General features: G+C 46.9%; 2 protein-coding genes across 14 annotated transcripts; one reads left to right on the top strand and one right to left on the bottom strand.

The window, feature by feature from the left end:
• Positions 1-131,690: 131,690 nt before the first annotated feature.
• On the bottom strand, positions 131,691-135,575 carry LOC138528042 (uncharacterized). The gene has a single exon (XM_069639475.1). The coding sequence runs from the start codon at positions 135,573-135,575 to the stop codon at positions 131,691-131,693; it is 3,885 nt and encodes a 1,294-aa protein (XP_069495576.1).
• Positions 135,576-212,294: 76,719 nt separating this feature from the next.
• LMO7 (LIM domain 7) lies at positions 212,295-1,036,899 on the top strand. Of its 13 annotated transcripts, none has more exons than XM_069639149.1 (33): positions 212,348-212,554; positions 484,388-484,458; positions 528,348-528,417; positions 661,787-661,893; positions 798,699-798,729; positions 799,516-799,629; positions 799,767-799,965; positions 813,469-813,721; positions 814,818-815,108; positions 815,434-815,727; positions 818,067-818,243; positions 818,593-819,282; positions 820,274-820,303; positions 846,600-846,717; positions 872,450-872,592; positions 883,553-884,459; positions 884,918-885,220; positions 907,868-907,982; positions 922,405-922,566; positions 926,726-926,889; positions 936,757-936,814; positions 940,957-941,013; positions 944,627-944,652; positions 946,403-946,507; positions 950,314-950,394; positions 950,621-951,267; positions 965,483-965,539; positions 966,149-966,201; positions 976,128-976,341; positions 994,120-994,416; positions 1,020,719-1,020,827; positions 1,025,947-1,026,049; positions 1,036,068-1,036,675. In XM_069639149.1, the coding sequence occupies exons 1-33, from the start codon at positions 212,486-212,488 to the stop codon at positions 1,036,091-1,036,093; spliced, it is 6,141 nt and encodes a 2,046-aa protein (XP_069495250.1). In that variant the 5' UTR covers positions 212,348-212,485; the 3' UTR covers positions 1,036,094-1,036,675. The 13 variants fall into 13 exon arrangements, with proteins under 13 accessions (XP_069495262.1, XP_069495256.1, XP_069495252.1 ...); XM_069639154.1 differs by having other exon boundaries at positions 818,064-818,243; positions 926,807-926,889; XM_069639150.1 differs by lacking the exon at positions 940,957-941,013 and adding an exon at positions 941,154-941,195 and having other exon boundaries at positions 818,064-818,243.
• Positions 1,036,900-1,153,433: the final 116,534 nt, after the last annotated feature.

The raw sequence follows: 1,153,433 nt of genomic DNA, 5'->3' as shown, positions 1-1,153,433 counted from the left end.
AATCTGGCTTCCTTCCCAGCCACGGTACAGAGACTGCCCTATTGGACCTTAAGAACGAACTACTCATAGCCATGGACAAAGGCAAGTCCTCACTCCTCTTACTCCTTGATCTCTCAGCGGCCTTTGACTCGGTTGACCACAAGGCACTGTGCAAACACCTTACAGACACCGCCCACTTCTCCCAAGAAGCCACCACTTGGATCACCTACTTTCTAGAAGGCCGAGCAATTAGGGCCTTCTCAGACCAGGCCGCAGCCTCCCCCGCCCCCATTGACTGTGGTGTCCCACACGGGTCCTGGACCAACCCCACTCTGTACAATCTATTTACTTTCCCCCTCTTCAGTGACCTAGAAGACCTCAACATAGCCTTAACAAACTATGCTGATGACACACAAGTTCTCCTCCCCCAACAGGTGACTATGAGCAAGACCTCAGCAATCTCTTTTTTTTTAAAAACGTTTTTTATTTTATTTCAACCAACAAAACAGTACAGACCAAATATACAGTGCAGGATGCCACATTGCACTTTCAAGTTTGTACATTATACAATTTGATCCCTGTTCCCCGAAACCCACCCCCCTTACGAGCCCATCAAGTCTGCTTACTCTGGATTCACGCTGCGCGGTGAGGTCCGTTCTCCATTGGAATCCGCCAAATCTGGCATCGTTCCAAATAGTTCCGCTATCAGTGATTTCCAAGCCAACAGGGTTCCTATCTCTTCTCCCCCTCCCATCACACTGGACTCCTGCCATGCCATGGTCTCTGCTTCCGCCCACTTTTGCAATTCCTTCCACCATGTCTCCACCTGCGGTTTATGACAAGCCTTCCACCCCACGGCGATCCTCCTCTTAGCCAACACATATGCCAAGTCCTTCAATTTGTTAACATGCTTCAGCTTCTGCGATCTAGGGAACCCCCCCAATAGGCAGGCCCACGCTGACTCCACAACCAGTGTGACTCCTTTATCCGCCAGTTTCGCCGCTATCTCGCTCCAGAAGTGCCCAACCACAAGCAAGACCAAAACATATGTACCATGTCCGCCTGCTCTTCATCACACTTGGGACATGCTTGTCTACCTGCATTTTTAAACCTTGATATCCTCAGGGGTGTCATGTACACCCTATGCGTAATATGTAATTGTATTTGTTTCAACCTTGCGTTTCTCGACACCTTCTGATGATACCACAGAGCTCGCTCCCACATCCCATCTTTCATCGGGACCCCCACCTCATTTTCCCAATCTAGTCTAAGTTGTGTTGGTTCCTTACCAATCCTAAGCATCAGCATATCATACAATCTTGAAATCTCGTGCCCTCCCTCTGTTATGTCATATATAGCTTCTGCACTACCATCCGGCTCTGCTTCAAGAATAGTTTCGGGCCAAGTCTTCTTAATTTCCCGCGCCAGTCTATGATATGTAATATATTGACCTACGTGCAGACCTGTTACCTCACCCAACTCCTCAAAATTTAAGATGGCTCCCTCCCGCCAAACATCTCCCTCCGTTGCCAATCCCACTGATTCCCCAGTGGTTTCTAATCATCCTACGCAGTTGCACGTCTCCCTTAGCCAGTGCCACTAGCGGTATGTGCGGGGAGCACGGAGCCGGAATTTCCATCATCTTGCACGCGCGGCGCCAAATCCTCCACCCAAGCATCATCATCCTGGGGCGCCCCTGCATTTCTGTTTGGGATAACCAGGTCACTTCTTTTAAGTAGAACGGGGCACAGTCCGCACTAAACAATCTGGATTCAGGGGTACATTCATCCGAGAGCCACTTGGCAACGTACTGCAGCTGGCCCGCTACATAGTAGGCCTCATAGTTGGGGAGCCGTATCCCTCCTTTTTCGTAGAAATTTTGCAGTTTCCACAATGCCACCCTGCATCTAGTTCCCTGCCACAAAAAGTCCCTACATATACTATTGAGCTTGGCAAAGAACTTCGCAGGTATGAGGTATGGAATGTTTCCGAAATAATGCAGGAGTCTGGGCAAGACCACCATCTTAAGCATTGCACTACGCCCCATCATAGCTAGCTGCAGCTTCCCCCAAAATTGCATACTTTTCTCAATTCTTCTCACGGCCACCTCCGTGTTGTGCGTATGTTCTTGTTCAACCGTATGATACACATCTACCCCAAGGTACTGAAAGGTATCAGCGGCCCAAGGAGCTTGCAGTACCGGCAGCTGTTCTACGGGGAGTCCCTGATAGTTACCCAACGGGAAAATTACAGACTTCTGAGGATTCACAGTTATTCCAGACAGCCCCGCATACCGATCCATAACCTCCAAAATATACTGGAGATTCTCCTCCGGGTGCTTCAGATACAATAGCATATCATCTGCATATAAGGAGATCAAATGTTGCTCTCCACCCACTTCGATGCCCATGGTGTCATATTGCTGTCTTAGGTATATGGCCAAAAGCTCCAATGCCAATATATATAACATAGGGGACCATGGGCATCCCTGTCTAGTACCTCTGCCTAACCGCCATCTCTCTGAAATAACAGCTCCCGTCTTAACTCTAGCGAGCGGCGCACTGTATAACATCTGTGCCCATCTTATGTATCCGGGCCCCATCCCATATTCCGCCAGAGTCGACAGCAGCCATGGCCACTTGACAGAATCAAAAGCCTTTACCGCATCCAGGGACACTACTGCCATGTCACCCTCATTCTCCCCCACCCATTCAATGACTCGGTGGAGTCGCCTGTGATTATGAGTTATGTTCCTGTTTGGAACATACCCCGTCTGATCCGGGTGTATGAGTTTGTCTATGACTCTTCGCAGTCTGCCAGCCAAGACAGCTGTTAGTATCTTGCTGTCTTGGTTCAGCATTGATAGTGGTCTGTAGGAGCCACAACTGTGCCCAGGCTTATTTGGTTTAGGAAGTGGGATTATAATTGCTTCCCTGAGCGACTCTGGCAGCTGTCCCGTCTCAAATGCTTCATTTAGCATATTCAGCAACGGAGGTAGCACTTCTGCCATGTATGCTTTATAGAACTCACTCGGAAACCCGTCCGCCCCTGGGGTCTTACTAGTGGGCAATTGTCTCACCACCGCTTCTAGATCCTCTAAGGTAATTGGTGTGTCCAACTCTTCCCTCTCTTCAGCACTTATCTTAGGCAGTCCTATATCTTCGTGCGTGCCTTTTATCCTCTCTTGATTATCCTCCCCAACATCCTCATACAGTTTCCTGTAGTACGTGGCAAATTGCTGATTAACTCCCTCCTGGGTGTCAGCTACACTTCCATCATCTCCCGTTATTGCCCTGATGGTGAGTCTGGGGGTTTCGCTCTTATATAACCACGCCAGAAGCCGTCCTGTCTTGTCACCACCCGCATGCTGCCTCTCTATGTATTCCTTATAATTCAGTTTACACAACCTATCCCAATGCTCCCCACACGACTGTTGTAGTCGAAGGATCAGCTCCGCATTCAAACCAGTATCGCCATCCTCCCTTTGCGCTTTTTCCAACTCCCTCTCAGCCGCTTGTAAATCAGCCAGGACACCGCCCTGCAGACTTCGGGACTTTGCTATGGCTACGCCTCTCAGCACTACTTTAAAAGCCTCCCATAACGTGCACGCTGAATCCACACTACCCGTGTTCTCCTCAAAGTAATTTATGATCTCCTCCCTTACCTTTTCTTTGAACACAGGGTCTTTAAGCGCTTCCGCTCGGAGCCGCCATGTCGGGATCCTTGCTCTTGGAGGGCAGTATTGCCAGCTGACAAACAAGGGCGAGTGGTCCGACAGGACTCTCGCTTTATATTCCGCCCGCACCATTTCCATTATTAGATTATTAGCAAAGACATAGTCTAGTCTAGTGGACAGCTGTTGTGGGGCCGAGTAGTGAGAGTACTGTCTTTCTAGAGGGTGCTTCATTCTCCATACATCTGCGAGGTCAAAGTCATTGAGCAGCTTTTGTAACACACGTGCCGCCGGGACAGGTTTTTCCAATTTCTGATCTGATCTATCCACCCTTGGATCTAGTACACAGTTAAAATCCCCACCCCAGATTACCGCACTTCCCATGCACACACCGAGGTTAGCACTCAGGGCTCTGAAATACGTCGCTGTATTCTGATTGGGTGCGTATGTGTTGATTATACTTATCTCTCTGTTCTCTACCAATCCCCTGAGTATGACCATTCTCCCATCCGCTTCAGCAGTTTCCTGCAACACATGGAAGGGGACATGCGGGGCCACCCAGATTAGGACCCCTCTAGCATAGGCGGAGTATGTTGAGCCCATCACCACTACTTTCCATTTCCTCTTAATCATACCCAGTCTCTCTTCTGTCAAATGAGTCTCCTGTGATAGCGCAATGTCTATCTTTTGTCTGCGCAGGTAGAGCATAACCTTATTTCTCTTCAAATAACTGTTTAGACCCCTAACATTCCACGTGATCATTTTAAGGTCCCCCATGGCCTGATATTATACCCATCCCCACCCCGGCCGCGCAATCCCCCACTCTGACTCGTTCTCTGCTATTTAGGCTCATATCCCAGTTCAAACTTCCCCTAACTACACACACCCCAAACACCCCTCCCTCCCCCTTATCCCGCTCAACCACACCCAACTCCCCACACCTCCCGCCCCCCAATCTATCTCCCAACCCCCCCAACCCCTTCCCCAACTGTTGCCCAGCTCCACCCCTGGATCTCAGGCTCCCCCGCATCTAGCACTTTCTGGCTTCTGCCTGTACTCGATGCTGCGCAGGGTAAGGCCGCCCTAATGGCTAGCCTACTAGGACCAGTATGGGGGGATAGGGTGCTCGCGTCCTGCCACTCCTATTCGCTATAAACTCAACACACTTAACTATACAATTAACACATATATACACTGTGCTATATTCAAGTCTTTATGTTTGCCCAAGTCCGTGGGATCTGCTTCAGGTGCCACCTGTACCCAGTGATACCCCTCAGCCAGAGCCATCACCCGCCATACTAATGGATACCCCCTGCACATCATATCCCGCCACATGTAATGTCCCGAACACTTATCGTATTACTCTCGAGCTTGATCCGCCTCCTGTTCCTGACAACCCTGAAGGGCTATCCAGGCCGTCGCTTCTTCGGGAGTGTGGAAAAAAAACATCTTGCTCTTGTGGATCACTTTTAATTTCGCAGGGTACAGCAGCATATATTTGATCCCCGCCGCACGTAGCCTTCTTTTGATCGCCACATAGCTGTACCGCTGCCTTTGGACCAGCATTGTGTAATCTGGATACGCCGTGACGGTGCACAAAGCCCTTTCGATGGTTCCTCCTTTGTGGAAGTATTCCAAAATCTTCTTGCGATCCTTATAGTTCAGTATTTTTGCTATAATCGGCCGGGGGGTGTCCCCGGTTGTGGCCTCCTCATGAGGGCTCTATGCGCCCGCTCAAATGTGAAAACTTGCGATAGTTTTTTGGCCCCTATTTCTTGCAGAAGTAAGTTCTCGATGTAGTCTGTGGGATCACTGCCTTCTTCCCCCTCTGGAAGGCCGACCACGCGAATGTTGTTCCTCCTTGCTCTCCCTTCTGCCTCCTCCGCACGATTCTCCAAATTAACAACCTGCTGTTTCAATATGTGAACCTCCTTTGCGTTGTCTGCGCCGGAGTCTGAGTTAATTTTCACTGTACTTTCCAAACTGCTCGTTCTCTCCGACAATGTCCTCACATCTTGTCATAGTAAGGCAACGTCAATGCCTACGGCATCTATTTTGGCCTCCAATGCAGTGCGTAGGTCCGCCATTGCTGCCCCCCATGAGTCCCTCAGCTCAGTGATAGCTGCTAGAATCTGATGGTTTTCCGTAGCTACAGTGCTCTCTGCTGCTGTCGTTGGCATTCCTTTAGGGACGGTGGTCGCCGGGGAGAGCTGTGCCTTAGCAAACGTTTCTAAAGTGGGTTGTTTATTTCTGGTCTTGCCCACCACCCCCCGCCCGTCCATCCCGCTGGTTCAGATGCTTTTCCGGGTCGCTCGGCCTCCGCTGCAGCAGTTTCGTTACACCGCCGTGGTGCAACTTCAGAGTGCCCTCACCAGTCAGGTCAGATGGCCACAAGGGCACTACGTGAGGTCATGCCCACTAGGCTCGTACCCAAAGACACCATGTCCTTGCACAACAGAGTTTATGCCAATGCGTGTTAGGGCGCACCCTATCCTGCTCATCCGACTCCCGGGGCCCTTTCACGACTACGCGCTTATTGTGCTCAGTCTCCCATGGCCTGCGCAGTCTTGCAGTACCGATTCACTCCTTATGGCTCACGCGGTATCACGTGCCAGTGTCTTAGCCTCTGCACGTGCCTTCGTTGCATCTGCATTCATTTAGTTGGATAAAGGCACAATAGCCACCGTTGGCGCCCACACAGCAGCCCCCAAGCCCCACTTGAGGGCCGCCACCAGCAGTCTCTCACAATGTTCTCCGTTCCCCGTGGCACAACCACTTGTCCAGCTCTGCACTCCGGACTGCACTGTCTGTCCTGTGCACACACGATGCCTCCACCCTCCACTTCTAGGGCCGTGGCGTTAAATGCTCGGCGCGCAGCGACCACCATTCCCTTTCCAAGGCCCCACGTAGCCTTCGCAGCTTATCTCCTCCACGACAGGGGGCCTCCGCCACACTTCAGTGCCTTTTCGTTCACTGCAGCAGGCCCACCTCAGCGCGATCCGACGTCTCCGCGCACGGCCTCCCCTCGCGAAATGGAACAGCACGCGAGGTGGATGGCCTTCCTGGGTGCCAGTATACAAAGTAACCAGCTCCCACTGTCACTCTTGGAGTTGTTGCAGCGTTCCGCTGGGCGTCCCAATTCGCATCAGCTTCGGCAGTCACCGGCCACAATGTATCAAAGGCTCCTCGCACACCGCAGCCCGTCTCTTGTAGCATTACACATTAGCCGAGCGCGCGTTGCCAACTTTTCTTTAAAGGGAGCCCCCTCCGGTACAGTGAATTTGCTGTATGCAGTCGTGCCGGCGATCAGACTGCTCTCAGAATTCAACGCCTTTGTCTGCCGCCATTTTGCTTGACTCCGCGTTTCACCAGGCGATTCTCAGAATGCTCACATCTCGGTCATCTCCACTCCACGCGAGCCCTGCTTCGCTCTGTTGGTGGAGGGCAGTTTCCCACGCCGTCTCATATGTTTACAGTAATATTCGGATCGCAAGTGCGCTAATAACAGGATCGATGTCGGATCTATCGGAGCAGCCGCATCGGAGCACGTCCTACTCCATGGCTGGCTGGCCACGCCCCCGACCTCAGCAATCTCCAAAAGATATATGCACGCATCCAGGCCTGGATGGCAGCCAATGGCCTATGTCTAAACGGGGAAAAAAAAGAAATCCTACTTGTAGGCCCCAAGGAATCGTTACAAAAACTGGACAACAAATATAACTCATTCATCATTGAGAACACCGTTGTCACAGCCTCTTCGGCAGTGAAAACCCTTGGTGTATACCTTGACGCCACCCTATCAATGGACAGATAAGTCAGCGCCATATCATCCTCGGCTGCATTCACCACAAAAATCATAAATGCCGTGAAACCTCACTTGTCACCAAGTAACTGCCTTAATATCGCCAGAGCCACCATCGGCGCTAAGCTCGAGTATTGCAACATCCTACTCCTAGGCACCTCAACATCAACAGATTGCAAACGGTGCAAAACAATGCCCTTAGAGCTGCCCACCCTAAGAGAGAGCACATATCCCAGGCACGTAAAGACGCCCCCTGGTTCCCCATCAGAGAACGTATAATATTCAAAGCGCTCGCCATCAATCATAAATGTCTTGAACAGTCTGCACCAGCATACCTCTTGGAAAGAATACACCAAGTCCCGGCCCACAGAACAAAATGCGTCCAAAACACCCACCTTCTCGCAGTCCCAGCTTTCAACAGAGCTAAAGCAGGTGGCACTAGCTTTGAAGTACCAGCCCCAAAGGCTTGGAATGAGCTCCATCTGAGTGTAAGAAACAAAGAATCCTTTACTGTATCCAGAAAAGCACTAAAAACTAAACTATTCAATTAGACTCTCACCACATATTTACTGCTTTGTCTCCAACACTGTTCCTCTGTAACCTCGGAACACCCTTTATTGTTGTTACTGCTGTCAATCGCTGTCAATGACTATCCTCTAACATGCCATAACCTGTTTGTAAGTAAATATTCTATAAGTAAATATTCTGTAACAGTGCCACGATGCCTTTGGGCCGCTGAGCGCTTTATAATTCCAAATAAATAAATAAATCTGTCTCACTGCTACTCTTCAGCATTTACATGACCCCACTCATAAAACTCATCAAGGGACATGGACTCACAGATGATACTCAGATCATCTACAAATTCGATAAGTGAGGACATGGACCAAACCTTTCTCAACTACCTTTCACAAATCAACGCCAGGATGTGCAACAGCAGCCTTAAACTCAACTTGGATAAAACGGAATCATGATCACACTCAGCAACCTCTCTATACAAACGCATATACCAGGGGCTACTGAAATATAAACCAGACCTGAAGCACCCAAAATTAAAAACCTTTACATTTTGGTAACAATGGCCCAGAGCATGAACCTCAAGTCAATGCAGTAGCTTCGTCCACCTATGTACTATTAAGGGAGTATAACTGTAAAGGAGCGGCAGGAGCACTCTTAGCACAATGATCAGCAAGAGGGTATTTGGGCCCCATCAAAATCCCCACTGCAAGAACGGAAGACTCAAGGTTTACTGTCTTTAATATCAATCAAAATGGACAGGGATCACACTAGAACAGCATATCGTTGCACGAGTTCTCATCCTCCAAACGTGTGTCACACCATTTTAACTGCTAGTGACTACACAAAAACAAGTTGCATCCCAAAAAACCTATCGGGGAAGGGAATTGATTAGTCGAGGAAAACTATAAATATAATCTATTGGGGTTAGTCTGGTTATTGGATCGCCATATCTGGTGGCTCCTCCTAGGACCACTTCTAAGTGTCAGTAATACAAAGTTGCAGGTTACCCTAAAGGTAATTGGCTCACGCAACATAGTGCGCTTAACGTGAAAGGCAGTCAGGGATTGGGCAGAACAGATCTTTTCAGCCTTGGGACCTTGAACAACTACCAGGCCAAGGTTGGGAATGATCCCGAAGGTGCTGCGTGTTCCCAGCAAGTTGCCATCTCTGATCGCCTAAGCCCTGAGACAGAACATTCAGCTTTGAACTTGTATAATAGCTGTATCATGTCCACCTCTGGTTTGATGGGAAGAGCGTTCCCCATCCACCTCAAATGAATAGGCTCTGTCTCGTGCTTTCAGGTCACGTGTGTAGGGACCACGAAATGAAGCTCTCCTGCTCGTAATTATGAGGATTTTAGGCTATATTACTTGCAGGTGTCTTAGCGCCTTGGTGAACTGGAAACGTTCTGTTGCTGCTCGTCCTTGGCGAGGATGTGCACAGTGTCTGCACTGGAAGCTCTGTCTGTCTGCCTTCAGCTGAATCAGCCTGTCCCTGTATTCTAAAGTTTGTCGTTTGCCTTGCCTTCCCCATTCATTTCAGTGCACCTATGGCTCCCATCTTTGGTTTATGTCCATCCATATTAGTCAAAAGTAAGCACGAGCAAGCTTGGCGTCTTGCTGGTTCCGCTTAGCAGAGGATATACTTGTGTATGTATCAGTCCTCTTTCTATGGGAGTCATAAGCGTTTGCTTTGTGTCTATCTGCAATAAACTAAAATGTCTTGTAGCTTCATGCGTGGATGCCTATATGCTTCATGTCTAATGCATCTATGTCTTAATGTCAATGGTGAAGTCATCAGCTTCTTTGAGGTTATAGTCAATCAACCTGTTCGATCAAAGACAACTATATCTTCTCCATATTGTCAGTCAGGTACGGTTTGAATGGCTGTCTGAGCGAATAGCGTTTCTCACATCTGCGATACATCAACAAGGGCGAGGAAGGGCCTAGGAGTGATGTGCATCTTTTATTTCTCTGTCTTCGAGCTGCGATTTGGGTGGGGGTCACAATGGCCACACTTGGGCTCCCTCTTCAATCCCCCCTCTGGTTGACAAGTCGACCACACTCCCCAAACAACCCTCCCTCTTCACGTACAGTTTTGGGACCCAGACCTTTGTTATTCCTCCTAGATGTACATGATCCTTTGCATGGTCGTCCAAACTGCAGGTCATATAACTGCAATCTCCATCAGGGACGCACCATGACCATTTTCCTCAATAGCCACATGATTTTGAAGGAAACGCAAACACTGTGCCTGGCGGGAACAGAGGACACTGCGTCAGCTGTGGCTTCAGGGCATTACATGTCTTTTTGTCTTTGTCCTCTTCTGTCTCTATGTCTAGGAATACCTTCATCCCAAAGTTTTTCAGTAGTCTTCCTGCATTGTGATATTGCTACTCTGATGACACAAAAGGAAAATAACACTAGCATCAATGCTGCTATCAGAACTTTCAGTCAGTTGGCCATCCATGATGGTATCCAGGAAAGATGTAGGACAACCAGTTGTAGTCCTGTCCTATAGCATTTGTCACTGCTTTCATTTTAGCATGTAGGTCTGATAGTTGAGTGATAGCTTCTGTTAGCGTCCCATTTTCTTCATCATGGGTGGGATGTATGTACAGCAGGAAGGCCTGATCTTGGCGCAAACGCCTCCTTCCATAGCCGCGAGAAGGTCTAGAACATATCGGTTCTGTAGGGTCATTAATCTGACAGTTCTCTGTCCTTCTTTGATGGTGTTGAACCCCTTAATGGTTGAGTTTATCATCTGCATCAGCTCCCATCGCGTGATCTGGAGCCACTTGGCATTCACATTAGCTTGAATCGCTAAAACGATGGACGCAAAGAATATCTCGGTTCTGCTGAACAGGTATCTTTGATATTCGCTTGCATCCTTTATTCTCGCCAACCTTCACTGGACCATCATTCTGGAAAAATAATGAAGCACTCTCGAATGGTGGAATGGGCATATTACCTGCTCCATTCTCTACCCAAGTGGGCAGCTTTGCACTTGCTTCCCATTCCTTGTGGTAATTGTCATTTTCCTTTTGTACCACTTCTACTGGAACTGTTAGGAGCGCATGCGCTTTACTCCCAACCATTCCCTCTTTCCATCCCTCAGCTGTGTATATTTGTCCATATACTAGTAGTTGTGGTCTCTCTCAGCATCTCTCCAAACTCATATCTCCTTGTGTCCTGTCTTGGGGCATAATAATTCCTTTAGTGTCACTATTGTGGCTTCCCCTTTGTGTGGACCCTCAGGGATATACTCTATTGTCTTGCCAGTGCTCCAGTAGTCATTTATCATCTCTTGAGTCTTGATATAACTGTCTTCATACGGGAACGTCTTCCATGATATCCATCTTAATGTAGCTCGTCTCCCCTGAAATCGGTCTCTGGTTGTGCAGAGCGACAAGTGCATGAGGCATTGTGCTCTGGCGGTTGGAATTTCAGTCGCTACGAATGTTCTGGAGGTACTCATGGCATAGGGAATGAGAGACCACACATAGCAGCTCTCCTTTGTAGTTTCTTTCCCCAACTTGGCCATGTGCTTATACCACGTGTAATTGGATATATGGGCGGAATCTGTTGTATATGAATGTACCTGTTCAAAGTCTACATCAGTATTACGCCTGAATCTTTTCACCTCTCTGGTAGCATTAGTCATCTGCCCAGATATGGCTTCCGTGAGAGTATGGATAGGGCTTGTGTTAGAAGGAATCAAAGCATGTGCATGCAAAAAACGGAATCCTGCATAGTGCAAAGAGGGTAAAGTGGTAGAGACAGCAGAAGGCACAAAACATCAACACATCAGTTCGAATTACAGTTCACATTTTTTGTAGTACCGAATGTCCTCTCTATTGCTCAGAAAGTCTTTAAAGTCACCTGAAAAGCCTCAGAAATGTATTATTATTGTTTGAGTGTGTTAGTTAAGCTCTCCTTCTGTAATACTGGGCAAGAGCAGTAAAAACAATTGTTCCCACACTAAACCAACGCTTGCACTGTTTACTAACGTGATAATGGATGGATCTCCTTTGGTTAGAAGTGGATATATTTGTGCCACATGAAGAATAAAGGCATAAAATAACAATTTAGGTGGTATCATCCATTCAGTCTTAATTTCAAATCTAAGAAAGTGCTTCTCAAAGGGTGTGTGCAGGTAAGAAACCATGTATTTTAAGGCAGTCCTTTCACTTTCATGATGAATACCTAGTGTGAGGAAAGGATAGTGTGCCTAATCTAGCTCTGCATTTTGTTCTTCCCTTATTCTGGTCATAGATATAGTCAATCTTCGTTGTGGTGCTCCTCCTTCTCCTTGTCTTCTTCTGGCATCAACTCGTCTTCGTACTGGCAGGACAAGGTCTCACCTCAGCAGGGCTTGACGTCTCCAATGTAGTTCCAGGCCTTCTTGCCACTTAGTTTTTCTGTGCAATCAGGGCCTGCTCTAAAGTAAAATGTCCCTCAAACCTTATTTGAACCATGGCCTAACAAATGTTTGCAAACACATTGAGTCCCCTGGATAAAGCAGTGGCTGCTTGAGTCTCTCAGTGTTCGTTTCTTGTGTGTTGTCCTCCTCAACCTTCTTCGACCTATCCCGCCGGGACTGCAGCTGTCGAGAGATAAAAGAGGCACTAGCCATCTTCGAAGCAAGGTAATCATGCATTTCATCACCTAAGACAATTGCAGAACTATGGGGGTCTATCCGTGCTCAAGTGGGAGGAGCAAGTGGGAGTCACATGCGTCGCCCTGTCACCACTTCATGGGGTGTTAAATGGTGGTCAGATCCAGGTCGATTGCGCATTGCAAACAAGTCTAGGGGCAGGTAATGGAGCCATCCCTTTTTCAATGTGGCTTTAATTTGAGCTATTTTCTCCTTTAGCAGACCATTGAGGTGCTTGCATCTTCCATTTGCTTGCCAGTGATAAGCACAGGAAAACGTATTCTTAATTCCCAGTAGGGATGTTATGTTTTCAAAAGTTTCGTTTACATAATGAGGCCCATTGTCTGACCACAGGACCTCACCCCCCCTACACCTCCCCATCAGGGAATACCTCTCTAACAAGGATTTTGGCTGCCCTGAGGGCATCAGGTTGTGAACAGGGACCAGCTTTGATCCACCAGGAAAACGGGCATACCACTGCTATCATATAGCGGTAACCTTGGCAGACCTGGACCATGTCTACGTAATCTACATGAAGGTGTTGGAAAGGCCCAATTGGGCGGGGTATTGCTCAGGGCAACAACTCGCAGCATATGGCCCGCACTGTATTTTTTTTCCAATAAATCTTTATTAACAATTTTTCAGTGAAACCAGTACAACAACTACTCCCCCCCCACCCTCCCCTCAGATCCAAGAGGTCTGTTGCTAGCATAACAATGACTTAAGAACTGTACAAATACTGCATATTATTTCATATTATTTCAGCCAGGGTGCCCGGGTGAGTCATTAAACAGATGCTAAGACCGGCCTCCCCATAGGATAACTGCGATTAACTGTCTCCAGATCGCATAGGTCTGCTTTGTCCTGAGGGCTAATGATGCCCATTAGTTCCATAGCTTTGGGGCACCAGGCCCGTCGGGCTCCCGCTTTTAAGTATGTTAGCAAATTGGACCAGTCTGATGTGAAACGCATGTGTTGGCCTTGGATAGAATAGGTGAGCCATTCCATGGACACCAGAGACCACAGCTTGGCGACCCACTTGTGTTCCTGTGGGGGGACCGGCGACTTCCACCTCCGAGCTAGTACTAGTGCCGCTGCCATCATCATTATTACATACAATTTGCGGTCCGCTTTAGTGGCAAGGGTTGTCAGCAATCCGTTAAGGCCTATTAAGCGCATTCCTCTGTTTTGGCCCAGGTGAACTCCCAGCACCTGCGAGACGGCATCTTGGACCTGTGACCATAATGGGTCAATTTTGGGACCCTCCCACCAGACATGAGCCCAGGAGCCCACTTCGCCACATTCCCTCCAACACAGCCCTGACAAATTGGGGTACATTTTATTTAACCTGGATGGTGTTAGATGCCACCTCAGCATCAGTTTCAACCACATCTCCCGAATTTGAATGGATCTGGCAAGTTTCGGGATCTGAGCCCACAGCTTTTCCCATTCTGGCTGCTCTATGGCCATCACTAGATCCTGCTCCCATTTGACCATATACAACCTCGATTGCAAATTTTCCTGCCTTTTAATGAGTTTATATATGGACGACACCACCCCCTTATCTCCCGTGTCGGTATCTAGGTACCTTTCGAATTGGGTGTGGGATCGCCACCCACCCGCTTCAGCGTGTGCTGAGAGACCCAGTGCCTTATCTGGAGATAAGAAAATCTCTGATTTTCCCCTAAGTCGAAGTCCTTCTTACACTGCTCAAATTGTTTCACCTCGCCACCTCCAACATATCCCTCACCATCCTGCAGCCACCCTGAAACCAAGGAGCAAAGGTCAGCGGGTTGGTTACTGCTAGAGTAAATTGTGGGTTCCCATGCAAGGGTATATACGGGGATGGGAAACTGGTAATCTGTGCTCTGCTAATGGCTTGATCCCATGCCTCGCCAGTAGATGATGTTATCTCACTCCAATACATTCGTGAAGGCCTATCCTGCTTCGGCACTCACAGAACTCCCTCCAAGTCTTTTCCCACCACCGCTCTATCCATCTGCCTCCACACTTTCCCTCTGTCATCCCTTTGCCAATCTCTAATGACTCTAATCTGAGCTGCCAGATAGTACACCCTAAAATCTGGCTCCCCCACCCCTGTCAGACAAAGCTTTCATGAGAGAAACTGCCAGTCTCGGGCGCTTTCGTTTCCAGACAAAGCAACTGGTTATTCTTTGTAGGGTCCTAAAGAAAGTCGCCGGAATTCGCACAGGGAGAGCCGAGAAATGATAGAAGAGCAGAGGCAAGATCGTCATTTTCAGGGCGTTGATTCTACCCAGCCATGAGATTTCGAGGGGTCCCTAATCCACCAGTTTCGATTTCACCTTCTGCAGGAGTGGAGGAAAGTTTGCCTTGTATAAATCACCCATGGTCTTGGTCAGTCGAATTCCCAAATACTTCAGTGAGGAGTCGACCCACCTGTAGTTGTAAGCCTTCCTGAGGTCCTGGACCTCGCTAGGTGATAAGGTAAGGGGGAGCGCCTCAGATTTGTGAGCATTGATTTTTAGGCCTGCGACTTGGCCGAACCTGTTCAACTCCCTCGCCACTGCTAGCAGGTAGGTGATCGGCTTGGTCATTGACAATATCATGTCGTCAGCGAAGGCTGCAATCTTGTGACCCTCTCCTCCAAACGGGACCCCCTCTATATCCTCGGCCGCTCTTACCATCTCCAAAAACGGTTCCAGGTGCAGGGCATAGAGGAGTGGTGACATCGGGCATCCTTGCTTGGTGCCCCTTCCCACCTGAACCGGGGCTGATATTTGGCCATTTATTGCTAGCCTGGTTACTGGGTTGCAGTAGTTTGCTCTTACTCACGAGAGGAAGCCCGGCCCAAACCCCATCTTGCCCATAGCCGCACACAGGAATCCCCATTCAACCCGGTCAAATGCCTTCTCGACGTCAATCGGCAAGAGAAGGGCCGGGATTTTCTTTTTCTGCGTCTTTTCGATCAGGTGGGCCAATCTTCTAACGTTATCGGATGTTTGCCTGCCTTTAATAAACCCTGACTGGTCTGAGTGCATTAGCTTGGGGAGGATAGTTTCAAGACGGTTGGCCAGGAACTTAGTATGAATTTTGGCATCTACATTTATTAATGCTATTGGGCGGTAGGAAGCACAGTCGGTCGGGTCTTTGCCCTTCTTGTGTATTAAAATGACTTTGGCTTAATTCATCGAGTTGAGGAGAGACCCTGTCGACCCTATGCAATTGAACAATTTGGTGAGTATAGGAATTAAGACTTCTTTGTGTGCTTATAAAATTCGGTTACGAACCCATCTGGGCCTGGGGCTTTGTTGGGCGGTAGGTTATTAATCACCCTCCAAACCTCATCAGTTATGATCTCCAGAGATTCCCTTTCCTCCTGAGAGATCTGTTTACACCCCGCCTGACTTAGATAGGCCTCATGATCTACACTTGTAGGTTCTCCTGATCTATATAGGTCAGAATAAAATTTGCAAAATACCCCCCAATGTCTGAATTCTTGGTAAGGAGGACCCCTGTCTGCCCCTTTATTTTCAGGATTGTTTTGTCGCCTGCCTCCTTCCTTAGCTTTCTGGCCAGCAAGCGGTCCGCCTTATTGCCTCTGATATGAAACCTTTGGCGCATCGCAAGGAGAGATCGCTGGGCCGCCCTTGTCTGTATAAGGTTCAACTGACCTCTCACTGCCCTATATTCCCTTTTAGTGGCTGCTGACATCCTACCACCCATGCGAGTCATTACCTCCTTGAGTTTAAGTTCTAGGTGTTGCTCCTCCAATCGCAGCTCCCGTTCCCTTCTGGCATTGATTGCTATAATCCTACCCCTAATAGTGGCTTCGAGGGTGTCCCACCAATTTTGGAGGGGTTGTGTCCTCCCAGTTATTGTGGTTGGAGAACTCCCATATTCCATCTTCTATTTCCTTGACCAGGACTGGGTCCCTAAACAGCAGAACTGGGTATCCCCACCTCCAAATCCCTGGGGGCCCCTTTGGTCTTGCTATTGATAGGGTAAGTGGGGCGTGATCTCCAAGGGTAATTGTCCCCACTTCCAAAGCTATGGCTCTTCCCAACAAAGGTTTTGAAATCCAAGCATAGTCTATCCGTGAGTGTGACCTATGCGCATGTGAATAGAAGGTGTAGCCCACAGCATCACCGTAAAGTTCTTGCCAAGCATCTACCAGAGCCAGGTCTTTCATTTTCTTCACCAAGTCCCCTGACGGTCCCCCCTGTGAGCCCCATGAGGAAGAACTCCTGTGTTTGGCAGGGTCCCAGCCCAGATTGAAGTCACCTAGTAGGAGGATATTCGCCTTTGCCAACCTCCCCAGACGAGTGACTGCGTTCTGTATATAGGAATCTTGGGCCTGATTTGGTGCGTACAAAGTAGCTACAGTAAAGGACTCCCCCTCTCACTGGAGAATCACCACTAAGTATCTGCCTTGGTTATCCTCTGTATGTCTCGAATGGTCATATCCAACCCATCTCTCAAGGCTATTAGGACTCCCCCCTTTTTGCTGGCTTGTGTGGCCTGTACCAATCGTGTGCATCCCCGAAATGTTATCCTGTGGGTGTCCCTAGTATGCACATGCGTCTCCTGCATAGCCACTACGTGGGGCTGTTCGAGCCAGAGAAACCTCTCCACTTTCTTCCTCTTAACCTGGGAGTTGAGGCCATTCACATTTAGTGAGAGCACTTTCAGTACCTCCGCGTTAGCCATATGAACATTTTTGAGAGACCTTGTTAGCCCAATTGTACCCACTGAGCCCCTCGTTGTATGATCCTCGACGTGGACATTCCATTTGCGGGCCGCTGGGCGACCCCCCAGACCTTAACCTTGGATCTCCCCCCCCTCCCTGTCTAGGCAAATCCGGCTGGCAGCAGGCCCCCCTCGTGTCAACCCTACGAGAGCCGGAATTAATAACAAACCTAGAAACTCCCGACCCGGGATTTGCAGGAACTCCCCTTCCCATTCCAAGATGTCAGGTCCCTCCCTCCTACCCATTGCATCCCGCTCTTGTATAGGCGAACGCCTCTGATACTTTTATACGCACGATAGTTTCCACCTTTGTGTGCCCTCCCCAGGGTTGATACAGAAATATGGATTGTGCACCTTAATTTCCTTGTAGGCCCCTCTTGTCTGGTTGGTCCCTCTGTTCAGGGTCTTGGACCTGGGTGAGAGATCTGCGCTGGGGTTGCGTACTCTCCTTCCTTGATTTCTTTGGGACCACTTCTGACCATTCCCATTGTTTCTGAGGTACTGCAGAGGTACCGTTGGGGACGGTCTAGGGGAAGGAGTGTTGTCCTTGAGGCCTAATAATGCTATTCCTTGGTCACAGGTCGTAATTTTATGGTTCTTCCCCTGCCAGAGAAAGCTGAGGGCAAATGGATGGCGCCACCTGTAACACACTTGGTTTTCTCTGAGATGCACTAGGATCGGGCCATGCGCCGCCTCCTATTCAGGGTTGCTTGAGAGAGATCTTGATAGAACTGAATTTCAGTACCATTGTGGTTTATCTGGCACACCTTCCTGGCTGCTTGCAAGATCCTCTCCTTGTGGGTGTAACTATGGAACACGACCAGTATGTCCTGTGGTCTCGCTCCCGGTTCCTGACGCTTCGGCCCCACCCTGTGGATCCTGTCGAACTTGATGTCCTCAATCTGATCGGCTTCCATAAGATCACTGAGTATTGATTTCATTGTTTCGGCCAGATCGTGATCTTGGACTGCTTCTGGCAGGGATTTAACCCGTATATTGGACCTTCTGGACCTCTTCTGCAAGTCCTCCGCCCGCAATTCAAGGTTGTGTGTTGCCGTGGCTAGGGTTTCTAAGAGGGAGTCCGCTCTCTGTGCGTCTTCTGTCAAATCCTGTATGGCCCTCTCGTTAAGGTCCACTCGCTCCTCCATTTTGTAAAGATCTCTTTTTATGTCTTGTAGGCCCTCGGCCAGGTCTTCCCTTAGCGTGTCCATCTGTTTTTGCCCTGCTTCTGTAATTTTTTCTACGATTTCCCCGAGAAGGGTCCTGAGTAGAGACTGGGTTACAGGCCGATCTTGCAGATCTTGAGTGGCTTCTAAGGCGGGCGGCGTGGACCCACCTTTGGGCTCCTGAAGACTCTGCTCTCCAAGTTCCTTGGCCCAGATCTGGACGAGTGACCCCTCCTGGAGCTTTTTCGCCATCCTGGAGGAGGCTGGGGTATCCTTAGAGTTATTTCTGGACATCCTGCCTGGATGTGTGGGACCTCCGGCGAATCCGGCTGGCCGCAGGCCCCCCCTCGTGTCAACCCTACGAGAGCCGGAATTAATAACAAACCTAGAAACTCCCCACCCGGCATTTGCGGGAACTCCCCTTCCCATTCCAAGATGTCGGGTCCCTTCCTCCTACCCATTGCATCCCGCTCTTGTATAGGCGAACGCCTCTGATACTTTTATACGCACAATAGTTTCCACCTTTGTGTGCCCTCCCCAGGGTTGATACAGAAATATGGATCGTGCGCCTTAATTTCCTTGTAGGCCCCTCTTGTCTGACAGGTGGGTGGGATGATGCAGTTGCGTGAGTGCAACTTGCAGCACTTCTACTGGAATCACTAGCTTGCCTGTGCTCTCCTGTCGCCATAGTGCGTCTGTAGCGTTTATCGAACATCTTCTTCTTACCCATAGCACCTTTTCCCCTAATGGTGCCCTCCAATGAAATTCCCATGCCCACCCACAGTCATCAAAGACTGTGCACTCCAACTCGCTCCATTGATCACCAATCTCATCAATGCCTCTTTCAAAAGCAACTGCGTCCCATTTGACCTAAAAAAAAGCTTGGGTAAAGCTTGGGTAAAATCCTTACTAAAAAAAACTCCCTAGACTCCAACTCTCCCACTAACTACCGGCCTATAACGATGGTACTGTTTCTTTTGAAAATTCTGGATCTGGTAGCTTATTTGCAAATTCAGAATTACCTAGAAACGAATAACATCCTGGGGTATCATCAGTCTGGTTTCCGTCCTAGACACTGCATTTGATCAGGTGGACCGCAACATTCTATGTGAACACCTAACTTTAGCAGTAAACGTCTCCCCTAACACCAGAACTCTGAAAGTCTTCTCCCCCAAAGACGAAGCTCCCACCACCCCAGTCACCTGTGGAGTGCCACAAGGATCATGTGTGGCCCCCACCTTGTATAATATATTCACAAAGCCACTTTTTGACCGTCTGAATGGCTTGGGTGTCATCTACACCAACTATGCAGATGACACCCAGGTCCTCATACCCATCTCAGGAGACCACGACAGCCACCCTCAATTGCCATATACCGATCTATCCAAGGCTGGATGGTGCAACACAGGCTATTTTTAAATGACGATAAGACTGAGCTGCTTATCATCGACTCTCAACACAAAATCGCCAAACTTAATTACCTCTTAAAGTCTTTCATCATAGATAAAGTCACCAATGAGGTAAAAACGCTTGGCTTCCACCTAGACTCCTCACTCAATCTCAACAAACAAGTAAATGCCACCACCTTAGCCACTGCATACACATGCAGACTCATTAGCGCTTGCAGAAAATTCCTTTCACCAGACAGCTGTCTTACTCTAGCCAGAGCCTTAGTCCTTACGCGCCTAGAATATTGCAACATACTCTACGCTGGGACAAAGATACAGAATATCAAGAAGTTACAGGCCCTCCAAAATAATGTCCTCAGGGCTGCGCTCAACATTCCCAGATCTACACATATTGCAAACACTAGACACCAACATCACTGGCTCCCAGTACAGGAACGCATAATGTTCAAATCACTCACCCTCACACATATGTCTCCACCAGGTTGCCCCAGCCTACCCGTCCAACAGCATCACGCTGACACAATGCTCTAGACCTACCCGAGCAACCTATTAGCACCGCATAGCCACTCCCAGATTCAAGCTGCAAAAGGCAGGTGGCAGCAGCTTCCCCACGTTCGCCAGCAAATTCTGGAACTCACTGCCTCTCCCACTCAGAGCTCAAGACTCTTCCTGCATCTTCAGGAAACAACTCAAAATGCACCTCTTCACCCAAAGCTTAAGCAACCAAGCACTGCCTCTCATCTAGCTCGTCACACCCTCCTGTCCAACTGTACTCAAAAACTGTGTATGTTATTATGCTCACTCCATTTTTTTTGTAAATGCCATTATCTTAACTGTGTCCGTCCTGTATTTGCTTTGTAACAACTGTAACCTCTTCACTCTGTAAGAAAGGCCCAGATGCCTTTGAGCTTGGCGTGCTATATAAGCTTCAAAATAAAATAAAATAACTAAATATGTGTGGTGACCCGTACCCGTCTTTCAATATCTTATTGCGCATGCGTACGTGGGTGATAGATGGGGTGTCAAACTCATTTATTTATGTAACATATGCTGCATGCTTTGCATCCGCGTCTGCTGCTTCATCGCCATGGGAAACCAAGTCCTCCCCCTTTGTGTGTGCTTGGCACTTCACGACTGCTATGGCCGATGGGAGTTGTAGCGCATCTAAGCGCATCTATGAGTCTGCCCAATAGGGGTGCGTGCTGCACTGGTGTGCCATCAGCAATTTGAAAGCCCCTCCTCTGCCATCGTGGCAGTCCAGCATGTACTGAGATGTCACATAGGCTGAATCAGGATACAATGTAACCTCCTTGTATTTGCACAATTCTAATGCCATTATATGAGCCAGTAACTGCTAGCCTGTGCTGAAAAATGGAAAGACAATCTTGTGCTTGCTACTACTTTGTCCCATCTAATTTCATTTTCATTACTGCTGTCCCAGTATGCCTTTCTCCTGTTGCCTGGTCTATAGTTGATGACACGTCAGTTGAAAGTGTTTCCCCTCCTTCAAGGGCATTCTCCCCCACTTTAGGAATATCGTCATAGTGTTCCATGTATTTAGTACAGTCGTGCACATAGTCTCCTTTCTCCACTGGTTCAACTATGAATGTCGTTGGATTTGCAATTCTGCATCTCACTACCTTTATCGCTGGATTCGAGATTCCCTTGTATCCGGATGCTCTCTGGTGGTCAATGTGCTTTTGGGCTTTTCAAAGATCGCAATGAGGGCATGCTCCACGTAAAGTGTGGTGCTGCACCCCATGGTGATACTCGCCGACATTTTTACTGCAAATGCAGGAGCAGCCACTGCTTGTTCGCAAGGATAGTGTCCTTTCATCACTGGGTCTAAACGCATGCTTTAGTAGGTCATTGGTTTGTGTCCTAAGGTTGTCCTCTGTGTGAGTACCGCAGTCATCACTACTCCGTTGGAGTGTGAGAACAAATGGAACTTGTTACGATAATTTGGAATCCCTAGCACTGGAGCTGTTCATATTACCTTCTTCAGCTCCTCAAATGCTTTAGTCATTTTGTGTGTCCATGACAGGTTACCTTGCCCCTGCTGTGGCTCACAAAGCCTGCTTAATAGGGGTGTTGTGTATGTGCTGTAGTCGAATACCCAGGCCCTGCAATAATTACAGAGGCCCAAGAATTGCTGCATCTCTCTCACTGTATGTGTCAGCAGCATTCCAAAGATCGCCTCTGCTTGTTCTGGAGTTACTTTTTCGACCCTCCTGTGATATCAAATGTCCAATGTACAACACTTACTTATGGTAATACTGTAGTTTTGCCTTGTCTACCATGTAACCCTTCTCTGCTCGTACTGTCATCAAGCGCACTGAGTCATTTCGGCACTGCTCTTCGGACATGCTGCAGATCAAAATGTCGTCTTCATACTGAATGATGATACTTTCCAACTGTTTGTTACCTTGGTCCATTTGGAGGACCCTACTGAAGATAGAAGGTAATTCACAGTACCCCTATGGTAATCTCGTGTGTTTTCACTTCCAGTTTCTGTATAGATATGAGGTCAAGTCCTGTGACTTCTCGTGGAGTGGTATAGAGAAGAAAGAGTTCTACAAATCTATTTAGTTGAAATGGGTAGCTTCTGGCGGAACTCTACATAGAATTGTTGCTTGATTGGAAACTAACGGGAATTCTGCCTCAACAATTTAGTTCAAAGGACTTAAATCTTGACTAAAAGGCCACAATCCCCCCGTCAGCTTCTTCACTGGGTACACAGCTGTATTACACTGTGATTCCAAAGGGACTAAAATGCCTTGCTTCACTAACGCAGTGATTGTCTCATAAATGCCGTTGTCTTCCTCCCTAGATAGGGGATATTGTCTTGCCTTCGGTAAAATAGTCCCCTGCTTGAGCTTAATTTTGACATTTCCTACTCGCTTTAACAGGCAAATGTTGTATGGACTGCGAGTCCCAAGAACACTGGGTACTCACGCCAGGTCTTCCTCGAGAAATGGTGGTGGTGCCTTTTTCAGCAAAACTATTCTCTGTGGCACCTCTTTGTAGAGTATCCTCACCCAATAAGTAATGCTCATGGAAAACAATGTCTTGAGATCTGAACGATCATCTTGAAACAGTTCCTCATCTGTCAAGTCAGTCAGCTGGTGCCCTTTGCCTGCCAAGATTACCGTCCTTCATGCACGTCCTGTGTCGTCTGTCCCATGTAATATTTTTCTTTCGTCCCTTACTATGACTGTCTCCAGTTCTATTGGAAACACCAGTCCTTCCTTTTCTTCTAAGGGAACCTCTGGCCTGAACAAGAACTAATTGGGTATATATAGCAGCTCGCCTTGTATCCGTGGAAGCCATGCTATCAGTACTTCCAATCCATGCTGGAAAAGGTTGGGGTTCACTTGCACCACCCTCTATACAGTCTGTAGGCAATATGCCTGAATAAATTCTCTCACATTCATGTAGTGAATCCCTGGAGTTGAACATACTATCCCCTGATCAGTGAATGAGATGGTCACATTGAGTCGGCTCATCATGACCCTACCCATTATGTTTACTGGTGTCTGTCAGGAATATAACAATGGCATAGTGAGGTCATGTTCTCCTATGGAAATTGGAAGTTCATCAGTGAAAGGAACCAAATCTGTAGCCACAGAGAATCCCTGCGCATTCATGGCAAATGCCTGACATCGGGTATCTTCCCTCTCTAATACAGGATCGAGTCACCCACGTATCCATGAGAAAGAAAAAGTCTTGTCACCTATTGTCACCCGTATACGTGGTTCCTCGTTCGGGTGTAACGGATAAGATTGAACAGATCTCGTTTGTCTGTGGGCTGTCCTATTGTGGGTATAATGTAATTCCTGTCCTGGTAAAAGGGTTGCCCCCCACTATAATCACTTCCTCCAGCTTCCATATTGGAATCAACATTGTGGAGTCTGTGTGTTGTGGCTACAATGTTCTGCTGCACTTGTGCTTGCTGTGCTAGTTGAGGTGGCTGCGCATATTCCTGTGATTGTGATGCATAAGTCATGGGTTGGTATGGCTGCATTGGCATGCTCTGTGCTTGCGCAGGTTGTGGCGTGTATGTGTGATCTTGGGTATAACAGTCAGCTTGTTCTGTCTGGTATGTTGGCTGATGTGCCATTCCCCCTTTCTGTTATAATCCGCCCCTGCTCCTGCACATTCGTGATATATGACCTATCCTCCCTCATAGCCAGCATTGTATTGGATGCCCTACTGGTCTCGGATGTCCCCCAGTAAATCCATCTCCACCCTGTTGCATCCGGTAACCAAACCCTCTTCCATTGGGCACTCCTCCCCATCCCCTTGGCCAGTGGTTTGCCTTGCCCCTTTCTACGAAGCCTCCTACTAGTGTCTGCGGTTGACTTTGCACATTCTGGGCAATTACTCCTTCTCCACACGTCAACATCGCCCCTTCCATTGTCTACTTTGATAGCTTCTTCTGCACTAACTTCGTCTCCTCCTGCTTTCTCTCATGGCGCTTCTTTCTCGCATTCTCCTGCATTAATCGACAATCATGCACTATAGTTAGCTGGATCTTTGACCGTGGTTTAGCCTCATCTCCACTCATTTCTTCTGCTGCTTCTGTACCTGTTCTGGCAACCCTTGACATAATATGTGATAAAATAACCCCACTGTTTTGTCCCACAGTGTTCTTGTCTCAAGACGCCAGTGCTCTTGTATCTCCTGAATGTATTGAAGTGGGTCTTCGTCCTCACACATTTTGCATGCCATAATCGCGCTAACGTCAGATGTGTCTGGGTACTGTACTCTTAGATCTTGAAATACGGCAGCTCTGCAGTTATTGAACAGTGTGCTATCATGTGCCGTGTCCTGTGCTGTCACTCTGGGGTACCCAGCTATTTTCCAAACATCTCCCGCTACCTCCCCAAGAATGGCGCAGAGTAGACTATTCATGTTGCCAACTGCCAGTGTCCTCCCTGCCTTCAATATTTCTATGTCATCAATCCATTTGCCTACACTGCCTACCAGACAAGAAAAGGATCTATTTCATAACACGTTCCATTGTTCAAAGTGTAATTCAGGGCTAAGGAGCAGAATTCCTGCAAGGAACATTCTCCATCTATAGACCAAAATGAACACTGATTTGTAGCAATGACATACATATTCAAAAATGAAATATGAAGGATCAGCCTTTTGTGACGAATCTAGCAACATCATCACTGATATTAAGCAGGGAAGCTTCTCTTTCGTGGCCAGGGAAAGGGGAGCTACTCAACTCTGACCCTGGGGGTGGCTATCTGTGGGAGGACCACTTAGGGGAGGTGAAACTCCAGAGAGGCAGGAAAATATTGAGTCAAAATAATTATTTGGATGCAGTTCCTAATGACACCCATGAGCCTTTACAAGATCCCTGTTTGCCTTACTGTGATATAGATAAAGAATTACCAAGTGTTCTTGGCCAAAAGCCTTATTTACCTTTACCCCTTTTTTGGTACTGATGAGAGAAAGAGGAATGGAACAATGAGGATGACTCGAAGTGGTAAGCAAACACTGCATTCTAGTCTTTGGAAAGTGTTAACTCATGCCGGGAAGTTTAAAACACACACAGCTGACCAGAATACGAGGGAGAGGCAAAGAATGAAGCTGGTTGCACCTTGTTCAGATGCCGGTCAGAACGGTGGAGGCAAGCAGACTGTGAGAAGCAGCACGCAGGCTGGCACGAAGGGCGTGCAGGGAGCCAGAGCCTAAAGAGGTTTGTTGCTTTATGGCTGGAGCACCTGGAGCAAAGGAAGACAAAGCGAGAGCTAACCGGGCGCACTCCCAGTCAGCAGACCGAAAGGGAAGAAGAAGGCAGTATGCGAGGGACGACAAACCCGCCCCGTAAGCCCAGGGAGAACAAACGTATTACCGGGCGGTCGAGGGTGAATACCGAGTTGCAGTAACAGTGTGAGAGTACCCAATTAAAACCATTGAAGAGACTGAATGAAACACGAAATTTGTTAAGGAAAGGGTCAGTGACCCAATACTTGGAAAGAGAGATTGATACAAATACGAACAGTGTTAAGAAAGTGTTGGTGACCTAATATTCAGAAACAGAGATTGATACAAATATGAACAATGCTCAGAAAGTGTCAGTGACCCAATACTTGGAAAGAGAGATTGATACAAATACGAACAGTGTTAAGAAAGGGTCTGTGACCCAATACTTGGAAAGAGGTTAATACCAATACAAACAGTGTTAAGAAATTAATGGTGACCCAATATTTGACAAGAGGAGTTGATACAAATAAGAACTTTGCTAAGAAAAGGTTGGTGAACCAATACTGTAAAAGCATTACTCCTTGAATGAAAGAAAGAGTGAGTGGAGAATGGAAAAGCCCTGGCAGGATAGGGAGCCAAACATGCAGTGAGTCAGGGACTCACAACACCCATGAAAGAATATTAAAAGCCCTGAGATGACAGAAACCAGGCACTATGTGAGTCTACGACCCATACCCACGAAACAGAGTGATGATATCCTGGAAGGAGAGTAAACCAGAAATGGGAAAAAGTGAGAATTAATACAAAAGGGAAGCCCCATATCCCTTTTCAGGATCAATAAGAAAGTTGCAAATACCCTGGAAGGAGAGTATACATGGGGTAGAAAGAGGAACAGTGAATGGAAATGGGAAGTACCGCACCCCTTGTTAAGCTAATAGAGATACAAAGTGTGAGAAACATTCAAACAAACTGTGTATTTAAAGGAAACTACAGGGAAGGTTCATACCCCCTGGAGTAAACTTGAACTGTGGTTAAGTGACATTAAGACTACCAGAGGAAATCTAGGGGAAGGGAGGATCCCTTTTTCTGGCGGAACATTTATTCATTTTCTGTATGGCACAAACAGTAAGACTTTATGTTCAGAACTTTGAAAGAAAGCTAGAAGTGTATAGCTTACATAAATCCCCTTGTGCACTTCATACTGATTTTAGAGTGTAAGAGTCAGTTTAGAGTTTTTTGGACACAGGACTGAGGATGCTCTTTTGTTTAACGTCCTGACAAAGACATTCCTTAGTTTTGTTGAGGCAAGGAAACCCCTTTTAGGATTAGGCACAGATAGGAGTCCTCTCAACCTGTTTCTTGAAAATAAAAGTCTATAACCAACACTTAACATGCCATTGTGTCCGAGTCTTACTCTTGCTCCCTTACACTTTTCAAACTTCTCAACGAAATCTGGAACTCCCTTCCAAAATAAAAAACACTCACAATAAAGGTACACCTGACCTTCTGGAAAGCACTAAAAGCATGGCTCTTTGATTTGCCGACCTAACTCACCAAACCACGGCCCATTGTCCAAGAGGAGAGCATGAAGTACTGGGTCTTGACTGTGAATTCCTGGGTCACGGATTGACATAGAGACTCAACATCCTTAGCCTCAGCACAAAGGGTTTGAGTTTACTCAGGAAGAGGCTGACACAGGATTTAACCCTAAGGTCTGGTACGTGGACCACCCCATTCTGACCCACTAACCATACAAAAACTCTCCATACTCCTGCAAACAGACCATACACCAACTATGCCACCCTCACATGGCAGTCACAATAAACCACACCCACACTGACACTACACACCAACATTCCACACCTTCTCAAATAACTCACACAATCGCAACATAGTCAATGCACCCTGCTCCATGGGCACACATAGCTTCCCATATGGGCTAGAGCACCTGCACACCCACAGGCCCATAACACCTAGAAGCAAACCAACACACAGGGACTGTTTTTTCTGAACTAAACCTACCAACATACCAGAGAAAATACTTGTGCACTCTCACTCTCCTCCCACTAACAAACCCATCCGTTCCTCCTTTTTTTTCAGATCCGCCTGAGCACATGGAGAACAAGCAAATGGCATTGGTACACTGTATAACCCTCATTAATATAACCTAACATAACAGGGTGTGTTGAGTTCACATGCAGAATTAGGAGGTCCTGAGAAGGTGCTTTGAGTAGCCAATCAACCAAGTAAGGGAACACTTGGATTCCCTGCAAATGCAGTACCACCACAATGGGCACATGACCTTGGTGAATATTAGCAGAGCAGAATTCAGGGAGAGCCCTGAATTGGAAGTGCTCTCTGCAAATGGCAAAACCTCAGTACTTAATGATATGGTTTGCAGATAGGAACATGGAAATACGCGTCCCGTATGTGCAGCGAAATTAGGAAGTCCTTGTTTTGTACTAAGGGGACGATCCTCTGCAGACATTCCATCTTGAAATGTTGTTTTGTTATATGGGAGTTGAGGCGTTTCAGGTCTATTATGAGTGTGTACTTGCCTGATGGTTTGTGTGCCCAGAACATGATGGCATATACTCCCCTACTTCTCTCTTTCATGGGGACTTTCTTGACAGCTTTCCTTCCCTGTAACTCCCTGATTGCCTGTCTCATTGCCTCCCTCTAGACACTGCCTCTGTGGAGCAGTGTTCTGACAGGCTCCAAGGGAATAGAAAGTCTATCTTGTAACCCCAGCGGACAAGCCTGTTGGCCTATGCGTCGCTAGAAAGCTGGTTCCAGTGGGTCCAGAAGTTAAGTAGGTGGCTTCTGACTGGCCTAGCATATCTGCTGTTTCGAAGGGGTGGGGCGTTGGGACTACCACTTCTGCCCCATACTGGAATGCCTCCGAGCACAAGGTCTTGCTACCTGGACCCTTGGTGTTAAGGGAAGATCTGGGTCTGGGCTTTGACTTCCTCCTCAGCTTTCCTGCATGCTTATGAGCTTTGAAGGCAGGGTGGACTTTGCTGTACCCGTGTACTCAACACAAGGCCCTTTAAGACGAGGTAGCAGTACTTTGAGATAGATGGGGGTGCAGAATATACTCAAACATCAATAATCAGACTGACTCAGGAAGTTGGCAAAGTAAGTCTGATTTAATTTGCAATTGTCTAAAACAGGGAATACAACGAACATCCAACGAACATACGCTTGATCTTCTTACTCTGCGAGTTTCATAAAAAACACAGCTTATATAGCAAAAACTAATCATCATTGACGTCAATCTACGTGGCAAACTACAAAAAACCTACTTGGGAAAGTGATAGGCTTAGAGGGAACATCTAGGTATACGTTCCATACTTGTCAGGGAAAGTGATTGGGTCTCACACATCATGTGGGCAACTAAGCCCTTTTCTAGTGCAAGTCACTATGAACGTCATCAAATACACAAGGTCCTATTGGTTACACAAACTGTATGGCTCTCTATTACGTGGCCCTCTATAATCGGTTGGCACTCTCGTACCCCACTGTAAAATTCCACACACGCTAGCAGCACACAGGCTGGCACCCAGGTGCTGGTGGGCTGGTTGTCCATAGCTTCCCACCTGATTAGCCTGCCATCTATCATCACTCTTGCCGTCTGCCAGTCAATTAGCCTTTGAACATGGCCTCGCAAATGTTCTTCTTGCCTGAGAATAAAAGGCAGTATAGGCATACTTTGTCTCTTGGTTTCGATGCAGCTCAATCCAGTATCTATTTTCATCCGACCATGTGACTGGAGACCATGGGCCTCATTACGAGTCTGGCGGTAACCGAGCCGAAAATTCCGGCAGGTTACCGCTGGACTCGTATTACCATTCCGCCTCTGTGATTGCCGGAATCACTGGGGCATTACAATCCCGGTGACCCGGTAATTCCGGAGGCAGAATTCTGTTAATCCCCATTCCCATGGAGTCCAATTGGACTCCATGGGAATGGGGAAGTGGAAACACCGGCACCATGCTGTAATGGTGCTGGTGTTTCCATGTCCGCCTGCAGGCGGGTGGTGTTAAACCCTCCAGGTCAGACCTGGCGGGAGACACACCTGCCGCCTGCAGGACTCTTAATCAGCCGGTCCGGAAAGAACAGTAGTGGCGGATTTACCACCACCGTTCTTTCCGGACCGGCAGGGTCATAATGAGTCACCATGTTTCAGAGCTTTTGCTGTATTTAAAATACTATTAAACGATGAACCTCTGATGTCTTCAATGTTCTTGTAATTCACCTCAGACAGGGTTTGTTTTTTCACCGGTTGTGTAGCTACTGCTTGAACACCCAGGCTCAGGGGTCGGCCTTGACTGCTTGGTGCTGGGCCAGCCAAGACTTTCTTGAATTCACCTCCGCCATTAAGTTGTTTTCCAACTGCACCACACTGGAAAAACCTTTCTGTTCATGGGGTCCAGACTGTGCTAAAGTGCGTTGTGGAACATCCATATTCCATACATTCCTATGCATATATATTGGTGCATCGTCACAATCTATTTACTACATAGCTAGCCTTAAGAATACTTTGGCTGCTTGCGTTACTGCATCTGTACAATTGTAAAATGACTTGGTATTTTCTTCATTATTTCTGTAGCATGAGCATCTTCATCTCGAGCCCGAAATGTTGCTCATCTTTAACACTTCCTCCTTAGATCCTATAGAATGTCTATAGTCTTCAGCCTCTTCATCTTTTCTGGGTGCGTCAGTCCTGCTTCGCATGACGTCACCAATCTTCTTTCTGGCTCATTTTCACACTTCCTCTGGGATTTCATTCAAATGGCCATCATATTTTCGTGTGTGCATATAAGGTTTCCTCAATGGGTACCTTACTTCCATGATTCTTTGCGGTATAGGCATTTTCACTGGCACTGCACGTGTCTCACAATCTGGCTCCCAACATATAGGCAAAAAAGGAGCAGTGCTTTGGGTGGGGGTACTTGGCTCCTTCTCTACACTCCCCCCTCTGAGCGATTCACCCACTCTCTCATTAATCTTCACATATAGACATCCTCGCCTGAAGAAATGCTTCTTTGGGACCCATATCTTTATGACTCCTTTCAGGCATCCTGCTGATTTCACATGCTCATCCTTGTTCCAGGACATAAGCATGCATTGTCCATTGGGACTGCAGTAAATCCACTTCCCCACATACTTCTTGTGGTTCTTTGGGTACAGAAACTTTGTTCCCTCAGGTACATGGATGCTGGCCTTCACGTAGTCTCTAATTTCATCATCTGTCAGCTCTTTAGGTTTGAATCCTGATTCAACCTCAATCACAATCTTCATTCAACTGCCTTCTTTGCAGTCTTCATGCATTGTGTGATTACTATTCTGATCACACAAACTCCAAACATGAACATCACCAACAGGGCTCCTAGGAACTTGAAAATGTTTGCCATCCACTGTGGAACCCACGAAAAGATTGATCCAAATCAACTGTCACCGGCAATGTCTTCCACTTCATCTCCCATCTTGGCATGCAAGTTTGTCAGCCACGTTACAGCCTCTGTCAAGGTTCCATTCTCGTCATCATGAAAAGGTATGAATATGCAACATGATTCCTCGATTTTGGCACAGAGACCTCCATCCACAGCTCTGATCATGTCCAGGACATATGTGTTCTGAAGATTCATCAGTCGTATGGCTCTCATCTCCTCATTGATAGCATTGAATCCCTTCATGGTAGTGTTAATCGTCTGCAAAAATGTCCACCTGGTTATCTGTAACCGTTTGGTATTTGCTGCCGTCTGGATCCTGGGCATGAAGATTATCGTGAATATTGATGAAGTCTGACTGAACAGTCTGTGTTCATATGGAATGGAATCAAAAGCTTCTATTGACTTGGCTGAGAAATAGTTCTCCCTCTTCATTCGTTTCAGCAGCTCAGCAGATCTCTTCTTCCTCGGGTGAGCATCTGCTTTTGGAAATTTGCCAATGTTCAAATCACTTTTAGGAATCACCAATGCTGGAACATGGACAGTCACTATAGAACACCGTCCTCCCCAATCTCTGGGCAGCTTCATATAAGCTCCAAATCCACAGGCCCAGTAGTGATCCATTATCACTGCTGTCCCAATGTTAATTCCTGGCACATCATACCATTGTTTCTGAAACATAGCTTTGTATTGTCGTCCAGAGGCACTATCTGTAAAGGCCCTCCTTTGTCTTCGACCCATGTCAGTAGTTTTGAAAGTTTTCACCATAAAGGTTTGCATTGTTTTTCCACAATGTCAATGGTTGGTTTGTGGTAACCAATCACTACCCACACTCTGCAGATAACCACGCCTTCCTTTCAGCTGTCTGGAGAAAGTACTGATTCCCAGATCTGCATCTGGCCTCTTTCCTTCCATTTTCAAATTTCAATTGCAGTTTTTCCTGGGCTTTCAAGTCTTCTGTTTACTTGCCATTTGATTCCAGCTCCTTTCATTCCAGGCTGGTCATAGTCATATCTTGTCACATGATTTCTTGTGAATGTCCTTGCCCTTGTCTTTGAGTCAGTTATAAGTGAAAGGGTTGAATCGAAAGGGCGGAAATACAATTGGTTCGAGTCCAAAGGACCTCCCCCCCAAACCCCTGTTTATTGGCCAAAAACAACAAATGTTATCTATACCAAGCAAAAAAAAAATACATTTAAAAAAAAGCATTCGATTTTTTTGTTTTAGGTCCTTTTGACTCGAACCAATTGTATTTCGTTCCTTTTCATTCGACCCTTTGACTGGACACCCTTTTAGTCTTGAACATAATCATCCTCGTCTGGAGCTGTCCATTCTGTTGCCCATACTAAAGATGCTGTTCGGCCCATGAGCTGACCTCTTGCCCGGCAGAGTGCTATGTAGGATAGGCAATGTGCTGTCCGAACATCTATTTCAATGGCTATGATTATCTTAAACTTTCCCATAGTGTAGGGCAGGAGTGCACATAAATAGCATTCCTCCTCTGAGGTTCTCCTTCCCACCTCTTTCATGTGCTGATACCACATGTTGTTCCCCAAATGTGCTGTGCTATCTAGATAATCATTCAATTCATGATCATCCTCTCTTGTACTTCTCTTAGGTCTCTTTCTTGCCTCATGAGCTTTTATGATCATCTCATGAAGTATATCAGCATAGTTCCTTCTTATAGGAGGAATCATAGGGACACTTGTCAATGAACTCAGCACTTCCACATGAACTTCTGGTGTAGGAACAATCACATATGGCCTTGGCTTTCGAAGGATTGCTATATTTGTGCCTTCCTTCTGCATAGGAAGATACACGGGAACCACTGCTCTCTTTGGTCCAACATAATAAACAATGTGTACCGTGAGAAACAGAAGAATAATGATAAATATGATACATGTATATATTATGTACCAGTACATCCAGCTCCAGCAACAATGGCTTCTTGTGTGTCACTGTGATCTCTCGTTGATTGCTACATTATTATTATTGCTATCAATATTCCCCACCTTGCCTATAATTACCTTTAAGGAAGGAAAAAATAACGTTTTAAAAAATAAAACGTTATTTTTGGTTTGCATATCACACCACATTCGCTTCAACTTCCCTCCAACATTAAGGTACATATACTTTTGACAGTGATTCTCCCGCTCCCTCTCCCAGTCCATACGATGATCATACATGTTCTCACATTTACGTTGTTTTAGTTACATTAGGGTTTCGGGTTGATAGACTTCGTGGTGGGTTCAGTCACTATCTGAGTTCCCCGTGTCCGGCGGGGTGGCACCCAGGTATGCTCTGAACAGAGTCCATATGTTTTTTGGTCTGCATGGTGGGGGCACCATTCCTATATAGGTTTCCTCGCATTCATTAACATATGTTAAGGCTGTAAGGAATTGTTCTGGCGTGGGGCACGGCTACTCTTCCAATTTTGCAGAATACATTTCTTAGCTACTGCGCAGGCGACATTAAACAGTCTCCTAGTTTTTTCTGGGATTTTTCCTATGTCCACACGAGGGCTGTTGCATTTCAGGCAATTTCGAGATAGGGAATTATGAAATTTTGCCATTTTGACTGGAGTATAATGGAGCTTGTTCAGTATTCTGAACTGTATAAGTCTTAGACCTGCATTCAGCAAGACTTTATTAGTAAGGAGAACGTCTGGACCATTTCCCTTCTTCTATTGTTGTGCCCATGTCCTTTTCCCATAAAGCCTTAATGTTGTTAAACAATTTCATGTGTGTTTGGACTATGTTGAATACAGTGATTGATAACATGCATGTTCAGGCGGTTCTACTGGGTATGTTGCCCATCGTTTCTTGAATGCCGCTTTCATACAGTGATATTGCAAAGTGACAAGTTGGTTTCTCCCCACTGTATCCGCAAAATCCTCTGGGGTTACAAATCTACCGTTTGGAAATATGGCTTTCATTTTAAATTCATATTCCGGGATCCAAGCCTTCTGTATGCTGATGTCGTATGTTGGCTTAATGCCTGGGAAGTTCCATAGCGGAGCCTGTGAGTCATAGGGTGTGTCTATGTGGAGCTGTTTACTGATTGCAGCCCATGTTGCGATTGTACAGGATGCTGGGTCAAATTTACAATCATCTTTGTAATATTTCGCGAATATTATGGATCTCAGGTCTGTTGGGCGGACCGAGTGTCGCTCGATGGGGTCCTGCCAGTATTTAGCGTATTGTGCCTGAACCACTTCATAGTACAGCTCGAAGTCGGGTGAGGCAAAGCCCCCCATTTCATAGGTTTACACTAGTTTGTCCCATTTCAGCGTATTGGCTCCACCATTCCATATGAAAGTGGTCGCCATGGAACGTACATTTTCAAAGAAAGGTTTGCTTGGCCATATTGGAACATTGCTGAAAATATACAGGAGCGTGGGGAGCACTACCATTTTGAGTACCGCGACTCGGCCAGCGAGTGATATGGGAAGTCTAGCCCAAATTTGAAGATTGGTATGGATTGTCTGTAATAGGGATTCATAGTTATCTACCTATAGGGACGTTTTGTCTGTAGAGACCAGGATTCCCAAGTATCTGATATGGTTAGGGGCTCAGCTCAGGCCTTGTGTGTGTGTAGGCCAGATAGTGGCCTTTGTCAGCGGAAACATTTCAGACTTAGCTTTGTTAATTTTGTAGCCTGAGTGTGCAGTGAAGTCTCCTATCGCTGTCAGTGTGGGGACTAGATTCTTTCTGGCTCCCGTATATACAATAGTGCATCATCTGCATATAATGAAATGGATTGGTAAACACCAGCCATCCTTATGCCCCTCAGTTCTTGCTCCAATCTGATTGCAGCCACCACTGGTTAGATCGTGAGGGCAAAAAGGATGGGAGAGAAGGGACATCCCTGTTTGGTGCCTCTGTGTAAAGTGAGATGGCTGAATAGAGTATGATTTGTTAGGACTCTAGCTTTGGGTGAGGTATAGAACAATCTGACAAATTGTGTGAAGTATGGGCCGAAGCCGAATTTGTTAAGAACTTCAAACATGTATATCCATGAAACCGAACCAAATGCTTTCTCAGCGTCCAGTGATACAGCCACCGCCTGTACTTCCGGGTTAATCTGTGCCATAATACTGAATAGTGTATGCAAATTTAAGGCCGTGGACGTCGTTGGAATAAAGCTGCACTGGTCGGGGTTTATAAGGGTGGTCATTTTTGGCAGCAATCTGGTGGCGAGTACTTTTGCATAGATCTTGGCGTCTGTGTTGATCAGGGAGAGTGGGCGATAGGAGGAGCGCTCATGGGCAGGGCGTCTAGGCTTCAACAAAACCGTTATGACTGCATCTGTCATTGGGCCTCATTATGCGCTAGGTGGTAAGGGATTACCGGCACCAGTAAAGTTACCGGTGCCGGTAATTCCTTACCAACCTATTCCGAGGTCCCTTAGCGGGTCCCTTCCTCAACGCCTGGTTTTACCAGGCGTTATGGATGGGACATGTTAAGGGACTTCATAGCTAATAATGGTACCGCAAATTGTGGTACCGTTATTAGCTCCATCCCCATTCCCATTGAGCCCTATGGGGGCTCGAATGGGAATGGGGAATGGTTCCCGGAATGGGGACTTACCGGGTCCTCCAAGGTTGGAAGGACCCGGTAAGTCCCTATTTCGGGAACCCAGACCCGGAATGCGGAAAAGGGGTAGCCATGGTGCTAATAGCACCATGGCTACCTCCTACCGCGTAATGAGGCCCATTGTGTCTGGGAGTGAGCCGGAGCTCATGGCTTCCTCCCATACTAGGGTTCGTGTCGGGGTAAGTATTGTGGAATATCTTTTATAAAGTTCAGAGCTCAGGCCGTCTGGGTCCGGAGTTTTGCCTGCTGCCAGTGATTTGATTGCTTCAGCGATCTCTTCGCTAGTTATTTGCTGCTCGAGGGCCCAGTTATCCTCTAGCGAAAGCCTAGGGAGATCAATCTCACTCAGGTATGTCTTTATGTCTTCCTGCGTACGTGTGTCATGATTTGCGTACAGGTTTTTGTAGTATTCGGTAAACTCAGCATTAATTTCTTCTTCCCCATGTACGGCTATTTCCTCGCCTGTAAAAATGCTAGTGATTGGGGTATGGTTGTGTTCATTCCCTAATAAGTGTGCCAAATGGTTTCCCGCTCTATTGCCCTCCCCGTATCTACGCGCCCTGATTGGAGTGGCCATATATTGTAGCTCTTTGGTTGCTAAGTCGTTGAATTTTTGAAGGTGTGCGTTGATATCGGTCAGCGTGTGCTTGTTATGTGTTGCACTGTAGTCGCTTTCGAGTGTTTTCAGGTATGTTTCAGTTCTGTCTAATTCAGTTCTGACGGTCTTAAGGAGTCCGTTTTTTTGGGACATTAAATTGCCCCTCACCCAGACCTTAAATGTTTTCCATATGATGGACCATTTGTCTACTGATCCTTTATTCAATTGGAAGAATTCCTCCATTTCAATATGTGGTGATTCTACAACATTCAGGTCCTTTAAGATATTTGGGGGCATTCTCCACCGCTGGGTTGGTCGTTTTATACTATATAGTGATACCTCGAGTGTGATCAGAGAGTGGTCCGAGAGCGTGCGGGGAAGTATTTTGCAGCGCTCTACTGAGTTAATCAGGGGAGAGGAAATGAACCAGTAGTCTATTCTGGATTCTGTGTCATGCACTGATGAGTAAAACGAGTATTGTCTGTCATTTGGGTGTATTTCTCTCCAGGCATCAGTCAGGGCCAGTTCCTCTAGGGCTTGGTGTTGATGGTGGCCGATCTAGTGAGGTTCCTTTGTTTACTCGAAGACCTGTCTAATGAGACATCGAGGATAGTGTTGAAGTACCCCCCCCCCACAACACCCATGTGTCCACTGTCGGACCAATTTCATCGAAGAGATGGACATAAAACTCGGGATCATCTAAGTTCGGGCCAATACGTGTTGACCAGTACCAATTTCTCGCCTGCCACGGTGCCCCACACCACGACATATCTACCCAGTGGGTCAGTTTTGCTTTTTTCAGTGGCAAATCCCAACGAGGGGTGTATTAGCGTGAGGACACCTCTGTTCTGGGATGAGTATTCGGTATAGTGTCTGTTGTTGCCCCATTGTCTCAAAACACTTTCATTGGTTCCCCGCAATGCATGGGTTTCTTGGAGCATGGCAATGTGTGAGCGGTGTCTATTAATATATGCCCCTACTCTGCTGGCTTTCGCCCTGTTGTTCAGTCCACGGATATTCCAGGTAAGCATTTTAAGTGTTAACCGGTAGGTGACTATGTTTTCTGCACCATTTCGATGGATTTCAATCAAGCTTAGGGGGGGTTGTCTCATTGAGGGTATCAGCGCGTGATACAGTGATTGCATTTTGTACACCAAACAAACCAATTAACCTCTTCTCCTGGTGCCCAACTGGGGCTTTTGAAGGGAGTAACAGTGTTTTTAAACAACAAAACATTCCCATGTTACCTATACCCACCCCCACCCACACCATCGAACCCAACTTGATGATGATCCCTTGTTGCAAACTTGTGGTTTCACCCGAGGGGGAACGAGTGCTGCAACGCTGCTTCCCTAGTCGAGCACGTCTCATCCGGCTCTGTTTAACATTCCACGTAGGCCAGTGCCGCTGTAAGAGATTCGAAGTGCGCCCGCCATGTTGTATGCACAGGCTTGCGGGGAACAGAAGAGCGTACGGCACCTGTCTCAATCGCAGCTGACGCTTGATGGACTCATAGGATCGTCTTTGGGTTTGGACTCCCGCTGAGAAATTCGTGTATATATGTATGTTGTTGTTACTGTATTTCAGGGGCCCCTTTTCCCTTGCCAGCTTCAGAGCAGTGTCTCTGTCCCTATAGTTCAGTAGTTTGACGATGATCGTGCGGGGGGGGCCCAGCTTGGGTGGTGGAGCAAGGGTGCGATGAGCCCGTTCGACTAAAAATTGTGGGGAGAATTGTCAGTCTAGAAAAATGGATACCTCTACTTTGTGACCGCAAACGTATTTTGGTGGCCGTGGGCCAACCGTCTCATGCACGATATGACAGAATATAGGTTTTCGAGTTTGCCAATGAACGGCCATTTTGATGTAACAAGAATCGCCATTTTGTTTTCTAACCATTGCTCATTGCTTTCTGTTCCTATTGCTTCGCAGTATATTTTCCGCTTACACTGCTCGACTGTAAAACATTGTTGTCTGTATGTGAAAAGGACAAGGCCGCAGGGCCGAGAGGATAACAAGAGTTCGTTGAAACACAAACGTAGGCAGTGCCAGGAAGAATGCCCGGCTCCCTCCCGAATGTAGCCTTGAAGCAGAGCTGCAGGTCATTTAATCATTTCGCAGCTGCCAGCCAGTCTTGTTATATGGTAGAATATGTTAGAATAATACCGCTAAAGGCTTGAATTATGCTTTTCTTACGGTCCCCCTTTGCTGAGCCCGCTAGAGCGTGTCGGCTCCCAGGACACAAATAGCACCTAATAGATAGTAAGGTCTGGAATGCAACTCTTCCCCCCCCGTATGTAGCTCGCTTCCAAGAACAGAAGCGCTGTGTTCTATTCAACAACTGAAAGATGCCTTCGCACTCACAAATTGCAAATTGTTACTAGAATAGATGTTTGAAGGTGTCATAGTTGTCGGAGATGTCCATCATCACACCAAGTTCAAAGAAACCCAATAAAAGGGGGGTGTTAAACATGTCATAGCTGATTGTTTGATATGCATTTTGTATATATGTAACTGATGTACGTAATTCACTCTCTTGCGTCCCTCAAGGTCTAGAGATACACGTCGTGGGGCGTGAGACCGAGTTGGCCAACTGAGACCTTTGCTTTGCAATAAACCCTAGCTTTGGGAATACAACCTCATGTCTGGCGTATCTATCGTGTGTGGTGACTCGCCTTGTTTCCATAGACGTCAGGGTCCCCTAGGGGCCCCTTTCAGAATGAGTCTTCACCCAGGAGGGACTTCAAAAGCGTTTCAATTCGAGATTCCATTGGGCCTTTGCAGAAGGATTCTGAGAGACCAACTATATGTATGTTGTTCCGTCTCGATGTCGACTCCAAGTCATCACACTTGTCCCGGAGTTTCTTCATTTCCCCTTTCAGGAGTGCGATGTCGTGGGTGTTTTGGTGAGTTGAATCTTCATTCGCACTGATTCTATTTTCGGTATCTGTGATTCTGGCACTTTCTTTGTCTACTCGGGCTTTGAGGGAACCTATTGTTCAGACAATGTCATCTAACTTAACATTTATTGCCAGGAACCTGTTTTGCACCGTGGTTAGGAGATGATCAAATTTCGAGTCGTCTGTAGCCGAGGATGTGGCGGCTGTCAATGGGTCTGTGCTTTCGGAGGATGTTTGTGAATTTGTGTAGGAATCCATCGGTCCGGTCTTCCTGCTTTTGACTACGTTTTTCCCAGGAATCATAGGGGTGTTTGTTTTGGTTGTTCTGGTTGAAATGATGTGCGTGGATGTCCGATTGGATTCGGATCTGTTTATGCCAAGATGCAGGGCTATGCGGGTGCCAATTAACCAGTGGTGTGGTCTCGAGGCCGACTATGCCACAATTCTGGTTCCCGTCTCCTTCTCGTCCCTTTACTCTTCAGTAGTTGGTTGACTGATCCCCTGCAGTCACGACCACAGAATGAGGTGTCCAGAGTAGTCTGGGCTGCAGGATCGGGTGTTCCGGGGAGTGCTGACTCTTTTTGTGCTGGCCAGAGTTGGGGGTTCGTTTAGCTGGTCCCACGAGCGCTCTCCGGAGTGGACTGTGTCCTCCTACGTATCTACACGTTGTTAGGATTATGTTGGTATGAGGAAAGGCAGTGATCCCTTCGTGTACTGTTCTGTGGCTTGTTTTTCTGGGTTTGGGGGACAAGCCGATTCTCAATTATGAAGTCTGCAGGGACAGAATGCTCCAGAGATGCTATTAGATGACAGATGCCGGTGGGCCCTGTGGGCAAGAGTCTTTCCCGCCCTTTCACGGATATTGGCCGGGGGGATGTTGTGGCCTTATCCTAATTCACTGGGTTCCTGCCGTGTGTTATCGTGCCGGGGCCTGTTGGCCTTGACTTAAACAAGGGTCAGGCTGGATGGTTTCCTCTCCACCTCTCCTCATCTGAAATGATGGAGCGTCTTGTACTTGAGCAGTTTCGTCCTCCACAGGCGCCGGCTCCTATGGGTGACGGGTGCCTGCCGTTCGCGTGGTGCTTGCCTGTCTTGCGCGTTGCGCAGGTGTCCTCCGCAGCATAGGGGGTCTTCTCCCGTGTCCTTTCGCCCTCCAACCTGCGTTTGCTGCCAGATATGCCCATTCAGGGGTCTGATTTGGTTATTTTAATTATTCACCCCGGGGCGCTGTTGAGCGCTGGACCACGTGTGTGGCGCGTATGGATGGTATCCCTCTGCGCTTGTCCCTACGTGCGGGCCGGCCCGGAGGGGTGGGAGTGGGCCAGCCGTGTTCTGGCCTCTGCGGCCGATTGCTGCACAGTGGGCCGTCCCTCTCTGTGTGTTGTGGGCTGGTTTAGCTGCTGCAGCTGCGGAAAGCACAGGGGACGTGGGAGACGCTCTCCGCTGGAAGGCAGGCCAAGGTGCAGCGCTTTTGACTCACTGGGGACTGCGAGGGAGAGCAGGGGGAGGCAGCGCTGATCCTACCAGTTGGGCTTCTGTTTTCGTCACGCCGCCAAGGTCTGCTGTCCACCGGCGTCCGGGACAGCCTGGGCTGTTGGTGCTGCCGCCCTCAGCGCATGCTGCCTGCAAGGCCAGCTCCGCCCACGGAGAGGCCCGCACGCGATCAGGAGCCGCGACTCTCATGTTGGTTCTTCTTGAGCCTTGGAGCGGCCCTGAACTTCTCTTCTGCAACCTCCCCTGTGTTTGGGCATACAGGGTCTGTTTTCTCCCACCCTTTCAGCTGGTAGTTTCAGGATGTTTGCTACGTTCAGCTCAGCTGTTTTTGTGGTTCGGGGGGGATCCAGTTATAGGGTATATTTGTAAAGGATTTTTTGCTGGAGAGGAGCTCCACTCTTAGGCGGCCATCTTGTTGCGCAACAGCGCCCCCTCGGAAAAAATAACTTTTAATCAGGCAAGTATTTTAGGTGCTCGGGTAGTAGACGAATCTGCTTGATGATCTTGTGTAGCAGCCGATTTATTGCCGGTCGATTCGTCGGATATCTCAGAAATACTTAAGTATTGGTCCGTCATCCAACAAGATAAAGATGTTTGTGGAGCAGAAAATAAAAGATCATGCCAAGCAATTTTTTTCATCAGATAGGACCATCTGTACTTCCTGTACAATACTCAGGCAGTAGGAGGATTTGTTCAATGATAGCTGAGAGCAAGCTCCTCACAATGGGACAATTTTTAGGATCTTGCCAGAACAAATGAATGTCACAAGTTATCCCAACCAGGGCAGGATATGCACGTAGAATAAAGAGACAAACAGCAAGAACAAGCCGGTGCGTGTTGCCATCAGACACGGTAAGAAAGGAGTCGGGAAACTGCTTCCTCTTCCATTCGTCGAAAAGGAATTCAAGATCTGCCATTTTTCTCCTTCAAGACTTTAATGCTCCACAGTCCAATGTTTAGCAAACTCCTGTGGCTCAAGAACAATAGCTTTTTCACTCCTTGCTTAGCAGCTACAAAGTGTGTATCGGATGAACCACAGTCCATGTGCACACTTTCCGCTCTGTCCACTGGACAGTCTCTGCGTCCTTCTTTCTGGTCATCAATCTAATCTGCACGTGCTGAACTTCTTCTCTGTGGCATGCTTCCAAATGGGGTGGGGTGCAGTCGCCTCTCCAGCGTAGACTTTTACATCTCCCAGGTGTATTCAAGCGCGTCTCCCTAGGACCTTTACTGCTGATGGAGTAACGTCCTCAACTACGAAAGGGCCGTTATATCTGGGCTTGAGCCACTTTCGCGTCAAGTTCCTTATTAAGATTTCATCACCCGGGAAAAGTCTTGGAAGATGTAATTCTTCAGGTCCGGTTGCTGTATGGTCTTCATATGTGTTCTGAGACCGACACTCCGTCCGGTGGATTTGATCTGAAATGACAGAGAAACTTGTAGTCATACATGTTAAGTAAACACATAGCTCATTTCCTAACAATTCTGCAGTTGTCTGGGCATCACTCCTAGTCCTAGATGGAGGATTTAGAGGCATTTTCATTTGTCTCCCAGTGACTAGTTCGTGGGGTGTGAGGTGGTGGTCAGTGCCTGGTTGATTCCTCGATGCATATAATGCAAGAGGCAGGTAATGTAGCCATCCCTTTTTCAGCGTTAGCTTTAATTTAGCTATCCTCTCTTTGAGCAGACCGTTGAGTCTCTCACATATTCCGTTCGTTTGTGGGTGATAAGCAGATAACTTGTGTTTTATGGTGAGTAATAAGCTAATTTGCTCAAACACCTTGTTCAAAAAATGTGGCCCGTTGTCTGATCTCAACACCTCACATACTCCCCATCTAGGAAATACTTCTCAGACTAAAAACTTTGCAGTGCAAGTGGTGTCTGGGTATGTGCATGGGCCTGCCTCGACCCACCTAGAGAAGGGGCACACCCCCACTATCATATACCTATATCCATTACAGACCTGCAGCATCTCAACATAGTCAGTTTGTAAATGCTGAAAAGGACAAAAGGACCATTTGGTCGAGGAATAACTTCTCTAACTGTTCGCAGCATGTGCCCAGAAGTAAACCTTTGACATACGATGCGATTTACTACATAAAAAGCAACATGTTCTAACAGGTTCGGTACGAACCAGTACTCCGCAATAGTTGCTGCGAGACTCTCCCTAGTGACATGCACAGATAATGTGTAACTGTTCCAACGCCACCCTTAATAAGGCTACAGGAATCACCACAGCGCCTCGGAAAGGGATAAAGAACACCCCCTCCATGTCCACAGGTCTTTCTCATCCTGTGGAGCTCCACCTTGAACTTCCATCAGTTTTGTTTTCGATAAATGGTTAAAGCTTTCATTCACAATCATCATCACCACCATTCTCTCTTTCACATCAGGCGTATCAAAGCTCATTATATCAGGTGAATATGCTACTCTTTTTGTCTCTTCATCTGTGGCTTGTTTCTGCATGAAATAAAGTCTGCTCTTTTAGTGTGCGCTGCACACTTAACTATTGTGACGGCTACTGGGAGTTGCAGTGCTTTAATAAGTATGTCCAAAAAGGTGGCATGTTGCACCGGAGTGCCGTCCGCTCGGAGGTAACCCCTCCTTTTCCAATGTGCTAGCACTGTATGTACTGTTGACGTCACATAGGCGGAGTCACTGTACACCGTTACTTCCTGCTCTGTGTGTTTCTCGAGTGTGACAATCAGCGCCACTAATTCTTCACCCTTTGCTGAGAAGTGAGACGATAGTCGTACACTTGTCAATACTTCAAATTTTCTGTTAGCCCTGTGTTTTACCACAGCGGAACCAGAATATCTTTGTCCATCAGTTTGATCGATATTTGAAGAACCGTCAATAAAAAGAATCTCCCCAGTTGCTATAGCATTCTCCTTCATCCTTCGGATCTCATCATAGAATTCCTCAGAATTCGAGCAATCATGTACCTGCTCGTCCTCTGCCAGTGGTTTAGCTACAAATGAGGCAGGGTTCACCATTTTACATCTGACTATTTTAATCGCTGGATTCGATATAACCACCTCATAAGCATAAGCTCTTTGAGGTGTCAGAGTACCTTTAGGTTTCTCCAAAACAGCAAATAAAGCATGTTGAACAAATAACGTCATGGAACACTCCATTACTATGCTGGCAGACTTCTCAATAGTGAACATGACAGCTGCCAATGATTGTTCGCAGGGGAAGTGACCCCTCATTGCTGGTTCCAGAATCCCACTGTAATATGCTAGAGGCTTGTACCCCAATGTATTTCTCTGCTTGCGTACTGCTGTCATGACTGTTCCATTTGTGTGCGAGAATATAAATAACTCCTCAGAATAATTGTGAATCCCTAAAACTAGAGCTGTGAAAATTGCCTTTTTTAACTCATCAAACCCCTCCTCCATTCCTCAGTCCATACAATCTTTTCCTGATTCACCTGTGCCTTTTTCAGGGCCTTCAGCAAGGTTCTTGTGTATGAACTATAATCAAATACCCATGCACTGGCATAATTGCATAATCCCAAAAATTGTTGCATTTGCTTTATCGTGTTTGGTTTTAAGGTTTTCAAAGTTGCCTCGCCCTTTCAGGTGTAACCTCTTGCCTTCATGCAAGATTAACTGACCTATATGCAACACCTCTTCTTGGCAATACTGCAATTTCTCTTTGTCCTCCTTACATCCCTTCTCTGCTAAAATAATCAGCTTAACTGAATCACGTCTGCACTCTTCTTCTGATGTGCTGCAGACCAAAATATCATCCACGTATTGGAGTATGATGCTTGGGAAATCAATATTGCTTAAGTCCATCTGCATGACTCTATTGAATATTGATGGTGACTCACAATACCCTTGAGGTACTATTGTGCTTTTCAGCTTAGTCTTTCGGAATGTAAATGATGTCAGATCTTGAGAATCTTTATGCAATGTGATTGAGAAATGCATTTTTCAAGTCAATCCCAGTGAAATATCGTGCCTCAACAGGGATACTACATAGTATCGTCGCCGGATTAAGAACTAGAGGAAACTCGGCCTCTACAATCTGATTAATTGGCCTCATATCTTGAATTAAACGCCACAACCCCCCCTTAGATTGTTTTCTATGGTACACTGCGGTATTGCATGGTGACTCTGACGTCACTAAAATGCCTTGATCCATCATGGCGGATATTGTATTAAAAATACCCTTGTCTGCCTCTCGAGACATAGGATACTGCCTTGCTCACGGTAAAATTGCTCCTGGCTTCAATTTAATCTTGACTTCTCCAACCCCCTTTAATAGGGCTATGTCATAGGGGCCCATAGTCCATAGAGAAACTGCCACTTTTGCCATATCTTCATCAAAAAATGTGGGACGCTTTCGCACTATCATCATTTTCTGTGGAACCTCACGTCTTTCTGCCCTAATCCAATATGTAATGCTCATCTCGAATACTGCTTTATCATCAGATGGGTCATCTCTAAATATGTCCTCACCAGTGACATCAGTAAATCTGTAACCCTCTCCAATAACAATCATGGTACTCCATGATCTGCCTTCATAGTCAAATCCTACAAGCATGGCTAATTTCCCTCGCACTACAGCTGCTTGTAATTCTAAGGGTAAAACCTGTCCCCTCTCTTCGTCCATGGGAATCTCTGGCCTAAAGAGAAATTAATCAGGTATATCTAGTCTTACCCACTAAACAAGGCAGCCATGTTAACAAAATGCGTACCCCATAGTGAAACACTTCTGGTTCTAATGGCATCCCTCATATGGCTATTTGCCCTGTAAAGACCATGATAAATTTGCCCACGTTTAAATAATGTATTCCTGGAGTTGAACACACTATGCCTTCACCAGTGAAAGAAATAGTCATGTTTCGTTTCGTCATTAAATCTCGGCCCAGTATATTAACTGGTGTCTGACTTGAATACAACAATGGGACAGACATATCACATTCTCCTATAGAGACTGGCAATTTTTCAGCAAAAGGAACTCTACTCGTAGCTCCTGAGAACCCTTGACCATTCATGGCATTTCCAGATAACAAAATGTTTCCTCTCTTATACATGAGCGAGTTGCACCTGTGTCTACTAAAAAAGAAAAGGATTTGCCTTCTATAGTGATGTCAACCCTTGGTTCCTCTTGAGGATTGGGAGTCACAGATAGTACTGAACACTTCAAGTCACCCAGTGAGCTGTCATATTGGGGGTACATACTTATTCCTGTGCCTGTGAAAGGATTCCCACCCTCGACAATGACACCCATATTCTAGGAGTCAATAACTGTCCTGTGTTTGTGCTCTGTTGTATCTGCATGGGTGCATGCTGTGACTGCCCTTGTGGCGGATTCAATGGTGCTTGCTGTGGTTGCAAAGCCTTTTGCATTCTCAGCGCTTGTGCTTGATACACTGTCGGATCTTGGGCAAACCCATCCCTACTGTATGCTGGCGAATACGCTGTCCTCCCTCTTGAGAACTGGCCATTCTGCACATACCCTTGGCTCCCAATGTTTGCGCTATGTGCCCTGTCATTCCACATGTCCAACATACAGGAGGGAGTCTTCTGATTTGTCGTCCCTGTATGCCTTGATTATCATTCTACATACTCTTAAACCTACCCTGGTTTTTTTTTGTTTTTTTGTTTTTTTTACCACAGGAAGAAACTACTTTTATTACTGACTGATCAGAACAAGTAAACGTGAATGTTTTTTTAATGTACATGAATAACTAGGAGCAAAGAAATAATGTTTACAACATTTCAGTTTTCCAGTTCAAAACATATTTTACCTACTTATAAAATACTCGAATTGGAAAATAAACGTACATTTTTAATTCCTCAAAAATCATTTGGCTCCCAACTTAAAAAAAAAAATGAGGAGTAAAATACTCCCACCTCCAAATCGTATGTGGAGCACTGAGTAGCAGCAATGTGAGGGAAGAGGCCGTCACTAAATCCATTAACCTGGAAACCAGAATAGATCTGGCCAGTACGTTTCCCTCAAAATCAGGTGGAACAGTGGGCTAGCTTGGGTAAGGATGGAAGTGGTGCAAGCCGCCGCAAGAGTGTGCCAACGCTACATAACATTCAATATAGGTGAAGGGTAAACCCAAATAGAAGCATCACACATTCTCTACTGTTGCAGGAATACTGTGCAACAAAGATACAACCGATAGTTGGAATGCTGCTGAGACCGTTTACCAATACAGTTGAAATGTGAAATAAGCGAAGGGACAACCTAAACAGGAGCACTAATAGAAGAAATGGGAACCATAGCATATTTCCAGCAGCAAAGAGCCTGTCACAAGGCACAAATCAGCTGGGGAACAATCCTGTGCACCTCAACGGGTAAAATATATATATATATATTTTTTAAACGTGTTTATTGGTTTTCAAAACATACAAAACATAACCAACACACCCAACTGTTGCGTTCCTTCCAGCATGATGTTCGTTTCATATTACATATTACAGTTATCCTCCCTCCCACTCCTTTAACTCAAGCTTACCCTCATCGCCTCAAATTTCTATCATCCGGGGGGGGGCATGCTCCTCGTCATGTCCACTAGTATCACTTTCGTTGGAGTCAACGATGGAAGATTCTGCCAGTGTGGCAACCATTTGCCTCCAAGCAATAAGTGGGCCCACTTCCGCCTCCCCCCCTACTGACTGCCTCATACCACGCCGTGGTCTCAGCGTCAGCCCATTTCAGGAGGTCGTTCCACCATACTTCCACTCTGGGCCTGTGAGCTGCTTTCCACCCCGTGGCTATTCTCCGTTTGGCCAGGATGTTTGCCAGGTCCTTGAGTTTACGAACGTGTCTTAAATTCGGTGGTCTGGCAAATCCCCCCCAACATGCATGCCCACACAGATTCCACATCTAACTTAATCCCTTTCTCAGATAATCGTAGCTTGACTTCACCCCAAAAACTCCCCACCTGCGGGCAGGCCCAGAACATATGGATCATCCCAGCATCCACCTCCCCGCATCTGGGGCATTTTTGTACGTCAGGGCCCCCAAATCTGGCAATCCTTAGGGGGGTCATGTATGCCCTGTGGGTGACATATAACGGCATCTGCTGCAGCCTTGCATTTCTAGACACCTTTTTGTGGTATCTCTGGGCTCTTTCCCACTGTCTGTCTAGCATGAGTTCTCGCGCATCCTCCTCCCACTCTTTTCTCAATTGGGGCAGCTCCTTCCTCACTCTGGACATCAGTACTTCGTATATCCGAGATATTTCATGCCCTCCCTCCGAGATATCGTACATTGTCTCAATGGCTGCATCCGGCTGCTCCGCCAGTGCTGCCTGAGGCCAAGTCTCCTTTACCCGTTTAATTATTCTAGTGTACGTAATGTACTGCCCTCTGTGTACCCTCGTATCCTCCACCATCGCATGAAAATCCAGCACCCTTCCGTCTTGCTATATATCACCCAGGGTTGCTAAACCCACCGGCTCCCAGTATTTGCGGATGCCTCTCTTTAGTTGCTCATCCGCCACGAGTGGCACCTGCGGGGAGCAAGGGCTTGGGTTCCCCACCACCCGTCACGCCTTCCACCACATTTCCCAGCCCAATACCAGTAATCCAGGGCACCCCCGCAGCTCTGATTTAGGTAACCATATTAGTTCTTTTAGGAAGTAGGCTTCGCATTCGCCCCTAAGTAGCCTGGATTCCACCGTCTCGTCTTCCGACAGCCATCTGGCTACGTATTGTAGCAGCCCTGCCAGGTGGTACATCTCGAAGTTCTGCAGCTTAATGCCTGCTCTATCGTACGTATTCTGCAGTTTCCATAAGGATATTCTGTTCCTAGAGTTATGCCATAGGAACACTCGGCATAGGCTCTGGAGTTTGGTGAACAAACGTTTGGGCAACATGCACGGATGTTTACAAAGTAATGTAACAGCCTGGGTAGGACCACCATCTTGAGCAGGGCCGCCCTCCCAACCATGGCTAGGGGAAGTTTTGCCCAGAACTGCATGCTGTTCTTAATACCTTCTACCACCCTATCTGTGTTATACTTGTGCTCATCTGCGGTTGTGTGATATATATTAATTCCCAAGTAACGGAATGTTCTGGTCTGCCATGGTATCCGCAAAGTGGGCAAACTATCTTGTGGGGCTCCCACATACCTGCCCAGGGGGAACATGCTTGACTTTTCTGGGTTAATTGCTCTGCCCGAGAGGATGGCATAGTTCTCCATCACCTCTAGGACATATTTCAGGTTCTCCTCAGGGAAACACAGGTACAACCACATATCATCCGCGTACAACAATATCAAGTGTGGTCCCCCTTTAGTTTGTACCCCTATTTCCTTGTATTGTTGTCTTAGAGGCAGATTGCTAACGGTTCCAGGGCCAGGATATACAGCATCAGGGACCATGGGCATCCCTGCCTCGTCCCTCTGCTGAGCTGCCATTTGTCTGATATTATCGACCCTGTTTTAACCCAGCTAAACATGTTTGCCCATCGCAGGTACCCTTGTCCCATCCCGTGCTCTTTCAGGGCTGGCAGCATCCATGGCCACCTCACTGAGTCGAAGGCCTTTACTGCATCAAGTGAGACTATTGCTATCTCGCCCGGGTCCTTTTTTGCCTGTTCTATGACATGGTGCAGCCTTCTGTGATTATCCATTATGCTCCTGCCTGGGACGTAACCCGTTTGGTCAGGGTGTATGAGTTTGGTGATCACCTTTTTCAGTCGATTACCCAGCACTGTCGTTAGGATTTTGCTATCCTGATTTAACATGGACAGGGGTCTGTACGACCCACAATCCGTGCTTGGCCTGCCAGGTTTAATAAGCAGGATGATCATCGCCTCCCTTAGGGACTCCGGCAGAGTCCCCCTCTCAAAGGCTTTGTTGAACATTGCCATCAGTGGGGGGAGCACTTCCTGCCTATATGTTTTGTAGAATTTGCTGGGGAGGCCATCCGGCCCCGGGGCCTTGCCCGTGGGCAGGTGTAACACCACTGTCTACAACTCCTCTAGAGTTATGGGGGCATCCAGGTTCTCCCTTTCTTCCTCGCTCAATTTTGGTAAACCTATGTCTTCCAGCGTTTCCTGCATCTCCTGCGCAGCGGGCTCTCTCGCGTCCTCGTACAGGCGTTTATAAAATCTACAGAATCCCTCATTCACTCCCTCCTGGGTGTTCCAGACCTGGCCCTCTTCCCCCAGTATCTCTTGATTGCTGGACTCGGTGTCTCGTTCTTACATAGCCATGCGAGCAGCCTCCCTGGTTTGTCCCCCAACGTTTGTCTCTCAACGTATTTTTTTAGTTCAGATCACAGAGCCTCTCCCAGAGTCCCACGCACGCCTGTTTTAATTGGCCCACCCGTTCAGTGTCCTCCTATGAGGTGCTCCCTTTCCGCATAATTCCTTCAAGTTTCCTCTCAGTCTCGTGCAACTCTCGCTCTATACCCCCTTGGAGCCCTCTGGATTTAGACATAGCTGCCCACCTGACCACCACCTTGAAGGCCTCTCATAGGGTGCCCCCTGCCTTTGCACTCCCTGTGTTGTTGTCGAAATACCCGGTTATTTCCTCCCTGAGGTCCTCTCGGAAAGCAGTATCCTTCAGTGCCTCGGCCCTAAGCCTCCACGTGGGGATTCTGGCTCTGGGAGGTTAATGTCGCCAGGCCAGAACCAGAGGGGAATGGTCCGATAATATGCATGCCTTATATTCTGAGTAAGTCATTTCCCCGGCAAGTTCCTGGGTAGCGAACATATAGTCCAGTCTCGTGTGCAGGTTGTGTGGGGTAGCATAGTGCGAGTAGTGCCTATCATTTGGGGGTGTGCTGCCTCCATATATCTACTAATCCAAAGTCTCTCAGCAAGGCCCGCAATGTCCTTGCCGCGGGGGTGGGTTTGTCTAGCTTAGTGTCCGACCTGTCCATTCTGGGGTGCAATGTGCAGTTAAAGTCCCCTCCCCATATGACCGCGCCTCTTAAGTGGGGGCTAATTTTGTGGAATAGTGTTTTGAAATAGGCCACTGTGTCTTGGTTGGGGGCATATGTGTTTATGATGCACAGTTCTCTATTCTCTAGCATCCCCTGTATCGCTACCATCCTCCCATCTGGATCTACCGTGGTTTGAAGAAATTGGAAGGGCACATGTGGTGCCACCCAGGTGATCATCCCCCTAGCGTAAGCTGTCTCTTGTCTCTCTCTAGTGAGATGGGTTTCTTGCAGCAGGGCTATGTCTATTTTTTACCTTCTCAGGTACATCATAACCTTGTTCCTCTTCAGGTAGCTGTTGAGGCCTCTAACGTTCCAGGTCACTATTCTAAGTTCTCCCATCGTCCTCCATATTCATCCCTTTCCCTCCCCCCCTCTCGTCCCCTCCTCCAGTTGGCTTGGCCTGAGTATTAGCTCGTTCCCCGTGCTTTTTCAACATAAACTTCCCAACTCCCCCCCTGTCCCTGGTCTTCCCATCTAAACCCCTCCAAATCCCTCCCCGACCCCCAGACTCCCCTGTTGGCCCGTTATGCGGGGTTGCACTGGCTTGTTTGCCCTCCTTCTTGTTATGGGGGCTTCCGGTGGTCCTGGCCAGGGCCCGATGTGCATGCAGTTAATGAAACCCCTGTAGTGTTTAGTGGTCACGTTCTCCTCCCCAGCACCACAGCGCTCCTTCTTAGGTCATCATGTCCAGGTTTCTGTGTCAGAGCTAGTTTACCGGGTCCGGGTTTCTTTTGTGTGCTGCCCCGCTTCCTCTGGGCCCCTCTCCCCGCCAGCCCGTACTATTGTCTCCTTCTCTTTTCTAGGAGTGGGTTCCTGCCTCTCCCCCTGAGTCTCCAGATCTCTGGCCTCTCAAATGGTGGTCTGTGGTGCTGTTGTCTTCTCTGTGTGAGGCACTGTTCATGCGTTTGCAGGGGGTCCTTAGCTGGTATCTTGAGTACTGACCCCTCTGTGCAGCACTGATCCCCGTGTGCCTCCGTAGCCTGGGCTCCTTGCTGGCTTAGGCTTGCCTCCTCTGATGTGCTGCTGCCCCTTTGAGTTTTGTGCTGTGTTGGGGAGGGGGTGCTGATGTGCACTGCCCCGCCCATAGAAGGCGTGGGGTGCCGTGGGGCCCCCTGTTGTTATCTCCCTCCTTTCCGTTTTCTTTGTTCTCCCATGGTGGCCATTTGGCTGGGCGTCTTTGTTAGCTCAGCATTTTTCCGACGCCTCTCATTCCACTCTCCCAGCTCAGTTAAAGCTCCAGCACGGCGCGCCGCCCACCGCTCTTCTTCCCACAACATTAAATGAGTTTGGTGATTTTTTTTGTTGTCTTTGTCAATCAGGCATCGCAGGATTCCTTCCGGATTGGCAGGAGCACTGGATCCACACGACTTCTTACATGGCCTTCTGGCCACCCCCCTTAAACCTACCCTGGTTGTTCTGAATATGTCCCTGATTATTCTGAAAGCCTCCTCTTCCGTGGAAGCTTCCCCTACCTATTGGTATGAATCCGTTCCCTCTTTGATCGAACTGCCGTTGGTTATTTACCTGCGGCATGCCTGCTGCTTGCTGTAATCCTGGCCCTTCTCCACTAGTTAACATGTCCCCTTCTATAACATATTTGATAGCTTCTTCTGTACTAGCTTAGCCTCCTCAATCTTCCTAGCATCGTCTCTCTTTTGATTTTTCTCCTGCAACAGTCGGTAATGATGCGCAATGGTCAGCTGTATTTCTGGCCATGGTTTTGTCTCCATACCCACAAGTTTCTTCAGCTGTCTCTGCACCTTGTCTGGTACCCCCCGACATAATATATGATAGACTACAGGTATAGATTTCCCCCAAGGCTCCCGTGTTTCCAAAGACCACTGCTCTTGAAATGTTTGAATGTAAATAAGAGGATGCTCCCCTTCCTGGATCTTGCGTGCCATTGCAACGCCCATATTTGACGTATCAGGATATTGTACTCGAAGCGCTTTCCAGACTGCCGCTCTACAATTATTAAAAGGCGCTCCATCATGCGCTGTGTTCTGTGCATTGACACTTGCATATCCTGCTCTTGACCAAATGTCATCAGTCCTCTCCATAAGGATAGCAGCTAGAAGACCCTCAATGTTTACACCTTAAATTATCCTTATCCATCTGGGCCCACAGTATATACTGTGGTCTGGCCCCTCCTTTTTCTAACAAGGGGAACTGTGAAATCCCAAAATCGCACTTGTCTCCCATCGTCTACCTGTCCATAGCAGTGACAATGGTTCCACACCGTCTTCTTCCTGGTAATGACGTTAGCCTGCTCACATAGGATGGCGATTCCCCCCTCTCACTAAGCGGTCGCCTTTTGGGTTGAACTGGCTGCGCCAGGGGCTATGGCGTCCTCGAGTTAGGTAGGTCCAGATCCGACCATCTTACTTCCTTATCTGTCAGAGAACACCCCTCGGGGCCACATGCACTATCGCCCTCCTCCCCTCGGAAGATTTCTCTGTCTTCGTCTGCCATATCTTGTCCCCAACTAGTGTGACTTCCCTCTTTCTCGTCTCTGTTTAAGGTTAGCTTGTCCAAAGACAAGGCTCTATGCTAGAAGCTGAACATTCCCCCCTCTTTGCCTTGTGACTGAGTACCTTCAAATTGATCGTCTTTCCCTTTATTTCTTGATTCACTTTTTGTCCTCATCTCCTGATAAGCCTTCTCAATCCTGTCTCCAATAGCTCCTATGTCAAAATTATTTTCTAATTTTACTCTAGAGGGACGTGGCATTGGTTCTTGTGTCGGGAAGAACTCCTCTATGCCGCTACTGGATTAGGTTCCATCAACTCTTTCTCCATGCGATCAATGTCGCGTGTCCTTTGCCTTCTCTTTTGTTCCATTTCCTCATCAATCTCTCTTTGTTTCTTTGTTTCCTCCCTAACCCTTTCCTCTTCATGTCTTTTTACCTCTCTTCTCTTGTTGCTCTATGCACTTCTTCATCGCTGCGTCTTTGCATTTGTTTATCTCTTAATTTCTGTTCTTCCTCTTCTCTTTTCTAGCTTGTCTCATTCCTCGATTGTTCTTTGTCTGTTGTCATACTTTCTCTGCTCCTCTGCTCTCTTCTGCTTTCTCAACTGTTCATCTTGATACAGTTGTTCCCGCCTTTGTCTATTCTTTCTTTCCGCCTCGTCTTCTTTCAATCGTTCCTCTCGCTCTCTGTCTTTTTATCTTCTTTGTCCTGCTCATCCCTTTGCCTTACTTCCTCAATGCTCTTTCCATCAAGTCTGAGCAATATATGACCGCCCATCCATTTGTTCCATATGAGCGCTACCTCGTCAGCTTTGTCTTTCTCTCCTTTCCATCCTTTTATTTCTCTTTCTATATCTAGAGACATACCTGGTCGTTCACTTCTCTCTTTGTCCCATGGGACTTTAGAGATCACATCCCTTTCTGGGGTCTTTTCTGGACTCTCGTTGCTGCTGCATACAGGCGGCTCATATGTCGGATTACTGTACCCTGTCGCTGCCTTAAGTTCTATTAAAGCATATAATCCTTCATCTTTCCTATCACCATTTACTTCAGGCGCGGTAGGGTACATCTTCCAAAGCTGCAAGCTACCTAATCTCTTTTCTAGCTTTTTTCCCGTGTACGCTGCATGCAAGTATGTCATCATGTGTTGCAAAACTGCTTTGGACAGTGATCCCCATTGTGGCCATGGCATGAACATTTTATCTACCATGCCCTTAACCCATTCTGCACTGTACTGCTTAAGATTGGGTGCATGTTTTGGCAGCTGTTTGCACAAGTGTATAGGTGGAGTAACATCCTCCTTCATGACTAGTCACAATCAACTGTCAATACTTACCGTTATTTTACACATATAAATACTTTTCAGAAAAATAACACAATATGAGCGAGCACCACTCGTCACAGCTCCAAGCCTCTATGTCACGTTTTACTTCAATCTACCTATTCAATGAACATCACCTGTCAACTAAATAAATAAATAATCAGATTTCAGTCTTTTACCACAATCTTATTACTTTTCGTTCTTCAATGTTTCGTAATTTCTTTACCACATACAACACATACAATATACAGACAGGCAGATAGATAGACAGACGGGCTGGCCCCAACATAAATCTCCCACCAACGCTCCTCGTGGCTACTCTCGCCCCTAATAATGACTCCGATCTGAGTTTGAGTTGTTCTCTTTTTTTTTATTTGTTACACACAGGAGCATATACATTCACAGTACTTATAGCTTCTCAAAACATATAAGGCACAAAAAAAAACCCTCCCCCCCACCCTCAAGTCCCTCGGTGGGCACTGTTCCAGGGCCTAATCGGCCTGGTCCAGCTGCGGCGGCGACGGATCGTCCATAGAATGAAGGGCTCTCGCAATCAGGCGCAGCTTATATGTCAGGACCGGGAAGTTCTGATCATAGCCCAGCACCGGTGTCCAAATGTCCATAAATAGGTGGAGCAGTCCTGCTTTAGCTGCCGTGACCTTCTCGGCGATCAGAATGTCCCAGAGTTTGACCCAGCAGAGGGTCATCAAGGGTCCATCCGCGGATTTACCAGTGCGGGCCACCGTGATTTTGGCTGCCAGCAAGAACTGGGATACTAGGGCCGTTCTCCTCCCTGATCTCAGGTATACGTCTGGTAGCGGGATCTCCAGGAGGACTTGCTCAGGCGTGAGCAGAATGGCCACCTGGGTGGCCACCTCCTGTACTGTGGGGCAAGTCCACCACATATGAAAGTATGATCCTGGAAGGCCGCAGAGACGCCAGCAGTGAGGGTCCAGGGCCCGTTGGAAGTGATGGAGGCGGAGGGGGGGGGAGTAAAACCACCGCAGGAGCAGTTTATGGGCGCACTCCCGGTTGGTAATGCAGCTGGATGCTGTGCGCGTTCTGGACCAGATGTCCACCCACGTGTGGTCTTCTATGGCATGCCCGAGGTCCGTATCCCATTGAGACATATGGGAGGGCCTATAACGAAAGGGGTCATCTTGTAGCAGCTTATAGAGGGTAGAGATCTTTCCCCGGGCCGGCAGGTCGCTCACTGTTAACTCTAGTGGAGTAAGGGGTCTTGTGGCCGCAGCCCGGGTCTGGGGGTGGGAGCACAAGTGCCTGAGTTGGGCGTAGGAGTATCTATCCGTCTCTGCCAGCTGGAATGCCGATTTACAGCACTCAAAGGTTAGGGGGGAGTCCCCATCGAAGAGTTGCCCCAGGGTTTCAAGGCCTCCCGCGACCCAGTTCTTAAAGTTCCTTGGATGGGCTGTGGGGGAGAACGCTGGATTGAGGAAGATTGGAGAGAGTGCACTCAGGTCTCTAGGGACGCCACAATGTCTGCGTCCCCACTCCCAAGCCTTTATTGATTGTTTCGTGGCTGTCAGTACTCCCGGCCAGCTCCGGTGTAAGGCGGTGGGAAGAAACGGGAGGAAGCGGAGGGGGAGAGGGAGGTGAGTTGTTCTCTTTAACGCTCCTTGATCGTTTGTAGCCTAGGTATGTCAACTTGGACTTTAAAAAAACTCCTTGACCTAGAATACTGGGCTTATCATATGGGTCGCTTCTTGTCCGTATACCTTAAACTATGACGCTCTTTGTCGTTAAACCAAAATACCCCAACCAACACTCTGTTACTCTTTCCCGTTATCCCGTTATCACTTTCCCCACTCAATGCTCATTAATTGTTTGCCCCCTCCTTAGTCTACTCACCATTCATGTTTTTGAATTCTGACCCTCGGGATCGCCTCCTCCTCAACCAGCCGCTTTAGCCTTCGGTGCACTCAGCTGCCTGTAGAAACCGGGAGGGGAATTCTGTGAAAGAGTGACCCATCCCACCTATCTCTTTAGTGACTTGCAAGTTTTTACTACTGGCCGCTATCTACAGGGAGCTTCTGTTCCTCCAGCTAAATGGCAGAGGACATTCCATATTCCGAGACCCTTAAAAGCCAACTTGGTCGATGGGTCATGAACCATCATCTCTCTGCTACCACGTGAACCAGTGTACCCAACACAAGGCCCTTTAAGACGAGGTGGCAATACTTTGAGATAGATGGGGATGCAGAATATACTCAAGCATCAGTAATCAGACCTACTCAGGAAGTTGGAAAAGTAAGTCTGTTTTATTTGCAGTTGTCTAAAACAGGGAGTAAAACGAACATCAACAAACATACGCTCGATCTTCTCACTCTGCGAGTTTCATAAAAAACACAGCTTATATAGTAAAAACTTGTCATCATTGATGTCAATCTATGTGGCAAACTACAAAAACCTACCTGGGAAAGTGATAGGCTTAGAGCGAATACCTAGGTATACGTTCCATACTTGTCAGCGAAAGTGACTGGGTCTCTTACATCAGGTGGGCAACTAAGCCCTTCACTGGAACTCTCTCTGTATCTGCTCTATCACCTCATACTTTTCACGGCTTCAGCTTCCAGGCTCAGGAGTGGCACAAACCAACCAACCCCTCCAAGGTCTGGGCGCCTGCAAGTTAAAACTTACACAAGCCTCCGAGACCCTGGCGGGGAAAGAGGGTTAGTTAGGATCACGATGGTTGGATGGGTTCAAGTAGCAAGGATAACCGGTAAGAGTATTAGGAGAGGGGAGGTGGATGGGGAAGGGAATATAGGATAACACAACAAGTATACATTAATTCTTAGCATGCACAATTCCCCCCCACACCACACAACCACACAATAAGGCTTAAAAGCCAGAAAGAGGCTTATCTCTGGGGTGAGCACGGGAAAGCACGGAATTCATAATGGATGGTGTAGATTTCCTTTGTATTAAAACCAGCCTGAACGCTGAAAGCACTCTAAGTATTCTCTTGATATATAAACCTCCCCATATTACGAGCGATTTTGTAAAAAACCTATCATCTTTTTTACTCGCCTCTGTTAAAGAAAATACAAAATATTTGCTTTTGGGGGACTTCAATCTATGGTTTAACCACAAGGACGATAAAGTTGCCTCTGAAATGCAAAAATCCTTGCAGGAACTAGGCTTTACACAATGGATTCAAGAGCCCACACATAGTTTGGGCCATACTCTCGACTGGGTAACGAGTCATGAAACTAATGTCAATAACATTATACTCTCACCATGTCCCTGGTCGGATCACTACTTTGTGAATTTTGACATTCTGATAGACTTTCCTATCAAATTCAAATGTCAGAATCACTCTAAAGCTCCGTATCGAAATCTAAAGAACATTACGATGAGTAAGGTTGAATCAATTCTTAACACCATAACTGATCCTACATCTGACACTCCAGAAAATTTAGAAAAAAGGATCTCTTCCAATCTAGAAAATGTTGCTAATATTCTAGCACCTCTAAAGATGAAAACGGCTAAAACTGAAACCAAACATAATGCATGGTTCACTTCAGAGCTTCAGTCGTTGAAATCACTCACCACTAAATCATATTATATGTGGAAGAAGCATAGTATCCTACCACTTCTTAACAAATATAAAGCTTCTGTTTCCATTTACATAAAGGCTATCCTTAAAGCTAAATCTTGCTTCTTTAACGATAGAATACAAAATGCCCAGCACAATACGACAGAGCTTTTTTGTATCTTAAAAGAACAGGAAAGAACTAACCATACCATTCCAGATAGATCTATCTCGGATGATGCCACTTGGTGCAACGTTATGCAACAAGCTATGCATAAAAAACTCGACATTATTAAGGAAAATATGCTAGAGAAAAGTATTAACCTAATAGGCACTAAGGCGTCTTCAACGGAATGGTCCTTTCATAGAGCATCAACAATTCCAACTTTTAATCTATCTCCCATAACAGACAAGGATTCAGAAACTATTATCACCCAACTAAAGCCAACAAGATGTAAAAATGATATACATACCACTATGATAATTAAGACTTGTGCCCCCTCACTAATTACCTCCATACGCCAATTTGTTAATACTACCATATCCACCGGCACGATTCCGCAGGAACTTACGAAATCCTGGGTTATGCCAATTCTGAAAAAACCTGGGCTATCTGTTGATATGCCAAATAATTATCGCCCCATTACCAACACTGCCTTTCTACTAAAGATCTTGGACCGTGTGGCGTACACTCAAATTGCAGATCACTTAAAGTCATATCCTATCCTTAACAACCATCAGTCTGGTTTTTGAGTTGGATACGGTACTGAAACGGCGCTTCTCGAACTTAAGTCTACATTGATGGCTCGTATGGATAAGAAGGAGGCATCTCTACTCATGTTGCTCGATCTTTCTGCGGCCTTCGACCTGGTGGACCATGATATTATGGCCACGAGGTTGTCTGAAGTGGCCAACTTCTCCCCCCTAGCTTGCAAATGGGTTTTGTCCTTTCTTAGTAATCGAGACAGTAGAGTCTTTCACAGTAATGCTGAATCGGAGTCTATTATCACACCTTGTGGTGACCCTCAGGGTGCTTGTACTTCTCCCTGCTTCTACAATATTTTTACAGCCCCTCTGTTTGCAATGCTCGATCACGAGAATATTATATTTACCAACTACGCGGATGACACTCAATGTGTCATCCCGCTTTCTGGCTCTCACTCTCAGGACGAATTGGCCATCTATAGAGTCATTTCTCTAATTGAGACCTGGATGGTTCATAATAAGTTAGCCTTGAATAAATCAAAAACCAAACTGCTGGTAATTGTATCCCCACATACTATCACTAAACTTGGCCCACTGTATGATAATTTCCAATTGGGAGAAGAATCCATCAAACCACTAAAAAAAGTGAAAACCCTGGGAGTGACCTTCGATCAACACATGACCATGAAACAACATGTTAGTAGTCTTGTTTCGTCGTGTGCATACTACATTAAACTTTTAGCACACCTAAGGCCTCTTATTTCCCAGGACAACGCAGAGACTATTGCAAGAGCTATTATAGGCTCAAAAATAGACTATTGCTCTAGCCTTCTTATGGGTATTAATAAGGCTGATTGAAGTAGGCTTCAAGTTTGTCAAAATGGGGCTATTAGAGCCGTTATGAAACTTAAATATAGAGACCATGTCACACCAGCGAGACGTGAGCTCCATTGGCTACCTGAGGCCACTAGATTTTTATTCCGCACTCTGACCATTGTATATAAGTGCAGAGCTGGGAATATGCTGGGATATTTACAGCAGCTACTATCCACAAGAACTAATTCAAGATCATTGAGGTCAAATAATCTACACCTCCTGTCTGAACCAAAGTGCCACACTGTTAGAGTAGCCAACTCAGCTTTCTTTGCCAATTGTCCCAGAGCTTGGAATGCTCTTCCGCTGGAGTTGAGATCCATGGACTTGTAAGAATTGTTTAAGAAACGATTAAAGACCTACTTGTTCCATTAGTCAACCCAGATGCCCCTGACATACTATCCGATTGCCTTGCTCTATGAATAGGCTGTGTGTTTTTTGTTTGTTATGTCTTGTAGTGCCCTCACGCCCTCTGGTTCATGGATGCGCTATACAAATGTACTAAAGTAAAGTAAAGTAAAGTGAGTGCTGGCCTCCTGTCTGCGCACTCTCAGGTCCGGGGTCTGGTGCAGTATTAGTGTTGCAAAGAGAGTAGGAGTCACTATCTGTGTGTTTCTTCACACACATACATGTACAGGTTCATGCAAATGGTTAGTTACACTCTTTTGAGTGCTCTTATAGGCCCGCCATCTGTCTTTGTGTTAAAGCGCATGCAACTGTACTGCGCTGGACCAAACACATGCGGATCTATGGCCGCGCGTGGCTCCGCAAATAATTGCTTGCTGGTGGTGGAGGTTGCAGAATACCAGGCCTAAACATGTCAATAAGCCGTGCTGTCAGTCGCACGTGACGGGTTGCGATTACTCTGGGAATCACTTGAAATTAGGTGTGATCACTTCCTGAATCGTAGCACATGGCTAATTAGTATGTAGCACAATAGACTTATCTTTTCTGGAGCAGGGGGACGTGAGAACCAAGGGCTTTGTCCCCTGCGTATGCCCCTCACTGCTTCCTGAGGATTCGTGGGGTTCCTTTTGCCACCTTACAGCATTGCGTGCTTTCCCCCGTGCTGCTTAAGCTCCCTACAGCAAGCGTTACTTATCTTTAGCAGGCGAGGGGATTGGGTGAAGGATCTCTGGGGTGTGGCCCCCCGTGTGCTTCCCCTTGCTCGGAGCTCCGGTGGACATGTCTTCCCTGGTCGAGCGTCTGAGCACAAGCCCCGTGCCTTGGGTGTTCTTGCGCATGCGCACACATGCCATGCCCGACGTGGGCTGGATTAAGTAGTCCTTCGCCCGGGTATACCTGGGAAATGTAGTTTGCAGGCCATTTCTTCTGCATAAAGGATACAGAAGCCTTTTATAAGGCTGGATTCTTTTTCTGCCTGCATGTTTCTTTGTTTTACTGGCTGCCATTAGTCTATGGCCCCCAATAGGACTGGGGTCACAGTGTTTCCAGTTCTGTCCCATGACAGTACTCCCCCTGCACAGAAGGACCTGGGTTTGGGTTTGTTCGGATGATAATGATGGAATGCCTTAACTAGCCTTGGTGCATGGACATTTCGTGCAGGCTGCCAAGAACGATCACCTGGACCATATCCCACCCAGTCTATGAGATAGTAAAGCCCATCCTTTCGCCGTTGGGAGTTCAAAATTGCTTGTACCTCAAACTCGGGGTGACCTTGTACTAGAATAGGTGGTGGTTTTTGAGTATGAATAGAGGGTTGGGCTGGTTTAAGTAGGGAGACATGGAAGGTGGGGTGCATTTTCATCTGACTGGGCAGACTAAGCCTCACTGCCACAGGATTGACCACAGCGGATATGGTGAATGGGCCAAGGAATCGAGGTTGCAATTTACGGGGACCAGACATTTTAATATTACGTGTGGAGAGCCAGACCTGATCTCCTTGTTCGTACTGAGGGCTTTCACAGCGTTTTTTATCGGCGTACGTTTTATAGGTCTGTTTAGCAACCTTTAGGTTTTGTTGTATACAAGACCAGACTTGTCGCGCATTGGAATGTAGCCCTACTAAAGTGGGCAGATCTACCTGGGGAGAGCTAGCGGCTGTGGGCAGAACCCTTGGATGGTAACTGTATACACCAAAAAACGCGGCATACTTTGTGGAGCTATGCACATTGTTGTTATAGGCAATCTCAGCTAGCCAGGCATATTCTACCCAGGACACCTCGGCATTAGTAATATAGCAATGCAGATATTGTTCTAATCCTTGGTTTACCTTCTCAGTTTGTCCGTCAGTTTCTGGGTGGTATCCGGAGGATAAACTCACCTCCATGCCAATCAATTGACAGAAAGCCTGCCAAAAAATTGGGAGGTAAATTGTGGCCTGCGGTCGGTGATGACTCGCGTGGGTAACCCATGTAAATGTACAATATTTTGTAACAATAGAACTGCCAATTCCCCCGCGGTGGGAACTCCCTTACAAGGGATGAAGTAACCTATTTTGGTTAATGAATCAACTACCACCAGAATTGAAGTATAGTTCTGGATGGGTGGTAGATCCACTATTAAATCCATAGTAACAGTATGCCAAGGGGTTGGCGGAGTGGGCAGAGGTTGTAGCAACCCTGCTGGTTTTTGGTGACTGGCCTTTTGTCTTCTACACGTACCACACTCTGTTACATAGATCCGTACATCACCATGTAAAGTAGGCCACCAATAGTGGCGCGCCACATTTGTTGGGTGTTAGCTACTCCTGGGTGACCGGCCGTGGGGGCATCATGGCACCATTGCATCACTTCCCTTCTGAGTGCCATAGTGGGCAAGTATAAGGTCTTAGCATAATACGGAAGGCCATCTATCAAGGTGTGTTGTGAGCCCCTGGATCACCAGTTTTGTAATTCAGGCGCTGACATAGCTTGAAGTACATCCTCAAAGATATTGGGTCGGCCCACTATCCCGATAATACGAGTAGGGGGTACTATTGGATGAGGCTCCATTGTCTCTTTGGTCTCCGTTTCTGGATACCTTGATAAGATATCAGTTTTCTTATTGTCTGAACCGGGGCGGTAAGTTATAAGGAAATCAAAGTCGGCAAAGAAGAGTACCCACCGTAATTGTCGAGGACTGAGGGTCTATGCAGTTTTAATAAACTGTAAATTCCGATGTTCAGTCATCACAGTTATAGTGTGGTGAGCTCCCAAGAGGTACTGTTGCCCCTCATCGAACGCGGCTTTCACAGCCAACAGTTCCCAATCAGTGATGGTATAGTTGGCTTCGGCTGGAAATAGTTTCCGGGAATAGTAAGCCACAGGATGTAACAATCCAGTCTGTGAATCTTTCTGAGAAAGAACTGCCCCAAGAGCATAACTGGAGGCATACTACTACTACTACAAACGGCAAAGCTAAATCTGGATGCTTCAAAATCGGTGCCAAAGTAAAGGCTTGTTTCAATTGTTGAAACCTGGGTTCTGCAGCTGCATCCCAATGGTATGGCTTTCCTTTCCTAAGTAGCATTGTAATAGGTGTCACCAATTCTGAGAAGTTTTTAATAAAGCGCCGATAGAAGTTCGCAAACCCCAAGAAGGCTTGCACCTCCTTAACATTTGTGGGAGCGGCCAATCTAGAACCACCTGTACTTTACGCTTGTCCATTTGTACTCGGAAGGAGTCAAAAAGTAACCTAGAAATTCCACCGTAGTACGATGAAATTCGTATTTTTCAATTTTGGCGAATAAACGGTGTTCTCTCAGTCGCTGGAGCACAGCCTTAATGTGCTTTTCATGTTCTGGCATGCTTGGAGAATAGATCAGTATGTCATCTATATAAACTATTGTGAATACATCCAAATACCCGCGCAACACTTCATCAAGGAAGTGCTGGAAGGCAGCCGTAGCATTGCACAGGCCAAATGGCATAACCTAGTACTCATACAGGGCATATTTGGTTCTGAATGCTGTTTTCCATTCATCACCGGCCCATACTCGTACTAGGTGATGTGCTCCTCACAGATCTAGCTTAGTATAGACTGTGGCAGTGCGCACTTGATCTAATAATACTGGGATTAGAGGCAAGGGGTACCGATTTTTTTATGGTAAAACAGTTTATGCTGCGATAATCGATACATGTTCTCAAATCCCTGGTCTTCTTGGGTATAAAAAAGAGTGGGGACGAAACTGGTGAATTGGAGGGTCTAATAAACCCACTTTGAAGATTAGTATCAATATAATTCTTCAAATGAATGGTTTCAGCCTCACTTAAGGCGTAGACTCGACTGCCCGGTAATACTGCACCAGATTCTAAATCGATCCACAGTCGAACGGTCTATGAGTGGCAGGGTACCTGCAGCTTTTTGCTAAACACGTCTTTAAATTCTTGGTACTCTGAGGGTAAGGTACTTAAGTCCGTCTCCTCAACTGTTGCAGCACACAGACTGAACGCTGGGTCTGGATTTGACAACTGACCCTGCGTTGAAGCTATACAATATGCTAGGCAATCTGGAGAAGTCAAGGACACCAGCCCCTTCGACCAGACCACCTGTGGGTTGTGTTTGTAAAACCATGGTAAACCCAGAATGATTCTAAACTGGGGTGCTGCAATTAAATCGAATTGAATGTTCTCCAAATGGTTTTGTTGACATCGCAATGACAATACCTGTGTACATTGCGTGATAAGTCCTGAACACAACGCTGTGCCATCAACCGCCTTTACTGATTCTGGGGTGGTTTTTTGACATAAGGGTACTCCTAACTTATGAGCATAAGTAATATCGATAAAGTTGCCTGTAGCCCCAGAAACTAAAAGGAGGGTAACATTAACCTCTTGGCCATGGAAACTTAGAGTACGTGATAAAGTAATATGTGGAGGGTAATTTTCAAACCTTACTGCTGGGGTAACTGCCACCACCTGGCTCGGCTGCACTACCCCCACTACTGCCGAGCCGAGGCGTTTCCCTGTGACTTGGGTTTGGTAGGGCATTCCTTAACAAAGTGACCTGTGGTGCCACAATACAGAAAAAGCCCCTCCTTACGCCGGCGCTCCTTTTTGTCCTTAGTGAGCGGACCTCTGGTAGACTTAATCTGCATGGGCTCATCCCCGGGCGCCCTATCAATAGAGCTGGTAGGGCGTGAGATACGAGATTGAAAGAGTCGAGCTATGGGCCGTGAATCCCTGCGTTTTTTGTCTCTGCGGCGTTCAGCTTGCCTGTGATCTAGACATAGGGCCAGATCAATCATTGCCGGGCAATAACGTGGCCGAGGGTCAACTTGAGCAATAAGATCTTTAATCTCATCTCGAAGACCTTGATAAAAGAGAGACATTTGTTTTTCACTAGGCCATTCTGTCTCTGCCTCTAGTCTATTGAACTGTGTGATGTAAGTCATCGGTTCTCTGTTTCCCTGGCATAGACCTAGCAATTCCCGGTCCTTGCACATAGCTGCCACCCTGCAATTGAAAATCTTTTCAAACTCAGCTTGGAATTCTTCCCAATTATACAACACTCCATCGTCTCTCTGTACCAAAAAGTTCACCCAAGCTGCCGCATCCCCTGTCAATTATGATATAACGAAGGCCGTTCTAGCCTGAGTTGCTCTAAATGCTGTTGGTTTGGTTAGAAAGTGGAGTTTACATTGTGTTAAAAAGGTTTGATATTTTTGAGGATCTCCACCATATCTTTCAGGCGGGACCAGGGGGACCACAGGTTCTGGAGTGACATGCACTTGAACTGGAGTGGGTGCTGAAACCCCATTGGGGAGAGGGGACATTTCCACAGATAGGCTGCGCTCTTGGGTGGCCAATACTGTGTACTCCTACCTGGTGGCAGCGAGCTCAGCCTGCAGGTCCTGTAGGACCTTCGTGAGCTCCTCCATGGTCTAGCCGGCTCGTACCACTCGGGGGCCTGTGACACTTGGGCTTGTGCTTCTGTCACGGCTTCAGCTTCCAAGCTCAGGAGTGGCACAAACCAACAAAACCCTCCACGGTCTGGGGGCCTGCAAGTTAAAACTTACACAAGCCTCCAAGACCCTGGCGGGGAAAGAGGGTTAGGATCACGATGGTTGGATGGGTTCAAGTAGCAAGGATAACCGGTAAGAGTATTAGGAGAGGGGAGGTGGACGGGGAAGGGAACATAGGATAACCCAACAAGTATACATTAATTCTTAGCATGCACAATTCCCCCCCACACCACACAACCACATAATAAGGCTTAAAAGCCAGACTTATCTCTGGGGTGAGTGCTGGCCTCCTGCCTGCACACTCTCAGGTTCGGGGTCTGGAGCAGTATTAGTGCTACAATAGAGTAGGAGTCACTATCTGTGTGTTTCTTCACACACATACATGTACAGGTTCATGCAAATGGTTAGTTAAACTCTTTTGAGTGCTCTTATAGGCCCGCCATCCGTCTTTGTGTTAAAGCTCATGCAACTGTACTGCGTTGGACCCAACACATGCGGATCTATGGCTGCGCAAATAATTGCTTGCTGGTGGTGGAGGTCGCAGAATACCAGGCCTAAACGTGGCAATAAGCCGTGCTGTCAATCGCACGTGACGGGTTGCGATTACTCTGGGAATCGCATGAAATTCGGTGCGATCACTTCCTGAATCGTAGCACATGGCTAATTAGTATGTTAAAGACATGCACTGCACTCGCGCTGCTGCCCAACTAATTCTGCGCGTGGTTCAAGGATTCCTTCCAATAACACTATGACGCTATTGCTGCGGCCACAATGGACTTATCTTTTCTGGAGCAGGGGGATGTGAGAACCATGGGCTGTGCCCCCTGCGTATGCCCCTCACTGTTTCCTGAGGATTCGTGGGGTTCCTTTCGCCGCCTTACACTGTTGCGCGCCTTCCCCCCGTGCTGCTTAAGCTCCCTACAGCAAGCGTTACTTATCTTTAGCAGGCAAGGGGCCTGGGTGAAGGATCTCTGGGGCATGGCCCCTCGTGTGCTTCCCCTTGCTCAGAGCTCCGGTGGACACGTCTTCCCTGGTCGAGCGTCTGAGCACAAGCCCCGTGCCTTGGATGTTCTTGCATGCACGCGCGCACGTGCCCCCACACCCCCGACGTGGGCTGGATTAAGTAGTCCTTCGCCCGGGTATACCTGGGAAATGTAGTTTGCAGGCCATTTCTTCTGCAGAAAGGATACAGAAGCCTTTTATAAGGCTGGATTCTTTTTCTGCCCGCATGTTTCTTTGTTTTACTGGCTGACATTAGTCTATGGCCCCCAATAATACTGGAGACTCAGTGTTTCCAGTCCTGTCCCATGATAATACTCATCTTTCCGCCCTTCTTTGAAATCCCACCTACTCCAATCTCCAACCTGATAGTTCCCTACTATTTTCTGACAACTGTACTGTCCTTCACATGTTTTTTGTTATGGTCTCACGGTAAATTGTTCTGTGTATTGTTCTCAGTTACTTGATTCATGATTTGTATTAACTTGCCTGTAATGTAAATACATGACGTCCTATTGGTTACACAAACTATAGGGCTCTCTGTTATGTGGCGCTCTATAATTGGTTGTCACCCTTGTACCCCTCTGTAATATTCCACACACGCTAGCAGCACGCAGGCTGGCACCCAGGTGCTGGTGGGCTGGTCTTTGCCATAGCTTCCCACCTCATTAGCCAGCCATATATCATCACTCTTGCCGTCTCCCAGTGAATTAGCCTTTGAGCATGGCCTTGCAAATGTTCTTCGTGCCTGAGAATAAAAGGGAGCATAGGCATACTTTGTCGCTTGGTTTCGATGCAGCTCAATCCGGTATCTATTTTCACCATGTTTCAGAACTTTTGCTGTATTTAAAATACTATTAAATGATGAACCTCTGACGTCTTCAGTGTTCTTGTACCTCTCCTCAGACAGGGTTTGTTCTTTTCACATGTTTTGTGGCTACCGCATGATCACCCAGGCTCACAGCGGCTTTGACTTCTTGGTTCTGGGCCAGCCAATCCTTTCTTGAATTCACCTCCGCCATTAAGTTTTCCAACTGCGCCACTGTCACGCCTCCGTTGGTTTCCCCGTTAGCACAGCACATGTCAGCTGCCAAACTATCCCCGTCTCACTTACCTGTTTTCCTCCCGACGGTGGCGAGTGGGCGACACCTCATGGCACTCCTTTGGTATCCTGCGCCCAGTGCGGTCTCCCTTCCTATCTTGGCGAATGCCGTGGCGCCTTTCCACACTGTGCCCGCGGCACCAGAGCAGCTTGGGGGCTCGTCACGCAAATCATCACGTGACCAGGAATAGGCCTCACTGGAGCTGGAGGACGCGGAACACGCGTCACGTGTCCAGGAAGTGTTCCGAAACCAGGTAGTGTTACCCATAGCGATAACACGGAACGCTGTCACGTGGCCACATCATGTGATCGCATTGGCGCATACACTAGGAGTGAACGGACATTCAACCAGCGCTTCACAGCTGCTTTCATTAGTACTGTTTGGCGTTTCTCGGTTATTGCTCTCAGGATTACTTCGACCACGGATTGCTTCACGGACTGCTCCACGTTCTTCCCTTGGTACTCTGCAATCTCGGATTACTCAGAACTTTGACCTCGGCTTTCCCTTGGATACGTGTTTGGATCATCCCTTGCAATTGACTTTGTCTTCTTGGTTTTTGACCCCGGATTGTTTTGCTGGACTGGTTTAAGGCTTTCCTGTCCTTGTATCTGGCTCATGTTACTAGCTAGTCAGGTGCCACCACCATTCAACTAGAGTGCCATCCTGTGTCACAACTGTCGCCTACTGCCATCGATCATTCAGACCCCTGCCTACTCACCACACCCTGGGCAGCCTGCCATCTGTATTTGGGTAAGCTTCCTGCTGTTCCTTTGTATTGCTTGTATTGGAATTGGGTTCCTTGTCTAACCTCTTTGCTTGCCTTGAAGTGGTCAGGGGCGTCCTTCCGGCGTTCCTGGTTCCAGGCTGACGGTACTCTACACCTGTGGCCTCAAAGATTGCTCGGGCAGTAATAATACTATTTTGCCCATGCGGTACTTGGGGACGGAGGTTTCATCATCTACACGACCAGCAAGTCCTAACAGCCACACTGAAAAAACCTTTCTGTTCCCAGGGCCCGACTTTGCTAAAGTGCGTTGTGGAACATACATATTCCATACATTCCTGTGCATATACATTGGCGTATCACCGCAATCTATTTACTACGTAGCCAGCCTTAAGAATACTTTGTCTGTTTGTGTTTACTGCATCTGTGCAATTGTAAAATGACTTTGTATTTTCTTCATTATTTCTGTAGCATGAGCATCTTCATCTCGAGCCCGAAATGTTGCTCATCTTTAACACCTCCTCCTTAGATCCTATAGAATGTCTATAGTCTTCAGCCTCTTCACCTTTTTTGGGTCCGTCAGTCCTAATTCACATTACGTCACCAATCTTCTTTCTTGCTCATTTTCACACTTCCTCCGGGATTTCAAATGGCCATCATATTTTCATGAGTGCATATATGGTTTACTCAATGGGTAACTTACTTCCATGATTCTTTGCGGTATAGGCATTTTCAATGGCACTGCATGTGTCTCACACGCTGATTCCCAACATATAGGCAAAAGGGGAGCAGTGCTTTGGGTGGGGGCACTTGGTTCCTTCTCTACATTGTCTTCAAGCGTGTCCGCAAAAAGCATCTGCTCTGCAAAAGGATTTAGCATCACTTGGTTCTTTTAATTGGGAATCTCTCCTCCAATCCTTGATATGCAGGTGCCGTCTTCCAGCAATGATGGAGCCCATGGACACTGTTGCAGCCTTCACCCGATCATAGGCACGGTCCAATAAAACTTGGCCTGGGTCTTCACTGCTTACAAAATAGGAAGGGAATCCGTTCCATCCTCAACCATCTTTAGCCTCCCAGGTCTGTGTATGAACTGAGAACTAGATGAGTTCCCCCATATGCTTTCCTTAGTGCTCCATCCACCTTCCTATCTGTGGAGTCCTTGATGGCTTCCTCTGGTGCCATTGAATTCCTCCCCACCAGGCTAGGCAGGATCTTGTCCACCTGGATCGCCTAGGGCATTGTTTTCTCCTCCCCCCTTTAGTGGGTAAACCATGGCCAGAAATCTGGGGTCTGCCATCTTGTCTGGTTGTTTCCACTCCCTGAGGATTTCTCCCTTCATCTCTGTAAGGGAAGCCCAGGTCACAAGGTGCATTTAAACTGTGTTGGGGCAGAGGAGCTCATGGTTTTGGATGCAGATACTTGTCGTGTAGTGACCAAATGGTGCATAGGCACGCAACCTGCTGAATTATGATAGGGTCAATGGCTTTTCATAGCGCATGTTGAATGCTTATCGCTTTTAGTAGGTTTTGCTTTCAGATAGCACATTCAGCAGGCCTGAAAAGCTTGCTTGTTAAGGGTTTATCTGTTGTTCAGAGCCCGCACTGAAGGCCTACAGATTTTGGCTTTAGCTTTTCCCTGCATTGCGGTGTGTAAACAGGTACGAGGTTGCGCTGACATGGCAGCTTTGACCTCGACTACTGATACTCTCGATATTCTTGCCCCTGTCATGAGGATCCATCTGAAACATGCCACTAAGCGTAACACTTGGTACGACTCGGATCAGGCAGCCCTGAAACGCAAATGCAGAGCTTCTGAAAGGAAGTGGCCGAACTCAAGATCATCCCCTGATAATCTGGCCTGTTGCCTTCTCCAAAGGCAATATAGTCTCTCCATTTCCTCCAAGAAGAGGGCTCACATCCAGGCCCACGTCGCTGGAGCTTCTAACAACACTGCTCAACTCTTCAAAATCTGCATGGAACTAGCCAATCCATCCCCAATCTCTACCCCACCTCTTTCTTCCCAGGCCCTCTGCACTGCACTGGCCACCCACTTCACTGCTAAAACTCAGGACATCCTGAGTTCCCTCTCTCCCTCCCCCCATCCCTCTCTCCTATCACATCGGACAAAGTCACTAGTACTGTCCGCTCTATGAAGGTCTCTTCCAAACAGGTCTCCACCTGTTATTTCAAAACTATTAAGAAGAATATCGGCTTCTTTGCCGCTGCACTCGCTGATTTCTCCACCCACTCTCTTGCCACTGGGTCTTTCCCCTCTTCCCTCAAGCACTCCCTTCTGCGCCCCCTCCTGAAAAAGCCTTCTGCCGACCCCTCGCGTCCGGCTAACTACTGCCCCATCTCTATCACTCCTTTCCTTGGGAAACATCTGGAGAAGTTGGTCTTCCCCCAACTGACCCAGCACACTGAGCTTGTTGGTTGCCTATACACGACCATCAATCCGAGAATCCAGAGGCACAGAAACTGCTCTCCTGAACACATGTGAAGAATTACTCACATCTCTTGACTCCAACTCACGCACTGTTCTCATTCACCCGATTTCTTCTCTGCTTTTGATACGGTTAAACACTCCACCTTCATAAACCAGCTCCATAATACCCTTAGTATCTCAGAGTGGGCACTGGACTGAGCTCCTTTCTCACTGACCATCCCTCCCAGGTTAACCTGGGTTCTTTCTCTTCACCCACCTCTATCTCCACTTTTTTCATTCCCCAGGGCTCTATTCTTTCGCTGTGGCTTTTTAAAATCTATCTCGCCCCTCTTGCTCACCTTATCTCCACTTTCTCCATGCACTTCCAGTTTTATGCAGATGAGATCCAGCTCTTCTTCAGACTACCCTCTGCATCTCTTCTAACTTCCTCTGTCATTCCTGACTGCCTGTCTGCCATCCAGTCTTGGTGTACCTCCAATGATCTCTGTATCAATGCTAGCAAGACTGAGATTCTTCCTATCGGGACTCCTGCTCCCTTTGTTCACCCTTCACTCTGGCCTCCCTCTTTGGGCTCTCTCCCCTCTCCTTCCTCAGAGAGCAGAAACCTGGGAGTTATCTTCAATTCCTCTCTCTCTCTCTCTCTCTCTCTCTCTCTTTCATCCCTCACATTTTAGACCTTGCCAAGAAGGCCCATTTCCAACTCTACCTGCTCAGGGGCATACTCCCTTTCCTTACTTTACCCCAGAAGCTTAATGTCTCCAGAGCTCTGGTACTCTCCAGGCTGGACTACAGTAACAGCCTCTTCCTTAATCTACCTTCCTCTTCTCTCCGCCCCCCTCAAGCAAATCCAGTCTAGGGACCATAACTCTCAAGCCCTAAAATGTGTCCACTGGCTCCCTGTTGCTGCAAGGAGCAAAATGAAATCCCTCTGCGTCATCCATAAGGCTGTCTGGGGCCGGGGACCACGCTATCTGCAACTTGCTCTCACCAAATACTCTCCTTATAGATCCCTCCGATCCTCCAGCTCCAACGCTCTGCTTGTCAAGCACTTCTCAGAGAGAGCAGAGAGCGGGTGGCCGATCACTTTCTTCGGCTGGTTCCCTCCTCTGGAACAGCCTCCCCCTTTCTCTCTGTCTTGAGTTGTATCTCCTGAAGTTTATGCAAGCAGCTGAAGACTTTCCTTTTCTCTTCCTCCCTCCCTCTCTCCCTCGAATGCTAAACCCCACAGTCGCTGTGATTGGTGGCCTGGGTCCTTATGTGTCCTTCTGGATCCTGGCCTTCTATCCAATCGCCCGCAGCATCTGCCCTCCCCCTGCACTTACCTCCAGGCACCACTGGTCTGTGATGTCTCACAGGCCTGCACTTATTGTTTTGGCTGGTGAACCCTCTTCCACCAAGTGGTCACTGACTGGCACTTACCTGTTGCCTTGCAACTGTCTCTCTGGCACTTACCTGTTGCCTTTGCAACTGGCTAGCTTGCACTTCCCCCTTCTGCAGTGATCGAAGTGTACGAAAAGAAGCAGTGGAACTATGTTTCCTGCTGGCCTGCCCCCGCACCCTACAAACCCCATCACTACGCCCCCTCCCATGCACCATACAAACCCCTAAACAAATGTTCCTGCTATTTAAGGGTACGTTCAGTGCAGTGCACTGAAATGCAAATTTGAACTTCTTCCTACACTTTTATTATAAAATGAAACCATTCTGCAACGATTTCTTTTTCAAATAAAAGTATGGGAACAGTAAAACTTAATTTTAAAAAGTAGAGGTGCACCGCTTCCGCCCACTTCGACTATTGCCCCTCTGTGGAACCTCTAGCACTTACCCCCTGGCCCTGTCCCTTCTCTCTTTCTGCACTTGCACGCTCCGGATGTTCACAAGGCTTAGTAGGTCCGCTTCTGTACTTGGCTCATCACTGTTATCATATTCCATTGTCTTGCTGTTTCCCTTATCCCCTTCCCTTTGCCCTGTGGGCACTTTGAAACACAATTTCTTGATGTATAAGCGCCATACAAATGCCCAATAAAATAAAATAAATAAAATGCCAGATGTGCTTCCCAGCGGATAGCTCGGCCACTCTCTGAGGAGTGAAGAGTAGGAGCAAGTCCACATCAGGAAGCAAGACACCACTTTTCCAGCGCAAACAAATTGCTCATGTTTCTAGAAGGGTTCCGCGTGGTGTACATGCAAAGTGTCCTGGGATCGTGGCCTCTTGCGGCTGTTCCTAATTGCTGCATCTCCTTGTGTGCTGACTAGAGTGGTTGGCAGTCCAGAGAGTCCAATCCAGAGAGTCCAGTCCAGTCAGGGTTGGTGCCTAGTCGAGGAGATCGCTGGCATAGTTCAAACACCTAAGGGACGTAAGATTGTGCTCCTTGTAACTTGTAGTTTGTAGCTTGCATTTCCCCCCATTTTGCTAACACAAAGTCCTGTGCAGTTTGCAGTGCTTAGTGGATATGTTATCCACTTATTGCTAAAATAAATGCAAAACATATAGGCCCTCATTACGACCCTGGCGGAAATCGAAAAACGATGGCGGAAATGTAATACCGCCATCGAATACCGCTCGGTGCGATTATGACCCGTCACCGTAAAGTACGATGCCATTAGCGACACCGTAGTGAACGCCAACGCTAACTGCACCAAGTACGCGCACGCGCGCCATGCAAAACCGTAATTACCACCATGGCGCAACGGTACGCGAATGCTGACCCTAGCGGACATTTACTTAACGCCATCAAGCATGGCGGAAAGTACCATTCCGCCATGGTGAGAATTACGGCATCGTGAACCAACCGTAAATGGCCCTACTGAGTGCCTGTACACCACTCCCTGCCCACATTGCACAACTCCTCGTAGGTGCAATGAAGTTACACAATGCAACCAGTGAAATGTACAAGTCACCCATGCATGCCAACGAACAAATGAATGTAGGGGCTCCAAGTGCCTTGTGAGTGGCCATCCATATTTGGCATGTCACCATTGCCGTACTGATGCAGCACAGGCACGTGAAGGTTCAAGTACAGCAATATGAACTGAAATATGAGACAAAACAACAACAGGCCCCCATCGCTTGACACCAGTGTAAGGCAACATTCAAAGCAGTATCCTGAGGGAGACTGCACCAGCCCTGTACTCTTGCCAGTAAACAAACCAACCATCAGCATAAGCATGTACCACACAAGTTGGCAGAGTGACTGAGCAGCCAGGCTCATCTCAAGAGGGGCCAATGGGAGCTGCAGGGCACAGATGGCACGAATACAGAAGCTATTCCAATGGACATGACCTCAGTCTCCCTCCAAGAAACGCACGCAAACACAGGCACCTGTGACCAGCCATTTTCTGATAATCACATCATTCCACCAATCCACCTGGCTGACCGGCATCTGTTACACAAAAGCTAATCCCCCGCCCCTGAGCATGACATCATTAAAACAGTCATAATGGCAGCCCCTATCCCTGACCTTACTGGGCTTCGTAGGCAAACGCGGCCAGTACAGTACCACGCAACTATACTCAGAAGCCGGAACCCAATGCAGATCTTCTCACAATACATCGCTCCACAAATAGGAATATGCTACATTACTTGCAAAGAATAACGCTACACGGTTAATATCAGAATAAAATTTTAATGCACATCAAATTCACCAAGCCCATACAGCTATTAGGTCATAAACTCCAAAATATTTTTCATTACTGTGGGCTGCATCCGCAATAAATGACCAGCTTCTTCTTGTGTGACGCCCTGTTCCTTCATGGTACACAGGGGCTACATTCACGTTCAAAAAGGCAACATGGAAGCGCCTAGAACCGCAGGGCCGTCCCATTAGGTAGGCACTAGTCCAGCTGAAAGGTTGATATGTTGCTCCTAGCCACTAGTACTGCGTGAGGGCATGTGGCCCATTGGCGATCGTCCCATAAGATCGTAATGGTGCTCCACTGATTAACTCGAAGCAGCAGGTGTCGGGAGTAAAAGCCATCTGCAGGAGTGGCATACAGATGGCAGCGGCAAAAGGGGAGGAGATACCTGTCACCCAAATGAAATGAAAAAGAATAGTATGGGCATCAGAACTTCATTTGTATTACTCACTTCAATGATCACACTAAATCTACAGCCATATGCATGCTAGCCGACTCAAAAGGATTATTTCCACCCAAAAATCACTTGCGAATCATAACTATATACATCGAGGTGAAAACACTATTACAAACGAGTGTTTGTGTGCATGCGTCTGTTAAAACAGAATCCATTAGATGGGATTAGTAACGTGCATAGACACAAGTGTTTGAAGGCGCGTCGAGACAGGGAGGGTTCAACAAGGGCAGATAGACGATGGTCGCACTATGGCAGCTCTGCATCACATAGCGCAGGGGAAGGGGATAGATTCCAAAAAGCCATGTACATGGCAAACTCTCAATTAAATCATCTGTCCATGCATCCATACATCATTCCCTCATCCCGGTATAAAAACGCCTGATTATTTACTCACATAACATTTGAAATTTCCATTGAGTCTGTGCGTAATGCAGTCTGCAAAATCCACTGTGCTCCAGCCCGGAATTCTAGTGTTGTGAAGTAACATGTATTTGGGAACGTCCTGCCTTATCGTCCACTACGCTATTGCGCATCCCATACTATTCATATCAATCATTGCATTCTCGCCATGGCCCCTGTCCCAAGGACATTAAACAATAGAACGTTATATTTGCAGTCAGACCTGTGGGCGTCTCCTCGCCGCTAGCTGAAAACCGAAAGCGCTGTCCTTCGAATTCCTCATTTGCAACATCACGTCGAAAAGGCATCTGTGACCGCTTGAAATCACAAATTCATCCATGTAGTGCGGCAGTGTGTGAAAATGGCAACTGGCTTCACTCACAAATGGGACGCCCCGCCCGTCGGTGAACCTCGGTACAGTGCTGCATGAGGGTCCACCGTTAATCGAGTACTACATTCCACTGACCCTTCACAAGTTTGTTCGCGACTGCAAAGATAGTATGTGAAACAATGGGACCATAGCAGAATGAACATATAAACCAATATTTCACTGCCATCGGGATTAAATACATGATTGTAATAGCAAGATGCCATGCGTCACATTGCAGCGTTGTGTGCGGGACGTGCTCGCCCAAAGGGGATTGCAGCTGGCACAGGTGGAATGAATCACCACAGGTGGAGGCTATACAGCCTGAAAACACATAAATTGCACACCCAACCCCCTCCCACAACCACACCCACTCCAAAATGCTACCGGCAGGACTAGCGATGTTGGCCCTGGGGGACCTGATAGCACTGCAAGTACTCCAACTTCAAGAAGAAGACGAACACCAACTACTACAACAACCGGCCGCACAGAGGAGACGCAGGAGGAGGAGGAGGGCAAGGCAGGGCCAGCAAGGCCCACCAGCACAGCCACTACCACCACGCAGGCAGCCCGCAATCCCACGCCTCCGAGCTCATCCGTTCAACCTCACTGCTGAGCAGATCCACACCCTCTACCGTTTGGACCGGGACACCATAACCGCCATTGTGAACATGACACACGCTGACCTTGTCAGCATGATAGATAGCCCAACCGCCATCCCACCCCTACTGAAGGTGGTGTCTGTACTCCACTTCCTGGCCACAGGCACCTACCAGCACACAGTCGGACAGTTGCATGGCATTTCACAGCCACTGTTGTCACGGACACTATTGCAAGTGCTCGATGCCCTCCTGAAGCACGCAGACGACTACATCTCTTTACCACGCTCGGAGCAGGAGATTACAAACACAAAAGTGGGATTCCATGCACTTGCCGGCATACCGGGTTGCATTGGTGCCATCGACTGCACCCATGTGGAATTGGTTGTCCCACATGCCATGGAGGTCCAGTACCGCAACCGGAAACAATATCATTCTCTTAATGTACAAATGGTGTGTGACTCCAACAGGATCTTTACACATTGTTGTGCCCGATTTCCTGGATCAACCCATGATTCTATGGTCTTGAGGAACTCTACAATACCACGCTACATGGAGCGACACGCAGGGAACAGATCCTGGCTACTCGGTGAGTCTCATTTCATGCGTGATAATGTGGGGTATGTGATGCGGCAATGACCTGGCAGGAAGGGGGGGGGATGCGTACGTAGCAATGTCATTCCACAAACATCCTTTATTGTCCACATACAGGTGATGCCGGGTATCCACTGAAGAGATGGCTCCTTACACCACTCCGGAACCCACAGAACCAGCATGAGGAGGACTACAACCATGCCCACTCACGTACCCGTGTAGTCATAGAACAGGCATTCGGCCTACTGAAGGCTCGTTTCCGCTGCCTCAGCAGGTCTGGCGGGGCACTCCTGTACCGGCATGAGAAGGTTGCAAAGATGGTCATGGCATGTGTCATGCTACACAACATGTGCGTACGTAGAAATGTGCCCATGCCCCCTGACGCAGAACTGCAAGCACCTGAAGATGGTCATGATGAGGGTGGGGATGTGGCAGCACCTCAAGGAGTCCGCGAGGCACAGGAGGCCCGTGAAATTCGTCAGAATATCATAGATTCATGCTTCTAGCACTCACGCCTGGTGGCTGATACATGGACACGGGACTTGTGGCACTGTGTGTGTCTGGAACATGCACAATGTGGACTGTACGCCTATAAAGGCCTCGTACACAAAGATCAATGTCCACACATCTCATTGGATGATTATGAAATGTTTATAGCATATGTGAAATTATATTACACACCCCATCGACCCGCCACCCAAGAAAGCCCAACACCCCCCCTCCACCCTCCTACCTCCCCCCCGAACACCAGTGTCCAAAGATGCTCATTGTCAGTGGGCAGACGCTATTGCAAGCCCCCTCTCCGGGTATCAGGGGCACCCCTGCCTGTGGAGCGCAGGTTCCTCCCAGATCTACGTTGGGGGCTGCCCTGGACGGAACTTGCAACGGATGATGTCTCTGCCTGCTCACGTCCATGCATGTCCCTAAGGGTTTGTGAGAGCTCAGTGAGCACACGGCGCACAGCGGCATGTTCACCACATACGTCTTTGGACGTCGCATGCAGTTCCCCCCTCAGGCTCTCGGTGCTTCTCTCCATTTGTACCCTTAGTGTCTCTGTACTTCTCTCCATTTGTACCCTTAGTGTCTCTGTACTTCTCTCCATTTGTGCCCTAAGTGTCTCAGTAGATGTTTCTATGGCTGCCTTAGTACCCCCACATTCATCAGCATGCTCCTTGAGGAGCGTGGCCAGTTGCTGCTGTTGCACGATCACCTGGTCGAGGGACTGTTGCCTCTGCTGGGCCATGCCCATTTGCGGTGGTGTCACAGAGGGGCTGATCACCTCATGTTGCCTTGCCACAGGGCTTGTGGGGGATGGCCAGTCGTCGTCTTGTGGGTGCCCCTGCGTGGTATCCTCATGGTGTACGGGATGAAACAAACAGGGGGATTGAGACAGGTCATGGATGGGTCCTACATCGACAGCACCGTTTTCTGTGTCGGAGCATGCTGGCATTAATGCAGTGTCACCTATGGTGCTGCTGCCACCAGAAGCAGTGCCTTCTGTGGCATCCATTGGGGGGACCTGTGGTGCTGCTGTTGTGGGCATGCTGGCTGCTGGGGTGCCTGTTGAAGTCCCCTCCTGTGTGCTGCCACTTGATTTGTGCTGCTGCCGTGTCTTGATCCGTGCAGCTGAGGTGGAGGGTCTTTGGCCGTTGGTCTTGGCCCTCTTTGCAGGTGTGCTGGTAGGGGTGTCCTGAAGCTCGTCGTTTGAATCGGACCCTGTGGTGGAGTAAAGGAGGGCGAGCGTTATTTACGGGTCTGTGGAAATTGGAATGGCAATGTATCACATGCATTGGGGTGGTACCTGAGGGTGATTTGGGTCAGGGCCTTGGAGGTGGTTTCATTTTTGTGTGGATTGAGGATGCAGTTGTTTTGCAGCCTGCAGTTAGGGTGTGCATGCTGCACGTGTAGAGGGTGTTTTTAGGATTTTTAATTGTTTATGTATTTAATGTGACTTTTAAAGTGCGCTATCAGGCCAATGTATGTTGACGTACTCCTGGACATGTGTTTCTGTTGCACTATGTGGACACATGGTACTTCACATGATTGGACATTGTGGATTTAGCATTGTTTTATTTGGCCCACCTACCTGATTCTTCGGATGTCTGCACTCCTTTCTCCATCCCTCCGACTCCCTCTATACTCTCCATTCCAATGGTGGAGGCACAGACTTCTTCCCAGGGGGTCAACTTGATGGGTGATTCCGATCCTCCCCCGGTAGCTGTGGCAATGTTACGGTTGGCTGATAGTATGCTCCGTACGCGTATCCGCAAGTCGTCCCATCGCTTTCTGCATTGCTGTGGGTTGCGGGGTGCGGTCCCCACCGCACTTACCCGCTGTGCCACCAGGGCCCATGTGGCCTTCTTGTTTGCAAGTGCCGTCCTGGTCATTTGCGTCGAGAAGACGACGGCAGCATTCTCCTGGAGGGTCTCTGTGAGCACGGTGAGTTCCTCATGGGAGAAGTGGACCTGCCGCTTGCGGTCGCACGCTTTTTTAGCAACTTTTCCCATTTTGATTGTTTTGACTAGGGTGGCTAACGGGTTGGGATGTGTCTCAGGGTCGGATTTTTGAAGGTTGTGTTGGGATTCTGATTTTATAGGTGTACGGCGTGCTGTTTCCCGTTCCGGCCCCATGTTTTTACTTCCGTTTCCGTATATTTACGGTCACCGTATTTTGCGATTACCGCTCATTACGGTGACCGCTATGATGGGTGGCGGAATTGCACCTAGGGCGCCGTACGACGGCGGTGAGGGGCGTTTTGGGGACATTTCCGCCATCGCGGACTTTGCACTTCCGCCATGGCGTAATGCTCGTGCCCGATGGGTCAGAATTAGCCGCACTTTACTCCATCGTGCAATGGCGGAAACGCTATTTACGCTATGGCGGTCAGGTCAGTTACTTTCCGCCAGGGTCGTAATGAGGGCCATAGTGTTTCCTTTCTTCCTGAGTGAGTTGATTGTTTCAGCAAAGTCGAACCTGTTAAAGAGATGTGTTTGATTTGGGCTGGTTCCCAGTGCCACACACACACAGACATAGAACAGTATTGAAACCTCTGAATTTGGAAACCCCATCTAATGGACCAGCTGAATCAGACATTACCCACCGATTCCTTGTCCAGGTATTTGCCCTTTAAGTCCTCACTATGTCAGGAAAGGGAACCATTTGTAAAGCTGGAGGAGGATAATTCTGATGGTACAGACAAGGAAGGGGAGGTATGGCTGCTCTTGCTTATGCTCCCAATACCTTCCTCCTTTAGGGCTTGGCATTCTTGAATATTTCCAGCATTATCTCTTCATAAACCCTCTCCTGTCTTCTCTTTTTGTGGGATCTTGGGGGACGGAGACCTATGCGCCACACTGTGCCTTTTTGTGGTATGTTTTATGGTCATCAGCATACAGTGTAGTCTGAAGCGGCCTCTCAAACTCCAAGGGGGAGAACCTGTGCCATTTTAGTTCTCCCCGTGTTAAAATAGAGGCAGACTGCCCTGGGGCCTAGTCTGAAGGGCGCGGGTTGCTTAGCAACCAGGTCCCACGCTGACCCAGCATACTCCATGGGTTGCTCAGAAACTGGCAAAGGTTCCGCCTCCAACACTCCCGACCAGGGCATCTGCTGCTCCACCGAAGCTCTGCTCTGCAGTCAAGTGTCACAGCGATCTCAGAGGCGTAGCCAGGATTCATTTGCATGTTTATTCTGATTGATTATCTGTAAACTCAAGTCCACTGTTTTGAATTTGATGTTGTAATTTACTATTTGAGGAGCTTCTTGTGACTTGAGTCTGATGTACAAAATAATAAAAAAATGTAAATCATAATAAGTGGGGCCTGAAGGTAATGTAGTTGGTCCCACCGCTGTGACAGTAACATCTGTAAATGCCCACAAACCGCTGCTGAGTGTGCAGTCACAGATTTTGGGTGGGCTTGTCCCGCTCAAGCTCTACCCTGTCTCACCACCGGGGAGGACCAGCTTAACCTGCCCCCCATATGTACGGCATGGGTGCTGCGGGTATCATGGTTGGCTGGTGGTTAAACCAGAGAGCTGTCAGAAGGTCCACCGTGGGCAATGACTGCGGGCAAGGGACTTCAGGCCCTGTGGAAGATGCCTGGTTTGTGGCCACGAAAAACGTGGCCCCCTGGCTGTGCCAGGTAGGAAGGAAGGGGTGGGGGAATTGCCTTAGGGTTCCTGCAAGTGGCAGGAAGATTTTTATAACTGTTGCTAGTCTGAGGAGGGTTATTGTGCCCTGGAGGCAAGATGTAGGCCGGGTCACAAGAAGAATGAAAAGGGAAAAGGGGTCCCCGAGAAGAGGCAGGTACCTCACAGGTAAATACTGAGACAAGGGGCCTGGGGCTAATGCTCTTCACAGTGGGAGCCTAGTCAGAGACCACTCTGCTTTGCTGCACAAAGTATGCATTCATCTACGTTTCCTAGTGTCTTGGTTACCATCCATGTACCTGTTATGTTACGTCTCAAAATGTTTTTTTTTTTTAATTTCTTTTATTGATTTTATACAAACAAAACAATGAAAACCAAACAAGCAGCATAATCATAATGGTTCAATTACACATCAAGTTATCGTAGTCACTGCTCCCATTATCATTCCCTTCCCCCGTGAGCCTATTTGTCCATCTCTTTCAGTGTTTGGCACATGCGGCCGAGTTTCGTCCTCTTCGGAGTCTTTTGGGTTTGATATTACTCCAAACAATTCTGTTATTAGCGTTTTCCAGGCCAATAGGGTGCCCACCTCCCCCTCATCAGCCCGGCTACTCGCATCTTGCCATGCCACCGTTTCAGCCTCCGCCCATTTCTGTAAGTCCTTCCACCATACATCCACCTTAGGTTTGTGGCATTTCTTCCACCCCATGGCGATCCTACGTTTCGCAAGCACATACGCCAGATTTCTTAGTTTCTCAATATGTTTGCGTTTCCGTGGCCTAGGGAACCCACCCAGTAAGCAGGCTCAAGCTGTGTCTATGACAAGAGTAACCCCTTTATCGGCCAGTTTCTGCGCCAAATCACTCCAGTAGCATCTAATAATCGGGCACGACCAAAACATATGTGTCATGTCAGCGTTTTCCAGGTTACATTTAGGACACACTTGTATGCCAGCTTTTCGGAACTTAAGATATCCTCAAGGGGGTCATGTATGCCCTATGCGTTACATACAGCTGAATTTGTTTTAATCTGGCATTTCTAGATACTTTTTTGTGGTAACCCAGGGCACGCTCCCACATCCCGTCCTCCATTGGGGCCCCCACTTCCATCTCCCAGTCCAGTCTTAGATGCGTCAAATCTTTACCCACCTTAGCCATCACCATCTCGTACAGTCTCGAGATCTCATGACCCCCTTCAGACATATCATACATTGCTTCCAAAACTGCATCTGGTTCTTCTATCAAAACTGCTTCTGGCCAGGTGCTCTTAATCATTCGCACCAATCTAATGTATGTGACATATTGCCCCGTGTGTAGCCCCGCCTCTTCGTTGAGTTCTGTAAACTCCTTAATGGATCCCTCCTGCCAGACATCGCCTAGCGTTGCCAGCCCCACCGATTCCCAGTAGGTCCTAACAATCGCCCTTAGCTGATCATCCCCTCCTGTCAAAGCACCCAACGGTACCTGCGGGAGGCACGGGTATGGGACCTCCATTAGGCGACAAGCCCTACGCCAAATTTTCCACCCAAGCTTCAACATCGCAGGGCGCCCTCTCATTTCAGTTTCGGACAGCCAGATCATTTCTTTCAAATAAAACGGGGCACAGTCCTGCCCAAGCACCCTGTGCTCAGGGGTCACTTCATCGGAAAGCCACTTAGCCACATATTGCAACTGTCCCGCCAAATAATAAACCTCAAAATGGGGCAGTCTAATACCTCCTTTTCCATAAAAGTTCTGCAGTTTCCAGAATGCCACCCTATTTCGGGTACCGTGCCACAAGAAATTCCTACACATGCTGTTCAATTTACTAAAAAACTTCTTGGGTATTATGTATGGGATATTACTAAAGTAATGCAAAAGCCTGGGCAGAACTACCATCCTGAGCATAGCCCCCCACCCCATCATCGCCAAGGGCAATCTTGCCCAGAACTGCATGCTGTTTCTGATTTTCTCGACGGCTACTTCTGTATTGTGTCTGTGTTCATCTTACGCCGTGTGATATATATCTATGCCCAAATAGCGAAAAGAGCTCGTTGCCCACGGTACCTGTAGCACCGGTAGTCCTTCTGCAGGGATCCCCTTATAGCTACCTAATGGGAATATGACAGACTTTTGGGGGTTCACCGAGATGCCCGACAACTCTGCATACCTTTCCATCACTTCAAGTATGTATAAGAGATTTTCTTCTGGGTATTGCAAGTACAGCAACAGATCATCCGCGTACAAGGATATCAAGTGTCGTTCCCCTCCCACCTCAATGCCAATCGTCTCATACTGTGCCCTAAGGCATATTGCCAAAGGCTCCAGGGCCAAGATGTAAAGCATCGGGGACCAGGGGCACCCTTGTCTGGTGCCTCTGCCAAGTTGCCATCTTTCGGATATCACTGCTCCAGTTCGGACCCTGGCAAGCGGCTCACTATACAACATCTTGGCCCACCTGATATAGCACGGCCCCATTCCATACCCTTCCAAAGCAGCCAATAGCCATGACCACTTGACCGAGTCAAAAGCCTTGACTGCATCTAGAGACACTATTGCCATCTCACCCTCGTTCTTAACACCCCATTCGACCACCCGATGAAGTCGCCTATGGTTGTGTGTAATGTTCCTGCTCGGGACATAACCCATCTGATCAGGATGTATGAGTCTGCCAATCACTTTCCGCAATCGATTTGCAAGAACAGCTGTGAGAATCTTGCTGTCTTGATTGAGCATCGACAGGGGCCTGTAGGAACCACATCTGTGCTCCGGTTTATTGGGCTTGGACAGCGGTATTATAATCGCCTCTCTAAGTGACTCAGGCAACCGTCCTATCTCAAACGCTTCATTCAGCATGTCCAGCATTGGGGGGAGGATTTCCTCCTTGTATACTTTATAAAATTTGCTGGGGAACCCATCTGCCCCTGGGGCCTTACAAGTGGGCAGCTGCTTTACTACCTCTTCTAATTACTCCAACGTGATTGGCTCATCTAACTACTCCGTCTCTTCGTCGCTTATCTTGGGCAGCCCTATGTCTTCTAACGTTTCGGTTATTGTGCGCTGGTCGCCTATCTCATCATCTCCATACAGCACTCTGTAATATTCCACAAATTCTTTGTTAACCCCCTCTTCTCCGTCCTCCCTAATAATAGTCCTAATCGGAGGCTTAGGGGTCTCGCTTTTGTATAGCCAGGCCAAAAGACGGCCTGTCTTGTCTCCCCCCGCGTGCTGCCTCTCAACATATTTCTTATAATTAAGATTGCAGAGTCTTTCCCAGTGCCCTGCACATTGTTGCTGTAGTTGGAGTACCAGCTCCGTGTCTACATCTTCGCTCTTTAACGTTGTTTCTAGCTCAGTTTCCGCCCTCTGTAGGTCAGCCAAGACCCCACCCTGTAACCCTCTTGACTTAGCAATGGCCGCCCCCCGCATCACCACCTTAAAAGCTTCCCATAGTGTGCCCACAGAGTCAACACTTCCAGTATTTTCCACCAAAAAGTTAGTAATCTCCTCTCTTATATCTGTCTCAAAATGTTCTTGCTCAAAGCAGCCATACAATCTATAGCTAAGCGGGTGACCACACAAGTGAATGAAAGCATCATTTTCCGTTTGGTCCTTGAAACAACAAGCACTGGCTGTAGAATGCACCATGCGAGCCAACATAAAAGAATGTACGACGCAGCAATAAAAAATCCAGTTTGGCAAGAGTGGACACAAGGAACAACATTTAAACAATGAACATGGGAAACAGCTGTAAACAAATATGAGCGCAATGGTCAGCATTTAAAGGCAGTTTGATCTAAAGGCAGGGTTGGAGTTTAATTCCAAACACAGTGTCCCGGGGCACGCATTCTTTCACGTTAAAAATAGGATGTCTGCACGTGCCAGGCAGGCCTCGACAGATGGAAATCGTTTCTTTTGAATGTGCACAGCAAAAAAAGACCTTAAGTGAGGTATCTGGGAGCCAGCTCAGCAGTGAGGTTTACTCTTCTCGAAACTGGATTCTCTTCAAATGAAACATATTCAGAACATGTGTACTCTTACTCTTTAGTTGTTCATTATATAGCTACAGCACACAGCTATGACGCACACGCCAGTGCTATCATCCAATATAACAAGGCATTCATTTTATCCACATAAAACGCAGAGTTTTCTGGTCTCTAACCTGGAATAACCCTGAGCGCTGGCACACCCCAGTGTCTGTTACAACAGATCTAACCCACCATCCGCCTCCGTAAATGTAATCATTTATGAGTACATTTCGTTTCCGCAGTAAACAGGTGGGGCTGCTTCAATGGTATCAGGTGTGAGTGATTGTTATAAAGCGTTTCCACACTGCAGGGAAGGCATAGTCTAGTAATCTGGACAGTGCTCCACCAAGCACGATTTAGGCCGAGTAAACATGCACTGACGTTGCGATTTCAGCAGAAAAAGAGACTGACACAATGTCGCATATTATATATATTCTGAACTAAATTAACCAACCATGGAGTCAGCTTTCCGTTTGACATAGGGACATGTGTGTGTGCACATGAGAGAGATGTTACCGTGGGTCTTAAATCTTAGAACTGCCCCATCACCACTCCCCATCTCACACAATACAGACTTGAGCTGAGCAAAATAAGTGTATTCCATGGGAAAAGACTGACGAGCCAAGAAAACACAAATGGCCAGTTTGAGGGAAAAAAAGAAATATGGAGAAGGTTAATCAAGGAAATGGTCTCCCAAAGAGGTACAGAGACCAACAGCGAGTGCTTACACTAGACAAGCAGAAGATCATCTATCAAGATTGGGGGTTCTAGGCCCACCTGCTACACTACAATAGTTCTGCTATGCTGTACTACGACTCAAAAACCCGTAATGATCCAAATGATCACATCAAGTTCTACAAACACTGTAACAGAAGTTTTTTTTAAAGGGTGCAGATTACACGAAGAACATGAAGAGCCTCATTGGGTGAGGGCCTAGATCAGTGATGCACAAAATGTGGTCCGTGTGCCAACTGTGGCCCTTTAGGACATTATTTATGGCCCTCCAAGTCACATGAATTTAATGAAGTGCTGTCAGGCCTAAAGTCAGTCAGTCACTAAGGGCCCGATTCATGGAATTATCTGCGCAGAAAATAGGTTACTTGCACGTGCAACTGCGCGCAAATCCGCCTTTGCCGATTCATGGAATAGAATGTGCAGTACTTTTCCTGGACTTGCGTGGAGTTTGCGCTGGCTCAGCATGTCTGTGCGAGTTGTCGAGGCAAGGGTCTTGCACGAGACGCCAAGCAGAATGTAGGCATGGCTTGCGCAAAAGGGTGGGAAGGGGGGCGGAACACCAAAAATGGGGAAGAACTTGCAAAAAAAGTGGGCGTTCCGATGGGCTGCCTGCAGGCAGTCCCTCGCATCTCTACAATTGCGCAGCACAAAACTTATTCATGAATTAGATCGCGCAACGTCTCAGCTGGGAAATGGCCATGCAAATCCTTCATACGATCTGCCACCTGAAGGCACGCATAAGTACACTTGCGCGTAGGGTTTGTAGTGGGCAGGTGGGGTTGCATATCGGATTTCGGGGTGCGTGTACTCAATCGGGGTTCCGATGTAACTTTGGGATGCGCGTAAGCAGTGTAGCAGGGTGCAGGAACGTTTTACTGTGGTTCGCACTCAGATTTCCAGAGTTATTGCTGAGTTATGATTTTTTATACACATGTTGTCGGGGTGCCGGATACAGTTACAGGGGAGCCCAGGGGGGACCCCATACACAGTTTGAAGGGTGTATGTATTCACGCTCAGAGGAGCGCACAAAGGTAGCTGTTCTTGCTGTTTTTGCTTTGCGTGGGGGCGTGTCTGGGGCGCTCTGGGTGTGACTTGCGAATACGGTTATTTTGCGCTGTAAATTCCATGAATATGCGGGGCGCACATTTTTCTTTCTGCACGCAAGCTTGCGCAGTGTCCTTCTTGGCGCGTGGTCCTTGCGGGATTTCTGGGCTTAATTCCATGAATCGGGACCTAAGTCTGTAATATCAGGTTTGTCAAGCCTCTGTGGAACAATTTTTGTTTTTGCATCATGATATGTGCAATTTTAAAAGGGCTAGGTATAATGTCTAATAGTAAAAAAGTAATAAATAAAAAGAACACCTTCAAAACACGTTTTTAACTCAAATTTGTGAACCGAGGTCCAGCCACACGCACATTCACAGTACAGCCCACTGTATGGAACTTGTGGGGTACATTCGGCCCTCGAATGAAACAAGTTGTGAAGCCTGGCCTAGATCAATCAGGGTTCTTACTAGTGAGTTTATCTTTGAAATTGGCACTGAATAAAAAGGGGTAACTGCTACAAATCTCACCAATGGTGATACCTGGACGAGGGGGAACAATGGACCGGGTAGTGGGGACCTTGGTTCACAAACTTAATACAATCCTTAATGAAGAACCACTGCGCAATAACTGTAGCAAATGAAGCGCATTCACAATGAAGTGAGTGCATACCCAAGGCAATGATTGGAGACACGAGGGATGCCAGTCTGAAATGAGTTTTAGTATAAAATGACTCGACAGAGTAAAATGCAAGGTAAATGTCAATAATATACAGCAGGGCAGAATAAAATGCAAGGTAAATGCAAATGATACACAACAAGGCAGAGCAATATGCAAAGTGATTGTTAATGATATACAGCGAGGCAGAATAATAGCGGTTTACTGTGACATGGGCAAGATTATATGAAACTAGTATTTACACAGTTCAATTCGGAAAGCATTAAATCAGGTTGAATATTACAGTGAAATAGTATACACTTTAACTTCAATTATTTACACTTTCTTTTAGAGACCTATGGGGTTTATCTGAACAGTACTTAAGAGGTGGGGGTACTGTCCAGGCCAACGGCTAAGGTACACAGGACGAGATTGGCCAACTGTTAATTCAGGGGGTGTAGAAAAGGCGGAAGTGAGGCACTGCCGCGGGCCTTCCCTCAGACGGGGAAGGAACTTACTGACTCAGCTATCCGGAGGACCTATCTTTCTCCTCTAGTCTTGGGACACTGCAGCAGGCAAGGTGCGATCTAGGGCAGCAGTTGCAGCAGAGTTGTGGATTCTCGCCCTTGCTCCTCATTTGTTCACAGACTTTGGAACTGGAGCAGCTAACTTATAGTCTGAGGTGAACTGGGGCACAGCAGGAGACACAGCTACCTCAGCTCTGTGCCCACAATAGCAATCATGTTTGTGTGTAGGATATGAAAAACACAGAGCAAAACACCCAGGAGTAAGGCCTCAGGGCACAACTGGTTGCAGGAATAGGAAGCCTAGGAGAGGGTTTGAAAATCACAGGGTGACTCAGCAACAGGCTCCTATGAAAGAGGCAAGATAGACGTGCCAAACCAGGACATGTCTCAGCGTTTCAAGGTTTGGGAACATACTAAGAACAGGTGCAGGGGGGTTCAGGGAGGATTTCCCAAGCAGCAAACCCAGGGTAAGAGTGGCTTAACTATACATTTTGGACACAAAAGGCTGCATTACGAGTTGTCCTGTGCAGAATTAACATGCCGGTATTACTGTTTACGGCACATACCAAACGAATATATGATACTGGATCCCATTCTCAAATCTCGACAACATCAAAGTTAGCCATCTTTAAACCTCAACAATTGAGACAGAAATCAGGTGGTGGTAGAAATATAACATCACAGAGTTTAAAGAATGACAAAAACAGACAGCCAAGGGCTGCAGATAAGGAAAAAGAAACAAACAGAACAAAATAAGGAAGCATGCGTCAATAACAACTACAATCCTCGAAAAGTCTGACCCTCACAATGTGTTCATGGGACACGAGGGGTTCAACACACCTCTTCGGTATCAGAATGCAGATCTACTCAATTTTGACATTGTATGTCTACAGGAGACGTGGGTATGGTGGCATCCAACTTGCGATGGATATGAAACGCTTATGAATGCAGCAATCACAAGAAAAGCTGCCCATCTGCAGGCTTGTTAACAATGATAAAGGCAGAGGCTAATCTAATGATTGTGGAATCATACAACCCTTACTCATTTATTCAAATCACCATCCTGGAAACTAAATTGACAACAAGAGTACAGGAAACATATGATACCCCAAAAAAGAGAGTGGAAAGATTTGCTTTGATCAATCTATATTGGAGCACAGCCGCCATACACCAGACAACATTTATCGACACAGTGCTATCCAATATCGATGTGATACAGCTGAAATACAAGTTGATAGAAGTGATAATATGTGGTGACCTAAACATACATCTATTTAATAAACATGGAATGAAAACTCCTTTTGGAAAACTTGAAACCAAAGCACAAAGATGGATGAAGGAAATGTATAAAAGAGATATGATTCTAATCAATGGTTCAGTGCAGGATGACGTACCGGCCAGAGCAACATGGGAAAGAGGCAGTTCAACGGCATATTTAGATTACATCTATACCTCAGACACAATGAGACCAAAAATGAAGAAGGTAAAATTGATTCCTTCATCAATGAGTGACCACCAAAAAGTAATTATGACATGGGAAACTACATGCGAACGAACCTTAAGACAACCTATTCCACGACTTGAATTAAACAACGGCCTATATAGATTACGTATTACTGATGCCCAAGTTGAAGGCCTAAAAGAAACATTCTGTAATACAGGAATGGCAGATACAGAGAAATTGGAATACGAATGGTTACTAATACCGTTTAGATCTAAGAAAGGTGGCACAAGTAAAGAGACAACAAAAGATGCCCATACCTTTAATAAAGAGATCGTGATGAAGAAAAGTGAGTTGAGAAGGAACATTAAATCAACAAAGGAAATGGTCACAGAAAAGTGTATAAAATACAGAAAAACTTTCAAACAACAATATAGGAATTGGCTTAAAAATGGCCAAGCATAGATAGCGAAAAATGATGCTGAAAAGATGAGATGCTCAATGCATTGTCAAAAAAAATACCAGAGACCTATGGAACTAAATGTCACAGGATGACACCCTGTAAAGAGAGGCACAGGACACCCAGGAAGGGTTTTGGGTGGTTGTGCCGAAGTAAGGTGGACAGATAAGTACACACACAGCTGAAAGTAATAAGAACGAACAGTAGGCAAGTGTAGCAAGGAATAAGGTACAACAGAATGGATTCCCTCTAGGGGTGTATGCAGATATAGGAAAAGAGTATTCCACGGACCTAAGGAAAAACTCTAGCCTGCAACTGTGATATTTGCTAGCCAACTGAAATTGAATGCAACTGAAATTCCATATGTTATGTATGCGGATGACATTGTGATCCTTGCTAGGACTCATGTAGGGCTACAAACTAGATTAGATAGTTTACAAAAATACTTTGATGAGATCGATCTAAATATCAACATAAAAAAACATTTTCTACATCTATATGGGAAAAAAACAATACAAAAGTCAAAGAAATATCGGAATCTGTGAGAAGATGGGATATAGAAAGGGACCATGAGGAAATATTCACCCATATTAAACATCTAAATAGATCACGAGCGCCAGGCCCAGACGGCCTTAGTAACGCAATCCTTAAACGGAATCCGGAGTTATGGGCGGATTTATGCCTCCAGATATTCAACATCATTAAAGATTTATCACAACTGCCAATGACTTGGAAAATAGCTACATTGATTCCTATATACAAACAAGCAAACAGGATTTCTCCATGCAATTACAGCCTAATAGCCCTCTTAGACCGCTTGGGAAAAGTCTTTGCAGCAATGCTACAGAGAAGATTAACTGAATGGGCTATAAAGAATTGGAGACGTGACCCAAGGCAAACAGGTTTTTATAAATAATGCAGGTACGAACCTTAATTTAATTCTACTAAACCTGTTAAAACAAGCAGCTATTAGGAAAAAACAGCCAATTTATGTGATTTTTGTAGATCTGCAATTAGCGTTCGATAGTGTCAATCGGCAAAAGCTATGGGAAAAATGTACACGTTGGAAATGTCCAACACAAATATTGGAGCCAATAAAAGCACTCTATTCAGAGACATCGATCAGCGTCAGATTATCACAAGAGGGTGCTATGTCAGCTGCAATTCCAACATGAAACAGTCTAAAGCAAGGCTGCCCCTTAGCAGCGACATTATTCAATTTATACACATCATATTTAAGAGAGAACCAAACTGTGATATTTGCTAGCCAACTGAAATTGAATGCAACTGAAATTCCATCTGTTATGTATGCGGATGACATTGTGATCCTTGCTAGGACTCATGGAGGGCAACAAACTAGATTAGATAGTTTACAAAAATACTTTGATGAGATCGATCTAAATATCAACATAAAAAAACACAAGATATGTCACTGACACCACGCACAAGCTTTAGAAACAAACCCTTAGCAGTGCACATCAAAGGAAAGAAAATTGAACAAGTAAAAACAGCCAAATACTTAGGAGTGTGGTTGAATCAATCCAAAAGTGAAAAAGCATGGACTAAGCACTTAAAAAATAAATCCCTTTCTTTAGCTCGACAAGGTCTTTCGATACACAAGAAATATGGGAGATACTCCCTGAAACCTATAATTGCATTCTACCAACAGAAGGTGGTAGCCATACTGACATACGGGAGTGAAAGTATGCTTAACCTCCCGTGACAAACATGGACCTTAATAGAGTGCATTTTTTGGCAAAATATATTGTCATTACCACCATTTTATCCGATGCCATGGATTAGATTTTAATTAGCAATCCAATCGTTAGAATCCATGGTTAACTGGAAATATCTTGACCTATACAGTAAAACACTTTCAGATGATGACGTTCCTCCAATTGACATTTTACGTGATAAATCCATCTGATCAAACAATGCTGCGATACATATATGGAAAGAAGCATGCACACGACTATTGCATAATGCTTATGCGAACCAGGAAATCCTAGTCAAATGCCAATTGGAGGTGTAAAAGAAGCTCCAACGTAAGGACTGGAGCAACACTATAAAAAAGCACGATATCAGCTGTCTATAAACTCAAATGTGGAAGTGAGAGCACTGAACCAACTTTGCGCTTCCCAGACCGCCACATGAGAGATACTTTTTTACGAATGCGCTTGATTGTGCTTCCAACACGCAAAGTTTTGATGAAATCGAAATAATTGACAAGTCAAGAAGCCTATTGTAGATTTTGTGAACAGCCGGAACGGAGAGAATCATTATTCCATATCATTATGGAATGTCCAGCCGTAAGCGATAAAAGGAATCTATTTGCAAACATGCTCCCTCAAGAAGCCTCACGAATGGACAGAGACGAACGTTGGGCTCAGATTATACTAGGTAATAACAAAGCCCTGATCTACAGGGTGATCCAATTCTGGTTCAATATATAAATGAGACAGAGCTACAGAACACAAAGGAGCACAACGCAATAAGGTCAGATAAAATTCAGAACCTTATAAAGTCAAAAAAATCACAAATTTAATCAACATGTGTACTGATTAAAATAAGCATTAAATTACTAAGTCAACAATATTCATCACAAAAAGATACATATAAGTTAAACAGATAAAACATAGGAAAATGTGAATTTACAATGAATGATGAGTTTACAAAAAAATGTGGGTACAGTTAACAAAAGTCAGACACTGTAACAGTTTCTTCTTATTGTCAGATAACACTGATCAAATTTGCTCCCTGTACATATCCAGGGAGATGTCTCGACATGTTTCTGTTCTTATGGAATCAATCAGAGAACATTCATCAGGAGATTTGCTAGAGTAAACGATAATCCCAGTCGTATTCAATGTGAAGAGACTGAATACATGCAACCTATGGATTAAAAAGGAGGGACAAATGATCAGCTCTAAAAGAAGCTATTTAATTTGTCATATTCACTACTATGTGAACAAGAGGGCCAAGAAAATAGTAGAATTACCTTTAATGGCACTTGTAGGGGGCTCACAACCTTAAAAATTGAGGTTTTAGTTGGCTGCTAAGTAGCTCGTAACCTGTAGTTAATACAAGAAAAGCTCTGCTTAATGCTTTTCAGAGAGCAAACAAACCACAGGAATCTTTCTTTTGGGGAAAAACAGCGCTCAACTCAATATAATTCCAATAGACATTTACAATAATGGCAGAAGACAGAACGCTCGCGTACAGCGATGACTATGCGGCAGCATTGATGACTGCAATCTCAATCTTGAATAAAGATGATTTAATAGACTCCACTCCCAATACAGATGAATGGAACGAGTTGGTGCAACTCAAAAAATGACTCACACGCACCGAATTGCATGGAGCAATTATGTTGGAGTATCTGAAGAACAAGGCACTCCCACAGGGACTAATAGTAATGAATGAACCCAGACTATTTCTCGATAATGAGAAGTTCCGAGTCCAGTGGAGCTACATAGCAAACCGCTGCGGCCGCGACTGGCTGATACTGATTATCGATACAGCCAAAGAAACAGCAACAAAAATCGAGATTGATCTACTGAAAATTGAAGAAAACATAAAAAAAGCTTTACAATTGGATACTTACAAGAAAAGGCTTGAAGAGATTGAAAAAGATATGAAAGTATTCAAAGCTAATAACACTAACGAACGGATACAACGGTTGAAGAAAGATCTGTCTCGGTTCACGCATGAAAAAGCCTTCCCTTATGTAAGAGACGATTATGTTAATAAAACCTTACAACACAATGGAGCAATGAGAAACAATAGACGAGTGAGATTTAGAAATACATTTTACAGCACGAGCAACAATAGCAGCGATCCAGACGACAGTGGTGAAGGGACCTCTAGTGGTGATAAACAATCTTCAAAAAGAGGACGAGGACAACCAATGAGACGATCAGGAAATGGAGGGAGAAGAGGAAATCAGGGTCGTTTTTTGTACCAGGCCCAGAACCGCAACAACTGGGACGAAGGAGCCAAACATACCCGGAGCGGGAGTCCCTTTTGATTAATCTCTCAGATTATGAACCTACAGAGGCAGAACAAAAAGTCCTTAATAAAGGACTAGGTTATGTGATCACAAAGGAACATGACCCCTTTGAGTTTTGCGTCGAATTTAACAATCTAATGAGAAAGATCCATCTAAGGGAATTTTTTGCATCAGAATCGGAAAGAACTAGCGATGGAATGGTGAACCACACAGGGCTTCATAATCCGTCATCTTTCTGCCCCCCTGCTTCTAGTTTCTCCCCTGAGTCGCTCATTTTTGAAAAAAGAGTCAATATGAATATAGCAGCCATTGAAGCAAACCTCCAGAGACCTTTTCAGAATTTGACCAAAGCTGAACAAGGAGCGCTTAAGTCCCTGGCCACTAATAATGCTATCATCATTAAAAAGGCAGATAAAGGGGGAGGCATTGTTATTCTAAATCGGACGGACTATATTACAGAATGTGAAAATCAACTTGGGAATGACAAGTTCTACAGACGGCTCAGAGAAGATCCCACTAAAGAACTCCAACTACTGATCACTGAGAAAGTCACAAAAGCCAAAGATCGCGAGTGGATATCCAAACAAGAGGCGGAGTTCCTTATGAATAAGAAGCCAACCACGCCAACTTTTTACACTTTACCAAAGGTGCATAAGACACTCACCAAACCACCTGGTAGACCTATCGTGACTGGTATCAATTCAGTTTTGAACCCCTCTCTCCTTTTGCTGACCATTATCTTAAGGGCTATGTCCAGAGAATCACTCCATACCTTAAAGACTCTAGAGACGTGATCAATATTTACGAAAACCTCAATTTCAATCCTGAGACCTCCTTGCTGTTGGGTCTTGACATAGTGTCCCTATCTACCAACATACCACAACAGGCCACTTTAGAGACCGTGGAGGAGATCCTACTTACAAGACTTGATCATGACCCTGTCCCTACATCTTTTCTCGTGTGGTGTGTCGACCTAGCCCTGAAGCGAAACTTCTTTGAGTTTAATGGTAATTACTACCAGCAAGTTGAGGGTACTGCGGTGGGTGCCACTATGGCACCAAGTGTGGCTAATTTATATGTAGAAACCTTTGAAAAGGCCCATATATATAGCGTCCATAACCCTTTTCAACACAACATCAAGAAATGGAATCGCTATATTGATGACATTCTGGTGATATGGGAAGGTTCGACTGAAAGTGCAAATGACTTTTTTAAGTGGCTTAACAATCAAAACCCGCACTTACAATTCACTATGACCATCAATAATGAAACTATTAACTTCCTTGACCTCACTATTTTCCATACTAATGGGCTCTTAAAATTGAGACCGTATCATAAACCCACAGAGAAGAATTCCCTGCTTGAATACACCAGCCATCACGTGAAACATCTGCGGGACAATTTACCCTTTGGGCAATTTCTGCACCTAAAAAGGAATAGTTCTGATAAAAACATCTATGAAACCGAAGCAGCTATTCTCAGTAAAAAGCTTAGACAAAGAGGCTACCCGAAAAAATTGGTTGAACAAGCTACCAGGCGTGCATTTAATAATAACAGAGAGGCATTGCTGGAAGAGAAACCTAAGAAACCAAAGGACAAGAGAATAATGTGTGTTAACACCTTTACAGACCAGAGTCTTAAAATCAAAAAAATAATTAAGAAACATTGGAAAGTTTTTGCAACGTCTACTATTCCACTGCCTCTTCCTATGTTTGCCTATAAAAGAAGTACAACAATAGGCAACAGAATAAGCAGTAGTAAACTAAAATCTACAGCAACTGGGACAACAAATTTAACCACGCTATGGGGCATCCCTCCAGCAAGTGGCCACTATCCCTGTGGCGCTTGCGGGGTTTGAAAATCAACTACAAAAAGCAAAGAGGTTGATGTAGGGCTGGCCAAACCATGGACACAAAGAAACCTCACAAACTGTAATACTGACCATGTAGTCTACTTAATAAGATGCAAATGCGGACTCCTGTATGTTGGAAAAACTATTTGTAAAGTGAAAACACGGATTATGGAGCACGGTAGCTGTTTGAAGAATAAAACTGAAAATGCTCCTTTGGTCCGACATTTTACTCAGGCTAATCATGGATACGAGGACTTTACCTGGACTGTACTCCTGACACTTAAGGAAGGGAACTCACAGATATTAGAAAGCAGACTATTAAGGAAAGAGCAAGAAATGATCTACAGACTGCATAGTGACACAAGAGGTCTGAATGAGTCTGTGGAATGGCATAAAATCAGAAATTGAAGTAGATTCACAAACTGCTATTCTAAAATGCACTAGGTTTCTACCTTTCTTTCTTTCTGCCTGAATCTATGAGTGTAATAGATTACTTAATACACTACTATCTCCCCTCTCTTTTACAGTTTTTTCCACTGTGTTCCCTGTTGCATTTTCCATCTCTCTTGCTGTGTCATTGATTGAATCAATGCTCCGATATAATGTGAAAATGCTAGTTGTGCATGGATGTTATAGATGTACAGTCTGACACAGATGAAGTACCTTGTTCGAGATCAAATATTGACACTTTGGGTCACGAGGGTGACCACCGTTTACAAGATATGTGTTCTGATACTGTACACCATTTTGCTGTTTTCTTGTAATAATGTGAATTCCTGATGTACATTGTACTCTGTTAGGCACTAGTGCTACACGGATAAAGTCTCTTGATTAATAGTACTAATTGCCAGGTGAAATTAAGACTGCTGCTATTTCTTAAACCTGTACCGTCGGATACTAAATATCGAATACTGTGTTTTGAAGTCTAAAAAAGAACACTTCTGAGATAAGTGAAGTGATTTGGGGTTAGTACTGATCTCTGTCCTCCCCCGTGTAGGATGAGTTAGACATTCCTTTTTTTATGTTTTGACTAGATTTATGGTCTCTCCTCCACACGTCCATTAACTAACCTGGAGATCTAGTTATGATTTTCTGAAGCATTAAGGCACTGGAATTAGCATTTCGCTTGTGCGGGAGCCCTTGCCATTGAGCATCGGGCGTTTCATGTTAAATAAGTTGTGCTTGATCGTTCCCCCAAATCTGTTGATATCGGACAAGTTTTCCGATTAAGCACTTATTTACCGAATACTAATCTCGTGCCGTTATTATGATGCTTTTTCCGTTCCGTGGACTGATCCACAGTGCTTTAATGTACTTTATCCTGGTTACATTTTTGATTCCAGGACAAGTCTATTTAGTTTTGGAGCGGTCTCTCTATTCTAAAATGGCCGACACGCTTGACGTGTGTTGTGGCAGCCTTTTCTCTCTCTCACCGGGCATGCGTGCCGGGTTTCCTTGACTACGAATATACACTAAGCTACACGGCTTGTTCTAGCTAGACACGAAATGTAACATTCCCGCACTCGTTCGGTTTCTGCCACACTTCGTTTACATTAGCAGACATACTCATAGGTAAGTCCTCTTCCTAATGGTTTTGAGGTGCCTTTGATGTCCCGCTTTTTCGTAACGAACCGTTATGCTAATGCTCGTGTTCCCTTCAGTCTAGAAGCCCGACAGGGACGCCTCTTGCCGCAACGAGACTATCGCCTCTTTGAAATATTCCCGACACGCAGTCTCTATACCTGTTTGAGAGACGTGAGTTCTTTATTGTTTTTCCAGAATTGGCATTTTGTACATGCAGAACTCTTGGGTACGATTAAGCTGGTGTTAAGGTGTCGCTATTGCTTCTCCCATTTTCATCCTATGGCTGAGGAGCCTGGGATCTGCACACTTGTCTCATCTTCACCCTTAAATTTACACTGTTATCTGTACATTTGTAGCCTTCCATACTAAGTGAATATGGACTAATATGTGCTTGTGTTTGCTCTTTTTGTGTTCTTGGTGAGGCACTAGCTCTTTGATCTACATCGCTCTGTTGAGGACATCTTATCTTACAGTCCTGAGATTCTCTCCTCCACTCTCTGCCTCTCTCTACCCCTTGATATTTGTATTTGGACTGCTATTTGTATTTGGAGTCTTACTACTGGTTCTCAGCAAGAGCCCTGAACATTACTCTCTGTATCTTTGCAGGGTTGGGAGTTTATTTATTTCCTACATACACCCCACCAGCCTTGAGGCCGCCAAGTCATTTTTTGGCATAACTTTCGCCAACTAAAGACGTGATCCTGGGATGTCTTCTTTACTCCCGCTTCGAGCTAATATGTTTGACATGAAGGTGAGCCTGTTGCCTTTTCTCGTCACACTCCTGTCTCTCTGATAAATACTGGTTTATTGAGATTTTAACGTTGTTGAGTGCTAGGTGTTTTTGCTCTCTGAAAAGCATTAAGCAGAGCATTTCTTGTATTAGCTACAGGTTACGAGCTACTTAGCAGCCAACTACAACCTCAATTTTTAAAGTTGTGAGCCCCCTACGAGCGCCATTAAAGGTAATTCTACTCTTTTCTTGGACCTCTTGTTCACATAGTAGTGAATATGACAAATTAAATAGCTACTTTTAGAGCTGATCATTTGTCCCTCCTTTTTTAATCCATAGGTTGCACGTATCAGTCTCTTTTTGTCTTCACATTGAATACGATTGTTTGGGATTATCTTTGACTCTAGCAAATCTCCTGATGAATGTTCTCTGATTGATTCCATAAGAACAGAAACATGTCGAGACATCTCCCTGGATATGTACAGGGAGCAAATTTGATCAGTGTTATCTGAAAATAAGAAGAAACTGTTACAGTGTCTTACCTTTGTTAACTGTACCCGCATTTTTTTGTAAACTCATAATTTATTGTAAATTCAAGTTTTCCTATGTTTTATGTGTTTAACTTAAATGTATCTTTTTGTGATGAATATTGTTGACTTAGTAATTTAATGCTTATTTTAATCAGTACACATGTTGATTAAATTTGTGATTTTTTGGACTTTATAAGGTTCTGAATTTTATCTGACCTTATTGCGTTGTGCTCCTTTGTGTTCTGTAGCTCTGTCTCATTTATATATTGAATCTTACTCCCCCCGGGTATAGACAGAGTAGAGGCCACTTCCACTTAATAGTGGGAGGGCTCCTACCGTGATTCCTCTTGAATATTGATCCAATTCTGGGACAAAATTATGAATTTAAATAACACTGAGCTAAGAAAAGAAGAGGATTGTATATAAACCGGACAGCAGATTGGAGAATCTTTTATGCCAGTTGAGGTCTTCCCATTGTTTTCATGTATTCTCTTTTTCCCTTTTTTAATTTTTTTACTAGTATATTTTATTTCTTGAAGACAATAATAGATGATCAGGATTTGAGTAACATATGACTGTGGACATGGCTATAAAGATTAGAATGTTTTTTAAATGACGTATAATGACATTTAATGAAAGGTTTGTAATCAAACTATACCATTTTTTAATTAAAAATAAATAAATAGTATATAGCAAGGTTCCGCAGTAACCAACTACAAGTTTGCTGGTGAGGTGCCAGAATTACCTCCAGCTAATAGCTGGAGGTAATTCTGGTACCTTACCAGCACAAATTAATGTTATTACCGGCACCAGTATTACTTGTGTCAGCAATACCAGCAAATCCCCATTCCATGGAGTCCTAGAGGACTTCATGGAATGGGGATTTACCACTGACACCATCACTGATAATCCAGCGGTAATACCATCGGCCTGAGTGCTGGTATCAGTATTTCTGTTTGCCAGTATTCTGGTGGATTTACCGTCAGGATATCGGCAAACTTGTAATGAGGCCCAAAGTATATGATTGGAAATCTGGTGAAACTAGAATTAAAATTATGTAAATCCAATCATGGATGAAAGGGTCAAACAATGTTTTGTGATCAAATAAATCCATCTAAACTGACAAACAAGCAAACACAAGGCAGTGTCAGGTTGGAGGAGGGGCATCCTCATATAAGTTATTTCCCCTTGCATATATGTCCTAATTGACCTTCTAAATTAGGTCGATTCTCCCAAGGTCAATTCTCCCGAGGTCAATTTTGAAAAGTTCAATTAGTATACAACCAAAAAAAAGACTACAACACAACCCCGCAAAGTGGAATAAGATATGGTACAAAGTGTGCCCGCGACAATGACGTTTTCATGCAGTCATCATTACAGAGCCGTAAAAGATAGGGACGGTACAAGGATTTTTGCCATCCCAAGAGAACTGCCATTGGCACCCCTCCCATACAGTGTGGCAGATTTGATATCTTTAGTACCAAAATGGTGCCCCCTGGTGCCTTTCTGCTGCCGATGCTGGTAGGCAGCTGTCTAGATTGCCCCCACTGTAGCACTAGCCTTGCAACAAAGCCACTAGTGTTGGCTGATGCACAACCATCAAAAAGACCCTTGTCAGGCCATGACTTAATTTTCCCAGGTATTCACGCGATTTGCCAGCAGGAGCAGAGTGGGATAGCTTTATTATCAATGCACAGGAATCTTAGGAGAATTAGGAAAGAAACAATGTCAATGGAAATGAGGAGGGAGGTGGTACTCAAGATTAAATGGGAGTACCGTAATTAGGCAAAATACCATGAATGAAAACTTGTCCAACGTGATAATGAGGCAATGTTGGAAGTTCTGATAAGAAAGGCATAGGGGCTTCTGGGCCTTAGTAAATAATCATTGAGGGTCCCAAGCCTTGGTTCATCAAATAGTATTCAAGAACAAGAATGGACAGATTTTTTCCAGGGGAAATTTAGTGAAACTATGAATTGTAAAATTGGGGTTAAGCGTCATGAGATAGGACCTTGTTCAAATTTGACGACGATGAGGTCCTATTAAAAATTCGGAAGGCGAGCACATCATGTGCCATGGGACCCAATATACTCACAAATATTTTATTCAAATCTGACCCTGTTCTTTGGGCGCTAATCTTGGGACGTTATTTTAGACAGATTCTAATAACAGATGAGTTCCCTGTGTCATGGCAGACTTCATACCTGTGTATAAAAAGAGTGCACACTCTGACCGCAGTAACCTTCGCCCCAGCATGATCATGGATGCGGGTAGCAAGATGTTCGCATCCATGATCCTTTCTCAAATGAAAAGATGGGCGGAGGAGAAATGCATCATTCAGACGGGCTTTAGACGAGGCCATTGGGACAGCTTTAAACGGCTTTATACTGCATTGTTTCCAGGACCTAGCATGGAGCCAGAAATATGAGTCTATTTATGTGGCATCTATTGACCTCATGTCAGCCTTTGACCGCGTGGATAGGGGGAGCCTTTGGACCAAGTTGGCAGCGTGGGGTCTGGTGGATGGACTGCTGAATGTTCTCATTAAGCTGCACGACTCATTAAACATTCAAGTCAGACTAAATATGAATGGGTCCCTAAGCAGAAAAATGAAAATAAAATTGGGCCTGAGGCAGGGTTGTGTATTGGTACCCTGCCTCTTTCATTTGTTTATGGCAGATATTGATGATTTCATGAAACCGGTGGCCTTTGTCACCACTAAACTGGGCATGCTGCGATATACTTGGTTGTCCTACGCAGAGGATTACTTATTGTTTGATTGCACAAGGTTGGGACTCCAGAGAGTGTTAAAGGACTTCGCAAAATATGCAATCAAAAACGGTCTTGAGATAAATCCAAGGAAAACAAAAAACTTGGACTTGCCCGCTAGATGCAAAGTAACTTAAAGTAAATGGTCCATCAACGAAGAACAAATAGAACAAGTGGATGCTCTGATTTACTAGGGTCTTCCGGTGCTCAGTAGGCATGTGGGCACAATCTGATAATCCTTAACAGGTGTTTAACATGGGTTAAGAATTAGTGATAAGGTGCGCACACTGTTGCCAGTAAAGTTTTCCTTCATTGACTTCTCCTCCAAACGAACGTTGTCATGACTCCATCAATCTTCAGGGAGGCTGTATTTCTTTACCTTTTCAGGCGTGTCTTCATTTCCTTTTCAGGTGTTGCAGGTTAATTGACAAAATGTCTCTAAGGATTCTGGTACTTGTATTTTTCGCACTTTGTTTCTCTTGCAGGTGACTGGAAACAACTCCCTCCATTGTACAAATCTTACCCTGGATAGGGAGAAGGGAAAAGCCATGTTCATGGCTCTCCATTGTAAGGCATGATGGCCCTGGTGCTGTGGCCTTTTGAGCCCGCGACTCCTGGAACATTGGTTAAGAATTAGTGACTAGGTGCGCACTCTGTTGCCAGTCAAGTTTTCCTGCATTGACTTCTCCTCCAAACAAACATTTTCATGACTCCATCAATCTTCAGGTAGGTTATATTTCTTTACCTTTTCAGGTGTGTCTTCATTTCCTTTTCAGGTGTTGCAGGTTAATTGACAAAATGTCTCTAAGCATTCTGGTACTTGTATTTTTCACACTTTGTTTCTCTTGCAGGTGCCTGGAAACAACTCCCTCCATAGTACACATCATACCCTGGATAGGGGTAGGGAGAAAGCTATGTTTATGGCTCTCCATTGTAAGGCATGATGGCCCTGATGCTGCAGCCTTTTGAGCCTGGGACTCCTGGAACATTGGTTAAGAATTAGTGACAAGGTGCACACTCAGTTGCCAGTCAAGTTTTCCTTCATTGACTCCTCCTCCAAACGAAAGTTTTCATGACTCCATCAATCTTCAGGGAGGCTATATTTCTTTACCTTTTCAGGCGTGTCTTCATTTCCTTTTCAGGTGTTGCAGGTTAATTGACAAAATGTCTCTAAGGATTCTGGTACTTGTATTTTTCGCACTTTGTTTCTCTTGCAGGTGACTGGAAACAACTCCCTCCATAGTACAAATCTTACCCTGAATAGGGGGAGGGGGAAAGCCATGTTTATGGCTCACCATTGTAAGGCATGATGGCCCTGGTGCTGCAGCCTTTTGAGCCTGGGACTCCTGGAACAGTGGTTAAGAATTAGTGACAAGGTGCGCACTCTGTTGCCAGTCAAGTTTTCCTGCATTGACTTCTCGTCCAAACGAACATTGTCATGACTCCATCAATCTTCAGGGAGGCTATATTTCTTTACCTTTTCAGGTGTGTTTTCATTTCCTTTTCAGGTGTTGCAGGTTAATTGACAAAATGTCTCTAAGGATTCTGCCCCTGTTTAAAGGTGCAGAAGGAGGAGACTGGCATGGTTGTTGGAATAGACCGTTATTATACCAGATAATAAAGAGAAAACCTACCTCTCCCTAACTCTAAAGGTGCGGGTGGGGCGTGTACCTACCTCAACCTCAACTAAAATACTAAGGATCTGGTCAGGATGTTAGTACAAATCAAAATGTCCACTGCCCTGTGCCCAAAAAGCCTACTTCTGTCCCTTACACTTATAACTAAACTAAAAAGGTAGTGGTACTTCTTGGTCCAGAAGAAAGACTCCATTCTTCTGGACAACGAATCACAGTTCGAACTGTAGGGGGGACCTTTACCTTAGGGAATTACTCCCTTCCCCAGGTCTCTGTCCCTTTCCAATGTACAAAGCAAAGCTCGAAGTTAACATGTGAACATACTGTACATTTCTCAGTTCAATTTAAAGGGGTAAAGTTCCAGTTCAAACATGAACATCCCTTATTGACTATAGTTCCTTTTTCACTATTGGGTTCCTGGAGAATGCCTTGCTTCTCCAGGTATCTTGTAGGCTCAATTACCAAGAGAATGACTCCCTTCTCCAGGTGGCTGACCCTCCGTATCTATTATCCATGCAGAGCCAGGGGGAAATACTCCCTTCCCCTGCACTCTCTCTTTAGTTGTTGGCCCATGCATCAGGAGAATGACTCCCATCTCCTGGTCATCTTTGGCTATGTTCCCACATGCTCTTGGCTTTCACCTTCACAGTTCATAATAACAGGTTGAATGACTCCCTTCCCCATGTCCTTCTCAGGCTTCTTGTTACAGCTCACATCAGTAGGGGGAATGTCTCCCTTCCCCTGGCATTTCTCAGGCTTCTTATTGCACTTCATAGCCGTAGGGGGAATGTCTCCTTTCCCTTAGCCTTTCCCAGTCATGCTCTGTCATGAAGGAGATAGTTTATAAAAGTCCCTCTTGGCTTTGTCATATTTGGTTCGCTCTCCTGCCATGTACTTCCACGAAGAAGATGACTGGCAAAAGGTCCTCTAGATTTTGGCAGACCTGGTTCACTCTCCTGCCTGGTACTGCCATGAAGAAGATGGCTATGATGACTCTTCTCGCTTCTTGGGTGCGGGTCCCAGACCCTTATATGTCTTTTTCCCAGGGTTCCCTCCTCACCTCTGCATGGTCTTATTGGAGTTTTCCACAACTCTGTTACACCCACACCAACCTTCCCAGCAACCCAGATACCTCTTGGGTTCCTGCTGGCTTCCTCCGGTTGGTCTGGGGCTCTCTGGGCTTCAGTGTCGGTCTTACCCTGGGTTCTCTGCTCTTCTGGCTTGCTGCAGTGACTCCACAGCATAATTTTGCACTCTGCATGCACATCGGCTCTGTGGTGCACTGTCCAGGCTTCTCGCACACCTAGACGTTCTGCCTGCTGGGTATCTGTTCCGTTCTGACTTGGTGAACTGAACAGGGGCTTCCCGGCTCTCTCTCTCTTCCTTTAATCACCAGCTTCCTCTCCATACTCCATCAAACCACTTCCTGCTCTGTGATTCCTCCGGGGAGCGCTTCTCTATTTTTATCTTCCAACTAGCAAAAGAACTAGAACGCATATGTACGTAAACTTGAGGAGTCTTCATTGCTCTGCATGTTCTCCTCATCCCAGTGCCTTCCAGGGAGAACTTTCTAAGGTCATCCCTACTCTTTCCTGTCCCAGTTAATCCTGGGTTTCCAATGTTACAGAAGTAAATGGAAGTGTGGGCTACAGAGGGTTGTTTGAAGGGATGATAGCATGTGGGGCAGGTGAGTGGAGCTGATGAAGGGTTGGCATACTGTGTTTCCCTTGGATGGTTGTCTCTGTCCCCATGAGATCCTCCTGCAGAGTACCACCCTGAGGGGGACTATCAGGTGGCAGACTCACCTCCCTGGTCTCATGAGAAGAGGCTCCCCCTTGTGGAGAAGTGACACCATCCAAGCATTCATCACATACTCTTCCCCTAATACCGCTGGCTTCCACATCTCCTACAGGAAAACGGGACAGGATATCCACGTTTCCTTTTTCCTTTCCTCTTCTGTGTTTAACACTAAAATAGATGGGTTGAAGATCAAGGAAACAGCATATTACCCTTCGGTCTGTGTCTTTCCTAAGACTGGGCAAGGTAAGGGGTGAGTAGCCTGTAATTAAAGTTCATTTTATATCTTTGAGGCAATACCTGAAGTAGTTTATGGCCCATTTTATCGTTAGAGCCTCCAGCTAAATGGTAGCATAATTTATCTCTCTCTGAAACTGTTTTCAGCTGATGTAAAGTACCGGATGTTCTACCCCATCATATTCTTGTGATGAAACTGCTCCTGTCCCCACTTTGGAGGCATTGGTTTGAAGGATAAACTCCTTATTAAAGTTAGGGACGTTTTGGGATGGTTTGACTACAGAGAATGGATTTTAGAGTATGAAAACAGGAATGAGCTTCTTTTGTCCATTTTAATTTCTGAGGTTCAGCATTCTTTATCAGTTAAACAGGAGGTGATGCCGCAGTATTTTGGTATAAACCTCCTGTAATAACCAGTAAGACCTAAGAAGGCCCTCAGGTAACTTTTAGTGTTAAGAATTGGTGTTTCTTGAACGGCCAGACTTTTTCAAGTTGTGGCTGAACCAGTCCATTTCCCACAAAGAAGCCCAAGCAATTAACTGCTGATTCGGCCAAGTGGCACTTCTTGGAGTTCGCTGTTAGGCCAGCTCATCTTAGGGCTGTGAGAAACCTGAAGGTGTCTCTCTAGCTAGTCCCCAGGGATATGTCATCCAGGTGGCCAGGACATGGCCATCGCTACTGGATCCAGTTCCTGGGGTGGGCCAGTGAGGGAGGATCATCTGGATGGGGGTGTCCTCGGGAGTGGGAGTGGGACACCGACGGGTGAGACGTGATATCGCCTTCTTTCAACACTTGTTCCCTATAATACCATGTAGGACATTAAAAGAAATGCCTGCCCTTTTCCGGCACGAACACTTTCGTACAACACACACGAGAATGGACTAACACCAGAGCCGTTTACCTGACATGTCCCAATGTAAGGGTCAGGCAAAGTCAGGCAATTACACACACCTGAGGGCCCTTTCCCCTTCCCCACAGGGATAAAACGTGGAGCAAGAGAGCACAGTACGAGCAAGGCAGACTGCACAACGAGATAGCTAATCTATCATGGCAGTTCAAGAGAAGGAGAAAGGCTGCGAGAGTCGTGGGGGTGCCAAGGAGAGGGGCGACCTTTCCCTTTCCGACCCAAACCCGCGAAACCTTCAAGGAAGAAAACATAAGTCGAAGGACAATAGCTTTACTGTGCTCCAAGATCCCGCCTGACCCCATGCTCAAAATGTGGGAAAGGGAGACCCAGGCTACAGCATACTGACATATTATTTGTGAACAGGTCTTTCTTTTCTTGAAAACTGTCCCACACCCTTTTTGTATTAGTTGTAAGGATTTTATTTGACAGGACATCACTAGGACTGCCTTATTTTTCTTTTGATGGTCTTCTCTTGCTCCCATCTTAGATTTAATAAACACCCTTGAACAGGGATAACTTGTGTCTCTCTTTACTGTTGCTATCAGTTCCCTACATATGGTGTCAGGGTGGGATGTGACTCAATTGAAATTAATTAGGGGGCCCTGCAATTTCAAAAACGTAGTCAACCCTTCTATCACCACCAAGGAATCAATATGGTTTGATATCTGTTACAGTAGGGAAGCTATTATTCCCCTTGTGAAAAGAGGAATGATTCCTACGGACTTGGTTTTGATACCCCCTCTGGGTCGCTACATACGAATAGCCCCAAAATCTGGCTTAGCATGGAAGTTTGGATTGATGTCTTAGCAAGCGATATTGATCCCCACTTCCGGGGTGATGTGAAGGGTCTTTTACAGAATCATGGTGAAGTCCCTTTAGAGGGAAGTGGGGGAAATCAGATTGGCCAGGGCATTTTGGAAAGAGCTCTATTTCCTCAGTTTAAAGAAAGAGGTGACTTAGGCTTTGAGGAAGCAGCTAAATCTCTTAACATTGAAGAAAGGAAAGGAGAAGAACCCACCATCTATCCCGACGCAGCCTTTGCCCAGCGAAATGATCCAGCTCTCACTGAAGCTTTTTTACAACCAATTCCAGAAGAAGAAGGCATAGAGAAGGGAGGTCCCTTTTTCTTCCTAAAGCAAGGGTTACTTTACAGAAGAGAAACCTCTACAGAAGGTTTAGTAAAAACATAGTTGGTGATACCCAAGAGCCACCGAAAGGTTGTGCTAGAGATCGTGCATTCCCACCTTACCGGGGGACATTTAGGGCATGTTAATACCCAGGCCCACATTAGTGGGAAGTTTTACTGAATAGGTATCCACGCCAATATAAAAACGTTCATCCAGACGTACAAAATCTGTCAAAAAGCCAGCACGCACATTACATTGTCTGCTCCTTTGAACCTGTTGCTGATCATAGAAATCCCCTTTTCAAGAATTGGTATGGATATAATAGTACCACTAGAAGGATTTAAACTGGGCAATAAATATGTCCTGGTGATTGTAGACTATGTGACCTGATACCCCGAGGCATTTCCAATGTGAAACAACACCACTCAGAAGATCCTTAAACATCTTCTACTGTATTTCTCTAGGGTTGGCTTTCCCAAGGAAATACTAACCGACCAGGGTTCGAATTGAATGAGTAAGCTTATGGCCAAAGTCAAGGAGCTACTCCACATTACCACTGGGGGTGTACCATCCCCAGACTAATGGTTGGGTAGAAAGGTTCAATCAGACCCTGAAACAAATTTTACGGAAATTGGTAGCCAAGGATAGGAAAGACTGGGACCGAATGATCCCATGGATACTATTTGCAGTGAGGAAAAGCCACCCAGGCTTCCACAGGTTTTTCTCCCTTTGAGTTACTCTATGGAAGAGAACCCAAAGATGTCCAGGACATGCTCTGGGAAACCTGGAAAGAACGAGAGGAGGCCTGCATTCCAATCTCACAAACCACCACTAGAATGCGAGAACATATGAAGTTGGTTCAGGACTTAGTTTGCACTCATATGGGAAGGGCCCAGGCCCAGCAAAAGGACAATTATGATAAAAAGTAGAGTTAAGATAATTCTCTATAGGACTGAAAGTACTGGTCCTCCTACCCACCTCAGAAAACAAACTTGTCTCCAAGTGGCATGGACCTTATGAGATAATAGAATGGACGGGAACCTGCACATATAAAATATCCCAACCAGACAGAAAACAGAAAGTCCACTTATATCACATAAACCTCCTAAAGGAGTGGAAAGAGATCCCATCAGCCACCCATGCCACAGTACTAGCCTGCCTGGTTCCCGAAGACATAGATAAGTTAGACTTAATTTCCTTCCAAGTTATCTACCCAACAAAGAGAGGATTTAAAAGATGTAGTGGTCTCATTCCCAGATATATTCTCAGAAAACCCAGGAAGAGTGAAAGGTACATACAATGGTAATATAATGATATTCGAATACCGAAAGGCAAAGTGGTTCACTTAAAACCATATGATCTACCAGAAGCCCGTAAACAGATAGTGATCGAGGAAGTCAATACAATGTTAAAAGCTAATATTATTGAACCCTCCTCAAGTACATTGTCCTCTCCTATTGTGTTGGTCACTAATCCTGACCGTTCCTGGAGATTCTGTATAGACTTCCATCAAGTGAATGCCATATCAGACTTCGATGCCTATCCCATGCCGTGCATCAATGATCTAATTGATAATCTCGGGACAGCCACCTTTCTATCGACCCTAGACTTGACAAAAGGATACTGGCAAGTGCCCGTATATTGACCAGACAAGGTAAAAACTGTGTTCTCAATGCTTTCCTTTCAGTCTATACATGGCACCAGCTATGTTCCAACGCCTTATGGATAACCTTCTAAAACCCTACTTTGATTTCTGTGGAGCTTATATTGACGATATTGTCATTTATAGTAAGACCTGAGAAGACCATCTTTTCCATCTTTGTACTATCATGAAAGTCCTCAGAAATGCTGGCCTAACTGCTAATCCAGCTAAATGCAAATTGGCCCAGTGAGCCGTAAAATCTCTTGGCTTCTTCGTAGGGAATGGGACCATAAAACCTCAACATGAAAAAGTAAAATCCATCTTAGATACAACTACTCGTAAGACCACGAGAGATCTGAGAGCTTTCCTCGGGTTGATAGGATACTACCGCAGGTTTATCCCTAACTTTCGGACAAAACGTCCCAGCTGACAGATAAACTTCAAACGACGAACCCCAGAAACTTAATTGGAACGATGACGACGAGGTGTGCTATTACATCCTAAAGCAGACGCTATGCCAGAACCCAGTCCTGAAAGTAGTTGATTTCTCGAAGGAATTTTTGTTATAGATAGATGCCTCCCTTGCAGTGTTAGGAGCCGTCCTGTCCCAAATTTGCGACGGACTAGAACATCCCAAACTATACACCAGCCGCAAGTTGTTCTCAACTGAACACACTTAGTGGTAGAACTAGAGGCCATAGCCATCAAATGGGGCATCATCCATCTTAGGTATTACCTGTTGAGACAAAAGTTCACACTTGTTACAGACCACTCACTCCTAGTTTGGATTAGCCAACGCAAATAGTCCAGCCCTCGAGTAATGCAATGGTTTCTAGACCTACAACCCTATAATTTCATAGTGGAACACTGGAAGGGAAAAGGCCAGGGATACGTGGATTTTCTGTCCTGGTTCCCCTGCAAAACAAATGTGGCTATGTGAGAAATGTGAAGGTGTCTCCCTAACTAGTCCCTGGGGATCTGTCATCTAGGTGGCCAGGACAAGCCCATCGCTATTGGATCCAGTTCCTGGGGGTGGATCAGCGTGGGAGGATTACCTGGATGGGGGTCCTCAGGAGTGCTAGTGGGACACCGATGGGTGAGACGCGGTATCCCCCTTCTTTCAACACCTTTTCCCCATCCTACCACGTAGGACATTCAGAAGCAATGCCTCCGCCCCTTTTCTGACACAAACACTTTCGTTCAAAACACAAGAGAACGGGCTAACACCAGAGCTGTTTACCTGACATGTCCCAATACAAGGGTCAGGCAAAGTCGGGCAGTTGATCAGAATTACACACACCTGACGGCCCTTTCTCTTCCCCACAGGGATAAAAGGTGGAGCAAGAGAGCACAGTACGAGCAAGGCAGACTGCATGACAAGATAACTAATCTACCATGGCAGTTCAAGAGAAGGAGAAAGGCAGCAAGATTAAGGGGTGCCAAGGAGTGTAGCAAGCTGGCCCTTTTTGACCCAAACCCACAAAACCTTCAAGGACGAAAACATAAGCCAGAGGACAATAGCTTTACAGTCTTGCAGCAGATGTCAACGGTACATGGAGCACACCTACGCTGAGCGAGGGAAACGCCTGCTACCGTGCTACCGGCCTTGCCTTCAGATACAAGGAAAGCCAAGAGGTTCATCACAGCTGGTGACTCGAGGGGAGAACCAATAAGAACCAGGCTGTGTTGAATGAAATTCGCAAAGTGGGTACTGAGAGAAACTCAAAGAATGTAAAATTGTTAAAGGGAAGACCAGCTGCAGAGGGGACCGGCATCACGTGGGTGCTGTCTTCGAGAAACCCTGATTTATCCTATATTGATAAAACTACGGATACCAGAAGGCTGTAGGAGAGCCACCAAAACAGGTCAAATTGGTCCTACAGGAGGTCTAGCAAAATCCCCGTACAATCAAAAACCATTGATCTAAGATCTGTAGAGAACGCAATGGAAGTGAATCCTGCAGAAAAGCAAGGAAAGTGAATCCTGCATCGTGAGAAACAAGGGAAGTGAATCCTGCAGACATTGAAAGCAAATGTGAATGTGAAGTTGGCCAGAGTGAGCCCGGCAGAGGGAGGCTGAAGAAAAGGGGGCAAAGTCTAAAGTCCTAAGAAACAGTGTGTTGACAAAGGTGACCCCGGCAGAGGGATGTCCACTGGAACTGTTTATAAAGACATTGAGAATCGTGAATGAGAAAAGCCATAGTGAACCCGGTGGAGGGAGGCTGAGAATTGAGAGTGGGATGCGCCCAGAAGATGGGAAACCAGGGGTGAGGAATCCTCATCCTTATTGTCACAAGAATAGGAACTATCATTTGGTAAAGGAACTTTATTTTGTTATCGTGAGTACATGAGGTTCTCGAAGGCAGGAGACTTTCAGAGGAAACAAGACTTGGCCATCGACAGCCCTGATAGCTGAAAGAGGAACTGTCATCTCATGCTGGGGAAGCTCCAGAGTGTACTGTGCTCCAAGATCCTGCCTTACCCCGTGCTTAAAACGCGGGGAAGGGAGACCCAGGCTATTGCATCCTGACATATTATTTGTAAACACTTCTTTCTTTTCTTGCAAACAATCCCACACCCTTTTTGTATTCGTTGTAAGAATTGGCAATAGGTCCTTTTATTTGACACACCACTAGGACTGCCTTATTTTTCATTTGATGGTCGACGCTTGCTCCCATCTTAGATATAGGTTTAGATTAGGCATTTTTCTAACCTGCATAAAGTTTAAAGGATAGTTCCGGGACTTTTTATTTATTGTCCCTACGGTTCGGCCATGTGTTTTTAAGCATAAATCGGTAGATCATAGAAAACTTTCCTATGGACCTTACCCGACTTTTCGTCCATTAACGCACTCGAAATCAGCCGCCATTTTCTGATAATCCTATCATTTCCCCCCATCGACCTGGCTCACCTGCGTTTGCGGCACTAAATCATATCCCCCGCCCCTGAAACAGACTTTATCAAAACATTCATATTCCCCGCCTCTATCCGTGACGTGACTGTGCTGCGTAGGCAAACGCGCCAGGGCGTCTTCTACGCGACTCCACACAGAACCCGGAAACCAACACAGATCAGCTCACAACACAGCGCGCCACAATTCGGAATATGAAACTGTACTTTTAAATCAAACCGCAAGATTGTAAATTTGGTAAAGTACATTTATTTGACATCAAATGTTTAGAGAATATTCAGCGATTTGCATTTTTCTTTGCTCTCGATCCAAAATAGTTTGTCTTGAGGCAAGCGATGTTCGTGTGCAGTACACAGGGTGTTGGTTTACGATAAAATAAGCTCTTCGGTCGCACTGATAATCGCATGGCTGTTCCAACAACGAGGCACTAGGCCACCACAACGGTCTGTATGTTGCATCTAGCCGTTAGTACCGTGTAAGGGCATACTTGTACTTGGCGATCGTCCCATAAAATGGTCAGGGTGGTAACGTTGTTCACGCGGAGAAGCAACTGGCGGTTGTAAAAGCCATCCGCCGGTGTCTGGTACTCGTGACACATACAATAATGAAGGATGTACCTGTTTTAAAAACATAAAAAATGAAATTAGTCTCACCATCAGATCTTTATTAAAATTATTCATTTTATATATTAGGTCGGGAAATTATTTCATAGCTAGGACAGTGCAACTGGGTATTATACGTCAAGGGGGGGCTGTAGGATACTGAGACAGTCCCCCAGTGCAGGGGTTGACAGGGAGGCAGTGCAGGTGGAGAGTGGAAGGGCCCAGGACCGAGGTCGCAGACAGTGGACCAGTTGTAGCAGGGGAGAGGGAGAGAGAAAGCAGAAGCAAAGAGGAAGGTTTTGAGGTGCTTCCGTAAAAGGAGATGGTTCTCCTCAAGATAGTGCGCGGTACAAAACAATATGCCACATAGAACGAACAAGTACAACTTAACCGGTCTTTAAAGCTACTGTATAGTAATTCAATTGCGGTATAAACTCATCTAAAGAGTTACTTACATTATATTTGCATTTTCCATTGTGTCTGTGCGTAGGGCAGCCCCGAAATACCACTCCTTCTATGCCGACGTTATTTCTTCTAATGAACGAACATTAAATGGCTTTCGTTTCTGAAATTATATTCATTATCGTTTCTTACGTTATTGCACCACACCCCCAAAAATAAGTCTTTCGGGATGGTCCCGGCCTGTCAAGGTCAAATAACAATAGAACCTTATACTGAGTCGTGGGCCATTCCGGCACCCGAGCAAAAAATCAAAGCAGCTGACCTTCACTTTGAACGAGCACACATTCCTAGTTGGCTACATTCAGTGTAAGGCCATCTCACAGGACTTGAAATTTACACTCCATCTTTGCATTTTGTCTGCGTGCATTTGCAGCCCCAGCGAACCATAAATACGGAGACATTCTATATTTTTTGAAAAATGATTTATATTACTGTTTGGTTTAATTTAATGTGCAAATGAACAAGGGTGGAGAGACACATTGCATGTACACTGAGCAATCACTTTTATTTACACAATACATAGCTACACATATTCAATGGGCCTGCGACATGAGGAGACTTGAGAGAACAGACAATCAAATTACAATCATTTAAACCGTGATGTGTATTTTTCAATGAGCTCTGCTTTAGGTGGACATGGAACAGAGGCAATGTTGGGTGGCAATGCAGTTGTCCCCTGCACAGGTTCGTTCACAACTCCATGTATGTGCCTATCTAGGACATCAACAATAAGTCTCTCAATAAACTCATATTGCATATCCTCAAACACTGGTTTGATCACCCATTGTTTACTTCTTTTAGTGAAGGCCTTATTGTAGCGAAGCGTCCCTAAAGTTCCGGTCGTCCTACTTTGTTGACGGCCAACATTATGGTTATGTGCCAAGACCGCTAGAAGAGTCCGATTTATCATGCCCTCCATGCCAAAATGCAATCGTTTTGGCCTGTACTTTAGGCACATATTGTGGAACACCTCCAAATCTCCTGTGTGGCAGAATTCCGTGAGTCCCCTCAAATCTCTTGTTATAGTTTTATCAAATACAATCTTTTCAATGGCTTTGTGAGTGGGTGATGAAGGAATCAACCACTTCTTCTTCCGTGCCTCCTCTGTGGACAAATGGCCATGTTCACAATTGTGGAAATGTTGGTTTGTGGTCCAGCGGTGAACGTTGCTACAGTGTAGCATTACTGACCGCCATTTTTCCAGTAGAATTTCCAACGACCCTCCACATGTTTTTGAGCTCCACCAAAGATGGTTGCTGATTGACTTGGACCACTGTGAAATACCTTGCATATCTTTTTTTTTACCTGCAGCCGACATTTTTTTATTGATTGTTTTTGCAAGATGCCAAACGTCAAATTGGTGATTTATATTTTTGTACTCTTCTCTCATTGTCTTGGCAATTGAAACGTGTCTGTCCGTGGCTATCAGGTCGATCACCATTCCCCGCGATTGTAGTTCTTGCAATGATGCTACAAAGCCAACTTTCTCCATGGCCACTGAGGATGTACTTTGTGACACCTGCACGACCACCGAACTCACAATTTTCTTACTTTCCATGTCCTTAAAGTGGTAGGTGCAGTACTTGGCTGAAAATCCTGGGCTGTCGCACTGTCCATCACCGGCTAGCCTGAACCGTTTGCCCGCGAATGTACTATCAATAGACATTTTTTCCATTCTCCAAGCTTCGTTAATGGCTGGAAATAGATAATCGGTTTGGTATTTGTAGAACTGAGTTTTCGCAATGAAATGGATTCCCACAAACTGAAAGAAAGACTCTAACTTTTTAAAACTTGAACCACTAAAAAGTGCGGCCGCTGCACAAAGTAGATTGCCTGCTGGCAGTTGCCCCAGCATGGGTTGTGCAGACCATGAGAAAGGATGATATTTTGTACAGGTGGCATGTATTTTAAGGTTAGTGCCTCGAATTGCATGAGTCACATTAATCAATGGCTCCCCACATACTTCCCCACCAACCGAATGCCCACATTTCATCCTAATAATAATATCAATCAAACAACTATCGAATACAATGAATTTGGCCTCTTTCCTTATACTGTCACTCTGCATCCCAGCTGGTTCGGCCTGTAACGTTGAGGACATGTCACTCACATGAAAGGTAGAATCTCTGATATCGTCTTCCGCTATGTTCAGTGATATTGATGGTGTTTCATTGTCGTCCACTTCATTCTCTTCCATTGCAACATCTGTTCCTTCTCCGGCGATGGGTGAATAAAACAATTTCTTCAACTTTCTCGCGGTCTTAGTTTTTGCGGGTGTGGATTCTGTGAATTGATCTCCGACTGCATACGAACTACCAGGAGGACATTCACTATCAATGGCTGGTGGTGGTATAGCTCCGTTGTCAATCACTTCATATTCTTCCCATTGGCACGATGCATCTCCAGTCTCAAGTCCCTGCCAAAAGGTTTGACAAGCAACATCTCTCGTTCGCTTCACTGTCTGTGTAGATCTAGTTCGTACACCCACTCGCAACTAGAGGACAGATTGGAAAAGGGATGTTCAGTTTAAACACAAATTACAGTATTGAACTATTAACAGTGAAAAACAACATAATATAGTGACCAGGACACTAACCTTCTTTTGCTTTCTTTTCTTTGAAACTTTCTTGCCTCGAACTTCAACATCAGGACGCTGTTGCTCCGACTCGTGTGTGCATGTCTCCACTTCCTCTTGCGCTGCAACGACTATATTTTCATGATAAGCACATCCATCACGCACTGACGCTCCATCGACTCCCTGAAACATAGAACTTTCATTAGTATGTATAATAATATTGAAAACACAAAATGTACTTGGGGACCAATACCCACGTACATCTCAATAGCAAAACACGAATGAACGCTTTGTGTAGAACATTCAAACGACAATTATTCACGCATTGTTGATCTAGTTAGATGGAACTGTCAAGATCCATACCTCGGGCTCCTCATAGACTTCCATTGATGATATTATTGAAGATGACGCTTCAGCAACTCCCTGAAACACAGTAATTGCATTAGTATGGTTTTCTATTTTGTTAAAAAGAACATAAAATTTGTGCAGGCGTCAACGGCTCATCTAAATAGACCTGCACAAATGATCAGTTGTCTAAAATAAATAATGGATATCTAAATATGATTCGATTTGCTCGATCGTTGGAAGTGTCACCACCCAGAGATCTGCATCAACTACTAGGGGTGATGTTCTTGTAGAAGAAGCTCCGTCATCTCCCTGAAACATAGTACTTGCGTTAATAAAGAAGGAAGTATAGCGGATGTAATCACGTCATATGATTTCGCTTGATCGAACTGTCAGTATCCATACCTCGAAATGCATAAGAACATCAAGGGACGCTGTAACTGCGGTGCACACTTCTGCAAGCTGTTGCGCCGACCGGTAACTGCATGCTCCCCCTTCTTCTTGGACTAATGCTCCATCAACTCCCTGAAACATAGGACTTTCATTAGTAATGAACACAATATTGAAAAAAGAAGACACATAGGAGGGCGACGACAGAAGGACATATCAATGGCTAAAAACGAAAGAAACATTGTGTGTAACAATCACGCTACAAGAATGCAAGATCTGATGATCTCCATCGATGGAACTGTCCGGAAACGTACCTCGAGCATCTGAGTGACATCAACGGTTGTCGTCAATGCGTTGGACTCCTCAGCATCTCCCTGAAAGACAGTACTTGCATTATTTTGGATAACAATAATTATAACTGAAAACAAAGACTAGAGGACGAGTACAAGGGTGTACCATTAGGTAAAATAATTACACGATAAATTAAAACTATTGATTTACATGCCTAAAACAAGTCAGTGGCAGAATAGCTAAGTAAGATTACCCGATAGGCGCTTGAAGTGGCTGATGACTGCAATAACGACACGGATGGAGAATCTTCCGCCTTCATATTGAGTGGATACATAAATGGGGAAATTATTGTTAGCTAATGCTACACACTACCGCAAGGCCGAGAGCTAAATACGTAAACTTGACTCACCAGTGGAGGGATGTGGACGAATAGAGTGGGAATAGCGGTTGAGAGCAATTTTCGCTTCGCTCGCGGTGTGTTCTTCTTTATTAGCAATGATGTGGAGTACATGTCTGAGCTAAAGTGCCTGCTGCAGATGCGGTATCGATCACCCCTCTTGTCCGCAAAGACTTCTAGGACTCTACTTTCAAGCTCAGACGGTGGATATCCGCAATATCGGACCCATTCTCTTATCTGATCTATTGTCTTAGGGAAAACATGCGTTATAGTACCTTCAGATTTTTTATGGGTCTTCGAAGGGCAACCGCCAATGGAACAGGCAGGCATTGTGGAAAGTTCTGAAAAGTAAAGATCAACAATTCTATATGAATACCAATGTGTTAAAAAATTAAATGACACATAAAAGGTTCAATGCAAGGTTCGTTTTGGTTCTTGGAACTATACACGTTATTCACATGCGGATAAGTATTTGAATAACTTTAAAAAAATAGAAAAATAATTTGACTAAACTCAGAACATGTGACTAGTTCCTTGCATGTACTGTCTTGAACGAAAAGAAATTGGACGCAAAATGATTATGGTACATGGCCTTACCTTGACGAACAAACAGTTAGATGCAGGGATCAGAGTAGTTTCTTGTCGTAGAACAGGGAGCAGTTCACAGGTTGCAAACTGACGAGTTTGCTCGAAGTGGTCACGGAAGTTCACGGAGACGAAGAGCAGATAACCAGCACCTTCACGGGATGACTAGCAAAGCGCAAAGAAGTTCTCATTAGAAATATGAAGTGGGTTATAAAGAATTCGAAACAGGGGTGTGTTTGTGAATGAATGACGTGTATATGTCGTGGCATTATGCGGTTTGCAGGGGGGCGTCCAGCGTGAGGGGGGATGCTTGGCAGGAGACACGGGGTCTGGAGGTAGACATGGGAACAACAACCCATGCTCTATAGACCACTTTGAAGGGTACATGGTCTTTGGCACCTCTTGGCCTTTATCGCTCCCTGACAGCTCCACTTGCCAGCGCAAGTACCCCGGTGCGAACTGCCTTTGATAGGGCGGGGGGTGGATTGGGGCGGTGGTCGTGCAGACAAGACTCGTTTGCCGCAGGGCCTCACCAAGGAATGGCCATCTAACTGCATGTAAGAGGCAGGCTGCAGGATCTAGTACATGGAAGGCAGGGGGGTGAGTTTATAAATACCTCACCCTCCCAGGAGAATATATGGGTGCAGTTCACCCTGGAGACCCTGGATGCCTAGGCAGTTAGTCAGCAGCAGGCTGGCCTGTGGTGGCAAGGCGGCACGGGCCAGAGGGGGTCATCTCTGTACTCGGTGCCCAAAAGGATGATTTATTATGATCAACCATATTGATTATTTACCTATAACCATGTTTTGTATCAATAAAATCCAACGGCCTTTTATTGCCAACGCTTGAACAAAGTGGTGTGGTAAGTATTTTTGGGGGAGGAGGCAAGGCCGGGAGGCTTGATGCCAACCCGCAAAATAACATATGTATGTCTGCTGCATATGGGTTCAACGGTTATGTGGATTGAAGGTGGGCGGCCAGCGTGAGGGAGGATGCTGGCCGGAGACATGTGGTGTGACAAGACAAGGCACAGGAAGACTATTCAATGGAGACACACTAGATTCATTTAAAAAATCAAAACAACCATTGTTAAAATATATGTTGGGTTTTATTTTAGATCTTAATTTCAATTGAACATAAATAATAAACATTACACATTGTAAAGTTCCGGTTGCAGCATATCCAGGGAAAATCCGCGGTATTGTCCACTGTCGCTGGGGAAATGTTGTCTAATGGCAAATACCGCACAGGCAGGTATTACTCTCCGAACGCGGTGTCCGAGCCTCCCGTGAAGCCACCAAGTGAAGCAACGATAGGCCACCAGCCTGTACCACCTGTGAAAATGAAAGATGCAAACTGTATTAAAATGACAAAACTTTCTTATCACTGTCGATTCAGGTAAAAAATGTCATTCTGCTTTGAAAAAAATTCTATCTAGAAAATGCACAATATGGAACCAATTTACATGCATTCGAATGATATGTAGATGTAATTTTATATGTGGGAGACGACCATGAAATAGTAGTGGCATCACTGACATCACAACCAGAATATACTTACTCGTTACTCGGATTACGCGGACGAACAGTGCCGCGAAGTTCGTGCATAAGCACCATCATCATCCTCAACACGGTCCGTGAGAGGCAGGCTTCCCTGAACTCTGGCAGCTCGGTGATGCATTGCGGACTTGGCTCGCCTTCCGAAATGTAGGCCAAGCACCCGGAATTTTCACGGCAGCAGCAGTTCTCCTCCTCAGTTGGCATTAGCTCGCACCGATTGCACGTGCACCAGGTGGAGACGCCGTCCATGCGACATGGTCCAGGCTCTTCATCCGTTGACTGGTCCTCCCAACTGCCGTCCGAATCCCCATCGTTTTTGCGTGCTTGCCTTTCCAGTAGTTCCTCCTCGGTGTACTCGGGCTCGTACATATACGGCATTATTGTAGCCATTGTGTGGTAAAGAAAGTAAAATAATTTACAGAGATGGTACAGGTGTTCACAAGGCCTAGAAGCGGCGAAGGTAGCTGACCAGAGCACAGAAACGAGTCACAGAATACTCAAAGTAACACAGAGAGAGTAATGGAATCGAAAATCTGCTGCTGTGTGTTGTGAAACTGTGTGTTTATACTTATTGAGGAAAGAGGCGTCCTGCCTTTTCCATGGCGACACTTCATTAGCTGAGGCGCAGCGATTGTTGACACGAAACTTGCTTTGGTGGTACGCGTCTGCTGATGTCAGGCTCAGGGGCGGGGGATTTGATTTAGTGCCGCAAACGCAGGTGAGCCAGGTCGATGGGGGGAAATGATAGGATTATCAGAAAATGGCGGCTGATTTCGAGTGCGTTAATGGACGAAAAGTCGGGTAAGGTCCATAGGAAAGTTTTCTACGATCTACCGATTTATGCTTAAAAACACATGGCCGAACCGTAGGGACAATAAAAAAAAAAGTCCCAGAACTATCCTTTAATGAACACCCTTGAACTGTGATCACTTGTGTTTGTCTTTACTGTTGCCACCATGAGTTCCTTACAGGGCTCTGGTAACTTTGTATAGATTATACGCATGTTCTTCCCAGGTTTTGCTATGAATGACAATATCATCCAGATATGCTACACAAAAATTTGATAGGGCTGCAAGATCTGGTTAATTAACCTCTGGAAAGGGGTGGGAGCACCATGGAGTCAAATGGACTGACCCTAAACTGAAAGAGTCCCCTAAGGGTGGAAAATGCAGTTTTTTCTTTCTCCTCTGGATTTAATGGTACATGCCAATAGCTCTCGGTAAGAGCAGTCGTGGTGAGGTAGACGCCCGTGCCCAGTCGATCAATGAGGTTGTCAATCTGAGGCAATGGGTAATTGTCGAACTCAGACACGGCATTGAGTTTTATAAAGTATATACAAAACCTCCCCTATTGATCGGGTTTGGCTACTAGGACTATTGCGGAGGACCACAGACTCTGTGATGGTTCTATGATATATGTGTCCAGCATTTTCTCTACCTGCTGGGGGACTATTTCTTTTTGGACTTCAGGCATCCGGTGTTAAGATGAATAACTTTCCCAGGAAGAGTGCGTATCTGATGAAAAATCCCCTCCACTCTCCCAGGTTCACAGCTAAAGACATCAGGGAATTGATCTGAAAGATCTTGGATATCTTGTTGTAGGGATAGTGGGAGGTCTACAGGCACTACATTGAACCCATTTATCTCTTCTGACAAGAGACTGGCCATTACCATGGAGGAAGATTCCACTGGTGAAAGAGGATTCCACTAGGTCCTCTTTTCACTCTTTTAAGAGATTAATGTAGTATATCTGAGTCTTAAGAGATTAATATAGTATATCTGAGTTTTAAGCCTTCTATCAAGTTGGGAGAAGCGATAGTTACAATGGCCAGTCTGTTCCAATATTTCATAAGGCCTGTGCCAGCAGGACAGCATTTTCTGTTTGGAGGTGGGTAGCAGCACTAGGACCATCTGTCCAACAGAGGAAGATCGGGTGATGGTTCTTTTGTGATATTGGGCCTTCTGGTGTTGTTGGGCCTTAGCTTGGTGAGCGTGGACTAGAGAGCAACATGGGGTCATTGCATTGTGCAAACACTATATATGGGATTATTTCAGGGTCTCCCTCTTCAAAACTCTGTTTACAAAACTCTGGGTTTGGGTCTTGGTAAATTTCCCCAAAGCCTTTAGTCCCTCCCTTCGTGGAATTTAACTCTTGTACTTCTAGGGGTATGGGAAATAGCGCCCTCTCTAGAATTTCCTGAGCAATCTTCTCCTTGGTTTTGCTATGAAAAGCCTGTTTAACATTGTTCTGGAGGAAGATTATAATATCTCCTCCATAGTCTGGGCCCACTACCTGACCATTGCATCTAGCTCATGCTTCCAAGTGAGTCCTGATTTGGAAACTAGTTAGATATATGTGCTCTTGGGTGCTGCCAAGACTAGATCAGTGTGTTTGTATTGTCTCTCCCCAGGGTCTATGCTTATGTCATTCCTACTGGAGAGATCAAACCTAATGGACTCTGTAGTGGCCATAGATGGTTCAGCGGCTCAGTCACTGAATTTGGTGAATCTTAGGGTGCTCCAGTTTGTATCAACTAGGTCAGAGCCTACTCCCTACACCATATGTAAGCGTGCAGGAGGATAAAACTGACACACAGGTGGCATGGTTGTTGGCATAAACTTGTATTATACCAGAAAATTAATAGAAAACCTCCCTCACTCAAACTGTAAAAAGGGGGAGTTAAGGGGAGGGGTCCCTACCTGAACTAAAATACTAAAGATTCGGTGAGGATCTTAGTATAAATCAAAATGTCCACTGTCCTGTGTCCAAAAAGCCTACTTCTGTCCCTTACACTTATAACTAAACTAAAAAGGTAGTGGTGCTTCTTGGTCCATAAGAATGACTCCCTTCATCTGGACTAAAAATCACAGTTCCAGCTGTAGGTGGGACCTTTACCTGAGGACATTACTCCAAGGTACAAAGCACAGTTCCAAGTTGAAATGTCAACAAACAACAATGTTCTCAGTTCAATTCAAAGGGGTAAAGTTCCAGTTCAAACAGAGACATCCCTTATTGCCCATAGTTGCTTTTTTACTATTGGGTTCCAGCTATCTTATAGCCTCAATTACCTGGAGAATGGCCACTTCTCCAGGTGTCTGGCCCTCAGTATTTCTTCACCATACACAGCCAGTGGGAACAAATCCCTTCCCTTGGATTCCCTCTTTAGTTGTTGGCCCAAGACCCACGAAAATTACTCCCTTCTCCTGGACTTCTTTGGCTATGTTCTCACACATTCTTGGCTTTCACCTTCACAGTTCATAATACCAGGGGGAATGACTCCCTTCCCCTGGACTTTCTCAGGCTTCCTGTTACAGTTCACATCACTAGGGTGAATGTCTCCCTTCCCTTGACCTTTCTCAGGCTTCTTATTACACTTCACTGCAGTAGGGGGAATGTCTCCCTTCCCTTGGCCTTTCTCAAGCATGCACTGCCATGAAGAAAATAGTTTACAAAGGTTCTTCTTGGCTTTGGCAGACCTGATCCGCTCTCCTGCCAGGTACTGCCACGAAGAAGATGACTAGGATGACTCTTCTCGCTTCTTGGGTATGCGGGTCTCAGACCCTTATATGTGTCTCTTTCCCAGGGTTTCCCTCCTCATCCCTGCTCGGTATTCTTGGAATTTCCCACAACTCCATTACACACTCACCAACCTTCCCAGCAACCCAGATACTTTTTGGGCTCCTGATGGCTTCCTGTGGTCGGGTATGCAGCTCTGCGGGCTTCAGCATCGGTCTTCCCCTGGGTTCTCTGTTTTTCTGGCCGCTGCAGTGACTCCACTGCGTGGTTCTTCACTCCGCGTATGCGTCGACTCCAAAGTGCACTGTCCAGACTTCTCGCACGCCGAGAAGTTCTGCTTGCCAGGTTTCCATTCGGGTCTGTCTTGGTGGACTCGACAGGGATTTCCCGGCTCTCTCTCTTTTGCTCCAGTCACTGGCTTCTTCTCTGTAGTCCACCGAACCGCTTCCTTCCCAGCGGTTCCTCCTGGGGGGCTTCTCTCTTTGGTAAGTCCTTTGTCTGTTTTTATCTTCCAACTAGTAAAACAACTAGAACGCATATGTACATTCTCTTGAGGAGTCTTCATTGCTCTGAATGTTCTCCTCATCCCAGTATCTCCCAGGGAGTTCTTTCTAAGGTCATCCCTACTCTTCCTCATCACAGTTAATCTTGGGTTTACAATGTTACAGAAGTAAATGGAAGTGTGGGCTACAGAGGGTTGAGTGAAGGAATGGGAGGATGTGTGGGAGGTGAGTAGAGGTGATGAATGTTTGGCATACCGCAATTCACTTGGATGGTTGTTCCTGTCTCTAGAGGGGGAGTCTCTCCCCATACGATCCTCCCACAGAGTGACACCCCCAGGAGGATTATCAGGTAGCGGCCTCACCTCCCTCGTCTCATGGAAAAGTGCTCCCCCTACGGGAGAATGACGACATCCAAGGATTCACCACATCCCGGTACAGAACGGTGTTACAAATGAACATGTTGCTGAAGTAGGGGCAAGTTCTAAAGGGACCCGCTTGAGCCGCAAAAGAAGAAAATATGCGCCTAGCACTGGGACAAGTAGGGTGTTACACTGCCAAATGACATTGCTATTGACTGTGCTGATGCACCTGGTCTTTAGGCTATTGCAACAACAGACAACTGTTATAGCAGGGTGGTCCACATGCGTGTTTAACAGAGTGATGACACAGCCCGACCTGTGGTAATCATCGACGATGATGACGCTGTGATAGCATGTTACACCTTGATTGATAAAACACAGTTTACACTGTTAGCTAATGGGAAAAGTCTAATAGGTATTAGTTATGAATTAGAAAGTAATACAGGTAACTGTAAAGATCCCATTATTGCAAATACTGTTGTCAGTGCACCAATGAACCCATCCAATAACACCACCAGCTCCCAGGGTGATCATTCGCCAGCACATATAAGATCTATTTACCAGTATGAGCCTGATCTCCCTCCATATGAAACTATCAGTACGTGGGAGGATGAGGATATATTTGTGGGGGCTTGTGATAGGCATGTTAATTATAGTGTGCAGCTTCTCTGTATAGCTGCAATGCTGGATGCTCTGTGGGGTGATGAGTTACAACCCTGTATAAATATGTCCACTCAGGAGGTTTGTGAAATGGCTTACAATCTCTTACAAATGACCCTTGAAACATTTGTGGATGACCAAATTAAAAGCACTAAACGCACTAGCATGCATAATGATCATGATGTTGAAACTCAATAGAACTGTGTCAATGATTCAGATTATGTGTGTGATAGCACCCATGCTGTCCCCACTGACATTTAAGATGGTGGTACCGTCAGTATCACCATTATAAATGACACAAACGCATACATTGACCATGATGCTGAAACTTAGAAGAGCAGTGTTAATGTCTCTGAGGGGGGTGTCATAATTGCCAGGTGGGCCCCACTAACATTCAAAATGGCATCAACGCAATCACTATAGATGACATAACTGATATATGCATGTATACAACTGTCATATATGCGGGCCCCAGTTTGGTGCAAAACCTCCCAACTCCAGCAAAAAAGAACAACAAAAAAAAAACGTACACACCCCCACCTTAAAACAGAGCTATAAAAAAATGTTGGCTGTCATGAAAAATTTGAAGCCCCATTGGAATAGTAAATTGGGGTAACCGAATATCGTTTTTTTCAATGTGGGGAGTAGGTTGTTTCTACATTAATACAACAGCTGGATGATAGCACTACAGACTTAATGGCGGGTCACTGTGGCACATCCCTGATAAGCCAGCTCGACTATTCTAATAGCGCAACATGTAATGCTCAAAATGTGCAAAATAGCATAACAAGGTTCGTGGGGTCCGGTTGATATGAAAAACATAACATAAAACATCTTCTACGCCACTGATACCCACTGATACCCACTGAAAATTATGATATAGTGATACCTATCCATAGTACAGTTGCTACTCCATGAATACCCGCTCACAATCATCAGATGTAACAGGGTCTAACCTAACAACAGCAAATGATTGTGACTAGTAAATAGCTCATACTTGAAAATGAAATAGCCCATTACAAAACAGACGCATCTTTTAAACAGCCAGTGAATCACTAGAGCATGCTGGCATTTATCCAGTTCCTGATGTGACAGGAGTGATTCAACGTGTGAAGTTGAGAACACAAGCAGTGTCACAGCCAGTACACCCCTGCAGAGTGGGGCTGCATACCGAGTTCAGAGACCCCTTAAAGACACTGACTGATCCTTAAAAAGGTCCAGATCCAGAGCCCAGGGACGCCGGTTTTTTTAACATCTTCAAAAGGCCAAGTTGGTTATATCCAGACGTGATCGTCCTAAAATGCCACAACCGCAAACACCACAGCCTGATGCACCTGTGTACTTAGAAAGGATGCAGACATATCAACAGAAGTATAAAACATTCCAAGCTGTCAGGTATTACAAGGAATTCCGATTTGTAAACTTGGATCAGTTATGGTCCTTGGCACACAGGCTAGCTGTCGACAGAAGCTGAAGAAACACTGGTCAGGAGTATATTAGAAGCTGTTGGACCCAGTAATTTTATATAGATACTGTAAGGAACTCATGGTGGCAACAAGTAAAACAGACACAAGTGATCAAAGTTCAAGGGTGTTTATTGAACAATGAATGTTGTATGCAGGTTGGAAAAATGCCTATTCTAAACCTAAATCTAAGATGGGAACAAGCGTCGACCATCAAATGAAAAATAAGGCAGTCCTAGTGGCGTCCTGTCAAAACAGAAAGGGCCTATACTAAGAAACATATTGCAAAACCTTACAACTAATACAAAAGAGGGTGTGGGATAGTTTTCAAGAAAAGAAAAAAGTGTTCTCAAATAATATGTCAGGATGCAGTGGCCTGGGTCTCCCTTCTCCACGTTTTGATCATGGAGTAAGGTGGGATCGTGGGGCACAGCACACTCTCGTGCTTTCCCAGCATGAGATGATAGTTCAGCTTTCAGCTATCAGGGCCGTCGATGGCCAAGTCTCATTTCACTTGAAAGTCTCCTGTCTTCGAGGGCCTGACATGCTCAGCTAACAATAATATAATTTATTGGTACGGATGCAAATATAGTGCACCTAACATGGGGAACACGTTTCACGCTTGGACAGGAAAAAAGTTAGCCTTTACATAGCTGTCACTGGTTGTCAGGGTGCCGTTTTCACACCGTCACAATACTACTGCATGGTAATATGCTACTATGTCATACTAACCACAATGGTTTTCCATCAGTAACTCGAATGGGATACCTGTACATTAGTTTTGGAACTGTAACATTTGTGATGGGACAGAATTTAAGATGTATTTCTCTTGTGTATTTCTCCCTATGCCCTTCTGAATGGCGCATTCCTGTTATGTGACAAACTTATTATTCTCTACATAATGTTACATTATTGTTTGGAATATTGATACCAATTTTGTAATTATGAGGCCGATTCATGGAATTAATGTGCACCGCACAAGCGTGCGAAAGCCACGCACATTGATTCATGGAAGTCCGTGTGCGTGTAAATCCTGGGATGTGCGCTAAAATCCTGAGTGGCGCACGCGGCGCACACGTCATCAAACGGCGTGCGCTACGCGCACAGCGAAAGCGCACATAGCACGGCGCACACAACAAAAGTAGGCGGAACACAGGGCGTAACATGCGGAATGGGGAACAACGCGTGAAAATGTGGGCGTTACGGGGCAAGTACAGGAGGCAAATGCGCAGACGCCCACATGCGTGCCTCCAACACGTATTCATGGAATCGGACAGGGGAAACACGTGCGCCAAAAAAGACGCGCTAATCCGGAAACACGTACGCCAGCAGGAAGCAGGCGTACGCGGCCCCGCGCAGCATAAAAGTGCACGCAAACAACAAACAAGCTCAGATGCTACGATGAATATACCATTCCTCGCAGCAGTGGTCGTGGGACATCCCAGGAGGAGGAGGATAGCCAGGCCCAGAATGTTTACACCCAGGACCAGCCTTTTTGGGATGCCTGATGGCCAGGTGTATGGAAGGTATAGGTTCCCACCACACATAATACTCGACCTGGTGAGTGAGTGGGAGGATGACCTCACATCACCCACCCTGTGCTCCTAAGCACTGAGCCCCTTGGAAAAGGTGCTCAATGTACTGCACTTCTTGGCCACTGGTTCATTTCAGCGGACAAGTGCCATAGTGGGGTGGGGTGTCGAGGCCACGCAGTCACGCTGCCTACACCAGGTGTTGCCCATCATGACTGCACGCTCTTCAGTCCGCAGGCACATATACATACCCAGAACACCTGCAGAAAGGCAGGCTGCCGTCCAGGACTTTTACGGGGTGGCACACTTCCCCAAAGTGCTAGGTGCCATTGATTGCACCCATGTGGCTGTACGTCCTCCCAGGGCGACTGAGCATATCTATAGAAACCGCAAGCACTGGTATTCCATCAACGTGCAAGTAGTATGTGATGCCAAGGGAATCATCACTTCAGTATATGCCAACTATCCAGGGTCCACCCATGACAGTTTCATTTTCAGAATGTCACCCTTAAACCGGGACCTAGAAGCTGGGCGGCATGGCGATACATGGCTTCTTGGTGAGTATAAATGCCTCTGCACATGCATGCATGTCAGATACTGAGTAATGTCACAACCCCACTAATTATACCCATCATCACCTCCCCAGGGGACAGTGCCTACCCTCTGAGCACCCACATGATGACACCAATTCGGAACCCCTCCACACCACCCGAGGTAAGATACAACACATCCCATATTTTCAACCCGGGGCATAGTGGCACGCACATTCGGAGTGCTCAAGTCACGCTTTCGCTCCCTTGACCGCTCTGGTAGCAAGCTGCTATATGCGCCCCCAGTAGTGTGCAGGATCATAGTGGCAGCATGTGTCCTGCTCAACGTTGCAACACGCCGGGGCCTACGGGTGGACATGGTGGTGCCCCCACATCCCCAACTACATGTACGGCCGCTGTGCATGGGAGGGGAAAGGGCACGTGGTGAGGCAGCCTGTACGCAGATGGTGGCTAATTACTTCACCTAAAATCACACCACTGTGGAGTGCACACAGCCCTGACACATACCAGCTGACAATCAATGATGATGACATAAGGGACAGTCAACTGTCACAACCATACCAGCCTGAGATTGGTCACCTGGAAGTGTTACATTGTGTGCATCCCTACCTACTGAAAGACAACCAATTCTGTGTCACAAAAAGGCACACATTTATGCTGCATGAATGACTACCCCCTTGCAAAATACAACATGGAAATAGTGCCATGTCACCCAACCCCTGCCCATCTCAGCTACCCAACACACCATGGCATGTCATGCAATGTGAAACCAAACAAATGAATGCACAACACATGACACAAGTGTCACAAAGTGCACTGTCCCAAATGGAAACAGGCCACAGACAATATACTCCCAGTAATCAATAACAAACAGCACACATGAACAAATACTTTTTTTTATTTTTTTTATTTGCGTTTAATTGTTTTACAATTTTTGCAAAAACTTTCTGTTGGCTGTTGTTTTTCCGACATTTCTATTGCGAATCCTTGGTTGGTGAAATTGAAGTTCTCCCTGTTTCTATATTTCTTTCTTTAAAGTCCATGTTTTTTTTTGTTTTTCTTTGTTTACTCTCGACTTAGTTTTTCTTCCAGTTTTAGACCTTCGAAAAATTTAGCTGTTGCTACTGTCAATGTTGTGGATTCTCCACTCATTAGCATGTTCCACCAATCTTCGTCACTGGTGGTGAGATGTTTCATTTTGTGTGGTCGTAGGTAGGTCGTTCTGAGACTATTTGTACCTGAGCAGTAAAGAAGTAGGTGTTGCACTGTTTCGATTTCTAGGGTGTCACAGTACCGACAGTTTTTGTCTCGAACCTGTTTTCTGAGGTATAAGATTTCTTTCGTCTTTAGAATATTCAGACGTGCTCTCAGAAAGATTATACGCAGAGGTTTGTCTGGAAATTGTTTTAGATAATTCCTTGTCTCGTCTATCCTTTGTATGTTAATTGTGCGGTGACTCTGTGATGTGTGCTTCTCTGCTTTTTCCAAGGTCTCGATCCAATCATAGATTTTTAATTTTTTCTTGATTTTTTCTGGGGTGCGTTCTATCTCCCATTCCGAACATCCGATTTTCTCTGAGTGCTGTAATAAGTTTTTGTACCATTTAGTCAGCATGTTGTTTTTTTGGTTCGTCATTTCTTGGTAGATGATATCCAGAATAATAGGTCGTGGAGTTCGTAAAATTTTTCCCAGGAACAGGAGTCCGTTTCTGATTACTACTGATTCCAGTGATTGAAGACATAGTTCTCTTCGGATTACTGCTGTTGGGGTTGAATTGGGTAGTCGCAAGACTTTGCGCCAAAACGCGCCTTCCAATTTTTTCCACAGTGTAGGAGGAAGATGAGGCATTGCTTCAGCCCCATAAGTTAGTGCTGGAGTGACTTTTGCTTTGAAAAATTTTAGTACTGGGAGGATGGTGAATTTTCCAAATTTCCTTTCCAGGAGTGTTGCTTGTGCAGCCAATGTTTTCATCTTTAAGATAAGGTGTTCTTGCATCGATAGTTCTATTTGGCTGCGAGATATTTTCACTCCTAAGTATGTGAAGGTTTTCACTGTCTCCAGCTTCTCCGAGTTGGCAAACCATTGTGGTCTTTTAGTTGGCCTGGATGATTTTTCTAAGATCATGATTTTAGTTTTGGCAGTATTCAGATCCAAGTCGTTCTTCTTTAGATAGCTTACAAGACTGTCTAGTTGGCGCTGCAGTCCGATCGGTGTTTGATCCAGCAGAAGGATATCGTCCGCATAGAGCAGTCTTGTCACTTTCGACTCTCCTATTTTTGGAGGGAAGGAGCGTTTGTCGATTTCTGCATCCATTATGTCAGCCATGTACGCCTTATAGAGGGCCGGAGCTAGAGGGCATCCTTGTTTGACTCCTCTTGCTGTTGGTATACTTTCTGATAGTAGGCCAGCTTCGTTCAGGCGAACTCTGATTGAGGTGTTACTGTACAGTGCTTTGATAGGGTTGAGGAGTGAAGTAGGGCACCTTTGTTTTTCCAGTTTGCACCATAGTTTTCTCCTGTTTACACGGTCGAAGGCTTGTACCAGGTCGATCGATGCTATGAAGATTGTTGGATAGCCCTCGGAGACTCTGGCCTTCAAAATACTAATCATCATAATGTTGACCGCGGTACCTAGATTTTTTTCAAAGCCTGTTTGTAGGGGATCTGCTGTGTGTGCCTTTTTCTGCCAGTCTTGGAGTTTCTCTAGCATCAGGGATCCGAAGAGTTTGCCCAGCACGTCCAATAGTGCGATAGGTCTGTAATTTCCTGGATCATCCTTCAGCCCCTTTTTGTAAATTGGAAGAATATTAGCTGTTCGCCATGTAGCCGGAATAGATTGTGTTGTCCTACATCTTCTAAAGATTTCTGTAATTAACGGGGCCCAAGTTTCCATCTCTTGTTTGAGATGTAAGTTTGTAATTCCGTCCGGACCTGGTGCACGGGAGTTATTTAATTTAGTGATTTTCTTTCGAATCTCTTCCTCCGTACATGCCACCCATTTAGTTTTTGCAGGTTTTGGTGGTCTTTTTTCCGATGGCTCAGTTTCTGCAAATAGTTTTGTGAAGTGTTTTAGCCATCTGTCTTCTGGGACGTTGTTAGTGCTTGTTTTTGTTGGACCTGATAGTAGAGTCCAGAAGTCGTTCGAATTTCTTTTGCAGACTGCTCTAAGCATAGTCTCTGCGTCTTCTTGGTACAAGTTTCTTCTGAATGTTTGAAGCCACCGTTTATACTTTCTTTTTTGTTTATTTGCAAGATCTAAGTTTAACTGTGTGGGGTATTTTTTGGCTTTCCTTAATGATTTACGTAGCTCAGATTTCTTTGAGCGGATTTCGTCATTGTATTTATGCAGATGGTTTTTTTCTATTTTCCTTGCGTACCTAGTTTGAAGGTAAGGTATGAGCAACGGGCAATAGTCCAGATTTTTCAATGTGTTATTGTTTTCTCCTAGCTCTTTTTGTTTGTAGGACTCTGTAATTGAGGCTATTCCCTCTTTTGTGATTCGTAGTCGGTTTCCTTGGGTATTTATGGCCATCTTGGTTGACATGCTAAGTTGCGGGGGTTTGTTGGCATACCATGTCGCTTTGAGTAAGTTATGGTCACTCCGGGTGGATTCTACTATCTCAAAGCTTTTGATTTGTTGGTATAGATCCCTGGATACAAATATGTAGTCGATGGTACTTGCGTTTCCTTCTCCCTTCCAGGTTGGAGTTCTCGGTCTAGTTATCTCCAGGGAATTTAGATTGTACAGATCTCTGGATTCCATCAGCTCCGCCCATGCAAGGCCTCTTGCTGTTGATTTTGAGCAGGTGTTTATTTTATTTCCTAAAGTTTTCACATCTTCTACCATTGGGCAAGTCGAGTTTAGGTCTCCACATATTAAAATGTGGTCCACATTGAATGTTGTTGTAGCCAAGGTTAATATTTTTTCTATCTCTTTTAAAAAAGTGATTATATTAGTTTTGGCCGGGTTCCAATAGATGTTCAGCAGCAGGATAAGATCTTTGTTCTTTTTTCTCGTTGCGGTTTCTTCTTTTGCCCATTCTAGGACAATCGCTTGGATTAGTGTATCTGATACCAGGTTATGGACTATTCGAAGTGATCCGCCCGTACGGACGGCTATTAAAAGGCCCGAAGTTGGGCGACCTTTTTCACCTTTCTGGGCAGGAGACAGTTGGATCTCGTAACCATCCATGCTGGGTGGCAACTGCAGCCAGGTTTCTTGTAGGCTTAGTAGGTCGAATCCGCCTAAGTTTATCTCACCGGGTTCTGTCAGATGGATGTGGCCTCTAGTGTTCCATGATCCGATAGTGATTGTTTGCTCTTTGTTGTACAGAGCATTTGCCATCTTTGTTTGATCCCTTTCTTTACCCGAAGGGAAGCTCTTTGACTGCTATTTTCCAGTATAGCGTGTTAATGCCTGAGGGAGCCATGTCCATATTTTTGAACTTTTTTTCGCTAGATCTAGTCGGTTCTGGGTTGAGGTTGTTTCTCTCATAGCGGTTTTTTCTGTTCCTGTACCCTCCTGCGGCCTGATTGGGCCATATATTTTTCTGGATTTGGTTTTTTCTGTATCCTCGTCATCGTCTTTGCGGTATCTTTTAATATGATGATCTTCTCTTGAGATTTCTTTTCTTGTTTCTTTTGTAATTTCTGCCGAACTTGAACCCTTAAGTTTGCTAGTTGTTTCTCTCTCTACTTTTTTCGTATGTTCATAATTCCTCGGGCTTGCGGGATATTTTCTTTTTTCTTTCAGATTATCTTTTCTGTTCAAAGTATTCTTTATCCAGTCATTGGTTTTGCTTGTTTTATCTTCATAGCTGTCCTTTTGTTTTCTTTCGTTCGTTTTTTGGATCTTTTGTCCTCTCTCTTCTGGTGTCGTTTCTCGCAAGAGGTAACCCCGATTCAAAAATTCTTTTGTCATCTGAAGCAAGAGTTTTTTTACAGTTTGGGACGTGATGTGTAGAAAAATGCTGTCTGTCCGTCCCTTATGCGCAAATTCTACTATGTTTATGTCTATGCTTTTGATTTGATCTCCATTTGTGAATTTGTCCAGGAGCTTCAGCATGGTTCTTCTATTCAGGATGGTTTTCTCTTCTGAGGTGGATCTTTTTTCAAGTTTTAATGTTCGGGTCAAGTTACTTTTGCGAGTAAATATCGCCGAATTTCTAGTTCGGTTTTGCTGAAAAGACTGATCTAAGGGTCTTTGATTAGACCTGTTTCTCTTATCTGAAGATTTATCTCTTCTTCTATTGTCGAACGTCTCGGTAGCTTGGCTTCTTCGTGTTCTTATCTCGCTTACCTTGTCCTTCTGTCCTATGGGGGTCAAGTAAGTTTGTTGATATCGTCTATCACCTCTCTTTTCTTTTTCTTCTTGTCTCTCATTTTCGAACAATCTTTTGCTGGACTTTGGGTAAGCTTCCTCGTTAGATCTTTGTCTGTACTCATGTTTGTTGAGCTTTCTTTTTGATAGACGGAACAGCGTTTTTCTTTCTGGGGAGATCCGATCTTTTTTATGTTCTGAATCCTCTAGCTTTTCTCTTTTTTGTTCAGCATTTCTCTTTTGTTTTTTATATTGGTTTTCCCTTCGGTTTTCTGCTGGTATTTCATTTTCCGCAAATGATACCTTCCTTTTTTTTGTCATGGAGGGAGGTATTTCAGACTCAGAAGTTTCGATTGAGTAAGTGCTGATGTTAGATATGTCGATCGTGCTCTCATCTGGCTCCTGATTAAGATCTCCTTTTTGATTTATCTGAGTGTTGCTGTTTTCTTTCATGGATAATTTTTTGTCTGTGACTGTTATCCATTTTGTCATTAGTTCGTTTGTTTTAGTTGTTTTTTCCACTTTCCTCTGGGCCTGTTGTATGTTGGCGTTTTCCAGTTCTTGTGGAGTTTTTGAATGATCGGCTTTCCTTTCACTTTTTGTTAGTTGCTCGGTTACATTCAGCTGATCTCTCGGGTTCGTATGTTTTTTAATACTAGTTTGTTCTCGTGTGTCTCTCTTGGGTTTATCTTTGTTGCACTTTTGTGCTGATCTCTCAGCATGCTTTTCTAGTGCTTCTGGTAGCTCTTTTCCGTTAGGGATCTCACTTGTTTTCATCAGTATAGTTTGAGTGCTGTTATTCACTGATTTTTTCTTGAATTGAAACACGTCGTTCTTTCCTTGATCTGTTTTATCCGTTTGTGTTCCTTGGTTTCTTGTGCTAGCCTTCCACGCTTCGAGAGCCAGAATGTATCCTTCTAAGTGGGTCAGCTTTGAGTTTACAGATGCTAATATAGAGGTGTGGTCCTTTAACGTATCGTTGATGGTCTCATATAATTTACCGAATGGTGTTAGACCAACTGTTACTGCAGACATCACTAGTTGTAGGTCCGGCTTTTTTCCAGGTGAGTTTTTTTCTTTTATTTTTGTGGTTTCTTGTCCCGGTTTAGTTTTGTTTGGGGTCGAATAGAGTGGGCGCAGAGCCTCCACCAAGGAATCTTCTTTTCTTTGCTGGCAAGTAGGTTTCAAATCTGGATTCGATTCTCTGCGCCTAACCATGTTTTTATAGTTTAGTATGGCCTCTGTCAGCTGTATTTCTTCTTGACTTCTTTCACGAATGGTGTTTGGTTTCTGTATATTCTCATGGTTTTTTTTTGCCTCCGTTGTTGTCGTTTCTTGATTAGGTTTTCTAATTTCTTCAGTTGCAGGTTTTTCGCTTAGCGTAGTTTTTTCCTTTGAAAATTCTTCTGTCAATGTGACTATTTTTTTGTTATTCATACTTTGATTGTTTAGGTTATATCTCGTTTTCTGATTGTTCTCATTTTCGTTAGATGACACTTTGGGTTCCAAAATACTTTCTTGTTCCTTATTTTGAGTCATTTTCTTTGCACATGTCCAAGTTTCAGTGTCTAATTTTGATTTTTCTGGTTTATCTTGAGGGGTCTCAATTTGGCCGAAGTGCCATCGTAATTGAGGTGTCGGGGTTCCTATTGCCAGGGAATGCGTTGCTGGTATTTGTTTGAGTGGAATTCTTTGAGGGGATGGAGGGATTCCCTCTAGTATTTCCATATCAGAAAGTTCAAACCGATTCGTAGTTTTCCCTAACTTCTCAAAGAATCTTCCGATCGGGTTGTTTGTCTGGGGCGTCATTTTACCTTGTTTTTTTTTATGTGGTTTCAGCACGGATTTGGAAATTGGAGTTGATGAAAAAGTAGCGTCAGAGATACTGACTTCTGTTTTTTTTGAATTTCTATTATTTTCAAGATCTTTGGTTTTTAGTTCCTGAGTATTTTCTTTGCCCGTGTTGTCGTTCTGGTCGACACGTGAGAGGTTCAAATCCTTTTGGGACGGGATTTTATTACTTGGGTCTATGGCTGGGTATGTTTGAAGTTTGACCCAGTTGTGTTCTCTCAAGATGTTGGTGTCGTCAGTTTCTTGACCATCTTGATCTGTCAAGTAGGATATAGTTCCGTTCATTGAACAGTTTTCTCTCCAGTTGGTTATATTCAGTTCAGGGCTTGATAGATCTGCCCTGGCTGTTACTGGATGTGTCTCTGTTTGAGTCAACATTTCAAGAATAGGGGGATACGTATTGCTCTCTTTTTGATTCTTGAAAGAGGTATGGTCTGGTAAGTTTTTTAGACTTTTTTCTGTGAGGAAAGTCTGTTGTAGTGGTTTAGCTGTATTGAAAATATTAAGTTTCGGGTCGACCGAGGTCCGGCTGTATTTTTCGCCAGTCTCTGTCTTATGGATCTTTACAGTGGTGGATACAGAGTTCGTTGTCTGTGGAACTCTGACGGGCCCGACCGATGTTTCCTCTTTTTCCTCCTCCGTCTTGCCTCGTCGTGCCTCTTCTTGGTTCACAGATGGTCGCGAGCCCGGGAACTGTGCGGGTTTTTTATTTTGTGTAGGACTTCTTTCACTACCCGACGTCTCCCCTGAGTTTGGATTTGAGCAACCTTTTCCTTCCCCTCCACCGGCTACCGCCCGCAAGGCGGTGCTGCAACCAGATGTGCTCCCTTCTCGGACCCCAGAGGGATCGTCAGCACCCGGCGTGTCCGATGAGCATGCGTCGTCACAAATAGGTAGGTTGTATCTGTGTGGGGATCGAAGAGGGGGTATTGGGGGTGACAGTATTGCTATGGGGTGTGTGATGGTCATTTCAGGCAGGTTTTTTATTGTTAAGAGGCCACTTCGTAGTATACGACCTGGTTCGTCGATGATGTTAAATAGGGGTTCTCCTGGGAGCGGGCAGCTGTCTTTGACACTCTGGGTAGCCGTCACTACCTTCTTCATGTTAGTTTGTGGTGTTTTGGGTTTTTCTTTTATTTGGTTGTGCTGATTTTAATTTATGGGTGGATGAGTACAGGGTCGATTTGCCAGACCACACTCCTTGTATGATTTTATACAGCTGAAACACTGGAAGATATTTGAGTCATAATTTCTCAGCGCTTACCCACGAACCGCCGGGACCAGCCGGAAACAGCAGAAACAGTCGCGCCCTTTACTCCTGAGCGGGCTTCACGCCGCAAGGGTCGCGCTGTTCTGCTTTTATGCAGGAGGACTTCCTGGAGGTGTGGCCCAAGTAGTCACGTGACCGATGTCACGTGGGGATTCACAACGATGAGCCGCTCGCTTCAACTGCTGCCAGCCCCTGCTGACAGACTCACGCGAGTCGGAGCGGCTTCCTCCTGATGAGATAGTAAGTTCAGGGTATCAAAATGCGGCAATGAGTGAGTGACAGGGTCCCAGCCGAACAGCAGAAACAGTCGCGCCCTTTACTCCTGAGCGGGCTTCACGCCGCAAGGGTCGCGCTGTTCTGCTTTTATGCAGGAGGACTTCCTGGAGGTGTGGCCCAAGTAGTCACGTGACCGATGTCACGTGGGGATTCACAACGATGAGCCGCTCGCTTCAACTGCTGCCAGCCCCTGCTGACAGACTCACGCGAGTCGGAGCGGCTTCCTCCTGATGAGATAGTAAGTTCAGGGTATCAAAATGCGGCAATGAGTGAGTGACAGGGTCCCAGCCGAACAGCAGAAACAGTCGCGCCCTTTACTCCTGAGCGGGCTTCACGCCGCAAGGGTCGCGCTGTTCTGCTTTTATGCAGGAGGACTTCCTGGAGGTGTGGCCCAAGTAGTCACGTGACCGATGTCACGTGGGGATTCACAACGATGAGCCGCTCGCTTCAACTGCTGCCAGCCCCTGCTGACAGACTCACGCGAGTCGGAGCGGCTTCCTCCTGATGAGATAGTAAGTTCAGGGTATCAAAATGCGGCAATGAGTGAGTGACAGGGTCCCAGCCGAACAGCAGAAACAGTCGCGCCCTTTACTCCTGAGCGGGCTTCAAATGTAAGCATTTGCACGTACCTTGGCTAGCCTGTAGTTATGGTCATCTTGAGCTTCCGGACAAGGCAATACAAGCTGCTCCTGCTTGGTGTTGCTGTGCTCTGGTCAGAATGGCCATCCGGCTCCCAGTCCTGTGCCACAGGATGTGGAAACCTCTCTCACGTCACTACGAGGTCCAAAGGCGGGAAAAACTCCAGAGACAAAGAAGAGGTCTCGAGGCAAACAAGATGGCCCTGGGTCTTCAATCTGATGGCCCGCAAATACAGCGCGGGTAAGAGTTCATACTGCGCATGTGCAAATACTTACCAGCAACACAATACAGCAACACAGGATGAAACAGGGCCAGAATATGACAGTACAAAATCAAAGTAGTGCAAGTCTTACAACCTGAATAAGCCAGCACATCGACCCCTTCCAACTGCAGAGGGTTACTGTCAGGCAAATGTGTCAGCGTACTGCATACAACATGAACTGCATCTGCACAGGAGACGGCCTTGTGAAGACATGAAGAAGGTACCTGTGAATGAGGAAGACATGGATGCACAAGCACATATCAATACACCATGCATTGTTCAATACAACAACAATCCCCACTAGGGATGTCCACACAGTTTTGACCACAGACTGCCCACACAGCTCATGGGAGCCCAATGTCACTGTGTAAGTCACTGTCACTTGGTCACACCCTTTGCAAGCCCTTGGAAAGGGGGAGCAGGAGGGGTGTGTGTGTCAGGAACCCAAGCATCTAACCCAAACACAGGACAAGCCTGCATGTGCCCAGCTGGAATACACGGTGGATGCCCACGGGAGCCACACAAAGCAACACACTGTAAAAAAAAATGATAATCATAAAAATCAAAAATGGCCATGTGTGGGCCAGGGAGGGGGAGGCCACCCATGAGGTTCGAGGACAGGGTGCACACCAACAGCCACCTGCGTGGATGTTGTGGAAAAAAAAATACCTCCATGGGCTCATGGCCTGCATGGCTACGCCAATGTGGGAGAACTGCTGTCGCTCTCTTCACCCTCTGCTGCTACATCAGGAGGTGGCGGTGCTATGGGAGGCAGCCCACGCAAAGCCCTGGTATGGTCCTCCATGGCAGCAAGCATGCGGGTGTGGAAGGTCTCGTTCTGGAGGATGATACCACGGAGATCCCCATGCAGCACCTCACGGGTTGCCTGCATTTCTGCACGCATGGCCTTGCGTGATGCCCGGATCTCCTCACAAGTTACCTGCAGCTCAGCTGAGAGCGAACGTGTGAGCTGCTCCAGCTGCTGTTCTGCCCTAAAATTTTGGGAAGCCTCAAGTTCAACCAGATTCTCCATGAGGAAATTGAGTTCTAACCTCAGGGCTTCCCTGTGGCCCTGGGACTCTACAGATATGGCTTCGCGCAGAGTCTCCAGTGCCGCCCGTCGGTCCCTGTTGGACGCCAACATGTCCTCCCTGTGTGATTGACAAATGAACTCTGTCGCCTGCTGTTGGAACTCCATCTGCCTTTCAGGGGGGAGAATGGAAGTGGCCACTCTCTCCATTGCCTGAGCCATCATTTCAACCGATGCTCCCTGTTGTGCTGCTATACCGTACATGGAGTTTTCCCATACAGTATTGCCTGGTGGCGCATGGCCACCGCGTCGGCGGGCACCACACCTGTTTGGGGCAAGGCGATCTGCACCTTGCTGTGCTGGCACTGCCTGAGGCTGCAGGACTGCATTCCCCCTCTGATCTGCTGGCCCAGGAACAGGATCAGATGTTGTGGAGTCTGACCCTGCATCCGTAACCGCCAAAGGCGGAGTTACCAACACTGACATCCCCATAGAGGGGTCTACCCCTGGTGCAGGTGGGCTGGACAGAACAGCATCCCTGCCAGAAACACTCACCTGCGACAGCACATAAGTCTCATCATCCGATTCAGCACCTGAATCATAGAGGTCTGGGAGGTGCACCCAGAGACACCCCTGGACAGTATGGTCTGCCGGAGGATTGGGTTTTCACCCACCACCACACCACGTCCTCCACTGGTGCCCGGTCGTGCCTGAGATTCCTCCTGGGTCTGCACCATCTCCTCCACCTCTACAGCATCAAGTGCGTCATCACCTGCAAAAACATGAAAGACAACAAATGGAAACAGGCATGAGCACCATAGCACACACATAGGCCTGACAAGCCAGAGATCCAGTACATGAACAATACATGTCCCACATGACCATAACCTTGGCATGCATGCACTGTCAATGATTTGGAAGGGGAGGCAAAAAGCAGACACTGAGGACTCCAAGATGGAAAATGAACACATATGCTGCATGCTGGATAGCACTGTCATCACATATTAGCCTGTGTGTGGCATGGTCAATCCACATACATGGCACATGCCAGCACACAGATGGCACGTAGCATAGCCATGGTACATTTGACAATTACAGCCATATGTCAGTGAATGAGTACTGTCACCCATCCATGTGAGATGGACATGATGAGATGAAAAATGCAAAATAGTGTGACAAAATATGCATGTGCCACACACTGCAATACATCCAGTGTGCAATAATACATTGATGGCAGACAGATGGATATATCAATGGTTGGTCACTTCAACATGACAGAACACAACAGTCATGTTCAACATTCAAACAGGGCCCAAAAATTAATGTGAGCAGGCCCTTACTCAATCAGCCTGAATGGTCAAATCATTCTCATAACAAGGTAATAAATGTGGGCCAATGTGGGTTGTAATCTATGACAGAAGCATGTCACATATGTGGCATTAGGGCAGAAAAATGTGTTGCAAAAATGGGAGGATTGAAACAATCAGGCTGAATGACACTGAAAAATCAGAACAATGTTGTTGCAAGATGACAGTTCAAGGGCAACTGCAGTAATGTGGCGCTAATTGGCTACTGTGATCAGAAGGGATACTGTCATACCCAAACCCAAGGCTGGTGAATGGTTTGGAGGAAGCACATGGGTGACCCATACCACTCAGGAGTACACACCCTCACCTGGCACTCAATCATTACACATCACCCAAGAAACATACACATGGATTACACACACTTGCATGGGCACTCACCGGACATTGCCTCATAATCTGGTAGGTCTCCCATGCCTTGGATCTGTTCCTCTGTGACGAAGGTTCCAGAAACAGACTCATGTTCAGTGAGTTGGTCTTCCTCTGGTGGAGACCCACCGCCAGTCACCAGAGTAGAGGCATGATTGGAAGCCAGCTTGTTCTTTGCTGTGCGTTTCAGGTCATTCCACCGCTTGTAGCAATCATCAGCTGTGCGCCTCACAAATCCAAGGGCACTAATGTGGTCCGTGATGGTCTGCCAGTGGGCCCTACGTTGAGCAGGCGTAGTCTTACAGCCTGCAGTCACCAACATTTCGCGGCTATGTGCCGACACATAGGCCATAAGTGCATCAAGTTTGGTGTCATTGAAGCTAGGCTTCCTTGACGTGCCGGAGTGTGTAGCCATGTCTGGGGTCTCAGCCTGTAGTGCAAGAGCACCCTTCTTCTTCTTCTTGTAAGGTGGTGCGAATCATGAGTGGCTTACACCGCTCTGGTCAGTAGGGGCAGAAGCACAGGTGGACTGGGTACTAGAAGCCTGTAAAGGCACAATGACCATAGGTCTTGGTGCAGGCATAGGCTGCAGGGTAATGTCAGCAGGGCCAACGTCAGTGGGATGGACCTGGACCGACACTGTCCTGGCTGGGAGACTCAGAGCTGGGGTGGATTGAGCTGCAGCTGCCCCTGCAGCCTCTCCACCCTGGCTACTTGGTGCAGCAGATGACATTGCTGCCCCAGATCCACGTGGCCTGGTGACAGCAACTTTCACCGGCACACGTGGATTAGACTTGCTGACCTGGAAGTCAGCCTGGGAGTCATCCTGTGCCGGTTCAGGTGACAAAATGGGCCGGTCCAACAAGGGCTGAGCTGGGATGTTGTCAGCTACGTTTCCCACAACCATTGGGGGGGGGCATAGGTGTCCCCGATTGGTCCTCCACACACGGGGCTCTAGGGGCACCCTGCAAATCCTAGCCACGTCCCCTACCGCGCCCACCACGCCCACCTTTTGGAGGTCGGCCACCTTTGCCTCACTTACTGCTTGTTCGCCTCCCAATCATGGCACTGATGTTGTTGTGCGTATGGGAGTTGCAGTAAACAATTGTCCTGGGCAATTGGGGTGAAAGGGGTAGGGTACTAGATGGAATTCGTACCCTAGTGCTCTAGCAAGGCTGGATGTGACCCCTGGGGGAAGATGACGGGTCACACAACGCACAGGCACCCCAAAAACAAAAGTACACGTGCACGCAACCCCTGGTAGACCACATGCGTGGAAAAATGAACCAGCACTACGCTGTGGCACCCAGAAACACAGAAATAAGCATACGTGTGTTACATGCAGCCTGGGGTACGCGACACACGGGGGCAACCACAGTTGGAAAATACATGCGCGACTCACCGTCTGCCTTGAAAAAGAACGTGAAAAAGACGCGCGTGTGCGCGTTGGCAACACCCCCGCCAAAAGAAGAAAAGAACGCAGTCTGAGGAAACAGGGAGTATGTTGAACTGGAAACGTTGTGAAGTCATTGCGTGTGAACCGACAAGAAGTACAAGAAACACCTGCTCGCTCTCCACAAAAAGCACGTACAAGAAAATAGCGTGATACTCGTATCTTTTAAGCCAGCCCGTACGTGCAACGTCACTTACGCGCTTACGTGCTAAGGCCCTTTCCTCCAATAGCACGGGTGACGTGCAGTTTTCTTACGTGCTGAATCACAATGCACCCATGTTGTGGGGAACGCCCGCGCGCGTAACGTCACTTACGCGCTTACGCGCTAAGGGCCTTTCCTCGGATTTCATGCTGATGTGCTCTTTTTTCACGTGCCAAATCACTCCGTATCAAGCTGGCCACGCGAAAACACACGGAAGACCACGCTCCTGCCCAAAAGGCCATTTTCCTGCCCCCAAGAGCCCCGAGCACGCTCCCACCAGCCATCTGCTGCTGCCTGCATGCTGCCCACGTGCCCTGCTATTTGGTGCCTGCACGTCAGCCATCTGCAGGGGTCCAGTTGCTGTGTCCACCCCTGCTGGAACAGAAGACTCCCGACTAGGATACCATCGCTCCACAGCCCAGCCCCAGGACCCAGTTGCCCGCCCACGCCTGCCTCGGGGGTCGCCATGTCGGGGCAAACACCATCTGAGACCACTGGCGAACCCCAGCCAGAGAGGCAGAGGGCCACCAGCTTCAGTGAGAAGGAAGTTGGTGTCCTGGTGGAGCATGTCCTGGGGCATTATGATGCCCTCTTCGGAACATCACGCGCCAACAAGGAAGGATGGGAGAGGATCTGGGAGGATGCAGTGGTTGCAATCAACGCGGAGGGGGTGGCAACCCGCGACATCAAGCACGTCCGGAAGCGCTGAGAGGACTTCAGGTCCAGGACCCTCTACAAGGCCCGGCTTCTCCCGGAGGGGGGCCGGGTCAGCATGAGCAACATCCAGATGAGGGTCCTGGAACGCAAAGGCCCAGCGCTCCACGCCCAGATCCTTCAGAGGCAGACCCATCTGGAGTTGAGCGGTAAGTGGCCAAGCATTGCTGTGTGAGACAGGGCATGTTGCAGTGTGCTGGTAGTCTGATACTTGCCTGTATGTGTGACATAGGCCATGTATGGATGTGTGTGTGCAGGGACATCATGGTCATGCATGTGAGACCAGTAATGTGTGAACCATATGGATGGTGCATGTGTTCCAATGCAACATGGGGAGCTGTATGCGGAATGCACACATGAATGCATGCCTGTCTCTGTTCTTGGACGTGGAGGGGGGTTTGGGATGGGTGCTGCTCTCATGTACATGTATGGTGCACATGTGTGTGTGTCTGAGAAGTGTGTGTGTGACTTTGAAACGCCATGGATGCATGACACATGTCCGTGATGATGTGTAGATTCAGTCATGCAGTGCCGTCACCGTTGTATCCACTGTGTCTATCCACTGTGTCTGTGGTGTACAAGCCATGATGCATGACCCTCCGGTGATGTGTGTGCATGGGATCAGTGTGAGCCATGATGCATGTGAGTTTGAAGGCAACTTTTTGGTTAAAAGAGGCCCTTGTACATGGATGCTGATGTTGATTGCAGGCGCCGTGCCTGTTTCTGCATGTGTGTTGCATGCATTCACCCATGTATTGTGGAGGGACAGGATGGAAGTGACATTTGACAGTGCCACTCATGTCTTATTGCTTCCTGTCTAGGGGAATATTGCACTGTACCCTGATGCTTGTGTTCTATGTCACCCTCTACGCAGCGTCAAGTGAAGAAGAGGGCGGAGACGGTGCTGTGGAGCCAAGCGGCGGGGATGCCTCCACCGGACGGCGACGCAAGGCCCAGCCACCCTCCCAGGAATTGCCATCATCCGGGAGCGAGGTGACTGGTGCCGCGTCTGCCACTACGGCACAGGGGCTTGCAATGGCCGAAGATGGTGCGGAGACATCCAGGTTGGTGGTCTCCACAGAGGAGGAGGAGCCTGCTACTGAGCCGCACATGTGGCCTGGTGGGGGTAGTACCACTGGTGCAAGTGGTGCAGTCCAGGGCCAGGGTCAGGAGGCAGCACAGGTCACCGCGGAGGGGCCTGTGCATGTCGCTGTCCTTGACCCTGTGACTGCACCACCATGCACCAGCAGGGATGCCCCGTCCCAGGCCCGTCCGCAGGTAGGGGGGAGTGCCACATCATCTGCCTCTCCACTACCTGCGGACGAGGGGTCCCACGACCATATGGGCTCCGTCCTGGTTGGTGTCGCGTTGCGCACGTGTGACATTTGTGATGATGTGCGTGCTTCCTGGGCAGAGCACGCACGCAATCCCGAAGAGCAGCGTTGCGACGTGGCACTGTTGGGAGGGGCCCTGGTCAGTGGGTTCCTACATGTGTCGCGCACTCTGGCGGACCTCTCCTCCTCTGTGGAGACTATGCGCCAGTCGTTCTCCATGCCGTCTTCCGGCCCAGATTCCACCAGGGCCCCCTATGGACCTGGCCCGACCAACACAGCCAGCTTGGTGGACATCCCATCCCTGCCACAGTCGGGAGTCGGCGGTCCAGCAGGGGTGGACACCCCAACAACTGGAGACCAGCAGATGGAGGATGTGCAGGCATCATCGGACAGGGCACATGGACAGCAGCAACAGCAGCAGGCTCTAGGTGGGAGCAATGATGGCTCGGGGCCATCGACATCAGAGGGGCAGGCCTCGGCCAGAGGGTAGGAGGACCCTGGAATGGGTGTGTCTTGCATGTGGCTGCGATTGTGCCAGCGTATAGATGCAGAGCGGCGGCGGGTGGAAGAGGCGCGGCTCACCATGGTCAGGGCGGAGTTCTCCATGCGTCGGGCATTGAGGCGGGCAGAGTGCCTCGAGGCAATTCGCAGGGAGTTGGAACAGGCTATGAGTGCATCCCTGCGAGGCCTCGGGACCAGGGCAGAGTCCTGCCTCTGGGACATCGACATGGAGTTCGATGATGCCCTGGCCCGGGACATCACAGAGTGAGCCGCAGGACTTGCCCGCCGCCATTGTATATAGTTAGTGTTAGGTTTCCTTTCTGTTATTATTTATTTTGGGGCGCTTGGACAATGCCCCACGTTTTTGTATATAGTTCTTCATTAGGTAGGGTTTTTTCTAGTTTTCAGCTGAAAGGTTGGGCTCATGGACCCTGGATTTGTACTTTGTAAATTGTTCAACACTGGATTTCACTTATTTTTTTTTTTTTTTTTTTCCATGGATCAATGGTTTTGTCTTGGTTTATCACTTTGGATTTGTTTTGTCGGACAGTCACTTTGGGCCCATGTGCATTTGAATTGATTTTGATTCTGCGTTCACTCATTTTCTTTTTATATTTTGGACATGCAGCTTTTTCTTCATCATTTCCATTCTTGTGTGTTTCATTTCATTCCCTTGCTTTTGTTTTTAATACATTTTCATTTCCTACTTCAATGTGTGGTATTTTCTCTTTGGTTACATGCATGTCAGGATGTGTGTTTTCTCAATCTCATGCACGCATTGTATGGGTGTAACAGAACTGTGTTGATGTGCATACTTACCATTTGTGATGTGTCATGTGATAGGGATTACATTGTGGGGTGGATGTGATACCTGGTTGTGTGTTTGGACTGGGGTGGCGTGGGGTGTGATGTGGGTGGCCATAAGGCCCATGATTGAGGATCGTCATGACGTGGGGGTGGGGGGACATGAGTCAGGGCCTGCTGGCAGGTGCCCGTCAATGCTGGAGGGGTGGGGGTACTGGGGGACATGAGTCGGGGCCTGCTGGCAGGTGCCCGTCAATGCTGGGGGGGTGGGGGTGCTGGGGGACATGAGTCGGGGCCTGCTGGCAGGTGCCCGTCAATGCTGGGTGGGTGGGGGTGCTGGGGGACATGAGTCGGGGCCTGCTGGCAGGTGCCCCTCACTGCTGGGGGGTGGGGGTGCTGGGGGACATGAGTCGGGGCATGTTGGCAGGAGCCTGTCAATGCTGGGTGGGTGGGGGTGCTGGGGACATGAGTCGGGGCCTGCTGGCAGGTGCCCGTCAATGCTGGGTGGGTGGGGGTGCTGGGGGAGATGAGTCGGTGCATGCTGGCAGGTGCCCCTCACTGCTGGGGGGTGGGGGTGCTGGGGGACATGAGTCGGGCCCTGCTGGCAGGTGCCCGTCAATGCTGGGTGGGTGGGGGTGCTGGGGGACATGAGTTGGTGATCACTAGTGCAAGGTGACATGTGGGCTGGCTGGGGGGCATGCCCATGGTGGATGGGCTGCCTGCGGGACATGACCAGGGGTGCAGGGTAGTCCCCTGTGGTGTGGGTTGCCTGCAGGGGCCGCGGAGGGGTTAGAGGGCACACCTGGGAGGACCCACACTGGCAATTCACGTGTGGGACTCCCCGCGCACCCCAATGGATACACTTACCCCCCTCGCACAGGGCAAATCGCGTGTGAAACTTCCCACGCACCCCAGTAATACACGTACCCCGCTCGCACAGGGCCAATCGTGTGTGAAACTTCCCGCGCACCCCCAAAATACACGTACCCCGCTCACACAGGGCCAATTGTGTGTGAAACTTCCCGCACACCCCCGAAATACATGTACCCCGCTCGCACAGGGCCAATCGTGTGTGAAACTTCCCGCGCACCCCCAAAATACACCTACCTCGCTCGCACAGGGCCAATCACGTGTGAAACTCACCGCGCATCCCCGAAATATACGTACCCCACTCGCAACAGGGCCAATCGCGTGTGAAACTTCCCGTGCTCCCCCAAAATACACGTACCCCACTCGCACAGGGCCAATCGCGTGTGAAACTTCCCGCGCACTCCCGAAATACACGTACCCCGCTCGCACAGGGCCAATCGCGTGTGAAACTCCACGTGCACTGCAGTAATACATGTACCCCGGGCGCACAGGGCCAATCACGTGTGAAACTTCCCGCACACTCCCGAAATACACGTACCCCGCTCGCACAGGGGCAACCGCGTGTGAAACTTCCCGCGCACCCCCGAAATACACGTACCCCACTCGCACAGGGCCAATTGCGTGTGAAACTTCCCGCGCACCCCCGAAATACATGTATCCCGCTCGCACAGGGCCAATCGCGTGTGAAACTTCCCACGCACCCCCGAAATACACGTACCCCGCTCGCACAGGGACAATCGCGTGTGAAACTTCCTGCGCACCCCCGAAATACACATACCCCGCTCGCACAGGGCCAATCGCGTGTGAAACTTCCCATGTACACCAGTAATACACGTAACCCACGCGCACAGGGCCAATTGCGTGGGAAACTTCCCGCGCACCCCCGAAATACACATACCCTCGCTCGCACAGGGCCAATCGCGTATGAAACTTCCTGCGCACCCCCGAAATACACGTACCCCGCTCGCACAAGCCCAATCACGTGTGAATCTTCCCGCGTACCCCTGAAATACACGTACCCCGCTCGCACAGGGCCAATCATGTGTGAAACTCCCTGCGCACCCCAGTAATACACGTACCACGCTCGAACAGGGCTATTCGCGTGTGGATCTCCCCGCGCACCCCAGTAATGCACGTACCCCGCTCACACAGGCCCAATCGCGTGTGATTCTCCTTGCGCAGGGGTGTACGTGTATTCGGAGGGGTGCGCAGGGAGTTTTACAGGCGTTTTCGTGGTTGGGGGCCTGGATGCTGGTCCACTGGCCTGTGCGCCATGTACGGGATTTGTGCGCTGTGCATGGCACATGGGGAGGGATTGGGGGCGTAACTGGCGCTGCTGCAGGGTCGCTGCGCCACTCTGCACCACGGCTGGTAATGGATGTTAAAATCCATGAATACGCTGTGCGCTGAAAAGGATTTTGGCGCACGCGGCTGGCGCAGACTGTCGCACGCGCACACTGTGCGCCAGCCGCGTTTGCCATTTGTGCGCTGAATTCTATGAATTACCCCCTATATTGGAGATGCAATGTACACAAACATTTTTTTTTTCATATTTTGTGAATTTTAATATGTGTGTTATTTATTGTTACATTTATTCAGCCATGAGAACGACCTGAGGGTCGAAACACGTGTCAGCTGATCATATGAATAAATCACCATATTAACTATCTGATGTCTCAACTATATTGGATTCTATTGGGCAGTGTGCAGACTTACAGTACTACCCATTTTTACTGAACACAAATTGGTTTACTTGATGATGACTTTATGAGAATGAGATTATTGACTAAGAATGTATATGGAATATAAATTAGAGTTTTATTGGTTACTAACATATTTTGTTTTTTATTTTCCATTTTTATATATTTTCTTTTTTTTCTCACTTATTTTCCTTTTATATCCTTGGTTGGCTATTCAATTTTGGGGTACATTAATTTTGGCTTTGATTTTGGCATGACTACCGTGGATATCCCCTTTTGTTGTAAATAAACATCTTATGCACTGTAAATTTATATTCTGAACAATGGGAATAATGATATCCTAATCATGCATATGTTCAGTCACCAATGGATATGATGATAATACAATTATACAAATGTTTTTTCAAAAATTAATGTGATGTAACATTTATTCTGGATAGCAATAATAAGGGCAATTGTAGCCTTGAGAACGACCAGAGGTCGAAACACATGTCGGCTGGTCAAGCGCAACTAATACATACTTTATACAAGTTAAACAAGTGACCATTTTGTTCATAATTACATTATATGACTAGCACATTAGACCAGGGAGCAATCAGTTCATATTTCCATTCATTAAGCTCCAGACAGATAGAAACCTGCCTTGACTCCCCATAGATTCCCACACGAGAGGTATTTAGTTGGAAGACGCAGTTCCTTGATGTCGCTCCCCCTACAACTATTTTTGCTCATGTGCTGATGACCTGCCAAGTGATGAAAGTTGGTAAAACCAATGCAAGCCAATCACAACTCTCAATGTGATGCCGCCTTGTAACTGTTGCATTAACCAATTACCGGTTGCTAAGATGATGCCTTTTTTACCTTTATCAATTTAGGGGTGGTCCAAGGTGGGGCCATCAGATAGTCATGTCCAGTGAAAAGACTAACCCATATATAATACACATGTAGACCATTCCCCTAACCAATCCCTCAACCCTGTACGTTTTTGTAACCAAGATTGCAGTATGACATCAAACATGACATATTTTGGCTTTATAGTCTATTTTCTTGTATTGGATCAAGAGAGATATCTGGAGACTTGTGTGCTTATTGCGGTCCTTGTTTTATATGGATTGTTAATAACACGGGTCATTGTGTGCAGGATTTCCCGGCCTGTCTGTTCCGCTGGCATTGGGACTTTTCAGTTCTCTTTTGCACATTAACGCGACCCATCTTGAATGCTGACTTGATCCAATGGGAGTCCTTTGCCTTGAACCGCTCGACGCTGGCTCGCCATTTAGAAACCACGGCTCAACTATTAGCACGACGTATTGGAAGTGGCCCTGACCCCTTGATCTGCCTTAGAGGACCCTAGTGACCTTTAAGGGCCCCTTTCCTACCTTTTGCAAAACATATTCATAAACTTTGACATTTTGCTACTGACATTTTTTCCTGAGCACCCCTGTCTACAAATTCAAAGTTTATTTTTACAGTCTGCTTTTTCTGGGGGGTTTCCCAACTGGGGTGGGCCAGGAGTGTTTTAATTAGTTGTGTGCATTTTTGTTAATTTAATTACAGATACTATGTTTGCTGAACCGTGGTTTGAGATTATTTTATTTTTAAACCCCCTACTATTGTTCTCTGTGTTGCTTCTGTACCAGCTCACAGCCCCCCTGAAGAGTACAAAGTGCCCTTGGCCTTTGCTACCCCAAACGGCAAAGTAGGTATATCTGTCAGGCTATGTCTGTTTTAACTTTATGATTTGGGTCACTGCTGGTTTACTAGTAGTGTGGAGCTGAGTAGGCGCTTTAGCTACTAGTCATCTCTGTACTCCTGCAGAGCAGTAGTCATTTTTTCACAGTGGCATGTTGCTTTGTTTCAGCAGACTCAACGCGTTGGCATTGGCGCTGTTAATTTAGGCATTTGGGTACCTGTAAGCTTTAAGAGAATGAGATGCATTTAAGCCAGAGAGAACCGTTTAGATAGTCTGGGTTGATAGTTGTATATCTGTTTTTTTAGTTGAAGATCCATGTTTTTAGTTGTTTCCTGGATGGAAGACCTGTGCTTGATACAATGTTGCAAATTCGTGATGGTTTGCTTCCAGGCAGATATGGTGAGGAATTCCATAGTTTGGTGGCTATCAATGAGAAAGACAATCCTCCTGGTCTTTTCCTATTGAATTCAAGGGCTAGAGTGGTGTTACTTGAGGTGAGAGTCCTGATGGATGTGTAGTGCTTGAACATTCTTGTGAAGCAGGCTGCGCCTTTTCCATGGTAAGTGCAGTGGGCAATGCAGTGGGTTTTGAATTGAATACTTGTTTTGACGGGGAGCCAGTGCAGAATGCAAACTGCAGGGGTGATGTGTTTAATCCTTATGATGAAAAGTTTCAATCTCGTAGCCCTGTTGTGTGGCCTTTGTAACTCATCAAGAGGTTATTTGGAAGACGGTATAATCCAGACTTGATAGGACACGCAATATAATGGTCACCACACTGTGGTTGACGAAAGTTATTATAGTATACATCAGAGCATTCAAAGTTGGAAGAAACAGCTTGTAACAGTAGCTCTCACTTGTGATTCTGGCATGTAGCTACCATCATTGTTGTTTTGATTGTCTTTATTGTTGGTAGGGTGCTGGCATAGTCCCAACTCCACAGGCCATAGGACTATGGGCCTCATTACGAGTTTGGAGGCAGCCATGGAGCTTTTAACGCCATGGCTGCCTCCAAACCGAGCTCCTTTTCCCGGTTCCTGCAATGGGGATTTACCGGGTCATTCCGACATAGGAGGACCTGGTAAGTCCTCCTTGCAGGAACCATTCCCCTTTCCCATTTGAGCCCCGATAGCGCTCAATGGGAATGGGGATGGAGGTAACAACGGGCACATTATAAGTGTCCCATTGTTACCTCCCTCTTCCCCTCGCGGGACCCGGAAAGGACGCCTGGTTTTACCAAGCGTCTGATCCAGGACCCGCGATGGGAAGCTCGTAATCAGCCCTGACGGAATGAAGGGGGCTGGTCCCGTACCGGCCCCCTTCATTCTGTCAGCGCCTGCCTCGTAATGAGGCCCCATGAAAGTGTTTGACAGGGTTGCACTGAAACGCATGAGTTAGGTTTTGGAGGGGTTGAGCTTAAGTCTGTTTGTTGTCATCTGTGCATCCAAGCATGCAAGGCATCGGTTTAGGTTTGGCCTGGTAGGTGAGGAGTCATTAGCCAGTTTGTATAAAAGATGGGGTAATAGTGTGGAACCTTGGGGTACTCCAAAATCCAATCAACGTAGATCATATCTTTAAGGGGTCATAATAGTGGCTTTCGTTCTGTTGGGAGGAAATAGATTATCCAGAGTAAAGCCGTTTCTGTTATTCCTATGCCTCTGAGTCTTTTAGGAGTAGCTTGTGTCCAATAGTGTTGACGGCAGTTGAGATGTCCAGCAGGATAGGAGCCCTTTCAGAGTTTTTTTCTGGGTTGTTCTTTAGGGTTTGCCATATTGAGCAACATTTTGATCTTTCACCTTCATGACAAATTAACAAAAGTATTTGTTCCTGTCCTGTGTTGTAATAGTCTTTATCTTGGCCTACCCAAGTCCCCGCTTCAACATCTACAGGTGATCGAATATCAGGTAACCATTTGACCACCTCAACCCAGCCATAAAATTTCACTCTCGTTTGAAGGATGGATCTCCTTAAATACTATAAGGAAGACATGCGGCCTCATTACACGGTAGGCGGTAAGGGTTTACCGGTACCGATATTTTACCGGTACCGGTAAACCCTTACCGCCTTACCAAGAGGTCCCTTTGCGGGTTGGGGAATTTAACGCCTGCTTTTTGCAGGCGGTAAAAACCAACCCGCAAAGGGACCAGGGAGCTAATTATGGTACCGCAATTTGCGGTACCGTAATTAGCGCCTTCCCCATTCCCATTATGCCCTATGGGGCAAAAATGGGAATGGGGAAGGGCAATGGGGGAAGGGCGAATTACCGCCCCACCAACCTTGGAATAGGGCGGTAATTCCCCTTTCCACCAAGGCGGTGCCGGTATTTTACCGGCATGGACCAAGGTGCTAGTAGCACCTTGGTCCACCGCCATCCGTGTAATGAGGCCCATGGTATTAAAGTAAGACAGACACAAGTGACCATAGTTCAAGGGTGTTTATTGAACTTCAAAAAGGGTTTGATAAACGCCTATCTAATCCTAAATCTACAGATGGGAGCAAGCTACGACCATCAAATAATAATAACACAGTCCTAGTTGTGTCTTGTCAAACTAAAAGGGCCTATACTAAAAGAAACTATTGCCAATCCCTACCTCTAAATACAAATAGTGTGGGAATAATGTTATGAAAAAGAAATAAGTGTTCAAAACGATATGTCAGGATGTTCAGGTCATTGGCCTCCCTTCCCCATGTTTTCAGCACGGGACAAGGCAATTCACTCGAGCGTAGCACAGTCTCTGGCTTCTTTAGCATGAGGATACAGTTCAATTATTAGCATCAGGGCCTTCGGTGCGCAAGTCTCCTTGTTTCTCAAAGTCTCTTCACTCAGAGGGCCGGATGCAACCAAATAAACAACAAGTTCTTTTCCTCTTTAGATTTTCACAAGTATTCACTTCGGGTGGTTCACTATTCACCCCGGATCCCCCTCAGCCAGGCTCAGATCCCTTTAGCAGAATGTGCGTTCCCTTTGGATCCCCCTCATCTAGGCTCAGATCCCTTTCTTTCACAATGTTCGTAGGATATTCTTATTGGGTGACTCAAGGTCCACCCCGTATGCCCGTTAGCCGGGCTCAGACCCCAGGATAACACAATTAGTCTCCCTTAGCCGTGCCTAGACCAATTTCAATCAAATATCGAAAAGTTCCTCACTTAGTTCCTGTCTTAGCCTGTCTGTGTCTGCCTTGTCCCTTGCCAGGGACCCTGCACGCCGCAACCTTTGCCTGTATCCGGACTATCACTAACTAAGGTACTATTGCCCAATATTGTGTCGTGCCTCTTTCACGCACCAGCATATAACAACTTTGCATAGCCAAGTCCTAGCTACCGTCTAGGCTACTTCGAGTTCATTGTAACCATCCACTAGGTAGCATTCTCCCCATCACTGGGTGCATATCACTGCTGCATATGTCTACCATTGCCTCCCCACTCTAGATAGCGAAGTGCCTCATGTCTTCAACTTTGGCTTGTGTGCCCATTGCCATTTTTGAAAGCACATCCTGCCTGTTTACACCTGTCATATGAAACTCGCTTTCTGCCTGTGTGCCCATTGCCACTTTCGAAAGTATACCCTGCCGGCTGCTAACTTGCATTTAGGATGCCTGCACATGCAAAACAGTTGACTACAAATGACCACTAGCAACCAGCCAATGCTCAGCCATTCTTACCTGTTCTGAGAATCAGTATTCAGGTCGCCTGTCACTCATCCACTAGCCACTAGCCTACCCATTCCTGCCTGTTCTAGTAAATTTGCATTTAGGTTGCCTGTTCTAGCAAATTCATATTTAGATTGCCTGTACACGCCCACCAGTTACCAGCTAATGTTTACCTATTCTTGCCTTACCTATTCTAGCAAACCTGCATTTAGGTTGCCTGTACATGCCCAATAGCTAACAGACAGTGCCCACCTATCCTCACCCGCACTCTCAAAGCTGCACTCAGGTGGCCAGCACTCCAAGCCACCTGCACTAGCTTACTATGTATCTACCACTATTTTACACTATCTTACTCAGAACCATCCTCTATTTGACCACCCTTCATAGCATGAACTTATCCCAGCCACAGAACCAGCTACATCACGGAAATGTACCCCTGGAGCAAGCTAACATGACCTCTAGACCTTGCAGCTACCAACTGCGAAATGTAAGACTCCGCGCCAGACTCCCAAGAATTTATGACCCTCTATCGAATGCCCAACCCGCTTCTAATCACAATAGGCACACCTTGCATACCACCAACACTCCACCACACATAGTCGACACTGGCCAACATCGACTACAACTCAACAGTCGAATCTTTAGAGAATCCACCTCCCACCCAAAATGTCAACACAAAGTCCAGCCGCCCTATACCACAACTACCCTACCTGGAATTAAAGGCGCCTTACTAAACGCCCGCTCTATGGTAGCCCATGCCACTGAAATAGCGGACATAATCCAAAATGAGAACTTAGATCTCCTGGCCATCACGGAATCTTGGCTTCATCCCGCAGCAGGACCAGCCATCATGCTAGCCATCCCAGATAATTACACTCTTATACGTATGGATCGCACCACGTCTAAAGGTGGCGGCCTTGCTATAATTGTCAAAAATCACTTAGCCCTAAGACCCTCCTCACCCCATAATACTCACTCCTGTGAATCCCTCACAGCTAAACTTACCATTGCCAACAACCAAACTATCACCATCCACCTGATATACCGACCACCCCCCTAGGAACCCCTAGGTTCCTTTGAGGAAGACCTCATGAACCTATTATATGACAATCTAAAAAATTCTACTCAATGTCTCATCCTAGGCGACTTCAACCTTGGATTCAAGGACTCACGCAACCCCAATGCCTTACAAATTAACAGCACCCTTGAGGAACTAGGATTTACCCAAAATATTACAGATCCTACACATATCAAAGGAAGGACCCTCGATTGGATTGCCGAACATAACTGCCCAACCACCATCACTTCTATAATGCCACAGCTATGGTCCGACCACCACATGGTATCCTTCACCCTAGAAGCCACCACACCCGTAAACAACAGCATCCTAGCTCCCACTGCACCTACCAGAAATAAAAAAAACATTACCCCTAAAAATCTCATCCCCCTCATTCTCCCCACCTTAAACTCCATCTCAGATCAGTCTGACCCTGCCTCCATGGTAGAAAAATACAATGAAGTGATGCTTGCCTCTCTGGACGCTATTGCACCACTGAAAATTAGGAAGAGCACACCCCGCCAACACCTAAATACCTGGTTCACACCCCTACTGAAAGACATCAGACAAAAGAAACGCCTAAGTGAAAAAACTTGGAGATCAGACCCCTCAGACATTAATAAAAATAACCTAAAGAAATTAGCTACCCTTTCTTTAAAAAAAAGAAATCATCCTTGCGAAACAAACATCATACAACACCCGTATCACTCAAGCCAAATCCAACACCAAAGAATTGTTCGCCATCCTAAAGGAAGTAGAATCCCCTATCCAAGCTCCCGACTCTTGCCTTAAGGATAAGGACTGGTGCACAGGCATACAAAATGCCCTTGCCAATAAGATAACAATGCTTAAATCGAAAATCCACAACAAAAAAGCTTCCATAACTGTCCCAAACACTGTCAACACAGGCACCCCCTCCGAGGCTACCATGAATCCTTCACCAACTCTGAAATCCACCTCTTCTACACCCACTCTGGACACTCCTCCCTTCTACTTTTGCAAAGTCTCCACTAAAGAAGTTGAGAAAGTCATCCTCACTCTCAAACCCTCCAATTGCCAAGGTGACCCATGTCCAGCCCAAATCATAAATGACGCTGCTCGTGAACTGTCACCCTTCATTACTAAACTCATAAATGCCTCTTTCACATCAGGTATCAAACCTAGCAACCTGAAACACTCCTGGGTCCTCCCCCTCCTCAAAAAGCAAACTTTGGACCCCGCCATCCCAACCAATTACCGCCCCATAACCACTGTGCCGTTCCTACTGAAAATCCTCGACAAAGTAGCTTACCTACAAATTCAGCACCACCCGGAACTTAACCATCTCCTAGGAGTCTGACAGTCCGGCTTCAGACCACAGCATGGTACTGAGACTGCACTCCTAGACCTTAAGGTACAAATAGACACACTAAGAGATAAATGCACGACTTCACTCCTACTACTCCTCGACCTCTCTGTCGCATTCGATCTGGTAGACCATGCAATACTATGCAATCATCTGGTCACGGCAGCCTGCTTTTCCCATGAAGCAGTCGCATGGATCCAGTCCTTCTTAGATAACAGAACAATGCGAGTTTTCTCTCCTCTAGCAGCTGCAGACCCTGCACCTATTTCATGCGGCGTATCCCAAGGATCATGTGTATCTCCCACCCTCTACAATATCTTCACAAAGCCTCTTTTCGATGATCTAGACGGTCTCGGTATCACCTACACTAACTATGCAGATGATACACAGATCCTCATCCCGTTGACGGGAGATTATGACAAGGATGTGGCCTTTGTGAATAGAGTCTATCTCATCATCCAGGCATGGATGGCCTCCCACAGTCTATGCCTGAATGATGACAAAACTGAACTCCTCATTCTAGGCACTTCCTCCAACATAAAAAAACTAGGTCCCAACTATGACTCCTTCATAATTGACAATAACATCATTACTGTGGCCAAAGTAGTTAAAACCCTCAGCTTCTACTTAGACTCCAAGCTTACCTTTGGTAAACAAGTGAATGCCATGGCTTCAGCCACCACCTACTGTCAAGCAGAGAAGTGCGTGAGAACTGAGTACCTGTTTTCTTGACTGTGGTTCTAGTTGGGACCGCCAGGCTGCATCCAGTGAATTGACGAGCATGTGACTCGGGGAACCAGCCTCTCCACCACCCTAATGACACAAGGTGGTGAATGGACCAACTCCCAGCGTCACGGAAGACACTCTCCTGATTAACGTGACGAAGGGACTGTGCAAGCACAGGCAGGAGAGGCCACAGTCCGATGGAAGGTTACTGGATACTGGTGAAGTCCAAAAGAGTCTTTTCCAGAGGTACGTGATCCAGTGAAGAAGCGAGATAGTCCGGGATACTTCTCAGATGAATACTAGGAAAGGCCCCCAGTCCACGGGAAGACAAGTTCCAGCAGATTCACGTAGCTGGTCAGGGATGACGGATCTGCTCGAGGTACAGTAGGTCCAAAGGATGAGGCACCAGGCAGGACCAAACAGGAAGAGGGAACCAGATCGGGAGGGGAGACCACGAAGAGTAGGGATCCCTAAGGTATGTCCCAAAACAGTGAAGGAGGGCCCCCAGGAAGCACGAGGAGAAGCTGGCCCAGAAAGACCCAGGGAGAAGCCCAAGAAAGAAAGCGGGAGTCCCCAGGGAAAAGCAGGGAAAACTGGAAACCGGACCCAGGGAGGCTCAAAAACAGACAGGAGCAAGGAGGGCCCAGGCAGGTAGTAGGAGACTGGGACCAGGCAGGCAGGGAACCCACAAGGCAGGGAGAACAAAGAGCAGGTTGGTGCAAGGCAAGGCCAGGCACAGGGAAGCAGGAACCACAAGTGGCTGGAGCGAGCAACACGACCGAAGCAACCGCGTTGAGACGCGAATTGCAACTGCTCGCGGCTCCTCTTATGGGCCGCCGGCACTCGTGAGGCCTGAAACGCAAGCTGTTTCGTTTCCGAGCGCCAGCGGACCCGGAATGAGGCTTGGAAGGCAAGCCCTTCCCAGAGCGGAGGCCCAATCTACGGCGCATGCGCGGAACCGAGACAGTGGTTTCCCGCGCATGCGCCGCAGCCCTCTAGCACCGGCCCCAGCACCTCTCCCCCCGGCGAACGCCCAAGCGCGAAAGCGCGGGTAGATCCGCCAGGAGATGGGAGAGGGAGCGGGTGCAACGGACCCCGGTCTCCCAAAAAGTGGCGTGACACTATGCCCCCTCCCAGAAAGACCCGGAGCCCCAGGCTTCCAGGGAAGACGATCATAGAACTCGCGAACCAAACGGGGAGCATGCACATGCCGACGTGGTTCCCAAGTACGATCACAAGCCGGGTACCCCTTCCAATCAACCAAAAAATTAAGCACCCCCCTGCGGTAGCGGGCATCGCAAATCTCCTGAACCTCAAATTCAGGGACCCCTTGCACAAGGACAGAGGCTGGGCGAGGGCAGGATCGGCCATAGGGATCGGCCACATAGGGTTTTAATAGGGAGACATGGAAAACAGGGTGTACGTGCCAAGAGGGAGGTAGCTGAAGACGAAAGGCCACAGAAGACAACCGTTTGGTGATTTTGAACGGACCAAAATACCGAGGAGCTAATTTGACCGGTAAATTGCGAAGTGGCAGGTTCTTGGACGACAACCAAACCCTATCCCCAACCCGAAAGTCTGGTTCCACACTCCTCTTCCTGTCAGCCTGGACCTTCATCCGCTCCTTGGCTTCCTTCAGGATCCTGCAAGCCAATTCCTGTTGTCGTTGAATGGTTGAGACCAGGACATCAGCAGATGGAACTGTACTAGTGGGCACAGGATGAAATGGCACCAACTTGGGATGTTGACCCTCTGAGCAGAAGAACGGACTAACTCCAATAGAAGCGTGGACAGTATTGTTGTAGGATACTTCTGCAAGATCCAAGTACGACTTCCAGTTGGACTGAGTTGCGGTAGCAAAACGACGGAGATACTCCTCCAGGGTCTGATTTGCCCTTTCGGTGAGCCCGTTGGTCTGCGGGTGATAGCCAGAGCTTAAAGCTTTACGAATTCCCAGATGACCACACACCTTGTTCCAGAAAGCAGAGAGAAATTGAGAACCACGATCCGAGATAATCTTTTCAGGAAGACCATGTAGGCGATAGATCTCATGGAAAAAAGCTGAAGCCATCTGCGTAGCTGTAGGGATCCTGTGAAACGGGATGAAATGAGCATATTTAGTGAAGCTATCCACCACGACCATTATACACGTAAACCCATTAGAAGGAGGTAGATCAACCACAAAATCCATAGCTATGGTATGCCAAGGGTATGGTGCTAATTCTGTGGGTACTAGCAGTCCCAAAGGTCGTCTTCTAGAAACCTTACATTGGGCACAGACGGGACAACTCTCGATGTATTTCTGGACGTCGGTAGCCCAACCAGGCCACCAAAACTGTCGGGATATCAGCTCTCGTGTGGCTTTCACCCCTCGATGATCTCCAAGTGGTGAATCATGAAACCCATGCAAAATGCCGTCTCGAATCGTACCCTGGGGGATGTAAAGCCTCTTCTGGCAAAACAGGAGCCCGTCATGCTCAGATACCGACATTTGCCGAAGAAGGGTCGGTCTTTCAGGATCCATCCGGGTGGCATCAGCAATTGACTGTAGATGAGGTGACAACGTCAACAGGAAATGGTGAGGGGAAATCAGCGGCTTATCCGAACTGGACGTTTCTTCCGCTCTTTCCAATGATCGGGAGAGGGCATCCGCCTTCAAGTTGGAGGCTCCAGGAACATAGGTGACATGAAACACGAATGGTGAGAAAAAGAAGGCCCACCTAGCCTGACGGGGCGTTCGACATTGCAGGGAGCGCAGGTACTGCAGGTTACGATGATCGGTACGAACCTCTACCGAAAAACGGGCTCCAAGTAGGTGATGCCTCCATTCCTCAAATGCGGTTTTGATGGCCAACAGCTCCTTTTCGATGACCGCATAATTTCTTTCGCTGGGGTTCACCTTGCGTGAGAAGTAGGCCACTGGATGTTCAACAGATGTAACCGGATCACTTTGCAGGAGAACCGCCCCAACTGCAAAATTCGAAGCGTCTGCTTCCACGATATAAGGTAAGTCATCCTGTGGGTGACGCAGAATCGGGGCGGCCATGAAGGCCGACTTCAAGGTGTCGAATGCCTGAGACGCAAGGGAATCCCACTTGAAAATGATCTTACTGCTGGTCAGCCTGGTAAGGGGTGCTGAGATTTGAGAAAACCGTGGAATAAAGCGCCTATAGAAATTAGCGAATCCCAAGAAGCGTTGTAAAGATTTTATGTCATGGGGTTGTTTCCACTCCTGTATTGCTCGAACCTTCTTGGGATCCATCTCAACCCCATCCTGATTGATCACAAACCCCAGGAATTCAATACTGGACTGGTGAAAACAGCATTTCTCCTCCTTAGCGAATAAATGATTGAGAGACAGACGCGAAGGACCTCGCGTACATGTCCTACATGTTCTTCGATGGTACTGGAAAAAATCAGGATATCGTCCAGATACACCCAAACTGATAAGCCAATAAGATCACCAAAGATGTTGTCCATGAACCGTTGAAAGATAGCTGGGGCGTTACATAAACCGAATGGCATGACTCTATACTCGAAATGCCCAAAAGGTGTCTTAAACGCCGTTTTCCATTCGTCTCCACTTTTGATGCGCACAAGATGATAGGCTCCACGTAAGTCCAGTTTGGTAAAGATCCGGGCGGTGTGTAGAGTTTCCAGGATACTGCGAATCAATGGAAGTGGGTACCGGTCTTTGATAGTTATGTCGTTTAGTTGTCGATAGTCCACACAAGGTCTCAAAGTGCCCTCTTTCTTCTTCACAAAAAACAGGGGAAACCCTGCGGGCGACTTGGGCGGGACTATGTATCCTTTCTGTAGGCAATCCGACAAGTAGTCTTGAAGCACTTGTCTCTCGTCCCGTGTCAAGGCGTACAGTTTCCCATGGGGAATCACGCTGTCCGGTAACAACTCGATTGAACAATCAAACGAGCGATGTGGTGGTAGAGGTATATCGCCTGGTTCAGAAAACACTTGTCCAAAATCAACATATTGCAGTGGAACTTGAGAGGTAGAACACACACTGAGCCCTTTGCCAATTGATTCCAAAGGGGTCGAAGAAGCTCGGATCGGAGCGGACAAACCGCACTTCTGGGCACAGACTGCGGAGGAGAAGGTCAAAGTGTGAGTCCTCCAGTCAATTGCCGGATTATGATGCTGCAGCCAGGGTAACCCCAAAACCACCTTGTAGGTAGGAGACTTGATGACATCTAAAGCGAGGTCTTCAAAATGGTCGGCAATCTGAAGATGTAGACCCACTGTACATTGGTGGACGGGTCCAGAAGACAAAGGAGTTCCGTCAATGACTTCCACGGGCAGAGCAGTGGGTCTGGGCAAGAGTGGAATCCGGTTTACAAAAGCAAAAGTCTCATCAATGTAATTGCCGGAAGCCCCGCTATCCAACAGACCAGACACTTCCAGGGTTCTGTCTGGCAACTTGATCTGAATCTTCAAAGTCTGTAACACTGCAGGTTTCATGGGATAAAGTTCTGTGCAAAACAGGGAAAGGTCTGAGGAGGAAATGGGACCTGTCACTGCCTTCCCAATAAGTGACAGGTCCTCTAGTTTCCCGCTTTCTTCTTCTAGGGTCGTAAGGGGCACGTACCCAGATAATGCCCGGCAGCTCCACAATAAAGACATAACCGAAGTGTTCTTCTCCGTCTCCTCTCTTCCTCAGATAACGGACCCCTCATGGCACCCAATTGCATTGGCTCTGGCCCAGACTCGGTAGAACCAAACGATCCGGCTGGTAAACTGGTCGTTCTGGGAGAGCTTCTCTCGAGCCTACGTCTCTCGGCCTTTCGTTCTGCCAGTCTCTGATCAATTCGGAGCACCTGATCAATTAGATGTTGTAGAGACTCTGGTTCAGGAATGTGGAGTAGCTCATCCTTGTACTCCTCTCTAAGCCCACGGCGGAACAGAGTCTTTTGTGTGATTTCAGGCCATTGGGAATCAGTCGCCAATAGGCGGAAGCGACTGATGTATGTTATTATGTCGACACTCCCCTGTTTTAAATCCATCAGTTGATTCTGCGCAGCGGAGGCCAGGTTTGGCGTCTGAAAAACCTCAAGGAATGCTTTTTCAAAGGCTGCAAAGTCATTCAGAATCGGACTGTTTGTTACTACAAACGGGGTCGCCCAGGCCAGAGCATTCCCGGATAGATTCCCCAGGATGTAGCCAATCTTGGCTTTATCGTTGTTGAAGTGTGTCGACCTGAAAAGAAAATGGATTCTACAGTGGTTACAAAATTCAGTCACTCGACGTGGATCTCCATCGAACTTGATTGGTGTTGTATGTGCCAAGGATCCTTCAACCTGCGAGGTACTCATCGCCCCTTGGGTTATCATTTGGCGTAGAGTCTGATTTTCCTGGCGTAAGGCGGTCATCTCCGCCCTGAGTGCTTGTAATTCGTTCCGCATCTCTTGCGAATCCTCCATCTCTGGGTCTGAAGACAGGTGTCTCAATCTGTCAAGCAGAGAAGTGCGTGAGAACTGAGTACCTGTTTTCTTGACTGTGGTTCTAGTTGGGACCGCCAGGCTGCATCCAGTGAATTGACGAGCATGTGACTCGGGGAACCAGCCTCTCCACCACCCTAATGACACAAGGTGGTGAATGGACCAACTCCCAGCGTCACGGAAGACACTCTCCTGATTAACGTGACGAAGGGACTGTGCAAGCACAGGCAGGAGAGGCCACAGTCCGATGGAAGGTTACTGGATACTGGTGAAGTGTCATGCCGCCGTCTTTTGGTGGTCGCTGGCGGTTATGGAAGGCTTGGCGTTGACGGCGCCATTAGATTGTTCCGTGTTTTTTCCTTTCACTTCCTGGTTTGACGGTCTAGTCTTTTTCTCTTGTTTCTGTATTTAACCACGCCCTCCCCTGGGCTCTGTGCATTGCAACTTTGTTTCCTTTTCCTGGTTGCCGTGCTACGTAGTTTTCCGTGCCTTTTCCTGTTGCCATTTTCCGCGGACTCTATCGCGGTATCCTTTCACTCAGCTTCTCCCCCTTCCTTCCCTTTTTCTGCCTTTCCGTCCTCTCGGTCCTCTTACCTTTCGGGGTTTCTCCTCTCCTTCCTTTCTCCCGGATCTCGTTCCTGGTTCCTGGCGGTACTTCCATTCCAGTCCCTCGCACTGCTCCTAGTTTCAGTATCAGCATCTCCGGACTATCCAGCTTCCTGCCGCACCGAGAGACTTACCTTGATTCTCCTGCTCCGGTTTTTTCCTGCATTCCCGGGCTCGCCAGTCATCTCTTCCTGCACAGCATCCGTACCAACTACATCGTAGAGAGGTTTTTTTTAGCGGCTGCTTTTTTCCTCTCGTCTTGGTTTCTGCGGGACGGGGGCCGGTTGCTTCCCTGTTTATCAGGGGATCAGGGTGGCTTCTTCCCGCGGACGGCCGTACCTCTTCACAAAGAAGAAGAAGCCCAAGAACAAGGCCTCCAGACGAGAAACCGTTTCGAAAGAGACAGGTGAGGAGAAAGGGGAGGTGGATGTTGATTTATCAGATTTGGAGGATAATCCGCTGGTTCCCATCATCCGTGACAGTTTTGCAACGCCCGAAAGAGATTACAATGTCTATTCCGGAACAGGTCCAAGAGCTGCTCACCGCAATGCAGAATGTAACATTAGAATTACAGGCTGTGAAGGCCGAAAACGCTGCTTTGAGACAGCGAGTCGACCACTTCGAACAGTCCCGGAGTGATCTGCCTCCCATGCCCTTAGCCTGCGGTAAATATGATGGTTCACCTACTGGATTTAAGGAATTCATGGAGGCTTGCATAATCTATTTCACCTTCAGACCTCAGACATATGCCTCAGATGCAGCCCGCATAGGTTTTCTGATTTCCAACCTTACGGGTAACGCTCTTTCCTGGGCTACTCCGCTAGTGACCGGTGCCAGCCCGTTGCTACACGATTACGCCGGTTTCACCGCCCAGTTCAAATTGGCCTTCGAGAGGCAAGAGACAGCGGTAGTCGCCAGCGAACAGTTACTGGACATTCGACAGGGAAGCTCAGATCTTCTGTCCTACATCTCCCGCTTTAAACGGGTGGCTGCAGACGCAGGCTGGCAAGAGAACGCTCAGTACACCATTTTTCGCCGAGGATTAAGGGAAGACCTTAAAGATGAATTAGCAAGGGTAACCAGACCAGCCACTTTAACCGACTTGTGGTCTACAGTGGTTCAGCTGGATTTCCGTCTCTCAGAACGGCGGTCTGAACGTCGAAGACAGCGTGGATTTCCTGCTACGCCTGATCCTGGGATTACCTCTCCTTCTCCTACCTGTATGTCGAAGGAAGAGCCAATGCAAATTGGAACTACTCGAGGGCCACTCACCTCGGAAGAAAGAAGAAGACGCAGGGAGAACAACCTGTGTATGTATTGTGGATCTAACCAGCATATTCTTAGAGACTGCCCTAATGTACCACCAAGATGTTCGGGAAACGCCAGTCCTCGGAGCTAGTAGGGACAAGTTACCGAGGGGGATTTCCTGGTCCCTTCGTTTCTTTATCAGTCACACCCATGCTTACTAGAGAAGACGACAACCGTCTTATGGTAGTCGGAGTAGAGTTATACATCTCTCAACAGTCCTATGAGGTTCTGGCTCTACTGGATTGCGGCGCTGCTGGCTGCTTTATGGACTTGGTTTGGGCGGAAAAGGTCGGTATTCGCCGTTTGCAGAAAGATGAGGACCAAAAGGTGGAAGGCGTGGATGGTAGACCACTCAGCTCGGGTCTTATCACCCATACCACATCTCCTATGCAGATGAAAATCCTACATCACAACGAAACCATTCAATTCGACCTTATCCGAGCAGCACATTTTCCAGTAATCCTGGGAATCTCTTGGCTTCGGAAGCATAACCCGACCATAGATTGGACAAAGAATCAACTGTCATTTACTTCAACATTTTGTCATCGGTCATGTTCTTCGCAGACCATGCATACCTCTGTCCACATTTTGCCAGATATAACCTCCAGTTCAGATATATTGAAGGTAAACAGCATCCCTAAAGATTATCTCCGCTATCAGGAGGTGTTTACGGACGATGGTCCGCAGGAGTTACCTCCCCATAGACCAGAGGATTGTCAGATCATTCTCCAGCCCAATGCTTTTGTCCCTTTTGGACGAATGTTTTCTCTTTCTCTCAAGGAAAAGAAGGCTCTCAAGGAATATCTGGATTCTAATTCACATCATGGCCTGATCCGACCTTCATTCTCTCCCGCTGGGGCTTCACTTTTTTTTGTTCCAAAGAAAGGTTCCAATGAACTTCGTCCTTGCATTGATTATAGGGGCCTAAACCAAGTCACGCTTAGGGATAGGTATCCCATGCCACTTATCGGAGACATTCTGGAAGCAGTTCAAGGGGCGTAAGTCTTTTCCAAAATCGATTTAAGAAGAGCCTACCACCTTTTGCGGATACGAGCAGGTGATGAATGGAAGACGGCCTTTCGCACTCCCTTCGGACACTACGAATATTGTGTCATGCCCTTTGGCCTAGTCAACGCTCCATCGATATTCCAAAGATTCATGGATCGCATCTTTTCTGATCTACTTTTCCATTGTGCCGTCGTTTATCTTGACGACATTCTGGTTTATTCTGAAAACGCCCAACTCCATTCTGATCACCTCCACCAAGTCCTTCAAAGACTGCGAGACAATCTACTTAAGGCCAATGCTGATAAATGCATTTTTCAAGCCTCCGAGGTCAACTACCTTGGCTTTATCCTGTCTTCGGAAGGAATCCGCATGGATCCCACTAAGATCGACGCCATATTGCAATGGCCTACACCCCATTCCATCAAAGACGTCCAAAGGTTTCTAGGGCTAGCCAATTTTTATCGCAAATTCATCCAAGGTTTCTCGGATCGAGTTCTTCCCATTACGAGGCTGTTAAAAAAGTCTTCAATGCCCTTTATCTGGTCTTCTGAGGCAAACCGAGCTTTCCGACTACTTAAGGAGGAATTCTGTTCTGCCCCGGTACTTCGTCAACCAGATCAGAATCTAAGATTCGTTGTGGAGACTGACGCCTCCTCTGCGGCGATTGGTGCAGCTCTTCTACAGGAACATGAAGGTTTGGAGTATCCTGTTGCCTACATGTCCAAGACACTGAATGACAGCCAGACACACTATTCGGTGATAGAAAAAGAACTCCTGGCCATGAAATCCGCATGCGAAGAATGGAGACATCTCCTACAAGGAGCAAACCATCCTTTTGAGATCAGAACTGACCACAAGAATCTTAAAATTCTACAAAAGATGGAATGCGTCAACTCCCGTCAGGCTCGCTGGGCGCATTTTTTCTCTCAATATGATTTCACATTGACTTACTTACCAGGTTCCAAGAACATACTAGCCGATGCCTTTTCTAGAAAGCCATATCCAGATGTGTCTCAGAAGGAGTTTCCCAGTCTCATGCTTCCTGAGGTCAAGGTAATCTGTTCGGTGGAGTCTTTCTTAGAAAGGGTTCGCAAGGCCACGCGGTCCACCTCTCCTCTCTCAAAGGACCTTTCCATTCATGATGGTTTATGTTTCAAGCAACAGAGATTGTGTATGCCAGACAGATTCAACCGTCAGTCGGTTTTAAAGTGGTGCCACGACGATCCAACGGCAGGACACAGAGGTGTTAAGAACACTTTGGAATTGCTTCATCGCAGGTTCTGGTGGCCCGGTATGGCCAAAGATGTTTCAACCTACGTCAAGTCATGTCCGGTATGCTGTCGATCCAAACATTGCACTCAAAAGTCGATTGGATTTCTCCAACAACAGGACCTTCCCAAGAGACCCTGGAGCCTTATTTCCACAGATTTTATTGTGGATTTGCCACCCTCGGAAGGTTGTTCATGCATTATGGTAACAGTCGACTGCTTCACTAAGATGGCACATTTCACTCCCTTGGCTGGTCTTCCCACTGCCGCTGAGATGGCGGCTGTATTTGCCAGAGAAATATTTCGCCTACATGGTACTCCAGACAAGATTATTTCTGACAGAGGTTCTCAGTATACTTCAAAGTTCTGGAAGGAGCTTTGTGAGAGACTGGGAATGGAACGAGCATTGTCATCTGGCTTCCACCCACAGACCAACGGGCAGACTGAAAGAACCAATGCCACGCTGGAGCAGTATCTTCGATGCTTCACAAATGCCCAACAGGATAATTGGGTTAGTCTGTTGGTCACTGCGGAATTCGCCTATAACAATGCCAAACACAGTGCCACTGGTCTCAGTCCTTTCTTTTGTTCCTATGGTTTCCATCCCAGCTTTATTCCTTCTCTCTCCTTTCCTCCTTCTACCACTCCATCTGTGGATGCCCTACTTACCAGTATCACGGAGGCTCACAAGTCTGCTACAGGATGTTTGCGGGCAAGTAGTCTTCGGTATCGATCATACTGCAATCTTAAGCGCCAGCCTGTTCCGGCATGGCGGAGGGGCACCAAGGTCTGGTTATCTACTAGGTTTCTGCCTCGCTGGCTTCACCCCTCTAAACTGTTTCCCCGGTACCTGGGTCCTTTCCCTATACTTCGCCAGATCAACTCCGTGGCTTTCCGCCTCCGGTTGCCCAAACACATGCACCGTCTCCATCCTGTGTTTCATTCCTCTCTCCTGAGGGAATGTAGGGGTGATCCCTACCATCGTCCTTTGCCACGGGACCCGGTCCCCAAGGTGGTTCCTTCCGATGAGTATGAGGTGGCCTCCGTTCGTGACTCCCGCTATCGGCGGGGTCGCTTGGAGTATCTCATCCACTGGAAAGGGTACCCCCACTCAGAGGACTCCTGGGAACCGGTGTCTAATGTGCACGCTCCGGCGTTGGTTCAGCGGTTTCACCGTCTGTTTCCGGGTAAGCCGGGGGGGGTGTCCCTTGGGGGGGCATACTGTCATGCCGCCGTCTTTTGGTGGTCGCTGGCGGTTATGGAAGGCTTGGCGTTGGCGGCGCCATTAGATTGTTCCGTGTTTTTTCCTTTCACTTCCTGGTTTGACGGTCTAGTCTTTTTCTCTTGTTTCTGTATTTAACCACGCCCTCCCCTGGGCTCTGTGCGTTGCAACTTTGTTTCCTTTTCCTGGTTGCCGTGCTACGTAGTTTTCCGTGCCTTTTCCTGTTGCCATTTTCCGCGGACTCTATCGCAGTATTCTTTCACTCAGCTTCTCCCCCTTCCTTCCCTTTTTCTGCCTTTCCGTCCTCTCAGTCCTCTTACCTTTCGGGGTTTCTCCTCTCCTTCCTTTCTCCCGGATCTCGTTCCTGGTTCCTGGCGGTACTTCCATTCCAGTCCCTTGCACTGCTCCTAGTTTCAGTATCAGCATCTCCGGACTATCCAGCTTCCTGCCGCACCGAGAGACTTACCTTGATTCTCCTGCTCCGGTTTTTTCCTGCATTCCCGGGCTCGCCAGTCATCTCTTCCTGCACAGCATCCGTACCAACTACATCGTAGAGAGGTTTTTTTTAGCGGCTGCTTTTTTCCTCTCGTCTTGGTTTCTGCGGGACGGGGGCCGGTTGCTTCCCTGTTTATCAGGGGATCAGGGTGGCTTCTTCCCACGGACGGCCGTACCTCTTCACAAAGAAGAAGAAGCCCAAGAACAAGGCCTCCAGACGAGAAACCGTTTCGAAAGAGACAGGTGAGGAGAAAGGGGAGGTGGACGTTGATTTATCAGATTTGGAGGATAATCCGCTGGTTCCCATCATCCGTGACATGAAGTCCAAAAGAGTCTTTTCCAGAGGTACGTGATCCAGTGAAGAAGCGAGATAGTCCGGGATACTTCTCAGATGAATACTAGGAAAGGCCCCCAGTCCACGGGAAGACAAGTTCCAGCAGGTTCACGTAGCTGGTCAGGGATGACAGATCTGCTCGAGGTACAGTAGGTCCAAAGGATGAGGCACCAGGCAGGACCAAACAGGAAGAGGGAACCAGATCGGGAGGGGAGACCACCAAGAGTAGGGATCCCTAAGGTATGTCCCAAAACAGTGAACGAGGGCCCCCAGGAAGCACGAGGAGAAGCTGGCCCAGAAAGACCCAGGGAGAAGCCCAAGAAAGAAAGCGGGAGTCCCCAGGGAAAAGCAGGGAAAACTGGAAACCGGACCCAGGGAGGCTCAAAAACAGACAGGAGCAAGGAGAGCCCAGGCGGGTAGTAGGAGACTGGGACCAGGCAGGCAGGGAACGCACAAGGCAGGGAGAACAAAGAGCAGGTTGGTGCAAGGCAAGGCCAGGCACAGGGAAGCAGGAACCACAAGTGGCTGGAGCGAGCAACACGACCGAAGCAACCGCGTTGAGACGCGAATTGCAACTGCTCGCGGCTCCTCTTATGGGCCGCCGGCACTCGCTAGGCCTGAAACGCAAGCCATTTCGTTTCCGAGCGCCGGCGGACCCGGAATGAGGCTTGGAAGGCAAGCCCTTCCCAGAGCGGAGGCCCAATCTACGGCGCATGCGCGGAACCGAGACAGTGGTTTCCCGCGCATGCGCCGCAGCCCTCTAACACCGGCCCCAGCACCTCTCCCCCCCGGCGAACGCCCAAGCGCGAAAGCGCGGGTAGATCTGCCAGGAGATGGGAGAGGGAGCGGGTGCAACGGACCCCGGTCTCCCAAAAAGTGCCGTGACACCTACACCTGCAAGTTAATTAGAGCAGCCAAGCCCTTCCTCTCACCTAATAATTACGTCATTCTAACAAGGGCACTAATCCTGTCGAAACTAGATTACTGCAACGCCCTCTATATAGGCAGTAACAAACATATCACTGCCAAAATACAGACAGTCCAAAATAATGCCCTGAGAGCCACCCAAAACTTCCCTAAAAACGCCCATATATCAGACCTTAGGAAATCCACTAACTGTCTCTCCACAAAAGACAGAATCCTCCTCAAAACAGCATCCCTTACACACAAATGTCTTAACCACGAAGCCCTGCAATACCTTATAGACAGATTCACCAGACAAACAGCCTCTCGCCCCCTAAGAAAAGCTAATTCCAACCTTTTGTTAGTACCTAGATTCAAACTCACTAAATCTGGTGGGAGAAGCTTCGCTGTTAAAGCAGCACAATACTGGAACTCCCTTCCCCCCACTTTCAGCAATTCAGATCCAATCTGATTCAATGGCTAAAAGAACATGATGCCTAACCTCACCCTTCTGACATACGGGATCTCATGTATATTTTGTATATTTGCTCTGCCTTATTTATATGTCACACCTTCATTCCTGTAAACATACTGTATATACGTTTGTGATTCTCTGACAATACATACCTACAGCATTGTAACCGTAGCTGTACCCCCATGTTTAATCTGTAACCTGTAATGTAAGCTGAACAACCCTCTTTATGCCTCCGTGCCCGAATACCCCTGGGTCTGGTGCGCAATATAAATAATAAAAACAAACAAACAAATTTATTGGTCTCCTTTCCAATAGGATTAGGCTTAGCAGCTCGATCCTGCTGGCTGCTGAGGCGCTCTTATGGAACTCCCCCACTTCCCTTCTCAGGAATGTCAAGAGCCATTGGTGCTTCAGGAAATAATTTAAGACTCTTCAGGGAGCGCGTTGCCTCTTAGAAAACTCCCTTCTTCTACTGGCCCTTGGAATGCATACTCAGTCTTGTCCCTGTGTGGGTGCATCCATGCTGTATTCTGTTCATTCTGTATTTCCTGTCTTTCTTCTGTGCCATACTCTGCATTCTGAGTCCATGGTGATAGCACTAGTGGTGCTCTGCCTGTTGCAGCAGCGCCTGGTAGTATTCGAGTTCTGACCATGGGCCCACGTCTGGTGGCTGCCCTCCATATACAGACTTGCTCTTTGTACTCTACTGCGGTAATCTGCTGCACAGGGGTTCATGCATATGCATTTGTCATCTATGTGACTGTGCTGCCCTGCCACTTATTCAGCTCTGTCTTTGTTTAGCAGTGCCTGGTTGTATTCAGGTTCCTGCATACACCCTCCTGCACTTCCTCCTTCCCTACTTACCTGACCTGAATGTGCCAAGGTTCTGAGAGCCTGTTGGTTTCCCTCCCCTCCCCGAACCCCACCCTACTTGCACCCTCCACGGAGTGACTGCATTTCACTTCTAGTGCCTTATAAATAATTTACAAATAAATACCTATACCTTTGCCTCCTTCCTTCTGTTCCTCTTTCCGGGTCTTCTAGTTTCTTCCACCCACCTTTACTGTGGTGTTCTTCTAGTTTCTTCCACCCAACTTTACTGTGGTGTTCTTTCTTCCTATAGTGTTTTCTTCCCTCTGCCTTCTTGTCCCGCCCTCTTTTCCCCACTAGGTCTGACTCTCATCTATCATTTTAGTGTCCCTTCGTTCTCTCCTCCTAATCCTCTGTGCCCCAGCCTCTTCTTTCCTTCTTCTTTGTATCTCCATCTCAGCCTCTTCTTTGCTTCTGTTCCTTGTCTTCACTTCAGCCTCCTCTTTGCCCTCTTCTCTATGTCTCCACCTATTTTCCTCTATGTCTCTACTTCAGCTTCAGCCCCCCTCTTTAATTATCCTCCGTGCCACCACTTCTCTTCTACTCCAATCTCCGGCTTCATTCAGTTTCTAATTCCTCTCAAACCCACTACTTCCCAAACTCCTGTGGCTTTTATCAAGCTCTAGCTCCTCCCTCGGGTCTCTTCTCAATCAACGTCCTTGGACCTGTGTTTGATGATTGGTGTATTATGTGGATTGCTGCTGCTGGAATCTGAGTTTCAATTCCCCTGTTTGTAACTGGTAGGCTCTGTGCTGCATAGCTTTGCAGTCCATGCCTTATTTAGCATTGTCCACCATCTTGGTATTCATGACTGTGCCTCTGCCACTGTTGTCAGAATCTTCCTCACGTAACCTTCCATGCTGATCTAGTGCAGCAATCTTGCTACGTGAAACACTTTCGGCCTAACTTTGCTCACTTTTGCAGGTGTAGTAAGACTGGCTCCGGCTGCCTTGTTCTACTGGGATATATTGACCAGCAAGAGGACCCTGATTCACTACATAGGCATGGGTGCTTCTTAAACAGTTAGGCAGTTCATGTGCAAATCTTTTTGGACAGTTCGCTGCCATGGCCGTGGGGAGAGATAGGATGGTTCGGGGAATCCTCCATTTCCATCTTCTGTTGCTAACTATCCTGCATGGATGGTGGCACCCAGCTCATGCCTACCTGATCCACCACCCCAGGCACAGACATGTGACATTGTTGCAACACCTAGTAATAGTTCTATGATCCAAAGCCACCTTTTGTCCAAAGTAGGTGGTAATGCTTACCCAGTCTTCAAAATAATGTTCAAGATTTCACAGGCTGGCCTAGGTGGTCTCACTTTTACTTTTCCTCAAAAAAACAAAAGGGTTAAGCAATCGATCAAACAGATCTCAAAGAAGTTATATAACAACTCTGAAGATCATGATTTTCATATAGTGAAATATCAGACTTCCTGAACTCTCTTCCAGAAGTGCACATAGTACACAAGTAGAAGGCGTGTTCAATGACACAGTTATTCTTATATGCGCCTACATTGACCGTTGAAGGAGCTATATACCATTGCTTACTGTGATATTGCAGAAAGCAGGAATGTCCATATGAGGCAGTCCAGAGGCCTACTCGCTTCATTTACCATGGAGAAATGCATGATGTTGACCAGTATTGAGGCTTTATTTCACCAGGAGAAGTTAGTAGACATACATTTCTGCAGTGTGACTTTCTGGATAATGGTGAACATGTATGCACAGTTCACATATCTGTCAGCCTTCAACCCACTTTGAGATAGCCTCTGTAAAACCGGTATTATGACCCCAAAGTCACAGAGTCCCCTGCATGGCTTGGGGAGAGGGCCATGCACCTAACTTCATCAAATATAGTATGTTCCATTTGCTAACTAGAAACCTCCAAAGGTGTGTTACATCAATGACCTTCAAAGAGGGCAAAGTCTTGTGGTAGTTGGATAGTGGTGCCCCAAACCTATGATCTGAAGCCCGGGTCTGTGTGTAGAACAATGCAGATTGTGTTGTATCCCTAAAGGGTATGTCACCAGAGTTCCTCAAATAATAAAGATGACAATGTGCCACCACCCAACCTTTGGAGTAGGCAATAATTGAAAAACTCTAAAAAATAATAAATGTAAAGAATTACTGGACCCTGCATTTGGCATTTGCATTACATTTACCAAAACCAGGATTGAATGACCATTCCTGTCTTGGATCCGGCCATCTCTAGGTCACCAGACCGGGACTCTTTCCACTGGCCAGAGATGTGGCGCACAATAAATACACTTTTAATGTTATCGATTTAAGATTCAGCTTTGAGAAGGCACCCAACCCGCCTCACATCCCCCTTGGCAAACACCCTGTGTCGCAATGGTGTATAATAATGAAATATTTATTTATTTTTAAATTCAAAGGCAAAATCAAACAAATCAAATTTAGGGCAGCGATCACCAGTGTGGTGATAATATATACAGCAGAAATAATAGGATACACTTAATATAACTTTCTAACATCAGACACATCAATGCAAAAATGAATGAAAGCAGGATTACTTTTTGGTACTACTTTTAAATGGCACAACTGTTATGTATTCCCCCTGTAACACTCCCCCAATTCCCTGTTAATCAGGTTTTGTATGGGTGGAGAGAAGTAGCAAGGAGTCAGATGTAAGAGGCAAAAATCAGATTAGAAATCCGACCTACCACCCCTAAATGGGAGGCCAAAATCGGATGGAAAACCCTTGAAATTGAGCAAAATGGCACTCGGAATTCACTGAATAGTTATTTTACATGTGCGGTCGAATGAATGAGACAGGAATTTGTGTGGCTGTACTAAAGAAGCAAGAAAACTTACAAGCTACAAGGCAAGGTACTAAACAACATGCATACAGGCGAGAAAATCGCCTTTGGGAAGGAAAAACAGTGCAGTAAGAATCACACGTGGCAAAATTGCAGTTTCTTAGTTTTCTCGGATTTAAAACAGGCAAACAGCTTAAGAAATGAGCTCACCAGACAGAATCAGAAATCGGTTTTACTGAGGAGGTACAAAGGCACATAGCAGGTATGATACTAAAGTAAAAGGGTGACTCTTGGTGGGTGACAGTATGGGATTCTTTATAGGGAAGGAAAATCGGATTTTAAAAGGGAAACACTTTCACAGGCAAACTCGGTTTTGTTAGCAAAATTATTGGTTCTACTGCAACTATATTTTAGTGGCTAGATATTTAAAGAAAGACACGGTATGCAAGGAGGTTAATTTGCAAGGTTAATTTATTCACGCCACGTTCATCTCTATGGGAAATTAATTTATTTATTTAAAATAGTACTAAAGACTTATACAACGGACTGAAAAGATTTAGAAAGTATTACGCTAACACATGGAGACTAACACAGATTCTTCTAAGGTCAGGATACACAGAGGATTCTGACAATTTAAGAATTTACTAGGGTATTTATAGGATTTGTATAGAGTTGGACAGAGTGCAAGGTAACAGAGTGGTATATGCAGCTTTTTGGTTACTGGGGAGGGTACTACTTGCAGATTGCACTTGAATTGGGTAGCTTGGACAGCTAACCGGGTCTCTGGATAGCGGGACAAGGACCTGGTCACTGCACAGTGGCTGTGCTCTCCTTTAAGGGAACAGCAGGGCAACCGGGGTCTGTTCACAGTGGACAGCGGGGTGCATTATCAGGGCAAGGACATGTCTGGTCACTGGAGTCTCCCAAAGGGGTCTACAGCCTTTCCTCCTTTCTCCCTGAATTATTGGGATTTTTGTACGGTTTAGTTCTGAACAGTGGTTCTGCCTGAATAGGAGGTTCTGCCTGGATATGGATCAGCTACTTCTGGCCTGGCTCGGGAGTCTGGAGTCTTGCTGGATGAATGTGGAATGTTGAATGTCTGGATCTATGGATTTTGGATGTGCTGAATTTTGAATGTACTGACTCTCTCTGAGCTTCCTCCTTTTATAAGCAGGAGGACATCAGAGGATTTTTACTATGTGGGTGGAAATAACCTGGACATACCTCTAAGAGGGGATAGGTCAGGCTGTGGATGTCGCCGCCTCCCTGTAAGCAGATTGGACCCAGGGAAGTGACATCAGTTTTAGGGTAAGTGTTTTATGATATGCTTTGTTATACCACAGTTAGTTTTGCCAAAATCATTAATGAAACAAACCCCTTATATTTACAATTGTTATCCTCCTGAAAATCAGATGGGCAGACTCCATATTCTACAAGGAATATGCTGTTCCAAATCCCAAGTTTGTGCAATGCTGTTTTGTCCTTCTGGCACTCTTTTGCAATTTCTATGGAAAATATGTCACCTAAAATTCTACAAATGGCTACATATCAGCCTATCAATGTCGGGCATATTTCCATTAATTTTTACATCTGTGTCATGTACGCTTTCCTCAGAAATGCCTCTTTAATGCCATTCACGTCCCCCACATACTAGGAAGACGAAATAGTCTCACCTTGCTGATACAAAAATTGCATTAAAAACCATCATAATTTCACATTACTGCTTATTCAGATCACTCAAATAAATGTCTTAATGTAAAAGGTCTTTTAAATCAAATGGGCTGGCTTTGTTCCCATAGGTGGGCAGCCTTTCCAACACCCCAGCCAAATGTCTTTCCCCTTGGCCAGCTTGCCCAGAGGTTGCAATGGCTTCTCCTTGGAAGTACTTCAGTTTGAATGCACACTTCTGTGGCAAACACATGTGTTGGAATCCCCCTTTGTTCTTGGAAGCATCTCTGCCATGCAGTCGGAGGCACCCCATAATTATGTCAGCCCAAAGAACAGGGTCCCTGCCCTGGCAGCATCAAATCACGGGCAAGTGCAACATTTGGCCTTTGAGCCAAACTGGTCTAATAGGAATGCCTGCCTCAGTTAGGGTGTTGTTCTTTTTGTGAAGAATAATAAAATAGACAGAGTTAAAAAGACCTATATTTTGCAGCTTTTCTTTCCCAAATGTACAGTTGTGTTTCTGGGCATTTTACAGTATAATTTCCCATTTAGCTTTCATAATGTCATTTCATTTCTCTGCAAGGCAAAGTAACACGGGATCATTTTATTTTTATGTTCATTTAACAAAATGCTGTTTTCGTCACATTTTGCTTTCTGAAAGCCTTCATAGCTCTGGTCAATTTCTACACACAGGGATATGCTCAAGAAATGGGTTCTTTGAAACTGACACCAAGCAAAGGGAAGAAAGAGCTTCTTTTGAAGAGCTATGTGTGTGTTAATTTGTTGCAAACGTGAACGCTGGCCATGCGGACTGAAATTAATTTCTCTGCTCTTCACAGATTTTACTTGACACAACAATGCCGTTCATGGAGGAAGGGCTCTCATTTGATGATGTTCAGCCTGATGGTCATGGCTGTGTTTTACTGGAACCAAACTGTGTAATGTTTAAAGATGGAAATAGCACCAGTGCAAGGCCATTTTAAATGCAGGTCCTTTCTGGGTGCAGCCTTGAGTTTTCAAGATGACAGCACAGCAGTGCAGAGCCATTCTGCATTTAATTTATTTTCTTTGGATTGACATGAAGAAACAAAATGCAGCCATTCTTGGGGTGTCTATGCTCCATCTCGCCCCATATGTGCTCTGCAGAGACAGTGCAGCCATTACTTCTGTAACTGCTAAAAACGCAGTTTTGGTGATGCAGGGGAATATGTGCTCAGCAGACACAGCACATCCATTATTTTTGTAACTGCTAACATGCAGTTTTGTGATGCAGGGATTTCTGTTGGGCTGGTAAATGTACCCCACAGCCAGCAAGTGGGTTTTCAGGGCCCCCGGCCTCCCAGAGCCTATGGATGATGGGCCTGGGTGTGTTATATGGAGGTGCCCCTGATCACACTCTCTTCTCCATGTTTTATGGTAGGGGCCGGTCACAGGACTGCCAGATATGGAACTCCTTTCCATTTGAGAAAGCCTAAAGTTATATCTAAGCACACCCAAAGCTCCATCAAAGGAAAACAAACACATTGCTTCAGTTCTAGTCTATTTCCTTCATTCAACATCAGTAACATTTGTCCTGCTACTGTTACAACACCACCAGAAGTATCAAGGAAGTCATTTCAGAGCCCTGAGGATAGGCTTCATGAGGTCCGGAGTCCTGCTTTATATCCAGTAATGCATATTCACAGATTTCCAACCATGCATTTTACCACAAATGATACGAATTTAAAAATCCATGCCTCCTGGCAGAGCGTTCCCTCACAGGAGGTAAAATGTTGCAACTCCACCATAAACAGTTTTACAGCTCATCATTCGTACATTGGAGAAATAGAAGAACTAGATCCTGCACAGACAGCCCCAGAGAATAGCAGTAAGGGCCGAGCGGAATCCAAGATGGTGGTGAGGCCAAATACAGTCTTCGTACAGCCTCAAAGGCCCAAGGTAAGGCCAGGTTCACTCAGCACTAGCCAATTCTAATCCTGCCCCAATTATCAAAAGCAGGTGTAGCCTCTGACTAGGAGCCCAACCCAGGATGAGAACTATAAAGCCTGATGAGCCCAGTCAGCCAGACTGAGTTGTTGGAATAGGATGATTGAATTTGGTTGTGGCTGGAGAAGAGTGAAGATTGGAAGGGGTCTGCACTGGCAAAATCAGGGCTTTTGGAGGTAGATAGAGAGATGGGCAGAGGGGAGGGGAAGCTTGAAAGAAGGAAGGAAGCAGGAGAGGTGTTAACACCAGGAAGGGAAGGTGGTAAAGAGTAGGAGGTAGCAGTGGTAACCACAGGGGGAAGGTGGATGGGAGGTGGGGTAACATGAGGAGAGGAAGATAGTACAGAGACGGTGGCAGGGATAGTACTGAAGTAGAGGAGGTGCTGTCACAAGTCTGGGCGGAGAGCACAGGGTAGAGGCTATCTCTCACGGTATGCACGTAGATTAGGGGTGATTCTGGAGGCAATGCTACCATATAACAGAAAAAGGGTACCTATCAAGCTGTTAGTTGAAACAGGTATTCACAGGAACTGCAGGAGCAGAAGCAGGCTGTAAACAAACAGACAGACAAAAAGCAAAGACAAGCAAGTACACTGGGCAACACGGATTGATCAGAAATAAGGGTGTACTGAAATATGATAAGGGGTCTTCAGGGATTAAGGAAAGCCCTTGGGATAGTACCAGCAAATTGTTTTTAACAACAGTCATACAGCAGCATCATGACTTAGGCGTGCCAAGGAAACTGTTGTACTCAGTGCAAGGGTAAAACTGAAGACAATATACTGAGGCAGGTACGACTTCAACAGACTAGGCGAAGGCAACAGAAGTCTTTCCCTTATCTGATCTGAACGGAGACCAACCCAGGGTCACACAGTAAAACGGATTCAAGTGGAGGCACCACAGTGGACCAAAATGTAATACAAGTAGAAAGCAGCGTTGAAAGAAATAACCAGGTACAGGACAGGATAGGATACAAACACTAGAACTAAGGACTGAAGTTGGGAAATATCGTAGGTGAGGAACAAACAGGAAAACTTCAACAGACCGAGTTTGAACAACAAAGAAAGAAAAGCAAGACAGAAAGATATCAGAAGCTAGAACAGGCAGGTTGCAAGGCAAGGAGCCCAGAGGAACAGGGCAGAAGGCAGAGGAGTGTGGCAGGACAGCCAGGCAGGGAAGCACAGAGGAGCAGGGCAGAAGGCAGCAGAGTGCGGCGGGACTGCCAGGCGGGAAGCCTAGAGGACCAGGGCGGAAGGCTACGGAGTGCGGTAGGGTCACCAGGCGGGAAGCCCAGAGGAGCAGGACGGAAGGCAACGGAGTGAGGTAGTGCCGCCAGGTGGGGAGTCCAGAGGAGCAGGGTGGGAGGCTGCGGAGTGCAGCAGGACTGCCAATGCAGGAAGCCCAGAGGAGCAGGCTGGAAGGCAATAGAGTCCGGCAGAGCCATCAGGTGGGAGGCCAGAGGAGCAGGGAAAAAGGCAGAGGAGTGTGGCAGAGCCGTCAGGCGGGAGCCCAGATGAGCAGGGCGGAAGGCAGCGAAAGTGCAGCAGAGCCGTCAGGCGGGAGCCCAGAGGAGCAGGGTAGAAGGCAGCAGCAGACTGGAGAGGGAGCTGCAAGCATCAGCAGCAATAGGATCCAAAGGCCAAAAGAGGATTTCCAGGAAAGGTCAAAAACTGGTAACAGGAGCACAGGAACAACCTCCCAGTGGAAGCAATTGACTGACAACTGCTTCTGTTCAAAGTGAGCTAATAAAGACCCTCCCAGCCAGCAGGCCAGCAGGGTGGAGCTGATTGCAGACTCTGGCAGCTGTATTCAATTAAGCCCAGCCCTGGCTTCAGTAGCCTGCAGCAGTGGTTTCTAATTAAGGGCTCTCCAGCTCTCTGCAGCCTAGCCTGCAGTAGCTTGGAACATGTGAATGCAATCAGATCCTCTACAGCTCTTAGTAGATTGCTGCAAACAAATGTATTTAGTATGCCTCCCCCAGCCCTCTGCCTTTTGGACAGGATACATGTCCCAGAATGCATCTGCTGGTTTAACCCAAAAGCCGGAATGGAACATGCAATTAGATTGGTCCAAAACTGCAGCAGTAAAACAAGTAAATAAATGCAGAGGCAGTTTGCAGGTTTTAACTTTGCAAGTGAGTCTCTGAATGTGTGCATGTAGCGGTGCTGGGTGGCAGATGAGTAGGATCGTGACAGGTGGCCCCAACAGGCAGGAGCGAGACAGAGGAGGAGGTGGTTACATCAGGTGATGGAGAAAGCAGTGAGGTGGAGGTGTTGACACCCATAAGTGGGTGTGTGAACAAAGACAAGGTGGTTACATTAGGCGACAGAGACAGTATTGAGGTGGAGTAGGTGACCGCAAGAGGCAGGAGCAAGACAGAAGTGGAGGTGGTAATATCAGGTGGTGGAGACAGTACTGAGGTGCAGGTGGTGTCCCCAAGACAGAGGTGGAGGGGGAAACATCAGGTGGCAGAGACCGTACTGAGGTGGAGGAGATATTATCAAAAGGGAAGGTTGAGATTGTAATGAAAGGAGATGGTAGAAAGGATGTGCTGAGGAAGAAAAGGTTGGAGAGACATGAGAAGAGAAAGAGGAACATTAAATAGAAGATGTTAGAAGTGGTTATAAGAAAAGTAAAGAGGGACAGAGACAGATATAACTAATAACAATGTGTGCGAAAAATGTGAAAAATACGGATAAGCAAAGGAAAAAAGACAGAGAGAGACAGAGAAGAGCAAGGCAAGAAGGAAGAGGTAACGAAACAAATTGAAGACAATTAAAAAGAATGAACAAATAACTTACTTTCTTTATATTGGCATCACAGTTTGGTTGCACTGTAGACAGCATGTGTTTCTGCTCTCTGCAGGGTGAACATAGTTCTCATCAGCAAGTGCACAAATCTGTAAGCCGCCTAATCGGCTCAAGATGGGGCATTGCAAAGGTGGCAGAGGAAGAAACCGAAAGAGAAAGAAAGAGAAAAAGAAGGTAGAGGGACAGACAACCCAGAAGAAAGAAAAACAGCAGAAGAGATGGAAAAAAGAAAAAACTAAAAAACAGGAAGCAGGTACAAACTTAGGAACCTAAAAAGAAAGTGAAATGAATACAGATTACAATAAGAAATAAAAATAGGTAGATGAAAGAAAGAGGGAAGCAGAAAAGAAGGCGGAACCATATGTAGGAGAAATAGGAGTTTCTCCAACCCCAGCAATTTCAATAAAGGTTTTACAATGTGTACCCATTGTGTCAGTGTCATACTTTTGATACCATGCCTTCCCTACATATGGTGTCAGAGTGGGATCTGACTCAATTGATAAAGGTTGAGAACCCATGCTAGTGATTGTCATCCCACCGGAAGGAGAGAATAGAATTATTGACGTCCTTGATTCTGATCAGATATCCACCATTAAGAAGACTTTATTCTCTCAACTTCAAATCCCAGTTAGCCAACAGGATTTGTTTTTCAAAACGCAGGTGCTATTAGATACCCTACCGATAGCCCATTATCCAATACAACAGTGGTACTGAATAGTCTTAAAAATAAGACCCTCCCATATATTCTTTAGACCTAGCGCCTTTAACCCACCTTTTCTCAAACCTTTTTTTGGGGACCAAAACCCCTTCTTCACCATCAGGCTCAGAAGGGTCAGATGACTTTGAAACCCTCTCTGAAGAGGTTGAGATGCTTTTCTTCTCCGAGTCCGAAGACCCAACAGAGGGAACCCTTACCCCTCCTGGAAATATGGCTGATATTGAACCAGTCATGGCTCAACTGGCCGCCCATCATATTCAGGCCGAAGCCTGCTTTCAAGAAAACTTAACGAAGTTGGTTGAATTACAAGCCAGACCCCTATGACCTCAGGGGATATTACAACCCTGCCAGGAAGGAGAAGACCTAGGGAATTTCTTTCTAAATTTTGAGAGATTAGCTGAACAGCTGGGATGGAGAGAAAACTTAAAGAAATGCTACTTGGGACCTTTATTAAAAGGCAAGCTACAGACCACTTATCAGTTACTTAATCTAGCCTTGGAGCTACCTTTCTAGGCCAGACCAATAATTGTTATCGACAAAAACTAAGGTCCATCAGATTAAACCACTGGGAGACCCCCCTGGAAGTACGGGAACAAATTAAAACCACTGTTTCCCTGTGGGTCGGCAATACAACTCTGGAGGAGTTGGTAGAAATGATTATCTTGGAACAATTTACCAACTCATTACCTCCTTTTCTACAGAAAGCCGTGTTGCAATTAAATCGCCCCACCGTTAGCATGGCTATTGATACTGCCCAATTTCATTCAGATGCCGTAAAACATTTCCATTCCTTACATAAAAATGAAGATAGAAAAGATCCAAAACCAACCTACTGCTCTCAAAATCTGACATTAGAACGAGGAGGGCTCTCTAAAACCAGAGAGTGGATCCTAGAAGAGAGGGTAGAAATGAGAAAACCCAATGTTAAAGGTAAGGGAGAGCTAAGGAGAGAAGAACCCAGAGGGATTAAACCATCACCACCCATCTGCTTCTCATGTAGGGAGACAGGTCCTTGGGCTCAGCGTTGTCCCACAAATCAAAAGGAGGAGCCTATGGAAATAGGATGCCTAAGAGGAGAGGAAAGGGAAGAACAAGAGGAAGATATAGAAACCTTTAGCAAATCTTTATGCCAATCCTCAGTTGAGTTTACATTTGAGAGAGCTCTGGTAAATGGTAAAGCAGTGAAAGCATTAATTAATTCTGCCAGAAAGCAAACAGCCATAAGAGCCGATGTGGTCATTCCAGCAGATCTAGGACATGCTACCATGGTTAGAGTCACCTGTGTACACAGAGATAACGAGGTCTACTCCCGAGTACCGGTGTACATTAATATCAGAGGGGAAACCCGGCTTGTTTCATCAGTCATTATCTTTGGACTTCCGGAAGAAGTTATTATAGGGAGAGACTTTCCGGAATTCTCCACCCTTCTCCAAGTATCTCCTTTTCCATCCAGAGAATTTACACCACAAGATTGGTGGCAATCTGATTTCTATTCCCAAACCTCCCCTGTATGGGAATGGACAAAAACAATCCCTCATAGAGTCATTATGGGTGTCAAAACCCCTTGATCTCAATTCATAGGCTACTCAAAGGGAACTAAGGTTAACGTACAGCCCCTACCAGCAAAGCCGAAAAGAAACTCTGTAGAATAGCGAGAGCCCCTGGATAGAATTTCCACTTGTCCCCTTTAGAGCCCTAAAACTAGAGGACCTATTCATCTCGCATAGGGGAGGGGTATGTGAGAAACCAAAGGGTGCCTCACCCGCTGGTCCTTGGGGACTCGTCATGCAGGTGGCCAGGACACAGACATCACTTTTGGATCCAGTTCCTGGGGGTGGACCAGCATGGGGGATCACCTGGGTGAGGGGTCTTCGGGGAGTGGGGATAAGGCAGACGATGGTGAGACGTGGTATTCCCCCTATTTTGTTTATCCACCCAATCCTATTTTTTAGGATTCACTGAGGTCCCAATACCCCCCCCCCCACTTTTTACACAAACACTGGGACAAGGAAGAGGGTGACTGAGAGTAACAACATTAACGTTCACTCATTGTACTGGACATGTCCCACTAATCGGGTCAGGCAAAGTCAGACACTTGACTCTAAGTGCATACACCTGGTACCAATTAGCTCCCTCCTCATGAATAAAAGGCATAACCCAAAGACACACTCTGAGCGAGGTGGAACACGAGTATGAGCAGAACTTCTGGGACGAAGGCAAACATACTGGAGCAGAGCCACAGTCTTAGGGGCGAGAGCAACGGGTCAAAAACTCCCTACTGGAGATCGTTGCCTCCGACAGACTGCGGAAAACACGTGGAGAGGGCCAGATCCCACAAGTAAAGACAGCATTGTGTTTCAAGGACGCCAGCGACCCTCCCGGGTAAACGGCAGAGTTGGGGAGGCGAGGCCAAGCCTGTGGTACTAACCTTGACTCGTGTATTGGATATTGTAAAACCAAGAAACAGATGCACGCAGCCGGTGAGTTGGCAAGCATATCTGAGAGACTGGTGTGTGTTCAAGTTTGAAGTAGAAACATTATCTCGCAAGGGAAGGCTGCACGCGTGTGGATGAGATCCGAGGAAAGGCAGACCTGTGAATGAACTTTGAAGTAAAAGACAGCTGCAAAATCAGCGATACTAAGTAACGTAGTGGTCCGGCCAAAGGAAGTAGACCACTCGAAAGCCTCTGTGGAAGGTATATTGTTAGTGTATGAACAGCAAAAGTGAACTAAAGAAGTTTAACTGCTCGAGAAGGGAAAAGTGAAAGTTGAACTGTAAACTTTGAGTTGAAGTAGTCCTGCAGTGGTCTGTGAAGAAAGCCATGCCCATTTGAAAGTCTTTGACATCCGAAAGGGGTCTCAGCCCGACAGATGGGGACCGAAAGTGAAATAGGCTTGGGGAAGAGAGCCCCTTTGCAAGTTTGTGTTGAACTTTGTCGGCAGAGGTCTGAGCCCTACAGAGGGGGGGGCCTATGAGAACTGTGTAGTGAGAGGTCTGTGCCCGATGGAGGGGGACCTTTGTGAACTTTTTGGTTGAAAAATTATTTTGGAAATAGAAAAAAGAGACATAAACGTGGAAGGCCAGAGGGGCCCAGATCCACGTTCTGGAACTGTTTATTGTATTGGAAGCCGAACCAGAGTGTATCATCCTGCCTACAGCGACAGCCTTACTCTGTGAGATCTAACGTGGAGAAGAGAGCTGGTTCAACCACACTTATTCATTTGAACACTGATTTTTCCTTTTGCATACATTTTCTCATTTTTACACTTTTTTGTACAAGACATGTGCTGTACTGGTGTACCGTTAGCACATCGAAAGCCCTGCCTTTTCCAATGTGACAGTCCTGCACGTACTGATGATGTCACGTTAGCAGAGTCGGAGTACACTGTGATTTCCTCATCCTCATGTGTTTCCAGTGCTATTATGAGCGCCACTTATTCGGCTGCTCGCCCTGCAGAATTAGAGGGCAATCTTGCGCTCGCTGCTACTTCAAATGTCCTGCTCTGTTTTAGCTTTACGGCTGCCGTCCCGTATGTCGTTCTCCTGTCATCTGGTCAAGTGTTGAGGGCCTGTCAATAAAGAGTACCTCCCCTCCCCGAGGGCATTCTCCCGTGCTCTAGGGATGTTGTCATAATATTCTGTGTACGTGGTACAGTCATGTATATAGTCTCCCTCCTCTTTTGGCTCTGCTATGAATGTGGATGGATTTTCAAATCTACACCTCACTACTTTTTTTGCCAGATTCGAGATAATCACCTCATATCCAGATGCTCTCTGCATGGTCAACATACTTTGGGGTTTTTAAAGAATGGCAAAAAGGGCATGCTCCACATACAGAGTGGTACTGCAGCTCTGGGTTTATCCCCTCGGAGGGGCGTAGCAGCCTCCCCCCTTCTTTGTCATCACTCACTCCTAGTTCTTCATCTGACCCCATAGTCCCTAAACTGTCATCACTCCCTTCATCCCCCTTGTCCTCAAAGTTAAGTCGCCTCAAGATATTTTTCCCCTGTCTCCCCAATGCTCTGTCCAGTGAGTCACCTTCCCTTCTCAGTGGGGACCCTGTTATGCTCTTGCTTGTCTTAGGGCCAGAAGCGCTGTCCGTCCTGCTCTTATAGAGTATGCCTATCCTCCTCTGTATTCCCGCTTCTTTGTCATTATCTAAAAGTCTGGGTCCCATATTATATCCTCTAACTCCTTAAGGCATCTCTCTCTGCTTCTCTCTCTACCCCGCTCCTGTCTTTTGTCTCTCTCTTCTTCTGTTCTACTTTCTCTGCCTCCTTTCTCAACTGTTCCAGTTCCTTCCTTTGTCTTCTGTTCACTTCCTTCATTATCTCTGCTTTTTCTATGTCCTCTGCCTCCTTCTCTTTTTCTCTTTGTTTTTTAGCCTACTCCAGGTCTCTGGGCTCTGTTACGCCTATTCCATCTAATTTGAGCAGCATCTGTCCTCCTGCCCACTCATTCGATGGCACTGCCGCCTCATCGTCCCCTTTACGGCCCTGAGTCACTTTGTCGCCCCTGTCAACTTCGCTTGCACCTGGCTGTGCTCTTGGCATTCATCACTTATAGTTCCTGTGTTCTTATTCACCATTTTAGCACCACTAAGTGCGTCTTAGCTACTATACGCAGGAGGTGCATACACAGGGTTAGTGTACCTTACCGCTGCTTTCAACTCCTTCAAGGGGTAAAATCCCAGGCCCCTTGTTGAAGGGTCTGTGGTTTGAGGAGGAGGAGGAGCTCTGGGCACTTTGCCTCCCACATCATGCCGGTTGAGCATCCAACCCCTTTTGCGTGGGACCTCTTCCTTGTCCTCAAACATCTCCCATAACTCCAGTATTTCTAATCTGCTGTTTAGTTTGTTTCCCTTATACGCAGCATGTAAATATGTGGTCATGTGTTGCCGCGCAGATTTTGAAAGAGAGTCTTCTCGGGGCCATAGCTTCACCATTTTGCCCTCAGTATCGTGAGTGCATTCTGCGCTATACTTGCAAATTTTGTCCTGATATCGCAGAAGGGACTTGCACGAGGGTAATCTGTCTCTTAAGCCCACTCAAGGGCATATGGTCCTTCTTCTACACCGCAATAGTATAACCTTAAAAAGATGTTTTTCTTTTTTCTTATTTCTATAAAATTCAATAAGGTCCCACCTTCCTGCAACCTAAGCTAACGCCTAGCCACAGGGAATCATCCTGGCATCCGTAATACTTACACTCAGTGGATCCGCTAAAGCCCTCGGACACCGTCACTCTCACAATCTGCCACTCTGCCTCTCAGTCTGCTCAGCGTCCCACGGGGAGCGGGCAAGGATTTCACCAAGTGGGCTCCCGACGACTGTCTCAGTTTCTATGCATGGTCAATGGTCTGTTCCTTGCGGGTTGCGACGCATCCCTTCGGGCATTATGCGGGGAAAAACAGTATTTGACGGGGGTTTTAGAGACTGTCCTCTGCTACCACCTGAAGTAAGGTGAGGGATTGTTAATCACCCTAATTATAAGTAAGAGGAACTGGTCCTGAGGAAATCCCCCGCACTCAAAAACGGAAGAGTCCAAAAATGTGACAAATTTTACTGGGTATCGAAAGCTTTTAATACGGGGATCAAGTTATGGACAACGCAGCATTCTCCAAAATGTTCTCGTCAGTTACAGGCATGTCATGGAGTTTTAAGGCGTGTGATGTCACAGAAAAAACCTAAGGTGGAATGGGATTGGTTAGCGAGGTAGGCTACGTGTAGAACATATATGGGGTTAGTACCCTTGTTGGTTAAACCATATCTGGTGGCTCCTCCTGTGACCACTTCCTACATGTTGCAACTACAGGTATTTCAGGTTAGTGTGCTGCCATTGGGCCATGCAACAAAGTGTGACCTAGCATGGAAGGTGAGTGGGGATTGGTCAGAGAGAGTCTTCTCAGTCTTGGGTCTTTGGAAAGTTACCAGCCCTAGTGCAACTATTCATGGTGGTGAAACGGCCCCAAAGGTGCTGCTTGTACCCAACAAGTTACCATCTATGATCCTCTAGGCCTTGAGACAGAACATTATGCTTTGAACGTGGTATTACTTTTGTATCATCCTGCCCTCAATTGGACGGAAACAACTGTCTCCGTCTGGCTCAAATGAATAGGCTTTATCTTCCAGGTTCAGATCACGGGTGTAGTGACCACAAACTTGATTTTCCCTGTCTGCATTTATGAGGATTTTCAGCTTTTACACACGCAGGTGTCCTATCTTGTCTGCTAATATGAAAGGTTCTCTCCCTCAGTGTCCTTGGCAAGAATATGCACAGTGGCTGCACTGACAGCCTGGTCTGTGCGTCTCTGCGAAATCAGCATGCCAGGCCTCTCTCTGTATTCTCAAGTCCTTTCAGTGCCTTCCATTTATTTCAATGCGGCTGTGGCTTCCATCTTGAGTTACATGGCCGCTCATGTTATTTGCATTTAGCGTCAGCAAGCAGTTTATATGTATTGTTGTGCCACTTGCGGTTACTGCATAGCAAAGGTGTGTCTATCCTCTAAGTGGTTTGTTTTTCAACAGTTAGACCAAAAGATTCAATTAGTCTAATAAAGTTCAAAGTAGAAAAATATTCATTTATTTAAGATAGAGTTCAGGTATATAAAAGACAATTCAATTTGTCAGCATAATAGTGAAAACATACTAAAACACAAACCTAATCGTGACAATGTGGCACCTTGAATGAAGACAGGTGTTAAATTAATATACACAATGATTTCATACACAACATTCAGCACATCAGCTAGTTTCCTTTGATGGACTCAAAAAAGGAGTCTATAGGCCTCATCACGACTTGGGCGTTAACGGTAACGCTATTAGCGCGGGCGGTATTAGCCCTACCGCCGAACTCCCCGGCGCTAATAGCGCCGGATCACGAGTTTGTCGGTAATGTAAGTCCCCATTCCCCACTGAGCCCATTCGGGAATGCCCCATTCCCCATTGGGCTCAATGGGGAATCTTCGCGCTAATACCGCTGACGGATTTCCCGCCGGCGGTAATAGCGCAAATTTTCAGCAGATTTCCCCCCAGCTCAGAGCTGGGGCGAAATCCACCGAAGCCCTGATTCGGCAGACCCTTAAATCCGGCGGGAATAGCGCTACCGCCGGATTTAAGAGTTACCGCCGAAGTCGTGATTAGGCCCTATGTGTTTTATCTAGTAAGTCAATATTCTAGAACTTTGGACTCAACATGTTTCTGTTCTCGTAGGCTGGTATTGGAACATTTGTCAGGAGAATGGTCACATTGGTTGTGAAAAAGTTAAAGCACATATAGTGCCAGGTTTACACACTTGCCACCTGGCGAAAGATAGCTGAATATCTTTATATGGTGTAACTGTTGAAAAACAGACAAGAAAGAAACTTTAGTTGCTAGATTGTTTTCTTGATAATAATTACTATAATTTTGCTCAATTGGGTAGATAAATTACCTTTCTGAGCGTAAGGTACGTCTCTGGTAGATGATGTCCGTTTATTAATAAGAACTATTCATCAGCGGTCGATTGGGGCCTGTGTGCAGGAATATCGACCTGGGGAGGAGTAACAAAAAGACATGTCTTTACTTTGCTCGATCTCCCTTGTTCCTACTCTTGTGCATCCCTAAATATTATTCGTGAATAATTTGTTATTGGTGGTATCTAGAAGGAGTTCACATACCTTATGATCCAGTACGTTTGTACAGTCCCTTGGGTATGTTTTGATAGAGATGGTGATTCTTATTCTTACCTTCTATGTAACTCTAATAGGTTTCTTGTTCGAATCAATTAGATACAGTAGGTCTGTACTTAGATGTCTGCGCTGTTCGTTAGTGCGCGGAATCTATGGAGGTCCCTTAGTTGCGCTGTAAAAATGTAAAGAGAACGCTCGCGTTAGGGCTCTAATTACATATTGATCGAAGTGACGAAGAGTGAGCGTGTCGCGAGGTCGAATACCTTTGCGTGTCATTTCGGGGGGGTGCAGGACTTACCTGTAGATGATTATTTGCTAGTGTATAGCAGGAAATATCTTCTGTCTTCTAGTTAGACGGCATCCATAGCGTCTGTCTGGTACTCACAATGGATCACAACAGAGGGCGCCATATTGGGAGTTCTTTTATAGGGCCAGTCCTTTCTTTATTTTTAGTATGTCCAGCTCAATGTTTAAGCATCCAGATAGGAAAATAGTCAAACTTTGACTGTCTCTGGGGTGTTCAAATGGTTATGTCTTGTTATTTAGTTGCCAACAGAGCTACGGTATGTAGATGTATAAGTATACTAGAAGCGCTAGGACTGCATGCATGTCTATCCGTATGGAAGTCTACGTTTAAGAAGCATGATGCCTTCTGGTAATTATTATTATTATAAGATTTTATCTTAGGTTCCATTCATATGAATCTTCTTAAATCGATTATTACTATTACCCTTTGGAGGGTATTCTGCATTATCAGAATACACGTAGCCTCTTCAGTACTGGATCGATTATCTATTGCCTTCAATTACCAGAAGGCATTATGCTTCTTAAACGTAGACTTCCACACGGATAGACATGCATGTAGTCCTAGAGCTTCTAGTATACTTATACAGCTACATACCTTAGCTCTGTTGGCAACTAAATAAAAAGACATAACCATTTGAACACCCCGAAGGCAGTCAAAGTTTGACTATTTTCCTATCTGGATGCTTAAACATCGAGCTGGACAGAATCAAAATAAAGAAAGGACTGGCCCTATAAAAGAACTCCCAATATGGCGCCCTCTGTTGTGATCTATCGTGAGTACCAGACAGACCCTATGGATGCTGTCTAACTAGAAGACAGAGGATATTTCCTGCTATACACTAGCAAATATATCAACTACAGGTACGTCCTGCACCCCCCCTGAAATGACACGCAAAGGTATTCAACCTTGCGACACATTTCGCTCAATCTTCATCACTTCGATATATGTAATTAGAGCCCTAACGCAAACGTTCTCTTTACATTATTACAGCACAAATAAGGGACCTCCATAGATTCCGCGCACTAACGAACAGCGCAGACATCCAAGTACAGACCTACTGTATCTAATTGATTCGAACAAGAAACCTATTAGATTTACATAGAAGGTAAGAATGGCTATTTATTACACTCCAGATATATCTATACCTTAATGGGTAATAAGACCAAAAATAAAACGTGGGGATTTATAAAATTCACCTTCTCCCACATATAGGTCACAGCAAACTTCTACCACTGAAGAGTTTGAACCTAGACATCTTCAAAACCAATCTGAATAACAGAGTCAAGCAATGGAGGTAAATTTGCTATAACTATACTATACTTACAATTATAATAAATCTTGCCAGAAAGCCTACTCCTGTCGAAATATTTACAAGAGGTGCCCCTTTTGACACTTCTAGAAACCGCTAAATACATAGACGCTTATCCGAACCATCTAAGAATCACCATCTCTATCAAAACATACCCAAGGGACTGTACAAGAATACAGGATCATAAGGTATGTGAATTCCTTCTAGCTACCACCAATAACAAATTATTCACAAATAATATTTAGGGATGCACAAGAGTAGGAACAAGGGAGATCGAGCAAAGTAAAGACACGTCTTTTTATTACTCCTCCCCAGGTCGACATTCCGGCACACCGGCCCCAATCGACCGCTGATGAATAGTTCTTATTAATAAACGGACATCATCTACCAGAGACGTACCTTACGCTCAGAAAGGTAATTTATCTACCCAATTGAGCAAAATTATAGTAATTATAATCAAGAAAATAATCCAGCAACTACAGTTTCTTTCTTGTCTGTTTTTCAACAGTTACACCATATAACGATATTCAGCTATCTTTTGCCAGGTGACAAGTGTGTAAACCTGGCACTATATGTGTTTTAAATTTTTCACGACCATTGTGACCATTCTTCTGACGAATGTTCCAATACCAGCCTATGAGAACAGAAACATGTTGAGTCCAAAGTTCTAGAATATTGACTTACTAGATAAAACATCTAGACTCCTTTTTTGAGTCCATCAACAGGAAACTAGCAGATGTACTGAATGCTGTGTATCAAATCATTGTGTATATTAATTTAACACCTGTCTTCATTCAAGATGCCACATTGTCACGATTAGGTTTGTGTTTTAGTATGTTTTTAGTATTATGCTGAGGAATTGAATTGTCTTTTATATACCTGAACTGAATCTTAAATAAATTAACATTTTTCTACTTTGAACTTTATTAAACTAATTGAATCTTTTGGTCTAACTGTTGCAAAACAAGCTAACTACCTACAGTTATATTAATGGTTTCCCCTTCCCCAGAATAAGGTAGAGCACTCACTAAATGTGAGTCAATTTGGGGTTCCCCCTATATTTACAAAGCATCCTCTAAGTGGGTCATAAGCATGTTCTTCATCATGCAGGAGTGTATATGTGCTTCATGTCTAACGCATCTGTCATAGTCTCAGTCGTGATGTCATCGGCTTTTGCATGGACACAGTCAGTCTATATGCTCCATTGACTGCAAACTTATTGGAAGTGATTTCAATCTGGTACACACCCAAGTCATGCCCAGCATGTAGTGCGCAAGTGAAACCCTTATTTATTTGTATCTATAAGTTCAATATTCTGAACGATATACCACTCATATCACACCCTTCTCCTGAGACCCCCTGGTCACACTGAACCCGGAATCAGGCTAGTTTGCAAAGGTAAATATTTATTTATGTTCATAGAATGTAATCACAATATATTTTAATAGGTAACCACAATCACCAATGGGGCGACAGAGCACTGAATAATATCTTTAATGCACTAGGAATCAAGTCATGAGCACAAAAACAAATACATTATATAAGGGAATCCTTTTGGGTTGGTTTGGAACAGACAGCACTATGGTTAGGGGTTCCCCCTGCAACACCCCTCAACCCACCAATAGGCAATTTAAATAAAGGTGAGGAAAGAGCAGGTATTCAGGAATAACACAAATCAAACAGAATGTCACTCCCACCTTCCCCCTTCAACGCACAAGAGAAAAACAGAATTGACTTTTCAACTGTCAGGATGGCTTTGAAATTGTCTTTGGAATTGGCTGAGCAAAAAACCCAAATGTGGTCAGAAATACTTAAATTATTATAAATTTCTATGGGAGCCGCTTTGAACAGATGCAAACAATCACCAGCAATGATTTAGTCAGAAGAAAACGTTTGAAATCTCAAAGTCCAAGTGGGGAATAATTTAAAGCTACTTCACACGTGTAAAATTTCACAGAATGTCAAATTGCGGCAAACTTTTCCTTATGCCATTTTCTCTATAACGGGCCAATCGCACTGTTTGCAGTTTAGGGTTCTCTGGATAGCTAAGGATGTTAGGTACAAGTAGGAGTTGAAATTTCACTTCTATCATAGCAACTGAGGTAGTTATAGAGGTTTTTGTAAGAGTCGTTTTTGCAAAATACACTCGAGAATGAAAACAGCAATGCGCTTTTGAAAATGACAGATGGGTTTGATTACACTATATTATGACTACGAAAAAGAGAATGCCACATATGGATCTTACAGTCATGTGATCAGCGTAACCCGCCTGTTGTGCATACTCTGCTTCTTCCTGGGATTTACTTTAGTTATTCAAAAACACTAGGGAGTTAACACAGTGTTTTAACAATCAGCGCAAGAAAGATTCTAACAATACTATGGTTCTGAATTAAAGATGGGATGGGTTGGAGAGTGGGATCATACAAAGCAGATATGTTATGGGTCACAGTTCCTCCTATCAATACTTACAGAATAAGTTATTAAATTGGACCGTCAGTTCTGGTCATGGATTGGGTCTGTCAAGGAAGGACAGCACATCAGGCACGGGACTGGATCAGCTAGGCCGGTCACCGGATTTGCACAGGATCTGTCCTTCTTGTTTGTGGTTATTTCAAATCAGCTGGATAGCGAGTTCCTCAGGCAAGCCTTGTGGTGGCAAGCCAGAGATTTCAGGATACTAGTTCAGAAGGCCTTCCCACACCACAGCGCTACACTGGGTTGTGAGAATAAGTTTGAGGATTTGGGCCCTGATGAAAGTCAATACTTCTCTACTGCTTGGCACGAGTCTTGGTATCTGGATCTGGAAGTATGTTAAAGGCTGGATGTAGAATGCTGGATCTGAGCGCTTCGCCAGAATCAGGAAAGTGAGTGAATCAGTGAGTCCCTATGTGTTGTCAGCTGTCTCTATTTATCATTTCAAATGACATCACAAAATGGGTGTATGGGCCGGCTTAACTAAGCTTGCTCCTTTGGGCTGGGATTGGATCAAGACCTCATCTTCGTCCTGCATTTGAGTGATTGGATCAAGGCTGGATGATGTCACATTCATGGTTTAGCTTTACAGTCCTTAGAAACCTCCCCTTAGCCACTAGTACCAAAATCAGATTTTATCCCAAATGCATATTTCTACATTGGTCACCTCTACACAAATCACACACAAAGATTCCATATTTTATGTAGCATCTGCACATCAAAATCCCGCAACTGTGGGATCTTGTTTCACCTTTTTACAGAATTTCGTTCTTTTGGCCATGAACACATTTTCCAAATGTTCTGCAAATGACCACAAATATGTGCGTTTAACATAGGGATGTGTGTGTACATTTTCACGATTCTAGCATTAACACAGTTCACATAAAGCCACATATATTGCCATTCCTGTCCAGAATATGTTACACAGTTCTACCACCTCTTAAAATGTGCAGCCAAAAATTAAACGAACAGATCTGTTCTTTGTATATTTTTCACCACTTTGAATCACAAGTTATGAGTCTCTAAAAATTGTTCATTGTTCATTCTTAACAGCAAATGGTCAGCCTTTTGCCTGTCTCTGGAGTCCGGGAACAGCCCCCTCCTTTGGGATTTCCTTCTGCAAGCCTAGTTTATGACCCTTTCCCACCTCTGATTCCTGGGCTGAAGGATCTGCCATTGTTCATTCTCTTTCTGTAGACAAGAGTCTGGCCTAACCCACAATTATCATCTACCAGTGAGTTTCTGCTGAGAGGATTCCCCCCCCCCCCCTTGGGAGAAACCTGTCTTGGGAGAAACCTGTTTTTCCACTCTTGCAGTTCAGCCAGGCTAATTTATTCTTAATTGCTTAAAGTCCAGCTGAAACCAAACTTGTTGCATCAAACATAAATACATTACTTTCATAGCCTTAAATCTGTGGTATCAAAAACACAACTGAGATCTGTATTCCTTTTGGCAACAATCCTTTTATGTTTGCTAACCCGGCAGACTTTTAGTTTAGATACTTTGAAGTTTCATCAGGAGCTCATCTGACAGCTGTCATCCACAGGTAGCCCAGTGTACTGCACACAGATTTTGACAGGAGCTGTCAGTTTACAGACTGTCCAGTTTGTCTGAAGAAATGTTTTGCTCTTTACACTGTATTACTTTGTATATTCACCATGCTTCATTAGATTACATGAATTTTAGTGCCAAGCAAGGTTTTGAATGTTGAGAAGTGTTGTGTATAGGCATTTTGGAGTTTTTAGCAACAAAGCAAATGTCATTTATAGGCACATTTTGGATTTTCACTTGCAAGTGCTGCTTCTCCTTCTGCACTCTGTTTGCTGGTCATGGATACTGGCACGTTTTCTGCAGTGTGTGCTCTATCCCACCACGCATGCACCATGGGTGGCAGGTTGTGCATCCATCTTTTTGTGCGTTTAAACACGCGGTTTTGGAGGTTTTTGGAGCATACAAGAGTTTTGCCTCCATTGTTGCTGTTTCTTGCACAATACTATCAGAGTGATGCCGCATAAGATAGTGGAGTGGGTCAATACATCCCACAGATCCCCCCTCCTGACTTGGTTTTGACCTCCCGTCAAGGGGAAGTCGGGAGATTGGGATGTTCTTTTCTGTCTATATGGGGAAATTCAGCTGCTTCTCCCGTCAGTGATTGAGGCGACCCGCTCTCCTTGTTGGTTCTGGTTGGGGATATGGAGCGACAGTCTGAGCTCTTTGGGTTTTTCCTACCGGTCCCCAAGTGGTCCTGCTTTGTGATTCTTGGGATGATTCTTAGTTCAACTGAGTCCTTATGCTAGAAAATAGAACAAAGCATGGTTATGGACATTTTCCCACTACTGTGTCCACACATCTTCGGGGGATGTCAGCAGTGGGAAAGACACTTGCATTGGTTAACAATTGGCAATATTCCCCATCTATGTTCACTAATGGTCTTAACACTCTTCTCGCACATACACAGTGAACATTTAGTAATTCTTTTATGTCTTTGGATTTTCCCCCTCTGGGTTTCCGGTTGGCTCCTCTATTTGCCGCAAAGTATGCCTGGGATGGCAACTCTTCAGCTGGTTTATGTGGACCCACTTGTCTTCCCCTTCTGTCAAACTGTTCTTGGGGATCCAGATTCTGTAGGTGAGGCCTGGGATGGTCACCTCTCCTCCATTTCTGAAATTCGATGTCCTACCGTAGCACTAGTGCTGACCGGAAGGCTTCTTTTAGGTTTGCCAGGACCCTGGGATTTACTCTCCAGTTTGTACCAGGCTTGGCAATAACTAGGATCCAAATTAATCTCAAATTGGTTGAGGAGGTCACGGCTCATATAAAAGGCGGAAGGAACACCTCGCACAACCCAACAAATATGTATTATGCTTTTGTCATCCCTAGAAATTTTGATCATACAACTGCTAAGCAGAGGATGTTTGGAGCGGGGCGTTTCCAGGTCCCGTACTCATTGCTGCACTGACTCTACGGCGGGTAGGGTCTGGTCTTTTGGGAGTTTTTTTAATAATGCTTCGCTGATGAAGCTTTCTTTACTATTCAAGTCAACTTGGGCGAGGACAGACTCCTTCACGTCATTTAACTGAATCAGAAGGGGGGGCACGGCCTGGTGCTCATGGCGTAAGGAGGCAGAGATGCCGAGCTCCAGCCGAGGCACCAAAGCCAGATCCTAATACAGCGTTTTAAAAAGCACAATCAAACTACTAAAATAGCCGTGGGGGCAGAGGAAACGGCGCCCAACATCACACAAGCAACCTGCAATAAAACCGGACCCAGGGAAGGCAAGTAATCTCGCCCGAGCCGAACCCCCCTTCTCCGGAGACTCACACGAGATGGCGGTCGAGACCGGGAGCCCGCACTGCTGAGAGAGGAGCTGACTGCCGCCAACACACCAAGCAGCGGACAACGGATCCGGGATTAGCTCCACACCCCACCGCGGGTGGAAAGAAGCTGCACAGGAGGACAGCAGCAGCCGCCTGAACCCCGTCTCGCCGCGGAGAGAAGCGAGAGCTGCTCCAGACACCCAAGCCCAGGACGCCCAGCAGCAGGAAGATGAGACGGAGAGGGCCTACATCACAGAGGACGCGATCGACCCCAGCAGCAGCCACCCGTACCCAAGGAGAGTCGGAACCCCTGCAGCAAGGCGAGAGAGGAGGACCTCGCGGCATGGCAGCGGGATTAGTGAGAAACGCTACAAGGGGGCCACGTTGAAACCCAGCAAGACCAAGGTGAGCCACAGCACCAGGGCGCCACGGGGGGCACCCAGGAAACTAACAAGTCGGGGCAATTGGGCCCACACCACACGGCCATTAGACCTGAAAGCCGGCACACCAAAAGGGGAGCCAGAACACTCCAGGAAAAGACCCTGAAATGCTACCAGCAATGGCCAGGCACCAACACGACCAGATATCCACACTGAACACCAAGAACAAAAAACGGCCATACGTTGATCCCACCAAGTACCAGGCCCACACAATAAAAGGGGCCAATACAGGGCAAAACGGCATCGGCGGGCACCAACCATAAACCCTGCAATGCATGACGCTGGTCCGGGCAGCAGAGCTTAAAAGGTGCAAGGCCAAGTAGCCCCATCACGCATGAACCGCCACCACAGCGGACAAAAGGACATCAAGGAGAATATGGGATCAAGTCAAACTAAGAAACAAATAAACTGCGGAAACAACTCAGCACCATCATGTCCTCCTCCAGAAACAAGGGGAAGAGAGCCACAATGGACACTTTCGTCACAACCAAATCCCACGCCCCAACACAAGCACCAACATCCGAAGCAGAACATCCAAAAACAACGGATGGGGAAGGCAGAGATAGCCAGGTATTAGAAGCCATTGCCGCACTACGAACATTCATAGACATCAAAATTGACGAAGTGAAGTCTGACATGCAGCTTATTCGCCAAGATGCCTGTAATATCGCTGAAAGTGTCACTAATGCAGAAACAGCCCTCCAAGAGACAACAGAAGACACCGCAGACCTAAAAGCTCGAATGGCTGAACTAGAAACGAATGTGGTCACGCTGGAAGCAAGATCAGAAGAGGCAGAAGGGCGCGCCAGGTGCAGCAACATAAGGATACTCAGAGTACCCGAAGGAACGGAAGGTTTGAACCCAACGGCCTACGTAGAAACCTTGATACGGCAAAACTGACACAAGGTTTTGCTGTGGAAAGGGCATATAGATCCCTCCAAAAGAAACCACCACCGGGCTCATACCCCCACCCAATAATCGCAAAGATCCTCAACTTTCAAGACATGGAAACCATACTAATATATTCCAGAGAGGGAGGAACCATAGAATGCGATAACTCCAAGATCACCATCTACCCTGTCTACACACCCACGGTACAAAGGGCGAAAAACTCATTTGTTCCAATCAAGGCCAGGCTCAGACAACTGAACCTAAAATACATGTTACTGTACCCATCCAGAATGAAAGTGATCCATAAAGGCCGTGCAATATTCCTGGAAACACCAGCAGCTGCCACCATGTGGATGGAGCACAATAACCTGGCAGAAGGGAAAGAGGCAACCTCCCAAGAAACCCGAGGCTGACACCACGAAACACAGAAGGCATACGACCATTCCTCCCCCCACAACCCTGAAGAAAAAGAATCACACTGAAAAGCCAAGAACACAATGAAGACACGAGACAGCAAGATGGTTATGGCCCTCGCTCGGCCTCCTAACTGAGCACACAGCACTAACCCACAAACAGATAAGTGAAGGCCCTTGCCAGCACGACCCCAATAGTGCCTGAAACCCAGGATGGGATTAGACAGCGCGAGAGCGCCTGAGCACTGCAAAGGAAACGCAGTCGCTGGGTGCAACAATTCCAGTTATGTTCTTAGTTCCATTAGTTACACTGTCTTCGGACTACAGATAACCGGAGGGATAGATGGTACGAAAACCACAAGATCCAAAACCAAAAATGAGGGAGGACCAGAGGAAGGAGCCGCACACTGGAAGCAGCAGCCACCCTGAGGCTCCAGCTGGGGCCCAAACAGAAAAACAACTAAAAATCGACAATGGCAACACAACTCAAGGTAATGACATGGAACGTGAGGGGCATGGCCTCTTACCTATGGAGAAACCAAATCCACTCCTTCCTACGAAGAAAGAAAGTCTCGATTGCAATGCTCCAGGAGACCCACCTCACGGAAGACGCCACGGCCAAACTGGCAGAATGCTGGGGGGGCCAAGGAAGAGGCGCGTCCTACTCCAAATACGCACAAGGAGTATTCACATGGGTGAACCCAAATGTTCCATTCCAATTGATGGGAACGGAAGTAGACAAAGAGGGCAGGTACCTAATATGTTGGGCACGATCGAACACATCAAAATATGTTTAGTGAACTCCTATTTCCCCGACCATGGTATACCCATGCACCTTAAGCAATTATGTGCCAAAATACCCACACAGAGAGAACCTTCATATGGGGGGGGACTTCAATTGCGTCAAAGACAGAGCCATCGAAACCAACACTAGTAACACCATAGAGGATGAGACAAAACTGAAGGAGATCAGAAACAGCTGCCAGCCTGCCAGCCTGGGAAAGACTATCCAAATTCGACTTCACTGCACGTACCGCCAGAGCACACAAAGAAGCTGACAAACCAAGCAAATTATTGGCCTGGCTCTGCAAACGAGAACACCCGAGACATCTACCGACCGAGATCAAAGATGAAAACGAAGTAACACATAAGACGCAATTGGAGATCAATGACACTTTCGCAGAGTTCTACTCTAAACTATACGCCCATGGCACGCAAGTACCAAGGGAGGGCATTAAGACCACCCTAGAAGAAATAGGACTCCCGAAATTAACTACCGAGCAGAGAGAGGCGCTTGAACAGGAGGTCACCGCAGAAGACGTGACAGAAGCAATCAGATCACTCGCCACGTGCAAGTCCCCGGGAGCGATGGCCTCCCGCCGGAGTGCTACAAGGCCTACGAAATAACCTTGACCCCGATATTGCACAAAGTATTCCTAGAAGCATATGAAACAGGAACCCTACCAGGAAGCATGAAAGAAACGCTCATAATCCCCACGCTCAAACCAAACAAACCAGCAAATGACTGCGACTCCTAATGCCCACTGGCGATGCTAAATTACGATAGCAAGATCTTAACCACCATACTAGTCAAAAGACTAGCAAGGGTGGTGAACCCCTCAGCTAATCTACAGAGGCTTCAACACGTCATGGCACAAACCCTAGAGAGGGACGAAGATATGGCAGTATAATCACTAGACGCCATCAAGGCGTTTGACTCTATATTCTGGGAATGGCTAATCGGAGTCCTGAGGGAATTCGGGTTTGGTGAAAGCTTCATGAGGTGGGTCAAGGTAATATACAATGCCCCCATGGCAAGGGTGAAGACTGGGAGCACAGTGTCAAAGCCCTGGGCGATACAGAGAGGCACCAGGCAAGGACGCCCACTTTAACCAATGTTATACATCCTGGGGCTGGAGCCGATAGCCATTTAATTCAGGAAGCAGTTCTTCGATGCAGGTATAAAGGTGGGCAGGGAATACAACATAATCTCACTGTATGCCGACAACGTACTTCTGTACCTAAGAGACCCACAAACAAATGCCCGGATCGCACTGGACATATTAGACAACTACGCACGCTACTCAGGGATACAATTCAGCAAACGGAAATCCTGTGTATTTCCACTGGCCGGACTCAGAGGGGCAAGCGAGACAGACCTACCCGATGTGGGAATCAAGTGGCAGCCGGAAATGTTTCGATACTCGGGGGTCAACATAAAACACACACCAGAGCTTACCCATGAATGCAACACGGAAGCCGTAATGAGAGGACAACGCAACTCCATAAAATTCTGGTCCAAGCTACCACTCTCGATGATGGGAAGAGCAGCCATCACCAAAATGATAATCCTCCCGAGATTCTTGTAATACTTTATAAACGTATGCTACTACATACGACCACCCTTCATCAGGAGGCTAGAAGCACTCCTCAAAGAATTCTTATGGGGACCGACCAGGCACAAACTACCCCTACACATTCTTACACTGCCGTACAAAGAAGGAGGGATACAACTTCCCGACCTCCAGAAGTACTATTTAGCGGCACAGCTCAGCCATGTGACGAGGTGGCTGCCAGACGAACCAACAGCCGAAACAGAACTATTACGACAATTAACAGCTCCACTATTTCCTAAAGAAATACTATGGAACCCATGAATTGAACACCCAGGCATCCCTATGATAGTAAAGCTAGGCAGACAAATATGGACCAAAACCAGCTCGATGCTTCAGCTACACCACCCATATTCACCCGAAATGCCTATACTAGCAGATGCGTGCAAAACCCTCTCCGACCTACCTGTGATGAGGAGCTGGGAAATGGCTGGACTGTACACCTGGGGGGACATGTTTAATGATGGAACCTTCAGAGACTTCGAATCACTACACGCACTGGAGGGACTGGCGAAAGGTCAGTTCTTGTGGTACCAACGAATCAAACACACTGCAAAAAAGAAATGGAGCATATGGCCTGAGGAACCAACACCAAACCCCTTGCTACAAGAAATCTACAACCTCAGCGATGGCTGGAAACCTGTAGCCAGATTACACAGCCAAATGATAGACAGACCTAACCCACGCAGCACATCACTGAAGCAGAAGTGGGAGAAAGACCTTGGAGCCATTGTGAATGAGAACGAATGGGAAAGGGCATTACTTTACCCCAAAGAGGTGTCCAGAAACACCAGGTTCAGGCAAATACAGCTGAATGTCCTATACAGAACTTACATGAACCCGCAAAGAGTAGCCACCTTCAACAAACACGCCAGTTCACAATGCCCCTGGTATGGAAACGACAATGCTAACATGATCCACATGTTCTGGACCTGCTGCAAGACGCTGGGCTTCTGGTCCAAAATTGAACAAACCTGCAGGAAAACAGGTGTTAACAGATACGAATGGACCCCGAAAGAGTGCCTACTAGGCACACACCCCAGAGTGAGCAAGCATAAGCACATTGTAAAACTAATGGCTATGTTGTGCATCCTTGCAAAGAGAACGATTGCGATGGTGTGGAAATCACCTGGGGGCCCGAGATACGAAATCTGGATCAAGGAGATGGAGAGATGGACAGAAGCGGAAACCAGAGCCTGGAACGCAGGAACCACTGGAGAAGAGGGGGACACAAATGCCACCTTTGAATCAATGAAAGCACTAATAAGAGACATGCACTTCTCGGCAGACCACAAACCCCCCTGACTCCACATACACCACCTATCACAAGCACAAAGCGACGCAGACAAGACACCGAACACACCTCCTAAATGGACCCCTTCAGATCAATATCCACAAACTTAATAACATCCCACCGCTCATGAAGAAAAAGAGACACAACCATAAGACAGCCCGAAGACAGACTCTGTTAATCGTTGTTTTTTGTTGGTTTGTTTGTTTGTTACCAGTTACAAAACAAAAGACATTATTCTACAAATAAGACCACAAAATTGTGCACTCAATACTGCATGCTTGTATATAAATGCCAATAAAATACTTTACAAAATAAATTAACCTAATCGGGAGGAAGAGCTGTTCACCTTTTTTCAGAATGCCAGCTAAGTTTTGTGCTGGTTTGATATCAATTTTCTCTATGGACTTGGGATTTTCGGATTGTACATTAGTATAAAATTTCAATGTATCTCCCTCCAGGGTGGAATGCCACTTGAGACTGGAAGGGAGGCTGATTTGCAGAAATGGAGAGGAGTTCTCATCACCGTTTGGTGGTCCCACAGCTATGACGGTTACGTTGGGTGTGTCATTGTTTTGAAAGTAGAACCTAATTTGGTCTGGTTTTTGTTCAACCATGTGGCATGTACCATTTAGACTAACATGGTTGACGCTTTGTTTTAATTTAATTGGCCTGTGAGTCTGTGTCCAGAGGACCTTGTTTACACAATCTATTAGGGGAGACAGCCTGCGGAGGATGTCATTCCCTAATAGACAGGGGGTTCCCTCTGGCACCACAACTAGGACCGGGTGCTTCATTTTGTGTCGTCCAATTTTTATTTCCAGCTCTGCAGACCCTTCAACAGGAATTTCCTTCCTGTCAAAGTTCTGGAGCTGTCCAGGGAGAGGGGTGAGAGGGATTTGGTATCTCTCCCCCCTTCCTGAATGTAGTTGCTCAAAGATCCTCTTTGACAGCAAAGTTGCTTGGGATCCAGTGTCCACCAGTGCTGGAATTGCACATTGCCCTTGCACTTGGATGGAGGCATAGAATCTACCTCCCTTCTCCTCCAAGGGGCAAAGGTAATGAGTGCTGTTGGTGAGCTTGATGGTCAATTTGCTCATTTCTGACTCTAACACCGGAATAGTTGGGTCAAGAGACGGCGTTGAGGTTGGAGAATCTAGCACAGAATTTTGACACACCGCTATTTGGGGAGTCTTGGGCTCCCCTTGTTCTGTTTCTGGGCTGTCCCCCCTTTCTGGAGGTAGTCAACAGAAGTGGTTGGTGAGGTTTGAGATTCCTCTTGTACTGGTTCTGGGTTGTTCCCCCCTTCTAGGAGGCGGTCCTCAGAATGGAGTTGGATGGTTTGGGAATCTGAGCACACAGTTTCATACTCAGTGATTTGAGGAGTCTCGGGTTCCTCCTTTTCTGATGCGGGGCTGTCCACCCCTTTTTGGAGACAGCCCTCAGAAGGGCTTTGGGGAGCTAGGGACTCTTCTTTCTCTGGTTCTGGGCCGCCCCCCCTTTTTGGAGGCAGTCACCAGAATGGGTTTGGGCGTGATCCTGTGTGGGAGCTTGGGGATCTGCAAAAAAAAACAGGACAGTTGGATATGGGGGGAGTTTTGGGCTCCCCTGGTTCTGATTCTGGCCTGGGCTCCCCTGGTTCTGATTCTGGCCTGCCCCCCACCCCTTTCTGGAGGCAGTCACCAGAATTGGTTTGAACAATGTGATTTTCTTGCTGGTCATTTTGGGGCTCAATGATGGGTGGTTTTAACTCAGTCCCCACATCTACCCAGTCTTGACCAGAATCTCTTGGGACCCATTTTTGTTTGGTAGGAGTTCCCCCATCTCTGAAGGAGAAGATCCTTTTCCCAGAATCCTCTGAGGACCCCTCTCCTTCAAATGGGAAGATTCGAACCTCCTCCAAAAATGGGACTTTTTAGGCTCTTTATTTCTCCTACCCGCCCTCTGTTCCTTAGGTTGCAGACTTTCGGGGGCAGGAGATTCTGGTTCCAGTTCCTGGGTTTCCAGGGGCTTTTCACCAGAGGAGAAGGAAGCTTCCTCTAAGGCTTTACACCCGCCTTCCCTCTGTGCCTCCTCCCTGGGAACCGGTGGGTTGTCGGGGTTCTCTCCCAGTCATTGCTCTGGAGTACCAGACCCTTGATTTGAGGGGTTCTGAGTCGAAATGTTCATCTGAGGGTTCTGCTAAGCCCTCAACATGCGACCCAGATCCTGTGCCAAGTTCTGGACCTGGCGCTCCAGTTGGGACACACGCTCTGGCTGGTACGGGGTCCTCTGGACTACCCTGGGTTGATCACGGGAAGGGTAACTGTCCCTTCTCCCACAATACCCTTGGTTGGGATAGTTTTGGTACCCCTCCACCCTTGGCCTCCCCTCTCCAGGATTGGGCTGTCTGAGCTCAGGAAAGTGGGGAAAGAAAGAAGGGTTGTTTTGGGGGTTGATGTTTGGTGGGACCGTGGAAAGAAACTCAACCCGGCATTTGGGGGATTACTGCCCTCCTGGGGAAAGTTAGGAGGGAGGTTTCCTGGGTTGGCTGCTGCCTGGTTGGATCCGCCCCCCCCTTGGGCTGGGAGAGTCCACACATAGCCCAGGATGGGTCTACTGCCCTTGTAACAGGGGCTGATGTAGTCAGGGGAGTTATGGGTCCCATTTGTGGGGTTACCTCCCTGACTCCCTGTTTGGGATTGGCCTGAGAGCCTTCTGGGTCTTTGATTGGTAGGATTTTGCGCAGGAATGTTTTTAGGCCCCCCCATCTCCAGATCTAAAATGGGGGCAACCTTCACTTCCACCACCTTAGCAGCAGCAGGAGTGTTGGTTGGTTTTGGGCTTTTATTGGCACTTTTATTTTCTACTGGTTTCTGCACTTCGTAAATGTGGGTTGCTTGTTCAATGAACCAGTCTAGTGATCTTTTCTCATGAAAGTTCCCTCACCAGCTGGGTCATAATGTATTTAGGGAGTGCATGAAAGAAAGTATTGATGAACTCCCCACTGTCTGTGCACACCTTCCTGGTGGTCTGCGCAAAGGCACGTTTCAGCTCTTGGACAAATTCTTGTGGGGCCTGGTCTTCCCCACATTGCAAATTGTAGGCCGCCTTGCGGGCCGCTTGAGGGTTTCTGTGTATTGAGAAATGCTTTAGGATGGCTGCCCTATAGGTGGACCATCTTGAGTGGTTCTGATCCTCCAACCCTGCAAAGAAGCTGGAATATTCAGGGGAAAATGTCCACTTGACATACTGAATACAACTTTGGCTGGCCTTCAGGTGGAAAGTCTCCATCATTTGCTCATACTATTCGAGGTGCTCCCAAACTGAATATTTGGCATTTTTATGGTAGGGCGTTATGACGCTCCCAATAGCCTTGATTTGCTTCAGGGGATCTTTCAGTAGGGTCCTTTTAATTTTGTTGGCTTTTTTAGTTTTGGTTACCCTTGTCCACTCATCCTCTGACTCAGAGGCACTGCTACATGAGGTGGCTTTCTGATCCTCTATGCTCTCCCTGATTCTGCAGGCTTGGGAATGTCGGGCAGAATGTGGGGGCCTATTCTCTTGAGACATGTGGCGCCCAGACTCTCCCTTGCTCCCCGGATTGGCTGAGTACCCTCCTCCCCCCCACTGTCCTAGCTGGGAAGAGGTTTTTAAGATGCTCTTTGTGGGCCTAGTTTCATGGAATTCCCCACCAAATTTGACTGACTGATCCCTTGGTATGTGATATTTCTGAGGATCCAGTTCTCTGATTCTCCCCTCTCTGGAGTCTCCCTGATCAGAGAGGCTGGCCCTAATATTTGGGAACCTGTACATAGATGCCCGCTCATCCATTTCGGGGAGGCGCTGATCTATCAGTCCCATATCTCCCATTGTGTTGAAGTCTACCATCCCTGTGGCCCTTGGCTCATATGAGCCAGTGGACATGAGGGTGGCAGAGTCCATGGAACTGAAGGGATTAAAGTCCCTGATGCCAGGGGTCCTGAGTTTATGCTCAGGAGTTTCTCTTTCCCATCTTACATCATCTCTTTCAGCCCCTATTCCCTGATGACATGCCAAAATCTGACCCTTTTGCTCCTCTATTAAGGCCTTACTGGTCTCTATGATTTTTTTCTTACATGGCTATCTGTTTGTGGAGCCTGTCATTCTTTTCACAGAGAGCCTCATTGTCTCTCTGTGCTTCCTGCCTGAATTGGGAATATTGGGCCAATTTTTGCTGCAGGAGACTCACCTCCTGAGTTTGGTCCTTATTGGTCTGATTGTTCTTTGCCAAAGCATCCTCCACCCGCCTGGTGTGCTCTAACAGCTTTTCATAATCAGTTTAGTTTTGAATTCACCAAATTCCTGAAGGGCCAGCATTCTTTCCTCTAACTTTGTTTTTAAATGGCTGACTTCCGGGCCTAAGGCATCCCTCTCCTGACTTAGAGTGCCCCTCTGCAAAGCCAGGTCGTCCCTCTGTTTTTTAAATGCACCAGCTTTCTGGCGTACCTCATCAAACTCTGCTTGGGATTCTAGGTCTTCAGTAATTAATGTATTATTTTCCTCTTTTAATTGGTCTAACTGGTCTTGTAAGATGACCATCTGTTCTGCACAGACTATTAAAAGTTAATTGTTGCGCCAGCTTTTGTTGACTCTGTTTTAAAGAGTCAAACCTTTCCTGACACTCTTTTTGCAGTGTCTGTACCTGGGTATCTTGTTCTGCATTCTTTTGCAGTAAGAGAGCCAGATCTTCTTGGAGTTTGGTGACATACTGCCTAGCCTCTGTTTCAGATTCTTTGCTATCCTGGAGCCTTTGCTTTGCAGAGTCCAGATTGCTCTGGATTTTCTGCAGTGCTTCCCCTTGCCTCTTGGTCAAATCTATATTGTCTGCGTACTTTTCCTGTAGGATTACAATGTGGAGGTACAGATAGGCCGCTATTTTGGCAATTTTACACTGCTCCTCTTTTATTTTAGGGGCCATATACCATTCGCTAAGTGCTTGATGTAATGGACCCTTGTCCTACCAGGTATCAAGGTTGATTTCAGTGATTTGCTGTTTTATTTACTGCAGCCATACCTGCTCGTCCTGTTCTGGCCATTCATCCCTGACAAACAATTTGTGCAGGAGTGTTCCCTATCAATATTAATTTCCACTGGGATCCCCATTACGGAAATATTAATTTCCTTCTGACTTATCTCAGGCCCAATTCCTTTGAGTATTTCTTTTGAGGGGTGCTTGTACAGTGTAACACAGTATGGTAACCCAACAAGGTGTATGTACCCCATCGGCTAGCATGCTGTGTTAGACTGTCACGAGTGGTATGTCAAATTCAGGATCCCGGCACAGAGCCCCCAAGCTGTAAGTGATTTCAATCTGGCACACACCCAAGTCACGCCCAGCATGTAGTGCGCAAGTGAAACCCTTATTTATTTTTATCTATAAGTTCAATATTCTGAACGATATACCACGCATATCACACCCTTCTCTGAGACCCCCCCCCCCGGTCACACTGAACCAGGAATCAGGCTAGTTTGCAAAGGTAAATATTTATTTATGTATATAGAATGTAATCACAATATATTTTAATAGGTAACCACAATCACCAATGGGGTGACAGAACACTGAATAATATCTTTAATACACTAGGAATCAAGTAATGAGCACAAAAACAAATGCAGCACAGAAGGGAATCCTTTGGGGTTTGGAACAGATAGCATTATGGTTAGGGATTCCCCCTGCAACACCCCTCAACCCACCAATAGGCAATTTAAATAGAGGTGAGGAAAGAGCAGGTATTCAGGAATAACACAAATCAAACAGAATGTCACTCCCACCTTCCCCCTTCAAACACAAGAGAAAAAAACGGAATTGACTTTTCAACTGTCAGGATGGCTTTGAAATTGTCTTTGGAATTGGCTGAGTAAAAACACCAAATGTAGTCAAAAATACTTAAATTATTATCAATTCCTTTGGGAGCCGCTTTGAACAGATGCAAACAATCACCAGCAATGATTTAGTCAGAAGAAAACTTTTGAAATCTCACAGTCCAAGTGGGGAATAATTTAAAGCTACTTCACACGTGCAAAATTTCTCAGAATGTCCAATCGCGGCAAACTTTTCCTTATGCGATTTTCGCTGTAACGGGCCAATCGCACTGTTTTGCTTCTATCATAAAAACTGAGGGAGTTATAGAGGTTTTAGTAAGAGTTGTTTTTGCAAAATATGCGCGAGAATGAAAACAGCAATGCGTTTTTGAAAATGACAGATGGGTTTGATTACACTGTATTATGACTACGAAAAAGAGAATGCCACATATGGATCTTACAGTCACGTGATCAGCGTAACCCACCTGTTGTGGATACTCTACTTCTTCCTGGGATTTACTTTAGTTATTCAAAAACACTAGGGAGTTAACACAGGGGAGACAATCCGCGCAAGAAAGATTCTAACAATACTATGGTTTTGAATTAAAGATGGGATGGATTGGAGAGTGGGGTCATACAAAACCCATAACATATCTATGGGTCACAGTTCTTCCTATTAATACTTAAAGAATAAGTTATTAAATTGGACCATCAGTTCTGGTCATGGATTGGGTCTCTCAAGGAAGGACAGCACATTAGGCGTGGGACTGGATCAGCTAGGCCGGTCACCGGATTTGCACAGGATCTGCCCTTCTTGTTTGTGGGTATTTCAAATCAGCTGGATAGCGAGTTCCTCAGGCAAGCCTTGTGGTAGCAGACCAGAGATTTCAGGATACTAGTTCAGAAGGCCTTCCCATACCTTAGCGCTACACTGGGTTGTGAGAATAAGTTTGAGGAGTTAGGCCCTGATGAAAGTCAATAGTTCTCTCCTGCTTGGCAAGAGTCTTGGCATCTGGATCTGGAAGGATGTTAAAGGCTGGATGTAGAATGCTGGATCAGAGTGCTTCGCCGGAATCAGGAAAGTGAGTGAATCAGTGAGTCCCTATGTGTTGTCAGCTGTCTCTATTTATCCTTTCAAATGACATCACAAAATGGGTGTATGGGCCGGCTTAACTAAGCTTGCCCCTTTGAGCTGGGATTGGATGAAGACCTCATCCCCACCTTGAATTTGAGTGATTGGATCAAGGCCGGATGACGTCACATTTATGGTTTAGCTTTACAGTCCTTAGAAACCCCCCTTTAGCCACTAGTACCAAAATCAGATTTTTATCCTAAATACATATTTCTACATTGGTCACCTCTACACAAATCACACACAAAGATTCCATATTTTATGTAGCATCTGCTCATCAAAATCCCGCAACTGTGGGATCTTGTTTCACCTTTCTACAGAATTATGTCCTTTTTGCCATGAACACATTTTCCAAATTTTCTGCAAATTACCACAAATGTGTGCATTTAACATAGGGATGTGTGTGTACATTTTCACGATTCTAGCATTAACACAGTTCACATAAAACCACATATATTGCTATTCCTGCCCAGAATATGTTACACAGGTCTCCCGCCTCTTAAAAAGTGCAGCCAAAAATTAAACTAACAGATCTGTTCTTTGGATATTTTTCACCACTTTGAATCACAAGTTTTGAGTCACTAAAAATTGTTCATTGTTCATTCTTAACAGCAAATGGTCAGCCTTTTGTCTGCCTCTGGAGTCCAGGAACAGCCCCCTCATTTAGGATTTCCTTCTGCAAGCCTAGTTTATGACCCTTGCACACCTCTGTTTCCTGGGCTGAAGGATCTGCCATTGTTCATTCTCTTTCTGTAGACAAGAGTCTGGCCTAACCCACAATTATCATCTACCAGTTAGTTTCTGCTTAGAGGATTTCCCTCCCCTTGGGAGAAACCTTTCTTGGGAGAAACCTGCTTTTCCACTCTTGCAGCTCAGCCAGGCTAATTTATTCTTAATTCCTTAAAGTCCAGCTGAAACCAAACTTGTTGCATCGAACATAAATACATTACTTTCTTAGCCTTAAATCTGTGGGATCAAAAACACAACTGAGATCTATATTCCTTTTGGCAACAATCCTTTTATGTTTGTTAACCCGGCAGACTTTTAGTTTAGATACTTTGAAGTTTCATCAGGAGCTCATCTGACAGCTGTCATCCACAGGTAGCCCAGTGTACTGCACACAGATTTTGACAGGAGCTGTCAGTTTACAGACAGTCCAGTTTGTTTGAAGAAATGTTTTGCTCTTTACACTTTATGACTTTGTATATTCGCCATGCTTCATTAGATTACATGAGTTTTAGCGGCAAGCAAGATATTGAATGTTGAGAAGTGTTGTGTATATGCATTTTGGAGTTTTTAGCAACAAAGCAAATGTCATTTATAGGTACATTTTGGATTTTCACTTGCAAAGTGCTGCTTCTCCCTCTGCACTCTGCTGGTCATGGAGCCCACTGGCACATTTTCTGCAGTGTGTGCTCTATCTGACCACGCATGCACCATGGGTGGCAGGTTGTGCATCTATCTTTTTGTGTGTTTAAACACACAGTTTTGGAGGTTTTTGGTGCCCACAAGAGTTTTGCCGCCATTGTTGCTGTTTCTTGCACCATACTATCAGAGTGATGCCGCATAAGATAGCGGAGTGGGTCAATACATCCCACATTATCTCTTCAGTGACATCAACAGGATAGGGTCTAAATGGCTGAGTGAATAGCATTTCTCACATCTGCGGTACATCGATGATGGGGAGGAGGGGGCCAGGAACGATGTACACCTTTCATTTCTCTGGCGTCAAGACAGGGGTGGGATAGGTTCAACAGGGGCCACATTCATGTGTCCCTCTTCACCTGCATTGTTCCCTGAGGTACAAAATTCTAATATCCCCGAGACCCTTGTAATTACGCGGAACATTGGATGTTCTGCAAACCAGATGGAGAGTGCTGCTATACGACCTGGAGCGTGGATGAGCATATAAAGAATTCAGGTGACCTGATGCAGTGACAAAGATATGGATCCCCAAGATACCCAACACTGGGGAGGGTCGTCCAAGAAACATGGTCGAGGACTCGACCAGAGTGGGAATGAAGACAGGCACATGAATGTGTCATTCATTCCATCGGCCTTCCCCCACCTCGATGCTACAGAAACGGGGGGTGCTCATCACTTATGGCATTTTACTCCTCCCCACCACCATACCACAGGTGTGAGAGACAGTACTCACTGAGGCAACCCTACCAACCCTATCCCGGAGGAGTCGAAGAGTTGAATATGCAAGCTATGGAGGATGGTGCATGCTATAATCAAAAGGGCGTAAGCAAATGACATCACTGCTGAACCCTGACACGCGCAGGTGCATTAGACACAAAGCACATACACATACACTATGAAGTTACACGAAGAATGGGTCAAATTGCACATAGACATGAAGAATATGCTTGCATCTAATAGGCTAGAAGACACATGCTTTATTTACGCTGAAACGCAAGACACACAAGAACACACATAAAGCCTGCTTAAGGCAGAACGCACTAAAATGAGTGGCTGTGTAAAACAAGATAGACGGTGTAGCCACATGTGGGTGAACGGGAGACAGTAAAGCTGTGGGGGCAACTGGTTCGCTGAGTTAGCAGAAAAGCGAAATCTGAGCATCCCAGACAAAAGGTGCACATGGCTCAACAAGGTTGATGTGGAAAGAAAGTTTTGAATCGACAACCAAGAGAACAGACAATAACAGTTCCATATTACCATTAACCAAGGCTCAATATTAGGGGGAAATTATCTCGAACAAGTGCCTAGAGGCCAAAGCAGGTAAAGACATCCGTACTAAAATCCTCATAAATGCTGAGCAGAATAATCCAAAATGTCGTCCCCACACATGTGACCTGCAGTTGGAGAAGAATGCCTATTCATTAGATTAAGAGACAGACAGACGAAGACCTTCGATCCCATCCAGCTCTCAAGACAAAAGATACAAGATAGTGCACCATTGAAAGCTAAACGTCCTGGCTCGTGGCCTAGAGAGTCAGAAATGGTAACTTTATTAGGAAAAGTAGTACCTTGGTGCCCTTCTCACCAACTCGTGTTGTTGCTCATGTGCTGATAAGTCCATGGTGCCAAGGCTGAGAAAGACACCACTGACCAATCTCTACCCACTTTTAATGCCGTCCAACATTGTTGCAACGGCCAATTATATTGCATTTTGATTACATGTTTTCACTAGTATTTTTTTAGTAGGTGGCCTCATGCTGAGCCACCTGACAGAGTGTAGCCAATGAATGCACTAACCCCTATGTAATATATATCTAGTTGCTTCCCTTAACCAATCCCTTCCCACCTTATGTTTTCTAAGATGAATCGTCAGTTGTGATGTCATGCCCATGTGTAACAGTCAAGCTTGAAGTTACTTGAGAGTTGGGATTTGCCTTGATGTCCATAGCTGTCCCTGTTGCATATGAGTTTTGTTAAATAAAACAGTTCTTTGACACATTTTCGGACTCATCCGTTTTTGGCCGTGGGATTTCCCCTGGCCTGTCCTCTTGCATATCCACAGTGGGCTTCAGCCCGTTTTTACATGTTCATGCACATGAATGAACGCAGTGTGAATAGTGTACATGGGTGTGACCGTGCGTGTGAATGCAGTGTGAATGTTCTGGGTACTCGTGTGAATGACAGTGTGTGTGTGTGTCACACGCAATGAAGCATGAACATTTTTAACACAGAGCATGGCATGTTTTACTGCCATTTTTGGGCACAGCAAAGCCAACTTGAGTGGGATTATGTGAATTTTGTACTCTCATTAAGGATAAAGCCAGCTTGGTGAGTGTTCTTACATGGGGGAAGGCATGTTTCTGTATTGTGGAATGGCATTGTTTTACAGGTTTTGAGGTCAAAGTCAACATGATAAGTGTTCTTACATAGGTGGAGGAGGGGGCATTTGTGCATCCGGCAAGGCACTGTTTTCTTACGGTTGCATGACATTGCTGTGCATTGTTGATGACTTGGCATCTAATGGACATTTTCATGTCTTACCCTAAAAAAGTGTGTGACTTCTACCTAATGCATCACAGAAAGTGTACTGTAAAATTCACCATTTTAACCACTTATTTAAACATTTCTCTCAGCGAGAACCCCTCCGAAACCACTGATTATATTGGGGGCAGAACAAGCCCAGTTCCCTCTTTGGGCTCCTCTTAGAGTGAGTCCTACTACATTAGCTCCAGGCCTCGCTTGCTACACAATCCTGGCTACGCCGCTGGTGAGTTGGGGTGAAAGATGCATCTAGTGGGCCAAAGGAAGGTGTAATATCTATTCAGCCTTCTGGGTCCCAGGTGGGGATCCGATCAACAGCGCAATTTGTTGCCGCACCTTACGCCCCCTCTGTCTCCCATTTCCCCAGCTCACCCCCTCTTTCCAACTTCACTGGTCCAGCCCCCCCCCCCCAAAAGCAGATGCATTGCGAAAAGGTATTTTTGTACTGGATTACATGCACAACGTTCTGTCAGCAATGCGCAGCTGGGCAGTTCTGAACGGAACCCTAAGCATCGTACTGCAGACTCCAACGAGACACCCCTAACATGAACGTCCATAACTGATAATCTTGGAAAGACTTCACATTCCAAATGTAGGGTTCTAGAACGAGCGGGAGTGGAGAAATGCGGAGGGGTACGAGGTGCAGAAACATTGCTTGCAAGATATCGCAGGGGTGCTCGCTTTCAAACAAAGAAACCGTGATTACACGCTCCGGGATGTCTGTCGGTGTTAGGGAAATGTAAAAGTTACTTTTGTGTGCACTTTTGACCGATGCAAGAATTGTTATATTATCATTCAAAAGACAAGGAGCTGCGAGTCGACAAGTCAGACACCCGGCAACAGATAAGGCGCCACGCAGTTCTAAAGCATTTGCGGTTTTTGTGTTATTGAATGGAAACGTCAGAGGGGTTGTTCTCGTGCATTCCCAGGCAGAATACCTGCGGCGTCTGGCTGGCCCCCCGCCTGCGCTGCCACGCCCTCGTTGTAAGGCAACAGACCCACCCCTGGCCTGCTCCTCCCCCGGCCGGGCCCCACTCCCGCAGGAACAGGACAGGAGCTGCTTTTCTTACAGGCAACACACCACTGCTGGTCTCTTTCGAGTTTTTAGTCGCAGGCAGACGGTTGTTTTCCGCTTGCAAGTTGGGGACGCGGGAGGCCAGGCAACACAGTGGGCGGAAGTTTGACCTCAGTCTCCTCCCTGGTGCGAGTGGCGAGCTTTTGGTTTGTGTGGTGTGCCAGACAGCAGCAGCAGCAGCGCGGGGAGGGGGCGTGTAAGCAGAGGCTTCCTCTTGTGCGTTAGGCAGCAGGGGCTGGGGAAACAGAGCCACAGCACGACGTCGAGCCCTGCCGCGCACAAGCCTTTACTGTGTAGACTCTCGGCGCATCCGCTGACCACCCGTGTCCGCGTCGCACCGCTCGCCACCGGCCATGGAGTGGAGAGACAGCCCCAGCGAGAACTGCGAGCCGGCCTTCACCGAAGCTCAGAGGTGGCTGGAGGTGAGACCGCACGTTCCTATTACTTCTTGTTAATATGTCATTTCGACTAACCATAACCCGGCTCGCAATGGTTGGTGACTTGTTCCAATGTGCAGGCCGACGCCAAGACAGGGGGAACCAACTCGGCTGCACTCCGGGACCCCACGGGTGACCGTTCCCAGGGCATCACCTGCGTGTTCGATATATTTATAAAACATGGGACGAGAACGCACCATTTAAGATAACTGTCAAAACACCCCAGTCACATTTAAGGCACTTTAATGCATTCACTAGTATAACTTGCTAAACCTAGATGTTTAACCGTGATTTAAGTGTTGAGGGACTTGCCTCTCTTCGCTGTCTAGCGCTCCACCTTGCTGGGGACACCCCCTGTTCCAAATAAAAAAACTTTTTGCATTAAACAAGCGCATCGTTCTTTTAGTGACAGTAATTTGACATGAATGTATACTGTTGGTTTCTCTCCTTTTGAGGGCCTTGCTGTCAAACGGCCACCTACCGAGTACTCAATTTTCACCTTTTGCATTTTGTTAATTGTAGTTTTGTTTTTCCTTAAACTGTGGCCTGCGCGTGCGGGAAATGGAAAAACGTGGACTGGATAGCGCGTTCCAGGCATGGACGCGCGCAGGTGTCGGGAGAGCGTGGAACCCCCTTTTAGTCTAGGTTGTCCTGTCCCCAGACCGGCAGGCGCGTGGTGCAAATGATGGGTGAACTCACCCAGGGCATCCTTACTGCGACTTTGCACTTTTGCAGGGTATTAGCAACAGGGTAAACAATCGATTTTTTGCACCGCGCAAAGTTTCTCCTCATTGCTAATGCCGTTTCTTATTAGCATTTTGGAAAACGCTGGTCTGGTGCAAAAATTAATATCTATTTGCACTAGGGCATTTTTGACTCGTGGTGATACTGTGCAAAATGCACTTGCCCCAGTGCAGTTTCTGCACTGAGGCACTGGGTGTTGGAGACCTGTTGTCATATAGCACATTTTGTGACTTTTCACAGTGAAGCCTACATGCAAGGCATCGCTAGTGCATTTAAACCCCGCGCTTGGTTATTCTCCTATGGCACGTGTGCGAACGCATGAGTTGTCCATATGCAATGATTATGAGGAACACGTTTGGGTAGTTGGGCAGTTCCATTATATCGCACAAAGAGAGCCCCTCTAAATCACGCCGCGGCGCATCCCTTGACAGGTGGATTAGCCTGTTGGTGCACTCATGCTAATGTGTCGGTGGGGGAATCTTCGGGGAAACCCTAGCTGCCTATTAGCACCCCATCATTGGGCGATCAGCGATCCGAGTGCCCCGGGGGCGCCGTGGAATGCATGTTTGTCACGCCCCGGCACCAGGAGCAGCCGCTTCAAAGGGCCCAGAGCCAGGGCGCCGCAGGCCTTTCTTTCCTCTTTGAAGCACGTGAAATGGCTGCGCAAGTCGAAGCCAGTTCCATACCGGTCAAGGGACCCCGTGCATTTATCGAGGAGGGATCCTCATAGTGACCGCAGGAAAACATGAAGGGGCAGACGTGGCCTTTCAGAGGCACTTTGTCTTTAACCTTCGAAATTGCACGTTTTTGGACATATGGGGGAGTGAGACCTACCCACGCTATATTTCTTTTCCCAGGATGTTAATGTTTTGTACCGCGCACAGGTGCCACTTGCGTGCGCTCTCGGCGCTCTAGCGGTTCTGTGAAGGGGCAGGTTAGTGGGAGGAGCGGGAGAAAGAGCAAGGGAGCTGTGATGTGCTGCTGGCAGCTTCACTTCGGACATACCCTTCACTGAGCGTGGCTCTGAGGTTCGGGAGGCGGACATCATGTGGTGTTGTGCAAGGTTGTGTGTGCTATGTTGTTGCAGTGTTGTGTAGTGTGCGGTTCGCTGTGCGCAGGAGTTCTGATTGTTTTAGTGCAGCATGTGAGAGATGTATGCGGAGGGTTCATTGTTAGTAACAGTTTGGGTTGATAGTGGCTGTGTGTGACGAATCAACTTCAGAGGCACTATTGATCCTGGGATGAATATCAGTTTCTAAACCATCAATCGGCCCCCACCTCCCACCAGAAGGGATCTGAACAGATTGGAAACGCAAGTAAATTATAAACCCCCTTGTCCAGTTTTGGTAACGTGGATGGAGCGGCAGACTTATCTCTGCAAGGTCGTGGATCGTTGGTTAGTTGCAACACAGCTAAAATACAATATTACCCAATGATAAAAGGGACTGTCCAGTCAAGGTTGTATAAAATGATCTACTTTTTTATTACAACATACAGCTCTAGCACACTACAAAATAGAACACAGAGGACCCACAGTTTTACGAAGGAAAGGGATGCACTCTGGATACTGACAGGAGGGTTGTCAAAGCAATCAGTCTTAACTATTCAAGGTTATTTGGCTTCAGCACCAAGGAGCCAGGGGTCGTAAATGTCACTAGGGGCCTTCGAAGAAGGACCAGGGGGACAGAGCCACAATGTGCCTGGACGCTTTACAGCTTCTGCAACAGAGTTCAAGAAGGGAGACAGCTGTTGGTATCACACAGCAGGCAGCTGGTAAGCAAGGCTGGACGGACGGCTGCAGCCTGGCCTACACAGCGGTGCAGGGTCAAGAATCTTTCTTTCTGTGCTGGTTGGCGGATCTGAAACGCTGGTCTGTGTCTCGGACGGCTTTAGTGACTGCAGTGTGACAAGTCAGTGGTGCAGCCAGTCGCAGTTCGAGGGCTCGACCTGTCCCAAAAATGTTCTTAAAAGATGGACTCGGGTTGATGCTTGTTGTGGCACTCCTCCTAGCTTCTTCACAGGGCTTGTGTCGTCGTTTAAGGCGGACAGCCCGAAGCTGAGGAGTGTTTCCAGGCAGCAACCTTGTCCTTTGTTCAAACACTCTCTGGCACTGCCCACCTACGAAGCTTGCCGACAGAACATAGCAGGGCATGCTCTGTGCTGGCTGGGTACTGGTTCTGGAGCGGCTGGACGGGTACTCTGAGTCCGGTATCTCCCTCCGTTCCTTGGGAGATGTTTAGGGGAGAAATCTTTGTTTAGGGGAGGGATCTTCCTTCCCTCCTGGAAATCCTGGCCTCCCTTCACTGGCGGAAGCTGTAAGGTCCTTCTTGCTCCTTTTTAAATTTATCGGATGATCTGATCTGCCCAAAGACGGGCTCACCCCTCTTTTAAAGCAAAATGGGTCCCAGTGATTGGTGAAGGCTAAGCCTACCTTAATGACCAAATTCTGTGTCCAGTGCTCTAGATAGGATTTTGGAGTGAGAGCATTTTACTCCCAATTTTTAGAATTGGAGAGTAAACCAGATTTTCCTCCTTCGCAAAAGAGTAAAAAGTGTGACAACTATCCAATTTGTGCGTGAAATTAAAACTTTGTTCAACAACAAGTGACAAAACAGCTGTATTTCAAAGTGGTTCTAAATAATATATTGCACCCATGGAAAACATTTTCCCCACACCAGAACCGTGTAGATGCATACTACCCAGCTTCAACTTCATGCTACTTGGGCACAAACTCTGTTTAGAGTTACTACAGATGCCAGCTAGTTACATTGGGTGATTCATAAATCAAGTCCCTCCCTCTACCAGCATCACTTCTCTGCATCTCAGACCTACTGTTGCTGCCTGGCACTACCTGTTTGACAGCCACTCCATGTTTTTGCTCCATCTCTCCTTCCCTTTGCTACTTTGTTCCCCTCTCTCACTTTCTGATGCTCTGCCTCTCACCCTTGAGTGTTGCAATGCCACATTTTGCGGACTGTTCTCTGTCACTCTGGATCTCCCATCTCTGCTTTCTATTGTTGCATTTCCGCTCCTATATCTTTCTGTATCGGTTGATAACTCCTCTTACTCTCATGTCATTACTCTGGCTATTTCGTTTTTTCATTTTCTCGGTTGTGGTTTCTACTCCTTTTGATTATCTTTCTTGCACTGTCTCTTATGTTATTCACCTGCCCTTCTCTAGTCTTGCTTTTCTATTTCCATCTCGCCCCACCTGCTGTTGATCTTTGTTTTATTATACTGTTTCCAAATGTCTCTTTTGCTCTGCTTCTGTCCCTCAATCCTATTGTGTGTTTATCCTATTATTAGCTCTGTTTCCCTTCCCACTTTCTTTGTTGCCCTATCATTTAGCTCATTGCTCTCTTCCTGTTTTGGATTGTCTAGTGTTCTGTCCCTTTGCGCCCCCCCAACACCTTTTTGTTCTTCTGTATTGGTAAGGTTCAGATTTGCTCTTCCTCTCCTGTTTTTCTGTTTGTCTTTTAACATAACACCAATAAATATCCAAAACGCTGAAAATGCCTTTTCTATTTAAAAATCTAGTGCAGCGTTAAGATTGGGGGCTCCTTTTTAGATGTATGCAAACCTTCTTTTAGCTATTAGGCTGGGAATTATAGAGTTGGCGGTTTGTCTGACCAAATGCAGCACTTGTTTGAATGCAGATTATTTACCAACACTGTATGCCAACACAAGTACAAGAGCCGATATGAGATGTGTGTTCTGAGCCATTACAGGTATAGCAGACTCAACGAGGTGTGTTTTCAGAGCCATTACAATTATAGCAGCCCTGATGAGGTGTGTGTGTGTGTTCTGAGCCATTACACATATAGCAGTCCTCATGGGATGTGCTTCTTCTGAGCCATTACAAGTATAGCAGCCCAAATGAGATGTCTGTTCTGAGTCATCACCGGTATAGCAGCCCGTTAGGTTTTTGTTCTGAGCCATTACCAGTACAGCGGCCCGGATGAGTTGTGTTATGAGCCATTAGAAGTAGAGCATCCTGGATGAAGTGTGTGTGTGTGTTCTGAATCACTGAACATTTAATAGTCCTTTTGTTAAGTCGATAGTTAAGTCAACTTTATTACAATTGAATTTTACCTGCATCTTAAATGCATATCTCTGATGCACACTCATTAACTCGCCTATTAACAGGATCTGAACTAACAGGTTACACAATAATCTCCGCAGCAGGGATCTTGACCCACTGAGCTACCTTTCCCAAAAGGCTGTTGATGCTTAAAGGCACATAGGGTTAGGGCACTGGCAGTTAATGTGAGGCTTGCCTGACATAAATGGCTTGTCAAAAGCACTAAGCCTGTTTGGACTATCCTACGTTAGTCAGGCGATTCATAATGAGGCTTTGAAATGTGCTAGAATTATGGCAGTGTGACTCAGTAATAGGACATGGGAGAAGCAAAAGTTTTGAAAAGCGCACAACAGAGTAGAAGGGATTGAAGTATGAAAGCAATGCCATTTTCTCACACTGTCGGAGGTTGGTGGGAAGAGCTCAGACACTGTTCTTGCTCTGTACTTCAGCTCCCTGCAGAAAATGCCAAAACATTTCGTGCTTTCTTAACAGCAGCTCTGTTAAGAAATTCGGGTACTGTCCCAAAACATAGCAGTCCTGCTAAGAAATTTGGGCATGATGCAATCAGCCCTGCAGTGAATATTTGGCATTGTGTAATGACATGAGAATGGTATAGCAGCTCCGTTGATGCATTAGGCTACTTTGCCCGAATATATAGCATTCCTATAGAGCGGTACAGGTACAAACTGTGCCACTGAAAATATATACAGCACTGCTTCTACCAGTATCCATTATACCTGCTTGCGGTGGGTGGTCAGAAAGGGAGTTCAGACCACATGCCTAGCTATTTGTTGCTCTATAAGAAAACAAACTATGTATAGTGCCCTTTCTTTTTTGAAAATCATATTTTATTAGGTTTCATATTTGTTACAACAAAACAGTGCTTATTTAAACGTGAATAAACAAGAAACCAAATATAACGGGCCCCCCACCCTGTTCCTCCCCCCACCAGTTCAGTTTCTTATTAGTTGCAGTTTTGGCAGGCTCCGAGGAAGCGGAGCAATGTCTTCGCAATGTGCACGTAGCACGTCGGAGTCAAAAGCTGAGCTTCGGGAAGTTCGTAGTCGGGTAAGTGTGCACCGGCCTAGCGCTCCGAGGGGGGAATGCCCCGGCTCTGGTGTATAGCTTCATGCTGGGCGGCCATATTTCTGGAAAAAGGGGAGCCATATTTCTTCGATATTGGATTTAGATTCATCAAGTAGATGTGTGAGAAATTCCATATCGTAAATGGCCCGCACTTTGGTGACCCATGATTTTCCCCCCGGCATTCCGGGGTTTTTCCATTTTTGCGCTAGACAGCACCTGGCCGCCACCAACATAACCTGTAGCATGTGGTCCTGGATGTTTTCCTGGTCCTCTCCCGTAACGATTCCAAAAAGTAGAAACCAGGGGCAGGAAGACCGCTCCACCCCGTCCACCCCTTGATCCAGGCTAATACCCTTTCCCAGTATTTTTGAACCACCGGGCACCCCCACCACATGTGGATGTAATCCCCCCTCTCAGTCTTGCACTTCCAGCAATGTGGGTCGTAACCTGGCCTCATTCTAGCAATCCCCTGTGGGGTAGTGCCATTGATGTAGTACTTTGAGGGCTTGGTGGCGATACTGGAGTGAGGCCATGGAGCGATTAGCCCGCCTGCACATTTCAGCCCACCTTTAGTCGTCAATTTCCTCTCCCAGGTCCCTTCCCCACTGTGTACGTGCAGGCGGAGGGTCCCTCGGGACAGAGAACAGAAAGAGCCTATAAAGACGAGATATTATCCCCTTGGAGCCCCTCGCGGAGAGGAGGAGTTTTTCGAAATCTGTGAGGTCTCTACTGAGGGTGCCCCCCCAGGATAGTTCAGTGAGGACTCCCTTAAGCTGGAGATAGCGGAAGGGGGACAGAGTGCCTATTCCCAGGGCTTCCTCCAAGTCTTTCAAGGGTAAGAACGAACCCCCCACCCAGAGGTGGCCAGTCCTGCTGAGGCCCGCTTCGAACCATTTCTGGTGTGCTGCTGGTTCTGCTATCTTGGCCAGGAAAGGGGGAGCCCATATACAGCTTAGCGGAGAGGGCCAGGTTGTGAGCCAGCGATAATAACCCCCTCCATCCTTCCATAGAGACCACAACACCTTTAGGATTGGGTGATTCAGGACACTTCTAGGGATCTTCTTCCTTGGAACCCAGAGCCATTCCTCTATTGTGACGGGCGCAAGGGGCCCGTTGTCCATGGCTACTCATTGCTTTTTTTGTGCCCGGGGTAAAGTGATCGATCAAAACCCTCAGTTGGGATGCCCTGTAGTATGTTTCCAAATCGGGGTATCCCACCCCGCCGTCATCTTTAACCCTGGTTAGCACCTCATAAGAGATTCTATGTTTTTTACCCGACCCAAAGGAAGTTGAGAAGGACTCTCTTCGTTTCCGTGAAAAATGTTTTGGGGATCAGCACCGGAAGCATTTGAAAGAGGAATAAAAATTTGGGGAGGATGACCATTTTTATGAGGTTAAGGCGAGCCATCCAGGAGAGACCCAACCTCTCCCATCTCTGTCTCTTCTAATTGCTGACCAAAGGGGGGGGAAGTTGGCCGAGTATAGGTCCTCGGGATCACGGGTGACCTGAACCCCCAAATACCGGAACCCCTCCTCCCCCAGCTGAAAGGGGAGCCCATTCACAAAGGCTGTTTCTGGGTCCGACAAGTTTCCCCCCCTATAAACGCCACCGATTTCTCAAGATTAACTTTATACCCGGATAGTTCCCCATAAGGCGAGAGACCCTGCAACATTCGGGGGACTGTTTGGGACGGTCTTGTGATGTAGAGTAGCGCATCATCTGCGAAGAGGCAGATTTTGCATTGTCACCCACCTGCACTCCCTTGATGTCCCCATCGTTGCGGACGGAGATTGCCCATGGTTCCATTACAAGTGCATAAATTAGCGGGGACAGTGGGCATCCCTGCCACGTTCGAGGGGAAACCCCCTCGACTCTGTCCCATTGGCCACCACTCTGGCGGAGGGAGTGGAATACAGCGCGGACATCCAACCAAGCCATCTCGGGCCCATCCCCAGAGTCGTGAAGACCTCCCCCATGAAGACCCAACTGACCCTATCGAAAGCCTTCTCCGCGTCAAGGGCCAATAGGAGTGCGCCCTCGTCTCGGACCCCTCTCGAGGTAAGTACATGAAGTGTTTTTCACATGTTGTCGGAGCACTGCCTGTTTAAGACAAATCCCGCCTGGTCGGGGTGTATCAGGCGAGGAAGGCAGCCCTCCAGTCTGGAAGCCAGAATTCTAGCAAAAATCTTAGCATCTAGGTTTAAGAGTGAGATGGGTCTATAAGACCCACACTCTGTCTGGTCTTTGCCGGGTTTGGGTATGACAGTAATGATGGCCTGCAGGAACGTCGGTGGGATGGAATCACGGTTCCTAATTTGGTTAAATAGTTTGGCCGGAGGCTTCAGCCGGACAGATTCGGTCTGCTTGTAAAAGTCTGCCGTGTAACCGTCGCCTCCTGGTGCCTTTCCCGCCTTCAGTCTCTTGATGGCGCCCTCCACCTCCTCCTCAGATATCTCTCCTTCCAGGGCCCCTAGTTCCGTGTCAGACAGCTTGGGGAGAGGGTGCTCCGCCAGGTAGGCACGGATATCCTCCAATGATTCGCCTGCCTGTCTGGAATAGAGTTTACTGTAGTAGTCAGCAAAGCACTCCGCTATTTCCTCCCGACCCCCGTGGATCTCGCCCTCCCCATCCTTAAAATGAGCAACTCCCCTCTCAACCCTGCAGCCCCGAGCGCTCTGCGCCAGGAGGGTCCCCACCCTATCCCCTCGCTCATAATACCTCTGCTTAGTGTATCGCATTTTCTTGATAACTTCCCCTATGAGGACCGTGTGGAGTTCTTGTCTTTTGCCCTGCATCTCCTCTAGGAGAGCCCCCCGATCCGTCCCTCGGAGGCCCAGTCTGGCTCGCAGATTGCCTAGCTCTGTACGGAGTTTACCCTCAATTAGGCCTCTTTCTCGTTTACGTCTCGAGCCTTCCGCTATAAGGAGGCCCCTGAAGGTGGCTTTTGTGGCCTCCCATACTGTAGATATGTCGGTCTCACCATTATCGTTTGTCTCAAAATAGGCCAACATTTCCTGCTTCATGAAATCTCGAAAGACCGGATCCCTGAGTAGCGTATCATTACACCCCCACCGGGAAGATCTCAGGGAGATGGGCAGAGACCAGTTAGCTATGAGTAGTTCGTGGTCTAACCATGTTATGGCTTCCACCTTTGGTTGTTGAACCACCCCATTCCCCTCTTTTGAAATTAGCAAGAGGTCGATTCTAGTATAGGTGCAGTGCGGGGGCGAGAAGGTGTATCCGCCCTGGCCTGGATGTGCTTTGCGCCAGATGTCTTCCCAGTAATGCTCTTTCAGGAGGGTCTGCAGGACCAGGTTGTCCTTGGAAGTACCCTTGGGTGCACCTCCCTTCGCGGACCACCAGTCTAGCCGAGGGTCCATTATTAGGTTGAAGTCCCCTCCCAGTATCATGGCGCCCTCTGCCCATTCGTCCATGACGTTGAAGATCTGGGTAAGGAAATGTATTTGTCCTGAGTTGGGCGCATATAAAGTGGCCAGGGTGATGCGCTCTCCCTCACAGGTTCCCTTGATGCCCAGGAATCGGCCCCCAAAGCCCCTTTTGGTTTCTACTCCGGTGAGATGGAATGCTCTGCCCAGAAGAATACTCACCCCTTCCTTTTTGGAGCTCCTATGCGAGGCCCAGTAGTTACACCCGATCTCCTTCCCCTTAATTTTGGACTCCCTCTCCTGTCTGTAGTGTTTCCTGTAGGACGAGGACCGTTAAGTGTTGCTTGCAGAACATGTTGCTCGTTAGAGACCTCTTATTCTGGGAGTTAAGGCCTTCGACATTCAGCGTGCCTATCCTCCCTTCAATCATTGTCGTCTTTCAGTTTGTGCACTTTAAACACCTCTAGGTATCTGGTACTCGGAGCCCGCTGTAAAACTAGTGTCTGCAATATGAACTGGTTATCCCCCTCCACCTGAACCCCATAAAGAACCCTCCCCCTCCCTTAGCCATTCTGTGGGGCGTTTGCCGCCGGGTCCCCAGGTGGGGATGTAACTGGCAACGAACCGCCAGGGTCGCTACCCCGGCCCCGGGAAAAAGATTTCCTTTGTGTGACGCTTTCCGTTATGTCATCTTCTATGGAACCTCAGCCCTATCTAGTCAGCAACAGGGAACTGGCTGCAGTGCCGCCGAGCCACTATGCCCCCGAACTGTAACCCCTCCATCATCCCCCCCCCCCCACTCTCCCAAGGCGTGCCTCATCGTGACGCCAGAGGGACCTCCCGCCTATCCCAGTAGAGAGTCGCCAAGTGACACTCTATGAAACCAATAAACAGCCTCTAAATGGGCAACTTATCGACTTACAACCAAAGTCATCCGAACAAATAACTCCCCACTGGTTGTGGGAAAAACAGTGTCCAGCCGGATCCACAGGTCGCTGCGGGCTTCAGGGGGATGTGAATTGAGCCTCCAGCATAGAGATTAAACCTTGATGACCGTTTGTATGATCACGTGGGGTTCCCCCGATCTGTGGGGGCGGGGGGTGTCTGGTTTTCTGAAATTTGCATTAACCTTTGACCTTTAGCTTCCCCTGGGGGAGTTCTGGGCCCCGCGGGGCACGGTCACGATCCCTGTCAGTCTCGTTCTGGTTCTCCGGTGCCCCCCCCCCGCCAGCCCGATGGACCCTGTCAAGCAGGAGGGTTTTGCCGGAGTCTGACCCCAGGACTATTCTAATGATGTCTTGGATTTTGTTTTCCAGTCCCACCGGGGTCTCCTTCCGTCTCCTCAAGGCCGAAAATCCACAAGTTGTTCCTCCTTTTCTGATTTTCCAAGTCATCGACCTTGAGCCGGAGATCGTCTTCGTGGCGCTGCATTTCCTGGAATCCAGTTTCCATCTGTGCCTCAAGGAGGTCCGTTGACACCTGATTACACTCAACCCCTTCCACACGGTCCTCTAGCGTGGAAACCTTGGCAGTGAGGTCGGCTAATCTAGCACCCATGTCTGTCCTCATGCCCCTAATCTCCTCAAGGATCGTCTGGATATTGCACTGCATGGCGTTCATATCAGGGGGCTGTGATGTGGTGGGGCCGGTCTCCATTTTGCAGTGTCCTGGGGTAAACTGGTATTTCGCGAGAGTTTCTCTCCAGTTCATGGGGTATCGATCACCCCAGGCCACAGGGGGCCCCCCAGGGTGTCGCCCAGGGGGGTCCCAAGCGCCTAGGTCGCTGGCCCCACTGCATGTACCGAGTCCCTGGGGGTGTTTTCAGGTGGCGGGGCTGAGTGTCGGCGCCAGGGCTCCGGCGTGCGGGGCACCCCTATTAGATTAGCCAGGAGTGCAATCCCCTTCTGCGTGGTCCTGGGTCGATGGGGTTCCCTGGTCCCCACTGGTGGCCCTCCTTCCGTCGGTGGCCTCACCTCCTGGGGCAAGTATGGCCTGATGTGGCACCCCACTTCCCCTCGATGTAGCGAGCCCCCAGTGTCGATGTATTGGTTGCGGGGAGATATTGCGAGCCTCAAGGGAGCCCCCGAGGGGGTGGCACTGTTTCTCACCTGTTTTGCACCTGCAGTGGCTGCTGCGTATCGGTGGGTTGGGGGTGCGCCCCCAGCTTGGGCAGGGTGCAGTTGGCGGGTGGGAGTCCCGATGTGCCCTCTCCGTGCTGTACGAAATTGAGTTTGGAAAGTTCAGCAGGGAAGTACTTCCCCAAGGGACCCACAGCGGCAGGCAGGGGGGCTGGGGAATGGGGGGGGGCCCAGGCGCGCTCCAGTGACGGCCCGACCCTGCCCCTGTGATCTCGTGGGCTCCTCTGTTGCTTGTTGGCCCCCCAGGGGGGTCGTCGCAGTGGTGATCAAAAGTAAGGGTACAGGACACCGAGGTTATACCCAGGCATGCTCCCGCGTCGGCCCGGGCTGGGTCGTGGCGGTGTAACCAGCGGGGGAGAGCAATTGGTTCCCGCGTGATGATGGGTGCACCGTGTTTCTTGTTGTGGAGGCCGTGCACCTCCTATCCCGTGTAGCAGTGGGGTGCCTCGCCGGTAGCTGTTCCCTGGGCCCGGCTCCTCCCTCCTCAGCGGGGACGGGCGACGCTCTGCCCTCGGCAGGACCCGAGGGAGGTGGAAGGCCCAGGCCCCACTCCGGTGGAGAGAGAGCGGGGGGACGCCAAGCACACTGGGGCGAGCCCCTCGCGGCGCTTCTCACATTGGCGGCCGTGCGCCGACCACCTCCTATGGCAGGGGAGCGTGTCGCCGGCAGCCGATGGGGGGGTCTTCGCGGGGCCTGCCCGGCTCCGCGATGTTGTGGCAGGCGCTGTTGTGCCGGCTCCTCCCTCCGCCTCGTGGCCGGAAAGTACGCTGCTCCTGGCTCGGAGCTGGCACGTGGATGCCTGGGGGAGGGCCGCAGATCACGAGCCGCTGGCGGGAGAACGGAGGCACCTCCAGTGGTTGGAGAAACTGCAGGATGGTCCTTGACGGTTCCCCTCGATGATTATTGCTGGCAAACGGGGCTTCCGGAGATTCAAGGCATGAATCTTAGTTCGTTTCCCGGGGCCATACGGGGAGCTTCAGGATCAGGCAGCCATCTTGCCTGCGCCCCCTGGTGGCCTCATAGTGCCCTTTCTTGCACACAAACGCATGCTATCTTAAAACTAGAAACACTCTTCATACAGAAAACCAAAAATGTTTTTCCTTCTCGCAAAAGCCAAACAACTTCTTGCTGGGAGGCTCTCCTTAAAACTTCAAGAGATCAAGCGCACAGATGCCCCAGGTTCGGTGTGCGCTTTATAAATATCAAAATTAATACATAAATAAAGAACCCCAAGCCATTGAATGCAATTGATGTGCTTCTGTGATGAAAAGAAAACTAAGTATGAAATGCCCATGCTGCTGCAACTGTGCTGCCTCTATTAAAGCCAATTAAGCAGAAATGCAGCTCTTGTTTAAGACCATTTTCATTTTACACCATACTACCCTTGTCCTAAAGCAAAGTTAAAGGCATGTCATGATGCTTTAATAACACTAACCTACAAAATGCAGGCAGGTGAACAAACACAAGTTCCCTTTTACATTACTTAAAGTATTATCTTGATCGAATCATTAACAGAGGAGAGTGTTCAAAAAAAATAAACAGACCAGGACTCATCCCAGTTGCTTCTTTCAAGGAACTGTTACTTACTAAAGTAAAGATTGGATTTGCAAGCTGCTGCTAGCCAGGCTGTCGCCAGTGAGCACCATAATTTATGGGGGTGCTGCCATAAATGGCCTGTGTAAGTGGTACACAATGAGGAATTAAAAGGGCCATATTGATAAGATTTCTGTGCGTTAAAAAAAAAAAAGGCCTAATGTGCACCTTATCTGGCGGGCTGCCTGGGTCCCCACCAATAATCGTCTTGTTATGCGTGAGGTCATAACCAGAGTGCTTTGCAACAGGAAAGGTAAAGGTGACAACATGTAAAGTCCCACCCATCAAAGCGCAGGTCTCCCTTCAAGTTGGTGGCGAGCACAGACTGTCTCCATCAATTCCCATATTTGTTCCCTAAACTGTTGTCCCAGCCATGCCATTCACCGCCCATCATACTGAGGGGTGGGCGCTAGCTTCAAGTTGACAATTGCATATGAAAGAGGTTTTTGGGTTTCCTGTCCACTTTTGTCCATTCTGTGATCAGGACTATCGCAGGCCTGTTTGAATTGACACTCGCTATGCGCTGCCACCAGCAGAACTTGGACGATAGAGAGGGAAGTTCCATGAGGCCTTTGATATTGTAATTGGGCTGGCCATGGCCCGGAGGAAGGTGTTACCTTCCCCTTTCCTGAAATGCTTTGATGTACCTGTGGCTGTCCCATTCCAGCTAAATGTGACAGGGAGGATTGTGCCTGTAGGATGTTCCCCCCCCCCCCCCCCACAGTCTCCAAGAGTACACATGACTGTGTGTGTGTTGTGTGGTGAGCAGATGAAAATGTGTGCGAGTTAGCCCCATACATTTTCTGAGGTTGATCTTCCATCATTCATTTTCATTACAAACCTTTTTTTTTTTTTTTTTAAAGGCCAGGCGAGCACATGCACCCTGTGTGGATGGTCAAATTCCTCACACCATGGTTGTTCTTCAGCTTTTCCAGTTCATTAGTTGTATCTTCCCTTCTTCCGTGCCCCCTTTCTAGTTGTATCAGTAAAGTCGCCTCTAGGTGAAGGGTTCTTGTGCTACTTTGCTTCTCTGTTGCCCGAATTGTGAGTGCAGTCCTATTTCTGATTTGATGCCCGTTTCTAGCCCTGAGGGATGGGCAGGGAGTTCTTAACAGGATTCCCTTGCGGGTTGGTTTGGGGGGGTGTTAAGTTCTAGTAGTTGTAGGTGTTTGGTCCAGTTCCCTCTTTGTTGCCCTTACTCGCGGCATGCCTAGGGGTGACTTTCCCATAGCGTTTCTGCCTTAACACCCTCTTTTCTGGGGCTCTATGTTGGCCGTGGAGGTGGGTGGAGGGGTGGGGTGCTTCTTTCCAGTCATATCCCTCAATCTTGTTTTTCCTGCTTAGTTCTTTTTTTCGTGTGCTTATTTGATCGGGAGGTGTGCGGATGTCGTTCAGTCTACTTCATTGTGTTCGCAGTTGAAGAGCCTGGTTTTTAGCAGTTTACAGAATTTTGTAGGGCCTTCCATGGTTCGAATTTGCCTCGCAATGGAGTTCCACAGATTTGCGGCTGAGCGGGAGCATGCTGAGCTGCACCGTTTTTTCTTCCTTTACTTTTTGGGTTCAAGACGATATTGTTGCAGGATCTTGGGGCGTTTGGGGGAGTTCTAGCTGGTTTGTAGATGGAGAATTTCTTTTGGATATGTCTGCTCCCTGAATGTAGCACCCCAAGTGCTGGTGTGATGTCATCTTTTCTGCTGAGTTTGAGGAGGGGTCTGGATGCCAGTCTTGTACATAATGAGGGATATGATGACCAGTGTTTTGTGCGTGAAGGAGAGGAATTGTAGGATCTTTAACATTTGTAGGTGGCAGAAGCATTTCCGGATGATAGCATAACTCGTTGTCCGTGTGGATTCAAGATTTTTGAATTTTTTTACAACATTGGTTGGTTTCCCAGCTCTAATGTCCATGGTATGTGCTGGTCGTTCTTTCAGTCTTCCGGTAATCATTAATTCGATTTTGTCAGGATTGATTTTGATTTTTGTTCGTCCATTTCTAGAGCTCCTTGAGTCACTCTCGTAGGGGTGCATTCTCTTGTATGTCCCTGGATTTGAAGATGATTTGTGTATCGTCTGCGTAGTTGTAGCATGTTAGTCTGTACCTTTTTGATGAGGTTGATAAGCGGTGTCATGTAGAGGTTCAAAAGAAGCTTGATAGTGAGGAGCCGTGTGGTACTGCACACAAGGAATCCTGTGGAGTGGATTTGAAAGGCTTTAACCAGATAGTTTCTGCCCTTTCCGTGAGAAATGATTTGGTCCAAAGCAGTGCTGTGGCGTGAGTTTTTTTTGTTTTTTTTCTTGAATTCTTTTTATTAGGATGTTGTGGTTGACTGTGTCGAAGGCAGCTGAGGGAGAGAGGGAGAGAATATCAGTGCTGATTTGGTGTTGGAATCTCCTTTCATCTTTAGGTCATCCCATATTGAGACTCATGTCGTTTCAGTTCCTCTGAGGGTCTGAATCCTACTTGTGCCTGATCCAGTAGTTTTTTTTCAACATGCTCCAATATTTGTTCGTAGCCATAGGTCTCTAGTATTTTTGCTGGGTTAGGGATAATAGAGATTCGTCTGTAGTTTAGAGGTCTTCCACACTGCATGTGTGTCCTTGAGTAGATGTTGGGTGCAGGCAGTTTTGAAAGCTCTTGGTACTTTCCTTGTTGAAACGGATTGATTGAAGAGCTTTAGGTAGTATTCCCGTCGTGCCCTGTGCGAGGATAGATTTATAGATGTCTGGAGGGTAGGGGTCCATAGGAGAACCTGCCTTGTTGCTAGTTTTCCTTTCGACATCTGTTGGAAGCAGTACATTTTGTTAGCTGGTCCCGGGGTTGGTGGTAGTTGGTGGGTTGTCTTGTCGATTTTGGTCTGCTTTGTATGATTCGGTGTATGCTGGGGATTTTGTTCTTAAAATGGTCTGCAAGATCGTGTAGTTTTTGTGAGGGTGTTGGTGCTTTGTTGCATCCCATTGGGTTTCTCATCTCTTTTGAGGTTTAATAGTTTGAGTGTTGGTGGTTTTTTTGATCCGCTCATTTATAGTTCTTTTTTGCTTTTAGAATTTCGGATTTGTAGTAGGCACTTTTTTTTCGTCACATTTGTTCCTCCATTTATTGTTCTAGTTTTCAGTTAATTTATTCATTTTTAGGTGGGCTGTGTATCATTTTGCCACCACTTTCTTTCTTGATGGGACAACGTGTTTTTCCGGGCAGATACATTTATTGTTTCTGCCATCCACTTCTGGATTCGGTTTGCTTTTTCGTCTGTCTTTTGCATCCAATGATGTGGTCGCTGGCTTCGAGATTTCTAGTTGCTGTTCTTGATGGTTCTTCAGTTTGTTTTTCAAATGGGGTATTTCTATTTTTTAGTAAATTTTTATGTATTTTTCTAGTTTTTCTTATTTTTTTTTTGGTGGTTTTTGGATCACAAAAGGGATAAGGAGGTGGTCGCTCCATAGTATTTGGATGGATGGTGACGTGACCAGGTTTTTATTGGCAAAGATTGTGTCCAGGGTGTGCAATGCTATGTGTGTCGCTTCTTTCAACATCTGTCAGAGGTTCATGATCTCGAGTTGCTTGATTAACATTTTCTGCGAGTTGCGGTTCTCATCTTCAAACCATATGTTGAAGTCCCAGAGATTGATCAGATGTTCATGCTGTATGGCTAGATTTGTGACTGCTGCTGCGAAGGCCGCGTCATAGGTGTGTGGCCTATAGATTAAAATTAATGTGAGGTTTGATTGTGGGTCCGTGGTAAGTTTGAAGGACGAGACACTCGCAGTTGGGGATTTTTAAGGGGTTGGCTTTTTTTCATGTTCTTTGTAGGCTACTGCAAGTCCTCCTCCTTTAAAACTTATCAGCCCCTTTTTTAAAAAAATTAGAGTATTGGCTGACCGCAAGATAGCACCTTGAGTCGGTGCCTCAACAATTTATGTTTCTTTGCTGCATCTTGGTTTCTGTGCGTGTGTTCTTTTAGTAGTCGGGTTGTGGGGTATCGGGTGCGTCTTAGTCTGGACATTAGTTGGCAGTAGTCTCAGTGTTTGTTGGGGTCTAGGTGAGCTTGGCCAGATGGTTCGCTGGGGCGGGGTGAGGGTGATGGATGGGGAGGGCAGGCCGAATAGTTGTCAGCTAGACTATATGTGGGTTCTCTTTTTGGGTGGATTGGGAGTGGCGGGGGGTGTGAAACGGCAGAGCAAACAGTATGCATAGCTGCGAGTGTAGGTTGAGGGGGACAGTTTGCCTAGATGTGGGGAATTGCTGAGCAACACAGTTCACGTAGATGCGAGAGCAGTTCAAGCAACACCGTTCACCTAGATGTGAGAAGTGGATAAGCAATACAGTTCGCTAGGTGTCACACAGTTTACGTCGATGTGTGAATAGTCAAAGCAAGGCCGTTCCCCTAGATGTGGGAAGTATGAGAGGTGTGGTTGTCATAGGTTTGTGGGTGCATGCTTTCGATCGTAGGCTCATAGTGGTGAGGTAAGAAGGATAAGAGTACTAAGAGGGGGGTCAGTTTGGTGGGGTACAGTGATCACTGCCCCCCTCCCCACCCAACACTTACTTTGTCAGTCAGACGGCTGCAGGCTTCCTGCTTCCACGGCTGCGCGGGCAGAAACAATCTGGAGCTGCTTCTGTAGGAGCAGACCTTTGCCTCTGGGCCCTTCGCCGAGGGCTGCCTGGGCAAGGCTGCCCTGGAAGGGCCTTTGAAATACCGCTGTTGCAGTCACACCTCACATTATGGATGAATCGGCTAAAAATGAAGAGGTTGGAAAAGAAACAAGGTGTCTCGGGCAAGAATTAAGACATATTAAAGACTGTAATTACCCCCTACTCCCTGCCCCATGGCGATACATGGAAACTTATGAGAGCTTGTAAAAATAGATATCACAATTGAGTGAAGAGCTGGTCTCTACAGAATGTTAAATGGCAAAGGTTTATTTCAGCATTATGCAGGGGTTGTCATAAGACTATCTGGAAAATACTGCAACAAGTTAAAGGCAGTAAAGGCGACTATAAGACGATTCCCATATGTAAAGTTGAATGAGGAGTTCTTATATAGTAAATACTGGGGCAAGGACGTAGAAGGGGGTTGCCCTGCGACCACATCTTATAAAGGGCCATGTGGAAATTTAATTAGCGACATCGGAACGGTGTTGCGGCAGTTAAGATAACTTAAAAAGGAGGGCCCCTGGACCTCAAGTCTTGGCGAATTTGGTCCTTGCACATGACCCTGAAATATGGGAAGATCTTCTTGCCACTCTGTATAATAGAGTTGTAATAGAAGGCAAGATTCCAGACACATGGCGTAAGGCCGTTATAATACTGGTTCTCAAAAAACAAAGCCGAGACCACCCTAAGAATTAGTCTCTGAACAGTAATGTCCAACATAAACAGGAAAGATTTCCATTTCATGTGTAATTTTCCTTCCAATTGTGTACCCCCCAACTTTTTGCTGATGTTAAACACCATAGTCTGACTTTACCAGAAGAGCCCAGCCTTCTGCTGCACTCCTCTGGGCTTTTTGTTCACTTTTTGTGGGGAAACTGACATGCCCTAAAGACAGTCAGTATTGGGAGTCTTTGTTTCCCTTAGTTCTTTCCAATTTTGCAGCTTTTCTGCAACATGTAACAAGTGTACAGCGCACTTCGGTCTATTAGTCATTTCCAAAGGCCCTAGATACACTCAAAGGATTTTTAGGAGAAGTGAAGATGTGCCTTGGACAGGGCTGCTGGCAGCTTATCATTTCGTATATTTTTTAGCCCTTTCCTGCCAGGTAAACTGCGATTACCGCGTTTGGCACGAATAGGTGGCCTGGCTCCAAAATGGCCATGCCACGAGGTCAGTCCTTATTTGGGCTTGCATTTTCCTGCGAAGTGCCAAGCTTTCGCAGGCTGCTCCATGCCTTCTGTGTGTGCTTCCAAGATGTGAGCTGGAACGTCTAGTTCCAATCCACATCCTGGGTGCCAAAGAGTCTGGAGTGCTGTGAATGCCTGGGACCACCGTGGTCTGTGATTGGTCCACCTATAGTATGTATGTATGTGAGCAGATCTCCCATTGGGTCCTCTTCATTTTGGCGCGAAGAGGATTCTGGATAAGCGAAGGCACTAAACACCCATACCGCGTTGATCGCTGGAGTTCTCACTGAACAAAGGATAGGATTCAAGTATCCTGAAACTAAGAAGGCGAGTCGAGGAACTGCTGGTGACCCGCTGGAAGGTTTGGCACCCTGAGCCCACTGTCTTCCTGTGGGACCCCTCTGCATCTGGTCGCCCTAGAAGGTCTGCGAAGACGCTTCGACCCATTGAAAACTATTCTCGGCCCCTTCATCAAACTCTGCAAGTAAGCTCTCTCGGAAGTGTCCCTGGGCCAACTAGTGGGCTGACCAGCTTACGCAGACTCTTTGCCCCGATACCACCACTGTTTCGAGGAGGCCCTTGAAACTTGGTAGGTCGCTAGCTCTGTGTTCATGGCACTCACACCAATATTTCGTACACTTGGCGTTCCAGGTCTGGAGTAAACTGAGTGCGCCAGAACCGGAGTATATGTGGTTACTGTGTCGCCCAGCCATGGTCACGAACTCGGTGCGCTGCATTTGTGCCCCTCTTGCCCCTGAAGCCTGCTGCAGTGAAACTAGCCTGATCCATCTACCAGGAGCGGAGAAATCGCCACTGTCCCATTTGGGAATCATCGCTGTATCTTCGTCGCTGAAAGCCGCAGAACCGCCAAACTGCCGCACTTGACCCTGCAACCGAAGTGGACTCGACTGCCGAAGTTTGGTCCGGAGTGCGCCGGGGGTAGGTGAGTAATCGCAACCCTAACCGGTGGCCCCTAGCACCCCCATCCATTTTTACGCATGAGTGGCCCCTGAGTGCCCTTCTCCTCTCGTTTCCACTGCTAGTGCGAACTAACAAACTATTCCCAACTCTTGGAATTGACTCTGCCCTCAAGTGGAGGCCCTCCTCGAATAGTGGGAACCTATTCATCATTGCCTCACCCACATTCCTAAGCTGCTACAGACCCCTGAAGAGACCCTGTTTTGCCCATTTGAACTACTGCGTGCGCTAGCATTGCATGTACATTTGAGCAATAGGATCCACTCTTCTTGGGGATTGGACGGTCTCTTAGGAGTGTGTTGGATGCAGAAGGGACTAAAGACTACTTGCACTGCCTGTTTCCTTCCCCTTTTAGGTTGTGGACCCATTTGGAGCATTAACCCTGTAGACCCCTTTGGTCTTGTATACATGTATTTAGATAGGATTGTGTTGGCTTAATCTTATTACTGTGATTTGATTTGTGTGTTGAAACGCAAAGAAATGTATATGTATTTTTAATTTATCTACACCAGACTGGCAGTGATTTGTAAGTTTCCTTAACTCTGTGTGCTGATTGAGGTCTTTCCGTCACCCTCACCCCTCGTGAGACCTAGTCTTGACCGCCGCCAAGCTACCTTGATTGGTCTGGCTTGTCCAGAAGGTTACCCTGTTCCAAGAAACAAGGCTGGCCTCCTGAACCTTTTCCCACCAGGTCAGAGTTCAGAAATCCATCTTAACAGTTACCATTAAGGTTTTCGGGAGTCTATTGCTGGTTAGATTGCAGTGGTGGGTGGATAACAGTATCTTAAGTGATTTCCATATAGGATTTCGTAAGGACTCTGCCAATACACACAAACTTGCTCAAACTGAGCGCCCTTATTTGGTTGCACTGGTACTCCAGGTAACCCCCGTTATGCCTTTTATTTGTAAACTTTCAGTCGCCATTCGATACAATCAAGTGTTTCGATATTTTCACATGGATCCCATTTTATTAAGATGTTGCATCCAGACACCAGTCTTGTGTACATTTGAGCAGCATGGGGTCCTGTACTGATGTCTACACCCCTGAGGGTTTGAAGCAGGGATGTGTACTGGCCCCCATGCTTTTCAACCTATACATGACAGATCTGCCTCAGAGACTTGAGTCCGTCAATTGTACTACTCCAAAATCGGCTGCCAATACGCGAAATGGTTGTCCTACGCTGACGATGCTGTGTTTGATTGTTCACCGGTAGGTCTTTGGAGGGCGGCTAAGGAACTGATGACGTATGCAGCGGAAAATGGGCTGGAGATAAACTTGGAGAAAGACCAAATATGATTGTTGGCAAATCTAGAGATAAAAGAAGGAAGATAATTGAGGCACTGGTCTGGTTGAGAGGTTGAACCTGTATTTTGGCTACGTTATTGAGGAATCGGGTGCTTGGAGTGATTTATTAGTGGCTGGTAAGAAATTCTGTGCCCTTTCTCAGTTGAAAATGACAACGTTATTCAGAGCACTTTGCTGGGTGCACGTGTAAAGACGTGATTATGTATATAAACAAGTGGTGGTACCAGCATTGCTCTCTGGGATGGTTGCCAGTTATCTAAAAGACTTAAAAATGGCTGAGTGTTCTAGAGGTGAAAATATGGCAGAGAATACTGGGTATGGTACAATGTATCCTGATAGAGGCACTTGGATTCAAATTGTGCCCGATGTTTCTGGCGGGGACGCTTAAGCTAAGGAGAGGTTTTACGTATATTTAAGGCTGTCAAAATCCCTTTTGATCTTACTGCACAAAAACCCAGACTCGCTTAAAAGTGGAAAAGGTTGCTTTAATGTGACAGGCCAAAGCTCACAAATAAACGCTAACCTGGCCCCTGGCCTTACAGACTAAATTAACTCTTTAACATTTCACCAAACATTAAATAAATAATTAACTCTTAAAGCTCCCAACAATTGAATGAATAACCCCAATTTCCTCCCTACCTATCTCCAGGTCCTTACCATCCCCTAACCATCTTCTCCAGCCTTCGTCCCCGCTTTCTGCCACCCTCTCCCCGGGGCCATGCCCCTCCATCTTCCAGACCTGCTCCCCTCTCTGCACCCCTGGGGTAGCCCGTTCGTGCAAACAGCACCACCCCCATCCTTCCCAGTGCTATCCCCCCCCATTGCTTGCCTCCTCCCTCATCCAAAGGCTACGCCCCTCGCCACCAGGAAAAACCCTCCCCTGAGGTGTTCTTTTCTGCCCCACCACTGAGCTGCTCAACACTTCCAACTCTTCACCATATCCTCCACCAACAACCTTAAGTCGAGCAGATAGTAGCTATTACCGTAAAGCGACAAATCAACTCCGTCTTCCCTAAAAACCTCAAAGTTCTCATATATAATCTCCTTGTGCTCAAGAACTCACACCGTTGCCCTGCCACAAAACTTTATCATCTCCCTGTTTATCTTCTTCCTTGTACGTTCTACCGCCCCTTCACTCACTGCACCCCTCCACACTCTCCTCTGTAATAACTTAGTCCATGCCAAACTTACCTTAGGCCAAATTTCCTTAAGCCATGCCAAGTCCCTCTTCATTTTCTTCAACAAAGCCACTCCTGTATCCCGCACCAGGTCATTTTCCCCAGCATGTATTAACCTGTCCGGGGCCCCAAAACGCTCCTTCATCCCCGCTAGCATAGGTAGCAGTTGATCCCAGGGCAACCCCCCCCCCCCCAAGCCCCGACCACCTCACCATCCCTATCTCAAAGCTGCAGCCCAATTGCATGCCAAAAACCATCTTTTCTGCCTCTTTGCCCGCCCACTTCACAATCGAGTGCCCGACAATCCAAATCTGCCGAGTCTGTCCCAGCCTACTCGCCGTCTCTGCAAAAGAAATCCGTGTCACTTACGTACCTCCACCCCCCGCAAAGAGCGCCCCCACACCCCGACCCCACTGCCCCTTCTCAACCAGACCCTTTTCCCAGCTCCCTGATATAACCCTTATACTTCTTAGACCTCCACCTACCCAAACTCTTGACCTTCTCCTCCGACAGCCCCAAACAGTCACCCTCAGATGCCGCACCCATCTTAAATGAATGCGTACCAAAATCCTCTGGCTTTTCCCCCACCACCCCTAATGCTTTCCTCAGAACCCCCAGCACCTGCACTGCCGACACCCCTGACCCCTCAGCATGTCTAAAAACCAACCCCGACCTTCCCTTGATAACTCCTTCCATGCCAAACCCGCCCTCACCGGGCACAGCTCATTACTTCCCCACCCTAGCGACACCCAGCAGCCCTTCCCCTTCTGGTCAGTTTTTGACCTCCAATCCAAATATCCACTCCCAAATCCGAAAAATGGACATTCTCCCACTGTAACCCACCCACACCCCCTTTTGCTCCCACAAGCTCTGACCCTGAATGCCCCAAAAACAACCATGTAAAGCAAGCCTGAAACATAACCCCTTTTCAACTCGACCAGCAAGCTACCTCCAAGGCCCGGCATAATCTGACCAACAGGGTTGCTGATATTGGTCTTCTGCCATCCTTCACCCCACCTTTTTCCCTCGCCCAGCCCTTTAACATCCTGCTTGCCAACTCCCCACCATTAGGTGAAAACCCCCAAAATCATTTGCCACAGAAGGCTATTCCCACCAATTTCCCCGCTATGGTGGCCCTCGACCAACCGTTATCCATACACCACAAAAGAAAATTAACCACATCATCCCTTCTGCGCTCCTCAGCATCTTCCCAGCCCTTCCAGCTATGAGCCCCCTTCCTTTAGAAATTCTCCCCACGCCCTTCTCTACGCTGCCCTAGACGACGGTGCCAGAGAGCCCTCCACTAGCGACGGAGCTCTCAGTTTCCTAGCTTCCACAGCTCCTCCTTGATCCGCTGCCCGATCTGGTCTGCTCCAGGTGCCAATCCACGGAATCTCTGCCACTGAAAACGAGATAATGCATCAGCGATGCCATTATCTTTACCCGGTACGTGCGTAGCCCTGAACAGCACATTCCATTCAAGGCATCGCAACACAAACTCCCTCAATAACCTCACCACCCTCTGGTCCCTTGTAGACTGCCTGTTGACGACATTGACCACGCTCTCATTGACCACATTGAAATTCACCTTCTTATTTGACAACTCCCTGCCCCACAGATCCAATGCCACCAACAATGGAAAGAACTCAAGGAATGCAATACTCCTACCCTCCTCCAGCCACCTCGACGCCCACCTCTCTGCACACCATCTACCTTGCCAGAAGACTCCGAAACCCCCCTGCACCTGCTGCATCCGAAAATATCTGCACCTCCCAAACTACTGGATCCGCTTGTAGCCACATGGACACCCCATTAAACCCTTCCAAGAAACGTAACCAGATCCTGCAATCCTCCCGCACTGCCCCTGAAACCCTACCCGATGATGTGGGCATTTAGCTCCTGCCATGGCCCTCGACATGTTCCGGCAAAAGGTACACCCCGGGGCCACCACCTTACATGCGAAATTCAAATGACCTACCAGCTGCTGCATCTCAAGCAAAGTCACCTCCCGCGCCCCCACCACCTTCTCCAGCAAACCCACCAAACAACTCACCTTGTCGTGCGGCAAGCGTGATGTCATTGTCCTGGAATCCAGCTCAATCCCCAAAAATGTCAAAACCACTGCCGGCCCTTCCGTTTTATCCTCGGCCAAGGGCACCCCCAGCTCCTGCATCAATGCCTGAAACGTCTGAAGCAAGTTCCTGCAATCAGATTCATCATCCGCCCCACCGCTAAACAAAATGTAAAACCCCCTCCGCACCTGAACTATAAGTAAAAACCCACTGCAGGAATGAACTAAAACGTTCAAACAAAGCGCAAGAAATAGCGCATCCCATCGGTAGAGCCTTGTCCACATAGATCCAATCCTCAAATTGCATTCCAAACAACCAAAAATCTTCCGGGTGCACCGGTAGCAACCTGAACGCTGCCTTGATATCACACTTGGCCAAAAATGCTCCGTGCCCCACCTTCCTTATCAGTTCCACTGCCTGGTCCACGCTCGCATAGAACACCCCACAATCTTCCGGGACAATGAAATCATTGACTGACAAACCCTCCGGCCATGATAAATGATGTATCAGTCTGAATTCTCCCGGCACCTTCTTGGGCACCACTCCCAATGGGGAGATCACCAAATCGCCCGGTAAATCCACAAATGGACCAACCACCCGCCCAGCAGCCACTTCCTTGCACAACTTCTCCCTAACCACATCCCCCTTTTCCTTGGCCTATTTCAGATTTTCCGCCCATCTGCGCACCCTCGGACCTTGGTACCCCAACCTGAAACCATCCCCCAGGATCTTCGTCCCTTCCCTATCCGGATAAAAACTGAGCCACCTCTCCAAAACCTCTACCTTAACTGGAGTAGAAGCCTTTCCCCACAATCCCTCGACCCGCTCCCCTCCCCCGCCCACGGTCTCCTTGCTGGAAGCACTGTGTAACCGGGTGCCGCCCTGCACATCTGGTGCACTCATGCCTGAACCTGCACGCCGTCCGCGTGCATCCATCCCTGTTGAAACCCCAACACACTGCTGATGGCTGACCCCTGCCTCCTCCCCCCACCCCTCGGGAGCGGGGCGACCAAGAAAGGGCTGGTAAGGCACAGGTAACCCACTTGCAGTGTGCACCGTCGGCGCAGGCCTTGTCGGCGCCATCCATTGCAGTCAAAGGTCCATATCTATCTTCCCCCCCCCCAAACCGCCTGGCTATCCTCAGCCAATCTCGCCCTAAATTCCTCGTCCTATCTTGCCCAAGCAAAACCACCAAAGTTCGTGAAAGCCTTCCTAATGACATCCATATACTTCCACAGTGCTACACACCTCTCTGGGAATGTCTCACAGTAAACACTAGCGTATATGATAAACGCTGATGTCCAATTCTCTATTGTCACCGGAACTTTTGGACGCAAAGCTAACTCCCTCTCCTCTTCCTTCGAACCCTCTTTTGCCCTGACCTCCCTGTGTAACAGCTTGAAAACATCCACAAATTCGCCGGCCCAGATCTTATCCTTTGTCGAAGCCATCAAATGCGCTCCCAATGGTTTGGTGATGCCCATATAAGGCAGCTTCTTGTCTTTCACTTTACCCTCCGTCACCTTATATTTCGCTGCCTGTACCTCCGTTGCCCCGGGCTCCATCGCCCCATCAGTCTGGACCTCCACTGATTACACCTTTCCCTCCCAGCAAGAAGCCCCTGCAGCCTGTGGGCCCACATCTCTCCCCACCCCTTGTCCCCTTACCCCCCCCACTTAACCCCGACCTTAATGTCAACCCTTTGCCATCTAGCTGACCACTCCCTACCCTGCTCACCTTACTCTGCCCTGCCGCTGCCAGGCTGTAGCCTTGCCTCAACTCCAACGCTCCTCATCTCCCTCCTCAATGGGCTCCTGCTGCGGGAAGAAAACATGTCAGCAGCCTCGCCTAACCAAATGTTCCCCTGGCCGTTCAGCTGTTGCCCTCCAAACCTTCCCCTCTCCCCCTCACTTCTTAACCCTTCACTCCCTCTCCCCCTCCTGGCCACCCTGTAACTCATCACCCCATTGCCCTGCATAATCTTCCACTCCATCATCATCCCCAATCCCATACCAGGGCAGTTGCGAGCACATGCTCGTTCCGGGTAGCTCCTCCTCTGGTGAACTCAGGGCGTCCGCCCCACCGCTCCTTCTCCTTCTAGGCGGGGCTGTAGAAACCCCTGCCTGTTCTCCTCTCCGCCCTCTAGGCTGCCCACTGACATCCTGTAGGGGGGCCGCCCCAAACCCTCCACCCGAAGCCCTCCTCCGTGGGGAGGCCATTCCGCACCTCTCCCTCTCCCTCTCCCTCTCCTCACTACTGTCCGGTGACCTCTCCCTCCTTCTCCCCCTCGCGCTCTTCTCTAAATACTTACCACCTCTACCTCTCTAAGCCACCAACCCCTTCTGCTCCATCTTTTCCCCCCCCCTCCTCCCCAGCCTGTCCCGCCCCCCAAGATCAAACCCATCCTCTCCATCTCTGCCTGCATCCCCCTCCACAATCCTATATCCTCGCCCGCCCCTCCCCACCCTTCCTGCCGCTCTCCTGGGGTTCTCCCTCCTGGACCTTCTGCACCCCCCTCCCAGGCTCCCCCCCCCCCCTTCCCGGCCGCAGGGCTGCGACTACCGCTGCATGCGCTCCATCTGCCGCAGCTCGCCTCTGCGGTCTACCCACCTCCCCTTCCTTAACCCCTGTAACCTCTGACACTGCCCCTTCCAGCTGTGCTTTGGAAGCCCTGCTGATAATTGCCAGGGCCTCCCTCAGAGCCTTGGCATCAATTAGCCCGTCCTTGTTCACCTTTTGGCCCACCATCTTCCTCCTACCACCGCCCGCCAACGGACCGCCCAATGACACACTGCATGCTGGCCCACCCAACCCCTGGCACACCAAAGCACTCCCCGACCCCCAAGAAGACAAGAGGGACTGAAACCTGCACAACTTTCTCAGCCCCAGAGAAAACACCAGACGCCGCAGGCTGACCCCGGCGCCAGTTACTCACCAGCTCTGCTAGGCACCTGCACAGCCACCCCAATGCCTGGCACCAACCACACGTGCTGTACTGCCCAGCCACCCCAATGCCTGGCACCAACCACACGTGCTGTACTGCCCACCAAGCACCCCAGGAGCCCCCCAAACACCAGTCAGTGCCCCACAATAAACTAAGACAATGGGGCCCCCATTATTGGGTGCAACGGGCCCGCAGAATAAAAAGGAGGAAAAAATGGCAGGTATCCCTGCCAATCCGTTATCAAAGAACTGGCTGACCTACCTAAATTGCCACTACTTCTTTAGTTATTTCTATATATATTCCTTTATTATAATTTTTTTAATTTATATCCCCCCCACCTTCCCAACTCCCCCAACGCAACCGTCCCACTCAAACCCCACCGGCACCGCGGAGGTGCCAGGCCAGCAGCAGCTGCCGCCTAGAGGCTCTGCCTCCACCCACGGCCCCTCCCGCTCAGCGGTGATCCACCCACAACACGCGGTGTGAGCAGCTGTACACGCCGCACAGCCGACAACGTGGGGGCCACCCAGGGGCGCAGGCCCGCCCCCGGCAACCAGCTGGCGAGGCCGCAGCTCTCGGCCAAACACACCCCCCCGCCTCCGGCGCTTCCCAGCTGAGCCGCCACGGAGCCCTCAAGGTCCGCTCCAGCCACCGTGCACCACGCGCAGCCAGCGGGACAGACAACACCACTGAGCCTCGCGCCACGGGCCCCCCCCCCCCAACTAAGAAGCCGCCCCCAGCTGCCCGGCTCCAGAAAAAGAACCCGCCGGCAAAAGTCCCTACCTACCCCCACAGGTACGTCACTGGGACCTCTTTATTTACAGCAGGTCCCCTATCCTGTCAATTATACCAACTTTTTTTTGTTTTTTAAAACAAACTCCCGCCCGCAATACTGCCTACGCTATACCCGCCTGCTTACCTTGCTACCCCAAACACTCAGGCCTCACGTAGGGAAGGATCGAAGCAGGCGACCAGGACAAAGACTCGCCCTCAACGGTCGCCTGCTCTCAAACCTTCCTTCCCCCTTAAATACCCCTCCCCCCCCAGCGGCGCGCTATGTGCAGGCCAGCTTGCTGGCCTGTGCAGCGCCCAAGACCACCCTGGGGGGAAACGCTGCGCGTTCCCCCCAGGGCTCAGCGGCTGCGGCTGCTTGGTGTCCATATGAAGCAATCTAGCATGTACGCCCTAGACCAGTTTAAATTCTTAAATATGTCCCTCTGTATTAGCGCCCATTGAGTGGAGCCCTGATTGGACACTAGAATAGCATGAACAATGTGCACAATTTAGGTACAAATTGGGGCGTTATGACTGGTCTCTGAATTACATTCACTCAGTGGTCGAAGTGTACGAAAAGTAGTAGTGGAACTATGTTCCCTGCTGGCCTGGCCCTGCTCCCCACAAAACCCATTGCCACAACCCCTCCCACACACAATTCACCCCTCCCCTCCCCAACACTTGCACCTGCTGTTTAAGGGAATGTTCAGTGCAGTGCACTGAAAGGTTTCAACTTCTTCCTACACATTTATTTTAAAACAAAACCATTCTGGAACGGTTTCTTTTTTAAAATAAAGTATCGGAGCTGTACAAGGTAATTTTAAAAAGTATAGGAGCACCGCTCCCGACCGCTCCTGCTCACTTCGACCACTGCATTCACCTAGATGAATCCAACCTTGGATACACCAGACATACTTGCAGGTGCCCGATTCCCCAACATGATTTGATAGTCGATGCATCGCCCAGTCTGCGAAGACTTATTCTGCAACTTGCACTACATATTCTACCTACACTATCATTTATTGGTTTTAGTACAGGGATTGCCAGGGACAACCGGATAAGTCGTTTGGGCAAATTGATGAATTATGCTATGGAGACTAATGGTGACGCATTAACTGATTGCCTAGTTGTGAGGGACGTTTACGAAAGCCATTTCAAAAAGTGTGCTCAATCTTAAAGGATAGTTCCGGGACTTTTTTTTTATTGTCCCTACGGGTCGGCCATGTGTTTGTAAGCATAAATCGGTAGATCGTAGGAAACTTTCCTATGGACCTTACCCGACTTTTCGCCCATTATCGCACTCGAAATCAGCCTCCATTTTGTGATAATCCTATCATTTCGCCCCATCGACCTGGCTCACCTGCCTTTGCGGCACTAAATCAAATCCCCCGCCCCTGAAACAGACTTTATCAAAACATTCATATTCCCCGCCTCTATCCGTGACGTGACTGTGCTGCGTAGGCAAACGCGCCCAGGCGTCCTCTACGCGACTCCACACAGACCCCGGAAATCAACACAGATCAGCTCACAATACAGCGCACCACAATTCGGAATATGAAACTGTACTTTGAAATCAAACCGCAAGATTGTAAATGTGGTAAAGTACATTTATTTGACATCAAATGTTTAGAGAATATTCAGCGATTTGCATTTTTATTTGCTCATGTTCCAAAAAGTTCGTATTGAGGAACGCGATGGTCCTTTGCTGTACACAGGGTCTTAGAGCATCTCACAATACAGCGCCACAATTCGGAATGTGAAACCGTGGTTTAAAAGCAAACGGCAAGATTGTACATTTGGCAAAGTACATTTATTGGACATCAAATGTTTAGAGAATATTCAGCGATTTGCATTTTTCTTTGCTCTCGATCCAAATTAGTTCGTCTTGAGGGAAGCGATGTTCGTGTGCAGTACACAGGGTGTTGGTTTACGATAAAAATAAGCTCTTCGGTCGCACTGATAATCGCATGGCTGTTCCAACAACGAGGCACTAGGCCACCACAACGGTAGGTATGTTGCATCTAACCGTTAGTACCGCGTAAGGGCATACTTGTACTTGGCGATCGTCCCATAAAATGGTCAGGGTGGTAACGTTGTTCACGCGGAGAAGCAACTGGCGGCTGTAGAAGCCGTCCGCCGGTGTCTGGTACTCGTGACACAGACAGTAGTGAATGATGTACCTAAAAACATAAAAAATGAAATTAGTCTCACCATCAGATCCTTATTAAAATTATTCATTTCATAGCGAGGACAGCGCTACTGGGTGTACACAAGTGTTTAAAGGCGTGGCGAGGCATGGAGGGGGGGGGAGTGGAGTACAAGGTAAGTAGCATAAAATAATAAATAAATAGGGCCAGCTGGTGGCAAGTGCAAGGTAAGTGCAGAACAAGTGCTGGGAAGGGGGGGCTGTAGGATACTGAGACAGTCCCCCAGTGCAGGGGTTGACAGGGAGGCAGTGCAGGTGGAGAGTGGAAGGGCCCAGGACCGAGGTCGCAGACAGTGGACCAGTTGTAGCAGGGGAGAGGGAGAGAGAAAGCAGAAGCAAAGAGGAAGGTTTTGAGGTACTTCAGTAAAAGCAGATGTTTCTCCTCAAGATAGTGCGCGGTAGAAAACAATATGCCACATAGAACGAACAAGTACAACTGAACCCGTCTTTAAAGCCACTGTATAGTAATGAAATTGCGGTATAAACTCATCAAAAGTTACTTACATTATATTTGCATTTTCCATTGTGTCTCTGTGTAGGGCAGACCCGAAACACCACTCCTTCTTTGCCGACGTTACTTCTTCTAATGAACGTGGCTCATCGTTTCGTTTCTGAAATTTTATTCATTATCTTTTCTTAGTCTTTCGGGATGGTCCCGGCCTGTCAAGGTCAAATCACAATAGAACCTTATACTGGGTCGTGGGCCGTTCCGCCACCCGAGCAAAACATCAAAGCAGCTGACCTTCACTTTGAGCGAGCACACATTTCTAGTTTGGGCCTGCAACATGAGGAGACTCGAGAGAACAGACAATCAAATTACAATCATTTAAACCGTGATGTGTATTTCTCAATGAGCTCTGCTTTAGGTGGACATGGAACAGAGGCAATGTTGGGTGGCAATGCAGTTGTCCCCTGCATAGGTTCGTTCACCACTCCATGTATGTGCCTATCGAGGACATCTACGATAAGTCTCTCAATAAACTCATATTGCATATCCTCAAACACTGGTTTGATCACCCATTGTTTACTTCTTTTAGTGAAGGCCTTATTGTAGCGAAGCGTCCCTAAAGTTCCGGTCGTCCTACTTTGTTGACGGCCAACATTATGGTTATGTGCCAAGACCGCTAGAAGAGTCCGATTTATCATGCCTTCCATGCCAAAATGCAATCTTTTGGGCCTGTACTTTAGGCACATATTGTGGAACACCTCCAAATCTCCTGTGTGGCAGAATTCCGTGAGTCCCCTCAAATCTCTTGTTATAGTTTTATCAAATACAATCTTTTCAATGGCCTTGTGAGTGGGTGATGAAGGAATCAACCACTTCTTCTTCCGTGCCTCCTCTGTGGACAAATGGCCATGTTCACATTTGTGGAAATGTTCATTTGTCGACCATCGATGTACGTTGCTACAGTGCAACATTACTGACCGCCATTTTTCCAGTAGAATTTCCAACGACCCTTCACATGTTTTTGAGCTCCACCAAAGATGGTTGCTGATTGACTTGGACCACTGTGAAATACCTTGCATATCTTTTTTTTTTCCTGCAGCCGACAATTTTTTATTGATTGTTTTTGCAAGATGCCATACGTCAAATTGGTGATTTATATTTTTGTACTCTTCTCTCATTGTCTTGGCAATTGAAACGTGTCTGTCCGTGGCTATCAGGTCGATCACCATTCCCCGCGATTGTAGTTCTTGCAATGATGCTACAAAGCCAACTTTCTCCATGGCCACTGAGGATGTACTTTGTGACACCTGCACGACCACCGAACTCACAATTTTCTTACTTTCCATGTCCTGAAAGTGGTAGGTGCAGTACTTGGCTGAAAATCCTGGGCTGTCGCACTGTCCATCACCGGCTAGCCTGAAGCGTTTGCCCGCGAATGTACTTTCCATTGACATTTTTTCCATTCTCCAAGCTTCGCTGATGGCTGGAAATAGATAATCGGTTTGGTATTTGTAGAACTGAGTTTTCGCAATGAAATGGATTCCCACAAACTGAAAGAAATACTGTAACTTTTTAAAACTTGAACCACTAAAAAGTGCGGCCGCTGCACAAAGTAGATTGCCTGCTGGCAGTTGCCCCAGCATGGGTTGTGCAGACCATGCGAACGGATGATATTGTGTACAGGTGGCATGTATTTTAAGGTTAGTGCCTCGAATTGCACGAGTCACATTAATCAATGGCTCCCCACATACTTCCCCACCAACCCAATGCCCACATTTCATCATCATAATAATATCCATCAAACAGCTATCGAATACAATGAATTTGGCCTCTTTCCTTATACTGTCACTCTGCATCCCAGCTGGTTCGGCCTGTAACGTTGAGGACATGTCACTCGCATGAAAGGTACAATCTCTGATATCGTCTTCCGCTATGCTGAGTGATATTGATGGTGTTTCATTGTCGTCCATGTCATTCTCTTCCACTGCAACAACTGTTCCTTGTCCGGAGATGGGAGAAAAAAACAATGTCTTCAACTTTCGCGCGCTCTTATTTTTTGCGGGTGTGGATTCTGTGAATTGATCTCCGACTGCATCCAAACTACCAGGAGGACATTCACTATCAATGGCTGGTGGTGGTATAGCTCCGTTGTCAATCACTTCATATTCTTCCCATTGGCACGATGCATCTCCAGTCTCAAGTCCCTGCCAAAAGGTTTGACAAGCAACATCTCTCGTTCGCTTCACTGTCTGTGTAGATCTAGTTCTTACACCCACTCGCAACTAGAGGACAGATTAGAAAAGGGATGTTCAGTTTAAACACAACTTACAGTATTGAACTATTGACAGTGAAAGACAACATAATATAGTGAACAGGACACTAACCTTCTTTTGCTTTCTTTTCTTTGAAACTTTCTTGCCTCGAACTTCAACATCTGGACGCTGTTGCTCCGACTCGTGTGTGCATGTCTCCACTTCCTCTCGCGCTGCAACGACTATATTTTCATGATAAGCACATCCATCACTCACTGAGGCTCCATCGACTCCCTGAAACATAGAACTTTCATTAGTATGTATAATAATATTGAAAACACAAAATGTACTTGGGGACCAATACCCATACGTACATCTCAATAGCAAAACACGAATGAACGCATTGTGTAGAACATTCAAACGACAATAGTTCACGCATTGTTGATCTAGTTAGATTGAACTGTCAAGATCCATACCTCGGGCTCCGCATAGACTTCCATTGATGATATTATTGAAGATGACGCTTCAGCAACTCCCTGAAACACAGTAATTGCATTAGTATGGTTTTCTATTTTGTTTAAAAGAACATAAACTTTCTGCAGGCGTCAACGGCTCATCTAAATAGACCTGCACAAATGATCAGTTGTCTAAAATAAATAATGGATATCTAAATATTATTCGATTTGCTCCATCGTTGGAAGTGTCACCACCCAGAGATCTGCATCAACTACTAGGGGTGATGTTCTTGTTGAAGAAGCTCCGTCAGCTCCCTGAAACATAGTACTTGCGTTAATAAAGAAGCAAGTATAGCGGATGTAATCACGTCATTTGATCTCGCATGATTGATCTGTCAGTATCCATACCTCGAAATGCATAAGAACATCAAGGGACGCTGTAACTGCGGTGCACACTTCTGCAAGCTGTTGCGCCGACCCGTAACTGCATGCTCCCCCTTCTTCTTGGACTAATGCTCCATCGACTCCCTGAAACATAGGACTTTCATTAGTAATGAACACAATATTGAAAAAAGAAGACACATAGGAGGGCGACGACAGAAGGACATACCAATGGCTAAAAACGAAAGAAACATTGTGTGTAACAATCACGCTACAAGAATGCAAGATCTGATGATCTCCATCGATGGAACTGTCCGGAAACGTACCTCGAGCATCTGAGTGACATCTACGGTTGTCGTCAATGCGTTGGACTCCTCAGCATCTCCCTGAAAGACAGTACTTGCATTATTTTGGATAACAATAATTATAACTGAAAACAAAGACTAGAGGACGAGTACTGTGGTGTACCATTAGGTAAAATAATTACACGATCAATTAAAACTATTGATTTACATGCCTAAAACAAGTCAGTGTCAGAATAGCTAAGTAAGATTACCCGATAGGCGCTTGAAGTGGCTGATGACTGCAATAACGACACCGATGGAGAATCTTCCGCCTTCATATTGAGTGGATACATAAATGGGGAAATTATTGTTAGCTAATGCTACACACTACCGCAAGGCCGAGAGATAAATACGTAAACTTGACTCACCAGTGGAGGGATGTGGACGAATAGAGTGGGAATAGCGGTTGAGAGCAATTTTCGCCTCGCTCGCGGTGTTTTCTTCTTTATTAGCAATGATGTGGAGTACATGTCTGGGCTAAAGTGCCTGCTGCAGATGCGGTATCGATCACCCCTCTTGTCCGCAAAGACTTCTAGGACTCTACTTTCTAGCTCAGAGGCTGGATATCCGCAATATCGGACCCATTCTCTTATCTGATCTATTGTCTTAGGGAAAACATGCATTATAGTACCTTCAGATTTGTTATGGGTCTTCGAAGGGCAACCGCCAATGGAACAGGCAGGCATTATGGAAAGTTCTGAAAAGTAAAGATCAACAATTCTCTATGAATACCAATGTGTTAAAACATTAAATGACACATAAAAGGTTCAATGCAAGGTCCGTTTTGGTTCTTGGAACTATACACGTTATTCACATGCGGATAAGTATTTCAATAACTTTCAAAAAATAGAAAAAGTAATTTGACTAAACTCAGAACATGTGACTAGTTCCTTGCATGTACTGTCGTGAACGAAAAGAAAACATGGATGAAATTTGATGACTACTAGCAAATAGATATAAATTAAAAAATTGGACGCAAAATGATTATGGTACATGGACTTACCTTGACGAACAAACAGTTAGATGCAGGGATCAGAGTAGTTTCTTGTCGTAGAACAGGGAGCAGTTCACAGGTTGCAAACTGACGAGTTTGCTCAAAGTGGTCACGGAAGTTCACAGAGACGAAGAGCAGATAACCAGCACCTTCACGGGTTGACTAGCAAAGCGCAAAGAAGTTCTCATTAGAAATATGAAGTGGGTTATAAAGAATTCGAAACAGGGGTGTGTTTGTGAATGAATGACGTGTATATGTCGTGGCATTATGCGGATTGCAGGGGGGCGTCCAGCGTGAGGGGGGATGCTTGGCAGGAGACACGGGGTCTGGAGGTAGACATGGGAACAACAACCCATGCTCTATAGACCACTTTGAAGTGTACATGGTCTTTGGCACCTCTTGGCCTTTATCGCTCCCTGACAGCTCCACTTGCCAGCAGCGCAAGTACCCTGGTGCGAACTGCCTTTGATAGGGCGGGGGGTGGATCGGGGCGGTGGTCGTGCAGACAAGACACAGGAAGACTCGTGAATGGAGACACACTTATGTGGATTGCAGGGGGGCGTCCAGCGTGAGGGGGGATGCTTGGCAGGAGACACGGGGTCTGGAGGTAGACATGGGAACAACAACCCATGCTCTATAGACCACTTTGAAGTGTACATGGTCTTTGGCACCTCTTGGCCTTTATCGCTCCCTGACAGCTCCACTTGCCAGCAGCGCAAGTACCCTGGTGCGAACTGCCTTTGATAGGGCGGGGGGTGGATCGGGGCGGTGGTCGTGCAGACAAGACACAGGAAGACTCGTGAATGGAGACACACTTATGTGGATTGCAGGGGGGCGTCCAGCGTGAGGGGGGATGCTTGGCAGGAGACACGGGGTCTGGAGGTAGACATGGGAACAACAACCCATGCTCTATAGACCACTTTGAAGTGTACATGGTCTTTGGCACCTCTTGGCCTTTATCGCTCCCTGACAGCTCCACTTGCCAGCAGCGCAAGTACCCTGGTGCGAACTGCCTTTGATAGGGCGGGGGGTGGATTGGGGCGGTGGTCGTGCAGACAAGACCCGTTTGCCGCAGGGCCTCACCAAGGAGAGGCCATCTAACTGAATGTAAGAGGATGGCTGCAGGATCTACTACATGGAAGGCAGGGGGGTGAGTTTATAAATACCTCACCCTCCCAGGAGAATATATGGGGGTCATCTCTGTACCCGGTGCCCAAAAAGAGGATTTATTATGATCAACCATATTTATTATTTACCTATAACCATGTTTTGTATCAATAAAATCCAACAGCTTTTTATTGCCAACGCTTGATGCCAACCCACAAAATAATATATGTATGACTGCTGCATATATGGGTTCAACGGTTATGTGGATTGAAGGTGTGCGGCCAGCGTGAGGGAGGATGCTGGCCGGAGACATGTGGTGTGACAAGACAAGGCACTGGAAGGCTATTCAACGGAGACACACTAGATTCATTTAAAAAATCAAAACAACCATTGTTAAAATATATGTTGGGCTTTATTTTAGATTTTAATTAAACATAAATAATAAACATTACACATTGTAAAGTTGAGGTTGCAGCACATCGAGGGAAAATCCGCGGTATTGTCCACTGTCACTGGGGAAATGTTGTCTAATGGCAAGTACCGCACAGGCAGGTATTACTCTCCGAACGCGGTGTCCGAGCCTCCCGTGAAGCCACCAAGTGAAGCAACGATAGGCCACCAGCCTGTACCACCTGTGAAAAAAAAAGATGCAAACTGTATTAAACTGACAAAACTTTCTTATCAATGTCGATTCAGGTAACACATGTCATTTTTCTTAGAAAAAAATTATATCTAGAAAATGCACTATATGGAACCAATTTACATGCGTTCGAATGATATGTAAATGTAATTTTATATGTGGGAGACGACCATGAAATAGTAGTGGCATCACTGACATCACAAACAGAGTATACTTACTCGTTACTCGGATTACGCGGACGAACAGTGCCACGAAGTTCGTGCATAAGCACCATCATCATCCTCAACACGGTCCGTGAGAGGCAGGCTTCCCTGAACTCTGGCAGCTCGGTGATGCATTGCGGACTTTGCTCGCCTTCCTGCAGACTTTGCTCGCTTTCCGAAATGTAGGCCAAGCACCCGGAATTTTCACGGCAGCAGCAGTTCTCCTCCTCAGTTGGCATTAGCTCGCACCGATTGCACGTGCACCAGGTGGAGACGCCGTCCATGCGACATGGTCCAGGCTCTTCATCCGTTGACTGGTCCTCCCAACTGCCGTCCGAATCCCCATCGTTTTCGCGTGCTTGCCTTTCCAGTAGTTCCTCCTCGGTGTACTCGGGCTCGTACATATACGGCATTATTGTGGCCATTGTGCGGTAAAGATAGTAAAATAATTTACAGAGATGGTACAGGTGTTCACACGGGCTACAAGCGGCGAAGGTAGCTGACCAGAGCACTGAAACGAGTCACAGAATACTCAAAGTAACACAGAGAGAGGAATGGAATCGAAAATCTGCTGCTGTGTGTTGTGAAACGGTCTGTTTATACTTATTGGGGAAAGAGGCGTCCTGCCATTTCCATGGCAACACGTCAATAGCTGAGGCGCAGCGATTGTTGACACGAGACGTGCTTGAAATGGGCAGTACGCGTCTGCTGATGTCAGGCTCAGGGGCGGGGGATTTGATTTAGTGCCGCAAAGGCAGGTGAGCCAGGTCGATGGGGCGAAATGATAGGATTATCACAAAATGGAGGCTGATTTCGAGTGCGATAATGGGCGAAAAGTCGGGTAAGGTCCATAGGAAAGTTTCCTACGATCTACCGATTTATGCTTACAAACACATGGCCGACCCGTAGGGACAATAAAAAAAAAGTCCCGGAACTATCCTTTAATTGTTTCTGGTCGGTGGGCACTCGATCACTCTTCATATCGCTGGCAGAGAGAGTAGAGGAAAGGAGAACGGGGGAAGGCGGCCTGCCTGCCTGTGCCTTTTGAGTAAGACGTATTGATTATCTGTTTGTTGGATTGTTTGTATTATTAACAATGCTCGGCTTGTATACAAGTACTGTCTGCGCTTGTGCTGCTTGGATAGCATTTTGACAACATCATGTATAATAATAGAATTAATATAATTTAATGGATGATTTTATTAGCATTGATTTAATGTGAAATTGTATACGTTTTTTGTAATGGCTGGTTAAATTGTGGTTGTGTACTGGTATTTTAAACGAGTTTGTGGATTGATGTAATTAAAGTATATGTGAAAACTTCAATTTGAACGAAAACGCATTAAAATGAAATTATGAATGAATGTGGAATTCCTTCAGTTTTCGGGGTATATCCCAACGCAACTGAGACGAAAATGGAGCCAAGCAGAAACGGAAGTGGACTCAAATTGGGACTTTCTTGGTTTTATTCCACAAATTGCTGGAGTAATAGGCAGGTTTTTTTGTGAGCTTTGGGGCAATTGGTGCATTCAAATGAAAATGTACACATTACCATTGGTCAAAAGGATGTACACCTCAGAAACCCATCAAACTGACCCTCATTGAGTCGTCGCCCCCCAAAACTGACCCACACTGTGCAGATGTGCTGGCCCTGCCTTATTGGCCTGCCCAAGCATAGGTCACAGACTGCAGTGCCTTTAGCGTCCTATGCTTGAGGCCCAGATTAGACCTGCTTGAGAAATGAGAACCCAACTGATGGAACCATTGAAACCAGACTATTTAGGAAGTGATAGGAAAAATAATTTTACGCCAGGACGGCAGTAGAATCCTGACACTGTGACGTCCTTCATGGAGCAGCTGTAATGCTTGCCTAATAAAGCATGTGCAAGCATTTTCCTCCCTGCACATCACTCGTCAGTTTCTGTTGTCTGGTTGGTTGAGGTGTGGAATTTAGAGGATTAGGGCGCAGGACGGAGTTAGGGAGGGGGTTGGGTGTGGATAACTAGCAACAATGGTGGGAGGAGTTATGCATGCTCAATCTGTTATTGTGGAGTCAGTGTGGGTTGGCGCTGGTAAGTTTTGTTTGTGCTATACACTTTGTGAAGTCTGCATATGGAGAAAGTGTTGTAAAAAAGGCTAATCTGGTGTTGGTTTGCAGCCAAGTCCTGATTTCAGTTCACAACCTGTGATATTGAAACCCTTTCTCGCGCCCCCTCACCCGCCTCCTCTAAACCACAAGCAGCCAGAATAGTGCACTGCCCAGGTATGTCTGAATAAAGCATGTTGACATCCTTCTCGATCCTGTGAGATGCAGTACAACCTTTCAAGGTTAATTGAAGCACACCAGTTATTCTCCAAGTGGCAGGCATTGCCACCCCGTGCAGCTGAAACGTCCCACTGATTGCACACCCGCCCATGCTCAGACTGGCCTATAGGGCAGTAGGCCCCTGGCCAAACCAAAACCACAAAATGTGGGCCAGTTTTGTTTGGGGTCAAAGTGGGCCAATTTCTGGGCAATTTGGGCCAGTTTGAGTTAATTAACTCCCTGGCTAATAGTTTTGACCAGTGTTGCTGAATAAATATTATTTAAAATGCACAATATGCTATACACTTTATCAAAAGAAACTCCCCTTTGGTTACAATTCCATGTCACAAACGGAACGACTAGCCATTTGCAACTGTGGGCCACTTTTTCATTGGTGCTCCGTGATAATTTTATGGCCCAGTCCGATCCTGCACCCGTCGCACGTCCATGCGCACTGCTCGCCTTGCTTCCAAGCATGTGCAGCAAAGCTAGCTTCCGTGGTGATTCCTGGCCTATGCGTCTCATGCACACGATTTGACGTCTGGCTTCCGTGTAACAAACGCTCGGCTTGTTCAGTGCTGTGCCATTCAGGGATGGGAAGTACATGCTTTCATTCTTCAACAGACAATCGTCCCTTTTAAAAGCCGGGCCCTTCACTCCGGAGCTTGTGCTTCCGATCCACCTGTAACATTTGAGCTGCTCCGAGGTTCTCCGATTCCGCTCTCGGCCTTGTCAAGAGTGGGAGGCAATGGCATTACACTGCCATCCGCTGAAATTTGCACTGCTTCGTGAAATTAGCATTGAAGTCTTGTGTGGCCCATGGTAACTTGATTTACCAGTATAACGCGCTCCCAGGGCAAAACCAAACGGACTGGAGTTGTCGTTTGGTAGCACAGATATGATCTCTGCTATTGTTGCTTAACTTACACTGGCAAGCTGCTTAACACAGCGCTTTCCAAGAATTACGTTATTAGTTTACTGTGTTTTGTTTGATCACTTAAGATGGTCTTATGGGCTGACTGCACAAAATACCCAGACTCGCCATTTGTGGAAAAGGTTGCTTTAATGTGACACGCCGTGGATTACAAAAACACGCTAACCTGGCTCCCTGGCCTTACAGACTAACAGATCAATTAACAATCGTCAAAAACAAATAATTAAAAATCCTCACTTCCCGTTCCTTGCTCCCTTCAGTCCCTCTTCAATCTTCTCCCCGAGGCCACACCCATCCTTCAATACCCCTTCTCACTCTTTGTACCCCCAGGGTAGCCTGTTCATACAAACGGCACTACCCACCCTCATTACCGCGATAATCCTTCGACTTCAACCAACCACCATTTAATCAACAGTGCTCCTGGCTACCGCTCCACTATCCACAATGTCTGAAGAACCCCAAACTTACCACCAAACTCTTCCATGAAAGCTAGGCTGACCTGCCACATCAGCAGAAAAGAACATCACAGTACACCTATTCCTTTCTCTCTACCGCCCCGACCCATCACCAGAAGAAACCACTTGCTGTCCAATATCACTCCCCTCTCCATAACCTGTACACCCCTAAACCAACGTTAACTGGGTGGGCAGGCAACACGGAGCAGTGTTAATGGCAAAAAGTTCCAAGACCTTTACCGGCACCTGCATACATAAATGCAGGGAGGCAATCTATCCCTGCTCGATTCGCTGGCTGGGTGCAGTGCCCAAAACCTCCCTGAGGAGCGGGGGCCCTCCTTTGGGCTGACTGCACAAAATACCCAGACTCCATGTTAGTGGTAAAGGTCGCTTTAATGTGACAGGCCTTGGCCTAGAAATGCATGCTAACCTGGCTCACTGGCTTTGCAGACTAACGGATCAATGAACAATCGCCAAAAATAAATGAACAATTCAAAGTGCAATAGGGGAAAATAGCCTAGAAGGTCCTTCTCGCGTGGGACTCAGTTCTCTTTGCAGGCTCGTTTGACATTATTTGCATTGTTATTAGATGTGCACATTTTAAGTGAATTGTTTTAATGCTGGTGTATTGATGTTATATAGATTATGCTCTCTGTAGGATGTTTTTTTTCTTGTTATATCGTACTTTTTCATATTTTCTGTTTATTCTGTCGGTATGTTTTAACTGTAAATGATTGATTTTGCCTGAAAGTTTTAAAGGTTTGAACAAACCAAATACAGTTAAAACAATTAAAAATGAACAATTCAAATTCATCACTTCCTGTCCCTTGCTCTCTCCCCTCCCACTCAATTCCTCTCAAACTTCATTCCGGCTTTTACCCATCTTCTCCCCAAGGCAAGGCCCCTCCTTCTTCAATACTATTCCCCCCTCTTTGTACCCCCGGGATAGCCTGTTTGTGCAAACCGTACTACCCACCGTCCTTACCACGATGATAATCCTTCGGCTTACACCAACCATCATTTAACCAACCGTGTCCGGGCACCAGAAAAACCCTCCCCAGAGTTGTTCTTTCTGCCCCCCAATAATCATCCTATTTAACTTTTGTTTAATTGTTCCTTCACCTTCCTTCCGTTTCTCTTTACAAAAAAAAACATTCCCCACCAACAACGCTGCTCAAAATCCCAAACTGAGAGAACCATTCTTTATTTCCTCCTGTTTCATATTTTATCCTACTTCCTTTCCTCCAACACTACCCCTTCAAATTGCTCGCCATGCAAACATCGCTTTTCTCTACTCTTTCTTATACCAATAGCAACTCTTCATAAACCTGTCATAGCCCTGCTAACCCCTTCCGTAACTTTCATAACTAACTTCCTCCAACTGCCATGGCCACCTACCTTCTCTATATACTGTTAATAGCCTTCTTGCCTTTTAACTCCCACCATCAAAACATTCACTTGGGGTGGGGGGAAACACCATTCCCACCTGCACTAAAACGTCTATACCCCTACATTAACAGACACCCTATATACATTGACTGGTCCCTTTTTATAATTTAGAACACCCGCATCTGTGAAAGAAAAGATAAATTGCGCACCATATGTAATTGAGCTCAAGCCACCTTACTGCACTCTGTTACTCCTCCTCTTCCCATACCTAACGCTCGTCACAATAATCCTTTCGCTTTTGCTCCCAATATTTCCTTGCACTTCAAAAACCCCTCTCCTCATCCTTGCCCACTAACTCCCCCTTCTATAGCCGGGGGGGTGGGGTGCAACGGCTCAGTGGCAATGCATTTTCCTTGGAAGCAAGACCACGTGGAGCACCACAGGCTCGATCTTCCGGTCCACGCATAGAAACCTCTGGGCATTAAGCGCATTATAAACCAATTATAATTATGGCAAATCACCCCCACGGTAACGTTTTCCATGCTGCTCATGCTCTCACGACCCCTTACCACTGTTTTCTGGCGCCCTTTTCTCCCACCTGACTTGATAACCAACACCTATTCTTATTCTTTACGTGTCTGCCCAGTGTTTCATTACTGGGCGCAACACTGTCCCTTCCTTCCCCATTGCAGCCAAAAAAACTTCTTTTCCCCCTTTTATTTATTGAGTTTATTTAGTTATTTCTTTTTTTATACCAACGTCCCTGTCCCAAACCTTGTAACTCTGCACCAGCACCCTTATGATACACCACCTCCATGGACCCTATGCTCAAACCTTGTTAGTCCAACCTCTTCGCCTCTAACCTGCTAAACACCCCATTTTCACTGAGACCTCTTCCTCCACTTTCCATCTATCCAAGCCATTCGCTCCCTCTCAAACACTTCCTCCTAGTCCTGGTCCTTGCCAGCACATTAGAACCTTTTACCTAATATTTCTTAAAAAAAGAAAATAATTATATTAGCTTTTTAGAGCCATACCCTCTTGCCCTTAATCCACATGCTCATTTACTCTCTACTCTCCAATACCAGCTGCCCACCAACCCTCTGCTGCCACCAGCACATTTGTTCCACAAACCCGAGCCCCCACCGATTCCTTCCTACCCTAGACCAATCCCAACCTCAAATCCTCATGGGCCATCATATTGAACAGCATCTCATGGCCATCTACCAACCAATGTAATCTAGCATGGGTACTCCCCTGTACTCTGCCGGGCCATAACAATTTCTCCCCGCTCCTTACCCAGCACCTCTCCTTATTGCTGCACTGGGGGCTGTACCTGCACTCTCCGTCCATGCAGTTTAATTCCTCCTCCCCCCCCCCCATCCCCCACGCACCACCCTCCTCATTTGTCAATGTACCCCGTATTCACACCTGTGAATACTTGCTCCTCAGCTCTTTGCTACGTACCTCACCTGCTGTCTCCCCCATTGCTCCAGGTGCCATACCCGCTTTCCCCCATTGCACCAGTTGCCATACCTGCGTCCTCTGTCTTTGCAGTTTAATTTCCTCTGCACACTGCACACACTGACACTGCATTCCTCCTACTATGCCAATGCGCCGCAAATGCTCACCCTTCCATATCATCACTGTTACCCCCCCGCCCACTGCACCAGGGGCCATCCGTGAATCCACAGACCCTGCTACTTCATGTAGTATCATTGCCCAATGTATCCCCCGGTGTGCCGCTCTGCTTCCGCCCCTTCACCCGAGTGCGCATTCTCTGATATAGTCCCTTTTTGCGGCTGCACAATAATTTTGTTTTTTAGAAATCCTTGAAACATTTTCCTTCCTTTTTATTTTACCTTAGCCATCCCCTCCATCCCTGTGCTGAGAATATGTAACTCCACACCGCTATAATGTTCGTCCCCCTCCCATTCAACTCTCCTTCTCCCTATCCAAACTTTCCCAGTTAAAATGACATTCTCTCCAACCTAGATCATCCGCGTTCCTCCATTAGCATTAACCTCTTTGTTGACCTGTATTCACCCATATTAACTGTCACCAAACCAAACTTTCACTTAACAAAACAGAGGCACGACAAATTATTACTGTGCCATTCACGCAAACCCAACAACTTCTTGACCCAAGATGTTCCCATCCCCCCTATTCCTTCTTGTAGAACCCCCTTCCATCCGGTCACCGCTACCCATCCTGCTACATCCCCTCACCTGAAGATTGCTGGCTGCCTTCTGCCTCTCTTCTCTCCCCCTACCCCCCCCTGCCTTTCCTCTGTGGGGCAACCAACAACTGGGCAGTAAAAAGGCACGGGCTGGGCCAGCACTATGAACAAGATCCTAAACCACAAGGCCCAGAGGGGCCATACTTCTACAACACTCCGCACCTCGCTCGGTGCCGGGTCTGATCCCTCATGCCCCCAACCCTAGAGTAGGCCACCCCTATTTCACCTTAACTACTGCACTCTTCTCTCACTTAACCAATCACACCTTACTTACCATCAAAACCCTATACTCACTTTTAAAATGGAACCCAAATTTATCTTCATTCCCTCCTTCTCTCAGCCACCACCAAATCTCTGATGGTCAGACTCTTCGCCAGGCAGAGAGCGGGGGTAGATCTCTCTGCTCTGCAGGTGCCTCCCTCTGGGATGATCTCCCTGCCCCTCTCAAACTTGCCGGGCCACCTGAAGTTTCCAGAAGCCGCTAAAGACCATGGCTACCCTCAGTCTCATGGGTATTAGCCCCCTCCCTTGGACTGAATCCCCTGCACTACCTCCAGTGTTGTTGCACACTAGGGGCTGTATCTGGAATCCTACAGTCCCCTTCCTCCTTGCACGTAGCCAGACTGCATTGCCTTAGCTGCACTGACTCAAAGCATTGCTTCCCCCAATTGCACCCCCCTGCACTTTGCGTCTTGCATGATCTGACTGATACAAGGCAAAGGATGATCGTTGTTTTGTCCTCCTTTTTGTGTTCTCTCCCTCCCTTGTCTTGTCCCTCTTAGAAACACTTGTGTACAGGCGCTATATGAATGACTTATCATATCCTCCTCCCCGGCTCATACCAACTTTTACACTTCATCCTCATTACGCATGCTCCCCAGGGCCCACCCTATCATAGCAAATACTCGTTGCTGTGGTGTGGCCCCTTTAACTGGGGTGTGTTGTCAATTTAAGAGGAACGAGTCATGACTCGAGTTAATAAAAAGGGGCCTCTGTGCTGCAAGTGCAGGCACTGCAGCAGTAGACCCAGAGAGTGACAATCCTGTGTCGGTGTCTAATTGTATGGTGTCAGCTGTGTACTCATGGCCTGTGTGGGATCCTTGGCCTGTGTGATCAGGGCCGAGGAGCCAGGACACTGGGTGATTCCATTGTCTGTCAGGTCGTGTGATCCTGACCCCAGCAGGATGCCCCCTTCTGTGTTCCTGGCAGCATGGTCGCAGCACTCCTGATCCTGCGGGGTGCTCGCCAGCAGGACACGACTGGCCTTATTTGCAAACCCGTTTTTCAATGGAGAAAATCCCATAAGAAAAATGTTCAAACACTATGAATGGTAGACTAGAGGCAGGGGTTGTGCTTGTTTGGAACGTTCTAGTGAATACTTGTGGTAGCTTTGTTGGGATTCCCCTCCTTGCGACATTCTTATTTTACTCTGGTAACTCACTGACCCATGAATGGTAACAATTGGTAGCACACCTGTTGCAAGTGTGGCATGTGTCTGGTGATGAGAGGTTGTGTGCTTATTGTGTCCAGTAAAGTGACCCTAGTTTCATGTAGCTAGTTGCTAATCACTTCCACTCTAAAGTGTTTGGCCAGGGATAATACAACCTGAAGAATGGAAGATGGTAATCTTTCTTTGACACAGCTCTGTCAAGAGGGGCAGATGACCACTATATCACATCTGGGATGGGGAAACTGTGTCCCAGGCCTTCCCCAATCAGTGTTGAGGTGGGGGGGGGGGGTGGAAGGGAGGGGTGTTATGTTCAGTTTATGTTCTGGTTCCAAGGATTCTCCAAAATTTGGTAGATAAGGGGACTGAGCTATTGACAGAGAACGTTTGTATCCTGATATTTGGTCAAGTGGACAAGGCAGGAATCACTGATTTGCTAGAGAACACACAATTTAGGATGATTGTTCAAGTCAGCCATGGTGAGTTATTGTCCTGTGATCTGTAGGTTACATCAAGGTCCCTCTGGCAGGCATACTAAGCTGTCTTCCGGTATTGAAACTTGTGACCTGCAGTTCCTTGGAGGTCTGCAGCAGGGACCTTGAATGACTGCTGTGTATGTTGAGGCCTGTGGTAATGTACACCAAAATGTGACTGATGGAAAGCTTTACATTAATCCTAATGATTGTGAATGCCACGGAGTGCTTTAACATTCCACTGAATGTTGTGCCATTAAAGAAGGGGACCACTTGACCATGTCCCCAAAGGAAGCATGGTGGGTCATGCCACCTCTCTAGAGGACAAGCAACCTTTGTTCAGGTTCAGCGACCAAGCAATCCCAGACATGTTTTGATACGGGTGTTGACAGATGTGGATCTGTTGCTCTCTGTGTAAAGGCAATCCAGCAGCAATTCCTTGGTTGTGGTCCCCAAGATGGCACATACATGTCTGATGTGTATCAAAGTGCGATCTTGACATTCTGTTTTTAACAGTGTGTGTTTGAAGAGAACGTATTGTATCTTAATCGGAGGATTCTAAAACACAGTTCCCATAAACCTTGGTAGTTCTCGCACCGTTTATATTTGCAAACCAGGCACAAGAGCGCTGGTGCGAGAACTCTGTGGTTTGTGACAGTCTGTGAAGGAGGTACGTTATTTTACTCCCTGGATATCTACATTAAAAATATGGGTATCTTGGAGGTCCTGGAAGCTATTAACGCCGCCAGAGACAGGCTGGACACCTATAGGTACCCACTTGCTTTGCAAGGTGGTTTACCACATTGTTCCCGCAAACAGCTGACCTACTCGCAACTACGGCTTGTGTTGTTAATAACATTGCTAGCACCCTGGTACCACTTATGCTGCCTATCTCCCATCCACTGTATGAGGTTGCTTCTAAGGCCCATAGTAAGTGTGAGTTGCGAGTTGGGGAAAGCGAGTGATGGTGCCACAAGCAGTGTGCTAGGGGAGGCGTTTAGCCCAGACACCCCTGGAAACACCGGTGGGAAAGCCATTCATTCTACCTGCACACTAAAAATTATGCTGCTAAAAACTCGGTTGCTTACTCGAAAATGCAATATAGACATATGTGCACTCGCGGAAACGTGGAGTCATAAGGAAGCTGGCCATTTATGAAGGTTATAGCATTTTGTGGCAGGATAGACTGGAAGGTATAGGGTGTGGGGGGGAGTAGCACTGATTCTTTTTTAAAAATCAGACCTAAAGATCTGGGAGGTCAAGGTCACAGACGTCCCAGGCTCTGAATTGATACTGGTTAAAATTGGTATTAGTGCTGAAATGACCCTCAACCTACTATTGATATACAGAGCACCTGCAGCAGGCCTCGATTTTCCCTTATCAGTTGTCCAATCGTTTATATATGTTGCTTAAACCCAACACAAAATTGTTAATATTGGGTGATTTTAACCTCTGGCTCGGATGCCACGGCAGGGACCTTGGAAGTTGCATTGGGCCCTCTAGGGTTTCGACAATGGGTTAGAGCCCCCACTTATGTAAAGGGACATACTTGGGATTGGGTGGCCTCCCCCAATGTTAACACCTCGAAATCCTGCCATGTCCTTGGTCAGACCATTCATGTATTTACTTGCAGACTAGTAATGAATGATTTGCAAGAAAAATAGGCTATGGCCAGTTCCTGATGGTAGTAAGAAATTGTAAGAAACTAACATCAGAAGACCTAAAACCATTGGCTACCACCCTGACCTCAGAGATCTGAGACATTGCAAGAGATGACCAGTTCTTTTCTTGAGTTCTTTAAGGAAATCTCCGTAGCACTAGCGCCTTTTTTAAAGAAAAAATCACTTCTGATGGACAAAAGTGGAATAATTGGTTCAATGCAGACCTTCTAGAGCTTAAAGCAAAAAAACAAAGTATTTTTATGTTTGGAGAAAGTCTGGATATCGCAAGCCTGGAAACCTATTAAAAAGCAGTTAGGATTTATAAAACCGCAATCTTGTTGGTCAAAGAAGAATCATTTAATGACGGAATTGTAAATTCCAGCTCTGATGGCAAGGAACAATTTAAAATCCTAAGAGAACAAGAATCTTGTAACGGACCAAATAAGGAACCACTGTTGAAAGATGAGGTGTGGTGTGCCTCTATCCAGGCTGCCATGATGGGCAAGTTAGAGAAAATTAAAAAGGTATTGAGGAAAAAAAACTTCATAAACAAGCAACCCGAGCTAGAGTACATCTAGACACGAGTTAAATCTGGCGCTCAGGTTTTATTTCACCTATGTCCGAAGCAGAGCTGTCTAGGGACATCGTGCATCTAAAAACCACTAGATGCAAGGAGAATCCCTGCTCCTCTGATTATCAAAGTGTTCATCTTTGTTAACCCTGGCCCTCACCAAATTTGTAAACACTTTGTTTGCAGAAAGTGATTCCCTGAAGGATTAAAGGTGGCGTGTATCACCCCCTTCTAAAGAAGCCAGATGTTTTCCCCCTGACATCGACAAATTATAGGCCGACCATGAATACACCTTTTCTTTTAAAGATCCTGGATGGAGTGGCTTATAATCACATCTCAACAGCTCTCAGATTTTGCACAAGTTTCAATCGGGTTTCAGACAAAACCACGGGACAGAGACTGCTCTCCTTGATCAGAAATCCAAGCTGTTGGAATCTATGGATAGCGGCCAAGTCTCTCTTCTCATGGCCCTGGATCTCTGTGGCCTTTGACCGGTGTATCATTCCATCTTGCTCATTAGGTTAAAGGACATCGCCTCATTTTCAGATCACGCCGCACAATGAATCGCGTCATTCCCGAGTGAAAGACAGTGTAGAGTTTCCAGTGGGGAGGCTGAGGCCAAACCTGTTTCTTTAGCTTATGGGGTGCCTCGGGTTGCTTGCATCTCCCAGTATCTTTATAATATCTTTATGGTGCCTTTTTTTTTTTTTTAACATACTAGAACCATAATGGCATTTTATTTGCTAACTACACGGACGACACACAATGTGTTATACCAATAACAGGGGCACATATGATATCATCCAAACCTGCATGGTACAGAGTGGCCTAGCTCTTAATAATGAAAAAACTGAACTTGTGGTGGTGGGAACAGACAATAAGCTGGCCAAGTTAGGTCTGCTGTTTAATTGTTTTACCATAGCAAATTGCAAGATTGAGGTAAAGAAGAAGTTTAAAATCTTAGGTATAATTTTGGATCAGAACTGGAATATGAAATCTCAGGTGAGCAATCTGGTAGCAACATCAACCTATTACATTAAGCTGCTTGCTTGCCTCCGGCCGCTCATATCAGAAAGTAATGCTGAGACGATAGCTGGGGTCATAGTTGGTTCAAAGATTGACTATTGCTGTAGTCTTCTCATCGGCATCTCACAATCTGAACAACCGTTTGCAGGTCGTTCAGAATGGTGCAGTCAGGGTGGTAAAGGGCCTCAAGTGGAGCGTCCATGTGTCTGAGGCCAGGCAGAGTTTGCATTGGCTCCCAGTGAAAGCAAGAGTTCAATTTAGAGGGCTATTGATCACCCACAAATGTCGTATGGGTTGCATGCCAGCCTACTTGTTGTGTGCTGGAGAAATGGAGTCTGAGGTCTCTTGGATCCAATAACACCATCCAATTGAAAACACTCTGATGTAAAACCAGCAAAGCTCAAAAGGAGCATTCAGTATAGTTGCTCCCATAGCGTGGAATGCCTTCCCGCCGGACCTAAGAGAGGCCAAGTCTACTGACATCTTTAAAAGAAATTTAAAACTCTTCTATTGCTAGTTCCTCTGCCAGCTGCTTGTTAATCTCTTGTTATACTTCATGAGTGTGAATACAATCATCCATTCTTGTCCATGTTTGTGCTGCTTTTATGTGCAGGCCCTTAAGCTTTTGGGTACATGGTGCGCGGTATAAATGTAAGGTATGATCTACCTTGTGCTCCAACGCAGACTCCGAAGCCTGGTAGAGCATGCAATTTGGGTTTCGGGGTTGGAGACTGGGGAGTCTTTCTCTGAGGTACCTGTAGCTTTGGCCGCCTCTCCAGGCACCACCATTCTTCCTTGGTCCACCAATGACCATGTCTCAAACCTGGAATATATAACTAATTTTCTGGTTCTGCCCTTGGTCTCTTACTGGTTGCATCCAATCTGCTTGAGGATGTGCACACAGTTTGATATCACTTGAATAACAACCACGTAGAGAAACAGTAAACCGATCAGACCGACCTTGTGCTTTTGTAAAGGTATGTGCAATGTTAAAAATTAATGGTTTGACTCATGCTGGGTCGGTATGCCGGATGAACCAATGAGGACAGCCCAACATTGTCAGTTTGGGGTAATGGGATTGGGAGCAAAAAGCTACTGAGGAGGAGAATGGGCCTCTCAAATGCAGTTACACGGGTGGCATGCGCAGCAGCGCTGCATACATGTTTACAACCTCCTTTTTCTAACAATGCATTGAGTGTTGCAATCCACAGCAGGATCCTTCAGAAGTGTGAACAATGTCAAGGTCCAAGCTGGTAGCCAAAGGCATGCTAGTGGCTAGTGCACATTTTATGGCCGCCCTCTGCATCTACTTTCATGCAATATAGTCCCCTCATCTTGGTCTAAGATAGCTACCTAGAATCAGTGAGCAACTCTAATCTGTGGCTTGCCAGCGTGCAATTCATAATTGATCTCTCGCCTCTAGGCCAAGCAAAAGATGTATCCCAGTTTCGATTTAACTTTACTCCTGAATGAGTTCCAGACAAAAATGGCTTTGTTGTTTATTCCTCTGGTATCCCACAATGTGGCTTATCAAATTGTCCCAATACGACCGTTTTAGGCTGGTTGGATCTCAGTTGAAAAGGACACAACCTGCCCTATTGTTATACAAAGGGGATCAGTTTTGATGTCTACAACGCAATGTGGTAGCATCGGCTTCACTGAAGGCACCCCAGGAAACCAGAGGTTTTACTTGAATGGCTCTCAAGGACCAATCACTCCTCCTGGATTTAACCCTATGCCCAAGCCTACAAATTGGAATGCTGATGATGGGAGTACATTTATCCCCCTTTTGAAAAGTAGTGTGGTGGGGTTTTCAACCAATTAAAACCGCAGTGATGTGGTTGCAGCATAGCTCTTCTGGGTTGTTGTTTTTTTTATATATGGTTTTGTAGCTATGCAGCACTAACACAGCAGAGGCATCAGAAGGGAAGCTAGCACCGCAGATGTTTGCGGTGTACTTTCCTGAGTCTAGGAAGTAAACTGGACCAGTACTACTTAGTTCTAAAATACTGACTACCAAAAAAAAATCTCATTTAACTATAGTTCAAACTTCATAAAGGGCCTGCAAAAATAGGCTGGATACATTGTGTAATGACATCTATGGAATATATTTACTTTTTTGTAGTTATTCGTTTTACCAAGCAATATCCCAGTTCTAATGCCCCTTACCATGACCAAACACCCCAAAATCTGTGACCAGTAACGGGCTCTGCATATTTAAAATAAATGAGAAATAAAGGTGGTTCCTTTTATGTTTTCGATAATGGGGAAGTCGCCCGACATCTTGAATGAAGTACTGGCTACTTCTCTACAGAAAATTGTCTGCCTACTATTGTCTTGCTTAGGTTTTTATTCAAATGCACACAAATATCCATGCATCGAAAAACAAATCTAAATGACTATTCTAGGCAATAGAATAAAATAGTCCACAAGATGGTGTCTTAGCCACACTGCCCTACAGTGCAGGTATTCACTGCAACCCCTTTGCATTGTATGACTTTACCACAATGCTAAGTTGGTGCAGGTAAGCTGAAGCATCATGTTCCACGTCGGGCGTAAGTGGCTTGTGCGCCTGCCGATGAACTGCCCTCAAGGGAGTAGGTGGGGAAGGAAGTGGTGGCATGCCAGAAGACGCTGCTATGTGTGCGGTGATGGTTGGGATGGGGGTGAAGCAACAGCAGTGTATGTGGGAGAACCCCCATTCTTGGGAGTAGTGTGTGGGGAAATGGGTTAAAAAAGATACGATTTTTTTTAATACCAGTTGAAACAAATTAGTTTTCTGTCAACCAGTGTTTTGAATCGGAGTAAAATATTGACTTGCCATATGATTCTTTTGTTCTAGGGCTGATTCAGATATGAACTGTTGGCCTCAGTCTGTGACATGCCACTGACTACTAATTTGGGTGTACATACACTTGGGTGTCTCTGGTGTTGAATTGGTTACAACATTTTGGTTACATAATTTCCTCAGTTAGTGCCTGGTTTCAGAAATTCGTTTTTTTTTTATTGTAATGAGAGGACAGCCACGCTTAACTCACTTTTCTCAATGCTCATCCTAGGTGTTCCAATAAGTGTTCACGGGCTGGATTGGCATCTAACCACTAGTGGTGGGCTGCTTTGCCTCCAATACGGAGGACCCTGTAGAGATGTTAGACACCCAAGATTCGTGGGGGTTTCTTTACAGAACCCCACAAAGCAGCCTGCCATCCATCGCAGGGCAGGACACCCTGGAACGATGACCGCTGAAGAATCAAGGGCCTGTTGACCCGCAGGCCACGTGCATTGATGAAGAGGGTGTCCTGGAGCTCTGCGAGGCTGGGGAAAACAAATATCATACAATTCTATGAAGAAATCAGATCTGGGTGGGAGGGATCTGAAGCTCTCCTGTCGGTAATTGACAGTGGAGACCTTTTGAAAATGTTGGACAATGGGAGCTGGACCCCTGAGGGATTGTAATATCCTCCAGGGCTGCATCCTAGAATCTACATGGGTTGATAATTTCTGACTGACTATGCATTCATCATACATACCACTGTGTCCTTGGAGATGAGCTTAAAAATGGGAATATAAAATCCTCAGTTTGGAATTCATTTTGGCTTGATTTTTATATTTTGAATGCAGGCCTTTGCCTTGGTCACCACAGATGTGTTCCTTACATTCTTAAAAGGCTATCAGAGTGAATGATAATCCTGGATTTTGAAAGACACTTGCACAAGCATACAGTTTAGGTGAACCAGTGTCCACAGTATGGAAAAACTACATGATGTATTTTATTCCAGGTAGCAGATATAGTTACTGTATATCAATAAAACGTAAAGAATAGTTCTGTTTTTAAATTTACTAAACCTCTCGTGATGTAATTTATCCGTTTTAGACTTGTACAGCAAAACACATCACAAGAGAATTCATCAATACACTGCGTGCAACCAACTTAAAACAATACAATTCCTAAAACACCTGCTATGTTTCGTACGGCTATCAACTTCCCTACTTCCTAGTCCCTGCTCTACAACGCTGACCCCTCCAAGCGTGTTACTGAAACAAAACAAAAAAAACTTTACTGCACCCACACTCCATCAATGCTAAGGAGCTTACCTCTAGCTTGTTGTCTTGATTATCTCTGGACACCAAATAGTTCTTAAACGGTATCCATATATCCTCTGGCCTGCACAAATCTGGTGCCAATTTCCTGTAGAGGTCTTCAGTGTTGTACGCAAACGTGATATTTGATCCAGTCTTCTACTGTAGGAGTTGGCTCCCTGCCCCATCTCTTGGCTAGGAGTTGTTTTGTCAAGAGCAACAGCCAAGCCAATCGGCGCCCATATGCCAGCAGGCACTTGATAAGATGTTATGATAATTTATTTATATTGCACCCATACACAAGTGTTTAGGGCGCGACGAAGCAAGGGAGGAAAAAACAACGGTCTTAATAGGCCCAGTGACATTGAGAACGTACAACTGCAGGGAGATGGAAGGGGCGAAAGTGCAAGAGATAGGGGAGGTTTGGAAAGTGCTGAAAATGTGATAAAACAAAACCTGGAAGTGCGGCCAGCAGGTGACAAGTGCAAGAATGAGGCGCAGACAAATGTCTAGTAAGTGAAAGGATGGGTTGCTGGTACAGACCCAAATTGCAAGGGCTGCCAGGAGGCAGTGTGGGTATACGGCTGGGTGGGCAGGGATCTGCGCCTGAAATCCGAGGGTAGCCAGGTGCCCGGTTCCCGAAACGGAACAGAAATCAGCAGGGAGAGGGAGAGAGAAGGCAGAAGCAAAGCGGAAGGTCTTGAGGTGCTTCGAGAAACAAAGGTGGTTCTCCTCAGTTTCAGAGAGACAGGCTATTCCAGAGGGAAGCCCCAGCCGAAGAAAGAGATCTACCACCAACTTGTTGCTTGGAGAAGTGACGGACCCTGAGGGAGTTTGTGGTGGAGGAGCAAAGAGCTAGAGTAGGAAGGTATTTCCGAAGGGAGAATTGAAGGTATTGCAGACCCAGGCCCTAGAAGGCCTTGTGGACAATGCAAAGGGTCTTGAACATCGTCCTTGCAGCCACTGTGAGCCAATGAAGAGATTTCAGGTCTGGAGAGATACAATCCCTGGGTTTGAGGCTGAGGCCAAGGACAAGTCTTGCAGTCCTGTTTAGGATGAGTTGCATAGGGCGGAGTGTAGTAGCAGGTAAATTTAAAAAGAGCTCGTGGTCGAAGTGAGTGGGAACGGTTGGGAGCGGTGTTCCACTACTTTTATTTTTGTTACTGTTAACAGCTCCACTACTTTTTGCAACCCTTTTCACCATTCCAGAACTGTTTTGTGTAGTTAAAGCACACTTCTCCACTTAATCAACAGATTTCAGTTACAGCTAAACTGAAACCCATTTCAGCTCAATTGGCTGTGAACCAACCCTTGAAAAATGTGTTGCACATTGCTCCTTTCTTTCCTACTCTGTGCACCCCCCCTCCTCTCCCCTCTTTGACCCCTCCCCCCGTCTGAGTCACAGTTACACTACCTTTTTGGTACACTTCTATCGCTGGAAAGAGGCTGTTGTAATAGTCTAGCCTGGAGAGAACCAGAGCTCTGGCTGGAGATAGTAAGCTTCTGGGGGAAGGAGAGGAAAGGAAGAATACCTCTGAGGAGTTGCAATTGGTTTGACGTCGTGGAGAAAAGGAAAGTGTGGAATCGAAGATTACCCCGAGGTTCTTAGCCTCAAAGGTGGGAGTAGGGAGAGGGCCAAGGGATGCCGGCCAGAGAGACAGGAAAGGAAGGAGCAGGAGTGCGGATGAGGAGGAGCTCTCTCTTACTGGCATTAAGACAGGCTGTTGGCGGCACATCACTCCTGGATTAGATAGTCAGATGAGAGGGAGAAGAGGAGGCAGAGGGAGCTATCTAACTTCCAAATGAGATGTAAATAGAACTTTGTGTACAGAGCATGTTCCCATTCATGTATACGTGTCTTTTAGAAGTTTACTAAGGCGCCTTTATGCAAATTCCCAGATACGAAGTTGAAAACAAAAGAAAACAGTAATATCTAAATGGGATTTCTGTGCATTGTTTGGTTCGTGAAAACCTGGACTTGCAGAACCTTCGTTTTCAGTCCACCAACATTAACCGGAGTGTGGCGAACCCCTCGCGGAAGTGACCCTTTTTCACAAGCTGACAGGCGTTGCAGTAAGGGTGGCGGTGCCCATACCATCGCTGTCTGCCCAATCGCGTTTTCTCTGCCTGACCCACGGAGCGTGGCATGCCGCACAGCGGCTGCTTTCGCTGCAAGCGCCTTTCTGCGGCTTTTCTTCCTAGAACCTTGGCATCCGGTGCTGGGAATCGGTGGCACCCAGCTCACAAAGGACGATTAATGTCCTCTTTCTTTTTTATAAGTGTACATGTTTGGGGCAATAAAGCTCTTACGTTATCTATCGCCCAGCCACCTAGAGATTCTGAAAAGATCCAGAGTGCCTTTGCAGTTGAATTACTGCGTCACTTTATGAGGGTAAAAGGCATGGCTCTTGCCAAGGCCAGATCTTTCCCGATTTAGTGGCCGGGAGGAATTTGAACTATTTTAACAAGCCGGGGTTCACGGTGCGCCGTGGTCTTTTTCTAAATGTAAATTAAACCAAAACGGTTAATAGCATGAAGCTGTGTGGGAGTTCGTGAGGGAGTACTCGAGATTCGATTCTTGGTGATTATGCTGGTATTTTAATATGCCTGCTTTGATACTCCTCTTCCTCTCAAGACCGATATGTCAAAATAGAGGGCTAAAAAGGACTTTATAAAAAAAAAAAAGCACTAGTCCTGAAAGAAGCCGGGTGTCGTTTTCGTGAGTTGAGACGTAGTTTTATTACCAAGAAAATAACTTGGTTCTGATGGGGGCCCAGACGATCTCAACTTGGTACAGATAGGTTGAGGTTCTGCTGTATAGAATGTCCTATTGATGACGTGGCAGCCCTCTAGCAGTGCGCCTAGCAGCAATACAGGGGCGGTGGTGGACCCTTCTAAACGGAACCTGCATCTGAAGTAGTTGCGCGCAGTAGCGGATTGTCATGTAGTGTTCAGGGATCGAAGTGAGGACTGATGCGCAGAAAGAATGGCTCCGGGGTGTCGGCCTCACCCTAGAACATAGCATAACTAAAATCGAACTTCCTCCGTGTCCAGATACGAGCCATTGTGCTTGAAGTAGATCCCAATGCTCCCTCCTTTGCACTCCCACCGCGTCGAGTTAATGACGCGTAGGTATGTTTGTAAAGCACCAGTTGGCCTGGAAGTCAAAAGTGGCACATGGTAGATGTGGAGTCGCGCGCTAACTAGTCCCTTCTAGGCTACTACAGGCTGGGGCAAAACAGCTTGCAGCAATTTTGTGTGTATATAGGGCGGCAGTCGCTGCACTATAGAGAGGCGAGTTGCACTCCCATGGGGAAACCCGAAAACATGAATTGCTAACAACTTTTGGCTTGTGCAACGGATTTGGTAGAAATTGTGAAGACCAGTAGGCACACCTGGGTCTCGCCCGGACTGCAAATGTTGGGAAAGATTTGTTAAAAAAATGTTAACACAAAAAAAAGTTGCCCCCTACTCCCCATTCATTTTCCCCTAGACAAAAAAGGTCCATTTTTGGCCTCACTGCCCAGCCCATAGCGCTGGACGGTTTTGGGCCAGGTCTGAAACAACTTGGGCACGAAGCATTGACCCTGGGTTTGGGGTTGTTCTGGCCAGTCGTTTTTTTAAAAATATTTGAGGGAGAAGGGGATGCACCCTGCTTCAAAATAGATGGCTATATATGGGGTAAATTGCCTAGAAACCAGGTATTTATAAATTAAATGGCCACCATCTTTTATTTTTTTTGTTTTTGTTTTATTTCCCTCCCCCCCTCTCATCTCCCACCACTTCAATGGGAGATATGGCTGCTATTAGTTGGGGGTATCAGGAAAATGAAACGCAGAAGAAGGGGTTGCAGGTAAGAAAAACATGCAAATGCCATCAACCTAGAGGGGGGTGGCGAGAGGGCACCAAGTGAAAGTTGGCAGTTGGAGGGGGTCTGGGCACGGAGTTTGTAAAACAATGCTTTTCTGTAACCTCAGCTATAGCTGCAAATAGCCAACATCTCAAAGCAAACTGTGTCACAGAAACACTGTTATGGGGGGAATGGCAGAGCGTGAGGTCAGGAGGCCATCGGGGGAGTGGGCGACTGAGGGGGCAAAGAAACTTTTTTTTTTTCTTTTCTGTGGCCGTTTTTCTCATATTCTCAGCTATAAACTGCACATAGCCGCAGCTATCTGTAGTCCATACTGAAATAGGCATCCAGGTCTCCCTTCCATGCAGTAACTGGACCCACCCTACTTAGCTTCAAAGCGAGGAATGGGCAGAACCCTCTGGCCATGTTGCCTAATAAATAGCATACTTTACAAGACCACCTGGAGCAACATGACCTGAGGGGGCTGGCCCCTTCTTCACTATGAAGCTAAGCAGGGTCTGTTCCGGTTACTGCGCAGATGGAAGACCGTCCACAGTCCTGGACACCATGTGTTTTCTTAGTTTTAAATATCTCACAACACACTAAGAAAACACACAGCATCTGCATTATTATTTTTTAAACTGTGCTACTCTGTCTTTGAAAGTATTGCATGCTAAATGTCAAGCTGCCATGAGGCCCACAAAGCTGCCATGAGGTCCACACGATAAGAGTAGCTCTCTGGGTAAAGAGCTGCTAATATTTGGAGAATTGCAAATCCAATTTGCAAGTGCAAGGCATACTAGAATAACCTTTTGACGTATATTACACGGCCTGCGGTAGCAGGCGTGTAGTTATGGTTAAGTTGCTCAACCCATAGGAAGAACACTTTTTGGGCAGACATAAACCCCCCACTCTCCCATGAACGAATCCTCACCAAACGTCGCAAAAAAAAATATATGGCCCCCTCATATTGGTTCTGCGAAGTTGAGGATTCGTCAAGGGTGGGGGTGAGCGGGGGAGTTATAAGGGATTCCCAAAATGTGTGATTTCTCTCAGACACAATGGGAAACGGTTTTGTTTTGCGCCTGCAGTCCAAAACCACTGGATGGATTTTCACAAAATTTGCGCCAGTGGTGGCGGCTTGGTCCCGAAAGCATGCTTTAGTAAATTTGGTGTAAACCTGTCCAGTTTAAAAAATAAATAAATTTAAAAAAAACACAAAAAAAGGCCAAAAAGTTGGTAAAAACAATTGGTGATATCTGAATCCGGTCCACAGACTCGCTTCCCTGTTTGGTCCGCGGCCACACCTCTGGAGCAATTTGGGCCCGGATTGATGTCCGCAAACATCGTAAGCACCTGCAGATTGGATGGTTAAAAACATGAGCTGCGTCAGATATTTTGAAATGGTCGCTATGTTGGATTAGTGGACAGCGGCCGTTGTCCACGGACATCGCGATAAAAACCAATTAAAATACTCAACATTGCACTTAAAGTAATGAAACAATCTCTAGGGAGATGAGGGTGATGAGGATGGGATGGGATGGGATATGGCCATAAAAAGCCAAAAATCAGAGGTGTTCTTTTATGAAGACCACGAACAGTCTGGATGTTCGGGCTAGCCCTGTGATGTTCGCAAACATCTCGGATGTTCAGGAACTTCATACATATTTCTGCAATACAGGGTTGCTGAAAAGTAGTTTTTGGATGGCTTATAAATTTGGTGCCACTCAATGAAATTGCATGAAATTTTGCAATATCATGTTGAAGCTGACACTGAATGGTGCAGCAGTTTAGTGCTGTTTCGCCAAAAGGGAGCGAAATTGGAGGAGGGTCACACAAAATATTCAAAATGCTTATACATTTTGTGCCGTTTGACGAATCTGCACAAGTTTGAAAAAAGATTTTAGACCCAGATTTGAATGTTTTTGCAAAGTTTGGTGGGATTTTGTCAAGAGGGGGCAAAATTAGAGGGATTGTATTAACATTTGTATATGGCTCATAACTTTGTCGTTTGACGAATGTGCACAGAAGATTTCAGAAGGATTGTAGACCAACATTGAATGTTTGTCAAGTGGGGGCTAAGTTATATGGCTATTTTATATACGTATGTTTTGACACTTAAAAAAAAACATGGACAGATTTGCAGCAAATTTGCGCAAGCAGCATTTGCAAGGACCTGAAAGCATGGTTTTGCAAATGTCTGTTTTATTTTTGAAAAGTGTCGTAATGTAGGTTAAAAAAATAGTGATATACATTTGGTAACTGAGGTATAGCCTGTAGCCATGGGCAGTGGCTACTGGCCATGACCACGAGGGACCGGCAATGGGGTTGAAGTAGGCATGGCACCATGGACCGTTTATGTGTTAATGTTTTTCGAGATGGGTTTGAATGGTAAAAAGAATTCTCCCTGTTCGCGCTGGGCAGGATTGCATCAACAGATTGCCGTGGCTACCGCTGCATAAACTGCAAGCCCCAACGGGCTCCGAAACGATGCTAAGAAGCAGATAATTACCGAGCATGCCCAACCAGGCACCCATGTGGCCACCCCTCCAAATCCTCAACCACCCTTATTTGCGACCATACCGGGACAAGATATTAGGATTGCATCCCAGACTCCTTTCAACAACCTGGCAGCAACGACTGGCCCACAATCCACACGCCTTGAGAAAGACGCCAGAGGGTCAAAATAAATGTCGGCTGACTTCTAACAATAAGTATAGCACCAACAATGGTTTTCAAGACTGCTTTATTACGACTGAATAACCCAGCACTCTGGTGAACAGGGCTCACTCTCCTATTGAAACGAACACTTGAAGAAGCAAGGGCACCTTCACAAAAGAACCCCATTACCAGCAGCAGGGTAATCTGATTAAAGTACTAGATCAAGCGCAGTGATCTACCCATCCTACCGCCCTGCAATGACTTCCTAATCGTGTAATGAGTTGCTTATTGGGGCATGCAGCATCCCTGAAGCCCTAGGTTTGATTGGGGAAAAATATTCTGCTTGCGGCTACCACCTGAAGTGCTGGACTGGATTACAACAAACCTGCACAGCATTAGCAAGGACCTGAAGGCATGCTTTTGCAAATCTGTCCTGTGTTTTTACTTTATTGACCGTGTCAAAAAGTAAGTACAAAAAAAATGATATAACTTTGCTACCTGGGCAGTGGGCCTAGCCCTCAGCAAGGACCAAATGTCTACGGTTTATAGTCATAATGTCGGAAAAAAAATGTAGAAAACAATAATGTCGACATCGTATTAATATAATGTAAAAAGTCATTTTTTAGAAAGAAAAAAAATGTCGACAAAAAATGTCAATTAGAACTATCAACACCTCACCCAACACCCCCCTGCCACCCCCCACACCCCCCCACCACCCTCTCACCCCTCATACTCAACACATTCTAATTATATATTTATTTATTTTTTCAATAAATAAATAAACAGAGTATCATTTACTATGGGGGGGGACCCTCAACCCCCCTCACCCAACACCTCCCTGCCACCCCCCCCAAACTCCCCACCACCCTCTCACCCCTCATACTCCACACATTCTAATTATATATTTATTTATTAAATAAATAAACAAAGAGTATCATTTACTATGGGGGGGTCCCCCAACCCCCCTCACCCAACACCCCCCTGCAACCCCCTACCACCCTCTCACCACCCTCTCACCACCCTCACCCCTCATTCTCAACACATAGTAATTATATATTTATTTATTCAATAAATAAATAAATAAATAGAGTATCATTTACTATGGGGGTGTCCCCCTACCCCCCCGCACCCCCTGCCACCCCCCACCACCCTCTCACCCCTCATACTCAACACATTTATATATTTATACAATAAATAGAAAATGTCGAAAAAATATTGAAAAAATGTCGACATTATTGTTTGTCGACATTATTTTTTTCAACATTTATTTTTCGAAATTTTGACTGTCGACATTTTTACTGTCGAAATTATGACTGACCACCAATGTCTACCATGATTTGCCTATTGGGGAAAGCCGCATGGCGAAGCCCATGCCCCATGTATTGTGGAGACTGGCCATGGCTGCAAGCCATGAGCAGTTGCCATTGGTCACATTATGAGTGTATAGTGAACACTGAACTAGGATGCAGGGTATGTGCAGTGGATAACTGGGGTGGTTTGGTGAGGCTGGGTTCATGGTCGAGCCTCGTGACCTAGGCAATCTAACCATGTCTTGCATGCGCTGTTGATAACGACACACCTCAGTATGCAGTGCAAAAAATGCTAGTTAAAGGAGGTTTACAGTTCTTTCATTTATGAAAAGAGGAATTATTAATAACATATACATTGATGTAACATGAAACATTTTCACTCATAAAAACTTTGAAATTCACAGAAATAACCGCAAAACCCAGAAATTCGCCAGTTATGGTAAGCTAAGCAACCGTAACTCGCGCCACCACCGTGCATTGCGTCAGTTATTCGAGATTGTTTGAAAGGGGCACACAGGAAAACACTGAAACACAGATTCTGAAAAGATTCGTAAAGACTGGAAAAACACCCCCAGAAGTAACAAAATATATATTTTTAAAACCACCGAAAACGGGAAACCCTAATTATAATTGTGGCTATGGCAAAAAAGTCATTGATACAAAGTTTTTAGTAATTTTAAAAGGACACGGGGTAAGGTGTGAAAAATCGCTGGACATGGCTGCCCTGGATAGCAGTCTGGTCATGATTTAAAAAAATACAGTGGCCTCTGCTGAAGACCTGGACATGGCTGAAGGCCATGGCTAATGGCCTGGTAGTGTTCTAAAATATAGAGTGGGCACACAGACCATGGCCAGTGGCGTGGACAAAATCTATGGAATAACCAAACCTTTGAAATTCAGTGAAAAAAATGTTAGTTGTAAGTTCATTAAGGTGGGCAATATATTGTCAAAAAACCCTTGAAAATCAAAGAAAAAACTTAATGCAAAAAAACCTGCTGAAATTCAGCTAAAGCCACCTTAACTTTGCGCCCCCGTTTGTGCAGCCTTTGACCACAATGATGACCTCTCTGATGACATCACTAATTACATCATATGACACCACTGATTACATCTGTGATGGCATCAGACATAACATTTATGACTGGTCTAATAAAAGCTTTGATTAACTAAATACTTTAGGTCGTGGCCTTTTCCTTGGCTATGGCTAGTTAGTGTTGTACAATATACAGTGGCCATGGCTAAAGGCCATAGATGGTGGCACTTTAATGTGTTAAAATATACATTGGGCACTGCTGAGGGGTCCTTTAGTGTTGGAAAATATACACTAAGCATGGCCATAGGCTGTGGCCACTGGCCATGGCCGAAGGAAATGACTACTGCCCCTTAATGTGTTCAAATATACAGTGGGCATGGCTACTATCCAGTTAGCGTTGTGAAATATATAGTGAGCACGGCTGGCAGCTTTAGCCACTGGCCATACCAAAACTCCATGGCTAAAACATTGTTTTTTAATATACTATATATTTTTTAATATACATTGATACATTGTTTTATAATATACTGTGGCTATGGCCTTAGCCTTTGACCACTGGCCATGGCCAAATGCCATTGCTAGTGTCCCCTTAATGTGCTAAAATAAACAGGAGTTGTGGCTACTGGCCAAAGGCCATGGCTAATTGCTCCATAATGTGTTTAAAATATACAGTGGGAACAGCTAAAGGCGGATTGTTATGATTTGACCGTGGCAGAATAGTTTGTGGAATGGACCAGTCAATTTTGCCACAAACCCAATTTTGCCGTGACCAAAATCAACTAATCCATGCCCCACTGAAACCCCCCCACCCCCCAATACATCCCCACCCTTTCCCCACTGCGTCTGCCTTCATTCAGACCCTACAGCGTCCGTTCCGTCCCTGCAACGCGGGTCAGAACTGATGGTGCAGGGTCCCTTTTCTCTTTTTCTTTTCTTTTTCTTTCAATGTCCCAGAAGCAGGGGACACCCCCAACCCCTGTTCCCCTTGTTCGCTAAAATGTAACCGTATGGCCTAGTTGACTGAATTTTTGGCCGGACAATCATTTGTATAGCCCAAATTCGGTCAACTAGGCCATATGGTTAAATATTTTCAGTCAATTTGCCCAATTCCCTAAAGGAGCGGCCACTGGTCACCGATTAGTGTTGTAATGTAATTTGTGATGTCCTAGATAGTGTAGTTAGTGATGACATCGATGTGGTCAAAGGCTGCCTAACGGGGGCACAAAGTTTAGGAGGCTTTAGCTGAATTTTGTTTTTGTTTGTTGCATTTAGTTGCAGGGACATTAAAGTGAAACCTTAAGAGGGTTTTATTCACTGAAAAAACTTTAAAGTGCAGTTAAATTGCAGAGATTTAATGCAAGATTACACTCTGCGTGCTCCCGTTGATGTACCCCATAATGTCATGTCCACTATAATGCAATTTTGTATGCCATTGTGAATCCCTTCTCTTATGTGTGCGCGTGCTCATGGGCTTTGTAAAGGGAATGCGCTGAGTTAAGTTGGTCATGATTTCCCACATCCATTGAATTTCAAGGATTTGGTTGCATTAAATCTGGTCAACTTTTAACGTTTTATGGGTTTTGTCATACCATCGTTTATTTTTTATTTTTTTACGGGCCACTTGCCATGGCCTTCAGACATGGCCAGTGACCACAGCCTTCAGCCATGTCCACTGTATTTGTACCCCAATGTTTTTATTTTTTTACACCCAGTGGGCATGGCCAAAGGCCCTGGCTAGTGGGCCCAATGGCCGTGCCCACTGTATATTTTAAAACTACCGGGTCCACTAGCCCAATGTGTTTTTGTTTTTACCCACTATGTGGCACATGCCATGGCCACTATACACATCATTTTTAACTTTCATTTTTTGATGCATTGTTCCAACAATTTGCAGTTTGGGGCGTGGGGAGGCCCTTGACAATGCCTTGGCTCAGAAAATGTCATCAGAACCCATCCAGTAGGCCAAACGTTATTAGCCTCTCTGCTGCAAAGCACCAATGCCGAAGGTTTTAAGGCACAGGGGGCAGGCACCCTGTTCTGTCAAATATTATAAACTGCTGGATGGATTTACCCCCAACTAGTCAAGGAAATTAAGTCAACACTTGTGCCCAAATGGTTTCTCATTTGGCCCAAATCTACCAAGCTGTTTTCGTACTACGGCTGTTAAAAAACTGCACTTTTTTTCCATGGGAAAATGAATGGGCTGAAAACTGTGCTGTTGTGTTTTTGTTTTCTTAACTTTCATTTTAGAACATATTGTTCTCAGAATTTGCAGATTGGGGCAGTCTTGAGAAACTTTGCTTTGAAAATGCAATCCAAACCCCTCCAGCGTGTCAAGTTATTGGCAATAACATTTTGGGAAAATATTTTCATTTCTGAAAATCCTCTCCGCTGCTATGCACTATGGAAGATGAAGCTATAATTTGGGGTTAAGGGAGTTGCCCCATCTCCTTTAAATATTTTAAAAACTACTGTTCCAATTCAGTCCAGCGGTTTTGGCTGTGCGCTTGAGCAAAAATCTGGGGCAAATTAACGGGCACTAGGCTGAAACGGTGTATTTTCTTTTGCTTTCTTTATCAATTTTTTTTTTAAAGATTTTTTAACAGAGCTTTCCCTAAATGTCCAGTTTGGGGGTTGCGGGGGAGGGGGTCTTGAGTACAAATATTTTGTTAGCAAAATTTCAACCAAATAGTTATTGGCAATTAATTTTTCAGGTTTTCTATGGAATTCAACGTAACTATAGTGCAGTGAATCCAGCACTGGCATTTGAAGCAAGTCCACCTAACTTTGTGCCCCCTATTGCGCAGCATATGACAAAAATGATGACCTCACGGGTGACATCAATAATTACATCATACACAACCTCACGATCACTGGTTTAATTCATTACATTTTGAAATCTTGACAACTCTGCATTACCATATAAGTACATATTTCATAATTGCATAGTACATTGCGCTTTACCCTTGTTTTCTTTTAAATGTAACTTGCGGCATACAATGGAAAGTACATGCAGACATTTTAATAAAGAATAGTATATATGCTTTTATGTACTTTGGCAGGAAATCTGTTATAGTGGATGTAGCCACTGTACTTGAGGCACCAATATGTTTCTTTGGACCCCACTAGCTATGACACAAAGACCCATTACCCCTAACTGGTAGATGTGAACACTGTAGGTGTAAAATGTCCCACCCGCCCCTCCACTACTTTCCGATTCCCACTCGAATATTAATAACGTTTCCTAGTCCATACAAGCACTCAAGTGCCCACTGTCCTCTTTCAGTGCCCCGCCCCACTTCCGATAGTTTTTCCCCCTCCCTGGCCCGCTCCCACCCTTGCACACTCTGCTTCGCGTGACGCGTTTTATTCCCCGAGCGCGTCTAGTGTTATTGCCGCAGGAATCTCGGGAAAATTCCCCAATTAGCTGAAAACGTTTTAACTGTAACTGGCTCCCCAGACCACCCCAACTCTCCGATTTCCCATGGTATCCTCTTTCCCCATACCCACTTCTAGCCTGATGCATTTGCATCCTTTTTCCTCCTCTAAATATCTTTAAGCACTTTTTGTGTTCACATTCACCTGGTATTACCCCAGTAATCGCTTGCATCGGCATAAAACGTGGTGACTTCTTTTCTGAAAAGCCTGTCTGATGCAAAGCACCATAGGTGATACTGCAATTTTTTTGGGAGCAGGGGGCATCCCCTTCCAGGTGAAATATTTTAAAAGTTCTGGATGGATTTCTATGTCCCAGAAATCGCTTTGTGCCCAATTTTATTATTGGGTCCAAATCCGCTCAGCAGCTTTTGTTCTTGGGCTTTACGAAATGTGGGCTTTTCCTTTATGCTGAAAGTGAATGGGAGTAGGTTGAAAATGTTTTTCTTTGTTTGTGTATTTCCTTCTTAATAACTTTTTTTTCAATTATTAATGGCTCTTTCGCAAAATGTTCAGTCTGGTGGGGCCTGTGACAAACCCTTTGTGTTTGGAAAATATCAGCCAAATCCATCCTGCGAGTCAAAGGGTATCGGCAATAGATTTTTGACATTTCCTATGGCTCGTAGGTATCAACTCAAGTATGGGGGGGGAGAGAGAGAGAGAGAGAGAGAGAGAGAGAGAGAGATATTTCTGTACTAGAAAGAGCAATGCAATGTTCTTTAGAACACTACATTGCGTAATGAAGCATTTAGTTTATTACACCTCTCCTGATAATCCCTGATACTTTTTTGCCAACATTACATTCACAACCCCTTGTATGAAAAGTAAATGCACATGTGATGTCATCTTTGTCCTGGATGTTAGTCTTACCAGTGCATGGTGGTGGCGCGAGTTATGGTTGCTTAGCTTACAGGCGATTTTTCAGGGGTTTTTCGATTTTGCTTGTAACCATAACTTCCTTTTTAACAACATTTTTTCAGTGAATTTCATGGGTTTTTACCAGTGTATGCTATTTTCCTACAACTTACTGATGTCATACTTACCAAATATAACAATATTTGGGTTCAATTTACAAAGTGTCACCTTAAAACTCTGCCATTTCCCACCTTCTAGAATCATTTTTAACACTTCTGTACACTTTTTGCAACTATTTCAACTAGTTTTGCATCCGTAGACATCTACGAACATCTTTTTATTTATTTTATTTTCAATTTTAACAATACAACACATTAAAAACATCAAGGTAATACAAAAAAACTATATACAAGATTACAAATCACTGAACACAAATTCCACCCCCCATTCGTAGAATTCACATCCGAACATATACAATTGTCATTTTCAGTATATTGAAAGAAATCTCCCCCATATCTTTATTAAATAGCATTTTGTCTTTTTGTATAAAAACTTTTCCACATCAGCCAGACTATGCATTTCATGAAACCAAACATCCATGTGTAAGGTAGTAGCAGTTTTCCAATTCCATAAGTTTTTTTTTTTTTTCCAATCATGGCACCTCTATATAACCATTTCTTCTGGCATTGTGTTAGAGCTAACAAGTTATCATCACAACCCAAGACCAGTGTTTGAAAATCAAGCTCAATCCTCTCATTCAAAACCTTCTCAAAGATCTCCCCTAATTCCATCCAAAATTCTCGCACCTTCCTGCAGTGCCACAACATATGTTCCAATGTACCACTCTCATGAACACAATTCCAACAACCTGGATCGTCTTTCAGCGCTCTCTTCCATAACCTTTCGGGGGTCCAATAAACCCGATTAAGGATCTTAATTTGTCTCGTCCTCTCAGTCAATCCCAAGGAACATAGTTTAACATTATCACACATTCTCGTCCAAGATTTCGCAGTAATTTCAGATCCAATTCTGCAACTCCATTCATCTCTCAACAAGTCATTTCCCTTCTACTCGTTCACAATTAGTTTGTACGCTCGGCTTGCTAGACCACCTTTCATCATCTATGAACATCTGACTTCATTGCAGACCTTCCGGACAGTGCCACGTGACCATACGCTGGCGCGCGGCATGATGTGTCCGACAACCCATCCGCACTTCACAATACAATCCGTCCTTCGCTGACAGTTCAGAACTGCATTTTCTACTCATCTTGAAACTTCTTCAAAATTTCCCTTGCACACCTCCTACACCTTTTCATACTCCTTATCCATTACCAATCTAGTACACAGTACATACTTGGAAGAATGTTATCAAAACTGCTTTTTATCTTAAAAATGGCATCAGTTATTGCCATCCCTCCTCCCCAAGAGCCACCACCACCAGCTGGAGGACCTTCACAACAAAAAAAGCGCAATACTTTCAAAGACCATGAAGAGGACCAAGAAGATGAGTTGGAGGAAATGCCTACTTCTAGCACCAAGAACGAATCCTGGGTGTGCCAGTTCTTTGCTACTGTTGGGAGTGTACCAAAGGCTAAAGCTACCAAAGTGAAATGCACCGAGTACACAGTCGCAGACTACCTGGACAGTACTCCTATGGGACCACCTCCATGCGCCGCCGCACCAAATCCAATGACTGCAGTGCTCTCAGAAAGGTTGTTCCTTTCTCAGCAAGTAGTAAGCAGTCTTCCTCCACCTCATCTTCTTTAACAAATACTGTAACCACGCAGCCTGATGTCTGTGGGCCTTGGTGTGTTCTAAATAAATAAAGGCGGGCTACAGACCATTATAGTCCATTGCAGCACCTGAAATGGGGGGGATAAAGGCCATTAGTACCCCTGGTTCCCAAAGCAGGAACCCAGGGTGCTAAAACGTAAATTTTTCTTCCTATAGCGTGCGGCGTCCCGCTGTAGGAAGGAAAATCCTTTTACAAGATCGCCAACATGGAAAGAGAAGGCGGGGTTCCTACACAGCCCCTCTTCCCTTGCCATGGCAGCCTGCAAAACCCTATGAACATATTACCACAAGCACTTTTTTCCCTTTCAAACCTATCCTACTTTCGAATAACTTTACCACATAGCCGGTCCCAGTTAGACATAGCCCCTTTAACACTTTAACACCATTTTTACGTCCCTAGTGGTCATGGCCAGTAGCCAGATTGTCCGCGTCATGACCTTATGCCATGACCCAGACAATCTGGCTACTGCCCATGGCCACAGGCTATACCTCAGTCACAAAAGGTATATGACCATTTATTTTTGTACCTACATTATTACACTCGTCAAAAAATAAACATTTGCAAAACCATGCTTTAATGTCCTTTCCAATGCTCCTCACTAGTTTGCTCATAATCCGCCCATGTTTTATTTTTTAAAAATTGTAAAAATGTAAGTACATACAATAGTTATATAACTTAGCCCCCACTTGACAAAATCCATTCAGTCTTTACACAAACATTGAAGGTTGGGCCTATAATCTTTCTCAAAACTTTTGTCCACATTCGTCAAATAGCAACAAAGTTATAGGCCATCTAAAAATGTTGAGACCCCCCCCTCTAATTTCACCTCCTTGAGAAAATCCCATCAAACTTTAGAAAACCATTTATATCTAGATCCAAAATCATTTTGCCAAATGTTGTGCAGATTCGTCAAATGACACCACATTTATATGCCTTTACATTATTTTGGGACCCCCCCTCTTGACAGAATCCCACAAAATTTAGCTAAACCATTCAGGATTAGTCCTAGAATAAAATTGCAAAATTGCATGCAGTTTCACTGAGTGGCGCAAGAGTTATAAGCCATCCAAAAACTGCTCCCCGAACACCACAGGACTGCCCCAGGACATGTGGAGTGTTTGCGGACTTCCGGGGGTTGAAACAACCCATTTGTTGGCTTCTTATGGCCATATCCAATCCAATCCAATCCTCATACCGCCCACAACCCTAGAGATTGTTTGTTGAGTTTGACAAGTGAAATGCTGTTTTTTAAAATGTTTTCACTGCGTTGTCCGCGAATCAAAGATGGCGGGCGTTTCAGGAAAACCGACGCATTTACGTTTTCTCACCAGCCAATCAGCGGCTGCGTCCTGATGTCCGCGGACCATGCAAAAGTCTGCACATTTTCAGGCCAATATGTGGGCAGCACAGCCAATCGGAGGCTGGTCCGCGGACCAAACGGGCAAGTGAGTCCTCGGAGCCAACAGATATCACTAATTTTTTTGCCTTATGTTTTGTTTGTTTAAAAAAAAAAGCTACTTGACGAATTTACACCAAATTAACAAAAGCACACTTTCCATACCAAGCCGTTGCTCCTACCGCAAACTTGGTGGCAATCCGTCCAGCCGTTTGGGCTGTAGGCAGGAGGAAATAGTTTTTATTTTTTTCCCCAACGGGGGGAAAAAAATTGTGGGGTTCCCCCCCCTTGACCCCCTTGCCCAAACCTCACCTAACTGATTCAGAGTGGGCCATATACTTTTTTGCAAAGTTTGCTGAGGATTCGTCCAGGGGGAGCCACCCAAAAAGTGCTCTTCCTAAAAAGTCTCGAGCAAAATCGTATTTCGTGCAGAGACATGTTTTTTTGTTGGAATGTTGTTGAGGTTTGACTATGTGCATATATAACTACAGCAAATGCTAAAAATATATATAATCTCACTGTTGGAAGAAGCAGCTGTAATGAGCGTTGTGAAGCCGGCTTTCTAAACATGGGCGTTGCTAGGAGTGCTTCAGAAGGCTGGGCTCGCCGCTGTACGTTGGCTTGTTTTATGAAGGTTGCTTGGGTCTGGCACCTTCTGCAGAAAGCCCTTTTTCACTGGGGTTGTGTTGCTGTTTTAAATTCATTTTTCTGGCCGTTTCACGCTTGAGGGTGCACAAAAGATAACTTGCTTCTCAACTTCCTATAATTGTGAGATAGTCAATACCCCATAAAATTGGCACATAAGCCAAAGAACGAGTTTAAGTGACTTTGGTGGGACGTAGCGTTCTATATGAGTTACATATCCTCTCCCCTGTATGTATGGTCCAGTATAGTCCTTTATTTTTAGAAAACTAACAAAACTGTTATCCTGAAATTCTTATCCGGAAAGTCTGTTTATGTACTTTAATAGCCCACCCCTCCCAGACTGTACATGGATGTTGGTCGGGGTGCAAGGTAAAAGCATAGGGTGAAGGAGGGGGATTAAGGCCAAGAGTCGAAACCCCCACTCCGTCTTGAAGGTAAACAGTGGTAGGGAGTAGAAAAAAGTGAAGCAACATTTGGAAAAACAGTGGCGCAAATAAAATCAGTTGTATGAACTGTTCTATGAGAAACTATCAAAGTATATATAGTGCAGTGTTTGAAATTGCTGGGGGCTTGAAGAGCCTGGTTAGCTTGACGCAAACTACTACCAGGGTCTCGCTAAGTCAAATGAGATCCTGGTAGATATTCTAGAATACATGTAAACGATAAGTTCTCATTTTTTTTTGTGCTCGGTTTACAAAACCGTACAAATGTTTATGTGAATAGAAACTATGGGAGCTGCCTCTAATTACGCTCCTTTTATGGTCAGACAAGAGCCTACAGCTGCCGGTTCATGGTGTGCTAATGGACGAAGACCTTCATCCTCAAACTCACTTTGACTTGTGTGCTGCAAAACCACATCATACACAGAAAATGCATTTCGTTTTTTTGTATTTGACGTGCAGGGGTACGAAGGCAGTGCATCTGCCACACCCCTGCGAGGCCTGGATCCCCTGCGAGGCCTGGGGCAGTTTGCCCCTCTGCACCCACCTTGTGACGGGCCTGAGCAGGCCACCCAATAACTGCCAACCTTTCTTTTCCAAATCGTTCTTTGGCCAGCCTCTGTGCGTTGCTCCGTTAGGTTGTGAGGTTAAGATAAGCAACGTCATGTCCGGTTATGCCATTTTTAGGGCTCAAATTCAGGTCCTCCAATGTGTAGCAATTTGCATAGGCCTTCATTTTGATTGCCCACTGACTCCTTACAGACATTCCAAGAGTAGCGCCACTCATTTTTGCATGGGAGTATGGTGCAATGGGGCTAGACAAGCTCCAAGAACTAGCAACTGAGAGCCGCCGCACAGCCCAACAGCATTAGCATGCTGGCAGGTACCAATAAGAAAGGTCTCTTCTTTTAAATGCGACCATGTTTTGTGTAACGTCACTGGCCTAGTGTGCTTTAAAATACATCATTTGATATCAATTGACACTACTTTCCGCAAACCTTCAATGAGGGAGAGCTGGAAGAGGGCCCATGCAAGTAAGTTTGCGCGGGGGCGCCACAAAGTCTCTGAAGATGTCCTCTACCCCACTGTTTGAAGCGCAACACCCCCTTCCCACACTCCCTAAAAAATATGGTTCTAGTTGCACCTTTAGGCATTTCCCTGCCTGGCTGCCTCGCCCTTCACACGTCTACGTTGGCTGGCGAGGGGGAAAGGAGGTCTTAATCACCATTTAAGAGACATTGGAACTAACGTTGTCCTTTCCCATCAATCTATTTAAGACTGAGGTTAGTGCTCAAGTCGAGGGACCACGCGGGTGGATGAAGCCGCCCCCCACTAAATTCCCCCCCCCCCTCCCGTATTTTCAAGAAATAAAATAAAGAATGGAGATTAGCCCTGCATACTGTGCCGGGGGTCTTGATTCTGTTAAAAACACGGAGGCGAGCACTATGCTTTTTAAAAACAAAAAGAGAAAATGAGTTAACTGAAGTCGTGTTCAGTTATTTGTTGAAACTGCTGAAGAGTAGAATTAAAAAGTTGAACCATAATGCTGGCCTCCGGTCTTGACACAGGTCTGCAGTGCTGCGGCCATGTTTCGAACCCTAGCATAACCGCAAGACCACTCCAATTGTTGGAAGTAAAGCTGCAAAATGTCTCATTGACATATTTTTATATGGAAATGTTTTGTCACAGGGTCTTAGATTTAAAAGCTTTTTGAAGGATTTGAGCCCTGGCTGAGATCATTTACTTTTACTAGGCTGTTCTGAGCATGATTAAGGTGTAGAGCAGCAATGAGACCTGCCTAGCAGCCAGGAAAATGCCAGTGTTCCCGCATGCATCCCTGGCCAGCATGCCACCTCTAGCGCAGACCGCCATGGTTGAACCAGAGGAGCCCATCATCAGCCCAGCTTATAGCACAGGCAGGCCCCACCAATGTCGCCTGCCCCTTTCGAACACAGCTATGTTAAACAAATGTGTATACACTATTATGTTATGGGGTTGATGAGTACTGGCAGGTCTACCTGCATTTTTATTCTGAAGCCCACATAATGTATCCAAATCGTGAACGCTCAGGTCAGGCTGTCCACTGCGGAGCTGCCTGATCCCGCTTGCTTCCCCGGTTTGAAAAAATAAATAAATAAATAAACTGCCACCTTACTCTGCAAACTAGTTGGAGCCTGGGGCGTTGCCACTAGGTTGGGCATCAATGTGTTTATTACATATAGATCAAACATTCCTATGCAGGAATCAAACATTTAAAGGCAGTGATTGTAATTTAGTATCGCCAAACTTAATTTATTTCCCAGTGGTTAAACCAATATTTCTGATCTTTTTAATAATTAAAAACCACTCCGCACATTCGTTCTGGTTAATTATTAGATTGTCTTTTTAGTGCAATAACATGACTTGAGTAGTTTGTATTGTAATACCCAGGAGTAAGGCCCTTTGAGATAAAAGGATTTGCCCGGGATCAAGTGGTAAGGATGGGATTCGAGACCATTGTGCAACTTAAGCGCTTGTCCAAGTATTTTATGCGTAGTTAGTATAAATGCTCGTTTGTTTGGCTTTCAAGATCACCTTTTTAAAGCATTGACTCGCAGCACACATGTAATAAAGCGTAACAAATAAATATGGATATAGCAGAGCAATGTTAATCAAGGGGGGTATCTTGAATGGAAGCTCGCAGTTGCCAGAATGCAAATGATCGTGAGCATAACACGTACTCTTTTGGTTTCCCCAAATGTACGCTGAAGACTGGACACAACACAAGAGAAGGTGTGATGAGATCACGTGTGGGTAGTTCCTGTCTGACATACTCATGCAGCTTGTTATTATATAAGGAGTTGGCGTGACCAGACTTCCCGGTTTAGCCGGGACCTTCCTGGAATTAGGCCCCCAACACCCCCATCCTCCAAGGTGTCTGTGTTTTTTGTTTTTAAAACATTTTAAAAACCTGTCCTGGTTTTAGTAAAGGGTTGGTGACTATGGCAGAGATGCAATAAATCAATGTGGCATTCATTGTAAACCGTTTTCTTGCTTTCAATTATCACAATTGTCACGTACGTCTCTTCCACCCCAGGGTAGGCTCGAACCCCCAACACTGCGGCCTGCATTTACTGATTGCACTGCGGGAGTGGATAAGAAGAAGCACTCACTGCAACGCCTGTAAATAACCAGCAAAGCAAAAGCACTTTTTGTTTTTAAACATGCTTGGAGTCACAGCCGGATCTGCAGTTTATATGGAAGTAGAGAAGTAATGTGCTATCCTACCAAGTGGGGCGTGGGAGGCAGGGCGACTGGTGCAGTGGGCGGTCGAATGGGAGGGCTCCGCTAGTGCTACTTTTATGTGTGTGGCCTGTCCTGGTTTTTCAAAATCTGGACACCCTATAATGCGAAGACCATTTGAACGTCAGCAGAAAGTATCCCATTTTCCTTTGTCAAATAAGCACACATCAAAAATAGAAGACCGTTAAAGGCAAAGGCACCCTTCACTTGACTAGCATTAACTTTCAGGCACGTTATAAGAGCTTCCTCGGTCGCATTCCCGTCTCGAGCCCTGCCCCCAAATGACAGCAGGCCTCGCGACTCCCACTCCACGGCCTATTCTCGGTGTTTGTACGTGTTCAAAGTGTGAAACGGGATTTCCCTGCTGTGCTCGATCGAACTGTTCACCTTGTTCAATAAAATTACAATAGAATACATGCGAGTGCGCGCATGTAGGCGAATGTGAGTGCACGAATTCTCATGATCTCAGAAAAAAAAACTCTTTAGATTTGCTATTATGTTGACATGAACCCCGAACACCCCAATTGGGCGAACGACAAACACGTTTACTGTAGTCGCCAGACTGTGTAGTCTTGTGATCTTTTATTTTGTTTACTTTTTATTTTTTTTATCGCTCTGCATGCATTGCCTTTTCGGGTTGCCTGTGGCCCTCTAACCAACGCAAGATCTGTTCTGTTTCCCTGCTACTGGGTTACGCTGTCTTGTGTCTGTGGCACTGTGCCCTGCTCTGCACAGGCAGAAGTGTAGGAGCTCCTCTGCAGCCCCAGGCCACGCTTTTTAAAAAACATCTAACCGCTGGCATTTCCATTTGGTTTTTTGGAGCAGACAGCCCTCTTTCAGGGTTGTTTTTCCATGATCTCACGTTTTGGGTAGCACTGAGAGCTTTTCCACCCGTCTAGCTTGGCTTCAAGACACCCAGCAATGAATAGGGTTGTGTTCTCAGGTGGAGACAGACGTCTGTAAATCTTCCTGCATTGGGCTTACAATGTTCTCTTTACAAGAGGTGGTCGGGAGGTGAGGGTGTTTTTCTTCAGGAAAACTCTGAACTGATCTTACCCATTTAAATCGACCTTCACGTATACGTCGTCTTGTTTTTCCACCGAACACGTGGAAAGGCAGGCGTAGGAAACGGAAAATGTACGTGACCATCGCCCATAATGAGTAAAGCTGTGTGCAGTGGGTAACCGGCACAGTGGTGGGTGGGGGGGGGGGGGGTGGGAGCTAATGGCGGTAGGGTGTACGAACACATCGTGGTTCTTGATTTGTAAACATTTGAAAATGTAATACTTCCACAACCACCTACTGGAATATTTGGAGATACAAATGTGGGCACAACTCCAGGGCCTTGCGTTCGGGGGGCTTAAAGTTCGATGATGCTATATCTAGCTCACTGGCTACATAATGGGCTCAGAACATGAAATGCATGCATAGTTAAAGGGATGGTCTAGTAAAATTTTTTATTTAAAAAATAGATAGGCAACATAAAAAAAAAATACTAGCATTCTCCGTTTTAAAACTTCCTATGTAAAATTTTGAGCTATTGAAGCTCAAAATTCGCAAAAGCAAGCACATGGGCGCATCCATTTTGTGAAATGGAGGCCCTCCTGTGCTGGCTTTTGCTTTTGCGGCACTAATGAAGGAAAAGCCAGCCAGCTGTAGTAAACAAAGGCTACCGCTGGGTGGCTTTCCCTTCATTAGTGCTGTACGCGGAGGACGGGGACCGGAGACCAGAGCAGGAAAGCTGCAGCTGAATCTCGGTAAGTGCCATTTTATTTTTTTTTTAAAAATAAGCACTAGCTGCGTTTTTTTTTCTAAGTTTTCCGGGCTGGAGGAGCCCGGAAAACTTAGAAATAAAACCGCAGCTTTAAAAACGTTGTATTTATGTTTGCGGTCGCTTTTGAAGCGACCGCAAACAAAAATACAACGTTATTGTGTTGGAGGAGCCTGAGAAACTTGGAAAGAAAAACCGCAGCGTTTTCCAACACAACCGCGTTGTTTCTGCTTGAATCTGCTTTACCATTTGGGGCTCTCGGGCTCCCTGTGGGGAGCCCGAGAGCCCCAAATGGTAAAGCAGATTCAGGCAGAAACAACGCAGCATTGCGGAAAACAACCGTGTTGTTTCTGCCTGAATCTGTTTTCCCATTTGGGGCTCTCGGGCTCCCCAAGGGGAGCCCGAGAGCCCCAAATGGGAAATCAGCTGCAGGTAGAAACACTACGCGGCATGTAAACATAACCGCGTGTGTTTCTGCCTGCTGTGGCTTTCACTTTGGGTCTCCGGTGCTCTAGCACCGGAGACCCAAAGTGATAGCCACAGCAGGCAGAAACACACGCGGTTGTGTTGGAAAACGCTGCGGTTTTTCTTTCCATGTTTCTCAGGCTCCTCCAACACAATAACGTTGTATTTATGTTTACGGTCGCTTCAAAAGCGACCGCAAACATAAATACGTTTTTAAAGCTGCGGTTTTATTTCTAAGTTTTCCGGGCTCCTCCAGCCCGGAAAACTTAGAAAAAAAACGCAGCTAGTGCTTATTAAAAAAAAAAAAAATAGCACTTACCGAGATTCAGCTGCAGCTTTCCTGCTCTGGTCTCCGGTCCCCGTCCTCCGCCTACAGCACTAATGAAGGGAAAGCCACCCAGCAGTAGCCTTTGTTTACTACAGCTGGATGGCTTTTCCTTCATTAGTGCCGCAAAAGCCAGCACAGGAGGGCCCCCATTTCACAAAATGGATGCGCCCATGTGCTTGCTTTTGCAAATTTTGAGCTTGAATAGCTCAAAATTTTACATGGGAAGTTTTAAAATGGAGAATGCTAGTATTTTTTTTTATGTTGCCTATCTATTTTTTAAATAAACATTTTTACTAGACCATCCCTTTAATGAATACCACAGGTCTCACGGCACATGGCCCCCGCTTCTTTTTCTCTGTATTCGGTCAGAAAGGGTCTCTGGGTAGTAGGCAATGAGAGAAGTCTTCTCTTCCTCCCCCTGCTACAGGTACATCCACCCCCTGCCCTCCCCAGGTGACTCCATCCCAGGTTTTTTGTAAACCTTTGATGGTTTTAAATGTTACTGCATTTACTGTTGTGACCCCATTTTATTCCATTCTCCCTCTATTCAGGTATCCCAAATCTGGGTGTTACTACATTTAGGTGAATTATGCTAATTAGCCATATCTCACACTTGGGCGAATTGTGTTCTAGCCCTATTATAACTTGGATTAACTGTGTTACTTAACCATAGCTCACATGTCGGCAAATTGTCATTTAGCCATGTCTCACACTTGAGCGGATTGTGAGTTGTGCATATTTCACACTTGGGGGAGTTGTGTTAGTCCTACTTGAATTTAGACCAACTGCGTTAGCCATATTTCACGCTCAGCGAAAGGTCAGGAAACCAACTTCTATTTATAGAAAGGTAGGCAATCCCGCCAGGAACCTCAACAACTGGAAGTAAGACGGAGCCCAGAATCAGTCTCATTGGTAAAACTACTCCAAGAGGAGGCACTCGGATGCCTACCAGGTCCTGCCCATCTACCACCCTCCACACAACCAGCAGAATATAATCCTCAATGCTGCACACAGCATGAGACCACCACCCACCATGGGACCCGACTCAGCCACTCTCCGCACCGCCTACTTTACCCACAGAAAGAATACTTATTAGGAAAACACCACTTAACTCAACCCAAAATCAACCAGGCGAACAACTACAAGACAGACAAACTGAATAATTCCCAGGAGGGTGTACGCCCCTGTAATACGAAATAACCCCAAATCACTGGAAGCTAAACTTTTTTTTTTTTTTTAAATATATTTTTATTTTATTTTTTCAGGTCAAACAAACACACTACAACTGTTTCAAAACATAGAAAGCATCACATTCCAACACATTTTCAAACTCCCCAACTCCCCCCCCCCCCTCCCCCTTTAAACTAGAGCCAGTTCTCACATATTGTTTACGGGAACATCATTGGTTGGCACACTACCTAGACAGCCATCAATCGGGTCCTCTGTTTCGTTGTCACCCTGTTGAGGGTTTACTAACGAGGCCACCAATTGCCGCCAGGCCAGCACGGGCCCTACTTCTTCTTCGCCCCCCCCTGGTGACCGCTTCAAACCAGACTACGGATTCAGCTTCCGCCCACCTCAAGAGGTCTGTCCACCATAACTCCACCCTAGGTCTGTGGGCCGCCTTCCAGCCCATGGCGATCCTACGTTTGGCCAAGACATAGGCCAGGTCCTTCATCTTGCTTATGTGTTTCAAAAGCCGGGGTCTAGGGAATAGTCCAAGCATGCATGACCAAGCCGATTCCACATCCAGCACCACCCCCCCGCCAGCCAGTCTCGTCTTGACCTCGTTCCAAAATCTATGCACCTCAGAGCAAGCCCAAAACGTGTAGCAGTCCCGCGTTCACCTCCCCACACCTGGGGCATTGCTGCATAGCTGATTCCCCCAAACTTTGCAATCTTCCCGGGGGTTAAATAAGCCCTGTGGGTAACATACAATTGAAGCTGTTGGAATCTCGCGTTACGGGACACCTTTTTATGGTACCTCTGGGCCCGTTCCCACTGCCCATCCGTCATGGGTCCCCCACCTCCTCCTCCCAATCTTGTCTCAATTGGAGCAACTCCTTCCCTGCCCTTGCTCGCAGGAGCTCATATATCCTCGATATTTCGTGCCCGCCATCCGATACATCATACATGGTTTCCAGGGAGGCATCTGGATCCCCCACGAGCACTGTCTCCGGCCATCTTTCTCTAGTCTTTTTCACCAGCCTAGTGTAGGTTATATATTGGCCACCATGTACTCCCGTCTCTTCCTGCAGCCGCTGAAAGTCCACCGCCTCCCCTTCCTGCCATATGTCCCTGAGGGTGGCTAGGCCTACCTGTTCCCAGTATCAGCGGACCGATTCAAGTAGTTGAGAGTCGCTCCCACACAGAGCCGCCAAAGGGGCCTGCTGGGAGTATGGTTCCGAGTCCCCCCCCAATCTTCCATGTCCTGTGCCAGAGCTCCCAGCCCAACCTCAGTAGCCGCCCCTTGCCCACCAGTTTATCTCTGCCCAACCACACCACTTCCATCAGAAAGTATGGGGCTGTATCTTCGCGCAGGAGCCTGGCTTCTGCCGAATCTTCAGTCGAGAGCCACCTGGCCACGTACTGCAGCTGCTCCGCCAGGTAATAGAGTTCGAAGTTAGGCAGGCCTATCCGCCCCCCCCACCCCCCGTCACATGGGTTCAGGAGCTTCCTCAGAGCCACCCTATTCCTAGAGCTGCCCCACACAAAACCCCTACACACGCTGTGAAGTTTCGCGAATAGGCTCCTGGGTATCAGAAACGGGACGTTTATAAAGAAGTGCAAGAGTCTAGGCAGGACCACCATCTTGAGCAAGGCCGCCCTCCCCATCATGGTCCGGGGCAATCTGGACCAGAATACCATACTGTTCTTAATCCCCTCTATTGCCTTTTCCCTGTTGTGCTTGTGTTCTGTCTCGATCTTGTAATAAATGTTTATTCCCAAATACCTAAATGTTACGGGCTGCCATGGTATTGGCAGAACAGGCAGCCTCTGCACCGGGACATTCCTATATCTACCCAAAGGGAACAGGCTGGACTTCCTAGGGTTCACCGATATACCGGAGAGGACGGCGTACCGTTCTATCACCTCTAGGACGTACTGTAGGTTTTCTTCTGGGTAGCGCAAATAAAGGAGCATATAATGATATCAGATGCTCTCCACTGGCCGTGTTTATGCCCACCTCCCCATATTGTTGACGCAGGCATATTGCCAGCGGCTCCAATGCCAGTATATATAGCATAGGTGACCAGGGACATCCCTGTCTGGTCCCCCTGCCCAGTTGCCAAGAATCTGAGACCGTGGACCCTGCCCTGACCCTCGCCATCGGGGTGCTGTAAAACAACTGTACCCATCTGAGGTATCCAGGTCCCACACCGTACCCCTTCAGGACTGCTTTCAGCCAGGGCCATTGTACCGAGTCGAAGGTTTTGACCGCGTCTAACGACACTATAGCCAGCTCGCCCGTGTCCTCCTCAGTTTGGTCTATGACATGGTGTAGCCTCCGGTGGTTATCGGTGATGTTCCTACCCGGAACATATCCCGTCTGATCTGGGTGTATCAGTTTCTTAATCACCCTCGTCAGTCTATTAGCCAGCACCGCTGTGAGTATTTTGCTGTCCTGGTTGAGCATGGACAATGGTCTGTAAGACCTGCGCTCCACGGCCGTCTTGCCTGGTTTCAGGAGTGGGATGATTACAGCCTCGCGGAGGGACAATGGGAGTTCTCCCTTCTCATAGGCCTCGTTGAAAGTGGCAAGCGGTGGCTGGAGCAACTCTTGCTGGTATGTTTTGTAGAACTTGCTGGGCAGCCCATCCGAACCCGGCGCCTTACAAGTGGGCAAGTTCCGAATCACTACCTTCAGCTCTTCCGAGGTGACGGGTGCGTCCAACTCAGAACGTTCTAGATCATCTAAGGTGGGCAGCTCAATGTCCCCCAATGTGTCTAGTATGTCTTGGCCCATGTCCTCCCCCGTGTCCTCATAAAAGTGTCTGTAAAACTTAAGGAATTCCTCATTTACCTCTTACTGGGTGTTGCATATGCTACCTCCTTCGCCCTGAATCTCTCTAATCACCGAGTGGGGGGGTCTCACTCTTGTACAGCCAAGCCAGCAATCTGCCCGGCTTGTCGCCCCCTGCGTGTATCCTCTCCGTATATTTCCTGTAGCTGAGTCTGCACAGTCTATCCCAGAGTGCACTGCAGGACAACTGTAGCTCCTCTACTTTGGTTCTGTTATCATGGGCGGTGCTCCCGCAACGCGTGAGCTCCTCTAGCTCCCTTTCCGCCTCTCAGAGCTCCCTTTCGACCCCCCCCCATTGCCCCTTAACTTGGGAGATAGCTACCCCACGCACCACCACCTTAAACGCTTCCCGCAATGTGCCCCCAGAGCTTACGCTTCCTGTGTTTGTATCAAAATATTCTTCAATGGCGTCCCTCAGGCCCTCCCGAAACCCCTCATCCTGCAGAGCCTCGGTCCTAAGTCTCCATGTAGGGATCTGCGGTCGTGGGGGCTGGTGTCTCCAGTCTACCACCAAGGGCGAGTGGTCCGACAGCACTCGGGCTTTGTATTCTGCTCCTTCTATTTCTCTCACTATCCTGGCTGTTACAAACATGTAGTCTAACCTTGTGTACAAATCATGTGGCGCTGTGTAGTGTGAGTACTGTCTATCCATGGGATGCAGCCTTCTCCACGCATGCTCTAGGCCTAGGTCTTTCAGTAGGGTACTCAGTGCTTAAGCCGCCGGTGCCGTTTTTCCTGCCCTGTCCTTGGACCTATCCATACTGGGGTCTACGGTACAGTTAAAATCCCCCCCCCCCCACACTACCGTACCCCCCGCCAGGGGGCCCAGTTTACCATAGAGGGTCCTAAAGTAAGCCGCTGTATCATTATTTGGGGCGTACAAATATATGATGTGTACTTCTCTGTTTTCCAAGAGACCTGTAACCACCACCATTCTACCCTCCGGGTCCACCGTAGAATCAAACACTCGAAACGGCACGTGGGGCCCTTCTGTTAACAAACCGTGCCCCCCTCCCCCAACCTCACACCACTGCACACAACTTCCCCCCCCCCCCCCCCACACCCCACCAACCCCCAACAATAGCCCAGCTCCATCCCTGGATCTCAGGCCTACCCACGTCTGGACCCGTCGCGTGACCAAGAACAAGGACCCCGCGGGGTGTCACCAATCTAACAGTGACCTAACTAAGTGTACTACTATCGGGTGCAGAGGTTGCGCCCCAGGAGCTCCCAGTCATCTATTTAGGAGAAGTGAATTCAACGGGACCCGCCGGCAGATGCCGTGACTTCCCCCACACAAGCACAATATCAAACTATATTCTAGTCCCAATGTCATAGCTATGGCCTCACGGGTGCCTCTGCAGCGTGCTACTTATCTCCATCCGCTTCTGTCTGGGCATCCGATTCCTGTGGTCGACCTTGCATATCCAACCATTCCATCGCGTCGCTCGGCGTCTCAAAGAAGAGGGATCTGTTCTTATGAATCACCTTTAACCTAGCGGGGTAAAGCAACATGTAGCGGTGGCCTGCCTCTCTGAGCCTCCTCTTCACCGTTCCAAAGTTCATTCCACTCTGTTGTACAAGCAGCGTGTAATCCGGATACGCTGTTATATTTGCTGACCCCCTTTCTATCGTGCCCCCTTTCCGGAAAAATTCGAGAATCTTCTCGCGGTCACAAAAGATTTTTGCAATCAACGGCCGCGGGGGGCTCCTGGGGCCGGTCTCCTGATCAGGGCCCTGTGCGCCCTTTCAACCGCGATCCCCTGAGTCAGATCTCTGCCTGTAATCTCCTGCAAAAGCATGGTTTCAACGAAATCCGTGGGGTTCGATCCTTCCATTCCCTCCGGTACCCCCACTATGCGAATGTTATTGCGCCTGGCGCGCCCCTCCGTCTGCTCTGCTCTGTCCTCCAAATTGCACACTCGTTGCACGAGGGCATGAAGTTCCTTGGCGTGTGTATTGCACGCCTCCACGGTCGGAGCCAACTCCTTCTCCAGTTCCCCAGTGCGCTCCGCGATCGTTCGCACATCCTGGCGCAACAGGTTCACTTCTTCTCGGACCGCTCCTATCTTGAGGTTTAGGCCTTCTTGCAACTCTTTCATGGCCAGGCCCAGCTTAGTCTCCCAGGCCACCTTCAAGTCGGCAATTGCTGCCAGCACTCCTGGATAGTACCCAGTGGGGTCCGTCGCTGCCGCAGGGGTTTCTTTGCTCTTGCCACCTTCCGCGCCCGAGGGCGACCTAGCATAGGTCTCCATCGTAGGCTGTTTGATCTGGGGCCGCACCACCTTGGGAGACATCCTGTTGCGTCGATTGGGTCCACGCGCCCAGCTGTATCCTCGCGGGGTTCGCTCGTCGGCCCCTAAACAGTGAGGTTTCGCTGAACCTGGATTCACTCTGCTGGCTCGCCACGACCCATGGCCTCTGCAGTGGGGGCTTGCCTTTATGTTCTTGCCTTCAACCCGTGGCGCGACCCGTCTATCCGGTTGGGCTCGCCCACGTTCCGACCAACCTTCTTCCTCAGTTCGTTGGACCTTTTATGGCCCTTTGTCCACAGGCGGCCATCTTGGGTGCTCCCCTTCTTTTGCACAACCGCCACCTTCTTCGGGGTCTGGTTCCGTGAATATGCAGTCTCGCCGTTGGGGAGGGCACGCACCGTGTGCCCCCCACTTTCATACGCCTTTAGATGCATCGTGGGCTCGAAAGTCCGCCAAAAACCATCACTTTTTTCCAGGATCGGGATCGGATCATCGGGAGCTCCTCCAAGGAACGTCCTCTCACGTAGCCATCAAGCCACGCCCCCCACGGGAAGCTACTCTTATCCGTGAGGCAACCTGAAATGGCAAATAAATCGACGAACACCGAACCATGCAACGTCACAGAATCAGCCGGTGTAGAAGAGGGCGATTAACCCCTGATTGGCCCATGGAATCGGAGCTCGCTCTCGAATACTTTAAGACGAGATAGCTGCACCTTGAGGAGAATGGGGGTGCAGGCTTCTTAATCCAACACCAATCAATAAGGACAACTCAATGGTTTGGCAAAGGGGAGTCCGTTTAATGACAAGTACAAAAAACGGGGAAACATAGAAATCGACAATGATGCGATGGTCCGTCTCGCTTCAACTCCCAACTCTCTTCATTCAAACAACACTAGTTAGAGTAAAAACTTATCATTGACGTGTAACACTCATAAGTTTGTCATGCAATTCTGTTGGTTGGAAAAGGTAACTTAAGTATGGGTACTATATCCGTATATGGTAACGGAGTGTTAGGATTGGATAACTCTTATCGGGTGGGCGTCTACGCCCTTCTTTCTAACATTACTCATGCAAACGTCACTAATAGTATGACGTCTCATTGGTTCTACTATCTATAGGACCTCAGATTAATTGGCCCACTGTGATTGGGCTGGCTACAACTGTAAGCATAAATCTCCACTTTAATTAGCAGCATGCAGAATGGTCACCCGGATACATGATGCCCCAGGATTCACACTGCCTCCCTTCCATCAATCAGTACTTTAGGGCTATGTGGCAATTAGTTGGCTGAGGTTTGGCCTCGCAACTGTAGCTTCTTATCAGGAAAAGTTATGGCATCTCCCGTGTTGGGTGACATCAGACGTTGGTACCTCTTCGCGCTTGGCAGGTCACGTGTTGGCACACCGTGAATCGGCCTCGTTTTCCTTCTATTTGTGCATTTGATTCTCCTTTTCAGTCACCACCTGCCTGGGCCCCCTTATCTTGAACTTCACGGGGCAGGCTGCTCTGCTCTTGAGTTTCGATTCTCCGACGTTGCTGTTCTCCTCCCTCTCTTGGTCTGACCTTGAGTTCCCAGGCACGGTCTGCTCCTTGCTGAGTTTCGATTCCGCCGTCTCTCTTCTCGTTTTGGCAGGAAATGGGAATCCTGGCCTGTTTGACTCTCAGTATCCTGGGTTACTTCTGCTTTGGTATAAAGTGGACCGCACTTATATAATGTGCTTCGTTGAGGTAGATATATGGTTGGCGCTTGCCGCTTTATCCTTCTACTAAGCATATAGCAAGCCACACTGTTTTCTTAGCTTCTTGGATTACAAGCCTATGTACAGGCGTTTAGCTGGTTGAATACCTTCATCCTGCTTTACAGTTACGTTTTCTTTGTATTTCGACATTGTCTCTTCTTCCATGTCAGTGTTACTCTTATCCATGGTGTTTTCGTCTGTGTGACATCCTTTGGTTGTCCATCTGTATGTCTTGTCTGGGCCATTGTGACGTCATCATTCATCTTCCATTAAGGCCTTTTTAGTTTCTGCTGGGACAGCGTCTAAACACTCTTTATTTTGTGTCATTTGCTGATATGGTTGTCTCAAAGGATATCTTACTGCCCATGGTTGTCTGGTTATTGGCCATTCAATAGGTATTGCTCTTTTGACTGGCACTAGGCAGAGCCCTATTGTGGCTCTCTGCTGGTTCATTTGCTCATCGTACTTCATTTATCTCGGTGTGAATGTTCCTGGTACTTCAAAATGGGCGACTGGAGTGCAGGCCATGTCTGGGACCTCCTCTACACCGGCACGAGAGAAAGCAACAAGAAAGGATATCCAAAAGGGAACCACAACAGGGCCCCTAACATGACAAACTCCACAACATCAGCAGAACGCACAGCTATGACACACTTAGTGTGGCTCTTAATCTAAAAGATTAAGAGCCACACTAAAAACAAGACTAAATCACTCCACCATGACTCACGACAACCGGATCAACAGAACAGATGCCCATACACGACGGCAGGATACCAGGACCCCATAGGGAAAAGGCAGAAATAACTGGGAATGAGAAGCTGCAGCCTCAATCCATATATCACCAAATCCCAAGAGAACCGCTAACACCATCCTGAATTGGAAGAGGAGCCTGAAATGGCCATGAACCCAATTGGAAACCTCATCGACTTATTCAGCGATGAAACAAGAATAACTGAACACCCTCAACAAGCCATAGATGATTAGGAGAACCACCAACAAAACCACCCAAAGATGCAAACCCGAACAAATCAATTAACTACAAAGAGAAAACGACACTGCAACCTAATCCACAGCAGATCTATGTCCAAACACGCAACTGAGATCTTTGACCTACTCTGTGACGGGGGTATTGACCCACCCCACCCCCTAAAGAGGGACTACTAGGAAACAGGAGAAGCTGGTAGGCCTGATACAATTAGGCCAGGGAAGGAGCCTCAAGGGAAACCGGGAAGGGAGTTCCTTAGGCTAGGCATACCCCAACTGAGGACCAACAAGTAAACTGGAGTAATGCACCAGACCCTCCCAAATAGATAATGGACAAAGCCCTTAGGGTACCAGGGATGATTAACCTCCCCTGCGTATTCCCCTTAGGCCAGTGAACACATCACCTAGCTTGAGATAGGGCTTGTGCTAAGAAATCAGACAGCGTAAGGAACTCTGGAGAAGCTTAGGAATCATGACTGCTGAGGTGACAATTGAGGTAAAGCCGAGGAAGGGCAACTAGGGAGGAGACACAAATCACGACTGCTACTGGTGACGCAGTTGGATGAATTTCGTGGGTAGGAAATGTCACGCTCTTAGATAGATTTCAGGGTTGAATATTGTGATGCACTTGGATGGATGTTTTGGGTTAAGTAATCTGACTCACTGGGTGGATTTCAAGGGTAGGAAATGTGATGCATTTAGACATTTGGATTGATTCCTGGGGTGGGAGGCGTCATGCACTTGGATGGATTTCGAGGGTGGAAGATGTGACGCACTGCATTTACGGGGGCAGAGGGGTGACGCACTTGGATTGATTCCTGAGGTGAGGGATGGTGCACTTGGATGGACTTCCAGGAATTTCACCAACAATCTGTACTAATACCAGACCTCTAAGCACCATGTTCACAATACCACCACCACCACCACAACAACAAAACAAACCACACATCTCATACAACAGCACATGGTGGCCAACTTTCGAGAATCCCTTTTATGCTCCGTGAATGGTGTTTCCGAACTGAAGCGGTCAACAGCACATCACCACTCTTCGGCTCTCTAACGCTCAACCCTACTAACCAACCACCCTCTCTCCTTGCATTACAGATACGCCTGAGCGCCCGGAGACGACACAAATGGCATGAGTGCGCAGTATAAAAACCTTTAACACTAACATATATTTTTAGTTTTTCTCATAGCGGGTGCCAACGTGCCACCTCTAAGCTGAAACTATTGTATTTGATTACAGCAAGAGAGAAATAACCTTTGAGAGACAGAGGGCCAGCGGTTGCCATCTCTGGGGTGCAGTGTTGTGATTTGCAGCCTGCCGGTTCAATGTTGACAGTGCATGGTCCCCATATACAATGCCTGGTTAGGTAGTTTGGTGGAGCACTGGGGGACGATGAGGCGCCTGGGCTATGGCCAGCAGCATGTGGCTCTGTTTTTGGAGTGGCTGATTTTCTGATAGCTATAGCCGGTAAGTTATCTCAGTGGGTTCAGCGCAAGCTGCTGCAATGTGTGTGATATGCAGGTTCGACTCCTGGCAAGGTCAACTCTGCCTTTCATTCTGCTGAGGTTGATAAATGGTACCAACACAGGCTGGGGTGATATTGTATGTATATTTTTTCTATATGAAGCGCTTAAGCGGAAGTGCTGAATAACACATCATTATCGTTTGGGCTTGGACGTCTGCTTGCATTGACAGTAATTTGGTAATATGGGCCTATACGCACTGATATTAATGATACATATGGTGATCCATTCTTGTATGAAATCTATACCACTTTACCGTGATATTGTAACCATACTTTTTGTATAGTACTTGGGAACAATCCTATGTGATCCCACTTCCTGTTTTGTCGAGTGGTGAAATGTTGTGTTCCAATCGCTTCCTGTGTTGTCACTTTGGGGTAGGGTCAAATGACATCACTTCCTGTGATGTCATCAGAGGTCAAGGGTCGCATGATGTCATCTCGCTACCCCTGGCATTTTGGTGAAATGACGTCTCTGGCGGAGTAGAGGGTGCAGATTTTTGTAGATGCAGCAGGTGCCTTACGTTTTCGTCTGTATTGGCAGCAGAGTTGGTGCATAGGGCAGTGGTTGAAGAGTCGAAAGATCAAGGGTTTGAGCATCCCCTTTCTGGAGTTTTTGGTGTTTTCAGGGGAAGCAATTGGAAAACAAGACGGTAAATTTCAACTTTTAAGTGTTCTTGCCATTGGTGAATAAGCATCCCACACCCCCTTAAGGGCGAATCCATATTACATTTTCTCAAAGTATTTATTCTAGGTTGCCTGGAAGATTGTGTTGAGAGTGACTCGCATTCCTGGTAGCGACTAGGGGACATCTGATGCATGCCGTGTGTCGTTTGAAGTGGCAGAGGTTCCGGTAGCTGGTGCGCAAGACTGACGAAGAGGATGTCAGAGTATTTCTAAGATCTAGGAGACTGAGGCCATTACATCTGATCGCTGGGGTCCCTGTCCCTATCCCTGGACAGCTACAGAAAGGCCTGCTATTTTTTTTTTTTTTTTTGTACCCTCTCTCAGTTTTGGAGTGGTTATACAAATTCGAACGTCATGGGAGGGAAAATGTGGCAAAACCTTCCTGGATTTGATGGTGAACTGTCGGCCCACAACGGAAACCATGTCGAGGATATTTCTTTGTTTGGAAACTGGTTCTGAGCATTTAAGGTGTTGGTAGGTGAAATGGGGCAGAGAATGTTCGAGGTTTCAGATGGGGAGAGGGCCCAAGTGAAGTGGCAGACGGTGCATAGATCGCGGTGGGATTGCTCCCTGGGGTAGTGGGAATGTTGGGATTGGTATGCACCTGAGTGGGAATGCGGATTCTAGAAAGTTTGTTACATAAGGCTGTTTTGGTGGAGTTGGTATAGAGGAAAGGGTCGGGGCACTGCAATGGTGTTATGGCAGAGTGGCAAGTAAAGGGGTGGGCATAGAGAGGGGGAGCAGAGTGATAAGGAAGTGGTTGTGCCCTATGCTGGGTTACTCGGAGGATCAGTTATTGTGCCTGATTAGGCTTTTCATTGAGTGGGCCACAGTGATGTCATCTGTAGATGGAGCTGTCCTATAGCACAAGGATGGGTCCAGCCTACAGTGGGACACAAGTGTTAAGCCTGCTAACGAAAATTTTGTACAAAGTCCTCCTCGCAGAGAAGGAGTTAAGGGGGTGCTTTTGTTCCAAATATGGGCCGTATCAGAGGGGAACAGGTTGGGTTTGTCTGTATAGAAGAGTATGTTGCGGCGGTCTGGGCCTTGAATAGGCTGGGTTGAGTGTAGTGGGGGAATGCTGTCAACTGTTGGCCCACGTCAGGGTCCTGGCACAAACACTGTTACAAATGAGACGGAGCTGCTCTGTGTCAACCTCCTTTATTCTCCAGCATACATGAATGAATCTCGCTTCCCTTGCCCCTCCGCTTCCTCCCTCCTCCCACTCCCGCACTGGCGGGCCCTCCTTCTCTTAAAGGGCCTGCTCCCTATTCACTCACAACACCTCCCCCATACTTAACGAGGAAGTCTGTGGCCTACATCTGCTTGATGAGTCTCGGGTTTCCGCAGGGCTCTCTGCGGTCTGCCTGAGGATTCCCTGATTTCCCCGGCTGACTCGACCGGCGGGCTCTCTCCTTCCCCTTGCTCCGGTTCTTCTGCCGGTGCGTCCTCTGCCGGTGCGTCCTGTGGTTCCGAGTCCTCTAGGTAAATTCTTCGGAAGGACGCATTCCATATTATGTCACCCAGCTCTCTGGCCGCGGTCACCATTGGTCCTTTGATGGCGGTGACCATGCGTGGTTCTGGGCTATAGCGGGTGTTGGTCTTCCTGAGCGGTCTCTGTCGTATGAGGCCAGTTTGTCCTATTTCGAGCTGTTCCTTTGCTTTCCTCTTCTCGGTCCACTCTTTTGCCTGTCTTTTCTTCTTTGCGTCCCGTTCCCGGATTTGCTGCGTCTTGCTCAGGCGTGTAGTCCTCCCATTGGGGTAGATGGGTCCGGGGTTTGTATTTCATCATGAGTTCTGCTGGCGCTCGACCTGTCGCTTCATGGGGGGTGTTCTGTAGCTCCTGAGCATGTGGTGTATCGCTTGTGGGTGCAGCATTTGGTCCAGAAGGGCTTTTTGCCTTGTCAGTTTGATGGTCGCCATGAATCTTTCCACCGTTCCATTGGCTTGGGGCCATAGTGGTGTGATTTTCTGGTGGTGGAAGCCTAGGTGGTCCGCTAACCTTTTTAAACTCGCATGGGTCCATTGTCTGTCTTTACTGTAGCGGGTATGCCCCACTCGTTGAATAGTTAGTATATTATTGGTAGCATACGTAATTTCCACCCCAGGCTGGACATGTCTCAACCAGCAACTCCGGCCCTTACCAGCCGGTCCATGCCCATAAGTCAAGGTTACACTGCGAGCAGGATTAATTTAAGGTGGAACCCTAGTTGACGATGGTGATAAATTCAGACTAAATAACCAAAACTGAAGGCAAACAAAACCTCAATCTAAACCATTGCAACCGAAAAAAAACTGTTAAGAAAACCAGTAAGGAACAGAGGTCACTGAGAACCTGACACAGGAGGGCAAGGCCCAGAGGGAGGATAAGCCTGAGTGCGAGTACTCTCCCGGATGCTCAGAACTGAGAGCAAGCTCTCTTTGCGGGTGTCTTTACAGGCCCTCAGTTGCATCCTACCTGGGAGAGACACCACAAGATTGTGGAAATGTCTGGTGGGGTGGGTTTCTGCCCGAGTACAGGATCTGAGACTATGGAAGGCGAGCCGGAAATTGGGGCTTGCACCCCAGCACTGGAGTGCCTAATTGTATAACCGCGTACCCCACCCCAGTGGGACCTGCTGCCATTCTTCTTTGGGGTGAACTTCATTTAACGTTCTAGATCACCTTTATCCAATGTACAGCTGTTACCCAATGACTAACTCCCCACACTAGCGTGAGAAAGGGGTTTAGATTCTATTCAAGACAAGGAGGTGAGTATTATGCAAAACAATCTTTACTCCTGAACCACAGCATCAAAGAAAAACATTTATAACAAAAAGTTGCAAATATATAACGCGGTTCCAAACAGTGTAAGGGAATCCCCCCAGTCAAACATGGAGGGCAGGTCATGCCCTGGAGGTAACCAATGGGCTTGGAGCCAACCCCATAAAGGTCCATTACTCTAGCACCAACTCCTTTCTGCAGCTGTTCTTCCTCAAACGCCCACTGCACAATCCAACTGCGAAGCCCGAAGAGCACGGGTCCTACGAAAAACAGGCAGAATCTGAACCTCTCCGCCACGTGAAACTGCAACAAAGCTCCTCTGACCAGGACATCTCACCTGAAAGCTGAAAGAATAACAAAAGCAGATATGGGTTGGGTGGGAGGGATAATACTTGCCTCCTTGTCTTTAATAGAATCTAAACCCCTTCTTACGCTAGTGTGGGGGATTAGCCATTCCATGGCAAGACAGGAGGCTCATATTATGCAAGCTCAAAGCCCTTGCATTGCATCAATTGTAACATGACCAATACGGTTATGATAAAACGTTTTGAAAGTTGACTCTCTTGACCAATCGGCTGCTTCAGTATTTGTTCTAAACTACCCCCAAGGAAAGCGGTTTTAGAGGCCATAGCGCTGCAAACTGAATGGGGACCAAAGGAGGATGTACCCACGCCTGCCTCCCGCATAACCCACCTAATCCATCTGGCCAAAGTGGAAGGGGATACCAGTTTATGGGGCTTTCTGTAGGAAATCCGCAGCTGAGAGGTGTTCGGAGGCCTAAGACCTTTCGTCTTCAACTTAAAACATTTCAATAATTTGATAACACATAGTTTACAATCTTCTGGAAAGGCTGGATAAGATATTGAGGCAATCAAGCATTTAGTTATCCATGAAATAAAGAAGGTAACCCCTTGAGGGGTAAACATCTTATTGTCCACATCCAACGCTCCGATATCAGCCACTCTCTTAATGGACACCACACATAACAACGTTGCCAGTTTAAAAAATAACTGCCACAAGGAGAAGTTTTCATTAGGAGGCCAGGCTCTGAAGAAATCCAACACCAAATTAATATCCCAAAGAACCGAATACCTCAGCGTCGGTGGGACCTTAATATGAATGGATTTTAGGGCCCTACGCACCAAAAAGTGTCTACCCCCGGGCTACCCCTTAACCAAAAGGTGTATCGCTGAAATAGCAGATCTGAACCCATTTATGGTCTTGTAAGCTTGCCCTTCCTTAAAGAGCAGAAAATTAACCACCTCTACTGGAGGAGGGGCAGAAACTGGATCGAGGTGTCTAGCTACACACCAGCTAACCCAGCGGTTCCATGCTGAAGAGTATCCTGCCCATGAGTCCCTGAGGACCGACAGACTCCTGTGAAAGTCCTTGGAAGCACCAGGAAGAGCTGAAATCTTCCAAGCCATAAGGGAGAGGTGCCCCTGACGGACCAGCTTGTGAGGGAGATTCCCCCCCCCCCCCCCGGATCTACCAGCAACTGGGGATAGAGAGGAAGAAGACGAGGAATGTCCACTGCCAACTCCAGAAGGGCAGGGAACCACACCTGACAAGGCCAAAAGGGGGTAATCCGCTCCAGAGTTGCCGTCTGCCTGCATACTTGAACCAGCACCCAGGCTATCATGGCAAAGGGAAGGAAGGCATACGCCAGAGGACCCGACCAATCCTGGAGGAACGCGTTGGTAGCTAGAGCATAGGGATCCGGTCTCCAGCTGTAAAACCTGGGAACCTAACAGTTTAGCCTCGCGGCAAACGGATCCACGGAAAACGGACCTCTGAGAGACACTATCCTGGCAAAGAGTGCCCTGTCTAACATCCAGTCACTTCTTTCCTGCAGATGCCTGGAGTTTCAGTCCGCAACCTCGTTGCTGACCCCTGGAAGATACTATGCCTTCAACACAATATCCCGGTCTAGGCAAAAATGCCAAAACTCCCTCGCTAGATCCGCTAGGGCCTTGGACCCGGTGCCCCCCAAGTGATTGATGTATCGCACCGTTGAAACATTGTCTATGCGGAGGAGGGCACAACAGTTCCCCTGATCCTTGAGGGCTTCTGACTGCAAAAGATCCCGCCAGCAACGCCAGACAGTTGATATGCAGTTCTTTCTCTGAATTGGACGCCAGAATGACATCCGGAGAGGGACTAAAAATTGCTCTGCCATTCCAGGCATTCATGTGCCGGAGCCACCAAAGGAGCTCCAACCTGGCCTTTGGGGACAACACCACTAACTGCGAGTAAGACCGACTCCTGCGCAGATGCTTGGCCTTCAGATGCTGCAACGTTCTGTAATGTAGGGGGGGGCTGGAAAGATAGCCTGGATGGACGCTGACAACATCCCCACAACCCTGGCCAACTTCCTGAGGGAGACTCTACCCTTCTTGAGGAGCAGGCAAATTACCTTCCTTATCTTGGAGAGCCTGTTGTCTGGCAGAAGGAGGATGCAGACCTTTGAATCTATATTGAAGCCAAGAAACTGGATTCATTGCGTAGGCTTCAATATAGACTTCTTGACATTTATGAAAAAACCTATACCCTGTAGAAGGGATACTGTAAACTAGCGCAAAGAGTATGAGAGTTCTGGGCTAAAAGGAGATCCGAATCCCCTTGGACCTGAGGAGAGCCATCACTGGTTTAATTAACTTGGTGAAACACCACGGCGCTAATGACAGGCCAAACGGAAGAGAGGCAAACTTCCAAACATGATTCCCCCCCCCCCCTTCACCCCCCACTGGAACTGAAGAAACTCTTGGTGAGGAGGGAACACAGGAACCACTATGTACGCGTCCTTGAGGTCCAGTTTGACCATCCAGTTCGTTGGAAGAGGGGTGTCCCTGAGTAGATGGATCCCCTCCATCTTGAAGTGGTGGTATACTACAAAAGAGTTGAGGGCCCTCAGGTTTATGATTGGACGAAACCCCTCTTCTGGCTTCGGAGCCAGAAAAATGGTTCTCAGAAATGTAGAGGCTGTGTAGGAGGTTGGGACTACCGCCCCTATGAAAATTAGGTCCCTGACCTCCACATCTATCGGAGCCTGTTTGACCTTGTCGAACACCAAGGAAGGGGATAGGAGAACTGGCAAGGGAGGGGAGTGAAACTCTGTGAAAGCCCTGAACTGTCTTCAATACCAAAGGGTCCGAGGTGAGGACCTCCCACTGTGGAAGAAACCTGGCCAGTCTACCCCCTAAACTTCTGTGGGAAGAAACTTATTTTTTTTAAGTGTTTATTTTTGAACAAGGCAGGATAATAACAGTACCGACATTTATCAATAATTAAAATGCATTATTGTAAAAGCCCATCTTTTCACTTTACCCACCCTCCTCAAGTTTATCAAGCCTTTCAAGGGTCCCCCTCCTTCATTCTTGCTCCTGTGGGGCATTTCCACTTTCCAGGACTTTCCTGGCCAGTTGGGGTTTGTAAGTCAGGGCCGGAAAGTCTCAGTCAAGAACAAGGTTCCAAATGTTCAGAAAGCGGTGGAGGAGGCCCGCTCTAGCTGCCGTCACTTTTTCTGCTATCAGCACATCCCATAACTTCAACCACCAGAGGAGTAGGAGGGGGCCCTCTGTGGATTTCCATGTGCGGGCCACCACTATTCTACCCGCCAGCAAACATTGGGACAGGAGCTTGGCCTTGGGGCCTGTTCTTGGGTAGGTCCCGGGGATCGGGAGGCCCAGGAGGATGGGTTCAGGGTCTAAGGGAAGTATAGTTTGTGTGATGTCGGGGATGGCCCCTAAGCATTGTCTCCAGAAGCTTTCAACTTTGGGGCAGGTCCACCACATGTGAAAGAAGGATCCTATCTGGCCGCATTGCCTCCAGCAGGCCGGTTCCAGAGTATGGTTCATCTGGTGGAGACGAAGAGGGGGATAGTACCATCGCAGTAGGATCTTGTAGGCACATTCTCTGTTTGTAACGCATGCAGACGACAAATGGGCGCGGGTCCAGATGTCCACCCAAGCCTGGTCTTCCACGGGGTGGCCCAGGTCTGCTTCCCATTGTGCCATAGATCGAGTCCTGAAGACAAGAAATTCTCTCTGGAGGCGTTTGTCTAGCATGGAAATTCTGCCCCGGGTTGGTAGGTCTTTGAGAGTTAGTTCTATAGCTGTGGGTGCGAGTCACTGCCTGGTGTGTTCGCGGGTGGGAGCACCAGTGGCGAAGTTGGAGGTATGTGAACCTGTCTTGTTCTGCAGTTTGAAAGAGTTCCTTGCATTGTTCGAAGGTATGTGGTTGTCCTCCCTCGAAGAGTTGCCCCAAGGTCTCCAGCCCCCCCCGCAATCCAGTTTTGGAAATTCTGGGGAGCTGTTCCGGGTGAAAAGTTGGGGTTTAGGAACACCGGAGATGAGGGGTTAAGTCCTCTTGGAATCTTTTTTTGCCTCAGAGTTCTGTCCCAGATGGCAATGGTTTGTCTAGTAGCCAACAGTAATCCTCGCCATTGCTGCCTTGTCGCTGGGGGAATATGAGGGAGAAAGCGTAGGGGGAGAGCCAAGCGTGATTGTTCCAGATCTACCCACCTGGGGCGGTTGGTGATTGTTTGCCACGCTTGAATCTAGGACAGTTGAGCTGCCATCTGGTAGTTCTGCAGGTCCGGGACCCCCAAGCCTCCAAGTTTTGCGTTTCCCAACATTGTGGTTTTGGGGATTCTAGCCTTCTTCCCCTTCCAAATGAATTGGAACATTTTCCTCTGCAGTTTTTGGAGCGCCGGAGTCAGAATCGTGACTGGGAGGGCGGAGCATGCGTACAGGAATCTCGGGAGCAGGTTCGTTTTACATGCTGTGATCCGGCCCATTAGAGAGATTTCCTGTGTTGCCCAGCGTTTCAGGTCCGTTTCGAGCTCTTTAAAGTGCGGGGGGAAGTTTGTGATAAGTGTCTGTTGGGTTGGCTGGGAGCCGGACCCCCAGGTAAGTGATTGCCTTCGGTTTCCATTGGATTGGGCACATAGGAATCAAGTCCTCTTGCTCACTCTGGGAAATCCCTATCCCCAGTGCTATTGACTTGTTGAAGTTAATAGTAAATCCTGTGACCCTGCCATAACTATGTATTTCTGCTAGAGCCTGTGTCAGGGAGCTGCGGGGGTCCGTGATGGTTAAGAGGACATCGTCCGCGTAGAGCGCTAGTTTATGGTGCGAGGACCCAGCTCGGAAGCCCTTGATCAGGTTGTTCCGTCTAATCCGTTGGGCAAATGGTTCCATGATCGGGGCAAATGGGAGCGGCGACAGCGGGCATCCCTGTCTGGTTCCGCAGGTCAGCGTAACGGGGGCGGAGAGGTTGCTGTTAATTCTAAGCAGGGCTTTGGGTGATTTATAGTTAGCCAAGACCATAGTGCTGAATTCCGGCCCAAATCCAAACGCCTCCAGGGTGAGTTCCATGAAGGTCCAATCCACCTTGTCAAACGCTTTGGTCGCGTCTAGAGCCATGAGCACCATTCCCTGTGAGTCTCGGGAGGCCAGGTCCACCAGGTTCAGGGCTCTGCAGATGTTGTCAGCTGTAGATCGATTCTTAAAGCCGCTCTGGTCAGGTTGGATTATGCCTGGTAGGATATGAGATAGGCGTGTTGCTAGGATTTTGGAGTAGATATTAGCGTCAATATTGAGTAGGGCGATAGGCCTGTATGAGGCTGGTTTTCTTGGGTCTCCTCCTGGTTTAGGTAGAAAGACTATGATTGACTCCTGCATGGAGGGGTTTATGACACCCGTGTCTCTGAAGAAGTTGAATAATTGCACCAGTGGGGTGAGCAGTTGGGGCCTGAAGACCTTATAGAACCTGGTTGAGTAACCATCAGGGCCTGGGGCGCGGGATTTGAGGGATTTGATAGCCTCGTCTACCTCTTCACTGGAAATTGGGGCATCCAAAATGTCTCGGGTGGAGCTTGGTAGTTGGGGAAGTGCCGCTGATTTTAGGTATTCTTTTGTTCTTCGGGGTCCCCTGGCGGGGCGGGGCGGTCATTACTTGTGTTAGGTGATCTGCTGCTAGGCGTTTTGTCCTGCTTGGCATACTGTGTTCTGCCTTGTGGATCCCACAGTCCAATGATCGTGTTGATCTGTTTTGCTTTAGCAAGCTTGGCAACCAGGAGCTTGTTTGCTTTGTTTTGGCATAATAGAATTGTTTGGCTTTTGCCAGTTGATGTGCCGTGTGTTCGGCGTAATGGACTTCGATCTTCTGCGCCATGCGAATGGCACGTTGTGTTCTTGGGGACCATCCTTTTTCTTTATGGATCTTCTCCACTTCCCGGAGGTCTTCTTCGAAGGCCAAACGGGGTTGTTGCCTAATCTTGTGAAAGGCTGTGCCTTGAGCTATCCATTCTCCGCGTACGACCGCCTTCATGGCATCCCAGGTGTTAGCGGGGGAGGTGTCCGCTATAGGGTTTTCTTTGAAGAAATTCCTAACTGTAGTTGCAATTGAGTCCCTGAGCGGCATCTCGTTAAGCATTGGATCATAGTGTCCATCTGCGTTGCGCTGAATGAGGTGCCTCATGTACTCGGAACTCGAAGGTCACTGGGCCATGGTCAGATAGGATTATTGGGCCTATAGTTACGTCATTGGTAAATGAGAGAATTTGGGGAGAGACCAGGAGAAGGTCTATTCTGGAATGGGTTCTATGGACGTGCGAGTAGAAGAAGTCTTTTTCCGAGGGGTGGAGTACCCTCCATGAATCAACCACCTCCAGGGTTCTGAACAACTGCAAAAGAGCTAATGCTGTGGTGAAGACCCTGGCCGAGGGCGGATGGGATTTGTTTTTCGTGGGGTCAGGGACTCCGTTGAAGTCACCGCCAATGATAATTTGGCCCTCCATAAAGGGGGAAAGGGATGCACTCAGAGCTTCGGAGAAAGCTGCTTGACCTGTGTTCGGGCCGTATACTGATACAAAGGTATGTAGTTGACCCAGCAGCAGACACTTCACCGCCGCAAATCGGCCATCCGGGCAGAGTTTAATATCTAATATCTGGGGATCCAGTCCCTTCTTGAAAAGAATTGCTGTGCCTCCTTTTTTCGTGTTCCCCGATGCACAGAACTGCTTCGGAAAGAGCCGAGAGCAAATGCGCCCAAAATCAGCTGGCAATAGGTGTTAACTGTATCGTGGCCACCGCAGCGTTTTCGTTTTGAAGCTTTTGTAAGATTGATTTGCGTTTGGCCGGAGATTTTAAACCGTTAACATTCAGAGAGATGAACCTCAGAGTGGGGTGATTGGGAACATGAGGTGGGGGTGTCGCCATGTTTAGAGGGGGGGTGTGAGGAGAAGATGAATCAGCCGGCATCTCATTGATTTTGCAACTGCACCTTTACCTGCCATTGAAATTTTTGCTCTGGCCTCCAAAGGGAGGACAGAGGTTTAACTAAGAGGAGGGCCAGTTTTGTTAGGCTGGCACCTCCTCCGGCCAACGTGGCCAAGTAACTAAGACTAGCCAACATGGCTGAAATTGTGGGTTGAGTATTCCAAGGACGTAGGTGGATAGTACATCGGAATTGGGTATAGGCCATGGGGTAGGGCCCACTGCTCCAGTTAGCGTTCCGTTTTTAAGGTCGTGGGCGGCGAGTTCGCCTTCAGGTGGGCCGCTGGCAGGTCTGGAAGCGTTAAGGGGGAGGAAGTTCGATTGAGCCAGGTAGGAGATAGGCCCATGGTTACCGGGGCCAGGGCACAGCCGTATGTTGCATGGGGTTTCAATTTTCCAAGAAGACGGCCGCGTTCCCGCCTTCAGCGATCTTTCTTCTGAACCTCGGGACTTTTGACCAAGAGTTCTGTTGAGTTTTGGGAGGCGTTGGGAGGTCCGTGTCGGTGTTGTGTTCGGGAACCAGGGGGGACTGGGACTCGGGCGAGGTTGAATTCCTGGTTTTCTCGGCATTCTCCAGGTAGCTGATTCTCCTCTAGGTGCCCTTGTACGCGAACTGTGGGGCTGTTGGGAAGAGCCATCTATAGCGGATTTGCTGGTCCTGTAGGAAGACCGCTAAGGGGCGGAGAGCTCGTCTTTTCTGGAGGGGGAGGGCCGATAGATCTTGATACATTTGGAGAGGTGAGCCCTGAAAGGTTAATTCGTCCCGGGTGCGACTGATTAGAGAGTTGGCTTCTTTCGTGATGACGTCCGGCGGGGCGTCTGACTCCACTCCGCGTCGAGGGCGCATTCTGTGTGTGCGGTCCAGGAGGAGCTGTGACTTTTCTAAGTCTGGAAGGAGAGTTTGAAAGAAGTCGCCCACATATTCCGCCCAATTTCTTATCTGGGACCGACGCCGGAACCCCTCGAATGCGTAGGTTATTGCATCGGGCCCTATTCTCCAAGTCTTCTTGCTTAAATTAAAAAATTTCAGCTTTATCGTGGAGAAGTCTGATTGCGCGCTGGACCTCCAACAGAGGGGACGCCTGATCTTGGGTCCGGTCCTCGATCTCCCCCAATCTCTGTTCGGCATCCGCTACTCTTCGGTCAGTGTTTTCCAATTTAGTAGAGAGTTCTGTCATACATTACCTCAATTCGGACTTGATGTCCAACCTTAAATGCCCAAATGTCATTCTTGGTTGCCAGGGCTCCCTTGTCCTTTGGGGGCTCCTGAGGGGGGGGGAAGCTTGAGTGTTTTGTTTCTTGGATCTTTCAGGGGACATCAGCATTGTAGCTATATCGGGGGATCTTGCCGGATTTCTGTTGCTTGGCCATCATGTTCTCCTGTATCGGGAGAGGGTCGTATGCCCCTAAAAGGCTAGAGCAGCAGTATTGCAGTCTCACGGGTCTTTCAGGCGGAGTGGAGGGCCAGGCATAGCTGTAAAGGCTGGAGTCCCTTATTAAAGGAGTTCACCGTGTTCTCGGGCCGTAGGTTAGGGTAAATGGCACTCAAGGTGTGGGCCGGGGCGCCCCAGGAAGAAATTCAGGGAAATCGGGGAGGAGAAATATCTTTGGTCCAGACCAGCCGTGGTGAAGAGGAGTAGCCAGAGGCCCAGGCGCTCTGCCAGCGCCAAGGAGGACACAGGATGACAGCCTGCGAGATCCACGTCTCCCTCAGAGCCTCAATGGCTGCCAGCCCCAGCAGCCGGGGGGTGGGGGAGGGATCACTGGGTTCGGGCAGCCTGGTGGGGTTTTTCCGGCTACTTGTGGGGGGGAGAAGGAGGGGGCCCACCAGGGAGTCCGGTGTAGATGGCAGATTCTCCCTCCCCGCCCCCCCCGCTCACCTCCAGCCGCTCTCAGGGCTCAAGGTGCTCCCGCGGCTACTCCACTCTCCCGGCGCCGATCCAGGTTAATCCGTCGGGGCGCTTCCTCCCCGTGCGAGTCCAGGACAGCGCTGGCCCACTGCCCGCGCGGCGAGTGGTCTCAGCAAGAGGAAGCACGGGCTCCCAGGCCGCACCCGGGTGGCTCAGATGGTGCCGGCTGCTGTCGGTGATGGAGGTCAGTGGGTGGCGGGGGTCGGCTGGACTCAGACAGCAGACAGAATGCAGCCCGGAGCAGGCAAGCGGGGGGGGGGGGGGGGAGCAGATAGTCCATGCTTGCCACGAAGATGCAGGTGTGCAGGGCTGGGAATATCCATAGGCCCGATAGTGGCTCCGGAGCAGGGATCAGCCGCCAGAAACCAGGGGCGGGCGGTGGGAATCTGGTGTGCCCCTCAGAGGTTTTTCAACACAAATGTGACGGAAGGCTATTTCATTTACAAAGTTATTCCTAACACTAGGTCCCTAGTAAAAAAGCTTTTTCGCCCTATGTGTAAACAGTCTAGTGCCCATGGGTGCTTAGCCCTAGTGGGTGCTGATGTGCCGACTGCAAGGGGATGTTGCGAACCTGTCCCTATCCTCTCTAAACCACTTTCCTATTAGCTAAAAAAGAGTGCACACATTTGGGGGTCGATATCCATATTTTAATATTTTCGCTTCCCAGCCGTGTGGCTTATCAAAAACACAAGATTTTATAAGAAGAGATTTCTATGTCATTCTTGTCACATAGAACTCTATTAAAAAGCTCTTTTTGCTCTATACAGTAGTATGACTGTGGAAAGCAAATGCAGTTATGATAACATTAGATTTCTTTTTGCAAGCCCTTTACTTAATATGTTGGGGTATTGGGGTCTGGGTTATCCACCAGATCCTGCTATAACAGTCAACCGGTTTCAGCGGGATTCGCAAGTGGCCGCTTTCTTCAGGACGAATATTAGTGAATTAAATATTCTCTTTGAAATTCTTCAATGCTAGGAAGAATGTTGAGGATGTCTTCAGGTCTCGGACCAGCTTAGTTGGGTCAATCCCTGAGTCCTACAGGACAAACCACAAAAAGAGACAGGTGGACTATCAGTCTCCGAGTACTTCTAAAACCTATTGGACATATATTTAAGTCATCATTCAAGAGTGAGGCACGTCTTACCTCTTGTTCTAGCACTTGTAGTTATACCTGTTCTCTGTTAGAACACAGCTACAGGTGTCTTGATTCTTCCTGTCAGGTAGCCTGGGTCTCTCAGCAATAATGTCTAAAAAGTAGACAGACTGGGAGTTACAGGGCTTTATGTTTCCAAAAGTCTACTGTGCATTGTATCTCACAGTCCATCTGGACTCATCTCCATTCTGTACAGGTTGATTTTCAACGTGTCTCTGTGTAACCATATCCAATCCACTGTGCGGATTCCGATCATTACTACGTATGTAATCTCATAAACTAGGGAATTAGACCCAAGTTCCTTTCTAGGCAGTTCTTTAGTGTAGCTTAAATCTAGCTTTCCTTTCCCTTTTTGAGCCTTACTCATACGGTGGACCCACTCGAATGGATAACAAGGTTTTTGGGGGCTATTAATTGCTGCCGCTTACCTTAGCGGCGCGTGTTTGTATTGCGCGCCGTTTTGTGTTTCTATTTATCTGATTGTAGTCGCGGGTTGATCACATGATCAAGCGCGAACTACAAAACCAGCTCAAAGTGACTAGGGAGATGTAGTCTCTCGTCCGTGCTTAGGTACCGCTCCGTCATTTTGAAAGCGGCATTGCAGTCACGTGAGTGCAAACACCAATCGCTCGCAAGTTACAACGCAGCAGGCTCCGGGGCAGTCGGGAACCATAGTTCTCTTGGCCGCATCTAAATTTCATAATATTAGATGTTTGGAAAGCCAACTTTGTTGATTGGTGGCGGCATTGCGGTCATGTGAGCGCAAACACCAATCGCTTGCAAGCTGAATACAGAAAACTCGGGGGCAATCGGGAACCGTAGTTCTCTTCCCCTTGGCCGCGTCTAATTTTCATAATGTTAATTGTTTGGAGAGCCAACTTTGTTAAGTGGTGGCGTGCATTCCGGTCACCGTGGTGAAATCGAGAATTGCGTTAATGTGTGATCTGAGTTAACAGGGCTATTATCCTAGATCGTATAGCGGGATGTTGTTATGACGGGAGAAACTATGCAGTCACGTGAATGCGTGCCGTCCGGTCCCTGAAGGATCTGGGAATTGTAATGTACCCATTTTGTTTGCATTTTAATTAACAGGGCCATTGACATAGATCATATGTCGTTGTCTGTACGACTAAATCAAGGAACACATAAAATGTTAGAGGGCCTGCTGGCAGCAGCCTCCACTCCAGCGCCGCTGGCAAGGCTGGGTCGCCAGGGTCCGCCCGCCCGCAGGGAACGGCTGCATACACCGTGTCCCCCAGGCACCCCACGGATCGATACAGCAGGTGCTCCTCCTGCTTCAACCGAGCGGCCGGGCAGCAGCTGTGGTGCACTCCTCAGCAACTCCGACGGGCTGCAGGGCGGGTCAGGGCTCCCTGATTCTGATGCTCGTAGTTGAGGCTCTCCGCCACACTGCCTCATCCAACGTTGTGGCAGCGTTTCACGGGTCCGTCCGCCATCTTATTTCCATTCCGACGGTGGCCTTGCACCCTTCCTCGGTCCTGCTCAGCGTTTTAAGCGGGAGTTGGTGGTTAATTTTTCATTCGTCTGGAGCCGGAGTACTCCGAAAGCTGTGGCAGGCATTTTCGTTTTACGAAACTTGCTGGAACATCGCCTTTATTAGGTGAAGCAGCGGGCTTCGGAGATCTCGGTGCACCTCGGTTCTAGTGAATCCTCTTCTTTCGGTTCTTCGAACCTGTTCGTTTGTGTATACAATGATGTCTTCGGCTTCTTCCACCCCGTGATCGGGTTTTAAGAAGTGTCGGGTTTGCGGGTCCAAGATGTCGTTGACAGACACGCACAACGCTTGCCTCTGGTGCATTGGAGAGGGCCACAATACGCATGACTGTCTCCAGTCGCTTACATCGAAGGCCTTGCGGGAGCGAAGGAAAAAGCTGTCGGCGGGTTAGGTGGCCAAGCCCCGGAAGTCACGATCCACTGGACTTTCACCAGACGATTCGAGGGGCGACTCTGCATTGCCGTCGTGAGTCCGGGGGGGGTCTCGGTCCGGGAGTCTCTCGCCATTCCTCTGCCTCTTAGAGGCACTCACGGAAGCGCCGATACAGGTCGCCTTCCCCATCCTCATCCGAGGATTCTGCCCGTCGGCGGGTTGATTGTCCCAACAAGCATTCCACTCCTGTGGAATGGGATTCGTTCCGGCAGGAGATGGTGATTTTTCAGTCGCAGGGCTCCGTTCCGTCTGCGCCATCGAAAGCACTGGCCATGAGCGTGCTAGGGACGCCACTCGTACGCCTCCAGGCTTGAGCGTCGCTGGGACCACCGGGCGCCTTCGAGGTCCCGGTCGGGCAAGGCTGGTCACTCTAGGCATGCCCGTTCCAGGCCTTGGTCCTCGGCGCTCCCGTGACCGTCGGAGCCTGTGAAGTCTTTGAGGAAGACAGCGACGCTGAGGTCGTCGAGGGACTCTCTCGAGGCTCCGCCTCCAAGGAAGCCACCAACGCCATCGGCGCCCAGGCTGTCGAAGGACACGCTCGCGGCTCTGCCCTCGAGGACTGTGTCGATGCCGTTGAAGTTGTCGGCGCCGTGCTAGACGTCTACGCCGATTCCGTCAACGCTTTTCGAGGCTGCTTTGTCAGAGGTACCCTGTGGCACGGTGGAACCCCCCAGAAAGGCTCTGGCCAAGGCAAAAAAATGTCTTTGTCCCTTTTTTCTGTGCCCTCCTTCCAACCTCTGGATTATATTTCTGAGGGGGATGAGGGGTCTGAGGAAGGTATGATGCCTGAGGAGGTGCCTGATGAGATTTTGCCTGGTCATAGCCAGATTGAAGACCTGCGTCAGTCGCTGCACGACGCCAGTGGTCTGGACACCTCTCCGGAGGTGGAGTTCTGTAGACCTAGGCTTGGCACCCATGCAGAGTCCTCTTACCGGCACCTTATGTTGAGGGTCACGGAATACTTGGGGTGGTCTGCGCCACCTGTGGATTTTCTGCAGGATGACCTGACTTGACATCCTCGACCAAGGTCCTCCAACTGACCCGGTACTGCCTTTCAACATGGCTTTGCAAAGAAGGGTGGCGGCGGCTTGGACTGCCCCAGAGAGTCTCCCGGCAGTGAGTTTATCTTTAGCTTTTATCTTTTAAAATACCGCCTAGCCACTAGCTACCCCTGTTACTTGACCACGCACCCCACTCCGGAGAGTTTGATGGTACAGGTGGCTACGGCCCCAGCTAAACAGGCGTCGTACCCTACCATCCCTCCTGATAGGGACGACAAGCGTTTTGATGGATGGGCGAAGAAAGTGTTTTCTTCAGGGGGGTATGGCTGTACCGTCAGCCAACTCTGTGTGTGCCTTGTCACATTTCACGCACACTCTGTGGAACTGTATTTCATTGGCGGCTGAACATATTCCTGAAGGGGAGGAACGGGATGGTTTTCTTGCTATTGTACAGGATGGCAAGGATGCTATGTGTGAGTCCGTTCAGTCGGGTCTGGACATGGCGGATTGTGTCAGCCGGTCCATGGCGGCGAGCACCGTAATATGCAGGTTTGCGTGGTTGCGGAAGTCGGGGTTTGCTCCTGATGTGCAAGCCCTGCTCCTCAACATGCCCTTTGATGGGCACATCTTTTTGGCAGAAAGGCTGACGAGAGCTTTGAGAGGTTGCAGACCTCAAAAGCTGCAGCAAAGTCTTGCCCTATCGTGACGCAGTTGCTAAAAAGATACGGCAGGTTCAGCGGCCTTCGTGTCAACTGGTCTAAATCCATACTGTTCCCAGTGAAGCAGATGGACAACGCAGTACCAGACGAATGCCCATACCGCATTGAAAGGGAGCAATTTAGATACCTAGGCATACAAATAACACATAAATTGACAGACTGTGCCCAAGAACTTACTCCCTATAACGTTAAGGTTCAAAGATGACGTCCAACATTGGATGTCTTTACCACTTACACTATTAGGACGCGCTGCACTTTTCAAAATGATGGCCCTCCCCTGCTTTCTTTATATATTGCAAAATGCTCCACTGCCTGTTGCGCCCAGTGAGTTTCATAGAATAGATCAAATACTCAGGAAATTGCTATGGAAAGGGGGATGCCCACGTCTGGCACTCACGACCCTACAAAGATCCATATGGGAAGGCGGATTCAGACTCCCCCGGCTGCAAACATATTCCTGGGCCAGTCAAATGGCAATAATAAATGATAAACTACACGGGTACACCACACTATCGCACAATAGAATGCCGGATTCCAACCCACAAGAAAGACCCATCATGAAATACCTCTATTGCCAAAAAGACCGAGCTGCAGCCCCATCCATGCAGACACATATAACTCTAATATGGTCAGATGCTCATAAATACTTAGGCTGGGATGGGAAGCTAACCCCAGCACAACCACTGTGGAATAATAAACACCTCCCGGAAGTGAACAAACTCCCTAAATGGCGCTCCTGGTCCCAACTAGGCATTACGAAAATTGGGGACGTAGTGCGAGAAAACGAAATACCATTCGAAGTTTTAGCCACCACTTTTACCCTCCCTCCCTCCCCAATGAACAGTACCTCTATGTGCAACTTAAACATGCGCTACAGGTCCATCTCCCCGATATGATAGACATGCCAGACTACTCCCCGCTGGAATGCAACCTGTTCCCAGAAATGATTAGACACAAAGTCATGTCTACCTTATATAGTGCCATAACTTCCTTCGCCACGAAAGAACTATCGGGTTTGAAGGCCAAATGGGAGAGGGATGTGGGCGCCATACTTCCTGAGGACTGGGTGGCTGCATTAATGTTCCCCAGAGAGGTGGCCATCTCCTCCAGGTTCAGGTTAATACAACTGAAGGTACTGCACAGAATTTATTACCCAAGGGTAGCACTATTCAACTGGGGGAAAACCACCGTTCTCCAGCATGGGGTCTGGCATGGATTCACATGCTCATGAATATTCCCCGTCGTCAGGCTGGGAATCCTCGGTAAAGAAAAAACCAGTATCAGTTTCGTTTCTGATCTGTCTTTCATAGTAGTAACCAATCACTGGTCTCTGCGTCATACTGACCACAGCCAATGACTGCCCTCTACCTAAGCACCGCCTCTGGCAGCCATCTTCAGATTTTTACCGCACGTTCATGTGTTGGGATCCCCGTGCTATTGCTCTCGAGCTTTAGTGCTATTTTTTTCACGTTTTTTCTCAAAAACTTCGTTTTTTCGGTCAAAAGAGCCTCAAGCTCCACCGACTCTCCATCCGATCAACGGGGACCCGTGTCGGATTCGTCTGCGCCCCTCAAGGGTGAAGATTTCGTCGAGCTACGCTTTTGGAGGACTCAAGAAGTTTCTCAGGCCCGGACATGGCCCAGGAGAAGGGAAGCTCGACGCCCGGAAAGCTGTTCAGGATCTGCCCTGGATGCCAGCTGCAGAACGTCTTTAAGGAGGACGAACACTCCTTTTGTCTCTACTGCTTACATGAAGACAAGACGCACGTGGAGAAGGACTGTGCGTTTTGCGGCAATATGTCGGAGCGGACCATGAAGGACCGCCATCAACGTCTCGCCAACTGGCTGGAAGGGAAGAGCCCGTCAGGCGAGAAGAAGAGGAAGAAATCCGAGCGGTCTTCTAAGACCTTTGAGGACGCCCCGGCGACGGGGGTCCAACACAAGGCCAAGCACCGCGAGTCCGCTGGCACCGGGAGCGCCGAACGGTCGGGCTCTACGGGTGCCAGGCAGGGCGCACCCTCCCCGGCACCTTCAGCCACGAGCCAACGCTCTGGGTCGGGTAAGAGGAAGGGCGAGCACCCGGCGAAGCTCCTGGAGAGGCCCCGGTTGAGCTCGAAGGCCCCATCGGAGGGGGAGCGAGGCAGTGTCCCCCCCCCCCCTCTCAAGGATAAGGCGGTGAGCGCACCTAAGGTGGTGAAGGCCTTAATCCATCCGGCCAAGCCCTCTATCAATACTGTCGCGGCGGCCCTGGCTCAGCCTGTAGAGGCTACACCAGTGGTGGCGACCTCGGGGCTCAGTCTCCCTGCCACCTCGGAGGGAGTCCTCTTTTGTGCCCATCGATAGGACCCCCGTGAAATCCCCGGCGGGGAAGAAAAAGGGGGGGCAGGGCGTCGTCGTAGATTCGGCCTCAACCTCGGAGGAGGAGCTGATTGAGGTCTTAAGCCACGGCCTTGGCGTGGAAGAAGACCGGCCCCTGATCGCCCGTCGGATTCCCCTCTGCCAGCGCCGCACGACAACTCGGCGGCCATTTTGTTGGCTATACAGTCCTTATGTTCAGAGATAAGGACGAGACTACCGTTGCCGACGGAGGAACCTCTCCCGTCGGGGGATCCGGGACCTTCTGGTGCTCCCCCGCCCAAGAAAAGAAGGATTCACCCTCCACCTCCTTTTCAGCCGTCGCGCCCCGTCCAGCCCTCCTCCCCGTCCACCCGAGGGGATGATACGGGGACTGACACGGCAGCGACGGGTACGGACGACGAGGTATACGACGAGGTATAAGACGAGGATCTACCGTCGTCACCTCCCACCAGGGCTTCTCCGCCCGACGAGATTGGATCGTTCCACTCCATGATCGCCAGGGCATCTGAGCTTTTCCAACTCTGCCCTGAGGAGAAGAAAAAGGAAGGATTCCTTTATCAACGGCGCGAGGCCAAGAGGAAGACGGTCCTTCCACGACGCCAGCTAGAAGAGACCGGTACGAGAAGAAGTACCGGGTCCCGGACGCGGCCCCCCTGTGCCTCCGGGCGCAGCCTACCCCGGACTCCGTCGTCTCCGCGGCGGCCAGGAAGAAAGCGGGGGGGGGGTGCGGCCTCCACATCGACTTCCCCACCGGACGGCGAGGGAAAGAAATTGGACGCTATGGGACGCAGGGTCATCTCGTCTGCAGCGACGACGATTAAAGCGGCCAACGCCTTGGCTATCGTGGCCCGCTACGACAGGGAGCTATGGTACAAACTGGCTCCCCTGCTGGACTTCCTACCGGACGACAAGAGGGCGGATGCCCTGGAGATCCTACAGGAAGGTGAGGTGGCGTCGGACCACGCCATCACTATTGCGACGGACATCGCCGACACTGGGTTTCGCCAGTTGGGCAACGACGTGTGCCTGAGGCGGCGTGGATGGCTCAAGGCTACGGACTTCTGTCAAGACGTACAGACCAGAGTCCTGGACATGCCGTTCGATGGGAACAACCTGTTTGGGAAAACAGTGGACGATTCCCTTCAGGCCATTAAAGCGGACACTGAGACGGCCCGGGCCCTTGGGGTTCTGCAGCAACGACGGACGCCCTTTCGGAGCAGCGGAGGCAAGGGCGCCTCCAAAGGTTCCGGCGGCGGTTTCTCCAGTGGGAGTCCATCTCCACCGACCGTTGGGTGCTGGACGCCTTAGCCCGGGGCCACGCGCTCGAGTTTCAAAGAAGGTGCCCGCGCGTCCCCCCCGTGGCCCGGAAAGAGCTTCACGTCCCTCAGCTTCTCCTGGAGGTAAAGGCGATGCTCAGGAAGGGCGCCATCGAACTCGTCCCAAAGAGGCTTCGGGGCTCCGGAGTTTACTCGGGATACTTCCTCGTGAAGAAGAAGACGGGAGGATGGCGCCCCATCCTAGACCTGCAACGTCTGAACAAGTTCATCAAGGCGCAGAAGTTCCGGATGGTCACCCTCCAGCACGTCCTGGGGCAGCTGGAGGAAGGAGACTTCCTGTCGTCGTTGGATTTGGAGGATGCCTACTTCCATATTCCCATCCTAAAGGGGCACCGAAAATTCCTCAGGTTTGTGGTCCAAGGGCGTCTCTACCAGTTCAAAGCCCTCCCCTTCGGACTACGGTCGGCACCCAGGGTATTCACCAAGTGCCTTGCACCGGTGGCGGCGCAGCTGCGCCGCGAGGGGATCCACGTCTACCCCTACCTGGACGACTGGCTCATTCGGGCCAAGACGAGGGAGCTCGCCGTGGAGCACACGGCAAGGACCGTCCAACTTCTCACGGACCTGGGATTCTCCGTGAACTACGCCAAGTCCCACCTGGTACCCGCGCAAAACGCACTGTTTCTGGGAGCGAAGCTCGACAGTGTCCCTTCTGGCCTCCCCGTCGGAGGAAAGGACCAGGTCCATCCTGGGCAAGGTACAGCGGATGTTGGTTTCCGACGCGGCCAAGGTGAGGTCCATCAAGTCCCTCCTCGGAATGATGTCTTCTTGCATCTACCTCATTCCCATGTGCAGGCTCCGGATGCGCCCGTTGCAGGAGTTCCTGGACGCGCGCTGGATCCAAACGACGGGCGGCTTCGAGGAGAGGATCACACTCGACGAGAGTTTCCGCCGAGCGGTCCGGTGGTGGGGCAACCGCGCGCATCTGACGGCGGGCATGGACTTCCAGACCCCAGACCACCAAGAGACAGTGACCACGGATGCCTCCCTGGAAGGGTGGGGAGCGCATACCGAAAATCTGCACGCGAGAGGCCTGTGGCTCCCGACGGAGAAGTCCCTCCATATCAACGTCCTGGAGCTCCGTGCAGTGTTCTGGGCCCTCAGGTCCTTCCTTCCGTCCCTCAAGGGCAAGGTGGTGAGGATCTTCACCGACAACACCACCACCATGTTTTACATCAGGAAACGGGGCGGAACCAGGTCCCCAGCGCTGTCCAAGGAGGCGCAGGACCTGTGGCATTGGGCCGTCGCCCAAAGGATGTTTCTGGTGCCGTTTCATCTGGCAGGGATAAAAAACACCATCGCCGACTCACTCAGCAGGGAGCTGCGCTCGTGCCACGAGTGGGAACTACGGCAGGATCTAGTGGATCGCCTCTTCCGACGGTGGGGCACACCCCAGATCGACCTGTTCGCGACGGCGACGAACTCCAAGTGCCGGAGGTTCGCCAGCAGGTTTCCCCAGGCGAGGAGCATGGGCGATGCTTTCTCGTTCCCCTGGGAGGGCCTGTTCCTCTACGCGTTCCCTCCTTTGCCACTGCTAATCCGGCTCGTCAACCAGCTCAAGAGGTCACGGTGCAGGATGATCCTCGTCGCACCTGCGTGGCCGAGGCAGATATGGTTCTACTGCGTCGATCGGGATTCCAGGGAGGAGTCCAGGGTCGGCCAAGCAGTGCTGCGCAACCTGTTAGCTTAAGGTGAGCCTGGTGAGGAGGTAAGAGATGCTTAATGTTGAGTTTTTTGTATTGCTTAATGTTGAGCCTTTTGCCACCTCCCGTGGTTGTGCATGTGGGTACTGCTATTTATTCTTATATTCATGAGCATGTGAATCCATGCCAGACCCCGTGCTGGAGAAGGAACAAGTTACTTACCTGTAACTGTTGTTCTCCAGCATGGGTCTGGCATGGATTCACATGCGAACCCTCCCGCCTACCCCTCTGCGGCTCTTCACTTGGTCATACTGCCACTTCACGGGCTACCAAATCTGAAGATGGCTGCCAGAGGCGGGGCTTAGGTAGAGGGCAGTCATTGGCTGTGGTCAGTAATGCGCAGAGATCAGTGATTGGTTACTACTACGAAAGACAGATCAGAAACTGATACTGATTTTTTTCTTTACCGAGGATTCCCAGCCTGACGGGGAATATTCATGAGCATGTGAATCCATGCCAGACCCGTGCTGGAGAACAGGTACAGGTAAGTAACTTGTTCCTTATAAGAATTGGGACCTCCCTGAAGACGTGATGGAGGTGTTGCTTTTGGCCAGACGGCCGGCAACGAAGTCCCTGTACCGTTGTCGTTGGAGAAAGTTCTACAACTGGTGCAGGGTTAAGAATGTGGATCCTTTTTCATGTGACAATCCTGTGGTTCTGTCTTTTTTGCTTTCGTTGGCCCACAGGGGCCTGCAAGTGGGTACCGTTAAAGGTTACCTGGCAGCGATGTCTATTTAAGCGCTCGTCTGAGAAGTGTTCCTATTTCAAAATTCCTTTAATTTCTCAGTTTCTCAAAGGACTCACTAATGTGTTTCCACTGTCACCTTTCCAGGTCCCTGCTTGGGATTTGAACCTTGTTCTGAAATTCCTTATGGGTGCTCTGTTTGAGCCTTTACATTCTTGTCCTTTGAGGCTGTTAACTCTTAAAACTGTGTTTTTAGTTGCGGTCACTTCCGCTCGCAGAGTGAGTGAGTTGCAGGCACTTTCAGTTAAGCCACCCTTCACTGTGTTTCGTAAGGACAGGGTTGTCCTTGGAGTTTGTCCTTCCTTTCTTCCGAAGGTGGTGTCGGATTTTCATTTAAGCCAGAAGGTTATTCTTCCGGCATTTTATACTCCTCCACATCCTGGTAAGGAAGAGGAGAGGGTCCATAGGTTGGATCCTAGGAGAGCTTTAAGTTTCTACATTTCACGCATGTCCCGGGTCAGAGTGGACGATCGGCTCTTTATTGGTTATGCTGGAAGGTGTTTGGGACAAGCTGTTACTAAGCAGACTTTGTCTAGATGGATTATCTTGTCAATTTCTGAATGTTAACGCCTGGCGGGTAAGGACCCTCCGGTAGGCTTACTGGCCCATTCTACTAGGGGTATGGCTACCTCTACTGCCCTGCAGAGGGGTGTTCCTGTTCGTAACATCTGTGAAGCAGCCACATGGGCTTCAGTCCATACTTTTGTATGACCCTATTCCCTAGATTCTATCCATGGGCAGGATCTGGCCTTTGGCAAGGCGGTCCTTTACTCTGCAATGTGATTGGGCATTATAAATTTCTAAATTCTTTTTCCCTCCTCCATACGTTGGTACTGCTTTGGGAGTCTGTCATAGATATGGAATACGTCGGAGGACCCGATCCCCCTCGAAGAACAAGTTACTCTTACCTGGTAATGTTCTTTCGATGGGATGGTCCGACGATGTATTCCATATCGCTCCCTCCCTACCTGCCCCGCTACAGAATTTCTTATGCGATTGTAGCTCATGTTTCCGCAAGGCTTTCTGTGGTCATACTGGTAGGGGTTTGGTGCCACACGTTCTGGGGGAAAAAACAACTGAGGTTACGGGCGTCGTGCGTCCTACTTATAACATCCGGTGACGTCGGCTCGACGGAGGCCCTCAAGGACAGCATATCGACGCAGGACGCAGAAACTTTTCCGAAGCAGCACAGCTGTGGTGATTACTGTCATAGATATGGAATACGTCGTCGGACCATCCCATCGAAAGAACATTACCAGGTAAGAGAGTAACTTGTTCTTTTGTTACAAAAGTTTCTTTGCTGCTGTGGTTCAGGAGTAAAGATTGTTTTGCATAATATGAGCCTCCTGTCTTGCCATAGAATGGGAGTTGACACTGCTTTCTATTAAGCTCGGAAAGGTGATGTGAATTGGGATTCCAATCGGGTGACCAAGACATCCCGGAATTGGCCTCCCCACGCCCTCCCCCCTCAGACCCTACCGTCCCGAGGATGTTTTTTAAATTTAAAAACCCTGTCCCCGTTTTGGGGAAAGGGAGTTGTTAACAGTTTCAACACAAAATTATTGAATATTGATAGTGGGCAATGTAAAGCAAGCAAACATCAGAATACTTACAGTATTTTACGTTTTGTTTCTGACATCCCAGGGTGGGCTTGAACACCCAAACTTGCAGATACCCACCACAGGAATGACCTGATTGGGCCACAAAGACTGGTTATAAAACCGCATTCGTAGGAAAGCTTTTAATATTAAAAGGAGCAAACAAAAGCTCCTTTGTTAATGAAACATTAAAAATCAAAATGCACAGTTTATATGCTGCGTAGCAGTTCAGTTATGGAAATATTGCTCGCGTACAGGGAACTGAGGGTCTGCTGTGTTGGTCTTTCTTTTAGGTTTGTGGCGGTCACTTTTTTTGTTTTGAAGATCTGGTCGCCCTAGAGTCAAACCTTGTGATAGCAGCTAATGCGCAACTCCCAGGTTATCCCGTGTGCCCATTGCAGTCTCGGCCTTGGCCTGCCAGCAGCTGGTCTCCACATTCACCCGGTTTTAGTGTAGTGGACATATGTCCTGGCTGAAGGAGCTCATGCACACGGGCTAATTGCGAAGCCGCTGCTGCTCATCCAATTCCCAATAACGAAGCACAGATTTTTAGTATCTGGGCCTAGTGTGGATGCCATGCCATGGGTGTTCACGCCAGTATGCCCAATTCAGATAAAGTGCTGTTCGCAAAATTAAGTTATTGGGACTTGATTTACATTTTGTTTGGATCATTTCCACTGGCTTAGCTCATAAGAGGCAATGGCACGTTGGCACCTGAATCGGTCATTTGGCACAAACTAGTGATGCGGCTCACAACCTGGTTGCGCGAAAGAATACAGTGTTACATGGACACCTGCATGGCTGCAACAGGGGTGTCCGTTTTAGCTAGATCATGTTAATACAATTAGTGCGTGGGTGTGTTTTTGTTTGTGTTTTTTTAAAAAAATGTATTTCTTTTTTGTGTAGGATGTCTCCTTCCACTGGAAAGGCTCGTCTGTACCAGGGAGTTCTGGTACTATCTTTGCTAAGCATTTATTGTTTTAACATTTTTATTTTACCACAGTGAGGGTCCTACCAATTTGTGTTTTTGTTGGTAAACTATATACATATAGTATATCTATATACTATATGTACTATACCTTTACCCTGGACTGACCACTCACTGGTGTCCTTTAATTTATCACCAGACCCACTCCTACGGCCCCTCTACTAGCGCCACCATGCTTAACCAGAAAGAAAAAGAGCATTACAGTAGACAAAGTTATCCCCGCTATCCTACCCACTTTAAATGCACCGCCAGAAAATCTAGACCCTAGTAACCTAGTCCATGAATTCAACAACATCATGCTCACATCTATGGACAAAATCGCCCCTCTTAAACTCAGATCAGGTAAACCCAAAGCCCATTTAAACAAATGGTTCACTCCACAACTTGGAGACCTAAAAAATGACAAAATCAATGCAGTAAGTCTTGTGGTTGAGGGAAGAAGGTCTAAGTTATAATAGTAATTTTAAATTAATAGTACATCTTTGTTAATGCAAATAGGAGCTCTGCTCCTTCCATGGCATTTGGTCTCTCGGCCAGATTGTTACCAGAGTTTGTATTAGTCTCTTTGTAGTTTGAAGTTAGTGAGGCAGATCGCAAATGGGGGATGCTTTTGCTACACAGCGATCTCCCATTGCAGATGAGCTGGGCCAGACCTGCAATGTCATGAGGCCTGATCTGAAGGGGACAATAATTCTGATCTGCCTCCTTGTGACTGTCTTTTTTTAATATAATGATTTTGTAGCTGGAGGGAGCAGAGCTCCTATTTGCATTAACATAAAGATGTACTATTAATTTAAAATTACTATTATAACTTAGACCTTCTTCCCTCAACCACAAGACTTACTGCATTGATTTTGTCATTTTTTACCCCTCCTGAAAAGAAAAAGTGAAACCTATTGGAGATTATGCCCCTCCAAAGACGACAAAGCCAAATTAACCTCCCTCTCCTCACATTATAAGAATGAAGTCTGCTTGGCAAAACGTAATTCTTATGACAAACGCATTGCCAAATCTTCTTTTCCATATTAAAAGAACTAGAGTCACCAATAGCCACACCTGATATTTGCACCAAGGATAAGTCTTGGTGTGCAGACTTCCAACAGGCATTATCAAATAAAATTAACATGCTCCAAAATAAAATACAGCACAAAAAAAGAAACGCTGAATCTACAGCACCTGCCCAATATCCTGCTGCCCAGTGACCCACCCACAACATAAAACAATAGATTTCACTTTACTAAAATGTCTACCTTGGAAAAAAATTATCCTTTCGTTCAAATCCCCCAATTGCAAAGGGGATATCTGCCCAGCACAACTAATAAAAGACGCTGCCAGAGACTTATCTCCTTTTATCTCCAAATTGATTGCCTCCTTTGCCTCTGGTACCATCCCTGCTATCCTAAAATATTCTTCTGTGCTCCCACGCCTTAAGAAACAGACATTAGATGCTCTCATCCCCACCAACTACCATACCATTATCGCAGTACCACTCCTACTTAAAATACTGGACAAAGCTGCTTATATCCAGATTCCAAAACACCTAGAACTGCATAAACTCTTAGGAACGAGACAATCTGGCTTCCGCCCACTACACGGGACAGAAACTGCTTTAATTGATCTAAAAACTCAAATTGACAAGCTGAGCTACAAAGGGAAGACAACACTTGTGCTCCTACTTGATCTCTCAGCTGCATTCGATCTAGTGAACCACAAGGTCTTCTGTAGACACCTGGACTCTGCCACACACTTCTCCTCTGAGGCTATCGGATGGATGGAGTCCTTCTTGAGCGAGAGAACCATGAGAGGCTCCTCACGCTGGCTGATGGCTATTTACTCGGAAACAAAAGGAGAGCCGGGCTGTCCAGCCCTCCTCCTGTTTCAGAGTAGCGCCATCAGCAGCAGGCAGCACTTTCATTCAAGGAGACTGTGGTAAAGCATTGCACCACATGCCTCCTTGAATTAAAAAGGCTGCCTCCTGGGTGTGAGCTTGGGCACGCTGGTGTCACACCTTTGATGCGCCCAGACCCTTCTTTTGTTTAAAAGGAGGGGCTGGGCGCATCAAAGGTAATAATTCCTCTGTGCCCCAGCTCTGCTTCTTTTAGCGGCCTCCACCCCTTAGGCGAGGGGGTGGGGAGGCTATCGATGGGGTGCGTGGCCTAAACACACCTGTACTTAGGCCACCCCCCCCTAACGAGAGTCCCTCCCACCCCCGAATTTCTAATCCCACTTAAAGCACTGGGGATGGCTAAACCTGCGAGTACTCATGGAGCCTGACAAAAATGCTGGTGTGCTTGCACTCTTTGGGGTTGTCTATTAGGTTTGGTTGATATACCAATATGGGGGCATCCCTTTACTATGATTATAAGTACAGTCATGGGCAAGTGCCACTAGCTCCACTCCAGCCGTTCAGGCAAGCAGGGCCTTTTCGCAAAGGCAGGCACCTAGTTCAACTATTTGGTGACATAGTTGGTGTTCAGCAGCAGTAGAGCATCACAGTTCTGTTAGCTGCACATGCCTTTCTGTACTGGTTCTCTTGTCACAATCTGCCTGCAAGGTTTCTGCAGGGCACGAGGGGATGACCGGGGAGGGAATTGCATCTAATGGCAAAGCTGGCCTGCCAGCCAAGGCATGGAAACACTATTACGGTCTCACCGTGGTAACTGGGCTTTCGGGTTCCACAGGTCTTGGGCAAAGAGCTCTGTAGTCGGGAGGATGTTGGAAGGCTTATCCAATCTCTAGGTCTGTCATCTTTGCATCCCAGGTCTTATAACTAGCGCAGACTTTTAGGTTTAATTGGGGGGGAAGGAATGGGCCACAATCAGATTGGCATTCATTCACATTGAATTTCAACATCTCTTCACAAACTGGTCTTCTTGGTCCTAAGGGCTGTAGCCTTCAATCTCTTAGAGCCTGGAAGATCCATGACGGAGTACGACCACATCTGGATGACATTTGCTTTCACACATTAACTATGTTTGGAGGTAGGAGTTGGCAATGGATTGAACCTGCGGATTGCCGGTAGACTCCTCCCCAGAGTGCAACAGAACACCACTGAACCTGAAATAAAAAGGCTCTCAGTTATGTGCTGTTACTTCCATTGGGTCAGCAGTGTACATACAGGGAGTACCCTGACCCTTAAATACAAGCAGGGCTGGGGGGGTATTTAGGGAACATGTCCACTCCCAGGATTAGTGTTTAGTTGGGTGGGTGCGGGGGCAGCACTGGGACACCATTCCAGAGGGAGCGTGCAGGACGTTCAGTCTTCACCTATAATCGAAGGGCCCACTGGGAAACTGACCTACCAGTATTCAGAAACCTGCACGCTGAAAAATTGGGTCCGTTTAGGCAGACTATGCAATTGTTTTTCTGCAGGAGAAATCCCGAGAAGGCTGAAGAAAAATGTAATCTGAGTGCAGACTGCAAAAGCACATCACATTGCGCGCTGTGAAATAACCACAGCAATTTATTTCATTGAAACTGTCACCCATCAAAAGGGGATGCACTGTGACCAGTCTGACCCACTTTCCAGCAGAAAAACGAACAGCAAGTATCAAGTGCATTTTGTTAATGACTGTAACAGCCTGCACTTTCAGTGCAAAAGCAAAGTGAACTCTGATCAGTAAAACAGCGTGTCAAAGAATAAAGGCTGTTAGAAAATGCAGTATGCAAGTTCATTTCAGCCTAGGAAAATGGGCAAAATTCACAAGTAGCTTCCCCCACTGCCAGCCTTGTTTGTGCATCCCATCTGTTTACAACTGCAATAAAATGTGTCCTGCTAGAAGGATGTTGGAAAACAACCTTCTTCTAGACTCTGTCTCTGCAGGAGGATTGCCCTGGGTGGTGCATGACCAGAATGTAGGGGGGTGGTGTGAAAACTGCGGCTGCAATCAAGGGAAGCTGAAACTTTGAAAGAATACAAGAAATTGAACCGTTTCAGATCAGAATTATTGTCCCCTTCAGATCAGGCCTCATGACATTGCAGGGCTGGCCCAGCTCATCTGCAATGGGAGATCGCTGTGTAGCAAAAGCATCCCCCATTTGCGATCTGCCTCACTAGCTTCAAACTACAAAGAGACTAATACAAACTCTGGTAACAATCTGGCCGAGAGACGCAAATGCCATGGAGGGAGCAGAGCTCCTATTTGCATTAACATAAAGATGTACTATTAATTTAAAATTACTATTATAACTTAGACCTTCTTCCCTCAACCACAAGACTTACTGCATTGATTTTGTCATTTTTAAAAAATATTTCCAGGTGACTTTGTGGAAATATAATTCAGCTGAGACTGAGTATCTGAGACAGTTTCAAAATTGCATGGTAAGATTTATTTTGCGCATATCGCACTCGAGCGGACTTCAGGTTCAACCACGACCAGTATTTCATGGAGAGTTGAGAAGTGAAGTGCCTGAAGCCGTTTACTATTCTCCTTTTATACAAACAATGAAGCCTGCATCAACATAGGTCATTTGTTATTAATTTGCAAGAGGAGATAACACAAATATGTTCAGACTACATACATAATACCCTAATCCTCAGAAGGCAGAACAAATTGTATATTCAACAGATGTCGTCTTCACTTCGCTTATGGCTTTAATTACAAGCTCTTTCTGCCATTTCACTGACTGTGACTTATGTTTGAGGCCTTTAACACTGAATCCACTTGCCCTGTTACAACAATGGTCACCCTTTTTTGCACAACCTTTAAAAGATAACTTTTGTGCGTTGGAAGGGCTGAACACTATGACTCATTGCAGAACTAACCTCTGCTTAGTGCGGCCAGTCTTAACATAACATTTAGTGAAGGAAATTGAACCATATTGGAACAGCCTTACTTACTTCTAGGACTAGGAGGACCTGTCCTTAATGTTAATTAACTTGGGTTTATAAGTAAAAGCCAGGCAACTGATACATGACCTAGCAGTTCGGGCTGGACTTCCCCTTTTGGGGTGGGGCCAAGCCTGATTTGCATATGGTCTTTCCCCTTCTGTAATGGCTTGGCAGGCGAAGAATGATGGTCTGGAGGGTTGCCCCGAGCAATGCCAGTGGTTAAGATTCAGTCTAAACCTTCCAGCCATCACCTCTTTGTTTTTGCTTTGTCACCCCGAGTGGGACGGGTATGCCCAGACGTGGGTCCCGTGCCTGCTGGGCCTAGAGACCCAAGCTACTCCTCACTGATGATCCCCAACAAGGGTGAAACATGTTTGGGGATGCTTGTGGTCTCGTGCAGAAGGGATGTGACCTAGCAGTTCGGGCTGGACTTCCCCTTTTGGGGTGGGGCCAAGCCTGATTTGCATATGGTCTTTCCCCTTCTGTAATGGCTTGGCAGGCGAAGAATGATGGTCTGGAGGGTTGCCCCGAGCAATGCCAGTGGTTAAGATTCAGTCTAAACCTTCCAGCCATCACCTCTTTGTTTTTGCTTTGTCACCCCGAGTGGGACGGGTATGCCCAGACGTGGGTCCCGTGCCTGCTGGGCCTAGAGACCCAAGCTACTCCTCACTGATGATCCCCAACAAGGGTGAAACATGTTTGGGGATGCTTGTGGTCTCGTGCAGAAGGGATGTGACCTAGCAGTTCGGGCTGGACTTCCCCTTTTGGGGTGGGGCCAAGCCTGATTTGCATATGGTCTTTCCCCTTCTGTAATGGCTTGGCAGGCGAAGAATGATGGTCTGGAGGGTTGCCCCGAGCAATGCCAGTGGTTAAGATTCAGTCTAAACCTTCCAGCCATCACCTCTTTGTTTTTGCTTTGTCACCCCGAGTGGGACGGGTATGCCCAGACGTGGGTCCCGTGCCTGCTGGGCCTAGAGACCCAAGCTACTCCTCACTGATGATCCCCAACAAGGGTGAAACATGTTTGGGGATGCTTGTGGTCTCGTGCAGAAGGGATGTGACCTAGCAGTTCGGGCTGGACTTCCCCTTTTGGGGTGGGGCCAAGCCTGATTTGCATATGGTCTTTCCCCTTCTGTAATGGCTTGGCAGGCGAAGAATGATGGTCTGGAGGGTTGCCCCGAGCAATGCCAGTGGTTAAGATTCAGTCTAAACCTTCCAGCCATCACCTCTTTGTTTTTGCTTTGTCACCCCGAGTGGGACGGGTATGCCCAGACGTGGGTCCCGTGCCTGCTGGGCCTAGAGACCCAAGCTACTCCTCACTGATGATCCCCAACAAGGGTGAAACATGTTTGGGGATGCTTGTGGTCTCGTGCAGAAGGGATGTGACCTAGCAGTTCGGGCTGGACTTCCCCTTTTGGGGTGGGGCCAAGCCTGATTTGCATATGGTCTTTCCCCTTCTGTAATGGCTTGGCAGGCGAAGAATGATGGTCTGGAGGGTTGCCCCGAGCAATGCCAGTGGTTAAGATTCAGTCTAAACCTTCCAGCCATCACCTCTTTGTTTTTGCTCTGCACGGAACTAGGCTTTTCTTGTAATGACTGACGCGATGAACACTTATATTTTGTTTCTACTCGATGACTGACAAAATGCGACCCCATTTTGACCATTACTAAAAAAACAGGATTTTGATCGCGAAAAAGGGCTCAGTTTAGGGCGAAGAAAGATGCATATTATAGTCTAACACCTCCACTCGTGACTTGGGGAACTGAAATGGCCATCTAACATGGGTTTCTGACTGATCTGAAAATGTCCTGAATTTGAGTTGGCCAACTCGTGGAGGGTAAAATTATGAATGTGGGGAGTAAATTGCGTGTTCATAATTGTTATGCTTTTTGTGTAAACGGTGGAAAATTGCCACACGGCCGTGCAACATGATGCAGAAATGGTTCTTATTAAATTCCCCATAAGTAGCTGATGCGGAATAAATGTTTATTATAGCAGTTACTGGTAAAATTATGAAGTTATGCTACAAAATTAAGTTTGCCTTAAAGCAGAAATAGGAACTCAAGGGGATTTCAAAGGGAAGTTGCCATGTCTGTTGCAGACTCTTCAACCAATCCTTGGAGACGGGATGGATTTGGGAGGAGAGAGAAGGGTAACGGTCCAATCCTGGGTGCGAGAACTCTTGTAGGAAGCTGCCCAAGATTGTAAACTTGATGGTGTCATCACTGCTATATAAAGTGGATGTACTATGAGGAGGCGGGGGGGAAAGGAGCTCCTAAAATTGCTATTGTGAAAGGAACTGCTAAAACTTGCCATCTGACGGCCACAAGAAAACCCCAAAAGGAGATATTGCATCTGGGTGGAGCGGTCTATGGCTAGGAAGGCCTAAAAGCTGACTGGGCCCAATGGTGGAGAGCTATGGGCCATAGTGAGCAGACCCCTGCCCTATCTTTCCAGAGCGTCTTGAAATGCAGCTAGCTTTCCTGAACTTTATACAGAGGTTTTCAATGTTATTAGACGTGAGCCCTTTGTAACCAAAAGGTATGGGAATCTGCTGGCCTTTAATACTTTTCCCTTTATAGTGGGTGGGGGGGCAACATTGTGTAGATACTTGGCCTATTTAACAAATATTAACTTCATTCCCCAGGGTGATTTTCTTAACATTTAAAATTACCAAAGCTCATTCCTGATGTGCGCTGAAAACTATAGACTGTAATGTAATTGGGTAATACTTTTTGCCTGTTAACCCTGACTTCTTGTAGGAAGACTGGTTCCTAAACCAAAATTCTTCAATCATCCCGATTTTTGCTGTCCAGCTTCCCCAACACAGACCAAAGAAGGCGGGGGGCGCTGTCTGAAAAAAACACTGCTAAAAGACTGTTTATTTTGAGCATGTGTGAGTGAAATAGTAATTGCCATATGCCCTTGTCCAAATCTTTAAGCCAAACTGCTAGCCTTTTAAGATGGCAGGAAAACCGAAATTGCACAGCACTAAATCTGTAAATTAATTGTGTTCACTGACTAGTGCTAATTATTTCTTGAAGTGAAATCTGTCAAAAGAAAATATTATAATTTGTGTTTTTATCAACCCATTGGTGTGATTTATTTGTGTAACAAAGTTGATTGTGAGCCACAAAGAAGGTGGTGTGTTCAGTTTAGTATGCTTTATATGACCTATAATTCAAATAAATACAAATCTAGGAAACCGTATGTGTGACGCATGCTTTGGGGAGGGAGGGAACTGTGTTGAGGGTGGCCTCTCAATAAGCCGTTACAAATTTCATTTACAGTATCAAGCAAGTGCAACATTTCCCAATATAACGTTTTTTGTTGGTAGAATTGCAACCACAATTTGTGAGTGGTCATTTTTGCTGTCTGAAATTCTGTCGGTACTGGAACTAGCTTCCAACTTGAACTAAGGCACCCTGCAGTAGCACATGAGACCAGTTTTTAATACTAATGACAATTTGTTGAGCTGACAATGAATTACATTTTTTTCGAGATGCTCGAATAATAAAAGTATTTTGTTACTATGCAGGTGGTACTCCTATCCCCCACACGATGAAAGGTTGACTTGTTCCATTGGAATCCTGTAACTTTGGCTCTACGTTTGGGAGTCCTTCCACTAAGCTTGGATGATGAGTAATTATTTTTATTAAAGGAAATGCAAGGCAATTAATTCTAGTGACACATTATCTTTACTCGCAGGTGCTCTCAATGTTGCCTTCCTAATGAGACCATCCTCGAGTGTTTTTGTTTTTTTGTGCTCGGTACATGCACCCTTTTTCTTGTATGCTAGAAGGTGTTGTATGTGATCAGCATATTTTTATTCCTTGACTAATTTCCTTCTTTTTACACAACAAACGTAATTGTTTGGCTGATTGAGCAAGGATATTTGCAAACCTGCATTTCAAGCAATATCTTCATCCACTTCAAATAAAGATCTTAAAATCTTACGAATTCACTGATCCAGAATGAACCTTTGAGTTACCCGTAACCATCTTGTACCACTCTTGAAAAGGGGTTCCAGGTGTAACTTTTGTGTGACGTGCTGTAGGGATGCCGAAGTTGACACTGCAATCTCTTCTGTTAAGTAGTTAAAGGGGAGGAAGGATAGCTTGGGGGCAACGCATTTGCAACACAGGTTCGTATCCCAATCCCGTGCTTTGAAACTACTCGCTATTAAGCGGGTACAAGAGTGTTCCTCTCCTTTGGAGCCTTCTCTCATTGCCTGTATGGCAGAGGACTTTGAAGTAGACTGTATCCCCGTAATGTTCAGATGAATCCTTCTCTTCTTGAAGTGGAAAGATGTCTCCCCTAAGGGCAGGAGGTTCTCTTATTTTTATGTAGGATAAATGCTCTTGTGGCTTGATCCAGAGCAAGCCTGTTGTCAAGGGCTCAGACTTGGCTGACGCGTGCCTTTGCTTGCTGATGACATACCCAAAGTGCCATCTCTGCAGGAAGTGGGGTGGGGACAGGCAGTTTGGGGAGCTCTTTCAAAATCTAAGATTGTAACTCCTCTCAGGGCTAATGCTCTCCTATTAGGTACTGTAATTCCACCCCTTCATCAATATACCTCCTTCAAAAGTACTCCAGTAATCGCACTTTGGTGGGAAAGGTTTAATTGTCCTTTCACAACTGTCTTTGAAACACTAGTTTGAAGAGCACCTCCTGTGGAGAGTTATTGTGCCCTGTGGGAAGGAGCGCGCCCTCCTCACGAGGATCCAAAGAGAAGCTTACTGGCCCAGATTCCACATCTGGTTTTTTGTTTAAACATGGACCAGACCGCTAATACGCACACTGCCCTGTCATGAAGGAGTCCCCTTATCAAGCTGACTATGACTTCCACATGTTGGTGGCTCTGTAATCTCAGTAGCCACAATGTCATAAAGAGGCAATGGTTTGAATTCAGATATTAACATGCCACCAGGCTTCTTTGATTCACAGAAAATCCAAAAGAGCGGGGGGGGCTAGCGATCATCCACAAGGAACAACTGGCCATCAAAATGGAAGATCCAATAAACATCGATAAATGCGAATCCTTAATACTACGACTTTCAGTAAACCCCAAAACCAACCTGAAATTCGTACTGATATACAGACCGCCAACCTACGATGCGACTTTCGTAGACGATTTTACAGAAGCAATCAATACCCTAGCCATCAACTACAATCACCTGATCATCCTCGGAGATTTCAACATCTGGTTCGACGAAGAAACCACAACCACACAAAAATCCTTAACCGCCCAACTAGCAGCCATGAACCTACAACAACTAGTCAAGGGAGCAACCCACTCAGCAGGGCACACACTTGACGCAATCTTCGCCAACAAGGATCTCATCACCACGGCACCCCCGATTCAAATACTTTGGAGCGATCACCTCATTATTCCGTTCATAATCACAACGGCCGCTCTGACAAAAAAGCAACAAGAAAAGCAACCCATCATGATGAAAAGAAATTGGAGAACCATAAACTCCAATCTAACCGAGCTCCTAGAACTCAGCAAACCACAAGCATTAACCATGGAAGAAGCAGACCTAGACAAAAAAGTTGTCCTACTTCATACCTGGATCGCAACAACCCTTAAGAAAAGCCCTTCACCCCATCACACAAGAAAAGTACAGCAAAATGGTTCACCCCGCTACTCGACGCCATGAAAAGGAAAAACCGAAAACTAGAATCTGAATGGAGGAACAACAACACTGCAAATAAATTGAAATACCTACAACAGATCCACGCATATAAAAAAAATACAAAAAGCAAAGAGGAAATACTACGACAACCGAATCTTCAGAGCACCAAACGCTCAAAAAGAACTATTCAAAATCATAAACAAAATTAAAAACCCACCGGCCTACAGCAACATGCCAATTCCATCGACGAAACTTTGCGAGGACCTCGGAGACCACTTCAAAAACAAAATAACCTCCATCCAACACACATACAAAACAGACCAAGCGTTCACAGCTCAAACCCCACCAACGCAGACGAGGAACACGCAAACAAGCTACGAAACTTCCCAGAAATATCAGTTGAGGCTTTCGTCAAACTGGTAAACCAAAGCAACAAATCGGGCTCTCCAGAAGAGATTTGTCCCCCGGACATATACAAAACAATTCTCAAACAAGAAACACCCATGGAATACCACAGGAACCTCCTCAACCTCTCAATCTCAACAGGTAAAGTACCGCAGGCCTTCAAATCGGCTTACATCAAACCACTACTCAAAGACACAACAGGAAACGTAGAAGACTTATCTAACTACAGACCCATCTCCAACATACCCAACCTACTAGAAACGTACGTCTACCAAATAACCCAAGAATTCATAGAAGAGCACTGCCTACTAGACCAGGCACAAGTTGGCTTCAGACCTATGAGAGGAACAGAATCGGCTCTCCTCTCAATATGGGACGACCTAAAAACAAACGCAGACTCAGACAACAGCACCGCCTTGATTCTCCTTGATCTGTCTGCAGCCTTCGACACTGTCAACCACGCCATCCTCATAAAGAGATTAGAAGGACTAGGGATAACAGATACTGCCCTACTATGGATCAAATCCTTCCTAACAGAACAAACAATATGGATGAAACCTTGTAAATCCAAACCCAGAGTCTCCACGTGCGGAGTAACACAAGGATCATCCTTCTCCCCGCTTCTATTCAACATCTACATGTACCTATTAATCAGACTCATCAAAAAACACGGCCTCGCATGCTACAACTACGCCGACGTTACTCAAATAATCTTCAACATACAAGACACCGAGAAGAAAACACCACACTAGAGAACTGCCTTTGTGACCTATTCAACTGGATGAACCTCAGCCATCTCAAAATCAACCCAGGCAAAACAGAGATAATGATTGTTTCAAAAAAGGTAGGAGACATCAACTACATCCCCTGGCCAAGAGAGCTCGACAGCACACCAGAACCATCATCAACTGTAAAAAACCTAGGGGTCCTCATGGATAACAACCTCATTCTGGAGCCACAAGTAAACTCGGTAATCAAGGTTTCTTCCTCCTGCGAGCAGCAAAAAGGATCCTACCGCTCCTGTCATTCGCCAACAAAACACTTTCCATCAACGCTCTGATCATGTCCAGAGTGGACTATGCCAATAGCCTATACCTGGGCATACCCGAACGACTTCTAAAAAAACTGCAACGCATACAAAATACAGCAGCCAGACTCCTCCTCAAGCTACCCAGAAGAGAGCACATCACACCCGCGCTAAAAATACTACACTGGCTACCACTGAAACAGCGAATAAAGTTCAAGGCCATGTGCATTACGCACAGAGCAATACACAAACAAGGCGCAGAATTCCTAAGCGACAAACTACGCTTACACCGACCGACAAGAACACTAAGATCAAGCAGCGACATATGCCTGGAACCAAAACCCTACAACAACCAAAAGGCTCGGAGGATCGTCTTTCTCTCACCAAGCACCCAAAACCTGGAATGACCTACCTAAGACTATACGGAATACAACAAACCACCTAGCATTCAGGAAACTCCTCAAATCATGGCTCTTCAAGGCATAACCACAACGGAGACGCACTAGAATGCCCAGACATCAAACGATGATGGAAATAACTCCAACCTCGACCACCCTCAAATTGGACAAACACCCAAACCAGAGAACCAACCACTCGACCGAGCATAAGACATCATGGAAAATAGCCACAAAGGAAGGCTGCAGAGACTGACAACATACCTAGACCCACACGAAAGCCCAATTGACTCCCCCACTGGTACGTACCGGACGAACATACCCAGACCGAGAGACACATCTAGATAGACGTTGGCCTGCGTCGCATCTGGATAGGATCGATTGCAGGATAACATGCCCACACTTAGAAGAAACATGAATGCTAACATTTGCCACACCTAGAGTTGTGAATGGCGGCCTGTGTGGTGCTCGGATGGAGTTGTGAATGTTAGCGTGCCCACAACTGGACGGGTCTCTGGACACTGGCCTGCACCGCGTCTGGGTGGGAGCGTGAGTGCTGGCACGACCACGCCTGGATGGAGCCCTGGGCGTTGGCCTGCGCCGCGTCTGGAGGGGAATGTGGAGGCCGACAGGTGCCGCACTCGGACAGAGCTGTGAATGTTAGCATGGTAAAGGTCAGGTAACCCACGAACCAATATAAGCTCAAACTCTGCATACTTATCTCACTCAAAAAACTCACACAACCATCTCTCGCACAACAAGCCGCACGCACTTCACAACACTGCAACAACACACAAGCCGGAACAAGAGCACACGCGGACCTACTCCGATCCGATACCCGCACCAAAGCTCAGCACCCAGTGTATACCAAGTTGATGCTGCCAACAGAACACCACTCCTCTCACTATCCTACTCCCTTCTTCTCCTTACTAACCCATCCCACCTTTATCGTTTACAGATCCGCCTGAGCGCCTGGGGACCAATTCCGTTGGTGATGGTGTGCGGTACAAATACCTTTAACATTTAACACAATTGTAAGAATTTGAACCAGAGGTGCAGACTTGGAAAGTCCCCTCTGCCTGTTGGAACTTTGTGGTCCAGCAGCTGTTCAATAATGCACATGTGAACTTGCTCAGCTTCTGCTGCAGGACACCTGCTAGGGTATGTCAGTAGACCGCCTTAGCCAGGTACTTGACACACTTTTCTGTTATGGAACATTTTTGACAGCAAGTCTGATTTAGTAGAGCTTGCTTTAGGAATCCCATTGCCCGCATTTTATTAAGAGTGAAGAAGGTTAAGGGTTTTACACCCTAGCAGATGGCATCCCCACAGTAATGAATACTGTTTGGGTAAGAGTAGAAATGTATTTCCGAACTGATCAACAATAGTGACCCCTGGGCATGATTGGACTCTTCCAGGGCTCAAGTGTTGCATTGTCCACTAGTCATTGGCAAGTGATAAGAGCAGCAGGAAATGGTGTGCTGTGTGTATATGCCTAATGGAGGTGAGGAGTGATATGGCTGGCAAGTAGCTTGCAACTTGAAATGTTTACGTCTGAATGACCTCAGTCTGGCCTTGCACCGTATTGTGGCGGTGTCTCCAGATTGACTCGCACTGCAGCTTAAGGTGAGCAATGTTGGTTTTAATCGTATAGGATTGTATCATAGACTCTCACTACGGCACACCAATGCCTTTATGAGACCTGTTTTTCAACGAGCCATTTCATTTCAAATTGCTGTAATCTGTCTCGTTACTAATTGGAAGACACCAGGCTAGCATTTTGGAAGTATCCAAATATGTTTTTGCTTTTACTTTTATAAAAATATTTGGCGCAGTAGTTTACTTAATAGGCGTGCTTCAAAAGCCTTTTGAGTTATAAAAAGATTATAATAGCAAGTCTTATTGTGGGCAGTTTTGGGTCTAAAAAGGAATGCATTTCTTGGACTTTTTTCTTTCCACGCTGGAGTCTGCGGTGCCTCCTTTGCCAAGCACCCCTGGACTGTTGGGTGCAGTCTACTTTTAGCAGACCGCACCCGGATACAGCACACACTTCAGTTGACCATGCTGCCCCATGCGGGCATTGGCAGGCAGGCCGTTAGACGCTAGGAAGACCCGGTGCTACAACCTGCACGTGGCATTCATCAAACGGGGTGAAGCTTTAAGCGCTGCCTGGCTTAACCCCTTTTATATCGCAGCTAGAAGGAAGCACCACGGGGTAGGTAATGAAGTACTAGGCGAGCGCGCCTGTGGCAATAGGTAAGTCATTACTGTGACGTTCTTGTTTTGTGCTCGTCAGATGCCGTAACCTTTGGTCACGGAGACCTGTCTTTCAAGCTCGTGATGAGTGTCGTTTTTTTTGTTTTTTTTATTTTCAGGTAAGTTGATTTAAAAAAAAAAGAGGAAGAGATCTGTCAGGGGAGAAACAGTGTGTGTGTATATTATACATATTCCAATACAAGAACAATTAAAGGGCGTAATAATTAACAGCGCGGGATCAACTGCCCGCTGTCCATAGGAATTCCACACAGGGACCTGCCAATGGCTGGAATACATCGCTGGAGGTTACCAGGCAAATCCTCGGCGTTGCGTTCGTTTGCTGTGCTCGCTGTGTACCTTTTTAAATGGTGAACACGATTTCCATTGAGTAATCGGAGGGCTGTAATCATCCCAAGTGACCAAAGTAATGACGGGGTCCTATATACGCCTATATTTGGTCAGAGTATCGCCGAAGGCAGCAGTGCTTATTGTCCATGTTTACATTTTTTTTGTCTTAATTGTGAATTGATTTACCAAAAAAACATTACACTTCACAAGGAAGCACGACTATTACGATATTAAATGTGAAAAAAAAAAAAATTACAACCAGAATATATTCGTCAATCATGAAGTAGATAACTATAAACATGGAGTTCAAGCCTAAAATCCTCTAAATATAGTTGACTGCAGCTATACAGGGCGCTGTGGAATTACCAGATAACACTAGAAGTTGGTAAGGTTTCGTCATGAGCAAACCGTTCAAAATAATGCACTCATGAAACATGAAAATCAATGTACTGAAACGGGTGTTCTAATGTAGCCAGATTTTCTACTAAACTACAGAATCCACAAAGTCCAAGACCTTTCTATCTCGTTTCTCGCTCCAACATTTCTAGATTTGGAAATGCATTTAGTTTTAATGAAAGCTAACGTACACTTCTTATTTGGCAATTTAAGTATTTTGGGAGGAAATTGTAAAGTTTGCATACATCTGGTTTAAGACGACCAATTCCAAATATAGTTTATTTTTTTAAAATCTTCTGCTTTAAAAATAATTTCTTTAAAAATAATTTAATTTCATGCTATGAATTTTTGTCAATCTTTTGGGTTGCTTAGATGGATGCAGATTCTAGGGCAAGATTCTAAGCAAGTATTTTGCTCTGCCTTATGCGCTGCTGATCTTTAGCAATGCATTCAAAAACCTTTTATCCGCAAACTATATTTCCCATAAAACCTGACAAAAATGGTGGTGTCAGTCAGTCCATGATCCCACAAGTTACATTTCCTCTCTTGTCCCACTAACCTTGGGGAGGAAGGATAACTCGGGGGCAGTGTGTTTGTCTTGAAAGCAAGACAACACAGCGTAACAGGTTTGAATCCCGATCCCGTGCTTGGAAACCCCTCACTGGTATCGAGCGCTTTATAAATGAACAAAAAAATTAAACCTTAAACAGCCCCCTTCTTTCAGATCTGCTGGGCTGCCTAGAGACGGTGCCGATGGCAGCAGTGCATGGTATAAATCCCAGTAACAAAATATCCTTCCACCATACTCCTTTTTCTTGAGCTAGATAGATGACACTTACTGTTTCCTATATATGTATTTAATTGATGAGGGAAAACAGTGCTTCGACCGGTAGCTCAACAGAATCCAGGGCTATCCTGCAACACGTGCCTTAAATTGGAGGTAAGGTAGCAACTGACAAATTAAAGTTTGGTAATGCATGTTACGCAGACATGACAGTAGCCAAGGGGATTAAATATGGCCCTGGTGCTTCAGTGCTGATTTGAACCAGTGGATGGTAGTGGTGTTATTGATGTGGTATGATTTTTCCAATTGTGAGGGACAAGGAGGGAGGTAAACCGGGTGTGTAGTGTGGCTGGAGAAAGTGAGTTTAGAGAGTGTTAGAGTGGAGGTTGTGAGAATGAGGGTAGCGCTAGGTAGTTTCAGCCAGATCGAGGTGGGTGCAGGGGTCCGGGGAAGAAAATATTGTGGGAGTAAGCACATGAACGTATTTGAAGATAAGCTGTACAATTTTTCAAATGGGGTGATTTTTACTTTTTTCTTTCAGTGGCCCAACTAGCCTGGGTAGTGTTGGGAAGTAGTAGATTATAGAGGGTGCATGTATAACGTCTTTTGTTTAGCAGGAAGGTGTAGAGTAGGATGTCAAGGAGGTTAAAACGAGTGGGGTCGACCGAGTACCAAAGTTAAACATTTTTGGTGGAATGATCTGTTAAAATGGTGCATTTTTCAAAGGATGAGCACAGCAGGTTTATCTTTGCAGCATTTGACGCAGTGATAAATGGTGGAGATTGCGATTGCTGTGAAAAAGTATCTAAAAGTTGCATGACTTTGGAAGGTGGTTCACGGGTTGGGGGAAATGGGAAAGTGGGGCGCATTGAAGTTGGAGAACTTCCCTGTGTTATGCTTAACTGCCCCAAGACAGAAGTGCCATCCAGTGGCAGATTGCTGATGCAAAACTAGATGCATGCAGAGACTAGGAGTGAGGGAAGGTGAATGTGAAAGTGTTCATGAGGTGATGGGAGAACCCAAAAGAGGAGCGAGTTGTCCTGTGAAGAAGCGTAACATTTAAACGGAGCACAAAGATGGAGTCTTGGGCACGCCCACAGGGAAGGACATCAGAATATGCTGTTTTATGAAGTGGAGAGTGCACCCTTGTACACGTCTGAGGCAATGCAGGCAATATCTGTACACTTGATACCAAGGGACGCTAAGCCAGCGTGCAGAGAAAATCAGTTTACAGGAGTTTCCGATTGTGAGAAGAGTAGGAAGTCGAAAAATGGGTGAAGGCAGTTTCTGGAGCTTTGTGCCTGCTGTGCCTTGACTGGAGATGGTCAGGGGGTGGAGACACTGTTGAAAACTAGCCGCTCCATGATTTAAGAAGAGGTAGGGAGGAGGGATCCAATTAGCTAGTAAGCGGAGTTGTTGTTGTTGGAGGGCTTTTTGAGGATCAGCAGGACAGTTACTGTTTTGAAGCAAGCGGGATGGATCCTGGGAGAAAAGGGTCTTAAAAAGGGATGCACGAGGAGCAGGCGATTGGTGCAAGTTCCTCAATTGTCTTGAGGGCAAACTGGTCAACGGAAGCACAGGTGTGACTGTGTGACAAAATGACTACTGCTCTGCAACAGTACAGGGATTAGTGGTGAATAGAACTCCTACTTGGCTGCAGACTGCTGGTAAACCAGCAGCGATCCCAATCGTAAAGGTGAAATGGGTACAGCTTGACTGGTATACCACCTTTGTCTCTCTAAGGTAGCATGGGAAGAGGGCAAGCTATACTTTCAGAGATGTCAGCTAGCATAGAAACTGGCTACACCACAATAGTTCTGTGGTACCAAATTTAAAAATGTCCACGGTCCTATAAAATAGGATAATTTTAAACTAAAGCTATACACAATAACACAAATGACCCACCAATGTAAGTGAAAACACAGGAAATGCATATTTTGGAATAAAAGGGCATTCTGGCTTTGAAGTAGGGTAGCCAGACAGTTTCTGCAGCAAATGTTCCAGTTCAACGTACTGTCTCTTAAGGTTACTCGTGGGGCCATAAATGTCATTTTGGCCCTTTTAAAATGAATCCGAGTGATCCGACCGTAGCCAAATCGGTTGCGGTCGGAACGTTAGCATGAGAAAGGTGCGAACTACCAAAGGTTTGCACATTTCTCATGCGAACACACGTACTACGGGGGCTGCAGGGGGTGTCCCCGCCAACCCCCGCTCACTATACTTTAAAGTATAGTGAGTGTGGTGTTGAGGGGGACACCCCCGCAGTCTTTATTTTTTTTATACCTACCTGCAATGCTACCACCAAAGCTACAAACTTTTGGTGTTCGAACCTTTGGTGGTAGCATTTTTAGAACTTTTGGTCATTACGACCATTTGTTCGCGGTAAAATCGACCTAAACCTTTAAAATGGGCCACAGACGGAAGCATTATCAGTAACTTTTTTTTTTATTCTTGCTTCTCAGGCTTTCTAGTGTCTAACTTGGAGTCTTGGCACTTAAAGCATTGCACCAGTGTCTCAATGTCGACTGGATGAAATTATTCAAATCCATTCATTAGCGGCAATGGCTTGTAGGTTGAAGATGCTGGGAATCGGCAGTAGAGGAGCAGCTGCATGCCCCCCTCCCTCCGGCCTCCTATATCTTGGAAGTCTGAGACTGTGCCATGTTTGACCCCAGCAGTTGTGCCAATTCCGTAGCAAGTGTTTGAGAAAAGGTATCCTCTGAGAAAACCCTATCGAATGTATCCCCGAAGAGACGACAATCTGAGGGAGGAACTCTCTGAAGGAATATGAAAAAGTGAGAGAAGCCAGTGATGTCACAAGAGACGAGTGTGACGCACTGAGAATACTGGCTGAAGAGAATGTATGGATCTTGTGGAAACTGATGACGAAGTTAAGAATCGAGTAAAGTTTAATATGCAGAAAAGATTGCACGCATGCGAAGTGCTATAGAAATGCAGACGTTCAATGATTGTACAGATGCTGAAACGCACGTAGACTAAGTGATCATAGAAGCTGGCTATACGTAGTGAATAGACTGCAGGCGAAGCCGCCATTGTATAGAAGCTGGACATCAGTGTCATTAATTTTAGTAAGCTGAAACCCATGAAGAAAGGCCGAGAACTGTTGCAGCAAGAATAAGCTGATATAGTGGAAACAAATGGCGAGCCTGTCTGGCCTACTATCAAAGCTGAAGCAGCCAAGGTCGGTTATTTATTCTTGAAGGCAGTGAACGTGCAAAGCTGAATTATCCCTTGTTAAGGTGCAAAGAAAGAACACCAAGTGTGCCAAGTTTGATTCATTTAAGAAATTTTAAATGCGGCAACATGGACCAAATCGTGGTCTCCTGTCATGTGAGCCAAGGATGGAAATGGGGTTGAGCGTGGAGCCTAGAACAATGATGGTGAGTGCTCACACTCCCATGTATTCCCAGAGTCAAGAATACTTTGCAAGGCCAAGTTCAAAGACCATCTTCATGTCAGCAGGTATGGGTGATTAGAGATGTTGGGCTAATTGGGTGGGGAGGGAAAGTCAAGTCCGCCTCCTGGCATCTGGGTCTGAGCTTACGTGTGGCTAAGTGAACCGAATGTTCCAGACATGGCACAAGCGTGCCAACCAATTATAGAGATTCGTGCAACGAAGGGGGGCCTTATAGTTTGAAGACCAATGATAAACTGTGTACTTAATAGTGTTGAGATTGCATGTTTTTTAGAGATAGGCAGAAGTAGTCCACCTGACAGTAGACGGCCAATCCCAAATCCCAGCCCTTATAGAAAGTATACTTAGATGTTCCCCTTGAAAGTATCGTAATCCCTCATAGGTTTTTATTTGCCACATACTATGACGTCACGTTTGTATTTTTTGCATAAATTGTGTTTTTATGCGAAATGCACTGAGCTCGAGCAAACATCCGTTGATGCTCCCTGTTTTAGATACTTGTTAATAAAACGGCACCTTTGGCGTCTTCCTGAGTTGGTTCAATTATAGTTATTCTGCATCCCCATCCTTTGCATGCACGTTACTAAAAGGGCCATATGTTTATACTAGTTTGTCCGGTCTGCTTTACTAGAAGACCTGGAGGCCTTTGATGTGGAGAAGTGTAGCCTTGCCATTTGTGGTGAGCGGGCTCAGCTTGCTCAACAGAGCATTGTGGTACTGCAGTAGTGATGGCTTGCAGCCCGAAATAAGCCAGTCACTGTGTAGGTGGTGTAGAGTTTGAGTACTAGAAGACTCAACCTGCATCAGTTGTGGGTGACATCTGAGCTTCAGTGTCGATAATTGCAGTGGTTATCTTTTTAAAGCAGCTTGGATGGCGAAGGTGCCCAAGCAGACATGGAAGTATTTTGGAGATGCAGGGAGAGCCACTGGCAGAGGGGTGGTTGTGAGGGGGCAGAGGGTTAACATTCTCAGTTGTTTGGTTTCTGGGGACTTTCTCCAATGGCAAAGTAAGCACTTACATTTGCGTTTCTTATCCAGGAAGGTCTTGGAGCATTTAGCAGGGTTTGGTCGACTCCATTGAGCAGGTTCCTAGTACCAGTAGTCTTGGCTGCGTTATGCCCTGTCCAGTCAGCAGATCACCCCATATGTTCTTCAAGGATGGTTGGGGCAAATGCCTGCCCTTTAACTCAAGGTATTGGTCTTCACTTCTATAGCAGAAGGCTTTGGCGCAGATGTTAGGGAGCCGTGGGAAAATCCAAGACCATGTTTCCTTTCTGCCTCTGAATTTCACCATGCTTCATGTTATTTGATTAGAATTGTTGGCAGGCTTGTTAACTCTGAAATCTCTGGTGTGGGGCAAGGTGAATTGTACGCTCTTCAAGATGCACAACATTTCGGCACTAAGGTATACAAATCACATGGTGGGAGGTAGTTGATCCAAGTTCATGTTGAAGCTGTCCAAGACTTCTGGCAGTACTCCCTGGACAGGGAGACTGTGACCACAGCAGCATATCGTCCAGGTATGCCTAATGTAGTGGCAATTGGAATTGGAGATCCCTATGGGATTTGGGACCAAAATGTGTTTCAGCCATTGATAGTTTTGGAGGCTGTTGAACTGACCTTTTCACATCTTTTATTGAATGTGTCTTCTGAGCTGGAGGCCAGCTCTGTGTGCATTGCATGATGATTTTCTCACGCACTAGAATCTGGAGGGAAAATATGAAGTCCATTCTTTTGCAGTGTTCATCAGAACTTTAGAACTATCTCGAACGAATGCAAGATTTTTTTTAGAGCTGAGCCCACCCCCACCCTTACTTTAAAACCTGGTGGTGGGAGGAGGGGAGACTTCCAATTGATGGAGGAAGGATTTCTTGCACTGGCGTCATGGAGGGGTTCTTCGGCATGTTGGCGAGTGCACAGTCTTTCAGCCACAGCTGAAGGGATTATTTAAGACTCTTGCAGTCCTGCAAAGCAGAAAGGGAGCTTGTACAGTCTTGTTGGTGTATGAAACTCTCTTCACCCAGTTTTTTGCTTGATAACCATTTTTTACTTTTTGTATTCTATTTGTTAGCGCCAAAAAAAGGCCTGTAGGGATAGGGGCGCAGACGCAAGATACAGGTCAAGAAGAAGCAAAAAGAAGTTAGCATCTTGCGCGAAGACGTGAGTTTTCAGAGACTGTTTAAAGAGATTGGGCGAAGAGATATCTCTTCATTCGGGACCCTGTGCATTCCAATGCATGGGAGCAGCAGCAAAAAATTCACTTTTAGCAACCGATGTCCGCTTGTTTCTGGGAATCGCCAAAAGGTTGTTGTTAGAATGCAGCGTTCTACGGTTCGGGTGCCAATTCAGGCAATCTGATAAATATGCTGGGCTAATGCCAAATAAGCACATAAGTATTATTGTCAGGAGCGAAAAGAGATTCTCTTTGCTACCGGTAGCCAATGTAAGTCTCTTCTGGCCTGCGAGACATGATCTCGCCCCCTTAGCCCAGCTACCACCTGAACCGCACTCTTCTGATATACCTGGAGCCTATTCATATTGCTCTTGCAAACGAGAGATTCTTCTATGGGGAGATGGCTGAACTACACTGGCAATTGGGGTTTTCATTTGAGAAATATTGGATGCACTGCTACAAAAATATAGGGCTTGTGCAATTTAGGGTTAGGGTTACTGCTACTTGCATAGCAAGACTTTTTTAATATTCAGGAAGGCCAGCTGCACCTCAGGACACTGTGGAAAGATAGGGCAGGAGGGGGTCTAGTCACTCCACTCTAAAAGATGGTAAGATTAAGCAGCCTTCTCCCAGTCCTCCTTTTCCTTAGTGTCGCTCTAGAGTCCTAGTACAATCCCCCTTATGTAGCAGAAATGACATCACTAATTTTACAATCTCGAGGAAGTACTCTGCAATAATCCCTGCCGCTAGGATTGGGCAGTTACCCTCTCTACCACCAGTTGGGATTGGTTTAGGGGTTGGGAGCACCATTTGTCCTCATACTTTGTTCTCGTTGCAACGTTTTGGCAAAAACTAGTTATGTATCACAGCTTTATAATTGTGCTAGTAACTGCCATACGAAATATATGTTCTGTTATAGCTGATTATGGGGAATTAGATAAGCTGACCGCCTAATCCATACGATGTAGCATGGCCATGTGTCACATTTTTGTTTTCATAAAATGTACAACAGTTATGAATATGTAAATTATCAAGCATATTCCTAATCTAACTTTCCACCATTTCACCCATTCTCACATTTGTAACATGTTCAGATCAGCCAGAAACCTAGTCTAACTGGCCATTACAGTTCCCAGAGTCACAGGTAGATGCATTTTATACCCCCCAAAACCGCCTGGAACTTGCATGAAAAATGGCATAAAAACAAAATCAATCCGGAGTCTGATTGCTGTGCTAAATGCCTACAAATTAGTCTTTTATATTAATGCTGAGTGTTTGTTAGCAAATGGCATAGCTACTCCATCCCCCTTAGCCATCTGTTCCCTTGTGTCAGCCTGTGACCAGAGATTTTTGTCTCTTTGAAGTTAGTGTGGGCTCTTGGAAGTGGGTGCAACACGGACTCGCACCTTTTAGTCATGCTTCATCCCAGGATAGCGTTCTCTTGAAGCCGCTACTTTCCTGCCAGCAAGTCTGCAGATTAGGGAATTTTAACACCTTCAGCAGCATCACATTTTATTGCAGGGTTATTGGATGGGAGCTGTGACATCCAGCTGGAGTGAGGCTTTTCATTGTGAAGTTTTTGCACCCAGCCAGAACAGGTTTTTCCTGAAGTGTCTTCAACTGTCACTGGAGTTGTGTGGGTGAAACATATATACATTGCTTTGGTCATCCCAAACCCTGTTCTGCTTTCCTGACATTTTTCTGTGAGCAGTGATATTTTTTTCCATTGCAGCTTTTTAAAGCCGTTTTTTATTTACAAAAGCATGTGCAGGATGTTTTTGCTTACAATGGTTAAAAATCCTGCTTTCCATGTCACAGCATTCTTTGATTCCTCCTTTTGTGAATTAAACTGCTGCTTGTCCATTCATGATAGGTGGGCCCCTTTCCCCATGGTTCTTGAACTTTACCTGAATAACAAAAGAAAAAGCCAGGCTGTTTTTGTTGCAGTGTTTAAATGGTTGCTATTCATGTTAAAGGGACTTCTGTTTGGAGCCTTTAAATGCACCCCACAAGTCTTTCTCCAATGTTGTGGTGGGAGACCTTATTTTAAAGGCAAAAGCTGGCAGGTGACTGGACTATGATCAGACATGCAGGGGCGACGGAGGGGTTAGGGGGTTTGTCTTCCAGCCAACGAGCGGTGAGCCCTCTCCACCATGAACATCGATGCGAGTGGGGGATTGCCCAGGACCTCCACCACCAGCTTCTCTATGAACTTCTCCATGTTGTCGATTGCGGTTGACTCAGGAACACCAAGGATCCGTATGTTCTGTTTGGATCTACCCTCCAAGTCTTCATTTCTGGCCATTACTTTCCTAACCGCTTGCTGCAGGTCTGCCACTTCCCATTATAGGGATACCACTTTATCCTCGCTCTCCCCAATCCGGTGTTCGGCTTTAGAAATGCATCCACATAATGTATCTATCTGTATAGCTGATATATCTACTTAGCATGTCAAGGCATCTATCTTTGCACCCAGATTGTCCATGCTGTTCTATAGGGCTTGTAATGTCTGGTTCAGGGCAGCAATATCTATCTGAGACAAGGGTTGGCTTGGCGAGGATGGAGGCGGTGGTTGAGGCTGGTCAGAACAGGTGAATTGGTCCATCTTGGTCTCTTTCTTGGAGTTTACCATGATGGAACAGGCCACGCAAAGGTACACTTAAGTGGTGTCGCGGCCTAGGACTGGGAGAGGCCCTGCAGTGGTTATGTGAAGCAATGTGGTGTGTTGCGCAGGGAGGTGTTCCTGAGAGTTTCCCACAGGATATGTGATCCGGATGAGCTGCCTGTGTGGCACTATGTGTTTGTCAATATCCCGTTTTATCAGGGACTTGAGGCTGGGTCAGGTTAACGCTGGTTGAAGGCTACCTGGTGTATCAGGATTGTGCTATTATTGATGATATCCGGGGTAAAGTGGGTCAATTCTTTGTATACTGCAAAGGACTACACCACTACAGTGCTTGTCTCCTCTTAAATTATTGTTCAGTTATTGAACTTGGAGAGTCTGTGCTAGACGAGGTGCCCTTAACAGGAGTGTGGCAGGGTGACCAGGGTGCGAATGTTGCCAAACGCTCACTGAGTGTTACTAAACTCTTATGTCTGCTAGTACAGCAGAGTGACTGGGCGATCTCTGGGGCGGATCAGGGCGATCAGTGGCGGCCCAGGCCTGCTGGAGGAGGTGTTGCTCCACGCTGTCACGGTCTCCAGGGGTTACGAGTTACGAGTAAGGCCCCAGCCAGGTCGGCCCCCCCCCCAGTCTCCAGGCTGTAGCGAGGTTGGTCTGGGCTGCCAGTTGAAACCAAGGTTAGGTGGTCGGGTTGTAGGCATAGTGTGGTACGGGAAGATCCTGAGGGCATAGCTTCCCCCGAGTTCTGCCCTTTCTGCTCAAGGATAATCAGCAGGGCATGTAAGGTGGGCCACGACAAGTGGGCCACACTGATCCGTCTTGCCCTGAACCGGCAGTTTTATCATGTTCAGGTAGGGGAAGTAGAGCTGGTGTTGTCCACTTGTTGTTTTGAAGGGGACCTCCACAACAGAGGCGCGATCGTAGCAGCGTGTGGCTAGTTTCAGGCACTCACCAGTTAGTCCCTCTGCTCCGGTTGGCTTTCGCGGGTCCAAGATCATGGTTGCAGCCTGATGACGTGAGGAACCGCTCATATGCGGCTCGTGCTGCGGGAGGCGGGCATCCCCAGACCTGGCTGCGCATCCACTGTGGGGAGCCCCACAGGTATTGTAAGTGAAGGCTGATATCTAGGTCTGCGGGGGGGGGGTGGCAGGAGGTGACTGTGGATTTTTGCTTACCACGGATCATTGCTGTGGGCTGTGCCCAGTTGGATCGTCGTTGGCTCTGTCCTCGCCTGCTCCAGCGGCAGGCGCCAGGCACCCCGCAGTCAAGGAGGAGCGTGTATCAGGGTCTCTCAGGATCAAGGGTTCAGGAGGGGAACGATGTTCTTCTCAAGGTGTGTCTTGGACCGCTGGGGTAGCTCCCCATGGTTGGGGGTGGGGGGGGTGTAACCTATACGGGAGCAGTTGGTGCCGGGTGGGCATCCCCGCCCCTGCCCCAGCTCCAGTGTTGTGATGAACTGATTCAGGGAGAGCCAGGGGCCCAGTATCAGGTTTCCACAGGAGGGTTAACCCGCATCACTGCAGCCACGGGGTAAATGTTCAGGAGTACACCCCCAGCTGGGTCTTCGCTTGATGAGTGGGGCGGCCCACGTGGGCCCGTCTGATTCAGCCCCGGGCGTGGTGAGCCTCAGGCCAAACGTCGGATCTTCGGTGCCGACGTCTGGTAATTGTGTAGCAGCTGTGCTACAGAACCGCGACCATTAGTCTGTCCCGTCGCACACTCCTTCTGGAGGGCCAGCCTAGGCATCTGCGGATGTCCCCGGTTGTGGAGTGAAGCTGCTGGGTGCTGCTCTTTCAAGCGTGGTAGGACCGCCCCTCCCCCCTGCAGCTTCGCCTGAGGAAATGACGAGGCCGCAACAAGACAGCGTCCCGATCCACTCCTCCAGAGCACGGCTGAGGGTGGTTTTCGGCTCAAACTATGCCTCTGAACTACTTGTTCATGTATGTGAGCTCTGGAGGGTGAGTGGGTCCGTAGAGCGGAGGATTATTGGAAGGATTTCGGTGCCTTAGCCGGAGCCTCTCAGGCAGCGGCCATATTGTATGCTGCGCAACAGCTCCCCATCCCAGCCCCCCGCAGGTGACTGGACTAAAGCTAGCCTGCTTTAGTGGTGCAATCCCTGTTCTTGGGAGAAGTGAACGTTTCCCCTCTGACAGCGCACCCAAAGTGCTTTGCTCCAGAGGAAGTGGCGGGGACAAGGAGAGAACGAGGCAGAGGGAAACAAAATGGAAGTTTTCTTCTAGTGAACAGATCCCGCCGGACTACTCTAACCCCTCCCCCACCTGTTCCCACTAGCATGAAAGGTCTTTAGAAATGCAGCACTCTAGTGTAAGGCTACTCCCTTTGAAAGTGCATGCTTTCAGGTTCACGTCATGCCATTTGGCAGGTTCAACCTGCCTGGCCCAAATGCACATTACTTTCCGCAGCTGAGCTTGGCTCACAATTGACTCATGTGTGTCATGACCGTGGATGTGGCTGCAATGATCGGAAGTAGTGCTATGCACTATTCCTTAACTCGAGCATAGCTTTATTACTGGAGTTTAGCCTGCCACCATCATGGGGTACTTGTGATTATCATAGGTTTGGTACAGAGGGGCATATCTTGAATACAGCCCCTCTGCTGCAGAGACTTGATTGTCACTGCAGCGGTCAAATGGGCAACTGGCACCTCTGAAACTGGTCTGTGACACTGGCAGAGCAGTTGCAGCAAATCAGGATACTGATGCAGCAGGGCACAAGTATACACTATGCTTTTGGCATGGAATTTATGAAGGGGGACTCTGATCAGCAGATTACCCGCATCATTTTATTAAATAAAAAAAGGGGCCGTCACACTGTTTCCAGATGGAAATTCCTTAGTGTTGCATCCTTGAAAGATGCCTTTCTTGAGTTAGTAAATGTGTGCAAATTATTACTGCCCTATAAAACACTGACCGTTTCTGCATGCAGAAAAAAGCAAGTCTTTCAGCTAGTTTTCATACCCATGATGCAATGCTCTGTGGTTGTGATCTGGAGGTGAACTTCCACTGATGGCTACAAAGTGGCACTGTCGTGTGCCTTATTAGTTTCCTGAAAAGGCCTACTCCACCCTCCCATTACAGTATATTTTTTTTTCTTGCATTTTTAAAACCCACCCAATGCTGTTCGTGAATTTTGCCTTCTGAAATTCCAATGTAGAACTACATATTCATCAAGTGGATAAAAAAAACAGTGTGTGACTGCCACAAGAAGCCGTTGGCAATTGATGTTTCCAACTGCTGTGCTTTGCTTACTGTGAGGGCTATGCAGCAGAGAAACGAAAAAGTTCTAGTGCGGTGGCATCACGGAAGAATACACCATTTCTCTGCTTCTCCAGGTCCCCTCTGACCCTAGCTAAGTGGAGGACATTGAGGACACTCCTTTAAAAAATAAAAATAAAAAACACTGCCCGTGCTCATTCATTTATTTTGCGTCATTTGTTATTATGGTCTCTGAGCTTTTGGTTGAACGCCCTTGGAGGGACTGGGGCCCAGAAATGTGTGAAACGTTTGGGAGATACTATTGTGCATTTCAGCCATTATAGTTATGTGGGGGTGGCCAAGATCCTGGTAGTCACCCATGTCTAAATGGAATGTGTATGTGCACAGCGGAGGAATACTAAGGGGGAGAGGGGGCTGTGTCTAAGGTCGGTTATATGGGAGAGGGGGCTGTGTCTAAGGTCGGTTATGTGGGAAGCTACAGTTCAAATTTTTGTCGTTCAAGATAGCTTCATTCCTTTGGCAGAGGTGATGGCAAGATGTTTGCGTTAGATGTGTGTGCATGGTATATGGAGTGAAGTCATGCCTTCCACTAAGCTGCCGAAGGTCTGTGACTGCTCCTGTGGAGGACGGGGGTGCTCTCCTGAATGTACTAGAGCTGCAGGCCTGACCAGGAAATAGATTGGCTTCTAGCCAGCACTGCTGAGGGGGCACCCCACAGCTCCCAAGTGAGGGCAATTAACCTGGGGAGCAAGGAGCGCACAGGGGGGGGGGGGAAGAGCACATGCTGCAGGGCACATGGCCTTCCCCTCGCCATTCAGCTGCAAAGAAACAAAGGACAGGATGGGGCTCCCAGTAAGGTGTGCAAGCACATTTACATGTCCTGCACCAACAAGAAAGGGCAGGAAACAGCTAGCCTGGACCTGCTAGGGTCCCCAGGAGGTGTGAACTGCTGCTGGCTGGGGGGGGGGGGGGACTGGGAAGGAACCCACCCCACCACACAAGCAGTGCCTTGGGGCATTCAGGTCAGGATATAAGGGGCTGCTGCTTGGGCAGTAACCAACACAAAACCTGGGTGCTCTCTACGGAGCACCACAAGTTATCTGCATACGCGGATAACTTATTTTCCCAAGAACCCACCCGCCCTTGAAAAGAAAAGGGGAAGAGAGCAAAGAAATCGTGCCTCGAACAGGGCCTGCGACACAGGACCATGAACGGGGCCACGTCGTCGTGGGAAGAGGAAGGTGTCAAAGGCCAGGGGGCACAACCCTGGAGCTCGTGCCCAAAAGTGTACATTTTGTAATGATATGGTGGTTATGACCAATTATTGTGTGTGATATTACGTAATGTACAATAAAAACCCACAGACTTTTTATTGCCAACACTTACCCAATGGGTCAGTAAGCATTGGGGAACCATCTCTTACGCAATGGGTCAGTAAGCATTGGGGAAACATAATAGGGGTAACTGTCGCCAACTTCTTGGCCCCACTGGTTACACGCTGGTAGAAAGCTGCACGTTCTGCTACAGTTTGACCCTGTCTGAGCCAGCTGCTGGGTGTTCGTCCTGGCTGACCGTGGAGGCGCACTGCCTTCAGCCGAGGCAGTGAATGGGAAAGGGCAAAGGTTGCAAAAGCTGCTGCAATGCCATTTTTTTGGACTGCTAAGCAGCGATGTGGCAGCATGCAACCGTTTTTTTAAAATTTCTTTTTGAGGCGCTGAGGGAACTAAACGATGGTGGCTTGGGGCCACGTTTTTGCATGTATCCCTCATGACTAGATGGGGATGCTGGGGTGGCCATACACTAGTTTGAATTCCATATGGCTCCCTCAATAAAGGACATTGCATGCACTGCAGAGTCCCAAGCAACATAAATGGACCAAAGCTTAGAGTTGCCTAGAATGCCCCTCCCAACTCTTGGGCAGAATGTATGCCAGTTGTAGAGCTCCCCTAAAATTCTCGAGTCAAGTGACACAACCTGCCTGGGTAGCTCGCTGGGTTACAGAACATCCAAGTAGCCGCTCTTGCAGTATGTGGCAGTTCTAATAAGTGCAAGTCTATGTAGAACCGTGACCTGTGCCTTCTCTGTTTGAGAGGATAGTTACTCTTTGATTATTTAAGGTGCATTGTGAAGCTTTTCTGTGCACATAAAAATGATGCAAAACAAATATTTTAGATGTTTGGGAGCGCAGTCATGGCCTGCGTATTTGCTGGAGCCTGTTCAGTGCCAGAATGTTCATATATAATCTAAGTAACTCCGATTTGCTGTGGAGTTACTCCTGACCTCATTTGAGCAGGTTGAAGTTGCACAGAGTAAATTTTGCCAGTCAAGTAGCTCTGGCCACATGCAAGCCAGTCCTGCTCCTGGTAACTTGTTTGTAAACCTGGCCCTGTTCTGGGGTAAGAAAGGAACCCAAATGAGCAGTCAATCTCCGACCACCCCTTCATGTGGTGGTCGCTGCTTTTCGAAGGTCACCGCTTCCAAGGTGGCTGCGCACGAGCCTCGTTATTTGAGTGGCACTGAAGCTCTGTCTAAGTGGTGCCCCACCTTTTTCTAATTGTGTACGTGGGGAGCCCACGGAGCAAACATTGCAGTCCTCATGTTCACTTTCGTGCCCCAACCTTACTATCTGGTTAAAATGACCTGCACCCCCACAGCCAGCCTCTCGTTTGCTTGTAATGGTGCACAACATACCTTTAAAATGGAAGTGCGCTCTAGACTACATCATAACACGTTTCAGGGTACGTTAGAGAATGGATATTGTGTTTTTTTTTTTTTTTTTTTTTTTGGAAGGACATTTCACCATGTATGTGATAGAAGTGATTTTCATAGTGCGCGCTGCCATTAGTGACGCGCACAGGAACTTCACGTGCCGTTCCAGGCTTCTTTTGCAAGGATCTGCTACTTTGCCCTTTGCAAGCGCCCGGATGTGTGAATGAGGTCTTCACCTGGAAGCCTGGGTTACTAAGCACCTTCTGTTCCGAGTTTTGGCTTCTCCATTCTAATGGCACATTGTGAGGAGAAACAATCGGTCCCTTTCAGGAGCTACAGGTTTCCTTGGCCTTCCAGTTTATTTCAGCGCCTGAGGCGTTCTCCGGCCCTACACAGGTCTGTGTACAGCAAAAACGAAGGTATCACGCGCACCATTTCATTTGTTTGATCTCTGTAAATATGGCATGTGTTTGATACCAACTTCTAGCTCAATGACGCCTCTTTAGCTGCTTATCCCCTGAAAATGTTGTCCCTTTATTGTTGGGGTTTAGGTCCTGCTGACTTTTATGCATCCCCCCACGCCCTCTCAAGTTCCTTTGCCCCCGACATCGCAGGGCGGGTATCTGCAATGTACAGCTTTGTATAGTTTTGAAACGAAAGTCCCTCCGTAATCCCTTACTGCTGGCTAGGTCTGATGGGAGTTGTAGTCAAATACATCTGGAGAGCCAAAGGTTGCAGACCCTAGTAGGGTGTGAACATTGTAGTAGTTGCTCGTGCTTCCGCGAGCTCTTGTCTAAGGTTCTACAAATAGAATGTTGATGTGAATGTTCGGGGGGTGACGGTTGGTTGTAGAGAGAGAAAGGAGCAGGGAAGAGATGATGTACGGAGTTCGGGTTTGAGAAATAAATACTTAATAACTTACCTGTGGAGGTCTCGTTATTACACTGGCGACGAGGATCTTCAAACCCGACCCACGCGCCTTGCCAGCCGTACACATCCTCTGGTACCTCAGCTGATTTCTGGGCTGCGCTCCCGGACGTGGTCGAGCGCGGTCCCCGGCGTGAAAAGTGTCAGCTGGGCCAGCGCTACCTTGCCTTCAGCGGCCGGCCGAGCCGCGCTCCCGGAGGAGGTCGAGCGCGGCACACGGCAAGGAGTGCAGCCGTGTTACGGCTGAGCGGCCGCTGCCACAAGCAGAAGATCCTGCCGAGCCGCGCTCCCGGAGGAGGTCGAGCGCGGCACACGGCAAGGAGTGCAGCCGTGTTTACGGCTGAGCGGCCGCTGCCACAAGCAGAAGATCCTGCCGAGCCGCGCTCCCGGAAGAGGTCGAGTGCGGCTTGCGGCAGGGTGCGACTGTGCCGTGCGGTGCACAAATATACTGGAGAGCGGCACAGGTGGAGGTCTCGTTATTACAAACATGTCCCTGTAACTTGCCTTCTTTCGGCCTCTGCCATAGTCACTTGGATTGTCTGCCGGTGCACTCTCATTAAGACCCGCACTCACTCGAGGGCTTGTGAAAGGAGAACATGTGCCCGAGGCCAACTTGGAAATCACAATCCTATGCTGGCATGAGACTCGCGGCATCCCTGTTGTGATTAGGCGTTTTGGTTGCATGGTCACTTTGCTTGTTAGGCTTTTTTCAGTTTACTGTCAAACAGTATGGTAGTATTCGCTTCTGCATGTTAAGCGGGATTTTAGAGCAACAATTGCCGTTTCAACAAAAAGTTGAGTAAAATTGGAGAAACAAAGTAATTGCCAAAATGTAATGTCTAGTTACCTCCATTTTCCAAAGCTATATCCGAGACCAAGATATGTGTGGTGCACGCGCATGCACGCTGACCCTTTGTGCGTCTATGTCCTAGGTGAATTAAAAATAAAAAGCCAATATGTTGGAGGGGAGGATGGAATTGTGCATTGATCTTTTTTTGTGAGCACTCTGTGCTTGTGAGTCTAACCTTACATTCAGGGCCAGCCATAGCGGCGGCAGCGCCCCAGGCTTGAAAAAAAAAAAAATTGCCCCCCCTCTCGCGCGTGCCCCCTGGTCAATGGGCATGGGCAGGGGGGGGGGAGAGGAACGCAACATTTCTCCCCCTCCCCAACTCCCCGCTCCGGCGCCTGGCAGAGAGTTAATCACTGGAATAGGACGCTCTTGCTAATGCATGAGTGCCCTATTCCAATGAAAACCGCCTCGCTCCCGCGTCTGAGCAGGGGAGGTAATCCACTAAATGGGGGGGTTTTGATGCGAAGCATCAGCACCCTATTGTTAAATGCACAGCGCTGCTGGCGCATTTTATAACAAAAGGGCGCCTGCTGCGCCTTCTCCCACTACGCCAGCTCGGGGAACCCTTGAAAGACTCCCACAAGCTGGCATGGCGCTAATGGCATGCTGAGTGACATGGTGCACTGGGCAGTCGCACGGCCGGCCCTGCTGTCATTCTTTGTTGGGCAGTTCTCAAGGCACCGGCACCTTAACTGTGTGCTATTGCAGGGACGGGGGTCGGTTGTCCTGCCCGAGCCTTCATGTGTACCGCCCGCTCTACATCATTACTCTAAACTAAATCGCTACTTGCTCAGATTTAGTTTGTTAAAAACCGGATGTGGTGCTGTAGGAACATTTCAACTTTAACTGCAAATGAGTTGGGGGCTGGGGGGGGCTGTTTTGGGGTGTTTGTGCGCGGTACAAATATCCTTCAACATTATCACCACCGGAGTGGTTCCCTGGCGGTTCTGAAAGAAAGGGGGGGGGGATTAGTGGGAATGAGCTGGAGAAGTGCAAGAGAGCAGTGATGTGCTGTTGGGGGGGAATTCCGTTGGCTGTGCTTGGGGTGTTATACTGTCGGAAGACGACGTGTGCTGTTGTGCGGGGTCTGTGTGCTTTGTTTGTTGCAGTGTGGTGAAGTTTGTGCGGATTGCTGCGTTGCGAGTTTGTGGTTGTTTGGTTAGAGTTTGAGAGGTGTATGGAGATGGTGAAGTTGTTAGTGGGTTGGTTAGTTGGCATTCCTGTCTTGAAGTGAGGCACTAAATTTCCGTATTCTAATCAGGTGGGGTGTGTGCGCAAAGTATGCACTGACATCTGGATTAAACATAAACTACCATGCTCCAGACTTCATTGACATTGAGTGAGAATCCATTTAGGACGGGAGTCTGCAACCTTCGGCTCTCCTGAGGTTTTGGACTACAGCTCGCATGATTCCTCACTATGGAGGATGCTGGCTAGGGTGGCAGAACCTTTGAGTGGGCGTCGTTGGGTCCGATTGGCCACTGTGTTCATTCTATGATGGTTTCCGCTAGTTGGCCTTCTGTTGTACAGTATGGCTGCCGTAGCTGGCATAGGCCTGGGGTGATGCTCGAACACAGGTTCACAACTGGTTTGGCTCGAGGGCAGAATGCACCACACAAGCCCCATCCAGTGGGCCAAAGTATCCACGTGAGTGAGCAGGTGATGAAGACATTGGTGCATACATTTGAGCTAAAAAAGAAAACGTTGTTTAAGCTGTACTTTTAACGCCTTACTTTTTTACTGTAACAGGTGATAGCCTCGTAATGGCACTACCACTTGATTTTATTGGTTATCGAGCTGAAATCCTTTTTTTGTTTTTAAATCCACCTTTAACCGCACCTATCACGGTGCAGAGACATCCCACCTGGCACGACCGACTTAGTGACCGACTTTAGGCCAGGCAACACTTGATCGTTAAACTCGTGTGACTTGGCGGCCACAGATGCCCTGCAGGGCTGCATGTGGCCCACCGGCCACCCCTGCTAAACACGCAGGCTTCATAATGGACCTAAAATGTTCATGTCATATAGGTTACCAGTCACATCAATGCAAGTGGTCTTGAAATGTGTTCCATTTTCTGGTTACTCTGACTTTGCTGTGTATGCACCCCTAGGTTTAGTTAAATCCAGGTTCACCTCCTTTCTTCAGACATTTGCTTGCTCCTTCGATCTGATTAGTTCTGTGCCCGATGTCATTCAGGTGTTCTCCTTGGGGCCATTCCTCTGCTGCACACCAACTTCCCCATTTCTTGATGGTCCTTGAGGGCTTCCCCAGAGCCCTTCGAGGAATATGCACGAGAGCCTTGGTGGCAATCTGCTGCTCTGTGGTGCAAGAAGCAGCTGTGGTTGGTGACGTTTCTGTTGCGTTCCTTTGTCTTCTACATAAGACTACATTCCTTTTTTCTGTGGCTTGTGCACACAATGCTTTCAATGTGTGTTCCCAACCGCAAAGACTTTCAATTTGATTTTGAAAGAAGTAACCATCGTTTGTTGAAATGTTGCCTGCAATATACAAAGACAAAACGCTTTATTGTGGGTGTTCCTCAAAAGATTGGAGATTTTTTTTTAAATTATGCCTTTCTGGCTCCCGGTACAAATGATTTTTTTAGTTTTGGCTACCACCTATAAGCCGGAACTATTGCAGTACAGAGAGGGGTAAATGGCATATGGGGGAGGGTGGGCTAAGATGTTTATAGGTGGTGTTGGGCTCTTTACCCACGCAGTGACTGCTCATGGCTATGCCAGACCCCTGTCCTACTCACTTTCTGCCCCTCCCTGCCCAAAACGCATCCTCATGTGATCTCTCTGAGCTTGCTTGATCAAGCCTTCCCATCAAACTTTGTGCTGGACGAGCCTGCCAGTGTTATTCAAAGCAGTCTTCTCAGAGTGAATAACTTAATTGGAGCTGTAAGGGCTCTACTGGTGTAATAAACATGTTTTGGCCACTCCGTTTATAAGCACCATGCAGGTCCTTCACTGAAGTCCTGTTAAAAACAAGCAATGGCAAAGTCAATCGTTTTGGGTTGTGAAGAAGTATTACGTAGGCGTCGGGCACTGCTATTAGATGCCCAGTTATTCGCTCCATTGGCGCCTGCTACCATCCATGGCCAATTAATATCACTACGGCAGTGCCTGGCAAATGCCTTTCTCACGCCTACTGGTAGCATTGCCAATGCTTAGTTTTCTATTTTTAAGAACGACTGAGCAACTGTTTAAAAGACGTCAAAAGTTCCGTTGACAATTGCTCTTTGTCGCAGCACCATTAACATCATCTGTAAAATATTGCATTTATAAAAATTAACCCAAACTCGGTGCTCAGTTAATTCTTAAAACTCAACACAGGCACTGGATATTTTGTTTTCCCCTTTTGTTGTGCCACTCTGCTCTGCTGCTGGCATGAGAAAGGGGCAGCACCAAATCCCGTAGTTCACCGGGGAAGCCTACGAAGGTCCTGAATTATCCAGTCGTTTTCGGCATATTCGAACTCCCTGAAATTTCTTAAGTGAACGATTCTCGAAACGGCCAGCAGGTTTCCTTGGTAGTGACTCACTTCCCGCTTGCGCAGTGTTTGAAGTTTTATATTTAGAAGAGGGCAGACTTGAGACTGTTTCTTTTTGCTATGTGGAGGCCTTTCAGTACGCATTTGCGAGGCACACTGTGCTGCATTGTGGAGTCGAATGGTTGGGGCCGTTGGAAGGATTTTCCTTAGCCTGTGACTCGTGGGAAACCTCGGCAAGACCTGTAGAAGGATAAGCTGTCGCGAGGAAGTGCTGTGAGCAGAACTGGAGCTCTTGCTACCTCCTGGATCCCGTTTTTGTGAGTCTTTTGATTATTTATTTATTTATTGGGTGTTTATAATGCGCCTGTACAGCAAATGGTGTTTCAAAGCAAAACACAAGATCGACAAGGGGGGAGGGAACGGGAATGAAGAGTAACAAAAAACGATCCTACTAGGCCTCGTCATTCGGATCATGCAAGTGCAGTAACAAAAGTGCAGGGGAGTGGGAGTGGGGGGGGATGCGGGGGGAGAAGTGCCGGTCAGAGCTGAATGCCTTAATGCTAAGATGCGGAGGGAAAAGTGGAGAGCATGCAAGTGCTGTGGGAGAGTAGGGCGGGGGAGGGCATCTGGGCTAGCAGAGTGCTAAGGGGATGCCAGGTGAACCAGTAAGCAGGGAGTGCAGGGAATGAGGGTCCACATGCGAAGTGCGAGGACAGGGCTGGATCGGGCTCAGTAGGGGGTGAAGGGCCCACCAGACTAGAACAGGGGGGGTGGGAGCCCAGAAGGGCAAATGCAGATTTGGGGTGTGGTCAGGGGAGAACGAAGTGCTTGAGTAGACTGGGCGAGGAGGGCCTGGTGCCCTGTATGACTCAGAAGGAACCAGGTAGCCGGTCAAAGTGTGGCAGAGGGGGACATCAGCAGTGGAGTAGGAGAGGGAAGGAAGAAGAGAAAAGGAGGACATTGAGAAGCTTTCAGCTCAAGTCTGAGAGGGCAGGGAGGCCATTGAAGGCAAGTCCCTGAACGCTCAGACTAAAGAGAACACAACCCGCAAGGGAAGAAAGGCCCAAGTCGATCTTTTAAGGACAACAAGTTTTAATCTTGCACACAGAGGAGAGCAACCGCAAATAACTATGCTGCTAAGAACATTCTGCCAAAAAAGGGTACAAGCAGAGGCTTAAGAGCAGACACATGGTCCTAGTGACGCAATACATACAGTAAAAACCCTTGCGGCTGATTGGTGTGCGCCTATACAGGATCTGCCTGCCCCGTAAGTGATGCTAGGTCATTGCTCCCAGTCCGTCAGTCTTCCATCACGTGGGTTCCTGCAGAGATCTTCTACTCGTGGACAAAAGTGAAAGAATAACTTAACTACACTCCTAACACAATGCAACTTTATCATTATACTGTGCACCTGGCAAGCTTTAAGACTGGCACAAAGGAGGTTCTGGGGCACTCTAACCTCTACACACACTTGACTCACTCCCTTCTGCGCCATACGCCTCCAAGGTCTCCAACCTAGTTTTGAACTATAATGTATTCCTCCGAGCACCTTGCAATACAAATACTATTGTCAATCAAAGACAGACACTGTCCGTACTCTGTGAACATTTCAGGACTTGTTACTTTATGGTTTCTGGTCAAAGGGCACCTGGTGCCTTGAAATTCTGGGATCTTGAGGTTTAGTCCATTATATGGGCTTGAACTCGTGGTCGCCTGGGGATGGGCCGGGGTCATGCTTTGGCCAGTGTGAGAACATTCCCACCAGGCAGCGGTCTATGATCGCGTCCTTGTAGGGCACATTACTTGCAGATAGAGAAACATATTTGCATCACTGTTGGAACAATGAAGGAGCTTTATGGCAGTTGGGGGTGTGGGTTGTCCTCACATGAGCTCTGGCATGGCTGGAGATTTCCCTCGTCGCACAATTGGGGTCTAGTGCATGAAATACTGCATTTGTCGCGCAGACCTGGTCTCCAAACTATAGTTACTAACCTCTACACAGAATGCATTAACAAAATGGCAGTCTTGCTCGCGCCTTGGGCTATACTATGTGGGTTGATTATATTGGGGTGGGGTCCTACCACTGTGACCCCTTGCCGATCATAGTGCTTTGAATGCCTCTCGCCTTACTCTAAAGCGCTGGTGGTGGTCGCCCTCCCCGACCACCACCATCCCAGAGGGGGGCTCCTGCGGAAGAGCGAGATCTACCCCCTCCACTCCTCTGATTGGAAAAGCGTCTGATCTGCAGTTATTGGTCATTGCTGGAGTGCTTTTACTGCAACTCCAAATACCATGGAATGGAGTTGATCGCGGCAGAGGAATCCATTTTGTTAACTAAGACTGGTTTGGTGGAATTCTTTTAGTCCACATGTGTGCACTCCTGTCACCACAAATCTCCATGTTCAAACTAGTACTTGCCATATGCGAAAATGCACATGAAAAGAATTAGTTGAAGCCACCTTATTGATTTCCACATTTATGACGGGTATTGTACCATTTTTACTGCGTTGAGATTTGTGTTTTTGGTCATTTGGCCAGTTCAACTTTACACAGGTGTGGTGTCTGTTGTAGCTTAGGGTAATTTGTTGGATTGATGATCTCTCCATGCACTGGTGCAGTGATCTGGCCACGATTTTAAGAGGGCAATTTCCTCCACTTGGGAGGGCAAGGCGGGAGGGCAAATACAATCAATTTAACCAAACTGATCTTATTGGAGTAGGGCTTTGTGCAAGTTTAGTCCCCAGTAACACGCTGGCTTCATTTCTTTAGATGAAAGGCTGCTTTTATTCAAGGCCGACCTGCTTACAATAATTAACATATTAACTTGTTTTACAACAAATTCCCCTTCATTGTCATCTTTCTCTTCCCTGATCTTTATTTTAGATATCGCCTTGCCCCTTTTGTTTCTTTCCTTCTATTCCTTATTATTCCTCCTTTTAACTCTCCTTAGTGTTTCTACTTTTTGTTTCCTCTTGTTTATACATACCCGCTCTAGGACCAAGTATATTTGTACTTTTTCCCCTTTATTTTCATCGCCTCTGTTCTCTTATTGTAACTTTTAAGCAACTCCCGTTATTGCTAACCTTTGCCTATTGTTTTTTCAGTTCTAATATTCTGTTCTCTGCACTCAGTGTGACCCTCCCCAGATGGCGTCATGCTGTTCTTCCGGTCCCTCATACTAAATGCATTTTGTTATAGAAACCCATCAAATATATTTCAGCCCCTAAAGATAAGTTCACCCTGCCCTGTCTAAAGTATACTGCCTCCCTAAACTTGATATCATGTCGCAGCACTCCTGTTCCTGTCGCTCTGCAAAAATCGGACACTTCCGTTAATTGCTTTTCTTGATTTATCAATGGGTGTGGGTTTCCGAGCACCCCTCCAGATTCTCTGTGGCAGCAATTGTCCACACCAATTCTGTGCCAAACCATAATCTCTTAATGAGGCAGTTTTTTCATTTTTATTCTAATCCGGTGCATTGCATTTTCGTCCCCCAAATGTATGATCAAATCTGCCTTCCATCTTTTGTCCCCCAAGTCAGACAACACTGGCATCAACTGGCCCCACATCACTCACCCCTCCTCCCCACCCGGGCCATACCAATTCCACCTCGCTGTAAACTTTTCTCAGCTATTTCTCATAGGTCCTTGTCTCTGCTTGCTTTCCGGCCCATTTGACAACGGAGTGTCCACAAATCCACACTTACTTTTTCATTACATGAACCACAAAATGTTGGGAGGGGGGGGGGCACTGTCACGAACCATATGCAGGAATGCGCAAACCAGACGAATATGCAGAACGGATGAGCGCAAACTGGATGAGTGTAGAACCAATGAATATGTGGAGCGGAGGAGTATGTAGAGCCCACAAGTGTGGATAGTGAATGAATGCGGAAGTGCGGAGAGTGTGTAGATCGCCGGAGCAGATGAATGTACAGAGCACATGAGCGTATGGAGTGGATGAGCGTATGGAGTGGATGAGTGGATGGGTATGCACAAGAGGGCATGCGTGGGGCGGACAAGAGGGCATGTGCGGGACAGACAGGAGTATTGGACGGACTGCAGCGCATAGAATTGCATGACGTATATAGTATGGCTTAGAATGCAGAGAGCGTTTAAAGAGCAAATATCCCATCATATCACACCAGCACGCTTACTCTCCTCTTTACATCTCCACTCAACTAGAACACAGAGATACTATGACACCATTCGGTATAACTGTTCTCATACCAACATCCGTCGCTCACTGCACATCATTCTAAGTAAACACTGCTGGTTTCACCCCCCCGCCCCCCAGCCAGGCGTTCTCCTCAGGCCTAACGCAGCCACAGCCGTTCTGGATAAAACCTGCCAGAACAAACACATTCTCCTGATCTCTCAACCACCACACCTACCGCTAAGAAGCAGCTATTACACGAATACCGCACGAGCTGCACACATACCCGGTGCTCACATGCACCTTTGACTCTCTCTACTGATCTGAACTTCGGTTGCCAAGGGCGTTCAACCTACCAGCGCCTTGAGACATACCAATGGAATATAAGGCGCTATATAAGTGCAAAATAACATATACACTACATATTCTTCACATCCCTTATATACAATCTCTAAACCTGCGTGACTTTCACCTACCCAACAATTTTACTTCTTTTTCTCCCAAGCCTTGACCTTTTCCTTCTGATGCAGCTCCACTACGGAAGGTGTGTACCAAATTCCTCTGGGTCTGCTACCACCCGTTGTAAACCTTTTCTCATCACTGCTAAAACCTTTTCTCCTTTAACTTCCTCTCTGTTGTCATGTACAAAAAACAAACTGCTCTGACGTGTTCCTTTTTTTTCTTTAAACATCTTCAGAGCATATCTCCCTATTTTCAGACCTCCCTAGTACTTCCAAAGCCACCCCCCCTTTTTTTTCCTTCTGAACAGTCTTCCTCGGTTTTACCTAATTGCACTAATTTCCCGGCCCATGCCCCTTTGTCCACCGTCGCACCCTCCCATCCTATTCCCTCCCACTAACTGTTAAACTCTGAACTCTCCAAAAAAACATTGCTGTAAACATGACTTTGAACAAAACTTCCCAAGCAGAACGCACCACCTCCAATGCTGCCAACAAACTCCTGAGCAATCTCACTGAAATAGGCCTGCATTTATCTCTCAGCACTACCTTCCTCCTGGCCCACCCTTCTAAAATATTCTTTCCAATTCACCTGCAGATGGTTCCTAGCCCCCAAAACACTTCCCATGAAACGCTGCCCCTTCTAACTTAGCGGCAATAGTCACTGATGACCGCCCTTTCTTAATGAGCATCATTTTTAAATCCACATCCCTTTGTTCTATGTCCACTTTACGCCACATTGCTCATCTGTCCTTGGCACCACTTGCCTCAAAATCTTCCCAAGCCAGCCTGTATGATGCTCTTGTTGATGCTGCTAAAGACCCTTCCTCCAGTTCCATCACTTCTTGATCCCTAAACTCCAGTTTGGGGCATTTCTGTTGGCCACTCGTCTGCCACTGGTGCTAACCCATGGAATGTCAACCACTGTTAACGAGAGTCCATCAGCAATGGCATTAGCTGCCCCTACAGTATGCTTTGCCCTGAAAATCACATTTTCAAACTAAATCAGCGCCAACCTTTGCAGTAACTTCAGTACCCACATGTCTTTGCTAGACTGCCTTTTTATCACTGCCACAATACTCTTGTTGTCCACCCTGAACACTATTTTATTCCTCCCAAAACTCCCCCACAGTTCCAAAGCCACCATCACTGGGAAAACATTAAAAAAAAGTCAAGCTTCACCACCCATTCCGCTGGCCACACCACCGCGCACCACGTTCCAGTAAACATTAACACTATTTGCCCGGCGGCATCAGAAAATATCTCCACATCCCAATGTCTTACCCAGTCATCTAGCCACTTGATAAAACGCCTCCAGTTGTCTGATTTCAAGCTGCCACCCGAATCCTGTGATTCTGTCTCTTTGCACCAGCAATAGCAAATGCATTTGCCTACAAAATGCCCTTCCTGCTGTGTGGGGTCTTCAGGTAGGGGGACACCAGATGCCGAGATGCGGCATTCCCCCACCCCCTTAACACCTTTACCCCATCCTACAGGTAGGATACATGGAAACCTTCCCCCCCCCCCCCCTCTCTCCCTACACAAACACTTTCACACGGACAGCCCGCTCTGGGAGAAAACACTTGCACCCGAGCAGTGTACCTGAACTTTCCCAATACTATGGTCCGGCAGTTACTGACTATCACTCACACCTGACTTCCATTAGGCTTCCCCACACTGATAAAAGGCGGAACACGAGAGCACACTCTTGAGTGGCAAAGTACATGAAGGAACAGCAGTTTCGAGTTGGCATCTGAACGAGGGGATAAAGACTGCAAACCAAGAAGGGCTCATAAGGAGAAAATACCTTTGACCTTTTTGGCAAGAAACCGTTACTTTCAAGAAACCTTACAGTCAGAAAGCATAAGGTCGGGAAACCAGACTCAAAATCATGCAGTGTGTGTCTGATATACCGGAGGCCCTCCAGCGTAACTGACCAAGGTGGGGAGGATCAGCTGCCGCTGTGGTATTGCTCTTGGCTGCAAGAAAAAGGTAGCACCAAAGAGATCAACACAGCTGGTGAGACCGATGCACGAACGGTCTGTTTTAAAGTCAAGGTTGCAAGCGGCAACATTGTATAACGAGCGCAGGAACAAACCTTGTTAAACACTTATGATGAAAGATGCAAGTAAAACTAAACTGCTGATGAATGTTTGAACTTGAGAAGGAAAGTTAAGATACCGTTGACAGTGGTCCGGCACTGCGAATGTGCTCACTCGAAGGTCTCGGTAAGATATTCCGCCATGAAGTGGCAGAAATGAAAATAGAAGATTGATAAACTATTATGTGAAGTGAATCGAAGTGGTCCTGCTATGGGTTAAGCAAAGCCTGTTGCACATTGGAAAGTCTTTGATTTTGATATCAAGAGGAAAATGTAGAAAGTCAAATTGCATGGTCCGAGCCCGAACAAGGGAGACCAAATGTGAATATTGTGCTAAAAGGATCTGAGTCTGATCGAGGGAGACCAGTTGTGAACTTTGTGGTAAAAAGGTGTCCAAGCCTGAAGGTGAGGGACCCATGATGAATACTGGAAGCGAGAACTTGTACATGTGAAAATCCTGATAAGAAAGGAACTTTGGTGCTTATTTGTTACGAAAAGCTTTCTGCAGTAAGCGAGTGTAATTGGAATGGAGGCTTTGGCAGGAGGCCCTGATATCAATGCTTTGAACTGTATCCTCGTGGCAGAGGAGCCAGAGTGTGCGAAGATTGAACGTGCCGTCTTGCCCCGTGCTGAAAACGTGGGGGAGGGAAGCAAACTGCTCAACTATCCTGACATATTATATCTTGGAACACTTTTTTTTTCTTTTTGCATACAAAATTGTCCCACGCCCTTTTGTATTTAGAAGTAAGGATTGGTAATAGGTTTATTAGTATAGACGCTTTTTATTTTGACTCTGCTAGGACTGCGTTATTAGATGGTCGTAGCTTGCTCCCATCCTTCGATTTAGGTTTTAGATAGGCATTTAACCAACTCATTGAAGTTCAATAAATACCCTTGAACTGTGATCACTTGTCTGTCTTCACTGTTTGATCCCATGCCTTCATTAAATGGTGCACATTTTCCATTCCTCATGGATTTCTTGTACATAAATCAAAAAACCCACTTCCTCAGTCAAGGTGTTGGGTTTGCTAAAGTCCTATGACCCTCATACAGGTTACTTTATTTTACCCCAAGTAATTTAAGAAAAGGCAGTTGTTCACTGTGTTCTGTCAGTTGTGTGCCTTTTGGTGCGGTCTCGACCTTAATTCTAAGTATTCATATCCCTCTCTCAATCCCAGTTTCCTAGAGTATTTGCGCACACTGGTTTCTTAGGCTCCCTTAACCTTGATGGCTTCCTCATCTGCTACTCTCAATAGTTCTACCTTGTAACAGTACTTTGTATGGTTTCTCAGGCTCCCGTAGCCTCGTCTGCATTCCCCACCGCTTCTGGTCTCTGTAGCTATGCTACGATGTGCGCAGAGCTGGGGGACCCAGGCTCCCTCGCTTGTTCTGGTCTTGGCATCCTTACTGGTCTACCACTGCCTTTTTGTGGTTGCATCCCCAAATGAGATGCAGGAATTCCTGTTTCTGCTCCCTCTGATTTCAATTCCTTGGTCGGGTAGAACACCAACTCTCGGGTGTTCTACTCGCCGCCTGCTCGCCCTCTTTCCTGACACTGGCTGAGCGGCCCAGTGTGGCTCAACCCGTGCAGGATGTCTGTGATGAGGCTCGCCTCAGCGTAGTGGTTTCCTTTCTTCCTTAGGAATTTCCTTTTTATACATGTCAGAGGCATAACCAGAACAATGTCCTCCTTCGCTGATCATGGTTTTCAGTCTATCTTCAGCATTTACTGTAGCCAAGAAATGAAAAGCATCTTTGTGGAATATAAGTCCATATATGCAGACAGCGTGGTTTGGACTGGGAGTTCTGCTATAGAATGGGAGTCCTTGTCCCAAGAGTGGAGTCCTTCCCAGTGAGGTCCCACTTGCCCATACCCCTAGGGAGGGTCTTGCGTAGCAGGCCCACCTCCCAAACCTCAAAGGGGAGGGCTCCCCTCTTGGGAGAAGGGATGAGTCGTCCAGATTCATCACACAGGATTCAAACTTGCAAATCATGGGCTTGCCCAGTGTCCGATGCAACCCTGAGCTACCTACCAGGCTCCAAGTAATAGTACACATTAACACCCTACGTAGATGGCAGAACACCAACAATCGGCTATTAAACCACATCTAATGATGTCAGTAGGACTTGAATAAAAATAAGTCTGTGGTTCAGCAGACTGCAAACCAAAGCTCAACTAAATCTCATAGCAGGCCAGTCATGAGACCACGTACCAGCTAACTCCCTTTTTTTAAAGGGAAGATTCGATATGGGCCCTTAAAAGGACCACTCAACTCTGCAAATGCCCAAAACGTGCAGTCTGAGGCAGTTGAGTTTTTATTTTCGTCCTGCAGAATTGGACTTCTACCGGTTTCACAGTGACTATCCAGCGTCACATGTTTGCCCCGTTACTGCGTCGTTCCTTCCTGCTGTCAACATCTCTGCCATGTGTGCCAGAAAACTGAGGTAGACTAGTAAATGTTATCCCCTCTTTATCTATGGCCCAAATCCGCTTCACAACTTTTTGGCTCTGGATGAATGCAGTGTTACGCTGCACTCCGTCACAGTACAATTTCACTTCCTCTGATGAATTTCAAGTAACATTTTTGTACAAAGTGCAACACCTCATGTCCACTATCAGGGATGGCATTTAAGGGTCGCCAGGAGTCTCCCTTGCTACCATTAAAAAAAATAAAACACTAAAAAATAAAAATGGTTACCATTGAGGCTCCTGGGCTGTGGCCAGCAGCATGTGGCTCTTTGTTTCTAGAGTGGCTGGTTTGCTGCTAGCTATAGCCGGTAAGATAGCTCAGTGGGTTGAGCGCTAGCTGCTGCAATGTGTGATCTCAGGTTGCAGGTTAGACTCCCGGCAAGTTGAACTCAGCCTTTCATCCCTCTGTGGTTGATAAATGAGTACCAACACAGGTTGGGTGATGTATGTATATTTTTTTTATATAAAGCACTTAAGCGAAAGTGCTATATAATAACACATGATTATCGTTTGGCCTGGGACGTCTGCTTGCAGTGACAGTAATTTGGTAATATGGGCCTATTCGCGCTGGTATTAATGGTACACATGGTGATCCATTCTTGTATGAAATGTTTATCACTTTACTGTAATATTCGAACCATATGTTTCGCACAGTACTTGGAAACAATGCTATGTGATGCCATTTCCTGTTTTGTCAAGGGGTGAAAGGTTTTGTTCCATCGCTTTCCGCGTGATGTCATTTCCGCTACCCCTGGCATTTTGGTGCAATGATGTCCCTGTACACTAGCATGATGTCACTCTGTCAGTACCTCCTGTCGCAGGTGTAACAACCTTTAAATGGATACAAAAGTCAGACCATATATCTTTAGGACAACAACCAGTTGGTAACAGGTTAACATATTACTACTTCCAGTTGGTAACAGGTTAACATATTACTACTTCGTTTAATTCGCCCATATAATCTAATTTAACCACATTTCCATCGTGGGTGAACCCGTTTCCAACACATCATCAAAATACGCCTCTTTGCCAGGAGTAGACCCACATTATAAAATCTGCTCTTAACGCCCTCCATTCTACCCACCTGACCTATCCTAATCTACATTCTTGTTTCAGTATGGTAGATATCCCCTGGCATACATCCACCCAGTAAGGAAGCAGCACAGGACAAGACCTTAACATATGAAGAGAAGTGGCATTTTCAGAATGACGTCTGGGGCAGGTGCCCTCACAATCTGTGTTAAATAGGATTCTCGCTAGGGGAGAACGTAATCTATTCAGGACTTTAAAATGTACGAGTCGGAATTTAGAGTTCTATGAAACCCCATCAGTTAATGTACATGTTACTCCCCATTGTGTATCCGTGAAGTCTACCTGTAGGTCTGTGCGCCATTTAGTTCTAATCATTGATTCTACATGCCCGCAAGTGCTTTGTGCAAATGTATACAATGAGAAATTTGTGTTGTGCTTTCGGGATTATGCACTATATACGTCGAGCACAAATTAGATGGTGGTTCTACATGAAAGGATGGCCATCGAGCCTTAAAAGCCGCTCTCATAAGATGATCTAGCAATTGTAATGAAGTTTCCCCTCTTCCCATTCTATAAAAGCGACCTGCAAGCTACCTGTCCCCCAACACCAATACTTGGGAAGCTCAGCAAACCCGCTCTATAGTGCCATCCATAGTGGGGGACCGCCCCGCCACCGTCCACAGGGGGGCATGTCTATCATACGCAGCATGATTTCCCTGATGAGTCTCTTCCATGCATGCACCGTTGCGTTCACTGGGTCAAGCGAGTACTCCCCCCCCCCCCCCCCCCCCGCCCCTCACCGCCCCTCCCCCAACCAACGTTTGCAGAGGCGCAGCACCGGATGCCAATCGTTCAATTTCAGTGTATGGTTGACGCAGAATACCGGGCCAATTTAAATGGCGTTTCTCTTGTAAATTATTTTATTATTTTTTGTATCCAGTTATTATTTTTGTTTTTATAAGTACTGCTGGACCTAATCCGGCCGGGGTGGGGGGGACTTGGGGAGAGGGGAGGCATCAGGGGAGTGTTTTGGGGAGGGTGGTGTATGCGAAATTCTTGGTTTAATGAACATAACTGTTAGAGAAGGAGGGGGACAGTTGGTTCAAAAGAAACCTGTTTGAACCTTTAGTTTTAATGGAGCTTCATCTGAATATAGATTCAAGTTTGAAATAATGGTTGTATGAACTTTTATGCAGGAATTAGCAGTTCAAACCCAGAAGTGTTTCTTGTAGCCTTACCACATAATTTATTTATTCATTAGCATTTTTAAAGCGTGCAGCAGCCCTTAGGCATTGTTGCGAAGAAACTTGGTGGTTACATAGCAGTCAGTGGTTGCATTACAAACATGGCCATGACGTTTCAAGAATTGCGTCAGCGCCCCTCTCTTGATTTGATTGCCCAGGCCGTTCATGTTCCAAGACAATCCTCTTATTACTGCTTCATTCATCTTCCCTATTTTGCCTATTTACGGCTTGACCCTCAGCCCATGACACTTGACCAATGATCGAAACAGAATCCTTTCATAAGCAATTGCAACTCTGGTGCTAACCCTCCCATGTGCCACCCCGATTCCACACCCACCACCAACCAGTGGAACCTGCTCTTCTCCCTGGGCCCCGCCCCACTGCCATTCTCAAGCTTGCTGTAGAGATCACAACACCCATCAACTCAATGCCTGCCACTCTTCCAGGGTTTTTCAAATACTTTCTGAACTGAAATACTGATAGCACTGACCAACCCTGGTGCATCAAGAGCAAAGCACCCTGGCCTCACGACCTCACTGCCGGAAACTCCAATATCACCAACATTGGGCATGTGGCCTGTGCCAACACTATCCTCACTCCCTTCTCTTCCTGATCCGTCTTGGATTTCTGTAGCCATATGTTCCATGCCCCTTCTGCCACTCTCGCTTCCTCCATCAACAGCCCTGTTTTGTGTTGGGGTAAGTGGAGGCAGGGCGCAGGTATGGATTGTGGTGCGCTGGGTGGAGAGGCGGGACACAAGCTAGGAGTTTTGTGAGGGTAGGACAGGATGCAAGGCATTGTTGGGGGTGGCGCTGCAGGCCGCCAGATTTGCTTGCTGTCGGGGTGAATCGATAATTGTTAGGGAGGCAGGATATTCAGAGCAATCTTACATTGGCCACTGATTCATTAGCGCTTCTCTCGCTTAACGCTTGTTTGCTTATTTCACAGATCACCAAACGAATGTTCTTCATTCGAGAAACCAAGGCAAGGTTTCTTCGCTTTTATTTTGACTTTAATCTGACAGTCAATTTTACTCCATCCTTTGCTGAGAATGATTTTTTTCTAATTGTTTGAAAACAGTTACAGAAAAACGTGCAACCAATTTGTCATGTTTTTTAGGCTCTATGATTAACTTGAGCACAGTACATACTATCCTAAGATTGGGTAGCGTTCTTTATTTCTTTTTATTTTTTTTGTCTTGCTCGTGCCTTTTGTTTGTAGCTTGTGTGGAATGCAGTCCAGCGTTTTATTTGTTTCCTCCTGCAGGCCACTCAGTGTGAGGTCCCTGATGCCAGGAGCAAGTTATGTGGGCACCACTGCCTGAGGCGTAGGTACCCATTGCGCAGCAGATGTCGTCTACTACGCGGTAGACCAGCATAGTACTTGCAGAAGGGAGGAGGGGCAAGGGCGTATTGGTAATAAAGCGATGGTAGTAATCCCTGGGTGATGCAGTAGGTATGTGGCTAGCCCTTTGTTGTGGTTGTGACTGACAGAACGCGTTTGTTGTAGCCAGGGGGGGATATTTGAGCTAAACTGCCGTTTTAAAACTTTGAGCATTTTTGTAGCGTGGCGGATAAGAACATTCCAGCAATCCAAATCCATAACATTCAGTGGAGTGAATCTGCCAGCAACTAAGTTCTAACCCTCTGTTAGAGCGATTTCGTATGGTGATCAAATTCTGTTAACAAATAGCCATTGATGCCCCACGGCTATAATTGATTTGATTCGTTGTGAATGTTTACTTTAATAGCTGTAATTTTTGTTGTATTTCGTTATTCCTTGAATTTGTGAAGCATGCCGCGCCTTTGGGCAAGGATTGCAATGCATTATTCATCCCCTTACTAGAAGAAATGCACACTATATGTATGGGAATTGGCCAATGTATATTGGTGTGCCGCTAAACCAGCACCTAGGGTGCTTTGCAGTAAATATCAAAAGCATCTCTGCTCAGTTATCCTTTTTCTTTAGGCGTCCTTGTCAGTCTACTGAACACGTGATAGTCTGGAGTTTGTGGGCAGAAAGATCTCTGATCTGAACTTCACGTCTAAAAATGAAGTGGTTTTGATAATGTTACTGGTTGGGTGAAGTGTTTGGGTGATGGAGACAGATTGGCTCTTTCCAGTAACAGCATTTAGTTTTACAGTCCATGATCTGCAATAGTCTAATGATGTGAACTTTGCTGTAGTAGAGGATCCACTTGCATTGGAAACATTGGAGCCAGAGGGCAGGTGCCATCTGTTAGGTTATATAAAGTTATAATCCACAGCCTTCCTTTCGGATATTGGTTTTGGGGCCGATGAAGGGGATCTACACTGACGCTTCCAAGAGTCATTCCTGGTTCTTGGAAGCACTTTAAGCCTAAAGTGTAATGTACCTCGTGTCATGAAGTTTTCAGATAAATGGTGGTCGACCATGAAGTTAGAAAAAATTGAAAGCTTTGGTTTCATGTCCTGGGCATTTATGCTAAGACTATTACCACAAATGTGGTCTTTTGGCAACGATTAAACTGTTTTCACTCCACCTTGTTCATTATGATTTGTCAAGATTAGTCTGTTTAGTGCTGGCCTCCTTCCATTATGTGGGACAACCCATTAAGTGCTAAGGGAGTCTATGCTTGGCCTGAATTCCCATAAGGAATCATTGTAGGATCTACCCGCCCCAGCACTGCTTAATGGTTCTTTGTGCTTTAATCCAACTATAACTGATTTACATTTTTTTTCTACAATATTTTGTTTTTTTACCAAAGAATGCAGGGGTGGGGGAAACTCACAACCTGCACACACCACATCGACCGGTCACCGTTTACCTTTTAATGGTAAAATAAATTGGATTGGTTGGGTGGAACAAAACACATGTTTTTCTTTGAATTGGTGCTGCACTCATACTCTTTGTGCAGGTTGTCTTGGCTTTCCGGGGCGCTATGGTCTCCGTTAGTTGGTGTGCCAAGACTTCAACTCTTAAGCACTGCTCTGCTTCCACTGTGCACACCTTTCATCTGTGCTCCTGCACCAAACTGGGAAAGGTCTAACCTTGCAACCAAAAGTCCTCAGTGTTCCTTCATGTGTCTCCATGCCACGTTGCTGGGCTGCTACAGTGTCTGTACTGCCATGTGAACAATGCATTTTTCTTCAACTCTGTTTGACTTTGTGGTTCTGACTCATGTTTGTCAGACTTTGTCACCTTTTCTGTAGCTTGCTGCTTGGCCGCATGGCCTGGTTTAGGCCTTTCACGGTTGCTTCACTCAGGTGTCATTGTTCTGTGGGTTTGTCCAGTGAAAATCTGCCTAGGGAGCAATGGATCGCTGTAAAATTAATTTTTGGTTGAGTTCTGTGCAAGGGAAGGCTATGGATTGTATAGTAGCTTGGACATGCCATGATACAGGGGTGGTATACTTCTACGTGTAGCAGGCCCTGAACTACATACAGGAACAGTGTGGAGTGGGGTTATGTAGAAGGTCTGTTCTCCAGCATGGGGTCTGGCATGGATTCACATGCTCATGAATATTCCCCGTCGTCAGGCTGGGAATCCTCGGTAAAGAAAAAATCAGTATCAGTTTCGTTTCTGATCTGTCTTTCTTAGTAGTAACCAATCACTGATCTCGGTCATACTGCCCCCAGCCAATGACTGCCCTCTCCCTAAGCCCCGCTTCTGTCAGCCATCCTCAGATTTTTACCGCACGTTCAAGTGTTGGGAGACCTTGTGCTTGGCTCTTGAATTTTTTGCTGCGTTTTCGTGCTTTTTCAGGAGATTTTCTCATTTTTCGGTTTAATCGATCCTCCAGCTCCACCGTTTGTACTTCCGATAACGGGGGCCCGTTTTGGAATTCTTCTACGCCCCTCAAGGGTGAAGTTTTTGTCGAGTTTACGCTTCTTGGAGGATTCCGGAAGATCTGCGGCCTACCTCAACGGACATGGCCCAGGACAAGGGAAGCTCGACGCCCGGATCCAAGCTGTTCAGGTGCTGCCCTGGATGCGGATTACAAAATGTTTTCAAGGAGGACGACCATTTGCGATGTCTCTACTGCCTTCATGAGGACAAGACGCATGTGGAGAAGGACTGTGCGTTCTGCAAGAACCTTTCAGAACGGACCAAACAAGATCGTCGTTCCCGCCTCGCCGCCTGGCTGGAGAAGGCCACAGCCGGTAAGAAGGCGAAGAAAAAGTCTGAGTGGGCTTCTACGTCCTGTGAGGGCGCCCCGGCGACGGGGGCCCAACAGAAGGCCAAGCACTGCGAGTCCGCAGGCACCGGGAGCGCCGAAAGGTCGGGCTCTTCGGCTGCCAGGCAGGGCGCGACTTCCCCAGCACGTTCAACCATGAGCCAGCGCTCGGGTTCGGGAAGAGGAAGTCCGAGAACCCGGGTAAGCTGCTGGAGCGGCCCCGGTCGATCTCGAAGGGACCTGAGGGGGAGCAAGGCGCTGACCCTCCCCCCAAGGCGAAGGCCCAGGACGCACCTAAGGTGGTGAGGGCTTTGATCCAGCCGTCAAAGGCCTCTATCGAAGTGGTCGCTGCGACTCTGGCGAAGCCGGCTGAGACTACGCCAGTGGAAACGGCCTCTGGGCCCAGAATATCCCTGCCACCGCGGAGGGAATCCTCTTTCCAGCCCATTGTTAAGACCCCCGTGAAGACCCCGGCGGAAAAAGAGGGGGCGGTGGGCTGGTGGCCAATACAGACTCAGAATCCGCCTCTGAGGAGGATCTGATGGAAACCGGGAAGGGCCTCAACGAGAGGTTCATAGGCCTCAACGAGAAGTTCGAGAAAGTTCGAGCCCAGGGGACGGTTCCCGCTGATGTGATCGAAGATAGCGACGAAGAGGGCCCAGTGGGGCAGCCGTCCCCTCCGTCACAGCCATTACCCGAGCCCGGGATAGCTCGGCGGCCATTTTGTTGGCGAGCCAATCCTTATGTACTGAGATAAGGACGAGGTTACCACGGACCCCGACGGAGGATCCAGAACCAGGCCTGTCGGGAAGCCCTCCTAACAAGCAGAGGAGAGTCCACCCCGCTCCTCCCTTCGTGCCCGCGAGGCCTGTGGACCCCTCGCCGGACCCTAGAGAGGATATGGCGACGGATACAGCGACGGGGACGGACGACGACAGCGGCGATGACACAATGGACATCCCGTCTTCACCCCCCCTCCCTCGGGCTTCTCCACGCGACAAAATTGGCTCCTTTCACGCCATGATAGCCAGGGCATCCGAGCTCTTCGAGCTCTGCCCGGAGGAACAGTCGAGAGGCCAAGTGGAAGTCGATCCTCGCGGTGCCATTGCTCGACGACATCTGGGACGAAGGGCTGGCTATTAAGAATCCTTCCACGACACCCGCCAAGAGGGACAGGTCCGAGAAGTAGTACCGGGTCCCCGATGCCGCCCCCTTGTGCCTCAGGGCCCAGCCCACGCCAGACTGTCATCTCGGCAGTGGCCAAGAAGAAAGCAGCGGGAGCGGCGGCTTCAACTTCCACTTCCCCGCCGGACAGCGAGGGCAAGAAGTTGGACTCCATGGGACGACGAGTCATCTCGGCGGCGGCGACTATTTAAGGCGGCCAATGTCTTGGCGATCGTGGCCCGCTACGACAGGGAGCTTTGATTCAAGATGGCTCCCCTGCTAGACTTCCTACTGGACGACAAGAGGGCGGAGACCCTACAAATTCTGCAGGAAGGAGAGGTGGCGTCGGATCACGCCATAACGGTGGCAACGGACATTGCCGATACCGGATTTCACCAACGGGGCAACAGGGTTTGCCTCTGACGACGAGGATGGCTCAAGGCGACTGACTTTCGCCAGGATGTCCAGACCAGAGTGTTGGATATGCCGTTCGACGGCAACAACCTTTTTGGGAAGACGGTAGACGAGTCGCTCCAGGCCATCAAGACTGACTTGGAGACAGCCCGGTCCCTAGGGGTACCTCAACGACGGCCCTTTCGGAGCTCCGGAGGCAGACAGGATGCCTCCAAGGGATCCAGCGGTGGCTCTTCTACATACCGCCAGGCGATCTGCTCCTCATCCCAGGAGGCCTACAGAGGTCGCGGCAGGCAAGGGGATCCCGTCGTCCTCAAGGAGGCCAAGGCGGCAAGGCCTCCAAGCAAGACTGAACCAGCCGTGGCATCGGGCCCCCACCGAAGCACCCCGCTGGGAGGCCGGCTGACGAAGTTAGTCAGCGTGTGGGAGTCCATCTCCACTGACCGTTGGGTGCTGGACACCCTGGCCAACGGGCACTCGCTGGAATTCCAAGCGAAGTGTCTCGCATTCCTCCCATGGCCAGGAAGGAGTATCCAGTCCCTCAACTGCTGTTGGAGGTAAGGGCGATGCTCAAGAAAGGTGCCACCAAGCTCGTCCCCAGGAGGCTCTGGGGCTCTGGAGTGTACTCCAGGTACTTCCTCGTCAGAACGAAGACAGGCGGCTGGCGCCCCATCCTGGACTTGCGTCGGTTAAAAAAGTACATCGAGGCGCAGAAATTCAGGATGGTCACCCTCCAGCACGTGTTGGGACAGCTGGAGGAGGGCGACTTCCTATCGTCGTTGGACCGGGAGGATGCTTACTTCCACATCCCCTTTCTAAAAGGACACAAAGTTTCTCAGGTTCGTGGTTCAGGGACGCCACTACCAATTCAGAGCCCTGCCGTTTGGATTAAAGTCGGCACCCAGGGTATTCACCAAATGCCTGGCACCAGTGGCGGCGCAGCTGCACCTGCAGGGGATCCACGTCTACCCCTACCTGGACGACTGGCTAATCATGGCAAGGACAAGAGAATTTGCCGTCGAGCACACAGCGAGGACTGTCCGGCTGCTCACGGAACTGGGATTTGCCATAAACTACCCCAAATCCCATCTGGTTCCCTCACAAGTAGCACTGTTTCTGGGAGCAAAGGTCGATACAGTGGGGCAATTGGCCTGCCCGTCGGAGGAGAGGACGAAGGCCATTCTGGGCAAGGTGCGGCGCCTGCTAGCCACGGACGTGGCCAGGGTGAGGTCCATCAAGTCCCTCCTCGGGATGATGTCCTCATGCATCTACCCTCTACCCCTTTGCAGACTTCGTATGCGTCCGCTACAGGAGTTGCTCGACGCCCGCTGGTTTCAGGCGACGGGCTGCTTCGAAGACAGGATCCCTCTCGATGAGGAGTTCCGTCGGGCGATCCTATGGTGGGGTACCCGTGCGCACCTCACTACAGGCACGGACTTTCAGACCCCGGTGTTTCAGGAGACGGTGACGACGGACGCCTCCCTGGAGGGCTGGGGGGGCCCACACCGGAGATCTCCACACAAGAGGCCTTTGGCTCCCTGAGGAGAGGTCTCTCCACATCAACATTCTGGAGCTTCGAGCAGTGTTCTGGGTGCTCAAGTCGTTCCTTCCGTCCCTCAAGGACAAGGTGGTGAGGATCTTCACCGACAACACTACCACGATGTTCTACATGCGGAAGCAGGGAGGCACCAGATCCCCAGCCCTATCCAAGGAGGCCCAGGATCTGTGGCACTGGGCCGTCGCCCAGGGGATATTTCTGGTTCCCTTCCACTTGGCAGGAATAAAAAACACAATCGCCGACTCACTCAGCAGGGAGCTGCGCTCGTGCCACGAGTGGGAACTACGTCAGGACCAGGTGGATCAGCTCTTTCGACGATGGGGCAAACCCCGCATCAACCTTTTCGCGACGAACTCCAAGTCCCAGAGGTTCGCCAGCAGGTTCCCGCAGCCGAGGAGCATGGGCGATGCTTTCTCGTTCCCTTGGGACGGCCTGTTTCTATATGCGTTCCCTCCGTTGCCGTTTGCTGCTCCGTCTCATCAACCAGCTCAAGAAGTCCAGGTGCAGAATGATCCTCGTCGCAACGGCGTGGCCGAGGCAGATCTGCTTCCCGGACCTTCTGAACTTGTCAACGTCCCCACCAGTCAAGCTGCCCGCGGACGTGGATCTTCTCTCCAGAGAAGGAGGCGCCATTCTTCATCACGACCCGGAGTCGCTGAACTTGCAGGCACTAGAGTTTGGAGGGTACGATATCCCGGCTGACTGCAGAGAGGTTCTTGCGAAAGCCAGGGCATCCTCAACTCTCAAGTGTTACGGTCATAAATGGAAGAGGTTCTCTGTCTGGTGCCGTGCACAGAAGATTAACCCTCTGCGGATTACGGCCCCTCAAGTACTGCCGTACCTACTGTCTCTGGCCAAAGCTGGACTGGCTCACGCCTCCATCAAAATACATCTGGCTGCCATCTCCCAATATACCAGGACTACGGGATGGGCGTCCTTGTGGTCTCATTGCCTGGTGAAGGAATTTATGAAGGGACTATTCCGATCGTTCCCGCTGGTGAAGGCTCCTGCCCCGGCATGGGAGCTTAATGTGGTGCTGACCAGGCTCATGGGGGCCCCATTCGAGCCTATGCATTCAGCGCTTTTGAAGTTCCTGTCATGGAAGACAGCGTTCCTCGTGGCCATCACCTCCGCACGACGAGTGGGCGAGATCCAGGCCCTATCTTGCAAGCCTCCATACTTGACTTTCCATGACACAAGGAGGACGCACCCCTCCTTCATGCCCAAGGTGCCGTCGGACTTCCACCTCAACGAGCCCTTGGTGTTACCAGTTTTCTTCCTGTTGCCTTCGACGCCGGCCGAGAGGACTTTGCACTCGCTGGATGTAGCTAGAGCGCTGAAGTTCTACGTGGACCGCACGAAGAGTTTTCGGAAGACGTCACAGCTGTTTGTGAACTTTGGGTCTGTGAATCAAGGGAAGGCTCTCTCGAAGACTTCCATTTCCAGATGGCTCTCCGACTGCATCATACACTGTCACCGGTTGGCAAACCGACTGCTGCCCGGCCGTCCGAGAGCCCATTCGACCAGAGCGATCGCTGCTACCACAGCGTTCCTGTCTGGTGTGCCCCTGCTGGACATCTGCAGGGCTGCTACGTGGAGGTCGATGCACGCCTTCGACGCAGTAGAATTTCGTGATCGGGACTCCAGGGTCGGACAAGCAATGCTGCGCAACCTGTTCCCCTAAGGTGAGCCTGGTGAGGAGGTAAGAATTGCTTAATGTTGAGTTTTGGATGTAATGCTTAATATTGAGCCTTGCCACCTCCCGTGGTTGTGCATGTGTGTACTGCTATGTATTCTTATATTCATGAGCATGTGAATCCATGCCAGACCCCATGCTGGAGAAGGAACAAGTTACTTACCTGTAACTTTTGTTCTCCAGCATGGGTCTGGCATGGATTCACATGCGAGCCCTCCCACCTACCCCGGTGCGGCTCTTCACTTGGCCATACTGCCACTTTGCGTGCTACCAAATCTGAGGATCGCTGCCAAAGGCGGGGCTTAGGGAGAGGGCGGTCATTGGCTGGGGGCAGTATGACCCAGAGATCCGTGATTGGTTACTACTAAGAAAGACCGATCCGAAACGAAACTGATACTGATTTTTTCTTTACTGAGGATTCCCAGCCTGACGACGGGGAATATTCATGAGCATGTGAATCCATGCCAGACCCATGCTGGAGAACAACAGTTACAGGTAAGTAACTTGTTCCTTACTATTGCAGTGGCCTGGGTCCTAGAGGAGCATGTTCCACCCGAGCCTGCACACTTAGTGGCTAGGTAAGCTTGTGGTAGGGCTGTACTCGGCTTTCTGTTTGGTGCAGGCAGTTTTGAAGAGTTTCCGAACTGTGATGGGTAGCTTGTGCAATTCTCTTTATAGGCCGATGTGGTAAAATATCTTAGTTCCCATTATGTACAGTAGTGTGGACGACCTTGGGGAGGAGGGTTAGATGTGTGGCTGAGGTTTTTTCCTCCATTAAGGCGAGATTAGCAGGGCCTGGACTGTAATGCTGAAGCCCTTCAGTGAGACAAAGGATTGCTAGTTGATGCCATGTCGTTTGAGCTTTTTTGATATGTTGCAGGAAGAAGAGTTCTGTCTATAATTAACTTCGGTAATTTGGCACATTGGGACGAATGAGGGGTGAATTCATGAAGGTGTACGCCATTCAGCCACCCTTCAATGGCCTCTTGTTTAGATAGATGGCTTAGTGGGATGGATTCAGTTTTTCTAGTATTGAGCATAATTTGTTTTGAGGTGTGACGGGAGTTTCTTCGGCATATTCATTAAGTTAAATGTTAGTGTAAAGTGGCTCCATATAGACAATGAAGGAGAGTCCTAATCCTTGTGTGAATCCACAGATGACGAGGTGAGTCTGATCTGGAGTTACCTACCTGGACTGCTTGGTATTTGTCCGAGCAAGAAGAGTGCCTAAGAACCCCATTGAAACTGGCATTAGGTTTGTAATAGTGAAGCAGTCGACTGTGTCGACAGAAGCCGTGGTCGAGGAGGACCAAATGGCCGGAGTCATCTTTTTCCACGATTTGGAGAGCATCTACGAACTGGATAGTGGCAGTTCATTCTGCATTTGAGTCCAAATAAAGATTAGTAATCCCAGAGGTGGCCACATTGGGTAAACCCATTTGTGGAGTTAGTTCACCACTGCCTTCTGCATGCTTTTCCCAATGCACTGAAGGCTATTATTGGCCGGTAGTTGGCAGGATCATTTTTGTCTACAGTGGGGTTTTTGAGGAGTGGGAGGATTAATCCTCTTGGTACGGGAGGATAGCTCAGGGGTAATACTGAGCATCATGTGTTTGACACCCAGCCCCAGGAAAGATGCCCTGCTTAAGTGAGGCACTCAGTATTTTGAAAGGGGTGGGGGAGGGGAGGTTGGAGCCTGCAAACTTTCATAATGGCAAAGGAAATGTCGTTCTTGTACAGGATATCACACTTGCCATTTTTAATGCTTGTACTTTTGAAATACTTGGCTCAGGATGCACTTATCAGACTTGCTTCACTTGGCTTTTTTTAGAGCTTCGACACTTGCTACTGTTCTACTTCTGTCAATTCCTCCTTGGTTTCTTTGGCTGGTCAGCACCTCCTCACTCAATTGAGTGCTGGACCCACATCTCTTATGAAACTTGTCTTCATATTTTGGGGGGGGGTCTCCCTCAATGGATTTCACTTTCTTCACCTTGGGGCCCTCAACCCTTACAGATCGAAGCTCAACTCCTCAAACGCTTTGCCCCTATGCCTACATGCCATCTGACCAGTCTGTTTCAAGCCATCTCTACCACTAGGTTCTTCTGATTGAGCTGTTCGGGGATCGGCTTGGCTCAGCCTCCCAACTCCCAACTCTCTGCTCTTGTTTCCATACCATGCTCCCAGGCTTCTCTGGATGGCTAGGCAGACGTGGGGTCTCGCAAGGATCGTGCCCCGCTCTCAACCATCTCTGATCCTTTGCACCACTAATTGCTTTACTTTAAAACATTTATTGAGCGCAGACCTTGGCCCCCTAGGTATTGGGGCGCTGACAAACGAATAAGCGGGGCACTGAAAAGTAGTTCAAAGCCGGGGGAAAGCCGGAGAAGAAGGTTAAGCAAACAGCCATGTTTTCAACTTTCTCTTAAAAGATTGTTTGGCTGGCATCTAAGATCTAGTGGCAGATTAATCCAAGCTTTGGGAGCTGTGATGTAGAGAGCTCCCCTTTCTGCCTATCTAGTTCTACATCTGGGGAAGCATTGGGAGTTTCTGGTTACTTGATCTAAGAGATCTGCCTTGGACTTTCCACTATGAGATCTTACAAGTAACCTGGCATAATACCCAGTGTACACGTATTGTCTATATTGGTGGTCAATCTTGTGGCTGAACATGTCCGCAACTCGTGCCCTGGAACTGGTTGCCTCCTCATAAGCTCCCTTTCTGGCCCTGGTTATGTTACCTTCTGCCACCTCGCTCTCCAACATCCATTCACAACATCCTTCTATTTGTGACCCATGGCTTTGCTCGTTGAAACAGGTGTTCACCACCATGAAAGACTCCACTGCTCTTGTTCTCAACTAACAAACTGGAAAACTTCACCGCAACATGTTCTGTTTAGGTTAACACAAATCTGTCAGGGGAAGTAAGCAAGGAATGGAATTTTTATCTCCCGGTTATATGGTTGACTGTTTAACCACCCAGAAGGCTTCTGCTCTGCTGGACCACATCTCTTAAAAAATTTTGCAGCACCAATCTTTTTTTCATTGCTTATTTTTGGGAAGGAGACTAAAGTTGGTGCACTTATCATTGTTGTCCTGGATGAACTCCTCCCAATAACAGAAATGAAAAGAAAGCCTAATTTCTTTGAAGTCGTTCGTGTTGATCACCTTCAGGCATCTTTTTTGGTTGCAATAAACACAACACATACACTCCTGGGGAAAAACATCAAATTTTGCTGCTTGTAGTATTGCAAAGAATCCAAATAGGATCTGCTTTCCATTGTTTTAGTACTTTTCATTGTATTTATAATCGGACAATGGCAAACTGTTTTGGTGCTCTTACTGAAGATGGAGAATTGGAACCACAAACTGTGGTCGGACCCAACAATATATGCACCATAATAAAAGAAAATACTTAATCCTGCAGTATATTAGTATTTGAATTTTAAGCCTTGAAAACTTTTCATAGAAATCTGAGATTGTAATGACCCCCTATTTCAGTAACCCAATATTGATTGGCAAAGGCTGTCTGGACCCCTTGAGTCCATGATGGAAACTCTTGGCAGACAAAGTTGAGGATTTTACCTGCTGATCTGCACCTCAAAGGTTGTCATGACGAGAATTTGTCCCGAGGATCACTGAGGGCTGACAGTGATGCTGTATCAAATATCTTTTTCGTAAGTCATCTTTTTCGGCTGGCTTAGTGGGGGGCAGGATTCAATTTCTCCCATACAGTTCCAGTGTTGAAGTAAAAATTAACTTCGAGAATGGTTTGACATGCAGATCATAAGCAAACAAGTACAAAATCCCATCTTTATAAAACAATAACCCGTCCACTGCTGACTAGGGTACTGTGTACCGATGCTTCACTCTGTAAACCAATCTGCTGCTGTGTGTCGAAGTGTGGACCCTGTTAGATTGGCAGCTGAATCAAAAGGTGTTCCCAATGGCTCCCTGTAAAACCAATGGATCACTTGTAGGCAGTGAATCTGATGGACATTTGGGTTGTGCAGAAGACAGAATCCCATCTCCCCTTCATCGCAATTCCTAACCATCATCCCAACTAAACTGCTCACCTGGTGCTCCCTCTTGCAAACCTTCCTCTTTGCAGGTAACGAACACTGGAGTATATATCTTTTGAATCACTGGAACTTGCTGGCTCTATTTGGAAATGGAGGAGATCAAGAAAGCGTTCTGCTGCAGTTCTGGTGAACTCCTTGGAATCTCTTTGGAGTAGCTGTTGGTGCTCTAGTAGGAATTAGAGGGCACAAGGTTTGTTCTGAGGCTGTTTCAGCATGGGTAGAGTGTGCAACTGCTACGGCTGCAACAAAGTCTGCCACAAATGTTCCCGCCACCCTTAAAGTCCCCCAAACTGCGAAAAATGAGAGCATTCGAAATTTGTCATAACTTTGAAGCCTGATTCCGCACCTTTGGTGCTTGTTTCCAACAGGCTCTATTGATTTCTTATAATGTGCAAATTGACTGGTCTTTAGATTTGAGTGTCCAGCGTGTCACTGAAGATCAACAATTTTTTAAAGTAAAGCCTAAACGGGGATTCATATTTTTAGAGGGCCTGGAGGAGTAACAGTGCTTTGCTGTTTAGAGAAAACTTTACTCCGTGTAATTATAAATAAAAATGAATCGGATAGCCCAAATCTCAAAAATGAAACTGCCCCATCTCAACTGGAGGTTGCCTTTCTAGCCTCCGCTTAACTGCTATCTTGACATCCACAGCATGTCATTTGTAGGTGAAGGAATACCTAAAAACTGACCCTCCTTTGAGCACTGACCTGAGGTTGCCCTTCACACTAGCTTGCATCAGGGGGCTGTGGGAGCAGTGGCATAACACAAAATGTGGGGGCCCCTTGTGAGCCATGCAGAGCCCCCCCCCCAACTCGGCAACAAATCACGGGTTGCACCACACTGGGTTGGCCTAGATCACCATGCTTGCGCAATGCGCACAAACATGCTGCTGCAGGGCTATGCCGCACACTGTACTAGGAGAAAGATAGGAATGTGTTTTAATGCATTATACAGCACACTTTCTGAAAAAAGAATTGGCTATAAGACCAGAGCGTTTACAATTGTTTTGTAGGGTAACGCCAATCCAAAAATCCAATACATGCGAGTCCCCCAACAGTGCCCAGGAACATTAATGCTTTAATATAATGCTTTGCTATTAAAAATGCCATGCCACAATGAAAACATGTCCAACTGACCAGTCTAGGCACGTAACACACTACAGTAAAGCTTGCCAGGCCATATTTAGACAGACCTAGAATGGTTTCACCAAAATGCAATGTCGACGCAATAACACTTATCATGGTTATTTTATTACAGATGCCCAGAAAAATATACAATGCTGCAGTAAGAAATGGCTAGACTGGCTGCACCAAAATGTCTCTCTAGTCACTAATACCCCATATCATGCCTGCTTAGCCTGGACATGGATGACCATTTTCGATTTATCGCACAATCCCCGTCCCACCCCACCACTCAACACATCCCCTCTCCCTCCCATCCACAACCTCCAAAATCAGCTTCTTGGCCCAGAATTACCTCCATGTCCCTTTTCTTTGTCCCAGTGCTTATGTATGAGGCTCCTTGCCTCGTAAGTACTGGGATGAGGAAGAGTTGGACTAGGAGTAACGAAGATTACAGCCACCTAAGCCAGCCATTACCTCAATTTCCCTCTACCTCATCCCAGTACTTGTGGAAGATTCAGTGTGCCTCATACACAAGTACTAGGAGGAGTAAACATAGGGCTATGAGTAACAGATTACCAAGGGGTAGCCAAGGGATTAAACCCAAGTAGTGTCGCATCACCATTGAGCTTGCTGAGCTTCAGCCAATCCCCACCCCCAAATTGACTCGACCTGGCTGACTGACCTACAGAGCGAGAACAGGACAAAGATGTTAAACAGCACCTGGGTTTTGCTGTTAACAAAGGCCAGCAATTACTAACATAAAGAATTTCACTGTTAGTACCTGCATTCAAATGCATAATTCTTTAGGCAATCCAAATCTTGATTTGGGTTTAGTATTTGCATGCCAGGGAAGTGATTGAAAGGGTAGAGTGGGGGGGGGGGGGGTGCAGGAGACCTCTTATTCTCACAGCAGTCCATAAGTGGGTGCTTTCCGATTTAACAGAGTTAACTGCTTGTAATATTAAAGCAGCACTAGAATAGTCTCATTAGAATGCATAAAGAAGTTGGATGCCCCACACAAATAAGTTTGCCCCTCCTTCACTGCCTGTGAAGTTAGCACCCCTCCAACATTTGAAGGGTTAGCTCCCCCTCCGAAATGTAGTTTTCGTTGCGCCCCTAACAAACGCACACGCCATTCACCATACACACATGGAAAAGCCCATCCATTTAAGTGTGTACCCTTTTACTAGACAGGCACACCCATGCAGCCACCTATACATTTAAGTGTGCACCCTTTCACAATACACTCACACACGTCATGGGGTTGAGGGGAGCTCTATTACTTCAAAAAGAAACCATTTCTTTTTGAAGTCACTCTTACTTAATAAAGAAATGATTTCTGTTAAGGACTGAACCATAATGGAAATAATTTCTTTAGGAAGGCAGAGTGACTTCAAAAAAACTATTTCTAAAGTCAGAGCTCCCCCACCCCCATGACCTGGAGGCCTCCAGCCTAGAGGCTTCCATGTCATGGGGTAGGTGGGGAGCCCACAGGCTTCAAAACGAAATAGTTTAATTTTGTAGTCGCTGTGCCTTCATAAAGAGAGTATTTCTGTAATGTCTATATGAAGGCAGAGTGGCTAAAAAGAATTATATTATTTTTAGTCCGAGGCGCCCCCCCTACTAGGACATGCAGTGGCGGGCTCCCCTCCTTTCCCCCTCATTGCGGGGTCCCCTGTTACGCCAGTGTGTGGAAGAGGGTACATCTGGGTAGGATCCACCATCAGTCAAAAGAAGTGGAACAGGTTTTTGCTTTGCTGTTCAAAATGCGAGTCTTCAACTTTGACATTCTAAAGGGCAATGTTGGTGTCACCTCATGTGCAAAATGGGTTATTAGACACTGAGCTGTAACTGAAGTGTTTTGCCACTGGCTCAGCATTGGGTCATCAACCGGGCAGTGTTTCTCAGAGTCTCCAAAGGTAAAGCAGGGTGACTGCTTAGACATGTGTTTTGGTTCTCTGTTGAAGTTGTAGGGTCTATGCTGAATGATTGTGCAGCATGTGCACAGCTTTTTTTATTTACTTGCTTTGAGCCTAGGTTCCAGCACAGGCATTATGAGTGAGTGGTATGTGAGCCTTAACTTGTGAGCTCGCAAAAGCAATAGACCCGAGCCGCTTTATTTACATACTGCACTTGGCTACTGAGGCATCAAGAGTAAGACTCGGATGCAGTGGCATTTTCTATGGTTACCAAAGACTTTTATTATCAAAAGAAAAAGGCAGGGTTGGGGAAATCCTACCGATCTCCATCTCGGAGGAGTTTCCTTGCCTAAACAAAACTAATGAACGTCTGTGTCAGGAGAGTTCTCGGACCTGTGTCCAAATCTTAAGCTGACCCTTGCACACTAAACGCAATATAACTTGCAGTACACCAACAGCTTCCTCCCAAAGCCCCAAACCTAGTCTTGAAAGGGAAGCAAATAAAAGTAAAAGTTCCAGCAGAGAAGGGTCTTTCCGGTCCCCTAGAGTCATTCGGGTTATTCCCAATGGTACTTGTATATATTTCACAATCCCCAGGGAGAATGGTTCTTCCCTTGGGTCTCCGCCATTCACATAAATATTTCAGTTCTTTCTTTGGACCTCTGATATCTTTGTATAGAAAAAAGGTATGACTCTTTCCTTATGTTCCACAAAAAGTGTGGGGATCTCTTCCCCTGTTCTCGGCTTTCCCCAATTTCTGGGGTGTTGGGTGGGTTCTGCCCCGGTTCTCCAATCCCTGGTTTACTCTCCTGCCAGGTCTTTTTAAGTCCTCTTAATATTTGCATGATGCATGCAAGTACTAGTTTTATTTTCTTCATTGGCAGTTGCTTGTTTTTGTATGCAGGCAATTTATATTTTATATTTCAGGCCACTGACCCTTCCCCAGTTAAGCTTGATGTCCTAATTCCCTTATAAATACTCCTGTTGGCTGTCAATTCTACACGGCACTCAGCCTGAAGCGCCCCAGTGTCCCATTGGCCTTCCCCTGGGCTTACCAGTTTATTTTCGCAGTTTATTTGGCCAAGCATTCACATTCCATAACCATTTAATTTGGGGTGGTACCTGTAATTTGTGCCCGTCTTTTGTACAGGGTGCTGGATGGCTTTTAGACTGTAAAGGTGATGCTTTGCTGCTAGTTGGCATCCATTATGCAAACAGTTGTCTGCTTATATTTTGTTAGACTATTGTTTTATGGTTGGGTCTGCGGGACACCTCAGCCATTCTTAAAGTATGCAAAAAAGTGCAATTTTCTTATCCGCGATTACTTACCCTAATTTGTTTGGCATAGATTTTTTTTTTGTATTGATCCATCTTCTGCCAGCTCACTAGTTCTTTTAGCAGAGCTACCATTCATTCCAAGGCCTGACCTCTTTCCAGTGGATGCTGTACATGTCTTGACGGTGATGATCTGCACACCAGGAGGAATGGCAGCTAAATTGTAATTTATGGGCCATCAAGGTTAGCATGAAGTTAGTCCAGTTCGTTAGCTTTCGAACCCACAAGTGCTCTTTGAGGTTTTTGACCGGGGGAGTCCAGTTAAGATGCACCATTGTTGGGGTGCAAAATGTGCCCTCGTTACTAGCCAATGTAAGAGTGTCTTGTGGATGTATTGAATTTAGTTGGCGAGTGCATTTTTATGGCCAATAGCTTGCAGCTTTAATTTTCGCCACTGAAATTATTTTTCTTTGCAATTCACAGTGTTAACTTCAAAAGGGATATTCATACTCTAGAAAGTTAACTTCTTGCAACATCTGTGTGGTGTTACGCTGAATGCACAGTTGCATCTGCCATTTTCTCAACCTCCTGGGGATTACAGCAATTTCTAGTCCTATGGCAGTCCACTCTGCATACTGTGTGGCTCGGCAGGTTCCAATACAAGTTTTCGTAAGAGAATTTGCACAAAAAAAAAACGGAGGGCTTGGTTGGTGGAGTAAATCTCTGGGTACGTCCTTGTTTTCTGTATGTACTCTTTGCCGTTTAAGATCTGTTTACATTTGGTGTCGAGTATTTGAATCCAGACAGCCAATCCTGATCCCAGGCTTCTGGGCAATAAGCACACGTATTGTTCGATGGGACAAGGTTCCCGACAGCTGCCCTAGGTCCATTTGACTACTTCCAAAAGCTGCTCATCTTCTGCCGCACTCCAGCAGTCCCTCCTTCTCTGTGAGCCCCAGTTACCCAACTGTGTGGCCGGTCTGTTGCCCGATTATGCTGAAGTCTTTGTTCCCCCACTTTGGAGTGCTCGCTGCATGTTGCCGACAAGCTTAATTTTATCTTCAGCCATCTTGGAATGCGTATTTCATCTCCTTCGCATATACATGGCTTTACTTTCAGTGGTCCATGAGCGACAATGGGGAAGGACACTAACCGTGCTGAGGCCTGCGCCCATGGGCAACACTAGGAGTTATCCGCCACACAATGTTGGGTGTGTGCGGCAGTGGAATGCTTGTCTACGCTCTGATTGATGGGGTGATTAAGTGGGACTACCATGCACTTACCAGGCGAGAGTAGCGCAGGCACCGTCTTGGAGGCTTCAGGTCTCCTCTGCAAACCTACTTAAAACAAATGGAAAATTGTGGTTTTGAAACCTGAAAATGCTGGGAAGATAACTTTAGTTAGGTGTGTTACCAGAATGCATTTGGTGATGGTGAGTAGATGGCTCATTTATGATCATAAGGACAGGGTGCTTCTCGAATTCGGTCCCACAAATGCATATCCATTTCGCCCTCTTTAGTAAGTGTAATAGTAAGGAAATGTCCATGGGTCCATGAGGCAAGTAATACATGTCTATTGAGGAAATGAAGAGGACATCTGGTTATTGTGTTTTATCATGTAATGTAGCATTAGATTGTTCCTGCTGGGAAGTCACACCAACAACCACAGAAAATGTAAAGAACTGTTTGATAAATGCACTTAATAGCAGTATAAATTCGGCTTTGATCTTGTCACGCCCTCACCCCCCCCCAACCCCACGTTGGTGGCAAACCAAATCCAAAGTGCTGTAGTCGATCAGTCTGCCCTTTGGAAAGCATCCTCCCAAGTGTCTCCTCCAAACCTATAGAATCCGAATGGCACTTGTGTCGTCGCTAGTCACGCCCGGTTTTTGCATGGCTTCTCCTACTAACAAACTCACTCGCCATTTTATCTCAAAGCCATTTGCAGCATGGCACACAGAAGGGTGCCAAATAAGACACCTTTTGATTATAGGGGTTCAGCGAGAAGCAAAGGTTTTAGTATTTAACGGTTTATTGAGAAGCCACCCCCAACACGGGGAGTTCCTTCCCTCCCCACTCATGTGGTTATGCAACAAACAAATAACAGACTATTTCTTTAGCCCGATCTCAGACACTCATCATGCCCCTTGGATCCCTTTCCCCATAGCTAACAATGAGCCAAGAACCAGGCCGGTGTACAGGAACTATATTGGGATTTATTTAAATGAAAAATAATAGAAATTAGCACGAAAATGTCAAAACACCACTGTGGCACAACACAATCAACTTCTCTCTGTATAAATAAATCACAAAAGTGAGTTAAGAAGAACACAATACCAATTCTTACTTTCTTCAAATGTCACTTCACAAAATAATTACACTGATTACTAACAAAGGCACTTGTGTAATGTGCGAGATTTTCCTGCAGGCTTGAAAGGGTAGCAGTAGGATTTCAAAATTGGTACTTATGATTTCGCCCACACTTTTGGTTTAAAATAAACACTGGGTGATTTCTCGGTTTGGTTTTCAGACACCTCTAACCCCCCCACACCCTCTCGCTTTGGTCCATGTTGGGAAGTGGACAGAAAAATTGGAATGCTTTGGGGAATATTGGATTTCAGACCCCCCATAACTGAAAGGATTACCCAATTAATGTATAGGCTATAGTTTTCAGCACCCGCTGGGAAGGGTACCTGGACTTTCCATCGAAAATGAATTAATCAAATTCATTTCCATCGAATTTTATTTATTGAAAATACTTTCCATTGAAATGCATTTTCATTGAATAAAATTAGATGGATTTCAATGGAAGGTTGGGCAAAGGTTAGAAATAGGATTAAGGTTAGGGCAAGGTTTAGAATTGGGGTTTGGGTTGGGGGGTGCCCTTGGGGGTTGGAGCGGGAACCCCCCATTAAATAATAATCACTAAAACGTTACATGAAGCTGGCCAGTGCCGAAATACTTTGATTTTTTTTTCAGCACTGGACATCTCCATGTAACGTTTTCATATAAATGCATGGATGGACAAGTTTAGATGGATATGTACATTTAAATGTAAAATGTAGCATTTCAATGCATTTATTTTAGATGGAAATTTTTTGATATACATTTTTTCGATGGAATTTTTTTTGTTGGAAAGACCATAAACCGCTGGGAAGTGAGGTTTGTAAATTTCGAATTTTAACAAAATTCACCCATAGTATTCTACCAAATGGGGAATTCATTAAATGCCTATTTTTGGTTAAATAGGCTAAGGATCTACACTATTTTGCCCCCCTGACCAGTATAAAGGGAAGGTATTCAAGGCAAGCCGACTCCCTCAACATTTTCATTTCCCAGTGCTCAATTATACTTGCATAGCAAGCCTCTGTTTAAGGTTCAGGAAAGCCAGATACATCTCAGGACCCTCTGGAAATATGGGGCAGGGGTTTGGTCACTCCACTCTCAAAGATGGCCTCCCGCTCTCCACCATAGGACAGAGCCAGCTTTGAGGCCTTCATAGAAATAGACCGCTCCGCCCAGATGCACTCTCGGCAATCTCCTCTGGTGTCTCCTTACAGCTGTCAGACCATCAGGAAAGCTACTGAAACATATTATCTGTCTCTTCTCTCTGTCCTCCTGTTTTTCTCCTTTTTTCTGTCTCTCCTGTCCAAGTGCAGTCCCCCTTGTATAGCAGCGATGACCTCACCAATTTTACAATCTTGTGGAGGTACCCTACAATAATTCTTGCCACTATGATTGATTGGGCAGTTGCCCTTCTCTATCCTCCCAAACCCAGCCTCCAAGTCAGGATTGGGTTAGGCGTCTGGAGCAACATATGGCAATTCCCATTTGTCGTCATCATTGGTTCTCCCTTCAACTTTTTGGCAAAAAACAAGTCCTGTATCACAACTTCATAATTGTACTAGCAACTGCCGTTCTAAACATATTTCCGTTTCTGCTATTCATGGGGAATTAGATAAGCCGACCACCAAATCTGTATCGTGTAGCACGGCCATGTGAAACCTTTCTGCTGTCTCCATAAAAAGTTATGAATATGTAAGTTATCAAGCATATCCCTAATGTAATTTTCCACTCGCTCACAAACTCATTTGGAACATGTTGAGATCAGCCAGAAACGCATCTTAATTAGCCATTACAGTTCTATGAGTCGCACGTGGATGAATTATATATCCCCAAAATCGCCTGGAAATTACATTAAAAAAATGGTACATAGATGAAATCCATCCGCCTCATGATGGCTGAGAAAAAGGCCTACATGATGATAGTCCTTTAAAATGTGGGACAAATGGCCTTGACGCCTGCCTTCCGCCATTTGTTTTCATTGGGTCAGCCTGTGCCCAGTTTTGTTTATCATGTCTCCTTTGTGCTGGAAGCTTCCTCTTGGAAGTGGGTGCTCCCATTTTCACACATTAGTCATGCTCCAGCCAAGCAGTAAACTTTCTTGAAGTCGATGCTTTCAGAGCCAGCAGGTCTGGAGAACACTGAATTTGGACACCTTTAGCAGGAGATTTTTATTGCAGTTGGTCATTATATGGGAGATGTGACCTCTAGGCTGAGAGTGGGAGTTTTCCTTGTGAAGTTTTGCCCTCAGCCAGCCAATGGGTCTGCCTTGGGCTGACCTTTTCCATGAAGAAAAAGTGGCTCTTCAAATGTCACTTTAGTTTTGTAGGTGAAACATAATATACATTGCGTTTGGTCAACCCGCACATCCTGTTTTGTTTTCCTGACATTTTTCTGTGAGCAGTGATCTATTTTGTTCACTTACTTTTTAAAGCAGTTTTTTTTTTTTGCACACACATGTGCAGCCCGTTTTTGTTTTCAATACTTAAAAAGCCTGTATTCCATGGGCCAGGGATCTTTGATTCCTCCTTTTGTGAATTAAAATGCTGCACATGGCTCTTTAATTTTAATTACAAAAACCGGGCCGTTTTTGTTTGTTTAAAATCCTTCCATTCATGTGAAGGGGATTTCTTTTTGGGGCCTTTTAAATGCACCCCACAAGCATTCATGTCCTATCCAATAGGACACCAAAACATAAATACAACTATTTTTGTATTCAATAACCATATTCATTATCGTGCACAAAAACCAGAGCACCACCAATTATGTACAGTAAACAGCCATACAAATCGGCAGAGATTCATTTAAATTAAGGGTTGCAAAGGCAGATGTCACAGGGACATCACCGGCCTTTGATAATGAAGGTATCAGAGATTGGTTTACATTACAACATGTTGCCTATTGGTGAATAAGGTGCACTGGGTAGTTCTTCTCTACAGGATCATATTCAACTGCGTGGTTCCGAGTGGCATCTGAAGGACAATGAGAGCGAAGCTCATGTTGGATATGGTGTTGCTCTTAACCCCAAGCTGAAAGGCACCCCTTAGTTGGAGGCTAGCAGTCTTTAATTTTATGTTGTGTGGCGCCCACCCACGCCTTTAATCCAATACCTGCGCTGGCCCCTATGGGCTAGTATTGCAGGGGGTGTAGAGTAAAAGCATGCAGGACAATACACAAGATTAAAATAAAATAGGAGTGCTTCCTTAACATTGTGGTGGTACAGGAAATAATTTGGGTAAAGTGACAGTCATTCCAGTACTGCCACTGCAGTAATTCCATTACTGCCACTTCACCACTAATTTCCCACACTGCCAAATTCCAAATTGGGTGGTACATTGAAGGAACTACCACCAGTAGTTTCTTGAGATTTTCTTCATTTTACCCTCAAAATTGGAGAAGAATTTACCACCAGTGACCCCCCCCGGAATGGGGATTTACTCCAGGAATGGGGGTCAACGCTGCAATTCTGCCCATCCTAATAGGGTGGATTCACCGTGATTGCGAGCGGTTGAAACTGTAAACCAGTTTGGCAATATTGCCACAGGAAATACAGTAACTTATGAGCCACCAAGTGCCGTCTGCCGCCAGCACCCTCGCCCCAAGGCAGCCCAAAAAGGAAAAGAAATGGCAGAGAAAATGCTGCAACTCCCTGCTGTGGCGTCATGGCAGTTGACTGTCGCGGGTTTTCTTAACTCTCTGCTATGACATCACATCAGGTGAATTCAGCCTTTGGGAATGGACCTATTTGCCAAGCCATAAACTACCCTCCATTAAATCATGACTGAGGGTTTTTTTGATAACCCAAGGTGAATTGACTCCCTTCCATGATGGCATTTTTTCTTTCTATTCCTCTCCTGCTACTTAAGATTTCCCCTTTCACTTGGGCTTATGCAATATCCCAAAAAAGGACCCGATCATCATCATTCACCGGTATAGCCGGGATAAGATGGCTCAGCAGACTGAGTGCTCGCTGCTGTGCTCTGCAGGTCAAAGATTTGACTACCGGCAAGGCCAGCTCAGCCTTTTATCCTTCCGTGGTCGATAAATGAGCACCAACTTGGGTTGGGATGGTTAATGTATTTAATATGTACAGCGCTTGGGCGAAAGCGCTATATAAATCATTACTCACAAATGTTTTTTCACACATTTTGGGGCTACATGAAGACATTTGCCTCGCTTCTCTGGAACTAGGCATTTGAAAATACCGAAGGCGGGTTCAAAAACCGCATTGGGGGGAAATACAACAATATGATGTAAACGTGCACAATCAATTGCCTGTGGGGTCGGGGGGGGGGCTGCATTGTCTTCACAAATGAGCAGGTATCCACCAACTTCACTGCACACACTAAAGCTGAAAAATCCCCCTCCTTACATGATCATGAGGTTGCATAAAGTAGACAAAAAGGGCACATTTGTGAACGGAGGATAGCACAGGGGCAACAGGCTGGTCTTGGAAGCGAGACCACGCAGAGCAACAGAGGTTCGAATCCTGGATCCACGCTTAGAGACCATATTCGGGTATCGTATAACAAGCACTTTGATTCTTGCGCTCCAATGATGAAATTATTCTTGTACGCGCTCTTTTTTAAAAAAAAAAATCGATTTGACCCCAACACGTGTTTCCCCATTGGTCACAATGGTCCTGACAAAATCAAATGCATTTCAAAAGTGTGATATTATTTTTAGCACCCTTTTGAAATGCTTTTGTCCTTGGGAGTGGAATATAGGTGTACTGCTAAAACCAATTTGTTTCTTGTTCCATTATATTTCAGAACAAACATTTATTATTCTCCAGCATGGGGTCTGGCATGGATTCGCATGCTCATGAATATTCCCCGTCGTCAGACTGGGAATCCTCGGTAAAGAAAAAATCAGTATCAGTTTAGTTTCTGATCTGTCTTTCTTAGTAGTAACCATTCATTGACATCTGGGTCATACTGCCCCCAGCCAATGACTGCCCTCTCCCTAAGCCCCTCCCCTGGCAGCCATCCTCAGATTTTTGCCACACGTTCAAGTGTTGGGAGTCCTCGTGCTATAGCTCTCGAGCTTTTACTGCGTTTTGCGTTTTTTCAAAGAGATTTCTCATTTTTTCGGTCAATCGCGCCTCAAGCTCCACCTTTTCTACTTCCAATCAACGGGGACCCGTTTCGGAATTTTCTACGCCCCTCAAGGGCGAAGTTTTCGTCGAGTTAAGCTTCTTGGAGGATTCCAGAGGTTTCTGAGGCCTACCTCGTAGACATGGCCCAGGAAAAGGGAAGCTCGACACCGGTATCCAAGCTGTTTAGGAACTGCCCTGGATGCGGATTACAGAATGTGTTCGAGGACGAGCATTTGAGATGCCTCTACTGCCTTCACGAAGACAAAACGCACGTGGAGAAGGACTGTGCGTTTTGCATGAACATGACGGATCGGACTATGAGGGATCGTCGCGCCAACTGGCTGGAAGGAAAGAGCCCAGCAGGTGAGAAGAAGTCTGAGCGGTCTTCTAAGTCCTGTGTGGGTGCTTCGGTCGACGGGGGCCCAACAAAAGGCAAAGCACCACGAGTCCATGGGCACCGGGAGCGCCGAACGGTCGGGCTCTGCGGCTGCCAGGCAGGGCGCACCTTCACCGGCGCCATCAACCACGAGCCAACGCTATGGCTCAGGGAAGAGAAAATCTGAGAACCCGGGTAAGCTTCTGGAGAGGCCCCAGTCGATCTAGAAGGAACCAGCCGAGGTGGAGCGAGGCAGTGACCCTCCCCCCAAGGTGAAGGCCTCAAGCGCGCGCAAGGTGGTGAAGGCCTTGATTCACCCGGCTAAGGCCTCTATCGAGGTAGTTGGAGCGGCCCTGGCGAAGCCTGTGGAGGCGACCTCGGAGCCCAGAGTTTCCCTGCCACCGCGGAGGGAATCCTCTTTTCAGCCCATCGAGAAGACCCGCCCCCCGTGAAGACCCCGGTGGAAAAAGAGGGGGGGGGGGGGGCGGTGGCCATTACGGACATGGATACAGCCTCCGAGGAGGAGCTGGTTGAAGTCGTGAAGGGCCTAAACAAGAAGTTTGAGGCTGTCCGGTCCCACTGGGAGGAATCCCGACTAGGAGGACGAAGAGAGCGACGGTGGTGCCGACGAGGTTCCCGTGGAGGAGGAGCAACCATTGCACCCGTCGCAACCCGAGCCACAGGAAATCTCAGTGGCCATTTTGATGGCAATCCAAACCTTATGCACGGAGATAAGGATGAGATTGCCTCTACCCCCAACGGACGACCCAGCAGAACTGGTCCCGTCGGGAAGCCCTCCAAACAAGAGGAGGAGAGGTCATCCACCCCCGCCCTTCCAGCCCTCACGGCCTTCTCAGCCTTTATCTCCTTCCCCTGTTCCTGGGGATGACACGGGAACAGATACGGCCATGACGGGGACAGATGACGACGGTGGTGACAACGGGATGGGCCTTCCATCACCCCCCCTGCCCGACGAAATTGGCTCCTTCCACGCCATGATTGCCAGGGCATCTGAGCTTTTCCAGCTCTGCCCCGAAGAACAGAAGGAAGGCTTCCTCTACCAACGGCGCAAGGCCAAGAGGAAGACAGTCCTCGTGGTGCCATTGCTGGATGACATCTGGGACGAGGGACTTGCTCTTCTGAAGAACCCGTCCATGATGCCTGCCAAGAGGGACCAGTACGAGAAGAAGTACCGGGTCCCCGATGCCGCCCCTTTGTGCCTTTAGGGCACAGCCGATCCCGGATTCGGTCGTCTCAGCGGCGGCCAAGAAGAAATCAGCGGGGGCATCGGCTTCAACTTCCCCACCGGACAGCGAGGGAAAGGAACTGGACGTCCAAGGGACGACGAGTCATCTCGTCTGCGGCGACGACGATTAAGGCGGCCAACGCCCTAGCGATTGTGGGCCGCTACGACAGGGAGTTGTGGTACAAGATCGCCCCCTTGTTGGACTTCCTACCGGACAAGAGGGCAGAGGCCATGGAGATCCTACAGGAAGGTGAGGTGGCGTCGGACCACGCCATAACAGTAGCCATGGACATTGCCAACACCGGGTTCCGCCAGTTGGGCAACGGCGTTTGCCTTCGGCGGCGGGGGTGGCTCAAGGCGACGGAATTCTGCCAAGACGTGCAAGCCAAAGTTTTGGACATGCCCTTCGACTGGAACAATCTGTTTGGAAAGACAGTGGATGAGTCACTTCAGGCCATCAAGACCGACACGGAAACGGCTCGGGCCTTGAGAGTTCTGCAGCAATGACGGCCACCCTTTCGGAACTCCGGAGGCAAGCAAGGTGCTTCCAAAGGATTCGGCGGCGGCTCCTCACCGTACCGTCAGGCGGCTCGCTCCTCGTCGCAAGAGGCCTACAGAGGACGAGGCAAGTCAGGTGGATCTTGCCGTCATCGCCAGGGAGGCCAAAGTGGCAAGGCCGCTGCCAAGCAAGACTGAACCGGCCGTTGCGTCGGGCCCCCACCTAAGCACCCCAGTGGGAGGCTGGCGAAGTTCATCAGTGTGTGGGAGTCCATCTCCACCGACCTTTGGGTGCTGGATGCCCTGGCCCACGGGCACACTCTTGAATTTCTAAAAAAGTGCCCCTGCATTCCTCCCGTGGCCAGGAAGGAAAACCACGTCCCTCAACTGCTGTTAGAAGTAAGGGCGATGCTCAAGAAAGGAGCCATCAAGCTCGTCCCAAAGAGGCTCCGGGGCTCCGGAGTGTACTCGAGATACTTTGTCAGAAAGAAGACGGGAGGATGGCATCCCATCCTGGACCTGCGTCGCTAAACAAATGCATCAAGGCGCTGAAGTTCCGAATGGTTACCATCCAGCACGTGCTGGGCCAGCGGGAGGAAGGCAACTTCCTATCGTCTTCAGATTTGGAGGATGTGTACTTTCACATCCCCATTCTAAAAGGACACCGAAAGTTTTTCAGGTTTGTAGTCCAAGGACGGCACTACCAGTTCAAGGCCCTCCCATTCGGATTGAAGTCGGCGCCCAGGGTATTCACCAGGTGCCTGGCACCAGTGGCGGCGCGGCTGCACCTGCAGGGGATCCACGTCTACCCCTACCTGGACGATTGGCTTATCCGAGCAAGAACAAGGGAACTCGCCGTCGAGCACACAGCGAAGACCGTCCGGCTGCTCACGGACCTGTTATTCTCCAACTTCCCCAAATCCCACCTGGTTCCATCGCAGGTCACACTGTTTCTAGGAGCCAAGGTCGATACAGTAGTGCTATTGGCCTCACTGTCTTAGGAAAGGACGAAGGCCATCCTGGGCAAGGTGCAGCGTTTGCTGGCCACGGACGTGGCCAGGGTGAGGTCCATCAAGTCCCTTCTCAGGTGATGTCCTCATGCATCTGCCTGGTGTGCCTATGCAGGCTTCGGATGCGGCCTCTACAGGAGTTCCTCAACCCCTGTTGGATGCAAGCGGCGGGCAGTTTTGAGGACAAGATCCCACCCAACAAGGTTTTCCGCCAAGCAATTCGGTGGTGGGGCACCCGTGCGCATCTCGCAGCTGGCAGACTTTCAGTCCCCAGCACACCAGGTGACGGTGACGACGGATGCCTCCCTGGAGGGGTGGGGAACGCACACCGGAGATCTTCACGCAAGAGGCCTTTGGCTCCCAGAGGAGAGGCCACTCCACCAACATCCTGGAGCTCCGAGCAGTGTTCTGGGCCCTCGGGTCATTTCTCCCGTCCCTCAAGGGCAAGGTGGTGAGGATCTAACACCACCACGATGTTCTACATCCGGAAGCAGGGAGGAACCAGATCCCCAGCCCTATCCAAGGAAGCCCAGGATCTGTGGCATTGGTCCGTTGCCCAGGGGATGTTTCTGGAACCCTTTCTTCTAGCAGGGATAAAGAACACCATTGCCGACTCACTCAGCAGGGAGCTGCGCGTGTGCCACGAGTGGGAACTACATCAGGATCAAGTGGATCGACTCTTCCAATGATGGGCCAAACCCCAGATCAACCTGTTCTCGATGGCGACGAACTCCAGTGCCAGAGGTTCGCCAGCAGGTTTCCCCAGCCGAGGAGCATGGGCGATGCTTTCTCGTTCCCCTGGGAGGGCCTGTTCCTATATGCGTTCCCTCCGTTGCCGTTGCTGCTCCGACTCATCAACCAACTCCAGAGGTCCCGGTGCAGGATGATCCTCGTCGCACCGGCGTGGCCGAGACAGATCTGGTTCCCGGACCTTCTGGACTTGTCAGCGTCTCCACCAGTCAAACTGTCGACGGACGGAGATCTTCTCTACAGAGAAGGAGGTGCCATCCATCACGACCCGGAGTCGCTGAACTTGCAGGCCTGGTTCCTGCAGCACTAGAGTTTGGAGGGTATGATATCCCGGCGGACTGCAAAGAGGTTCTTGCAAAGGCCAGGGCGTCCTCAACTCTCAAGTGCTACGGACACAAGTGGAAGAGGTTCTCTGTCTGGTGCCGTGCACAGAAGATTAACCCTCTACGGATTACGGTCCCTCAAGTGCTACCATACCTACTGTTGCTGGCAAAGGCTGGACTGGCTCACGTTTCCATCAAGATACATCTGGCAGCGATTTCCCGATACACCAGAACTACAGGACGGTCATCCCTGTGGTCTCATCGCCTGGTGAAGGAATTTTTGAAAGGACTGCTCCGATCGTTCCTGCCGGTAAAGGCTCCAGCCCCGGCGTGGGAGCTGAATGTGGTGCTGACCAGGCTCATGGGGCCACCATTCGAGCCTCTGCATTCGGCACCGTTTAAGTTCCTGTCGTGGAAAACCACGTTCCTTGTGGCCATCTCCGGATGGGCGAGATCCACGCCCTATTCTGCAAGCCTCCATACTTGACTTTCCACGAGACGAGGGTGGTGCTGAGGACGCACCCCTCCTTCATGCCTAAGGTGCCGTCGGACTTTCACCTCAACGAGCCCTTGGTGTTGCCAGTTTTCTTCCCGTCGCCTTCGTCGCCGGCCGAGTGGACTTTGCACTTGCTGGATGTAGCTAGAGCGCTGAAGTTCTACGTGGACCACACAAAGAGTTTTCGGAAGACGTCACAGCTTTTTGTGAACTTTGGACCTATGAACCAAGGGAAGGCCCTCTCGAAGGCTTCCATTTCCAGATGGCTCTCCGGCTGCATCATGCACTGTCACCGGTTGGCAAACCGACCATTGCCTGGCTGTCCGAGAGCCCATTCGACCACGGCGTTCTTGTCTGGTGTGCCCCTGCTGGATATCTGCAGGGCTGTTACGTGGCGGTCGACGCACACCTTCACGATATTCTACTGCATCGACCGGGATTCCAGGGAGGAGACCAGGGTCGGCCAAGCAGTACTGTTCTCCAGCATGGGTCTGGCATGGATTCACATGCGAACCCTCCCTCCTTCCCCTCTGCGGCTCTTCCCTTAGTCATACTGCCACTTTACGTGCTACCAAATCTCAGGATGGCTGCCAGGGGCGGGGTTTAGGGAGAGGGCAGTCATTGGCTGAGGGCACTATGACCCAGAGACCAGTGATTGGTTACTACTAAGAGACAGATCAGAAACGAAACTGATACTGATTTTTTTTTTTCTTTTCTTTACCGAGGATTCCCAGCCTGACGACGGGGAATATTCATGAGCATGTGAATCCATGCCAGACCCATGCTGGAGAACAGTTATAGGTAAGTAACTTGTTCCGTACCCTCCTGAAGAACTATTGTGACCAATGGGGAAACACGTGGCATTAATCCTCCCACTGCTTGAAGTTGGGACTGCATTGGTGGTAGCTGTTAAATGCATTGCCTCGCTTTAAATACACTGAAAAGCTGTGTGCGCGATAGAAATGCAGGGGGCGTTTCACTGGTGCCACACCTTTTGCAATCCGGGAACATTGCAAACTCAAGCCATTTTTTCTGTACAAATACAATTAACAGTGTTGTCTCCCCGCGCTGAATGGCGATCCTAGAAGGACTAAGGAATGGGACATATTCGGGAAGTTATAGTAATCAGCGACCCCACTCCAGGCCAGCTAGGGCCTGTGGCTGTAAAGAGTGAAAGTAACTGTCCATTAGCACTTGTTACTCATTAAAAGTAACTATTGTGAATGGAGTCGTCTTGACGGTTCATGTGGATTTCTGCCTTGGATAGCAGTTTATTATAGTGAAAAGACCTACCCATACACACACAACCCCAGTCCTCTGGTCCACCTTGGGACCAGTTGAATAGTGTCATTTTTCGTGAATGTGAACACGAAGTGCAGGGCCCCCTCCAAATCATGTGTACTGTCTGATGGCTCTGGAAACTGGGCCCCAAAACACCAGCCTCCTCTCCCCCTTGCCCCCTCCCCTGCCCCAGAGCCCACCACAACAGAATACTCCTACATTCTGGTTTTCTAGCAGAGAACAGGCCTGTTTTGTGCGATTGCCTCGATAAAAATTAGCTTCAACAAATCTTGTTCCTCTAATGCGACCTCTGATGGCCTGCCCATACCCTACCTTGCAGCACCAGTGCGTTGGACCTGATGTGCTAAGCGGCCGGCAGGCCTACCGCACCCCTTTTCATTGGCTGGAGCAATGCAGGGCATAAATCGCGCACTGGTACAACCTATCATTTTAACAGTGGTGTGCCCAGTCCCTGATTGGTTTGTGGATACCAACCTGAGGAATGGGGGCACTCATGCTGTGCGTGGAAAGAGTTCATGCCCGGCCTAACTAACAAATGTTCGCGGGTGCACGCCACACACTTTACACAGGGAACATTGTCGTTAGCCGGGTATCTGTCCAAGGTGAAGGCAGATGGCCTGCCTCACGCTTATACCTCCCATTAATGGCTGTGGGCATAGTTGGCTATTTGTTTTGTTCAACTGACTTTGCCAGTGCTTTAAGTGGGGTGGTAAATTGAGGGGGGGGCTCTAGTTAGGGTGTGTGGCTCAAATATGAGTGCTTAGGGCACCACCCCCCCCCACAACAACCCCCTCCCCCAAGCCTTTACATTCAAGGAGCCCTGGTTAAAGAATTGCCTGTGGGCTTCGCTGACCCTCTTACGCAACCCTTTGACCACACGGCTCCTTGAATGCAATGGGCTGCCTGCTGCGTGATGTCTCTTTATTCAGAAACGGGAGGAGGACTGGGTTGGCCAACCTCTTTTGTTTCCGAGTAAAGAGCTAGCAAGCAGTGGAATCCCTTTAACCAATCACAGTTAATGGGCTTCCTGCTGCTTGTTGGCTCTTTACTCAGAAACAAAAGAGGTTGGCCAACCCAGCCCTCCTCCTGTTTCTGAATAAAGACATCACGCAGCAAGTTTAGCAGAAGCGCTGCTTGGTTACACAACTTACTTCAGGTGTCTGCATTTCGGATTGCAGGTGATTCCTTTCTTGTGGTTTATAACACGGCACATGCCAGCTAGGGAACTCCTTCCCCTACAATGGATGTGGCGCACTATAAAACGCTGTTTATTTTTAATATACTACAGATTATTTTGAGTAGGCCTCCAACCCGCCTCGCACCCAACCTCCCCAAACACCCGGTGTCACACTGGACTAGGAACCAGGCCGGTGTGTCACAATTGGATATTTAAAGGAAAATAATAAATATACAGCCACCACCATTATTGTGGCAACACAAATGCAATGATCCGTACAGAACAATTAGGTTAAGATATTCTATTACAATACGCAGAGTTCTTTAATGGCAAAACTGAAGAAAAAAAATTATTTTACAGTGATGGCACCAATGGTTTAGCACTCCCCCTGCAACACTCACCCGAGCATCAGCTAAACTTGATTCCTTTGAATAGAAGGCAGTGGCAAGGAGTAGGAACAGATAGGAAATCGGATTTGGGGTAAAGCCCACCACCACAAGATGGGAAGCTAGCAAATAAAGTGAAAACCTGTTTTTGGAGCAAAATGGCAGAATTGGATTTTGATTACTCAACTGCTAGAGGACAGAATGAAAGATTTGAATTGCTTACATTTTAGGAGATGGGGAACCTTTAGAGAATACTAATTAGCACACCACGGCAGCAATAGAAACGAAGTTTGAAAATCGGTTTTGGGAGAAAGCTGATGCAAAAGGGAAAAATACAGTGGCAAATGGAAATTAATTTACAATGACATGCCGCTCAGGGAAGTGCTTTAGCTTACAATGGGGAAAATCGTTTTTCAAGGACAGAGGCACATAACAGGTTCACTTCTAGGAAAAAGGGATTGCTCACAATGAAACAACGGTTTGGGTTTTAAGAAGACAGATGCAAATAGGAATCCGTTTATCCGTGTATTGTGTGCATTACCAAAGTCGGTTTTCAGTTACAAGGAGACAAATTCTTTTGAGGCAATACTTTAATGACTATAACAATTAAATACAACACCAGGGACAAGATGGTTGATTTCGAATGTTAACAATCTCGAACCGTGAATTTCAATGGGGAAATTAATCGATTTTCTTAAGAAAAATGCTAAGGATTTAAACGGACGGCTGAGAGGTTCTTTTAAATGAGATCTGCTAACATACACAGGCTAATAGATTTTTCTATGGGAAGAATACTGGATTACACTGGCAATTTGGGCTTTTCAATGGGGAAATATTGGATGCAATGCTACCATAAGGAAGGGCTTATGCAATATAGGACTGGGGTATATGCTACTTATAAAAGCAATCCTTGGTTTAGGATTCAGGAAAGCAAGCTGGAACTCGGGACACTCTGGACAGTTAGGACAAGGTGTCTGGTCACTGCACTCTCAAAGGTGGTAAGGTACAGCAGCCTTCTGTCCTCCTTCTCCTGTCTCCTGGTTTTTCTGTCCTAGTACAGTCCCCCTTATATAGCAAAAATTACATCCCTAACTTTACAATCTGGGGGGGGATTACCCTGTAATTATCCCTGCTGCTCGGATAGAACAGTTTACCATTCCTCTTTCCGCCCCCCTGGCATAATTGGGACAAGAAGAGAGCACCATCTGTCTGTTTGCATTTATCACAATTCTTTCTCATTTCCACTTTTTGGCAAAAACTAGTTATGTCTCAACTTCATAATTATACTAGCCCCTGCCATATGAACTAGATATGTGGTTTTAGTTGGTCGTAGGGAATTGGGTAAGCCGACCGCAAACTCGTACGATGTAACATGGTCTGGTGGCACATTTTTGTCCTTTTCATAAAATGTACAATAGTTATGACTCCGCAAATGATAAAGCATGTTCCTAATTTAATTTTCCATCTTTTCACCAACTGTCCCATTCATCACAGGTTCAGATCAGCCAGACACTAGTCTTAGCTGGCCATTTCAATCCCCAAAGTCCTGGACAAATACAATTAATGTCTTTAAAACTACCTGGAAATTACATGAAAAAATAGCTTCAAATGAAATTCTCATTCTGATTGCTGAGAAAAATGTCTAAAATGAAATCTGTCTTTTAATGTCAATTGGGAGCGTCGGTCCCCTCCTGTGGGAGGGCCGCTTCATCCACCACAGCCATTTGTCTTCCTCTGGGCTCAGTCAGTGACCAGCGATTTTTATTAGTCCCTTTGAACTTTGCAGTTTGCTCTTTGAGGTGGGTGCAGGAAGGTCTCCAACCTCGTGGTCAAGCTTTAGCCACACTTCGCCTTCTTTGAAATCTCTGGGCTCCTGCCTTCATGTCTGCCAGAGCAGGGAATTATGACGCCCTTAGCAGCATCACATTTTATTGTGAGATGGTTCACTGGTAGGTGCGACTTCCAACTGGAAGCGGGGCTTTTAATTGTGAAGTTTGCTGCATCAGCCTGAACTGGTTTTTCCTGCACAAAGTGTCTCTTCAAAGGTGACTGGAGTTTTGTGAGCTGAAACCTAATATCCATTCACTTTGGTCAACCTCCCCCCGTCCCCCATCTTATTTCCCTGACATTTTCTGCGTGAGCAGTGCTATCTTTCCACTGTGGCTTTTTAAAGCAGTTTTCCTTTCACACATGTGCATGCTTTTTCCTTCTAATGTGTAAAATCCTGTCTTGCAGGTCACAGGATTCTTTGATTTCTCCTTTTTGAGTAAGTTTGCATTTGCTGTTGGTCCTTTTGATAATGAGGGGTAGGTCCCCTTGCACATGTTTCTTTAATTTGACATGAACAAACGAAAGCCAAGCCGTTCTTCGTTTGCAGTGTTTAAAGTGCTGCTGTTCAAGTGAAAGAAAACGTTTCTGTTTGTAGTGTTGAAATTCTTGCCCCTCATGTGAATTAGAAGTAAATCAATGCCGTTTTTGGATGTAGTGTATACCTTCTTGCCATTCAGGTGAAATAAAAGCAAAGCCGTGTCGTTTTTGCTAATGGTGTCCCAATGCTTGCCACTCATGTGACAGGGAAAGCAAAGCAGGGTTGTTTTTGCTTGCAGTGTTCAAATGCTTGCCACTCATGTGAAATCAAAGCAACACAGCCTGTTTTGGTGGCAGTGTTTAAATGCGGATTTTCAGGTGAAAGGGATATCTGTTTGGGGCCCATAAATGCACCCCACACCTTCTTTTAGCTATTTTCTTTTAAAATCCGAAATACTGACGACATGCAGGCAGCTGTGTGACCATGCAGCGTTGTCACGGTGGCTGGGGCTAGTCTGGGTGAGCCCCGGCCGGGCCCCGGCTCGGGTGCCCATCTCAGACTGTCGCAATGTGGCGCCAGCTAGCAATGGGTCAATTAAAGAACTGGACTCTGCTATAAGCCTCTTTGCTTTTCCATTTTGAAAAGGAAAGCCATTGTCTTCATTGATGTGCTCTGAGAAGACGCGGGAGATGCTACACGTGCATGTATTGGCAACACATTTTGGTAGAATGCAACAAAAGCTGAGTCAAGTCATGTTTTTAAAGTCAAAATCTGCATCTTTATTGAAAAGATAAAGATGAAAGACTTATTGTTAATTACGTGAGTGGCAGATAAACACGTTTACTTCTGCCACTTAAAGTCCACAATCAAGTTTTCCAGTGGACTACACAACGAGTGTAGTGTATGTCCCCAGAGGAACAAAGCCATTGTTGTCGCAGTTCACATGTTTAGATTGTCCTAATCTAATGCATACCATTTAGATTCTATGCTCCCTATGTTTCCTGGTGTATCTACAGTAGACCTATAAGAAGTAAAACTATATTTCTCGTTTCTGCGTTTACGTTCATTGCCCACGAACAAGCTGTACTTATCTGTGCTAGTGAAGATGGCTTTGGTGTCTGAAGGGTGTTTTGTTTGTTCCTGTTAACGGAAGCCATTGTGCTCGATTCCTCCCGAGCCCCCTCTGTTTAGTTACTGCGTTTGGCATGTTATTGTGGTTCTCCACAGGGATCCGTTGTTTCCTTTTTGGCCGTAGGTGATAAACTTTTTTTTTTTTTTTTTTTTTTTTGAATTGTGAGAGGGGTTTAGAACTAAGGAATAATGCTTCATTTTGCAGGGTGTTATTGGGTGCTAACAGCCCTTGGCCCAAGATAATGGGCACAAGGAACCGAGGGCATTTGAGGGCACGGGTGTTGGCTCACAGTAATGTTCAGAGGAGGATGGTATTGTTTTTAGCACACTCGGCAAACTGATGTTCTAAGGGCATGCAACATTGGAAAAAAACATGGCAGTGCCAGGTGTGCGACCTGTGGAGTCAGTGATGAGACAAAATGGCTGCCATAAAGATGGCCCAGTTAAATCGAAGTCTGCATGCCAGAAGACAATGGGGGGGGGCTAGAGCAGCTTTGAGAGAGAATCGAGGGTATGTGGATGGGTAGGGTTGGGATGGATGGGAAGTGGGATGGAGGCGGTGTGTCTGGGGCAACGCCCAAACAATGAACTTTGGGGGGGACATAGCAGCCAGCTTTATTGAGGGCTTTGATCAGTGATATAGTGGGGCAGCCCTGCCTCGGCCCTCGCTATGACTAGGGCTAGCGTTGGGCAGGACCTTAGCAGCGGCTGGCTGGTGGCGTGGGGTGGTCCCGCGTCTGGCTCCCCAGTGCATGCCAGACAGGAACCAGTAAGCAGTCCCTGCTTCGTGTCTGCTTGGAGAGTGTAGGAGCTGGGGCCTGGAGCACAGACTGTTCTGGAGCTAGGTGAAACACTGGTAAGAGCCTCTATTTGTATATAGCTTCTGCGTGTGGGCCATATGTGTGTATGTAATGAATGTATATATGGGTGCATGCATGTGAATGATGTGTGTTTATGTAGTGTGTATGGGTACCGGTGCATGTCATGGGCATTGTGTGTCTGAATATTCTGGATGCACGTATGGAGAATGCAGTATGAATGTTCAGGGTGAGTGAATGCGAGAGAAGGGGTGTGTGTGTGTGTCCGTCACGGGAGCATTGATTGCTCTTAGGGAGATGGCGTGTTTTACTGGCATTTTTTGGGCAAAGTCCACTTGAGTGTTATTACGTGGAGGAGGGGTGGAAGTTTCAATGGAGCAGACCACTTTGGCATTTTTATCACCGTGATATGGTGGCATTTTACTTGCATGAAGGTCAAGGTTTGGCATACGCATGTTCTTACATTGGGGGTGTGGCATTTGTGGAGCCAGCCAGCAAACGTTTAATTACTGTGGCATTTCCAGTTTTACTGGCATAAAGGGCAAAGACAACACGAGGTGTGTTTTTACATGGCAGGTGGGAAGCAATTGTGTAGCCGGCAAAAAACGGGTTTCTTCGTGTGGCATGAGATTTTGCTCCTGGCAGTAAAAGAAAAGCCAACATGAGTCTGTTCTAAGATGAGGGTACTATAGGGTGCCCATATTTTCAAGAAGGAAAAAAATAAGACGGCCAACAACATAAAAGGACTGCCACCCTTCTCCATTTGACCCCTCAATCACTCTGCCTGCCCCCTCCCAGCCCATAGTATTTTCAGCACAGATCCTGCCTTTAAAAAATTGTGGTTTGGGATGAGGATGTATGCATGTTAATAAAAAGAGATATTGCTTGGGTTGATATGGCAGGCTTTTCTGTTCACCCATTTCTTGATGGGTCTCTGTGGCACAACCAGTTAATGCATGGGGACTGTACCTGAAAGGTTGGGAGTTTGAACCCACCCTGCACAGCACAATTCTGTTTGTTATGATGTGCATTTACTTTATCATTTTTGAAGATTGGGATTTAGTTGTCAGCCTAACCTTTCCACAAAAACGGTACAGGGTTATTGCAATTAACTCTTTGGACAGGGGCACAAAAGGCCCAATCGCGGGACAGTCCCGGTAAAACAGGGACGTCTGGTCACCCTAGCGCACTAGCTTAATTTGGCAGAACCAGCATGTATTCATATGGTATCATTACTGCGCTATTTCGAGCCACGCAATGGCGGCAGAGGGTACATTTGAGGACCAGGCACAGCCCCTTGTTTCTACGCAAAGTAAAAGATTTAAGCCTTGATTAAAAAACATACTTGTATCTTTCATGTAGTGCAGTGCGCAGAGTGCCCCTCCGGCAGCATGGCACTGCACACGCATGATAGTTTAGGCCGGCCTGCAGTGTGTGTTAAGGATTCCAATCGGGTGTCACACACTGGACCAGGACACTTGGTCTTAGCGTGGGATGTGGTGCTCAATAGGAATGCTTTTTCTTTAATTTCAACGAATTGAAATTGAGCCGGTACCCGACCCGTCTCGCCACCCCCTTTAACAAATACCCCGGGTCACCATGGACCATGAACCAGGCCAGTTGGTGAAAATACAATATTTATTTTTAAAACTCACAAAAAACACACACATTTTTAATATGGGGCAGCAATCACCAATGGTACGTGCAAAGATTGATTTGCTACGTCAACCTTTTCCTGCCGTGTTCTGATCTATGTAGGAATTAATTTAAATTACTCCAAATATCACTAATGAGTTAAAAGGTGAGGTGAATAAAAGAGTTGCGCTAACACTAGGAAACAAGAAAAAGGTGCACAGAGAATAAAACAGTCTAGACAAGTCATCAGGGTATAGATAGGGTTGCTTAGAGTGGCCCAATGACAAAATTCAAGATGGGGTAGACTGTGTTATGGGATGGGGGATACTCTGTCTGCTCTTAAATTTGGGACTAGGAACAGTCAACCGGGTTCTGGACTCCAGGGCTCGGGTCACCAGGTAGCGGCGGACTTTCCTAGCAGAACAGCTGGGCCTGTCTGGTCACCGGATAATCGGGGCAGCTGGATGGCAGGGTTGCAGCGGGCATGCAGTTAGTGGACAAAAAGCCAGTTTGGTTTCAGGATGCTTCCCAAAAGAACACCACAGCTTTTTGGTTATTGTTTTTTTTAGTGCGATCTCTGATTTGAGGCCTTGCTGGTATGGTCAGCAATGCTTTGGCGTTGCAGTGGAGTTTGGAATCTGGCAAGATGAATGTAGAAGATAAGGAACGCAGGTGCAGGAAATTCAGGGAAGAGTGAGTTTTGTCAACCACCCTTTTTATAGAGCATGGTGACATCATAGAATTATACGGCAGGGAAGGCTTAGCTAAGCATGCCTCTAAACAACTGGATTGGTCAGGGGAGATAGTTACCGCCTTCCTCCCAGCTGGTTGAGTTTCAAGGGCATGATGTCAGATTTATGATGGAAGTTTTACAATGTCCAGAACCTCCCACAGTTACTTTAGCTACAATTCAGTTTTGCCATAAATGGCACATTTGCATAGTTGGGGCATCTTGACAAATTACATAAACAGGTTACATCTTTTCTGCAGAGCATGCCAGTCCAATTCTACAATTTGTAAGATATTGTTTTGCCCTTCTAAATTTTTTTTGTCCCTTTCTAGTGTGAAATAGTCGCCCTAAAATTCTATAACTTTACACGTGTGTATGGATTATCAGGCATGTCGGTATTGAATTTTACATTGGCATCATGTACACTTTCCTTGGAATACCCCGTTCTCTGCCATTTTGTTCCCTATATGGCAGTGAAGGCTACCTCTTAAATTAGAGCCCACAAAATTACATTAAAACAGTGAAATTTTAACATTCCTGCAAATTCCTGTTGCAAAAATAAGTCATCAAAGTTTCTTAATTGTCACGACCTGGGGGAGATGGCGTGTGTGGAACCAATGGAAACGGGGTCCGCCATTGAAGGTTCCATCACGTACATCACAGCATTGTGTGCAGGTCTAGTTTAGATTTTGCTTCGCGTCCGACGCCGGTTGTTATCAACCATCACTTCCGGCCCTCGGACGCATTACATCGTCCTAGGTTTTCTGCCGCGTGCTGTTGCCTTCGCTCCCTCGTTCTACATCCAGTGTTTTTCTGCCTGTCTACCTTCCCTTGCTTTTGCCATTTCTTGGTCCTCCCTTCCACCTGCTTTATCCTGCTCTCATTCGTTCCCAGTCCTCCCGTCTCCTTCCCGTTCTGTCTTAGGATCTCTGCCGGATCCTTTTCTCTATTTTTTTTTCCCTTTTCCCGCTTTTGCTGTCCTGCTCTCCAGTGTACCGAATTTGGCCTGCCCTTGGACTGCCTCTGCTTGATCCATTTGTGCTGTTCACTTGTCAGGGTACCAGACTCCGTACCTGTCCTCGGATTTCTGCTGATTTCTCACATTGTGCCACTGCTCATCAGATTCATCGTACCCTTGTCTGTCCTCGACCTCCTGACTCCTCACGTGAGTTGTGCTCCAGGGTGAATCCGGAACCTAGTACTACCTTTGGCATTCCTTGGAGACTTTGCTGGGGTTTTTTGTGCCTCTGGCTTCTTCCCCACATCTGGCTACCACGGAGGATTGCCCACAGCCCACCTACAAGGTGACACTGTGGCGTCCCTTCCGTGGGCGCCCATATCTACATTAAAAAAAAGGAGACCCGGGCCCAAAGGGAGCAAGAAGCCGGAACTCCAGTGGAAAAGTAGAGGTGAGGAGGAAGGGGAGGTGGGAGAGACAGAGTTCTCTTTTGAAGAAGAGGATGTAACTGATCAGTGTAACATTAATAAAATAGTCTTTTGAAACCAATGGGCATCCTTTGTCCTTCACTGGGACAATTTTTTTTTTCTCTTCAGCTACCTCCAACTGTCACTTCAGCCGAGTGTGGGGAGGGGTTTTCCCAGTTTGATTGAAGGTTTATTGCCACTTCCACTTCACAGGCTGGTGTCCTGGAACTTCCATTGTAATAGGCCTCAGCCCAGACGAAAGTCTGCCATGGTAGCAATTATCACTTGCGTGTTCTTGCGTCTACTGTGAGGGGCCTCCTGTTGCTGGCAACCCCCAAACAGAAACCTGTTTGGGCTGATTTCCCCCACTGCAACCAATGCAATTTAATTCCTTATTTTGTTTATTTTTGTTATAAATCAGAATAAAGCCTGTTGAATAAAATCTCCCATGTATGTTTCACAGCACAAAACCCCTTCACATTGCCAGATAAGGGCAGGGCCTTATCCAACAAACACATTTACACAAGTATTTTTCTTAGTTTGCAAAAGTACTTTTTTTTTTTTAAACTTCTTTTTATCATTCAGCGTGGCAGCAAAACACAGGCGAACAGCGTCAGGCAGTTACAGTATGAAAACAGTGTACATAAAGTAGGTGCGCAGAGGTTACTACACATGATGGCACAATCAATGAACACAGTCACAGCATGGAGAGGGCAACAGAAAACTGTGATAGGGGTGAGGACCCAAGCTGGTGGGGGGAAGCGGGTGGGGGGGAGGCATCCGGTGTCTCGACAAGATCGGACATGTAAGATCGGAACCTGAGCCAAATATTTCTAGGCCTGGAGTGGGTGGGTTGCATATGGGACCAGGCTTCCTCAGAGTCCGAGGCCCACGTGACCGCTCTCAGCCACTAGGCGTGTGTGGGAGGTGAGGGGCGAAGCCAGCAGAGCAGGATGGAGCACACCGCGAGAAGCAGGCAGAGGCCAGCTAGTTTCTTGGAATCACGGGAGAGGCCTGGGAGGTCGTGAAAGAGGCATACCACCGGGGAGGGGGCAATGGGATGGTCGATCACAGCGGATACTGTCGAGCAAACAGCCTCCCAAAACTGTGAGAGGCGGGGGCAGGACCAAATCATGTGGATATAGTCGGCATCGTCCTGGCCGCATCTGGGGCAGCTGGCAGGGTGATCACCGGACATGCGATGTAGTCTGATCGGGGTGTAGTGAAACCTATGTAGTACTTTGAACTGAATGAGTTTAAACCGGGAGTTGAAGGACACTCGATGTGTGCGCTCGCATAGGTGTGTCCAGCGCTCAACCGACATCTCAACACCAAGGTCTGCCTCCCAAGCACGCTTCAGTTTGGCAAAGTCTGGGACAGATCTGGATTGTAACATAGTATATAACCTAGAGATTTTACCCCTCGTGGGCCCGGGGGAGGAGAGCTCCTCGATGGCAGGGTCGTCCGGTGGCAATGCAGGGAACGCTTGGTAATTACGCTTCAGGGTCCTGCGGAGGGATGTATATTGGAGCCATACACTCTGGCCGCTTCTCAAGGGCAAGGGGAGATCGGGCCATTCAACAAATATACCCTGGTCAAACACATCTCGTAGCAGCTCGTAGCCCGCGTCCGCCCAGCGGCGAACCGTGCCTGGTGGAACCCGCGGGACCCCCGGGAGAAAATTCCAAAGAGGGAGGTTACCGTGGAAGGCGTAGGCAGTTCCGGTCAGCTTCCACATTTTCGCTAATGCGATGGCTGGGCAGGCGACCGGGCTCTGTGAGTCCTGTACCAAGGGAGCAGGTTGTAACACCAAGGAGCGGATGTCCCGGTCACAAACCGCAAGCTTCTCGAGTCGGACATGCGGGGGGGGGATCCGTAGTATTAAACCAATAAGAAGTATATTGGATTTGGGACACCAGCCAGTATTTAAGAAAGTCAGGGGCGCCGAAGCCCCCGTTAGACATGGGAGTGGAAATGGTATCGATTTTTAGGCGAACCGCACCCGAGTGCCAAAGAAAGGAATTCACAGTGCGGGTCAAATCCCGAAAGAAGCCCACCCCTGGCCACAAGGGTACGTTAGTGAACCTGTAAAGCAACTGGAGCAACACCACCATCTTCAACAGTCCTATCCTGCCTGCCAGAGAAATCGGGAGTTTATCCCAGACCTGGATTTTAGCCGTCAAGTGTGTGAGATACTTCTGATAGTTTTCCTGGAAGGTCAGCACCCGCTGGCGCGTTACCACTATCCCCAAGTAGGTAAATGTGGATTGAGCCCATATGAAACCAAGGGTGTCGGGGGGGGGGGGGGGGGGGGGGAGGGAGAGTGCATTCCGTGAGTGGGAAAAGAGTGGATTTCGAGCAATTCACTTTAAGGCCCGAAATTCGACCGAACTGAATGATGTCCTCCAGTATTGGGGGTAAGTTGGTGGAGGGAGAGCGCACAAACAACAACGCGTCATCCGCATATAAGGACACTATGTCCGTCTGTCCCGCAGAGCGGTGGCCTCTATGAACGTGGAATTGGCGGAGCATGTCGGCAAAAGGCTCAATTGCTATAGCGAAAATCAAGGGAGAGAAGGGGCAAAAGTACATTTTAAACATGTGGTGGCTGCTGACATTTTTCTTCTGAATTCCCACATTGTTTTGTAGCCAGAGTTAGCTTCTGGTATGCAGCAATGGGTTAAAACACAGATGCACTGAAATTGACATAGGCACAGAAAGCCAGGGCCTTTTTCACCATGGGTCCTTGACATTTTGTAGCCAAAAAGTAAAGTGTTTCCTGTGTAGCTGAAGTACAGCTTCCTTTGATTTCTTCACATCTGAACAGCCTGTCATTCAGGAATACTGCTCTTGCCTGCTGGAGCACAATGTGAAGGTGGATCAGCATGGCAGCGTGTCATGAATAAAAGTGTTGTGATGAGGGACAGAGGAAAAAGAGAATCCAAGAGGCATCACTTTTAAATGTAAATATTTCCCTTTTTCAATGGTAACTTTGGGCTTGCAACAAAGCAGCGCTGCTTTTTCACTCCCCTTCCTTTCTACATGTGAGAACATCCTGGCAGGCTTTCTCAGTGTGCCCCCTTCCATCCTGCCCACTATGTGCTTGGCAAGATAGTGCATCCATCTTTTTGTAGCTGAAAGTGCAGTTTTGGTGTGAGGCAGTGGTGCTCACAGGAGCCAGCGCAGCCATTTTGCTGCTTCTGCTGAAGTGCAGCTTGTTTATGGAAGGGAGTATATCTGAGTGGGTGAATATATCCAACATGTGGCGCAGCCATGCGTTGCTAAGGAGGTTGGGTGGGGCCCTTAGCATGGCTCGCAAAGGGGGCGATGGAGGCTCAAATGTTGTGCTATGCCACTGGCTTTGATTTGTAGACAAAAGCTGGTGTTCCTAGGCACTGAGTAGCTGTGCAGTGACACCAATCATTTAAATCGATCCATTATATGTCCATTCCCTCTCCCTAGCACTTCCCCCTTCCCTTCCACTTTGCATTGTATCGCACTTGCACGATCTGAATGACACACGGCCTAGTAAGATCCTTGTTTTGTCCGCCCTCTGTCCCCCCCCCGTCTTGTCGTGCCTAGAAACAGTTGTGAACAGGCGTGTTATAAATGACATATCATATATCATTTTAATAGTATCCGTGTCCTGGCATCTCAGGCAAACTGATGGGGAAAATGATTTTGCTGGAAATGCTAAAACGGGCAATAGTCCTTTTGCAACCCAGTAACAGTGTAAGCATTACTACATTAGTTTGAGCTTCGTTCTCTCCTCTGTCAGGGCTGCATATATTCGGAGCGGACCTCTTCTGGTTTTGATGCGAGTTTATCCTTCGCCGCCGGCGCCTGCCAGTGAAGGTAAATGTTGATTCCTCTCTGCAAGGGGTTGGCCTTTTGGCTTGAGGTTTGTGGTTGGTGCCTAGTTTCAGCTGCTGTGGTGTTGCCTTGGAGTCAAGTCTGCAGCTTGTGGGCTAGAGCAGTGTGCTCGCACAGGCTCTGCATTGTTGCACTGCTGCCAGGCCCATCCGTTCCCAAACTGGCGCTTTGGGCCACTGGCTGACGGCATTTCAACACTTCACACCGATCGCTTTGGAAACAAAAACTGTGTAAAGGGGGGTGCTATATAAGCACACTTTGTTTTTTTTTCATTTCAATACTTGATTATGCAGCCAAGAGAATCTATTTTACTTTCGTGTAATGTCAATGCTGCTCATACGTGGTGTGCACAGCTTGTATGGAGTGGGCTGCGTTTGTAGTGCAATACTGCCCGTAGAATAGACCATGCAGGACATCTGATTGTATTTAGATTATTTCAATCCATGTCACAGGATAAGAAATGGGGCTGGAACAAGACAGAGCTCCAGCAAAGTCTGTCTTGCCGAAGCGCTGCTCCAGGGTTAGCCCAGGAAACTCCTGGGTACATCCTCAAGCCTCGGAAACAGTCAGAGCTGCACATACTGTCGACGACATCGAAGAATTGTTTAGCAGCTGCCCTGTGCTACCTAGTTATCTTGCGGATAGTGTTGATCGGTCAGTGGGGTTGTTGCATACCAAGGCTTAGCATCATTACTCCAATTTCTCTAGTTGAAATTGTAGTCACGGTTTGGATTGCTTCTTGATCTGTTCTCTCGCCAGGGTAGAGCTGGTTTCATTGGGTCGGTGCCGTGTCCCAATTGTTACATACGTTTTAACGTGTGCGCACTTTTTTTTTAGTATTTGCTTTTTTTTGTACGGTTGAGTATTGACTGCAGAGTTTAGCTTCCCTTACTTGCTCAAAAACGTTTGTTGCTGAATCCCTATCAGTCAGGTTTCAAATTAGAAATTGTGTGATTCTTATGTTCCCGTCATGCTGTTTGCTTTTATGCAAACTTACCTGGCTTGGGTTCTCCGAAGAGTGTTGCAAGACCCCCAAGTAGATGGATCGCCAGTAAATTTGTTCATTTCGCGCACTGCTGTGCTTGTTTTTGAAAATCTGCCAAGGCCTCGAATCTTCTAGAAGGCACAAGTACTACTGTCCCCTATAGCGGTAGTGCGCTGTACTGTCTGTGAGGGATGGACTCTTGCCTTGAGCACTAACCAAAAAAACCTGTGAATTGTTTTTGTATGGAGCATGTTGCAAGTCTAATTTACTTCCTTTGTGTGGAGACTTCAGCATTGGAAGCTGTACCACACTGCCCATCAGTGTGCCTCAGACCTGCTCAGGCAGCTGGGGAATTTGTGACGAACTTGTACAAAAGAAAGACATGGAGAAAAAGTCGGTCGGTAGGTGTTAAATGTTTGTCCGTGATTGAAGTGAGCGGGAATGGTCGGGAGCGGTGTTACACTACTTTTATTTTGTTCTGTTAACCATTCCTCTACTTAGTACGACCATATTCACAATTCTCGATAGCAGATTTGTCCATCCATGGCCCTGTGCAAGTGTAAAGTTGTAATAGGTGCCTTAGTTACTAGTCACTTAGACGATTGCAATTCCCCGGCCGCAACACCTTGCTACAATTTGCACTATGCTTCCACCTACCCTCTCCCCTGCTGAGACCACAGTGCCACTACCTGTTCTGTACACTTCTACCACTGGTGTTAGTAATCTCAGTGAGGGCAGGTTCATGTAGCGGATAACTACGTACACATGATCACCTATTTCAGGCCTCGAAATTCAGATTAGATCAGCAGGAGCTAAAAGCAGCTCATTGGTATCCAGCATTACTCAACGAGCAGGAGCGACCACTGGCGAACGAGGAGCCAGAACATGGCCTTCTGCAAATCTAATTTCCACATAAGATGGAAATCTAGAATTGTATCCATCATGTATGACCTCTTATGCTTTAAATCTCAAATAGATGTCTCCAAAGGTTGCTTTTATAGATTGTCCCATACAGAGTTGTTTGTTTGGCATCAGTTGGCCGGGGGAGTCAAAAGTAGCTCCTGGCTGCTCTTGGTGTCAAGCTAACCAGGCTCTTCTGGGCTACAACCCAGCTCGTCTCCATTTCGAACCCTGTATTTTATGTAACTATTTTAGTCATGCAGCGTACCGTGCCGAAGGGGTAGGGCAGGATGGTGCTGGGCTGTTGAGTCAGCTAGTTGCGCTTGCCCGCGCTTCAGGTAAGGCTGGGTGTGGAAAGGCAAAGGCTGCAGGCAAAACTGCACACAAGGCAGGACACGACACTGAAGCATCTTGCAGCAATTCCCAGACGCTGACTCCTCCATGGTGTTCTACTGAACAGTCCATTTCGCTTTCTCTGACTCTGTTCAGGCCTCCTGCATCTTGTCCCCTTGCCAGTCTGCCTCTGTCCTCGTATCCACCTGTCTGCCTACCTCTGTGCCAATCAGTTCATCCTTCTCTTAACTCCCTCCTCACCCTTCCACTCTGCGTGCCCACCTTCTTCCTCTACCGCCACTTGTAGCTTATATTCTCCACTGCAGCCAGGCCGACTTCCAGAAATATTGGCACTTCATGGAGTATCTCGTATCCTTTAGGACAGGCCGCCGGCCCTGGGTGCAAGTACCCCAAACTCTGTTCAGGTGGTAATGTTATACTTTTGGGGTGGGACCAAGCCTGATTTGCATATTGACTTTCCCCTTCAGTAATGGCTTGGCAGGGTGAAAAGCAATGGTCTGGAGGGTTGCCCAGAGCTGTGCCTGTGGTTCTGATTAATTCAAAACCTTCCAGCCATCTTTTTGTTTTGCTTATTTTCCAGCTTGGCCAATATTTTTTCTAGATTGTTCTGAGTTGTAACAGCCACAAAGTGTATTAAATGCTGTAAATGCCATACCTACACTTGATTTATTTCAACCGTGCAAACCTGCTTATGCTGGACACCTCACCTACATTTTGTTATTTTTGAAATGCTTAATGACTAGATTGTTATTATCGGGAATTGACTTTATTTATCAGTTTTTTTTTTTTTAAAAGTACATTTTGAAAAAACGTGTTTCATGGAATTGGAGGGGCAGGTCCCCGTGTCCGAGCATATCAACATATGGATAGTCTGTTCTCCTTTCTACGATCAAAACCGTGCCATTATTCACCCCTTTAATCAGGAAACACTTATTTTTGTTGCCTTGCTCTGGCACACGTTCGTATGTATACTTCCATTCAGTATACAGCTGCACACCGAATTGTGACTTTCTTTGGCTATGAAACTCATACAAACCGCAACCAAATGGGATTACTTTTGTTTGAAGCCACAGCTAGGGGGCGCGCTAACATCAGTTTTCTTCTATCTAGTCTACAGAAATCGCAGCTCTCCATTGATGCTAAGGAGGGAAGAGCAGCGGCTTGTTTTGAGTGCAGTTTGACGGCGGCCCGGCCTTCTATCCACTCATCTGTTGAGGCAGATGATGAGGCGGCCCGTTTCAAAATGTCCCTATGCTTGAAAACCTGCTTCCGGTTTGAGTCCATGAAGTGCATTGTTTTGTTGGTCATTTTAGGGTTTTTGAAAGCCGAAGGTCCGAGTACAAATGGGGGCTGGGCTATACGTTGTCGGGGACAGCACACCGTTTGTTGGTGCAAATGTTCTCTACAATGCACTTATATACCCAGAAAATCAACATATGAAAAGGAATGGGAAGAATGTTTGGAAAATGAATGGGTTTTCCTTTCATACTTCACAACTATGTATACAGGAGCCTTATAATCCATTAAGGAATAGGATTTTGCTCAGAATATGCTTGCTTGGTGAATGAGCATGCTGGCAGCCCCAGCTTGTGTTTTTGATTCTGGAGAGACCTTCTACATCAATCTATACAGGGGGCTTGAGGTATGCAGCAGATCAGGGGGACATGCTTCGTGCCCCCTCAGCCCCCCATCACTTCAGAACAAGGAAAGGCAGCCACCAGAGGACCTGAAACCCCTAACCCAGTGGTCTTCAAACGTTTTTGGCCGTGGCCCCACTGAGCAAAATTTGGGCAGGCTGGGCCCCCCAAAAAATGTCTAATGGACAGTATGTACAAATGGCTATGAACTATTGCGCGCCGTCTCTGCACCCTACTCCCACTATAGTCCCTGGGCTCCCCCACCTGCTCCCATCAGTCGCTGGCCTCCCTCATCCCACTTCTACCCAGTCCCTGGGCTCTTCCCACCCCATCAGACCCTGGGCTCTCCCCACCCTGCTCCCACCACTATCCCAGTGCTCTCGCCCATCCTGCTCCCACCAGTCTCTGGGCTCCCCCGATCCCAACACAGTCCGAGGGCCAGTGGGAGCTGGTGAATTTTTTAAAGTGGAGGGGCATTAATATTTCCCACAAAAATGCCTTAGCGACCGAGCGCAGTGAGGGAGCCAGAACAATCAAAGGGGGTTAATGGGTGGAGGGGGGTTGCGGGGGAGGGGCGCCCATTATTATTTTTTAAATAGTGGGTTAAACTGTTACATTTTAGAGCATACTTAAAAAAAAGCCAAACAGTTTGCAGTTGGCTCTGCGGGTCCCAAAGGGGGAAAGCATGATATTTTTGACTGGACATGTATGATGGATATCCAGTAAAAAAAATACCATCCCTGTCCCCTGGGCTCCACAGCACCTCAGGAGAGCTGATTTTGGCAGGTGGGTAGGGGGATTTTGTTGTATAACCCTCTTTTCCCCACCTCTTCTCCTCACTCTCCAAAATCATCTCAAATGACCAAAACATACACACACACATTCACACAGCAATCACTCTATCATTCATACGAGCACCTATCACTATACACTCACTCATTAAACAAGCATACACATATCCATACACATATTTAAATACAAAATAAATGAACCTAAATGTACCTTCTGCAGGGGTTTGCGCGTGGGTGCTGAAATGCCCCGCTCCAGGTTGATTTGTCCGTATGTGGGAGGAGGCGCAGGAGCTCCCCCTCGCACATAGATATGCAGTGCCCCAGCCAGGATTTCCAATGAGCTATGCAAGGCTGACAAAGCAAAACGCCCCTGCGTTGCATGGCTCAGTGAGCATGTGCGGCTGAGGAATTGAACTGCCAAAGGAAAACACTGCAGTTCAGCTAGCCCAGGAGCACTTCCTCACCTGGAGAAAGCAGCTGAGGGAGTGCTCAGTGTTTCACTGGTCTGGCTCCTCGGCTCCTCCATAACGAGTGAGGGGGCCACTGGGTGGATGCCCCCTCCCCCATTATGGATGAGCCACCAGGCTCGGCCTGGCCTATAGGGCAATAGGGTGATGCCCGTACCAAAAATGCTAGTGTAGGCCGGTCAAAATGGGCCACATTTTGGGCCAATGTGGCCCATTGTGTGTTAATTCACTATGCAGCTAGTAGTTTTGACCATTGTTGCTGAATATTTTTTAAATATCACTATTTGCTTACATTTTAACAAAAAACACCCCCTTGGGTACTATTCAAACAGTCTGTGACTTAAGGAATGAATATCCATTTGCAACTGCGGGCCACTTTTTCATTGGTGCCTGAAACAGTTTTATGGTCCAGTCCAACCATGTGAGCCGCTCCTGCCCATTTCCTCCAAAAATAAATAAAAAATGTGTTTAAATTTTACATTTCATGCTCTCGCGCACCCCACAGTTTGAAGACCTCTGCCCTAACCACCCTCGTAAGGAGAAATCGAGCTTTCTTTGTCTGAGGGGCGCGGCCGCTAGGTGTGGGGTCCTATTTCAGTTGCAAGTTTAAAAGGCCCCCTAGCTGGCCGTGCACGTAGGTTTGCTTGCACAGCTCGATAATGCTAAAGTAAAATCAGACCACTGCAGTGCTTTCTTGAGCAGATCCTGCTGGCAAGACCGATCAATTGCATCTTGGTTTTAGAAAGTGCTGCTCCATTTTCTTTAGTGCTGGTTATGCTTAAAGGGTGATTTTGTCCGCCCCCTCGTGTGCATTTGGTTAAAAAAACATCCTTGCTTGAGCTCTGGCATAAGATCACACTTAAATGTGAGGAAATTCATTAATTGATGTACCCTGCGGAGCAGAATTGCACCTGCCATGTTCTTCCCTTGAACGTGTGAGCAACCATCCCTACAAGCCCCCTCGCCTTAAAGTTGTAGGTGTGTATATAGAGCACACTTGCACCCTGGGGCGTGTGGAGGCCCATGCCGCTGAACCATAGTAGTCATTGTATCGCCCTCTGAAGGATTAAGGGGTGAATGGACCTTGCCAGGATTCGAGCCTGACACCATGAGGTCAAGCACGGATTATTGCAGCAGGCACATTAATGTAATAAGCAACAGACCTGGCTGTGGTAGAATGTCCTATGTGGGGGCGGCAGAGCCGGTTTTTATTTTTAGTGATCAAATGGTGCAGGTAATTCTACCGATGAGTGAGTTTTGCTAATTTTAAGTTAATTTCCTAATGATCCATGCCAAAAAGTGTATAGCACACATGTGACTATGACAATCCCCAGAAGCTACCTTTTAGTGGCAACATGGCCGGTTTAAAGGACGCATGTGCATTCTTGGAACAGCCTGCTTGAACCCAAAGTTCCTACAGACAAGGGCTGTCTCTTATCTTAAAGTAGGCCGGAGTACATTTACATAATTGTGGGATCCCAGAGCCCGGTGGCAGTTTGACTTATAACTACAAATAAACCATGTCTGTTTTTGACATGGTGGTTACTCTGATTTATGCAGCCACAATCAATCGATGTCATCTTGTTTTCAGGTTAGTGGGAAGTGACTTGTTGATTACAGGACCTGGTGTGTATTCATTTTTCTGGGCTGGCTTCACCCAAAGCAACCAGTTGGGTCCAACCAGGAAACCCTTTTTGTTTCCCGCTATTGTCCCCTCTCCCCCCGAAGACTTTTCCCCTTTTTCAGGGCACAGGAACTCTCCATGTGGAGTTGGCTGGAACCAGGGAATCGAGGGCAGCTCTGTCAGTACACTGGATGACTTGCACCATTGCTGATTACTAGAGACCCTTTCATGTTGGCTGACTCGGAAAGGGGTGGTGGGATGGAGGCAGAATAGTTCAAGCGAAGAGTCCCAGAGTAAGAAGGGTTCCACCATCTTGGGGTTTCATATGGCTCCCAAACCGCCTGCCCACTTCCTGCAGACGGACCACTCTGGGTATGAAATTGGAAGGTAAGTGACCCTTGTTACAGCAGCACAGGTTGGACCCCTTAGGAGGCTCTAGAAGGGAACCAATCCAGTGTGGCCTTTGCCTATACAACAGGGGATCCGTCTCCCCCTTTCCTTGGTTTATTCATCTTTGGACTACGGAAGGGTGATGTTCCCAGAACTCTGTTGGCAGTACAATCTGGTCCAAAGTCCTCTTCCGTATAGGTGAAGACTGAGTGCCAAGAAAGGGGCAAGGAAGACGAACCCACTCCAAACTGACACAAGAATTCTTGGGGTGACCTGCTGGCTCAACAAGAACTATTGCAGCTGAAACCATTGTTACCCAGGGCCCCCCCCCCTTACTGGAGGCAACTGAATGCTGCAAGTGCTCTCCAAGTCGCCCTTCACTGTGAAGTGCAGAAGCAAAGGACGTACCTTGTGGATACCCTTGACTGGGCATCCCAGGATCCAGAGGCCAAGATCTATCCGTCATATTTTTCCAGTTTCAAGCTGTTTTCTAGTCCTATCGACCGCTTGGAGCTGCTTTTGGAGTTACTGCAAGCACCCGCCTTTCACAATCAGCATTTTTCGATCTGCTGTCAAACTGCTGACTGGACCAATCGGTGTTTATTGCCGTTTAAGACCGGATCGCCTCATGGGACACTTTTGAGCTGACTCGACCCAGTGCCACCTGAGATCTTCACTCTAATAAGACTATAAGACTCCACTCTCCACCTTTTTAAAGACCTCTTCAATAATTTTGACAATTATTGCTAAAATCATTGCCTGCACACTAAACCCAAAGTGCCCCCTTCTATTCCTATGTCTGCTTTCTGTGTATAGTGTTTTTGTTTAGGTTTTTATTGTTTAATCGAATTACCCCATTTTGTGCCCGCTTCACCTTTGTGATTGGGATCACTGCTGATTTAGTATATGGTTTTTCACTACTCATGTCTTTATTATTGCAGAGGTCACACCGGCTTAAGTGCCCTGCTCTAGGGTTACCAATATTACAATGTCACCCATTCTCAAATGTGAATGGAGTCCAGGGGAAGCCAACCTCTTCTGAACTGCGGGAGTGGACGGAGCCTACAATGATTCCTTATGGGAACTCAGTAGGAACATACACACCCTTGGCTCTTAAGGGGCACTTAAGGGGTAATTAGCTACACCAGCTGAAATGGCCCCTTTGCCTACGGTGCAACAACTCTGCTCTTTGTAAGAGCAAGAAATATTCAGTTTTGATAGTTACGTAATTTGTTCTGGGTTATTAATGTTGGATATGAACCTTTTGGTTAACAACTTGGGGCGCTTTATGTTAATGTTAATGTTAAAGGACATTTGTACCGCGCACTATCACCACCGAAGTGGTCCCCTGGCGCTCTGGCGGCTCTGAAAAAGGGGAGGAGAGGGGGTGGGTTAGTGGGAGTAAGCTGGGAAAGTGCAAGAGAGCAGTGATGTGCTGTTGGCAGCCTCAGCCCGGTGGGTCCGTCAGCTGGGCTTGGGGTGTTTTATGGTCCGTAGTCGTCGTGTGCTGTTGTGCAAGTCTATGTGTGGTTTGTTTTGTTGTTGCGTTGTTGTGAAGTTTGTGCGGAATGCTGCGTTTAAGGCTTGTGGTTGTGTTTGGTTATAGTTTGAGAGGTGTATGCAGAGGGATGGAATTGTTAGTTGGTTGGTTAGTTGGCATTGCTGACCTTGCAATTGTGGGATTCCATCTAGGTCTGGTACATGCTAACAGTCACATTTCTATCTGGATTCCGCGCAAGCTAGGTTCACAGTTCTAAGTGTGGTGCATGCTAAGTGTTACAAATGCTAACAATCACATTTGTGAAATTCCATCTAAGTGTGATATATGCTAACCTTCACATTTCTGTCTAGATTTGGCACAGGCTAAACTTGGGAATTCCATCTAAGTGTGGCATATGCTAACAAACACATTTCTGAAGTTCCATCTGAGTATGGCATATGCTAAGAATCACATTTCTGAAATTCCATCTAAGTGTGATACATGCTAATAATCACATCTCCGTCTAGATTTGGCGCAGGCCGAACTTGCGAACTCCATTTAGGTGTGGCATATGCTAACAATCATATTTCTGTCTAGATTTGGCGCAGGCCAGATTTGAGAATTCCATCTAGGTGTGGCACATGCTAAGAATCACACTTCTGTCTAGATTTGGCGCTTCTATCTAAGAGTGGACATGCTAATATTCACAGTTCCGTCTAAGAGTGGACATGCTAACATTCACTGTTCCGTCTAAGAGTGGACATGCTAACATTCACTGTTCCGTCTAAGAGTGGACATGCTAACAATCACAGTTCCGTCTAAGAGTGGACATGCTACCATTCACAGTTCCTTCTAAGAGTGGACATGCTACCATTCACAGTTCCGTCTAAGAGTGGACATGCTACCATTCACAGTTCCGTCTAAGAGTGGACATGCTACCATTCACAGTTCCTTCTAAGAGTGGACATGCTACCATTCACAGTTCCGTCTAAGAGTGGACATGCTACCATTCACAGTTCCGTCTAAGAGTGGACATGCTACCATTCACAGTTCCGTCTAAGAGTGGACATGCTAAAAATCACAGTTCTGTCTAAGAGTGGACCTGCTAACAATCACAGTTCCGTCTAAGAGTGGACATGCTAACAATCACAGTTCCGTCTAAGATTGGACATGCTAGTATTATGGCACTCTATGTTATTGGTAGGTAAAATAGAGTGGCAGGGTTTTCTGGAGTAGAGTGATTGCTCTACTCCCCACCCATGCCACACTCACGGTTTTTTGTTGGTGTCTGTTGGCTGCAGGCCTCCTTGGCGTCCCCTGCGGACACCTGCAGACACATGTTGGAGCCGCCATTGTTGGAGCCGCCCTTTGCCTTGGGGCCCTTAGCCACAAGGGCTGCTGGGCAGAGGGCTGCCCGTGTCGTGTCCAGGTTGAGGAGGGGTAGGCCAATCAGGGCCTGGGGGTGGGTGCCGGAGGCGGGACTGAAGAGGAAGCTGGACTGGGGAATCGAGGACGGCAGGGATGGCTCTGTGTGGAATTGGAGCGCCATGCTGCTTCAGATGGAGTTGGGCAGCAGAAAAAAAAAAACGAAACGCTTACCTGTAGAACCACGATCTAAGTGGCTCAGACAGCATGACTGCAACGGGTTAGGCCCTGCAGCACAACACGATCTGGGTAGCCAATCAGGGCATGGGGGAGGGAGCCGGAGGCGGGACTGAGGGGAAGCTGGAACGGGGAATCGAGGACGGCAGGGATGGCTCTGTGTGGAATTGGAGCGCCATGCTGCTTCAGATGGAGTTGGGCAGCAGAAAAAAACGAAACGCTTACCTGTAGAACCACGATCTAAGTGGCTCAGGCAGCATGAGTGCAACGGGTTAGGCCCTGCAGCACAACACGGTCGGGGTAGCCAATCAGGGCATGGGGGAGGGTGCCGGAGGCGGGACTGAAGGGGAAGCTGGAACGGGGAATCGAGGACGGCATGGATGGCTCTGTGTGGAATTGGAGCGCCATGCTGCTTCAGATGGAGTTGGGCAGCAGAAAAAAACGAAACGCTTACCTGTAGAACCACGATCTAAGTCTATCAGGACTCTAAGCGGGTGCGTCATTCAGCCAGGTTGCTCCAAACCCAGGCTGAATCTCATGATCGAAGCCTGGGTTTGGAGCAAGCCTTGAACTGAACGAATCCACCCTCATCTTCTCTTCCTCTCTACGTCGCTGCTCTTGTTGGCTACACCCCCCCCCCCCTCCGGGCCCACAATTAACTCTCCTTGTTGCGGGCTGCCTCTCCTAATCTCCTGCTCTGGCTGCCATAAAATATAAGGGGGGGGAACCACACAGGGCCCCACATGCCATTTCAATGGCGGACATGTTAGATGGGGATTTCTTTGTCTGGAAAAAATGCATTGCTCGCTTGCCATGTTCCATGATTTCTGAGAATACATTGTTCGCAGCACACTGTGGGTTTGCCACAAGGTGCTTATAGCGATACAAACCTGTTCAATGGCCTTCACTGGCCAGTAACTGTGTGCTGGGGCTCTGAGTAAGACTCTCCCGGTCAGTGGAGCAGGTTATTACTGCTGTATTGGAACATTGGAATGTTGGTGAGCCTTTGTAAGTAGTGTGTCAGCAAAGGGCCTTCACCAGCTGTTATAAAGGTTGAGGTTTCCCCTCCCAACATTGCACCCGAGTTGGTGGTGTCGCCCACATAGCCAGCATTCCACCAGGGCAATGCTCACTACAAGGTTCCAAGCACCTTCTCCAAGTGCTTCCTTTGGTTTCTAATCGAATGCTGCCATATTATAATGGCATTATGCTCCTGGGGACGAGGGCTGTAACAGATGTGATGGTACCTTACCCTTATGGGCCACTTGCTTTGCCTCTGGCATTACTAGCCCACAGCAGAGTTATGGGCCCTTTTCACCCCTCTCCCACTAGGCGCTATTGAACCAAAAAATGAACACGACTAACGTTTTTGAAAGAAGCCCTAAATGGTATAAATTTCAATTCCTTTTTTTTAATGCAGTTTGACCCCGATATTTGGTTCCTTCCACTTTAAACTAAATGAGTAATACAGCTTGAGGTTCATCCTTTTTTATTTATTAATTTTTTTGTATTAATAATTTTTTAAACCTCACAAATGGTTCAATTTATGAGCAAAGTCACGAATAGGACCAGGAATCCAAAAATATACATGCAATACCTTTTTATTTTAAATAGTGCTCGTTTTCTTAGCCTTGTGCTTTGGAAGCACTGGGTAATCTTTTCTCACCCCTGTCTAAGGTGGTCCTTTTTCGGACTCTCCCGTGCATTTCTGCACTGTCTTGGCGGACGCAGTGCAGTCGTGCCACTGCTGCTTGCACCCGCCTGCTTTCCCTCGTACTCCAGTTCTCCCTTTCCTGCCAGTGCCTCATGTGTTCATTACCTATATGCCCCTTGCTCCACTGTTTGGACTGGAGTGCTGCTGGGTATCCTTGGAATGCACGATTGGTGGGTAAACAACCGTGGTTTGGCCAGACTTGAATTTCGAGGGGATTGGGTCCTCCGACGTATTCCATATCTATGACATGTAATCACCACAGCTGTGCTGCTTCGGAAACTTTTTTCGGCGTCTGCGTCCTGCGTCGATGACGTCGATGCGCCGTCGTCGAGGACCTCGTCCGACGTCATCCGATGTGATAAGTAGGACGCACGACGCCCGTAGCCTCAGTTCCGTTTTTTCCGCGAACGTGTTGCTTCGTGAATCTCGGTTAACGCCTCGACTCTTTGGAGTTCTGTTCTTCGAACCTGTTCGTTTTGTGCAAATCCTTCGTGTGAAGATGTCTTCTACTTCGTCTTTGACCCCGCGTCCGGGTTTCAAGAAGTGCGGGGAGTGTGGGTCCAAGATGTCGGTGACGGACTCGCACGACGCCTGCCTCTGGTGCCTCGGGGAGGCCTACGACACGGATGACTGTATCGACTGCCAGTCGCTCACGTCCAAAGCCTTACGCGAACGTAAGAAGTTGTTGTCGGTAGGTCGGGTGTCCAAGCCCCGGAAGTCGAAGTCTGCGGGGCTTTCGACGGATGATTCGAGGGGTGACTCTCCGCGTCATCGTCGGAAGTCTCGTGGTCTCCTTCTAGGAGTCGGTCTCGCCACTCCTCAGCCTCTTCGAGGCATTCTCGGAAGCGCCGACACCGGTCGTCTTCCAGGTCCTCTTCGGAGGACTCTGCCCGGCACGTCGCTTACCCCACCAGCCGTGCGACGCCGGAGGAATGGGCTTCCTTCGGGAAGAAAATGCTGGTGATTCTTGAGTCGCAGGGTACTAAGCCGTCCGCGCCCCCGAGTGGGGTCGGTCGTGAGAGGTCGAGAGACACTGCTCGCAAGAGTGGTCGGCACGAGTCACGGGAGAGGTCCCGTTCGGACAAGGAGACTCCTTCTCGACATACCCGTTCCAGGTCCCGGTCCTCGACGCGTTCGAGACCGTGTGCACCTGTGAGGTCTTCGAGGAAGACATTGACGCCTGAGGCGTCGACAGGCTTTCTTGAGGCTCCGGCTCAGAGGAAGTCGTCAAAGCCGTCGACGCTCAGGTCGTCGAGGGACACGCTCGGGGCTCTGGCTTCGAGGGCTGTGTTGACGCCGCCGATGCTGGCGGCGCTGCATCTGACGTCGACGCCGATCCTCTCGGCGCCAATGCCTGTTCTCTCGACGTCGGCGCCGATTCGCTCGCCGCCATCGACGCCTTTCGTGTCGGAGGTACCCCGTGGCACGGGGGAACCCCCTAGGAAGGCTCTGGTTAAGAGCAAGCAGTCTCGGGTGCCTTCTTTTCGCCACCTGGAATATATTTCAGAGGCGGATGAGGATTCTGATGGCCTGGTTCCTAGTCAGGTTCCAGATGAAATTGTCTCGGGCCATAGTCAGTTTGACGATTTGAGACAGTCACTGCATGATGCCAGTGGACTGGACACCTCTCCGGAGGTGGAGTTTTGTAGGCCTGAGCCTGGCTCTCATGCCGATTCCTCGTACCGGCGCCTTATGGCTAGGGTTTCTGAGTACTTGGGATGGTCTGCTCCCCCAGGGGAGTTTGTGCAGGATGATCTGACGGACATCCTTGATGTTGGTCCCCCAACTGACCCGGTACTGCCGTTCCATATGGCTTTACAGAGAAGGGTGGCGGCGGCTTGGATTGCTCCGGAGAGTCTCCCGGCGGTGGGCAGATCCGTGTCGCGAAAATACTGTCCAGCCAGTAGCGACCCCTGCTACTTGACCAGGCACCCCACTCCGGAAAGTTTGGTGGTGCAGGCGGCCATGGCCCCGGCAAAGCAGGCGTCGTACCCTACCATCCCTCCTGATAGGGACGACAAACGTTTTGATGGCTGGGCGAAGAAAGTGTTTTCTTCTGGTGGTATGGCGCTTCAGGCGGCCAACTCCATTTGTGCCTTGTCTCGTTTCACGCACACTCTGTGGAACTGTGTTGCGTTAGCGGCTGAACATATTCCCGAAGGGGACGAACAGGATGGTTTCCTTGCTATGGTCCAGGATGGTAAGGATGCCATGTGAGTCCGTTCAGTTGGGTTTGGACTTAGCTGAATGCGTCAGTAGGTCCATGGCGGCGAGCACCGTGATACGCAGGTTTGCGTGGTTGCGGAAGTCGGGGTTTGCTCCTGATGTGCAGTCCCGGCTCCTCAACATGCCCTTTGACGGTGAACACCTTTTTGGCAGCAAGGCTGACGAGAGCCTTGAGAGGTTGCAGACCTCAAAAGCTGCAGCGAAGTCGTTGGGCGCTGCAGTTCGCCAACCTCCGCCTTTTCGTCCTAGGGGACAGCAGTGGAGGGGTGGTTCCTTTCGCTATTACTCGTCCTTCAGTAAAGCGAGAGGAGCTGGCAGTCAGAGGCCGACGCAGGGGTACCAGAGGTGGACGACAGGGTACCCGTGGTGCCAAGGCCGCTCGGGCAGTTGCCTCTTTGCCCTCAGGTAACGCCGCAGCCGCTCCCACTCAGTCATGAGACCATGTCCCATGGTTCGCCGGTTGGGGGAAGGCTGGCGCAGCATCTTGTAGAGTGGCAAGCCATTACTTCAGATGTGTGGGTTCTGGAGATCGTAACCCACGGCTACTGTCTTCCCTTTCGGCACAGGCCTCGCGACAATCCACCGGGGAACCTCTCTTTGCAGAGTCCAGATCCGCTCCTTGCGCAGGAAATTCAAGCCCTGCTGGAGAAAGGCGCCATAGAACTGGTGCCTGTAGCGGAGAGGTACAAGGGATGGTATTCCCCTTATTTTTTGATTTCGAAGAAAGACGGGGGATTGAGACCCATCATGGACTTGCGCGGTTTGAACAAACACCTCAGGAAGGACAAGTTCAAGATGGTTACTCTCTCTCAAGTCCTCCAGGCCCTTCAGCTTCAGGACTGGTTGGTGTCACTCGACCTCAAGGATGCTTACTTCCATGTGCCGATCCATCCCAAGCACAAGAAGTACCTGAGGTTCGCGGTTGGCGACTCGCACTTTCAGTTTCGGGTCCTGCCGTTCGGATTGACCTCCGCCCGAGGGTTTTCACCAAGCTCATGGTGGTGGTGGCAGCTCATCTCAGGCAAGGGGGAATTCACGTCTACCCCTACCTGGACGATTGGTTGATCAGGGGGAGCTCTCCCGAGCAAGTCCTGGATCATCTGTCCGTCACCTGCCACTCCCTTCACAGGCTGGGCTTCTCCCTCAATTTAAAGAAGTCCCATTTGACGCCAACACAGCGGCTCCAGTACATCGGAGCAGTGCTTGACACTTCCCTGGGGCAGTGTTTTCCTCCCCAGGTGAGGGCTCTTCACATTCAGCAGATGGTGCACAAGTTTCAGCATGCCCAAACGCTCCCAGCGTTCGAGTTCTTGAGGTTGCTCGGCCTCATGGCATCCTGCATTCTTCTGGTGCCAGAGGCTCGCCTGCGGATGAGATCTTTGCAGTGGGCACTCAAGACGCAATGGTCGCAGTCCTCCGGCAGGATGTCGGACCCGGTTCAGGTGCGGCCCTCGGTCGCCCGGGACCTTCTGTGGTGGGCCGTCGAAGGCAACTTGATGAAGGGGGCTCCATTTTGGCTTCCCTGGCCGGAGGTGACGATCGTGACGGATGCATCCCTCACGGGATGGGGAGCTCATGCCAACGGGCTGACAGTCAGCGGTCTTTGGTCTCCGTTGGAGTCCAGACTCCATATCAATCTGTTGGAGCTGAGGGCCGTCAGGCCCTGAAAAATAGGAAGTGCCTGCTGCACTTTCGTACCTTCTGAAGACGCAGAGAACGGCTCCCTGTCCCATGTGATCGAAGCAGTCCATAACCTAGGAGAAAAAATGAAGATGGAAGGCGGAGCAGTAGATAGTACATGGTTCGATAACCTCTTCTCCTGGGTCCCCTCATGGCTTGGAACAACTGTGAAATTTTTGATGCCAGCTGTGGTGTTCCTCCTTTTGATTTTCTGCCTATGCCAGGTGGGTCTTCGAGTCTGTGCTAACGCAGTACCAAATGGTGCAATGATGATGGTGACAATGGGCAACTCACACGGTACAATAAAAACGGTGCAAGAAGCACAAGTACAAACAGGGGTAGACAACACACCAAGGTACCAACTGGTGCCCATGTACCATGACAAGGATATTGTAGATAAGCTTTGGCACACCACCATCAAAGAGCCCCGCATACTAGAATGGTACGAGGAAGTGTGGGTAGATTTGGAAGGAGATGGTGGGTGCATATATCTTACGTGTACTCCAGATGAATACGCCAGGAGGGGTGAGAGTTTAAGGGGGGTGTGCAGAGCATGGATGCCTATCAAAGGAACTCCTGCATGGGATGAGGCGGTGATGGACGAAGCAGAGTGTAGGAGAATAGAGGAGTTAAAGAATTCGTTACTTTAGTAACGAAAGGGGGAAATGTAGGGGAGGACTGGTCCCAGAGACCCCTCTCGCCTGCGTTTCTGCCCCAGGTGAGGGCTATGGCCCATTGGGCGTTCCCTCATGCCACCCGGGCCCAGGTGGTGGAGGGCTCACCCACTGGAGACATCGCCCACATGTATCGAATGCCCACATGTATTGATCACAACACAAATTTAGTTAGGCCCAAAAACCATTCTCTGCCCGGTAAAGATGGTGTGAGCTCAGCGCACTGTAGCGCGGCCCCCACCCCTGGAGAACATCCTTGTTGCCGCAGCACCCTGGCAGATCCGCTGCGAGCACGTTCCCACGAACAAGACGGACATGAGCTAGCGCAATACGCTAACATTGTAACAGTTCACCTCCCGCAGTGTACCATCACTATCAGCATGACCCGGCCAGCAGGCCTGAACAATGAGAAGAACAGTAAAATGGTCCTCTGATGGCAGACAGTCTTTATATATATGTATATATTAATGTCAAGACCTCTTGCATTATTTCTTTCTTCAACAAAATACAAACGCCTGTAGAATGTATTAAAATGAGAAGAGTATGCTCCCGTGATATAAGCTATGGTGAGCTCGCACCATTGCAGGAGGATGCTAATGATAAAGGGACGCTCCAGGGATCTGTTCGTTGCGTGTATCACTGGGCAGCCTACCTCACATGGTTTCACGCCATAACTAAAGCTAATGCTGCTAGAGTACACGAGAAAGCGGATGCAACTATACTATGAACTCATGTAAAGAATGCGCGAGAGTGCACTTATCATGTGTGAATGTCTGAGCCCCTCATATGCCACCACCGTCACGTACAGTGGCGGGTCGTTTTCTATGTACTCCACTGATCTAACCACTACCTAATTTACTGCGAACGTATATGTATGTAAATAAAACACTGTAGCTGCTAGAATATAATGTACAAATATGGTGCTCGGACTGGGTATAATCGAAACGCACCCAGCAAAGGTTAAATGCATGTTTTGAAGTGATTTTAAATAAGTATTATAGAAAGTATTCAAATGTTTGCGATGTCTTTACCTATATTTGGCAACACACGAGGGAGATACCTTTTGTGAAAGCGTACAAGGTCTCGATGTATCCCCCTCCCTCCCTCAGAAGGCTGCCCAGACATGAGAACAGAGCCCCGCTCTGCGCTATCACGCCTCCCCCGACCCGACTGGAGCCGCTTCAAAGACTTGTAGCCCCACTGCAGCACCCAAGGCCGCGGCCAGCCACCTGCATTATTTACAGCACAGCAGTAAACCTCAGTTTAAACTCAAGCGCCCCCTCGTAAACCCCACAACCCACCGGACTGTCTCAGACTTATGGCCTTGTGCAATCAGGACACCCAACACTTTGACAACACACAGCGAAACATCCATAATCACTTCTAACAAGACAGACAGACCTGTACCACCGCCCCAGTCCCCGAAGCTTAGCCCCTCGACCTACGGTCCCGGTCAACAGATCACGAGTAACCAGGCCTCGATATATTATCCCCAGACCCCTCACAAGGTGCATTCCTCCTGTGTTGCATTAACCTATTGAAAGATTTACTAAAGAGAATAAAACTGTAAATGACTGAATGACTGCGGGGTGCATGGCAGAGGGCAAGTAAGTCAGGAAAGGCATTCATCTCCGCCACAGGCCGCCTCAGCACACCAACACCGCCCGGATGAACTCAAGCCGACCTGCCAGGCCCAGCCCAACCCACGAGGGTGACCAGTGACGTCCTCCAGCCAAGACCAACCACACCGCAGCAGCACCTATAGTTAGTCGTCGCCACCCAATCCCAATGAACTTGTGCCCCCTATAGTATGTAGGTTTTGATGACGTTTTTTGTAAATATATACGCCTGTCTTTGCTATTGTCAGACAGAGCGCTCTCGGAGTTTGCAGAGTTCTTTGCATGCCCAATTCTGATTGATAAACTCCCATTTACGCTCACCCGCACTCTGTCTTGGCCTTATTCCCATTTTGGGAGAGTCCTTCATTGTCTCTCATTGCGGGGAGGATCGTGCTGTTTGGGGACGCATGCTTTCACCCTGAAGGCTTTTCTGCCGACTGTGCGGGGAAAGAGTGTCCTGATCCTGACGGACAACACAGTGGCCATGCACTACCTCAACAAAAAGGGGGAGGCCAGGGTCACTTCCTCTGTGCAGGGAGGCGATGCAGCTCGAGTTCTGGGCCATCCAGCAGGAAGTTTCGATCTCGGCTGTTCATCTGGCCGGAGACGAAAACGTGACGGCGGACGCTCTGAGCAGGCAGAGCGCGATCTCTCACGAGTGGGAGTTGGCTCAGGAGATTCTCCTGGAGATCTTCGCCCTTTGGGGGACCCCTCAAGTGGATCTCTTCGCCTCCAGTGTCAACCGGAAGTGCGAAAGGTTGTGCTCGCGGGAATTTCCCCCAAAAGGAGCCTTAGGAGACGCGTTTGTGGTGGAGTGGTCATTCCCGCTGCTGTACGCGTTTCCTCCAGTCCCCGTCATCTTCCTCCAGTCCCCGTCATCCCGCAAGTGCTGCGGAGGTTACGGAAGTTCGGTTCCCGGATGATCCTCATTGCTCCGGCGTGGGCTCGGAGGACGTGGTACCCGGACCTTCTCGACTTGTCCATCTGCCCTCCACGTCGTCTTCCCTACCGAGACGATCTGCTCTCACGGGAGGGGGGTCAGGTTCTCCATCCATAGGTCAGATCCCTCAACCTTCACGCTTGGCTTCTGAAAGGTTGAGGTATAAGGATTGGGACCTCCCTGAAGACGTGATGGAGGTGTTGCTTTCGGCCCGAAGGCCAGCAACAAAGTCTCTGTGCCGTTGGCGTAAGTTCTGCGACTGGTGCAGCGTTCAGAATGTGGATCCTTTTGCATGTGACATCCCCATGGTTCTGTCCTTTTTACTTTCTTTGGCCCACAGGGGCTTGCAAGTGGGTACCATTAAAGGTTACCTGGCGGCGCTGTCCATCTTTAAGCGCTCGTCTGAAGAGTGTTCTTACTTTAAAATCCCTTTAATTTCAGTTTCTGAAAGGGCTCACTAATGTGTTCCCTCCGTCACCTTTCCTGGTGCCCGGTTGGGATTTAAACCTTGTTCTCAAGTTTCTTATGGGTGCTCCGTTTGAGCCTTTACATTCTTGCCCTTTGAGGCTGTTATCTCTGAAAACTGTGTTTTTAGTTGCAGTTACTTCCGCTCGCAGAGTGAGTGAGTTACAGGCACTTTCAGTTAAGCCACCCTTCACTGTATTTCACAAGGACAGGGTTGTCCTTAGAGTTCGTCCTTCTTTTCTTCCGAAGGTAGTGTCGGAATTTCATTTGGCCCAGAAGGTTGTTCTTCCGGCATTCTATCCTCCTCCGCATCCTGGTAAGGAAGAGGAGAGGCTCCATAGGCTTGATCCTAGGAGAGCTTTAAGCTTTTATGTTTCACGCATGTCCCGGGTCAGAGTGGACGATCAACTCTTTATTGGTTACGCTGGAAAGCGTTTGGGGCAAGCTGTGTCTCGCTGGATTATTTTAGCCATCTCGGAATGTTACCGCTTGGCGGGTAAGGACCCACCGGCTGGCTTGCGGGCCCATTCTACCAGGGGTGTGGCTGCATCTACTGCCCTGCAGAGGGGTGTTCCTATTCGCAACATCTGTGATCCAGCCACCTGGGCTTCAGTACATACATTTGTACGTCACTATTCCCTCGATTCCATCCGAGCACAGGATCTGGCCTTTGGCAAGGCGGTCCTTTGCTCTGCTATTTGATTGGCTATTCTAAATTTTGATTCTAAATTCTTTCCCTCCTCCTTGCTCTGGTACTGCTTTGGGAGTCTGTCATAGATATGGAATACGTCGGAGGACCCAATCCCCTCGAAGAACAAGTTACTTTCTTACCTGGTAACGTTCTTTCGATGGGATGGTCCGACGACGTATTCCATATCGCTCCCGCCCTGCCTTCCCCGCTGCAGAATTTCTTTTGCGATTGCAGCTTACGTTCAGCAAGTCTTTGTGTCTGACTGGCAGTTGACTAATGTGTCACGTTCTGGGGGAAAAAACTACAACTGAGGCTACGGCCGTCGTGCGTCCTACTTATCACATCGGATGACGTCGGAGGAGGTCCTCGACGACGGTGCATCGACGTCATCGACGCAGGACGCAGACGCCTAAAAAAGTTTCCGAAGCAGCACAGCTGTGGTGATTACATGTCATAGATATGGAATACGTCGTCGGACCATCCCATCGAAAAAAGGTTACCAGGTAAGAAAGTAACTTGTTCATTGTAGGTCCTGGATCAAAATAAAGGTTTTGCGGAGTAGGTGCTAAAAGCAGCTCTTGGTTATCGGTCTTGCCCAGTAAGCGGCACCCTATCTGTATGGAACGAGGAGCTGGTACCCAGCGAGTTGCAGATGGAACGTCCACTTGAGAGATGATTTGTAGAGGCGTTTCCCCATTGTAGAGATCGCCCATTACTTTCTGAATGCCTTCTAGTTGGTTCTATGTGAAAATATCCACAGGGAAATGTAGTCATTCAATACAAGCAATGCAAAGGGTGAACGTTTTGCCAAAAAGCTATTTTTAAATGCACAAAAGTAAAAGGATGTAGCCCAAACCTCTTCTAAAACCTCCACTATCGCCCTAACCCCATTCCTAAACCTCACCCTAACTCTTATTCCCAACCCTATTCTACTCTGCACCCTTGCCCAACAGCACGCTAGAGCATTTTATTTGCATGCGACTCCACAAAACACAAAATGGATGCAAAATAAACAGAGCCTAACTCGAACCGATCACCAGCTCTCGGCAAATTCCCATAGTCTTGCCCCAGCCCAAACATTTGCTCCAATTCTAGCCTTGCTGAACTATTTATTGTTAATGTAAAGAAGCTGTCACACAACCTGGACTACAAGTGGAAAGAGGAAAGCTTTGTTAAATTGTGAACCATCATTAGAAACCAAGTTGGAACTTTGTGTTGTCAAATTGGGGTAGAAAGAGAACTGAATTGGAACTTTTGTTATGACACACGATTTCCTTCTCCCTTTTGAATTTTTTTAAAGAAAAACCTGCTTGAACCTGGGGTTAGCATGCACATATATTCCAACGTTCCCAGGACAGTCATTGGCTGAGTAATGTCATATCCTTAGCGCTGTGCGTACGTTAGTGAAACGTGATAGGATCAAAGAGGTCAAGAATATTCTAACACATCCCTACCGTGTGGTGACACGATTCTCATCCCACCCAGGAACAGTTTGTAATTAGTAATATAACTTTTGTGTGTACAGTGGGGAATGGGAAGGAGCGGACGTGTGCGGACAATGTATGTGAAGTCATCACGTCAAACTGACGCAACCCAGAACCGCAGCATCTCGCGTTTCGAGATTATAAAGCAAAACGCTGCCCGGGATCGGTGGTCATGAACTGCTTCATAGCATTGAATAGCTTCCTGGTTTTTCTGTGGATACTTTGTTGCTGACCTTTTGCCACACTTCTTGGATTGCTCAAATGAACTTGCCCTGCCTGCCTTGTTTGCTGATTCCGGACTAACCTTGTTATCTGACTTCTGCCTGCTTTTTTTTGGATCTTCTCTGGGTTTTTTTACTTTTTTTGGACACACTGCTTTGGAACAGTACATCTTCAACGCCCTTGTATCAATGGAACTCTGAGCCTTTAGATCTTCTCCTTACTTCCTGTAGCTGTGCCCTTGCGGTTTGGCTCCTTGGACATTTTTCCTGTAGCTGCACACTCGGGCCATTCAGGGTTAGGTACCTGAACATCCTGGGCATGCGTACCAGCTGACTACAGACGGTATTTTCTGGCCTATGGACTTTTTCACGTTTGGTAGGAGTACATTTCCTATGTAGTTTCTAATTATTGTGAGCACGTTATACATGTAGGATACAATACACTTGAGAGGTGGATCGGAGGCAGGTCTTAGCCTGTTTTCTTTGCTTCTTGTCCTTGTGTCTTCCTGCCTGTTCGCCTGAGCCCCTAGCTCCCATGCCAACTCGTCGGATGTGCTATCAGTAGGTACAGCTCCTTCACTTAGGAGACCTGTTACTCCTGCAAATTAGGAATGAGTGGTGGGTTCCCAACAGAAAGACACACGTGTTAGTGGTAGTGTTAAGCTCTCAATGAGCTTCACATTACCTTGGATTTTAGTGCCTACTCAGGAATCTCATAAACTGTGACTCATGTAGAAGTCTATTACACAAAAGTGTACAGTTGATTTGATGAGCAGCTGTCCACTTAGTGGTTTGAGTCCTTGGGTAAGAGTTAATAATGTCAAATATATAATTTCCAGCCACAGTCCCTACCCAACCATCACTGAAGCCACAGGAAGTAGTTTGGGCCCGACAGATTGCGAAGTCTTGAATGCGGCGATATCTGTGGGCCTAGCTCGTTCTGCCCATAGCTCCCTCTGTGTGTTTGTGTTGAGTGAAGCGGGACTTGTTCCATACTGCAAGTTCCCATCGTGTGTGGGTACTTTTTCTCCCTCCTCTAAATGAGGGTCATGTTTTATCACGCGATCCTGTATTTGGGGATTTTTTTTTTACAGGGCTTAATTACTTCAGAGCCTCATTAATGGCAATCTAGTCATACAGGGCTGTTAACGATGGTGCTGGGTCATTAAGCCTCATGCCCGTCCTGAAAGTGCCATCATTGCAGGATCTGCTCTCGTCTTTCTGGTATCTTCTACGTACATTGGTTGGCCGATACTAAATTGTCGCACCCGTACTGTAAAATGGTCTTTGGTCACCCAATTTCCCTTTTAATTCCAACTCTGGTCACACATTTTTTTGCTACCTCGCCTGCTTTGCTATTTCCTTAATCTCTGCCTCTCAACCACCCTGTCTAGCTGTCCTACCCATTACCCCCGCCCACCCCTAAAGCCCCCTCCTCCCACTCCCTGTGCAGGCCACTCCCGTAGTTGAGAACAAGGTGCAGCGCCATACCAAGCCCCTCCTTGGGCCAGGCTGAGGTTCTAGCTGTCACTCCGCTAATTGGCGCTCCCGGTCCCCGTCAGTGTCTGAATGTGGAATGACCTCACTTTCGAGTTATTCAAACTTCGCCTGTTGACAGAGAACACTGTCTGACTCTGCCTTGAATACGTATCGAGATTATTCCAAGTAACCTGTTTCAGTATCTTTATTTTTGGGTGAGTGGCTGACTATTTTGGTTATGTTTCTAGGCAGTGTGATGGTTGCTAGGCAGCTGTCTTGTCAATGATGTTGATGTAGTCCACATTCCAAAATGAAATCGTCATGGAATCCCTGTAGGTGCATTTCGAATAATTCAGGCATCCACAGAAATGTGAGCTTTTTAATTTTTTTTTATAAAGAACATTCATATTTTGGAGGGATGGGGCAAGAGTGTCTCGCTTTTTTTTTGTAATGCTAGATGGAATGTAATTTGTGTTGGCCCCACCAGCCCGTGCCCCCCCCCCTCCCACGCTATGCACCAGAAGTGACTGCCAGTAATCTGCCCTTTGGCTTTTAGAATGGCCAGGGACTATGCAGTGCGTGTGTTTTTGAAAATCAACATTTTACAAATGTATAAAAACTCCGAACCGAGCTAGAAAAGGCTGCAGATATTTTTGATTATGAAATTTGTCAAAGAATTTTTAGGGAGTACATTGGAAGTCCCCATTCTCGAGTACTTTTAAGCAAAAGAAAAAGCCATATAATTTGAAAACCTAGCATTTTAGTTAGAATCCGTATTTTTATTTCCATCTGCTGATTCCCGGAAACAGAAACGGGGATTTGCAGTCTTAAAGCCTTCTTTGGTTCTGGCAACATAGTTTCTCCTAGTGGCACACAGTGTTGATGTTGGCGGTCTGAAAACATCAATACAGCAGTGCACATGGCATCCAGGGGCAGAGTAGGGTTGGTCTTATTTTTGTCTGGCAGTGTAGGGCTGGTTTTAAGCTTCAAAGACTCCAAAGACGAATACTTGCCTAAGTCAGCCTCCCAAAGCATGATGGGCCACTCAGCAGCGCGAATACAGACGTGTTGGTGGTAGTTGCCTTCATTAGCAACAGGCCTCCCTGTGAAACTTTCCAGTCCTCTAGGACCTATCCAGATAAAGGTCGGGAGGTAGGTAAAGCCACTGCTATGTTATCTCTTTCCTAGCTTCCAATCCAAGCACCGGACCACACACCCTCCTCTACTCCCAGGGACTTGCGCAACATGAAGCATGATGGCATGTGCCACATAACATCCTCAACTGATACAAATAGATTTCACGAATTTGTCCATTAGCCGCTGGTGAAAGTTTCTAGTTGCCCTGTGGGGATTATGTATAACCATGATCAGATGTGGGGTTTGGAGCCATAATTAAAAGCAGATCTGTATAGCTCAGGGACCTTTTGTTCAGTGTTCATGACTTTCTACCTCTGATACGAGTTGAGATCCTAGAGCTCCGGTTTGCTAGCTTGCAGAACCTGCCCTTGTCCATGGTAGTAGGTTAGTTATTTTACCTTAAATTGTTCTGACCATCAAAGATTGATGCGTTGTTTCATGGAATGGAGTACAATGAAACTGTAGTCCTAAAATGTGTTTTGTCACAGTCTGTGTTTTGTGGGATTTTATCTTAGAAGCTCACTGTGCAGCACAAACTTGCCCAGACAGGACACTGTATTCCTAAATAAAAAAGGGTTTATTTCTTAACTTTATTCTTTGAAATAGATGCGCCTTCCCCTCAAAACTGACTAGTGTGTTTGTAGCATCAGAATTGATTGCTCTCCGGGGACGAGATGGTCTGTCTTGTAAGTAAATCCCCAAATGGCTAAGGTTCCCTCTAACCATTGCGTAAGATGTCTAAATGGTCTCCATCTTTTGGTGAATCCTGCTAGATACTTCCGGCAAGGGTGGATTCCTAACGGATGAAGCCGAGTCCTAATACATGGGCAAAAGAAGTTGGTTGACTTACAGGAGCGCTTGGCTTAATTTAGCATTGCTTCAAGTGATTAAGTGTGTATTTTAGTTGGGTAAAATACATCCACGTTGGGAACCTGCAAATTGGGAACTGTTTGCGCATTAAGAAATGCACTTGGAGGTCTTCTTGAATAACTGGTATGCAGGTTGCATCTCCAGGACAGATTGCGCACCCCGCCTTACAATGCATGATGCAAAAACGGAAGGTTTAAAACACACACACAGGCACACGCGCTAGATTGTCGAACCCTGGCCTTCATAGCATAGACGAGTTCTGTTTTGCCCTTTATTGCTGCTTTGTGGGTTTCAGGGCGGTGATGGATAGTGGCAGTATCTGGCAAAAGTTAAAATCGATATGGCTGAAGACTATAGCCAGGCAGGTACTTAATGGTAGTACAGTATATTGGCTATATAGCAGGAGTGGGCTAGTTTAGGGCTGTCTGTTGGCTCCTCTGCTTTTCAAAGTTTATATTTTGGATTGGCACAGTATTTGCGCCATCCTTCTCCTAGAAGAGGTAATATTATCAAAAATATGAAGCTTCTGTAGTCCAATAAGAGCTTGCTAAGGGTTAATTCCTCCCTGCTCCCCCAGTGCAGGGATATCGTGCACATCATCTGCTGGATTGCCCCGTAGAGTTGCCAATTAGCCCCATGTCCTAGGACTGTTTTGAATGCTGAAGTTTGTGGAATGTTTTTTTACCGATTGAAGTGTGGGCCCTAGAAACATTGACCTGCAAAGCGCCATTGGCTACTGAGTCGTGCCTGGAATTATGCACTCCCGGTGACAATGGGACAGCTGACGGCTCTAGTCGGTTCCATGTCATTTCATCGCGGGATGTTTTTTCGCAGGGTTTTTTACTGCAGATTTTTTTATGGGAAAAACTCCTAATTTTTTATTTTGGGGGGTTATCCCCCAAACCACCCATCCCCTTTAATTGTTTTTTATATTCCCGTACACCCACACCCAATTTATATATTTTTCTAACCCCCCTAAAAAAATTCCCTGCGATGAAAGGACGTTGTACCCTCTAGTCATGGCTGTTTTTAAATGATTGCTTATGGAATCCAGTGATCAGACTGAATGCATTGGCGCCGGCCTTCCTAATGCCGCTTGGTGCAAAAATGTGTATATGTTGGTTGGTGCTGTGAGGTAATTTTGTTTGGTGAACTAGGTTTTTGCCTAAATTTGCTCAGGAGGACTAGAACCAAATGATTTCTTTAGAATGAATGGCGCTCCCTCACATGGAGTTGGTGCCCATGTGCATATTATTACAGTGCAGTTTGCAATGCAGAGTTTGGATGTTCTGTATAGGGCTCCCCTTGTATCGATCACTGGGCGACAAGGAGTGAGATGCACCAGCACAGATATTCTGCTCCTGGAATAAAATCTCAGCCCTGTAAACTGGGAAGGGTGACGCTTAACTGGCTCTGACAGAAGAAAGAGGACACTCTCAAAAGTTTTCCGAAAGGCAGCTTTTTGTGGGATCTGCAAGCACAGTAATCTATCTGGCGTAAGCCCACCAACTCTTTAAAAACGCTCTGGGATCAACGTGCAGCTACTAGCTTGTGAAGATTGCAATTTGTCTGTAACCACAGAATACCAGTTTCTGGGGATGTGTCGTTATGAATGATATGAGTAATTTTGCTCCTCATCAGGGCAGTTTGGCTGATTAGCTAGAAGTCCTTGCACTAAAGGCACCAACCTTCTTTGTTGCTTGGAGAAGCTGTGGTGAATTCCAACATTCTTAAAACTGCTAATTGTGCTAATGAGTAGATTTGTGCACCCTTAAACGCAAGTGCAGGGTGGTTGAGAGGAAATGGCCTGCTTCATGTACATCCTCTGACAAACTGGCCTGCCGCCTGCTGCAAAGGCAATACCAGCTCTGTCCGCACTGAGAAAAGAACTCGCATCCAAGGCCATGTCTCTGCGGCATCCAACATCTCGGCGGAACTCTCTTGCGCTCTTTTCCCCCCCACCTGCTCTTTCTCTGTCCCTTCTTTGGCCTCCTCTCCTCCCTCCTTCTCTGCCTTTGCCCTGCTCTCCCCCAGACGAGGTTTCTAGACCCGTCCGATCTATGAAAGTCTCGTCAAACAGGTTGTTCCGTGTTCCTCCAAAATCAAGGACCACATTGACTCCCTGGCTCCTGCCTTGGCCGACTTCTGCAACCACTCTTTCGCCACTGGAGTCTTCCCTTCCCCCCTGAAGCACTCCCTTGTGCACCCTCTTCTTAAGAAACCCTCTGCCGACCCATCCTGCACGGCTAACTATCGCCCAATCTCCATCACTCCTTTCCTGGGCAAACCCTTGGAAAAGCTGGCCATCTCCCAGCTCAATATTCCCACTTAATCTGTTGGTTGTCTCCATGATCATCAGTCTGCCTTCAGAGCTGCCAGAAGCACGGAAACTGCTCTCGTGAACATCCATGAAGACCTGCTTTCAAACCTTGATTCCAACACCCTGTGTCCTCATCTTACTTGATCTCTCTTCTGCCTTCGACACTGTCAACCGCGCCATCCTGCTCAACCATCTCCGTGATAACCTGGGGACCACCGTCAGGCCCTGGCGTGGCTGACTTCTTTTCTCTCTGATTGACCCATGTTCAACGTGGGTCCTTAGTCTCCTCTATCTCTACCTGTGGTGTTCCCAGGGCTCTAACCACACTCCCTGGCTGTTCAACCAACACCGGATGCTTCTTGCCCACCATATTGCCGCGCTCTGACCCAACTTTCAGTGCTGTACGGATGACACTTGGCTCCTTTTCAGGCTACCCTCAGCTACCTCTTCTCCCTCTCATATCTCTCTGTCCGCCGTCCAGGAATGGTGTGCCACCAAAGATCTCTGCCTTAATGCCAGTAAGACCAAGATTCCCCTCATTGGCACACCCACACCCTCCTTTCCTGTCACTCTGGCCGGCCTCTCTTGGCCCTCTTCCTGCTCCCACCTGTGAAGCTAAAAACCTCGGGGTCATCTTAGACTCCACACTCTGCTTCTCTCCTCACATCTCCGATGTCTCTAAGAAGTCACACTACCAGCTGCACCTCCTCAGAGGTATTCTTCTTATCCTCCCTTTCCCCCAGAAGCTCACTGTCTCCAGAGCTCTGGTTCTCTCTAGGCTGGACAATTGCAACAGCCTCTTTCTAAATATGCCTGCTTCTACTCTCTGCCCTCTGCAACTCATCCAGAATAGGACTGCAAGACTTGTCCTTGGCCTCAAGGCCAGGGATCATATCGCTCCAGGACTGAAATCTCTGCACTGGCTCCCAGTGGCTGCGAGGATTAGGGTCAAAACCCTCTGCATTGTCCACAAGGCCTTCTGGGGCCTCAATACATACAACTCTCTTCCTAAATATCTTCCTTCTCGAGCTCTTCACTCATCCTCCTCCAACTCCCTCGGGGTCAGTCGCTTCTCCAAGCAATGAGTTGGTGGTAGATCTTTCTTCGCCTTGGGCCTCCCTCTGGAACAGCCTCCCTGCCACCCTGAAACGTGGAGATTGTTTTCTGTATCCCTACAGCCCCACTACCAGCACTTGACACCTGATGCCTGCACATACCCTACCCTTGCACTTGCCACCTGCTGGCCATACTTTAATTGTTATTTATTCAATTAGCCCATGTACTGCACTGTCCCATCCCCCCTTCCCCTGCACTTTCCCCCTTCCCTTGAGCGATCTGAATGACACCTGGCCTAGTAGGATCATTGTCGGTCTTCCATCTGTTCCCCTCCCTTGCCTCGTCGCGCCTTGAAACGCTTGTGTATAGGCGTGTTATAAATACCTTATATGTAAACAAATTGCATCTAAATCATCCAAAACTGCGGTAGGTTCCTCTTGTACTCATTGAGTTCTTTGTGACAAAGCCAGGAAATATCTTCGTGTTTCTTTTACAACTCCTCGTTTGTAAAATCAGACGCAGGGGGAGGCATTTCTGTTAAAATATATCCTGATATTGAGCTGTCGGCATGCAATTGTTTGTTTTTCCTGTCAGGTTAAAGTTAGAGTGTGGCGGGTGTGTGGATGCTGGAGAGAGCAATGTACAACTAGTTTCCCAGGCCTAGGCATCTAGACCTGACCGATCTGAGAGAAATGACGGTTCCAAAAAGTAACAAAATACCCACAGACTCCTGGACAGGGGCCGGCTTTGGAACCTGGCCACCAGTATTTTTTTGTTTAATTTATTTTGCTGCCAGGGCGCTGCAGTTACGAAGGCTGGACCTGCTCTTAGGTTCACACACTACCCGATATGTACCAGTTTCAGCTTTTTTTGCTAAACCTTTCACTGCTAGTTTTAATGGTGGGTATTCAGGAATAGCTCTGTGAAAGATGGTGAGCTAAAGACTCTGGATAAGGCTCTTGTAACCAGGACTCATGTCTGGCAGAGTCTCCCAGGATCCCCTTTGTTATTTGGGTATTCAGGAAATACTTCCAACCCTCCCATATCCACCCATCCACCATTCCTCACGTCCCCCTCACCAAGTGCTCCAGATAAGATCTGGAAGTGGGAGTATTTTACTTCCTATTTTTTGAAGTTGAGAGTAAAATTATTTTTTAGGGAGTACAAAATTCCCAATGAGTGTATTTTAAAAAGCGAGTAAAAATGTTTTAACTGAAATGTTTTTGTACTTTCTTTTTTGCTCCTAGTTATTCATGCACACTAAAAGATACGCATTTACTTCTTTCAATCATGCAGTTAAAATAATAGTTTCTTCCTGTGTTACTATGTACACTACTGGTCCAAACATATCCATGGAGCTGTGAGGGGGAAAGCAGGGGCGCAGGATTCTACCTGTCGTTTTCCAATTTTTTTAATACATATTTTTTTTGTTGGAAGAATTTGCTAATTTCTGGTGAGTAAAAGTGCTGATACACGCCTTATCTTTAGGGCTTTAACACCTCACCAACTCTTTATTATTCTGTCCTTGCCCTTCACTGCCCTGACAGCACATCAAAAGAGCAATGTTGATATCCACAGAAGTACAAGGTAAAATAGTGTTTTTGGAAACTACTTATAATGTATTATAAGGGGACAAGTCCTAAATTATAGGGTACAGAATTACTTAAGAGCAGTAGCTGATGGAATCTAATGTTGTAATGGCCAAAACACTGGCAAGAGGTCTTGGTTAGGAAGGATGGTGATATCAAGGTGGGTAAACTGCTTGACACCATCTATGGGTAGAGCAAATGCACTGCTAGCATGAATCTGCATCAGTAGAACCAAGGTGTAAACTCTGGGCACCTGACGGATGATTTTGCATAGCCTGGATTTTGAGTATGTTTCTGAAGTCCGGACATTCTGCCCTATTCGAGAATTCAGTCAGACTGACCAAATGGTTCATAGTGTTAAACTAGGAGTCCTATGGGTGGGGTATAAAATTAGGACAGCTTAGTACTGCAGGAGCGTGTTGGAGATTCCAGTTCCTACAAGTCGGCACAGGACAATATACACACTTTAAAAAGTGGAAGAATTAGGAATTTTGGGAGGTTCCGAAGAAATATAATGGGTTAGTTTCTTCAGGTAGGGTATGGCCCATCCTATCCTGAATGGTGAAACATTTTACACATTCGGGAAGGTCTTCAGAAGGGAGGGAGCCGAGGGGTACATAGTACTGAAACCGCGAGGGCATATTCAGCTTGTGAAAATAGGCTGGATCAATTGGGAGGAGGTGGGACTGATGTTCCCCCCTGGCTCAAAGGGAAACTTGTTCAGTCTGTACCACTCGGATTGGTGCATGATTTGAACAGAGGTCATTCCCCAGGGAGCTTTACACCAACGTAACCAAAACCATATTATTTTGAGCAATACTGTAATTGGAGGAAAGATCCAGAACATTGTACATATACTTTGGCTTCTTAACAGTTATGTTATCAACTTTTATAAAGCACACGGTCGCCAAAAGGCATCATGGCGCTGGGAGAGAAGAGAGCAGAGAGGGAGGGATCAGAACAGATACATTTTTACCTTCTTTCGAAACTCCAAATAATTGGAGTATTTTTTTGATAGCCAGCGGAAGGCCATTCCACAGAACGGCAGCAGCAATAGAAAATACCCGATTTCCCCCCCCCCCCCCACCCGATCGCGGGAGTATTTATGCATGATGAGTTGCTCCAACGAGGCCGAGCGAAGGCTTCAGGCGGGAAGATAGCGGGAGAATTTGGCTTGAAGATATTCCGCTCTCAGAAAATGAAGGGCCCGGTGAACAATATACACAGGGCCTTAAAGTCCACCCGCTGGGCCACTGGGAGCCAATGGAGCGATCGCAGGACAGGAGAGAGATGTGAGCCATACAGTGTATCATTGGCCACACGAGCAGCCAGATTCTGGAGCCGTTGCAGACGTTTAATCAGGTTCTTAGGTTGGGCAAGATATAAAGATTTGCAATAGTCTATGCGAGAAAGAACTAAAGCTGCGACCACTGGAGGACGTAGAGGAGCCGGAATCAAGGGCAAGACCTTCTGTCAGGAACTTGGATTGGAGGGTCTGGAAACGCTGGAGGCATTGATTGTCGCACGCGCGTTTCAGTCCTCACCCAAGATGGCGGACGAGTTGGAGGGTCTGGAAACGCTGGAGGCATTGATCGTCGCACGCGCGTTTCAGTCCTCACCCAAGATGGCGGACGAGTCCTTATATGCTGACTCCTCCCACCGACCGATGCGTTGTATCTGTTTACCAACGCTACGGTTCGTGAGGAAGTTTTGTCCGTGAAATTCTCATTGCCTCTTCCCGTCTTTTCCTTTTCAGCCTTCCTGGTCCGTCTCGTCGGATCGTCTACTTCCTTTCTACCTTTCGTATCCTCCCGTTGCCTGCTCCTTATCCGTTGCAATTCTTGCCACCTCCAGTCTTTCCTGTATAGATTTTTGGTTTCCTGTGTCCTAATAATTTACTTCCTCCTGTTTATCTCTAGTTCCTTTCTAAGGTTGTTTGCACACTCTACCTGGTTTTCTGTCTTCCCGTTTTGTACATTGCTAGACTACCTTTATTACGCCCTTTTCGGCAGCCGGTCCCGGCACCTCTATTTCGTTTATTGAGCGGTTCCCGCTCCGTAAGCACCTTACTGCTCCTTGTTCGGTACTTACTTACTGGCTCTGACTGTTTCTCTCTATTCCCTGGTCCCTGTCACTATCAGGTTTTTCTTCTACTCCTTTCCATTTTCGTTAACCCTCCTTTTCCAGCTATTCATCAAACTCCTGCCACCATCAAACCTTCCCTTGAATTCTACCAACACCGGCTGCCTTCAGGTCATCAAGGAAGTTATCACAGCCAACTGAACCCATCTGAAATTACAGGGTTTTTTCCGCCTTTGTGCTTTTTCCCTGTTTAGGGCTGGCCCCCTGGGGGTCCCCGCGGTTAGGGTTTCTTCTCTGCCAAAGTGGCCTCCGGAGGGGCCAGACCCTACTTGCACGAAAAGAAGATCAGGACACCCAAGAGGGACACCCCTACGTCACGGAAGGAAGGAAAGAAGACCGAGACCATCCCAATAGAGTATGCCTCTGAGGAGCCAGGTGAGGAGGAGGGGGAGGAAGTTCTTAAGCTTGACACCTTCCTAAGCATTTTCAACTGGAAATGCCCAGCCTGGCAGACAGCCGAGACTTGATGGTCCATGGACAGGGTGGCCGACAGCACAATGCCCAGATTTTTCACCTTTTTTACCGGGAGCGGCAGAGGACCCGGAGAGGAAGGCCAAAAGGAGGACACCCAGAGAGTGGGATCGAGAGGGTAACCCACCACCATCACCTTAGTCTTGTCGCTGTTCAGCTTGAGCCAATTGTGGTTCATCCAATCACCAATTGCAGCCAGGCACCCCCGCAGGCACGACGACGCTTTAGACCGATCCAGGTCTAAACGCATCAGTATCTGAGAATCGTCGGCGTAAGAGTAGCACCTGACGCCGAACGAGTGGATGAGACACACAAGGGCCATAGATATTAAACAATCTGCGACCAGGAAGAACCCCGGGGAACACCACAGCTGAGGTTACAAGGTGGGGACAGAAATGGGGGGCATAGAGAGGGTCTGCGTCCGATCAGCCAGGAACAACTGAAACCAGGCTAGCACCTGACCAGAGATGCCAAATTGGGCCAGGCGGGACAACTGGATGGCGTGGTCGACCATATCAAAAGCTGCTGAAAGATCCAGCAGAATCAGGGCTCCGACTCCCCAGAGTCCAACAGCCTGGTCATGTCATCCTGAACGGCGACCAGAATGCTCTGTGCCACGACCAGGACGAAATCCAGATTGGACAGGATCAAGAAGATTAGTAGATTCAAGGAAGGTAGAAAGCAGAGGAGACACTAGTGATTCTAAAAGTTTAGCCAAGAAGGGAAGAAGAGAAATAGGGCGGAAATTAGATGGGACAGCAGGGTCCAACATAGGGCGATCACCCTGGCTGCCTTCAATTCACCCGGCATAGAGCCTGTCTGAAGGGAGACATTAATGGCTCTCGTAAACTCCGAAGAGAGAGTAGGGGCAATCTCCTTCATGATCCGCAGATGAATGACATCTGAGGGGGAGCAGGATTTGATTTTCTCAATAGCTGACAGAACCTCTATTTCTTTTTTTTTCCAAATATATTTTTATTGATTTTATACACACATCATATAACTTGTGGCATATGAGTTGAGAGCGCTGCGAGCAGCATTACAGCGCTTATAAATGCGTGTAATAAACAGAAAACATCAACAGGTCAGCAAAATGTTCGTGGGGAAGGCTGTGGGGGGGAGGTGCGAAGATGGTAGCTCTCAGTTGGGTGAAGGTGAGCAGGGGGATTGTTCATGCTTCGGGCTCGTGGAGGGGGCGGAAGAAGAGTTCCACAGAGGCCTGGACTTTCATTGTTTTGTCTCTGGGCTCGAGCAGGGGAGAAACTCCCCCTGGTCAACACCTCAGTTGTGCCCCTCCACCCTTCTTTTTCAGTCGGCTTTATCCATCAATCGTAGAGCAGGTGGTTGTCGGGCCAGGCCTGGGAATTTCGGAGTATAGTCTAAGAATGGGGCCCACGTCTGGAAGAATTTGTCTCTATTCCCAAACCGGAGGGCAGTTATTTTTTCTGCTGCAATTATGTCCCAGCATTTCATCCACCACATTTGTACTACCGGGCCCTCTGGGATTTTCCAAAGCATAGCCACAGAAATCTTTGCAGCTGTCAGCAGGTAGGTGCATAGTTCAGCTCTGTGCCCTGATAGCGGGAATTGGCCCTCGCCGCTTGATCCTAGTAGGACAATACCCGGGTCACATGGGATTGTCAGGCCTGTGATCCTGTTGATTTGATCTAACACGGATTTCCAAAATTGGGTGACCTTGGGGCATGTTCCGAACAGATGGTATAGTGTGCCTTTGTCTGGGCATCCTCTCCAGCACGTCGATGGGATTGACGGATTGCATTTATTGAGCGTTTCTGGGGTCCGGTACCACCTGTAACATACCTTGAATGCCCCCTCCTTGTTGGATACACATTTCGAGCTTCAATGTGCTCTCGTCCAGATGTGGTCCCACTCCTCCGGTTCAATGCGCCTCCAATGTCTTTCTCCCATTTGAGCATGTACAGAACCTCTATTTCTGAAAAGGCTGGCAAACCTGCCCAGGTAGTGGCCATACTGGGTTCAGCCTTAGCCAGAGAGGAAGCGAGGCAGTCAGATGGCGAAATGCCAATAGTAGTAGCCGAGATATTTTGCCTAATAGTGTCAATCTTGGTGATAACAAAGTGGGACAAGGTATTACAGAGGTCTTGTTGCTTATGGAACAACCCAAACATCAATTGTGGCATTAAACATTGAGATTTCTTTGCTGGTAGAACACCATCCTCATAGCCTTGCTATTACAAGGGTCCTGCATAAACAATGGGTACCCTATAATATTGTACTTAAACTTAAGCTCTGCACTTGAAACCGTTTTTGGACCCATACCGGTCAGACCCAGAGCTGCAGTAACAGCGCTCTCTGACTGGGTTGTCAAATTCCAGGGGTCGAGGGCCGGAAACCTGACGGTGTTTTCAGGATATCCATCATTAATATGCATGAACAAAAATGTGCGTGCTTTTAAAATCATTGTATGCAAATTTATCTCATGAATTGTAATGAGGGCTATCCTGAAAATCCGACATGGATCCGACCCTCGAGGCCTGGAGTTAGACAGCGCTGCTCTAGAACCACTCTGCCACACCCACCTATCCTGAAGCACAGTTACTCTGCATGCCATCACTCACTTGACAGGCACTTATTGCGTAACCATTCTATGCACGCCACTCAGCTGTTCAGTCATGTCCTCTGCAGACACACTCTCTCACGGAAAGGAGCTCGGATTTCTTAGCAGAGGAAGTGAAAATGTAGGCACCACAAATGCTTTTCGAATTGATGGGTTACGGGGAGTATGAAGTGTTTACAAAAAGTGAACGACAAAGCGCAAAACCTCAGTGATTACAAAATGGAATTCCGAAATCCAATTTCAGAAGTGCCTGAAAACCTGCATGTGGCTTGAGGGGGAAAAGGTGTTATCGATGGTGGCGGGAGACTGGTTGAATGGAAGGTTCAGGCAACCTATAGTGTGTTAAAACCCACTCTTCCCCCCCCCCGTAAAGAGAAACTTTTCTGAAATGCAAATTCGAAAGACCAATTCGAAAAACAGATCCAGCTTTTGACAAACAGCGGGAGGAAACCAATCCTGATTAACGTGATTTGTACAACAGTTGTTTGGCAGGGAAAAAAGTAACTTACCACTTTCTGCTCTAGGTGGGTGGTAAATGTCAGCGTCTACCTCTGCATCTCAATGAGACACGAGACTTGTGATGGGTGTTGCATACACTTTTTTTTTCACTAACTTGATCCCCCAACGCCCTTTAACCCCTCCATAACCCCACATCACTTTACCATGGTCAGGCCCTTGGCCCAAACGACGTACTGCCATGATGTTACCCCATCTCTTCGATTAGTCTGCAGGGCTTTATGCAAAACCTCATGAGGTGCCTCTCCTGCCTTTGCACCACAACCTCTGGAACATTATTCAGTGGGAAGGACTTGTCTTCCGCAGACGCATCCCAGTCTCCTAATACGAGTCATCAGTCTCTGGGTCAACCCACTTGGCACGTGTGGCATACCACTAGTTGTGTGCCTTCACTTGAGAGTGATGGATTGCGTGTGATCGTCTGGTGAGAGCCTCCTTCTGCAGTCAGCATTATTCCTCTCTTGTCTGTTAGCAGCTCAGGCGCAAGCGTGGGCACTTCCTTTTTGACATCGGGGTTGGCCAACTATCACCTGGTCTCCTACCTCAATGGCGGCTTCTTTAGCTCCCTGAAGAATTGACCCCCATATCCTTGGTCTTCTGTTTCTTCTCCTGGTCACAGGCCCTGGCCTGCTGTTACAGCGAGCTGCTAGGATGCATGATCGGCCCCTCCAGCAGTCTGGTTTATACAAATCTCCCAAACATAAGGTCAGTGGGACACACTCTTGTGGTACTATGTGGCGAGTGGCTGTACTGTCTCAGCAGTTGATACAGTGCTTGTTCAAACGGACTGTTGGTAACATTTGCCACTTGTAGGGACTGCTTGATATTTGCCATGAAACGTTTTACAATTCCGTTGGCCTGCGACCACAAAGGCGTCATCCTTTTGTGCTGAAAACCCATATATTTTGTAAAGGTTGCAAAGTCCTGGCTTGTGAATGGGGGCCCATTATCAGACTTGATGACTCTGGGATTGATGGCATAAGTCCAGCATGGGTATGACGCAGGTGGCAGATGTAGACTTGATTACCTGGGCGTCAAGGTACCAAGAGTGTTCGTTTATCAGTACCAGCACATGTGTCCCATTTCGGAGCGGTCCAAAGAAGTGCACAGCTAGTGCCTCCCACATTCCTTCCAGTAGCGGGGACATGTGTAGCAGGTTAGGGTGAGGTGGCTGGGCTATGACACGGCATGTGTCGCAGTTCTGCACTGTGTTTTCTACGATGACTTCCAATTTGGGGAACCAGACCTTTTGTCTGAACAATCTTTTTGTGGCCACAACTCCACTGCATCCTACATGAGTGAGATTGATGACTCACTGCTGTAGCATGCTGAGCAAAATTACTCTACAACCCGTCATGATGATGTGATCCTCTACTATGTTGAGCTCATCATACACCAGTTCCAGGCTCTTCATGTCATCCTGCACTGCCATATCCTGATTCTTTGCCTGCGACTTGACATGTCTCATCTTCCCTTTCTTCAGACGACTAGCAACAATGCGTAAAGCAGGATTCCTGTCTGACTCACTCTTATGGTTGCATGTTGTGTAGCCAATAGGTAAGGTCTGCGATAGACTGTCGTGCCCTCCCTGGCCCTGCCTGGTGTCTGGACGGATAGTCAGCCAGATTTGCCTCTTTTCCGGGGCGGTGGACAATGTTAAACTTATAGTCCTGCAGGTGTAGGCCCCACCTCGCAATCCTCAGGGCCATCGTCGCCTTTGAATTTCCAAAGATAGTTAGGGGCCTGATGGTTTGTGACAACTGTGAATGCCTTCCTATATAAGAATAGGTGGAAGTACTCAACAGCCCATACAACGGCCAGCCTCTCCTTCTCTGCCTGTGAATATGCTTGTTCCGTCTGTGTCAGAGATTTAGACTGGTGCATGCCACTATGAATAGATTGGGTGGGGTTGTCTGGACAAGTTGCATCAATATGGCACCCAGGCCTACGGGACTAGTGTCTATGACTACTTCTGTGCTTCCAACTGTGTGAAAGTATGCCATGATCTTTGCCTTCGAAATGTTGTTGTGGATGATCTCAAAAGCTGTCATCCATTGAAATGCCTGGTCGTTTTTCGTGAGCTTTGAGGGGCGAGCTGACGGTGGCATAATCTTACAGGTATCTCGAGCAATAGCTGGACGGTCCCAGAAAAAGTGCAGTTCTGACACGTTTTGTGGTCTCGTGGAGTATTTTAATGCTGCCACCTTGTCCAATTCCGGTCTCTTGCCCGTTACGAGTAAAAGTGTCCAAAGAATCTCAATGAGCTCTTGCGAAATTCGCACTTGGTTTTATTTAACATCCGGCCTCCTGCTTAGAGCGCAGCGCATACTCTGTGGCATCGTGTTCCCATGTGGATTTTCCAAAGACCAAGACATCGTCCGAGTATTTCAAACTGTTCGGCATGTGCCTTATGACTTTGTGAATTTCATCTTGAAAAATCTCGGCTGCCGAAGTTATTCCGAAACGAAGCCGCTTATAACGGAAGAGGCTGAGATGTGTCATCAATGTGGTAATGTATCGTGATTCTGGGGCAGTTTCAGGTTCATGGTATCCTTCCATGAGATCAGGTTTTGAGAAGACCTTTGCCCCATGACCAAGGTGGGTCTTGTCCACGATTCTGGGAGCCTGGTGCCTTTCCCTTTGAATTGCTTCATTTGGTTTCCTCATGTCCACATATATCCATATGGGCCCTTCCGCTGTCTTCTTGGGGACTGGCACTATGGGTAAAACCCAGGGCGTGGGCCCTACGGCTGTGTCGATGACTTGCTTGTCCAGCAGTTTGGTGATTTCCTCCTCTACCTGCTTCTGTATATTGATGGGGATGCCCCAGTAGTGTTGGGCTATCTGCTTGATGTCAGGGTCTATATGAAGTTGGATTTTACAGTTCCTTAGCTTGCACAGTCCTTTAAATAGTCAGGGAAGGACTTTTCGATGTCTTCAACCTTTGCCAGGTATTTGTGCCATCTGCTGCTAGAGGACGTGTACCAGCACCATGTCTACTGCGGTCTTGAAACTGAGACTGCCGCTGCTGTTGGTCTTTCTTTAGAACATGGAACTGGAGATCGGCTGTGTGCGCGTTTTGTGCGAGCAGAGCACTGAGATTATTCCTATGCATGGTAGGGGTGTGGTAGACCATACCATAATAGTCTATGGTAGACTGCTTCAGTTTTGGAGGATGTGAGACTGTTGTATGCCTCCTCACTTAAAAATATTTACTGTTGCCCCTGTGTCGATGAGGAATTCTGGTCAGGTGTCATTAACATGCATTATTAGTGTTGGGCTATGCTCTTTGGCCACGTTGTGGAGTGCCCACACTTATTCCTTTTTCCTGTGATCTGTTGACGATGCAGAGTTACTGCTTGATGACGAGCGTACATCAATATAACGAACATGTCTCCTGTAACGCCGATGCCCGTGTCCTTCAGTCGATCGCCTTTCACTGCGGGGGTAAAACCTGGTGCTCTCCCTGTCATCCAACCTGTATTTTCTTGGTTCATTGCCAGAGCCAGCATCATGTGGGCTGGGTCTCGGTGGTTCTCCATCAGCTATCTTTTTCCTGGTCTTGGCAGGGGTGTGTTCTTACAGACGGCCCTGAAATGGTAGCCTCCGCCACATGTTGCGCATTTTTGTCCAAACGCAGGGCACGCACCTTCGTAAAGGTATTCATAACCAAAATTGAAGCACCTGCAGTCGCCATGCCTAGTGGTGTTATTGGATAGGGTGAGCTTGTTCACACTCTTCACCTCAGTCTGCTGTGGTTGTATAGAGTCATGAGAAGGCATATCTAACCTAAATCTAAGAATGGGAGCAAGCTACGACCATCAAATCAGAACGCAATCCTAGTCTAGTCTGTCAAAATAAAAGGGCCTATACTAATCAACCTATTGCAAATCTTTGTTTCTAAATACAAAAGGGTGTGGGACAATAATGCATGCAACAAATAAGTGTGCAAGAAATATGTCGGGACGGCTGAGCAGTTGGCTACCCTTCACTGCATTTTCAGCAGGGCTGCACGTTTGAGCTTCACACACGCTGTGGATTCTCTGCCATGAGGATACAGTTCAAAGCACAGACATCATGGCCTTCTGCCAAAGCTTCTTTAGTGAGGAGTCTCTTACTGCATAGGGTCTGTCGTAACAAACAAATCTCAAGTTCTAGTTCTATCAGGATTTTCACATGCTCAATTTCTCGCTTCTAGTATTTATCATGGGTCGCCCTCCTTCACAATGTTTACTCTTGATCTCCCTCGTTCGGACTTGGATCTTCTTGATATCAAAATTTAATACTTTTGATTGTGCGATGGGTCTTACTTAAACTGTCGCAGAACCACTTCGATTCACTTCATACAAAATTCTCATCAATCTTTCGGCTTTTGTTTCTCTGGGCGGGATACCTTACAGAGACCTTCGATTGAGCACACTCATGATGCTTGACCACTCCGATAACAGTATTGTATCATTCCTTATCAAGTTCAAACATTCATTAGCAATTTGGGTTTACTCTCCTCTCGGCACACGCGTTCATTCTAGCGTTCGTTATACAATGTTGCTGTTTGCAACCTTCACTTCAACACAGACCAGTCTTGCATCAATCTCACCAGCTGTGTTGATCTCTCTAATGCTCTTTGTTCTTGGAGCCAAGGACGATACCCCGGTGGCTGCAGCTCCTCCCCACCTTGGTTGGTTACACAGGAGGGCCTTCGGTATCTCCAACACATAATGCAGTAGTCTTCAGTCTGGTTTCCAGGCCTTATGCTTCCTGCTTCAAAGTTTTCTGGAAAGTAACAGTTTCTTGCCGAAAAGGTCAATGTTATGCCCTCCTTGCAAACCCTTCTTGGTTTCCTGTCTTTCTCCCCTCGTTCAGCTGCTGACTCAAAACTGCTGTTCTTTCATGTTCTTTGCCTCGCTCAGTGTGCTCCACCTTTTATCCGTGTGGGGAAGTTTAATGGAAGTCAGGTGTGAGTGATTATCATTAATTGCCTGACTTCGTCCGACAATAGCAGCAGGACGTGTCTGGGTACACTGCTTGGGTGTGAGTGTTTTCTCCCGGAGCAGGATGTCCATGTGGAAGTCTTTGTGAAGGGAAAGGGGTTAGGTGGGTCAAGTTCCCACAGATCCTACCTGGTAGAATGGGGGTAAAGGTGTTATGGGGGGGGGGAGAGTACTGTGTCTCGCCATCCAGTCTCCCACTCCCTCTCAGGTGAATCCTCCCACACTGGTCCACCCCCAGGAATTGGATCCAAAAGCGATGTCTGTGTCCTGGCCACCTGGATGACCGATCGCCAGGGACTAGCGGGTGAGACGCCTTCTGGTTTCTCACAATAGACATTTTGTTCATGTTGTCGGTCAATAGCGGATTCCATACGGTCCAATGCATGCATTTCCTTGGGTGACCTCTGTTTTTGCAGTAGGTTCTTGTGGAATTCCTGAGATTCACACCCTGCTATGACCTGTGAGCTTAGGGCTTCATTGTTGGAGTACCTGTGAAACTCGCAATGTTTGTTCTTGATGCATAGTCTCATGATGAAGTCGTGGAGGTTCTCACCTTTTCTTGGCATGTCATATGGAATGTGTTTTTCGTAATCCACATTGGTGTGGGGAATTAAATAATTTGATACCACCTCTTGTAGATCACAAAGATTCTGGATCCGTATCAAGTAGTGTGCCGGCAATCTCTCTCGCTGCTAGTCCCCCACGAGTAAGAGCATATTATTTATTCTGCCCTCATCAATGATGCCCATGGCTCCAACGTGGAAATTCGCCCACCTGGGCCCTAGGCTACTGGTGTCACGAAGGTCAAAGTCAGGAGGTAAATGTATTGTTTGGGACTGACTTGGGGATGGCTGGAATGAGCCAGAAGGTCTCATGGGCACAGTTGCCAGTATTTCTCCTTCTGACAAGATGAGGTGATCTTGAGTGGCCACTGGGCTGGCTGAGGCGTTTTCTCAGTTCTTTCTAATGAACATTTGTTTGAGGGGCTTGCTGGGGTTTCTCTACAATACTTTCTTTTAGGTGCTTTTGCTTGCTTATTATCACTGCTGTGTAGTTTTCTCCACGTATCTTCTACAAAGCACGTTTGCCTTTTGGTGATCTTTCTTTTGCTGTCAGATTTCCACTGCCACTGGGGGCACATAGCATGAAACGCGCTGGCTCCAACTGCCACGTGTGGCTCCTTATCTGCTTACACTACGTGAGCAGACAACTCTTACTTCGAGCCAGTGGTGACACCACACAAAGGGGGAGGAGAGCGCTGACATGCTAGCTCATGTGCCCATCAGCACCCCTCTCCTTCCAGCACTACCAGTCCTTCCCTCTGCACGAGTGGAACATTCCAACCATCTGGATGCCAGCCTCACCAGCGGCAGTGGAAATGAGCTGTTTTGCGACACGTAGGCAGCTCCCTGAATCTCCTGAATCTGCTGTGATAACTGCTCCAGGCACAGGACGACCGCAGGGGTCTTTACCCGTTGCCACCAATGTCCGAGTCTACCTCGGCGTCTCACCAGAGGACTGCTGTTATTTCAATGAGACAAAGGGCTCGTGAAGCATGGTGCATACACTTTTTTTATTTTCACAAACTAACTTGATCCCCGAATGCCTCGGAACAGCTCCCTAAACCCACGTCACTTTGTGGACTTGCTGCGTCCTTGACCCAAACAGTGAGGGGCTACAGTACTGCCACAACATGATGGTAAACTATCCAGAATTGACAGGCTTCCTGATAATTGGATAATTATTAGGTGCCAAAAGATACTTCAATCCCGTGGGAGGCGCATGTACCGCAAATGCTGGAGTTTGACCCACCATGCCTTCCTCGTTTGTCAGCCCTAACAATTGGCAAGAGCAAGGTGCCTTCTGGGTGGCCTGCAGACACACAGCTAGAGTGCCCCCTAAACCCTCTTCCGCCCTTTCCCAGCCTGCCTTCTAACGATCATGGTGCTCCAGAACTCCAAAGTTTGCAATGTCCACTTGGGTTATATTGGTGGAACTGTCCAGAGTTTGAGCTGCAGTTCTCTACCCCATAACTGGTCTTGAATAAATGTATGGGCTTGCGTCCAATGTTGTTAGTACTGCTTTCTGTTGAGTGTTTTTTTTGGTTTTGTAGTAGTTTGCTTCTAAATATGCTGCATTAATCGCAGAAGCGATGAACGGAATTGTCAAAGCTGGATGGCCTTATGCTGGCCAACCATTGGAAATTCACTTGCCTAGATAAGTTCTGGTGGTGCCTATCCTTGCACCAATAGAGCTGCAATCTTATTTGAGAGAGTCTTCCTTGCTAGGAGGGTTATTGCATTTTGCATTCCTCCTATAAGGCTCAGGTTTTAATGGGATCTAAGTCAGCCTTTGACACCCCTTACCCACACATTGCATGCCTGCACCACTGTAAGAGCCAGCCTGAACTTGATCTAGAAGTTTCTCTCTTCTAGACTTAGGCCTAGGGTTTGTTGGCTTGACGGCGCGCAAGAGGACTCAATGCGGAACCAGGCTTCAAAAAAGTACTGAAGTCATGTTTTTAGCAAATGATCGATCGATTTAGGTGAAGTTGGCAAAGCCACACTCGATCACTGTTCACCCCACATTTTAAAAAGTGTAAATGTGTAAACTGAAGTAATTGGTTAAGTTTTAAAACCAGTATTTTGGATAAGGCGATGTCTGGATGCTGTAAGAGTCAAACATGCCTGCCCCTGCAGCAGCTAGCTGTTTACCAAGACCGTGCGCCAACACCAGAATGCCTTTCTTTATTTTGCGGGGAATTCTTCACATACTTTTTAAAGTACATTTATGCTTCAAGTTTCTTGTGGTTATTGAAGTTTGAAGAGGTTACACATTTCTAAATGGTGGGATTGTTAGATGCAGCATATTAATTATGGGTTTGTGAAATGCAAGTTTGCAAACTTGCCAAGGCCTTTATTTATTTGGGCTGCTCATTTTTCTTAAGTGGTGCTTATGTCAGAGAGGGTCCATGGGACTTCCTGGAGAAGTTCGACTCCTGTGCCAACATTTGGTGTGCAGCTAAACATTGTGTGTAATGGCAAGCTACACGATAACGCATGACTCCGCTTCGTAACATCACACTGCTGCGGGGGAACTATAGCGCATACTGCTGGTATTGACACCAGGGGCGGTGGTAGACCTGCCCCTGGGGCCAGTTTTACTTGTTTTGCCCTCCTATTGCCAGTGCTGCAGTAGCTGTTGGTGCTCCTTCCCATGCAGCAGAAAAAAACGTGGACCAACTCTTGAGGGACGAGGGTGCCTGCAAGGTGCCAACCTTCTGTTCTCGGTCCTCACCATAGACCCTGCAACTCAAAATAATCCAATGGATGGCTTTACTTTGGCTGGTCTGTGCCGCAAGATCAGGCAGCCTGGTTGGACCAGGGGAGCAGATCATTTGTGAGGAGAGGCTAATTGAAGCCGTATTCTATCTTTCTGCAGTGCTCAACACTGTCGACTATGACCTTCTAATGAATTGGCTTTGAAAGATTGTCAGTGGAACTGCCCTGGCTTGGATCGTTTTATTCCTTACATGTTGAGCATCCTGCCATCTATGCCACCTTGTGTAAGTCCAGTGTGCCGCTCTCCAGGCCTCTGCCCTGTTGACCTTGCTTTTTAATATATGTACAGGATTTATAGAGCACTGACCTAGATAGGAAGCATTGGAGCACGCTATATAGGGTTTATCAAAAAAGACTCCCGGGGACACAACACTATAAAGTATAGTGTTGAAGATTCAGTCTCACCCCGGACTCGCAAAACAAACGCAAATAAAGCCTGTATCAAAGTTGTAGTGTGCAGGAATTGGAATCCCCAAACGAAAGGTCCAAATATGAACCAATTTGTATTCTTTGTCAATATATAAAAACACATATAAACAATAAGAAAGGAACAATATTTTAAATTAATGGTTCACCATCAACAACAAATAAACCTTTTGCTACATCCAACTCATTCACTACCATTTGTGACTACCAATATAAACCCAACACCAAATCATTCACTCTTCACACCCATATAAAAAAATAAACAAAACAACTATTCCTTGAGGATTCAAAAAATGAACAACCAAGTCTATATAATAAGCTTAATTCCCTTCTGCATGCCCTGTTGTATGCATGCACCCCCAATGTAACATGTTGCGTTTTCTGTTCTTGATGTCTGCAATACTGAACATTCATTGGGATTGTAAATAAAGCGATGGGGTCGGACAACACAAACCAACGAACACATAATTAATATGAACCCAACTAAAGTGACGTAATTATCTCCATGCCCAGAATTGGTTATTACCTTGTTATAGTGGGTGTGGCTTCATATCCCAATAAATGGACCAACAATGCAATTACGGCACCTGAAAAAGCAAACAAAAATGTTTGAGTCTGATATCGCACAGCCGTGCAGACTACACAGCCTTATAATGAGAAACATAGGTGTTTTTTCTTTTTTTTTTTTTTTTTTTTTTTTATGAACTGGAAAAGCAAAAACTGAACTCAATCAGGCCCAATCCACTGACCATCTGGGTGGAAATGTCTTAACTTCACAACCTGATCCCTGTGGGCGACTACTCGGGTGACCTCTTTGGCTAATTGGGCTTATGGTTTGTATACATGAATGTGGTTAGTTTCACATCTGAAGATAAAGCCATTACAATTCGTGTGGTCCCTCCGATCTTCAAAAGTGTATTTCAGTCAGAGAAATACCCTGTCTGGAAAAATCCTCCCCCATAAGGATGAAGTATAATGTATTTGTAACCAAACACAAGAAGGAAACCACTTGGATAAACTGAATTCTGATCCGCATCAAACAAATCATGTTACCAGTGCAAAAGTGATGTTACCAACAAACGCGTGTGAACTGACCTCCCAAACAGGACTGAGGGGCGTAAGTAGATGTTCTGAAGTGCCCAGTTCAGAAAGAGGTCTTCAGTGACTTCCCGTAAAAAGAATAACTTATTGGTCTGCAAAGTTTATTCTTAAAATGCTTAGAATTGCAGAGGGGTAAAATAATTTTCGTTGACCAAAGTACGCAGTCTCTGAAAGGGATATCTGCTAATCATATTCCCTTTTCATAAGCTCCATGCCAACAGTGTACTGTCATCCGTACCCTGATTTGCAGGACCTGTCTTACCAGTAGCACAGAGCAGGTTCAGAGGTCACACGTGCCCATTGGACAGCTGAAGTGACAGCCAAGTCTCTGCAGCACAGGGACTGTATTTAAGATATGCACCACACTCCAAAACCCTATAATTATGAGTCTACCTCCTGGTGGTACAATCTTTAAATGAAAGCCATACCCAAGTTGGGGTATGGTGGATGGTGTTCTCATAATTGCATCCAATTACATATTGCAAATGTGTCGGCTCCTGTGAGCCAAACTCTGTGCTGTGGACGGGAAGGTGTATTTGGGCCAGACTGGTTGAGCCCGACAATATAGGATCCTGAATGGCCATGCCTTTTTCCTGTGATCTTTGTGAGGGTAGGCGGCCCCTGCGTCAGGGACAGCTGCACTGGGCCCAGGCCTCAAAGGAGCACACCCATTCATAGGGGGTAGCCTCACAACAGGGTGCTGCATTTCTAAAAGCCTTTGTTCCTATTCATAAACGTAGATAGAGCGGGATCTGCACTGTTTTTTGTAGGGACCTGCGATTTTCATTATTTATTTTTATTTATTTATTTTTCTTCAATCATACGGTTTAAGTCCACACATTTCAAGAGCAGAGATTGTACCACTAAAGCAGGCTAGTTTAGTCCAATCGCCTGGTGGAATTTTGCCTATAAAAGGTCTCCCACCACTATGCATCACCTGGGCTCGTCTCAAACCATTCTGAAGATTTCAGTGGACCCTGTTGAGAGAGCAGCCCTGAAGTCGTCAAATTGTGCAGTGGAGGCAGGTGTTCTAAGGCAGAGACCAGCGCTGGCCCTTAACTATCCCCAGGGACCATTTGGAGGGGTGAACTGCTGGAACAGGACCTGCCTCTCCTCCACCAAAAGTGGTACCCAGGACCTCACTTGTTTAAGGACCTTTGCAGAGAGCTGTGTGCCATCCTCCTCAGTGTTTGAGAGCACGAGAAAAGGACAAGTGCATATTTTTTTCCAAGAACATTGTTTTTTGCTTGTCTTGCAGCCATGATGCGTTACCCAGAGTGCTGCATCTATCCTCTTTGCTTATTGTTTCCTTTCCTCAGAAGTGGGTTGTGTGTGGTGTTTTTCTAGTTGATTATAGTCGTACCTGGTGTTTAATTAGTGTATATATTTTTTATAGAACCGTGATTGGACAGTTGGTTGCCACTGACCCACATTCACATCCCTCTTCGGGGTATAGCCGTCCATCGGCCCACTTGCCACATTTGCAAAGGAGGGCTATCCCTTGACACTGCCTGTTTTACCTTTATCATTGTGTTGGCTCTTGGTTTGTAGAAGTGTGAGGGCTGAGTGGGCGTTTTAGCCTCTACTCGTCCTTGCACTCCTGCAGAGCAGAAGTCAATTTGCCACAGCATCTAATATACATCTAGTTCTCAACCAACGGATTTACTGGGCACAATCTCTTTATTTTATCAGATTGGGCTTAGAAACCCATGTACAAATCTAGAGTCGCATCAGTGCAGCTGAAATGTATTTTTAATTTGGTCCAGAATCGCTCCTTCAAACCAATGTCTAATTTTGTTGTAAAGTACAATCTCTAATGGTGTCTTGCGTGTACTAGTTTGACCTATCCTGTGTAGTTACTATCTCGGATATCAATGTGCCATTACCTTTTTTATTTTTGAGAAAGCAGGGTTGCTTGTGTTTATTCTTCCCTCTGCCTCACCCATACTGTGGTATGTGTTGGCACAGGTTTCAGATACAAAGGCATAATACAGCTGGAGGAGGAACCCAGTGTATGCCTTGGTTGGCATTTTGAATAGTCGAAAGAAAAGGTATGCTCACTGTACCTTAGGTTCTTTGTTTCGTCTGTAGAGGATCAGGCATGGAGTAAAGAATGCTGCTCGGCCAGGTATTGCAGTATTTCAGAGCTAAGCCGCCTTCCCCGGGTCTCAACATAGAAGAATGTACGGTATTTGGACGACCGCTAATTAACGTCATGTTATCAAATGGACTGTAAGGGTTTACTCGCCTGTGTGCGGCAAGAACCAGAGCGTGTTTCGAGTGACTGCTTTCATGTTGTCATAGCGTCATTCATAGTACTTTTTTTTTTTTTCTTTTCCAAAAGTCTTTTCCTTCATGATGTAACGTCTCAACTTAGTTGAGTATATATCAAAATTTTAATTTGCCTGTATTCGTTGATGAATATTTGATCGGATACACATTACAAAAGTTTGAACAGTGGCTAGAACAGTTGTTACTTCATGCTTTGCAAACGTGGAGCAATGTGGGGTGAGAGGACAGCTCAGGGGCAACATGTTTGTCTTGGAAGAAAGGCTACACAGAGCAACACAGGTTTGAATCCAGGTTCCGCGCTTAGACTGGTTAAGCGTGTTATTGATTAATGTGGTAGCCTGCAATGCAGAAAAGAGGTGGTTTAGTAGGTTGATGGCAACCTAAAATGGGGACACCACCCACGGTCTTAAGTTGCATACATCTAGGGGGAAGGAAACCACCTGCAGCATATATAGGAAATGGTAGTGGGGGTTTATTTAGAAATCATTGTTGCAGAACAAAGATTCGGTGAATGGACAATTGCCTTCTAAGTGACCTAGTGAGGATGTCTACTTGTAAGGGTGGTAAAAGGGAAGTCCAGAGACACGGTTTTACCCCATCTGAAAAAGGAGTCCTTCCTGAGTGTGGAGTTGCAGTTTACAAAATCGGGCTGTTGTCTGCGCTGGTCTCCTGGCAGTATGGTACAGTCCTTCTGAGCTATAGATTGGATTTAAAGTGATTGAATTACTTGAGGAGAAAACTCTCTATTTTTTTTTCCCCTTGACTTTCCAAATGTTTGTACAAATGTCCATTCATTCCCAAACACCAAAATATGTCACCATAGGTATAGTAACTATGGCACCCGTTGGCAGGAGATACTTTTGACTCCAAAGGCTAAGTGTTGATGTCAAGCAAACCAGGCTCTTCTAGGCTACAAGCAGTAGTTCAGGTGGGCCCTCTGTTCAGCGTCTGGATACTGGCTGGTGTCTCTTCTCCAGGCCGAGAGACTCCGTTATTGCATTGGTGAAGAAGCATGCTGGAGCAAAGGGACTTCAAAAGTCCTGAACACAGAACCAAAAAAAAGCAAGTCTTAGCCGCTGGAACACTGCTTCTTTCTCACAATGCAAGCTCTTAGTTCATTCTACCATTGACGGTAGTCTGGTCTATGAAGTCGTCCTGAAATTCAATTTGCCAAATGACATCCCTCCAAATAGTTTTACCTTTTTTGGTTTAATGTGAAAACTAAGCTAAGGAATCCAGACGTCCCTAGCTGGTTTACGCCACTACATCTTCACATAGGATTTCTTTGTGGAAGCCAATGTCTAAGTAAATGGTGTTTTATAAAATCCTTTTGGTGTAAAGCATCTTTCATTCTTGGAATTTGCTTCTGGAGTGTTTTACTTGCATTGATTTTGTAAAGGTGGGCAAATGAGCTTTCCCCTGTGTTGCAGATGAAAGCTCTCCACAAGCAGGACAAGGTTTCGGGGGATAAAGGGCTCCCTGTTCTGTGTAACCGTGTGGTTCAGATAGCCGAAGCCAACGGTCTAGAGCAGTCTTGAAAGGGGTTAATCCAGGGTCTTTGCCTTTGAAGCTCTGCCACTGGGATGAATAGAAGCAGGACATGTAGACCTGGTTTAAGGATTGCTGTTTTCCCAGGTAATCGGCATTGCCCTCCAAGTACAGTAAAAGCCTCTGCAACCCGCCTTTTCAGTCTTTCAAGAGCTGCCTCCCCACCTTACTTTTCTATGCAATGGACCCATGGCCAGTCTGAATAGTGTAGAGAAGCAGAGTACTCGCAGAAAGCCTGCCTTTCCAGTCAAGACGCTAGCTGTGTTTTGGTTTTTACCTCCTAGCTTTTGGTTGATGATAGTCATTTTATCTGAACCTCAAAGGTATTGCTCACCACGCCTGTCTGCATAAAGGTGCACTAAAACATGCGAGAAGCTCAAAACCTGCTCCCCTTTGGGGTGATGCACCCAAAACTCCTAAGGTTTACTGGAAATGGTGCCCTTCCAGGGACCGTTTTTTGTATGATGTGAATTAATTTTTATCGTTGTGTGGCTAGAAGCAGGAGAGCATCTGCAGAGTGGTGTTGGGATATGTGATTTGAGTGCCTGTGTGAGGAAGCTGCATTAAGAGTTTGTTATAGCAGTGTGAATGCATTGTTGTGTACATCTACTGACAAGACAGCCCCTGTGAGTAGAAAGTTTTTTCAAGCAGTATTGGTGAACGACCCACAAGGTTTGAACATGCTCCGGAGCGGCGCCCGCTAACGACCCTGTACATGGTGTGATTTACTAAGGATACTCGTCCACTTCTAGAATCAATATATAACCTATTAGAAATCGGAAATCATTAGAACAAGCTCGACGAGCACAGTATTTAGACTTAACTAATGTCAACATGGAGCCTTGACAACGACCGGAAGGTCGAAACACGTGTTGACTGATCATCTGAATAAACTCATCGCACAAACTATTGGATGTTTTAACTGTATTAACTTAAATTGGGAAGTGCACAGACTTGCAGTACTAACCACTCTTATGGAACATGAAATATCTATGCGTTAATGTCTATGGTACGCAGTCCATGCTGCAGTTTATCATCATAAAATCAAAACATATGTTGTGTCAGATGAAGGCTCTCCACAATAGTTTTGGTAGATTTTCTCTTAAGTCAGTAATGAAGTTTTATGAATCTGAAGTGATTCAGATTGTACTCCATGGACTTGAAGCGCTTCCCCTGTTAAATGATTTTAATTTTGAGGGCCTGTTATGGAAAAGCACTTTATGCTCATCGAAAGCAGTGCCTATTACAGCACTACAGTTACGAACTGGGCCGCCTTTTCCTCCTGTGGAGGAAAATCCAGCTCTGCTGGAAGTTTTACCTACTACCACCTTTTTCCATGTACGAGTTAATGGAAATTGATAAAATCGGTGTTAAGAGTGCTTTTTCTAACCCTGCAAGACCATGCTGAATAATATATATTGTGCAGTATGGTAGAGGCAATTAGTAGTCCTTCATTAGTGAAAAAAGATTGTGGCACCACAATTGGATACAAATGTGAAAAATTAATCTCTATGGAAGATACAGAGATGTATGCATGAGTTGTCTTAAAGTAGACAGACGGCTGTGTACCGTATTTCTTATTGTACCCGATCCATCGTGGAAATTTGATAGAACTGTCCTTCGTGTTCATTTTATCTCCTCCTGACGATGGAGAATAGGGGTCTTAAGAAAATAGAAAGATTTAAGTGGGTCTATGTGTCGTTATTGTCATAAATCCCTGTAATCCGTAAAACATTAGCTGCAGGAGTGTACAGATTTAGTTAACATAATTATTTTCGAGCATTTTATTCAAGGAATTGGACTGAGCCCATGGGAATTACTTTGGGAGCGTTTTTACTTGGATCATTGTCCTCGACCTCTATTGATGGCTTTACATCGCTTACTGTTAAATTAAAACTAATTTGAAACCTTATTATGTTTGGAATATATATGGTTTTGTTATGCTATGATCTGATCAGCCCTACAGGTAAGGGGTGTATCGTCCACTTTTACTCCCTAAAAATAGGCAAATACTCCCTAAAAAAAAATTAAAATCATGGGAAACGTATGTAGAGCATTTGTGTCCCCCCCCTGCTTTCACTGCTCCATGGAATGTTTGGACTAGTAATGTACATAGTACCACAGGAGGAAACTATTATTACTGCCTGAATTAAACATGCGTCTAGCTAGGTGCAAAGAAATAATACAGAAATATTTTTACCTGCCTATAAATACTCCTACTAGAAATTGACTTGCATGTTTACTCCCTAAAAATCATTTGACTCACAACTTGAAAAATGAGGGTTTAAAATACTCCCACACCTTATCTGGAGCAATGGATCTGATACTTTTTAAAAAAAATATTATATAAATATTTTGTGTTAAGGGGTATTGTATAGGCCACGTTACACAAATATTTTGTTTTTCCCTAATACTCCAGTTTTTGTAGCGTTGCGTTACATTCTAGGGAAGTAACCACCTATACTGGATTGTGCTGGATGAGAATAATGGACCGGTATGAGTGGTCTGCTGACGTGGCATACTTTGATTTGCTTAGAGGCATGTCATAAAAGGTATTTCCGAGTTTCAGACTTGAGTCTGAACCATTGATCCTGGCTGAAACCAACCAAGTGATTTCTACTGTCAACAGGAGTTGCTCATAACAAGTGTGTGTATTCGAGCATCTGGAGAAATGCAGATCTAAAATGCATCTGGGTCCCCCAGCTAGGCAGGATAGTGCAAAAGGTGTTCTGGCACATGCTCTATGTATCAGAATGATCAGCAGGAGTTTGGAGTGAAATGGGTTGAGGGTTGCCTTGTCATGAGTTATGGAAGGCTTCCTTCTGTTGACAGGTAGACTCTCATAGCATATAGGAGCTCTGATTACTTTGGGAGGCATTTAATACCTCCCATGCCAATTGTGCAGCTACAGAAAGGACAGAAAACATCCCATGCCAAGGAAGTATGGGTTTCATTGATGGGCCGCATGTGTGACACGTTACTAGATGTGGTATGTGCTAGGCATGGCCAATATGTTGCCAGCCGGCAGAATACAACTAGTCTCTGGGCTTCAATGGAAGAGGCTATGGTAAAGCGAGTTTGGCTTAAGAAATAGCCTAAAATTAAAGTTTTGTTTAAAGAATCAAAATGAACACGGCTTAGCGTGTATTTATGGAAGTGGTGTACAGTGCTGTGCAGATCCCCTTACTCCTTCAGTAGCAGTATAGTGTCTACCACTGTATAATGGGAAAGGAGCTACATTGCTCATGATTAATTTGCTTGTTCAGGGTTCAAGATTGCTGGGAGCATTTAGCTCCTGCACTAGAAAGCCTACCAGGAGCTACTTTTGGCTCCCCAGGCAACTGGTTGGTTCCTCACAAACATGCACATGTGATACTGTGAGATTGTAAATACAGAAGAATTAGGAAGCATTTAAACATAATGGGTAATATATGATGTGCAAAATGTCTGTGTGCATCTCGTGCACAAGTTGGAATTGCAGTGTGCTTTTTCGCTGCTGGTTCCCCAGCGGTAGCTCCTGCCTACTCGGTGATGCTACTCTGATAAGGAACAGTCGAAATTGGAGACCCTGCAAATAAAAACGTACCTAACCTCCAGTGAAGCATAGTCTGTGTGCCCGCATGATCCTCACTCACTTGCTGCGTGCTGAAACGAACTGTGCCCGACCAACCACTGCGCATGACTATTAGTCAGGAGCAAAGTAATGTGGGATGGTCTATGATCTGTTCTGAAAGCATTGCAAGAATTTGGTGACTGTTGTGCGTGAAATTCAAGTGCCCACAAATGCATTAACAAGGTGTGGCAACAAATGACGGCTAAGAAAGGCACTTAACAAGAACAGGCCATGTAGCAGGTGTGTGGGAATTTTCGCAACGGTGTGAAATGGGCGTTCTAGAGTCTTCTGTCCACTAAAGGGAGGATTTTGGAGTTCCAGGGCAAACTATTTTTCCCCAGTATTTACAGATAAGAAGTTAATTATGGGGGAAACTGGACCGTGGAAGCAGGGACGTCATTTCACCAAAATGCCAGGGGTAGCGGAAGTGACATCACAGTGCCACGCCCCCAAGAGAGATCACAGAAAGTGATGTCATTTGGCCACACCCCCACAGGAAGTGGTCATTTGACCACGCCCCCACTATGAGATCACAGAAGTGGCCTCCTAAAGCATTATCCCTCAGTGCACTAAGAAAAAAATGTTTACGATATCAGTGTATTGTGACATTTCATAAAAGAATGGATCATCATATGTAGAAGTGTCAAGGTCCGTGTTGCCACGTGAAGTGTATGAACCCCAATCCCCTCTTTATGTGGATCTGTGTCAATGTAAAATCCTAGTTAAATGCATTGCAAAATGTATAGGCTGCAGGCCACAAATGACTTGGCTTTCATCTGCCTGTGGTTCATTTAAGCAGTTTAATTTACATAAAGTGTTGCTGCAAGCTGGGTTCAGGGGGGCACTTGGACACACTGGCGAGGGGCAAGGGGCACATGGGCACATTAGCGGGGGGAAGGAGGGCACATGGATACAGTGGTGAGGGGCAGGAGGGCACATGACCCGGTGATGACTTATTTTACAGCGGGAAGTAAAAATGCCTTCAATCCCTCCCCAACATGGTCTATCAAAGACAGGGTAGTGTTGGTCGTTTCCTATTGAAATATAGCAGCCTTATTGAGAAGTGTCATTAAAAGTGAAGCTGTCCAGTAGGCTGGATCAGTGCTGCCCCATAAAAGGTGTAGCAGCCTCCGTATAACCACAACAGTGTTGAGTTATTCTGATGATGATGTTAGACTTCTCAATAGTTCTGGTTCTGTATCATTAAATGTACTTCAGATCTTCAAAGTCTCGGGAGGAGAGCTCAGGGGCAACATGGCCTTGGAAGCAAGACGAGATAGAGCAACACAGTTTCGATCTCTCGGTCTGCGCTTAGAAACCTCTGGGTATTAAGCTTGTTATAAATAACCTATCATATCATATCAAACAGTCTCATTTGCCCTCTCCCTGCCACCTCATTTCGCAGATGCAATGCAAGAGGGGCGCCAAAAAGATTTTTAGAAATTGAGGGACAGACTTGCTTTGCATCTGTGCCTCCATTTCTAAAGATCGTTAGATCCCAACCATCGGCAGTACCCGTCTCACCTGATCCCGTCCCTCGCCCGCATCCCTCTCACCTCACCGGACCCACATCCTCGCCGGCCCCCTCTCACCTGATCCCCACCCTCGCCGGCCCTATGAGATAATAGTAAAGCTACACAACTTTAAGAATAAAGAAACTATGCTTAATGAAGCTACAAAGAAAGGTAAAATAGAATTCATGGTCAGCAGTGTACACGTCTATCAAGTTTCGGTCCAGGCTGCCCTAGTTGGGCCCCAGGCATTGAAGCCATTAATGGAGAAATTACAGAAGCAGGCCATTCACTATGAATGTACATACCCATTCGCCTCCTATTCAAATTAAATGGTAGGTTCCATGCGCCTGCTATTCAAATTAAATGGAAGGTTCCATGCGCCTGCTATTCAAATTAAATGGAAGGTTCCATGCCATCTTTTCTCTTGAGAGTGGCTCGGAACCTCTTAATGTTGATGTGGCATCAAGCACAGGCTCATCTTAACTTTTTGCAAGAATGATAAAAGTCAGATAAACTCCCGTCTTTATGGTCACTTTGAAGTTTCATAGAGAGGGTGTTATCCACAGTCACCTGCATTCATTTGCCAAACGCACAACTGGATACACAGATATACAAGGATGACAATAGTGATCTTATAAGAGTACATTTCCCCTCCCTCCCAGTAATCAGAATTACTGCAGAACTTGATGGGCCCAACCTGTAAACAAGGTCTCGACAGTGCACTCCCTTCAAGCCACCAAAAACACTTTTTACCTATATCAATGGGCATGCTAACCAGAAAAGCTACTGCAAGTCACTTCCCCCCAAGTAAATATGAGCCCTCCGGCCCTAAAGTACCCTGTGATGTCTAATGGAGCACATAATTCCTTCCACGGGCCTTCTACACTGGCTAAGGTCCCTTAAACCTGCCCTCCCACCAAAATGCCCAGCGACCTGCTCTCTGCAGCCACCCAGTTTCCCCATCAGAGCTCCAAAGTACCAAGCTTGGCAAACTCCCCAGCCAAGGTGTCAGCTCATTTATATACCAAATGACCATAATTTCGTACCATTTGGGGTTCATAGCTTCTACTAGTTCCAGAGCTGAATCAAACAGACTTGTACAGATTATTTTTATAACTAGGTCTCAGTGTTCTGCTTACTGCAGGTTTGTCAAAGCCTTTTTTACATTTTTTAAATATTTAGCTGCATGGGATTTTCTTAGGTAACTAATGAATTAATTTAAAATGAACACTGACAAGACATGCTTAATTACCGTGTACTACTTGAAATAGGCACTATCTCACTCCATCTGCAGTGAGAGAGATTGTTGTTGTGTGCAACCAATGGTGAACCAAGGAATCAATGAAACCAGTTTTGCCTCTAAAACGTTAGAAGCCGGATTACTTGCTTGTGAAGGGGACCATGTTATGTTTCACTGTTGTTGCTACTTAGCTGTAAAAATAAGCGATGGCCTGACAAACCTGTCCTTTCTCTCAAAGTGCCCTGCATTTGCCTTCTGGTCACCAATTGTCCTGCCCTGATACCGTCCTGCCATCTATCCCCTCTCTTAGAGAGAACAAGTGTCCCAGACACAAAGTACTTATTTTGTTTCATAGGTCTTGTGCACCTACCATTTCTTGAAACCATACATGGACTGGTTTGGAAATCATTTCCCTGGATGCCGGATCTGCCTGAACTAGGGTTCACACCCGAGTATCATGGATGCTTGTCTTAATTCTGCATGAGTACTTTGGATAACCAGGTTTCAGAAGAGGTTTTCAGCCGTTCTAAGCATACATCTCAAAGATGTGAAATGCCTGACAGGCCATGAGAAGCAACATAAAGAGTTGCAGCGCCCTGAAGCAGGACTTTCCGGGCGCACGAAATTGTAAACAACTTCGACAAATCTCGTTGTGCCTGTGCTATTTATTTATTGCGATTTATAAGGGTGCTAATCGCAAATAATATATTGGCTGCGCTATGTTGAAGGGAACTGCTGTGTGGAACCACTGGATCATATTTTCAGAGGAACTGAAGAACACATGACACTACCACAAAACGAAAGGGTTCTCCCACCACCCAGATTACTAGCTGGTATCATGTACACACGTTTATATTACAAAACGTAAATGCAGCCTTCTTCTGTGTTCTGCTCCGTCATATAACAGCAGAATCAATGTAAACTAGTGGCGTTAGATGTTTTTGCACGAGCACAGTAAAACGTTAAAGCTGGTAGTTTCAGGAAAGGTTTCCCTCAGCTCCCTGTCTAACAAAAATCAAATGCACACATCAGCGCCCTCCCATGGATGCAAGCCAACATATAACAACGTTATGTGTTCTTTCACACCCAAGGGGAGAGGGGTGATGTGCACACTTGCTTTTTGTTAAGCAGAAAGGTCATGGAAGTTTGTTCATTATGTATGTTTGCGGGCAAGGTAGAGGGTAGGAGTTGGAAGGAGGCATGTGGAGGAGATGGAAAGGGGTGGCACACTGCACTACCGCCTGGTCCCCTGGTGTTTGCATTTTCTTAAAGGGCTAAGCCTTATCGGCAGGGCCGGCCTTAGGGCCGGGTGCAGTCTCACTCAGGGGCACGGAGTATGAGAGTGCTCTGGGGCCCGCCCCCCACCTTGCATGAATGGCCAATTACGTGAAAATCCCCATATGTTGCAATGGGACTTTTTTTTCCACCCCCACCCACAAAACCAAAAGTCTACACCCCTTGTCTCACTGGCATATTGTGCTTTGCTTAGGCCCCACACCAGACAACACTCAACACCAGTTAGCCCCCCACGAAATGTAGGTTTAGTTGCAACCCTGCCATTCATCAAACCCACTACAGCCCCTTTTGAGCCTTCAGCCACTTCCCTCATACACCAAGCCATCAGCTACCACCTCTCTCGTTGTAAACTGAATGCTTTCCCCTTCAACGACCTCCAGTTCCCCATATCTCACTTGCTGCCCAGTACTTTCAATTGTCACTGCCTCCCCACGTCCTTTTCACCATCACTAAGCACCCAAACCTTATGCCCCTATTCAAAACCCTAATATGCCAGTACTCCACCATCCCTGCATTATTGACCTCCAGAACCCACTTGATGGAATTTTAATGGCTTCAGTCCATTGTTGCAGGCTCTCAGAACCCGCCCTTCTCCAACCTTCAAATCCCACTTCACCACTCAGGCCCCTTTTTCTGATCATCACCGGCCGCTTTCACAGCCCTAAAACCAAAAGTGAAAATCATACTTGACTGACCTCAAAATTCCTCAGCCTTGGCCTCCTCCTACTAACTACAGATCGCATATGGTACTCTCGGGTGACGGGGGTCACACTTACAACCAACACTAGTGCCAAGTGACAAAGCATCTGTACAGGCCAGGTCATACCTACGGCCCGGGATCAGCATGTCTCTGCGACTCTGCCGTGCTGGTGGTCGGAAATGTGCCACTGCCCTCGCCTGCGGTGTTGCCGCCGGGTCCTCGCGGCAGGGACGCTTTAAAAACGAAACCACCCAGGCAGCCAGCAGCACGCACCGCAAGCCGTTGCCGGCAGTGCTGCACGGCAGAGGGGACGGGGGCACACACACACACACACACACACACACACACACACTCACACTCACACTCACACTCACACTCTCTCTCTATAGCTGGTCTTCAGGGCACGGGTCACTGAAGACAGTTGGCTTTTTGTTTTTGCACATATATTTAATATTGCATGGTAATAAAAGCTCCTCAGATGATAAAGGTATAGAACTGATGTTTGTTTTTGTGGTGTCCATATGCTAGCCGTCTGATAAAGTTCACTGGTCTGTATTCGATTAAATTTGGTGCGAAAGACTACACTGTGCACATTTTCACCAGTTAAAATAAAAAAAATGGATAAAACAAGTTACCTGTTAACCACATTTTACGTGAGGAAAATGAAATGCAATCGCTATTTGGAAAGACGATAAAATTGACATTTTTAGGCCAGATTTTCCTTTTGGCAAAACCTGAGCCAGTCTTCTTTTTATGTTTATGACCTCCTTTAAGTTGAGCAGGATCTGTTTTTGTATTTTTTTAAATTTTTATAGCAACTGACTGTAGGTCTGAGGGACAGCACTGGGATGGGAGCGCGGATTGTGAGTGTTTAATCTACACCCTTTATGATGCCGATTCCGCGACCGTTCAGTTGCTCATTAACCAGTCGGCTGTCATTTAGGCGCCATCTGGTGTGTGGGCTGCGCTCCTTCCCAAAAGTGCTAAAGCCAGAACAAAACAAACTGTGTTGGGCACTGAACGCTGAATAACCAGCCACTTCCAGGAGTGAACAGGATGGGAAGCTGGAGGCTTTGTGAGGATGCGGTGGCAGGAGCGCAGAAATAATAGTGCGTATCAATGGCTTCAGCAACCCATTGCCAGTCTTCATTCGAGTAGCTCCTCCTGAGGGACTCCTCCCATGTTTTGAGCGCTAGATCGGAGCATTGTGGTTGATTCATAGGGGTCTCTCCAGTTTGTGGTCTTTCTGGGATTAATCCAGTAGGATTTTGGGATGTTGGAGAATCGCATGAACTCAAAAAACGGTGACTTTAGTGTTCGTGGAAATGCGCAATTATCTTTACTGGGTTTTGTAGTGTTAAAAACCTATCTGGCTTTTGGTGTAGTAAGAGCGGTAATGTTACTGTTGAACTAGTGTAACCTTTTTGAGTAGTTTGTCAGAATTTAACACCCCTCCCCCCCTATAAAGTTGTTTAAAGTAGCGTATTCAACGAACTTCTTTTTTTCTTTCTGCTGCTTGTTTATCGGGGTGCTGTGCAGGTCACTCATTGGGCCTCCCCAGTGCCTTTTTGTGCAGTCGGCTATGCTCCGGTCCCACACACATTATGCCCATTCTGCAGTGCCTTCAAGATGGGACATGTGTTTACAATTACCATCACCAATTGGCCCCAAGCCTTTGTTTTGGTTGTCTTGTGATGCATGTTGTAGGGCAACCCTGGTTTGCTGGTCCTGAACGTGTGATTGGATGCTTGGCTATCTGAAGTGTTATCCCCTGTGGGGTTACTGGACTATTCACTCGCACCAACCATTGTATGATCTGAAACATGGGGCCCAATTCCCTGCATGGAGCAGAACTTTCCCTGTGACTAATCATTCTAATGTTGTTACTTTGCATTTATATAGCGCCTTATGTACCATTGGTATGGTCTCCATGTTAATAGTCCAGTATTTTTCAGAGTGATGCCAATTGTACTGTTTGCCTCCAGGCCAATTTATAAACACAGGAATATACTTTTCCCATGTCATGGTTGCGAAGTACAATGTTTTAGTTATTTATATAACTCAACAAAGCGCTGTACATGGAACATATTTAAATACAATTATCACCTAACTGAAGTTTGTACTCGATTCAATCTCAGAAGGATGAAAGGCTGAGTTGGTTTGCTGGCATTCAGACCTGAAGGTTACATATGCAGATTGCAACAGCAAGCACTAAACCCGCTGAGCTATTTTACCGGTGTCTGTACGTATGTGTATATAAACTGGTTTACTGAAAGTAATGATCATTCACTCTAATCTCACTCTTTGGCCATTCAGTTACATGTTTCTTGTGTATTGCTCTCAAAGGAACCATTTTCTTTTCTGGATACTGTATCTTCTTACTGTGACGTCGTCGAGGCATACATTACATTTCAAAAATTGACAGTTTGCTCATTAAAATGTTCTTGATTAGCGATCAAATGTATTTCTTTAGCAATTTTGTACACATTTTTGTAATATCACCAGAATGTATTTGTACACAAGATATAAAATGAACAACAATATTGCACTTTTGTATCGCTGAAGTAAGATGAGTGTCTGTAAAATAAGGTTAGCTGCATGAATGGGCACAAATAATTGGCTATGATGTAAAGACTTGGATAACGGTTTTCAGTGCATGGCACTTTTTTAGCTTGGTGCAGTCGGCGTTCCACAGAAAAGTGTCCTATATATGGTATGCTTGACCCATTTACTGCTTAAGGAGAATTTCAGAAGTTTCATAAATCGACACAATTTTAAAGGAAAGTCGTAGCCTGAGGCGAAGTATTATGGTGTTTCTGCTGCAGGCATGGTAATTGTCAACTTCAGGTGGCCAAGATGCGCCTTGCCTGCCATCCAGATCAACTGTCAATAAAGCATTGAATACCACTTTCGGGGAGTGCAGGCTTAACTGCCCTCTAGCCCGAGCCAGGTAGGCCCAAGCACAGTATTCCAGCTCTGTGTGCCCATCAAAGTGGCATTTATCACTATCTCTGCACCAGAGCCATCCTCTGAGGTGTGGATACTTTGTTTTCAAGGGAACCAGACTTTGTGCAATTCATGCTTCTCCTATATAGATATGATACATGTCCGCAATTGGGCATGGCTATTTCAAGGACCGGTAGGTGGGCCAGGAGGTGTGCAGGTGAGTGGGTGGGTGGGGGGGGCCAAAGGGGTCTAGGTGTCACTCCAGTGCAGCATTTGGCTTGGGGCAACCACCTCCAAGGACAGGAGAGCTGGCAGAGGCACAGCGGGTTGACATGAAATGCGGACAGTTACCTGCAGATTGCGCTCGTCTTCCCGAAAATAAATAAATATATATATATATATATATATTTTTTTTTTTGCCGAAATGCAATTGCAGGACTGTTTGAAAAGAATAAAGTTAACACGTACTTGTTTGCAAAACTGGATATAGTTGGCTTAACAAAAGTATCACCCTGATTTACTTCTGGTTTGCAAATTTTTTTTTTTAAAAAAAGAAAATGTTTCTTGGCTAGCACTACCAGTCAGACTTTTGGTTGGCACTTGTAAGAGTAGAGGAGAGGATTACTGCTGCACACTCGCGGTCTCCCCCCCCCCCCCCACCCCCAGTAGTCCCCTTTGAGCTTGCAGTCAACAGAAAGGGAGTTTGAGGGCGCCTTGCAGGCTGAGCTGTGCTTTCATTGAACCGGTTAATTTAAATGGCTAGCTGTTCTACACAAGTGTCAATTTAATAGGCAAACCTACCGAATTGCATAGCAAATTGTTATGCTACACTGCCTATTTTATGCCTTGCGTTATGGATGCGACATCCGGCCAGGGAGATTCAGCATTTTTTCTATCATATATTAGTTGTTCTCCTGTTTGGGTTGGTGAAGCTCCGCATCATTTTATGTGTGGGAGTCGATAGGGAACTTGGTATTTTGTTGCATGTGTATTTAGCTCCTGCGTGCCTTCCTGCTAGACCCATCGAAGCTTGCCCTATTTGGGCAGCACAGTGTGTGAAACAGGGGAGTGGGGTGGGGGCCAATGTATAGGTGTGCAGCTGTTAACCATTGCATGCGTTACACCTCCAAGTTCAGAGCGACATCCTAGATGATGCCAACTTCACTTTCCTTGTCAATCCTACGTGGCTCATAACCCCTCTGTGTAATATATAACAGTAGTTGATGGCTACCCATCTATCGAACATGCATTTATAAAACTACTGATTCTTATTTGGCCTCTTAATACACAATGTACTAACATTCTTTACCACAACATCGTCCAATAAGGCTTTGATTAGATAACACAATGCAGTGTTACAGGTTTCTCTCTGAAGTCTTTGCCGTCTGGCACAACACAAACTCTGAAGATTCCCAAAATCCTGTCCAGATATTGACTATCACTCTAACATGTATCCTGTGCAGAAGTGAAACGGCTTCATCTCCTGCATCCAGAGTTCACCCGATAGCTGCAGTTTCGGAGTTGATTGCCCCTCGCCATTTTCCCCGTTTGCAGATGGGTTACCGCTCTGCCTGGGATGGAAGCGAGGAGGCCTAATGTGTGTGGCATCACCGCCGCCCTTTGGCCCAGTATCCATGTGTGCAAATAGTTTGGACCTGTTTTCACTTAACCCTACTTCGGGTTAATTGATCACCATATTGTATTGTAAAGGTATACTGTCCTGACAGGGTAAACTATTACTTTCCTCTTATGTTTGCATGGACGTGTGCCCACCATGAAGCTGTCCCACCCTGGAGCACCTTTATGTTGCCGGCATGCAGGCCATCTAGATGAATGGGATAATGGGGGAGAGGTTTGGCAAGTTTAACCCGTTGTGCTTACTGGATTGATTTGACATAAAAACATAAAGAAGCGCATACCCTTTACATGTGCTCTGTTGATTTCCTTGAAAGCTGCGTTGAATATACAACACCTCCTTGGCAGTTGTTTGAAGGCTGGTTTGTAAGGAGTGGAAACGCCAAATTTTAGACAAGGATGGCCAGCCAAGCCATGCAATGAAGATGGGCAATTGCTTTTGCACGATGTCCACTGTAGGCACACCCTAAGCCACTACGAATGGTCATTTATAGGTAATGAGCCTGAAAGGTGATGCATAGCACCACTAGGACAAACCATTGATGACCTGGCCTCTTCCAAAGGGACTGAAGCCGGGTGTCCAATGCTAATGTTAAAACGTGGATAGCCATTATGACATCACTACAGATTTTCCCAGTAATAGGTATCCTTCCTCCGGAAGATATAGTTTTTGTCAGAATAATTTGAGATCTGAAGTTGGAAATGGATAATAAAACACACCTGTAATGGTTTCATATGGCCCTTACATCTTGCAAATGTTCTATTAGCCACATTCAGTTGATTAATGATGGTGCAGGGTCGACAATGGAAAGGAGTGTTAGAGTGTAAGTTACGAACCTTTGCACGCTGCTGCAGTCGTCCTCGTACAAGTCTGTAACCTTCCATGTTAAATGCCTTTTGCTGAATGTAACCTGTTGCGTGTTGTAGAATGGTCTCCTCTCCCCAAAACATCTCTGCAGTGGTTAGTCCCGAGTGCATTTGCTTCCAAACAGAGAGATTGTCCTTTCAACATTTCCATTTCAAATGAGTTCTGGTGGTGTCGGGGTGAGCAGTGGGTGGACAGAAGCACCCCATTTCGCTAATTTTGTGACATTGAACATGCAACAGCACACACTTTACAATCTGCCTTTGATGGCGAATCCTCCCCACCCCTTTCTGTCACCTCCCTCACAAATTATCCAGCAAGTCTATCACCTTGTCGCCTTTTTATTCCAGTTTACCGACATTAGCACCATGCTGTGAAAGACTAATAGATTTTCAGCAGACATTTAGTTTTTCAGCTCTCTGCCGGCTGCCTAGCTGATAATCTGTAGCCATTAACCAACTTGCTGTATTCTTTTTGACTTCCTTATAATAAAATACCCCACGTGTGAGTCGGACTGATTTTTGAAGCTGTAAGTCAAGGGGACCCAAAAACATGTTGAAATGGGCCCCTTCCAGCCCGGACACCTCTATAGCCTGCCCTGCTTCCAAACTTCATGGTAGCTTAATACCATATAGCTGCCATTAGAATGTAATTTTTGTGTTGTCTCTAAAAGTACAATGTGCTTCCAGTGATGATTAACATGGCTCCTTTTTGAGAGGGGCAATTCTGACTTTGAGAACTAGAATCTTAATGGTTTTCCCTTTTATTCCTCATAACCTCATTCACTCAGTGTTTTAGGAGCAGGAACTTGGTCTACATTCTCATCCAAAGGCAGGATCGGTTGAAAGGGGCCTCGAGTCTTGGGGGCAGGGGTCAGCAACTGCTCCCATTTTGCAAGTCAGCAGTCTTATAACACGTTATGTTTTTATATTACTTTAGTTAATAGGCTTTAAATGTGCGCTTTGCAGAGCCCTTCTAGCCGTCACTTCCCCAAATCCAGGGAATTCATTGCTTCTCCCCAATTGGGAGAACTCCCCCCTGGGAGACTAGAGAGGTGAGGCCACTCTGCAACATCCTACCTAGGGGGTAGAGGCAGGTGGGACCTGACCGGGACAAACTCCCTCCTCCAACCCCCCCCCCCCCCCTTAGGGGTCCAGGACTCCCGTTCCTGTGAGGAACTCAGTACACCAGTAAACATAATGGCATATAATGGCGTCTGTGAAACCCTGTCAACTATTAGGGCTTGAATAAAGAATTAAGAAAGTGACCGATGCACTGAGACAAGTGGATAGAAAGAGGAACACTCGTCAAGTACGAAGTTGAGAGGGAGATTAGAAGCGAGATAGGGTGTCTCCAAACAGGGAAGGTCCCCCGGTAACATGAACCTGAGAAGAGGTGGAGTAGTGGGAGGAAATGGAGCCTGCGAAATCCAAATCTGCTGGGAAGCAGCAGAGAATGCTGAGAAGCCAGCATAACAGAGCCTGAGAAGAGGCTAGCCGAACGGGGCTCGAGAATTGATGGTGACTAAGATAGAATCTTGCTGGGCAGCAGGCGCGCACAACTATGCCGATGCTGCAACAAATGGAGCGCTGCCCGTTGACTCTGAAAACCAAAGAGCGCATACAAGACACCAAGGAACACTGCTGAATAGTGCTGTGGAGAAACAAAACCGTCGCTGGATCCGTAAGATCCCTGAAGACATTTTCTGGTGAGACTGAAGGGAACTGGGTTGCAGGGAGGCATTGGAAGATCAGACTAGTATTATAAAATGCAAATAACTCATTTCAGTAAGACTTAAATGAACTTGAAGATCTATTGAATTTGAACTGTGGTAAGGCAAGGAGCAGAGCAATACCACCGTGAAGGAGAGTTGAATGGAAGTCTAATATTTTTATTGAATGTGAACTGTGACTCTCTGAGAAAGAGAACCATATTGATACTTGAAGGAGAGTAGAATGGAAATGTGGTATCCTTGTTCAGACCGAACTGTGCAATACAAGCAAAGGAAAATCTATCCTAAAAGGAGAGTGAGAAAAGCTTAACGTCGACATTAATTAACTGGAGTGTTGTCAATAAAAGACAGAAAGACAGATACCCGACAAAGAGAATGACAAGGTGAATAACTTTGTCCTGCAAAGAAAGGAGAATGAGACCCAAAAACGAGTATGAAGACCAGAGGTCTGTATGATAAATCGATATGCACAAAGTAAAATCAAATCTAAAGTGAAGAATGCATATAGTAACGTGAGGAAAGAATTTAATGAACTGGTAATTACCAAGAACTATTGAAAAAGCACACATTGAGAAGACAAGTGCTGGAAGCATTAAGCAGCAGGAGGAGGAGAGTCCTTCTCCTGCCCCTTTATTTTGTTTGTAGTGATGATGGGGTCCGATATTGTTAATCTTTGGACGATGGATATATTATTTTTGGACACTGGAAAAGACTGACGAGCACCTTAGTTATTTCTTTAGATGGGGATAGTTGGGTTTACACCTCATTTTTGAAGAAACTTTGTAAAGGAGTCTGCGTCCTCCTTCTGACCTGTCGCAGTATGAAGAAGTGTTGGCACTGTTTTCTTTTAACACTGGTTACTCCATATCAACCACTGGCTGACAAAGATTTGTAACTTTTCAGTTGGCATTTAGTGTTTCAGCTCCCGGCTGGCTGGTGAGGATCCTCTGCTTTTAACCCCTGGCTGTATTTGTGTCCATTATAATGTATGCATCCAATGGGTGCCTCTTACTTTTTTCTGCTCTAAGCAAGGAGGTGTGGGGGGGGGGGGGGCAACATCCTATTAGAAATGGGCCAGCACACATCTTCAGCCGGGTGTCTCTAAATGTTGCTGTTTTATATCTTTCCAATGTGCGGAGCTATGCACAACTACAATGAGGTGTGGGGACACAGAGATGGTAATGTGTTCATGTCAATTGCACACCAGTTTGTTGCAGTGTAGTTTGTATTGCAATGGTTGGGGCTGTCTTTCTTCTAGTTTGGTAATGCTGGGTAGTCAGACCGTTAAATGATTTTGAATTTTTAAACAATTGTAGATCTAATATTTAGGCATGCACAGTAAAATCTATCTTTTGCACTCGTACAACATGTATCTAAGATGTATGTAACTTTGGTTACGATAACGTTTTTTTAATTTCTTAATTGCAGGAAGTTACTGGTAAAAGATTTGGCGAGCGAGATTTTCGGTCAGCCCTTGAAAATGGACTTCTGCTGATTGAGTGAGTAGATGATGGAACCATGTTCATTTATCATTACAGCACCCACTTGTGATGACTTTCTAGTTTCCTTAAGTTTGAAAGAAAATGTGTACTAGAGGGCAACCAAACCAGTGTGTTTAAGGTGGGGGAGGACTTGCAGATGCTGGGCTCGATATGGAGTGGGAACGTGGTTGCGTTAAACAAGAATTGCTCTTACTCGTTAAAATTTAGCTGAACTCGAAAATGGTGCATGTGCCCAGAAAGAAAAGGATGCCCTGGTAAAAGGCAACCTGATAGTGTAAACAGAAGCCAGGCAGATTTAAGAGCTCTAGAATATCAAATTATAGGGTGAAAATCGATGCACTGGAATGAGATGTCATAGTGTTAACTATTAACTAAGATCTGGTGAAGACGCTCTTTCGGTGAGGTCATCTGTGCATGAAATTTAATGCAAATTTAAAGGTGAAAAATAGTTTCTTACACGTGTTATAACGGATATAGCATCTTCAGTAAGTGCAAGATTTCAGAACATAGTGTATTAAATTCAGGGACACTGGCATAGGTACGGCCGCTGCCACCACCAATCTTGAACGACTGTAGCTGATGTTTCTGGAGAGCCTCGGGGATCGTTAATTCGAATGTACAAGCAACATTTTCTAAGGCAACAGAGCAGGAGCCAATGGAACATCATTTTGGAATTAAATGGGGTATGCAACATGTTTGCTTTAAAGAACTCAAAACCACACACTGCACTGGCGTATTCCACTAATGGTACAGCTGAAGTCTCCACTGATTCTGAAAACCCTCCCCAGCGACGTGTTTTTGACACAAATGAATTGCCACTGAAATGCTGATTGGGGCTGAGCCCCAACAACTACATTATATCTCTATGGTATGTATTTTGGTGGACTAATGTGAAATGAATGTGGTTTGAGTCCATTTCAGTTTGTTTAAGCACATCCCTGGGCATTCTTTTACCTAGAACATGCAGCTTTTTCCAAATTGTTTTCTTGTGTGCTGTGATGACAAGGGGTTTGCTTACTTTGTTTGGTAGTCAGGATTTCATGGTAGAACATTTAGCAGGTGCCATGGTTCAGAATCTGCTCACACACGTTGATGAGTATTTGAGGCACAAGCTCAACATAAAATCGGTTCTTCCTTTTAGCCAAAGTACTGGCCCAGCAACAAGTGAATAATGATCAGCAATTGGAGAGCAACTGGAGAATTCATTGGGCATGGCATAGTGCTCTCTGCCTGTGCTGGGCCAAAAGGATTTTTTTAACTTGCTTCTCCTTTGACTGCCATTTCACAGCCCCCTTATGCACTCTCATGAGTATCTTGGACTGGAGCGCAGGTGGGGCCCTTATCTTTATTGCAAAACATGGTCAGTAAGGACAGGCTGCAGGCCTCTTCCTAGCTGGAAAGCGGTCTGTGGGTTTGCCAGCTCCTCATTTCCAGGAATTCATCAACGAGTTACACAAGGTGATAGAACTTGTTTTCTGGGCACTGCTGCCTGTGGACCCCTTTCCTGGGTTTTGCATTTGCTAGAGGGGACCCTCTGAGTTGAAGTGCAACTGTGGGAAACATCTTCATAGGATACATTGGTTACTGGGGGTGTCCCCAAGACTCTCCACCTTGGGGCTTGATAGTCTGGAATGGGGCCAACCCAGAAGAGCCTGATAAACCAGCTGAATCTTCTACCGGTTTCACCAAAGATCGCCTCTGTAGGATAATTCTGCAACGTGCTCTGACAAGTGTCCTCTTGAGCATATTGGCTGGTTGAGGTTCTGCTGAACAGGACTAAAATCAGGAACTGTGCTTCTGCGTAGGCTAATTCTGGTAGCTGCAAGGCCCATTTGGGAGTTCATAGCATGGTTTCCCAAAGTCACAGGGTAACCAATAAGCTTCTATACTCCAGTTCTGTTGGTGTGACAAATTAAATTGATTCAGTACAAGATTGCTGTCTCGCAGGTCACCATTTTGAGATCATCTTCCTGAATGGTTGAGCTTAACAAACTCACTTGTTGATTCCTTGGTCATCCCAGCCAGGTGCATCCATGCAGATGGACCCCTACACTCATGAGCAGAGTGATCGGCACAGAGTAGGGATGTAGCTTCTGCCAACCCTGTCACTTCTGGTAATCGCTTGCAACATATGGACCAATGGTTTGTGTGGCCATCATGGGGTGTGGTCTCTGTAGATTATTTAACTTCGACACCAGTAACCATGCCAGTGGCTCATTTGGCAGCAGAGGACGTGGTTTTCACCGGCTTTCAATATTTGAAGGTGGGCTCACAAAAGCTTATTTAATGGATTTCTTCATGGAAGGGTTACCTGGGTCTGTGCTTCCTCCGCCTTCTGTGCCAAATCTACCTGTGGAGGGTACTGCTCCTCGGCTCCTTCAATTATATCACCGGATCCCGGTCCTCCCTTGCCACAGCCTCCTGCAGACCCATTTTGATCTCCTTCCTCTGCGAGATCTCCATGGCGATAACCCACTTGATGAGGGTGACATGAGGACATGCCCTTGCTGGCAATGACTTTCCACAAGGGATGCATATGCTCGGAGTTACTTTAAATTCTGCTTGCAGGTTCCATGGAAGCAGAACCACGTATGCTCAGTGAGGCTTTATCAGTTTGTCTCAGTCTGGTGTCTGTTGAAAAGGGGTTCCTGTCACGCAAACCTGGTCTCCACGGGGGTGTGCTCATGTGCGCAGGGTGTTGTCTGTCCTGATACTGCTCTGCTTAGCTGGTGATGCTAGCTTGCGTCTCCCATAGTCCTTGCTTCAGGAGAAGTTAGCCTGCAGGTCGAAACAAGATATTAGCTACCGAAGGGAGCTTGTCAGTGGTTTCACCTCCTTCCTGTCTATCCTTCAATTCTTCTGGCTCACCTCTGTTTTTTAATGGGCAAGCTCTCAGTCCTGCACACTCTGGCAGGGGCGCGGTTCACAGTCTTTCCTGGATCGAGTTAAGTCACTGATCGAAGGAAGTTGCTGAAGTAGAAGGCCCAGGAGTAAGCAGGTAAGTCTCTATTCCAAAAACTGCTTGGAATGACTGCCTTTAAGTGTTTCAGTTCAAGATGACTAATGTCCGTTATTGCCTCGCAGGTGCGGCGTTAAGCGACCTTCGGATGATGGATGACCTTCCTGACAATGATGCTCAGGATTCCTGCCGGTAAGTATAGCCCTGTGCTGGGCGCGCAAATGTTCGCCTCTGTAGTTTTCCTTTGCTACGTGCGACTAACCTGTTTGTCCTTTTCTGTTCAACAGGTACGGCGCGAGCCCGGGAAGAAGAATAGAAGATCCGTGTGGCGGTGTCGAGCGGCAGTGCGCTGCTGAGTGAAGAACTATCCGATGAAGTTCCTGCAGCGGGCCGATCAGGTGAGTAGCTACCCGAGAGGGTGCTTTTCGTTATGTTCTGCAGATGCGGCGGTCCGTGGGAAAGCAGGAGATGAGATCTGGATGTACTTGCAGGTAAGGCCTTCGATGCTTAAATAACTCCTGTTATTCTCTGTTCGCGTGTGCCGATGGATGGAAGACTCTGGACGGGCTTGGCAGAAGGAAGCAAGAACTGATCTGACAAGGTGAGCGTTACGCTGCAGGAGTGCAGAATAACGCAAAGTGTGTTCAGATTGTTGGGTGCGGTTTAAATAGCCTTGCAATTAGTTCCAAGAAAATAGTCCTCTTCTCCGTATCCCTTCTCTCAGGTAAAGTAGTTCCAGGCCACATCCTGAACTGAATGGCTCAGCCTCTCTGAGCCAAGTTAATGGACCATGTAACTAACACCTCCATGAGCCTGGCGCCAGCGGCGCCAGGACTGAGTCCAGGTGGGCCTGGCTGGGGCCTGATAAGCCCCCAAGGGGACCGAAGTTCGGGATGGCCCCACCAGTTTCAGGGTTTTGGGTGCCTGCCCCATGACAGTTCCTCTCAAGAAGTTGTGGATGAAGCCACCCTCCACGCAGTGAGCAAATGCATAGATGTGCATTGCCGTCCTTTAGGGGGAATTTAATCCCTCAGCCGCCACCTTCCGTTGCAGCTGCTACCACTTTGTTTTCAAGACCGCTTCCCTTTTCTGTTAACTCTGTAAGGAGGATAAAGCATTTGATGCATTAAACAATATTTAAAATAATTCTATTCTCTATTGGCATCAAGCAAAGATGCTCTCATGGCAGAAAACCTCAGACTCTGGAGGGAGCTGATGGATTTTGAGAAATGTCTCCTGGAAGAGGTTAGATCAGTTCAGGGCAGGTCTCTTGGATGCCATGATTGCCCAGGACATTTCAGAATCAATGCCTCATCTTGAGGATACTGCAGCCAGTGGTATGTCCTTAAGAGCAGCCTTTAATGGGCATGCCTGGCTTCATGCCACAGAGTTCAATAAAGAGGTACCAGAGAAGGTGCTAGTCCTTACTTTCTGCAGAGAAGACTTATTTCATAGCTCAACTGATGAGTTGAACAAGAAGGTGGCTAGTACAGATCGCAAAGTCATTGTGTTCTAAACCCCTGTCCAAATTATTATTTCTGAATGTTTATAAAGTTAAACTGAATGTGTATTACGAAGGATAATCCACATTTGCGCACATAATGTCACACGAGTTATGCAATAGGTCTACAATGATGAATTCGAGCTCCTTGAATGATCCAGAAATACCTTGACCATGAAGTGGGAAACATTCATGCACAAGGGAAGGAGGCCCCTTTTAAGTTCCTTACCAATTAAACAAACTATAGGTAATAGCCATCTGCACAAAAACTTCTTCCAAGCAATTATAAAACTTGATGAGCAATTGATTATACATTTTAGAAATCCAGTTGTATGCTCAAATGATGAACATAAAAATTGTTCCCAAGTCCAATACACCATAACATGGATCAAGTTTTTTTAAAAAAAACAATTCTTATTGATTTTATTTCAACAAACAACCAAACTTGCAGAACATATTACAATGTTCCAATTTGTGTAACTTAAACCGTGTCTACTGTACTGCTTCTCCCGCTTCCCCCCCTCCCCCTCCCCTTCCGAGCCTACACTACTTCGTGGTCTGCTTCTTCTTGCGGTGGGGTTTCTTCACCTATGTTCTCTGCTGGGTCCTGGTCGCTCGACCAATCCAGGGCAGGCCCAAACAGAGTATCTATTAGGTGTTTCCAGGCTGTCAAGGTTTCTGCATCTTCATCCCCTCCCGTATTGCTAGCTTCCTGCCATGCTGCAGTTTCGGCTTACGCCCATTTCTGAAGGTCTTTCCACCATACTTCTATCTTGGGTCTATGGCATGCCTTCCATCCCATAGCAATTCTTTGCTTCGCAAGTATATATGCCAAATTCTTTAGTTTACTCGTATGTTTAAACTTATGTGGTCTAGGAAACCCTCCTAACAGACAAACCCACGCTATATCAACATTTAGCTTAACCCCTTTGTCTTCCAATCTGTGGGATACCTCACCCCAAAACTTCTCAATTTCTGGGCACACCCAGAACACGTGCGTCAGTCTGGTGTTTTCCTCGCTGCATTTGGGGCAAGTTTGTCGTTGTGCATTTTTAAATTTGGCTATCCTCCGGGGTGTCATATAAGCCCTGTGGGTTATGTACAGTTGTATTTGCTGTAGTCTTGCATTCCTCGACACTTTTTTTTATGGTACCCTTGGGCCCACTCCCACATCCCATCACTCATTGAGGCACCCATTTCTTCCTCCCAGTCTTGTCTCAGTTGTACCACTTCCTTCCCCACTTTGGACATCACCAACTCATATATCGTACATATTTTGTGCCCTCCCTCTGCTATATCATACATAATTTCTATGGCAGCGTCCGGTTGTCTCTAGTACTATTTCGGGCCATGTCTCTTGGATGCGCCGCACCATTCTATGGTATGTAATTTATTGCCCCGTGTACAACCCGTTTCCTCCACCAGCATCCCAAATTCTTTTATGCTCCCATCCTGCCATACGTCACCCACTGTTGCTATCCCTACCAGTTCCCAGTGCTTCCTGATCATCCTCATTAATTGGCCTTCTTTTCCAGTCAATGCTACCAGTGGCACTTGGGGGAACACGGAACTGGGTTCTCCATTATCTGACAGGACCTGTGCCATATTTTACATCCCAATATCATTTCTGGGTGCCCCTTTATATCTGATATAGGCAGCCATATCATTTCTTTCAGGAAGAAAGGGGCGCACTCCAGCCTAAACAACCTGGATTCTGAGGTTGGGTCCTCTGATAGCCACTGTACCACATATTGCAGTTGGCTAGCTAGATGGTAGACTTCGTAGTTCGGCAATTTTATGCCCCCTTTATCATTAGAATTTTGTAACTTCAGAGGGCAATTCTGTTCCTCGTCCCATGCCAAAGAAATTTCCTACATATTCTATGTATCCTAACAAAGAATCTCCTCGGTATCAGTTATGGTATGTTCCCACAACAGCGCAGCAGTCTTGGCAGAACTACCATTTTCAGCATTGCCCTTCTCCCCATCATCGCCAAAGGAAGCTTTGCCCAGAACTTCATGCTGTTTTTGATGTTCCTAACCACTTTCTCCGTGTTATGCTGGTGTTCTGCCTCCACCGTGTGATAAGTTTATCCCCAAATTTCTAAATGTGGTCATTTACCATGGTATTTGTAGAATTGGTAATTGGTCTTGCGGGATCCCTACATACCTGCCCAGTGCAAATATACATGATTTTTTGGGGTTCACCGCTATGCCAGATAGTGTCGCAAAACGCTCCATCACCTCTAGAACATATTGGAGGTTTTCTTTGGGGTATCGTAAATAGAGCAGCATATTGTCTGCGTACAAAGAAATTGGGTGCGGCTCCCCTTTTATGTCAGTCCCTATTATATCGTACTGCTGTCTTAAATATATTGCCATGGGCACTCGTGCTAAGATCTACAACATAGGGGACCACGGGCATCCCTGTCTAGTACCCCTGCTAAGTTACCACCTTTCCGATATTACTGCTCCCGTTTTAACCCTGGCCAGCGGGGCGCTATATAATAAATGGACCCATTTAAGGTACCCAGGACCAATCCCATAATTGGCTAGGGTTGCTCTAAGCCAAGGCCATTTGACTGAATCAAAGGCTTTTATCGCATCTAACGATACGATTGCCATTTCGCCCACATCCCCCTTAGTGTGCTCCATCACTCAGTGGAGTCGTCTGAGGTTATTGGATATATTCGTGTGGCACATATCCCGTCTGATCAAGGTATTTTTGTTTGGTAATGATCCGTCTCATCTGTTTGCCAGAACCGCTGTAAGCATTTTGCTGTCTTGATTAAGCATTGGCAGCGGTCTGAATGATCTGCAATCTTTGCCAGGTTTATTGGGTTTAGGGAGCGGTATGATAATCGCTTCTCTCAGGGACACTGGCAACTTTCCTGTTTCTTATGCCTCATTTAGCATTGCTAAAAGCGGGGGAAGCACCACCTTTATATACATTTTATAGAATTCACTAGGGAGTCCATCAGCTCCCGCAGTCTTGCTATTGGGCAGCTGTACTACAACCTCTTCTAATTCCTCTAAAGTGATCGGGGCATCTAGATCCTCTCATTCCCCCACGCTAATTCTCGGCATGCCTATGTCTTCCAGGGTTTCCTTTATCTCCATTCCATCACCCCCTCCTTCATCACCATACAGTTTTTGATAGTACCTTAGAAATTCTTGATTCACGCCCTCTTGGGTGTCTACTATACGCCCATCCTCTTTCGTTATTGCCCTAATCGGTGGTCTTTGGGTCTCGCTTTTATATAGCCATGCCAGCTTTCTCCCTGGTTTATCTCTTCCAGTGTGTTGTCTCTCTACATACTTTTTATAGTTTAGATTGCACAGTCGTTCCCAGTGTTCTGCACTTTTCTGTTGCAGCCTGAGTGTGATTTCAGCATCTTCCTTGGTGTTACCCTCTCTGCTCAGTGCCGTTTCCAGCTCTATTTCCGCCTCCTGTAATTCTATTAATAACCCTCTTTGTAGTCCCTTGGTCTTAGCTATAGCTATTCCTCTCACTACCACTTTGAAGGCTTCCCAGAGTGTGCCAGCTGATTAAACACTACCAGTATTAACCTCAAAGTAACTCGTTATTTCTTCTCTTAAATCCTCCCTAAACAGTGTATCCTTTAGTGCCGCTGCTCTGAGGTGCCATGTTGGTATCCTCACTCTTGGAGGTTGGCATTGCCATAGTAGGACCTATGGCGAATGGTCTGATAAGACCCTCGCTTTGTATTCTGTCTATTGTTTCTGCCATCAGTTCTTGCGTGACAAACCTATCATCTAGCCTTGTATATAAATTTTGTGGGGTCGAGTAATGTGAATACTGTCTGTCTTGCGGGTGGCGTACCCTCCATGCATCCTCAAACTTAGTCTGTCCCCAAAGACTGCAACGCCCTGGCAGTGTTATACGAGGCGTCACGAGAGCTTGAGTTACCTTTCTTTCCTGGAGAGCGCTGAGTTGAGGCTGCCAGTATGTCGATGAATCACAGCCGAGGAAAGAGCAACGCTAGGAACCGACCCAACCCCCTCCTGACGATAAACGACAGGATGGAACTGAACCAGCTCCCAACGCCACGAGGAGCTCTTCTCTGTATTAACGTGACGTTGGGACAGTGTAACCACTGACAGAGAAGGCCAAGCAGAGTCCAGTATGGTGTTCCAGAAACGGGTCTTCAGTGCTCCCACAGAGATTGGCACAGATACCGGCAGGGCACAACACAAGCAGGAGGAGGCAGGACAGGTTCACAAGGAAAGAGTAGGAGGGAGGAGTAACCCACCCAGGGAAGGATCACTCCAAGTAGTATGAGCAGGGCAAGATAGTAGCCCAGGCTGGCCAGCAAAACCCAGCAACTGGATCAGGGGGCAGGCAAGGGCTAAGGAGCAGGGCAGAGGGCAGGAAGGACTGGGACCCAAGGGAGGAAGCAAGTAGGCAGGGCGAGGTCTGGTAAGCAGAAACAGGAAGGGGACTGGAGGCAGAGACAAGGCAGAGACGCCATGTTCCCGTGTATGCAGAGCCTCTTTATAGTCCGGGGCCAAAGCGAGGCCTGGAACGCATGCTCCCGCTACTGCGCATGCGCAGAACGTCGGATACTGACGATCCGCGCATGCGCAGAACATTCAAGATGGCCACGCCCATGGAGCCGGCCCGGACCGCGGTACGTCGCGAGGAAAGACGCCAGCGCGGATACAGTCTCCATGAGGGAAACCTCCGCGGCCGAGGAACCGGGACCCCAGAACAGGTAAGTGGTGCGCGTGCGCGCAGCGTGACAGGCAGCCGGGGAGGGACTGTCTATTTTATTATCCGATCTGTCTATTTTCGGATTTAGTGTACAGTTCCCCTCCCCAGATCACTGCCCCTCCTACGTACATGCTCATTTTGTTGTACCGAGTCTTGAAATATGCCAACGTGTCTTGGTTGGGGGGGCATATGTGTTTATGATGCTTATTTCTCAATTTTCAACCTGCCCTCTTATTGCAACCATTCTCCCATCTGCGTCCGCTGTGGATTGTAGTAACTAGAATGGGACATGCGGTGCTACCCAGGTAATCGCTCGCTCTTACATAAGCTGAATAAGTTGCTCCAATCACCGTCCCCTTACATTTTTTCTGAATCACTTCTAATCTTTCTTTGGTGAGGTGAGTCTCTTGTATCAAGACTAGGTCTATTTTCTGTCTGCGCAGGTCCATCATTACCTTATTTCTTTTTAGGTAGCTATTGAGCCCCCTAACATTCCAGGTAATTACTTTAAGGTCCCCCATGATTCATTAGCTTCCCATTCCCCCTCCTCTCTACATTCATTTGGCATATTGGTATATAGATATAGGCTCGGTCCCCAACTAATATGATAACCACAGATGTGTTCACCATGCACTCCTCTTTAAGATATTTGCAAAATTTGATAGATCTTAAATAGCACAAAAATGCTTTTAGAAAATTTAAGGTGCAGGGGAGATGAGTCAACCCTGGCATATGGGTTGTGAAATATACAAAAGCAAAGGAAGTTTCTAATAGAGGAACTCCCGTCCCCTGCACACTTTCACAAGCTCAGAATGAGCCAAATTGTTAATATGACTTAGATACACCATAAAATATGACTTAGATACACCGTAAGAGTGTATAGAGACTTTACAATACTTATTAATTTGTATAAAACACAAGAACATTGTTTGGTATTCAATGAAGAACCTCAACACATCAATTGCAGGTATTTTCAGTTTCTTTAATTTTCAATAATTCATAGATGACCCAACGCGTTTCGAGAAATTCATCTCTTCTTCAGGGGCATATTCAACAAAATTTATCACATCTAAAGGGAAATTTAAAAAAAAAACATAATTACCTATGAGGTAATTTATTCTCCAAGTCATTCATGATTCAATATATAATATTCACATATATTCTCTAATAGAGATCAACCAATATTTTGGTTACTTTGAATATTTTTTCATTGATGAAATATACCACTCAGTCAACTATGTAGTTGTTCGGTCTATTCTTTCATAGATAATCAAGTGTGTCCAACAATAACTTCACCAAATTCGGATTTCAAGTGGCCAGTATTGTCTATACTGCTGTGTTCAAATTAAAAACCGTACTATGCAAACAATTAAAGAATTCAAACATGTGTCAGCCTAATCGAGGTGTTCTAGTCGGTGACATAATGTTTGTCGGTAGATTGCAAATGGCCATGTGGTTCATCAATTTGTGACAAGCTGTTCATAAGTAGTGATTTTAAAAAAAGGACTGTATATTCATTGGGGAATGGCTACACCTCTACATAAGAATATTCATCTCAAAAGTTTGATCTTACCCGTGTGGTTTGAAAAGTGGTCACCATGAAGGTGAATGGTCATAATTTCAACCCGGAGGATTGGGAAGAAGGCAAGCTGAAAAATCGTCTCTGTAGCCTGGGTCGTGACATACTCTAGTGTTGGGAAAGTATAAATAGAGTGTGCTTTAGATGAGGAATAAGTAGAGTAAAAAAGTAATAAAGTAGGAGCAGAGTTAGATGTGCTTACCTTCTAAGTCCGGGCAAAGAGAATGACAAGTCCGCTCCAGTGCTCGTGATCAGAGTAACGGGTGGCCGTAAAAATAGTGGCGCTTAACAATGACATCACCACGCAGTGGCGTATGGTGACGTCACTAATGTAAACAAATGGGGGAAATGTTATGTGCGTGCGTTGCGGGTGCAACGAAACTTACGAAGGTCCGATAAAATAATATTATAGAGGGTAAATATGACATCAAGGATAACAGACGTCATTGGATGAACTATCCAACATGTACAAAAAATGGAAAAGTAAAAAATTGCTGTTACAGCGTAGAGACCTTAACCTTAGCATGAATTTTGAGAAGGACACTATAAAGCTTACGCTTCTCGCGTACGGAAATGGTGCCCGTTTGTGATCCCTGGTTTGAATTTTAAGAAAAAAAGTTCTAGACAGGAATTGGGTAAGGGTAGTGTAGGTCAATGGGTAAATACTGAAAACGGTAGTGGGATTAAAAGTTGGGTAATTACCCTTCATGTGGTTCTGTGAGGAAGTTCTGATTAATGCAGGTGTATACCTTAAAAGCCCATCTGAACATACAATTTGTGAGTCAACTCGCCTGTCAATAAGGCTTACATTCTTTTAGGCACTCGTTTTTTTTGAAAAAGGGGAGAACTCCTATACATATTTAAACAATTCCTCGAGACATGTATTCAATTAAGGGCTTATCGTTAAGAGCTCTTTAGAACAGATAATACCTGGTTGGTACTTATGTCATTGCATACAATGTTTCACATTTAAAGTCTGTCTCAATGCTAGGAGACTTAGTCTAACCAGTAATGGGTCCCCTTATGGATCAATTGCGTAATTAGGTTTTTTGGTAGGTAACTTACATACAGAAATTGCAATGGTAGATGTGTGTATTGGACTTAACTACATCAAAACATGGAACATTTCATAGGAATGAACCCAAGTAAAAGTCTTCGTTTAGGTCTAATGGGGTCATGGCATCCAATTTATGGATCCAGTATAGTTCTCTTTGTGCCAAGCGGTTGGCTAATATGATCACACCCAACTCCCTTCCCATCCGCTTTGCCCCAACTGAATATCTAACCCTCTACTACTCCTCCCCCCTCCCAACTGTTGCCCAGCTCCATCCCTGGATGTCAGGCACCCCCACATCTAGCCCTTTACACGGCAATTGCCCGTACTCTGGGCTCAGCAGGGAGATATCGCCCTATGATCGTTTGTTTATATAGCGCCTATACACAATGTGTTTCAAAGCGCTTCAAGGCAAGGGAGGGAACAAGGGAAAATACAACCACATTCTTGCAGGCCATGAAGAGTAAGGATGTGAAATTAACTATCGTACTCGGCCTGACGACATTTAAGATAGTGCAAGAGCTAAGACATAGATAAGGAAGGGAGAGGGATAGTGGGAAGGAAATGGAAACGGACAGGCGACTACCGTACTAGGCCTGATGACATTTCTGGTAGAGCCGGGGAAAAACAAAAGGTGAGGGAGAGGGGTGCAGAAAGGGAGGGGAGGAACAAAACAAGCGACTATCATACTATGCCTGACGACATTTCAGATAGTGCTGGAGGCGTGGTGGGGAGAAAAAAAAGCCCTAGTGGCTTTCTCTTCACTCTGTCTACTGGGGGTAGGTCATCTCCTTCCTGTGTCTCCTGCATTAACCATCGCGTTAGGCGCACTTATCGCTAACCTTTAATTTGTGCAGTCTATATTCCAGTCCAACATGTCCATATTTTACACATTATGATCAGTTGGTACTGTCATGTGTGTCTGCACCCATTATTATTCCTATCGAGTGTCTCACCCCCAGTTCCCTCATACCCAACTACCTGTGGCGTAGCATTGTTTCACTTATCGTGTTCATCTCGTTTCTGCTCATCTTCACTTTCCGGGCAGCCCTGGCCTTGCAGCCTGTTCGTCACGTCTTCAGGGCTGTCACAAAAGTATGCTTTGCCTCTGTGTAGGATCTTCAGCTTTGCGGGATACTAGAGCATATATTTAAATCCAGCTGTGCGCATTCTCCTTTTTATCGCTGTGTATCCATAGCGTTGACTTTGCACCTGCATGGTGTAGTCGGGGTATGCAGTGACGGTCGCTGACGCGCTCGTTATCGTTCCTCCTTTCATAAAAAAAAAACTCCAGGATCTTTTCCCGATCCCTCCAATTCAGGATCTTTGCTATGATCGCCGGGGAGGGGCCCCGGGTTGCGGCCTTCTCGTCAGGGCCCTGTGTGCGCGTTCGATTGTGAACCCCTGGGAGAGCCTGCCGGCTTCTATTTCTTGGATAATCATGTTCTCCACATAGTCTGTTGGATCTTGGCCTTCGCCCCCCTCCGGTAGGCCAACTACGCGAATGTTACTGCGTCTCACTCTCCCTTTGGCCTCCTCTGCTCGATTTTCCAGGTTGGACACATGTTGCTTTAGTATGTGGACCTCCTTGGCATTGTTAGTGCTGGTGTCCGTGTTGGTTTTCACACCGCTCTCTAGGCTAGTCGTCCTCTCGGCAAGCGCTCTCATGTCTTGTCGCAATAGTTTGACTTCTATCCCTACCACGTCTATTTTAGATTCCAGCGCCGCTTTCAGGTCCGCCATTGCAGTTCCACATGAGGATTTTAGTTCCGTGATGGCTGCGAGGATCGCATGGTCATCTCTAGGTGGGGCAACATCTGCCAGTGTACTCGTCGGGGCTTGCACTGGGGTGGTTGGGGTCTGCTGCGACTTAGTGAATATGTCCATTGTTCGCTGTTTGGCCTTCACTTTCCCGCCTTTTACAGACATTGCTCCCCCCGGTCTCTTCTCTAAATTACGTGTTCTTGACAGTATTAGATTCTTGTTCTGCCCATCAGCCTCTTTTACGTGACTTCAGGCCTCTTAGTGCTCTGCATATCGTGTAAACGCTCAATATTGCAGTTCACCTAGTGGGGAGTTTCTCTGTTTGATTTCGTTCTTGTATGCTTCGCCAAGTCTCCCTCAGGTTGTTGAGGTACCTTATAATATATAGCATATGGTCTCACTCTCAGCAGGCACCACTTCCAGTGTGCCCCTGCCACACCAGCACTCCTCCTCAGTAGTGCCTGTGATAGTCTCTGTATCATCTCGTCCCTCAGGCCTTCACACACCTTAGGTGTCTTTTTTCCTCACCAGCTCTCGTGCTCATTTCCCCAGGTGTCTGGATGTCTGTAGCCTGAGCTCACCACCTGAGGGACACCACTTTCAGTGGGCCACTGTCTTACTCCCGTTCCACCTTCATGTTGCCTGTGGTCGTTCCTGTGTCCTTTCGCCCTGCATTCGTGTGCAGTGTTGGTTTGTCTGCTAGTGTCTAGCAGCGTGTCCACTTGTTTATTCCTTTTGTTTGCCTCCAATAGCGTCCATAGGGTGCAGCGTGCATACACAGATGTTCCCTCTCTGGTTGGCCCAGTCACTTCTATCTCCTTGCAGCTTTTTTACGCCGAGTTCACATGGCTGTTCTTATTTATCCAGCTCGGCTTTCAGTCTATTTCGTTCCTTGATGCTGCGGCCAATGTCAGTTATGTTTTGAGGATTAATTAGTGGAAGTTGGGGTCCGCGCACACCATCTTCCGACGTGCCCCTCTCTGCTTGTTTTTCTGTAGCCAGCTGGCGGCTCGCCTTCACGGCCGCACAGCCTGCGCTCTTTTGCAGCTCCCCATCATTTTTGTTTTGTGTATTGCTTTTCTCACGATCCTCTCCCCGTCCCGTGTGCGCCTCCTACTGTGTGCACATTCGAGTTATGCCCTCAGATCCTCCAACGGGCCGCAGTCTTGTTCGTTCACAATGTTGGGTTGCTGATCCGACTCGTCTGCACGCCAGACCAGCGTTCCTTCAGCTTCAGGCGTAGGGGCTGCAATCTAGTTTGGCAGACCTCCCCTCTGTGCCCGCTATGCAGAACCGAGGCCAGTGCCCTCTGTGTGCATTACGCGCTGGCCCCTCTCCGCATTGCTGCTATTACCCCTTTTTTATTCCGCAACGTTTTCTTTGAGCGGGGTATGCTTTGCTGAAAAATGGCACTCACTTAGTCTCGGTGCGGCCGTTCGAAGGACAGTCCTTTTTTTTTTTCTTTTCTATGGGTGCCATTTTGTATCCTCTGCCGTTCTCATCTCATCAACTTCTCCGACTCATATTTCTACAGTCAGTATGTGGTTTTCTTCAGTTCTTTGACCGCTGCATAACTCCCATATTAGCACAGCAGCAGCTTCAAAAACTGCATCGCTTTGCAGGCTCCAAGTGCTTTTTCCTCAGGATCTGTGACGGATCAGCAGGAGCACTTGGAGAGTACGCCTTACTCCGTGGCCATGTAGCCACGCCTCCCTATGGATCATCAAGTTGAAAACAAAATAAAATTTATACTGAGCAAGAATGTAGTTGCATTTCATCCGGTATAAGTAATGGGGATGTAGAAGATAGAAATGTGTCTTTAAATAGACCAATTGGTGCACCAATCCTTCTTGAACGAGAAACTAATTTGGGATTAGACAGTGGCAGACTATTAGAGTTCATTTGGGTGAGTCTGTGGGACATAATGGATGGGAAGAATTATTGATGCTTTTCGAACTCCGTTGTAGAAATCCAAATATATAGTAGTTGGTCAGCCCCTAAACCGTGTGTTCTTTTGTATCTTATGGGTGCAGACACCGAATTACCTCAACCCAAGCTGGCCACCACCTGAGGAACGAGTGCACGTTTTGTATGTAAAGCGAGTTTATTGTACAATCATCCAGGGTGCAGTTAGATTGCGTTGTGGAACCAAAGGTAACCAAAGTCTCAACGGACCACATCAGTTGATACCGTTTTTCAATTTTTGCAACAGTTAAAACACTCCCGGATATTCACCCCCACACGTGATTGGACAAAACCTCTTAAAAGAAATCCCATTTTTCTCCAATTCATAGACTCTCATTGGTCATTGACAATCTTTTCTGACCTCTTCAGTTTAGGATTTGTTCGTGGCAGGTCATGACTGCATTATCAAGTTCAACATTTGTGTGCAAACATTAATTACTAGTAATAACTGGCCTAAGCCATTTTAACCATAACCCTTTATTGCACATGGTTCGCATAAATACTTCAAGCGATATGAATAAGACTGAGTAAACTAGTTCTTTGAACTAGCGATAACTCTCACCCCCCTCCAACCCCTGTCTCCATTGAAGCGGTCTAATCTAAATAACTGCCATTTCATTACACACAGCACATCTTAAAATACAATTGAAGCTCCTGGGTTTCAATTACTTTAGCCCTGTGCATTGATTTAACCTATGTTCTACTGCTGGTCATAAACAAATGGCAAAAACCCTCTGTCAAGCTTCCATGCATCCAGGAGATTACATCTGCTATCTGCGATACTTATCAGACCATAAAAACTATGGCCGGCTCCTTCTGCTGAGGTGGCCATCGCTAAGGTGGTAGTTACCTATTCACCCATCCTGTCCTTTCAGAAACTGGTTCTGCAGAGTCTCAGTCAACCCATGACTGCTGTGTTTTAATCTGTTTATAGAAATCTCATTTCATGTCTATTCATAAACCCCCTTTAGGTTTTCTCAGTATGCATGCATGTTTGATAAATGCCATGTTTCCTTTACAGTGGATTCTTGCAGGACAGACACCTTTCTCGCATGCACATTATAAAAAGTCCTCATTGCCTGCTTCTGGGCACACCATACTACATTATGTCTGAATCGCGTTTGTTTTTTATTTGGTGGTTTTAGCATTTGTCTAATGTGTGTCAGTTTAACCAAAAAGTAACATTAACATATCCCATTCATATATAACTGTACTGGATACATATGAAATTGCAATATCATTCCCAGTTTGTTGCACCCCCAGTCACAAATATGGCACATGCAACAAACCCTCTTGATTGTGGGGGACCTTTCCTGACCACCCCAACAATCTCCTTTGCAGGATTATTTATCAATTGGGCAACAGCCTGTTCAAGGAAGCTTAAACTCTCTTCAAACAAGATGCACACGATCAGTATTCTTGCAAGTTTATATTTCGGTCCCCGGATAAGTGTCAGTTTATTAAACGAGGGAGTAACTATCCCATTCTCATGCTTTTGAAAAAAATCTTGTTTGCAATGAGCTTCATTTTTTTAATTAAATGGCATAAAAATTGTGACGTACTGGTGATTCCACCCCCCGCTTGATTTGAGTGGGACTGCACCCACACTTCAATTTTAACCAGTTCAACTGTTCACTTTACTCTACAGTTATGCACACAAATTGACATTGATTATTAGCTCCAGAGAAATATGTTTACTTCAAACCCACATCTGCCTCTGAAATAAAAAGGTGCTCAGAATAAGGTTAAAAACAAAGGTTTTGCAATATAACATTTTAGACAAAATCTGTGATAAACTTTTACTTACTATCTTTGAAAGATGCAGTCAAGTCGTGTCTATTCCAAACAATGCAAACTTGTTTCAAACAATTGTAAAGGCTTGGGTTTTCAAGGAGTTCTCTTGCTATTGGAACGCTGCCACATTGCTGCCTTCCTATTTTCAATTAATCTGGTTACCCCCTCAACAGCCAATTCATTGTTCACCAAGGAATAGATGTCAGTTACTTTTACTACAGCAGACAACAATCCTAGGATTTGTTTAACGTTCAATTTTTAGATGTCTCACTTGTAATTGGGCTATCTGGAAGTTTAAAGTCTCAAAAGAATGATGTCACCTAGGCTTTTCATTTTTAATATAAACACCCTGCGCTGTTACATTTTTCAGTGGTATAACTTTCAAACTCGGCCCTAAAATACTTTAAAATTGTATCCAGGATCTAATTTATTCTTTAAAATGTCTAAACATTGGGGCGTAGGTACTCAATGTTGGTCTTTCCAAGGCCCAGAACTGGAAGGGACTGGTGTCTGGCAGCTCCACCAGATAATCTCTCACTTCAGTTTGCACATCTGTTCCACAATCCCTCTTCTTTAATCTGCTCCTGCTTTGGGGAAGATTTCTGCATTCAGTGCAATGTGGGTCAGTCCCTTTAAATCCATAATCGTCTAAATTCAGGTGGAATCCAGTCTGCAGTCTGTTCTTACTGAACCCTTTTTGGACAGATCCTCTGTTTTCCCAAAACACTTCATGTTTTATAGCTTAAAAGCCAAACAAACTCCACCCATAATGGGGAGTTCCGTACAACCGATTCAGTTTGGTCAATGTATTTGATTTTAGACCCACAAACAAATTACACATCTTATACCCACTTCTTACCAATTGGCTCTTTAATATAAGAAGGCTGGATACAAAAGTATGTCTTAAGGTGTGCTTTCATTTACTAAGAATCTCACATCTCAATATCCGACATCAGTGAACCAAACACTTAGAAAGACTAATTCCAGAATTATGTTAATATAGGTTCTGTAGATCTGTTTATAAAATCATATTTTCATGAGTATCCCACTGTGTAAAATGCATCCCAATTTGTTCAGTTGCCAAAACTGCTTATTATCCTGCACAGCTTCACCATGAGTTCATAACCATGCACTTCATTTCTGTTATAGGAAACTGAGGCAGAGATATTGCATGTCGGGTGGTTCAACATTTTAAGCAGATTTAAAAACCACATTGAGACTCGTTGACAACCCAATAAGCAAAGGTTCAGTTTGTTTTACAAACCAACCAGTTTCCTGCTTATCGTATGACTTCGAACCATATGAAGTCTGCGAGAATAAGATGTTCATGCTGTATGGCTAGATTTGTGACTGCTTCTGTGAAGGTTTCTGTGCAGGTCGCATCATAGGTTGGTGGCCTATAGACTAAAATAAATGTCAGGTTTGATTGTGGGTCTGTGGTAAATTGAAGTTAAATGTTACTGATTTCTGTAGCTTTCAGAAATGTTGCCACAGGAGTTCCAGATTATTTTACACCCACTGCCATGGTTAGAAGCCTGGCGTGAAGGGTCGCCCACTAGAGACCAGTTTATTTATCCACCCGGGTATCCATACCCAATCGAAGGAGTTTTTATCTAAATCTAACAATCTTCGGCGTCCTGCATCCTGCGTCGATACGCCGCCCTCGAGGACCTCCTCCGACAGCCGACGTCACTGGATGTTATAAGTAGGACGCACGACGCCTGTAGCCTCAGTTCTGTTTTTTCCGCGAACGTGTTAGATTCGGAGATCTCGGCGCGCCTCGACTCTTTGGAGTTTCTGTTCTTTCGGTTCTTCGAACCTGTTCGTTTGTAAAGTATTATCGGGACCCCGCATCCGGGCTTCAAGGAGTGTGGGGACTGCGGGTCCAAGATGTCGTTGACGGACTTGCACGACGCCTGCCTCTGGTGCCTTGGAGGCCCACAAAACGGATGATTGTGTCGACTGCCAGTCGCTTACGTCCAAGGCCTTGCGGGAACGTAAGAAGCTGACGGTCGGCAAGTTGTCCATCCCCCGGAAGGCGAGGTCCACTGGGCTTTCGACAGATAATTTGAGGGGCGACTCTCCGCATCGTAGTCGTAAGTCTAGGGGGTCTCGGTCCCGGAGTGGGTCCCGCCACTCCTCTGCCTCTTCGAGGCACTCCCGGAAGCGCGGTCATCGGTCGCCTTCCCCGTCCTCATCCAAGGATTCCGCCCGTCGACGGGTTTCTTATCCCACCAAGCGTTCCTCTCCGGAGAAATGGGCTTCCTTCGGGAAGACAATGTTGGCGATTCTTGAATCGCAGGGCTCTGGTCCGTCCGCGCCTCCGAGAGGGGTCGGCTGTGACCGTACTAGAGACACCTCTCCTACGCCTTCAGGCTCGGGTGGTCATCACGATTCGCGGGAGAGGTCCTGCTCGGACAAGGGGAATCGTTCTAGTCCTGCCCGTTCCAGGTCCCGGTCCTCGACGCGCTCGAGCCTGTGTGCACCTGTGCAGTCTTCGAAGAAGACGTCAACGCCGATGGCGCTGAGGTCATCAACGGAGTCTCTCGAGGCTCCGCCTCCGAGGAAGTCGTCAACACCATCGGCGCCCAGGCTGTCGAAGGACATGCTCGGGCTGGTAAACAAGGTACTCGATGTGCCAACGCCGCTCGGGCTGTTGCGTCTTTGCCCTCAGGCAACGCCGCAGCCACTTCAGCTCAGTCATGAGGCCATGTCCCATGGTTCGCCGGTTGGGGGAAGGATGGCGCAGCATCTTGTAGAGTGGCGCGCCATTACTTCAGATCTGTGTGTTCTGGAGATCATAGCCCTCGGCTACTGTCTTCCTTTCCGGCAGAGGCCTCCAGACAATCAACCGGGGAATCTCTTTGAAGAGTCCGGATCCGCTCCTTGTGCAGGAAATTCAATCCCTGCTGGAGAAAGGCGCCATAGAACTGGTGCCTGTAGCGGAGAGGAACAAGGGATGGTGTTCCCCTTATTTTTGATTTCCAAGAAAGACTGGGGATTGAGACCCACCATGGACTTACGCGGTTTGAACAACCTCCTCAGGAAGGACAAGTTCAAGATGGTTACTCTCTCTCAAGTCCTCCAGGCCCTTGAACTTCAGGACTGGTTGGTGTCTCTCGACCTCAAGGATGCTTATTTTCATGTGCCGATACATCCAAAGCACAAGAAGTACCTGAGGTTCGGGGTTGGCGACTCAACTTTCAGTTTCGGGTCCTGCCATTCGGATTGACCTCCGCCCGATGGTCTTCACCAAGCTCATGGTAGTGGTGGCAGCGCACCTCAGGAAAGGGGGGATTCACATCTACCCCTACCTGGACGATTGGTTGATCAGGGCGTGCTCTCCCGAGCAAGTCCTGGATCATCTGTCAGTTACCTGCCACTCCCTCCACAAGCTGGGCTTCTCACTCAACTTGAAGTCCCATTTGACACCAACTCAGAGGCTCCAGTACATCGGAGCAGTGCTTGACACGTCCCTGGGGCAGTGTTTTCCTCCCCAGGTGAGGGCTCATCACATTCAGCAGATGGTGCACAAGTTTCAGCTCGCCCAGAGTCTCCCAGCGTTCGAGTTCTTGAGATTGCTCGGCCTCATGGCATCCTGCATTCTTCTGGTGCCAGAGGCCAGGTTGCAGATGAGATCTTTGCAATGGGCACTCAAGCTCCAGTGGTCTCAGTCCTCCGGCAGGATGTCGGACCCTGTTCAGGTGCCGTCCTCGGTCGCCCAGGACCTTCTGTGGTGGGCCGTCGAAGACAATCTGATGAAGGGGGCTCCATTTTGGCTACCCTGGCCGGAGGAGACGATCGTGACGGACGCATCTCTCATGGGATGGGGAGCTCATGCCAACGAGTTGAGTCAGCGGTCGTTGGTCTCTGTCGGAGTCCAGACTCCATATCAATCTGTTGGAGCTGAGGGCTGTCAGGATAGCCCTGAAGGCTTTTCTGCCGACTGCGAGGTAAGAATGTCCTGATCCTGACGGACAACATGGTGGCCATGCACTACCTCAACAAAAGGGGGGGGCAGGGTCACTTCCTCTGTGCAGGGAGGCGATGCAGCTCTGGTTCTGGGCAATCCAGCAGGAACTTTCGATCTCGGCAGTTCATCTGGCCAGAGACGAAAACGAGACGGCGGACGGTCTGAGCAGGCAGTGCGATCGCTCATGAGTGGGAGTTGGCTCAGGAGATTCTCCTTGACATTTTTGCCCTTTGGGGGACCCCCTCAAGTGGATCTCTTCGCCTCTAGTGTCAACAGGAAGTGCGAGAGGTTCTGCTCGCGGGAATTTCCTTCAAAAGGAGCCTTAGGAGACGCGTTCGTGGTGGAGTGGTCATTCCCACTGCTTTACGAGTTTCCTCCAGTCCCCGTCATCCCGCAGGTACTGCAGAGGTTACGGAGGTTCGGTTCCCAGATGATCCTCATTCCTCCGGCGTGGGCCCGGAGGATGTGGTACCCAGACCTTCTCGACTTGTCAATCTGTCCGCCACGTCGTCTTTCCTACCGAGACGATCTGCTCTCACGGGAGGGTGGGGGGGGGGCAGGTTCTCCATCCAGAGGTCCGATCCTTCAAACTTCACGCTTGGTTTCTGAAAGGTTGAGGTATAAGGATTGGGACCTCCCTGAAGACCTGATGGAGGTGTTGCTCTCGGCCAGAGAGCCTGCAACAGAGTCCCTGTACCGTTGCTTAAGTTCTGCGACTGGTGCAGGGTTAAGAATGTGGATCCTTTTTGCATGTGACATTCCCATGGTTCTGTCTTTTTTTGCTTTCTTTGGCCCCCAGGGGCTTGCAAGTGGGTACCGTTAGAGGTTACCTGGCGGCGCTGTCCATATTTAAGCGCTCGCCTGAAGTGTTCCTATTTTAAAATTCCTTTAATTTCTCAGTTTCTGAAAGGGCTCACTAATGTGTTCCCTCCGTCACCTTTCCAGGTGCCCGGTTGGGATTTGAACCTTGTTCTCAAGTTTCTGATGGGTGCTTCGTTTGAGCCTTTGCATTCATGCCCTTTGAGACTGTTAACTCTTAAAACTGTATTTTTGGTTGCGGTCACTTCCGCTTGCAGAGTGAGTGAGTTACAGGCACTTTCAGTTAAGCCACCCATCACTGTGTTTCATAAGGACAGGGTTGTCCTTTGGGTTCGTCCTTCCTTTCTTCCGAAGGTGGTGTCGGAATTTCACTTAGGCCAGAAGGAGGTTGTTCTGGCGTTTTATCCTCCTCCACATCCTTGTAAGGAAGAGGAGAGGCTCCATAGGCTTGATCCTAGGAGAGCGTTAAGCTTTTATTTCACGCATGTCCCGGGTCAGAGTGGACGATCAACTCTTCATTGGTTACGCTGGAAAGCGTTGGGGACAAGCTGTGATGAAACAGACTTTGTCTCGCTGGATTATTTTGTCTATCGGAGTGTTACTGCTTGGCGGGTAAGGACCCACCAGTCGGCTTGCGGGCCCATTCTACCAGAGGTATGGCTGCTTCTACTGCCCTACAGAGGGGTGTTCCTATTCTTAACATCTGTGATGTAGCCACCTGAGCTTCGGTACATACTTTTGTACGTCACTACTCCCTCGATTCCATCCATGGGCAGGTTCTGTCCTTTGGCAAGGCGGTCCTTTACTCCGCATTTTGATTGTGCATTCTAAATTTCTGTTTTCTAAATTCTTTTCCCACCTCCTTGCATTGGTACTGCTTTGGGAGTCTGTCATAGATATGGAATACGTCGGAGGACCCAATCCCCTCGAAGAACAAGTTACTCTCTTACCTGGTAACATTTTTTCGATGGGATGGTCCGACTTATTCCATATCGCTCCCTCCCTGCCTTCCCCACTACAGAATTTCTTATGCGATTGCAGCTTACGTTTCCGCAAGGCTTTGTGTGTCAGACTGGCAGAAGACCGGTGTCACACATTCTGGGAAAAAACTACAACTGAGGCTACGGGCATTGTGCGTCCTACTTATAACATCTGGTGACGTCGGCCGTCGGAGGAGGTCCTCGAGGGCGGTGTATCGACGCAGATGCCAAAGATTTTCCGAAGCAGCACAGCTGTGGTGATTACATGTCATAGATATGGAATACGTTGTCGGACCATCCCATCGAAAGAACATTACCAGGTAAGAGAGTAACTTGTTCTTTGCTGTGTCAGGGGAGAAATGGAAGGACGCCCATTTATTTCATTAGGATAACAAGTCAATCCATACCAGTAGCGCACAAATCAAACCCTGCTGTCTCACATCACCAACTGCTAATAGTACCGAAAGACGAACAATATTAGACTGTCTAATATCCCAACATCTAGTTGCACTGGATTGTAAAAAGTTAGTAATGATGGGTCTATTGTCGAAACTTGCTGAAGAGTGGGGACACCGTTAAAAAGTGAGAACGCCACTCGTTGATTTAAAATTAAGATTGTCTTCACAACAGAACAGTTTATAGAATAAGGCTTGATGAATCTGAAACCCTCTGTTAATCGTGATCAAATGGAGTCTGGGTAATCAATGCCCCCACATAGCTCCTCTGCGAGTTAATAGCTTGCTGACTGCTTGTCCGTTGAGCTTCATTTGTCATGTTTGGCCGGCCCATACTTCTCTTCTCCTAGGGCACACAAGATACTGAGGCGTTCAATCTTGTCGAAGGCTGCTCTACTCTCGGATCAGTTTGAGTACTAGAGTCCACATTAGTAATGGTCTCTAAATCAGTATTTGTCACAGAATCCACCATAGTTACCTTCCTGTTCCTCTTATTCTTGGTAACGTGAACCTCCCTGTGGTTTTCTGTTTCCAGGGTTTCCGCTGGTATTTCTTTTACTCACTTTATCCTTAAAGATGGAAGGCTTTCTCCTTTGTCTGCAGGGAACATAAAAATGTACGGGATGAGTTCTTGTGCCATTTTTTTCTTTTTTTTTCCTAGTTTTTCATTTTTCGTTTTTTCCCCCATTCATCCTCGGTTGGGTGCCGTCGACTGGGAGTCTAGAATTACAATCGCTAGTTCTTTTGGAAAGGTGGGCAGGTTAATTTGTAATTCAGCTCCCTCACAGGGAAGCACACTCAACCTAGCAAATAATTGCATGACTGTGGCCGATGGTAGGGGTGGAAGAAGGATGGTGGGGGTGTATCAGGAGCGCCATACTGGGAACAGCAGTTTAAATCTTTCCAAGTAGTTTGCAGCACCTCTGAGTTGCAATGACTTCTCCAATTGATCTCTGAAACGTATGACACATTCATCCAATTTAATATGCAGCCTTACAAAGTGCACGTTATGTTCTTTGGCATCGCTTGAAACAAAATGAATGGCAAAATAACAAGGCTGAACATGCATGCAGACTTTATTTGTCACATGTTATCAAACGTTTTCCAAATACATAGAGGGGGCGGGGGTAGGGAAATAATTAAGTGGAGTGGGGGGGGGGCTGTCTCTCCTGAATTTTATTTGGCAAAAATGTGCAAACTCCTATCCCAAAAAACGAAATTTCTATTAAAAGGAATTCAGCATTTTCACGTAGATCCTGTTCTCTTTAATTTTGTCTTTTAATAACTCAAATACTTCACCAAAGAATTGAGTACGAAGTTTAAAGCTGCCAATGACGCAGCTGTTTTCAGTTGTGGAGCAGTGTGGGTGTCCTTGAAGTATCAGATCCGACGCATCTATAGTTGGCAATGATTTGTTTGGACAAAAAAGTCTACAAATTACTGATGTCATCGAAAGAGGCACAGACGAGTTAACATCTTCCCGTGGTGCTACATTGTGAACCCGCTGAACCGCTCGGCTGTTGACAGTCGTTAATGTTTCCATTACTATCTGGCCTCTCTGGCATTATTGGTGATATATTGAACGAATTTGCTAGTGTTTTAGTGTTTTAGGTGCTCCTCACATGAAAAGAATGTTAGCTTTTTTTATATTGGTAGAAGTAATTGTATAGTCTGTGTGGGCACTGGGATATAGATCCATGCAATGGAGAGCGATCGTCCATGATCCTTACCCCTCCCTCTTTCTGTGCTAGCAGCGTTTAACAGGAGTAGGCACACTGGAACTGAGGTCTTATCCACCTGATTCCAAAAATAATACATTTTTAATGGAAGCAGAGAGGGGCAACACAATGCAGACTAATGTTCAGTTCCTTACCGCACAGCAAGATTGCCTCAACTATGTGGCCTTTTGTAGACTGCACGCTCTGCTGCCGTGCTCTGCTTAGCGCCTTCCTTGTTCGGCCAGGAATATAGAGGCAAATTGGTGCTCTTTCAGTTGCTTTCTTTTCTGCAACCACGCCACACCGTTCCAAGGCTCCCACTGCAGTACAATGCACGCTCTGCTGCCACGCTCTGTGGGGTGTTTAATAATCCAGACACGTTTTCTTTGCAACATGTCTTGTAAATGTCGCGCTCGCTGCACTTCGTTCCCCAGGGGAAAATGCTCTGTTCATCAGACATTTTGCCTTCCAGTCTTCTACCCTTATGAAGTCCCCTGTGGCTTCATGGGGCCTTATTCGCCTTGTCTATGATATCCTGCTTCCTCCTTGCGAGGGAGATCGCTTGTAGAAAATCTTATTCGAAGGGATTGTGTCCTCCGACGTATTCCTCATCTTAGATATCTCCTTCCAGCTCTGCTGGCCTCAGAAAATGTTTTCTTTAGAGGGTGCTGCGCGTCGACGTCCTCCGAGTCGATGTCCCTCGACAGCCGCCGTATCGACGTCATCCTGGCTATAAAGGCCGCGCGCAGCGTCCGTTGCTCAGTTCCGTTTTTCCCCGCTTACTCAGTGCCTCGGAATACCGTTGCTCAGTTTTGTCAAGTTAAACCTATTTACCTCGAGTTATTCGATCCGTACTCGATGGCTTCTTCGTCGGAACCGACAACTCCTCGATCCGGCTTCAAAAAATGCCGAGATTGTGGGAAAAAGATGTCGCTGACTGACCCTCAGAGTTTGTCTGTGGTGTTTGGGAGCTGAACACCATTGTTCGGAGTGCGAGGACTGTATGTCCATGACAGCTAAGGCCCTGAAGGAGCGTAGGGGGAAGCTGGAGAAAGGTAAGACGTTTAAAGCTTCTTCCTCGTCGACGAAGTCGAGACATTCGTCTCCTCGTCACCATTCGCGCTCCAGATCTCGGAGTGGGTCTCATCACTCCCCGAGATCGAAGCACTCGAAGAGGAGACGTCGAAGATCCCCTTCTCCGTCTGCCTCTTCCTCTCTTTCGCCAAAGAGAATCCCGTGCCCCACGAAACATAGTTCCCGGGCTGAATGGGAGGAATTCTGCAAAAATATGATGAGCGTCTTCGAGAAAGCGGCCTCGACCCCCTCGAAGACTGCCGAGAGCGATGCTCTGGTCGAAAGACCCGAAGGTCAAAAACGCCGCGTGTCGCAGTACCCGGCGAAGGAAACATCTCGAGCGCGTCACAAACCCTCGAGTAGGACTATGACCTCCAAACCTTCCTCGAAGGTTCCGTCGACGAAGGTTCCGTCGACATCGAGGTCGATGTCTTCGACGCCGTTGTCGAAGGGACCTTCGACACACGAGTCTGTCGACTGGACGCCAGCTTCGACACCGGTGTCGACGCCAAGAAAAGTCACGGTTACGACACACCCAGTGACTATCCCCAGGTCCTCTACGTCGATGGCTTCGAGATTGTCGAGCAGAATCCCAATTCTGTCGAGGTCTTCGAGGTCTCCGCCTTTGTTGTCGACGCCACGCTCGAAGCCTTCGGCGTCGACGACATCGACGTTTTCGAGGCCGATTATGACAAGTTCGGCACCCTCTGCCTTGGAAATGGGGTTTACACCCTTTATGAGTTCAGAACAATTGAGAATTATGTCCTCAATTATGGAAGAGGGTGAATTGTCTGAACAGGAAGACACATTTGAGTTGCAGGGACCTGTAACCCCAATTAGAGAGGAATTTTCCTCTGAAGAAGGCAGGTTAAAGGATCTTCATGATTCCTTACATGAGGCAAGTGGGTTAGACACCTCCCCTGAGGTGGAGTTTGCTAGTCCAGACCCGGGGGAGCATGCTGAAACCCCCTATAGAGCCTTAATGGCCAGGATCACAGAGTTTATGGGGTGGTCTACACCTTCACAATCTTTCCAACAAGATGACCTCACGGATATTCTTGACAAAGGCCCACAGGAGGATCCTGTGGTGCCTTTTCATAAAGCTCTTCAGAGGAAGATTATGACGTACCGGCAGTAAATAAAAAACTGTCTACAAAGTACAGGGTATCCTCTACAGACCCGGAGTTTTTGTCAAAACACCCATCCCCAGAAAGTCTGGTGGTACAGGCAGCATCCTCTACCGATGTCAAGACGGCTTATCCTACCGTCCCACAGGACAGGGACGATAAAAAATATGATGCTATGGCAAAGAAAGTTTTTTCGGCATGTAGCATGGCATTAAAATCTGTTAATGCTACTTACACCCTTGCTAGATTCAGCCATACACTTTGGGAGTGTGCTTTTGCAGCGGCTGACTGCATCCCGGAGGGAGAAGAAAGGGATGCGTTCCTGAATATTATACAGGACGGTAAAGACGCTATGGGCGAATCCCTCCAGACGGGCATTGATTCGGCTGACAGTATCAGCAGAGCAATGGCGGCAAGTACAACAACCAGGAGATTTGCTTGGTTGAGAAAGTCTGGTTTTGCCCCAGATGTGCAAGCCAGGCTCTTGAACATGCCATTCGATGGCTCTTCTTTGTTCGGGAAAAAGGCGGATGACAGTTTAGAGAAACTGCAAACTTCAAAAGCAGCAGCAAAATCCCTAGGCGCTGCAATCCGTCAGACACCTTTTCGTCCCACAGGAACCTCTGCGAGGGGCAAGTCCTTTCGCTTCTACTCCGCATTCGGGAGAGGTAGAGGACGACCGGCTCAAAGGGGACAAAGAAGAACTACCCGAGGTGGACGGGGTAGATATTCAAAAGCCGCAGCAACAGCAGGTGCCTCTTTACCATCTGCATCAGCCGCCCCAAAACCACTCTGAGGACTTCCCTCACAGGACACCTGTAGGAGGCAGGTTGACTCAACATCTGGCGGTATGGCAGGCTATCACGTCAGATGCTTGGGCATTGGAAACAGTTGCCCAAGGTTACTGCCTGCCTTTCCTACGTATACCTCCGTCATCCACCGGGGATCAGCTCTCAGAAAGCTCCAGATCCGCTCCTCTTGCAGGAAATTTTGGACCTGCTAGAGAAAGGTGCCATAGAACTGGTACCTGTAGCGGAGAGGAACAAGGGCTGATACTCTGCTTACTTTCTCATTCCAAAGAAAGACTGAGGACTGAGACCCATCTTGGACTTGCGAGAATTGAACAAATTCCTCAGGAAAGACAAATTCAAGATGGTCACTCTTTCTCAGATCCTCCAGGCCCTTCAGTTCCAGGACTGGTTGGTATCTCTGGACCTTCAGGACGCTTATTTCCATGTGCATATCCATCTCAAACACAGGCAATACCTGAGGTTCGCAATTGGCAACTCTCACTATCAATTTCGAGTGCTGCCATTTGGGCTGACCTCCGCCCGAGGGTCTTCACCAAGTTAATGTCGGTAGTGGTGGCAAGTCTAAGGAGGGAAGGGATTCACGTCTACCCCTACCTGGACGATTGGTTGATCAGGGCTGTTTCTTCGGAACAAGCTCAGATCCAGCTAAATCACGTGTGCCACTCCCTTCACAGACTGGGCTTCTCCCTCAATTTAAAGAAGTCACAAATTATACCATTGCAGAGACTCCAGTTCATAGGAGCGATCCTGGACACTTCCCTGGGAAAAGCCTCGCCACCAGAGGTGAGGGCTCAAGATATTCTACAGATGGTTACCAAGTTCAAACATGCCCAACGTCTCCCAGCCTTCGACTTTTTGAGGTTGCTAGGCCTCATGGCATCCTGCATTTTCCTAGTGCCAGAGGCTCGCCTGAGAATGAGATCTCTCCAGTGGGCACTGAGGACTCAGTGGTCACAATTCTCAGGGAGAATGATAGATCTTCTTCAGGTTCCCTACAGGGTGGCTCGAGACCTTCAGTGGTGGGCCTGTCAGGAGAACATTCTGAAAGGAGAACATTTTTGGCAACCCTGGCCGGAGATAACAGTAGTCACGGATGCCTCACTCACGGGGTGGGGAGCCCACCCCAACGACTTGACCATCAGCGGTCGTTGGTCTCCATCGGAGTCCAGACTACATATCAACCTGTTAGAGCTGAGAGCCATCAGACTTGCGCTGAAGGCGTTCCTGCCAGCTGTACAAGGGAAAAACGTCCTGATAATGACGGACAACACGGTGGCCATGCATTACCTCAACAAAAGAGGAGGCGTAGGATCACTACCCCTGTGCAGAGAGGCGATGCAGCTCTGGTTTTGGGCAATCCAAGAAGCAATCTCTCTATCGGCAGTTCACCTAGCCGGAGAGAAGAACTTGACAGCGGACGCTCTGAGCAGGCAGAGCACAGTCTCCCACGAGTGGGAGCTAGCTCAGGAAGTCCTTCAAGAGATCTTCGCCCTTTGGGGAACCCCTCAGGTAGATTTGTTCGCCACCAGCCTCAACAGGAAATGCGATCTGTTCTGCTCAAGGGAATTTCCCCCGAGAGGAGCTCTGGGAGACGCGTTCATAGTGGACTGGGAGTTTCCGCTTCTGTACGCGTTCCCACCGGTCCCTGTCATTCCTCAAATGATCAGGAGGTTGAGAAGATTCCGTAGAACCATGATCCTAATTGCCCCGGATTGGGCCAGGAGAATGTGGTACCCGGACCTTCTAGACTTGTCCATCTGCCCTCCCAATTCGACTTCCACTCAGAGAGAACCTACTCTCACAGAAGGGAGGTCAGGTTCTCCATCCAGACATCAAAACCCTCAACCTTCACGCTTGGCTTCTGAAAGGATGAGGTACAAGGATTGGGACCTCCCTGATGATGTTATGGAGGTGTTGCTTTCGGCAAGGAGGCCAGCAACAAAGTCTTTATACCGCTGCCATTGGAACAGATTTTGCAGCTGGTGTAGAGAACAGAATATCGACCCTTTTTCATTTGGTACACCAATGGTTTTGTCCTTCCTACTATATTTGGCAAATTAAGGCCTTCAAGTTGGCACCATTAAGGGCTATCTCGCAGCGCTATCCATCTTTAAGCGCACTGCGGAAGAACCATCCTATTTCAAGTTACCCTTGGTAATACAATTTCTAAAGGGGTTAACCAATGTTTATCCCCCAAGACCATTCCAAGTTCCCCTATGGGATTTAAACTTAGTCCTAACTTTCCTGATGGGCACACCTTTCGAACCACTCCGTTCTTGTTCGTTAAGATTCCTTACCCTTAAAACTGTTTTATTAATAGCACTTACATCTGCTAGAAGGGTGAGCGAATTACAAGCTCTTTCTTGTAAACCCCCTCACACTATCTTTCACAAAGACAAAGTTGTCCTGCAAGTGAAGCCTAATTTCCTCCCAAAGGTGGCTTCTGAATTCCATATCACTCAGAAGATTACCCTACCATCTTTCTATCCTCCTCCTCCGGGGAAAGAGGAAGAGAGGTTACACAGGCTAGACCCTAGAAGGGCTTTAAGTTTTTACATCAGTAGACTAGCCAGGATAAGACAGGCAGACCAGCTGTTTGTAGGTTTCACAGGTCACAAGCTGGGGTTACCAATAACTAAGCAGACCATTTCCAGATGGATCATTCTAGCCATTCTGGAATGTTATAAACTGGCAGGGAAAGAGCCCCCTCAAAACCTTAGGACTCATTCGACCAGAGGTATTGCAGCTTCATCGGCCCTCAAAAGAGGTGTGCCGGTTAAAGACATCTGTGCGGCCGGTACATGGTCGTCTGTCCATACCTTTACACGATTTTACAACTTGGAGTCCTCCTCCAGTCAAGAGACTAGGTTTGGAAGGGCTGTACTGCATTCTATTCATCAATAGAAGACAGCATGAAGTCAGTACTCCCTCCTCCAATAATAGAATACTGCTATGGGAGTCTATCTAAGATGAGGAATACGTCGGAGGACACAATCCCTTCGAAGAACAAGTTACTTCTTACCTTGTAACGTTCTTTCGACGGGATGTTCCTCCGACGTATTCCTCATCGACCCTCCCATCCATCCCCGCAGTTCTACTTCCCTTGTTGTTGCAGCTTACGCTCCTTCAGGGTGATTAGTTTAGTCCAGAAAGAATTATTGTGGGTTACAAAACGGAACTGAGCAACGGACGCTGCGCACGGCCTTTATAGCCAGGATGACGTCGAAGTCGATACGGCGGCTGTCGAGGGACATCGACTCAGAGGACGTCGACGCGCAGCGCCCTCTAAAGAAAAAAATTTCCGAGGCCAGCAGAGCTGGAAGGAGATATCTAAGATGAGGAATACGTCGGAGGAACATCCCGTCGAAAGGACGTTACAAGGTAAGAAGTAACTTGTTCTTCTTAACCAATCACCAGATTTGACATGGAATTTGCTATTGGTTGAATTGAGAAATAGCATATATGTTCTCTGCTTGTGAGGAAGCCTCGGTCTACTGCTTCCGGTTCGAGGTTGGTACGTCCGGTGGGAAGCTTCTCTTTATTCTACACCTGTCCTGCACATGGGAGCATCTTTCAGTATTGCTGTCAATGTTCTATATTGTTAAGGATTTCAATCGGGCACACACCCAGGTCTTGCCTAGCATGTAGTGCGCAATGAAATACTTTATTTGTGTCTATGTTCAATATTCTGAATGATATACCGCTCATATCACACCCGTCTGAAAATACCCCCAGGTCACACTGAATCTGGAATCGGGCTAGTTTCCAAAGGTAAACATTTATTTTATTTATTTAATATTGAAATCACACAAGTTTAATATACAACTCCCATTATCCCCACTATCTACTTCTTACCGAACCAAAGGTAAACATTGATTTTATTTATTTAATATTGAAATCACACAAGTTTAATATACAACTCCCATTATCCCCACTATCTACTTCTTACCGAAGATCCACAAAAATCCTATTTTCCCCCCTGGAAGACCCATTGTTACCCTGAATGGTGCCTCATTAGAAAATATGTCCAAGTACGTTGATCAAACATTACTACCTTTAGTTTTAACGCTACCTTCTTACCTACGGGATACGAAAGACTTCCTCAGCAAAATTGAAGGAATCACCTGGGAAAAAATGTTGTTTTCCACACTGGACGTAGTATCACTTTATACTTCTATCCAACACAGTGACGGCAAAAAAGCATGCAAATATTTTCTCAGCAGTAGATCGTTAAATTATTTAAGTCATGGACAAATGATTGTGGAAATGGTACTTATGCTTGACCAACAATGTATTTCTCTTTGACAATGTTTACTATAACCAACTACGTGGAACAGCAATGGGAACAAGTTTTGCACCATCATATGCAAACCTCACTATGGGATGGTGGGAAAAATTCATAGTCTGGACTGAAGCCAATACCAAGTACACTGACCAAGTTGTCTTCTGGTTACGGTATATTGACGATTTGTTTGTCCTATGGAATGGAAAAGAAAAAGATTGGTTAGACTTTGTGGCTATATTGAATGTCAATAATTTAAATCTTAAATTTACTGAGACCCACAGCCAAGAATCTTTAATCTTTCTAGATGTCCTGGTAAAAATGGACAAAAAAGAAATCAGCACTGAACTTCACCGCAAACCCACAAGTTCGGACATGCCATTATTTGCAACAAGTAACCATCCGACTCCACTTAAATGGAGTATAACATACGGTGAGTTCGTCAGGATTCGACGCAATTGCAGCAAATTGGACTGCTTTGACAGAGTGCAAAATCACAGCTCGAAATTTCAGCAAACAAAGATACCCAAAGGCTATTATTGAAAGAGCGTATATTAAAGCCCGAAATCTAGATCGAGCGGCACTGCTCTCCACTAATCGAATACCTGAACAATCACTGGAAACCGATGATGTAAGGCTGATACTCACGTGTGGTTCACATGCGAAAACAATAAGGCGAATACTACAAAAACACTGGCATGTCCTGAAAACCGATGAAGCTCGGTTTCCATTCATGGGGCAACGTGTCCATATAACCTACTGGAACTCAGTCTCCATCAAAGATAAATTAGTCACAAGTTTCATGGCCCAGAAAAACGCAATCCAATTGGAACCTACGTGGTTGAAAAAAAGGAATATTGGTTTTTCGAAATGCACCAAATGTAAAGCCTGCCAATTTGCACTGAACAAAACTAGTTACACGCATCCAATACTGGGGTATGATGTTGAAGTCAAAACTAAAATTACATGCAATACCGAATTTGTGGTGTATGTTTTATTGTGCTCATGTAATCTTTGGTATGTGGGCATCACCATTGGCAAGCTAAAATTAAGACTTTTGAAACATATGCGTGCCATAAAAAACATAGATGCCTCATACCCTATGGCAGTACATTTGAGAGCTTGAACTGCGACAGATGGAGACTCGTATTTTAGACTTCAAAACTAAAAAACCAGGAGGACATAACTTGGATGAAGAATTGTATACATTCCTTGGTACATAGTTCTCCTTAGGCATTTGAACTCAAACATGTTTTCTGTAGTTAACAGATGGCATTCTCTGCTTTATTAGTTGAAATCTGAGCCTGTTTTAACAATTTTCAACTTATTTTTATATAATGTGTTTTAACTTTTTTAGTGAAAATTGCAGTTTTTTTTTTTAGCCCCATTTTACAATTTTCTCTATACCCTTTCCCTTTGGTATTTTCCCTCCCCTTTGTCTAAATTCTGGCCTGCATTTCCCTAAATCCTGGTTTTATAATATTGTATACTGATTGTCAGTGGCAATGCATGTTTACAGCACTATGTACTTTATTAATTCATCTTCTGTCTGTACTATAAATGAGTTTGCTGACAATGTATTAATTGTCCGCATGTGAGGAATAATGATGCGCACTATGCACTTTAGGAATTGTTGGTTTTATCGGGTAATCATTGACGACTAATGTTTACAGCACTATGCACTTTAATGATGACCTCGAGAATGATCGAGAGGTCCGAGTATCATGTTTCCTCTCCTCCCTTACATCTATGGAATAATCTGTAAAACAAGTTCTCTCATTGAATCAGATACAGCGGAATACTATTTTTATGGCCAATACAGATTGGGAAATCCAGGCTGCTGTTTTGAAAATTAGCTAATAAGGCATATTGATGCCGGCTCTATTACAATGTATTTTCATATTACTTGAGCTATAACACTTTGAAACTGCGGGTTCACTAAAATCTGTCATTGTGTATAACATCGATTATAGTGAAAATGATATGGAACATATTCCAAAATGGCCGCCAGCAGTTTTACAAAGGAGAGTCCATATGGATTGAATTAAGCAGGAAAGAGAAAAGAGACTAATTGTGCTGGGAGAAACATTAGAGTTTAAACCACCTCTTTCTGGTTGTATTTAAAACGCTGTGCAATATATTCACTTGTATTTGTGATCAAGCAACGGGAGCGTTGCGAAACGCGTCGTAGTCCTGTCATGCCTTTAATAAAGCTGGATATGGCATAACAGATTTCGTTGTGAATGGAGGATTTATTCATTTTGGGAGATTATTATTGACGTCCTGACAGCGTTGAGTGCCGTCCCTGTGTGGAAAAGTGAAACTACTTTTCCTTTTGTTTCAAATATATATATATATATATATATATATATCACCTAACGGTGACAATACAATTCAGAAAATAAGCAAAGCAGTTGAATTCACTTATAATGATGCAAAATGGAAAACATGAAAAAGAACAGTTTTGCTTTGTGAACAGATAGCATTTAGGTTAATATTCCCCCGGCAGTTTTTTAGATACAAATGAGCAATCCTACACAGATTTAAGTAATCGGCAGGTATTCAGGAATGAAAGACCATATCTAGAGTTTAAATGCAATCTTCCCTCCCCAAACAAGAGAGAAGACCGTTTTTGGAAAATGACACTTTTAAACTGACAAATGAAAATGGCTTTGTAAAAATAATGCAAAAGGGTGCAAAAATGCTGAGGAAAGCAACACTAAACAGGTCCTAACACACACAAGCTATAATATAAACAGTACACACTTTAGATCAGGATGGGATTGAAGAAACCTTTAGATGGGAAAAGACACGTGGGAAACTTTTTCTAAAATGTCAATTCGTGGCAAACTTTTACTATGCGATTTTCGTTAAAAACTGGTCAAAGTTGGGGTGTAGCTAAGGGTCTTGGGTATCAGTGAGAGTTGACATTTCGTTTCCATCTATAAAACTGAAGAAGATATGGATGTTTTAGTGAGAGGCATTTTTTGAAGAATAGGCACGAAAATGAAAACAGAAATTTGATTTGAAAAATGACATTGTTTTTTTTTAACACTTTATTAATGACTATGAAAAAGAGAATGCCACACATGAATCTCCATGGCCGCTCATAACTCTTCATGTGATACTCCTGTTTCCGTTCTATATGGGAATAACTTAAATAAACCAAATCACTAAAGGGTTATGGTTTAATAACACAGATGAGAGAAAAATTAGCGCAAGAATGGTTCTAACAATATTAGGGTTCTGAATTTAAAGATGGGATGGGTTGAGATTGGGATAATATAATGCAGATATACTATGGGTCACTGTTCTTCCTAATAATACTTATAGTCCTCTTTAATAAAATTGGACCGTCTGGTTCTGGTCATTGGATCGGGTCAGGTCTACCGGCAGCAGGGCACCTCTGGAGGGATTGGATCAGCCGCGCGGTTCTGGTCGGTTGGGACTGCACCTCAGACTGGATTTTGAATGGGCCCTTCTGGTCACTGGAGACGGTAGATGGCAGGATGCAAGTTTCAGCGGGCAAGCCTTAATGGTAGCAAGCCAAGCTGAATCAGAATTATTTTAAGTTTTGGATGTTTGAAATTGGGTTTAGCTAGCAAGAGTTCAGCAATGCTAAAGTCTGGATTCTGCAAAGAAATCTGGATCTTCAAAAAAGTCTGGAGTCAGCTACAAAATGAAGAGTTTCTGGACAAGGTGCTGCGCGGAAATCTGGATGTGTTCTGGAAGCAGTGTGTCCTATGTTTGGTGAAGTTCCTACATTTATACTACCAAATGACATCCCCAAGTTTATGGTGTGGGCAGAATTTAAAAACACACCCCCTGGCTGTGAGTGGCCACAGGCACATGTTTAGGTTGGCAGTCGGAACAGAGCTGTCATCTTCACGATGGGATTTAGGACTCCCACCTTGATTTTTACCAAAATATTTTTGCCCAAATGTACATTTCGAGGGGATTGGGTCCTCCGACGTATTCCAGATCTATGAGAGGTAATGTCCACTCCTGTGCTGCTTCGGAAAATCATTGGTGTCCTGCGTCGATGACGTCGATGCGCCGTCCCCGAGGACCACCTCCGATGGCCGACGTCACCCAATGTGATAAGTAGGACGCATGACGCCCATAGCCTCAGTTCCGTTTTTTCCGCGAACGTGTTCGCTTCGTGAATCTCGGTACGCCTCGACTTGTTGGAGTTGCTGTTTTCTTTCTCGGTTTGTTGAACCTGTTCGGTTGGTGTGAAGACCTGTTTTTGGCGATGTCTTTCATCTTCGACCCCGAGTCCGGGCTTCAAGAACTGCGGGGACTGTGGGTCCAAGATGTCGGTCAGGGACTCGCACGACGCCTGCCTCTGGTGCCTCGGGGAGGCCCACGATACGGACGACTGTGTCGACTGCTAATCGCTCACTGCGAAGGCCTTGCGAGAACGCAAGAAGAAACTGTCGGTAGGTTGGGTGTCTAAGCCCCGGAAGTCGAGGTCTGCGGGGCTTTTGACCAATGACTCGAGGGGTGACACTTCGCGTCGTCGTCGGAAGTCCGGTGGGTCTCCTTCCAGGAGTCAGTCTCGCCACTCCTCTGCCTCTTCTAGGCATTCGAGGAAGCGCCGGCATAGGTCGCCTTCCCCGTCCTCTTCCGAGGACTCCGCCCGTCGGCTGGTCGCTTATCCTTCCATGCAAGCGACACCGGAGGAATGGGCTTTCTTCAGGAAGCAGATGCTAGCGATTCTGGAATCGCAGGGCACCGGTCCGTCTGTGCCTCCGAGTGGGGTCGGTCAGCACCGGTCGAGAGACACAGCCCATACGCCTTCGGGCTCGGGTGGTCGGCGCGGCTCGTGGCAGAGGTCCCGCTCGGACAAGGGTAGCCGTTCCCGCCATGCCTGTTCCAGGTCCCGGTCCTCAACGCGCTCGAGACCGCGTGATCCTGTGCCGTCTTTGAAGAAGACGTCGACGCTTGTGGCGCCGAGGTCGTCTATGATTTCTCTCGAGGTTCCGTCTTCGAGGGGGTCGTCGACGCCGTCGGCGCCCAGGTTGTCGAGGGACACGCTAGGAGCTCCGGCTTCGAGGACTGTGTCGACGCTGCAGATGCTGGAGGTGTTGCAGCTGACGTCGACTCCGATTTGCTCGACCTCGACGCCTTTTCTGTCGACGCCGACTCGCTCGACGCCTTTCGAGACGGTGGTGTCAGAGGGGCCCCGTGGCATGGGGTTTGCCCCTAAAAAGGCTATGGCTAAGGTCCAGCACTGCTTTGGTCCGCAGAGGTCTTCCTCTCCCCGCCTGGAGTACATTTCGGAGGGTGATGAAGGCTCTGATGGCGGCCTGGTTCCGGTTTCGGTTTCAGATGACCTTATCTCGGGCCATAGTCAGTTTGATGACCTGGGGCAGTCACTGCATGATGCCAGTGGACTGGACACCTCTCCGGAGGTGGAGTTTTGTCGGCCGGAGCCTGGAACTCATGCCGATTCGTCATATCGGCGCCTTATGTCTCTGGTTGCAGAGTACTTGGGTTGGTCAGCTCCCCCAGGGGAGTTCGTTCAGGATGATCTCACGGACATCCTTGATCTCGGTCCACCCACTGACCCGGTTTTGCCTTTTCATATGGCTTTGCAGAGAAGGGTAGCGGTGGCTTTGGTGAGTTTGGTGGTGCAGGCGGCTACGGCCCCGGCAAAGCAGGCGTTGTATCCTACCATCCCTCCGGATAGGGACGGCAAACGTTTTGACGGCTGAGCGAAGAAAGTGTTTTCTTCTGGGGGTATGGCGCTTCAGGCGGCCAACTCCATATGTGCATTCTCGTTTCACACACACTCTGTGGAACTGTGTTGCATTAGCGGCTGATAATATTCCCGAAGGGGACGAACGGGATGGTTTCCTTTCTATGGTTCAGGATGGAAAGGATGCCATGTGTGAGGCCGTTCAGTCGGGTTTGGACTTGGCGGATTGTGTCAGCCGGTCCATGGCAGCGAGCACCGTAATGCGCAGGTTTGCGTGGTTGAGTAAGTCTGGGTTCGCTCCTGATGTGCAGTCCCGGCTCCTCAACATGCCCTTTGACGGTGAACATCTTTTTGGCAGCAAGGCTGACGAGAGCCTTGAGAGGTTGCAGACCTCCAAAGCTGCAGCAAAATCATTGGGTGCTGCAGTTCGCCAACCTCTGCCTTTTCATCCTAGGGGACAGCAATGGAGGGGAGGTTCCTTTCGCTATTACTCGTCCTTCAGTAAAGCGAGAGGAGCTAGCTGTCAAAGAGGCCATCGTAAGAGTGCCAGAGGTGGAAACAAAGGTACTCGAGGTGACAAGGCCGCTCAGGCAGTTGCCTCTTTGCCCTCAGGCAATGCCGCAGCCGCTACCACTCAGTCATGAGGCCAGGTCCCATGGTTCGCCGGTTGGGGGAAGGCTGGCGCAGCATCTTGTAGAGTGGCAAGCCATTACTTCGGATGTGTGGGTTCTCGAGATCATTACCCACGGCTACTGTCTTCCTTTTCGGCAGAGGCCTCACGACAATCCACCAGGGAACCTCTCTTTGAAGAGTCCGGATCGGCTCCTTGTGCAGGAAATTCAAGCCCTGCTGGAGAAAGGCGCCATAGAACTGGTGCCTGTAGCGGAGAGGAACAAGGGATGGTATTCCCCTTATTTTTTGATTTCAAAGAAAGACGGGGGATTGAGACCCATCATGGACTTGCGCGGTTTGAACAAACTCCTCAGGAAGGAAAAGTTCAAGATGGTGACTCTTTCTCAAGTCCTCCGGGCCCTTCAACTTCAGGACTGGTTGGTGTCTCTCGACCTCAAGGATGCTTACTTCCATGTGCCGATCCATCCCAAGCACAAGAAGTACCTGAGGTTCGCGGTTGGCGGCTCGCACTTTCAGTTTCGGGTCCTGCCGTTCGGATTGACCTCCGCCCGAGGGTTTTCACCAAGCTCATGGTGGTGGTGGCAGAGCATCTCAGGAAAGGGGGGATTCACGTCTACCCCTACCTGGACGATTGGTTGATCAGGGGGAGCTCTCCCGAGCAAGTCCTGGATCATCTGTCCGTCGCCTGCCACTCCCTTCACAGGCTGGGCTTCTCCCTCAATTTAAAGAAGTCCCATTTGACATCAACGCAGCGGCTCCAGTACATCAGAGCAGTGCTCGACACGTCCCTGGGGCAGTGTTTTCCTCCTCGGGTGAGGGCTCTTCACATTCAGTAGATGGTGCAGGAGTTTGTTTGCCCAGACTCTCCCAGCGTCCGAGTTCTTGAGACTGCTCGGCCTCATGGCATCCTGCATTCTTCTGATGCCAGAGGCTCGTCTGCGGATGAGATCTTTGCAGTGGGGGCTCAAGCTCCAGTGGTCTCAGTCCTCCGGCAAGCTGTCGGACCCTGTTCAGGTGCCACCCTCGGTAGCCTGGGACCTTCTGTGGTGGGTCGTTGAGGGCAATCTGATGAAGGGGGGGGCCCATTTTGGCTGCCCTGGCCGGAGGTGACTATCGTGACGGACGCATCCCTCACGGGATGGGGAGCTCATGCGAACGAGCTGACAGTCTCCGTCAGAGTCCAGACTCCATATCAATCTGTTGGAGCTGAGGGCCGTCAGGCTAGCCCTGAAGGTTTTTCTGCCGACTGTGCGCGGGAAGAGTGTCCTGATTCTGACGTACAACACGGTGGCCATGCACTACCTCAACAAAAAGGGGGGGGGGGCGGCAGGGTCACTTCTGCTGTGCAGGGAGGCGATGCAGCTCGAGTTCTGGGCCATCCAGCAGGAAGTTTCGATCTCGGCAGTTCATCTGGCCGGAGACGACAACGAGACGGCGGAAGCTCTGAGCAGGCAGAGCACGATCTCTCACGAGTGGGAGCTGGCTCAGGAAATTCTCCTGGAGATCTTCGCCCTTTGGGGGACCCCTCAAGTGGATCTCTTCACCTCCAGTGTCAACCGGAAGTGCGAAAGGTTTTGCTCGTGGGAATTTCCTCCAAAAGGAGCCTTAGGAGACGCGTTTGTGGTGGAGTGGTCATTCCCACTGCTGTACGTGTTTCCTCCAGTCCCCGTCATCCCGCAAGTGTTGTGGAGGTTCGGTTCCCGGATGATCCTCATTGCTCCGGCGTGGGCCTGGAGGACGTGGTACCCGGACCTTCTAGACTTGTCCATCTGCCCTCCATGTAGTCTTCCCTACCGAGACGATCTGCTCTCTCGGGAGGTGGGTCAGGTTCTCCATCCAGAGGTCAGATCCCTCAATCTTCACGCTTGGCTTCTGAAAGGTTGAGGTATAAGGATTGGGACCTCCATGAAGACGTGATGGAGGTGTTGCTCTCGGCCAGGCGGTCGGCAACTAAGTCTCTGTGCCGTTGCCGTTGGAGAAAGTTCTGCGACTGGTGCAGAGTTCAGAATGTGGATCCTTTTGAATGCGACATTCCCATGGTTTTGTCTTTTTTGCTTTCTTTGGCCCATAGGGGCTTGCAAGTGGGGATGATTAAAGGTTACCTGGCGGCGCTGTCCATATTTAAGCGCTCATCTGAAGAGTGTTCCTATTTTAAGATTCCTTTAATTTCTCAGTTTTTGAAAGGGCTCACTAATGTGTTCCCTCCGTCACCTTTTTTGGTGCCAGGTTGGGATTTGAACCTTGTTCTTAAGTTTCTTATGGGTGCTCCATTTGAGCCTTTACATTCTTGCCCTTTGAGGCTGTTAACTCTGAAAACTGTGTTTTAGTTACAGGCACTTTCAGTTAAGCAACCCTTCACTGTGTTTCACAAGGATAGGGTTGTCCTTAGAGTTCATCCTTCTTTTCTTCCGAAGGTGGTTTCGGAATTTCATTTGAGCCAGAAGGTTGTTCTTCCGGCGTTCTATCCTCCTCCACATCCTGGTAAGGAAGAGGAGAGGCTCCATAGACTTGATCCTAGGAGAGCGTTGAGCTTTTATATCTCGCGCATGTCCCGGGTCAGAGTGGACGATCAACTCTTTATTGGTTACGCTGGAAAGCGTTTGGGACAAGCTGTGACGAAACAGACTTTGTCTCGTTGGATTATTTTAGCTATCTCCGAGTGTTACCGCTTGGTGGGTAAGGACCCTCCGGCTGGCTTGCGGGCCCATTCTACCAGAGGGGTGGTTGCGTCTACTGCCTTGCAGAGGGGAGTTCCTATTTGTCACATCTGTGATGCAGCCACCTGGGCTTCAGTACATACTTTTGTACGTCACTATTCCCTCGATTCCATCAGAGGGCAAGATCTGGCCTTTGGCAAGGCAGTTCTCTATTCCGCAATTTGATTGGGCATGCTAAATTTGTATTCTAAATTCTTTCCCACATCCTTGCTTGGTACTGCTTTGGAAGTCTGTCATAGATATGGAATACGTCGGAGGACCCAATCCCCTCGAAGAACAAATTACTTTCTTACCTGATAACGTTTTTTCGATGGGATGGTACGACGACGTATTCCATATCGCTCCCTCCCTGCCTTCCCCGCTGCAGAATTTCTTTTGCGATTGCAGCTTGCGTTCCGCAAGGCCTTGTGTGTCTGACTGGCAGAAAACTGGTGGCACACGTTCTAGGAAAAAACTATAACTGAGGCTATGGGCGTCGTGCGTCCTACTTATCACACCGGGTGACGTCGGCCGTCGGAGGAGGTCCTCGGGGACGGCGCATCAACGTCATCGACGCAGGACGCAGACGCCAAAGATTTTCTGAAGCAGCACAGCTGTGGACATTACCTGTCATAGATATGGAATATGTCGCCGGACCATCCCATCGAAAGAACGTTACCAGGTAAGAAAGTAACTTTTTCTTCTAAAATTATGCACCCTAATAAAATCGGACACATACATTTCATATTTGACTGTCTATATTCACATTCAATCCCCATCTCTGTGCGAGCTGTCTTTCTCATTCTATAGAATTTTATCAATTTTAAACATAACAGTTTAGTCTAAGAATTTCCTATTACCTCTGGAACATGGGTATACAATCTCATATTTGCACCATTAATAGTTTTGCCACAATCAGGATTTTGGTTTATCTTTGGTTCCTTATATAGTAAGAACTCCTACCAAGTCTTCAACTGTCTAGCATGAGTTCAGATTTATAAGTTAGTATTTTTCACTCATCTACTTATTTTGGCTAAGTTCAGAGGCAAAATAAGTAATTTTCATTCAAAATCCAGGCCAGGTTTTTTTTTTCTTCCCAAGTAAGCAAATGGCCAGTTCCTTGATGTTCACTGAGAAACCTCCTCCATATCCTGCCCCTCGTTTTAGGAGGATGGGTGTCCAAGCCTTGCTTTGTCCTTGGGTCAGCCAAGACGCATGGCTAATGAGGTCTTTGTTCTAATATGCGGGAACCTCCAGCACCCATTAGGGCTTCCTGTATCAAGGGGGTGTTAAACTGAGATGTCAAACTTTCCCAGGCTAGGCACTACCCAATCTTTAACATATATAAAAATAAGCACAGTTTATAAGGGATTTGGACATTTAAAAGAATTAAGCCCTTCACAAACATGCTTTAAATGGGTGCATTTTGCAATTTCTTCAAGAAAAAGAAACCCCTTTTAAACTGGGTTTTACAGCTAATTTCCTTAAGCAGCTGTCGAGCAGTGAGGCCTGGATTCCTCTGACTGCCTGGAGAATCTATGATTTCAGCACACTTTTCCTTTCAATAATTCACTGGGAAAATTACTGAATTTAGTGCCAAAACAGCACTTTGAAGGTTGCAATTGATTGGGAATGAAGGATTTTAGCCCACTTTTGTGGCCTTGCTTCATGTGACTGGTGACAGCAACCACTGACATTCTCCTGCAGGGAGTTCTGTTTTGACATCAACATTGCCTGTGCGTGGCAGGGTGTGCAGCTCTTTTGTGGCTTATGAACCATGCGCAGTTTGCCGATTTGACGCGCACGTGTTAGTGCCTCCATTTTTGGCAGTTTTCTTTCCACATTGGCAAAGGGGTGTAGTAGGGTGCATTGGCATGGGTTGAAATATCCCACAATATGTCATATCGGTCTCTGGAAAGCTTGGACTGCGGCTGTGTCTTAAAGTTACAACCACATGATCAATTCTCCAAGCGACGCCTTGCTCATTAGTATTCACTTCTCCCTGCTTTGGTAGGAAGCTGGGCCTGGCTGTAATGTCACTGTCAAAACAGTTTTTACATTCCGCTGCACTTCCAGTGCCACCTTGTTGCTGACGCTTGCGTTAACTGTCCATTGCATTAGAGTGAAGCTGGACAGAGGCAGCCTTTCAACATTTCATATTCCTTTGTTTGCAACAGTAATCAACTGTGTGTATTATTATTTGTGCATCTCCTGTTAATGGAATGCTAATTCTTCGTTTCACTTTTCCTCCACCACTTTGTAGGTTGATTAACAAGATTAAGCCTGGAATTATCAAGAAGACCAATCGTCTGTCCACACCTATTGCTGGCCTTGTAAGTATTGATGTGAATGTACTTTTTTTATTTGGGCTTTTATGCAGCGCTGGGCCTACCAGGAGGGTCTGTAATCGCTTTACAAATTCACAGGGAAGAGGTGAAAAAGAGATTGGTGTTTTTGGAACAGGAAAGGAAGATCTGGAGGATTAGGTGGGAGGCAGAGTTAGGTTTTGAAGATTTATGCTGACTTAATGAAAGGGGCAGTGTGGATGTGGGGTGGGAGGGCGTGCCAGGCTCTTGGTGCAATACGGAGGCCCGTTTTTGTGTGCAGGTTAGCTTGCTGCATGGTATGTGTGGGCATGAATGACTGTTTGTAAATGGTTCTCTTGAACAACCCAGGCAGGGATGGAGAAAGTGTCCTGAGCACCAAAAATAGTGATCACATTCACAAATTATTTGTGACTTTTTACAACAAACTTTTTACAAGTAAATGGGTAGAGGATTTGGGGCATCTTTAATCACACTTGGCTGGTGACATTGTTTAAAGTTACCTGCTGGCAAGTGCAGTAAGTTCCTAAAGGGACCCACATTGTCCCTGAAAACTGACCGGCACTGACGTCACGCTGGCCCATTTGGCATTGCTTAATGGGTCAGCCTGAGATTAAATGCATGCTACGCAGAATTATGGTCTTGGTCTAAATTTTTTGTTACGGTCTTAATGTTTGTTCTATTAAATGTGTTCCCCTGTGTGTTTTTTTTTTTTTAATTTTTGTTTTTGTTTGTCAACCTGTGTTTGCCAGCATGTGATCCCATTTTATTGCTTTTATCAATGGTTGGCATGGTGTTTGTGATAAGTACTGAACATGCAAAATTGGTTAGCCTGAGGGCCACTATACGCCTTTCTTTTCAGGAGCGCAATGCTTGAGGGGGAAGAGATTACAGAACCCAAATGCCACACAAATATATTAGTTGTCATAATGCGCACATGGATCGTAGGGTACATTCGGTTGGCCTCTTTTGGTGAAAGGAAAAGACCCATGTTTTAGGGAAACTACCTGATTGATTTGGTGTTGCATGTGGCCCACTGTGCTTTTTTCTGTGCGTGTTAATCGATTTTTAATTGGTCAGAATTTTTTTTTTAAAGATTGAATTTTGTATTATCTGGGGTGCACAATACAAGATGTCATTTAAACAGAAAATGACACCTATAAACTGACTGTAGAACTTCACTTATTTTGTATTTTGTATTTTTTATTTTTTATTTTTTGAATTTTCTTTTACATCCTTTATCTTGTTGATGGATGGTTTTTGGGTGTTGAATTTACGTTTGGTGCAAATGAGCTTTGTTAAAGTTGTGGATCGTCAGCAATAATAAAATGTGATTGGAGTGCATCCATCCACGGTGACTCAATGTGACCTGTGAGATATTTTGGACTGCTACTCCCTTGATCCTTTCCCACTGATTATATTGGCTAAGGAGATTGAGAGTTGTAGTCCAAAACATCTGGATGAGTAACCATGAGCTGGGCTTTTTTGTTTGAGATTTTGTATAAACCATCCCTCCACAGACCACAAGAATTGGATATGTTTTCCTTTTTTTCTAGTAACGCATATTGTCCCCTTTTCTTATGTTGGGCTTCATGTAGCAGCGTCTATGGAGGGGAATTTTTTTGCAACATTTAGCGTGGGGGCACTTACTTTTCTGGCCTGTATTGCAATGGCTAATCCCACATCGCAGTTTCCCCAATTTACTAACCTCGGTACCAAATTCCCTCTCCCACACATTCTTTTTTTTTTTTAATTTGTTTATTTATCAATCCACACACAGGAGAAATTATACAAGAACATTACATGTAGCATCCCAGGTCATGTAACCCAGAGTCCCCATCTCCCACCCCTTAGGTTCCCCGGCAAGCATAGTTCTCGGCCTTAGTCAGACTGACTTGGCGGCACTGGTGGGTCCTCCAAAGCATGAAGGGCCCTTGGGGATCAGGCGCGGTTTGTGGGTCAGGGCCGGATAATTCCGGTCATAGTCTAGCACTGGCTCCCAGATAACCCGAAATCAATGAAGCAGTCCCGCCCTGGCTGCCGTGACTTTCTCGGCTATTAAAATATCCCAAAGTTTGACCCAGCAAAGGGCCATCAAGGGTCCGTCCGCGGACTTCCAGGTGCAGGCCACTGTGATCTTAGCCGCTAGTAGGAACTGGGATATCGGGGCCGCTCTTCTCCCCGACCGCGGGTATGAGCCTGACAGTGGAATCCTTAAAAGGACCTGTTCGAGCGTGAGCGGAATGGTCGTCTCAGTGACGTCTTTTATGGTGGCTAAACAGAGACCAAAACTCTTGCACCCGGGGGCAGGTCCACCACATATGAAAGTAGGATCCTGGGAGGCCGCAAAGTCGCCAACAGTGAGGGTTTAGTGCTGGTTGGAAGTGATGAAGGCGTAGAGGGGGGTAATGCCAGCGCAGGAGTAGTTTATGGGCACACCCCCTGTTGGTTATACAGTGGGAAGTCGTCCGCGTTCTTGTCCAAATGTCCACCCATGTATGGTCCTAAATGGCATGTCCAAGGTCCGTTTCCCATTGGGACATGTGGGAAGGCCTGGACTGGAGGGGGTCCTCCTGTAGCAGCCTATACAGGGTCGATATTTTCCCCCTGGCCGGTAGGTCGCTCAACATCAGTTCCAGTGAGGTAAGGGGTCTTGTGGCCGCCGCTCGGGTCTGTGGGTGAGAGCACCAATGTCTGAGCTGGGCGTAGCAGTACCTATCCGTTTCCGCTAACTGAAAAGTCATCTTGCAGCGTTCAAAGGTTAGGGGGGAGTCCCTTTCAAAAAGTTGCCCTAAAGTGGCGAGGCCACCTGCAACCCAGTTTCTAAAGTTTTGGTGATGGTCCCCGGGGGAGAAAGCTGGGTTGAGGAAGATTGGGGAGAGCGCACTCAAGTCTCCTGGGTCGCCCCGGTGTCTGCGAGCCCAGGCCCTAATTGTTTGTTTTTGTAGCTATGAGAGTGCCCGGCCAGCTGCGGCGTAAGACTGTGGGTAAGAACGGGAGGAAGCGAAGGGGAAGAGAAAGGCAGGATTGTTCGATCTCCACCGATTTCGGTCGACCCGTAGCAAGCCCCCATGCCTGGAGGTGGGCCAACTGTGCCGCCATATGGTATTTACGGAGGTCGGGATCCCCCAGGCCTCCCAATCTCGAGCTGGCCATCATTGTTCTCCGCGGGATGCGCGCTTTCTTCCCCTTCCAGATAAAGTCCACCATCTTGCTTTGGAGGCGCTGCAAAGGGGGAAGCGGAATGGTGATCGGAAGGGCGGCACAGGCATAGAGGAAGCGAGGAAGTAAGTTCATTTTGCACGCCGTGATCCGGCCTAGGAACGAGATCTCTTGGGGTTGCCAGTGGGTCAGATCCTTTTCTAGTTCCTCGTAGAGTGGCGGGAAGTTAGCTCGGTAAACTTCCATTGGGAGTGCAGGGATCTGAACCCCCAAGTAGGGGATCGATTTGATGCTCCATTGAAACGGACCTCTCTTCACCAGGGCCTCCCGTTCAGCTGGCGTCATGCCCACTCCCAGCGCCGCCGACTTTTGATATCGCGAATTCCGAGACCATCCCAAAGTTGTGGATTTCAGTTAAGACCTCACTCATGGATCTCTCAATGTTTGTGATGGTAAGCAGATCATCATCCGCGTAGAGGGCCACTTTATGTTGTGCATAGCCGGTGCTCAGGCCACTGAATCGGGGGTTTTTCCGGACTCGTTGAGCCAGCGGCTCCATGGCCAAAGCGAAGAGCAGAGGGGATAGAGGACATCCCTGCCTCGTTCCGCACATGAGGGAGATTGGGTCCGACAAGCGGCCGTTGACTCTCAGCCTCGTCCTGGGGGACTGGTAGTTCGCCAGGATCATCTTCTGAAAGGTCGGACCAAAGCCAAAGGCCCCCAGAGTGTGGCGCAGATAAGACCAGTCCACCTTGTTGTCATGATGCCTACCCCCGGAGCGCCAGGCCCAGCACCCCCGGGAGCAGGCATCATGCCCCCGGGTAAAAGCCCAGCGACCCCTTATAGGGGCTCTTTGGACTCTGTCCTGGCGCCGTTGGCGCCAGGCTCATGTTGGACATCAGTCCTGGCGCCATAGGTGCCAGGCTCATAAAGGAAGGTGTTTTGTGCACTTACCTGATGCAGACCATGCTGCAAGATTCAGGCCTCCCTGAGACCTGAAAGGGACTATTTTTTCATTGGGACTATTTTGCCACTCGGGCGTGGCCAGGGAAGGATACTTACCTGGAACTACTTTGGGGGCTATTTAAGCCACGCCCACACAGTAGCTCATGCTTTGCGTTGTTCTGCATCCAAGCAGCTGAACGCTCACCGTGTCTGCTCCTGCATCTGGTCTCCAGCCACGCCCGCCTCGATCCTGGAAAACCTGTAAGGAAAAAAGAGAAGAAGGTGAAAACCAAGAATTTTATCAAACTTCTTACCTGCATCCGGAACCTTCATGCCAGCGTTCCTGAGAAAAGACTTTCATTTAAAAGCACAGCGTTGCTCGCTGCAGCGCCGCGCTTCACTCACCTGTCCTCGGGAATTCTTCTGGCTCCACCACGACTGTCTGCACCGTTCATCACATCTCTGCGCCTAGGGGAGAGAAGAAGAGACAAAAGGTGAGCAGAAGGAACATATGAGGAAAGCCTAATTTTCCGCCATAACACTTACCGGTCTTCTGTTGGTGGATCATTCCTCATTTCGGGTCGGCGCCGCTACGTTGGCAGGTACCGCACCCCGGCCCCTATGGGGAAAGGACAAAAGACATTACTGGAGGAATATAAAGACATTAAGAGGGATCGCCCCCATCGCTAACTCTCCTGAGTTTACCATCGGCAAGTCAATCCCTCAACGCATCGCCTTCATTCTGCACCTGAAATAAAGGACAGATCACAGGTTAGGAAGGCAACAGAAAAGGAGACTCAACACTTGAACTTTTGTAATCTTCATACTTACGGCATTCCGCTCGGAAAAGTCAAGTGGATTTTGCCAGCGCCATTCTGAAAACCAGTGAAGTAACTGGACAAACACGCGCCCCTGCATCAGAAGCAGGATGGAGAGTTCATCCTTTCAAACCATAAGGTGAGCTTCAACCGGGGATTTCGGAGGAAGTTAGAGAAGAACGAAGGGGGGAAGGGGGAGCAAGCACACTATTCTGCAGACTGTTAATCCCCTTTCTCATCTGCAGAAGGATATTCCTACGGGCCAGACAAGCAAGATTTAAGGGTCCTGTTCAGTCGGTGTTCCGAGTTCTGCGCATCACGCTCGAAGAGGCCACAGCAACCCAGACTAGACCAGCGCCTCCGTGGGAGTCAGGTGAGCGTTACACTTGTCAAGGGCTTTAGTTGCGTCCAATGCCAATAAGGCCAGCTGTTGGGAATCCCGAGTGGCGATTTCAATGAGATCCAGGGCCCTGCGGATGTTGTCTTTCGTCGACCTGTGGTTTATGAAGCCTGTTTGATCCGGGTCTATAATATTAGGGAGGATAGGTGCTAGACGGTTGGCCAAGACTTTAGAGTATATGTTGGCATCCAGATTCAGCAACGCAACGGGTCTATATGAGCTAATCTCGTGAGGGTCTTTCCCGGGCTTGGGGATAAGGACTGTAATAGATTCTTGCATCGTTGGGGTGACCGTGCCAGTGGCCACAAATGAGTTGAAGAGGCGGGCCAGGGGGACCTCTAGTTGGGGCCAGAAGATTTTGTAGAAGCGAGTGGAAAATCCATCCGGGCCCGGGGCTCTAGGTTTTAAGCTCTCAATGGCCGCCTCCACCTCCTCGATTGTAATCGGGGCTTCCAGGTTTTCCCTGGCCGCCATGGTCAGATATGGTAGGGACGCCTCTTTGATGTATGAGTGCTGCTTGATTGGATCTCTCGGGGCCGCCGTCATTATTTCCAGGTGGTGGGCTGTTGCCAAGCGTATTTTCTCATGGGCAGCGTAGTGGATCACTCCCTGCGGATCATAGAGGCCTAAGATAGTATTCCTGCTCTTCGCCTTTGCCAGTTTGTTAACCAGGAGCTTGTTGGCCTTATTGTTGTGAGGGTAGTACCATTGCTTAGACTTGGTTAGCAGGTTTGCCTTAGCCTCAGCGTAGTGGGCTTCCAGCCATTTCCTGGCCATTTGCAGGATCCTGTAAGATTTGGGGGCCCAGCCCTTCCTTTTATGTGTAGCCTCAGCCTCTCGGACTGCAGCTTCCAAGGCGGCATGCGACACCCGCTTTCTTTTGTGATATACGGCTCCCTGTGCAATCAGCTCGCCTCTGAGGACCGCCTTCATGGCGTCCCAGGTGTTAGCCGGGGAAGTGTCCTCGTCCCGGTTTTCAACGAAAAAGTTCTTGATGGAGTTGGGCGATTGAGTCCCTCACTGCCATGTCTCCCAGGATAGGGTCATAGAGGCACCACCGGCGGTGCGGAGGGGGAGGGGGGTCTGGGTCATGAGACCGCAGGGTCAGAGTAACTGGGGCATGGTCCGAAAGGATCCGGGGGCCAATTATCACATCAGTGAAGGACAGGATCTGTGGGGAGGTCAGGATCAGGTCAATTCTGGAGAAGGTACGATGCACATATGAATAGAAGGTAAAGTCCCGTTCGTCTGGGGACAGAACCCTCCAAGAGCCCACAATGTTTAGTGTGCAAAACAGGTGGAGCCTCCCACACATTCTTAAGTACATATATTAGTACTTTCCTTTTATGCAAAATATTTTTCCGTTATGTTTCTGTTTTCTTAGAGACCCGGATCCCTGGAAATTATCCCACTTACCAAACATAGTAAATTTATTTCACCAGTATAATAGAATTGGTGAAATGAGAGAGCTGGGATTTGAGCCCAGTTTTCAATGTGTTCTAGATTGTAATTTGACAGGCTAAATCTCCTCTCACCCCCTCCTAAGTTTTAGCACAATGTAAAGAGATGACAAAGCTGGAGAATGTATTGGTAGAGCAGTGCCATTACTAAACCAGGGGGGTCTGGGTTTGCTCTGAGGCAAATATGAGCTGGCATTGCAAAATACCCATTCCTTGCCCACCAGCCCACAAAAAATCTTATCTGCACCCTGTGTACCCACCCCCACAACATAAAACCGTCTCTGGTCATCCTGCCTCATCACCAATATGCTTAACATAAATTGTTAAAATAATTATTTATAGAGAAACACTGCGGAGTATAAACTCATGTTATTGAGACTTGCTTTCTCTACATATAAGGAAAATAAGGCACATTGATGGAAGTGATTTGCTCAGGATTACATATTGTATAAAGTGGGGGATATGAGCCTGGTCTTCCTGGTTCCACAGTTTCTGATTCGGAAAGCAGGCGATACTTCATCTTCTCCTAGTCCATCTTCAATATTGGAAACACAAAATGCTTTCAATTTTTTTAATTTGTCGCTTTGATATTCTTCATATTTTTCCATATAACAGTACCAAGAACAAGACAATTTACAAGAGTAACAATTATAAAAGTGAAAAAAGAAAACATTGTTACACCACACATTATTGTGTGGTGCACGTATAATATAGGCATTATTACATGGAGGCCAAAAACCATTGTTTGTTATTCTAAAACACCCAGCAAATAATTAATGATGGCTACACCTATGGATATCTGCATTCCACTTATAATACAATTCCAGACATTTGGAGTTGATAACTTCCCAAGATTGTCTATAAATTGATGAAAGTGCTTAGTGCGCTTCTTATCCAACTGTGGACAATAAATATTCTAATGTTTCTACCTCGTTCTTGGGTATCATGGGTCCTCATAGATGTTTATTGACTGGAACATGAAAAAGTAATCCAAGAGCGTACACTAAGCAAGAAGTAACACGGTTTATTACAGCTGGGCAAGCACAAATCCAACCGCACAGTGGAACAGAAGTGTTTGATAGGAGCTCCTGAAACCGCCCACTGCAGCCAAATATTTTATACATTTGCATGTTTGCATAGCCACAAACCGTTGCATGCATTGTTGCAAAATATTAAACATCCTACAAAGTTGATTGACCAAACTAAATCAGTCCCTTATAGCTAAACATAGGTCAATGAAAAATGATTGAAGCAAACTGTTGGGACCCCTCTGTTCATTGCCACCCCTGAGATCTCATACCTTCCTGCCACGTCCCAAAAATTATTTTATTAGCAATATGTTATTGTGCCTTCAGCCAGAAAATGTTGGAAACAGGTGACACCCTGAGCTTGTGGGATGGTAGACATTCACAGGGTATCCGACTAAGGTACCTTACGGATACCAGCGAGGGCACAAAACATTGTTGCATCTTCTGGGACACCAAAACCCATCTGCTGATTGGCTCCGTCTCGTCCCTTCGTCCCACAGCCTTCTTCCCAAGCCCATCTGCCAAGGGGCAATTTGAAACTGCTGGCCCCACTGTGGCTGTACCTCCCAGAGCATGCCAGCGAGCGCCCGTGAGTCTGGCTCGCCGACCTTGTATCTATCTGCCGGACCGTCTCCTGGGACCAGCCAGCTTCCAACATTTCCCCAGTACTTTCTTTCTGTGTTCGTGCAATTCATGTCTGCCCGCTCTGCAGGCACTGCTGGTGCTAAACCCAAATGGTTTACTTACCTGTGGGTTTTGCCCCATAATGGCTGCTATGTGATCCACCTCGTATTGTACTATTACTTCTACCTCGTGCTCCTACCCCAGATACCCTAGACCCCCATGCATACCCCCCTCAAACACCGCCAACCCTATCTTGCCCCCGCCTTCTCGAGCTGTAAATGTGCACTCGCCGCATATACTACCCATTGCAGATGGCAGCTATGTCCCTTCCCTATCTAGGCATATCCCCTCCCTGCTCCCATCATTCCCACAGATAGTAAGTGCCCACCCCCCCCCCGACTGCGCTGAATCAGCACCTTCACTGCACTTGTTTTCACAAATGGTCACAGGTTCTTATATTTCTTGATTTTGTTTGGCTACCAATGATTTCCCGGGTAAGAAAGGATTTAATCTAAATCTTAAGAAGTTAGATCTCCACTATTGATAAGACTTCCTAGGATATAGTGGATTGTTACCCATGCCTTTTGCAATACACTGCATACATTTAAATGATTTATAATTTCTTATGCATTACTTGTCTTTAACCAGTCCATCCACTGTACTTTTTGCTTTTAGAGATTGCTCTGTTATATCTTGTTCCGGGGACGCAATCTGGCTTGGAAGACTGTTGGCTTTCTAACACCACTAGTCTGAGACTGGACAGGATTTTTCTTTCATGAGTTCATGCAGTTTAATGAAAAGGGTATACGGTAGAGCCCTAAACATTTTCCCGTAGACCAGTAATGTCTTCCAATCAACCTATCCCTAGAGAGATTTGAGACCTAAATTGAAATGTTTAATTGATGTTGGGACTCTATGGCACGTTTCTTTTTCCATATCCAACTCTCCACTTTCTCCCATTCAGTGTTTTCCAAAGTTGCTTTGGCGCCACATCTAAGACGAGGCACGATTTTCCCTTTGTTGAATAGAGTAGCATCTTGGTTGCTTCTGGCTGCACTCTGCCGCGGCTCACAGCTTTTGAAATGGCAGTGTAGCAAGCAAAGTTGTCTGTATAGCAACAGTGTTGCAGCAGTAAATGGCCACTAAGACCGCTCTCTTCCAGACTCTGCTGAAAAGGCCTTCTGCAAATTTATTAAAGTGCAAAACTAGTATACTGTTCCATAAATCTGGTTTTCAGAGCACCGGTGCATCTACAAGGGGGGGGGGGAACGCCTATTAATCAGTAGCCTAAGGCAAATGTTTCTGAGAAACAGATTAAGATGGTTGTAAGGAAAAATTACTATCATTATGATCTTAGTCGGTACAATTGTGTGTACTTTCAAAGCACCAAGTCACATGACGGAGGACCCTGAACAAAAATTGAGAAGCAGTAATTGAATCATATGTTCATCAATCAAGCATGCATCACTTGGTCGGAAAAAAGTGGGTCAATTCAAGCCCCCAATCTAGTGCAGTGGTGTGCAGGTCAGTCATAGATATCAACATTCAATCTGCTGACCTATCATTCCAGATGTATACCTCCATCTCATTTACTTGATTTTCCTTACCAATCATCCTCCGGTGTCCTTCCCTTGCACCAAATTCTCAATGCCTACTGTACATGGGGCCTGCATTTGGACATATCAGAGCGACAGACGATGAGGGGACATGGCTTTTTTTGTGTTTCCAAGTTGCACTTTCTTGGAAAGTCTTCTGCATATTTCAACCCGCTGAAGCAGAGAGAACAACAAGGGGACTAGGCCTTGGACGTTGTTTTGGAGACAGAGCAAGAGAAGCCTATTGTATGTATGCTTTTTCAAATGAGGTGGTATGTGTATGGTTCTGTTTCTGGGACTGGGGTAATGTGTTGTGCATTTGTGACAGTCTAAAGTATAGGTGGAAGGATGGGTTTGTGTTCATATGAATTTGTATCTATGTATCTGAATTTGCGGTTTTTGCACTCCTCTTTTGTTGGTCACCTGATAGTGTTCTGGACAAGACAATGAAAAAGGATCATCGACTTATGGGGGTCATACAGATTTGGTCTGGTAAAAGTAAAATGGTCCGTATTTGGAAAATACAGTTGATTTTACCAGCCAACCAATTCAGGATTTGATGAAATGCGATCAGTGGTATTCCATGGGAATACTTGTGGCAGTATTTTAGGCAGACTTTTTGCAGAAAATCCACCCATTTTTGCCTCCACTTTGAAGGTGGAGGTAAAATATTGAGAACTAGCTCCAAATGTTCTAAATCTTTCTTTTTACTATACAGAATCGAAGCACAGGTGCTTCCCTTTAGTAGAGCGAAAAAAACATTTTTGCTAAGGGGTAAAAAGGTGGGCATCTCTGATTGCCTCCTCTCACCACCTTACCCAGAAGGTACCATTTTGTGCATACAAAAAAATCCACAGTAGGGATGAGCCACTACTGTACGTAATCAGTTTTTTCCATTTACATTGATGCTGAAAATAGCTGAACAAAATGTTAAACCATTTTGCATTACCACCATTTGAGGTGCTATTCAAGAAATACAACCTCTGCTGGTAGTAAACTTTTAGGGTGGATTTTCAGAAATACGACCTGCAGTGCTGGTAACTTTCTTCAGCAATATTAAAAAATCCATCCAACTGTGAATGACCTCGAGTTTGTAGTCTTGTAATACCTGAATGTTATATTTTTCTCTTTTTCAATTGTGTCCACAAGTAAGTATCCCACAAACAGTCCAATAGCAATGTCTATAACATTATACAAGTAACATCCATAGGTGCTATTCGGGTTACTATTAACTTTTTTTATGAACATACTTGTGATCAAGAAATTCACTAGAACATAAGGGAAGTATTCATACAGTCGTGATAAGCTGCTGTGGATTCATGGGGGGCAGTAGTGCCAACATTACCACGCAGAATCACCAACTCCATTATTTAAATGCGTGCATTGCCATTGAGGCACATAAACCTGCGCCTGCAGCTTCTTAAGACTCCTCTCCCCCACTGTGGAGGGCCATGCATGGATTGCAATTAAGATTGGACAATAAGAATCGAAGAGCCGATCCTGGGTGTCTAGCAGTTGACCAGGAGCTACCACTTGGTTACAAGGTGCCAGTACACAGCATTGCACAAATCTAACTTCCACATAAGATGCATACATATAATGGGGTCTATTATTTATGCCTTATTCTGTAAATGTCATATACATGTGTACTAATGTTTATAGATTATGCAAACAGCTGGGTTAAATTCACATAGGTGTTTGCTTGGCATCAGTTGGCATGGGGTAGGTCAGGGGGTCAAAAGTAGCTCCTGATGATGGCAAGAAGCAGGAGCTAAATAGCTTGTTTTCCCTCTATTTCGAACCCTGCCATGTGTGGGGGCCACCCAGGTACATCTAAGACATTGCTGAAATCAAGACAAATGCCTCTCCCCATTTACACCGAATCTGAGCAGGCTTTGCAGCATTTGGTTCTTTTGCAACAGGCTAGATTCTGAAGGATTTCTTATTTTTCAATGGAGCTCTGGCCCGTAGGGCAACAGCCCAGCCGGGGGGGGGGGTAATCAGTGCTTAAAGTGGGCCGGGGCCTGCCGGGGCCGGGCCCCGGCAGTCTCCAAAAAGTGGGACTGAGCCGGGGCCCTGCCGGGGCCCCGTCCTACAGCAACATTGGCGGGAATCGCGGGATGCATTATCCCGTCGCGGCCGCAGCCGCGACGGGAGATGCGCCTGCAATGAAGTCAGGCAAGCTGACAGAAGTGGCAGCCAGCCACAGCGACGCTATGACTGGCTGCCACTTCCGTCAGTCATAGTAACTGCCTCTGGTGGTTCCCGCGCGAGAGGTCACCAGAGGCAGTTACTGACTTACTGTCCCTTTGTTTCCCCAGGTCGCCGAGGCGTCTTTAACCCTCGGCGAACCTGGGGATTCCTCGACATATTTCGAGGTCTATAAAAGATGGCTTTGAAAGTACACATTTCAAACCATCTTTTATAAAGCTTTGCCGACGGACAATTTTGTCCGTAGTCAAAGCTTTGTAAAAGATGGCTTGAATTGTGTACTTTCAAAGCCATCTTTTATAAACCCGAAATGTTTAAAAAAGATGGCCTGAAAACTAGTCAAACCGTAGGGTATGCACACAAATATATATAAATGTTATATATTTCTGTGCGTACATTACTATGCTTGGTGTACTTTGCAAGCCATCTTTTATAAACGTAGAAATATACATATTTCTACATATTTCTACGTTTATAAAAGATGGCTTACAAAGTACACCAAGCATAGTAAGGTACGCACACAAATATATAACATTTATATATATTTGTGTGTATACCCTACGATTTGAGTAATTTTTAGGCCACGCCCCTCCCACAAGCCACGCCCCCAAATGAGGGCCCCCCCTCGATTTCTTACCCCACTTAAAGCCCTGGGGGTAATTGCCCATTATCCCCTGCGCAAAGCTTTGTAGATTATTGGTTCTTTACCTACCCATGGCCATGCTAATACATATGGCTCTTCACCAGCCACTTCCCACCCCCCTGCTCAAAATATATCCTCCCGAGATCTTTTTGAGCTACCTTTAAACATACCTTGCCATCAAATGTCGTGCTTGAAGTGCTTGCCAGTGTTTTTTCAAAGCAGTCTTGGAGTTAGAGTTAAATGGACCTGTTATAAAACTGTTTTAGAGTAGCTGAAGGCAGACCTGGTTATTTGCAAGCTCTAGGAGTATCTTTCACTCAAGTCCTGTTTAAAAGAAAAGGCATTGCCAACGCTAACAGTAATTGGCTTCTGTATAAGTATTAGACAATTGCCAATCACTGCTATCATATGGCCAGGTACTTGCACCATTTTGCAACTGCTACCATCAATGGCCAGTTAATATCCCTACCGCAGTGCCTGGCAAATGCCTCTCCCATACCTAAACAAAAGTCAAAACGGTAGGCCTTGATAATGCTGGTTTCTAACTGCCGTTTAACATTTCTTTGCATTTCTTGTCGTAGCAAATCGTGAGCCGCCTTGGAAACAGGCAGGGTGACCAGACGTCCCGGTTTTCCCGGGACAGTCTGGGTGAAAACACTGGCCATTCCTGGATATCGGAGTTTTTTGATTTTTAGAAACCCTTTTCCAGGTTTCCAAGGGTGGGTGGCTATGGTCCCGGTTTTTGGGTGGACCTGATTTAGAAATCCCAAAATCGGGTCCCGGCGCAACTCTTCCTGCGTGAATGGGGGCATGAAATGCTTTTCACGTCCCCATTTCCTCCCCCTTCCCCTCCCAGGTGCGCTCCTCCAATGAGAGGAGTGTGCCTGTGAGCACACCCCCTCCCTGCCCCCCTGCAACAGGCCAGCGACTTAGAAGTAGGACTAACGTCTTCAGTCTTACTTCAATTTCTATGACCTGTCCCGTTTTTTTGTTTATCTGGTCACCCTAGCAACAGGTGGTGAACCAAGCGCATGGGGAAAAGTTCACTGTTTTAATGCACAGGAGCCAGCTGAGTCTTAGCCCCTTTTGCATTATTTCGCCTGGCCAGGGGGCAAAGTCACAAAAGTGTTATCCCTGCAAACGGACGCTATGTGACAAACACTATGAAAAGAATTGCACTGTGGTTCTAGATTGATAGTTTTGCTGAAAGAGACCAAATGAGCAACAAGAGGTTAAAGAGACGTCATAAAGTTGGAGGCACCCCAGGCCTGGCTCACAACTAAAGCTACGTTACCTCAGAATGCACCCTGGGGTGTAATAACCCTAGTGCCGAGGAGGATAACGTGACCTCTTGATGCTTTTGCGCTGAATTTGGCTACACTTCATTGCTGTTCATTCTGCTAGAATCTCTATACAAGACTTCACGCGAGGGGAGGGGGGGGGGTTTGAGGGCGGCGCTTATCCATCACGAAGAGGGACAGCGCGGACTTCAGAAATGTATTTGTGAATATACATTGATGCCCCTCGCATCCAAATAACAGAAGTGCTGTGGTTCAAGAACCTTCTTGATGTCAAATGAATGTCCTTCCTGCTGCGGTCACGCGCCCTCCTTGGCCCCCTATGGAGTGCTCTTGCTGATCCTTTGTGTGCATGATGCTGCAAACCTCTTTTGGACGGTCACAATCTCTGCTTTGAAATGTCACAGGTTGTCAATGTTCCAAATGGGGTCAGTTGAACTGCTTAAACTCAATGGCTCCAAAATGGCGAGCCTTTCAATATGAGAAATTCACTGCTGCCCCCCAACCCTGATCGCTTTCGTTCATCGGACCCCATCCTTTGTCACGCTCCATGCTCCTGCAAGCTCTCTTTATAACCTGTGGGTGTCCTTCGATTCTGAGCTCTTCTTCCCTAATGTCACTAAAACATGTATTGCCATCTTCACAGCCTAAGGTGTCCCCTCTGGTACTGCTGCCGAATAGGGTAGCCATGGTCCTCTTACATACTGGACAGTGGTGGAGTTTAAACCAAGGTTGCTGTCCCAAATCACGAGTGACTTTAAAGGGTCCACAGCTGTGCTGCTAGACTCTAATTTGGCTTCGGCCCCAGAATGGGCTTACATCATTGGCCAAGAAGAGATGTTAGTTTAAAAAAACGTTGACGTCCACAAAGTACACCTGTCCGTCCTCGCTGCACACCCGTCCATCCTCGCTGCATTTTCACACCTGCTGAGGAGCTTCAGAGTTAGTTTCAAAAACATGTTCATACCGGTCAGATACAAAGGTTTTGGGGAGAGACTGTCCCAGCTACAAGTTCCAACCCTATGCCTCTCCTCCCCACTCACGTCTTGAAAGTAAATCAGTGCAAAAAAGAAAGTTGCCCTTCACTAAGCTTGCAGCCCTGTGCCCACCGAATGCCCCAAGTGCCCTCCTCAACCTCCTGTCCTTAACGTGCGCAAGACTGGTTAAGGGGCAGTGTGACACTGCTACAAAAATGGAATGAAACTCCATAATTCCATGATTCTTTCCATACAAACGACTTCTTCACAAAAGTTGTCATAGCGTCTGCTGACACACTGAGCCATATGATGCAATCTTGATGCTGTGAGGAGAGACAGTAGTTGCACACCTTGGTTGTAGCGATTTTCTTTGTATGTTGTCACCCTAGCAAGGCTGAAACCACCTTGAAGACACGCTCAGATTCCTACTCGGGAGAAAGGTTTTTAGATTTTCTGTGACACCTAACATGACAACACTTCAGCGAGTGTGAATGGAGCAAGAAAAACCTCAAAAGTTGGTACAACATAGTGTAATGCCTACCGACAATGAAAAGGAAAGGGTGGTCCTTGCAAAGGAAACATGGAACAACTTTATCTCCAGGCGCATGCCTTGCCTGTCCTTTGTGTTGTCGGCCAAGTTCACAGATAAGTGGGACAACACACCCTGTGATTCACCAAGACCAATTTACTCACAGGACTAGGGAAAAATAGCTCGCACAGGGTAGGAAATGTACCTTGAACGCAACTGCCGTGCCTTTTCATAGTGATGCCTACATGTGGGATTTAACAAATGCCTTCACCTGCTAAAAGCGGCTGTATGTAGTATCCAACATCAATACACTGCCCTTTATTTTATTCGCATGTACAATTGTGTGCAGAGTGTCTCACTGTTTACGAGGAGTCTTTGTGGAAGAAGTGAGCCTCACTCAAGGATGTTCTTGGCGCGTCTTGGAGCTCCAATAGTGGCGGCGGTTTCATTTCCGCAGTCACTTCCGGCTTGCGCACAATATCGTGATGGCAGTATGGCAAGCACGCGTTCAGGGAACGCACCACTGAAATACTTCAATGTGACCTTTTCCTAAGGTCAGTACTGCGTCAGATTGATTACATCTAGTAATAAATAATCTCTTAAAATTAACAACGTGTTCACTTTTTGGTAAATGGGTTACCCAAGGTTTATCGAGCAGAATTCTGGTCAGAATCCTTATTTATTTAACCTTTCCCATTAACTGTGCACTTCTATTCCAATACAATCCCATGGACCATGAAAAACGGCTAACCTTTTCGGTTTCTTGGGTTGCAGGTCTTATAACGAATTATTTTATAACGAATGAATGTGTAAAAAGAAGAATAACGACAAAAGCGGACTAATGTTTTTTTCTCTTTGGGGGGACACCCCCGCCACCCCAACCCTAGTTTCCCCCGCTAACAACCCACCCCAACCACTACCCCACAAGATTTAACCTTTTACCCCACCCCCATATATATTTTCGTTATATAATTTTCGTTATAAAATAATTTGTTAATTTTCCTCTTTAGGCATTGCGACAATGGGGTGAGATAATGGGAGAGCCTTTATTGTTCGTCTTGTAGGCGCTTATACAGCAAGTAAATACTGTTTCAAAGCACCAACGGGGCAAAGGGAGGAAACGCATTAAAGGCACAAAAAAAATTAAATAGTGGCAGCAAAAGGAAAAGAGGACAAAAACCTACTATGCCTTGTGAGTTTTCAGAACGTACGATTGCAGCAAGGAAGAGGGCAGAGTGGTTAAGCGCTGGAGAAACGCCTGTTTTTATGTGTCCAGCTGCAGGCCCAAGCTCACTTATGAATGTAGGGTCTGGTAATCAGTGATTTGCCATATCCCATTGGCTCCAGACTTCTAAATTGCCATGTATGTATTACTGTCGACCAACTGTTGTAGCACTAGAATGATCTCCAGGACGCTGGGGGCACGTGGTTACTTCACGTGATGTCGCAGGACCTCGTACCAAATGACGCATTTCGTTCGGAAAAGGCGTTCCCCTAAAACATGACCAAGGCATGACCTCTGGCTTGCTCAGGTGTTATAAAAGGCGTGCCGGTTTCACAATAACAGTGTTCTGACATCTGTTCTAATTGCTCACCTGCTCGGCCTCGCACATCACAATAAAGTGAAATCTGACCCCTCCCGCTTGCAGTTACACCCCTGACATTCCGTAAAGGCTATTTGAAGAAAAAAAACACTTGTGGTGCTTGAATTCCCCCATAGGTGTACTAGTGTGCCTGTCAATAATCTATGGGTGCTGTTATCGCAGCACTCGTGCTTGGAGAATTGATTTTGAGGAGCTTATGGCATATTCAAGTCGCTGCCTCAGTGCGTGTTTGTATGTACTAAACTCAGCAGAAACCTATTTTGTTCAAGTGGAAAGTTCTGTCCATTGCACAGTTGTTTTGTTGTAATGATTCAGTCGTGAAAGGCAATGTCCGCCTTTTGCGCTGCCTTTTTTTTTATTTGTTTATGAAATGTATAACGGCGTGTAAAGCTTTTTGGCATATAGGCGCTAGTTAGACAGGATATTGCGGATATAGCAGGTACGATCACGCCAGGTTAAACGGATGTGTTTTTAAAGTTTGTTTCTGAATAGCTGGTGAGGTTTTAGAATGGAGGTAAAGCGGCAGATTGTGCCAGAGGTTGGCCGCCTCCACGACCAGGAAGCTGGCCCCTCCAGTTCGTGCCCGTCTGAAGCTTGCAGTGAGGAGGAGGTGTCTGTGGGAGGATACAAGTGTTTGGCTGGCATGTTTTTCGTAATCCTCTGATTTAGGTAAGGTGGGGCATGGTTTGCTAGACAGTGATTGGCAATTGTAAGGGTTATGAACTTGATCTGACTGCGGTCTGGATGAGCAAGGTTAGCGTCGGAGTGGAGTTTAACTTGAGAACCAGCCCCATGGCGGGGCTAGAGTCGCACCTGCCCACTGTAGGCATTTCCCGACCCTCCTGCTTCTCCAGAGACCTAGTAGGGTAGGGCCTGAGCTGGCATGGCCTGCCCAAAATCTTTAAATGCCCACTTGACAGCGCTGTGTAAATTAACAGATGCTAATGTCATTGCCTAGGCCCCAACTACATTTGCTTCAGGCCCCACTTTTAAGACCATCCTGGATACGCCTCAGTTCTTCTCATGCAGCGCTTGCTGGCCAATGAGACCATTGAGTTCAAAGAGACTTGTTCGGCAAGCAGAAAAAGGGCTGGACACCATAAAGAACTGTGTATGGGCATGTCAAGGGGACTGGACCGACCCACCCAAACACTGATTGAAAGAGGTGACGGACGATGCAGGACCGCACCCGGATTAACAGTTGGAACTCTGACCAGCCCAAAACGTTATTGGATCTACAAGATGAAAGCCTACAGATCTGGCTATCTACCTCACTTACTTAATGACCGGTGAACAAGTGGGATGCAATGATCTTCTTGCTGTAGGCTGCACGAAAAACAATGACTTGCTAGGAGGAACAGCGATACTAGAAATTATGGTGGCAGCCACAAAATAATTTCTAGCGGTCGGCCTCAGCCACAAAAAAGAAAGTGGGGAATTTGTTTAATGTTTCAGAAGCTAAATGAATTAAGTGGCTTATGTAGAAGTCCTCTTCCAAGTGATTTTGAAAAAAACTGCATGCTTGTTTGACTATTTTCCCATCAAGTGAATTTAAGGTTTGTTTGCAGGGTTGAACGTCACCTCGGCTCTTTGCTCTCTGAAGTAGGCTAACGAGATGGGGAAAACAAAGTGTGCTGATAGTTATTATCTGTGCCCCTGGCCTATAATCAAAGCGTATTAAAGAGAAATGTTGTTTATAACGATGTCCATTTGTTTAGTAACCCAGTGTTTACACAAACGAAGGCACATCAGTATGGTTCACTGTGTCAATGACAAATACAAAAGGGAGTTTGCTTTTGATGCTTGCAGCCATTGAAATGGACCAAGCTGAAGGAACCTGCTGTAAGTTTCAAGTAGGTAGAAACAATTGAGAATGAAAGCCTGCCAAGCACCGAAAGAAGCTTCAAATGATCACAAAAGTGCGCAAGTTTGTGACCTGCCAATACCTTTGTGTGTGTGAAAGACGATAAGCACTTTGCCATTTAGAAGATAACCTCACGTTGAGTCAATGGAGGGAAGTTACCAGGAAGGATGTCAATAACCCAAGTGCAAGGAGGGGGCCCTAAGAATCATGCATGAATGTTAAACAAAAATCTAATGATGGTGAGATTTCATAAAGATATATATGCCAAAGTGGAAACGATATGAAAATACTTCGAAACTGATGGTGTGACAGAAGCTGTAAGAGAAACCTGTACCAAAGATGATGTTGGAGTGGAAAAACAAGAAAATGAAGTAATGTGCTGACCAATAACTGTAAATACTCTGGTAACGCAAGGTAGAAGAAGCATATAGAAGCTTGCTAAAGAGTGGTGTGTGTGTGTTTGTGTGTGTATGTATGTATATGTGTGTATATATATATATGTATATATATTGCTGAGGCTTGTGGCATCGGCTTAGATCACATGCTGGGCATAGGCCGACATCTAGTGGCAGCTGCGTGTATTAGTTTGTTTTTCGAAACTCGAAAATGGGCGTTGACACCGGGCATGCCAGTAATACTATCCCTAGTGTGACGTCCACTGTACCCATGATCCCTCATGCGTGTAGGACCCTCGAATAGTTTATTTCCGCCATACTTGTCGGAAGCATTGCGTGGAGTTCCCTGGCTTTTAGCCATTTTGACAAAAATCGATATTTATTTCCCTGTTCTTTCACTCCCACGTCGAGACATCGAAGATCAATGCCGGTATGAAGAACAAACAGTTGAGAGCTGCACAACGGACTTTGGGCCTTGGAAGGCCTCTGGCCTCGGCTCTGCAAGTAGGGAGAGTGGGGGGTGGAAACATACTGTACACTCTTTATTTTCCTACATACACTAGCCCGCTGCCATAAGGTGACATATGGAGAGTACTCCATTTAAATTTTGCCCCAAGTGCAACCGCAAGTACCCTTGGGTTGACAAACACGCCACCTGTAATCTCTGCTTGCCGAGGGACCACCCCGAAGCTAACTGCAGAGCGTGTTTTAGCTTTTTTAAAGCTAAAACACTCAAGGACCGCTCCACTAAACGTTGGGCCCACCACACCAGGCAGCTCGAGGCCATGGAAGCGGTGGGTGCCTTCAGTGATGGCAGCAACGCCATCCATTCGGATGGTAAGGGCACAGGGGTGTCGAAAGACACCCATGCGCTAGTCCCCGACCTCGGAGGATTGTCCGGCAGGGCAGTTATGGGGAGCACACCCGGCGACACGAGTGCTACCCTTTCTTCTTCTACATCTAAACACACTAAGTCCATCCGAGACTCGACACTCGGGTTGAGTTCTCGGAGAAAGAGGCACGTAGAGAGCTGTCCACCGAATCGGTGTCCTCTGGGCGTTCCAGGTCGAGATCGCCGCATGACACACGGCAGCCGTCCACAGTTGCCAAGAGTGCCTCGCTCCCTAAAGTAACGGCGGTTCGTTAGTCAGGAGACGAGTTCAACCTCCATCCCCAAACCGCACACTCAAAGTCTGCTCCGGCAGCACGTTCGGCGTCTGCCTCCGAGTCCCGACGTGCGCATTCTAAAGAGATAAAGTACCCCTAAATCTCGACGCCAGGCGTCCAAAGATTCCGAAAAGGACAAACTGTCAGGGAAACACTCTTCCATTCACGGGAAAGGGGACAAACAGCAGAAAAGGTCTACACTTACAACTTCTGCACCCCAGGTACACAAGGACAAACACAAGTTGTCAGATAGGGACACATCTAAGACCCCTGCCCCTGTGTCTTCACCCAGGCTCACCCCTCTCACCTCTTATGATATGGAATTAGAAGAGGAGCCTCATCAGGAGGTTGTCATCCCCAGCTCCAGATAATGGAGCTCTGTGGACATAGACAGGGTGATGAGGAGAATGTCTTCCTTAGTTCATTTTTATGAAAAAAATCCACAGCATTTTCTTAGCTATACCCCTGACCATGCTACTGCATCAGGATCCAAGGACCCCCAGCCTCCTAATAAGAGATCTTGGCTTGATACCCCAGCTCAGGGACTGTCTTCAGACTCTTACCCTATTGAGCCTTACCAACAGTATGGGGATGACCCAGACATTTTGGTGCTGGATGACCAAACTGGGGTCGAGTATTATGGAGATGACGAGGCCCAGGATGAGTAGGAGGAAGACGAGGCGGAGGTCCACAATATCGACTCCCCGGTTAAAAAGGAACCACAAGTTTCTGACTCACCTAATAGATAACCAGCCCCTTCTAAATCAGGTCTTGGCTAAACCTGCAGAGCACTTCCACATAGATACGCAGGAGGCGCAGGAAGAGAGGGACTTTGCAGAGGAGCTAGTGGGGGACAAAAGACCCATTGCTCAAGCCATTCCTAGTCTCAAATCAATCCAACGTAGAATTGATCCTTCCTTCCTTTCTCAATCCTAATCTCACTAAGGCTGTGAACCCCAGAATAGAGAAGATGTTCAGGGCCGCCCAGTCAGACCCTCTTTACTTAAGGGGTCAACTCAAGCCCGACTCCTTGGTAATCACGAACACCAGAACGAGAGCGGGGACACCTCTCATCATCGGAGGCTCCCCCAGACAAGGAAAGCAAAAGAATCTATGGCCTAGGAAGAAAAGTAGTCTCCACTTCCGCTTACCAGGAAAGGATCGCCAACACCACCACTCTGCTGGCAAGCTATAATTGCCACCAGTGGGAGCAGGTAGCTGCTCTAATTTACTCCGCACCGGAACCACTAAAGAGTCAGTTGGCCCAAATCGTGTCGGGGGGGGGGGGGGGGGTAGAGCCGTGCCCGGTTGCATTCTGAAGACAACCTTTGACGCCGCAGATAATGCAGGACGGCTCATTGCAGAAAGCACTGTCATTAAGAGGCACGCTTGGCTAAGACAGTCGGGATTTAAACCCGAGACCCAGGCAACCCTTATTGACATGCCGGTGGAACCGAATGTCTTGTTTGGCAAAGCGGTAGAGGACACACTAAAAACTGCCAAAGAAGAGTATGATACTCTAAAGTCCCTAGGACAGTTGACTAATAAGCCCACTAATCAAAGAGGGAATAGTAATTTCCGCCGCTCACGGGGACAAAATTCCCAGAGGGGCTCCAATTATTCACAGGGACAGGGTACATCATGGGGTGGCAACCAGCAGACTACCCAAAGATACGGCAGAGATAACAAGAGGGCCCTTGGAAGAGGTAGAGGCAGCCCCGGCAGAGGCAGCGGAACGCCTCCCGCAAAGCAGTTAAGTTCCTCTCAGGGTCCCTTCCCATGCATCCCAAGTAGGGGGGCGCATTTCCAACTTCACCCAAGTATGGTAAGGGATCACATCGGACAGATGGGTGCTGTCCACAGTGTCCGCAGGATACTGTTTCGAACTGCTAGAGCGCCCCCGCCACCACCCTCCATGTCAAAAGATAAATTCACTGGACCACCAGAAGATCCTCTTCGAGGAAATCGTCAATCTTCTCGCAAAGGATGCAATAGAACTCATCCCGGGCAACCAGGTAAACAAGGCTATCTATTCAACTTACTTCCTTGTGCCAGAAAAAGATTTGACAATGCGCCCAGTATTAGATTTACGCCCTGCAAACAAGTATGTCAAGCCCCAAAAATTTCACATGACTACTCTCCAAGAAGTAATCCCCCTCCTAAAAAGGGGGGATTACATGGCAACATTGGACATGAAAGATGCCTATTTTCATATTTCCATGTTCCCAGGGCACAGAAGATTCTTGCACTTCAAGGTGGACAGTCAGCACTACCAGTCCAAGGTGCTGCCCTTCGGTATAGCCTTGGCTCCAAGGGTATTCACCAAGGTACTGGTGGTGGCGGCAGCACACCTACGCAGGGAGGCAATCCCAGTGTACCCTTACCTGGACGACTGGCTCATCACTGGGGAGACCCCAGTAATTTGCAGATCAAACATCCAAAGAACGATCAACCTCCTCCTTCGAATTGGGTTTCTCTATCCACGAGAAAAAATCCAGCCTGGTGCCAAGCAGTTCCTAGGAGCTGTACTAAACACTCAAGAGGGGTTGGCCTTTCCATCAGAGGAAAGAAATCGGAATCTACTAATGCAAATTCCTCTATCAGCCCGGTCGCCAGATAAGGGTTCACAAAGCGATGCGTTTGCTAGGGATGATGGCGTCATGTATTTACCTGGTCCCCACGCGCGCCTGTGCATGCGACCTATACAAGAATGGTTGGCGAAACAGTGGGCTCAGGCAAGTGGTCAGTGGGACGATCTAGTGGTCGTTTCGCCAATACTTGTACAAAGTCTTCACTGCTGGACAAGAGAGAACCTGTCAAAGGGGAAACCCTTTTACGATCCGGAAGTACAAGCTGTAGTCACTACAGACGCGTCCCTGTCAGGGTGGGGAGCACACCTCCTGCACGACACAGCTTAAGTTATCTGGTCTCGCTCATATCAATCTGCTAGAACTCCTGGCAGTCTTCAGAGCGATTTGAGCGTTCGAACACCACCTGTTGAACCTGCCAGTACAGATCCTAACAGACAGTACGACAGCAATGTTTTACATAAACAAACAAGGTGGGACTCGTTCGCCAAATCTGTCTAGGCTTGCCCAGAAAATTTGGACGTGGGCACTCAGACGGAACATTTACCTGTCATCTCAACATGTTCCAGGGGATCTCAATTCACTAGCAGACGCTTTAAGCAGAGATCCCCTCCCAGAAGAGCACGAATGGTGTCTACACAGAGAAGTCGTAGAAAACATCTTCTCACAGTGCACTATAGACCTATTCGCCACAAGCAAAAACAGGCAATGCCCAGGATTCGCATCCAGGTTCCCTCAGCCAGACTCCAACGGGAACGCCCTGTGGATGAACTGGTCACGGATGTTTGCCTACGCTTTTCCACCAACCCCTCTCATGAGGAAGGTGGTCAACAAGATGCACAGGGAATCGATGACGCTCATTCTAGTTGCTCCCATGTGGGCGAGGCATCCGTGGTTCCCACACCTATGCAGACTAGCAGTGTGCGAACCCATCAGACTCCCGTGCTGGCACAACCTTCTATCCCAGCACCAAGGTCAAACAGTGCATCCTCAACCCAGCTCAATGAACTTGGCAGCATGGCTCCTGAAGTCAGAGTTTGGGCATCTCAATTTACCACAGAGGTGCATGGACATCCTAAAAGAATCTAGGAAACCAAACACGAGGCACTGTTATTTTGATAAATGGGAGAGATTTGTATCTGGTGCCAGAATAAGCTAATCAACCCAGTTGATTGCACTCTTTCCAATATTGTCACCTACATGCTCCACCTGCTGGATGCAGGGTTGGTATTTAACTCGCTCAAGGTACACCTGGCGGCGCTGTCAGCCTACACCACCTCCCATAACAAGGTTTTGTGGTTGAAAGTACCAGTGGTTAAAGCCTTCATGGAAGGGGTAAAGAGACTACACCCTCCAATTTCTAACCCACCACCAGGATGGGACCTTAATGTGGTGCTTGCTAAACTCATGGGCCCACCCTTTGAACCCATGCATAAAGCCAGTCTCAAACACCTGACCTATAAAACTGCCTTCTTAGTAGTCATTACAGCCATAAGAAGGGTCAGTGAAATTCAGGCTCTGTCAGTGCAGGTTCCTTTCTTTACTGTTCATAAGGATAAACTGGTTCTACGAACACACCCTAGGTTCTCACCCAAGTTCATTTCTAAATTCCACGTTAACTAGTCCATTGAGCTTCCGGCCTTCTTCCAAGAACCCAAAAGTTCTGCTAAGGTGAAACTACACACACCAGATGTGCGAAGAGCGGTTCTCTACTATGTAGACAAGACCAGGCCACTAAGAAAAACAGACCAACTGTTTGTCTCCGTAGCTACAGGCAGAGAGGGAGATGGCGTCTCTAAAGGTGCCATCTCGAAGTGGATAGTCAATTGTATCCAGTTATGTTACTCCCTTTCTGAAAGAACTCTGCCTTTTACGCCAAGAGCCGACTCTGCAAGAGGCACTGTGGCCACTCTGGCTTTCATTGCAAATGTACCCCTTGACACCATTTGCAAAGCAGCTACTTGGAGCTCTATTCGCACTTTTACTCAGCGCTACTGCATTGACACTCATCCCAAGACAGATACTCAAGTGGGACAAGCGGTTCTAAGACACCTGTTTGCTCATGACCCTTCTCACATCCCACCTCCTTCTTCTAACACTGCTTGCTAATCTATGCACAGCATGTGATCTAAGCAGATTCCACAAGCCTCAGAAGGGATACATTACTCACCGTAATCGTATTTCTGATGCTTGTATCGGCTTAGATTCACATGCGCCCACCCTTCCTCCCCTCTGAGAGAAGGCGCATGGATGCTTGTAGTCTTATCTATCTGCTTGGATAATCTGTACTCGCGCTACTCCTCATGCTACCTCATGTAAGAAAAAATACAATCTGAGGGTCCTACACGCGTGGGGGATCATTGGTACAGTGGACGTCACACTAGGGATAGTATTACTGGCACGCCCTGTGTTGACACCCATTTCCGAGTTTCGAAAAACAAACTGTAATACTCTGCAGCTTCCACTAGATGTCGGCCTATGCACAGCATGTGAATCGAAGCAGATACAAGCATCAGAAATACGATTACGGTGAGTTATATATATAAATATATATTTTTTTGGATGGCCATTGGAAGAAAATGGACGACTGCTTGCGTTTAAGAATATAATATGGCATTTATAACACGCCTGTACCGAAGTGTTTCAGCTAAACCCAGCTAACTCAAAAACAGGCCTAGGAACGCAAATTGAAGAGTTGATTAAGAAACTGTTCATGTGCGGAATAGGAGAGTACGTTGACCCGAAGTCAATGAGGCTATTTTGAGAGATGGGCGGAAGGCACAGAGCGGGCGAATCAATAGACATCGTGCATGAGACATATTTCTACAAAGATTAGGAGGACAAGGACATTTGCTGATGCCAAGTATTGAACAACCATGAAGGCAAAAACCTTTGTGAGGTGGAGTGAGCACTCTCTAAAGGCCAGAGTGTAATGACATCCTGGTAAATTAAATCAAATAATAGAAATTGAGAGGCAGAAATTGACAAAGTTGTGGCCTGCTGAAATGTGATGGAACTAGTCCTTGATATACGATAGACTAATTGGGGAAAACAAAGAACAAATGGATGCACCTTGAACACCTATGTTTTACTTAGTTCACGTGCTGCTAAGCGAGACGAAAATCCAAGGTTGGATAGGATTGCCAACCAATCAAAAAGGCCTGCCATGCACTTTCATATACAATGTTGCAATTATTAGCCTGCTGCCATATTCTCGGCTATAATCAGTATGTGACATGTGTATAAATAGCTCAGGTCGTGTCCTACAGACAAGGGATAGCCAATGAGATATTAACACCTATGTTTCCAGCGTTTGGGTTTTTGTGAAATGCCACATAGGATGAAGTCACGAATGACATACATGAGACTACTTTGTGCAAGCAAACTTTGGTGTGAAACAAGCATCATTTGATAGCTGTATTTTTCCCAGCTTTCTTTCATTGAGATTCAAGCACTGTTTTATCTTTCTTTGGTCTGTTTATTTGGTCTGTGATAATTATTGGTAATCCCATCTAGCACAAAGAAGATGCTTCAAGGTGCTAGAGCAGTATTGGGCACAGGAGAACACCCTTGTATTGAAAGATGGTCGCCAATTCACAAAAAAAGTTCATAAAGCGGATATTCATCAGATAAGTTGGATCTCACTTTTTAGACCTGAGCTTGACAGCTCGACTGGTGTTTTCGACCGGGATGTGTCCTGGATGTCATCGTACTTGACCTGTTCATTAATGATATGAACAGCTTTCTTAGTCAACTCTGTTTTGTAAGAGTTAAGGATGGGGCACAGGGGTGTCCTTTCCTCATCATGTCAATGATGCAATAGTCCTTCCAGGATTACGCTTGAATAGACTGGAGGGATTCTTATTAAAGGGTGCATGTGAAAACAAGAGACCCGAGTTCTGCTTTTAGATTCAAAGATGAAACGTTGCCTGCTTGCTAAAATCGAGGGTATGACATTTCAAAGTGTAGGGAAATCTATAATGAAGAAAAGTTTGCAAAGAAAGAAAAGTGTTAGTTTAAAAACACACGTGAACTGTAGACTGTGCACGGTATCTGAAAAATATGTTCAAGGAAATGTGCGATGCTAGCAGCCCATCTACAATAGTACATGTTCAACATTCTATGGGGCACAAAAAGGAATCTTTTCAGTTACATGGAACAATCCAGCTATCTTTGTTGGTTCTTTTCAGATGGGACAGTTCTCCAATTAACGGTCTGGCAATCGGGGAGCGGACCCAGTGATAAGATGTCTGCTTTAAGCCCTCTAATTCTTGTTCTGCCGAGTGTAAACTAGGTGTTGTGGGCGAGTATATAATGCACATGTTGCTGCATATGGAGGTTTCAGTGTAAGTTTTAGTTTACCCTGCTCTAGCTCCCCTTTAAACCTGCACGATAGGCAAGGTGTAAGACCAATTGTAGAATTTGTACCTGTAGAATAGTTACGTGATTTCATTAAAAAAATGAAAACCATATTGATATGCATAACGAATAGAAACAGCAGCATTGGTCTATGTAGTATGCATCAGAACTAGCATTTGAATATATTAAGGGCCTCACTCAGTGTGTGCTACTGGTACAACAGGCGCTATTTGTATATACCTGCTGTTGTACTGGTTCACTTGACTATCTGTGTTTTGGAAAAACTACTGCCTGGACGTGGCGGTTGTATCTCCGTATCTCGATAACAATGTTGGTAATGGTGGTGGTAGTATTACCGGTTTCAGTAATACCACCTTTTTCCCAGTCATCTCCAACGCACTACGTAGTAACTATGACACAAGGTCATAAAACAGTACACTTTTACTGCTGGCTGTATGTGTAATTCAGCTTGGTTAAATGAACACTGCTAATACTGCCAATCCCGTAATGAGGGCCTAAACGGGGTTCACTCAGGCATGTGGCACAGCAAGAAAACGCGGCTGCTGTGTCCAAATAATTGGAGCCTTTTTGGCATTTTTTTTATAAATTGTGGTTACTAGTTTAAATTAAATGCTACTTGGCTTACAGTATTACAATGTTGACGACTTCCTTAAAGTCAGCCATAAATTGATCATGCAAGCAGGGACTTCATTAAGGGTTGCAGATGCTCCCCCTGAGGTCTCCCTTGCTACCCCAGAGGTCTCCCTTGCGACCCCTAAAAAAGAATGTAAGTTCCTGGGCTGTGGCCAGTGCCATGTGGCTCTGTTTCTGGAGTAGATGGCTTTCCTGTTCAGGCCTCTTTAAAGAAAGGAAAAAAAAACACTGGGGGTTTTCCAAGTGTAACACTTTGAGCAGTGACCCTAAGAAAGAATAGGAATAACACTTTGTCTTTCTAGAATTCTATAAAATTATTTCTAGACTCATTAAATGTTTATTTCAGGCACACTTAATTGGGTGAGTCACTGATTTAGTCTGGTCTTAAACACCTCAACTCAGCCTTCTGAGGTCGATGGAGTACCAACACAGGTTGGGTGATATTCTATGTATGTACTCTATATAAATAGCTTAAGCGCAAGTGCTATATAATCATTTTCATTTGGCCTTGGACGTCTGCTTGCATTCACCATAATTTGTTAATTTGGGCCTATACACACTGACACTAACGTTAAATATGGTGATCCAGTCTTGTATGAAATGTATAACACATAGTGATATTGTAGGCATATTTGTCATAGTGTACTTAGGAACAAAGCTATGTGATGCCACTTCCTGTTTTGTCAAGGGGTGAAAGGTCGTGTTCCATCGCTTCCCGTGATGTCACTTCGGGGTGGGGTCAAATGACAGGTGAAGGGTCGTGAGGTCACTTCTGCTATCCCTGGCATTTTGGTGAAATGACATCCCTGTACACGAGATCACGTGATGTCCGCCTATAGGAGATTTAGACTGGGGATATGGGGCTTTGTTAGGTGAATGCTAAGCTTAAATGGTCTCACCCAGACACGTTTGGAGGAGAGTTCATATACGATGTTAGATGGAATGATAATTGCCTTCGTTTTTCTTGGACCTCTGGCTAAAGCCTTGTGTGACAGAAATACGTCCAAGTAGCCCCTTGACTGCAACTATGTGATGCAAATGAAGCAATACATTTCTCACCTAGCTTGCTGCCTCCTAGTATATGTGGCTCTTCTGGAAGCATGGTCAAACATGGAAGGCCCACAGGACTATCCAACAGGGTTTCTTGGTAAACTAGAAGACGCCAGGCTTAATGTTTCTGCTTTTGGTTGGTCTGATTTTATTTATTTTAATATGGAAGTATTTTTCAACTTCTGATGGTTGTAGCAGTGTTGCATCATGCAGAACACCAAGATCATTTTTATGATGTATTTTGCAATTTTGTATTTGCTATTTAATGGGGAAAACCTCAGGTCAGTACATTGATCCGCCGCATTGAGGAAAGCGTTTTGTCCGAAAAGTACTTCCGGGTATGTCGCACCTAAAAGCTAGTCATGTGAATGAATTTGATGAATGGTCAGAGTAGCAACAAATAATAGAGCATATGTCGGTGATGTGTTACAATGTTGTCAATGGGGAAACCTGTAGTTGTGGTTAAGTTGGATGGCACGACAGGAAGTCAATTTGGAATTCGGAGATGATAATGTTAGCCGCATTCAACAAATCTTCACTTCCAATCCCATAAGTTGTTTCCCATGCAATGTCTCGCAGGATAATCTGTTTTTGCCTGCAGCCAGAACTGCTGGATGGATTTGCACCAAACCTTTGCAAGGACTGATCTGACTTGCAATCCTTTTGTGGTGTGCCACACATCTGTTCAGCTGTTTGTTTTAAATTTGCCAGAAGTGGCCATATCGCCATTACGGATATATGGGTTCGCCAAGACACTTGGTCGATACATGATTTTCAGTTATTGATCGGCTGATGTGTGTCTGCAGGCAAGACTTGAGACCATTAATTTCATTGAGAGGTTTACGAGAACGGCTAGTTGGAAATGGAGTCTGGTTGTTGGGAGTGGGGATACATTTTTGAAAGGGCTTGAACATACACCAGTTGGGTTTACTACATCAAACATAAGATTTCCACTGCTGTGCACTGCTCATGACGCCACACACCCCAACACAAATGACATACATGTAAGCCCACTTCCAAAGGTACTTGAGTGAAGGTAAAGTAATGTACCCCAACTGGTTAGATTTGTTTCAACACTTGCGCCTTGAAACACTTGTGTATAGGCGCGTTACAAATGCCATATCATATCACATCAATTGAATGCGAGGCACAAAACAAAAAAAGACCTTAACAGCTAAAATAATTAAATGGCCAACTAGGGGGTCTCGCGAGAAAAGGTGGCCATGATCAGTGCGTGGCCGAGTTACAGTGGTTTAACTCTGGCAGTAGCACAGTTACGGTTGCTTTAGATATCATAGCTGCCAACGTCTTCTTCAGCCATGATGTTCCTTCATCAAGTAATTTTCACTGAACTTGAATACTTGAAGGACAACCTAACAATTCTGCCCCTTTAAGCAAAACCTTTTCACTGAATTTCCATTTTATTTAATGATGCACACAGTCTTATCTACAATCCCCGCTGGGCATCACCTTGCAATCTCTGCCGCATATACTCCAGCCACCAGTTGCGCCATACCCAGTAGATCTTTGTACCATTCACCAGATGTACCAGATGAGCCCATTGGGGTGTGGCCTGCAGCTATGCCCAATATCTACTTTGACTGGGTTAGGGCCTTAAATGAAACTGCAGGTTGGCTAGGGAGCAATACGAATCTGGAATGTCAGAGCAGGCTGCAAAGCCCACTCAAATAAAATGTTACCCTACATCTGGGGGTGCGGGCCAGTGCAAAGATTTAGCAGTTCGTTCATTTGTTACTTGGGGGTACACTAGTGCTTTGTTGTTGTCACTTTGCTTTTGCCAGCCTAAGCATCTGCAGTGAACTGCTTTGTTCTACCACGGGCCTTGTTTGGGAGAGCCGTTATCGCCTTCGGTAGGTAGCCTTTTAAGCCCACTGCTCACTGATATATTCTTCTAAGTGGAAGCTGTCACGTCTGATGTGGAGTAGCTCATCTAGTCTATTGTCTCTGCATTCTGCTAATCCCAGCAGAGGATTCCTATTGCGAACGAACAATGACGAGAACCAAAATGCAAGAATACATTAATAAATAAAAGAACTAGACCAAGTATTTGTGTAAGGCATTGCCCATGAGCAATGCCTAGGCAGTAAGGCCCCTTAGTTCGCTTCTGTAATTTGCAGCAGCATTCCTTGGAAGAACGTGCTTGGCCAAGCAATTTTTGACTGCTCTTCTTAAATGGGGATGTTATGTGTTTAAGGTTGGGGGAACAATCAGCTGGTGTTTTGTAACCCCACAACCATCTGCACCCAACTAAGAACAGAAGTACAGTCAATACATGCAAAGGCAAAATCCATAGACCTGCCAAAATCCGGCTTTGCCACAATGAGATTTTTCCAAGAGGGTAGAATATTTTTGTATGAAATATGAGTTAAATTAAAGGGCGCTGTTATAGAAACTGTCAATCTTTTTGGCTGTGCTGAAGTCACAATCCATAGGGTTTGCATTTGGCAGTAACAATGGAGAATTGCCTACAAATGCAGTGGATCCATACTCCGACATTGAAAGGTGGACACAGATACCAGAAGATAAAGATGGTCGCTGCTGATTTATGAACCAAGTTCACAAACATGCATCCAAACAAAGACTCTAACCCACATTTTCTGGAGAGAATCCTTAATGTTTTGAGCTGAGCTTTGGATGATGCAGGAAGAGGGGAAACAAAATTGTGGTTGGGGAGTTTATCGATGGCTCGATTGTGACAAAATTACTACTAGTGTGCACTAGTACAGGGATGAGTAGTGGTTAAATCACCCACAAAGCCCTACTCTACTGCTAAACCAGCACTGATCAGTCATATAGCTCAAACAGGCACAGCCTGCATACCTGCTCCACCACCTCTTTTGGTAGAACACGCCAAGGGCAGACTAGATCTTCAGGAGGTATGTGAACTGTTAACAGTAGCAAACCAAACACGTTTTATTATTGTTCAATGGTCCAAAATAAAAGCATGTCCAATTGAGGATCTGTACAAATGCAGACGTTAATCAAACTAATGAGAAGACATCAGCAAACCCACTCCTGTAACAAACCCAGAGAATGCAGACCTTTGTGAATGGGAACTCTGTAGATGAGCAAGGGTGTTCAGGAAAAAGATTGGCAACAATGCCACTGTTCAAGGATGTGTCTCTTCAGAAAAAAGTAGAGGGGACTTACAAGACACTACATAGGACTAAGGTAGACTGGTGGGCAGGGCCTCTTCACATTGTCATTTTTAAAAGAAAAAGTATTTTTATTGGCATTTCTTTAAACATAAACATGGGGACTCAACAGTGTCCCGTATCTAACCCATCCCCCTGCACCGGCCGCATCGTTCTTCGGTGTCCCACTGAGTCTCTTTTCTCCCTTCAGAGTTATCCTGTGAACAAGTCCAGTATTCGGAGTTTATGTGGACACCATTGGAGCATGTAGTCGCTTTGTAAATACTCTATCGCATCCCCCCCAGTCTGTTGCAAATCTGTCTGTCTTCTTGTATATTGTATGTGATTCTTTCCATTGCCACATATGTCCATATCCTGTGCAGCCATTCTTGACTGGTTGGAGGTGTTTTTCGTTTCCAGTTTTGAGCTATCGCTAGCCATGCTGCTATGAGGAATCCGATAAAGTTTCTTTTTTGTGTCTTTGTGAGAGACCTGTCTCGAGGGTCCCACATGCCGCACATCCAGATTTCCTCTCCTAGGTTTGCCGTCTCTTTGAAGAGATTCTGCATTGGTGATTTCACCTCTGACCAGAATGGTTGCAGTTCGGTGCAGTCCCACCATGTGTCTCCATGATCCTACCGTGTCGCATCCCCTCCAGCATTTTGGTTGCGTGGCGGGATACATTTTGTGGAGTTTTTCCGGGGTATGGTGCCATTGTATCATTATTTTCGTCCACGCTTCTCTCGTCTGCATCAACCTAGTCCACTTGGGGATTATTTGCCACATGTAAATCCATTGTTCCCTCGTTAGTTGTTTCCCTAGGGTCTTTTCCCATTTCTTCATGTATTGCCACGTCATGGCTTCCGTCTGGGCGTTCAGGAACTTATATAGGGTGGAGACAAATTTCCTTTCGCCTGTTTGGGACATTATATACGTTTCGAACGTTGTCAAAGTTCTTGTCAATGCCTGTGTTATTCTTGGAGTTGTGAGCCAGTGGTTCAGTTGTTCGTACTGATATCTGTCCTTCTCCGTGAGGCCCAGTAAGTCTTGACATTCTTTGAATGTTCTGATTCGTTGTCCGTTCAGCATGTCTCCTACTTTTGTGCAGTCAAGGTCTCGCCATTTCTGGAATGCTCCCTTTCCCATCCCTGGGGGGGGGGGGGAGTCTGGATTGTCTAGGATTCGAATGAAAGGGGCTGGATCTATTGTGTATTCCTTTCTTTGTCGATTTGTCCCATACGTTCATTACGGAGCTCATGATCTCACTTATCTTGATGTTCTGGTGTCTGTGCTCGGGTTTACTCCATAGTAGGTGACGCAGATCAGACCTCGCTACAGCTCTATCCTGCGCTTCCCACCACTTGTCCGACGTGTTGGTGATCTTCACATTATCATTTTGTTGTCCGAGGGCTGTCACGAATTGAGGGAATCTGTCCCTTATTCCCAAGGGGGAGCCTCCCTCTTTGAGATTAGTGAGCAGAGTGGGCTCTGCAAGACCTCCCTAGGGGTTTAGGCAAGTGGGTCATCATTGGTAGATACTCCCACCTTAAGGGGGCAGGGACTCCTGTTCCTCTAAGGAACGCCCTAACCCCTCTCACTTAATGGCATTCATGGGACTGCCTGAGATGCGGAGGCAATGCTAACATGTACCGTGACTATCTGAGAAAAGAAGCAGTCTCTTTAAGAATAAACCTTGACTTCACTGTGATGAGTACGTTTAAGGAGGAGGATACATTGAGATTGAGGACAGAAAATTGTACGGCAGCACGGGATGCGGGGGGCGCGCCTGGTAGCATAAGGCATGCGGGAGGCAAAGCCAACGAGAACTGCAGAGCCGCCCCAATTCAGAATGGCGCTGAACTAGAGTATCAGATGCTGGGAATACAACGTAGCAAATCGGCGAGACACTGAGGGTATCGGAACCCAAAACCAGTTGGTGGCGTGACCACAAGTGGTTCATGGTGGGCAGGGAGCCCAACCAACAATGCTGACACCAAACCACAGAGGTATCTGGAATGGCACCAGTTTCCAGGAGAGACGCCCGACCGTAGCATGAAAGGGAAACGAGACACTTACAAAGAGATGCTAACAGAGAAGACAACTGAAAAAAAGAAGCCAAGCAGGAAAGAAGATCCCGAGTGACTGCAGGCCCCACCAACTTCCCCCGCACCCTCCATGAAGAGAGAGGTAACTGGGAGAACTGGAGGACCGGGAAGCAAACGGGGATTAGTTATACGAGTGGAGAAACTCGTCCCAGTGAAATTGTTGAAATTCAAACTGCAAAGTTGATCAATCTGAACAGTAAAAAAATAAGAGGCAACGTCGTATGTAAACCTGAGAGATAATATTCATGAGTGATTAAGACTACCCTGGGAAGAGGGGAGAAGATTCCAACCCTCAAGAGGGATTAATAGGATGGTAGTGGAAAGAGTCTGAAATACGAACAAGAGATCAACAAACAGATGACCAAGATAAGTCTGAGCTAAGAAGGGGACATAGTAACAATCCTGGAGGGATAGCCCAGCCAAGAGAAAATATCACACAAGGTCATACATGGCAAAACTATGTGGCTGTAAGGATCAAACAACCTTTACTGAAGAGCCCCAGGAAAATTATCCCACAAGATACGGGAAGAGTCAAATACCTTATCCAAGAATTGCAAGCCCTGGTACAGGCTAGAGACTATTTGAAAATAAGATATGACAAGAAATCTAAAGCAAAGCAGAACTCTGCTTCACCAGGAGAAGGGCATCATTCTACTGGCCTTAGTTTGTTTTCAATAGTGGTAGGGTCAGATGGGATGTTTTTTGACAGTGAACTGTCTTTTGATTTGGGCATTTTGGATTGACAAGCCCCTTGGTTACCTATATAGGTAGGGAACGCCCCATAGTCATAGGGAGGGTTGGGTTGCCTTATTTAATACACCATTGTTGGAAATGTCTTTAGCGTGCCTGTGTACTTCTTCTTCACAGGGTGCAACATTGTTGAACCAGGCTTCCAGGATCTTCCTGGGCTGGTGACCTTTCTGGTTGGCGAGCTGGTCTACTGGGACCGACGTACAGTGCGGTCCATGGCAATGGCACATGGTACGAATAAGCTTGGGGACAGGCAGGCAATGTCTGGGTTGGTGTGGGTCATGTGGTTCAATGTGCGGGTATCTGGGTTCAGTGTATCCTAAGTATTCAGAACATTGGTGATCAGAACATTAATAGCCCCTCATGCTTGGCTACACAGCTAAGAAACAAAAACCCTTCCTTGGCTGCATGTTTTTAGTAAACCTGGCATGCATTTGTTTTATGCGCTACAGACACATGTTTAGATACAAGCATGTTTGAGGGGTCAGTAATGCGAGGCAGACAACTGCTTGTAGTTTTCTAAAAGTAAGACCTTTTATTAAAGTAAATATTTTTTCAAATAAAGCCTCACTTGCCATACTCTATCAAGGAATTACCTACCTAGTCTGAAGGCTAAGGGAACAATTTCTAAACTGGGTAAACTGGCCCTCCCTCAAAACAACAAATATTCAAAGAAAATTATAAAGCAACACAAGATAATAAAAAAAATTGAACAAGATTTGGATGACCTTCACTTGTCCTGGGCAAGTTCCTTTCGGCCAGGTTTTAAAGTCTGCTTCAAATGTTCGAAAGGAAAAGGAAAGTCCTGAGCCAGTTCTCATCCGTTAAACACTCTAAAAGGGGGCAGCTTCTTTGCCTCTTCGGTCTGTCTGACTGCCACAAGGATTACCTGCCTCTGCCTACAAGACTTACTTCCTTTCAGCTTCAGCAGTCGTTACCATTACAGGTTAACTTCTGTAAATTCTTAACAAGCACCTAGCTCCCCTCCCCCAGCTTTCTCACACCTTTTCTGCCCAAGTAATTACCCCAAAGCCGCAGTGCCACTCTTTCACAGCTTCAGGTAATAATGCCACACTTAGATCTGAGTCCAGTGGATTGTTGACGACTTCTGATTAGCTGGATGAGTTTAAACAAGACTGGTTTCACTATGAAAAGGGAGCGCGTCTTGGCTTGTGTAATGCCTGTTCTTCTCTTCAGCAACTTCTTGGAATAATAAAGAATGTCAGGTCTGGATACAATACAAGGTTTAGTATTCACAGTGAAAACATAATTAGGCACACACACGACCACACTTTAAGGTAGATTTTTAAACTTAAGAGTTGAATATAATTGTATTCCCGTGTGGTATCCAGGAGGAAACTTTGGACTTCCTCTGGGAATCATAAATGATCACACGCAACATTTCTCTCTTGTAGTTTTCACTTATTACTTGTAACTCTTGGACAATGTATGGGTTATATGTTCGGAATGGATTCAACAAGCGTTCCTTTTTCACAAAGGACCAATCTTGCATAGAACGTGACACAAAATACAGTAATGGCTGTGCTCCATGCCTGTGTCACCTTACAATGGCTCATTATAGGCTGTGTCACTGTTGAACACAAGCTTACTATGGGGTGGAACACAATGGCTAACTATAGGATGCAGCACTGTTCAACTCAGTGGCCTATCCACAGGGCGCAGGACAGTTTAAAACAGTGGCACAGTGCAGTTCAACCCAGCTGCTAGCTATAGGGTGCAGCACAGTGGCTATCTATAAGGCGCAGTTCAGCCTAGTGGCTAACTATAGGATAACGCACAGTTCAACGGATTGGCAACGTATAGAGCACAGCCGAGTTAAACATAGTGGCTAGCTATAGGGTGAAACACAATGGGTTACTAAAGGATGCAGTACAGTTCAACACACTTGAACTATCGGTGGGATACAATGGCTAACTATAGGGCATTGCACAGTTCGACACAGTGGCGAGCTGTTGTGTCCCGACAGTTACTAACTATAGGGCGCAGCAGCAAAGTTTAACACAGAGGACAATTATGATGTTCAGCACCGTTCAATGCAGTGGCTAGCAATAGGGCGCAGCACAGTTCAACACAAGCTCACTGTGGAGCGAGACACAGTGGCTAACTATAGGGTGCGGAAGGACCAGTAGAGAACCACCTGGAATAAAGTTTGGCAGAGTGTTGAGATGGATTTCTAAACTGACCTGGTGGGCAGATGTTTAGGAGGCCACTTCTGGACAAACCATACCAAGTCTCATGAGGGGTGAGCATTTTTTTTTTTAAACTTTATTTTTTGGTATTTAAAACATAGTACAACTTCACACCCACATTAGGGTGGACTTAAACTTTGCACCAAAAACCCAGATCCCTCCCTCCGACTCCCCTCCACCTCTTCTCTTGAGTTCAGTGTCCCCTTTGGTAAGTGTTGTACCCTTCCAGTCTCTCGGTTTGAGGAAGTAGAGGTGCACAGTCCATGCATTCACCGAGGTGTACCCTCCGTTTCTGAGGTGTCTGCTGAGGGGTCTTCTGCTTCACTCATCAAGAACAATATCAGTGGGCCCCAGATGTCTGGAGGACGAGCATGTAAGGGAAGTTGTAATAAAGTCTGTTTCTACATCCTGGCAATAGAGAATGTCCTTGCGCCAGGGAGCGATTGCCGGGGGGGGGGACCTCAGCCGCCGGCCATGGCGACTCTCCTACGGGCAAGTGTCAGCAGAACCCCAGCCAGTTTCCTTATTGGAGCGGAAAAGTAACCTTGTCATGCCCAATAAGACTGCTGTTTGATTTGGTTGTATTGCTTCTCCCACAATTGCAGCTGTCGTCTCAAGGACTTGGTTCCAGAAAGGGGTTAGTTCGGGGCACTCCCAAGCGGGGTGAACAAAGTCTGCTGAAAGAGTCCCGCATCTATTGCATTTTGCCAATGCGCCGGGATGGTGTTTGTTGGCTTTTTCTGGTGTGTAATAGGTTTGGTGAAGGAAGTTGAAGTGGATAAGTTTGAGGTGTCAATTGAGGGCGACTTTTTGCGTCTGTTTCAGGATGTAGATCCAATCTTCTTCTGAAATGGATACATGCAGTGACTTTTCCCACCTGGATTTTGCGCGTGTGATAACGGGAGTCGTGCTGGAGATAATGGATTTGTAGATCTGCGACACCAACCTACCTTCGCCTTGTGCCTGAATAACGTTATGTAACAATTGCCAGGATGGTGGTTGACATGGGAAGTCGGGCAGGAGGGTCTGCAGGGTGTAACGAGTCCTGAAATAAAGGAATAAGTCTAGTGCAGTGTTGCCCCCTTTCAGTTTTGACTGATCAGGGGTTAGAAAGCCATCCTCTGTGAAGAAGTCCCCTAGGGTTTTTATGTGCAGTTTTTCGACCCATTGGTGAAACACTTTCTTTGAGGTCAGTGGAACTCCTGGTATAAACTTAACGGGCAAAAGAGGAGAGTATTGTGTTTGTACCCCAAGCTTTTGGGCTAGTGTCTTCCAAACTTTGTACGTGGAGAGCATTACATCCATTGTGTTGCTGGGGACGGGAATCTGGCCAAAGATGACAGCAGTCAGTAGGTTAGGCGTTGCCAAGGCTCGTTCCACTTGTACATGAGGTCGGATTACTTGAGTGGCATACCAATGACTGAGGTATTGTGCTTGCGCTGCCCAGAAGGATTTCTCCAGATCTGGAAGGGCTAGCCCCCCACTCGAAACCGGGAGTGTCAGTGTTGTGTGTGCGCCACTCTGGCTGGCTTGCCCGCCCAAAGAAGTTCAAGGACCAAGCTTTTCAGTTTTTTCAGAAAGGTTTGCGATAGCAGCAAAGGGATATTGGTGAATAGGTATAGCAGTTTTGGCAGGATCACCATCTTGACCAGGGAGGCCCTTCCCCAAAGGGTTAGTGGAAGAGTCTTCCAACGTGACACTCTTTCTTGAAGGGACTCAACCACCTCTTCGTAATTATCTCAACACCTCATGCTGATTCAATGACATATGTATCCCCAGGTATTGGACCTTGGACGTTTTCCTTGTGAATTGGAAGTCGTCTGTAAAAGGTTTTGGTTGCTGGGGTCAGTGGGAATACGATGGATTTTGATTGGTTGATTTTTAATCCGGAGGCCGCTCCAAATTTAATGACTTCCCTCATGACAGGGTTCAGATTGTCCTTGGGGTCGCGTATGAACAGTGCCATGTCGTCGGCGTAGAGGGATATGATGAGCTTGTGTGGCCCTAAAATGAGTCCCCTTTGCTGACGTTGTTCTCGAAGGTTGGAGGCCAATGGTTCCTTTACCAAGGCGAATATTAATGCCGATAGTGAGCAGCCCTGTCTCGTGCCTCGCTGAAGTTCTGTAGGGGCTGATTTGGCTGTGCCTACAATATTAGCTCGTGGCTTGGTGTATAATAGAGAAACAAGTTTGATGAAGTGGGCACCCAGTCCCATCCTGGTGAGTACAGTGAACAGAAACGGCCATTCCACCGAATCAAATGCTTTTTCGGCATCGAAGAACTGCAATTGCCTGCTTTGAGGGGTCCAGTGCCTCGATGATACCGAACATTCTCCTGATTCCGAAGGTCGTATTGCGGCCTGGTACGAAGCCGGCTTGGTCTGCTAGCACAAGGGCTGGCATCAGTGGCATCAACCTTTTAGTAAGCACCTTAGCGAGTATTTTATTGTCGAGGTTAAGCAGGGAAATAGGACGATAGGATGTGCAGTCTTCTGGTGGCTTGCCAGGTTTGTGTAATAGGATGACATTGGCCTCACAGGAGGAGTGTGGAAGGTTCCCCTTTTCCAGTGCTTCCTCGTATACCGCCGCCAGGAGGGGAGCTAGGTGCTTGCAAATGCTTTATAGAATTCTCCTGTTAGGCCGCCTGGGCCCAGCGCTTTGGAGCAAGGGAGGGTCTTTATGGCCTCTAATCTCTTCTTGTGAGATCATCTCATTCAGAGGTTCACACAGGGGTTGATCGACCCAGTACAGCTCTGTGTTTTCCAGATATTCTAGCGGGGCGTTTGAGTCTTTAAGTTTGGCGCTGTAGAGATCTTGGTAGAAGAGTCTGAATTCCTCTGCTATCCTTTCGTCGGTGTGGATCGCCTCGCCCTGTTTGGTTCGAATCCATTCGATTTGAGACTGTTTGTCGGCTCCGATTAGGTTTGCTAGAAGAGCGCCGGATTTTTGGCCCTCAACATATTGTCGGACTTGACTGCTGCGGCTTAGAAATTGGATCTCACGGTCTGCTGTGGAATTGGATTTTTGCAGTTCCTTTTTCAGAGCGACTGCTATTCTTGGGTCAACCATGGAGCTCAAGGTGTTTTAATTTCTCTTCGCTGGTTGCCAGCTCGAGTCTGATGAGTTTGAGGATGCTGTTTTCTTTGGCGTGGCAAACTCCTCTAATAAAGCATTTTAGAGACTCCCAGATTGTGCCAGCAGAGGGGACCGATCCTATGTTGGCTTCGAGAAACACCTTGATCTCCTCCCTTAGTTCGGAGGCAAATACCTCATCACGCATCGAGCCTGTCTTAAAACGCCACCGCTGTAGTGGCGATGTAGAGTTGGAAGGCTTAAGACTGAGGAATAGTGGGGAGTGGTCTGAGAGCGTTCTTGGATGGATACAACACCGGCCGCTTGACAAGGGGCCATTCGCTGAGATGAAGAGGTAGTCGATTCGGGAGCTTGTGTTGTGTACCGCAGAGTGGAAAGTGAAATCTCGTAGTTCCCCATTAGAAACTCTCCAGGTGTCTTGCAGATCGAATGCTTTGTAGATTTCCTTTATTTAGAGGCAAGATTTGGAAAGAGGCTGTGGAGTGGCTTTCGATCTGTCTCTTGTTTGATCTAATACCGTGTTCATATCACCTCCCCAGATTATGGTTGCCGGGTCTTGAGTGGAGAGCTGAGTTAACACCCATCCAAAATTGTCATGGCCATCCACGTTTGGTGCATAGGAGTTGATGAAAGTCATTTTCTGGCCTGCTATGATGCCGCTTACTAGGACCGCTCTCCCCTCTGTCTTTTTCACCGTGCGGACCAGTCGGAAGCTGATCCTCCTATGTATGAGGATGGCGACTCCTCTAGAATAGGAGTATGAGGAGAAGTATCTGTGACAGCCCCAGCTCTTAGCCCACTGGTGATCTTTCCGTGGGAGTATGTGAGTCTCTTGAATCATGGCCACGTCCACCTCATGTCGCCTGAGGTATTGGAGGATTTTCCTGGTTTTGGATGGGATATTGCCTCCTCTTATGTTCCAAGTCAAGACATTGAATGGGTCGGGTTAATCTTTATGTTGGACCACTTTTCGTTTTCAATGATCAACATTGATGCGGCTAAGTTTAGCCCAGTGTTGGGGTCAATGCCTGGAGGTAGGGTGCCTGAGAGGTGTGGCGGTAATGATAGTGGGCTGAGGAAAGGGGGACAGGAGGGCGGCGGGGAAAGGGCGGCGCTGAACTTTCCTGGTGTACTCTGAGAGCACAGTCCACGGGCAAACCCCAACAGGCCCGTAACGTTTCTCTTTAGGGTGGGCAACCCCCAACTGGCCCACAGAGAGGTCCCTCGTCAACCAACAAGAACAAATGGCGGACCATGGAGTTACCATGCCGACGGGTGTACTCCACCCCGAAAAAACTCAACTTGTGAACCAAACAGTTGCTGTGCTAGGGGCACTTGGGGCCTCCCAAGTATCTCAGCCCCGTCTTACGCTCATTGTGGATGTTCCGGCGTTCTCAGTGATGTGGATAGACGTGTAGCGTGCCACCTGTCCCTTCCGTTTATGGTGGATTCCTGTGGTTTCTATCTCTTTGTGGTCTTGGGCGAGCATGGTTCTGTTCTGGGCAGCCCAATTGGTCTAAAAATACGTTCGCTTCGTCCGGAGTTTGAAAGATGTGGACTTTCCCGTAGTGCTGTACTCTAAGTCGCGCAGGGAAGAGCATCGAGTAAGCCATTTGACTGTTTGAGTCTCTGCTTGACGCTGGCAAATGTTTTCCGCTATGACTGCACCGCTGGGGAGAAGTCGGGATAGAAATGTATTTTGTCCCCCTCATAGAGTAGTTTACCTTTCTCTCTGGCCAGCCAGAGGATGGCGTCCCGATCTCTATAGTTAAGTAGCCTCGCTATGATTGGCCTGGGTGGCGAGCCTGGAGCAGGTCTGGTCGAAGGTACCCTATGTGCCCTCTCTATTATGAAAAGTTGAGATAGTGCCTCTCGGCCGAAGAGGGCTATGCAAAGGGACTCCACGTAGTCTTCCATTTACTCCTGCGTTTGGTGCTCTCTCACCCCAACTATCCATAGGTTGTTCCTTCTTGAATGGCCTTCTAGATCCTCGCACTTGGCAATTGTTGATTTCATTTGAGATTCCAGTTGTGAGACTTTATTGGCTAGGGTTGTTGAGTTATCATTAAGATTAGATACTCTCTGCTCAACATCGTTCATGCGTTCAGAGTGGGAGCCCATACGATGCTGCAGGAGGTCGACTTTAGAGGCCAAACCATCCATTTTATTGTTTAGGCTGCCAATGCCAACTTTCAAGTTTAGAGGATTTCTTTGATCTCGAATCGGTTATCAAATGTTTCTTCCTTGTGTGGACAAACAGACTATGAGGCCTGGTCCTCCTGATGGAGGGGCGCTTTTGGGGTTGAGCCACTTTCAAAGTTCAGGTTCCTATGGGATTTGTCATTTTTCCCCATTGTGACTGTGGATCTGGGTATGTCTGATCCATCCGGCGGATGGACCGTTACGCTTAGGGCACTCTGGGGACCCTTCTCAGGGCAGGACTGTTTTTTGTTATCGGTGGACGTGTAGACTTGTAGGGCGGAGGTCCGCCGCTATTGTGAAGGGTGGACTCTTGTCAAGTTCTGTTCTTACTTTATTTGGAATGGGTGACAGAGCGCGATCGGTGCGAACAAAGCTTTTACGGCTTTCTCTTCCTTCAGTGAGGGGGGGAGCGATGCAGCGGAGGGCTATGGGGCAGGTGTTTGGTAAAAAAAACCACTTTGTGAAGACGACCGCTGGTTGCTTTTTATAAGGGAGGAAGATTATCAGCTTTCAGCTGTTGCAAGTGTGATGAGAAGGGTGAGAATCTAATCCTCTTGTGGTATGGCTGGCTTCACTTTTCTATGGCGTTGTTATCCTCCGGGAGCAATCCGGCCACCCAGGGGCTGGCGAAGCGCCACCAGCGCGGGCTGTAGCCAAGAGAACGGCAGCAAAGAAGGACGTGTGTGCCGTGCCCCATGTGTTTATTTGCACGCGGGGGTGGGGGGGGGCCCGCGTTCGTGCCGGCTTTGTTCAAGGAGCAAAGCAACCTCCTTCCCTCTTATTACCTCCGCACGCGGCAGTCTTCACGCCCCCAAGGCGGCCGCGCTCTCCTCGGGTGTTTCGGTGCTCTTGGGTCCCTCGACGTTCCCCCGCCCTCGAACCTGCTGATGGTGAGCCGGAGTTCGGAGTAGGCTGGATGGTTGCTGTGGGGGGGAAAGGGGGAGAGCGGCAGCCTGCCTCTCGCCCAGTCGCCTCGGCCGCCGGCGGCCCTGTCCTTCAGGCGGCTGTGTCGCTGAGGCCTCCTGTCCACCGGCCCCAGATGGACAAAGGGGGGCAGGATCCTCCGCCAGTCTGCTGGAGGACGCCTCTTTCCCAACACTCAGGGCAGGCCTGTTACACGTAGCTCGTCCGCCAGGCCGCGTGGGCCGTTTGTCGTTAACAAAAGGCCGATTTTGCCCCAGATTTCGTAGGATGGTAGCTGGAGCAAGCAGATATTTAGGGATGGGGGACAGGGTTTGCAATATCACTGGGAACAGCAAGGATTGATGCGGGGCTGTGCGGGAGCCTAGACCAAGGCGGCCATCTTGGATGGCCCTCTAGCGCCCTCTCCCAATTAAACCATTTATGAAGAAACCATACCACACACGATCATTCACTAACATATATACAATAATGTGATTAGCCTAAGGCTGATGATTGGGGGGGGAATAACCAACGACCTGTAACCGCAAAGGGGTTAAGTCACCACAGATATCAGTTTAGGCAGTCCTTTTAACAATCCCTAACTTATGTAGTCCAGCCCTACGAAGAGAGGAGCTTAGCGCTCAAAGTACAGTTGTGCCTTGACGCGTGGTCGTGCGTAAAGTGAAAAAGCAGGGATGCTTGTCCTTGACGGGACGTTTGCTTTTTCTCAGCCCTTGAAGGAAGGTTTGTTCCGGTGCAGCTCGTCTCAGGACACGGTAGGCAAGAACTGCAGGCACTTTCAGCGATGGTCACCACAGCGGGCGACGTAAGGACTGCAAATTTACTTTTGTGAATCGCGGCCTAGAGGAGCTATGACAACAAGTTTTGGCGGGAGAGGGCCAAGGACCACAAGCTAGCGATTCCCAGAGTCTCAACTCGGCATGCCAGCACTCCTGTGCGATACCCTGGGTTTGAGCTGGTCAGGGCCCAGTAACTCGTCTGAAGGTAAGTAGGAGAAGCCAAGAGTAATTGTTCCCACTCCTCCATAGGGGTGAAGCGCCTTTGCAGATCTTATTGGTTTGATGAATAAACAGGGGTCCGGAGCGACAACAGCGGGGTCAGGGTGCCAAACCTTCCAAGCATGTCACCGGCGGTCCTCGAGTCTGCTTTCTTCTTAAGGATACTTTGCTCCTTGATGAGGTTTGGTGTGGACCTCAGTAGAACGACCTGGAATGGATGCAGAGCCAACTTTCTCTTATCCAAGATTCGGTTTGCGCTCAAGTCTCAGCTAGCCAATGAAAGATCTGCACTCTTGCAGGCACGGCAGACGTGGGCCAATCGTGGCCCGCTGTGGTTCCAGTCATTCATGGCTACCAGACAGACTGGCACCAGTAGTGTGTATTGGGAGCAGACCATCCCAACCCTCTTCCTGGGCACTAGAACACGTGACATGCAGGAGCCCGCGGAAGTTATGGGTTTCGTGGGAGGCTGCATGCCCAAATAAGGAATACCTGGGTCTCTCGACCTGGGGGAAGGCAAAGCGACAAAATGGCCAAAGGACAGAACAAAAGACTTTGTGGCACAGCCATTTTCAGCAATGGCCACAGTCTTGGGCCAAACCCAGTAAACGTGGTATGGTCCATAAAAACAAAGTAAAAATACTTAGTTAACTGCTACCACCTGTTTATCCTAGGCACACTTGTACAAACACCAGAAAGATCCTTGGAGGGTGGCTGGGGCCAAAAAACAAAAGGACCCCTATGCTTGTTACTGTAAGGTACTTGGCACATAGATAAAGTTAACAAGAAATGGCAATAAAGTCGAAGACTAAGGCAAACCTAGTTTCCCAGTACTGACAGCCTGAAGGACGTGTCAGTTTCCCCATAACAAATGAGCGAAAGCCCAGAGTAGCGCAGCTGAAGGCTGGCCTTCAAAATTGAAAGACTCGCTTTTTCCAGTGAAGTGCAATGAATCTGTTATGTAATTGGGCTAGCTGCGTGTTGTAGTAAGATATTGGGTATTTAGAGTGGTGTTTTACTGGAGTACAGTAATGGCTGCACTCCCCACCCACATTGCACTTACGTTATCGGTCGAGAGTAGGTAGTCTATCGGGCGTCACCAGGGAACACTGGCAAACACGGAGTGGAGCTGCTCAGTAGGGAGCTGCCCTTTTGCCCTTAACTGGCTGGCCCGGCAAGGGCCTCTGAAACTTAGCAGTTCCAGTCAAGTGGGGGACACAGACTGATGAGAACCAAATGGGTGGGCAGAGGCAGAGGGAGGGGATGGGGAAGGAGGGTCAGAAAGGATGAAGGTGGATGGAGAAGGCAAATGAAGCAGGGAGAGTTTACCCAGGACAGAGCTAAGACATCTGACTGCCTAAGCCATTTGCTAAGGGGTTGGGTGGAGAAAGGAAAAAGCTAGAAACCAACAAAGGTCGACAGCACAAAGACAGGGCACTCTAGATGCAGACCAGCTCAAGAAACTGATTGTAAATCCAAGGAGAACACAAAATAAACCCCTCAGAAAACTACAAACCAGCCCTAAAAACAGGTTAGAAAACTCACAAGTCACTCTAAAGGTAACAAGCCAAAGAACGGATTGCACATTAAAGTTAAACACTCCTAAAGCACCTGCCAGTCCCTAGGACTGCCCACCAAGTGGTTCTAGTGCAGGATGGGTACATATTAGTCAGGAATGCTTGTGATGTCCACTCTGAGTACCTTGCCTACAGGAAACTGCTTGGCATGTACAAAATGGCTGTCCCCTTCTGCAGTGTCAGGATTCTCTCCCAGCTAATGTCCTCCCATCTCAAGCTCCTGTTTGCCAATGATCAAAAGGACTCTAGTAGTTATCACCCTCGTGTACCTTCCCTATTGTTTCAGTGGCTAAATGATGCTCCTGCCTCAGCCTTCGATAGTTTTCTTGTCCTAGGAAGGTGTCCAAGCACCCTATTGGAGAACAAAGGGATTGCTGGGCAGACAAACATCTCTTGTGGGGTTAACACCCAGGGTCAGGCACAATGCACTTAGCTCTGCAGCTACAGGTCACATTGGAAACCAAGTGGACAATAAGAATGACAGACAATTGGGTTTTTGCTGTTTTAAGTGCATTTCCTCATATGACAATATATCTTACCAGATATAACTAGATTTGCTTTAAACCAAAGTACTGCCACCAGACAAGACAATAAGCAGTTAAGGTATTTTGAACGTGGGTGCCACAGGCACAAACAAGGCCCTTTAGCCTGGATATACTGTAAACTATTGTTCATATATGAACTAATTTTGGGGGAAAATACCCTCGCAGTTTACTCCACAAAGTTGAAACTCTTGAATATTGGTTTTGAATTGGGATTAACTTTCAGATTTCTTTTTTTTTTCCTTTTGGCATTCTGACATACATGTTGACTTTAAAGCTTTGTTTCTTCATGTCCCGACGCTGCACCCCGTGCAAACAAAGTGGCATTGTACTACAGATTTTTTTCTTCTGTCATTTTGTGACCGCCCTGAATGGGGAAATACGTTCCCTTAGTTATTGAATACCGATCAAATGGTTGTCCTTAAAAGAGCATTAAACTGGCTCTGTGCCAAGGGCTTTTGACTGCGTTGCAAAGCATATCCCATACCAGCTTATAAAACCTGTTGCCGCCCCTCCCCAAGTCAGATTTCTTATTTTAGTTTTGGATAGTACGCATTGGCATGCCTACTGTTGTGAAAAAGTGCATAGTCGTTTAATTTCCTTTTTAATGTTCTGTTGCATTAGGTTATTGGGTTTTGATTAATTGCTGCCATTTTTATGGTGTCCTAGCACGTTCGGACATGCAGATAAATAAAGTTCAAGATTTTTTTACTTTTGTGTTAATGTCTGCATGCCTCTGAGTATGCTGGTAGTGCACTTGGGGTCTGTTCATAAGAGCTCACAAGTGTCTGTATCCTGCCTGGTTTGCGACTGCTTGGGTTATGGTTGCTAGAGGGCTATGTGAGTTGTGCTGTAGGATAATCAATGTGCACTATAGGATAGGAAAAGCGATCAAGAAGCCATATGTAGCGAGGCATAATCCCGCATAGACCTTGTAGCGTGGCATGGAAAGGCCTACCAAGGCAAAGCATGGTGTCCTTCCCACAATCCTAACTCTGCTTTCTTCAGACTGCTCAGATTTCCCTTTCTCACTTGGCCTTTGTCCATCTCGGATACATTATATTCCTTTTGCAACCAGGATTGGGGGAATTTGCAGATTTGCAGAGGGCGCAGACTGTGAACTCTGCTCTTTACCATATTGTAGACCATTGCCTATTTATCTGGCCTCCTTTGCAACCAGGACAGAGGAGGGCGGGGGGGGGGGGCAGTCCTTGCCAACTTCAACAGTCCACCTGAAGTGACATTTTAATTAAGGCAACCTGTGTTGAGGACTTGCAACAGATGTGAGTTTACCAGCCTCAGTTACTTACTGATAATTCGCGATCATGGCATCCTCTAAGTGTGGGTGGTCAGCTCGTATAATGGATGCTGCCCTATTCCTCGTCACTGCATTCTTTCAGCTCGCGGATTGCTCTGAGCCTATGCCAGCTGACTTCTCAGCTTGCGGTTCCCCCCTCACCCACAGCAGTCTTCTCTTTCCTTTGGAGGTGGAGCTACCCCACCAGCTCAGGAACACTGAACTATGCCCCTAGCGGCCTGCCTTGCCCCAAATGAAGCCCCTGTCTGCTGAGACAGCACTCCCTCTAGGTTCAATGTTCTGCTCCATCTGTGTCCGCACCAACTCCTCCCTCACCCCCCCTGCCATTGTGGAGTTGGGCCCATTCTCCATCTGGACCGAGCGGGAGGGGAGCACATCAGAGAAAACCATCTGGGCTCCATACAGTTAAACATTAATAACACACTATTTGTGTTTGTAAAATTATACATTGGCACCAAGTAATGAAAATGATTTGAATAAACCTACATGAGGAGTGCAGCTATTATCTCCATAAATGATGAATGGTAACCCTGACAATTGTCTGCCCTTATCCAGGCAGTGGTTACACCATGCCAAGTGCTGAGGCTTATGGGAGATGTGAACTTTTTGCTTGAGCGAAAATGTTTTCCAAGATATAAAAATCTAAAGTGCACATTTCACTTTCCTGTGTGTGTGTTTGGCAAGATGAGAACGACCATAAATATTCTAATTTCTACAGGTACTGTGGCCCGTTGAGCTTGCTGAGACCTTTGCCCATCAGGCAAAGAATGCCATATGTCAGACGATTGGAGCAGAAGCCAGAATCCCTGCTAGATTCCCCCCAAACTCGACCCCAAGTGCCTTAGACTGGCCTCAAACCTCTATGTATACAGCCACATGCCAGACAAGATCGCCTCACCTGGTGTTGAGGCAGATCTATACGTTCGGTTTCAGAATGTTTCTAAAGGCCTGTAGGTGGCTTCTTTGCAGGGAGGTTGATGCGATATGGAGCAGGAAAGATAAAAGGGTGAAGAGATCATTCCTTGATGTGCCCCACTCTAAGCAGGTTACTTCATGCCTTGGCTTCAAGTGGGTGCTGAGACTGCTGGAAGGTGGAGAATAATTATAGTGAGTGAAACGGGGTGGGAGGGCACTAGAATTGGAAATATAACAAAACTACAATCTCCAATATGCAATAATGTCTCAGCTCTTCACTAGTTTCTGCACTTTGCCAACAACACAACATTCGAAAGCTCTTGCTCAAGAGCTAAATAAGTTTGGGCTGAATGCAGGATGTTTTACTGCCTTGTGCCTCTGGGCCCTATACCATAGGCCACAAAGCCCGACTGCTTTTAGGCCATTACACTGGTGACTGACATAGTAAGGATAAAAAACAAACGTAGCATAGCATACAAGACATCCTGGATATGGACTCATTTCTGTTGCTTCGTTTAATCTGCCCCCCCCACCCACTTCAATTACTTTCAGTGCTTTGGGATTTACTTAACACCTCTTAGAAGCTACACAAGGTACTAACACCATGTATGCCTCTATGTCATAAATGCATTCTTACTCCACTCTTTGGCATGTTGAACTGGCTGGCCTCCAGACAATACAACAGTTAGACATCCTCCCTTTAGCAATACAAACTGGCTTCTCAGTTGTTCCTCTTGAGGACAGGACATAGCACCTTAGCACCTTGACATTGCAAGCTTTGCTTCTGCTGCATCTTTAGAGGCAAATGGGTCTGAGATGTGCGTCTCTCTCTGTGGTGTGTGTTCGTGTCTCTATCTCACTGTGTGTGTGTGTGGTGTGTCCAGATGGGGTAGGAGTGAAGTGTCTAATTCTTCTTGGTTCTTTCAAATGTTTCCGTCAGAGGGTAGCATGCAGAGGGAATGCAGGCACACAAGTATGTGCAGGCAGGCCCAGGCCTGCAATGACAGGGCCCTTATTGATTCCTTTCCCTGCAGGGAACTGCCTCTTCCCGGGTTCCTTACTGCACATGCGCAAACATTCCACATGCTGATTGGCCCATGTGACGGGGCTCCATTTACCGTGTCCTTGCCAGGACACTACATCTCACTGTTGAGCAAAACAAGTCACTTACAGTTCTGTCTTCATATTTCTTCAATTAGATGCATGGGTCTTCTAATGCATCTGGTCCGCCTTGTCTGACGGGCTTCTGGCACCTCTTCAGTCTCTTACCTCACCGGCTCATTACAGAAGGGCGCAGAGTTGTATCTCTCATCCTGTTCTTGGTCCTTCTTGGTCCTCTTCCTTGTACAGCTTGAAATGGGAGACATTTCGAGTGACCACCTTAGTAGGAGAACGAGCAGTCGCCATTGTTCCATTGACGTGGGATACTGTCAGTCTGGATAAAATCTCGAGTATATTTTCCAAGTACCTTGTTTCTGATTTGCAGGTCGAGCTCTTGGCTCACCTCCTGTTGGCGGCATATGTTTTCTTGTCCTATTTATTGCGTGCATCTGTCGCTCTGGCCCGTTATCTATACACATTTGGGTCACTTGCCAGGTAGGGATAACGGGCTCTTCTGCCAAATAACTCTGAGGGAAACTTTGCAGTCGTGCCGTTTGGGGAGTTCCTTTAATCCCGCAACATGTTCCACAGAGCTTGATTGAGTGACTGGGATCGTAGCTCATTCTGTTGTAGGACTCTCTTTAGGCTGCCAATGAATCGCTCCACCATGCAGTTTTCTTGTGGCCATAGGGGAGTTATCTTTCTGTGGTGGATACCGATGTACTGCTTGAATTTTGCGAACTCCAGGCTGCTGAATGGTGCACCATTGTTCGACTTGAGGCCTTCGGGAATGCCCCATGCGGAGAAGATGCTATTTAACACTGCTATGACGGTGCTGGCAGCTGTGGACGATGTCATGTGTACTAAAGGGAATCGCAAATATTCATACATGACTAGCCAATACTTGCTCTCCCCAATCGGACCGAAGAAATCGATCGCTAAGTGGGTCCAAGGGAGCTCGGGCATGTAGGACATCTTTAGGGGTTTAGGGTTATTAGGCTTGGATGTGCACTGACACAGATGGAAAGTGTGCATTCCACCATCTGATCTAGTTCTGGGAACCACATGGTGTCTCACCTGTCTGTTCGTGGACAACCCCCCCAGGTGTCCTCCATGAGCTCGATCTATGACCTGTTGCAGCTCCGTGGCAATCACTATTCTGTGCCTTCGCATGATGAGCCCTTCGGCAGAGATCAATAACTCTGCTCTTGTTCCTGAAGTTCTATAATGGCATGGTCTCTGACTTGCCTGTTTGTGATGACTGTCTCTCTCCACCTTCCGGACCTAAGTAGGTCATGTACCTGCTTCAGTTTGTTGGCGTCATGGCCCTTGGGGGCCCGTGATGTGTAAGTTCACATACTCCTCTGCCATGGAATTATTGATGGTGGTTTCCAATAGAGGGTGCCGGGACATTAAATTTGCTGGGTTGTATTCCTTTCCCGGCTTGTGGACAGTTGTAAAGTCAATGTCCTGCAATCACAGGCCCCATCTCTGTCCATGGTGGCATCTTGCATTTAGAGCTTCCGTAGAGGGTCACCAGGGCTTGGTGATCCATCATGATCTTGAAGGGCTTGCCAAGGAGAAACATCTGAAAGTGCTAGCAAGCCAATACGACGGCCAGACCCTCCTTTTCAAGTTGCGAATATCTTGTTTCTACCTCAGATTTGCTCGCGCAGGCAATTACTGTTCTGGGAGACTCCCGCCCTGATCAATGTTGAGCCAAAATTGCCCCATGGCCAACTGGATTTGCATTCAGTTACTTCCGTGAACATATTTGGGTCGAAGTAAGCCATGCATTCAGCTGAGGCAATGTCTTTCTTTGTGTGCATGCCTCCTCACATTGCTGAGAACATTGACATGCTCTACCCTGCTTGGTGAGTTTCCCGAGAGGGGTACTTGTAGTCGCAATGTCTCTGAGATCTGCTGCAGTAGCTGACCATCCCTGGGAAGGACCTGTCTTGACTAACATCTGGGGGAGCTGACATCTCAGAGATGGCAGCACTTTGTTTGGATCAGGGCTCGTGCCTTCGTGTGAGAAAATGTGTCCATAGAATTTAAGGCGAGATTTGTGAAACGCAAGCTTGTCCCTCTTCAGTGTCAGGCTGGCTGTGCAGACTTGGGGGAGAGCTTGATCGTGTTGAGTGAGGGTGGCTCCAAACACCAGGATATCACTGTAGTTGAAACAATTACTCTCATATTTCAGCTGCCGAACAGATGCCAAAAACGGAGTCTCTTGTATCTGAAGAAACCAATTGGTGTGGTAAAATTAGTGTTGTATCATGACTGTTGGTCTATCATGATCTGATGATAGCCCTTGTTCAAGTCGAGCTTCGAGAACACTTTCTTCCCGTTTAGCAGGCTGATCATGACATCCAGGTGCATTCCGGTATGCCTCTCACGCCCGATGGCCTTCTCCGCTTGTTGACGCAGATGCGCATCTTGTTTGGGGGGTGGGGGGGGATCTTCTCTGGTACAGCCACTCTGGGGGACACCCAGGGGTTCTGACCGTCTGAATTATTCCTTCCTTAAGCAAGCACTGTATCTCTTCTTTGACAAGTGGTTGCAGATGAACTGGTATTCTCCTAGGCTGCTGAGCTACGGGCGTTATGGGTTTGTTAATGTGAAGCGTCACAGGGTCTCCTTTTAGGCAGCCAATGCCCTCAGACAAGTCCTCTGTCCGGAATCCTATGCTAATCTGTGTTGTCCTTAACCACTATAAAAAGAAACCTAAAAGTCCAAAAAGGTACACTTATGCCCTTGGCCATAGCATGCAAATGGTGGCTGGTTTCTGACCCCTCTCCCCCACCCTGGTGTGCTTAGCTCATTAGGGCTCCACAGTCTAATCCCATAGGTTGAATGTCTTTTCAATCATTTTATTTTGCATAGTTCAAGTCCCATAATGTCTCTTGTCCCTTTTTCTGACTGGAGGACATCTTAAGGATTTCAATCGGGCAATACACTCGGATCTCGCCCAGCATGTAATGCACGGATAAAATACTTATTTATTGTGTTTATAGGTTCAATATTCTGAGTGATGTATCGCTCATATCACCTCTGTCTCTGTCCCCCCCCAGGTCACAGTGGACCAGGAATCAGGCTGGTTGATAAAGGTCAATATTTATTTATTTAAAATTCAAATCAAACATAAGTATACGTATATATGTATATATGTATATGTGTATATATATATATATATATATATATATATATATATATATATATATATATACAGCAATCGCCAATGTGGTGACCATACAAATCAGAAAATAAGTAAGGCAATTGAATTCAGAATTTTGACCAGCACAGAAGACAAAACTCAAGGAAAAGACAGTTTTGGTTTGTGAACAGATAGCGCTTAGGTTAAGATTTCCCCCTACAAAGTTCTTAATTCACACATGAGCAATTCTACACAGATGGGAGCAGCAGGTATTCAGGAATGAACAACAGAATACAGTGTTCGAATTTTATCTTCCCTCCCCAAACAAGAGGGAAAACGTTTTTGGAACTTGGACACTTTAAAAATGGACAGTTGGAAATGGCTTTGTGAACAATGAAAAGTGTGCAAACATTTTTAAATTGATAAAAATTCCTGAGAGCAACACTAAACAGGTCCTAACAAACATGAGCTACAAGATAAACAGTACACACTTTAGATCGGAATAGAAGTTAAACACTTTTTATACTGTACTGATGCGGTATATGGTTGTGGATGTAGCTACTAGTCTTAGGTATAACTGAGTTGAAATTATGTTTGTATCTATAAAAATGAAGAAGTTAAGTAAGTTTTAGTGAGGTGTTTTTGAAAAAATTAGAACAGAGAAAAGTAGAAATTCGGTTTTAAAAATGAGATTGGTTTATTTAAACTATATTAATGACTAAGAAAAAGAGACTGCGACCCGTGAATCTCCAGTTATGCATAGCCGGTTGTAACTCTTCAAGTGTGATACTCTGGTTTCCATTCGGGGAATTACTTAATTTAATCCAAATCACTAATGGTTTATGGTTTTGTAAAACAAATGAGAAAAATCAGCGCAAGAATGGTTCTGACAATATTAGGGTTCTGAAGTTAAAGATGGGATAGGTTGAGATTGGGATAGGACAATGCAAGTATACTATGGGTTACTATGATTCCTTTTTATACTTGCAGTCCACTGCAATTTAAGATTGGACTGTCAGGATTCTGGTCATCCCAGATCAGGTCTACCGACAGCAGGGCACCTCTGGCAGGATGGTCAACTGGGTGGTTCTGGTCAATTTGGACTGCATCCCAGACTGTATTTGGATTGGCCCTTCTGGTCACTGGACACGGTAGATTAGCAGGGTGGCGAGTTCAGTAGGCAAGCATGAATGGTAGCAAGCCAGACTGGATCAGAATTCATTTCCCTTAAATTGGATTTGGGCCTAGCTGAAGAGTTCAGCAATTACTGAGGCCTGGGTTTTGCAAAGAAGTCTGGAATCAGCTGCAAGATGAAGAATTGTGGAACAAGATGAAGTCAGGAACAAAGCGCTGTGCGGAAATCAGGAGGTAGTCAGGAATCGGTGTATCTGTGTGGTGAAGTTCCTATATTTATCATGCCAAGTGACATCACAAAGTTTATGGTAGGGGCAGAATTTCAAACCACACCCTCACGGCTGTGAGTGGTCAAAGGCACTTGCCTTGTTCTGGTTGGAAGTCAGAAAAGAGCTGTTATCTTTATGATGTGATTTAGGCACTCCCACATTGATTTGAACCACAATTAAACTTTTGCACAAATGCACATTTCTATAATTATGCCCCCTAATAAAATCGGACACATTCATTATATAGTTTGTGAGTTCTCCTTAGATCCAATTCCAATCTCTGTGAGAGCTGTCTTTGTTCTTCTGTGGAATTTTGTCCATTTTATTCATAAGTTTGGCCTAACAATTTCTACTTCAATACATATCTGGGCGATTACCCCAAGAACATGGGTATACAGTATCATATTTGCAGCATCAATAGTTTTGCCACAATTAGGGTTTTGGTGTAACTTTGGGTCCTTATGTAGTACAGTGTTCACTAACGTCTCCACAGAAAGAGCATAACATTTGATTTATAACTACCCATTTTTAGATTTGTCCTTCATGGGGCAAAGTTAAAGGTTTTCAAAACTTAATCACAAATAAGCATTTTAAACAGATTGCTTTGAGCAGTGTTTTTTTACTCTACTTTCAACCAACAGCTGTCAAATCGCTTTGATCAGGGTGGGGTGTAGAGGGAAGTTTCCTGCTATTGTCCTTGGCTCAGCCAAAGACGAATGTCCAATGAGGTCTTTGTTCTAAATATCCGAGAACCTCCAGCATCACTTAAGCCTTCCTGGTAGCAGCATAGTGTCAACATAAAGTGAATCTTTCCCAGGCTGGGCATTGTCCAATCAGAATTAACCAGTTAACTCCAGATTCACTTAAAACCTTTCATTTAAAATATATAAATGCACAGAGTTTATAGGGGATTTTGACAAAGGAATTAAGCCCTTCACAAAAAGATGCTTTTAAACAGGCGAATTTTGCAATTTCTTCTTGGAAAAAACACATTTAAACAGAGTCTTTTACATCAGAGTTTCCTTTGCACCATACGCATCTATTCAGCACCATTTCTGTCCTTGAGTGCTGGAATTTGTTTGCAGTCTGGAAAAAGTATTTAGCCTTTGCTTGGAGTTTTCTCTGCACAGCTGAAATTGTTATATATTGCCACTTTTAGCTGCACTTCTCCCGTGGAACTTGAAATAAATGTTGCTTGGTTGCCTTTTTCATGAAACACCTTCCTTAGCTGCTGTCAGTGAGGCCCAGTTTTCTCTGAGCCACCTGGAGAATCCGTGTTTTCAGTACACTTTTAATTTCAATGGTTCACTTGGAAAATGACTGAATTTAGCGCAATAACAGCACTTTGAAGGTTGCAATTGGTTGCATTTTTAAAAAACATTTTTGGTTTTTAGCCCACTTCTGTGGCGTTGCTTCATGTTACATCTAACTGCACCCACTGGCATTCTCCTGCATTGAGTTCTGTTTTTTATCCCAACTTTGACTCTGTGTGGCAGGGGTGTGCAGCCTTTTGTGATGGTGAACGGTGAACCATGCGCAGTTTGCAGATTTTTGTGCACACCAGGGTTAGCGCATCCATTTTTGGCTGTCCCTTTCCCCATTGGCAAAGGGGTGCAGTGGGGCTCATCGGCATGGGTAAAAATATACCACAAACATATGGGTCAAGCTCCACCTCTTTTTATGAGGGTGTTCCACTTATTCTTTACCAGGAAATGTTCTCACATTCTCACCGTTGCGGCAGTATTTGGTTTGTACCCCACCCTGGTTTTTTGTTTCTCTACCCCATCTTTGGGTTTTCCTTCTCACATCCTGCCTTGTGCCCTGGTTTCTCACACCCCCGCCTTTGTGTCTCACTTCTCACCCCACCTGGGGGTGTCCTTCGCCCCGCTTTGTGGTCTAGTTCCCCTCACCGCAGCTTGAGTCTTGCTCATCTTTCCCCACCTTGAAATCTGTTCTCGCTTATCCCAGCTTGGTGTTTTGCTTCTCACTCACCTTTGGGTAGGTTCTCACCCAGCCTACGGGGTCTTGCTTCGTACACCCCACCTTGGGGTCTTCTTTCTTGCTCCTCATCTTGGGGTCCCATTCAGCCCTGCCTCCCCTCACCCAGTTCCCCGAAGCAACTGTGTACCTCGGTTCTCCTAGCGGTGCTCGTATGGAGAAATGGGTATTTGAGCTGATCCTTCTCTACTTCTGTTGCTTCTTTCTCAGTGCTCTGCTTCGGGTGCAGCTTGTCTCAATCATCCTAAGGCTTCCTGTGGGACTTCATTGCCTGTCTCTTGGCATTCTGGTTATCGGGTGGCTTGTGCTCTCTGCTGCTCCACTCAGCCGGGTGCTCCTGGGCTACGAAACAGGCAGGAATGTGAGCGTTCCACATACTATGCCGTGGTTGTGTCCGTCACGCCTGACGTAGGCTGTTTTCTGCAACTCTTCCCAGGAGGAGGGTTTCATGCCTCTATGGCTCTGCCCCGCGGATGACTCCTTACCTCAGTTTCAATTGAGCGTCAGAGCCCCTTTGGCTGCATGCAATGGATGGGATGCAGATTAACTCGGACACCAAATAATCAAACCAACTCAGGAAGATGGCAAAGTGTTTTTCTGTTTTAATATCAATTATCTAAAACAAGCGAGTTACAACCGACATTGGACGTCGCACAAGCATTCTTGAAGCATTTTATAAAAAATCACACTTACATGGTAAGAATTCATCATATGTGATGTCATACTACGTGGCAAACTAAAACATCTAAGAGGGATTGTGATACGCTCAAGGGGAACATCTAAGTATACTTTCTAGGAGGTGTTGGGTTGTGATTGGACATTACTGTCGGGAGGACCACCTATGCCCACCTCTAGTGCAAGTCATTCTTCATCATTATTAAGTACACGGTATATCATTGGCTCTCAAACTATAAGGCTGTTTGTTATATGCCCTCCATAATTGGTTGGTATGCTTGTGCCATTCTGGAACATTCGGCTCACTAGCAGCACGTAAGGTCATTCCCAGATGGCAGGAGGTGGACATGACTTTACCTCCCCAACCAATTACCCCAACGTCATCACCCATGATGCCTTCTGCCATGAAGATTGTCTTTGGACTTGGCCTTGCAGTGTATTCTCGTCTCTGGGAATATAAGGGAGTCTGAGCACACGCTATCATAGTCCCGGAACTGCATGCCCACTCTTATTTCCATCCTTGGCTCACGTGACAGGAGACCACAATTCAGCCAGTTTTGCAGCATTTAATAGTCTTGAAGGAATACAAAGTGGCACTTGTGGAGTTCTTTCTTTGCATCTTAGCAAGGGATGATTCAGCTTCTCGCTTTTGTTACTTTCACAAATGGATAGCCAGTCTTGGATGCTTTAGTCTCAACACCAGGCCAGACAGTCCTTCCAGACTCTTCCACAATCTCAGCTAATTCTTTGCTGCGGCACAGCTTTTGGTCCTTCTCCATAGGTTTGAACTTACTAGACACTGATGTCCAACTTCTATACAATGGCGGCTCTGCCTGCAGTCTGTTCCTTACTTATTGCCAGCTTCTAAGATTACTTGATCTTCTTGCGTTGCTCCATCTGTACATTTATTGAATGGCTTGAATTTTCTGCAGTGCTTCTAACATGTGCAATCTTCTTTTCACATGTGAAAGTTCACTTGATTTAGTTCGTCATCAGTTTCTGTAAGATCCATGGATCTTTTCTCCAGCCTATCTTCTCAGTGTATCATGCTCCTCTTTTGGGACGTCGCCAGCTCCTTTCTCTCATTTTCATATTCCTTCTAGGTTGTCTTCTCTTCGGGAATACATTTGATACAGCTTTCTCAATGGGTACCTTTTCTCAAATATTTGCTGTGGAAAGGTCACAACTGTTGGTGTCAGGCATGTCACGTTTTCAGCCTCCCAGCATATAGGTGGTAGGGGGCCGGGACTTCCTGCAGAGGCATTCGCCTGCTCATCTACACAATCCAGATTGGCTCTTTATCCTTCCCTCTGTTGGGGGGTGGGACTTACCACTGTTGTCTCATTCCCTAGAGTTCTCCAGGTCTTTGCTCAGTTCAAGGATCAGTCTCTGTTACCTCACCCACTGTTGGGGAAATGCTTGTAGTCTTTGTAAAGGGGTTGAACGCTGCTACAGGAGAATTGACAAGTTCCTTGGTAAATTCATAGAAATGATTCATGAGGCATCATGCTCAAGAGCCTTATTAGGTTTCGGGGGTTTTAATGACCATAACATATTTCATTTTTTTAAAAACATTTTTTTGTCACGAATATTTGTTGTGTAGAAATTTGAGGGTGTGGCTTTGGTAACCTAAGGCAAACGGTCTTTATAATTTGAGCAATTAGGCAAGTGTAATGGCTTATAGAAGTAAGGAAAATGCTCTTCATTTAGCAGCTTCATCAGATAGTATTTTCCTCTCAGAACTCTTAAAGGCCCGGATGTGAGCTTTGATGGTTTTGGGTTTCAAACACTGGGCTAAATGTTGGTCTGCAGTATGTTTCGCATAGGGAAGTCTTTTTTTAATATATTTTTTATAACACTTGGTGTTTACATTACAACCTTTCATTGTGCAGGTATCGATTGTGTACAGTTGCTTTTAGAATACAATTGAGTCTATACAGCTTTAAATGGTAAGTTCTTCAAGGTTGATCGTGCATCTTAACTCATTCTTCACCCTCCAACCTCATATTGTCACTGAGGTATTGTCAGAAATCTGACCAAATATCTTCAGGGCTATTCTTAGATGGTACTAGTGTCATGTACATTTTCTCCATATCATTAGCCCATATTAAATCTTTCATCCATTCATCCACCGTAGGTGGTCTTAAGTGTCCATCCCATCAGTGTTTGCTGTTTGGTCAGCAGCAACCCCAAATTCTAAAATGTGTGTTTTACTTCGTTGGTAAAATGTCTGAAGTCTAGTATACAGACCTGGGGCGACATTTACTTTTTAACCGATCACTGCCAAGAATATAAGACACTCTGGGGCATGAATACTATATAAGCAATAATCCAGTGTTTTCCCTGGTACACCTGAGATACTTGCCCGTACATTCTGCATTAAACGATCTGATTTTAGCTGGGGTATAATGGAGCCTGTTAACAAATTTTAAACTGAATAAGCTTAAATTTGGAATTGCATGAAACCTTTTTTTGACAAGCTACATATTCCTAGCCATGGTTCCTCTGTGAAGTCTGTGCTCCGATCCTGCTTCCACTTTGATTTATGATCAGGGCTCTTAAAATTCAGCTCCCTGATTGTAGGTTTCAACAGTACTGACACTTTCAGCCCTCCTACTTTCTGCTGGTTCATGCATATGACATCCTTAACTTAACCTGGGGCTATTCTGGGATATTCGGCCAACATGCCATGAAAACCGATCTTATTTGGTAATACCATCATACGGGAATCCTACCTTCTGCATCTTCAGTAGCCTCTTCCAGGCCTGTTTCATAGCTTCTACTGGGTCTAATCTACCCCCAGACCCCCAATGTGTACCCTTCGCTGAGTATTAGTCTGTAATGGAGTCTTGCCTGCTGCACATTTCACCAATTCTACATGCAGCAGACCATTTGTCTGGTCACCCCAGAAGGCAGCATAGAGCTCCTGTGCCACTAAATAGTACACCTCAAAATGTGCAGCCATGATGCCTCTTTACCCCCAAGGACATGTCATTGCTACCCAATTGAGCCTGGATGCCCGATGGCCCCATACAAGACGTGCAGAGAGAAGACAATAGGTCTTTGAAAGTAGAATGCCCTGGCCACTCCTGCATATTAAACCAATCTAGTAGTTTAGTCAGGACAATCATTTTAGTGAGCCTGCCCATCATGGACATTGGGATCTGGCTCCACCTGCATAGCTTAGTTCTTAATTGTGTGATCTATGCAGTGCAGTTGCATTCAATGGTCCCTTCTAGTGATCTGGTTCTGTTGATACCCAAATATGATGTTCGGGCTGATGCCACCTTCATCCCATGTGTGTCAGCCAGTAACAATGCAGTGTCAGTGAGAGGAAACGCTTCCGACTTGTCTATCTTAAGGTGTAACCGAGCATACTTCCGATAATCCTCTACTGCTTTCATTATCACTGCTCCGCTGTCAGATGGGCTACGAATGTACAACAGAATATAGTCTGCATAAAACGATGACAAAGTTTGGCACCCCCAAGCCTAAGGCAACTGGTACTATATCTGTCATGCAACAAATCTGCCAGCGGTTCTATACTCCTTGCAAATAAGTGATAGCGGGCATCCCTGCCTTGTACCCCCTGAGCATATGGCCCTTCGGAACATGTGTATGGAATGGATGTGATTACACCAGAATAATTCTGAGTCCAAATAACGGAACCAACTCGGGAAGATGGCAAGGTACTGTTTTATTAACAATTATCTAAAACGAGGAGTTACAACGAACATCAACGGAAGTATGCGTAGTCTCTCAATGATCTCCACAAAAAAAATATCGTTTTTATACACAAAATGCATCAATGTGACATCCTACTACGTGGCAATAGTGAAACGCTGATCAAGGTTCAGGATTAGTTACGGGAGACATCGAAGTTTACATTTCTCTAGGAGCTAGGATCGTTATTGGCTGTCAGCAGGTGGACAACTTATGCCTACTTCTAAACATCTAATTTCAGAAGCATGAGATAGTTTCTCATTGTTCTTCGAACTAAGATGCGTCATTGTATAGACTGATATAATTGGTTGGCATGCTTGTGCCATGTCTAGAACATTCGGTTAATTTAGCAGCACGTAAACCCAGACCAGGGTGCAAGGAGATAAGACATGAAACTATCTCACCACCCAATTAGCCCAGAATCTCATCACACATGCCTTCTGCCATGAAATTGTCTTTGTACTTGGGCTTGCACAGTATCCTTGTCTTTGAGAATGCACAGGAGTGAGGGCACTTGCTATTGTATGTCGAACTCCAAGTTCAAACTCTATTTCCATCCTTTGCTCACGTGACGGGAGATCACGATTTGGTCAATTTTTAGTTTTTTAAACGCTCTAAATGAATTAAAGCTTGCCATACTTTGTTTTCTTGCATCTTAACGTGAGAAGGTTCGTCCTCTGCATTTTCAGAGGCAATAGCTGACCTCGCGATTTAGAATCTTGACTTTAGGCCAGGCAGCCTCCCCACACAGCTCCACAAGCCTATTCTTGCTGTGACAGTTTTCCATTCCCGCTTCATGGGCCCTGACTTACCCAATTTATACCATTGTCAATTTTTCTGTGCAATGGCTGCTTCGTCTGCATTCTATTCACTACTGATAGCTAGCTTCTATGATGGCTTAATCTACCTTGCGTTTCAGCATCTGTACATTTATTGAACGGTTGTTTTCTGCAGCATTTCGTGAATGTGTAATCTTATTTTATACTTGCGTTCATTGGATTATTCAGCATTAGCCCTCTAGGATCCATACATCATCTTCATCCAGTATCTCGAGATGTTGTGCACACTTATGACATCACTAGCTCCTTCTTTCCTCTTTCTCACATTCCTTTAGGGAGTCCCTCCCACAGATTATAGTCACTTCTGGGGTACATTCAATAAGGTTCTCTTAATGGGTATCTTCTTCCAAACACTCGCTGCGATATTGGCACGCCGGCTGGTGTCAACATGGCACAGTCTCTTGCCTATAATATAGGGGAGGTAGGGGGCGGCGGGATCACCTGCAGGTGAATACACCTGCTCCTCCACACCGCTTCTGGTTGGATCACTAGGGACATAATCCTGTTTTTATTCAACTTTGCCGCGTGCCCTGTTGAATAGTGAATTTCATGTTTAAAAGTGTTCTCTCAGCTCAATTACGGGAAAATATATTAATCAAAGGATTTTATTGAAGCAACTCGCCTTATGTTGACTCTGTAAGGATTTCAGCTTGGTGCTTGGGCAATCCATTTCAAATTCTGATCCAAGCTGGTTCCATTCTCAGTGCTAGGAACGTACTCATAATCACTGCTTTGAAAGAATCCAGCTATCGTATATAGTTTATTTTGGACATCCAGCGATTAAAAATATGTACGCTTACATACAGATATGTCATTAATACTGTCAGTCACTCTGGGCAATTAACAATGATTCCCAAACCATACAGATTGCATTTCCTAAATTAAATGAGCTAGAAGCTTTACAGACAATGAAATTGATCTTCATAGCTCAAATAATAAAGCTGGAGGATCAAGGTCCCATTTATTAAAGGCAAAACCAATACTAAATTGCAATATATATTATGTAATGCAATTCAGTGCCTGGCTTGAACACTTATTGTAGCAGATTATGCCTTGTCTGGGTGAATGCCTCCAGATATACAGAGCATAACAGTATAGACAATAAAAATAGCCATCCTTTTTAACCCAGTGACCTTCAAATAACTCACAATCGTCACGTTGCATTTTAGACCAACATAGTGTCAGTGCATAGCCCATAGCAGGTAGTGTAAACATTGTACTGTTTAAGTGCAGTCATTTTCCTCGAATACCCAATCCAGTGTGATTGCCATAATGCTAGTACTCTTGATAAAGCACATTAGTTAAACTATCTTATAAGTACTCATTTAAATTGGCACCTGGGAACGTGTGTGCAACCAATCAGGTTGCTCGGAGTGTGGGCTGTATCTACCGATGCAAGCCTGTGATCATAGCCACCGTACAGTGAGTATTTCGTTTGAATGCACGGGGCGCTGCAAGACTTCCTGTTCATTCAATACCAGATTGGCAACCCAGGGTGCTAATAGCCTTACTACCCTCTCTGGTGGGCTGTATCGGGTGTTATCAGCCTGGGGACCCTCGTTAAACGCCCTCCCTATGTTCTGGTCTTTAACTTGGGCCAATACCACCTGATACGGCCCACCGGAGAGGGTAGTAATGCTTAAGAGCAAGTGCAAAGACTGACTGCATCCCGAAATAGGCCATTTAAGATTTAAATACTGCACTATTCTTAACCTAATAACATTTTAGGGTTTGCTTCAAGGTCTATAGCCATTAGGTCAAACAGTTAACCAAATCACACTAATCCTACTTTATGCCAGAAGCTTATCTTACCTTTCAGACAAGGGTTGGCTACAAAATGGAACAACCTTAAGAGGGATGGCTAGGCCTTCTGTTCATCTGCAGAGATTAATTAACTCAGCTGAATACCTGATGCTTGTCAATGAAAGGATAGGCTTCAGGGTGTTTTTTCTGAATTTTACTATACGCTGGTCCGAGAACTACAAACTGGTGAACCTTTTCCAGAATATCCAGGCAGAATCAAGAATGTGGGTCCTTACTTTAATTCCATCTGTTTAATACGCCATCTAATGTAAGTATCCCAAATCTGAATTTCGGGTATAATATCCTGATTTCTGCTGGGTACGTATTGTCTAAATAAGTTTCAAAATCTCCTTTGGATTTCTATAGACCAATGTGCCCGACAGTTTATACTTATTCTGGCCTTGTTCACAAAATCGTGCAGGTCGCCAACCTCAAGACGTTCTTGATGAAATATTTTGCGTCTTTGGTCCTTTGTTCTGGATCATGTCAAAGGTCCTCTAGTCAGTTGCTATGCCACGAACTTTACTTGATTGTCCGAGGCAAAGGTACCACTATGCCCATAGTCCAGTGCATTTCTTAGCTTGTCTTTATAGCCGTGTAATGACTGATACCTCCAAGGCAGCGTCTAATAAAATAATGGACTAATGCTAATCTTTTTACAAATATCCATGTGACCTTATTCAAGATGGTATGTGCACTTTCGTGGTTTTAGGAATACCTAGTATAGTTTTTCAGCAAATATTTACCGATTTGGTCAGCTATTGTAAGTCATGTCAGATTTATTTAGATAGAAATTCGGCTATCGTTTTGGTCCCCATCTGCACTCTTAAGTAGATGCTTATTTAGAGTGCAACTTTGTGCTAATGTCATGCGGTTTTTAATTCTAGGTCTCGCTCTTCACGGCAGTCCTATTCACTGTGATGTTAACCATAGGTATGTGCTCAGTGAATTCTGCATTGTGAAGAATGTGAAAATCTAGTCTGTTTGTGTAAAGTTTGTGAGAAAAAGAGGCCCTTTGTGGTTTGTGTAATGACCTCGAGGTATCACGATGTTGGGGAAATCCTCTAAGAGCATGCCCAGGACTTGCTTAGCCTACACAGATTTGAGAGGTCAAAGGGTTTGTATGATTTGGATTGAGGTCTCCTTCTTTAAGCCCACTCCCTTAAACTGATAAAACCAAGAAAAGATCTCAAACAAATTCCTTCTGCACAATGTTTTGGGTTCAAAGAAGCTGATGTCACATTAACAATTTACCCAAGGCAAACCTGAGCTCCTTTCTGGATCTTGTAGTGTCTGACAACTGACTGGAGTTCTTGCGTCAGACTATAGCTAACCCTGCTTTCTTGTTAGGAGCTGCTGAGTGGAAATGTTTATGAAAGAATGTTATGGCAGGGTGCAGAATTTGCTCGCCACTAGCCATTGTCTAGTGGTATTTGATTGTTGGTGAGTAAGAAATGGTGTGGTGTGTTGTGTGGTATGTATAGAATTGAGGTAGCAAGTGACTTCTTTATGGCTGGCTAGTAGTTTGCAACTTGCCCCTTGCTTATGTTAGTTAATTATAGACCAACAAATTTTCTTTTTGCTAGCTTACGAACCAAAACATCCACATTGTTAACCTAGGGTAAAGTCCCTAAATGCATGCTTAAATAGCAAGGTCTTGTGGTATTTCCTGAAATATTGAGTCAAGGGGCTATGCCCAGTGATAAAAGGAAGTTGTTCCATAATGTAGGTGCCGTTGGTGACGAGGCAGGTCGGCCTTAAATACATAATGTAAAATACGGAACTCCCAGTAGGCCTAAGTACTGAGAGATGAGGTTTAGAGTGGGAACATGACCGTCAATCTCGACGTCAGTTACTGGTGCAGATGGCGAAAGTCTGCGGTAGGCAATCATGTCTTGAGTGACTGCATCACTGCAAGCCAATGAAGGTGAATCGCCAGCAGAGAATTTAAAAATGATACACACCGCGGCATTCTGAATCAATTGCAAGTGGTGAAAGCAGCAATCCGGCCTTCTTAGCAGCAACTGAAGTGTAACTGAATTAATGCTGTGCCTGTTGAAAACTGATCTGCATGCGTCGGGTACGCAAAAATGTGACTAAGGACTTTTGGATACTACATACGGGAGGCTTACATACGTTGAGATGAGCATCAATGGTTCTGAATCTAATTTGATTCCATATGTTTTCACAACAGCGCTGAGGCTAGCTTAGGGACCCAAATCAGTAGCTCATGAGATGAAGTTCCATACGTCCACTTTTCCTCCTTTCACCATGTCCCCTGTTATGTGTGCATAAAGCCACAGATGATCGCTATTCATCCATGCCACAGTGCCAGTGAGCATTTTTGAGAACTAGCAGAAGCAGCATCATGATCACCATTGAGGCTGTGAAAGCTATAAAGGGGGGCCCAAAAGATTGTATTAGTACTGCAAGTGGTTGTACATTATAACGTTTTTAAAAAAACAAAGGAGAAAAAGAAAGAGCCCTGTGGGACTCGAGACTTGCAGATTTGGGCTTTGGAAAAAAAATGGAAGAAATGGTTTGCTGCCAATCTCTAAATTATTAGAGATTGCTCCTGTGATAGCTGCCCCTTTACAGGGAAACAGGATTTGATGATCAGTGTCGAAGATGACGGAAAGGTCCAGCCAGACAATTCCTGCCACTTAACCAACATAGAGAGCTTTTCTTATGTCAAGGATAGTCACTAACAGAGTTTGAGTTCAATTGTGAGATCTTAATCCCACTGGCCTAGAACGAAAAGGTCAGTTGAGTCGATACATTTTTGAAGTAGACAGTCTTAACTTCCAGGATCTTTGCTGAGAACAGAAGTAGAGACTGAATAAAAGTTTGTTTGGGTTTCGGGATCTAGGGACTGCTTTTTAAGGAGATGGCAAATGGCTTCAGACATAAATTGGGTTAGAGTGACCCTTTTTAAGTGAAAAATAAAGGCTCTGGAGTAGATTAGGTGCCGGAATATCACTTGATTTAATAGTTGAATTTCATAGTTGACCCGGACAAGGATCAAAGGAAGATCTTGGTTTTCGTTTGGAGAGCTTAAGGAGTAGTTACTCTAACATTATTGGGGCAAATGAGTCCAAAAGGGTATATCTAACTGGGGGACTCTGGAAACCTCTATTGGTCCAAGGGGAGGAACAGAAGTAATCTCGAAACGATTTCTCCCAATTCCATATAAAAAGAAATCAAACAATTGTTCTAAATCAACCGAGGGGGTTGTCTTCCTTGAACTCCCAATGGACTACGTCAATCAATTCATTTTAGAAAATATCCCTTTCTGGAAATGACTGGTGTTTGGAATTCTGTTGGAGAAATATTAACACTTTAGAGTTAATAGCAGCTTGAAATAGCTGTCACTGGCAGATTTCTTTGCCATCAGCGTTCTCCTCTTTTAGTTTTAAGGGTTGCTCATTCTGCATTAAGCCATTTAGCTCTTGGAGTGGGGGACTGAATTATGACTCCAAATCTGAATCTCATAAAGTAAGACTGTACTAGCCACTTCAATGGAAGAAAGGGGGTTGGGAGTTCCTTTGTTCAAACCTCCTATGCATGGAAAGTTTGTTTTTCTTGGAATCTTCAGAGATGTAACTCATTTCATGGTCTAAGGGAGTGAGACCAGATTTGTGATAAAATGCTGGATTGCAGGTACCTTAATAAAAATGGACCAACCAGATGGTTGAGTCGTAAAACATGCAAAGCAGGAAAGACACTCAAGAGCTGAGGAGCAAAATGTAATACTCTGTATATGGTCAGCCTCATTTGTGGTCTAACCTTCAACAGCTTGAGATATATTTCAGTTGTGACCTCCAGCACGAGGGGGACATCTATTCATTAATCTTGAACAAAGTACATGAGTTGTCCTTCTAGTTGGGTTAATTGAGCCAAGTCATTTTTAATCCATTCTTAACCAAACCGACTATGCAAAGAGTCAAACATAAGTCATTTCCCGTTGACCTACCCTCCTGCAACAGACGCCTGCGTGATCTTAAAATATAATACCAAGTAATCCTCTACACACCCCCAACCCCCACACCCCTCAAAACAAAAACTAATTATTTGGGCCAATTCCTCAGGCTCTCCAGGCACCAGATTGAGACATGCCAGGCCTGGCCCGTAAACTATGAAACAAGCAGGGAACGTAATGAAGCAAACCTGTGGCAAATAGATCAATCAATCAGCGGTCCGCGTCCCTATATTAATACGCACAAGTGATAGTTCTAACCCTACATCTGGACAGTTTATCACGCTCAGACCAATTCTGACGAACCACCCAGTGGATTTGGACACAGTAAAGTTCATATACAGTCTGTTAAAGGAAAAGTGCACTGGCCCACAGTCGGAGATCACAGCTCTGGTGCAACATCAAAAGGTTCCATTATGACTACAAAATCCTGTATCTCTTTATCCCATGTTTGGTATATACAAACCCTTGTAGAAGTGACAAATCACACAAGGTTTGGTATCTGTGAGTAAGTTTGCGAGCCACCTTGCGCACCCTCCAATGGTATGGTCCTCCTTGCTGTTTGCCAGTGTCAAGATTCTCCTTCGCTTGTCTTTGGTGATGTATGCTGCCTATCATTTCCCCTTTGTGCAGGATATTGACGACAATTAACAGCCTTGTTGCCAAGATGTAGTAATTTGTGGTGGACCACCGTAATATGATGCCGTCTTTAATCTGCATAATCACCATTGGTTTGAGATCTAGTTTTATTGCAAATTTATTTCTGCAGAGGTCTTGAAACAATTGTAATCTTGAACCCTGCTTTTCAAACATCCCCGTTCGCTATCACTTCTTTGACAAAGGAACTGTGCAGTTTCAACAGCCTTAGGAGGGTTCCTCTTCCTTGAAGGTTGCCGCTGGACAACCCTCTGGGCCATCTCCACTGCTGTATTCCTTTTGGGGTGGTTCTTGGAGGAACTCTGTGAACAGGGAGTGCATCATACTAAGATGATCAGAACCTTCAGTTATCTGCCCTCTCCTTCCTTTTTATACTCACTCTTCGAAAATTGCCAAAACTCCCCAGACCCTCTTGACTCACTTTCATTCCTCTTCCACAATTTGTGATTAGGGATAATACCACCATCCGCTGCTCACTCCCTTCCTCCTCCTCTCTTACTCAACACCCCACCCTCTACACCCAGCACATATATGTTCTGGGTTTGCACCTCTGACACAACCGCTGCCCGTTCTCTGTTCGGCCAACTCCCTATGCCCCCCATGCCCTCTTCGCCATTGACCCTCTAGTACCTCAAGTTGTAAGAGATTGCCCCCTCACTCTTCTGCTCGCTTCTCTTTAATATCTCACTTACCCCTGGGATCTTCCCTTACTGCCACACAATTGGAATTATGCTTCCTCTATTGAAAAAACCTCCCCTGCTGATCCCAACCACCCTTCCAACTAACACCCTCTTCTCCCTCCCTTCTCACTATTGCCATGTACCTCTAAGTGTGGTCTTAAAAAAAAAAACTTAGAGAGGCATCAGCTTCACCTCACTGATGATCCCCAACAAGGGTGAAACACGTGTATGGGGTTGCTGGTGGTACTCTCGTTCAGATTGGAATTGCCATTGTATTTCGGTGCTGGACTGCCCCTGGGCAGGACAAAGACTGATATGCAAATGGATATTTCCCATCTGTGAAAGGCACAGTGAGTAAAAGCAGTGGCTGCGAACTCTCAAGTGGTTAATAACCACTGAACAGGTTATCATGTCTGTTCTTGCGAGAGAGGGGCGCCGCGCTACCTTTGTAAAACTATTTGTTAAGGAACCTGGGATTGGTAACCCTAGGTCTCCTGGGGGCAACCAGACGTGGTCTCCCTCTCACTGTGCTTAGAGAGGCATCAGCTTCACCTCACTGATGATCCCCAACAAGGGTGAAACACGTGTATGGGGTTGCTGGTGGTACTCTCGTTCAGATTGGAATTGCCATTGTATTTCGGTGCTGGACTGCCCCTGGGCAGGACAAAGACTGATATGCAAATGGATATTTCCCATCTGTGAAAGGCACAGTGAGTAAAAGCAGTGGCTGCGAACTCTCAAGTGGTTAATAACCACTGAACAGGTTATCATGTCTGTTCTTGCGAGAGAGGGGCGCCCGCTACCTTTGTAAAACTATTTGTTAAGGAACCTGGGATTGGTAACCCTAGGTCTCCTGGGGGCAACCAGACGTGGTCTCCCTCTCACTGTGCTTAGAGAGGCATCAGCTTCACCTCACTGATGATCCCCAACAAGGGTGAAACACGTGTATGGGGTTGCTGGTGGTACTCTCGTTCAGATTGGAATTGCCATTGTATTTCGGTGCTGGACTGCCCCTGGGCAGGACAAAGACTGATATGCAAATGGATATTTCCCATCTGTGAAAGGCACAGTGAGTAAAAGCAGTGGCTGCGAACTCTCAAGTGGTTAATAACCACTGAACAGGTTATCATGTCTGTTCTTGCGAGAGAGGGGCGCCCGCTACCTTTGTAAAATTAAAAAAAAAAACACCTTATCTTGAAGACAGTGATCTCATTGAACCCCTTGTCTGGATTTTGCATCTGCCACTAAACCCAAACCGCTCAGCCATGTATCCAACTTTCTCTGTAGTGCCCACCTCCTACAAGGTGTTGCACCATAATCCTTCTCGGCTTCTCCATAGCCTTTGATCAACCACTCATTCCTACTCTTTACACTTGCACTCCTAGTCTCCCAGGGCACGTCCCTCATGTAAATTGCTTCTTATCTGTGGCCGGGTGCTCGTTTTCCTTATGGACTGGATTGACATCTGCATCCATCCCTCTTCTCGAAGGGGTGCCTCAAGGATTGGTCGTTGGACCCCTCCTGTTTCCTCAAATCTCCTAATTTGGCTTCTCTTATCCCTTGGCTGCAAACCTCAGATCTGTCTTTTTGCTCTCCTTCTCCCTTCAACTGTCCTTCAAAATCACTGGCAGACTGCCACACATCAATAGATGGCACTCCAGTCTCAGCATGAGATATCAAAGTCCTCCGTCTACTGGGCCTCTGCTTGCCTCCTCTCACGTCTATCCTTTCCTCCAGACACCCTTGCTGTCTCCCATGCCTTGCTACCTGGGGCTTCTCTTTGACGGTGACCTCCAATGTGAGCAGTTCCTCACCACTGCCACGCTGCAAGACGTCCCCTCCTGAACATAGAGAATTTCCGCCCACACGAAGACTCTTTATATTCCACCCTTGTCCTCTGCCACCTAGACTACTCTAGCTTGCTTGTTGGCCTACCTCTGTTCCTTCACCCCTGTGGATAGGATAATCAACTTTGGCATCTGCTTCCTCTTTTGTGCCTACCTCCAGCCATCGGCCGTTAGGTTGGTTATCCATGAGACCACACCTCCTTTTCAAACTTACTATTCTACAAATCAGTTTGTCTTGGTTCCTCCCTACCCGTCTGTCCCCATCTTCCAACACATCTGCCACACATTACGATTTGCAGCCTTCACCGACATCTGTCCCACTAACGCTTCTGTTACCTCATGCTCCCATGCCTTTTCAACACTTGCTCCACACCACTGGAACTCTCCTCCACAGAACTTCAAATCCATTCTGACAACGCAGCCTTAAAGATGGCCCTAAACCGGCAGCTCCTCTTTTGAGGGTGCAGCCCCTGTCCCCTAGTTCCCTCCTACTCACCCATGTTTGTATGATACAATTTTTCAGTTAGATTAATTTTTACTCCCTTACTGACTTCATCCCGTGCACATATTGTCTTCTCTGTTTTGTCCTTCCTCTGTATAATCCTCCTTCCACTAGATCTGGTTCCTTCTCCAGTCATACGACAATTTTCAGTGCTGTATAGCAGCCTCCCCTGGCACTGCCCTCTCACCATATGGTGTTTGTTCAGAGTTTTTTGGCAAATATTTCCATAAATACAATATAAAGCTGCCTTTAGAAATGTTAAGCTAGTGTTGCCATTCCAAGAACTGTTCTGCAGATCTTGGCACTTCATTCATTAATTCAATAGTCTTTGGTGAAAAGCGCTGAATTCCTGACAAGTTGTGGGGCTTTTCTCTGAGGTCTTCAGCTTGCTTGCCTGTTTAATCAGTGGTAGAAGTGAGCGGGTACGGTTGGGAGTAGAGTTTCACTGATTTTAATTTTTTACTCTTAACAGTTCCACTACTTTTTGTAACTATTTTCACCGTTCCAGAACTGCTTTGTGAAGTTAAAGCACAGTTCTTCACTTTATCACCCAGTTACAGCTAAATTGAAATCTGTCCACTCAATTGGCTGTCAACCAGCATGGCTGCAACCCTTGAAAATGTTGTAGGACGTTGCTCCCTTCCTGCCCACTGGAGTCACAGCTCCACTGCTTTTTAGGTAAATTTCTACCAGTGTTTACTCTATTCCACAGGGAAGCGATTTGTGTTTTTAGCACAGCCATGCTCCTGGAGACTTCCAACTTTAAAGTCTGCAATTTGTTCGGATGATTTTTATTTCATTTTTTAAGACAAGTCATTGTTGTCTTTTAGTTAAACGGGCCGGTGTTTGGACCAACCTGTCTGTCTTCATTGCCGCCCTTGTTTGCTGAACTTTGGGTCTGTGTTTCACTTGAACAGAGAAGTCCATCCCTCCCTTGACCATTTTCTTAGCAGGCCTCCTCAGGTCTACGGGTCTGGATTTAATTTTTGCAGTGCTAACTTGTTTATTAACACCAGAGCTCTGGCGGGCCACCCCTCATTTCTACTTTCTCACCTTCCCTCTAAGCAACATATAGAATGTAGCAATGGCAATTCTGTGCTTGTGGCTTCTGCAGCGGCCCCAACCCTGGACATGTCCAAAATTAGAATTGTTGGAATTCAGAGTGTGCTGTTTTGGCAGGGAATATCCCTGGCAGCCACAGGCCATGACTGATCTCAGACCGGCTAAATCAGGGCTGTCTAACTCCAGGTCTTGAGGGCCAGATCCATGTCGGGTTTTCAGGATGCCACTCATTACTATTCACGAGATAAATTTGCATACAAGGATTCTAAATGTATAGACCTTTTTCATTTTGACTTTTAAAGAGGGATACCCTGAAACCCCTTCAAGATTACGGTCCTTGAGGTCAGCAGTTGGACAACCCTGGGATATAAGGTGAAGAGTATCACCAGGATGCCCGGTTCCCTTATCACACTTCTCTTATGGGGCACACCTTTTGACTCAGAGGTTGCAGGTCATTGCACAGGGTAGACGGACCAGAAGGAGCCCAGGGTCTTTATGTTGCCCCGGTCTCCCATGTCGGTTGGTGCTGTTATGAGTGCGGTAACTCCTCCCCAACAGCCTGAACCCCCCATGGTTGGGTCCCGAATCCGTGGTTGCCCGGCACCTCATTGCTGACCATGCTAGTCCTCTGGGTATGGTGGTTTTCTGCTGACTCGTCCAAGAACTGATGCATTGGCCGCTGCTCAAGGTAATACACAGATATTCAGCCTACATAGTGGCATGCCGTCTCCCCTATCACTGTGACCCTCCAATCTGCCTCCAGAATCCAGGACTCGTGCACCAAAACAAACCGTGGGAGAACTGTTGGCGGTCATCTGGAGACTCCCTAAAGAGCGTCTCTTTAGTCTGCCATCATGAATCCCCTGTGTTTTTGGGGGAGTGGTGGGTTAGGGCTCAAAAACTTTGAATGTTATTCTGTATGTATTTTGAGGTCCGTGCTTGCCTGAACTCATCTGGGCACGCTGGAGCATTGCTTGTGTCCTTCATTAGCTCTAACAATTTTAATTTTAATCTCCATATCCATATCGCCCTGCCATTTTCCGTGATTTATTTTGTTATTTTATTCTGAATTTGATTTGCCCACAATTTGAAATGTATAATTAGTAATTCGTGCAGGGTCTGTGGTAGGGTGTACCGAACTTCGGCTTCGAGTAGGTATTTGGCCGAATTTCAGCTGAAAATCAACTATTCGGCTTTGGCCGAAGGTTCCTGGAATACTTACTTGAAGCCGAAGTTAAAAAAAGAATAGTTTTATTTTTTTAAGTCCTCTTTCTCTGATTAGCAATCTTCTCTGTGTGAGAGACGATAGCCAATACTAGAAAGAGAACAGTGGGAAAGCAGCAGTCGCCAGTAAGCTGATGGCTTACTGGCTGCTGCAAGCTACACAAGGAAAAATACCCTGCACCGAGGACGAGCTGCGAATGTTATTTATTGGCGCGAATTACAATAACGTGTGGGGGTGGGCAGCCATTGTCTCCAACGCGTCCCTATTTAGGTGTGTAGGCGGTCTCTTGGAGACTTTGCTTCAGTGGGTCTTGTGGGCCACTGGTTGCAGACCCCTGGATTGTTCAGCCACTGCATCCCGAAAGGTCATCGCTGGATTGATGCGCTGCTCTGAAAGGGCCCTGTCGCTCCCATCCGTATTTTTTGTGAACACTAAACTAGTCCACAGTCCAGGCTCCCTCCACCCCCATTTCCGCCGACAGGTCCAGCGAGCGCTGCCTCCTTTGCTCCCCTAATCTTCCGTAGCCCCTCCCTCCTCTCATAAGCGTCCTCTGGGAGCACCTCCCCCTGCTCCAGGTAATGGCCAAGAAAGAACGCAAGAAAGTAAAGGAGCTGAAACAGTACCTGCAGCCGCTCAACGCCACCCTCCAACAGCGAGGAGTCCCATGGCTAAACCAAGATAAGAGACGCTGCCAGCATCTGTACTGGGGACGGCGTGTGCTCGCGTGTACGCCTTCACCACTCAAACCCTGTGGTGTACTGTATACACACATGGAAACACTGAATACAAAGAAAATATACCAAGGGCTGCGCCGTGTGTACCCACTTGAGCACCATGTACACGTAGTTGTGTGATAGCGACGCACAAGCGTACACTATGTATTCGAATACATAGAACAGGCGCGGAGGGCGGTGTGATGCATGCTCTTTCGTGTGCTTGATATCAATTCGCACATGAACACAGGCTATATCGTGTGGTGTACTCATAATTTTACTATACTTTCCACATATATGGGACATACACCGATGGCTGTGAGGTGCGTACTCTCATGGATACAGTAGATGTTCTGTGCTCACGCTGTAACACATACCGTGAGAGTACTCACGTGTGTACTACTATACAAATACAGAGAACTGGACAGTTTGTTCTCGCATGTACACTTAACATACATAGAACATGCCAGTTGTGTGTGCTCACACAAGTGCTTTATCCAGATAAATATGCAGAGTTCACATCATGTGTACAATATTCTCATGTGTGGACTATGTCTATACTAGGGCCAGTGCTGTCTGCATGTACATGTGTAATTTTGGGGGAGCATACACTGAGATGTTTGCTTTGGTGTTTATTTTCACGTGTACAGTTTCTTTGTATATGTGCAGAATTTACATCAAGGTCTGTGTAGCATATTCACTGAAGGGTACATCATGCTTACATGCGTGTGTTTGTATTATGAACTGGCACACTGGGCCTCTTCTGCGGTATTTCCACATTTTCCCATAGGAAAAGGGTTCGGCTTGCTAAAAATGTATAATATGGGGCTAATTTTAAAATTATTTCCAGGGCCTCTTTTGGTTGTGCAAATGCTCAAATTGGGTTGAAAAGGGCAGCTGAATGTGTGCATCCTTGATGCGTGCCTTCACATGCTCTTTACTGTCTTGAGAAGCAGTATTTCTCATGTGCTGGAAAATGTATTTAAAATAACAACTTCGGCCCACTATTCGGCTTCAGCCGAATAGTAATTTCACTATTCGGTACACCCCTAGTATGTGGGCACACACTACCAATGAATGTGATGTAACACGCAATAATGGAATCGATAATCCAGGCTAGGGATTTTTTTCCCGTAATGTAAGATCTTTTGGGGAAAACAACCTTCCTTTGTAGGCATTTGATGTTTTGCCGAGAAGGCTCTCGCTGGTGGGAGTGCGGGGGGCATGGCACGTTTTTAGTAGCAGGCGCACATACATCACTGGGTGCTGCACGTGGAATAGCATGGGGTGATCTGGTTCAAGCTGCACTACAGGAGCCAGGATGCAAAGTGGAAAGAACACTAGAGGGCACATTTCCGTCACATATTGGATCACATTAAACCGGTTTACAATTTTGAGACCAACTAAAATTGTAAAGTGTCGAGGATCACACCGTTTTTGATTAAGTGCTGAAGCCAGGATTCGGGTCCAGTTTCAAATGCCAGCCAGTTAAACGAGCTAGGATGCCTATGTACTGTCAACCAGCATCTTGCTGTGTCACTTTCTATTGCTGTCAATAGTTGAACACAAAATGCCTCTGGGGCGTCCTTACCTTAAGCATGGGGGGCGAGATGGGCGAGGCAATCTGCAGGGGGAGGTGAAGGCTCTTGCCACCCTGAGCGAACACTAAATATGTAGAGCCATATAATATCTATGAGTGCATTGCTTGCCATTTTTTGTAACTTGCAATTACTGTTTGCTAATATAGCCCACTGCAATGGCTAATTTAAGCATCCGACATTAGCAATTGGTTGCTTTATTACTCCTCTGTCCATTAATGCATTTGTTATTTTTTATGGCAGGCCCTATCGGCATGTCGGGAGCACCCGACATGGTCCCGTAGTGTGGCGATCACGCCGCGGGAAGGTGAGTGGGGGTGGGGGGGTCACCCCACCCACTCCGGATCACCGGAGCTACCCAAGTTGCTGGGATCACCCAGCACATGGCAGCCCCGGCTCTGGGGGCACCCAGGCCAGGGTTGCAGCCCCCATCCACAATCACATGGCCAGGCTTCAGTCGAGGTCGGCATTGCCCAGCAGGAGCGCCGGCCTTGTGGAGTGGCCTCATCCCTGGGCCTACTCCATGCAGTGGGGCACCAGCCAGGTGCACATAATGAACGACACCGGAGTCAGTTTCGGAGTGACTGCTGAGCCGGAAGTGGCTTGTATCTTTTATTAAGTTGGTCACGTGGCAACTGCTGCGTGACCCATTACAACATCCTGGGAGCTATCATGCTCCCAGGAGGGGTGCTGTGCAACACCAGCTACACTGGCCCAATTCCAACCATATGTCCAGGCTAAAGTCTCTTGGAGTGCTGTGCCGAGAGGCGGCCTGACTTCTCGAAGGCCATATCTGTTGTGTCCTAGTTTCACGGACACGCTCATTAATAATCTTAGTCCTCTTTTAATGTTCATGCCCGGCTGTGGCGTGGCCACAGGAAAAGGGAAGAGGCGGGGTTACCGCCTCTAACGCCAGTTCTGGCGTAGTGAATAAAGTGTGTACATCTACGAGCCCGGCTCCCGCGTATTATTGTGTGCCTCATTGTCGGAGCCTGATATATTTTACTTTCGCTTCCGACCTGCGTCGGAAGCCAACACTGGCGACGAGGAGCTTCGACCCACGCCCTTCTACAGGCAACCCCCAGAGTCGCGCGGGGACCGCGCTACACCGCCTCTGCCTCCGGCATCCGCCCGCCTGCAGGCAATTTCAGCGTCGCGTAAGGGCCGCGTCGCATCCACTGCCTCAGGCGTCTGCTGCCCGCCACCGGCCCGCCCACGCCCACTCGATGAAGACTGCAACGCTTGAGGGGCAGTGAAGGTGCTCAGCTACTGTCGGCTGCACGCATCAGCTGGCAGCCTGCTCGCCGAAGGTTGAGGGGCAGTGAAGGTGCACTGCAACCGTCGGCTGCACACATCAGCTGGAGGCCTGTATTTCACGTGTGGCTCATCGACCACAGCTGCTGCCTGGACACGGCAGCCCCCTTATCATCCTGGTTTATCTCAAGAAGTAACGCTGCAGCCCGACAGTCAAGGGCCTACTCCTGCACATGACGCCTTCATGCTGCCAAAGTCTCCGCTAGCCCCTACGTTCAGCGGGCGCGATCTAACCGCTACAAGAAGTGGCGCAAGTCCTTCAACTCAAGCCATTCCCGTGAGTACAGCGTCACAACAGAGCAGCCAGGCTACATCATCCACCGACATGTTAACGGACAACATTGACAGTGGCCTACAGAGCCCCCAAGCCAGCTCCACTCCGAGAGCAGTCAATCATGGAGAGGACACATCCTCTGAATCTCTGCAGCTGCAAGCAGTCCCTCATTTCGACATGACGGACACCAACAGCCTGGCGCCCAGATGGGCCAGGTGGCTGAAAGAACTTCACATTTACATCGACGCCTCGGGTGTGCGAGAAGAACGCCGCTTGAGGGGCATCCTACTTCACTCTCTGGGTCCTGTGGTAAGAGACATCGTGTTTGAAATGCCCGAGGACAAAACCAACTCTTTTCAAGGCATAATTGACGCATTGAATGCATACTTCGCACCCCTACGGAACGTCGATTACGAGAGACATGTGTTCCACACCACGACGCAAGACAAAGATGAAACCATGGACAACTTCGTCATGAGACTAAGAAAAAGAGCTAAGTACTGTGATTTCGACAAATATTCTACCGAAGAAGCCCTGAAATCTCAAACCATAGCAGGATGCGGCTCTCCCGACTTTCGCAAGAAATTACTACAAAAGAGCAGAACACTAGAGGAGATTCTCCAAATTGCAAGAGCCGATGCTGCACTCACCCTTCAAACGGAATCTCTAGGCAACATTTCCATCACGCACAATGCCAAATCAGCCTCCCTTTGCCCCCTCCGCACGCCTGCTAGCCCGTCGGACCAAAAAAAATGCTATCGCTGTGGTTTCCGTTTTCCACATACAGGCCCGTGCCCTGCAATCGGACATCAATGTGATAAATGCGGAGGGGACAACCACTTCCAGTCCGTCTGCAGGAACATCAAATTCCTTCAAAATGCGGGTAGCAGCAGAGAAGGCGGACGTCCAAGAAAGGAAAGCCCGCGCAAAAACTCACATCGAGGCTCCACATACGGAAGGAGGCGCTCTCATAGCTCATCGAAAGAACAAGCGCCTTCGTCAAGGAGGCGAGAAGAGAGGAGAGAGAGAGAGACATCCACTCACCGAGAGAGCAGACGCCACTCTCCGCACCGCAGACCAAGGCACAGGATAAGGTACGTCGATGACTCGCCGCAGGACAGACAGCCTGTAAGGTCATCCTCATCCAGTGGAGAAAGGAAAAGAGCATATGTGCATGCCATTGGAAATGCCACAGCGGCCGAATACAGTCCGACCCTATTACTCCAACTAAATGGCCAAAACCTTGAATTCCTAATAGACACCGGCGCCACTGTGAACGTCATCAATGACATAATATACAAATCACTGGTAGTCAAGAAAGACCTGAAGACAGCCGACACACTAATATACCCCTACGGATCCAACAGGCCACTAGATTGTATCGGAATGTTCACTGCACGCTGCAGCTACAAAGAACAGAACCAGAAAGTAAAGATATACGTAATAAAAGGTGAAGTCCCGGGAGGAAGCATCCTGAGTTTCCGCACAGCGATACAAATGGGCCTCATCAGCATCATGTATCAGATCATGTCTGCATACACCTCTAGCGCCAAAGACATGATACAAAAGATATTCCCGTCACTCTTCAAAGGACTAGGGTGTTTAAAAGACAAACAAATCAAGCTGCACATCAATCAGCAAGTCAAACCCATTGCCCAACACTACAGGGGCATTCCCCTCAACATACAACGGCAAGTGGAAGATGAGATTCACTCACTGCTTCAACAAGGCATAATTGAACCAGCGTCGGGCCCGACCCCATGGGTGTCACCCATAGTACCGGTACCCAAGAAGGACGGCACCTCCAAAATACGCATCTGCGTAGACATGCGGGCCCCAAATGTAGCCATTGAAAGAGAACGACACTTGGCTCCACGCATGACGGACATGATACACCTACTACACGGAGCCACCGTCTTTTCGAAGCTTGATCTAAACAAGGGCTACCACCAACTTGAACTTCACCCGTCCTCTCGATACATAACCACGTTCTCAACTCATCTAGGACTTTTCAGATACAAGAGGCTAAGCTTTGGCGTATCATCTGCAGCTGAGATCTTTCAGAACGAAATACATCAAATAATAAAGCACATACCGCACTGCTTGAATTACAGCGATGACATTCTCATCTTCGGCACCTCCAAAGAAAGCCATGATGACACGCTACGAAGGGTCTGCATGGCGCTAGAAAACGCCAATCTCACGCTCAACCCGGAAAAGTGCGAGATAAACAAGACCACCCTAAAGTTCTTTGGCCACATCTTCTCAAACAAAGGCATGCGCCCCGACCCTGAGAAAGTGCAAGCTCTGGTGGATGCCCCCACTCCCAGCTCGGCGTCCGGCATACGATCGTTCCTGGGCATGGCCAGCTATTGCACGAGATACATTCAAGACTTTGCGTCTGTAAGCACCCCGCTAAGAGCCCTCACCGGGAAAGACCAGGCATTTAAGTGGACAACAGAATGCGAGACAGCATTTCAGGAAATCAAAAGGCGCATATCCTCTGCGTCATGCATGGCCTACTATGACCCCAGTTATGACACGGAACTCACCGTGGACGCCAGCCCGGTAGGTTTAGGGGCCATTCTAGCCCAATCCAGACCGGGAGCGCCGCCCAATGCACCCAAGCGCATAGTAGCCTACGCCAGCCGGAGTCTATCAAAGGCAGAGTGCGCATACTCACAACCCGAAAAGGAGAGTCTTGCCGTGGTATGGGCGTGCAAGCACTACCATCTTTTCCTATATGGCCGCCCCTTCACGGTCGTGACGGATCACCAAGCACTGACAACGATATATGGCAAACCCACGGCCAAAATGCCACCCCGAATCGCCAGATGGGGTCTACGCCTACAGGAATATTCCTTCAAGATCATACATCGCCCAGGCAAAGAGAACAACCCAGCTAATTTTCTCTCCCGATACCCGCTACCTGCTCAAGTAGAACGACAATCCGTGAAAGCAAATCAATATCTTAACTTCCTAGTCAACAATGCACTCCCCAAACATGTCTCCATTGCTCAACTTGTGGAAGCCACCTCTACTGACAAAATGCTGTCCCTCATAAAAGAATGTCTGCGAACAGACCGGTGGCATGTCAAAGACCTGACCGAAGCCGAACAGGCTCAACTCCGCATTTTCAAACTAATACGACACACCCTATCCGTGTCCCCAGAAGGCCTGCTGCTCAAAGAGAACAGAATTGTAATACCATCCAACCTGCAGAAACAAATACTGGACATAGCACACGCCGGACACCGCGGAATTGTGTCCACCAAGAGACAACTGAGGACAAAGGTCTGGTTCCCCAAACTAGACGAACAGGTGGAACAGATCCTAGGCAAGTGCCTCACCTGCCAAGCGGTGGGTCACCGAACCTTCCCGGCACCCCTACAGCCGTCTGCGATGCCTCCACAAGTGTGGGACCGAGTGGCTGTAGATATGTTTGGACCACTGGCAAACGGGAAATACGTGCTGGTAATTGTGGACGAAATGTCACGATTTCCGGAGGTGCACCTCATTCACTCAACAAGTGCTCAAGCAGTCATACCCGCCCTGGACAAGACGTTCGCTGACTACGGCATTCCATCGGTAGTCAAGTCGGACAATGGCCCCCCATTCAGCGGGCATGATTTTGCAATGTTTGCGGAACATCTTGGTTTTCAACATCGAACAATCACACCGCTGTGGCCGCAAGCAAACGGAATGGCGGAAAAATTCATGAGCTCTCTCAAGAGAACCCTCCAAGTATGTTCCATCACGAATCGGTCATTCATGCAGGCCATTTGCACCCTCCTACGTGAATACCGGAACACCCCACACAGCACCACAGGGGTGTGTCCGTCCACCCTAATGTTGGGGCGCATCTTACGAACACAACTGCCCCACAATCCGCACGCCCATCCGTCACCAACGGCCGTGGACGACGCCATCACAAAAGACACGAGGAGCAAACAGCTGACCAAGACATACACTGATCAAAAGAGACAGGCCAAGCCGTGCCACATCCAAGTGGGAGACGTAGTGCTGGTGAGGCAAGAACAAAGCACCAAGGACACTCCGGCATTCAGGCCCGAACCCCTAGAAGTGACGCACGTAAATGGCTCCATGATAACAGCAGCCAGCCCCACAGGGACTATTACGAGAAACTCGTCATTCTTCAAGAACTTTAAGGGACACTCGGAACCGATCACCGACCACTCGATGACTGACCAGGAATCCTCAGAAGTGGAATCGGAATATCAGGTTGAAGTGGAAGACGCGGACGACAGCGACAGCGACACACCAGTGCGGTGGGAGAAGACCCCACGGAGAAGTCCCTCCAAAAGGACCATTCGCCGACCCCCTCGGTGGATAGAAGAAATGTAAGGTTATGAGCTCCTCATTTTAAGTGGGGGGGAGATGTTGTGTCCTAGTTTCACGGACACGCTCATTAATAATCTTAGTCCTCTTTTAATGTTCATGCCCGGCTGTGGCGTGGCCACAGGAAAAGGGAAGAGGCGGGGTTACCGCCTCTAACGCCAGTTCTGGCGTAGTGAATAAAGTGTGTACATCTACGAGCCCGGCTCCCGCGTATTATTGTGTGCCTCATTGTCGGAGCCTGATATATTTTACTTTCGCTTCCGACCTGCGTCGGAAGCCAACAATATCAATGGCAGATGCACCCCCACCACTTAGAAATGTAAGTAAGGTGGGCTCAACCAGAACAGAGACCCAGCCTTCTCCCTGCAGGGGTAAAAGGGACGAACTTCCAGCTGTAGCCATGAATTCCTACCGCTCCCCCAAACTAAACAGAAGGGAACTAGCAGGGCCCACAGCCATTGTACACCTGGCCTACCTCAAAATAATGTTCACCCACCTTGCCAAAACACCAGCAACAGGCTGCAGCGGATATGAAGCTTAATGACTGGCGTCCGATGTGATGGGCACTTTGAAAATCAGACCACTCAGGCACCCCTGCCAGTACATTTACACGGACTCCTGGTTAAGATTGCAATTTAAATACTCTGAACAGCTGAACAGTACACCTTGTCTTACTGCGTGATGGCCGGCAAGGGGTTACTTCAGAAGCCGGCTCCTCTCTGTGCAAAGTAGAGACTTCCGATCGAGTCGCACACACACCTACATCAAATGCCAAAGCAGAAGGATTTATTTCTACTGGCGATCGGGCCCAGTAAGGACCACCTTCCCATCTTGTCAACGACGATGAAACTTGTAAACATAGATGCGCGTGCCGTCACCGAGCGAGTTATGCTCAGCACGTGTTTTGTTCAATGTCTGTCTTTTATTTCTACTGGCGACCCCCTTGCCGTCACAAATTGCGGCCATTGAACCCGAATTAAGACGCGACCCAGCCCTCCTGCGCCTGAAGGCAGCGGTGTCATTAGATGGCCTGTGTGTGTCAAGACCTAGCAACAGGGTGTTTTCTGGTATGTGTTTTTGATTTTGTAGGCATGCGGTGTCTAGCAACCTTTGCTACTTTCGGAGTAAGGCAACGTATCCTTATAAGGAAAACTATGACAGTCATGTAGCAAAGGTGCTACACACCCTTTGAAGGTATGTGAAGGATCGGTCACATTGTTGGGGTTACTCGATTTTCCAGTGATTTTCTTAAAGGCTAGACGACTCGATCCACTAGCGAGTCATTTACACTGTACACGTTTTTTGTAAAAATATTTTAGCCATCATGTGGGTTGTTCATCAGGCCAGTGCGTTCCACAACACTACAAGGGGGACCTCTAAATAAAAGCATGACGAATAGGCATATACTAAAAATTATTAGAATCCAGTTTGGTCGTATGTGTAAATATTACAGGGCCTGCAGTAGCAGCCCAGTAGTGTGATGTCGGTCTGCCGTGTTACGCGCAGGCCTCGAAGGGCCTGGTGTTGGCGCGCAGCGCGCAGGGGTCGCAGGCAACAAAATCACACAACCACCTTGTTGGGTGCATAAACCCGGACTGGCGCGCTGACGCCAGTTCCGGTGATTCCTTTATTTTCCTAGTGTCATGTGACCCGGAACTAACAGGGCAAGTGACACCACATTCCTCCCCAACTTGGAGGTGTCTCCACAACTGTTCAACATAAGTGGTCTAACAGGGTATTACTTGTTCACCTGTCTCAGAGTCCGTCTTGGCGGGGTCTTCTGTCTGTAGATTCCGTCCACCACGTACCTTTGAAGACGGGACGACGGTCTGGGTCTTTCCCTCAGGAGGTACCGAGTGCTACTTCTCTCAGGTGCCTCCGCTCTTGGGGCTTCCGGCCTGGCTGGGTCATCTTGCTGAGACGGTGTTCTGGAGGTTGGTGTCATAGTGCAGGCTTTGGACGATGTTTGGCTCTGGGGTGTGTGTGGTGCTGTCGCCTCGCTTCTTGGGGACACTGGTTGTTGTTCCCATAGTTCAGCTGGTACTTTCCTGAAATGCGACACGTTTCTTGTCACGGTCTCACTTCCACGGGTGGCGGTGATCATGCTATGGTTTGTCGCGCTGATGTCCACGGTTGTAGCTCGAAATTAAGGGACATTTTCTTGGGTGTTGCTCGGTTTCTGACGATTACCGTATCACCTGGTGTTAGCTCTCTGTGGCGGGCTCGTCGGGCGATGCTTTCCTGTTCGTTCCGCCTCAGTCGCATCGCGTCCATAGCTCGGATGTCCGGTTTCGGGGGCTACCCACAGAGGGTGTATGGGAAGCTCTGCCTGTATCGGTACCCCGAGCATGAGGGCGGCGGGGCTGACGCCAGTGGATGAATGTGGGGTTTTCCGATGCGTTCTTAGAAACCGATAGACAGCCTTCAGCCAGGGATGTCCTTTTTCTTTGGCGATGCGAATAACTTTGTTCAGCGACCCCATGAATCTTTCTGCGTCGCCATTCGCTTGGGGCCATCTGGGGGGTGATACACTGGTGTTTGACGTTTATGTTCTTGAAGAAATCTCGCAGTTCTTGGCTGGTGAATGAAGGGCCATTGTCGCTCTTCACTTTTCTCGGAATCCCATGTGTCGCGAAGATCTTTTCCAGCATGAGGATCGTGGTTTCAGCGTTTGTGGATGCAACGTGTTCTACCTCCGGATATCTGCTGAACTCGTCGATCACTACGAGTAGGTATCCTTCGCCAGCAATTGTGCAGTGATCCATGCTAACTGCATCCCATCGCTTGCTGCTTCTCGGGGCGCTGCTGATGGGCTCAGGGTTTTCCGGTCTCCTGGATGCTTGGCACGCAGCACATGACTCTACGAGCTCCATTACCCTTTGTTGTATATTGGGCATCCACATTCTGGATTTGAGGTATGCCGTTGTTTTGATGATGCCTTGGTGTCTGCTGTGAGCTAGCTGGAGGGCTCTCTTCTCCAATGACTCGGGTAGTACAATGCGATGACCCTTGAGGAGCACTCCTTTGGGGGCGACGGAGAGTTCGTGTCGTATCCCAAACAGTGCTCGGAGTTTGGTTTGAGCTGATGTGGTACACTGAGCTATGGACGTGAGGTAGGTTTTCCAGTTGCCTGACTCGATGGCAGCAGTGGTGTGCTGCAGGATGGTGTCTGCCTCTGTTTCACAGGCTACCTCCTGTATGGTGAGGGCGCAGGCGACCACGTGGCATACGTGTTCATCAGTTTCCCTCGAGTGATGTTCTCCCTCGGTGGCAGGTCTCGGGTGACGGGACAAGTAGTCCGCTGGGTTGTCTGTCCCTGGACGGTAGTCGACTTCTATGTTATAGGGCTGTAGCTGCAGCATCCATTTCTCAATTTGTGCTGGCGGATGAGGAGCGGAGCCTCGGAATATCGGGATCAATGGTTTGTGATCGAAATAGACTTTTGCTTTCTTGCCGAGCAGGTATACTTTGAAATGGCGACATCCCCACAGGATGGCAAGGGCTTCCTTCTCTATGTGAGCATAGTTTTGCTCAGGTTTGTTGAGCGCCCGACTGGCAAATGCAATAGGGAACACGTTCCCCTCATTGTCCGTTTGGGTTAGTACAGCTCCTAGGCCAACCGGGCTGGCGTCTACTAGGAGTTCAGTGTGCCTTTCTACGTTGAACGCCATGGTTGTGGATGCTGATAACGTGTCCTTGATTTGTTGGAATGCTTGTTGGTGGATCAATGTCCATTCCCATGTCTGGTCTTTTTTGGTCAGTTCTCGGAGTGGGCTTGCGATGTTGGCGAGGCCTGGGATAAACCGCGCACAGTATGTCGCCATTCCCATAAAACTTCTCACCTCCGTGGCTGATTGAGGTGCCTTTGTGTTCTTAATGTCATTTACCTTGGAAGGGTCAGGGGACACGCCTTTGGCACTGAAGATATATCCAAAGAAACACAGTTCTTCTTTTGCAAATTCACATTTCCCTGCATTTAGCGTTAGGCCTGCCATTTCCAGTCTGCCCAGGACTGCTGCCAGGCGTTTGTGGTGCTCTCTCTCGTTCGATGCATACACAAGGATGTCATCGCTGATGTTCGTGGTGCCCTCTAGGCCAGTGATGACCTTGCGGATTTCATGCTGGAATACCTCGGCAGCTGACGATATTCCAAAGTTGAGCCGCTTGTATCTCATTAGCCCAAGGTGAGAGGAGAATGTGGTGATGTACCTTTAGTCCCTTGCTAATCTGAGCTGGTGATAGCCAGATCTAAGATCCAGTTTGCTGAAGATTGTTGCTCCAGTGAGGTCCACAATGAGCTTGTCTATCGTTGGAGTTATGTGGCGTTCTCTTCCAATCGCTGCATTGGTAAGTCTCATGTCTATGCAAATTCTTACAGCGTTGGGCTGTTTAGGTTTTTGGGCCACCACCATTGGTGATACCCACGGAGTTGGTCCTGATGTCTTTTCGATTATCCCTGCTTCTTCGAGCTTGGTCAGTTCCTTCTCCACGGCTTCTCTCAGGTGGAAAGGTATCCGTCGATGTCGCACGGCTTTCGGCTCTATGGTGGGGTCTATATGAAGTTTGATGGTGCGGCCTTTTAGACATCCTATGCCTTGGAATAGTTTTTTGTGTTGCTGAAGTAGATCGTCAAGTTCGTTGTGTTGGAGGTTGAATGCAAAGTGGATTAGTTTAAGTTTTTCTGCTGTCCTGCAGCTGAGCAGTGTCTCACAGCCAGCGTCTACCACATAGATGCGTGCCCTGCAGTTAGTGTTGTTGTGGGCGAAGTCTGACTTGAAGGACCCCTGCACGGGTAAGGGTTTCTTACATCCATACGCGTATAATCGGACCTTCTTCTTGTGAAGCGTGGGCTTCGGGTGAAGCTTGCTGTCGCTGGCATTACATTCACTGTTGCGCCGGTGTCAATGACTACTTTCAGCGGTTCACCGTTGGCGATGACGGTACAGGATGGTCTCTTCCTTTGTCGTGACCGGTGTGGCTCGACGGCTGATATGAGATGCACTCAGTGTATCCGTTTGCTTCCTTTCTTCTGTCTCTTTCCTCTCAGGTGATACGCTGTCATCGCTGTCGTCGCTATCACTCGTGTCTGGGGATCTTTGGGAGTGGTCAACGGATCTGGCTTTCCCTTTCCTGTCCTGTCGGTGTGATGACTCCCTCGGTGCAAATTTGTTTCGGCGCCCAGGTGCCGGTCGTGACGCAGTTTCTCTGTCACTCCGATTTGGTGGGTTCAGGCAGACTGCAGCATAGTGATTTAGACGGTTGCATTTCCTGCACGTGGATCCCCATGCTGGGCAGGATTCCCCTTTGTGCTATGGGCCGCCACACCATTTGCATGCTTAGCTTCGTTCCGGCGGCGCCTGTGTTTTCTGGCCGTATTTCATGCGAGTGTTCTGGTGTTTGGATATGGCTGCGACATCTTCTGACGGCTTAGGGTTATCCAGCGGGAGTCTTTGGATCGCTGCTTCGATCACTGCTACCTGGTCTTCAGTTTGCTCACGAAGGCGTGCCATTTCCAGAATACGGGATAGGCGCATGTTCCTTTCCGAGAGTATCGCTCTTCTCAGCTTTTCTGAGGATATGCCATTGATTATTTGGAGGCGGATTGCGAATTCTTCGTCTGGGAACTCGCAGCCTACTGCCATTTCGCGGAGGCGAGCATGAAATTTGTCTACAGTTTCCTTCTCGCGCTGCCTGGCCATGCAGAAATGGAAGCACTCGTAGTTAGGGTTAAGATCTGGTTTGAACATGTTTGTGAGGACCGCCTTGGCTGCGTCGTAGTTGTTGTGGTCTCCGCGGTCAGAGGTAGAATAGGCGCAGGGTGGCAGATCCGACGTTCAGTAAAAGGAAGGTGCGCTTTTTTGCTATAGTGATGTCCCTGGCATCAAGGTGCATTTCAAACTGTTGTAGCCAGATTTCCCATCTGATGGCTGCCCCCGTGGTGAATGGGTCAAATGGCGGCATAAGCGTGGTCAGTGCTGGGTCAGGGTGGTCTGTGATGAGGCTCTTTCTGATAGCTGAGCTTGTGCTGGCCCGCACGGGGCTGGTTTCTGAGCTTGACATGTTGTTGGGGTCTTTTAACTGGGTGCCCCTTTCCTGATGGTGTGCTGCTGTGGGGTACACTCACCGGTGTTAGCAGTTCCTGGTGACAGTGTGCTCCAGTGTCAGGTTATCGATGGTCTTACAGAGATTTGTGATGGGGTTTCCAGCGTTATGGGAGGCTGCAAACGCACAGCTGACAGCGCGTGTTAATGCACGTGTTTATTATTTTTTTTTTTTTGAAACGTAGAACGTTTCGGAGCGTTTTCCGACTCCGTTCTAGTTAACCGATGCGTTGAGTTAACCGATGCTTTGGGCCGACACACGGCCTTCCCAGGGTGGAGCTCTGTGGTGCTCGCTGTACGCGTGTTCCGCTTAGCTCGGTTGTTGCTGGAGGGGGCGCGTATGCCACGCGGTCTCCTTGCGGCGCGTGGTTTCCTCATGGCGCGTATGCTACGCGGCTCCGCTTCATGGATCGTGGTATTGATCCTAGTTACTAGCTGCGGGCAATGCGGGCTCCTCACCAGTGTGCGTAGGGCTGCGCGGCTCTGTGGACTCGACTGTCCAGATGAGAGGAGGTGCGGTCGTAGCGTGGCTCACTCTCTGAGAGGAGGTGCGGTCGTAGCGTGGCTCTCTCTCCGCCTCGTCGCCAGTGTGATGTCGGTCTGCCGTGTTACGCGCAGACCCGACACCTCGCTGCAGGCCTCGAAGGGCCTGGTGTTGGCGCGCAGCGCGCGGGGGTCGCAGGCAACAAAATCACACAACCACCTTGTTGGGTGCATAAACCCGGACTGGCGCGCTGACGTCAGTTCCGGTGATTCCTTTATTTTCCTAGTGTCACGTGACCCGGAACTAACAGGGCACGTGACACCACGGGTAAATATGGTTAAGTTGCTCAACTCAGAGCACTTTTTGGGCGGCTTGTAAGTTTGGTGCCATTTGACGAATCCTCACTAAACTTTGAAAAAACAGTACATGGTCCCTTCATAATGATTCTGTGAAGTTTGGTATGGTTTCGTCTAAGTGGGGTTAAGTTGTGAGGGTGAGGGGGGTCGCCCCCAAAATGTATTAAATCATGGTAAAAAAAAAAAATTTGATTGCGCGAGCTGCCCAAACCACTGTGTGTATTATCACCAAATTTGCACGAAGAGCGGCAGCTTGGGCCCCAAAAGTGTGCTTTAAAAAGTGTCCAGTAGTTTTTTAAAAAATTAACCAAAAGTAATCTTCCTGATTCAGAGTTCGTCGACACCTCTGGCCCAATCAGTGGGTAGATTGGTTTCTGTGGACATCAGAGGCACAATGATTGGATGTTCAAAAAAAGGGATTGTTTGTCATAATTATTGAAACAGTTGCCATATTGGATTTGCAGAGAGTGGCTGTTGTCCAAGGACATCAGTGAGCAAAAAGTCTGGCAATTAAATATGGGGTTATTTTGTGGCTGAAAGGGGGCCTGGAAAGGGGGGGTGAAAAAAGTTGATAGGGAGCTGTTTTCATGGGTGAAAAAAGCTGTGCAGGTGCTGCGGAGTCTGCGGTCATTTTTGTGAGTGGGGGGGTCTGGGTGAATCTTGTTGTTTGAAGGTGGTGTTCATACTTGTTAAATGGTTTCATTTCGAATGGATTGTGTCCTCGCACATATTCCTCATCTTATGATATTCGTATCTCGCCAGCTTTGCTGCTTCGGGAAAAAAAATTCTCGGCAGCGGGTGCTGTACACGTGGCCCTGGTGTCTGTCCCTCAACGGGCTCCGTACTGCATCGACGTCACCATATGTATAAGTAGCTTGTGCCGTGCTTGTTGACTTCAGTTCCATTTTTCCGATTACTTTGCTCTCGTGTTAACGGCGTGCTTCAATTTTTCTTCAAGAAAATGTTTTCTACCCCTTCTGCTCCCAATGCAGGTTTAAAAAAAAAATGTTGACTGTGGCTCTAAAATGTCTATCACTGACCCCCACCGCGATTGTCTTTGGTGCCTGGGTTCGGATTCAGACCATCGGACCGGCGACTGTAGCTCCCGTCAGTCGATGTTGGAGAAAGCTCTTTGTGAGGGAAAAGGTAAACTGGCGGTGGGGCGGGAAGCTTCCAAGACCTCTTCGAAGACCTCTTTGAAGGCCTCTTCAAAACAGAAGTCAGTCGAATTGAGAAATTCGGAACGGCGCAAGCATTCAAAGAGCTCCTGATCCCGTAGTAGATCGAGGTGTTTGTCTTCAAAGAAGATGAAGAGGAGACACTGATCTCATTCGTCTTCGTCTGACACATCTACCGAATTGGTAAGATGTCCGACTAGGTCGGATTCCCCTAGGAAATGGGAAGAATTCAAAAAACAAATGATGAAGGTCTTTGAGAATGCGGCCCAACACCCTCAAATAAACCTCAAGAGCCAGACCCTGGTTGCCCCCTTGGAAGACACAGGAGAGTCAAACTACCAAGGCTAAGTCCAGTAGTAAGGAGGAAACTCAACGATCTCGACCCAACGGTAAAACGTCGAAGGCTTCTCGAGATTAGAGCGATTCCCCGGTAATGGCATAGAAACATAAATCATCGAGGCACTCGGCGAGTTCATCAACGCCATCAGCGCAGACTACCTTGACGCCGAAGCAGAAATCAGCTACTTTATCGAAGTCGTCACCGACGATTTCGAAGAATCCTTTGATTCCCTCGAGACAAATTCCTGAACAGGAAAAAAGTTATACACCTTTACCTAAATCAGACTTTTTAAATTGCATGTCCTCGATATTTGAGGAAGAAAGTGTTGCAGAGGAAGAAATATCTCCTTTTGGTGTAAAGTTTGGTACTGGAGATGTGCCAGAGGAATTGATTGACCCTGAGCCAAGATTGAGAGACCTGTGATACCCTTCACTCTGCCAGTGGCATTGATATGTCACCTGAGCTAGTTTCAAAAACCTGATCCTGCAGAACATGCAGATTCAGGGTACAGGAACTTGATGAACAGAGACGTTGAATATATGGGTTGGGGCAGGTCTTTACCAACCTTTGAACAGGATGACTGACATCCTGGACCAGGGCCACCAAAAAGACGCAGTTCACACCCTATTATAGGTCTCTTCAATGAATAGTGGTTACAAATTGGGAGACTCCTGAGTGTGTTGCAGCAGTCAAAGACTTTCTCCAAAAATATAGGCCATCAGGCAATTGCCCTGATTTTCTGAGTAAGCACCCTACACCAGAAAGTCTAGTGGTACAAGCCACTACTTTCACGAGACAGTCAGCTTATCCATCTATCCCCCCAGATAGGATAAAAAGGTGGACGCTTGGGCCCACAAGCTATTTTCTTCAGGCAGGATGGCCCTTAAATCAGAAAATGTTACCTGTAGCCTGGCCAGGTGTACCCATACCCTGCGGTATTGCGTAAAGGCGACAGCTGATCACATACCAGAAGGCGAAGAAAGGGAAGGCTTTCTGAATAGTGTGAAAGATGGGAAGGAGGCAATGGGGAGAATGTCTCGAATTTGGATTGGATACTGTTGACAGCATCAGCCGATCCATGGCTGCAAGCACAGTACTGCACAGATTTGCGTGGTTAAGGAAGTCTGTGTTTGCACCAGATGTGCAGGCCAGGCTACTCAACCTGCCTTTCAATGGCTTGACGCTGTTTGGCAGTAAAGCTGATGAGCGCTTAGAAAAACTGCAGACCTCCAAGGTGTTGGCTAAGTCATTTACCGCCTCTATGCGACAGCCTCAAAATCCTTATTCGGGCACATCTTCCTGGAGAGGTCGTTCTTTTCGATACTACTCCTCATTTGGTAAAGGAAGATGACAGGCTGCACAGAAAGGTAGAACAAATGTCCCTTGTAGTGGACGAGGAAGAGGTGCGAAATCAGCCTCATCAGCGGCATCTTTGCCCTCAACCGCTCCTGCAGCCGCCTCCAAATCTGAGGCCATGGCACACAAGACCCCTTTGGGAGGCAGAATCTCTTGGCATCTGAATGAATGGCGGGACATTACTTCAGATGCTTGGGCACTGGAAACAGTAGCTCAAGGTTATTGCCTTCCCTTCCTAAAAAGACCTCAGGACCATCCACCCAGAGCCAACTCGGTCAAAATTCCAGATCTGCTCCTTGTGCAGGAAATTTTTTTCCTGCTAGAGAAAGGTGCAATAGAACATGTACCTGTAGCGGAGAGGAACAAGAGTTGGTACTCCCCTAAGTTCTCATCCCAAAGAAGGTCGGAGGGCTGAGAGCCATCTTGGACTTAATCTTGAACAAGTTCCTCAGGAAGGACAAGTTCAAGATGGTAACCCTTTGTCAGATCCTTCAGGCTCTCCAACTCCAAGACTGGTTGGTATCATTGGACCTTCAGGATGCTTACTTTCATGTGCCAATCCATCTCGAGCACAAAGTACCTAAGGTTCGCGGTTGGCGGCTCTCACTTTCACTTTCGAGTTCTGCCATTCGGGCTGACCTCTGCCCGAGGGTTTTCACCAAGCTGATGGCGGTTGTGGCAGTGAATCTCAGGAGAGGGGGGGATTCACGTCTACCCCTACCTGGACGATTGGTTGAGAGCTTGTTCCCCCGAACAAGCTTCGGAACATCTTGCAATCGCCTGCCACTCCCTAAACAATCTTGGCTTCTCCCTCAATTACAAGATGTTTCATATGATACCATGCAAAAGACTCCATTTTATCAGAGTAGTCCTGGATACTTCCTCGGGCAAAGCCTCGCCTCCCGAGGTGAGGGCTCTCCATGTTCTACAGATGGTAACAAAATTCCAGATTATCCAGTGTCTACCGGCCTACGATTTTTTGAGGTTGCTCCGCCTTCTTGCATCCTGCATTTTTTTGGTGCCAGAGGCTCGACTGAGGATGAGATCTCGTCAATGGGCCCTCGGAACTCAGTGGTCCCAATTCTCGGGGAGTATGTCGGATCTTCTGCAAGCCCCGAGCACAGTTGTTCAGGATCTACTATGGTGGGCTTGCAACGACAATATCCTCAAAGGAGAATCTTTTTGGCAACCATGGCCAGAGATAACATTAGTGACCGACGCCTCACTCACGGCGTGGGGGGGCCCCACACCAACGATCGTTGGTCTCCATGGGAGTCCAAACTACACATCAACCTTTTGGAGCTGAGGGCGATCATACTAGCGCTGAAGGCCTTCCTGTCCTCTGTACGCGGAAAGAATGTCCTGATAATGACAGACAACACATTGGCCATGTACTATCTCAACAAGAGAGGTGTAGGGTCACTACCACTGTGCAGAGAGGCGATGTAGCTCTGGATCTGGGCAATAAAAGAAGGAATCTCTGTCGGCAGTTCACCTAGCCGGAGAGTAGAACAGAGCGGCGGACGCTCTGAGCAGGCAGAGCACAGTATCCCACAAGTGGGAACTAGCTCAGGAAGTCCTTCAAGAGATCCTCACCCTTTGGGGAACCCCTCAGGTGGATCTGTTCTTGACCTCGGTCAACCGAAAGTGCGATAAGTACTGCTCAAGGGAATTTCCCCCAAGAGGAGCTCTAGGAGATGCATTCGTAGACTAGGAATTCCCACTTCTGTACGCATTTCCTCTAGTACCCTTGATTCCTCACGTAATCAGGAGGTTGAGAAACTTCAGGAAAACTGTGACCCTAATTGCCCCGAATTGGGCCAGGAGAACGTGGTACCCGGACCTTCTGGACATGTCCATCTACCCTCCCATGCGTCTTCCACAAAGAGAGGATCTTCTATCGCAAGAGCAAGGTCCGGTTCTCCATCCAGAGGTCAAGACACTCAGCCTTCAAGCATGGTTTCTTAGAGGCTGAGATATAAGGATTGGGACCTACGGGATGATGTAAAGGAGATTTTGCTTTCGGCCAAAATGCCAGCAACTAAGTCTCTGCACCAGTGTCATTGGAATAAATGAAGTAAATGGTGCAACGATAAGCATGTGGATCCATTCTAATGTGGCACACCTATAGGGCTTTCTTTCCTGTTAGATTTAGCCAATCTGGGGCTCCAGATTGGAACGATAAAAGGTTATTTGGCTGCGCTGTCCATTTTCAAAGGCTCCTCTGAAGAGGTTTCCTACTTAAATTCCATTAATCATCCAATTCCTAAAAGGGCTCACTAATGTGTACCCTCCAGTCCCTTTTCATGTCCCGACTTGGGATTTAAATCTTGTTTCAAACTTATATACCTTTTTGCGCCTCTGCATTCCTGTCTCTTGAGGCTTTGAACATTAAAAGCGGTCCTTCTTGTGGCCTAACCTCAGCCCGCAGGGTTAGTGAGTTGCAGGCTCTCTCATGCAAACCTATGTACACTTTTACTAAAGGTTAAACCTTCTTTCTTACCAAAAGTAGTTTCTGACTTTCACTTGTCACAAAAAAATCATACTACCAACGTTCTACCCTCCTCCTCATTTGGGCAAAGAAGAGGAGAGGTTTCATAGACTTGGACCCAAAAAGGGATCAGTTTTTATATCTCAAGAATGTAAAAATTGCGTCCGGATGACCAACTTTTTGTGGGTTATAGTGGCCATAAATTAGGATGAGCAGTGACAACAGACCATATCCCACTGGATACATTTGACTATAGTGGAGTGCTACAGATTGGCAGCAAAGGACCCACCGGATGGGCTTCGAGCCCATTCCACAAGGGGCATGGCTAATTCTGCAGCTCCAAGAGGAGTCCCTGTAGCAGATATTTTTTCAGCCGCAACATGAGCATCAGTGCATTACTACTTGTATGCCTCTTCTTCCCATGAAGGATTTGCTATGGCGGTACTACATACGTCCATGATCAAAATAATTAGTACTCACACCTCAGTTTCCACTGCTATGGGAGTCTTTCATAAGATGAGGAATACGTGGGAGGACACAATACATTCGAAGAACAAGTTACTTACCAACTGTAACGTTCTTTCAACTGGATGTTCCTCCCACGTATTCCTCATCAACCCTCCCATCCTACCCTGCAGTACAGTTAGCGTTATTTACACTTCTCTCTCATGAAGAGTTTTCAGTAAGGAGGCAAGCCTGGGTGTTCCTCGAATATTTCCTCAAACAGAACTGAAGCCAACGGGCGCGGCACAAACTACTGATACTGATGGTGACGCTGATACGGTACGGAGCCCGTTGAGGGACATCGACGCCACAACCTCGTGCACAGGGCCCTCTGCCAAGAAAAGTTTTACTGAAGCAGCGAAGCTGGCGAGATACGAATATCATATGATGAGGAATACGTGGGAGGAACATCCAGTCGAAAGAATGTTACAGTTGGTAAGTAACTTGTTCTTGTATTGTGGTGGTTGTGGCCAGTGGCCAGATTCTTGGGGGCTTGGACGTAGGCCGTGCTCACAAGAATCCGACTACTGGCCACACATATTATAGTAATGTGAATAGTAATTATAGGTACTGTAGGGGGAGTATACAGTATTTGTAATATGGTGGAATGATTTATTAAAGTGTATACAGTATTTGTCAGCTGTCCAGTCAAATGGTCGAATATATTTGATCGAATTACAATATGGTCGAATCAATTTGGTCGAAAAAAAAAGGTCGAATTTTTTTTTTAAAGAATTTTTTTTTTTTGCTCTAGTATAGGTAAAAAAAGGTGTTTTAACACCAAAAACAGGGGTTGGGGGGGGACCCCCCCCAAAAAAAAAATTCGACCATTTTTTCAACCAAATTGATTCGACCATATTGTAATTCGATCAAATGCATTCGACCAAATGTCTGGTAACCTATTTGTCATACATTTGAAGATGGTGTTTATGGAAAATGTATTGCTTCTTCATTAACATGAGAAATAGGATACTTGGTTACTTAGTTGGATAAGTGCTGTTTCTTTTTCAGAATACGGAAACTGTGGCCTAGTGGTAATGCAATGGCAGATTATAGTTGGAGCAGTGTTTGGTGTTTTATAGTAGTGGTTGGAAAAGAACAGTATTTTATATGTAAGGTGAAGTGTTTCATATAGATACTTTGGTAATATACACATGTGTGAACAGGTGGTGAATGGATGCACTATAAGGGATGTATTGAGAAAGGTTGGAAAATGACATTTAGTTGGAATCAAAAATGGAAAATGCTCTGCGTTTTAAATAATTTTCTTTTTACAAGCATTTTGTTGAAAGTTTGAAAAATTCATGTGCATTCACAGCAGCACTCTGAACTCTGAAAAGCAGATGTAAAAGACTTGTGGACAATTTTGAAATGGTGCTTGATGTGTCGACACTTAATATGTTGGCATTACATGTAATTAACTGCCAGTTGATGTGACCAGTTGCAGAATGTTGCAATAAATGGCATTTGATAGTGGTTAAAGAGAATATGCTTATTGAGAATCTTATTACGAGTTAAGTGGCAGCAACCCTGTGTGTACATTTGTGACAGTGTTGAAAAAATACGTAAAAAAATATAAATATACCTGTACTATGTCTTGTTAGAGGCAGATGTTGAATGTGCAAATAGAAATCCTGGAGAGTTTCAGTTTTCTTTTGATGTAGGTGGCTGTGGGTAACAGGGGATATGTACTCGGGTACATCTAAAGTGTTGGACTCCGATGACAGGGTTACATGTAGAGTTGTTGGATATGATTGGCGGATGGGTGTCTGACTGTTTGAAAGCAGCCAATAAGTGAGTGTTACAAACAAAAGTAAAAAGCGTAGAAGGGCTGCTTTGTGCTTTGCACGTCCGTGGACATCAGGGGATTAGACAATCTGCTTTTCCTGGTTGTGGTGTACCGGAAGACAGGGTAGCAAGAGTTATCTTTGTTGTGTGCAGTGAATATGGCTATGGCTTTGAGGAAGCAGAGTGTCTGGATGGTGGGCATTTCTTGTATCCATAGGTTGAAGGTGTACTGTGAGCAGTGTGGATTACCTATGAATCTTGGATTTGGAAAATGTGAGGTTTTCTGGTATTGAGTCCAAGAAATGAAGTGGGCAGAATGTCTCCTGTTTCGTGAGAGTATGGTTAAGCAACCATACATTATTGAAATTTAGCGTGGAGGCAACAGTTTGGGCTATGGCACCAGAGTTTTCTTGTTTTGCTATGAAGGATATACATTTGCAAAGTTAATGCAACTGTTTTCATGTTAGAAGATTCTTTTCTCAGATAGCTCAGACAAATGAAACGCTCCAATTTATTTTATTCACAAATCGAGAAAGCAAGGCGCAATGTAAACAAAGCTGCATGTGCTGTTTTGCAGGAAGTTGGAATGACATCCTTTTACTACGAAAACTCCAAGTTTGATATTCATATTTTTCGAGGCGATGGAGTGCATTTGACCGATATTGGTTCAGCATATAAAATTCCCAAATATTAAAAAAAGGTTATTTTTAAGAGCCGGAATTTTTTTTAACGAAACACAAGTTTATTGATTTTAATTCCTCCACCCCACGCCTGGAATTTTCTGGGTGTCTGCAGAATATTAGTGTTGTGGAGTATGCAGGCTGCAAAAGGTCCTGTGAATTTTTGTGTTGTATTTTCTAACCATGAAAGGTGGCTCCAAAAGAGAGAGAGAGATATATATATATTTCTGAGGCTTGTGGAATCTGCTTAGATCACATGCTGTGCATAGGCCGACATCTAGTGGAAGCTGCGGAGTATTAGTTTGTTTTTCGAAACTCGAAAATGGGCGTCGACACAGGGCGTGCCAGTAATACTATCCCTAGTGTGACGTCCACTGTACCCAAGATCCCTCACGCGTCTAGGATCCTCAGATTGTTTTTTTCCGCCATACTGGTCGGAAGCATTTTGCGGAGTCCCCTGGCCTTAGCCATACTTTCGCTAAAAATTTAAATTATTAATCTATTGACATCCTTCCCCACCCCAACGTCTAACTTCGACAACTCGACGCCGGCTGGAGAAGAAATCGACCGTCGGCTGCTGCACGACGGATTTGGGCCTCGGAAGGCCGCTGGCCTCGGCCCGGGCCTTGGAAGGCCTCTGGCCTCGGCCCTGCAAGTAGGGAGAGTGGAGGGTGGTACATACTCTACACTCTTGGTATATAGGTACACCTTATACATTTCCTACACTTAATTGCCTGCTGCCTCAAGGTGCGTATGGAGGGTACCCCTTTTCAATTCTGCCCCAAGTGCAATCGCAAATACCCTTGGGTCAACAGGCACGCCACGTGCAATCTCTGCTTGCCGAGGGACCACCCCGAAGCGAACTGCAGAGCGTGTAGTAGGTTTAAACCTAAGACACTTAAGGACCGTTCGACGAAGCGTTGGGCCCACCACGCCAGGCAGGCGGCCATGGCAGCGGAGGGCGCCTTCAGCGATGGCAGCGACGCCGTACTTTCGGACGGCGAGGGCATTATGGCGTCGAAAGACAGCCGAGCGCAGGTCCCCGACCTCGGAAGGTCGTCCGGCAGGGCGGCTATGGGGAAGACCACCGGCGACACAAGCGCTTCACATACTTCACACACTAAACACACTAAGTCCAACCGAAACTCGACGTCGAGCTCTCGGAAAGAGGCACAAACAGAATGGTCCGATTCGGTGTCCTCTGGGCGCTCTCGATCAAGATCGCCGCATGACTCCAGGCAATCATCCACTCTTGCCAACAGGGAGGGGGAAAAACAGCAGAAGAAACTACCTGTACATTCTTCCACACCTCTGAAACACTCCACTCCCCCTAAACAGACAGACAAGACCAGGTCTGCTGATAGGTCTACAACCAGCAAAGCTAGTCAAGATAAATCCCATAGACTTGCTGAGAGAGTCATTCCCAGTTCCAAAAAATGGTCCAGTGAAGACATAGATAGGGTCATGTCAAGAATGTCTTCTTTGGCTGATTTTTATGATAAAATCCAGAACATTTCCTCTCGTATGATCCACAAGGGGCCACACCCTCAGGCTCTACTGATCCTATCCCCCCCCCCCGAGTAAAAAACCCCGGTTTGAAACTCCGATGAAGTCAGATCCCTTCGAGGTACAGATTTACGCAAGACCATACTCACGGTATCAAGGAGAGGCTTCCTTTGGTGAGGACCAAGAATTTGGTATGATAGAAGAGCAAACCGGGACGGGCTACTATGGGGATGATGAGGACCAGGAACAAGAAGAGGACGACCCTGAAACATAGAGTAGATTCCCCGGTAGAGAACAAAGCCCCGCTTACCGACTCTCCGGTCGATAACCAACCCCTCCTAAATGAGGTTCTCGCTCACGCAGCAGAACATTTCCACATTGACACCCACGGTGTCCACGAGGAAAGGGACTTCGCAGAAGAGTTAGTGGGAGAAAGGAGGCCTGTTGCCCAGACCATCCCTATCCTTAAGTCCATTCAGCGGAGAATACATCTGTCCCTGGTGAACCCGAACCTCACCAGAGCAGTCAATCCCAGGGTTGAGAAACTTTTCAGGGCGGCCCAGTCTGACCCTCTCTATATAAGAGGACATCTGAAGCCAGACTCCCTAGTTGTCACCAACACTCGTAAGAGGGCTGGAACACCCTTGTCATCGTCCGAAGCTCCTCCCGACAGGAGAGCAAAAAACTATAAGGTTTCGGCAGGAAAGTAGCCTCAACGTCCGCCTATCAAGCAAGGATTGCTAACTCCACCACCCTGTTGGCCAGCTACAACTGCCATCAGTGGGAAGAAGTCGCGGCACTCCTCTGCTCCTGAACCTTTAAAGGGCCAGTTAGCTCGGATTTCCGCAGAGGGTAGAGCCGTGTCTGGTTGCATTTTGAAAGCAACCTTTGACGCCGCGGACAACGCAGGCAGATTGGTAGCGGAGGGAACTGTTATCAAGAGACATGCGTGGTTACGGCAGTCTGGTTTTAAGGCAGAAACCCAGGCATCATTGTTGGACAAACCGGTGGAAACCGATCTGTTTGGTAAGGCGGTCGAAGACGCACTGAAAAATGCCAAGGACGAATATGAAACACTCAAGTCCCTTGGCCAGTTAACCAATAAACCCCCTAACCAGAGAGGGAATAGTAATTTTCGTCGCCCACGTGGCCAAAATTCCCAGAGAGGATCTAACTATTCCCAGGGGCAGGGTACACAGTGGAACAACAACCAACAGTCTACCAAGGGTTACGGCAGGGGTAATAGGAGAGGTTGTGGTAAAGGCAGAGGCAGCCCCAGCAAAGGAGGCGGCACGCCTCCACCAAAGCAGGGACGCTCAGTTCAGGGTCCCTTCTCACGCAACCCCAGTAGGGGGACGCATTTCCAACTTCACCCAGGCTTGGGAAGGGATCACATCAGACAGATGGGTGCTGTCAACAGTATCCACAGGATATTGTATAGAGCTACTGCAGCGTCCCCGGAACCATCCTCCACGACAAAGAGTACACTCCTTAGAACATCAAAAGATTCTCCTCGAGGAGATCGCCATTCTGCTAGAAAAGGACGCGATAGAACTCGTCCCGGGACACCAGCTAAACAAGGGTATTTATTCAACTTACTTCCTTCCCCTCTTCCCATCCCCTCTCAAGCACTCCCTTGTGCACCCCATTCTTAAGAAACCCTCTTCCGACCCTTCCTGCCCAGCTAACTATCGCCCAATCTCTATCACTCCCTTCCTGGGCAAGCTCCTGGAGAAACTGGCCATCTCCCAGCTTAATCTCCACGCTGAATGTGTTGGTAGTCTTCATGACCATCAGTCTGGCTTCAGAGCTGCCAGAAGCACGGAAACTGCTCTCCTGAACATCCGTGAGGACCTGCTCTCGAACCTTGACTCTAACATTCCATGTGTTCTCATTTTGCTTGATCTCTCTTCTGCCTTTGATACTGTCAACCATACCATCCTGCTCAACCGTCTCCGTGATAACCTCGGTATCACTGGTCAGGCTCTGGCGTGGCTGACCTCTTTCCTCTCAAATCGACCCTCCCAGGTCCAACTGGGGTCTTTCCTCTCTGACATCTTCTTCTCTACCTGTGGTGTCCCCCATGGATCTAACCTCTCTCCCTGGCTGTTCAACCAGTATCTGGCACTTCTCGCCCACCACATCGCCGCTCTCTGCCCCTACTTTCAGTGCTATGCGGATGATACCCAACTCATTTTCAGGCTACCCTCGGCCTCCTCTTCTCCTTCCCTCATCTCTGACTGTCTTTCTGCTATCCAGGAATGGTGTGCCGCCAACGACCTCTGCCTTAATGCCAGTAAGACTGAGATTCTACTCATCGGCACTCCCACTCCCTCCTTCCCTGCTGCTCTCTGGCCGGCCTCTCTGGGCCCTCTTCCTACTCCTACCTGCAAGGCAAAAAACCTTGGGGTCATCTTCGACTCCACACTCTCCTTCTCTCCTCACATATCCGACGTATCTAAGAAGTCACACTACCAGCTACACCTCCTCGGAGGTATCCTTCCTTTCCTCTCCTTCCCCCAGAAGCTCACTGTCTCTAGAGCCCTGGTTCTCTCTAACAGCCTCTATCTTAATCTGCCCGCCTCTACTCTCCGCCCTTTGCAACTCATCCAGAACAGGACTGCAAGACTTGTCCTTGGCCTCAAGCCCAGGGACCGTATCTCTCCAGGACTGAAATCACTACACTGGCTCCCAGTGACTGCGAGGATCAAGTTCAAAACCCTCTGCATTGTCCACAAGGCCGTCTGGGGCCTTGGGCCAAAATACCTTCAACTCTCTCTTCCTAAATATCTTCCTTCTCGAGCTCTTCGCTCATCCGCCTCCAACTCCCTCAGGGTCAGCCGCTTCTCCAAACAACGAGTTGGGGGCAGATCTCTTTCCACTGCAGGGGCCTCCCTCTGGAACAGCCTTCCTACCTCCCTGAAACTTGAGGAGAACCACCTCCGGTTCCGGAAGCACCTCAAAACCTTCCTCTTTGCCTCCGCTTTCTCTCCCCCTCTCCCCTGCTAATACTACTGAAACTGCACTGAATCTGCAACTGGGCCATTCACCGTTCTCGGCCCAGCCACTCTCCCCTGCACTGCCTCCACGACAACCCCTGCACTACGGGACTGTGTCTGTATCCATACAGCCCCCCTTCCCAGCACTTGTCTGCACTTACCTCGCACTTGCCACCAGCTGGCCCTTGTTATTTATCCTGTATGCTGTATGCTTATAACCCTGTACTGCACTTTCCCCTCTCCCTTTCCCCCCATGCACTTTTCCCTTCCCCTCTACCCTTGCACTTGCGCGATCTGAATGACACCTGGCCTACTAAGATCGTTGTCTGTCTCCCCTTGTTCCCCCCCCCCTGCCTCGTCGCGCCTTGAAACACTTGTGTATAGGCGCGTTACAAATGCCTTATCATATCATATCATATCTTGTGCCAAAGAAAGATTTGACAATGCGCCCAGTATTGGACTTACAGCCTGCCAACAAGTATGTCAAGCCCCAAAAATTTCGTATGACCACGCTACAAGAGGTAATCCCCCTCCTAAAAAAGGGGGGATTACATGGCAACCTTGGATATGAAAGATGCTTATTTTCATATTTCCATGTTCCCAGCGCACAGAAAGTACTTGCGCTTCAAGGTGGACAGTCGACACTACCAATTCAAGGTACTGCCCTTCGGGATAGCTTCAGCACCAAGGGTATACACCAAGATAATGGCGGTGGCGGCTGCACACCTACGCAGGGAGCAATCCCAGTGTACCCTTATCTGGACGACTGGCTCATAACGGGGGAAACCCAGGAATTTGCAGGACAAACATCCAAAGGACTATCGACCTCCTCCACGAGTTAGGCTTCTCAATCAACGAGAAAAAGTCAAGCCTGGTGCCAAGCACCTCAAAACAATTCCTAGGAGCAATCCTAGATACCCAGGAGGGGTTGACCTTTCCTTCAGAAGAAAGAATTCGGAATATACTACTGCAAATTCCACATTATCAGTCCGGTCAACAAATAACGGTACGCAAAGCAATGCGTTTACTGGGCATGATGGCATCATGTATTTACCTGGTCCCCCACACGCGCCTGCGTCCCATGCAGGAATGGTTGGCGAAACAGTGGTCTCAGGCAAGTGGTCAGTGGGACGATCTAGTGGTCGTTTCGCCAACACTGGTACAAAGCCTTCACTAGTGGACAAGAGAGAATCTCGCACAGGGGAAACACTTTTACGATCCCGAAGTACAGGCAGTAGTCAATACAGATGCATGTCTGACGGGGTGGGGAGCTCACCATCTCCACCACACAGCTCAGGGTCTCTGGTCTCACTCAGTGGCCAAGAACCACATCAACCTGCTAGAGCTTCTGGCAGTATTCAGAGCGCTTCAGGCGTTCGAGCCCCACCTACTAAACCTGTCAGTGCAAATCCGGACGGACAGCACAACAGCCATATTCTACCTGAACAAGCAAGAAGGGACTCGTTCGTCAAATCTGTCCAAGCTTGCCCAGAAAATCTGGATATGGGCACTCAGACGGAACATCTTCCTGTCATCACAACATGTTCCAGGGGAGCTCAATTCCCTAGCGGATGCTCTGAGCAGAGACTCCCTCCCAGAGGAACACGAATGTGTTCTACACAGAGAGGTCGTAGAAGATATCTTCTCTCAGTGGGGTTTCCCCACTATAGACTTATTCGCCACAAGCGAAAACAGACAATGCCCAGGATTTGCATCCAGGTTCCCCCAACCAGACTCCCAGGGGAACGCCCTGTGGATGAACTGGTCAGGGATGTTTGCGTACGCTTTTCCACCAACTCCTCATCAGGAAAGTGGTGAACAAGATGAACAGGGAATCGATGACGCTCGTCCTAGTTGCTCCCATGTGGGCAAGACAACCGTGGTTCCCACACCTACGCAGGATGGCGGTGTGCGAGCCCATCAAACTTCCAGCCTGGTACAACCTACTGTCCCAGCACCAAGGTCAAACAGTGCACCAGCAACCCAACTCAATGAACCTGCCAGCGTGGCTCCTGAGGTCATAGAGTTTGGACATCTCAATTTGCCACAGAGGTGTATGGACATCCTAAAGGAATCTAGGAAACCAAACACAAGGCACTGTTACTTTGACAAGTGGAAGAGGTTTGTTATCTGGTGCCAGAGTAGACAAATCAACCCGGTTGATTGCACTCCTTCCACTATTGTTACATACATGCTCCACCTGCTAGATGCAGGATTGGTTTTTAACTCACTGAAAGTACACCTGGCAGCCCTGTCGGCTTACACCACTTCCCATAGCAAGGTTTCGTGGTGGAAAGTACCAGTAGTTAAAGCCTTCATGGAAGGAGTAAAGAGACTTCACCCTCCTATTTCAAACCCACCACCAGGGTGGGACCTTAATGTGGTGCTAGCCAAGCTCATGGGGCCCCCTTTTGAACCCATGCATAAAAGCAGTCTCAAACACCTGACTTATAAAACGGCCTTCTTAGTAGCTATTACTTCTATAAGAAGGGTCAGTGAAATTCAGGCTCTGTCAGTGCAGGATCCCTTCTTTACTGTCCATAAAGACAAACTGGTTTTACGCACACACCCTAGGTTCTCACCTAAATTTATATCAAAATTCCATGTAAACCAGTCCATCGAGCTTCCGGCTTTCTTCCAGGACCCGCAAAGCTCGGCTGAGGTGAAACTACACACCCTAGATGTGCGTAGGGCGGTCCTCTACTACGTAAATAAAACCAGACCGCTAAGAAAAACAGATCAACTGTTTGTCTCCGTAGCTACAGGCCGAGAGGGGGATCGCGTCTCTAAAGGTGCCATCTCGAAGTGGATTATTAACTGTATCCAGCTGTGTTACTCACTCTCTGAAAGAACTCTGCCTTTCACGCCAAGAGCCCACTCTACTAGAGGCATTGGGGCCACTCTGGCTTTCATTGCAAATGTACCCCTTGACACCATTTGCAAAGCAGCTACTTGGAGCTCTATTCACACTTTTACTCAGCATTACTGCATTGACACCCATTCCAAGGCAGATACACAAGTGGGACAAGCCGTTCTAAGACACTTATTTGCTCATGACCCTTCTCGCATCCCACCTCCTTCTTCAGGTACTGCTCGCTAATCTATGCACAGCATGTGATCTAAGCAGATTCCACAAGCCTCAGAAGGGATACATTACTCACCGTAATCGTATTTCTGATGCTTGTATCTGCTTAGATTCACATGCGACCCACCCTTCCTCCCCTCTGAGAGAAGGCGCATGATTGCTTGTAGTCTTACCTTTCTGTCTATCTGCTTGGATTATCTGTACTCGCGCTACTCCTCATGGTACCTCATGTCAGAAAAAATACAATCTGAGGATCCTAGACGCGTGAGAGATCTTGGGTACAGTGGACGTCACACTAGGGATAGTATTACTGGCACGCCCTGTGTCGACGCCCATTTTCGAGTTTCGAAAAACAAACTGTAATACTCTGCAGCTTCCACTAGATGTCGGCCTATGCACAGCATGTTAATCTAAGCAGATACAAGCATCAGAAATACGATTACGGTGAGTAATGTATTATATATATATATATATATATATATATATATTATATATACACTAGAAGAGGTAAGCTAGGGGAGAGAAGGGGCACCAACCACAGATATGCAGTGGCAGGTGGACAGGGGAAGATGTTGGGCGTGCCTTAAATCTAAGGTAGGGGACCGTGTTGTTCATGCTGCTTAACCAAAGCTTTGAAAGCACTCAAACTGCTACCCCCTGCTCAGCTGTGTCTCGCAGTTCAAGCAGAAGACTGTGACCCTCAAAGTAAGGATCAACCGCATTCTGGAAGGCCTTGTGAGGCAGATGGTTGGATCCTCGGCCCCAGGGAAGTACCTTGTGTGGTAGCAAGAGTGGTTGGGGAAGATGGTGTAGAGGAACAGAGGCTGTTCCTTTCTCAGGGAGGAGTAGGCTTTCTCAGAGCACCTGGGTGGTTGGATCGAGTGTGGCGGCGCATGGAAGCGGTCCCAAAAGAATATTGCCTAGGTTTCCCATGACTGAATACGACCGCGCACTCGATAATTTTCACCTGGGCAGACCAAGCTTTTGGTGCATCCCCCAATGGTGGTAAAAAACACCACATCCATGACTCTCTGGGTGCTGGAGGTAGGCACTTCCTCTCCCTCTTCTTCCTGTTTGTCATCCTCCTCCACATCACAGCGCTTGTTCCCTTCTCCAGGCCCTCCAGTCCGTAGTGGTTCCTGGGAAGGAGGCATGGCAATGAAAAAAATGCCATTGGAGCAGGTTGTTGGTGTTCTGCAAAGCAGGTGCTCTCAGATGCTCTCTCCTGGAAAGCCAGATTGAGAATGACTAAAAGTAATGGGTAGCCCCTTCAGAGGAACCGTCCGCGGATTGCGTGACTGTCTGTGGACTATTGAGTCGAAAGTAGGCCTTGGGAAGTTGTAAAAAGTTGACATATCAGCTAAGAATGCATCTAGGAGCTCTGGAAGGATAAACTTACAACATGAAACAGCCCAGATTGGCCGAAAATGCAGTTTCAAACTGTCCACAGTGACACACCATCCGCGGACATGCCATCATGCTGCATGGGTCCGGTCAGATGATGTCCGCAGCGGGTGTCCGCGGACTCCGCCTATCAGGAGACGCAGGACACATGCGCATGAATGTCCGCAGTCGGGTGCGCTATCTGCGGACTAATTAAAAGTGTGTCATGCTGTGCCGGACATGTCTGTACATGGCGCGATGACAGCGGATGCCCCTTTTATTGGGAAACTAACCCTTGAACAGTCGTATGGTCTGTGGACTAATCGTTTTTTTTCAATAAAGGAAGTTATGACAGAATATTATAGAAATTTATAGTATAAAAAATATTTATAAAAGGGATGGGGTATAGGAATGGGAAACATAAATGTGAGGATTTGGAATTGCTAGAAAATCATCGGGGAGGGAGAGAAGTTTCAACAAACATTCTTTGATTTTGTATTTTGTGAATTTGGGGTGATTGCTGGGCTTAAGTGGGGCAGGTACAAGTAGTGCAGTGATAATCAACATTTGTAATAACATAATTTGTAACTTAATTTAGAAGTTCCTTAAAGTAATTGCTAAGTTCATTCAATTTTTCAAGACAAGATCATGATTTCATTGTGTATAGTTTGGGATTGCGATTCTTTGATTGTTGGAATTCTCCATAATTAATCTGTGGTGTAGTTTCTTCATGCAAACTATGTACTATAAGAAAATTATTATTTTGGGCATTTTTGATCTGGTAATATTGGCCAATAAAATAATAAATGCAACCTTATCAGAATTTGGACTAATGTTAACCATGGAAAAAATAGCTAACAATTAAAGGCTTACTGCACGTGTTAGTATAAAATATACCTAGGAAGACCTATAATGCATAAACATCATAGGCACATACAGGCAACCTACAGTAAGGAAGAAAAACATCACCAGAAAATGACATGAACATTTAAGTTCATCATGTTAATTGTGTTTGAGGTCAGCTTCTTTCCCCGTGTATGTGCACCATGAGCCGAGACCAAATCCTAAGGAAAGTACTTTAAGAAGCATCATACAACAAGGTTAATGTCTAGATATAAAGTAACTTTACATTTTTTGAAATTCTGTCATGTTAGTGAACAAAAACCAGTGGCCCAGTTTGTCTCCCTTTGTGAGAGAGGATATGCCCAGACGTGGATCCCTTGCTTGCTGCATCTCACTGAGGAGGCAAAACAAGGCCGAAACATATCTGGGGTTGCTTGGGTTTCCGTGCAGAGGGGACTTGGCGTAGCAGTTTGGGCTGGGCTGCTACCATTTGTGACAGTACCTAACTGATTTGCATATGGCTGGACCCCTTTTGCAATGGCGGAGATGGGCTAAAAAAACAGTGGTGTGGAAGGTTGCCCAGAACATTGCTAATGGTTCAGATTCATTCAAAACCTTCCCATCACTTTTTTGGTTCCAGATATGTATTATCAGTGATGCCATTAATGACATTTGTGATGTCATCTTTCATGTCCTGGGTGTTAGTCGTAGCAGTGCGTGGTGGTGGTGTGAGTTATGGTTGCTTAGCTTACCATATGTGGCGAATTTCAAGGGTTTTTCAGCTTTACCTGCAACCATAACTTCCCTTTAACAACTTTTTTTACTGATGTTAATGGGTTTTTACCAGTGCACCCTAATTTGCTACAACTTCTAATATAATTCTTACCCCTAATAGAGCTGCATTTTCGACCAATGTACAAAGTTTTAACTTGAAACTGTGGCATTCCCACCTCCTAGCTACATTTAAACTTTTTTACAGACTCTGCAACTTTTTCCAATGTTTTTGTGTTTGCCGATGTTTGCGAACATCTGACGTCACCATGGACTTTGCAGACAATGTCACTTGACCTCGCATGAGTGTGCGCACGCTTGACATGTTTGCGAACAGTTTGAAACTGCATTTTCAGCGAATCCAGGAAGTTTGAAATTGAAAACGTACCCTTGCACAGCGCCTATTTACTGATTATACATTTGCAATCTAGGTCACAGCACATGCTTGCAAGAATATTAGTAGAACTGTTATTTATTTTCAAAAATGGCATCCGCTATTGCCATTCCTCCTCCCCAGGTGCCAACACTACAACTACTACTACTACCACCACCACCACCACCACCACCACCACCTGGAGGGGTCTAGACAACGGAAGAAGCACAATAATTCAGAAAACAATCCAGAGGACCAGGAAGATGAGGTATAGTAAATGCCTACCTCTAGGACCCAGGGAGAATCATGGTGTGGCAGTTCTTTACCACTGTTGCAGGTGTACCAAAGGCTAAAGCTAGCAAGGTAAAATGCACAGAGTGCTGTCAGACAACCTGTGCTATACTCCTACGGGACCACCTCCGTGCGTCACCACACCAAATCCAACCACCACGATGCTCTGAGAAAGGCTGTTCCTTTCTCGGGAAGTAGTAGGCTGTCTTCCTCTACCAATACTGCCACCACAAAGGCTACTCCTGTGGGGCACAAGGTCCCACCAGCTACGTTGCAAGCTATACAAGGCTGTTGGTCCATATCTTTTGAAGACAACTGTATTTTGTATATACTGCAACACACCGCTCTTCAGGGGGAGCATTTTCGAAGTGCTTTCGAGGCTGCAATCAAGGAGCATGAGAAAACTACCCTTAGCTTAGATTTAACGCACACCCAACATCTTCCCCTGTTCACCTGAATCTCCATAGCTGTGCCTGCTGTCCCTTTCCTCCTCCCCACCTTACTTCCTGGCCTCTCCTGCATCAACAAACATTTAAATCAAAACACCAAAAAAAGGTTCCTTTTAGGAACCACCTTTAACAGTTAAAAAGGAGAACTAAAAAATAAGCTTGTAGACTCCATCTACTTACATTTTTTCAGTAAAGTAGTTTGACTCAATAGGATTCTCCAAAATTCCTATTAGCATTGTCTACTATGCTAATGGAAATAATGGAAATTTGTATATTAGAGCATAAGAACAAAACACAAACCATTTTCTGTCCTAAATATTTCTCTAGCATACAATAAGAACCATAATCCATGGCCCTTCATCACTATCCGCGGTCTCTGCAGTCCCCTCTCTAGGCCATGCTCTATTACAAAACCTGGATTGAACGTGCACACCACTGTACAACACAGCCCTTTTACTCTTTTTACTTCTAGGTTTGTAAGTCTCCCTCATTGCCTGCTTTCAAACAGTCACACATATATCCACCAATGGGTTAAAAAAAACTCTACAAATAGCCGTATCAGCATATTAAACTTCCACACGCCAACTGACCCTTAAAAATGTACAAATCCTTTCCATATGCATTTCCCTTCCTTTTTGCAGGAAATTGTACATACTGCTGCTATAAATGCACATATGCATTGTGCAGTAAAATAAGTGCATGAATGGAAAGAGTGTGGATTACACAAGTGCTCATAGAAGCCCATAGGGAAAGTACCAAGACATGCCAACGTGGGAGGCCACCATCTAACTGCTGTGGTGAGAGTCCCAAATGTGTGGTACACCTGCAACTGCAGTGTTGAAGGGTGGAGGGGTGTACTGGTGTTAACTACATATAGGGCTTGGAACCTATGAGGTATATGAGGGACCAAGCCACCGGTGTTAGTGGCAGTGGTAGGAGTTAACTGGAAAGGGATTAAGTAAAACAGGAACACAAGCAGTTTTCAGACATTTTTGGAACTTAAGTCCAGCCTCCACCAGGAAGGCTGTTCCAAAGAGAGGCACCAACCGAAGACAAACCTGTTTCCCGCTCTGTTTCAAAAAGCAGTACGTTCATCATGAGTCTTTGCAATTACCGGGAGCCAATGAACACTTTCGGGCTGCAGCAATACCATCCCTGGGCTTCAGGCCAAGGATAAATCTTGCAGCCCTAATCTAGATTAGCCGAAGGGGGTATAGACAACAGATGCTGGGGAGGTTAAGGAAGAGGCTGTTGCAGTAGCCCAGCCTACACAGTACCGTGGCTCTGCAGACATCAACTGGGGGAAAAGTAATGAACTTTGCAATGCCAGTAGGGAGGTCGCGCTCAAACCATGTGCTTTCTTTACAAGCTCCAACATGTAAGGAGTAAAAGGGAGAAAACACTTAAAGATAACCACAACGTTTTTGGCCTCTCAGAATGGTAAGAGTAGACGGCCCAAAGACAGCAGCCACAGAGTAGAAGAAGAACAGGGCACAGGTGTCCTAATAAGAAAGATCTGTCTTGCTGCATTGAGACAGATTGTTAGCTGCACACAAAGCCTCAATTAATCAAGGCTAAAAAAACAAGGAGCACAAATTAGTTCAGGGAAGTTTAAAGAAAGCTGTGTCATTAAAATAACACTGGAAATGCAACAAGAAGAAAGACTTCAGGTGAGCTAGAGGGGGAAAATACATATGTAATTGCCACAATGATCGTGTACAACCCTGGGGTACTCTGTAGACCACTGCTTCACTGTGTACCTGCAAACAGCCCAGTTGCAGCTTGGAAGGGCGGTTAGTGAGGAAAATGGATGAGCCAGTCCAGTGCTCGATCCATGATACTAAAAGTATCATGTAACCATTTAATAAGGATACAATGGTTCACTGTATGGAAGGTGGACGAGACATCAAGGAGCACTAGCCTCAATTCTACTACAATAATAAATACCATATACACTTTCATTATATCATTCCACCATATTACATATACTGTATACTTGCCCCTAAATTACCTATAATTACTATACCTATATTACTATACTATGTGTTGCCAGTGTTTAGAGTTTTGGGGGCATTGCCGTAAGAACCTGGCCACAACCACAATAGATTTAAACCATATACCAATATTTCTCCAGCATGTGGTCTGGCATGGAGTCACATGCTCATGAATATTCCCCGTCGTCAGGCTGGGAATCCTCGGTAAGAAAAAATCAGTATCCGTTTTGTTTCTGATCTGTCTTTCGTAGTAGTAACCAATCGCTGATCTCTGCGTCATACTGACCACAGCCAATGACTGCCCTCTACCTAAGCCCCGCCTCTGGCAGCCATCTTCAGATTTTTACTGCATGTTCAAGTGTTGGAAGTCCTCGTGCTTAGCTCTCGAGCTTTTACTGCGTGTTTCGCGCTTTTTCAGGTGAATTTTCACATTTTTTCGATTAATCGAGCCTCAAGCTCCACCGTTTCTACTCCCGTTAACGGCTACCCGTTGCAGGATTTTCCTATGCCCCTCAAGGGTGAAGATTTCGTCGAATCAACTTCTTGGAGGATTCCAGAAGATTCGCGTCCTACTTCGAGATGGCCCAGGTTGCGAGTTCGTCGCCCGGATCCAAGCTGTTTCGCAGCTGCCCTGGATGCGGGCTGCAGAATGTGTTTAAGGAAGACGAACATTCGCGATGCCTCTACTGTCTTCATGGGGACAAGACTCATGTAGAGAAGGACTGCCAGTTCTGCAAGAACTTGTCGGAGCGGACCATGAGGGACCGTCGAACCCGTCTCGCAAGCTCGTTTTGGAGAAGGGCTCGACGGGTGAGAAGAAGAAGAAAGGGTCTGAGCGGGCTTCTAAGTCCTGTGCGGGCGCCCCGGCGACGGGGGCCCAACTCCAGGCCAAGCGCCGCGAGTCCGCTGGCTCCGGGAGCGCCGAAAGGTCGGGCTCTTCGGTCGCCAGGCAGGGCGCACCTTCCCCGGCACCGTCAACCACGAGCCAACGCTCCGGTTCGGGGAAGAGAAAGTCCGAGACCCCGGGTAAGCTTCGGGAGAAGCCCCGTCCGATCTCGGAAGAGGGGGAACGAGGCGTCGCCCCTCCCCCAAAGGAGAAGGCCCGGGACGCACCTAAGGTGGTGAAGGCCCCTACCCAGCAGGCGAAGGCCTCTATCGAGGCTATCGTGGCGACTCTGGCCAAGCCGGCAGGGACACCGCCAGCGGAGACTGCCTCCGGGACTAGTTTCCCTGCCGCCAAGGAGGGAATCCTCTTTTCAGCCCATCGTCGTGGCCGCCATGATGGAAGAAGCGAGGGGGGGCACGGTGCCCTCCTCGAGCTCGGAGTCAGCCTCGGAGGAGGAACTGACCGAGGCCGTGAGGAACCTCGAAGTCCAATTCGAGAAGGTTCGATCCCGTCAGGAAGATCCTCGGGAGATAACCGAGGAAGACGACGATGGTGAGGAAGAGCGGCCTTCCCTTCCGGCGCAGCCGGATCCTAGGCCTCAGGATGGCTCTGCGGCCATTTTGTCTGCCATCCAGTCCTTATGCTCTGAGATAAGGACGAGATTCCCACGGCCCAGGCCGGAGGACCCGCAACCTGGCCCGTCGGGAAGTCCTCAGAACAAACAACGGAGGACCCAACCCTCTCCTCTGCTCGCCCCCGTAAGGCCTACAGTTCCCTCCTCATCCTCCCACGAGTCGGGAGATGACGGTGCGTTGGGCTCGACGACGGGTTCTGAGGGCGACGACGACGGAACGGGTCTCCCGTCTACCGTCGCACAGGCCTCGCCGCCCGACGAGATTGGCGCATTCCACGCCATGATCGCCAGGGCGTCCGAATTGTTCCAGCTCTTCCCGGAGGAGCAGAAAAAGGAAGGTTTCCTCTATCAGCGCCGGGAGGCCAAGAGGAAGACGGTCATCGCGGTGCCCCTAATCGATGACATCTGGGAGGAGGGCCTGTCGGTTCTCAAAAACCCCTCCACGGCACCAGCCAAACGGGACCGGTACGAGAAGAAGTACCGGGTCCCCAAAACCGCTCCCCTGTGCCTCAGGGCCCAGCCACCGCCAGACTCGGTCGTCTCGGCGGCAACGAAGAAGAAAGCGGCGGGGTCAGGAGCCTCGACGTGGAATTCCCCGCCGGACGGCGAGGGAAAGAAGTTGGACGCCATGGGGCGGCGGGTCATTACGTCGGCGGCGACGACGATCAAAGTGGCCAACGCCCTGGCGATCGTGGCCCGTTACGACAGGGAGCTCTGGTTTAAGCTGGCCCCCATATTGGACTTCCTGCCGGATGACAAGTGGTCCGAGGCCCTGGAAATACTGCAAGAGGGCGAGGTGGCGTCGGACCACGCCATAACGGTGGCAACCGATATTGCCGATACCGGGTTCCGCCAGCTGGGCAACGGTGTTTGCCTACGATGACGGGGTTGGCTCCGGGCGACCGACTTCCGTCAGGACGTCCAGACCAGGGTGTTTGACATGCCGTTCGACGGCAGCAACTTGTTCGGGAGGGCAGTGGACGAATCCCTCCAAGCCATAAAAACGGACACGGAGATGGCCCGCGCCCTAGGAGCCCATCAGCAACGACGGCCCTTTCGGAGCTCCGGGGGCAGACAGGGTGCCTCCAAGGGATCCAGCGGTGGCTCGTCGTCCTACCGCCAGGCGGCACGCTCCTCGTCTCAGGAGGCCTACAGGGGTCGCGGCAAGCAGGGAGCGCCTCGCCGCCGTCGGCAAGGTGGCCAGGGCGGCAAAGCCACCACCTCCAAGCAGGACTGAACCGGCCGTGGTCTCGGGGCCCCCACCGAAACACCCTGGTGGGAGGCCGGCTGACGAATTTCGTCGGCGTGTGGAAGTCCATCTCCACCGACCGTTGGGTGCTGGATACCCTGACAAGAGGACACTCTATCGAATTCCTGAAGAAGTGCCCTCACGTTCCACCGGTGGCCAGGAAGGAAAATCACATCCCGCAACTGCTGTTGGAAGTACGGGAAATGCTCAGGAAAGGCGCCATTGAGCTTGTCCCCAAGAGGCTCCGGGGTGTACTCAAGGTACTTCCTGGTCAGGAAGAAGACAGGCGGCTGGCGCCCCATCATGGACCTTCGTCGTTTGACAAATGCATCAGATCACAAAAGTTCAGGATGGTCACCCTCCAGCACGTACTGGGACAGCTGGAGGAAGGCGACTTTCTATCGTTGTTGGACCTGGAGGATGCATACTTCCACGTTCCCATCCTCAAAAGTCACATAAAGTTCCTCGGGTTAGTCGTCCAGGGACGCCACTACCAATTCAGAGCACTGCCGTTCGGATTGAAGTCGGCTCCCAGGGTCTATACCAAGTGCCTAGCACCAGTGGCGGCGCGGCTGCGCCTGCAGGGGATTCACGTCTACCCCTACCTGGAGGACTGGCTCATCCGCTCAAGGACGAGGGAACTCGCCGTCGAACACACTGCGAGGACCGTCCAACTACTCAGACCTGGGATTCGCCATAAACTACCCAAAGTCCCACCTGGTGCCGTCGCAGGTGTCCCTGTTTCTGGGAGCTAAGCTCGATACAGTGAGGCGCCTGGCGGCCCCGTCGGAAGAACGGACGAAGACCATTCTAGGCAAAGTGCAGCGCCTGCTAGCCACGGACGTGGCCAGGGTGAGGTCCATCAAGTCCCTCCTGGGGATGATGTCCTCTTGCATCTACCTGGTGCGCCTCTGCAGGCTACGGATGCGCCCTCTTCAAGAATTTCTCGACGCCCGTTGGATGCAGGCGACGGGCACCTTCGAAGACAGGGTCCCTCTCAACAAGGTGTTCCGGCGGGCGATTCAGTGGTGGGGCGTTCCAGCGCACCTCCATGCGGGCAAGGACTTTCAGACACCGGCGTACCAGGAGACGGTGACGACGGACGCCTCCCTGCAAGGTTGGGGCGCCCACACCGGAGATCTCCACGCAAGAGGCCTCTGGCTCCCGGAGGAGAGGCTCCTGCACATCAACGTCCTGGAACTCCGAGCCGTGTTCTGGGCTCTCAAATCGTTCCTCCCGTCACTCAAGGGCAAGGTGGTGCGGATCTTCACGGACAACACCACGACAATGTTTTACATACGGAAGCAGGGAGGCACCAGATCCCCAGCCCTATCCAAGGAGGCACAGGATCTGTGGCACTGGGCGGTCGCCCAGGGGATGTTCCTGGTTCCCTTCCACCTGGCAGGAGAAAGCAACACCATCGCCGACTCGCTCAGCAGGGAGCTGCGCGCGTGTCACGAGTGGGAACTGCGCCAGGATCAGGTGGATCAACTCTTCCGACGATGGGGCAAACCCCAAATCGATCTGTTTGCAACAGCGACGAACTCGAAGTGCAAGAGGTTAGTCGGCAGGTTTCCTCAGCCGAGAAGCATGGGCGATGCGTTCTCGTTCCCCTGGGACGGCCTATACCTGTATGCGTTCCTTCCGTTGCCGTTGCTGCTTCGACTCATCAGCCAGCTCAAGAGGTCCCGGTGCAGGATGATCCTCGTCGCACCGGCGTGGCCGAGGCAGATCTGGTTCCCGGACCTTCTGGACTTGTCAACGTCCCCGCCCATCAAGCTGTCGGCGGACGCGGACCTTCTCTCCAGAGAAGGAGGCGCCATCTTCCACCATGACCCGGCGTCGCTGAACCTGCAGGCTTGGCTCCTGCAGCGCTAGAGTTTGGAAGCTACGATATACCGGCCGATTGCAGAGAGGTTCTTGCAAAGGCCAGGGCGTCCTCGACTCTCAAATGCTACGGTCATAAGTGGAAGAGGTTCTCTGTCTGGTGCCGAGCACAGAAGATCAACCCCCTACGGATTACGGCCCCTCAAGTGCTGCCGTACCTGCTATCGCTGGCAAAGGCTGGGCTAGCCCATACCTCCATTAAGATTCATCTGGCGGCGAACTCCAGATATACCAGAACCACAGGACGGACGTCCCTGTGGTCCCATCGACTGGTAAAAGAGTTTATGAAGGGACTGTTCCGGTCGTTCCCGCCGGTGAAGGCCCCGGCGTGGGAACTTAACGTGGTGCTGACCAGGCTCAATGGGCTCCCCATTCCAGCCGATGCACTCCGCACCGATGAAGTTTGTGTCGTGGAAGACTACATTCCTGGTGGCCATTACCTCCGCACGACGAGTGGGAGAGATCCAGGCCCTATCCTGCAAACCACCATACTTGACTTTCCATGCCTCGAGGGTGGTGCTATGGACGCACCCCTCCTGTATGCCCAAGGTGCCGTCGGACTTCCATCTTAACGAGGCCTTGGTGTTACCTGTTTTCTTCCCGTCTCCTTTGTCGCCAGCCGAGAGGACTTTGCACTTGCTGGATGTGGCTTGAGCGCTGAAGTTCTACGTGGACCGCACGAAGAGTTTCCGGAGGACATCACAGCTGTTCGTGAACCTTGGACCTGTGAATCAAGGGAAGGCTCTCTCGAAGTCTTCTATTTCCAGATGGCTCTCCGGCTGCATCATGCACTGCCACCGGTTGGCTAACCGACCGCTGCTAGGCCGTCCGAGAGCCCATTCGACCAGAGCGATCGCTGCTACTACGGCGTTCCTATCTGGTGTGCCCCTGCTGGACATCTGCAGGGCTGCTACGTGGAGGTCGACGCACACCTTCACGAGATTCTACTGCGTCGATCGGGATTCCAGGGAGGAGTCCAGGGTTGGCCAAGCAGTGCTGCGCAACCTGTTCGCTTAAAGTGAGCCTGGTGAGGAGGTAAGAGATGCTTAATGTTGAGTTTTTTGTATTGCTTAATGTTGAGCCTTTTGCCACCCCCCGTGTTTGTGCATGTGTGTACTGCTATATATTCTTGTATTCATGAGAATGTGAATCCATGCCAGACCCAATGCTGGAGAAGGAACAAGTTACTTACCTGTAACTGTTGTTCTCCAGCATGGGTCTGGCATGGATTCACATGCGAACCCTCCCGCCTACCCCTCTGCGGCTCTTCACTTGGTCATACTGCCTCTTCACGTGCTACCAAATCTGAAGATGGCTGCCAGAGGCGGGGCTTAGGTAGAGGGCAGTCATTGGCTGTGGTCAGTATGACGCAGAGATCAGTGATTGGTTACTACTACGAAAGACAGATCAGAAACGAAACTGATACTGATTTTTTCTTTACCGAGGATTCCCAGCCTGACGACGGGGAATATTCATGAGCATGTGAATCCATGCCAGACCCATCCTGGAGAACAACAGTTACAGGTAAGTAACTTGTTCCATACAATACACCTTCAAATAACAACTCACCCAGAACCCCCTGCCATTCTTATGTCAGCGGGCAGTGAAGTGACAGTGGACACTGCAGCACCTGCACACCCCTTTTTGACCTTTAGAAACTGCTCCATATTATCTTCATTCCACTCCCCTGTTCTTTCCACGCCCTTTTCAGCCATAAAATAACCCCAAATGTGTAGTTATGTTTAAGTTGCTGAACTCTGAGCATTTTTTGGGCAGCTTATATCTTTGCTCCCCCTGGACGAATCCTCACCAAACTTGGCAAAACAGTAAATGGGCCCCCACAGAATGTGTGGCGCGGTCGTCCGTGGGTGGGGGGAGCAAAGTTATGGGGAGGTCCCAAAATGTGTGGAAATTCTCAGACATAATGGAGAATAAAATTGCTCAAGACTACAGCCCAAACCGCTGGATGGATTTTCACCAAATTTGAGGCCGGAGCAGCGACTTGGACCCGAAAGCATGCTTTTAGAAATTTTTTGTAAATCTGTGTCATTTAAAAAAAATGAAATGGCCTAAAGTAGGTTAAAACAAGTGATGTCCGGTCCAGGGGCTCAATTCCCTGTTCGGTCCACGAACACTCCCCCCTGGACCAGTCGGGGGCAGCGTGATTGTAAAGACTGGAGGGGGGGGGTATCTGTACTGCTGCCTCTCTATATGGCAGAGGAGAGGCACAGAGGACCCCAGCCAAGTTTCTCTATTTGGTAAAATGTGGGCGAGCAATCAAGGCCTAGCTCTCAGGAGGTGGTTCCGAAGTACAGTGTACACCCCAAGCACCCCCAAAGGAATGTCCACACACTGTAGTGAAAACAGTCTTTATATAATTAAGATTCAAGGATCTATATAGCATCACAATAACTCATTTTGTGCTCCGCTAATCTACAATGGCAAATATATACACAGTTCTATGTGGTACCAGAATTACTATCAGATTTCATTAAAGTGCATCACTGTACTTTGGTCAGATATCGCACAAATCAATTAATAAAGGGAACCAACAATAGACATGGGAGGAAAGCAGTTGGTTAGAACAATTGGCAGAATACTGAGCCCCTACCACCAGGCACAGTTCTGTATGAGGATCCCCCCCACCTGGGCAACCTGTAAATAAAGATCTAAAACAAGCCCAGTCCATATATTGTCCAATATGAGTCTTATTTCCTTCTACAATAGTTCTACCACACCAATGTACCTAGAATAGTAGAGTTTGCCGTCGGGTCGCCGACAGATCTTTCTTGAGCGGCTCCCTTTAAGGCATGAGCCACGGATCGTCGAGATCCCGTGAAGAAATGGCGAATGGTGTCGAGGCAGCGGCTTCGGTCCTGGCGGTGCTAGTTGACGATCGGTCGTGGACATCCTGCTGAGATACATACCAGAAACTGGACACCCATAACAAGAAGTGCAGATTGGTCATCCACTCCATTCACCCAAATCCCACCCAAAGGGTGTACCCACAACATAGTCACTGGGATGGCTCCAGCAGCCTGGCCTGGACGTTCCCACAATACCATATATGGAACTTCTGCCCAACACCAGTTAGGGGGAAGGGGCAGAGGCAGGGCTACACAGGACTTGGTGAAAAACAAGAACAGGCAATAGAAAGCAAGAGGCCACAGGGCTCATTTTGTTTACGATCAGGAATCAACTCATTCCAAAGGCAGGACCTAGGTATCCCCAAAATGGAGGATACTCCAAGCACTTGTCAAATTCAGCATGGAGCTGCCACCAGCCCATAACCTGCTCTCTGGGCCACACATAGGTGCCAAAAAACATATTTGAGGGGATTGGGTCCTCCGACGTATTCCATATCTATGACAGGTAATGTCCACAGCTGTGGTGCTTTGGAAAATCTTCGGCTCCTGTGTTGATGATCCCAATGCGCCGTCCCCGAGGACCTCCTCCGACGGCCGACGTCACCCGATGTGATAAGTAGGACGCACGACGCCCATAGACTCAGTTCCGTTTTTTCCTCGAACGTGTTCGCTTCGTGAATCTCTGTACGCCTCGACTCTTTGGAGTTTGCTGTTTTCTTCTCGGTTCGTTGAACCTGTTTGGTTTTTTGTGAAGACCTGTTCGTGGCGATGTCTACTTCGTCTTCAACCCCGCGTCCGGGCTTCAAGAAATGCGGGGACTGTGGGGCCAAGATGTCGGTCACGGACTCGCACGACGCCTGCCTCTGGTGCCTCGGGGAGGCCCACGATACAGACGACTGTGTCGACTGCCAGTCGCTCATGGCAAAGGCCTTGCGGGAACGCAAGAAGAAGCCATCGGTAGGTCGGGTGTCTAAGCCCTGGAAGTCGAGGTCTGCGGGACTTTCGACGGATGACTCGAGGGGCGACTCTCCGTGTCATTGTCGGAAGTCCAGTTGGTCTCCTTCCAGGAGTCGGTCTCGCCACTCCTCCGCCTCTTCGAGGCATTCCCGAGGCATTCCCGGAAGCGCCGGCATCGGTCGCCTTCCCTGTCCTCTTCCGAGGACTCCGCCCATCGGCGCGTCGCTTATCCCTCCATGCAAGCGACACCGGAGGAATGGCCTTCCTTCGGGAAGCAGATGCTAGCGATTCTTGAATCGCAGGGCACCGCTCCGTCCGCTCCTCCGAGTGGGGTCGGTCGGCACCAGTCGAGACACCGCTCGTACGCCTTCGGGCTCGGGTGGTCAGCACGGCTCGCGGCAGAGGTCCCGCTCAGACAAGGGTAGCCGTTCTCGCCATGCCCGTTCCAAGTCCCGGTCCTCGACGCGTTCAAGACCGCGTGATCCTGTGCCGTCTTCGAAGAAGACGTCGACGCCTGTGGCGCCGAGGTCGTCGATGATTTCTCTCGAGGCTCCGCCTCCGAGGGGGTTGTCGACGCTTTCGGCGCCTATGTCGTTGAGAGACCCGCTCGGAGCTCTGGCTTCGAGGCCTGTGTCAACGCCGTCGATACTGGCGGCGCTGCAGCTGACGTCGACGCCGTTTCTGTCGACGCCGACTCGTTTGGCGCCCTCGACGCCTTTCGAGGCGGTGGTGTCGGAGGGGCCCTGTAGCACTGGGTTAGCTCCTAGAAAGGCTCTGGCTAAGGTCAGGCACTGCTTTGGTCTCCAGAGGTCTTCCTCTCCCCGCCTGGAGTACATTGCAGAGGGTGATGAAGGCTCTGATGACGGCTTGGTTCCGGTTATGGTTCCAGATGAGCTTATCTCGGGCCATAGCCAGTTTGATGACCTGAGGCAGTCACTGCATGATGCCAGTGTACTGGAAACCTCTCCGGAGGTGGAGTTTTGTAGGCCGGAGCCTGGCGCTCATGCCGATTCTTCATATTGGCGCCTTATGTCTTGGGTCACTGAGTACTTGGGTTGGTCAGCTCCCCAGGGGAGTTCGTTCAGGATGATCTCACGGACATCCTTGATCTTGGTCTCCCCCCCCCCCCCCCCACTGACCCGGTTTTGCCATTTCATATGGCTCTGCAGAGAAGGGTGGCGGCGGCTTGGACTGCTCCGGAGAGTCTCCCGGTAGTGGGCAAGTCTTTGTCGTGAAAATACCATCCAGCCAGTAGCGACCCCTGCTACTTGTCCAGGCACCCCACTCCGGAGAGTTTGGTGGTGCAGGCGGCTACGGCCCCGGCAAAGCAGGCGTCGTATCCTACCATCCCTCCGGATAGGGACGACAAACGTTTTGACGGCTGGGCGAAGACAGTGTTTTCTTAAGGGGGTATGGCGTTTTAGGCGGCCAACTCATATGTGCCTTGTCTCATTTCACACACACTCTGTGGAACTGTGTTGCATTAGCGGCTGAACATATTCCCGAAGGGGACGAACGGGATGGTTTCCTTGCTATGGTTCAGGATGGCAAGGATGCCATGTGAGGACGTTCAGTTGGGTTTGGACATGGCAGATTGTGTCAGCCGGTCCATGGCGAAGAGCACCGTAATACGCAGGTTTGCGTGGTGGCAGACGTCTGGGTTCGCTCCTGATGTACAGTCCCGGCTCCTCAACATGCCCTTTGACGGTGAACATCTTTTTGGCAGCAAGGCTGACGAGAGCCTTGAGAGGTTGCAGACTTCCAAAGCTGCAGCGAAGTCGTTGGTCGCTGCAGTTCGCCAACATCCACCTTTTCGTCCTAGAGGACAGCAATGGGGGGGAGGTTCCTTTCACTATTACTCGTCCTTCAGTAAAGCGAGAGGAGCTAGCAGTCAAAGAGGCCACCGTAAGAGTGCCAGAGGTGGAAACAAGGGTATTCGAGGTGCCAAGGCCGCTCGGGCAGTTGCCTCTTTGCCCTCAGGCAACGCCGCTACCACTCAGTCATGAGGCCAGGTCCCGTGTTTCGCCGGTTGGGGGAAGGCTGGCGCAGCATCTTGTAGAGTGGCGAGCCATTACTTCAGATGTGTGGGTTCTGGAGATAATTACCCACGGCTACTGTCTTCCTTTTCGGCAGAGACCTCACGACAATCCACCTGGGAACCTCTCTTTGAAGAGTCTGGATCCGCTCCTTGCGCAGGAAATTCATTCCCTGCTGGAGAAAGGCGCCATAGAACTGGTGCCTGTAGCGGAGAGGAACAAGGGATGGCATTCACCTTATTTTTTTATTTCAAAGAAAGACGGGGGATTGAGACCCATCATGGACTTGCGCGGTTAGAACAAACTCCTCAGGAAGGACAAGTTCAAGATGGTTACTCTCTCTCAAGTCCTCCAGGCCCTTCAACTTCAGGACTGGTTGGTGTCTCTCGACCTCAAGGATGCTTACTTCCATGTGCCGATCCATCCCAAGCACAAGAAGTACCTGAGGTTCGCGGTTGGCGACTCGCACTTTCAGTTTCGGGTCCTGCCGTTCGCATTGACCTCTGCCCCGAGGGTTTTCACCAAGCTCATGGTGGTGGTGGCAGCGCATCTCAGGAAAGGGGGGGATTCACGTCTACCCCTACCTGGACGATTGGTTGATCAGGGGGGAGCTCTCCCGAGCAAGTCCTGGATCATCTGTCCGTCACCTGCCACTCCCTTCACAAGCTGGGCTTCTCCCTCAATTTAAAGAAGTCCCATTTGACACCAACGGAGCGGCTCCAGTACATCGGAGCAGTGCTCGACACATCCCTGGGGAAGTGTTTTCCTCCCCAGGTGAGGGCTCTTCACATTCAGCAGATGGTGCACAAGTTTCAACTTGCCCAGAATCTCCCAGCGTCCGAGTTCTTGAGACTACTCGGCCTCATGGCATCCTGCATTCTTCTGGTGCCAGAAGCTCATCTGCGGATGAGATCTTTGCAGTGGGCGCTCAAGCTCCAGTGGTCTCAGTCCTCCGGCAGGCTGTCGGACCCTGTTCAGGTGCCGCCCTCGGTCACCCAGGACCTTCTGTGGTGTGCCGTTGAAGGCAATCTGATGAAGAGGGCCCCATTTTGGCTGCCCTGGCCGGAGGTGACGATCGTGACGGACGCATCCCTCACGGGATGGGGAGCTCATGCCAACGAGTTGACAGTCAGCGGTCGTTGGTCTCCGGAGTCCAGACTCCATATCAATCTGTTGGAGCTGAGGGCCGTTAGGCTAGCCCTGAAGGCTTTTCTGTCGACTGTGCGAGGAAAGAGTGTCCTGATTCTAACGGACAACACGGTGGCCCTGCACTACCTCAACAAAAAGCGGGGGTGCAGGGTCACTTCTGCTGTGCAGGGAGGCGATGCAGCTCGAGTTCTGGGTCATCCAGCAGGAAGTTTCGATCTCGGCTGTTCATCTGGCCGGAGACGAAAACGAGACGGCGGACGCTCTGAGCAGGCAGAGCACAGTCTCTCACGAGTGGGAGCTGGCTCAGGAGATTCTCCTGGAGATCTTCGCCCTTTGGTGGACCCCTCAAGTAGATATCTTCGCCTTCAGTGTCAACCGGAAGTGCGAAAGGTTTTGCCAGCGGGAATTTCCTCCAAAAGGAGCCTTAGGAGACGCGTTTGTGGTGGAGTGGTCATTCCCACTGCTGTACGCGTTTCCTCCAGTCCCCGTCATACCGCAAGTACTGCAGAGGTTATGGAGGTTCGGTTCCCGGATGATCCTCATTGCTCCGGCGTGGGCCTGGAGGACGTGGTACCCGGACCTTCTCGACTTGTCCATCTGCCCTCCACGTCCCTAACAAGACGATCTGCTCTCACGGGAGGGGGGGGGTGAGTCAGGTTCTCCATCCCGAGGTCAGATCCCTCAACCTTCACACTTGGCTTCTGAAAGGTTGAGGTATAAGGATTGGGACCTCCCTGAAGACGTAATGGAGGTGTTGCTCTCGGCCAGGCGGCCGGCAACAAAGTGTCTGTACCGTTGCCGTTGGAGAAAGTTCTGTGACTGTTGCAGAGTTAAGAATGTGGATCCTTTTGAATGTGACATTCCCATGGTTCTGTCTTTTTTGCTTTCCTTGGCCCACAGGGGCTTGCAAGTGGGGACCAGTAAAGGTTACCTGGCGGCGCTGTCCATCTTTAAGCGCTCGTCTGAAGTATGTTCCTATTTTAAGATTCCTTTAATTTCTCAGTTTTTGAAAGGGCTCACTAATGTGTCCCCTCCATCACCTTTTCTGGTGCCCGGTTGGGATTTGAACCTTGTTAAGTTTCTTATGGGTGCTCCGTTTGAGCCTTTACATTCTTGCCCTTTGAGACTGCTAACTCTTAAAACTGTTTTTGGATGCGGTTACTTCCGCTCGCAGAGTGAGTGAGTTACAGGCACTTTCAGTTAAGCCACCCTTCACTGTGTTTCATAAGGACAGGGTTGTCCTTAGAGTTCGTCCTTTTCTTCCGAAGGTGGTTTCGGAATTTCATTTGAGCCAGAAGGTTGTTCTTCCGGCGTTCTATCCTCCTCCACATCCTGGTAAGGAAGAGGAGAGGCTCTATAGGCTTGATCCTAGGAGAGCGTTGAGCTTTTATTTTTCGCGCATGTCCCGAATCAGAGTGGACGATCAACTTTTCATTGGTTACGCTAGAAAGCGTTTGGGACAAGCTGTGACGAAACAGACTTTCTCGTTGGATTATTTTAGCTCTCTCCGAGTGTTACCGCTTAGCGGGTAAGGACCCTCCGGCTGGCTTGCGGGCCAATTCTACCAGGGGAGTGGCTGCGTCTACTGCCCTGCAGAGGGGTGTTCCTATTCGTCACATCTGTGATGCAGCCACCTGGGCTTCAGTACATACTTTTGTACGTCACTACTCCCTCGATTCCATCAGAGGGCAGTCCTATATTCCGCAATTTGATTGGGCATGCTAAATTTGTGTTCTAAATTCTTTTCCCACCTCCTTGCTTGGTACTGCTTTGGGAGTCTGTCATAGATATGGAATACGTCGGAGGACCCAATCCCCTCGAACAAGTTACTTTCTTACCTGGTAACGTTCTTTCGATGGGATGGTCCGACGACTTATTCCATATCGCTCCCTCCCTACCTTCCCCCGCTGCAGAATTTCTTTTGCAATTGCAGCTTGCGTTCCGCAAGGCCTTGTGTGTCTGACTGGCAGAAAACTGGTGGCACACGGTCTGGGGCAAAAAACTATAACTGAGGCTATGGGCAACGTGCGTCCTACTTATCACATCGGGTGACGTCGGCCGTCATAGGAGGTCCTCGGGGACGGCGCATCGACGTCATCGACGCAGGACGCAGATGCCGAAGATTTTCCGAAGCAGCACAGCTGTGGACATTACCTGTCATAGATATGGAATACGTCGTCGGACCATCCCATCGAAACAACGTTGTCAGGTAAGAAAGTAACTTGTTCTACTGGGGGCACACGGTTGCACCCTCACCCATGGGTGCCATAAGGGTATCCCAAATGTGTCTACACCAAACCAAAAATAGGAAGAGCTGCACTGCTAGGAGTCCCACGTGGACTCCTGGGCACAAAACAATACAGAACACATATGAGAAAAGGACTACAGGACAAGGACAGGAAGGCCCTGTCCCTCCAATGCATTTCCAGCATCACAGTGATGTCTGTGGACATCAGATGCGCCCGCTGATTGGATGGTAAAGGGTGATGTGCATTTTTTTTTTTTTTAATGGGTGCCATGTTGTCTCCGCAGACAGCCTCCGGTGTCCGTGGATAGCTCGCTGGGAAAAAAGTCTAGAAAACACATTTTGGGTTATTTGGTGGTCACAAAAAAAGGTACTGGGAAGGGTGGGGGTCTGGAACAAAGATGATATGGAATTGTTTGTCTTGGTGAAAAAAAAGTGGGTGCATGTGCCATTCGCTCCGCAGACAGCCGTGAGCAAGTAGCTTTGAAAAGACATTTGGGGTTATTTGATGGCTGAAAGAGGGCATAGAAAGGGTGGGGGTGTGGAGTGAAGATGGTATGGAGCTGTTTTTCTAAGTGAAAAATGGTTTGCAGATGCTGCCCATGCCGCTGTCAATATTGGTGTCTGCGGACATAATTTTGATTGCACGGGGTTCAGTGCGAGTTTTGTTATTTGAAGGTGTGTTGTAATTATTTGCCATGCCCCCAAAAATCTAACTGCCCACAACCACCACTGTAGTATTGTGTATAGTAATTATAGGTAATGAAGGAGTATAGAGTAATATGGTGGAATTATATAATTGAACTGCATATGGTATTTATGATTATAATACAATTGAGGATAGTTCTTATGGAATATGTATTTGTTGGTATGGTTACTTAGTTGCATACAGTAATGAAGCTGTAATCTCTTAGGTCAAAAACATAATTTATTAAGCAGGGTAGTTTAAGAGCTTTAATTGCATACAATTTTACATATACGTTTACTTTGTTTGACCCTCATAAACAGTGCATTCTATGTACTATGTTTGGTACAAACAGTGTACGATCCACTGTTGTATTGACATTAAATCATTGGGGAAGAAAATCCATACAGGATTTTTTTAAAAAACCTATTACAATTATGTGAGTGTGTGTTGTGATTAAGGGAATGTTTAAAGTAGTTGATACTTGTTGGCATATTCAAACTACATTAATCTTTAGAAGAAGTGTTGTAGTAACAAGAGTTGTGATGGCGTGTTTTAAGTGTATTGTAATGACGGATGTTTTTGAAGTAGTTTGCTACCTGTTGGCGTATTCGAACTGTTGATTGTGCTACTTTAGTGGGTAGATTTGGGTTGAAGGAATATTAAGTAGGCATTTCTTAGGTTTGCTGATAACCTATGTTTTGGAGTAACGGGGGTGTTAAATTAAAACCAACCACTTTATTTGTTTGACATATGCAGTATAGTGCACTGAAGTGGTTGTGGCACCAGTGTGGTATATTATGACTATTTTTGTAAACGTTTTTTTACCAAGAGATACTTGGCCGTGTTTAAAGCTAATGAGCTTAGTTATTTTTGGTACCATCGATATTGCACTTTTTCGAAGCATTAGTATGACATATTGGCTATATGAGTTTATTTTGTATGGTGGAACGATTATCTGAATTGCGAAAAGGGCATATGCCATGATTTGCATTCTGCAGAAGCTGGTGGAATGGATTCACAATTTGGTATGGATACATATACAAATTGTTAGGGATGTGCTCTTGCGAAACATGGTTGCAGAGAGTGCATGTATGTTTCCACATTAATGAAATCTGGAGGATTTCATTTACATAGATTTTTTTGGTTGTATTAAGTACGTTAAGAATTCTTGATATTCTTGTGTTTGTGGTACATTTTACCATTCCTGCCCAGTAGTCTAATGCTTGCCTTATACCTGAGACAATGTGTGCTGTCAGGATTATTTGTGGCATTTCTATGAAGGACAAGCATTTGCAAACACAACTGGTCCAAGCTGTTTAAGTGAATGTTTTGAACAATTGGTGGCGATTGGTAGAGAAGATTGTTACATTTGCATAGAAATTTACTTCAGTTGTGTTACTGACATCACTTGATGGGCCTACAGATCTTTTGGGAGAAGAGATTTATCTTTCTCTTCTAATGGACATGCAGTTGAGTTTGTAGTAGACAGTTTTGTGTTGTATTCTTTGATGGATAAGCATTTGGTTGTTTCTTTAGTTGTATTGTTGGGCGATCTATTATTGGGTGTGTTTGTATTAGTTTTCTTTTATTTTTATTGGTATTCATGTTTTTATTAAAGATTTTCATATTTGATGTACAGGGTACATATCTAGATGAGGGTGTACAGTGCAGTAGACTGTTTTCTATGATGCAACGAATGTCAGCATTGACTTTGCATCAAAGTTAACTAGGAATAGGGCATTCAGTGTACAGAGACATGAAAGTGCTACGTAATTAATACCTTCTTTAAAGACTGTGCTGCCAATGTCAATCAATGTGTGATCTAGGGTTAGACCTTGTGATTTGTGAATAGTGACAGCATATGCAAGAGACAGAATTGTTCTCTGCGTACATACATGTCTTTGAAAAGAAGGAAACATGCTATTGTGCAGCCATTATGATGCAGCATTTATAACACGCCTGTACGCAAGTGTTTCTAGGTGCGACAAGATAAGGGAGGGAACAAAGGGAGTACAAAACAATGGTCTTACTAGGCCTTGTATCATTCAGATCGGCTAAGTGCAGGGAAAAGGGAGGTGGAGTAGTTACTTGGGAAGAAGGGAAGGGAGAAGTGCAGGTAAATCAATAAGTGCAGCCAGCAGGTGGCTCATAAGAACCACTTCACTGTTCCTTTGGCATCTATTGAGAGGGGATGTTGGGTAGTACTGAGGTCAGGTGGCACAAGTGTTTCCATATACAACAAACGGGGAATGACTTCTGATAAGCGTGCCCCCTATATTATAGCAAATGAATAAATTCAGTGGGTTCGATACAATTGCTGTGTGCTTTTGACCACTCTGTATTCCAATGAAAAACACAAGAACAATTGTTGGTCGGCAGCGAACACACTGTTCCCACAAACCACCCACTAGGGTTCGGAAAAGGTAAACAATGGATTGGAGATCTGGGAAGTTGACTTGCGTTCAGACTACTAGTACTTGTAGAAACCGAATAATGATGTAAGTGAGTATAACTATGACGGATAATGAAGATATATTTTCTGTAGTGTACAGCCGACACGTGTTTTGACCACCCGGATGTTCTCAAGGCTGTAAGTGGTTATGAGCAAAGCATTTAACATGAAAATAACAGAATTTTAGACAAATTTGTAGCAATCCATTTGTGCATAAACAAAGCAAAACAGAGTTCTAGATGATCAAAATATGAAAGAAATCAAATGAGACATACCAGACGTGCCACATTTCAGGTCGGAGACAGGGAAATGGAACTGATTGGTTGAAATTGAAAGAAAATACAAAATTCAAAATGAGAGAAAATTGCAGTCAATGTATTGATTGTGCATGAACATCTGATTCAGTTGTAATATTGTAAACTCCTTCTGTACCCAAGCTTGAAGAATGGTTGGTGAGAGACGTGAGATGCGAGGCCACTTGACTTGCCCTCTATTAATAGCCATGATGACTATCCGCATATAATGTAATCCACATATTGCATAAAGACCGAATTTGTTGAATGTAGGTCACCCATGCACATGGACCAATTCATTGGTGTGTTAGTGTCCTATAAAGATTATGGATGAAGGTATAGATTCGAGTTAGGAATGTTAAAATAATAGGATTAGAATCATGTTGATCAAATGTGCACGAATACTCAGCACAGGGGCTTAACCAACTAATGAATCAAAATTTGCTTTCACCTGTGAACATAGCAAGAATATTGAGGAAATTAATTATTTTGAAGAAATACAATGCATGATCCGTGGGCCTTACATTATTTTTTTTACCCTGCGACGGGACTAGTGTTTGATGCAATATGCAGGGTGTTTTTTTCTGGGTTTACACTATTTGCGGTGCTTACAAAATGTGTAAGTCGCATAGGACTGTCATCCACTTTTTTTAGGGATCTCTTTTTGCACTTTTGTCGGCAACCTGCCTACTAAAGCTAGAGCTCTAGAGATGCATCCTAGACATTACGGCTTAATTATTTCCATATATGCATATGTATGTTTATGTTCGTGGTTGGCTGCAGCCTTATTACAGTTGGTGGGCTGAGATTTTGGCCTGAGGTCGGCATACTACTCTGGGGTGTACTGTCGATGGTGAAATTTGATCTTCCCACCCATTCGCCCTGCACAGGGGTGGAGCGGGATCCGGCCCTGTGCCATCAATATAAGTGATTGCGGGAGAGTGATTTTTTACGGTTTTTCAAAATAGGCAGTTGGGACACAATATAACACACACAAGGCTATAGCAGACCTCCATGTGCATGTCCGCTACAGGCCCGGACAACACCAGGGGGTATGGCTAGTGTCCTATAATTGCTGCTCCCCTATTGTCTGCCAACTGCTCACGTTCTGTTTACCTTGTAAGAGTGGAGTGTGTGTTCAGGTCACGGATTTGTTTGGTCTTCTGGCTGGTTTTGATTATATTGAACCATGCGTTACAGTTTATTGGTACTTTTAGCATGAAATTTTAACTGGTTTCCAGGGATTCTGGCAGATAAAAAAATACTTTGGCCCAGTAAGTTTTTGATTTAAGTAATTATGCAGAAGAGCCTCATTTGGTGAAATGGGGACGTGGCGGAATAGTCTGGATTAGGGCTGTGGTTTGGCCCAAAGCGGACGCCTGAACCACACTGCACTCCTTTCTGCTTAAGGGAAGCTGGGTTTTCAAATAGTTGTCACGTGGTCAGCCCTCGTCCTATGCGTTTGCCAGAGGTGCTCTCTCTTGGAGCTGTCATAGTGCTGCATTGCTGCTCCTTCCTTGTAGCAGGGAGACCTAACCAAACACAAGGCGCTCACCCACTCGCTGCATCCTTGCACTACTCCAGAATACAGTTAAGCCCTCGCATGAGGAAGGCAGATGCTGCCCTCCCAGCATAATTAAGGCCTACCCAAGCTCCCTGATGAAAGATAACGCCAACGTGTTCTTGCTCTTAATATGAAAACTGTAGGTTTGTAAACTAGTGCCCAAATGTTCATCCCTATAATTGCCAGGTTTTAATCTTATGTCCCTGCTCTGGGATATTTTTAGACAGCAAATTGTTTTCAGCTCTCGCCTCATAGATGTTGTATGCGTGCAGCCACGATGAGAAGCCATTGTAATAACTTCCTCTAAAGCAAATTAACTCGAGGGTGGCTCCCGGGTTTCTAGAGGCCTATAGTTAGTCATAGGACTACTGCACAATACACCCCTCTTCCCCCTTAGGCACACACGTGCGTACATTTTTGGACTGGTGTTCGTGCAAGGGAACCATCTTCATGTGTTCCCATGAAAATCCTCGATCCTGCACTCGGGAGTTGCTAGGTCTGGAAAAGACCTGAGGCTAAGCTTATGTCGGAACTGTTGGGACTGGGGGCTAGCTAGTCTTTTGGCTGTAGCTCCTGAGATTCTATCCGGGGCTTCAGCCAAAAGATCAGGGGCTATAGCCCCCTTAGCCCCCCCTAGCAACGGCCCTGCCTGCACTTGCCACCATCTGAACATCCCGGGTCCATGGGGGGGACACGTTGTCCTTCTAATATCTGGACTCTGCCCAACAATCCCTGGCTTCCCTCCCCTTCATTTTAGACAGTCTAGTTCGTGGAGAGATACTATTACATGCGGCCCGATGCACCTTGGGAGGGAAGCTTTGGAAGGAACTATTTTAGGAATTAAGCATCCTTGTAAAGGATTCAGTCCTTGGGCTATTCTGAACCATTGTGCAGCCATTCCACGCCTGCATGCATTCGAGTTGTAGTGTTTACAGAAGTTATTTGGCAACGATTTCCTGTTTGCAAACTGATAAAATCTGAATTTAACCTGTGCAGGAATGGTCCTCGGAAACCAAAAGCCCATGCCTGAGGTAACCTTCCAGACACTGCACCCGCAAGCGAAGTGCTCTGCCCCAGTTTGTTTTCCGTTTCAGCACATTAATATGAAATGAATATGGATTGCTGCGGACAGCAGTGAGCGCGTGATTAGTAGTGGTTATTGCCCCTTAAGTGGTGCAAATATTGGACTATTCGAAATGACGGCAGTACATAAAGCTGCAACCTGTGTGCAGTGGGGTAGCTTTGCGGAAAATGTTGGGGGGGACATGACAGCTGAAAAAAGGTGCCCCAGCCAAATGAATGGGGACAGAATGATGTATCATGAAAGTTGGGGGGGGACAAACACCCCTGCCCCCTAAAATTACGCCCATGCCTGTGTGAAACTGTGCGTGGGTGATCCTATCCTGCATTTTCGCTCTGTTTCTTGAAGTCTTAGTATAGTTTGAAACCCTGGGGAGTTTTTTTTATGGCTCTCGTTAATTGGAGGGGGATGATGCAATTATATGTACTCAATATGTTAATATAACAATTTCTATATTGTAATTTGTTGTTTTTGATGTGTGTATTTAAAGTAATCTATAACAATCAGTATTGTATCTTGGATTTGGTCCCCATTTGTGCATGACTGACATTACTTAACCTTTGGGCGTGCCCCCATAGCCCCAGCATCACCTCGGCCTCTCAACTGAATGCTTTGCATGCAGCGCGTGTCTAGGGTGACTTGATGAATGCATGCTTTGGATCTCGTTTAATAAACTGAGGTTTTTAGGGAATTGTAGTGTTGGTTAATTTCAATGTGGCTATTTGTTCATCCAGAGTGTATTTTAAGGAAAAGATGCATAGCAACTTGTGTATAGAATCAAAGCGTCCGTTTTTGTTCACGGGACGTATTCTGCATGGAAAAAGATGTGTTCCTACTTGATTTGCAAATTAAATACATTCTCGACTATACATGTTCGTTAACAGCTGGCTGTTCTTAGTTGCTACGGAAAAGGAGCGACGCTGGAAAGAAGCTGCAATGTGTATGGTAGAAAAAAATGCGGGCCATGAGTAATAATGCATGCACATTATTCCATCATTCCCACCGCCACAGACAGGCTGCCCCAGCGACCGCCCAGGGTGCCATTTGCCCCCCTCCACGCCAGTGGGGGAAGGTGTGGCAGGAGCCCTATTGAAATTAGATGCACCCCACTCTTGTGCCTGCACTGGGCTTTCCAGCACGGGAGCGCAGTGCTTTTAAAAATAGGGCGCTGATGCTTTTGCATGGGCACCCTATTGAAGTGATTACCTCCCCTCTTTGGAGTGGCATGGTTTTAATTAGAATAGGGCGCTGATGAATTGGTATTGGCGCCCCATTCCAGTGATGAATTCCCTGCTGCGGCACGGGATGTGAAACGAAAAAAAAGTGTGGCGCTCCACTCTCACATTGACCACGGCCGCTGGGGGGGAGGGCGCCATATTTTTGTTTCACTGCCCGGGGCACTGCCACCAAGGCCGGCCCTGCAAGCGAGCAGATTTAAGGTTCGCACTAAGCACCAGATACCAATGGTAAGACCAGGCCTGACAAGATGTCTGCCAGTGATGGTCCTATTTATGCAATACCCCATTTCCCCCAACTCCGCACTGGCACAAGGTAAATGCTAATTCAGAGTGAAAGAGTTAAAGGTCGCCCTGTGAACGCTGCGCTCCGCTTGCATGTGTGGCGGCACTCGTCCAGCGCTTGCGGCACTTTCCTAGCAGGTGCCGCAGCGTGCAGGCAGGGCGCGCGCATGTACGGGCGGGATTTCTGCGCTCGCCTGGGTGTCTCACTCGCTGCTTCCGTCTGTCCGTGACAGGTGCCCCGCGAGCGCGCGCTGCCGACCGCCGCACCTGAATTCTTTGGCGCCTGACGCCGTTTGGTTTCTGTCAGGCCCAGCCTGGCTTCTACCCGGAGTCCAGGTGCGCAGATATCCCGCAATCATTCTGTGATTTGTAACGCCGCAGCGAACGGGCCCCTCCCAACCCCTCTTCCTCCTGTCCCCGCTTTGCTAACAGTTTCTGGGTGGGTCAGTGTTGGGAGTTATTTTTAAAGTGCAGAGAGCGAGAGAGGTGAGGCTTGCCAGTGAGAGGGCGTTTGTGTTTGCAGAGCTAACATCAAAGTGTACAGCACTGCTTCCTGGCTGCGCACTTGCCCTCTGCTGCAGCAGGTAGAGCCCCACACAGATTGTTGTTGCCCGGTGACTGAAATCGGAGGCCGCCCCGGTCGCATACGAGGCATTGCTGCTGGTGAAGTCACCGGGGGTTGCTTTCTTTCGCCCCTTTTCCATGCGTGGGCCGGCCTTTGGAGTTTGGAACTTTGGCATGGAAGTGGCAGCGCTGTGATAGGCTCGAAAAAGTGGACGCCTTGGATTTCAGCTGCTAACACTAAGCCTCGGCGTTTTGCTTCTCTTCCCCAGGACAATATCAACGTTTTTCTGAAGGCTTGTGGAAAACTTGGATTGAAAGACGCGCAGCTTTTTCACCCGGGGGACCTGCAAGACCTGTCAACCCGTGTCACCGTAAAGTAAGTGTCCGGCAAGGGGTTACTGGCTGTGGTGGGTGGCACTGTGGTGTTTGGTGAGTGAAATCGGAGACGTGGGAGCGAAGTGACTATTCCTGGCGTGCTGGGGGTGAAATGTTGCCTTTCAATAGAGCATGGTTCAGTATTAGACTTGTTGCTTTGTGTAATGCGATAGTATTAAAACAAATCCACTTTCTAAATCTAGAAATGGCTTCGGGCATGTTGGCGCTTGTACCTTAAACCGGGGCCTCTTGTTTTATGAAAGCTGCAGTAGGCGTTCGTCAGTAGCAAAGTGGATTTGGCAAGCTTAAAGTCTAAAACTGGACTATACTTTTATGATATGATGTCCTGTTGTAGACTGAAAGTAATTTGATGTAATATTGTTGTTTTGGGATGTGTTTGTACCTACTAACTTCATGTCGAATGAAGGTCTTGAAACAGCACAACTGGACCATGCTTTTTAGAGAGCTGTGGCTACAGAGCCCATCTCTGTTGTGAAAGTCACCTCTGAAGGCCTTCTCTAATTTTGAGTGCCATTTTATCTACAGCAGGGGTCTGCAACCTTTTGCTTTACAGATGTTTTGGACTACAACTCCCATCAGTCCTAGCCAACGGTGGGGGATCATGGAAGTTGTAGTCTAAAACATCTGGTGAGCCACAGGTTGCAGACCCCTGATCCAGAGATTTTACGAGGGTCATTGATTCAGTGCCTGTGACGCATTCCCTTATTAGGTGCCGATTTGGGAGTGCAAAGATAACCTCACGATGGGCCGCCACCATGGCCCTGGTGGATGTGCTCCATTCAAGGTTACCCTTTTTTTTTTTACAAACCAAGTCAGTGGTTGGCCTGTTTATCGAAGGCATTACAGGGCGGTGAAGTGGCTTAGAAGATAAGTCTTGTGTTAACCACTAACCGTTTAATTTGCCCCAAGGCATTTGGCTGTGAATTCACGTTCTAGCAAAAGCAAATAAGGGTTACAGCAAATGTTCTCTCTGGGTCCCTGTGGATTGGCTTTGAACATCTTCCATGAGAATTCAGTGGAGCGAGTCTTCTTGCCTTAATACAAAGTATGTAATGTTAAGTGCTCTAGCGTAGGGTAGCCTTCTATTTTTGCCAGCGCCATTGCGTGCAGTGCTAGCCGTCTGTGCTTTAGGTTTGATTTTCAAATGTTGTGTACCTGCTTTATCCAACACCTTTTGGTAGACCTGATGTGTGAAAGTATATACATGTGTGGTGACGACATGGCACAATCTTTCTGTCAAGTGTGGGTTATGAAAAAGTATTAAATGCTCGGCAGTTTGTACATCCTTAATCACCCTGTGCCATGCAATTGGTCAGTGAGTCCTGCTGCAGAATGACAATCGTATATTGTGAACCGTTGCATTGGCTAAGGATGGTTTGGATTTTGAAAGAAGGGCTATAAAATGGTGTCCTTTAGGAATTGAACCACTTGGAGCTATTTGGGTCTTGCCTGTAGTCGAGAAGAGCCTGGCTAGCTTCACACATACTAATTACCTACCGAATGCCATTTGTACGTTACACCCATGCTGGCCATATGGGATTGCAACACTAAAGGGGGGGATGAAAACGGTTTGAATTAATGACCACTGGAAAGTTTTCTGGGGAGCCTTAAATCCTACTTTTTTCAGCCTGTTTTGCAATTACTGAAGGATAAAACCAATATGCGAATCGGGATTGTTCCCACCTCAAACTGCTAGGCCACATCCCTTCACAAGACAACAAGCAAACCCCGGGCACGTTTGGCCTGATTCGGTGCCACCGGCAGTGAGGTGTAGCTTGAGTCTAGGCACAGCAAACCTGGACCCCAAACCTCGACATATCCATGACACTTGGGGCGACTTTGCAGAACTGGAAAGTGATGGATTGATCCTCTTTCAATTATTTCTAACCACTGGAAATTGCCATGTCCGATTTGCTTGCGGTTTTGGGCCAAAAAGTTTCTGGCCTAGCAGTTTAGGATGGACTGCACCTTCTGGGATGGGAGCATGTGTGTTCCCCATCTCCAGTGGCACAGCATGCTGAAAAGCAATAGGTTGGAAAGCTGGCCAGAGCAATTGCCAGTGGTTTTGATGCATTTACAGCAGTGCATCACTCAATGGTCAAGCCTAGGTTCTCCAAAAGTACTAGAGAGGTGATTTGGTGCAGTATAACGCCTACTAGCAGAACATGGCTCCATCTCCAATAGTGCGGCCATAGACTATCCCAAAAAAGCTCACCTTGGAGATTTGGTTCTGAGGATTGAGATTGGCCCCACCTGTAAACATCTCGAGTGTAAAAGTAAATGGACCCCTACTCATTTTGACTCCCATCTAGCTAATCGCACAGGCACTCGACACCGCATTAGTCGGACTGTAGCCACCATTCTAGCGATTTCTTTCACAGCCAGTTATTTCTTCCATCAGCTTAATTAGAAAGGCATGGGGGGAGCGTGGCAGGTTGGCGTGGGCGATGCAAGGGGACCCAGTGGATGTACTCCTTTCCCTGTGAGCGACAAGGCAGCATGGCTCCCTCATATAGCATGGGACTCTGAACAGCTACAACCATTTTAGAGGTTGCCCATAATGAAGCATGGGAAACGTGGGCTTGGGGATGGAAAGGATACGCGATCCAGTGTGTTTAGTACTCGCTTCACAGATGTTTGGAACCTGCATTGGTCCCAGCTTCCAATCCTGCATGACTAGCCCACGATTCTTTGGAGGATGATACATTGAGTTTAACTGTACCAATTACTATAGCGCTTAGAAGGGAAAGGAATTTAGGGAATGCGTTACTTTTACTGCTCAGCAAATGTGGGGTCAGCAAATTGCAAGTGTGAAGGCGAGCATAGAATCCAATAGGGATGTGGAGAACCGCCGACTAATGTGGAAATGATGAGTGCTGCTTTTTGTTGTAGCGAAGGCAACCCTAGATTAACCAAGGAATACCTTCTATGGCCACAAACAGAAAAAATAACGAAGTGATGCAGACTATTGTGAAACAGAAGTAGTGAGCATAAAGTGATGGGGATGGAGGACTTGCTCAAGATGGAAGCTTTTTAGACCGTAGTGGAGCAACAATGCACCCAAGAAAGAGATCCTAGCAAACTAAGCATTGGGCTATAGGCAATGAATGAACAAAAGGCACTGTTAAGTTGTAAAATAGCGTAGACTAGCACAGTATTGAAAAGCAATATTGTCTTAGGGTGTTCTTTATTGTGATTACTACGAAGACACTGCTACGAGATCTCCCATTTCATGAAATCCCGGGCACCCCTTAGGGGCTCCTTTACAAGCTTGACTGAATCGGTAGAAAAGTTTCTGTTGCCTCTCAATCAGAGAAGCGAACAGCTCCAAAGACCTATTCTTTATTTTAAAAAATGACTAGCCTCAAAACAAGTGCATCTTTCATGCTACCATTCAACAAAAAAAAATCACAGCAAATTTCTCCTTCTGCATTAAAATTTATGAAATCGGGGAAATGGCACATCACAGCTGAACACCTAAACTGCCTTCTGAGCTCACGAAGGGCAAAACGCTGCCACATTTTAAAGCCATCTTTATACGAAAAATCATCCACTCACACGTCTGAAAAGAAAGATATCTATCCAGATGTTATCACACTGCTCCCTCTTAAACAAATCCTCTCACCCACAAGTGATTTCGTTCCCACCCGCACAAGGCAATAATGGCACTCGTAAAAATAAACCTGTAATATCTACAGGCCCATCTCTATCCTCTGCCTTGACACCCTTGGGAGCATGGTAACTGCCCTGCCCACATTTGACTTGGAGACAAACAACCTGCTGTGTGACTCATTTGGGCTTCAGGTCACATTGCAGAAATAAACCTCTATTAAATAATACTCCTTGCCTTGTGCTCTCATTCTACTGTACCTGTAAACTACATTCCAGATGGACCACCTTGTGGTGATCGACTGGCCGTCATTGCGTCTCTAAATTGAATCGGCGGTGAACGGTTTTCTGAGAAGTCCATGTCCGGCAACACCATCGGCTGCAGAATCCCTTAAACGGTGTCTCTGTACGAACGCTATATGCTCTCTGCCTGCATTCTGGAAGCACACCATATTTTTCCCCACCTCTGCGCATACTCTACTCAGATCTACTCAAACTGGAAAAGGAATCTGGAGAATGCAACAACGTGGCAAATGGCCTCAACGAAGTTCAGTACTGCCTCCAACCTAAGTGCCTCTGCCCTGCAGCCAAACGGGTTCGTTGTTTTTACACCAGCTATGATTCACAGGGTTGAGAACCTGTGGGCCATCCCAAAATGTACCAATAATGCTCACTACTCGGAGCAGCAGTTATGCAGTGTACCGGCTCCTTTTTGTGGGGGACTGCAACTTTTTTTACACCCAAAAATGCATTTTTATTCTCAACTTCCAAAAGAAGTTGGTAAAATTCTCCTGCCTCAAAATCTTTTCTGGATCAGTTCTTTAACGTACAATAGCTTGGCAGAGTCCTTCCATTGGAGCACCTTAACCCTGTCTATGCCCTCAGGATATGTATGCATGTTCAAATTCCCACTGGGAATTATTGACGTCCTGGCTGGTTAATACCACAAAATCTCCTTGGTGCTGGCAGTGGTAACCATCAGACTGGCAGGTGCAGGATCATCCAGGCCCAAGCGTGCCTTTAAAAAAAAAAAAAAAAATATGAGTGTGCTAACTTTCGGATTTCAAAATCTCGCTGAAGGCTCATCGGCATGAGATGTGACCACAACACTAGACGGGCTTTCCAAGAATGAAAATAACAAGTTTAAAGTGTGAGGCCATCCAGATGGCCCTGCACTTCCTGACCCTAGGGTAGCTCTCTGACACTGCAGCCTTCCCATCCATTCAGATCCCGACATCGGCTTCCCCAACCATATTTCCTAGACATCCTAGCTGCAACATTTGGGGGAGAAGAACCATTTGTGCCAATTGGACCTCACGCTTCCATTTCTTACCCCACTTGGAGCACATCTCAGACCTCAAGACTGCTTTCTCAACTTCTGTGAGGGCCCTTCTTTTTGTTGCGGTGCACATAACTGTGATAAAAGGAATTGGAAGAACATCAGTTGAGCGTTTTTGAGTCAACCACACACCTATGTGGACCACACCCCCCCCCCCCCCCTCCAGCCCAGCCTGTGTCCTGCCAAAGCTTGTGCGGCTGCTAACAGCATCAGCAGCACTTTATAACCCCTTAAATGAATAATACTGAGAGGATGTCTCACAGCAAGAACTCCAGTAGATGGACAGAGCAGCAGTGGAAAGGCCGCAAAAGAAAACCTGGACAATAAAATAATCAAGCATGTTAGTAAAAATGAGAAAAGTAGACCTAGTTTAGTTTGGGCCTACTAGAAATCCTAGTATGTAAATTTAGCGTAAACCGCTGCAGAATGAGTAGTTTTACTGTGGGTCTCGTAATCTAATCGTAAAGGTCTAATAATATCCTGTTTTCATGTTGGTCAATGTGACCTGTTCTTCCTGCTACAGGAGATGTAATCATAGGTCTTACTATCACCCAAATGAATGCTACCCAATTTATCAATCTCGGTGGAGGGAGGGCGGGGTGTGCCCAGCCTGGATTCAAACCTGTTGAGCACGTCTGGAAGCAGAAAGGGAGTGGGAGGGGGACTTTACTGAACTGCGCGATCTTGCCCGAGACTGTCATTTTGATGCATGTGGGTGTAGGTGGCATTAAGGTCCCCCTCTATGCTAATTTAGATCAGGCTTCACAGTATGTTAGACACGTCAGCTGCAGAACAAAGACTTCCGTTCTCTGTCTTGCTGTTCTGCAGTGGTCTCCATGTGTTTGGTTTACTTGATTTTTCTTAATGAACCGGGGTCCATCTTGATCCTCTTAAGAGCATATCCTTTTTATTAGTTTCCAGTTGGGTGTTTTACTGTTTCCCATCACCCCTGAAATCCTGCTTTTGCCCCATTGACTTCCTGCCTTGTTTATTTATCGGTCACTACTTTCTTGCCTGTGTTGCTGAAATTCAGCTAGCACCTGTACCTACAGGCCTAACATCCGTTGGGGAATTTCAGCAAGTACACCTTTACTTCTTAAACCCTTTAAGTAGCCCATTCATCCTGACAGAAAAGACAACACCCTCTCTGGTGATAGACCAGAAGACACTATGATGGAAGTGGACCTCAACGACATCCAAGAAGGTAAACGCCCATACAATGCTTGGTGGAGCTGGGCCACTGGTGTGAAACATTAACCTGGGGTTTTTAGCATTTAGAGGGTGCAACGTGGCTGTTTCACACGCACTTCACACATTACCGTAAGGCAAATGCGATTTCTTTATTTTCGTTCTTATTTTTCAAATGCAAGTTTTCACTCATTTATTTGAGGTATTTAAGAGTACACGTATTGTGAAGGCCAATGTGTAAAAACAAGGAGCCAGTTTTCGTTTTGTGCCTCTGGGAGATCGCTGCGTTCTTTTGGTTCTAGCAGTGATCAACCATTCCTTAAATTGTATCTTGCCCTCCATCAAGCAGGCTTAGCAACTTAATTAAAACCGCCATTTGTAGCAATGCAATTCTGTGTTTGGGCCTGGTCTTTAATGACGCAGATTAAAAAGCATTTACAAAGGCGGGCGTTGGGTAAGTGACGGTGAAAGCTCGTGTGCCAGGTATGCTGAACAACTTGATTTAAATGATATGCCCAACCGCAAGTCAGTGACTTAGTAGGTGTGGCGAGTTTGTACTCCTACACAATGAGGAAAGGGTGAGGACCTTGATTATGCTGCACAGTCTTTGAAAGGGTAGTTTGGCCCCAGCTAGGACTGATTGATTGAAATGCCCCTTGTAGGCATTTGCTGCTGTTGCAGCTTTTTTACTTTATTGGTGCTAAACAGATGGTTTCCTTGACTGTTTTACTTAACCGGTCAGAGAGCCACCCTCCCAGCCACCTCCCTAGTGCTCAAATTATAGCTCACATGTAATTTGACGAGTGTGTGAAAGTGCTTTAGTGTCAAATCTGTGGCCCGAGTAAAACAAACGTTGCAATGAGTTGGCCACCAACTCTCGAGTGTCAAGGCTCTTGGGCTTTCGAAGTGGACCATTTACTTTTGCTGATGGGCCGCAACTCTATGCCAAACCTCAGAATGGCTTTGGAAAGCTTTCATTTGACCTCCAGGCTTGTCTGGCAGACTAGAAGGTACTCTTGCCCCATATATCACGGCCGCTGGCTAGCATGGAAGCCAGGCGTCATTCTTTAACCAACCACAGCTGCCATCCAACCCCTCTCACTAACAGACGTCACATCAGCCCCACAAACGCAAATCATTGTATTCCGTACACCTTTGACCACAGCCTAAAAGTACATGACCGGAGTACTTAAACCTGATAGCTTTGAAACCTAAGTGTACATGCGATGACAGACCTACCCAACCCTGGCTATTCCCATTATTTGCTTAAGAATAGTGGCTTTGCCATCTGCAACCTAGAATATTACCCGTGGCCAGAGCCCAGGTTCTTCCGAACTACCTGCAGTGCTCCTTCATCTGCTCCCAACTTCAACCCCATCCCTTGATAGTCCATACGTTCCGGGAGGCCTTAAAACCGGCAGAGATTGTGCTGTGAAACGTAGTAACATGACATTTTAGATGAGCGGTACCGAAGTAGGAGGCAGGGGGAAAGGAGCCAGGTTTGATTTCTATGACCCCCCCCCCCATGTTTCATGCATTCATTAGGAAATGTGGTGTAAACAATGGTATAGTTTCAGATGCGCTTGGAGTAAAGTAAACGCCATTGTGGCACTAAGTGGTTATTTGGAAGACCTTTATACATTTGCAAGAGTATTATATTGGGAAAGGGCTGGGTGAAAATGAGGTTTGGCAGATGGGACGTGGGGGGCAGAAGGGGGAAGGAAGAGTGCTGGCAGCAGGCTGAACTTCTAAGAGCAAAAGAGCAGCTGGGAAGATCCCAATGGTTTCCTTTTGAGAGATGCTGTTGCTGTTTTTGCCAGCAACCTGAATGTTTTGGGAAGAGGTGAAACACGTAGTTTTCAGTGTGTAGGGGTGGTTGTTCACGGGATTGAATTATTTATTGGCTGTGGTGAAAGTGCTGAGCCTGTGGAAGGTCTAGAATGGATGGCGTGAGTGTTGGCTTTCAATACTCTAGCTCAATGGGGTGCCCTTGGGTTAAACCAGTCTTTGGAAAAAGTGGTTTCCAGAATGTGCTAAATGGCTTCTTGGTGCTACATCACACGTCATTCATAATGTTCCAGCACCTATCATTACATTCTCACAAAGATGATGATGAGGAGGTTGTGGGTGAGGCAGCGCTGGAGCTTCACACCGTCTATGTATCAAAAAAGCAATTGTTATATGGCATGTTTTGTAGAACAGCACTCTCCAGAGTTTGGGGAATTCACATCGACCACTTGGCTGCAGACACGAGGCCTAGTGTTGGTTGTACATAGGCTGTGCAGTTGTAGACCAACGTAGCCTGCTCCAAGGACATGTTCCAAGGGAGGCTGACCTATTGAAACGTGAAGCCTTATTGTAGCTAGCGGCTCTATTGGATTAGGACCGGCCTTTGAAATTAAGCCTCGACTGTCAGATTACCTGTTGGGCCATCTTTTTTCTTGCTAATACAAATTTGTCTTTTGGAATGCTTTTATAACTATTTTTGAAGGGTGCACCTGTTTGGGCTTAAGTTCGGCCATCTCCTCCGCATCACATCTGCATCCAAGTCAAATTTGCTTTGATCCAATTATTTGTTGGTGCACACTGCGACCTGTATTTTACATGCATAACATTTTGCTCGGATAATCACGTGGTCTGTTTCTAATTGTTAATGTTGTGGTGAGGGCTGTTAGCATTTTAGGTGACTTGTCACGAGACTGCTTACTCATGTGAAAGGAACGAGCGGGGCAGGGGCGTGTCACACTATCAGCTGTTCCTTGTCACTGCAGTGCTCCCACCGATTACCCATAACATGACTAATGGAAATTATAGCCCGTGACTTGCTGCTCGAGGCCACCCACAGGCCCTGGGCTTAAAAAAAACACCTATTCTACACATGTACTTCCTACAAGATCAAAAGGAAGAACTCCGAAATCCGGTGGAGATCTGGGAAAAGGTTTAGTGTTGCTAGCTTGCGCCAAATCAGGAAGGCGGATTTGTGAATCTGAACTTCAGTCTAAGTATTTGAAGGGGTGAAGAGATGGTGGGGTGCCTTGGGCAATGCTGCTTAACGTGGTATTTTGCATTTAGAGTTTCTAGAATTGTCCAGCATCCGCGTTTTAGTATGAGTGGCAAACATTGCCCCGGGTTTCTTCATTGGCAGCTATGGATGACCCATGATACTTTGCACGGGGCTCCTGGGGGGCAGGGTGTGCACTTATCTGGAGCTCTTGGCAAGTGAGAATGTTAACGAAACAATGAGCCCATTCAAAGATGCCAATCATGTCTGCCCTTCAATGTGCCCTTTGACTTTATTTTTGTTTTGTCTGAAGGCCTATTTTTAAAGTCGCCACCTCAAGCCTATGGAAAAAATGCAGTAACAAAGGCATCCGTTCTGGCTTTTCTTTAAGCATGGACTAGACCTTTTCCAGGCACTGCCGGCAAATGGCTTAAGTACCCCTAAATATGATAGCAGTGCTTGGCTAAATCTCACCTAAGGCCTATGCAAGAGTCAACACGTATTGGCTTTGGCAATGCTTCTCTGGATTGTTGATTTGTTGTATTTGTTTCACACAGCAAATGACTTTAACCGTATCTGGGCACGGGTGGAGCTGCATTACACATCTTTTACTAAATAACCAGATTAACACAATCGGTTTCCAGAGTTTTTGGGAAGATATCGGAATCACAAAGATGCCAATAAAAAGCAAGTGAAAGTGGGGGCTACAAACGGAGAAACGTCTCATTCTAGATTTACAGCGAGTTTGCGGCAACTGGAATGAGGCCGGTGGATCTGGAAGGTGGGTATTCCTGAACTTTGCAAACTGGTTAATGTGGAGTCCCACTGTAAGACGTTTTTGAAAAACAGACCTTACAAGGAACCGGTGCAAGGTGACGCACGTTGCTTATAAATCGAGGGGGTCACGGCATATTTGGTTGAGACACGTTTACCCATAGAAACCAGCCGCGGGTTTATTTACTGCATTTCGAAAGCGTGCTTGCAATGCAATCAGGTAGCTCACATCTGTGTGCGTTTTAGAGTCGGGGGGAAGGAGGTGCGGAGGGTGTAGTGACTAGAAATGAGCACATGGACCATGGGTGGACTAAAAGCATAGGTACCAGACTTTCTCCACACCTTCCATCTCTCGCACAGCGCCGCATACATTGACTATCGTTTAGGCCTCTAAGCTGCACTTGCAGCGCCATCTAACCCAAAGCTCAAATGTTAAATGGACTCGGTTTACGTTTGTCATGGAGAATATAGGATTTTGAATGCACTCCGATCAGTTTGTATGTAGAAAACTATTGTAAAGCAGACCGAGCCACAAGCCGAAATTGCTTCGACAATAGTAACTTCTAGTTCCATCTTTGAGAAACTGCGAGTCTGTGGTACTAATTGTGATAAAGTACTTTTCCTCCTACCTCACCCTTTAAACCGTCCCCTCTCTCCATCCTTTTCTTTCACCCTCTTTTTTCTCGCCCTTTCTTTGTCCTATACTTTTTCTGACTTCTTTCCTCCTTGCTCATTTCACTTTTCTTCTCCCTCAACTGCTTTCCTCAGTCTTCAGATGCCCTCCATCCTTTGTTTAGCATCCTTATCCCTTTTTTCTTTAACCTTTCCATCATTCCTCCCTTTTCTCTCTCGCCCTACTTTCCTTCCATCTTCCCCCCTGCCCTTTCCACCCTCACCTGGCATGCTCCTCTCCGACCTCTCAACGATCTTCCTTCAGCTTTCCTTCTTCCTCTTTCATCCTGTGCTTCCAAATGCAGCCTCCTCTTAAGCAGGTATGTCCCATGTTCTAAAGCCAAGCGTTGGGCAGCCTATCCTTTTCATAACACTTTTAAGCGGGTCTACCTATCCGCAAGACTGAGTTTTGGAGCAGTTTAGGCGCAACACCACTTTATAAAATGTGCTGCTACGTAAAACGAAGCTCTATTAGAAACTGTGTAGCCAGGACGGAGTGGTTTGTGTTGCTTATTAACATTCGGCATTTGAAACTACTACTTTCAATGGAAAAACATGTATTAATTGGGCTTCTAGCACTATTGAAAAGGATGTAAAGAATAAAAACGGCTGGATAAAGATTATGAAATCCATAAAACCTACAAGTTCTTTTTGGGAATACCCGCAGGTGAAGCGGATTGGAGCTGTGGAGTGAGTCAAAGAAAGGCAAGGTTGATCTGTACTGTAGTTCGAGGCTTTAAGTGCTTGCCGTTTCTTTTATTACTCGCATGTTTGCGCTGTGAAGTCGAAGCTGTTTTTCAAGGTTTTATTACTGCAAAAATATTTGTTTTTTATTCAAGCATCGCAGGTGTGCAACCCTCCCTTTTGGCCCATTGCTCTGCCTCAGAGTGCTGGCTACTCAATTTTATGCAACCCGGTGGGTAGAATAGTAGCCTAAACTGTACGGTCAACAAATGTGTGGTGCTGGGAGCACTGAGGAACCTGTAATTTCAGATTTTTTTCTTGCTTTGCCAATTGTATTCACTAGTAGATCTTCCTCTCCTGTTGAGAGTATGGAGAACAAATGACCTAATAGTCACTTTTGGCAAGGAAGATTCTCTGAACACAAACTGTTTCAAGTGAATAGACCATGAGCGCTTGGCCCTACATAAAGCATCCACTGAATAATGCATATATATGTAAGTTAAGTGCTAAGATTTGTGATGGCACCCAATTTGCATATGTGACCAGAAATTACATTTCATAAAATGGCAACAAAGGGAGCAGCATCAGTCTTTTTGTACTTGAGGGCATCATTGGAAGTGAAGTCCCAATAAGTTGAAACGCAGCAAGGGACTTCAGTTAAATTGATTACAAGATAGCAACATTTTTGCATTGTAGCAGATGCACCCGAATTAAATGTGTACACACTGCGCCGTTATGTATGGACCCTGAAGTATAAGATCCTTGGACTTCAAATGTTGGCTCTCTAGATGTTAGTTCAATTTCGATCCCGTGTTTATGCTTGGTTTACATCTGTGCAAAGCCTAACTTGTACACATTTTAAGCATTCATATGTATTTACTGAGTATATTGGCATTATGTACGTACTTTGTATAATTTCAGTGCATTTGGAGAGTTTACCCCCTCGAATGTACCTTAATTTGTCAAAGTACTTGCATAATGCCCATACCTCGTAATAAACACCTTTTTTAATGCCCAAAAAGTGCATTAAACGGACGCTTTAAAAAGACGTTGGTTACCTTTGATAACTTGAAGTCTTCCGACTGTGCCTATGCTTCATGTCAGGGTGTGCATATCTTGTCTTATCCACGTTTTCTCTAGAAATAGCACCAACATACCTTTTTATGAGGGTAAATGCTGGCATGTTGGGGCAAATCCATTGCAGGCGTGTTCTTGGAGGGAAATTCTGTCCATTTGTGGCAAAGCCATCGGGTGTGGTCGTACAGGGGCAGATACTGGCAATATTTGGGTAATGACATGAGTCTTCTTAGTACGGCAATACTGCCCTACTTTTTTCTACACAGCGGCGTATCTACTAAATGTTTCAACTAGCAGCTGCGCATCAGTTTGTTTATTCTGCATGTACACTTTGTTTATTCCTGTGGGCAGTTAACCGTTTCTATTTATCATTTCTTGGCACTGACCTACTCTCCGATGGAAGATATTCCACCCCATCAGTGACCAGAAATGATAAATAACTAGCACTCAAAGATTAATAAATGAAATGATTTGGTGACTTACAGTAGCAGTGCCATTTTGATTTTGAATAGCAGACTGAATTAAACCAGATTACCACATTTGACAGGAAAGGCAGTGTGATTTACATTATTTGCTCAGGATCGCATCACTGGACAGCCTATTTTCCCAACTCCAGTTGTAACGCCAGGTGCTATTTGTGAATATTTGGCTTACAAAAGCTGAAATAAACCATGACAATTTCTGAATAGAAGCATGATAAAAGGTGATTGATTCTGTGAGGTTAAAAAGACATGAGAATAAGAATGCACGTTGGTGGGCTCTTGAGATGGTTGGCATGTACCAAGACAGTACTGCGTGTAACTTGGCGTGTGTTCGTAGCATTTCCTTAGACGTGGTTGCTTGATTTCACTGAGGCAAGAATCTAAACCTTCTCTCGAACATTCTTAGCCAGACAAAAGATAATATAAACTCATATTAATATGGCATACTGTGTCCAATGTTGGTTCGAAGCACCTGCATGGGTGAAGAGTTTCCATAAAGCCATGATGTTCTCAGACCGATGAGCAGATGTACTCTGGACCTAATTTACTTTGAGTAATTTGCCTTGAAATCAGTGATTTCAGATACCCAATGTTTGGTAATTTGGGGGTGCATGGGTGTCCCCCTCCTCCTTAACATTGGCGGCATGGAACAAAAATTGGTCGGCCCTCGTTTGTAATGAACGGTCGAAATGGGGCCCGAGCAGTTACACTGCGGGCAGTCTACCCACAAACAAAACGTTTGTGTGCAGACAACCCAGATCCTCAAATGACGTTGGCCTCAAAAGAATGTCTAACTAAAATGCAATGATCTTTCCAAAGAAGCCAATGCCGGTCCAAGATCTTGCCTAGCCGCGATATTTGAAGGGCCATCCAGTCTTGCTATCATTTTGGGACTTGTAGTTTTTTCTTTCCCATTTGAAATGTAGCCATAATTCCCACCAAAACAGGACTCTAAGGCCTTCTCATGTATGGCCATGGGGAACCTTGAGAGCTCTGAATTGCTGTCGATGTAGAACATTGCAAAGAAAACATACTAAATACATAAAGTAGGATTCAATCCATAAATGTGCTGGGTTGCCCAAAATTATGCCATGCTCTGATGTAGCAGAGCAGATGTCCAGAATTTTAAGCAGGCGTTGGATGATCACAACGCACCATCATTTTACGGAAAGGTAGCCCCACCCACAAGACCATTTAGTGCATTCTTCTGAAAAGACGCATTGCAAAACGTTTTCCAAACAGCGGTGCTGGTAACCATGATTATTGTACCATGTACAGCTAGGTTACATTTTAGTTGACTGTTCAAACACAGTACAGTTAAAGATGGCTGGGGCATTGAATGCTTTCTTCCACACGTGAACTTGCATGTCCTTTCTAGCCAGCAGTGATGTGAAAATACAGGGCTCGAATTGCTAGTTGCATTTCATATGCAGAACATAGCATGATAAATCTAGTTCCACTACAGATGTGTTTAAATGCCCTGGGAATGGTTGGCCTCGAGTACGTTCAGTGCATCAGAGAATCTTATTTTATTTTTAGCAGCCTCTATCCATCATGGAGTCTGTTCAGCTTGCGCCTGCCTTCCCATTCTGTCATTTTGCCAACAGGAAATTGGCCTATGTTTTCTTCAGCCTGCTTTCCATAGTCCCGTTTGACAGAGCTTGCAGAGACCCAAGTGTCATTTTGTAGGGTGACCAGATTTTCAAGACAAAAAACCGGGACAGCCAACAACCTAAAAGGACTGACTCACTCCTTGTTCCCAGTCCATCTCCGACCCCGCCCCTCCAGCTGAGCTTACATGCTGTGCTATTTAGTTGCTTTTCACCCTGTCTCTGGTGGGACAAGCAGTTAATGCATGGAAGGTTAGGGGTTTGTGCCGTCCTTAGATTACAATTTTAAAACCACTACTATCGGCCTCCATTTCCTTAAAATCGGGATGGGGTTTGTAATTAAAAAAAACTCTTGGGACAGGGGGACAGAGGGCCAAATACCAGGATGGGCCAGGCGTTACGGGGACATCTGGTCACCCTACATTTGACCTTGAGTGCAGTGAACGTCACCATCCCCGTTCTCCAAAGGAGAACCATGGGGGGGGGGCAACTTAATGGGAACCCCCAGAAGACTGTCCTCTTTTGTCTCGTGTTCCCTGCTTTCACCTGGCTCCTGCTTTTCCGTCTTTCCTGGGCGGATGGAGTTGATGGCCGACTCCATCACTTGGCCTTGGTTACAGACACAAAGTTTGGGAATCCCTCTGACCCTGTCCTCAAATTAGAGTTTTCACAAATGTTCTAAATTGCTCACACATTTTTCTTTACTCCGAAGTCGGATGTTGGAATGGTGCAGTTGCTAGGCCATCCAAAGCACAAATAGCAGCAACCATAACCAATACCGGGGTGCTGCCTTCACATACCCATGGTGTCAGCAGAGCCATGACTGCTGGCATCAGGAAGAGCGCAACTGTACTCTAGCTCTAAAAGAGAGCGCACTCTAAAGTGCGGATATACAGTGGGTCAGGCCGGGGGTCATAAAAAGAAATGTACATGCGAAGGAATAATCTGGTAGTGACCCTGACCGGAAAAAACGTGCCCAGAAGTGACACCTTTCACCCAGAAGCAATGGACATTGTCGGTGTGGATAATCTGCTTCATTTCTTAGAAGTAGCCTTGATGATTATGGGTAGATCGCCTGTAGACTGACTGAATTAAATTAATGAAGCCTAAGAACTTTTCAGCTTATTTACATTGTGGTGTTTCAGGGGAAAGGTTAGTCTGGCGTTTTCCCCACAAAGGATAATCTCGGTTATTGTGCATGGCCTCTTTAGGCATGCATTTCAGCTCCACTAGTTGGCCTCCCATGAAAGCTGGAATGTAATGCGAGCCAGAGATGTTCAGCTCTCGGCTGAGTTTCTATTTAAGTGTTGAACACGGCACACAGTGTTTACTGCTGAAGTGGCGCACCTGGCCGTTCCCACCAACAGAACTTCACTGAGACAGACTAAAACTGGAGCATTGCAGCTTGAAATTCGCGAAGCCTGATCGGCGGTTGCGCCGAATATCTTGCACTAAAAAACCTAAAGTGCTTTGTAAATAGTAGTTTGCTTATCGTGTATCTAAATGTCGCTGCACTGCTTCGAAAAGCCAGGGTGTGGTCAGTCTTCCACAGAGCACAACATGGGCTAGTTGAAAGCACTTGGCGTGGAAATGGCAAGTAACGGACGGGCCATACATTTACATTTCTCTGAAATATTACATCTTGTCTGGAATATCAATCTGCCGCTCCCCACCCTTTTATAGAACTGATCTTCCACTAACCTACTTTTCAAGAAAAGGACCAGAAGGCATTAATGTGCAAATAGGAGTACAACTAATTAACACGTTTTTAGATTCACAAGGAGGGAGGCGGTTGCATACATCTTTGGGGGTTTATGGTATATTTCAGTCTGCGAGAGTATGTTTCGGCTGTCCTTCCACCCCCTGTTACCAGTAGAATGGGGGCAATATTTTTTCCCCCGTGAACCATCATTTGAATGTGTGCAAACTGCCTATTTTCTGCTGCCTTTAAACTATTAAATGAACTGGATATGCACAGGCATAGTCCAATATTAAGGGGTGTTGCTTACATCTACAATACGACTTCAGTGTTTGCCCAACGTCCAAGGTGAGGTTGACTTGGTGCTCACAATTATTTCCTTTATTCCTTTAAGTGATTAGATACAGGTGAAATATAGTCCAGCCTTCTTCAACACTCTCCCTGGGACTTATCTAAAAATGCATTGTGTAATTAAAGGACCTTGTGTTCACTTTAATATATGCCTAATAACTCACATAAAAGGGTCTGTCTGATGCATTGAATATCAAGTGGTATCCCACTCTTCAAGGCTTGCACCAGGCTCTTGAGTGAAACGTTACAGTAGAATTCATCTTGGGACAGTAACCATTCATAAAGCTGTATTAGAAGCCCGGATACCGTACCGTTTTGGAAAGGCATGCATAGAACTTAATTTCTGCACTGCACGGGTGTAAGGACATCTTAAGGTGCAAGAGGAGGAGGCTTTGCCTAAATCTGTTCTGATCTCTGGTAGTCTACTGCTTCACTGCTCCTAATGGGAGCAACTGTGCTTGAGGCCACATTCCCACCTCGCTTGGTCATGCCCAAACCTCACTGTGTAGAACTAAATTAAATCAGAATTTTGTTAGAAACTGCTGAAGACCTTGACCAACCTTCCTACTAGCTTGGCTATAGAATGGACTGCAGTTGACTGAGCATGCACAAACTGTCCCAATGGCCACTGTGACAGATCAAGGGAATACGTCCATTCTCCCCAAGGGGGCTACCCCTCTCTCTCGCCAAGGGGGAGCCACCTCTGTGAGGCTAGGGAGGTGAGCCCACTCAGCAACACCCTCCTAGCAGTTGAGCCAAGGTGGACCTCACCGGGAGAGACTTCCCCTTTTGGGGGCAAAGGACTCCCGTTCCTGTGAGGAACTCCCTAAACCATTGAACAATAATGGCAGACATGGGACTATCTAATAGATCAAATAGTTTCAAGTCACAAGACTTAACTGAAGAGAAAACGAACTTATACCATTATGAAGAAGAAAAGGAACTCGTCCCTTTAAAGACCTCCAATTAACTGGGATAAGTACGTTGAAGGAGCACATGCCGAACAAAGGTGAGAGGGCGCGCGCCGGAGAGGCCACATAGATGCGCAACACCTGATAGAGGCAGAGCGAAAGAGCGCCGTGGAGCCTGCAACGCACAGGCTGGCTCTGCATGGCAGGAGACGCTGGAAGCCAAGCATGTGTAAGAACGAAGAAACCGAGGCAACGGAAGCCAAAACCCCATTGAAGGCGTGACCACAAGGAGCTCGTGGTGGGTAGTTTCCCATCCAACTATGCAGTCAACGAGTGAAAACCGCAGCAAAAGGTCTGGTTACCAATGGAGGTACTGAGGCTCGGTGGAAGAGAACCGCAAGAAGAGGATGTCTGTGAAAAAACAGACCATGCAGAGGATTGAAAGAAAAGGTCCTAAGCCAGTTCAGGGTACCAGAGCTGTGAAGGTAATTGGGAGAACAGGAAGACCGAGATGCCAAACTGGACTGGATAATCAGAGATACTGTCCTAGTGACAAACTTGAAACAAACACTAATTAACTTGTACTGTATTCATGTACATAAGAAAGAACCAGAAGACCCTGAGCGGGACACCAAAAGTGTTTGGAATCAATATTCTGTGAAGAGGGGAAACTCTCCCCTTCTACAGCAAGGAAAGGGGGGAATATAACAGAAAAATGTGAACTGCAAGTTGGAGAAACGCCCTAGATCAACAATATACAAAAGCGACTATGCTGGAAAAAGCTGAACTAAAATTGTACAGAAAACAAGACCCACATGGGGAAATATATCTTCCAAAGTTGCTTGAAGCCCATTAAGTCGGATCCAACGATTCGAAAACGGTTAAAGAAAGTCTCATTTGGGAAGAAAAAACAATATTTTGAGCTATGTGAATTCATAAAGTAATGCGACTATTAAATTACATATTAACCAAAAACTCCAAGAAACTGTCACCAGGAGAAGGGTGTCTTTCTCCTGACCATAGTTGGTTAGAATAATGGTAGGGTCAGATTAGGGCTAGGTTTGGACCTCTGATTTATTCCTTTTGGACATTCACTGATGACTGACGAGCAGCTTCGTTATTTAGATTGGTAGGGAACACCCAGTAGTGATGGGGTGAGTTGAGCCTTAATCTTTAGTAATTGTTTTCTTGAAACGTCTTCAGTGTCTGCGTCCTTCTGATCTGCAACACTACGTATTGGGAGATGCATGTAATTTGTCATGGTCTGCTTCAACCTATCCGTGGGAGGCCTGTGACTGAGATTACAAGCTTTCATACACTCCTATTGTTTTGCCCTGGAGCATCCCACTTCGGTAGCCAGGCAAGAACATGTTAATTTTGGTCACCAAAGAGAAGATTGTGTAGATGAATGCAAGATCTTGTGAAGTAGTTACATTTGTGAGGTTAGTTATTTTGAAGAGCACCAGTTGAGCACTAATAGGCCTCGGTATATTTCGAGATTTATGCACAGTGTTTCAAAACCATAATGAAAAGAGTCTTTAAAACTCTACTCGGTCTTAACTGGGGGAACTCCCTTCTTACGAGTTTTGAGTTGGTTGCCAGTTGAAATTAGGACGATGTTGAACAGACGGAGAGTCCACTATTTGGCTAAATTTGTGAATGTTTGTCCCTCAAAAATTAAACTTTAGGTCAACGGATTCTAAAAACTTTGAAGGGGAAATGAGGGATTGGTGCAAAAAGGAAACCCTAATTTTCTTTCCTATCCAGTACTTAGTCTGCAGGTGTTCAAGCAGTAATGGTTGCTTATTTTTTTTTCACAAGACGTGTGCTGTAACGAGTCGCCTCTAATGTGAAACCAAAACAAAGGAAAGGTGGTTCTTCTAGTGATGTCAACATGAGTCATTTGTATTTCTGAAGTGCAGAAAAGGCTGTTTCATATTTGTAAAGTGCTGATGTACGGTTCACCTCTTATGGTATCGGTCCAACAGATTGTTTGAGACACAAGTTAACCATAGCTAGAGGGCATGTCTTTCCAAAGCTCTAATAGCTTGGCTCCATGAAGGGCAAGGGAAATTTTTTTTTTTCTTCCCCCTTTATGCTGTAACACTGACTTGAGCGATTAACCTTCATAGGCGTCTCATGTTGGTTGGCTATTAGTGTGCTTGCTGCTTGCTGCGCAGCACTTATGATCTAAATGATGGGGAATATAATAAAGGGATTGTTTCAAGTGTACCCTTTCAGTGTGGAATATCATTTGGATCACCTTTTCTCCAGCAATCCGCCATTTCTTATTGGTGGTTCCAATTAGAGCTGGTTTAGCACATGTTCGCACACGTTCTCAAATCAATTGTCCTGATTTTTTTTTGTTTGTAATTACAGCTGCCTTTTACATATTACTAAAGTGGCATCAAGGTTTCTTATGTTCATGATGTGGTTTCTTAAGAATAGCTTTGATGTACACGTTCAGTACTTTTTATACATGCGTGCAACTGGTACCCAATGGACAATGAATCCATTGTCTGACCTCACAGGCCAAGTGTCAATATCCGTCCTGTCAGTACGTCTTCTACCATGAAGCAGAACTAGGCTGATAATGACTCGCACAACCCACGCTCTCCATTTGTTCCTGAAGATTGTATTAATGGGTATTATTCACTCTATAAAAGCAAATAACGACTTCCTCTTCTAAGTGGGGAACCTCATAGCCGGATAAAATATTGGTTGACCATGTTTAGTATGTCTGAGCAGATGGATAGCTCTTGGTGTGTTACTAAGCTTACTCCTATGCCAGAGTCCACAGCTGAGACACAAGTCCTTTCTCTGGTGGCATCTTCTGGACTTCCTTATTGCCCATCAGCTCTAACTTGGTGGCATCACAGTAAGATCCCTCCGTGGAGGTTGCAGAAGAGGTAGGTTTCATCTTGGCAGCATCAGAGAATTTCATAGAAGTTGTGCCAAGAAACTTCTTTGATTTAATCTCGAAGGCTTAAATTGACCCTGCTGTCTTTTCTGCCAGGCTGGGTGGCAGAAAACGAAGATATATCTTTTCCATTAGACGCCTAGACGGATGTCCAATCCCAGCGACTGAGCTGGTTCCTCTCCCTTATCTCAGTACAGACCATAAGTGACATGAAACAGACAGGCTGCAGTTCCATTAGCGAACCTGGAGCTCTTTGAAACGGACTCTCTAATCTCTCCATTTGGCGACAGACTTGGGGCAGCAGAGTTTGTATCTTCTTTAAATACTTGTTGCCGAAAGTAGATGGAAACATCCGCCGATAATGACCGTGGCTGGAAAAAGGCAAGGTTTCAGAATAGACGGTCATGTGCTCCATCTGGGCGTGCTGCTGCTCATGGCAGTGTATGTGGGTGGCACAGAGGGAAGAGGCGCTTTCTTAATGCGTCTTCAGCCTTGGGCGCTGCTGCGCTAACCCTGCTGGTTTTGGTATCTCTTGGTTTGTTCACTAAGGTGATGGGTTTTATGAATGGCATTGCATAGCCAAGCTTGCTACAAGATGGACGTTTGGTGCCCCCAAGAGGAGAAACTGCTCGGTCCCACAGAGGCATTTCAGATTCGATGTACACGATGTTGGCATGCCATGGCCTTCATTGCCATTTCTCTGCTCTATAATTGTGAGACGTTTTGGGAGATTTCAAAGTGACCAAAACCTGTGAATCCGAATTTACTCGCAAAGATGGTGGCATGCAAAATTTTGCCTTGTAGCGTATTGCTGCCAAATTTCCCCTGACATATAAAGCCATCTTCTATAGGAAAAGGATAAACATGTCGGTGCATGTTCTTCCTAACCAAATTGTGCATACTGTATAATGCCGGTGGTGCCGCAACACAAAAACAGATTCTAACAATTCAAGCCTATGTATTTGACCTTTTCCATAGGCTCAGCTAGTGGTGAAGACAAGCAGCATCCCATACTTATTGTAATATCTAACACAATGTGCATTGCAAGACTCCAAATGAATGTAATCATTTTGTTAAAGTTCGTAGGCGCATAGAATTCGAGAGATGTAACGCTGGTCCCTAACTCATCCTGCAGTGATCTGCAAAACTTCAGACGCCGTTTTTATGTTCACCCTCTTGTCTTGATGCAGCAACGGCGGGTGCTCCATTTCCACTGATAGTGGGCGAGTGTGCCTGAGGCATTCTGGAAGAATTATGTGAAGGGAGTGAATTATAGGGCAGGTCGCGAAACGGTTAAACCAATGGAAAATGAAGCGTTGCACTCACTGTCCTAACCAAAGTTAGCGTTACTCTGCATTATAGCCATGATTAGTAGCCCGCAAATCTAATTATTTCATGAACTTCCATGCTGGGTAATTCTTTCACATAAATCCACAATACTCTGATCTCAGAAACGACTACATGTTTTGGTATTTCACCTTCAGGTGGCTGCTACTTTGATGCTCGGTCAAATCGGTGCCGGCTCTAGCATCCAGTCATGTGTCTGAGAGTTAAGTGTAATGTATTTCTGAAAATGATTTATGTAAAAGTATTATGGTTGCACACTTTTAGATGTCGGTATAGAGCACTCGGGAGACTCATCTAGTATATTTTCTTTTGTTCAATACGTTTCTTCAGACTTTACTGTAATTGGCTTTCTACAAAGAGGAGGTGAGAGGGTAAATGACATGGGCTCGGGAGGTGGAAAGACAAAACCTGAAGGACAAGATATACTCAAGTATTTTTGAGTTTCATAAATCCTTAGTTGCCCAGATTAAACCATTCATTGATTTTAGTTTTGTTTTTAATATTTGTGGGAGCTTTCAAATTGGAATGATTGAGGAACACAGTAGGCCTGACACTATAAAGAAGAGAATGTACGTTTCTGACCAGGGGGCTGGAGGTTTACATGGAGTTGGTGTAGATGTGGACAATACGTGCATTTTGTAAAATAAAACTCCCATATGTACATGTAATAGCTGTGATGTGACCTTCGGGTTGCATGACCTCCCAGCACTCGTACTGAAAAAGTTATTTGTTTTTAACCTGCCCCTTGGAAACGGATTATTCTCCAGTTGGCGTTTTTCAGAAGGCTGATGAATCGAGAGAAACCAGAGTGGACAAGTCTAGATCAAAGACACGGCGTGAAGTCTTCGAGTGGGGAGGGTCATATATAATGTTTGCTTCGGGGTGCAATCTGGAGCATTCTTCCAAACATTCAATCAATAATTATTTAATGTAGTCTAATTTCACTTCACACGTCTCTTGTTTGTACTTCATTGATTGGGAAACAAGCTGGGATGGTGGAATGATTTTTGACAACATAGGGAAATTAGTTTGTGATCCACCCCTTGCCTCCCACAGCCAGTCCTATGAAAAATAACCAGATGTGCAGCCTCGTAGCCACACCCCCTTGCATTACTTGCTGGTGACAACCTAGACTGCCACCTAGAATGACTTACTATAGCATCTGCTCAAAATGCCAACTCATGTTGTGCATCCTGCATAACCAAACCGTGTTCAAAATTGCTGGGAGTGATTTGGCTCCTGGTTATAGCCAAGGAGGGCCTTGTAGGCTTGACACCAACAGATACCAGGATCTACTTTTGATACCTAGGTTATCTGGTACCATACACTCACACCTGCAGCATTAACTATTTGGGATTGTGCATAGTGGGACACTTGGACATATGCAGAAGACATTAATAACATAATGGGTCATATGTAATTGACAGTTATGTTTTGCATCTCATGTGGAAGTTGCGACATGCTAGCACTAGCTTTGTTCCTCATTCTGTCTGATCCTGTTTACAGAGGAGCTGCTTTTAGCTCATTCTCATCAAATCCTTATTTAGATCCCTTCCAGGACATTACCATTGAGACAGTTTGGTACCAGAACAACCGTTGAAACCGAAAGTTAGTTTATGGTGCAAACATTCCAAAGTGCCACCCATCTAAAATGCATTTTGGAAGACAGCAAGTATTCTTGATTTCAGTGGGTCATTTCGATTTCTCATAAAAAAAAAATTGCATGGCAATGCAAACTGGGTTGGGTGAGTGTAGACTGCAGGGATGCCCATGATTGTGAAATGTGCCTGGTTTTATTGCAAATTCTCAATATCTGTATTATTTTGTGTATGCACTTATGTTCACGTGTTGGTGAGAAAGATGGGTATTGGGTTTTTTAACAAAATGCTGGTCGTTTTAATCAATGTTTCACAACTTTTATTAAACTACGCTCTTTTTCTTTGGCGGGCACGGGAGAAGTGTGATCCCACTTCTGTTAATTTTCTATGAAATGTTTGAGCTACCCCTCTGTTTGCATTCAGTGAACCCTCATCACAACTTTCACAAGTTGGAGGTCTATTTTTATTACCATGTGACTGTGTCACTGATAGTCAGCCCCCTCGAACCCAGACAATCAGAATTGCAGAGAAGATTGTGTGAGTGACAGATTTGATGTAGGTACCTGACATTGAAAAAACATTTCTCTCAGGGAGATGGGCGTTGTAAGCCTGCGGCTTCGGATCTGTGCTCGGGTTCTCTGTGTAGTGACTGATTGGTGTCAAGCCTTTCCTGTTTCCCCTGAGCATGCATTCCTCAGGAGTAGTGTCTGATGATGGCAGGTGTGTTGAAGAGTTTGTCTGTGATGAATGAGTTACTGTCTTGCAGGATGTTTTTTGTTGATTTTACTCAGCAAGACAAAACTCCTCCATTTGTGGAGCTTTTGAAATCTTGGCCTAGTTGACGGGGATCATTCGATTTGTGAAAGTTAGACTGCAGTAGCCATTTCCATCCCAGTAGCATAACCGTACCAGCAATCGCAGCATTTTTTGTTGTGAAAGTCCCCCTTGCCATGCATCGTGTGCAAAAATATATATGGTTCTGGAAAAATGCAACTTTACTCTCAAAATGGTGTCCCAGTAAATAACTGGTGACCCCCAGCTTCAACAACAAAAGCAAACATTGGGGTTCGCATATGTCACAATCCAGAGCATTGGTAATGCAAGGGAAAATCATTATTCAAATATGGACATACTAGTTGTAAAGCAATGCTGTTGTACAGATTTCTGCATATTATGAACATGTTATTGTGAGCAATGGACAGAATGAGTGGAATTTGTCAAAAGGAAGAAGCTCAAATGTGTATGAAAACACTACATTGCTATTGGATTAGTACCACTACAGTTAAAGAGCACCAATCTCATTGGGTGCTGGGGATTTGATGTTCACGGCCAGCAAGGGAAGTCATGTTGAGGCCACTGTGCCATACATTGTTTGGGAACTCCTAACATATCTATAAAGCCAACTTGAATGTTATGTGTTGGTTTTATTGTCCTTGATCTTAGAACCTACCATTTCAAAGTTGTCTTGGAGAATAGCCACTGGGAGGGATTGCTTTTAAGGAGACCATGTCAAAAGAGGCTTGACCACTGCCTCCAAATGTGCTTTCAATCTCAAGTGCAGTACTAATTTAAAATGTCTTCTGTTCTCGCATTCCCAGTTGGTGTTTTTGTTTCTTTTTATCTTGTTGGCCGTCCCAGTTGTTCATCTTGAAAATCCTCCTATGTGAGCATGAGCTGTTGGCCTTGAGGCACACACAGACGGCACTACCCTGCCCCCTCCCTAGATTCCTCGCGTTTCACGCATTGTTGGCAATAGATGATGAGGCAGACTTTGTCCATGGCACCGGCCTGGAGGTGGAGGAAGCCCCGCCCTCTTTGCGAAGATAATGAGTGTGCTCGGCAACCTAATTACCTGCGCTGGTGATCCTCTTCAGAGCTGTAATCATGGTTGCAGTTCGGGCCAGTCTCCGGCTGTAACAATTACACTGCAGCCGGAACACATCTTGGAGCTGTAAGGCGACCCCGCTGATTAAGTACAGACTGCAAAGGGGAAACGCCTTGACACGGATCCCTGGGTGGTACTGATCGCTGTTTTCAAAAACGAACACAAAACAAACATTTCAGGAATAGCCAGGCTGTCTTGTGCATGGTATTTATCGAACATCGCCATTTTAAGCCGCCTTCCTGGACGTTTACTCGGAGTGCAGGGGGAATTCTGTTGCAATCCCAGTCCCACTCATTCAGTTAGTCAGTGCATGTGTCCTCCGACGGTATGTAAAATGGCATCTTTGTCTAATAGTCATTCACAGGTTTAAAGGTAGGTTGTGCATCAGGGGATGTTCGCGTTTTGCAAACCATTTTATAGTAGCTCATTGAGTCAAATGTCTGTGCAGAGGCCAGCGGGTCACGGAATTAGTCAGTGGGACATATTTGGCAAATAACAGTTTAATTGTTAACCAAAGCAGTGTTTTTTTGCTTTCAGAGCACACATTCTTGATCACTTTTGTTCAATTCTGCTTGTAATGTGCACTTTATATACGTCCATTAATATTACAGTCTGTCTCATGCTACTTCTAACCTCTTCTCTGTGCAAGTTTACTTATTGACCTTAGCAGAGGTCTCCCGTGGCCATGCGGAGACCAGTCTTTTTTTTTATTTTTGTATTTTTTTTTTTTTTGCTTGGAGTTCTGGGACTGGTATACCTGTCTTTAAAATGTGGGGGGAGGGGGAACGACCAATCCCAGAATACAATGGGGGGGGAGAGATGAGATGGCCCAAGGGCTCTGTATAAACAAATATAAATAGAAACGCTGTCTGTCAGCGACACTAATGCCTGCATACCTTTGAAAATCAAAAACCCTGAGCATTATGTCCCGCCCACAGCCATACAAGGCTCCGCCCACATGTCAAAGGTAAACCATATTGAAGCTGTGATCGGTTATGTGCACACAACTCCATCAAATTTAACTGCGCCCTCAAAAGCATTTACCATTTTTACATGGCCCCTTTGCATTTGCAAGCATTACTCTAATCCAGATAAAGGCATTTTTCCTAACATGTTCAGGTAGGTCTTCTCAGATGCAGGCAAGGGGACCTCCTAACATCATTTTGAAATGCGCACCCACACACCATTCCATTTGGAGAAATCCTTCCAGCCTCTTTAAGTTGATTCTGGGAATATACCCCTGGTTTCCTCTATTATAACTACAAGACTACGAGTTCCAGAATGCAGTTGTCATTTCACACTAGCATGCATCTTGTTATGCAGGACGGAAATAAAAAAAAGTGCAATGCCTCACAAAGGGTAACACATGGTTTTCATGTCAACCAAGCAGACATGGCACTGACTAGTATGGATTGTTGGTCTGGTATTTACTTTAGCATATTTGCAGATTCTGGGGCTTTTAAATGCCAAGCAACCCATCCCAGTGAGCTGTGGCTTGACACAGAAAGGGGCCAATCCCACACGCTTGTCTGTTAATGCCTGCAATAAGACGTGTGAAATGGGTTACTTAAAAGAAACAAAGGGAATTAGGTGGAAATGCCTGCAGCCTGTATAGTCCTGCTGAGACATCTCTAACATTTTATCAAACCCTTGATCAGCGCTTCCCTGGCAGGAGCAAATAAAAGTAACCCTTAATTAGAAAATTACGGACAATTAAAAAAAAAAACACTTTTCAGGGATGAAATTCTCCTCTGAACAAGAGTACAAACAGCAACCCCATACACGTGTTTCGGCCTAGTCGAACACGTATTTGTCTTGCTCACTGTTCTTAGAGAGGCACAGCTCCACCTCACTGATGAGGCCCGACTAGGCTGAAACACGTGTCTGGGGTTGCTGTTGGTACTCTTGTTCAGAGGAGAATTGCCTAGCATTTCGGTCCTGGACTGCCCCTGGGCAGGACAAAGACGGATATGCAGGGATATTTCTTCTCTGTGAAAGGGACAGTGAGCTAAAGACTTGGTTGAGACTCTCCCAGGGGCCATCCACCCAAGAACAGGTCAATGGACCATGTCCGTGCTGGTAGAGAGACTTCCAGACCCACTTTGTTTTGCCTTTTATTAGAGTACTTCGCAGCTGAAGGAGGCTGACGTTAAGTGCTTTGTAGGAACACAGTATTACACAGTGGTTGTAGGGCGCTAGTTTCTGGCCACAGTTCTTGCTTTTGTGTATTGGTGAAGTTGATGGAAGCATATCTCTAAAAGTGGCATAAGACACTAATCTGTTCTATTAATTATCTTTAATGTTGGACCATGGGAGAATGGAAAAGAGCCACAGATATGATATGACAGTTTATTTATATAGCGCTTATAGACAATGTGTTTCAAAGCGCTTCAAGGCAAGGGAGGGAACAAGGGAAAATACAATGACATTCTTACAGGCCGTGAACAGTAGGGATGTGAAATTAACTATCGTACTTGGCCTGATGACATTTCAGATAGTGCAAGAGCAAAGACCTAGATAAGGGAGGGGAAGAGTGGGAAGGAAATGGAAACAGACAGGCGACTACCATACTAGGCCGGACAACGTTTCTGGTAGAGCTGGAGAAAACAAAAGGTGAGGGAGAGGGGTGCAGAAAGGGAGGGGAGGAACAAAACAAGCGACTATCGTACTAGGCCTTATGACATTTCAGATAGTGCTGAGGCGGGGGGGGCAAGTAAAGGGAGGGGGAGGAGACAGACGAGGTTGCTATCATACTAGGTCCACGGACAATTCTGATAGAGTAAGTGCATAGAAGAAAGTAAGGGGAGGAGAAAGGAAAAGGGAGAAAGGGAGAAAGGGAGAGGAGGAGAGGACCGAGAGTAAGCTGTCAAAATGAGTGGAGAAGCAAGAGGGGAGAGTGAATACACTTGCAGAAGTCGGTAGTAACACATAATGTTGCAAGCCAGGATACAAGATGAAGATGGGAAAAGCATGATTTAGGGCCATCATGAGAAAGGGTGATGCACTGTGAATCCATGAAGTCCCTAAAAGTCAAATCCAGCATTGGCCACAAGACGGTGATAGTGAAACCAGAATGTATCAGGACAGACTCCTGCAGAAGTAGGCTGCAAGGGGTGGGGGAGTAGGGTAATTAGTAAGAGGTGAAGGGGGGTAGATTGCTCCGATGGGATAATTGGGACACATGAACACTTACTTTTACAAGGTAAGTAACAAATTGATATATAGCATAAGTTGTAAAAAAAAAAAAAAAACTTGCTTTGCTGTACGTACCAATCTGGTTAGGACCACCTTCTTTACCCTTCTGCTAGTGGTTTACCTTTGTGAAATTGCATAGTGCATATCTAGCTCAGAAGCAGTGTAGAGCTGTACTCTAGGAGGCACATTGAGGCGGGACTCTGGGAAGAAGGGTCGGGCAATCATAGATGGGCTGGGGAGGAGTGCATCTTTTGGCCTAGAGACGGAGGGAGTACAATGGACTGACCGAAAATCAGCAGCCCCGACTTTCAGGACTACTAATCTCAGTAGCAGCTTCTCCCACACACATGTGCAACATTTGCAAAGTATACAGAGTAGGCATTTTTGACATTACTTTACTTTTTATTCTACATATCTTTGTTATATTTGTGCTTTCTTAGAGAGCTGGGTCCCAGGTAACCACCTGTACATACCAAACAGTAAAATGATTTCAAAAGAAATTTGACAAAGTGGGGAAACTAGCATTTGAGTGCAGATTTCCTCATGTCCCAGTTTGCAATTTAGCAGCTGGCTACATCTCATACCATCCCATTTCATCTTGGAGTTTAGACCAATGTAACGAGGTGGGTAAGCTAGAGAATTCATTGGTAAAGCCATAGCTGAGCCAGGGGTCTGGCTTGGCACAAACGGGCAAACACAAGACTGCATAATAAAAGATCCATACCTGGTTTCCTGCCTCCGCACAACAAAAAAAACCATTGCTGGACAAGCTGTATACCCACCCCCCAACAAGATGAACCGCTATCTTGGCCCCCTGTCTCCCCACCAGTGTGCACTATATAAATGGTTAATATTCTACTTATTTATGGAATAACGCTATAGATTGTGAGACGTTTCCTACACATATGTAAGGAAAATAAACCACAATGATGAATTGATTTGCATAGGGTCACTTAATGTTGTAAGTGTCAAAGTCGAGCTCTAGCTCCCTGGTTCCACACTTGTCAATGTAGTCCACAGACGAGACTATATTCTCCTATTTCACCTTTAATATTAGATCAACAAAGCACTTTCTGGAAAGTTATTATTGAAGGGCAAAACTAGTACACTGTTGAATATATCTGGCTTTCAGTGGACCAACTCGCATGATAATGCAACCTGACAAAATGGAAAGTCTTTATAAATAGATGTTCATGAAGCAAGTATGCATCACTGTCAGAAAAGAAGGGGGTGAGACAGTCCCTCAATCTGGTGCAGTGGTCTGCAGGTTAGGCACAGATCTGGACTGTCACTCGGTCTGCCGACTTACTTTTGATTTGCACCTCATTTACCATGTTTTCCTTTCACGTCACCCTCCGGTTTCCTTCGCTGCGCCAAATCCTTGATGCCCCGCCCCCTCCCTCCCTCCCTCAATCCCTGCAAGTAATTTTGTCTTCTGTTGCCCTTTTGCATCATCCCTTAAACCCTTAACCTAATCCCCTTCCCTTGAATGCACATTGCTCAGTTACCAATTCCTTGTCTCTCGTCCCCTTCCTTTGCCCTGGCTCAAAAGTACATGATAAACCACCTTGATTTGCCCGTCAACCTCTGCCAGACATGACGAGGAGCAGTGTTCATGATGTTGCTGGTAATTCTAGCTAGGGGTCTGCACTTGGACAATGCAGATACTTCTGAGGGGACTTGGTGTGTTATTTTGCTCCCAAGTTGCGCTTACTTAGAAAGTCTGCTGCATATTTTAATTCATGGAAGCAGCAAGAACTGCAAGGGGAGTTGGTCTTCAATCTGGTGAGGAAGGAGTAGTAATTGTGACATGTATATATTTATATGTTGTGGTTTCAATTAAGGTGTGTGTATATTCATGTTCAGTTTTTGTAACTGGTGATGTGTTGGAGTGCATTTAAGACTGTGTAAAGTATGTGGAAGGATGGATCTGTGTTCTTGTGACTGACTATGTGTGAATCTATTGTAGATTTGTGCGTTTCTTGTATTGGCCACATAATTGTGTTCTGGAGATGATGAAACCTCTCAGACTTGGGGGGGGGGGGGGGGGACATTTAGAGTTTGTTGTTAACAGTAAAATCTGCCGTATTTGGCAAATACTCCTGATTTTACCATCCACCCAATTGAGGGTTTGATCAAATACCAGCAGCATTATTCCATGGTAATACCAGCAGCTGACTTTCCACCAAAGATCACCTATTTTTACCTCTACCTAAGAGGTAAATGTAAAGAATCACAATGAACACCCATTTTTTGAAGAAAAAAAGATTTGCCATTTCCAAGTGCAGGACAGTAATGGAGCAACTTATCCCCACCTCCACCCCCCTTCCCTTAAACCAGAGATCAGGCACAATTGCACACATAGAATCCGAAATCAGACTAAAGAATATTCAACCATTTCAATTTTTGTGGGAACATTTGAAAGGTTGTCCTTAAAGACATTTAAAACAGGGTTCCAATCTGAAAAAGGAAATGATCTTGTAATGAGTAAGTGACCCGTTCCAGTGCCACAAAGTACCATATCTTCCAAATCCAGTCATGAAAAGTGGGGGCTTCCTCGTGCTTCCACTTTTGCATAATTGAAAGCGGAGCCGCCCCAAGCAAAATGGCCAACATTTTTTGGTTGACTTTCTTTGAGTTGCCTACTCCAGGTCCCAAAAGGTACACACTCGGAGAAATTAGGTGAGTCATCAAACATTTTCTGAATCTGTTGTAATATCAAAGCCCAAAATTGCTGTATTTTAGGACAGTACCATCAGATGTGTGACCAACCTCAATGAACATTACATCCCTTCCAGCAATTGGGTGACGTTGGGTGAAATGTAGCATGGAGCCGTATAGGGATATGCCATTAGACCATCACTTTATATCACCTTTCTCTAAATTGGAAGGCACAAGCTAGTTTGGGAATGTTTCTCCACAGTATATCCCAGTGCTTTTGTGGGGGCCGCGGGCTCGGGGGGGGGGTAAAGTCTTCCAGTTGGACACAATAGGCCAGTTTATTTCTGCCGTTCCCTTCACCAAAAATGTATGCAGAAGCCAGATTTGGACCCAATTAAAAAAAAAAAAAAAAAAAAAAAAAAAAAAAAAATGTATTGAACTGAACGGAAGCAAAGGAGTTACCCTTCAATTCAGTGAACATTTTTAGAAAGGTCCATGGTAAGGGTGTGGAGGTGGGCGTTTCTGATGCCCCCTCTCACCACCTTATCCATGCTATCCATAAAAGGGCCATAATTGACCTTTTGTGCATACAAAAGTGCAGTCGTGGTATGAACCACTACTGTACATAATCCATTTCCACCTTTCTCAGTAAAAGTGGAAATGGCAGGAAAAAATGCTTTAAACACAATTTTATGTTTCCTTCAGCGGAGTTGGTATTTGACATAGCTCGGGCGTTATTGCAGAATGAGCCGGTAGTAAACTCTGAATTAGTCTGTCTTTAAGAAATGCCACAGGCAGAAACTTTCTCCAGAGGTTTTCATGAAAAACTACCCAACTCTGAAGGACCCACTTAGTTTGTAGTTTACTAGTCATTAATACGTGAATCCTTCATCTTTCTGTGCATGCTTTTCTACTGTTTTCAATTGTGCCCAAAAGTGTGTACCGCAAACAATCCAACCATTTTTTTAACCTCTGAAAAGTAATATCCATTGCTGCTTTTCGGGGTGCTACTAAACTTTTTGTAATGAACTCGCCATTAATCAAATTCAGCAGAGCATAGGGGAAGCATTCTCGTACAAAAAAAACTGCAGTCAAACTCTGATATGGACCCTTACTTCCTTGGCAATTAGGGGTTGTGATTTAGCTATTGATGATTGTAATAGACCCATGATCTATGGGTCGTAGTGGGTCCATCATTACCAACCAGGTCAGAGTCTGTCCTTTAAATGTGTACATTGCTTCTCGGCTGGATGTGTACATTGCTTCTCGGCTGGATGAACATGCGGCTGTGACCTAGCCTCTCCCCCCCTCATTGTGGGGGCCACCCAGGCTCTTCTGGTTCATTGCTGAAATAAAGAAGACTGCCTCACTCCAATTACATAGAAGTTGTGCACAGCTTTCAGCACTCTGGTCCTTCGAGGCAGGCTGGATTCTGAAGGACTTTTTTTTTTAACTATTTGTTTTTTTAATATATTGACGCTTGGGCCTAGGGAGCAACAGCCCAGGCAGCTTGCCGGGCAAGTGTCCCTTTGAACTCCTTACCAGCCTGCCCCTGTAAATGGATAGTCGTAAAGTGCCGAGCCTTAGTTGGTCCTCAAATGGGTGTTGTATGAAGAGCAAATTCTTAATCTCATTTTGTTCTTGTGATATGGCAATAATGTATCTGCAGAACACTGAAAACTGAAGTCCAGAATAAATGCCAAACCTGAAAGTAATCTATATGCATAACCAATAAATGCCGTCCTTGACGCAGTACATATATTCAGGCTACTGAAAGTTACCTTGTTCCATGACCTTTCGGTGTCAATACGTTACATGTGTCTTTACGATGTCATAAAATTCAGGGGACACTCAGTGCCATAACCTTCACTCTCTGCCGGGAAATCAGTACAGCCGTAACTGGCACTGTACACGTGTCTATTACAGTGCATGAATGCCAGCCACTGGGTGTGCATGATTTATATTTCAAGGACTGGAGTATGTTGCTGTCCCCAGTAATCCCTGTTAATCTCACTTCTAAATGCAGGAATAAAAAAAACATTTTCTTTTTTATTTATTGATGGAACTCTTTTGATGTGAACCAAATCAAGGTATTTCAGAGTGCTTAGGTTTGTTGTCTATTGGAAACACAAAGACCTACGGATATGCTCCAACCCAGCCACTTTTACTTCCTAAAAATAGGCAAATGCTCCTAACATAAACGAGTGGTGTACATACTCCTTAATAAAATGGGAAACGATCCAAGAACGCTACCCGCTTCTGCCCACTTACCTCCCCTCCGACATGTGATCAGTGATACCAGCAGACGAAGGCCACAGGGGAAAGTAAGCTAATCTTCAGCTTGGGCAGTAAAAAGAAGTTTAAAGTGCATCTTTACCTGCATGAACGTTATGTGCAAGGAAGTGTGGATAAAAAATAAATACACGTTTTGGGGTTGAAATCCTATTTTTCCTCTCCTGAAATGCCCCTAAATACGCCCTTAATTTTTATATTATTCTCAATGTAAAAATGGCGACTGCAATATCCTTTTCAAAATCTTATCTGGAGCGTTGGCAGTAGTTTGAAAGCTGCAATTCTTCGTTGTGCCCACTCTACTTGACCCGTTCACTTGCAAATGTATACGTAGCCTACAGGTATGTTATCGGCTATGCATGTTACCTACATCTTTCAAATTCTAATTTCTTTGTCTGTTCTGAAGCCCTTGAAGTTGCCCAGTAGAAGCCACACGGAAGAAAAGTTAAATGTTTTTTTTCTGCTTTTCGTAATTTGTGGTTTTAAATCAAAAGCCTAGGAAGTAGCTCCTCACTAGCAAATTTTTGCTGAATGTGGCTAAGCATGGGTTGTCTTTCCACATAACAGTAGTCTATATTGTGTGTTACTTAATAAACACTACACTTGGTTGACCTCAGTTGTCAAATGTGCAAGGGGAATAAGCCGTTGTTTTTGAGGGCAGCCTTTGACTGGCTTTGAGTTGTTATGGCTAGCAGTGTTTGAGTTCAGGGTGTGTTCGGTTACTGGCACAGGTTTCTATGGCAGAAGCAGATCGGCCACTACATCTAATTAATCCACTCTTCAGCAACAGCAGGGACACATCGGGCGCCCTGGTCAAAGTCCTGTTTCCATTTGCTGTGGTTTTGGCCTTCTTTTGAAGGTGTAGCTGAATTGTGTGTATGTGAACGTAAACGATTGTCGCAAGTGGAAAACACCTGTCCCAGTACGTCTCGGATGGCCTCAGTGGGAGCAGTGTGACTTGTAATTTCCAGTTTTCCCAGTGGGATTTTGTTCTCCTGCGTTTCCAGGATTAGGGTCTGTACTTGCCCAACCCGAAGCTCAATTCCAAACATCTGTGGCTGTCAGTCTGCACAGCTTTACGAGCTCTGCTCAGGCCGAATTCCTGGGAGAGATGAAAACGCGCATTAGTGAGCTTTCTAGTAAAAATAACCTCACAAAAGCGAAGATCCTAGCACCAAAGAAACCTAGCCCATTGTGCCTTAGTGCTAATTCGAAGCCAAAGTTGCAGATGACAGAATTGCCATTTCACACGCAAGGTTTTCACGTGTTAACATTGTTTTCTCAACTATGGAAGTCGCGTTGACTTTATTGGCATCAGGATCTGTAATCACTCAAAGAATTGTACTTTTTATTTATTTTTTTATTTTTGGTTCCCCAAATCCAAGTAGACAATTCATGTCATGCATGTGGTGTCTGAACTGCAAATAATATAACCCCAATACATAATCCTTCCGCAACCCACCAACAAAACGAAAAAGAATCCCTGTATCTAGGAGAGTAGTCACTGGAGTCATTTCCCCCACCTGCCACCCCACCCCCTCACTAATTATGCCCGGTCCATTTTTTACCCATCAAAAACATACTCATGGAGTGGCCTTGGCTAAGCATTTCACCAAGAGCATTTTGAAGAGGGCGGAAAAGGGGGCTATTATTGCCTGCTGCTTTAGGCGTGGGTGGTGGTGAAAGGAAGCAAGAAGAATGACTGGGCATCTAGAGTACTCCCTTCTGGGGTATCTGCCTTCCTTTCTCCTGGTAACCGCTGGGCGAGCCCCCTAGCATGCTCTATAGTACCTTTACACATCGGTGTCATTTTGAATTCAAAGCAGGTCAAGATTAGATTTGTAGACACACATTCTTTAAATGAGATGCTACAAGTCGAGAGCTTTTTTTGAAGCACAGTTTAGCCTTGGTGCTTTCCATGCAATAAATGTCTCCTTGTGCAGCCCGAGAGTGGCTGCATAGGAGACTCCATCAGCTTACATTTCTTTGCAATCATGATGCGGGCAGCTACCAACATGTCATCAATTTACCCACATCGTGTTTCAGGGGATGAATGGCCACAATTGCCAATTCACCGTAAATGTATTAAAGCCAAGACCATGCCCTGAACAGCCCTGTATGTCACCTGGTCTGAGTGTGTAAGATCAGCACGAAGGAGTACCACTCCAGATTTCTTACTCCCGTTTGCGCAAAAATATTTCTCAATACAAGAATGTGTGTAATTGGCTTTCTTGTAACCAGGCCTCAAAATGTGAACTTCCCACTCACCATTGGCTAATGATAAATTAATGTGGCAAGTAAGAAATGGTGTGCTGGGTGCATGTAGCAAACTGAGGGATGGGGTGGTAAGTAACTTTTTGTCTGACTACTAGCTTGCAGCTTGAAATTCATACACTATAGGGAGATTTCATTTTAGGTCAAAGTCTAAAAAGTAGAGCTGCCCTTCTCATTCCCACTGCCTACTTGGGTCCCTGCACATTTAGGCTTCCCTCATGTACTACTGCTGTACAGGAGGCTTTGTAAAAAAAAAAAATATGGATAATCTCATATCATACTGTTGGTCCTCTTGCATAATTAATATCCACACCGTAATTGCATTCAGATTGCATACTATCATTTGTTATCCTTGATTTCCATATTCTACCCTGGCTTTGCACTGTCGTGCCCCAGAAATAAGATATTACCTTCTCTTCAGTGGTTCTGTGTCCCTGGCCTCCTATGGGCCCGATTGTCAAGTAAGACACAACTCCTTACTATACCCAACATTGAACGTTGCTGCAAAGACAATTGCCTGCATGCCCCTTTCTTCACACCTAGATCGCCCCTTTAAGCCACAAGTCTGCACGGTTTCTGTATTTCATTGCATGAGTGGGTTGTCTGTGTTTTAATATCTTGTATGTTATTTTAGTTTTTATTAAATTCTATTTTTTTAGAAACTTGATTGGACAGTCCTTATTATTGGACAGTCCTTATTATTTTGGTGGCACAGTACTATTGTTTTGGGTGCTTCCTTGCTGGCTCACACCTCTCGATGAGTAGAACCTGCCCTCTGCCCAGACATCCATAGAGGCGAAGGAGGCGTACCATGCATGTTCCTTTTTTTCATCTTTGATCAGGTGCACTGCTGGTTTAGTAGAAGTGTGGGCCTGCGTAGTAGTAGAAACCATTACTCATCCCTGTACTGCTGCAGGCTGGTAGCCGTTTAGTCACTCACACCACTGTTGCATGAAGCAGTGAAAAAGAAACAAATAACAAATATATAATCTCTAAAAAAATGATAAAGGATTAACAAATCTGCATGCATAAACCAATGTTACTTGACCAGATCTATTCTAGAATATTATTCCCAGTCTAGATTTAATGTTTGTATGTAACCACTATTGAAATCTAGTCGATTAAAATCTGAGAAAAAAGCATAGAAATTATACGGTCGTTACCCATATCCCAGCCCCAACATAAAGCTGTTATTTCCATACCATGTTTGATTATCCTGGGGATATCCTCCAAGTTGCATGTACCAGTAGATTAAACGACACCTACAACCCCATTCTTACCAGTATGCAAGAATGTATGATGGCTTGCACCTTGACATTCTGAATAAACCTTTCTACTAAATCTTTGTATTCCCCCCTCACCTCCCAATCAGTCCCCTCCTTGTGTGGGACCATGGTCACTATTTCCCTGCATCCTCTAGTTGCTTCACCCTAAGCTACATGTTCTTCTGTTATGGATTTAGTTTGTCAAGTTTGACTGGATGCTATTTCCTTCCCCGAGGTGTGCGCCACTCCCACTAAGTCCATTGTCTCCTTGCATGTACACTAACTTCCTGTTGAGTTTGAAGTAATGTGAAAGGGGAGTCCACACATGTACGAGATACCCTGGTCCCTCAATTGTTCTCACTTCCGCCATTGACCTTCTGTATGGGCATAGTAGCCAAGTCTGGAATAGTCTGTCGGGTAAATTAAATATCTTTGTGCTTCCAGCTTTTTCATAATCTTATCCTCTTGGTTGCAAAAAATTTACCTCTTGTCGCAACACCTGGAGTGAGGCCTTTTATCTCGGTAACATGGAGTGGTGATTGATTGGCTGGGTGTAATCAAAGGTGGATCCCATCGGATTAAGCAACTCTCGCTGAAGCAGCGGAAATAAAGATTGGACCTAGCCACTTAAATTGTTATCTAGGATGCAGGCGGGCATCCTAAAACGCACATAGAGTTTCAAGTTTCTCCAGTCCACTTGAGATTATCCAACTGTTTGTTGACTTCCAACATGCGCACCTGTAACACTTGTAGATGTTTGGAGTGCTCATCAAGCCCCTTCTCGGATGAATCTATCTTTTGTTTCAGTGCAGAATCCTCTTTTCTGGCATGGGTTGGGCTATTTGGGCTAGCAAGTCACCTCTTAGAACGAGAAGATCGCGTTTATTTCCATGAAAGTTTCTTTCAACTGCTTGAGGAAATCCTCCATGATTGGTAAATCTCCATTAGTTTAAATTGGAATGCCCAACGAGGAAACGCCAGTCACATTTGCCCCTTCCATAGCATCTTCTTGAGATCACCTGCAGATTCTTGCTGCTGCAGTAACTCCTTGATTTTTTTGATTGTCTGTTTATTAGAAACCATCTCGATTTAACAGGATTGTTCCAATATATTTTACGCTTCAACAGCAGAGTCACTACAATTGCTTAAGTACCAGCACTGCACCACGTTAGATCACGTTTGAGTAACTGCCATTCGAACTTTAGATAAGACAAGAAATTGATTGAATTCACATTTAGTAAAACTGTGTCCTAAGGAAAGCTGTAACATACCATGGACACTGTATAGTGGGTAGACCTCTCCTGCTTCCAAATACTGGATTTTCAATTGTACCTAATTGTATTCTAATAAATCAACCAGTGGTCCAGGGATAAATATCGGTTTCTAAACCATTAATCAGCCTCATGCCTCTAGTACAACAGAGGGGATACGAACAGATTTGAAACGCAAGCAAATAAACTTCCTTGTCCAATTTTGGTAACGTGGACGGAACGGCAGGCTTATCTCTGCAAGGTCGTGGATTGTTGGTTAGTTACAACACAGCAAAAATACAATTATTACCCAATGATAAAAGGGACTGTCAAGTCAAGGTTGTATAGAAATGTCTACTTTATTATTATCACAATAGACATTTATAGCACACTAAAAAATACAACCCACCCTGTAAAGAAATGCAGAGTACAGACTGTTTCAAAGGGGCAAATGGGATGCCCTCTGGATACTGACAGGAGGGCAGTCGGTAAAGTAATTCATTGCAATAGTTCAAGGATACTTGGTTTCAACACAGAGGGAGCAATTGGTTGTAAAATGTCACTAGGGGCCTTTGGAGTAGGACCATAGGGACAGAACCACAATGTACCTTGTGCTGTAGATGTTGTTGGTGCTAGACAGGCTCGAGTCGGTTTCAGGGCACTTTGCAGCTTCTGCAACAGAGTTCAAGATGGGAGATGGCTGTGGGTATCAGGCTGCAGGCATTTCGGCGAGGGACCCTGGACAGACGCCTGCTTGGGGTCAGGAATCGGTGTCTCACTGCTGGTCTGCGGTTCTGAAGCACTGGCCAAGGTGTCTCAGACGGTGTTGGCAACTGCAGTGTAACAGTCGGTGGTGCAGTCTGTTTCTGCTCGAGGGGCTCGACTGGCTCGACAATGCCCTTTAAGGCAGACTTCAGTAGAGGCTTGTCGATGCACTCCTAGCTTCTTCACTGGGCTTGACATCCTTTAAAACTGTCGGCCCAAAGCTGAGGTGAGTGTTGCAGGCAGCTGCCTTGTCCTTGGTGTGGTTCAGGGAGAGACTGGCACTTACTACCTAGGATGTTTGCTGCGGACCCTAGCAGGGCAAGCTGTGTGCTGGCTGAGTACCGTTTCTGGAGTTGCTGGAGGGTCTTTTGAATTCAGTATCGCTTTCTGTTCCCTGGGAGATGTTTAGGGGAGGGATTGTGCATCCCTCTTGGATGTCCTGGCCTTCCTTTACTGGCGGAAGCTGTAAGGCAGACTGTACCTACTCAGCTTTGGCACGTCCGCCTTAAAGGACAACACAAGCACTGTGAAGAAGCTAGCAGTGCATCGACATGCATCAGCCAGCGTCTGCCTTAAAGGCCATTTTCAAGCCAGTCAAGCTCCTCTAGCAGTCACTGACTGCACCACTAACTGTTACACCGCAGTTGTTAATGTCATCCGACGCCTCGACCAGTGCTTCAGACCCTCTGACCAGCACTGAGACAACAATTCTTGACCACGAGGTGCCGTGTAGGCCAGCCTGCAGCCGTCCATCCAGCCTCACTCGCCAAACTGCTGCCGGTTCATAACTGTAGTGGTCTCCAGTCTTGAACTCCCTGAAACCCACTCAACCCTTTCGAGCACCAAGAACTTTTTACAAGCACAAGACACATTGTGGTTCTGTCCTGCAGGTCCTTTTCCGAAGGGCCCTAGTGACATTTTGCCCATTTCTCCCTTTGTGCTGAAACCAAGTAACCTTGTACTATTGCGATTAATTACTTTATCGGTATCCACAGTGCATCGCCTTTCCTTCGTGAAACTGTCCTCTGCTTTCCTTTACAGGGTGGGTTGTATTTGGTTGTATTTTGTAGGGTCCTAGGACTGTCTGATAAAGTAGATATTTTTATACAACCTAATTGTCTTTTCGATGTGTTGCAACTAATCGGCGATCCACGAATTTGCAGATATGAGCCAGCCATTCCGTCCACGTTACCAAAATTGGACAAGGTTGGTAATAATTTGCTTGTGTTTCCAATCTGTTCGGATCCCTTCTGGTGTACTAGAGACGTTGGGCTGATTGATAGTTAAGAAAAACGATATTCATCCCTGGACAACTGGTGCCCCGGAAGTTGATCCGTCACACAGAGGGTTTGATTTCAGAGGTTGGAGATTGTGATCTAGTGGCAAGTGGCATGGGGCGCAAGGATGGGCACATAGGGAGAGGGTGTGTGGGTATGTGTGGATGATGATGATGGTGCGTGCAGTGCTGGAGGATGATATGGATAGGGAGGTTGAGTTGAATGATGTGTGCTGTATCAGTTATGGGTAGTCGTAGAGGGTGAGGGTGGCAGTGGTATTAACAGTAAGTGTAATTAATGTCCTTGCTAATTTATTGATTATAAGGAGCAGGATGCTAGCCTGCATCTCTGAGACACAAATGTATGCTGCATGTGGGCGGCGATATTCTAGAAGAAAAGAATGTATGCGTAAGAACGGTTTGGTTTATTGATGAAACGTCTTACAAACTGATCTGCGTGCTCTATCTTTAAAATATCACCTCACTTGGTAGGTCCTGCCTCATTTAGCTGACAGGTTGACCGAGTTGCATCTTTCACAACACTAGGCTAGTAGTTCATATTAAAGGACTCACGTCATGAATAGAAGTCATTTCAAATACGTAGTTTCTAGACCAAACCCACTTTACACTCTCTTCTAGGTAACGGCCCACGTCGGCCTAGATAACTGGCCTGTTGAGCCGGCCCTTTGCTCTGAGGGCAGTAACGAGCCCGTCATGTCCCTCTTCTCTTGTTCCACATTTCTTGTGCTGGTTCGTTAGCACCCAGCTGGGATAAGAAGTAATGGGAGATGGCTGCCTGCATCCTCAAGCTCCACTCTTGCCATCTTCAAAGTCCACTCTCCACGTGTCCGACTGCCTTTCAGGCCAGTGTTCACCACAGGTCCCTTACAAATATTTACGGCCTTCTCGCTTTAATGCCGTGTCTTGGAAGTTCACACAGCTGTCAACTGATACTTCCGTGCGCTGCCCCCGTTCCTTTGCGCTTAAAATTGGAAGCAGCACCGCGTGTATAATTTGCTGCAAATGAGAAACAGCTCGCATGTGCCTGGAAGCCTCGCGCAGGCCGCAGGTCGCCCTTCCGTGTAATTGACGAGTCAGCGGCCTGCTGATTTGAAGGTGGCAGTCGGAGGAAATGGAAAAAATGTAAAGGGCATCCCATAAGCACCCAGGTGGGAGCGGAGTTCTGAGGAGGTGAAGTTGAGAGGGCCGAGTTGGCAGTTTAACTCCGCTCTAAGGAAAGGTTCAAAATGGTAGTTTTTAAAACGGTGCAATTTCTTCTATGCTGCTTATTTCGAAATTCACACTGTACATCAATTCCACTTTAAATCGCTTCCATGGCAGTGGCGCACCCACAATATGTTGTTGCCACTTTAAAATCGCTTTGGGATCCCATCACCAGAGAAATGACCCAATATAAGATTTTCCAACGACTAAGCTGGCCAGGAATAAATGCCTCACCTTTTAAAACCAGCAATCTACAATGCAATATTCCCTGGAAAACAAAATCCAAATATGAGACCTGTGCTTTGATGAAAATGTATGCGGTCTTGTGGGTAAGCCTCAACACTGGGAACGTGACTACCTGTGTGAAATCCTGGTAGCCAAACACGTGAGCAAGCTTGCCTGCCTCAAAAACACCCAGAGGGTGTTGCGCCTGCCCCCTGGAAAAAGCAACACCCACATGTATCCTTTAATTGCTCCCTGAAAAGCAGCACGTGGCTACAACCAGGGAAACGTAACTGCTCCAGTCTCCAAGATTTTTTGCCCCATCCTCAGCCTTCTGCAAGTGGTCCAATCCAGTTTGCTGTAACAATTGTCCCTTGCATTGTGATGTCATCATACCCAGAGTACTTAGTCGACTGTGCGTTTGAGAGACCTAGCAAAATCCAGGATGGTGGGACCCCCCCTGGGCTGAAGCTTTCTCCTGGGCTACTCTTATGCTCCCTCTTCTGGCTGCCTAAATCAAAAGAACTCTGGCAATAATCTTCCTGGTGATACAACAGTCTTGGAAGTGCCAGTTCCCACCTGACTCACAGAAAATTCCTGTTCGTCTCCCGGGATTCAAAGAGAAGGTTTAGTGGGTGGGAGCTACATGGTGTTGTGGCGGAAGCCAGCCCAGTCAAACTGACCTCCCGGTCCGGTCAATGAGTCACTGTCCATCAAGCGGACAATCAAATGACATATAATGCTTTTGGCTGTATAATCTGTAATCCCAGTAGTTATGTCATAACCAGACTTGGTTTATATTGAATTCTTACCAATTGCCACCGCACTTCGGGGACACACAATTGATATTTTGGATTGGAGGTGCTTACCGTTGCGTGCGTTCCACCTCTGTCATTGGAACTTTAGGTTCCAGAAGCACGGCTCAGTAATACATGAGACCTTTGACCCTGACCTGCTACCACAAGAAGGCTGCTGCTGGGGGATATCAGTCACAACAAGGTACATGTGTGCACTATAATTTTTTGCAAGGAGCATTAAGAAGTGGTTGTCCGATTAACAGTTCCCGCTTTCAGAAACGGAGTTGCCTACATTCTTTTATTGCTAAAACGCGGGTTAGTTCTCTCCTAATCAATGCCATCCTGTCGCACTGGGGTCCTTCTGCAAGACACTGATGGTGGTCAGTGGCAGAAGCCTTCTCTTAAGTCTTTCCTTGCCTTTTTATGAGCGACTAATGCTGGCTCCTGGCAGGGCATCCATCCTTTTAGGCCTCAGGAGTCCCAGATTGCCTGGAATCTGGCAACCTGCTCGGCATTTTTTTTTCTTCGTTCCCACTACCTGTACTCTTATTTGCTGGGTTTGTGGTTATGTGCGATGTAATGTCCAAGGAGGTTAAAGTAGGTGGCGTGAATTAACGCACAGATGCTGAGTGGAATTTTCCTTGGGGCAACAAGATTGAAAGATTTTCATTTTTGGTTCATTTCAGGAATAATCTGACAGTACTGTTTTTTAAAATGTCTTTGCTTGTGTAATTTGACCTTACTTGACTGTTTGTCTGCAGTGTTTAAATTGCTTTCCTTGTGCATTCTTAGTTTATATTAATTTCACAGAATTTAATAAATACATCAGATTTCTTATTGCACGTGTCTTATTTGTCTATATGGTGGCAGCATTATGAATATGTATGATGTATGTAATCATTTTTGGTGTTTTAAGATGCCGATTGGTGTTTTATGGGTAAGTGTGACCATACCTGGTCTAGCAGCTCGCATAGCCGTCCATACTGAAACCCCTGACGTACCTCAACACATCTGTCATTAGTATACAGCGACAACCTGTGAAAAATGTCGGTCTAGCTAGGCACACATCGTATCTCCAATACTGGCACTCTATCCTAAACCAACAGCACCTGCCCACACGCCTGACCTCTGGTCTGCTTACTGGAGCTTAGCCAGCCCACTTATGTCCTAACTTGGCAAAATGCACACACTATCTTTTAATTAACTCTTACAATCTCCTACACATGGACTGCGGTCACTGAGGGCGTTATAACCACAAAGTGCATTGTGCCCATACAAATGGGGATGGGGCGCTATATACATGGTGAATACAATGCATACTGTGGGGTCCATTTATCAGCCCGGCAGAACTCCCCTAAATCTTCAAACTGCATTTTCAGCAGTACCAGCAGAATAGCTGCACTGGCCTGGTTGAGCACCATTGCTTTGCATCAAAACTGTATTTTGCATTCGCAAAAATAATGGCTGCGCTGTTTTTACCAAGCACATATGGGGCGAGATGTTACATGGAAAACCACGAGAATGGCTGCCAGTGTTTTCCTTATGTGCACCAAAGAAAATAATTCAAAGGCAGCGCTGCTATGCTGCCAGCTCAAAACTTCTCACTGAAAAAGAAAATGGTCTGCATTTAAAATGACTGCGCACGCATGCCCTTTTCATCTTTTCAACATTACCCAGTTTGGTTCCAGTAAGACATATACATGTACACCCATATTCAGGGTGTACACCAGCAAATGGGGGCATTCCTTACTGAATGGCATGTTGTGTCAGACAAAATCTGTGAAAGAGCAGATAACTTCACTTCAAGCCGTATGGACAACACTTTACTTTTTGCAACAAAATAACACAGACAAACCCTTCATAAGAAGCCGTCTCTCTTTGTCAGTTTCAATGGACCCTTGCCTTGACAGATTCCCATGTAGTAGAAATTGACTAGGGCTATAAATAATGCTCAGAACACAGATGCGAGGAAAAATCGCAGTTGGAAAGGGACATTCAAGGAATATTAGCCCATGTGTAAAAGGGTGCTTTTGACAAACCAGAAAATGCCTTTTATAAAGTGAAATGTTAAACTAAGGCCCTCTGCTTGCATAGAAATGTGATGGGGGCTTGCTTGAAAGATATAAATGATATTTCTTTCTAAAAGACTTGCTTTCTGGTTAAGGAAAGGAAAATAAATAAAATTACTGTGAAGCCAGCAGAACAGGTTTGACAGGCCATGGCTTCAAAGGGCCCTGCCTTTCCCGGGAACAGGATCATCTTCCCCCAAATGGACCAGGCTCCTGGAAACTATGAATAGGCCAAGGGGGGCATCTCTCATCCTTGTCAAAGTGGCACTGACCCAGCAGGAGACGGACTGTCAGGACACACAGGTGTGAATTCCTGGTGACACCTCCCCTCAACTCAAGCTGAAAGGCTTCAAAGGTGAATCCATGACAACACTGGGCTAAACTGACCAGAGCCTGACATTTGGCTGTTGCCTGGAAAGGAATACCCATATTTGGAACACACAGCCAGCCCAGTTGATTTTAGAGACTATGCAGCTTATGTCATTTCAGTAAGCAAAAGACATATTAATGTGAAATTATGATCATTTAAGTGTCAGGTTTGCGCCATTAAAATAAGACTTGGGTTTTTCTAGCATGTTGGAGACGCAAACCCCAGGAAAATGTGAATTCGGGGGAAAACCTACATGGTACAACTTTGAACATTTATGAGAACCTGGCAAGTGATATGTATACATATATAAAATTGTAGAATTTTAGGTGAACTATTTTCCATGGAAATGGTGAAAGATTACCAGAATGAATAAACAGCATTGTACCGTCTTGGGAGTTGGATCAGCATGTGTCTTGTAAGATGTGTAGTCTTCCCATATAAGTTTCCTGATGATGACATTTGTAAATGAGTGTTTTTTTCCATAACTGATTTTGGCAAAAGTAACTTCGGTAGAACAAAATGCATTATAAAAACACCCACCATAAAACTGAGTTGCCTCCTTCGGTCCAATCTGCTTCCAGGGAGGAGGTGACAAACATAGCCCGACCTCTCCGATGTTAAGAGGTGTGTCTAGCTTGAGTCAGCCCCATAGTAAAATCCTGGATGTCATGCACCTTATATAAAGGGGAGGCATGGGGAGCTCTGGGCTCCTGCACATCCGTAGATCCAGAGATTCCTGATTCACCCTGCAAGATTCCAGATTCCACTGCCAGGCCAGAGCTAGCTGACCCTATCCAGGCAGAACCACTGATCTAGAAAAATCCCACTAATTCAGGGAGAAAGGGGGTAAAGCTGTGGTACACCTTTTGGGAGTAGCCTGTGACCAGACCGGCTTTTGCCCCACTACCTGCTTGCCCAGCTGATCCACCTCGTTGTCCAGTGACCAGACTAGGCCCTGCCATCCCCTTCTTGGAGAGTCCGCCGCTGTGTGCAGTGACCAGACCTTGCTTTGCTGTCCAGAAACCCAATCCGCTGTCCAAGCTAACCCATTCAAGTGCTTGTTGTGAGTATTTCTCTTCCCCAGCAACCACAGACTGCATCCCTTGCTTTGTTACCTTGTATTAGGTCCAATCCCATAGAGTTCCTATAACTGCCCTAGCAAAAATACTTAGAACTGTCAGAAACCTCGGTGTACCTTGTTTGTAGGAAAATCTTTAGTGATCTCCAAGTGTTAGCGGCATTCTTTCCAACTCATTTCAGTCCTTGTGTAAGTCCGAAGTACTATTTTGAATAAATTAATTCCCTCATAAAGAGGCACACAGCGTGAGGGGGTTGAAACTGCAGTTTAACCCTTTTCACGGGCGGCCTTACTCTTTTCTAGCCACTAAAATCTAGTCTCAGTAAAACTTCATTTCCTTTTCAAACCGAGTTGTCCTGTGAAATTATTCCCGTTTAAAAACAGTTTTCCTTTCCCGTTAAGAATCTCATCCTGTCATTCATTCAGTTACCCTTTCACTTTCATATTATACCTGTGATGTGCATTTGTCCCTTAGCATCAAAAACGCTTTCAGATTTAGTCTATTTAACCCATTTTAAGCCGTTTTGTCATTTTAAACCCGTGAAAATAAGCAAATACAATTTCTCCACGTGTGATTTGGCTGCACTGTGTTTTTTTTTTCTTCCCAGGTCGATTTTTTTTTAAATTTTTTTTTTAATTTGTTTTAATTTTTTTTTTTTTTAACTGTATGCCCATTGTTGGTACATTGCCTTGTAGTTTGCTAATGTTATTACATCTTTGATGCTGCTATACTCATTTTGATTTCATTCATTCAACCGCGCATGTAAAATAAGTATTTAGCAATTTTGAGTGCTATTTTGCTCAATTTTGAAAGGTTTTCAATCCGATTTTTGCCTCCCATTCTGAGGGGAAGGTCGGATTTGTATTCTGTTTGTTGCCTAGTATACCTGACTCCCTGCTACCCACACAGAATTTGGTTAACAAGGGTTTGCGGGGGTGTTGCAGGGGGAAACACTAGCTGTGGTGCTATCAGAAAACCTCTCCCAAAAATAATCTTGCCTGTATTCACTTGTGCATTATATATCTGATGTTAGACGATCAAACTAAGTGTGTTCTTTCATTTTACTGTGTAATTATCACCCCACTGGTGATTGCTGCCCTAAATTAAATTTGTGGGATTTTCATTGAAATTTTAAAATAAATATTGTATTACACACCAGCCTGGTTCATGGTCCAATGTGACCCGGGGTGTTTATAAAGGTGGGTGTGAGACGGGTTGGGTATCTTCTCAAATTAAGTATTTTGATTGTGCGCTTTCTCCCTCTCTCGCAAGCATCTGACACCTTCCACCCTCTTCCTAACCGCATGTCAAAGACATCCTGCGATGTTTCAACGGCCATAACTCTCACACACACCATACCCCACCTCTACCTACCGATCATCCATCACACTAGCCCCGCCCATGCCCCCATTGCACATATCCTACCCAACACCACCTAGAAACATGCCCCTTCCTCTCATCCTCCCCACGCCCCTGAGCGCTAACATCATACCCTCCCTGACCACCACTTTCCATTTACTCAGCATGGCATGTCTTTCCCTTTCCAGAACCATTGCATCTACCTCTTTCTTCTTGGCCCCACCACCCTCAGACACCTCTTGCACCCAAACACACACAACTCCGAGTCAGATACCACCCATGCACCACTCCACCCTTCACACTTTTGCTAGCCCGTGCACCATGACTTCCACGTCACCCATGCCCCTCTTCCCTCTTTGAATACCATCTTTCCCTCACCCCTAGGCCCCATGCGGGCATGAATCCCAGACCGCACCAAGCCCAGGACATCACACCCCCTCAACCTCCGTTCTGACACCTCGCTTCGAACAAAGGCTTGCCACTGACCGTTCACTGTTCTTGCTCACCGCCCACCCCCCACACTCTGCTCACACCTACTGCGAACTCCTCATTGCATGTAATGCCCCACCCCTCTAGTCGCACCAACCAACCTGGTCCTATCACCCGCACAGTCCTTACCTGTGACCTACCCCCACCCACCGGCCACTCTGACCAACTAGGTCCTCTAGGCCAGGACACCAGAGGAAACACCCACTCCCCCACACCCCTTCCCATCAAGTCAGCAGCCTCCTTCATAATGCCCTTTCAGTGGCAAAAAAGGCACAGCATCTTTGACCTCCTAAACTCCGACAATCCTGATCTCATCAAAAACCTCACATCTCATCACACTTGCCGAAACCCAGCACTGCACAGCTAACCCATTCCCTTCTAGTCCAACTCTCTGCTGCTCAATCTCACACAGCTTCCTACTCCTCTACAGACCTCCAGAATATGACGGGCATTTCGCCAACAGCCTCTGTGACTCACTAGCGACCATACTAGATAACCACCCAGCACTCACCCTATTGGGACTTTAATATCTGGTTTGACATGCCCAACAGTTCCATGACTCAAACCCTGGTTGACAGTCCAGGGGCACTCAACCTTACCCAGCATAGCACAGGACCCACCCACATTGCAAGGAACACCCTTGATGTGATTTTCAGCTCCACCAGCCTCGTCTCGGCATCCACCCCTAAACCTCTCCTCTGGGCAGAATACTCAACCTTACCTTTATATCTCTCTGCACCGCCCCGCCTACCAAGGCCCCCCCTCAACCCTCTTGTCCCATGTGATTTCAAATGCTGGAACAAGGTCTACATACTACCTGAACTGGTTGAAGCCCTGCTGCACACCTGCAATGCATTCCCGGCCACAGATGGACCCGTACCCATCTAGTCATTTGACTCCTGGATAAACGACTCATTCCTTCCACCCACAAAGGACCAACCCACAAGTGGTTCATTCCCCACCTGAAGGCGTTCGAATCCCAAAATCGCTCACTCACGCGCATAGGGCGAGCCTGCAGAACCCTTCTAATCAAGTCTGTTAGGCCACCATCACCGAAACTACTAATCAGATCCAAAAGGCAAAAAGAGCCCATTACAATAAGAGGCCTAAACTGCCACAGCAGCAGGAAGGTGATGTACAGAATTTGTGAACCCTTCCTGTGCCTCTCCCCGACCACCTCCTTGCAAACGCTCTGCAATTCCCTTTCTGAATACTTCCACAATACAGCGCTAGACAGAACGGCCACCCTTGATGCCAAACTTTCCAACATCACCCCTCCTACCAACACCCGCTCTTCAAGAATCCCCCACCCCCCAGAAGCCCTTCTTTCTTGTCTTCCAACCCTATCTCAAGCAAGGAATTCACCAAACTATTATCCAGCATCCAACCCTCAGTCTCCCCCCTTGACCTATGTACCGCCTCTCCTCAAATACATTTTCACTGCCACTTGTGCAGGAGAACTGGCAAGGACCGTCATTAATGACTAACTCAGCTCCGGCGTCTTCACGGAACCCTGCAAAACCGTGCATTTCAAACACCTTCTAAAGAAAGTGTCCCTCGACCCTCTTCAACCAATCAACTATAGGCCCATCTCCAACACCCGATTCTTGGCTAAGCTCATAGACTGCTCGCATACTCGCAGCTCAACTGTTTCGTGGAATCCAACAACCTCCTAGACCCTGCACAGTTTGGCTCCCACCCATGCCACAGAACAGAAACCACACTCATCTCGATCTGGGATGAGCTCCGTCCCTGCAGAGACTGAAGGATGTGCAGCACTTGTTCACCCCTTGGCAGCATTTGATACCATTAACCAATTCATCCTTCTTGTCACACTACAATGTCTTGGAATCCGAGGTTCGGCACAAGACTGGATTGCCTCTTTCCTCAATAACAGACAACAAATCACTCTACTCCCCCCACCCCCCTCTTAGTCTTCTCTGCACGCCCAGTGAACACTGAAGTACCCAAAGGCTCCTGACTCTCCTCTTCTCTGTAACCTTTACATGACCCCTCTGCCAGGGATCATCCGCTTTCACAACCTCACCTGCTAGAACTATGCAGACGACACGCACATCATCCTGCGAATTCCCAAATTGAGCTCTGATCCTCGCACTGACCTGGCAGCATGTCTCAGACTTATGTAGGACTAGTAACCATCTCCTTCTGAACCCAGGGAAAACAAAGATCATGGTGTGCGGCCATAAAACTCTATTCCCAGATCCTTCTCCATGGTCACCCTCCCTTGGAATCCCCCTACTTCCACCTCTGTCAAAAACCTTGGTGCACAATGGATTCTGACATCACCCTGTCTCACTACACCAACAATGTATCCAAATCCTGTCACTACCACCTTGCTTCTGAAGCACATTTACATCTTCTACCTTAACAGACTGGCTGCAATTATGTCCATTGTTATGTCCAAACTTGACGATGCAAACGCCATCTACCTAGGTGTACAAGTCTATCAACTAAAACTCCAGAGTCCAAAATTTGACTGCCAGATTGCTTCTTGCACTGGGATGAAAGGATCATCTCACCTGCTCTGCGCACCCTACACTGGCTCCCAATTGGGCGAAGGGACACCTTCAAAATCTTGTGCATTACTCATCGAGTGGTGCACAAAGCCGGCCCCTTATACCTACAAAAACAGATTATGCCTGATCTCGCAACCTGCACTCGAAGGTCAAGCACAGCTCTCCTCTTGGTGGTCCCCACCTCCAACTAAGCCAGGTTCGGGGTGTCGGCCTACTCAACCCTGGCGCTGATACTGTGGAACTTGCTGCCTCCCCACATTTGACACAGCCAAGACTACATGGCTTTCTGGAAAGCACTCAAAACCTGACTTTTTGCCTAAATCATTTAAGGGACCGCTTTGGGCCACTTAACACACCAGCAATGGCCAGTCATAACAGGATTTATGGTCCTTGCCTGGACTGAGCTTGATGATTATCTTCGTCCAAGTGTGCACTGCGTATCAGTCCAGAAGATGTTATCCTCTGTCAACCTTACTAACTATAAATCATTGCGCAGAACTACAAACCTAAAGCACAATTGCACTTAGGTTCTAAACCATACAATTGGGCCTGCTCTTGTTAACCTGTGTCAGTCTCGCTCATCTGGGAATTGATGCACAGAACTATAATTCCAGAGCCCAACAGCGCACATGATCTGGCCCAGTCGTAAAGTTTGAACATATCCATCGGTCTTACAAGGTAGTCTCTGATCAAACCTGGTCAGCCTGATATGCCTAGGAACTGATGCAATGCACTCCTTCACCCAGGACATAGTATCAGTTATGCTTGCTCTAGTCTCCTGCAGATAGGCCCTACGCCCTCCTATCTGAGGCGCCCTCTAGCAGTCTCAGCTCCAGGAAAGGACAATAACTCAATAAAATTCCACAATTCAATCCATAAATCGGGGCTGGAATAACAACCAACCTGCCACTAACCATAACCCGGGACCCACAAAATGGGCACACCAGCACTTGCAACTGAGCTTCTGAAACTGATTGACTCTGTCCCACCTCATGGGAAGATGCAGTGAAACAGGCAAGAAATCTGATGGAGAATTTCTCTTGGTGAACCAATGCTCCTCAATGTACTCGGTCAGCTCAGTGAACACTGGAAGGAAATCGGAAACGGGGGTCTCTAAACAATCCGCACAGACACTTGCACATTCCAATATGCTTACTGTCTACTGTACACCAACATACAATAGCATGCAGCTATACCGCTCGTCAATTCGGCCTAGCTGCATGCATACCTACTCTCCTCCATGAACACCTCAACAGTATTTAGAATGGAGCTATACCCCACGAAACAATCGTCCTATCTGCGCACACAAGCGCCACCACTGCCAGAATGCCGACCCCCCCCCCCACTTCAACTGCATGCTGCACACATTCTACTGAACTCACACAGCCACTGCACCACGCCTACCATTAGAATGCAGCTACACACCGCACTGGCTGCACACATACAGAGAGCACCCAAGTATTGTATACTAACCTACTCTCTCCACTGACCAGGACTATGGTCCCAGAGGGCGTTCAACCCACAGCGCTTTGAGATTATACCAATGGTATATAAGGCACTATATAAATGCACAGTAACCGAACATAACATTTCTATTTCCTTCGCATTTTTCAGTGTTGAATTGTAGGTTTTCTATTCCCTGTCTGGGTTTTTGTAAATAAACAATAATGTGTGCGAACAATGGAATAAACAGATTTGTTTTATTAGTTGCATGCTATGTAGGTTCATTCTGCATTTTGGTATATTTTTTGTCCTATCTACTTGTTCAAATGCTGTAGAATTCCGTAGTTCTGCAAACCTGGGCTGTGATATTGTGTACTTTTCTGAAACCTCTACATTTCTTAATTTTGTCAGCTCTGTTCAGGGTATCTCGCCATTAAAAAAAATCAGTATTTTTGAGAGTATAACCATGTGGCTCTTAGTCCCTTTAACAATGTGATGCACAATGCTCTCAGTTGACTCATTTAGGTCTGTTCAGTGAAATCAAGCGTACATGCAATTCTAGTTTTGCAGATAACCACTGAATATGTAAATAGTTGCCAATTTAGATTGGATATTGTGCACATTTTTGCCCTGAGTATTCGTTTTGGATATGCACAAAAACAGTTTACAGCCTCCAAGGACAGGTATTGTGTACCCCGGTTGAGATGGCACGGCAAGGGATGGGCCGCAGATCTATTCCATCGTCAGCATAAGGTGAACTTTTCTAAGGAGTATCACAGACACCCAGAGCCTGCATGTTAATGGGATGCCGCACCCATCTTGGTATGCTTAGTAGTTGCACTGCTTCTTCTGGTAGACAGAAGACATGCCACAGGCTTGAAGACGCACATTCATTCTCGAATGGCAAGATCAAATGGGTGTGTCAGTGCACATCTTGCACGTTGCAGCAATATCCTTTTGCCTTTCCACTCTAGGTTTATTAACTGGCACCCTACTTTATGCCCCTGCCCCCGTAATGATGTTTTACTGCCAACCAGAGTAATTACAATCTGATTACAATGAACTCCGACGAGTCAGGGGGATTTCAATTGGACTTAACGGACCATAGTGTGAAAGGGAACAGAAACCACCATTAAACTGGACAATCTTAGTTTCAAACTGTGTGCAGTCACGTTACTGAAACCCTGTTTTGCCTTTATATTGTACTAATAACTTCACATATGCCTCTGGGGGCACTGGCGTTTACTTTTACCCGATGCCTACTTTGAGATCGGCGCGGTTTCGAATATCAACACTAGGACTACAGGAATACAAAATAGAATGCAAAATTGTGCTGAACCCATAATGACCATTTCAAAGCCCTTGCTGGTTGGGATATAAACGTCTTTAGTGCTGAGTGGATTGGCATGCGCGCAGAAGCATGGCGTCGTGTAATCGTAGATGTTTGTTTACAACTCATGCTAACAAATTACACATATGAGAAGCTCGTGCATTGTGCCATTAAAGCCCGTTGGGGGACTTTGTTGACATCCTTGGCCAGACCTGTCTTTGATCTCAATGGCAGACGTTGATCTAGGGTGCGTGAGCATTACCTGCGTAGTAAACATTTTAAGGTGTTTGTGCATGTGGTTATAAAGTCTTTACTTTATTAACAGATGTTTGTCTTTACATCTACAGAAGACAGATGCCACAGAGCTAACAAGATAAACGATTGCTTTGCATTTTATTATGGCATTGTGTGCTGTAACACAGCTCCTGAATTCTTTTAATTCACAGATGGATAGTGGAGGCAGGAAATTTGTTGAGGATCCTGCACTGGCAAATTGTCTGGAAAAATAGCCAAACTGGTCCCCTGCTTGAACGACATGTGACCCTTTAGTTATGTTCAAAGGACAAACACTTTAAATTTAGACAGTCCCTTTGTTTGACTTGTGATTGTCATGGGGAAGGATCCCTGCGGAAGCTAGGTAGCTTGTAAAGCTGATGCCACCATTATCTCAGGGGCCTAGTGAGCTGTTTTATTGCCAAGTCCAATCCGCCCCACCACACCCCCTCCCTAATTTATCTTTTCATTGACTTTTAGCACAGGCAGTTAGGTGAGCTACTCCAAGCAACATAGTTGAGGAACAGAAGCATTGCAGCAGGTTTGACACCTGAACATGCCTGTAGCAGAGTTGTTTAATGTCTTTCTAATGTGGGGGTATGGAGTTGGGAGAGGCTGAAGGTTTGTAAAGGGCCTGGGTGATGAGGCCAGATGTGTCGATGGTGGGGCATAGGCTTGCTGGAAATAGCCGCCACAGCCATCTAGGTGGCACCTGACAGACCCTGAGCAAGCCACAATGCTCCCTAGGCTTCAAGCTCCGTGGCTCCAGCGGCAAGCACCGAAAGAATCACTACAGGTTTGTTGTGGGGAGTGGGAGTGAGGTTCCGAAGTGGAGGCCAGTTGTGCTTTCATTTGTAGTACTGTGCCATAGAGAGAATATTGAACATCAGAGGAAGTGATGAGGAAAAAACAACGCCAACCAAGATTTCGGGTTTATGGACTCTTGCTGTACGTTCCCAATAGATTAGAAACGAAGTGGGGGTCTGGAGGGGCAAAGGTCGGGAGAGCTGCACTGGTGCCTGTGTTATCTTGTGCAGTCACAACTGCAGTGCAACCAGTCCCGCTACTGGGACGGGGCAGACAAGTTACCCAATGCTGAGCCTCAAAATAGATAAGCAAATTAATAAAATTGCTGCAAAAAAGTCTGCACAAAAAAAATCACGGAAAATATGCCTTGATTTGACCCAGTAAAGGTGTACCCCATTATACCATTTAAGGGGAGCGGGTCCACGGGTTGCGGGGGTATCCCCCGCATCCATTACATGGATTGCAGCGGCAAAACCACAGCCCTTTTTGCCGCAATGTTTTGTGTTAACAGCAATTTTTTCCGCAATTTTAACACATGGAACCGCCTCCCTGGTGCTGTGCATTCTTGCCCAATGTCACTAATTCACTGGTGTGCATTTTGTGCTCCCCTGCCCCCTTGTTTGGACTAGGGCCTACTTGGAATAGTAAATAGTGCAGAATCGTACTTGCGAGCTGAGTTGGGAGCAGTCTGCTGCAGTCCTGTGTTCTGACCACATCATTGTGTTCAGAAAGTGGTTAACAGCACCAAAAACACCGCGGAGTGGAGCGGAGTTGCGAGCTGAGTTGGGAGCAGTCTGCTGCAGTCCTGTGTTCTGACCACATCATTGTGTTCAGAAAGTGGTTAACAGCACCAAAAACACCGCGGAGCGGAGTTGCAAGCTGAGTTGACAGCAGTCTGCTGCAGTCCGCTGCTTACGCGGAGTCGTACCAGGATGGAGCCTGACGTGATACCACATCCAGTTTCCAACGCATGGTCACCCCCCATGGGAAAGAAATTAAGAACTAAATCCGAATCGGCCGTGAAACCGGCAAGAATTGGCGCCGTGCAAATGAGCACGGAGCGGTTGGAAAACCTGACAGCGATCCAAAAGCATCTGCCTTCAGAGGGAACGGTGAGTGAATCTGTCATCTTAAACTCCCCCACTTCACCTTCACCTCCCCCTACGATTGAAACTTTTTCTGAAGGTGCCCCCAATGCTCGGCCGGAGAGGTCAAATCAAGGGTCGAGCAAGCATAGTGCCACGACTCCACCTGTATGTACTTCTATCAGGGTGCCGTCCCTCACCCCGGGGGAACCTAAGAAAACACAAAGTAAACGAGATGTCGATGCTGACGCATTTACACCTTTGGAAGCCCAGTCCCTAGCTGAGCCCTCAGGGAGAGTAGACCTCCTGGATCCTAGGACCGCCATCCCTACCTCTTCCGTGAGTCCAGGGGACACCGCTAGGGTGCTTCTGGAGGCCGCCTGTAAGGTGAGGTGGGAAAACGCGACGGGTGACATGGGGACGCCCGGCACGCGGGCCACCGAGAGCCATGGAGTGGCGGGTCAAAGGGAGACAACTGACACGAAGGAGCTGCAAATGGTAAAGGAAAATGAAAACCTGCGGGCATGCACCCGCGAACCAAGCCATAAACCGGGTGGTGCCCCACATGCAAATATGAGTACACAGTTCGCTGACATAAATTCTGAGAGTGGAGAAGGAGCGAAGGGGGAATCCCAAAATCCCCAACAACCCCCGCTCAATGTACCACAAAAGGAAGGCCTAGATGGCAGCCTCAAGGTCACTCAGGTAACGGCATTGATCCACGGAAATCCTAGTAGTGCATCACCCACTTTTAAACAAACAAAAAAAGCGAGTAAACATCCTAAAAGACGATCAAATGAACGAAAGCGCTGCTCGGAGACGAGCAGCAGCGAAACGGACTCAGACCTAGATACGGACTTAACTACAGATGCAGAAGAACGGATAAGATACGACGAGGCAGCGATCGAAGTGGACTCAGATACTGAAACTACAGAATCGGCTGACCTGATAAAGAAATCAAAGGTCTCATCAAATTCAGAAATCTTGGAAAAAGGGGGAACTAAAAGCTCAACCGACCAAACCTTCTTAAAAATAGGAAGAAAGAGGGTACTCCAAGAAAGCAAAAAAACTGGTCACAAAAGATCAAAGTTCGTATCAGAGATGCCAGAACAAATGAGCAAAAAAGTACGAACTAGAAGAGACGCGCAACTAAAGGGGCCTTCCATCCCCCCAAACCAAAACTTCTTGAAGGCCTTTTTCACTCGACATCAAAAAAGAAAAATTCTAACAGAAGACGAAGTATCGGACGCAGACATGTTGGAAGCAGTAGGGGACCTCCCACAAGCTCTTAAAGTAAGAAAATCTGTTGTCGACGCAAATGATATCCAGAGACAGGAGCAGCAAAATGAAAAAGCAAAAGTACAAAGTTTAAAAGACACGGAAGAGCTATTAAGAAACAATATAACAGCTGAGAATACGAATCAAGGCGCGAGGGAAAAACTGACGGCCTCTTCAATTAGCCAACCTACTTCCTACCCAAAGAAAGTAATTCAAGAGACGAAAAGCCAAACGGAAAACCCGAGCAAGGGATCGGAGGTGGTTAAGGAAGTAGAAGGGCAGATCATTAGCGATTCAAACCCAGAGAAAAACCAAGCAGTTGATGGGGAGCAGCGGGTGGCTTGGACTAGACCACACCTGTCGCTGGTCTCCCAAAACAAACCAGTCTCAGAGGTAAGGGATTCGTCCAAAACCCTTTGGGACCAGGTTTTAGCGAACAAGGGGCGAAGTAATCAAACCATGTTAAATGAAAACGGCCATAGCCCTCGATGAGACTCCTCATATAATGACCTCCAGGCAACTACACGAAGAAAAGAACAAATCCTGGCATCTCCGAAAAAGAGACGATTAAGTGATATAGCGGCAGCAATGCAAAAGGACTCGCCGAGTAAAAAACCAGACATGATTGCTATCATGTCGGCTATGACTATTGTGCTGGCCCCATTTTGCAAATTATATGAGGCGATCAAAGAAGAGGTGAAAGACAACACCGCTATTTTATCCAACATGATGAATAAAATGTCTCACGTTGAAAGCTATATCACAGCCATAGAAAATCGTGCTACCTCTCCTCATCGCAATTGGGAAAGTAAAATCAGTAAACTTGAGAAAAAGATAGAAATTATGGAACAAATAAACAACGAGCAGAGGGCTCAACTAAATAGCCAAAAACCACAAATCTAGTTATCACAGCCGCAGCCTAAACTGATAGGAAATACCACTCAAACGCTGTTAGTGTGGAAAGAGCCAGCTTTCATCAACAAATCCACATCCAAAAGGCTTGACGAAAACCAACACCAGACAGTCGATTTAAGAAGTCCACCTAAAGACGAAAATCAGTCCCGAGTCCTAATAAACAGCAAAAAAACGAAGGCAAACCTGCAAGAAAAGGTAAATTTAAACATCCAACAAAGATGCATAAAGAAGGTGACCTCTCCCAAATCACCGCAAACGGCAGAAGAATTTATGCTAAAGTCTGACTTAATGAACATGTCGATCTATGAAGAAAACGAGCAAACAGAGAAAAGCAGAGACATAGAGCAGATAGAGCAAACTGTCGGACTAGATTTACATCAAAACGACCAAAACGGAGACAGGACCTTTTGGAGAGGGTAAATTTTGGGTGCTTGAGATTTTGTCTTTCTTATGATTGATGGCATTAGCCAACTAGCTGTGGGAGTAGTTAAGTTGGTCGAGGGCTGCGATGCCAATTTATCATCATTGTCATGCTATGTTTGGTTTGCTATCTGATGTTGTAAGATTTCCATTTGCGATTATTGATGATGTATTGGAAATATGTCTAAGTGTTTTTAATATCTTTTTACTGTTTTTAGTTCAAGTATTGATCAACTTTGATCAAACTGTTTTGTTTTTACATGATTTCTATATGTTATGTATTATTTGTAAAGGTGTAAATTAATTTTTGCTACCAAAACAAATAAATAAACTGCAAAAAAAAAAAAACCCACAAAAAAACGGAGACAACAGAGGGGTCGAAAGGGAAAATGGAAATAAAGAGGCCACGGCGACACCGCAGCAAAACCGAGGAGTCGTCGCCCCTAAAGAGAGACCTAAGACAGCTTCAGAAAAGGCAAGTACCAAGCCTATAGGACTCAATGAAAAAAGCAGCCCAGTGAAATTAAGAGCCCAAAGGGGAGAAAGAGGAGATCATAAAACGAATAAAGACGTACTAAGAGTGTTCAAGCTTGAGCAAAGAGAGTCAGAGAGCGGTTACCTGATCTTGAACAGACCCACAGTCATGAAGATTATGAACAAAACGAAATCTTTATACAAAATCAGACCAGCAGATGTGGTGTTAGTAGAACCATACCACAGAGAGAAAAGGGCCAAAGCCTATGTTCACATTAAAGCAGGAGAAACGGAGCGGATTGACCAACTGGCGTACGAAGAATTAGTCATTGGGCTTCACCCTGACTGAGATTACAAAGCCGACGGAGTTAATATTTCCGAGCAAGAAAAAGGCTGATATCGCCGTTAGATCAGTGCACTATAAATCAAGGACGGAAGACCTGTATCGCCAAAACCGCAGACAAGAGGCGGTAGAGAAGGATGGACTACGAGGGCCCTACCGTGACCACCACTGGGACAAGGAGATAAAGAAAACCACACGAAAGAGATATCACGACACTCGTGACGAAATCTGGCAACGTTACAGAAGTGATCAGCGGGACAGGGTTTATAGTCGTTCTGAAGGCAGTCCGCCTCGAGGAAGAATATCAGAGCAACAGAGTGAAGTAGGCAATGAAGCAAGGAGGAGAGACGATAAAAACAGCTCTCTAGACCTCAGAAATGGTGTAAAATCTGTAAACCAGGAATCAGGCCCCTGGAAATGGTTCACTCAAAAATGGAATAAAAACAGAAAATAGCAACGACCTGGGCCGTTCAACGTTGGCGATTTTACACTCTGCTACGATGAGGAACGGCCTGAAATAGAGACCTTTACTCTGTGCTCGTGGAACACAAGAGGGCATGCCCACTTGACAAAGGTCGGTGAGGTAAACCTGGGGTTTTACGATATGATATGTCTCCAAGAGACATGGCTGATGGATAAACCTGTATTGGACGGCTACACAGTTGAAATTTCAGCGGCAGTGAAAGGCTTACTAGGCAGACCATCGTCTGGCCTGTTGGTGGCGATTAAAACGGGCCAAGGGTTATCGGCGCCAATTCAATGGAAGGAGGCATACGACGTATTGGTGGTGTTGACCTCGTGGAAACAGATAAGCGACAAAAATGAAATCAGCTCTACAAAAAATGTAGCAATTATAAATTGTTACTGGAACCCCCAACGGATGTCTATTAAAACATTCTGTGACAACATGAGGGGCACCATTGATAAATTGTATGAGAACTTTGACTCGATCGATATCATAATATGCGGTGACTTTAACGCAAAATGCAGTGTCCTAAGGCCCACTGGTTTGGGTAATGAAAAAGGGAACAGATCAAGAGAAGCAGCTTACGAACGAGGGAAAGCCTTGAACCAAGTTATTAAAGCAAGAAACATCCAAAACGTTGCCAATCTCTTCCCCTTACAAGTAAATCTCCCAACATGGGAACGAAACTCTGCAAACGCGACCCTTGATTACATTTTTATTTCTGACGGCCTTACAGCAGGTATCACAAGCTTTAAAGTAATAAAAACAGAACACCGTGATCATAACCTGCTTCTCCAGCATGGGGTCTGGCATGGATTCACATGCTCATGAATATTCCCCGTCTTCAGGCTGGGAATCCTCGGTAAAGAAAAAACCAGTATCAGTTTCGTTCTGATCTGTCTTTCGTAGTAATAACCAATCACTGGTCTCTGCGTCATACTGACCACAGCCAATGACTGCCCTCTACCTAAGCACCGCCTCTGGCAGCCATCTTCAGATTTTTACCGCACGTTCATGTGTTGGGATCCTCGTGCTATTGCTCTCGAGCGTTAGTGCTATTTTTTCGCGCTTTTTCCACAAAACTTAGATTCTTTCGGTCAAAAGAGCCTCAAGCTCCACCGATCCTACATCCGATCAACGGGGACCCGTGTCGGATTCATCTGTGCCCCTCAAGGGTGAAGATTTCGTCGAGCTACACTTCGGAGGACTCCAGAAGCTTCTCAGGCCCGGTCTCGGCCATGGCCCAGGAGAAGGGAAGCTCGACGCCCGGAAAGCTGTTCAGGGCCTGCCCTGGATGCCAGCTGCAGAACGTCTTCAAGGAGGACGAACACTCTTTCTGCCTTTACTGCCTTCATGGGGACAAGACGCACGTGGAGAAGGACTGTGCGTTTTGCGGCAACATGTCGGAACGGACCATGAAGGACCGCCATCAACGTCTCGCCAGCTGGCTGGAGGGTAAGAGCCCGTCTGGCGAGAAAGAAGAAATCTGAGCGGTCTTCTAAGACCTTTGAGGGCGCCCCGGCGACGGGGGCCCAACATAAGGCCAAGCACCACGAGTCCGCTGGCACCGGGAGCGCCGAACGGTCGGGCTCTACGGGCGCCAGGCAGGGCGCACCCTCCCCGGCACCATCAACCACGAGCCAACGCTCTGGGTCGGGTAAGAGGAAGGCCGAGCACCCGGCGAAGCTCCTGGAGAGGCCCCGGTCGAGCTCTAAGGCAGAGGAGGAGCGTGGCAGTGCCCCCTCCCTCAAGGATAAGGCGGTGAGCGCACCTAAGGTGGTGAAGGCCTTGATCCATTCGACCAAGCCCTCTATCGAAACGGTCGCGGCGGCCCTGGCCCAGCCTGTGGAGGCTGCACCAGTGGTGGCGGCCTCGGGGCCCAGAATCTCCCTGCCTCCTCGGAGGGAGTCTTCTTTTGTGCCCATCGATAGGACCCCCGTGAAACCCTCCGTGGGGAAGAAGAAGGGGGGGCAGGGCGTCGTCGTAGATTCGGCCTCAACCTCAGAAGAGGAGCTGATCGAGGTCCTAAGCCACGGCCTAGGCGTGGAACAAGACCAGCCCGTCGGAATGGGCCCCGACGCAGGTGACGACGACGACATCGTCGAGGATACCGACGGGGCCCCTGCTCGCCCGTCGGATTCCCCTCTGCCAGCGCCGCAAGACAACTCAGCGGCCATTTTGTTGGCTATACAGTCCTTATGCTCCGAGATAAGGACGAGACTACCGTTACCGACGGAGGAACCTCTCCCGTCGGGGGATCCAGAACCGGGACCTTCTGGTGTTCCCCCTACCAAGAAAAGAAGGATCCATCCACCGCCTCCTTTTCAACCATCGCGCCCCGTCCAGCCCTCCTCCCCGTCCACCCGAGGGGATGATACGGGGACTGACACGGCAGCGACGGGTACGGACGACGAGGCATACGACGAGGATTTTCCGTCGTCGCCTCCCACCAGGGCTTCTCCGCCCGACGAGATTGGATCGTTCCACTCAATGATCGCCAGGGCATCCGAGCTTTTCCAACTCTGCCCTGAGGAGAAGAAAAAGGAAGGCTTCCTTTACCAACGGCGCGAGGCCAAGAGGAAGACGGTCCTCGCTGTGCCTCTGTTGGACGACATTTGGGATGAGGGCCTTTCCCTCCTCAAGAACCCTTCCACGACGCCAGCGAAAAGAGACCGGTACGAGAAAAAGTACCGGGTCCCGGACTCGGCCCCCCTATGCCTCCGGGCGCAGCCTACCCCGGACTCCGTCGTCTCCGCAGCAGCCAGGAAGAAAGCGGGGGGGGGTGCGGCCTCCACGTCGACTTCCCCGCCGGACGGCGAGGGAAAGAAATTGGATGCCATGGGACGTAGAGTCATCTCGTCGGCAGCGACGACGATTAAAGCGGCCAACGCCTTGGCTATCGTGGCCCGCTACGACAGGGAACTCTGGTACAAGATAGCTCCCCTGCTGGATTTTCTGCCGGACGACAAGAGGGCGGAGGCCCTTGAGATCCTGCAGGAAGGTGAGGTGGCCTCGGACCACGCCATCACCGTGGCGACGGACATCGCCGACACTGGGTTCCGCCAGATGGGCAACGGCGTTTGCCTTCGACGTCGTGGATGGCTCAAGGCTACGGACTTTCGGCAGGACGTCCAGACCAGGGTCCTGGACATGCCCTTCGACGGGAACAACCTGTTTGGGAAGACAGTGGACGATTCCCTTCAGGCCATCAAGGCGGATACTGAGACGGCCCGGGCCCTTGGAGTACTGCAGCAACGGCGGATGCCCTTTCGGAGCGGCGGAGGCAAGGGCGCCTCCAAAAGTTCCGGCGGCGGTTTCGCTTCCTACCGTCAAGCGGCCCGCTCGTCGTCGCAAGAGGCCTACAGAGGACGAGGCAAGTCTGGCGGACCCCGCCGTCGTCGCCAAGGAGGCCAAGGCGGCAAGGCCGCGTCCAAGCAGGATTGAACCGGCCGTGGGGTCGGGCCCCCACCGAAGCACCCCGGTGGGAGGCCGGCTGGCGGGCTTCGTCAGCGTGTGGGAGTCCATCTCCACCGACCGTTGGGTGCTGGACGCCCTGGCCCGGGGCCACGCGCTCGAGTTTCAAAGAAGGTGCCCGCGCGTCCCCCCCGTGGCCAGGAAAGAACTTCACGTCCCTCAACTTCTCCTGGAGGTAAAGGCGATGCTCAGAAAGGGCGCCATCGAACTCGTCCCAAAGAGGCTTCGGGGCTCCGGAGTCTACTCGCGATACTTCCTCGTGAAGAAGAAGACGGGAGGATGGCGCCCCATCCTGGACCTGCGACGCCTGAACAAGTTCATCAAGGCGCAGAAGTTCCGGATGGTCACCCTCCAGCACGTCCTGGGTCAGCTGGAGGAAGGAGACTTCCTATCGTCGTTGGATTTGGAGGATGCCTACTTCCACATTCCCATCCTAAAGGGGCACCGAAAATTCCTCAGATTCGTGGTCCAAGGGCGTCATTACCAGTTCAAAGCCCTTCCCTTCGGACTACGGTCGGCACCCAGGGTTTTCACCAAGTGCCTCGCACCGGTGGCGGCGCAGCTGCGCCGCGAGGGGATTCACGTCTACCCCTACCTGGACGACTGGCTCATCCGCGCCAAGACGAGGGAGCTCGCCGTGGTCCACACGGCAAGGACCGTCCAACTCCTCACGGACCTGGGATTCTCCGTGAACTACGCCAAATCCCACCTGGTGCCCGCGCAAGTCGCACTGTTTCTGGGAGCGAGGCTCGACACAGTGTCCCTTCTGGCCTCCCCGTCGGAGGAGAGGACCAGGACCATCTTGGGCAAGGTGCAACGGATGTTGGTGGCCGACGCGGCCAAGGTGAGGTCCATCAAGTCCCTCCTCGGGATGTCTTCCTGCATCTACCTCATTCCCATGTGCAGGCTCCGGATGCGCCCGTTGCAAGAATTCCTGGATGCGCGCTGGATCCAGACGACGGGCAGCTTCGAGGAAAGGATCAAGCTCGACGAGAGTTTCCGACGAGCGATACGGTGGTGGGGCACCCGCGCGCATCTGACGGCGGGCATGGACTTCCAGACCCCAGCCCACCAGGTGACTGTGACCACGGATGCCTCCCTAGAAGGGTGGGGAGCGCACACCGAAAATCTGCACGCAAGGGGACTCTGGCTCCCGACGGAGAAGTCCCTGCATATCAACGTCCTGGAGCTCCGTGCAGTGTTTTGGGCCCTCAGGTCCTTCCTTCCGTCCCTCAAGGGCAAGGTGGTGAGGATCTTCACCGACAACACCACCACCATGTTTTACATCAGGAAACAGGGCGGAACCAGGTCCCCAGCGCTGTCCAAGGAGGCGCAGGACCTGTGGCATTGGGCCGTCGCCCAAGGGATTCTTCTGGTGCCGTTTCATCTGGCAGGGATAAAAAACACCATCGCCGACTCACTCAGCAGGGAGCTGCGCTCGTGCCACGAGTGGGAACTACGGCAGGATCTGGTGGATCGCCTCTTCCGACGGTGGGGCACACCCCAGATCGACCTGTTCGCGACGGCGACGAACACCAAGTGCCGGAGGTTCGCCAGCAGGTTTCCCCAGACGAGGAGCATGGGCGATGCTTTCTCGTTCCCCTGGGAGGGCCTGTTCCTCTACGCGTTCCCTCCCTTGCCTCTGCTAATCCGGCTCGTCAACCAGCTCAAGAGGTCACGGTGCAGGATGATCCTCGTCGCACCTGCGTGGCCGAGGCAGATATGGTTCCCGGACCTTCTGGACTTGTCGGCGTCCCCGCCAATCAAGCTGCCGGCGGACGCGGATCTACTCTCCAGGGAAGGAGGCGCCATCCTCCACCACGACCCGAAGTCGCTGAACTTGCAGGCCTGGCTCCTGCAGCGCTAGAGTTTGGAGGATACGACATACCGGCCGATTGCAGAGAGGTTCTTGCAAAGGCCAGGGCGTCCTCGACTCTTAAATGCTACGGACACAAATGGAAGAGGTTCTCTGTCTGGTGCCACGCACAGAAGATTAACCCTCTACGGATTACGGCTCCCCAAGTACTGCCGTACCTGCTGACGCTGGCCAAAGCTGGTCTGGCACACGCGTCCATCAAGATTCATCTTGCTGCGATCTCCCGATACACCAGAACCACGGGCCGGACGTCCTTGTGGTCTCATCGTCTGGTGAAAGAGTTCATGAAGGGACTGTTCAGATCGTTCCCGCCGGTGAAGGCTCCGGCCCCGGCGTGGGAGCTCAACGTGGTGCTGGCCAAGCTCATGGGACCTCCGTTCGAGCCTCTGCACTCGGCCCCGTTGAAGTTTCTATCGTGGAAAACAGCTTTTCTCGTGGCCATCACCTCCGCACGACGAGTGGGAGAGATCCAGGCCCTTTCCTGCAAGGCCCCGTACTTGACTTTCCACGACACGAGGGTAGTGCTCAGGACGCACCCCTCCTTCATGCCCAAGGTACCGTCGGACTTTCATCTCAACGAACCCTTGGTGTTACCTGTGTTCTTCCCGTCGCCTTCGTCGCCGGCTGAGAGGACTTTGCACTCGCTGGATGTGGCTAGAGCGCTGAAGTTCTACGTGGACCGCACGAAAGGTTTTCGGAAGACGTCACAACTCTTTGTGAACTTTGGACCTGTCAATCAGGGGAAGGCTCTCTCGAAGGCTTCCATCTCCAGATGGCTCTCCGGCTGTATCATGTACTGTCACCGGTTGGCAAACCGACCGCTGCCTGGCCGTCCGAGAGCCCATTCCACCAGAGCGATCGCAGCTACCATGGCGTTCCTATCTGGTGTGCCCTGCTGGACATATGCAGGGCTGCTACGTGGAGGTCGACGCACACCTTCACGAAATTCTACTGCGTCGACCGGGATTCCAGGGAGGAGTCCAGGGTCGGCCAAGCAGTGCTGCGCAACCTGTTCGCCTGAGGTGAGCCTGGTGAGGAGGTAAGATGCTTAATGTTGAGTTGATGTGATGCTTAATGTTGAGCCTTTGCCACCTCCCGTGGTTGTGCATGTGTGTACTGCTATGTATTCTTTATTCATGAGCATGTGAATCCATGCCAGACCCCATGCTGGAGAAGGAACAAGTTACTTACCTGTAACTGTTGTTCTCCAGCATGGGTCTGGCATGGATTCACATGCGAACCCTCCCGCCTACCCCTCTGCGGCTCTTCACTTGGTCATACTGCCACTTCACGTGCTTCCAAATCTGAAGATGGCTGCCAGAGGCGGTGCTTAGGTAGAGGGCAGTCATTGGCTGTGGTCAGTATGACGCAGAGACCAGTGATTGGTTATTACTACGAAAGACAGATCAGAACGAAACTGATACTGGTTTTTTCTTTACCGAGGATTCCCAGCCTGACGACGGGGAATATTCATGAGCATGTGAATCCATGCCAGACCCATGCTGGAGAACAACAGTTACAGGTAAGTAACTTGTTCCTTACTTGTGTTTGACAAGGCAGTAAACCGTATGGTAAAATAAATGGACCTAAAGCGGTACCCAAAAAAATAGTCAGAATTGATTAGCAAAATCTTTCAGGAGTGTGGCAGAAAAAAGATGATCCCTGAAACTTGGCGAACTGCGATCATCGTCCCTATTTACAAAAAGGGAGCCCGAAATGAGCCAGTAAGCTATAGACCCATCGCTCTTTTGGACATTATAGGCAAGATCTTTGCGACGCTGCTATTGACCCATTTTAAATCATGGGAACAAAACAGCCCGTCGAGTGACTTCCTACAAACAGGTTTCCAAAAAAACGGGAGCACATCAATAAACATCCTAATCCTCAACATCCTGAAAGCTAAGGTCAAGGATGGGGCGCCCAGGATTTTTTTGGCTTTCGTGGACCTATCGAAGGCCTTCGATAAGATTGATCGTAACAAGTTATGGTCAAAACTACACCACTGGAAATGCCCGGAAGAGGTGTTGGAGCCAATAAAAGCCCTCCACGAGAAGACAAAAATCAAGGTCAAACTGAATCAGCAGGGTACATTATCTGAAGAGATTGAAGTTTATAGAGGAGTCAAACGGGGCTGTCCACTGGCCCCTGCCCTGTTTATTGCATTTTTGGGAGATTATGGCCAGTCAGAAAGCAAAATTAGAACATTTCCCCCTAAAATAGGAAATACGGAGATCCCTCGCCTGTTGTACGCTGATGACGTCATACTGATTGACCAAACCCCAGTTGGTCTTCAGGGCAAACTTACTAATCTGGCAAAGTATATGAGAGAAAATAACCTAGAGATCGATGAGTCAAAAACCAAGATTTTGGTCTTCGAAAAAAGCAAAAAAAGAACAAAACAGCAGACATGTTTTCTGGAGAACACTGAAATCGAAACCGTAAAAACCATCAAATACCTAGGGGTATTGATGGATTGTTCTGGAGTGGACATGGCCTGGCAACTTCAACTATGGGAGAAAACAAAGCGGTTGACCGCCCAAGTAAGAGCAGTGGATAGAAAATACGGCAAATTCTCACTTATCCCAGCCATAACCTTCTATAAAACAAAGGTGGTTCCATCAATACTATATGGTGCCCAGTCATCGCTGTGTTTACCACATAAGCTATGGCCCAAAATGGAGGGTTATGTATGGAAAACAGTCCTGGGTTTACCCAAATCGACCTCCATGCCAGCAATTAGGCGTGAATTGGGTCTAGTTTCACTGACATCCATGGTGGATCAAAGCGCGATGAGGCTATTTAGAAAAATCATCATGTCTGACTCCCTGCGAATATATGAAATCCTGAGGAAAGAAAAGGAAAAAGGGAAATGCTCTGCCTTATCCAACTGGGCAGAGAAAAGAGTAAATGACCTAGCCCAAATAGCCTGCTCCGAACAAGACCTGAAGGAAAATCCGGATCGTGTCAAACGCAAAATGGAAGAGTGGGATTGGATCACCACAGTGGAAAAGGCAACTAAAAACAAACTTTTAGCCACCCTACCTCCCACCTTCAACAAATTAAAGATGCCATTAAACTACTGTTAAAAATTCCCAGATAAAAAAACGGAGAAACCTTCTATTGAAAGCAAGATTGAACTTACTCCCTACGCGGGAGATTATGGCCAGTCGTGACCCTAAGACCACAAAGTCCGGCCGCCTCTGCAAAAACCTGGATACGATTGAATCTGTCAAGCACCTTGTGATTAACTGTCCAATGACCAGAGAAAACAGAATAGCTTACCTTCGCCCTCTGCTAGACAACGCCTGGATCTTGGAGCCCGACGAGTGGTGGGATAGACTAATCTCAGGAGAGAAAACGAATTGGGCAGTGGCAATGGCAAAGCAAATAGAGCTAGCGATGAAAGAAAGAAATTCGCATAACACCTCATCGCAACCACAATAAAGGATAGACTTTCTTTCTTTCTCTGTCACCCACTTAAAGTCGCAACGCACAGGAAGCGTGAACTGTATAATTTAGCGTCGGAGAAAAAAATAAAATAATTTGATGGTGGCGTTGCGTGAAGACTTTACCTCGGAAAGGGAAGAAAAGAGAGAGGACAAATTCGTTTTACTTTTGATAAAACTCAGTTTTTCTTTGCTTTTAAACTGAGTAAATGTTTCAATAAAAAAAAAAAAAAATTGTGCAGAATTATGGAAGTATTAGCCCAAAACCTCTGGGGAGCGGGAAAGCTGCAGACCCCTGTACTAGTTGAACCAGCCCTATACACGCTTTTCTGTTTTAAATGTGAAATGCTGAGTTTAGCATTTAATGTACTGAAGGAGACCCAAATGGGGCCCTCATTACACCCATCCCACTCTCAGCCTGGCGACAGAGAACACAATAGATGTACATCTTTTCTGGGCCCTTCCTCGCCATCTCTGATGTATCGTAGGTTCGACAAGCGCTACTCACTCAACCATGAGACCATACCTGGATGATGGTGTTGAAGAGATACAGTTGCCATCAATTGAACAAGTTGACTGCAACCTCGAAGAAGACTGACTACACGACTGACATGACATGGATACGTTTGACATGAAGCACATAGACCTCCCTGCACTAAGTTACACAGACATTTAGTTTTACTGCTGATAGACACAAAGAATATGCTTATGACTCGCATAGTCAGAGGACTGACAAACGTATACCTTTTGCTACGCATAACCCGCAAGATGCATAAGAATACATATGAACTGCTTGCTGATGCTTAACCACAACTAACATGGGCGGCCATGCGAATAAAGATGGAAGCCATTGGCACATTGGAGTGCATGGCAAAAGCAGGGTCGAATTCAAGAACAGAGAGGCTGACCGGCTGATCCTGCTGAAGCACGCAGGCCAGGCTTCCAGCCCATACACCGTGCACAACCTCACCAAGGACACTGAGAAGAAAGGTTTCAAGATAACAGAATGGATAGGACACCGGCAGGGGACACAAGCCGAACATCCTCATAATTGCAAGCAAGAGAAATCCATCTTGTGGTCTCTACACACATGATCTGAAACTACAAGACCGAGCCTATTAATTCTAGCCAGACACAGGTGCCTGTTCCCATCGAACCAAAGGCAGGAGGATACAAAATTAATACAGGTTCAAAGCCGATTGTTCTCTCTCAAGGCCTAGGAGATCAGAGATGGGAACATGCAGCACTTTCGGGGTTGTTCCCACTACCTTGAATAGTTGCACTTGGCCTTGTAACTGTCCAAAGCTCCAAGGCTGAGAAGTTTCTGCCCAATCCCTAATTGCCTTCCACGCTAAGGTTATGCTACGTTGCATTGGCCAATCTCCTTAAGTTAACCTGTAACTTTGTATTTGCGTCACATAGAGGTGGTCCCAGAAGGAGCCACCAGATATGGCTTGCCCAATTAATTTAGTTTGCTTGCTTGTTAGGCGCTTATATAGAAAATAAATTCTGCTTTAAAGCACCCACACGGCAGCAGGGAGGGAACATGGGATAGCAATACAATTAAATAAAATACAGGGGGAGGGATGCTACTATGCCTTGTGAGTATTCAGAACATGCAAGTGCAGGAATGAAGAGGGCGGTGGGGTAGGTGCTGTAGTGTCTGTTCTCGAGGGTGAGCCGCAGATTAAGTGCAACAACAATCGCACTAACCCATTATAGTGTATATGTAGTTCACCTTGCTAACCAATCCCTTTTGGTTTTTGGGATGTAACCTAAATTTTGTGATGTCGGACCTTAACAAAACAGGATGACAGGCGCTTGGAGAATGTTGCATTGTTCATGCTGCAATCCCTGTCATTGAATTCCTCCTGCATGTAAACAGGGAGAGTGATAATAGTACCCTTGCCACTATTACAGTACATTTTCAAAAGCATGTTTTGACATGGTATATACATGTTTTTGGCATGGGTTAAGGTATCCTTTTCAAATTGTATAGCGAGTCCGAGCCCTAGACCCATCCTGTTACCTTGATGCGCAAGACCAATGGAGAGGGGCTGGTTCAGTTCATAACCTCAAGAAATGGAGCTGCGTTTGGGTGTGCGGGCGTCTCTTTAAAGGGAATTTCTAGTGTTGGCTACAACCTGAAAACTGGGGCAAGGCTATTTTCTGTCCTTTGAAATGTTGGCAGGGATATCTAAACCAAGTTGCGCCTCCGTTTTTCAAACTTATTCAACGTTTCTATGCATTTAGAACGTCGTGCAAAGGTACCGAAACTACATGTTTTGAGGTACGTCTGTTTTGTTTGTTGTGTGAGCACGTTAAGCAAAAGCCACTGTAAAGAGGGAACTTCATTGGCCGTGAACCTCGTTCACCTTTTTTCTTGTCCAGACTTTGCCCTTTTCCCTCTGGTTGCTTACCTCCAATCGGCATATTCATGGGTTTGTTTATTTTGCAAATTACCATGAAACAATTTGTACTTGGGATTCTTTTGTTGCTATGCAACATTGCCCTCCGATGCCGTCTGTGTGCGTCTGGTTGCCAAAGCAAACTAAAGCCCGTGCCATAAAGCTACTGCTGTATACTGGCACAATGGAGGAACGGTTAAACTTTCAGGGTGGATCAAAAAAAGCAGCAGTGTTCAGGTGGGTGTCAAGTTATCGGTAGGATAGTAAAGGTACCCCTGTTGTCCACAAACAAATGCAGCTTCGGTTCGGCCACGTTTTTAGAAGACTTCTGGCCTAATTTATTGCATTCATTATGTTGTACCAAGCTTTTCATAGAAAGCATGAGCCCAATTAAAGTGTCCATATAGCCTGGAAGCGAACAAGTCCTTTGCCATCTAAATTTTATACATACACACAGGACATCCTATTTTACTTGCCAAGAGTCAAATATCACTAGCCAATGGCTAGTTGGAAGTTCAAATTTCGCACCCTGATGTGTACACAATTTGTCTAAAATGCACGGTAATGCCAGGCTCTCCTCTACATCCGTTGGGTGCTGTTCTGGGTCCTCAAGGTAATGCTCTGCTGCTAGCCCCGCCCTCATCACATGCCTGACGGACCGGCAAGACCAGTGCGTGCTTGGAGTAATGCCAGAAGGATGCTTTTAGCCAGCCGCCATTAACCCTCGGTCTTCCTGGGGAGGAAAAGCAGAACGGTCCATCACTGAGCAGGGCCGGCCTTCGTGGCAGCAGTGCTTCGGCCAGAAAAAGAATTATTTGGCGCCAAATGTGTCTTTTTGTGGTGGTAGAAATGTCATTTTAAAATTAAAGCCGGTGCATTTAACAATAGGGTGCTGCAGCACCTTAAGATGATCGTCCCACTCCTGTGCCAGAGCAGGGTTGTAATTATCTCAATAGGGTGCCAGCACCCTATTGTTAAATGCGCCCACTCCTGCATTTAAGGCTGTTTCAGGGGCAAGGGCAGCTAATTGAAGACAGGAATACAGGTTCAGTATTGTAGCAATAATGCCCCAGCAGGGGGGTGTAAATGGCCGGTAACTGCCCGCCAACCGAAAACCTAGGCAGGCCCGAGAGGTGCAGGCCTTGGCGAGGGCTGCAGCAGTTACCAGCCTGTACGCCCCCTGCTGGGGTGTGATTGCTATTCGCACCCCAGGGGTTTACCCTCGGTGCAAATAGTTACATTTTCTCGTGACATTGGCATTCAGCAATATGTGCAGCCAACTCCCGAGGGGAGGTGGGTGGGCGGCAGATGGGGAAAGATTGCTGGAGTCATTTGGAAAGTAGTGTCCATGTTCAATTTCTATGGCTGCCGCAGACGGGAGTAGCACCAGGACCGGAGCACAAAGCTCTGGTCCAGCAGGTAAGGGGATGTGGAAAGGGTTTTAATGTCTTTGGGTGTGGGGGTGGAGTGGGGAGAGCACACACAATGAAGATGGCACCACCCGGGGAAGGGCCTCAGTGACTAGAAAGAGCAGAGCAGGGACACTGTATTCTTGCCCGCTCTTTCAGCCACCTGATTGGTGAAAGCAAGCGTCCCCAAACAGCACGATCCTCCCCGCAATGAGAGACAATGAAGGACTCTCCCAAAATGGGAATAAGGCCAAGACAGAGTGCGGGTGAGCGTAAATGGGAGTTTATCAATCAGAATTGGGCATGCAAAGAACTCTGCAAACTCCGAGAGCGCTCTGTCTGACAATTGCAAAGACAGGCGTATATATTTACAAAAAACGTCATCAAAACCTACATACTATAGGGGGCACAAGTTCATTGGGATTGGGTGGCGACGACTAACTATAGGTGCTGCTGCGGCGTGGTTGGTCTTGGCTGGAGGACGTCACTGGTCACCCTCGTGGGTTGGGCTGGGCCTGGCAGGTCGGCTTGAGTTCATCCGGGCGGTGTTGGTGTGCCAAGGCGGCTTGTGGCAGAAACGAATGCCTTTCCTGACTTACTTGCCCTCAGCCATGCACACCGCAGTCATTCAGTCATTTACAGTGTTATTCTCTTTAGTAAATCTTCCAATAGGTTATTTTATAGGTTAATGCAACACAGGAGGAATGCACCTTGTGAGGGGTCTGGAGGTAATACATCGAGGCCTGGTTACCCGTGTCCTGTTGACCGGGGCCATAGGTCGAGGGGCTAAGCTTCGGGGCCTGGGACGGGTGGTACAGGTCTTTCTGTCTTGTTAGAAGTTGTTATGGATGTTCCGCTGTGTGTTGTCAAAGTGTTGGGTGTCCTGATTGCACAGGGCCATAAGTCTAAGACGGTCCGGTGGGTTGTGGGGTTTACGAGGGGGCGCGTGAGTTTAGACAAGGGTTTACTGCTGTGCTGTAAATAATGCAGGTGGCTGGTCGCGGCCTTGAGTGCTGCAGTGGGGCTACAAATCTTTGAAGCGGCTCCAGTCCGGTCGGGGGAGGTGGGATAGCGCAGAGCGGGCCTCTGTTCTCATGTCTTGGCAGCCTTCGCAGGGTGGGAGGGGGAAATGGCCTTGTACGCATTCACAAAGGTATCTCCCTCGTGTGTTGCTGAATGTAGGTAAAGACATCACAAACATTTGAACACTTTCTATAATACTTATTCAAAATCGCTTCAAAACATGCATTTAAACTTTGCTGGATGTGTCTCGATTATACCCGGTACGAGCACCATATTTGCACATTATATTCTAGCAGCTACAGTATTTTAGTTGCATGCATATACATTCGCTGTAAATGAGGTAGTAGTTGGGTCGGTGGAGTACATAGAAAACGACCCGCCACTGTACGTGACGGTGGTGGCACATAAGGGGCTTAGACATACCCACATGATAAGTGCATTCTCGCGCATCCTTTACATGAGTTCATAGTATAAATGCATTCGCTTTCTCGTGTACTCTAGCAGCATTAGCTTAGTTTATGGCACAAAACCATGGGAGGTAGGCTGCCCAGTGATACACGCAACAAACAGATCCCTGAAGCGTTCCTTTATTATTAGCGTCCACCTGTAATGGTGTGAGCCCGCCATTGCTTATATCATGGGAGCATGCTCTCTCATTTTAATACATTCTACAGGCGTTTGTAATATAAGAGATTTTGTGGAAGAAGCATACTTTGCAAGTGGTCTTGACATTACTATATACATATATATTAAGACTGTCTGCCATCAGATGACCATTTTACCGTTCTTCTCATTGTTCAGGCCTGCTGGCCGGGTCATGCTGATAGCGCTAGTACACTGTGGGAGGTGAACTGTTACAATGTTAGCGTATTGCGCTACCTCATGTCCGTCTTGCTCGTGGGAACGTGCTCGCAGCGGATCTGCCAGGGTGCTGCGGCAACAGGGATGAGACTCTCCAAGGGTGGGGGCCGCGCTACAGTGCGCTGAGCTCGCACCATCTTTACCAGACAGAAAATGATTTCTGGGCCTAGCTAAATTTGTATGGGCAATTGATACGTGTGGGCAATGTCTCCAGCGGGTGAGCCCTCCACCACCTGGGCCCGGGTGGCACGAGGGAACGCCCAATGAGCCATAGCCCTCACCTGGGGAGAAAACGCAGGCGAGAAGGGTCTCCTGGACCAGTCCTCCCCTACATTTCCCCCCTTTCGTTACTTAAGTAACGAATTCTTTAGCTCTTCTATCCTCCTACATTCTGCTTCGTCCATAACCGCCTCATCCCATGCAGGAGTTCCTTTGATAGGCATCCATGCTCTGCACACCCCCCTTAAGCTCTCACCTCTCCTGGCGTATTCATCTGGAGTACACGTGAGATATATACACCCACCATCTCCCTCCAAATCTACCCAAACTTCCTCGTACCATTCTAGTATGCGGGGCTCTTTGATGGTGGTGTGCCACAGCTTATCTACAATATCCTTGTCGTGATACATGGGCACCAATTGGTACCTGGGTGTGTTATCTATCCCTGTTTGTATTTGTGCTTCTTGCATTGTTTTTATTGTACCGTGTGAGTTGCCCATTGTCACCATCATCATTGCACCATTTGGTACTGCGCTAGCACAGACTCGAAGACCCACCTGGCACAGGCAGAAAATGAAAAGGAGGAACACCACAGCTGGCATCAAAAATTTCACAGTTGTTCCAAGCCATGAGGGGACCCAGGAGAAGATGTTATCGAACCATGTACTATCTTCTGCTCCGCCTTCCATCTTCATTTTTTCTCCTAGGTTGTGGACTGCTTCGATCACATGGGACAGGGAGCCGTTCTCTGCGTCTTCAGAAGGTACGAAAGTGCAGCAGGCACTTCCTATTTTTCGGCAAACACCGCCGTCCATCGCCGTCAACAGGTCCAGGACATACCTGTTTTGCATGGTCATCAGTCGCAGAGCTCTTAGTTCGACCTTTATTATGTTAAATCCTTCTTCAGTGTCGTTTGCCAGCTGAATCAATTCCCAACGGGTTATCTGGAGCCATTTTGCGTTTGCCCTTGCTTGGACACTTGATACGAGTGAGGCAAAAAATGTTTCTGCTGAGCTGAATAATCGATATTTGTCTGGGATCTGAGCCAATAGTTCTGATGATGCCTGTGAGATGTAATTTGATGCTCGTCTGTGACGGGTTAGCACCTCTCCCTTGTTTCCAGAAGACAGGACATACATTTGTGATTCTGCAGTTGGTTGGGCCACACTCTGTTGTGTGCGTTCCTGTGTCCTTTTGCTTCCACCAATGTGGCTTTCTGGTATCACCATTAGAGCTGAGTGCAGAGTGGCCATTGAGCAGCTGCCACTCCATGACGGGGGGAGGTGTAGGTATGCCTGGTTGCCACATACCCAGTACGTGTCCATGAGGGCCGCAGTCCCTTTTCTTAGATCTGGGATGGGGAGGGTTTTGTTGCACTTCTTGTTCGTCCCCATGGACGTTCTCCCCTCTCCTTCGAAACATAGTTCATAGTCTATTTCACTCTGCAGCTTGAAAGGCTTTTCGATGGGCGTAACCCAGGTTAGTTTTGAAATGTGTTCCTTCATACGGGTGTGCACGTTTCTTCTATCCATTGCAACTTCACCGGCGCCACACCCCTCAGTGCTTCAGCTTTACACATTACTTCTTCGTCCTTCCACTTGTTGTCAGAAAAAAGTGTCCCTCCAATTACAAAAAATGGTTCCTTCAGACATACCACCCCTGCCGGTTTTGGGTAGCACGTTTTCTCGTTCTGTAGCATCTGAAAAGTCACTTCATGTGCCTGGAAGGTGTTCTTAATTCTGCATAACGTAAGATGAAGGAGACATTGGGCATCTATAACTGGCAACTCTTTGGGTAACAGTACTTTGGGTGTACCTGATGCGTGAGGAATAAGGGAGCAGACATAACAGCTCTCGTTTGTTGTTTGTTTAGCTGTGGCACTCATATCTGCATACCACTTATTTGTTTGGTGGGGGTGTCGTGGGTCTTCCATTTTATCTAGACCTAGCCCATAGTACTCATCATACTTCCTCCTCCCTGCTTCCCTCTTCCGTCTGTTATTCTTCCTTTGGCGCTTCCCAACCTCCTGAACGAAGGGCAAGACAGACCCCCCTTTCTCGTTCCCACCCCCCTTCACCCAGTCATCATATAATGTTTCATGTGTTGCTTTCATTCTTTGATTGTCTATGGCCATGGGGGCAGGTTGGCTGGTGGGGGTATTATACAACCAGGATATGGCAGAGGGGTTTCGGTCGTTTAAGCTGTGAGCATTGTAATTAGACATCTCAGGTGGGGACAGTGTGTTATTTTGCCTTTTACCCTTTGGCCCTCCATCTTGTAAGATGACAACATTGGATGGCGTAGTATAGTAGCCCCACACAAGTTTAGTTCCGTCCCATACCAAAAAATCACCTTCCCTTGTATTGGCATTGACACTTGCAGTTGTATTGGTCCCAGTAGTTGTGTTGTTCCCTCCCCCCTCGTTCATCTCGATAGAGATGAACGCTATGAACCAGTATGTAACCAGACCAAACATCAATGTAAAAAACAATACAATGCACGCAGATAGTCCACATTCATACGAATATATGCATTTCTTAGTTAACCACTCTCTAATTCTAGTGAATCTATCCGTTGCAGGCTGCCCGTTAGATGCCATGGAAGCTCCTGTTTAAGGTATAAAAGTGCATTGAGTGCATACATGTAAACATTTTGCTAGCACCATTAGTGCCAATATACATGTGACGGGGAATGGAGGTGGGTGGGGATACGGGGAGGGGTATTCACAGACAAGGGTGTATACAAACTTATAATTTTGCATTCCATTATATATATATATATACACTCAACAAGATAAAAGTTAAAAACTGTTCCTTTTTTTTTTTTTTTTTCTTTATCCGTTGTGCATTTATTCAAGTTTGGTACCATCACATACACACAAGTTCATATTCAGTCATTCTGCTCAGTTGCAGCGTTTGCTGTTGTCTGTGCCTCCTCATCTACCTCCTCTTGTACGTTGCTATATGCCTTTCGTACATCGGTCAAGTGCACCCAGTACCTCAACCCTTTGACCTTTACTGCCGTGGGCGTGCAAAATATTACTTCGTATGGGCCATGGAATCGTGGTGCATTCCACCGACGCACAAAGCTTCTGACATAAATCCAGTCGCCTGGCATTAGCTGTAGCTGTTGCCCTGGCTCCGTGACAGCGCCTGTTACATTTCCCTCTTCCCTAGTGAAGGGTGGGGACAGTTGCTTTGATATCACGCGCGCTGCCCTTGTCAATTTCTTTAAATAGTCTGTGAACTCTTCTCCCAATATCGCGGCGCTTCTGTGAGCGTCTGAGTGTTCGCGCAGTGGTGAATGTGCTGTGTTCATCCGTCTCCCAGTCACGATCTCGTGCGGGGACAAATGGTGGTCTTTGCTTGGCTGGTTTCTTAATTCAAATAGCGCAAGGGGTAGGCAGTAAATCCAATTCTTCTTTAATGAGAAGCATAGTTTTGATAACCTGCCCTTCAACAGTCCGTTCATCTTTTCCACTACGCCATTACTTTGAGGATGATAAATTGAACATAATTTATGTTTTATTCCCAATAATGTAGTCACTTCCTTAAAAAGCTCATTCACAAAATGAGTGCCATTGTCTGAGCGAATCACGTCGCAAATCCCCCAGCGCGGGAATACTTCCCTTACTAGGAACTTGGCGGCGCTCTTGGCATGGGTCGTGCGCAGGGTCCTGCTTCCACCCACCGTGAAAATGGACACACAACCACAATCATGTACCGTGCGCCATTACACCTTTCCCCCATGTCTGCGTAATCTATATGTAGTTCCTTGAATGGGCCAATGGGTTTAGGAATTGTTCCCCGGAGAGTACGTAATGTCATTCCTGAATTGTATATTTGGCATGTTGTACATTCCATTGCCAATCGAGACACATGCTCCTGGAGACAGGGCACGAACCATTCTTCCTGTATTTCTGCTGCGATGTGCTGTTTGGTGTTATGTGCAGGGAAGTGCAGCTGTTGAAATGCAATCTCTAATAGCTGGATTGGCATTACCACTTTCCCCGAGTTATTTTGCCGCCACAGCAGGTCTGTTCCTGACTTGCTGCACCCTCGTTTTGTCCACATTAATTTTTCCTCTGCACTGGCTCCTTCTTGTAATTCTATTATTTGTGGTATGGGCATCATATTATATCCTTCTGGGGGCTCTTCGTTTCTCTTGTTTTTAAGCATGTACTCACCTGTGTCATTTTTCTGAAAATAGGAAGCCTCCTTGGCGGCAGCGTCCGCTGCCGCGTTCCCTAAAGACACAACATCTGTGTTGGATGTATGTGCTTGGCACTTTACTATTGCTACTGCAGTGGGGTTTTGCAGGGCCTCAATTAACTCTTTCAACAATTCTGCATGCTGTACAGGTGTTCCGTCTGCCCGCCTAAAGCCCCTACGCCCCCATCTTGCTAGGCCTCCATGTACTGTCGTTGTCATGTAAGCTGAGTCTGTGTATATTGTCACTGCACAACCCTTTGCTGCATGTAGTGCTTCTATGAGCGCAATCAGTTCTGCTGCCTGTGCGGAGTAATGTGATGGGAGGCGGTACTGTACCAGTGTTTCATACTCACCGTCTTCTAACCTCACTACTGCCATGCCAACGTGTTTTTCTCCCGTGTCCACGTCAATTGATGCAGACCCATCCACAAAGTACACTTCCCTCTCGCTTAGAGCGTTCTCACACACCACTGTGCCCTCCCCTCTTTCTCCTGTGTAGGTTGCACAATCGTGGTTCTGCATGTCCTCTAGTGTACACGCTTCTGTAATGAATGTGGCGGGGTTCACTGTCTTGCATCTCACTATATGGATGTTGGCGCTGGACAATATAATCTCGTAGGCTGTCGCCCGCTGTGTGGTCAGTGTGCTTTTTGATCTTTCTAATATTGCAAATAGTGAATGTTCCACAAACAATGTCACCGGGCAACCCATTACTATGGTGGCACTTTTCTCAATCGCGAACGCGGCTGCAGCGAGTGATTGCTCGCACGCGAAATGGCCCTGCATCACGGCATCTAAAGTACCGCTATAGTGAGCCAATGGCTTGTGTCCTAAGGACGTTTTTTGTGTCAGGACTGCTGTCATCAGTGTTTCTTTGCAGTGTGAGAATAGGTAAAACTCGCGTCCATAATCGGGGTTTGCGAGTACTGGAGCGCTTGAAATCAAATCTTTTAATGTTCGGAAAGAGGCGCTCATCTCTTCCGTCCATTCCATCTTCCTGTTCTCCTTTTGGGCCACCTTTAATGCTTGTAATAGGGGCCTGGTGTATGCCGCATAATCTAATATCCATGCTCGGCAGTAATTGCACATTCCCAGGAATTTCTGCATGTCTTTTACAGTTGTGGGTTTACCTACCGATCTTATGGCTTCTACTCTGTCTGGTATTATTCTTTTCCCATCTTTTGAAATTAACTGTCCTAGGTACAGGACCTCTGTCAGACAGTACTGTAGCTTTCCCTTGTCCACTTTGTACCCCTTGTTGGCCAGCAAAGTCAGTAATGTTATGGAATCTGTTCTGCATTTCTCTTCGTTTTGTGCGCAAACTAGTAAATCGTCTACGTACTGAATAATGGTGCTGTCAACTGATAGGTTTCCTAGGTCTTCATGTAATACGCGATTGAAGATGCTCGGGCTCTCACAGTAACCCTGTGGTAATATGCAATGTTCATATCTTTTACCCCCCAGTGTGAAGGCGGTAAGGTATCTACTCTCTTCAGCCAGGGGTATGGAGAAAAATGCGTTTTTCAAATCTACTACTGTGAAATGTGATGCCTCTTTCGGGATGCTGCATAGTATTGATGCCGGGTTAGGGACTAGAGGGAACTCCTTCTGAATTACATCATTGAGGGGGCGTAAGTCCTGTATCATCCTCCAAGACCCCCCTTTTGCTTTTTTGATTGGATAAATACAAGTGTTACATGGGGAGTTTGAAGGCACTATTATCCCTTGTGCTAGTAGGGCATTTATTGTCTCTTTTATCCCTTCTTCAGCTTCACGAGACAAAGGATACTGTTTAACTTGCGGTAAAATTGCTCCTGGCTTTAGTTTTATTACCACAGGTTGTACTCCGTGCAACAGTCCCACATCATGGGGGCCTGTTGTCCATAAGTTGTCTGGTACGAGCCTCATGTCGTCATCAAAAAATGACGGTGGTGCTCCTACCACTGTCATCAATTGGACGGGGGGTCTCCCTTGCTTGTATTAAAATATCACAGGGCATCGCTATTTCCATCACTATCTCACCATCCCCTTCTGAGTCTGAAAAGAGATCCTCATCTGTTACCTCTCGTAGGGCGATGTTGGCGTTTGTGCACAGCACTGTGCGCCACTCGAACCCTTCCTCGTCTACTCCAATCACAGCGATCCTTTTTGCTGACACTTGTACAGCGTGCAAGTCTAATGATACCACGGATCCTGGTGCTGTGTTGGGACACACTATGGGGCGGAAGAGGAACTCCGCCGGAATCCTCCAGTCTATGCTTCTTAGCTCGGGAATTATGAGGGCCAGAGTCTTCAGCCCTTTGATAAACATTTCCTCATTTTGTGGCAGCCCTCGTATTTCCTGCGTGGTTGTGTAGGCTTGCACTACCAACATCGCACGCAAGGGGCATATCCCGGGTGTAGAACACACTATCCCTCTCTCGGTAAATGATATGGTCATGTTGAGTTTACTCAGGAGATCCCTCCCTAGCAAGTTAATTGGGGAATGTTCGTAATACAATAAGGGTGCCTTCACAGTCTTACCCCCCACTGTTACATTCAAAGCTTCTGTGTAAGGAACTTCAACTACAGCCCCAGAGAACCCCTGCGTCTCTAACTTCCTGTTAGATAACGGGAATCGGCCCTCTCTGATACATGATTTCTCCGCTCCCGAATCAACCATGAATATAAACTGCTTGTCTCCTATCTGCGCCCCTACCAATGGTTCCTCTGCTGCATTGTGGGTGGTGGATAGAACTGGACACGCAAGTGTTCTCTGTGGGCTGCCCTATGCGGGGTATCTCGTCGCCCCTCCCTCACTAAAGACATTCCCTGAAACCACTGACATGCCGCTGTAAGGTGCTGGCGCGGGGGCCCCGTTTGCTGTTGTCGCGAAAGGGTTACCTGGCGTGTATTGCATAGTGTCATTGTTTTGGGGGTGGTTCTGTGTCCTATACTGGTGTCCCTGTTGCTGGCCCGTGGTACCCTGGCCGGGGTTTCTTAGTTGCTGCTGTCCCATTGGGAGACCATATGGGCTCCCTGGGTGTGGATGACCATAAGTCTCCTCCTCCTGGAACTCATTGTGTTGTCTACTTCTGCACTCCCTGGAGTAATGTCCCCATCGTCCACAGTTCCAGCAACTCCCCTGGGGGCCCCTGGGACCCTGCCATCCATTTCCTCCCATTCCCCCGTACCCCTGTCCGCCTCCTCTCCGGCCCCTGTACCCACCTCGTCCCCCTCGAGGGGTCCACTCTTGCCACTGCGGACTTCCACCTTGCTCCTGCTCAGTCCACTGCCGTTGTGCTGTTCCCGCCCAATTAGTTGCCACCCTTCCTTGGAGTGCTATTAGCCCCTCCTCCTCATCATCTCCCTCTCTACTGTGTGGGAGCGCGGCTACTGCTGCTGCAACCTTCACTAACTTTGACTGTACTAACTTCGCCTCGTCTGCCAATCTTTTCTGCGCCACCTCCTTCTCCCTCTCCTTGATTCGTTTACAATGGTGTACTATTATGCTCTGAATTTCTGGCCATCCCTTTGCTTCAATACCTGCTATCTTGTCAAGCGCCTTCTGCACTTCCTTTGGGAGCCCTCTCTTTATAATAAAATAAAATAAAGATGTCGATTGATACCAGGGCGTGCCCGTTTCTGCTCTCCACATCTCTTGGACCCGAAAAATGTAATCCATAGCCTCTTCCCCGTCATTCATTGTACACTGCATCACTGACTGTAAGTCCGGTGTATCTGGGAATGTGTCGCGTAAGGCATCCCACACCCTAGCACGCACTGTGTTAAAGGAGGCCCCATCATGGCGGTCACAGTCTAACGTTACTCCCGGGAAACCGGCCTTAACCCATACCCTTTCAGCCTGATCGCCCACTGCTGATACGAGTAGACTTTTTACATCTCCTATGGCTAGGGGTACCCCGGCAGTATGTTTCTCAAAGGCATATATCCACTTACTTGCCCCCCCTGACAACGGGGGCAATAGCTTTAATAAATTGGCTTTATCCATCTGCGCCCATGGGATATAGTTAGGCCTCCCTCCTCCCCTGTGTATCAACGGGAGCTGTAGCCTTCCTTTTGTCGTTCCGTCCGGGCCCGTTTTGGCTGCTGATGTTCCCAGTGATGCCATTTTTCCCACTCTGTTCCTTAGTCGCCCCGTCCACTCATCATCCAGGGTTCTCAGTGAACACGTACCTTCCTCCCCCTCGCTTCCCCCTCCCATCGCCATACTCAACCTGCCGCTTTCTTCTACTTCGTCCCTTATATCACACAGCAATTCCTCTCTAATTCCCCCAAGCCTTTCTTCGCTTACAACATCTCCCTCTCTAGGCCCTACTTCTATTATTCGCGTTGGTTCTTCCTCAATTCTGAACAAAATCTCGCCCTTTTTCCACCCCTCCTCGGGCCTTCTATTTTCACCTGGCGCTCTGGACGTACGCCCTGATCTAGTTGCATCTAGTGCTGTTCGTTCGCATATGTCTTATATCCTCGAGAGCTCATCCTTTGCTATCGTCAGTCTTGATTCTAAATCATCTGTGAGCTTCTCTATATCTACCCTTTGTGCGCCTGCCTGGGCTCGCTCCCTCGTGCTTTCATATGGCGGAGGTGCCGTGGGCCGGTGGGGTGTAGTATCTTTCGGGGGAGGTATGTAAGTGGGGTCACTGTACCCCTCTGCGGGCACAGGCTTCTTTATTATCGGGTACAAACTTATTACCTCTACTGGTGGCGCTACACTTGAGCCTTCTTTGACATCTCTTTGTATTAGTAGTAGATTGTCTGTGGTGGACGGGAGATCAGGATTTAGTGCTGGTGTCTTAGGCGGTGGTATCTCTTCAAATAACCTCCAAAGATCTAATATTTCCCTCCTATTTTGCAGCTGCTTTCCTTTGTATTTTAGAAAAATGCATGTGGCCACCGTATCCAGAACACTTTTATCAAATGACCCTCCCTCGGGCCAAATCTGAGGTAACCCCTCCCCCTTTAGCTCGGTCACCCATTGGTCGTGATATTTTTTAATCCGCTCCACGTATCCCGGGAGATTCTTACACATATGTGATAAGGGTGTTTCAGCCCCCATCTCTGTGCCCTCCTAGTGCTGGTGTGTCTCAGTGTGTTTGCAACTACAATGTAAATGTAGTATCAATATTAATTGTATATTTTACTTCACATTCAATGTTGGGTCCCTTTGGGCTCTTCCCCTCCCTGACTGCACAATACTAAACTGGCCGTACACAATGTCTATTCTGTTCTCTTTGAGGGGCACATACAAGAGCAACCCATCCTTTATTTTGACAATGTCAACCTGGAAATCAAAAAGGTACTCACTCACTTCACTATATTGACGTTATCTGAAGAGGGAAACATTTTTTTTATCCGACCACACTTATCATGACCATTTAACTATTATGCATTTATAACCGCTCACACATTCACAACATCAAAATCTCTTCTAGCACATACGAGGTGCACACACCTCTTGGCACCATTCACCATTCGAGCTGCCCTCCCTTTCCTCCCTAGCCGGCTGTCCCTGTTCGTCTTATTTGAATATCTAGATGCGCATATATATAGATATTAACCTGTTTTCCCCCCTTCTAATAGGACTCTTTTTCTCTTACTGTCTCCCTAAGTTTGTGCTAATCACAGTTCTATGTTCTCCCCCCTACCCTTAAGAAAAGAAAGGAAAAATGTAATAGCGATCACTAATGTACTCTGTGTCCCCTTTTGCTGAACACTTTTATTTTATACTCCACTTCTTCATATATTCCCAGTACTAGTCAAGATAGCACTATGCGGCGCCGCCTTCCACCCCCTTTCGGAGCTAGGTTCCCGTCACTTTTATCTCTTATTCACCTCTTAATCCTAATGGCCATATGCAAAGAAAAAGCAAGGAAAATTTAAGATGATCCTTAGTAGATCTGCGTACCCCCTCTTCGTTTCCTGTCCTACACTTCACTCCCCGCTCCCTTTAAGATCGCTCGCACTCAGTACTCACGTGCCCGTCTTGAACCGATAGTCTCCGAAACTGGGTCCGTCCAGGCAGTGTCGCCGTCAGCTCAACAGTCAGCCCCGGCTCCGGCGAGCGGTACTCAAAGGGGATTTTTCAACCGGGATCCCGTACCCCCTCTCTATTGAGTGCGCACTACTTAGTGTACCGGTCGCCGTTGGCGGGCAGCCTCCCGGAGCCGGCTCACCGTGCGTATCCCTTTTCGACCGGAGATTCTCGTGCCAGAAGGGGACGGTTATAAGGAGTTAGGAAGGAATAAAAATCACGCTATCGGGGTCACCACTGAAAGCAAGCGTCCCCAAACAGCACGATCCTCCCCGCAATGAGAGACAATGAAGGACTCTCCCAAAATGGGAATAAGGCCAAGACAGAGTGCGGGTGAGCGTAAATGGGAGTTTATCAATCAGAATTGGGCATGCAAAGAACTCTGCAAACTCCGAGAGCGCTCTGACAATTGCAAAGACAGGCGTATATATTTACAAAAAACGTCATCAAAACCTACATACTATAGGGGGCACAAGTTCATTGGGATTGGGTGGCGACGACTAACTATAGGTGCTGCTGCGGCGTGGTTGGTCTTGGCTGGAGGACGTCACTGGTCACCCTCGTGGGTTGGGCTGGGCCTGGCAGGTCGGCTTGAGTTCATCCGGGCGGTGTTGGTGTGCCAAGGCGGCTTGTGGCAGAGACGAATGCCTTTCCTGACTTACTTGCCCTCAGCCATGCACACCGCAGTCATTCAGTCATTTACAGTGTTATTCTCTTTAGTAAATCTTCCAATAGGTTATTTTATAGGTTAATGCAACACAGGAGGAATGCACCTTGTGAGGGGTCTGGAGGTAATACATCGAGGCCTGGTTACCCGTGTCCTGTTGACCGGGGCCATAGGTCGAGGGGCTAAGCTTCGGGGCCTGCGACGGGTGGTACAGGTCTTTCTGTCTTGTTAGAAGTTGTTATGGATGTTCCGGTGTGTGTTGTCAAAGTGTTGGGTGTCCTGATTGCACAGGGCCATAAGTCTAAGACGGTCCGGTGGGTTGTGGGGTTTACGAGGGGGCGCGTGAGTTTAGACAAGGGTTTACTGCTGTGCTGTAAATAATGCAGGTGGCTGGTCGCGGCCTTGAGTGCTGCAGTGGGGCTACAAATCTTTGAAGCGGCTCCAGTCCGGTCGGGGGAGGTGGGATAGCGCAGAGCGGGCCTCTGTTCTCATGTCTTGGCAGCCTTCGCAGGGTGGGAGGGGGAAATGGCCTTGTACGCATTCACAAAGGTATCTCCCTCGTGTGTTGCTGAATGTAGGTAAAGACATCACAAACATTTGAACACTTTCTATAATACTTATTCAAAATCGCTTCAAAACATGCATTTAAACTTTGCTGGATGTGTCTCGATTATACCCGGTACGAGCACCATATTTGCACATTATATTCTAGCAGCTACAGTATTTTAGTTGCATGCATATACATTCGCTGTAAATGAGGTAGTAGTTGGGTCGGTGGAGTACATAGAAAACGACCCGCCACTGTACGTGACGGTGGTGGCACATAAGGGGCTTAGACATACCCACATGATAAGTGCATTCTCGCGCATCCTTTACATGAGTTCATGGTATAAATGCATTCGCTTTCTCGTGTACTCTAGCAGCATTAGCTTAGTTTATGGCACAAAACCATGGGAGGTAGGCTGCCCAGTGATACACGCAACAAACAGATCCCTGAAGCGTTCCTTTATTATTAGCGTCCACCTGTAATGGTGTGAGCCCGCCATTGCTTCTATCATGGGAGCATGCTCTCTCATTTTAATACATTCTACAGGCGTTTGTAATATAAGAGATTTTGTGGAAGAAGCATACTTTGCAAGTGGTCTTGACATTACTATATACATATATATTAAGACTGTCTGCCATCAGATGACCATTTTACCGTTCTTCTCATTGTTCAGGCCTGCTGGCCGGGTCATGCTGATAGCGCTAGTACACTGCGGGAGGTGAACTGTTACAATGTTAGCGTATTGCGCTACCTCATGTCCGTCTTGCTCGTGGGAACGTGCTCGCAGCGGATCTGCCAGGGTGCTGCGGCAACAGGGATGAGACTCTCCAAGGGTGGGGGCCGCGCTACAGTGCGCTGAGCTCGCACCATCTTTACCAGACAGAAAATGATTTCTGGGCCTAGCTAAATTTGTATGGGCAATTGATACGTGTGGGCAAGGTCTCCAGCGGGTGAGCCCTCCACCACCTGGGCCCGGGTGGCACGAGGGAACGCCCAATGAGCCATAGCCCTCACCTGGGGAGAAAACGCAGGCGAGAAGGGTCTCCTGGACCAGTCCTCCCCTACATTGGCTGAGCGCCATTCCCAGGTTGTGAATTTCCTATACCTAGGTATCGCGATGATCACTGTATAAATTAAGTGGTCCACAATGGGGACGTTCTTTTCATTTATGTTGAAAAATGTGATCAAGCAGCTCTTCTTTTTCAGAGAACTTTCAATATGTCGCCAAATCCAAACACGGGGTCACGTTTCTAATTTGGAAAATCCTCAATGGTATAAGAGTATTTTTTTTTTCATATTTTATTTTCATTTTACTTATAACAACAAAACATGAAATAACAAAGAAATTCGTAGCAAAAACTATATACATAATTACAAATACATAAATACCCCCTCCCCCCCTTACAGATGCCATGTACACATCATATAATATGAAATTGTCATAATCAATACAATGTCAGAAATTTGCCCCAAATTTTTCTAAACAACCCATTCTTGCCTTGTTTCCTATATATACATTTTTCTACATCCGTCAGATCAAGCATTTCTTTCAACCAGTCCTCTTTTTTTAAAGAAATGTCGGATTTCCAATTCCTAAGGATGATTGTTTTCCCCATCATGGCTCCCCTAAATAATCACTACTTTTGGCTTTGAGTGAGTATATCTAAGGTAGCATCATTTCCCAGTATTAATGTCTCAAAATCAAGACCTATCGGTTCATCCAAGACCTTTTCCATCACCACACCAATCTCATTCCAAAATTCACGCACCTTCCTACAATCCCACATCATATGTTCCAGTGTACCAGTTTCACAAATACAAGCCCAACACTCAGTCATCTTTCAAACCTCGCTTCCATAATCTTTCAGGTGTCCAATAAACCTGTTTAATATCTTTGTCTTGTTTTCTCAGTCAAGCCCAGGGAACAAAATTTGACATTTGCACACATCCTTGCCCATGTCTCCACTGTAATTTCAGAGTCAATTCTTTGACTCCACTCGTCTCAGAGCTGAACCTTGTCCACTCACTATTTGTTTGTACACCCGGCTAGCTAAGCCACCTTCACCTACCAACGACTTTCTTGTAAGAAAATCCAAATTCAAACTTGCCTGGAAATCAATCTCACCAACTGCAATCTTCAATTTCCTGTAATCCGAAAACCTGACATTTTCAATATGAAATTGTTGTTGCCAATCTCTAGCACTCATCCATTTCCCCTTCTTAAATAAATCATCAATCCAACTCACACCACCCAAAAACCAGTCTGCCCAGAATAGCGTCTTATTTTCCAATATAATAGAGGGATTCAACCACAATGACGCACCAGGATCTCTACATGCATCCACACCCAGCAAACCATTGAATTTCTTCCAGGAGTATCTCAGACACAGTCAATGGGTCCTTCACACTTGATTATGTAGTCAGTAAGGCTCTGGGTGACAGAGGACCATTACAACTTGCTTCCGCCACAGCCCATTCATCAGGTATCGGTGCCAAGAAATCAATTATGAAGTCACAAATAAAGGCAAGGTGATAGGCTCTAAAGTTCGGCACTCCTAGTCCACCTTTCTCCACAGGCAATTGTAGTTTCCATAAGCTCAATCTAGGTGGTTTCTTGTCCCACAGAAAACCTTGAATATAACTGTCCAATTCCTTCCAGTACAGAGTATCTATATTCAGTGGGATCATACTCAAGATATAGTTGATCCTGGGGGTCGATACCATCTTTAAAGCATTAACCGTCCCCCATAGTATCTCCAGTATTTGGAGGGCTTAATCATGATATGTCCGTGGGATGGCACTGCGCTCAAGTGCGTTAGACCTGTTGAAAGTCCCCAAACACCAGAACGCCTGGTTGTGTGGCAAATCTTTCAAGTCCTAAGATGCCGTCAGTGGAATTCTCTTCGTCCGGCCACTGGGAACTTGGCTTTACATTTAAATAGGAACCGCATTTGTTCGCTCATAGGGTTCCCTAAAGTATACATTCTTTCTGCAGATTGGCTTTTTTTTTTAATACACTGATATATGTAAAGTATTTTGACTTTATTTTTTTGTTAAATTATTCTGTTTGTACGAGAAGATTGAAACTGGTGTTTGCTGAAGAATAGCTTGCAGTCATAACAACTTTTACCTACCAAAAAAGGGGTGGTAAAGCTCCACAGTCACAATCAGTATATCATAACAGACAATTCTTCATGGACCAATAGGACTTCAGACGATCTGTTTTAAGCTGGTTATGTCGGCCGTTGAAGGGTGCACCGTGTATGTGCACTGATTTACCACTGAAATGTATACATCAGAACTAGCAGGAAGCAAGTACACTTTGGGAAGGTCTCAAGGTGAGAGGAATGACTTTTGTGGTTTGGCCAGCACAGATCTGCGTACAGCTCTACGGAGCAGGAAATGTAGCGATGCTTGCTATGTTATTTCGATGTAGGGATAATTAAAATGGTTGTTGCCTCCTTTAGTTGCAGCTTGGAAAATCAGGTTGTACAAGATCTTGATGAAGTGATGGAAACAAACCAATTATAAGGTGTGTCTTCACAGTGGTAGACACACCTTACATAGTGTTACGGGTGAACACTGTTTGAGCCCTAGAGGTTGGCGGTGAAGTGATCCTGTAATTGTGAGGCTGCTTAGTGGTCTTAAATAATCGGACCTCTCCCTGTAGTGCTAAATTGGCTGTTACACTATCTTTCTATTCATTTTGGGGTGTTCGGGAATATTGAGTCATTGTTTTCTTCCTTCTAACACGGTTTCTATTTTTAGATTCTTTGTAGCATGACTCGAATGGCTTTTCTTGCACGCTGCCACAAAAGGCTGAGGAAGTGGAACGTGTAGTAAAATCAAACCAAATCTACGGAATAGGCGTAGTGTTGCAGTCCATGAAAGATTTTAGTAGGAGCAAGAGAAGGTTATGTCATGGCTGGGGTGAAATGGTCTGCCCATTTCAGACCGAAGAAAGGGGTTTGCAGCAAAGGATTGAATTCTACAGTTTATAGTGAATTCTTTTTAGTAGATCACCATACAACCTGTTTGTATTATCCAGTCGGAATGGTAATGAAGCCATGGCAAGGGGAATTTTCTGTGTGGTCTCTTGTAACAATGGTGTTCCTCAAAAGAACCACAGGTGTAAACAAATAAAAAAATAAGCTTTGTCAGTATATTGACTTGTGATGTTAAAGTGCTTCCTCCAAGGATACTCCGAGTTTGCATGCGTGAGGATTGGGCTGCATAGATGGGCAAAGCTATCATGGCCATAACAATGGTAGCGGTCATGGAGATGGGGGTACAGGGAGACAAAGTTGTGAAGCAGGTACTAGAGGTGTATGGTATAAACACTCTTAGTAAAACATTAGGAGGGACCAAAAAAGGTTAAAAAGGTCAGTATCAACTTTTAATAATAAACAGTCCGTCAGATTTAAAACATCCAATTAAATAGATAGGTCCGTAATACAGAAATTGTCACTTCCCATGTAGAAAACAACAATAGGGAATACATAGCAGGCTCCAATGGCCAGTTACGAGTAATGTTGTAACAAAAATACGACCACTGAGGGTACCCATCAACCTAGATAGTAAGGTACCCACCCAAATATGGGTAAATGTGTCATAAATGTAACTCTCTGTTTAAAGTTCAGAGATATGTCTCGACATGTTTCTGTTCCTCTAAAACAAAGTGTGGAACATTCATCAGGAGGGAGTAAATTACAGTATAGCCTATTTGACAATTGGGGTGGTAAACAGTACCACTACAGTATCCTAGCACCTGCAAAAGATAAAAACAACAGACATCAAAGATTAGCTATTCAATAGTTAGATACTTTGGAAGGTTCAAAAATTGAATGAACTGGGCAACCTATCAAGGGAGATAAATACCTGATAAGGTGCCTGTGGGGGCTCTCTACTAGTATTAGTAGGTCTAGGGTGGTGAGCATCACGGCCCTATAAAGGAAAAGAAAATAGTCTATAGCCAGTAATTCAGCTATAAAGAAGCCTAGTAGTATGCACAATACAACAGCGAAGATGGGAAAGAGGACATCATGTGTCTATGCGACAAAGCGTCTCATCGTGGGAAAGAGGAACCGTAACAGGTTAGTCCCGCATAGCAAAAAAGGGGGGGGGGAACACATGCGAACAGGCAGTGGATGGGCGAGACATGCCGAACAACAATGGAGGCAGTGTCGACGTCCACAAGGTGCAGGGCCACCCGAATAAGGCATATTGGAAGTAACATACCACTATGTAACTGTGCATAGAGGGGAAAAGAGTAAAACCGGTGTTATAGTTGCATGCTAAGTGGACGACAATACGGGACAGAGTGACTCCGCGGAGAGCAGCGTACTCTGATCACAGTCGGGTGAACAAGATAACCTACAAGTGCCCAGAGGAATCCTACCTTGGAAAGCCCGTAGGAGTGTACTCGGGAACAAATCACAGCAAACCGCACTGCAGATAAAGTAAATACAACACAAAAGTACGATCAATGTAAAAAGTACAATCGGGTTGTATCGACGGCAGCCAGAGAAAAATCGGAGAACGAGCAGCAAGAGGCTGTTCGTCTGTATGCAACATAACTTACCAAGTGCGGGGGAGTGTGCGGCAAGGAGGTATAACGCCTACGAGGATCTTCCAGGAGTATCCAGAAACAGCGCGATGCAGCCGATGCAGGTAGTTTGTCAAGGGATCCCCAGGGTAGGCCTACTACTATGTACGTGTATCCTAAAAGGATGCCGTGAGTGAGTGAAACCCGGCGGCCATCTTACAAGGGAGTGAAGGAAAAAATGACGGAAAAATGACAGAGGTTGGGGTAATTTCAACGTCTATGAAAAGTGCCCAAATCGGATGGTGAAGCGAAGGAGGCTAAGAGGGATGGGTCTCAAAAATTCAAAGGGAACAGGGTGGTCGGAAAAACTAAAAAAGCCCAATGAATTAAAACCATAAAGCTCCAGGGTGGAGTTTCCAACTGTAACATCATCATCTGGTAATTACATGTAGCAATCTATACACAGATAATTAAAAGGCCGCTAGATGTTCTGCCAATCAATCGACTCGTTGAGCCCCGTGACATCACTATGCAGGGTAAAAATCATCTTTTGTTCCATTTTCAACAGTTTCTTTTCACGTGCTCTGTTATTAGCTCCTTTCAGAGCCAGTAGAACCGTCCAGGTGAAGTCTTCATATTTATGTTTCAAAAGGTTGAAGTGTTTCACTAGTGGAGCATTCTCAGTCCTGTTTTTCAAACAGGTCCGATGTTCCATTATGCAAGTTTTTACTTTTCTGATAGTCTTACCGACATAATGTAATCCACATCTACAAGTAATCATGTATATTACAAAGTCAGTGTTACAATTAGTGAGGTTCTTTTGGGTCCAGGGTTTTGAGAGGCCAACATCAACTTCTTTAGTTCTCGTAGTTAATTTGCAAACGCCACATGTGCCGCAAGGATAATGTCCAGTGGCTTCTGGGAGACCCCAAAGAGAGGTCAATCTGGGTTCCGAAATATTGACCGATTTCAATTTGCTCTTACTAACTACATTGCCAATGGTGGTACTTCTTTTATAGGCGAATATAGGCATGGGGATAGATTGAGTTGCGGTTCTAAAGATTTTCCAGTTTTTCTTTATGATGGTGATTTCAAAACTCTGGTCCGTAAAGGTGTTCACACAGACAATGCGATCCTCTTTAGGTTTCATTGGTTTGGGTTCTAACAAGGCCTCTCGATTATTGTTAAATGCCCTTTTGGCTGCTTTTCTTATTAACTTTTTCGGATAGCCTCTTTGTTTGAGCTTTTTATTGAGTTTAGAAGCCTCAACTTCATAAGTTTCTTTATCAGAACTATTCCTCTTGAGACGTAGAAATTGTCCAAAGGGAAGATTGTCGCGTAGATGTTGAATATGGTGGCTAGAATAATCAAGAAGGGAATTCTTATCAGTTGGTTTATGATAAGGATTTATTTTTAAGACCCCATTAAGGGGAAAGATGGTTAAATCTAGAAAGTTAGTAGACTCACTACTAGAAGTCATCGTGAATTGTAGATGGGGATTGAGACCATTTACCCAGGTGAAGAAATTGTTGGCATCATCCTGTGAACCCTTTCACAATACCAGGATGTCATCAATGTAACGACTCCATTTCGTGATATTGTTCCTAAAAGGATTGTTGTTATAGATGTGATTTCTCGAAAGTTACAACATAAAGGTTTGCCACGCTCGGTGCCATGGTGGCCCCCATAGCTGTGCCCTCGATTTGCTGATAAAATTTTCCGTTGAACTCGAAATGGTTACGTTTCAGTGCGAGTTCCACACACCAGAGGATAAATGAGGTGGGTACTGGGTCATTGTCTTCTCGGGTAAGAAGTATTTCTTCTATGGCATCTATTGACGCCTGTTGTGGTATGTTAGTATATAGGGAAACAATATCCAAACCTATAAGTAGCTTGGATGAAGGGTCAAACTCAAGATTTTCATAGCAGTTGATAACATCTCTGGAATCTTTTAGATAGGATTGCATTTTTTGTACATATATTTTCAAGTAATGGTCCGCAAAAGTATAGAGGGGTTCTAAAACAGAATCAATACCCGCTACAATGGGGCGGACGGGTGGCTTCAGAAGGGTTTTGTGGACCTTGGGGAGGGTGTAAAACGTTGGAATGCTGGGTTTCTTATTAACAAGGAAGTCTGCTTCCTGTTTAGAGATCCATTCACGATCTTTCGCTTTCCCCACTTTGTACAAGTAGTTGGAGTTCGGGTGTAGGATCTCGAGTAAGTAAGTGATAGTAGGAGATGTTGCTCAGTTGTCTTTCACATTCATCAATATAATCGGTGCGGTTGAGAATCACAATCCCTCCACCTTTGTCCGCCTTCTTTATGATGATCGATGGATTAGTAGACAAGGAATCCAGACCTTTGCGTTCCTGATTGGAAAGGTTGTGAAAGGTCCTTCGATGCTTAACTTCAAGGGCAGTGACCTCAGCAATGACTTTCTTTTCAAAGACTAATGATTCAGGAGAAAAACTTTGGGGAGGAGGGTAAAACGTAGATGGATTCCGTAGCCCTGTACAATTTCTGGGGCCCTCTTCGATGATGTCATCAGGTGAAGAGAAGAATTCTTTCAAGTGGATTTTTCTCATCAACTTCTTGAATTCGATCTGAAATTCGAATGGGTCATGCTATTTCGTCATGACATAACCCAGACCTTTATTAAGCACTTCTTGTTCTGTTATTGTAGGTAAATAATTCGACAGGTTGATCAGAAGCGATTCCTGCTTCGAGTTTGTCTCGATCCGTCGTCCCAATTGTTTCTGTTCTGGGCCTGGTATAAAAAAACGACCCTGGTTTTGTCTCCTTCCTCCATTGCTTTGCCGTCTTGTAGATTGACCTCTGCCCCTTTAAGGAGTAGCTTTATTACCAGAGGATGTGCCTTCTCCTGCATCATCAAGGTCACTACTATCATGACTTGTACTGTAGGATGTGTTACGAAACCTCATTCGTCTATTTTGTCTTGTTGGTCCACTCGTTTGTAACGATTTATTGACAGTCAGCTTTCACATAGGGGAAGGCTTTCTCATGTGTGAAGCGCGCCAGTTCTTTTTTCATGCGTTGAATCCGCTCGTTGGTATTTATGGATTTGAATTCTTTCATTTCTTTTTCAATTTCTTCAAAGTCTTTTTTTGTAAGTTTCTAGTGGTAGCTGTTTTTTTAAATTATCTTCAATCTTATGTAGTTCGATTTCAATTTTAGCCGATGTTTCTTTGGCAGTGTCAATCAAAATGAGCCAATCACGACCACAGCGGTTTGCTATATAGCTCCATTGTACTCGAAATTTTTAGTTATCTAGGAACAGTCTTGGTTCATCCGAATGTGATCAGAGTAAGCTGCTCTCCGCGGAGTCACTCTGTCCCATATTGTCGTCCGCTTAGCATGCAAGTATAACACCGGTTTTACTCTTTTCCCCTCTATGCACAGTTACATAGTGGTATGTTACTTCCAATATGGCTTATTCGGGTGGCCCTGCACCTTGTGGACGTCGACACTGCCTCCATTGTTGTTCGGCATGTCTCGCCCATTCACTGCCTGTTCGCATGTGTTTCCCCCCCCCCCCCTTTTTTGGTATGCGGGACTCACCTGTTACGGTTCCTCTTTCCCATGATGAGACGCTTTGTCGCGTAGACACATGATGTCCTCTTTCCCATCTTCGCTGTTGTATTGTGCGTACTACTAGGCTTCTTTATAGCTGAATTACTGGCTATAGACTATTTTCTTTTCCTTTATAGGGCCGTGATGTTCACCACCCTACACCTACTAATACTAGTAGAGAGCCCCCACAGGCACCTTATCAGGTATTTATCTCCCTTGATAGGTTGCCCAGTTCATTCAATTTTTGAACCTTCCAAAGTATCTAACTATTGAATAGCTAATCTTTGATATCTGTTGTTTTTATCTTTTGCAGGTGCTAGGATACTGTAGTGGTACTGTTTACCACCCCAATTGTCAAATAGGCTATACTGTAATTTACTCCCTCCTGATGAATGTTCCACACTTTGTTTAAGGGAACAGAAACATGTCGAGACATATCTCTGAGCTTTAAACAGAGAGTTAAATTTATGACACATTTACCCATATTTGGGTGGGTACCTTACTATCTAGGTTGATTAGGTACCCTCAGTGGTCGTATTTTTGTTACAACATTACTCGTAACTGGCCATTGGAGCCTGCTATGTATTCCCTATTGTTGTTTTCTACATGGGAAGTGACAATTTCTGTATTACGGACCTATCTATTTAATTGGATGTTTTAAATCTGACGGACTGTTTATTATTAAAAGTTGATACTGACCTTTTTAACCTTTTTTGGTCCCTCCTAATGTTTTACTAAGAGTGTTTATACCATACACCTCTAGTACCTGCTTCACAACTTTGTCTCCCTGTACCCCTATCACTATCCTCCCGGATATAGACAAAGTATACACTTCTAATTGTGATTAGACAGTTGTATACCGGGTTTCCTTTCCTTGTAAGTAGCGGTCATGGAGAGACTGGACATCTAACAGAATTGTTTTAGATGTCTTTAGACGGAGAATGCTGATGTACAGGATTAAGTAGGTCATAAGGCAGTTGGAAACTATTTGGGCTCCACAGGAGCACACTTCAGGAATGAGATGCAATTGAATATAGTCTACATACGTATGATAACCAATCCACTGGTGATTAAGGATGTAGTACAGTGGCGACATGTAGATACGTATGAGTCTCGGACATGGCGCTGAGCCCTAGGGGACACCACATGAGACTGTCGGAGAGGAATTAAGCAATTTTTGCCTACTGGGTTCTGTTGGTGGGGGAAGGATCTGAAATCACTGCAAGTAGTACATTTGATTCCCATAGAGTCTCAAGTGGTCCAGCAAAATATGATTTACAGTACAGAAATCTGACAAAAGGACAAGTATGATCAAGGCACATGTCATTCTCTGACCCACAGGTATCAGTCCTTCGCAAATATCGGTTACACCAGTGGCTCTGTGACGGAAGCACAATCCACTTTGACAGATCTAACAGGAAGGCATGACAGAAGTATGTTTCAAAGATTTTTCTTGTTGCCAAGAAGGAAATGCGAGTGACTGTTTTTAGGGCACCCTAGATCGATTACATTCTATCTAGGGCGGTCACAGACTTTGTCAGGAAAGCTACACTTTGTGTACCAGCAGAGACCCGGAGGTTCCCTGTTTAGCGGCTAACACTGGATGAAAACCTGAGGGTCCCTGATCGGGGCATAAAGTGTCCGGCTTGACTAAGCGTCCCTGTTCAGAAAACTACTGACTCTATCAAGGTTTCCAGATTAGGGTTAAATGCATCTTTCCTGCTGCGGTACCCTGCTCGGTGACTAAATCTTCCGCTGGCTGCATCAAGGTTCCTTTGAGGAATTAGACCATCCGCCCTGGGAGAGTGCACTCGCCTGGGCTGTTTGATTTTTTGATCAATAAAAATGAATGATTGGAGATTAGCCTCCAAAAATGTGTGCAGTCATTCTGCACCCATTTTATCTGCTCGCTGCACGAAACCCATAGTCACGTGTACTCTAGCAGCCGCTGTCTTCCCCTGCCCTATTCAGCTGGAATGTGACAGCCATGTGTATTTCAATGCTTCTCAAGAAGGGGAAGGCACACCTTCCTCCAGCGATGGGCACCCTAATTTAAATATCAAAAGCATGGAGCAGCTTTCCCTTTGTCTAATCCGGCTGGTGGCACTGCATACTAATGAGGAATAAGTAAGGCAAGCCAGGAGGAGAGGCATGGTTGCCGGAACAGACAACAGGAAGGCCAGGCTAACATCCTTTTGGTATGCAAAGTGTCAACTTGAAGCTAGTTCCCACCCCTCTCTATGAAAGGCAGTGAAATTTATGTCTGCGTTCACTATTTATCGTAGGCACCCCCCTGCAGAGCTAACCCCTTTCAGAGGGGAGAAGTATGTGATTTGAGGTACACGGGAAGTCTGCTCTCGCCACATACTTCAGGGGATACCTGTGCTTTAATCAAGAGTCGGAGGGCTCAGTTAACCAGAAACAATGTGATCTATAACAGACAGCAAGATGGGTTGGACTTGGGTATATGTTGTCAACCATTAACTTTTCCTGTCGCAGAGCACTCTCGTCTTGACCTCACGCATAACAGAAGATTGTTGGTGGGTGCCCAGGATTGGTTCCTTAAGGTAGGCTTAGCCTGCACCAATCACTGGGGCCCATTTGGCTTTAAAAGAGGGCTGAACCCCTCAATTAGCAGATCATCCGACGACTTTGAAAGGAGTAAGGACTAATTTGGACTTGGGCTGAAGGTACGGTCTATCTTACATCTTCTGCCAGTGAAGGAAGACCAGGCGTTCCAAGAGGGAAGCAAGATTCCTCTCCTTAACATCTCCCAGGGAACAGAGGGAGATGCTGGACTCTGAGGACCTGTCCAGCAGCTACAGAACTTCTGCCAGCAAACATCCTAGGTGGGAAGTGCTGGAGAGTCTCTGGACAAAGGACAAGGCTGTTGCCTGCAAATACTCTCCTTAGCTTTGGGCCGTCTGCGTTGAAAGGATGACACAAGCCCTGCGACGAAGCTTGGAGGAGTGCTACACAAGCATCAACCATCGTCCATCTTTTAAGGACATTTTTGAGACAGTCGAGCCCTCGAACCGCATCCAGCTGCCCCGCTGACTGTTGCCATGCTGCAGTCACCAGAGCCGTCCAAGCCGCCTCGACCAGCGCTCCAGGTCCCCCAACCACCACAGGCAACGATTCTTGACCATGAGCCGCAGCGCCGGCCAGCCTGCAGCCTTCAGTCCAGCCTCGGTTGCCAAACTGCCTGCCACCTGCTACCCGCAGCTGTCTCCTGCCACAAACTGTCTCAGGAGCTGCGAAGCAGCCTTGAACCGTCTTGACGCTGTCGAGCATCAAGAACTTCTTAAGCACCAGGTACATTGTGGTTCTGCCCACCTGGTCCTTCTCTGAAGGCCCCTAGAGACAGTTAACAACCCTTTGCCCCCTTGCTGCTGAAACCAATAACCTTGAACAGTAAGACTGAGTACTTTACCAACTTCCCTCCTGTCAGTATCCAGAGTGCTTCCTTTTCCTTCATGAAACTGTGCTCCTTTACAGGGTGCGATGTATTTTTTAGTTTGCTAGAACGGCCTCTTGTATTAATAAAGTAGATATTTTTATTCAACCTTGACTGAACAGTCCCTTTTTATCATTGGGTAATTGTATTTTCGCTGTGTTGCAACTAACCAATGATCCACAACCTTGTGGAGATAGGCCTGCCGTTCCGTCCACGTTACCAAATATTGGACAAGGAGGTTTTTAATTGACTTGTGTTCCAATCTGTTCGGATCCCTTCTGGTGGACAAGAGGTGTGGGGCTGATGGTTTAGAAACCGATATTCATCCCTGGACCACTGGTGCCACGAAAGTTTATTCGTCACAGTTCCCCACTGATGGCTTCAAGCCACGCTGAGCAAGGCTCCCCATGTAGTGGTTAAATCTATCACTTGCCTTGCAAAGGTTCCCCCATCCGGTGTCCAGCTCGTGGCCTCTGCATGCTCCAGAGCCTTCACTGCCCACACCAGAAAGTCACAGGTATGGGAATTGTAACTCACTCAGACCCAATAAGAATCACCTTCAAATAACGCATGGATTCTCCTGCTGACTTAAGCTACTTCAGGAGCTCATGAAGGTTCTACTTTTGCACAGGTGAAGTTTTTGTTTAAATCAAACCCTTTCCTCTTTAAGATGGGGGTGGGGGGGTGTTCAGGCCTTTACTCCCTTACATTCTCTTCACAGTGCTGAAACCAAACCAGGTGGGCCTGTGCACCGTTCACAGCCTTTCATGGCTTAATCTGTCATCTCCTTGAAAAATTCAAGATAATAGCCATACTGAAAACGTGTTGCAGTACAGACCTGGAGAAACTTTGGGCAGTCCAGGGTCAGGGTTGGGGCAGCCAATTGTTGGGCCCACCCCTCACAGCCAGGTTTTTGAAAGTGCCCAGTGTGCGTTTTTGGCTAAGAGGGTAAGAAGTGCAAGCTATGTTTGTGCAAGAATGCAAGGCAGCCATGCTAGCATCCTAGTGAGCCATGGTTTGGTGCTTCCTGCAATCAGGAACTTTAGGCTCAGGCTGTGCACCAGACAGGGAATTAAAACATGTGGTTTTCTAGTAAAAGAGAAGCCATGATCAGACATTGCATTTTTCCCTAAAGGCTCAATATTCCTTTCCAGCACTAAACTTCTGTAACCCTTCTGCCTGAGCACATCAAATAGATGGGAGATACACATTTGGTCTTGACCTGGTCAATGTCTTGCCCTCATCCTTGCCATTTCCAATGTCTCATGGCTTGGCATGTATCTCCAACACTTGAGGTTCCAGCCAGATCGGGATGGTGATTTTATGAATTGTGCCAGTCATCACCCCCACTCCTCCTTTAATCGATCATGGGGGCATAGTTACAAAGTGTGTGATATGAGATGGAGCAAGAATGTTGCTGCAGGTGCAGATCACGCAGTACCATTCACCGTAATCTGTCCTTCCAAAAATACATAGCCAAGAAGGCCCAAATAACCTGGCTCTGAATATCTACCTTTTTGAAAAATCAAACCCTTAATCCTGCCGCAGGACTTCCAGACCGTAGTGCAGGCATGTGTGCTCCCGCACATCATTTGGGGGCGTGGAGAGGAATGCTCTCCTGATGGGGCTCCCAGATGCTCACTTAGCTCCCTTAAAAGCAGTCAACCACGCTGCAGCATGTTTTATTACAGGAGCATGGATATTTGACTAAATTAACCCCATCCTACGCAAACTACATTGGCTTCGGCTCCAAGCTGGGATACTGTTCAAGACTGCATGTATCGCCTACAAAGCAGTCACGAGGAGCACACTAGCGTACCTGGCGGCTAAGCTGCACATATCTGGTGGCACTTGCTCCTTGTGCAGAAAATCGACCAACCGGATTGAATCACCCGCAAACCATCCTCTTCTCATGCTCCCACCCTCTGGAACTCGATCCCGGTGTCAGCTCGGAATTCCCACACAATTCTCCAATTTCACAAATAGCTCAAAACATGGCTCTTTCAACACCTGACCAAGCCGTATTTCCAATGGACGCACGATACCGACGCACAGACCTCACAGTACTACTCTACTGTTAAAAGATGCCAGTCCAAATGCCGGGTCCCCACACTCTGTACAGGGCTCTGCTGCTCTCGAGCTAGGTCTGCGCTTACTTCAAAGGTTGTAAGCAAGTTTCTCCCCATGTATTTGGTATTTTAGAGTAAAACTCCTACTGAAAAGACAAGTGAGGTGAATTTCTTGTCCTAAATATCTGGATAAATAGATGTTCACAAAAACCTACAAGGGTTGTCATTGAGCTTTCATGGAAGCACTGGAAGGATTTTATTTTAAATAAATCCCACAGTGAAAAATGGAAAAACGGTTCTAAAAGGGATTGCGAACACCTAACTGACTTTTTACTTTGGGGAATGGTTTTTGCACTGATTTACAGTGATATAGTGAGGACTGGACTCAAGGCACGACTACTTGGCCTAAAAAAGTACATCTCATACAGCCCCAATCTCTTCAGTGCGAACTTGCTGCCGGACTGTTTGGTTCCTTGTCTATCAAAACACTTGACATAAAAGGCTGCCCTACCAAATTCATGTCGGGAATCTGGCTAGGGTTTCTGACCGCCCCCATCCCAGAACACTCGACTACATGGACCACAAGTTGCCTTGTAATTTTAAGAACGCTATAAAGGAGTTAACCAAAATAAGTATTATGTTGTAAAATGTGTAGCAATGTCACGAAGCTCAGCTCAACTTATTTTTCCATTTTTGAGGCAATTTGTGTTTACTAAGTATGGTTTGGCTTTATAATCTTTTTATTTTTGTAAAATGAATGCGGGTACAAATGGGTGTCCGGTATCCCTCCGTTTTAGACATGAGACCCTAATGCACGCAGCCATTGTAAAGCATCCCTGGGTTTCTCGATTTAACTTTGCGAACAGATCGAATTTTCAGCCAATAAAGGCCTCTGTTTTGGGCTCCTTTTTAGATCTATGAGTCGCATGATTCGGAGCTGCTGAACCAAGTGTCGAGCTTTGTTTCGAGCCGCACTTGTTGAAGCACTTGGCAAAATTGGGCTTCATGTCGCTAAAGGTATGCGATAAGACAGGATTGTTTGGTTTATCTCGACAGAGAGGCAAGGCAAACACCCTTGTCCTGAACGTGCATGTTTAATTAACTCGAGCCTAAACCCATCCCACAGCTGCAAAGACCTGGCTTCACCACTTATAGAAATGTAATGTAGTGTGGTCATGTTAAGAAATGTTCAGTAAATAGGTTTTGCACTTGTGCAAATATTATTCCAATGTATAATAACATTCTTATTGTGCAGCATGGTTAAGCGATTACCGCTTTATGTATTACTACGAGGCCGAAGGAAATATCAGATTTTAATGGTCAAAAACCAAGGGAGTGGTTCATTGTTAAGCGAGGACTGTTAAATAAGGACCTAAGGAATAAAGTCCACTATTGTCCTGCAGCAGCGGGTTATAAGTGTCACCAGGCCGCTGGGTGGATGTCTTATTTGGAGATCACAAAAAATCCATGTAATATGACTGCCATGAACAAAAAGTGCATGAGTGAGGAAGGCCAGTCCTATTTCCATGCTCATTGTGAGAAACAGCCAGTGACCTTGGAGATGGTCAAAAATCCAAATCGGGCTTTGAGTTCCCCATCCTTCACTCTAAATGTTCTTTGGGTCGGTCTACAGCATAAGCGTGTATTTTAATCTATTATTTAATGTACAATTGTGACTGCATCCAGAGCCTGTTAAAAATATCCTCCCTGATTCCTAAAAGGCTGCAGTTCACGGAGTGCAGGGTTTACAAATCCCCAAATAATCAAATGCGAGAAGGCACGGTCTGGTTTGACAGTGAGCTGCAATGTCAGGTGCTCGTAGCCCCTTCTGTCTGTCACCAATATCCTCTTGGGTCACAGGGCCTTATTATATTTGCTCCTTTGGGTCCCAGACCCTTTTGGCAAAGGTTTCTCCCTCTTTTTTGGGGGGTGGGCAACCATCCTGGTCTCCCCAACCTATTCTGGGTTATAACCGGCATCTTGCGGTTGTGCGCGACCTTTGATTCCCCTCTCTGGCATCTCATGTTCCTTCAAGGAACTGCAGCAGTTCCACAGTGGTTCCCAAAGGGCTTCTCCGATTGTTCCAGGGACTAGAGTGGTTCTGCAACGATTCACTGCTGCTAGGCTGCGTGGCCCAGGTGGTTCGTTCACTCAAGCCTTCTCGTTCAGCTGGGTGCTCCACCTCCTGTATCCCGCTCCAGCCTTTCCAGAACAGACCGTCTGGCAGCTTAATTGCAGGTGGGCATCTTTCTCTTCCCCTGCTCTTCCTGCCTTCATACAGGGATCAAATCTACTGGTTTCGCCAGGGGGGGGCGCTCAGATTTGGAATTCCCTATTCTGTTTTAATGGTAGATCAGCTAATTGGAATCTTATAACGGGTGCTTTTTATGTTTCCTCACTCTGCACTTCTTCCTCATCCAAGTACTGATGTTGAGGACTCCCAGTGAGTCAGTTGGTCTCTTCCTGGTCTCAGCACATAAGGATATAGAGGTCCACTGAGGAGTGTACTCTTCCTCGTCACAGTTCTTCCTGTCTGGTATGGCAAATGTACATGGGTACAATAGCAAAGGTACTGGTGAGAGGGGGGTAGAAAGGTGTCAGGAACGTGTCAGATGGGCTATGGAGATACTGCGTTCTCCCTACGTCATCACTAATCCATTAGAGAAGCAACGACGTCCGTGGATTCTTCACAATAACAAAAAAAACTGGATATCTTGGCATACGGGACAACTAATCTAACCCAGCATATCTGCAATGCAAAGGTCGGCTGCTCCAAATAAGATATCAAAGTGGGTGTTGGGTGGATGTCGCATAGGAGACAAGGGCTATGCCCAGCATGGCATGGCAATCTATAGCAGAACTAGTAGCACCCTAGAACTTGAAACGTTTGTGACAAACACAACCTCCACCAGCCACACTACGCCCTTACCCCTTCAGGCCACACTCTCTCTCTCTCTCCCCCTCTCTCTCACGCTCTCTCTCTCTCCCTCTCATTCTCTCCCTCTCACTCTCCCTCCCTCGCTCTCTCTCTCCCTCCCTCGGTCTCCCTCACTCTCCCTCCCTCTCACTCTCCCTCCCTCTCACACTCCCTCCCTCTCACACTCCCTCCCTCTCACACTCCCTCCCTCTCACACTCCCTCCCTCTCACTCTCCCTCGCTCTCACTCTCCCTCGCTCTCACTCTCCCTCCCTCGCTCTCCCTCCCTCCCTCGCTCTCCCTCCCTCCCTCGCTCTCCCTCCCTCCCTCGCTCACTCCCTCCCTCCCTCGCTCTCACTCCCTCCCTCGCTCACTCCCTCCCTCGCTCACTCCCTCCCTCGCTCTCACTCCCTCCCTCGCTCTCACTCCCTCACTCCCTCGCTCTCACTCCCTCGCTCTCACTCCCTCACTCCCTCGCTCTCACTCCCTCGCTCTCACTCCCTCCCTCGCTCTCACTCCCTCCCTCGCTCTCACTCCCTCCCTCGCTCTCACTCCCTCCCTCGCTCTCACTCCCTCCCTCGCTCTCACTCCCTCCCTCGCTCTCACTCCCTCCCTCGCTCTCACTCCCTCCCTCGCTCTCACTCCCTCCCTCGCTCTCACTCCCTCCCTCCCTCGCTCTCACTCCCTCGCTCTCACTCCCTCCCTCGCTCTCACTCCCTCCCTCGCTCTCACTCCCTCCCTCGCTCTCACTCCCTCCCTCGCTCTCACTCCCTCGCTCTCACTCCCTCCCTCGCTCTCACTCCCTCCCTCGCTCTCACTCCCTCCCTCGCTCTCACTCCCTCCCTCGCTCTCACTCCCTCCCTCGCTCTGACTCCCTCCCTCGCTCTGACTCCCTCCCTCGCTCTGACTCCCTCCCTCGCTCTGACTCCCTCCCTCGCTCTCACTCCCTCCCTCGCTCTCACTCCCTCCCTCGCTCTCACTCCCTCCCTCGCTCTCACTCCCTCCCTCGCTCTCACTCCCTCCCTCGCTCTCACTCCCTCCCTCGCTCTCACTCCCTCCCTCGCTCTCACTCCCTCCCTCGCTCTCACTCCCTCCCTCGCTCTCACTCCCTCCCTCGCTCTCACTCCCTCCCTCGCTCTCCCTCCCTCCCTCGCTCTCCCTCCCTCCCTCGCTCTCACTCCCTCCCTCCCTCGCTCTCACTCCCTCCCTCCCTCGCTCTCACTCCCTCCCTCCCTCGCTCTCACTCCCTCCCTCCCTCGCTCTCACTCCCTCCCTCCCTCGCTCTCACTCCCTCCCTCCCTCGCTCTCACTCCCTCCCTCCCTCGCTCTCACTCCCTCCCTCGCTCTCACTCCCTCCCTCGCTCTCACTCCCTCCCTCGCTCTCACTCCCTCCCTCGCTCTCACTCCCTCGCTCTCACTCCCTCCCTCGCTCTCACTCCCTCCCTCGCTCTCACTCCCTCCCTCGCTCTCACTCCCTCCCTCGCTCTCACTCCCTCCCTCGCTCTCACTCCCTCCCTCGCTCTCACTCCCTCCCTCGCTCTCACTCCCTCCCTCGCTCTCACTCCCTCCCTCGCTCTCACTCCCTCCCTCGCTCTCACTCCCTCCCTCGCTCTCACTCCCTCCCTCGCTCTCACTCCCTCCCTCGCTCTCACTCCCTCCCTCGCTCTCACTCCCTCCCTCGCTCTCACTCCCTCCCTCGCTCTCACTCCCTCCCTCGCTCTCACTCCCTCCCTCGCTCTCACTCCCTCCCTCGCTCTCACTCCCTCCCTCGCTCTCACTCCCTCCCTCGCTCTCACTCCCTCCCTCGCTCTCACTCCCTCCCTCGCTCTCACTCCCTCGCTCGCTCGCTCTCGCTCGCTCGCTCTCCCTCGCTCGCTCTCCCTCCCTCGCTCTCCCTCCCTCGCTCTCCCTCCCTCGCTCTCCCTCCCTCGCTCTCACTCCCTCCCTCCCTCGCTCTCACTCCCTCGCGCTCACTCCCTCGCGCTCACTCCCTCGCTCTCGCTCACTCCCTCGCTCTCGCCCCCTCCCTCCCTCCCGCTCGCTCGCTCACTCCCTCCCGCTCACTCACTCCCTCCCGCTCTCGCTCACTCACTCCCTCCCGCTCTCGCTCACTCACTCCCTCCCTCCCGCTCACTCACTCCCTCACTCACTCACTCCCTCGCTCTCGCTCTCTCACTCGCTCCCTCGCTCTCCCTCTCCCAACCTCTCCCTCACACACACGACTATACATGAAATGAAATACATGACTACAGGAGAACAGTAACGTTCTACCCTGAGCTTATAGCAAGCTGGCAACTGGGGTATTTCAGATCATTTGAGGAAAACACTCGCTTTCTGAATATGGAATAATTTGTCTTGGTGCTTTATATAGCATACAATGCTGCTTGCATTTACTTCCTTACGCGTTGATACATGGGGCCATGCCACAAAGCCTTGACCAAACACATGGTTTCAGAGAGCTCTATCAAACAATCACTAAAGTGTCTGTCTATTTTAACACACAGCTGGCCACGACACAAAAAGATAGTATCTGGCGGCTGGGGAGGGGGAAGCAGCTCCTAACATCACGTTTTTTCATAAAATCTTAGGGTCGTTTTATTTTCCAAAAGTTGCCATTTTATCATGCCACTCCATTTTTTCCAGTTATACACAGCTGTAACATAATGCTGATCAATTTTTCAATGCCACGCCTTATTGCTGCCATTAATGCTCTGATTACTTACCGGTAATCTTCATTACTCCCAGTCCTCTTCCTCGTCACAGTACTTACTTCATGAGGCACCCGCCTCCGACACAGGACCTTCTTCTATTTCTTTAAATCCCTATAACTCCTCCCCCACATCCATGTCACTCAGTTTCATATTACCAAGCCGGAGCATGGGACCTTCCCCGCAGGGAGGGTGAGGAGGGTCGTCAGTACTGTGACGAGGAAGAGGACTGGGAGTAATGAAGATTACCGGTAAGTAATCAGAGCATTACCTCCACGTCCACTCTTCCTCGTCCCAGTACTTACTTCATGAGGTATACCAAAGCAGCAACGGGGAAAAGGTCCCAATGAGAGACAGAGCCAAAAACAGTGCAGCAAAACACACCCACAATAACTTTTAAATCACATCCCCACAGACAAAAACTCCAACCACGAAGGAACCAACCCCCGAGTGGGAGAAACTCAACCCATAGCGGCTGATGAAAATGCCTAGACCAGCCAAGGCGGCAGCCATACAAATCTCTTGCAGAGAAAAACCCTCCTTGCATCGGCCCAGGAAGCCGCGAAACCCCTGGTAGACCGCCCCTGATTGTGCGCAGGCACAGGCAGGCCAGAAGCCACATAGGCCCTAGAGATCACAACCCGGAACCACCGGAAAATGGAAACCACAGATGCGTTATGCCCAGCCCCAGCCGGACCACAAGCAATCAGAAGACTATCGGATTGGTGGAAAAGGCAAACCAAGCCAAATACTCCAACGCGTCCCGCCGGACATCAATGTTAAGCCGAGCCACCTCCTCAGGCGTTCTTGGATCATGAAAGAAGTCAGGGAGAACCAGACCCTGAGAGGTGTGAAACCCGAGAGACAACTGAAGGGAGAAACATCGGACCACACCCCGGCACCACCGAGTCTGGCAGCACCCTCAGGAAAGGAGCGTGACATAAGAGAGCCCCAATCTCCCCAAGCCTACGGGCAGAAGTGAGGGCAATAAGAAAAGCAGATTTCAGTGTAAGATGTTTGATATCAATCCCGGAAAAGGGCTCAAAAGGAGGCCCATGAAGGAACCGTAATACAAGAGGGAGATCCCAAGAGGAAAGCCCTTTATCAGCACAAGGAAGGGAAGAAGAAAAAACCCTGGATCAACTTCCCCACCAACACCTCCCCATCCAAGTGACCGTCAGAGTCCCCCAAAATGAATTTCATGGAGGCCCACTGAGAGCGAAGCCTGGAAAAACTGCCAGGCCCCTGTCAAAACCCCTCCTGGAGGAACCGAAGGATAGCAGAGGCCAGAACGCAGGGGAGGGATCCCAGACCGCCCATACCAGTCTCGGAAATGGCCCCAATGTCTGCCTAACACCTTCAGAGTGGAGGGTCTAAGAGCATCCATTTGGACTCAACTACATGATCTGAGAACCCCTGAGATATCAACCTAGACTGAGCAATAGCCACACCGCCCATTGCATCCGGTGGAATTCTAACCGCAGATCCCCTTGAAGGGGACACGGCCACCTCGGAACCAGCCAAGGTTCCTAGGAACAAAGCTCCAACAGAGAGGGGAGCCAACTCCGGCGGCACCAGAACAGAGCTAACAACAACACAGTCACCCTGGACACTCAGATGCGCCAAACCACCCGGGGCAGAAGGGGAATAGGCGGAAAGGCATAAAGGAAAACCCCAAGGCCACTGTACAGAGAGGGCGTCCATCCCCCAGTCCCCTCAACCTGAAACCGAGAGCAGAAGAGGGGAACTTCTGCTGAGGCCGGGGATGCAAACAGGTCTAGAACCAAGGACCCTAATCTGACACAGGTCACTGCAAAGACCTGGGCCAACAGGACCAGTTCTGCAGAGGAGTGAAACCGGCGTCTGAGAAGATCCGCTTGAACATTGTCCACCCTTCTGATACGTGAGGCCAGCAGATACACCAGATGATATTCCTCCCAGGTGCCTATCAGCGCTGCCAGAGCATTCAAGGAACAGCCGGAACCCCTTTTGCAGTTGACATATGCCAAGGCCGTCGTATTGTCCGATCGGACCAAAAACCGCCGACCGTCCAGCAACTCCTCGAAGTACACCAGAGCTTGCACAATGGCACAACTCTTGCCAATTGGATGATCACCGGCTCTCCCCAGATCTCACAACCCTTGAGCTGAGAGGACCCCCAATGTATACCCTTTCTGCTGGTGTTGGTAGTAGGAGAGGTCACAGGAGGAAGGACCATGCACACCTCAGCCTGTAGACCTGAAACCCCCCGCCACCATAGCAGGGACACACACAGCGCTGGGGACACTGAAAACAAAAACTACGAAAGCCGAGATGTCGGGAGCCAGTGGGAGAGAGTATAAGACACCAGGAGACGTAACCGAAGACAGGCTCAAGGAACTGGAAAACATGCAAGACGCCACGTGCCCCGTAACTTCAGCAACAGGTGAGTCGAGACATACTGCCTTCTGAGAACCCAGCCCAGAACAGCCAGCAAGCGCCCCCCCTGCACAACATCCAGAGTACGCTCTCCCCAGACGTCCGGACAAGCAGTGCAGGGTCTTGAGACCCATAAGCAGGTGACACATCCTGGTCCCTATGCCTTCTAGGAACACCCGCAAGTAGAAAACTTGACCCTGAAAAGGGAGAAGAACAGGCAAGACGGTAACCCACAACAACCGTTCGGAGAGAACGGATCCCATGGCCAACTACTTGGACCGTGAGCTGGGTACCAAAGTCCTAACCATGCAAACCTGGACAGGAGGAGACAGGAACGGCAACTGATACCCCCTCCAGAAGGAGCCCATTACCCAGGAAGCCGAACCCCACCGGTCCCATACACCTCCGAGAAGATAGAGATGAGGAGCCAGGGAAAACCGCCAGTCGCTGCACTTGCACCAGAGGGAAATCACAGGACGTTGAAACAGGCCTGCGCCACAATATAACAGCATGCTTGTCAGCCCACAAAAAGATTTGACCTATCAAAAGGAAGTTACTGGACAGCCCAGAAGTCCAGCAGACTATGGCCCCCTCAGCCGACAGAGGAGCCACCAGGCTGGTGTCAAAAGGGCAGAGTACTGTCACAAAGTGGGGCAAAGCAATCCCGGATAGCCGACATCAAAGGCAACCCCCTACCTGAGGTATGCCTATACTGGAAAACCCAATGAAGTGACATCCCCCTCCACCGGCACCAGGGGCTCTGAGAACCCCTCTAAGCACAGACATGTGCCACCATGTGCCCTATCACTTCCCACAAGTCTGAGAGGAGGCGTGAAAGCAACACGTCCGCACCGGAGGACCTAGGGCCTAAAAGAAGAGACACTGGGAACCCCCTGCATGGCCGTTACTTCCATGATGCATTTTCCATAATCCCATGCTGGACAAGGGAAAAGCAAATCAACTCCTTTGACTTTCCCTTGCGCAGTTTAGAGGAAGAGGACAGGACAAGGAGTCTGCGTCCATAGCTAGCACAGACCCAAACACACCACTAACACACCACATGACTGAGAGGTGGCTTGAGCCCTGTATCCAGTAGCTGGTAGCCCCATGCTCTAAATCGTTCCAATGCATCGGTCTAGGAAGGATGAAGGACCGAGTCAGCACCGCTGAGACTCGAACCCGAAGTGTAGACTATGCCAGGCCGGTACCCTTCCGGCCGCTTGCAGACGTGTCCAAAATCTGCGCCGTATTCACAGGCAGCACGCAAGGAATGCAGCCAACATCCGGTGCATACTGGGCTGTGTGTGTCTGAGGAGCTGGTGGTATGTGACATGTCTGTGACAGAACAGAGCCCCCGCACTTTCAAATACTCTGTCACAGTCACCCCACGACAAGAAGCAGAGAGGCCTCACAACAAAAGGGAAGGCTTAGCCCACACTGCCAAGTGCTTGCCATCATTTCCAATAAAGATGTGCACACAAAGCACGAGGAAAACGGCATGTCGAAGGAGTCAAAATGGCCATACCAGCAAGAGAGGGGAAAACATCAAGCACAGTCCTCCCCTCTCCTTACCTTCCCCCAGATAATGCAGCTAACATCCGGTGCATCCTGTGCTGTGTGTGTCTGAGGAGCGGGTGGTATGTGACATGCCTGCGACAGAACAGAGCCCCCGCACTCCCAAAGACTCTGTCACTGTCACCCGACGACAAGAAGCAGAGAGGCCTCACAACAAAAGGGAAGGCTAGCCCATACTGCCAAGTCGAATCAAGATTGCCAAAACAGGAGGAGAGGGGAAAAACATCAAGCCCAGTCCTCCCCTCTCCTTACCTTCCCCCCCGGGTCATGCAGGACCCGGGACACAATGCTCACGCTGCGGTCCGGAGCCCAGCAAAGAACCGAGCGAGGCAATCCAGCTCAACTGTGACCCCAAGCCCCGCAGGGGGCCCAGGAGCAGTGCCACACCTGAGGGAGCCGAGGGCCCCGCCACACAGCCCCCCCCAGGGGGCCAGCAATCGGTGCTCCCTGGTGCCCCGCACCGGGAAGAAAAAGTCCAACCTGCCGGAGGCAGGAAAAATTAAAACTGAGTGACATGGATGTGGGGGAGGAGTTATAGGGATTTAAAGAAATAGAAGAAGGTCCTGTGTCGGAGGCGGGTGCCTCATGAAGTAAGTACTGGGACGAGGAAGAGTGGACGTGGAGGTAATACAGTAGATAGCTATGTCACCATTTGCCGGTAATAAACGGGTCAGTGCCACGTATTGATGCGGGCAGCGCTTTCGTTTTCGGCATGCCACACAGTAACCTTAACGACACGTGGTATTGTTTCCCCGCATAGCTTTACCAATCTCGTCAGCAGTTTTCTAGGGCACAGCCTCGAGGCACCAGACAAACTGCACTTATGTTACCAAGGTTCATGAAGAGAATCGTGGATTGTTAAACGTGTTTCTGCTACACAGACATTGCGTGTTTGCTGCCATCTTGCGGCCGCCATAGTGGCTGGCAAGAGAGCAAACATCTATCTATAAGAAAACAGTCGAACAGAGTGGTATGAAAACGCTGTGCCTATTCATCCACGCCACCCCTCTAGTGACTGTCGCCATTGCCAGTGTTTTGTATTCCAGGATGTACTTCAAGGGGAAGTTGACCCAAAAACGTTATGGATTAAAAATATTGCCCATAATTAACCTATCGCATACCAATATTGGAAGCATTCAAATCAGGACTCTTATTTCCCCAAGGATAGTTGCATGCAAATGAGTATATGGGGTTGTAGTAACGCTGGCACATAGGTATGGTTTGCATTTTCACTTTTTCAACTTAATTGCTTACAACACATGTCTTCTTACATTTTAGCTATTGACGCACCGTAAACAGATTTTACTTTTCCGTTGTTTTTTTAATGGTGTTTGAGTGGTTGGGTATGCAGTTGAGTACCGGCTTGGGCGTAATTATAGGGGGGGGGGGTGTTTGTCCCTCCCCCCAACTTTCATTTCATAGCACACCATTTTGTCCCCATCCATTTGGCTGGGGCACCTTTGATTCAGATGTCATACCCCCCTGCCCCTTCCCCAACTTTTTCAGTAAAGTTACTCTTCTGAGTACGGTGTGGGCGGCTCCTTGGTAAACTCCTGCTTACAGTGAAGGAGGTTGTGGGAGGATCGAGTTGGTGGAGGTGGGAAGCTGGGAGCACCGAACCCGGTTTTTCAGCGAGCACTGCTCTGAATCGCCGGCTTGCCGTCTTGGCAGGGAACGCGCATTCCATGGGCCGTGCGCGGCGGACCTTTGCTTTAATAAAAGCGGCTCCAGTACCCCGAAGGCTGCGTGATCAGTGCAGACTGTTGCATAATCGTGCCCAGGCGAGGAGCCGCCTGGTTACTGAGTTCAAGCGCAGCGGAATGCGTTTGCCCTGATTAAGATAGTGGACCTTCCTGTTTATCGCAGCAAATCATTTACCGCATGCATTCCTGGAGCTGCTCTTTGGGGCTTAGTGCCTGAGCAGTGTTGGGTGCGCGCCCTCGGCTATTAAGAGTGGCCTCAGAAGGTCTATAATAAGCAGAGGTCAAAGTCATCGCACCGATTATACACACGGGGCGTGTGTACGTGGTGTCTTTCTTGCTGCGGAATTCGGTGCAATCCACTTGAATGCTAGGGTAGCTATGCACTGCATTTTTACAAGTTTAGTCGAGAGCGGTAGAAGCACAGCCAACCTTTACTTTGTTATAACCGCAGGTAGTGGCGCAACGGTCACTGAGCAAACCGGCCTATACCCCTTCTCCCCCCATTTTGGGCTGTGTTGACTTGACTTGGTTGACCTACAGAGCCCTGGCCGGACAGGGCAAGACCGACATTAAATGGTGGCTGCGGCTGCACAGTTAACAAAGGCCTACCAATTACTAATGTAACACGTTTCATGGTTAGCAGCTGCATTCTTATGCTTACAATTTTAGGCAATTGAAATCGTGATGGGGGGGAGGTTAGTACCTCGGAAGGGGGGGAGGGGGACAGGAGACAGCTCATTGTCACAGCAGTCATTACGTGTGTGATTTCGGATGTGAAGGAGAGTGAAATGCTTATAACATTGAAGGTTCACCAGAATAGTCCCATTAGAATGTGCAAAGAAGTTAGATGCCCCCACACAAGTAAGTTTGTCCCTCATTCAGTCTCCGATGTCCGCGCCTCTGACAACATTTGAAGGGTTAGCCGCCCCCACCCGAAATGTAATCTTCATGCCCTGCTGACTACAGGCAATGCCTTTCACCATGAACTTTGCGCTCCGTTTTTTTAACACTCGCCCAGCGAGGCCATTCCAGCACTGCCTCCAGCAAAGTTGTGCTCCTTGGTTGCAGGGGCGAACGCTTGCACTGGGTCTGTCCTCTGGGGATGAGGTTATCTTCAGATACTTGAAGAAAAGCCGAAATCCGTTTATGGAAGTGATGTGCTTAGTGTCCTGGTCATCTAACCTCCTTTTCGTGGAATCTGTTTAAAGGCAGGCACTGTTGCATGGCACCCCTGTGAGGGCCATGGTACCTTCCACAGTGTTGTGTGGTCACATGGTTACCCATGTGACCGACCCAATAAAAGGTCCGAGCCGCTTCCGGCTTGGCAGTCAAGAGTGAACCTGACTCCGCGTGTGTGTGCTGTGCTGGCGCCAGGATGGTGCCTCGCCACGTGTGCTGGGCCCAAGGACGGGGCCCAGCTTGAGGACGGTGCCCCTGCCGGGCAACGCCGTCCCAGTGGGTCCCCAACCATGTGAGGCGGGTTGGGAATGCGACCCCGGCCTGGGTGCCCCCAGAGCCGGGGCCGAGGTGGCCAGGTGGACCTGCCCCCCTGTGTGGAGCTCCGGTGTCTGGTGGGATGAACCCGCACCTCTGTGTGTGCTGTCGGGTGCTACCCGACACAAGTATGGGGCTGCCCGGTGGACCGGAGCAGCCCCCAACAGGCACGTGGTCCTCTGGCAGCCTGTTTGCATGTACTTAGGAAGGCAGTGTAAGTTTTTCAATTACATTCGCAAGCAAACGGGGAAAGCATGACTGGTGGAAAAAAAGCTCAGTTTTAGGCCTGACCTAGTCTTGTGGCCTCGTGGTCTGACCTTTCAGTCTGCTGCCCTCCAGTGGCCACAACCCGTTACCTTTAAGAGACCATATTCAGAGTAAACCAGCATTGAGAAAGTCAACAGTTTACTCTTGTAAAGGCAGTAGATAGACCCGTGCCAGCTAATAAAACCATTTGCCTGCTGTTGCAATCTTATGGCCAGGTCTCATTACGGCAGTGCCTTGAACATGCCTATCCCATGCCTAAACAAAAGCCAAAGCTGTTGGCATTGCCTATGCTTCTTTAGCATGAATAGATAGAAACCAAGTGGCCGAATGCATACTTGATAAACGCATGTAACAATGTACAGCTACAATTAAACCATTACTGTCAATGGACTACTTGGAAATAACACGGACAGGCCATCGTTTGTTACTGCTTGATGGCGCTAGCTGCGAGGTCTCAGCATGGTGTTTGGGGCATGGATCAGGCAGCTAGTTAGTAGGAATGGCCATGGGCAGGCAAAGCGTAGATGAATAAACACACAAGCAGCGTGTCCCTCACATGCCATCCCCCTCTTGGCTCTACCCTGATGCAATAGATTATACTTGTAGGTGGCACTTAGGCACCACCTATTAGCTAAAACTATAAGTGGAACTGGGTATGCCCGCAGGCCCCCCACTACTTGCCCCTTTATCCTGCAAGGTACTACTGATGTTGTTCTGTTACCAGAGGGTCTTGAAACCCTGCTTTCTCTTCTGTACTTGAGGTTGAACTGGTGTAACGGTCTGCTGTGGTGCAGGGGTTCCCATGCTGCCCGTGGCCAGCAGGGCGGGGGCACCATTAGCATGGCTTGCAGGGCGCTCACACATTTTGTGTTGCTTAACTAAGGTTGCCGATAACTTACTGACACATGGGCGTTTTGTTCTGACAGTGGTGCTCAATGTTTAGTACTTTGTTCCGCTTGTAGTATTGCAAACCGGGATCGAAGTGTACAAAAATGTAGAGTAAATATGTTCCCCTCTGTCCGGCTACACACTTCCCATGCCCACCAATACCCTATACAAATCCCTTACTTGGGTACTGCCTTTTCTCCACTACACCCCCAAATACTGTTTTACAACTGTACTAGCAATACAAATGCAATGCATCTTAAAACATCACCATTACTTTCATTGTCCCCCACAGCATGCAGATTTATGCACCCTGCCCTTTCTAATTACCCACTGTTTGTGCCTCTTAAGGATATGCCAAGGATTGTAGCCACGCGCACCCACCCATTACCTGCACAAACATATGTGCCTGCAGCAATATAATTGTGCTTAAATGCAGAAGAGAAATGCTGATCACCGTGGTGCACGACTATGTGCATCACAGTGGGGAAAGGGCTTGCTGTCCCAAGCAGACTATTCAAATAAAGAAAAGCAAACCAGCGCCCGCAAGATAGCTCAAGAAGACGTGACAGAGCGTTTACAGCAGGGACCGGTTCAAATTACCAGTAAGAGGGGGTAGCTAAAAACAAGACTGCTGTTAGTGCCGTCCAATAACAGTACTCTAGGTGACAAAAAGTAAAGGGACGATGCAAGGCTCAAGAAATTAGAAGAGCATCCATATCCTTTAGTTCCTGCTATTCCCCTCTTGATTGCAGATATATAAAGAGTGCCCTTTTACACTTGTTTAAAAGCATGACCAGAGTTGTTTGAATTGACAATGCGGTTTGCATACCATGAAACTCACTGTCTAATCACGATCAAATGTTGTGGGCCCCAGAGTGTGGCTTGGTCCTGGTTCCCACATTTTTGTGGTTGTCTCGGCACAATCTATGGTGGGGCTGTACAGCATGGCACTCTCCAGATGTTCTGGACTGCGCGTCTCATGATTCTTTGCTATAGACCAGGGTTGTTCAGCTCCAGGCATTGAGGGGCGTGTACCTGGCGGGCTTTCAGGCTATCCCTCATTAATATTCATGGGAAACATTTGCATACATTTAGAATCCTTGTATGCAAGTTTACCTCATGAACACGAACCATGGATATCCTGAAAATCCAACATGTTTCCGGGCGTCGAGGTCTGGAGTTGGGCAACCCTGCTATATGCTGACTAAAGCAGGTGGCTGTTGTAGTGAGTAACTGCTGGAGAGCCAAAGATTGCACCCGCCAGATTCCAGGCATAGCAAATGGCGCAGGCATTGTAGTGTTGCATGCTTGCATTAGAAGGGGGGGGTAAGCAATATAATGCTGCAAGTAACCACTGAGTGGCTTTAGGCAGTTGTAATGTTTTCCAATAGTCTAGGATATATGAACTTCCAATATCGAGGCCCTCTGAGTAGGTAAAGTGCAGTAATGTATATGCAGCCATAGAATATTCTTCTGGGAGAACAAAGCCCACGTTCTTCCTTTCAAAGACAGTTTGAGGTTTCGTTTTTATTGGATTTAAGCAAATGGGCTTTCTAGTCCAGCATGACTGAGGCAGTAAGGAAAACATGTCCGCTCCAAACCCATGATTTGGTTCTCGAGTGCAGGGCTGTAGTTGGGTTTTAAAAACACGTTTGTTTTCTGAATGCATTTTTCGTGCAAAAGATAAGTTTGCAACTGGTCTTGACATAGATCAGCCTCTCAACCTTTATTTCTTGTAATCTAATGTGTGCATACTTTATTATCAATCTTCTGCAGTGCTCAGTTTCAACTAATAATCCTGGGGAGGGGGCAGGGGGGAGTTCCCATCATACACTTGAATTACTCTTTTTATGGCCATCCATACATACCACTCGGCTATGAAACAAGGACATTCTAGACATCCAAAATCAAAAGCTTTTCCGATCTACAAAAACAATAAAATATTTTACCATACTCTCCCTTGCAAGCTGTTCTCATTATTCATACCTACTCAGAGTTTAAATCCTATACACAACCATAAACCAATCCTATAGGCCAGTAACAGTGTTTCCTACCTAACCAAGAAGTAGTTAACATTAATTGCAGCTTGTGCCCCTAGCATGGATCGGGACCATGCTGTTAGTAATCCACCCTCTTCCATTCAGGAGTCTGGAAAAAATGGTGGCCCCCATGTCGAAACCAGTAGGGCATTCGAACAAGCACCTGGTTCTCATCTGGGGTAGAACAATTTACAGTGCAAGCCAATTTCAATTACTGCGGTAGTCTCTATTCATGGTGACCAATATCTTTATTGCAGCTGTAAGGTTAGGTATAGAGGAGGAGACAAACCCACATATGTACAAAATTCGTTGGTATTTCAGTAGACTCCTTTTTTTTATCATGTCATCTTGCATCTCTCCTATAGCCTGTACATTTAATCTTATACAGAGTATCGCACACCTGAAGAAAGTCCTTCCCTTTTACTTCATCTGTTAGTCTCTTCTAGATTAGCAATGTTGTTCCACAATTCTTTTGTGTTTTACAAGTTCTGCATCCCAATCCCATGAGCACCAAACAACTCCAACTGCAGATAACTGGAAGCATGCCTCAACATGCAATTACAGGTATTCCTTCACATTTGTAACACTCCTCACTTGGAATTGCAGTTAATGGCAACCACATGACACATGAACTAGGTGGTACTGTGGGTACCAAAATCCAGATAGTATTGATCCTCTCGGGTTTTTGGCAGTGTTATGTACAGTAGATCAACTCTGCCTCAATATTTTTGATCGTCCATACTACAAATCCTAGCATGGTGGTCGTATAGTCAATTGGGAAATTCACTTCTGTCCATTTTGCATGTAGTTGTTGCTCCACTAGGTAGGGGTTCTAGCGCTGCATTCTGCAACACATTGATCCTTTGTCAAATATTCACATGTGAATGTTATTGTAATTACCACCTAGACACTAGCAACCATATTCTTAACATCTACTCATCCAGGATGTAACGGTACCTGTAAATTCAATGTACACCAGCCTCCAAATAGTCAAAGGATACCTATATTTTATCCAAGTTTATATCTTAAATCTAGAAGTGGGAAAGACCTGGGAGGCACAGAAAATGCTGCGCCCTGGCAGAAAAAAAATGTAGATGCTGTGAGTAGGTAAACGAACACTTTTTGTGAAATCTAAACTGCTTGCTTGATTTTCCAGGCATGCTTTCATTATCGTTACCCGAAACGATAAACACCCTAGATGACTCCCTGGCTCTTGCTCGTGGTCCATTATTGTTCTTTTGCTAAACTTATTTTTCTTCAGTTATTCAAAATAGAATTAAAACTGCTAATTTGCGTTCAAGTTGTGGTTTATCTGTAGCCAAATCAGCTGACTGGTGACTTGCACAAAATGGTGCTTTGTCAAGGTTTTTGTTGGGCTTCACCAGTCATCCTTAAGGTTGGTCATGCATGAGACGGAAGGGGCCCCTTGGGGCATAGTCCTCTGTTCCAGAAGTAGAATTTGCGAAATTAACGAAAATCCAGACTGCAGGTGTGAGTACACTTCTATTTTGAAAAAGAAAATGCATGGCTGATGGAGGCCTGCATAAAATGCATATATTTAGAAAAAAAAATAAAAAAAGCTTGACACGCAAATTAATTGAAATCGTTTAAAATCTTTTTTGAATCATTGGAAGAAAAATCTTTTGAAAAAAAACAAGCAAAATACTGAATATGGAGAGGAAAGCCAGAGATCAAAGATGTCTTTTGTTTACGTTTATTACAAAATGAGGAGTCAGCAGACACTCCTTGCACTTTTTGGCCGCATTGTGATGAGTAGTAATCCTTCGCCCCGCTTCCTCGTCCCAGTCCATACGAATGAGGTGTCCCACCTCAGACAGATGCACAACAGAAAAAGTGACCGGGGCACCTGCCCCACCTATCTGAGCGAGGCTCCTTCCAGTAGAACAAGAGAAGGCCAATGGGTGGGGCACAATGGGGAAAATACCTCGAGGGATGTGATCGAGGTGGTCACTGCGCACCTCTTGTAGAACTTGGTTTATGTGCAGGTGCCAGCACCCCTTCCCGCAGAGGCACCTGATAAGTATAGTTTTTATTGTTTTCATTATTTTTTTAATATATTTTTTATTGGTGAATGGACACTTTGAACAGTACACATTCCATAGTATACATACATTGTCATATCTTGGAGTCATCAAGAACTTCCTCTCATATCTAAGAGTGTTGTGAGTGAACGTCAAATCAACATGTCAAGTGTTTTGGTGGGCCCAAGAAACAAGTAGTACCAATTACATAGGTCACAGGTGCAGATGGGCCCAGCATTTGGCATATTATGGGTTTCCGAGTCCTTTTCCAAGTCCTGATTGTTCTAAGTGGAGGGTCGGCAGTTTAATCACTTGTTTGTTACACAGGTATGGGCTACCTCTGTGGCACCCACGACTCCTATCACCACCTCCACATTCAGTACGGCTCTCCATGGGGAATAGTCCTCTCTATCCTGGTGCCTCACCGTTCATGGATGACACAGGTCAGCAGAGGCCATCATGTCATTTAACATTTGTCCCCAATCCATATTGTCATCCGCTTCTGTGTCTGTTGTGATTTAAGTCCTAAGCAGTCCCATCTCTGCTTTCCCCCAACGGTATAAGTCTTTCAACCATTGACCTGATACCTATAGTTGGTACGTGCCTATGGAGAACCAGGTACTCCCTATCCTCTAGACTGTAACATCCTCGGGGAGTGGAAGGACCTGGAGAAGACTGCTGTGCCAAGACATTGGCCTGAGATGTTCCCCCTTCAAGGCTTCCACGAGTTGTTTCTCGATCACATGAAAATTGACACCCTGTGCCACCATCCAAATCTGTCTTCTGAAGAGGCGTCTCTGCCGGATCAGGTGGACAGACTTGTGGAAGGGTCCCTAGAGAAGGCTTCTGCTGCCTCTACCTTTGGCGTTACGGCAGGGCTTTATGCAGCCTACCTCTCCAGTCACTTTTGAAGGATTTCCAGGCCCTTCTGGTTACTGTAGACGAGGGAGGTGATATGACGTGTGGACCTCCTTGAGAAGGAACTGATGTTAGCTTTAGATATTACTTGTGATGTCCTCCGGAACTTTGCACTTAGTGTCGGTGGTGGCTAGCCGGAGGCAGTTGGGTTTGAAGAAGGAAAACCTTGGAGAATTCAATTCTGCTGCATCTTCACTTTTGCAGTCAGAAGTTATTCGGCCACCTATGGAACACCTCATTAAGCAGGTCAGAGAGTATTCTGGACTCGCTATTCCAATAATTTAAATCTTCCACTGCCACTGCCTGTATCGCTACAGGCCTTCCTGGCCAGCCTCTTGTCATCCAGCGTTTGGGTTTCACAGGTAGAGGCAGAGGTGCTTCCTCTATTCCTGGAACTTGCCAGCCGGCCGCAGGCACGTAGTCCACTCCACCCTCCTGACTATCCGGTGCTAGTACCCTGTCCAGAGCTGCCAATGGGTGGGCACCTGAGCAGGTTTGTTAATTTCTGGGACCAGCACGTTTCAGGCACCTGGGGTCACAGCAGCGCAAGATGGTTTGTTCAGAGTTCACCTCCTCTCTCCCTGGTTCTTGGGTCTGCATCACTCCTTGGCCCCCGAATCCTGTAAAGCTGACAGCGCTTCGGCAGAGTATTGCAACCCTGCCCCTCAAGACTACCATCCGACCAGTGCCCCTGGAGGAGCAGGGCAGGGGAGTTTATTCCACCATATTGCTTGGCCTGAAGCCTTCTGGAGACTTCCGGCCCATAATAATTCTCCAGGGTGTGAATCGCTTCGTGTCCAAGGTGACATTTCCTACGGAGACACTCCAATCCATAATTTCTTGGATCGCACTGGGAGACTTCCTGTGTTGTGTGGACCTGGATGATGAATATTGCCTTCACACCGCTGTCGGGGAGAGGGATCTCTGGTTACTCAGGTTTGCGACCCGGGAGGGCCATTGCCAATTTCGAGTCCTTTCTTTTTGGTCTCGCCTCTGCTCCAAGGGCATTCACAAAGGTGCTGACTCCACTGGTCGGGATTGTCCATGTGAGGGAGATTGAGTTCACCCTTACCTCGACGACTGGTTGTCTAGGCCTCGGCCCTGGTGGAGGAAACCATGCGACTATTGTCTGCCAGACTGTGATACTTTGGCTGATGATTGAATGTGGCCAAGAGCGATTTTCTCCCTTGTTGCTAGTTGCTGGTGTTCATAGGAATGGAATTTGATGCCAGTTTGGTGTCTGTTTTCTCTACCTCTCCACCAGGCCGTCAAGCTTCAAGTCAGTCTGCGAAACATTCTTGCCTCCTGATCTTTGCCATGTCAGACATGGCTTTGAAGCCAGGGGGACATAGCTGCTGAACTTGTTGAGGTATACCAGATGTCCGGGGTTCACACTACACATTCACCGTTCAGAGCACCCAGGGCCCAACAACCCCTCCTCCAGTATACAGACGGAGGACTCCGACAAGGGCAAGTTAAAACTGTACTTTATTTTCCATAACATACAGGGAATAGGAAAATCTCAGCAATCACAGCTCCTGAGCTTGTGTCGGGGGCTTTTTGGGAGGGGTCGGGGGGGGGGGGGGGAAGAGTGTGGTCACAAGTTGGGGCTCCTCCCCCAAAACCTACGAGCTACTGATATTGATATTTTATTTCTATCGCGCTCATACACAAGTGCTCACACGATTGGGTGGCTGGTATGGTATTGCCTATAGCAGACACGAATAGAAGTTAGCTGACTGGACCTCTCCTGTAAGGTGACTTTGCCTGAAACTTCCCCAAAAACTATCCATTACATTGTTGCAGGGTCACAGGATTACCATTGGCCCTTGCCATCCACCCCTGGATTTGTGTTCCCTGATTGGCTGGAGCGGACCTCGTCCGGCCTGGATCCAGCTCTGTTCTCAGTGCTCCATGTACCTTAAGTTGATGAGAGAGACTGTGTCCCCATTGTTGCTACTGGTATAACCACTTTGCCTTTGAGAGAGCCTGTAGGTTGCAACGTTGTAAAACATACATAGTTTGTCTGCTTCGCTGGGAACTGCACCTCTTCCCACCACAGGTAAATGGCCATTGTTCGGCTCGGCCGGACCACATGGGTGAAGATCGCAAAATTTAACTTTTCTGTCTGCAATTAGTGAGGATTTGTTATTTTGCAAGTGGCTCCTTATCTCTGGGGCCAGAAATGTTATGCTCATCTCCGACATTGGCTGCGAGCGCCAGTCCTGGACAGTGTGTTGCAAAATCTGTTTTGTCTTCCCATATTCTGAGGCCTGTTGCTTCATGTAATTCTACTATAGTTATGCTCTGATTTGTATATGTCTATATTGTATTATTTTCCTTATGGGTTATTGGTACTTGGTCCTTCCAGGTTCCTTATACGACCCTGTAGTTTCATATGGTTAGTAGCAATAAGTGGCTGCAAGCTTGCTCTGCATCTCTTGCATTTCTACATTTTGCTAGTAAGAGAGGGTTCTGACAGTATGTATCCATCTACAACTGCGTAAGCGTCTTCTTGGTGTGTGCACATGTCCATGTAACTTTGTGCAGGGATGCGAGTTTGCTTCATGGCTAACGTTACTATGGCGTGGTGTCTCTAATGATGTCGGCACAGCAGGATATTTGTCATTAGTCAGGTCCAGTGAGGCATCTGCATCCATGACCAGTGTTGAGGCACTTGTATCCAGGAAGATATCAGGTGGGTAAGGTTTGACTGGTTGTCTGAGAGAATATCTCTTTGCATATGTATAGGTCACTGGCCCTCCTGGGGGTTGGCCAAACAGTGACGGACCTCTTGCATTTCTGGCTCTTCGGGCTGTCCTGCTTATGGTGGTCCAGAGGGCCATTCCAGGGACCCTTTTCAAACTCTTATTGGTCCCTTGGGCGAGGGCCCATCTACAGCCTTTAGTGGCTCATGTCTTAAGGCACTAGGAAACCGCTTGTTAGGATTGCTCCCATCTGATACCTGTGATCTCCAGGATCAGGACTGCACTTCAGTGGTGGTCTGGCCCCTCATCAATCCTCTTTACCCTTCCTGGGCTCTTCCCTTGGTGCTTTCATATCAGGCCCTGCCTCCCTTTGAGCCCCTGCAGGAGTCCCCCATGAAATGCCCCATGTTGAAGACGACATTTCTTCTTGCGAGCCTTGTGGCCCATAGGCTAGGCGAATTGGGGGGCTGTGTACAGTGGCGTCGCCAGGAATAAAATTTATGAGGGGCAAAGAGGGGGCCAAAGACCAGAGTTGGGGGGGCACAGACAAATATAGGGGGAGAACATGGGCGCTGCTCATCTTGGGGAGGGAGGTACAAGGGGGGGGCACAGGGTTTCACAGGGTTTCACAGGGGGCACGGCCCTCCCAGCCACTCCCCTAGCGACGCCATTGGCTGTGTAGCCCCCCCCCCCCCCCTGCCACTGCTTTTTGCCTGAGGGGGTTGGTTCTTCATCTCTCTCCAGATTTTAGGCCCACAGTCATTTCTTCCTTACGAATGAATGAGGACATATGCCTTCCATCCCTGATGTCGGAGGGTTCCAGACCGCTGTACCTGTCTGTCCCCTTCATGCAGGCCATGTTTATTAGGCTTGTGCCGCTTTGGTCCGCTACTGTGATTCCCACTTGGTGAACTTTGGACCTCGGGTATGCAGGCTCAAAGCCTTCTGTTGCTGGCGGTTCAAACTTGGCATCTCATTGTGTTCCTACCTGGTGGACTCTTCTCCGCTGAGAGTGGTGCAAGTTAGGTCCAGCAGGAGTGTGGCATCTTCCTCGGCTGCTGTACTGGGAGTGTCCATCGCAGGCATCGATGTTCATCCTCCACTACCGCCTCGCTGTCCATTGGGGAGGGCTCTGTGTTTGGCTCTGCGATAGTGTGGGGGTTGTTCGGTAAACTTTGCTTGTTCTGTAATAAACTTCACTGTTGCACAATCCTGTGTTGTCCAGTGGTCTTTTTTTCGGTCTGGCTCGACAAGTCCTGGCTTGCTATCTCACTCGTATGGACTGGGAAGAGGGACGAGGGGTTAATGACCTAGTTACTTACCAGTAATCTCCATTACCCAGAGTCCAAATCTTCATTGTTCTAGTCCTACTTCCCATGCACCTACCCCGGTCCTGAAGGTGGGCCTGGTCGAGGACTTGGCATCCTAACAGGATGTGGAGGGAGTTCGGCCTCCTCTTGTCCTGCTGGAAGGAGGGGGAGGGGAGGTGCCACGCTCAGGTAGCTGGTGCGGGTGTCCCATCCCCTCTTTTTGTTGTGTACCTGTCTGTGAGGTGGGACACCGCATTCGTCTGGACTGGTATGAGGAAGAGAAGGACGCTGGGGAAATTACCGTTAAGTAATTAGCTAATTACTAAAGATGGGAACTGGCCGACTGAGCACATCAGCCATTGCTAAAGCTGTTACTATAATACGTGCAGGTCTCACTTGTTAGGCATCAATTGGGTGCAAAAAAGCTGTGCTGCAAGATTGTCTTGTATGACATGAAACTCCTTGGCCTCGTTTGTCTAAAGTAATTTTCAATCTTACTTGGAAAATTAAACGTATATAGTCGTGTCATTTGAACCAGTGTTCTGATGTGACCTTAATTTGAATACAAGTGTCATAGGCAACAACGTGACCTTGATGAACTGCTTTCAGAAATAACCCAAACATGAAAAATGTCTAAACTGTAGAGAGAAAAAAAGCACACTGCCCTGTTAATTCAGGATGTAGGCCTTCATGAACACAGCCGCTTCACTCTGTCCCCAGGTTACATCATACTTTAGAAATGCAAATATTACGGCGAATAGGTGTACCTAAATTGGATGCTGTTCCACGCGTTACAATAGCCTGCGAGCCCCTCCATCCTACTGCTGCCTTCCACATGCTGAACACCGGAATGACGATTTGTTGATATAGTAACGCAGTGTCCTTTAAAACACGAAACCTTGGAGCATTCTGCTCACTTAAAAACGACACGCGAGTCTTGTGGAATGCTACTCCGAGCGTGAAATGCCCCAGTTCATGGCAGCCTCTGTGAAGGTGTGCAACGGCAAAGCCTTCGAGGTTCGCAGAAGCAAGACCGCCCGTGATCGGACGACAGTGAGGTGCTGTGTAGGAATAGCAAGTCTTAATGCGTGCGGTTTCGCGGAGTGTGAAAAAGGCGTCAGAGCACTGCACATGGTGGTTGGGTGCGCGTGTTTCTGAAGAGACCACACACTGTTCACATAATGGCAATGGTGGCCGACATGCGCCTGAACTCATTTCTTTTTTTTTAAACGCACAACCATGCCCTCTTGAAAGTAGGGCGATTGTTCTGTCTAATACCAATAGAATGTCTGTTAACCCTTTATTGTAGCTCTCGTCTTGTATAGCACAACTTTTACCTCGTTGGCAGCTTCTTGGCTGTAGCTCCTGTAAAAGGATGGGCGGAGTGGTTCTAGGCGAACTAGGGGCATGATGTCAAAGAAACATTAAATATGAGTGTGGACAGGATAAGCCTGTGTTGTGCTTGTAGGTTTCTGGGTGAATTGTGAGGGTACTTGGAGTATGTGTATTCAGACGCTAGCCCTACAGATATGTGATGTATCGACCGTTTTTGTTCCCTAAAAATAGCCAGATTCTCCAAACAAAGAAAGGGGGAGTAAAAATACACCCACCAAAAAATAGGAAACGCGCACAGGTCCCCCTGCTTTCAACCACACAGCACATAGACCTCTTTGGACCGGTAGTACACACAGTACCACGGGAAGAAACTCTACTAATATTGGTGCCTGATCAGAAGAGGTGAAAATGTATCTTTTTAATGTGCATGAATAACTACATGCATAGAAATATTTGGCAAACATTTCTGTTTCATAGGTAAACCATATTTGTTCTTAAAAGATACTCCATTGGAATGCTGGTCTTTTACTTTTTGACACCCAAAAAATCATTTTACTCCACATTTTTTTTAAAAAAAGGAGTAAAACACTCCCACGTCAAAATCTTATCTGGAGCACTGTCCCAGGTGCAGGTATGTGGCTTTGTTTGCTACTAATGAAGCTTGTGACAAGCCATTAGGAAAACTGGAGAGTATGGATGGTGTTGGCGGATGCAGAGGATGGCAGGGCGCAGTAGCTGCTGCTGTCCAGCGATGTGGTTAAGAATAACAAGAGTCAATGCTGCACTCCTAAAAAAACAAAAATGTTAAAGAACAAGCTTGATATCCTATAGTAAGAATTAGAGGTGCAGGGGAGGAACTGTGGTCTTGGCACAAAACCACAACATAAGACAAAAGGAAAAAAAGATTACCTAGGCATCCTCCCGTCCCCTGCACACTATCCAATATTGGTGAAATAAATTAATAGAATATTAAATGAAATATATAAGAATTTCCATAAACATGTTAATAAAAAAGCTGTTCATGATGCTTCAATTTTTGTGAAAATATAAATCTAACGCAATATATATATTTTCCCAATAATGGATGAGTTATGGACATCTTTTTTTAAAATTTTTTATTACCATGTTTATGGAAATTCTTATATATCTCATTTAATATTCTATTAATTGGTTTCACCAATATTGTTTAGGGTGCAGGGGACAGGCGGATTCCTAGGTTGAATCTGCTTTTTTACTTTCAGCGATGTGGTTAGTTGAGGTGCGGAAACTAGAGTGGTGAGCAGGTTGGTGAGGAGTGGGAACAATCAACCCACATGGATGCCTGCCTACATCCCTGCCAAGGACCACCGCAGGCGTTGCCTTTTTCACATGAGTTTGCCAGGGTCAGCGCCCCCTTGCCCCTCGTCCTCCCACATTTCTTTCTCCCTCCCTCCAACCCCTTTCTTTCTCATATATATGCTGGTTGCTATGTTAGTTTTCAGGATGTCGGACATAAACTGGTTATTCTGTTTACTACTTGAACGTTTTGATCCATTGAAGTAGAGCGAGGTCTAGGGAGGCCAGGTGACTCGTGCCAGTGGGGCACCAAGTTTCCAATCCTGGGTGGTGGCTTCTGCTCACGTTCAACTGAAGTTCACCAAGGTTCCCAACTTACAGAATAGATTTGTTAAACGAAGAACCAGCCGTGAAAATTGCTCCTCAGTCACAAGCTGTCACTACTGCGGCGGGACTATTCAGTGTGCAGTGCCAGGGTCCTCATTTGTGCAAGGCCTCCTTCAAAAGAGTACTGTCTATTATCAAGAGCCGGGTTCATGGCTTGTGGTGTCATTCGAGAAAGCACTCTGCATTTGCAGCAATACTCTGAGATCAATGTTGTGAAACGAGTTGCAGGTTGTCGCATTTTTTTGTTGCGAATTTAAATGGCCACAACCAGTAATGAAGCGAAACTTGTGTATTACGATGTCAAGGATGCAATTGAGGCCTGCAGTAATTAAGTGAATTTGCGCAACTAGTGTCCAGAATTCAACTTGTGACAAGACGCAAAGACTATCTGAGCACTAATTATTTACCTTCTCTAACTTAGTTTTCCTTTGCGGGACTTCAATGCCGCCCGCACCCATTAAAGTTCAAGGCAAATGGCACAGAGTGTGCATGAAACCCAACTTAAATAATTTTCATACCATGGTTTGCTCAAAAGCATGCATGTTCGAAGGATCAGTGCAGGCGAAGCATCATCCCTTTCCATTTGTTTGATGCAAGGGTAAACAACCTGTCACCTGCAAGATGTTTTGGTGTACAACTCCCATGATCCCTCACCAGACTAAGCTTGCACAGATGATCATAGTTTCAGCCAAAACATCTGGAGAGTGACCGGCTTGACACTGTCCAAATGTTCTTGAGCGACCTTTTTTCCTGACCTTCAGCCACAAGCTACCTTCCTCCTAGAATAAAGCAATGTGTACATATATTGTCGGCGGACACAAGCCTGTCGGTTTACACCCAACTTCAAAAAAACAAGAAGTGTAAGCCACCAAGTACTTTATCCTACTACGAAATCCTGTTTTAGGATGTATTCACTTACGGCAATGAGTATTGTTCCCATTCAGCCCCCTCCCCCCCACTTCATCTGCCATTTCCTAATATTTATTGTGCCCTTGGTTTCCATTTTAGAGTGAGTGGGAGGGAGACTCGGCGAGTCCACAGAGCCAGCATACACAGCCCAACCAGAGCAAGAGAAGGTAGACCTACTTTTCATACTCTGCTATGCCAGGTATAAGTGGCTCATATGAACACCATTGAAACACTACACTGCTTGTTGCACACTGCCCTTCCACAACAATTAATCCATACCCTCGCTCTGGGTCAACCTCATTGGTAGCAAAGCAAGCAGGAGGCATATGCTGGACCCGTGCACCCAAAGCAGTCTCGCCACAGCTCTCCCAGAAACGTACAGAAAGCTAGTTCTTTGGGTATACGCTCATCGCTTCAGGCTCGTTGTCAGTTTTTGACTCTCTATCTCTCTGCTATAATGTCCAAACACCCACTTAAGAAGCAGCACCATGATTCCACTAAAATGGAAGAAGTTTCACTATTCAAGACCACTTAGCGTTACATGATATGTGAGGGAAAAATAAACCAAGAGACAATTCAGTGGCGTGTGCAACATTTGAGGCCTCTCTTCAAATATTTGTGGGGTTATGGGGACTCGCGTGGGTCTATGAATACAAAATAATGGATGTACCAGAGGGCGGTCCTGAAAAATTATTTGAATTGTGAAAGTTGTCTGAATAAAACAAGGTCCATGCCTTGAAGCAGTCTGTAGATGCAGAGCACCACCCGGGCCGGTTGACATACTCATGGATGGGTACAAATATGAGTTGGGCCTCACAAAAAGGAGCTCACAGTGACTTCAGGCAGATACAACCTTATATATTCTGAGTTTTCAGACATTAGATTTCCCATATGATTTTGGGTGGACCCAAGTGTAAAATATCAGCCATGTTGAAGTGGTCAGATTGGATCTTGACTTGCAGGCATGTTGCATTGTTGGATGGACAGAGGACTCCTATTTGGATACTTTATGCTGAAAAAAGTGCTTGCCACAGGCAGTTTTGTTGATTAAAACACACTTTTATATAGTGGGGTCTCTGGGCGCTTGTCTGAAAGTGCTTTAGAGATTAAGCATAAAATTGAGAGCGAGTGGACCGAAGAGGTGGTAGGCTGCCCCAAGTTTTGCCTTCCTGCAGATGATAAACCGTAGCGCAGAACGCTCATAAGTGATAGGTAAAGGCTTGTTAGTGGCCTGGATGGTTGATACCTGCTACACTTGGGGAGAAGGTATTTTGGGGCAAAGTGAGGTGGGCAATTGAAGGCCAAGCGGGCTGCCTGGAAAGAGATCCTTTTATCCACCTTCATCCACTGGAGAGATCTGCGGGCGTTGGACACATTGCTGCTTCATTTTAGATTAAGAACCAGTCGAGCTGCAACATTTTGTAGGAGTTGAAAGCGGTGGAGGGAACCAGCAGGCAGGCCTGCATGCAGAGTGTTAGCAGTGTCTAGATAGGAGGTAATGGCTGCTCCCATTACTTCCTTTCTATCAGGCAGATTGATTCGGGATAGAAATGAGTGTTAGTCTTTTTTTCCTTTGAAATTAATGTGTTTTATGTGTTGTTCATTTTTGGTAATGTGTGATATATTGATATAGTAGTCTAGGCATCCGTTACATTCTGAATTTTGTATTTGCTATATGGATATTTAATTTTTAAGTGATCAGCGTGTATGAATTGCCCTGTCAAAGTTTTAATGTCTGTTTTTAAATTGTTCGAAGGCAACAGATTGTTTTGTAGTTTATCAAAACAAATGATTTAGAAAGTGTATCGATGTGTTATAATTTCAATGACTATAAGCCTCACTTGTTTTGGAGAAGAAACAAAGCCTGTGTTGTCTGAAGGGGAGAATCCGAATCCAAGCTCTAATCGGTTTAAGTGCTGTGGGTGTGCTTTGGATTTTATCACCTGCTGATGTGGAGGAGTATAATTGGAGTAAAGAGGAAAGGTCTGTTAGTGTTGATGTGCTAATGGTTAGGCATGTGGCTGCTGCCTGTGGGGGATTTGTGTGTTGTGCAAGGTGGTGGAAGATCTTCGAGGGGAGCCAATCGGGAGGGGGCAGAGGGGGGGGGGGCAGGCCTCACGCAAAAAAAACCTGGTGTGGTCCTTACACTCATAGCACTGGCCTCTTTCAGGTTGGTCCCAGGTATGCGTTGTAGTAATGTAGATTTTGACCGTGTTTGTATGGGAAGCAGTCAGTGGAGACATTGACGGGGTGGTTAGTGAGTGGCACAGAACTCCTTAAAGCCATATATAGCAAATGGTATGCATGAAACAGCCTCACAAAGCAATAGAAGAACTGACGAGGCATAATAAAAAGACATAACCAGGCAAAGCAAACTACCGGCCGCTCTTCGCTCCTTCAGGCGGTTAGCACTCGCTCGCTCTCCCTTGCTAGCTCGCTATATAAATATTCAATAAAATGAAACCAATATATAGATAAATTGTACCCTGTGTGAAACAGCAATCTGGGCATTATTGGGTGGTGAGTGGCATCTGCAGACTGCCCCCTTCCCCATTAACATAAGTGGAGTGGTAAAGGTAATGGAGTCCATGAACTCGGAGAAAGGGCTCCCGATAAAATTTTTAAGCAATACTAGTATGTTACTTTTTTTTTTTTATTATTCTTCTTCCAACTATTTGCACACACTGATCCTTAAGCAATTAAGTGCCTGTAGTCATACATGGGGGGCAGGTGGCATTTGGGTACACTGTTTAGGTAGGGTATTGAATGAATTATAGAGTAATTTATTGTGAGGTTACATTTAAATTGAATGAAGACTTTTCGTTCCAACAAGGGCGTCTTTGAGGTAGATGTCTGTGAAAGGGCTGCACGAGACATGAAAACCTCGTGTTATTTATGTTTCTTATGTTACTGAGTTGGTTTGCAGATTGAGTGTCCTGTAACTTGCTCAGGTGCTGTGCCCAGTGGGCCATCTGGGACTTGCGCCAATCAAGGCCATGAACAGTAGTTGCCAGGTGGTCGTGGCAGGGGCCAGAATCCCTGGTCTTTTCTCCCACATGTGTACCCCATAATCTTCCACAAGCCTTAAATTGCTCTCACAAAGCGATGGGCCAAAATGAATTCCATCCCTGTCCCACACCTGTTCTTGTGGTTGCTCCATGACTTTGGTTTCAAAGTAGTGCTGCAGCCCTGCACGGGGAGGCCAAAGAGATTAGATAAGGGGAGGTTCGGCTGGTTGTGGTCAATTGTCCTGAAGACCATGCTAACCATATTCGATTCTGAATTATCCAGCTGCTGTACATTATACAAATATTACAAGTCACCTCTGAGTTCCCTGACATTAGGAAGAACTCTGCCTTCAGACTCATTGCTCCTTTCAGTTGCAGACCTCCTCAGTGACTTGCAATATTCTTGGAACATACAGCAGATGAAGTTGCGTTAAAATAAAATTCCTACAGTGTATAGAGACTGGTATGTAAACCAGTTGTCCTGCTGTACTGGAGACTTTCTCAAACCTGTAGATTCAAACTCGGCACTGGTCATTGGGCTGGCTCTTGCCATTTCCGAGATCCGGAATCATGTCACCCCGGATCTCGTACCCAGCTTGCCTCAACCCTGACAAGGCTTTACTCTGTTTCTGTGGCACACTTGAAAGGCTGCCTAACTCTGTGGAGTCTGGCTCCCTCTAGTGGAAACTAAAGGAAACTCTGGATTCTAGCATCATGAACTGCCGGTGTGAAATGACCAGCTGTGTGCGCGGTGACACAGAGCCCTACCCCACACTTGCCACCCTAATAAACAATAGTAAGAAAAATGTGTTACTCACTGGAGTACTCCTAGTTCGTAGTCCCTTTCCGCCATCTTTGTGGGTGTCACCCATCATGGGCACGGTACTGGAACTTTGCCAGCAAAAAAATGAGCTACCCATTTAAACTTAGCATAGCATGCATGGGCGAGTCCCCTGGTGTGGGAACGCCCCGAGGCCCTGGCGCCTCACCTCAGTCCCCTTATTGGTGGCTTGATTACCCGACTATGCTGATCGTTTTAGCCCCTGGCATGCTAGAGGGGGGACGGTGGGTGGGGACTAAGGACTGTGAGTACTCTAGTCACTACAGTGATTAACTTTAATTGTTCACAAACCCATCCCCTTTCCTCCATCCTTGTGGGTGATTCCACCAAACAAGACAATTTGGTAGAGCTGTGACAACCTGCCTCATGCTTAAGAAGCAAAAAGGTTCTTCAGAACTGCCTGACCAAACAATGTATCCTGACCGAAGCTGGTATACAAGGAATAGTGCTTACAGAACGCAAGTCGAGTGACCCACATAGCTGCCTTGCTAATGACTTACCGGGAAGCGTGTCTCTGGAAGCAACTGCCAAAGCCTTGACCCTGAGCACATGGGCATGAATCCCCGTGGGAACAGTCTTACCCATGGCCACGTAAGCCTCTGAAATGGCCTGGGTCATCCAACGGCAATGGAAGCTTGGGTGCAGGGAGCCGAGCCCCTGAAGGTGACGAAGGGTGCCTCGGACTTCCGGAAAGATTTAGTCCGGGAGAAGAGTACTTGAGCCCTCTCCTCGAATCTAAGGAATGCAAGCACGTTCAGCCGCAGACTGCAGGGTCAGAAAGAACACAGGCAGATCGATCTTCTGGTTCAAGTGGAACAGAGAGACCACCTTGGGCAAGAAGCTAGGATGCTAGGATGAGTGTGCAATATGATTTTGTCATTGTGGAAGGTGGTGAAGGGCTTGGACGACAATGGAGCCTGCAGCTCGCTGACTGTGCGCACATGTGAGCGCTACAGACCATACTGCCGTGAGCATCTCTGATGTCCATCGAAGCCATCGGCTTGAATGGTTTACACTGTAAAGCTGCAAGAACCATGTTGACTTCTCAGACCAGGTGCGGCCTATGCACCGGAGGAAAAAGCCTGGACAACCATTTCAAATGGATCATAACCACTCGGTTGGCCGCTGAAAAGTTGTGCTCTGGGGAGTCCTTGTACGCCCCAATGGCCACCAAATAGGTGCAGCAGGTTTTGACCTGGTCTCCGGAATGAGCCAGATGTGCAGAAAAGGCCAGCACATTGTCCAGGGAGCAGGTGAGAGGGTCCAGCCCTGTTAGCCCAGTGGCAGAACCTGGTCCATTTACTCTTGTACTGAGAGCACGTTGAGGGCCTCCTGGATTATTTCCCAGTTGCCCGAAAACTGGGAGTGGTGCAGTCTCAGCTGATCAGGAGCCAGGCTGAGAGGGCTAGCCCGATGGGTGCTCGACTGCCCCGCCCTGCTGCGTTTGGAAACCCCTGCTGGGGATTGGAAGATGGATACGTTCCTGGGAGCGCAACTGCAGCAGGTCCGAGAACTAAGCCCCAGTGGGCGACAATTAGGATGAGGCTGCAGCCCACTGAGACCCAGAATTTGTAGAGGGTCTGCTGGAGCAGTGGAGGAGGAGGAGGAGGAAATGCACAGTGCCCGTGCCACAAGAGTTGAAACGCATCCCCCAGAGACCCGTGACCCCCACCCCACCCATGAAGCAAAGAGTGGGCACTTGTAATTCAGAGGAAGTCAAGATCCTGAAACCCCCATTTCTGGAATGGGGACAACAAACAGTTGGTGTAACTCCCATTTGTAGGTGTTCAACCCAAGGTGGCTCTGCTGGGCCGTTTCCGCATTTATGTCCCTGGGAGATCGACAGCAGGGATCCATATGCCCTCAGACGGAGCACACTAACCAATTAACACCGCCTCCATGCACAGGCGCAGAGTGTGGGTGCCACCCTACTTGTTTAAGTAGAACATTGTCGTGGAATTGTCAGTCCGGTAGAAAAACCCAGAGAGCCAGGCCTACCGCCTTGAGCTCCAGCAGATTGATATGCAGGAGGGCCTCCGTCTTGGACCGTGCACCATGAATCGAATAGCCATCCAGGCTAGTCCCCCAGCCAGAGAGGGAGGAATCCATCGTCACTACCAGAGTGGACTCCGGCTGAGTGAAATGGGCTCACACTGCAGTCCAAAAGTCATCAGTGAAGAACCTGAAGTGGGGATGGAGCGATAGGGAGCCTGCCAGTTTCCGCACCAGTTTCCTGGTCCCAGCTGGCTGCCAGGTGGAGCTGGGCACACTGTGAGCACGCATGACGCCATCAGGACCAGGAGGTGCAGGAACCACCATACCGAGGTGCTAGAGTTGGCCAGAAAGCGCCCGATCACCTTCCGAAGAGACTGGAGCCTTCCAGACGTCGGGAACACCCTCTCGGAGGTAGTGTTCCAGTGCACTCCAAGGAATGCCTTGTCCTGGGCAGGGGTCAACTTCGACTTCCGCTAGCTGGTCAAGAACATCTGCTGGCAGGAGTGCACAGGGGCGAGCTGGCCCTCACCAGCCAGTCCATGGAGCCTGTAGTCGTTCAGGATTGTGCTTCATGCTGGCTCCTGGAAGCAGCACTAGACAGCCTCTTGCACCCCAGTGCAGAAGAGGAGGAAGAGCTGAAGTACCCCGCAGTGGATCGCCTGGAAGAGCCTCTGGGCCCCTCGGCTTGGGAGCCTAAATGGCCTTGGGTTTGCCAGATCGAGTCCAAGGTCCCCTTTTCTTTTGGGGTTCCCGGGAAGGAGTCCCCATGCTGGGAGGCTTTGGTGAAAGGTCCTACCTTCTCTTGAAGCAAGGTTCTGGCGACAAGCTTCTTTTGGATGACCGGGAGGAGAAGAATTGAAGATCTCTCTCCAGTGGGAAAGAAGTTTCTTAAAGGCTCAATGAACAAGAGAGCAGCGGACCATACACACGTCGCAGTGGAGGTAGAGAGCCAGCCACTCGAGGCAGAGCACATGCGGGGGTCCGTGGCTACGAACGATGGTTGCAGGATGTCCATCTCGTGAAGCCTCCTGCAGCTGACCTGTGCCAGGGGAGGCAAAACGCATCATTTGGATGGGTGTCTCCTGAACAAAACCCTAGGATTTGTAAGTCACAAGTTCTAATCCTGGCAGCACCGCCATTCAACCGTCCAAACTGAGTCACATTGGTTAAACAGAGCATCTCTTGTTGAAGCATCAGGAAACAATTTGGTTTGTAGTGCATATCAAGTTTATTACTATGGCGTATGTGAAGGACGCAGAAAGCCACTGAACTCGCTCTTGGTAGGTTTGCCACACCCCTCACTGAAGCGTCTACTAATAGCGGTCTGCAACACGCACAATTATAGTTAGACCGAGCACTTTGAGCAGAGTTAAACTGACAGCTCTGCCTCCTCGGAACTCTGCCCCCTCCTCGAAATACCCCCACCCCCAGCCCTTGTGGAATCCCCATTTTTAAATGTGTTTCATTCCCATCCACCACAGCTGGCACTGAATAAACCAAATTTCTTCGAGCTACCTGTTGCTATTGTGTATCTTGTATTTTTTTTCTTCTTTTTTTTTAACATTCCTTCCTTCTTTTTTTTAACATTCCTTCCAAACACCTGCATGCTGCTTCTTGACATCCATTGCAGGAAATGGGCCAGAACAAGACGGAGCAGTGTTCTGGCAAAAAATGTTGTGCTGGAGCCCTGCTCGCCCGCTGAACAACCCATTCTTATTCTGTGCCTCATCTTGCAGACCACTTTCTTCTGAAAGCAGTCTGTGCAAAGCCTCACATACAGTTTTTCAGCTGTTCTGTTATATGTCCTGCATTTTACAGACATCTCTTTATTAGGGTGAGTATTGTGACCAATCAAAACAGTAGAGTCCATTATTTGCTTACAATGTTTTCTTAATGAATCGCTATGAAACAGGTTTAACATTTAAAATTGTGGACATCATGATGTTCCCATAATGCTCTTTGATTTTATGCAAATCACCAGGATTGGTATTGATATAGAAATTCCTGTGTTGCACAGTCTGGCTGGGAGCACACCCTTTGGCCTGCTCCTCCTTCCCAAACCCCCGCCCCCCATAAGAAGTGATGGTTCCCCCAATAAATGGTTTCTATTTCCAGCACTGTTGACATCGAATTTTGATTGGACCACTTTACTATACTGCAGGAGTGTAGAGCAGCATTTATTTTCAGTGCTACTTTTATAATTTCATCTCTTGGATGTCAGTTACCAGAACCACAGCAAATGAAGCGGATCCTATGCCCTTCTGCAGTTTTGTCAGCAGTGTGCGCATGCACCCCAATGCTCTGCATGCAAGACTGACAGAATCCCCTTTGCCACGATCGCATCGTTCCCCCGGCTGCATTCACACCCAACTGACCATTGCAGCCTGCACCCCTCCCTAATAAAAAACAAATGACCCTGGCGGCATCAAGCGACCACAGAGGCGCACCACACCAAAAGTACGGCCCTTTCCTAGATTCTGCACCATTTCAGCAGTACTCTGTGCTGGCCTGGCCTACGAGGAACTCTGGAGATTACATGGGGCAGCTGTACCATGTGCCACTTTTGTGTGATACTCTGGTTTTCTGCTACACTTTCACAGTCACCCGTCCCTCTTGCTTCAATCTCCTCATCCCCCACTTTTCTGAAGTTTGCGGTTATGTTTAATAAATGCTATTGGTCCGTGTTTAACTATGTGTAACCATTTGTAATCCCTACATCGGGACAAACTTGCTTTAAAGTTCACTATTTGGACCAATGTTTCCTGTGGGGGGAGCCTAGCAAGCCCTACTTAAACGGGTTGGGCTAGTGAACCAAACTCCCATTGCTGCAAGCAGCTGCATGCATGGTCATCAAGTGACTGGTTTTGTTTGGTAGAAAGGCAAACATTTGTTTATGTATTTTTGCATTTATTTCAGCACACAAAACCTTAAGGCGTGAAGGCGCTAGTTACAGAAAGTGCATAGTACATTTAGGGAAGTGCAAGAACACGCTTAAGGGTTACAGATAGAATTGGTGAGTGTATACAGACTGATAAAGCCTCACCTCATGGTGCGGGGGGCGTGGTCTACGTCAGGCGTGCAGACAAGCATGAGACAAAATAGGTGGGTATACAGACCAGAGTTGTGCTCCCTGGACAGTATGACACTTTTGTTTCGTCTAAAATTCCGCACCATCAAAAAATGTGTCAGATCCTGAGCAAAAAGGCCTGTTTACATTTTGCACTCTGGTCACCTAGTTACCGCCCTTGGAATGTGCAATCCCCATAGCCATGGTATGAGGTCCGAAGTCTGCAGGTGTGCCCTACCGCTTCCTAAGGACACTTTTGAATCCTAGTAATATGTTTTAATATTAGCTTGATTGCAAACCGTTGTGCGTGCATTCCGGTTCCCGGTTTTACTGTCTTCTCATGTTGCCATTTAATTGGGGTCTCACTAGTAATTTCATTTATACTACTATCCCCGGTGCTGCCAATGCCTACGGGCCAATAAATGAAAGCCATGCTCTGGAAGCCGACCCAGGCCCCCAGAGAAACCTGCTTTTAGTTCTGGCTACAAGGTTGATGTAGATATTTTCTGGGAAAGAACTTCCTGCGCCATTGCTGAAATACCCAGGTGCAAGGGCCAGGCTGCTCTGCTGACCCCAGACCATACATCAGTCACTCTGTCCAGAGCAGGATTAGAGAGCCATGTGTGGCATTTAGCGTTATCCACGGAGAGCGAGAGGGGGCCCCTGGGCTGTAGGAGTGAGGCAGCGACTCTCCAATTTGTCTTTGAGCCTTTCACGGGGTGGGAGCTCTGCTCTCCGGGGAAGTTTCCCGCCTGTGCCCGTCGTGGCTTGCAAGGGGGAGCAGTGGGGGTTCTGTCCTGCTTGGCGGAGAACCCTAGGTTCCAAGCCGCTTTACTGTATTTTTTTGGTGGGTGTGTCGCGAAGCCGAGGTTAGTAAATGTGCGTCTGCTTTGAAAGGCGCGCGAAATTTGTATTTTAAACAAATTATCATACACCAGCCATGGTGGCCCGTGTCATCGCTCCGAATTGGATTTTTCACAACCGTTTTTATTTTGTTGTTGTGAGGTAAAATAACGCGTTTCTTTGTTTTCTTTTACAGGCAGGAGGAGACCCACAGAAGACTGAAGAATGTAAGTACGGCTCATTTTGGGGTGAACTGTCGGGGTATCTTTCCAGTTATAGACCTTGCCCGATGCTTGCCTTGAGGGGAATGCCCAGTGTGAGTGGGGCAGCGATGCACGGCGGGGGTGGTGGTGGTGTATCGTGGCCCGGTGTTGTGCTCTATTGTGAATGGCGGGTGCAGTTGGTGCTGCAGGGTTGTTGAACGCAATATGCAGTTGGTGGGTGGGCGGGGGCTTGGTCTATATTCGGTTTCACAGAAATAGCAGGGTCCCAAGGGCAGCATGCCAATGAGCTGTCCCCGTTCCCTTCTGTGCCTTTAGGGGTCGCTGGCCACTCGGGGGTTCGCAACGTTCGTTTCCCAGGAAATCCGAGCGGGAGATGGTGATAGTGTGCGGGACTTTTGATTATGTAAATATCACGCTTCTTAGCCTACCACTTCTTTAGCTGTATTGCATCTAAACAGTGAACCATAGTGTCAACATCCGCCCTCCCCCCCGCACCCTCTCCTCTTCCACAGGAACTTGCGCTCCATAGATACGTTTATCACAGTGAGGCATGTTTCCTAGGATCACACAATTTGGTCAAATGCGGGAAGGTGGGATTGGTCCTGCTTACACCCCATCAACTCCCACTGCGAGCCTCTTTGTAGAGTTTCTATGGATAAATGGCTTCCGTGCTTCAGAATGTACATTCCATGAGTGCTAAAAATACCTCCTAGGCCTGTATAATGTTTTGCAGACAGGTTACTGTTTAATATTTAACCAAATAACTTTTCGGTTCGGGTTTGATTTCAGGTTTTGATTACCTTATACTGGCTTGGCAGGAAAGCACAAAGCAACCCCCACTACGGTGGTCCCTACCTTCACCTAAAAGCCTTCGAGGGGTTATTGGGACAAACTCTCACCAAAGTAAGGCAACATAAATGATACCATTTCATATTTTAATAAATACCGGTGTCACCAACCCTTGTTCTGGGCACATACAGCGATTGTTCAGTTGTGTTGCTTAAACGAAATGTAAGTGTTTTTTTCTATTCTGCCTCCAGGCGCTTGAAGAATCTAGCAGCCTGAAAAGAAGTGGTCGTGACAGCGGCTGTGGCGATATTTGGTACAGTGAGCGCGGTGAACTGCTGTCCCCTTCGACCATCCACCGCAGAGACGACTCTTGGGACAGCTTGGACTCCTTTGGCTCAAGATCTCTGGCAAGCTTCTCGTCCGACGTAACCCTGAAGGGGAGCAGTGAAGGTATTCGTATTTCTATTCCGTTTTGCACAGCGCAGGAAATGGGCTGGGACAAGACAGAGCGCTGCTCCAGACCCAGTGGCTTGCCCACAACACTACCAGATCTGGTCCATCGCACAAGCAAATTGCAAAACTCTGCAGCGCTCCCAAGTCTTCTGGAAGCAGTCTGCTCGTTGCCTTTGCGCGTGATAACTCTGCTTCAGAACAGTTATCACATGCACAAGCAACCCATGTTTCAACAGACGCACACTTTCAGTAGACTCAGCATGGGAAACTGAATAACGAAACAGCCGAGGCCTCACATACTTTGCTGTCCAAACTGTAGAGCACAACTCATTATTAGATCAAAAGGGATTTTTACTGAATCACTATGACCTGCTTCAAATTTAAAATTGTGGCCGTTTTCCCATAATGCTCTTTGCATTTATGCAAATCGCCAGGATTGTGTTATATGAAGAGATACTGTATTGCGTGACCTCACTCTGCCACTCCCAAGGATGGGAGGGGTTCCCCCAGTACTTTTTTTTTTTCCGTTTCCAGCACTGGTTTTGCAAAAAAAGTGCGCAGTGATAGACTGCTCTGCCGTCACGTGAACCGTTCTGAGAAAGGCAGACACCTTTCTGAGAGACGCGCTCAGGCTTATCGTTTGTCGCATTTGAGATGGCAAGATTTCAAACGAAGCTGTTGTATTTGGCATTTAGAGCAGAGGAACCGGGTGTTTGAGGTTTGCCATGTAATTAATCTGCTTTACGGAGCAACTTGAAAGGCATTGCCAGTTGGTATTTCCGGGGTGAACAGGATGGCTCAGTTTATATCTTTGCATTTCTGGATTAATACTTGTATTAAGCTTGTTCCAAGTCCGCTCTCATTGAGCAGCGGCTCTAGAAGGTGTGTGGGAGGAGTTGGAGAGTCGGGGAGGATTATTTTCCAGCACAGAAACGTTTTGGTCAAGTGGGGGAAAACTGGGATTAAAAATAAACATTTTCTGGTTTTGACATTTGTCAACACTAGCAAATCTCAACATTTTGTAGAGTATATTGGGACATTTCCGATTCTAAATGGCAACACGGGAAGTGGTTATGGTCAGAGTGACTGGTAAACTCGTAGTTAAGAGCGCCTGCTGATGTTTGTGTTCAACCAATGGTTAGTTGTGACTCTCACCAGGTCCCCCCTCAGCTCGCCAACCTTTCAAGGTTGAGAATATGCAACTGAGTGATCATGCCTATTGCAGCTCTTTGAAGCATGAACCTGACACGAGGCTCTATAAGAAAACAGGACAATGCTTTAAACTAATCTAGTCTGTTGGCACCCCTACTATACATTTGTTTAGACTCCTGCAACTTTTTATTTTTCCCTTCTTGGAACTCTTGACTGGTAAGTGAGCGGGGGAGACTGGGGGCAAAAACAGGGTGCACGCCGTGATAGCCAGATGGAAAGTGCAGTTTGCTTACTGCTCATTTGCTGTTTTAAAAAATAAAAAAAATCTTCAAATCTAATACCCTCAATTGGCGAAGCCTATTTTTGTTTTGCAAACTTCCACTGCCTCAAAGGTCCCACACCTTCACATATTTGCCGAACAGGACGTTTCTTCTATCAGCGACCAAGAGGCCAAACATTGGTGGAGCGTCATGAGGAACCTTAAAAAATGACTTTGAAAAGGCTGATATTTTCTTCTTAATCAACATACCTATTTCTGTATCTCAGGATAGGACTTCGGGAACAACATGCTTTTAAATTCGCTGCTTGGCTTGTGGTCGCACATTATGGCCCCTCTTTTCAGGCACAAACCCCTTTCACGTTTATGTTGCGTAGCACAGGCAACATCTATACATAATGTGCTACGTTCCACCAGATCATCTTTGCCAATTCCAAGTTATAATCCAAGTGCACTTTCGAGGCCCTGTTTCCCGGTTTTTTTTTTTTTTGCTTGTTTCATTATCAGTCTCTGAAGCTGTATGACCAAGCATGCTGAGCGTAATTTGTCCAAAAACCCAGCACTGTAAAAAGGCGAGCAGGATAACAAGCAGCCTGTGTCCAAGTCCTAGTTTGGCCTGGCATTGAGGGCACCACCTTGCTGTAGTTTCGCTTCTCCAGAGATAGCTAGTTGCTCGGGTGGTGTGGTGAGTGATGGGCAGGGCTTTAAGTGGGGTAAGAAAAAAAGAGGGGGGCCTCATTTGGGGGCATGGCTTGTGGGATGGACGTGGCCTAAAAAAGTACACAACCCGTACGGTATACACACAGATGTATATATATTTATGTGCGTACCTTACTATGGTTTGTGTACTATGCAAGCCATCTTTTCTAAACATAGAAATATTTAACATATTTCTAGGTTTATTAAAGATGGCTTGAAAAGTACACAATTCAATCCATCTTTTATAAAGCTTTGACGACGGACAAAGCCAGAGGAGTCTTTTTTTTTAAATTTTTTTTTAATTGTGTAGATAGTTCAAACAAAACGTTTACCCATCCTATATAAAACAAAGAAAAGGGAACATCAAGAATTTTACAAAGCAACAAGTAGAAACAAAAATTCGATGTCTTGCTTTAGCTTCCTGTTGACCATATATACAAAAATATGTACATTTATACCACAGATTTAAATTTGAAAGAATAAAAATCAATAATTAACGAATATTGAATAGAAGCTATCAAAACATTAAAATGATTCTTAAGCAAAAGTCAACAGTTATACGCTTCAATAATAACTCATACAGGGACCATTAGAATACAGATAAATACATCATATTAGTTAATTTCATGCCCAATATTAAAGATTGGTGCCTAATTTCACATCCGCTTCAAAGATCAATAGATATTTTTCTGCACATTTCCTCACCTGTGTGATAGCAATAGTGAGGCTTTGTTTGTAGCCAGATACACTTCTCACCCAGAATATTTCACTGGAAATGTCATCAGGAGCATCAACATACTTATTCAAATAGCACTCATAGGAGGGTCTCGCTATAGGGCATGAGGTGGGAACATTTTTCTTCATATGTTGTCACTTATAATTTGTGCGACTCCTGCACCAAATGTGATACAATAGACTCTTAGTTATTTAAAACATGAATAGTTTTATTTTTCATGTATTATTTTCATAAATTCCAGTCATATAAGTTTACATGAAAACACTTCTATTCGCCTATTCATGTTTTAAATAACTAAGTCTATCGTATCACATTTGGTGCAGGAGTCGCACACATTACAAGTGACAACATATGAAGAAAAATATCTAGACATTGTTTCAGCCACAATAGTCATTTGGAGTGCAGATCCGAGCACAAAGAATGTCATTGGCACAGTAGACTCGCCCTTGAAAGGACTATAAGCCAAAAAAAGGTTTAAGTATCTAAACAAAAAATGAGGTGAGAACATGCCTAGTTGACTAAATAAGTTTATAATCTTTACAGATTCTACACGTCCTCTTTTCGAAGGACAGCCCAAGCCAGGCACCCGTAACTAGCCCAAGCCAGGCTCCCATAACTTCCAAATCCTTCAATCTATTTAGAAGAAGGTTCATAAATATTCTTCGTGTTCCCAGAGAAGGAAGAAGCTTGAGATAGGCTTGGGGCTCTTTATAGACAAAGTGCATCTTAGAGAAGGTGCTGAGGGATTTAATACCAGATATCTTTTCATGGCTTACCACCCAATCCTATTTGTCTGCACAATTCTTGAAGGATTTAAGGAGAGCAGTTTCACCATGTTCCCAGTGGGGAGTCCATCCTATCTTATCGAAACATTTCTCATTTTAAATTTTACAGAGCATCACTTTTATTTTCCACCATTTCAGCTTTCAAAAAGACAAGGATTGTGAATTGAATAGTTTGCCTCTATTTTTTTCAGTCAGGCTTGCGAAGGATATCAACCCTCAATTCCAGGAGTATAGCCTCAATAGGGTTATAGTTACTCAGCCCCAACTTTCTTCTCCATATCACCCCCTCAAGGCGGTCAGCCCAGTCTTCCCATTCCTCAAAAGATTTTTCCAAACCATACAAGAATACAGCAGATAGTTTTTTTTCCTGATATATACTCAAGATGCCAGATACTGTAAGCAGCAGTCTTTTTAGAGAAAATCGTAATTGCCGCCATGGTTGACAGAGCCTTTGCTCTTATTTTGTTGCGATATTACATTGCTCTTGCTTTCAGAGTATAGATCGTACCGCATATATCTGTAGCAGGCTATTCTTTTAATAGACCCTATGGGGCTATTAGTATGATTTCTACTAATGCATTTCCTGCCTACTGCCATAAACTGAGTCTTAGCTAAATTAATGTTTAGTCCATTGAGTTCAGCATATTTGCATACCTCCTGAGCACTATGAGAAATACCTACAAAAGTATTGTCCATGATTATTAAATCGTTCGCATACCCAATCCAACCCACTTTGCTATTTCCTATTTTAGGGAATGCATTGCACTTTTCAACAAATATCCTTCCAAAGTCAGCTGAACAGGTTAAACAGGGTAGCGAAGCAAACAACTCCTGTCTAACTCCCTTTCTGATAGCAATCTGTTTAGAAAGATTACCAAGTTTACTCAATCTGACTCTGGGAGTATTGTTTTAATAGATCATTTTGTAAGCGTGCAGGAGGTGATCAGGAATGACCATTTTCTCAAGTTTGGCCTAAATGTTTGGCTTTATAAAAGATGGCTTGAATTGTGTGGTTTTCAAGCCATCTTTTAGAAACCTCGAAATATGTCAAGGAATCCCCAGGTTTGCAAATGGTTAAAGACTCCTCAGCGACCTGGGGGAAGAGACAGGAACTTCATCTGGTGACCCCTCGCACGAGGAGGGGGGTCACCAGAGGAATTTACAGTGACTGAAGTGCTAGCCAGTCACAGTGATGCTGGGGCTGGCTGGCACTTATGTCAGCTTGCCTGACTTAATGGTGGGTGCATCTCCCTTTTGCGGCTGCAGCCGCAGTGGGATAATGTGTCCCGCCAGTGTTGTGGTGGGACCGGGGCGGGGCCCGGCTCAGTCCCACTTTTTGGAGACTGCCAGGGACTAGCCCTGGCTGGCCCCCACACTTAAAGGACAGGATTGTGAGCATGTCAAACAAGGCTGCTTGGACATTGCCAAACTGAGCAATGACACCCTGTTCGGTCAAAGGGGGAACTATGGGAATTCAACTGCCAGAATACAAGACCATTAAATGTACCGTACTGTCGCAGCTCTGAGAGTAACTGGCTAGCTGACACAGGGGGCAGCGCGCAAGAGCAGAGAAACATACCAGAGTCCATTTCTTGGATGTAAAAGGGTAAATTTATTCACAACAGAACAATCGCTTCAACATTTCAAACTAAGAAAACACTGACAAGAATGAAGTCATCCTGCAGCGGGTGATCCACCCACCCCACGTGGGCAGTGAACAATGCAGAGGTGATCTCCACCATGCCCTTTTTGGGGGTGGTACCAGTAGTTCCCATCCACCATACCTATACAGACTGCCTTCTGATCCCACCCCCTTCATCCATACCGGCCTAAAAGCTCCAAGTGAGAGGCGCTCTGCCTTTCCACCGGCCGAACCCGGGCACTGCCCTCTCCCGCCCCCCCCCCCCATTGGGCATATTGCCATCTGTCTGGAACTCCACCACGTGCCGCTGCCTCCAAAACCAAGATATTGTAGTGAGGCTGGGATGCAAAGGAGCTTCTCGGCAGTATGCTTATTCGGTGAGGAGCGGGACCGGCAACAGGGCTCTCGAGGAGGAGGCAGTCTGTCTTCATCCATCCGCCTCAGGCCTCCCATAACTGGCCGTTCCCCGTGCCACCGGCCCCGTCCAGCCCGTAAAATTCATCCATGCCTCCACCTGCGGTGCACCCAGCTGTCCAGATCATGGTATCGTGACTCCATCATTGTGCGCTGCAAGGTGAAGGGAGCTGATCTAGGCCAAGGAGGCTGGGACGGACGCCATTGTTCCTCTGCTCCTGCGCCCCTGCCTGCCCAAACCGGTCGCCCCTCACTTCAGAGGGTTCTTAACTCTGGGAGCAGGTGCTTGCATGTTTCCACAGGCTGTGAAGGCTTTACTCATTGATGACCCTTCCATTCATTACAGCATTATCATTCAAACGCCTGGAACGTAACGCCTGATTCTGTGTGTGTGTAAGGGGAATAGTTAGATCTGCTTTACGGTTCTCTGAAAGGAAAGGAAACATACGGGGAGGAGCACTTCTGTTTGCACTTTTGTGCCTAAACCTCCCTGACATGCATTTCCTCATTTCCACCACGTAGTGGAAATCTAAAGGGTAAAAGACGAAATCGCTGATGCTCTTTACATTTCCCCTTCATTAGGTGAAAGCTTAAAGGCATGGTCTAGTAAAAAAATGTATTTAAAAAATAGATAGGCAACATTAAAAAAAATACTAGCATTCTCTTTTTTAAAACTTCCTATGTAAAATTTTGAGCTATTCAAGCTCAAAATTCGCAAAAGCAAGCACATGGGCGCATCCATTTTGTGAAATGGATGCCCTCCTGTGCCGGCTTTTGCTTTTTGCGGGACTAATGAAGGAAAAGCCAGCCAGCTGTAGTAAACAAAAGCTACCGCTGGGTGGCTTTCCCTTCATTAGTGCTGTACGCGGAGGACGGGGACCAGAGACCAGAGCAGGAAAGCTGCAGCTGAATCTCGGTAAGTGCTATTTATTTAAAAAAAAAAATAAGCACTAGCTGGGGTTTTTTTTCTAAGTTTTCCGGGCTGGAAGAGCCCGTAAAACTTAGAAATAAAACTGCAGCTTTAAAAACGTTGCATTTATGTTTGCGGTCGCTTTTAAAGCGATCGCAAACATAAATACAACGTTATTGTGTTGGAAAACGCTGCGGTTTTTCTTTCCAAGCTCGGAAAGAAAGACCGCAGCGTTTTCCAACACAACCGCGTTGCGTTTCTGCCTGAATCTGCTTTCCCATTTTGGGCTCTCGGGCTCGGGAGCCCGAGAGCCCCAAATGGGAAAGCAGATTCAGGCAGAAACAACGCAGAATTTAGCATTTCCCATTTGGGGCTCTCCGAGAGCCCCAAATGGGAAATCAGCTGTAGGCAGAAACACTACGCAGCATGTAAACACAACCGCGTTGTTTCTGCCTGCTCCAACTTTCACCCAACTTTATAGATGGACTAATGCTAATCTGAACTGGTTACTTCAAAAATTGCTGAAAATGTGTATGGTGCTTTGAACAAAAACAACAACGCTGTTTACATTGCATCTTTGTCCATTGTTCAACACAAAATGTCTTTTGTTTAACACAATTGGGGGAACCAACAAGTTGTCTGAAGTTCACTATAGAAGTGCGATCATGGCTGTCATTTTTGGAGTGGGTTATTTTTGCATGATAATTGTGGAATGGGTCAGAAACTAGATACCTTGCGATGTCGGACCGCCTCACAAATGCTCCACTTTGTACAGTCTCATTACCAAAATGCAGTATTCATGCAAGACTTGAGTACCAATATCTTCCTTGCTAACCAGGCTATATCCGTTACAGACTGCTGGCACATAAAGTCATTGATTGCGTGTCCTGACTGGTGGTGTGGTTGCCCTCAGTCACTTAGGGTATCCCCCCACCCCCTGACGAGTCACCCTACACTGCCTTCTGGCCTTCCCAGCACTTCTAGTCTGGGACTGCACCCATGTAGTCCTCTGCTGTCCACGCACTTATTCAGAGCCCTGACTGCACTTCCCCTCGTAACCCTTCCAGCACTTCTTGTTGCACTTGCACAATCTGTCACAAGGCCTAGTAAGATTGCTTGTCTTATCATCCCTCTGTCTCCCCACCCCTTGTCTTGTGGCGCCTAGAAACACTTGTGTAAATCATATCGTATCATTGTGGAGGTCAAAGGATGGATACAGGAAGTTGCTTGGTGGCTGCTATGGCCAGTGGTTGTCCATGACTGGGTAGAGCAAAGGTGCACAGCTGGGCAGGGAAGATGGGATTGGGTGGACAGAGTACATGGGTGGGGAGAGGTGTTCAAGAGGTGCTAGTATTTTGGGAGTTCAATATCAATCTTACCTGTTTTACAGGTATGGGGTAGGGGATATGGGAAGATCACTAAGCGGGGAGGAAGTAATGGGCGATTTCTGTGGCAGGCCGAAAGTACCCTAGCTACACATACCAGTAGAAAATACAACTGATTCTCTTGGGTTTGTCGTGTTGGCGGCAGTGGGTGTCTCTGCACCACTTTCATTTGCGTGAACTGTTGGGTTTTGCAGCTCTTGGCAATAGCGGAGACAGCTGAGCCTAGCCCTTTGGTTTCACGGATATTGATGGCGCTTATTCCAGCAGATCTAAAAGATCAAACGTTGCAGGCTCATGGCTCTCCAAATCTGTACCTCAGTTTACACAGATCTTACAAGGTCACTGTTGGGACTGATTTTCTATATTCTGGCCTGGTGGACAGATGTATAGAAGGCCAACTTATATTGATTCCATGTGATAATGTCCCTGCCAAGAAGTCTGCCAAAAATGGCAGTGTTTTTGCAGTAACATTATCACAATGAACATGCGGGGGACACCCCCTCAACCCCTGCTCCCCTTGACCCCAGATAGATGGTCGCCATATATAATATTGCCACAACCTTTTCCCAGCGACATTATGTATGGCGACCATATATATGGGGACCATATTACTGAATACCCCTATATTGTGACGGGGACAACTCTGGGGAGCTGTAGCCAAACCAGTTCAAGGTAGCGGCCTAGACTTCTCGTCACAAAGTCTTAAAAGGGGGTGAGCTTGTAAAGGTTCCACAATGAGTACACACAATGAGAATCACAAATTACACTTAGTATGTATAAAAAGTTATTTAAGACCAAATATCACTATGAAAAATCGTAGCAATATCACACAACACTAATGCTAGATTACAGCCACTAGAGTAGGGTATAACACAAATCAAACTCTTATAAAAGAAAGTGCAGATTAGTTGTGCTACAGGTCCTCAGAGAATTAACCCTAACTTCTAAAAGTCCTTCTCTAAGTTGTTTGGTTTGAGGACTTCTGCCCAAAAGTTTTGAAAAGTTCTGAGGCAGTTTGTGATGCGGGAAACATTGAAGGTTGGGTGTCTGGGGTCCAGTGAATAGTTCCAAGGGTTATAGCACAGTGTATTATAACTAAAGTGGTGTCCCCAATTTTCGGAAGGCTTGTGTGAGCAAGTAATGGCAAAGCCAAAGTATAGCAAAAGTTTTGTAAAGTTAGGCAAACTTTTAAAGGGAGTTTAAGGGCAGGTAACAACCACTGTAACTTACCCCCCACCCTCGTACTCCGTTTCTTCCCAGGACTTTTCAGGTCAATGGAAGAAGGTCCGAGGTTGATTTTCCCGCCGTCAGCCTCGGGCCTTGATTCGTAGGGGTTACAGGTTCGAGCTGATCTCCGGGAGGTGTCTTTAGCTGGTGCAAGGAATTTATGTGAAGTATGCAGAAAAAAACAATGCAGGACCCCTCTTAGGACTGGACCTGCCACATGTAAGCTGTTTGGGACGAAGGTCATCTCAGCACTGCGACGCAAAGGGCCTCACTTGTCACGGTCAGACTTTCCCCTCCTATCTCGGGCCCTCTTGATGCTAGGACTCTGACATTTCGCTGAGGTAAGTCTTGTAGGACAAGCAGAGGATCCTTAAAGTTCTAGGCCTCAACTCGAAACGGTGACATCAGCAGCCTGGTAGCCCAAACTCAGAGCTGATCAGCCACAGGACCCACCCGGGACATTTCTGAAGGCTCTTCTTCACAGGGTACTGAGCAGACATCAGAAATGGATGTTCCCTCCACTCCATGGGTCGCAGCTCCCTCAAAGAACTGCTGAAGATCAATAGCAAGACGAGGCTCCACCAGGACAGCAGCAGAAGTTGGTTGCCAGGCCTCCAGTCTCTTCATGGGTCTCGCAGGTGGACAGGAGTCTTGGCTCTTTCATGTTACTCCAAGATCTCTGAAGAATGGGTGCAGGGGTCGTCGTCTTATCCTAGTGGTCCAATCGGGACCACTGGAGGGAACACTCATGCATACCACTCAAATTTGTGGATTGAGACCAGACAGTCCCAGTCCACATCCTGCCAGCAAACGCACACAGCTCTCCAGTAGGTCTGCCAAAAGCTTTGCTTTCACAGGCACTGGAAGTCCATATAAGGATTTTCCTGGCCTCACAGGCCAGGAATGAGCTAAAACATAAAATGGCCAAAGGACAAGCAAAAAACCACATAGCACGGCCATGTTTGGACACTAGCCATAGTTGGTAGCCAAACGCAGGTTAAAATGAAAAGCCCCAAACAATGATAAAAAGTCACTGCTGCCACTAGCTTGTCCATTTAGCACACCTAGAGTAACCAAAAAAATCATGTGAGTGTTAGTATAGGACAAAACAAAAAGTGTACCCATTGTGTACTGCATTGTACAATGATAAAAAGTTACCAAAAGTTGTAAGTTACTAAAAGTAGTAACAAAGTCGCAAGGCTAAGGGAAACCATGTTTCTCGGTACTGACAGCCTGAAGGACATGTCTGTTTGGCTATAACAGATGAGCAAAGGACAGTGTAGTGAAGCTTAAGGCTTCACTGCACCGTAAAAAGTACAGGCCAGGATCAAAAATAAACTTTGGGGCTCCATAAAAATTGAAGGAAAGGTGCAGTAAAGAGAAATCATTCATAACAGTCGCCCCTCAGACGGCAGTGCTGCCACCTTGTATTGCGCAGCTCTGTACTTGCTGCTGTGAGCAGAGCGATCTCTCGGTTTACATCCCTCTCAGAACCTTTGAGACCTATATGATTGCACAGGCAGAGTAAATGGCAAGACCGCTGAGTTTTCCTCTTGGGTTACCCAGGTCTCTCTAACCCTGTAAACAACACAACTATCCTTTAATTTAGGCAGCTCACTTGGGTTGCGCAGGTCTGCTTTCACAGAGGCTGTAAAAATGCCACTCTGGTTGCAGGACTCTCCAATAAATGCGATAAAAGAGCGAACCCTAGGGTTGCAGGTCTCTCAACGAACATCTGGGAAAGCAGAGCTGTTCATGTTTCACAACTCGCTATTGAGAGGAAAAGCCTAGTGCTGCAGCAGTTAGACATCCAATTAATTATTTAAACAGCAGAGCTCTATCCCTCAAGTAACTTAAGTAATACTGCAGTACATCTCATTAGAAACACTAATGCAAAGCGGTTTGCCATCTCGTTTGTCATTGTCTCATTAATTGTTTTATTTTGTGAACTCTAGCTAGCCTGTCACTCTTCTTCTGCTGAATTCTCAAAGACCCAGCTTATGTGCACTGTCCCTTTACCTGTGTGTTTCTACAGGGTGAAAATGATTGTGTCCGTCCCACAAGTTGTTGTGCTTCCCGAAGTGTGTGATCCTACACCGCCGCATTCTTTGCCGGTCACATTTTAGTTCCCCAAGGCCATGCATATAATTTTTAGTTTTGGCTATTACGTTGAGTTAAAGCACCACCTATAAGCCAGAACAATTGCATTCGAGTAAAGCAAGGGAGAATGGCACACGTGGGATACAAAGCTTGTAGGTGTTTGGTTATTTACCCACCCTTTGACTGCCCATGGCCATGCTAATCCCTATGGCCATTACCACCCTCTCCCTTCCCCACCCAAAACTCTTTGAACTAGTTTTCTCAAGCGTTGCCATTAGATTTGTGCTTGAAGGTCCTGCAACTGTTTTAAACAAAATGTTGGGCTGTTCTTCCTTCAGACACTCTGAGCACTAGGCCTATCCTTCCCGAAGTACTGTTAAAAACAAGCATTCGCAAAGCCAAGTTTAGTTTTGTTAAGAAGTGTTGGGCATATAATAGTGTTTGACAAATTCCTAAGTACTTGTACAATTAGCTGCTACCATCGATGACTATGGCAGTGCCTGGCAAATGCCTTTCCAAAGTGTACACAAAAGCCATAATCTTTGGCATTGCCAGTGCTTGTTTTGTAATGGAGGCCAGTTTTGAAAAGCAGGTCGCAATTGGGGCTGTAAGTGGTCACCCAGTGCCCCCCCAAACCCTCTTCCCCCCCAAAGTGCCTGCATATGCCCACTATCCATTCCTTTGTGCAACTTGAACCCGGTAACGCTTAGTATACATGAGCTGCCTCCTTCTGCTTCCAACTGCTTGTAGAAATATTGAGGAAAAAGTGAAGCATATGGCTCAGTGTTGATAGGCTCATTGTGCTGTAAATCATGCAGAGCACTTTCTCGAGGGGAAATGACATGAGTGGACTACAGGTGCCAGCAGAACGAGCAAACTTGTGTGCATCTAACCAGTCAATGGATGTGTAGCCCGCAAGGTACTCATGGATCACTTCAGTAGGTGCATTAATCCACTGGGTGACCTTATCTGGTTTCAAACCTGGAACCCCCTCTTGCTTTCGCCCCCCCTCTTGCTTTCGCCCACCTATCTTGGAGACTGAATGTTCGCCATCATCCCTTCCTTTGGTCCATTACATCACATTTCCATACCAATTTTGAGTATTTAGTTTCACAAAGAGAAGCTGTTCATTGGGAAACATCCAGACTGAGCTGAGCAGTACATTCTCTGGGTTCATCGAGTGGGGGGGGGGGGGCTTGGCAATATACTGTCCTGTTGCTTCTGCCTGGTAATGATTGTGCAAAAACGCTCTTTCACAGGTGAGAGCTTTCATAGGCTCTTGTTGTAGCGCTCCTTTCCCATCTGAGTCCTGGGCTGAGCGTCATTGCAGTGTGTGGTACCTTCTGCCTACAACCTCCTCAGTTTGGTTCTGCTTCAACCCCCCTTATGCCGGCAGCTTCCTCCACCACTGGCTGCGAAAAAGACAATTCGGCCTTAGTTCCTTGTAGATGCTTTATATACAAGATTAGTTTTTCGCACAGATGCCGCCCCGTTCCTCATCTCCCCCCACCCCTCCGAGATTTAGGTGTCTCACATAAAATGGATTCAGATAATGTGTGCATCGCGGGTGGCTTTTTAAAAACTTGTTTACCTAGTGCTTCATCCCAGCAGATTCCTCTTTCGAAATGATGTAAATGTGTTGCACAAGATTATGCTACTCAATGTTTCAGCCGCTGGAGTATCAAAGGCTGAGTCAGCCCTGCTGTGGGTCGCACTTACCGAGTGCAGTCCCACTCCTATGTTGTAAATGAACCATGGCTTGTGAGCAATCCTCTTTTTTAAGAGCGAGTAAAATTTTGGTTAATGGCCGAAACAGTACTTCTAGCTTGCAAATATCACCGAATGGTGCAAGAACACCGTGCATGGGCTTTTGTTGATTGTGCTTCATGTTAGCTGTGCATTTTCTTCTTGGAAGGTGCACATGAAATTGGAAAAGAATCCCAGGCATGTGACGGGAGCATGCAACCGGAGTTCCAGTGCATGGACCTCTAGTCACAACCGCCTGAGGAATGTCTAATAATACGCTAAATTGCTTTTGTTCGTGGACATGGGCTCTCGGGCTAAATACTCCCAAGCTCGGGCTACGAGCCACAGATTGTGTAAATGGCCGCAGGTTGTGCTCTCGGGAGTCTTCAGCAGTAGCTCATATGCTTTCTTTTTTCTTTTTCTTGAGGTGGTGAAAGCGACACAGAGTCCGAGTTGTCCAACAAAATGCTTGATGGAAGCAAAACCGACGTGACCTACCGCAGGAGCGTTACCATTGAACCCAAGCCCCTGCCCACGTTCAACCAGTTCCTTCCAAGTAAAAGTAAACCACCAGTGTACTTACCCGCACCACTGAGGAAAAAGCGGGTGGATAAAAATGAGGACAATCGCAGAAGCTGGGCAAGCCCCGTCTACACGGACCCGGATGGAACGTTTACAAGGTTTGTTAAAGGAATGGTGATTGAAGGGATTTCTGCTAATTACCCCCAACCCCTCACCTGCCCGTGTTTGAGTGTGCAGTTTCGATGTCTTTTGTTAACTGAAAATAAATTATGAATAATTGCGGCCGCGCCACAGTAGCACTGCAAGATGTGAAGGCACAGTGGAGAAAGAGGCCGAACATAGGTTTTGAACCCAGTCACACTTGCAGTGCTGTTGAGCTCATTCGCCGAACACTTGGGCCAAATGTATTGTAATCCATGGGGGTTGCTTTTGTTCTTCTAGTTGCCGCTATCATGCACCATGCTGTATACCAAGAGGCCTCCCTTAAGCCTGGTCTACGCAAACACTAGTCGACCAGTGAGCACTGTGTGTTGTAACGGGAGGGGTCCGCATGATCCTGGCTGTGTGCATCGTTCCTCTTGCAAAATCAGCACCCAAGATGGGTGGGACTGGATCTAGCAAAAAATGCATAGCGGAGCTAACCCCTACTATGGTCTCCTACATAGTAACAGTAATGCATAATATCTCATACTTTGTTCACACCCAATGATAGGAGATGGAGACCTTTTAAAAGTTGGAAACTTATTACACTTTATTGGAAACATATGGTCGCTTTATTAGAGTTACAATATCGGGCGGCCCCAGCCCTGCTCAAGTCTTACGAATGCCTGGGCCAAAACACAGTCCTTTCCCGGGTGGCTCTGCCAGTCCTGTCTTAGAAAGTCCAATGTCCAAAAACCTGTGAAGCCTTTGGGTTCTATTTTTTTTCCCCTTCTGGTTAGGCTTCAGAATTATTTTTTTTGTTTTTCTTAAATGGCATTAGAACTTGGATACATTATTAATAGTATAACCATTGATTTGGTAAAACAATGCATGAAAATAGTTTATGGTTTGTCGTGCTATGGTGCCTTTTCTTTTTGTTTGGTACTCTGACGCATGTTGAAGTGTCTTGTGCTAGCCTCTTTTTGGCAGATTTTATTTTTCCACCTACGTATTTAACCCATGGTGTGCAGCTAAGCGTATCGGAAATGTCAAGTGTGACGACTTCAATTTCACAGTTTCCGATTTGTTTCCCTTGTCTTGGCCGGTGGTCAGTGGAAGTACAGCCCATCCTGCCACTGCCTGCCCTAAGGACTTGTTCGAAATGGACCTCTCATCCCTAATCTCCCAAGCAGATGAGAGCGACTCGGATTCGGAGGATGATCGGACGATGCCCGACCTCGTGGTTGACGATTTGGCAAAGCGCCGATTCCATCCGAGCAAAAGCCCTTTAAATCTGGTTTCCCCAGCACGACTTCACATTCTAGAAGCCAGCCCTCCAAAATCTGGGCCACAGGGGCTCATTCCGGTTCAGGATTTAGCTCCTGAACACAAAGGAGACATGAGGTCAGAGCTGTGAGCATTTCTAAAAAAAATCTGCTGTAAATCTAAATTTCACTGTTCTATTTTAAGGTCTCTTTTAATGTGTTTTTTCTTCAATAAGATTTTACTAAACCGCAACCTTCCTAGCAGTGAGTGCTACGTGGACTAACCTGATTAGTGGCTAAAACTTGGGTGCAAGTATAGCAATACTTGCCTGAATGTTTTCTGTTATTTGAAGAACATAGAAATATAGAGAATGTATATTTCAGCCAAAAGGTGATGCACGCCACCAGTTTGCTATGTGACAATGACCATGTGAAGTGTCTAAACTGGTTGGTGTTTTGAATAGTCACCAGAGGCAGACTTCAGCTGCTACAATCACACCTGGGGCATCCAGCAAAGAGACTCCAAACACCAACCTCTGTTCTTCAGAAGAAGATGACGACGAACAAGCGAGAACTGTCCCAAATATTGAAAAGGATGACCTTTATGCTCGCAAGCTCAACCTGCCTGCACCCAGCTTAAATGCTTCCTTCGATTCGTTTCTTCCAAAATGTTGGACCCCCGAAGAAGAGCTGCACTGGAAGAGGATTAACTTGGGATCCAGTAGGAGACCCTGGTATAAAGAGTTTCAGGGACACAGGTTTGTCTGCACTAAATATTTCCCGATCCCTACATCTAACCCAAAAATCTCATTCCAGTAGCGACTGTAGGGGTATTTGTGAGGGCCCGATGTGCAACAGAATCCTGTGATACCCGACTTTGTGATTTTGTATGTTGGCATGAAAAAGTATTGTTTCGACAGATGCTTTTTTAAATGCCAGACAATAGACCCCTGCGTACATGAAACCTCTCTTTTATACTCTAGGCTTGCATGTCTCTGACCGTTGGGTTTCATGGCCTCCAGTTTCAAGAACCTGGCTACTTTTGGGATTGGGGAATGCTTTACAGTTTCAAAAATTTCATAGCACCCTTGTATGGATTAGATTGCAGAACATTGTGGGATTCCACACACACATCTGAAAGTATGACCAATAAAACTCTATTCTAGTCCACTTTGGGATCATACTCCATGTCATTCACACTGGCAAGATCATTGTTCACACACCCTTTGCGTCCAGCAAACTCGCTTCCCTGGTCCAAACATGCTTGCTACTTATTCCAACATTCACCTCGTTTGGGGTGGGCCCTTTAGCTTGCCGAGGTGTGCAATACTGTTATTTTGGAACAAGGCCATTAGAGTCACTGTACTGATTTAGGTAAAATAGGCCACACACAACCTTATCACTTGAGAAAGTGTCGTATTGGACAATTCACTGGTCTAAATGTGTTAACCTTTGCTAACCACTAGTGATATGTTCAGCTGAATTAGTACATAGTCTCCACTAGTGCATGTTGCTCCGATGGGCATTGAGAAACACGGGTGAGATGTGGTGATTGCAATTAACCAATGCCCATGGCACTTTATGGCCACCTTAGAAATATGCACCAAGTTCCTCAGTCTTATTTAGGAATGCGTCCGCTCAGCCCAGTGAGACCTTCCAAAAGGCCCTAATGATTGCAGCCGGCTAGGCCGGATCAGGGTAATTCTGCCTTTCATGAAGGCTCTCTCGGTCGACTTGGGACATGTTGACTGATACACATACGACCAGATTGACATGGAGCATGCTGTGTTGATGCTCATCATGGATAACCTGGAGCCGAGCTCGCATTTAATGTAGCCTAGAATATCATTTTTGCATTATGCGGGTGGCAGGGGTGAGGCTGGTTTAACCAGGGCGATGAACGTCTCGCAAGAAAAGACCAGGCCTATAAACCTCAGCATTACACTCTACATTCTGGTTTCTTGGGGTGCTGAGAATCGATAGTTTTGTACTCCAGAGTAGGGCAAAAGAGCCCTCCCGAACTAAAAACCTCCATGAGCCCCAGCTTGAAGCAATTCAGGCTTCAGTTCAAAATGGGGGAAAGATTGATAATCACCATGCACATCTAGTCTACATATGTTTTCTTGTAAGTAAAAGAATGGCTCTAAGGGATTAGTTCAAAAGTATAGTGCTGTTAATCTGGAAACCATTGTTCCATCAGTTCAAAATGGGGCCAGAGGCGCACTTAATTAGCTGTCCCTAATGGGTCCAGGTCTGAGAGGGAGTTTTACCATGAGATCAGTAAACCCCTATTGAATGCAAAATCTCTCAAGACAGGTTTCCCTTAAACTAGGCATTATTTATTTTCATTCTTTTAACACAGTGGATGGAACTAATGGCCGTGGCGTGGTTTGCTGGCTGGACCAATTTAAATAATTGGACATTTTACATACATTAAGCAATCGTTAGTTTGTACCTGGACATAGAAAATATATTAAAAAAAAATAAATCATTTCCTGTATGTTTTTGCAGTATAATTTGCCGAATAGGAGGTCCGTATTGGCACTCAATTCGAAGTTGAATGGGTGCACATTGATGCACACGTTTCCTTCATGGGCTTTCCATATTTAATTGCAGTGCTGCATACAAGGCTTCCCTTGAGTTGGTAGTCATTTCAGGTGATAGGCTGTGGCCTTCAAACCAAGTGCCAATGTACGACGTCGTTATAATTCAAATGCGAGGCGTTCACAACCCTATATTCAGGCATTTGTGCATGCTAACACCAGTGAGCAATCGTCCACCATGCCGACTTCCCCATAGCCAGCGCATCACAGGCTTTAGCAGCAAGTCACTGTGGCACAAAATAGGCCCTCCCCATATAGTTTCAAGTACATTTTAAATAGCGGTTGAATAGAGAATTTGCATGCATTTTCAGAGATTTGAATAGTGGCTTGCCAACATTTTGACTTTGACCATTCTTCCATAAAGTAGTGGATCATTTAACACCAATAAAGTCTGTGTATAAGCATGCCCCTGCAGTAAGTCAAGGCAAGCAGTCCACTGCGCTGTGCCACTGTTCGCCAATTGCTTTCTCTTTCTTTAATCCTTTTCTTAGTAGGGAATCCTCGGAGTCCGAAGATGATGACTCTGGCTGCGAGAGGAGACCAGCCACTTTTCCTCATGAACCCCAACTGAAGCCCAGTTTAGGAAGCTCTTTGGCCAAGAAATGGATTGCGCAATCCCCTGTGGAATCGGTTAAAAATGTGGGCCAGGCCAATGCCTCTGACCAACCAAGGTTGATATTCCTGCATGACTGACCTGTGCCGCGACTGCAGTGTGGTGTTTTGCATCAAAAGAAGCCGTTGAGTTACTCTGTGAACAGAGCAAATCTCAAATGTGCGATTGCAACATTTTTTAATTTAGCAAGAACTGTGATCAATATACAGCAAAGGCAAGGATAATGTTTGAACGGCATGAACACACAGATGCGTATTGCTTTGCTTTGTCAGTATTTTTATAGTTCTATTCATAAGTGTGATACCCACTAATGGCTTGGAAATGGTAACTGACCAAGATTAAAGATTGTTTTACAATTGAGAATAGGAGTCTAACTCGCTTCCTTTTCGTTTCCCTTTATACGCCAGTCAGTTTGCAATATTGCAGGCGCTCCAGAAATGTTCTGCTGACCTGTTGTCTCCTGACCGTGCATGTAAGCAAGATCCCACTTCTGGGCCTCGTGTCATAACTTGCAACAGGACTATACCAAGCGGAAAGCAGGGTGGGGGTGGCCACATCGATCCAGATCTTGAAAACGATGACTTGTTTGCCCGCAAAACGGGGGCTTTCCAACTTCATCAATGTTACATGGAGCATTTGAAGAGCAACCTGGGTCAAGAGTGCCTAGTGGAGAAGGAAATAGTTCTGCAACCTAATCATGGCGAGTCAGAAGTGCCGGACGTGCAGAAGGATGACATGATTGTTCGTCGGGTTCCAGCTTCTAAAGAAGTGCCTCTATCGGGGGCTCCAGACCGATATCAACCTGTACCTTTTCCAGAGCCAGCAACTCTTCCGGAGAACATAAAAGTCAAGTTCCTTTGTTTACCCAAGAAATCGGACTCCGGGCAAGGGCACGCTGGCAGCCGCGTTGTGGCGCCTTCACAGAAACTGAAAAAGGATGATATGCTCACTCGAAAGATTGGCTCTTGGCAAGTTGTACCCTCTCCTCGGCCAAAGAATTTCACTCCAGGATCGTGCAATGAAGAAGACTTGAAAAAATGGGACTCCATCCGCAATGCGAGCAGGAAGAGGCACCGGAAGCGTCAGATGGTGGAGAGGTCAGACCAGGCTTGTGCTAAGCGTTTGAGCTTGTTTCTGTGTTGGGTTGGATTGTTCAGAGCTGACCTTTGCATGCTCCAGTCATTCACATTGTGGAGTGACTTAAAGCCATGTGAACATGCATACAGTACTGACAATTTGCAGAACTGTTCTTTTCACCGGAAGACGTCTGATTTCTTGGTTTTGTTTACATTTTTTTATTTTGCTGGCATACTTCATTTGAATTTAGTGTACTGCATCCTATTTGTTTAGTTATCGACTATGTTTGTGCTCCCTGTCTGCAAGTCACTGGCTCTGGTTGCTAACGCATTTTCCTTCAGTAATGCTAGTGAACTATCTGGTGCCACTATGGGGTTTTTATGCTTGAAGTTGTTTCATGGCTCATTTGAACTGTTGGGCCAACACCTGACCATTGATTTCTTGTAGGGCACTCGATTGCATTGTTTCCCCATCGCACCCTTTGTTCCTTGTGGCTCGTGCTTTGTGTGGATTCTTTTCCAGTTGTCCAATTTCATTGTTGAGGGCCAGTTCTATGGTGAAACGAGTGCAGGTGCATTTCGTGAAAGCCTCCTCTGCGAGGTTCTGCAGCCGGAGCCAGTTCTCTAATCACCAACCTTTACCAACCCTATGTTGTGCTTTTTATTTTTTTTAGGTATGGACACGATTTTTGCAAAATGTTATTTGCTGTTATTTTACGAATTCAGATGTTCATTGTGTACCCGTCAGCTTCCTGTTGGAACTGTGGAAAGCCTGGTGTCACCCTTCTGGTTTGCCCCCCAACACCGTTTGTGTCTGCAATACTTTGTGTTTTGTGTTCTGCAGATATCAATTCACGAGACTTGTGTGTGGTGCCAATCTTAATTATGTCCCATTTGGTTGGTGTGATATATGTGCATGTGACCGTTGTTCCCAGACTGCTTTCTTTCCAAAAAAATGTATTAAAGGATAAACAGTGAACATTTTCTTTCTGATTTTCTCTGGTTTTTCCAGACTCTTACAAAAGCTTTCTCTTGATGAAGGGTAAGTTTAACATGCAAGAGAATGAGCTTCATGCCTCGCTCTGCTGTCTGCCTGCAACATGTGTTAAGTGCATGAACAGAAGCTGCTGCTGTAGATGCTACTTGGTGCAGTTTGGCAGCCGTGCATGCGCCACAGCGCTTTTTTGGGTGCCAGTTGCGGCACAATAGCTGGGACTTACTTGCTGTTCTTTAGGCGTGCCATGCACTTACAATGCACTCTAAACCAAGCATGTCCATGTATTTTAGTAACATAACGGTAGCGTAGCTTTTATTTGAGGTATTTCTTTCTCATCAGCATCATGCTCGTTGTAGGCAAATTTAAAATGTGGGACTTTTAGCATTTCATCAGACCACCCTATGGATTAGCAGCCAACCTTTCTGTTTCACTTATTGAAATTAGGGCAATATCTCTCCCTCACGCAAGAAAGAGGGTTGTGAGAGGTGTCGAACCCTTGTCCCCGCTTGCTCTGCTGTTTTCATTCCAAACCATAGGTGGTAGCAGCGCGTGCCACTCATTGGTGCGCAGCGCTGCTCTAACATGCTCATCGTATTGGGGCGCATAAGATCTAAACAAATCTAAATGTATAATAACTTGCCACAATAAGCCCTACTTCTAAATGTTTTTAAATGCATTACTTTCCACTAACTCCCATTGACTGACTAGTTTCTGCTCACCGAAAAATTCTTTCACTCAACTTCCAAAAGTATTTTCGGTTACTCTGTGGACACAGTTAACCTCAAAATACGTTTTACACCATTTGTCATCCAGTGGAAGTGTACACACACGTGTCTCTACTTGAAAGAAGTTTAAATTCCATCACCCATGTATGAAACGTTCATTCACAGAAGGGCTACATGCCGCAATCTTTGCCTTTTAAAACATGAATGGGAAATTCCTTCCTTTTAAACTGGAGCTAAAGTCTGCCCCTCGACTAAACCCACTGTCAGTAAAACAGTTGGCCCCTCTTCCATGTGTAAATGTTAAATTAATGCGCAAGGGTTCGTTCTGCTAGCCCCTTTGCAATTTAAAAGCCCCACCGTATGTTGAACGCTGAATGCAAAGGCTCTTCCAAACATTGGTTTTGTGTACTGCACAAAGTGCCCAAGCCTCAGCCTGTCTCACACACATACTTTTAAGGGGGGAAGGACTGGTTCCTTTACTTAGGCTATAAAAGGATGGGCGTGGCCAGAGAGCATCATGCAGGATTTCAAAGGAAGTGTACTCGTGGAACATACAGACCATTCATTTGGCGTCTTGGGTATAGTTCTAGCAAATCCCTGCACACATCACTTCAGGGTGGTAAGGCCTTTGAAGACCCACCGCATTTGTGCAGGTTTTCATATAAGACTTGGATCCTTTTCTTTTCTTAAAACATTGTCTTTTTTCCGAAGATAGTGCCAGCATTCTGTGGATACTTTGGAATCAGTTTTGTCAGAAATGTTATCAATCCAGATCTGATGTTTGGATGTATGATGTATGAAATTGGTTATTAGGTTTGTAGATTGCATCTCCCAACACTGACAACTGGCTATGCTAAGCCTGATGGCTCGTGACACAAGTGGTTTGAAATTGTAGGCTTATCTAAGATTTGCATTTCTGCATCAATCCTAATACAGCTGACAATTGTCAAGAGTGTGTAGCAACATTTTCTAGCCTGTGATTCAGCGCAGAGCTCTGGGTTCGTGAGCTTGATCCATTCTGCTAGAGCACATTTTTTGGGGTCTGGTTTGTGTGTATACACAAGGTATGTGTACTGCATAACACAAAGAAGCAACGTAGAGGTGTTCTGTAATACTGAGCAACCGTAGCCTGCAGCCAGCCGAACGTGACCCAGATACAACAACCTAGGAGTGGTTGGCACAGGTGGTGGGACCGAATGACGGGCAATGCTGCACGTTTCCATTTTTTAATTCCGGTTCAAGGTAAGGTAGGCTCGCTTGAATTGGTGAAAGGCCGGTGTAGCCCTGCTATTTAAAGTGGTATTGGCGAGAAGGCCAGCAACTATAGAACACGCCCATATGTCCATGTTGGCATTATTGATAGAATCCCTTATGCAGGAAAGTGTTCATAAAGCAGTGTCGTGATTGAAAAATCTGTTCGACTGCGTTGACCATTTGTTTGGAATAGCAGCGCAAGACTGGGAGAATTCAGTAAACATTTCAGTACCGTTCAATACATACAGGGGACCTACTAGGTTCCAAAACATTGGAATTGGAGAGAGACTAACAGTAGTGTGACCGATTTTCAGGTTTTCCTTTAAAAAAAAAAAAGCGGGTAATATTTTCATATGGTGCACCGAGCTATTCGATGATTGCAGGCGACGAGCGAATTCGTATGCTTGATGCAGCAGGTGGTGTGGGAAAAGTGGCATGTTGTCGGATACTTGGAAGAGTCACCTGGAAGGTGGCAGCTTAAGTTCTATGGAGCAAATGAATGCACTTTTGGTAGAGCAATCCTTGGTAGCACATTATGTGCAGCAATGTCTAAAAGGTGTTATCTTTTAAAAGTGAAGCATTAAAACATTGATAAACAGTAATCCATGGCCATGTGTGGGAACAAGGGGGAAAATAAGGAGGCATTCAGCAGTGTACGGTTGTAGGACTACACAGCAGATCACTGGTGCTAAGGTCTTGTCTGACGTTCTAATCAGTTCTGGAGACTCGATCTACAGACACAACTAAGAGTGTGGCGAGTGGCTTCTAAATTGCTACATCATTCAATTCACCAATGCTGCAAGGAGAGAAGATATAATGGCGTAATCCTGGGTGTACTTTATATATTTATACATTACACCACCAGTCGCTACAATTGAAATGTGGACCCAAAACCTCAGAATATCGACTTTCTAATGCAATGTGAAGTCAATCATGACATCATATTTGTGGTGGAAGCCCCTTCCAAGCTCTCAGACTGTGATATTGCATTACTGTGCATATAAGCAACAACCACGTCGGCTGTTGTGATTAAGACATGAAAATAAAATGTCGATCAACTTAAAAAAAAAAATCAGTGTTAGCTAGCGTAGGTCAGAGGAGTTTTCCCTCTAGAATCCCCTAGTTGGAATGCGTGCCCAGCACGCAGCACTTGATGGCTACATGTTACTGATAATCGGTGCCTCATTCCCCATCTTTATGCTGATTGCAAAATTGTTTAACGTATTCCGTATTACACAAATAAGGTAGAGGCCTGAAACCCGACATTCTCCCAACCTTCTGTTTGTTTAACCCACACCATTGACTATGCTGGCTAGGGTCGCAGACCCGCAAAGTAAGGTAATCTATTGGGGAAAGTGAGGCAAGTGAAGCAAGATTCACACCATAAGAATTGGCATAAAATAGATCTAGTTTACCTGCTGCCAAATGATCTAAGGAGAACAGACCAGAAGGGCTACTAACCATTCCAATGCAACTTTCTTATAGCCTTCCCTAATATTGTTTTGAAGGAGAGTGAATGCGTGAATGTTATTCTTTTAAGTTAACTATCCATTTACCTAAGTAACTTCGTTTCGTTGACCTTTTAGTGCCATTTGCATCAGGAAAAAGGCAACAGGGAGGCCGTCTCTCTAGCACTCACACCGTAGGGTTCTTGGTCCCCTGCTCCCTTGTGGCTTTCTGCAATCTAGTTTGTCGTCCCATCTTCTGGCTGACCATGGAGCAGACGATACACACATACACTGGTAAGAGGGTAAAGAATACATGTTTTTAGAAGCAAGCATAAAGGAATGCTCAGGAGAATCTCACACAGGATGAGTGAAGGCGTGTGAAGCCAGGGCCTTTGCAGGATTCAATAGCCAGCTTGTTCCCAAGACCCAGTCACCCTGCCGAAATCCAAACTGGTCTGCTCCCTCATTTGTCCATTCAATGACTGTTTCTTGTGATACATAAAGAGACAGAGGGGGGTAGAGAACAGGGTGGTGCCTCCAAAAAGCTGATCTCTTTAAGCAGTATTGGGCAGAAACATCCTGGCGTGAAGTGAGCCACTGTGCGCTGTGATCTACATGTCTTCCTTCTCTCTGGTTTCAGATCTGCCTAAGTGGCTGTAACGCCTGGCCACAAAGGCAGTCCAGCACCAAAATGCCAGACAAACCTCCTTTGAACAAGAGTGCCAACAGCAACCCCAGGCACGTGTGAGACATGTCAGATGACTTTAAGCCACAGCGGCTTGACAACGGTCCGCATTGCCATCGGTTGTGGATCGAGGAACTAGACTGGCTTGAAAAATTCCTTTAGGGCGGATGTTGGTAGATGCTGGTCAAGGCACTACTGCCAGCTTCAATGGGCTTGTGTCGTTCTTTAAGGTGAACGGCCCACAGTTGTGGAGTGTGTTGCAGGCAGCAGTCTTGTCCTTGTTTCTGGGTTCAGAGACCTTCTGGCACTTCATATCCAGGAAGCTTTCTGCACAGCCTAGCAGGGCACGCTGTGTGCTGGCTGGGTTCCAGTTTTGGAGCGGCTGGAGGGTCCTCTGAGTTCTGGATCTCACTCTGTTCCCTGGGAGATGTTTAGGGTAGAGGATCTTGCTTCCCTCTTTGGATATCCTGGCTTTCATTCACTGGTGGAAGATGTAAGGCAGACTGGACCTTCAACCAGGGTCCAGTGATGAGTTTTTTACGTTTCTGGTGAAATCTTCAGATCTGCTTAAAGAGGGTCTCCATCCCTCTTTTAAAGTCAAGTGGGCCACAGTGAATGGTGTAGGCTAAGTATACCTTAGTGAACCAATCCTAGGGTCCTTACCAGCAATTTTCTATATGCGTGAGGTCATAACCAATATGCCTTGCAACAGGAAAAGGTAGGCTGTGTCCACACCATAGTACACTGGTCTTTGCATTTGTCGTGGCGTGAGCATAGGAAATTGTTTGGATTAGCCCGTCACATTTTCCTGAGATTGGTCTACCATCATTCCATTTAGTTAAACATTTCAAAAAGGCCCACACGAGCGCACAGCCACCATGTGAATTGTCGAATTCCTCACACTTGCTTATTAGCAATGTATTTTCAAACTTTGTGCTAAATTCCGTTTCTCCCGGAATTGTGGTCCACTTACATGAACCTATCCCAGGTTGCAGTTAAGTAGGAAATGGTCCTTACCATTAAGCAGCCTCTTTGGCATATTATTTTACTACGAGTTCCCCATGCAGCAGATCAAACGACATCCCTCCCAATAATCTCATGCTCTGCCCTAGTCTTCTGTTATACGGGCACAATCCTTATCACGTAGCCCTGACTTATGACCTTGTACAACTTTATTTACTCCCAGTTAGGTAAAGGATAATAAGGTTAATGTCAGCTAATTCATCCACTCACTGCCTTGCTGCTTCATTTGCTCTGTTCCCATCTAGCCCAGGACAGATGGCACGCTAGTGATGAACTCTTCCTCAGTCGCCACATTCCTTGGCCACTCATTTTCAGCAGTTACCCACTCGCACGTATGTCAGTAGTGCACTTGATCATCTCTTAGGACTCTTATATAGTCTGAGGGGAGGAAAAAATGGTCCACCCACAGGAAACTGCGGGATCCGAGCTTTGGAAGTGATCAAATGGTTCTTCTCTGCATCTGCTCCACACTTTATGTTGGATCTTTGGTGGGCAAGCACATATGAGAGAAGGCCGATCAGCCAATGTTACTTCTGAAATGTGTTGGCACGCTTTCTTTCTGCATCCTTTCGCTGTGGCTTCTGATTCCAGAATTCCCATATCCACCTATTCCTTGACCAGTGAATAAGTACAGTCCCTTTTCGGATTTAAAGAAATTCTATACTGGGGCAAGTCTTCCTTTGCTCTTTCTAAGGAGGATTACTTGCACCAAGCAGCACTCTCCCTTCATCCTCTTAGTCTTCTAGACCTGTGAACAGTTTCTAAACTGCGTTACTTGAAAGGTGGTAACATCATTTACAGCATGTATCGTTTCCAGAATAGTCACAACTGTGTTTGGTGGTTCTTTCAGACAGCAGAAACATTTTCCTTTTCTACAAGTCATTGCAGCCTGCCAAGGTTGTACCACAGCACTGAGGTTGCCCATAAATATGGAGGAAGCTAAAATATTTGGAACTAGGCCATGTCACTCTTGTGGCACTACATGTAGCCACCAAGGGATGTATCTAAGCTCACCAGAATGACAGACCCGTCGAGGGTGCAGCTTGTTTTGGCTTGCTACACTATTGTTTAATAATCTATTTCATTAGCCGTAGCGGGCGAGTGCCCTTACTCTCCTTATGATGAGCTGCAACTCGAGCAGTAACTGTGTTCTTGACTTGGTTTCTTCCTGCCCACGAATAGTTTGAAAATGAACCGGGTTTTGACAGTTACCTTTTAAAGTAACTATAAAACCAATAGCAACAAATTGATCCAGTATAAACCATTATTCCGCACAAACCTGGGTTCAGTCAAAAGGTGTTCACGTTTTTCAGGCAAACATTTCAATTATGGGAGATGTTTGCGAATGGCCAGTGTCTGCCTTAAACAAATGATCTACCCTTAGAAATCTCCATGATTCAGTCAAGCCAGTCTCTTAATGAATTGCATACGTTTACGGTTGTCACTTTATGGTTAGAGTCTCTGTCTATTAAGGAATATGAATCTCAGACTCTGGGGCGAGGCCCGCCCCAGTAAGCGCAATCCAAAAAGAGCCTGCGGTTCAATTTGAGGCCCTTCATGATGTACCCCATTAGTCAATTTTTAGTGTGGCAAGTCCACCTCCCTCCCAACGAATTTGAAGGAAAGAAAAGTATAATCTTAAGATGTATTGGGCTATTTTTTTTAGGTATCTTTATATAGTCCCTTTTACATGTAACGTTTGGGGCCTACCTGCACCATTTATGACTTTGCATTCAGTCTAATCAAGGTTTAAACCCGTACTAGTTGTGGTCCTTGGCACAAACACTAAGACACTCCACTGCAATCGAAAGCTTTCAAGGTGGGTTTCAAAGGAAACCAGGAATTGTATACCCAAAAATGCTTTTAGCTCTGGGGCGCAATGAGCTGGTTGCTAATATCGTAAAGCCCTGGGTTTCCTGGATGTAATTGAGTGATAATGACCCGAAGCCCTGGCTGAGGCCCTCACCAAGGCCCAGGCTAGTGGGCTTTTCGTGCATAAGAAGGTAAGCAAAAACACGAGGGCACACCTGTACCTAAGAGTAGAATTGAGTGTGTATTGATGGAACCTTCTAAAATTAAAGGGATACTTGAGGTGCGGGGGAGAAAACTCAACCTTGGGAACTAGGTTGGAAATATAAAGGACAAAAAGTGGTTGTTCCTAAAGATTTAGGAACTCCCGTCCCCTGCACACTATCTGATATCTGTAGAACAGATCAATAATTTGGTGTTTTATATAAGCAGTTTCATACAATTTTATTCAATTAGTAGTTCAATTTGTGGGGCAGTGAAAGTAAATACCCAGCTCACAAAATTTATATCAAAACAATCAAGAGTATTTATTGTACAATATTTTAGGCCCGACACGTTTCGAGTATACACTCTTCAGGTGCAAAATCATATTTCATATGTTTCTAAAGAAAATAGAAAAAGGTACATCTTAGTATATAGACATATATACTAACTTGATTATAAATTAACACATTAAATTTAAAGACTAATCATTTCAATGGGAAAAGTAACCCATTTTGTAACAATTTGTTCTTTTTTACCACCATATACAGTTTTAATGGTGAGTAGAGTCAGCGATTACTAAAGAATAGTGGTCATATACCCTTCTAACCAAACAAGTCTATAGCAAAAGTCACTCTAGTTTGAGTATGGAGTCATTAAGAGAGCAGTATTGGGTAGTCGGCAATTAAGCCAAGAAAATACTTAAGTACCACTTACCATCTGTGATGTAAACAAAAGGGCAGCGGAATATTAGGTTCAAGATGGAGTGCTTTCTAGAGAATTCGGATGTCTCAACCCTAGGTAGCTAGGCTGTAGACAAGAAATATAGAACAAATAAGTAAAAGCAAGTGAATCACTACTAAAGAAAATGTTCAGAGCGAGTATGTCTACACTTGCATCTATTTCTATAGACATTGCAAAAGACCGCTAGCAGGAAGGAGATAAGTCCTCACAGGAAAAGATTCAAACGAGCTGCAGAAGGTTAACCTAAAGAAGGCAAGATTACAAAAATAGAAGATGGAAGCATTATTGAAATAAAGGCGAGTAACTCTGTATTAAAGAAAGTGTTCTGAGCGAATATGTAATACACTTGCATATAATTCTATAGACGTCGCAAAGGACGGCTAGCAAGAAAGAGAATAGTCCCCACAAGAGAAAATTCGAACTAACTGCAAAAGGTATACCTCAAGAAGGCAAACTTACTAAAATAAGTAAAAAAAATTGAAGCATTATTGAAAAAGAAGAATAACGGGACCGGCACACGAGCTGTACGACTTACTTGTAAAGTATAAAGCTATGACGAAGGAACCATAGTGGACCGCAACCCATAGGTGGAGGATGCGGTACACTCATGGCAACCCTCCTTAAATACCCTAATGAACAGTGACGCGGGGTAGGGGCATGCACGGCACCTGGGGGCTGCTTGCGCACGCGTGCCACGCTAGACTAGAAGTAATTGGTACACGTCATAAATCTGACGATGCCGGCGTCGGAGAAATGTAAACAAATGGCGGAATCTGCGCATGTGCAGCAACAACCAATGCGAGTAAGTATTGTACAACTTAATACAGGCAATGGAGAAAAGCCACAAGGTGAGAATACAGCGTTAAAAGATAAGATAAAGAAAACGAATAGAACAAGTAATGGAACTGGAGTGAAGATCCAGTAAGAAGAGTCATTAACAGTCCTCTAGGTGGGTACCTGTTGGTCATGTTTGTAGTCTTGTCCCAAAATAGCACAAAGGAATGCACCATCTGTTTGCACAATCTTTTTAAAGACATAGGGAAGACATCATTCATTAACATAATATTTATAATGTTAACAAAGTTCATAAAGACATTCGAAGTAGTCGGAAGACTTCAACGCTTTTGTGGAAATGGACCAAATTAACCAAATCAAATGTAAACGTTTCATTATAAGAACACATATGGATAGATATTGGGAAACGCAGAACAGTGTTTGATAAATCAATCACAGCGAATATTCTAATAACAAGATGTCACAACCATCTAAATCAACATATGTTGTATAAAACTTTAGGTCCAAGTGTGTTATAGACCAGAGAATGAATTGGCCTGATGTTGAAAGACTATGGGATCATGTAACTAGATGGAGGGTACATGTTTCATAAGTAGGGGCCCAAGTAGTCCTCGTTCATATCGAGGGGGGTAAGTGAGTTAAGGTAATGAATCCAATAGAGTTCTCTCTGGGATAATAGTTTTTGTAGGTCGCCTCCTCGAGGGAGTGGGTGTAAAACCTCCAGAACCACCATTCTCATTTATGCCACTGTTTTGGTGCTCTCTAAAATGTCTATATCCTGGGGATTTGATGTTTTTGGTACGGATATTTGATTTATGCTCTGTCCATCGTTCCTTAGCCTTTCTGGTAGATTTCCCAACATAATATTTCCCACAAGAGCACGCAGAGCATAAATAACATTCTTGGAATTACAAGTTGCGTATTGTCTCAGTGGTATTTTCTTCCCAGTATTACCATGTCGAATATGATCCCCCTTTAATCACATTGGAGCAAGGTTGGCTATTGAGGCATGGGTAAGTACCACTTTTTGGTTTGTTCAAAAAGGTTTGATTAGTTGGTTTGCGTTTTTCCGCTTTGATCAGTTTGTCCCGAAAGTTTTTGCCCCTCTGGTATGCAAGCATCGGTGGTTCTGGAAAGAGATGATTTAGTTGGTGATCTGTTTTAATTATGTCCCAGTTTTTGTGTATAATCCGCTTTATCTGAAAACTCTGACTAGAGTATTTTAATGAGTGAATCCGTTTTTTTACTTTTCATTTTTGATCTTCGGGTCCAGTAGGTCTTCACGGCTCTGTGCTTCCTTTCTAAGTATGGCTTAGTCAATAAGATCCTCTGGAAAATGTCTATTTTTAAATCTGGATTTCATAATGGTGTATTCTTCCTGTAGTCTGTCCACTTCCGACGTGATTCTTTTAACCCTGAGGAGTTGGCTGTATGGTACATTTTCTTTTAAATGCTTTGGATGGAAACTTTGGAAATGCAGAGTACTGTTCACATCAGTTGGTTTCCTATAGATCTGAGTTTTAAGGCCCGTACTGGTTATCTCGATAGTAACATAGAAAATTCACACTAGGTTTACCAATGTCCATTGTAAACTTGTCTGTCATTACAGTTGTTAAGGTATTCCCAAAATACTAAAAGTTCTTGTTCAGTGCCTCTCCAAATTCCAAGGATATCATCAATATATCTATACCAACTTTTGATCTTGTCTTTCCACCTGGGTTTTTCTAGAACATGGGTGCACTCGAAAGAATACATGAATATTTTAGCATAGGAGGGTGCAACAGATGACCACAAGGTAGTATAGATGTTTATATACTAAAATGTACCTTTTTCTATTTTCTTTAGAAACGTATGAAATATGATTTTGCCCCTGAAGAAGAGTGTATACTTGAAACGCATCGTGCCTAAAATATTGTACAATAAATACTTTGATTGTTTTGATATACATTTTGTGAGCTGGGTATTTACTTTCACTGCACCACAAATTGAACTACTAATTGTATAAAATTATATGAAACTGCTTATATAAAACACCAAATTATTGATCTGTTCTACAGATATCAGATAGTGTGCAGGGGGCGGGAGTTCCTAAATCTTTAGGAACAACCTCTTTTTGTCCTTTTGTGCATAAACCCACCCCGTAAAGCGTGGCTTAACACACGTGTCATACAAATGTCAGATGGGACTTGACTAATGTACCTGAATTAATTACTAATGCACTAGTGATGTAACAGATTTTATAACACTGCACACTCCATCCAGGAACTTCTTCCACTGACGCCGAAGGTGGAGCGCTATAGAAACGTTTTATTCTTTGATTCCTGGATTCTTGGTTTGAATAGGCCCCAGCCAGTTTCACACCCACCTTGACAAATACCCTGTGTCGCAATGGACTATGAACCAGGTCGGTGTGTAACAATGAAATATTTATTTATTTTTAGAATTAAATGGAAAAAGTTTAGGGTAGCAGCCACCGCGGTGTGGCAATACAAATGCAAAATCTTATAACCCAGTTAATTCAACTTCTAAAGCAAGATACATACACCTTTTAACGGGAAACAAAATCATTTTTCTTCACAATCACAGATGGCACATTGGTTAAGCACTCCCCCAAACACCTGCTAACTAAATTCTTTGTGGATGGAAAGCAGTGGCAAGGAGTCAGAAAGAAGAGGGTAAAAACAGATTTAAGATTCAACCCACCACCCCAGAATGGGAGGCCAGATACCAAAATTAAAACCCTCAAAATTAGCAAAATGACATACTCTGATTTTACTGGTTACTTATAGATCTGTTTAAACTTGTGGTAGGATAGCTTGGCCAGAAATCTGTGTGGCTGCACTTAAGAAACAAGGAAGCTTACAGGCAACTGAGCAGGGCACCAAAGCATTGTGAACATGGGTGAGCAAATCAATTTTGGGAGGAAAACAATGCACCAGAAAACACGCAGCAGAATTCCAATTTCTTATTTTACATGGGCTCTAGAAGGAGTTCTTAAGAAAATGGGTTTAGCTGGCAAAATCGGAAATCGTTTTTCTTTTTTAAGATCAGAGATGTAGGCAAAGAACAGATAGGATACTGAGGGGAAGGGATGACTCTTTATAGGATGATGCTATGTTTTTCTATGGGAAATGCAAATCAGATTTTTAAAGAAAAGCAAAATACACTGACAAATTCCGTTTTGCTAGCACAAGGACTAGTTCTACTGAGACTATATTTTAAGGAATATAATTATTTAAAGAAAGGCACTTGACATGAGGTGGTTGAGTTTGAATTGCAACCAGCTCACTGTGAATTTTTTTATAGGGGAATGCATTGATTATTTCAAATGATACTAGGGACTTACACCGATTAATTGAAATACTTATAAAAAGGAATATGTTAACAGTTATGGACTAACACAGATTCTTCTAAGGAAAGGGTGAACAGAGGATGCTGGCAATTTAGGATACGAGTGGGATTTAATAGGATTTGAATAGGATGCAAGGTAAAAGAGCGGGATATGCAGTTTTTCGGTACTGGGTGATAGGATACTTAAAAGGCAATCTTGAGTTTGGTCATCTGGACAGCCAGCAAGGTCTCTGGACAGTGGGGCCAAGGATCTAGTCACTGGCCAGCAAGGCCAAGGATCTGGTCACTGGGACAGCTGGGCTCTCCTGGATGGGAACAGCTGGGAAAGGTCTAGTCACTGGGCTCTCCTTAATGGAATCAGCTGCATCTCGTCTTTTCTCCCTGGATTATTGGGTATGCCTGGATCTATATGGGTGTTTCTGCCTGGATGGAATCAGCGGCCTCTGGATCGGATTTTTGAGTCTTTGAATCGGGAATCTCCCTTGCGTCTCCCTGTCTCCCCCTTAAATAGCCAGAGTGACATCATAGAAGTTTACAATCTGGGGGTGGGGGAGTACTCTGGAATTACTCCTCCTATCCTAGGATAGGCCAGGCTACTGGGGTCCCTTCCTCCCTCTGGGCTGATTGGTTCAGGGGAAGTGACATCACTTTAGGTGTGTGCATTTTGAAACTTCCTTTGTTTCACAAGCCGATTTTTCACAAAAATTAGTTATCGAGCAATACTTCAAATCTATACTAGTCACCATCATAAAAAGCAGATATGCAGATCCCATATTTCACAAGGATTTGGCCAATGCAAATGCCAATTCTGTATGATGTTGCATCTCCCTTTGGCACAATTTTGCCATTTTATGGAGAAACCTAACATTTAAAATTCTACAAATGGCTACACATGCCCAGTACTATTTTGCAAATTTTCATGACGTTTGATGGCTGTGCCGTTTATACCTCACCCAGAAATGCATTTTCCCTGCCATTTCAGTTCCCCAGTTGCTAGAAATGTGCACATGGTCTAATTGTGCTTGTCCATAAATCACATGACATGCTGGCATAATATTGAATGATTGCTTGTTTAGAGTGCTGAGAACAAATGTCTTGATGTACAATAGTTCTTTTCAATTCAATGGGCTGGATTAGCCACTGTGGGTGGTCCTGCCACCCCCCAGAGCCAAATTGCCTCTTCCTGGGTCAGCCTGAACCAAAGGTTTCCATGACGCCCTTTGTAGCCATCCTGCGGGTGCTGGGAATGGATGTAGAAGAAATTACACCTCTGGGTCAAAACACAGGGCTTCACCCCATTCCTTTGTCCTTTGGGGCAGTTCTGCCTGGCAGTCTGGCAGAACCCATAATTATTACACTATTAATCCCAGCCCATCTCCTTGGAGGATCAGTTCACTGGGAGTTGCGAAATTAGCCTTTCTGCCAAACCAGTTTGACAGGAATTCCTGGGCCTCAGCCAGGCGGATTGAAGTCTTTTTGGGGGAAAGAGCATAATATACATACCTTTGCAGCCCCTCCACCCACATACACAATACTGTTTCCATGCAAGCAACACTGTCCTTTGTCATTTCTTTTAAACAGCATTTTCCTAATTTTTCAGAAGAGCAAATTCACACGTGTTTTATTTCAGTTCATTTTGAGTTTACCAATGTGGTTTTTGCAGCACACCGTTCCTTATTAACCTTCTGGAGTGCTTTTACAGATATGGTCAGTTTCTGGACACCGAGATATACTGCCAAGCATTTCTTTGAAATTGACATGAGAAAAAGAAACACTGCGTTATTTCTTACATTTACAGCAGTTTGTGCGCAATCGTTTATAGAAAAAGAAAACACAAGCCGTGTTAGTTACGCTGTAAGAGTCTTGCTCCTTAATTGAATGAGCAGTCAACCACAGATGTTTTTATGATGGATTGCTTGAGTTTCTTTGGAATTTCAGATTGGATTAGGCACGCAGGGCTATTTTTTCAGAGCATTGCATACTTTGTAGTGTTTTAGATGGAAGATGAAACAAATTTCAGGCCGTCTTGCTAGCAGCGTGCAACTTTGGTTTTCAGATGCCAGAACAGCCAAAGTAGATCCTTTCTGGCTCTGGGTCATTTCCTTCATGATTCAAATGGCCTTTTCTTTGTGATTCAAATGGCAGGAAGAACATTTCAGAACGATTCTTTGGGTGGCAGTATTCAATGGTTGCCACACATGTGCCAAGGACAAAAGCACCACTGTCGTTGTGGCCTTGTTTATATGCAGTTCTCTTTTGTAGGGGAGTTCTGCAAAGTTACACTTTGTCGTATAACGACAAAAGTAAACAAACCCGTGTCCACTGTCTGGATCACTCGCGTCCCCTGCAGACCAAGTATTATTCTATAACGAACAACAATTTCAATTCCATGTTAATTCTCGTAAAGGAAATTCAGTCACTCATTTTTTGCATAAATAAATGTGTTTATTAGATATAACATAAATAATAAACACATATTCACATATAACAATTTGGTACATACATTCTGTACAGCACATAGAATTCGTGTTTTTTCAAAAATAGAAATAAAAATCTCTTCTCTACGCGTTTCAGGATGTATGGCCCTTCTTAAGGAGCATAAATTCACACTTCCTTTCATAGGTGAATCTCCACAATGATCTTTCAACTCAAATTGAGTAAACCTTTAGTTTCAGGGTATTCACAAGGTTACATATACTCAAGTCACAGAAACTATCATGGGCCCTCCCCTGATCATTCACCTGGTGTCAGTCTGTACTTTCTGATCTGGTTTGATGTCCTCTTTTAGTAAGAACTGGTGTTCAACCTGTTGAGTGAATTAATCGTCGCTGGAATTAGCTGTGCCTTTTTGTTTGCTCTACGGTTATCCGTATTCACTCACAGTTCTGTGGACGGCTCATCTGGGCTTTCCTATGTCTTGTATGATATTAATCTGTAGGAATTAGTATATATTCAGTACCCTTATCTAATGAGAAAAACAAAATATTTCTTGCAAAAAATGAGTGAATTTTCTTTACGAGAATCATTAACATTGACTTCAAATTGTTAGTTATACAGTAATACTTGGTGTGCAGGGGATGCGAGTGATCCTCAAAAAGTGGACACCGGTTTGTTTACTCTTGCAACCTGGTCTGTGCCACCTAGTGCAACATCCCAGCCTCTTTCTTCCTGTTGCGGATTATCCAAATACTTCAATATTATTCATGGGAGCTGTGTTCAATGTTCCCTGCTGGCATTTAACCTTTACCCAAGGATTCCCATGTGTACCTACCGCATATCCTCCTGTTAGTTCCTGTGCAGTGACCAAGAGTTTAAGAAGCTGATCATTAGGAGTCAGTTGAAAACTCCAACATGGGATTGCTGGTTTGCCCTTGTGTTGGGTGGTTGTGAGGGGGGTGTCTCTCTTGCATGGTGACAATGCTAGAGCAGGGTAAGCACCACCCTTCCCCCAGTTTGTGAGTTATAAGGGAACAAAATCTCCCGCTCGCGCAGAGGCAAGGCAAATGTGGCGGCTGTTGCTCTGGGCCTTGGATTGATTCCTCTTTCGATGGAATGGGTTGTGTAATATCTACCTAAAGGTTAGGGTAGAGTTTTTAAACTGAAGAACCAAGTTGCTTTATTTTATGGAAGTGACACCTAGGTAGAAGGTCGGGTGCAACATTCACATTTTGTCTTACAGAATTCAAGTACTGGAGGGGCTTTTCTGGAATCCTCATACTGCCCCAGGTAGCTCTTCACGCTGCTGGTAGGCCTGCTTGGTCCTTGGGACCCCGCCCCTTCCCCAACCCCCCCCCCAACCCTCCATAGAGTGGGCATTTCATTTCAGTCCTTGGCAGTCATTTAAATTAGACTACCTGTTTGGGGCATCCCCCATTTTTGTTATGGAAAGAAATGTAGCCTCGAGCTTCTGGAAGATTCTTCATATCCTAGACCTAGAGTGATGAGCCAGGGCTGTGAAACCTCTCAAATTACAATTAGACACATTTGGAAAGTAAAGGTTCTTTTTAACAAATGAACATCGGCATTGAGAAATAAATTCTATCAGTGAAATACTTAAAAGTACTTGTTCCGCTAGTGGCTCCATGTGTGTATCCTGACCTTAAATGAAAAAGGCCACCCAGTACCTAATGGCAATTCAGGGCATAACACGAGCTATTAATACATGCACCTGGACACCAAGCATCTATCTCACTCCGTTCTTAATATACCATGCTTCTTATAGACCAAATAACTCGCATGAATAACCCGTTTTTATAGATTTGGTCTGAGCAAACTATGGTTGCAATAAATGGTTTTCTGTGGAGACTTTTTCCCATCCAGCACAACGCTGGCCAACCGGCGGAGGCTCTAGAGGAAGTGTGTGGCCTACGGGTTTCTAGATCTTCAGGGGCTGCAACTGTTTGTTCCCATCATTTTCAACTCTTTCCTGTGATCTCAAATGGATGCCTTGGATGTGCAACACATCTTTTTAACTTTATTTTATTGATTGCAAGTGTTCTTTGAATTTATATTCATCTAGTGTGCCCCGAGTTTGTTTATTTATGGAATCTGAACTTTTTGCATTTGATGTGGCATTTCTCAGTTATTGATTGTCATTAACTTCATTTTTGTGGGTGGCAAGAGAGCTTGAGCTCTCGGTCGAAGCTTTTGTAGTTGTAGGTTTTGGGTCCCAATGGTCATTCAGCTGCTTCTTAATGCCTTAACATATCATGATGAAAGCTCTGTTCTAGTGCTGCTGTAATTGATTTTGTATATAGATGCTAGTGCTTCTATGCCTTTTGGCAGGGGGAGAGAAGAGTTGTCGAATGTGAGCTTCTTTTGGTCACTGCTGCTTGGTCCATTGATATTTTGTCACACGCGCGCTAAATTAGCGTGCTATCAAATGATGGGGCCATCCATAGCAATCCGCTGGTCTGTGATGCAGAGTATGCCTTTATTTGGGCTATCGCATCGTAACTAAATCTGTATTGAGCGCAGTCTTGGAATATCATTGTTCAGACAGTTTTTAACTGTGGGTGTTAACTCTGACAGTGTTTCTATTTAATGCGTGTTTTTACAACGTGGAGATTCATTAACTAAAATGCATCGGTACATCAATAATGTTATGGGGGTGGTGGTCTGCAACCTGTGGCTCTAGATGTTTTGGACTACAACTCCCATGATACCTTGCAATTGACTGCTGGTTAGGGATGATGAGTTGTAGTCCAAAACCTCTGGAGAACCAAAGGTTGCAGACCCGGACTGAACCTTTTTGTTTACAGATCACTGCTTTTGCTAGATGGTGTAATTTTATTTACATTCACAATGCTGCAAGAGCAGTGGTGTGCATGGCCTTTTTGAAAATCAGCTTTTTGTGTTTTGTATCTAACGAGTTTTTATGAAGTGGAACACTGTGTGTGTGTGTGTGTGTGTGTGTGTGTGTGTGTGTCTGTTACTGATTTTGTTTTTTTTTCGGTTCCGGCGACTTTGTTTTCGCAAACCAATACCCACCCACTGAACCCTTTTTAATTGATACTATGCCAAAATAGACAGAGGAATATAGTTTAAGTGTCTAATACAAGCATGGCTTCATGCTTATGCAAACGAGACCCGGCTGATCAGAGAAATTGCCACAAAGGCTGCAGAACTAACAGGCTGCAGAACCTAGTAGTGATAGCAATTTGGCAGATGTTAAGTGGATGCATTACGAATTCAATTCTCTCCAACTGCAAATCCACAACAGCCACCAATGGCCTAGCCAAGAGATCTGCTAAAAACACATGCAGAAGGTAGTCCTTTCTACCTGTTGAGGCTTTAGAAAGCAAGCTTATCCACATTTGCAACACCAGTCTATAGGATTTTACAATGCTTGTTTTTACTGCAATCGCCGTAACTGTCTTTAAGCAGAAAAAGCAAGTGAAGCAAAGGGAGTTACCAGTTTAAGAGAAGTGCATTAATAACAGGAATTACAGCAGTAGTCTGTAGTGACCCAGGAGCTAGTTTTATTGACACATGTGGACCTGCACAGACCGAGGTACACCTTCATTTACGTGTCATTAATCTCGAGAGAAGGTGTCAAGAAAACATGACTGGACAGGGGATTGGAGCGAGTAGCACCTTTTCAACAACCCGAGCACACATTCGGCACACTAACTGTTTTAATGAATTTCCAGCAACGGCTGAATTCTACAACTCCACCAGTTTCTTTTTTGTCAACATATTCTAAAACCCATGAACCTACATAGCATTCTTCTTGCACTGTGCGATATAAGAAAAATGTTCACTTTTTGTATTGCAACTCTACTGCCCTACGCAGCGAGTATAAACTGCTAGTATACCATCTGAAAACATATGCACCAAGTTGAAATGCATTGCGTTTCGTGGTCCTTGTCTGCCTTTATTTGTTAAACCTTGGGAACAAAGCATACACACAGCCATCTTTATGCGGTAACCTGACACTGCGCTGGTCTCTGGACAAGCCTTGGACCCCGTGGGGTGAATCTCACAGCGCTGGCTGTCCATATCCATGCATATGGTTCAGAGTTAAAAACATTTTAAATGTTGGTGTGAAAACGTAATGCGCACCAAGGCATTTGTGCATTATTTAGTTATTTAAGCATGCAACCCTTTTATCCAAGACCTCTTAGATATGTGGGCATATGTTTGATTTCATGCCAAGCAGTCTGGAATCTTCAGTGGTGCTTTGGCCTCTTCTTTCTCTTCGGGTATTTCAAAAGTACAGTAGGTGTGTACTGGATTGTCCATCTTGGAATGATAGATAAGCTATCAAACGAATTCGTTTTGTCTGGGATTTGATCATATTCTTTGTTTAATAAGGCAGGTCCAACATTGTTTTATAACTGTAAAATATACTGTAACTTATTAGAAATGAGCATTGTACAATTTCAAAAAAGAGCTACGTAACGACGTTGCCACTATTTAAATCTCTTTATTTTTAATATCTTTTCTCCGTCCCACCCGCAAACACAGACACACTGCTCGCTTCCAGGCAGATTTTTTTCCCGCCCCCACTGGTCCCATTACCTTCTCGGCAGCTGGTCTCTCTAGCAAACACATACCTGCCAAAGCCACTCTGACCCAGTGAGACAGAGGACTAGATTGGCGCATGATACTCTAGGTACAGGTAGTTTCCTTTTAGTAGTGATCAGTTTGCACCTTTTAGTGTACCCCACGTTTTTCTCAATTGTTTCAGCCGTGCATTTACATCTGTAAATTCTTTTTAATTGTCCATAGATTTTGGGAATGGATATTATGTTATGTTAAAGGTACTTATATAGCGCACCGTCCCCAACGGAATTGGTCCTCTGGCGGGCGGATCTGTAAACTGGTAGGAGAGCGGGTAGGGTTAGTTGGATGGAGGGGGTGTAGGAGAGTGAGAGAGGTGGTGTGCTGTTGGCGGCTTCAGCTCGGTATACACAGCGTGCTGGGCTTTGGTGCAAGTATCGGATCGGGCGAAACCTTGTGTGCTGTGTGTGCTGTTCATATGTTGTTGGTGCAGTGTGGTTAAGTGCATGCGGATTGCTGGGAGAGAAATGGTGGTTTTATGTGGGTTGAGTATGCAGAGATTTGAAGGTTCGGTAAGTGGTGTCTGTATCCTGATTCTGATACTCCTGGTTCCATTTGAGCTGTATCCCTGTGGGTGGGGTTGTTGCTGATTCATTATCGGCCGTCTTGCTGCAGAGTGTGATGGTGCGGTGCAGACCCAGCTGTATCCTAGTGAGTATTGTATGGAGTGATAGGTATATCAGAACCTTTCCTTTGGGTGTGGAACTGAGGTTGGTGCTACCTATTCTCTGGTATCTATTGCAACAGTGGTCTGTCGGAGCTAAGAGTGGTTCAGGGACTGGGTGCTCTTTGACTTCCTTGTGCCTCCCTCTTGGTCAACCTTGTGTATTTAGTCGTTAGTTTCCTCCTATCAGGACTATCTTTCAGTTAGTCCTGTGGTTTTTTCCATAGGCAAAAGAACAGGATGCAGGCACACCTTTGTAACTGCCAAGGCAGGATCAGCACATCGTGCGGTATAGCCCTAGTGTAGAGTTGTTCCAACTAAAGTTCAAGATGAAAAATCAGTGGGTAGTTTTTCAAAACCCATTAATCTTCGGAAGTTAGTTTGAGCTACTCCTAATTGGACTGGTTACCTTTGGCCAGCGAAGCAGGGACCTCTGTCCGGTAGCACCCTCCAGATCCCCTCGTATGACCCTGATGCTGGAGCCATTTTGTTCACTCTGGGAATCTCCTTCCAGAAGCCATAGCTTTAAGGATAACCTATTGAGGACCTGCTAAAGAGAACTTGCGGAAGAAGCAGGAAGAAAGCAAGCCTTCTAAAAATGTCAGTGGGATTTTTTTAAATGTGAATACTTGTGTGCTCAATCCATTTGGCTAATGGTGCTTTAGCCGCCTACACATAAAATGCAGGGCCATCGCTGACTGGACCTTGCTACGAGCAGTTGACAGGAAATGACAGATGAGCAGTGTGGGGGGAGGGTGTGGGAGGGCTGCAATGTTAACAAAGGCTTGGCTATGACTTCTGTAGCACAATGCCTTGATAGCTGAAGCACGTTTCGTATACATACCTATCTAGGCAATTCAAAGTGCGATGGAACGCTTCCAACTGAAAGTAAAGGTCTGTTCCGGCACTTATGGAGATAATGGCTGCTTTTCAGCTATGCTCAGGATTCAAGATTAATAGGACTAAATCAGAGGTTAGTTATGCCTTTGACACATTTTGTAGACGGGAGATTTATGGTGGACCTGGGTTTTCGGTGGTGTCCTGATAAGATGCTATACTTGGGAGTGTGGTTGTCTCCCGTAATTAGAGATTTGATTTAGGAAAATATGAAATGCAGTATGCAGTGGGTTGAGGGTTGAGCTGGAAAGATGGAGTCTGTTGACTCTCTCGCTTAGAGGTAAGGTGAACGCCCTGAAGATGATCTTGGCCCCAAAAATTAATTATGTTCTGAGTATGCTTCCTTTGGTGCTACCGTCTTCATTTTGGAAGGATTTGGACAGGATGCTTCAAGAATTCTTGTGGGATAGTAAGCCTCCGAAATTAAAGTTGTGGAAATTATAACTTCCGTTACATGAAGGTGGTTTAGGGGTTCCTAATTTCAGGGCCTATCACTTGGCTTTCATGTCTGATTTCTTTTGGTACCGTTCGTGGATGAATTGCAGGATGTGTGGGTGGAGGCTGAGACTAGTTTTGTTGGACCGTTGACTCCACAGGCGGTCTTGACTTCCGTTTAAAAAAAAAAAAGTGTGGAAGAGATCCGCTGATTGAGAATTTAAGGAGCTCATGGAAAAGTATATGCGAATGTTTGGGTGTGGATGCATTTAAAGAACCTGGTGCGTCATTGTGGTTTAATCCAGCTATTAGGATTAATGGTAATGTGTTTTTTTTGGGCGGATTGGTTTTTGGGTGGAGTGCGGTGGGTGGCTGATCTGTTTGAGAACGGTATTTGTATGACAGCAAGGGAATTGCAACTGCGATTTGACATTGAGAATTTTAAGACTTCAGATTATGTGAAGCTAAAATGGGCGGTTGGGGTGGTGGACTTTGAAAGAGAATGGATCTGTGTTTGTTTACTATGAAGCCCATTGGGAGGGAAGGTGGCCTGGCCAGTCGAGTGTATAAGGAGATTGTGTCACATTACAAGGGTAATGACTTGCTAAGAGAGGAGTAGGGTAGGAGAATTGGTTCGGATACTTCTGAAGACTTGTGGCGCCGGATGTGTGAAGATGTTAAGTTATGTTCTTTGGGGCTCACGGAGCGGTTGAGACAGATTAAGATTCTTAATCGGGTTTTTTGGACACCAGAGAGAATGGTGAGGAGGGGGTTGTCGGAGAGCTCGGATTGTTGGAGGTGTATTCATGTGGCAGGTACCTTGGAGCACATGCTGTGGGACTGCAGGTTGGTGAGGTTGTTCTGGGGTGAGGTTGGTCGGGTGTGTGGCGAGGTGATTGAGGGTTTACCTGCTTTGGATTTTGCAATGGTGATATTGGGGGACGACGAGTCTCTGGAGGATCTTACTCTGAGTCAGAAGAAGTGGTTGTTCCGTGGGGCAATGATTGGTAAGAAAATTGTTTTGCAAAACTGGAAATCTGTTTTGACTTTGAATGTTGAGACGTGGTTGACTGAAATGCAGGACTTGGCGGCTTTGGAGAGGACACTTTACAGAAGAGAGGGGAAAATGGGTTTATTTGAGAATCTGGGGTACATTTCTTCAGCTATACTAGACTTGGTATTGTACTTGTGTGTATATAGGGACTGTGGGGTGGTGACTGGGGGTTGTTGGGAATTTGGTTGGGGGTTATAACTTGTAATGTATATAGATGGTTTGTAAAACGTTTTAATGATTTTGGGAATTTTATTGGCTTATGGAGTGTATTCAGATGTATGTGATTTTACGGTTTTGTAAATAACATTTTAAAAAAATAAAAAAAGTAAAGACCTGAAAGCACCAACACAGCTGCAATTACTAACATCTGCTCTTTCATGACGATCAAAGCGAGTTGCAGGTACTTTTATTTTTAAATGAAGGCCACAAACCTCAGGAGTGAAACAGATAAAATCATATTTCAGTCTGGTCTTGATTAACTAATCATAATGCCAGCACATGTATGTCAGGAGAGCGATTGGGAGCGTTAGAAGGGACAGGAGGCAACTCGCCATAGCAGTCACCAAGTGTCTGGTTTTAGTTGTGAAGGCGAGAGTTATGTCATCTTGTAACATAACTTCAGATGAAGAGTCTGGATAGAAATATTTGTAGAGTGCACTTGCACCACAGTGGGTCTAGAATGCCCTCTGAAATACTGAGTCACAAAAAGATACTCTGTAAAGCAGAGTTTATTTCCACGTGGTCTAATAGTTTAACATGCAAAGCAAAGATGGCTTTCATTCTTGGTTTTGTAGTCTTCCGTTCACAATGTGGAGAATAGAGCTACAATTAACCTCTTTTAACGTAACAAGTTTATATAAGGCTTCCCATATTGCCTGCTTGCTTTCAGTGTTTTGTGTTTTTGGGAAGTAAACTCTGTAAAACCATATCATTGTAGTGCATGAAAACCAAAACAATACTTTAACTAGAGCTCGGAAGGTACTTGGCCAGGTACGTTAATTGCAGAGTAGTTTAAAATCCTTGCTTCACTGCTTAACCAAAGTGTACAATCCTGGGCAAATAAGCCCATGTAATTTGCCTTAACTGCAAACATTGGAGTTAGTCTTATAAAGTGGGGTACACTATTTAAAAAAAAATAAAAAAAATCCTCCTTTCTTGTGGGACAGATTGAATGATGTTATGGGACAAAATGATAGCCTCTCCTGCTCTTCTGTTGGTGCCTCCCCCCGGCCCCCTCTTTCCGGGGCCACACGGAATTGCTATTATTGTAGCACTGGTCTTCCCTCAGTCCTACATAACTTGATTTGACAGGCAGATATATAGTCTCACCACCCAGTTAGTGCTCTGAAGATTCTAGTATAGATGATTGACTGCAGCATAACCAACATTAATTTCCTCCCCTCTTGCCACCACTTGCTTGGGCCGACCCGAGCTCTGTCTCTCGGGAGAACGAGAGAAGGCTTCTGCATAACCCTGTTATGCTTTCTTATACAGCACAACGTCTGACGTTTTTGTGGTTTCTTGGAGCTCCAGGATTCGGCTTTCAGTGTGCGCCGTAACCATCCAGAGGGAGAGTTATGGCACAAACACGGGAGAAGAGGGAGCAGGACAATGTTTCTTTTTCGCAATGTTGTGATCAGGATTAAAAAGACAACCCTCTGTGGTGTGAGTATATTGTAGGTATTTTGTGAGTTGTCTGGGGAAGTGGTTGTGCCCTCCATCCAGGTTGCTGTAAATTGTGTTGGTTTATTGCATCTTTCAGATAAACGGTTAGGGAGAGTTATGTAGACAGATCTGTGGTGGGCTGTGTGGTGTTTCGTAAAATGGCGTATAAGCATGGGCTTTCAGATGGTGGATGTGCTGTGGTGCTGGAGTTGTCAGTTAGGGTGGAAGGTAACATGATTGAGGTGTTCCTTTACTTTGCTTAGCAGACTTTGCAAAACTGGGGACAGCCTTTTTCACCCTGCACACTACAGGAACAATAAACTAGCAGCTGAGACAGGCAAACACAAATCGCAACCTCTGTCGGACGAGGGGGCGGGGGTGGAGGGCAGGCAGCCCTGCGGGTTATGCCAATGTGTTCTGCACAACCTTTGATTTTCAAGCATGGCTCGCAGTCCATTCTAGGCACAAGTAAATAAATTGTGAAACCTCAGTGGTAGAGCTTTCCTAACCTCAACACCATTGCATCACAGGCACAAGTGCACTATCAATAGAAGCCTCACCTGCCAAGTGCCTACAGTCCCGCCCCCGTACTTCCCTGCATTTTGGAAGTGGTGGTAGCCAGCTCTGCCTATACAGTACGTAGGGCAGGTATTTGCTCTCTGCAGAGAAGTCAATATTATTAGTCTTGTGTTGCAAACAATGAATTTGTGTTGACAATGGTGCAGTTTGAGAAACCTTTATTTGTTTATTGCATTCCTCGATTCTAACTGCAGACATATTTGAAACGTTTCTGAGGACCCGGATTACTCACTGTTGCTATAACCACAAAGCACCAAAAGCTCAGTCACTGAAAGACTATTTCAAATTGGAGAAGGGCAGAATTTGATGCACTTTTCTGGTTTGTTTGATTTGCAGCTTGCTTAGTCATGCCTGGCTTTGCTTCGAGGCCTATTGCTTGGCGGAATGAACTTGGTTCTGATGCGTTTATTTTTGTTGTGAAATGTTAATTCGTGTGTTTTGCTACTTAAGCCAAGCTAAACAAGTGGAATCGATGTTTACTAACTAGCTTTAATTGTCTTTCATGCCGGCAAGGCCATAGTGGGCTTTTGGCTGCATTGAAGCAGTCCGTGGCTTCCTTTACTGAGGCCGCCTCATTATTCCTGACCCCAAAATGTGCACGTTGGTCATCTGGCCTCATGCCGTTAGGCTTCGCTTTACCTGACTTGGTAATCAACCACACTTTGCACGATGGGCCATGCGTTTTGCAATTCCCAATTCAATTTGGGAGCTCAAGTCCCAGCATGCAAAGAGCAGTTGAGGAAAAAGCCAGCCCTGGGTAAAGGAGCTGGTAACCTAGAATGTGTGGTGTTTGAAATAAACGTTTGAACCACATTAAATCAAAAAACGTGTGGTGGAGAGCGTCGAGTACTTCACTCAGTGTTGGAAAATACCATTGAGTGAGCAACCATGTGAGTGGGGCATGCCTACACAAGCGATAATTGACGTGTAACCCACTTGTTACACGTTTAAGGGTTACGTCTGTGGGGAGAATGATCCACTTGTAATTCGATAATAACGGACCTGTCTCGTTGCACAGTTAATTGTCGTCAGAAAGGATATTAGTTGAAGTAGAACATTAAAATGGTGATTAACAGAGCAGCAGAGCATTTTTTTTTTGCTGGAAAGGGACACTAGAGCCTGTTGCAAATGTAGTATTCCCAATCCTCGCTTGAAGCAGCACACCACTTTAAAGTTAGGTTTATGTTGCAACAGTGCTCTAACTTATTAAACGTGTACATTGTCCCGAATTAAAGGGTATGTTTCTTTTCATGCTATCGCAATCCTTCCATCTCTCTGAAGTCTTTGTTCCCCCAGGTATTTTTAAGTCGGCACACCTTGCACTGCCCAGGTCTACAGCCTGTGGCTCTCCGGATTCCCATGATCACTTTTCGTTGACTATTCTGGCTAGAGCTAATGGGATCCCAATCTTGCACACCCCTTGGTCTGCTGTAGAGGCAATTTCCTCTAAGTAAATTCTCCTCCATCTCACGCTGCAATAGTGGTCACTGTAGGTGCCTTCAAGGGGTCATTTTCCCCCCTCGGCTCTGCTGGGGAATGCTATAAAGCTCTTGTTGCTGCTTTGAATGCCTTCTCAAAGATATTTACCCTTTAATGTTGACTCGAGGTGAGATTGGTCTAATCGTTGCTGGCTTACAATATACTGCATGAAATTTGATTAATCGGCCAAGTAATTTCAACCCCTTTTTTTACGTTTGCACATGTTAACTAAATATGTTTATTACATGCGCTGTTTAGCACACTATGTACAGAGCTGCAGATGGTCGAGCGTGGCATTGGCAGCCCTGGCTTTGGAAGATCCGGCTTGTGGGTTCTAGGACCCCCCCTTATACACAACCAAAAACAACCGTGTGTTGCCCTAAACCTACCTGAGTGGGGTTGCCCTCTCGTATCTGGGATTTTACTCTATTTGGGATACGTTGGTTAGTAACTACTTGTTTCCCGTAGGAGCAAGTCGATGTCTGATGTCAGTGCAGAGGAAATGCCGGTCGTGCAAGAGTTGCCTTTTGAAGAACTGGAGAAAATAAAAGGCCAACTACAGGAACAGGATCAGAAATGGCAGGATGTAAGTTTATCATTCGCTAAATCTTTATTTTTGAAAATTGATTTTCTTAAAGAAATGCCAAATCAACATTCAACTTATTGTGTAATTATACATGACTATTAATATTGAAATCACAACTAAATACATTTGAAGTGCATCAGAAAAGGAACTCGTTATCAGACACTGTAAGCACCTGTTCTAAGAGGTTGTGTAGCTAAAATGTAGCCATGACTCCAAGTGATTTAATGACTTTTATTCAGTTATTATTTTTTCCAATGGGTTCTATTGGTTGCAGTGCAGGGCTAACGCTGTGAAATGGGATTTGTGTAAGAGAAACAAATTCTTTTGGACAAATGTAAACCATGAGCAATGGCACCATAATTGTGTGTTGACATGACAGTTTTGCCAGCATTGAGAATAGGTCGGCATTGCATGGGCAAGCCCAGGGAGAAACTCACTGTAGCTCTGGTGTTTGCCCTCTATGTGGTGACTAGCTGCTACCAACATGCTACCAAACACACTGCACCCTACTATGCTGCAAGGCAGAGAGTGCGTTAAGGAACCCTCCGATCTATACAAGCGATGGCTACTCCCCACAGTAGTAGTGTTCCTGTGTTCTCACTAAACGGGGATAATGGCCCTGGATAGCGTTCAGTGGTCCCTAATGGAAACTTACAGAAACAAAGGGGTTAATAGTTTGTACACTGTAAATTAACAAGAACACTTGCACACAAAATAATTCACCACACCACTGCTTGTATATTTGACTCCCCACAAGGGGTTCCTATTTAACTTCCTAAGACGATAGGAACCCACAGTACTTCTTTCAAGCACAATCGTTCTAAACATAGATGGGTGTGGTACAATCCAGTGCTTAACATTTATCAACATGGCGGCAACTACAGGTTCCCCATCTCCTTTAATTCTGCTTTATAGGGGGAGTATTTGATTTTGGATTTATAAGGCACCGAAGCCTGCAGGCATCAGGGCGCCGAGAACCCATAAGAGTGGGAAAAGTCAGCAGCGGGTGGGCATAAGCAACAACTAGTTATCAAAGAAGAATGGTCTTTAACCTCTTCCTGAATCTTAAAGGTCTGTCACAGAGCATAGCTCCCTGGGCAGCAGGTTCCACAGAGTGGCGGCACGGACAGTAAATGATCTGCCCATGCCCCTGGAAGCCAGTGAAGGTTCTTCCTATTTATGGTGATGGGATGATGTCTAGGGGTCCCCTTAACTATACTCGCTGCGTAATTCTGGAGAACTTGGAGGCGCCTCAAGTGGGAGCAGAAGCAGAGAATGGCAGTCGCATGTACTCTTTGCTGAACCCGTTCATCCGACATCCCAGCAACTACCTTGTGATTTGGTAATGTGGCACCCCAGAGTAACCTTTGCATTCCTGAAACAGCCTGCTGGAATCCAAACTATTGTAATAGCCATGGACTGCCCCAAATATTGGACACCCATGATTCCAATTGCACAACTGCATCCCAAAAGCTTGGTGGCAGTTCATTAGTAAAATATAATTATAACGTTATGTAGGATTTGATATAGTGGTCTATGAGGAGTTTACTACATTTGCCACACCACATGTGATGTAGTTTTCTTATCTACTATTTTCCAAGGATGCTTGCAGCTGTGAGCTTGTGTTTTGCTATCTGGTGCTGAGGTTCAACCAAAACAGATTGCTGGGCCCAGCTCTGGAGGCCCCTTCTGTTCTCAGCTGGGAAGGCTTGACCCCTTTCCAAATGAACAGGATATACCCTCCAAGTGGTAGAGTTGTGGGCAGATCTTCATTGGAAGCTCTGCGAGCAACAATGGGGAAGTCGCAGGAAGGGGATAATTACTGGAGTCTTTGATCAGGCAGACATGGGAGGAGGAGTGGGGCAGAGTAACATGGTGTTTAGGAGAGGTTTTGTCTCCATAGAAGCGCCTACCATCTTGGAAGCATTTAGGCCCCCCGCTTTCCTGCGCCCTCAACCTCCGCAGGCAATGCACTCTGGGAGCTGACATTAGAAGGCAATACTTGTGTTGCAACAGCTAAGCTCGGGCCCTCTGTGGGGCCAATCTGCTGTGGCAAAATGATTATATAAGGGGTTGATACCCTCATCACACTAGTGGAATCATCTTTAGCCTCAAGGAGTATTTCACTGGAACCTTATTGGAGGAATCGGTCTATCCAAAGGCCCCTCAATAGGAATGAAGAGGAAGGTATCCAAAGAAGGAGCAAGACCTTCCTCCCATTTCAGGGGAACATTAGTGTGACCTACTGCTGGAACACTGGTACTCGGGACTCTGCCCACTGTGAGTGTGATGTTCTACAGTAATCCAGGATAAAAAGGAGCTGCCTTGTTTTCCACCTGGAACTGCCTTTGAGAAAACTCAACCACTCGAGCATTCTGAGCCACTACAAGACCCAACCGAGCTGTCTTTTAACATTGTACACTTTTCAAACTGCTTTATTCCACTTTCAGTGGTCTATTCTACCTTGCCAGCCTGTTTTCTATGTTTTTAATCCAATCGCCGCCATCTAACCATAGGTTGTTTAATTCAGTCGGACCACCTCAATTTACATTTCAAGACAATGAGCTGTTGAATCATAGTGATTTACACATCCTGTTTCCGAGCTTCCCTCAAGTCTTGAACCGATAGCTGCTTGCTGAAGTGCCCCTTGTTTTCCTCCCTTCAAACCAACTTGACTGTTTTGATACAGACTCTGCCCTATGGAAAGTGTACCGATCATTAGCTTAATGGTTCTCTTGAAAACCAGCTCAATAGAGTTGAGCCCCCAGAAGACTAGCTAAAAATATACCACAGAGGACCTGTCCACGTAGCTTGATTTCAGGGGCCTGTGAGGGGTCAGAAATACAAGATGGACAGCAAGCTATAGTTTTCTCAATGTCATGTATTAAATGAAAAGGGGTAAGATGAACGCCCATCTTTCCCTGTCCTAACCAGGATGTCCCTACCTAGCAAACTAAAGAAAAATGACCTAGTGCTCAAAACGTTTGATTCATACAACACATATTTTAGGAATATTTGGCTGTCTTCACTTCAACAAAACAATATAACAGTTCAAACGTATAGATTTTAGAAAGTACTTCTTGTGACCAGGGTTGTTCTCCCTTCCACTGGATCAATTCAAGAATACCCTTGGTAAAATTCTAATTCAATAAAGTTCTGCTCAATGTAACACAAAAGGTCTTTTCCATCCACTGCGTCCTTCCACTTGATAAAGTAAATCTTTCACAAACACTTGTTCAAAAATCAAAACGGTTGTTGTTTCCCACAATATCCTTCTTGGTAAGGCAAATGTCTCGCTCTCAAAACACAAGTTCATAACCAAGGTAGTAATTCTCCTCGGGATTCAAAGCAATTATTAACCTCACACTTATTCTTCAAGTGGAATACTCTGCACAGCAACCTTTTTTGATGCAACAGTTTGTCAACATGCTTATAAAGTTCCTTCCATCACCTTTTTGCCATAAATGTAATTCTTTAAATCCTCATGATCTTCTTTCCTGGTATACGCGCATGCAGGGACTGACTTAATGATTCCTTTCCTTGTGTACTCGCCTGCCTGGAAGAAAACTCCTACAACTACATTTGATCTGTGTCCAGGTTTGTTCCAAGAATCTCCACACCAGTATCCCATGTGAGGGCGGCTGAAAAATGACTGCCTCTTTTTAATCTCTTGACTTTTGGCAATGTGGGTTCCAGGTTTCACCCAACTGGAAATTTAAGAAAGGTGAAATGTGCCCACGTTGCTTCTTAACTACTACTTTACAGACTCTTGGCTGTTGGTAATGCGTGTTGAAGATTTCCCCCAATTGGTATCCCGTTAAAGGGGACTTGCGCCCTTGTCACCTCTCGACTTTATTTGTTCAGTGTTCAAAATTGTTTACCATCAATTGTTCTGCTCGGAGCGCCCCGTGGTTGTTAGGGAGAATTGTCATTCTATGGCTAATTTCCATTACCTATAGAGTCCCCCAGCAGCTTTGCTGGATTTGAAGGGTTTGTTTTTTTCTCCTGCTAAGACTGAGACTCTTTTTCCCGCTCTTAGAAATTTTTGCTATGTGTGTTCTAGGCTATTTTTGTGTTTAATGTCTATGGGGTTTCTCTCACCTCCATAGGAACCATCTTTACTCATGTGTGACACAGGGGTGTCGTAGCGACCCCCAAACATAGACTCCATACACTGGGACTGACTACCGTCTCCCAGGGCTTGTAAAGTCTCCATTGACTTTACTAGTCAATTTTTGTGAACTAAACCAGTACAACTCATCTTACTATGGAGTTACTGGGAATGGTTAATAGTTTTTCCCTTGTGTTCATTTTCGAGAGGGTACCGTACAGTCCCTCTCTCAAAAGTTTCTGGCTGGTGGCAGTGGTTACTACCGTAAATATTCGACCGCAAATATTTTCCTATGGGATTTTCCCATTGTTCGAGGCTACCACATTTTCTGACAGCCTCTAACATACCGCCGGTGTATTTTAATATTAACTTTACTCTGGTAGGTTTTATTTGCCAGAACTTTAATATAACTTCTTTCTCGTATCTTTCTCTAAACTCCTAACCCAGGTCGGGGATCCTTTGTTTGTCCTTTTGGCGGGCTTCTGCCAAGAAGCCCTCCTTTCAGCGCCACTGAGTCTGGGGTGGGTCCATTGTGTGGGAGGGGGGAGTAGGACCTCTGGTCAGGGTTGCCCAGCAACCCATGTCACACTCTATCCTGATAGGCTGGGGGGTCTCCCGCCAAGAGGACCACTCCACTGTGCGAGTGACCGCTAGGCTGTATAAATGGGCTCTTTTTGCAGAAAAGCAGGGTCCTGAGGACCGGAAGAGCAAGCCGTCGCCACTGGAACCAAGAAGCAGAAGAGGAAAGAAGCCAAAGACATCTGCAATAACTGAACCACCGGTGAAGCCCTGCTGCAGCGTCTCACCACTTTTCTCCACACAACGAGAGATGATCTTCATCTGTAAGAGCCTTCTTCCCTTGAGCTTGTGGGGCCAACCAGTTTGCCAATCGCCTTCCTGGACCTGCCCTGGTCGAATCGCCAGTACCTTATACTTGGAGACCGGATAGCCAGGCACCCATCCACCCGGACCGCAATTTAAAGGAGCATACCTTTTATTCGTTGGGCAGCACCACGGCTGGTTTCATCCCTGGGTAGTGCAGTAACCTTCCTCCACGACGAGAGCCTCTCTTCCTCTGCTGGATCCCCCGAACTGCAGGAACTACCAGGAACAACCGCCACTGCAGGAGCACTTCTTCATTTATAAGGTACATTGTTCTGCCAGGCCGCCCTTTCTGCGTGGTAGAGCTAAAGGTGTTTTAAATCCTTTACCTACCTCTTGGGTTGGCCGCCCCTCTCTTAACATTGTCTTTCACCTTCTGCATCCACCTTGTTAACCAAATGCATGACTGCAGCTACAAGAACGTTTTTGCTCCTGGGCCCTTGCCCTGTACTACTGACTGGCACAGGCCTACTGACTCTGGCTATATTTGTTAGAACTGCCTTCACTAGAACTGTGTTGGTGCACCTACTTCTTGTAACCACCCCTTCCCTCCCACTTTTAAACCTTGTGAAGTGCCATTTTGCTCAGTTTTCATTTAAGTATTTGCTATACTGATGTACTGCCTTGCCTAAACAGGTTCACAAACTCATGGGAAGTGTTGCTGGGGCCTATAAGAAGATATTTCTATATGACTTGTGTTTTCCCTCCCTTGTAAGAAATAGCTAGAGTGCTATTTGTGTTTGGTTTTCAATGTGCCATTTTGCTCAGTTTTCACTCTTGCTCAAACTTGTCTACAATTTAACTAGGGAGTTGTGTATACTTTCTTTGACTGAATTTAACTTACTTATAAATGTGTTTTATTACTAGTGTATAAAATAAATATATATTCCTTTTTAATACAAAGCTTTAGTCAGTGTTTCCTTGTTCCAAAGTGCTGAGGGCCTATTGTGTAAACCCTGAATACTGCTGATCTCCCTCTTGATATAAGCCTGACTGCTCAGCCACAGCTACCAACTAAATCTTTGTGGTACAGACTGATACCAAAGGGGAGTTATTGCTCTGACCTGTAGTCCTAATCTTCTGTAGTGCTCCCTAAGGGAACTGCACGGGATTCTGCTTAACAGTGGTCCCCTTTAATGTCAGACGAAAGCAGCAGTCTTCTTTGGCGTCTGCATGTCAGTCTGCTGCTGCAGGTGACATCCTGCGGCCTGCCAGCTCTTCTGCCAGATCATGCATGCCTTCAGCGGACTGCACAACTCTTCTTTGGAGCTCTGAGAGCTCTGTTGATCTTCCGCAACCGCGCGCACACCGAAGTGCCACACGCTGGTTTGGGAGCACGTCTCCCTCTCGGCTGGGCTTCTCTTCCCGACGCTGCTTCCTGCTGCGAGCACTCTGCAATGTCGGAGGCCTTCACTTCTCGCATCAGCTGGCGTTCTTCCTTCTGCAGCAATTACAGTACTCAGGACTTCCTCTGCTGCTCCTTCCGCTTTTCTCCTTCTGCCTTCTTTCAGCTGCAACTCGTTCCTGAGTTTAAATGTCCCGCTCTGGTGTTTTGCTCTGCAACTAGACCACACATTCTGATCAATAGCATCTTTGATCCTTACTAACTCTGAGCCCTTCTCCCTCCTCTCCTTCCCTCAAAAGTTAACCGTCTCCCAAGCTCTGATTATCTTCAGACTGGATTACGGTAACAGCCTTTTTCTAAATCTACCTGCCTCCACTCTCTGCCCTTTACAACTAATCCAGAACAGGACTGCAAGACTCTTCCTTGGCCTCAAGCCCTGGGATCGTATCTCTCCAGCCCTGAAATCCCTTCATTGGCTCCCAGTGGATGCAATGATTAAATGTAAAACCCTCTGCATTGTCCACAAGGCTTTCTGGGGCCTGTGACCAAAATACCTCCTTTCTCTAGCCCTTCGCTGCTCTACTTCGAACTCCCTCAGGGTTAGTCGTTTTACAAAGAAACGAGCTGGGGGTAAATCTGTCTTCGGCTGGTGTCTCCCTTTGGAACAGCCTCCCGCCTACCCTGAAACTTGAGGAAAACCATCTCCGGTTCCGGAAGCACCTCAAGACCTTCTTCTTTGACTCTGCCCCCTCCCCCTTCTCCCCTGTTGAGCTGTTTCTTCTCTTGGCATAGTGCACCTTGCCACCCTCTGTCATTCGGGCCCAGGTACCTACTCACCCTGCCACCCTCCTGCACTGCTTCCAGGCCACCCCGTGCACTAGGCTTTCTGTATCTGTACCCATACAGTCCCCCTCCCACTTTTCTTTTGCACTTATCAGATCTACCTCATCTGACTTTCACCTGCCACTTGCTGGCTGCACTACTATGGTTTATCACCCTTATTTATTTTATTTAATATTTATTCTGTTTCTCTCCTCTGCGCCACACTTTCCACTCCCCCGCCCTCCATGCGCTTTCCCCCCTTTCCCTATTGCATGCACTTGCGTTTTATTAAATGTCACTGGGCCTAGTAAGATCGTTGTTTGCTTTTTTTTTTGTTCTCACTTGTTCCCCTCCATTTTTACCTTGTTGCGCTCAAACACGTGCGTACGAGTGCAATATAAATAAAATAACATTTAATTTCGTCCCAGTACCACAGGCATTATGGGCTCTGAAGTCCACAGTGGTTTCGGTCTTTTCATACTTGGTTATTTTTTTGGGTTTTCTGAACTACTGAAAAACCAGTAAAATATGCCATGACCCTGTCAAAAATGTTCATGCGCCAATGCCCCCACTCTGGGCCCTAGCTGTACAGACAAACAAGCACAAAGACTCACATTCATCCACCAGTCATGCATCCATTCAGCACCCAGAGCATTTACACATTCTAATTCACACACGCACTCACACCCAGTGGTGGACTGGAAATAATTTTGAGTGGCCCCATATTACACCTGTTCAGGAAGCCCAACCCTTTTCCTATGAGAAAGCGGAAATAAAAATTATCACACGAGGTACAGGGTGCAGAGGCCTACTGGGAAATCTCCAGAATTCCCCATAGGCCAGACCACCCCTGCTCGCACCCATTTACAACCATCCAGACTGCATTAATTCATACATACGCATGCACTTACAAACACCCTTGCATACTTACATATGCACACCCTTGCAAGCAAGCACACATATATTAATACATACTTACAATCCTTGCACACATTCATACAAACAAAAATGCTTTTCGTCTTCCCTATTTCCCTCCAGACTTGACACACTGCTGCCTCCTCAGCTGCTCCTTAGGCCTCACGCTCAACACAGACAATAACAAGGAAGTAGTCATCAATTCCTGACCTGCGCAGATGACAGAGCGTCCCCTGCTGCTCAGCCTGCACAATGACATCTGTAAATGCCCACACAGCGCTTCCAAGTGGGCATTTACAGGTTTCAGGTGGGCCTTGCCTGCTCAGGCCCTACCCTCTCTATGCCTTTGCTGTGCAGAGACTTGCCAGCACACTAGGAATTCCCTGGCCTTTATCTCTACTTACTGATGTAGGGGTATGGAAATCTTCGGTGCAATGGATCGGGGACAAGTTTGTTTTTGGTTCAGCCACGCTGAGGTAATCCGCAATTGGGGGGGGGGGGGGATGGCCCCTTCTCCATATAGTGTGCACTGAGTATGCTATGAAAAACCCGAAGTCTAATACAGTAAAGGGTCTTGCACTCTTCTTATGCTTTCCTTACATTGCTCTTCTCCTGAATCTGCTTTAGAGAGACGCACACAACGCCCACTTAAAGTACTAAGCAGCAAAGGGTAGCAACGTGGGAAGGAGCCAACGGTTCAAATGTCCAACCAGTAAGGTTGTTTTTCAGGCTGGGGCTGCATTGGGTGCCTAAATGGGTATTCCTCCCAAATACAGTGGTCTCTTGTAGGCGCCTCTTCAGCAGTCACCACGGCTTTGCCAGTACAGGGCACTCTGGAGGTACAATCTTGGCACTACAGCAGACACACTGGCCCCTAAATGGTCTTTAGAACCCCACCTACCGGAAACCCCAGGAATCACTGGGTCTTAATTGGATCTCTAGTTACATTACTAAGCCCGATGTGCATTTTCTGCCCTTAAACTGTATACAGCATTCGACTTCACTGGAGGGCTTTGAAAATGCATTATTTAAAGAGAAAATTCATTTAAAAAAAGTTTAAGGCTCTTTTCCTCAGTGCACCTCTCCTCACCAACCAACGTGGGGGGGCGGAAGGCAGTGTTGGTGACCTTGTCTGTACCCGTAGTGATTCCCTAGCCATGAACCAGCAGGCTGCAATGAACAACCGTCAAGTCCTTTTCCTGACCCTGTTTTTATTACTTGTGTGTGTGGAGGCTGGGCGGGAGGGGATTCGGGAGGCGTAAGTAAGGAGAAATTCGGTAATCTCGACCCTTTTTGGTTTTGTCTCTATTTTCAGAAATATATTTTTGGAAAATGCTGGCTAGATTGCAGGCTGTAGCCTAGTTCCAGGTTGGCATTGCATGGTGCCATTTACTAGAAAAGCAGAAGCTGTCATTACGAAGCTTTGAATAGCTGGAGTTAAAGGTTCTTGCAACCACAGCAATTGGAACCAGCTTTCCAGCGGCAAATCGGATTTGGAGCAGTGGCAATAATCCTGGTCATTTGCTCTCTGACGCGCCTTTTTGTTGCATAGGATATGTTCTAAAACTCCATTACGTGTCCACCTGATGTGATTTGATAGGTCTGCGCATTTTTTTAGGGTGCATGCTTAGCAGTTGGCAAAAAATCAAGTCTGCCATTAATGTATCAGAACACGTGCTGAAAATTGTGGTCCATTTGCCACACCTATTGGACGATAAGGTTACAAGCTGCATGGGCCTAATCTTGATTTCAAAAACACACGCCTTCCTGTCCTTTTGAAATATGTTATATTAAGTTACATGTGCAAGTTGGTACTACAACTGTCCTTTGCGTTAATCCTTTCTCGACGATGCACCTTTAATGTACATGAAAATGATGGGCATGAGGAAGGAGTTGATCCATAGGGGAGGCAACCCTATACTAAATAGCAAGGACATCATATAGGTAAGCCTTTTAACACCATTCACCTGCTTGGAGCAGAGTAAATTGTCAGGAGCTACTTTGCAAGTGCTCCTGGATGTGTTTGCCCAGATACACGTTTGGGCCAGAAGTATTTTAACAAGATGGAGTTCTTCTTAAACTCCTGACGTCATTGGTCGTAGTGCATGAAAATTAGTGGGACTATGTTCTCTGCTGCCCTGCCCTGCTCCCCAACAACACAATCACCACACCCCTCCCATGCTGAATACAAAACCTCACACATGTGCTTGCTGTTTAGGGGACGTTAAGTGCAGTGCACAGAAGTGCACGTTTAATCTTCTTCCTACACTGTTATTTTAAACCGAAACCATATTAAAGGTTTCTTTTTAAAATGAAAGTGAAGGAACAGTAACTTTTTTATTTAAAGTATGGGACCCACGCTCCCGCCCACTTTGACCATTGCCTGACCTACTGCGTTACATTTTGTGGTGCCTTAGTTGGACTTTTCCTTATAAAGTCCTTGGGATGTCATCAGTCTAATGTGCAGTGCAAATTGTAATTAGTATAGAGTGTCCCATATCGAAGTGCCTTATTCGACTAGTCTGAACAATTAATCATTTGGTCTCCAACAGAGATCACTGTTGCATTGGAAAAGTCCTGGACAATACTAAAGAGGCCAACCCATATTGAAGTATGGAACAAAGTAATTCCAAACTATCTGTAGTAGATTTCTTTGGCTGTTCTAATCACAAAATATATTTAACACTGTGGCGTTAACACCCGATCCGGCGGGCTGGATTGGCTGAGGCCATTAGCAGCCAGAGTTGCCAAAGCGGCAATTTGGGGTGCACTAAAAAAGCATTTTCCTTTGTTCAACGGGATACGGCCCGCATCCCGTTGAACGAAGGAAAATGCTTGCCCAAGATGGCTGCCATGGAAAGGGAAGGGGAGACTCTGTGCGGAGCCCCCCCTTTCCCTTTGCATGGCAGCCATCCAGAGAGTTGAGGATGGCGGGTAGCAGCAGTGGGCGGCCAGTGCCGCCAACACCTAAATATTAGTGGAGGGGAGGTAAATTTTAAAAAAGAAAAAGGCTGCCCACAGCGTGGAGGTAGCCAGCGGGTTCTGGAGAACGCGTGCTGAGATCAGAGATTTCAGTCTGTGTTCTGCAGAATCTGATTGGCTGTGCCTCTCCAGGTTCTAATAGTGATGGTGTCTTGCTGTACCCCTTAACCACTTTTCATTACTACATCTCTTAACTAGCTAAAACGTCACTCATTTAGAAGAATTGTTTTTAGATTAACATTAAGCCAGATACCCCTAAAACAACCCTACCACTCAAAGCAATAGTGCATATACTGGGTGTGCAGTAACCTGGCAAATCAGTGGTGGCTGTTTTTGTTCTTGGGTTGCTTAAATGGGACATGGACTGCGAATCTCATCAGTCCCCAGCTTTACTCGCCATCTCCACTTGTGGCTGTGAACCCTGTGGTAGGGTCAGAAGGACAGAGACTTATATCTTCCATTTGCATGGATTTTGTTGATTATATGTAATGGTGCAAACTCCTAATTATTCATAAACTGCGGGTTTTCCGTGCCTAATGTTGAAGAGGTCCCGATATGCCAGAGGTCCGGGGATTCAGCTCCCAAGGGCCCACCAACCCGTTCCCCAGAATAAATGGAGGGACTTGGCCAAGGGCAAGTTAGAAAGGTTTATTACAAAAACCGACGAGGATCATACGAGACAGTCAGTTCTCCTGAATCTCCAACTCAAGTGTGCTACCCAGTTTTGGGGAGGGCCCAGGGGATGACGCCATTCCCTATCGCCAGAGTTGATAAGGTGCTTGGAATGGTAGGGAGTATAGATCACCTTTATACGTCTTACACTATTGGACCTCTCATGTTGGGTGGTTGGTCTACTCCTTCCCCATGAAACTATCGATTACATTGTTGCAGGGTCGCAGGATTGCCATTGGCCCTTGCCCCCCCCTTCCATCCACCCTGGGATTTCTGTCCCCTTATTGGAGGAGAATGGTCTCTTCAGGCCTGGGACCCAGTTCGGTTCTCAGCCCTCTGTGCACCTCTTCAAGGTGATGTGAGGTGACTGTGTTCCCATAGCATCTGTTAGCAAAACCAATTTTCCCTATGAGTGCTCTCCCCGTTGCAACATTGTTAACTTGTCTGTGCGTAGCTTCTCATCTGGGTGGCTGCGAACGGTTAATCTTCCCACCTCGGGTGAATACCCATTGTCTAGCTCGGCTGCATCACGTGGTTGAGTTCATCTGCAATTGAGGATTTATTTATTTGTTTTTTTCTGCAGGTGGCTCCTTGTTGCCCGAAGGTTGGAATGTGCTGTTTATCTGACCTTGGCTGCAAGCTCTGGCCCGTCTGCTCTTTGCGGCCTGGTTCTGCTCCTTTTCATCCCTTGTCCTGTGGCTTGAGGCCTTATGTGATCTTCATTAGGCTAATATTATTTCTATACACTTCTATTGTGCTAGGTTTCCTATAGGTTAGTCGTACTTCGTCCTATCAGGCTCCTTATGTACTCCTGTAGTTCCATATGGTTAGTTGCCGTAAGCATCTGCAAGCTTGCTCTGTATTTCTTTGTTCCCTTGCACTCAGCGTTTTTGCATAAAATCTTTGACGGCATGTGTATGTATCTGTCCTCCATCTACAGAACTGTGTAAGCATGTTCTTTTTGTAAACAAGTGTGTGTTTGTGTAAAGCTGTGTACAGTTGTGAGTGTACTTCATGGCAAATGCACCTTTGTCGTGGTGTTGATAGTGACATCAGCTCAGTGGTGTCTCTGCACTTTGTCAATTTTGTCCATTATGTTATTCGGATCCATAATCACTGAGTCACCTGTATCCATAAAGACATTTACTGGATAAAGTTGGAATGGCTGTCTGACACGTGTGCAGAGAGATATTCTCTCAGTCAGTGGTGTGCTTGGGGGTTGCCCGAATGAGCGTCTTTGTGCGTTCTTAACTCTTCGGGCCGTCATGTTCTTGGGGATGAGGTGGGCATACCTGGGACCCTCTCTTCACTAACACAAAACTCAGTAGGGTGCTCATCGGTGAGTCCAAAAGGAACATCTTTCCTCTGTCCAAAGCTAAGCTATTCTGTCCCTAGCATTATCAAAAGGGATGAAGCCATAGGAGAATCAGTCCCTTCTCCTGTGGTCTGCTTTTGAGCACAGTACCTTTTTAGTAACTTATTTGTAGGTAGTTCTTAGCAACTATTTTGACTAGTTTTTATAGTTCATCTATAGGGTTCTTCAGCTTCCCTATCATGTCCTTGACACCTTGCCTTCCCCTTCTGATGTTACTCGTCTATCTTCCTTGATTTATTGGCTTTCTCACTTTTTCTTGACACAATGTTCACTTATTTCCCTTGAGGGGCCAGGTAAAAACACTCTCAAATGGATTTTCACTTGGTTTCCACTCGTTACTCTTACTGGGACGAGTATTAATGTTCAAAAAATGATTCTTTTTATTCTTTAGTGCTCTTTCCTTATTGATACTTGTATCAGAGTTCACGTGGTAATTCTCAATCTTATGTTATTTCTTTTTCACTGGGACAAGTATGATGCATGGACTAGTTATATTAGTTATCCCTACCTGGTCTCCTGCTTTCACCATTACCTCTTGGGGTTAGCATCACCTGCCTGCACACATGACAGGAAGCGTCTCTCGTGTTGTCAGGTTGGCTTTGAGCTTCTTTGCTTCTTTCTCTCGCTCGATGTCCACTCCGCGATGCGAGCTGGTCTGTGCTCTCGGCGTCATTGCAGGACTTTACAGTCCACAGACCCTTGGTTACACCACTACCTAAGGATTGGTATCTTTGGGAATCCCTTTACCCAGCTTCTCCAGCTTCCAGCTTTTATCGTGTTAACGTCACATGCCAGCTTTCATCCAGGTTTAAACCCTGCGAGTCCCGGTCTCGCTCAGCTCTCACTGCTCAGCTGAATTGAAACTCCCTGGCCTCTTTTTCCAATAGAACTCCTTCTGCTTTTGACGCATTGCTGGATCTTCCGAAGTTGAGCCTCCTTGTCCTTTCTCTTTGTTGCTTGAGCATTCTGTATTACTCGGGCTCTCTACTTGTCAGTATTAAGAATAATTCTCATGATGAAACGGTGGTTCTGCACCACAGTAACCAACAGTAGCTCTTTCTTCTTGTCCTCTTTGTGTTGGAACTGTTAATGGTGGGTGGTGTGAGGGGTCAGTAATGCAAGGTGGACAACAGCTTGCAGTTTTTTTTTCAATACTTGACATTTTATTTCCAACCAAAAGGCACACACAAAACCTGACTAAGCCTACTCTACCAGGGAATTCACTTCCTAATCGAAGTTCTACGGGAAAACTCCTAGCATTTGCTAAACTGGCCCTCACTCTAAACAGAGCAATAACAAAGCATAAACCAGATTACCACATAACCCGTGTCTAGGATGACTTCTACTTGTTCTGGGTAGATGTTGTTCCCCCAGAAATATCCAAAGTCAAGTTCTTCCAGAAAATAAAAATGAATTTCTAAATCAGTTTGTGCATAGTTCCAAAGAATCAAAAGATCACCCAAACAAAAATCCACTGGTAACTGTTCCTACTTTGGTTGTTGACATGACCCCCTTTCCAAGTTCTGCAAAGAACATAGTTCCAATGGTTATCCTGTATAACCTCCATCCAGGGTAGAATGGAAAAAGTGCCACTCTAATTTGAATAACAATTCTTCTTTTCAAACCTCTGCAGCGTTGAGTACAATTTGTCAGGTTGCTTCTTCTAAGGACGTGGCTTTTCTTGACCAACTTCCTTCTTCAAATGATACTGTGAAAGCGGGCTTCTCTGCTTCAGTCTACTAATGATTCACCTTCATACAACTGAAACTATTCTGACAAAATTATAAACGACGGTTCCACTGCTTCTGCTGCAACTTGCTTAAAGATATTAAGCAACTTCATACAAAACTCCTTGACCTCTACAGGTTGGCAAGGCACTCTTCTCTATTATAAGAAAGTGCAGCCTTTTTGCCTTTGCTTTCAGTCTTGCAGCTACCATAAAAATCTAGCTCGGCTCTCGCTGTTTTCTTCTCTCCTTCACCAGTATCCGCTTCACAGATTGAATTCAGTTAACAAGCGCCCAACTCACTTCCTCGCTTCAGAAACACTTTTCTGCTTCCAGTAGTTATCCCAAAGCTGTTTTACCACTCTTCCAGCCTTGGATAACCTTGTCATCCTTGTATCAGAGGGCCGTGGGGTTATGGCAACTTCAAAACCATGCGGATGAAGTCTTAATTGTGCTGGTTTAACTTTAAGAAGTCTTCGTCTACTGGCAACAACTTATGCAATTATTAAACCGTTAGTTCTGAGTGTTAAAAGATTCAGGTTTCCCTTCAGAAGCAGATTTCGGTATAGGAAACCTTCTTCTTTTAATGAAGAATTTCAAATTGTAAACTTGCGTTCTCTTGTGATTTAAACAGCAATCTGCTTTAACAGGTACCAGCAAACAAAATATCTTCTATGCAACCTCTTTGTTGAAATGTCCTTTTAACACTTTTGGAAAGTTGACTACGGCTTTTAAAACCATTACCAATAACATTCTCCACCTTAATAGGAGACCTGCAACCTTTCGGTAACAATGGGAAAATGAAGGCTTTCTTCTTACGCGAGCACTTTGCGTAATGCTGAACAAGTGTGTGCTACAAGTCCCTTTGTCAATCAGGACTTCCCCCCACAACAGCAAACGATTCCACTTGCATTCACCTCTACGCAAGTACAGATTATGCTGGTTACAGTTACTGGGAGGGGGTCAAGTCCTAAAAAAAAATGAGTGGGAGAACTCATTAACATACCAATTGAATATGTGGCATCGCCAGAAATGAGCATATAAAGATGTCCTCTGAAAATAGTGGGGGGGACTCCGTCCACCCGCATTTACCCTCGACTGGACCCCTCGTTACCTTAAAAGTTATTTAAGAGTGATCCAGGGTACGGAGCTTCTCATCTGCTCTGAAATCACAATGGTTGCGGGCTGCTTCCAACTCCCGACTTTCAGACTTCTACTACTGCTGCTACAGGCTCTCTTGGGACCCACACCCCTCCACAGTACGGGTGTCTCTGATCTGGCTTTGATGGGGGAAGAGTTTCCTTTTCTCCTGCTTGCCTCTGCTTGCTTCTGTACACAGGCCTCGGGTAAACTCACAGCTTCAGCTCTGCATTCGCAGCAAATGTGCCTACCTGAAAAGGCTGCCAATTGCTTCCAGTTTCTTCCAGTGCAGTCACAGGCTTTGTGAGCACAGGACCAACTCGGAGCCTGCAGGTGAAATCTGCTTTCCCTTTGCTCCAGTGTCCCTTCTGTGGTCACCCTTCCTCATGAACTGCCAGCCTCGTGCTCTGCTCCTTCTGCTGCTGCTGCTGACCTTAGTGCTCCTGCTCTAGCGTCTCTCCAATGCACCCTCCAGGAGCAGCCATTATTGCCCCTCAAGTCGGTCAATTGGCTTCAGGTGCAGGCCCGTCATCTTAATTGCATGACCCTGCCAAAGGTTGTTAGGCCTGCTTGCCTGACCTTTAGATCTACTTGCCTCGTCATCACAGTCCCAGAGGGATTCTGGGACATGTGGTCCTTTTTAGGGAAATTCAGTTTTCTTACTGTTTTTGGTTGACAAAAGGCCATCAGAAGGGTGGGGTTTACAGGAAAAGTTTAAAAAGGGCTTCCTCCCAGCCTTCCTGGTTTTATTACCCCTCACGTGATCCTCCCGTAGTACACCACCCCCAGGGCCAGGATCGGAGTGCACCTGCCCACAAGAGAAGTTGTCCCAGACCAGGTTCCTGGGGGGGAATCACATTGGATTCTCCACAGTTGTGAATAATTTAGGGAGTCCTTTTCCCCATGGTGGGGGGGGGGATCTCTCCTGGTGGGGTCCCTATTGCCTCTACCCTTGTGTAGCCTCGTAGAGAACGGCCCCCTCACCCCGTGGAAAGTGACTGAATCCCACGATTCATCACAACCCCAGTATTTTCTTTTTTCCTGCATGACTTCCATTGGAAGCCATTATCAACCATTTTCCTTTGTAATGCTGCATTCCCCCTCCTATCAGGTCGCAGGCTTACGTAATTAATATTCAACTGGTGTGACTTGACTGCAAGGGTATACAGCATTTCTTCTGGTCTGAGAAGTTTCTCTTTTCTCCTTGGTTGCTGCCACATGGTGGCCATAAATATTTTCGATAGATGTTGCAATGTGTTGGCTTTTCAAATCCAACGCGTTCCCTCGGACTTTGGACCTAATCAGCACATTGATTTATGACGCATTAAAACACAACAATCCTTCCATGTGTGCCATTTCAAGGTTTGACACGCAAAGACATTCCAGAGATAAGTCTTTTGCCCAGCCCTACCTCATGCAGTATCTACTGTACGATCTTTATAAAACCGCATTGCTGCTGTCATTGATTCAGAGCAGCTCTTGAATTAATGAGTCCATAAAGGTTGTATTTATGTATTTAGCTCAGCAACGCTATCTATAGTAACATGCAAAGGGGCAATAACCAAAACAAGGGCAATAACCAAAATATGAGGGTGGGATTGGACCTGGAGTCAGACGGGGTGGGTAGATTCCATCGCAGGTTTTTCCACCAAGGGAGAAATAATCTAGTTTTTTTTTTCTATGAATTTGACTGCAAATGTAGGTGGAGGAGGGGGGGGGTTAGGGTAAAAATAAACACGAGTGGTGGCTGGAGCGGATTGCGGGGGTCCTCCCCTGCATACATTTGTGGTAAAATGTCCTTACAAATAATAAATTACTTCTCCCTCGATTGATGGACAATAAGTCATTGGTGGTTCAGAGTTGAATCTGGCTGGGTCGAAAAGACATGGTTGTCTCATTGGGTTTAAATTACGATGGCATGGCCTTAGTTTGGACAGTTTAAAGTTCTAGAATGTATGAAGGGTGTGGGAACCTGCATGCTCCTGGTATAGATATTTTCAATAGTTGGAAACTAGTTGCTCGTTGAATCTGATTTAGGTGGTTGTGCAATGTTCAGTGAAGTGGTTGTGCTTTTGATTGGTGTGTACAGGTTGGCAGTTTACTTGAAGATGGGTTGGGAAGTAGGAGGTGTGGCATGTATGGAGTTTTACACCTGCAAGAGGAATCGGAGACCACCTTTTCCTGAGGCAAGGTGTGTGGTGGCATATCTCAAACCTTTCATAATGCTATTTTTCTCGTGTTTCCTGCTTTTTCCCAAACCGCGTTGCTCCAGAGGTCATCCAGAAATGTTAAGAGAAACTTATTTCGATTAGCCTTGCCAGTGCACATTTACAGACCATCTCTTTTGGATCGGTTCCTTTTCCATTCCATACGTTCCAACTCTATGAAGGGATGGTAGAGACCATTATGCAGCCCCATGAGTAATAGTGAATTGAATTGGGGGTTAATTTCACCTCCAACCAAACAATGAAGCCTCATCACCTCACATTTGTTTAGGTGTTTGTGCCCTTGTGAGAAGGCCCAGCAGACTCCTAATGTCACTTCTACCTTCAGTTTTGCATCTGCAGTCTAGTTTTTATTTTAAAGTGCGATCCTTCAGGATCTGCACTGAAGGATTAGTTTCCACCATCCCTTGTGCAGCTTCACTCTACAATGGCACTATTTTCTCATTTTGAAGTAGCTTGAGGTTTCCACACGCCTCTTGGGTATTTCAATACAACGTGTAAACATACTACAAGACTTATCTTAAATGCAGTTCACGTTGTTTTCAGAGCATACCCACATTAGGCGAGGGTCTCTAGTCTGTGAAACGAGGAAGCTGAGCGCTGAATTGCTGTTTGTCAAAATGTCTCCTAATATTGGGATTGGTTATGTTGGAAAGCTTTTATGACACCAATTACCACTGTAGTGGCCTTACAGTGCTGGTACCTTGTCTGCTGAAAATGGCAGTTTGTATTTCTGCCCAGTGAAGTAGAGCGAATGAGTGTCTTAAGTAGGGGTGCATATGCAATGCTAGGCAGTGGATCAGACACGGTTGACACCTGTAATTCAGCACATTTGAAGATAAAGGGAGTTTCTCGTTTGGGTGTATGTGCACTGAGGGAATGGTAGTTGCAAACGGATTCAGTGCCGTAGTGGGACCATGAAGCCACTCCACTAGAAAGCAGCACCCTCAAAGTCCCTTTAACGTTGGTAGGCCCAAAAAACCGATTGGAAAAAACATTCCAGGGAACCAATAATAGAATGCACTTTTTTCAAGAAAAACGGGTTTGTTACATCCATATGTCCGGGTGGGTCAGTCGGCTCTGTAGAACTGAAAAAAATGAGCTCTTTGACATGCCCATATTAATTTATATAGAGGAAAACCACAAAACGTGTTATAATATTCAGTACTTTTTAATCCCACACTCCCCATTGGCTAGCCCCTATACCGAAATCTAAATACAATTTATACGACCCAAATCCATTGGTGCATAACCTACCCATGATCATTTAAATGCTGCCCCCTACGGATGACCTAATTTTATAGTCAGCAAAAAAAATCTCAGTTTGATTGGACAACGTTATTGATATTAATGTTGCTTCAATGGCCTTTTCCCATTGGCCAGGACTTCATGATTTGCATGCCCCACCCACCCCCCGAGACGACCCAATCCTGAAACGAGTGTGAACCGTGAAGTCCGTGCCCAGTGGCAACAGAATGGACGCAATTCTTTCTCGGGAGCCAAGACAACTTTGCACCCCTAAGCGACTCAGACCTTGCAGCTGTGTATTTGGCAACACCTCATGCGACTCATCTTGAAACCGGTTTCTTTCCTAGCACACATCCTCCCCTATCTCTCTTGGGAACCAGGTGGCTTTGAATGCAATCGCGACAGTGCTCTAGAGGACTAATTTCTCACATGTATTAGCTCTATTGCGCCTGTCTGCTGCAGTTCCAATGGTCCTACCACTACTCAATGGGGGGTGGGGGGGGGGGGGAGTACAACCACAACCTCTTTCATTACCCTTACTAGGGCTTGCAACTAAGCCTTGTTCATGCCAAAATCAGTCCTTCACTGCTGTTACATTTATCAAATGTTGGGAGCATAGCTGTTCTCAGATGCTTCAGGCAGGAAACAGGTAATGCTAAGACTTGCAACAACAACCAATCTTGTGTGGCACTTCACCCTTCCTCCAAGGGCCTTGGCAATCTGTGCGCCCGTGGGCGGGGGGGACGCAGAAATAAAATCTAATTAAATTAACAGGACTGAAGCTCAGAAATGCAGCCTACTACCCTGAATGGCAGAAAGCTACAGATCTAGTTAAAAGGGCAGTACTCTGTTTAATGTGGCAGGTGGTCCTCATGCTAATAAAAATCAGTCTTTCCTAGGTAATGCTTGCACTACTTGGCACTTCTGCCATACATTTGACAACTAACAAAAGCTTTCCCCAACTACATAGACACATTCTATCTGTTAACTGCAGACAAAGCACAACCTAACTTGAGGATGCTGGCTAAGAAATCCCTGAAGTGACATGGGCCTAAATGCTGAATATAATTGCCAAAACCTTTTGCTGCGGATGATGCTCTATAGAAATGTGTCAAAACTAAGTGCAATTTACACGTGGACAGAAATGCTAAACAAATGTCATGAATCCTGACTCGGGGAGGAAAGCTCAGGAGCAATGTGCTCGCCTTGAAAGCAAGACAACACTGAGAAACACGGATTCGATCCCACTTAGAAACCTCTGGGTATTAAGCACGTTATAAATAACCTATCATATAAGGACCAGCCCTCCATGCCAATAGAATTTACGTAGCCTGTACTTCGTTTTGGACATTGCACCTGCATGCCAACACATAGCATGGGAATTTGCTATCAGACTATAGAGAGGCATTTTGCAAAATATCCTCCAATTCGTTGTTTATTTGGCATATATGTAGTTGGTGCATGGCTGTCTTCCATTCCAACACGCTAAATGTGTGATGTCCTGCAACTTTTTTCCTTTTTAAATAGAGCTGCTGTTTGGGCCAATGTAGCGATTTTATTCCCAGCCCCATTTCTGTGGGTAAGGGGCCTTTTGTACAAACACCTTCCTAGCAGTGTTGTATTTGTTGCTGCTTTTAGGTAAGATGTACAGGTCCCTGCTGGTGGCACCCTTGGCAGCCACCTAGTTTTACCTTGCCTAGAAACCATGCTTGATGGAACTGCAGGCTAGCCTTCCTACCATCGCACTTTGATTACATGTGAAGTTGCTTAAATGCTGTAACGTGTGTGACTTGGGGGATCTCTGTACTTGCCATATTTCATTTTGAGGAAGGTTGGTTTCTTGTTCAGATGGATGTTCCTTCAATGTGTTGCAAAAATTCACTTTGCGGTATTCCAGTTTGTTACAAAGCTTTTATACTGCACCAAATCCAAAATAGTTTAATTCAGATCGGTTTTTGCAGAGGGGTTCTTGGATGTGGGCTATGTGTGGGTTCAGAAAGGAGAGGCAGACATAAAGTTGTAATATTCTCAACATCGGTCATCTTTAGTAAAACAAAGGGTTGGAGGGAGGCATCTGTCTCTGTTCCTAAAGAGTTTCCCCACCTAGGAAACTAAAACTAAAGATCCGTCTGTGAAGTCGTCAAATAGTATAAAGTATCCTTGTGTCCAAAACATACTAATCTGATCCTCACACTAGAAATGTTCAACTAAGGGTGTGAGGAAATATCTTCAACTTATACTTGGCAAAAAGTGTTCAAAATAAATAAATCCAATAGAAGTAACTTTCTCGAAGGAGAACTCCTTGGATCCAGAGGGTGGTTCTCTTCCCCTGTATTTAGGTAGAATAGTGAGTGTCACTTCCAAAAAAACGATTTCCTGAGGATGGCAAAAAGTATCTTTCAAACTACAGTTCCCTTAGGATGGCAAACATGTTTTTTTCAAACAATAATTTCTTTAGGATGGCAAACTTGCATGGTATACTCTTAACATGTGTTTTGTAAAATAAGTAAGTTTCTTTGTACAACTTTGATGGACCTCCTGGTTTACTCCCCTGCCAGGTACCTTGCTACCAAATGTTGACTGCCTGATATATTCCTTTTATCAGGAATTCAGTATCTTTTAACATAACAGTTGTATCACTTCACTGTCTTTCTATTTGTTGGAGTAATGACTTGTTCCAACCTTCCCCACATTGATATCCCATGTATGGGGGATTTGTTAAGGTTCTGCTGCTGTGCTCATATCTTTACCGTTTACTTGCTTAGGATTTACTTGCTCCAACTTTCCCCATATTGACCTCCCACATATGGAGACTTGTTCAAGTTCTGCTTTTGCGCTTCATTTGTTTGGTATTCAAATATTCTTGTGTTTTGTCTGCTTAAATGCCTGTCGGTACGCCCCGGTGTCCCCTATGGCTTTGGGGGGACTCGCTGGTGTTGCGTAGTGTTCCTGACCCGTGGCATGTCATCTTGATGAAGCTTCCTTGAGGCTTCCTTTCTGGGTCAGCCTTCATTACTCGGCCGACCTTCCTCTGGCTCTCCCCGCAGCTTCCAGCTCACCCGCCAGCTTCTCTCTGCGACCGGGATCAAAGACTGCTGTCTCTCACTGTGACTGCGTCTCTGGTAGCTTTGCTGTTGCTGACTGTGTTCTGTTGGTTCTCCAGCGATCCCTGCAACATCTCTCCTGCCGTTGCACCACGCTGGTAAGCAGCTCGGATGATTGCAAGCTGCTTTCTGGACTTGTCTGCCTTCTTGTTCTGCTCTGGTGCGTTCCTCTCGCATACCGCTTCCTTCTCCTGCTCTCGCTGCAGTTTGAGTGTGGACAGCATTTTTAACTGTCCCACGCACTCTGGATCTTCCAAAATAGCTAGTCCGCTCATTCAGATTGCAGCTTTCTTCAATCTGCATCAACCACTTACTCATCTTGGTATCTTGGGCCTTATGGGAGTTGGCATTCACATAATGTCTAAGATGTCTAGTGATATTGTTCAGAACTTTCACTTAAGAAAACATTCGAAACAGGAGATGTTAGGTTTGTGTTGAGTCTGAAGTATGAATGGTATCTTGACTAGAGTGACTTTATGCCATCAGAATTTTAGGCATCACATATTTTTCTTCATACTAGAGGGGGAAATACTGCGTTTGTACCAATGGAGTTATCACTTCCTCCTGGCAGTCCTATTCATAATACCATCTCCGGGTCAGAATCGGGTAGTGGCTGCTGTGCCCTGGCCATGTGGGAGGAGACTGGCCCCGGGAAATTGGTGTGGGCTCCATCGGATTCATCGCAGCTACTTATGATTGGTGCCGCAAACAGGTGACGTTCCACTGGTTCCACACAGACAGTAGGTTTTTACGTTTGCTGCTGTTTGTTGTAGTTGGCATTTATAGGCCTCATGTAAGTAGCCACGGGGGAGTGCAGAGGTGCAGGGAAGGAGAACAGATGACCGAGGGTATGATAATGAATGACAGTGCGATCAAGGGTGGCTGTCAGTGAGAGTGGGGTCAAAGCGAGCGAGAACAAGACGTGCGAGTGTGTACACTGCCAGTAGCAAGTCAGTACTTTAAAAGACTTGTATAACTTTTCAGAGGCCTTAAGGCTTTAGCAGTCCGTCCCTATCGAGGTAGGAGTTCTTCAAAGTCAGATTGGAAGAAAAGCAGACCAGGCACATATGCAGAAAAGGCGAAGTTCCAGAGGATTCTTCAGTTACAAGTAAGTAAAGGACTTTTGCTGGTCAAAAAGGTTTCGGGGACCTTGGGGGTGGGGGGGAGGAGGCTTCCTTATGGGTGCACACGCTTTGGGTTTGGGTGAACACCCAAACACCAGAATTGGCACTCCAGCAGCAAAGGAGCGAAAGAATGACTCAAGCTATGTACTACCATGAGTACCACAGTACCTGAGGAGTTGTACCTGTGGAGCTGTGAAGATGCAACCGGATTCTTTCACAGTTCAGCAGCGGTGGTCATGGTGACGAAAGGAGGGAGTCTGGAAGGGATGTCGCAGCAGTCGAGAGAAAGGATTCCCAGCAAAGGATTCTTCGTGCTCAGTCAGTCTGCAGTTTTGGTGCCTTTTCACAGGCTCCATGGATGAATGTTTATCGCCCGGTCAATCCGCCTCAATTCTTCAGTCCTGCACTCTGGTAAAGGGGATTTTGCCTCAGGAGGTCCAACAGGAGACCACCAACAGGGCTCCCATGGTCCGGGGAAAAAGTCTGCCCTCACTCAGGAGAAGAAACATTTCCAGAACTCCAGAAAAACGTGCTGGGGGTCTGGCATAAAAATGAAAAATCTTCCTAACACACTTTTGTCCAAAGAAAACCAGAGGCTTCCTTCCGGTGTCCAAACATAGGTCGGTTCATATCTCTTGCGTCACACAAGCACGGACACACACCTATTCCCTCCTCCCATCCCCCCCGCCCCTTTTGCTATAAATGTACCATTCCATATGGTGACTTTGTGCTCTTTTCTCTTTCCTTCCGATATGAACTCTGGGGCTTCAATCTCTGATCAGCATGAAGAAAAGCACAGGGGCAGCAGGTGGGTGGCACAGCACTCTGGGCGCAGCAGCGGGTAAGAGTACTCTGGCAGTGAGTGGGCATTTGCACAGCTCCCACTCATTGGAGCAACAACCACCATGGTTTCCAGGGTGCAGGGGCAGAGCCATAGCGGATGGTGGTCTATGACACTTATACAACAAGGGGACAATTTAGATGAAGGCAAGAAAAAATCAAGTTATTTGGTTAGGGAAAAACAGGACATGTGTGGTGATCACACTGCCCCAGGCACTGTCTCACAGGAGCCCGAGAGGCGCACTTGCTCCTGACAAGAAAGCTGAACATCATTGTGCCGTAACCTGATTGGCATACAGTAATTGAAACAACCCCTCATTGGTTAATATGGTATAAAAGCAGAAAAATAATCTGTGCTGCAGCTAGTGGATGCCACATGCCAACCAAATATTCTGCTTCTCAACAGATTTTCGTGATCTTGTTTAGGATCCAATGATGAGCTAATGTGCCACGTTATGCACCAGACCGACACTAAATGAAATGACCACCTGTAGACTTCAATGCTAAAACACTCCACCTTAGAAACCATCTCTCTAAGATGCAAATGATATTGGTGTCCTTGGGACAAATTAAGCTCTTTCTACTTCTAACTGGATTGCTCATGCAGCTGTTTATACGCAGTGGCCAACCGTTTGATCTTTTGAAGAGCGGCATCATTTGATGTTGCTGTTGTTCATTGACTGGATAGTTTTTCTTTTCGTAACCTACTTTTTATAGGTTTACTGAAGCAAAAATGTGACTGAGTAAGACCATACAAATTTAAACATACAAAGTGGTGTAGCTTATTAAATGTAGCTACCCACTAGACCTTGCCCAGAATATACTTCCACCTTAAAGGCGAAGGAGCTTCACTTAATAGGATGCGAGGAAAGACTGTGGGGAGGGAGGGTGTAAGAAAGGAGGGAGGGTTAACAGTCCTTTCTGTCTTGGCACCAAGAGGCGGTGCAAATGGTACATTCGATGGAGATTAAAAGAGCAAAAATGCAAAGTGAGTAATGAGGCTTTGCCTTAAATAGAGAGCAGGTTTTATTATTGTGGGATACAAGAGACTATGCCTTACGGAGATCAAATGTTAATTGAGAGCCTAGGAATCATGTTGGAATTCATTGCTTGCGTTTCTGTGTAATGGGATCCCCAGGACACTCTCATTAGCCGGGACTTCCAGCGAGGACTATAGAAAGTGAGCTGGCTGTACAATTGATGCTTTTCTTCTTGCCTTAGGATCTAGCAAAATGGAAAAATCGCCGAAAAAGCTTTACCTCGGACTTGCAAAAGAAAAAGGAAGAACGGGAAGATATTGAAAAGAGAATATCGGAGTCTTCGGAGAGAGTAACCAAAACATTCCGGGAAATGCAACAGGAAAGGTATGGCTGTTTTAGACTTGTGTAATGCATTCTGCTTGATCAGTGCATCAGGTAGGACAACATGCTTAGTACTTCAAAGTATTTAACTGTATCAGAAAATTGAATCTTATTCATTTGAGAGCCATTATGTCCTGCAGTCTGTTATTCAGTGTAAAGTTTCAACAATTTCTAAGGCTGATATCCCAAAAGCAGAGTGATCCATTTTAATTCAAGGTGATTTAATTTGTCGAGTTGCACTATATCAGTTTTTTTTAAATAGCTTTTTGCAAGATGGTATATTTCAACAAGAACATCTTTGAATTGTGTGCTATCTAAACACCATATAAAATGTGTTGGGCATGAGGTAGACTATTAGTGATGAACCTGCGCACTTTTAATCACTTTCATGCAGGTAATTGATACGACTCACCTGTTCAAGTAGGACTCGGTAGCTTTCCCAATGAATTGCTTTGAATTCCTCGTTTATTTTCATATGGATGTCTCCAAGTCCTTCCATTAATATCATTCTAGTCATTCTAGTGTTGACTTGGTTGCTGTTGGAGAGTGCTCTGCAAGTTTACTGTGACACGCGCACACAATATCCTGTTCTCCTACTGTAGATGGTCTATATTTTTAGCTTTTAGACATCGAAATTCAGATTTCCTAGGTTAAACCGTCACTGGTAAACTACGTTTAAATGTGTTCATCTGTACTATTGCTGCTTGTTTTTTTCTCTTGTGAAAACCTAGTAACCACGTCCAGGAGAGCTATCATAAAAAGAAATGGTGAAAAGTAGTCCGATGAATACCTGATGAATACCCGACTTCAAAGAACAGTTTAAATTTTATTAATGAAAAATCCCATACCACAACCTTGGTGTGCTTCTTGCTTCTGAGGTGAAATCCTTTTTACGGAATTTGTGGTTTAAAACTAGTGTAAGAGGCAGTGTACATGGCCCAAAGTGCAGGTTTTCATTGACACAGTAGGACCACTACATATCGTGTGGTGACAACAGGTGAAGCTACTGCAACGGACAAACCTACATCTGGCTTTTTATCATTGTTAGATACTCTCTTGTCTGGACAAACACTTTCAGATGTGTTTTTTTTGTCCCCCTTTTTTTAGTGCTTGCTGTCAAAGTGTAACAGTGTAGTAGATAACATCTCCCTTGGAGATGTGGATCGATGGAAGAACACAATCTGTTTGCGCAATAGTAAAATGGTCAAAGAAAAGTGCATGTTTTACTGCAAAATACAAAGGGAGACCCCCCCAAAGCAACCCATCTTACCCCGCCTATATACCTGACCTCTACCCACCATTTGCTATAAACAATTTGGTAAAAAAAATATTCTAAGAAATGCACTTTCCACCAAAGAGTAGCGATGATTTGTCATGGAAGTGGAATATTAGAAACCTGGTAACTCAAATGTTTCACGTGTGCTTCAGTTTACCCTGTTCCTAGTTGGAGAGCTAGAACTGCCAACTTTTAGCGTTGGTGGAGCGCAATTAAATGGGAGCAGCATTAAGCAATGCTGATTTCACTGCAATTATCAGAGGGTAGCACTGTATAATTGTAGCATTTAAGGAAGTCCAGAATAACCACAGTTTTCTAGTCTGTTCCTCGGCACTCCCAATGTTGGTTTGTGAGATGAGGCTCACAGCTAGACAGTTCAATTGCCAAGGATCACACAGTTTGATCTACTGTTTTCTTTTTTGCATAAATTGGTCTGAATTATCCTTCTGATCGCTCGTTCTTGATTGGATTCAGGTTTAGGGAACACCCTTTCAACGCTACGCAGATCTACTGAACCTACTGTGTACCTTTCAAGTATCACTTTTGCCCAGCAGGGTAATAGCTACAATTAGATGGTGTTGTGTGAGCACCAAAGAGGGAGTCTTCCATGGCCTTTGCTGAATGCCCAAATGATTAGAGCAGTCTGGTTGGTTAAATGGCACAGTATTTTCCATCAGAAGTCTGTGCTTCAGTTTTCAAATCACTCGTACCACATTGTGGTGTTTCCAGAGAATACTGGCCTAATGACCTGTGTGCTTTTGTAATTTGGATGGACCAACAACTGTGACCAATCCTCTATCAAGGTGTGACAAAAGGACTACTGCTCTTCAGGAGTACATGGACTAGTGGATTGAACTTCTGCTCAGCCCCACACTACTAAACCTTCAATCTTACTAGTGAAACAGCCACAGCCCAACAAATAAACCACCTTCACCTGTTTACGGTAGCATGGGCTGAGGGCAGGTTGTACACTTAAAGAGGGATGTGAGCTATCACTGTAGCAGTCCAAACAAATCGTGTTGTGGTATCAAGAAAGAATGCCCAAATGGAGATATATAAACACAGGCCACTTTAAACTAAAAATCCTAGCCAAAAACACTATCAACTACCACTGTATGTGAAGTCAGAGAATATGCAGATTTTGTCATGAAAGTGACAACTCTGGATCTGAAGACTGGGCGTATGGCAATACTTTCACCAGAAGTGTCACGTTTGTTGAAGATGTCTTTTAAAAAAAGGTTGAGAGTGGGGTCTTAATAGTCAGTAGGGCCATGTAAAGCAGGCAGAACCACTTCAAATACCTTTAAATGCTTTCATCTGGGGCTTACTGTGCGGGGGGGGGGGGGGGGAGTCCATGGCTTTCGCTAAGTTAAGATGATTGCCTCCAGCGCCTCGATATAAGCAAGTTAATGGCTTATGCTGGGTCGAGTCTGTGTTGAGACGTCTCTTCTCTTGTCTGCCTACATTGAAGATTCTGTTAATAGCCACCATGGTGTGCTTTCCTTTGCCCTGACAGAGCATGTCCTCTGAAACACTTGACCCATCTCTCCTCCCTGGTGGCATTCCACATCTTATTCGAAGGTGACAATCTTTTCCCTGGGTAGACAAAGGCTTTTTCTATGCAGATACCAAATGGTCTTTTTTGGGTTAAACGCAATCCAAGACAGTGAAAACACATGGAAGTTTTAACAGAAAGGTCAGTAGAAACCAAGGCTGATGATGATGATAAAATGACTCAAAACTATCTTGCCCAGTATAATTTTGAGTTCCCAGAAACCATGTCGTATGGCCTACATTTACATTTTCATCTGTGGCCAGGTTCTGGGGCGGGGGGGGGGCACATATTTAGATCATGTGTGCCAATGGTTAAAAGGGGCAGTCCCTGCTGGTTCCACCAATCTGTTGTCAGGAATACATATGTCACTGTACTCCTCTGTTGCCAAACTACAAGGCTTCTGATCATAGGTGCTACAGAGGCCTAGCAGAGGAACATGCTTGCATTATGCTTTTCAGCATGAGGCATTATAAAAGGGAGATCTGATTAGCAGACCTCACTTTCCGAGACTGAGCTACCTGCAATTGTATTACTACAAACTCAAGCTATTTTGCCCTCACATACGGCATTCTGTCACACACAGTTAACGAAAATAAGTTCCTTTTTCACTGATTCAAACCATCTAATAGGGGGACCCGAAGTACCATCTTGCAAAGGTGGTTCCTCTTGTCTAACCGTTAAATCCGATTTCTATACCTTATGAATTCAAGTGGAGAGCCAATTGCAATGACCTTAAAATGCACAGCCTCTGCGGTTCCTCTGCATAAACGACCTCAAGCTGAAAGCACTTTTCTAGCCCTGACGCTGTATCTCGCTCCACTACAATGGAAATTCATTTAAGTAGTTGGGGCAGCGGGGGAGTGGGTTAATTTCAATTTTCTCCAGCATGGGGTCTGGCATGGATTCACATGCTCATGAATATTCCCCGTCGTCAGGCTGGGAATCCTCGGTAAAGAAAAAATCAATACAAGTTTTGTTTCTGATCTGTCTTTCTTAGTAGTAATCAATCACTGGTCTCTGGGTCATACTGCCCCCAGCCAATGACTGCCCTCTCCCTAAGCCCCGCCCCTGGCAGCCATCCTCAGATTTTTACTGCACGCTCAAGTGTTGGGAGTCCTCGTGCTATAGCTCTCGAACTTTTACTGCGTTTTGCGCTTTTTTCAAAAAGACTTATCTTATTTTTCGGTTAATCGAGCCTCAAGGTCCACCGTTTCTACTTCCGATCAACGGGGACCAGTTTCGGATTTATCTACGCCCCTCAAGGGTGAAGTTTTCGTCGAGTTACGCTTCTTGGAGGATTACAGAAGTTTCTGAGGCCTACCTCGTGGATGAGAAGAACATGGCCCAGGAGAAGGGAAGCTCGACTCCCGGCAAACTGTTCAGGATCTGCCCGGGATGCAACCTACAAAATGTGTTCAAGGAGGACGAGCATTCGAAAATGCCTTTACTGCCTCCACGAGGACAAAACGCACTTGGAGAAGGACTGTGCGTTTTGCTTTAACATGTCGGATCGGACGATGGGGGATCGCCGGACCAGTCTCTCCAACTGGCTCGAAGGCAAGAGCCCAGCAGGTGAGAAGAAGTCCGAGCGGTCTTCTAAGTCCTGTGAGGGCGCCCCGGCGACAGAGGCCCAACAGAAGGCAAAGCACCTCGAGTCTGCGGGCACCGGGAGTGCCGAACGGTCGGGCTCCTCGGCTGCCAGGCAGGGCGCACCTTCACCGACATCAACCGCGAGCCAACGCTCTGGCTCGGGGAAGAGAAAATCCGAGAACCCGGAAGCTTCAGGAGAGGCCCTGGTCGATCTTGGAGGAACCGGCCGAGGGGGAGCGAGGCGGTGACCCTCCCCCTAAGGTGAAGGCCTCAAGCGCGCCCAAGGTGGTGAAGGCCTTGATTCACCCGGCTAAGGCCTCTATCGAGGGAGTCGCTGCGGCCCTGGCCTGTGGAGGCTATCCCAGTGGAGGCGACCTTGGGGCCCAGAGTTTCCCTGCCGCCGCAGTGGGAATCCTCTCTTAAACCCATCGAGAAGACCCCTGTGAAGACCCCGGTGGAAAAAGAGAGGCTGGGAGGCGGTGGCCATTACGGATACAACCTCCGAGGAGGAACTGACCGAGAATTTGGAGGAGGCCCAGCCCCTCAGAGGAATCCCGAGGAGGGGGACGACGAGCGCGAGGGTGGCAACGACGACGAGGTTCCCGTGGAGGAACAACCGCCGCTCCCAGCACGCCGGTCGCAACCCAAGCCTCAGGACAACTTGGCGGCCATTTTGACGGCAATCCAAGTCTTATGCACGGAGAGAAGGACGAGACTGCCCCTACCCCCGATGGACGACCCAGCTGTACAGGGTCCATTGGGAAGCCCTCCGAACAAGAGGAGGAGAAATCATCCAGTGCCCCTTCAGCCCTCACGGCCCTCTCAGCCTTTGTTGCCTTCCCTGATCCCGAGGGACGACACGGGAACGGACACGGCCACGACGGGGACGGATGACGGTGGTGACGACGGGACTGGCCTCCCGTCTCCGATTCTTCGGGCGTCCCCGCCCGACGAGATTGGCTCCTTTCATGCCATGATTGCCAGGGCATCCGAGCTCTTTCAACTCTGCCCCTAGGAGAAGAAGGAAGGCTTACTCTACCAACGGCGCAAGGCCAAAAGGAAGAAGGTCCTCGCGGTGCCGTTGCTGGATGACATCTGGGACGAGGGTCTTGCCCTCCTCAAGAACCCGTCCATGACACCTGCCAAGGGGGACCGGTACGAGAAGAAGTACCGGGTCCCCGACGCCGCCCCGTTGTGCCTTAGGGCGCAGCCGACCCCGGATTCGGTCGTCTCAGCGGCGGCCAAGAAGAAAGCGGGGGGGTGGCATCGGCTTCATCCTCAACTTCCCCAGCGGACGGTGAGGGAAAGAAGCTGGACGCCGTGGGATGACGAGTCATCTCATCGGCGGCGATGACGATTAAGGCGGCCAAAGCCCTGGCGATTGTGGTACAAAATCGCCCCACTGTTGGACTTTCTCCCTGACGACAAGAGGGCAGAGGCCCTGGCGATCCTGCAGGAGGGTGAGGTGGCATCGGACCACGCCATAACTGTGGCCACAGCCATTGCCGACACCGGTTTGCGCCAGTTGGGCAACAGCGTTTGCCTTCAACAGCGGGGGTGGCTCAAGGCGACAGATTTCCGCCAGGACGTGCAAGCCAAGGTTTTGGACATGCCCTTCGACGGGAACAATCTGTTTGGAAAGACTGTGGATGAGTCGCTGCAGGCCATCAAGACCGACACGGAGACGGCTCGGGCCTTGGGAGTTCTGCAGCAACGGCGGCCGCCCTTTCAGAACTCCGCAGGGAAGCAAGGTGCCTCCAAAGGATTCGGCGGCGGCGGCCTCTCGACCTACCGTCAAGCGTCCCGTTCCTTGTCGCAAGAAGCCTACCGGGCACGAGGCAAGTCTGGTGGATCTCGTCGTCGTTGCCAGGGAGGCCAAGGAGGCAAGGCTGCTTCCAAACAAGACTGAACCGGGCGTGGCGTCGGGACCGCACCGAAGCACCCTGGTGGGAGGCCGGCTGGTGAAGTTCGTCAGCGTGTGGGATTCCATCTCCACCGACCGTTGGGTGCTGGATGCCCTGGCCCACGGGCACACTCTGGAATTCCTAAAGAAGTGCCCCCGAATCCCTTCCGTGGCCAGGACGGAAAACCACATCCCTCAACTGCTGTTAGAGGTGAGGGCGATGCTCAAGAAAGGAGTCATTGAGCTCGTCCCAAAGAGGCTCCGGGTCTCCGGAGTATACTCCAGATACTCGGAGTATACTCCAGATCCTCGTCAGAAAGAAGACGGGAGGTTGGCGTCCCATCCTGGACTTGCGTCGGCTAAACAAATGCATCAAGGCACAGAAGTTCCGGATGGTCACCCTCCAGCATGTGCTGGGACAGCTGGAGGAAGGCGACTTCTTAGCATCGCTGGATCTGGAGGATGCGTACTTTCACATCCCCATCTTCAAAGGACACCGAAAGTTTCTCAGGTTCGTAGTCCAAGGGCGGCACTACCAGTTCAAGGCCCTCCCATTCGGATTGAAGTCGTGGCGGCACAGCTGCGCCTGCGGGGATCGACGTCTACCCCTACCTAGACTGGCTCATCCGAGCAGGGACAAGGGAACTCGCCGTCGAACGCAAGGAAAAGACCGTCCGGCTGCTCACGGACCTGGGATTCTCCTCAACTTCCCCAAATCCCACCTGGTTCCGTCGCAGGTCGCTGTTTCTGGGAGCCAAGCTCGATACAGTAGCGTAGTTGACCTCGCCGTCGGAGGAAAGAACGCAGGCCATCCCGGGCAAGGTACAGTGTCTGCTGGCCACGGACGTGGCCAAGGTGAGGTCCATCAAGTCCCTTCTCGGGATGATGTCCTCTTGCATCGACCTGGTGCGCCTGTGCAGGCTTCGGATGCGTCCTCTGCAGGAGTTACTCGACGCCTGTTGGACACAAGCGACGGACAGCTTTGAGGACAAGATCTCGCTCAACGAAGTATTCCGCCAGGCAATTAGATGGTGGGGCACCCGCATGCATCTCGCCGCGGGCACTGACTTTCAGACCCCAGCATACCAAGTGACGGTGACGACGGATGCTTCCCTCACGCGAAAGGCCTTTGGCTCCCGGAGGAGAGGCCGCTCCACATCAACCTACTGGAGCTCCGAGCAGTGTTCTGGGCCCTCAAGTCATTCCTCCCGTCGCTCAAGGGCAAGGTGGTGAGGATATCACTGACAACACCACCACGATGTTCTACATCCGGAAGCAGTGAGGAACCAGATCCCCAGCCCTATCCAAGGAGGCCCAGGATCTGTGGCACTGTGCTGTTGCCCAGGGGATGTTTCTGGTGCCTTTTCATCTAGCAGGGATAAAAAACACCATTGCCGACTCGCTCAGCAGGGAGCTGCGCTCTTGCCACGAGTGGGAACTACGCCAGGATCAAGTGGATCAACTCTTCCGGTGATGGGGCAAACCCCAAATCGACCTGTTTGCGATGGCAACGAACTTCAAGTGCCAAGAGGTTCGCCAGCAGGTTCCCCCAGTCGAGGAGCATGGGCGATGCTTTCTCGTTCCCCTGGGAAGACCTGTTCCTGTACGCGTTGCTGCTCAGGCTCATCAACCAACTCAAGAGGTCCCGGTGCAGGATGATCCTCGTCACACCGAGGTGGCCAAGACAGATATGGTTCGCGGACCTTCTGGACTTGTCAGCGTCCCCACCAGTCAAACTGTCGACGGACGCAGATCTTCTCTCCAGAGAAGGAGGCGCCATTCTTCATCACAACCCGGAGTCGCTGAACGTGCAGGCCTGGCTCCTGCAGCACTAGAGTTTGGAGGGTATGATATCCCGGCTGACTGCAGAGAGGTTCTTGCAAAGGCCAGGGCATCCTCAACTCTCAAGTGCTACGGACACAAGTGGAAGAGGTTCTCTGTCAGGTGCCGTGCACAGAAGATTAACCCTCTATGGATTACAGCCCCTCAGGTGCTACCGTACTTGCTGTCGCTGGCCAAAGCTGGACTAGCTCACGCTTCCATCAAGAAAGATCTGGCAGCGATTTCCCGATACACCAGAGCTGCAGGACGGTCGTCCCTGTGGTCTCATCGCCTGGTGAAGGAGTTTATGAAAGGACTGTTCCGATCGTTTCCGCCGGTGAAGGCTCCAGCCTCGGCGTGGGAACTCAACGTGGTGCTGACAAGGCTCATGGGCTCGCCATTCGAGCCCTTGCATTCGGCTCTCGAAGTTTCTGTCGTGGAAGACAGCGTTCCTTGTGGCCATCACCTCTGCACAACGCGTGGGAGAGATTCAGGCCCTTTCCTGCAAGCCTCCATACTTGACTTTCCACGAGACGAGGGTGGTGCTGAGGACGCACCCCTCCTTCATGCCCAAGGTGCTGTCGGACTTCCATCTCAACAAGCCCTTGGTGTTACCAGTCTTTTTCCCATCGCCTTCGTCGCTCATTCGCTGGATGTAGCTAGAGCGCTGAAGTTCTACGTGGACCGAACGAAGAGTTTTTTTTCAGAAGACATCACAGCTGTTTGTGAACTTTGGACCTGTGAACCAAGTGAAGGCTCTCAAAGGCTTCCATTTCCAGATGGCTCTCTGGCTGCATCATGCACTCATCAGTTGGCAAACCAACCGTTGCCCGGCCGTCCAGAGCCCATTCGACCAGAGCGATCGCTGCTACCACGGCGTTCTTGTCTGGTGTGCCCCTGCTGGACGTCAGCAGGGCTGCTACGTGGAGGTCGACGCACACCTTCACGAGATTCTACTGCGTCGACCGGGATTCCAGGGAGGAGTCCAGAGTCGGCCAGGCAGTGCTGCGCAACCTGTTCGCTTAAGGTGAGCCTGGCAAGGAGGTAAGAGATGCATAATGTTGAGTTTTATGTAATGCTTAATGTTGAGCCTTGCCACCTCCCGTGGTTGTGCATGTGTGTACTGCTATGTAATCTTATATTCATGAGCATGTGAATCCATGCCAGACCCCATGCTGGAGAAGGAACAAGTTACTTACCTGTAACTGTTCTCCAGCATGGGTCTGGCATGGATTCACATGCGAACCCTCCCTCCTACCTCTCTGCGGCTCTTCACTTGGTCATACTGCCACTTTATGTGCTACCGAATCTGAGGATGACTGCGAGGGGCGGCCCGGGGCTTAGGGAGAGGGCAGTCATTGGCTGGGGGCAGTATGACCCAGAGACCAGTGATTGGTTACTACTAAGAAAGACAGATCAGAAACGAAACTGATACTGATTTTTTTCTTTACCGAGGATTCCAAGCCTGACGGGGAATATTCATGAGCATGTGAATCCATGCCAGACCCATGCTGGAGAACAACAGTTACAGGTAAGTAACTTGTTCCTTCTGTTTGAACCATCAAGGAGGCACTAGTCTCCACTCCCTCGACAACTTAGTGATGAGGTTCTGGGTGTGGCCACTTCAGCATCACTTGATGGTTCTGGGGTTGCACTTGAATGGAACGGTCAGTGTCACAGAAGATTCCCTCAGCAGGCTTTGCCATTACCTTCATGAGTGGCCACCCAAGCCAACATCAATCACTGGAATACATGTTTGCCATACAGCAGAACATAATGTTAAACCTCTGCAACATGCATCCCATTTTAGCCTTGGCATTCATTCTCTTATTTGTCGAAAAAGTCCCTATATACCTTTCCTCTGACTCCTCCTTATTCTGGAAATTCGTGTGAAGTTCAGATCATGGATCGACTCTTACCTGATTTGGACAGCTTCATCCCGTCCCTGACAGATAGGTTTTCAGCTCTTTCCTGACACTCAAAAAGCAGGTTTCTGACACTTTGTTTAGGTGCCAGCTCTCCTAAGTCAAAAGGAGGAGTGTATTCTCCACTCCTCCTTATAATCGCCAAGCATAAGAGCTTGGTACCTAGAAATGTAGCATATACAGAAATGTTGTGAATACGTACGTTGGTGTTCGATGGGTTGGCTCCCACTAAAGCGACCTCAGATCTGTGCTCTTCTGTCAGGGCTCTGAGCTATTTTCACAAATGTATACAGCAAGAATAATTTGGCACATATACAAAAACTTCGGTGGGACATTTTGGGGAAGTGCTCCAGTCACACCAGAGGAAAGGCAAGGTTGATATTAATCTCTAGTTGAGAGAGAAGTTGGATTTAAATGACCATTCTGAGGTTTGAAACCATGAGTCTTCTCAATATTCGTGGGTAGAGAAGAGTGGCTCTGGTAGTGGCTTAAGGGTTGGTCCGTGCTTAATGGGGCTGCTTTGTGTTAAATGTGAGATTTCAGGTGTCTACAATTGGAAAACCTGTTATTTTATCAAATCGGCCTTTAATTTTCCAGTCTCCCCTGGTTCCAGAACTTCGCTGGCTAATGACTATTCAACAGTTGTGTGGATTTCATAAGCCATGCTTGAAGTGCATATTGTTTTGGTGATCTTTTGTATTGACCACCGCAATCGTCAAGTGCACCTGCCATCTTGTTTAATTTGCTTATCAGCACTTTTTTGCAATCCTAATGTGAAAAAACTAAAGTGCATCCCCATTTGAATTTCCCAGTGTGAAATGTAAACCTGCAGTGGTCATGTCGCATTTCCACACCGCGGTTGAGTGTTTTAATCTGCACTTTGTCATCCGCAGGGAGGGCCGAGAGAGGAGTTCCTACGTAAGCAGCGAGGCAAGCACACACCAACGGAGACTTTATTCCTCGAATGAAGATGTTTTTAGCGACCAAGAAAGAGGCCCCGCCAAACCTGCACTCGCAAAAGGCTACACACTAGAAGTGGACGTGCCCCGTAGTTCAAAGAGGGACACCGCTTATGGCACACAGCAGGACCCCATAGCCACGGTACCCAGGAAGGCATTGGAAGAGCAGAAGCTGAACTCGTATACGAACAGCCGGCCAAGTGCAGGAGACCGCGCGCTCTATTCATCCAATGAAGATGTATTCAGTGAAGCAGAAAAAGCCCCCGCTAAACGAGTTTCTGAAACCAGTTACAACTTGGAAGCGGAGCACCCTCGTAGCGTAAAAAGCGAAAACACCTACAGCTCATTGCAGTCTCAAAAACAGAGCGCACCTATCACCAGCGTCACGAAAGAGAGCGAACCTATCACCAGGCCCCAGGCAGAGCCGGGCGCGGGCTCCTACTTGAGCAGACAGCCACGGGCAGTGGAGCGGACTCTCTATTCCTCGAACGAAGATGTGCTCGGGGAGGGAGAAAAGGCGCCCCCCAAACCAGCTCTAGGAAAAAGCCACACAGTGGAAGTGGACGCGCCCCGGAGCTTGAAAAGTGAACTCACTTACAGCGCAGCGCACACGCAAAACCACTCCATCCCCGCTGTAACCAAAAGCCCCCCAGACGAACAGAAGGCCGCCTCATTGTCCACACACTATTCAGTAAATGCACAAAGTCGGCCTGCTCGAGTTACAGCCTCCCTCCCTAGAGGTTACCAGAAATCCGACGCTGCCAGGATAACATCCGTGGTCACGGCAAGGCCTTTCGGGGCGCAGGCCAAGGGCATTTCCTCGGTCCCCAGATCGTACACGGTAAGTACTCCCATCGCTCAAAGTGCGCAAATATGACTTTGCAGGATTGATGATTTTTGTGGCCACGTTTTAGGTTCTTTTCCATTCTTTGGAGAAGGCACGTTTTCAACTGAGTTTTCTCTTATACCTTGTATATTATTCAGTAGTTATTTTATTTGAAAAAATGCAATTGTGTACTGCATGCACGAGTTCCTTTATTCTTAATGCTGAGATTGTTTAATTATCTCTTCGGCTGTCTGCTTGATCAGTTGATCGTTGCTGTGGTTGAGGCCAAAGGGATAGTGGAGTCCGTGTTGTGTTTTTATACTTAAATGTGCATGCCAGTATTGAGTGTGGCACGGGTGTGACACTGAGACGACTAGGTCAGGGGATACGTTTCCTGAGAGACAGCCGCGTATGCTGGACTGTACACAACTGACAGCACTTGCATCAATAATGTAAGAACCCTTGAATTGCAGATGGACGATTCCCGGAAGTTCAACGGAGTGACAAGCAAGGTGGCGAACAGCATGAGCATTAACACGGTCTCCAGAGAAGCAAATCCACAGCACAGCGGCGTCTCGCCAAAGAGCGGGGAGGAAGATGACGAGGAAGAAGAGGAAAAGGGGGACCTGATCACGGTGTCCTCCAAGCCGGTTTCCTATGCGTCATCCCAAAATTGGAGTGTAGGGAGCTCCAGCGTGAAACCAGAGCCCGACCTAATTTCCTTCTCAACCTCAAGTGTGGAAAGTATGCCAGAGACCAGGGTTGCAGTGGCACAGGTGAGTTTCAATGCATTTCATCTTCGAATAGTCGTTAATTGTGCACATTAAGTGCTCTGTTTAGATGTCCAGTGAGCGTATTGAGTAAAATGGAGCCTTCCAGTGCGCAAAGGTTGGTTATGGCTATTTGGTTACAATGTAAATGCAGCACATCCGTCATTCCCAGAAATGATAATCTCACAAATTCATATGGTGCGACTCCTCGCGCAGAGCGCTGCAAGTGCCTCAAGTTTGCCATTTTGAACACGTGTTGGGATGTGTGCTGTAAAGTTGGGTCTACACGGAACTAAGCTGCGGCATGGCGGTTTATGCCGGAGCACAGCTGGGTCTTGTTCTGGCCCAATTCCTCCTCCTCCTGGCTACAGAGTAACTTTGCTGAGAGATGTGCTAATGGTTCCTCTGAATTAGCTAAATTGACATTGTGAAATGTTCAAAGTGCTGTACACTTGTATATTTATGGCCGACTTGTCACGATACACCAACGCCTGTTTTTTTAAAAAAAAGATTTTGACCAGAAAAATGTTCTTGCTGAGACTTGTAGATCCATGCTGATGTTGGAGTAGGCAAAGCCACAAGTCCAAGTATCCACCATGCGTTTGCTAAAATACCCTCTTGAACTATAAAGGTGCTCAAAGAAGGTGAGAGGCATCAGTGAGTGTTGACGTTTTGCTGTGTGAGCTACAATAGCACTTGCCTTACCTCTCAAAGGGTACATTTTGGATGTGACTTCTATGCAGGGAAGTTCCCATTTGGGTTATTCTGCCCCATATGCAGTGCCATGCGTGCCTTCCTTGTAGATTTCACCACACTGGTTGCACAGTGTCTTGACTTTGGTGTTTGCTTTCTGCACATCCTTTTCTTGGAAAGTGTTGGCTGGGAGGCACTCCGCCTGTCATTACGAGCTGATGTGTTTGCTCTCTTCAGCTTGCACCTCCGTGCTGGGTGTGCAGTCCTTTAGTACATAGAAACAGATCTAACTGTGTATGTTATGTAGCGATGACGATACTCGCCTCTGTATTTGGTCACTGTTGCCTGTGTTATAGTAATTCAGGCAAAAGTCTCAATTGATGTCAGTTTGCATATTATGATGAGCGTTATAATTGTGTACTGAAACATGTATACTTTACACGGTCACTCGGTCTATCTGGAGATTAATGTACTTCATTGAATTATGTATTGAAATCTATGTGCCTTGCACAATACATTTATTGATTGGTGAGATGTATTCACAGTAAATTGAATTATACATTAAACGTATTCGTAGGGCCCGCTTGAGCACCTCTCGTCCATCACACAACCACATTTAGCACCAGGTATCGTCTGGTTTAGATATTGCCCTCAATTTTAAGTATTCTTTGTAAAACGGTCTAAACTTTAACTCTTATTATGCTAACCAATAGCTAATTACAGTTTAGTAACATGCATCCCAGCTAATCCCACCTTTTTCCTTTATCGCCTCTCTCCCAAAGCCGCCTTCTATAGCCACAGAGCAAGGTCTGACTGCACCATGGCAGGGTCACAATACGCCACGCCTCAGACAAGGAGAGGCGCCGTAAGACCACTAAGACTATGGTGGTGATGGGCGCAGCATAAATACTATGCACACGTACATCTATTTTCATAGGTGTGTGTATATATATATATATATATATGTATATAGTGTGTTTATTAAGTGCAGCAGTCACTTAATAAAGGCATAGTAACATCATTCAGGCAGAACCGAAGTGTGGAAATAGGAATGTAAAGAGACGGGCATCAGTAATATTTCCTGTATGTGGTGGAAAAATGGTCACATATAAAATAATGGCCATCCGGCTTTTGTGCCCAGTGTTCTGGGTGTGCTCTATTGGCCCATGTTGGAAGGTTGAAGTCCAGCCAGGGGTTGCAGGCACAGGTTTCTCCCGCAATGAAGGCCTGAGGTTATGGATCACAGAGGGCCCTGGCTTGGATCCATCCCCTGGGGTATTAGCAGCCAGCTGAAGGAGTGTGGTTTGCGGTCTGGTACAGATCTGTGAAGAATGAGGATAATCAGTGGCGTCGCCAGGAATCAAATTTAGGAGGGGCACAGAGGGGGCTAAAGACAAAAGTAGGGGGGCCACAGACAAAAGTAAGGGGAGAACATAGTCACTGCTCGTCTTAGGTAGGGGGGGCAAAAGGGGGAGCCCAGGGTTTCACAGGGGGTGGGGGGAGCACCGGCCCCCCCAGGCCCTCCCTAGCGACGCCACCGAGGATAATCCTTGCAGCTGTGATTCAGCAGCAGTGATCTTTGCCCTGTGTTTTGGTGTGGGATATCTAGGGATTTAAATGGATATCTTGATGCTCTTTGAAACCCGCAGCATTACACCGCTTGTTATATGGGACATTGAGAGTTTACCATCAAATATGAACCCTAGATGCATAGCTTCATCAATATGAGTGGGTATAGTGCCTAGATGTACTTGTCCAAATGGAGGTGCTTGGTGGTGGTAGTTTTTACCCATAACAACCATCACATTTTTGCATGGATTCAGCTTCATGGTTAATGGTTATTCAGTAGTCGAAATGTGAGAGTTAGCGCTATTATTTTTGGTGGGTTTTCAATTTTGCCTTGCACCCTAAGTAAAATCTATCTGGCTGTTATCTGCATAATTATATAGATCCACTTCATACGAATGAATGATCTGAACCAGTGTGTAGATCTATAGGTTATGTCTATCTAAAAAATATCATGCCATGCTACAGGGATCCCCAGAAGGGTATATGGTAGAACTGTAAATTGCAGCTATTTGTAATCCCTACCCCAGTTTAGGGCTGTTGATGCGACTCCCAGGAGTTCTAGGCCAGATAACTTGTTTAATGGGTGTCAAACGCTACCGATGATGACCAGAGAGGCCCCTCCTTGTTGGTCTATTTCCATTGTAGTATCGCCCAGCGCAGACATCACCAGGTCTGTTCTACGGGGCAGAAATCCACCCGTAGAGGATGCAGGAAATAGTGTTGCTCAATATTCAGGTGCTTGTTGAGATGCAAACATTCTATATTCAAATGGTTTTGCTGGTTAATTGGTTTATGAACATTGAGTTATGCAGAGTATACACTGTACATAGAGAAGTTTAGACTCTACACTGAAATGCATTCCTTGTATAATATTAAAGTGGGATGTGTATGGTACAATGTGTGTGATGCTGGAAATGCATTGGAGGGACAGGGCCTCCCGGTCCTTGTCCTGTAGTCCTTTTTCATTTGTATTCTGTATTGTTTTCTGCCCATGAGCTCTTCCTGTTTTTGGTTTGGTGTACAGACCCATGGGATACCCATATGGCACCCATGGGTGGGGGTACAATCCTGTTCCCCTGGTGTATGTTTTTGGGGCACCTGTGTGAGGCCCACAGAGCAGAGTAGGGGCTGGTGGCATCTCCATCCTGAATTTGATAGGTGCTCTGAGTATCCTCCATTTTGGGATATCCAGGCCCTGCCATTGGTATCAGTTGATTCCTGATGGGAAACAAGATGGCCGCTGTGGCCGCTTGCTTTCTATTGCCTGTTACCTTGTTTTCCCAAAGTCTTGGGAAGCCCTGACTCTGTCCCTTCCCCCTGACTGGCTGTTGGGTGGACGTTCCATATATGGTGTTGTGAAGTCCAGGCCAGACTGGCTGAAGCCTTCCCACTGACCTTATGTTGTGGGTACACCCTCTGGGTGGCACCTGGGTGAATGGAGTGTGTGACCAATATGCACTTCTTGTTGTGGATGTCTGGTTTCTGGTGTTTGACACAATGACTGAGACAGCCCTGCCCGAAACTGGTATGAATGCAGTGTGTAGTGTTGAATGGCTGGGTACTTGTCCCAATACACATTCCTTGTTGTGAGTGTCTGAGAGGAAGGAGAATGGCCTGAATGCACTGTATGCCTGATTGGCTGACTGACTGCATGAATTCCCTTCTGTATGATTGGCTGCTGAGGGTGGGCCAACAGTGTGGTTGATAGATAGAATAGTATATCTGGGGACCTCTCACCACTGGAAATTGTTCAGAAGCTGAGTTGACACTTGAAGAGTAACTGGAACTGCTTATCCTTGATGCCCAGCTGGAAGAACTGCTGCTGCATTTGCTTCGACCCGATCCGAAAGCTGTCGAATTCATCAAGGACTGAGCCTAGATAGGACCTCGTTAGGTGCCCTCTTCCTATGTTCTGAGGGACCATCGAGTACTGCTAACCTTCGCCGAAGCGCCCTGGACGTCAGACCCTCGAAAGGCTGCCGACCGGAGACTGGGACCGCCGAGGAGAACGAAGATCAGCAATGGACATTCTGTCCACCGCCGTTGACCAGGGTTTGCAAGTTTGCTCTAACCGCTGGAGGCCTGTCGAAGCTGTGTTGCCCAGAAGAGGGGACCGCTTGATGCCGAGCTGCAGATGACCGGAGCCGCACGCTCCTTTACCTAACACTTTTTGATTCACGGACGTGCTCGTCCGCACCGCCGCCGACCTTATCCCGCTGGAGGGAGCGGTGTCACTCAAGAAGGATCCATCAACGCCTCCTCGAAGAACTCTGCTCTACCAGGTACATTGGGGGGGTAGAAACCCTGTAGAAGGAAATAAGACTTATAGAACAATATATGGACTGGGCTTGTGATGTATCTTTAATTTACAGGTTGCCCAGGTGGGGGGGGGGGAAATCTCCACACAGAATTGTACCTAGTTGGTAGGGATCAATATTCTGCCCATTGTTCTAACCAACTGCTTTCCTCCTATATCTATTGTTGGTTACTTTTATTCCTTGATCTGTGTGACATTTGACCAGAGTATAGTTGATGCACTTTAATGAGATCTGATAATAATTGTGGTACCACTTTAGAATTGTATATATTTGCCCTTGTGGATTTTCTGCGCACAAATTGAGTTATTGTGATAGTGTACATAACCTTGAATATTAATTCTATAAAGACAGTTTTAACTAATACAGTGTGTGGACATTCCTTTGTGGGGGCTTAGGGACTGCACTGTACTTAAGAACCAGCCTTCATCACCTCCTCAGAAGCTAGGCCTTGATTCCTCTTCCATTGCTACCGTAATAGAGAATCTTGGCTGGGGTCCGTTGTGCCTCACCTCTACCCTATATAGAGAGCAGAAGTACAGACCCCCCCCTCCCTCCAGTCTTAACAGTATACGTGATGCAATCAGAAATTCCTTTCAGTACAACTGGTATATTAAAATGCATCTCTATAGGAATAAAAAGCCCTATAGAGGCGATATTCGCTGAGGTGGTGGACCGACCCTGTAGGTAACGGCCCGACGCCCAAGTTAAGGGCCCTTGTGCATAGAGGGTCCCTTGACGAGGGCTCGGTGCCGGTACCGAAGGGGTCAGCCCGCCGCAGAGGGGCATTTTGCCATTAGCACCCATGTAGTTTCCTACAAGTGTGCTAATGGGTTTTTTAAAAACAAACGTACCTAAGCCGTGAAGTGCTACTGAAAGCTGCAGTCTATTTTCAATTTTATAACATCAACATGAAAATGGACTGTGGGTGCGAAGGTGAGTGGGAAGGGAAGTGCCAGACACCAATGAGAGTGCTCGGAACAAGCTCTTTTCTTAGTGAATTCAGCCCATGTTTTGAGCATACTCATACGCCCTCTTCCCTTTCCTCCATACTTGTGGGACTTTCCGTCCTTCGGGACGGGGCCGGAGCACTTTTGTCAAAAAGCATTAAAAATGTAATTTGTTCTTTTATTTTTACTCAGGGCCACAGCACGTGGCCATAACCCGTCCTACTGAACTCTGCATCACCCTTCAGTCCTTTTCTCTGCGCGGTCGGGGTCGGACACACTAGCATCTGCAGGAATTTTTCTTTTTATTTCCTTTTGTCCTTCCTGCTCCGGTTCCACGGTCATCTTGTCCACCATCTACGCCGGAGCGTCTCGTGTCCTGCTCATCCTGCGAACTCCGTTTTGCGAGGGCGGATCCCCACTCTTTGTTTGGAGTGTCTAGGCCCGGAACACCGTTGGGACTCAAGCTTTTATTGCGACTCCTTTTCTGTCCGGACACTCGTCTTGTCCGGTGGGAAGAGGTGTTTCAACGCATTCCTCCACATTTGCAGCTCTTCATCGACGAGAAAAAGAAAGGCCTGGTGAGTTCATTTTCAGGGTGCCCCGGCCAGGGGACTCCTTCCCGGGGTCTCCAGGACCAGGAGGGGCTCAAGTAGCTCTTCTACAAGGGGTATCCCTGAGGTGTCCCGCAAGGGGCCTAATGGGCGCACCGGAGCTTCCTCAGAGGGTCCCGCAGTGGGCCTCCCAAAACCAGACCACCTTCTGAGGTTCCCTGTTCAGCGGTTAAAGTTGAGCCCGGTTCTTCTGTGGCTCTGGGTACTAGGGTTCGCCCTGAGGTCTCCGTTTCTGGAGCTTTCCACTCGAAGTCTCGGCTTGAGGCTTCTCTTGAGGGAGCTAAACGTACCAAGTAACATCCCGAGGTTCTCCTTCTTGAGGGGTCCTCTCGAGGGTCCTGGCGGTGAGGTATATCCCTCAATCTTCCCACGCTCAGGGGAATGGTGGTACCAGTTCAGTCGAGGGGGGCAACAAAGGCGGTCACGCACCACAGGCCTTATGTACCGGCTCTGCTGAGGTTCCTCCAACGGCTGCTCATTCTGGGGCAGTCCCTAAGGTGTCCAGTGAACACCATAGATTTGCCAGTACCGGCTCTGCCGAGAGTCCTTGCTGCAAGGCTCAAATGTCACATAAGACCCCTGACGCCCCTGAGGAGACCATTGCCTCACTTTCTCCTGTGACGCACTTCACCTCCGGTGACGACAAAATGGTGGCCCAACCTCCCCAGACCATGGCAGCTATTTTGACTACCTCATAAACCAATGTTTACTATGGCTGGTGCTGGGGGACGTCTTTTGGGGCAGAGCTGCCTTTTCCACGCCATGTTGATAACAAGAACCTGTTCCGCCCTTCAATCGATTGCCGTGCTCTGGAACCGCTGCCTCATAGCCTCGCTCCCTCCTGGTTCCACACCCCAGATCTATGTGGACCCAATTTGTGGAGGTCTTTCCTGGCACCCAGCCTCATTGCGTTCATGGGGGTATGCCCCTTCCGAGCGGCGTCTGCCCATTGCAGCGCCTAGACCTTCGTCCGAGGATGTGTTTTTGGGAAATTTCAGACGCTCCTGCATTCTGATCCCATGAAGGTGTACTTTAAGGATCTGTTTAGGGAAATTTATCCCAGACCTCCTGTACCGCCTCCTTCTTTGGCAGATCCTACGCAGGCCCCAGTGGTGCCACCTCCTCCACCACTTCCTCCTCTTCTTCAGCTTTCCCCAATAGAAAAGACATTGAGTGTTCTGCCATGCAACACTTTAGTGGCTGAGGTGCTTGGAGGACACATCTTTGTCAGCTTGCCCGCTCCCATCGTCGACAGTGGTGGCAGCAGCCACCCTCCAGTCCAAGTCGGTCTCTACATCCTCCACTGCAGCAGCCTAAATCCTCTCCAAGGAGGACAAACTTCTTAATGCCATTGGCAAGAAAGTCTTTTCCAAATTTGGCGCTTCAACTTTGTCAGGCTAATACCGAGCTTATCCTTGCGGACGCCAATGTCAAGCTGTGGAGGGAGCTAGCCGATTGCCAGGAATGTATTCCTGCCGATAGGCTCAAGGACTTCAATGCTCGTTTGTGGGACGCCAGAGTGTTGGCACAGGATCTACTGCAGGCTGCGGCACACCATGTAGATACCTCCGCTCGAGGCCATATGGTCGTGGTTGACCTCTCCCGCCAAGCGTGACTTAATGCTACGAAGTTCTCATAGGAAGTGCAGGACAAGGTGCTGGATCTTACCTTGACGGTAAGGAATTGTTCCATTCCTCCACAGATGAGGAATTCCCGGAGACTAAGGCGAGCACTCAAACAGCCAAGTCTTTATCGCTCCTGGCGAAAACTCCAGCCAAGGCTCCTTATACACAGTGATCAGGGTCCCAAACTCTGTCCTCTGGATTCAGGGGTTTTCAGGATCGCCGTGCTAGCCGATCTAGCTAGCCGATCTGAGGCTCTGGCTAGTGGGCCTGCCGAAAGCAGCAACGGCAAGGTGTCCGGTTTTTTCTCTAGGCCCATCAGCCTCCTCTCAACCTCCTCTCCAGGGACAGGTAGTCTCCCAGCCAACAAATCATCCAAATGATGTTTTTTGTCAGTTGCACGAGACTCTGGTGGGAGGATGAATTCCGTCTCATCGGGAGTCCTGGCAGACAATCACCGAAGACCGATGGGTTTTGTCAATCGCTCGGGTGGGCTTCTGCTTGCCCCTGATCCCACCCCACCCTTCAACCCGCCCTTCCAGCAGACTGGGTCACCCTCCCCCAGGGCCGCGGTACAGAAACTTCTAGACCTCAGTGCGGTGGAGCCTGTTCCCCTAAGGGAACAAGGGGAGGGCTACTACTCCCGCCTGAGTGCCCAAACCCAACCAGGCTGGCCTGCGCACTATCCTCAATCTTTCCCAGTCAATCTTTCTCTTACCCAAGAGAAATTCAAGATGATCCCGCTTTGCTAGATAAAGTCCTCTCTCCGGAAGGGCGACTGGCTCAACGTGGTAGACCTCTAGGATTCATACATGCACATTCTGATTTGGGGCCCGCATCGGAAATATCAGCGGTTCTCTGTGGGAGCGGAACACTTCCAGTTTTCTGTAGCTTTCCTAATACTGCAGGGGGTTCATGTATATCAATACTTAGACGATTGGCTCCTGCGCAGTCCTTGCCCGCAGACGGCTTTGACCAATCTTTAGTCTCTCCTACAGCTCCTGTTACATCTTGGGCTGTCAGTGAATTGGCGGAAATCGTCCATGATGGTCTCTCAAGACCGGATCTGCCTGGGTTTCCATTGGAATACAGTCAGTACCAAGGTGTTCCTAACGGTGGACAGGATTGCAGACCCATCAACCATGTGTCACCTCTTCCTCCAGTCCTCGCACATGACGGCCTGCTGGTTCCAAAGACTTCTGGGTCTCATGGCCTCTTGCGTGCTAGCTCTACCTCTTGCACGTCTGAAGATGAGGCACACTCAGCTAGCTCCCCGGAGCTGCTGGTCTCGGGCATCGGATCCGGATTCCAAGATAATTCCAGTTCCATCCTGCATGACAGCAGACCTACAATGGTGGTCCTCGACCAACAACCTTTTCAGTGGGGGCCTCCTTGCAGGAGTCCTGCCCACAAGTGACTGTTACTACAGGCTCCGCCATTCTGGGGTTGGGAGCGACACTGCGTCACCTCTTAAGTGTTCGACCTGTGGACGCCTCAGGACAGGCAGTTTCATATCAATTATCTGGAACTCCTGCTGTGTTTCTGGTGCTCAAAGCTTTTCAACAGTCTATCACCAACAGGGTAGACCGTATTCGCACAGGACAATTAAGTGGCAATGTTTTACATCAACAAGCAGGGCAGCACCACGTCACCTCTCCTTGTGGGTCTTGCCATACAAATTCGGGACTGGGCCATCGAGCACAAGGTCTGGCTCCAGGCTGTATACATCCTGGGTCACATCAGTGTGACTGCAGATTCATTCAGTATTCAGTCAGCATCCAGTTAAGAGTGGGAAATGAACAGCGATGTCCTCTCCAACATTTTCCATCAATGGGGCACTCCAGAGGTGGACCGCTTTGCTACTTCTACAAACAGGAAACATTCTCTTTTTGCATCCAGGGACGGGCACGGAGTGTCCTCCCTTGGAGATGCCCTAGAGATTCAGTGCGACAACATGAAGGCTTACGCTTTCCCTCCATTGCCACTGATTCATCGGTCACTCTGCAAGCTCAGGACTGCATCGAACGGCACTTTCCTGTTCATAGCTCCTTGGTGGCCAGCCAGATCCTGGTTTTCGGAACTACAGCTTCGGTTGATTCTTCCCCCGAGCAGATTGCAGTTGATGCCCAACCTCCTTCACCAGAGCGTTCACCAGCTGTGGCACCCCTCCCCTCAATTGTTATGCTTGGTGGCCTGGTGCCTGATTTCGTATCTTTAACGCAGTTCAATCTGTCCGAAGATATGTGCATTATCCAAGCGGCCAGGAAACCTAAGCGGGCCCAATATAGGAGCAAATGGCCTGGTTTTTGCCACTGGTGCTTAGCTAAACGACTTGATCCCAGGCATGCTACGGCCGACATCGCTCTTTCCTTTGTGTCTCACCTGGCAGCTTCTGGCATTCATGTGCTGTCTTGCAGGACTTATTTATCAGCCATTACGGCCTACCTGTCCACGGGCAGCTGTTCCTTTTCATTGACTAATAGTGTCATCAAAATGCATTTTGCAGGGCTACTTCATCTTTTCCCGCTGGTGCGCACTCCTCATCCCAAGTGGTATTTAAATGTGGTCCTCACCGCTTTCTGCCATAAGCCGTTTGAACCCACGGCCACTACTGATATTCAGTACCTTTCTTGGAAGGTTGCTTTTCTAATTGCAATTACATCTGCAAGGCGAGTAAGCGAACGCAAAGCGCTTTCTGTGGAACATCCGTTCCTCACTTTCCACAAGTATAAAGTTGTGCTTCACACTCATCCTTCCTTCCTAAGGTGGTAACTAACTTTCATTTGAACTAATCTATCTCCTTACCAGTCTTCTTCCTGGACCCGGCATTTGATGCCGAGAGAGTTCTAGACAATTTGGATGTCGGGCGAGACCTGAAGTTTTACCTTGATAGAACACGTGAATTCAGAAGCTCCTCACAACTGTTACTTTCAGTGTCCCTGAAGGGAAACCAGCTTTGAAAGCATCCATTTCCCGCTGGATTGCCTTGTGTATTTCAGCGGCCTATAAAATCCAAGGCCTTCAACCTCCAAAGGGCATCCATGCACATCTAGTTTGTGGCAAAGTGGCTGCTGTTGCCTTCCAAAAGTATGTTCCTTGGGAGTCCATCGCCAATGCGGCTACGAGGGCCTCCCCATTGGCTTTCTGCAAGCATTACTGTTTAGCCCTAAGCTCCAGGGCTGATGCCCAATTTGGCCAGGCTGTCCTCAAAAACTTGTTTCAGTGAAGGGATTTTCATCCACCCGTACTACCTCTGGTTGTGCTTGGTATTCTCCCACAAGTATGGAGGAAAGGGCATGAGACGTAGGAGTATAACAAAGTTACTACCTTACTCCTAGTCCATAATCCCCTTTCCTACATACGCCCGCCTGCCATCCCCTCTAAAAAGTATCCTCTATTGTTGCTTACATGGTCTCAGACCTGGCGATAGAAAAGGACTGAAGGGCGATGCGTGGGGTGGAGTTCAGGAGGGTGGGGTTACGACCACGTGCTGTGGCCCTACACAAAAATAAAAACGCACATTTAATTTTTGATGCTTTTTGGCAAAAGTGCTCTGGTCAAGTCCTGAAGGACAGAATGTGCCACAACTATGGAGGAAATGGGACTATGGACTTAGGAGTAAGATAGTCACTACAGTGAGTAACTTTATTTCTCATTGTTTGAAAGCACCTCCCAGGGTGCTTATGAAAATTTGTATATGCTCCATGGTGAAACACGTGTATTGTGCTTTAAAACTATTTATATATACAACTTGCTCAAGTAGATACCTTTTTATATAATTTACTTTTGTAGACATTTTCAGGAAGACAGCTGCTGGACTGTGGCCATATGAATTTCTAGCTTGGTTGAAGCTGGAGACTGGCCATACTAGACTGCTTAATGTGGATTCCCTGCCTGTCATTATTGTGGCCTTTGGGGGGGCGAAACATAGTTGGCATAGCAGTCTGTGGCTGTGTAAATATGTAGTGGAGGGCAGAGGCTGGGTTCGGGTATATTTATCAGACAAAAGAACTTGTTAGCGAGCCATTACTGTTGAATTGTGGGAGGCAATGGTTCATGTAGTGCAGTCCAGGAAGATTTATTTTTTGGACTGTAGGCAAAAAGAATCGGATGGATTTGTATAAAGCCTGCTTCTAAAACACATTTCATCCATAATTCCGGCGGTTTAATTGTACATTTTGACTGTGACAAAAACACAATTTGTAAGTGCAGATTTTTTATTTTGGTCTGGTAACTGTCAGGGCAAGATATTGTTCACTGGAGACGTCTTCCTCATGTCTACCTCCAAGCTGTCCCTCATGGAACGGTTACTTGGCCTGTACATTGGTATGCAGCGCAGAGGCACATGAGATAAGCAACTGGCAGCAGGAGGGGTTTTACTGTGGTTTGTGGCAGAGGGCTGAGTAACTCCTTCACCTCATTGGGAGAGGCGGACCTTCATGAACAGAGTTGCTAAGAGCACTCCATAATGCCCATATACACGTGAAGCAGGAGTGGTTTTACTGTGGTTTGATGGCGAGGTGGCCTCCTTTTTCCATTTTCCTCCTGCATTGTCATGAAGCCACGGACTTCGAACCTATGGTCCAGTGCTGTTGGTTGGTGTAAGCTGGACTGTGGTGAGCGCTCATATTAACATTGCACTAGTATATTTGCTTATCTAGAGCACTTTTGACTGATCATGAAAACAGGGGCGGTAACCTGGTCTTCACAGCACAGCAGCCGACAATAAAACCAACAATTACCCCTCGTGTGAGCATTGTGCTTTGCAGGGAAGCAATGAAAAGGAAAAACAGCTCTAAATAAAATCAAGGGCTATAACGGAGTACTACTCACTGAGGTTCGCTCTTGCTAATACGGAAGCCCCTCCCCCAGTCCACCTGACCCATGCGTCTGGGTCACCGATGCACACATGTATTGAGATTGATTGTGGGTCATTGTCGGCTACGTTTCCTTATCCCGTGTTGGTACTTGAGTCACTGGCTTTGGAGATCTATAGCCCAGAGCTGTCATCCCAGCTTTCGAAGGATCAAGCTGCTCCGTTTTCTTCTCCCATTGACAATAGTCACTTTCTACTTAACCTATGCCTCAATCTTCAGTGGAAATCATTGTGACCATCTGAGAGGAACGCTATTTTGAACTCCTCAATTGCATATAATATAATTGGAACCCAATTATTGGCAACTCCTGACTTGCAATGATTGATTTCCTCCACAAGCTCTTCCAGTAGCTATGATAGCTCAAGTGAAAGCAACAGTGAGGCTGAAGACTAGCACAATGGGGCAGTAGCAGCCAGTTCTTTCCCTACTACCAACTTCTGGGGTAAGCCGGGAGAACAGTTACAATCTAAACTGAATGCAATTGCATCATCGATAGTCGCTGCTCACACTTTGAACAATATGGCTAGCGAGCAGTGTGCAATTAAAGCAATCTGGGCCAAAGTAGTTGTCATCCTGGAACATTATGGAAATATTTGAGAGTCCTTAGAACCCGCCCAACGAATTGGCACCGATGCTCTATTGCTTCCCAGTAGCGGTCATCCTTTGGCAATGCAAACATTGAGACTGGCTAATCGAGTCTCAAATATGCTATGCCCCGTCATTGATCTTGCATCTCAAACCCAACCAATGACTCGTAAAGCGCAAGTGGCTATGGAACCACTTGACTTGCTGCCAATGGACAGTGAGCACTTAGGCCTGAGGAGCTTCCATACTGTGAATACTACTGTGACTAACTGCAGGAATATTATTAGGAGGAAGAAGAGACCTGGTTGCCTCCTTCCATATGCCCCAAGGAAATTGACTACAATTGAATTACGACACACAAGCCCAAATGCCTCATAGCCTGCAGTATCCCATAACCTCCTCTATCACTGTGATTAACTGGTGTGTCTCAAGACATTATATGCAGACATGTCACTACCATTACTAATACTCTTGCGGATGGTTTGATACGACAGGCTGACTTACATGATCCACTTGGAAGATGGCTGCAATTTGGTCATAAGAACAACCAGCTTACCAATACTCTTGCTGCCACTTTGCATACAATAAATCCTTGTCCCATAATTGTAACCTGTCCTGAACCGGCAGCTGAGAACGCTTCTGTTTTGTCCTGTCAGCAGGAACCTGAATACCTTCCTCATATGCTGAAATTCAGTCTCGGGTCATCCGCACCTGTTGATTATAGTGGCTCACATAGAGAAATATACAACGCTCTACTATTGGGAAGGGGATTAAGTTGGAGGAACCTTCTCCTAGATCAACTGGCCCTTTTCTGAATAGAAGCCATTGATGGCCTTAGTGCATTACCTTACCCCACTTAGCAACATTTGTAGACATGATATATTATAAGATGTTTCTTGCTTTGGGTGAATAGTATCAGTCTGTGCGCTCTACCCTTGGTTTAGTTTATCAGATTTCCTTTCTGTTATGTATCTTTTGTAACTGACCTGTCCACGTTTAGTTGGGGGTCAGTGGCTGCATGGCTCAGTAGGGACCGATATTCAACTGTCAGTCTATTTGTCATGAGAGTTATTTTTTTTCCTATGTGAGCCTTTGTGCTTGGAGTTCTGGTGTCTCCACAGGTTCTTAAATCCTATAATAATTGTGAGGTACACACTTGTTAGTGTTTTTCATAGTTTATGCACTTTATTTAATATGTTCTTTATTCATATCAACACAAGTTATTTCACTTAGTGTATTACCATGTGACTTTGTGCTGACTCTTTTTAGTGAGAGATGCGTTATTTCCTATATAAAGCATTCATGCCAGTTTCTTTGCACGTGCTACTGCTTAGCCCTTTCTTGGGCTTTGTCAAAGCACATTCTTTACTTTGCATTTTGTGTCACTTTTAGTTTAAAATTCACATTTGTATGCAAACCTTTCAGGTTTGACACACGCCTATGTTGTATTGCTTGCAGGTATATACATAAGATTAGTTCATTTTTTCCTACCCCCCCCCCCACCCCTCCCTTTCTTTGCAAGAGAACTTCAGTGGGGTCTGAGGAGTTAGAGTAGGAGAGGTCTGGTTAGTCTGGACTGCTGGTGTGCAGGAAGAAACGCCATGCAATTGTGTCGTAAATATGATATATTGGTGAGTTGTAATCAGGCCGGCTTACCTCGGGTACCAGGTAAATACACTGGTATGTTGTTGGGGTTCTGTGGTTGCTTAGAGTGTTTCTTCCGGTTTAAGTCAGTGATTCTGTTTTGTTGCTTTTATAAGAAGCCCTGTGGTTTAGGGTAGAAGAAGGGGTCATGGTTTCATATATTGCTTGGGCTTGATGCGTATTCATCCTTATTGTTAATGTTCCCGTATTGTACCTTGCGAGGTTGTGCTTGGTTTTTGGGCAGTGGTTTGTGGCGTTGCGACCATTGTTTGTACGTGTACATTGAGTTTTTCTAAGCGTTTAATCTCGGTGGGTGACAGTAACTATTTGTAATTTGCGGCTGATGGTTACACAGGTACTTTGCATTTGTAGCATTTAGTGAAAAGTGTTATGCTGGTTATTGTCTAGATCTGCATTCTTGTTATATATGCAGTGTTTATATTTGCGGCTATGTGCATTTAAGTAAAGCAGCATCGTAACTGTAGTCCTAGAGGCAGGTCCGGCTTTAGGGGCATCAGCGCCCTGGGCGAATTGGCGCCCTTCCCCTGTGCGCCCCTGGTCAACAGGGGGCGGGACCAGGAAGTGCCACTTTTTTTTTTTATAACCTCGCTCTGACAAGTAGGTAATGATATGAATATGGTGCATCAGCCACCAGTGCGGGCGCATTTGGTAACAGTGAGGCGCCAGCCACGCCTTCCGCCACTATGCCAGCTCAGGGGACCCCTTGAAAAACTCCCCTGAGCTGGCGTGGTGGGGGCTAATGGTGCCTCGGGCAGCCGCCCAGCTCGCCCCCCCTTTAAGGCCGGGCCTGTCTAGGGGCCCCCATTTGCAATATTGTATCTATTTCTGGAGGCTGCAGCCAAGGTACTGTACAATTGTGGAAGCCACAGCTGCAGTATTGTGCCTGATCTTTAAGGACCCCTGTGCAGTTTTATATGAAGTTCTTCAGGCCTCATCAGATCCCCGGAACTAGACAGTACTGCATTCGAGTACTTTGCGTGGCTCTGGAGGAAACGACATGCTCAACATTTGGGCGACCATGTTGAAGTCTGAAGCTGCTTCTTTAGTACGGTGGTTAGTTTGGGAAATCGCATGTAATTTACAGTGTTCAGTTTTGCATGTCACATTGTGGGTACGGGGAAACGTTTTGAAAGCCGTGCTTATGGCACTGCTAATATTTGTAAGCCACATATCGGTCTGGGTCCATTTGTATGCAGACAAGCTTCATGTGGCAGAGCAGTTGTGCCAGATTTGGTCTTGGAGTTTACATTAAATATTGCACCTGTGCCCCCCAGAACTGGGAAAGCTAGCCAGAAAAACCTACACTACCAGGCACAGCTGTCCATTGGAAATGGGTACAGTACCTCATATTTGGCTTATATTACTTGCACAACCTTACAGGTTTTGCCCCTAGAATTTGCCATATTACTGCAGGTGTGACTTACATTAAAGGCTATATTTCTCAAGATGTGATATCGAAATTCTGAGACCACGCCTCACATATAACAGACAAAAATTTACATTGTACATTTCTCAGGGCCATCCATTTTGGAACTGAGTTAACCCCAGATGTGCCCTTGGTGTAAACCACTCTGGCCCAGCGTTTCAAGAGCTGTCCTTTGACCTGAGCCAGACTACTTTTTAGGGTTCTTTGCATTTATACACCTGGTGTTGGTTGGTGAAGTCCAGCAGCGTGTGGTCGGTCTGTGGGTGGGATTCTGCTAATTTGAGAAAAGACAGTTCCAAACTTTCCTGCCTTCACAAGTGAATGAATCTCACTTAGGCATGTGTGCTCCAAGTACCAAACGGGCCAAGCCGATGTGGCCGTACCATGATGCAGTGCCAGCCTGGGTGTTGGGGGGTGGGGAGGAGGTGCGGGGGTGGAGGGAGGAAAATGCCCAGACCGAGCAAATGCTGCCCAAATTGGCCATTCAAACTGGCCTAAATAACCCTTTTGGTAGCCATCCCTGGCAGTAAACGCAAATAAATAAGCAGTTCAACATTTTTAATTGGTCATTGACAACACATAGAACTATGCTGACATTACATATAAAAACCTCAAATGAATCCGACGCGTTATTCACCTAAGTATCAAATGCCAAACCGTGCCTTGACTGAACTTATAAGAACCATTGCTTCCTGAAAAGCAACAGCAACGACTCCAAAATAAGTCATTGTGTGTCTCCCATGCAAACAGACCTGAAACCAGCCAGTGCCCAGTACACAGTACTTGGAGCCACGGGCTGCTATGCAGTCTCTCCAACACACACGCACATTTTTCGTTCACCTCCAAAAGCCACAACAGAGATAGTTTGGAACTCGACACAAAGCCCCAAGATGGCCGAATGACAACTCTCCAGCAACGTGACATGCCAGGACTAATTCTAGAATTTCCCTTGTCTGAGGCCCAGTGGCCGTTTTCCTGGAAACGTGTGCACAATGAGACTAGCAAGAGATTAAAAAAAGCCACCTCCTCGAGTGGGCAAGACCACAAGTCAAGTTACATGTTCAACAGTTTGTGCTCACAATCGGTATTCATGTAGTATATAAACCTGCTTCTCGGTACACAATACATTAAGATCTGCAATCTAAAATATATTCCAACACATTATTGAATAGCTTACACATTGTAATTGATAATACATAGGTTTTTCCTAGGAGCACTGGTTAATATTTCGAGCTGCAAGGTACTAGCCAGGCATACAAAAATAACTTGCCTCCTCACTTCTCCAAATCCACACAGCATACAATTTCTTACTTGCCAAGTGAATTACTACAAGCCAATAGCTAGTTGTAAGCCCAAAGGCCTGCCAAGCAAACTAGTATATACGAATTTTCAGTTGCTTCAGTTTCTTCCATATTGTTGATGCTTTTTAATCTACCATGCCCCAGTGTGTGTATATAGCATAAGCAATTTGTCATGTCATATACTTTGTCAGCATACTGTGTACATGATTTATTAGAATGCATAATTCCCATCTCACTATATACTATGATTAGGGTGGCAAGCAATGCATGCAATTCGCGATGCATAACACCCAGCATGTTTTCAGGCTTCCCTCTGCCACCTATTCTCCCTCCCTCATCTCTGGATGGCTGTCTGCAATCCAGGAATGGTGTGCTGCCAATGATCTCTGCCTTAATGCCAGTAAGACCGAGATTCTCCATCGGCACACCCGCACCCTCCTTTCCCGTCACCCTTTGGCTGTTCTCCCTTGGCCCTCTCCCTGCTCCCACCTGCAAGGCTAAGAACTTCAGGGTCATTTTCGACTCTACACTCTCCTTTTCTCCCCACATCTCTGACTTCTCTAAGAAGTCAAACTGTCCACTGCACCTCCTCAGAGGTATTCATCCTTTCCTTTCCTCTCCTTAGCCCATAAACTGTCTGTCTCTGGAGCTCTGGTTCTCTCTAGGCTAGGGTACTGCAACAGCCTCTTTCTAAATCTACCTGCCTCTACCCTCTGCAACTCATCCAGAACAGGACTGCGAGACTTGTCCTTGGCCTCAAGCCCTGGGATTGTATCTCTCCAGCCCTGAAATCTCTCCATTGGCTCCCAATGGCTGCATGGGTTAAATTCAAGACCCTCTGCATTGTCCACAAGGCTTTCTGAGGCCTGGGTCCTAAATACCTTCAACTATCCCTCTGTAAATACCTTCCCACTTGAACTCTTCGCTCCTCCACCTCCCTCAGGGTGGGTTGCTTCTCCAAGCAACCAGTTGGGGTTACATCTCTTTCCTCGGCTGGGGCCTCCCTCTGGAACAGCCTCCCTCCCACTCTGAAACTTGAGGAGAACCATCTCCGGTTCTGGAAGCACCTTAAGACCTTCCTCTTTGCTTCTGGCTTCGCTCTTCCTCTACCCTGCTAATATGTCTGCTTCGACTCCGTGTTCCTGGCTACCCTCTGATTTCGGGCCCAGGTTACTGCCCACCCAGACACACAGCCGCACTGCCCCTGGGAACCCTTGCACTTGGGTCTGTAAATGTAACCCTACAGCCCCCTTAACTGCACTTATCGGACACCCCTTGTCTGCGCCTGAAACCCTGCACTTGCCACCCTGCTGGCTGCACTACAAGTTTTTGTTATTCCTTGCTCAGCACTTTCCACTTCTCCCCTCCCCTTTACACTCTTCCCCCCCTTCCCTCTCCCCTGCACTTGAGCGTTCTCAATGTCACTGGGCCTAGTAAGATCGTTTTGTCCTTCCTTCCCCTCCCTTGCTGTGCTCTGAAACACGTGTGTATGAGCGCAATACAAATAAAATATCAATATCAATTAGACCGGCACTGTGCTTTTAATTATATAATGTATGCATCTCCATATATAGTATGTTGGTCGACAATATATCTATGTACAGCATATATATTGAAGTAGTGCATCTCAATATTTGGTGTATGTCCTAGATGGCAAACTATAATGTATACCTTTGTATAGATTGCATAGATCTGTATACCGAGTATATTTTAATATCTAAATCTATAATGCAGGCATCACTGAATAAAGTGCATACGTCAGTATCTAACGTAGTCAATTGTGTACACGTAATTATTTCAACCTTTAGAATATAAAGGTATGGATTAAAATAGATCTAGTAAAAGAAACAAACAGATTATTTTTTTGTTGTATTTTTTTGTTTATTTGTTTTTTTTGGGTCCTGCCTTAGAAAGAGTAGCTTTTCGAAATGATACTTAACACCTTGCCCAGAGAACAGTGCCGAGCATCGCTAGATTTCTCAGTATGTAACTTAAGTGAGCTCTCAGGTAACTATACTTGCTGTTTGACTGCGGGGAAGTAGCTCAGAAAGAAGTGGTTTTCAGTCAATTAAAGCATATTTATGGTGATCCTATGAGGGCACCTCTCTCCTTAGTCAAGCAGAGGTGGGAATAAAAAATGTCGAAGGCCCTCTATTGAGCCTCTGTGTAAAAAGAACTGAGAGCCTTTCTGCTGAGAATGAACATACTTCAAATAATTTATTCTATGAGATGGTATCCCATTCAAGGATGTTTTAGGTCAGTACACCCTTCACAGAAGCAACCTATCTATTTGCTAATCGGTCTGGCCCCACCCACAAAGGCAATCGGCATTCCGAAGATTACGAGCAGATGTGTCAGAATCTGAAACTAGATGATGCACAGATTGTTAAAGAAAAATTGGAACGTGACCCCCATGAAGTGTGGTTACCAACTTTCAGGTACCAACCAATGGTGTGGACAAGCTGCATGTCAATAAAGCTTGCAACCTTTGTAACCAAGGGGTTGGGGCAGTGCTGGAAAGGGGGAAACATTTATTGGGGTAAACCCTCTCTCATGCTTGGGGGGCTAGGGCTATGGGGGAGCAATGTACAGGGCCGAGGGGCGTGGCCCCAGGCCAGGCAGCAATACAGTATCTCTTCATAGAACCCAATCCTGGCGATTTGCATAAAAGCAAAGAGCATTACGGTAATTGTAGTATGTTTTGAGGGAATAATCGAAGTTAGGCTCTGCAGTTTTAATTGGTCACACTACTAGCCCTAAGATCACATTCTCTACATTGAAGGACATATATAACAGTCTGGACAGCTATAGCAAGTATGTGTGGGTTTGGCTGTTTCAGTATTCAGTTGCCTATGCATAGTTTACCGAAAGTGTCTATTTAAACGTTGGTTGCTTGCAGCATGTGATCACTCTGCTTCAGGACAGATCTCACTGGGAGTATCATGTTCTGAAGCTGAGTTGTCATACTCACACAAGCAACCCACTCTTCATCGAGCTGACCTCTTACAGAAGACTTGGCAGTGTTGCAGTCTCTTCCGAAGCTTGCTTGATAAAGTGTTGTGGGCAAGCCGCTGAGTCTGGGGACAGGGCGGCAAAACATGTTTTGCCAGTGACGACGAACAGCACAACAAAATGGAGAAGGCACCCCGATAACCCGGGCAGTGTCCTCCTCCTGTCCTCCCTCCCTCCTGGGACAAAGTGGAGGCGCCGGCCAAAAGCGCGGCGAAAAAAGGAAAAAGCCCGCGAAGGGAAACAAAAGAAATGGGAGGGGCTACCCCTTTATAACGGGCGGGCTCCTTACTGCGGGCAGCATCCAGCCTCGGCAGAACGACACCCGCCCGCCGCCAAGAAGAGGATTTCGTTTTCCTACCCTACAAACAGAGCAAAGCAGAGAGGCCTGGTCGTCTAGGTTGCAGGACAACGCGGTTTGGCGGTGTTTGGGCGACCAAACACAAAAGACAGACTCCGGATGAGCCAGGAGAAAGCCGGAAAGGTCTTTGCTCTTCTCAGACCAGCGCCCCTTGGGAGCCTTAGCGGCAGGGGCGTCTGGGGTGGAACAAGGGCTCAGCTTCCCCCAAGGAAACGGCACTCTCCCACCCCAGGGTCCCCTGCAGGGGCAGGAGAGGCTCGGACGCAAAGGGTTGGGACCGTTGGGCCTATTCTGGACTCTTTGGGAAGGAAAGGGGGAAGCAGGTTATTTGGACACGGAGCAGTCGCCGCATCTTCAGAGTGATTTCCACTAATGTGTGCAGTGTGGTTTTTTGTTGTTGTGGAAAATAAATCTGCGACCTTTTTATGCCAAAAAACAAAGCAAGACTCATTCTACACATTTCTGGGGGAAAGGGGAATGAGCTAATGCTATGTGATCCGTCCAAAATGGACGGATGCACGGGTTATGATGGAGTCCCGCTCCACCGTGTACGGCAGATTCCCTGCGCTGGGTTGGAATTTTCATTTGAGGCTTTTAGTCATCAATGGCAATAATTCTATGAACTGTCAAATCTCGCTTCTAATGGTCCCAACTTTCCTCGCTGGTGCAAGAGCAAATGTTACCCTCATTAAAGGAGGACCCTTGACTATTCCAAACTGTAACATGGCTGCATGTATGCATGTATGAGCTGTGAATGTCTCGACAAAGTAGCATAGCAGTGCATTCGGGAGTGCTGTCTCTAAGCTGGTCAAGTGCGAGACCAGGCTGTTTTTAACCTCTTCACTTTATTCTGGTTTAAGCTTCTCTTTTCGCTATATTTGATGCCCCCTGTGTTGGATAATCTGTTGCCAATGCATGGTTCTACAAAATGTTTTTTAAAAATGACAATGTATTTTTATCATATTCCACACTTATTCTGGTCGTTTTCTTGTTATGAACTGACACTTTGCACCCTCAGCTTAGACTTCAGCTCCAAAGACTAGCTGACTGAAGCATATATATGTGCTACGAGTATTTCTTGTGGAGCACGAGCTGGCAGGTCTGTCCATTTTGGGGAGAGGCACAGAATCTAAATGTATTAACCATTTCAAAGTAGCGCTCAGCACTGCAATGAGATGCACATTTTGCAGAGGGTTGCTGAAGACGGGGTTGTGATTCACAGGCAGATTACTTTACATATACATGTTTCTATATTCCTATGCCCCCGTTAGACCTGTGTGGGTGGACAATATGGAGCAAAGCAGATGTTGGACTAGGAGTACAGTAGTCTCTAAAGCAAATCCTTTCTTCTAGCGGTGTGCACTAATGCCACATCCATGCATAGAACATTGCTTTACCTGTGGATGAAACCCTTTAAACTATGTTGACAAATATGGGTGGAGGGGATTTATTTTGTTTTGGTTGAGGACTGTTCTGGCAAGAACTCCAAATAAAAACCCACGCCATGCAAATATTACTTGAATCTTAAACTTAAATCCTTATCCAATCTCCGTGCCACTGGATAATAAAAGCGTGCATTGTGCCGAGCCTTGCTTATTTACTGGGTAGACTTTCCTTCCTGTAGGTTGCATGGATACAAGATACTCAAGTGTTGTATCTCATTTCTCAGCCCCGCTACAGTGACATGAGGGTCTCCATCAACCAGACACCTGGCAGCAGTCATGACTTTGGGTTCAAAACCACCTGGAATTCAACTGGGGCCACTGTGAAGTTTGTTGAAGGAGGTAAGGTCGTGTTTGCATGATGTCCTTTTCATTAAGTCTTCACTAAATGTTGTCTTTTACAAAGTGGTCGAAATAAATATTCTGTTTTAATCCTTGTGCTAATTTGTTTTTGGTTGTTTTCAATTTCCCTTTTAATGTGCAATAGTAGCTTGTAAAATATGGTGTGCTTGACCAAATTGTATTGCGCACCCAATTGAACAATTGTTGTTTAAGTGTCCTTTGCATGCAGCTACCCACCCTTTAACTTTTAAATGAACAGATGCATGCAGATGCCTTGCTGTAAATGGGGCTGATTTCTAAATATGGCAGGGCCAACATTGATGAGAGCTGGGAGCTATTTAGCTTCAGCCTGGGGAACTTGAAACCATCCGCTACCAGGGACAACACTTGTCGCCACAGGCGAACTGGTTTCTTACATAGATATGCATAATGAATATTGAGTATTTGAAAATTGCAATAGAGAACAATTAGGACACATCTAGTATACATTTAAACATAATGGATCATACATGATGTGCAAAAAGTTAGTTTGCCTCCTATAGCAGTCAGATTTCCGGTGCATTCTGTACTTGCTTAATGGGTGATGCGTGTAACACTAAAGTGAGTTCCCAGCAGGTATTCATTAAATATAATTTAGTCAAATAGTTTATTACAAGAATGAATCGACCCTCAGTAGTAATGACTGGACTACTGTGTAGCAAAACAATATTTCATTTTAAAAAACATTCACTGGATGAGACAAAGTTGGATACTAGCAATTTTCAATGTTTGATACTAGCAATTTTGCAAATATGAAGCATAAAAAAAATCAGCTAGTCTAAATCTAATCTGCACACCTGAATAAATTAAGGCGTAAAGAACGGAGTAATTAAAAAGAAAATACATAGAGGTACATCCAAAGTCAAACATTACACAATTTTTGGACTGAAAAATACATTGGAATACATCCAGGGTCAACGTCAAGGGGAAAATGTACATAGATGTTTCGTCGAGTGAAAAGCTGAGCCGCCTACATCAGAACCAACGCCTATTGGACCCTGTCGATGCAAAACAAAGGAATTAGCAATGTACACATAACGAACAAATAAAACCCCTTCTACCCACTTAACACAGTATGTGTTTTGGGAAACCAGGAGTAGATTTGTGGCTCTTATAGGACAGCAAAATCTCTGAACACAATTGAGTTCGCTTTTCTTACTTTTTATAGGTACTGGGATTCAAATGTGAAAAAACTCTCCCTGCCTCGTGGTCCGAGGGAATCTGGCATTCAAGCATCTCACAGGCTGCATCTGAGGCCCATAAATGATGCTGACGCGTGTCTAGACTGCCACTCTGTTTTTTATGATGGGGTATCTAGTCTCTCCGTAGCAAAGCCATTAGATTGAGCCCACTCCTCAATTTTAATTTTGAACTGCGTTCAAACCGGGCAAAAATGGCTCTTAAATCTGCCTCCGTTGGTGACTGCTATGCAATAGGACATGTTCTTCCTAACTGCCAGATGCCATCGAGCCATGAACAGCGAAGTATAGATCTGTTTTATTTCACTCTCGCTTTACACTACATTCTTTGGATTTGTTCTGCTCTTCAAACTCTTAAGTGGATCAGGATGCGTCTGCATTAAGAGCAGAGCGATGGTGAGCTACTGAAGCGGAATATTAAGGCTGTCTGAGAAACGCAAAAAGTAATGTCTGGAAATGCTTGAACTAATGCTGCTTAACCTCTGCCAGTTCCTCTGGGCTGCTTTCTATTCCATTGCTTCTCATCTTGTCTGCGACATTGAATATTAGTACCAATCACATATTAATCAGTGCCACAAAGAACAGTTCAGGCTAACACGTGAAGATGGCAAAACAAAAAAGACGAATGTTGGAAGGTTTAGAGTTATTCTTAAGCTCTGGCATCCCTCTGGGCAACCCTCCAGACTATCTTTCTCCACTTGTCAAGCCATTACAGAAAGGAAAAGACCATCTGGCAAAGGCTTGATTCCACCCCAACAGGGGCAGTTCAGTCTGAACTGCTTAGTCGCATCCCTCTTGCATGAGACCACAAGCAACTCCAGAAATGTTTTGAGCCTCATTGTGCATAGTCAGTGGGGTGTAGTTTAGGTCGCTAGGCCCAGCAGGCTAGGGACCCATGTCTAGCCATACCCGTCCTACTGTGTTGTGGTGAGGATGGTGCGACTACAGAAAAGGAGGCTCTCATTCTCAACCACCACCCATGTCCACTGATAAATGAGTGAGGATAATGAAGACAATCATTGTAAAAATGTCCCATCTGGGTCAAGGCTGCAATCAATGATTTTGGAAACGAAGCAGACCCAGGAGGTAGTTAAAGTTAAAGATCATTTATAGCGTGCACTATCACCACCGGAGTGGTCCCCTGGCGGATCTGAAAAGGATGGAGTGTGCGGTGGGTTAGTCGGGCGTAGCCGGAAGAGGTAGAGCGTGATTTGTGATGTCCTGTTCACAGCTTCCGTTCGATTTACACCGTTCACGGCGCTTGGGTTGCGATTTATGGCTCAATAGATTCCCATGTGCTGTTGTGCGGGACTGTGTGGTTTGCTTTGTTGCAGTGAAGTGCATGCGGATTGCTGTGCAGAGAAGGGGTTGTTTGGCTAGGGTTTAAGACCTGTATGTGGAGCTTGAGGTTTTGGGGTTGGGTTAGTGGGGCTTTTCTTACCTCGTTGGTTCGGACTTCTGTGCTCAGCGTCTCTGCCTGTGCTGTGTGTTTGTAGTGGTTCATTAGCCGGGCTCTGCGCATGGTGGTGGCTTTCCTCACTGTCTACCGGTCTATGGCCATGAGGTGCTGAAGGCTTCCCGCCATCCCTGGGTGGAGATAGGTAATGGTTGAAGGGTTTGCTCTTAGATTGCCAAGGGTGTGCATACTCTTGCCTCCCCCCAGCCCTTGGTACAGGGTCCCCCACCCCCGAGGAAGGCGATTTAGGGCCTCAAGGTGTGCCAGTTAATTGGGCAATGCTCCTCCCTCGGCAGCTATGGTGCGCGTCCCTGGGGTGATGTCTAGAGTGGGGTTGTTTTGGGGATGGGTCTTTTTCTTTGCCCCTCCCTGGCTTCTTTCTTCATGTGTGCGAGCTGCAGTGTGTTCTGTTTGTAGTGGTATTTTACTAATTCCTAGTCACTGCCGTCTGATTCTGAGGTGAAAAGCCAGGTTTTAAGTAGTTTTCTGAATTTCTGGTGATCCTTTGTATTGCATATTTCTTTCGGGAGGGATTTCCAAGGTTTTGCTGCCAGGTGGGAGAAAGCTGACTCCCCAAGTTTTTTTCTTGTGTAAGGTTTTGGTTACAGATGAATGTCGTTGCTTGATCGGAGTGGTCTTGTTGGTCGGTAGATCGTTATTTTCTTTTGTAGGAATTCTGCTCCTTTACCATGGATTGCTCTGTGCGTTATGCACATTGTTTTGAACGCAATTAGATGTTTGACCTGCAGCCAATGTGGCATTTTTAGCGCTTGGGTGGCGTTCCCTTCACGCTAGTCTGAAGAGAAGTCTGGCTGCTGCATTTTGGATATGTTGCAGTTTCTTTAGCAGGCGTTCCGAAGTATAGGCTATTGCCATAGTCGATTCTGAACCGGATGAGGAAGATGGTGAGGGTTTTAGAAGTGAAGGAGAGGAATGGTAGGATACTTTTTAACGTTTGCAGGAGGAAGAAGCATTTCTTGATTTTTGTGTTTACTTGTGGTTCTAGTGTTCGTTGTCCATTAGAATTCTAAGGTTTTTGACCGTTTTCGATGGTGTCAGTGCTGTTCTTAGTTCTGTGGACCATGGCATGTCGTGGTTGTTTTCCTGGCTTTGGGGTATAACCATTTGGCGGTTTGTGTTCATCCATTCATAGATTCCTTGTAGAGTCTTCCAGCGTTTTATTCTTGTGCGTCTTCGATTTTGTAGGTTTGTGCATCTGCATAGTTGTAGCACGTAACGCTGTCTTTTTATGAGCTTCATTAATGGGGTCGGGTAGATATTGAAAAGCAGTGGGGAGAGAGATGATCCTTGTGGTACTCCACAGTTGGCTTTCCTTTCAGTGGATTTAAAAGGCTTAATCCAGACGGTTTCTGTTTCATTGGTAAGGAATGATTGAATCCAGAGTAGGGATAAATCAGTGATTCCTATTCCTTGCAGTCTTTTGATGAAGAATTTGTGGCTCACTGTGTCAAATGCTGCAGACAGGTCCAGAAGTATCAGAGCTGAGTTTGTCGGAATGCGTTTTTGTCATTAGATCATCCCAGATTGAGAGGAGTGCCGTTTGTGTCCCTCTCTTAGGCCTAAAGCTGACTTGTTCCTGTCTAGCAGCTGGTGTTTTTCTGTGTGTTCTTGTGTTAGTCCGTAGACCTAGGTTTCAAGTAGTTTTGCTGGGTAGGCAATGTTTGAGATAGGTCTGTAGTTGGAGAGATCTTCCACGTTGCCTGCCGTGTCCTTCAGTGGTTTGATGTACACCGATTTGAACAATCGCTGTACTTTCCCTGTTGCGAGTGATAGGTTAAATAGGTTTCGGTAGCATTCAAGAGGTGTGCCCTGTGCAAGGATTATCTTGTAGATATCTGGAGGGCAGTGGTCCACAGGGGAGCCTGCTTTGTTGCTATTTCTTACCAGCTTGTCTAAGGTCTCTACTGGTATTTGGGGGAAGTTTTGGGGTTTGCATTGACATTCTACGTTTGGGGGTGTGGGTTGAGTGTTTTGGTTGACTGGCCTGCTTTGTTTGATTCGGTGGATGCCGATGATATTATTTTTGAAGTGGTCTGCAAGCCTGTTGCATAGTTTGAGTGAGGGTACCGGAGTATTGTTGCAACCAAATGGGCTCTTCATTTTATTAATGATGCTGAATAGTTATTTTTGGGTTTTGCTGGCTTTTGTGATTCGTTTGTCGTAGTATTTCTTTTTGGCCTTTTGAATTTCCTTTTTGAATGCTCGCATTAGTCGTTGATATTGTTTTCTTTTTGCCTGATCAGATTTTTCCTGTATTCTAGTTCCAGCTTCTTGTTTCTTTTCATACCGAGGAGGGGAGTGAACCATTTTGCCATAGCTCTTTCTTGATGGGGTTGAAGGTTTTTCCTGGGAGATGTTGTAGATTGTTTTGTTGACCCATTTATGAAGTAGGCCTGTTTTTGCATCGAGGTTGGCTTTATCCAGGTTAGTGGTTGATGGCTTTGTGAGTTCAAGCTGTTCTATCAGGTTGCTACCTTTCATGGTCTTCCAGTTGCAGGATAATGCCACAAATGAGACCAGAGGGGAGGACAAATCTGCTGCCTGTATGGTCTGAAAGTGCAAAAGGTCTGTACGAGACATCCACAGAAGCAACTTTGGCACCCTCACCTTCATGTCAGATGAGCGCAAGAGGACCAGTGTTCTTGGTCCCGCAAGAATGCCCAAAATATGGAAGTTCTTCATTCTATGGTGAAAAGAATGTCGGCATCACCCCACCTACACGCTAAGGCCAAGTTGGGTAGTGCATTTTTGCAGTGCTATATCATGCAACACATGCACAGGACTGGGTCGAATCCAGAAGACCTCTACAGGAGCCCTCAAGTCTCAGTACCGCACCAGTACACATTGTGACTCCAGAAAATGCTGCTGCTGTTGTGCCATAGTTCTAGTGACTGTAATCGTTGGATGCCAATTGTGCCAAGGACGAAGTATCTCGTCCTTGGGATTACCTCCCCGGTGCGAAGGACGAGATACCTCATCATTGGCACTTAAGGGGTTAATAAAGGAGAAAATGGTGAAATACCGAAATCACCAAAAAGGCCTTGGCACTGGGGGGAAAACCAATGGCAGTTAAAAATAGTGGTTGTCCTACTAATCTTCTCGACTCCAGCTCTTAAAACTACAGTAATGCATAGATGGACCCCTTCCAACAGGGCACACAGTAGTTATCATTGCAATATACTCCATTCTCCCTTCGAAACGAGAGTTGCACACATTTGAGAATTTGAGAACTCCATCCCCTGATTCATGAGCGCGACAGCCATAAACCAGTGATGCAAGTTTGAACTGCAATAATTCTCTGCTGTGCAGTGGAATTTTCTACAACATTAACTTATTTGTTGTGCTTTTACAAAAGTGCAACTATCTACAGATCCTTTAGAAAACACACCATCAGCCCATGGTACTCCATGTCAAGATACATTTCCAGAACTAGGAAAGTACGATCTTTAACCAGTGTTACTAGACTATCTGTTGAGTAACATCACCTCAGACCTATTCCAAGTCTCACTTTTTTGTCTTTTATATTCAGCTCTGTTAATGATATTGAATTCAGTGCCGGCTTGATGCGTTTTCTATAAGTCACCACCATGACAAATGCGCACATTGACGATTGAATAACTCAAGAGGCTCATTTCCAACAGGCTGCATTTTAATATGCTTTGAAAGAAAACTGCAAATATCTAAGAACAGGTGGAATATTATTTTAGATCGATGTTGCAAATTGCAACCTTGTGCTATGTATTGCCTATCAAATTTTGGTCAATGATTAACGCAAGTTCTTCTTGAATTCCAAATGACTCCTCTAGAATGATTTTCGTTCTTTTCAACTCTACAAGCAGTGGCACAAGTAAGCATTTTTGGTAACTTATTGTAACGCTCACATACAATTTGAAGAGCCGCTCCTGCCATATTTGTAGGGCTATTCCTCCAGCTCATAGTGCTGAGGGTAGTCTCCATCTGCTTGCTTTCTTCCCACCTACCCAGACAGATAAGAGGGTAGGGTGGTGCTGAAGCATGTGCTTCTTCACTGCGGCCTCCACTGTCTTGGAGTTTAGCTCTGACTGATCCTCATCTTGCAATTCATGCAGTAGGTGCCAGCAAGAAGCATGAGTTGTTCTGTCCATGCATGCCCAAACAGCGCCACACCCATAGGGCTGCAACTGACAACCAAAACAATTGCATTGTCGATGGCGCTGGCATCAATGCTTTGCTGGTGGAGGACTCCATTGGTTCAGAGTGTAGATGTTTGGAAGGACTGCTCCTATTCGTGTGTCCGGGACCAACAACTAGATGGTGTGATCTGTGTGGAATCCTGGAAACACTTGCTCATTGACATCCCTTGCACTGTAGGGCACTGTGGAAGAGGATTAACTGGAAGCACGCATTGAGACCTGCCAGTCCTGCCATCATTTTCACGGGCCCATGTATTGCTGTGAATTCATGACAACCTTTTATAGTATACCCCGGCTTCTTGCATTGGTTGCTTGCCAGTGCCTGTCTCCCCACAGCAAGCTAATGACGTCCCAGGTCTCTGATTAGTTTTTCCCCTTGTCGTTCCTGAAACTCGACAAGGGACAGTAGTGCCCGCATTCCCCATATGCAAGTGAAGGCATAGGTGCAGAATCCTCAATATCTTCCTACTCCTGAGCCATATGCTGGCTGTCTACTTCTGTCTCCTTTATCTCTTGTGCATCCATCTGTACAACCACCACCACCACCACCCCCGTCTCCTGGACCATCTCAGTGGAGCTCCATGCCTCTGCTGCATCCTCTCCCTCCTGAATTGCCACTCAAACCACAAAGATGGTTAAACTATTTTCCAGCAAAGATTCTAATGTATCCACAGTTATGTCTGCTTGTGTTAGCTGGGGTAAATCAATCTTCCACAGGCTCCTTGACCTTTTCTTCCAACGCCCCTTTCAGAAGGACTCCCTGCAAGGCCCCCTCCAAAGACATTGCCTCTTCCACCTTCCCCTCAGCATCCAGTAAGAGTGACACACCTTCCAATGTCATTCGTGCGTCGTTACCTTTTCCTCCTTGCCATCCCCAATGGCACCACACATGATGTACCTGCTGCAGGCAAGTGGCACCTATCCAACCACCTTTACATAAAAGCGCAATTGGCTCACCATCTCCTCCAGAACCTGGCAATTAACATCTATGCCCTCAGAGAAGTGAACTTTCACATCCTTCTCCACCTTTCTTCAAATATGAGCCACTATCTGCTTTATCATTTCAGTACCTTTCTCGGAAAGTACCAATACTAGACAAAAACAAAGATGAAATCATTTGCTTACAGATTGATTCACTTGGGGTTCTCGGACATACAAATAAAATTGATGCAAACGCATGAAAGATTATCCTTTTTTTTTTTTAATTTATTTTTTTACAACAATGGGAATTAACTTTTTTGAGTTAATGGTAAGGGAAGAAGTCACAAGGCATAGAAAACAAGCACACAACCAAATGGGATTAGGTTTACAAAAGGGGGGAAAGGCTTGCATGGTCCTTCAAAAAAAAAAAAAATAATAAAATTGGGTGATGGTGTCGGCGGCAGGGGCACTGGGCAGAGACAATATTTTGCTGTTCATTAAACAAATCTTTGTAGGGGTAAAGTAAGGGTAAAAAGGAAAGGCAGGGGGTGCGTAATAAGCACACAGAAAACCGGTGCAAATATATGGGTCGAAAAGCACTGAAATTTTTTTTTTTTTTAGCACAAAAGAACAGAAAACTCTTCCAAAATCCACAAAGTCCTAAAACTGATTGAGGGCCTTCCCTGTACACTCCTAGCTTTACAGAATAACAAAACCCACAAAGAGAAAGTAATCTAGTCGGCCCCAGAACCTCATTCACCACAATAAATCTCTGAGAATCGGTGGCTGATCGGCTTGCTGAACAGAACCCCATTAACCAAAGAAGCTGGTTAGTTTTGTGTGCTGTTTTGGTCTATCGGAAGTCCCATGGGACAACCAAATCCATAGAGCTTGATTCAGTTTGTGCAGTTAGTTAGGCTCAGTGATGGCTCGGCAAGCCTTATTAGTACCCGGCAAGGGACAATCGGATTGCTTCAAACAATCTGATTGGCCCTCGCCAGTCGCAGTTGCATTTTTTGTGACTGGATGCGATTGAACCTGGAGAAGGGACTATGTATAGTCCCTTCACCTCGTTCCACATTGGCTATCTTTTTTCTTGTTGAGAAACGGCAGCATTTCACAACTAACATAAAGACACTATTAGTACCCTGGTCTAACGGCTGGGGTACTAATAGTAATGAGACACAAGGGATTTGGGGGGGGCATTAGTGTCGGGTATTAAGGCCCTCACTTCACACAGGCCTGTAAATATTGGCCTCAGGCATTACCTGACATGTTAATGCCCCCCTGCTTAGGGCTTATTGCTTAAGTCAACACCAATACCTTCCACCTTTCAATGTTCTCACGATCAGTTGCCTGCTAATGACTGCTGTGGTTGCTATAAAGGCACTTCAAAAGTTCTATCCACTTTTGTTGTGTTCCAAATAGACCGGGATTCCCTACGACTGTTAAGTTTTAATTTACTTATGTTCCATTTGGAGATTACATGCTCTTGTAAAATTTTTATTATGTGGGGTATTTGGAATCCTTTCTTTCTCCTTTTTTTTTTTAATGGCACATTACCCGAGTAGCATGAATTAACTCACTTCACAGCTAATTATCGTCTAATAGTGAACCTATTTCACTTAATCCAGATGAGTTTTTCTCAATTTCTTTTTTTAAGGCAAGTCTTAGTTATTTTAACAATATGGAGGGTCGTATCATAAATGCTTTAACTAGCAGCATATATTTTGGTAATGAAGTAAATTTCCCATTAACTGCACGAAAATAACCAATCATCATTCGCCAACAGCAGTGGTCATTTTTTAAGAGTATTCTTTAATTTCCCGGAATACGCGTGGTTTCGTGCATTTATTTCAGGATGATGAATTGAAGAAAGGTAATAGTGCGATAATATGCCTCCAGGAAATGTGGCTGTGAGAGCCACCAGTCTGTGACAGTTTTATTAAATGCAGCAATGAGAAATAAGACTGGCTGGCCATTTTCAGGGCTTTTAACTTTGGTGAAGAATAACAAGAAATGGTCTGTAATTAACTCCTTAAACCCAAACATATTCGTCCAGGGAATAGTGATTCAATTTAATCACGGAAATAAGTGTAAAGAAAAGAGATGCTAATTGTGAATACATACTGGAACACTGTAAAAATCACTTCAGGAAAGTTCATAGCGTCAGTTATGTCACTAATCGACAACTGCATGTTAAAATTCCACAACCCTTTTATTATCCTGTGTGATTTAAACTTTTCATGGGTTGACAATAAGGGGCAAATAAAATCCCTAAATGGAAACTGGAGTGATGAACGTGGACGCAAGAATTAGCACCCAGGAATTGCAACATGTTAAACGGTCAAATAAGTTGTGACATTCCGGTAAAGGCCACATGGCACAGGAAACACTGGACTATGTGGTCTTCCAGACATTTTTCACACAAAATCAAAAACCTGTCAGTCTTAACGATTAAAAATAGTGACTATGATGCAGTAATTTTGAAGTGGGAAGACGCTAAATTGCCAGATGGAGTCTGCTATGCTGGTGACCTAGAAATCAATCAAGGCTTAAATAGGCTAAGAATACACCGTAAGGAAATCCTTCAGATAACTTCAAGATTGACAAATGGTGATCCACGAGGCGAGCCAGCAATGGGGTTCGATAATTTATTATCCCAATTCAAATCAACAACCAAGGGACATAGATAAACTACTTCAATGCAAGACGGTGTCGGAGAAAAAGAAAACTGCAACATGATATAAGAAAACTTAAAGCCTGCAACCAGAGCAAGATATCTGAGATAAAAAAACAAAGGCAAAAATATTGAAATTGGCTGATTTCATTCAGTTTAATTTGTGACCAAGAATGTGCGGAAAATATGCTAAAACTAATATGCGCACATAAGAGCAGAGCAACATGGGCAAAATTAAATGACAGTGCCTGGACTCAAAGAATAAACATGAGCAGCGGAGTCCATGCCAGAATGTGGGTAAACACTTTTTCTAAAGTGTTCAAAAAACCGATGACTGAAAACGTTAATTCAATACCGGAGATGAAGCTACATGGAATGTTTGTTATACTGAGGAGTAAATAGTTGGAAGTCATTTCAAAATTCAAGCATTCTGGTCCTGCCGGCCCGGATGGCCTGACGAACATTATACTAAAGTCAAATAAAGAGCTTTGGACCAAATTCATAAGAATACTCTTAAGGCAAATTTCCATCGCAAGAAAACTTCCTGTAACTTGGCAATCGGCGGTGGTAGTGCCGATCTTCAAAAAGGGAGATTGAAAAGGGAGATTGTGCAGATCCAACTAACTACCATCCGATTCAATCTTTGCCACATTTTAAAAAAAGACTGTCAGAATGGGCAGCCGACGAAGAAATTATAGATCAAACAGAAAAGGGATTTTATATATGAATGTGAGTGGAGCTGAATTTAACACTCCTTAACCTGCTAAAACTTGAATCGTTAAAGGGAGATAAACGCCTGTTTCTGGCGTTGGTCAATTTACGCCAAGCGTTTGATAGCGTCAATAGAGACAATCTCTGGAACAAACTAATAAAATGGGATTGTCCGTTAGATGTCTTACTGGCAATCAAACTATTTTACTCCAATCCATCCAAGTAAGATTTAATGCAGGGGGTGATTTGACTGACAAAATCACAACCAAACAGGGCATTAAACAGGGCTGTCCTTTGGCAGCACGACTACTTAAACTGTACATTGCAGATATGCCCGCAGGGCTCCTAGAGAGTCATTCTTTTCCAGCTAAAATCAACAGTCATCCAATAACCTGGGTAAAATAAGCAGACGATTTGGTGCTTATCGACACAACTCAAATAGGATTACAACGTCTGTTGAACAGTCTAGATGTATATCTGAGAACGATCTAGAAATAAATGTTGAAAAGACCAAGATCATTGCCTTTGACTCGAACGTAGGAAAAAGAGGTAAAAACTTTAGATGGTTCACAGCGGGAAAACAACTTGAGCAAACACACTATAAGATATGTCGATGCATTTTGTTCACTAAATCAATAAGAGAATGGCAATGGACAGAAGATTGAAAATCAAGAACTTAAGACTGCAAGCCGCAGAACTGCATTAAAAATATGGAAAATTCACAATGATACTTAGGTTTTACCAACAAAATGTAGTGGCTACAATAACATTTAGAAGTGAGGTGGGCGGGCTTGATCGCTAAATCAATCTCTGATGCACTAGGAGATTTCTGGTGCAATGTCATTCCCTTACCAAACAATGTTTCCATAGCCGCTATAAGGTTAGAGCTTAGGCTACAGTATTTATTTTAACTGTACCATCGAAATCATTGTCATTAATGAACAAAATGTCAATTTGGTCTTCAGCAATCCCATACCAAATTCTAAATGCAACAGCTGAAAAACCCTATCAAGATCTGCTAGAAGTGTGGTTGCAAAGAATACTTGCCTACCTGGAAGAAATTGGAACAAATATAGAGACTCTTCAAACCAATCCAGGGTTAGTAAAAAAGAAATGTCTACATTTTGACTGGATTAACACAATAGAGACAAAAACTTGTATCCCGACTTGATCTAGGTGGGATGACAAGTGGAGTCAATCGAATCCCAAAATATTTGCAAAAATTCCCATCTCGAGGTCACTGCTATCACTTCTTGAGGCTGCGCCTTAATCTCCTGCCCACCAAGGAAATGCTATTTCTAAAACATGACAAAACAATTTAGGATAAAAATTGCTGATTTTGCAACACTGCATCAGAGTCGCTAAAACATTTACTCTCTGCATGTCTAGCCACAACGGCCCAACGAAGTCTATTCCTGGGAAAATGTGCTCTAATTAATGGAAACATGGAGGAATGGTGGCTAGCGTTGCTAGCTGGGTCAGATTTTAAGCTGACTTGCACAGTAATTAGCTACTTGGACAATCTCTTGCAAGGTAAACCTTGATGTGGTCCAAAAATTGGCTCTAGCAATTGATCTGCTGCTAGGTCACTTCAAGGACTCAGTCTGAAAGCAAATGATTTAGTGTCCAAGTGAACAATTTGAGCTGATTACTTAATTTTTAAGTTAAATAATTTTCTTCTAATTGATTGTCGTGAATCGATTACTAATATTGTGTGACATGGAAATTGGTTTGAGCTGTAAAAGAAAGTTTCTAATAAACTAAAACTTTACAATAAAACAAAAAAAACATTCAGCAACTGGGAACCTCTCCCAATCAGACCGTAGTCCTCTGCCCATTTATATGTCTTCCTATGTAGTCGCTTCCCTTTTCTTTTAATGTGCATTAAACGAAACTATCAAGCACCACCCATTTGCAGAAAAATCAGGTGCAACCTGTTTTGTCCTTCACTGAAACTTTTACTCTTGGGTACTCCCCAATAACCCCCACTCGAAGTTCAATTTCAGGAAAAACACACGAGGAATGGTAAGAGGGCAATCTACAAGAGCCAGCAATACCATGCCATCCATTTCCTCTAAACTTTGAATTCTCAGAATTCAAAGTGTTGCGAAAAATGAAATTGGCACCAAGACCAGTGTGGATAATTTACTTGGTGATTCAAGCATATAACCCTTTTTATCACATGCTTTGTCACACAATCTGTGGTCATTCCTATGTTTCCGAAATTCTTTTCCATTTCATGCAGAGCAGCATCAAACAAACCTTCCTTGGTGCTATTTGTCCCATTCCTTGTAGAGATTTCCAGAGTACCATATTAGAGTACCAGACGGTTTACCTTGGAATAATAGTCTTCCGTCAGCTAATTTAGGATTATCCTAAGAGGCCTTTTTCCATCCCTGTGGTTTATCGGAATAAATCCAGGCAAAACCTGGAATGTTCTGTCAATTCGTCCACACTCTAACACTTATTTAATACATTTAGATGTGTGTGCCGATACAGTATTTTTTCCCTGTGGGAGAGTTGCTTTTCACGCCAAAATCTATGCAGTGTTGTTTTTAGTTATCGGAATGGTCTCTTAATGCAATCGCCCCCACACTTGTTTTCCTGCAGTGATTAAAACTCCAAAACGCACTCTAGGTGATCATGGGTTTGTAAAGTCCTCTTTCTCGATACTAGAAAATATTGACTACAGTGATTGGTAATGATGGCAGCTGAACCTTTGTCTGAATCCCTATGCGAATATTGTAATTGCCATTTGTTTAGCACCTTTCACCATTGTTAGGGTCCCAACGCGCCGTAGGTTCAACGCCCTTGGAGGGCCAAAGTCCAGGTATGGGAAATTGGTCAGAGGAGTTTGTGTGTGTGTGTGCATTTTAGCCAAAGTGAAGTCTGGTAGGGGTGCTTGGAAGTTGACAAGAGAGTGGAAGATTAGTATATTTAGTAATATGAAGAAAGATGCACTATGTGTAGTAGAATGGACTTCGGAGTATTTCACACTAAAAGTCCACATTGTAATAGTCATTTCCTAATTAAACAATCTGTCTTGAAGACAAATTGCCACATTGTTTCAGCATTAAAGTAACATAGGACTGATGATTTAGCATAAATCGCCAACTTTCAGAGGGCAAAATAGGTTATGTACACGGTTTCATTTTTCTTACTACCATAGTGAAACATATTTTGATTTTTCAAAATGTTTTTTCTCATAATTTGGTTCATACAGGTAGCCCAGCAGAACTTTCTCAGTTGGAGGTAGACGATGAGATCATTGCTGTTAATGGCACACACGTTTCGCAGATGGATTATAGAGAGTGGAAGGACGCCATGGACAGTGCCTTAGAAACTGGAAACCTTACCATGGATGTCCGGCGATATGGAAAAGATGGTGAGTGAATGCGTTTGTTCACTGATGCCTCTTTTACTGTGCTGGTGGACTTGGTGAACTTGCTGGGGCTGATGGAAATCTTAGCACTGTAGGCTTTACCTGCGCCATCTTTGGCACATCTGAGTGCTTTGGTGTTAACATGCGTTTGTGGAATTTAGAATAACACACCTCGGATATTGTGGCTTTTGGCCTGAAAATAGGGATTGCGGGCACTAAGAATACTTTACTAGCAAGTATACCCATTTCAGCTCCAAGTTTAAAGGGCTCTTGTATTCCGATGAGCAATGCATTTTTCTTTTTGGCCAAACTATGTATTCACACATGAAAAATGGTATGATTTTGTAAAGGTTGAAGACATTTGGTTAACTTGTTCTCAGGTTTTTAGCTGCCAAAATATAAAAGCATGCAACACCTAAACACAAAAAATACTTTGGCGGGTGATTTTCCTTTTTTACCTAGTGTTTTGTCCCATTATGCAGTCTTTCTAGCTACCCTTGAATTTACCATTCGATCGTAGCAAGGCCATGTAACTCATTGAAAACAATATGAAAACTCATCAGTCTGGTGTAATTCCCTTTCTGAGCCCACCAATATTTCACGTGTTGTACTGCAATGCTCTACCTCCAATGTATTTTCTGTCCTCAAAGTGCCTTCTCCTTGCTGTGCTTCTTTGCCCAATGATTTGGCCATTAAAGATGCTCTCTCGAGTCTGGCACTATTCCTGACTGAAAGGCAACTGCCCAATAGTGAAGTAGGTAATTTGTTTAATGCACATCACCAGTATTTGGCCCCTAGCACTGCTTATAGCATGCAGTGCCTCTTCAATGGACTCATTTGAAAGTGTTGCGTACCCACGGTCGTATAGGTGAACATCTCTCTGTAATTCATATGAAAACACAACCAGCTGTTCTTGTACCGTTTGTCTTCAGAGGGATGAACGTAACCATGACAATCCGTTATCAATATTTCAAAGAACCCCCAATGTCCGCCATTCAAAACAGTAATTGAGTTGGGGCCTATATAGCACCAGCCAGTTCAATTGAGCATGTGCATATAGTCCTCATGGTGTGGCGTTTCCCAGCTTTACTACCCCATATAAATGCGTTTGGAGTTGAGAAGGCTGAGATGTGGGCCTCAAACATTCAGCATGCATCCATTGATGTAATAGGCCGAATACTCAGATTGAGTAGCTGCATTCCCCTTTACTTCTAGTTCCAGTTGGGCTGCATTTTCTGATAACAAAGCTTGATCTAGCATTTGACGTCACAAGCTTGGGTGGTGGTTTACTGAGGAAGGAAGGGCTGAGATATTCTCCTGAACTGGCAGGATGCCTTTATTGGATGTGGAGTCTAGATAGCTGTATTCTGAGTTTTGTGCATCTCAGAACTTGAACCTATCACACAGAATGTATTGTCCTGGACAGAACGGAAAGATGAATCCATACAAATTATACCCTACCAGCATGCCTAAGGCATTGCACACTTTGTGCAAAGGAAAGCATTTTTGATTCAATCTTTTTGTTTATATCGGACCACATATAAACATGATTCAGTGATCCTTTGATGAACTAATATTCCCGCCTTACTGGTACTATGGTGGTCTCATCCTTCAGACACATTGAGCGTCTGAAACGCAGCCTCTTATCGGAGAAGATATATTTCAGGATGTGGCTCCGGAGGATCATTGGAGAGTTAACATTCTGTACTCTTAACCCAGAGAGCAAAGTAAGGCTCACAAGTAGAATTGTTTTATTGAAACATACAAAATAGTAGCATTGATCCTAGTTTTAGGCTATCCCCAATTTAGTTTGTAATCCTGACATTTTACTAGAGTTTACTCTTAGACTACAAGCCTAGTAGTGTAGTTGAAGGTAGCCGCTGACTCGTGAGACCAAAACAGTCTTCTTTGATGTTTTATCTTAATTCTGAACAAATAATTTCTTTCTCTTTGGTCATGCTGTATTCATATAAAATATATTCTTAAAAAGGAAAACCTGTTCAGGGGTTTTCTTTTCTGTTTTCTAAACCATTGTTTAGGTACCTATCCTTAACAAATGTCTTGGAGTGCGCTTTCTTTTGTGGCAGGTTCTCTGTTCTGATTGCAGCGCTGTGGAAACGTATTTCCTTCTGCCTCAGTAGGACGGCCTGAATTTCAATCCTGCTGCTCCTTTTGTGACTAAGGTTTTATCGAAATATATGACCAGATAGAATTCTGAAGGTTGATTGTCTTTGTCTTCACAAAATCCTAGCAGAAGAGGCAAGTTCACAATGTGTGGAGAATTTTCGACTTGTATTTGACACCTACCGAGTCTGCACAATTGGTATAGGATCTGATGGAGTAGAGAGCTGCTCTCTAGAGCATCTCTTGGTATTGTAGCCTATTGGATTCTCGGTTGTATGACAGATGGTAGACTTGGTGAACCTTGAATGTTACAATAGTTGCATTGTCATCCAAGCTCAGTGGTTTGTCGTAAATATCTGTTGGTTTTTCTTCTCAACAGAATGTCTGCTTGCAACGACCAACTGACCTATTTCTTTGGGTTATTGCTACAGGGTCTCCTTTCCCATTTAGTACTTTGGATGCGGTTTCTCTCTTTTTTGGGCAGTACTTGATACTCTGTTCAGGAATATGGCTCCTTGCAGACTATCCATGGATTAAGTCAACCTCTAGCTGCCTGTTCAGTTGGGCGGCTCCATGTTCTCGTAGGTGAGAATGCTGGAATGTGTGGAGGAGCCTGTTCCATGTGGGGCAGGCGAAAGGGACAAGTCCTTTTCTAAGCTTCATTTTTCAAGACTAGGGGAAATCTACAGTCTTTAGTGGTCAAGAATCCCAAATATAGCTTCATGCTATGACAATATGTTGTTACTGCCAGTCTATCAGATGTCTGTCACATTGCCAAATGCTGCACTGGATTGTCAAGTGGGATGTAAAGTGCTTGTTGTAAAAGCAATACACAAATTGGCCCTCAAGAGAGGGCTACTGAAGATGCATTCATCTTGAGGCACCTGAAGAGCATCCTAAAAGACTGCACAAGAAGGGAGATACCTTACAGTACAGTGAAACACTCATGTCGTTCCCAGCAGGAATTAACTTCCAGCGATTACCCTAAATGAAAAAGAATACTGCAATAAACAGCAACAGGAAAGCAATCAAAGATCGCATTTTCAATATTTTTATTTGGATTAAACATTTCATTTTTTACTTCTGTCAACTTTCTTTATGCAGACCATATGCTAGTTAAATAAAGGCAAAGAAAGTTAACTCAGAAAAAAGACTTGCCGAATCCATTTTGCACATTTAAATTGTACACATTTCAGAACACTGTCAAAATAGTGTCATGTAATTTAACCATCAAGAGCCATTAACAATCTTATTGTACATGCTATGTTGCATGTGAAGTAACATGCAGGCAGAATCGGGGCTCACAATATCTACTCGCCCACGCATAGTCGAGATTTTAGGAAGGCATAGTTGAATATTTGAATGGGACTCAACCTTGCTGGCTAGTATGGGGATGTTTCACACTTGATTTGACATTCACTGCAAACAAATTTTCTTTGTCGTAAATGGCGAAGGTTCCACTGTGCTTGGCTGGCCTCTAGGTTGCAACGTTGCACCAGATATGAAGTGTGTGGAAGGTGACGGGCACCATTCTGCAGGAAGCACTGGTACATATTTGTTCACCTATCCCAATTTTCTCTAAGGTCAAGTATCCAAACTAAGGAACATGACCTTAAGGTTTAATGTGTATTTTAAGAATTGGCAAGGTTGAGAATGCTAGCAGCAATGTTCATCAAAATGAACAATGGCGCTGACTGCTTGAGTTCATTTGGTCTTAATCCTTCTATTATAACACTGTGAAAAAAACACTTTCACTAAATCTAGACATATATTGGCAGTTCCTTTGGTGTATTTAAATATGTTCTGATTACCTGCTAGTAACGTGATTGAGACAACTAGTAAGTTAAAGAAGTATTCTCTGTTCTTGCATGTTTGGGGAAGGTGGTCTGCTTGCAAAGCCCTTACTAAACATTTCTCTTTCCTTACTAAACCTTCCACCCTATCAGTTCTGTGTTAATGTCTCATGTCTGTGTTTTCATTAACTTTATTCTTTGTACCTCATTGTGCCTATTGTCTGAAATCATTGCTTGCCACTCAGATTGGGGCAGAGACCAACCTTCCCTGCCATACTCAAGCCATAAAACACTCAATCTTACCAGTATGGATACCAAACTTGTAGGTTCTCCCGAAAATAAATGGATTGATGCAAGTTCCAGATCCTCCCAGAGTGCAGCTCGTGAACCTGCAAAGTGGCCCAAAAACGTGAGTAGTATTTTGTTTTTTCTTCTAAAAAATTATTTTGGACATTAATTAGCCCGCATATAAGTATACAGAATCAGCTAATCAAATCTAGCTTTATAAAACTTAGACTGGAAATTGACTGAATGTGAAAACCATTCTGACTGATCATATGCACAGTCCTGTGTTTAAACATTACTCATGCTGTGTAACTCGTTCCATTACCAAGGACTCTTGGAACACATTGCCAAATGCACATTTTTGTTTTGTTTTTGGGGTGTCTGGTTAAGATAATCGCAAGTGAATAGCTGTAGACTAGTGAGGCAGTCTTGGGAGCTGCCTTTGACATGTGGTCTATGCACATGAGCCTCAATGTGGTTAGCTGAAAATGTTCATGATCTGGCATTTAATTCCGTTTTTTCACATGGGGTAATAGTTCATATTTGAGACGTCCAGTGAGCATTACATTTAGGTTAATTTGGAGTGGTGTGTGCCGGGACCGGCATTTAAAGATGGGCACAAGAGAACATTAGCATCCCTGTCAATCTTTGTGCTCTGGTTCTGCTGGCGGTATTTGCAGCGTCGGAAAAGTAGCCTTTTTAAAGTGCCTTTACTGGCTTTACTTTAGGGGAGGAAAGGGGACCTCCTATATTCTGCTTGCATTGCATTAATTATTTCCTATGTTTCTCCTATATCTAATATTTATAATATGACACGGTTTGAGAAAACCGTTTATACATGAAACAAACTGTAGTCAGTTGCCAGTTCCTCTAATATCACAGCACTGCAGACTTGCACACTAAAAAAAGCCTGAGCCATCTGTACAATCCACTGATATCAAGACCAACATGGACTTACTAAGCATAATAAATGTTCTAAGGCGAGGATACATACGCCATGCGTTCCGTCCCGTTACTGGGACTTTCTCAGGCGAAAGTTACACATTTCGATATCGGGCCCTCTTCTATTTTCCTAAACCACAAAGTCAGCTGCTATCGCGATAATCATGTGACAACCATCTAATGAACATGAATGTCACTGCCAACGTTGCAACCACTTTAACAAGGTGTAGTATACATGGAGTTCTTTCTGTTTTTTATTAGAACGAGCAGGCTTCCAATAGCTGTTCGTTTTACAATATCTTTTAGCTGACTGTGTTGTAACTACAAAGTCAATTAAAACATCCTAATACTCTGCCCACTACAGATAATATCTGCATGGCTCACCCTATCCAAGCTTACATCATGAAGCCAGAGGGGCTGCGGCTCCAGTCCTGCTCTTCAAAGTCCTGCCCAAGGGGGCTATATACCTTTTTTATAAAATGCTATGTGCAAACCTTCTACAACATATAAAAACAATGTAATAAACATTGTTTTATGACAAAAAAGTAAAGTTAAAAAGATGTGATTCTTAAAAAATTTAATCATGTTTATGGTTAGCTAAAATATTGTATGTGGTGAAAACACATTGCAAGAAAGTGTGTGGGGGAGCGAGGGGTGGTAGCATCTGACTAATAACGCATGTACTTTGCCTCAAACCAGGTCTTTGCAACCATACAAGGCACGGTGGAGACCTACACAACACGTTTGTCAGCTGAGCAAGTTGAAGATTTTCTTTTTCCTAGCACCTCTTTCTGACGATCTATCCATGAAGATACTCTTACGTCCTGTCACCTTTCCTCCATACTGCATGGGCGTCCCTTCCAAGGGATAGGAGACGGAACCTTTTTCACCAGAAAAAAACATCTTCCCCCATTAAATTTAGAGGTACGCAGGGGTGCGGCCCCGGGAGCAAGTGCTGCCCTGACTCTGCCCTCCGGCACCACACCTCAGTCCCCTTTTCCGCGTCGATGGGAACGGGCCAAATTCACCAGCGCTCCTGGGTTTGGCTTCAGCCATGTAATTCAATGTATGGATACTTATTCTTTGTCTTTTTTGTTTCTTTTATCATTCCGGTACTCAGTCTTCGGGCGTTACGCTCCTCCCCAGCGCATGTTGACTTCTACTGGGTTCAGCAGGTGTACATCCTGCGACGGGCTCTTCCCGACTAAATGCCCCCACTCCCTCTGCCTACGGTGCCTTGGCTCTGACCACGAATGCCAAGCTTATACTGTATGTGATGCGATTTCTTCGAGGTCTTGGAAGAACAGACTGGCCTTCCATCTGGAGGGAGCTCTTCCACAGATCGCCTCCAGAGGACCTTTAGGACTTTGTCTGCCATCGATCCAGGCCCAAGGTAGGGGCTGCTCCTTTTCCAGTGCACCCCACAAGGGAGACTCCTTCCCAAGGACTCGCCCGCGCGGGAGGGGCCGCTCCAGTCCTTGCACCAACACATGTAACAAGGCTTTATCAGCTACCAGCCAACAGGCCGAGGGATCTGTAGAGCCTCACGGTGACAGTGTTGAGGAACCGGAAGGTTCTTTTACCGGGTCTTCACCCGAGGGGCTACGCCCTAGTACTGGCAATATGTGTGAGGGGGCGCCTTTACGCAGTTCTACTGGCAGATCCTCAGAGGGCGAATCTGCTGGACAACCTTTACGTTGTCTGCCTGGCCAGCATTGGTTATTCTCCATATCGTGCATTCCAGCAGTAGAGGATTCAACTCCACTCTAGCATTGGAAAATCTCAATATACAGATGAATGAACACAAACAAGTGGAAGTCCTGTCACTACAGGTCAATTGTGTCTGCATAGCTGCCACAGCTGTGGCAGCATTTCAATGTGAAACTCCAAAGAAACCTTTTTGCAGGAATGCACTACGATTTGGTGAATCACCAATGCTAACCAGGCAAACAAAGTAAATGTCCGGCAGATGGTTTATTTGTTCAGTTAAGTATAAAGTGTAAGGCACCCACAGTAAGGAGACGGACGCAAAGGTGACTCTGTCGCAAAATCGAGGGGTTTCACTGCCTCTACAAAACCAAGGGGGCAGTCGTCAGGTCGTCCCAAAATGAGGTTCACTGTCCTTTGTACAAAGTCTATTCTGTCCCTCACACTCGGTTCCAAAAAAACTATGAGAAGAAAATATGTAGGTCGCTCTTCTGCAGCACTCTTTGCCTTGATCCCTCACTACTTTAGTGTAGGGATAACCGTGTCAGAGAGAATAAGACCTTCCCTGGTCTTGGTGATGCCAGGGGGACAAGACCTTCCCTGGTCTTGGTGATGCCAGGGGGACAAGACCTTCCCTGGTCTAAGTGGCTTTGGTACTCCCCTTGATACGTATGGTATTGGTCTCTTGCCAAATGGATCTGTTTTCAGTGACCCCTGTGGTTCTTTTCCCCTGCCAAATCTCGATTTCCTTTCCCCCTCTTCTGGGTACGAGGAGCAATGGGACTCTCTCTCGTGGTTCTTTTTTTTGGACCTCTAAGTTGGTTACTTTTCATCTCCCCAGTAACTTGGGGCGAGGGGTTATTTCGCCTATGTCTATCCAGGTGGCGTGTAGCCTGCTAGCTCTTCGTGTCTGTGGTAATTATAAGGGGATTGTTTCTATCCCCTTCTCGCCTTTCCCAATGGTTTGTGCCTTCCACCATCCCCAATGTAATTTGTTTCTCTGGTCCTTCCCCCCCCCCGTTCTCGGTAACCAGTATTTGTAGGGTTTTTCCTGGTTACTCGCATCTTCTCGGGACCCTCTGTGCCGGCATTCTCCTCAGAGCCGCGGGGAATACCCCAACACTTCTATCGATTTTGCAAAGGCCGGTCGCTTCCGGCTTCCCTTTCTCTGGCGTGGGGAACGCTGTCACCCCGAACAACCTGACGTCCAGGAGGCTTCTCCCTGTGTCTCACGTCTCCGCGAATTTGTCCGCTGCAAGCCAGGTTCCTCTCCACGATCCCGGTAAGTGGCAGCGCTTGGCTCCCGCCTACGAGTGATACTCCAGCGGCTTTCCCCTTTGCTGCTAGTCTCTCCCCTAATCTGATTCCAACTTTCCTTCTGACTCTCCGTCTGACATTTCCAGTTCCTCTTGATGTCACAACTCCTGTTACAACCACTCCGGTAGTCTCTGCTACCAGCTCTCCCCCTTCGCCGCCTCCAACTAGTACTTCCACTACCACCACCCCGGCTTCCACCCTCCTGACTATTACCCTCAGCTGCCTGACCTAGTCCCTTTTCTCTCTTTTCGTCATTCTCTTTACTGAAGATAGAAATATGACTGATATTCTGTTCCGGGCCATATGATGATCTTTACTCCAGCCAAGTCCTCCTCGTCCCAGTAATTCTAATGAACTTCGTCACACAGAAGTACATATACCCGTAAGGAATCTCTGAGAAGGATTCTCACAGTTTAGTGGGAATTCCTAAACGTTCTCGTGGTTTCGGGATAGGAGATGTATTTTGTTGGTACCTAACGGAGATGAGGCACTCCGAGTCGTCACAAAAGATAGCTCAGTTTGTTTACCCCATGTCGATACTGGTTTTTCTGTTCCCTTGGTGTGCTTATTCGGTCAAAGATGTGGCCTACATAAAGATCTAAAGATTGAAAGGGCTGGTCTCCATCATGAAATTAGTCTTGGCTATTCTGATTTTTATTGCATTAAATCTTCATGGATAGATCATCAGAAAAAGTTGCTAGGTAAAGAAAATCTCCAGCGGCTCAGCTGACATGGTTTGTGTATGTCTCCACCGCACCTTGTGTGGTTGAAAAGACCTGGTTTGATGCACAAAATGCTTTATTGGTCAGATGCTACCACCCCCCAACCCCATTTTCTTGTAAGGCTTTTCCTCCATATGAATGAATACTTTTTGGGCTTTCTACATTGTCCCAGAGCCAGTCAGTTTTTAGGTTAATGTGCCTGTACGATTGCTGGTTAAGAGAAAAAGCCATTAGAAGTTGGGGGTTTCCTCTTGGTACTTATCATGTCTACATCTTTTTCTTGTGCCTCGGCCCTCAGGCAGGATTAGCTAAAGGGCTTCGCTAAAGGGCATCCATGCAGATGCCATGTGTCCATAAGGGAGACTTGTTTATTTTGTGCATAAAAGAATAACATATATGCCCAATAAATCAACTCGAATGAATTTACGCAGAGTTCAATTGGCGCTGTCCAGGGCAAAGGAAATACCAGCCCCACTCGCCCTCCTGGCAGTGGACTTTGAAAAGGCGTTTGACTCTGTGGGGTGGGATGCTCTGTGGGAGATCATGGCTAGGATGAACCTGGGGCAGACATTTATATCATGGGTAAAACTCCTATATGCATCCTCCGGAGGCCACGTGAGGGTGAACGGCAGGTCCTCCAAATCATTTCCCTTGGGTCGGGGCACGAGACTGGTGCCCGCTATCCCCACTCCTCTTCCTCCTGGCCATCGAACCGCTAGCGATTGAGCTTGGAGCTAACACCAACTGGACCGGTTTCATTTGGCCGGGAGGGGAGAAGACCACCTTCCGCTCTATGCGGATGACCTGCTCATATACCTCAGTAACCCAAGCATCTCGTGCCCGGCTGTCTCCCTCATTCTCAGGGAATACCAGTACTTTGCGGGCCTAAAGGTTAATGAGGCCAAAACCATCTTCTTCCCGATTCAGGGTGGCGAGTCTGCGATCCCGGAGACCTGCCCATACCATGTCTCTATCAGGGAATTTAAATACCTGGGTATACGGCTGGACCCGATGCTCGATGGGTTCCTCCGACTTAACCTACAACCAGTAATTGAGCGGTTCAACAGAGACACCCCCCATTGGCAATCACTTTCCCTATTGCTAATAGCTCGAGCCGCGCTAGTCAAAATGAATACCCTCCCCAGACTGTTGTATGTTCTCCAGAATGCCTCACTCCCGATCCCCCGTGAAACCTTCGCACACATTGACAAGAACCTGCGCACACTGCTATGGGGTGGGAAACAATCCAGGATCGCCCTTGACACGCTCCAGAGATCAGTATCGGAGGGAGGCATCGGTTTACCCTGCATACGCACCTATTACCTAGCGACGCAGATAGGAGTAGTAAATGACTGGATGCATGCAGACCCCACTCTACCACACACCCGTACCGAACTGGAGTGCATGGCCCCGTTAACACCGCTGCAAATACTCTACGCCTCCCACGACCAACTCCCTGCGCTGCCTAAAATGACCCACCACATCCGCCGCACCTGGCGGGACACGCACAAACTAATCGGCTGGAAAGGACAGCCAACATTGACGCAACCCATATGGCACAATGCGCTCCTCCCGGAAATAGTGAGAATGGGCTCCTTTGGTCACTGGCAAGCAAAAGGAATACACACACTAGCGCATGTGATACAAGGGGGTCGCCTCCTGGGTTTTGAGACTATGCGTGAACAATTCGACCTGGCACCCATGGTCCGGTTTCGGCATGCACAACTGACCCACGCCGTCCTCACCCAATTCCCCGACACGACAATCATACCCCCCTGCTCACCGATTGAGACCAATATCCTCCCGCAACGCATCTACTCTAAGGTCACCTCCACCCTCTAGCAGGCCCTCAACTCCTTCGGAGCTACACAGCTTGACGGGCTCAAAGCAAAGTGGGAAAGGGATGTAGGTCTTCTAGAACCTGAAGATTGGGTGGAAGCATTAATGTCCGCCAGAGAAATTGGTATAGAATCCAGGCTTAGACTAATACAGTTGAGAATCCTCCATCGCTCATACCACTTACGTGCCGTAATGGCCAGATGAGGTGGAACAGAAGACGGGACATGCGTTCGATGAAAAAATGAACCTGCCACCTTCTACCATATGATATGGGACTGTCGGGTGATACAGGCCTTCTGAGAGGACTGTATGAACACAATCTCAGCCGCTCTGGCGACACCAGTCCCTAGGGATCCCAAGATGGTACTCTTAAGCATCGGGGGTGAAGCAGACCTGTCAAAGTATGAGAAAATGTTTCTGGCAATTGCGTTGGGGGTGGCAAAAGACTTATTGCAGCTAACTGGGGGTCTGCCGACCAACTGTGCCTGAACCGTTGGAGTAACGAGCTGGACAGGTGCGCAGCTTCAGAGCGCCGGGTTTATAACGCACGGGGCTGCCCTCGTAAATGTGAAAAAATATGGGGTAAATGGCTAGATGCTCACTGAGACCTGCGGGTGGGGGTACGTCAGTATCACTGCCAGCATTGATTGCCTGCCTTGACCTATTGATGTTTTACGGTCCTTGGCCCCGTGGGCCCACGCTTGCTGTTATTACTGCCATGTTGTCTTCATCCTATGTATGCCGATGATTCATGTCTCATTCATGTTTGTTTCTTTGTTGTGTTGTTCAAACTCAATAAATAGAGTTAAAAAAAAAAGAATAACATATCATTTAGTATTGAAAAAAATTAATTAGATGAAAGTTTGATCTTCAGGGGAGAGGGCAAAAAGCAGCAAGAATAATGGGTAAGTGACCTTCAGGGGAGAGGGCAAAAAGCAGCAAGAATAATGGGTAAGTGGCACGGCTAAATGCTGTCTGCCATTTTCTCCCAATTTAGCTGCACCCACTCCCCTTTTATCCCTCTAACCTATCACATGCGCAAGAAATAAGCCATACAACAGTACACATGAAAGAAATGGCGATCCAGTCCCTGCATAACTAAAGACTGCCAAAACTTGCTTTCCATTTGTGTGGCTCCACACAGTATAGAAGGGATCATTTACGTTTCCCAAAAGTTACTTTTCAGAACCAGTATAGTGTAACCTTTTCCTTTCATTCAATTGAATGGTGATACCTGTTTATTAAGCACAGGGAATTACTTCTGGGCTGTGCCTCCCTGAATTACCCTCTGTATCCCTATAAAACTCTCTGCAACCCAGTGCGTAACTCTGGTACTCTAGTGCTTATTGTTACCCTTGCAGTACCGGGGACCCTCAGTGAGGTTAGCTGCACGCAAGCCTTTCCTTGCTGATGAATCTCATAAGCAGGTTTACTGATCTGTGCACATTCCCAAACGGTACTATCAGGGCCTCCGAATTTGCACTTGCCACTAGCTGTGGGCTACTGATAATTGACTCTTGGTGAGTAAGAAATAGTGTGCTGTATTGATGTGTAGAACGGAAGGGACTTTGGACTTTCTGTGGCTGGCTAGTGGCTTGTTACTGAACACTTCTACCCCTGGTACTCAAATAAACATGGACACCACTAAATGTCCACACTCGAAACTATATTGCATATTGTTTATTGGTGCTTGACCCTTTCTCTAGTTTAACCATATATTGGGTTGCAGAAGGGGCTGCCAGTCATTTTACTACTTATATACATTCCAGAACACATCTTTCGGGGCGGGGGCGGGGGGGTAGCTTTCATTATAAATATGGTTTCCTCTTAAGGAACGTTGATGGGTGTCTAACCTGAATAATAATGTGTATCTGGGGTTGAGCTAATGCTTATGGTTTGGGTAAAAACCAGGCCACTTTACTCGCCCTGTGGAAGTTTGACACAAACTGGTTACTTACTGATCAGGCTGTCATGTGAGGTCCCGTAAAGACTTTGGGATAACTGGCTTAAGAAAGATTTCACAATAGGAGGTGATGGCTGGAAGGTTTGCAGCATTCGGATCCCTTTAAGGGAGGATAAATGGGCCTAGCTGCCTTTGACTGTTTGAGATCCAGAGTTGATTGCCATGGGAAAAATACTTTGGGAATTAAGGGTTCTATTTATCTTACCGCGCAGTCTTTTTTTTCCCCACGTCTCATTTGGGTGCCAGTCCCTCCAGAGTCTCGGGCATAACTAACCCCTGACAGTTTCCCTCTCTAGGCAGGCTATGCAGTGTGTCAAGGTCATGCCACCAGTGCCAGGGGACCCTCAGACCCCTTTGCCCTAGCAGAGAGGGGGGCCCTACCTCTTCATAATTCTACTGCTGTTCGTCACAAGCTTACCAAAGACTCTTACCTAAATGCAGTTCTCTTCCTGAAAGAAGCTCTGGAAAACTCAACTTTGAACAGACCCTAGTTGGGCTCAAGCTTGTATCCCTTCTACAGATCAGGATACTCCCTAACCCCTTTCTGGAACAGACCCGTCTGTGGCTCTTTCGAATCTTAGCTTTTGTTGGGGAAATGACATCACCCCTTAATCTGCAACAGAAAACCTTGTGGAATATAGCCTACAATTCACTCACTTGAAACCTCAACCCTCTTTCCTAGGAAAATGACCTTTCAAGCACTCCAAACATATACCACCTACTTCCATGTGTCCCACGTAACAATCCTTGAAACACCCACACACCGGGTTACAATAGTGCCGGTAGTGGAGCGTTTGTGACTGGTGCTTCCCTATGTACCCAGCAGTTTCTAGCACTTCCAAAATGCTTTCTGATTATTACAACTGCGAATCTTGGAAATGTGAGTTTTTCATTGCGAAACACTGATGCTGGTTTGTCTTCATACCGCTCCCCAGATGTGAAATCCGATGACGGGCAAAACCTACTTCCTGGCAACTGTTTAATAGGATATACATGATTTGACTGTGGAAGAATTGTTTGCGACGGAATTGACTGTGGACAATTTCGCCGTGAATATTTTTTCTGCGCCCAAATCTGGAAAAAGTTGCCCCAATACATCCCCTGACCCCCCACAACCACTGACCTTTTGCTTCGCCGCTTGCTTCTAACCCTGCCGCGTCTGTTCTGTCCCTCTTACGTTGGTCAGATCGGACGCCGTACAGACCACTATTCCTTTATTTTGTTTATTTTTTTCCATCCCCCACCTGCAGTCCCCTGCTCCCCATATTCGGTATTAATTGCCAAATTTGTTCAAATTAAATCGATCAAATGGTACTGGCCTATCGGCTAGATTTACCATGTGATCAATTAAATTTGAACAAATTGGGCCATACCGTTTAATATGTTCATAAATGACCACTTTGTGTGTTGTTTTTTTTTTTTTTTTTTTTTTACTTTTCAGGGGCAGTTAGAATCATTAATGCGAGTTCTTTAAGGTTTCTTTTTTTAAATCTTGTTACAGGATTTTGAAACCAAAGCAGTAAATGGATTTCAAGATGCAGTTGACTCCAAACCAAAAGGTAATGATTGTATAAGAAGCCAAAAACACTTTGATTCAAGACCAGCACAGGCCAAGAGCTGTAATTTTAGATCGGCTTTTGCATTTGTTAAAAGTATGTCTGAATGTTCCAGTTGGTGTATTAATGTGCCTTACAAACATGCATAATAATTTCTGAAAGGCACTCTATGTGCCTCTATTACTGTGAATGTTGTGTGCAAGCTTAGTGGTCACTCACCGAGCTGCCCATGTGAACACATTTTTTGCATTGCACCTTCCGCAGAGGAATTCACCACACAGAGAAGGCGGCACTTAAATAATGAATGCGAGTACGGTTAAAAAAGAAAGCTGATCCACTCGATGTATAGGAGTCGTGGCATGAAGATCCTGTTTCCTTGGGGAGGCGGGACCTTTGTTCCAGATGCTGTCCAATAGCAAAAACCAGCACTAATCGAAGCATGAATGACGGTGGGTTTTCTGTGTACAGTATGCCACCTGGTCTCTACCCCAGCATCATTTAGCAGCTTACCGACCTGATTGTGACTTTCAAGAGGTGTTGGACACGTGGCCTTGATGCTACTGCCACTAGTCCGTTTTTATTTCCTATTGGTTATAGCCAAGAATGGCCCATCAATCATTTTTTACTATGGTTTCCTGTCCAATGAGACTATTGCTAGAGAAATGTTTGTGTATCGATTATGTGAAGAGATTTGTGTTATGGGTATGGCCGAGAGCAGCTCGGATAAATGTACTGCTCCTCCCAAGGTTATCTACTTGTGTTAGTGAAGGAGTATACTTCTTTCTCTGTATAAACCAAGGTGATTGGCAAAAATCTTCAGTGACTCTGCAGACAAAGAACTTCCTCTCTTATGTTGAAATTGCAGGTCACAAGACAGTCGATTAAAACTGTATGCATGTTTTTCGTAGTAGCTGTTGCGTAAAGTATACGTTTTATGTTTCTAGGCACCAGTTATGAAGAATTAATTGGGCGGCATAAACATTTTTATTTTTTTAAAAGGCTAAAAACTCAAGCACACTTCTAAGCAGTGGCACGGAAAAGTCACTGGAAGGCGCCACTTTACCATATACTCCATACTTAATCTCAATGCTGCTCAGCTCCAGTATACACCCTCCTGATGCCAGGTTTAAGACTTTAGAAATTGAGGAAATGTAGCAGGACCTTGTTATAGTTGGGCGGGAGCAAGCGAGAGCTGTAGGACACCTCGATCAGGAATATCGATCTTGATATTCTTCTCACTATTGAGCAGAGAGGTGACTGGGTGTCTTTTAGGTGGCTTTGTAACTCCAAAGATCTGCTGAGTATGATTGAGTTTTTCAATAACTTACTGCTCAAACACAGGTGACATGTCAATGTGTACTGCGTGCTGTAAAAAACAGCAATTGTCGTTAACCTTCAATAGTAACCCTGCAATGTGGGAAAAAACGGGGCCTACAGCGTGTGAAGCACAAGTTACCTGCCGTGTCTGACAAGTGCAGGCATATCAGGCTACGGAATTGCTGCAGTGAAAAACAACCCACGATGAAGCCACCCAAGTCCAGGAAAGGGGCCACGGTATGCTGCCAGAACTCCAAATCGGTTTAAGATTCCCTTATTAATCCTTCAGCATGTTTTGGGAAGGATGTGGTGAACACTTCCCCGACTCCTTTATGTGGATCTACTCTCGTCTGCCTGCTGAAGATAATGGTGTGATGTCAGTAGATACTGCAGCGGTACAGGAAATGCCTGGTGGCGCCCCAAAAGATGGTATATGCCACGGTGAAGGGATGGAGCATATCGCACAACCCAGGAGAAAGGCGATCAAGAGATGGAATAAGGTGAATTTAACATTGGTGCCTTGGCACGCCGTAGTATTTTGAAGAAGTGGGAATTTAAAATTATTTACAAAGACTCACGTCTCAGAGTAGGGTTGGTTGCCCATCCCATATTCTGGAATATTGACTGAGTTCTAGAAGCCCAAGAAATACAATCCATCAGCTAAGTTATGACAAAAGAAAAAACTATTGATCTAGGTGCCTAGAAAGTGACTTGGTTAGGAAGTATGCCCGACACCAGTAGAATTACTTCAATCTCAAGAAGTGAAGCTGTGTGGCTCTGTGGAAATATATATTTAATATATTATCTCCACAGAATGATCACTATCGAAGTGCTGCATTCAGATTCATGGCGCCGTTGCACTCCTTAATGAACATTAAACCACCAACGGAAATAAAATTCATTACAACACTCCTGTCAGAGGTTCACAAGAAAACATGCTGGGTTTCTCAGGGGCAAGCAGGGACGCCCTATGCATATTCACAAATGAAAAGCAGGCATGACGACTACCCTCTCACAAATGCATAGCAGGAATGGCATATGCCCACTCAAAAAGAAAACGCACTTATGTGCACTAGGTGTTCCACAATTATCTGGCCAAACCAGCTGGGGATACCACAAACCATTCCAAAACCTTTGAAATGATAAGGATACTGTACCATAAAACCTGGTAAGCTTGGCACGTGCCCCTGTTAGATGATTCCTACACACTGGGGCACCAAGCAGGTCTGACGAACATAGTTTGTCTGTTTTACCCATCAGGGAAGTAGACACAACGAAAGAAAGGGACTTGAGCCTGGTAAAAGGAACATAAAATGGGAATTAGCTCCTCTTGTGCCAGTATATTTGGTCGGGAGCACAAATTCACTTGATTTTGAAAATGTAAAGGGGCAAAGCAGTCCTGCCAGCTTACCATTGTTATTTAGTGATGGTGACGATAAAGCAGTAGTAATGCTTCTGCTTGGCCAGCATCTAGAATTGTAAGGGCACATTTAGAGCGTAGCACCTAATTTTTGCAGATCTGTTCAGCTAGTTTTCTACAATGCACAGGGCATTATCCACATGTGTGAGCAGTGCCAGAATGTTCTTAACAATCTGTTACTTTTTGTATTGCAATTAAGACAAATTGGCCTGCCAAAGGGTGAACATTGTGACAAAAATGACACTAATGGTGACTGGCGCCTCCTTTTCTGTACTGAAATCGCTCAAATAGCTTACACCCTTTTCTCCCGCTTGGAACGTTCACTAAAAAGCTTATCACACATTTGAAATATGCAAAGAATTATAGACTAGGTATTCTGAATTATAGACTAGGTATTCTGAATTATAGACTAGGTATTCTGAATACTGTAGAACTATTTATCGACTCTTTGAGATTTAAAGCCTATCATGACGTCAGCCCTGCATTAATGTCCTATTTAAACTGTGGTTACTTTACTAGTCCAACTCCAGTGCTATGCATATTTGGGGGAAGCACTTAAGTCAGTGCTATCTACTGGGTTGTAGCATTACATTCTTGTAGTTTCCAGGCCCCCACTGGAGCACAGTCTTTGAATGCTCCCTCTCCATGGGTATGGACAAACTTGAGTGGCTGGTTGTGATACCAATGTTAATATCCTGATCAAGTGCATGGTATACAATGGGTCTTATATTTATTTGGATATGTGTGGCAGCCTCCAATATGCTGTCAATAATTGGGACATGCCTGTGGATCAAATGCATTAGCAACTTGACATATGAAGATCTGCAAATGACCAGGTCATGCCGCAAGTACCACCTTGTCGGGGTCAATCGGGCTCCAGTGGGGGCCTGGAAACTACAAGAATGTAATGCTACAACCGTCTTAAACTGAGTACCTCTAAGTGCATGACGTTGTTGTCTTGCATGAAATGTTCACAGGAAGTGAACAAATATCCTTCCTATTAATTGTAACTCCGAAATTGCACGCTGTCCTTCAAGCATAAACGCTACCACATGTTCAGTCTGTGCAGCAGAGTTTGTTGATGGGCTATGGTGTACTTTCTAATGTAACGCTGAATGGTTTGCATGATAACAGTGCAGTGTTGCCTTATTTGTACGTTGTGTCCGATGTGCTAAATAGAGATGTTGCCTCTGACTTCATTACATAACCACTGTCCAGGGACTTGAGACCCTGCAAACGGGTGGATGGCAATAATCACTACTGGTGTCCTGTTCCATTGTCCGTTTATTTTGTGTTATCGAAGCGTTTTCTTTTGTTGAGCATCTACATTGTTGCAGGTAAGCCGTGTAGCACAGCTTATTTTCACGCATCTACAATGAAATCTGTGTTCTTTGTATTTCTTGAATAGAGTCTGAACCTATTTCTTTGAAAAACTATAAAAGGCGATCCCAATTTTTTGAGCAAGGTAACCTCGGAAGACCATGTTTGTGCTTTCCTGGAGTGGGAGCTCCCAAACCTACTTCCTAACCGATTTCTGGTGCTGGGTACTAAGCCTCTTGAACCTTGTTTGTTAACAATGTAACCCTCCATTTGTTCTTTTCCCAGGGTCATCGGGCTTTTCTTACGATTCATGGGTGTACCTCTGTGGTAATGGGTCTTTGTGTGTCGTCTTGTGTCTTTAGTGGCTTAGTAGTACACCATACACTGTTTGAAATACTCCCATCTTCTCTTGTGGTCGTTTTCTTCATGCTCACGGCAGAATGAAAGCAGCGAAGCACTAAACATGCCAACAATAATAACCTACATTTTACAGTTGAAAAAAATGATTTCTTTTTAGTGTCTCTTGACTTCTTAAAAACAGCTATAGTTATCCAATCTCTCAGTGGACAGTTGTGCGGAAATAGATCCAACAACCCACTGCAAAGAGTTTCTCGTTAAAACCCACCGTCCAGGATAGTGGCAGCCATCATGCATTTTAGGGTGGTTTTGTTCATGTGAAAACCATGTTCTCCATCGATTTGAAAGTGCATTTGAGAGCAAGCAGGACATCTGTACAATTATTTTCCAAAGTTCATTAGAACAGGGTTGGTATTCTCAATCAAGCCAATAGCCAATTCATTAACATTTGAGCTCACTAGCAAGTGAATCCTTAAGTGGGCAGATTCACCCCACCCATTCTTTGGGCAGGGGTGTACCTCAAAGCGATGGGCTCTCAGATTAAGCAATATTAGAAGCCATGTGCAAGGGAAAGTGCTCTCAAGACAGGGCACTTTTTAGACGCCTCCCTGCATTGTTCTCAGTTGTACAAAATGTAAAAATATAGTTTTTAGTGACTATCCCTTTATGGCAGTCGCTGCCAACGTGCATCCACTGGGACTAAGAGCAGATTTCAGCCTTATGGGGGATGGGTCAATGTGGCCTTGCCATTTTAGGGCGTAGCCTCAGAGAAGTATAGATGTATGGTCCACTTGAAGCATAGTCCAGATGCCCTTTCATCAAATGCAAACGAAACATGTCCTTAAGGAAAATGTGAATTGGTCTACACAATTGGAATTTGCATCCATGCCATCACTTTCCTCCACTAATAAATACGTTTTTAGCTATTGTGCACTAAAAGCGACATTACTTTTTTGGTCTAGCTTTTATCGCAGTAGCTTGCTTTTTCGGGTCCTGGAAAACCTGTTGGCATCGTTTGAAGCGCTGCTTTTTGGGGTATTGTGCATGCTGCATTTATGTTGGCTCCTCGCATCTGTCCTTTTTGCTGTGCGCCTGTGTTTTCAGAAGCTGTGTTCCTTCCTCCCTTTCAAAGGTGCTGCATGCGTTGAAGTGGAAACACGTGTGGTGATATCGGGCACATGCAATTGCACAATCCTTCATTTGGTTTATTTTCATGAAAAATATTAAACGCTTGATGACATGATGGCAGTTTTGAGAATGTTTGTCTATTTGTTTTTCTTGTTCAGATTTCAAACACCATTGTTGCTGGCCCTACCTCCTGTTGCTGTGCAATAAATAAATGCTACATCAAACCCCTAATTCGAAGACACATACTTAATTTCTCATTAATTGCAATTACTAAATAAATGCCTTTAGAGAGTATGCTATGGCCATTTAGGACATGAATTGAGCAACTTGTCCCATATAAGAGCAAAGGCTGATTTTTAAGACGCTTTTTGCAAGTGGAACTAGTCACAAGCTACAAACGGAGCATAAATATGTAATTGTGCAGCACCGTTCTAGGAAATGTTCCCAAGGGCATAGTCTGCTGTATTATTGTCGCCTAATTGCAGAAGAGCAGGGATCGCAATGACTTGGTGAGCAGGCGCTACAAGCATCTCCCGAGTACCCGACCTCACCCGGGATGCAGAAGCTACCTTTTGAGATCCAGGCAACTATTAAGAGCAGCGCCACAAATCTTGATTTCCCTTCCAAAGCAAACCATATTTTTTCGTTTTTATTTATGACCCCTAAGGCATTAAATGTCTTCTGGTGATGACCGAATGCTTCCTTATGGATGGTTACAAACACACGTTTGTTTTATGGCACCATTTCTAATGGGGAGTCAAAAGTAGTTCCTGGCAGTGGTTGATGCCAAGCTGACCAGGATCTTATTAGCTCCCAGCAATTTCAAAACATTGGAGTAACGTCTTGCAATATCGGAACCCTGGAGAGGCTGTATCATTTGATTGAATAGCATGGGGAAATGAGTTCGATCTCCTGGTTTAGGAATATACCTTTAACATGGGAGAGATCAAACAAAGGAACCGCATTTGGTGGAACAAAAGCAAGGCCCATATCATATGGCAATGGGACAATGCACCAAGGGCAGCCTTTCAAGCCAGTGTGTGGATCTGTTTTCTGGGTCACTGATGTCTTTGAGCGCTGGTAGTTTTACAAAAGGTTACTAGATCATTGTGCCTTAAAATGGACTATTGTTCCTATAGACCCAGTACTAATCAGTTTGCTAGAAGTCACAAATCGCTATTGGGGCCATATGCCCTGAGGCGGTGGATGAATCCTGTCGGTAAGGGCCTGCTGCCCAAATCAAGGGTCCAAGCGACGCAAGGGTCTCTTAACAAGGACAGTGGTGCCATTACCGACAGGGACAGCCCACTCCCCAGGGGCATGTCGCCATTAGCACCCATGTATTTCCCTCCATGTGTGCTAATGGTGTCTTTTAAAAGAAGACAAAAAAAGAAACGTACCTTTGCTGCGCGGTCCGGTGCCATGCAGTGGTTTCCCAAAGGTCTGCTTGCAGTGTTAATGACCAAAGTCATCAACATCGAAAACGGACTTCAGCAAAACACTGCATAGCCTGGTGCCATGTAGCAGCGGTCAATTTAAAAAAAAAAAAAAAAAAAAACACACTTTGCACCTACGTAGGAATCTACACGGGTGCTAAGAGGTGAGAGGGAAGGGGGCGCTGGCTACTAAGGCTGTTCAGAACGTGAGCTTGTACCATACAATACAGCCTGCTTTCCGAGCATCCTGGTTGGCCAGCGCCCTCCTTGCAGGGTGCTAATGTTTAATGTGAGCCAGGTTTTCTTCTGGTGCTTGGGCCAAATTGTCCCATACGGACCCAAACCAAGAATCTTAAAGGCATTTTGCAGCAGCTCAGGTAAATAATAAATGAGCCGCAGACTTGTTTTGCTCTTGCACAGAGGGTTAACTCTACCTACATTAGGGTGTCCGTAACCCCCACTACCCTAGTGATTATCTAAGGGGTGCGGACAGACCTGAAGGTAAGAAGTGCACTCACTTCTATTAAATCACTGACCTGTGTATTTTTGGAATTTCAACAATGCTACAAGCACAGACCGTCCTACTAAATGAAGCCGTGCATTCCTTAATTCCTTGAAGCAGTTGATCGCAGTAGCTTGGCATGCAGCTCGGGACAGTGTTCTCTGCCAATAGTTGAAATGCATATGAACTGTCCTAAAATCAGGTAGATAAAATACATGCAACAGATCACTGATAATTTGCAAAATGGATCATTACTCCTCTACCACTTTGCTGTTTGTGTACACAGTCTGCATTGTGTAGTTACCATTTCATCTTTTTGTTTCTTTACTTGATAGGCGGAGCTGAGCCTGCCATGCCTGATGTAAGTAAAGTCTTCTGTTCTGTAATTTAGTTTGAATTACATTAATTTTGTAGCCTCGCTCAGAGGTTTTAGATGGGTAAGTTCTGAGTCAAGATGACGAAGGCTGCTTGTTTAACATTGATGAAGACGGTCATAATTTCAACATCTGTACTGCAAAGCCTAATGTTTATTGGGAAAGGCTTTGAACGCTTGCTGTACCCAATAAGATTTGCATCTGTGCACTGCATCAGTAGTGGATCTGAACAACCGTTTTTCCCTGCCTCATTTGCCATCTTGGATACACTTAAAAGTAGTTTTGATGTTAAAGAGATTAGTTTTACTATCCCCCTTACAAACCCTAGGTATGAAAGCATGATAGTATCCCCTTATATTTGATACTCTGATTTGAAACATTTTATAAAATTGTACAAGTTAGCCAATGCAGTCGTTGCGTATCCATACCAACTCTTTTAGTTTGATGGCAATAGCATGCATGTTTGTAATGGGCATAGATATTGAGCCCCTACTGAATACAGTGGCCCTCATTACAAGTCAGGCGGTGGACCATGGTGCTATTAGCACCATGGTCCATGCCGGATTCCGCCATGGTGGATGGCGGAATTACCGCCCCATTCCAAGGTGAGTGGGGCGGTAACTCCCCATTCACCATTTGGCCATCCCCATTTTTGCCCCATAGGGCATGATGGGGATGCCGCTAATTACGGCACCGTAAATTACGGTGCCGTAATTAGCACCAAGGTCGCTTAGCGCCTTGGACTTTAACGCCTGCAAAAAGCAGGCGTTAAAGTGTGAATCAGGCGTTAACAGCGCCGACGGCGCCGTTAAACCCTTAACGCCTGACTTGTAATGAGGGTCAGTGTGTGCCATCCAAGTCTGGAGGACGTTTTTGCTGAGCATGTGTCCTAATTGGCAGTTTGAACTCTGCATCGTGGCCTTCTGAAAAGGGACAACACTGTTGCCCAACAGTCTCAATATAGACCGCACTTCTTTGAAGACAAATGCTTAAGTTTTGTTAAACTTCCCTTCGTTTTGGTGTACTTATGGTATTTGCCCATTAAATAAAGGTAGACTAGATTTCTGGACCAGTCACGATTGGAACAAATATTTGTTTGGCTTGCGTCCCTTCTTTCTTTTTTTCCCCCTTTTTCTTTCAACTTCTGGCAAGTTGAGCAATTTCTAGCACAATGGAGCATGCAGATGCCTTAATTGTTGCTAAACCGGTAGTCTCTCAAAAATGAGTTTGCTTGATTGACTAGAAGATGGTTTCAGACTACAATTGGGTGATGTTCTTGGCTGTCTTGTACACTTGTGCCATATGCGTGCCTTACTGCATTTCAGTGCTCTGAGCACTTTAACTGGTGACCAAGCAAAATGTAATTGAATTGAATCTTCACACCTTTCTTGACTATTCCATATTGTTCTAAATTTAAATAATAGTGTTTTTCTTCATTTGCTCACTACATATTTTAATGGCATTCCAGGTGCCACTTAAGTTTAATGGGAAGACCTGGTAGAGCACTTGACATGACACTTTATTTTTCAAATGAAGACCACATTCCAAGGCACCCATCTTAATTTATTTAGCAATTAATCATCATCAACCTCTCTAGTGTGCAAGACACTAGGAGTGTGAAGAGGCTTACATAATTGAGAGAGGTTGGAGGCCTGTGTGACTGCTATACATTTAATAGAAGGGCAATTTCATTTTGTCATTCTTGGTCCCTTTTTCACGTTATTGTATCTTTTTCAGTTGCATGTTCCATCCATCAGTGTTTCAAGCCGCTGGTCTTGGAATCCTGAAGAAGAGCGAAAACGCCAGGAAAAGTGGTTAAAGGAACAGGAGCAGTTGTTGCAGGTATGATTTGGTGTTAAGCCAGAATGATGAAAACATTCTGGCAAATAGACTAAATAAAAAGAAAAGTCTAATTGCTTGTCACCATAACATAGAATGGGGTCAGGGAAACGTGAGGAAAAAACAAGATAACAGAGAAAAAAGAACTGGAGCAGCATGTGGACTGTAATGTTCATTCATAAAAGAAACAGGGATGCGGAAAAACAATTAATCAACACAACTTATCGTCAAAACCAGTGGTCGAAGTGTGCGAAAAGAAGTAGTGTAGCTATGTTCCCTGCTTGCCTGCCCCTACTCCCCACAAAACCCATTGCCACAACCCCTCCCACACACAATACACACCTGCAAACACTTGCACCTACTGTTTAAGGGAACGTGCAGTGCACTCAAAGTGAAGGTTTCAACTTCTTACACTTTTATTTTAAAACAAAACCATTCCGGAACGGTTTCATTTTAAAATAAAAGTATAGTAGCTGTACAAGCTAATTAAAAAAGTATAGGAGCACCGCTCCCGCTCACTTCGACCACTGGTCAAAACAGGTTTTGGCTAGTTTATCAAGCTTTCACCTCATTTGAACACAGAATAGAATGACTTGCATAATATTCTCACCCTCGAGTATATTTTGAGGACAGTGTACAGTCAGTGATCAAATAGTGTATGTTTCTTGAGAGGTAATTCTGCACAGAACATGAACCATTGTATGATAAGAGGATGCACTGAGGTCTGTTACAAGTTATTACTAAGCAGGCCATGCCTAGTTCCTTAAAGCAGTCCTATGATTTGCTTTATTCAGTTCTGTTGACAGTAGAAATTGTACTCCCATTAATGCCTATATCCACAACCCATGGAGAGACTAAGTGGAGTCAGGAGGCGTTTTAGCTCCCCACTCAAAAAGTTTGTTGTGCATCTCCATCTCTATAACCAGTTCCTCTTCCTCCCGATGTCGTCTCACAGCCACATGGCGGTATCCATCTATAGCTCTGTGGTCTGTCTCCGATGGGTTTGCATATTTGGGAAGTATACTGATGATCAGTCGCCTTTCCTCGTTGGGTCGCAGCACTATGCCTTTATATTTAAACTCCCCACATTGTTCTCCAAGAATGTCTGTGCACCACCCTGTTGTGATTAGCGAGGTTACAGGCACCTAAAGCAGCACACAGGCAAGGACAAATGAACACTTAATTCATTCAACGGCTGCGATGCACCATACAATACTTGCTCCTGGGACCCTCTGCCTCTCATTGTCCCTTTTTCACCTGCATTGTCTGTGCTTATTACACCTTCAAGTCTTGTGTGGGTATGCACCAACGTGCAGGGTGGGCTGTGCCAGAAAGGGATGGAGAGTGCTTCAGCAGGAAGAGGATGGCGTGAAAAGGGATAACTGCACTCTGCAACAGTTTTCTTTTCTGCAGAGTTACTCGCATATAAATCTCCTGATTAAAATCGGTTTTGTATACTTCGTTTACATAGTATGACATTGGTAATTCAAAGGAACTCTCAAAGTATCTGGTGTGTTTAACATTTCCAGTGATGAAAAGATTTTAATCGCTGTTCTTGGGTGAACAAATGGAGTTCATTAAAAAGTATCTGAATGCTTGTTGGGTGTTTCATTTTGGGATCACGAAGAAGAGAATAAAACCAGTCCAAACTTTTATTTCATATGAAAGTTGGAGAAAAAGTAGAATTGCTTATGCAATATCTTGTGTTTGCGTATTTTGCTTGAGACTCTAGACTGTTTTAAAAAACAGTTCTCCTGTTGGGGGATACAAACAATGCCTGTATTTCTCCTGCAAGCTGGCGCCAAATGGTTCTCAAGTGCTTCCATGCTAAAATGTTGTTGGGAGCAAATTCATATGTAACAGGAGACCAGTTACTTGCGGGTATATCTGCGAGGCGTTACATGTGGCCATTAGTGAACAATAGTTTAAATGTAACCATATTCAGAAGTAGCGTATCTGGCCTGTTTTTAATGCCCCGTGAAACACTTCACCTACCAATCCTTTAGTTGTACTTGGTCACCACCCTCCATACCTATTTTAAAACGGGCATTGGCAATGGCAACAGTTTGGGCTTTAGTGTAGGCATGGGAAAGGTACTTGCCAGGCACAGCCGTAGTGTATCAACTGGCCTTTGATGGTACTAGATTCAAGATGGTGCGAGGACCTGGCCATCTAATAGCCGCGCCTGGAAAATGCCCAATACTTCTACACAAACCAAAACTGTTGGCTTTTTTTAACAGGTCTTCGGTGAATGATGAGACGTGCTGATAGTGGATGAAGCCATACCTGTGGAAGGCATTTTATTACACCAGTAGTGTTTACTGCTCCAATTAAGTCATTAACTCTCAGAAGACTGCTATAACACTGGCAGACACTTGAGTGCAAGATTTGATGGTAATTCTTGATTAAAGCCAGCTCAGAGTTCCCAGAAGGAAGTGTTTTGGGCTGGAAGGGGCAGAAACTGGTTGGAAATGGCCATAGGGATTAGCATGGCCATGGGCAGTCAATGGGTAGGCAAAGAACCAAACACCTACAAGCTATCTCCCTCCTCATATGCCATTTCTCCCTAGCTGTAGTTGAATGCAATAGTTTTGGCTTATAGATGTTGCAAACGAGCGATAATAGCCAAAACTAATCATGAAAACGAATAACATTTTCTCTGATTCTACTCTGAATAAAATCCAATATTTTTTCTTGATCACTTGTGTGCTTGTTGACTGACTTTTTATTAATCTTTTGTAGGATGTAATAATTTGTTTGGTCGTAATGTGAAGTCGTTTTGGGGTCAGAACTGTATTGATATTCGCTATATGTACTACGTTCTCAAAGTAGTATTCCCCCCATTCCTCTTTATTGGGTTGCTTCTTCCTCTATCCTCCTCTGCATCTTGGTGGTTGCAGGGAAGTCGTCCTGTGTGTTCCCTTTTGACTTCCGAGGCTGTTGATAATCTTCGTCAATGCAGCTCTTCCAACTATGGGGCAGGCAGGCGCAAATTGCCCTCACCCTCCACTCATCTGGTACCAGGACCTTTCAGGTGGAATTTTTCAGCAGAAACAAACAAGTGCTGCTTTTTTTCAGCATTTCGTTGCCAAATGTGTTAAGGAGCAGTTCTCCTCTTAAGCGTATGCGTTTAATTTTGAGCATGTGAATCTACATTCTGTTTCCAGAGTAGGAGCTGGCTGGGTTCTAGAATTCTTTAAAGTTCATTGGGAGGAGGACAAAACATTTATATAAAAGGTGGATTATTTGAAATTGGACCTATTTGAGCATCCAGAGTGCACACCCGTTATTGTGAGAATTAAACAATGTCTAGGAGCTAGGATAACATTTGACCAACATAAGAACTCCGTATCTAGAAACAGATCACACACAGAAACGGATCACTTCCGAAATGCATGCATAAACACAGCAGCAAAAGAACCGTGCAGTTCCACTGCTTCCCACTAACCTACCCCATACCTCCTGCTTAGAGCAAATAATGGCAATAGTGCGTGACACAAATCCAAGGAGCGGAACGTAACCATCAAGCATGAGAGGATTTATGATCGACGGTTTGTTAGGATCAAACATGTCACCACCCCACTAACTCATACTTGACCATCATTGCCAACAAATCATGACAATCGTATCAGCGTTTATGTGCAATTAAATGTTCACCGTGTAATGCGTAAATTTCAGGTAGCTAAGCTGTCAGCATGTTTCAGGGTTGTGTAGTGCTGGTGTTGAATGCACTAAAGTAATGTGGACTAGGGTTCGCTGACAAACTAGAGTTAATTCTTTAATTGGTTGCCTTTGGCCTTTTCTAATAGGAAAAACATAGACGCGAGCAAGAAAAGCTGAAAGAAGAGTGGGAACAAGTTCAACAGCAGGTTGAAAAGGAGAGCGTCAAGGTACAGTAGGTCTTGAATGCAAATGTTTCTCCTGATTTTTGGGTATTAGTAATCTGTAGGCAAAGTGGGATGTACCACGTTGGCATTACTGTCATGTTAAATTGACATAATGTGCCATCCTCATTTCAAATGTTTAATGCTTGAGATAAGGAAATAGTCCACAACGCAGATATATTCTGAAGAATGACCCATAACACTTTGCTTCCCTTTCTCTCCACATCTGTAGGAAAATGTACAACTGAATGCAAGCAACCACGTGCCTCTAACCACACATTCCCCACCACTTGCATCTAACTGGCGGACGAGGGAGGCTGCCGTTTCTGATTGGATGAGAGGCAGTGTTGGAGAAGAGCAGAGGCAGCAGCAAGAGGAAGAAGCAGAAAGGGAGGATGAAGCATTTCATCTTGCCCAACAACAAAAGTTGCAAGAAGAAAAACTACAACTGGAGCGAGAGACTAGACAAATAGAAGAGAGCAGGCTCAAGTTCATTGAAGAACAGCAGAGAAGGCGAGAAGAGGAGGAAGAAAGGAGACAACGTCTAGAGGAACAGCGGAGACGGGAGGAAGAGCAGCGCCATGCTGTAGAGAGGCAACGACAGCAGGCAGAGGAGGAGAAACTGAGGCAGCGGGCAGAAGAGGAGAAACAACGTAGGCATGCAGAGGAGGAGCAGGAAAAACTGCGACAGCAGGCGGAGGAGAGGCGATGGCAGGCAGAGGAAGAGGAGAGGCAATGGCGGGCAGAGGAGGAGAAACGGCGTCGAACAGCTGAGGAAGAACAATGGAGGTTGCGCAAGGCACATGAAGAGGAGCAGCAGCGATACAGAGCAGAATTAGAAAGAGAAAAAAGATCCTCACAAATTTATAATTATGAAAGGTCAGTACTAATGAGGACACAAGTGTGGCATGATAACCTTTCAGTTGAAGTATGTAATGCGAAACCTGGGTAACCTTTTCTGATAACCCATTTTAATGCTAGTTTCAGTGTATGGAAAAATGAACAGATTGTAGATTTTCCTCTTAATTTGATTACCACATGTTGCCTTGACACTCAGAAAATAGGTTACACCTCCTGAACGCCACAAAGGCTCCAAATTATAAATCGACGATGCAGTTTTCATACAGGTATTGATTGGAGTCTAAAATGTGAATGAGGGGAACAATCTGTGTTTTTTCCTTCTTTTTCGGAGTCTAAAATACTTGAAAAGAAAAAAATATTTCTGTAAAAGTATGACTAAATCTGGTCTTCCATTATAAGCCTTTACGAAGTTCTGCTATGTCAATTACTTGTGCACTCTAGAAGGGGATTTGAAGCATGAGAATGTACAGGCTTTCATTTGGGCAAGCATTTTGCCCCTTTATTCCAGTGGGCGTCAGCGGCTTGGCAGTGATTGGATAATCAAGATAGCTTATGTTTGAAAGCACAAAATGCATATCATCTGAAGCACTGAACTACTTTTTGCTTCTGGTTTGGTTTACCAAGGGGGAATACCCCAAATCTACAACTGGCCGATCTACAAATTCCTAAATGCAGAATGTTATGAAGGGGTATGTTGACAAGAGGCAGTACACTCCTTCTATGCTAGTAAAATCGGGTATGGATACTGAATGAGGATGTTTTTTATATATTTTCAAAATGTGTAGTTCTTAGCCAAGGAGCACCGCACATATGGCATATTACTGGGTGCACCAGTCTTGTCGCTAATTGTAATATACTAGTTACTTTATTAAAACTGGATGGTGGTGAAGGATCTGAAAACAGTACACGGGATATCACCAGACAGACATTAAATCCTATAATTATTGAAGGGGTGTTTACAGATGTACTCTTATGTCCCGTCCCCTTTCCATACTGCATGGGCCTCCCTTCCAAGGGACTTGAGACGGAACCTTTTTCACCAGAAACAAAAAACGTCTTCCCCTTTAAATTTAGAGGCGCATGGGGGTGCGGCCCTGGGAGCAATGATCTGCCTTGACTCCGCCCTCCAGCACCACACCTCAGTCCCCTTTTCCGTGTTGATGGGAACGGGCCGAATTCACCAGCGCTCCTGGGTTTGGCTTTGGCCATGTAACTCCACGTGTGGATACTTCTTCTTTGTCTTGCTCATCATTCAGGTTATTGGCCCTCAGGCGTCCCGCTCCTCCCCGGCGCATGTAGACTTCCACAGGGTGTCCATCCTGCAACAGGTTCTTATCAACTTCAGACTCCCACGCCCTCTGCCTATGTTGCCTTGGCCCAGACCACGGTTGGCAAGCTTGTACAGCGTGCAACGCCCTGTCATCAAAATCGAACATACTAGCCAGTCGGAGGGAGCTCTTCCAGAAGTCTCCTCCGGAGAACCTCAAGAACTCTGTGAAACATCGTCCGGCCCAAGGTAGGGCCTCTATTTTCCATCGCACCCCGCAAGGGAGACTCCCTTCGCAAGGACTCACCTGCGCGGGAGGAAGCGCTCAGGTCCTTGTACCAGCACGCGCACCGAGGCTGCTCCACCTACCGGCCGAGGGATTCTCAGATCCTCTCGGTGACAGTGCTGAGGGACCAGAAGGTTCTTTGACCGGCTCTCCACCCGAGGGGCTCCAACCTTTTACCGGCATTATGTCAGAGGGGCCATGCCCTAGTACTGGCAATACTGCCGAGGGGATTCCTAAATGCAGCTCTACCGGCCCACGTGCCGAGGGTGTGTCACCTACCGGCGCTAGGCCTGAGGAGCAGGGTAGGCCTCGCAAGCCACACTCCAGAGTCTTGGAGGAGACTGGGCCCAGTGAGCCAAGCAACACGACGCAGGCACGTGGCAGGCAGCTCGACAAAATGGCCGCTGCGCCAGACATCGGCACCCGTCCAGCGCCACTCCAGTAGTTTGGCAAAGAACGAGTGTCATGGTAGGACTGGCCTCAACCAGGTACATGGCCTACAGCCTATCCTTCGTTTGCGCAGGGCAGGTTCCCACTGCGTCCTTATTGGCAGGGTATGCAGCGGCTCCAGCAGCCTCCCGCTACCCCATCGGTATCCCCTACCACTGCTCTGGCCTGTGAAGGTTTCTTAGAGAGCTTCCTCGGGCACATGAAGTCCCCTCGTATGGGCTCCTTACAATGCCACCGGCACCACAGGCTCTTCCTCTGGCACCCCCGGTGCAGCCTCTGCCTCCGGCTCCCCAGCCGATTCCTCAGGCGGTTCCGTACCAGCCTCAACCTCCGATCCCGGTACCCCAGCCTCTGGCTCCCGCTACTCCTCCACCTACGCAGGATCCTCCTGACCCACAGAATAAAGATGAGGATCCTGACACGCCATCCTCAGCCAGGGCCTTCCACGAACGTCTTTCAGGGTTGGCGGAGTACCTGGGCCTACCCCAACCCGAGGTTGAGCAGCCGGCAGAGGGGGTTCTGGCTGAAGTCCTCACACGACGCCCCTCTGCCAAAACGGGAATGCCACTGCAGACAGATGTAGTCTCCCTGGCCAAAAAGGGTTGACTCAAGCCCCACTCTGTCCAGCCGGTCATTCGACGCCTGGATGCCAAGTACAGGCAGATGGAGGGGGATACACTCATGCTATCGGCCCATCCTCAGCCACACTCATGTTTGCGGCCGCTAACCAAAGGTTATGGTGGGAAATTACGGACTTCCTCCCGGAACACCCTACGCAGAGCCAATCATGTTCCAAGGCGGGACTGGCGGAGGCCAAGCTGTTGGCGCAGGACCTCATGGAAACCACAGGGGTCTATATTGACACATTTGGCCGTGCCATCTTTATTGCCACGGACATGAGAAGGACAGCCTGGCTTTGGGCAACGAAATTCAACCGGGATGTCCAGGAACGCATATTAGATCTGCCGTACGCTGGGGCCTGGGGCGGGTGCCTCTTCCACTCCACCACAGATGAGGAGCTGGACAAAAAGAAAAACTGCTCACAAACGGCCAAGTCTTTATCAATCTTGACAAAGACCACACCCAAATCGTACACCCAGTCACAGGGGCCGTACGTATGGAGGGTTCCGTGGCTTCCAGGAACGGAGATCCAGGCAGCCTGACTGCTCGCTGTCTCAAAACCGGCGCACGCAACAAAAAGGGGGTGGGAGACTAAGGGCTACTTCCAGTCCCCCTCCTACCCATCCCAGCATCCCCCCCCCCTCTCCCTCAAGTTGGGACAGCAACTCTTCTGGGGGAGATCTGGTCGCTCATAGAGAGTCAAGCAGTGGAGAAGTCCCAGCCTCCCAGCAAGGCTTGGGCATTTACTCCGGGATTTTCACCATTCAGAAGAACAAGGCGGGCCTGAGAGTTGTGCTGGACCTTTCCACCCTCAACCTCTCCTTAACTCTACAAAAATTCAAGATGGTTACGCCAGCTTTTTATAGCAGAGACATTGTGCATGGGAGACTGGATGTGCTCCCTCGATCTGAAGGACGCGTACCTACACTTCACAATTTGGCAGCCCCATCGTTCTTTCCTATGGTTCAGGATCATGGGCTACCATTTCCAATACAAGGTCCTCCCTTTTGGCCTCAACTCTGCCTCCAGGGTCTATACCAGGCTCATGAATACAGTGGCTGGCCTCCACATCTATCCATACCTCGACAACTGGCTCGTCAGGGCTACATCTCTGGAAGCGGTTCACCACTCTTCCCTTGGCCTTATGAATACACAATGATCTGGGCTTCTCGCTCAATCTGAGGAAGTCGCAGCTGCAGCCCACACAGACTGACATTCTTGGGCCTCATCTGGGACACGTGCTCCAAGAAGGTATTTCCTTCAGAGGACAAGATCTCAGCCATCAAGAGGGCCACCACCCACTTCTTCAGCAGAGAGGTGACCTCAGCATGGTGGTACCAACATCTCCTGGGTCTCTTGGCAGCGGTCTTGTTAGCCGTCCCACACATGAGATTGAGGATGAAGAGGATTCAACTGCACTTTACGGTCTCATGGAACCAAGAGTGGGGCTCTCCGAGATGATCAACATTACTCCATCTGTCCACCCCGACCTAACCTGTTGGTCCAGGAACTGCAACATACGGACGGCCAAGCCCTTTCGGCCGCCCACCCCGCAGGCCACCATCAGCACATTCCTAGCTCGAGAGCTGGGTGGCCACCCTGGACGATCTCTCGGTCCACGGCACCTGGACTCGACCGTAGCAGGAATACCACATCAATTTGGTTGGAGCTGAACGCCATCTGGCTAGTGCTCAGAGCATTCCTACCACTTCTCAGGGGCAAGGGTTTCCTCATCCAGACAGACCACCCTACCAGCATGTACTATGTCAACAAGCAGGGAGGCACCAGATCCCCTCCTCTGTGCGGACTGGCAATCATCATTTGGGAGTGGGCCCTGGGAAACATCTACCTCACAGTAGTCCACCTCCTGGGGGAATCCAACCTGGAGGCAGACAGGCTCAGCAGGTTGGGAACGAACAATTGAGTGGCAGCTAAATGACCTTGTTATTCAGGAGATCTTCAACAGGTGGGGTCATCCCCAGGTGGATCTCTTTGCCACCTGGCACATAAAGAAGTGCCCTCAGTTCGCCTCCTGGCAAGGGCCTGGGCGATGCATTTCGGCTTCAATGGAATGGCATGACGGCTTACGACTTTCTGCCCATTCCGCTGATTCAGTGTGATTTGCTAGATCAAGGAGTCTCGCCAGCTCAACATTCTTATAGCTCTATGGCGGCTGGCCAGGCCATGGTTTTCGGAGCTGCTCAGCCTCTCGGAGATGCCTCTGATTCACCTCCCGACAGGCCCAGCACATCCCCCGGCTGCAACAGTGGAGCAGGGTCATCCACCTCGCGCCTCCAGAAACTAGCCCTCAGAGCGTGGTGCCTGAGCAGGTAACTCTGGGGCACCTCAGCCTCTCCCAGGCTAATCTGGAAATCATACAGGGTGCAAGGCTAACAGGGCCCAATATAAAAGTAAATGGACCAGGTTCTACCACTGGGCAGACTCAAAGGAAATCGACCCTCGGGCATGTACTCTGGATGAGGTGCTCTCCTTTTCGGCGCACTTCGCCCACTCTGGTGTGCAAGTGTACACCTGCCATACATACCTCGCAGCCATCGGGGCTTACAGGAACTCTGAGGAGGGGATCAGGGGATCTTCTCCTCCAATCCTATTGTCATGAAACATTTGACGGGGCTCGCAAGGCTCTACCCGCCCATCAAGAGGCCGCACCCAGTGTGGGACCTTAACATAGTCTTGGGCGCCCTTGCGCACAAACCGTTTGAGCCAGTGGCATCCGCGGACATCAGGCTGGTCACCATCAAGACGGCCTTACTAGTCGGCCTCACCTCGGCTCGTAGAGTCAGCAAAATCCAGGCGCTGCTCGCTTTGGAACCATATACCTTTTACAGGGACAAAGCCCTGCGGACATACCCAGCATTTCTGCCCAAGGTGCCCTGTGTTTTCCACTTGAACGAGGAATCCTACGTTCTTTGCCTATCCTAAGGATGAAGCACAGAGAGTGCTGCACTGCCTGGATGTCAGGCGTGCCCTGAAATTCTACTTGGACAGGACCAAGGGCTTCTGCAAATCGGACACCCAGTTTGTCAATTTCGTAGCCTCAAGACCAGGCTATCGAGCCTCCAAGGCCTCCATATCCCACGGGATGGTCTCTGCCATCAAAGAAGCGTACGAGGGCCAGCACAAGCCACTACCGGCCAACATGTACGCCCATGCAGCCAGGGCCAAGCCAATGGACATCGCATTCCAGCGCCATGTCCCACGTCCCAAGCCATAAGTAGGGCTGCCATTTGGGCCACTCCCTCGGCTTTCTGCAAGCATTACTGTTTGGATGCTGGCTCGAGATCTGATGCAGCTTTCGGACAGGCGGTTCTCAGGAACCCATTTGCTTAAGCAGGGTCTCCGCTCCACCCTGGGGTTACATTCAGTTGTAACTGCCCATGCAGTATGGAGGAAAGGGGACGGGACGTAAGAGTAATTATAAGTTACTCACCGTAGTGACTAACATACTCTTAGTCCCCTTTCCTCCATACGTCCCACCAACCTCCCCCCTAATAATACTGGTGACATTAGGCAATGTTAAACCTATTGTCGACTCATCAATGGGGACTGAGTTGTGGCGTCGGAGGATAGAGTCAGGGCAGCACATGCTCCCAGTGCTGCACGCGGGGTGCCTCTAAAGTTAAAGGGAAGTCGTTTTTTTCTGGTGAAAAAGGTTCTGTTTCCCGTCCCTTGGAAAGGACGGGATGCCCATGCAGTATGGAGAAAAGGGGACGAAGGACTAAGAGTACGTTAGTCACTACGGTGAGTAATTTATAATTTGTCGGGGATGTAATCCAGCGGTGTCAGTGATTGGTGATCACTTGGGATGGGGGCAATCACACTGTAAGATTCTGCTTCTCCCTCCCCCTTGTGAGAGGTGGCCTTTCTAATGGGCATTCTTGAAGCAGTCTTTGTTGAAATGTTCTACATTTCTGAGGGTGGTGAACTCCAGTGATGGGTAGCCCAGAGTGTAAAGGGGCAAAAGCGGGACGTACACAGGGTGGTCCTGTGGAGGCCGGAGGGAGGGGGAGGGTTTGGCTATGTCGAGGAGAACTTGAGAGCTGGTTGGTAAGTAGTCAGGGTTTCACGTGGTGGGGGTTCGGAGAGATGCTGAATTAAAACAAAATAATGAGAAGTAGGACTAGGAAGCACTTTTTGAATGTACAACTGAACGCAAAGGTGGCCTGTGAAAGTGGTATAAGGATTGTGGGCTTATCAAAGGCTGTAGAGGCGGTGGGTAGCAAAGGTCAATACATTGTAGAGAGGAGTAAAAACATAAAGGGCAAGGCCTATGAGGAGGCATGTTTTTGTTGAGTGCAAAATAAGTAGACCGATTTTTCATTTTTTTTTTTAATGCATTTTTGGAGGGTAACCATAACAGTGGAGGTGCTGAAGTTTCCCATTACGATTGGCAAACCCCCAGATTACAAGCCCTAATGACGGGTTGGTGATCTTATTGAAAATATTCTTCTTTAGTAATTTGGGGTTGGTCTTTAAATTTTGGTTTAAAAAATTGTGTAAGATTGTGTCGTTGTAGCATGTCAAACAGTGGGTTCTCACTCTTCCTTCCTTTTTTAATAAACACATGTCATGACGCTTCCTTTTTTTTGTAGTTTTCAATGCCACAAGAGTGGGGCGGGGGGGGGGGGCACCGTGCTAAGTTTAGCTTCTACTTCAGTTCAAGTGACCCAACACTAAAACATACAGAATGCAATTGATGAATGAAATCCTTGGGTTGGTGCAATGTGACACTGATGATGCGACGACAGCCGAGTAGCCCTAGGACAGCATTGTTTTTTTAATGTGGGTATGATGGTTGCCCCTTGAAATAGGCTGGGAAGATAACAGGGGAATAGTGAAACCTTGAGAAAGCGGAGAGGTAGCTGTAGGTCGGAGGTTTCATCTCCTTTACTGTTCGCGTTGCAAATGGATACGGAGGTGAGCAAAATGGCTTTGGTTGGCAGTACAAAGGATGGGTGCCAGCTCAGTTGGTGCGGTAGACAAAATGTTAAATAATGGATATGCAAGGTATTGAATATGGTATCCAGGCATTGCATGGAATACATAAGTTTCGAATGCAAAAGTATCAAAATGCATTATTTTTGTAGGTAGTTTTTTTTTTACTAGAATGGGTTGTAAGGGGTAAAAAAACAGGGGTTGGGGGCCCCCATTAAAAAAAAATATATTTTAAAAAATGAATTTTTTCAATGCATTTTTTTTCAATACTTTTGCATTCGAAACTATTGCATTCGATGCAGTCACTAGGAACCATTGTATATCTAGTGATTTTGGAGGAGAGAGAGCTGGCAAAGTAGTCTGTTGAGTGAGGAGAAATGGATTTGAGGAGTGTGTATGGACTTGAGGGCCATGGAGATCTTGTGAGGTTAAGAGAGGAGATGCTAGTTTTAATATCTGGACATGGCCCAGTCCAGAGCAGTATTAAGACGAGCGTGGCAGTAGACTCAGTGGGAGAATACAGGAGGTGCAGTGGCTAGATGACAAAATACATACAATATGGTTACCCTTGCTTCTGGCATAGAAGTATGATGGTCACAGCATGCTTTGAGTGCAGAGTAGCTGTAGTCGCCAACATTTTATATTTGTAGATAATTGGAAGTGAATGTTTCAGGGGGGTTGTCGGTGCTATACTGCCAGACTTAAATATGCATCCCCACTTCCAATCCCGGTGGCTATCTGTAAATATGTCATGCCAATATTGCGTTGTGGGTTGCTGAGGTAGTGTACAACTCTTGCCAAACTGACACTATTACTTCTGATCTTAAGCACACATTGGTGATACCTCTTCTAAAGAAACCCTCCCTTAACTCTTCAGTTTTGTCTAATTTTTGGCCTATTTCTCTATTGCTTTTTTTCACAAAACTACTTGAATCTTTGATCTCTCTACATCGCACTCAGTTTCTGGAATCGTCCCATTTCTTTGACCCCTTTAAATCTGGCTTCCGCCCCGGCTGCGTCGCATAGCATGCTGGCATCTGTTGTAGATGACCGATCACGTCTCTGATCATGGTGGAGTGGGGGCGCTGATATTCATAGATCTGTCAGCGACCTTTTATACCATCGACCACTCCATCCTGCTTGATCGCCTGGCAAGGGCAGGCATTTCTGGCCAGGTGTTGTGTTGGGCTTTTCAAGGCTTTTCTATTGGACCGGCTCATACTCTCACTCCCTCCTTTCTATTCTTCTGCTCTCCCACAGCCGTGTGGTGTTCCTCGGGGGTCTACCTTGTCTCCCATTATATTCAACATATACATCCAGCTTCTGGTTGAGCTCATCCGCTCTCATGGCATCCACGGCTACTCGTATGCTGATGTTATACAGATAATATTTTGGCTGGACTGGTCCTGTTCCGGTCCAGCCTCTCAGCTGCGGAGTGCCTGGAGGTTATGGGTCAGTGGATGAGTGACAACTGGCTGAATTTGAACGGGGACAAGACATAGGTTCTGGTGGTGGGTCCCCCCCCTCTGCTTTTCCCTTGGGGACACCCTCAGTTTGCCCCTCCTCATTGGGTGTTTCCTACATCAGTGGCATCTGTTAGGGATTTAGGTGTTGGGCTCTAATTTTCCCTGTCGCTTGAAGCACAAATTGCATTGGTATGCCAATCTGGGCACTATAAGCGCAGGGTTTTATGTAAGGTGCTGCCTTTCCTTCCTCATAGGCTACATGCTCCTGCAGTAGCTTTGTTTGTGCTTAGCACAATCGACTACTGCAGTCCTATCTAGCTCAGCCACTTTACTTAATTTGCCGCCTCGAGCTGTATGAAAATGCTGCCCGTAGGCTGGTAACCCAGACTTCCTTTTCCATGCAAATCTGTCCTGAGATTTGTGCACTGGCTCCCTGTTGCTCAGAGTTCAGTTTAAGGCCATGTGCATAGTACATCAGGCTTTCTACGTTTCTGGACTGGAATATCTACAGCTTAAGCTCTGCCCGTATGTACTTAATAGCGGCCTCCAGATTCTCTTGTTAGCCAAGTTCCACAGGTCCGGCTCACAGTGTGGGTGGTCATTGTTGGGGGAGTTTTCCCAAAGTCCACTTTGGAGGTAGACTTTACAAAACTATCCTAATTGTTTGTAGATCCCCAACTCTTGGTATCAGTCTGTACTACTCAGGAAACCTTGGTAGAGTGACAGAGCAGTCAGACCTATCATAAGAGGAAGATGTGAGCTGTGGGTAAGTGCACTGAAACTAGCTAGTAATGCAATTCAAAGGAATACTTGCACATAAATGCATATTCATATATTTATGTATTATATTTACACAAGATATACTTTTAAATACTAGCCACATTAAACCAAAACACTTTAGAATACTTGTAAATACTTTTCAAAGGCCACTGCTTAGTTTGTAGTTGCTTGCGGTAACAATTGTTACAACTTTTGACACCAATGACAGTTCTACCATATCGGTAAAAATGTGCACTCGCACACAAACAAAATTGTATTTAGTTAGCAAAACCACATATGATGATGTCTTTTAGGAAGGAAAACTATTGGTTCGTCAAAAACTAGCAGAGCTTAAGGTTAGAGAGGCAGTTTCTTCACACAGCAAGTCTTTTAAGGGCCAATTCGCAACCCTAGCTAAAGGCAGTTTGTAGAGGTCTGTCTTGTAAAGCAGAAGAATAACAATTTCCTGTGGATACTTTCTAGTCTTTATGATGCAGGAAGATTAACATACCATCGGGGACCCTCTTAAAGGGCTCGCTAAAGGGACGCAAGCAGCAGCCTGGGTCAGAGGTAGGGGGTGGGGGGATACCCTGGACACCTCTATGTGCACTCTAATGCTTTGTAGTGACTTTTCAGAATAAGGAAAGCAATACCTTTTTCCCCAAAAGTACCATTGGTGTCAAGAAAATGTTTGTTGCTGGATTCTCCTTGTGGCATTGCTGGACCCAACCACCGGATTCCTTGGTCTGGTGATGAAAGGCAGGACAATGTACGGGATCTCACAGCAGCAGTCTTCGAGGGAGTACCTCTGGCATGGATCTCATCAGCTTCTCTGGTCAGTCTGCGGTTTTGGTGCCTTTTCTACTGCACCAACAAAGGAGACAGTTCGCCAGGTGAATCTTCTTCTTTTGTTTCTGGAGTCCTGCACTCTGATGAGGGGACTTGGATGAATCAGATTGTCTCTGGAGGTTCACCTAGTGCTCAGCAAAGACTTGGACGGATTCGGTCTTGGCAAGACGATGCACTACGATTGGGTCGGAGGTCTTCTGGTATTCGCGGTCTGCAATTCTGGAACGCCTCAGCACTTTGGGAGATGACTCAGATGGTAGTTCGTCTCAGGGCAGGTTGGTCCCACCAGCCAAAGGGAAGGAGTAGTCCTCTTAGGAGTTCCTCTGCCGCCTACAATATGGGGTAAGGACAGCAGTGGTCACTTCACGGTGTTGCAAAGGGTCTGCAGGTGTGTCTGGTCATCTTCTTTCTCGGTTATTTGTTTCCAGTGGTCGATTTGCCTTTCACCGCAGGCCTCCTCTCTTTAGGGATTTTTTTTTTATGATGCACCCCTCTGCTAGAGGAATTACATCAGCCAGAGGAACAAAAAAGAGCGGGGAGAACACACAGCCACGTAACCAGGCTGCAAGAAAATAAAAGTATGATTCATGTACTATGTAGACAAGAATACTAGTCCTTTCTAGAAGGAGGATATTCACCTGCCTAGGAAATGGGCTGTTCCAATTTTGGGTATGATTTGAGTCGTGCCCTTCTCCCCTCAAGGACCTAGAAGACACTTAGTTATTTGAATTACCCCCTATGTAAACATATGGAGAAAAACAAGGTGGAATGATGGATACTTTCTTACCAGTGCAGGTGTAATGGAACAGAGAGGATCCCATAAGGAGTTAAGTGAACCAACGACAATGATCAGATAATAAACGGGTTGTAGTTAGTATGGAGACTAATCCTGACTGGCACGAGGGCTGCACTAGGACCGAGGTGGTGCACAATCTGTCACCTGCGGAGCGTCCTGGTATTGTGCACAGTATCCAAGTCAGTCCTTCCACAGTATGTAGATGGCAGCAGCGGGAGGCAAAAAGCCAAAGGAATTGTCCACTAGGAGTTGAAAGCAACACGAGGTAGTGTTGGTCAATAGGCGTTAGGTATCAGTATAGCGCTTACTTGGGCTTGAGGCAGTCGTGTGGCGACCAGAGAAAGAGCCCCGGAATGAGATAAGTGCTGAAGGAGTTGAAGTTATTGTAGCTGACGCGGTTGGAGACCTGATCAATCCAAGCAGGAGCAGGGCGAAAGAACGAGCAGTCCATGGGACGAGCTGTAGTCAGTACCGGGAATTCATAATGCATGTTGGAACAGAAGGCAGAAACAGTCTGTTGGACGTATGCAGGATTGAAGCCGGAATAGCGATAATAAGCAGAAGGGCCATAGGCAATGACAATCCGATTAAGCAAAACAGGGTCGAACAGGAAGAATAGAACAGAGAATGTACCGGAATCTTAGTAACCCTGAATAGCTACAATTGGAAGCAACAAGCTCCTGCTCCGTTACACTTTTGAATCGTAACTGGGGGCGTAGCCAGCGGCACCAGGCAGCTGACTCTGCTCACTGAGAGCATGGACATCGCTGTCAAGGCAACAGATCTCTGGCATGTCATCGCTGCTGCTGATAGTTTCCAGGGCAGCTTCCACCGTGTGTAAAAGGGAGCAGCTACATGCTGATTCCTAAGTGTGCTGGACTGGAGTTTGTGCTGCCGTGGACAGGAAGGCGTAAAACCTGTTGATGAGTTTGGAAAGTGTGGTTGCAGAAGTTCTCTGTCCGGCCTTGGAAATGAGGGCTGGGGGAAGGGTCTGAATGATGTCCAGTTTGGGCATGTAAACTGGCAATATGTTAAAAAATGAAGATTATATTCGATCTTACTGCAAAAACGTTTCTTACTTAACTGCATGGGTGAGGTGATTTCACACAGGCCTCCTGGTAAGGTTAATAAAGCTTCCCAAACTGACCCAATGGAGATTCAAGAGCCAATTGCCATGCTTGATGTAGCTTGTTAAACTACCTCGTCTGAAAAAAATCATCATTCCAAGTGTTCCTCAAGAAACCAGTGTATATCAGCATGTCTCCATCGGCTCAGTCTCTATCTCCACTTCGGGCCTGGTCTCTTCAGCGTCTGCATGAGGACCTTGGCCATCTTCCCAAACGACAGTGAATACTGTTAAATCTATGCTCAAAAGTTACCTTTCCGGTTAGGAAGGATATTCGATTGCAAAAAGCCAGTATGCCTGAATTTACTGACTCTCCCCAAACAAGGTTTGTGATGGATCAAAGAAACATTGTTATTACCAATGTAAACAAATCTGAGCAGCCTAAAGCTAAGGAAGCGCTCAGAAACAAGGTCCGTTTATGACTTTGCTTTAAAGTGAGCGTATTCGATCTAGCCCGTGAAGGTTGCAGATTAAAGATTGGTGCTCTGAAAATAAATAGTACGTTGTTATTGGGTGTGGCTCCTGTTTATTCGTTGATACAATAATGGGAACAATTTGGCATCAGTTTCAAAGTTATATTGAACTGATTTGTGTTCTGGTTTGGTGCGTTTCTGTTACTTGTATTTGTTTTTGTTAGCGCCTCTATGCCTACGGGCCTGTGTCTTAGCGCTTTATAAATAAACTAAATAATTCTGCAACACATTAGAAGCTGCAGATTGGCTTTTTAAACATCTGAACAGATTCTGCATCGGTTGGACCAGCAAATGGAAGACCTCTTACATTAGATTAAGGAAAAGGCTAACCATTAAAGGGATGGCAGTGTGTGGCCATGTATTTTGAGGAATAACATACCACTGACCGTATAGAAAACTGATATTGCAAGTCACCTCCGAGCTTCGTGACCTTAGAAAGGCAATTCTCTGTGACTTGCAACATCCTAAAGTAGCAGGTACTTTATCCCATATATAATGTTTCTATTGTATATGTAATCGAACACAGAAAATGCTATGATAGGCATACATAGGAAATTGCTGTTTAAATTTGCAGACCAATGAAGTAAAATAAATATTCAGAGCAATTCGCTGGTAAATATTTAAAACTACAAAAGGTACATATGCACCTGGTTGATGTGGTGGGTAAACTTTGATGGGTGAACGTTACATTTTCTGTGTGTAAAAAATCACAATACAAGATAAGGGGCCTCATAAGTTTGCCGGTCCGGTAGTAGCGGTGCCGCTACTACCGGACCGGCAAACTACGAGTTCTGCTCGCGGGTGCCTTTTCGCCTGCCAGGTTTGACCTAGCGGGCCTACCAGCCCCCGCGAGCAGAGCATGTCTGCACCATTCACGAATGGGGAAGAATATTTTCCGGCACCCTCGAATGGGAAATTACTGGGTCCAGCAAGGCCGTAATGACCCGGTAATTGCTCATTCGCGAGCACCGGACACAAAATGCCAGCGGCAGACGTGCTGGTTTTACAGGCACGGCTACCGCCAGTATCGTGAGGGCCATGGTTTCATAAGTATTTAGATATTAAATGCTTTGGTTTTAATGCATACCTGCTATTCTGTGTAGCAACCTCCTGGCACATGTTCCTTTTGGATGTTGCCTTGATTCCAGGTTCATGGTTAACGCTGTTTCTTTGGTGTGCAATAGGCCTGATCGTTACGGGGAAGCCGGCCATGATGACTTGGACCACCCTGCATTGAATAGGTTAGTGTTTCAGTTTTTTCATGTACCATTTGATGACCGTTTTGCACCTGGAGCCTCAAGTTCATGCTTTTTATTTTGCTCGTGTCTTTCCTAGTCGGGCCAAGACATTTTGTCCAGTATTCGCATCTGCTCAGATTATCTTCGTCTCTTGCCCATTTTCAGCTTTGCCTAGGGTGTCCTTTGCAGTCAACAAAAACACCAACCTGTTCCCGTTTCTGTGTTGTGATGAGTGGGCAGTTTTGTACTTGCCATAGATTTTGAGTTATCCAGCTTCACTGCAGTGACATCAATCTAACACTCCAACTGAAATAGATAGGCTGCTGAAACTAGGAGCTCACGGATGGATACTATGAATGAATAATGAGGGGAAAACGCATGTCGGGAGGATTGTATTTTACCTGTTGAGCGACTTCAGTTGCTACGCAACTTACCTTTTTTGCGGTGGATCGGACTGCTGAAGTTGGAGGTGGCTAAGTTTCTTGAATTCCAACTTGAATCTGCCATGAATTTATATTGAATTGTCACCTGAAGTTTCACTTCTTGAAACAAGTAAACAAAAAATAAAGCTATGGATATACTGTACACTAATACATCCTGTATTTGTTGCAGAAATCCACAGAAAACTAGTTCCGAGTCCGCTGAAACTTCCATCTATCGAAATGGTAAGTGTTCCAATGCTACTGCTGCCTGCTTACTATGTGTGGTGGGTGGGTGGGTAGGTAAGCGTTTCATGTTTCTAGAATTACACCGCCAGAACCCATTAGAAAGGAAATATTGCATACATTATGTAGATTGCCTCAACGGAGAAGGTTTTATACAGTGATAGTTATGTCTGTGCTTTTTTATAGTCTGCAAGGTTTGATGTCCTCGGAGATTACGAGTCCAATGTGGAAGGTGTGTGTACACGCTTCTCCATCTTTCTCCTTTTAGATTTTATAATGGTGCACACTTACTGGGAACTTGAGCAATGATGTGAAACCTTTACAATTCAGTGTCCTTAAGTGAACATTGTAATCTTGCTTTAATAAGAGTGTCCAACAATACAAACTAATAAACCATTGGCGCAAACGCCAGACCACTAATCTGGGGAACAGTTGATAAATCAAGGGATAAAATGTACTTTTATGATCTGCCCCTTTATCTCCTACTCATTGGATATGAGGCCTTTATGCTCGAGACCTGTGCATGCTTAGTACTGATTTAAAAAGATTGAAGGCATATTGCTGTAAGGAGGCCAGAACATAAGAACATGTGTCCAAACTGTGCCCTGGCCTTGCTCCACACACCAGCCAGGTCTTCTCTACTCATTAGGGACAGTGCACACTTGATGTACCTGTATGGAACCCCCGTATTTCGTTTTTAATTGTATGCCTCCACGCTTGGGTTCTTGCTGCGCTCTGCAATGCCAAAGGCTGTGCACCTCCTGTTGGAAGTTGAACTGAGCTTAACCAGCATTGCCTTTGTTTACAGTGTTTGGTGATCGATCCCTGCTGGCCCTATTGCTGTTTTTGCATGACCAATGCAGACCACTTTGCCTCCGTATGTCCGAGGGTTTGAGCAAAATATTTGATGCCAAGCTATTTGGTCCTACCTTATGAGCCATTGATCAAAGGCACGTTGCTGCTCTCGAGCTAGGTCAGCCCTTGAAACAGACTGCTGTACAGGGTGTGGGTAGCTAGCATTTGGTCTGGCATTTTAGCACAGTGCAGTGAGTTGCTGTCTGCATCAGTCCTGACAGTCACAGTCCTATCTTTGTCCAAGTCTTTTACAAAGCCATTACTATTTACCTTTCAGCAAAGCTTCGATTCCAGAACCATCCAAATGCAGCAGGGTTTTCAGGAGATCTCGGGCTGCAATATCCACAATTTGCTCCTAATAGGAGAAACTATGGATCCCACCAAGAAGCTGCTCAATAGTCAGTCAAGACTTGAAATTAAAGAATTTCTGCAGTTATTGCAGCGTATCCAAAAACATTGTAGGGCGGATTGCAGCTTCTACCTGGAAAGCCATTGCCAGTTACCTTTGGACCATATTGATAATGAGCAGGGAACTTGTGTCTTTTAGTGCTCTCTACCTCCCCTTCCTGCTTTCATCTTTCATTGGAGCTACAAAAACACCTGGACATTTAATGATAAAGTACCATCCTCTCCACCTATGCAGAACTTTTTCTCCTGAATGTTTGCTGTGGGTAAGATCAGAAAACGCAGTTATTAGAATGTTCCTGGACCTCTTGTAATTCATCATTTTCCTTCAGCAGAGGAATGTTAAGATGCTACCTCCTTCTCATGTGAGGACTTTAGTCCACTACTGCCATTGATGCAGTGCTGTGGATTTGATGGATGCAATTCTTTTAATTCTGATTTGATGCCTTTGCTGTAAACTCCTTTTGTTGCTCAGGAGTAGGAGTAGCGTTCTACATCAATACAAATTGCCCTCTTTTAGACTCTGCACTGTTGGAAGAGTATTCACAAACGCGATTACAGTAAGGGACTTGTATCCGAGGAAGGATGGTGCTCACACCTACCCCTATTTTGGCTAATGGGTCCTTTTCACTCCCTCATTCAGAGGCGCACAACCACCTGGAGTGATGCTTTGCTTGAACATTCAACCGAGGATGCTGTGCTCATTCATTTAAAGAATGTTCTCAATTGGTATGGTCCTGGACCAACTGGACAAGATTCAGGCCATGAACTCCTGCATGTTCAGGCCTAGCGGTTAGCAGGAAAGTATTTGCATTGACCATCCGTGGACTCTGATACATTTATCAACCATGAGTAATCCAGTTAGTCTCAGCCCAGGCTTCAGATCAGGATGTGGAAGGAGATGATGCCCCATCCACAGGCAGGTCCTCCTTCCACTGGGTACAGAACGTTGTTCCATTCATAAGACTGTACTCTTATACCAGACTATTGTAAATATTAACTGCCATGTTGGTCCATCCACAATGATCACATCCAACGTTACGAACATAACCCTCTGTCCCTTGTTTAATTCCATTTGTCATTCTGAACAGATTTCATTGATTGGTTATTGCTCCAAAACAGTATTGGTTTGAAAGACTTTTCCTTTGTCTTCAATAAATACCATCCACTGCTCCTACTCCCCTCAACACAACTACCCCCAAGATTCCCCTGTCACCACTGGTGACCGAGTTCACCAAAAGATTTGACTCCAGGTCGGTAGGAATGGTGTTATAGGCTGTTTGCATTTACAATATTTGCCATTACACGGACGCACTCTGGAACATCAGTTATTTGAAACTGATGGCAATCAGTCTTACTTTTAAGGGCCTTTCTACTTTGTTAGGTGCTGCCATGTCCTGATATTCACCAACAGCACAAAAAAGCCTTCTTTTGATCAATATAAGAAAGAAGCAACCTGTTCCACTCAATTATACCTCCTCACTGTAGATATGTGAAAAGGGGTTCTTTGGACCAGATGGCAACCCACCTTCACCTAAAGTATGTCACTTCCTCCATGAGGGGGAGCTTCCCATTGTCTTGGTTTACATTTTTGATTAATAGGGGTCACCCTCAAGTCCATCTTGGCTAATCTCCAAAACCACATATGCCTATTGTTCACCTCCTGCACAGAACAGCAGGAATCGCCTCTTTGTAGACAATGCCTTTTTAAATCTGATCAGCTCTTTCTGTATGAATTTTCTCCATTATCACCACTCTACAAACTGGAGCACAATATAAGGTTGAGTTGCAACTGCCAGATGAATACTAATTGCTGTCCTGTGGCCCAATCAATAAGTGTTCTTTGAAATAATCTTTATAGCTCTATCAAATCTCTTTTTAACTGTTCAGGAGTATCTGTTTCTCTTAACAGAATGACAGGAGTCTACTACTGAAATCTGGGGTCCTCTCCCTTGGTCACATGCATCTTTCTCCAGACAACATGGCTATACTTTGGGTGGCTCGAAACCCTCAAGTTGATCACACTATCGCAGCAAATGACTATCTGTCATTGTTCTCTGGTAGATGAGCTAAGCCCCCTCATTGATAATCTGGATTCCAAAAGTCATCCACCTGGCAAGAGTGGCATTCAGATGTTATTGCTGCAAGACTTGCATAATAGCCATTGTGACATATGAAGTAGGTCTCCTTTTCCCTGACTATATTGATGTCAGGCGACCTGGACCTAGTTCTTGAGGTTTTAGCTCACTGATGTTTTGAGCGTATAACATTAATTGATACTCAATCTGTCATGCTTTTAAACAGTTTTTGTTTAGCAGTTACTAGTATAAATAATCTGCATTCCTGCATTGTTCCCTAGCCCAGCTTTCAAGGGTAATATGATCTTTCACTCTATGGATGCTGAAAGAGCCTTTTGCTTTCATTGCTCCAAAACAAAACCGTTCAGTGGGATGTTGCTTTCAGGGACATGTATCGGGCTAGCAAAGCCTCCATATCTTTCTGGGTGGTGTTCTGTATTGTGGAGTCCTATTCAACCATAGGTCTTGCAATCCCCTACCTTTTTTTAGGCTTTCTCGTTCTGTTACAGCCAAGTCAGCTTCAGCCACCTTTACTGCTGTGTCCCCTGGATGCCATTTGCAGAATTGTGGCCTGCTACATTGGCTACCCTTTTGCATTCTGCAGGCACTTATTCTATGAACTCTAGCATTAGGGCGTAGTTTGAGCTGATGTTTCCGAAAGGCCCTTTTGGTTCAATCATTTGTTGCCCAGTCTTCCGTTGGTGGCTCTTTTTCCATTTCACGTGGTTGTAGGTTCTCCCATGACTAGTGTGACAAGGGGGATAGGACCCAAGAGTAAACGGGAGTTAATGCAGTGCCCACTCTATTCATAGCCCATAGTCCTCATCTCACCTCAACAATTTCAATGTCTGCCTGCTCAAAGCTCCGTACACCCCTGAGGATCCATTTGAGTGGTCGGAGCCGAGGAGTGGTTTGCACACATGCTCACACACTATAGCTCACTTCAAGCTGTGTCCCTTAATTCTTTTAAATCTTTGAGCACACACTGGTCTCCGGCCAGGATACCCAGATAGCTCATGTAAGGGACAAAATTTAACTATGTAAAGGGGTATACAGTACTCACTTTGCTGAGTAACGCATCATTTCTGACCCACTGTTCTATCGAATTTGCTGGTTTGGGGTGAATGTAGGGGGACTGAGGGGAGGCTAGACACAACTTTTCTCAGCACTGAACTAAATGTTCCTATTTACAAATTGCACATTTTCTGAGCTTTCCGTACCTCCACATGCCTTTGCAAAACATGTTGAGTACTTTCCACTGCCAGAAAATCCTCTTTTTAATTAGTTTACAGAGATGACCTTTTAAAGATTTTGAGTAGAATGGGTTTGAGGTGCTTCCCAAAAGTGTAAACATTTGTATAGTCTTACATACTCTATGTGGCGTGAGGCCGGCATGGTATCACGTTAGACACAGATACAAGTTTCAACACCTTAATTAAGTTTTGAATGAGGTTGGAGACTCCTTAGCTGGCCCTAATTCTATAGTGGGTGTCTCAGCCATCAACGTAAAATAACGTAGTCCATGTCAGTCAGTCAAACAAAGGAAAAAGTCTGTCAAACCTATACTTGCTCTCACGCTCTACAATAACCAAGTGTGGGAAAATGTATGAGAAATAAGAGTGTATCAAAAAAGTCAGAATGGCAACGGAGTTGGTTCTCAACTCCATTCCCGAAGTTTAAGTCAATGGGGTCTTTAGAGTTCTTTCAAGGTGGGTAGTAGGCACAGTTCAAAGAATTCACTTAAGTCTTTCAGGCTTACCTCGCCAGTTTTAACCATCATCAATATAACACAGTTCTGGTAAAACGATATTGTGGGTGAATCTTTCACCATAGGCCCCTCTGGTTTCCCTCACCCAAGGCTAGATCTTTCGGGATTCCCTTCTCCAACCTTCTTATTGTCCATTTACTTTCACGTCGAATACTTTTGAAACTGCATAGATTTACTCAGGCCCTAGCATGACTACTTCGACACAGTGCATCTTGGTTATTGTAGTTCCTTGTATTCACACATGGTCTCTTAGCACATTCGTTTCACAAACGCCCTCTTGGCACTTTCTAGAACTCTCTCTTCCTTCATACTATAACCATTCACTTTATTAATCAACAAGCCTTTTTGGGATCACAGCTCGTTTTCTTGTCAGCCTCCCTGTTGGACTTGCTTCAAACATCCATTTTTAACAGTTAGCTTTCTGCTCCCTTTTTCAAAGACTTTAGATAATGCATCTTTCTTTGTCCACAGGACCACTCTGTTATTTTGTATTTCCAAAATCGTATCTTTCTCTTCTTGCGTCTGCTGTCCAATGCGTTGTCTTGCCCGCAACATTGTTAACATTTGCATCTTCACAAACCGGCTGTGATAGATTATAACGCGCTCTTCTCTGTTACCGTGTCCGAGGTCAGGGTCTCTCCCCTTTACTTCTCAGACCTTCATGGGCACTCCTGTCGCTCCGGGTAACTAGTAACCTTTAGACACATCAAAGGAAGGATTCCTGCAATTGGTCAGCTTTCTGCCTGACACCTCTTTGGCTTCTTGGAGATGCGACTACCTCACCTTGCTTCCTCTTGCTCTCGCTCGCAATAGGTCAGCGTCTCGGCTTTCCGTTCTCTGCAGCCTGGTGTTCAACAGACTTTGTTCAGTGGCTCCTTCTTGTGCCTGCTCCCGCCTATCTCGTCATTCTGTGTAGTTGTCAAGGAGTTATAGGTGTGGGTGATTGTGACTTGAGTGCCTGACCCTGTCTGCCCTCATTAGTGGGACAGGGTCATTGTATATCACTAGTGGTAATCTTCCTAGTCTCAGTACTCCCCTTCCTCGTCTCAGTAGTTGGATCAGTAAAGAAAGGATGGGAGTTGTAGTATCCCATAAAGGTAGAGGGTATGTGGGGTAAACAACTGTCTGGAACTGGAGAATACCATGTCTCGCCTTCAGGTGGCTTTCCCACTCCCTGAGGACCCCCTACCCAGGTGATGCTCCCTCGCTTGTCCACCCCCACAGATGGGATCCAATAGCAATGTCCCTTTCCTGGCCACCTGAATAAGGGATCCCCGGGGACTGATTAGTGAAAAACCCTCAGGTCTTTCACAGTAGTGTTTAATTGTTTTGTTGGTTTTGGAATGGGTGTCTTTTCAGTCATTTGAGTGCAAGTGTATGGATATTCTCGTAGAGGAGTTTGTGCTGTGATTCAGCTCTAATTGTTAACTTGCTGGTTGTTTGCACCTGCTTTGAATCCGACTGTGTAGTTATCTGGGATCCATTTAAGATTTTTTGAGGCATAGTTAAGCATTGCTGCGTCCTACAGTCTGCCATTTTGATAATTTTTGTTTTGTTTTTACAACATGTCTTTATTTATACCTAGATAAAGCACAATACAATAATCCAGTATTGTAAGTAAAGAGACAAACTGGTTCCCCCAGAAACTCCCTTAGTACTTCCGTTGCTGACATCATGACCTCTTTCGAGGTGGGCTGGGCAGCAGCATTAACAAATTGTGAACATGGCTCATAAGAGCTGTTTTTAATTTCGGCGTCTATTTTCCCTAGTTCCTCTCCCTGCCCACGCAGCAGCTTCTCAATGGATGCCGCGGGTATTCGTGGTGGGAGTTGAAGGCTCCCATTTCTTTTGAGTTTTTTGTTAGTGCGTCATATGACCTAAAAAAAATAGGTTTTAACATAACAAAATAATTTACATCTGATTTAAATTACTTTTCACATTAAAAAAACCCATAAAAACACAATAGTAATTCCAACTTGTACTCAACAAGAAAAAAAGGCTCATATTAAGACACATTCAATTGCCTTAAAATTAATAGAAAGCCAGCAATGTTGATCTAGAACAAAAATCAGAAAACTGTTTCCCAGAAGGACACCCATGGTTGTAATCCCGAATAATTAAAATGTTTCCCAAGAAAGTAATTTCTAAGGAAACTTAAAGCTGGACATTCACAAATCATATTGTTTAGGGACTCCACTGGCCCAACACAATACCCACATACTGCATTATTTATACTAGTTTGTTTCCATCTAAACCCAATTTCTTTAGTTGGCAGTCCATTAAGGCAGAAGCGCAACAAGCATCTGGCAAAGACCCATGATGGATACAAAAGTAAATGGGTGACACAGCTTCTGCATTTTCCCAGTCTCTTTATCTTATACGACCTAGCTCTATCTCCGGTATTAACAGTCAAATGCTCTGCATGTCTTTCTAGCTGATGTTATTAGCCGCTAGTTCGTATAAGCTGATTGTTGCAGCCTCAAGAAAATCGTGACTTGACTGAACCAGGACAATCCTTTTAACGCTCTTGATAAGTCCATTTGCGCAAAAATTGAATATTGTGGATGGTGGCAGATTTTAGCACATAGAGGCACTCTATTCCAACAAAATGTATAGTTTAGTGAATTTAGGCCTAATTCGTGTCTCGAATGATTGATATATGAGCTGAGCTTTGTAAGCCACAAATATCTTGCCACAACAGCCCCTCAAAATGTAATCAAAATCATACGCTTTCAGCTGTTAAAACATTTCTAAAACATAACATACCGTTGGCACCACCTTAGCATCCTAAAATTTGAGCAATGGTTTAAGGGAAAATCTTCCAAGCTGGCAGCGGAAGGATTTCATTTGACACACCATTTGCTTTTCGTACCAACTACTTGTTAGATTAACCGTGTTTTGTACTGTTAGGTGAGGGTGGTCCTTGCTGCTATTGAGCCCTGACCTTGACACTAGATTCTTGTCTATTGGGTTATACCAGCACTTAGCACGATGTCCTGCGGTAGGAGTCAGTGTAGCAAGTGCTTGTTATTGAGGTTGCTGTCGATCACTATTGATGCTTTGTTACTGCACATGGTTTTTCCGCTTGCAGTAACAAAGCATAGCCTAGATTACCCCATGCTGTGCATCTCTTGTGCAAAGGAAATGGTGGTTGGGTAGATTTGCTGGTTTCGCCGGCTCTTAATTAGTGATGAGTCCCAATACCTTGGAAAAGCAACATTTTGCACTGCCCATTTTACACTTTGTATCACAAATGTGTGAGAAGTTAGCAAGAAAGGAATGTGATGATGGGAGGAACAATGTTCAGTGTTTTCTGAGGTGGCAGAAACGTGTGGCTAAATGTTGGGAATGGGAATTTCAGTTAATAGAGATCTTAAAAGCTGTGCAGAAAGGGATGCCGTGGACAATGGAGAAAGTATGCGATCGAACAGTGGTCAATTGTATCTTAGTGATGATCAGTCTGTCGGTGTTCTCATTTCCACACATGGGGGGGGGGTCTGTAGCTGTTCTTTTAACCTTTTTTCTAAGCATTAGTTAACCTGAAGCAAGTGTAATTGTTTTCACATTAAAGGGCATTTTTAAGATTAGAGAAATTTAAGTTGGGGGAAATTCAGACTTTTGAGGGGCGAATATTGATGATGTTCTGGCAGCTGTCTTTATAGAAAGGACATTTAAACAACATATTGTAATAGTATGAATTGTAATCCAAAGAAATACATGTTCCAATTTTTAAATGCAAGTTTTATTTGAAAAACAAATACACAAATCCAATCACCTTTGATAGTTTTATTAACATTACTCGTTCAGTGTGTTTGGGTTTGCAAACCTTTTGCTATTAATTGGTTTATGTAGCCTTAAGTTTAAGAAGGGAACTAATACATTGCCATGACGTGGCTTCATGGGTATTTCATGAGTGGTTGTTCTACAAGATTGCATTTTAGAAAAAAGTATCTGCATTAACCACTAGATGGGTGCGTATATAAATCATAGGTACTCATACGAAAGTTACAGGTGGTGTTGATCTGTGGCCGCTGGAGGAATATACACAAGGTTTGAAGGTTCAGCTGAAGGTGCCTTCACGTGAAATCAAAACTCAGAGAAACCAAATCATTTATCAGATGAAACCTATATATTCGGATAAAGGTGGGAGCTCAGGTTTCAATCACCTGTTTTTAAAATCTGTTTTCAATCCTGCAAATCATCGTGCTACCCAAATTCTAGAAATAATTTTCACCGATCAGTGCGCAATTATACAATCTGATGCACAAAAGGGCATACCAGGTGGCTTGCGATGGGAGATGACGTAAAATACTTTGAGCACCCGCAGACATTTTAAATGAATGGGATATTCACCAAATGGAAAGTAAATGTGCATCGGGAATGCTGCTGTGAATGAGATTTGTGATTTCACTTTGTTTATTCTACATTGAAGGTTTCCTTTGCTGCTTCATGAATTTGATTTGATAATGTCGATGAAAATGTGTGCATGCAATTTGGACGCACTGTGCAACCATGTTTGAATTATTAGTTCTGTGTCCAAATAAGATCCATAGACCAGATGATTTCTTTAGATGGTTGATGACCAAATGGCAAACAAAGCTGTCATTCGAGCACCGATATGTGTCTAGGATAAAAGTATTATTGTTTAAGCATCGATTAAATGAATGTATATCTGATATTGGGAAGCCCATTGTTATAGTCTGGTACTCGGATATGTAGAATACCTCTGCACTTATTTTAGCAGCTGCAGAAGTATCTGTTTCTACTTAACCAATTAGGCCTTTTTTTAATTCTGACCGTGTACCTGCATTATATTTTAGGCAACATCAAGTATTCCGATAATGCCTGGAATTCCACTGCTTCCCAGAGGGGGTCTCAAAAGGATCAAGCACATACTAATGCTGAAGTGGAACGGCAGCGCATCCTCCAGGAAATGAGAAAGACAACATCGCTTGTGAACGACAACAGTTGGATCCGGCAACGAGGCGCCAGTGTTCAGAAGGAACCAAACAGCCTGCCCAATTCAATGAAAAGGTAAGCTGCCTGTTGAAAAACATGTCATTTTTTTCATGAGCTGTTTCATTATATTTCATACAGTTTGAACGTCTTTGGAGTAGGGCACTAATGAGTAGAGAGCAGCAAAATTAAAGTGTATTGCAAGACACAAGAAATGCAGTACAAGAAGATAGACGCCGACCTTTTGAATGGGATGTGGTAAGGGAGTTGCTTCATATCAATCCCACACAGGCAGCAATGTAAATGAAGGCCTACATTAGAGATATTAGTTGATCTCTCTATAGTTTGGTATGGATGGCAAGGCTTGAAACCCCTGGAAATGTTGGAACATGCAAATCTTAATAAAGCCATCTTCCCTGTTCTGGAGAGGGAAGGGCACTGCATTTCCATTCTTTTTTGTTGCACAAAGCACTGGCTATATGGCCTTAAAGAGAAAATGAAATGATACTGCGTTTTAGGTATGTTTTTCTAAAGTCCAACTAGTGTGGGATTTCCTAAGACGTATCTCTTGGTATTAGGGACCCAACTCTTAATATAGGCCTGTAGTACACAAGTTGGTAGAGTGGCTGAGCAGCCAGGCGGATCTTCGGAGGTAGTTTTGTGAGCTGTAGAGCAGCACAATGAAATCCGTTCACACCACTATCCAAGTAAACACTTACTCAATTATATTAAAATATATTTATGTATACACAAGGCACACAAGCACATCTAAAATCCAACAACTGACAATAACACTGTGAAATGGAATACATTTTGAGAAGAAACAATAATGTAAGTGAGTAAACTTTCTATGCTTTACATATCCAGCACACAGACGTCAATTAAGGTCAGTATCAGCACTTATATATATCACCTTTGTAAAATTGAGATGCAATGGAAAGTTTCACAGTTAGGCAGAACACAACTAGCAACTGTTAATGAAAAGTACTCTTCCGGAGGGTTATGGGCAGTCTGTTTCCTAGCAATGAAAGTGTTCACAATTAAAACCTATGGAGTAACCAGCATTGTCCAAGCCAGTAGGATCAAGAAGATGGACCTTTGGGGGACCATGACAGCTAAAGTCAAATGCACAGTTCCAGTTCTGAAGCAGCTCTTCAGAGGAAAAGCTAGCGAACCAGTCCGGGGTACTTGAAGAAACACAGGAGCTCAAGAGGGAGCACAACCTGCAAGGCCTGGAGGGAGGAGTTAAGCACCGAAAATGGCATGAGGTAATTGCAACCCAAGCCCCACAGTACCTTGGAAGTGAAGAAGAAATTGTAGCTGGCTTCCTTCTAGGTGCAACGTTGCAGACTCTGATTCCTGCTCCTTGGTCATGGTGACGAAAGAGGGGCCCTCTGGTGGCTACTGCGTCGGCACTCTGGAGAAGGGGTCTGCAGTAATGGAGTCGACTTACTCCAGCGGCTCTTTGTGGTTTTGGCGCCCTTTTCTTAGTGCCAAGGAGAAATGAATATCACTGGTTTAATTCTTAGATTACTCGTTCATAAACTCTGGTGAGGAGACTATTGGTTAAGAATTCCTGCCTCTGGAGGTCCACACAGAAGTTTCTGCCGGATTCGATCTTCGTAAAATGAACTCCATAATGGTCCAGGTACCCCTGGTATTGGGATTCTGCGGCCCAGGCAAGTCGCAGCATGTCAGGGGATGACCCAAAATGAAGGTGGCCTTGAGGCTAGTTGGTCCCACCAGCCTAACCGAGGAAGTAGTCCTTGGCGGATCTTTGTGGTCGGTGTGAAAACAGGATCAGCACAGCTGCAAGGCTTCACCGGTGCTTCTGCAGTCCTGGAAGGTGCTTCTTGTGGCTCTTCTAATCTTCTGCTTCGGATTCCATGTTCCATTGGTCGATTCTGCCTGTGGTACCAAAATCCTCGCCTTTTATGCTGCAACCCATTCATTCACACTCTTAGAGCTATCAATCACCTGGGAGTTGTCTGTACTCCAGGACAGCCAGCTGCCCAGTTAGAACTGGTTTCGACCAGGCATACCTACAGACAAAGGACAGTGCTGCGCTTGCCTTTTTAAAAATGTTTTACTTTGTGTAAGCTGCCCATTAACCCCTATTTTATCAGTTGGGTTTGTAATGTTTTCCCATTCACATGGTCTTTAACCTGGGACCCAGTAATGCTGCTTTCCTCGCGTCCTTTATGAACCGCCAATCCACCCAGTTAATTGCTTGTTCACCGTTTGGTGTCAATAGCTGGGCATTTGGCCCCCTTTGCTTTTGCTAAGTGTTTTGCCCTTCTAATGTTTAATCCATTTCTGTTTGCTAATTGCTACAATTGTACTAAAGATGGCAATACCTCTCGTCATCCATGACCCTATTTAATAGCTTTATATCAGCTAATAAGCATTATTGGCTTGTGGAAAGTGCAATATGCTGTTTTTATTTCTCTATAACTTGGAATCAAGGTGATCTGTTCCTCCTTCACAGGCTCGACAGACACTCACTTTAAATGCACTGAATAGGTTGGTTCAGCTAGAGTTGAAGCACATTATTTATAAAAGAAAATACCCATAAAGCCACATGGCCCCAGGCTCTTCTTGAGTTTTAACATGTTAATAACTTCCAAAATCTTTTTTCTAGGGATCAGTTGGTCGAGGTGTTCTTTTTGTAGTTCAGAGATCTTCAATATGATCTTTTGGATACCATATGATCTCCATAAATGCCTTCCTTTTATCCTTTCCCAGCTTCCCATTTTGTCTTTAACAATTCTTTTCTGAATGCTATAAATGCCTGTTTTATGGATCTCTACTATGAGCTCAAATTCTCTTGTATTTAGTGCTTCTGCCTCAATTGCCTGCAGTGTATGTAGTAGTCATTGCACCACTGTCCCACACCTGAGGGTTTGTTTCTTAGGTTTCACCTTGGGGTTCTCTCTAGCTCCCCAAGTCGCCCAACCAGCTCCTGTTCTTAATCTCCTCCACTGTTTAACCACTGCGGTCAAGGCAATCTGTTTGCCCCTTTCATGGTAGCTTTCATTGCATCCCACCGAGTACTTGGCAACATGTGCTGTGCTTCATTCAATTCTAGAAATCCCGTCATTTCCCTTCTAGAAATTCCTCCTCCTTTTAAAAAAAATGAGGCCCTTAAATATAAATTTAAATCCTCAATAGTTATTGCTCTGCTGTAGTCTGCCAAATCGTAACTGAGCAGTCATTGGAATGGTCTGCGATAGCCACACGAGGTTGCCAGAAACTATGCACTGCCAATTCTTGAATGAGGCATGGACATTTGATAAGTATGATTTATCTCAAGTTCCTGAATGGGCCTTTCGCAAGCTGCCCAATAATTTTACCTGCTGGAATATAATTCTGCCTTCTGGAATTTGTCATTCAGAGTCATTCAGAATTGATGCCATCACCCCCGTCTAATTTGACCATGCTTTGACTAATAGGCTCACGTTGGGATCATTCGCTATAATGAAAGCCCACCCATAACCAATTTGCCGCCTTCAAACCAGTTCAATATCTCCAGGAATTCTTGAATACAATTACTGATCCATACAGTTTCCTAGACTGAAGCTATCGTTGGTATAAGTTTCCACATGGTGCCCTTTGAGAAAATGTAACAACCAGCTTATTGGTATCTAGAAATTTCCGTATTTCTATTGATAATTAATGCCACTTTTTCCTTTTTATTTATTGATGGGGGAGTATTGTGCCAAGTAATTCCTATTGTTTTGCCCTCTCTGCCTGATTAGGTTGCGTATTCTGTAAACACACTACCTCAGGGGTTTCGTCACCAAGCATTATCTGGCCTCTATCCCTCTTGCCAGACAATTGATGAATCCTCCTGTTCAGGGAACAGATTTGTCACATTCCCTAAAGCTAATGTTTTTTCCCCTGGGATTAGCTGGTTCCACTTTGACTGCCTTTCTCCTAGCTTGTAGAGTAACATCTTTATTCTCTAACTTGAATTGTGAAACTTCACCTTTACCTGCCTATTGTCCCCTTAGTTTTCCTCTGAACTCTTTTCTTGCTCATTTTGCACTATAAACCATAGAAGCATAACACAACAAAAAGACATTCTAATACAGAGTTTCAAATCCAGGGACACCCCTGCTAAAAAACACTGGAAAGAATTTGAATGAGTATACATAAAAAGTCCATGTTTAGACTCGTAGTGACTGAAGTGTGAAGTGTTGACACCACTGCAAAGAGGTACAGTACAATGTGCCTCAGAAGCTGTGTATGGAGGCAAATCCAGTTAAAGGTTAGCTTGTACGTTGGCTGCATTTGGTATATATAATTCAGGATGCCTGGACCCCTACCCTTCGGGTTCCTGTGCCTTATTGCCATCACATTGGCATATTAATATGTTGGGTAAAGCGGTCTTGGATTATGTAGCTCATCTGCTCCATTTTGGCGGTATCCTTGTGCTAAATATATTGCTTCCCCTCCACCTCGTTCCATTAACAACATACTCTGATTGTACCTTGTGTTGCTGTAATGGATAAACCGTTCAATTTGAATCCAGACTCCTGACAAACAATTTTAAAAGGGCTAATGCAATTTGATTGGTTTGAAGTACCCCCTTGCACACTACGCTTCAACACCATGAACCCCCCCTCCCCAAACACAAGGTTCACGGTTGAGTAGTTGTGATAGTCAATCGTGATAGTAAATCAGGAGGCTGTTTCACAGCAACATCTCCACATCATCACCACATCTGCTTTGCCTCCTTCAGTTCCTTTCTGAGTGTCGGAAATGTCCCAGAGGTCATCCTTACTTCATACTGTGCCTTGCACAGTATGACTTGTATTTTTGTTTTAGCTCCTAATCTCTTTATCTTGGCAAGCATCCATTAAGCCAGGCTAAATGCCTTGTGACTGAGCAACAGTCCTTCATTTAGCTCCCTCTAGACGCACTTGAGGTAACGTTCACAACATTCCCCACGGCAGGGATTGCCTCAGCCTGCCTGGATACATGTAACCACTTCACCAAAGAACTAGTGGATGCACACATGCCTCTAATGTATAGTCGCACCAAAGTCAATGTCCACAACCTGGTACAAACCCAAACTCTCAGCCAACTAACTTTGAAGCCGAACCCCTGAAAAAAGTTTGGAGCAAGGACCGCAGCCCAGAGGATCTCTCCCTCAGATTCCTGCATACCCAATGAAGACACATGATCTTCAACGCCACGGGTGCATACTACATCTCTACAACTGAGGCAGCCTCTAACGGGAGCAAAGCCTTATTCGAAGTAGTCAAGCAACTGCGCCAAAACAACACCTCTCCATAGGTGCTGGCTCCACCAGAGAAATTTGACGGGATCAACACCTTTTATTAACAAAATGGAGATCCAAGCTCTAATTGATGCTTCAAAAGAAGACAGGGCTCTATTCATCCCCCTTTGGACACTACCCTCCTGGACCTACTTCACCCTAATCTCTCCAATGATCCCTCAGACACTCTTCCCATAACCCGACTGCTTAAACACACGATTTGCTACCAGCCGCTTTTAATAAACAAATCACTGGCCTAATGCCCTTCGCACTCTGCATTATGAATTCTTCCCTCATCGATGGTGCGTTCCCAGACGCATCAAAGACCGGTCTAAAACGACCCCCTTCTCAAAAAACCCTTGCTTGACTCAGAGGACCTAGTACACTACATATCCATCAAAAACCTCCCAATTATCAGGCAGCTCATCTGCTTGCCAAAATCGACCAGCTTGGCCTCCTCCATGATTACCAGTGTCTTCTGCCACAAATGCAATGCAATGTACTGAGACTGCAGCCATCTCTCAGCTGCCTTCGACACAGTTGATCACCTACCAGTCCTCTCCCCCCCTCACTGAGGACGGGCTCCTCTGCCATTGTTCTAAATTGGTTTGCATCCTGCTTATCCAGCATTCACCAGGCTGTACATATGGGCTAATTCAGATCCAACTGGCTTCCAGTTGTATGTGCAGTCCACCAAGTTACCACCCTTTCGCCAATTCTTTCAGTCTGTGTGAAACCCTTGTAAAGTCTCCAAAATGCCTACAGCATAACCACCCATCAAAATGCTGATGAAACTCTGCTGTACTTTAAGGTTGGAAGTGCCAGAACATCGCTCGCCACCATGAATGCATGGATACAATCCAAACATGAATGTAAATTACCTACCTCAAACAGAACCCCACAAAGACCGAATTCATCCTCATTGGTCCTCCCATCAAACAGCAACTCGTGAAACAATTGCTGGACGACGTTCCTGGAGGAATTTGCCCCTCTGCTGTCAAATGCAGCCAAATGGGCTTTATTGTTGACCGCCTTTCCTTTAAAAACCACACCTTACTTGGCTTCCACTTGCACACATCCAAAGGCAGCCTACCATGCCAAAGTCCACCTCATTAAAGGTGCCTACAAATTAGGCCATGTCTCCAACACTATGCAAGCTTCACTGGCTCCCTGGCCTCGCCAGGATTACTTTCTAAAAGGCATGTGTCGCCTACAAATCACTCTCGAGTGAAATGTCAACCTATTTGGCGGCTAAACGCTACCCATCTGGAGGCTCCTGTAGCGAAACCTTTGAGGAGTTTAGCCCGTAAAGAGAAGACTCGGTCCTCCTGCCACACCCTGCCCTATTAGAGATCATCCCGACAGAGGCTCGAAAAGCTGCAACCATCCTTGAGTTCAGCAAAAAAAAAAAATATGCCTCTTTCAACACTACCTGCTGGACAAATGAAAATCCCTCTCTCCCTTCACCAAACTGTACTGAGCTACTGTATAAAATGCCAAGCCCATTGCTGTCACTCGCTCGTAAAGTGCTCCGCTGCTTTCGAACTATGTTTGCGCTATTAGCAATAACATTAAATGGAAAAGTGTACATCTTTATAGATCTCGTGATTGACTGCCCGGCTGCTGTTAATTTCATTCGACTATCTATGATTTGTCTAATTTTAATTACACCTTTGTAATCCCCTTTTAGAATCGACTTTAAAAGACTTGAAAAGCAGCAATCTATGCTGTTAGTCACATTTTTCAAAAAGGTTGTCCTAAGATTCCCCCAGCTGAGCCTGGTTTCCCATATCCTAATTTGTGTGAACGTTGCGTTGACCTGGTTCTTGAATTTGGTTATTTTCTTTATTCTTCTCAGCATTTTGTCCCGAAGTTCTAGTAACATATCCTCGTTTTCCCTGACCTTTTTTTCCTAATGATTCAATGTTGCATCTGTTATTTGCTGTCCTAAGGCGCAGGCCTTGTTTTCATTCTTCATTGTGGGATTGGGATCTTCCCAAAGTGTCAACGTAGTTGACTCGGCTGCTCTGTCAAGCCTTCTGAGTTCTCATTAGACTCTGCTATTGAGGTCTTCAGTTGGTGACTCACTGGGTTTATTAAATCTTCTTCCATTGCACCAGGTATGTGTTCAGAGATGTTTCTCAGTATCTCCCAGGATTTTCTTTATGCTTCACATGGAGGTTCTCCGCCCAGCCTTCCCCTCGTCATCCCTAGACCTGCAATATTCCTTTCCTAGGATTCACCAAGGTGTGTCTGGCCACTTGTGGAACCCAACCACCGGACCTCTCATTAGCATGCCTGGGAAGGCAGAAAAGGTGTCCTATTATCAGGCGTTTAGCCCATACAGGTTTCTGTTTCTTCTTCCCTTAGTCCATGGGCCCTTGGTATCCTATGCACCCTCCAGTCCATGGGACATGCTGGTAGCTGTCCATCACATCAGAGGCCCTCCTCAGCCTCCCATTCAGGCATGTTTGTAGCCTTGATGCCCTGGGCTTCTCTCATGGCACACCCAACTTCTTACCTTTGTGGCGCAGGAAGCGCAGTGGGACCCCAAACCACTGCCTTCAGCCAACTGATCCACCTGATTGATGCACCTCCTATGTTTTAGTGCCTGGTGTGACGATTCTGAAGGTGTCGTCACTTCGCCCAAGGGGGGAACCCTTCCCCATGAGGCTAGGGAGGGGCGGCTGCTACCCCTAAGGGTGTTTTAATGCGGGGGGGGGCCCTCATGGGGAGGGAAACTTCCCCTCTGGGGACGGGGGACAATTACCTGGGTTGAAGCCCATTGAATATTGCCATTCCCCAAAATTCCCTGGCCCTCCCCACTGTTCAGAACCGTTTTTTATTGAAAGTAAACCTATGTATTCTTCGAACACGGGGGCTAAAGCTAAAGTCAAAAGTACTAGGATGAAGAAAAGCACAAGACATGAAGGTCATTGACTCTACTAGTACTGGTATGAAGGGGCCTTGAGGCGACATGGTGATAGTTATCAACAGAAACATAAGTCATTTATAATCAGTCAGGGCGGGACTGGCAACATTGTATAAATATAGACACACCTGTCAAACCAGCCGGCACAGGCTTCCGGTTCGGTACAAATGCTGTAGGCAGAGCAGATCCGGGGAAGAGCATAGGATGCCGACGAAGCACAGGAATTCTTGTTGGGTCCAGCTGACTCAAACCCAAATAAGAAGCAGGAGAGAAGAGCTGAGCAGCATATCAGAGCACATAGCCACTGTGCTGTTGTGGAAACCGTAGAGAGAGAATCCTGGTGCATTGGAGAAAAGAACCCAGTCCAGGAAGTCGTGGTGGCATGCTACTATTCCTCGGAAGGCAACAAAGGTTGCGAGAGGTCCCGAGGGGAGACGGGGTAGCGGCAGGAGAGGATTTGGAAGATAAGAGACATGTCTGGGAGCCTAACACTTATAGCATCCAAGGAGAGCTTCCTTGTTGCATTGACAACAATAAGCACACTGACCACTAGAGATGGGTTGGAGACCACAACTATTAGAAACCAAGCATCTGAGGAGAACTTCATCGTAGTGGCAGTAATAAGCCCCGGCAATACGTAAAGGGTTTGTGACTTGGCGAACAGCAAACAGTGGAAAAGCGTTCATCAAGCTGAAGACTGTGAGAAATAACTTTATAGACACCGGGAGAAGGGAGAGACACTCCTGGGGGGAAGGGCTAAAGCTCTTGGAACATACTCTATATATGCCAGGACAAGTGACTAATTCCCTCTGGCCTTGTTGTGAACCGTGCCAAGTAGTACCAGGAGAAGGGAGTCATCCTCCTGGTCTCGAACTGGAGTTGTGCTAGAGACGCCAGGGGAAGGAAGTTAATCTTCCTGGTTTTATTGGAAACTGCATAGATCTACACCAGAAAAGGGAGCCATTCTCCTGGATGTGGAATTGTATAATGGCTGTGTGAACCCCGCAAGCCAGGGGAAGGGAGTCATTCCCCCTGGTATTCTTGTTGCAAGAGAACGTTCTTTTAAGCCCTTTGCGAGCATCAGGAGAAGGGAGACATTCTCCTGGAGAAGGAACTTTCTGTTAGATTATCCTTTTAGTTGTAGTGCGAGGGATAGAAGTATGTTGTGACAGGATGGTGGAGTTTGATTTGACAGACATTCTCTCACCCTTTTTAGTATTAGTTTGTAAGCAGGAAAACCCCTTTTAGAAGATGGGGATAGTGAGGGCCTTTTTATGCACAAGTAATAATAATAATAGAAAGTCTATAACACCACAATGCGCCTTTGGAGGTGGAAGGGTGTCGAAGAAGGCAGTTGACACAATCAAATAGTTTGCGCCCCTACCATCACACCGACCCAGGAGCCATGTGACTGTCTGAATTCTTTATGAATAAGGTAGCTACCATTCGTGCCAATATTACAGTAAACCTCTCTAGTGCAGCTCCTCTGCCTTCCATTGAGGGCCCGCACAGCCCTGGCCCCAGTCTCCTCTTTTGCGTTCTTGGCTGAGGACGTGGTACTCCACGCTATGCTTCGAATTAAGTCCTGCGCCCCCTAAAATCCGCTACCATTGGCAGTGATGAAGGAGGTGTCGGTCGACCTTCTCAGTGAAATTACGGCAGCCGTGAACAGCTCTTACCAGTCGGGTTTATCCCCCCATTTGCTTAAGGCTGCCCTGGTTATTCCCTTTGTGAAGAAGTCATCTTTGTACTCCACCCTGCCCTCTAATTTCCCGCCTATTTCTCTTCTTCCTTTTCTGATGAAGCTTCTTGAATCACTGGTCTCCCTTATTCTTTCCTTTTTTCGCAAATCTTCAGTTTCCTTGACCCAGCCCAGTCTGGCTTTCGTCCAGGCAGGGGCACAAAGTGTCCTCGTTTCCGTCCAGGATGACATGGACAGGCTGGTTGGGCGCTGTCGGAGCCCTGATTATTCTTGACCTGTCGGAGGCTTTCTACACAGTCGACCACGTCGTCCTGCTTTCCCGTCTGAGCCAGAATGGTGTTTCGGGTCAGGCACTTGCATGGTTTGTTTCCTTCGTCGGATAGGTCCCAAACTCTTTCTCTTCCTCCTTTCATCTGAGTCCTGCCACCTCAGCTGCGGTGTTCCTCAGGGGTCTGCTCTGTGTCCCATTCTTTTCAATATATATATCTTCCTGTTGGTGCGTCAAATCTGCTCCTTCGGCATCAGTGCTATTCTTATGCCGACGATAGCCAGCTTCTGATCCATCTCAACCTCGATCAGGCTGAGGCGTTGGCGTGTCTGAATAAGTGCCTGACAGCTATGGGTGAGTGGATGGGCCACAACTGGTTGAAACTGAATAGGGACAAAACTGAGGTGTTGGTGGTGGGTTCTCTCCCTGCTCCTTCACTCAGGATCTCCTCCTTCTGGCCCTCCTCCTTGGGCCCACGCCCAGTGCCCTCTACTAAAGTGGAAAACCTGGCGGTTCTTATGTCTAATAACTTCTCAGTGGCAGCTACAGTATCGGCGGTCTGCCAGACCGTTCAACTTCAGCTGAAACTATTGAGAAAGACCCTCCATCTGATCCCTGGCACACTTCGTCCCCCTGTGGTAGCCGCCATGATTATGAGCAAGCTAGACTATTGCAACTCCCTCTTTCTGGCCCAGTGTAAGTGGCTGGTAGGCCGTTTGCAACGCCTTCAAAACATGGTGGCTTGGGTGGCAACCGGGTCCCCCTATGGGGCTCATATCACCCCCGTACTGCGCTCTCTGCACTGGCTCCCAGTGGTCCAGCGCATTCAGTTCAAGTCACACTGCATTGTGCACTGCGCTCTCCATGACCAAGGAGAATATTTGCGCACTAAGTTTGTGCGCTATGTTCCTAATCGCCCTTTGCTGTCAGCAGCCTCAGGTCTGCTCTGTGTGCAGTCTTTTTGGCTCACCCGGGTGGGGGGTCGGGCTATTTCTATTGCTGCCGCCCAGCTCTGGAACACTCTCCCTCTTCCATTGAAGCTTCTACCTGATCCTCTGTCTTTCCGGAAAGCTTTAAAACCCCTTCTGTTCTGATTATCTGTCTGCTTGCTGTTTTTTTTCTGCCTGGCTCTTGGGCTCCTTCTCTAGCACCTTGATGCCTTCGGGCGACCGCACGCTTTACAAAACCACGTAACATAACGGAACATGCAATTTTAAATACAAAAATCATACTATTTTAGGGATGCAATAAAACATGCTTTCACTAGTATGTCAGTTTCTTTAAGAGAAAACCTGCTATCTTGCAAGTTCAGATGGTGAAGTAGTCCAACTACTTGAAAAATTGCCCAAAAAATGCCAGTGTCTGGGTGGTTAGTGTATTCAAACAAGGTATTAGAGTTTCAAGTTTGCTGTACAATTCCAACATTTACTTGATCCTTTGTGTGCAGCAGGTGAGACAGAACAAGATCCGTTTCTCCTGAATGTTGTGACCGCTTCAGAGTGGCATTCCAAGTATGTGAGTTTGAGTGAAAAGGAAATTTGATAATAGTGTGCCCTATAACAGCCCTGTTAAGTTGCAAAAACTGTTCCTCCCTGCTTATTTTCCTCCCAGAGAACTCTGATCCTACTATAAAATATTCCTCGGTAGGTCAAAACCTATAACCTGGAGTAGAACCCGGAGGGCTCATGGCAGTGCTCTGTGAAATCCATGATTGAGCAGTGAGTTCAAGGCCCCCTCTTTTCAGCTATTCCTCCTGTCACTAATGTGCCAACCTGGGTCTACAGCCGCTCACTAAGGGACAGAGCATTTCAATATGTTTGGCCAGTGTAAAGTTTGGTGTCATTTGTAATTGTAAAGCACCTGCCCATTCCATTCACCTTTTTTAAAAACCTTTAACCGGAGGCAACAACATTTCACAGCAATAGCAGCAGTAGCTCAACCAAAGTGACATACCATGCAGTTAAATTGTAGGAATGTGGAACGTTTGGGGGTGGGATGTCAGGGGGGGCCTTATTCCCTGGATTCCCTTATTGCTATTTCTCGGCTGCCCTGGCAAATCTGTAGCTGGTGTTTGGTCTCTCATTCTGCTCCTGTGTTGGAAGCCTACCATATTCCCGTTAGGGCAGTCAGTATGTTACTGCTGTTGATGGTTTGGGCTTGTCCATTGCATCCAGTTGTATTGTTACTTGTAGCCCCGGGTCTTCGCTGGATGTTGTTGCCTCCTGGGAAATACCTGGGGGAGAGCGACCTGGCCAGCACAGAGGCTGATGGTCATTGGGACAGGGAAAGAGGTACCAAAGTGCATATATCGCATCACACATACTGTTGAGCTCAACTCCTCCACACCACCTTTTTGGGGAGATCTGACTCTGTTGTTGCCTTGGTAGGCCGCCACCTCCAGGTTGAAAGGGGTTCATCCCCCACCCCCAAAACTCCCTCCACCCCCTTTCACGGGGTCAAACTCATGACCCTGTGTCACGCTATAATCTGTAGCTGTAAGTGGTTGCCAATCCATGATCCGTAAATGGAGGAAGATGAAACACGTTATCGGTTAGGGAAGGGGTTTATTATAGGAACGAGGGGTGCAGAACATTTTGGAAATCCTCAGATATTGTATATTTAATAGGTAGCATGCACTATGTGAGGGGGCTATGCTGTATGGCTATCTAAGTATTAGCCATGTTTGTCTTTATTCTTGCGATTAATTGTTTTCCTTGATTGCATTTTTTATGCATTGCTCTAGTAAAAATAAATACAATCTGAGCGCAGTAAGTCTGATGAAACATTCATGATGAGCACATTTTAAGAAGAGCCATCATTGTGTTTTTTTATAAAATGCAGCGTCTTCTAAAGGGTCAATGTTGTTTATTATGCAGATTTCAGAATGGTAAACTCTATAGACCCTGAACTGTGGACCTTGGCTAGTGAAAGGCAAGGGTGTGGGTTGCACTAGCTAGAGAGCCAGAGCAATGTACGTTAATGGTGTTGGTGATCTTGTAGTATTCTTAGGTTGAAAAATTGAGAACTATAGATTCATGTTGATACAAAACAATGTTGTATTCAATATGCTGACCACTATACTGCGGCCAATGCCAAAAAACTACAAAGCCTACGCATTTCGGACCAGTGGTCCATCATCGGGACATTTAGCTGGTATATAGTATTTTGGGGGAGGTGGGAGGGATCAGGGTGTCAACGTGTCACAATCAGCTGCCCATCTTGATGCGCACCCCCGGCGTGTGCTCGCAAATGACAGCAAAAAGTAAATCGAAGTGCATGTCACAACCAACTGCTTCTACTGTGAAAGCAGTGGAGGAGTGTTCATTCGACTCGCTTAGAAAAAAACACCCTGACCATCATGAGCATTCTATGTGCCAGCTATATGCTCCGACAACGGACCACTGGTCCGAAATGCAAAGACTTAGCTTTTTGGCATTGGGCGCAGTACATTGCTATTGCTCTTTAGCTACACTATAAGGGTGTGCAACCCATACCATTTGGCTTTCACTAGCCAAGGTCCACAGCTCTGCCATTACCTCCAATGCCCCATGCAGAGTCATTTTTCCAATGACATGAGCCAGAATTACCAATAAACTATAGAGCATACTGAACCTACCCATAGCGGTGCCCGCTCGCACCTAGAATTTGTAAACTCTATAGACCCAAATAACAAGGGGGGGGGGTCCTGGGAGATTGGGAGATCCTCTGCCAGACAGGAGTCCTGGTTACAAGAGCCTTACCCAGAGTCTTTAGCTCACTATCTTTCACAGAGGAGGACCCCCCTCCCCCTCGTTAATTTGCATATTTAAGTAACTTTGGGTCTCAACCTACGTTACTAGGGGAATCCAGACGTGGAACCCTTGCTCACTATTCTTAGAGGCACAGCTTCACCCTACTGATGAGTTGCAACCAGATTGAAACACGTGTCTGGGGTTGCTGTTGGTGCTCTTGTTCAGAGGAGAATTACCTAGCATTTCGGTGCTGGACTGCCCCAGGGCAGGACAAAGACTGATATGTTTGGGATATTTCTTCTGTGTGAAAGATAGTGAGCTAAAGACACTGGGCAAGTCTCTCGTAACCAGGACTAATGTCTGGCAGAGGGACTCCCAGGACCCCGCCCCCCTTGTTAATTAACTCTATAGACCCACCATTCTAAAGTCATCCTTTAAACACGAACATCCACCTTTACTTACATCCATAGCAACAATGCATTCAGTCCTCTACAGCGCAAACATTTGGGAATTTAATTTAGATAATTAAAACATCCAATGTACACTCCCAAGTCATATTCTGCTTGTCCAGTGTTTTATGAACATTTCTGTACATTTTTGATGACATAAGTGATAGAAACCTAAGATGTGAGCGGGAGTACAAATAATGAAACTCTTTACTGTGTCCATTACCTTGCTTTCTCTGAACACCTTAGACCCCACTTGATCTCTTGCTTTACTACTGCTCTTGGTCTCCTGCGTCTGCCCAGGTAAGTTTCTTGTGTATTTGCTGTTTTTGTTTTTATAACTTCTCTTCTCTAGCAGTGAAGGCATTGATTGTTAATTCTTTTAAATGTATATATCCTTATGTCACACTTGACACTCGGCCCTCTTCTCGGCTTTCTATTCTTCAGTTTCCCCTTAAAGAACTAGTAGTACAAGCAGTTTTACTTTTTAGTGGCATATCTTTGTGATGCCTCCCATCTGTTTGACTACATATAGACAAAGCCTCCCCAGCACATTGTTATTCAGAGCTCTAACATTTCTCATGGCCATGCTTGAAGGCCGTCCAGTCCTGTTTTCTCCTCTTTGGATTCTAGGATTCATTGTTTTTTTTATGAAGACTACAAGAACATCCCAAGCTAAAACAGGACTGGATGGAATTCTCACCCATGGCCACAGGGAACTTGAGTGCTGTTATTCCTGCGCTCTTGCCAATAAATTGTAAACACCGGTTCATATGTCTGAGTACAAAATTTCTCTCGCTCTCACCAATGCCATATCACATTCTGCATCACTTGTGGTATCCTTTTTGGTAAGCCCTAGATTCCTTTCCTGTATGCAGTGTTTGAAAAATCTATTATAGTGTTTGAGTTTTCAGGATTTTTACATACTATATGCATGACTTTGATGTTTTCTGCATTGAAATTTAGTTGGCGTCTCACTTTGTTGTGCCTGATGTTTCCATTCCTCGATGGACCTCTCAGCTAGTCTGCAATGTCTTGTGCATTGATGTGGAGCAGATTCTTCTCTAAGCATACCTCTGAGTGAACCCATTTGTCAGCATCATTATGCATGGCTTGGCTGGTTAAAGAGGGGCTACAGGTAGTCTCCAAGGAATATCATTGATGGCTTCAAATAAATCCAAGTATTGTATTTATTCGAAGCGCAAGGATGTCCGTTTCAATCTGAATGGACTTCCAGCAACACATTACAAATGATGTAGGCATTCCCTCGAAGGGTGCCTGTGCTATCGCACAAGTATGAGCCCAAGTGTTGAGCAAATGTATAAGGGTGTAAAGAAGTGTGACATATACCAGGAACAAAGCAAAAATCTGGTAGATACAGACGCAGCTCTTTACCGCTCCTTTAAGAAACAGAGCAGTTACTGCTACAGACCAGGTTAACGTCAACAGCTGAGTTGCAGGTGGCTTGCCCACAGATAAACAGCACTTGAACAAGCACTTGCTAGGAACAAGCTACTTTAGAACAGTGAATGCCCTGCTGAGTTAGAGAAGCACATGATTAGCAGTTCAGGAAAACAATGGGAACACATGTTACTGGATATTACACGGGACAAATGAAGCACGTATGTATGAGGGCGATACAAATAAAATATAATTTCAAAGCAGCATGAAAGCAGAACAGTATTTTCATGAATCAAGGGCCAGGATAGCAGCAGTATCATAGATAACTAAGTGAATGATAACGTTGGCTTATAAAGGGACAGTGTCCTCCTAACTTGAGATTTCCCTCTGTTAACAGTTGGGAGTGCACACAGCAGCCCCAATTGCTAGTCTGGAGGTTCTGTAAAGGTGTCAGTCCTTGGATGCTCAAATCTGCATATTACCTCGCAAGAGAAATGCTGACTAGAGCTGCTTTGTGGTTGGGTGACCATGTTGTCCTGCGTGGCTAGGGAGAACCAACTTGGTGACTTGGAACCAAATTGAACCAGCTGCCAACAACCAAGTGACACCAGAAATGATGGCACCCCACATGAGCAGCGGCCCGATCAGCAGTGGCTATCTTGGACAGCGAGCACATTGCTCCCAACAACTTTCATGCTCACAGTTGCACTCACACCTAAAAGATGACATGGCTGCTCACTACATGTCCTCTGTAAACTGGATATGCTCTAGTCAGTCTCCATGGTGAGTGGTGTCACAGCTACGACCCTGTCATAAGCTGAATACAGACACCGCACACACAGCTTGCATCGCCATCCAGAGGGGCTCAGGATAGGTCAGTCTAACAGTTACGAGCTCAGTGTGTCTCAAGATATATATATATAGATCTCAGCCATACATAACCTTTGTCATTGTAGTAATGTTTGCTAACCGCACGCAAGTACCACTATGCACACACTGGTATTGCCTTAGTGGTTTCTTCCACAGACTTTATGCAAAACCTTGTAGTTACTGATGACTTCAGGTCATTGATAAAAGCAAGGTTGGGTAGTTGGGTTCTTAGAACACCTTCACTTTTATTACATCATTTCCTGTTTGTATATGTATTTTTTAACATTGTATTCCTTCAATGCATACACAACATGGATTGTGAATGTATTGCAGAGTGGAAAATAAGGATTCCATGGAATAAGCTAGCAGTATATTGGACTCAAGTATTCTACAGAAGAACAAGTCTTTCGTGACACTGTATAAACGTATTTCTCCAAATTGGAAAATCTAGGAACCTAATTTTCTTTTCTAAAGGAAAATATCAATTGTTATTCTTTTATGGAATGACGAAGTAACCTGAATCTGAACAAAATACCTATTGGCACTCCACTAAAAGATATTTATCAAGTGTGACATCCCAACTGTAGATAGCAAAGTGAAATTACGGCCACCTTTACGGGTGTATTGGGGGCTTGTATGATAAGATTACTGATCTGTCAATATCTGCTGCATTAACAATGTTTAAGCTAACGTGTTTGTGTGTGTAAAACTGAATGGATATCTTTTTAAATGACATCATTTTACTTGCTAAAAATTCCTTTGTCAAAAATGCAAACTTTAAAATGCCTCCAGTTACTTTTTCAAACTCTTATTGCATACAGTGGCTTGATGCTACGCTCTAGCACCAAACCCAATGGCTGCGAGGCGAGTATGCCCCAGCTACTTCTGCGCAACTATGTTGTCCATCCGAGGCTGTTAGCAGCGACAGCTGATTTGGGCAGGGCAGTTACCCGGATGAAGCTACTGTGCTATATTAAATCAACTATGGGAGTTTCCAAGTACCTTTTTTAGAACATTTCTTTGTAGACCTCAGAGTTGTAGGTATTATATAAGGCTGGCCCATATTCCTTTAAGAAAACCATGTCCTTGTTTAGAATGGACGTGCTACACTCGGGGCTTTGCCAGGAACACGAGAGAAGTGCATATCTTTCTGCAAACAAACTAGATGGCTTTAACATTGCATACCGTTAATCACAGACCTTCATCTTTTTTTCTCTTTCAGGGGTGAATCCCTAGACAATTTGGACTTGTCCGGAGCAAACTCGTGGAAACAGACGCCATGGACTAACCAGCCATCGTCTTACAATTCGTTATCGAGTAGTCAAGATTTCAGCCGGCCCCCTTCAGTCGTATCTACTTCCAACCGTGCGTACATGCGCACTCCCTCCTCCAGCTTGCCGCCACCCTCTGGCGGTGCAGTGACGTCTGCTTCTTTGTCACAGGCATCCTCTGAGGCTTCCACTTCACCACGCACTTTATCACCAACACACACACCCCAGCCAGGGACTCAGCACCGCAGGTGAGTTCTGCCAATCCCTCCTTTCCATCAATCTTGTACAGATTACTGTTCGTATGAGAAAGGAGCCTGTATGATGATTTAACGCTTTGACCTAGAATAAGGCTGTCTGAAGATAACCACCCTCTTGCTGTTTTCCGTAATTTAGAGTTTTGTGGTTCTCTTCCCATTTGCACCAGATGTTGTGATCTCACCAATTTGGCTGGTTTACGTTCATCCGTGAATTCAAGAGAATGTTTGACTTTATGGAATGCATCTCCTATCTGAAACATTTTGTTTTATTATCGTCCTTTAAAACAAACCTATGTACATGAGTGCAAGCTCATATCATATGCCCATAATACTTCATGTTTTACACCTCAATGTGGTTATCAGTAGGCAGGCAGTGCATTGTCAGAGTATGAATGGTAATGTTGGATGATCCTCAGCATGACATTTAATGCATATCCCATCCTAGTGCTTAATATGGGGTGTTGCCCAGCTAACGCGCGTTTCTAGAATAATTTTTGCAAAACTACCAGTATCACTTGGGGTGTCTTATTTGTATCCTCTTTAATATGTGCGTTTCCTCCATTAGCTGGCATCTGTAATACCTACAACATTAAATTCCACATGCAGGTAGGTAGGCAACCGGAAGAGTCATCTTATGATAAAGTTACAGTTCAACAGTAGATTCTCCAAACCAGCTCTGCTTAGCTTGATCAAAGATGCAGATAACGCTCATGATGCTAGCACCACCCATACCCCGCCCTCCTGGTTACTTCTACTAGCCTGACTGACTGGGCCTGCCACTCGGTACCAAAGTTAATCTTTGGCAGTTATGCATCTCTTACCACACAGGTTAATTAAATAAAAACATGTATTCAGTCAGTGCATCTAATTTTGTGGTATGTCTACCAAAAAATTGCTTTAGCATTAGTTGTGGCAACATCACACCTAGACTATTACAAAACGCTATGCATGAGAATGCCAGCAGTATCATTGAAAATTCTGAGGGCCCAAAACCCTGTAACAGGACTCATCTTTGGTCTTGGATATCTCAACCACATCACCCCCGGATACTCAAGACCATTCAATGGCAACAGATCAAGAACCGATCACAATTCTAGACTGGACTTAGTTCATACGTCACTTCATGTCCATGCCATAGTCTACCATGCCAAGATCCACTAGCTCTACTGGCCAACTTAATACTGCAGGTATGTTTTGCTCACCTTTCTGTAACCGCTTTTCATCCTCAGGATCAACTTTGCAAAACAGTTTTGGGCAAAACCTCCACACCTAGAATCCAAGCACTGAAAGTCTCTTATACTGTACTTAAAATGCAAAGAGGACTTGTAGAAAATGCATAGAGGCTTGAAAACACATGTTTCAGAAGGCCAAGTAATTTAATTTCCAGTGTTAAGTCTGCCCTGACCCCTGAATCCTCAATCGTCTCTCATATGCCAAAGATTGACTTTACAACAATGTTGGTTATTTCATTAGAGCTTATCCATCTTTCCTTCCTTAAAAGGATGCCGTTCAGGAAGGCACACTGTGCTCGGATTCCCAATCCGTCCTTTTCGGTCGTGTCCCTCCTCAGTGTTTACTGTAGTAGCCCTTCCAAGTTCACTGAGTCAACTAAGCAGTGACAAAAAGCACTTCACAAAAAACCCCACATACAATAAACAATACAAAAGATTGTATTGTGAAAAATGTTGGTTATTCCACTTTTCTTTCTCGTGTTTAATCATGGTTGGTCTAATTGCCCATATACATGGATGTGAAAAAGAGGAAAGGAAGCCACAACAAGTGGCATTACCACTCCTGTATAGATATATTGATTATCGGAATAAGCAAGTGTACTTGTTGTTTGGAAGGATTGATTTTTATAATGGACTTGATCGAGTTCTGAACACTTTTGGTCTGATTTTCAACAGTGGAGCCCAAAGTGATTTGGAATTAATCTGCACGGTTCACCTTATTATGAAACTCGTGTAGTGCATGATTTTGTAATCCAAACATAAGCTTTTTGTGGCGGTGCCTGTTCTTTCCTAAAAGGTGTTTTCTCTGCCTGTTTGGAAATAAGGCATGGCTTCGTAAAGGCACAATCTTTCGAAAGAATAAGTATGTAGCATAGTATTAACATAAAGTGCCATGTAGGATTTATTAAAGACTGCTATTGTGTCTTTTTTTTATATATACTCCTACCGCCCGTCGCCTTTCCTCCATACTTGTGGGACATTCCGTCCTTTCGGGACGGGGTACCGGAGCGCTTATGTCAAAAAGCATCAAAAATGTAATGTTTGTCCTTTTATTTTTACGCGGGGTACTGCACGTGGCTGTAACCCCGCCCTCCTGAGCTCCGCCCTGCGCATCACCCTTCAGTCCTTTTCTCCATGAGGTCGGGGCTGGACGCACTAGCATCACTGGGAATTATTTTTTATTCCCTTTGTCCTTCCTTCCTGCTCTGGTTCCACGATCCAGAGCAGCCTATGCCGGAGCGTCTGGGATTAGTGTCCTGTTCTTCATGCGAACGTTGTTTCGTGAGGGCAGATCCCCCATTCTCTCTGCTTGGAGTGTCTAGGCCCGGAACATCGCTAGGATTCGTGCTTCTACTGCGACTCCCTCTCCGTCCGGGCACTTCGCCGGTGGGAGGAAGTGTTTCAGTGCTTTCCTCCACCTCATTTACAGCTTTTCATTGACGAAAATAAGACACCCCTGGTAAATTCCTTACTTTTTAGGGCACCCCAGCCATGGGACTCCTTCCTGGGGTCTTCCAGGACCCAGAGGGGCTCCAGTAGCTCTGTCGCCAGGGGTTCCCCTGAGGTGCCGAAGGGGCCTAACAGGCGTACCGGAGTGTTCTCTGAGGGTTCCCTTAGTGGACCTGCCAAAACTGGACATTGTTCTGAGGTTCAGTTTGGGTGCTTAAGTGCAGCCCAGTTCTGGGTCTGTGGTCACCGGGTTCGCGCTGAGGTCTCTATTTCTAGAGCTTTCCACACAGATACCGGGGTACTCCCTGAGGTCTCCATTTCTGGAGCTTTCCACACCGAGTCACGGCTCGTGGCCCCTCTTGAGGGAGCTATCCGTCCTGGGTTACAACCCGAGGTTCCTCTGCTTGAGGCTAAGGTTAGTACCGACAGACCCTCTTTGAAGGGTCTTTTCAGTGAGGATTGTTCCTCAACCGTCCCATGCTCAGGGTTGTGGTGGTACCGGTTCTGTCGAGGGGGCAAAGAAGGCGGTCACGGACCACAAGCCTTCCATTAACGGCTCTGCCGAGGTTCCTCCACTGGAAGCTATTTCTGGGGCAGTTTCTAAGATGTCCAGTAAGCATCAGAGACCTGCCAGTACCGGCTCGGCCGAGGATCCTTGTGTCAAGGCAAACGTTTTTCTCAAGTACCCTGTCTCCCCATAGGAGACAATTGCCTTGTTTTGAAATGTGACGCAGTTATCCTCAGGTGCCAACAAAATGGCAACCGAACCTCCATGGACCATGGTGGCCATTTTGGATACGTCTCTTACACCAACCTTCGCGACGTCTTGTGCTGGGAACATTTCTCTTGGGACAACAAAAACCCGTTCCGCCATTCATTTGACTGGCGTGCTTGGACACTGATGCTGTATACAGGCTCGCTCCTTCCTGCTTCCGCTCCACTCATCTATGTGGATTGGGCCAGTGGTGGGCCCTCCTGGCAACCAGCCTCCTTGCGCTCATGGGGATGTGACCCTCCCTATCGGCCTCTGCCTGTTCCAGCGTCAAAATCTTCGGCTGAAGAGTTTTTCTGGAAGTTTCAGATGCTCATGCATTCTGACCCCATGAAGGCGTATTTTAAACGTCTTTTCAGGGAAATGTACCCTGAACTGCCAGTCCCCAGCCGTTCCTGCGCAGGTCCTGGTGGTGCCACTTCCTCCACCGCTTCCTAGTGGGCCCCCTCCACAGCTCCCGCCGCTGTCTCCTATTGAGAAGATACTGGCAGAGAGAGACACCACCTTAAAACCTGAGGCAATGTGTGGTGGACTAGTCTTCTGCTCCCACTTCGTTGGACAAGCTTCAAGCGGATCAGGGTGGCCATGTGCAGCCCCGCTCTGTTAGAGCATTCCAGGACCGAGTACTGGATATGATGGCCCTCTTTGATATTCCAGTACCTGAGGCCCCCACTCCACAGGAAGGGGTGCTTTCTGGAGCCTTTATCCTGTCACCTCAGGAGAGCACCGGCCTGTTTCTTCAAAAGGATGTATTTGCTGAGGCCTGTAAGGTTTGGGATAAACCCCATACCGGGCTACATCTCAACAAGAGGATTGACGCTCGATACAAGCTTCATGCCTCTGAGGAGATAGCCTTATCAGCTTGTCTGCTCCCTTCCTCGATGGTGGTGGCAGCAGCCACCCTCCAGTCCAAAGCAGCCTCTCCATCTTCCATGGCAGTGGCCCAAATTCTTTCCAAAGGGCATAAGCTTTTGTACGTCTTGGGCAAGAAAGTCTTGGCCAATTCGGCGTTACAACTTCGTCAAGCTAACACCAAGCGCAACCTGGTAGTGGCCAATCTGAGGCTGTGGAAAGAGCGGACCGATTTCCAGCAGTGTATTCCTGCGGATAGGCGAGGCGACTTTAAAGCTGGTTTGTCGTACACCAAAGTGTTGGCACAAGATCTACTGGAAGCTCCGGCACACCACGTAGATACCTCTGCTCGAAGCCTTATGATCGGGGTTAACATCTCCCGCCAGGCGTGGCTCCATTTGATGAAGTTCTCAAAGGAAGTGCAAGACAAGTTCTAGACCTCCCTTTTTACGGCAAAGAATTGTTCCATTCTTGTACAGACTAGGAACTCGCAACCGTCAATTCTTTATTGGTCGTGGCGAAAGCTCTGGCGCCTTATGCACAGAGATCAGGGTCCCAGACTCAGTCCTCCTCTGGATTCAGGGGGTTTGAGGATCACCCTGCGTGCCGTACTAAAACTCTGGTTGGTGGGCCCCATCGAAAGCAACACGGCAAAGTGGTTGATTTTTGTCTCGCCCATCAGCCTCTTCTCCAGGGACAGGTAGTCTCCCTGCGACAAGCCATCCAAATGATGTATCTGGTCAGTCGCACGAGACTCCGGTGGGAGGATGAATCTCATCTGGAGGCGCGGCAGAACATCACCGAAGACTGGTGGGTTTTTGTCCATCGCTTGTGCGGGCTTTTCCTTGCCCCTCTCCCCTACCCTTCAACCCTCCCTTCCAGCAGATCGGTTTGCCCTTCCTTGGAGCCGAGGTACAGAAACTTCTAGACCTCTGAGCGGTGGAGCCTGTTCCCCTCGCGGAGCAAAGGAAGGCTTTTACTCCCATCTGTTCCAAGTGCACAAACCCAACCAGGCTGGCCTGCACCCTAATCTCCATCTTTCCCAGTTCAACCTTTCTCTTCCCCAAGAGAAATTCAAGATGATCACGCCTCGCCAGATAAAGTCCTCTCTTCAGAAGGGCGACTGGCTGTGTAGTGGACCTTCAGGACGCATAGTTGCACATCCTGATATGGAGTCCACATCAGAAATATCTGCGTTTCTCCTTGAGAGGGGTACATTTCCAGTTCTGTGTGCTCCCCTTTGGTCTCAGCTCAGCGCACCAGAGCCATCTCCCAGCACCATGCAGCCGGTCTGCCAAAACCAGATTTTCTTCCGAGGTTCCCAGTTTGGGGCTAAAGTTGAGCCCAGTTCCTCTATGGCTCTGGATAACAGGGTTAGCCCTGAGGCTTCTGCATCTGGAGCTAACTGTACCGAGCCTTGGCTCGAGGCCCCTCTCAAGGTGGCTATAGGAACCCGGGTTAAAGCTGAGGTTCCCCTTCTTAGGGCTAAATGGGACATCAACAGAATTGAGGGGCCGTCATTGAGGGTCTTGGCTGTATGGTATATCCCTCGGCCTTCCAACGCGCACAGCTGTGGTGATACCAGTTCTGTTGAGGGGGCAAAAGAAGGCGGTCATGCACCACAGGCCTTCCAGTACCGGCTCTGCCGAGGATCCTCCACTAGAAGCTAATTCTGGGGCAGTCCCTAACGTGTCGAGTAAACTCCCTAGATCTGCCAGTACTGGCTCTGCCGAGGTTCCTTGTTTCAAGGCTAAGCTGGCATGCAAGGCCCCTGACTCCCCTGAGGAGACAGACTATTGCTTCACTGTGACGCTGTTCACCCCAGGCGTTGACAAAATGGCGGTCCAGCCTCCGCAGACCACAGCGGCCATTTTGAATACCTCCCTTACAGCAATAGTGTAGTTGCTGTTTGCATGGCCCATTCGGTGGCAATGTTTTACATCAACAAACAGGGCGGCACCAAGTCTCCCCTCCCTGTGGATGTTGCCATACAAATTTGGGACTGGGCCATCCAGCACAATGTTTGGCTCCAGGCTGTACACATCCCGGGTTACATCAATGTGGCCACAGATTCACTCAGTCGCCATCAGTTACGAGTGGGAGATGAACAGCAATGTCCTCTACATTTTCCATCTGGGACACTCCAGAGGTGGATCTCTTTGTAACTTCTTCAAACAAGAAGCTGCCTCTTTATGCATCCCGGGACAGGTTTCGAGCGTCCTCCTTGGGGGGATGCCCTCGAGATCTCGTGGGACAACATGAAAGCTTATGCTTTTCCTTCATTGCCTCTTATACATCGGTTGCTCTGCAGGCTCAGGAGCACATCAAACTGCACTCTGTTGTTCAAGGCTCCTTGGTGGCCAGCCAGATTCTGGTTTTCGGAACTACAGCATCTGTCGGTACTTCCCTTGATCAGATTGCCGCTAATTTCCGACCTGCTTCACCAGAGCATTCACCAGATGTGGCACCCCTCCTCACAACCGTTCAGCCTGGCGGCCTGATGCCAGAGTTCAGATCGTTAACAGTTTGATCTGTCCAAGGACAATGTGCACATTATCAAGCAGTCAGGAAGCCTTCTATGAGGGCTGAGTACAGGAGCAAATTGCTCCGGTTGTGTCATTGGTGTCTAGCTAAACAGCTTGATCCCAGGCAAGCTTCGGTCAACTACGTTCTATTTTTTTTTTGTCTCATCTGGCCGTTTCTGCCATCCAGGTCTTGTTATGCAGAACGTACTTATCCGCTATTGCGGCCTACCTGTCCACGGACAGCAGTAACTTCATCGACTAATCCAGTCATCAAAAGGCAGTTTGCGGGTCTCTTCATCTCTTGCCACCGGCTTGTTATGCCATAAGCCATTTGAACCCATGGCCACTATCAATCTTGTAAGGTTGCCTTCTGATCACAATAACATCGGTAAGGCGAGTAAATGAGCTCCAAGCTCTTTCCGTGGAACATCTGTTCCTCACTTTCCACAGGGATAAGCTTGTGCTCTGCTCTCATCTTTCCTAAGGTGGTTGCCGATTTTCATTTGAACCAATCGGTCTCCTTACCTATCTTTTTTCCTAACATGGCATCTGATTCAGAGAGTTTTACACAACTGGGACGTTTTACCTCGATAGAACGAATAAACTCAGAAGCTACTCATGACTTTCTCACCTTTGGAGACCTGAAGGGAAACCAGCTTCCAAAACAACTATCCCTACTGGATTGCCTCATATTTTCAGAAGCCTAAAGCATTTGAGGTCTTCATCCACCGAAGAGCATCCATGAACATCTAGTCTATGGCAAAGCGACTACTGCAAAAGTATGTTCCTTGTTGCCTTCCAAAAGTATGTTCCTTGTTGCCTTCCAAAAGTATGTTCCTTGTTGCCTTCCAAAAGTATGTTCCTTGTTGCCTTCCAAAAGTATGTTCCTTGTTGCCTTCCAAAAGTATGTTCCTTGTTGCCTTCCAAAAGTATGTTCCTTGTTGCCTTCCAAAAGTATGTTCCTTGTTGCCTTCCAAAGGTATGGTCCTTGTTGCCTTCCAAAGGTATGGTCCTTGTTGCCTTCCAAAGGTATGGTCCTTGTTGCCTTCCAAAAGTATGGTCCTTGTTGCCTTCCAAAAGTATGGTCCTTGTTGCCTTCCAAAAGTATGGTCCTTGTTGCCTTCCAAAAGTATGGTCCTTGTTGCCTTCCAAAAGTATGTCCCTTGTTGCCTTCCAAAAGTATGTCCCTTGTTGCCTTCCAAAAGTATGTCCCTTGTTGCCTTCCAAAAGTATGTCCCTTGGGAGTCTGTCGCTAAGTGGCTTTGTGGGCCTCCTCATCGGCTTTACCTGAGCTTCAGGGCTGATGCCCAATTTGGCCAGGCTGTTCTTAAGAACTTATTCCTATAAAGGGGTTTTTCCATCCACCCGTACTACCTATGGCGTGCGCTTCGGAATCTCCCACAAGTATGGAGGAAAGGGGACGGGACGTAGGAGTATAACAAAGTTACTCACCGCAGTGACTACCTTACTCCTAGTCCATAATCCCCGTAAGAATAAAAGGACAAAAATTGATTTTTTTTATGCTTTTTGACAAAAGTGCTCCAGTCCCGTCCTGAAGGACGGAATGTCCCACAAGTATGGATGAAAGGGGACTGTGGACTAAGAGTAAGGTAGTCAGTACGGTGAGTAACTTTATTTAGCTGCGCTGACATCCTATTTACTTTCGAGGTGGAGATTAAAATGCATGTTTCTCAGAGTTGGAGCTGGTAGGCTATGTTCAGTACCAGCTCCCGATTTAGCATCGTAATGATAGCTGGACTTGGAATGTTGTTGCAGATCTTCTGCCAGGCCAGCATTAATGGCATTCTACTTTAAGGTGGCCTGTTTACCCAAAACCGTCACAGTAGCATTGTATTTCTTTCCTTTAGAGTAAAAGAAAATGCTTCAACAACATAACTGTGAAAATTGTAAAGTAGAAATATTTGCACAATAAACTTAACCACATGAGTGCGCATAGGTTGTATAGGTCTTGAAACATAGTATTTTGTATATTTGCATCTTCTATTCTGGAGGAGTCTGCAAGTTCTCTGCCCCACCCCTCCTCAAAGTCTCACTGACCACCGGATAAACCGTTCCTAATTTGTTACCCCCAGGCATTCTCCCAGCCATTCAAAGAGACTCCCTTTAAGATCCGAACACTCTGTTCTTTAGTGTTTGAAGCCAGCAAACCAGTATTTTTATATTCTTCTCCTCCCTCCAGGACTTTCAAGTGAGGTGCGCTGTGCAGAATCGGATCGGCGGTTCATTAGCTATAAAGTCATCCCAAAAGCATAATTTGCATGGCGGTCAGAGTTGGGGAGGGGTATTAGGTTCAGATAGCATTGCCCAACCCTTGCCTGAATTGCAGTGAACTTCTGTTCACGCGTGTCATTTCTATGGCATCTCTGGATCAGAAATGGTAGCCTTTTGCCTTTCAGTGACACCCCTTTGTCCCTTAGTCATAAGACCAGCCATGAACATGTGGGTTTGATGTGTAACTGTGGTCAGTTTCTTAAGCCAGTACTTCCCCAAACAGAGACAAAGGTATTTATTAGAGAGATATTTCCACAGCCCTCTGGTGAGGGATGTAGAGCCATCTAACCTAATGGCAAAACAGGGTTTCAACCAAAAGGCGGACATGCCTTCTCTCTATTTGTAGCTATGGCAGAGCAGTAAGGCTGAACTCCAGGGAGGGAGGAAGGTTGTTAGGGAAGTCTAGTTATTCCCAATAGTTACCCCCTAACGAACAGAGCACAATGGAAACTGAATAATATGTTATTTAATATAAAATCACCCTCAGAATATCAATACAGTCAAATAAGCACCATAAGTTAAACATAACCTGCATTTTAGCGTAGTCCATGTATACAAACTGTAATGGGCTTTAGCCAGACCCGCTCCCAGTATAAACGTATGGTCCCTACCCAGAGGTAGGCACTATACGTACAAGACTAAGGGGCAGGAAGAAAAGGTAGCCCTAGACGACAATAGAAATACTTTTCACAAAGCTAAAATCAGGACCCCAAATGCCATTCATAAGCAGTCACAATAGTTACCCCTTCAGCGCCTGGGGACCATTTCCGTTGTTGACGGCGTGCTATATAAGTACCTATAACATAACCTCCAGTACAAAGGATCATGGTTACAAATGAATGCTGCGCTTTACTTATAGCACCTAGAGAGAGGGAAAGGGATTAACATTTATCAACCAAGCCCACAGGGCCAAACGATACACAATTCGACTTTTAATACTTTTCATTACACTCATAGAAATAGTGATTTTAAAGTAACCAGTTGTTAGATACAGTAGCAACCCATTTCCCTAGATGCCAGTGTAATGTGTTGCTTTCAAAACAAATTTAAAATCAGTAGTCCAAGCTACAATTCCAGTTCTTTGGCCGAAGAGTCTATGGACCCAAGAAAAATGTCCATGTGCAAACAAGTCCCTTCTAAGTCACTAATAGTTGTACAGTGGTTCAAAGGTTTCTTATAGGAAGTAATAGGACACATTCTGTAGGCAGCACTGTGGTTATGGGGAAAAGTCAGGCAAGTCTGAGCTCTATCTCACAGGTATGCAGAATACTGCATGCAGCCCCAGGGGACACCTGAGACCCTCCATAAGTATTCCAGTTTCAGGTTTGAGACCCTGAAAGAAAGGAAGCAAAGCAAGATTCGGGCCAGAGTTAAACATTGGCCAACCACAGTAGCACAGCATCTGCAGAAACCCAGGGATATGGACTAAGGGTGAGAGTTAGGCTAAGTTCAAGGAATAACCCACCCATCCAAAAGGAAAGTACTCCCAGCACCAGTTTTGGGAAAACAGCTCATGAGTTGTGAAACACGATGAGTAAAAATAGTTTGTTGCAGGTTGGGTTAATGGATACGGTCATTAGGGACTTCAACCGCAGACTAACGATGACCAAAAAGAATGAACCTGCCAAGAATGGTGACCAAACAGCCAAGAGTGAAGACCAAGTAGCGGAAGACCGATGAACCCGAGCAAGTGATCTGGGCGACCCAGGGGAGGGTTGGCAAAACCGAACAACCAGCATAAGTCACACAAATGGGGTAAGGTACAAGCAGAGGTGTGGAATTGCACAGGTCTTCTGTAAATGCACACATTCACTCATGGGTTTGCCTAAGCCAGCCTCCCAATTGTATAAAAGGGTAGCCACATCAACCCTTTGGTGGCCCAATCAATCTGTCTGGCCCTAAGTCGCCAAATGCTGAGGTCTACCCCATATTTTGGTCTGCCCTACCTAGGGCGAGGAGATTGTTTAAACTCGTCGAAACTACTGCTGAGGGTTGTAGGGTTGGACTCATAGGATACCAATTAACAAAATGAGCATGCATTTGGACCCAAATAGCGCCCTTAAAGGTACATTGAGCAATTAATGTTGTAAATGAGCCTGTACCCTGGCAAATACAAAACTAAATTACAGCTTCCACCAGTATACTCTACAAGACCAATTAAGGGTGATCTAATTACGAGAAGGCAACAATTCAGTGCTTAATAAGGTTATAATAAAGGATTGCAGTAGCAGGAGAATTTCAGAAAAGTTCCCCATGCCATAAAAATAAGCCAGAGATCCTACAAAAAAACATGGGGAGTAGAGTTTAGAGTTCATACATGGGTGGCAGAAACCCAAAATGGAACTCTGCCCTAACACAACAGATTTTTAAATTGGTGTTTATTTTTAGAGCACTTTTGCCAAAACGCCGTAATGAGTTGCACAAACTCTTAGAAGTTAATCAACTATATACGAAGTGATTTATCATGAGGGACCATTTCCTTCAAAATTATATGAGAAAATTAGTTTCAAGAGAAGAGCCAAAACTGGATAGCATAGGATCTTATCGTACAGTAAGATGTGGATCTTTTCAAACTTTGGGGGATAAAGTGAAGAAATGATATTGGAATTGCGCACAAGGAGGGTGGAAAGTGTCAATGAAGAAGAAAGTCTCCAAGATGGGGCATAGACTGATAGAAGAGAGAAAAGGGGAGAACAATCATGGACACATCTAAAAACGATGCCAAGGAAAAAGAACGGAAGATGACCTGGATGAGAAGCCAGTGAAGTGTGAATGGAGAAGCAGCAGTAGGAGCGTGGAGGAGTGAAATTGAAAACCACTTGAAATGGGGTGGGGTCACAAGCAGACAACCCACAAGAAGAGAACCGCGATAATCTAGGATTGAGAACACCACAGAATTGGTGTTTGCAGCCGGGATAGTAAGGATATTTTGATTTTTGCAAATATTGAGTGGATGGCAACAAAACCAAGCAAGAGTAGAAGTAAGATGAGAAAAAGGGAGGGTGCAAAGAGAAAACCTACATTACGAACAGAAAGATAAAGAAAATTGGGATTGAAAAACTATAGATTAACAATCTTAAAGAATGAAAGGAATCTTTCTTCTTTTAAACTCTGAATGCTTTCTCTTCATTTTTTAACAATTTCTAACAATCTAAAATTGATTAATTTGATGAGTCAGAAAAATGAGATACAGAGAAATCAATCCAAGAATCAGCATAGACGTGACTGCAAATTCACTGTACACCATTCCTCTTTCGCCCATCAGCCAAAGAAGAGTAGGGGCCCCAGGACCGGGCCTTGCAGAACATCACAGTAAAGCAGTAGATAAAAAGGGAGTGTCCCAGCCCAAGTTAAAGTGCAAGAAAAATGTATAAGATTAGTAGAAAAACAGGACAGAGCAACAACAGAAATGCCACAGAAGAACAGAAATTGGTGACTCAACTGTATCTAAAGCGGAAGATGCATTGAGAACAACTTTCCTTTGTGTAATCAGAGGAAGTATGAAAATGAGTGATATGTTAAAGAGCAATTAGAATGACATTAACCCGCCAAAGCCTCAGAGCTACTTGCAACACTTACCTGCATTAGAGAAGGGCAATGTATTATGCTATTCGCTCACATTTTAGAGCCTCGTATGCTGTGCTGACATGAAGGCATTCCTTAATTTTCATAACTCTATACTATCACCCTTGTAAATGACTATCCATGCACACATTTTCTGTAGGCGAAATTAGACAGAAAATGAAATTCACTCTGAATTGGTGGCAGTTGTTTAGTTACTTAGCCTGTATTAAAGCCATGCACATTACCTATGCAATGATTTTAAGGATGCAAACGTTCCTTTAATCTTCCTAACCTCAGCTTCGGATAAGATCTGTGATCTTGCAGTTCTAGTCTTAAACCTTGCTGCCTCAAAGTGCAAAAGGGTGTTTTTTATGAAATGTATTTCCACTTGAGCACCTCTCTTCTTGTATAAGGTTTAACTCGGACAAGCTGCAACATTGGAGCCTCAGTCAAGAACTTAAAGCCACCAGGGCTTGCTGTGTGCACACAGGGTGCATTGGTTCTTCCCACTTTAACAGAGCAGAAATGCAATGTAGAATGATACATCACCATCCTATTTAGTCTAACGATATTTTTTCATAACCTCGATGGTGAGGCATTTCAGAAGACCAGTCATGTCAAAACAGTGTGTCCATCAAGATAGTGCAAACTCTTTAAACTTGTAGCATGGCAGAAGAGTAACTCTTCACTCTCATGAGGGGATGGTCTGGTAACAAAGTGCAACCCACACAGAATGAAATACAGTTAAAGAAATACTTTAAGAAAATAAACCAACAAAATCATAGGTGATGGGTAAAATACATGTTAACATCAATTCTCACTCAAATCCATTATAGAAATCAAACCCTAGCACTGAAGTAGTGGACCTACATTGTTTTTGAAAGGAGGGACGAAAAAAGAGGCTAAATGGGATACCGGTCCAAAAGGGCCCACATTTAGTAATCAAAGTAGTACAGTACTGGGTCTGAAGAAATCCCTCAGTAGAATTTACTACACTGGAAGAGGTGGTCGCAGTGGGGGCGCAATTCTTATGGTGATCCACAATGTAGTGAATGGAGGAATGGGACCAACTACAGGATAAAGGTATGAGTGCCTGGGGAGCAGGTACTTGCGGTTGTGGATTCTGCCAAAACAGCCCATGATCGGTGAGCTCACGTGTGTTCTCCTGTTGCGATTAGGTCCAGTTAGTGGCAGTGGGGGTCTCCTGGTGGAGTAACTGATACCCATGATCCAGCCCGGATTGCGATGAGGTACTCTTGATGAAGGTGCTTGGACAGATGATCCATGAGGAAGAGAACAAAGCCATTGTAGAAGAAGAAAAACTGTGCAGGACCTAGTAAGGGTAACCAGTCATCCCAGGAGAACTGAAAGCGAGCCAGCAAAGGAATGGTCCCATGAGGAAGACAATGATTGAGCTGAGGTACAGCAGCTAGCTTACAAACAGAAATCCAGACCAAGACACCCGAGACCCCCTACCTTTAGGGACTTGTGCCAGAAGGACTTTACCAGCAAGGACAATCTTATCAAACCAGCAATGAAGGCTGAATGAAGTGATGTAGGAGCCCACCAATGGATTCAACCAGCTCAGGAGAAGAGGGATACAAGGACAAAGAACTGAGGGTGCAGCAAGTTTGACCACACCAGAGTCCTTGGCAGCAGTAGTTTGGTGAGTTTAGGAACTCATTGAAGTAATGTACATGGTCTCCCACTGATGCACACATTCAGTCAGGGGCTCACATAAGCCAGCCTGCTAGTCGCACACTAGACAGCACACAAAGGGTTTGGCAGGCCAGCCAATCTGAGTGGACTAGAAAAACTCCAAACACATCTGAACTCTTGAGCAGTAGATGTGGTTGTGTGGGGGGACTTTAAGCCAGTTTGCACTGGTCTAAACCAAGGGTGCTTTTATGGGCTCTGGATGATTAATGCTAGCAAACTGGCCTTTTGCTCATGACTCGTGGTCCAGACAAATGCCACAAAACAAAATTGCTGAGAGCAGGGGTGCAAAGTACCCAGTTTCTTTGGAGCCCGAGCACATCCCAAGAAAAACCATCTGCACAAAGTCGCTATTTTTTTTAATTGACTTACACTGGCACCCCCGGGAAAATTAAAAGGTACTCTCCAGTTATCCTGTTTTGAAGATTAAGAAATCTGGACTCCAATGCTTCAGCAAGTCATATCCAGCTTCCAAATTATTAGACACCTTTGGTGACCTTCGATTGCCATAAACCCACCTAGCTATTAATCACCATCTTTGATGCTTTCGTTTTTGGGTCAATATTGGATATCATATTGTGCAGGCTTTCTTAATTATAGAAGATGGTATGGCCATCAAGGAGTTTTACCCATTGTGTAAGCTTGAAAGATTGTCTATCCAGCCTTTCATGTCCTGGAGCCAAATGCACGGTGTCTCAATGTAGGCCCTCTGACCAAATTGAAAATGAGTGACGATGGTTGAAGACCACCAGATTCCTCACTTTGGGTATTCAAAGGCATATTGGGACTATGTGTACATGGCTGAAGCCAGATATTTTAAGAGCAGTCTTGACAAAATATTCAATATGATTGTCTAGATTCAAATAAAGCACAATAATAGTTTATGGTTACTGCTGTAACAAATTATTTTAACTGTGGGGTATTTTACTTTATTTTAGAAGCTGTGATAAGCAATATCTGAAAGTTAGTCGCCACGTTAAACCGAACAATCTTTGTAATCCCTTGCTAGAGTAGAATGCTTCTGCTCCAATCTTCAGAGTTGGTCTTTTCTGTAAAAAAAAAAAAAAGAAATGAGAAAGCAGCAGTCTTTCAGATGTGGTTTTAGGTGTTTGTATTCTCTTGATGTTTGGGAAATGTTTAGAATATAAAATAAAACATTTCAGATCTCTTGTTTTTATCATGGCCTACCGAGTTTGGGTGGTGGGAGGTTTTGGAAGGCTGTTTGGAAGAATTCAAGACTGGTTACGCTGGCACACCTACAACATCCCAATGCAATAAAGTACATTATCTCCATGTAGAGATAACATGTATGTATATGTGTGTGTGTGTGTGTGCGTGTATGTATATATATATAGATATATAGATATAGGTATATCTGAATCCTGTGAATCTGCTTTGAATAGGCCGACATCTAGTGGAAGCTGCAGGTATTGCACATGAAGCTCTCCAGCATGGATTCACATGCTCAAGAATATTCCCCGTCGTCAGGGTGGGAATCCTCGGTAAAGAAAAAATCAGTTTTTTTCATTTCTGAATTGTCTTTCTCCTAAAAACCAATCACTGAGCTCTGGGTCAGACTGCCCCAGCCAATGACTGCCCTTTACCGAAGCCTCTCCACTGGCAGCCATCTTCAGATTTTTGCTGAACGTTCAAGTGTTGGGAGTCTTTGTGTTTAGCTCTCGAGCTTTTACTGCATTTTTTTCACTTTTTGGAAGAGTTTCTCTATTTTACGGTCAATCGAGCCTTGTACTCCATCGATCAACCTTGTGAATAACAGGGACCGTTTTCGGATTCTTCAGCGCCCCTCTAGGGTGAATTTTCGTTGAGAAAAGGGACGTTGATGGGGCGTGACTAATACTAGCCTTAGTGTGAAATGTGCCCATGATCGCTAACTTTTTGACGTCCCTCAGACTCTTTATTTTTTTTATTTTTTTTTCTTCCATCGTGGCAGGTTATTTTACGGAGTCCATAGCTTGAGCTAGTTTAAGAGTTACTCATCGAAACCATTTCTGTTTGTGTTCACAACACTAATTCGACGACTGTTTCCCTGGAACATCTCGAGGGCTGATCCTGGCTTCCGAAACAGACCTTCTGTTCCGAGGACGGGCTTTGGCCTAACCAGTAGAGAGAGTGGAGGGGGGTGGGGAGGACTGACCCTTTTTTTTAAAGAATGCATACGCCCATTTCCTGCCCCTACTACTTTTGTCCTGCTGCCTCTGTGCCCGCCTTCCACTACGGAGCTCACCCTCTTTAAATTCTGTCCCAAGTGCAACAGAAAATTCCCCTGGGTCGAGTTTGCAACCACTGCCTTTCACATTACCATCTTGAGTCCTGTTGCGCGGCATGCAAGCTCTTTATGCCCAATACTCTAAAGCAGAGTCCGACCAACCGTTGGGCAGCATACGCCATGTCAGCGGAGTTAGAAACAGCCACTGGGATTTTTAACTCTGACCACGAAGGCTGAGGTAGCCGAGACTCTGATTTGGAGATCGAGGACACTACCATGGAACAATCTAGTTCCTGCTTGCCTGGCCCCAGACTCTAAAAGGCATTCACTGCGCGCCGCTATGAGGAAGGCCTCTGGCGGCTCTGGCATACATGCACACACGTTCTCCCATAAACTCATACCCCCAAGCTTCCCTCCTCAAACCGGTCGAGGGAGGGTTGCACGCTGTCGTTTGGGGCCTCCTGGCGGTTCATAGACATAATTTCGAATACAAAATATTCGAAAGTCAAAAAAAAATGTCGAATTTTTTTTTAATGACGTTTTTTTTTCGAAATGGGGGGGTTTCCCCCAACCCCCCTTTTTTTTATTTTTACCTATTTTTTCCACAGAAACTAGAGCCAAAAAAACAATTCGACTTTTTTTTTTCTCGACATTTTTGATTCGACTTTTTTTACTTTCGAAATTATGACTGGACACCCCTCCTGGCCCACTGACCTATGCCGGCCATGCCCGCTGTTCCGCCCACACGCTTACCACAAGGTGATCATGCAGACACTTCGGCGAAGTGTGCACATAAACACTCAACGGTTGAGGCGGAGACGCTGAAGAAGCACACATCACATTCTCGCCCAGAATAACACCATAAGGAGCCTTCTGCTCAAGGGTAAACTCTGGACACTAAGGACAAATCCTCGCCTCTGTCTTCCGCACTCAAAAAGAAGTGCCCTCATGAGAACCCAGAGGACACCCCTGGAGCTGATTGCCCAGTAGAAGCACCTCCTGTGGCCCCAAAGGTCACTCTGGAGCCACCAAGGTTCATCCTGTCTGCTGCCCCCTGGACCTAATCACAGTTTAAGGACACCATGGGTAAAATGTTATTTTTTGTGGACTTTGAGTAAGTTGCCCACTCATCAAGGCCTGCTGAGAAGCCTCCTATAGCTCCCCTAGTTTCAGCAATACCCTCTCCCCCCTGCTCCGGCCCTGCCACCCAGGGAGCCTTTACAAGGATCTCTTTATGTGGACATGCAGTCCACACAAGCTGACCAGGACGTGTGGGTGGATATTCAGTAACCCCGGCCAATAGGGTGAGGACACCTACTTTCAGGTCCAGGATGACCTAGACCTCATCATTGTCGACTTGGTTGACCCCTCCTTGGTGGAGGGCGGTCACTCTTCTCCTATTGCAGACCAACCTCTCTACAATGAGCTGCTGAAAAAGGCTGCTCACCATTTTGGCATCAACACTGAGGAATCCAGTCCTGCTGGTACCGACTTTGTTAAAGATATTCTCAACGAGAAAAAGCCTGTTAGCCAAGCTATTCCACTCCTGGAGTCTCATCAAGAAAAGGGTCTCTCATCCCTGGCTACCCTCCTCTCTTAGTAGGGTGGTTAAATGACAGGCGGAGAGATCTTTCAGGCCTCCTCCTTCAGTTCCCCCCTACATTAGGGGGTCACGTGTAGACAGATATTCTGGTGGTGACCACTACCCGAAAGGGAGCTGGTGTTCCACCTCTCAACAAGGAATGCAAGAGACTTTATACGCTAGGTAAGTGTATCACGACCTCTACTGCGTACCTCACCAGAATAGCAAGCAACACAATCTTGCTTGCCAGCTACAGCAGCACTGAGTGGGATGAGGTCTCAAGGAATCCTGACTCCATACCGGAACCAGCTCGCGCTCACCTTCTTAAAATAACCACTGTGGGTAAATGGGTCTCCAAAACATCCTGAAAAATGTCTTAGATTCCAAAGACACCTCAGGAAGGGTCATTGCAGAGGGCACTCTCCTGAAAAGACATTCCTGGTTTAGAGACTCAGGATTTAAGCCAGAGACACGGGTGACCTTGGTTAACATGCCCACCAAGGTCTCATCTTTAGCAAAGCTGTTGATGACCATCTGAAGACAGCAAAGGAGCATGAAACCATCAGGACCCTTGGTCATATTTCCAACAAGTACTTCGTTCTGAGGGGAGCGTCCAACACGCGCCAAAACATTTGGGCGCAAGGCTCAGAAAAACAAGGCCAATCACGTCTGGTGCCTCCTTTTACAGTCCACGTGTTCAGACATCCTACGAACGGCGTGGGTTTCGCCATGGGGCAAGGCAGAGCAGCAGCCTCTAGGTGCGCAGCAGCCACCCCTAGGGGCGCAGCAGCTTCTGCCTCGAAATGATGGACCGAACCACATTCCCTCCCATGCATCCCCAGTCGCGGGGGGTCACATAACACTCTTCACCCAGCAATGGAAGGGAATAACGCCAGACTGCTGGATCCTCCATACAGTGGCTAAAGGGTACTCTGAGTTCTTGCCACCATGTAGGACGAATGTGCTCCAAACACCTCCACATCCTCACGGAGGTGATCCAAATCCTACTACAGAAAGGAGCTATTGTGCTGGTGCCCTTCATGATTAACCATTCCCTTCCTTGTTTATCATTATAAAGAATATGATTGCCAGAATATATAAGCTCAGATTGAAATTGGTCAGTTATGAGTTGGAATACTAGGGAATTTAGTCATTGGCTTAATGGTGGCAGTGCGCAAGAAATCCTGTTCACCCATGAGGTTTCTGTGCTACAAGAGACCTGGATCACATTTAAGGTAGAATTTGACAGGTATGTGACTTTCCAAGCAGGGGGAGTTGGGACGCCCCAAGGGTTGTCTTTTAATAGGAATAAAGTCGACATATAGCCCGAGACTGGTAAATGACCCTAAACCTGGGGGTAATGTGCTAGCAGTGGCTGCGACTATAACAGCGAAAGGAGGAAAGCAACAAGACTTGTTAATCATAGACATATACGATCCCCCAGGTATCTCGAAGACTGAGTCTATCTTTGAGCAATTGGACACCATATTAATGTCTTGGGATACAGATAATGAAAGTAATGCTATCATATTGTGTGGTGATCTGAATGCGAGATGTGTAGACTTAGAATGTTGTGGTAACTATGAGAATGTATTTGATTATAGTTGTATGCCACAAGCAACTTCTAACACCAAAGTTAAGGCATGGGTAGAATACCTGAACGAATAGAGGTGTATCATCCTGAATGGCCGCACAACTGGTGACAACCATCGCCAACCAACATGGGCAATGGGAACTAAGTGTGCGGCCCTGGATTACATGGTGGTCTCCGAATATGCTTTGGATAAAGTCATTGGCATGCATATTGTACCCAACACCTATAGTGACCATGCGGCAGTCACGCTATCCCTGTGTGGGGGAGGGGGAAAGGGACTTGGGAATGTATGTAGTAATGTTTCCACAAATAATCAAGGGAACCGAATAAGGTGGACTCAGTTCAATATTGAAAGAATGAGGTCCCTGATCTTCCCTGAGGGATGTTGTTTTAAGAGTGGACTAAGGGGGAAATCCCCTGAGGAGATAGAGGCATGGATACAATCTCTCACTCAGTCTCTAAGTGCACACAGTCTCCCAAAACTAGCTGGAAAGCTGTGGAAAGGGGCAAGTTTGACATCAGGATCCGGGACTGTAAACGGTTAATGCGGCGAGAAATCCGTGCCTGTAGGCTGGCTTCTAGTGATAACAGGAGCCTGCAGGAGAGGTTGTTTGAGATTAAGTACATCAAGCGCCAGTATCATACATGGCTCTACCATTACCGTAAATCCCAACAACGTGAGAAATGGGAACACTTTATACAGACCCTTATGAGTAGAAATACCCGAAGAATTTGGCAAACTCTAGAAGCAGGAGGCGATCAGGGACTAAGAATAGTGAATCCCATTGGTGAGGAGCAGTGGGTAGAACACACATGTTTTTAGATCAAAACATACCCGCGTCAGTTACCACACTAAACATAAATACATGGCCTTTACCTCTGTCATAATGCGATAAAACAAGTTATAACTCCAACGCCCCTGGTCCAAATGGACTAGCAAACTCTGTATTAAAAAGTGACCCGGACAAGTGGGCACACATACTTTTGAAACTTTACTCACGGGTCTGTAGGTCTGCTGTGATCCCGTCGTCGTGGAGAAGGTCAGTGATTATACCAGTACACAAAAAGGGAGATTGAGTGTTGCTGGTAACTACCGACTTCTCTCCATGCTTGATGTAACCAGCAAAATATTTATGAAACTTGTCCTCAGGGAAACTGAAACCTGGGTCGTAACTAATAAAATCTTGAATTATGCACAGACAGGCTTTAGACCTGGTTCTGGGACAGCCCACAATATCAGGGTCCTGGACTTATTGATCAAGAACACCCTGAGCAAAAAAAATGCAACTTTATATGTAATTTCTGTGGACTTTTGTACTGCCTCCGACCAAGTTAAAAGGGAGACCCTGTGGGCCAAGTTAAGGGAGTTAAAGTGCCCAAGCTGGATATTACAGGTATAGTCGAGCCTACATAGCAACAACAGAGCTAGGGTCAGACTTAATAACGAGGGAGAGGCTACCGATACTATTCCTATTAATATGGGAGTCAAACAGGGCTGTGTGGGGGCACCTATGTGCTATAATCTATATATAGCTGATTTGTTACCCCGGATGGCTGTTAAGTCAAATTGTCCACAAAGGTTGGGGGTTACCCCCATTGTAGGCAGGCTCTATGCTGACGATTTAATATTTGATCGGACGTTGTCTGGAGCAAAGAGCATGCTAGAGGAGCTATCCTTGTATTCGGCGCACTTGGGGCTTACTATTAACCTGAAGAAAACAAAGATCCTGGTTATTACCAAAAGTGGCCCCCGTCGTTCAGGGGTTGAGACAGCCTGGGCAGAATTAGCATTGAACAATCCTATCCATACCTGGGGTTAGAATTTGATACTTGTCCCAATTACGACCCGATCATACTTCAAAAGAAGTGGCGGGCACAACTCCTCACACTACAAGCCTGTACATTTTCTAAAGGTTCAGCAGGGTTTAGTATCGCTGGAATTATTAAACTTGATCAGCAGTGCTTCGTCCCGGCAATCCTGTATGGCTTGGAGGCACTAGCTTGGCTCAATCTATTAGAGGGCCAGTACTGGCGGGCAGTATTGGGCATGGGCCCTGCCTCCCTTTCTGTCCAGTACTTGAGACTGGAGCTAGGCTTAACCTCATTGAAAGGCATGGCCCTGCGTGCTCGGTGTGTTTTACCTGAAAGCTAATTCTATTTCTTCTTGTGAACTACTTAGTCTGGCCAGTACTAATTTTGACAATGAAAGGTCGCCCCATGGTAACCGGTTTAAACAGCTAAATGAGTCCCTTTTCATTGAAATAGACTGGTCATATGATGAGAAGCGTTCAGTGCCATTTATACATTTAAAAAAATCATTCACACACAAAATGAATAGATGGGATTGGACTCAGAATTATATCCACCTGTCCACTTTGAAGGGGTATGAAGCTGTAACGCATGTAAGCCGCAGATGCAGAAAGTCGCAGAAGTATCTATTATGCCCAGACCCAGATGTACGCCAATTTATGCTAAGGCTGCGGACAAATCAACTCCAGGTATTAGCGGTTGTTTGGGCCTAGGTTGGGCATTCCATTTAAGGACAGGTACTGTCGTATCTGTATGAAAGGAGAACATCTTGAATCCATCAGGCACATTCTAACAATGTGCCCTCGATTAGGCCCATTGTATATGTGTCTGTTGGGAAAGCTGGTAAATAACTACGACACCATCAAGGGAGAGTCCTTTTGGGATTACTGCCTAAATTCAGACTCTAAGGGACCCAGTTAGCATTATATAGGGTCTGTGTAAGAGTTAAGTCTGTTACCAAACCTGCCGATTATGGTGGACCCCGGTCCTGTTGCACAATGTTTGGCTTTAGGCAATTGGGCCCGATGTTTGATGTTTGGTTTTGGAGCTTGGCTATGGTCATTGTCGTTGTTATTGCCCTGTTACAGGTATTATATATCTATGGGTTGCTCATGACGTATAAGAAGTGAGACTTATACTATTTATTCATGTACTCATGTATTGTATTACACTTGGATTACACACATACACTTGGATTCATATGTTTAAAACTTTTTATGTCTATTGTGTAGTTCATATGTATGTTTGTATTATTAGAAGGATTTTTGTATCTAGTATTGATTGTGTAAAGTTCAAGTGTGAACTAATTCACAATAAATGTATTATTATAATACTTTTTAATAGGATTGGTGCCTCACCACATTTTAGTCTTGGGAGGATAGCTCAGGGGCAACACGTTCATCTTGGAAGCAAGACCACGCGGAGCAACACAGGTTCGATCACCATGTCTGCATTTAGAAACCTCTGGGTACTAAGCGTGTTATGAATAATCAATTATAATAATTATAATGGAACAAAATCAAGGTATTTATTCAATGTAGTTCCTTGCTCCAAAGAAAGATCTAACAATGCGCCCATTGTTGCACCTGTGCCCTGCAAACACGGATGGCAAACCCTAAGGATTCAGGATGACCACATTGCAGGAAGTCATCCCACTATTAAAAATAGGGTATTACATTGCAACATTGGACATGAAAGATGCATATTTTCATATTTAAATTTTGACACTGCACACAAAATACTTCATTCAATTTGAGAAGCAAACTCTACCATATCAAGGTGCTACCATTCGGCATTGCATCAGCCCTCAGGGTATTCACGAAGGATTCTAGCAGTGGTGGCCACCCACTTGCGAACGCAGTCCATTCCCGTGAACCCTTACTTACAAGACTAGCTAATAACCGGGGAGTCACCCCAGAGGTGCTTTCAAAACATGCAGAAAACAATCTGCTGTTTCAATTGGGCTTCTCCATAAACAGAAAGAAGTCCAGTCTAGTGCCCAGCCAAGTAGAGCAATTTCTGGTGGCACTGATCAAAACAGACGTTGGACTAGTCTATCCCTCTGAAGAGAGGGTCCAAAGCATGCTGTTTCAAGCACCTCGGTATGTAGCCAGTCAGGTGACGGTACGAAAGGCAAAGCGCCAGCTGGGAATGATGGCTTTCTGCATCTACCTTGTGCCTCACGCCAGGCTGCGCATGCGTCCAATGCAAAAGTGGCTAGCGAAACAATGGTTGCAAGCAAGCGAGTTGTGGGACAATCTAGTGGTGGTTTCACAACCTCTGGTTCAATTGCTACAGTGATGAAACTGAGACAATCTGTTAAAGGGACAGCCATTCCACACACACCAGTGATTGATCAAGGCCACTCTCACGACAGACACATCTGACTGTGTGGGGGACACACTTCTGCATCACACTGCTCACTGCCTGTGCACACAGGTGCTAACCACGAAGCACATCAACCTTCTGGAACTACTAGCGATTCTCAATGCACTTCAAGCCTTCAAGACTAGCACAAAACAGTCTTATTCCTTATGGACAGTATGACAGCCATGTTTATGTAAATGGCAGTGGGGGGAGCGGGGGAAGTACACATTCTCCCAGGCTGTCCAAACTAGCCCAGAACATCTAGCGGTGGTCACTGCATCACATGTTCCTAGTGGCACAACATGTTCCAGGGGAACTCCATTCTCTGGGAGATGTACTAACCAGGAGTACAATCCTACCCTCAGAACATGAATGGCAACTAAACACAGATGTAATAAACGTCTTCTCAAACTGGATGTTCCTTTTCGCAACCCTGGAAAATGCCCAATGCCAAGATTACGCATCCGGGTTTCCCCAGAAAGGATCCAAGTGGAATGTACATCTAATGACCTTGTCAGGGAAATTTGCTTACGCTTTTCCTCGACACCTCCTAACAAAATGTTCCTGGTGTAGCTTTTGGACTAAGTAACACTGATCCTAATGGCTCCAATGTGGGCCAGCCAAACATGGTTCTCACCCCTACAAATGATGTCCCTGTGTCCCCCCATGAAACTATTTTGCACGGACAACCGGTTTACCCAGAATAGGGGTGAACAACGATGCACCCATGCCCTCAGAAGCTGAACTTAGCAGCTTGGCTCCTGAGGTCCTAGAATTTGGTCACCTTAACGTAGACCAAAGGTGCATGGAAATACTCCAGGAGGCACGCAAGCCTAACACAAGGCACTGCTGTTTTAACAAATGGAAATGTTTTGTGTTCTGGTGCAGGACACAGTCTCTCAATCCAACTGACTGTTCACCGACCAATATAGTCAACTACACGCTCTACCTACTTGACTTGATTAGTCTTCAACTCACTCAAAGTAGAGCTACTAGCTTTTTCCGCTCACACCACATCTCGGAATACAATTCTGTGGTGGAAGGTGCCCCTAGTTAAGGCTTTCATGGAGGGGGTTAAAAAAGGTACTCCCCTTCTTTGATCCTCGCGGCTGGGAAACTCAATGTTGTACTCACAAGGCTCATGGGCTACTGGGGGCCTTCAAGCTTATGCACAAGACCAGCCTTAAACATCTGACATACAAGACAGCCTTCCTCATAGCCGTTACCTCTATGAGAAGGGTTGGCAAGCTGCAAGCTCTGCAAGTACAGGACCCCTTCTTAGTTGTACACGAAGACCAGGAAGTGCTACGCACACATCCTTGCTACTCGCCCAAATTCCATCTCAATCAAAATATAGAGCTTCCTGTATTTTTCCAGGACCAAACGAACGCAGCAGAAGGAACTTTACATACACTGGATGTTCGCAGAGCTGTCATGTTCTACCTTCAAAAGACAGTCTGTCAGGAAGACGGATCATTTCTTTGTATCTTTAGCTGCTGGAACAGAAGGGGACCCTATCTCTAAAGCAGCAATTTCTAAATGTATTTTCAACTGCATCCAACTCTAATACTCTCTTGCCAAGAGAACATTGCCCTTTAGGCCCAGAACACACTCGACTCGAGGCACTGCAGTAACATTAGCCTTCATAGCAAACCTACCTCTAGGTGCCATTTGCAAGTCTGCCACTTGGATTTCAGTTCACACTTTCACCCTACATTACTGTTTAGACACACATTCTAAAGGTGATACCCAAGTGGACCAAGCAGTGTTACAACATCTGTTTGCAGTGCTAGCTTCAAACAGCCTTCCTCCTTCTCCATGTACTGCTCTCTAATCTTTGCAAAGCAAGTGATTCTAAGCAGATCCACAAGCCTCGGAAGGTATACATTACCTACCATAATTGTATTTCTGATGCTTGCATCTGCTTAGATCCACATGTGCCTCCCCTCTTGGAGTTGAAAGTTGGACGTTTTTCACACGTCATCATAACTTACCTCGTATCCACGCTTACACTCTACACTCGCTCATGTCAGAAACAAATCATGGGCACAGTAGACCTCACACTAGGGATATTATAAACACACCCAGTAGGCGTCCCTTGTCGAACTTCGGAAATGGTTGCAAAAATGTATAACCTACCACTAGATGTCGGCCAATGCAAAGCATGTGAATCTAAGCAGATACAAGCATCAAAAATATGATCCTGGTAAGTAACATATGCTATATATATTTTTCTTTGTCGGGGTTCACAATTTTGTTTTCTAGGTTGTTAAGCTCTTTGACATCCAGTCACATTTTCGTTTTGTGTCTAGGTCTGTGAGTGGAAAGAAACTGTGCTCATATTGTAATAACAATCTGGGCAAAGGAGCTGCCATGATCATCGAATCTCTTGGTCTTTGTTATCATATACAATGTTTTAAGGTGAGAGTTGGGAAGAGAACCTTGAAGCATCTTCCCTCCAAATCGCATGGCTATACAGAAACCTGGTTGCGGGCTTACTAACATTTTCCATATTTCTCATGCTTGATTCCATGTAGCAGTGTTGATTTTGTCCAGTATACAGGCACTTGCCTCTTTGTAGCTATTCGTATGGTAATCAACATTTTTATTTGATTACTGATATGTAATTGGCTCCTTTAAATGTACATATTAAGTTGGCCTACAACAGTAAACTGATTCATGTAAAGGTGCTCTGTTAGATCATTAATGCACACCATACGCTAACGTTGAGGTCATTGTTGATAGGGATTTTTAGCTTTCCAAAATCTTCAAATACTGTACTAAATTTCCTACAATTAAAGCAAATGTGTCTTCCCGGGAGATAAGAGGCTGTTCTATGAACAAATATGTGGGTAGAGAAGCAGGTACGTCAGCTAAAATTGAAAGCTCTCAGCCTTTTTTGTCATTAATTGACAAGTAACTTAAGTTTATATTGTGGATTGTAGATCCAATTTTGTGCTGTGAAGGAAACACTGTAGCTTCTGCACAGGCAATAAGCAAGTCGACGTATGCAAGCAAGATGGATTCCTGCTCCTAAATGACTTGGTCGTCCGAGGGCCTGCCTGATGCCCACTACTTGCAACTATCACTGCCTCATAGTGTGATAGAGGTTCTTCAAAACAGTAAAATCTGAAACAGTAGACAGCTGGTACGATAAGTGCATCCTTCAAGGCCAGGTCCAACTCCTAGGTGCAACCAATGCAATGCCTATGTTTTCAGCTGAGTAGAATGGACCATAACCTGCACCTCACACTGGTTTGTTCATGCATTATGGTCCTCACTCTTGCCCTTTATTTGGAGACTTCCTCTTCTTGAAATCTCAAGCATTTCTATTTTCCAGGTGTTCTTCTCATTGCTCCACAATTAGAGTTGTTGGTGTGTTCTGTCTTTACGTAATGCATGGCCCAGCAAGGAGTCTAGTGATTTAGCTGTAGTAAAGGTGCATAGGATCGGTGTCACCTATTTGGGAGATCGCCATCTGGTCACGGTGTGCCTAGTTGGTGCTTGCATTTTATTGCAGATCCTACGTTACTGAAAACACATGAAAACCTGTGATGAAGGGAAATGCCTTCACACTGTGTCCTAGAATATGTAACGGCGGGGCAGTCTCAGTTTGTCCCTTCCTCCCTTCTGCTCTCCTTCGGTTCCTCTGCTGTGTGGAGTCCCTCAGGGCTCCTCATTGTCTCCCACCTTGTTCAATATGTACATTCAGCCACTTCTTGGCATAATCGACGCACATGGTTTTCTATGCTATTCCTATGTCGACAATATGCAAATTATTGTACGGCTGGGCTTAACTCAGTCTCAGACGGCTAGTCGTCTGAGGAGCTGCTTAAAGGCAGTTGGCGATTGGATGGCCTTGAATTGGCTCAAATTGAACGGTGAGAAAACTGAGTTGTTGGTGGTGACACAACCTCGCCCTCTCTGTTTTGGACCCCTGAGCTCTGGCCTGAGAGCCTTGGTCCTTTTCCCCTTCTTGCTTCTTCTGTGAAGGACCTAGGTGTTAAAATCTCGGCTTCGCTATCCATGGCCGATCTGGCTTCTCTCTCCTCTCAGAAGGCTCATTTTAATTTGTCGACGCTATGGAAAGTTCTCCCCTGCATTCCACTGAAATTCCATGTTCCCATGTCATCTTCCCTTGGAAATAGTAATATTGATTATTGTAAAGCCTTCTATTTAGCTATCGCGGCATCTGCTCCGCGTGTGCAGTTGTTACAGAACATGGCAGCTAGAGCAGTACTTTACCCTCCGTTTGGTGCCCACATGAGTTTTTGTGCCAGCTCCACTGGCTCCCAGTTGAGCAGCGTGTTAAATTCAAATCGCTGTCTGGTTCATAAAGCCTTTTATTAAAAAAAGGAGCAAAATTCCTTCAAACGAAGTTCTGCTCCTACAAACCCTGTAGGTTACTTCTGTCTCAATCTCTGAAAATGATTCAGCCTCCGAGGGCCAGACTTGCTCGGGTCGGTGGTCGTGCTTTCTCGGTGGCTGCACCAAAAGCCTAGAATTCTCTTCCTCTCTGTCTACATGCCATTGAGGCTCACCTGCCATTTTGCAGGCTCTGAAAACGTTTCTCTTCTAGCACTCGTGGACCCCTTGGTTGGCCTTTACCTCTGCAGCTGTTAGCGCCATGATGCCTCCGGGCGTTCGCTGCGCTTTATAAGTTTGGATAAGAAAAGAAGTCTGCCTGAAACGCTTCATTGTGATGGTGAAACGACCAGCGTACATTTTGGGTTGGAGCTTGAACCCATCTCTTATATTGGTCTGATCACATCCACATTTTTTGCAACGTTTTCAGTGACTGACTCAGTCACAGTAATATGTTACTTAGACCCAGAAGCCAAGCCATATTAGTATTTCAGTAAACATATTGGATGTTAACTCGGCTTGAAATGATTCCAATGCATAATACTTGTTTTGGCACAACATGAAGCAACACAGGTGCTTAGTTCTACAAAGTGAAGTGTAATTAACCACACACAATCCTGTGGAGCTCGTGTTGCGTTCTAATAAGACCTTGAAGTCTCACTTACTTGCATGCCCCTCCCTATTAGACAGTCACATCCACGGTTCTTGGTAAGACTCCTCTGTTGCTTCATAAAACCTGAATGTTGATCGTCTCTGTGATTATCACTTAAGAACAGAGTTACTCCCCTTCAAGTTCTTTGCCCTTCTGGCCGTGAACCATTATTTACGGAGACAGCGGATACTTAATTATCATTTCAGATGTTTTTCTCAGGCTTTAATTGAGGTGCAGAGGTTCTCCGTAGTTGGGGTTTTGGTATGGTGCTCAATTTTTTACCTGAGCCGGAATTGAAGCCCCAAGACATGTCCTTAATCATTTATCCTTCTTGAAAATACTCTGTGAAAGGAAACAACGAAGATCTCATCACAGATTGGATTTTATTTTACATTGATAAATTATTCACGAAGAGCCTCTCCCAGTGGGCACTCATGCATAATGCATCCGAGCCAAGAGAACATCTGTGGTTTTCCAGACGTTGTGCCAGTGTTCAAGCAAAGTCTGCACACAGGCTAGTTGTTGAGAGTGGATGGCAGATTTATTGAATATTTTCTTTTTGCATCTTGCTTGATTGAAACTAGGTCAGGCAAATGCCATCTCCCGTTGCCAAATTCACTCTGCTTGGCAATATATGCTAAGAATTGGGAACTGGAGAGCATGCAAGTTACAATGGTACCAGTATAGTAACGCCAATACAACTAGCAATTCTAGTCTTTAGCCTTTCTCCTATTGCCAGATCACACTCAACAACCTGGTTCTTCATTGGCTACTGATCGAAGTATCAGCCGCCACGAGTGTTGGGTTTGACTAGGTGAAACTGGTTCCCAGTTTTTTGTGTTCGCAGAAAGTCTGAGCAATGAGTACTAGTTACACACACATTTAAACTGAACTTGTAAAACAAAACTATAGCTTTAAAATCCGGTCATCATTGCAATTCTGCTTTTGTTTTTTTAACATCTTCCCTCCATTTGGGACTGCTCGTTGAATACATTTCCCTGCTAGGGTGATTCACAATCTTATGCAGGCGTCTGCCATTACCCGGGTGGCAGGACTTGCATTCGGACAGCTCCTGGGTGCAGTGCAGGCTGGCTACTGCCAGGGAGCGGTAACGGCCTGCATCCAGACAAAATATCGCCTGCAAGTTGCTAGCTTTCCTTCTGTATGGGCAGGCCACAAGAATGTATTGGCAGACAATCCTACCGTGGGAAATTAATTTGTGAACACCATACACAAGGACCATGTCACACTGGTGTGGGAGGCTAACAGAATAATGAGGCACAAACTCCATTTTCATTGGGATTTGTGGAAAATTATCAAATGCAGAACATTTGCATAAATGTGAAACATGTAATGAGGATTTGTTATAAATCACATGCTCACGGCACTTCGGGTAAATTCGACTGTTGCTCTATTTTAGTGAATTCAGTTTGGGGAATGTTATAAGGGGCAAAACGCAGTTGCCCATTTTACTTCGACAATGATTGGAGAACACTGCTTGAAGGGTCGTGCTTTAAATTATTGTATGCTTTTGGGGAATCCACACCATTTAATGGATTGTCATTAACGCACACATTATCTAATGAAAAGTCCCTCGCAACAAAAGGCCAGTCAGGTTTATGACCTGGACTGTAGCTTACATGGTCACTCACTCCAATATTTTTCTGTAAACTTGGATCTTAAATGTTTTTTTTTTATTACTTTGTGACGATTTACACGTGATGGCATGGCATTTGTTTCCATTGTTGCAATTTCCGTTTTTTATATTTACTGTTTCTTTAACAGTTTCTTCAGATGGCCCTCTTGCCACAGTGAGGGAAGTTTACAGGCATACCGATTCGGCGGGGCAAGGTGTATAGTGTTCGACGAGCGATGTGCCAGCGGACAGTAGCTGATCTTTCCTCAGTGGCAACACACCTACCCCCAGTGATGGGTTACTTAAACATGAAAACGGAAAAAAATGCCAGTCCACCAAAACAGGAAGTGGTTAAAAGGAAATGGCTTACTAACAGCCACTAGTGACAGCTCTATCAAAATGGAAGACACAGCTAGAAAAAAATAAGGCTCAAAACTTTAGCTTTAAAATCTTTTATGAAAGACTGTCTAGAGTGGAGTTTGAAACCACTGATGAATAACGTGGTTCAAATACAGAGAACTAGGCTAGATTCACGATTGATAGGCAGCCCGGGGACATATATGCTCAGCAGCGCTAAACGTTAAAGTAATGGGTGATTTATAGAACTACCTTCCTTACGCCCTGTACTGTTGCATGGAACCTGCAAGTAGGGAAGCACGCGTGATTTTTAAGTATGCCTCAAATCAAGCTTGCAGCCAATCATTAACCAGTCCGCTTTGTTCGTGCACAGCTTGTCTTAGCTTTTTACCCACTAATCCTGGTATGTCGCCTCGTCTGCTGCTGGGAATCGTGGTGCAAACCTTGCTGGCTATATGTCCCTGCAACTGTGCAACCAGTGACACTTGCGCTTTCTATTTCTGGCTTTGTAATGTGCTTGTCACCCGCAGTGTGTCGCTTGTGAATCTGACCTTGGAGGATCACAGACTGGAGCAGAAGTCCGGATCCGAAACAACGAACTGTACTGCAACAGCTGCTACACAAAATTTAAATGTAAGCCAATGATTGACTGTATCTGGATATGACTGTCACCTTCTAATGAATATGCAATTTAAGTCTTGACCCAACGTATTGCTGCATCTAATTTATTTACTGTTCATCATGAAATTGGTTGCTGTGTTGGTCAATTATAGTATCTTCTGATTAGTGCCCTTCAGCACAAAATCGCCCCAAATAACTGGCTAGGCAGCTTTGAGTACAGTAACTTGCCGTCTGCTCTGGTGGGTTTGAATACCACATACGCATTGCAGATGCTGTTTTCGAGTCATTAACTTAAATTAGTGTCAGTGATTTGTTTGCGGAAGCAACCTAAGTGAGGCATTTAGTAGAATCAGCCCTTGAAGGTTTTGCATTATTATAGTCCTGGGGAAAACAAAATCAATGCGTGTGACACTTTTCCAATAATGGCTACCAAAACAACCATGAATCGGAAAAACCTACAGAAATGTGCCCCCCCCCCACCCTTGCTGCCCTTAACAGGAAAGGATATGCAGCATAGAGCAGATGCTAGTTGGATCATGTTTACAGGATTGTGCCACTGCGATGCAGATGCGTGGTGGAAGACCCAAATGTAGATTTGGGTTGAGCATGACCCTAAAGAGATGTTTAATGGAAGTCGTCCTTTCTGCAGCATTTGGTGCCACAATGTTGGCAGTGCTTGAAGTGAAATACACTGTTTCCATTGCAGAATAAGTAAAACCATTTCCAAGCAAGTTTAAAGGGTTTGCTAGAGATTTTCCCCAATTAAAATGGGTGCGCTTAGTAGATAAATTCCTTTTGCCTTAATTTTGAGACTTCTGATATTCACGCTGGAATCATTTACTGGGCCCGCTTTTCCTCACATACCTTTTTGTGTTGAAAGAAACAAAATGTAAGCCGTTATTCTCCATACCACTTTGCCACCCAACACCACTAATCCAGTGAAAACCCTCACTAATTCTCATCAGAATTTCTACAAACCGATTTGCACAAACGCCACCTCCCCATAGGCATTCAGTGCACCAGTTCTCCACATCCACCATCATTGGTACTTCTTAGGAGCAGTGCCGCACTCCACACCAATATGCTTCTCCAGAGCACCACTAAAAACAGCAGAAGTGTTCAACTTCCACAGGCTCCACTTCTCCAATTACTCTACCAACACCAGAAACCTTGTCTAAATACCCAACCCAATCGGTTTCTCCTAGGGCCACCGTTCCTCATCCACCTTTTCCATAGCTCCAGCACACCTACTATCCGCTCCATACCTCCGCAGCTGCCAACATTTCTGCTCCTCCGCAGGCCCGCCCAGGATTTGTCCTGAACCTAAGACCACCATGTCGTTCCTCGGATACTAAACGGGATCCCTGCTTACCCGCAATAATAGTGACCCCCTCAGCACACCGCCACTGTCGACACTGTTTTTAGCACTAGTTCAGCTTTTCTGCATACTCACCATGCTGTAAGTGATCCTTCTCCAGCATCGGATGTTTCATAGATTCAGTTGCTGTGAATATTCCCGTCGTCTGGCTAGGAATCCTCAGAAACATAGAGCCGTTTAAAGTTAAACTGAAAAAACCTTCAGTCACTTTTGTACTCTATCAGACATTTTGGGTCATACTGCCCACAGCCAATAGGAACACCTCCCTTAGCTCCTCCCCTGTCAGCCATCTTCAGATTTTTTTTACCACACATTAGTGTAAGGAGTCTTCAAAAATAATTTCTTCGATTTCTACAAATATAATTGTAATTTAACATTTCTACGAATAAGATACTATTTTTCAATGTCTACTTGATGACCAGCATTGGCATTGACAGTGCTAGCCCCATAGACCGTTCTCGCCACTGGTAATCTTTGATGAAGCTTGTCTGTGCAGTTGGGCCTGACCAGGCTTTGGTTCTGACCCCTCACTTTCACACCCCAATGGGGTGGTGGGGGAGAGGGGAGCAGGGGCCGAGACTTGCCAACTTTGTTGATCAGTGGAAATAAATCTCCACTGACAAATGGGTGTTATCCATCATCCATCATTCAGCAGGGCCATACCCTGGAGTTCATTGGGCCATTGCTGCCCATCCCTCCTGTCCCAAAGGCAGAAAAACGCTTTCCCCTGTTATTACAAGAGGTGGAGTCATCCTAAAAAAGGGGGGCAATGAAGTTGTGCTAGCGCACCCGCAGGGCACCAAAGTATACACCAGATATTTTCTGGCGAAGAAAGTAAAGAGGTTGGAAACCCATACTAGACCTCAAACTCAACAAATAACTCAAGAAGATTCATTTTGGATTAGAGGCGGGAGGGAGTTCCACAATGCTGGGGCAGTAACCGGGCAGCGCACTCCACCTGCTCCTTTTCTGTTGTATCGGGGAGTAGATAAGGCAAGGGCAGATGAGTGCAGACAACTAGGAACATTTTTTCTTGAGATGCGCTGGGTGAAAAAAAGGGGGTGCAGTATTGCGGTGTGTGATAGATAGGATCTTAAATTCAATCTGGACTTTGACTGGTAGCCAATGGGCGTTGCGACTGGCTTGTGAGATGTAGTTGGTGCTTTTCAAACCCCAGGCAGCACTTAAGGCATTATTTTGGATCAGTTGCAGTTTGGTAAATTTTTTTGGTTGAGGTGCCAGACAGGAGGACGTTACAGTAGTCTAGTTTTCTACTAATGATGGCCCTGGCAACAGTGAGACGGTTGTCTGATGTGAGAAATGTGCAGATTAAGTTAATGAACCTTGTTGAGTATGCTGCAAAGAAGGCCAGGGAGTTAATGTGCTTGTGCATGAGAAGTTCTGCATCAAAGCAGATGCCCAATGTTTTTACATGGCTGGAGGCAAGTGTCAGGTTGCCGTCTATGGCGAAGGAGGCAAAGGCAGTGTCCAGTGGTTTCACCCGACTGGGAGAGGCCACAATGAGGCCGTTTTGTCATCGTTGAGACAAAGGTGGTGTTCAGCCATCCAAGTAGGAATAATGCTGTAGACTCGGTTGGTGTTAGCTGAGTCTAGGCTGTGGTTCCCAGTGATTTTTGGGAGTATTTGCTTGTCATCTGCAATGTTAGTATATGGTATGTCGAGTAGGGAAAGGTGGTCAAATAGGTCTTGTACATGTTGTAGAGAGTTAGGGAGATGCAGGATACTGGGGGGACACTGTATTGTACATGGGGGTCTGCCGTCTCGGATGTACACTAGCCAAGGAGCGATTTGATCCAGGTGGTATCCTCGTCGGAGAGGTTGAATTTAGTTGTACTCTGAACAAACTCTTGGCAAGCCGTTCGATCCTGTGAACTGGATTGCAGCAGGCTAGTTATTGGGCACTGACACTAGTTACTCTTCAGTTCCCAATGACGAACATTTCCTATTTCTGTCTGCACTTGACTGTGTTGCAAGCCTCTGCTACTGTTGGTTTTAAACAAAGTATTGTTTCTATAGTTTTGCTGGGCCTTTTCTTTTTTGGTGACTTGCACAGCAGCATGTCTGGAATGTTGCACAATGCCATTGTATATCTGGGTTTGCTTTCTTTACTTTGGCATTTACATTGCTGTTTGTAATCCATTGAAATGAACATCTAATACAGAACTATAATGCACATTAGCAACTGTGACTTTGATTCCTATAGACTACATAACTGTCATGAAAGCAAACCTGTTTTAATCACACATTCAGCCTTTACAGATGTTTCTTTTTCTTAAACCAAAAGTAGATTTTGATAATTGTAGTTCAGCTGCAAGTTTGTTGTCAAGACCACACATACACCGCCTAAGCATGCAGCCTTGCCGCTCTACTACATGCGCTAAATAAATAGCTAGTTTTGAAAGCTCTTGTGTAATTGTACATAATGAGTACAGTGTTGCTCATATCTAAATCTGGCTTAAAAACCTGACCTTCCTGATTGCCGGCTGCAATGAAGAGGTCTAACATTAAGTGCCTTCATAATGTGTACGTAGACGTGGAGCAGTGCAACTTGGTTTAAGTGATGTTTTTATTCTAAAGGCGTCTGTTAAAGTAGTTTGTTTTGGATTTATGGCTAGGCCTAGTTGATCATAACCTAATATAAAACACATATTCGAATTTTAGCAATATGATCATAAACCATTTGTGGAATGCAATGTGGATCCCATATCTTCAGTTTATTAATGCATGAATATATTTTTATCAGATTGCCCTAAAATATTCTTTAAACAAGAGCAGAACATCACAGCCCTGGTTGGCGATATCTATATTTCGAGGGGATTGAGTCCTCCGACGTATTCCATATCTATGACATGTAATCACCACAGCTGTGCTGCTTCGGAAACTTTTTTCGGCGTCTGCGTCCTGCGTCGAGGACGTCGATGCGCCGTCGTCGAGGACCTCCTCCGACATCATCCGATGTGATAAGTAGGACGCACGACGCCCGTAGCCTCCTCAGGAGGTGGAGTTTTGTAGGCCCGAGCCTGGCTCTCATGCCGATTCCTCGTACCGGCGCCTTATGGCTAGGGTTTTTGAGTACTTGGGATGGTCTGCTCCCCCAGGGGAGTTTGTGCAGGATGATCTAACGGACATCCTTGATGCTGGTCCCCCAACTGACCCGGTACTGGCGTTCCATATGGCTTTACAGAGAAGGGTGGCGGCGGCTTGGACTGCTCCGGAGAGTCTCCCGGCGGCGGGCAGATCCTTGTCGCGAAAATACCGTCCAGCCAGTAGCGACCCCTGCTACTTGACCAGGCATCCCACTCCGGAGAGTTTGGTGGTGCAGGCGGCCCCGGCAAAGCAGGCGTCGTACCCTACCATCCCTCCTGATAGGGACGACAAACGTTTTGATGGCTGGGCGAAGAAAGTGTTTTCTTCTGGTGGTATGGCTCTTCAGGTGACCAACTCCATTTGTGTCTTGTCTCCTTTCACACACACTCTGTGGAACTGTGTTGCGTTAGCGGCTGAACATATTCCCGAAGGGGACGAACGGGATGGTTTCCTTGTTATGGTCCAGGATGGTAAGGATGCCATGTGTGAGTCCGTTCAGTCGGGTTTGGACTTAGCTGAATGCGTCAGTAGGTCCATGGCGGCGAGCACCGTGATACGCAGGTTTGCGTCGTTGCGGAAGTCGGGGTTTGCTCCTGATGTGCAGTCCCGGCTCCTCAACATGCCCTTTGATGGTGAACACCTTTTTGGCAGCAAGGCTGACAGCCTTGAGAGGTTGCAGACCTCAAAAGCTGCAGCGAAGTCGTTGGGCGCTGCAGTTCGCCAACCTCCGCCTTTTCGTCCTAGGGGACAGCAGTGGAGGTGTGGTTCCTTTCGCTATTACTCGTCCTTCAGTAAAGCGAGAGGAGCTGGCAGTCAAAGAGACCAACGCAGGGGTACCAGAGGTGTACGACAAGGTACCCGTGGTGCCAAGGCCGCTCGGGCAGTTGCCTCTTTGCCCCCAGGTAACGCCGCAGCCGCTCCCACTCAGTCATGAGGCCATGTCCCATGGTTCGCCGGTTGGGGGAAGGCTGGCGCAGCATCTTGTAGAGTGGCAACCCATTACTTCAGATGTGTGGGTTCTGGAGATCATAACCCACGGCTACTGTCTTCACTTTCGGCACAGGCCTCGCGACAATCCACCGGGGAACCTCTCTTTGCAGAGTCCGGATCCGATCCTTGCACAGGAAATTCAAGCCCTGCTGGAGAAAGGCGCCATAGAACTGGTGCCTGTAGCGGAGAGGAACAAGGGATGGTATTCCCCTTATTTTTTGATTTCGAAGAAAGACGGGGGATTGAGACCCATCATGGACTTGCGCGGTTTGAACAAACTCCTCAGGAAGGACAAGTTCAAGATGGTTACTCTCTCTCAAGTCCTTCAGGCCCTTCAGCTTCAGGACTGGTTGGTGTCACTCGACCTCAAGGATGCTTACTTCCAAGTGCCGATCCATCCCAAGCACAAGAAGTACCTGAGGTTCGCGGTTGGCGACTCGCACTTTCAGTTTCGGGTCCTGCCGTTCGGATTGACCTCCGCCCTGAGGGTTTTCACCAAGCTCATGGTGTTGGTGGTGGCAGCGCATCTCAGGCAAGGGGGGGATTCATGTCTACCCCTACCTGGACGATTGGTTGATCAGGGGGAGCTCTCCCGAGCAATCTCTCCTGGATCATCTGTCCGTCACCTGCCACTCCCTTCACAGGCTGGGCTTCTCCCTCAATTTAAAGAAGTCCCATTTGACGCCAACACAGCGGCTCCAGTACATCGGAGCAGTGCTCGACACTTCCCTGGGGCAGTGTTTTCCTCCCCAGGTGAGGGCTCTTCACATTCAGCAGATGGTGCACAAGTTTCAGCATGCCCAGACGCTCCCAGTGTTCGAGTTCTTGAGGTTGCTCGGCCTCATGGCATCCTGCATTCTTCTGGTGCCAGAGGCTCGCCTGCGTATGAGATCTTTGCAGTGGGCACTCAAGACGCAATGATCGCAGTCCTCCGGCAGGATGTCGGACCCGGTTCAGGTGCCGCCCTCAGTCGCCCGGGACCTTCTGTGGTGGGCCGTCGAAGGCAACTTGATGAAGGGGGCTCCATTTTGGCTTCCCTGGCCAGAGGTGACGATCGTGACGGATGCATCCCTCACGGGATGGGGAGCTCATGCCAACGGGCTGACAGTCAGCGGTCGTTGGTCCCCGTCGGAGTCCAGACTCTATATCAATCTGTTGGAGCTGAGGGCCCTCAGGCTAGCCCTGAAGGCTTTTCTGCCGACTGTGCGAGGAAAGAGTGTCCTGATCCTGACGGACAACACAGCGGCCATGCACTACCTCAACAAAAAGGGGGGGGGCAGGGTCACTTCCTCTGTGCAGGGAGGCGATGCAGCTCGAGTTCTGGGCCATCCAGCAGGAAGTTTCGATCTCGGCAGTTCATCTGGCCGGAGACGAAAACGTGACGGCGGATGCTCTGAGCAGGCAGAGCGCGATCTCTCACGAGTGGGAGTTGGCTCAGGAGATTCTCCTGGAGATCTTCGCCCTTTGGGGGACCCCTCAAGTGGATCTCTTCGCCTCCAGTGTCAACCGGAAGTGCGAAAAGTTTTGCTCGCGGGAATTTCCTCCAAAAGGGGCCTTAGGAGACGCGTTCGTGGTGGAGTGGTCATTCCCGCTGCTGTATGCGTTTCCTCCAGTCCCCGTCATCCCGCAAGTGCTGCGGAGGTTACGTAAGTTCGGTTCCCGGATGATCCTCATTGCTCCAGCATGGGCTCGGAGGACGTGGTACCCGGACCTTCTCGACTTGTCCATCTGCTCTCCACATCGTCTTCCCTACCGAGACGATCTGCTCTCACGGGAGGGGGTCAGGTTCTCCATCCAGAGGTCAGATCCCTCAACCTTCACGCTTGGCTTCTGAAAGGTTGAGGTATAAGTATTGGGACCTACCTGAAGACGTGATGGAGGTGTTGCTTTCGGCCCGAAGGCCAGCAACAAAGTCTCTGTACCGTTGGCGTAAGTTCTGTGACTGGTGCAGAGTTCAGAATGTGGATCCTTTTGCATGTGACATCCCCATGGTTCTGTCCTTTTTACTTTCTTTGGCCCACAGGGGCTTGCAAGTGGGTACCATTAAAGGTTACCTGGCGGCGCTGTCCATCTTTAAGCGCTCGTCTGAAGAGTGTTCTTACTTTAAAATCCCTTTAATTTCACAGTTTCTGAAAGGGCTCGCTAATGTGCTCCCTCCGTCACCTTTCCTGGTGCCCGGTTGGGATTTAAACCTTGTTCTTAAGTTTCTTATGGGTGCTCCGTTTGAGCCTTTACATTCTTGCCCTTTGAGGCTGTTAACTCTGAAAACTGTTTTTAGTTGCAGTTACTTCCGCTCGCAGAGTGAGTGAGTTACAGGCACTTTCAGTTAAGCCACCCTTCACTGTATTTCACAAGGACAGGGTTGTCCTTAGAGTTCGTCCTTCTTTTCTTCCGAAGGTAGTGACGGAATTTCATTTGTCCCAGAAGGTTGTTCTTCCGGCATTCTATCCTCCTTCGCATCCTGGTAAGGAAGAGGAGAGGCTCCATAGGCTTGATCCTAGGAGAGCTTTAAGCTTTTATGTTTCACACATGTCCCGGGTCAGAGTGGACGATCAACTCTTTATTGGTTACGCTGGAAAGCGTTTGGGGCAAGCTGTGACGAAACAGTCTTTGTCTCGCTGGATTATTTTGGCCATCTCGGAGTGTTACCGCTTGGCGGGTAAGGACCCACCGGCTGGCTTGCGGGCCCATTCTACCAGGGGTATGGCTGCATCTACTGCCCTGCAGAGGGGTGTTCCTATTCGCAACATCTGTGATGCAGCCACCTGGGCTTCAGTACATACATTTGTATGTCACTATTCCCTCGATTCCATTCGAGCACAGGATCTGGCCTTTGGCAAGGCGGTCCTTTGCTCTGCTATTTGATTGGCTATTCTAAATTATTTCCCTCCTCCTTGCTCTGGGACTGCTTTTGGAGTCTGTCATAGATATGAAATACGTCGGAGGATCCAATCCCCTCGAAGAACAAGTTACTTTCTTACCTGGTAACGTTCTTTCGATGGGATGGTCCGACGACTTATTCCATATCGCTCCCGCCCTGCCTTCCCCGCTGCAGAATTTCTTTTGCGATTGCAGCTTACGTTCCGCAAGGCTTTGTGTCTGACTGGCAGTTGAATAATGTCACACGTTCTGGGGGAAAAAACTACAATTGAGGCTATGGGCGTAGTGCGTCCTACTTATCACATCGGATGACGTCGGACGAGGTCCTCGACGACGGCGCATCGACGCAGGACGCAGACGCCGAAAAAAGTTTCCGAAGCAGCACAGCTGTGGTGATTACATGTCATAGATATGGAATACGTCGTCGGACCATCCCATCGAAAGAACGTTACCAGGTAAGAAAGTAACTAGTTCAACTCTATCAGAGTATATGTATGCCAAATTTGGTATTTATCAGAAAATGCCCACTAGCTTTACCATCTTGGTTTGCTTTTAAGACGTGGACTCTGATGGTGGAGGACCAACCCTGGCCAAACTTAGAAACGTTGAAGGCTCTGCCAAAAGGAACAGTGTTGCAGGCTTGCACTGCAAGACTTGCTGCTCTCTGGTGCCACTGCCTTACAGATTTTCACACGGGGATGGTGTTGTAGGCTTGCATTGCGAAGCCTATATGGACCCTCTGTTACGTATAGCATTGGATCTCAGTGGAACGTAGCCCTATCACTCCCGGAGCACGACCATTCACCTGCACACTTCTGCAGCAATTCACTACTCGACTACTCGACTACATAACGCACATCACCTATGCCAGCTGAGTCCATGACACAAATTCCAGCTGGGCACATAATCAGTCGCCTTGACTCGCCTACCCTCCTGACCCATCCACTAGCCAGATCTCCGTGGGTCACCAGCAGGGACTAAGCCACCCCTACCTACCTTTGTGCTACCTAAAATGCACACGCATTGTAAAAATCCTGCTTTCAATTCTCATACCTCAGACTTTGGCCCTCCAAGGTCGTTCACCCCACAGCATTTCGAGGCTATACCAATGGTATTGGGCACTATACAAAGGCCAAATAGCATAACACAACCTGATGTGAGGAATTTACATTTTATAATGGAGGAAGCAGTAATCGTGCATGTGCAGTTATATGTATATGTGCCAACCGTGCTTCACTCTTCGAGCTTTTGGAGCATACCACTTTCAACATTATTTGCAGTGTGGGAAATGGAAAATTTCATTAAAGGACAAAATGCAAAGAGAGCCTACAAAGTTTAAAAACGGATACGTAATCCAATTCCATGGCTTTCCAAATATAAGCACTCATTCATATCATCTGATATATATGTAATATGTTGTATATAATATGTAGCAAAGCTGCAATATGTCTGCACTGGTTTCCTGTTAAGCTACCAGGATTCTGGGTATGTCTCACTTGCCATGCAAAAAGACGTGTATGTGGCATGATGTTTATCAAAACTGTGCATTGTGGCTTTTAAATCCTTCAATAGTTTGCAATACCGGTTTAACCGAGGCATTTCACCAAAGAAAGTTGACTAAACTGTGGATTTCTTTTACTCTAAGGAGATAATATTTGCCTTTGTTTTCCCCAGCCATTAGACAACCAAGTCCCATGTGAAGCCAGTGTGACTCAGGACCCACGGCTGGAAATCACAGAAGAGGGGCTTGCTACCGCGTCAGATTCCGATATATAAGCGTATAATGCATGTGTGGTCTACAGAAGTATGGTTTGGTTATCTATATTCCATTGGCAATACCTTGTATTTACTTTTATTTGACTGTACTATGTTTTCTTTTTGATTTATTTATGAACAGAAGATAATCACAGCTACGGCGATCTCTTGGGGAAAACCAAAAAGCATTCACTCGCTGACTTGTAACGTATATACCGCACAACGGAGAACCAACTTCAAAATATTTTTGAGGCCGCTCATCTGTGAGCTTGAGTTTCCGTTGGTGGATTAAGGAGGGTGTTTTGTTTAAAAAATGCTCTTTAAGGGAGCAGTGTTGAAATAGTCTACATGAAGCATATTTGCTATTGCTGTCTTTTTATTTGATGTACTCTGCACATCCAGCAATGCAGAACTTCTTTAATGAACACTTAAATGCACTCAAACTTTTTTGCTGTCTATTTTGCTTTCTGTATGTATGTACTGTAAATGTATGCTTGTTTCCAAACAGATGGGATTGTCTGAAGCACCATGTCTTCTTGGTTGTAATGGCTGGGTATTACACAGGCTATGATGGCACTCTGAATCTGCAAGCCCATTTGTAGAATGCACTCTGTCACTTGTCCACAGAAAACTGTAACTACGGATTGTTTAAGGAAATGTTTGTTCTCCTTAAAGGACATTATTGTAACTGAAAATATTTTTCTTACCTGAAGACTTAAAATTGTAAATAAAAGTAAGGCTGCAAATAAAATTAGATGTTTGCTTTTATTCAAAATGTGTTCCATGCGTGAGTTAGCAGGGCTTAATACATTTACTGAATAGAATTGTATTTTTTAGTTTATATTTTCAGATTGCTTTTTTTACTCTTCCGTGTTGTATGAGGAAGCAAATGTGACATCTGACAATGCAGCTGTGTTTCTTTTTATGAGTGAGTTGGTATCTTTTTTTAGTTATGTCAAATACGTGGATAAGGCCATCACTTGGGGCTAGTGTTGGGAGTCTGAGACAATATGTATTGAGCTTTTTTCCAAGGAAGGGGTGATTGTACATAGTGAGTAGCAAGTAGAAGTTAATTGCAGAGTCTTGGGTCTGCAACTTGGACGGCGTGGTCACCCATTCTTAACACAACTGTCATTGGACCTCATAATTTTGGTAACTGAAAAAAATGGAGCCAATGGAATTACCTCCAGGTTTTTATTAGTCTTCCTGATTGAGTTGCAATCTCATTATGAGTTCATGACTGAAGCAACTACATTGAGGTATTGCCACAATAAAAAGGTGCAGTACCTGCAGAAGCAATTCAATTAAGTCTTCTGGCACTTCACAAGGGCATCTAACCACAACCCATTACTTAGTGGAAATTCCACAGTTATCATTGGTAGTAATAGGGTTTCACTTTGAAGAAATTGGCACTGCTAACACCTCCAAACTCGTAATGAGGCCTGCACGGTGGTGGTGGCGTGTTCAACAGTCAATTCTTTCTTGGCCCATTTGTCATGTCCCTCCTGATTTGGAAATACGCCCTCAACCAACAGGTGTGGTTATAAATATGCATATCATAGTTTCTGATATGTTTATAGAACCCCATGTTTAGTGCAGAGTCCTCAAAGGTGTTTGTACATTATGACTGAGTCCCATCTTTCCAGGTTTTCCCATTTTAGTCCAGATAAATATAGCATTAGTGTTCCCAACCTTGGACTATTGCAACAGCCCCCCAAAGACTGATGGACTGACCTCTGAGGTTGCAGAAAGTGGCTGCTCGTTTGTGATTAAATGGCTCAAGTTGGACCATGTCACTACAGCTTTGAGAGCCTTCCATAGGTTGCCTTTGGAGAGTCTGGTCAATTTGATGTTTCATGGACTATGGCACCAAACGGGATCCTGCTTTATTCATTAAAAACGTACACAGTATACTCCACAGAGCACCATGCAATCGCATCTTCGCTTGTGTGTTTTGTCCCCAAAATGAAGAGCAGATTCAGTGACGGTGTATTTACCATAATTTCACAGTTTTAACGGTTTGAAAGGCCACCCTCAACACGGAGTTCCTTCCCTCCCCAATCAAGGAGTCGCACAACAAACCTTTTAATGGAGTTTTTGTTCAGCCCTATTTCAGACTCGTATCATTCCGCTTGGATCCATCCCTCTGTGCCACCAATGAGCCAAGAACCAGGCCGGTGTCCAGAAAATATATTTATATTTATTTAAATTATAGGTAATGGAGATCACACTAAAACTACACACGCCATCTTCTGTGTGGCTCCCAATTAAACTTTTTTTTTTTACATAAATCACACGAGTTGGTTTGGAAAACACAAATCTCAATGCTTTATTTTATGCAGGTTTCAATTTAAGGAGTTATCAACACTGGTCAATGAACAAAATCAATGTATATATGCAGTGCTGTGCAATTTTGATTTTCCTGAGTGCTTAAAAAAAAAAGGCTAGCAGTTTGGTTTTCACATTTGTACAATTGCATATGGCAATTTTATTTCACACGAGTTTGCTTCGATGTAAACACGGGGTGACTTTAAAGCAAGACCTACATCAATTGGTCATTGTTGGATACATGAGGTCTTGCTTTTGCAAAGCACTTCTCCCCCGCCCAAAAACAAAGCATCAATTACATGCAGCACTCTTCTGTTCAAAGGCCAGGCTTAGGGATTGTGGACAGTTTAGAAGTTTGTTTTTCAGACCCCCCTCCCCCACCCCTTACCCCCCTCACTATTAGGCCTGTGTTGGGGAAGTTGAACAGAAAAATGGGAATTATTAGGAATTTAGGATTTTCAGACCCGCCTCCGCTTAAAGGCTTGTGTTGGGGGGAGGTGGTTAGTTTAGGGATTTTTATAGTTAAGGGACAAGGACACCCCTCTTCCTTGAAGTCAGGGGTCAACAGTAAAAATGCGATTACCAAATTACATTATTATGTAGTTTTCAGCGTACACTGGGCTTTGTTAATTTCAAATGTTAACAAAAATCACCCCGTGGTGTTTTGCCAAAAGGGGAATTAATAACATTAAAATTAAGTCAAATATAGTAAGGATCTACACGGTTTTCCTTCCCCCCTAATGGAAAAGAACCCACCAATGAAAGGGAATGGATTAATTAAAGGGATCCCCATGCTGATCTTTTGTTGGACAATCTACTTTGGAAAATCTCTGGACTTGGCACTCAGCGACTGAGCAGAGCTTGGCTTGTAGGGAAAGCAAGGATTCTAGCCAGCACTTAAGGCAATTGTATCCCCAGCACTTCTCTCTTCCCAGCTCCAGTGAAGAATCACAGCCTCTGCTTTCTGGTCTCGCCAGCAATAGAAATCCTGCACTCTTCGAATATTGCTCCCAGATGAAATTCCAGTCATTCTCCTTTGGTTATTTCTTGGTTGCTGCCCTCTCTCTCATAGTGCATCCACTTTATATACCAGTAATGATACAATCAAGATTTCAATATTGGATAGTCCCCTGCAAGAAATCTTGCACATTTGATTGGCCCTTCACTCATCTCCCCAACCTAGAAGTCCACTCCCATCCAACAGATTGGTTCCGGGGTGGTGACATTTAAACAATAAAAATAAGCAGGGGAGGAGGCAAACCCACTGTCTAGAATGACATTTTATCATGTTACTTTGCAAGGTTTCACCTAAAAAGGTCCCCACATGGTAACTATCTTTATTTGACAAATAATCATAATGTATATATTTGTGTGAGCCTCTCAGCGAGACAAATCTATCCAGACGCCTCTCATGCTCGCACCATGTTGCCTGCACAATTGGTGTTTTTTCTCAATTACATGAAAATGATTATGATCAAACTTGACCACCAATTATGTGACATTGTCCCAGGGTTAAGCTTCTTCTCACCTTCTGGGGAGCTGGGATTACCTTTTGGCTAGGTACAGAGTTCTGAAATTCCAACTTTTATGCAAATCATCTTCACAGAATCACCTTGAAGTTAGCTGTTAAATGACATCTTCCACAATTTGAACTATAACCGTTCATCAATTGCTAAATAAAATCACATGGCCAATGTAAGCCTATGGCCACATTAACATATATGTTTTATCTCACTTCTTGAAAAACAGCCCAGCTCTGCTGGTTTCTATTTCCTTGAAGCCATGTGACACATCGCTTGTTAGGCAGGATTGTTGACATTGTCTGCAATAAATCCTATGGACTTGTGTACTTTGAAATTAATGGGTTGCTGGCCGTAAATAATTGGGATGCATCAGTCACACATCTCCCACTGCAGAAAATGGGCCAGGCTGGCCCTGCGGTGGTATGAGGCCATAATGACATTTGGCATTCTGTCCTGTTATCTAAAGTTGACCACCATTTTGATCTTAAAACCTTATTTATTCTTGCATTTTTCCGAGTTCAACTTACCTTGATTGCAGCCCCCGTTAATAAGCTTCTACATACATTTCAGTTACACACTGGGTAGGCCATTTGCCCTGCAGAGAAATGAGCCTTAAGAGAAAACAGATCTGGCAATGGGGGAAGTTTGTTTTGAACACCATTAAGGCAGGCCACACTTACCAGAATTCTGTACTTGTCACAATATCTTTAAGCATGAAGCCTTTCTTGTAATGTTCATTTGGCAGCTGAACACTTTTCTCCATGTGTTCCTTTACAGTTGCAAAATACACACACTTCAGAACATTTCAGTTCCTTGATTTGCACACAACCATTTTTATTAATGTTGCAAACTTTAATTACTGGCTTCTGTGTTGGAAGGTGGGCCTTATGTTGCTTTAAATAAAAATGTTACTTGGCCTTAACTCTCACATGCAAGGCCCAGCTTCCCCAAATTTCCAGTGTACACAGCATTTCAATGTGTAGCAGTTTCAGTGAAAATGCTGCATTGATCTCCCAGTCAGCAATGTGATGTGCCTTTCCAATCTGCACTCTGATTATATATCTTTTCAGCATTCTCTGGATTTCAACTGCAGAAAGACACACACTTTCCTTAATCAACTATTCCTTGTGTCCTCTTCAGCAAGGCACATGGGTTTCCTCACCAGGCCCTTTCACTGTATTACGGTTTCTTTTAGGCCTGTTATTTTATTTAGTGTGCCTGGCCATTCAATGCGATGTCTCTCGCAGCAGAGGCCTGCTTGGAGTTTCAGTTCATGTCATGTGAGGCTGTCATTTAACCCCACACAGTGCAGATGGAACTCCCTCACTTGTAACTGAGATAAATTGAAAATCATCATTTTATTAAAAAAAACTTGGCGACCCACTTTTGTTTGCTAGAAATATTCGCAAATGTCTATTGCTGATGTGAGGTTGGATGTGTATGCTAAGCTACGAACTGGGTGGTGTCGGTGTGCTATATGAGCTAATTTATCATTGCATAATATCGTTTCTAAAGAGGTACATGGCTAACCAGTTGTTCCACTGGTATATGTCAATTGCATGTATAACTCTGGGAAAGGGGGATAGATAGAAGGTTATTATACGTTGAGTTTAATGGATGGAGCTCTTTAGATTCCTGACATGCAATTAAATGCCCATGCAATATCTTTTGTTGAGCAAAGTATCTATGAACGTCATGAAAATTGATAAACAGATGTTGCAATGATTTTACGAATGAAAAAAAAATCAATAAAACATTATTTCAGCATTGGTGCCATAACATACTCATGGTTTTACATAAGAAATGTCACTCTCCACCCTCTGCAACTCATCCAGAACAGAACTGCGAGACTTGTCCTTGGCCTCAAGCCCAGGGATCGTATCTCTCCAGGACTGAAATCTCTACACTGGCTCCCAGTGGCTGCGAGGATAAAGTTCAAAACCCTCTGCATTGTCCACAAGGCCTTCTGGGGCCTGGGTCCTAAATACCTTCAACTCTCTCTTCCCAAATATCTTCCTTTCCGAGCCGTTCGCTCATCCGCCTCCAACTCCCTCGGGGTCAGCCGCTTCTCGAAGCAACGAGCTGGGGGTAGATCTCTCTCCGCGGCAGGGGCCTCCCTCTGGAACAGCCTTCCTGCCTCCCTGAAACTCGAGGAGAACCATCTCCGGTTCCGGAAGCACCTCAAAACCTTCCTCTTTGCTTCTGCTTTCTCTCTCCCTCTCCCCTGCTGAACAGCTAATATTCTTCACTGAAACTGCACTGATCCTGCAACTGGACCTCTCTAAACGGCCTCGGCCCTGGGCACAGCCACTCTCCACTTGCACTGATGCCCTGGAACCCCTCTGCACTGCGGGACTGTCTCTGTATCCCTACAGCCCCCCCCCTTCCCCAGCACTTGTTCTGCACTTACCTTGCACTTGCCACCAGCTGGCCCTATTTAATTATTACTTTACGCCACTTACCTTGTACTGCACTTCCCCCCCTCCCCCTTCCCCACCCCTGCACTTGTGCGATCTGAATGACACCTGGCCTAGTAGGATCGTTGCGTCTCCCCTTGTTCCTCCCCTCCCTGCCTCGTCGCGCCTTGAAACACCTGTGTATAGGCGCGTTACAAATACCATATCATATGACACAATAAATATAACATTCAACTAAGTGCCCACATTTTATATAAACATATCACTCAATAAATATATAACTAAAATATCAGTTCATACCCCTTTCAAAGCAAATTCATTGAATTAAGAATACCAATATGTAACATGTAGTCTTTGGATGAATTGGATACCAAGATTTGCAAAGTTAGGCTTTAATGTTCTGTCAAAGCTACCATAAACGACAACAAATTGTCTCAATTTCCCTGAGGTTTTGTCTTGACTCCAAATAATTCCCACTATGGGTGTTTTAAGGAACTTTGTGCTTATTCTATGTCTTGCACAAGTAAGGGGCATCTGCAAATATTACATCTGAAAGTTCCATCTTTTTGCAGAATATTTCTGCTGCCCATATATCTCCAATTCATTTTTTTTTTTTTAAGGAAGGGTTTTAAATGACTCCGTCTAATGTTGTCATAACCTGGGCATGTGAATAACAAGTGACCTAATGTTTCCCTCTATTTAGGGCAAAGGGGACATAGTGACGAGCCCCCAGCCCTTTAGTTACATGCGAATGTCGCCAGAGGTAGCTACCTGCTCTTAGTTTAAAAATTAAGGTGCGTAATTAAGGAGCTTTGATTTTATCAAAGTATTTTTATGCACAGGTGTCCACTTTTATGCTTGGAAACAGTATTAATAAAGTTCTCCAGCATTGGATCTTTCATGGATTCACATGCTTAGAATATTCCCCGTCATCAGACTGGGACCCCTCGGTACACATATATAGCCTTTTCCTATAGGAAAACTTCCGACACTTTTGTGTCCTATCTACGTCCTTTTAGGACCCGCCTACGCATGCTCCGCAGGCCGTCCCAGTATAAGAGGCCCGCCCCTGCGGTTCCCCTTCAGATTTCAACCGTCTCCAAAGTAGTGGGATCGCCTCGTGTTGTCTTACTATTTTGTACTAGGTTGCCTTATTGGATTTCGAGTACGATATGTCCTCTGTATCAGGAAAAGTGCTGTTCCGTCCATGCGCGACGTGCGGCTTGAAAAAGGTTTACGAGGGGGACCGACATATGGATTGTATATATTGCCTCCACCCTCACCATTCGGCGGATGCCTGCGACATATGCAAGGGGTTTTCTCAAAAAACCCTCAAAGACCGGAACTGACGCCTGGTGGCATGGCTGAATGAGGGTGCGGGGGCATACCCCCCCCCTCGGAGGTAGGCTCCACACAGTCGGCGAAAACATCACGCCGCGCGGCCTCGTCGGAACCACCGGCGAAGAAATCTAGATCGTCGGAAAAAGAGTCTTCTGGAACTCACTCCACTACAGACTCCTCGTCAAAGAAATCATCCTCATCAAAAAAGCATGAGAAGGAAAGGAAATCCTCCTCTGGCGATCATCACAGATCGACCACGAGTCGAGAGTCGAGTAAAAGCGGGCACACTGTGGAGAAGGCGGGACCGCCAAAACCACCTGCGAAGCCTGCGTCGTCGACGGCGATCCAGTCACCGGCCGCCTTCCCGCCACTAGCGCAAGGGGCATCCTCCGTCCCGTCGACAATGGCGTCGACGAGAGCCTCATCGATGGGGGTCCAACAGGAGGCCTGGAGGCCTGAAGTCCTCGACCCTACCCCCCCAGAGGCTTTGCTACAAGAGCAAGCTATGTTGCTGTCCTCGGAGGAGGAGAGCGAGAGAGTGGCTGGCCCAGCAGACCTAGGGCTACGAGCGGCTGCCAAGTCGTCGACGAGGGCATCCGTTACACCAGTATCTGCCCCTCTCCTCAATCCTCAATCGGTTTTGTCGTTGGATATTCTGTCCTCGCTTCAGTCCTTGCTACGGTCGTTGGACCAGCGACTTCCCCAGGTCAGCCTGCCGGAGTCACCCGTCAACGAACCGGGCCCGTCCCGTCAACCGCCGCACCCACGCACGCCAATCTCAACACTGGCGCAGGAGGAAGGTGAGCTGCCAGATTCGGAGTCGGACAGGGGAGCCATGTCAGAGGTCTCTTTATCCCCCTCCAGGGATCCTACCTGGGAGTCAGAGGCGGAGTTAGAAAACCCCAGAAGCCCAGCTCACCCGTCCCCTCCGGACGACATTGCGTCATTCCATTCGATGATGGAGAAGGCATGCAAAGAATTTGGTCTGTCCCAGGAAGAACAGAAAAAGGACTGTTTTTTGTTCGACCACATGGGCAAGAGAAGGAGGTCGGTGTTCTCGATACAGATACTTGACCATGTATGGAAAGAGGGGTTGCAGACAATGAGACACCCATTCTCAGAACCAGCAGTGAAAGGACGCCTAGAAAAAAAGTTTAAGGCGCCAGAGTCTACACCCAAGTGTTTATCCTCTCAACTGACACCAGACTCAGTGGTGTTGGCGGCGGCAGCGAGGAAGGCAAAGGCACAGCACAAGTGCACGACTCCACCCGAGAATGAAGCGAGACGCCAAGATGCCTTTGGCAAGAAAGTGCTCTCCGTGGGAGCGACCACAGTAAAGGCCGCAAACTCTCTGGCAATTGTGGCCAGATACGATAGGGAGATGTGGCACAGGCTGGCTCCGCTGCTTGATCATCTTCCAGAAGAACAGAGGAAGGCGGCGATGCTACTGGTCCGAGAGGGTGAGGAAGCCTCAAATCACGCAATAAACATTGCGGTGAATCTTGCGGAGTCTGGCTTCAAGCAAGTCAATAATGGGGTCGTATTAAGTCGACAGTCATGGCTGAAGTGTACCTACTTCAGGCCAGAGGTACAATACAAGGTCTTAGATATGCCCTTTGAGGGAGACCTTCTCTTCGGTGAGAAGGTGGACGAGGCCCTAAAAGGGATGAAAGAAGATTCGGACACGGCACATTCTTTGGGTGCCCTCCAGAGTGGCAGGAGCTACAAGTCCTTTCGCCCCTTTAGAGGGGCTTCAGGAAATTCAAGATTCTCTTCGGAGACAGATCTTTTGCCAGATCGGCTTACCCCTCCCAGGGGTACCGACGTGCCTCACAATCGGCTAACCGTCGACGAAACTTCCAGTCTTCCAGAAAACGACCATCATACCCATCGTCGGCGAGAGACAAGCAAACTAAAGATCAGCAGTGATGTTCCACAACCCGTTCTGGGGGGAAGAGTTTCAGCGTATCTCGACGAATGGGAAAGGATAACGACGGACCAATGGGTGTTAGACACTATAAGACACGGACACTCTCTTCAATTCAAACACAGCCCTCCGCAAATTCACCTGCGTTCACCGCTCAGTCCCCTATGAAGGCACTGCAACAAGAGGTTACACTCATGTTAGCGAAGGGAGTGATAGAATTAGTTCCAACACCACAGAGAGGCCAAGGAGTCCACTCAAGATACTTTGTCGTAAAAAAGCCGAACGGCAAATGGCGTCCCATTCTAGACTTACGCGATCTCAACAAGTCCTTAAAGAGCCTGAAATTCAAGATGCTCACTCTGCAGGAAGTGATCCGCGCAGTTCAAAAGGGAGATTTCCTGTCGTCCCTGGATTTACAGGACGCGTATTTCCATATTCCAATGTGTCGGAAACACAGGAAATTCCTACGTTTTGTAAAGGGCGAACCCACTACCAATTCACGGTTCTTCCTTTCGGGCTCAAAACCTCCCCCAGAACGTTCACAAAATGCCTGCCTCCAGTGGCTGCCTGGCTAAGGAAGCAAAGCCACCATGTATACCCATACCTCGACGACTGGCTGGTAAGGGGATCCTCCCCAGCGTCGACCAACACAAGTCTACAAGCCACCATGCAGCTTCTACAACGGCTAGGATTCGCCATAAACTTTGAGAAATCCTCTCTGCGGCCATCGAGAACGCTGGTATTCTTGGGGGGCACAGTTCGAGACTCAGCTAGGGCTGGTGAAACCTTCTCTCGACAGGACCTCGAGACTCATTCAACAGGCAGCCCGGCTACGGCAAAACACCAGGATCTCAGTGAGAAAGTATGTTTCGGTCCTAGGGGCCATGGCATCCTGCATCCATCTGGTGAGAAACTGTCGACTTTTCATGAGGCCAGTCCAAGAATTCCTCGCAGACCGATGGGGACAGGCTCAGGGATCGTGGTCGGACAGGATAACCGTCGACGACAAGCTACTTCGGACCCTTCAGTGGTGGCAGAGTTCCCCCAATCTGAACAAAGGTGTGCCCCTACAGGAGCCGGAGTTCCAGAGCACCATAGTTACGGATGCGTCCCTAACCGTATGGGGAGAGCACATGGGTGCTCTCCAAACGCAAGGTCGCTGGTCTCCAACGGAGTCACTCCTACACATAAACGTACTGGAACTCAGAGCGGTACGATGGGCTTTGAAGGCGTTCCTACCACACATCAAGAGGTCGCGAGTGCGAATACTGACCGACAATACAACAGCCATGTTTTATCTGAGGAAACAAGGTGAGACACGATCAAGGACTCTCTCCATAGAAGCCCAGAAAACATGGCTCTGGGCATCGAAGCACGAAATCTCCCTCGTGGCTCATCACCTTCCAGGAGTGAGGAACTGCCAAGCCGACTCCCTCAGCAGAAACATGGCCCAGATACACGAGTGGGAAATGGACACGGGTCACTTGAAGAAAGTGTTCGAGAAATGGGGCCACCCCCCTCTGGACGCCTTCGCGACCAAAGAAAACAAGAAATGCGAGAAATTTGCAAGCAGGTGGCCCCAAGAGGGTTCGGTGGGGGAGGCGTTCTCCTTCCCATGGACGGACATGTTCCTCTATGCTTTTCCCCTGTTTCCCCTCATACGGAAAACAATACAGTGGATACGCAGATACAATTGCCGGGTGATTCTAGTGACACCATACTGGCCGAGGCAACCGTGGTTCTCAGACCTCCTCCATCTATCGCTGGAACATCCCATAGCGTTTCCGAAAGTCCCGTACCTTCTATCCCGGGACAGAGGCACGGTGTGGCATCACGACCCGGACAGTCTCAACCTTACGTCCTGACTTCTCGGAATTCGGGGCTTTAAACATTTCAGAGGAGTGCCAAGAAATACTGCAGGCGGCTAGACCTCCTTCCACTAACAAATCCTACTCCTATAAGTGGCGGAGATTCTGTGAATGGTGTAGAGAACAGCAGGACCTACAACCATTGTTGGTGACGCCGGAACAAGTTCTACCTTACCTGCTCCTCTTAGCAAAAAAGGGGTTGTCCCCCTCATCGATAAAGGTACACCTGGCAGCCATCTCGAGGTTCACAAGGAAGAGGCAGTCGCCTCCGCTATTCAGTGACAAGACTGGTGAAACACTTCATGCGGGTTTTATTTCGAGCTTTTCCCCCGGTGAAACGTTTTCCCCCGGCGTGGAGCCTCAACACAGTGTTGGCAGGTTTGATGAAACCGCCTTTCGAGCCTATGGCCACGTCCGACATGAAATTCATTTCGTGGAAGTTGGCATTCCTGATAGCTATCACATCAGCCAGACGTATCTCGGAACTACAAGCGCTGGTCGTGGACCCGCCCTACCTAAGATTCTTTAAGGACAAGGTATTCCTGGCGACTAACCCTACGTTCGTCCCTAAGGTTCCGACGGTATATCATAAACACTCATCCGTGGTTCTGCCTACTTTCTTCGCCACTCCATCGTCGGCAGCAGAAAAAACTTCATACCCTGGACGTTAAGAGGGCTCTGAAATTCTACCTACATCGCACACAAGACATCAGGGCTACTCGGCAACTGTTTGTCGCATATGGTCCGTTGACGAGAGGTAAAGCAATCTCGAAACAGGGATTGGCCAGATGGGTCTCGTCGACGATTGCTTTTTGTCACTCTAAGGCCGGAAGGCCACTGCAAAGACATCCTAGAGCCCATTCTACAAGGTCGATGTCATCCTCAACAGCGTTATGGGCCGGAATTCCGCTGACGGACATATGCCAAGCCCGGCATGGTCAGTGCCCCACACGTTTACCCGCCACTACTGCCTGGCCAGGCAGCATGCGGATGAGGCGCAGATGGGAAGAGCTGTCCTGCGCCATCTGTTTCAGTAAGGTAAGCTCCACGTTGTGGAGAGTGTGTTTTCTACCTTTGATGACATAATACTTTCGGTGGGAAAGGTTATATGAGTAAACTTATTACTGCTGCGCATATGTGTTGAGTAGTAGGGTGAGGGTACGTTACATTGCATTCTCACCACCGTCTCAAGTGTTACTGCTATACAATCTATTCAAAGCATGTGAATCCATGAAAGATCCAATGCTGGAGAAGGGAATAGTTTCTTACCTGTAACTCCATTTCTCCAGCATTGGTATCTTTCATGGATTCACATGCGCCCGCCAAGCCTCCCCGGGACTGCAATGTATGTGATGGATAAGTTTAACCCTTCCTACTTTGGAGGGGCCGAAATCTGAAGGGGAACCGCGGGGGTGGGCCTCTTATACTGGGACGGCCTGCGGAGCATGCGTAGGCGGGTCCTAAAAGGACGTAGATGGGACACAAAAGTGTCGGAAGTTTTCTTATAGGAAAAGGCTATATATGTGTACCGAGGGGTCCCAGTCCGACGACGGGGAATATTCTAAGCATGTGAATCCATGAAAGATACCAATGCTGGAGAAATGGAGTTACAGGTAAGAAACTATTCCCTTACAGGGCATTTTCAACAGCATGGAAAGATTCCATTCCATTAGTTGAGCTTGCAACAGTCTTACAATTTGTTGCTATTGTATTTGGCGTAGTCCACTACTGATGCAGTATTGTTCGAATAAAGATAGGAAATCGCTTTTACAATCTCAATTGGTATTTTGTGGTGCAATAGATGGGCTACTAATTCACTCTATGGAACTCTGTTGAAGGTGGTTTTAAGATCGACAAAGGCCATGTACAGATTTCCTTTATCTGGTATAACCTATCTTTGAAATGGCAATGACAACTTAAAGCTTTGATCCACTGTACATATGCCCTTCTGGAACCCATCCTGTAGGTGTGCCATGCCTCTAGGCGTGTTAATATTAACTTTCCAAATAGTTTCATTTCGTAAATTAACCTGATGTTCCTTCCGCCAGGTGCTCTTTGTGTGGGGTCCCCAGAGCTCAATGTCACTCCCAATTCTGTACATTTCTGGGATTTAATTGCTACTGCAAATGGTTAGCTGAGACCCCTTCCCCCCCCCCCCCAACCACTGAAGGGCGTTCACTCCTGTCCCACTTACTGTGGCACCTGGAAGCAGATATCTCTGTAGACATACTTAATTTCTTGATCACCCTGGTACCCACTCTGCACCAGAGTTAGCAGGCTCAGCTGCCTGCACCACAACCAAGACACCCACTATCTGGGCCCAGTGCTACCCCTGTCCCACCTTGGCATCCGAGATGAACAGCCACTGCCAGACCCAGGTCAGCTAACTGACACAGGCACTGATCACGATACTCAGGCTGATATGCCCTGGGTGCACATAAATAACACTGATGAATCCGACAACTTTGTCCCCCACTGATGGCAAACCAGATGAGGTTCCGGATAGAGATTCACCCCTGGACCAAATTGGGTAAGGTCACGCCCTCATGGGTAGGGCTGCAAATATGTTCAGCCTCGCACCAGAGAAACAGAAGAAAGACTGCCTTCTGTACCAGCCGAGGGAATAGGAAATCCATATTGTCTATTCCCATCTTGGGGGGATATCTAGTCACCATGGCCCATCCTTCCACAGCGCTGGCAAAGAAAGACCAATTTGATGGGAAGTAGAGGGTCCCAGACTCTTCCCCTCTCTGCCTCTGTCTACAAGAGGTCAGCCAACCCGCCTTTGTCTTGCTCTGTTCCACCTGACAAAGAAGACCTATAGACTGATTTGGCAAGGTTATTACCACAGCCACCACGACCATCAAGGCGGTGCACGCCAGGGCCATTCTCTCCAGGTATGACCGGGGACTATTGTATAAGCTGGTTCCTCTTCTGGAGTTCCTCATCTAGGATAAGCGATGGGAAGCACCGGAGATCTTCCAAGAAGGCAAGGTTGCATCGGACCCATGCCATCATGGTGTCCGTTGATCTTGCAGATGCAGGATTCTGCCAGCTGGGTAATGGGGCTGTACTGAGAAGGCAGGGCTGGCTCAAAGTGGCCAATTTCAGGCTGGATGTACAAGCCAAGATGATGGACATGCCGTTCAACGGTATCTACCTGTTCGGTACAAAAGTGGATGAAAAACTACAGTCCATTAAGACAGAAACCGTCCGCTCCCTGGGCACATTACAGCTGTGGTGCCAGTCCTTACGGAGTGGAACATTTTATCAGGTCTTTGAGGGATTACCACCCCACGTACCAATCCTTGTATAAAACACTGGCGTACTCCACACCAGACCAGTTTAGAGGAAGATCTCCGTCCTATAGAGGTGCCCAATCGGTCCAGGGGCCAATCTGTGAAGCAGAAATGACCCGCCCAGGGCCCCTCCTACTTCAGCACCCCAGTGGGAGGAAGGCTGTCTCAATTTGTCAAACAATGGGCAAAGATCACAAACGAATGGGCGTTTCCCTTGCTCCAAGGAGGACATTCCCTGGAATATATCCAAACTCCGCCGGACATTCCTCCAGTGAGCAAGGTGGAAAGATTCCACAACCTGATACTTCAAGAGATGCAAGCCTTGCTAGCCAAAGGGTCAGTGGAGAAGGTCCGGGGTGCAGGGATCCATTAAAGATATTTCCTGGTAAGGAAAATGTCAGTGGGTTGGAGACCCAGCTTGGATTTAAAAGTCCTCAACAAGTTCCTCAAAGCACAAATCTTTTTAATGGTAACACTATAACAAGTACTGTGTTACAAGAGGATTTCCTAGCGTCGCTTGACCTGGAGGACGCATATTTTCATATCCTTATACGCCTCTAGCACTGCCGCTTCCTGTGCTTTGTTGTTGGTGGCATTCATTACTAATTCAAAGCTCTTTGTTCTTTGGTCACCCCCAAAGGGGGTTAACGAAATGCCTAGCTCCAGTGGTGGCTGATCTACACTGAGTGTATATACACGTGTCTCTGTATCTTGACGATTGGTTGGTACGATGACCATCTTAAGCCATGGTGACACTGCACACATCGTCCACCATCCAATGCCTACAGTCCCTTGGCGTCTCCATAAATTTCACAAAATCATGCCTGGTTCTAGCTCCGTAGGCATTGTATCTGGGAGCTAAGCTCAACACATTGTGCTGCAAAGCTATGCCTTCCCAGGAGTGGATGTCCACTCTCCTTCACAAGGTGCACCAACTCAGCACTTCCACTGTAGTCGGTCCGCAGTTATAAATCACTGTTTGGCATGTTGTCTTGCATTCCTCATCAGTCATTTCAGGCTGCACATGTGCCCATTACAGGAGTTCATGAACATATGGTGGGTACAAGTCTCCAGATCCTGAGAGGATCGCGTCCACCTCCGCAGCAATTCTGAGACCACATGCATTGGTGGTCCATACGGGCTAATCTAGTCCAGATTGCGCCTTTTCCTCTATCCAATCACCAGGCCACTGTCATGTCATATGCCTTCCTAGAAGACTGGCAAGCATACACACAAGACCTCAAGACCTTCATGCCAGAGGTTTATGGCCGTAGCAAGAGAAGTTCTTGCATATAAACCTCCTGGAGTTGCATGCAGTTATCTGGGCCCTCATGTCCTTCCTGCCACTACTATACGTGAAGGTGGTGCAGATCTTCACAGTTAACACCTCCACAATGTTCTACATCTCAAGCAGGGTGGGACGAGGGCCCTGCAACTGTCAGCAGAGCCACAGGCACAGGCCCTATGGCACTGGGCGTTGAGCCAGCACATGTTTCTGCTTCCTCTCCCCATTCTGGGGATACACAACACTGTAGCGGACTCTCTCAGCAGGGAACTCTGCTCTTGTCATGAGTGCACTCTGAACAGCTTCACCAGGTGTTTCAACATTGGGGCATGCCAAACGTGGATGTTTTTGTGATCAGCAAGAACAAGAGGTGCAAAACATTCACCAGCGGATTTCCCTGACCAAGAGCCTGAGGAGCGTGTTTGCAATCCCATGAGAAGGGAAGTTCTTCTAAGCATTCCCACCCATTACTCTGGTGTCGCGAGTCATCAGCGTCCTCAGACCATATAAGTGCACACTGATATTAGTGACCCTTGCAGGGCCAAGGCAGTTCTGGAACTCGGAACTACTGGGGCTCGCCTCGGCTCCTCCGATTAGACTGTACCCACACCATGACCTGCTGTCCAGGAACCAGGGAGCTGTGCTCCATCACAATCCAGCCTCACTCAGTCGTAAGGATTGACTCCTGTGTTCTTGGAGTTTGGGTCGAAACAGTTACTGCAAGATTGTCAAGACGTTCTGGCCTGTGCCTGGGCGCTGTCCACCGTAAATTGGCAAAAGAACAAATGGAAACGATTTATGGTCTGGTGTAGAAGGCACAAGCATCAACCCCAGCACATTCGGGCACAGGACATTCTCCCTTATTTGTTGTCCGTACTGCAAGCAGGGTTGACCCAATCCTCCAAGGTGCATCTGGCTGCCATCTCCAGTTATAATCACATGTCAGGCGGGCCTTCACAATGATCAGAGGTTTGTCAAAGAGGCCTTTTCAGGTCAGTTCCACCTATTTGGTAACCAGCTCCTGCATGGGAATTTAACATTGTCCTATCCAGGCTAATGAAACCACCCTTTTAGCCTATGGACAGGGCCTCCATCAAGCATCTATCCTGGAATACTGATTTTTTTGGTGGACATTACTTCAGCCAGGAGAGTTGATGAGATTCAGGTATTTTAAGTCAGTGCCTTACTTGACTTTTCATGGATCCAAAGTCGTCTTAGGCAATAACATGACATTTATGCCAAAAGTGCCATCCACGTTCCACCTCAATGAGCCAGTGGTGTTGCCAGTGTTCTTTGGCTCGACAACTTCACTGGCAGAGCGATCCTTGCACTCAGATGTGGTATGGGCGCTCAAGCATTACATCACCCGGACTAAGAACTTTGTCACACGTCGCAGCTGTTCGTGCCAGGAAAGGCACTCTCCAATCCTTCCATATCCAGGTGGATTTCTGCATGAATCTCCTTCTGACATCAGCAAGCTCGCAGACCTCTACCTGGAAGGCCCAAAGCGCATGCCACCAGAACGGTGGCAGCCTCTACTGCTTGCCTCTCTGGTAATCCGCTCCTAGACATCTGTAGGGCAGCCAGGCAGCCACATGGAGATCAGTGCATACTTTCACCAAGTTCTACTGTGTTGACAGAAATTCTGTGGCAGAGTCCAATGTTGACAAATTCGTTCTTTGGAACCTGTTTGCTTGAGGTTCGTGATCTGTGTTAGGTTTACTACTTTGAGCTTACCTCTGCCCTTTTCTCAGGGTTTTATACTGCTTTATAATCTATTCACAGCATGTGAATCTATGAAAGATTCAATGCTGGAGAAGGACTAAGTTACTTACCTGTAACTCCTGTTCTCCAGCATTGGTATCTTTCATAGATTCAAATGCAAACCTCCCACCTACCCCACTGGCTCTTCAAATTGGCTCATACTGCCACTCTTGTGTGCCTTGCAAAATCTGAATATGGCTGTCGGGGGTTGGCCGGGGCCGTATGACCCCAAAAAGGATGATACTAGAGCTCAAAAGTTTAACCTGCCCCAAGTTGGAGGATTCCCAGCCTAACGAAGGGGAATATTTACAGCATGTGAATCTGAGATACCAATGCTGGAGAACAGGAGTTACAGTTAAGTGACCTATTCCTCCTCTTTTAATAAAAGTATTCAAATTGGGAGGCAAACATTTTTTTGTCCAAGCATTCCTCTTGTGACCCTAGGATTTATTGCCATCCTTATTAGAAGCCCATACCTTCCACCCAAAATGTTTATATGGGAAAAACCATCAACAGCTTACTAGTGAAGTACAGTAATTGAAAGCTTGTCTGGCCTAATGAACAGGCAAGAACTGTTTTTGGTAGAAAAACTGAATGAGTCTCCAAGGACCAACCCATCACATGTACAGGCATTCATAATGAATTTGAGGTGTTAGGTTAGTGCAGACGCAGAATGTTTTGGAGCCTCCAGGATTGATATATTTTAGCAAAGATTTAATGACCGCACAGTTGAATAGTTGAAAACATTGGGTATGTGGGTATGGATTCAAATTGAGTACATTTAATTGTGAAAAAAGCAAATATGTATTCAAAGATGGCCGTGGATGAAAAAAGTCGCAGTCTGGTGAGCTCCAGCCCTGCATCATCCCTACCGACAAGGCAGCAGCACATATCCCTCAGAGATGGGGGATTCTTGAGGAGCAGCGTATAGGGGCCCCTCCGCAGAGTCTGAAAAGATAGCCGCTGGGATGGACGGAGTGTGGCAAAGAGGTGGATGCGCACTTTGCCCTTCCCCAGGGGGATTAGTGGCATACCAGGACAAGCGGCACCACAGCAGGCGCAGGCTAGATACGGCATCTAGCGGAATGCAACCCCTGCTCGTTGCGGGACACCAGCAGCATGCCCACCCACCTCCCACGCAGGCCTGGACACTGCGGGCCCAACTAGGCAGCACCTGGGAGTGGACTGATAGTCCCGGAGTGCAGGCCGAAGATAGTAGCACCAGGGCGACGAGGACTACAAACCTCCCGCATCAGAGAGTGCATCTGGAACTTTGTGCTTATCGCAACCTGGTGCAGCCCCTCTGGGAAGCGCCCAACATCTCAGAACCACACACAGGTGGGCGGCAGCGCTTCAACTATCTGTTGTAGGCAGACCACTGGGGGTCCCTTTCAAAACAGAAGAGTAGCCAATCTCTTCCTCTAACGCGCCTTCACAGCAAAAGCTCCACCACTGAGCCCATATTACGTTTTCTGTATGTCCTATTCAGCGTAGTTCAGGGAAGGGGTGCAGCAACCCCCCTGCCACCACAAGGACCCACCCAGCGCACACTCATTGACCCCACAGAGGGGGCCCAGCAAGCCGCTGAGAAGCCCATATCGGGGCCCCCCCAGTGAAGGAGCTGCTAAGGAACCAGATTACATCACACCGGGAAGGCAGCAAGGTCTGACAGAGACTCCGCCTAAATGCCTGGCTCCAAAGGAAGGATAGCGGCACGGAAGCTGCAATTGCAATCCACACCCAAGCAAAACCCCCTGCAGGAAATCTGGTCCAGAGCGAAACCGGCACCCGGCGAATATGACACCCAGGGTGCAACAAGCACAGCGGGAAGCGAAAGGCTATTTCGAAGGAGGCTATAGAATGCTGCCACCAGACATTCCAGGACAAACTCACAGCATTCTTGCAATGCACAGAAATCAAAGCAGAGCTGGCAGCCATGTGCAAGGACATAGCGTCTCTAGGGGAGAGAGTCGACACTAACCGAAGGGTATTACAGGACTTCGAGATCGGAGGAACTTCTAGTCCATCTGGCCAGGACAACTCCCAATATTGAACTTCAGTACGATGATCTCAAACAGATCGTGGCGAGCCAATATCTGTATTCAGAATCTTCCTGAAGCAGTAAGGGATGCGCACCTCAAAGAGCAGGTGTCAAACATATTCAACGATCTATTGAGCACCGAAGGAGAAACCAATGTCCTAAAAGACAGGATCCACTGAGTAGGACCGATACGCAAGGACCCGGGTCCTGGCCGAGAGACACACTGACCTCTTACCGATAAAAAAGAACTGATCCTTAAGGTGGTAGGAGAGCAATTCCAATCTCATACTGTGGGAATGAGATACAACTCTACCAGGACATCACAGCTAACCCTGCAGAAGAGAAAGGACATGAGAAGTCTGCTGGAACACCTGCAAGCCAAAAAGATCATGTACAGTTGGGCCTTCCCTTTTGGCCTCCTCTTTAGCTGGAACGGCACAACCCATAGGATAACCACCAAGGAGGAAGGTGCCAGGACAATGCAAATTGAACTGGAAGATCGGCCAGGCCCTGCGGTCCTAAACAGACACACACCTAAGGGTCCCCGGCATTGGGAATGGACGATGGAGGAACACACCTAACGGAAGCTCCAAAGTCAACCCCTACGAAACACACCTAGCGCCTTCCCGTTGGCCGGAAAAGCATCAACAACATAAGGGCCGAGGCTTGATTAAGTGCTTGGTTGGGATCTGAACACTGTAGCAATACTGGGGCCTCACAGGCTCACCTTGGAATCCAATTGGGAGGAAATTAAGGGGTTTTAGGATACCTTGCACATAACTTTCCCTGGGTTGTTCAGTGGGGTGCCTCCAAGGTATTGCACATGGGTGGTTTAGGAAAGATAACCCATACCTGGGAGGGGGGGGTCGCTTCTGGGTGAGACACGGAGGGGTGATGGAGGGGAACACACACAGGTTAGAACAATGGGATAGTGACAAGGGAGTAAGGGAGCTGGGGGACAGGTTGGCGACCATACTACCGACTAGCAAAAGGTGGATTCCCAGTGGTGGGTGCACCTTGATCAACCCAGACATTCCAGTGCTTGACGCTCCACGTTAGTGGGCTAAATACCAATATAGAAAAGGCGGAAACTAGAACGCCTCCTCTCCCTGCACCAGCCCGATATATATTTGGCCTGCAGGAGACACACAGACTACAGGGTTGACATAGGCTAAAGCTACAACAATACCCCCAACTTATCCAGGCTAATGCCAAAAAGAAAACAGTAGGGGTGCTCCTGGCATGATAGGTCAGATCACCCTGGAGGTAGCCTCAATATACACCCCAAACACAGGCCAGGAGAGCTTTCTAAAAATGGTTCTGACGCGCCTATATCGTTTTGGGGAGGACGAGACCCTTCTGCTGGGGGACTTTAACATTACATGGAACCCCGCACGGGATAGGAGCACGAGTACCAAATATGGCCAGCCCCTGGCGTCCAAAGACCTTAACACCCAATTTGAGCAACTGGCACTTAGGGATGTATGGACGGCAGTAAGATGGAATGAGGTAGCATACACGCATTACTCCCATGTACATAAGTCGTTCTGTAGGATCTACTACATTTGGGCTTCGACTACATTAATAGGCCATATCTCCTACATTTCTATTAATACCATTAACCTTTCCGACCAAGCCCCATAACACTCACCCTCTCCCTTTCCAATATGAGAAATGCTCTCTGGACATGGAAATTCCCTGCTGGATTATTGGCAGATCAGGTCATCTGCGAGGAGCTGGGGTGGAAAATTTGAGAATACTTATCAAACCCCAACGGTGTGACCAGCCAGACTACTTGTTGGGACGCCTTTAAGGCCCTAAGGGGCGACCTCATAGCAGCAGCAGCCCACAGAGGCAAGCAAAGGTAAGAATTATAAGCAGATCTTGAAAAGGAACTGAACCATAATGAAGCAAATGGCGATGGACTCCAGTGTGCTGCTCCAGAGGGCGTATAGGGATGCAAAGGGTAGACTGAACCTTATACACACGAAACATGTGGGAAAAAGCCTGCTCTTCCTTAGGCAAAAATACTATATTAAGGCAAGCAAGGTGGATACACTATTAGCGAGACAACTGAGAAAGAAAAACGCAACCCAAACTATCATGGGGGTGGCGGGCCTAGTGGGGAACGTGCTAACGACAACTGACCCAATCATGGCACAATTTTAGGCTTTCTACTCAAATTTGTATACATCAGAACACCCAGACCTGCAATTCCAACGCAAATATTTACAGGTGGCCCCACTGAAAACGATCCTGACCATAGAGAGGGACCAGTTGGAAACTGACATTACCTGAGAGGAGAAAAAGGCCATTGCAAACCTCCCCCTAAACAAAGCACCAGGGCCAGATGGCTATCCCTCATCCTTTTATGAAATATTTAGCCCCATCCTGGTCCCCAAACTTACTGAGCTCTTCAACTCATTTTCTACCTCTAGCACAGTAACACCCACTATGGAGGAGACTAAGATAATTTTATTCCCCAAGCCGGACAAGGACCCGGCCAAGTGTGGGTCTTACAGGCTAATTGCACTCATGAATTTGGATGCAAAAATATACACTAAGGTCCTGCTAACTGCATCAAACACCTGATGCTGACCCTAATCCATCCTGACCAAACCGGATTTATTAAAAACCAACAAACCCATGATAACTTGAAGAGGATCTGCCATTTCCTGGAAAAAGTAAGCAAAAAAGGAGACCCTGCAGTGCTGGTCTCACTGGACGCAGATAAAGCATTCGACAGTGTGGAATGGGCCTTCCTTTTCAACACCCTGTGAACAATGGGATTTGGGCCAAAATGCATCACGCTGGTGCAAGCCAACTACGCTAATCCCAAAGTTAGAATGCTGATAAATGGCCAGCTGTCCCACTTGGTCCCTCTCCAGAGGGGCACGAGGCAGGGTTGCCCCCTTTCCCTCCACCTCTAAGCACTACACTTAGAACCTCATTTAACACAGATCCGCTCATCAGTGGCGATCAAGGGTATTTGCTTTGGCGCAGATGTGCACACATTGATGGCCTACGCGTATGATATGGTCCTGGCCATCACTGACCCAGTTACCTCACTCTCTGCACATGCAGAAGGAACAGATAAAATGGCAGTGCGTGCAGACAAGATGGCGCCCATGACAGGATCCCGCCAACAAGGCGAACCGCCAAGGTGTGAGCCTATGGTCGGGGCAGATTGGAGTCCTAGGACTCCGGTCACGTGGACCAAGTCATACCTGACATCCACGGGTCAGGCTCGGTACCTTAAGGTCATTTACTCGCAAGTTGGGGGCAGACAGCAGGCCTTTACTGCCCTGCAGACAGTGCAGGATTGCACCCAGCCCGCTTGCGAGGATAGTTCTTTGACAAATCTTTGACTATTATGCAGTCTCTACAGATGCAGAACATCCTTAAAGGCATATAATCCAGGAGATGCTGCCACCCATACTGCCACCTCAGCCGGTGCCTGCGCAGCCTGTACCTCCTCCACCATAGTTGCCCATTCCTCCGGTAATTCCGGTTGCAGTGCCTACTGTGATGCTGGAAATGCATCGGAGGGACAGGGCCTCTGTATCCTTGTCCTTTACTGCCTTTTATCATGTGTTCTGTCGCGATTTCCGCGCAGGAGTTCATGTGGGACTCCTGGCGGTGCAGCTCTTTTGGTGTTGGTGAACAGACCCATGGGGATACCCTTATGGCACCCATGGCTGGGTGTACAACCCTTTGCCCCTAGTGTATGTTTTTGGGCACCTGTGTGTGGCATAGTCTGACGCATCAAAATTCATGATTTGGAGGCATTAACTTAGAAGTCAAGGTTCCTCATGAAAAGTATATTCATCAATATGTTTCTGTAAGGCTATGGGGGTGCGTGCGATCAAAACAGTGTCTGCTGTGACGAATCAGGAGATTCAGTCACTTCTCCCCTTAGGGAGACTATGGAGGTGAGCCCGCTACACATTATTCCCCTTAGGCATGGCAGGATCTCACAGGGAGAGACTCCCCTCTTGCATCTCACTCAAGGAACAAAGAAGGAAACCTCTACAACTATTATTGTATCTCTGAGGAGTATCCTTTTGGTACCGACACAAGTAAGCCCCAGAGACCAATAAAGAATGTGCAACTGCTTTACACAGACCAGGAAGCCCAATGGAGTGAAACAGAGCCTTGTCCAAACACAACTGAAGGACTTTGGCTGAAGCTTGGGGAAGCCTCAATGTGGTCTTGTAAAGATGGGATGATCAAAGCTATGATGGAGAGAGACCCTATAGTTTTGAACGGGTTGCGCAGAGATGGAAGTTTGTCTCCCGTCTATGGGGAAGAATGGGTGTCCGAGAAACTCCAGATGGTAGAGAGCCTACCAAAAGGCTCTGCCACGGAGGAGCATCCTAGGAGGAATTTTCTTGTAAGAGGACCTAGACAGAGGTCCAAGAGAGAGGAGAAACCTCTAAGTTAACGAGGTTGGCATGGAGGTGCCTCTGGTGGTACCGACGGCAGCAACAAACAAGAGAAGCACTGTGTACCTGACATATGGCGAAAAAAAGGCAGAGAAGGGGAGAAAAGCCTTCTCCAAGCAAGAAGCACAATCCAAGAAGTACGCCGAGCTGTACTGTGGAGCAGCCTGAAGGAAAGCATGGAAGCCATCCTACACTAAAGAAATGAAGTGAAGAAGACGCCAACCTGGTGATGTGAACCCAAATCTAGGAAGGTAACGGGGAGTGCAGGAGACCCAGGGAGAGGGGCAGCTATAAAGAGTGGCTATAACCTAATTGACAAGACAATAAGAAGAGTGGTAATAACTATGGGACCCCTCACAGTCATCCCAGTAGTAACCAAGACAACAAGAAGAGTGAGAATAACTATGGGACCCCTCCTACTCATCCTGGTAGTGCCAAGAAATTCAAGAAGTGTGAAAAGAACTATGGGACTCTTTATACTTGTTCCCATAATACTGAAGAGCATACAAGGAGTGAATCCAAACCTGGGTACATTACACAGATCTCGGGGTAGAAATTGAGAAACCAGGGGACAAACGATTTAGTCTTAGACAGAGAACCCATACTACTAGGAGAGAAAGGGACAAAGAGACTTATTCTTATGTCCCGTCCCTTTTCCTCCATACTGTATGGACGTCCCTTGTGAGGGACAGAAAACGGAACCTTTTTCACCAGAAAAATCTTCTTCCCCCTTTTAAATTTAGAGGCGTGCAGGGGTACGGCCTTGGGAGCATGCGATCGCCTAACTGCCCCCCGCACCACTCCTCAGTCCCTATTTCGGCATTGACGGCAACACGCCAAATTCACCAGCGCTCCTGGGTTTGGCTTTGGCCATGTAATACCACGCACTCTTCCCCAGATATTCTTCTATCTTTTTCTTTTCAATAGGTACTTGGTCCTCTGACGCCAGGCTCGTCGACTTCAGTAGGTGTCTCTTCCCCACGTCCGACCCCCACGCCCTTTGCCTCCGCTGCCTTGGCCCCGACCACGGCTGGGAAGGTTGTTCTGCATGCAACACGCTGACTCCACGTGCACTGAAGAACAGGCTAGCTAGGTGGAGGGAGCTCTTCCAGAAGTCACCTGCGGAGGACCTAAAGGACTTTGTCGAACATCGCTCGAGGCCAAAGGCAAGGCCTCTATTTACCATTGCACCGCATTGCGCCCGGCCGGGCGGAACCTCTCAGGGTCTCACACAAGCACACGCAACAAGGCTAGTCCAGCTACCGGCCTTACGGCCGAAGGGTCTCCGGATCCTTCCAGTTCTGGGGGACCACAAGGTTCTTTTACCTGGGTTACTCCCAAGGGGGCGCTTTCACGCAGCACTACCGGCAGTTCAGCCAAGGGCAAAATGCCTTCGAGGTCTAGGCCTGAGGTGCAGGATAGGCCTTAAGTTCAACACCAAGCGTCTTGGATGGGGCTCGGTCTGATGAGCCAGGCACCACTACTTTGGCACGTGGAATGCAGCTCAACAAAATGGCCGCCGCGCCAGACAAGATGGCTGCTCGTCCGATACCCCCTCTAGCAGACTGGGTGGAAGAACGAGTCACAAGGTGGGATTGGTGTTAACCAGGTACGTGGCCTACAGTTTATCCATCGGCAGCGCAGGGCAGGTTTCCCCTGTGCCCCAGACAGAGCGTGCCCTGGCTCCAGCATCCCGCAGCCACTCTGTCAAAATCACCTGTCACCTCTTCAGCCTCTGAAGACCGGTTCTTCAAAAGGTTTCTAGTGCGGATGCGAACCCCCCCAGATGCGGGCCATCCTTTGGGATACTATCCGGGACATGCTCCCTCCGGCCCACTCACCGCACCCATAGTCATTCCTCCATTGGCTCCGGTGCCTCAGGCCCCAGTGCAGCCTGTGCTGCCCCTGCCGGCTCCTGCAATTCCGGCACCCCATCAGGCAATTGCACAACAGCCCCTGCAGCAGCCACTGGCTCCGGTCTCCACACCACAGCCCACTGCGCCCAGTACTCCTCCACCAGATCCGTATCCTCCAAGCAATCAGGTGGGCACAGATGAGGAGGAGGAACCGACACGCCATCTTCAGCCAAGGGCTTCCACGAATGCCTGGCAGCGCCAGCCCTTCCTCAGCCCAAGGTCAAACAGCCCGAGGAGGGGGGTTTTGGCAGAAGTCCTCGCCATAAGACCCCCTACCAAGACGGGGGTCCCAATGCAGAAGGACGTTGTTGCCCTGGCCGAAAAGGGGGGGCTCAAGCCACACTCGGCCCAGCCTGTCAATCGGCGCCTCGACGCCAAATACAGGCATATAGAGAGGATACACTGTTGCTTTCAGCGCCTCCTCAACCGCACTCTTCAGTGATTGCTGCGGCGTCACTCTACGACTCAGTCATCCTCTGCTTCCTCGTCCTCGACACTGCTAGGCAATGAGGGATGATCTTGGAGGCGTACGGGAAAAAGCTGTACTCCATCGCCTCCTTGCACCTGCGTCAAGCCAATGCTGATGCCATGCTGGCAACCGTTAACCAAAGGGAATTTGCGGACTAACTCTCAGAACTTCTGGCACACAGCCAGACTCGCTTCAATGCGGGATTAGGAGAAGCCAAGCTGGTAGCGCAGGACACCATCATGGAGTCCACGGTGGCCCATATCGATACCTCTGGCCCGGGCCAGCTGCATTGCCACGGACATGAGAAGGACGGCTTGGCTCCGGGCTACTAAGTTTAACCCTGATGTCCAGGAACGCATATTGGACCGTCCATTCGAGGGTAGTGACCTCTTCCACTCCACCACGGATGAAGAATTAGATAAAAAGAACAGCTCGCAAACTGCAAAGTCTTTATTCTTACGAAGGCCACGCCCAAGGCATACACCCAGTCACATCAATGCTCCGACAAGGGGTTTACGTCTGGAGGGTTCTGGGGCTTCCAAGAAGGGAGGTCCAGACAACCTGACCGTTCCCTGAGTCGGCCCCAGAGGAAGCAACAAAAGGGCGGGTGGGCAAGGGCTTTTTCCAATCCCCCTCCTCCGCAACAGCCTCAGAGGGCAAGAAGGCATGACACGCCCCTTCGGTCCACCTGTTTCCAGTGGGGGGCAGGCTTGCCTTCCAAGTGCAATTTTGGAGGCAAAGGTTTTTAGACCCCTGGATCCTCTCGGTAGTATCCACGGAGTACCGCCTGTTGGTCCCTTCCTCTCCTCCCCCACAGATTGAGACAGCAACTCTGTTGGTGGAGATCCGCTCGCTCGTCGAGAGCCAAGCAGTGGAAGAAGTCCCTGACTCCCAGCTCGGTTTGGGCTTCTATTCCAGGATTTTCACCATACAGAAGAACCAGGCTGGCCTGAGAGTTGTGTTGGACCTTTCCACCCTCAACCTCTACAAAAATTCAAGATAGTTATGCCAGCACTCATTGATGAGAGACTGAACAGGGGAGACTGGATGTGCTCCCTGGATCTGAAGGACGCGTGTCTACACACCCCTATTTTGCAGCCACATCGGTCCTTTCTATGGTTCAGGATCATGGGCTGCCATTTCCAATACAAGGTGCTACCCTTTGGCCTCAACTCAGCCCCCAGGGTAATTACCAGGTTAATGAATGCAGCGGCAGCCCTCCACAGGGCCACCACGTGTGCCCATACCTGGATGACTGGCTCGTCCGTGCTTCAATTCATGAGGCCGTTCTCCACACCTCCTCCGCGCTTAGCACACTCCACGACCTGCAGTTTACGATCAATGTCAAGAAGTCTCTGCTGCAACCCACACAGGCCTCATCTGGGACTCCGGCTCTGAGAGTGTCTCACTCTGAGGACAAGATCACATCTATCATGAGAGCCATTACTCACTTCCTCTCCAGGACAGTGACCTTGGCCTGGTGGTTCCAACACCTGCTGGGTATTATGGCAGCGGTCCTTTTGGCCGTACCCCACACAAGACTCAAGATGAGGAGATTACAGCTGCACTTCACAGCCTCATGGAATCGGGGGAGGGGCTCCCAAGTGGAGCCTGTCGACATTCCTAAATCTGTCCACCCGACCTCAGGTGGTGGTCTGCGGATTGCAACCTGCGGCAGGGCAAGCCCTTCTCTCCTACAGGTCAGTCACTACAGGCTCTTCCCTAGAAGGCTGGGGAGCCACGCTGGACAGTCACAGCGTCCATGGAGTCTGGACTCGGCAGGAACAGGAGTCACATCAACTGGATAGAAATGAAGGCCATATAACTGGCCCTCAAGGCCTTCCTCCCTCTGATGGAGGGCAAGGCAGTACTTATCCAGACAGACAACTCCACCAGCATGTACTATGTCAACAAGCAGCGGGGTACCAGATCCCCCTTCTGCTGTGCAACCTAGCTGTCAGCATGTGGGAATTGGCTCTGGAGAACATCTACCTCACTGCTGTCCACCTCCTGGGGGAGTCCAACCTGAGGCGGACAGGCTCAGCAGACTGGGGGCAGACAATTACTAGTGGCAATTGAATGCCTGGTCCTGAAGGAGATCTTCCTCAGGTGTGGGCAACCCCAAATGGATCTGTTCTCCTCCCGGGACAACATGAAAGGCCAGTAGTTTGCCTTTTGCCAGGGACGGGGTTTGGGCTCCCTGGGCGATGCATTCCAGATACAATGGAACTACATGACGGCAAACACCTTCCCTCCCACAACCCTGGTACACATGGTGATCTGCAGGATAAAGGAATAGTGTTACCTCAGCATCATTCTGATAGCTCTCTGGTGGCCGGCGAGGCTGTGCTTCTCCGAGCTGCTCAGCTTATCGGACAGGCACCCCATTCACCTACCGCTGGGTCCAGCTCCTCTTTTGAGCAAGCAGGGGGGCAGGGTACTCCACCCTGCTCCTCACAAGCTAGCCCTTGCAGGGTGGTTCCTGAGTAGGTCACACTGAAACACTTGAGCCTATCTCAGGCTAACCTGGAGATCATCCAGGGCGCCAGAAGCAAAGCTACCAGGAGCCAATATAAGAGCAAATGGTCCGGATTATGTCATTGGGCCGACTCTAAGGAGATCGACCCCCCTTAAGTGCACGTTGGATGACGTACTCTCCATCTCGGCACCCCTCGCCCAGTCCGGATTTCAGGTGGACACATGCTACACCTATCTGGCAGCCATAGGAGCCTACAGAAATTCAGAGGAGGGTCTCTTCTCCTCCGCTAACCCGGTGGTCAAACGGCATCTGCCGGGCCTCCACAGGCTCTACCCGCCTATAAAGAAGCCACATCCTGTGTGGAACCTCAATGTATAGTCCTGGGTGCCTTGGCACACAAACTGTTTGAGCCAATGGTGTCCGCGCACATCAGGCTTGTCACCCTAAAAACAGCGCTGCTCGTAGGCCTACCCTCCACTCGCAGAGTCGGCAAGTCCAGGCTCTGGTGGCATCAGAGCCCTACACAACCTTTCATAAGGACAAGGTGGTCCTCGTCTTTATATCTGAACGAGGAAATAGTCTTACCCACCTTCTTCGCCTTCCCCAAGGATGAGCCTCAGAGGGTCTTGCACTGGCTGGATGTCAGATGCGTGCTAAAATACTACCTTGACGGGACCAAGGACTTCCACAAGTTGGAGTCCCTCTATCACTTTTGGTGGTTCAAGGCCTGGCTATCGGGCCTCCATAGCAAGGTGGATGGTCGCGGCCATCAAGGAGGCCTATGAGGGGCGGCACAACCCAGTGCTGGCAATTTTGCATGCCCATGCGGTCAGAACCAAAGCCACGGCCATCACGTTTCAATGGCATGTGCCGTGGCAGGTCGGGAGGTCGGCTACCTGGGCCACCCCTTCGGCTTTCTGTAAGCATTACTGGTTGGATGCCGCCTCCAGATCAGACGCGGCTTTTGGGCAGGTCGTTGTAAGAAACCTGTTTGCTTGATGAGGATCTCCTCTCCACCCTGGGGCTGCATTCAGTTGTAATCACCCATACATTATAGAGGAAAGGGGACGGGACGTAAGAGTAATTAATAGTTACTCACTGTAGTGACTACCATACTCTTAGTCCACAGTCCCCTTTCCTCCATATGTCCCACCATCCCCCCGTCCCCCTAATAATACTGGTGTCATTAGGCAATGTTAAATCAACGCTTCAGTGGGGACTGAGGAATGGCGCCGGTGGGCAGACTCAGGCTAGTGCATGCGCCCAGGGCCGCACCCTGCGCGCCTCTAAATTTAAAGGGGAAGAAGATTTTTCTGGTGAAAAAGGTTCCATCTCCCGTCCCTCTTAAGGGACGCCCATACAGTATGGAGGAAAGGGGACTATGGAGTAAGAGTACGTTAGTCACTATGGTGAGTAACTATTAATGTTTGTCAACAGGAACCAGACAGGTAATCATCTACTGGTTAGCAATCTTGAGGATGGTATAATACCCGAAGAGCAAGAAAGACTATTTCCTAAAAGGATCAAGACACCAAAATTAGGGGTCAATAGCCCTGTAGAACAATTGTTGAAGAATCTAAAAGGATTATCCAACAGGATGTGGAAAGTTCCTATAAAAGAACTGAACAAACTTGTGAAAAAGATAGCCGAACGCTACTTGAATATTCCCTATTAAAACTGAATAAGGATTTTGATAAGGAACCTTTCCAACCCCAGAAGAAGGGAGTCATTCTCCTGATATTTAGTTTAGAATTAGTGATGGGTTCAGGATAGGTTTTTTTGGAACTGAGGACAGACTCTTGTTTTGGACTTGTACTCCGATGACGAGCACCAACGTTTTAGTTAAATTGGGATAACCTTAGATTATGGAAGGTTAGGTCTTTTCTCTTTAATTTTAATAAACACAGTTGAAACATGGTGAACCCAGGTCTGTCTTATCCTTCTGACCCACCACACTGCATAGATAAGTACCAGGATCATCTTCCTGCCAATACTGAGCACATTGGTTCCTCAGTGGATTAGGGCAATTTCAGGACCATTAATATAAATGGAGAAAAGCAGAAATGCCAGTACGCACCCCAGTACGCACCCCTGTCTGACTCCAGTTTCGATTGAAAAGTATGAAGTGCAATGTCCTGCTCTGCCACTTCTGGTGCAGGCCTCCGTGCCTCTATGAATATTCTCCAGCACAGAGACTACATTCTTGGGATAGTTGAGTACTCCTATTCTGTCTCATAGCTTGGCCTTATCGAAGATGGTTGACGGGTCTATAAATGCTAGATTAATTGGTTTGTTTTTAATTAAAAGGGAGTTAGTCATGATAACGTACAGGTTCAGTGCATTTTCCAAGGCCCTCAATCCAACCCTATGGCCCAATTGAACATCTGATGAAATATCTTGTTTCTAATTTACTCAATAAAGCCCTCCCAAAGATTTTGAATTGGGCGGCGTCTAGAAAAAGATGGGTCTATAAGCAGTGGGGTTATCTCCTTCCTTTAATAAAAAAAAGTGCCTGTTTATAATTGATTGGTATCTGTCCTTGTTTCAACAGGACATTAAACCCAATCATTCGAAACGGAGCCCACAGTTTGGTGAGATTTTTATACAAGTCTGATGGGATCCCGCCAAGACCTGGGGAGTCACCAGAGGCTTGTTTATTAATAGAAAAAAATAAGGGGGGGTCCTGGGAAGTCCCTCTGCCAGACATTAGTCCTGGTTACGAGAGCCTTACCCAGATTCTTTAGCTCACTATCTTTCACAGAGGAGAAATATCCAAAACATATCAGTCTGTTGGTACTCTTGTTCAATGGAGAATTGCCTAGAATTTCAGTGCTGGACTGCCCCAGGGCAGGACAAAGACTGATATGTTTTGGATATTTCTCCTCTGTGAAAGACAGTGAGCCAAAAACACTGGGTAAGGCTCTCGTAGCCAGGACTAATGTCTGGCAGAGAGACTCCCAGGAACCACCTGTTTACATATTTTAAGGGGAATCCAGCCATGGACCCCTTGCTCACTATTCTTTTTTTTTTTTTTAATTTCTTTATTGGTTTTAACAATATAACAAACATAATCGTCATCGCTTGTAATATTTAACGCAAATCAACAGGATTACGCGCCCCCCGCCAACACAAGACCACCGTCAACATTATTGTCCATTCTTATTGGACCGGATTGATGGCTAGGACAGTCCGAACCCTCCGAGGTATCGTCCATATTGTTAGGATGAAGTAGTGGCACTGTTAACGCCACCCAGCGCTGCAGTTCCCCACTGGAGTCCAGCCTCTGTTCGAGGATTGCCGTTTCCCATGCACCGGTCTCAGCCGTTATCCATTTCGTAAGGTCCCCCCACCACTGTGCCTCGATCGGGGCCCTTGGGCTCTTCCATCCCAAGGCTATGCGTCTCTTCGCTGTTATGTATATCAAATCTTGAGTTTGTTTAGAGGCTTAGTTTTGTGGTTATGTTTTCATCTGCCCAAGATGCAGGCTGCGGGGTTATTCACTTCGAGCTCAATATCTGCATCCGCCACTCTCTCCTGTATCTGTGTCCACAAATTGCGTATCTCTGGGCAGCCCCAAAACATATGCGTCATTCCCCCCCTGGGCTCCTTACATTTGGGGCATACTTGGGCCTCAGCTCCCTTGAATTTAGATATGGCCTCAGGTGTTAGGTAGGCCCTGTTGGTGATGTATAATTGGTTGAGCTGTAAACGGGCATTCCTAGAAACGTTCTTGTGGTAGTGGGTTATTTTCTCCCATTCTTCATCCGCAAAGTCCTGGCCCAGTTCGGTTTCCCACTTTTCTTTGCTTTTGAGCTCGTTTCTTGTCGTGCCCTGAAGTAGGGTTTTGTAGAGTCATGAAGTTTCATGGCCTCCTTTGGCGGTGTTTAACAATGTTTCTATGACCTTGTTTTCCGTCGTTGGGATGGTGGCCGCTGGCCATCTAACCTTTATGGCTTGTATCACAGCTCTATGGAGCAAGAATTGACCAGCGGGTAATCCCGTGGTCTCAGTGAGATCGGGGAAAGGTATGATCTCCTGGTCTCGTATTAGGTCTCCTAGGGTAGCCACTACATAGGGTTCCCACTGAGCGTGCGTTTCCAGAGCGCCCCACGGCTGGTTGGCCATAATTGCTGCGATGGGGATTTGTGGGGAGAAGGGATCAGCTGACCCCACTGTTCTGCATGCTCTGTTCCAGAGCTTTATTCCGAGTTTGGTTAAGTATGGGAAGGGCCGTGGGAGTCTGTTCTGGACCCAGAGTAGATCCCTTAGGAGCAGGTTGGGCAATGCTAGTTGGAGGAGCCTGGTGTCTGTGGAGATCTCGTCGGCCATCCATCGCGTCAAATGCCTTAGTTGGCTTGCAAGATAGTACAATTCGAAGTTGGGGACTTTAATTCCCCCTCTTTCGTAGGGTCTTTGGAGTGTGTCCAGCGAGCGCCACCCTATTTCTGCCTCCCTGCCAGAGGAACCGTCTACAGAGTTTATTAATATTTCTGAAAAAGGAGGGGGGAATGTTGAAGGGAACATTTGTAAAATTGTATAGTAAGCGGGGGAGTGCAACCATTTTGAGGAGACCTGCCCTTCCGGCCATCGAGAGCGGGAGCTTGCCCCAGAATTCCATAGATTTTTCAAGAGAGTCTTTTGCTCTCACCGTATTGAGAATATGTTCCGTGTATGGATCCCGGTGTATAGTGATTCCCAGGTACCTAAAGGAGGTTACTTGCCATTTTAGGTCGAGGGGGGGGAGGGATCTTAGGTCTTCCTTATACAGTTCAGCTAGAGGGTAGAGGCAGGACTTGTCCTTGTTAATTTGGATTCCCGTGTATTTGCTAAATCCGTCCAGGGTCTCTAGAATGTAGGGCAGGAGGTGTTTGGGGTTGTGTAGGTACAATAGTGTATCATCCGCGTACAGGGAGACGAGATGGGTCACTCCGTCGATCAGGATGCCCCCATCTCCGTATTCCTGTCTGAGGTATGCGGCTACGGGTTCGGTGGCAATGATGTACAACATCCGGGAGAGTGGGCAGCCCTGGCGGGTGCCCCTGTGTAGGGACCATTTGTCAGAGAAGGTCCTGTTTGTGCGCACTCTAGCGGTGGGGTTGGTGTAGACTAGCTGGGTCCATTTCAGGAAGGCGGGTCCGATTCCCATTCTGGTCATAGTGGCATATAGCCATTCCCAACGCACTGAATCGAAGGCCTTGGTGGCGTCAAGTGACGCAACCACGTATCTCTGAGGCCTGTGTTCCGTGCTGTACATGATGTGATGCAACCTGCGCAGGTTCTCTGTTATGGAGCGTCCGGGCACATATCCCGTTTGGTCCTGATGGATCAGGTGGGGGATCACCCTTCGCAGTCTATTCACTAGAAGGGAGGTTAGGATCTTACTATCAACGTTTAACATGGAGAGGGGCCTGTAGGAACCGCAGTGCGTTCCATCTTTACCGGGTTTCAGGAGGGGGATAATTACAGCTTCCCTCATGGAGTCAGAGAGGGCACCACGCTCGTAAGCTTCGTTAAACACGTGCCAACAGTGGGGCCAGGGTCTCTTCATACAGTTTATAAAATTCCCCGGGGAGGCCATCAGTGCCAGGGGATTTTCCAGACGGGAGCGATCTAATGATTACCTTAACCTCATCTGGGGTGATGGGCTCGTCTAGGATGTCAGTCATTTGCGGATCAAGCCTGAGAAGGTCGATGTGGTCCAGGACATCCTCAATGCCGGAGTCGGCCATGGGTGGGGGTTCGGAGTATAGTTTGCAGTAAAAGTCGGAGAACACAGAGTTAATTTCTATTTGGGTGTGCACTAAGGAGCCGTCTGGTTTGAGTACTTGGCAAATGGGTGTTCTGGGGGGTCTCCCTCTTGTATAGCCAAGCCAGGAGTTTACTGGGTTTATCACCTAGGGCATGGGTTCTCTCAATGTGTTTGGCGTAGCTCAACCTTCCCAGGGACTCCCAGTGCGTTAGGCAGGTTTGTTTTAGGTCGATTACTTTCTGTAAGTGTTCTGGGGAAGAGTCTAATCTACCTTCCAGTTCTCCCAACTCCCTCTCTGAGTGTTCTAGGGAGGATGTGATAGACCTTAGGGCTCCACCCATATCTGCAATCATCTCACCCCTCATGACCACTTTGTATGCCTCCCAGGCGGTGCCTATGTATTTGACACTGTTGAGGTTTCTCTCCCAATAGTCCTCTGTCTTGTCTGCAATGTGTTCACGGAGGGATGTGTCGTGGAGGGCCTCAGCCCTAGGTCTCCAGGTGGGGACAGGAGGTCTAGGCGGGTAGACCTCCCAGGCGGCCAGTAGTGGGGAATGGTCAGACAGCACCCTGGGCAGGTACTGAGCCCCGCCAAACATTGCTTGTTGTTCTTGGCTTACGAAAAGATAGTCTAGCCTAGTGTGGACCGCGTGTGGAGGGGAGTAAAAGGAGAACTCTTGCAGGTCTGGGTGTTGTTCTCTCCACAAGTCTCGGAGTTGTAGCTGCTGTAACCACCTGGATAGTATTTTGGCCGGCGGAGAAGGGCGTGTATGCTTATCATCTGACCTGTCTTTCAGGGGGTCTAGGGTGCAGTTGTGGTCACCTCCCCATATCATGGATTGGTCCCTGTAAGGGCTGAGACGTGAATATAGGGAATGAAAGAAAGCTGTTGCGTCGTGGTTAGGTGCATAGGTGCTAATTAGGCAGATCTCCCTGTCTTCAATTGTAACGCACGCTAGTGCATTCCTACCCTCGTCATCTACTTTGGAGCTTACTAATCTGAAGGGGATAGAGGACTCTACCCAAATTAGGACACCTCTGGCATAGGAGTAGGAGGATCCTATCAGAGTTCCGCGCCATGCTTTGGCCAATGCCTTCAAATTGTCCGACGTTAAGTGTGTTTCTTGAAGTAGGGCTATTCTAGTTTTGCTTCTTTTGATGTAGGCGTGTATGCGGCATTGCTTCACGAAGCTATTCATGCCTCTGACATTCCACGTCATGATTTTTATCGAGTCAGCCCTGGGGATCAGGGGTTCCAGTATCTATTTCAGGCTTACCCGGAGGCATTGCAGGTGGCGAGAGGCGTATGGAGCTCGTTTGAGGTCTAGGTGGTTTATGGATGCGGGTCCCAACTGAGGTGCCTGCGTCTTTTATCTTTTGCTTCGATAACTGAAATCCCATCCAGCGTAGGGAAAGTGCTTCATCCGTGATGTCTGCGATGGTTGATGGTGGTCTTGGTTTATCCCGATTCCGGCACCTAACTTCTGTGCCAACTCCCTTTTTCCCTTCCCCCCATAACTTTGAACGTCCCAAACATAAAACAGGTCGAGCGAGGTCTCCCTCACTGTGACAGTCCCGTTTCCGCTCCTTTAGACCGAGCATCGGTCGCTTGGTGCCCTACGGGCGGGTATCTAGGTACCCTTAACAAGAAAGAGCTTCCGCGGGTAGGAGAGTGTTCGTCCGGGCGTCTCGTTTCGAGGAATCAAGTCAGCTGCTGTGTGTGTAGCCGTTCCTTGGTGGAGCCCCTGAGAGACATTGGGGCGAGGTATAGCCATTGAGGGGCGAGGCTCAGCGTGGTTGTCGCTTTTTAACTTCGATGTCAGGGATCTACTCGCTGTCCATCCAGTCCCGAGCCTCGGCAGGGGTGTCGAAGAGATAAGATTTGTTGTTGCGTATCACCTTCAAACTGGAGGGATATAGGAGCATATAGCGTAGACCGGCAGACTTCAATCTAGCTTTGGTGTGTATAAACAGTGCCCTCTTCATTTGGACCTGAAAAGTATAGTCCGGATAGATGAATATTTTGGCTGAACCCCTGCAGATCTGGCCGCCTGATCGCGAGAAGGCGAGGATGGTTTCACGGTCCCTGTAATTAAGTACCTTTGCAATCACAGGTCTGGGTGGGTTGCCAGGGGGGGGTTTCGAGGTGAGGGATCAATGAGCCCTTTCGATTGTGAAACCCTGGGAGAGTTTCTCTGCACCTATCTCCTGTAGTAGGAGGTTTTCGACATAGTTCGTGGGGTCCGATCCCTCAATGCCCTCTGGAAGGCCCAGAAGGCGAATGTTGTTACGGCGTGCGCGCCCTTCTGCCTCCTCGGCCCTGTCTTCCAGGTTTTTCACTTTCTGCTGGAGTGCATCTACATCTTTGAGGAGCACAGTTTTGGCTTCGGTGTTTTTGCGGACCTGGGCTTCCAGCGGATCTGTCCTGCTGGCCAGAGAGCGGACGTCCTGGCGTAGGAGGCTCAGGTTTATGGCGACTGCGTCAATTTTATGTTCCACGGCTGTTTGGGATAGTTTGATGGCTTCGAGGATCTGTGTGTTGCTTGGTTCAGTTGTTGGCCCTGAGGGGTCGGGTAGGTCTACGGCGTGTGCCCCGTTCATGGTCTCAGGCGCTGTGGGCCCCGCTGCCGTGAAGGTATCAATGGTGGTCTGGCGTTGCTTGGCCCTTGCCCCTTTGGTGGACATATCAACTGGACTACAGGCGCTTCACTTTGCCTGGCGCGGGTTTAGGGGAGGCCAAGGTATGATTAGGCGGAGGGGCCGTAAATTCCCAGCTAGTGGTTGAGCTGTTGTGCAGTTCGGTCCGGTCGGGAGCAGTGGTAGAGGGCGGCGGTATGTTATGGGCCGCTCCGGAGGCCCAGATGGATAGCTAATGTGCAGGGGCCAGACCGTGTCTCCCGGCAGTATTCGTCGGGGCCGCTCCTCGGGGTTTCAGGAGTAGTGGTTAGAGCCCGACCGGCAAGTCACCACAGCGTTTTGCTGGGCGCTTCGTGCAGGGGGGGGCACCGTGCCTATGTAGGGTGGAGGAGGGAGGGGGGGTGGCCGGTATATAGCAGTTGGATTTGTTCCCCCCCCCGCTCACCTCGAAGATCCTACGACACCCAGGCTCTCGGTTCCAAGTCGCGGTGGGTTGCGCACGTATCGGGCTCGTATCAGGCTGGGCTCTGCGTCATGGGTGCGCCTCCTCTCGTCCCCCACCTTGGTCTGGCCGGACGCTCTTGTACGGCGGGGGGTCTTCTCCCCTCCGGCAGCTTGGGCGTTGCGGCGCAGAAGCAGCCTTAGAGTGCGGGCCGCTGCGCCGTGCTGGGTGGGGGAGCCGCCATTTTGGCTCCGAACCGCTGGATCGTGTCGCACGGTCTATAGGGCGAAGCCGGTCGCTCAGGGCCACGGAAGTTGGCCCACAGGTGCAGGAGGGTATCAGCCCTTGGTGAGGCGGTTTGTGGGCTTCAGGGGCCCGTAAAGGTGTAGTTAATGGCAGCTTATGATGGTCGCATCAGGCAGAGCGCACGGAGCGAACGTCCTCTTCACATGGCGGTTAGCCACGCCCCCTCTTTTGCTCACTATTCTTAGACACAGCTCCATCATACTGATGAGGTCCAACCAGACTGAAACACGTGTCTGGGGTTGCTGTTGGTACTCTTGTTCAGAGGAGAATTGCCTAGCATTTCGGTCCTGGACTGCCCCAGGGCAGGATAAAGACTGATATGTTTTGGATACTTCTCCTCTGAAAGATGGTGAGCTAAAGACTCTGGGTAAGGCTCTCATAACCAGGACTAATGTCTGGCAGAGAGACTCCCAGGAACCCCCCTGTTATTTATTAATAGCCTAGAATTCCTCAATTGAAAATTTGAGATTGTTGAAGTAGGAGGGTCCAAGGTTATTTTCAATGGTGGTGACTAATCGGCTATAAGGCACTTTTATATAATGTCTGCCTGGGTAACTCATTGCTTGAATTTGTACAATGTGTCGCTCTCCCAGAGTTTTCCACCAAAACAGCACCACCAACATTACATAGGTTGTAAAAGGGCCCTTTATTACCAACATCCCAAAACCTGCAGGAGTTGCTCGTGGCGACAGCCACTCTGTCCTGTATGAAATATGCAGGTTTCCTAAGCCTTATAAATGTGTGCCCCATGATCCCCCATGCCAGAAGTTCTGCAGAACCCTGACACTTTCCTGTTTATTTCCTTCCCAGCTTTATCAATAATTGTCTGCTTCCTTTTGCCCCTCCAAACCCTCCTCAGAAGCCACTGTCCAGGCAATCTTTGTGCCCCTCCATAACCTTCTAATTCCCAACTCTTTCTTCATCCTTATGATCAGCAGCACAGTCCATTACTCTATTTGTTTACTCCCAAATGATTTATCCTCAGGCCCGCCAACTCTTGGGCCCCCAGGTCACACAGCATGGGTAACACTTGCCCCCAACCCGGACCATACTAGTTCTGCATCACTATCGGCTCGCCCCAGTTGCTTTCCATATGTCATTTCTTCTGCTTGCTATAGGCCCATTTTATAATAAGTATACAAATCCAAATTTCTTATGAAATTTTTGGCACTAGATGGATGAAAAAAATGCAAAGTAAACCCTGCTCCTCTATACATCGCTTTTCCAAGCCCCTAACATATGATATTTTATTTGTATCGCGCTCGTACACAAGTGTTTCAGAGCGTGACAAGGCAATGGAGGAGAAACAGGGGAGAACAAAACGATGTTACTAGGCCCAGTGACATTGAGAATGTGCATGGGAAAGGGGAAAAGTGCATGGAAGGGGAAGAATGGAAAATGCAAAGCAGAGGAAAACAGACAAAAATAATAAATACAAATAAATAGAAAATGAAGCAATAAACAGGGGTAGTGCGGCCAACAAGTGGCAAGAGCTGTGTTTACGGCAGCAGAACTTGGTAAGTCTGATAAGTGCATAAAAGAAGAAAATGGGGCGTTGGGGACTGTAGGGGTTACAGATAGTCGCCAGTGCGAGGGGTGGCCGGGAGGCAGTGCAGAAGGGTGGCAGGGTGAGCAGGGACCTGGGCCCGGGGGACAGAGGGTGGCCAGGTGCACAGTGCCAAGGGAGCAGATCAGCAGGACAGAGGGGGAGCAAAGGCAGATGCAAAGAGGAAGGTCTTGAGGTGCTTACGGAACCAGAGATGGTTCTCCTCAAGTTTTAGAGTGGCAGGGAGGCTATTCCAGAGGTAGGCCACAGCCGAAGACAGAGATCTCCCCCCAGCTCGTTTCTTTGAAAAACGACTGACCCTGAGGGAGTTAGTGGAGGGAAGGGCTTGAGAGGGGAGGTATTTGCGGAGAGATAGCTGAAGGTATTTTGGGCCCAGGCCCCAGAAAGCCTTGTGGACAATGCAGAAGGTTTTTAATTTAATCCGTGCATCCACTGGGAGCCAATGGAGATATTTCAGAGCTGGAGAGATACGAACCGAGAGCTTGTGGCCAAGGACAAGTCTCACAGTCCTGTTCTGGATTAGTTGCAGAAGGCAAAGAGTAGAGGCAGGTAAATTTAGAAAGAGGCTGTTACAATAGTCCAACCTAGAGAGAACCAGAGATTGGGAGATGGTGAGCTTCTGGGGGAAGGAGAGGAACGGAAGAGAACCTCTGAGGAGGTGCAGTAGGAAGTTTGACTTTTTAGAAACCTCAGAATGTGGGAGGAGAAGGAAAGTGTCAAAGATGACCCGAGGTTCTTAGCTTCACAGGTGGGAATGGGAGGAAGGCCAAGCGAGGCCGGCCAGAGAGATGGGGGAAAGGATGGAGAAGGTGTGCCGATGAGGAGGATCTCAGTCTTGCTGGCATTCAGGCAAAGATCTTTGGCGGCACACCAATCTTGAATGGCAGTTAGGCATTCCGAGATGAGAGAGGGGAGAGGAGGTGGCCGAGGGCAGCCAGAAAATGAGTCTGAACCTACTCTGAAAGGCACGACTTTCATTTGCCCAAAGCCTTAATCCCCTTTGCCCCTATAACATCCAACTCTTCGTCCGCCCCTTATAGGAAAGAGTGGGTACCAAATTATGCCAGATCCAATCCTGTTCCCCCGACCAATTTCCTCAAAATGTCCAGTGTTTTTCTCTTTCCAAAACTCTCTAGTACTTTCACGTTCCAAGCGTTTTGTGTCCCAGATTTGTTCATCTCTGCCGCCACCCCACTGCACCTCGGGTCAGTTTTACACCTTTTGATTTACAGCTCAACCCCTTTTCCTGACCAACCTAGATCTACCCTTAACTTGCCCCAGACTCCCCTGCCCCCCACCTATCCTGAAATCCGATATGCCCAAAAAAAACTAAACAGAAGATATGGCCTTGGACAAAACCTCTCCCAACTCGATTAGTGAGGTATATGCTTTCCCCTTTTCTTGTCCATCCTTTCAACATCCTCCTGCTCGTTTCACTAGGTGTCTGCTCATTGTCCTGGCACCATTTCTTCCCATATAAAGCTGTACCAGTTAACTGTGTTGCAATAATCCCTAGCGACAACCCTAAAATGTACTACTCCAGTCCTTCTTTCCAATTCCATGCTCATTCTGGTCCCATTTTCCTGAGATTCTTCCCATGGCAACTTGTATGACGCCCTTGTGTATTCCTCCAATGAGCTTTCCACTAATGCCAGCACTACTTCATTCCTTGTGCTGGATCTCTTTGGTGCTGCCCTTGGCGAAGCTTCTGCTGCTGGAGCCAGCCCACAGAATTGCGACCAATGTGAATGAGAGAGTTCATCAGCAAAACAGCTGCCCACCTCCGGTATATGCCTTGCTTTGAAAACAGTGCTTCATTTTAGACAACAGTACTAACCTCCTGCAGAGCTTTAACACCACCCATACTTGCAGAACTTCTTGTTGGCCACAGACACTATGATATGATAGGATAGTTTATTTATATAGCGCCTATACACAATGTGTTCCAAAGCGCTTCAAGGCAAGGGAGGGAACAAGGGAAAGTACAATGACATTCTTACAGGCGATGAACAGTAAGGATGTGAAATTAACTATCATACTCAGCCTGACAACATTTCATATACTGCAAGAGCTAAGGTATAGATAAGGAAGGGAGGGGGAGAGTGGGAAGGAAATGGAAACAGACAGTTTGACAACCGTACTAGGCCTGACGACATTTCTGGTAGAGCTGGAGAAAAAAGGTGAGGGAGAGGGGTGCAGAAAGGGTTGGGGACAAAACAAGTGACTATCGTACTAGGCCTGACATTTCAGATAGTGCTATAGTGGCGGGTTGTTGGGGGAGGGGGGGCAGGGGGATGACAGACGAGGTTGCTATCATACTAGGTCTATGGACAATTCTGATAGATTAAGTGCATAGAAGAAAGTAAGGGGATGAGATAGGAAAAGGGAGAAGGGGAGAGGAGGAGAGAATAGAGAGTAAGCAGTCATAAAGAGTGGAGAAGCAAGAGGAGAGAGCGAATACAAATGCAGAACTCAGTAGTAACACATAATGTTGCAAGCCAGGATACAAGATGAAGATGAGAACAGCATGATTCACGATCATCACCTGAAAGGGTGAAGTCCATAAAGTCAAATCCAGCAATGGCCACAAGACGGTGATGGTGAAACCAGAATGTATCAGGACAGACTCCTGCAGAAGTAGGCGGGAGGGGGAGCATGGTAGAAGAATCAAAGCAAAACCGGCAACACCTGTGTGCAAGAAGGGGGGGGCACAAGGTAACATCATGGGGGGGACTAGAGGGTTGGGGATGGCCTGTGGGGACAAAGGGAGTAAACATATGTTGGTGCATGCTTACCTGCTGTCTGAGCAGGGGGTCAGGCCCCGGGTCCTACTGCTCTGAGCAGGCCCAAACAAGAATTGCCCTTTTCTTTGTCTGCCCTTCACTTTGGACACCCGGGTGAGAGATGCCCTTGATCTAAGAGTTAAGAGCCAGAAGGAAGAGGCAGGGCTAAGAAGGTGGGTGGCGCTTAGGCTAGGTGACCAAGATCCACTTGCCCCTGCTTCCCATCTGCAAACGAAAAGAGGCTGGAGGGCTCCTTAAGTAGGGAAAAAGAGCGGCAACCAGGAAGGCACCAGGTGGGCGGGGCTTAGGCGAGGTGACCAAGATCCACTTGCATCTGCTCCCCATCTGCAAAGGAAAAGAGGCTTGAGGGCACTATGCATTCTTTATCTACTCTGAACACTGACTTCTTATTCTTTCTGCTCCACCCCCAAGGTTCTACTGCCATCTGCAAGAATTCAAGGAACGCAAAGCTATGCTGATCAGCCAACCACTCCGATGAGCCACTCTGCTGCACACCAACTCCCTTCCCAATATATTCTAAAACCATGTGCCCCTGCCACATCCGAAAACATCACTGCATTACATTGTTCAACCTTGTCCACGAGCCACATCAATATCCCATGTTAACCTTCCAGAAAAAAACATTTACACTTCTAGAGCCCCTTTAATCCTCTGCCACCGTGATCCTATGCTGCAGGCATTTTGCACCAGGAAGGGCTATAGCCATTTGTCTGCAAAAAGCCCTTAATGGCATCACGGCGCTGCATGCAAAGTTCAGATGACCAAGTAGATATTGTACTTTTCTCACCTCCTATTTATTTTCTGGAAGATACTTCAGAAATCATTCCTATCCACCTCTGCAGTTTAGACCTTGGCAACCTTGATTCCATTTGAACTGCATCTAGTTTGATGCCCAAGTCTGTACCAACATCAACCCACTGCCTTATCTGCAATCAGCTGTAAACCCAGAACCTCTGACAGCTACTCTAACTCCGCCAGCAGTCAAGCACATCCCTAGTCATTCTTTCCTACCACTAAAAAATCTTATCTGCTGTGACCCTGTGCACTGCGTGAAAACCCATTCCACAAATTTGCTAAAGCACTTGATGCGCACACACCATAGAGAATCCTATCCGCAATGCCTTGTCCACCATTATTTTTCTTTAAATTGACTCCCCTGCAGCTGGAAAACATCTGTGTAATAGCAGGAGCCTAAATGCCATTTTGATGTCGCATTTGCCACCATTTCTCCAGACCCACATGTTCTAATAATTGCAATCAAACCATTTGCATTAGAGTGAGGTCCCGTGTCAAACTGGCTGGGTCAATGGTCATTAATGTTGCACCATCCAGCCAGGAAAAAAGTGGTTTATCATTATAAATTCGTTTTTTTCCTTTCTTGAGCACAATGTCCCTTGGTGATATCAAATCTGCCTTCGGTATTACTTGGAATAGATCCACCTTTCTCCTTTCCTACACTTTTCCTTCAACTTCCCCTCTAACAAAACTGTATGTTCTTTTAACTGGCCAAGTTCTCTGCCCACCTGTCAATGGTTAGCCCCCTGTACGGGACCCTGACACCTTCTTCAAACCCCTCAGCCAATAAACGAGCTGCTGCTCTTTTCAGGTAAAAATCTAGCCACTTTCAGTTTGTCTACTGTAGTTGGAGTATGTGCCTTTATCAAAGACCCCCTATTTCCTCCTGACCTTTACCCTCCCCCTTCACCTCATCCCTAGCATTGTGTGAGGTTGCCCCCTAGTGAATTTGGCGCATTCATGTTGGTTTCTACAACCGCATGGTTACATGTCCTCTGTTCTATGCCCAATAAGCACCTCCATTTTCAAATCTTCCTCGTGGCTGAGTCCCCATCCCTCTTCGCTGGGACGTGATTTTAAGGGCACAAACTGCACCAGAAGCCCACTAGCCATATGCGTGCCTGCGACTGGCTTGCTGGGGTCCATCAGTTGCATCCATAATTCTGCATTAATTCGCCCCCATTCTTTATCTGCCATTTATGACATGCATTTGTCATACTGAAGATATTGAAGGATCACATTTCCCAAAAATGTATCTGTGCTTTTCTGAGAAAATTTGAAAAGTGCATTGTTCCGCTTGGAAGCCTCTTGGAAATATATGCTAGCATATATGTATAAGTAAGGCAGATGTCGAATTCTTGATCATAGTCTGTACCCTAGTCCTCCTTGCCTATTCCTATTCCTTCTTTGAGCCCTCTTTACATCTCACCTCCCTGATAATCGCTTAAATATCTCTTTATTCTCTAACTGAAGAATAGGTATGAAATTTAAGTCCTATAGAATCATCTCCTTACAAGAAACTTGGTTGATTAGTTCAACCAAACTTTGACGGTCATGCTATTTCATTCCAGCCTGCTACGGTCTCCTAACCCTGGTTAAATCTAGTAGGAATATTACAGTTAACCAGAGTATCAATAGAAGCTTAGGTATTCTGGCTACTCATTGGAATGATATATGAGAACTGTCAAGACATTCTGATAGTAAATATTTACTGGAATAATGGCATTAATGACCTGAATGATACTATAGAGACTTACTCATTATGTGAATTTTTGGATTGATTTGTTCCCAAGTGGCAGCATTGGGATTGTTGGTGACTTCAATTCTTATTGTACCAACACTGGCCTATGGGAATATACCTTTTAAGTCAGGAAACAGTCGCAAATGTGTAAATGGTAGACGATGGTTGAAAGGCATGGGTGATCTAGGGTTGTCGTCATAGAATAATATGTCTCGTGACTGGCCCTCCACCGTTCAACGTGGTCCAGTAGACCTGCCCAGTCCACAATTGACTATATTTTTGGGGACAATTGGTTGTTAATAAAGTGTCTTGATTTGTATGCCATCTCCTCATGTTATAGTGATCATTCTACGCTATGCTTGAGGCACGATTTAACATCTTCTGGGAACGCCAAGATTTGTAAGTAATGGGTGTGACAGGCTGGACCACTAATGCTGCAGGGATTCGAATAGGTTGGAATGCCTCTAAAGCATTTAGAGTAAACAGCCGACTTGCACAACTTCTGCACAGTTCTGAGAACGATTGGAGAATTCATACTTTTGTTCAGATCATTTTGACAACTTTGAGCTTTTGGAATCTAGTCGGGGTTTATGGAACACAGGGAAATATGAATCAAAACAAAAAACATCATGTGTATAGTGAGGAGGTGGCATCAAGAAAAAGGGAAATGAGGCGGGTTGTCAAATAAAGATATAGCTCTTGTAGAGCGGATTAGTAATTCTAAAGTAATTCAGCAGTCTCATAAGAATTGGTTCCATCAAACTCGTGCATACAGGCTCCAGCAAGATGGTGAAGCTATGTTGTACACTTTAAAAATCAAAAAATTCCCAGGCCCTTTGGCGCCTCATCAATGGGGTAGACTTGTCAACAGCAAGTGCACAGATGAATGCAGTACAAGAAGCAAATTGGGTATCCCATTTCTCTTCTCATATATGCAGAGCCAAATTCAGTTTCCACCAAATTTGTCTTGAATTTGGCAAAGGAAAGTTATTTTAATTGCTCCGATTTTGGCCCTAAAGTCAGTGTATCTTGCACCCCAACCCTAATGGGCTCTCAAATTGTCTATTTAAAAAATATCCTGACATTTGGGCACAAGCGCTATCACGCTTATTTCAGAGTATAATGGTAACTAACACCTTTCCGCATACTTGGTCAACCACACATATAGTACCCATATTTAAAAAGGGAGAGAGAACTGAACCCCTGAATTACAGACCCATATCTGTCCTCGATGTTGATAGTAAGGTTTTTGCCACACTTCTCTTGATACACCTGGAAAAGTGGGCAAAAGATACACATAGGCTGGAAAAGTGGCAATTGCCATTTAGGCATAATATGGGTACCTCTTCAAATGGTCTAATGTTGAACTACCATCAAAACTTATTATGGAAGAAACTTCTGCAATGGGGTATTCCCACGGGCCTACTGAGGCCGATTGTTGGTCTTTACACACATTTCAATGTCCAAATTATCCTAAACCATTCTGGCCATTTGTCCTGCACAATTCAAACTTTCCGTGGGGTTGGGCTGGGATGTGATTTATCTCCCTGCCTATTTAACTTATATATGGCAGACATCGGAGAATATTTGAAACAGGCCACTTTTGTCACCCACAAAGCTACAAAATTTGAGGCCATACTTCTTGTCTTATGCAGACGATTTCTTGGTCTTTGATTGTACCCCTTTGGGTCTTCAAGGCCTCATCAATGCCTTTTCCGCCTATTCAGCTACTCATTCCTTGAAAATAAATATCTCTAAAACGAACGTCATGGAAATAACCAGGGGCAAGAAGCGGAGTAAGTTCTGTTGGAGGATTGGCAAAGAACCTTTGGTTAAAGCACAATCCTTAATATACCTTGGTTTTTTGATGACATCATGTCTAAGCTACGGCTAATTGTATGTGTGGATTAAGGATATAGCTTCATCTATGTTCAATAAGTTGGCACAAGTTGATGCAAGATATGGAAGTTCTCTCTCTGCCCAGTGATAAAATACTATTTGGGAAAGATAGTACCTACATTGTTGCATGGGATATAATGTTAGAGCTTCGCCGTTCTAGATCAGCTAACAGTGGTTGAAGCTGTAATATGGAGAAGAACTTTACGATTACCCAACTCTGTCCCGATCAGTGTAATTCGATATGAATTGGGGCTCATATCCCTAAAAGCCCAAGCACAATGGCGAATAATGTGTCTCCTGCAGAAAATATGTCCAGTGGGGGACTCTTTGTTGACCTGAATACTATTTTGAGGGAAAATTGAAGTATTAGGATCGATTAAATGTTCGAATTTTGTCAAGATCTGCTTTCTAAAATAGGTAGTACTAATGCAGAATTGGTGCAAAATCCGACTAACGTTAAAAGGCTTCTGTTCTATTATAATTGGTCAATGACTGTTAACACTATGCACCCGTATCCCTCTCTAAGTCATTTGCAGAATGTGTATAAAAGCTAGGTATTCTTGCCCTTTTTCTAGCTATTTATCCTGATAACGCAACTAGGTCTTATTACTTGTGATTTTGCTGGAATATAACCTTAACAAAACAGATTTTGACAAGATCTGTTATGTTACCATCTAAGCAAACGACTTGTCGCTTAGTAAGGAGGGCCAAAGTGAACCGCTTAGGCATTTGATGTTGTGTTGTCCAGCAATCAAGGGTATTGGGGAGACATTAAAAAAATGAAATCGTTGGGACTGTTTTTGTTTTTATATGATGAACTAGAAGCCCTTTGGTCTTTGTTTAGCTGGGCAAACTACCTGAAGATTAATTGCGTTTATTGGTTTTCTAAAATCATTGAAATTGGATCCTATGAATAATTTTTACATGTGTGATTAACTATACTTGTGTTCGTAATTATTTTTTTGTGGTATGTTTTAAGTGTTGATATGTTTGTATTTCATACTTGATGTATATGTAATAGATAATGTATGTATATCCATTCCTTTTCTTTTTAAATGTCAAAATTGTTTATTAATGATTAAATTAATGTTAAAGGTTGACATTTTATTAACCATAGAACAATAAATAAAATAGCTCTTTGAACTTCCCCTTCCAATTCTGCCTTTTATCACCATTGTTAAATGTAACCCTGGTGGTTTAGCTACCCCCACATATGGCAGCCTAATGTCTTTTCTTTTTGTTGCCCTTCTACTACCCCTCTGCTGCACTGTCCCAGTCTTTTTTCCCCTTATCTGCCTCATATCCCTTAATACATCCCCCTTCATTATTCTCCTTTGGGTCCTTAACCTTTCCTCCCCTCCCCTTTTTTTTACCACCATCCCAGTTTTATTCCTTTCATTGTCCATTCTCCATACCCCACACTGTCGTTTCTGCTGCTTTCTCTTTGCCCCACACACTATCCGACCTCCATTTCGAAAATGCATCCCTGGGCCTCCACCACCATTCTTAATGCTTGCATTTTTTTTGCTCCTTGTCTTGTTTCTGGTTTTCCCCCCACCCCTTTTCCATGCCAGGATAATTCTTCCCTTTCATTCTCAGCCCTCTCCTCCCCACCCCCTTCTGGTTCTCTATTTGCACTGGTATACCTGCTGTGCTTGTACTGCACCATGGCTGCCCTGCCTGCTGCCTTGTCCTCCCAGCAACCTTTTCTCCCATCATTTTTATCTTTAATCACTACCCTTCTCTAACTTCCCACTGTCCTCTGATGGAACCCAGTCCTTTTCACACCTAGTTTTGGTCCTACTTGTATTAGGCTTTTTTTCATCCTTGTACTCTTCCTGTACATCCCATGCTCTCTTGCTGTAGTCTTCCCCCTCGCATTGATAACTTTGTATACTTCACTTCCGCCTTTCTCGCCATCTGTGTCTCATATCCGAATGACTATTATGGCCATTTTGTTGGGTGCATGGCAGCATATTTCTGATGTACTGTGCCTTCATAGCCTCTCACTGTTAGAGGTCATTGGGCACCGATGACAATGTGCCTCCAACGCTATGTGTCCAAGGCCCTGCATATTTCTTCTATGTTCCCATCCTTATTCTTCTTCCTCTTTCCCTTTTTCTCTTCTCCCCAGTGCAATCCTACCCTCACTCTCCCCTTCACTCCAAGGGCCACCCATTTACCCTGTTACCTCAGCCATCCATTTTTCCACCAATGCAGAACTACCACGTGAGTAATTTCTCCTAGCTCTGATTCTCTTATGAATTTCCAACAATGCATGTGCCAACTTCACCTTGTGAATTGCATTTTTTTATTGTGTCCCTCCACGCACACACATCACTCTTTGCCAACTATGCTTCTGCCATTCCTGCTTGTCCCCCTTTCTGTTCTTTACTTCCTCTCTCATGGCTTCTGCCCTCCCCTTCAGTTCCCTCCACTCCCCTGTTCTTTTCGCCCAGTCTCCCTATGCCCATTCTTCACTAATCTTCCGAACTCTCCTCTCAGACTACCCACTTTAACCTCATCTACCCTACCTACTTCCCGTTATCTGCTTAGTCGCAAATAATTTTGATTCCCCTCACCCCAAACTCTTTTTGATGGCTATCAGCGAAATCTGAATTCCTGCCTATGACACCACCACCCTGATGGCCCTGCCATCATCTCTCCAAGAAGCACCCCTTCCCCTCTTTCATCCCCTCCTCCTTGAGCATATGTCAGCCCAACTCCTTGCTCCCACCCCTCTTATTAGCCTCCTCACATACTGCCCACTGCACACCCTCAACCTATTCTCTGATCTAGACCTCTTCCTCTGAATGCTCCCCGCTGATATGCATATTTATTTATTCATAACATTTGCGTAACTTCTAAACCTAGAGGTATCACAGCATTTGTACAGAGGTAAGATAAGACATTAGTAGTAGTAAAGAACAATATTAATCATATTTGTTGAATAACTAGGTTTTCACTGTTCTTTTGAAGATTGAGTAGGAGAGTTCATTTCAGATGTTTGGAGGTAGAGAGTACCAACTGGGGGTGCTGTGACACAGAAGCTTACACCTCCTTCTAATGGGAGACCTCCCCTCCAATGAGGAGTCCCAAGAGCTCTAATTTGACTCCTCTCTGACATCCCACTTGTCAACCTTCCAACCCTCGCCCAAGGAAAGTCTCTCAATCTCCTATTCCTGTCTTCCACACTCGGCTCTGCTACTCCCCAACTTCCCCCCCTTATGAAAACACACACAAACACTTCATATCCCCCCTCCTCCCAACTTCCCTCCGTAATGAAATGTAAATTCAAGGATGACTCTTTGGTCCCTACTGCAGCCAAGTGAACATCTCACTTGATGCTCTCTTCTTGATTTCCATTGAACTCCCCTTTAATTCAACTCTGCACTGACTTCCCTATTCACTAGTCACTACCCTCCCTACTCATTCACTCTCCCACATTCTCCATCCTGGATTTCCACAGCCATCCAACTGCTGAGTACAAAGATGTATCGCAGTTTATGTTGTTGGCATAAAGACAGATTCCCCTCGACCCTGATCGACATAGACAAGACCTCCTTTTACACTAGTCTTGTCTCCTCTTCTCACCACTTGCACCCTTGAAAACTATCCAGAACCCTCTAGGCGATGATTTCCCCTCTATGATCCACTCAATGACTTTGCCACTGACTTCTTCACTAAAATCCCCAAGATATGACTACTTTTATTATGATGGTATTTATTGAGCGCAGGCCTTGCTTCAAGAAGCAACAAAGCGCTTTACAGAGGTATCGGGCTACATATTGTGAGAAACCTGAAGGGGTTTCCCTGACTAGTCCCCAGGGATCTCTCACCCAGGTGGCCAGACATGGCCATCGCTATTGGATCCAGTTCCTGGAGGTGGACCAGTGTGGGAGGATCACCTGGATGGGGGGGTCCTCAGGGAGTGTAAGTGGAACACTGACGGGTGACGCGCAGTATCACCCGTCTTATAACACCTTTTCCCCAGCCTACCACATAGAATACTCAGACACTGTACCCCCCACCCCTCTTTCTGGCACAGACTTTCTTACACCACGAGAGACAACAGACTAACACTAGAGCCATTTAGCTGACATGTCCCAACACAAGGGTCAGGCTATTGACCAGAATCTCGCACACACCTCTGACGGCTCTTTCCCTTCCCCACAGGGATAAACGGTGGAGCACAAGAGCACAATACGAGCAAGGCAGACCGCACGACGAGGGAGCTATCCAAGTCCGGCAGTTCAAGAGGCGGAGAAAGGCGGTGAGGACCTAAGGGGCGACAAGGAGAGAAGCGACCTTGCCCTTTCCAACCAAGGCCTGCGAAACCTCAGTGGAAGGAATCATAAGACCGTGAACAACGGCTGACGTGTGTTGCAGCAGATGCAAGCGGTACATGGAGCCCTCCTCTGCTGATAACTAAGCCAGGGAGAGACACTTGCTACTGTGGTACCGTCCTTGACGCCAGAGATGAGAAAAACCAAGCGGTTTATTACAGCCAGTCGAGAGGAGAGCTGATAAGAACCCAAACTGTGATGAATGAAAGTTACAAAGAACTGTTATCGTTAAGGGAAAACGCGCTGCAGAGGGGTCCGGCACCATGTGGGTGCTTATTCAAGAGACTCTGGTTGATCCCACGTTTGTTAAAACTACCGATACAGATGGCCCTAGGAGAGCCGTGAGGAAAAGGTCAAACTGGTCATACAGGGGTCTAGCAAAATTCCTCTGTACAATCGAAAGTCTGACGGACAAATCAGTGAAAACCCAAGGGGAGTGAATCCTGCATCATAAGAAAGTAGAAGGCAATGTAAATTTGGCAAGAGTGAACCCGGCAGAGGGATGGCAATGAAAGGGGGCGATGCTTGAAGTCTCAATGAACAGTGTGTTGGCAACAGTGAACCCGGCAGAGGGATGACCACAGTGAACTGTTTAAAAAGACATTAAGGTTTGTGAAAGGCACAGGAGAAAGTGTCACCAGGAAAAGCCGCAGTGAACCCGACAGAGGGAGTCTGCCATAACCCAACATGCCTCCGGAAAGGAACCTTTTTATTTTACACAGATCAGGTCCTCGGAGGGAAGAGACTTTTTGTAGAAAAGAGACTTAGCCACCGAAGGTCCTGATAGCTGAGAGCTGAACTGTCTCTTGCTGGGAAAGCTCGAGCGTGTGCTGTGCTCCGGAGTCCCACCTTGTCCCATGCTCAAAACGTGGGGAAGGGAGACGAGCGGCTACTGCATCCTGATTTATCATTTATGTACTCGTCTTTCTTGTGTACCCCATCCCACATTCTTTTGTTATGAGTTATAAGGATTGGCAATAGGTTTTTTCTTAGGATACGCCCTTTTATTTGACAAGATGCCACTAGGACTGCCTTATTTGATGGTTTTAGCTTGCTCCTATCTTAGGGTTAGGTTAAGATTAGGTGTTTATCCAACCTTCCTATACAGTTTAATAAACACCCTTGAACTGTAATCACTTGTCTGTCTTTACTGTTGCCACCATGAGTTGCTTAAAATATACAGCAGGGGTTTGGATACAGAGGGACAAAGAGGAGCGGTACAGCTTTACAGGATGGCTGGGAGGAGAGAGGGGCGGACAGCGTCTAGCAAGTCATGTGGCACGGGGGGCTGACATGACATAGGTGTTGAAGCGGAGATACTCCTTGAAGGGGTGGGGTCTTGAATTCTTTTCTGAATTGTAGGAGTGGGGCAGCAAGTCTGATTCTTACTGGGAGGAGGATTCATTGTCTTGTGGCGAAGGCAGAGAAGGCTCGTTTTCTGGTCTTTTCCTTTTTGCAGTGGCAGATTTCAAGTCCCCACGTGTCCGGGCTTCTAGTGGGGCACTGTCACCAAAGATGCTGAGTTTCACTGCAAGATAGCAGGGTGACTTGAGGGGGACTGCCTTATAGATGATGCATCAAGACTTGAAAGTCATTTGTGCTTGTAGTGGGAGCCAGTGAAGGTAGAAGAGGGCTGGCGTGATGTGGTCCTATCTGCGTAGATCCTTGATGAGCCATGCAGCCGCGTGTAGGACACTTCTCAGGGGCACAAGGGAGGATGACGGGAGGCCTTTGAGGAGGGCATTGCCTCCATCCAGGTGGGATAGGACCAGTGCTTGAACAGTGGATCTAAAGTGGTCTGGTGGGAAGGAGGGCTTGCCTTTCCGCCGGAGGGAGTGCTGATACCAAGCTGTCTGAGTTTTCGTAGCTATGTGTGTCTTGAAGGACATGCATTTGTCAATGTGGCACCTGAGAACTTGGAACAGGAAGGGAGCTGCAGTGTGAAGCCCTCAAGGTTCATGTTTGATAGCCAGCTCTATATGTCTGGGTGTTCTGTGTTGTTGGTGCGGCGTAGGAATTCAATCTTGGAGGGGTTGAGCTTCAAGTATGCACTGGACACCCAAGACAGGATCAGCGAGAGGCAGGTTTTGAGCCTGTGGATGTCCTAGGTGTAATCTATCTTGAGGTACAGCTATGTGACAGGATACTGGTGGATGTTGTGTGTGCCTAGGAGGGCTCCCAGCAACTCCATGTATAGCCTGAAGATCACTAGGGAGAGGATGGAACCCTGGGGGACTCAACAGGTGATGGGTACCATTGGCAATCTAGAGGAGTCCATCTGAACAAACTGATGGTGGTTGGCTAGGTAGGACTTGAACCAGCATAGGACAAGGTTGCTGATCCCCATGCACTGATGTAGCATGCTCGTGAATACACTATTCTCAAAACGGCTATAAACCACAGAAGGGGATACACAAACTTCTTACTCCATGGAGCAATGTCTGTTACCTACAAAAAGAAGTTCAGTTCCTAAAAATGCCAATCACACATGGGTATCCTGTCTGGCAGTTAAATAATACTGTAGTACTCAAAAATACAAATTTTATTAATCATACAAAGTCAATTTCTAATAAAAAACCATCTTAAAAATGATCATATCACACAGTTTACAAACCTTAAAACACAAGTGAATCAACATAAGTGGGTTCTAATCATATGTTTAATCTTGGGTCAACATGTGTAACCTAATCACACTGAGATCCCTTTGCCTTGGGTGTTTTGGCTATTTCATATTCGAAATTATATTTTATAGATTCCCAACTTGTACAAGTTTCTGTCCCTTAAACACAACAATATTGGACATTCTTCAGGGGTGTGAAGTATCTTGTGTCGATTCCATTCAAGATGAATAGCCATCTGCAATGGAATTTCTCTACGTTTCCTCATGCTCACCTTAAAGATGGAAATATTTTTTCTCGCAGCATCCAAACCCACTCGCTCTTTTCCAGCCCATCCCACTCCTGACCATTTAAACCCCTCAGCATTGGCTCACAATCTTGGAATTTTTCTCAGCAACTTGAAACTCTTCAAGTACATCAGAACCACTGCCACTGCTGCCAGACTCAACCTCTTACACATTAGAAAAATCTGCCCACACCTCGTCCACCTTTCAATTAAAACCCTGATCTGTACTCTTGTGCTTAACTGGACTACAGCAGGAGCCTACACCTCTACACTTTTGCTCCCTTCAACAAAGTCCTTGACCTTGGCGACATCCACCATTTTCAACCAACCCAGATCCCCCAGCTCTACCTACGGTCACCATGCTGGATGGTTTTCCATGCAAATTAGCTTTTAACTCTACACCTTTCTGCTACTAGTCTACAAATCAGTTCATGGTCTTGCCTGCCCACTAAATCACTGAATGCATCTCACGTATGCTCCCTCTCAAACTCTGTTCCTCATCTCTTCACAACCTATCATTCCCCTGTATCCTCTGTGCTGTCTCCCGCTCGTGCTCCTTCTCTCTGCTTGCCGAACTGCACTGAAAAAGCCTTCCTTTGGCTATCAAAACATTTCTTAAGTGGACGAGCCTCAATCGCCACCTGCTAGCAATGGAAGGAATATAAGCCAAACTAACCAGAAAAACCACATCTCGTGCAGTCTGCCCTCAGGACTACTCTATGAAATTTGTAAATACTGGCCTTGGGCTCCCAATGTTAAGCATTGTAATGCCATCCTGCCCTGGTTATGGTTTCTATTCTTACCTCTTACACCTGTCATGTCATTCAATCCATCTGCTCTTATGTAAAGGCACCTTACCCTTGGATGACCCCTGCTCTGTTATTGCCTACTTTGTATTTTATTTCTGTTTGGAATGACCCCCTATCTTTCATTAGTACCTGACGAGAGCCAAGCAGAATGTAACACACATTCTGATTGGCTCTCGCCGGGTCGTTACCCGGCCGGCAATCCATCGGCCGGGATTCCACAGCCATTGTTCCCGATCGGGCCGTGGCAGCCCCTCAGCCAATGTGAAGGCTCGAAGCGGGGCTATCCCTGCTCCGAGCCGCCACACGGCTGAGAAGCTGCCATCACCCCCCTGCCGGGCACTTGGGTAGGTTTTAAAAAAAAATGGTTTATTCCCTTTCCCTTCAACTCCCTGCCCTCCCAACCCCACTTACCTTCTGCCTGCTTTGTCCCCGACGGGGGACGATGTCAGCCTCCAGCCGTGTGGAGACTCAAAGCAGGGCCATCCCGACTCCGAGCCTCCACACGGCTGGAGGCTTCCATCGTCTCCCGCCGGGGACCCAGGTTTGTTTTGTTTTTTCTTTCTCCCCTCCTCTTTTCCTCCTACTCCCCCACCTTCTCAACCCCACTTACATTCTTCTCTTTATTTTTTCGGGAGCGGACGCGCTGGGAACGAAGTGTTCCCAGCGCGTCCGCTCCCGATGGCTGCCATGGAAAGGGAAAACGGACTCCGTTTTCCCATCCCCGGCGGCCATTTTCTCAGTCCATTTTTTTTTTCTGTTCCGAAATGCTGTAGCGTTTCGGGACAGAAAAAACTACTTTTAGTACCACGGTCTCGCTTCGCTCGGGCCTATAACTATGGGCCCCGGGGCATTACCTGACTCGGTAATGCCCCCTTCACTCGGGGCATATTGCTTAAATAAATACAAAACCCAAAAGTATTACCATATTGTTAGCCACCTCTAATTCAACCAAGTGCACAGATTGTGCTAAAGTGTTGAAGGTGGCATGAGGTTAGGTATTCCTTGGGGTCACAGGCTCTTGGCCTCTTCTCCATGCCGACGCTTGTTAATGCTTCTGTGTGGCGCACAACATATGACATTGGCAGGCCAGCCTCTAATTTACCACCACTGCACAAGATGACACAGGTGTTGCAGTGCTATGAGTCAAAAAAGAGTTCACATTTTAACACTAGCCACTGAAAATTGAGTAATTGGTCAGGCATTTACTGCATCCGTGTGTAACATCTGCCTGTTACGCACTGAGGCAGATGTCATTGTGTACAAATAAGTGACAATGTGACTATGATGGTGTGCCGCCGTGGTAGGCTGCATCAGAAACCCCATCTTGGAGTCCAGGAGCATGAGGCCAAAGGGCGTTGTGTGCAATGGTGTTGCCGTTCCTACATCCTGAACTGTGCTGTAGCCTCTCTGCTTCTTTGTGATCGAGGTTCCCTCTAACAAAGCTTTGCACTTGACTATAGCTCTAGCAAGTCCTAAATGTAGCCAATGTCTTGCAGTGGCTACCTGCCCTAGCTAAAACCCCTGCTCCACACTGTCCCAGTGGCAGGCATTGAAGAGTGGATCAAGACCCATGGTATAGCCAAGGCATTCCTGACCATACTAGCGGGGGGGAGGGGGAGGGGGGAGAAGAAGCAGGGAAGGAGAGGGGGGACAAATTGTTCCCACCAACTGTATGCACACCTGTGCAGTGAATGCAAAAAAGTCACACCTGATGTTAATAACCTCCAAATAAGTGAAAGAATGGAATCCGTTTCCACCACTATCCTCCCTCAGATAAAATTCCTTCAGCTTGATGTACAAAGTGAGAAATACCTATATTGCAATCCAAAAGGCAACCTGGGGCAAAGCCAAAATGCAATGGGTCAATCTGAAGGACGTTTTCTGTTTTGCTGGGAGCCGGACTGTAATCTCAATGCAAGTGTGGTGTGCAATAGTTCTGCACGAAAACTATAACGCTTTCTAACCCGACTGAAAAAGGAGCCTACGCTTTCCTGATCAATTGTAAACCAATCTCTTTGATGGATTTCCTTGACATGTTTAGCAGTCCTACGAAACCGCCTTGAATCGAGCACGTTCAAGCTGGTTTGAAAGAATGGGGCGGGGGGCTTGGAGCAGCGTTTGCCACCGACCTTGACAGAAATTAAATATGTACATCCAAAAAGCGACATCTTCATTGGCACTATTGTCTTAAAAACAGCCTTCGATTCAAAGCGTCTCTTTCTGTGGTCAATCCTGAAGGAGTGGATTCTGCATGCAGGCTGTTTCGCCCTTAGGAATGGGCGCAACGGAGACACGAGGATACATTTCCCACAGCGTGACTCTAGTGGCCTGACAATGATGACACAGAGCCCAGGGGTTGTGTTAATGTCTTTTATTTTACTTTAACTCATGACACTTGTTAACACATAATACTGATCTCCCAGCATACAACATTATATCTGTAATGTAAATGATAATGTCCTCTTGTGGTTCCTATGCTCAGGAAGTATATAGTTCTAAGGCAGGAGGTTGTAGGAGGGAACGTGGGTAGGTTGCTGCTCACTCCCTGCTTGCCGGCTCCGAATGCTGTTGGGGGACGTGGGTAGGTTGCTGCTCACTCCCTGCTTGCCGGCTCCGAATGCTGTTGGGGGGAGCTGCCGCCTCCTTCCCCCGGGACCTATTAAGGTCCTTTACTCTACAGTGACCTCTTTGGTCACAACCCCCGTATTAATGAGCTCTGTGCCCCCGGTAGAATACACCCGTACACCAAATCTGAAATCTGCTCTTTGACGATGGGGCCATTACGCACCTTAGGACCTGAACACATGCAGAAGCTGCTGTGGTCCGTCCTTTGTGTTTATTACAAAAAGAAAAAAAGGAACGATTTATTGAGATGAAATAAGTTTGTTTCTTAATAAAGTTTTGTTTGCACGGTAATTGGAGGTTCCAGATTGATAAAAGGGCTGCTTTTTAATCGATTGCAGAGTAAGATTAACCCCACGTTTGAAGTGATGTTGATAGTTAACTGTAATTTGAGACTGAGCAGTGTGCTTTTCTTGGCCCTCTAATCCCTCCACCCCAGCACTCAAAACTGCTGGACCCATATGCAGGAAACCTTACATTTGTTGTGCTGGGATGTGGGTGTATGTCTGGTAGACCCCCTCCCTCACCATAAATTATTACACCACAACATTTGGTCAGGTTTTGGCAATAAAAAGGACGTAGGTTTTTATTGTTACAGATATGGTTATGGAATATAAACAATATTTGTATATCAGTAATCATATATTACTTTTGGGCACCAGGTCCTGAGGTTACCCCCTCAGGCCCGTGCCGCCACACTCAGGTGGGTTATCGTCTGCCTGTGTTCCCCCAATAGGTAGGTTATTTGCAGCCTCTGGTAGCTAAAGTACTGGTGATTTCTCTATAAAATTGTTCCATGCAGGGCCCCGATAGGTGCCATCCTTGTGGAACAGATCGGGGTCACCTAGTGTTATGGCCGGGTGTTTTATAAAACCCAACCCTCTGGCTGTACAGAATTTTTCCAGACCTCTGTTCAATTTTCTCCTAGAGTTATCGACTGATTTGTAACGGGTGGTCCCCTGCCATATTTTTCTAGGCAGGATAGCTGAAAAATAGATTTCCGTGTCCCTCCAATTGTGTGCAATGCCTGATAGCGAGACACATTTCTTCGTATAAAGTTTTTCTGCCCATGTTTACCAGGTCATTACCCCCTAAATGTAATATCAAGAATTCTGTCGGATCTCTGTATGCAACTAGGTCGGCTAGCTTGTCATGGATGTCTGGCCAGTGGAGGCCTCTGTAGCCCCCACCATGATGCGATGGTGTTCCCGAAAGCTGGGCCGTCTTTAGTTTCCTCGGCCCAATGCCCCATCCTGAATACAAACGAATGTCCGACTATCCAGGCTTAGAGGTGGGTCCCGCTGGGATGTTTCTGGGAAGAAAAATTGGGTGTAAGAAAAAATAAATGATGGGGCGAAGGGGGAGGGAGAAGGGTGTTGGCAGAACTATATTAGTTATGGTCTGATGTATCTCTTGTAACAATCTGACTTCCACCCCCATGTTCTTTACTTGTTGGGAGCCTAACCCTCCTCGCCATGCTGAGGTTGCTGCCCCGATCCTAAGAGTGGGTGCCGAAATCCTTTGGATTCCACCCGGCTTTAGCGATTGCTTTCATCAGCACCCCTTTAAATTGATAGTGACTTAAAGCTGCTGTGTCCCTGTGGATTAGGAATCGCCCCTCCACATTGGGCCGTTGTGCATAATATAGGTAGGTGATGCACACCAGGCAATTTGGTGCGTCATCAATGCAGCAAATGTTAATGCTCTTTTTTGACCCAGTTTTGGATCGTTGTATTTCTATGTTGATGCTGTCCCGTCTAACCCTTGTTTCCATCATGCCTAGGCCATTGTTGGCGTTTGTGCTGGAGGCAATGGGTTCCCCCACCCAGAAGGCCCCAAAATAGGCGGGAAAGAATGCTGTTTTAAATAGTACTTCATATGGTTGGGAGCATATGCTGACCAATAGTGTTGCTATTTTTACTAGCTTAACAAAATCGAATGGGCGCCGGGTATCTACCTGGGGCCCTTCTAGTTTACCCCAGCCTTTCATTGCATATGTAATTAACGCGCTTTGCGTGGGATCTGAGTCGCCCCGCAATTTTGAAAAATAAGATATTGCTACGAGGTGTCTTTTGGCCCAATCCTTTTTAAAACCCTGATCATGCACCCATTTTAAGAAGATTTCTATATCTTTTATTGTAATCAATTCTACATGGTTTAAACCAGTTGTTCCAAAGACCGTTTGCAAGCACTTGCTGTACAGAGCTGTAGTGCTGTTTGCCAACTCTTTCTCTGACATCTTTTCTAGGAATCCTGTTGCAGGGTTAGTGTCTGTTGGCAGCATGCTGCTGGCACCCGTTTTTAAGGTGCTTGATTGTCGGTGTGCATCCTGGCCCTGGCCCTCGGGCGCAGGTATTGATGCAGATTTTTCTAGCTTCGCATTATCGCCCAGCATTCCGCTGGGATCGATCTCCTATTTTCTTGGGCGTGAGGGGCTAGCTCCCGGAATCTTGTCCACTGAAATCGAGATAAAGCATTGGCAATGATATCTGCTCCATGATGTGTTTTTCGTTGACAAAAATATTTTCATTCAATGTGGCCATTGTAATTGCTCGTAGTACTTTGAGCACCAAATGGCATTTGGTGGTTCTTCTATTCAAAATTCCTACCACTGCCATATTGTCACACCAAACCATGAGTTCCATGTTAGCCAGCTGCCTGCTCCATATGTTTATGGTTAGCCAGATAGGGAATATTTCTAAAATAGTGTTTTTTGTCCATCCTGCTGAATGCCAAGCCTCGAGCCAATGCACTGACACCCATTCACTGGCCATTATGACTCAGAAGCCTTTGCTCCCTGCTGCATCCGTGAAGAGGACCCTTTTGTCCCCTGTGTTCAATGGCGTGCGCCGAAGTGCGGCCCGTTGAATTTTCTGAGGAAAATCCCCCATATTTTTAGATCCTCTGTTACTTCTCTGCCCAGCCTCGTGTGTAGGTGGGGTTTGGTGCATGTTCTTGTTTTGAACTCGAGGCTCCTGGAAAATACCTTGCCCTGCGGAATGTTCCTGGCTGCAAAAATGAGGCTGCCTGCCAATGACTGTAATTCTCTTGCTGTACCCTTGTTCTTTGTGATTAGCTCTTGGATTTTCCCTAATAGTTCAACTATTTTCGCATTTTTGGTATTCTGCATAGCCCGTCTATTGTGTCTCTCTCTATTCCTAAAAAGATAATATTTGTGGATGGTTTGGTTGTCTTCTCTCCTGCTAATGGGATGCCCCATTGCGCAGCCATTTGTCCTAATACTTTCAGGGCCCTATAACATTCTTCAGAGTTTGAAGGGCCCAACACCATAAAGTCATCCAAATAGTGGACTACCCAGGCCCCTGGTAATTGTTTATGAAAGGCCCATTGAAAAAAGGAACTGAATTGTTCGAATAGTGTGCTGGAGACAGCGCAACCCATGGGGAGGCATCTGTCCACATAAAATGTATTATCGAAAGTGAACCTAGCCACTGCTGTGAGCTTGGGTGGACTGGTAGTAACCTGAAAGCGGATTCAATATCTATTTTAGCCATAAGGGCTTTCTTCTCGCAGTCCTGTATTAGCCTTAAAGCCTCCTGAAACTGTGTGTAGGTGACTGCAGATTCAGTGGAGGGGATGCCGTCGGTGGAGTGTCCCCTGGGATATGACAAATGGTGTATTAGCCTCATCTTCCCAGGTTCTTTTTTAGGTACCAGACCTAAAGGGGACACTAGGTAGTCTGGGAATGGCATTCTTTCCCAGGGGCCTCCAATTCGGCTTAACTGTAGCTCTTTCTCTATTTTCTCTTACTACCTTGGGGTTTTCCCTGGCTGAGACCAGATTCCTGGGGATTTTTGAGACCTTTCTACCTTGAATGGAATGGTGAACCCTTCCCTGAAACTCTGGTTGATTGCTGAGCTGATCCTTTTGTCGGGATAGTTATCCAATGATTCATTAAAATTATCTGGGTTGATGGGCGTTCTACCTGCCGACAAAACTGGGGGAGGGGGAGGTTTGTGTTTTCATTGCTCTTATTTTTTGGTATTTCTTTAGGGTAATATGGTGCTGCTGCTTGTTGGGTGATCCCTGTTGTAGTTGGCGCAGCTATGCTTATACCAGCACTCCTTTCCCTATGAGCATAGACTTTTTTCTCCAGAATTCCTGCATGGGTTAGTGGATTTTGTGGCATGGTATGCTTTACTCTGCCCACTGGTTTTTGTCCTAGACCCCATGCCTGGTTTTTCTGAAAGGGTTGATCTTCCTTCCTATGTTTATCATTTTCCTTATTTCTGTTTCCCCCTTGTGTGTTTTTGTTTGTCTTGCCGGTTGCTTGGGCAACTTCCTCCTCCTGATGGAGGCTCAGTATTCAAAATGTATAGATCATTCTGAACCTCATCCCATTCTATTGCTGGTCTTTCCAACACGTTCCTTCTGAATCTTATGTCATATGCTAGCCACCCCTTCCATTTGTGGGCGGTTTTTACCTCCCTGATTTTATCCGCGTATGCACCTAGCTTTATTCCCTCCCCCAGGAATTTTTCCATAAAGATTGTTGCTAAAATGGCAAATGATTTTGACCAGTTGTCCCAGTTCTGTTCTACTTGGGCGTTCCTGGCTATAGCCTTGTCCTCTATCTTTTTGGGATCCCTGAAAGCATCCTTCCCTTTGCGCTGGGCCTTGATAAGCGAGAAATTTGTAATGAATTATTTGGCCCACATTGCCTCTTTGATTGTTATATCAATGTTCCAGGCCAGGGATTTGTTGTACCTTGTAAGTATTCCTGTTTCAAAAGATTTCAATTTTAACTCTAACTGTGCACTGCTAAAAATCATAATATCTGTGGTGGTGTTGCTGTTATTGTCTATTAAGCCTGTGTTGTTTGGGGTGGGTGTTGCCCATGCTTTTAAAGGCCCTGTTGGCTCTGGTCCAATTGGCGTGGCTACCGCTACTGGCGGTTCCGTGTGGGTCCTGACCTGGTGTCCCCTCGGGCTCTTTGGGGGCCTGTTGCTTGTCCCTGATCTCCAAAATCATCTGTTGCATTTGTTTCATATTTTCAAACAATATTGACATTTTTCTGTTTCTGTTACCTTTCTTTGGGGTTTCATTTTTCCTGCTTCTCTTTTCTGGGGAGGAGGGCTGTCTTCCTCCCCTGGTGGGGTCAGACCTTCTTTTGGTAGCCCGTATAACTGCTCTCTGACCCATTCCCAACCAAAATGCTCGGCTGCCTCGATTGCTGCCTGCAGGTCTGATGATCTTGGTTTTCTTGGAACTGCTTTCGGCTTCTGTGCCTTTCTTTTGGGTGCCATGTTTTTTTCTCCTGTTTGAAATAAACAAAACTTCTGTTAACTAAGAATTGTACTCTTTGTGGGAGACTTGCTCCTCTGGCTGTTTAGCAACAAAAGCTAAAATATTTGTTTCATGTAATACAAAAAACCACAAAAAATTTTAATCGCGCCGTGTTCCCTTTATGAAAAATGTGTTCATAAATATCGAAATTGCTTCTTTCGGTGTTCCCTGTTAGAGCCCGAAATTGCTAGCACCCTTGATCTGCTTTTACAATGCTGATAATGACTACAATTCACTGTGCGTGTTTGTGATTACTCACGTTGCTCTGCATTGGCTTGCTTCCAAAAGGTAAGCTTAAATTGTTAGTGTTATTCTTGGCCACCAGCACGCCTTGTTGCTGTGCAACTGCGGTGCACGGCAAGCATTTGGCTTACTTGCAGAAAAAATGTGCGGCCGTGAACGCTGCAGCCCATGCCTGGATCTCGTCTGCTTCTGCAAATCTCCTGCCGGCGAGGAAAAACGTCTGCCCCGTTCCTCGTAAGTTATTCTCCTGCACTTATTGTTAAACGCCGCACGAAGCGATGATTCTGAACAGGGCAATGTTCAAATGGGACAAAATGCCAAAGACACCACATGTGCGGCAAACTTTGATGAGAGTAAATGAAAAAATACTGAGTACACAGTGGATTTTCAAAGAAAAGGAGAGAGACGCTGAGTACACCGTGAACTCTCTCGCTGTTTGGATCCCCGTGCAGGGTCCACAAACAAACTTGTGTCTTTCTGAGTGGAAGAAGCTCCTTATATAGGACCCAGGGCTGCCCCCTGGGTCTTTGTAGTGTATTTATGGGGGCTGTGAAGCCAGCCCCCAGGCCGGCTTGCTGCCGACTGTCTGAGCCCCTTGGGGGGGCTCCTCTTTGTTATTGCCCTGCCTGGCTGACGTTGTTTCCCCAAGGTGCCCCCTTTTGGTATTGTGGAATGGTGAGGTGTTCTTTCACACCTCACCCTTCCTGCACTTAGCTGGGTGGAGACTGCGTGTCTCCTTGCTCGTGGAGGAGAGAGGGGAGCTGTGCCTCTGGGTGATGGTGCTGCCCCTCTCTGGGGACTGTTGCCATGGGGCAGCACTTACCCGGCCTCGCTTGGGGCTGCCCGGCAGCGTTGCCCATGTGACTTCTAGAGTTCATGTGGTCCTTCGCCTAGTGCTTTCTGTGATCCTTCTGCTTTTGTCCAGTGACCTCCCGACCCCTGTGCCTCCTGGACACACCCTCTCCTTTCTCCCTGGTCCCCCTGCCCCAACTGTCCTGCTTCACGCCTTGCTTCGTTTGCTCCCTGGGTCCCCACACCCCTGAGCACCGCTCACGTGCACCAGCGGTTCTGGTTCTCCCTGTGCATCTCCTGTTGGCCCTAGGCCAAGCGTCTCTTCTTCCTCCAGTGTGGTCAAGCCCTCCGCGCCGCTCCACCAGGACCACATCATGGTACTCATTGGCCCGCCTCTGCTCCCACCACGCGCATACATGCTAGCAAAGCCAGACCCCGTCAGTGCTTGTTTTAAAGAATTGCTCAAATGAGAGTAAATGTTGCTTTTTGAAGGATTCATTGATGTTTTATTAGATCAATTTGAGATATGGCAGCAGGGACATCATTTCACCAAAATGCCAGGGATAGTGGAAGTGACATCACATGACCCTTGTCCTCTGATGACATCACATGAAGTGATGTCATTTGACCACACCCTGAAGTGGCATCACAGCAAGCAATGGAACACAACCTTTCACCCGTTGACAAAACAGGAAGTGGCATCACATAGCATTGTTTAAGTACACTAAGAAAAAAAATGGTTACGATATCACTGTAATGTGATATACATTTCATACAAGAATGGATCACCATATGTAGCGTTAATATCAGTGTGCATACCAAATTACTGTGAATGCAAGCAGATGTCCAGGGCCTAATTATAATGATGTAGCACTCACACTTAAGCGCTTTATATGGAACAAATGTACATACAATATCACCCGACCTGTGTTGGTACTCATTTATTGACCTCACAAGGATGAAAGGCTGAGTTGGCCTTGTAGGGATTCAAACCTGCAGATCTCACACACGTTGCAGCAGCGAGCGCTCCACCCACTGGTCTGTCATACCGACTAAAGCTATCTTATAGGCTATAGTAAAATGAGCAATTACATGTCTGATTGTTCTCAAAGTCAGAAAGCAAATTACAGTCTATAGTGGATAACCTTAAAATGGTAACTGAGATTTAACAGCAGGCCAGTTCATTTGCTGGTCTGGTGCAAAGTTGGCCACTTGTCAAGCCTGCGTGGATCTACTTTTCGGGCTTCAGAGGCTGGCAAAATACATACTATTGGGAGGGTTCGTAACACTGTATTGAAGAATTTAGATTAGCATGTCGAATGCAGAGCATTAACACAGCATCCCATACTCTGGGCACTCTTTACCTGATACATGTAAACAAAATGAACAGCATGCCAGGGAGATAGGAAAGATAGGCACATTACAACAAAGCATTAATTGTGGCACAATGAAATCAAGGGCCACTTTATGCACTAAGGTCAAACAGTTCTACACTGTAAACAAGCTCTTAGGCACAATGATTTTGTCAAGTGACCGAGGAAACAGAGATGGATTGTTTTGTGATGACAGTAAGAGAGACAACTGCAGATAAAAACACGCTATGACTGCAACTTGCAAAAAGCAAAATACATAGTTGGAAATGGTTGGAAAAAGGTGGCAGGTGCTCCTCTCCAGAAAGAACATGGCATGATAAACTGTTCTGAGATGAGTCTGCAGCACATGGTCGGAAATGGGCTTCTTATTCTACTCTAAATGCTTTTTGGACGTTTTTGTCTACATTGTGAATTTGAGGAGTTTAAGAACAGACTAAATCAATGACTCAACGCCCGAAGTAAGCCTGAAATAAACCTTTGAGTCTAGCAATTATTGTATAGAATTCCAGAAAGACACATGATTTGTTATTCCTTTTCTTTCTGATTTAGGGTCACTGCTCAAAGTGTTGCACTTGTGGAAGCCCCTTTTTAAGAAGCCTGAACAAGAAAGCCAGCCACCCCAGAAACAAAGAGCCACATGGCGATGACCACAGCCAAAGAGATTTCAATCATAAAACAACAAAAACGTGTTTCTTTTTAGGAGTAGCAAGGGAGACCACAGGGGTGACAAGGGGCACCTCAGTGGTCGAGGTTGCGCCCCTGGTCACCCCCAAATGACGTCCCTGTATGGCAGGCGTGGGTATTAAGACATGAAATAAAAGATGAAATCAAATACAATGCTATTATGTTTTATTTTGGATAATAGGATTAAAAGCAGCAAAAGAGGTATGTACAATACAAACATTAAAAATATATCAAACAATGCTAAAGTTATTAATACACAATAAGAGGAAGTGAAAGGAGATTTGCGACATTTTATGTTCATGTGCGCACTGCATCTCTTTCAGAAGTTATCTTAGGCCTCTGTTGAAGTGTTAGGGAGAATTCTCCAGAGTGGCTAATTCCCCTTACCTACTAAGTCCCTCAGCAGCTTTGCTGGATTTCTAGGATTTATTTGTTTTACCTGGTAAGAGTGTGAGCCTTTTTTCCCACTCTTACATGTGTTTTGCTGTGTGCTTAACATTATTTGTGTTCATAGGCTATGGAGCCTCACCTACTCCATAGGCATCATCTTTTTAATGTGTGTCACTCAGCACCTTTAATGCAGTGACACAGGATTGTCTTTTTCAGACTTCCCACTTTAAACTCCATGTTCTGGGACTGACTACTGTCTCCCAGAACATGTAAAGTTGCCATTGACTTTATTAGTCTTTTTCAACTCACAGACCCAGTACAACCTATCTTACATAGAGTACTGGAAAGTGTACTTTCTGTTCCCCTTTCTTTAAGATTTGGCTGGTGGCAGTGGTATCTACCATATTTTTCCTACAGCGGCCTATGAAAATAGCCTTGGTACTGTTTTAGCCTATGTTGGTAGCCTCGAACTTTAATCTGCTGGACCCCATTTACTTTTATTTGGTTCTGGCTGGGTTTATTCACCATTTCTTTTTGTAAAGGTCTTTCTCGTGTTTTACTCTGCGCGCCAAACCAGGTTTGGTTCCTTTGTTCGCCTTCCTTTGGCAGGCTTCTACACAGAAGCCCTCCTTAGGCGCCTGAGAGTCTGGGTAGATAGGATGTGAGGGAGGGGTTTTAGGACCCCTGCACAGGGTTCCCTTGGAAACCCAAGTCGCACTCTTGTTTGATTGGCTAGGTGACTGTACTGCCAGGACAGCCACCCTGCTGTGTGATTGACAGCCAGGCTGTGTGAATGGGGGTAACTGCATAAAAATCAGGTCTCTGGGACTTGGAAGGCAGAGTTGCCACTTGATCGAGAGATACTGAAGAGAAGCTGAACGAAGAGGAACACTACCACGACTGAACCTCCTGGTGAAGCCCTGCTGCGGGTCTGAACCTCCAAACTTCGACGACAGAGAAGATCTGCAAGGTATCTTCTTCCCTTGAGCTGGTGGGACCAACCAGTTAGCCAAACACCAAGCAAGGCCTCCCTCCCCTGGTCAAATTTGCTGAGCACAGCTGCAGTGAACCAGATAGCCAGGAGGACCGGACCCTGTTTGGGTTTTAAGGAGCACACCTTTTATTTGTTGCGTTGCTCTGCTGCTGGTTTCTTCCCTGGGCGTGCAGGACCCTCCAGTCTTCCTTCTTCGTGTCAGTCCGACAGTCGCTTCAGGAACCATGAGCCTGCAGGATCTGCCAGGTACTTATGCCTCAGATAGAGCATTCTTCTTCTTATGCCTCAGCTAGAGCATTCTTCTTCTTCTTCTAAGGTACTGTTCAAACCCGGTTGTTCCGTTCGACCGCAGTGAAAGTGTTTTAAATCTTTCGCCAATCTGAGGGCTTGTCCTTCTCTACTCTTTTGTAACTTTGCTTCCGACCAAATTCATGTCGAACTTTTGGCAAAGACTTAACCGCAAACTACTCTGAACTATGTGATCCTCTGTAAAGACTCTGAACCATTAACCCTGGCCCAGGCTTATTGATTTGAATCCTCATTGTAGCAAGCATTTTCTAGATTGCCCTGCCTACTTACTTGTTGATGCTGCTTAATTTTGTATAACCTTGTCTTTCCCTCTCTTTTTTAATTGCTGGAGTGCTGTTTTGCTCACACTTCATTTTGAGCCGAATTTGTCCAGAATTGATTGGGTGTTTTGTGGTATATTAAGAGTGTGATTTTTCTGCTGCTTTATTTAGTGAACTGTTTTACACATGAATGTGTAAATAAATGTATATTCTTTTACTCATAAACCTTGAGTCAGTGTTTGTTTGAACCATAGTAATTGCTATCCTTTGTGTAACCTCTGACCCTGCTCACTTGCTCTTGAGATAACTCTGGCTGCTCAGCCATCGCTACCACTTTACTGTGTAGTACAGGCTTGTACCAAAGGTGAATTTGTACTTGCACTTGTAGTCTTAATTGTGTGTAGTGTTCTCAAAGGGTACTACATATGAATCTGCCTAACACGAAGCTGCACAATATTAGAACTATAAATGAGGCACTTCCTTTGATCAAAAGGTGGAGCCAAATACAGGACTTGGAGCAATGTCCATTACTCAGTGTATATCCTTTTAAGACTGTATTCCTGGGGGTTTATTGCGATGTTACTGTTCCTATTTCAATCTTGCATAAGCTCTGTATTGTATTCATGTTAACTTTGTACAATGATTGTGGTAATCATGTCTTATTTTTATTACTAATAACTTTGTATTGCACACAACTATTTTGCTGCTGTGATGGTTAATTGCCAAAGTAAAGCATACTGATGAAGACAATGTGTTTGATCTTTTATTGATTTTGGGGATATGCCAGCACTAGAATGCTTTGAGGACTGGGATCGCAGAGGCGAGCAAACAGAAGGAACATTTGTTTATTAGACCTAGGTGCCCTCTCCTAAAACAGCAGGATCACGGTGCCATATGGGTAATTGCACGCTACTTACCCGGTAGAGAGATGTGGAAGAGATTGCAATAGAGGCGATCTGACATGACATTCAGCTCTGTGAAAAACAAGCGGCCTAATGCCAAGCCTTGCAGACTGGCGGCAGAGGGCCTTGCAAGCTGGCACCCAACACGATCCAAGTTTCAAAGAGCAACAGCTGGCTGCCACAGCGGCCCCAGAAATGGAATCCTATGGCGACAGAAGGGATGCCACAGACATGTAGGGGGACGATTACATTGCGCTTGATGAGCATCGTCCAAGTGTGTCCAAATTACTATAAAGCACCGAGTAGCTACATTGTAGTAAGCGAAAGCATGCGCCAGCTGTCAGCATAGTGCATTCCACTGAAGGTGTTCAGTCTCCATAGTAGAGACAGGCTCAGGAGGATAGCTCAGGGGCAACGTGCTCGCCTTGGAAGCAAAACCACAAGGAGCAACAGAGGTTCGATCCCCGTGTCCACGCTTAGAAACCTCTATTAAAGGGCATCATAAATAACATATATATCTTGTATGCATGCAGAATTCCATAACTGCACACCTTTATAACTTCCCATTTATTTTATCATATCACTTAACGCTTTGAAACAGTATTTGCTTCCTGTATAAACGCCTACAAGGGAACAATCAATACATACAATTCAGGGCATGCTGGTTGTAAATGGTACAAAGCCACACACGCTTCCTGCGCCCACATTTGTACACATCCCATGGCATGCCATTAAACTGCAAAACGAATAACAATCCCGTTGTCCTTTAGTGGACCACAAAGCAGCCCATCGTCCCACATCCTGATTAGACTGGCACCTTGCTCAACCATGTAACCACATTTGCTTCGGGCAGTCATTCAGGTGTGGGGCATGTATGTTTGTGTGTGTGTGTACATGCATTTCGGGCATGTTGCAGTGGACAGTATTAGCCTTGAATATGAGCACTCGCGCACCCATTTTCTTAGCAAAAATCATATTATGATAGTTAATATATAGTACATGTTAGTGCGCACAAAATAAACACTGATTACACCATGACCCCCAAGAACATTGCTCAGTGAGATTCCGTGGCAGAGCCAGGGGGTGCGACCGCCCCCTCTAGCTCCCCATGGTGCCCTATTATTTGCCCCCCCAAGCACCAAAAGCTGCCTCCGCCACTGATGAGACTGCAACATTCAGAAGGGGCAGAGGCAGTGGCAGAAGCAGCTTTTGGGGCCATGGGGTGGACTGCACTGCTACCAACATACTAAATAATTCAGTTGATCATGGCGGATTCATATTTTCAGAGGAGGAGCCTGTTAGCCGCGGATGACGGCTAATAAATAACAGAGGAGCCAGCGTTGGATTCGTACGACCTTCTTTATTTTCTTCAAACAGGAACTAACTTGCTCCTCCCCACTCCCTCCTCTAAACGTCACTTCCCGCGTGACGCTTTCCTCTGTCGTGTCCTTCCCTTAAGGGGAAAGTACACGGTAACAACACCCCTGGACAAATGTCCTTACAACTATAACATTAAATTGTCCTTCTATCAACAACTTTGAATGTTCCTTAACTTTCAACACTCCTCCACTAACCTTGGAGGTTTCTTGATTGTTCTTTGGGGTCGTCCTCGCGACTTTTGACGATAGTCACCGTCAACCTCTGGTGCGAGTCTTGGTTGACGAAGAGCTTGTGGCTCGAGTGGGACCCACTCTTCATCCCGAGTGTCTCCTTCTTCTGGGTCCGGATCAATGGGTGGCGGCACTTCTTCCGCTCCTGTCACATCAAGCTTGAATATTGAGCTGTTCATCGTCACTTCTTTACCTTCGTGCGCTGCGGTGACCATTGGCCCCTTTACAGCTATGACTTGGAGTGGCTCTGGTAAGAATAGGGGGGTCTGTCTTCTTGCGTGCGGTTTGTTGCACCCAAACCTCATCTCCTATCTGGAAGTCTTTCGGTTGTGCTCTCCTTCTCTGATCAGTCTGTTCGAGTGCCTTTTCTTTCCTTGCTTCATCCCGTCGGACGACTTCTGGGTCAGGTTTTGGCTTCAGTGCCGGTTGTTTACGACCCTGGTTCTGACTCTCTACTTCACCATGAGCTCCGCTGGGGTTTTGTTGGTGGCTTCATGGGGCATATTCCGATAGTCCCTCAGCATTCTTCATAACGCTTGATGGGGGTCACACCCTTCAAGGCATGCTCTTTGCATGGTCTTTTTGATTGAGGCCATGAACCTTTTGGCCTTGCCATTTGCCTGAGGCCATCTCGGGGTTACCTTCCGGTGTCGAAACCCCATGTGTTTAGCGAATACGCCGAATTCATGGCCACTGAACGGTGGTCCGTTGTCCGACTTTATCATGTCAGGAATCCCCCACTCGCTGATGACTTCATCAAATGTTGCTACCACATGTGCGAACGCTGTGGATTTCACTCGCTGCACTATGGGAAACCGGGAGTGTTCATCAATTAGGAGCAATAGGTAGTCTCCAGCTTTTGTCGGGCCATAGAAATCTATTACGACTCGTTCCCACGGGTGGTCCGGAATCCTTGTTGCCCTGAGTGGAAGCGGTGGCTCTGGTCTGGCAGTGCATTGGCATGCTCTGCAATTGCGTACCCACCGGTCAACCATGAACGGGAACCACACGTGGCATTGCAGCAGCCTCTTAGTGTTTTCTGCTCCTCTGTGACCTTCGTGAGCTGTTTTGATGACTTCAGCTCGCAGTGTGTTTGGAACGACTATTTTGCACCGTCTTAGTAGAATGATGTCATCTTGCACCGCTAGTTCCGTGTGTACTCTTGCCAGTCTCTCGAGCTCGTCACGATTGGCTCCAGGATGCGTCTGGACCGCTCTTCTGGAGTCTTTCCACTTGTCATTACGTGTCAGACTGATGGCTAGGGCCATCGATGGGTCTGCCGCTGAGGCTGCTGCTACAGTTTCAATGGAGATGGCCGGAGGTAGGGCATTTGCGGTGATGTAGCTGATGTATTCTGCGTCTCCAATCCTCTGGGCCGGGATGCCAACGGGGTGTTGTGACAGATAATCTGCCGGGTTGTTCTCACCCCCCCGGTCTGTGGATGATTTCGAAGTTATATTCTTGCAGGCGTATTCCCCCTCGCTCAATCCTCGGGGGCATCTTTGTTCGGGGGTTGCCAAACAGGGATAGGAGAGCCTGGTGGTCCGTTATAAGTGTAAACTTCTTACCGATTACAAAATGGTGGAAACGTTCGCAGGCCCAGACGGCTGCCAGGCTCTCTTTCTCCGCTTGGGAGTAGGCCGATTCTGGGGGAGCCAAAGCCCTGCTGGCGTAGGCAACCACGTGCCGTGGGTGGGTGTCCTGGCTGCTGGTTTGGGTGAGGATCGCGCCTAAGCCAACAGGGCTGGCATCAATCATGATTTCAGTGTGCCATTCCGGGTCAAAGTACGCCAGTTTCCTGGCTTCCGCCAAAGAGTGTTTGATATCGTCGAATGCTCCTTGGCATTCCTCCGTCCAGTGGAATGAGACATCCTTTTGTAGAAGGCGTCCCAAAGATTCTGTGATGGTTGCAAATTGCGGTATGTATCGGGCACATTACCCCGCCATGCCCAGGAATGATCTGATGTCCGCTGCTTGGTTGGGTTTGTCCAGGTGGAGGATCATCGCAACTTTGTCAGGGTCAGGGGTCATCCCTTCGGCCAAGAAGATGTGGCCGAAAAACTTGAGTTTGGCCTTCCTGAACCGGCACTTTTCCACGTTGAGGGTCAGACCTGCTTTTTGCAGTGCGCCACAGGTGGCTGTTAGTGCCTCATCATGTTCACGCCGAGTCTTCCCATAGACGAGGATATCGTCACTATAATTTAATGTCCCTTTAATGGGTCTGATGATTTGCTGAACCGTCTCGTGGAAGATTTCGGCGGCGGACGATATCCCAAAGTTGAGTCTTTTGTATCGAAATAGCCCTTCATGGGACGCAAAGGTGGTGACTAGGCGTGAGTCCGGGTGGAGAACCAACTGGTGGTACCCTGGGTTGAGGTCCAGCTTCAAAAACAGGACTGCCTTGTTCAGTTGAACTAGCATGTCCTCAATTTTCAGACCAGGATGCCTTCCCGTTGTATCGCAGTGTTGGCCACGCTCATGTCCACACTCAACTTTGGGAGTCGTCCATCCTCTTTCGGTACATTTACGAGGGGAGACACCCATGGAGTGGGTCCAGTGGCCGGTTCAATAATGTCATCACTCAGGAGTTGATGTAGTTCTTTCGAGACGGCGTCTTGTAGGTGAAATCCCACCCTCCGTGGGTGTTGTGGCACTGGGTGAATTTCTGGGTTAATGTGTAGCTTGATGGGCGGCCCATTCAGTTTACCTAGGCCACGGCAAATGTTCGGAAATTCTTTCATGATGTCCTCTTTTGTGAGAATGATGGGCTTGGGAGCTCCTTGATCTATGTGGCGGACTTGAGCTTGCTGTGGTGTTTGTGGTTCAGCCGAGTTGATAAGATCACCTTCGTGGACCAATATGTTGATTAGGCCCAGCTGTGCCGCTGTTTTGTAAGTTAATAAGCATCGTCCTTTTGTTGGGCTCCTGATAACATGGATTATGGGAGTCGTGGCTTTGCCACCGAACATGAGGCGTCTTTTGAATGATCCCACGCAGCATAGGGGTGTGTCAGCGCCCCATTGGTATATCTTGGAAGCGGTCTGAGTTAGCAAGGGCTTGTTAAGTAGCTGGTGGAATTCCTTTTCACACATGATGTTAACCGTTGCTCCGGAGTCAATTAGGAAGCAGAATTGTTGGTTGCAGATCTCCACTTGTATCCTGGGTGCTTCCCGCGCTACTTCTTCATCTAATATGAGGTTGACAAATTCATCGTGGTTGTGTGGGTCACATTGGCTGCCCTCATAATCTGCATAGCCTTGAGGTGCTGAGTACGATGTATGCCTGGCTGGGGATGGCCCATCGTACTAGTCTTGTATGTGCGGTTCTGGTTCCACTGTCTCGTATTGCCAATACTCGTCTTCCGGATATACTTCCTCCACCACCCTGACATATCTTCGTGGTCCTTGTTGGTAAGGGCGGGTTTGGTATGGCTGATTTTGTCATTGGATTGACCTGAAAGGGGGGTTTTTTGGGGAGCGAGTCGTGGGAAACTGTCTCCCTTCTCTGCATACTATTTGGAAATGTCCTTCCCTCCCACAATTTCTGCACTTCTGCGTGAGGGCTGAGCATGTGCCTGCATGTGGGAATATCATCCCACATCTGTAGCATTGCCTCTGAATTCTTGGGATCGCCGTGGCACCGGATCCTCCCGTCCTTTCATTGTACTTGTTGTTGGTGCCTTGGACCACTGCGATGAGGTCACGCTTATCTTGGTGGGCGGTGGGGGTGCTGGACATGTGCGTTGCTTGTTTATCGACTCTCTCAAGTATTCGCGCCATCTCACTCACCTCTTCAATCGTGATGGGTTTTTTGAGTAGTTTCTTCAATGCAGGCGAGACGCATCCTTCGATCACTCTCACATACATGCCAACATTCTGTGACCAAAAATCTGTTGGAATCTTAAAGTTTCAAAAATAGTCAGGCGAGGAGGTAATGATAGGAATAGGGCGCGTCAGCAGCCCATTGTCATTGAATGAGCCCGCCGCCGCGCGTGCATTCAATGACAATGAGGCGCCTGCCACGCCTTCTGCCATCACGCCAGCTCGGGGGAGTCCTTGAAAGACTCACCGGAGTTGACATGGTGGGGGGCTAATGGCGCCTTTTGTGAAAGGCACTCGCAGCGGAGGGGCGCCCTTAGCCCACCGCCGTGGGCGCCTTTTACATCAAAGGCCTGCATGCTGCGCCTTCTCCCGCTACGCCAGCTCGGGGAAGTCCTTGAAAGACTCCCCCAAGCTGGCGTGGTGGGGGACTAATGGCGCCTTTTGCCAAAGGCACCTGCGGCAGAGGGGCGCTTTTAGCCCACCGCCGTGGGTGCCTTTGACATTAACAGCCTGCATGCCACGCCTTCTCCCGCTACGCCAGCTCGGGGAAGTCCTTGAAAGACTCCCCCAAGCTGGCGTGGTGGGGGACTAATGGCGCCTTTTGCCAAAGGCACCCGCGGCTGAGGGGCACTTTAGCCCACCGCCGTGGGTGCCTTTGACATTAAAAGCCTGCATGCCGGGCATTCTCCCGGTACGCCAGCTCGGGGGAGCCCTTGAAAGACTCCCCCGAGCTGGCGTGGGCAAAAAAAAAAAAAAAATGTAAAAAAAAAAAAAAAAAAATTTTTAACCAAAAAAATCGGTGTTTGGTGTCAAAAAATCGGTAGGCGGTAGGACTGCTTAAAAAGCGGTATCCTACCGCCTAAATCGGTAGGGTTGGCAAGTATGCTCTCAGTCGAATGGCTTTGTCTAGCGAGAAGGCGTCAAACTGACAATGCGCACCCTTTATCCTGAGTCTTGTAATGAACTCATCAACAGTTTCTTCCATGCGTTGCGTGCACTGATTGAAAATTTACCTCTCATAATCCCTGTTAGGGGCAATGACGAGTCTTTTGTTTAGAGCTGTTATGAGGCTTGCAAAATCAGTGAGTTCTGCTGGGGGAATTGTCTTAATCAGTATTTTTATCTCATTTCCAGCTGTGTTGATGAACATGCTGTGCAGTCGTGGGGATGTTTCTTCTCCCGCAGTATCAATAAAATTGTTAAAATCTTGAAGCCGGGAGGCCACCAGAGGGCGCACATGCAATGGCTGCCTTATTGCGGAGTTCCTGCTGAGGCGGGCCTTTTTTTGGGGATTGAGCCCCCCCGAGCTCTCCCCGAACGAGCATACCGCAGGCAGGAGCCCCCCCATGACGCCCCCGCTCGAAGGAACGGGCTCCTAACTCCACGTGGAACCGGAGTTTGGGAACCGTAGGAGCGCGACGACTCAGACGCCGCGCTCGGCGGCTCCAGAAGCGGAGAAGGCCTCTGCAGCGAGAAGGCTGCGGCGACGGATCGCGCCCCCGCTGGCCCCAGGGGTGCGAGGTGAGCGCCGGTGGAGGGACGCTCCCCGGAGGGGGACTGGCGGCAGCCCCCCCCTCCCGACTACACACAGAGGGATAGGCTGTCCCTCTGGCCCGGCCCCGAGTCCCCAGACCCCGCCGGAGGAGAGGCACACACAAGGATCGGAGCCCGGGGGGCGGAGGACCGCGGCCCCACAGAGGAGACCTCCGCACTGGGAGGGCTGCGAGGACGGCCCGTGCCTCCCCCGGTCCCGGGGGTGAGAAGCGAGTGCTGGGGGAGAGACGCTCCCCGGAGGGGGTCCGGTGACGGCCCCCCCCACCCGACCACAAACAGAAGGATCTGCCTTCCCCCCGACCCGGCCCCGAGTCCCGCTGTACGGTGGCCCAGGAAAGGAACCTCGCAACACCACAGCGCCCCGGATGAGTGGCGGACTGGCCCTCCCGCCACGGGGGCGGATGACATCGACGTAGCCACCTCACTCAGGGCTACCCAGCGCACAGGACTACCCCTGAAGCACACGGGGCGCACGGCTCCGGCCAGGATCCCATCTCGATTCCACACAGTGCTTGGTGGACAAGGCAGGGCTAGGCCCAGCTACGCAGCGGAGGACCCCGGGGGGGAGACCCCCTGGGAGACAACAACTCTACGGCCCAGGTGAGAGGCCCCCGCCGGCGGCCGGTGGGGCGTGTGCCCGCCTGGAGGGCCTTCCCCATCCCCATTGTGAGTCACAGCCTGATCCTGTAAGCCCCATCTGAGCAACACACATCGGAACGTCCCTGGGATAGCGGAACACACCTACATAGACCACCCAAATCTGGACATACCGCGCAGCTGGGCGGAGGAATAAGAGGGAGAGTGGGGCTTTAAGTGGGGCTTTACCCATTGCTTCTTCCAGCAGGTGGAGGCCCCCGTGCTAACCCTTGGGGCGTGTGCCCATCTGCAGTCTGCCAGGACCTAACCAACCAAGGAGGTTGACCTGGGTGTGTGGCCCCCACCAGGACCCGGTGGGCCGTGTGCCCGCCCGGAGGCCTCTTCCCGCTTATCAGGCCCGATTGGGGGGCTGCCCCAACTTCAATTAGGACCAGAACCCACGCCACGGAGACCCACAACAACTCCACCCCTGGTCAGTGCAGCATAACCTCAGGGGCCCGCTGGGCCATGATCCACCAAGCAGCTGGGGGGCAATAGGCACCCTAGCCCCGAAGGGAGACCCCACGATCACGCCGCCCAAGAGAACTAGCACACACCTCCGGCGCCCTTTGCACCATCGCACCCCCGGCCCACCCTGAACTCAGACTGCCCGCGACCCAGGTGAGAGGCCCCCGTCCTCAGTTGGCAGGGTGAGGGCCCGCCTGGAGGGTCGCCCCCACCCACCCGCAGGGAACAATCCATCAACTACAAACCCCACTGGTGCGATGCACTATGGACTGGTCCTGGGGTGGCACGGCATTCTCCCCTAGGGCCCCCCAGACTGCAGCGGACCCCGCAGCAAGGGATCAACTACACCCCATGAGCTGGAAGAAGGCCCTACAAAAGTTTTGCTTCCAAGAAACAGCAAACACGGCCGAGGTCCCCACTGTCGCCGGAGCCATGGCCCACACGGAACCCGCAGGCCAACCCGCAATGACGATGGAAAAGGGCTTCGCCTCCATCCTTCAGGAGATCAGAGAAATGAGATCCGACATTGCCCAGAAGTTCGAGAAATTGGACCAAAGGGTAGACAAAATTGAGGATAGAATCCTACAAGTGGAAAACTATCAATCGTCCTCTACATCTCAGGAAATCCAATTTGGCACACGGCTTGCGACCTTGGAGAAGAGGGACAAAGAGAGAGCCAGGATTATGGACGACTACGAAAACAGGGAAAGCCGGAACAATCTAAGGTTCTTTGGGATCCCGGAGACGGAGGGTGAGACAGAGAGAGAGCTGACCCGAGTGGTGAAAGACATCATCACCCTCTTGTTTGCCGAAGAAATGACGACGGAACTCACGTTTGACCGGGTGCACAGGGCCGGGGGAAGAGCGGGGGGGCCCCAGAACGGTTTTGGCCCGCTTCCACTATTACACGGAGAAAGCCAAAGTTCAGGAGGAAGTGAGAAAGGCGGGGCGATAACCTATAACGGCGCACAGATCGCCATTTTTCAAGATCTTTCAGCTTACACCCTAGCCAAACGGAGGATGTGCCGCCCTCTGACACAAGAGCTGAAAGAGAATGGTGTCTGTTACAGATGGGGATATCCCTTCTCCCTGTCCTTTGAATATTCAGGCCAACGCACAACGCTGGTAACCGAAGAAGACATCAAGGGCGCTATTCAAGATTACGTGGGAGAACCCGCCCCCCGGTGGGAACCAGTGGGTCCGGAGGCGCTCAGAGGGGGCACCCCCGGGCAGCCCAACCCCAGAAGGAGAAAAACCGGCACGAGGAAGTTCAAGAAATTGAACACGCCACCAACACCAATGGAGGAAGACCGGGCCGACTCGGAGCGGTGACACCAGCGACCCCACGGAAATCATTGGGTCTAGAAAACAGAAAGACATTGAAGATGCCTGGTTTGCTGCACCCCCTTGAACTGCAAGTATAAGGGGGCATAGGGGGGATCACTACTTTGGGAACCGAGAGATGCATCAACCAAGGCCCGGGAGAGTAACCAAACTGAGAGGGTCGGGGGAGCGACGAGATGGGGGAAGGAAGGGGGCTCACGGTAGCGAGCTTGGGATCTGACGCCTGGCCGAGAGGAACCAGCTGGTGGTCCAGCCAACAATCCAGGAATGGAAGAACTACATGGCTGGACGCCGGGGAGGGGGTGGGGGTTTGTTTACAGGTTGGGGGCTTTGGGGCGGGGAATGCGTTGGGGGGAATGTTGGGGAAACGTTTCAAAGAGGTCCAAACAAGAAAACACAGTAAGCAGGGAGGGAGCGTCCATGCGACACCGGTGACCAAGGGGAAAGGCGACAGCGACTATGGCTGACGACCGACCGGCCCTAGGGGTGGGAACCCTGAATGTGCGGGACTTGAACACCCCCACGAAAAGATCCCTAATCAGTAGGGAGTTTAGGAGGGCTAAGCTGGACCTACTCTTTGTGCAGGAAACACACTGGGCGAGGGGGAGGGAGCCCAGGCTGCGGGGTGGCGGAATTGAGGAGATATTCTATGCATCCCACAAGGGAAAGAAAAGAGGGGTTGCAATTCTGATCGCTAGGGGGACGGGTTTCGAGAAAGACTCCATCCTAAAGGACCCCGAAGGCCGCTACCTCTTCGTACGAGGCTCCCTACAGGGATCGCCCATAACCCTGGCGGTTGTATATGCCCCGAATGAGGGCCAGGCCCAATTCTGGGAGGGAGTGGGGGAAAAGCTGAAAACCTTCGTCCAAGGCCCATTGGTGGTGGGAGGCGACTTCAATATGGTCCTAGACCCATCCAGAGATAGACAACGGGTAGGTGCACCAAACCCCAGACCCGCTGGTGACACCAGGTCACGCTGCTTCCAAGGGGTGAATGATGACCTGAACTTGGTGGACACGTTACCCACCCCCCGAGTGGGGACCCCCGCTTTCTCATACTACTCCTCCACCCACAAAGCCTTCTCCAGAATAGATTATATCCTTGTGGACGAAGTACTCCGACCACACATAGCGGGTTACAGGATAGACCCCGTCCCCTGGTCGGACCACGACTTGGTTAGGGTCACCTTGGAAGGGGACTGGTGCAGAGAACAGAGGGGACGCTGGAGATGTAACGATGCCATTTTGAGAGACGAGGTCCATGTCCAGACTGTACTGGAGGCCATCACAGAGTTCTTCGAGCTCAACGACAACGGGGGAGGTGGGCACGCACACTCTCTGGGACGCCTTCAAGGCGACACTAAGAGGAGTGCTCATAAAAATTGGTTCCCGACAGAAGAGGGAATGGGAGACCCAGGAGAGGATTCTGAGGGAAAAAATAGCGCGCCTCCAATCGGGGGGCTCTCTGGCACAGACCCTAGAGTGAGACCGCGTGGTCTCCCTGGAGGACTACAGGCTCCAATTGAAAGACCTACTCCTCCATAAAACGGAGAAAAGCCTCCAAATGGTCAAACAGAAATACTACGAGAAGGGGGACAGAGCGGATAGGATCCTGGCCTGGAAATTGAAGGAGGTCCAGAGGAGCAGAATGGTGAAGGGAGTGAGGGACAGCGGGGGTACATTAGGTTATGGCACCCCCCATATAAGCGAAGCCTTCCGTAAATACTATGAGACACTATATACCTCCGAATATGACGGCGGCGATGCCCATATCAAAGAGTTCCTCGATTCCATACAGATACCCTCCCTCTCACGGGATCAGGCAGAGGGGCTGGAGGGCTGGGTGACCGAGGAGGAGGTGGAGAAGGCGATCAGCGGGATGAAGGTGGGGACTTCCCGGGGGAAGATGGCTTCTCGGTGTATTTCTATAAGAGGTTCCGATCCACCCTGTCTCTATACCTGGCGAAAGTTTTCAACTCAGTATTGGAAGGGAGCACTTTCCCCGACACCATGATGGGAGCCATTATAGTGGTCCTTCCCAAGGAAGGTAAAGATCTGAGGGAGTGTTCGTCCTACCGACCCATATCATTGCTTAACATCGATGTCAAAATCTTGGCCAAGGTGGTGGGTAGGCGGATGGAGGGGATAATGCAGAAGCTAGTCCACGGGGACCAGGTGGGTTTCATTAGGGGCAGACAGGGATCAGATAATATCCGCAAAACGATAGACTTGGTTCATTTCGCCCAAACCTCAAATCTCGAGGCATACATCCTGTCCCTGGACTCGGAAAAAGCTTTCGACAGAGTAGAATGGAGATACATGACCCTCCTCCTCCAACGAATGGGCTTTGTGACGCACATCCTGAGCTGGGTTGCCGCCCTCTACAGAGCCCCTCACGCTAGGGTCCAGGTGAACGGAGTGCTGTCGGAATCCTTCCCTCTTACCCGAGGGACTAGACAGGGCTGCTCTCTTTCCCCCCTTCTGTATGTCCTCACGATGGAGACTTTGGCCATAGCGGTTAGGTCCCACCCAGATATCAGGGGTATTAGAAGGGGAGAGGTGGAATTCAAGCTGTCCCTGTTTGCGGATGATATCCTAGCATACCTAGTGGACCCGGGCTCTTCGATCCCTCCCCTCTTGTCCCTGGTCAGCTCCTTCGGGAGGTTCTCAGGCCTGAAAATAAATACCGCCAAGTCTGTCCTCCTTCCGATGTGCCTGGTGGACCCGGTACTAGACCCCCTGACTAGGTTTTATGGGATAGCGGTGGGCAAGAACACCATAAAGTACCTGGGGGTTCTCCTCACTAGGGACTTAACAAAACTAGAGTCTTCCAACTATGAGCCCATGCTAACTGAGATCGCCTCTGACTTGAGGAGATGGGGAGGAATGATCCTCTCATGGTATGGTCGGATGACGGCAGTCAAAATGAACAAACTGCCTCGGCTCTTATACCTCTTCACAGCCCTCCCTACCCGGGTACCCGCTCAAACATTTATAGACTTACACACGGAGGTCAGGGACTTAATTTGGCAAGGGAAAACCCTGCGGATTGTTAGGGCCACCTTGACGCTCCCGAGAGAGGAGGGGGGTTTGGTTTCCCAGATTTTCAATTGTATTACCACGCAGCACAACTGCGGGTCCTTCTAGAACACATGAAGGAAGGTTTACGGACATATTGGTCATACCTAGAGGACATGGACGTCCACCACCTAAAAGTCTGTGACCTCCTGTGGGCCCCTCGCAGGTCTATCCCGAAACAAGTACTGTCCCACCCGACCCTGGGTGTCCTCTGGGACATTTGGAGGGAATGCCCCCGGACAGCTCATCTTTCTTCGTGGCCGTCCCCCATGACCACCTTGTGGGGGCCCCCCCTGAAATTGGGCAGCAGAGGGTTTAGACAATCCCAGAGTTGGTCTGATGCGGGACTGGAATGGGCGGGCCAGCTGTTCAGGGAGGGAGAATTCTTGAGTTATTAGGACCTCCGGGAGGGACTGGGAGGTGGGTCCCTCTCCATTTTTGAATACCTCCGTCTCAAGGGCATCCTCAATGACCCTGCTTGGGGCCCCAACCTGCGGAGACAACTATCTCCCTTCGAGAAACTCCTCGACTCAGCAACCTCTAGAAAAGGAGCGGTCTCCTGTATGTACACTGTCCTAAACACCTATGACCTCCAGGCTAGGCGAGGTTTCCATGATTTTTGGAACGATCTGGTGGGGGAGGAGATATCGGAGGACGCCTGGGCTCGCATTTCCAGGATATCGTTTCATGTCAATCTCTTCACCTCGGATATGGAACACAACTTTAAAATCCTGCAGGGGTGGCACAGGGACCCGGCAAAACTCTCGAAAATGTTCACAGGGGTATCACCCCAATGCCCGAGGGGCTGTGGCTAGAGAGGGACTAGAGGTCACATGTGGTGGCTATGCCCGAAGGTACAGACCTATTGGGAATCGGTGAGAGATTGGATAGCGGAGGTAACGGAGGACCCTCTACCCCTCAACCCGCTGACCATGTTGCTGGGCCTCCCCCCGGAGGAAGCGGAAATACACCGGTACCCAAGGATGTGGGAAACTATGTTGAGAGCAGGCAGAGTGGCCCTAGCCCAGAGGTGGAAGAGCCCGGAAACACCTTCCAAAGACTGACTGCCTTGGTGAACAATGACTCATGCTCATTCCTCGCTGAATAGTATGGGGTCCAGCAGGCATGGGGATGGGATGTTCACCAGTTTCGAAATTGTGCCCCCCGGATGGTCAGGGCGTGACCATCGCTGTGAAGGACAATACCCAAATGGGAGGTCCCCACGACCTGGGGCGACGTCTGCTTCAAGCCAGTAACTGAATGGGTCACGTGTTGCGGCGCTTCAAAGACCTAGGAAAAGATGTGAAAGTTTGGTCTCTTTACTGTTGCTATGTTTGGATTGGACACGGAGGGGGGGAGAGAGGGGGAGGGTTATGAAAGGGGGGATGGGGGCTTCAGTTAGGCCCCGTTTTCTGTTTTTATGTTTTGCAAAATGCTAATAAAAACCAGTTTAAAAAAAATAAATCTTCAAGCCATTCAACCCACCTTGCCCCTTTATCAGCTTGAGGAGTCATGGAGAAGGGGGGCGGCATGCGCGTGGCCGTGGATCTGGTGACTGGTACAACTGGTGGCGTGCTCTGGGCCGCTGGAGCAGCTGACGTGCTGGCTGTTTTGCTCATTTTTGAGGTCGTGCAATTTCAGTGTGTATGTTCTCTGTCACTGTTGTGGGCCTCTAGGGTTGATCTTCTGCGGGTGGTAATGCCCTTTGCGGGGCAGGGTGTGCTGGCAGCTTGGTGGACCTTTGGGCTTGGGAGTGGGCGCGGCCTACTGTCAGCCGCTGTGCTCCTTGTGGAACGTGGAAGGAGGATTAGAAGAAAGGAAGAATAGAATTTTATTTTATTTTTTCTTCTGGGGGCCCCCTATTGCACTGTGGGAGGCCCGCTGTCTTTGCGGCTTCTGGGAGGCGCTGGAAACAGGAAAGACTGGGTAGCGAGCTCGCTGCATGCGTACGTGCTCTGCCAGCACGCGGGACTGCCAGGGTGGCAGGGGAGGGCCTCTGGGTGACAGGCCGTGCTGCGGAGGATTCGCCCGCGAGCACAAGGAGGACGACGACGGGATTGCCGTCTATCAGCTGCGGGCACATAGCGGGATCGCTCGTGCTCCGCAAGGAGGACCGCTGGCTGGACGAACCTCGTCGCCAGTTGTTAGCCGCGGATGACGGCTAATAAATAACGGAGGAGCCAGCGTTGGATTCGTACAACCTTCTTTATTTTCTTCAAACAGGAACTAACTTGCTCCTCCCCACTCCCTCCTCTAAACGTCACTTCCCGCGTGACGCTTTCGTGTGTCGTGTCCTTCCCTTTAGGGGACAGTACATGGTAACAGAGCCCATTTCACCAAATTAGCGAGAGCGACCGTGCATTAGTAAGGTATCCCAAATTAATGTAGGGGGTTCTCCCCTGAGAATTGTTGTAATTGATTGAATTAGGCCATGGTACTGCACACATTCTAAGAAAACCCGTTTTAAAAGCCACACAATTTATAGGTGGTCTCTAGGGTAACGCATGAGAAATTCCATAGATACCAGGTCACCAACAGCACAGAGCAGCATTTTATAACATGTTCATGCTGTGCCCACAATAAGCCAGCATTGCCATTGTGAAGCAATTTTATGATGCACTCCCCATATACCCCAGCATTGTCAATGTATATCAATTTGATGGCAATCCTTCTGTAAATCATGTTCATGATGCTGTACCCTCAATATATGCAATCATTGCTAGGGTAAATCCCTATTATGAAGCTATACCCAAAATGTATGCCACCATTGTCACTGCGTTTCCCTTTCATGATGCTGGTGCACCTTGGGCCTTCTATCCCCCATCAAACAGAGTTCATGCTCCCATTCATTTGTACACACACAAACATTCATATATGCCGGCACACACACTCATTCAGTCTCAGGTGCACACACATATATGTGCATACACTTAAATGTGACTTTTCACAAGGGGTGGCGCTATAGAGCCCAACTGCAAAGGCCACCTCTCTGTGACCTTTGCAGCAATCGGTGAGCCTACCCAAGATATCCTGATGTATCCTTAATCCCTGTGATGCAGGAGGGAGCATGTTGAGCTCTGGAATATGCTGTGCCCAGTGCGGTGCAGGCACTTGATGTCCAGAGCCCCCACCAGATCGATCCCTGTGGACAGGCTTGCTGGTGGTGGTAGAGCAAGGGCACCACATGACGCTGCGTGCAGAGGGCTCTAACTGGTTGCATAGCCTTTGAGATCCCATGAAGTGGGTTTGACAAAGCCACCGGCCGGCACAGACCTGAAGGGGGGCTGGCTTTCATGCTGTGCCTGAGGCTGAAGCGTAGCGGATGGTGTTGCCCGGCAGCAAAGGGTTAAGGCCAGCCTGCTCGCCATAGAGGTGGGCCGCTGGTGACGTTTGTTGGTGGAAGTGGGGAGTTCTGGTTAAGGCGCGCGAGCGCCAGTTCACCGTTGAAGTTACAGCATAAAGAGGCATTGTAAAACACTTCTGTGTGTGTGTCCTCCTTTCCATGGCAAATGGTAACATTGGCGATGAGGATTCGTCCCGCACCACACAGGAGTCCTCCTCCTTCTCCGCGGCAGTCCGCCGTATTTCCTCCTTTCCATATGCCGAAGTTGGGCATCTTCGCACACGCGTGTGAAGCCTACCGGCAGCCCGCCGAGTCTCCTCCTCCTCCACCCAGCGAGGGCCCGTGGATAATACGGCCTGGCAGTCCGCCAGGCCCATCTCCTCCTCCTCCTCCTACAAGCGCGAAGTGTGAGTCGCGGCCACGGAGCAGGGCCTCCGCCTCCTTCCTTCCAGCATAGTCCACGAGCAGGATACGCAGCTCACCCGGACACGGTGGTGCGCCTTGCAAATGATCCAAGGGCACACGTGTCCGTGATTGGTACCAGCATATTCGGCAAGCACGGAAGCAGACTGTACATGTGTGGGGACGCGACTGGAGGGAGCCAGACAATCATTTCCTCATCCTGTGACGCTGATCAGCATTGAGCAGCCACGACCTCCTGCATGGGTGAGAGCTTATTCGGGCATCTTGACACAGCCAATGCTCCTGCGTGGGGGGTCCACCTTTCCGCTGCCATGGATCACAGCGCTTGGGCGCCCCACCTTGGTGCGCCTGCACTTCCACCCTCCATTTTTCAACGGCGCTGATTGCGTTCCACTGCCACTATGAGCAATCCACCATCTCCCCAGCCTACTCGGGTGGTAAAATCCATACAGTTGCGGATGCCACCGCCATTCAACTTGACGCCCCAAGCAACGAAGGGGCCCAGATGGACTGAACGGATGGAGGATTTTCACCATTTTGTGTGGGGCTCAGGTGATGGCGACTCCCCTAACATCAGGGACATCTTCCTTAATCTGGTGGGGGTGAGATTAAGACAATCGTAAAGACAAATCCTGCAACAGAACAAAACAATTTTGCGGAACTTATAAAAGCACTGGACAAACTCCTCATAATTTTTTTTTTTTAAAACACTTTATTTTTGGTTCAGAGGCATACAAGTATATCGAAACAGATCAGAAACAGTAATTCAACATTCTTAAACAGCTACCCTCTCTTTCTGATGTTGACCAACTTTGGTGAAGCGTCTTAGCCTCTGAGAGTTCATTTTCCATTTGGTAATTCCCTTTCCCCTTTTTTTGTCTTTCCCTTCCCTTTCCCTCCCCCACCCTGCTTTAACTAACATTACAAAATATCATAACACAGTACAGAGAACAATATGTGAAAGGGTTCAGTTTAGGATTAGTCCTGAGTTCATTCCTGCGTGCAGTTGTGTTCCCTCATATGACACGTATACTCCTGAGAAGACAGGGTTTAAAGAAGAGGGCCTCTCTTTAGCTCACATACTCGTGGAATGGAGTCCAAGTCGCTAACATTTTTTGATATTTTCCAGCCGTGAGTGCGCAGATTTTCTCCATAGCCATCACTCCCCAGATCTTGACCCACCACCATGCCACGATGGGCCCCTCGTCATTTTTCCAGTTTTGCGCTAAAGTCATCCTTGCAGCTGATAGCAAATGGGTAATGAGAGTGGCATTCGCTCCGGACACTGCATACTTCCCCTCAATCGGGACACCTAATAGGACAGTTTTCGGGGACATCGGAAGTTCCACACCTGAGATGTCTTTAATGTGGCCCAGAATCTCCTTCCAAAAGATCGTTGCCTTGGGGCATGACCACCACATGTGGATTAAGTCCCCTCTCTCTCCACAGTTTCTCCAGCAGAATGGTGAGTAGGTCTTGGTGATCTTATGTAGGCGGTGTGGGGGCATATACCACCTAAAGCATATTTTATAGGCCGATTCTTTAATCGTGGTGCATCTGGAGGCACCATGCGCACGTGACCATATTTTGCACCACTCTTCTTCCGATATGGTTTCTTGCAAGTCTCTTTCCCAGTTCACTTGATAAGGGAGACGATCTGACGTTTGGGAGTTTGAAAGAAGTTTGTAGAGTCTGGTGATCCCTTTTTTGGTCTGTCCCTCCTGTAAGGTTAGTTCCAAGCCAGACGGGGGTCGTGTGCCCGCTCTTTTCACCATGGGTTGAGTTGTAAAATGTAGTGGGGAGCCATCTCTGTACATCTCGGCCAAAGTCAGGATCCCCGCCACAGTCCAACTCTCCCAGCCTTTGTCTCGAAGGCCTGGGGTGAATTCTGGGTTATGCAGTATAGGTGAGAATGGGCCCAGACCCAGTGGGATACGCTTCTGTTCCCTGGCCATATCCCAGCTCTGTAGAGACCCCTTTGTGGATTCCAGGAGGGCACCACCGCCCGCTCTGTGTATAGCTTTCAGACCTAGGAGTGAAATCAGAGGAGTCGTAGTGACTGACTGTTCAATTCTGCACCATCCTTTATGTTGTTCAACTTTGGGCCATCGCAGCATAGGGGCTAGGTGTGCTGCCAATATGTATCTGCCCACATCTGGTACACCGCAGCCTCCCAAGAGCGGAGGTCGCATTAAGATATTCTTCTGATTCCTTGGCTTCTTGCCTTGCCATATGAATTTGCTGATTGCTTTCTGCAGTTCTTTGACCTTAATTGGTGGGATGGGCACCGGGATTGAGTTTACCACATAAAGTAAGCGTGGAAGTATGGTCATTTTCACTGCCGTGATGCGGGCTAACCACGATAGTTCCTGGGATTCCCATTTGAGCATGTCTTCTTGTAGTTGCTTCCATAGGGGAATGATGTTCGCCTGGAAGAGTTTCTTTGGTTCCCTAGTGAGTCGAATTCCCAGGTAGTCCAGGGAGTCTGTCGTCCATGTCACTGGGTATGATTGCTCCAGTCCTGCTATCGTTTCCCTCTTCGCCGTGATGTTCATTGCTTTTGATTTAGGGAAATTAATAGAGAATCCTGAAACTTGTCTGAATTCCTCTAATCTGGCCATAGCTCGGGCATTGTGTTACCTGGATCACCCATGTAGAGAATAATGTCATCCACGTATAATGCCAGTTTGAGTTTCGGAGCCTAGGGTCACGCCCTTGATGTTGGGGTCTAATCTGAACAGCGTGGCACATGGTTCCATTGCCATTGCGAATATCAGCGGCGACAGAGGGCATCCCTGTCTTGTGCCTCTTCTGACTATCATCGGTTCCGTTTTCTGGCCGTTGATCATGAGGGTTGTTGACAGAGTTTGATAGTTGGCTAATACCATCTTGGTAAACATCGGGCCACAGCCTAGCACTCCAGGATTAGAGACAGATAGCTCCAGTCCACACTGTCAAATGCCTGGGAGGCATCCAAGGCAGCTATTGCGAACATCAATTGACATTCTGATATCCTGAGTGTGACGGTCTATGATGAATCCCTCTTGGTCATCATGAATTATATCTGGGAGTACTTTCATCAGACGGGTGGCCAGTATCTTCGCATAAATCTTAGCATCAGTATTCAAAAGCGTTATAGGGCGGTAACTTGCGCAGTTGCACGCATCCCTCCCAGGCTTCAAGGGAAGAATAGTTGTGGACTTTTCCATATCAGGAGTTACTCTCCCTTATTCTCTGATAGTGTTGTAAAGCTTTGTCAATGGGCCTAGTAATTGGGTACGAAAGGTTTTGTAGTATCCGTTGCTGAAGCCATCAGGGCCTGGTGTTTTGTTGGCTGGCAAGGCTGAGATGGCGTCGCTGACCTCTTGCGCTGAGATAGGACTTCCAAGGCTAATTCTGTCTTATGTTATTTGGGGTAGAGGTAGAGAGCTTAAATGGGCAATCTGCTGTGTGGGGTCAAGTTTTTCAGAGCTCAGGAAAGTCTCATGGTAATGTTTGATTATTTTCATTTTGTCAGGCTCTGCTGTGTGCGGTTTCCCATGTTCATCGACCAGTTGTACTATGTAGTTGCGGGCTCTGCGCTTCCTCAGTTTCGCCGCAAGAAAACGGTTTGCCTTGCCCCCATGAATGTGTAGTAGGACTGTTTCGTGCGGAGTAGTGACAGGGCCATCTGGTCCGCGGTGTGATGTTCCAGCTGTGTTCTAATCTTACGTAGAATTCGCAGTGATTTCCTCGAGCGACAGGTTTTATGTTGTGTTTCCGCATTTCTCACCTCTGTTTCTAACCGATGCGTCACTATAGCTCTTTCTCGGTAATTTGTAGCTGCCTGTGACATGAGTTCGCCCCTGATCACCGCCTTCCCTGCATCCCAGATTACCCCCCAGCTTGTTTCCCCATTGACATTTTCTTTAAAATAGTTATTTATGGAGGACTCGATATGTGCCCTGATTGCTATGTCTCTCAGTAGGAGTTTGTTCAGTCTCCAGGGTGGTTTACTTTTGTGGTCTCCCTCTCCCCAATTCATACCCACTATCACTGGCGCATGGTCTGAGTGATATTCCACCCCAATTTCCACCCCGGTTATTTGTGGAATTAACGTAGTAGAGACAAGGATCATATCTATTCTTGAATAGCCCAGGTGTACCGCCGAGTGGTGGGTAAATTCCCTGCTGTCCCCATGAAAGAATCGCCAGGTCTCAATGACTCCCATTTCCCTAAAAAACCGTCCCAGTGCCTGTCTATTTCTTTGATCTGCGTTTGTGGGAGGGAGCGTTTTGTCCAGAACTGGGTCCATGACACAGTTGAAGTCTCCTCCAACTATCAGTTGGCCCTCGCACCAGCTGGCCAGCTTTCCCAGTAGGCGTGTAAGAAACACATCTTGGCGTTCATTGGGGGCATATAAGGCCAGGATTGTGTACCTTCTACCTTTAATCACCCCTTTCAAACCCAGGTACCGACCCTCTTTATCTCTACAAAGATGGGTTTTTTGAAAAGCTAGGGCTCTCCCCACTAGTATGGCCACCCCCCTCTTTTTCTCCCCGCTGGAGGCAAAATATTGTTGCGGGAATGCTCGATGTGACAAACGCTTCTCATCTTTCGGGAGAAGGTGGTTCTCTTGCAGGATTCCTATCTCCGTCTGCATTTTGACTAGCCTATCGAGGACAACTCAACGTTTGATTGGGGAGTTCAAACCCTGAACGTTCAGGGAGATTATATTTGATTCAACCATTTATGTTTAGGAGGAGTATATTTGCCTTTGGTGTTGTATAGGGTTGCACTAACGACCACCTTTCTTTTCCTTATTAGGAACTTTCGGAGCCTCTTGCTACGTCTCCTTATGTGGATCTCTGATATTTTCCCCCACGCCCCCTTGTGTCCTCCACAACCCAGATTCCTTGGAATCCTCCCCACTAACTATTTGGGGTGTCAGGTTGGACAACAATTCACAAGGGACGCAAAACCCACAGTTGTACGGTCTCGCGTTGGATTCCATAGGATGGCATTACCTGCCTCTGCACCGACTGCTTATAGAAGCTTGTGTATTTGACAGCGTGTAGCTCTGCAGATCTCAGTCGGGATGTGTACTCAGTTATCGTGTGACCCTGTTAGCGTTTCTGATGGTCTAGGCACATTTATGGGCCATCTCTTTTCGATTCCTTTCTCGGTCTGTCTCTGCGCGTCGTGGACCACTCCCACTGGTTGGACCCGGTATCCGGCAGCTGTCGTGTCCTGTCCCTGTCCGGGCAATGCAGAGCTTCCTCCAAGTTTAGTAGCGCCTGACTCTCTTCACATGTAGTTATTCGTCGCTGTTTGCCCTCCCAATTGAACATTAGGCCAAAAGGATACGTCCAACGATAGGGAATTTGTTTTCCTTGTAGGGTTTTGGTCACCAGGCGCATGAGTCTGCGCTTGTGAAGTGTAGAGAGGGCTAGATCCTGGAACAGTTTAACCTCATGGCCATTAATTGTCAGGCCAGTACTTGATCTGGCTGCCTTCAGAATGCATTCTTTCGTTATGAATGAGCTAAGGGCTAATAGCACATCCCGTGGGCGAGCCCCACGGTCACTCCTCCTAGGTCCAACTCGATGTATTCTATCGAATCCAATTGATTCTGGTGCGGGATCTCGTAATATATTACTGAAGGCAAGTTGGAGCGTTTCGCGGAGCTCGCTATCAGGGATCGTTTCAGGAAGCCCTTTAACCCGTATGTTGGAACGTCTTGACCTATTTTCAAGGTCTTCTGCCTGTAGTTCCTGGTTGTTTGTGGCAGTGGCTATTTGGTCCAACAGAAGGCTAGATTGCTTGGAATCTTCAGATACGGCGGAGAGGCCGTTTTCAACTGTATCAACTCGGTCGCCAAGGTCATTTACCTCTTTTCGGATTTCCTGAAAAGAGGCCTTTATGTCTTCCCTCATTTGACCTATTTGGGTCTGAAATGCTGTTGTCATTCTGGCCTCCATGCCTTTCAAGCAAGTCAGCAGTTCCTCCTTATCTGTGTCCATAACTCCCTGAGGCATTTACAGGGGTGGCGCAGGTGAGTCCAGTCGTGTTTGTCGGGAGGTGTGTTCCTGTTGATTCGACTGACCCCAGTATTTGTCCAGCTGAAATTCTAGTCTCTTAGGTGAGCCTTTCATCCTAGACGGGGCGCTTTTGGCTCTGGTGCCCGGCATCTGACTTGGAGATTCACCCCCCCCCCGGTGAGTCACCTTTGTCGTACGGTTGTGTCAAGTTGAAGGGGGAACCAAATGTCACCTATCTCGAGCTCACTCTGGGTGGGAGCACAGGCTGGGACTGATAGTTATTAGCCTGGAACGGGTTATGTGAGTTTCACCTTGCTTGCAGCAGATTTAATTCAGGCATTCCCGGTGAGTCCCTCGGGGGGCAGTGCGCTCTTCATGCCTCCTCCACTTGATGAGCTCAGTGTCCAGGCGGATTCTCCTCCCAGGGGGGGCTAATATGCTCCAACAGATTGTTCTAGATTGCGATTCAGATAGTGGGGGGGCTCAGTGGAGTGGGTAGGGAGAGGACAGGGAAAGAGACTCTCAATTTGGCCGTCGCGTAGGAAACTGCGTGAGAGTTTCTGATGTCAGCCAGCCACAATTCCTGTGATCGCGTGTTAGGAAGAAGGTCGCCCCACCGTGACTAGGTACTTACTCCCGGTATTTCGAATCCTTGTAGGGACTTCGTCGTGGCACACTTTTCCAGGAGGGGCTCACAGCTGCTTATGCGTATTTGTAACTTCAGTTTGAGCGCCCTCTCTTTACAGTTTTGGGGTGGAAGGAGAGCAGTGCCCCCCGTGTCTCAGAGTTCATATATGTCTGACTGCAGGAGGAGGCAAGAGGGGGGGGGGGGGGTTGTGTAAGCCCAGGCCTCGGAACACTATTGTAGCCGCCTTATAGAATTAGACTCAGCAGGAGCCGCTTTACATATTGTTATGGGCCTCGCTAGAGACCCGATCCGCATAGGATTTCCCCTGAGGCTTGGCTCGATCAGCACCACTCTCCTCGTTGTGTAAGGACAGGCCGATACGTGTAGCCGTCCGGGACCAGTCTGTGGCCGCCAAAGATCCACCGGGAGAGAGGGGGAAAGAGAGGTTCGTAATACGTTTGCCCCCGATTATGTTGGAAAACACACGTTCTTACTTGTGGAGGGGGCCGGAGGCTCCGTGCAGTTAACCAGCAGCGGGTGAAGCTCACCTATGCTCCGCCGAGGGGGGGTAGGGGTGGCCGCTCCTCCCTGCAACAGGACGGGCGGCCTCGCCGCAGGTTACCGTCCTCCCAACGGCCGCCCGCAGACTCCGTGTGATGGCGAGGCAGCAGGCAGAGCCCGCCGGGGACTCCCAGGTGAGGGGGGGGAGACAGCCGCTCTCCACGTTCGTAGCTGCCCCAGCTCCATAGCGGATTCTCCCTCCGCAGTCACGCACCAGGCACGAAAGGGTCCGCAATCCAGCACCTCTGTCTCTGCTATGGGGGGCTGGAGGCGTCGTGTGATGGCGCAGCGGCCGACAGAGCCTGCCCGAAACTCACCAGGTGAGGGGGAGAGACAGCCGCTCTCCACGTTCGTAGCTGCTCCAGCTCCACAGCGGATTCTCCCTCCGTAGTCACACACCAGGCACGAAAGGGTCCACAATCCAGCACCTCTGTCTCTGCTGCGGGGGGCTGGAGGCGCCGTGTCACAAACGCCTCATAATTGAAGTGAACAGAGACTATGAAAGATACCTGTTCAACCAATGTACGCAAAGGCCCCAAGAGACAGTCGACAAATTCATAACGTGCCTCAGGGTGAAAGGAGCGCATTGTCAATTTGATGCATTTTCCCTCGAAGAAGCAATACGCCTCAGGGTCATAGAGGGCTGCCTCTCGCCTGCACTCAAACAACTGCTAAAAAAACCACTCACCATCCCTGAAGTCAGTGAACTTGCACGCATATATGAAATGGTCGACGCCCAGGTCGCCTCCATGAGTGGAATCAACAACCCCAAGCAGGACACCACTGAACTCATAGCCGCATTTCAGTCTCCCCGCCAAGGAGACAGGGTCCCCCAATCATTCAGAGCCCCAGCTCCACAGGTTGCACGCCAGCAGAGGCAATGCTACCGTTGCGGAATGGCGTTTCCACATTCGGGGTCATGCCCAGCCCTATCGCAACGATGCACCAACTGTGGGCGCGAAGGACATTTTCACTCGGTGTGAAGAGAAGGTGTACCATTTCCACCAATGCTCCCACAAGTGCCCAACAGGATGCCTTTCCGCCCAACGTCTCCACAATATCGACAACAGAGATACTACCCGCAGGGCCAACGCCGGTTTGTCAGGGCTATTGATGAGTATCAAGGGTATGAATATCCGATGGGTCCCGAGTACGCAGACCAACCACGATATATGACGGATGAATATGACAACCCACCAGAAGGCCAGAGGGACGAAGATTACTACCACGACCCTCCGGCATCCACTCTCAATGTCTACTATGACGCACATGCCCAGGATGTGTGTGTCAACCTCTTACTCGACAACGAGGAAGCCAGAGAAGCTCCCAAAATACCTATCAAGATGGTGAACAATCTGTTTCAATTCATGATAGATTCTGGCGCCACGGTAAACATCATGGGCGAGCTAGACTACGCCAAGATGCCAAACCCACCGACGCTTGAGCCGTCCCACTCACGAATCTTCCAGTGGGGAGCCTCCACACCACTGCAGACCATTGGACATTTCACACGCAGGCTCCTCCTGAACGGCCGTCAGGCGGACACCACCATCCATGTCATCCGCTCACTCACCAGGAGTCGTTGCCTACCCAGCTACCACACAGCCTCTCGCCTGGGACTGATCGAAATCCACGTAAAAACAGGTGACACCATCACGGCTACGACGAACGGATGAAACCAGGAACATCACATTGGGGAAATCACATGCAGCCAATCCAAAGAACTCATCACGCAAGAAGACATTATGCAAAAGTTCCCAGAGATATGTTCAGGCCTGGGAAAACTTAAAGGTCCCCCTGTCAGGCTGCACATAGATCCTGCCATGCGACCGGTGCCGCAACATCCCAGGAGAGTTGGGTTTCACCTCCAGGAAGCGGTGTCGGGGGCCCTCCAACAGTTGCTCACTGACGGCATCATCGAACCAGCGACTGGACCAACGCCATGGGTATCCCCCCTTGTAGTCATACCGAAAGAAGGAGGCAAAATATGACAATGTGCAGACATGCGGGTAGCCAACACTGCCATCCAACGTGAAAGACACAGGGGCCCCTGCATCGAGGACATGATAGTGCAGTTAAATAATGCCCAGATGTTCTCTAAACTCGACCTAATTCAGGGCTACCATCAACTGGACTTGCACCCTGACTCCAGAACCATCACGACCTTCACGACTCATGACGGATTATTCAGAGACTGGAGATTAAACTTTGGAATCTCATCAGCAGCTGAGATTTTCCAGGAGTGCATCTGCCAAATCATCCGACCCATGCGGGGTGTTTTGAATTACAGCGACGACATCCCCATGTTTGGGTCATCGAAAGCGTCTCACGACAGTGCGCTGTATGCCACCTGCGAAGCACTGCGAGCTGCTGGCCTCACACTGAACATCACCACATGTAGGTTCAGCAAGGCTAAACTTAAATTCTTCAGACACCATTTCCAGTCAAGGGATGATGCCTGACCCGGAAAAGGTCGAGATGATCACCAATCTCAGCGAACCTAAGCAGGTTGCGGACGTGCAATCCTTCCTAGGTATGGCGGCGTACTGCGCCAGGTATATACCCCAATATGCGTCCATCACGGAACCGATCCGACGACTATTGCAGAAAGATGCACCTTTTGAATGGACACCAGCATGTCAACGGTCCTTCCTGGACATCAAACAGGCTCTCACAGAAGCACACCGCCTCGCCTATTTTAACCCCTTGTGGCACACGGAAGTGATCGTAGATGCGAGCCCAGTGGGCCTTGGGGATATTCTGGCCCAGACCAGCGGCGCAGACATTAACCCGAGACACATTGTCGCCTATGTGAGCAGGGCGCTATCAAACACAGAGGATGCCTACTCACAGGCCGAGAAAGAAAGTCTGGCTGCAGTCTGGGCGTGTGAACACTTTGATAACTTCTTGATCGAGATGCGTTTCACCCTAATTACGGACCACCTTTCCCTATTTGGTAACCCTCACACCAAGATGCCGCCGAGGATTGAGCGATGGGGCATACGGCTCCAAGACTATTACTACGACATAATTCATCGACCAGGGGGTGACCTAAACCCTGCTAACTATTTGTCGTGTCACCCAGTTGGGCCCCCAGTGACTCAGAAAGGGGACATCGCCTATGTGCAGTTCATTGCATCAAACTCTCTGCCAGTTGCTTTGTCGCTCTAGACGGTCGCTGCCGCGTCCGCCGCAGATCCCACGATCGCCCTCGCGATCAGCCTCACGATGACCAGCAAATGGAGAGACCACCGGAGAGCGATGCTGGCACACCCGGGGGTTTGCAGACAGGAAATCGAAAGGTTGGCCAGAGTGCAAAATGAGCTAGCCGTAAAAGACAACATCTTGCTCCGGGGGTGCAGACTGGTACTACCGGCAGCGCTAAGAAATGAGGTTGCCCGCACTGCACATGAAGGGTCATCGTGGAGCTGAGAACACGAAGAAACAGTTAAGATGCCATGTTTGGTTCCCGTTCCTAGATGCCACAGTTGATGAATGGGTAAAAAACTGTCACGCCTGCCAGTACACAGCACCAGCTGAAACCCCAGCTCCATTGCAGCACACGCAAATACCTGACCACCCGTGGGAAAGAGTGGCAATGGATTTCTATGGGCCCACAGAGTCAGGAGACTACCTCCTCCTCCTGATCGGTGAGCAGTCACGATTCCCGATAGTGAAGAGCGTTGCCACCACAGCATTCCCACAGGTGGCAGCGGTGTTAGAGGAAATACTTCGCGAATGGGGAATCCCCAGAGTAATCAAGTCGGACAAAGGGCCTCCGTTCTGCGGACATGAGTTTGGGATTCTGGCCAAACATCTTGGGTTCCAACATATGAAAATCACCCCTCGCTATCCACAAGCAAATGGAATGGCAGAGCGATTTATGGCATCCATCAAAAAGGCGATCCAGAGGGCAAGGATCGAAGCAGTTGACACACATCAAGCATTATGCCGGCTTCTTAGGGACTACCGAAATACGCCTCATGAGGCCACGAACAAAACACCTGCTGAGCTCATGCTTCGCTATGAAGTGCGTACACGCATTCCCTGGAACCCGGCTACAGCGGGACCTCCCAGTGGGGAGGTATTACAGAGAGTTGCAGAAGGGAAAGAGCGGGCCAAGCGTGACACTGATGCCAGACGCAAGGCGACACTGAAAGATTTTCAGTTAGGCAATGAAGTCCTGGTGCAACAACCAATGATCCGGAAGACCGCCCCGCGGTTTGCTCCGAGCCCCATGAGGGTCATAGCAATAAAAGGGACGATGGTCACAGCCCAAGACCAAGAGAGAGCCATCACAAGGAACTGTCAGTAGTTTAGACATTACATGAAGAGGGAAGGTGATGAGGCCCCTTTGAGACCTGTTTCGCCAGAGCCTAGGGCTCAAAGAGATGACCTATGGCTTCCCCCAGAAGGGAATCCGGGGGAGACGGAGCAGGGAGCAGATCTGCCCCAGGTGGAGGAGTCAGGCGCCAGAGATAGGAGGCCTCACCGGATAATCAAGAGGCCTCTGAGATTGGTCGAAGAGTGTTAGCTGTCGTTTGGACATATTGTCCGGGGGTGGTGTTGCCCGGTTACAAAGGGTTAAGGCCAGCCCACTCGCCATAGAGGCGGGCCATTGGTGATGTTTGTTGGGGGAAGAGGGGAGTTATGGGTAAGGCGCGGGAGCGCCAGTTCACTGTTGAAGTTGGAGAATAAAGCGGCATTGTAAAACACTCCTGTGTGTGCGTCCTCCTTTCCATGGCAAATGGTAACAGATGGCTGGATGGGGGCTGCGTGATCTGTACTCGCTGTTGCTGATCGGCATGCAGACCGGAAGGGGAGGCACCAGATGAGGCCGCAAGAGCAATTGGAGGGTCCTGTGGATACCCAGGACTGCAGATTAGGGAGTAGCTCCTTCAGCCAGTTATGGCTGTAACAGGGCATCGTGCAACACAAAGCAGTGGTGAGTCCATACACTGCTGAGCTGCAGAAGTTCTTCAGGACGCTTACACTTGTAATTGGGAAAGGAGAGGCTGCGAACACCATGCTCAGGCTACCCTGGAGGGTCGGATAACGAGGAGGCTAGAGGTTTGATCCCGTCCTTGGTACTGTGCAACAGGGGAAAAGTGGCTCCAGGGGCCATGTTCAGTCGAAGGCGCTTCTGCCATTGTTGGTGCCCCAAAGGCCGACAGCAACACAAATGGTTAGAGGATCATGCTGTGGTTGTCGCTAGCTGGAGTAGACCTGAGGTGAGGGTGGAAGCAGCCCAGTGGGCTTGAGATCTACACAATGTTGAAGGGTCAACAGCAAAAATTGGAGAAATAAATGGGTTGCCAAGGTAGATCATCTACACCAAAAGCGCCCCTGTGGCAGATGGCGGGGACCCGATACCTGTGGCCGAATACGGGACGATGTGATGACTACTTGATGGCAATTCAAGACTCCAACATCTCTGGAGAATAAAGTACAGATGATATTGGTGGAGCGTCATTGGTGGAAGGCGGGGGTTCAATGTGATTTTCTTTGTTAGTTTTTTTTTTGTAGGTCGCCTAACAAAGACCGATTTTTATCAGCCGATAAACAAATAAAACACATTTATTAGCCCCACAAACCATCCCCCTGGTGGGATTAACTGAAAATTACCACCCAAAGCCCACTCCCTTAGCCCCCAATGCCCCCTCCCCACCCAAGACTCCCCCAATCTAAAAATATACACAAACACACACGCGCACACATACACTTACCCGTTCTCCCTCAACACCACTTCTGGGACCTGGTGTACCCGTCAGCCCCTGCGCGCTCTCGCAGGGTGCGAATGTTTGCAGCAGGGACATGACACTTCGATTTAGAAAGACCGGTCCGGTCTTTCTAAATAGATTTTTTTTTTAGGTCATTTTTTTTAAAACAACCTCATCACTTAGGACCAAGACCGGACCTCAAGAAGATGGGGTGGTGAGGGGGAAACAGTGACTGAGGTGTAGCAATGAGAGGGCGAGGTGGCGTATACAGTGAGCTGTATTGCAGTCTCAGCTTGAGGTGCTTACAGCAGCCACAAGGGTGCTGAAAGTGAGAGCTAAAGACGCAGAGGGTCGCTCTCGAGGGCGTAACATCTACATACTCTGGGTCGCTGAGCGGAAGGAAGGACCTTATATTTGAAACAGCTCTTTGTGGAAACCTTGATGATCGGGGTTTTTTCAATGTGGTTCACCATTGAGGGCTTGCAGGTTCCCTAGGAGGAAAACCCCAGTTGGAGATCCTCCTTGGGCCATTGTGGCAAAGCTGCTGAATTTTCATGACCGGGATGTGATACTTCAAGACACAAGGAGAAACCATCTGCAAAGTGGACAGCATGAGAAACTTGGTCTTCCCTGACTTCACACATGAGTTGCAAAAGCAGCAGAAGTCCTACGACTCAGTGAGAAGATGATTAAGGGAACTCGGATACAAGTACATGATGTTCTTCCCAACTAAATTGAAGGTGCTTGCGGAGGGGTGCCCCTATTTTTTCCACCGCCCAAGTGATATGCAAGACTGTTTGGGTGCTATGCCATCAGGTAACTCAGCCCCCAAGCAGGGGTGTGGATGAGGTCTAGGACTGGTAGGATGGGGTACCCCTCAGCAGCCAGGAGATAATCGGCGGAGGCTTGCGTGGGATGGGTGGATGTCAGTGATGATGGAACGCTGGCCACGGGGTGGAGAGGGTTGCGGTCCCTGGGAACTGGCTACGACAACGGGGTCAAAACTACTGACAGTAGTCCAGATCACCAATGAACTGGGGGATACTGGTTGAGAAATGGGTTCGGGATGGGTTGATTGGCTCTGAATCTGGTGATGCAGGGGCATGCCTTCACTCGAGTTGCCCTATGTAATGCTGGAAATGCTTCAGTGGAACATGTCCTCCCCGTCCTTATTCTACTACTTCCATGGTGTGTATTTACTGTCCCTTTTCTGCCCAGGAGTCCAGTTGGGACTCCTAGCAGTGCAGCTCTTCATCTTAATCTTTGGTGAACAGGGCCCATTGGACACTGCCATTGTGCCCATCGGTAGAGGTTCCCCTTGTTACCCCTAGGGTGGGATTCTGAGCACCTGTGTGTTGCCCCACAGAGCAGGGTATGGGCTTGTAGCAGCTACATGATGATTTTGCAGTGGCTCTTGGTCTCCTCCATTTTTGGGACACCCAGGCCCTGTCATAGGAATCAATGGATTCCTGTACAAAGGCAAGATGGCCACTGTGCACCTCATGGCTTTTTGCCTTTCTGCCTTTCCACCTTTTTTCTCAAAGTCCTGAGATGCCCTGAATTCGTCACCCCTTGCCCCCGAATGGATGTTGGACAATACATGGCTCTGGGGCTGCCCTCTGCTTAATTGGTTGGAGCCCTCCCCAGAGATTGCTTCTTTTAGGTACACCCCAGGGGTGAGACCTGACTGAATGGAAAGAGGAGTCGACTCACATTCTTTGTTGTGGGTGTGTGGTTTTGGCTGTCTCTCACAATGCCTGTGGGTCCTGCCTTAGCCAGCCCTGTCTGAAACTGATTGAATGCAGTGTATGCTCTGAAAGGCTGGGAATTTTCTCCAATACACATCCACTGTTTTGGGAGAATGAGCTGAATGCCTGTGAGCCAGATTGGGCACTGCATGAATGCACTAGTGTGTGATTGATTGATTGATTGACTGACTGAGCAGCCTAACTCGGTCTGAGTGAATGGGGGAGATTTTTGTATATCAGAAGACTGTGCATTACCTCGGAGTAAGACGCTTTCTCTTTTCCTGGAAGCCTGTGTCCTGAATCCAGCTGGAGAAGTTGTTCTACTGCTGCAACTCTTCATCAAATCCAAAGGCTGCTGTGCTGATTCAGGGACAGATCCGAGAGGACCTGGACAAGAGACCTCTTCCCATATCTACGAGGGGACATTGTACAACTGCTGTTATTCACTTGAAGTGTCCTGGAAGCCAGTCCCTAGTGCCTGCCATAGGCAGAGGTAGTATCATGGGTCCTCAAGAAGAGCGACTGGACATCTTGTACCCAAGAAGTCCGCTACCGTCGTCCAGGGTCCAGAGGCTGTCGTGACCATTGAAAAACCAGACTGTGGTGCATCACCTGGAAGAGGGACTACCCTGGCTTGTTGCTACTCAATGCCAGGAACTTGAAATCTTCCAACCAAAGAAATCTTCAAGTGTTCCGGCAACCTCGACATCTGCCCACTTTTCCATGGCTGAGGATGTTCAGAGTCTCCACCTGCAGAGAAGTGCCAGCTGGTGGGTTTCCAGCCACTGTGCATCAAGGAACGAGTCCTAAGGGTCGAGACTTGTTGGGGGTCTGCAGTACAGTCCAGTGCTAGAGTCCAACTCACCAGAAGCTATCCTGTTGTCTTTGCTGTGTCTGCAGCATATAAGGACCGAACGGCGGTGAACCAACAAAACCCAACACCTACTTCTGTCACTGCACCCGCCGCTACCAAAGGTCATCGATAGAAACCAAAGGACTCAACCCCACCACCCAAGCCTTTTGGAGGTCCACAGTGAGTTTCATCTTTGTGGGTCGTCCGTAGCCCACACCGTAACACAACCAAGGAGACCACTGCAACAGACCATCACTGCTGCCTTTCCATCACTGCTTGGTTCCCTTCTCCTGCTCAACAGCATCAACCCAGCAATTACTTCCTCTAGGGGGAGTGCATGCCCAAGGGGCATTGTCGGGTAAAGCTGAGACTCCACCGCTTTGCCTTCAAACGCCTCCACGGTACTGTGATGAGGAAGATGTGCCCCCTCATGCAGGGGCATCCCAAGGGTCGAGGATTCATCCAAGCCCGGCTCCCTTGCTGCTTCACAGACACTTGTTGGGTGGTGGGATCTGTACAATCAAGAACAGACAATGAATCCATAAGGACTGGGCATTAATATAAAAGCAAAGTATAACTGATCTTTTATTGAAGGTTACCTAGATTGGGGGCTGAAGAGGGGTCTCCACACAGTGTTGCCTCTCAACTCTAAAAAGCATTCTGCCATTGTTCTGTAGAAATTGCCTGCATTTCAAAAGTTGCGCTTGAAGGTCCAAACAGTGCTTAATAATTTTGGTGCATTTTATAACATATACAAGATGGTGCATTATTGATGAATCTAAGAAACTGTGATCCCACATAGTACTGTGAATATTGTTTTAATTGTTTAGAATGTTCCGGAGTACAAAGTGAGCCTTATTTATATATTCACCCAAATCTAACCTTTATTTAATAAAATAACTGTGTTGGCACATAGTGTGTAGACATTTCTTTGTTGGGGCTTGAGGATTCATTGTGCCTAAGAACCAGCCTGCTTCACCTCCCTCTGAGTCTCGCCCTTGACTGCTCATCCACTGCTAACCTTTGAGAGACTTGGCAGGGGTGCCTCTGTGCCTCTACCCCAGCCATAGTGGGTAATATCACAGATAAACATACCTCCAGATTTTACACCCTGTTGCTTTTTGCCTATGTTGATGGAGAAGTAAAGGAGGGGGGGAGATTCTGAGTGGGTGTGATTGAGTACTGGTGAGATCGCAGTTTAAGAGGTTGGAATAGCCAGGCTAAGCAAGGTGGGAGACAGGTTGGAGCTCACTGCTCCATGGAACTGAATGCTCGGTTCGGTTGCAGGGTTGATTTTACTGGGGGTGGCCGAGGGCTGCACCTCTAGAGCTCTACCTTCTTGCGGTTGGCCTATAGGCTGGGCAAAGGTGCAGAGGTGGAGCCTCAGATTGCAGTTTGGGGGGCCGGGGGAATGGGGTGTTATTTGGGGGTGGGTTGCATGTAGTGTTGGGGTGGATGGGTGCAGTGTGGTTGTGATGGTTACGGGGGATGTTCCAGGGGTTGGTTTGTTTTGGCTTACTTATCATGGACATGTGGGTTGTGGTCTACGTTTCAGGAGGGGGAGATGAGGGTACAAACTGATCCGTTGCTGTGCTGAATGTACTTAGTTGGAAAGTCAGAGGGGTCAACAACATAGTAAAGAGGGCCAAGATTTTTTAAATCTTATTAGACATAAGGTGGTTGTGGCAGTGTTGCAGCACTGTCATTTCCACATCTGTGGGTTGAATGTGCTAGAGATACACTGGAAGGTCAAAGTGGTTGACACAACCTTCTCATCCTACTCCATGGGAGTGTTGGTATAGATTAGGGATATATCGAGGCTGAAGATCACTTGCACCATGGTACTCAGGGAAGAGAGATGTGGGGGGAAGGGCGAGGGGCCCATATTTCTTCTTGGAACATATGTCCTGAATTTGGCCCAGGCTGAGTTCTTTCAGCAGATGCAGTATCTCTTAGTGGGGCACAGAACGGTTTGGACATTCTGGCTCAAGGATTTTAACTGTCCTGGACCACAGGGTTCGGCGACTAAGACTCTAGCGCGGGTCGTTGGTCAATTGTCTGCAGGACGTGTGGCGAGTAGTACACTGCGAGGCACGCAGCTATTCCTACTTTTTGGCTGTGCATGGGTCCTACCCGTGCATTGATTACACCGTTGTTGGGGAGGAGGGGTTTGATTTAGTCTTATCTGATGAATTCCTGGACAGAACCCTATTCGGACCATGCGCTATTGATACTGGAGCTGGTCAGTAAATCCGTTAGACAGCCCATTCTAAAACAGAAATTTGATAACCGGATGTTGCTTGCTGGTGCCTTTCGTAGCTCGCTGGGAGATCAGATCTGGCAGTTTTGGGGTGATAATTGGGGGTCTATGGCGTATGGTTCCACAGATTGGGAGGCACTGAAGGTGTTCATCTGGGGGGGGTCTGCATTTTGTCAAGGGTCAGGGTACACAGGGCCCTGATGGAGGAAGTGAGGGGGCATGACCTGATGGTTGCTGCTTTAGAGCAAGACCTACTAGCAACCAGAATTATACATGCAGATGAGGTGGCTGAGGTGCAGAGTGATCTTCACGGGGCAGGGCAATGGTTGGTCTCGCACACATGTGCGGAGTGTGTGGTTAATCAGCCCACTGAGGGAGACACATCTGGTAAATTACTGGCCTAACTAGGTAGGCAGGAGGGCAGACGGTGTGAGGGTGTGAGAGATCGGCAGGGGACATTGGTCATGGAAGGGAAGGCATATGCAAGATATTTAAAGAATTCTATGCCTCCCTATATGCCAAAAGGGGTGGGTTTGATGCACAGCTGGCAGTGCTATGAACTGATGAGGAAGCTCTTGATGGGGTCACGGATGAACAAAGGGTGCAGCTGGGAGGAGATGTGGATGTTCACAAGGTAGAGCAGGTGGTCAACAGGTTACGCATGGGTAAAACTCCTGGAATAGATAGGATCATGGTTGAGGTATAAAGGGCATACAGGAAGCCATTAATGCCCAAGCTATTGGAAGCTTTCCAGGAAGCTACGGAGTGGGGTAAGTTCCCAAACTTGATGCTGTAGGGCCCTGGTGATACTCCTGCCTAAAGAGGGGAGCGATGAGAGAGACTGTGCCTCATATCGTCCCTTGTCAATTATAAATGTGGACATTAGGATCACGTGTAAACTACTGGCTGGTTGCCTGATGCCAGTTATGCAGGGTTTGGTGCATTCAAACCAAACAGGTTTTATACCAGGTAGGTCCAGCTGGCACAATCTGAGATGGCTGCTCTTGATCCTGGATAAATAGAGGAATGCATCAGAGAAGGTGGCTGTTTTAAGCTTAAACTTGTTTAAAGATTTTGACTCCGTTAACTGGGACATTCAGTGGATGGTGATGTGTGAGATAGGGTTCGGATCTTAGGATGGTGTCTGGGTTGGGATGACCCAGGCACCTGGAAGTACCTGACGTGAATATATCACATCTAGTTTGCATGTAAATTGGCCATTTTCGCTACATTGTAATTGTTGATTTGTAAAAGGCTTATACACAAGTGAAGTGCTTCAAAGCGCTTCAAGGCGGAAAGGGAACAAGGGAATACAGAGTCATCCTTAGGCCTTGAATTTCTGAATGACCTAACAAAAAATGACTAGCATACTAGGCCTGATGACATTACTACTAATGAAATGCATGACAGGGAGGAAGGGGAAAGGGGGAGGGGAGGGAGAGGAACATACAATCCATAAACTACTGTATTAGGCCAGCAATGTTCCTGATAGTGCAAGTGAATGACAAAGAGTGAGGTGATGGGGGGGTTAGGGGGGTGGGAGGGGGACGAGGAGAAAATATACAGAAAGAGAAAACTACTGTAGTAGGCCTGGCGAACTAGGCCTAGTAATTCTAGGTAATGTAAGGGTGCAGACAGGAAGTGAAAGGGAGGGAAGGGAATCCAATGCCTACAGTAAAGCAGTGCCCTGTGTTAAGTGCAGAGAGGTTTCCCTTCTCATGGAATGAATTCCAGAAGTGCAGTAATGGTGAGCAGAGTGCAGAGGCCCGGGGGCAAGTGCAAGGACTGGCGGGGGAGCCTGGGACCTGTGAGGCTCTGTAGGTGCACCAAGCGACCAGTCAGCAAAAACGGAGCAGAGTTAGGTAGGAGAAGGGAATAGAGAGAGAGGCTAGGGAGGGAGAGAGAAAGAGGAAGGTCTTGAGGAGTTTCTGGAACTTAAGGAGATCAGGCACAAGACAGAGAGGGGCAGGGAGGTTGTTCCAGGGAAGGGCCTGCAGAGGATAAAGATCTGCCCCCAAATATGTTTGGAAAAATGGCTCACCCGCAGAGAGTTGGAGGACGACGAGCAGAGTGCTCTAGAAGGAGAGTGTTTAGGGAGAGAGAGTTGTAGATAGTGTGGCCCTGGCCCCAGAAAGCCTTGTGGACTATGCAGAGGGTCTTGAACCTGAGATCTTTGCAGCCACAGGGAGCCAGTGGAGGGATGCCAGTGGAGGGAGTTCAGCGCCGGAGCAATGCTTTCCCTGGGGTTGAGGCCAAGGACCCGTTTTGCAATTCTGTTCTGGATGCGTTGTAGAGGTCGGAGAGTAGAATCAGGCAGATTGAGAGAGTGACTTTTGCAGTAGTCCAGTCTAGAGAGGACTCAGGGCCCTGGAGCTGGTAAGCCTCTGGGGGAAAGTGAGAAAAGATAGTGTTCCTCTGAGGAGGTGCAGCTGGTAGTGGGACTTTTTAGAGATGTCCGAGATGTGAGAGGAGAAGGAGAAAGTGGAGTCGAATATGAACCCCAGATGTTTTGCCTCATTTGTGGGTGAGGGCGCAGGGCTAAGGGAGGTTGGCCAGAGTGAGAGTGGAAGGCGTGAGCAGGGGTCCCAGTGAGGACGATCTCTGTCTTGCTGGCATTAAGGCAGAGATTGTTCGCAATACACCAAGACTGAATTGCGGACAGACAGTTGGGAATAAGCGAGGAGGAGGAGGAGGAAGAGGAGGATGAGGAAGAGGCAGCAGCCAAAGGTAGCCCTTAAAGAGAGCTGTGTCATCCACATAACACTGAAAGTTGGACGTGAAGGCAGATATCCTGTGGGCCAGAGGTGCCATGTAGACATTGAAGAACCAGGGGGACAGGTTAGATCCCTGGGGGACCCCACAAGTAGAGAGTGATAGCAGAGAGAAAAGACCCAAGTTCCACCTGGGAAGGGACGGTCTGAGAGAAAGGAGGTAAGCCATGCCAGGGCCTGATCTGTGATGCCCAGGATATCATGGAGACTTGAGGTCTGGATGTTGTGGTTTACCATATCAAAGGCAGTAGAGAGGTCAAGAAAAATGAGGACAGAGGGAGAGTTAGCCAAGATTTGAGAGCAGGTCTTCACGGGTGTTCAGAAGAGCAGTTTCCGTGCCTCTGGATGCTATAAAGCCATACTGATGGTCATGGAGGCAACCAACAGATTCAGTGTGGAGGGTAAACGGAGAGGTAGCCAACTTCTCCAGGAGTTTTCCCAGAAAAGGAGTGATAAAGATCGGGTGGTAGTTATACATGAATAGTATACATTAGAATCTGTGGTGGATTTTGTATTTCCTTGTACAAAACATCTCAAGATCATCAAAGGGTTTTTCATAATGTTTTTATTCCAAAGACACAGGCTCTGTTAGGATGTCCAATGCATTTCGGTCCTAGGGACGATCTTCACAGAACAATTTCTGCCAATTGTGTCTTTATTTGTATGCGTGCTTCATCTTCTATCATGCTTCAGTGTGGTTTAGATTGCAGTTAAGATATCTTCTTTGATTGTATTCAGGGACTGAATGTCATGCTCACCTGTGTGTCTCTGTGGGAGCAAGGGAGTCCTTCTGTTCTGCCCTGATGTTTCCTCTGCCCCAGGTTAATTGGAAGGGTGTTCTGCCAAAAAAAGGAAAGATTAGGGAAGTTCTTGGACACTATTTACCCCCCTTCCCTCCTATTCTCCACCCCCCAGATATAGTGTCTCACCTTCTAAATTAGTTTGGTGCGCTCTCCATCCTGCTAGTGCAGGGGTGCATATCTTCGGTCATTCAAGGAACGAGACTTCTCCCACTTGGTCTTGGGCGCTGCCTTGTACTGGAATGGAGAGGGCGGCTGATGGAAGTACTTCTGAACACACTGTTTGAGGCTCAAGTGATAAGTCTCACAGGTAAGTGCGGCGGTGACCAGTTAGTTCACTGGTTTCCAGGTTTGTTCAGGTAAGTTGCAATTGCAGGTGCCGAAGATGCATATCACCAGTTACTTCACTGGTTCTGGAGCTGTTTACGTAAGTTGTGAACACAGCTAAAAGTTTGCAGGTAGTAGAATGTGCTGGGAGCGGAGCGAATGAGGCGGTAAATTCACAGCTAATTTTCTTTCTGTTTGTGTTCCCTTAGAGGAGTCGGCGTGACGGTGGAAACTGGCTCCCGCTCGACCGCGTAGGATCAGAGGTGAGTAATTAGCCCTATGTAGTGCGGGAGACGGGGAAGTCGGCAGCGCAAACTTACTATTCTTGTTCTTCTCTCCTTTAGGTGTTGCAGCGCTGGATTGCAGAAACGAGGAGCCGCGGAGAGAAACAGGTAGGTGCGCCGGTACAGGATTTGAGCAGTGATGAGCGTGTGCACTCGGCAACAGAGAGCACGCAAAGCATGGGCTGGTCTCTGGGCGTGGCTTAAATAGGCAGCCACGCCCAGAGACTAAAGCGCGTTGCAAGCTTCGAGTTGGCACACAGGAAGTCACTAACGGGAAACAGGAAGTGACTAAGAAATAAATGTGATTATTATGATCCGTAAAATGAATGGATGGCCCTATGTCCTAATGTGTTTTTTATGTGCCAGGCCCTTACCCAAATGACTCCTACCTGACTTTCCTTCCATACATCCTTTCGTGTTATGAATGAGAGGGGCTTAAATGTGGGCCCAGGTCTTGTAACCATGACACTGAAGACGTGTAATGAGTACAATGCAGTAAGACCAAGTTCTGTAACAATGGCATGGTGTATGATGAAAATGACAAGTAAAAACAAAAGAAAAAAAGAAATGTGGCCTTCACACTTGCTATTCTCTGCTTCAGGGATCATGCTCAATGCTCTGAAGTTCACCATTCCTAGGGGCAGCGGGTTGCAGGAAATGGAAGCCGAAGAATTAAGACACCAGGCGTTCCATACATGTGGGAATCACTGTTGCCCAGCAATGGCAACGTATGGCATATGCTACAGTCAGCACAAGATTGACCAATTACATGTTCCTTTTTTTAAAGGGGTGACTTGCTGCTGCGCCATCCCAGTGAGGGCACACCGGCACGTGAAGGAGGAAGGGCTCTTCTCTGGGGTGGAGGACAGGAGTAGGGTAACTTATTCCCAGGGGAGCTGACGCGCTATGTATTTGTGTTCCCTCCAAGTCCCCCTAAGGACTTCATGTAGCCCCACCCCCTCAGCTCCAAAATCTAAAACATTCCCTACCTTGTCATGGACTTGAGTTGGAATAGTAAACTTCCCCCAATACATTTTAGAAGGGGATAAAACTAACCTATCACCAGGGTTTTTCCATATACTCTTCTACCTTCAGTTTAAGAAACATCTTGACATTTAGGCACAATATTCCCCCTGCTCTGCCCACCACACAGGGTACTGAGGCCTGCTGGGGAGCTAGTACTACAACAGTAAGAATGGCCGCTCTTAAGCCGTCTTTGTACTGGCAAAACAAGAAAGACTTACATTTGTTTTAAGGGCAATCTCTTAAAAGGTTATTACTGTGGGTGTGGCTTGGAGCGCCTTCAGATGTGGTAGTCTCCATAAGAGCCTCCTTGGGGTGCCTGGTGTCTAATGCTACTGTGCCGGAACGGAGTCCCGCCTGACAATCTCGAAGGGTGGAGAGGGGATTGGAGCGTCCCGTTCCCACACGGACGAGCCAAAGCACTTTGTGGATCGAAAGTACAAGAAGAATCAACAATGTTCTGGTACAAAATCTGATGTTGCTTGCTCAGTCAAAGATGGCGTCTGCTGCACCGTGTCATAACTCAACTGCGGTTGCAGAACTAAGACACAAAGTGAAGTAGCCCCAGCTCTGCTCTGAAGTAGGTGAATCCACATTTTAGGAGACCGAGTCGGCTGACCCCAGCAACACTAGGAGAGGTTAGGACCCCCTGGATGTTTGCAGCTTAATGAATAAGCTGCACCCTGGGCCCATGGTGCACTGTGCCAACCCTGCTACCCCATGGGGGGAAGGAGGTCCCAGCCCGCCTGCTCTGTGACCGCCCTGTCATTACATTCATGTGCGAGGGAAGCGGCTGAATTTAGCAGCTAGATTTATAACACATAACAAAGGTGGTCTCTATATCCAAAGCCTCTAAGGCAAACAACAATATGGCGAAACAACCAAAACCAGCAAATTTTAGTGATATTGCCACACTACTACACATATTGGACAGAGCGAAAGGAGGTGAGTGGCACCCATGATTAATTCTCGGGAGAAACCAGACAAACACCCGGGACAATTAGCCACCAAAGCCGACTTACAGAATTTTATGGGAGATATTAAAGTGGAAGTTCGCTTCGAAATGTTATGGTCCCAATTGATCGTGCATGTATTTTTTAAGCATCCTGTAATGGATCTTAAAATAATTTCCTATGCATTTTACCTTTTCCTCACATTTACACATGCTAAAACAACGGGTTGGACGCTGCAAGCTGATTCAATTCAACACTACAGCTAAGTCAATGCCTAGTTTGGGATACTGAATGGAAACCCTTATTGATATATCTTTACGTCCAGTTCATGCGTTCTGGATGACTACCCCTATATAACACCCCTCTCTTGGAATCCCCCTGACCCCACTGAGCCAAGAAGTAGTTCTGTTTTGCAAGTTTAAAAGGTTTATTTGATAATTTAAACAATAGATATATATATCACACTTTATAATAATTTAATAATTGAATATCAGACTTAATCTGAGCAGTAATCAATAATGGATAGTCCGGCACTAGCACACTTCTTTATAATCAATGATTTGTATTTTTTGTATTTAGTTTATTTATAAAGCGCAGCCAGGCCCTGGGGCATATGGGCGCGTAAGGTAGAGCTGGTTACAGGGTTAAACAGAGTTACGTTACAGTTACAAGAAGGATACAGTTACAAAGGTATGCAATCAAAACAATACAGTATGCAATCAAAACAATACAGTCGGCCAGGTTCCAAAATAGTTACAGGTAGGAGCTGGCATAATAAACAAGTGCATGCGCAGAAGTTAAGCTGTCAGGAGTCCGTGTTATGGAGCCACCATTTCCACCAGTGGTTATAGGATGGATAAGATAGCAACAATACTTTTATGGTTTCAAATGGATGCAAGGTGGAATGAAATTGCAGTACAGAAATACTCAATATGATTTCAACAAAACAATGTAATCACTTTTCTCTGGCAATCCACTCCCCCTTTATGCAATGCAAGGAAATGGAAGGAAAGCACACAGTTCTCAGAAATGCAATCAAATGTAATTCAGTTCACCCCAGCAAGCTTAGACTACAGAAGTTTGAAACACAGGCCCAAAATGCTTTTATATGTGCTGGCAATGAAGTGAAAAATGTGCTAAAATGCTTTTAATTCCCTCTAGAGGTTCAGGGTGAGTGGTATCTAGTTAACATTAGTCCAGGCTCACTCTAGCAATGATTCAGGGATGGCTCTTAAGAGGCAATTGAATTTTTAGCAAGGAAAGCAAGGAAGCTGCTGTTTTCACACGTGGCTGGATTTTTAACCAAATCGCGGTAAAATTCGTGAGTGCGAGAATCATGAGTATGAGGAGTAGGAAGTCGGTTCTAGGCTTGTTGAAAAGATGAGATTCTAAGCTTTCAGAGGAAAGTTAAACCAAGTTCCTAGCCCAAACAGTTCCAGAGATACGGACGATTAAATAAAGGTAGTTTTTTGGATTTGAAATTTTAAAGGTTCAAAGCGACAGGTTACAGCTTGCAGATAGAAAATGACAGGTGACAGCTTTGCAAATGACAGGTGACACTTAGGAGGCAGTTCTGGTTAGATTAAAATAGATTGAATTATATTATTTTAACTAAGAGATTGGTTCTGCACAGTTCTGCTAGGTACTCACAATATATTTTTGAATTAGGCCTCGCCACGGATCTGGTCAGGTTTTGGACTGGACTCCGGTTCAGCTGGTCTCTCTCTGGATACAACACTGCTTTCTGGCAAATGGCAAGAGTTCTTGCAAAGAATTCAAACAGCTCGCCTGGCTGTGAATAGTTGTAATGATTTGAGGCCTGCTAAAGAGGGATTAAGCTTGTAGTTGACCTCTCTGCTACAAATTCTGAAGTAAAGTCTTGGTCTCTGAAGGTGGATAGATTGAAGTCTCTATGTTGGCTCTCTGGAGGTTGATGGAGGTAAAGTATGGATTTTCCCGGCAGAGCGTCCCGCCGCAGATGGAATAGAATGTCCTCTCTAGCTTCCAGTGGCTCTTTTTATGTCTTTTGAAAGTGGGTGTGTGTGCAGCATCACTAGCCAGCCCCTCTTTCAACTTGTCATTGGCCCAATTCTCCCCTCTCCCATGATTGGGGAAGGAACTGTGAGTCAGAGTGCTGCTGTAGGTTTTATGGGTCAGAGGATCCTCCCCTGGTCAGTTTGCCCACAAATCTATATTTGATTCAAATACATACTTCCCCGATAGACAGTTGTTTGGCATTGCATACACACATCATGCATTTACTGATGGTAGCCCCTGTTCCAATTCTGTCGTTTCTAGGAGCTTGGGTTCAAAAATGGCAACATATTTCACTTTTTGGTCGGGTTACCAATATTGGATTTTTCCCCGCATTTACACAGATGTGCCCATGGTGTGTGGGCATTAGGTGGTGGAGTGTCAGATTTTTAACATACATACATTTAGAGTAATATCCTCTTTTCCGCTAAAACCCCCCTGAACATACCACCGGGTCCTACCACGTCTTCAAATGTGCACAGAAAAATCACAAGAATAATGATATCACTTATAAAATTTTCACAAGTCCGCTCTATGAATGATCCATCTTTTTAGATTTATGTTCTGGCCCCAAAGGGGTGTGGTTTCCCCCCAGCACAAGGTTGAATTTCTGTTTTTTCCAGTTCTGCCAAGCCAGCTTGCTCTCACAGGCAGTGCTCCTCCCCTTTCCTTCCAGGAGGAAGCCACTTTTACGACCCCCCCCCCAATAAAACATTTGCCTGAATCAGGACAGGGCTTTGTTCAATTTCCTGCAGAGCCCAGGCAATTCAATCAGAGAAGTGTCATATCCCTTTTGGTGGGAGCAGCAAAAGGCAGCTAGGCCTGGGAACACAGCTGTTGTGCAAGTCTCAACTCCTGTCGGGGGTAGCTGGTGGGCAAAATTCAGTTTCATTAAGCCAGGTTTCAGATAAAATGTCACTTTTTGTTCCCCAGTTTAAGTCAAGACAATTTTTACATATGCAGCTAGAATGCTGATTCTAAGTTCAAAACTATGACATTTTAACAGTGACAAACTATGTGGCAGTCACAAGTCTGTCCCTCAGTTTATTTACACATTTCGATTTTTCGTAATTTTAAATCCAGTTTCAGTTTAAGCCGCTGCAGACCTGCAGAGCTCAGCCAGTCTTGTTATAAACCTTCAAGTCACTTCAGAATATAACTTTACATTGTATCCACCTCTTAGTAAGTCTTTCTTTGGCCTGCTTTGGGTTCATTTATTCAGTTTTACCCAAATGTCTGGTGTTTTAAAACGCCGGCTTTCTGATAGTGGCGAGTACTGGTAATGCAACCATTTTTGGGATTTAAGAAAATGAATTCCCCACAGTTCTAGGTTGCTTTTGGCAATCAGAATTGCCATTCCCTACTGTGTGGGTAGTCCAATGGTGGTTTTAGGCAGTGCCCGTCTGTGCCCATAACATCAGCAAAAATGGGTGGCAGCCTATTCTTCATGCATTTCCCTGGGCATTTTCTGGGAAGCTCTGGCCATCATGATGTTTTCAATGCCAGTACTGCACAGTTTTTGTGGTAGGGCTCGGATGCATGGGTAAGAACATCCCACAAGCCCCCCTCTTGCGATGACCATTCTGTTTCACTGATGGAACTCGCAAGATCTGGGATGTTTCCTCATCTTCTTCCAATAGATGGCACAGTTCAGCATCTTTTTCTCCATCTGGTCGGATCGATCGGTCCTCCTCGCCGGTCCTGATGGGAAGATTGGGCGGTACCCCGGGCCCCTTGCGTCTCTGCTCCCGGTCTCCGGATCGTCCTCCCTGGCCAGTCTGAAGGTTTTCTTTCTCCTAGGACGACAAAGGAAGAGCGGCAATACCTATTCATAGACATTTTTCCCCCACCATTGATATAGTGGGGTGGCATATAAATTTATAGTCAAAACATATGAACATGCACATTTCTTTTTGCATTCAAAAACGAAAACACCCACATTGAGAAACTCAGAATTTGATAGGCGATATGTAGGATATTTTAAGTTAGAACTGAATTAATCTGAGACAGTACCCTCTAGGATTACAGAGGATTCCTCCAGTTGTTGCAGAGTGTGCCTGGGATGGCAACACTTCAACTGGTTAATGTGGACCCACTTGTCTTCCCCCTCTGCCAAACCGCCTTTGGGGATGTGGATCTTGTAGGCCACAGGGGAGATCTTGTCTATAATCTCAAAGGGTCCCTTCCATGTAGGCAAACATTTTCGCTGTTTGGCCTGGTTCCTTTGGAAATTGTATAGATAGACCCGGTCCCCAACCTGATATTCCTTCCTGGAAGTTTTCAGGTCATAGTGGGTCTTCATACTCTCAGCTGATCTTTCTAGATTCCGCTGAGCATAGGCAAAAGCATGTTGAAGGTGTTTCCTTTAATTCTCCACATACTCATGAGTTGTGGAGGCATTTATTAGTGTCTGCTCTTGGGTCCTGTAGAGCAAATGCTGCGGAAGCACCATCTTGCGTCCAGTCATCAACTCAAATGATGACATTTTGGTTGCAGATGAAGGGGTAGATCTGATGGCCATTAGGACCAGAGGTAATCGGATATCCCAACTTGGCCCAGAATCTGCCACAAACTTCTTTAATATGCTCACAATGGTTCGGTTGTATCTCTCCACTGCTCCAGAAGAAGCTGGCCGGTAAGCAATGTGTAGCTTTCTCTTGACCCCCAGTATCTCCCACATCTTTGTCATTACTTCACTGGTGAAGTGGCTACCTCTGTCTGACTCAATCCTTTGAGGTAGACCAAAACGGGAAAAGATGTGGTTAATCATTAGGGCAGCTGCTGTTTCTGCCTTGCAATTTGGGGCTGGGAGACATTCCACCCTCTTGGTAAACAAGCATGTCACAGTCAACATGTACTTATTTCCTCTAGATGAGCGAATCACAGGGCCTACGAAGTCGATTTGTAAATCTGACCATGGCAGTGTCATTCCCCTCTTTTGGAGAGGCGCCCGGTGTGTGAGGGATGTTGGCTGAAATTGTGCACACACAAGACAACCCTTCAAATATTGGTTGAGGTCCTGGCCCATGTGTGGCCAGTAGGCAACCTCTCTTAAGATCTCCAATGTTGTGTGAAACCCCCTATGACCGGCGGTGGACGCATCATGGGCGTGACTTAACATCAGGCTTCGGAATGAGGTAGGAACCACCCACTGATCGTGGCCAGCTTTGGATTTCCTTACCAGCAAACCGTCTTGGATTCGGAACATTTTTGGACATTTCATCAACACTCTTAGGTCCTCTTTCCCAATGTAATCGGTATCCGTCGGGGGAAAGTTCTCAGGGTCCTCAAGGTGTTGGTAAAATTGACCAATTATTGGATCCCCCTTCTGAGCGGTAATCAAATCAGCATCAGGGGTCTCCTTACTCCATTGTGCAATTGAAAGATCATTGTGAGCATTTGTCTGGGACCTAGTGATAGCAGTGACCTGGATTTCCCCCAACAGGGACTCAATCTCGATTAGATCCCCTTGGATGGCCCCGGTTTTGGCCAGCTGATCAGCTAAGTCATTTCCAGTTTTGTCTGGTCCCTCTATTTTGGAATGACCCTTGATCTTTTTCCAATAGAGGGTCATCTCATTTGAGGTGACCAGATCATCAATGTTTTGGATCAACTTCCCATGTTTTAGGGGTTTGATATTAGCACATAACATGCCTCTGGTTTTCCAATTAACCAGGTGCTCCACGAACCCGTTCCGTACATAATCCGAATCTGTGATTATGACCAGTTCGTAGAGTTGATGCTGGACAGCAGTGAGGATGGCCTGATGCACAGCCATTAATTCTGCCACCTGACTACTTCGGGGACCAATTTTGTATCCAGCGGAGGGTTCTGGGACTCATTCACCCATGCATTCCCTACGCCGGCCACCAGTTCTTTCTCCCCGTTGTTGTCAACATGGTAAGAGCATTCATCCACATAGACAGTGGGCATTCCCTCACACTTGTCCTCTTCAAAAACTTTGTGTGGGGAATTAAGGTATGCCTCCATGTTGTCCTTGATTTTTAGACTTTCGTCCTCGAGACAGTTTTCTCTGGCACACTCATGCAAGTCAGCCAGACCTTGCGCGAGGGGACTCTTCTTGTTTTGGCCATATCGGACCTCCACAGGAAAGCCTTGCATTGACAGAATCCAGGAAGTAATTCGGGAATTACTCACATTTCTGGCCCGGATTCTGTCACTTTGGAGATATTGCAGAGGCTGGTGTGGAGTCTCCACTATGATGTGTTCCCCCTGGATAAACGGGCGGTATTTCTTCAATGCCCACACCGTTGCCAGGAGTGCCTTCTCACAATCGTTGAATTTTTCCTCCACAGGGGATAAAGTTTTGCTCGCATAGGAGATTACTTTATTGACCTTGCCATGCTTTTGGTATAATACTGCCGTCAAGCACATATTAGAGAACCCCGTCTCCAGGAAGAACTCCTTGTTTCTGACAGGGTAAGCTAGGCAGGGCGCTTGTGAGAGGCTTCTTTTGAGTTGTTTTACCGCCTCGGCTTGTTCTGGACCTCATTCCCACTTGACCCCCCCTTCAGGAGATGAATCAGGGGTCTGGTGATCTCTGCGTAGCCCTCAATGAACTTTCTGCTGTAATTAGTCAGTCCAAGGAGGCTCCTTAGTTCCCGCAGAGTTGCGGGGTCTTTCAGTTTCTGAAGTGCTTCCACTTTCTTTTCCTGGGGACAGAGACCCTGAGGAGTAATCTCATGCCCCAAGAAATTAACACGGGTTCTACACCACTGTGCTTTCTGAAAGGAAAGTTTTGCTCCGGCGGCCCTCAACTGGGTCAGAACATAACGGATCTCCGCTATGTGTTCCTCCACAGATGAACTTTTGATGAGGACATCATCTACATAAGCCAGGTTACCCCTCACACCCAGGTCGGGCATGGCCTTATGTAGGAAAATGTTAAATTCATTGCCAGAGTTGAGGTATCCGAAGGGAGTCCGGGACCATGTATACTGCTGGCCCCCAAAGGTAAAAGCCAGCTTGTATTGGTCCTCCCTACTGACCGGCACGGTCCAGTATCCATTGGTCAGGTCTATTGCAGTGAATACCTGTGACCCCTGGATCTGGGCCAGCCCTTGGTCAATGGAGGGCAGAGGCCATCGGGAAGTATGGACCCGTTTGTTGAGCTCCCTGAGGTCGGCACAGAGTCTCCACTGGCCGTTTGGCTTCAATATTCCCAGCACCGGATTATTGAAGGTGCTGTGTATTGGACGGATTATTCCCCGGGACTCAAGGTTCTTAATTATTTCAGTAAGGGACTCCATTGATGCGAGAGGCAAGCGATATTGCTTCACAAACACTGGAGTCATGCCAGGGTCCGTGGGGATTGTTGTTGTGTGGATGTCGGTGCGACCACATTCATATGAGTCTACCACAAAGAGATCTTGGAAATCCAAGAAGACCTGTTTCAACTTTTGTTTCTGTTCCAGAGTCACACAGGCATCAGCTAGGTTGACTCTCTCTTCCACCATCTGCCTGAAGCCTGGAAAGACTTCTGGTTTGGCTATCTCAGCGGCCTCCTCCAGCTGGGTGGAGAAGTCCCTGGTCTGGAGTGCTGATTTGGACTGGAGGCTTCAGGTGGGAAAGGCAGCCCTCATGGACTTGGAAAATCACCTCATCCCTCCTGAAGTCACAAGTCACATCTTCCTTACCATAAGGGCAAGAAGTGTACACCAGGAAGTTCCCCCCATGCCGGGTAAAAATCCTGTCTGGTGTTGTATTGTCATCACTGTCACTGTCAAAGCAGTCCTTGGGGATTGGTCCTAACAGTTCATTTCCTAAATCGATGGAAAAATGTCGGTCATCAACCGCCATTCCAATAATGGTGCCTGCGGCTAGAGTAATACTTTTTAAGTAGCTGTTATCCACCTCTATTAGAATGGTGTCATGTTCTATGTTGACTAATGGAGTTGGGTTTACCACCAACCCTTGCTGTTGGAGAGAAGCATTTAGGTGTATATAAGCATCAGGGTTTTTCAAATGTTGTCCTCTTTTAACTTTCACTTCCAGAGAGAATTGTCGGGTCCTTTCTGGGATGGTGACT

This window comes from Ambystoma mexicanum, chromosome 7q, assembly GCF_040938575.1.
Source record: "Ambystoma mexicanum isolate Mex_15411 chromosome 7q, UKY_AmexF1_1, whole genome shotgun sequence".
Classification (NCBI taxonomy): Eukaryota; Metazoa; Chordata; class Amphibia; order Caudata; family Ambystomatidae; genus Ambystoma; species Ambystoma mexicanum.
This window is presented reverse-complemented; position numbering and strand designations above follow the sequence as displayed.

Bases quoted from the DNA above. Each gene is read 5' to 3' on its own strand.
- LOC138528042 (XM_069639475.1), bottom strand. From the start codon at position 135,575: ATGAAGAAGGTAGTGACGGCTACCCAGAGTGTCAAAGACAGCTGCCCG.
- LMO7 (XM_069639148.1), top strand. From the start codon at position 212,486: ATGGAGTGGAGAGACAGCCCCAGCGAGAACTGCGAGCCGGCCTTCACC. The intron at 661,894-798,698 runs GTAAGTGTCCGG...TTTCTTTTACAG, and splicing joins TCAACCCGTGTCACCGTAAA to GCAGGAGGAGACCCACAGAA. The intron at 976,342-994,119 runs GTAAGCTGCCTG...TTTCTCTTTCAG, and splicing joins CTGCCCAATTCAATGAAAAG to GGGTGAATCCCTAGACAATT.